This window comes from Geotrypetes seraphini, chromosome 17 (assembly GCF_902459505.1).
Source record: "Geotrypetes seraphini chromosome 17, aGeoSer1.1, whole genome shotgun sequence".
NCBI classification, from domain to species: Eukaryota; Metazoa; Chordata; class Amphibia; order Gymnophiona; family Dermophiidae; genus Geotrypetes; species Geotrypetes seraphini.
Window position 1 is genome coordinate 14,920,881 of NC_047100.1, and position 1,142,750 is coordinate 16,063,630.

Sequence of the window (1,142,750 nt, forward strand, 5' to 3'; positions counted from 1 at the left end):
AGCAACTTTAAAAGACATTTGCCAGCACCCAGAATGTCATAAAGCATGTGAACAGTTTCGGTCTTCTACATTATTGTAATGTATGCAGAGAAAAAAATAATTGAACAATTAAGCAAAGCAATAATAGACAAAAAAAAAAAAAACTTCTGTAAAATTGGTAACTTAAGTGAGAATGAATTGACTGAACATCACTGCACTTTTAATTCAGTCTCCACCACACAGCCACAGTTTCAGAAAGAAATAACGTTTATTTGGCGAATATAAGCAAGTTGAACAACATTTTCTTACACAAAGCAGCGATGCTATGACGCTGCATATCTATGTTTCACACTTTCACGAAACATTTCAGTACAGTAACACATGCCCTCTGATAGTTTGTGAGGAATCTAGCTCATGATCAAAATCCTCAACCAGAGATCAACACCAACAGTCCAGAGCATGCCACTCAAACGTAGTAGTTAAAGATGCACACCATCAAATAAGGGCCTGATCGTATATTTAGAACACTGACCCTTGATTGCTGCACATCACATTCAAAGAACACTCTATGCACACAGAAACCGCAGATAGCGTGTACCATCACGATGAGGTCTTTCCATAGAACCTTTAAAAGGTAAACTTTTAACTCCCAAAGAAAATTTACGTGCATACTGAATACACAAAATTCATTAAATGTAAAAAAAAAAATCAGTACTTTACATTTGAAGAATGTAGAATACAAGCTTGATTACAAAATAACTGATATACCTTAGGTTGATCAAAATGTTGGTTTTACATCAAGGTATTAAGGAAACAAACCACCCGGACATTGCTGAAATAAAATGGTTTCCCAACATCATCACAGTGTTTATTTTAAACCCCTAAATTTCTTAGTCTAGTAAAAGTTTCCCCGGAACTTCAGAGTAATTACACATATTGAAAAATGTAATATCAGACAAAAATTGCATTTTGTTTGTAACTACTGTACCCCTTTTATTATGATAATGTGTAAATCAGCATTCCCTCCGGCCATCCCCAAAACATTGCTCTAAAAGTACATCTGTGACAAGATTGGCACATACATATAAATTATCTACATTTTAACTTTTACAATTTTATTGTTCAGAATTCATTTTCGTACTTCAAGTATTCAGTTGAAAGTTATAGCATGATCTGACTTGTAGGAGGCATTGGTATTAAACCACCCCCCCTAACTGACACCAGTCAGAATTTGCTGTTTCCAAGTGCAACATTTGTCAAGTGTGTTAAATACTTGTGAAGTTTTCCAAAATGAAGGTCTAGAATTCAATTAATTGTTAAAGGACAAACTATTTTAAACATGAATGAGCTCTGAATTATACATACATTTTATTGTTTTGTTTATAAAGGTTTGCTAAGATAAACACCGTAACAAGCAAATGACAAGTCACTGTAAAATTTTACATTCAATATGGCTCAAATAAATGGACTGTCTGGACAACAATCAACACCTGAAATCTAATTATCATATCCTTATAAGAATGTTCAGGATTTTGCACCAACAGGATTTAAAAATGATGTTGTTCTAGGCTCATGACCCACTTTGGGGATATCCATTCATAAGTTCATAGCAGCAAAAAAAAAAAAAAAAAAAAAAAATCTGAATGATTTTAAGGCCACTCATGCTTAAAAATCCACTGTTTGTCCTTTAAAATGTAGTATTCCACTCCAACCCAGATGGAAGTATTCCCATTCACAGGAAAGCTGCATCAACCATAAAGAACATCTGCACATGTGCAAGCCTGAATAGTTTTCTTTATGAAGCTGTAAAATTCCTTCGAGTTAAGGGTATGTAGAAAGGTTATCCATCAGTTGCACTACATATAGACATATAGTGAAGTCAGACATTAGGTTTATTTTGGCTTCTTGGCATGTGCTTTGAAAAGGTTGTCTTTCCCGGAATTTCGATATCTACAATGCAGATATATATATATATATAATATAAATAATGCCTATTCACAGGAGGTATTTTCCTGTTAACACCCCCTCCCCCATCATGTTCTCTAGGATGTTGCTAGCGTGGGATTTTCTTTAATATATGGAAAAGAGTGAATAATTCACACACAGTTTTCATAATATTTTATCTTGCTGTTTCTACGAGTCCCAGCTATTACATTAAATACTGTTCCTGCTTCTAGTTGGCAAAAAGTTGCTTAAAAGTAATTATAAGTATGTGCATGTATGCAAATACACTCATACACTTCAATGTTTCAGCATACAAAATTATAGAAATAGAAAATATTCATTTTTATTTCAGATGTTCCATGCATTGTCAGAGACACACACCATATTTTCCTAAGGTCAATCACTACCCAAAAAAATTGATTTCATTTCCAACCTGGCCCAGAGTATAATACACTATTAAAGGTCACAAGACATATGAGAATATCAAGGATCAAAAGAATGCTATTTATCTGAAAAGATTTGTACAAACACTCTTAGATACTAATTTTATAGAGAGTATAGAGGCTAAAATTGAGACACCCAGGGCTGTGGCATTGCAAAGGTAAGAGGCACCCAGGGTGGTCCCCCCCATGCCACATGCGCCATCCCTTCCCCTCTATATCTCTTCAGCCTATTGGGAACTACAAGAACAAGGGGGCACTCGGAGAAACTGAAAGGGGACAGGTTTAGAACCAATGCTAGGAAATTTTTCTTCACTCAGAGGGTGGTGGACACCCGGAATGTGCTTCCGGAGGATGTGATAGGACAGAGTACATTAAGGGGATTCAAAGAGGGATTGGACAAGTTCCTGAAGGATACGGGGATTGAGGGATATAGATAGAGGTAGAGATAGGATTATGGAAGGGTATAGATGGAAGAATAATGGGGAATGAAAGGTTTTAGACAAAGGATCACTTACAGGTCATGGACCTGATGGGCCGCCGCGGGAGCAGACTGCTGGCGCGATGGACCCCTGGTCTGACCCAGCGGAGGCAACTTCTTATGTTCTTAAATCTTCACCAATGCAAGCAGCTTCTCCAGCCTACTGCTCACAGCAGCATTAGCTTTCCCTCTGACATCACTTACTGGCCCCGTGACCTGGAAGTGATTTCAGAGGGGAGCCAGGCCAGTGTGAGCAGCAGGCCTGAGAAGTTGCTCACACGGTTTGGGGAAAAGGAGGGCACGGACGTGGCATAGGGGAGCGGACAAGGGCTGGTACCTCCACCAACATGGTTCTCAGGGTGGTCCTTTACTATGCCACTGATCTAGGGTCAAGATGTACTCAGTTCTGATAGTATTTTAGAAAAGGCTCTGCCAGCGCAGACTTTGTCTCAAATACCTGCAGGAGTACACGTGTATTTCAGAAACATACATATGAACAAAATGAACAGCGCCATCCAGGTACAATCTGTGTGGAAGTGGCTATTTCCAGAGATGCCAAGCTACTAAATTCTAGGCTGGAGATTTTGGGATGGTCATGGATTTCTGTCTACCCTGTCCTGGTGATTTATGGGTCTTGCAACATTGATTTCAATGGGCAGGATCAGGCACTACATCCCTCCTGCCATTAGTTTTTGGGTGGGTGGGTGGGACCGATGGCAGGAGACAATGGGAACCCTCCTGCCATAATTTTAAGCGGTGGCGGCTGCGGGGCAAATTTTTTTGGGGAGGGTTCGGGGAGGGAGGGGTGTTCGGGGCCCTTGTTGGGAGGGGGGGGGGGTTAATTTTTTTTTTTTTTTTTAAATCGGGTAGATATTTTGCGTGTGTAAAACACGCAAAATATCTGCCCAATGAAAAAATGTTTTTACAAACCCGTCAGAAGCCCTGACAGCAGTGACAGGAGACTGTTTCTCCTGTCACTACTGTCAGGGCTTTAGTGATCCGTGCAGTTGGCTGGGGGCATGCCAACGATCGTCTCCATTTGCATGCAGGCCTTTAGTGACTTTGTCGGCCTGCATGCAAACGGAAACGGATCAGAGGTTAGTGAATCTAGCCCTAAAATGTTAAAAAAAAGCAGGATAGGCGCCATAATCACATCTAAGCATGGCACTTAAGATCAAGGTAGACATGGTTAGGGGTGGAGATGACCTTGGCGCTGTTAGCTGTGATTCTCTGTTAAACTTAGGAGCTGGTAACTTAGACCTCTAAAACCCTGGCCTACATTTTGATATGAATGGTTTTTTTTTGTTATAGGCGCTTAAGAAATCTTTTAAATAAATTACCGGTGCCTAAGTTTTTCTGTAGTTGCAATTCTGTTAACAGAACCTACATACGACTGATGCGCAAACGGCGATGTTTTGTAGTTGCCACCCAATATAGGCACTGTTTATAGAATCCAGCCCTAAGAGTGCATCAAAACAGTAACAGTTCTTAAACCTAAAATGTAACTTAATACTGAACTGTGAGTCAAATGTAATACATAATCATATATATGTTAATAATTATAAAAGTGAAATCCTTAAGACTTGGCTACAACACAAGTCAATAACCACCCAAAATAGGTAGCATAGAGAGGAACTAGGGGTCTCAAGCGCTCACAGCTAAAAGCTCGATATTTTTCTCAAGGCTAGTAACTATACAGTGAGCTATCGTCGGTCCCGTACACTCTCTGTAACGTTTGTTTATAAATTTTTATATTTTTTATACTTTTTTAAAATGATTTAGTAATCTAGGAATTTGAATTTCTTATGCATTACTCTCCCATTATAGTTAGAAGTACTTAGCTTTAGTGTTCTTAGCTTGAAAGTACTTTGCTTCAGTTTTCTTAAAAATTTATAAACAAACGTTACACAGAGTGTACGGGACCGATGATAGCTCACCGTATAGTTACTAGCCTTGAGAAAAATATCGGGCTTTTAGCTGTGAGCGCTTGAGACCCCTAGTTCCTCTCTATGCTACCTATTTTGGGTGGTTATTGACTTGTGTTGTAGCCAAGTCTTTCAGTGGACGCCCCCTCCCCCACTCCCTGTCCTCTCCCCCCCTTCCCATACCTATAACAGAGCAGGAAGGGTGCTCAATCCCTCCTGCTCCAATGCCTCCCGTGACGAGTCTGAGGCCTTAGGCCCCGCCCCAGTGCATCATGTGATGCACCGGGGCGGGGCCTAAGGTCACACTCATCAGAAGAGGCCTGGAGCAGGAGGGACTGAGCATCCCTCCTGCTCCCAACTGTATAAGTACGGGAAGGGGGGTGGGTCTGGCGTGAACCGGGAGGGGGCTTCCTTTGGGTGGCAGAAGGGCTTCTGCAACCCTCCTGCCATTTGTTTTTGGGGGTGAGGGAATAGTAGATATGGCAGGAGGGAGTGGGAACCCTCCTGCCATAATTTTAAGAGCTGCGGTCTAAGGTACAGGGAGGGGTGGGCGGTGCCCGGCCGATAGTGGTTTTGCGATGGCAGGAGGGAGTTGGCATCCCTCCTACCATATTTATAGGGACGGGATAGGAGGCTTTGGGCCCGATGGCAGCGGCGATGGCGGTGGCGGATTTCGGGTTAAAACCACGGGCTTGCCTTGGTAAAAAGCATTGCAAGCCCGTGGTTTTAAAGGACAGAAGAAGGCAGGAGAGTCAGCCAGGATAGAAGTGACTGGTCTTCAAGTTTCAAGTTCAAGTTTTATTAAATTTGATAAATCGCTTATTAAATACTAAGCGAGTAACAATTAAAAATATGTTATGTACAACCTATTGTTGTACCGATCGGTTTGCGAGCCCTTTACAACCCGATTTCCCTTCAACCTGATTCACTAACGTGTGTAGTGATCCCATCCCGATCCGTGCATGCAAATGAGGGAAATGGCATGCAAATTTTGGAGGGCAGTGATTCACTAACCAGCAGTCGCTTCTTTTCTGATCAGCAAGCCCAATCAGTGTTACAAAAAATGAATAAAACCAGTTAAAACAATTAAGTTATGCGGTGGAAGGGCATCTACCGCCACCTAACTTATAGCACCATTTATAGAATCTGGGCCTTACTGTGTTTTTCAAAATACCAATAAAAATGATATACCGTCAAAAGTGTGGAGAACATTGGTGCGCCGACAATCCCGTGCTGACATTTGCGCAGAGGACAAAAGCACGCTGCCGCTTCCGCAATTTTGAGGCCTTCTGTTTTACGCTTTGAGGGGGTGGGGGAAACCGCAACTACACTTAGAACTGCTTGCGCTCACGTTGGGGGGGAACCCCCCCACAGTACAGTTAAAACTCCCATTCTCTTCACTGTTCGGGAGCACGAGGACTTCTAAGTGTAGGGGGGTTCCTCCCCACCCCTCCTTAGAGCGCAAAAGGGAAGGCCTCAAAGCGGCATAAGTGGCAGCACGCATTTGTCCATGCAAATGTCGGCGCACCACTGTCCTCCGCGCTTTTGACACATCACCTTAAAAATATTGGAAAAAAACAAACCAAGGCTGGCCAAAAAGGCTCCAGCCTGGAACTAACTTGGCATTTCTGGATTTCACAACATTTATGTGGAAGTAGCACCACTTCCATCTGTAGCTGCCCCATTTTACAAACCTACACATGCAAGAGCCACCGATTAAGTAATGAGGCTGCATTCTTAACCTGTTTTCATTTTAGGTGAAGAGATAAACAAGGAACGGGGATTAAGCAGAATAACTCCCTCACTGAAACAAGCACTTAAAAAACCTGTGCATGTCTCCCAGTACACGTGTATTTCCCTTTATAAAATGGGGAATAGAGTGTAGATTTTTATGCACTCAAGTCCCACCCAAACCATGCCTCCACCATGTTCCCCTTAAAATGTCTACATGATGGCTATTTACACATGGAGATTCTTCTTTAAGGCCCCTAATCAATGGCTTTCTAGCACCATTTTGATAATCTAGTTTAGGAAAGATGCCATTCAAGAGTAAGAGAATCAAGTGAGATGAAGATAATTTGTGGGGGACAAAATCAAACCCTTTAATTTCACAGTAAACCTCAAGTGAATAGTCTTTTACCTAGAGTAATCTGATAAAAGCATTGCAACTGAACACCAGTAATTTTTGGATATGGAAAAATTCAACATCAGAACTGCTTCCCTCCCCCCCATATTGCATTTCTTTTAAGACATTGCTGGCAGGATGCAGATACTGTTTTGCATTTTCTCATCAAAGCAACAGTTCATGAGAAAGGATGGCAAACGCAATCCATGCATTCAGAACTCCTTTTCTCTATGAGATGGAAAGTGATCCTCCATTTCTAAGATCTGCTTCATGTTCTGGTAGTAATGATTTGAGGTTTAAGCAATAGATTATCAGACATTGTGCAGTTCTGCATTCATCTTCTTTCTTCAGCTCTTCTAATAACTGTAACAATACAAAATGTTACATTTGAGAAAAGGCTTAAATTGACAAGCATGATTTTATTTCTAGTTTACACAAGCAGTGCAATGCAAGCATGAATTTACTTTCAAATTCTCTAGATATTCAGGGATGCTTTTACTAAGATGCACTAAGAATGGGCTGACCCCCTTATTCTATAAAAAGCATTAAAAATTGCAAATTAAAGGACCAATTAGATGACACTATGAAAGATTTTGAGCCTTGAGTGATGTCACTGAAGAACTATGAGAATAATTATTTATTTATATATTTCAATTTCTATCCTGTTCTCCCAGAAGCTCAGAACGGGTTACAATTAGACATTCACAACAAATAGGTTACAGAAGACAATAACAGAGTTTATTCTAGAGACCGGACTGGTCATAGCGAAGAGTACTAGGAAAATATAATGAGGAGTCAGTTTTTAATGGCCTGATTGGCGGAAGAGGAAGGTCTTTATTGCTCTGCGGAAGGTCATTAGTGAGTCTAGCGACCTGAACTGTGTGGGTAGTCAGTTCCATAGCTGAGGTAGGAAATGGCTGTAGGATCTTTTGTACGCTGTACTAATTCGGAGGGATCTCCCTGAAGGTATGCTGAGTCTTTGTTCTGCTATGGAGTGGAGGGGCGGTTAGGGGTGTATAGGCGTAGCTTGGATGCTATGTAGGCTAGGGTTTTTTGGTAGAATCTCTTGTGTGCCATGACCTGGGCTTTGAAGATGCATCACTTTTTGACTGGTAACCAGTGAGCTGCTGGAGTAATGGGTCCATGGTAGCTGAGGTTGTATAGGAGTCGAATTGTTGAGTTCTGGACTTTTGGGAGGCGTTTTAGATCTCTTGCAGCGATGCCATTGAATAGGGAGTTGCAGTAATCTAGTCTAGAGAGTACGTATATTGCAGTTGGGCTAAGTCTGTTTTTGGGAGGTAGGGCTTGATCCTTCACAGTTGGCGTAGGTAGTTATGTAAATGAACATTTATGTTGATTGCCCATGGTTTAAACTTTCACGCTAATTGTAAGATCTCGAGGAAAGAACATAATTATGAAAGCCAGTTCAAATCCTCCAACTTAGGCAAGTCATGTCACCCTCCATCGCTTTGGATACACAATGATTACAAACTTCTTTGTTATATCTTTTATGAAATTTACTTCATGGAAGTTAATTCTATGAAATAAGCGCTAACATTTGTTTGACGATACTGCATGTAAATATTTAGATGAAAGCTGTATATGCATGTACTTGCCAAAAAATCCACCTATGCACTCTTCTGTAAACATGGGCGTATATCTTTGCTTATTTTACAGGTAAATATACACATTAGTGGAGTATGGGCAGAACTCACACATGCATAACTTACAGAATACTTACGTTTCGTGATTAACTAACTTTTAGGCCAATGGTGCAGCCATGGCCCATCCAAAATTGGTTCTCCCTTCATGTGTCTGGAAGGGATCTCCAGGTCCTATTAGTCGAAGACTTCCTCCTATTCATAACACTTGCAACTTGATCTGCCAGTGGCATTATCTCTGAGCCAGTCCCTGCCCATTCCCCTGCACATGCTCAGTTTTTGAGCAGTATTAAGCTGAACGTGCACGGGGATTGGCAGTGCCAGCAGCTCAGGCACACTGCTAACAACTGCCCATGTTGCAAGTGTTCTGGCCAGGAGGTTTTCAGCTGGAGGAGCTTGAAGATGCCCACCAGGTTAGGTTTTTCTATTTTTAGTTCTGGGAGAGCAGGTGTAGGGATGAGGTGGGTAGGGATGGAGATCACATTTTAGGCCTACCCACTTTGAGCTTAGGCCTAACCTATATCAGTCCTTAAGCTATGCCACTGATTTAGGCAGGATCACTCAGTGGGTGGTACAAATATTTGTACCTAGATTACAGGCATGTATATACCCACTTACATTAGAATTCTACGAGGGTTGATTCATAAGACATGGCAACTATTTTTTCTCTCTTAAAAATGCACCAATACTGGAAATCTCATAATATATCTGTCTGAAAATATGAGATATATACTTCTTAACCTTGCCACCAGATGAGAGATGTGTGCAGCGATCTCTAGTAGGGAAGAAGCAAAAAACATGATATTTGAAATTGTTTTATTATGGCATACAGTGTACAACAGAAATCACAAAGTACAAGTACAAACTGTTTAACTGTTAACATCTTTCAAAGTAGTCTCCCAGGTTGTCTTGTGTGTCATCCAGCTCGCGAGGGACACACTGTGAATGCACAGTAGTGCATGTCATTTCTGTAATACTACCTGCATCGTGCAGTATGGGAGAAACATCCAGAACTGTTGCACAATGCTATAATCCTAAATGACAATACTTTGAAGGATGTTAACACTTAAACATACTCACTCTCAAGCTGATTGTGCACTTGGCTTAGTGAAACAGCTAACAGTAGGAAGAGGAGATAGCGGATGTTGTGGATGGGCAGACTGGATGGGCCATTCGGTCTTTATCTGCCATCATGTTACTATGTTTCTATAACTATAAAGCTCTATGACATCACAATGCAAGTGTTAAGAGCTTTAGCCAATAGAGAGGAGATAGCGGATGTTCTGGATGGACAGACTGGATGGACCATTCGGCCTTTATCTGCTGTCAATGGTATAGCTTCTCCTAGTGCCTCATCTCAGTCTGCTTATTCGCTAGGATATCTATTCTCCAGAGAGGCCTCACCTTCGTTTTCCACTCGAGGCGCCTTGAGGTCATCAAGTCCCTCTCGAGGCCATCCTCTTGTGGATCAATTGTCTTTTTCCTCCTTCCTCCGTCAAATGGCTGAGGACCTGGATCTTAAACTGGACTCCGGGTTCTAAGTACTCTAAGGAGTATTTAAAGGAAATGAGTTTGCCTTGACCTCCTGCGGAGTCTCTCAAACTTCCTCTTAACAGGCTTCTTTCTCAAACTTTCAAACGAAACCTGGAGATTCCTTATGCCATTCCTGCTGTTCCAGGCAAATTGGAATCGAGGTATAGAACTGTACATTGCAAGGACTTTGAGAACTCTCAACTATCTCATTAGTCCCTTCTTGTGGAATCTTCCTTAAAGAGGAATCTTCCTTAAAGAGGAGTCATCCTTCCAGGGTCTATGCTACCATTTCTCCTGGCAGAGAGGGCAGGACCATGGACAAGTTTGGCCTTCGTCTCTATCAAAATTTGATGATGACCTCCAGGGTTTTGAATTATAATCTCATCTTTACTACTAAGTATTTTATTGATATACTCCCTGGTTTTACTAAAGACTTTGCTCAGCACAGACTTTTGGAGTTTCAGCAAGTCATTGCTATCTTAGCACAACTCAGGTTGCACCTTCTTCAGTCATCTTATGATGCCTTTGAACTTTCCTCGAGGGTCACTGCTTTCTCCGTAGCGATGCGCCGCCTTGCCTAGCTTTGCACCATTGATATGGATCCCAACATTCAGGATCGTCTGGCTAATATTCCTTGTGAAGGCAATGACCTCTTTGATGAATCTATAGAGGCTGCCACCAAGAAGTTGTCTGAGCATGAGAAATCTTTTACTTCCATAGTAGAACAAATGTCTAAAAATGTCAAAAAGGGAGACAAAACTTTTTTTAGATATATAAGTGAAAGGAGGAAGATGAAAAATGGAATTACTAAACTAAAAGATGCTAGGAAGCGATATGTGGAGTATGATGAGGAAAAAGCAAACGTGCTAAACCAATACTTCTCCTCTGTGTTCACGGAAGAAAAACCTGGAGAAGGACCGAGATTGTCTGGCAAAGTTACACAAGAAAATGTAGTAGATTCTGTGCCATTCATGGAGGAAAGTGTTTATGAACAACTTGAAAAACTGAAGGTGGACAAAGCGATGGGACCAGACGGGATCCATTCCAGGATACTGAGGGAGCTCAGAGAGGTTCTGGCGGGTCCTATTAAAGACTTGTTCAACAAATCTCTGGAGATGGGAGTGGTTTCTGGGGACTGAATAAGAGCGGATGTGGTCCCTATTCACAAAAGTGGTCACAGGGATGAAGCATGAAACTACAGGCTGGTAAGCCTCACTTCGGTTGTTGGAAAAATAATGGAAGTGTTGTTGAAAGAAAGAATAGTGAACCTCGTAGAATCCGAGGCAACATGGCTTTACTAAAGGTAATTTGTGCCAAACAAACCTGATTGGATTTTATGATTGGGTGACCAGAGAACTGGATCGAGGACATATGCTAGATGTAATTTACTTAGATTTCAGCAAAACCTTTGATACAGTTCTTCATAGGAACTCTTGAACAAACTTGAAGGGCTGAAATTAGGACCCAAAGTGGAGAACTGGGTTAGAAACTGGCTGTCGGACAGATGCCAGAGAGTGGTGATTAATGGAAGTCGCTTGGAGGAAGGAAAGGTGAGTAGTGGAGTCCCTCAGGGTTCGGTGCTGGGGCCAATCCTGTTCAATATATTTGTGAGTGACACTGCTGAAGGGTTAGAAGGAAAAGTTTGCCTTTTTGCAGATGATACCAAGATTTGTAACAGAGTAGACATAGAGGAGGGAGTGGAAAACATGAAAAAAGGATCTACAAAAATTAGAGGAATGGTCTAAAATCTGGCAACTAAAATTCAATGCAAAGAAATGCAGAGTAATGTATTTGGGGATTAATAATTGGAAGGAGCCGTATATGTTGGGAGGGGAGAGGCTGATATGCACGGATGGGGAGAGGGACCTTGGGGTGATAGTGTCCGAAGATCTGAAGGTGAAAAAATAGTGTAACAAGGCGGAGGCTGCTGCCAGAAGGATGCTGGGCTGTATAAAGAGAGACGTAACCAGTAGAAGAACGAAGGTATTGATGCCCCTGTACAGGTCGTTGGTGAAGCCTCACTTGGAGTATTGTGTTCAGTTTTGGAGACCGTATCTGGCGAAGGACACACAAAGGCTTGAAGCGATCCAGAGAAGGGTGACGAAAATGATAGGAAGTTTGTGACAAAGACGTATGAGGAGAGACTGGAAGACCTGAATATGTATACAGTACCTTAGAGGAAAGGAGGGACAGGGGGGATATGATTCAGACGTTCAAATACTTGAAAGTTATTAATGTAGAACAAAATCTTTTCCAGAGAAAGGAAAATGGTAAAACCAAAGGACATAATTTGAGGTTGAGGGGTGGGAGACTCCAGAGCAATGTAAGGAAATTCTTCTTTACGGAGAGAGTGGTGGATAACTGGAATGCGCTCCAGAGAGAGGTGGTGGAGAGGAAAACGGTGATGGAGTTCAAAAAAGCATGGGATGAACACAGAGGATCTAAAATCAGAAAATAAGAGTAAATATTGAAGAACTAAGGCCAGTACTGGGCAGACTTGCACAGTCTATGTTTGTATATAGCCGTTTGGAGAAGGATGGGCTGGGGATGGCTTCAATGGCTGGGAGAGTGTAGATGGACTGGAGTGAGCTTTAATGGGGACTTCAGTAGTTGGAATCTAAGAACAGTACCAGGCAGAGCTTTAGATTCTTGTCCAGAAATAGCTAAGGAGAAGAAGAAGGAAAAAAAAAAAACTCAACAAATTTTTAGATTGAATCAAGTTGGGCAGACTAGATGGACCATTCGGGTCTTTATCTGCCGTCATCTACTATGTTACTATGTTTATTACTCGGTGCATATGTAAATAATGCACATATACTTTTCACTGTGTGGGTAACTGCAAATTTCCGAAACTGAAAGCATGCATATTATTCAGTTTTGAAAATTACCCCAGGAAATTTTTGTGCCTTCATTTATACCCATAATTTGAGAGATTGTAATTCTCATTACACTGTGATTACAAGAGCAGAGGTAGAAAGAATCCTATCTATAATCTCCTACGATGGCCTGGGGTAGAAGTCATATGTATCAAAAACAGGTGCTCTTGATAAATAATGCAATGTACATACTGAGGACAATGAAACCCAGGTCAGACATTCTACTATTATACATAAATTATACATAAATTAATTTTGTCTTACTGATCTTTTGGGTTTATATCTGCACATTAAATAAACATAAGGGAAAGGAGGCTTCCAGTCTCAGCTGTTGTAGATAACATGGAGGCCCCTAGCCTTGGCTGTTGTAAATTAGATGAAGCTATTTTAAGTCTGATCTCCATTCTCTGTGCTCTGGGACAAGATGGCAACTGGTTTGGCAGAGGAGACAGAATTATTTCCCTTGTTAAGACATATGCCCAGAATCTCATAAAGTTAACGCTGTCGCTCAACTGTTTACTGACACCTCATAGGAGGGGCTTTAGGCATCTGGACCAGTCAGAGCCTTAGGCCCCCTCATGGTGCATCCGTGAAGGGGTCTAAGGCTATGATTGGCTCAGGCTGTATAAGGCCCCTAACAAAGGCAAGAAAAAACTGCAGACAGATGTACAAGATGCACGCAAAGTTTATTTGGAAAAACAATTTATTGCGTACAAATAGACCACTTTTTAAATGTTGCACCAGGGAGGGGAAGGCCCATTTTCTATGAATCAGGCCAGCTGGGAGGAGGGAGTCCATGTCCCTCCATGAATCTATGTGGAGATAAGGGGGAGGGGGGCGTCAGAGGCGGGGGGAGGTGTTCTATGGCGGGGGTCACTTGGCAGTGGGGAGAGTGGGCATCTCTCCCACTGCGGAGGGTACACGTGGCTGAGTGGTGGCAGGCGTTTCTTGGTAGCAGAGAAAGTAGGCATCTCTCCCACTGCAGGGGGTGCACATGACCGAGCGGCAGCAGGCACTTCTTAGTGGCAGGGAGAGTGGGCATATCTCTCGCTGTTGTGGGGGGGTGGGTTTGTTTGTTTTTTTTGGGGGGGGTTTAAATGCGATTTTTTTGGGGGGGATTAAATGCGATTTTTCTGCGCATGTGCCCAGCGTTGGGCACATGCAAATTTAGCAAATCTTCGCTGTTGTCCGCCGACCTCATCTGCATGAGCGATTTTTTGAGAATGTCTCGCTTTTTTCAATTCACTATCAAAACGGCTGCGTTAGCAGATCGGCTCTTTTTAATACAGGTTTTTGGAAAATTCTGGCCTATGATTATTGCCATGTGGCAGCCCAAGAGTTAAAAGAAAAAGAGAAATGCAGGAGCATCCTGTACCAGAATTCTACCCTGTGTGACATATCACCTCTGTTTCAACCACTGTATTTTAATCTCCGCAAGGGAGACAATGGATAGAGAGTTATTTTTGAGCCCATCTTCGATGTTTTGTGCAGCCGCACCATCTGCACAGCCCTCAAGATGGTTCTGGGAGTTGGAGTCTTCCCAGCATATCTGAAGGTACTCGCTTTCCATTTGTCAGGCACAAGACAATTACAGTTATTGGTATTGGAAGTAGGACTCTGCAAGAGTCATTGACTACGGCAGGGAAAGGGGAACCTGACTTGCTTTAACAGGATGGAGCAAGAAGCCAGTTTGGTAGTTCAACTAGGTTTCTACTGTTTCATGGCATAATGGCTCTGGGAAGCAGAAGAATCTGTCTGGGCTAATCAGGAACTTGTCATTTGATGACAGGTCAGCCTTACACATGGTATTACAGAATACTGTCTAACTGCACCTAACTTGGATGCTAGCATTTGTACCAGATTTCAGCAGGCATAAGTCTAGTACCCAAAAGTTAGGTGGTATTCTATATAAGTAGGGTTACCAGATGTCTGGGTTTTGAAAAGCCTCCTTAAATCGTCTCGGGCAAAAAGGAAATCCGCAAATGCGTGGATTTCCTCCCTGCCCGACAAGAGCAGTCAGCGGGGGGCGGGGCTAGGGCGGGACTGGGAGTAGGATTAGAGTGTTACAGGGCGGGCCTGGGGGGCAGGTCTAGGGGTCCGGATTTTCTGATTGGCAGGCTTATGAGAGAAGCATTTGAAATGGACAGCCATGATCTTCAGATAAGTTTTTACGCTTTAATATAAGAAAAAGATTTTTGATCGAGTTCTACCTCCTTTTGTTCCATATTCCCCTGTAGTCATCGATATATATATTTTTTTGCAGTGGAGTTACAATTTTCATCCTACGTTTGAAAAAATTGATTTTGAAAACAGGAGTTCACTGAATGTGTGAGATACTGATTAAATGTTTATGTGTGGAGTTTTTTTCAGACCAGTGATACAGATGACTTAGGGTACAGTGCAGTCCTGGCTGGCTGGGTATGAGGTCTGGTTTTCTCCACGTTTTTGTATGTTTATCATTTTCTATGAATTTTGGACTTAGTTTTGACTGAATGATTATAAACACCTGCATGATATAGTTACAGTGTGTTGTATATTTTTAATCCTATATATAAGGCATGTGCACTGAATTTTTTGGCGCCCGAATTTTGGCACCATTTGTTGCATTCACTTTTAAGGGGGAAATTCTAAAGCCAGCACCTAAACTTAGGCACCTAATTGAAGCACGCCAAGTTGAAGCGCCTACCAGTGCCTAAATAAGAGATGCCAGAATCACACCTATGTAGGTGCTTTAGGCCACTGGACACCAAAGTAGGCATGGCCAAAGCCGGAAGTGGTGTCAGACAACCTAAAGGGCCTATGTAGGCGTGATTCACGCAAAGATAGGCACCAGAAATGCAGGCCTGGAAAAACCTGGCCTACATTTCTGGCACCTATTTCCCATAGGTGCGATTCTGAAACCAGCCCTGATGTGTGAAATTACACGAGATCGGTGGCTGCTTTTAAGAAGGCTGCCAATATTGGTGCCGGTTACAGAATCTGTCCCTAAGTGCCTAATGCATTTTAGTAAAAGGACAATAAATTCTTGTACACAATAAAGATTGCTGTTACTGTGATTCCTATGACAATACTAGAGTTAAGTGAAAAAGTAAAAGCTAAAATAAATCTAGTTTAAAATCATGGCATTTTTTTCAGCATCCCTTTAGGAGTTTGGCTTATTGCCAGCGTTCTTTGTTAAAAATTTGTTAAATGTGTTTGGCATTAATGGAAACACAAAGCCCTCATTTGCTATATGAACTCTAATGGAATGCATGTACATTAAGCGATGAAGTAGTTACTAGAAATAATAATAATTTTTAAAAAGTTTATTAAATGCATTCAGTGATGAATGTACTAAATAACCATAGAGCCCTAGTGGTTCTATAAATATCTTACAGAGCAACCACAAGTTGTGTTTGGGTTGAGATAATAATCTTTTAAATATAACTGACTGAAGAAAAGCTGGGTTTGTTGTCAAAACTAATGGTAGCCATTCTTATTTTGGTCTAATTAAAACACCCAAGAGAATGGAATGCAGTTTGACATTTCAGACCAATAAAATGCACGGGTTATAACAACGCAGAAGGAAAAGTCTTAATCAAATGCAAGTGCCCCAAGCTGTGGTCCTTTCACAGAAATAGAGCTAGCAACGCAGCAAACCCTCTTTTCCATAAGAGTCTGGGAGGGTTTGGCGCAGTGGTTAAAGCTACAGTCTCAGCACCCTGAGGTTGTGGGTTCAAATCCCTCGCTGATCCGTGTGACCCTGGGCAAGTCACTTAATCCCCTCATTGTCCCAGGTACACTAGAGTTTAAGCCCACTGGGACAGATAGGGAAATATGATAAAGTACCTGTAAAATGTAAAACCACTTAGGATACAAGTGATATATAAATAAATTAAATAAAATAAAACTTGCTAAGAAGGACAATGCTTAAATTCTGACTTTGCAATTGTCCAACCACATTAAGTTAAAGCGAAATGAACAGTGCCCTGATTTATTCAGCTTACCAAGGATGTGCCTATATGAACAAACAATTCAGAGTTTGATGTCAACCTTACTATCAATGAAAAATTATTACATTTTAATATGCTGCAGAGGAATGGCTCGAAATTATTCTCTGAAAACTGTGGCTGTGTGGAACGTCTGAGAATCAGCCTATCAACAGAGCACAGTGCAGCCCTTATTTATAATAACTTTATTTTTGTATAATAATAACTTTATTCTTGTATACCGCCATACCCAGGGAGTTCTAGGCGGTTCACATCAATTAATATAACTGAATCTAAAGTGAATAACTGAAAGGTTATTACTAAAGGCAATTTAATTTCCAGTTTTCAAATGATTTTGCTATGCTGTACTACCTTTTTAACATGGAAAATACTGCTTAGTAAGGGGCCCTTTTACTAAACCATGGCAAAATTTGCTGTTATTGCAGTTTGATGTGGGACTTTACTGTGCAGTAGCTGCAGATTTAATGCAGAAGACCATTGAGGGTGCTCCTAGCTTGCCAATTTGCAGAGAGCAAATTGTGCTTGGCACAGAGAGTATTGTGCTTGGCACTGAAGCACTTACTAAATGGTTCCTCACTAATTGCAAAAAGTTCTGGTCAGCGCATGTTTTTTTCGCAGCGCGTTAATCGTAAAACACTTTCAACTGCCATCCTCTTGGAAATCCAGCTGTGGGGTGCCACAGGGCTCTCCACTGTCGCCAATCTTGTTTAATGTATATACACTTCCCCCTCCCCATTCGCGGTTTCTGCACTCGCGATTTCACATAATCACAATTTTTTTCTGGGGAGGGGGAAAATTAAAAAAAACATATTTTTTACCTACCTGCCGCCTTCCCGGCCTTACCTGGTGGTCTAGCGGGCTTTCGGGGCAGGAGCGATCTTCTTACGCTCCTGCCCCGTGCAGATCGCCATGAGGAAATGGCTCTATGGAGTTCTCGTCGTAGTCTCGAGAGACTACGGGAACTCACAGCATCTAGATTGCAGGCGCCTAGCAGCACCTAGCCACATTACGTGCAGATTCCAAGATCTTTTAATTGGCTTAACTGGCATAATAATTGATCACACCAGTTTTCGGCCAATCAAAAAAAGCTTAAATTACCAATTAAAAGTTCTGCACCTACTCACACCTACCTAGCAGGCGCCTATCCATGCCTACCCTGCACCTACCTGAAAAGTAGCTGGGCGGAGAATAGGCATGGTATGACTTAGGCACCAGTAGTGCCAGTAAAGTAGGCCAGGAAAACCCTGGCCTACATTACCAGTGTCAAACACTAGGACACCTGCCAGCGCCTAAGTCAGGCACTGGTATGTGTGATTCTATAACCTGTGCCTAGTGGTTCACTGACAACCACACCTAGTGGCGCCTACAGTTTAAGAGCAGTTACCATTTATGCCTCATGTTCCTTTATTGGAACGATTATGACGTTGCAGTTATTTATATCCTACTGCTCAAGGTGATCGCTGAGGTCTGATTTTTCACACATGTCTGTCTCCTGAAGTTACGTTATCATGTGGTGCAGAGTTAGTCACTGCTGCAGATATTGGCATACTGGGAGCTTATCAAAACGTGCTGTTGAATTTTCTGAACATTTTTGAAGAACCATCCAAAGTTGGGTAAATACAACTTTATTGCACTACATTCATTTTTTTTTTTCTATTAATTTAAATATTCAGAAGACACAGGTGTTATATGTTACAAGAACCCTGGGTGCTAATGTTCCGGAAACAGTTGAGTTGCTAGGGGAGAAAGTATTGGTAAGGCACGAGGTGAAATACCTTGGTGTGCTTTTGGATTCAGGACTCACTATGAGAGGGCAGGTGCTTGCTGTAGTTCGGAAGGTGCATTTTCATCTTTGGTTAGTTAATGATTTGAAACCATATTTAACGGCCACATTGTTTAGGATGGTGTTACAGTCGATAGTTTTGTCCATTGATTATTGCAGGCTGGTGTTCTTGGCAGAACCAGAATGAGATGCTGTATATCCAAAGACCACAAAACACGGTCCTGAGACTTGGAACCCGAAAGAACAAAGGCTGGCAAACGAACTTCCAGGTTGACGTGGAAAGTGTAAACCACTTTCGGAAGAAAAGAAGGAACAGTCCTCAAAATCACCGCAGACTCCGTGATGCTAAGAGAAGGATCTCTGCACGACAAAGCCTGAAGCTCTGACACTCGCTGTGCCAATGTGACTGCCACCAGGAAGACGGTTAAATGTTAAGATCTTTCAAAGAGATCCCATCCAGGGGTTCAAAGGGCAGACAAGCCAGGGAGCGTAGGACCAAATTCAGGTTCCAGGATGGGAAAGGCAGGTGCCAGGGAGGCCTCAGCCTCCTGGCCCCCTACAAGAACCGGACAACATCCGGGCGAGAAACCAGAGAACCCCTGAACGAAGAGGGACCTAAACAGAAAAGTCCCGAAATCTGAACACATAGAGAAGAGACCACCAGACCCTTCCTGAGGCCATCCTGCAGAAGTCCAGAATATGAGCTACCGATGGTACTAATGGGTCAGCCTAAATCCCCGCACACCAAACCTGAAAACACCTCCAGGCTTTCGCTTAGGCCGATACTGTCGATTTCCGCTTGCTCAGCAGGAGCGTGGTGATAACCGCAGAGGAAAAACTCCTGGCTACCCGCTCAAGCGCCAGGGCTTAAGATCAAAACAGTCCAGATCTTGAAGTGCAATCGGGCCCTGCATGAGCAACCTCCAATGGCAAGGAAGACGCAGACCTCTCTCCGAGCTCAATCTCACAAGGTCTGTGTACCAAGGTCTTCTGGGCCAGACCGGAGCCACAAGGTAGCCCAAAGGAGAGGGATCATCTTTTAGTTGCCCTGCAGCTGAAACTATCAGACATACAAGAACCCTCTAGTTCAGCCTCCAGAGGGATTGTACAAGAATACTACTTATCACTTATTTAGCACTGAAAGGCATACGCACTGCTGTACATTTTGACATTTATAGATAGTCAGAAGAGCTTATAATCTAACTTGGACAGACAAGACATGACATAGAGGGTATGGGAGGCAGAATCCAAGGTGAGAGGAGCTAGGAGTTGAAAGCACTCTTGAAGAGGTAGGCTTTTAACTGGGCCTTGAACACTGCCAGAGACGGAGCCCGCTATAGGGATTCGGGCAGCTTGTTACAAGCATATGGTGCAGCAAGGCGGAAGGGACGGAGTTTGGAGTTGGCAGTTGAAGAAAAGGGCACAGATAGGAAGGACTTACAGCTGAGCAGAGCTGAAAGGGGGGATCATAGGGGGAGATAAGTGATGAGAGATAGTGAGGGGCAGGTGAGTGAGTACATTTATAGGTCAGCAAGATGAGTTTGAATTGTATTTGGAAACAGATGGGAAGCCAATGAAGTGACTTTAGGAAAGGAGTAACGTGAGCAAAGCAGCCAAATTCTGGATGGATTGGAGGGAAGCGAGATGGCTAAGTGGAAGGCTACCCCACAGCCATACATACTAATATCTTAAAAAGTGCAAGAGGAATTTTACTGCTATTTTGAGCTGAGGTGCTCAATGCTTGGTGTTCATTCTGCTCAATCACTGTTTTTTGTTTCCAACTCTCCATCATGATCTCCAGGAGGGTTTTTTAGGTGTTTGCCACACTTTCCATGAAAGAATGTTGCTCCTGTGAATTTCTTAATATGAAAATACAATCAATAATTTTCAGGAGCTCAGTTAAAAGTATTTGCAGTGAATCTACACTGCTGATTGGGAGAGATGGAAAGTGCTTGTTGCTCAATGCACAGAGATGCTCAAAAGGAACTAAGAAGAAGAAGAAGAAATGAATATACAGCAAAGAACTGTAAACATTTACTCTTACCAGCAGGTCTGAGCTCCTGAAAGAAAATCTGCCAGGGTGTGACAGACTTGATTAGTTATGGCTTTATGTGAAAACACTGAGCTTTATGAATGAGGTTAGGAATTTGAAATGGTGTTTGAATTAAAATATATATATTGGGGTGAAATGTTGCATCCAGATCTCTGTTCTCATCCCAAAGCTGAAAATCAGCATTAATAAGGAAAAGGAAAAAAAAAAAAAAAAAAAAGAACTACACCGCAATTTGAGAATTTCTCCCTAAAATTATTTATTTAAGTTGTCAGCTGGATCCATAAATTTAATAGAATTTTTGTCAATTTTGGGACCAATTTGTACGTTTTACAGGAATATTTTATTTTGGTTTCTAGCTTCTATAAATGTATCTGTTCAGAAAACTTGGTGACTGTAGGCTGAATATTTCCAGAGATCATGTGTATACAGATAGAGAAACCTTTGAGAAGAGATGTTGGTGGAGTGCATTATAGCGTGAGATGGAATAAGGTGTGTCTGGAAAATGTAATTAAGTCTGTTTTATGTACGTTTTATTGTGCATCCCTGAGAAAAGACAATCTTTGAGAGAACATTTTTCATAAATAATCATAGTAAATAGAGAAGCAATGCTTTTTTTAAGGGATTTTTTTAAAGATTGCTAAGCCTAACTACAGATGTCTTTGAGAATACAGAATCCAAATAATTACTCTAGATGGGCATCAAGAAACCTTGAAATGTACAGTACAATTAAATGATGAAATTTGGTAAAAAGCTTCAGCAAAACACAGGACAAAGATATATATTTGTCAATTGTAGATCAAAGTGTGAAATTATATACTTTGGAGGAAGCAGTTTTTGGAAAGATTTCTCAATAAACTCAAACTAGTAGGAAAAAACTCCCTAAGACCTGAAATATAATTATGAATAATACATATTCTGCAGTATGTTATTTCTACATGTTGACTCTAAGGCTGGGTAACAATTATAAAAAATTACTTTAAATATAGTATTCATGTTTTGGAGTGCCGAAACCTGCAGAGTAACCACCCAAACATTTACTACTGGAAAGATGGCTATTTAACCTGTACGTGTCCTGAGAATCCTTCACACATACCTTGAAATGGTGTAAGCGCTAAGGTGTGCTTACCGCAGGGCAAAATGCTGTACTGCAGGGTGCACTCAGGCTTCCTGAAGTAGTCTTGTGTATGGCGCACGCTACCTATGTGCTATAAATAGAAAGTATAATTTAGGCCCCCTTTTATCAAGCCGCGTTAGGGATTTTTAAAAATCACCGGCCACTGTGATAAAAGCTCCAACGCTCATAGGAATTCTATGGGCGTCGGAGCTTTTACCGTAGTGGCCGGCAATAAAAAACCCTAATGCGGTTTGAAAAAAGTTGGTTTAGTGTTGGGGATTGGTCTAGGGGTGGACACTAGGGCCCTTATTCTATAAGAAATACCTACCATTACGCCCCAAGGTTGGTGCACCACATCTAATTTAATTTTTCAGTTGGTTCAATCAGTGCTGTAAATTGAACAGCACCATTAAAAACCAATTAATAAAAAATTAATATGCCGGTAGGCGCCTACAACTTCAATGCAGGGCTCTACACCGAGGCACCTACATGGAAAGTAGACATGGTTAAGGGCGAAGTTTGGGCATGGATTGAGTTAGGTGCCGGTATATTCAACCAGGAAAATCCTAATATACAGGTGTCTAGCATTATGACACCTACCAGTGCCTAACTTGATTTAGATGTGATTCTGCAAACAAGTATATGCATCGCTTTTATCTGTGAAGACTTTCTCACGATAAATTGTTGATCAAGATCATCGTTTCCACAGTGTTGCTTTGTGTTTTTTGGTTGCCCTCTTCTCCCTGTGGAACTATTTGGTGAATGTATTTTGTTTAAAACCAAAACAAGACTGCAGAACAGGTACAAGATGCAGGAATTTATTTGATAAAAAGTCATAAAAACATATGTATGAACATGAATAAAAAATAAAAATAATGAAATTGGATATTGTCAATTTTATTATTTTTATTTTTTATTGATGTTCATACATTTGTTTTTATGACTTTTTATCAAATAAATTTCTGTACCTTGTACCTGTTCTGCAGTATTGTTTTGTTTTTTTACGTTGCATTTTCACTGCAGTACCTGTTGGTATCTTTTTGTTTTGCTCTTTTGTTTGCCATAAATAGAGTACACCTAAGGTTAGGACGCCTATTGATGCCTAAGTAGGGTTACCAGATTTTCCAAACAGAAAATCCAGACCCATGGCCTTGCCTCCAGGCCCGCCCCATTTCGGCCAACTATGCCCCTTTCCACCTCCAAGTCCACCCTCAAGCCTGCCCCATGCCCTGCTTGAGCAACGAGCGACATCAGATGGCATTCGAGCATGCGCTGGTGTGACATCCCCACATTGTATCCACACATGCTGTCCCGACATTGCTGCTGGCTGGAAGCTTTTCAAAACCCAGAAAAAGTGCCTCAAAAGGAGGACATGTCCGTGAAAATCCAGATGTCTGGTAACCCTATGCCTAAGCCCACCTTAGGTGCTACTAAGCATGAGTCTATGAAGTGTGCTTAAGTTTTATAGAATCACGCTTTGTGTTACACTTCTTGACGACTAACTAATAGGTGCCATTTATAGAATCGGACTGTTAGCGTGCATACATGCCAAAACTAATGTGGAACAATTTAGCGTGTCCTGTACTAGGCTATTTCTGCCTTTTTAAATGCACATTAGCACTTTACACAGCTTATGGACCTTGTATTGCAGTAAAAATGACTCTTATGCAAAAGAGAATACTATTATTGATTTCCTACTTAATGCTCCAAGTACCCAAGGTGAGTTACAGAACTAGACCTCTTCTAAAACCTCTAAACAAACTGTTAATAGCAGAGGTTAGGTAATGAAATCTGGAGGAGCTCTTTGCGGCCTTCCTGGTGTGGAACACCATTTATTCTCATGCTAGCAACTAATTAGGGGCCTTCTTTTTTTTTTTTTTTTTGAAGATCAAGGTTTAGTGATCCCTGCTTCTTAATAACATGGTTTGCCTGTCTGCCACCTGGGACGAGGCTGGGCACTCTCTTTCACTCCCTAAACACAGCAGGCATGCCTTAGGCCAAAGCAAGTACAGACAGGAAACTATAGGTGATGTAGTTTCAGCAGTTTAACCATTTCACTACTGAGATTCCATATTCATACTTAGCCCTGAATCAGAGACCACAAAGTGAGTGGGGATACACTGGCCAGCAAGTGTTTTATGCACAGCAGTTTAAAGCATGTTCGTCACATTCATTTGTTGTTCAAAGTCCAAATATGAGATAATGAAAAGTTGTTGGGTTTTTTTTTCTTATGAAGACATTCACACATTTCCCCTACGATAGTATCGATATGTTGAATGATTTTATGTTTTAAAGCAAGGACTTGGATAAGGTTCTAGAGCAAAGAGAGAATTTGGACACCGTGGGAGCAGAAGAATAAAAGTCTAATAAGTTATGTTATTAGGAAGCTGTGATATCCTGTTTGTCCTAGCCTGCTCCTTGTCTGCCTCATTGAAAAGACTCCTGCTGGGACCTTTGTGGCATTATGTGTGGTAGGAAAGGCTGCTATAACATACAAGCCTTGTTTTCAAGCAGCCTAGCACAGCAGGAAGGCAATGCTGCAAAGAAGGAATCTTGTAACAACTCTGTAAAAGCACACACTGATGAGGATGCCTTTTGCTGTGAAACCTTCTGGCCCCTGGGCAGTGGTAAGATGGTCATTGCCAGTTCAGCAATGTTAAATCTACTGAACCTGATGTTCAGGCTGGCTATGCTAGCAGAACTGACCAGCAGAAGGTGAGTTTAGTTTTAGCATGCTACTAAACACTCTGCATTCAAACTTCAGCTATTTGTTTATTAAAAAAAAAAGAATATACAGTGTATATATATATATATATATAGAGAGAGAGAGAGAGGGTCTTTTTTTTAAGTTGCACTAACTGATTTAGCATGCGCTAAATGCTTAGACACCCATAGGAATAATGGATGCCTTAGCATTTAGTGCACCTTTAATAAAAGGACCTATATATACAGTATATTAAGATAATCTTGTAAGAACAAATCATCTCATATGATCTTTACTAGAAAATTATCTTCAAAATCCCATCTAAAAGCTAATTATTTATTTACCTCCTCCTTTACAAAGCCACGCTACCATTTTTAGTGCTGGCTGTGGCGGTAACAGTTCGGACGCTGTTACCGCAGCGGTCGGCGGTAAAAACTCTAGTGCGGTTTTGTAAATCAGGGGGGTTAGTTAGTTTTATATCCCATCCTCCCTTAATCTCATATAAATTTTGTACCTGTAACCTATTTCTATCTATGTCTTACTATATAGTTAAGAACATAAGAACATAAGCAGTGCCTCCGCCGGGTCAGACCATAAGTCCATCCCGCCCAGCAGTCCGCTCCCGCGGCGGCCCGAACAGGTCACGGCCTGTCTGAGCCACTAGAAGGGGCCCCCTTGCCACCTTGGTTCCCATTGAGTCCTATCTTCCCATCGAAGTCCTAACCCTCCGGTCTTGCACATGCACGACCTGGTTGGATTTCTATAATTATTACCTGGTTAGCTTTCTATACCTGTGTTACATCCCAGAACCTCTCTCAGTATCCCACGATCCCCCTATCCCTCAGGAATCCGTCCAATCCCTGTTTGAATCCTTGTACCGTACTCTGCCTGATCACTTCCTCCGGTAGCGCATTCCAAGTGTCCACGACCCTTTGGGTGAAAAAAAACTTCCTTGCATTTGTTTTGAACCTATCTCCCTTCAGTTTCTCCGAATGCCCCCTCGTACCTGTTGTCCCCTTCAGTCTGAAGAATCTGTCCCTATCCACCCTCTCCATGCCCCTCATGATCTTGAAGGTCTCTATCATATCTCCCCTGAGCCTCTTTTTTTCCAGAGAGAAGAGCCCCAGCCTATCCAACCTCTCGGCGTATGGGCAGTGTTCCAGCCCTCTTACCAGTTTCGTTGCTCTCCTTTGGACTCTCTCAAGTACCGCCATGTCCTTCTTGAGGTACGGCGACCAATATTGAACGCAGTATTCCAGATGTGGACGCACCATCGCTCGATACAATGGCATGATGACTTCCCGCGTCCTGGTTGTTATGCCCCTCTTTATGATGCCCAGCATCCTGTTGGCTTTTTTCGAGGCTGCTGCGCACTGTGCAGATGGCTTCAGTGATGCATCCACCAGCACACCCAAGTCTCTCTCAAGACTGCTGTCTCCCAACAATGCCCCCCCCCCCCCCAATTTGTAGTTGAACGACGGGTTCTTTTTCCCTATATGCATGACCTTGCATTTTTCCACGTTAAAGCGCATTTGCCATTTGTTTGCCCAGTCTTCCAGCTTGTCCAGGTCGCTTTGCAGGTCCTCACACTCCTCCCTGGACCTAACTCTGCCGCACAGTTTGGTATCGTCTGCAAATTTTATAACCTCACACTTTGCCTCCTTTTCCAGGTCATTGATAAATATGTTGAAGAGTAACGGCCCCAGCACCGATCCCTGTGGCACACCGCTCGTGACTCCCCGCCAGTCAGAGTATTGTCCCTTTACTCCGACCCTCTGCAGTCTACCCGACAACCAGTGCTCGATCTGCAATACCTTTAATGACTTTGTTCACTTTGTATTTTATACGTTTACTGTTACATTTTAATATAAAATTTTGAAATAAAATTTCATTAATAAAAAGATCCCTGTTTCTTAAAAAGTCTTGAAAAATGAAGACAGCAGAAAATAATTTATCCCCAAATTCTATAAATTGCACGCTTAGCTGATGTAGGTGCCTAACTTAATTGATTAAGAGTAAAGGGGATGGGACTTGTACACAATCAAAGCAATTTACATATTTTAGACAGGCACTTAGGGCAGGATTTTCAAAAACCCGCGTTACAAAGTGACGGCCTGCTACCGCTAATGTCTTATTGAAGAAATGACAACTTTGCATGATACCGAATTTAAAAACCCGAGACATTCTTAAAAAATTGCGCATGCAAATAAGAACGGCGGATAGAAGTGAAGATTTCCTACATTTGCATGTGCCCATTGCTAATGGGCACATGCGCAGAAAAATGCCGCAAAAAACAAACACTCTCCTGCTGCACTATTGGACAAATGGTAGGGAGAGGAGGGGAGAAGCAACGTCGACTTTTTCAAGCACACATGAATCAATATCTGACTAGTGCCTGGAAAGCTTGTGCCTTTTCACGAGAGTTCACGAGATTATGTACACACGTACAAGCTGCACTGCCTCCAGTGGTTACCTTATGTTCTGCAACGTTGCTCGCCTCACTGCTATAACCTTACGCAAGCGCTTTCCTGCGTCTGTATGCGTATTCTCAATACCCTGACCCTTTAGCAACAGGAGACAAAAATGCCTTAACCCTCTTCCTAGATGATCAACTTCAGTCCAGTTATATCTTTCATACACTGCAAATCCCTATAGGATCCCAATAACATATTGTTTTTGCAACTCTGCCAAGAACTATTAAATGAAACCATGCTGAAATGAACTTGAAGCAGCTAAAGCTTCATCCTGTCTTTTACAAGGCGGCATGCCGTTCAGGTCGAGCCTTTCCAAAATTAATACAATTTGGAAAAGAGAACATGAATGAAAATGTGTCCTAAATAATTGCTAGTAGATGGTAAGAAAGTACCGGCACTTGTCTGTAGATAGCTGTCAGGAAGATGTCATGAAGGTCTGCCCAATTCTAAATTTCAAGAATTGCTTGGCAAAGATGGAGAGCATTGAAGAGCGCTCTGAGTGTCAACTGATTGATGTAACACAGACAGTCCGTACGGACCAAAGACCTTGAGGACGGAGACTGTCAAGATGAGCCTTCCAAGCAGAGTTTGAAAAGTCTGTTGTGAAGACTAGCCAATTAGGGGGCAGTTGAAACAGCAAGCCTCTGGAGAAAGTGGGAGAAAATATCCACTAGCGAAGAGACTGATTCAACAAAGAAGTCACTGTAATGTATTGAGAGAGTGGGTCGAAAGCTTGAGCCCACTGAGACGCCAGGGCGCACTGAGGAATTCTGAGGTGAAATCTGGCAAAAAGAGTCAAATGAATGGCAAAAGCCATGTGACCTGGAAGAACCATCATGTGACTGGCTGAAGTTGAAGTGAGGAAAGAAACAATGCATCAGAGTTGAAGAAGAGCCCCCTGACGTTGATGAGTCCGAGAGGGGCGTAAGTGGGATTTTGGAAAGTGGGCTGTGAACCATAGCATTGTAGGTACCAAGAAGTCCGTTGAATCGCTACAAAAAAGCCCCTGAAAGATGAAACTGTGATGAGCCAGTCATCCATGTAAGGAGCACCTGGAAACTACGGCTCTGCAGAGCTGCAGCCACTATAACTAGGCACCTGATGAACGTCTAGATATGAAGCCAGGCTGAAGGGAGCACTCTGATCCCACCCAAATGTGAGGAACTGCGAGAGGCTGGGGAAATGTAAGCCTCGTGAGATCCAGAAAGCAGAACGAAGCATGTTGAGTCAGAAGGAGATATAAGAATGTCCGAGCCAGCATTCGAAAGTAGGTGTCTGAAAGAAGAACTGGCTCCAAAAAAGTCGCAGATTTCACGATTTCTGCGGAATACGGAAGGACGGGGAAAAAGTGCTGTGCTCTAACATTACAAAGGAATATGCTTGATGGACGGAGGCAATGCAACGGATTGGAAGGATACTCTCCTGAAGAAAGGACTAGTGGCCCTGATTGAAATTGAGAGAATAATCTGCAATGAGCAGAGAGATGACCCAGATATCTGATAGAAAGAACGCCCAATGGTCAGAAAAAAAGGAAAAGGACTCCCCAAGGGAGAGGAAAGGACAGAGCGAGACCAATGAAGTTGTTGCTCTGGTAGTAAAAAAGACTGAGAGGTGAGTAGGAGGCACCATCTGAGGAAAACAAAAATGTCTGGTAGGTCTGAAGGCCACAGAAGGCTTAGACAATGTAGAAGGAAGCAATTGCTCATGCTCAAATAAGTAGTGGTAGCTGCTGTGAGAAAACTGAAGAATTCATCGCCGTTGCAATGAAAAGAGACTAGATGGTTTGGTGGCAGCTGGTGCATGACTAAAAAGTGAAGCCCAGCAAGACACATTGCCACTGAGAAGGCAATGACTCGAGAGGAGAGAGGCAAGGCATAATATGCAACTTAGGATAAAAAGTGCAAAGAAAAGTGGGCAAATTGTGGAGTGACACCAGTAACTTGTGATGTAGATGATGGGCACGCTTGTCCAAGGGCTTCCTCTCGCTGCCAGGAGGGACTGTGGCAAAAACATCAGCCGGACTGGATCTGATTAAAGAAGAGGCCACAGAAAGAGATTTCCCAAAGGCCTTACAGTGGACCATCCTAGATTGAGATTCCGAATGCACCTGCCCAGCAGGAACAGAATATGGTGACTCAAAATGCCCATGAAATGTGTGAGGATGAAGTCCAGAAATGGACAATGTGAAAGACTCCTTGAGAGAAGGAGACATACAAGAGTCGTCCGAATACACTTTAGAGTGTTTAGAATCAGACTACAACAAGATGTCCAGATCCTGAAGAATAGGAGCCCGGACTGAAGAAGGAGGAGCTTGTGACTTCGAGCTGTTTTGCCTCACTGAGAGTGAGGAGGAAGCTTCCGTGGAGTACTGATACCTGAGATTTGAATCAGGAAAAGCATGTACATAATGCCTCGCAGGTGCAACAGATACCCTCGACAAAAAAGGTGGAGGCCTCGAAGAGCCTCCATGCCTGGAAAATTGAAACCTGTCTCGAGAGGAGGACCTGGGGCTCGATGTGTACCTCAACAGAGAATGCGGAAAGCCATGCCTTGAATCATGGTCTTGTGATCAAGGGAGGTCAAACCTGGAAGATGACTGTTGTGGAAACCTCACTCTTTGCCTCGAAAAGGGCAACGTCTTATGTGAAGAAGAAGGGCTAACAACTGGAGGTTGAGGATGAGACACCAAAAAGGATTCAGCTCCTTGTGACGAGGTATCTCAAATCACTCTGCAGGACTCAGATTGATGCATAGATGCAGATTGAGGCACTCTGAAGGACTTGACTCCTTGTCTAGTGTGTGAAGCTCCAGGTCGAGGCACTCTGAAGGATTCAACACCTTTCTTAGAGTGTAGGGATGGAGCTCGAGGCACTCTCAAGTACTTGACTCCTTGTATAGAGTGTGTAGAGCGATCTCAAGACACTCTGAAGGACTCAACTCTTCTTGTATAGAGTGTGTAGAGTGATCTCAAGACACTCTGAAGGATTCAACTCCTTGTCTAGAGTATGAAGGTCCAGGTCGAGGCACTCTGAAGGACTCAACTCCTTTCTTAGAGTGTAGGGGTTGAGATCAAGGCACTCTCAAGGACTCTACTCCTTGTATAGAGTGTGTAGAGTGATCTCGAGGCACTCTCAAGGACTCGACTCCTTGTATAGAGTGGGTATGCTGAGCTCGAGGCACTCCCAAGGACTCAACTCCTTGTATAGAGTGGTTATGTTGAGCTTGAGGCACTTCCAAGGACTCAACTCCATATAGAATCTTAGCTCGAGACAGTCTGGAGGACTCTTTTCCAATTACCTCATTCTAAATCACTTAGATATTCTTTTATTTGCAGTATCTCAAATAAAGTTTGAGATACTGCAACCTGGACGGCAGGAAACAGAGTCAAGGCAGGAGTAAAGTGGGTAAGCATGTTACCAAACTCCTGATGCAGAATGGACTGAAGCATATGCTGCAAAATTGGCATCGAGACCAGGGAAACTGTTCCAGATGGTACGGAGGTAGACTCCGAAGATGAGGAAGAATGAAGCCCCAAGGCAGCGTCGAAGCCACCTGCTATAATGGTGGCATGGTCAGAGGAGGCTGTTGAGCTATGAGATCTGAGGGAGACAAAAAAGAAAACGGCTCCTAAGAAAAAGACATAGCAGTTGGACGAGGACTTCTCAATCGAGAAAAAATCCCCGTAGGAGACCTGACTAGTTGAGACCAGGAGTGAAGTCGGGGTAAAGGCCTTATGGAAAGGCCTAGTCACACTGCCCAAGTTGCTGTACCAAAACTCGACGTCCAGAGAAAAGGCAGGATGGAGCCCTAGACTAGAAAAGGCCGCAACACAATCAAGCCCGCAGGTTGAGATCGCGGTAGGCCCAATGTTGGTATATGAAAAAAAATTGTTGTTTTTTGGGGTTTGTTTTTTTTTAATAAATAAAATGTGCAAGAAACACAGCAACCCTGAAGAAAATAAAACACAAGCCGTGGTGAGAGAAGGCATGAAGTAGAACTGAGTCTAGCGCAGAGCGTCGAAACACATCTTCTCGGCTCCATGGAAAACTGAGGAGATGCGCGTCCTGCACTGGGTGGTACGAATAGGCTACCTGCTTGTCCTGGGATAATGATTGCTCTGCTTCAACAAAATGAATCATACAAACAGCTCCTTTTACTAAGGTGCTCTAGCGTTTTTAGCGCGCACTAACCAAACGCTAACCCAAAAAATACTAACGCAAGCTCTATTGAGGCGTTAGCATTTAGCGCGCGGCATTGTAACGCTAGTGCACTTTAGTAAAAGGAGCCCAAAGAAAACCCAATGGTAAAGATTTTTTTAGACATATTCAGATGGACCATAAAGTCTTAGAAGGGGAAAAGAAAGGGAAATAATTTAGGATTTAGCTCATGCCTTTTCAGTAATAGCTGAAAGTAAATATAATTCAGTTATAGTAGCTATTTCTTGTCCTCAGAAGTTCAAATTTCACAATCATATTTCAACTTTATTTGAGATACTGCAAATAAAAGAATATCTAAGTGATTTAGAATGAGGTAATTGGAAAAGGGGAGCAGAATGCAAAACACAAAAGAAGGCCTGAACTACAGTATAATATTCAATAAACATGAAAAATTAAATAGAGAAATAATTACCCTACAATATGACAGGAAGGAAGGAAGTGCAAAGAACACAAACTGGTGTGCGAGAGCGGTGGCTACTTCAAAGATATTGTGGTCTACAGCAACAGGAACAAATTAATCTACAGGGGGGGGGGGGGTGGAAGCCTGTACAAAATAATAGGCTTTTAGGGCGGCCTTAAGTTTTACAATCTAAATTTATACCTGAGGCAATGGGGTGTCAAGTGACCTGCCCAAGATCACAAGGAGAGCCAGTAGGATTTGAACCCTGACTTCCCTGCTTCAAAGCCTACTACTCTCACCATTAGGGCTACTCCTTTATTAGGTCAGCATTTAAAGTAATAGTGAAGAATATGTGAAAAGAGCAACAGTAATTTATTATCTTTACTGATCCATGACAGCTGCCACATAAAGAGTTCACGGTTTATTCGCGTTTGCCGTACTAGTTTCAATAAATATGTCAAAATAGTTTACAGATAAAAAAATACTACTAATGCTTGCTGATTTTACAGAAATGGCTGGGAGTGGGAGCATTCTTCTTTTGCACATTTATTCTTCTTTTTTATGAACACTTCTTGTCAGTAAAAACACTGTTGCTTTGCATGGTCCAGTGAAGTTCCTTAGTACTCCAGTGTTCAGATGTTCTTTAAAGTAACATAGGCAGGCTGCACCTCCTCGTCTGCCTAGCCCCTGGCATTAGAAATAAAATCACAGAGATAGTTCTTTGGAATGAAAGTCCACAACTTTATTAATGATATGTATGAAATAACACCCTAGGAAGCACCTGAACCATAAGCTCTCTCTAGGACTTGCACCCCGCCTTGCCCTCCAGCGAGGGAGCATATGCTTTAGTTCCTTCGGTGACCTGCCATACTCCTTTCCTGCAAGGCCACTGCATCATTCCGTTAGTCCACCTGCCATGCAAGCCAGCAAGGTGGACAATGTCTTGCCCATAGGCATAGTATGCTTTATCCCAGGACAAGCAGGCAGCATATTCTCACTGATGACTGATGGGTGACAGCACCAACGGAGCCCCGGTACGGACACTTCAAGAACTTGAAAAAGCTCTTGATGCCCGCACTGCGCATGCACGGGTGCCTTCCCGCTCGACAAAGGCATGCGGTCCCTCAGTTTCTTAGTTTTCACGGAGCTAAGAAGTCGTGTTGCAACGGCTGTTGAAAATTTTTTATTTCGCTGCCTTCCCGCTCTCACGATTTTACTGACTTTTTGTCAGTTTCTTCTTTTCTGTCTTTATCATTACTCAACAGGTCCAGTTATTGAATATGTCTGATTTGGGGATATGTTCCTGGGGCTGTGCTGGAACATGTTTCCTCTACATTATAGACCTGATGAGTTTTCTCTGGCTGCTTCTGTGTAGCAGTTTTTACGGTCACGGTGGCTATCTTCTCAGTCTTCCTGTAATTCTACGTGCCTAGGCTCTCCGAGTTTTCTTCATCTGGGGGCTTTATTCATTAATTTTTTCCTCCTGCTCTCAGACTCTGTTTTCTTTGCAGAGTCTGCATAGGATCTTCCTGTTTTCTCCTGCTAATTCTCCTTGAAGGGTTCTCTTCGTTTACTGGTCTTTTTCTTAATTGTCAAGGCCACTGGATAACTGTGGTTTTTCTGGATTTCAGACCTCATGGCTCTGCTTCCTGATTTTCAGGGCAGCCGCTACAGGATCCAATTCATAAGGCTTTCGAGCTTTGTTTTTCAACCGTACTCCTTACCAGTTTTGTTTTTTTTTCCTCCCAGATTATTCAGGGTGTGTCTGATTGTGCTGGCCACATCTAGTGGCTTGGGCTCCCTCTTGCCCCGATGTGTGTGTGTGTGGGGGGGGGAGTGATGCATCGCGGCAGGAGAGATGTCTCATCTCCCCTACTGCGATGCCATCACTCCTCTACCCGAACTGCCGCAGGTTGCGGCAGTTCGGGTAGAAGAGTGATGGCATCGCGGTAGGGGAGATGAGGCATCTCTCCTGCCGCGATGGTTAAGTTGCCGGGCCGCTGAACTGATGGCGCCAACGGCCATCAGCTCAGCGGCCTGTTTTGCGGCACTTAGACCTGGTTTTATTTCGTCTAAGTGAAAAAGGTCTAAGTGCCGACTAAACTGTGTTGGTTATACCTGTTGTACGCCTAGGTGTAGGTCGGCCCACCTCCTGCCCACTGCCCGCCCTTTCCTCTAAACACACCTCTTTTCTCTCTGTGCGTTTAGAGGCAGGAGAAAGGCCTAAGCTGTTTTTAGATACGTCTAAAAACCAGCTTTGGTTATGGGTACTTGGGACGATCAGGCTTTTTGATCATCCCAGTAGCCACTTAGGACACTTTTTAGACTTTTTTTTAAAATTATTATTATTACCCCCATAAAGTATAGGCACTGCACTCATATTCTGACCAAAAGTCCATCCACGCATATACCCATTAGCAAAGTATGTACCATTAAATCAAAGCATATAGGGCCCCTTTTACTAAGCTATGGTAAGCACTAATGTGTGCTTACTGCAGGTTAAATTCCACTGCCGCAGAGTTCACTCAGATTTCCTGCAGTAATTCTGGAATCCATGCACTACAAAGTAGGTTTTATTTTATAGCATGGGATTGGTGTTTAGAGGTGGAGAGTAGGTATGCCCTGCCCTAATCAGTTAGTGCAGCTGCATTGCAGCACGCTAACTAATTAGGGCATGCTTAGCACATGAGCCCTTAGGCCAAAATTCTATAAACATTGCCGCTAGTTAGGCATCATTTTTAATTGGTTTAATTGTGCTTAATCAATGCAATAATTGATCATATTGTTTAAAAGCAATTAAAATATCATTAACAAAAGATGGGCAGCTCTACAAATGGCACTGGAATTGCTACTACTGGTACCTAAGGCTAAAATAGGTGTGGTTAATACTGGAAGTACTCTTAGGCATCAGTAGATGCCTCCATAGTCATGATTATCCCAGGACAAGCAGGCAGCATATTCTCAACATATGGGTGACATCATCCACGGAGCCCCAATGCGGACAGCCTCGCAAGCAGACTTGCTTGAAGAACTTTAGAAAGTTTGCGACTGCCGCACCACACATGCGCGTAGGGTGCGCGTCTCCTCAGTTCTAAATTTTCTGCGGAACTAAGAAGCCCTCGTTTCAAGTCTTTGCGTGAGAGTTCATTCTACTCGTGCCTTCTCTCACCGCGGCTTGTGTATTTTACTTTTCAGGGTCACTGTTTATTTTCGCGTTTGATTTCAATTTAAAAAAAAAAAAAAGAAGTTTTGTTTGTTTTTTTGATCATGTCACGACAGGGCCTACTCCGCGGCCTCAGCCTGCGGGCTTTGATTTCGCCACGGCCGTGTTCCATTCCATATCCCGGCCGGTCACATGGTTCAAGAAGTGTAGCCGGTGTCAATGTGCGATCTCCAATCACTGACCCACACAAGTGGTGTGTACAGTGTTTAGGACCTGATCATCGTCCGGAGTTGTGCACCCGATGTGCTACACTTCAAAATCGAGCCCTTAAGCATCGTCAAGTTCAGGTTGAAAAAATATTTGGGGGAATGGATCGGCCTTTACCTAAGGCCTTGACCCCGATTCCGGGCCCAACCTCGACTCCAACAAGTCATCTACGGGGCCCAAATCGACCTCGATCAAACCTTCCTCGATGGGGAAGTCTTCGGGGAAATCAGCTAAATCTTCCCCTGAGGCGCCGTTATCTTCGGTGTCTCCATCACGTAAGATAGCTAAGCCAACCCCTTCGGACATGCCACCCTTAGAACCGGTGAGTCCGAGGTTATCCAGGAAACGTGTCTCAAAATCGAGGCAATACTCTTCCTCGAGGTCATCTTCCTTGGAGTCCATAGCTACACCAATAGTACCAGATCCAGTGGTCTCAGTGCCAGCTTTGCAGAGTATGTTGGAAGTTATTCTGCATCAGGAGTTTGGTAACATGCTTGCCAAATTAACTCCTGCCTCGACCCTGCTTCTTTCAGGCCAGCCTGAGCACTCAGCAGTAATACAAGGAGTCAAGTCCTTGAGAGTGCCTCCAGCAAAAATAACACACTCTATACAAGGAGTCGAGTCCTTAAGAGTGCCTCGAGATCAATCTACACACCCTATGCAAGGAGTTGAGCCTTTGCGAGTGCCTCGAGATACATCTGCACAAGGAGCTGAATCCTTATCAGTGTCTCGACTTCGATCTCCAACTTCCAGTCCTACCTCTACGCATAATGCATCGCCTTCTTCGAGGCACAGGGTGAGGACTCCTCGACATTCTTCATCGAGGCTGGATTCGAGTTTACCACCTCATTCTCAGAGGCACAGTTCATCTCCACACCATTTCTCGTGACATTCATCGAGGCCCAGGTCTTCCTCTCGAGACAGGCCTCGTTTCTCGAGGCATCGAGACTCCTCGAGGCAGCCAGCTTCCTTGTCGAGGAAATCTACTGCAGAACCACAGCATTCTCATCAGTCAAGTTTTTCACCTGCAAGGTGTTCTTCACCAGCTGGTTCTTCCAAATGAAAATGTTCCGCTTCTCCGGCTCACTCCAGAAGCCGTTTTTTCTTGACTTCTTTGCCTATGGATTCAGACATCAGGTATTAATATTCCAGAGAGGCTTCACCTTCTTTCTTGGCTATGAGAGGTACTTCGAAGGACTCTTGTAAACCTTCGCCTCAACAGGGTCACCCCTCTTCTTCTTCAGTGTCCTTTACCAAATTTCTATGCCAAATGAGTAAAGATCTTAACATCACTTTGGAGTCTGATTCAAAATACTCTAAGGAGTATTTGGAAGAACTGGGTATACCTAATCCTCCTAGGGATTCATTGAAATTACCCATGAATGGCATTCTCACTCAAACTTTCAAAATAAATCTTGATACACCATATTCCGTTCCTGCTGTGCCAGCGAAACTGGAATCTCGATTTAAAATGATCCACTGTAAGGGATTTGAAAAGTCTCAACTATCCCCTCAATCTCTTCTCGTTGAGTCTTCGTTGAAATGAACTAATCTGGCCAAGGTCTATGTCACAGTCCTGGCCGAGAGGGAAGAACCATGGACAAGTTTGTATCAAAATTCTATGATGACAAATAGAATTTTAAACTACAACTTTGTCTTTACATCATATCTCAAATATTGGGTCAATGCTATGTCCAATTTCTTTAAGTACCTCCCAGAACATCGCCTGTCAGAGTTCCAGCATATACATTCCACTTTCGGTCAACTTCGCATGCATATGGTCCAGGCTACATATGACGCTTTTGAGATGTCCTCCAGGGTCACTACTATCTCGATTGTGATGCGCTCCGCACCGTCAATATGGATCCGTCCTCCAGGGTCACTACTATCTCGATTGTGATGCGCTGTCTAGCCTGGCTCCGCACCGTCAATATGGATCCGAATCTACAAGATCGCCTGGCCAACATCCCATGCCAGGGCATTGAGTTGTTTGATGACTTTATTGAGGCAGCTACAAAGCACTTATCTGAGCATGAGAAGTCGTTTGCCAAAGCCAAAGCTTTCCACCGCTAAGGATTATAGGCCTCCTCAATCTTACCAGAGGCATTATCCTAAGAAGGCAGCACCTTATTCAAGGCCATTTCCTAAGAAACCGCAGCAGCAGCAACTGCAGTGTAAACCTCAGACTCCTGCTGCACCCAATGCCTCTCAAGTCTTTCTGACCATTTAACACAGAGCATAACCTAAATCGTTCTGCCTCTGACCTCTCTTTTTCCCATAGGGGGTCGTCTCCATCAATTCTATCAAAGATGGGAACTCATTACATCTGACCTCTGGATCCTCCCAATCATCAGGGAAGGTTACTGTCTTCATTTCTCTCAGATTCCACCAGATCTTCCTTCCAATCCGTCCCAGACACCCTTCTTCTTCAGGAAGCTGAAGATCTGCTTCATCTCTGTGCTATCAAGGAGAATGGGGTTTTACTCCCGTTACTTCCTTGTCCCGAAGAAGACAGGGGATCTGCGACCTAGCCTGGATCTCAGAGTTCTCAACAAATTTCTTGACAGAAAAAATTTGGATGCTTGTATCCCCTTCTAGATCACAATGATTGGTTATGCTCTCTGGATCTCAAAGAGGCTTACACTCACATTCCAATTCATCTAGCCTCTCACAAGTTCCTCAGATTTCGGGTGGGAAATCATCAATTTCAGTACAGAGTGCTGCCTTTCGGCCTGGCATCATCTCCCAGGGTTTTCACCAAGTGCTTAGTAGTGGTGGAAGCAGCTCTGCACAGCCATGGTCTCCAGGTCTTCCCCTCCTTGGACAACTGGCTCATCAAAGATGCAACATCTCAGGGGGTTATTGTAGCGACCACAGCGCAGCAATCCTCACTCGACAGGATCAAAATATAGGATGGCAACAGGACTCTCAGAGTCATTTATATCAATACAAAAATCCAGTGTAAATGTTTAGACTTGGCTCATATCATTGCCTCCTTTTGTCAAATGCAGCTTATTTATTTACTTCTGTATTATTTTTCAGAAATAAACACTAATAGACAGCACAGTTTATTTTTACTTATCATTTTTAATGCAGTGTCTCTAGCATGCCCCTGATGAGACCCATTTTGCCCACAAGGGCTTTCTCAAGGGTTCATAGAGGAGCTCTGTGTGGTACAAAAACATTATTTGCACAACTAATTATAGCAAACATTATTATCATCCATTAAACTGTGTTAAAAACTTCTACTCATATAATACAAAATCCAATAAATTTAAATGCTGTAAATATTCATAAAAAGAGGCAATGATAGGAAATGAATCCAAGATGGTGTCAGGCTAGATGCGCTGTGAAACTGCTCTGGGGAATTTTTCGTTTTATTCAATTTCTGTTCTGAACTACTTACTCCTTACCCGATGCCGAAACGGAGGGGCCGGAGAGCCGCTAATGCCTCGCAGCCGGCAATATCGAAGAGTTCCTCAGACGGATGCAAGGAGCATTTTCAGCGTCGGAGAGAAGTCCGCAGAGGACCCACGGAACCAGCGAGACCATGGTTGTTCCTCAGGGACTGGCAACAACATTGAGCCCCGATGTTAGGGGACCGCCCCCGCAGCCTCAGACAAGCAGTTCTTCAAGGGGTATGGAAACCCCTGAAGTCGGGGCTTTACCTTCCCCAGAGGCAAGTAGTCCATCGGAGAGCCTGCTGATAGGAGCTCACTTCAATGTGAGCCCTATTGAAGAATCTGAGAAAAATACGTCAGAGGGACGAGTAAGCCTAACAGGACAGCGACAAGAAATTCAACAGACCGGTGAGCACTATAACATCACTACACCCTTAATTTCCTTGGAAAAATCTTCAGAGGTAACCCTGGATTCACTGTGGGATCTTATGGCCGGCCTAGTGAAGACCATAAGCCCAAAACTTCAGCAAATTGATGGGAAATTGCTTCAACATACTACTGAATTGAAAGAATTGAAGACTGAAATGACTGCTTCTAATTCTTCTTTTCAGAAGCTTGAACAGGAAATTAAGACATCTAGAAAACTGCAGGAAACTCTAATGAAAGATAACATCAGTCTTAGGAGAAAGATAGAAAACTTGGAAAATAACTCCAGATACAATAATTTAGGGTTAATTAATTTCCCAAGGTTAAAGTTGGTAACACCTAGGGGAAATGTTTAAGAGATATCTTCTTGAAGTTATGGGGGTTTCGGAAGATTCGTTACCCCCTCTATCATGAGTTTATTACCTACCTAATAAAAATCAATCTCCAAAAAGGTCTTCGGACCAAGGATTATTGAACGTATCGGAGTTATTGGAGAAATCTGATAAAGAGGCAGCAGATCCAAGTACTTTGATTATATCAGTAGCTCTTTCTATTGACAAAGTTTGGTTGTTAAAGTTATTCTTTAAAAATAGGCAGAAAGAATTCATGGGATTTAAAATACAGATGTTTCCTGATCTATCATGGGAGACCCAAAAGCATCGCCGTGAATTTCTTTTGTTGAAACCAGGTGTTCTATCTTTAGGTGCTTCTTTTTATTTGCGACATCCTTGTAAATGTATAGTGCACCACCGTACAGTTAAATATGTTTTCTTTGAGCCTAATCAATTGACTTCTTTCATAGCGTTATCCCGTTTGGAGGCAGAAAATCTTAAGCCCTAGGACTATTATAGAATAACTCCTGCACTCAGCCTTATAGTCATTTCTATGTATAAGGATGTAAATTATGTTCAATTCTTTTTCTTTTGTTCTCGCTAAAAGAATATCTTGAATCTTATAATTTGAGGACTTGAGCACATTAGCTATAATTATCTTTGTGTTATGGTATGATTTTCTTGATGTACATAATGCAAATTTTGCTTTCTGTACAAGTTTTTTCTTGGTTGTTTGATTTGAAAATCAATTAATATAATTATAATAAAAAAAGGAGGCAATGATATGAGCCAAGTCTAAACATCTACACTGGATTTTTGTACTGAGTAAATGACTCTGAGAGCCCTGTTGTCATCCTATATTTTGATCCTGTCAAGTGAGGATTGCTGCGCTGTGGTTATTTCCATTATAGCCTAACCTTTTCATCTTCTACACCTTTTTAGTGTTTACTAAGGTTATTGTAGCAACCCAACAGACTATTTGGTTCCTCCAACATTTGGAGTTTGAAATAAAACTTCCAAAATCCCAGCTACAGCTCTCTCAACACCTACAGTCCATTGGAGCTGTACTGGACACTGTGCAACTCAGAGCATTCCTTCCGCAACAACGTCAGGATACTCTCATTCACCTTTGCCTCAAAGTGTCATCCCTCACTTCACAAACTTGGTTCTCCCTTCTACTTCAACTCAGCAGCAGGGAGCCGCTACTTTTACCAGTTTTCCGTCTCTGCTTACACAGAGTCAGGGTTCTCTACTTCATCCCAACCTGCAGTCTCTACCTTTCAACATAACTGCCAATCTACAATTCTCTCAATCTGTCAAAGACTTTTTAGAGGCTTCCAGGAAGCCTACTACTAAGCAATGTTACAACCAGAAATGGACTAGGTTTTCTGCTTGGTGTGCTCTTCATCACAAGGAGCCTCAATCTACCTCCTTGTCTTCAGTTCTGGATTACCTGTTGCATTTATCTCAATCAGGCCTCAAATCAACATCTATTCGAGTCCATCTCAGTGCAATTGCGGCTTGTCCTCAGCCACTAGAAGGGAAATCAGTATCTGCTTATCCTGTGGTTTCCAGATTTATGAAAGGACTTTTCAATGTCAAACCTCCTCTCTAACCGCCTCCAGTGGTTTAGGATCTCAATGTGGTTCTTGCTCAGTTGATGAAGCCTCCATTTGAACCAATGTCTTCGGCTCATCTGAAATATCTCACTTGGAAAGTGGTCTTCCTCATTGCTCTCACGTCTGCTCGCAGAGTCAGTGAGCTACAAGCTTTAGAGGCGGATCCACCTTTCACAGTATTCCATCATGACAAGGTGGTCTTCCCTACTCATCCTAAATTCTTACCTAAAGTGGCTTCAGTATTTCATCTCAATCAATCCATTGTTCTTCCAGTGTTTTTTTCCAAGACCTCATTCTCATCCTGGAGAATCAGCTCTTCATACTCTGGACTGTAAACGTGCTTTGGCCTTCTACTTAGAACGCACCAAACCACACAGAACTGCTCCTCAATTTTTTGTCTCCTTCAATCCAAACAAGTTGGGACATCCAATTTTTAAGTGTACCATCTCCAACTGGATGGCTGCTTGTATATCTTTCTGCTATGCCCAGGCTGGACTGCATCTACAGAGTCGAGTCACAGTCCACAAAGTCAGAGCCATAGCAACTTCAGTAGCTTTCGTCAGATCTACTCCTATTGAGGAAATTTGCAAAGCTGCCACCTGGTCCTCGGTTCATACTTTCACTTCTCACTATTGTCTGGATGTTTTCTCCAGACAGGATGGCTATTTTGGCCAGAGAGTATTACAAAATTTATTCTCCTAAGTTGCCAATGCTCCCACCATCACATTCTGATTAGCTTGGAGGTCACCCACATGTGAGAATAGGTTGTCTGCTTGTCCTGGGATAAAGCACAGTTACTTACCATAACAGGTGTTGTCCAGGGACAGCAGGCAGATATTCTCACAACCCACCCACCAACCCTGGTTGGCTTCTCTGCTAGCTATCTGAACTGAAGAGACTCGCCCTGTGCTGGGTGGGAAGGCAATCGCGCATGCGATTTGCGGCAGACTCAAAACTTCTACGTTTCTCCAAGCAAGTCTTCTTGCGAGGCTGTCCGCATCCGGGCTCCGTGGATGACGTCACCACATGTGAGAATAGCTGCCTGCTGTCCCTGGATAACAACCGTTACGGTAAGTAACTTTGCTTTCCCGCCTTTCCTCCAAAGTATACAGATTGAGATATTTAAGTCTGTCCCCATACACCTTATTGTTAGTCTTGTAGTTCATATTTGAGAAAAGAGCATTACAGCGCTTTGAAATTCATCAAAAAAGAAAGGAAAGAAAAGACAATTTCCATCTACTCTGTGTTGCTAAATGGTTTTTCTACCTGCTAACAAAAGAAACATAGATAATCTAATAATGATTTTGGTCTATATCTCCCATACTTTCATTCTGCATAATTATTTTGGGTCCTCTGGCAAGAAATCACCATATATATCAAATATCATGTCCTAGAAAGGGCATATTTTTGGAAATACGTAAATCACTTGAGGCAAGGAACCATTAGCACAACTCTCTCTACAGCACTTTCCAGAAAGAGGGTTTGATATTTGATAGTCTGTCTACAGCATAATAGAGTCCCAGTAATACTCTCATTATTTGCACGTCACATATTAGATTGGATTTATTTACTTGACATACCACTCGTACCAATGTATTAAGTGGTTTATAAAGCTACAAATTTCAGATATATAATACATCACAATATATCTATAAAAAATATATCAATATATCTATATCTATATCTATATATATATATATACATTAGGACTCAAAATCTAAGTAAGAAAGTTACAATAAAATTTACAGAAAGTCCATAATACTTCTAAAATAGAAAACTTCAATCATGGAAGATTTTCAATAGAATTTTGTTCACTCAGAGAATAGCGTAGCTGGTTTTAAGAAGGGTTTGGACAATTTCTTGGCGGAAAAGTCCATATTCTGTTATTGAGACAGACATGAGTGAAGCCACTGTTTGCCCTGGATCAGTAGCATTGAATGTTGCTACTCCTTGGGTTTTGGCCAGGTACTAGGGACCTGGATTGGCCACCGTGAGAATGGGCTACTGGCTTGATGGACCATTGGTCTGACCCAGTAAGGCTAGTCTTATGTTCTTATACTTCATCTATTGTTCTGTTCAATAAAGCAGCCATTTGATCACGTCTCCCCATTACTTAAAAGGCACATTGGCTCCCAGTTGCACACTGTATTTTATTCAAATTATGCTTGCTTACTTTCAAATCATTATTATTTAAAACCCCTGCTTTTATTTTTAGAGTCCTAATTCCTTATATTACCTCTAGACAGTTGAGATCACAAGACCAACACTTGTTGGACATTCCTTCGTTAAAAGTTATCAATACGAGGCGTCACACTATTTTCTCAATAACTGCTCCTCAGTCTTGGAATGACCTCCCATTATTTATTAGAGAGGAAAAGAATTTGGAGAAATTCAAGACCAAACTTAAGAGTTTTCTTTTTATAGATGCTTTTAGTGAATAAACTTAAAGATTCTGTCTCTTTTTATCTTATATTTTATGACAAACTATATTTGTTTCCCCTCCTTCTGTTTTTTCCCTAAACATATTTAAACTAAATATTGATTGTAATACATTAATAATTTTCCCTTTGTTTTGATATTATATGTATAGGATAAACTATGTATAGGAATGTTCATATTAGTGATTTTAATTTGACATGATCTTTGTATGTTTGATTTGTTACCTGTATTTTGATTATTTTAAAACTGTACATCGCCTAGAAATTGTAATAGGTGATTACCGTATTTTCACGCAAATAACACGCACCCGTATAAAACGCGCACACGTGTATAGCGCGCAGAAATCACGATGATAAGCACAAAAACTTTGGTATAACGCGCTCACGATTATACCGCGCATGCTGCCCGACTCTCCGTTCACCCCCCCCTGACTTCCGTGCACTGCCCCGCCTCTCCGTGCGCTGTCCCGACTCTCCGTTCACCCCCCCCTGACTTCCGTGCACTGCCCTGACTTTCCGTGCGCTGTCCCGACTCTCCGTTCACCCCCCCGACGTCCGATTCATCCCCCCCCCCGGCAGGACCATTCGCACCCCCACCCCGAAGGACCGCCGACTCCCCGACAATATCGGGCCAGGAGGGAGCCCAAACCCTCCTGGCCACGGCGACCCCCTACCCCCACCCCGCACTACATTACGGGCAGGAGGGATCCCAGGCCCTCCTGCCCTCGACGCAAACCCCCCTCCCCCCCAACGACCGCCCCCCCCAAGAACCTCCGACCGCCCCCCCAGCCGACCCGCGACCCCCCTGGCGACCCCCACGACCCCCCCACCCCCCTTCCCCGTACCTTTGGTAGTTGGGCCAGAAGGGAGCCCAAACCCTCCTGGCCACGGCGACCCCCTACCCCCCCCCCGCACTACATTACGGGCAGGAGGGATCCCAGGCCCTCCTGCCCTCGACGCAAACCCCCCTCCCCCCCAACGACCGCCCCCCCAAGAACCTCCGACCGCCCCCCCAGCCGACCCGCGACCCCCCTGGCGACCCCCACGACCCCCCCACCCCCCTTCCCCGTACCTTTGGTAGTTGGCCGGACAGACGGGAGCCAAACCCGCCTGTCCGGCAGGCAGCCAACGAAGGAATGAGGCCGGATTGTCCCATCCATCCTAAAGCTCCGCCTACTGGTGGGGCCTAAGGCGCGTGGGCCAATCAGAATAGGTCCTGGAGCCTTAGGTCCCACCTGGGGGCGCGGCCTGTGGCACATGGTCGGGTTGGGCCCATGTGCCTCAGGCCGCGCCCCCAGGTGGGACCTAAGGCTCCAGGGCCTATTCTGATTGGCCCACGCGCCTTAGGCCCCACCAGTAGGCGGAGCTTTAGGATGGATGGGCCAATCCGGCCTCATTCCTTCGTTGGCTGCCTGCCGGACAGGCGGGTTTGGCTCCCGTCTGTCCGGCCAACTACCAAAGGTACGGGGAAGGGGGGTCGTGGGGGTCGCCAGGGGGGTCACGGGTCGGCTGGGGGGGCGGTCGGAGGTTCTTGGGGGGGGCGGTCGTTGGGGGGGAGGGGGGTTTGCGTCGAGGGCAGGAGGGCCTGGGATCCCTCCTGCCCGTAATGTAGTGCGGGGTGGGGTTAGGGGGTCGCCGTGGCCAGGAGGGTAGGTACGGGGAAGGGGGGGGGGGGGGTCGTGCGGGTCGCCAGGGGGGTCGCGGATCGGCTGGGGGGGCGGTCGGAGGTTCTTGGGGGGGACGGTCGTTGGGGGGGAGGGGGGTTTGCGTCGAGGGCAGGAGGGCCTGGGATCCCTCCTGCCCGTAATGTAGTGCGGGGGTGGGGTTAGGGGGTCGCCGTGGCCAGGAGGGTTTGGGCTCCCTTCTGGCCCGATATTGTCGGGAAGTCGGCGGTCCTTCGGGGTGGGGGTGCGAGTGGTCCTGCCGGGGGGGGGGTGTATCGGACGTCGGGGAGTCGGCCGGGCAAGAGGGCTTGGGCTCCCTCTTGCTCCGATCGTGGATGCGGGTGCGGGTGGGAGCGCGTGCGAGTGGTCGTTCGGGGTGGGGGTGCGAGTGGTCCTGCTGGGGGGGTGAATCGGGCGTCGGGCGGGGTGGGAACTATGTTTTAAAACTTTCGTATACCGCGCTCACGCATATAACGCGCGAGGGGTATGCGCGGTAGGTAAAAACGCGTATAACGCGCGCGTTATATGCGTGAAAATACGGTAATCAAATTATATAATAAACTTGGAAACTTAAGTTTTCAATCTTCTGTATATGGCTTGGCCATGAATTCCAGGTAACTGATGTAATCAATGAAAAACATCTGCTTTATACCTGACATTTTTCTCCTTATCCCTGCCTCAGGTAATTCTAACATTATCACATCCTGAGAACCTGAGAAGGGAAACTAGTAAAACTAGAGGACAAAAATTGAGGTTGAGGGGTGTTAGACTTAGGAAAAAAATTTTCACGGAGAGGGTGGGGAATGCCCTCCCGAGGGAGGTAGAAGAGAGGAAAACTGTGATGGAATTTAAAAAAGCATGGGAAGAACACAGAGGATCACTAATTGGAATATGAATGGACTAACTTTCATGATCTAAATCCCGCAAAAGAGATGGTTTGGATAGGCTAGAATGAGCGTCAATGGCAACTCCAGTAGTTGGAAACTAAAGTCAGTACAGTACCAGGTAGGCTTCTAAGGTCTATGGTCGAGAAATAACAAAGAAAAAAGACATTTTAATTTAATCATGAAATTGTGATTGCAGGGCAGACTGAATAATCTGTTTAATTGTAATTCTTGTAAATCTGTTTAATTGATGTGAACCGCCTAGAACTCCCTGGGTATACAAAAATAAAGTTATTATTATTATTATTATTATGAATAGACCATTCAGGTCTTTATCTGATGTCATTTACTATGTTATTATGTTAAGCCATGTACCATAAGTTGTTCACCTTGTGAACATCTTAGAGCTCTTCCTTGCTGATATTTAGATGATATAAGGTTAGAAAATGAGCATTTATGAGTCTGAACCAGGATATGGAACCATTCCCCTTGCGAGATAGTAGGCATGTGCATGATCACAAGAAAGCTTGACTGGCGTTTGTTTAAAACAACATTTTTCTGATTTTTAGGTATTGAAGGGGGAAGGTGTGGGCTCACTGGTAAAGCTGCTGCCTCTGCATCCAGAGGTAGTGAGATCAAATCCCAGTGCTGCTCTTTGTGACCCTAGGCAAGCCACTTAATCCTCTAGTGTCCACCACTTTGAATGTCAGCTTTGAAATACCAAAGCCACAAAAAGGCAGTATACAAGTCCCCATTCCCATTAATATGCTCATTTGACAAATTCCTTTGAAAAACACATTGCAAACACATTGTAGGCACCACTGAAAAGTAACACAGAAACATGATGGCAAATAAAGGCCAAATGACCCATCCAGTCTGCCCATCCGCAGTAACCTTAATCTCTCTAAGAGATATCACGTGCTTGTCCCAAGTTTTCTTAAATTCAGACACAGTCTCTGTCTCCACCATCTCTTCCGGGAGGCTGTTCCACCCATCTACCACTCTTTCTGTAAAAAAGTATTTCCTTAGATTACTCCTGAGCCTGTCGTCTTTTAACTTCACCCTATGCTCTCTTATTCCAGAGCTTCCTTTCAAATGTAGAAAGACGTGCATAGGTATAGCTAGGCCTAAGTCAATCATACTTATTCTCTGCCCCTAACCATGCCTACATTTCAGGTAGGCTCGTTAGGTGTTGGAAGGCACCTCTACTTAGGCATCGCTAGGCACCACATGGAATTCCATACCTTTTTTTTTTTTTACTAATTATTCAATTAACTTCAATGGCATCATCAATTATCTTGCCATTTAAGCTAATTTAGGTTAGGTGTGGATTTTTCATAAGGTGTCGCTAGGCACTGTTTATAGAATCAGGTTCAAAAATTTTCAAATGTGTGCTATCAATTAATTTGTAGGTATATATATATATATTTATGTAGAAGTAATATGCATACACTTAATTTTTAGACACCCAAATGAACTAAATGTGCACTAACGAGTACCCACCCTATGAGATAACTTTTAACTAACAAAAGTTAAGAAAGACAAATTATTCTTTTAAAATCAAATTTTATACCTAAGCAGACATAAGAACAAAAGAATTGCCGCTGCTGAGTGAGACCAGTGGTCCATCGTGCCCAGCAGTCCGCTCACGCAGCGGCCCTTAGGTCAAAGACCAGTGCCCTATTTGAGTCTAGCCTTACTTGCGTATGTTCCGTTACAGTAGGAACTTATCCAACCTTGTCTTGAATCCCTAAAGGGTGCTTTCCCCTATAACATCCTCTGGAAGTGTTTCAGATTTCTACCACTCTCTGGGTGAAGAAGAACTTCCTTACGTTTGTACGGAATCTTTTCCCTTCTACCTTTAGCGAGTGCCCTCTCGTTCTCTTCACCTTGGAGAAGATGAACAGTCTCTCTTTCTTGAATGTTTCGATCATGTCCCCTATCACTTCCATATCATCAGAGGCTTTGCAAATTTTCACGGCTATTTTGGAAACAGTGGAAACCTGGATGAGAGATTTTAAATTAAAACTTAATACAGATAAAACAAAAAATTGTTTTGGCCTCTCCCAATAACAAAATTCAAGGAGACAAAGTAATACTGAAAGGAATTAGTGATCCTATTATCCCCGAAAATTAAAATTCTGGGTGTTCTAGACCTCACTTTGACTTTAGATGTTCAAACAAATGCTGTGGTTGAGAAAGGCTACATCATACTTTGGAAACTTAGGACAATCGGAACATATTTTGATTTTCCTGTATTTAGACTTCTTGTTCAGTCCTTGATTCTGAGTTTGTTGGACTACTGTAATATTATTTATTTGGCCTCTCATAAAAGGAATATCAAAAGACTACAACTTATCCAGAAGATGGTTGTTCGACTGATTTTTAAGTTAAAAAAATCAGAGCATGTGACAAAGTACTACCAGTTGTTACACTGGCTTCTGGTCGAGGCACAGATACTCTTTAAATTGGGATGCTTCTGTTTTAAAATGTTGGTGGGCCTTGTACCAAATTATTTCATTGATCACTTCCTTTTCATCAATAGAAAATTAACCCTATGCAAGCTTACAACATTTGCATTTCCTTCAGTTAAAGGTTGCGTCTATAAGCGCGTTTTCCAAAGAATTTTAGCCTACCAGGTTGCATTATGGGAAAGGAATTTTAGTAAACTAATACAGGATTCTAGTTCTTATCAAGTTTTTATAAAGACATTGAAGACTTATTTGTTCGATAAACTTTATAAATTAGTTTATAATCTGTTATGCCTGTATAACTTTCTTACATTGTAAACCGCTTTGAACTGAAAGGTACAGCAGTATATAAGTGTATTTTTATGTTATGGTCCTATCTAGAGTTCCCCTCGCTCATTCTTTAATAGATCACCTAAAGATTGATGCCAAATAAGGTATAGAATACTAGCACTTATGCACATAACTGAAAGAGTTACATGTGTAAGTTCTACAAATGTACTCTGATATTCTATAACTTTATCATGCAACTGCTTTAGCAAGTAAATGCATGAGGGTATTTACAGGGAGAAGAACATGGGCAGGCCATGGGTGTATCTCCCATTTATGCATGTAAATTTACTATTGCTGAGTGCTTAGCTTTTTGCTCAAAATTCCACTAAACTTAAATTTAGGAGCATAAAAAGTGGGTGGCAACATGGTGCGCCCTCACCTAGAGTACTGCATCCAGAACTGGTCGCCGTACATGAAGAAGGACACGGTACTACTCAAAAGGGTACAGAGAAGAGCGACTAAGATGGTTAAGGGGCTGGAGGAGTTGCCGTACAGCATAAGATTAGAGAAACTGGGCCTCTTCTCCCTCGAACAGAGAAGATTGAGAGGGGACATGATCTAAACATTCAAGGTACTGAAGGGTATAGACTTAATAGATAAGGACAGGTTGTTCACCCTCTCCAAGGTAGGGAGAACCAGAAGGCACTCTCTAAAGTTGGAAGGGGATAGATTCCGTACGAACGTAAGGAAGTTCTTCTTCACCCAGAGAGTGGTGGAAAACTGGAACGCTCTTCCGGAGTCTGTTGTAGGGGAAAACACCCTCCAGGGATTCAAGACAAAGTTGTACAAGTTTATAATGAACAAGGACTTATGCTGGTAGGACTAGTCTCAGTTAGGGTGCTGGTCTTTGACCAGAGGGCCACCGCGTGAGCGGACTGCTGGGCATGATGGACCACTGGTCTGACCCAGCAGCGGCAATTCTTATGTTCTTATAGCCTAGTGGCTAGAGCTACAGCCTCAGCACCCTGGGGTTGTAGGTTTGAGCCTCGTGCTGCTTCTTCTGACTCTGGGCAAATCACCCAATCCTCCCCTGCCCCAAGTAAATTAAGTAGATTGTGAGCCCGACGGGACAGATAGAGAAAAATGTTCAAGTACCTGAATATGAAAACTGCTTGGACAACCTCCATTGAGAGGCAGTATATAAATAATTTTAAAAAGTTGGAACCTTGGAGAAAAGACTCAAAAATTAGACTCATACGAGGAATCTTCAAAAAGTTTCCGTCCTTATTTTTTTTTAAATTCTATTTATTAAATATCTCAAAAGCAAATTACATCACTACCTGTAAGGTGAGCCGGCTTGCTTGCTTGACTAGTCACATGACATTCTACAACACGCCCTCTTATCACTGAAAGTGCAGAAACTTTTTGACGAACCCTCGTAAATCTAAGCAAACGAATGGCAGGCCTAAATTTATAAGCATAGCTTTTACATTTCTCAATCAAGATGAATCTTCAGCTGACAAGTTATGCTCCTAAGTCTGGCTAAAAATAAATCACTTAGGAGAATAAATTTAGGAGCTTTGCATCCCCGTCCTCCTGTGAGTCTGGTTGTTTGTTCTTGTGATTGCTTGTTGCTTTCTTTCCTTTCCACCACTGATTTTAGTCTGTAAACTGCTCAGTTCAGCAAGTCAGTTGTAGTGGTATAGTAAATTGTGAATAAATACAAATAAATATTGTGCCCAATAGATTCTTCAAGTTCAGTAATCAAATTTGGCTTTAATTCCACAAGGAAGGGGAGGGGTTAATAACAAAAGCAAATACAGGCGAATGCTTTGAGTTCAAAATATCTGTCTTGAGAGCTCACCACCTCTTGAAAAAGTTCTTTGAAACCTTTTATATTAAATTTCCTAATCCATTCACAGCTCCCATGCCTCCAAAATCTTTTAATGGCAGAATTTATGCCTTAACAGCCGATAAAGAGTGACAGGGGAAAAGGGACACACAGGCCTCTCAGGTTTAAAGAGGATTACACTTAAGGCTGGTTAAGTGAATACCTTGCTCAATAAAAACATATTCACTTACAGAAATAGGCCACTCCTAGCTATGGCTTTTCCAGGCGAACATGCCCGGAAGCTAAGGAGTAGTATTTTCCTATAACCCGTGGTTCCTGTTGCTCACGAGGATCCTTGGTAAGTAATGCCCCAATGTATAGTGGAAGGCATTGCCAAAACAAGCAAAAGCATTCCACATCTTGTAAAACAACAATAGCGAGTAACTTACAGGGCAAAGAAAGCATAGGCCTCTTTATAAATGCTTGTACAACTCCCCTCAAAATCTACAAACTCTATGATGTGTCTGCTCCAACAAACATGTTTTGGGGCCTAACTCGCCCTAATGCTTTTGTAAATATTTGTTCTATTGCAGGGATCTCAAAGTCCCTCCTTGAGGGCCACAATCCAGTCTGGTTTTCAGGATTTCCCCAATGAATATGCATTGAAAGCAGTGCATGCACATAGATCTCATGCATATTCATTGGGGAAATCCTGAGAACCCAACTGGATTGCGGCCCTCAAGGAGGGACTTTGAGACCCCTCTTCTATTGGCATGTTAGCATCAAAACAAAAAAATCCTTTTCAAAATATTTTTGTTCTCCTTGATTAACGTGATCATTTATTTTTTTCATCAAAAGGGAACATCTATTCATTGTCATTCCCGCCCCCAATCCTGCCCTAGCCCCGCCCCAATCCTGCCCTAGCCCTGCTCCCAATCCCACCCCCAATTTATTCCATTCATTTTTCATGTACACATATCTTATTAATTCAAAATGGTAACCATAAATTTTTTTTAAAAAAAACTACAAAGCACACTATACGCAGAGAAAATGTTAATTATCATTTATATTTGGGGGGGGTTTCAAAGATGTCAAGGCAGATGACTTTAAGATATGCAATGTCACCTCAGTAACTATAGAAAAATAGACAAATATAGTGCAAAATATAGACAGCAAATATAAATTCTCAAAACTGACACATTTTGATCACTAAATTGAAAATAAAATCATTTTTCCTACCTTTGCTGTCTGGTAATTTAATGACTCTCTGGTTGCGTTTCCTTCTGTCTGTGTATCTTTTCTTTCTTTCTGCACTCAGGCCCAACAATTGTCTCTTTCTATTCCTTCCCTCCTTCCTATGTCCTTAGTGTCCCATCCTATGTCCTTAGTGCCCTCAGTGCCTCCTTCTTATGTCCTTTGTGTCCCATTCTATGTCCTTAGTGCCCTCAGTACCTCCTTCCTATGTCCTTAGTGCCCCCAGTGCCTCCTTCCTATATCCTTAGTGTCCCATCCTATGTCCTTAGTGCCCTCAGTGCCTCCTTCCTATGTCCTTAGTGCCCCCAGTGCCTCCTTCCTAGTGCCCTCAGTGCCTCCTTCCTTTGTCCTTAGTGCCTCCTTCCTATGTCCTTAGTGTCCCATTCTATGTCCTTAGTGCCCTCAGTGCCTCCCACCTATGTCCTTAGTGCCCTCAGTGCCTCCTTCCTATGTCCTTAGTGTCCCATCCTATGTCCTTAGTGCCCTTAGTACCTCCTTCCTATGTCCTTAGTGCCCCCAGTGCCTCCTTCCTATATCCTTAGTGCCCTCAGTGCCTCCTTCCTATAACCTTAGTGTCCAATCCTATGTCCTTAGTGCCCTCAGTACCTCCTTCCTATGTCCTTAGTGCTCCCAGTGCCTCCTTCCTATATCCTTAGTGCCCTCAGTGCCTCCTTCCTATGTCCTTAGTGCCTGCCTCCTTCCTATGTCCTTAGTGCCCTCAGTGCCTCCTTCCTATGTCCTTAGTGTCCCATCCTATGTCCTTAGTGCTACTACCGCCGCCATGCAGCCGACCCCATTGACCTTCCCATCCGACCCTCCCACTGCGAGACGACCAACCTCCCGGCTCCAGCAGCGTCCACAGCACTCTAAACATGTTGCTTTGCGGCCTTCTACTGCCCGTGATTCCCTCTGCCGCATCACTGATGATGTCATCAGGGACGCAGCAGAGGAAACGAGGGCAGTAGAAGATCGCGAAGCAGAGTATTTAGAGTGCTGCGGATGCTGATGGAACCAGGAGGTTTGTGGTCATCTCGGTGTCGGAGGGTCGACGGGGCTGTGTGTGGGGGGTGCACCGGGGGGATGTGGGGGGGGCGATGACGATGAACATGAAGCTGCTGCCTAAAGCACCACACCGGAGGGCCAAGGGAGGCTTTTTTTTTGCACGGCAGGGAGGGACAGGAAGCAATCGCCTGTCCCATTGTCCCCGCGCACAGCTTCGGGACACTATCCCTAACAACGGGACATTTCGTAGTCCTGAAACTGTATGTGGGGACAACGGGAGAGGGGATCTAAAAACGGGACGATCCCGTTCAGAACAGGACGTATGGTTACCTTATCCTTGATGCACATAGGCACTAATTAGAGTCTTGTGCATGCTTCACCCATATATATGGCTCCCTCAGAAATATGTGCAATGGAAGAAGGGCATCTATTTACAGAATATTGCTTAGATTGAATTTTGGCAGCTATGCATGTATGTGAACACATACATGCCAGTATTCTAAATATTTAAGTGTGTAATATGTGCAGATATGTTAACACATAGGTTATAAATGAGGTATTTAGAAGTACGTGCTACAGAAGTTAGGCATCTAGTTACAGAATATATCTTAGATAGAATTTTGGCGGTTATGCAGTTACCTGTCCCCCCTCCCCCATTCTCTCTCTCTGTGGACAACACTCCTCCTTGTCTCTTTGGCTTGCAACCTTGGGGTCATCTTTGACTCCTCAATTTCCTTCTCCACTCAGATCCAACAAACTGCTAAAGCCTTTCGCTTCTTCTTCTGTAATATTATCAAAATCCGACCTCTCCTTTCCGAGCACTCTACCAAAACTCTTATCCACACTCTCATCACCTCTCGCTTAGACTACTGCAACTTGCTTCTCAAAGGTCTTCCACTCAACCATCTCTCTCCCCTTCAATCCATGCAAAATTCTTCTGCACAACGTATATTCCACGAGAGCCACCACGCTCACGTTATCCGTCTCCTCAAGTCACTTCACTGGCTCCACATCCATTTCCAAATACAGTTCAAGCTCCTCTTACTGACCTACAAGTACACTCACTCTACAGCCCCTCAATATCTCTCCACACTTCTCTCCCCCCTTGCTCTCCCCCATGAATGTTCAATAGGCAATTCCCTCCTATCTGTACCCTTCTCCTCCACTGCCATCTCCAGATTCTATCCCTTCCATCTTGCTGCACTGTATGCATGGAACAAACTGCCTGAGTCATTACATTAGGCGCCATCTTTAGCAATATTCAAATCAAAGCTAAAGGCCCAGTTTTTTGATGCTCCTAACTCCCACTCACCGTAAAATTACCCATGTCCCCCCCTATTATTCTCTCAGCAAGAAACTCCCTAACCCTATATGTCCTGTCTGTCCAAATTAGATTGTAAGCCCTTTGTAGAAGGGACCATCTACTGCATGTTAAATGTACTGCACTGCATTGGTGCGATGAAAATCCTGCGCCAACATCTGTGCACAGATCCAATGTGCACCACCGGAATCGCCGCTTTCACGCCTTACTGTTAGCGTTCTGAGGGGGGTGTGGGGGTACCCCCCACTACACTTAGAACTGTTTGCGCTCCTGCTAGTGAGGGTGTGGGGGGGAACCCCCCCTCACTACACTGAACACTCTTGAACAGTTAGAGAACGGAAGTTTTCAGTGTCCTGGGGGGGGTTCTTCTTCCCCCCCACCAAACAAGTGTACGGCCAGCTCTAAGTGTACTAGGGGAAAACACCCTCCAGAGATTCAAGACAAAGTTGGACAAGTTCCTGCTAAACTGGAACGCACGCAGGTGAGGCTGGACTCATTTACAGCACTGGTCTTTGACCTGGGGGCTGCCACGTGAGCGGACTCCTGGGCACAATGAACCACTGGTCTGACCCAGCAGCGGCAATTCTTATGTTCCCCTCCCACACACCCCTCTCAGAATACTACTGCCAAAGCCTGAAAACGGCGGAACTGGTGGCGCGCATTGGTCCTGCACGCAGATGTTGGTGTGGGATTGTCGGCGCACCAATGTCTTGCGCACTTTTTTAAAATGTGTAATATGTGCATATATGGTAACACCTATGTTACAAATGACGTACTTCTATAAACTGGTGTCTAGACATAATTGCCACTCTTATAGGCATCATAGGCACCAGTAATTGCTAGTTACGTGTAAATGTACACTAGCCACTATTCTAGAACATAATGCCCTGGTTCTGCAACACAAAAATCTGGGTAGGGGAGGGGCATATACATGGGCAGACCATAGATGGACAATGGACATGTCTTCAAACGACATACCTAAGTGATAGAGTACTATCAGTATTGTACACCACTTGGAGCACATAGGCCCGCCAATTTACACCTGACATTGGCAGGGTGCAAACTCAGAGACACCCATGCCAACTTATGCTAGTATTAAATAATCCATTCACAGTTTTGTTATAACGGCTCTTATATATCAAACTATGTTATAAACAGAGAAACTTTCAATAGTAGAAACAACAGTGGTGATAAACCATAAAGCATTTTAGCGCACACTAATCCGCTAAAAACGCTAGCGCACCTTCGTAAAAGGAGCCCTAAATGTTTGACAGTGGATTTATTTATTTATAGTATTTATATACCACTTATAACCTAAGTGGTGTACATTTAGGTACTCAAGCATTTTTCCCTACCTGTTCTGGCAGGCTCACACTCTTATCTAATGTACCTGGGGCAATGAGAGATTAAGTGACTTGTCCAAGGTCACAAGGAGCAGCATGGGATTTAAACCCACAACCTCAGGGTGCTGAGGCTGTGGGTTTAACCACTGTGCCACACACTCCCAATGGATATTTAACTCCGCCCCTAGATTCTTTGGCCTAACTGAAGATTGACAGGCACTATGTGCTGCGTTCCTCGGTGCCTCTCTTAGGCGCTGTTTATAGAATTACCATGAACTTCCATTTGAGTGACAAAAGTTAGGTGCCTAACTTTTGATGCGCTATATAGAATGACCCCATTAATGGCAGTGGTAAACATATAAGACCTACAGAAAATACAAATTCAGTAAAAAATAAATTTGGTTCATAGACAAAACCACGGAAGACAAAGGTGCGCGCCGACAACTGAGCGCAAGACGGAAGCGCGCACTGAAGAAAAAGAATGTTTTTAGGGGCTCTGACGGGGGGTTTGTTGGGAAAACCCCCCCACTTTAATTAATACAGGTCACGGCGGCATTGTGGGGGGTTTGGGGGGTTGTAACCGCCCTCATTATATGGAAACTTAACTGTTTCCCTGTTTTTTAGGGAAAAAGTGAAGTTTTCAGTAAAATGTGGGGGGTTACAACCCCTCCAATGCCCCCACAATGTGGCGCGATCTGTATAAAGTAAAGTGGGGGGGGGGTTCCCCCCCACGCCCCCTGTCGGAGCCCTTTAAAACAGTCATTTTCTTTGGCGTGCGCCTCCACGTTGCGCTCAGTTGTCTGCGCGCGCCTTTGTCCCAGCGCGCTTTTGACCTGACACCATAAATTCAGCAAATAAAAAGATCCTAGGTTTGACCGAATATGGGAACCTTTGCTTAAATTCTATAATTAATATACTTATGGCAGTTATTATGATACTCTTACAACTTCTCAAGACTAATGTTTTGTATTTATTGCATTAGTATTGTCCACTTGTTTTGTTTTGTATACATATACATATTATACATTTATTTAAAATATTTATTGAAAAATTGATGCTGTGATTTTCAGTTTATTTTCAAGTGTCCATAGAGTGGCTGAGATAGTGACTTTTTGTCTCATGCTGTAAGAAATACTTGCATCAAGAGGGACAGTCTGCAGAATATAGATCTATATGTCTAGCTGTGGCTTGGGTGCAATAGGACAGGCCATTAATTTTGCTGAAAAGCTACAGGAAATAATCCATAAATATGTTCCTTGATTCATCAAGCAAACTATGGGGAGACTTGATATGTTTATAGCAAAAATGAACAAATAAAATATTGTTGAACAGACAGAAGATATCTAAGCTGCGCTGTTGGCTTCTACGTGAAGGCAGAAGCAAATCTTTAGTACATAGTCCTTGTGTGTTACATTGTACTGCAGCCTTTTTTGAAAACTGTGTGCCAACATAAGCAATCTCATCCAGCGATCTCCAGGGATAACCAACAGAGAAGCTGTTTGGAAAGTTATGCTGGTTTTCATTAGGTATGACAAATACACTGTGGCTGTTTAAGAAATTATTACTTATTATTGCATGAATTTTTCTCTTTTATGAAAATATATACATTTAAACACACTGGTGTGGAATATGAACGAACATAGTCAAACGCTATTTAAACAAAAAAGGCTGATGGATAAGCTGTTTCCTAGCTATTAATTACCACCTGGATGAATTTTGCTGCGTGGTAACTCCCAACATAGGAAGTCATGAACAGACTCAAAGGCCCTGATTCTATAAATGATGCACCGATCTAGGAAGCTAGCTTTATGCACCTTTTGTAAAAATCTGGCCCAGGATCCACACACAATTTTGGGCACGAGGATTTACACCAGCTGAAACCTGGTGTAAATCTTTGCACCTAAAATAGGCATGGGTATATCATATTATGTAAACACCGTGTGCAAATTCTAAGAACTCCCATGCAAGTAGTACAAAATATGGCTGCGAGAATGATTACGGGGGTATCTCTAATATCAACATATTTCCCCGGTTTTAAAACAGCTACACTGGCTGCCTGTTACTTTTTGAATTGAGTATAAAATTTTGACAATTATTCACCAAGTGATTTATGGAGTAGCACCATGGTATTTGGAGTAAGTTTTGAAAAAGTATTTATCATCATGCTCTTTGCGATCACAATCAGTAATGAGGTTATCTCTCAAGTCTGTACATGAGATACACTGTATGAAAACATGGGCGACAGCAATTTCAGTGGCTGGCCCTCAGTTATGGAATGCCTTATCAGGAATGGAGGGAAGAACTGGAAAATGTAAGATTGTGCAAAAATCATAAAACCTTTTAAAGCATTGTTAAAGATTTATTTGTTAAGGCATTCCATTAGAATGGAGGATTTTTTTTGCAGCATATTTGAATGATAGAATATTAGAAAAGGATTGTAATTTTTGATGAAGTGATGTATTGATGTTTGTTGATATGATTTATGTATGTTTTATTGTAATCCGCTTAGGTTTTAAGTGTAATAGAATAAATAAATGATCGCCCTTGACCCTTCTGTGGCCATTCCACCCTTTTCAGATCTGCGCAGAAAAATGTATACGTGCATCTTTATAGAACCCCGACTAGGATGATGCATGCATAAATTCTAATTGTTACCAACTAGTGCCAATAATTAATTATTAGTAGCCAATTATTGGTGCTAATTGGATCATTGCTGAATCAATTTGAGCACCTTATATAGCATTTGGGGGTTAATGTATAAATTAACATGCACTATGAGTTAGTTTCATCTGCGAATGGAGGTGGAACTACACATTGCAGATAATAGTACCCACACGGTAAATCCGGGTCTCCAAAAAGGAGTACCTAAATGGGCCACCGCGTATGTGGATCACCGGACAAGATGGACCTCGGTCTGATCCGGTGAGGGCGTTTCTTATGTTCTTATGTTCACTGTTTTTTAAGTTAATTCTAAATTTGCATCAATGGATTTTTACTTATGTTGCAGGACCACACCCTGAGGCGGCAGTTAGTGAAACATGACTCATGTTGCTGGCAGGTCCTTAACAAAGATAAATACAATTTTTAGATTAAGGGAGCCTTAAGGTTTAAGGTAAATCAATCAAGAAAAATATAAGCAGTGAGTTAGTATGAGCCGATGAGGAGATAGGCAAGTCACGGGTCTTGTGTAGCCCATATGAAAAGAGGCTCCACTGAGGCTCTGAAGAACAGTGGGCAGTAAAGAATTATTATGAGTTGTTGGGCATCGATTAGTTCTTTGGATAGATGAGTTATTTAGCCCCCGCTCTGCACTAGTATGACTTGAAAGTGAATATTGAATGTTAAGAATAATAGCATATACAGCTATGTATGTATGTGTGTATAGATGCCAGGATGCAGCCTAAGCACTATTTTGTAAATACCGCTTAACTTACATAGGAAGGAATTCAATAAATGGCGCTGAAAATTTGGCACCGAAAAACTTGAGCACTAAGGGGCAGATTCTGTAAAAGATGCCTAAAAATTGGGCATTGTTTACATATCCAGGAGCAGAATGCTGAGCGTGATTCTATAATGCATAGAAGCACTATAGAGAATCTAAGAGCCTCTATATTGTTAGACATCCTTTGCAAAATCGCCTTTTAGGGATTGCACAAATGTCCTAATAACGTCTATAACGTTATCATGTGTTAGTGTTATGACATCATTAGAATGGCAATTTTATGCCTTTTTTAACATTAAAATTGTATGCAGTAAAATGCTGGCACCACTATATTTTATTTATATTTTAATCCTTTATATACCACTTGTATCCTACGTGGTATTTAAGTTTGGTTCCTTTATCATATTTCTCTTCTGTTCCGGTTGCCCAAGGTCACAAGGAGCAGTGGGGGATTTGAACCAACAACATCAGGGTGCTAAGGCTGTAGCTCTAACCACTGTTCTACATACACTCAGATAGTAAACTACCGTATTTTCACGCAAATAACACGCACCCGTATAAAACGCGCACACGTGTATAGCGCGCAGAAATCACGATGATAAGCACAAAAACTTTGGTATAACGCGCTCACGATTATACCGCGCATGCTGCCCGACTCTCCGTTCACCCCCCCTGACTTCCGTGCACTGCCCCGCCTCTCCGTGCGCTGTCCCGACTCTCCGTTCACCCCCCCTGACTTCCGTGCACTGCCCCGACTTTCCGTGCGCTGTCCCGACTCTCCGTTCACCCCCCCTGACTTCCGTGCACTGCCCCGACTTTCCGTGCGCTGTCCCGACTCTCTGTTCACCCCCCCCTGACTTCCGTGCACTGCCCTGACTTTCCGTGCGCTGTCCCGACTCTCCGTTCACCCCCCCTGACTTCCGTGCACTGTCCCCCCTTGAAGGTCTGTCCCCATCCTGAAAGCCTGATGCCCCCCCCCCCGACGTCCGATACATCCCTCCCCCCGAAGGACCGCCGACTCCCCAACAATATCGGGCCAGGAGGGAGCCCAAATCCTCCTGGCCACGGCGACCCCCTAACCCCACCCCGCACTACATTACGGGCAGGAGGGATCCCAGGCCCTCCTGCCCTCGACGCAAACCCCCCCCCCCCCAACGACCGCCCCCCCCCCAAGAACCTCCGACCGCCCCCCAGCCGACCCGCGATCCCCCTGACGACCCCCACGACCCCCCCACCCCCCTTCCCCGTACCTTTGGTAGTTGGGCCAGAAGGGAGCCCAAACCCTCCTGGCCACGGCGACCCCCTAACCCCACCCCGCACTACATTACGGGCAGGAGGGATCCCAGGCCCTCCTGCCCTCGACGCAAACCCCCCTCCCCCCCAACGACCGCCCCCCCCAAGAACCTCCGACCGCCCCCCCAGCCGACCCGCGACCCCCCTGGCGACCCCCACGACCCCCCCACCCCCCTTCCCCGTACCTTTGGTAGTTGGCCGGACAGACGGGAGCCAAACCCGCCTGTCCGGCAGGCAGCCAACGAAGGAATGAGGCCGGATTGGCCCATCCATCCTAAAGCTCCGCCTACTGGTGGGGCCTAAGGCGCGTGGGCCAATCAGAATAGGCCCTGGAGCCTTAGGTCCCACCTGGGGGCGCGGCCTGAGGCACATGGTCGGGTTGGGCCCATGTGCCTCAGGCCGCACCCCCAGGTGGGACCTAAGGCTCCAGGGCCTATTCTGATTGGCCCACGCGCCTTAGGTCCCACCAGTAGGCGGAGCTTTAGGATGGATGGGCCAATCCGGCCTCATTCCTTCGTTGGCTGCCTGCCGGACAGGCGGGTTTGGCTCCCGTCTGTCCGGCCAACTACCAAAGGTACGGGGAAGGGGGGTGGGGGGGTCGTGGGGGTCGCCAGGGGGATCGCGGGTCGGCTGGGGGGCGGTCGGAGGTTCTTGGGGGGGGGCGGTCGTTGGGGGGGAGGGGGGTTTGCGTCGAGGGCAGGAGGGCCTGGGATCCCTCCTGCCCGTAATGTAGTGTGGGGTGGGGTTAGGGGGTCGCCGTGGCCAGGAGGGTTTGGGCTCCCTTCTGGCCCAACTACCAAAGGTACGGGGAAGGGGGGTGGGGGGTCGTGGGGGTCGCCAGGGGGGTCGCGGGTCGGCTGGGGGGGGCGGTCGGAGGTTCTTGGGGGGGGGCGATCGTTGGAGGGAGGGGGGTTTGCGTCGAGGGCAGGAGGGCCTGGGATCCCTCCTGCCCGTAATGTAGTGCGGGGTGGGGTTAGGGGGTCGCCGTGGCCAGGAGGGTTTGGGCTCCCTTCTGGCCCGATATTGTCGGGAAGTCGGCGGTCCTTCGGGGTGGGGGTGCGAGTGGTCCTGCCGGGGGGGGGGATGTATCGGACGTCGGGGAGTCGGCCGGGCAAGAGGGCTTGGGCTCCCTCTTGCTCCGATCGTGGATGCGGGTGCGGGTGGGAGCGCGTGCGAGCGGTCCTGCTGGGGGGGTGAATCGGGCGTCGGGCGGGGGTGGGAACTATGTTTTAAAACTTTTGTATACCGCGCTCACGCATATAACGCGCGAGGGGTATGCGCGGTAGGTAAAAACGCGTATAACGCGCGCGTTATATGCGTGAAAATACGGTACATGTCAATTCCAAAGCCAAGCTTATATCCTCTTGATTTACAAGCAGTCATTTTTCTAGGATAAATATCAAATATGTACCTTCAACACTTGTCTAATTCCTCTTTTGGCCTCTATGTTCCTCAATCAAAGCACATGAAAAAACTATGTATATACCTGTATATTGCATACTAACTCCTCTATTTTTTGGTGGAAAGAGGACTCCTTGGGAAAGCAGGTCTACTTTTGAGCTGAGTTGGGTGCTAGAGTTAGGTGGATGTGACTTAGGCGGTTTGATCTTCTATTGAATGATATTACTCTTACATATATTTTTAAATTAAGTGTTAGAACATATGTGAAATAACCTGTTACAAAGTCTGAAACCATCTTGGCTGAAAGAACGTTTTGCACAAAGGGGTTATCTGAAAAAAATTATGCAATAAGCAATTAAGAGATCAAAAAATACCAGTAACATAGTAACATATAGTAGATGACGGCAGATAACGACCCGAATGGTCCATCCAGTCTGCCCAACCTGATTCAATTTAAATTTATTTTTTTTATTTTTTCTTCTTTGCTATTTCTGGGCAAGAATCCAAAGCTCTACCCGGTACTGTGCTTGGGTTCCTACTGCCGAAATCTCTGTTAAAACCTACTCCAGCCCATCTACACCCTCCCAGCCATTGAAGCCCTCCCCAGCCCATCCTCCACCAAATGGCCATATACAGACACAGACCGTGCAAATCTGCCCAGTACTGGCCTTAGTTCAATTTTTAATACTATTTTCTGATTCTAGATCCTCTGTGTTTGAATAGAGATCAAGAAACTGAAAAGGTGGCATGTGTATTGCCTCATTCGGTTCAGGCTCAACAAATTAGGAAAGTAATGCGTAAACATTGGCACATTCTTAATTTGCATGCTGGGCTCAATGAAATGCCGCGGTTTACATACATGCATGGTCGCAATTTGCAGGAAATTCTGGATAACAATGTTGTCCTGCATGAAGAGGTTGCATTGTCTGGGGGACAATTTCAATGTAATAATTGTGTGTATTGTAGGTATGTTTTATATGTGAATGAGATTACTATTTATAATAGTGGCATGGTATTTTATCTGAAAGGCTATTCTGATTGTAAGACAAGCCACGTGCTATATGGAGTTGTATGCCCTTGCAAGAAATGGTACATCGGACAAACCAAAAAGAAGATTAAGTAACAGATAGCTCAGCATTTGAGTAACCTGCGACTGGGTAAGATGGAATTACCTTTGGTATTGCACTGGTTAAGGTATAATCAAAATATAGATGAGTTAAGATTTGTGGTATTAATTAGGGTAAAGTTGGCGATGGGGGGAATGTATCAGAGATTTTACTTAAAAAGGAACAACAATTGATTCATCAATGGACAACAGTAGAACCTGGGGGACTTAATAAAGAGGTGGAGTGGAATTTGTTGTAGTTGATTAGGGGGTGGGTTTAAAATAATGAGAGATAGCGTTGCTGGGAACAATATGGCAGGTCTTTAAGCAGAAGAGGGGAAAGACTGGAAAACCTGGTTTTGATGTTCTCCCTTGAGGTTGCAATATGATAAGGGAGGCTTACAAATATTGCACTGGGATATTTGAAGAAGAAAGATCATTATCATTCAGCCATTTTTGGAGTTGGTAGTAAAGATGATAATCTGGATCTCTGGAGGTTCAACATTATACAGAACACTGGATGTTGACTGATGTTTGAGTGAATGGTATTAGGGAGGGGGCTTCTTTTAGGGTGAGAATATATATTTATGACAGTTGAAAGATTGCAATTTAAGAGTTATCAATTAATATGCATGAGATCAATTTCCATGCATTACCTCCGTTGTATTCAAATAGACCTAATGCATGTTCATTGTAGAAATTCCGAAAACCCAAATGGGTTAGGGCTGAAGACTGACATCCCTGATCTAGCTCATTGATATTTTATTATCTAATTCAAGGAACTTTCTTTTTAACTGAATAATAAAGAATAAACTTATCTTAATAACTCCATATCTCAAAGGACCCGCTTCTGACATGGGCCATGTTTCCCCATCAACTTGATCAGGGTGTGGTCCAAAAGGCCAAAACATATATTAAACTGTGTTCAATTATTAAAGTATTTTTTAAACGCTGTGATCCCATCTCTCACCTAAATCAGATAGGTCCACCTTCATATCTCACTAACAATATGGTAGCGCAACCCAATCCCAACTCTTTAAATAATTTTGATTGTTACATGACATGAAATAACCAATCACTAAGCAAGACATGGAGGTGTCCAAATCAAGACTAGTGGATTCAATTTATTTCACAAATCCCTTTTTATTTATTCGAAAACCCAATGACTCAACATGCACATGTTTTGGCCAAGATGGCCTGTTTCAGTTTTGAGAGTCTTAGAGAAAATGTTACTTGAAACGCTGCGGAACAGTGTTTGTTTCTTGCATTTTTATCAGAAGATTCGGTATAATTTCATCAACTTGAAAAACTCTTAACATTTGTGGATAAACATTTTCTCTAAGACTCTCATCTTGGCCGAAACATGTGCGCATCGAGTCACTAGGTTTTTTAATAAATAAAAAGGGATTTGTGAAATAAATTGAATCCACCAGTCTTGATTTGGACATCAGCTTTGTGACATAGAACTTGTGGAGGTGTTTCTCCTGTTGTATACCTTTATGAAATAACCAATGACAGCATCAGTTAAATTTATGAAACACAATCAATTTCCAGATTTAAACCCTTGGGACGGAAGGTCTATCACACCACACACCCCTGGTTGTGGGGGCAACAGAAAGATCCTCCAACTGATCTGATTGGAGGGACATGTTGCAGCCTTGAGTTGTCCTTCCCTGATTTGATTTTTTTAAAAAAATGGATTTTTTTTTTTTTGCAGTGCCAGACAATTTTATTGTGTGCTCTTTGCAAAACAAAAGGCATAAAGGAGAGACCCCCCCATCCAGGACTGGCTTTCACAAAGAACAGATTTCCAAGCTTACTAGGTGTCAACAAAACAGTTCATTTTTGCCTATGAACCTTTTGTATCTAAAAACACAAGACTTTTTATTCATTTTTTAAAACTGCTATTGAAAATAACATTTTTATGATTCAGACAAACGTAGGTTTTCTTCTGCTTTGTCTGAATCATAATAAAGATGGAAGTAAAACAGTCTACAGCTGCATTCAGTTTTTTTTTAAGTGAATGAAACCTATATAATCCTGTAATGCAGTCAATTGTTTCTTTTCCACAGGGCCTGAGGGGCTGCAGTTTTAGAAGGGGAAGAATTACTCTTGTGCCATTAAGCGCATATAGTCCTGTTTTGTCCTTTCCTCGCCACATTAATGTTTAACAATTAAACCAAGCTAAGGGGATTTAAAAAAAAAAAAAAAAAGTCTGCAGAATCACTGGCTGGGCAGAAGAACAGACCTTTAATTTAAATGGGAAACATTGCTGAAATGATGGTATGAGACCCCACAACTAATTACATAATGTCCTGCATCTGAGAAAACATAAGGGAGAGAATGCAAACAAAGCCATATGTAATATCAGGAAGAAAAGCTGAAACTATGACATCTATCTATTATCTTTCAAAACAAAGCAACTTGTACGAAAATAAGCTTTCTGCTACTAGATGTATTTGTAAAAGAATATACGTAAATATGTCTGAGGCAAAAAGACTATTCCCCCCACCCCACCTCACGGAAGATGAAAACATAGAGGCCTGGATTTTCTAAATGGTGGCCGCCAATCATGTGTCAATGACATGACGGCACTGTTTAAAGAATCGCTCCTCCGGCAAAGGAAGTTACCAGACATGTAAGCCAGGGTTTTCAAGGCCTAAGTTTCCAGCGCCTACCTTTGACATGAATCGTGCCTCCAGAGGTGTGCACTGGCGCCTGACACTTCTGGTGTTAGCCACGCCTGTAGTGTCATTAGGCACTGGTAGGTGTCTCCAGAGGACGATTACGGTGCCATTTCTTTTAAGTATCATTTTAAACGGCATTTTGGACTTAACGGCACCTAAGTTATGGTGCAGTTAAGAAACACTTGAGAACAAATGTAAACAAGCACAATGAATAAAAGTAAGCCTGATACTATAGATTCTCTTATTAAATAGTCTGAGTCATTTCTATGCTATAAACATATAGGGTTACTAGAGGTCCTTTTAAGGACATGTCCAGGGGTTCGGACGGCTAGGGTCTAGGGGTCTGGATTTTCCAATTGGAAAATCTGGCACCCCTATAAACATATATTAGATATATATTTAGATCAGTGGTTCTAAACCTTTCTTCTGACACACTGAACACTACAATTCATAGCTGAATGAAACATATCGAAATATTCCATTTTTTAACTGTAAGTTTAATATGAGTTTTGTGTATCCCATATCAAAAAGCTGTATGCAACATATCAATTCCAGATTTCTCACTTAACATACAAGTATATATTCAAATTCTAGTGTCACCTCATTAACAGCAACACAAAATCCCTTCACTGCCTGATACTGTGAAGCAGCAAAAACCCACAAATATGCTACTCAGAAACTATGTAGCAAACATAATCTATGGGCAGCAGACCTACTACACTTTCTGATGGGGCTAGAGGCAGCCATTATTATTGGGGGTAGTGGGGAAGCAGAAACAGGAACCAGTTACATGGGATTTAAACAACCTAACCCTCAAGATTGTTGGTCGTCCCAGATTGCAGGCGCTGGTTGTAAAGGAAACAAGGGCTTGCTGTCTACACCAAATTTTGGGGTGACACAAAGATTTGCCTCTTTGTGGATGATACCAAGTTTATTAAAATCTTACTGTCCCGCACCATTTGCAATCCTTCTGGGCGGCTTACAATATAAAATACCAAAATCTGCAATAGAGTAGACACCCCTCTTGGTGCAGAAAACATGAAGAAGGACCTAGTGAAGCTTGAGAAACAGTCGGTCTGAAATTTGGCAGCTAAAATTTAATGCTAAGAAATGCAACATTATGCATTTAGGCTGCAAAAATCTGACAGAACGGTACAGTTTAGGGGTGAAGAACATTTGTGCATGAAAAAGGTGCGGGACTTGGGTTAGATAGTATATGATGATCCTAAGATGGCCAAACAGGTTGAAAAGGCAACACCAAAAGCTAGAAGAATGCTTGGGTGCATAGGGAAAGGAATGGCCAGTAGGAAAAAGGAGGTATTGAACCCCCTGTATAAGACACCGGTGAGACCTCATTTAGAATATTGTGTACAATACTGGAGACCACACTTTCATAAGGATATAAACAGGATGGAGTTTGTCTAGAGAAAGGCTACTAAAATGGTCAATGGTCTTCATCATAAGGCATATGGGGACAGACTTAAAGATCTCAAAATGTATACTTTTGAGAAAAGGTGGGAGAGGGGAGATATGATAGAGGTGTTTAAATACCTGTGTGGCATAAATACACATGAGGTGAGTCTCTTTCAATTGCAAGGAAACTCCAGAGTGAGAGGGCATAGAATGAGGTCAAGATGTGATAAGCTCAGGAGTAATCTAAGGAAATACTTTTTTTTTACAGAAAGGGTGATAGATGAGTGGAACAGTCTTTCTGTAGAGGTGGTGGAGACAAATATTGTATCTGAATTCAAGGAAGCCTGCAGCAAGCACGTGGGATCTCTTATGGAGAGGAGGAGATAGTAGATGCTGTGGATGAGTAGACTGGATGGGTCATTTGGCCTTTGTCTGCTGTCATGTTTCTACTTCCTAGGGACACACCAGTTGAGAACCACTGATTTAGACTGTTAACTATAGCTATAAATATAGAAAACCTATAAATAGTACTAGTACTGCCAAAAGAGATGCAAAAAAAGTGGAACGATAACAAGGCAGGGTAGGATTTCCAGGAGAAGTCTGAACACGCACAGCCAGTATACACTTTGCATATCAACAAAAGAAATTTTATTTTTCACTTCAGTCTGATCCTTTACTTCACAGGTTCAGGAAGCAAATTATACTTTTCAAGGAACAGAAATAAAGTAAGCCTCTGTGTTACCACACTTGTCCTTCTTGGTTCACAGCCGCTTCAAACACAAGTTTAGCACAGTCCATCCAGCCATGGTCTAGCACCAGCCAGGCCTGGAATAAAAGCCCACAACTTCAATATATGGCTTACCTCAACCATGCAAAGTACATGCCTTTCACTTAAGAGTATCACTCTGCTTCCTAGGACTCTGTCTCAGCCCATGGAAATCTCTCTCAATCCTGAGGACCTCTCTGACTCATTTACACTCCTCCCTGCCTACAATCCACCCCTGTGACTCAGCAAGGATTGCCCTTTCTCCACTACAGTAGCTTACTATTGGGCTAGTGCCCCCTGCTGTCCAGTGGCCTAAATGCAGCCTCAGTGAGGGAGAACCCCATACTCCCTTCACAAGAGCCAACCAAAAAATATAATGTGGAACGCAACAGTTTATTGTGATATCCTTTAAAATGGCCTGCAAAGACTTCAGTCAATATTCAAATGGTGGCAGTGGTCAGCATTTTTAAAATGCTTACTGTCGTCGGCTGAAATTAACCACCGGTATTCAGTACTGAGCCATATCTGGGTACCGACACTAAATATTGGGAGCTAAATGTGGGTGGGCAGGCTGCGCATATGCTACTTCTTGGGTTTTGGCCAGGTACTAGTGAACTGGATTGGCCACCGTGAGAATGGGCTACTGGGCTTGATAGACCATTGGTCTGGCCCAGTAAGGCTATTCTTATGTTCTTAATCAGCTGAGACCTGCATTAGCAAGATCATCTTTCTTCAAAATTGGGCCGATTACCATTTCTTGTCAAACTTGGTGGGAAAGTCCCTCTTCTTGCAAGGAGGCACTGATAATGGATAGAAGGGGAGACAAAAGTGATTCCAAGGCCTCTTTAACCAAAGCAGTTAGACTTGAATCAAAAGGAGATCACTTGATTTGGTTTACTCAGATACCACTTCCCTCTAAGTCAGCAAGGAAAAAGCTGAATATTTATCTGTAATTTGAGAAAATTCATCAAATAAAATTGTCTCCCTCTTGTGGCAAATTATCATAAAATGATTCAACAAAATCTTTCATTTCAAATTTAGCATCTCTCTCCTGGCCTGAACCCTTTCTGCCAATTACCTTCAACTCATAACTCACAGAGGCATTAATTAGGTACTTTTATGTAATTGATACAGGATGAATATCCACACTCCACACACACAATGACCAATGAAAAAAGAATGCAAGCCATGGATTGAGAGCATTCATGTGAAAAGAGTCACTGCTGAGATCAATATACTTGAGAATGACGCTATGATATTTGAACAAAATTGATAATGTTGGGTTTTGAATGGGATTGTCCCTGTTATATAAGATGTATTTATGACCATATTAAAGGAGAATTTATCAACAGATGCTAAGCGATTTAGCTTATGCTAACTGCATTAGCTCATGCTAAATTGCTTAGCGCTCATTGATGAATCCCCCCTGAGGTTGTGGGTTCAAATCCCTCAATGCTCCTTGTGACCTTGGTCAAGTCACTTAATCCCCTTATTCCGGTTGGCCCAGGTGCCTTAGGCCCCACCTGCGGGTGGGGCTTGAACTGCCTGGGCCAATCAGGCTTGAGACCCGTCCATCCGACAACTTTTTTAAGGTAAAGGGGGGGTGGGGGGATACCACAGGGTCGGCGGGGGATGTTGCGGGTCGGCGGGTGGTGGTTCCTGTCTGGATCTTGTCGCAGGGAGTGGGGGGGTCGCTGGGCAGGAGGGCCTGGCCTCCCTTCTGCCCTTATTTGGACGAAAACAATAGGTTGGACACCCCTGGCCTAGATAGACACCCTTTTGCCCTGTCAAACTTTACACCCCAAATAATATTACCTTCCACATACATTGCCCAGCTCTGCCTCACAGTAAAGTCTTACTCTGACTGAACAAGGAAGGGACCATCGTGACCTTAAAAAAAATATATGTATAAACATTAGTTAGCCTAATAAAAGATTGTATTTCTGAACCTATTAGTGCCTTAAAACAAATACAGCCGAGCTTAAATTTAACTCGTGCCTCAACTTGAAGCCAGTGCAGTCGACGATAAAAATCAGTGACATGGTCATCCTTCTTTAAGTTAAAAATCAGTCTGACTGCTGCATTCTGAATTATGCGTAGTCAAGGAAGATTTTTCTGAGTACCTTCAAGATGAACAATGTTACAGTAGGACAAGTGATTGAACCAACAATCGAAAGGAGTTAATATCAAAATATGCTCTAATAGGTCTTAGTTTCCATAAAGTATAGAAACCCTTTCGAACCGACGAGTCAACCTGATTTTTCATAGTAAGGGTACAATCTAAAATTACACCAAGTATCTTTATGGTTGACTGGATACTATAGATTTTATCATTTAAAACAATAATAATAATAATATAACAGTTTATATACCGCAGGACCGTGAAGTTCTATGCGGTTTACAATTATTAAAAGATGCTACAAATTGAGTGGAATTAACAAAGTTAAAAGCTAGTGATTAACATCTCTAGGGATCGGTTATTGTGGAATAAGATTTTGTTTTAGTTGCCTAAATACTTCAGGGACAGATAAATTTTTAGACGTTTCCTAAATTCCCCATAAGTAGTAAGCAATTGTTCCAGATCTTTACCACATAATGCTGCCTGATGTGAGAAAAGATGTTGATGATGTCTTTTAAATTTACATCCTCTAACCAGAGGGGAAACAAAATTCAAGTGTAACATCTTCATTTAAATTCAAGTGTAACATCTTCATTTATATTTGGTGATGCAAACAAAAATTTGTTTTTTTTCTGTATTAATTTTCAATCTAAATTCTAACATCCAAAATTCAATTATCTGTAGAATCTCAACCACAGTGTTATTATTCAGTTAAAAAGAAAGTTTCCTTAATTAGAAATATTTTTTTAAAAATTTTCTTTGTTTATATACCACTTATATTCTAAGGGGCTCATAATAATTTAAAAAAAAACATTTAAAAAGTGGCCTAAATGGGCACTTGGACGATCAAAAAGCTATTCTGTGCATTAATGCCCTAACGCAGCTTAGTAAAAGGAGCCCTTAGTCGTACAACAGGTATAACCAAAACTTTTGACAGGTTGCCTAGTTGACGCTTCTACATTTTGACTTAGACCAAGTCAAAACAGGTATAAGTGCCGAAAAAGGGTCCGCTGAGTTAATCACTCAGCGGCCCCGGCAACCTGCCTACCCCCCCCCACCCCCCCAGCAACGATCGTAGCAGGAGAGATGGCTCATCTCCCCTGCCGCAATAACGATCCCGAAGTGCCATCAACTGCGGCACTTAGGATCTCTGTCATGGCAGGAGAGATAGCCAATCTCTCCTGCTGCGATCCATTACCCTCACCCCCCCCCTCACCCCGATCGGACATGGGCAGAAGGAAGCCCAACCCCTCCTGCCCCAACGCAGCCTCGCACCCACCCAATCTGATATGGGCATATATATTAAAAAACCAATATAAATGGGAAAGATTAATTAGTTAGCAAACAGATGTGTTTTCAGTTGCTTTTGAAAATAGTAAGACAAGACTCAGAGCTCAACAGCAAAGGTTTTAGTTCCTTATCCCAGCAAACCGCCTAGTAAGAGAGTAAACATTGAAGATGTTTTTTATAATGACAGCCTTTAGTTGGTGGAAAATTAAAGAGATTATGTGAGCACCAAGGGCATTTAGATTGAACAAAATAAAATAATTTGAATAGATAAATCAGTACCATGCCAAAGAGCACTTTTATAACAAAGACAACCAAATTTAAATTTAACTCGGGCCTCTATTGGAAGCCAGTGCAATTCTCGATCATAAGGGATCATATGATCATATTTTTTCAAACTATAAATCAGGCAGACCGCAGCATTCTGGACTATATGCAGCCTCAATAGATTCTTTTGTGGGCCAGCTAAGTAAATTGTTATAATAGTCCAGTTGACTCAACACCAAAGACTTCATCAGCAATTTGAATGAACCAGTGTCAAAATAAGATTTTATACTATGGGCTCCTTTTATCAAGCCGCGCTAGCGGTTTAACGCACGTAATAGCGCGCATTAAACCGCAGGTTGCGTGAGCTGCTAACGCCTGCCTTGAGCAGGCGGTAGTTTTTTGGCCCTCACAGGGGTTAGCACAGGATTAAAAGTCGCACGCGCTAACCCCGCTAGCGTGGCTTGATAAAAGGGAGCCCTATGTAGTTTCCACAAAATGTAAAAAACGTTTTGCACTAAAAAATTTACCCGGTCAAATACTGATCCAAAATTACACCCAATATCTTAATAGTGGTTTGTATTGGATATGAGGTGGTGTTTAACAGAAAAGATGTTTCATAAAGTTTTGACCCGAAGAGACAACAAAAAATTTAGTCTTCTCTGAGTTTAATTTTAATTCTGAAATCCATATTTCAATGGTCTTAAATATCTTTTCTACTTCATTTCTGATGGATAGAATAGAAAGGGTAAATGGCATAAGTGAATATTTTTGGTCGCAGAGAAGCTAATTTTGAGCATAGAGAAGACAGGTACATATTAAACAACAAAGGTGATAATGGGGAGACCTGAAGTACCCTGCAAGGACTCCTCCACTTTCCAGAAAATTAATCATTAAGTCTAACCTGATACAATCGAGTTGACAAAAATCTTTCAAACCAGTTATACACTTCTCTATGTATCTAAACAATTTAGCATGATCCACCAAATCAAAGGCGCTGCTCAAGTCAAACTACAAGATCAGCGCATTGGAACCTTTTTGTAACAGATCACGTATACTGTATAGTAGAGAATCGCAGCTATCACTGTTTCAATACTAAATGTGAGGAGAAAAAGGAAATCAATATGGTTTTCCAAAGAAGTGAAAGAGAAAATGAAGCAAAAGAGTTGCCATTTGTGAAATATTAAAAAACTAAAACAAGAAGAGCACAGAAAGGAATATCAGATGAAATTGAAAGAAGCCAAGAGACAGATACATCTGGTGAAAGACAAGTGGAAGAGCAAATGGCTAGAAATGTAAAAAAGAGTGACAATTTTTTTTTTCAGGTATATTAGTAAAAAGAAGAAGGCAAAAAATAGAAATGTGAGGCTGAAAGAATCTACAAACTGCTATGTGGAGACTGATGAGGAAAAGTTAACAGGAAGAGAGACAATACAGTTATTTACCGTATTTTCACGCATATATTGCGCGCGTTATACACGATTTTACAAACCGAGCATAACCATGCGCGTTATATGCGTGAGCACGTTTTACAATTTTTTTTTTTACATTGCTGGTTCCCCCCCCAACGTCCAATTCAGCCCTGAAAGCCTGATGCCCCACCCCGAAGGACCGCTGGCCCCCCACCCTGAAGGACCGCTCGCACCCCCCCCGACATCCGATTCATTCCCCAGCCCCCCCCCCCGCAACGTTTGCGGTGGAGAAGCAGCCTACCGTGGGTTCGCGATGCCAGTGAGCCCTGCTGCTTCCTCTGCCGGCGGTCCCGCCCCTTCTCTGAGCCCTGCGCTGCTTCCTCTGCCGCGGTCCCACCCCTTCTCTGACGTCAGGGTGCGCGCTATACGTGTGAAAATACGGTAAATACTTGAAAGGTATTAATATAGAAACAAGTCTTTTCCAGAGAAAGCAAAATGATATAACTAGAGGGCATGAATTGAGGTTGCGGAGTGAGAGACTTAGGAATAATATTAGGAAATTATTTTTCACAGAGAGGGCGGTAGATTCCTGGAATGCCTTCCTGAGGATGGCATCAAGGAGATGAAAACAGTAATGAAATTCAAAAAAGGGTGGGATGAACACAGAGGATCTCTAATTAGAAAATGAATGGTATAAATCAAATTAAGGCCGGTACTAGGCAATCCTACATGTCTGTGTCCCATATATGGTGATATGTCTGTGTCCCATATATGGTGATTTGGTTTAAGATGAGCTAGGGGGAAGGCTTTAATAGAAGCTCCAGCGACAGGATGGTTAGGATAGGTAGAAGTAGGCTTCAATGGCTACTCCAGCAGTGGGAACCTAAATACTGTATTGGGTGGACTTTTATGGTCTAGTATTGCCAGAAATATTCAAGAAAGACAATTTAACCATGAATATATATGAGTATGACTACTGGGCAGACTAGATGCTGTCATTTACTATATTACTTCCATGCTATGTCTTGGATCCATGCTATATGCAGTTGTAGCAAACACAGGTGATTTACCATCTCTAAATTCAATGAAAGATCTAATAAAATCTGAGCCACACTCCTTCCTGCATCTGCCCATTTCATCTAATCCATAGCCAGTGGAACACTTTTTTGTTTGTGGGGCCCCACAATCTCCGCCCCATACCCCACCCAATCTCTACCTCAGTCCCCGCCCCATAATAGTACTAATTGTAATACCATTTTTTTCCATTCATTTTTCATATATAAACACAGTATAATCTTATTAACAACACATAATGGTTAACCACAAAATTAACTACGCAAAGCACACTGTATGTTTCTCAACATTCATTTCTACCAGAACACCTGGCCTTGGTCACACATGCAGAACACAGATAACCCCTATGCAAATACAGGACCAGAAACTAAAGTACTAATATATACAAACAAAACCCTAAGATGCAAGACTCTGCATGCAGTACAACCCCCAGAGAAATAGAAACAAATGCATTTCTTCCTGAACAGTGCAAAATATAGACAGCAGATGTAATTTCTGAAAACTGACACAATTCAATCACTAAATTGAAAATAAAATCATTTCCCCTACCTTTGTTGCCTCGTGATTTTGGTTTTCAAACCATCTTTCCCAGTCACTGGTTGCACGTCTTTCTGTCTGTGCTCTTAACTGTGTATCCAGGGCCACCTTATCCATTTGCTGGTTTCTCTCCTTCACTTTCTACCATACATCTGCCTTTAGCGATTCGTGAGAATTTGCGGGAGCCAGTCAAAGAGGCCGCTGAACGCCGAGCAGGCAGTGCCAAAGTGTGCTCCTGCTTGTTGCCGCTCAGCTGCAGAAGAAATCAGCTGCCACCAACCAAGCTAGCAGCGGGCAGAAGCGCAGAAAGCTTGCTATTGCCCACTGCTCCCCTGGACCACCAGGGATCAAATTTTGGGAGAGGCCACGGACCCTGTGTCCCCCCTCCCCCGTTCTGGCGCCTATGATCTAATCATTCAATATAGCAAGCAAGGCTTTCTTGATACCACAAGCTGTTCTGCATCTGGACTGATAGAGGTCAAATATCTTTGCTGAGTCAACAAATTTTGCCACTACTTTCTTGATAACCTCCCCCGAGGAAGGTGAATTTGATACTGGCTGATATTTAACCAAGGACACTTCAATAGGTAAAAACAAGGTCTGGTATGCGGTAGAAAGCTCTTCTACAAGTACCGTATTTTTCGCTCCGTAAAACGCACCTGACCATAAGACACACCCTAAATTTAGAGGAGGAAAACAAGAAAAAAACATTCTGAACCAAATTCTCCCTGCCAGGCCCTGCACCAAACTCCTTGCCAAGCTCTGCACCCTGTTCCCCCTCCCTGCCAGGCTCTGTACCCTGTCCCCCCTCTGGTGGTCTAGTGGTAGGTCGGAACAGGAGGAATGCGTCCCTGCCGACCAACAATTTTTCACACACCCCCAGTACCTTTTTAAATCATCCCCTTGTACCCCTCCTGTACTTTTAAATCAATCCCCCCAACCCTAACCCCAACCCCCAGCACTTTTATGGTAAACAATTTTTTATTGATGAAAAAGAAAACCAAACAGCATGATAAACAATAAAGCATACAACTGCCAGAAACTGAAACAACAACCGGTAAATAGAGATATCATCATTAATGCAGAGAAACCTCCCCCCAAAAAATCTGTCAGCTCCCTCCCCTCACCCCCCTTGCAGCGACACAGGCATTGCCCTCAAAGAAGATTCAACCCAGTGTCCCAGAGCCTTTAACTCTTACAGGCCCAAAATACGGGCACCCACCAAGCCCTGTAGGAATCTCCCCCCCTCCTCAGTACTTTTAAATTATCCCCCTGCACCCCCCAGTACTTTTAAAACACCCCCTCCCTGCCGCCGCCACAACAGCCCCTTTTAAAACACCCTCCTGCCTGTCGCTGTTGTAGTACCTGGTGGTCCAGTGTATCCCTCCTAGTACCTGGTGGTCCAGTGTATCCCTCCCTCGCTAGAGGCGTACAGGTCAGGAGCACGGAAGTCAGGAACAAGCTTTTCGCACTCCCGCTTGGGCCTGCACCACTATACGAATGGCTGTCACCAGTTCTCACGGGACTCACGAGAACTGATGGCATCCATTCAGATAGTGTCATGGGGCCCGGCGGGAGTGTGTTTTAAAAGGGGGGTGGTGGCAGGGAGGGGGGTGTTTTAAAAGTACTGGGGGGTATGGGGAGATGATTTAAAAGTACTGGGGGGATTCCTACAGGACTGGGTGGGTTCCCGTAGTTTGGGCACCAGGTACTACGGCAGCGGGTGGGAGGGTGTTTTAAAATGTGTGGCAGCGGCGTGTTTTAAAAGGAGGGGGTGGCGGCGGGGAGGGGGGTGTTTTAAAACGGTGTAGAAGTTTTAAAAATTGTATCTTCGCTCCTTAAGAAGCACCGAGATTTCCACCCACTTTTGGGTGGAAAAAAGTGCATCTTATGGAGTGAAAACTACGGTAATTATGCTGGAGAAAATGGATTAGCAGCAAATATCGTGAGCTTTGTTTCCCACTCCACTGGATCAGCATTAGGACTTTTACCGGACTTGCATTACAAAGATGTCAAGAGGTCCTGCTAATTGTAAGACAGCAAGGTCAGCTGGTGCAGGCTTCCCTTTACCTTCATTTCCCTATAACGGAAAAATGAATGTTTTGTAATATCATTGGCACTTCCAGAGGACGTAATAGGACAGAGTACGGTACTGTATTTCAAGAAAGGATTGGACAAATTCCTGCTGGAAAAAGGGATAGAGGGGTATAGATAGGGAGCTACTGCGCAGGTCCTGGACCTGATGGGCTGCCGCGTGAGCGGACTGCTGGGCATGATGGACCTCGGGTCTGACCCAGTGGAGGCATTGCTTATGTTCTTAGATGTAGATGTTAACGAAAGGGAAAGGGGATGGGATTTGATATACCACCTTTCTGTGGTTACAATCAAAGTGATTTATGTTTCTAAAATGGCTAACCTCAACATTTATGATCCATTACATAAATGCATGTACATGTTGGCATTTCAGAACATAAATATATATATGCTTGCTTTGGCCTTGTTGATATTTTATGGTTCTAAATGGGATATTCCTGCCACATGCAGCCAGCACATCAATGTCTCCATAGATCTTAGAATAGGCTCTACTTTGGCAGATCCTGTTCTGAAATACTGGAGGAACTTGAGATGTCCCGACTTGGAAGTAGGCTCATGGGAGATGATCTTATGAAGATACGTACAACCAAAGTTATCCCTTTACAAAATACTCCTATCTCATTTGGTCAGCCACTTTGCATGTCAATAGCACAACAGCCACAGATTAGCATCCATATATCAACCCCTGCATTAATTTATTGCAACCTAATAACCATTTAGCAACTGATTAGCTCTCAGTTACTGCACAGCAGCAGCAAAGTATAGTACAAAGCTCAGAATGTGGTTTCTTGCTGAGCTGATGGCATTACACAGTAGTTCAGTTATGGCATGGTAACACAGTAGTATAGCGCTAGAAGGTACGTGTGGCACTGTGAACTGAACAAGTCCGTTTTCATATCTTCTCATTACAGCCCAGAATGAAGTCAGCTTGAGCTTCTGTTTTAGAGCTGTCCCCAGTGGTTGACCCTCTTTTCCTCTATCCCTTCTTAATCCAGGCTTGGCTAGTTGTTTTTGTTCCTCTCTGATTCTTTTGCATTGTGATGTCAGACTTGTTGTCACATAACAGCGCCTTACAAAAGTAGAATGTAATGAGATCTTTTGATCTCGAGGCCCAGCCTTATTTCTTAGTAACAGTCACAACGATTAGCTTTCCATGTGTTCTTAGTTCTTTTTCTATAATGCTTTCTTCCTTTTTTGGAGCTTTACCAACTTCTCCCAATATCATTTGTACTTGTTCCCTTAGGCTCTCCCTAGCTTCCCAATCTCTCATCTGGATGATTAACTGTTTCCTTTCCCTAAATATTTTGCAAAGGGTCCAGTGTTCTGCCTGATTAACCATTAGATTTTTCCTTTTGGTAAATCTTAAAATAAGCTCATCTAAACTTGAAAGTAGCCTAGAAGCTACAGTATTCAAGTCAGGTATGTACATCATTTGTCAGTGTCCCTTTTCAACCTGTAGTTGCCCTTCAAATAGTCATAGGGGCTAAAACTTCAAATTCTGTTACCTTGATTTTCCTTTTTTCCTTTCTTCCTTTTCATCATTATCCAATTATTTGGTGCAACATCCAAAAGGTGAATATATGAATCAAACTACATTGTTTCATGACTGTCAGTAAAGGATAGGTTAGAAAATTAGCATTTCCAGTATTTGGGATTTCTCTCATAATCAAAAGTGCTTTTTTCAGGATAACGATTGAGGGCATCATAATTTTATGAAGTTATATTCACACATATGTGGTCACATATATGCATAAAAGTCCATGCAATCACATCAAAGGCATAACTAGATACCCAAATTGGGTGGGCAGAAGAATCTTGTCCCACACGCAATCCCATCTCTCCCCCTCCAGTTGATCTGTTCTATCAAGACCCACCTCTCCCGCCACTGCATATCTTTTATACAGCAGATCTTTCTTGGTAGCAAGCAGTGTGACTTATACACACTGCTCGTGCCAACCCAACAGCCTTGCTTCTGACATGCTCTGCCTATTTGGAAACAGGAAGTTGTGTCAGAAGGAAAGCTGTGGGGCTAGCGTGAGCAGTGTTTATCAGTGGTGCTGTTCACTGCCAGTGAAGATCTGCTCTTTAAGAAGTACATGGGAGGGAGAGGTTTCAAAAGTTTTAGCTGGTGGGGCTTGGGGATCTCCACCAGCTACATCACAGATGTGCTACTACTGGGTGGGCCCCAGGCTATTCCACTGAATGACATAATGGCATGTATTTTGCTATTACATAGACATATCGTATACAGGTGGAACACAGACACAGTTTGCAAGTATATGCTTGTAGGGCCTGATGTTCAAAATGATTTAAACAGCCAGAAGAGGCTCCTAGCCATTTAAATTACATTACATTAGAGATTTCTATTCCGCCATTGCCTTGTGGTTCAAGGCGGATTACAAAAGAATTACAAAAAAACATATTACATGAAGAAAATATCTGGTAAATTCTAGAGGAGACAAAGAGTAGATGAGGTTGCTTTGGGGGAACGGGAAGGTATTGGGAAGTGGTATTAGGAAGTTGAAAGGAGCTAGCAGTATTAAGTCGTTTGCAGGAATTTCTTGAAAAGTAGAGTCTTTATTTCTTTTCTGAATGTTTTGTAGTCTGGGGTCCTAATTAGTAGATTGGAGATTTGGTTGTCGAGTTTTGCTGCTTGTGTTGCTAGGAGGCCATCATATAGTTTTTTCCATTTGACTTCTTTGATTGGGGGGTGCCAAACAGGCATTTTTAGTGTCACTTAACTGGGTAGTTTTCCTGAAAATGCCCAGATACTACCCAAACTGAAACTGTCTATTTGGGGGAGAGGGGTTAGGGCAGAGTTAGCACTTATTTGGCTAAGATAGTTGCAGAAATAGGACTTCATAAAACACAATATTATCTTTATGCAATTCTTCATTGCCAGCTTTGTATATCTGGATATTCAGTGCTGAAGCCCAGATATAACTTTGCATTGAATTTCCGGGTATAAAGTGAGTGGCAGTCAGGAAAATACTGATAACTGCCGACTGAAAATCGGGCTAGTAGATTATAAGAATACACTCATTTACATATGTTCTTAAATAATCTAGGCACAGATATTTACAATTGCTCTTGCAGAGCTAAAAATGTTCATGCATATAATGTAATCTGATTTCTTTTGTTTTGGCTAGTATTTTATAAAAACACCTGAATACCAACTTGTCTTTATAAAAAAAGCACCTAGATCATAGGAGCCAACTCTTTGGGTGCTTGAGCACCTCCCAATATTGATCAAACTTCTTGACTGTGTCCAGGGAGAAGTAATTTCCATTGGGTTTATCCCCCCCCCCCCCCATAATTTTGAAAAGTTGGCTCCTATGGCCTAGATCAGGGGTGTCCAACCTGCGGCCCACGGGCGCATGTGGCCCAACAAGGAGTTTTGTGCGGCCCAGCTTCTCCCTCCCTCCCTTTTGTCCCTCCCTCTGGCGGGTAGGTTCCTGGCCGGCTCCCTTGCTGCAGTTGTCCGCGGGCGGCGGAAGCAGCTCCTCATGCGCTATTTGTGGCAGAAGTGCTCCCTCTGATGTCATGACATCAGAGAGAAAGCTTCTGAATCAGTCGTGAATCGCACGCAAGGAGCTGCCGCCGCCTGCCCGCCCGCCCGCAGACAACTGCAGCAAGGGAGCAGGCCAGAAAATAAATATTCGCTGGGAGGCACAAAAGGAAGGGAACACTTCCAGCACAGGTGCAGATCACCGATGGCCACAACCATGACTCATGTGAGGAGCCAGCCACCACCGACTGCAGCTTTCACCAGAAAAACAATTGCAGCATGGGAGCCGGCCAGAAGGGAGAGAGAAGGTTGTGTTGGGACTAGAAAGGGAGGGAGCACAAACTTTGGACAAATGATGAAGGAAGGAGGGAAGGCGCATGAGCCATAAGATTGAAGGAGTGTGGGGAAGGGAACAGTAAGGGAGAGAGGGAAAGAGATGGTGCACGTGGAGAGATGAAGAAAGAAGAGAACTGTTGGGCAGAGAGAGGAGGGAGGGAGGAGGAGAGAGAAAATTATTGGATATGGTGGTGGGAGAGGAGTGAGGTAGAGATGCATGGGCGCGGAGAGAAGGGGGAGAACATGCTGGGCCAAGGAAGCCGCTTGGATTGGGTTTTTGGTTTTTTTTAAAGTACAGAGGGGAAGGGTATTAAAATAAGTACTAGATTTGGCATGGGGGGGGAGAGCTTATGGGGCCAGAAACAGAGGACAGAGAGAGATGGTGGGCAATGGTCTGAAGGGAAAGAAGTTGGACCTGGGATGGTGTGGAGGAAGAGGGAAAGAGATACTTGAAGGGAGAACTGTTGGGAAGAGATAGGGAGAAATGGTAGACCTGTAGGAGGGAGGCAGGCAGGCAGGGGGAGAGATGAGGTGGGGGGCAGTTGGGAAGAGAAAGGGAGAGAAGTTGGATTTGGGAATGGAAGGGAGGGAGGGAGAAATTTTAGGCCTGTGGATGGAAGGCAGAGAAATGTAGCATCTCTCTTTTTTTTTCTTCCATTTCCTTGTTCAGCATCAAGGGGGGGAGGGAAAAAGAAAAACAGAAATGAGAAGGAGCAAAATGTTGGACCATGGGGATAGAGGAGGAAAGATGGACCCATGGGAGAGCAGGAGGGAAGAGAGCTGGGATAAGAAACGGGATGGAAAGGGACAGGGAGTTATAGCTTGACCAGTGGAGAAAAGGAGGGGGATTCTAAAAGTGGTGAGCCATGTGAATGAGGTCAAAAGAGAGATGACAAGATGAGTGAGAGAGCAGTGAGTACAGTGGTAGAAATGTGGTAATGGGGAGTAGATAGCAAGAAATAGGAGACTGAGAACGGAGTGAGATGGAAATTGGGAGAGCTAGGAACTGAGAGAAAATGGGGAATTGAGAAGTAACTGAACATTTAAAAAGAAGAAGGGTGAGAAAGAAGGCAAGATTTGAGTAGACCGAGGCAAAAAAAGAAAATAAAAAGTTAAGAAAGCTGAAAAGGAAAAATCAGTACGTTGGAGACAAGAATAAGGAGGAAATGGAACAAGATAGGGGAAAAAAAAATTAACAGCAGACACTGGAAAGAGAATTAGTTGAATATAGGCAAAAAGCAGAAAGAGAAACTGGGACCAAGATGATGGGAAAAAAAATATCCAGACAATAAGGTAGAAAAAATTGTTTTATTTTGAATTTATTAACTGGAATATGTTAGCTTTGGGATATGTGCATCACAATTATTTTTATATTCAGTGGCTTAGTTATATACAGCTGATATGCAAAAAATATGCAAAATCCAACTGCCTACTAGACAACTGTCCCCCCTCTATCATGAAATCCGCACCCCCCCCCCCATTTAAAGCTGAACTCTTCAACTGGGTTTCCCTCTGCCTGACCACCGGCCACTTTCCGACAGAACTTGGCCACATCCTTGTTTCACCAATTATTAAAAACCCCAAGGAACCTATCTCTTCGGCTACCAACTACAGACCCATTGCCAATATACCACTCTTCCAAAAAATAATGGAAGGTCTTGTTACTCATGACCTCATGAATTACCTAGAGAAGTTCAACATTCTTCATGACTCCCAGTCTGGCTTCCACACAAATCATAGTACAGAAACAGTCATAGCCTCTCTGACTAATTACCTCCTCCATTTATTTTCACTGGGAAAAAGCGCCCTGATACTCCAGCTCGACCTGAGCAGTGCCTTTGACCTGGTAGACCATGACATTTTACTCAGATGCCTCGACTCCATTGGCATCTCCGGTCAGGTACTAAACTGGTTCACAGGCTTCCTTAAAAAACCGCACTTACCAAGTTCACTTTAACGGAACCTTCTCCCAGTCCTAGAACAATTCCTGCAGAGTACCGCAGGGCTCCCCTCTATCCCCTTCTCTATTCAATGTCTACATGGCTTCGTTGGGTCATATGTTATCTGACCTAAAACTGAAATCATATATATATGCAGATGACATCACTATTATCATTCCCATAACCTCTCTTACTCAAAATACTGAAAAATTCACCTCCTCCGTCCTCACCAAGATAGAACAATGGACCACACTATTCAAATTAAAACTGAACCCAGAAAAAAACAAAATTTTCCTGGCTAGTCCCACCAAAAAGATAACCTCCTTGAAATTAAACGGGTTAGACTACCCAATTAACCCCACTATCAAAATCCTTGGAGTCATCCTTGACCGCTGCTTGACTTTTGAAGTCCATACCAATGCTCAGGTTAAAAAATGTTTTGGTACCCTCTGGAAACTTCGCACCATCAAACACTATTTCCACTTCCTCGCCTTCTGACTTCTGGTCCAATCACTAATCTTAAGCATCCTGGACTACTGCAATATTATATACCTAGGATCCTTAAAAAAAAAAAAAACCATCAAATGCCTAAGAATCATTCAGAATGCTGCAGTGCGCTTCATCTACAACCTCAAAAAATTTGATCATGTAAGCCCTTACTACAAAAAACTACACTGGCTGCTGATGGAAGCAAGGATCATCTTCAAATTTGCTTGCCTCTGCTTCAAAATCTTAACAGGCTCGTCTCCAATCTACCTATCGGATCACTTTGTCTACAAGAGGTTCCTCGGCATTCCAAGCAGGCAAATGGAATAAATTCTTACCACTTTCATCTCTAGCTCACCCTCCTACCAAACTTTCAGGAAATCAATCAAATCCTATCTCTTTGACAAATTCCTCCTGAGGTTGTGGGTTCAAATCCCTCAATGCTCCTTGTGACACGCAAAATATCTGCTCGATTAGAAAAAGATTTTTTAAAGCCGGCAGAAGCCCTGACAGTAGTTACAGGAGGCTATTTCTCTTGTCACTACTGTCAGGACTTTAGCGATCCGTGCAGTCAGTTGGAGGCGTACCTTCGATCGCCCCCATTTGCATGCAGATGGTTGGCAAATCGGTCGACCTGCCTCCAATTGCACACGGATTGCACACAGATTGGAGGGTTAGTGAATCTAGCCCTATGACCTCTAACAATACTCACACGAGATTGCCACTAGGGGTGTCAATTTGAAGTCAGTGCCAGAGTGGCCAGGAGCGATTGGACATTGCTTCTGGCTGAAGATCTCAGAACCCCCCTGGACTCCCCAGACCCCACATCCCAAAGATGTGTATGGTAGTCATAAGGAGCTATACATCAAGGGGGTTGGCTCTGGAGGGGGGGGGGGGACAACGGGGGAACTCAGCAACGCATCCCAGGAGCATTGGTCTGCAGCTTTTTCATCCTGATGCTCCTGGGCCAAAGAAATAATGCTAATTGCGAGGTGGCTCACAAGCAGCATTATTCCAATCGTTTATATATGTATTAATTATATTCTGCCTTTAAACAAGGCAGATTACAACCAAACATACGCAATTAGATTAACAAAACATGTCAAAAACATCAAAATTGCCAGATCATATAAAAAAAATCAACTATCATACTTCATCTTGCAAAACAGATGACCTTTTAACTTTTATTCACACAAATCTTTTTGTTGCTTGATATATTCTGGAAGCTTGTTCCACTCAGCAGGAAAGTACTAGATCTCATAGTCTGTAAGTGTAATTTCCTATCAGTTGGAATAACCAAATTACAATGTGTAGCAGAGTGCAATGTTTGAGAGGGCACATAGGGCATCACACAATCCGGTAGGTACCAGAATACCACAGGTTGCTGAATCTCACAGGGAATCAAGGAGCGGTAAAGGGCAAACCTTTGCTGCACCTTGTAGTCTCGAGGGAATGAGATTTAAAATAGCCTCGGTTCACCAATTACTGATGCCCTTTTGTCTTAATTGTTCCCAGTGAGTTAATGGGTTCCATTCTTGCTCTAGCTAAGACTAATTGTGAAAGATCACCGAAGACTACAATACTGTGATTCTACCTCCTGTGATGCAGTAAGTCCTGGTAAAAAAAAATTAACTTACTAAACAGTATATTAAGTCAAGGCCTGCACATCCCATTTCAGTAAAGGACCATAAATTTGAACACAAGAGTACCTAAAATAATCTGGTAAATAAGGTTAAGACAACAATAAATCAACCTGGCTTTCCCTTATCCTTGATTTTTTTCCCAGCTGTACTCGTCTATCATAAGAGAATTGAATTTTATAGTGAATGTCTTCCTCCGCATTTAAAGTACTATTTTCAATGCAATCCATAGTACAACTGGATTGAAATCTATAAATTGATATATAGTAATCTACATAGAACTGGGCAGAATATAAATTTTTAGAAGGAAAAAAGAAAGAGAGAACGAAAGAAAGTTTGTTGGCTGAACCTATTTGGTGATAGTTACATTAAGCAAAATAATTCAATTCACGCACAATGGATCCGACAATATAAACTGACTAATATTCTTTTTTAATCCATTGGATTAGTACCATAAAACCAGAATAATTGTTCTTATATCTAAATAATTGACTTTATATATATAATAATATATCTCTTTAACAGTCTCTCTCGTATATCAAGTGCCATAAATCCAGTATCAGTTACTGTGTAGAGAATTAAATGACTCTTTAAAGAAATTTGATACAAATATGTTTCAATTGTCTGACTCTCCTAATAATAACATATAAAGATAATAAGTTTAAAGAGAAAACAAAGTTAAAAAAATAGTAGTAATAATAAAAAAAGAAAAATATATAGAAAAAAAATTATTAGGTAGGATGGTGGTTTTGGCCGATGACTGAAATCAGGGGCGAAAGCAGAGTTGGACACTAACACTGGATGGTGTACACCAGGAGTGCCCAAATGGTTGATTGTGATCGACCAGAAGTTCGCAAAGGCAACGCGAGTCGATCTCGTTATCTTTGCAATCTTTTTCTTTCTGCCTCTCCAAGCCAGGCCAGGCGCATACAAGCACTGGACCCACAAGCCTTCACCTCCAAAGTCAATTCTAACATCGGAGAGGAAGTTCCAGGCCAACCAGGCAGCGATTAGCTGGCCCAGAACTTCTTCTCCAACGTCAGAATTGACGTAAGAGGTGAAGGCTTGTGGGCCCAGCGCTTGTACGCACCAGGCCTGGCTCGGGGTAGCAGGGAGAAATCGGTGTGGTGGCATGCGGGTAGGGGTAGGAAAAGAATCGGTGAAGAGGAGAAATTGGCGTGATGGATGGGGGGGGGGCAGGGAGGAGAGAGAAAGAAAGAGAGACAGAAAGAAAAGGGGGGGGGGGGCCGAAAGAAAGAAATATTGGATATACAGAAGAGACTCATAAAATAACCAGAGAAAAAAGTAGGAAAAATGATTTTATTTTCAATTTAGTGATCAAAATGTGTCCGTTTTGAGAATTTATATCTGCTGTCTATATTTTGCACTATGGCCCCCTTTTACTAAACCGCGATAGTGGTTTTTAGCGCAGGAAGCCTATGAGTGTCAGGAGCTGCGAGGGGCATTCAGCACAGCTCCCTGTGCTAAAAACCACTATCGCGATTTAGTAAAAGGGGAGGAGGTATATTTGTCTATTTTTGTATAGTTACTGAAGTGACATTGCATATTTTAGTCATCTGCCTTGACCTCTGAAAAAAACCACGAATACAAGTAATTAACATTTCATCCCAGGACAAGCAGGCAGCATATTCTCACATGTGGGTGACGTCATCCATGGAGCCCGGATGCGGACAGCCTCGCAAGCAGACTTGCTTGTAAAACTTTAAGAAAGTTCACGACTGCCGCACCGCGCATGCACGAGTGCCTTCTCACCCGAGGTAGGGTGCGCGTCTCCTCAGCGACTCCTCAGTTCTGTTTTCTGCAGAGCCAACAAGCCACTCGTTTTGACGCTCTGCACTAGACTTAGTTCTACTTGTGCCTTCTCTCACCGCGGCTTGTGTATTTTTCTTTACAGGGTCGCTGTGTTTATTTGCGCATCTCTTTTACAAAAAATAAATTAATATAATATAATATTTAGTTTCTTTCTTTTTACTCTAGCAGGGCCTACTCGAGGCTTTAGCATGCGGGTTTCGATTTTGCCGCACACATGTTTCATTCCACTTCAGGCCGGTCTCATGGTTACAAAGTGTAGCCTGACCTCGGTTGGAGTCAGGCACCCGCTGTGCTACATTTACCAATGTCGTTGAATTTGGAAATGGATCAGCCTTTGCCTAATGCCTTCAATTCCATTCCTACCCCGACCTCTACCTTGACGACCTCGATCAAATCTCCCTTGAGCAGGGAGGTTTCGTCTTTGGGGAGCTTGGCTAATTCTTCCCCTGGGGCGACGTTATCCTTGGTGTCTCCATTAGCTATGATAGCTCAGCCAACCCTTATGGACATACCACCTCTAGAACCAGTGGGTCCGGTGGGTCTCGGGATCTCCAGGACATGTGCCTCGAAATCAAGGCAAGACTCTCCCTCGAGGTCATCTTCCTCGGAGTCTATAGCCACACCAACTGTACCAGCTTCAGTGGTCTCGGTGCCAGCTTTGCAGAGTATGTTGGAAGTTATTCTGCATCTGGAGTTTGGTAACATGCTTGTTGCCGCCAATTTAGCCTATTAATCAATTGTTAGGTGCCTACATCAGCTAGGCGCACTTTATAGAATATGGGGATTAATTCATGGAACGAGTTTTTTTTTTTTAAACAAATAGGGTAGTCAAAGAATTTTCAAAAGTTCTAATTTTCCAATGAATTGTTTCATCTGATTATGGCCCCCTTTTATCAAGCCGTATTATGAATTTTTATCACCAGCTGCTGTGGTAAAAGCTCCGGCGCTGATAGAATTCTTCGAAGCTTTTACTGCAGCGGCCGGTGATAAAAAAACTAATGCGGTTTGATGAAAGGGGACCTGTATATTAATTAACAATATTCTGAGAAGCGCAAACGCTTTAGGTATTAGCTAACTCAAAGATGCTTAATCTCATAACATTAAACCAGTAATAATAATAATATGGAATATTTGGAAGCCACTGTGGAAGACCAGAATATTCTTGGCAGTATTCTTCTTTTGAAAAGGACTTGGTGAGACTACAAAGAAAAAGCCAGTATTTGTATAACTTACTGAAATAAAATCATAGACCACACTATTAAGGCTTATGTCAGTGAAAATAAACATCAAAAAACCATAGCACTAAAAGCTGACTCAATTTGTGATGTTGAAAAGTGCCTGGTAGAAAGAATACATGGAATGGAATAATTCCATCCATCTGGGTTTTATCTAACCCTCACATTAGGTTCTTCTAATTGTTAGCTTCCTGTTGCTTACCTTTCTGTCTTCAGTACATGGGTGCATTAGTATTAGCAGAAATATTTTTGTATAATTAAATAGAATCATATTATCAGCATGATTTCTCTTTTTTGTTTCTGTTAGATTAAAGCAACCCACTGATGTGTATATCTTGGTCTTTTTATCTTTCATTTATTTATTTATTTTTTTCATCTCGCTGTTTTTATAAGAATGTTTGGTCTTCCAAAGAACATGTGTTAATTTTAAGGATAATATTTTTCAGACAGAAAAGCAGAAACATAAGGTCACAAAGAAATTAATACTTTTGTTAAAAGGAAAATGAATATTTATATAATTATATATTTATTTAAGTATTTTAATAGGAATTACAGTATATTATAAGCAAAAATATACTAGTGGTTTCTTTTGATGGTATCCTTTTACTGAAATGTACACCTCACATCAGTTATTTGAAAAATAATGGAAGCATTGCTGAAGGAGAGAGTAATGAAATTCCTAGAATCAAATGGATTACAAGATCTGAGACAACATGGCGTTACTAAAAGTAAACCGTGCCAAATGAATCTGATTGAATTCTTTGACTGGGTAACCAGAGAATTAGATCAAGGAAGTACGCTAGATATAATTTACTTAGGTTTCAGCAAAGTCTTTGACACAGTGGCTCATAGGAGGTTCTTAAACAAACTTGACCAGCTTAGGACCTAAAGTGGTGAACTGGATTAGAAACTGGTTACCAGACAGACATCAGAGGGTGGTGGTTAATGGAATTTGCTCGGAAGAAGGACAAGTGAGTAGTGGTGTGTCTCAAGAATCGGTGCTGGGGGGGCTGATTCTGTTCAATATGTTTGTGAGTGATATTGCTAAAGGGTTAGAAGGAAAGGTTTGCCTTTTTGCAGGTGATACCAAGATTTGTAACAGAGTGGACACCCCGAAGGGAGTGGAAAACATGAAAAAGGATCTGCAGAAGTTGGAAGAATGGTCTAATGTCTGGCAACTAAAATTCAATGCAAAGAAGTATGGAGTGATGCATTTGGGGAGTAGAAATATGAGGGAGATGTATGTGCTGGGAGGCAAGAGAGTCTGATATGCAAGGACGGGGAGAAGGACCTTGGTGTGATAGTGCCTGAGAATCTGAAGGCAGCGAAGTAGTGTGACAAGGCAGTGGTTGTAGCCAAAAGGATGGTAGGCTGTGTAGAGAGAGGTATAATCAGCAGAAGAAAGGAGGTGTTGATGCCCCTTATACAGGTCGTTAGTGAGGTCTCACTTGGAATATTGTGTTCAGTTTTGGAGGCTGAATCTGGGCAAAAATATAAGAAGACTTGAAGTGGTCCAGAGGAAAGTGATGGAAATGATAGGGGGTTTGTGCCAAAAGAAGGATGAGAAGAGACTAAAGGACCTCAACATGTATACTCTGGAGAGGAGGGATAGGGATGATATGATACAGACATTTAAATATTTGAAAGGTATTAATATAGGACCAAATCCTTTTCCAGAGAAGGGAAATTAGTAAAACTAGAGGACATAATTTGATGTTGAGGGGTGGTAGACTTAAGAGTAATATTAGGTCATTCTTTTCACTGAGAGGGTGGTAGATGCCTGGAATGCCCCCCCCCCCCAGGGAGGTGGTGGAGAGGAAACATTGACGGAATTTAAAAAAGTGACCAAGATGATAAAGGGGTTGGAACTCCTCTCATATGAGGAAAACCTAAAAAGGTTAGGGCTCTTCAGGTTGGAAAAGAGATGGCTGAGAGGAGATATAATTGAAGTCTACAAAATCCTGAGTGGTGTAGAATGGGTACAAATGGATTGATATTTTTACTCTCTAAAAAATGACTAAGATTAGAGGACACTTGATAAAGTTACAGGGAAAAACTTTTTAAAAAACCAATTGGAGGAAATATTGTTTCACTCAAAGTAGTTAAGCTCTGGAACGCATTGCCAGAAGTTGTAGTAAGAGTTAATGTAGCTGGTTTTAAGAAAGGTTTGGACAATTTCCTGGAGGAACAGTCCATAATCTGTTATTGAGACAGACAAGGGGGAAGCCATTGCTTGCTCTAGATCAGGGGTGTCCAACCTGCGGCCCCATGAAGTATTTTGTGCGGCCCCAGTTGAGGGCGATGCGGTGTTTTCCTCTTCTGCCCTCGGGTGTTTACCGTCTTGCTGCAGTGTTTGCGCAGCCCCAGAAAATTGTTTTTTCGGCCAATGCGGCCCAGGGAAGCCAAAAGGTTGGACACCCCTGCTCTAGATCGTTGTAATATTCATGTTATGATGACATTTTAATTATCGATTGCTTTTGTATTTTCCTGTAGATTTTACAGACTCTTTGAATGTAAATTGCCTTGAACCTTTTTAGTACAATGTGATTAATAAATTGTGTATTAGATTAGATTAGATTAGATTAGATTGGTAGAATGGAATGTTGCTACGTTTGGGGTTTTTGCTAGGTACTAGTGACCTGAATTGGCCAATGTGAGGATGAGCTACTGGACTAGATGGACCATTGGTCTGATCCAGTAAGGCTAGTCTTATGCTAGGATCTCTGACTAGAATATGAATAGGCAAACTTTCATGGTCTGAATCCCGCAAAGAAGATGTTTTGGAAAGGCTGGGGTGAGCTTCAATGGCAACTCCAGTAGCTGGAACCTAAGGACTATACCGGATGGACTTGTAAGGTCTGTGGCCCAGAAGAAGCAAAGAAAAAAGACAATTTAATCATGAAATTGTAATGCATAAGAGCAGACTGAATGGACCATTCAGGTCTTTATCTTTTGTCATTTGCTATGTTAGTATGTAAGTACATTAAGGAGGAATTCATGAAAGAGCATTAAGCATGTTAGAGCATACAATCGCTTTAGCACATGCTAACCCATAGGAATATACTGGGATCTTTAGTAGTTAGCATACACCAACACAATTGCATGTGCTAACGTGCTTAACACGCTTTCATGAATTCTTGCCCCCCCATTTAATAAGTCACACTGCCAAGCAGTGTAAGCTAAATGCCAAGCAGCCCATAGGAATAGAATGGGTGGCTTGGCATTTAATCTTGCACTACTTAACAGCACGGCTTCGCAAAAAGGAGGTAATTTAGGCACTACTTCCATGCACAAATTTTGGTGCGGAAAAGTGTTACAATGGATGCTAGTTGCCAAAACGGAAGATCGGCACAGAAATACACTTGCACATCCAGCTGTAGGATACTCCCTAAGGGTATCTGTGAGCAGCTGCAAAAGTGTGTGTGTGTGGGGGGGGGGGGAGCTTCTCAAGAGAGAAGCATGTGTTGGTCATGGGATTCCAGAAAATTGTGTGCAGTATTATAGAATTCCACGGATGTGCATGCAATTTTCACGCCAGGATTTATACCTTTTTTTTAGTTAGTGTAAGTACTCGCACCCAGCATTGGGCGAGGAATTCATCAATCAACAGTATTCTCTAAAGAGCACGCAATCTGGAGCTCTCATTATAGAATATCACTGGGCACCTTTTACTGAATCCGATCCCTAATGTGGTGGCACTAAGGGGAGAAGTTATCGAGCTGTGTTGGGGCAATAACATGCTTCATGTGATCCTTTGCACGATTTAAAGAACACTAACACAGGTTGTCTTGCCCGAAAACAGTAAGTCACCACAAGTTACATAGTAATGAGATGCAAAACCTGCCTGCAGCTCATTACTATGTATTATACCATAGCTTGCAGCATGCACTGGCTGTACACTGCAATATAGCCTATAAAATAATCCAAGAGGTAAAGATTATCATCATCCCCCCAATGGAAAGCCCTGTTGAGCACCCCCAACCAATCTCTCCAAAACTGAACCCCAACTAGAGTCCCCCACCTGACCATGTGTCTCCACATGGAAGTTCTTCTCCCCAATTGTAGGCAGGATCCCTAAGGCCTTCCCTCCACCTTCCTAAGCTTCCCCCCTCCTGTACATTACAGAAGCTCATGTAACACCATTATAAAGCTCATATAAACTGCTCTGAATTGACCCCCCCCCCCCAGTCATTAGCAGCGGTATAGAAGCTTTCAATAAACAATAAGTTATGAGCATAACAACCTAGCACAGTTTCAGCAAAGGCTGATCTTGTTTGACAAACTTGCTGCACTTCTTCGAGGGAGTAAACAGGCAGATAGACAAGGGTGACCCGGTCGACATTGTATATCTGGACTTTCAGAAGGCGTTCAACAAGGTTCCGCATGAACGACTACTTCGGAAAATTGCAAGCCATGGAATTCAGGGTGAAATACTCATAAGAAACAGAGAGTGGGGGGTAAATGGACCATACTCAGACTAGAAGAGCGTCACCAGTGGAGTGCCGCAGGGCTCAGTGCTTGGAAACGTGCTCTTCAACATCTTTATAAATGATCTGGACATAGGTATAACGAGCGAGGTAATTAAATTTGCGGACGATACAGTTATTCAGAGTAGTGAAGACGCAGGGGGATTGCGAATATGTGCAACGTGACATAATCAGGCTCGAAGAATGGGTATCGACATGGCAGATGAGGTTCAACGTGGATAAGTGTAAAGTGATGCATGTCGGTAAAAAAAATCTCCTGCACAAATACAGGATGTCCGGGGCAGTACTTGGAGAGACCTCCCAGGAAAGGGACTTGGGAGTTCAGATCGACAAGTCGATGAAGCTGTCCGCGCAATGTGCAGCAGCGGCGAAAAGGGCGAATAGAATGCTAGGAATGATAAAGAAGGGAATCACGAACAGATCGAAGGTTATAATGCCGCTGTACCGGGCCATGGTGCGCCCTCACCTGGAGTACTGCGTACAGCACTGGTCACTGTACATGAAGAAGGACATGGTACTACTTGAAAGGGTCCAGAGAAGAGCGACTAAGATGTTTAAGGGGTTGTAGGAGCTGCCATAAAGCAAAACATTAGAGATACTGGGCCTCTTCTCCCTCGAACAGAGGAGATTGAGAGGGGACATGATCGAAACATTCAAGGTACTGAAAAGGATAGACTTAGCAGATAAGGACAGGTTGTTCACCCTCTCCAAGGTAGGGAGAACGAGAGGGCACTCTCTAAAGTTAAAAGGAGATAGATTCCGTACAAACGTAAGGAAGTTCTTCTTCACCCAGAGAGTGCTGGAAAACTGGAACACTCTTCTGGAGGCTATTATAGGAGAAAACACCCTCCAGGGATTCAAGACAAAGTTAGACAAGTTCCAGTTGAACAAGAACGTGCGCAGGTAGGGCTTGTCTCAGTTAGTGCGCTGGTCTTTGACCAGAGGGCTGCCACGAGAGTGGACTGCTGGGCATGATGGACCACTGGTCTGACCCAGCAGCGGCAATTCTTATGTTCTTATTCTATAAGTTTAGATGCCATTTATAGAATTTGGGGGATAATATGAATATTGGGTGCCAAAGAAGTTGACGCCTTTATAAATTAATCAACATTATATCAGGTCTAAAGTGTAATACATAATAATATCCTTCCCCCCAAAAGAAAAAAAAAAACAAGGACATCCCTTGACGATATTATATCAAGCTACATAATATGGTGTCTACAGTGTATTCCACTGATGAAAACTCTAAATAGAGAAAGGGATAGAAATCAAAATAAATAAATAAATAGATAGATAAACACCAGTCTTGCAAAAGCTTGCCTATCTGACTTTCATCCTTTTTCATAGTTATTTTAGGGAACTTTATATTCTGGGAAAAGCATCAGGGCAACGTCTATAACAAATTCTTACTGAAGACTGAAAATTATTAAATCAAAATATAGTTCTTTAAAATTCAATTAACAAAAGATTATAATTGAGGATTTAAACTCTCTTAAGTTCTCTTGACCTATTCTATGTTTTGGTAATGTTGGCTCATGATTCTTCTAGTGACTATAGTGCCATTGTGAATTTCCTGGTAGTGTGTTTTCTTGGTGTAATTTCATACATATACTGTTTCTGTTGGAAATTGTTCATCTAATTAGACTGATATTTTATGGGGTGTGCTCCAGGATATAATTCTTGGTCCCACGCATCTGTCTTCTTCCTGTGCGTCAGACTGTTGATTATCATACACTTTGAGTTCTGAATACCATACAGATGATGCACAGATCTGTCTTTCCCTTACCACTAGTTCAGCTGCTATTATTTAGACATTGAAGCAAACCCAATCGGAGGTGAACACATTGGTGCCAAGAATGTAAGAGCAAACTGCAGTCATTTTTAGGTTCTGAAAAGTTAGACAGAGCTCTTTTTTTCATGACAATTTGTTTTAATGTTTCTAATGTATTTATTTTTATAAATCTCTAGCAACAAGTTGGGGTTAGAGAAGGACATGGGGTGGATACCCACGGGATGGGGGCAGAGCCCATGGGAACTGATCAGGGATGGGACAGAGTCCATAGGGACAGGGGCAAGCTTTGTCCCCATAGCATTCTCTAAAAAAAACTTGAGACTAGTTTCAATATGCAAAAACTTAACATATCTTAGACAATTGGCAAATGAATTCAATGATTTAAATAAAAACTGCAGAAGCTGCTTTTGGATTTCAATAAACTTCTGTTAAATGACATTTGTGTCTTGTTTGCCATCTGCAATGTCCTTCCATCATGTGCCCAGCTGCTCAAGCATCTTACTGTTACTGCAACAGATTCATCCATCATTGCTGGCATCAAGGATCATTTCTAACATTTAATAGACACATTTTCATGTTCATCCACTACATAGTTTAGGTTCTGTTGTACATCTATGTCTGAAAGACAATCCAATTACCTTCCCAAAGGATGTAAAAACATAGGCAACTTCATTCCATGTTCTATCTTGCTGTGGATTTTTGACACCTCTTTTGGACACTCTTTATTAGCTTTATTCAGATGAACCAGTAGTGGGTTATATGAGGGGCCGCTGAAAAGTTATCAGCCCAACCAACAAAGTTGGGGCAGTCTCCATCGAGGGCTATACACTTAGGCACAAATTCTCTATAGGGTGCCTATATCGTCTGCCGCCTAAAAAGTAGCCACCAAATGCGTGTCGATCACACAATGGCACCCTATAGAGAATCATGCCTCAGCGAAAGATAGGCACTGGAAATGTAGGCCAGGGTTTTCTGGGCTTACATTTCTGGTGCCTATCTTTACAGCATGCAATGAAAGGGAATACAAAGTACACAGCAAACAAAATATCACTCAATAATGAGTGTAGACGCTTGAAGATCTGGGACATGTATTCCTTTATTCCAGAGAAAAGAGACTCTTAGCCTGCCTCGGGGTCTTTTGAGCAACCAAATACCGTATTTTTTGCTCCATAAGATGCACTTTTTCCACCCCCACCCCCGAGGCCACCGGCGCTGCTCCCCCTCTCCCCCGCAAATCGGCATCCCCTGCCAGCACAAACAGAAGCCTTACCACAGCCCCAGGATGTGCCGGAGCCGGTGCACGAAGATCCTTCCTGTTGCCTGGGCCTTGAGTATCTGCACATGTTCATGGTCTTCTGGCTCTCATTTTCTCCAAGATTCTTGGAGAGCAAGAGTCTTGAGAATCAGAGGAAATGGAGGGAATGTATAGAGAAACTGATTTGTCCATTCCAGAAGGAAAGCATCTGCCTCGAGGCGATGAGGAGAGTATATCCTGGAGCAGAACTGTTGAGGGGAGATGCAAAGAGGTCTAGCTGAGGAGCCCCCACTGAGAAAAAATATGGTAAAGTGTCGAGGAATTTAGTGTCCATTCGTGAGATTGCAGAAGACGACTCAATTTGTCCGCCAGACAGTTTTTTTCTCCTTAAATATAAACTGCTTTCAGGAAGGTGTTGTGATGGATTACTCAGGTCCACACCTGTTGAGCTTCCTGACAAAGAGAGAGAGATCCTGTTCCTTCCTGCTTGTTGATGTAGTACATGGCGACTTGGTTGTCTGTCCAAATGAGGACTACCTGGTCGTGAAGAAGATGCTGAAAAGCTTTGAGAGCATTAAAGATTGCTCCGAGTTCCAACAGATTGATGTTACACTGACGATCCATGCTGGACCAATGCCCTTGAGTACAGAGACCATCAAGATGAGCCCCCCATGCATAGGTCAAAGAATCTGTCGCGAGGACATTCTGGTGAGGGGGCGTTTGAAACAGTAAACCTCTGGAGAGATTGGAAGAGAGCATCCAACAGTAGAGAGACTGTCTCAAGGAAGGAGACACTTGGATGCATTGAGAGAGTGGGTCGCAAGCCTGTGCCCATTGAGATGCCAGGGTCCACTGAGGAATTCTGAGGTGAAGTCTGGCAAAAGAGTCACATGAACTGTAGAAGCCATGTGACCCAGGAAAACTATCATGTGTCTTGCAGAAATTGTAGTCAAGGAAGACACTTTGTGGCAAAGATGAATGATAGCATCCTGACGTTGTTGAGGAAGGAATGCTCTGAGTTGGACAGTGTCTAGAACAGTTCCATTGAACTACAAAGTTTGAGATGGCCATAGCTGGAACTTGGGAAAGTTGATTTCGAACCCCAAACTTTGAAGGAACCACGTAGTCCAGTGGGTAGCTACAATAACCCCTTGAATTGATGAATCCTTGATGAGCCAGTCGTCCAGGTACGGGAATACCTGGAAGCCAGGGTTCCGCAGAGCTGCTGCCACTACCACTAGGCACTTGGTGAACACTCTTGGAGATGAAGCCAGGCTGAAAGGTAGCACCCGAAATCAGAGGAACTGTCGAGAGGCTGGATGAATGGGAATGCAAGTGTAAGCCTCTTTGAGATCTAGAGAACATAACCAATCATTCTGATCTATAAGGGGGTATAATGATGCTAGAGACAGCATGCAAAATTTCTCCCTGACAAGAAATTTGTTGAGGTCTTCTTTGGAACTAGAACATAAGAATTGCCTCTGCTGGGTCAGACCAGTAGTCCATCGTGCCCAGCAGTCCACTCACGCAGCGGCCCTTTGGTCAAAGACCAGTGCTCTAAATAAGTCTATCCTCACCTCTGTATCTTCCGGTTTAGCAGGAACTTGTCCAACTTTGTCTTGAATCCCTGGAGGGTGTAACGGAAGTAAGCCCCCCGGCTCTGCTGTTCCAGCGGAAACTCCTCGATGGCATGGAGACGAAGCAGAGCTTGAACTTCCTGAAGAAGAAGGGCAGTCTGGGATGGATTGGAAGGATACTCTCTTGGAGGCAGATCTGGAGGAACCTGGATGAAATGAAGAGAGTATCCTTCCCTGATGATGGACAGAACCCAGAGGTCTGATGTAATTATCTCCCATCATTGATAAAAATGATGGAGACAACCTCCTATGGGAAGGGGAGAGGACAGAGGCAGAACGATGGAGGTTATGCTCTGTAGTAGCTGGTCAAAAAGGCCTTAGGCGCAGCAGAAGTCTGAGGTTTTTGTTGACTCTGTTGCTGTTGAGGTTTCTTAGGAGTACCCTGGTATAAGGAGCTGCCCTCTGTAGGAAATGGTGCTGGTAAGATTGAAGAGGCCTGAAACCCTTAGAGGTGGGAGGCTTAGGCTTAGGACAAATGATGGAAGCAAATGACTTCTCAAGTTCAGACAACTTCTTAGTGGCTTCCTCGATGGAGTCATCAAACAAGTCATTGCCCTGACAAGGAATGTTAGCCAGACGATCTTGTAGATTAGAGTCCATGTTGACAGTGCGAAGCCAGGCAAATTAGCACATGGCCACTGAGAAGGCGGTGACCCTCGAGGAAAGCTCAAAGGCATCATAGGAAGATTGAAGGAGATTCATGCGGAGTTGGTTCAGAGTAGTAATGGTATTCTGAAAACCTGTAAGATGGTGTTGAGGAACATACTTGAAATATGCAGGCAGTGTGTCAACCAAATGCTTGAAGTAAGAGATGAATACAAAGTTGTAATTCAGAACTCTGGTTGTCATCAGGGAATTCTGATACAAACGGCGTACAAACTTGTCCATGGTCCTGCCTTCTCTTCCAGGCGGGACAGTGGCATAAACTTTGGAAGGGTTGTTCCTTTTCAAAGAGGACTCGACAAGAAGTGACTGATGTGATAATTGAGACTTCTCGAAGCCCTTGCAATGGATCATTCTATAATGTGATTCCGATTTGCTCAGAACAGCAGGAATGGAATAAGGTGTTTCAAGGTTTCTTTTGAAAGTTTGAGAAAGAAGTCTGTTCATGGGTATTTTGAGAGACTCCGCAGGAGGTCGAGACATACCCATCTTCTCTAAATACTCAGTAGTATATTTGGAATCAGAGCCTAAAGTAATGTTGAGCTTCTTACTCATTTGACGTAGAAAAGTCGAGAAGGAGATCTGTTCCAATGTAGATTGACTTGGAGGGGAAAGCGATCTTGAAGCACCTTGAAGAGCAGAGAACGAGGGCGAGGCTTCCCTGGAGTACTCACACCTGAGGCCTGAATAAGCAGGGATAGACGACTCACTGGGAGAAGAATCCCTTGATAGAGGAGGCATCCTTGACTTCGGAGTAGAAACCCTCAAAGAGCCTCGGTGTTTAGAGAGACGAGGCGTGATTTGAGAAGAGGATCCGTGCCTCGATGGATGCCTTGTCTGGTGTGAAGAACTGTGCCTTGAACCAGGCAGGTCTCGCTGTCAAGGAGACTTTGCCCTATGCCTCGGGAAGGGTGAAGCCTTATGCGAGGAACAAAGGCTGGAGATCAAGATTGAACTCCTGGTGTTGAGGCATCTCGAGACACTGTCAAGGATTCGACTCCTTGAATAGCATATTCATGCTCCAGACAAGACACTCGCAAAGAATCGACTCCTTGCATATTGAGTGTAGAATATTGATGAGGCACTCCCAAGAACTCAACTCCTTGTACAGATGGAGTGGCTTCAGCTCGAGGCCCAGCCAAGGACTCGACATCAGGTGTAACTGCTCAGGCTGGACTGCAGGAAGCAGAGTTGAGGCAGCAGGAAGTTTGGCAAGGATATTGCCCAACTGGCGATCCAAAATGGTCTGGATCATAGCCTCCAAACGTGACTCCGAGACTGGAGGGTCTGGAACTCTTGATGGAAGAGTGGTCTCCAAGGAAGAAGAGGAAGAACGAGTCTTCGACTTGGAACCATGCTTCTTACGCAGCTTGATAACTACTGCTGGTACCTGACCTGAGGGAGGTAGCAAGGCAAGTGTCTCGTCAGGAGAAGACAGCCAGTTTGCCCAAGAATGAGGAAGCTCTGAACGAGGCAGGCTTGATCAAAGGTGAAGCTGTCGAGGCAGAAGGTGGAACCTCTGTAAGAAGCTTGACCGGGTTTTGCGAAGTCAAGACCAAGGGAAGGGGATCCATACCGCCCAAAAGCTTCTCCACTTGAAGTCGACGACGCTTGCGGGCTCGAGGTTGAAGGGTAGCACAGCGAGTGCATGACTCCAGACGATGGTCAGGCCTGAGACATTGAACACACCACCTATGTGGGTCAGTGACTGAGATTGCACGCTGGCAACAACTACATTTTTTTAAGCCTGTGACCTGCCTGGACATAGGCGGAAAGATGGCCTCAGCAAAATCGAAACCCAGCAGCGCGGGGCGCAAAGCAGGCCCCGCCGTGACAAGAAATAAAATTTAAAGGTTTTTTAAAAAAATAATTAAAGAAAAAAACGCACAAGAAATACAGTGTCCCTGTAATAAAACAAGAAAAACACGAGCCGCGGTGAGAGAAGGCAAGAAGTAGAACTGCGTCTAGCGAAGAATGTCGAATACACAACTTCTCGGCTCTGTGGAAAGCTGAGAACTGAGGAGAGGCGCGCTCTACACTGGGCGGGAAGACAATTGCGTATGCGCAGTGCAGCAGTCGCGAACTTTCTAAGTTCTGCAAGCAAATCAGCTTATGAAGCTGTCCGCATCCGGGCTCCGTGGATGACGTCACCCACATGTTGAGAATATGTTCCCTGCTTGTCCTGGGATAAAAATTGATCCACTTGTACCCATTCTACACCATTCAGGATTTTGTAGACTTCAAACAAATCTCCCCTCAGCCATCTCTTTTCCAAGCTGAAGAGCCCTAACCTCTTTAGACTTTCCTCATACGAGAGGAGTTCCATCCCCTTTATCATCTTGGTCACTTTTCTTTGAACCTTTTCTAGTGCTGCTATATCTTTTTCAAGATAAGGAGACCAGAACTAAATGCAATACTCTAGGTGAGGTTGCAGCATTGAGCATTACAGAGGCATTATAATATTTTTAGTCTTATTTATCATCCCTTTTCTAATAATTCCTAGCATCTTGTTTGTTTTCTTGGCTGCCGCCACACATTGGGTGGAAGGTATCAGTTTATTGTCCATGATGACACCTAGATCTTTCTCTTGAGCGCTGAACCCCAAGGTGGACCCTAGCATCTGGTAACTATGATTTTAATTTATTCTTCCCAATGTGCATCACTTTGCATTTGTCCAGTTAGTACAGTAAAAAGATCCTTCAACTTGTTAAAGCATTGTTTCTCATATGTATTGACAACAGATGTTAATGATGTGTTATGTATGTAAAGTATTATTAATATGTCTAAACTAGAATGTGCAAATTAATAGCACTTTTGATATGTGCTCATGCCTGTGAAAGTTTTAATGTGCTTTAGACATTGGCCCCTCTGGTCACAAATTAGGTAATAATGCAGAACAGGGTTATGATAGGACATCAATTTCTGTTGCTGATTGAGTGTTAAAATATTAAAATACACAGAAATGAAAAATATCCCCTTCGTGTTCATTTTTTTTTTTTTTTTTAAATTATATGAAAAGAATCAAAATTCTGTGTGGATATAGAGTTGTAAAAAAATTCCAAATTTCAAATAATACCCTAGATCAGTATCTCACAAACTTTGCGAAGCCATGGCACACTAAACTGGTGGCCGCAGCTCAAGGGCATCTGAAAGTGCATGGACGTTGACGTGATGACATCACCCGTGTGTGACATCATCATATCAACATCCACACCTATGTGAAGGCCCTCCAGATGGGGCTCTGAGCTGCCAGTGGGGGGGGAGGGAGGGGGTTCTGGAAGGGAAGAGGCATTGGCACCGGCTAACTGCCTCTTACTGCGAGAGGCACGTCCTGTAGGCAGTCAGCCGGCACCAGCATCTCTCCTCCTCCCTGGCGTCTTACAGCACACCTGGAATCTTGGGCGGCACACTAGTGTGCCAAGGCACACAGTTTGTGATGTACTGCCCTAGATGGATAGCAAACCTCACTCAGCTCTTAAAGCCAAAAACACAGGTTAGGAAACATTGTTCTTCCTATGCCTTCACGAAAGAACTCTCCATTACTCCAGGAAAACCTCCCCCCCCAAAAAAACCCCACATAGAATGTGAGCCCTCCAGGGACAGAAAAATACCTACTGTACCTAAATATACAGTGCTTCCATTGAGAAATAAATAAATAAAACTCTAACACTAGGCAAAGAACCAGCATTCATACTCCACTATTGCAGACACACCTGGCACCTTCACATTGTTCTTCCTTCTGCCTGTTATCTGATCTGCATGTTGGGGTTTTTTTTTACCAACCAAAAAACATCCACTCCAGAATGCTGGCGAAGGAAATATGAGTGCACATGGCATCTGTGACCATAATTATTAAACATTCTAGCCAGAATGTGAAGCCAAGCATTCAGCAAAGCCAGGACCCTTAGCAATTTACAAAGAGAGATGCAGATCAAGCAGAAAGGACAGAATGGACAGACAATGACACAGATGCCTGAGTAGGTTTTCTGTGTCCCGCCGTGAACATAATATTTAAGTTTATGACACATCAAGGACTCAGTTCTGCCAGAAATTCAGCAGCGTCCATGACAATGTATTTTATCATCTTTGTATTTAAAAGTTTGTATAGCAAGATATAAATAGGGGACAGGGGAGGCTGCAGAGCTCAACAAAGGAGCACAATATCCCATTTCAATCTTTCCATCTCTCATTATTTTTTTTTTTAACGGATATGGTCTCTAAAAGATGACATGGAGTAGCATAACATAACAATCAACTTATAGACTGCATAACTGTGAAGATCTAGGCCAGGGGTGTCCAAACTTTGGGCTTCCCTGGGCCGCATTAGCCCCCCAAAAAAAGTTTCTGGGGCCGCACAAACGCGCAAATGCTGCAGCAAGACAGAGGAGGGAGCCGGCAAGACGGTAAACACCCGGGGGCGAAAGAGGAAAACACTGCATCGCCGTCGACCGGGGCCACATATTGGACACCCCTGATCTAGGCGGTTTACAAAAGATTAACCTATATTACAATTGGAATGCTTTTAAAAAATTAATTACCCAGAAATCTAGAGAATAAGTAAGTCTTTCAATGCCTTCTGAAATCCAAGTATGAAATAGATGCAAAGAATGGTTGCTTAAACTCTTTATCCCAGAGAGCAGCCTGATATGACAGTGTACGTTTGTGATATCTTTTAAACTTACAACCCTTCACTGACAGCAAACCAATGGAAACAATCACCAGTCTGGCTTTATTGGTATGATAAAAGTTCAAATGACTCAACCTGAGTCGTGTTTCGGCCAACAGGCCAGCATTGAGAGTCAAATATTCTGCTGTATCAATCCTCGAAGAGATGAATGTGTTGAAGATCATGTGCTACAAATGGCAAATAAAATGTAACTGATACGAGTATTATGAAAAACTGAAAATGCCGAGCTGATGACTCTTTCCATTGGCTTGCTACCTACTCTGTCTCTTCTGTTGCTGGTGTCTTATTTACGGAGAGATTTTGTTCTTCTATTTTCACCTCTAAAAGATGACATCAGGGTCATCAATACCTGGCTGACAAATTAGCTCAAGAGACATGATTCCACCCAATGCTGATAAATAGGCAAGTGCAACAAGACATTGCCCCGAAAAGGTAACAGAAGAAAATAAAAAGGAAATTCTATATCAGGCTGCCAAAATGTAGATACCAATCCCCTAATTCTATAACGCACGCTAATCCAGTGTATGCGATAAAACCGCTAGCGCAGCTTTGTAAAAGGACCCTTTCGTGTTCATTTCTTTAAGTGCTGATTTTTCAGCCCCAAATTTCTGCCAGCTGTGTGTACTAGTGCATCTGCCTGAGCTAAAAAACACTATTGTAGTTTTGTAAAAGGGGGGTTAGTATGAGCTTTGAAAATACAATAGTATAACAGGATTATTTTATTTAATTTATTTGATGAATGTGTTTATTTTTATTGTTTTTTTGTGTTTTAATGATTTTGAATGTTTTATTGTAAGCCGTCTAGGTTTAAGGTGGTTGATAACTATTTTAAATAAATAACTCTGACACATTCATGAAGACTTCAACACCACAGAACTGATGGCTCAATTCATTCTCAGGTTTCATTAACTAAGAGCTCAACTGTTTTGTGAGCCAGATGAAAAATAAAATGCAGTTTTTAGGTCTTACCATGTCTGGATAGGTAGAACATAAGAATCGCCTCTGCCGAGACAGACCACAGCTCCATCATGCCCAGCAGTCCGCTCCCGCGGCGGCCCCCTAGGTCAATGAACTGTAAGTGATCTATTACTCTAAAGCATTTGTACTGTATAGTACCCCTCTAATTATACCCTTCAATCCCCTTTTCCTTCAGGAACTGATCCAGTCCCATTTTGAAACCCAAAATCGTACTCTGCTTTACGACCTTCTCCGGAAGTGCATTCCAGGTGTCCACCACCCTCTGAGTGAAGAAGAACTTCCTAGCATTTGTTCTGAATCTGTCTCTCTTCAATTTTTCCAAGTGCCCTCTAGTTTTTGTTGCCCCTGCCAGTCTGAAGAATCTGTCCCTCTCTACCTTCTCTCTACCTTTCATGATCTTGTAAGTTTCCATCATATCCTCTCTAGCCTCCGCTTCTCCAGGGAAAAGAGCCCCAGCCTGTCCAGTCTCTCAGCATACGAAAAGTTCTCCATGCCCTTTATCATTTTTGTTGCTCTTCTCTGGACCCTCTCCAGTATCGCCATATCCTTCTTAAGATACGGCGACCAGTATTGAACGCAGTACTCCAGATGCAGTCCCTCTAAGAAATAAACTTAATATAAAGGCTTAGTAAAAACTCCCAAGATATTACCTCATGTCTAAAATAAAGTGCTAGTGCTAAATAAATACAATGAACTTAGCACTAGCACTTTATTTTAGACATGAGGTAATATTTTGGGAGTTTTTACTAAGCCTTTATATTAAGTTTATTTCTTAGAGGGATTGTTGAATGTGATTTGTTTAACACTTTCTTTTCAGTGTGATTTACCCAAACAATGGACCAAATGATGTATGAGATAGTGCTTATTTAGACTTTGTCTGATGCTGGTCATCCAGAAGTTACTACCTGAGCTCAATACCCCTCGTTTACACCTTAAGAGCTCATACTGAGGCCCTTCAAGTTTAAGTTTAGTTATTTCTTATATCGGCTTTCACAAGATCAAACAGTCCCTATATAGATTTTACTTAGGTTAGCCAATCATTGATTTATTTATAGTCAGGACTTTTTGGCAACTGTTTAGTCCATAAGGTTAGTTTTGTGTGCTATCATTACAGAAACTATGCTGGCTTGTTCTCATCGGCTTATTTTTTTCTATATGCTCATTGATACTGTCCTTGATTAATGATTCGGCCATCTTCCCCGGAACTGAGGTTAAGCTGACCGGTCTATAATTCCCTGGGTCGCCTCTGGATCTTTTCTTGAAGATGGGTGTAACATTCGCTATCCTCCAGCCCTCCGGGATCACCCCTGTTTTCAAGGATAGATTGCAAATCCGCTGTAGCTATCTCAGCTATTTCGTCTCTAAGCTCTTTTAGTATTCTTAGTATTTTTAGGATTCCGTCTGGGCCCGGAGATTTGTCCGTTTTTAGTCTGTCTATCTGCCTGAGTACGTCCTCGAGGCTTACCTCCATGCACAATAATTTTTCCTCTTGGCCCCCCTTGAAGAATTTTTCTGGTTCCAGCACGTTGGATGTGTCCTCTTTAGTGAATACCGACGAGAAGAACGTGTTTAATCTGTCCACCACCGCCTTTTCCTCCTTTACCACTCCATTCCTGTCTCCCTCATCCAGGGGCCCCACCTCCTCCCTCGCCGGTTGTTTTCCTTTCACATAACGAAAGAATGGTTTAAAATTCCGTGCCTCCTTGGCAAGTCTCTCTTCATACTCTTTATTCGCTGTTCTGACCACATAGTGACATTCTTTTTGATGCTTCCTGTGCTCTTTCCAATGTTCCTCGGTTTTGTCCTTTTTCAACGTCCTGAAGGATTTTTTCTTGTCTCCTTTCACTTTCTTAACTTCATTGGTTAACTTCACTTGGTTCTTTCTGCGCCCCTTTCTAAACCTGGGTACAGGTTTTGCGCTTCATTTACTGTGTCCTTGAATAGGGTCCAGGTTTGCGCCACCGTCTGTACCTTTCTGTGGCTGTTCTTGAGTTTTCTCTTTACCTTTTATCTCATGGCATCATAGTTCCCTTTCTTGAAGTTGAACGTTGTTGCAATGGTTCTCCTCCCCTTTGGCCTACCTATTTCCATTTTGAATTGGATCATGTTGTGATCACTGTTTCCCAATGGTCCACCTCGTGGGCAGGTCCCCTCAGTCCGTTGAGGACTAAATCCAGAGTATCTGCCCCTCTCGTTGGATCCTTGACAAGCTGTTCCAAGTAGCAATCCCGTACAGCCTCCAGGAACTCTGATTCCTTTGAGCATTTTGAAACTCCAAGGCTTCAGTCTATCCTGGGATAGTTGAAATCTCCCATAACTATGGTGTTTGAGTTTTTACATTTTCGTCTCAGCTCGGCTCTCAGTTCTTCATCCTTCGCTTCTGTATGCCCAGGTGGGCGGTAGTACAGGCCCATCTTTATCTCAGTTCCCTTTCTTCCTGGTATTTTAATCCATATTGATTCCAGTTGGTCATTTGTCGATGCTGCATCCACTCCGGTCGATTGAATGTTATCCCTTACGTATAGTGCTATTCCTCCTCCTCTCTGATGCGTCCTGTCTCTCCGGTATAGCTTGTACCCTGGCAGTACTATGTCCCATCTGTTCTCCTCGTTCCACCATGTTTCTGTGATTGCTATGATGTCTAGGTTCTCATCCTTGGCCATGATTTCTAGTTACCCCATATTGTTCTTCAGGCTTCTTGCATTAGTGTACATACAATGTAAGCCTCCATATTTTTGTTTTCTTGCTTTTTTCCCATGTGATTCATTATTCTTTCTGTCCCCTTCTGCAGACTCTTGTTCATTGTCTCTCTTGTCTTCCCCTTGTGGTACTTGGTATGTTTCCTTGTTGTGTTTTTTTCCCTTCCTCTTGTTCCCTTTCGCTTTCCATTTGTAGTAGACTCCTCCTATCCCCTTCTGGATTCGTCTGGTTCCGTTGGTTATTTATCGCCCGTTTGGTGTTTTTTGTTGTTTTTTTGGTGTCTTCCCAGCACTCTCCCCACTCAGTATCCTTTCGGGATACTGTCTTCCGAATCATCAACACCTGGTCGACTGTCGGCTTTCCCCTTCCTCTTAGTTTAAAGCTTGCTCTATTCCTCTCTTGACGTTGTTTGCTAGTAGTCTAGTTCCCGCCGTGCTCAGGTGTAGTCCATCTCTCCTGAAGAGCTTGCTCTTTCCCCCAAACGTTGTCCAGTTCCTCACGAAGTGAAATCCCTCTTCTTCACACCATCTCCTCATCCACGCATTTATTGATTGTAGTTCCGTCTGCCTCTTCACATCTGCCCTCAGCACTGGTAGGATCTCCGAGAACGCTATCGTCTGGGTCCTCATCTTCAGCTTCCTTCCCAGGGTCTTGAACTGTTCGGTGAGAGCCTTCTTGCTGTAGTCTCTCCTGGCGACATTATTCGTCCTGACATGGACTAACACTGCCGTCTCTTCCGTCTCTGCTCCCTCCAGGATCCTTTCAATTCTGTCGATGATGTCCTCGGTTCTTGCTCCTGGGAGGCAGGTCGCCAGCCGATCCTCTCTCCCTCCTGCTATGTGACTGTCCACCTATCTTAGGATCGAGTCTCCCACCAGGACTGCAGATTTCCCTTTTTTCAGTCTCCGCTGTGGTTGCAGATCAGTGTCCTTGGTGGTTCCTGTTTCTTCTCCCTCAAGGTGCTGGTAGGATCTTGCCTCTTCCTCCTGCATGTTTCCTCCATGGGATCCTTCTGCCTCGGTGTCAGATGGTTCATGTCCTCCGTTCTGTGCATCCTCCTTGTTCCTGTGCTGCTCGTGTTCTTGCTCTTCCACCCTCTTGCAGTCATCCTCGATGTACTTCTCATCTCCTCAATGCTCTTCCACTCTCCTGTAGGCGTCTTCGATGAACTTCTCAAGTTCCCTGACTTGTTCCCCGATGTGCCTCTCTCTCATAGGGTGATCGTCTGACTGGAAGGGGTCTTCTGTGATGTAGAGTCATTCCAGTTCCCGGATCCTGTGCTTCAGATGACTGACTTCACTCTTCAAGCTCTTCAGTTCCTGACATTGTGCACACACATACGACTGCCTCCCTGAGGGGAGGTAGTCGTACATGTGGCAGTCCGTGCAGTACACTGGGAAGTTCAACTTCTGGGCTCCTGCAGCTTCCATTCTTGTCCGCCTTCTAGAAGTTCCTGTACTCTTACTTGTGCGCTCGCTCCTGTTCCTGATCTTATGCTTCCTTCCGCTTGTGCGTGCGGGTGTTTTCTCTGCTTGTGCAAGTTCTCTCTGCTTGTATGTGTTCTCTCTGCTTGTGCGAGTTCTCCCTGCTTGTGCGAGTTCTCTCTGCTTGTGTGTGCTTCCTCTGCCGCTACCCTATATGCTGAGGTGCGTGTATGTTACCTCTTGGGCCTGCCTCCTGGGCCTACCTTTTTCCTGTCGTCTGTTCCCGCATATTTTCTTCCACTCCTTCTGCACTTGCCTCTTCTCCCTGCTCTTGTGTGGACGTGGTCCCCTCTGACCTACCTGTTCCTTATTTTCAGTGCCTTCTGACCCTCGGCTTCACTTATCTGTATGTGTGTGTTTTGCTTTTTTTTTTTCTTTTTCTTTCTCCTTTGCGCCTCCTACTCCCTTACCGTGCTGACTCTCCTTGTGTGTGTTCTTGGGCATAGTGGTCTGGCTCTTCGCAAAGGCGCTCTTGCTAAGGCGAGCGCCTTTGCCGCTCGCCTTCGCCGCGTGCCAAACAGTTGCGCGCTGTTGGCTCCCCCCCTTTTAAGGGGGGAGTCCGGGCTCCGAAGCTGCTGGTGACGCGGTGCGGGTGGGTGGAGCTAACTCTCGCCGCTACCCGCTGCTCACCGTCGCTGACTTCTGCTTCCTCCGACTCTCTCCGGCTTCTTCCCTCTTGCTATCGTCTCCTTCCTCCTACGCTTTGCTGCCTCTTCAGCCGCTGCCTGCATGTCCTACCTCCACGCGGCTGCTGAGGTCTTAGCGCTGCTGGCTCCTCCTTTTAAGGGGGAGTCCGGGCTCCGAAGCTGCTGGTGGCGTGGTGCGGGTGGGTGGAGCTAACTCCCGCTGCTCACCGCCGCTGACCCCTGCTTCCTCCGACTCCCTCTGGCTTCTTCCCTCTTGCTATCATCTCCTTCCTCCTCCGCTTTGCCTGCCTCTTCAGCCACTGCTTGCACGTCCTACCTCCACGCGGCTGCTGAGGTCTTAGCGCTGCTGGCTCCGTTTTATCATGATGGCTAAAACATCGGTTCTACCTACCCAGATGGAACGAGACCTGAAAAATTGCCAGCTGCAAAAGCCTACGAAAACATAAAGTACTCAGAAATGTCTTAAATTTCAGGCAGAAATTTTTGTTGCAGCAGGATGTTTTTAGGTTATTTGGAAAAAAGTTAAGGGTTCCTGTTTTTTTCTGGTCAGTGTGTAGAATAGGGCATAGAGGAGATCTGTGCATAACTCCTAATTCTTCCTAGTCATGCCTTTGTGACCCTCAAAGCCTTTTATTTATTTTTTGGTTTTTGTGTGTCATGTCTGTCGCTCTTGACTAGGTTGTAAGCCCTGAAGAATAATGACTGTTCATAATATGCTTCTGTATTTTACTACATATGAGGGCAAATCAAAAAGTAAAGGCAATTGTTAAATTACATGATCACCGGAACAGAGCTAGCGAAATGCAACATACATTGCCTACTGGATAATTTGCCCTTACACAGTGCAGCGCTCAGCCTTTAGTCATGAGGCAGCTATGAGGTCAGAAACATGGAAGCTCCATTGAAAGATTGCACCATTGAAGAACAATGTGCAGTAGTGCGCTTTTTTTTGATCAGAGGGGGTGAAACCTGTAGAAATTCACCATTGGATATTGACTCAGTATGGACATAGCACCGTGAATCAATGAAAGGTTTATGAGTGGGTAAAAAGGTTTAAAGCGGGAAAAATAGGTGTAACCGACGAAGGTTATTCTGGTCGCCCATCAGCATCGCACAAACAAGAACACATTGACAGGGCGGATGCCTTGATTAGAGAAGACTGACAGATAAATGTGTCTCAATTGGCTGCAGATTTGGATATCAGCTATGGATCTGCATTGTTGTCTTGGGATACAGGAAAGTCTGCGCACGATGGGATCCCAAACAGCTTACTGATCTGCACAAGCAACAGCGTGTGGAGGTTGTGACCATGTTCATGAGATGGTATGAGCAAGTGTTCTGGAGAGAACTGTCACTGGCAACAAGACATAGGTACATCACTGTGGCCTAGACCAGTGTTCTTCAACCACCGGTCCATGGACCGGTGCCGGTCCACAGAAATTTCCTGCCGGTCCACAGGACCGGCATGTGCATCAGGCCCAAAACTGTGTTCTTCAACTGTGATGTCCACGGTGCGATCAATGCATTGTTAATAAGATTATATTATCCCAGGACAAGCAGGCAGCATATTCTTTACGCATGGGTGACGTCACCGACGGAGCCCACGGTACGGACCTTTTTACTAGAAAGTTCTAGTTGGCCGCACCGCGCGTGCGCGAGTGCCTTCCCGCCCGACGGAGGAGTGCGTGGTCCCCAGTTTCTTCGTTTCCGCGGAGCGAAGAAGACGTGCGTTTTTCAACTCCGATTGAAATCCTCTTTTTGCCTTCCCGCTCGCGTTCTTTTTTCGTTTTATTTATCTTCGGGTTCTTTTTTCTTTCATTTCCAAAAAAAAAAAAAAAAAAATATTTTCTTTTTGTTTCGTTTTTTGTCCTTGCCCCGGCGGGGCCTGTTGTCACGATCCAGGCCTCGGGGTTTGATTTTGCGGAGGCCGTGTTTCCATTCATGCCCCCGCAGCCCGGTTTTAAGAAGTGCCAGCGGTGTGCACGCCCGATCTCCCTCACTGACCCACACAATTGGTGTCTACAGTGCTTGGGACCGGAGCATCGGGCGGACTCCTGCACCCGCTGTGCCACTCTTAAAAAACGCACTTTGAAGAATCGCCAAATCCAGCAAAGTCTGCTGTTCGGCACCGGCCCGACTATGGACTCGACTTCTTCAACTGCGGCACCGTCGAAGTCGGCACCGACCACCTCGACACCGCCTGACATTACATCGGCGCCACCGGCGCCAGGTAAGCCGGCTAAGAAGCCTTCCACCCTTGAGCGCCCTCCCACCTCGGTGGCGACACCGGCTCTTTCGGCTCCACGCCGAACTAAAAAGCGCTCCGCTCCGATATCGGTGAGTGCCTCGTCATCGGCCTCCTCATCGCCGGAGCGTAGAGCGGCACCCATGGAACCAAAGCAGAAAAAAGTGGTTCCGGTGCCACCCCTGGATGACCGCATTGCGGCCATCCTCCAGGATAAGTTGCAGGAACAACTCCAACAGCAACTTAAACAGCTCTTGCCCTCTATCCTGGCACCGCTGCTTTCGGTACCAGACCGGCCCGAGCCCCACACCGTCCAACCGGTATCCACGCCATCGGTACCTATGGACCCCTCCATGCCCATTCTCTCGGCACCGCATATCCATGCCCATACCGAGGCCGTCGCCCTGACGACAACCGATCCTCCTCGGGACCGAGCGGAACACCGGTCTTCCCGCGAACCTGACCGGCACCGTTCTTCCCGGGACCGAGACAGACACAGGTCTTCATCCCCCGGTACCGTCTCAGTACGCTCAGGCAAGTCTCGGTCTAAAGCTCATCATACCGAGCCTTCCACTCCAGTCTCTCGGCACGCACACACCGATGTCAGAGACCCGGACCTCTGGGAAGAATCTCCCATCGGTACTGAGGAGGATGCATCGTCGTCGGACGAAGAGCCCTCGGCCCCCGATACCACATCTAAACCTGAGCAATCTTCTTTTTCAAAATTCCTCAGGGAGTTATCGGGGGCCTTATCTTTGCCTCTGGAATCTGACTCCAAGAAGTCACAAGCTTTCCTGGAGGCATTAGATTTCGATCAACCTCCTAAGGAGTTCCTGAAGTTACCCGTGCATGACATCCTACGGGAAACTTTTTATAAAAATTGGGAAAATCCATTAACTGTCCCTGGGGCACCCCGTAAACTGGATAGCCTTTACAGGGTTATTCCAATCCCGGGATTTGATAAACCCCAGCTGCCCCATGAATCTCTCCTGGTTGAGTCCACTTTAAAAAAGACTCAAGGCTCCAGTGTATATGCCTCTACCCCTCCTGGCAGAGAGGGCAAAACTATGGACAAGTTTGGCAAGCGGCTCTACCAGAATGCCATGCTTGCCAACAGGGCAAACAATTACTCATTCCACTTTTCATTCTACCTGAAACATCTGGTAATGCAACTCTCCGCCATGCAAAAGTACATGCCGGAGCACAAGGTTCCACTTTTCCAGCAGCACATCTCCAGCCTGCTTCAACTAAGAAAATTTATGGTGCGCTCCATCTATGACTCCTTTGAGCTCACCTCTCGTGCATCTGCCATCGCTGTGGCCATGCGCCGCCTGGCCTGGCTCAGGGTCTCTGATCTGGATGTCAACCATCAGGACCGACTAGCCAACGCCCCATGTATGGGAGACGAATTGTTCGGAGAGTCTCTGGATACCACCACACAAAAACTCTCCGCCCATGAGACCAGATGGGATACTCTCATTAAACCAAAGAAGAAGGCCCCCCCTGCTCGGCCTTACAAACCACAGTCTTCATACCAGCGCAGGTTCTCCGCTAGGCCGCTTAACCCACCTTCACAGCAACCTAGGCGGGCTCGCCAACACCAACACAACCAGGCTCGTGCACAGTCTAATCAACCTGCCAAGCCTCTTCCTCCTGCAAAACCTTCTCAGCCCTTTTGACTCCTCTCTCCAGGGCTTAGCCAGTCTTCCACCCTCATTGCCTCTTCCTCAACCAATCGGAGGCAGGCTCCACATTTTTCTCAGCCGTTGGGAGGTCATCACATCAGACCAGTGGGTCCTCAACATCATCCGCCACGGCTACTCTCTCAACTTCCAGACTCTTCCACCAGACAATCCTCCTGTAGAGTCTGCTTCTCTTTCAACTCAAACCCCCCTCCTCCTGAGGGAGGTCCAATCCCTCCTTCTCCTCAATGCCATCGAAGAAGTACCTCTGGAACAAAGGGGCCGGGGATTCTACTCCCGTTACTTTCTGGTTCCGAAAAAGACAGGAGACCTACGTCCCATTCTCGATCTCAGGGACCTCAACAAATGTCTTGTCAAGGAGAAGTTCAGAATGCTCTCCCTTGCCACGCTTTACCCTCATCTCTCTCAGAACGACTGGCTATGTTCCCTGGACCTCAAAGAGGCCTACACTCACATACCAATCAATCCAGCTTCACGTCGCTACCTAAGATTCCAGGTGCACCATCGCCATTATCGGTACAAAGTGCTACCTTTCGGCCTCGCTTCATCACCCAGGGTGTTCACCAAATGCCTCATTGTGGCGGCGGCCTTCCTCAGGTCTCACAACCTCCAGGTGTTTCCCTACTTGGACGATTGGTTGGTGAAAGCACCTACGTCTCCACTTGTGCTACAAGCCACTCATCATACCATCTCTCTCCTCCACCTCCTGGGGTTCGAGATCAACTACCCCAAGTCGCGTCTGCTTCCCACACAGCGCCTTCAGTTCATTGGAGCAGTTCTCGACACCACACTAATGAGGGCGTTTCTCCCCTCCGACCGTCAGCGGAACCTGCTCCGCCTGTGTCGTCAGGTGCTCCTTCATCACTCCATTTCTGCCAGACAGATGATGGTCCTCCTGGGCCACATGGCCTCGACGGTGCATGTGCTTCCCCTGGCACGACTCCACCTCAGGACACCTCAATGGACTCTGGCCAACCAATGGTCGCAGACCTCGAATCTTCTTTCTCATCCCATCTCTGTGACATCGTCTCTTCAGCAATCTCTACAATGGTGGTTGAACTCCTCAAATCTTTCCAGGGGCCTTCTTTTTCATCTGCCCCCGCATTCCATGACCATCACCACGGATGCCTCCCCTTATGCATGGGGAGCTCACCTGGGAGACCTACGCACCCAAGGTCTTTGGACCCCGCAGGAGCGTCTTCACCACATCAATTTCCTGGAACTACGAGCCATGTTCTATGCTCTCAAGGCCTTCCAGCACCTTCTTTGCCCTCAGGTTCTGCTCCTGTGCACGGACAACCAAGTTGCCATGTACTACATCAACAAACAGGGCGGCACCGGATCTCGCCTCCTTTGTCAGGAGGCTCTTCGCATTTGGACCTGGGCCACGGCCCGCAGTCTCTTCCTCAAGGCTGTCTACATCCAGGGCGAACAGAACTCCCTGGCCGACAATCTCAGCCGCATCCTTCAACCTCACGAGTGGACTTTGGATCCTCCCACGCTCCACTCCATCTTTGCTCGCTGGGGCACTCCGCAGGTGGACCTATTCGCAGCTCCTCACAACCATCAGCTGCCCCAGTTCTGCTCCAGACTCTTCTCTCCTCATCGTCTGGCCCCGGATGCATTCCTTCTCGACTGGACGGATCGGTTCCTCTATGCCTTTCCTCCTCTACCTCTGATGTTGCGGACTTTATCCAAACTCCGCAGGGACAGAGCCACCATGATCCTCATAGCTCCCCGGTGGCCTCGTCAACACTGGTTCTCCCTTCTACTTCAACTCAGCTCCAGGGAGCCCATTCCTCTACCTGTGTTTCCTACTCTACTTACACAGCAACATCAGTCTCTACTACATCCCAATCTGTCTTCCCTCCACCTGACAGCTTGGTTTCTCTCGGGCTGACCTCTTCAGGAAATCTGTCTCAGCCTGTCCGTCTCATTTTGGACGCCTCCAGGAAACCGGCCACCCTCCAATGTTACCATCAGAAGTGGACCAGGTTCTCCTCTTGGTGCCTCCGTCATCATCACAATCCCACCTCTTTAGCGGTGGAAACTGTTCTGGACTACTTGCTCTCCCTGTCCAACGCAGGCCTCAAGTCTACCTCTATCAGAGTCCATCTCAGTGCCATCACAGCATTTCATGAGCCTGTCTTAGGAAAACCTCTCACGGCTCACCCTCTGGTTTCCCGATTCATGAGGGGCCTCTTCAACATCAAACCACCTCTGAAGCCTCCTCCGGTCGTCTGGGACCTGAATGTGGTTTTGTCTGCCCTCATGAAACCTCCCTTTGAGCCACTTGCCACAACTTCGCTCAAATTTCTGACATGGAAGGTTCTTTTCCTCATTGCCATCACCTCTGCCAGGAGGGTTAGTGAGCTTCATGCACTGGTTGCCGATCCACCGTTCACTATTTTTCACCATGACAAGGTGGTTCTGCGCACCCATCCAAAGTTCCTTTCAAAGGTGGTCTCAGCTTTTCACCTCAACCAGTCCATTGTGTTGCCTGTTTTCTTCCCGAAACCTCATTCACATCCCGGAGAACAGGCATTGCACAGTCTTGACTGCAAGCGTGCCCTGGCTTACTATCTTGATCGTACAAGGGCTCACCGCTTGTCCCCTCAGCTCTTCCTGACCTTCGACCCGAATCGTTTGGGTCGACCGGTCTCTAAACGGACGCTATCCAACTGGCTTGCAGCTTGCATCGCGTTCTGTTACGCTCGGGCCGGTCTGTCACTAGACGGTGCTGTCACGGCCCACAGGGTAAGAGCTATGGCCGCTTCTGTTGCTTTCCTCCGTTCCACACCCATTGAGGAAATCTGCAAGGCGGCCACCTGGTCCTCAGTTCACACATTCACTACTCACTACTGTCTGGATGCTTTCTCCAAACGGGATGGGCACTTCGGCCAATCTGTACTTCAGAATTTATTTTCCTAATGGCCAACCATCCCTCCTCCCTCTTTGTTAGCTTGGAGGTCACCCATGCGTAAAGAATATGCTGCCTGCTTGTCCTGGGATAAAGCACAGTTACTTACCGTAACAGGTGTTATCCAGGGACAGCAGGCAGATATTCTTACGTCCCACCCTCCTCCCCGGGTTGGCTTCTTAGCTGGCTTATACTAACTGGGGACCACGCACTCCTCCGTCGGGCGGGAAGGCACTCGCGCACGCGCAGTGCGGCCAACTAGAACTTTCTAGTAAAAAGGTCCGTACCGTGGGCTCCGTCGGTGACGTCACCCATGCGTAAAGAATATCTGCCTGCTGTCCCTGGATAACACCTGTTACGGTAAGTAACTGTGCTTTATGTGTATATATGAAAAATGAATGGAAAAAATAGTGTTACAATTAGGACTATGGGGGCAGGGTCTGGGGTGGAGACTGGGTAGAAAAGGGCAGTGTCTGGCCCACGACTTAGCCCAGTGTTCTTCAACCGCTGGTCTGCAGATCGATGCCGATCCACAAAATAATTTTTTTATTTCTGCCGGTCCTTAGGTATAAAAAGGTCGAAGAACAGTGGCCTAGACAGCAAAAGACAAGGCATGATGAAGTAGAGGAAGCGTGCTCACCTGGCTTCGGGAGCAGCCCAAAAATTTATCTGCAGGAATACAGAAGCTAGTGAACGATACAACAAATGTATTATCTTGCATGGAGACTATGTGGGAAAGTGATATGTTCAATTGCTCACAGTTACATCTATTAAAGCCGTTAAATATATTTTGCCTTTACTTTTTCATCTACCCTTGTACATCTGATATGGGTAACACATGTGATCAATAATAATCAAAAACATACTTGTAAAATTCTCTCCCAGCTGTGCTTCAGCTTGATCACATGTGACTATTTTGAGGGAAAGGGAGTTAACATTCATGTATTTGCATTTGTATTTAATTACTAATTTTCTGTATGTCTCAATATGTAAAAACAAGCTATGTCATGATGCATGCAAATTGTTAGGCACCATGAACAATTTAGATTTGGCAGGATATAAATGGAATAAAAGAGAATAAAAAAAACTTCAGTGCCCATTTACATCAGTGTAATGTAGAGACTTCTAAAACAGGAAGAAGAATTGGAGAAAAAAAGTTTAGATGTGACAAACAATAAAGGGAAAAGGGTTACTGGTGGGAGATTTTAAACTATCAAATTCTGATTAGGAAACCCCAGGTTCAAACAGAACTAGGGGTAGGGAAATCCCAAAATTCCTTTAGGTAGGTGAAACCCACGTGTGAGGGGGAAGCACAAGTTTGGATGTGAAAATAAGGAAAAGTGTACCTGATGTCACTGCAGATGGTTATCTATGGTCCAGAGGTACAAACTGGTTTATAGTTTCTAAGACTCCTCTCGGTTGTCCACCTTGTTCCATATGTATCTTCAAAAAGAAAACCCAACTGGTCTGCAGTGAATATGGTAAAGCCAAACACACAAAAAAAAACTGTGGAACAAATGTACCCGAAGCAGGCGCTTTATTCAGACAATCAAATGGTATATAGTTTCCAAGTTTATTAAAAACTTGTTATACTGCCAAATCAAACTTCTTAGCGGTTTACAGAACATTAAAAGGGTATAACATGTGAGTAACAAGGCTAAAAACAAAGTAAAACCAGCAAATTAGTAAGAAAACAAACAGGAATAAAAGGAATTAAGGTAGAACTACAATTAATAGGAAAGAAAGAAGAGGGAAAAGAATCACAATTGGGAGGGGAGACAAATTATTTCAAAAATGAAAGGGATCAGAGTCAGTACTGAATGAAAAATAAAAAGAGAGATCGTCCTTATAAGGATGGTTAGAGCCCAAAGGCATCTTTAAATAAGAATGCTTTTAAGTTGGATTTAAAATAAATTAAATGGTTAGGAGTAGAGTTCCAAAGAGACTATGTGGGGAAAGTGTGGAGGTGCTTACTGTATTTAAGCTGGGCTGTTTCTATTTATAAAGTCACTACTGGTCAAGCTCCACAATATCTGACTGATTCATTTGTCTTTTCAACTCAGAAAAATCCAAGAAAATCTCATGCTTTGTTTGTTTTCCCTTCAGGTAGTGGATGCAAGTACAAAAAATTTCATGAGCAACAACTTTCTTTTCAAGTTGCATTGCATGATCGTGACTTTAAAAAATCTGTTCCTAACCTCTTACTCTTAATCTTCAATTTAGAAAGCAGTTGAAAGCTCATCTTTTCAAAAAATTCATAGGCAACTAATTATTTAACTATTTCATCCTGTATGTATTACTAATCTTTTGTAAACTGCATTGAACTACCTGGTTATGCAGTCCAGAAACTGATTTATTGTATTGTATCAATGTATCTTAAAGATGGAATAGCAAGTAAATTCTGACTGACAGAAGACATCTATTAGCTATCCCCTCATTAAAAGTTATTAACACAAGGCGCAATACAATCTTTTCTAAAACAGCCCCTCAGTCCTGGAATGATCTCCCACTCTATTTAAGACAAGAAAAAAACTTAGACAAATTTAAGACCAAACTTAAAAGTTTTTTATTTATAGATGCTTTTAATGATTAAAATCTTCTGCATTGCCAATCTAATTTTCTTCGTTAATCGTCATTGTCTCCCTTCCTAATGTACTTCCCTTGAATTATTGAATTTAACAATGAATGTAACCATTAAATAACTTTCCTTTTGTTTTATTATTATATGTAGAAATATCTCACCTAAATGTATTGATATCTGTTTAAATAAGTTTACTTTTCTTACCCAAATTATTGTATGTCTGAATGATATGTTACCTAAATTTTTGAACAATTTGTACATCGCCTAGAATTTTGAATAGGCGATAAATCAAACTATTTAATAAACTTGGAAACTTTGTTGTATATAGTTTGAATCCACCTGTGCTTAATGATTTAAGAACCCAACACAGTCCGTGTTTCGATTAAAACATCTTCCTCAGGGGTCTTGATATTTTTCATCTACCTCTTTTCAACATCCCATATCATTAATTACATTATTGCTCACTTTTTATACCTCATCGCTTATGTCCTCTTCTATTATCCACTTTTTTCTTATATTCTCAGGACCCCTGAGGAAGATGTTTTAATCAGAACGCGGACCGTGATGGGTCCTTAAATCATTAAGCAGCTATATTAAAGGAGGGGTAACATGGTCCAGAAGAAGTGTCCCAGTAACCAACTGCAGCAGAGTTCTGCAGCACCACAACAGGCAACCCTGCAATCAGAGAACCACAATAATCAATAGGAAATACACTCCCCCCCTCTCCATATTTGCAAGTATTAGGGGCAAAGCCCACCCATGAATAAGAAAACTTTGCAAATAAATTTAGGGCTGACTCTGAACCACCCCCTCATCCCTCCCACCTCCAGGACCTCTCCACACCTTATATTTAAAGTCTGGTGGTCTAGCGGTGAAGTAGGGCAGGAGTGATCTTCCTATACTTCTGCCCCGTGCAGAGCTACGATCAAAAATGGCTGCCGTGAGTTCCCGCTGCAGTCTTGTGAGGCCACATGGCTTTGCATGGGACAGAAGTGCAGGAAGACTGCTCCTGCCCTGATTCACTGCTAGACCACCGGGCTTTAAAAGTAAGGTATGAAGAAATCCGGGATGCAGGGTGGTTTAGAGACTTGCAAATAACTGAATTTGCGATTCCTAAATCTGTGAATATGAAGGTGGGAGTGTAGTACTAGGACCTGCAATACCGAATACATATCTTCTTCATTAAGGAGCAATTTCATTCTCCACAGCAATTGTAGTTTATTGAAAGCTCTTCCTCATTCTGTTTACTATGAGAAGGGAACATCAACCCAACATCTAAGATCACACCTAAGTACTTCACCTCTTTCTTTGAACACATTTATTTCCAACATATGGTATCATAGAAACATTGATAACCTGGAATCATGTTTTCCACATGGTTTGAACTTGGCTGACAACCAATGAAAGCAAAAAAATGATTTGTTCATCTGCCATCTTAAAACCTAGAGTAAAATCTTTTGCTCATATTTAAACTGTATTGATGTCTGTAGAGGTATATGGAATGATTAATGCATGAAAATAAATCGGCTGCTGAGAATAAGGCATTAAAGATAGAATTTTAAAAGGAATCCTGTATAAGATGGGCAATCAGTGGTATTGCAAAACAAGAGGTGTAACATGATCAAATGTCTTCTTGTATCCCAATAAATTTACCCCCCTCCCACACACACATACTTTTACAAAACCATGATAGCGGTTTTTAGCACAGACTGGCGGTAGTTTTTCGGGTAGTGTGCGCTAATCTGGTGCGTGCGCTAAAAACGCTAGTTCACCTTTGTAAAAGGAGCCCTAAGTTTTTATTTAGAGATACCTGACCATAGCACATCCCAATAATTAATTTTAGAAGTGAAAAGGGCATGGATTAAAGTGTGTAAATTATTTTCATCAAAATAGTGTTGGATTGCACGTAATGACCTAAGATAAAAACATTTTCTAATTATTTCTGAATCTTGATCATTGAAAGTTTAATGAGTATCAACAATTATTCCCAGGTATTCAAATCCTATGCTGTTCCTTATAATCCCCCATTTCTCCAAGTACGTTAGATAGATTGTGAGCCCACCGGGACAGATATGGGAAAATGATTGACTACCTGAATGTAAACCACTTAGGCTCTTAGTGGTATATAAATAACAAAAAAATAAATACGGCAATTGGTTTGATCTTCAATTTAACAAACTACAATCATGTTACACCCTATTATGATATACTCTTCTGGCTTCCGCTGGAAGCTAGGGTTCAGTTTAAATTTGGATTTTTTTTTTTGTATAAAATTTTGCTTGGTCAGACCCCTCCTTATCTTGCTGATCATTTCCTTTAGATGGAGCCTGGCCGCCCTACACGGTCTTTTACTCTTTTTCCTTTCCTTCTATTAGGGGTAGGTCATGCAGGGGATTTGTGGGCCAGCTGTTGTCTTATCATGCTGTGCAATTGGGATCTGATTTACTTCCTTTGATTTTAAATTCTGTTTCATATATGCATGTTCAATGCCTTTTGAAAACTTTTTTATTTACTACGGCTTCCTTTTTATCAAGCCATATTAGGGGCTTTTATCACTGGCCGCTGCGGTAAAAGCTCCGACGCTCATAGGCTTCATATGAGCATTGGAGCTTTTACCACAGCGGCTGGTGATAAAAAAACTCTAATGTGGCTTGATAAAAGGGGGCCTAAATTTTTGTCTTCTTGACACAGTGTTTGTTTTACACTTCATCGTGTTTGTTCAGTTTCTTTTAGTTTTGGAAACTGCATAAAATTGCAAGGTATTGCAGTCTATATATAAAAATGTTATGATAAGAATGAAAATGCCCTATTTAATTTGGGATAATTGAGGAATATTTTCCATCATGGCTGGATTTAAGATGTTGGCACCCACAGGCAGGACTACAGAGTGGTGGGGAACAGAGGTTTCCCCTCTAAAAATCAGACAGCATGGCTCTAAAACAAGTGAGCTCATGCTCTTATTCAGCCCAAGGGTTTGGAATCTATCAAATCTGGCATCCTAGGCAACTTCCTGCACGGCCTATGTCTTAATCTGGGCCCATTTTCCATTCTCATACCTCAGTATGTTCTATCTCTTTTCAAGCATTCTGCTCCAGCAGTTATTCATCTATTTGAAGAAGGAGCATAAAGATTACCTGTCAAACTATAATTCTTTAGCAATGAAATATACAGTCCGTGCTGTGGGAAAGTGCTCTTTTTACTTACATGTGCTACAGCTGGTGTGCAGTACTGAAAAAAAAATGATATGAATGCTATCAAGCAAGAATCAAGTACATTTTAAACAGACATCTTCAACCTTCCACATACTCAGTGTTTCACTTTTTTATGCTTTTAAATCTCTTTACTGTAAAACTGCTCTTACTTATGCTGGAAAGGTTGAGCCCCACAATAGTCCGTTCTCCAATACAATATACTATTACAGTTATAGAACATCAAAATGTCTTTTAAATCCAGCTTCAACTATCCACACATTCCACGTTAAGCTGCAATGCTTAATTTAATATCGGAAAGGCAGCGGTAAGAGTTTCAAGCAATAAAAATGATTGCCATGGGACGCTGAAATAAGGTGATATAACAGGTTCGATAGGAGACAGAAATACCACAAGCCAAACTTTGTCGAAAATAGTGCAGTTGCTACGCGCGAGTACCCCCTCAGGCACTCTGCTCTGGCAGGAAAGAAGTCAGGTCTCTGGTACTGTCATGCTCCAAGAGCTACAAATGTTTTCCATGTAGCCGAGTATCCTAAGCCCTCTGACACGAGAGGTCAACAGCTGTGGTTCACTTCGAGACTGGGGGGTAATAATTTTGCATTAATGACACAAATGACAATACAATTTTTTTTTTCCAGTGAGAGAGCAAACTCACAAAAAAAAAAAAAAAAAAAAGACGAAAAACTAATTTAGCAGTATTTCATTTCCTCTCTAAATCACTGCTTGGAGTCACATGTGAAATATCTTTCCAAGTTCCTTCCCTTAAGTACTGAGTTGAGCTGATTTCTATAAGACATTAATTACCTGCAGTCGTGGTGTTCATTAAAACATAACTGACACTCTCAGCCTTTCTGCCATGTCAGTCTTTGACAATCCCAAAGCTGCACCTGGCTTTTTGACTGGAAAACATACGTCTGATGTATATGCTGGTACTTATGACACTGTTTTTCTTACTTAAAAAAAAAATTGTCTCTGCAGATATTTCTAAGTTTTGCTTCTGCAGAACTTTGACGGGCAGACTGTTTCCTGACATTTGATTTAAAATCCCCATGCAAAGTTAAGCAGAGATCATTCTTGCTATTACAAACATTTTTTAAAGCATATGCCACATAAGCATCAAGTGTAAGAGAAAATGCACAAGTGCTGAAGATATGGGAATGAGAAAGTAACCCCCCCCCCCCCCCCCCCCCCCGGGATGCATTAACACTTATAAAGAAGCTCATATCTTCTAGATGTCTCATTGACAATACTATTACCAAGCCTTTAAAAGCAGTGAATAATAGCTCTAATCCACCATGTTAATCTACTGACACTTATGGGAATTGAGAACGCCAGGTGAGGTGAGGAAATTTGCAGATAACATAAAATTATTCAAACTTGTTAAAATGCGTGTGGACTGCGAAAAATTGCAGGAAGAGACCTTAGGAAATTGGAAGACTGGGCATCCAAATGGCAGATGAAAATTAAGGTGGATAAATGCAAAGTGATGCAGCAAATTGGGAAGAATAATCCAAATCATAGTTACTTGATGCTAGGTTCCACTTTAGGATTCACCAGCAACAAAAAAGATTGTGTCATCTTCTGCTCAGTCTGCAGCAGTGGCAACAAACGCAAAAGAGAATGCTAGGAATTCTTAGGAAAAGTATAGAAAATAAGACAAATGATACCATACTGTCTCTCTATATACTGTGACCTCACCTTGGGTGTGCAGTTCTGGTCACCATATCGTAGAAAAGATATTGAGGAATTAGAAAAGGTTCATCGAACGTTTGACCAAAATGATTAAGGCTATATGAGGAAATGCTAAAGAGGTTAAGGCTCTTCAGTTTGGGAAACAGATGGCTCAGGGGGGACATGATAGAGGTTTACAAAAAAACAAAGCAGTATAGAGGTTTGACACAATGTCTTCCAGCCAGGAAACTTTTTTTATCCAATGTAAAGTTTAATCAAATCAAGACTCAACACGGAGTTGTGTTTCGGTGGACATCTGCCAGTATCAGGAGTCACAAATTCTTATATCAGGATGTTTGTGAAGCACAGTGAGAGATTTTCAAATTGGTTCTCCTGTTTTTAATGTTTACGTGATATAAGAATGTGTGACTCGTGATGCAAGCAGATGTCCACCGAAACACAGCTCCGTGTCGAGTCTTGATTTGATTAAACCTTACACTGGATAAATAAAGTGTCTTGATTAAACTTTATATTGGCTGGAAGACATTGTATCAGACCATAATCCTTTGCTTTTTAGTTGGCTTTACGTGGGGGCAATCCTTTTTTATCCTGCTGGGTTGTTTTTCATTTGCTCAGAAGTTTACAAAATCCTAAGTGGAGTAAAATGGGTAAATGTGAACTGATTATTTACTCTCTCAAAAAATACGAAGACTAGGGAATACTCAATGAAGTTGCATGGTAATACTTTTAAAACAAACATTTGCTGCAGTTTTAAGTTAAAGTTGCAGGCTTATAAATACAATTTTGTATATGTAAAATTTTAATTATTCATTTGGGGGGTCATATTATATAAGGTTCTGCTATACAGTATTCAGCACCGTGCTTGAAGCCAATTACGTTTCACCTGTGACAGCTGTAGGTCATGGGCATTTAATTTCACCTCACTAGTGGAAACATAAGGTGAAACAGATTCACCTATTTCCTTTTCTACTGCAATTTAGGTCTCAGCTTATTTCTTGATTTGATGTCAGGCTGTAGTATTAGCTAAACTGGGAGGGAGGGTATCAAGGTATCTTCAGATATATTATTCTACTGTTAAGCCCAGTTATTAGTTACTAGGTCTCATTGTACAAAATGGGACCTGTGCTGAAACAGCACAAATTAGGGGCGTAGGTATTAACATGGACTATCTTTAAAATCTTTTATTTTAGAAGTACATAAGAATTGCCCCTGCTGGGTCAGACCAGTGGTCCATCGTGCCCAGCCGTCCGCTCACACGGCAGCCCCCAGGTCAAAGACCAGTGCTCTAAATGAGTCCAGCCTTACCTGCGTACCTTCCAGTTTAGCAGGAACTTGTCCAACTTTGTCGCGAATCCCTGGAGGGTATTTCCCCTATAACAGATTCCGGAAGAGTGTTCCAGTTTTCTACCATTCTCTGGGTGAAGAAGAACATCCTTACGTTTGTAAGGAATCTATCCCCTTTCAACTTTAGAGAGTGCTTTCTCGCTCTCCTTACCTTGGAGAGCGTGAACAATCTGTCTTTATCTGCTAAGTCTATTCCCTTCAATATTTTGAATGTTTCGATCATGTCCCCTCTCAGTCTCCTCTTTTCTAGGGAGAAGAGGCCCAGTTTCTCCAATCTCACTGTACAGTAACTCCACCAGCCCCTTAACCATTTTAGTTGCTCTTCTCTGGACCCTTTCGAGTAGTACCGTGTCCTTCTTCATGTATGGAGACCAGTGCTGGATGCAGTACTCCAGGTGAGGGCGCACCATGGCCCGGTACAGCGGCATGATAACCTTCTCCGATCTGTTCGTGATCCCCTTCTTTATCATTCCTAGCATTCTGTTTGCCCTTTTCGCCGCCGCCATACATTGTGCGGATGGCTTCATCGACTTGTCAATCAGATCTCCCAAGTCTCTTTCCTAGGAGGTCTCTCCAAGAACAGGACCAGACATCCTGTATTCGTGCATGAGATTTTTGTTACCGACATGCATCACTTTACACTTATCCACGTTGAACCTCATTTACCATGTCGATGCTCATTTCTCGAGCTTGATTATGTCACGTTGCAGATCTTCGCAATCCCCCTGTGTCTTCACTACTCTGAATAACTTCGTATTGTCCACAAATTTAATCACCTCACTAGTCGTACCAATGTCCAGATCGTTTATAAAGATGTTGAAGAGCACGGGTCCAAACACCGAGCCCTGTGGCACCCCACTGGTGACGCTCTTCCAGTCTGAATATTGTCCATTTACCCCCCCACTCTCTGTTCCTATGCTCCAGCCAGTTTTTAATCCACGTGAGTATTTCACCTTCGATTCCATGGCTCGCATTTTTCCGAAGTAGTCGTTCATGTGGAACCTTGTCGAACGTCTTCTGAAAATCCAGATATACAATGTCGACCGGGTCACCTTTGTCTATCTGCCTGTTTACTCCCTCGAAGAAGTACAGCAAGTTCGTCAAACAAGATCTGCCTTTGCTGAAATCGTGCTGGCTGGTCCTCATCAGACCGTGTCCGTCAAGGTGATCAATGATGCGGTCCTTTATCAGCACCTTTACCATCTTTGCCGGTACCGAGGTCAGACTAACCAGTCTGTAGTTTCCCGGATATCCCCTCGAACCTTTCTTGAAGATCGGCGTAACATTCGCCACCTTCCAGTCTTCCAGAATATTTAGAACTTCACGGTATTGCGGTATATAAGCTGTAATTATTATTATTATTATTAATAAAAGGACTCCTAAGTGAAAACAACTGGTATAGCATGCCTTGGGTCAGTCCTCAGGGCGTATCCATCCAGATGGATTTCAGGATATCTACAATGAATATGCATGAGATACATTTGAATACCTAAGACTTGAACAGGACTTACAAAAATTTAAGAATAGCTTAAAGTGCCTTCTTTTCAAAGAAGCCTTTAACTGAATGTCCACTTTCTTGGTCATTTACAATTCTTACCATCCTTTCCCTTTGACCTTTTCTCTGTTCTCAACTTTTTTTTTCCTCACACCCTCCTATTGTACTACCCTTACATGGACTCTTTCTTTCAAAATTGTATTTCTTTCCCTCTTTCCTATTGTTTCATGTAGTTTGTTACCCTTGTTTTAGTTGTTAACTTTGTATGTTTTTTTTTTTTAAACCAGTTAATTTTATTTAATTTGTATATGTGTTTATTCAAATCCAATTTTATTTTTGTAAAACGCTTTGTAATTTGAAAAGCGTTCAATCAAATAATATAATAAACTTGAAACTTGAATGAACTGCGTGTCAGACTATTTGCATACCAAGCATTTGGATTGTATATTAAGCCTGAAGTTTTCATTCTTTAGAATTGAGGTCAAGAAAACCAATATTTAGCATCATAATTTGGTTGACAACATTATATATATATATTTTTTTGAAAATCATTTTTATTAAGGAGTCAACAAGGGAAACAAATGAAACAACATTAGAACTTCCTCAGAAGCTATTAAAGAGTTCCTTAACTCAACATACTTTTTATCCCCTTTGGGCTTTGCTTGTTTTATGTTCCTATTCTAAATTGCATAGGTCTTATATGTTTTTTGCAAGACTATCTTACCTTATTGATTTAGGGGTCCTTTTACTAAGGCACGCTAGCCGTTTTAGTGCGCACTTTATAGTCTATGGACACTTTAGCGTGCACTAATATTTAGCACGTGCTAAAATGGCTAGGGCGCCTTAGTAAAAGGACCCCTTAATGATTTTCTCTTCGCATGCATTCACAATTTTCTGTCATCTTCATATGGACAGGGTGTCAGCTAGTCAAGTGTATTTTCTTTTTACTATTAATTATATGAATATCTTTTTCATTATCTTTCTACTATTCTGTCAGGTTCACACTTCTTTTTAGGACACTATTTTTCAAAGAAATCACAGTGTGACTCAATTCTTTATTCATTTATTTAATTTGTATTTTGAGACCTTATTCATGTTTGTTTACTTTTTTTGAGGACTCCTGAAGAAGGCATACTGCCAAAACACGGACTTTTAACGTTTTTTTGTGAGCATTTTCATCTCGTGTCCTTCCTATAGTCATCCAAGTACTTTTTAATCCACTCTTTCTGTTTGTGGGCTTATTTTTGTGGATTTTACATACCCCCTTTTTTGTGTTTTGTAACTTAAATATAGACATAATCTAATTTTAGAGTAAATTCATGTATAAATATCCAGTGAATAATTCAATAAACAAATTATGAAAACCAGACCTGTGGTTAGTTCAAACAGACCAGACCTTAACAGTTTCACACTTTAACTTCAGCAAAGTGAGTCCATCGCCAAACAATGCCCTAGTAAAGAGAAACTCTTCTTAAGATGCATCCAGATACAATATTAGATTTTGAAGAGATGCAAGCAAAGTTGCTATTCAAAGAGGAAAGTAGAGATTCGTTTTAAAATTTCACACAACAAAGCAGATGTGATACTTCCCTGTTAATTGAACCAACTAAATATTTTTTTAGGGGCATTATAATCTTCTTACAGTAGCATTAGCACCAGATAAAAACTGGTTGCTTAGATTTTTCTTTAAAAATAAATTAAAAGAATTTCTTGGATACAAGATACAAATGTTTCCAGATCTGGCACGAGACACACAAAAACGTCAACGTGAATTTTTGAGTTTAAAACCTGGTGTTACTTCTTTAGGGGCAACCTTTTTTCTTCGTCACCCATGTATCAAATGCAAAAATATGTCTTCTATAATCTTACCCAACTGACATCTTTCTTGACAGCCACTCGCCTGAGAGCAGAAATAGTATGATCCTCATTGTTTAAATTTGGACATTTCCTTCAGTTGACTATGTTCTACGTTTTCCTTATCTTATTATCATTTATGTCTTTTCAAATAACTCACTGAATCTAAATCTTGGATTTAATCATTATTGAGGACTTGAGTTGAAGTTAAGTTTTAATTTAAATTTGTTATTATGCTTGTTTATGTTATTACAATGTACATTTGCTTATTTACTTAACTCAACTTTTCTGTACAAGTGGATGCTTGATAATATTTATATGAAAATCTGATAAATAAAGAAAAAAAAAAGGGGGGCATTGTAATCTACATGGGTTATTGTTAAGATTAGTTATTTTACCACTAAAACCAGTTATCTACTGTGCTATTTTACTGTTAACCCCAAGTTTTAGTAACTAGTGCCTCTTTTACAAAGGTGCACTAAGTGTTTTAGCATGCATTTAGCGCAGGCTAAATCAACACGTGTGCTAACCACTAACGCATCCATAGGATAACATGCATGTGTTAAGCGTTTAGCGCATGTTTAGTGCGCGCTAAAAAGTATAGCGCACCTTTGTAAAAGAGGGGGTATGTCTCATTGCAGAATTTAGTATCTATATTAATATAGTATGAGTTACGCTAGAGCAAGCTTGGTCCCTTTTTAAGGACACAGTCACCGAGATGCAAAATCTATATATACCGCATATCAACAAGGGATCCAAGAGGAAAAAGAAAAAGTATCAGACAAGAAAACTTAGTTTAAGGAATGGAAAAGGTCAAAAATGGACAAAAACTGGAATAAGCACAAACATCAATGCAGGTACCATAAGGCGGTAAAAGAGGCCAAAAGAGACTACGAGGAAAAAATAGCCAAGGAGGCAAAAACCTTCAAGCCGTTCTTTTGATATATTAAGGGGAAACGACCCACGAAGGAAGTGGTGGGACCGTTGGATGACCATGGAATAAAGGGAGGACAAAGCAATCGCCGACAAACTGAACATATTTTTTGCATATGTATTTACTGAAGAGGATATACACAGCATACCGGAACCCATCAGGCTATATGCTGGAAACGAAGATGGGAAACTGACAGGGTCGACGGTCAGTCTAGAAGAAGTATGCAGGCAGATTGATAGGCTTAAAAACGTTAAATCCCCAGGACCAGATGGCATCCATCCGAGGGTCATCAAGGAACTGAAAGGGACTATAACTGAACTGCTTCAACTAATAGCCAATCTGTCGATCAAATCAGGAAGGATTCCGGAAGACTGGAAAGTGGCGAATGTTACGTCGAGCTTCAAGAGAGGTTGGAAGGGAAATCTGGGAAACTATAGACTGGTGAGTCTGACCTCGGTACCGGGAAAGATGGTAGAGGCGCTGAAAAAGGACCGCATCATTGATCACCTTGACGGACACAATCTGATGAGGACCAGCTAGCACGTCTTCAGCAAAGGAAAATCTTGCTTAAAGAATTTGCTGCACTTCTTCAAGGGAGTAAACAGGCAGACAGACAAAGGTGACCCAGTCGACATTGTATATATGGATTTTCAGAAAGCGTTCAAAAAGGTTTCGCATGAATGACTACTTTGAAAAATTGTGAGCCATGGAATCGAGGGTGAAATACGTGGATTAAAAACTGGCTGGCGGGTAGGAAACAGAGAGTGGGGGTAAATGGATAATGCTCGGAATGGAATGCCGCAGGGTTCGGTGCTTGGACCCATGCTCTTCAACATATTTATAAATAACCTGGAAATTGGTACAACGAGCGAGGTGATTAAATTTGCAGGCGGTATGAAGTTATTCAGAGTAGTGAAGACGCAGGAGGATTGCGAAGACCTGCAACGTGACTAACACGCTCGAGAAATGGGCCGAGAAATTGGCCGCAACATGGAAAATGAGGTTTAATGTGGAGAAGTGTAAGGTGATGCATGTCGGTAACAAAAATCTTATACACGAATACCGGATGTCCGGTGCAGTACTTGGAAAGACCTCCCAGGAAAGAGACTTGGGAGTATTGGTTGACAAGTCAATGAAGCCGTCCATGCAATACACAAAGGCAAAAAGGGCGAACAGAATGCTAGGAATGATTAAGAAGGGGATCACGAACAGTTCAGAGAAGATTATCATGCCACAGTACCGGGTCATGGTACGCCCTCACCTGGAATACTGCGTCCAGCACTGGTCGCCGTACATGAAGAAAGACACAGTACTACTCGAAAGGGTCCAGAGAAGAGCGACTAAAATGGTTAAGGGGCTGGAGGAGTTTCCATACAGTGAGAGATTAGAGAAACTGGGCCGCTTCTCCCTTAAAAAGAGGAGACTGAGATAATGAAGGGAATAGACTTAGTAGATAAAGACAGGTTGTTCACCCTCTCCAAGGTAGAGAGAATGGGGGGGCACTCTCTAAAAGTTAAAAGGGGATAGATTCTGTACAAACGTAAGGAAGTTCTTCTTCACCCAGAGAGTGGTAGAAAACTGGAACGCTCTTCCGGAGGCTGTTGTAGGGGAAAACACCCTCCAGGGATTCAAGACAAAGTTAGACAAGTTCCTGTTGAACCAGAACGTATGTAGGTAAGGCTAGACTCAGTTAGGGCACTGGCCTTTGACCTAAGGGCTGCCGTGTGAGCGGACTGTTGGGCACAATGGACCACTGGTCTGACCCACAGCAGCAATTCTTATGCTCTTATGTTATCAAAGCGGGCTACCATTAAGACATCTTATTTTCCTGTAACCCGTAGTAACTAGGTCTCATTGCATAAAATGGGACCTGTACTAAAATAGCACGAGTTAGTGGTAAAATAACCCATCTTAATGGTAGTGAACGCCCTCCCCCCCCCCCTTTTTTTTACTAAGCCATGGTAGAGGTTTCAACCACAGCCCGGGGCGCTTAAATGCTCCGACGCTACTCCAATGCTCATAGAAATTCTATGAACATCGGAGAATTTAACACTCCAGGCTGCGGTAGAAACCTCTATCGCAGCAAAGTAAAAAAAGGGGGAGAAAGAGGAATGTTATTTGCATGCTTTATAGACAATGGCACCTCATATTAAAACCAAGCACTTTTAAATTAAAAGAAAGGACATTTAGCAGAGCTTATTTCAGATTTCTTGGTTACTCAAATTGAAGCAGAAAAACATTGAAGAATTTCATAATACTGGTTGAAAAGCAGCTGCCAAGTGTTTTTCTCGATACTGAGGATTTATGTGGCTCTGCGACTGGTGATGTTTCTGTTTTTCAATGATTCACCAGTCCAAAATCTAAGTGGCGTCAGAGAATTCATAGTTTACTCGATATATCATGATACCAAGTGAAGCTAATGCCAACATTTCTACGTTCTACTGTGTATAGATTGTGTAGTTAACCTTCTATAACTTGAGTATATTTTGCTAGCTTTTGCCAAGATATAATTGAAATGCTTTGGTTAAGCAAAATAGATTTTTCTTTTCTTCAGAATTTCTCACCGAGATGATTTATTCAATATTCATTCTCTAGAAATAAGCTCTGTTTTGACTGAAAGTAAAGGTTAACGTAAATATTGATGACTGAAGTTACATACCAGTATGATCATAAAGGGCCCCTTTTACAAAGCTGTGGTAAATGCATCGAATCCATTCAATTCCTATGGACTTCGGTACTTTTACTGAGGCAGTATCACTACCGCAGCTTTGTAAAAGGGGCCCATAGTGTTAAGAAGTTGATAGTATCTGCAGCTTGAAACAGTTTTTAACTACAGAGTATTTTAAAATTTTATTCAATTATTTAGCACTTGAAATTGTTTTATCCTTTATCTCAGTTACAGACATATCAACACCATTATCTATGTGTCATGCTGATGGAATACAAAAGCCTCAAATTGTTTGTGTATTTTTATCAGTTCCTACTACTGATGAGTGATCACCATTTATAATAATTAACGTCAGCGGGCTAAGGATGCAGGAACAAAAACAAACTGCCTCCTTTTACCTGAAATAAGTTTTAAAAAAGTCTTTTTGATAATATTTTATCTTTATCTTTTTAACTTTTAATTTTTAGAAATTTTCCTCCTTTTTTAAGATTGTAATTTCTGTTTGTGTTTTTATAGCATTTTTACCTTGTTGTATCATAAAATGCTTTGTTAAGTCTTAACAAAGGTGATGGCCAATCCAGGTCACTAGTACCTGGCCAAAACCTAAAGAGTAGCAACATTCCATGCTACCGATCCCAGTAGCTTCCCCCATGTCTTTCTCAATAACAGACTATGGGTTTTTCCTACAGGAAATTGTCCAAACCTTTCTTAAAACCAGCTACATTAACCACTGTTACCACAACCTCTGGCAACACATTCCAGAGCTTAACTAGTTTCTGAGTGGAAAAATATTTCCTCCTATTGGTTTTAAAAGTATTTCTCTGTAACTTCATTGAGTGTCCCCCTAGTCTTTGTCATTTTTCACAGAATAAAAAAAACGATCCACTTGTACCCCATTCTACACCTCTCATAGGACCAACCCTTATGAATTTTGTTTTGTCATTGTTTACTGTTAGTTTTTGGGAAGAAATCCAATTTTCGGCTAAACCTACACATAGTCTTATGTCCTTCCTGTTGAAAGATGCTGTCCCATTGAAAGACAAAAGCAAAACTGTCTCCCCCCCAAAAAAAAAAAATAAATAAATAAATAAAATTCAGCTGTAGAAATAATTTTTAAATCAGGAGCAGGTGATAATAAGATATTTCCCAAGGGCTGACTATTTAGACTTTGCACTCAACCAAACTACTCTGCTCTGTTGAAAGCTGACATTCCTCGAAACTGGCATATAATAAGAATATCCACATTTAGGCAGTTTTGAAACTGACAAATCAACAGTTTTATAAGAGTTCTTCAACATTTATCATCACTTAAAAATTTAAGAGCGGAATGACGAGATAAAGCTGGCACTATCCTCAGACATGCTGAAATCTCTTCAAGTAGTTTCATAATGGTCACATGTCTAGCTTGCATCGTCTTCTAATAAATCCAATAAAATGAGAGATTTTGTTCTGCTGTCAAGCAAAGCAAAATCAAAGGTTTAATTAGGTTTTGGTATCCATCTCTATTTGGGATCCTTTTTTTTTTTCAGATACTGGAATATAAACTCTGGATGCTGTTTTGGAAAGAGTTTCTCCCATATTCACACTGGGATATGCACTGGGCATAAAATATTATTTAGTTTTGCTTCATACATTCATTTTAATAAAACTGTTTTTAACGTGCACTAATTGATTTAACGCATGCTCATTTATAAGTTAATGCGCATTTAATTTAGTGTCCGTTGTTAGTGTGTGATAGTCGTAAGTTCATGTTTGTGCTAATGGCTACTGCATGCTAAAATAGCCAGTGTGGGATGAGATGGAGACTAGGCAGGACATGGGTGGGAATTGGGTATAGACTGCACATTGCAGGGACGAGGTGTAGAGAGAAAAGAGAAGAGGTCCTAAAGCAGAATCTTGGAGTACTCCAACTGCTATCAGGATGGCAGCAGAAAACGATCCACAGGCATATACACTAAGGGGCATATTCAGAACAAGCTCCGAACCATCTAGGGAGGAGCGATGACAAATCGGCCGAAGCCTTGGGGGCCAATCGGCTAGGCGCAGGGGGGGGGGGGGGGGAAGGGGGGTAGGATAGATTAGGGTGAGCGAAGGGGAGGTCGCCCCTTTCGATCCGGCTTCACATGAGGCGGACGCGGCTTCCCCTTCCGCTCACCCACTACAACAACAAATGGTCTGCCTCTCAACTTACAGGAGCTCTCCCGCGGAGCTGGAGCCTGGCAGGGCGTCCTGGGAGCGCCTCCGGCTCCAGTGTCCTGTGAGCGACTGGGGCTGGAACATCGGGGCCGCGGCACACGCGGCCAGGGGCAGTCCCCGACCCATGGGGAGCGGAGGGGGGGATCGCTGGTGACATGTGCTTCGCCGGCTCACTCTGCTCCCGGCGTGCACTGGCTCCTACTGAGTCACGTCGCACCCACCCCAACTCCTTATCGAACCGCGGCATTCCAGAGCCCGCCGAGACCTCTCCCTCGGTTCCTGTGAGGTAAGAGCGTCTCAAAAGGGCCGCCGCACACGCCACGGGAGCGGGGGGAGGGTTGTACGTCTCGGGAGGCCCAGCACCATCCCCAAATGGCCTTTGTTGCGGCGCGCACTCTCGCGGTAGCGGATCGTGGGCGGTCTTCGGCCCCAACGCGGCCGTGCGGCCGGTTTTTGCTGCGCCAACTACTTGCCCCAACGCGGCCGGTTTTAGCTCCGCGGCCAATCTCCTGCCTTGGCGCCATCCCACCCGCTCCTCCCTGAACAATCCGGCGGGGGATGGGGGTCTCCTGCCACGCGGCTGCGGGACGCGGGCTCCAACAGGGCCCATCGCTGTCTCCCAGCCGCCCGATCGCAGGGGAGCGGTTCGAGGGTGGTCTTCGGCTGGTAGCGGCAGCCAACTACTCGCCCCAACGCCGGTCAGCCGGTTTTTTATCTGTGCGGCCCATCTCCTGCCGCGGTGAGGCGGCAGTTGTAAGCACAGTCTCACCCGCTCCGCGGGGGAAAAAAGGAGGATTTGGGTCTCCTGGCGGCCACGCGGCGGCGGCGGCGGCCTCCGACAGGGGCCCATCGCTGCCTACCAGCAGCCCTGCTCCGACCCAGGCACCAGACACACGGCATTCCCGTCCGGTGCGGTGGGGGATGGGGGGGGCGGGCACACGACACGGCCTCGGCCCAAGGCCCCATCTCTGTCTCCCGGCTGCCCTACTCGCAGCCAACGACGGCAGTCTCGGCGTGGTTGGTTCTTTAATAGGGACAGCCCCAGCGGCCGTGGGAAAACGTGTTTTCTGGCCCTACCCGTCTTTCTTTCCGGCGCTGCCGCGAGAGAGCTAAATTAAGACCTGCTTGCGTTCTCCGACTGGGCCACGTGCGCCGTGAGTACAGCGACCCGATGTGTGCTGGTCTACAGTGCGGGGCCAGTTGAACAAAATATACATGAAACAAAACACTTTCTGCATTTTCTGGAAATTTTATTAGCCTGGTGTAGTTTTCCCTAGAAAAGATTCTTCACTAAGCTGCCATAATATTTAACAAACTTTGCTTTATTCTGATGTAGCGTGGCATTTTAATTTTCTTCCCGTGCCACAGTCCCTTGTAAGCAACCTTCTCATTTATGTCTGTAAATGAAATGCAAACATTCAAGTAAACACCATACGGTGTTACAAAAAAGTGCCGGTTACTGCCTCCTGCAATGAACTTGATAAATCTGAATAATCTAAATTTTTTTTTTATTGCAACCATCCTTAAAATGGCGAGCAACAATTTCTTTTCTAATAATGCACAACATTTCTAATAAACAATTTACGGTAAACCACAGGGAGAAAGGGAAAGGCTGCTTTGCAGAGCCGGCTCGATATATTGTTGAAAATGATTATATGCCAAAAGTACTTGGGCTCAACAATAAATCGCTCTCTTTCTTTTAAAGAATGGGATCACTGTTGTTTCAGCAGTTAGAAAATTTATGTTCTTTAAGGACATAGAACTAAAAAGAATATAACTTGGTTACAATATATTCATACTTCTAGCTAGTTATTAATTTTAAATTTCTATTCCGCTTAAAACTTAAGCGGATTACATTAAAATCACATGCATAAGCTCTTACATATAATATTTAAAGCAACGTCTGCCATTACATCTATCTCCTATTATCAGGATATCTAATTATATGTACATCTGCAGGACTTCTCCGACTTAATGATTGATAATAAGGGTTTCCCTTAATACGCTTCTGCTATATAACTTTACCTCCCAATCACTCAAGCCACAAGTTGGAGGCCTCTCGGTTTCTGGTACATGACATGCTTATTGGTCCCACCCTACTCCATTCGCTTAGTATTTCTCGTAGCCATGCCATCTCGGCGCAAGTTACGATCCACGGTACAACAACCGATAGCCATGCTCGTTATTAGCGGGTTCTTTACCTGCCGCAAGCTACGGGCAAGATACATCAAGCCCTACACACCCGACTCCCGCCATAGGGGCATCCTAACCTTCTTGGTTCCCCTTGATCTTGCAATCTCATTTTCCCTCTGCGTCACCGCTACACAAGTCTCACTCAAGGATGTCTCCCCTTGTACTGCCCCGGACATCCTGTATTCGTCCATCGATTAGTTATTGACATGCTTCTCTTCTTATATTCCCAACACATAAGTAATTACGGCAGCTACTGTAGCTGCATAGGGCAAATGAGATAGTCCTGTGGCTTAGCCTTGGATAGGATCTCCCGAGATTGGGGCTGCATCCACTCGGCGGGGACTTAGATTCACAGGTCCTGCCCTTAGACTTCGATTCACGGCTCCATACTACTGTACAACACTTGCTCCATACGAGAGCACATGTAGTCAGGTGGTTTCGGCTTCCACGAATCCTACAACCGATGGAACCAGATCCAGGCATTTTACAATGGTATCACTTTATCTTCGACAGCATTACAGGGTTATCTGATTGGGCTTCCTTAAATTTTCTTTTCTTGACCTTAGCGGGCCCCTTATACGAGGACGCTATACGAGCTCCATTAGACACACCAGATCGTTTTACCTCAATTCCTGCACACCTCATGTATTAACGGTTTTCTTTCCCACACAGTCTATTCATACTATCTTGCTTACGACCTCATTACCAGAGACCACAACAGCTGACATCTGGTATCCTGTACTCGCAATCAGCGGCAGTACGATAATCAGCATCTGGGAGGTAAGTTCGATGCATGAAGGGACAGGGCTTTAGAGGGATATAGATGGACGTGCTCACATATCGGCTACATATAGAACAATTTTACTTTGGTTATATGAAAGTTATAAAGGGATAGAAGCTGGGTCAAATCAAACGAATTGACAAGGAAGCTGGCTAGATTCTGGCTTTAAATTCACAAATTATATTAATTTACCTTACGGGGTCTACTTTCGCTTTATCCATTTAACGACTTAAATATGGGATGAGTTTACTTTACCTCAACAGCATCTACGGGACATTATGTCCGACGCCTCCCTTACGGTTTGCATTACTTCCATACCTGCTACACACACATATTAGGACCGAATATTTACTGGTCTCACATGCTTGGATTATGGGGAATAGGAGATAATTAGTGTGATATTTACACACTGATCCAGATATGCTCCTGACTAGGCTCCTGTACATTGCTAGGCACATCAGGACATGCTCCTCCGTACATTGCTAGGCTCATCAGTACAGGAGACATGCTCCTCTGTACATTGCTACGTTCATCACTACATTGGATATGCTCCTCTGGGCATTGGCTAGGCTTATCAGTACATTGGAGATGCTCCTCTGTACATCGGGTAGGTTTTTCAGTTCATGGGATATTCTCCTCTGTATCAGTACAGTGGATATGCTCCTCTGTACAATGGCTAGGCTTATCAGCACATTGCATGTGCTCCTATGTACAGTGGCTAAGCTTATCAGTACATTGGATATGCTCCTCTGTATCGGTGCATTGGTTATGCTCCTCTGTACATTGGCTAGGCCTATCAGTACATTTGATGTGCTCCTCTGTACATTGGCTAGGCTTATCAGTGCATTGGATATGCTCCTCTGTATCAGTACATTGGATATGCTCCTCTCTACATTGGCTAGGCCTATCAGTACATTGGAGGTGCTCCTCAGTACATTGGCTAGGCTTATCAACACATTGCATTGGCTCCTCTGTACATTGGCTAGGCTTATCAGCGCATTTCATTTGCTCCTAGGCCTATCAGTACATTGGATCTGCTCCTCAGTACATTGGCTAGGCTTATCAGCACATAGCATTTGCTCCACTGTACACTGGCTAGGCTTATCAGCGCATTGCATTTGCTCCTCTATACATTGGCTATTGGCTAGGCTTATCAGCACATTGCATGTGCTCCTCTGTACATTGGCTAGGCTTCTCAGCACATTGCATGTGCTCCTCTGTACATTGGCTAGGCTTCTCAGCACATTGCATGTGCTACTCTGTACATTTGCTAGGCTTATCAGCACATGGCTATCAGCACATTGCATGTGCTCCTCGGTACATTGGCTAGGCTTAGATACATTGGCTAGGCTTATCAGCACGTTGCATGTGCTCCGCTGTACATTTGCTAGGCTTATCAGCACATGGCTATCAGCACATTGCATGTGCTCCGCTGTACATTTGCTACATGGCATGTGCTCCTCTGTGCATTGGCTAGGCTTATCAGCACATACAGTTGCTAGGCGTTCAGCACCTCGGTACATTGGCAACGCTTATCAGCACATCGCAAATGCTCTACATTGGCTAGGCTTATCACATCAGAGGCTTCCACGGCCTCAACTGCAGCGGCAGCTTCTACGGCAGCACAATATCAGCAATATACAACAGCAGAGGCTTCCACGGCCTCAACTGCAGCGCCAGCTTCTACGGCAGCGCAATATCAGCAATATACAACATCAGCGGCTCATTGGCAACGCTTATCAGCACATTGCATGTGCTCCTCGGTACAGTGGCAACGCTTATCAGCACATCGCATGTGCTCTACATTGGCTAGGCTTATCACAATATGCTATGGCTGGCTATTGTATGCTATTTAAAGTCTATTACATGCTAGGATATCCGATTGGCCATTATATGCGATTGCTGGCTATTGGATGCTCTTTACATGCTAATTTATGCTATTATATGCGATTGGCCATGCTCTTTACATGCTATTTTATGCTATTATATGCAATTGGCCATTATATGCTATTGCTGGCTATTGGATGCTCTCTACATGCTATTTTATGCTATTATATGCGATTGGCCATGCTCTTTACATGCTATTTTATGCTATTATATGCAATTGGCCATTATATGCTATTGCTGGCTATTGGATGCTCTCTACATGCTAATTTATGCTATTATATGCGATTACATGCTATTTTATGCTATGATATGCGATTGGCCATTATATGCTATTGCTGGCTATTGGATGCTCTTTACATGCTATTTTATGCTATTATATGCGATTGGCCATGCTCTTTACATGCTATTTTATGCTATTATATGCAATTGGCCATGCTCTTTACATGCTATTTTATGCTGTTATATGCGATTGGCCATTATATGCTATTGCTGGCTATTGGATGCTCTTTACGTGCTATTTTATGCTATTATATGCGATTGGCCATGCTCTTTACATGCTATTTTATGCTGTTATATGCGATTGGCCATTATATGCTATTGCTGGCTATTGTATGCTCTTTACATGCTATTTTACGCTATTATATGCTATTATATGCGATTGGCCATGCTCTTTACATGCTATTTTATGCTATTATATGCGATTGGCCATTATATGCTATTGCTGGCTATTGTATGCTCTTTACATGCTATTTTACGCTATATATGGCCATTATATGCTATTGCTGGCTATCGTTTGTTGCATATATAACTATAGTTGGAGCACTGTACCCGTGCAGTGGGTTGCGTATATTTCATTACACTGAGGCGATTCATTGCGAAAAGTTATTGCATTACACTGAGGCGATTCATTGCAAAAGTTATCAGTACCTGAGGCGATTCAGTACGAAAAGTTATCAGTACCTTTGCATACCCATGCAGTGGGTATCATATAGGCCGCAGCTACAGCACTTGGGGGGAACCCGCGATAAGCGAGGTTTCGCTATCCCGGGTAGTGGAGGGTAAGCACAGCATATGAGTCAACGACATACACCTTTACATTGCTTAGGAAATTGGGCATGTCACCTTGCTTGGACGGCAGGGAGGCCAGGCCCTGATCTTCACAGCAACGTACTGCTGATGAGAGGACACATCCTTGAACGGGATAGGTCCAGCGAGCAGGGGAAGCTGTTACGGCAACTCAGATTCGGAGAGGATGAAGAGGCATATGCTGTGCACCTGATCATGTGGTGGTCATACCTGATTGGTTATTCTGCTCAATTGATGATAGTTGTGATGTAATAGTGCTGTTATGGCTGCGGCCTAATAAATTCCACACTAGTTGAAAACGCTTGTGTAGTGTCTTTGTTTTCCGGACCAAGGGGTCGAGCACCAAGTGCTGAGTGCACGATTTGAGAACAAGCTCCGAACCATCTAGGGAGGAGCGATGACAAATCGGCCGAAGCCTTGGGGGCCAATCGGCTAGGCGCAGGGGGGGGGGGAAGGGGGGTAGGATAGATTAGGGTGAGCGAAGGGGAGGTCGCCCCTTTCGATCCGGCTTCACATGAGGCGGACGCGGCTTCCCTCCCGCCCACCCTCTACTTCTGTCGCAGCCAGACTGGAAAGGAGGGTAAGCACAGCATATGAGTCAACGACATACACCTTTACATTGCTTAGGAAATTGGGCATGTCACCTTGCTTGGACGGCAGGGAGGCCAGGCCCTGATCTTCACAGCAACGTACTGCTGATGAGAGGACACATCCTTGAACGGGATAGGTCCAGCGAGCAGGGGAAGCTGTTACGGCAACTCAGATTCGGAGAGGATGAAGAGGCATATGCTGTGCACCTGATCATGTGGTGGTCATACCTGATTGGTTATTCTGCTCAATTGATGATAGTTGTGATGTAATAGTGCTGTTATGGCTGCGGCCTAATAAATTCCACACTAGTTGAAAACGCTTGTGTAGTGTCTTTGTTTTCCGGACCAAGGGGTCGAGCACCAAGTGCTGAGTGCACGATTTGAGAACAAGCTCCGAACCATCTAGGGAGGAGCGATGACAAATCGGCCGAAGCCTTGGGGGCCAATCGGCTAGGCGCAGGGGGGGGGGAAGGGGGGTAGGATAGATTAGGGTGAGCGAAGGGGAGGTCGCCCCTTTCGATCCGGCTTCACATGAGGCGGACGCGGCTTCCCTCCCGCCCACCCTCTACTTCTGTCGCAGCCAGACTGGAAAGGAGGGTAAGCACAGCATATGAGTCAACGACATACACCTTTACATTGCTTAGGAAATTGGGCATGTCACCTTGCTTGGACGGCAGGGAGGCCAGGCCCTGATCTTCACAGCAACGTACTGCTGATGAGAGGACACATCCTTGAACGGGATAGGTCCAGCGAGCAGGGGAAGCTGTTACGGCAACTCAGATTCGGAGAGGATGAAGAGGCATATGCTGTGCACCTGATCATGTGGTGGTCATACCTGATTGGTTATTCTGCTCAATTGATGATAGTTGTGATGTAATAGTGCTGTTATGGCTGCGGCCTAATAAATTCCACACTAGTTGAAAACGCTTGTGTAGTGTCTTTGTTTTCCGGACCAAGGGGTCGAGCACCAAGTGCTGAGTGCACGATTTGTGTAAAAGGCGTCCCGATTGTAGGCATCCTACTGCTGTCTAACCAGCCAATCAGGATGAACGTTCTCTTAAAAAAAAAAACAAAAAAAAACACAACAACCTGAGGCAGGCCACCTACATTGTAGGCATCTGTCGCGGGTGCAGGGAGATGTTTAGGGATGCTTAAGTTCATCCAAGGTTGGGCGTGGGTGTGGTTTTGCCCAAAAGTGGCCTTAGGCGAGCTTAAGCAGCCCTAGGCATCTCTCTAGGGCCACAATAGATGCCTGAAATGTGCAGCAGAGTTTTGTATAGATTGCAGGGGGGGACAGGAAGTTCATCCCAATTCCTCCTGTCATTTCTGTTCTGTCTGGATTATTATGGATGTACTTTGTAACCTGTTCTGGGCTCCTTTGGGAGGACGGGCTAAAAAATGGAATAAATAAACCCCCTGAATAACCCCTGGCAGGAAGAGTGCCAATTCATCTTGCCAGAACCCCTCAAAACACCCCCCACCCAACCGCAATAGGCAGGAGGGATGTCCGCTCCTTCCTGCCAGAACATCCCACCAAAACACCCCCCCACCCACCTAGCAACTCCAACTGGTCAGATACCTAAAGCCCCTAAGACTCTAATTGGCTCAGGTGCCTAAGGCCCCTCACACTAATTACTCTAATGACACAATAAATGGTTCATATAGAAGTTGCCTTAGGCGTCCCTATATAGAACATAGATGAAACACCATAGCCAGTCACTTAATCCTCTATAGCCCCAGGTACGTTAGATAGATTGTGAGCCCACCGGGTCAGATAGGGAAAATGCTTGAGTACCTGATTGTAAAACCGTTTAGAAAACCTTAATAGGTGGTATATAAAATCCTAATAAACTTAAACTTATTCTAAATTAATGGCGGTAGCATACATTTGACACAGTGGATAGGTTACACATCGGCAAGCTAAAGATTTTTTAATAACTTTTAAGAGCAAGCAATATACTCGTACTGTATATTGAGAAATGAAATAGTAAAGCTTAGGTTTTTCTTTTCAGTGTCCGACCCTGATGAAAGTTTTGAAACCTGTCAGTGTGGGGTGTTGCTGTACTTCAAGCTGCACAAATAAGATAACATAGATAAAAGTGTGAGAATAATAGAAGAAAAAGTTAAGCTAGAATCACTATTAAAATAAGATTAAAAATACCGGGATCGATGACGACTATGGCCGGATTGAATTATGCTGCTATCTCGGCAATCTGATGATTCTAGATAATTACAACGAATGTAGTATATGCTCTGCTATTATAAAGTATTAACGTACGTTCCAGCTGGTTTGGTAATTCATATAAAAGTGCACACATATGGCCATACATTTTTATCAAATGCCTTCTCTACCAGCTTTACATGTGGAGAAAATCTTTATAGAATTAACCCCTATATCAGTGGATGAGAGTCTGGATGTATCAGTGATTTGGAACACTCTGAAGATTAAGTTGTCATGTGCGTCATCTTAGGCCATGAGTCCAAAAAGAACTTTGCACTGAAAGAGAGGAGGGGCTGTGCTCAATCTATTTGATTTTTCCTAGGTCTTTCCAACTTGAGGGCTGGGTTAAATGCCACATTTTTTTTTCTTAAATCTCCTTGTAAATATCTTATTTTCAATAAAAGGGATAAATTTTGTTTTCTTTTACTCTTCTCAACTGGAATTGATTTTTGAGATAAAGCTGTAGATGATTAATTTTCTCGTTTTTGCTTTTGTTCTGCTTCCAATTGTATCATCCAGAATTTGGTGAATCACATAGACTCTGGTAGCAGTTCTGCTCATGGCTAATTGTGCTGTGACCTTTCAATCATGGCCTTTCTTATTGCCCTTTTCTTCCACTTTTATGTGGAATTGTATTCCATCATGGTAATAATTTTAACTTTGGAGTTTAGCGCATTCCAACAAATATGAGCATGTGCCGAGTGCCATGTAGCCCATAGGTATAAAATAGACATAGTAAGGGGTTATTGGGGGCTGTCCCACAACTAGGAAGGGACATCAAAAGGGAGACGAGGCTGGCCTGAGCAGCAGGGAGAAAATGCTGCCCACGCTAGTGAACTTTTCAAGAGGTACACGAGGGTCAGAGAGGAGGAGAGGTGCCAGAGATGACACCCGGGGCAGTCCACTATTACTGCTACTACTTATCACATATATAGCGCTGAAAGGCGTACGCAGTGCTGTACATTTAGACATTTTCAGACAGTCCCTGCTCAGAAGAACTTACAATCTAACTTGGGCAGACATGACATATAGGGTTGGGGATGCAGAACTTGAGGTGAGAGGAGTTAGGAGTCGAAAGCACAGTGAGGGGAAAGGAGGCCAGTCATTCCCCTCACTGCACCAAACAGAGCAGAGCGGACCCCTCGGAAACTTTCTTCGGCGGGAAACCCAGTCTTTTCTTCCAGAGCAAGCACCGAGCAGATCAATCTCAACCTTCTATCTTTGGCGTGAAGCCTGACCCCTTTCTTCCCAGAGCCAGCCATCTTTTCCAATCCTTTAAAGGGCTGCCGAGCAAGGGCCCTTGGTGCGTTCCTTTGTACAGGCCAAGCAGGACAAGGCCCAAACCATGCCGGAACCCAACAAGACCCCTAAACAGTCAAATACACCAGGCCCTATCTCAGATATCACACTTATATTTCCCATAATGGCTCTCCACATCCTTGTCATCACAGGCTAGGGACGCTAAGGAGACCTGACAAACTGCTCTCACACGAGGGAAACAACAGTCAGAACCTCCAACCTCATAAAAATCCCAACAAATACAAAACTACCCAAAACAAACTCCATCGCAGCAGCTTTAGTAATAATAATAATAATAATTTTTATTTGTATACCGCAATACCACAAGCAGTTCAGAGCGGTTTACATAGGAAGAGACTGTACATATACAGTGATGTTACAGAGAATATTGTCAAGTACATTGGTAACAAATTTCAATTATATTAGTGAGCCAAAAGAGGTTAGGTATAACCGGAAATATGTCGGAGATACAGCAGGTAATGAGGTTATATAGCAAGGTAGGAAGGAGTCAGAGAAATTTATCAAAGAGATAGGTTTTAACTGATTTCCTGAAGAATTGGTAGGAGGGTGCACTTGAAATGAGGGTTGTTAGACAATTATTCCATTTGCCAGCTTGGAATGACAGTGTTCTATCAAGGAATCTCTTGTATACACAGCCCTTCAGGGAGGGGAAGGCAAATAGATAGGCAGATAATAAACGCCAGATCCATAAACGACCTCATCTTTCTAGATGCCATAACAGACAACATATGGGACCTCCTCCTAGTGACTGAAACATGGCTAAAAGACAACGACGGGGCCACCCTGGGTGCACAATGTTCCCGCCCCCCCCAAAAAAGGGGATGGGGTTGCAGCTATCGCAAAATCCAAACCATATAAACTCCATCTCACTAGAAGGCCTGAACGGCCTCATTTTCTCTACAGGCCATGACAAAAAAAACATATTCGTATTAATCTACAGAGCCCCCTCCTCTGTACTAGACGAACTAAGAACCATTGTAAATGACCTCTCTGTCAACCACAAACAAATTATCATCTTAGGAGACTTTAACTTTGCTGAATACCCAGACATCACCGGTACCCAAGGGAATTCACAAAAACACTGTATGACCTAGGTTTCATCCAACAAGTCCACTTCCCCCACCCACTCCTCCGGGAACACTCTAGATCTGATCTTCAACTCCAAAGGCCCACCACTCAACAACAAACAAACCCTGCTAACAATCTCTCAGGTCCCCTGGACTGACCACCGTGTTATCTCGTTCAACCTACACGTCAAGACTGAAGGGTCTATAGAAAATCCAGCGTCACAAAAAGCAATCACACTCGACCCAAAATCGGTCAACCCTCATGATTTTTCCATTGGCATCTCCAAAATAGACCTACTCACAAGTTCCACGACCAACTCACTAGAGGAAAAGGCATAGACATGGCATGCTGGCGTAAAGTCACTGTATGAGAAATTAGCAAGAGTCAGAGTCAAAACATACACAAGATCTTTCGCATCACCCTGGTTCACAGAAAGCCTGAGAGAACAGAAAAGGAAATTCAGAAAAGCAGAAAAAACCCTGGTGCAAAATACACAACGCTGAGGACAAATCCACCTGGAAAAGCCTCTTGAAAGATTATAAACTAGCAACACTCAAAACAATAAAGACATATTTCACAAACCTAATATCCAAATCCCCAACAGATCAAAGGCTATCTTCTCACTGTTGAAAAACCTTTTATCCTCCTCCCAAGGACCACACCCATCCAACTAAGGGGAAATACCTTGATAAAGCCCCCCTGGGCGAAATATAGCCTATGTTGGATGAAGATTCCCCTGCTATGCTTCATAAAACAACATAAGAAAATAAGTATTGCCCCTGTCGGGTCAGACCAGAGGTCCATCGTGTCCAGCTCACACGGCGGCCCCTCAGGTCCATGACCTGATAGTGCTCTTAACCTAAAACTCTCATACCCTTTTCGCTTAATGTCCTGTAAAGTAATCCTCTATCTGTACCCTGCAATCCCCTTCGCTTCCAGGAAGTCATCCAGTCTCTTTTTGATCCCCAGTATTTTACTCTGTCCTATCACCTCACTTGGAAGCGCATTCCAGGTGTCCACCACCCTCTGAGTGAAGAAGAACTTTCTTGCATTCGTTTTGAATCTGTCCCCTCTCAGTTTTTCTGAATGACCTCTTGTTTTTGTTGTCCCCGCTAGTCTAAAGAATCTGCCCCTCTCCACCTTCTCTATGCCTTTCATGATTTTATAAGTCTGTATCATGTCTCCTCTCAGTCTCCGCTTTTCCAGGGTAAAGCGCCCCAGTTTGTCTAACCTTTCGGCATATGAAAGGTTCTCCATTCCCTTTATCATCCTTGTTGCTCTCCTCTGGACCCTCTCAAGTATTGTCATGTCTTTCTTAAGGTACAGTGACCAGTATTGGACGCAGTATTCCAGATGTGGGCACCATCGCTCGATACAATGGCAGGATATCTTCCTTCGTTCTGGTAGTGATACCTTTTTTGATAATGCCCAACATTCTGTTCGCTTTCTTTGAGACCGCTGCACATTGCGCCGCTGGCTTTATTGTTGTATCCACCAGTACCCCCAGGTCTTTTTCTAGGTTGCCTTTCCCCAGCACCCTCCCTCCCATCATATAGCTGTACATGGAATTCCCTTTCCCTATGTGCAAGACCTTACATTTCTCCACATTGAAGCTCATCTGCCATCTTTTTGCCCACTCACTCAGTTTGTTCAGGTCGCTCTGCAGTTCTTTGCATTCCTCAACAGTTCTGACCCTGCTGGAGAGTTTTGTCATCTGCGAACTTGATAACTTCATCCCCGTTTCCAGATTGTTAATGAATATATTGAACAGCAGCGGTCCCAGCACTGACCCCTGCGGGACACCACTCGTGACCCCTTTCCAGTCAGAGTAGTGTCCTTTTACTCCTACCCTCTGCTTCCTGTCCGCCAGCCAATTTTGGATCCATCTGTGGACGTCCCCTTCCACCCCGTGGCTCCACAGTTTCTTCAGCAGGCGCTCATGGGGTACCTTGTCGAAGGCTTTTTGGAAATCCAGATATACGATGTCTATGGGGGTCACCTTGGTCCAAATGTTTGCTTATCCCCTCAAAGAAATGCAGTAGATTCGTTTGGCATGATCGTCCTTTACAGAAACCATGCTGGCTTGTTCTCATCAGATTATTTTTTTCTATATGCTCATTGATGCCTTCCCTGATCAGTGATTCGGCCAACTTCTCCGGAACTGAGGTCAAGCTCACCGGTATATAGTTCCCCGGGTCGCCTCTCGATCCTTTTTTGAAGATCGGTGTAACATTTGCTATCCTTCGGGATTACCCCTGTTCTCAAGGATAGGTTGCAAATATGCCGCAGTAACTCCGCTGTTTCGTCTCTGAGCTCTTTCAGTATTCTCAGGTGGATCCCATCTGGGCCTGGAGATTTGTCAGTTTTTAATCTATCTATCTGCCTGAGAACGTCTTCGAGGCTTATCTCCATGCATGATAATTTTCCCTCTTGATCCCCCTTGAAGATTTTTTCCGGTTCTGGCACGTTGGATATGTCTTCTTTTGTAAAGACCGACGAGAAGAGCTTGTTTAGTTTATCAGCCACCTCTTTTTCCTCCTTCACCACTCCCTTCCTGTCTCCCTCATCCAGAAGTCCCACCTCCTCCCTCGCTGGCTGTTTCCCTTTTACATATCTGAAAAATGGTTTAAAATTTCTTGCTTCCTTGGCTAGTCTCTCCTTGTATTCTTTCATGGCTTTTCTGACCACTCGGTGACATTCTTTCTGATGCTTCCTGTGCTCTTTCCAATTTCCTTCAGTTTTGTCCTTTTTCCACTTCCGAAATGATTTTTTCTTGTCTCCTATCACTGTCTTTACTTCATTGGTTATCCATGCTGGGTCTTTAGTCTGACCGATGAAGATTCTGGTGCTAGTGAATCTGTGAATGAAATCTACACACAGTTTGCACTGCTGAGGTCTTTAAACGGGCTAAACTGAAAATATCTAAGGTTGTGTATTTTTGTAAACTACCTAGTTTGTAGATGGCATATAAATTTTAAAATAAATAATAAAATCTTGTCTTTTTAATTTTGCAAGCATCTGGAGAGGATCTTTCAGCATTTGATTAGCAATCAGTGGCACAGTCGCAATATTCTGCAGTTGGCATCCAGCAATAACATTTTAATGTGTGTAGTCTGTGACTTTATACTATTTGGAATGCATCCTTGTTTGCTAAGCATCACAAAATATTTCACAATTTTGCCTTTAGCTCTGACAGATGCAGAGAGGAATGGAACCTAATTAGAACAGAACAAAAGTAATTATTCCGAAACAGAAATTTGGCCAACATAGGAGCAATGCCACAGCAACTACTCTTGCTACATTTGGCCACATTTTTTTTGGTTCTTGGAAGGATAGGAGGAGGGGATTGTGGAGGCAATTTGGGAGACAGCTAGCAAAAAAAGGGAAAAATAAACAAGGAACAGGAAAAACCCTTTATTAATATCCTGAGACCTAACTACAAGCTCCAATCTTATATGTTTCCATTATACCAGTGTATTGCAAACTGTGTGCTGAGGCAGAGTCCAGGTGTACCATGAGACGCCGGCAAGGAGGAGAGGCGCCGGCGTTGGCTGACTGCTTATAGAACATGCCTCTCACGGTGAGAGGCACATTCTGCAGGCTGTCAGCTGGCGCCGGCGTCTCACCTCCTCTCCCCACACCACTCCTCCGTCATAACTCCTACCAGTGTAGAAATAGGCTCAGGGCCGCAGTTGGAAGGCCTCCGTGCATGTGCAGACCTCCACATAATGATGTCATACATGCAATGATGTGCACTAAAATAGTGTCCTCCAACTCATCTGATAATGTGAAGATCTTTATTCCTCCAATATCGCAATGATACATTCAATGACTCGACATGTACATGTTTCGGCCAACAGGCCTGCCTCAGGAGTCTTAAGGATCCCGAATGACGATATGAAGAATACTGCCACCCACGTGGATTTAACCAAAATTCAGAAAAAGAAAGTAATGTCTCGTTAAACACAACTCAACTATTTTAGTGCACATCATTCTGATTTGGACAATTCCATTTTTTGTTTTCTTGCATTTGTGTTTGTGGTTTTGTTTTTCCCTGGTTTGTTCTTTCTGTCACACATGCAATGACATCATCACATCGATGTCTGCACACTTCTGGATGCCCTCCAGCCGCGGCACTGTGTCGCAGCATCAAAACATTTGTTGGACACTGCTTTATACACTCTCAGCAGTCTTCAAAACCAAGTATACTGTGAGTCCTGTTTCAGGTAAACAAAATCACAGCAGAGCTCTGGTCATAACCCTTTAGTTATTTTCTTAGCAGTAGTAAATATTGATTCAAATTATTCACAAAAAGTAGTAATAGTACTCAAGAAAAGTAATTCCTTACAGTAGCATAGCCATGGAGAGGCCTTGAGGGCAATTCGTGAATTAGCCCCCCAGACACAGATCGGATCCCTCACGGATCCCTTCATGCCTTTTGTGAATCTAGCCCTTAGTGCATATTAACTGCTAAGATACCCATAGGAATATAATGAGTACGTTAAATTTTAGTGTGTGCTAAATCGGTTAGCGCCCCTTGATGAATTCTCCCCTTAGGGGCTTACATTTAGATCTTGCTTTTTTTTTAATATTGGGTCCACAGAGGTTTATATTTAGCCAGAACAAAAACATACAATCTGAAACATCTAGCTTTCACATTTTTCAAATCCTACTCATATTCTGCAATGCTATCTATGTAGATAAAACAATGCTGAATATTCCAAGAGTGTCCCCTGAGAAAGATGTTTCGATTACACCAAAACTAGGATCCTTGTTGGGACAGCTTTTTTGAACAAAGACTATCGTTGGTTGAATAAAGACTCTGTCATTGGTTGAAAAGACGTCTCCCTTGCCTTTTGTTGAATTGTCAGAATGAGAAGTCAGGTTCTAATCTTTGTTCTGCCTGATCTCTTAACAAGTTGCTAGATCCCTATGCTTCAATTTACCTAAATATAAATCACATAACAGGAACATTGCCCAAGCTTTCCTCTACAGCTGTAAAGCAGTATGGCATGCACATCAGTTATGGTGTTCCCACCCCTAGAGATGGCTGCATGCATGCACCTCAACTGCAAAGACTGTATAGCACATCATCCATTTTCTAGACAACTTTATACAAAAGCACAATTGCTTCTTTATGTACTTGTGGGTGTATGAAACCTGCTTTATATTTTGTGGGTACACTGTACCCCTAGATACCATAACTACAACAGTATCTTAAGAAAAAGAAGCAAAAGCTAAGACTTCTCAGTTCAAAGTCGTCTCCATTTATCATACTATCCATGTATAAGCTGAAACAACCAAATCAGACATTTCAAGAATAATTTTAGAAAGTCATTTCGGTGGGTAAACAAACCTGCTCTGGTGTTAAGTTACATTATTTGGATCTGTCAGATGTCTCCTCTTCTTTCTCTCCTTCCTTAGACTAGTAATGGTGGAAAATCTGGAATGAACGGGGGATCATACTCTAGGCAAAGGTTGGACAGGTGATCAATGTACAGCATGAAATTTTGCCGTGGCTATGTGCCTCCAACAGTGATGGGATCATCTGGTGAGAAAATAATATATTTGAACTGTTAGAAAATGTACTGTAAATAAGAAAATATATGATTGTCTCTGGGAAAGAGTGACTAAAGTCACCAGAAATTAAAAAAAAAAAAATGAGGTTTTAAGAAACTCTGTTAGTGCAAAAATTTTGTAATATAGCAGTCTAAATCTTGTCCTTTTATGTGAAAAATATAAAAAAATGTTACAGATGTTTAAACATAACTGTTTGAAATGGCTTATGCGCCAACATGAAAAATTAGATCTATTACATTCCAATACAATAGTTAGAGTCACAGACTCTGGGTACATGTATTGCAAGTTCTAAACAAAATGCAGTTTGCGGTGTCTTGTTAAGAACTATTGCTATGATGACTGGGCTAGATGGGAGGCAGAAGAGGTTAAAAAAGAAAGTCAGTCTCATCGTTTGGACCACAACACTACAGTATCTTTTGTGATTTGGGCTAGTCTGGGTCCTATGGTGCAATCAGGCCCAAGAATGATGCTATTGTAGCATTCTTGACTAGCTGATGAGGAATGCTGAGGATTTGTCACAGAGAAAGCCTCTCCACTCCCAACAGCCCTCTAGCCGTGCAATACAATCTTCTGAGCTAAACAGACATAATTTGGGGAGAGGAATGGAGCAGAGATCAGTGGGAAGGAGAGGAGAGTTACCAGATGTCTGGATTTACCCGGACATGCCAAGGAACTGATGTCAAAGGATGAACGGACACCGACGTGGACATGCTGCTCATGCCAGAGAAGTTAAAATGGTATGGGAAAAGGCAAGGGGGCGTGTGCACAGAAGGGGGTGCCAGAGAAGAGGGCGGAGAGGAGCACCACCCCCTCAAGAGCCATTTACCCTTATTACGCCACTGGGCTGAGGCAAGCCATTGCTTTTTGAAGTGGGGATCTTTGTTCCAGCTCTGGCTAAGGCCAGATCCTGTGTTACATGGACTTGGTTAACCTTGCGTGCAACAGGTGTCCTACCTATATATGTGTCCAGACCTCTCTTGGTAATCCAAGCCAGCCTGTTACATCCTCCAATCCAGAATGCCAACTAATGCAAAAGCACATAGCATGATTTGAGGACATGTACTTTGGTGATGGGCTTGTGCATGGCAGAGTACAACGCTACACACTGAAATTATAGAATGTTATAATTTATGTACTTTCCAGCACTTAAGTAGGCCTAGGTATTTATAGCAACTAGAAGGCTGATAAAAGTGCTTGTGCCCTAAATGTAAGAATGTTTTGGGCCACCTGCATTATTATTCTGTAAAGAAAAGTAGGCAGCTATTTCTCTCTATACAATAGCCCTGAAATAAGTACAATAACTAGTACATTTGTTGCAAAACCACACTGTCACCCTAATTCTATGTAAAGCGCCAAAAATTGCATGCACAAATTTGGGTGTGCTTCCAATCTGTGTACACAATTTAATTGAATAATTAGACAATTAACAATGATAATTGGGATCTTAACAATTATTGGCAGGATCATGGGTGGATCAGGAGTATTCCTCCAATTTGCATACGCAGTTACAGAATAAGAAAAAAGGATTTGTACCATATTTCAGTTAGTGTAAATAGCCACGCTTAATGGGGTCCTTTTGCTAAGGCGTGCTAGTTGTTTTAGCGCACGCTAGAGCGTCCATCATAGTCTATGGATGCGTTAGCATTTAACACGTGATAATATTTTGCGTGCGCTAAAATAGCTAGCGCGTCTTCGTGAAAGGATCCCAATGTAAGGCGTATTACCTGGCCCCAAACGCTGACTTTGAGTGCCATTTCTAGAATAACAATGAGCACTATTTTTTCAGCATTGATTTTTTTTACATAGCATTTATAGATACAGCTAACAGTGATGCAAATTATCATCTTTATTTAGCTAATACACAAAGTTTGGAAGCTTAAAAAAGTACCCCCCTCCCCTTTTTCCAAAAACGCACAAGAGGTTTTTTGCGCCGGTCAGTGCACTGAATGCTCCGCACTGCTCTGATGCTTTTGTAGGATTACCAGATTTTCGGTTGCGAAAATCCGGACCCATGGCCCCGCCCCCAAGACCGCCCTGCCCCCTCAACCTGTTTGTTTGTCGGGAGGGCATCTGCTCAAGAGAGTTGCGCGGGGACAGAAATCCCACCCGTCCCCACCCGTCCCCGCCAAAGTCCCACCCATCCCCGTGAGGAATCCCACCCGTCCCCGTGAGGAATCCCTCCGTCCCCACCCGTCCCCGCGAGGAATCCCCTCCGTCCCCACCCGTCCCCGCGAGGAATCCACTCCGTCCCCGTCCGTCCCTATAAACTTCAGAAATAGTTATTTCATTTAATTATGCTATTGAATTAAAGGCTCTGGTAGAAACCCATTTACAAATAAGCAAAAAGACTTTATTAATTTGGAAATATTAATTGGGAGAATACATACTTTGTAAACGGGTTTCTACCAGAGCCTCTAATGTTTATAAATTTTTATCAACACTACTAATATACTACTTTATCCTGAAGCAAAAAAAAAAGAAATAGAATTCTTTTCCTACCTTTGTTTCCTGGTTTCTGCTTTCCTCATGTTCTCATTCAATTCCTTCCATCCACTGTCTCTCTTCCTTCTGCATCTTCCATTTGCTCTGTTACTGTGCCTCTCCCTTTCTTCCCCCTTCCAAATTGGTCTGGCACCCATCTTCTTCCCTCAGCACCCCCCCATAGTCTGGCATCTGTCTTCTTCCCTGCCAGCGTCTTCTCCCTACTCTCTCTTCCCTATTTCCTTTCAGCGTCCTTCTCCCCCCATCTTCCCCATGTCCTGTCAGCGTCCTTCTCCCCCCTCTGCTTCCCCATGTCCTTTCAGCGTCCTTCTCCCTCTCTGTCTTCCCCATGGCCTTTCAGCGTCCTTCTCCACCACCCCCCGTCTTCTCCATGTCCTTTCAGCGTCCTTCTCCACCCCTTTGTCTTCCCCATGTGCTTTCAGCATCCTTCTCCCCCCTCTGTCTTCCACAAGTGCTTTCAGAGTCCTTCCCCCCCCCGCCCTTCCCATGGCCTTTCAGCGTCCTTCTCCACCCCTTTGTCTTCCCCATGTGCTTTCAGTGTCCTTCTCCCTCCTCTGTCTTCCACAAGTGCTTTCAGAGTCCTTCCCCCCCTCTGGCCCGTCTTCCCCATGGCCTTTCAGTGTCCTTCTCCACCCCTTTGTCTTCTCCAGTGCTTTCAGCGTCCTTCTCCCCCCTCCTTCTCTCCCGCCCCGGGTGCAGCACAGCCGGTCAGGTCCCCTTACTTTTGTGGCGCTTCCCCGACCGACCGACAACAGCCCCGGTCCGACAAACCTCCCTGCCCTTAACCGCGAATCTAAATTACCTTCTTACAGCTGCTGTAAGAAGGTAATTTAGATTTGCGGCTACAGGGCAGGGAGGATTGTCAGATCGGGGCTGTTGTCGGTCGGGGAAGCGCCACAAAAGTAAGGGGACCTGGCTGGCTGTGCTGCATTCGGGGCGGACCGCCCCCTCCCTTGGTAGCCACTCGAACCGCGAGGCTACTCTCTGTCTCCTTACCTGCCCTGCCTTCAGCACAGAGCCGAACGGAAGTCTTCCCGACGTCAGCGCTGACGTCGGGAAGACTTCCGTTCGGCTCTGTGCTGCAAGCAGAGCAGGTAGAGAGAAGAAGAGCCGCGCGACTGAGTACATCCAGCCCCGCAGGAACCCCGCGACCCTCGGAGGCGTCCCCACGGGATCCCCGCGACCCTAGGGGGCATCCCCATGGGATTCCCGTGACCCTAGGGGGCGTCCCCACGGGATCTCCGTGACCCGAAGGGGGAACCCGCGGGATGCCCGCGGGATTCCCGTCGTTCCCGTGCAGCTCTCTAATCTGCTCATGCGCTGGTGTGACGTGATGACATCACACGCATGCACAAATGTCGTCCCAACGTCGCGGCTAGCTGGAAGCTTTCCAAATCCTGGACAAAGTGCCGGGTTTTAAGAAGCCATCCGGACCCCCGGACATGTCCTCGAATAAGAGGACATGTCCGGGAAAATCCGTACATCTGTTAACCCTATGCTTATGGAACTCTATGAAAATTGGAGCAGTGCAGAGCGTCCAGCGCACCAGCTTGCGCCGAAAACCTCTTGCATGGTTTTGTGAAGGGGGGTAAATTTGTTTCTATAATGAAACAGATAAAGAATAAAATGTAAAGATAGAGGATGCCATCTTCACCTGAAACTTATTTCTGAGGCCTTCCTAACCTTAACAAGAAAGTATTTCTTGTCTAATAAAAATATCCTTCTAGAAGTACAGACATTTTCAATAATCATTTAACTACCTTACCCAATCAGATTAAATTGCTGTTCAGTCCCTGGTGATTAAATTTAGTGCACCTTAAGTCTAAATAAACCCATTTCAAAAGTGCTCTTATTCATTTACAAAGGTGTCTCTATGATTCTAAACAGCAAAACTGCAATATATTATTTGCCTTAATCATCAAAGGTCCAAGGTCAAGGATAGATCACCAAAAGAATGCATTGAACCCCTATTAAAGGAACCAAAGAAACACTGGATACGACTCTACTGCTTATTTCTGTGTCTCCTGACAAGACTTCTAAATGTAATAGTAACCTTTCACCCCTACACATTAAACACCATAATTATGTAATTAAAACTAATTATGCAATTTAACCTATGGATTTTTGTCCCGCACTGGCTGTGTCAATTATTTCAATCACTGACCTCTGAAGGTTTTGCAAGTTGAAATAGAACAATGAGGCCTTAAATTGATTTGGAAGGTACACACTGGAAGGGCAGTATTTTTTAATATCTGCAGAGATTACGAAAGGAACACTGAAACCATAAATCTGGTGAAGGCCTTTAGCTGTATATTTCATGATATGGTCATACTCCACAATCCTGTGTTGCAATTTTTACAGATGAAGGAAAAAATTGTTGGAAATATGAGGTTGAAATCTGTTTAAAATTCGTTTAAACCTTTAGCAAACAAGATCTCACACTATGGGGACATAAAAGTTAGATGGCCAAAATCTAGGTACTAAGCTAATTTTCTATAACAGCAAATTTGTGTGTCTAATGTCTTATAGAAATTCTAAGATTATGCACCTAAATAAGGCCCCCTTTTACAAAGCCGCATTAGGCTTTTTTAATTGCTGGTCGTGGTGGTATTAACTCCGATGCTCATAGAATTCCTAAGAGCGTCACCATGGCTGGCGATAAAAAAAGTCTAACCTTGCTTCATAAAAGGAGGGGTAAACTAACAAGCTCATAATTGAAAAAAATAATAATAATAAGTAGGAGATGGGCGCCTATTACAGAATCTGGCCCTAAGGAGTCAATAGTCAGCCAGTGGTGTTCAGCCTTTTAGTGATCAACAGGAGCATTATGGCTGCTAAATCTGGATGGTCAGCGTTCAATATTTCCAGTTTTCACATGACACAGACGGTTAACTGTTAGCTGCTAACCATGAATATTCAGCAGAGATAACTGGTTATCTCGTGCTGAATATTAGCAGATAGCCAGTTAAACTCTATTTAACTGATCAGTGGCCATTTCTGGATATTCTGTTTTGAATATTGAGAGGAAAGAACTCAATACAAGATAAATGATGATTAAGGGACATGGAAGACTCAAACATAAATTAAGTCTAGCCAACCATCTGAAGATCCAATATTTAAAAAGAAAAGATATACACTAATGGTGACTGATATATTATTTGGCATTTGGGGGGAAATTCTATAAGTGATGCCTTAAGATAGGCGCCTAACTTAATTAGAAAATTTGTTTCAATTATGAGCTTTAACAAGCTCATAATGGAAAAACAAAAAATTAACTGGGTGACAGGCACCCATCTTCTTAGGTGCAATTCTACAAAAGGTAGACGTCTATCGCATGACACCTAGTGGCGCCTAACTTCAAAGTAGGCGTGTTTAGGAGTGGAGAAGGACATAGCTGCATCTAGGCACGATTTTCTAAAAAACTTAAGCCCCCTTTTATGAAGCTGTGTTAGGCTTTTTAATCGCTGACCGCAGTGGTAAAAGCTCCAATGCTCATAGAATTCCTATGAGCATCGGAGCTTTTACCGCCATGGTCGGTGATAAAAAAAAGCCTAACACAGCTTCATAAAAGGGGGGTTTGGCACTTATAATGTAGGCCTTTAAAACCCTGGCCTATATTACAGGTGCCTACGTTTTAAAGTTAGGCGCGATTTTGTAATAGTCGCCTAAGTGTTATTGATAATAGATAGGTTCCTATATTAGAGGCGTCTTATCTTTTTAGACGCCATTTACAGAATTTCCCCCTTTGCAAGTACAGGCACAGATTTGATCGAATGCTTTGCAGATGAGTGTTCACATGGGTGGAGTCTTGGCAGTGTGTGGGTGGGGCACACACTTGCATGCATAACTTTTAGAATACTATAAGTTACATGCATATCTCCTGAATCTAGGCACAAGCATTTACACCATCTAGTATTCTATAAAGGAAAGTAGGTGCCCACTTTCCTTTAAAGCAGTGTGTCGCAAACTTTTTGAAGCGCGGCGCACTAAACTCAGGGTCGCGGCTGGAGGGCACCATGCGTGGACGTCGAGCTTGCTAAACCTAGGAGGAAAGGTGCAGAGAGATGCTGGCAAGGAGGAGAGGTGCCGGCTGACTGCCTACATGATGTTCCTCTTGTGGTAAGAGGCAGGTCGTATATGTTGTCAGCCTGTGCTAGTGTCTCTCCTCCATGCCGGCGTCTCGCGGCACACCCTAAATCTTGCCATGGCACACAGTTTGCAGTACACTGTTTTAAAGAGTAGGCTCTATTTCACTTTATAGAACTGTCCTCCACATATCGATCTCACTGGAGGAAATCTATGACCTTCAAATAACACAAGTTTGCATACTTTCATTATATTAAGACACTAGAAACATGGGATACAATGCTGCCTTCATAAGAGCAAAATAAGTTCTGTAAAAAAGTTGCTGTATAAAGCCATGAACTCCAACAGCTTTGCTATCCTTCTAATTATTTGGCCTGATGCCTATATTCATCGGTCTAGTCAGTAGCATAGACCACTTGTCAGCTAATTGTCAGCCATTTGCTTTAATTCTCCATCTTAGTGTATTTTAACTAATAATGTTTTACATCAATATCATATAACTGACTAGAGGATGGGAATTTATGTGTCTCAACCTTACTTCCTTCACATACAATACTCTGGAGTCTAATAGGATGCAGTTAATAAGAACCATATTCTGCTACAGGAAGTCCTTGAGCAGGATTTGAGAGAAAGCATAGGAAATTAGTTTCAGAATGGGCCTATGCAATAAAGAATAATATAAAAGGTAAAGGCCTTTTGTGCATGCTAAAAATAGCATGCATTGCTTTAAATGAGCATGTTTAGATGGTCAAACAGTTATTACAGCAACTCTCCTCTGCTGGAGAAGACAGAAAAGCTGGCCATCACTCTACTTAAATTGGAGAAAAAAGGCCTCAAAAAACAGGAACATCACAAACAGCACACAACTGTATAATAGTAAGCTCACTGTCATCACTGGTCAAAAAAGCCCTCCACATTCACAAACAGACCAGACAATCTTCTTCACCAGCAGGAAACTAATGGTCGGTGCTGCAAACACTCTCACATTCCAATGGGAGCATCCATAAATTTCTTCCAAACCGGACATCAAAGTTCACTTATCTTCCATCGCGGTCACTTCTAGTGCATGAATCTCAAAAGGGAGCATGGCCAGGGGAGGAGTAAAGGCAGATCATGGGTGTTCCTAAAAGTTAGGCACAACTTAGGCTCAGGCATTTAGGTCTGGCTTTCCTTGACCTAAATGGACATCTTTCTATGTTTCTACCTAAATTTTATGCCACGCCTGGTTGCTAAGTGTGATTCTATACATAGCGAGAGCCTTTTATAGACTTCTGCCAATCACTATGCTGATCAATGCTGATTTTTGGGGTGACATTTATAGAATTTGGCCATTTGCATGTGAATTGGTGCACCCTAAGAAGAAGCCACAGCAGCAGATGTTCTTTAGCCATACACTAATAGCATGCGCTAATTCACTAACTGCTCAGCACACTTTAGTAAAAGGCTCCCTTATAGGGTTACCAGATTTTCCATTTGGAAAATCCGGACCCTCTAAACTCGCTCCCCTAGGCCCGCCCAGTTCCACCCATCCCTGCCCTGCCCCCGTCCTGCCCTAGCTACGCCCCCCCCCCCTCCCCCCCACCCCACACACACACACACTGCCTGCTCTCATCGGGTGATTTAATAGAAGCTTTACAAAACCTAGACAAAGTGCCGGGTTTTGAAAAGCCATCCAGGGAAATCCGGACGACTGGTAACCCTACTCCCTTAGATCTCTGTTCCTAGACTTGACAAATCAAGCCAATCTAGGATAAACGTCTTGTCCACAGTTCAAAGGCATTGGTTTTCCACAGGTTCAATTGCAGGCTTCTTTGAAGACTTGCCCTCAAGTTCATTAGAGAAAATTCAATGACTCAGACAGATTTCAACATTAAAAAGATAACATGAATTCTTCCCATTGTTAAGAAAAAAACAAGACATATGGACTTTGAAGCCAAGTTATTTTTTTTCCATGCAGATGTCATAACATGAAACAGGTATTAAAGTTCCAAGAATACTATTATTATTTATTTCATATGTTCTTTAGTATAAGAGATCTGTTTCTCAGATTCAATTTTCTCTGTTTCTTATTTAAAGAAAAAAAAAAAAACAGCTGTACAGAATTTTCTAGAATGCAATTTTTTTTACAATGCAAGAATACGAGTTAATGCAAAATAGGCTGATCATTAACATAATTTGCTTTTATACAGTAGAATGATTTTAAAATCCTAAATAGCCCATGTAGTATAGTTGCAAATAGTGCAGGTACTTTTTTTGCGCAAATGCAGGGAAATTCTACATATAGCACCCAAAAACCAGTGTGGAAAAGATCCTGCTTGTCTATAAACCACACCTAAAATTAGACACAACTTATAGAATAATGCTTGGTGCCAGGACCCAAGACTTAATAAATACTGCCCAGCTTCTTGAGATTTAATAGAATAGGATTTCATAGATGCCAATTGACTCTTAACTCTTTGATTGGGATGACTACAACGATACTTTATCATTTAGATCACCATTCTTCGGTTGTATTGATCTCTCTTAATCTATCCTCTGCATTTGATACCATTGACCATACTCTTTTAATACATAGGCTTCAGTCCGTTGGTGTGACTGACCAAGTCCTGTGCTGGTTCAAATCTTACTTTGAAAACTGTTCCTCTATTGTCTCTTTTAATAACACAAACTCTAACAGTTTCTCATTACCCTATGGCATCCCTCAAGGTTCAATACTTTCACCAATTTTATTTAATATCTTTCTTGCTCCACTTATGACTTTATGTCAATCCATTGGTTTCTCGGTATTCGCCTATGCCGATGATATACAATTATTACATCCAATGGATCCCAATAATACACAGGAAATAGCAGCAATAAATAATACACTGGATCAAATTCATCAATGGTTGGATACTAACAAACTATCTTTAAATATTCAAAAAACCAACTTGATGCTCTTTCCATGGAAGGACTGCTGTACATTGCTTACTCCAATTTCTATTAAAGGCACTCCACTACAGATATATCAAAACATTAGGATCTTAGGTATAACATTTGACAATAGATTATCATACCACGACCACATAAGTAATGTGGTCAAATCTACTTTTTTTAGACTACGTCAAATTCGTTCTGTTGCTAAATTCTTATGCGCAAAATCTCTCAATATTCTAATACATTCTTTAGTCATTTCCAAACTTGATTACTGCAATGCCTTATTCAAAGGCTTGTCACAAAAGGAAATCCGACGTTTTCAAATAATTCAGAACGCCGCTATTAAAATTATTCACAAAGCAAAAAAATTTGACCACGTCACACCTTTGCTTAAGGAATCACACTGGCTACCTATTGCACACCGCATTTTATATAAAATTTGCTTATTAACTTTTAAAACTCTAATATTTCAAACTCCCGCTTTTATTTTTAGAGTTTTAATTCCATATACTACTTCAAGAACACTGAGATCTCAGGACCAACATTTATTGGCCATTCCCTCATTAAGAGTCATCAATACGAGACGCCTCACTATTTTCTCAGTGACTGCTCCCCAGTCTTGGAATGATCTCCCACTTTACTTAAGAGAAGAAAAGAATCTAGACAAATTCAAGACTCAACTTAAAAGTTTCCTTTTTATCGATGCTTTTAACGAATAAATGATCCCTTTTTACTTTTTAGTGCCTTGTTTTTAAGTTCCTTTTCCCACCTAATGTTTTTTCCTTTGTATTTTAAATTTGATATAGATTGTACCCTTTAAAGAACTCTCCTATTGTTTCCATATCGTACTTAGAAATTAATATTTTATTTTGCTTGTGGTTCGTTTTTAAACTATTGTTTGTATATGTAATTCTCTATGTTTATAAACATTTGTACTATTTTGTACATCGCCTAGAATGTAGAGTAGGCGTTTAATCAAACTATGTAATAAACTTGGAAACTTGGAACCTCCCTCAATCTTTTTTTTTTTTTTTCCATGATTCCTCATTTGGGCTACTGACTGCTTTGTGAACTCTGATGTGGTAGCAATGGAGTTTTTGTAAAGGCAGCCTAAGTCCCTAATAAACATTTCCATACATCTTCCAACACAGCTGGTTTAGACCTTACACTTCTAGGGCATAAACCTGAAGGTGCCGGGACAGCCATGGGACGTGGGACTGAGGATTTAAAAGATGAAATAGCTGCACAACCTACCCCCCAGTTTTTTCCTACAGCAGTTGATATAGTCCTCGATGTTCTTAGAGTTCTGGCAGCACAATCATCAACTGCATGCTCTTTATCGTCTGGGTTTGATTATTGCAGTCTGAGCTGCACCTGCCAAATCTAGCCCAGCATGGTTGGGACTTTTCAGTGGTTGCAATGGGGGGGAGATGGAGGGCAGGGGGATTGTCTGTCCATGACCCATAATCGTCACAGAAAGTAGAGGTAATTTAGCTTTTGCCTTTTGAAGAATGCTCTCAGCAAAATAAATAATACAAGTCTGTGGAGCAAACGCTTTGCACTCAACGCCATCTAGGTTTCTCTCTCCACTATCAGGTTCATATAGCTCTTTGGATCCACTCCAGTTACATTCCTCTGTTTAAATTATTTCTATCTTGTTCTTTATAAGAAAAATATGACACATTTGATCTAATTAATTAAGATACGCTTCTTGATGTTTTGTTTTCTTTCGTCTCTTCTGATTCTGGACTTTACAACAGAAGTGGATTTGAGTTATTTTGGGGTATAAGTCTCCTGTTGTGGAAATTATTTCTTTTTTTTTCTTTACTCGATTCTGTTTGTGAGTTTTTAATATAACAATTTGTGCAAAAAAATAAAAATCTTTCTCTGAATTGGAAACTACTGGGAATGACCCCAGCATTTTAAGACAGAGGTTTTGGCAATTAATGCAAATCTACTCCAAAATGTTACCACATTTAGGAAAACATAAAACAGAGGCCTCAGTTTATTAGGGTCAGTAACTTTCCTTTTAACCTTACAGTCTGTGCTCTACCAATTAAATATTGCCAGTCTCTACTGTAACATAATCCCATCAGAAATTCACATGCTAGATGTAATCTTGAAAAGCAATTTTGGAATAATTTCTTAAAAAAATGTAAGTGTCAGCATTTCTCCACAGGAATGAATTGGTATGGTAAAAAGTCTGTCTATAATAGAAGCCTAATCTCTTCATGCCAGAACCTGTCAGTCAAACGTTCACATATGCCATAAGATTAAACCATTTTCAAAAGTTGTCATTCAAACAGAGTTATGCATTCAGTTCTGATATTGCTTTCCGATTCCTAGCTAAAGTAACTTTCGTGTCGGCTCTGTTCTGACATAAGAAAATGCAGGCCCAGAGTCAGTATTAAACAAATGAAGATATTTTTTTTAGTGATTGTGGTTAAATAGACGAAACCAAGGACCCCGTTTAAAAAAGCTGCAGTAGTGATTCTTCCGCAGCAAATGCACCGAAGCCCAGAGGAATTGAATGGGCTTTGGTGCATTTGCCACGGGATACTCGCTACTGTGGCTTTGTAAAAGGGGCCCTAAGTATGCTTAGGAATGTGCCAAGGTTAATTTAGTATCTCAAAATGATTAATTAGGGGGGGGGGCAGTCAGTGGTTTTTATGCACTTTTAAGCTAATTAATTATGCCTGAGTTTTAGTCTTCATTTGATACTCCGCCAACACAGAAGGTCATGGCGGCTTACAATTTATACATAAAAACAAAGAAAGGAATGCCAAAAAATAAAAGTAAAGTCCAAAAATCCTACAAGTAACCAATCAAACATAATATCCAATTGTGTCATCTATTTCTGATCAGTCTTCCTAAGAAGAACAGTTAAAAGCCATTTTATTTTTAAATGTGGGGTCGTTTTACTAAGGCACGCTAGCTGTTTTAGCGCACGCTAACACATCCATAGACTATAATGGACGTGTTAGCGTTTAGGACCCCTGTGTTTTTAAATGATTGTTCGGCCCAAACCAGGGGAGGCAGATTATTGCATAAAAAAGAGGAAATAAAAAAGTAGCCAAGATTTTCGAGTGGATTCATAATGATCCAATTTGGGAGAAGGGAGAACAAATCTATTAGCATCGATTGACCTCAAACTACGGGAAGGAGTATATGGTATAGTAGCAGAAACTAGATAAACTGGCTGAGAAAAGTGAAGCGCTTTAAATGTTAGACACAAGATTTTAAAATGACATCTAAACTGGTCAGGGAGCCAGTGCAATTGAATCAGTAGAGGAATGACATGATCATATTGTTTTGCTTTTTTAGAGGAAACGAGCTGCTGAATTTTGAAGAGTCTGCAAGCAACATAGATTTGATGACGTTATATCACAACAACAGTAATCTATTCTTGACAGAACAAAGGCGTGGACAAAGTAGGATCCAAAACAGAACTAAAAAGTGTGATTTGCCGAAGCCAATAATAACCTTTTTTGATCACCTGAGAGATCTGGAATCAAAACAGAGTTGCAGAATCAAAGAAGACTCCAAGATAGCGGAAACATGTCAAGTCCCATTTTGGACATTAATAAACAGCTTTACAACACTTTATTGGCTTTGGTTTTTTGGTGGAAGTTCCATTGTCCCGTCCCACTATTTTGCTTCTGCTTTGCCTACGTTCCCCTCACTTTGATTTATATAGACCATTAAGGAATACAAGAAGTTTCCACTTATTTGCCTTTCCTAAGCCAAATGGTGTTCGTTATAAGACCTTCTTTGATAGGACCTTAGTGTTTCAAGCAGGTAAGCTGCAATTTTGGCTTGGTGAATGTATTCATCACGCCACGTCTTACTGTTCTTTTTGAAAATTAGTCAAGTCTTCTCTGTTTGACAAATTTATTACTTAACTTGGTATTTTTAACTTTTTATTGTATGATTTTATTTTTATGGTATGAATGTATTTTGCTGACTGTCCAGTTTCTCTTAGTGTAAACCGCCTAGAACTTTTGGTAATGGCAGTATAAAATAATAAAATTATTCTTATTCTTACGTGGGTCTGTATCCTGCTGGACTGTGTGGTTCTTAAGGTGGTTTAACACAGGACTTCCTATCCACTAAGCACATTTGTAATAACACCATAAAATAGGGCTTTTTTTCTTTTTAATCTTTTTCAGGTCCTGCACTAACCCTCTCCTTTACAAAGCCACGCTAGCGTTTTTAGCACAGGCCACCATGGTAACAGTCCCGATGCTATAGAATTCCTATGAGCATCCCAGCAGTTATTGCCCCAGCTGGCGCTAAAAATGCTAGTATGGCTTTGTAAAGGAGGAAGTAATTGTCCATTAGCACGAGAAACTGCAGAAAAAAAAAAATACACTAACACGGGGACCAATTCTGTAAGTGGTGCCTGCTGTGTGTCGGTCACGGATAAGTGCTGCTTACAGATTCAAGGTTAGAAAAAGGACCCTAGGCACCGGAAATGTAGGCCAGGGTTTTACAGGCCTACATTTCTGGAGTCTAGGGTCCTTGTAGTGACGTAGAAGTATGGTGCTGCCCCTTTAAACACTCCCTTCTGAGCTTCAACATCACTAGGTGCTGCTAGGTGCCAAAGACTGAGGCGCTGGTCCCGGAGGGCGCCTAGTGGCACCTAATTTTTTTAAAATCCATTTTTAATTGTTTTTTAATGGCGCAATCAATTATCAAGCTGCTTAAAACCAATTAAAACACTTAAGTTAGGTGCCAGTAGGTATGATCTAGATACCTGCAGGCACCTAACTTTCTGCGGCTTCATTGAGAAGCTGACCTTAATTTCCTCTTGTTGAGTTGTCATTAAGGCCAAAATTCTGTACAGGACATGCTGCAGTTAGGCAGGGGTGGGTACCACCTAACTGACCACTCATGGGGCACGTTTCCATCCAAACTTGAAGGCGCTGTTCTAAGGCGCCAGTCTCGTGCCTACGGAGGTACACAGGGATGCCTAAGGCTGGCGGCGTGGTTCGCACCGGAAGTGGCATTAGGCGTCCATAGGTGTCCCTATGCACATCTGCATGCACAAGACCAGTGCCTTAAATGTAGACCTTTAAAATCTGGCCTACCTTTAAGGTGCCTGTTTTTATGTTTATGGAATTCCTTTTTTAAAAAATTCTATTTTATATCTATATAATTATAAACTGCCTGAATTCTGTCAGGCTAAGCGTTATATTAAGATTTTATTAAACTGTAAATTGTAATGACACACTAAGGCCACGTTTTACCAAGCCTTAGTGAAAGGACCCCACTATATGTAAACCAATTTGGTTGTACCACAGGAAGGCAGTATATAAAATCCATTACTTTTTACTTATTACCAACTTACAGAAGAAGAGGTTTATTTCATGAGGTGCAAGAAAACCTTTAACTGTTCAGGTTAAAATAAAGCACTTATATATATATCTTATTAGTGCTGGGGGGGGAGGGGGGAGAAAGGCTTCAAGTGCTCACAGGTACCTGACGTTAGAGTTTTCTTGCCAGGTTACCCTTAAGTGAGCTATCATTAGCCTTCAAACGACCCCCTATGTCTATGTGACTTTGTCTTGTTAGCTTTTGATTTTTGCCTTACAGCGATTTTTACTGATTACTATTACTTAGCTTTTAGCTAGGAGCTGGCATAGTGCAAAATGAGGAGCAATGATGGGCTAACGCTAAAACTTATTTATTTATTTTATTATTTATATACCACTTATATCCTAAGTGGTTTACATTCAGGTACTTTATCATATTTCCCTATCTGTCCTGGTGGGCTCAAACTCCTTCAGCTATGGGGAACCTTTGGGTACATTTACTCCTGATGAAGCTCCTAGTGCGGTGAAACGGGGACGCTCAATAGAGAAACACAGTTCCCAGTGGTGACCCACCAGCTCTTAGCTAAAAGCTAAGTAATAGCGTATTGTCAATAATAAGTAAAGCACAGTTACTTACCGTAACAGGTGTTTTCCAGGGACAGCAGGCAGACATTCTCAACATGTGGGTGACGTCACCGACGGAGCCTCCTAGCGGACGTTTTCGCAAGCAGACTTGCTTGAAGACCTTCAAGCTTGCGATTGGCCCGCATATGCAAGCGTGCCCCTCCCGCCCGACCTAGGGCATGCGTCTCCTCAGCGTAGCCTCAGTTCAGATAGCTAGCAAAGAAGCCAACCATGGGGAGGTGGGTGGGTTGCGAGAATATCTGCCTGCTGTCCCTGGATAACACCTGTTACGGTAAGTAACTGTGCTTTATCCCAGGATAAGCAGGCAGCATATTCTCAACATGTGGGAGACCTCCAAGCTAACCAGAATGGGATAGAGGGAGAGTTGGCAATTTAGGAGAACAGATTTTGCAAAACGGACTGGCCAAAATGGCCATCACGCTTGGAGAAAGTATCCAGACAGTAGTGCGAGGTAAACGTATGAGTGGCAGCCTTACAGATTTCCTCAAGTGGAGTCAAGCAGAGGAAAGCAACAGACGCCGCCATCGCTCTGACCTTGTGGCCTGTGACTCGACCTGGCAGGGAGAGACCAGCCTGAGCGTAATAGAAAGAGATACAAGCAGCCAACCAGTTAGAATTGGTCCACTTAGAAACAGAGCGACTCGAGCAATTTGGATTGAAAGAGAGGAACAACTGGGGAGCAGAACGATGAGGAGTGGTACGCTTCAAGTAGAAGGCCAGTGCACGCTTACAATAGAGAATGCAGATCCACTTCTCCAGGGTGAGAATGGGGCTTCGGAAAAAACACAGGAAGAACAATGGATTGGTTGATGTGAAACTCAGAAACAACCTTAGGCAAGAATTTAGGATGGGTACGGAGAACCACCTTATCATGATGGAAGACAGTGAAAGGTGGGTCCGCTATCAAGGCTTGAAGCTAACTGGCCCGACGGGCAGAAGTGAGAACAATCAGAAACACAATCTTCCAAGTAAGATACTTTAAGTGAGCCCACGCTAGCGGCTCGAACGGGTGTTTCATCAAGCGAGCAAGGACCACGTTAAGATCCCAAACCACAGGAGGAGGTTAAAGGGGCGGATGAACTTGGAAAAGGCCTTTCATAAAGCGGGAAACCACAGGATGAACAGAGATAGGCTTCTCGTCAATCGGTTGATGAAAAGCAGCAATGGCACTAAGGTGTACTCAAACCAAGGAGGACTTGAGTCCAGCGCCAGATAAGTGTAACAGATAATCCAGGACAGCAGATAAGGAGGCAGACAGTGGCTCCTGTTGCCTAGTAGCACACCAGGAAGAAAAGCGGGTCCACTTCTGATGGTAACATTGGCGAGTGGACTCCTTCCGAGACGCCTCCAGGATATCCAGCACAGGCTGGGAGAACTGGAACGAGGGCATTAAGTCTCAAGGAACCAAGCCGTCAAGTGCAGAGACTGAAGGTTGGGATGAAGTAGAGAACCTCGACTCTGCGGAAGCAGAGAGGGAAAAACAGGCAGAAGAAGAGGCTCCCTGGAACTGAATTGCAACAGACCCACTGGGTATAGAAATGATGGAGACGAGCCCCGATGGGGAGAAGGAAGGCTCCAGCAGGAAGGGAGCCGGAAGGCTCATACTGGAATTATTAAGGCGGCCCAGGTTTCGCCGGAGCCGGCGGCTGGGCCTTAGCTTGTCACTGCTGCTGCTGTTGCGGCCACTTCGAAGGAGGCTGAGAGAATGCAGGAGTAGATTTCTGAGGATCCCTCTGGAGAGGAATTTTGTATTGCCGAGCCGGAGGGATCTTCGGCTTAAGTCTCACCAGAGAAGCGAAGGACCATTCGTGTTCCGAGAGGCGCTTAGTGGCTGCCTCTATGGAATAATCAAACAGCTCATTACCCATGCAAGGGAGATTGACAAGACGATCCTGGAGATTCGGATCCATGTCCACAATCCTGAGCCAGGTGAGGTGACGCATGGTGATCGCAAACGCCCTGACCATCGAGGACAACTCGAAGGCGTCATAGGCTGCCTGAAACATATAGAGACGGAGCTGGGAGAGGGTCTCCTCAAGGAGACAAAACTCCCGACGCCGAGAATCCGGCACATCCTCCCGGAACGAGCGGAGGGTGTCCACACAGAACAGGAGGTAGGACGTGAAGATAAAGTTATAGTTGAGGACACGGTTCGCCATCTTTGAGTTTTGATACAGACGCCGACCAAACTTGTCCATTGTACGGCCCTCCCTGCCTGGAGGGATGGCAGCGTAAATCTTCGAGGGGTTGGACTTCTTCAAGGAAGACTCAACCACCAAGGATTGGTGAGAAAGCTGAGAACTCTCAAACCCCTTAACTGGGATCGTCCGGTAACGGGATTCCAACTTGGAGGGAATGGCCATGACCGCATAGGGGGTCTCCAGGTTCTGGAGAAATGTTTGCCGAAGAACCCGGTGCAATGGCAAGCGCAGTGCCTCATGGGGCTGATGATCAACACCCATTTCCACCAGGAATTCCTGGGTATAACGGGACTCAGACTGGAGGTCCAGGTTCAAGGCCCTACCCATGTCAGAGATGAAATGAGTAAAGGAGGAGTTTCAATAAGAAGATTCATATCCCTGAGGATACCCCGAGCAAGATCTGGGGGCAGCCAAGAAAGAGAGAGAGATTTCCCTCGAATAGTGAGCCGGGGCCTCGGAGTCCCGCGAATGGGAGATCGAAGAGGCTCGACTAAAGTGTCTGGGGGACGTCGAGGAACGACCCCTTGCAAGGTGGACCGGGGAGGACCCCGGAGTCTGAGGAATCAGCTGGCAGAGCCTCGGAGAAGACGGGGCAAAGGAAAATTCCTCCACCGGTTTCGAAGAAGACCCCCTAGAGACTGGCATCTGCCTCGATGGGGAACGCAAACTAGAGTCCTACTTGAGAACAAAGATGTGCCTGGAAGGCTTTGTGGTTGGAGACCTGCCCCTTCGGGGCAAAGAAGACCAAAGCTTTTTAGGAGGGGCAAGCCTCGACATAGAGGGCGAAAAGCGGGCCCCTGTCCTGGACCCTCAAAAAGTCACAGGAGACTCGGGGGATGAAGAATCGCTTGAGGGAACCCGACGAGTCTTATGGGCACGGCCCCGAGACACTAGAGAAGGACGCTCAGGCTGCTCAGACCGAGGCTGAGGCGTCGAGGACCAGTTGGCTCACCACCAAGGAAAGCTACGTGATAAATATAGCCTTAAGCATATCCTCGAACATAGGTACCGAGACCAAAGGCTGTTGGATCGTAGGTGCAGCAGTGCGCTCCTTTGGGGTCGACCTCCAGGAAGAGTATTCCCTACATGAGGAGGCACGTTAGAGTGATGTCTCAAAGACGTCAACGAAGCGGCACTGACATGAGACTCTGAGGCAGGCTTCTTTGCCGGCACTCCTGAGGAGGAAAGAGGAGACTTACCCAAGACTGGAGTAGCAGGAGGAGCCGAGGCCGGAGCCTTTCAAGCCAAGGGCGACTTTGAGGCTGAGGACTTCAAGGCCGAGGCACCCAACGAGTGCGCCGAGGCCGAGCTCGAGGCCTGTCCCGCAGGATCCATGGGGCCAAATAGCAGGAGAAACTTGGCCACCCTCCGACGAACAGCCCGCAGTTGCAAAGTCGCACAACATGGACACGACTCAGCGGGGTGCTCCGCACCCAGGCACTCCACACACCAATGATGAGGGTCGGTGATGGAGATAACCCGGTATTTAAACCTGGAACAAGGCCGGCACATAAGAAAAAGGACGGCCACGGCCCCGCGAGGCCAAGCAGCCAGAACAAGACCGGTGAACCCGGTCAAAAATATACGAACGGAAAAAAAGAAAAAGAAAGACGCGGGCACAGCGACTCAACTGAAATTAACCAAATAAGCCGCAGTGCAAGAGGGACAATGAAATCGCACGAAGGAAGGGAGCAGTGCTTCTGGCTTTGCGGAAAACATAGAACTGAGGCCACACTGAGGAGACGCATGCCCTAGGTTGGGCGTGAGGGGCACGCGCGCATGTGTGGGCCAATCGCAAGCTTGAAGGTCTTCAAGCAAGTCTGCTTGCAAAAACGTCCGCTAGAGGGCTCCGTCGGTGACATCACTCACACGTTGAGAATATGCTGCCTGCTTGTCCTGGAATAAAAATCGCTACAAGGCAAAAATCAAAAGCTAACATGACAAAGTCACATAGACATAGGGGGCTAATGATAGCTCACTTAACGGTAACCTAGCAAGAAAACTCTAACATCAGGTACCTGTGAGCACTTGAAGCCTTTTTTCCCCCGCACTAATAATATATATAAGTGCAGAAGAGATCCACACAACCACTAGTATTTCCACATTTTGATAAATATTGGTCTTGGATAGACGTTATAACAGTAGGATTTTTTACAGGTTAAAATAAAAACACAAATCTATTACACAGGTATATCCAAAGATATTATAGAAGATTAAAGGGAAAAAAAAAACCCTGCCCTAAGCAAAGTAACTGATGTAACTTAATAACCTATTTCCCATTCTCCTGGGTGGCTTTAAAAATATCAGGGAATACCGTAACCTTCTAGTCAAAAAAGAAATAAAAAGAAAAATTATGTTCTTGAAAAATAAACAGAGAACAAAATCTCAAACTAAAACAAGTGCAAAGAAAACCAACAAAGTCTCTTTGGAGCCTGCCTCCTCCTGAGTTGTTTCAAACAATTAAAATCCAGAGCGTATGTGAGACCCGAAAAGTACAATACTACAGCCCTTCTCTTCGCCATTTGGATTTTCAGGATTACATAAAAAATAAGGAAAAGATAAATTCACACATATTGGAGACCCATTATCGGCCTAATTCTAGATATGGCATTCAAAGCAGATATGGGGGAAGCCACTGCTTGCCCTGAATCAATAGCATGGAATGTTGCTACTTTTTGAGATTCACAATGGAATCTTGAAAATCTTTTGGGTTCCGGAATGTTGCTACTATTTGGGTTTCTGCCAGCTACTTGTGACCTGAACTGTCCACTGTGGTCTGACCCAGAATGGCTATTCTTATGTTCTTAAACTTGTGTGCGGAAATTTGGGAGTACACCAAATTTCCATGTACAATGTAATCGAACAAGCTTATTAGCATTGACAATTAAATGCTAAAAATCAATTATTGGTGCTAATTGGCATAAATTTAAATTTATGTGCACATTTTTAGGTGCTGGGATCTGCACATAAATGTTATGTGTAAATACGAAAAGAGGGTAAGCCATGTGAGGCAAGTTGGGGGTGTTCCTGAAATTTAGATTTCACTTGGTGCACATTCTCGTGCCTAAAATTGGGTGCAGGTCTTGGTGCTAAACATTATTATATAAACAGTGCTGTTTATAGCGGAAAATTTTATTGGCACTAATTTTTCAGCATCACATATATAATTTTGACTCCTCACTCTCTTTCAACGATCAAATTAACTCTGTGATTAAGAAATGCTTTTTCAATTTGCGCATGTTGAGGAAGGTTAGACATCTTTTTCAACAACACCATTTTTCCATTCTAGTTCAATCAATCATTTATCTCATCTTGATTATTGCAATGTCATTTATCTTAGTATTACAAAAACCTGTCTTTCCAGACTACAGTTGGTCAAGAATACTGCTGCTAGATTGATTTTTGGGAAGCTTAAATTCGACCATGTGACACCATTGCTTCATAGTCTTCATTGGCTCCCTGTGTATTTCAGAGACTAGTTCAAATGTGCCTGTGTCATTTTTTAAAATTCTTCATGGTATTTTCACTCCCCTAGTTCCTTTATCTTGTAATCTTTACAGATTCTTTTTTGCAAACTATCCTGTCCTTCTAGCAAAGCTATCAAAGGAGTCAAGATCCTTGGTCAATCTTTGACCTTCAAGTTCCCTCAACTTTGGAACAATCTTCCACTCTTTCTAAGAAGCTCTGTCTCCCTTCCCTTTTTTTGTAAGTCTTTGAAAACTATCCTGTTCACTAAGGGCTCCTTTTACGAAGCCGCGGTAGCGGTTTAACGTGCGTAATAGCGCACGCTAAACCGCCGGCTGTGCTAGCCGCTATCGCCTCCTCTTGAGCAGGTGGTAGTTTTTTGGCTAGCGCGGGGGTTAGCGATTGATGAGAAGTTGCGCGTGCTGAAGCTGCTAATGTGGCTTCGTAAAAGGAGCCCTAAACATTTTCGTAACTAATTCTCTTTGATAGCTCCTTCTCTATAGTTCTTATTGCCTAAACTAACTATTATAAACCGAGACGAGCTTTCATCGATTGAAGTCTCAGTATACAAAGCCAAGCATTAGATTAGATTAGGAAAGGTGGAGAAGTACTGAAAAAGAGGATAATTAAAAAATTAATAAACCATGAAGAGTTGATATTAAATCAGCAGATATTCTTAAAATTCCAGAAAGTAATTAACATCTTATTTAGTAAAATACACGTGGAAAATGTATTAAAAACATGGATTTTTATATCTAGGAGCATTTTCTACCAATTCAGTCCTGTTACACAGATAAATATTATCCTTAATAAGTTCATTATTTGTTGCTTGTAGGGAAAAAATCTGTTCCTCCTAGACCTTAATCTTAAATTCATGTTCCACAAACCGCAAATCATATATTTGGAATTGGACTTTACTTTGTAATACATAGATTATGGCTTTAAGTAAGAATATTTTCTTTCAAATACTATTTCTGCTTACATTCTATGTTTTCTTTTTGACTTTTGATAATGTCAAATGTAAAATTGCATAAATAAATAAAAATTACAAAAAAAAAAGGAATTGGACAGCTGCATCAGAATTAAAATTGCAGAAGCCACACATCCAGATAAAATACAGTCAAATCTCGGTTTACGAGTAACCCGGTTTGCGAGTGTTTTGCAAGACGAGCAAAACACTCAGCAAACTTTTGACTCGTAAGCCAAGCATTGACTCGATTTGCGAGCCCCCACCCGACCCGACCACGGGAATCAACAGTTTTGCTCCCCCCGAGGCCACCGGTGCTTCTATTACGTATTCCCCCCCCTCCCCAACTGGCCCTGTCCTTACCCCTGCACCGCCGGTGATAAAAGTGCCTGCTGCCGGTTTGCTGCTGAGCCTTGAGCATCTGCGCATGCTCAAGGCCTTCTGGATCTCACCCTCTCCGAGATTCGAGAAACTCGGAGAGGGTGAGATCCAGAAGGCCTTGAGCATGCGCAGATGCTCAAGGCTCAGCAGCAGACTGGCGCCAGGCACTTTTATCACCGGCGGTGCAGGGGTAAGGACAGGGCCAGTCGGGGAGGGGGGGAAGAGGTGATAGCAGCGCCGGTGGCCTCGGGTGGAGCATGGGAGTCGGGGTGCGTCTGGCAGGAGTGAGCCAGCATTTGAGAGTCCCAGCAGAGGGGGTAGTGGCGTCCGGTAGTGGCAAAGCCAACAGTGTCCAGTCGGGCTCTGTTGCTGCGGCGGTGGCATTTGCTTAGCCAGCACCACCCGCAGTGAAAGGCAGCCAACAGCAGCAGAGGAGGAGAACTGGAGGAGCCGCATGGATGGGTCTGTGGCAGAGGCAGCGGTGGAGGCGTCCCTAATGGTAATTAAGTTTTTGGGGATGTGGAACGAATTGTTCAAGTTTCCATTATCTTCTATGGGGAAAGCTGCTTTGATATACGAGTGTTTTGGTTTAACCCTTTCAGGACCAAGGGACCTATTTGTCCCATAACTTTAAAATCCTATCAATTTTGATTGGGATAGTCTACAGTTCTAAATTTGATATGTACGGATTCCATAGGATACTGCCTTTATGTAAACAAACTGGATCCGACATTCATTCATTAGCGTCGTTGCCAGATTGACGAGAAGATTCACTTGCCACACTGTCCATAAGCCAGAAGTGTGATTTTTTTTAAAAAAAATAATGATATTTCACAAAAAAAATCAATTTTTTGGCATCTGCAAGCCCTTTTTACCATAAAAATGTCATCAAAACCACAAAAATTGGCCTACGATCCTTATGGTCCTGAAAGGGTTAAGAGCATGCTTCTGGAACGAATTATGCTCTTAAACCAAGGTACCACTGTACCTTCCATCTGGGCCATCAGCCACCATAATTCTTGCATGCAATTGAATGGGGTTAATTGGAGGTGACTGGCACTGCATTGACACCAATTTGTATGTGCATCTTCACTAGTAACTATTCTATAACAGCTGTGCCTAAATTTCAAAGCGTACAGCTGAAAAAGGAATATTTGGATTTGCACACACAACTGCAAATCCGCTGGGCAAGAGGATTTATACCAGGTTTCAAAGTCCTCACGCCCACCGTTGGGCACTGGAACCCAGACTATGTGTTATTCTATAACGAGCGCTCAAACGGGAACGCTCTTTATAGAATGGCGTTTGGTGTAGAATTTTCCCAGCATTTGTTTTTGAGCGCTACTTATAGAATTCTCTTCCATTTTGATATTTATTGTTCTCCCAAGGGAGTTCAGAACAATTTACATGAATTTATTCAGGTACTCATGCATTTTTCCCTATCTGTCCAAGTGGGCTCCCAATCTATCTAATGTACCAGGGGCAATAGGGGAATTAAGTGACTTGCCCAGGGTCACAAGCAGCAGCATGGATTTAAACCCACAACCTCAGGGTGCTGAGGCTTTAGCTTTAACCACTGTGCCATTCTAGAACTTAAAGTGTAGTAAATATGAGCCAGGTATAGGACAATCAAGCCATTGTGACATCACATAACAACATAAGCATAACCTTACTGGGTCAGACCAATGGTCCATCAAGCCCAGTAGCCCGTTCGCATGGTGGCCAATCCAGGTCACTAGTACATGGCCAAAACCCAAGGTGTAGCAATATTCCATGATACTGATCCAGGGGATCCTGATTGCCTGTGCCTTAATCCTATCCTGCCCATAATCATTTATGTTCAGGTTTAAATTACGGTCACTCTGCAGATGCTACCCCAGATTTATAATTTTATACCTGACATATTATAAAGATAAAGAACATAACAGTGAAATTTCCAAGCTATATTCCTTTTCGTCTCTGAATTGATTTTTTTTTTTTTTTTTTTTTCATTTTAACCACAGAGTTTAAAAATCCTGCAAAGAAAAGTATCTAAAAAAAATATGCTAAGAAGGTTGTTTAACATGACATGCTAAATACTTTTCTAAACATAAGAAATTTCTATACATTAAACCAAAAAAAAGTATGCAGAAAGCATGGCAGACCTGGGTGTTCTCACTTTGCCAGTAGCTAACCACTCTGGTAAGTAAGACTTCCTGCTAGCATGTGCTACTGGATCCTTTGGGAAGGAAAACTGGCATGCTTCACCGCATCCTTCTAAGTCTCTAGCCACACATCTAGTTAAAAAATAAATTGGCTCACTTCTACAAAAGCTACAGCAGGCGTGTGGACTAAACACAAGCTGAAAAGTACATGAGCTTGAAGCTCAAGGATTACATGAGCTGGGTTGAAAATGATAACTAGATGGAGAGGGAGGAGCATGAAAGAAGGGAAGGAATGTGAATCAGGAGGTGCAGGCTTTGCATGGGAATAAATTAGGTATAGCTTTAACACCCCTCCGTTAAATGTACACATATTATGGAATAAACAATGCAATACTTTTACAGTCATACATGGTAAATATCCAGTTTCTGTGAGTAAAAGATATTCACATTCACTTACCCCCAGATTCTATAAAGGTCATTAAAATTTGAGCACCCAGATTTATGCGTGATCCTGAAATATGCATAAACGGTGCCTTAAGTTAGGCACCTTACCAGCACCTAACTTAAGTGTTAAAAGCCGTTTCAAAATTATTCAAATATCATTTTTAAAAATGTAGGGGACTACCAGTGCCTAGAAAAACAGGGCATTCAATGTGTCTCCCTTAGAATGCCTAAAGTTGAAGCAGCCATGGTTAACATAGGCATCAAATCAAACCTAGGTGCTGGAAATGTATAAGGTTACCATACGTCCTCTTTTTAGACAATTGTCCAAGCGCCCGGAGGGATTTCCAAAATCCAGCAGTTTGTCTGGGTTTTGGAAATCCTGAGCTTGGAGGCCTGTCTGGAAGCCTTTGTGCATGCGCCGCCGTCACTGTAATGATGTCATACGCACGACGCTTGCCTGTGACATCATTGAATCGACGTCTGCGCATGCATGAAGGCTTCCAGATATGACCTTCTATCTTAGAGAGGAATGGGGCGAAGCCAGAGGATAAACAGGGCATGCCTGGGGGCAGAGCCAGGCATCCTCTTTTTTTCAAAGGGGAAATCTGGCAACCCTAGAAATGTAGGCCTTTAAAACCTTGGCCTATATTTCAGGCACCTACCTTTGACGAAAGTCTTGATTCTATAAACAGTACCATTTTGTGATTGACATGCGATCGGCGACCAATTTTTAGGCAACTGCCAATAACGGCGCCATTTGCAGAATCCAGGTCTGCATGCGTAACCTAATTGATTAAAGAGCCAGTTTACATCAATAAACGGGAACTAACAATTACTTACATCAATTAGGGCATAGGGTCATGGATTTGATATACTTAGCCTTTCTGTGGGTACAACCAAAGCAGTTTACTATATTATATTCAGGTACCCACATCCTAAGTCTTCTATTAGGAGGGTTAGGTGACTTGCCCAGGGTCACAAGTAGCTACAGTGGGAATTGAAGCCCACTACAGTAACCATTAGGGTACTCTTGACTTTGCACTACTTTATACTCCTAGGTGCTAAAATCCCATAGTGTGACATCTAAAAGAGACCAGGGTCATGGGAGAGGCATGGATAGCTCAAGGGCATTCTCAAAAGATGCACGCAGAATTACAAAACTTCAGGAATCTGCATCCAATGGGTGCATCAGGATTTACAATAGGTTTCAGCTGGTGTAAGTTCTTGGGCTCAAAGCTGGATGCGAAGCACAAAGGATTACAAGAGCTAATGCAGCTAAAGAGTTTATACTAAAGAATTCAGCAGGTTGCCTCCATAGGGAAAGAGACATCATGGAGGAGGGTGGAAGGAGAGAGAGAGAGAGAAGAGAACCCACGGGTGGGGGGTGGGAGAAAGAGAAGAGATCCCACGGTGGGGTAGTTGGAAGGAAAGAAGAAAAGAAGCACCTGTGAGGGAGAAGGGTTGGTGGTGGGGGAGAGAGAGAGAAGAGAACTCACGGGGGAGGGGGGAGGAGAGAGAAGAGAACCCACAGGGGGGGGAGTTGGAAGGCGAGAAGAAAAGAAGCACTTGTGGGGGAGAAGGGTTGGTGGGGGGGGGGGAGAGAGAGAGAGAAGAGAACTCATGGGAGGGGAGTTGGAAGGAGAGAAGAAAAGAAGCACCTGTGGGGGAGGAGGGTTGGTGGGAAGAGACAGAGAGAGATAAGCACTAAAAGGGTACAGAGGATGGGAAAGGAGACCAAAGAAATGGGTGAAAAGTATGGGAAGTATTGGGTGAGGGCAGTGGGTGGAGAGTGGGCGAGGTCATGTGTCCTCTTTTTTTGTCTTCATAAATATGGTGACCCTAATCAAGATATAACAGCAAGTAGACAAAGGATTTAAGTCTTTGCAGAAGAAAAGACCACTAGGAGTAAAGCTTATACAGTAACCCCCCCCCCCCCCCCCGCAAAATTGTAGTTCAACAATCACGGACTCAGTAATTTGGGGTATTTTCCAACCACCACTTCCTGGTGCTAAAGTCATGGTTGCACCAATCAGGAGCTGCTTTGTCACACTATCTGGCGTGTCAAAGCAGCACCTGATTGGTGTAGCCTGACTTTAGTACCTGGAAGAGGCGGTCAGAAAATACCACAAATGATTTTCAGCACCTGCCGGCTCTCCAACTGCCCTCTCCTGCCTTCGATCAGCCCCTTAAACCGCATTTGCAGTTTTTCAAAATTTGCAGGTGTTCCTGGAATGGAACCCCCGCAAATTTCGGGAGAGTACACTAAACAGGGGTCACAGCAGTACATATGGGACTACATTACACACATACCATGAAAGGAAGTAACTGCAGCACTAAAGGTGAATCTAGCATTAAACACATTTTAAAGCTATACTATAAAGATGAGTATAGGACAGCTGGGGCAGAACACTATTCCCTTATCTTCTTATTCCTCTCCCATTTTTTTTTTATTTTTTTTTCCTTTGCAGCATCCTTGGCATGTTTTATCATAAAAACAAAAGCAAAAAACTGTGGATACAGATGTTCTGGAGATAATTTATCATACATTGACATATAAAAACATGAAAATTCAATTTAAAAAGTACAATGATAAAAAATACAGTGATAAAAATCCAACCGGACCCTACACGGTCCGTGTTTCGGCGAACGCGCCTTCCTCAGAATTGGACTGAAAACAGTCTATTGGCTTTAAACATGTGAGCAAAGAACACCGCAGACAAGCTGAAGTAGCAAAAAACACTGTGCAAAAAAGTACTGCAATTATCACAAAAGATAGTGCAAAAAAGGATACTGCAATTATCACAAAGGATAGTGCAAAAAAGTACTGCAATTATCACAAAAGATAGTGCAAAAAAGGATACTGCAATTATCACAAAGGATAGTGCAAAAAAGTACTGCAATTATCACAAAGGATAGTGCAAAAAAGGATACTGCAATTATCACAAAGGATAGTGCAAAAAAGTACTGCAATTATCACAAAGGATAGTGCAAAAAAGGATACTGCAATTATCACAAAGGATAGTGCAAAAAAGTACTGCAATTATCACAAAGGATAGTGCAAAAAAGTACTGCAATTATCACAAAGGATAGTGCAAAAAAGTATACTGCAATTATCACAAAGGATAGTGCAAAAAAGTACTGCAATTATCACAAAGGATAGTGCAAAAAAGGATACTGCAATTATCACAAAGGATAGTGCAAAAAAGGATACTGCAATTATCACAAAGGATAGTGCAAAAAAGTACTGCAATTATCACAAAGGATAGTGCAAAAAAGTACTGCAATTATCACAAAGGATAGTGCAAAAAAGTACTGCAATTATCACAAAGGATAGTGCAAAAAAGTACTGCAATTATCACAAAGGATAGTGCAAAAAAGGATACTGCAATTATCACAAAGGATAGTGCAAAAAAGTACTGCAATTATCACAAAGGATAGTGCAAAAAAGGATACTGCAATTATCACAAAGGATAGTGCAAAAAAGGATACTGCAATTATCACAAAGGATAGTGCAAAAAAGTACTGCAATTATCACAAAGGATAGTGCAAAAAAGTACTGCAATTATCACAAAGGATAGTGCAAAAAAGTACTGCAATTATCACAAAATGTTCCTCACATATACTTGTTTAGTGATCAGGAATGTTTCCCTTTGGAGTGATTCACTGACTCAGTAGGTAGAATTACGAGGGAGTGCTGAAAGGTTCTCAACCCAACAAACCAACTTCCTATATTCTCAGCCTTATTTTGCCACTGTAGTTGAAAAGAGTGTTATCTTATTTCATGAAGTGCCAATTTGCAGAAACCAAATTCTCTGTTTTGATATTGTTTCAATCATTGATTGAACCATTTCCACGTAATTCTCTTCTTGGCTGGGCTGACAACTTTCAGCGCCCCCTCGTATTTGTTGCCCAGAATGATCTTTTTGTTACATTTTTTATGCAGATTTCTGTTTCCCAAGTTAGGAGCAGATTCACAACGTTACAGAGGAAAAATAATCAAATACTATTCTCATCCTTTTTTCAACTAAACATGCAGCGCATTAGAAACTGAAGACCACAGAAAAACCACATGGGAAAGAATGTGAACAGAAGATACAAGAGTGGAAATCCTAAAATGCAATGTGGAAACTCTTGTATTTTGTTAATTGGACATAAGTCTAAACAGAGAAAGAAAAGATTTACCCAGACAGTAGCTCTTCAGAATACAGCCTGGATATCATTATTTAATTTCTTAGGCATGAATAATTTGCATTTTCTTTGTTTCGACCCTCAACTCTGAATTAAGCTTTTGTACAATTCAGCAACTTAACGCTATCCTACTTTTTTGTTAGCTATAATTAGGACCTCTGATTTTCGATTATAGCCAGTAACTCCCCAACCCCCACATGGAGAATTTGTATATTCCGACTACAGCCATTAACCCCTGAAAAATCACCCTCACCTTAGGCAATCTGATGGTATCGCCTGTTTTCTTCATGGTCAGATGACATCATCAACCACTCAGCACCTGCATGGGCCAGTGAAGAAAGCAGTAGCAATGAGAGGGGGTTCTGAAAAGTTCTCAGCCCAAACAAGAAGAGAATGACGCGGCTACGGTTCAATCATTGATCTGAAACAATGTCAAAACACGGAATTTCGTTTCTGCAAATTGGCACTTAACGACATAAGATAATGCTCAGAATTTAGAAAGTTGGCTGGTTGAGCTGAGAGCTTTCCAGCACCCCCTCCTATTACTGACTTGAGTAAGGGATTTATTATCAATACCATAGCAAATGGTAAACTGTACTATATTTTGATGGGTTACATTCTTGATAGGATGTAAAATATGTCATTGGATGAGGCTTTCTAAGTTTTGCAGAACAAAGAGATGTGATTTCATATCTAATATACCTAAATGTAACTCAGCTTCAGCCCTACTGCAAAAGGTGTGAACTAAATCCAAATAAATATATATATATATAAATGCGATAATTTTTTTTTTACAGAAAGGGGGGGAGGGTTAAAAATAGTAGAAAGCTAAGGAGATTGACGATTCTTCTTGCTGTAGCGCCAATTAAATTTAGGGCTCCTTTTACAAAGCCACATTAGCGGCTTTATCGCACGCAAATTTTTTCTGCGTGCTAACCCCCGCGCTAGCCGAAAAACTACCGCCTGCTCAAGAGGAGGCGGTAGAGGCTAGCGCAGCCGGAAAATTAGCACGCGCTATTACGTGCATTAAACCGCCAACGCGGCTTCGTAAAAGGAGCCATTAGTCTTGGGGAAGAAAACTTTATTTCAAATTTTAAAAAAAATAACACAGAAAATTAATTATAAATCTTTCTATGATTAAAAAATGGCTTTGCATCATTTCCCTGCAGATCATAAGCATATAAACACATATGAATCTCCATACTGGAACAGATCAAAGGTCAATCAAGTCTAGGATCTTGTTTCCCAACAGTGGCCAATCCAGATCACAAGTACCTAATAAGAGTAGAATGGGAATAAGCAGTGGATTTTCCCAAGTCCACTTTAATAATGGTTTGTGGACTTTTCTTACAGGAACTTGTCCAAATCTTTTTTTTAAACCCTGTTGCTAATTACTTTTAACACATTTTCTGGAAACAAATTCCAAAGTCTAATTACACACTGATTGAAAAAATATTTTCTCCAATTTGATTTAAGTGTACTATTTAATATCTTCAATGTGTGCCCCCTAGTCCTTGTACTTTTGGAAAGAGTAAACAAATGATTCAAGCCTACCTGTTTTACTCCACTCAGTATTTTATGATTTCTCCCCTCAGCCAACGGAATAGCCCTAAGCTCTTTAGCCTTCCCTCACAAGAAAGTCACCCCCATCACTTTAATCATTTTGGTTATCCTCTATATCTTTTATAATTTCACTAAATCTTTTTTTGAGATGTCGTGATCAGAATTACACACAATATTCTAGGTATAATTCTGTCAGGGTGAAGGAAATATGATCATGTCACCCCTCTTTTACATGAAAAACAATGGCTCCCTGTAACTCAAAGAATATCATTTAAACCAGGGGTGTCCAATGTCGGTCCTCGAGGGCCGCAGTCCAGTCGGGTTTTCAGGATTTCCCCAATGAATATGCATGAGATCTATTTGCATGCACTGCTTTCAATGCATATTCATTGGGGAAATCCTGAAAACCCGACTGGACTGCGGCCCTCGAGGACCGACATTGGACACCCCTGATTTAAACTATTGTCTATGGTACATAATGAACTAGTTCCCTTCTATATATTTCAGCCCAGATTCTATAGATGGCACCTGAAGTTAACCACCTAGATTGGTGTGTCTAGCCAATCTATGCGCCTAATGTAATTAATCAATTTAGCTTAATTGGCGCTAATTGAAAAGCACCATTAGTAATTAATTCGGTAGGTGGCACCTACCAGAAAGTAGGCATAGTTTGTGACAGATTTTGGGTATATTTTGGCACACTCATTTAGACCCAGAAAATCCTGGCATAAATAAGACTGCACCTAAGGTTTCAACGCCTACCAGCAACTAAGGCCTACAAGTTAAGCGCCGTTTACAGAATTAGGGTCTTCTTGCCTACTAATCAGGCTTCAGAATCAACCACAGCACTGAGACCCTACTTGGCTTACTCATGGACACCGCCAGACAACACCTCAGCACAGGCAAAAAAATGCTAATTATCCAATTAGATCTCTCTGCAGCCTTTGAGCTGGTAGACCATAACATCCTTCTACAGATACTGGACTCAGTGGCAAGGTACAATCATGGTTTAAAGCAGGGGTAGAGAACTCCGGTCCTCGAGAGCCGTATTCCAGTTGGGTTTTCAGGATTTCCTCAATGAATATGCATTGAAAGCAGTGCATGCAAATAGATCTCATGCATATTCATTGGGGAAATCCTAAAAACCAGACTGGAATACGGCTCTCAAGGATGGAGTTCCCTACCCCTGGTTTATAGGACATACAGAATTAAAACAAACATACAGAACATCCAGAGTTAAAAAAAACAAAGAAAAATCTGAGCCATGGTCTAACCCCTGCGGAGTACCCCAAGGATCACCTCTTTCTCCTACACTCTTCAACCTATACATTGCTTCCCTCAGCTCCTACCTAGACAAACAAGGTCTAACCTCCTACAGCTATGCAGACGACATCACCATTCTCCTTCCGTTCGACCAACCAACACCATCCATGACAAACAAAATACACAGAACACTTGAAACAATAGTAACTTGGATGAAAGCCCAGAAACTAAAACTAAATCTGGACAAAACAAATTTCATCCTACTCGAAACTAACAAAACCCCAACCGTAACAAGCCTTGTCATAAACTCTACAACATACCACATCCAATCCACTTTAAAACTCCTGGGAGTGCTAATAGACAGAGGCTGTACAATGCAGCCACAAATCAACAATACAATAAAAAAATCATTCACAGTCATGAGAAACCTGAGGCAAATCAGAAAATTCTTCAACAGAAAACAATTCCAACTCTTGGTACAATCCCTAATCCTTGGTCTAATAGACTACTGCAACATATTATATCTCCCATGCACAGCAACCATGATAAAACAATTATAAACAATACAAAACACAGCCCTAAGACTGGTCTACTCACTGAAGAAATATGACCACATCACAGAGGCATACCACAACTCACACTGGCTCCCAATACAAGCGAGAATACACTTCAAATTTTACTGCCTACTATTTAAAGCAATAAACGGAGAAAGCCCAGCTATTGGAACAATCAACTAGTTCAATCCACCTCAACCAGACATAGGAGAACCCACACACCCTCCAACCAAAAACGTCAAAAGAAAAAACACTGTACGACAACCTCCTAGCCACTCAAGCTGCAAAACTCGACCCACAACTCTACAACCCATTGACCACGACCACAGACTACAAAAGAAATAAAAACCCTTCTATTCATAAAACACATAAAACTGAACTAACACCTGCATCACCTGCAACTACTACATATGAACCTCTAATATCATGTCAACTCAGATGTAATCCTTAACAACTCTAAGAAATGTACAAACTACTCCCTAAATACTTCTAGTCTCCGGACAAACCATTTGTAATCTGCCTTGAACCGCAAGGTAATGGCGGAATAGAAATCCCTAATGTAATGTAATCCCTTACTCCTCATCCCGTACAATTAGATCTTTCCAATCCATCTCTCTTGTGGTCCCATCCTTCTGCCACAATATTTAGTATAACAGCATCTTCCCTGTGGATTTCCCTTCCCCAATATCTTCATCTGGAACATCCCTATGAAAAATCTAAAATTGAAATTAAAGGCATTCCTTCTCACTAAAGCTTTTGTTAGCTGCCTAGCTCCCCTCCTGTTCCCTAGGTCTTTCCAGCAAGGACAGTAGGGGATGCAGTGCCTGCATCTGCCTTACAAAATCTCTCCTACTTCCTGTCCTATTCACTAATGTAGTTCTTTCTCTGCTCACCTTTCCCTATTTTGAATTATTTGAACTGTAAACTGCTCTGAAATGTTCCTCAATGGGTGGTATATCTAAGACACTCTGTTATGAAATAGCAATCGTGTGAGTACCCTCTGCAATGTAAATGAGGGCTTATAACTTGGCAGATCCAATTTTAGCACTGTGAGGGGGAGGGGATGTTAGGATAGGAATAGGGAAAGGTTTGCAGGGGCAGGAATGTATACGAGGTACAGGGAGAGGGGCTCAGCGTGGAAGAGTTGTTAAGGAAGACGTTATGGTGGGCTTAGGCATTGTGGGGTAAGTGGTGGGCAGGAACGGTGAAATGCAGGTGGGTTAGTATATAGAAGGAAGTTTTATGTAGCCTGCCCTCCAGTGGTGAGTTGTTTGGCTATGTTGAGGGTTAGTGCGGGAGGGGAGCTTGGGAGGTTGTGAGTGGTGGCCACAGTGAGTAAAAAAGAATGGGTGGTTTTTATCCCATATATGGTTTTCAGATGGATAAGGACATTGGCTAGAGGGGGAAAACGATGTGTGATACTACCATGAGTTTAGGTGAAGGCTTGGCATCACCATAGGCCTTCATAGGTATGCAAAAAGAATCCGATTGGTTGTACGGCTTGTGAATAATGTTGTTCTATAGTGGTGATCTTTGGGAAGGATGTTTTTGGTAATGGAGTGAGGGTTGCAACGTTCATTATTTGATATTAACAATGTTAAATAAAGCCATGGTCAATGTTGTGCCTAATTTAAGATTTGGATAGAGTTGTGAAGTTCTTTATTTAGTTGTGAAAATGGAGGTGGTGCAAATGAAAATGTTGTGTCTTCTTCCTTATTGTTGGTTTACTGCTTTAATTACTGTACTATTTGAATTTTTACTATACTACTACTATTAACTATATATAACTAGCTCTTGAGATTTAAATTTTGATTGTTATTCACCTTTAAACTACAGTATTTTACATAGAAATATAGAAAATGATGGCAGATAACGGCCATATGCCATCCACTACCTTTTCCTCTCCCTTAGATATTCTTTGTGCTTGTCCCAAACTTTCTTGAATTCTGACACAATCTTGGTCTCCATCACCTCCACAGGGATGCCGCTCCATGCATCCACTTCCCTTTCCTTAATCAAGTATTTCCTTAGATTACTTCAGAGTCTTTCACCTTCTTCCCATGCCCCTTCATTCCCGTGAAAGAGACTCAGTTCCTAGGGGAGATATTTAAAAAGGTCTCTATCATCTCTTTTCTCTGGCACCTTTCTTCCAAAATATAAATATTGAGATCTTTAAGTCCGTTCTCATACGTTTCATAGTGAAGACCATGACCTAACTCCATCCTATCTTGTATATCTTTTTAAAGGTGCATTCTCCAGAGGGTCTCACCAGAGACTTATATACAGTAGAAGAACTATTATTTCTTCTTCCCTGCTGGCCATTCCTCCCCCTATGCACCCACGCATATTTCTAGCTTTTACCTTCACCTTTTCTACCTGATTCCCTATCTTAAGATCATCGGATATGCTCAGGCCCACCTCCTCTTTCGTGCACAGAAGAATTTTTGGTTAAGTGGATTATAAATGTCAGGTTGAACTGAACTGAATTACAGAGGCAGTGGCCAACAGAAGCGTCTTTCAAAAGCATTCCTTTCACCTAAAAAAAATAAATGAAATGGATTAGCTGATGAATATTTTATGTAACGAGTAAAGTAAGTCTTAATATATTGACAGGGTGGAGTAACTCATCTCACACTCAAGTCAGGAAGAACATAAGGGTGCCTTCTACCTCATCAAATCAAAGTTGTAGCTGATTGTGATTAGCTAGCTGGAATGCAACTACAAATTATTTTGGCAATGGTTGTGTTCTTTGTGTGCGAAGCAATAAACCAACAGTAACTTTTTTTTCGCTGACAACAAGGAACAAACAGTTTCAAAGGGAGTATAAAACAATACATTTCTGCAATCTAAATCTAAATCTCTTTTTGAAACCTGTAATTAGTCTGACCCCCATGTCATCACCACTGTAAAAATAACAAGATCTGAAAGCTATCTCACAAGACCAATCGAAAAAACATGTGGCTGGCTTTTACAAAGCTGCAGTAGAAGTTTCTACCGCAGGACGGCGAGGTAAATGCTCCGACGTCCATTGAATTCCTTTGAGCAGCGAAGCATTTGCCTCGCCAGCCCGCAGTAGAAACCTCTACCGTGGCTTGGTAAAAGAAGCCTGTTTTTTTTTTTTTAACAAATCCCTACCACGATCCCAAAGAGACTCAGAATTAATAATACAAGTCACCCAAAATAAAGACAATGTTAATAGTTAACTCAGACTGATCCACAATTTGATAATATGATAACTTTATGCAGCACATATAATTCTTTATAGAATATAAAATGCTTTGTAACATGTTTAACTCTATATAGAATTCTATGCTGCTTGTAACCCACCTAGAACTCTAATTAATTAGGATTCTGCTGGATTTAAGATTGCACATAACATAGCAAGGGGAGGGGGTGGACCGCCCCAAGTGCTGTCTTGGCAGGGGCGCTGGCACCTATCCCCCCCCCCCTATGCTGCACTCACATCCTCCCTCCCCCACCTCCTTTACCTCTTTTAAATCTTCGCCAGTGCGAGCAACTACTCTGGCCTGTTGCTCACACTGGTTTAGCTCCCTCTAAAACAGTGGTATCAAACCTGCGGTCCAGGGCCACATGCAGCCCGCCAGGTACTATTTTGAGGCCCTCGGTATGTTTATCATAATCACAAAAGTAAAATAAAGCAGTTTCTTGATCATATGTCTCTTTAGCTATAAATTATTATTATTAAGACTTAGCCAAAAGGAAAGATTTATAAACTATAAAGAGTTTTACCTCATGCAAAATTGTAATTTCTTCAATAAGACGTTAACTAATTTTTCTGAGGCTCTCCAAGTACCTACAAATCCAAAATGTGTCCCTGCAAAGAGTTTGAGTATGAGACCACTGCTCTAAAATCACTTCCAGGTCAAGGGGTTAGGAAGTGATGTCAGAGGGAAAGCTAGTGCAGGCAGAAGACAGGAGAAGCTGCTCATGCTGGCAAAGATTTAAAGAGGCTACAGGGGTGGGAAGGGAAGGTGCGAGTGTGGTGCGGAAGGAGCGGAGGCGGAGAGGAGGACATGGGGGGGGGCACCACCACCCTGGGCACCTTCTACCCTCGCTTTGCCACTGCACATAACGTAACATAACATATATATATGCTCTTCATTCAACCTCTAATGAGAAGGTGCCTGTACCACGAAAACCAAAATCACAAATGCTACGAATTGGCTTCTGAATTGAACTACCATTAACTTCTACCCAAAAGCAGAATGGAAGCACATGGGGAAATCTGTACATAGACGCTTGTCCTGCCACCACATCAATTCTGTAGACTAACAGAAAACTTCATTTTTTATAACACTTTTTATTAATGGTCTCTTCCACATGCATTGTAGTTTTCCTGGAACCTATTATACTGTTTTTTCCTCTTAACATCTGCAGATTAGAGAAATAGTATTCATCCTATTTAATAGTGGTTGCAACTCTGTTATTGTGATGCCCTGGTATTTACTGTGTCTTCTCATTCCATCCTCCCTCCCCTCCCCCCCCCCCCCCCCCCCCATTTAGCTTGAGAATTAAATCCTGATCAATCCAAAATAAAAAAAAAAATCTGCTATGGAATAAAGTTCACATAATTTAATAACTACAAAAGGCAGAGCAGATTAACTTTAAGGGCCTGTATTAATATAAAATGATGAAGTGGTATCATTCTCAAACTATAAAGACAAGTCTAAATTTGATTCTAGCTTGCCCTTAATATCTAACTCCCTCTCATACACAGTTCCAGTAAGACACTTGTCAATCAAATATATCTTCCACGAGGAACCACTTACCAGAATTTTCGTGTATGTGGCTTAGATCTGACTTTCATGTTTTTGTTCAAAATTTCAAAGAAACATCTGGTCAAAATATGCTTTCTAATAGAGTCTAGTGATGTATTTATTTATTGCTTGTGGCGTTGCACTTGGCAACCAAATAGATATATAACAATATTAATTACTCCCATATACCATGGTTAAAATCATAAACCAAATAGGTTCTAATGTTGAAAAATGTTTTTGACTTGCTTTCCAAGGCAAATGAAAATAGTTATAACTAAGAAACTTTATTTGCGAAGGAAATTTCTAGACAGCATAAGGGTTTATTTTTTTTTTTAAATCAAGGTGTGATAAAGTCAGGCTTTTACACTACCTTGATTACCAAGGGAGTAAGCAACCAGGAGTAGCTCAGTAGAAAGCAACATTGCACTCCTTAAAGGAACCAGCCAAAAAAGCTGCACCCATTAAGCCACCTCCCACTATGACCCCAGACCCAGGCCTTCTCCTAATTCAAGACAGCCTGGCCTGGATCTCCTCTAATCAGCCGAGAACTTCCCACCCTCCTGTAGGCATCCCCCAGATCATTAGTGTCCAGTGAGATTTTGGCAGTGACTTATAATCTTGGTGGCATTGAGTTCAAAACGGTATCGGTGACCCCTATTGCTAGTCTTGCAGTACTACTGCTAGAAATCAGTTTTCTTCTTGAGGCGGCAGCAAAAGCAGCAGCACTATTGGCTGTTGTGACAGCTAGCCCCTAAATTTCATAGCATGCCACTTCTCCAACTCACCTATACTATGCTCAGTTCCAACTCCTCCCTGCATCAGGCAGCTAGTGCAGGTTTTGTTCCTGTTGAACCAGAACGTACGCAAGTAAGGCTAGTCTCAGTTAGGGCACTGGTCTTTGACCTAAAGGCTGCCGTGTGAGTGGACTTCTGGGCACGATGGACCACTGGTCTGACCCGGGTTTTACTTCTATTAAAAGAAATGGAAGCAAGGAGAGCAGATTGAGACATCCGGGGTTTACTTCCATTTGGAAGTAAAATCCATCCTCCTTTGTCTGGAGCCATATGGTAGCCCTAGGTTTTAATGCACGATAGATATGCAAATGTCTATTGAATGCTAAAACTGTTAGCTGTTTAATGCAGTTTAGCGAAAGACCCTTTGGGGAAAAAACCCACATTTTTTATGATATACGAGTAGTTCAGGGATTCATAACCTTCTTTGGTTCCTGCACCCCTTTAGCTGATCAAGTTTCAAGTTTTTATTAAAACTTGATTGAGTCGCTTATTCAATTTCTAAGCGAGATACAAATTAAAATATAATAGGGAAAACAAAAAAACAAAAACATGACAAAATAAAAACAACGCCAATAACAGGATAATTAAAAGAATTTAAATGAAACATCAAATAGATGGCGTACTAATAGTTGACAGTTCGACAGACAAACATGAGACAGAAAGGAAGCTGGGTTGGAACTACAAATTATATAGGAAAGAAAGCCAAATAAGGAATAAACAAAAGGGAGGGGAACATTGCTACTTGTTTCTTTAGAGGAATTTGAAGAATGATATGAGTGAAAAAAATCTAATGTTGAATGCTTCTTTGAATAGATGGCTCTTAAGTAGGCCCTTGAAATGGTCAAGGTTGTTCTCCTCCCTTACGGGAGCTGGGAGGGTATTCCAAAGTTGTAGTAAGAACATAAGTATAGCCATACTGGGTCAGACCAATGGTCCATCTAGCTCAGTGGCTCAAACCCTTTGCAGGGCCACATTTTGGATTTGTAGGTACTTGGAGGGCCTCAGAAAAAAATAGTCAATGTCTTATTAAAGAAATGACAATTTTGCATCTTTCCTTTGGGCTAAGTCTTAATAATAATATTGTAATTTAGAGCTAAAGAGACATATGATCAAGAAACTGTTTTATTTTATTTTTGTGATTATGATAAACATGCCGAGAGCCTCAAAATAGTACCTGGTGGGCCGCGAGTTTGAGACCATTGATCTAGCTCATGATCCTGTTTCTATAGTGGCCAATCCAGGTCACAAGTACCAGACAGAAACCCAAGAAGCAGCAACATTCCATGCTACCAATTCCAGGACATGCAGTGGCTTCCCTCATGTCTGTCTCTAATCTAATCCACAATTTATTAATCACACTATATCAAAAAGGTTCAAGGTGATTTACATTCAAAGAGGTTGTAAAATCTACGGGAAAATACAAAAACAATCAATAATTAAAATATCATCACAACATGAATATTACAAGTCTCAATAGCACACAGTGGATTTTTTTTTCTCCAGGAATTTGTCCAAACCTTTTTTAAACCCATCTATGTTAACTGCCACATCCTCTGGCAATGAGTTCCAGAGCTTAATTACCTCATATTCTCTAAGAAACTAAGGGCTCCTTTTACTAAGCTGCGATAACGTTTTTAGCACGCACAAGATTTTAGCATGCGCTAAGCCCCTGCTACGCGGCTAGAACCAACGCCAGCTCAATGCTGGCGTTAAGGTCTAGCGCGCGCTTAAACCGCTATCGCAGCTTAGTAAAAGGAGCCCTAAATATTTCTTCCTATTGGTTTTAAAAGTATTTCCCTGTAACTTCATTGAATGTCCCCTAGTCTTTGTCATTTTTGATAGAGTAAAAAATCGATTCACTTGTACCCATTCTACACCACTCAGGATTTTGTAGACTTCAATCGTAACTCCCCTTAGCTATTTCTTTTCCAAGTGGAAGAGCCCTAACCTCTTTAGTCTTTCCTCATAGGAGAGGATTTCCATTTCCTTTATCATCTTGGTCGATCTTCTTTGAACCTTTTCTACCGTAATTCTGCTATATTTTTTTTAGATACAATGACCAGAACTGAACGCAATACTTAAGGTGAGGTCACACCATGGAGTGATACAGAGGCATTATAATATCCTTAGTCTTATTTACCATCAAGTTTCAAGTTTTATTTATATTTGATTAATCGCTTAATTAAAGTTTTTTCTAAGCGAGTTACACTATATAAAAATAACATATAGTTAAATATAATATTAAAATAAAAGAACAACATATAAAAAATCCAAAAAAACAGACCATTTACACAATAAATATAATTTAAAAAATGCTTACATAATAAGTATAACCATCCCTTTTCTAATAATACCTAGCATCCTGTTTTCATTTTTGGGCTACCGCTGCACAATGGCAGAAGGTTTCAGCATACTGTTTATCTAGACCTGGTACTTGGCATATCTCGGTTACAGAAAGATGCCCTGATTGAGCAATAAAGGATATGTATCACAGTATAGATATTTTCCTGTCTCTGGAGGTGCTCAGAATTAAAAAAAAAAAAAAAAATTTACACAAAGCTACAGTGGAACTTGAACCAGAAACCTTTCGATTTCTGTAAGGGCACTCTGCCAGCTGCTGAAAACATTAGGCTACACCTTCACAGATATGCTATTTTATGATATGGACAGTCCTCTGCTGCCCCATGAAAGTGGATTTTAAGCTGCAGCAAGCATGCAATACTGCTCCCCACAGCTTAGTAAAAGGGTCCTCATATTTATTATCAACAATATACTTGACTTGCTTTTCAAAATGTTCTTGGATAAAGCGTGTGGTAGCCATGTTAGTATTTTCAATATTGTATTCTTAAAACCAAGTAACCTTGGAAAATAAATGTATAGTTACAAAAATATGTTCCACATCAAGCTGTGCATTAAATTACAGGCACTCGAGATATGTTTGGTCGGCAATAAACATGCTATAAGTACTGACATGCTAGAGGACCTCAAAGTCCAAAGTCTGATGAACGCAAGATACTACCGGGGAGTTTCCCAGCAGAGTGGGTGAAATGTGTGGTACAAAAAGATAAAATCAAAAGTCTGCCGTTGCTTACATAGTTTTCTCAGGAGAATATTAAGGAAACTTTGAAAGGTTGTTGTTTTTTTTTCTGAAGTCAAAGGTTTCACCATGCAGCAGAAAAGCCAGCAGCTGCAGATACTGAAATATCAGAATTCAACAATAACCACGATCAACATTAAGGTTCCCTTTTATCAAGCTGCATTAGAGGGGTTTTTTTTTTTTTTCGCGGGTCACTGCAGTTAAAGCTCTGACGCTCGCTGGAATTCTGTGAGTGTTGGAGCTTTTTATCGCAGTGGTCTGCGATAAAAACCCCTAATGCAGCTTGATAAAAAGGGGCCTAAATTACATCAGCTAAAATGGTCTTGTGGAAAGAAGGATAACTAAATACAGGAAAACCTAAAAATGTACAGAATTGTATAAAAAAAGAAACAACATTTTGCTGTATAGTCTTTGTACTGTCCAAAATGTTTTCCATTGTCTTGTAACCCGTTCTGAGCTACTGGGAGGACGGGATAGAAATCAAAAGAAAGAAAGAAATTTTAAGCCCACATCACAAAAATGACATGCTTTTTAGTCATTTTACTATACTGTATGCTGCTTTTTGGACTGGAAAAGCAGCAACTGGTAAAACAAACAGAAATGTTTTTGGTTTTGGGGTTTTTTGTTGTTTTTTTTTTTTTATTTAAAGCAAATAAGGAAACAGTTTGTTCACTCTGAAAATTAAGCTGTGGTTTATGAAGCTTCCAATTTGTTAATTTGACTTCTGGACTGTCCATTCTGTAACGGAGACTCTCCACACCCCAGGCTTTTGTTTTTTGGGGGGGGTTTTTTGGAGGGGTTTCTTCATTTAGGGGAGCTTTTATTAAGGTGCGCTAACCGATTCAATGCGTGCTAAATGCTAAGGCGCCCCTAGAACATAATGGGTGCCTTAGCATTTAGCACGCGCATTTAGGGTATGCTAAATAAAAGGACAACTTATTTTTTTTATTGAATTTATAAACCGCCTACAACTAAGCAGTGTACAAAAATTTTTTTACATGCACACTAAGGGCTCCTTTTACAAAGGTGCGCTAGCGTTTTTAGTGCACACACCGGATCAGCACACGCTACCCGAAAAACTACCGCCTGCTCAAGAGGAGACGGCGCGCGGGGCATTTCAGCGCGTGCTATTCCGCGCGTTGAGGCCCTAACGCACCTTTGTAAAAGGAGCCCTAAATGAAGCAGTACTAAACAAAACCCCCAAAACTACATCTTTCCACCTTGGCTGTCGCTACCATCCCAAAAATCTTGTGCACTTTCTGTTCTTGGGATTAAAACCTGCTCAGTATTAACAAACTCGGCACCAGTGGCTTACTTTTGAAAGTACCTTTTTTTCATGATTCCCAAACTACTGCTTTGTCGCTCTTCCAGCTGTGAGGAAATCTACAACCTTAGCAGGTAATGCTATATTTGCAAGCCTTTTCCAAACAAAGAGATATTTTTTTTTTCTTAGATTGTCAAACCTGCGCGTATCACAAAAACCTGTTAACTTCAGTGTAACCGAAGTTTTCTTTGTAGGCGCTAAGCAGAGACTTAGCTTTGCTAACCAGTGCCAGTTGGGAAGGAATGTACTTATGCGTTAATCACCTGTTGGGTGGTGACGGTGGCAGTTAGGTGGGAACCAGAGCTTTGATCAAAGGGACAAGTGCTGGTTTTATTTTACATCCTGTCTCTCTGGCTCTCAGCTGGCCCACAGCTTAAGGGATACATTTCAGAATTTTTTTTCTTTATGCCTCCTATTCTGTAACTTAATGTACAACACCACCCAAGGCATCGGGGCTAAGACCAAACACTCTATCTGATCTGCCCACATGACAGCTTTTCAAAATGGAAACAAGATTTAAGCCTGTAAGATCTAGAAGTGCCGAAGTCTCAAGGTACAGGCAGCTTTTAAAGAAATGTACTGTAACGGCAGATCAAAGCAGGCTTGACTAACTGAAAGAAATATGAGGAAAATGTGCATGAAATATTTTTTAAGGCGATGGAATTTATGAGGACAAAAGAAGCTTGATTCTGCATTTTATTATGTTTGTTTGCTTGTTGTGAAGATTTATTTGCCGCCTTTTTGAAGAAGTTCACTCAAGACAGCGTAGAGCAAGAATAAGTTGAACAAAAGCAATAGACAATTACGCCAGTAAAAATATTCAAGTAACAATATAAGGTACAGCATAGTATCAACATTACAATGTCAACATAATACGCAATAAATTTTTTTAATAGGCAGCATAGGGTGTTAGCAAAGATGAAACACATAGATTAACACTGAGTAACAGAAGTTATATAAGGAGGCTAATTTAAAGAAATTTGAATGTGAAGTCAGAAAGGTGAATGAATATCAATCTCATTTACGGTAGGGATGTTAAAAGGAAGCCCCGCTACAGTCCGCGCAGCTGGTATTAGGCCTTGAGTATGTGATTAGCAAGTTAATTGCTTCTGTTATTTCATCTCATAGCATTCAATTGGCTTATCAATTATTCCTAGGGTTAAAGAATAGGAATTGTAACAATCGTTTTCCAACAAGCAGTGTCGCAAGAGAAAAGATTATTTGGTTGCATATTTACTCGGTGTCGTTTTTATTGAAGATTCCAGTGACCCTTGATGAAGGCTTATGCTGAAAATACCTTATTGCACCCACTGTTCCCGCTAAGCTAAGCGGGGGTCCTCCACTTACAGACCTGCCAGTGGGGGTGCTGTTTCACTATCACATTTTCAATAGTGAGGGAGAGGGACAGGCAAGATCGGCAGGACTCTAGGAAACCTGCCTGTCCCTAGACGCTGTAAACACAATATTGAAGCACCACCTTCTATTGGCAGTAATGTAGCTGGAGGACCCCTGTTCAGCTTAGATGAATAGTAGTTGCAACATTTGCTTGTTCCCTCTCCTTGGACCTCCTTTGCTGTTCTCACATCCTTATCTATTATTCCTACCAGACACTTGTACAGGAGTGGTAATTCAATTGAAAGTATGCCATCCACTAGCTCACAATTAGTACACGAGATCTGCAAAGGTTCAAAGAAGAGCGACTAAGATGATAAAGGGGATCAAACTCCTCTCGTATGAGGAAAGACTAAAATGGTTAGGGCTCTTCAGCTTGGAAAAGAGATGGCTGAGGGGAGATATGATTGAAGTCTACAAAATCCTGAGTGGAGTAGAATGGGTACAAGTGGATCGATTTTTCACTCCGTCAAAAATTACAAACCCTAGGGGACACTTGATGAAGTTACAGGGAAATACTCTTAAAACCAACAAGAGGAAATTTTTTTTCACTCATAAAATCGTTAAGCTCTGGAACACATTGCCAGAGGATGTGGTAAGAGCGGATAGCGTAGCTGGTTTTAAAAAAGGTCTGGACAAGTTCCTGGAGGAAAAGTCCATAGTCTGTTATTGAGAAAGACATGGGGAAGCCACTGCTTGCCCTGTATTGGTAGCATGGAATATTGCTACTCCTTAGGTTTGGGCCAGGTACTATTGACCTGGATTGGCCACCTTCTGAACGGGCTACTGAGCTTGATGGACCATTGGTCTGACCCAGTAAGGCTAGTCTTATGTTCTTATGTAAAGCATTAATGCAGGAGTACTTACTGCCTGCTTTTTAGGGAGCACTAACCCTCTCTTTTATGAACACATAGTCCGGGCTTTAGTGCTCAGAATTCCTATGAACATCGGAGCAGTTACCGCCACTGCCGGCGCTAAAACCCCGTGCTATGTGTTCAGAAAAGAGGGAGGGAAATTGTTCTCACATTAACCCTTTGTTAACTAGCACTAATCCTAACATGCTAGATGGTTAATGCTTCCACACTTCCTGTTAAAAATATTTTACAAAATAAGCAGCATGTGTGTTAGCCCACGCAAACAGGCAAATTACCACAGAACACTTTGATGCATTTTGCTGTAAGCTTTATCTTGCCTAATAAGGCAACAAGGTTAGAGATTGGCACAATTGAGTAGAACTAACAGAGTTAAAGTTTAGCGATCAGTTGTTATGGGGGATAGACTGTGGAGTGCAGCTGCCTACATACTTTAGGAACAGATATGTTTTTAGGTGTTTCCCGCAAGTATTTGCAAGCATGAGTAATTGCTTCAGATCTTTACCCCATAATGCTGCCTGATATGAGAGGAGATGTTGATGATGTCTTTTAAATTTGATGCCTTTTAAATTTGATGATGTTGATGATGTCTTTTAAATTTACATCCTCTAACCGGTGGGGAAACAAGATTCGAGTATGAGCTTCTATGGCTGGACTTGCATGGTTTATGTCCCATATATGGTAATTCGCAGTAGGATAGGCTAGAGAGGGCATCAATGGGAACTAGAGAGTTGCGCGGGGACAGAAATCCCATCCATCCCCGCCTGTCCCCGTCAGGATCCTCTCCATCCCCACCCATCCCTGCAAGGAATTACCTCCATCCCCATAAAAAGCAGCAATTACTTCTGACAGGATCATCAATTCCACAGTTTCTTTTGTGTTTGCGCTGCTGTTTTCCTTGTGGAATCTCTTTGGTGGAACCCTTTTTTTGTTTTCTGTTCAGGTAATTAACTTATAAACCCCCTCTTTTACTAAGGCTGACGTGTCCATTATATTATATGGACGAACTCTGTTTCCAAAGCCTTCCATCCCCTTGGGAGGCCCGTTGGCTAGAGAGGGGTCCTCGTTGGAGTCCCGTGGGCCAGAGGGAGATCCCTGTGGGAGTCCCGTGGGTTAGGGGGGATTCCCACGGAACCCCCGCAGGATTCCAGCGATCCCCGTTCCCACGCAGACCTCTAATGGGAACTCCACTAACTTGGAACATGAGGACATTACTGGCCTGACTTTACAGTAGATATCCTGCAAACAATGGGATGGTTGGATAGACTGGAGTGAGCTTAGACAGCAACTTCGGCAGTTGGAACTTAGGATGATACCAGGTGGACTTTAGTCAATGGCCCAGAAAAATCAAAGAAGAGACAAGTTAATTTAATCATGTATTTTTAATAAGAATAACTAATGGGCAGACTGGATGGACCGTTCATTTACTATGTTACTGTCTACATGAAAAAAAGTTCCTGTGATGCTTACAATGCAGGTTATTGACCCTTTGGAAAGGAAATGGGTAAGGGGCAGTGTTAGGTTCAGGGAGGTGCCCTGTTGCTGCAACTTACCCAAGTTTTAAAGTGTGTATGTATTGACAGTTACAAACCCCTTCCTCAGGTTTTAAAAGAAAATCCCATGTGAGAAAAACTATACTTGCATACATAAAAAATAAAAAAAGAAAACTATACTTGCATACATAAAAAATAAAAAAAGAAAACTATACTTGCATACATAAAAAATAAAAAAAGAAAACTATACTTGCATACATAAAAAATAAAAAAAAGAAAACTATACTCGCAGGCTTAATGAACTACTTCTCAAAAGCCACCCTATAAGTCTCTGCACAGCCCAGTGTACATCTGGTATGCGCTATACAAATCATTATAATAAGAGCAATAACAGCTGACAGTTGATAAAGAACAATTGGCCCATTTAATTTGATCCAGTCTAGTAGACTGAGGAAAAGCACAGGAGTCCGTGTATCTACTTGCACTCTAACAAACAAGTCCTGAATCCTAGAGTGCATAAATCCAGCATTTCCTCACCCATCAGTAATGCAGGCCTAGATACTTCATAGTAGAATGGTCTTGCTCTAATCAATTTCTAACGAGTCCATATGCAAGGCAAAGAGAATGCATATACTGCCTTATTATCCCTTCCTCTATTTCCCAGCCATTTTCATATCAGATAAGATTTGTCCAGTTGGCAAGTTTCTCCGCTCTAAAGGAATACTTTTGGAAATGACAAATTCATTAATTTTATTTAAAGCAGCGTTTCAACCTTTGCCAACCAAAAGTCGGCTAGGTTGAAATGCTCTCCCATGGGTTTACAGTGGTATAAAACAGATTCATATTCTCTTTAACAAAAAAGGTATTTTCTCTATACTTTGGGGGCTTTCTATGCTTACTAGATGACTTTATGATGTATCCTGGAAGAGGGAGAGGAGAGAAAGTGGAGAGGAATGGGCTGATTTATCAGAAGTTTGGCTCTGATTTTATTTCAGTGCAAACATCGCTTCTGTTTTGTAACTGTGTATTTCCTGATTGAAAATACTGGGCCCTTTTCATTGATCTGGGGGCTCAACTTTGATAATTCCATTCTCAGGACATAAAATAGGTGGAGTAAATTCTAGTTTTGCATTGTTTTGGCCAGAAAAAAAAATCATCCCAGAAAGCACAAGGGAAATATCTCTGTGGGCAGTGCATCCCTGAAATTAACAAAGCAAAATTACAGAAGAAATTTTCCTTTCCTGGTTCAGATCTTGTAGGTAAAAAGCATCCATGGCCTGCAACAGTGCAGGCAGTGTGATTATTTCGCCTAAGAGGTCAATTCTGTAAAGGTTTAGAAATTTAACTTTGGAAGTTAGGATCTTAACTGTACTGTCATTTGAATATTTTACTGTCATGCTTTAATTGTTGATTGCCTATACAGAGGTTATACGGGCTGCACACCACTCTAGGGTGAATTTTATTTCAGAACGGTGATATATAAATCTAAATAAATAACTGGCATACAAAACATTGATCACAGCTGAGTAATACAATTTAGGTGTATGGTTATGCTACACATCTAAATTTAGAATCTAAAAAAATGGGTGGAAATGAGTAAAATTGGATCAGGAAATAAAGCTCATTTCCTAACACTCCAATTTAAGGGCCAATTTACTAAACCATATCGGAGATTAACACACTTTTTAAATATGTGTTGAATGTGAACTCAGACCTGCTGTGTTAACAGGTGTTTTAATGTGGCACTTGGGAAGGGAAGTTGTTTCAAATGTACATTAAGAGGGGCATAATCAAAACTTTAAAGCATCCAAAAACCTGCCTAAGGGATTCTTTTAATAAGGTGCGGTAGCCGGTTTAGCGTGTGCTAAACGCTAATGCATGTGAATGCGTCCATTATATCCTATGGACGCATTAGTACACGCTTAATCGGCTACTGCACGTTAGTAAAAGGACTAGTAAGTTGGCATGTGGACATCCTAACACCAGGGACATCCAAGTGCCGATAATCAAAACAGACTTTCTGGATGATCAGAGCTCAAAGGGGCGTGTTGGGAGGTGTGTTATTGGCGGGAATCAGATGAGCTTAAACCTGGACATCCTGAAGCAATAACTGAAGCTCTTCCAGGACATCCTAGGCGGAACTTAAAACAGATCTAAGTACCCCAAAGGTGACCAAACTGACAAGACGATCACTGGAGGGTTTAAGGCATGCCACGACCCCCCTCCCACCATCCAGAAGTGGGGGATGGAAAACAGCACATTGAGGACTTGCCATCAACTGATCGCGGCAGAGAAATCCCCATCAGCTGAGCCGGTTTTAGGGATTCCTGCTGGCTCAGCTGATGGGGATTCCCCCTGCCAGGATCAGCTGGAGCTCTACACCCCTCTTCCAATATCCCTAGACCCACCCCCAACATCCCCTCCACATCCCCTAACATTCCTGGACCCCCCCACATCACCCAAAACCCCTCACATCGCCCGACATAAGTCAACAGCCCCCCACACATCACCTAACACCCCCGGCATCAGGCAATACCCCCCCCCACACACATCACCCTCCACCCGACATGAGGCAACATCAGCCCCGTACCTTCCGATGCAAAATTGGCAGGAGGGAAGCCCACTCCCTCCTGCCTACAGGGCCACATGCTGAAAATGATAGACCTTCCCCCTTCCAATGCATCTTGGGATACAGTAGGAGGAGCCTAAGGCCCTGATTGGTTTAAAATAGTGTTGCCTGATTTCAGGGGTATCAGGTCATGTGGGGGGAGGAGTTCCAGGAATGTTGTGGAATATGGGGGGGGGGGAGATGTTGGGGGAGGGGTGAAGGACTCCAGCTGATCCTGGCACGAGTAATCCCCATCAGTTGAACCGGCAGAAATCCCCGAAACCGGCTCAGCTGATAGGGATTTCTCTGGCACGATCAGACATGGTAGTTGGGTACGTCTAGAAAACTTGCTTTTGTGCATTTTTCATATGGACATTTTTATTTTTGTAAATGGCCAAAAAAGATAGACGTCCTAAAGACCAAAACATCTATATAGGCCATTTTCAAAAGTAAAAGATAGATGTCTGAAAATGGATATTTTTTCTACTGGGTTTGTGGACGTCTTGCCCAAAACGTCCAACCTCAGACTTGGACGTCTATCGAAAATGCCGCTCCACGACCATACGGCATGCTAGTTGCCCTTTAAGCACATGATAAATAGCAATTGCAGGCGCTATATTACTGTAATGCACATTTGTAAGAAGCATAATAATGATAGAAAGCAAGCAAATACAACCTAGTATTATTCTTCCTGTTCCTTGAACTGTAGTTCCCTCCTCTTCCTGAAGACACCCTCCACAGACTCTCACCCCCAAAATGGACACCCACTCCAAAGCTAGTCCCCTCCACAAGCTGCCCTCAAACACACCCACCCATAGAACCTTCCAAGGCTCCAACTAGCTTACTTCAATCAATTTCTGGTGGTCCGGAGGGCTCTGCAACAGAAGTGACTCTTCCAGTCACTCTTACTTCTGCCAGCACCGAGTTCAAAATGGCACCAGTAGCACCTTCTTCTACTACTGCTTATCATTTCTATAGTGCTACTAGAGGTAGGCAAACACGTTAAGAGGCAGCCCTTACTCAGTACAGCTTACAGTCTATTCAAGAAGCTTAAAAGTTACATTTAGGCACTCGGTAGTTTTTAAAAATTGATCCCTAAAGTGATTTGGGGAGAGGAAATACACAGACATGTTGATCTCATAAGCACCAAATTTAAGCCCCCTTTTATCAAACCGCATTAGAATTCCTATGAGCGTCAGAGCTTTTACCACAGCGGTTGGTGATAAAAAAAATCCCTAATGCGGCTTGATAAAAGGGGGGGCCTTCATATTTCAGTATTAGGCACTTCTGGGCCTGCAGCTCAATAATTTATTTATTTATTTTTATTTATTCAATTTTTCTATACCGTTCTCCCAGGGGAGTACAGAACGGTTTACATGAATTTATTCAAGTGCTCAAGCATTTTTCCCTGTCTGTCCTGGCGGGCTCACAATCTGCCTAATGTACCTGGGGCTATGGAGGATTAAGTGACTTCCCAGGGTCACAAGGAGCAGCGTGGGTTTGAACCCACAACCTCAGGGTGCTGAGGCTGTAGCTTTAACCACTGCACCACTCTAGAAATCAAAATGTAGTAGAAGTGAGCCAAGTATAGGACAGTGAAGCCATTGTGACATCACTGATGAGGTTGGCTCTTAGGCATTGGTGGACTGAGGCATTATGATGTCACAGTGCCAGTTCTGGTTATCAGAGGCAGAAACTTTTCACAGTACTTATTTATTCAGTTTTCTATACTTTTACATGAATTTATTCAGGTGCTCAAGCATTTTGCCCTTCCTGTCCCAGTGGGCTCACAATCTTATCTAATGTACCTGGGGCAATGGGGGGATTAAGTGACTTGCCCAGGGTCACAAGGAGCAGCGTGGGTTTGAACCCATAACCCCAGGGTGCTGAGGCTGTAGCTTTAACCACTGCGCCACACACTCCCCTCAATTTATGTCCTCTTTGTTCTTTTTACTTTAATTACTGTGTATCATCCTTCAGAAAAAATGCATGCTTAGCAGGATATGACAAAAATAAGAATTATCAAAAACATTTTTTTATTGTATCTGAACCTTTGAGATCACACAGACTTCTTTCTCAGGTGGCATCAGGGGCGGACCTATAAAGAGGCCTCATGCGGCACTCTTCTGGGAGTGGCGTCCTGCCGCCCGACAGCCCTCCTGCTCATGTTACCTCTAGCACAATCCTTCCCAAGCATCTCTCCTTACATTCGCACCCCCTCAGCAGGGATCTCCCCTCTTCTTTCTTCAATATCCCCCCCCCACCGATTATACCTTTAATTGTTTGAAAGGTTGGTGATTCACACACGCTGCCCATCTGAGGCCGGCCCAACATCTTCTCTGTATTGTGGCCTGTCCTCTTTGACATAACTTCCTGTTTCCACTGGGGTGGGCCGCAGTACAGAGAAGATGCTGAACCGGCCTCAGACGGGCTGTGTGTGAATCGCCAACCTTTGAAACAATTAAAGGTAGAATCGCAGGGGGGGTGGGGGGAGGCAGCAGATTGCCTTGGGTCACTCCTGAGTGGCATGGAAAATGTCATACACAATGTCCGTATAATGTTAAGTAAGTTCCCTTCCCCCCAAAAAAAACAAACAAATGCATAACCACTTTCAGAAATTGAGTTAAATAACAGTTCACTGTGCCATTGAAAAATGGGGTCACAACATCAGACTAATTGTTTTGCTTCAGCTATTTTTTATTCCTCTCCTTACCCCCCCCCCCCAAAAAAAAATAAAAAAACCCAAAACCCCACAGAATACAGAAGGTTCCACCCTAGGTTACTGTCCCTGTCTGATTCTGGTATATTTACCGTCTCACTCAGACTATGAAGCGCAGTGTCATAATCTTTTCATACTGTGATGGGGAGGAAACTTTATTTCAACTTATATTTCCTGTTTTCTTATAAAGGAAGCTTATGAACAGATTAAATCCCTGTGTGTTCTTTTTATCTAAAGCTACTCGGGTTGTAGAACAGGTTTTTTACTAAGCCAAAAATTCATCTTAGTGCTTCAATGGCTGTAAACCTTGGATTCTTCATACACTGACAACACGTTTATCCTTAGCTATATTTTAAGCTAATTTAACGTCTTTCAGATGAAATGCAATTTAAATAAATCACATGCATCTATATCATATTTTCTCTGTCCCTCCTGTTTTCTAAGATATACATGTTCAGGTCCTTCAAGCCATATTATATTGGTCCTTTTGCTCCGTATATCTTTACCTAGGAGTTGCTAAAGGGAAGTTGAGGGCATTGCAGATGTTAATTAATTCTGCTGTAAGATTAATTACAGGGGTCTCAAGGAGTTCACATATCTCCAGTGTTGAAACAATTGCACTGATTACCCATACAGCAAAGAGTGCATTTTAAGATTCTTATCATTATTCATCAGACACTGTATCATGTTTCCCCAAAGGTATTACAAGAGGTTTTTTTTTTTTTTAATGTATAAATCTAGAAGATAGCTCAGATCTGAAAATGGGATGAAATTAAGTTTGGAGGGCAGGATGTTCGATTGTGCATGTCAAGAGTGGAGCATCAATGATGTCTGTGGTTGGTGTAAAACTTTGGAACGTCCTGCCCGGCGTCTTACAATTTTGTACTGGGAAGATGAACTTAAAGAAAACGTGAAAATGCAATTATTCGTTAATGCATTCCTATGTTAATGCTTTTCTAATTTAAAGATGCCTTTCTGCATCTCTAATTGTTGAAATTTGACCGGATAATGCCTGTATATGCTGACTTGGTTTTTTGACATCTACCATGTGGGAGATGTTAAAGAAAAGTTTTTGTCCAGTTATATCTGTGTTACATGTGTGCTGATCGTAGGGAGTGCAGGATAATATGTATGTAATATGTAAACCGCATAGTTGTATGCGGTATATAAATTTTAAAATAAATATAAATATCTTTAGTGAGATATGAACGCCAAAACTGAGCATAGTACTCCAAGCTACTGTAATATTTAGCTGCTCAGGGTCTATTATCAGTACTCATGATATCGGAAAGTATTGTTAGAACTAATTTGTTTGGGGCATGTGAGTTAAAGAAACTCATCTAATAACTCGTAATTAGAGTGGATAAATCAAAAAGCTTTGTTCCCACATCCAAGGTAAATACAACTTGGGGGACAGAAATCTTAAAGAGCTATGGGGCAAATTCTATAAACAGCGTCCCGATTGTAGGCAGCGGTAGGCATGTTTTCTTTAAAAAAAAAAATAAAAAATCCCAAGGCAACCCGCCTACACTATAGGCTAGTGCTGCCTGATTCATGATTCGAATAGATTCAGCGATTCACTTCGAGTGAATAGATTCAAATCGATTTAAAACAAAACAAAAAAAATCTGCCTCCAGATTCGGCGACTGACTCTCCTCCCTCCCCCCTAAAGCAGGAGCGGCAGCGCTGCCTCTTGCTGGCCGGCCGCTGCCGCTCGTGCTTTATAGGGCGAGGGGGGGAGGGTCAGCCGGGAAGTGCTGGTGTCCGGCTTCCCCCCTAGTAGGGCCGTGCCTCGGGCCCGAGGAGTTCAGGGGAGCCCGATGCAGTGCTACAATGACATCACATTGTGCCCGGGTTAGGAGGCTGCAGGCGGCAGTGGTGGTTCTGTGTACACCTTCCCTGCCTCGGCAGACAATGCTACTGTTGGTGCTTGCCTGCATCAACAGCACCATCTGCTTGCCTGCACCAACTACTTGTGGCCTGCCCACTGACTCCATTTAATTCCGCTCGCTGCCGCTGTTCCATAATCGGCTGATGGCAAGGGATCAAGCGCGATTCTCTAACCGGCACCTGTGACATGGGCGCCAGTTAGAAAATCAGGGTAGTTAGGCATCTGTCTATTAGGGCAGATGCAATTCTGTATAGGATGCCAGTCTGTGATTCTCAGCCGCTTCTTAGGCAGCTGCTAAGACCAGCATCCTATACAGAATTTCCCCCTATATGTACTAGGGGGCAAAAGGCTGATGCGTACACACCAAGAAAAAGACCTTGAGGTGATAGTATCTTAGATCTGCAAGATGATGAAACAATGTGATAAGGCATAGCTAAATGCAGAAAAATGCTAGGCTACATAATGAGATGTGCATAATTACCAGGAAAAAAGGAGGTCAATGTTCAGTTTTGGAGTTCATATCTCACTAAGGATATAAAAAGTTGAAGTATTTCAGAGCAAAGGGACCAAGATGGTAATGCAAAATATGTCTTAGAAAAGACTTGACGATATGAACATGTATATCCTAGAAAAGAGGAGAGATAGGGGAACTATGATACAGATATCTTCAAAAACTTAACCGAGCATTTTCTAAAGACAAGAAAACTGTAGAACTAGAAGACATGAAATATAGCTGAAAGGAGGTACGTTTAAAAGCAACATCAAGTGGTGGTTGCTTGGAATGCTCTTCCTATGGAAGCGGAAGGGACAAAACCAGTGATGGAATTCAAATGTTATGGGATAAACACAGAGAAGGAATCAAAGTATGAAGTATTTCTACTCAGAGCAAAACATAAATGACTTTCACTCTTCAAAAAAGCACAGAGGGAAGTAATGTCCATGGAACGGCAGATACAACCTTAACCATCTTACTGGACAGACTAGATGGGACATGCTGGTCTTTATATGCCATCATGATTTAAGTGGAGGCCAACTATTTTGGATTCTTGCTTGTTGCACGTTTCTGGGTCTTGCTTCATCGTCAGCCATTTCAGCCTACATTTCAGCCGTCATGCTGTGGCTTTCTTCAGGGTATGCTGTGAGGTCTGCAGTTGTCTTTGCAAATAGTGGGCCCATTGACCTGACTGGGAATAGGTAGTCCGCTGGTCACCAATTTGAATTTTGGATACTTGCCCTTAGACTGCATTGATGTCAAATTGTGAGCAGGTTCTATCATAAAAATAGTACCGTATTTTCGCGGATATAACGCGCGCGTTATACGTGATTTTACGTACCGCGCATACCCCTCGCGCGTTATATGCCTGAGCGCGGTATAGAAAAGTTTTTAAACATAGTTCCCACCCCGCCCGACGCCCGATTCACCCCCCCAGCAGGACCGCTCGCACCCCCACCCCGAACGACCGCTCGCACGCGCTCCCACCCGCACCCGCATCCACGATCGGAGCAAGAGGGAGCCCAAGCCCTCTTGCCCGGCCGACTCCCCGACGTCCGATACATCCCCCCCCGGCAGGACCACTCGCACCCCCACCCCGAAGGACCGCCGACTTCCCGACAATATCGGGCCAGGAGGGAGCCCAAACCCTCCTGGCCACGGCGACCCCCTACCCCCACCCCGCACTACATTACGGGCAGGAGGGATCCCAGGCCCTCCTGCCCTCGACGCAAACCCCCCTCCCTCCAACGACCGCCCCCCCCAAGAACCTCCGCCCGTCCCCCAGCCGACCCGCGACCCCCCTGGCCGACCCCCACGACACCCCCACCCGCCTTCCCCGTACCTTTGTGTAGTTGGGCCAGAAGGGAGCCCAAACCCTCCTGGCCACGGCGACCCCCTAACCCCACCCCGCACTACATTACGGGCAGGAGGGATCCCAGGCCCTCCTGCCCTCGACGCAAACCCCCCTCCCTCCAACGACCGCCCCCCCCAAGAACCTCCGCCCGTCCCCCAGCCGACCCGCGACCCCCCTGGCCGACCCCCACGACCCCCCCACCCCCCTTCCCCGTACCTTTGGAAGTGGGCCGGACAGACGGGAGCCAAACCCGCCTGTCCGGCAGGCAGCCAACGAAGAAATGAGGCCGGATTGGCCCATCCGTCCTAAAGCTCCGCCTACTGGTGGGGCCTAAGGCGCGTGGGCCAATCAGAATAGGCCCTGGAGCCTTAGGTCCCACCTGGGGGCGCGGCCTGAGGCACATGGTCGGGTTGGGCCCATGTGCCTCAGGCCGCGCCCCCAGGTGGGACCTAAGGCTCCAAGGCCTATTCTGATTGGCCCACGCGCCTTAGGCCCCACCAGTAGGCGGAGCTTTATGACGGATGGGCCAATCCGGCCTCATTCCGTCGTTGGCTGCCTGCCGGACAGGCGGGTTTGGCTCCCGTCTGTCCGGCCAACTTCCAAAGGTACGGGGAAGGGGGGTGGGGGGGTCGTGGGGGTCGGCCAGGGGGGTCGCGGGTCGGCTGGGGGACGGGCGGAGGTTCTTGGGGGGGGCGGTCGTTGGAGGGAGGGGGGTTTGCGTCGAGGGCAGGAGGGCCTGGGATCCCTCCTGCCCGTAATGTAGTGCGGGGTGGGGTTAGGGGGTCGCCGTGGCCAGGAGGGTTTGGGCTCCCTTCTGGCCCAACTACACAAAGGTACGGGGAAGGCGGGTGGGGGTATCGTGGGGGTCGGCCAGGGGGGTCGCGGGTCGGCTGGGGGACGGGCAGAGGTTCTTGGGGGGGGGCGGTCGTTGGGGGGAGGGGGTTTGCGTCGAGGGCAGGAGGGCCTGGGATCCCTCCTGCCCGTAATGTAGTGCGGGGTGGGGTTAGGGGGTCGCCGTGGCCAGGAGGGTTTGGGCTCCCTCCTGGCCCGATATTGTTGGGGAGTCGGCGGTCCTTCGGGGTGAGGGTGCGAGTGGTCCTGCCGGGGGGGGATGTATCGGACGTCGGGGGGGGGCATCAGGCTTTCAGGATGGGGACAGACTTTCAAGGGGGGACAGGACTTCAAGGGGGGACAGTGCACGGAAAGTCAGGGGGGGTGAACGGAGAGTCGGGACAGCGCACGGAAAGTCAGGGCAGTGCACGGAAGTCAGGGGCGTCGGGACAGCGCACGGAAAGTCAGGGCGGGCGAAAGGAACGTCGGGCATCATGCGCGTTATATGCCTGAGCGCGGTATAGAAAAGTTTTGGTACATATCATCGTGATTTCTGCGCGCTATACCCCTGTGCGCGTTTTACACAGGTGCGCGTTATATCCGCGAAAATACGGTAGTACTAGTTCATCTAGCCCAGAATCCTGTTTCCACAAGGGCCAACAGGAAAACAAAAAAGAATTACTGCAGAAGCAATATATATGATGCCAAGTCTTTATTTCCAACACAATGCCGTTATGCAGTGGTACACCTTTGTAATGATGGAACAGGGACCCAACACGGTCCGTGTTTCGATTGAAAAGTCTTCCTCAGGGGTTCAAGAAGATTCACAAAGGTCCACAAAAGATGTGCTAGAGAACCGAACCTCATAAGAACGGGAATGCATTGAAATGCTGCGTGTCAATCTAGGTCACAAGTTCCAGGGGGCTCTTCTGCCCAAGGAAAGATATTGCTAATATCAGAGTGATTTTGCATGCCCAAAATGAATAATGAATTCCATGTATAATGCAATTACATTAATAACATAGAACATGTTGGAGCAAGGATAGGTCTAATACCCCATGTAAAAACAGGCTTAATTAGGGTTGCAGAGACACAAAAGTCTCTTGGAAATCAGGAGACATAAGGACATGATTATTTCTATTTGTTCATGGTGGCAAATCCTTGCTGCTAATTCTCAAAGTCCTGTGCAGGGGAGAATAGCCCCTCAGTGCTTACCTTTGTATGGAAACAATTACTGTGATGAAAACATTCTGTTGGTAAAAATGTTCTTTTTTTGTCTCCAAGAATTCACTGTCAGGCCAAGAAAAGGAATACAAACGTGATGTTCTATCTTCTTCCTCATAACATCCTATTGGCTGACACCCAAAAACTATACCATCCTCATCCAACCAGAACCTATCACTTAAAGTACTTAGGCCTATTTTTGACTTGTCCAATATTACACAATTTTGATTTAATTTTATTTAGATTTAACCCCCCACCCTTTTATCAAGCCTGGCCAAGCCATTCATAGGAATAAACATAAGAATTGCCGCTGCTAGGTCAGACCAGTGGTCCATCATGCCCAGCAGTCCACTCACGCGGTGGCCCTCTGGTCAAAGATCTGCACCCTAACTGAGACTAGCCCTACCTGCGTGCGCTCTTGTTCACCAGGAACTTGTCTAACTTTGTCTTGAATCCCTGGAGGGTGTTTTCCCCTATGACAGACTCCGGAAGAGCGTTCCAGTTTTCTACCACTCTCTGGGTGAAGAAGAACTTCCTTACGTTTGTACGGAATCTGTCCCCTTTCAACTTTAGAGAGTGCCCTCTCGTTCTCCCTACCTTGGAGAGTGTGAACAGTCTGTCTTTATCTACTTTGTCTTGAGTCCCTGGAGGGTGTTTTCCCCTACAACAGCCTCCGGAAGAGCGTTCCAGTTTTCCACCACTCTCTGGGTGAAGAACTTCCTTACATTTGTACTGAATCTATCCCCTTTCAACTTTAGAGAGTGCCCTCTCGTTCTCCCTACCTTGGAGAGGGTGAACAACCTGTCCTTATCTACTAAGTCTATCCCCTTCAGTACCTTGAATGTTTCAATCATGTCCCCTCTCAATCTCCTCTGTTCAAATAAAATGGGCGGCTCAGCATTTAGCTTCCGCTGCTTGCCAGCATGGCTTGATAAAAGGGGGAGGGGGGGGGGTTGTCCCATCTTTTTAGTAAACGTTCAAGATGTGTTACATTCAGGTATATTAGGTATTTCTCTGTCCCCAGAAAGCTTACAATTTAACAGCTAGCTATTAATCTGAGCTTACCGCTTTAATAGGCATCGTCAGTAATTAGATCCCGTTGCATAAAATAATGCAGTAATGGTTAGTGTCTCCAGCTGTAAGTTTGCACCCAAGGCAATGGAGGGTTAGGTGACTTGCCCTAGTTCACAAGGAGCATGAATGAGATTTGAACCCCAGCGTCCCTCACTCTCAGCTCACTGCTCTGGCCACTAGGCTGGTGCTCCTCCATTCCCATGTTTTATATAGGATCAGTGTAGTTATTAAAAGATAAGGACGTTTTAACCTATCACGTACACACAGCTGCTCCTCTACAAGACCTCACTTGATCTCTGGTCATCTCTCTTCCATGCCCTTATCACACCCTACTGTATCTCTCCTACACCTGATTTACGTCCTCCTCCCCTCCATAGGAATTCTATGAGCGTCGAAGCTAATACTGCCACGGCCAGCGACAAAAAAGCCTAATGCGGCTTCGTAAAAAAAAAAAAAAGGGGGGGTTAATTTCAGCAGTTCTAGGTATATTCTGTCTTCTTAGTGAAGCATTTCATCACATTTACTTTCCCCAAAATTCTATAAAGTCTGCCGAAAGTTAGATGCCTACATCGACGCACCTGGCCAATGTAGGCGCCAAACTTAATTAATAGGCTTAATTAGCACTGATTGGCACTTAATTACTCATAAATGATGTCAACTGAAGTTCATCGAATGTTAGGCGCACGTCTTGGGAGGCGCAATTCTGCTTTGTGAAGGACTAGCTGCATCTCATGCTGGAGGCTAGAGGCTAAATATTAATCTGTGCTGGCTTGGGGGAAATCTGTTGCTTATTCCTAGGCTAAGGAGCAAAAAAAAAATCTGTTTTACTACTTGGGCTCTAGCTAGGTACTTGTGACCTGGGTTGGCCACGTTTTGAAATAGGATGCTGGGCTGGATGGACCATCAGTCTGTCCCAGTAGGGCAATTATGAGTTACATTGTGCTCATATCGAGTATTATAAGAAGGTTTGAAATAAAGAGAGACGCATACTATTATTGGAATCCGCTTTTTATTCCACCCTTCATCCTACTGTGGATTTGGGACACCTCTTCTTTCTGGAACTCTTCTACCTTTTTTTCATCCTATGCTATCTATTAAGTGGTTTCAAAGTATATTGTGCTGACGCTATATGTAGCACTATGCCATAGTGCTACACATGCTTACTGATGTAATTATCTATAACGTATATTCTTATTATTATTGCTGTATATTGGTTTGGGCAAGTTTCTTCCAAAAAAAAGGCAGCAAATAAATCCTAATAAATAAATGTCCTTGAAATCATTTGGTTTTAAAAGTCTCACCACTGACCTGTTCAAGAGTAACGTCATCTTCCATTTTCCTATCAGCAAAGCACCTGCAAACTATCTTAGAAAACAATTAAACTTTTCCCACTGCTTTATCACAGTGATCAATGTGAGAGACCAGTGGCTGTATTCCTACCATCAGGACGCATCTTATTAATGCACAAGCTACTGTAATTTTGCATTGTACATGCTCCAATAGAAACCTAGGGATATGTAAGCCCTCTGCTAGAATGTGAAGTATAACAGAATGAAGATTACTGCCCAAAATAAACATGACAACTGAGAAACACCCTATTGAAACACAAAAGGCTCTGCACAAAGCAGGGATTTGCACAGAAGCTTGTTTTCATGCATGCAATACGACAAGCATTCAAGGCGAGTCAAAGGAATAGAGGAGCAGGATGCAGGAATAGTTCAAACTACTACATCCGGACTTAAAGGAGTCTCTCATTTCACCTGTAGTTCCAGAGCTGCCACTACAGACACCCGAGTATGCCAACAGAGGAGCAAAAGGCCCAGGACAAGAAGCTAGCTTTTCCCATTTCAACTTCCAGCACAGACGTAGGCAATGAAAAATCAGGAGGAAGACCACAAGTGGCAGCGGTAGGGCTTTATGAAGCAGGAAAAGGCAGTGACAAATCGTGTGTTCATTTGTTTTCAACTGCATATTTTTAAAACAACTTTCATGCAGAAGATGGGGATGCTTTTAGAGAAGATGATGAGCAATGTGCCAACCTCGACCTGTAGCAGCTCCATTTTCCCTGGGGTTTGTGCTTATTTCTCTTACAAGCCCTGACGGGGCTGCTTGATCTGCCCCAGAAGAAGCATTTAGATCCTCAAAGGGATTTGGACGACATTTAATTGCCCTTCCCTCGTGGCTTGTAAAGTACCTGTGTCTGTTTTATCAATGAAAAATTCCCTAACCTCTATTAGTCTGTTTTAATAAGATTGTAAGCTCTACTGAGCAGGGATTGTCTCTTACATGTTTAATGTACACAGCTGCTTTCATCTAGCGGTGCTATGGAAATGATAAATAGTAGTAGTTGTAGTAATAGCAGAGGTAAAAAAAAAAAAAGCACTTTTATTTAAACCTGGGACAAAAATAGGGTTTGAAGCATACAATGGCTTAGCGGGGGTGAGCAGCACCCAGGGCGGTGGAGCCCCTCTCCCCCACCCCTGCCACGCATGTAATTCCCTTCCCCATACCTTTTTATCTTCGGTGCGAACAGCCACAAATTTCCTGCTCACATTGGCTTTGGCGCTTTGACATCACCAAAACAATGGCCAACCAGGGACTTCCCTAGACTCGTCCCTAAGGAAGTCCCTGATTGGCTGAAGTGCCCCAGGCCCCTCCAAAGGGAGGAGCCTGAGGCGCCTCAGCCAATCAGGACCTTAGGCCTCTCCCCGTGCATCAGATGATGCGCCAGGGCAGGGCCTAAGGCCGCTATTGGGCAGTGGCAGCCTGGCGAGCAGGAGCAGGAAGACTTTACTCCTGCTCCTGAAGATCAGAGTAGGAGCAGGAGGGTCTGGGCACCTCTCCTGCTCCCAAAGATGGCGGCAATCCTTGACGGAAGGAGCAGGAGGGACCGGGCACCTCTCCTGCTCCTGAAGATGGCCATCGTTGTCGGAAGGAGTAGGAGGGACCGGGCACCCCTCCTGCTCCCAACTATTTTAAAGGTACCAGGGAGGATGGGCCGACCAGGGGTGGGCCAGGTGGGTGGGAGGACGAGGAGCAGGAGGGATTGAGCACCCCTCCAGTTCCCAACTTTTTGGTGCCGTGGGTGGGCCGTGCCAGTCAGGGGCGGGCCGAGGGCCATGCCGGTCGTGGAGGGGGGGGGGGGGGTAAGTGCCATCCTTCCCTTCAGTGTGAGCCCATGGGTTTAAAGCGGGGCTGCACTGCAGCATGCAGTCTCACTTTAAACCCGCGGGCACGAAGTGGAGGGAAGGCGGCAGAGCCAGGGGGAGCAGAGAGGACATGTCAGGCAGGCATTCGGGGCAGGCAAACCCAGGGGTGCAGGACCACGACAGCTAGGGCAGGCAGATAGAAACAGACAGATCAGAGCTGCAGGAGGCATTCGGGGCTGCAGGAGATCAGGGTTGACAGGGCAGAGAGCAGGGCTTCAATAGAACAGGAGAGTTGGAAGGACGTTTTCGACTGCTCCCCAGCAGTCGCTTCTTCCGTTGATCGGCCAGCCCTGTCAGATGTGAAATTTTGTGTAGTGAATCGGGTCACTGTCCAATTTGTATGCATTTCTCCTCATCTGCATGCACGGATTCGAAGCGGATCGCAGGAGAGGTAAGTGAATCAGTCCGGAGGGAAATTTGCTCGTTAAGGGGTCGCAAACCAATCAGTACACGATCGGTTTGCTTAGTGAATCTAGCCCTAGGAATTTCACATCAAAGACTAAAGCGCCTTATAAATGTGACAGCATGAATAATTGGAGGCTTAAATAAATATCAACATATTACACCGGTTCATAGTCATTCGTGCACGGGACTTCGGCGCACTGACCATTGCAGCACAGACAAATCGGCGCAAGACCCCGGCGCACCGCCCAAAAAGTTACTTTTGAAGAGCTCCTATGTGGGGTGTGAGTAGGGAAACCCCCCCCCCCCAGTTTACTTCATACTCTTCGCGCTGCCTTTGGGCGGGGGGTTGGAACCCTCCATTATAAAGTAAACTTAACTTTTTCTCGATTTTTTAGGAAAACGTTAAGTTTTCTCTATAATGTGGGGGGTTGCACCCCCTCCCCCAACAGCAGCACAAAGAGTATGAAGTAAAGTGGGGGTTCTCCCCCACATCCATCGGAGCTCTTTAAAAGTAACTTTTTAGGCGGCGCCTTGGGGTCTTGCGCTGAATTGCCTGCGCTGCAATGTCGGCGCACCAAAGTCTCGGCGCTTTTGTCTCGTCACCGTTACACCAGTTCTAAAGCAACTGCACTTGTTTACCAGTATGTTACATAATACAATACAAAATACGATGGGGCTCATTTTCAAAAAAGATAAGATGTCTAAAAGATTTTGATGTCTGAGTCTAGACTTGTTTTAAAAATAAATAAGGGTCAAAAAGGTGTCCAAACTGACCAAATGACCACTTGAGGGATTAAGGCATGACCCCCCCTCCCCCACGGACCCCTTTCCACCACCCCAAGATGTATAAAAGCTTCAGATGGCCACACAGACACAGCTCAGTAGATCAAAGGAGCACTCTAAGGGGTACTTGTAGTAAATGTCACATTAAAAAGTCCCAGGTACACATGTCCCTGTAACCTAGTGTTCTTCAATGCATGGCCTGGGGGTCCAGTGGCAGCCTTTGAAGACCTCTGCGGTGGCCCTCATTGCCAATCAAAACTTATCTCTTTGACAAATTTCTCTGACTCCACTTTAACCTTGATAAACTTAACATGCCAATGTAATTTCGAAAGTTATCTGTAACGTCGCTGTCTGTATACAGTCTCTTCCCCTGTAAACCGCTTAGAACTGTTTGTGGAATGGCGGTATATAAAAATAAAGTTATTATTATTTCAGGGTTATTTTTTTCCTGTTTCTCTGCCTCTTTACCCTGCAGAGAGACATGGGAAAATCCATATGTTTGAAGGACACGGCATTTTTCAAAAAAGGAGAATGCATTTGGAAATGTTCATAACCTTGAGGATACCCCCAAGTCAAGCTTGAAGGTGGGCTATTAGGGATGGAAGTCATTGACACACACTGGTCTGGAATGTTGGGGCTCTGAATGAGAAAATATTTGATGGCTCCCCTCCAGCTCATTAGAATTCAAAGTGGACCCAGCTTAAAAATTAATGGAGACCACTGCTATAACGAGCCCTCCAAAACCCACCCAAAATCTGCTGTGCTTACATAAAGATGACACTTGCAGGCATAAGGATTATTGTTGTGGTGTACAGGTGGGTACAGTAAGTTTCAGGTGGGTTTTGGAAGGCTCACCATACAAAATGATATGTTGTACATTGCAGTACTCCCTAGAGTGCCCCTCTGCTCTGCCCAGCTGTCTGTGACCAGTTTGCTAACAATGCTAGCTGCTTGAATGTCCCAATGCCTTGTTTTTGTGTGTTTTTCATTTGGACATTTTCATATTCGAAAATGACCAAAAAAGATAGACGCACTAAGAGCCGTGGAGGGGCATAATCGAAAGGAACGTCTAAGTCCGTTTTCATCTAAGTCGCAAGTCGTCCAAAGTAAAAAAAACAACATAGGACACATTTTCGAAAAATACGTCCAAAAAATATTTGTTTTCGGAAATCGTCTATATGTCCAGCCGCCTAATCGACCAAATCGCTAAATCGTCCATCTTTATACCACATTTTCATCCAACTTTTCGTCCAATTCAAAACACCTAGAAACAGACCTTTTGGACGTGGGAGAGGTCTCCAAAGTGATGAACAGGACAACCACACAGGGCACCTAAACGGTGGGCTACCTTACTGTGAACTTCACAAAAAGGGTGCCACGTAATCATCTAACTACAGCTCCCTTATATGTAATGGTGAGCCCCCCAAACCACCTCTAAAATCTCATAGACCCACCTTTCTACCACTCCAATAGCCCTTATGGCTGCAGGAGCCACTTTTATAGGGCAGTACAAAAGGGTTTGGTTTTTTTTTTAGGGGAGTGCACATGTTTCACCATCAATGCAGTCATTACAGTGGCTTATAGGCATGGGTCCTCCTCTCCATGAGTCCCTAACCCACCCCTAAGACCACTTAAGACGCCTCTGTGCAGCGCGACTAGGCTTTCCTATGCCAGGCTGCCAGGTGCTGATGTTCTGGAGACAGAATTTAAAAGTTGTGATTATGATTTTCTTTTGGGGGGGGGGTCAGTGATCACTGGGGTAGTGTGTGGGGGTCTGTACTATGTGTTTGCGGTGCTTATCTGGTCACTTTAGGTTGTTTTTTGTGACTTATACCATGTTTTAAATGGTCTAAGTCACAACGTCTAAGTTTCGTCTATGCTGAGTTGTAAAACGTTCAGTTATACATGCAGTATGACTAAGTCAAAGCCGGCCCATGTCCCGCCCAAGACACTCCTCCTGAAACGCCCTGTTTAGCTCTGGACATTCAGCAGCTCTGTGAAGGCCTAGGTTGTGTTTAAATACGTCTAAAACCCAGTTTTTATTATCGGCACTTAGACGTATTTTGACAATGTTTGTCCAAGTGCCAACTCAGGCTGTTTTTTCAACGTTTTTCACTTTCAGTTATGAGCCCCAAAATGTCTAGATAGGTCATTAAAAAAAAAAAAAGCTTGACGACTTGTGAAGCTTATATTGTGGTATGCCAAAATATTTTTTAAAAGCTGTTAAATTTTATACCTTCCAGAGAGCTTTACAGGTAAATAATGAAAAGCAGGTCGTAGACCGAGACTTGCGACAGATTTCCCATGCCACAATACTTGATAGGTCATTCTCAATTGTTGGACCACGATTGTGGAATGCCCTGCCCAGTACATTGTGATTCTGTACAACAATGCAGCAATTTAAAAAGCATCTGAAAACACACTTATTTATGAAAGCATTTATGATCAATTAATTGACACATGATGTAATGTATAGCAGTGAATCCCCAGTGAATGATTTGCCATGTATGTATTATGTATTTTTCGATCTTTGGCCCATTCATCTCTAAGTTCATCAATACCAGCCTTACTACATCCACCTTACCAAAAATTTGGAAACACCTGATAATTAATAGCACCAAAGAGAGTCAACAGGAGTGCTCAAATTATAGACCAATTGCTAATCTGCCATTTTTAGCAAAACTAACAGAAAAGATTCTCTTCAATCAGATCTCAGAATTTGCCGAACCCCCCCACCAAATCTTACATCTAAACCTGATTTTGTCAAAACCATTCCACCGAACATTCTTTAATAGGACTAACCACTTCGATACAATACTTTTTTGATCACCATAAGTCTGTAATCCTAATATTATTGGACCTTGCAGCAGCATTTGACACAGTCGATCATCAATTACTGTTAAAAAGATTAGCCTCAGTCGGAATCACCAGTCAAGTGCTTGACTGGTTTAAATCCTACTTTGCGGACCGATCCTCTACTGTGTTCTTTAATAATTCTAGTTCAAAGACATACTCAAATACTTTGGGGATTCCTCAAGGATCAATTCTATCACCACTATTGTTTAATATCTATCTTGCCCCCTTACTGGCATTGGGCCAATCCATAGGTCTCACAGCTTTTGCATACGCAGGTGACATTCAGATTATTCAACCTAATGACACTGAAATAGACAAAATAAATAAGAAATTAAATAAATGACTGGCTTAGAGAAAACATGCTTTCCCTAAGCATCACTAAAACAAACTTGGCTCCTCTTCCCTTGGAAAGAGGGTCTACAGTTAACCTCCCCTATTTTAATTGACAATACACCCATCAACCAGGTTAATTCAGTAAAAATCTTATGCATAATCATTGATTCTAAACTCACCTTCCATACACAAATAGGAGCTGTGGTTAGAAGTTGCTTCTACAAATTGAGAATGATTAGATCTTTATCAAGCATTTTGGAACCATCAGCATTAAATATACTGATTCATTCACTTGTGATTGCAAAACTTGATTATTTCAACTCCCTATACAAGGGTATCCTATAGAAGGAGATTAGACATCTTCATTCAAAATACCGCTATTAAGGTTATCACAGGATTTTAGAAATATGACCACATTACTCCATTGTTGAAGAATGTGCATTGGCTCTCCATTCCCCACAGAATAACTTATAAACTCACCATGATAACCTTCAAAACACATAAAACCAATGAACCGGCATTCATCGACAAATTAATTATTCCACACGACCCACCCAGAACACTAAGATCCACAAATCATTATCTTTATTTTGTACTCCCATTAAAAATTATCAGTACTCGTCGGACAACATCCTTCTCCGTGACCGTTCCCACTATTTAGAATTCTTTGCCTCTGCATATTAGATCAGAAACTAACTTGGAGAAGTTCAAAGGTGCTTTAAAATGCTGGACATTTATTTTTTTTCTCTTATCTTCTGCTTTCTTCTACTAAAGAAATAGAACAGCACAATATATGTCTCTCCATTCTTTTTGTTCTCTCTATTTATGTTATCTTTTCTCAATTTTATTGTAGTTTGTCCTACTTCCCCCGAATAATCAGTCTAGTCTGATCTTGGTCTTTGTAGTCAGTTAGTATATGTCTTTATTTTAAATTTTTGTACTCCTCTATTTTATTATTGTAATTTCCCCTAGAATTATGATAGGCATGTAATCAAATTTTAAATAAACTATGAAATTATGTATATGATTGTAATCCACCTACGTTGTAGGCGGGATATAAATGAATTAAATAAATAAATAAATAACAGACAATTTTTAAAAATTCCAAACCACTCTTGTTTATGAACTTATGCTGGCTTTTACAAAGCCACTGTAGAGGTTTCCCCCACAGGCCAGCAAGGTAAATGCTAGAGCATCAGTACATTTACCTCCATGGTAGAAACCACAACTTTGTAAAAGGAACCCATAGAGAAATTAGAAAACACCGGATCACAAGAGAAGGGACTCACTTATCTGAAATGTTTGTTCCACAATAAGAGCAGGTCAGTGGAGTCAAATATTAGTTTTATGACCTGCATAAGATACATCACTGAAGGAATTATCCTCCAAGCATGAACAACTGAGGTTCTGAATGCCAATGGACTAGCTAAGAGATATCTTATAAAATAGACATACCGCATAAAGGTTTTAGCTAATTCTCTTTGATATTCCATTTCCTTATGAAACAAAAGGTCTATCATAGAGCAGGCTTAAGCAAAGCTTCAACATGACCCTCCACAGAACGGGACCCTGTAAATGTGGCATGACTGAATCCTAGCACTGAAAACCAGGAAATCCTTCAAGTATGGCTGCTCTGAAGCACAAGGAACTTCCATTACGCACAAAGTACCAAGATATTTGTTTCAGCCTTGATGTTTTTCAATTTGGACCCATGCTATGAATATTTTTAGTCCTTCAAAGTATTCAAGTTGTTAGAGTGAGACAAATCTATATTTGCATTAAGGGGTGTAAGCAGCCTATTGCAGCTTGGAAAAGATTTTACCTACCAGCAGAACTCGGGATTCTTAGTTGAATCTTGCTCATACACTTTGGAGCCAACTTTGAACTTCACCTACCTAGATCAGAAAATCATGCATGAACCACTTGTGTTAACATCCTCAAATGGATGTCACAACCAGAAATATGAGTATCATAAACGTTATCAAGCTGCTGGCCTACTTCAAAAACATTTCTGGGCAAAAATCAACAGAAGCAATTTTATTTAGAAACGTTGACTTCTCTGAGTGATAACCTCTAAGAGAACAAAAAAGAAGAGACAAAGTCTCGAACTACTATAAAGAGAACAACAAAACGAGGCACTGGAGATGTCGCAACCAACAAATGGATACAAGTTTTGGAATTAAGCCACTGAAATATGTAAAAACAAAAGAAGTCCCAACTAGGACCCAGTTTCGACGACTGTGTCGCCTTCCTAAGGAGACAATATCAATCGTGTTGGCGTCTCATTCATGAAGCAGAGACGCTGACACGATTGATATTGTCCCTTGAGGAAGGCGACACAGTCGTCGAAACTGGATCCTAGTTGGGACTTTGTTTGTTTTTACATATTTCAGTGGCTTAATTCCAATATAAGGCTTGTATCCATTTGTTGGCTGCGACATCTCCAGTGCCTCTTTTTACTGTTCTCTCGATAATCTCTACGTCCATGAGCATGGCTCAGCTTGGTTCAACGATGGACCTCTGTAATTAAACTGAAGTTGTTGACCCAGTAACAACAGAACAACATTTATTAAAAAAAAAAAACATGTATTAATACCTAAGAACACTGTGAGGGAGTAAATGGCACAGTAGCAGGACTCACTGATGTGGCAGTTAAGCTATCTTTCACAGTGTCTCTCAAACTGTGCACCATGGCACAATGGTGTTCCCCGAAGAGATTCCGAGTGTGCGACAAGAGATTCCAGAATTTTACTTTATTTAAAAAAAAAATCCTTTCATAAGTATACTCTAGAATAGATGACATGTACATTGCATACGCAAGAGTCTGTCAATATTATGAGTGTGTGTGTACGTAAGGATACAACTGCCCAGACAAGAGTGGCTAGAGCTTTATAGCCTCAGCACCCTGAGGCTGTGGGTTCAAACCCCATGCTATACCATGTTAAATAGACTGTGAGCCTGCCAGGACAGATAGGGAAGATACTTGAAGAACTTGTATGTAAACCGCTTTGATTGTGGTTGTAAAACTACAAAAAGGCGGTAAACAAGTCCCAATCCCTTTCCCATTATTTGACATGATTGGTCCTTGAAAACTAAATGGCAAGTAATTTTATTTTTAATTTTTATGCAGTAGTTATCCTGACTTGATCAATAAAGCAATCAAGACTTTGTTACCATTTGGATCTTCTTATCTTTGCGAACTTGGGATTTCCAGTTCTGACAGAAATTAAATTAAAATAACAGGACGACTGCAGATGGTGGATGATGAAATTAATGTTTGCTTGTATTGCATTGAGCCACATTTTGAGTTAATTTGCACTCAGAAACAAGATCATTCATCGCGTCGATTAGCAATTGCATTCTATCTACTTTAGTTTCATTTTTACAATTACCCATATATAGCTTAAAGAATTTTTAAATAAATATCAAATGTAATTTTTTTGTTGGTTTTGCATTTTATAATTTCAGTTCTAATGTGTCACAAAAAAACATTTGCTCCGTTTAGTGTGCCGGAGCTATAAAAGTTTGAGACACACTGATTCCAGCAGGTGGCGCTAACTTGACGAATCAGAGGCTGAAGAAGAGCCAGCATAAGCAAAGGAATGTTGAGCTGTCTGGCCAGAGGGGCGGAGCTCAACAGGAAGCAAGAAGTAAAAGCTCAATGGGAGGACAGAACCAGTGTTGCCAGGTCTACGGTTTTCTTGCCAAATTGGGCTGCTTTTGAAAGTTGGTTGTGGGAAATTTTGAGCAGTTGCATGTTACGCTATTTTGGACTGGCTTCTGATTTTAAGTCTAAAATATCATTAAGTCCTCTGTAAGGAGAAAACAGCTATTTTAGAAGGGGTCCTTTATTCGCCATAACCTGTAGGGTGGAAGCAGATGAGAGATCTGTGATACTTTCTGTGCACATCGAGAGCTCTGTCAGAGATCTGAACCTTTTAGGGATCCGAAATGATTGCAGGAACCTCATGGGTACCTCATTACAGACTCATTTACTCTTGGGAATATGAAGAAATACATTGGGCTGTTTGGGGCTGCTTTTTCAAGGTAAATGAGTGGGGTTTTAGAAAAGTATCTGGTAACCCTGGACAGAATGGAGAGACCTTAAAGAAAGAGGTTTTCAGGCGAGAGACTCTGAGAAGATGGAAGCTTCCTGGGAGAATGGATTTTCCCTGTTTGTGTGTAAGTTATGAGAAGAATCCTGTTTAGGAGGTCTGGAAGGAGTCAGACCTGTGTTTGTGAACCCTGTAAGTAGATGTACGTATTGAAAGTTGAGGACAGTGGAAAGTTTGCATCTGAATTTAAGAGACATTATTCTTTATTTACTGTGCCGGAGAAGTACCAAACTTCAGCACTGGCTAATAAAGGGCTTTTGTTTCACCTTGTATCCTTGTCTGACTGTGTTTTATGAAGGCCTTTCTCCCCACACATTACCACCAGCATAATAAAGCAAAAACATATGCTAAACCTGATAAATATGTTCTGAAGGGATAAACATGTAAAAACCAGAAATCCGGAGAGACACTACTCAGACAACAGGCAAAATCAAAAGATGAGAAGCCATTGATTTTGGCGTTATGGGTATCCTTAACTAAAACCTCAAAGAACCTTTTCCTGAAAAGCTTTGCACAAATTCTTCCATCACATGTGCTGCAGTTCATGTGACCCATCTGTGCACCTCAGTTCAGGCTGCTTGTAATTAGAGAATGGATTTGTCTCACTTTACCCCTTGCAGACAGTAGATTTCAAATGTACGTATCACAGCATGATATAATTAGCAGAGTTCAGAACTAAGCTAACAGGAAGGAGAACAAGTTAGAACCCAGACTACAAAAGGCTTGCAGATTCACAAGGAGAATGTGTGCTCACCACTTCTGAATTCAACTACACTCTTTTACTGATGGTCTACAACCATTTAAATAAATCGGCAGTAGTTTAGAGACATGCACCATAGCTCTTTCCTGAGAGTGTGGCACAGTAATTAAAGCTAAAGCCTCAGTACCTTGAGATTTTGGGTTCAAACTCACACTGCTCCTTGTGACCCTGGGCAAGTCACTTAATCCCCCCCCATTGACCCAGGTACATTAGATAAATTGTGAGCCCATCAGGACAGACAGAAAAAAATGCTTGAGTGCCTGAATAAATTCATTAAACTGTTCTAAGCTCCCCTGGGAGAATAGTATAGAAAATTGAATAAATAGTGTGAAAAGTTTCAGCCTCTGATAACCAGAGCTGGTATTGTGACATCATAATGCCTCATTCCACCAATGCCTAAGAGCCAACCTCATCAGTGATGTCACAATGGCTTGATTGTCCTTTACTTGGTTCACTTTTACTACATTTTGATTTCTAGAGGGGCACAGTGGTTAAAGCTACAGCCTCAGCACCCTGAGGTTGTGGGTTCAAACCCACGCTGCTCCTTGTGACCCTGGGCAAGTCACTTCATTCCCCCATTATCCCAGCTACATTGGATCGATTGTAAGCCCCCCGGACAGACAGGGATAAATGCTGGAGTACCTGAGTAAATTCATGTAAACCATTCTGATTTCCTCTGGGAGAACGATATAGAAAATTAAATAAATAAATTATGACGTCCCATCTGGGAGAGAGAAAGGTATAAAACATACTGCTGTCAGGATAAAATGACCCAAAGAAAGCTCATTGGGACACTATCATCTTTCTCACAGATAATCCTAAAGAAACTCCTTTCATTTTTGTACCTATCTATTCATTTGTATTAAATGTTTTAATTGGCAATGGTCCAGAGAAACAAAACAACCAGGAGCACAGGAAATGCATAGGTCAATGTTTGGCATCAGCAATTACTGGAAGGAGGGTGGGGCGGATTTCTAATTCTTTTTCCATTTCAGCACATGTAAAGGAAAAAAGTTTAAAAATATTAGGGCCCCTTTTATAAAGCTTTGGTAGCGATGCTGCCGCAGTAAATGCACCAAAGCCCATAGGAATTGAATGGGCTTCGATACATTCACCGTGCCTTTGTAAAAGAGGCCCTAATATTAATAAACCTGTTTCGGTTGCATGTGCTGAAATAGAAAAGGAATTAGAAATCTGCAACCACCTCCGTCCAATAATTAGTGCGTGCGTCCGGTAGCACTAAAGATATAAGTAGTAGCAGTAATAAAGTGTGTCACAAGCCGGGATCTTTTTCCCTTCTCCCTGCTGCTCTAAGCAAATGTGCAATCAAGGTGAAAGAGATTGCTCGTACGAGGAACTAAACTGCACTTCATGACAGGTGCAACGCCAACACCAACAAGCATGGAGAAACAGTGGCGTAGCAAGGGCGAGAGGCGCCCAGGCCGGAGGCTCCCCCTCCTCCGCATATGTCTCTGCCCTCCACCACTCCTTCCCCGATCCCCTTTGTCACATGCCCCCCTCCCTTGCCTTCCACTGTATCAAGTTTCAAGTTTATTAAAATATTTTTTGACAGCTTATAAAGGTTTCTAAGCGGTTAACAATATAAAATGACATAAAAACAAATTATAAAATTGCTTAAAAACCAGTATAAGCCAGTATAAGAACAAGGGATACTAACTAGCATCCAATCATAACAAACGATTTTATTAGACATACAGACTACTCACAATGGGATAGTAGGGAAAGAACTACAATTGTTATAGGAAAGGTGAAACAAAATAAGAATAACACGATAGGTTGGGTAAAAAGTAACAATAATTTACATATTAATTTTTAAATTCAGCCCTTAAAAGGACAATTGTTGCCCAAAAGCATCTTGGAATAGAAATGTTTTTAATTTTGCTTTAAATTGCTTTAGATCGGATTCGTAACGCAAATGGAAGGGGCAGTAACAGCAAAGTTGTTGGAACGCATTGTATTAATTGATTTTAAAGAAGGTATAACTAAAAGATTCTGGGAAGTTGAACGAAGAGATTATGATGTGCTATATGGAATTAGAAGTCTGTTAATGAAATCTGGTTGATTATTCTTTATTGTTTACTGCCGTTAGTAACAACTTCAAAATGCTCCTCACAACCCCGGCAGCTCTCCCTCTGATGCCACTTCCTATATGCGGCACCTGGAAGTGACATCAGTGGGAGAGCTGACGCGGTCAAGAGGAGCATGCTGAAGTTGTTGCTCGTGGCAGTGAACTAGAGGGACGGGGGAAGGGGCGCGCGCGTGTGGCGAGGGGAGAAATGGGAAGAGGCAGAAGGGGCGGAGAAAAGGAGGTGCGCCAGCGCCCAGAGCGGACCACCCCCTCCCCCCCCTTACTACGTCACTGCGGAGAAAGCAACCTTAAACACAAGCATAGAAAGAGTACTCTACAATGCACAGTAAACAATACCACAAGCATGAGCAAAGTATCCTTCAATACACGACAGGTACAATTACAATAATGCAAATACAGTCAAAGAAACCTTCGACACAAGTAGAGGGAAAGTAATCCACACTGTGTGGCAGTTACAACCTCTACTAACACAGACATGGGGAAAGTCACCTTCAGCACTGCACAACTGGCACAAGCTCAACAAACGTCTTGGGCAGATTCAGTAGGCCATGATGGTCTTTCCTTGGTATCATTTACTATGTTACTACATTTGGAGGAGATGGAGGGGAAGATGGTGAGAAAAAGAGAATTAAAGGGAAAGAAACAAGGTGAGAGTGGGGCAGTAAAGAAGAGGTGGGAGAGAGACTGGCTCAATTCTCCATCCAGGAGCACTCAAATTCCCTTCCAGCACTAAACTCTCCCTTTCACAAAGAAACAGAGAAAAATGAAGGCAAATAAAGACCTATTTAGTTTACCTAACTATGCCATCAGTTATACCCTCCTTTCCCTTAGAGATCCAACATACTTGTCCCAAGCTTTCTTGAATTCATAGAAACGTGAAAATGGCCCATCCAGTCGGCCCATCCGCAGTAACCATTATCTCTAAGAGATCCCACATGCCTATCCCAGGCTTTCTTGAAATCAGACACAGTCTCTTATCTCCACCACCTCTACCGAGAAACTGTTCCACTTTTTCTATAAAAATGTATTTCCTTAGATTACTCCAAGCCTATCGCCTCTTAACTTCATCCTATACCCTCTCATTCCAGATACTCAAGAGGGTTCAGAAAAAGAGTGACGAGATCAATAAAAGGTATGGAAAACCTTTCCTATACTGAAAGATTGGAGAAACTGGGGCTCTTTTCCCTGGAAAAGCGGAGGCTTAGAGGGGACATGATAGAGACTTACAAGATCATGAAGGGCATAGAGAAAGTGGAGAGGGACAGATTCTTCAAACCTTCGAAGACTACAAGAACGAGAGGGCATTCAGATAAATTAAAAGGGGACAGATTCAGAACAAATGCTAAGAAGTTCTTCTTCACCAAGAGGGTGGTGGACACCTGGAAGGCGCTTCTAGAGGGTGTGGTGGGACACAGTACGGTATTGGGTTTCAAGAAAGGATTAGATGTTTTCCTGAAGGACATGGGGATTGAAGGGTATAGATAGAGGATTAATATGCAGGTCCTGGACCTGATGGGCCGCCGCGTAAGCGGGCTGCCGGGCATGATGGACCTCTGGTCTGACCCAGCAAAGGCACTGCTTATGTTCTTATGACTTGACTCATGTGCATTTACACCACATAGTTATTTAAACATCTCTATCATGTCTCCCCTCTCCCGCCTTTCCTCCAAAGTATACAGATTGAGTTCTTTGTCTGTCCACATACGCCTCATAACGAAGACCACACACCATTTTAGTAGGCTTCCTCTGGACCAACTCCATCCTTTTTATATCTTTTTGAAGGTGCAGCCTCCAGAATTGTACACAATATTCTAAATGAGGTCTCGCCAGAGTCTTACAGAGGGGCATCAATCCCTTATTTTTCCTACTGGCCATACTCCTATGCACCCTAGCATCCATCTTGCTTTCGCCCTCACCTTTTCAACCTGTTTGGCCACCTTAAGATCATCACATACAATCACACCCAAGTCCCGTTCTTTTGTCGTGCACATAAGTTCTTCACCCCCTAAACTGTACCGTTCCCTCGGGGTTTTGCATCCCAAATGCATGTTTATTAGCATTAAATTTTAGCTGCCAAATTTTAGACTATTCTTCAAGCTTCGCTAGGTCTTTCTTCATGTTATTTGCACCATCCTGGGTGTCTACTCTATTGCACATTTTGGTATCATCCACAAAGAGGCAAATCTTTCCCAACAGCCCTGCAGCAATATCTACACTTTTTGTCTCCACCATCTCTTATGGGAGACCATTCCATGCATTCATCACCCTTTCCATGAAAAAGTATTTTTGAGGTTACTTCTGAATTTATCGCCTTTCACCTTCATCCTATGCCCTCTAATTTCAGAGTTTCCTCTACATTGAAAAAGACTCATCTCATGCATATTTGTGCCATGCGGATATTTAAATGCCTCTATCATATCTCCCCTCGCCCACTTTTCCTCCAAAGTACACATATTAAGATCTTTTAAGTCTGTCTCCATATGCTTTATGATAAAGACCACCAATCATTTTAGTAGCCTTCCTCTAGAACAACTCCATTCTGTTTATATCTTTTTGAAGGTGCAGTCTCCAGAACTGTACACAGTATTTTAAATAATCTTTTACAGGGACATCAATACCTCCTTTTCACTACTACTAGCTATCATTTCTATAGCACTGCCAGATGTACACAGAACTGTACATTAAACATGTAAGATACAGTCTTTTTCCTACATGCCATTCCTTTCTCTTTGCACTCAAGCATTCTTCTAGATTTCATCATTGCCTTTTCAGCCTATTTGGCCACCTTAAGATCATCAAATACTATCAAATCCTGCTCCTCTTTCATGCACAAAATTTCTTCACCCCCCCCTAAACTAGAGAGTACCGTTCCCTCAGGGTTTTGCAGCCAAAATGCATGACCTTGCATTTCTTAGCATTATATCTTAATGGCCAAATTCCAGGCCATTCCTCATGTCATCCACACTGAGACACATGGAAAGAGGGAAGGGGACAGAAAGTTTATATGCTGGGTATGTGTTTGTACCAGGGTTAGGTGGGTGGTGGTCAGATGTTTGCAACAGAGATGAAGTATTCAGGTTAAAGGGGGGGGGGATTGACTTAGCAGGGGCATGGAGGTGAACAATCTTCTCTGGCTAACTTCACTGGGTGTCAGCTAGTATTTATATAATGTTATCATTTGCCATGTGTACTTTTGCAAAGCTGCATAGTACAACTTTATTTTACAGAAATTGTAGAGCACGCAGATTCTGCAGCCATGATAGCAGAAAACAGTTAAAAGGAAACCTAAAGATCCTATAGAAAAGTCACCAAAGGATGGAAAACAGAGTTACCCAATAAGCCAGAAAAACCATTATAGAAAGTAACTATGTAACCCCCTCCTTTACTGACGCGAAGCGTGGGTTTTAGCACCAGCAGCGGCGATAACTGCTCCAACGCTCATAAGAATTCTACGAGCGTCAGAGAAGTTACTGCCGCTGCCTGCGCTAAATGTTGGTTGAACTCTTGTCACTGTTGCCCAGAGGTCAAGTTGCAAACTTTTACAATATTTTATAAGATGTTCAATTATAACCATCCATGAGAACTCAGACAAAGTACTCTTTTTTTTTTTTCCCCAAAAAATATTTCTTGCTTTAAGTTTGGGGCTAATGCTGTTTTATTTTTTTTGCATTAGTTCAGCTTATTCAGGGATTACAAGAGGCCCATTATTTCTGGTCCACCAGTGACTTATCTATCAGTGATTTGACTGACCTGGCACCATTCTCTGAATTCCAAACCAAATGCTTAGCCTACTTCCTTATCCCGATTGTCTGCATATTATGAGTTGGGCATGCATGATAATAGCAAGTTTTACAGCTCACTTCTTTTGCATTCCATATTTTGATAAAACCCTTTGCATTGTTCACCAGTAGTACTTTTTTTTTTTCATGATCAATGTGTGCTATTGTACCGAAGCACTAGCTAAACACAAGCTGTTTCCATGATTTTTTTTTCTTTAGCTGGCAAAACAATTATTGGTTAGTATTCACATTCTCCTGACTAAAGTGGAAGAGAAATTATAAGCAAGTCAGATATTGGCAATCAGAAAATTTCTTATCTTCTGTACACAGTAACCTCAGAGAACTGGATATATGTATTTGAGAAATCAGCATAGTACTGTAGACATAGAATATATCTCACTGTAATATTTGTCAAAGTACTAAATAGTGCGCTTGTGGAAAAAATAAAGCCTTTGATCTTCTGGATAAGCAAAAACTGGCCTCAGTGCATCCTTAAATGGGTCTTTTTCACATGCAAAGGCCATATTTTGCCATGGTTGGAAAATGGCCGATTTTTCATTTTCTGATTTAATAGGCATGCACTAATGTTGTCATTAGCACACCGTCAAGTCACAACAATTAGCATGTGAGCCCTTCCCACCACCCGTTTTGAAGGCAGTAATCAGCGCACGGTAATGTAACTGCGCTGATTAGCACAGACATGCCCACTCTCTGTCACGCCAGTAGCACACACACATGGAAAAAGTGCTGCGATATGCCATTTTTAGCTGCATGCGTACTTACTGCAGCTTCTTAAAAGGGTCCCTTCCTTTAGGGTAGGGATCTCAAAGTCCCTCCTTGAGGGCCGCAATCCAGTTGGGTTTTCAGGATTTCCCCAATGAATATGCATTGAAAGCAGTGCATGCACATAGATCTCATGCATATTCATTGCGGAAATCCTGAAAACCCGACTGGATTGCGGCCCTCAAGGAGGGACTTTGAGACCCCTGCTTTAGGGCATGATGGTTTTAAAAAATTGATAATATTTATTTCATTATAATCTGTATCATTGAACACATATACATATACACTCACATAGGAATAATTCTGAAACACAGGTGCCAGCATTTACATGTTTAGGAGTATCCAACCTTGACCCTCGGGAGCCGCATTCCAGTCGGGTTTTCAGGATTGCCCCAATCAATATGCATGAAATCTCTTTGCTTGCACTGTTTCCATTGTAGGAGAAGAGATCTCCTGCATATTCATAGTGGAACACTCCTGACAGGGCTGAGGTTGACCACCCCTGATTTAGAATAATGGCCAAGTTCTGCCTAAGTGCTGTTCTGTAAATACCTGCATAACTTACCCCCCTCCTTTTATCAAGCCACACTGCTAAGCAGCATGAGCTAAATGCTGAGCCGCCCATTCTAATCCTATGGGTGGCTCGGCATTTAGCTCACACTGCTCAGCAACGCAGCTTGCTTGATGAAAGGGGGGGGGGGTTAGACACTTTGGCCCAGATTCTATAAACGGCGCCTAAGGTTAGGCGCCTAGATTGGCACACTTAGCTGATCTAGGTGCCTAATTTAATTATTTTAAAACCTTAACTGCAATTTAAGCCAATTAGAGGTGAAAATTGCTCATTATTGGCACTGATTAATTGGGTAGTAGGCACCTACCACTTTCTATGGACTTCTATATATGGTTTCTAATGTCAGGCACTATTTCTGCACAGCGCTTTCGGCACTGAAACGTGTTCCAACGGATGCAATACTTACACGCCCATTTATACAATAGTGCTTTAGTGCAGGGGTGTCCAACCTTTTGGCTTCCCTGGGCCGCATTGGCCGAAAAAAATTTTTCTGGGGCCGCGCAAACGCTGCAGCAAGACAGAGGAGGGAGCCGGCAAGACGGTAAACACCCGGGGGCTGCAGAGGAAAACACTGCATCACCCTCAACCGGGGCTGCACAAAATACTTCACGGGGCCGCATGTGGCCCTCGGGCCTTAGGTTGGACACCCCTGCTTTAGTGTTTCTGTGTTTATCTGTAAAGGAGAGGATGTGACAGATATGTGAGCAGATCAGGGGTGTGTTACAGAATAGTGTCGATACACACCCAACTTGCATGCTGGGTTTTACACCTGATTTCAAATTGTCCTTTGTAGACTACTGTTCAGTGTCTATTTTTTTTCAGTACCAAATTTTTTAAAATCTTTCTTACCTCTTGGTGGCTTCAAAAAATGCACACTGGCTGCCAATACCCCATTGTATCTCCTATAAAATTGTACTATTATCTTTCAAGATCTGTCAGTCAAACCTTCCTACTTTCCTAGATAGACTATTGATACCACATACTCTTTCCAGATCCCTGTGTTCGACTGATCAAAATCTACTTTCTGTACCTTCCCTAAAGATTATCGGCATGAGATGGGCCAAGATCTTTTCGGTTGTCGCACCACAGTTGTGGAACTTGAAACTAGGCACCTGCATTCCTTTATAGCATGCACTCCTATCAGGTGCCTGGTTATGGACTTCCACTCATAAGGACTAATTTTATAATGTCATTTTTGCACATATGTTGCCACATCTACATGTAAATATTTGTTTAGAAAATTCTAACTGGTATAGAAATATGTGCATTGATATAATGGTGCATATAATGCACAGGAGCAGAATATGGGCGGAGTACAGGTGGATTCACAAGTACGCATGCAGATTATAAAGGGGTCCTCTTACAAAGCTGCAGTAGTGCCATTACATGAGTCTTTCTCACAGCTGGGAAATAGTAATGGCTACATAATAATGTTAATATCAAAAGAACTAAATTATATCAACACAATATATATAGCCATTGACCTCTAAGGGAAGAATACAATCATTCAAAACTGTGGCGAAAAAGAGATCTCAGAAAATTACTCCCATAACATGAAGCCCATTAAATCATGCAAATTGGGGCTTATAATACAGTCAATGGTCTCAAAAAACTCCACCATCCACAAAGCTATCACACCACAAAGATTGCAAAACAATGTTCTTCCACAAAGAAGTACAGCAGGACAAATACCATTAAAAAAAACCCTCTCTGTTGCAAGGAGACAGTCCAAAATTTCACCCACAGATATCTCAAGAGTCCTGGCATCTATACTCCTCACAAATATAAACATTAGAGCAAAAACAAGAAAAAGACGAAAGAAAATGTCCCATAAGGCTCACCAGTGGGAGTATATTATAGGGGTAGTTTTCTGAGGCCTCTTTTTCTCCATGGCTTTGAATGATTGTATTCTTACCTTAGCGGTCATTGACTATATATATTCTATCACATAATGTTGCCATTAGCAAACAGCTATTGCCAAAAATTAGCACATGAGCACTTATCAACGCCTATTTTGTAGATGGTAAGGACTCCTGTGCTAATCAGTTACCACATGGCAATGTAGGTGCACTGATTAGTGCAAAAAAGCCCCTTCTCCTCCCCTCCTGCAAAATAAAATTTTAAAATATTTTTTAGGATGTGGTCTGCAAACGCACATTCAGAACTTACCGCGGGTGCCTCAGCGTGTCCTACGGTAAGTTGTGGTAAGCACAACACACACTAGTGCTTCCCACAGCTTAGTAAAGGAGCCCAAAATATTATAATTTGCACATATATTTAAATTATTTACCTCCTTTACAAAACTGTAGCGCTATTTTTAGTGCAGGACACAGCAGTGACAGCTCTGACGCTCATAGAATTCCTATGAGCGTTACAGCTGCTACTGCCACGGCCGGCGCGAAAAACTGCACAATGGTTTTGTAAAAGGTGGGAGTTAGGCATTGACATCAACATCTACTGGACACCTACCTGCTCGCTTAAACTAGTTGCCTCTTACAAAATGACCCTGTAATTTGCCCTATGTATCCAGACAAGCACCACACAATTGTATTAACATTTGAACCCAAATAATACAATCAGAGGCTGTGGTTTGAAGCATGATAAGAAAAAGGTATCTCACCCCTCAAAACAAAACTGGAACTTTGGTTTCTAGGAACTGCTATGCCCATATACCCTCCTCATCATCCTGCAGGTGAACATTAGGAGACGCACAGCGAAGGGGTTAGCATGAAAAAAAGAAAAAAAAAAGAAGAGAAAGTTGTTAAGTCAGTTCTATGGAACTTCAGACACAGTGAGCTCTGTGGTAGAAAGAGGAGTTAGAACAGGTGAGCGGTTTAATCATCACCACCGGATAAACATCTGAAGGTAAAAGAACAACAAAGTAAAGCAACCATGACAAAGAAAACAAAGGCATTATTCTCACACAAAGGTTTTATGTGCGCTGGAATTATAAAATGGCCTCTAATTATACAATAAAGATACATATTTTTAAAATGTTTTGCACATAATATGAATTTTGTTAGCCTGTGGAATGAGAGAGAAGCGTTGTAAGTGAAGAGATCCGGTAATTACCCTCTTCATACAATCCAGCATTTTGACAAAGCAAAAAAGATGCAACACAAACCACCGAGAAAGGCAAATATATGATGTAACATATAATCAGTGATACCTGTCATTTAACCAAGCTTTAATGTGCTCCTTCAGCAATACAACTCCTCTTGCCTTTTTCATGTCATTGGGTGAGTATATTTTTCTCTTAGAATAACTTACATGCCAATCAGAAGCTTTACAAAATCTAAAACATAGCATGCCGTTTACTACCGATGTATTATTTTATCCAAAGTTTCTAAACTCCTGCACCCCGACAAATCTCTTCTCATTATTTAGCTACCTTCTGTGTTTACACAACATTTTATATAAGATGACTTCCTACATGTTAACTGGATATCTTTAAATTCTGCCATTATAGCTCAGGCCTAGGGTTACCATATGGCTCCAGAAAAAGGTGGATAGATTGAGACATCCGGGTTCACTTCTACTGAAAGCAACGGAAGTAAAAAAGAACAGACAGAGACATCTGGGCTTTAAATCCCTCAGTCTATCATTTTTCTGGAGCCATATGGTAACCCCACTCAGGCCTCATTCACCACTATGGAAAAAGCGTCCTCCTCTGGAGAGGGAACATATTATTGCAAAATTAATTGCTAAGGGTCACATGACAATGAGTAAGTTTCTCTGCTTCCATCTGCAGGCAGGGAGAAACACAGCGATGCTCCTAGATTACTACTGCAGGAAGTGTCCAAGTAATGTTAAGGGGAGGAATAATTAAAGGCATGTCTATGAGTAAAACAGTGTTTTACCTATGAAAATGGACTCTTTAATTATTACACAACATATAACTTCATGAAAAGATGAAAATGAAGGATCGGCTACTATTCAAGGTAATGATTAAAGTAGATTAAGCTGAGATAACTTGGAGCTGATGACTCAAGCAACCATTCAACAAAGTGATGTCACTTCCTCTCAGAGCCAAAGCAAAGAAAATTGACCTCAGGAAATCCACAGAGAAAAATACAGGAGAAACCAAAAAAACACTATAGAGTGACGATGTTCCTAAAATGGACTTTATTAAAAATGTCAAAGTTCAAAAGTACAATAATATAATCCACTCAAAGATAAAATAATCCACTTGAGAATAAAATAATCCACATAAAAACCTAAAGGGCTTAGTCCGCTGAAGGCATGGGACCCAACACAGTCCGTGATTCAACATAAAGTCTTCTTCAGGGGTCCCTGAGAATCCTATGGTTATAGATACGTGGAACAAACTGATATGTGGAGTCAGTTTGTTCCACGTATCTACACCCTTCATGGGTGCAGCAGCAGGACCCCTCCCCTCGTGCAGCCCCCTGTCGCAGGTCCAACAGCCCCCCTCCCTCTCTTGCTTGCTATCATGGCTACCGGCATAAACCTCCTCCAAAAAAACCTACAACTCTCACGTCAGCCCCTTTGCGCCTCCCGGGGCAGGCCTACCAGCTTCTTAGAAGCATTTGTAGGATGAAGAGGCAACATCATCTCGGTGAGGATGAGATCCAGAAGGTCTTGAGCATGCGCAGATGCTCAAGGCTCAGCAGAAGACCGGCGGCAGGCACTTTTATCACCGGAGATGCAGGGGTAAGGACAGGGCCAGTCGGGGTGGGGGGTGGGGGAAGAGGCGATAGAAGCGCCGGTGGCCTCGGGGGGAGCAATACTGTTGGTTCCCGGGTCAGGTGGGGGCTCGCAAATCGAGTCAATGCTCGGTTTACGAGTCAAAAGTTTGCTGAGTGTTTTGCTCGTCTTGCAAAACACTCGCAAACCGGGTTACTCGTAAACCGAGGTTTGACTGTACTCGTATACACTAGTATTGATGGGAGCAGTGTTTAGCTTCGTTATAGGTTTTTGAATTTTCAGTACAACTTGTCAACGAAAGATCTGGCTAATGAGTTGCATATGGGAGCTAAAATTCTCAAAATATAGGGTGTGCTAGAATAATAAAAAATAAAGCCAGACTCCATCTATCCCTATGTGTTACAAAATAATAAAGATTAAGAATTGCAAGTCTTCCTCGGCTCTCCAGGGCAGATTAAAGCATTTCGCCTTTTGGTGCTCATGCTACAACCACTCTCTCCCTCCCCATATGCACAATTCCTTTATTTGATTACTTGATTGATTGGTATACAGCTCTTTTAGTAGGGTTACCAGACGTCTGGATTTCCCTGGACATGTCCGGGAGTCCAGCCAGCTTTTCAAAACCTGGCACTTTGTCCGGGTTTTGAAAAGCTTCCAGCTAGCAGTGACGTTGCAACTGCAGCACCGACGCGCACCTGTATAATGGCATTGTGTCACACCAACGCAGGCGCAAATGCCCTCCCGTCAAGCAAACGGGTTGAGCAGGTGGAGCTGGGGTCGTGCTGGGGGCGGAAATGTGGCGGGGCCAAGCAGAACTAGGCGGGCCTGGGAGCGGGGCCATAAAGCATAAACCGTAAAGCAAAAATGAAACTAGAAAAAAAATGAAGGGTCTGATTTTACAAAGGTCTTCCTCCCGTTCCTATGTCTATGCAGTGGTGTAGCGAGGGTAGGAGGCACCCGAGGCGGTGGTGCCCTCTCGTCACTCCCCACTCACACCCTCCCTTCCCCCCCCCCATACCTCTTTAAATCTTCACCAGCGTGTGCAGCTTCTCTGGCTTGCTCGTGTTGGCACTGGCTGTTCCTCTGACATCACTTCCTGGTCCCATGACCCAGAAGTGATTTCTGACAGGAGCCAAGCCAGAGAAGTTGCTCACACTGACAAAGATTTAAAGAGATATGGCAGGGAAACGGGGGACGCGAGCATGCTGTAGGGGAGCAGGAGATGGTTTCGCTCGGTTATCCACGAGGACGGGAATGGTGATGAATTTTGTCACCGTGTCATTACGGGAATACTACAATAAAAAGCTTGTTCTCTGGGAACATTAAACAAAAACATTGCAGATCTCAAGCAATGGTGTGGATAGCAGACTATAGTAAAACATGGTTTAGTTCTAATCTCCGAGATGTTCTTCCTGTGTGGCAGAAGATCAGATCAGAGCAACCATACTGAAATGCAGAAATTGTTGTGCTTTCTGAAGGGACGCTGGCGAGCTGACTTCCTCAGTTTCCCTGTGGACAGTTGGGCAAATGGATGCTTGGCTATGAGACATGGCCATACTTTGTACCTTGGTAATACAGTTCATGTCAGAGAGACTGTGTGCAATCAGTGGTTGGGGTAAGCACCATTTACTCTCCTCGAACAATAACATCTGTGATGTCTGAAATAAATTGACCATATGTTGTTATACTGGACTTTATCCAGTTGGCTGTGGAGAATTTAATGAATTAAATATCAACTGTGCTTCGTATAATGCAGGATTATCTACAAAATTCCAAACACAGAATGAGAAACACACGATCTGTTTCAAGGGAGAAACTGAGAAGTTAGCTGTCCTGGAACTCTAGTTAGATGGGCTTTAGGCTTCTACCTCTGCCTTCGTCTAACAAGCATCAGTGCAAGATAAGTTGGAACTGCTGGAAAACCATATCGGGCTCTTGGACTTATTAAACTTCTTCAGGTCTCTGTATCTACAGTCATTTCTTTTCACATATGTATAGAAAGTCTTTATTTAAAGTAACAGGTCCCAAATTATGGAATTCTTTACTATCAGAAGTATGTGCCTCGTCCAGTTTGGGGTCATTTAAGAAAGAACTAAAAACCATCTGTTCATGCATGCTTATGGTGTCAGTTCTTAAAATGTTATTGTTATATGATGATACTGTTTATTATGGGAAGGAGAGATAATTTGGTCTTTTGATGTGGAATTTTGATTTGTTTAGTCTTAATGGGGTTTTTTTTTTTTGTGATATTCTTATTGTGTATGTTTTATTGTAACCCACTGAGAACTTTGGATCTTGTGGGATATAAACACAATAGAAACACAGAAACATGATGGCAGATAAAGGCTAAATGCCCATCCACAGAATCCATTATCTCCTCCCTAAGAGAATCACATGCCTGTCCCACGCTCTCTTGAATTCAGACACAGTCTTTATCTCCACCAACTCTACTGGGAGACTATTCCATGCATCTATCACCCTTTTGGCAAAAATATATTTCCTTAGATTACTCCTGAGCCTATCACCTCTTAACCTCATTCTATGCCCTCTTATTCTGGAGTTTCCCTTCAATTGCTGGAGTTTCCTTTCAATTGAAAGAGACATGTGTACTGTATTTATGCCACATAGGTATTTAAATGTCTATCATATCTGCCTTCTCCTGCCTTTCCTTCAAAGTATACATATTGAGATCTTTAATTCTGTCCCTGCATGCCTTATGACATAGACCATCAACCATTTTAGTTGTCTTCCTCTGGACCGACTCCATTCTGTTTATATCTTTTTGAAAGTGGTCTCTAGAATTGTACACAATATTCTAAATGAGGTCTTACCAAGAACATCATCATCTCCTTTTTCCTACTGGCCATTCCTCTCCCTATGCACCCAGGCATCCTTCTAGCTTTCACCGTCACCTTTTCAGCTGTTTCAACTGTTTAGCCACCTTTTTTACACCCTTCTCAATCAGGTTTTCGGTCTTTGCACAGCACAGAAACCCTAATTATTTCACTTGTGAATTATTTGTACACATTCTTTGGTAGAGGAACAGGAGCACTGCTACTGCAGTTTGATCTTAGTTGTGCTTTTGACTTGGTTGATCACAATATCCTGCTTGACTGTCTAAATGTCATGAGTATTTCGAGTAAAGTCTATTTATAGTTTTGGGATTTTTTGAAATCTCGTACCTATCAGGTATTTTTCAAGGGTATTCTTTCGGAATGTTGGAGGAATCCATGTGGAGTTCCACAGGGTTCCCCCCTCTCCCCATCCCTTTTTAACATCTATTTGGCATCACTTGGTGAGAAACTTGCATCCTTGAATGTAAAGATCTTTAGTTATGCAGATGACATAACAATTGTTGTACCAATCCCAACATACCTGTCCTCATGTTTAAATATAATCCAAGAAATTATGTTCACCATGAACAACTGGATGAAAGATTATAAACTGAAGTTAAACCCAGGTAAGACTAAGTTCTTTTTTGCCTCCCGTAAAAAGATGGATGAGAGCCAGCTAACATTGGGTGAGCTTAGTTATCGTATTGAATCTAAGATCAAGATCTTGGAAGTATGCTTGGACAGAAATTTAACGATGAAATCATTTACTTCGGCATTGGTGAAAAAATGTTTTTTCATTCTATGGAAGTTGCGGACTATTAAGTCATACTTTGAACCTATGGCATTTAGACTCCTTGTTCAGTGCTTGATACTTAGTACCCTGGATTATTGTAATGCTGTTCACATTGCCGGACACTTAGACTTCAAAGAATACAGAATGTCGCAGTGCGTCTGATTTTCAATCTGAAAAAAACAGATCATATTACATCTTACTATAGAAGGCTCCATTGGCTCCCATTTAAAGCCCATGTAAGGTTTAAACTGGGAATACTTTGTTATAAAGTCTTGCATGGTCAAACGCCAGAGTACCTATTAGAATTATTTACTTTATTTACAGTGAATCATCCACTACGTAATACTGCTTTATTTGTCGCTCTCCCAGTTCGAGGTTGTATCTATAAAAAGTTCCAGCAACGCTTGCTTGCTTTTCAGGCAGCTAGTTGGGACAAAGAGTTACGCATTTTATTTGGAAGGTCTCGCTCTTACACACATTTCAGAAAATTATTAAAATCATTCTTATGCACAAAATTTTTAGAAAACTAAAACGATTAACGATTATTCTGTCGTTCACTGGAAATATCCAGTTTTTTATCTTTTGTGAACCACATCAATCCGTGAGGTTTTGCAGTCTATAAATGTAATGTAATGTGATGTAATATTAAGATCATCACATACTCTCTCACCCAAGTCCCACTTCTCTTTCATGCACAAAAGTTCTTCACCCTCTAAACTGTAGCATTCTTTTGGGTTTCTGCAGCCCAAATGCATGACCTCGCATTTCTTAGCATTAAATCATGTCGAAGTTGGGGCAAGTCATTCGGATTGGGCAGAACTTGATTGTGGGGTCCCTCAGGGATTGGCATTATCAGCAGTTTTGTTTAATATCTATCTGCAGCCTCTATGTCATGAATTGCATTCATTAGGGGTAAGCTATAAGCTGTATGCTGATAATATTCAGTTTCTGGTTCCTGTAAGTGGTACAGTTTCGGATGCTCTTAAATGAGTTGAGAATTGTTTTCATGTGATCAAAAAATGGATGGATGAAAATCACCTGAAATTGAACATCGATAAAACTGAAGTGCTATGTGTTGGACATGACAAACATCTTGACTTATTTCCTTCTGAGTTAGCACTTGATAACACCGTGATCCCGGTGTTCAACCAATATAAATATTTGGGTGTTATCCTGGATTCTACTTTGTCTTTTAAACCACAGATAAACACAGTGTTGGCTAAGTCCTTTTTTAAACTTTGTCTTCTTCGAAAGTTAAGAGACTTTTTGTTCACAGAGGACTTATGAAAAGTTATAAGTGCAATATTACTCCCTACACTTAAGTTATAAGTGCAATATTACTCCCTACACTTAAGTTATAAGTGCAATATTACTCCCTACACTTAAGTTATAAGTGCAATATTACTCCCTACACTTAAGTTATAAGTGCAATATTACTCCCTACACTTAACTATTACAATCTGCTTTATTTTGGTCTGCCAAAGTATGTGCTTGGGGCACTACAATTGATGCAAAATGTCACTGCAAGATTAATAGTGGGGGGGCTTCAAAATTTTATCATATCATACCAATTTTAGTGGGTCTTCATTGGTTGCCTATATCTGCTCGAGTTGATTTTAAACTACTCTATTTAATTTATAAAATGTGGCATACAAAGAAGCCGGTAGCGTTAAGTAATCTCTTCAGTTTATACCAGCCAGTTTGGGCATTGTGCTCTGATGAGAAGTTCATTTTGGAAGTACCATCTTTGAAACAGGTGAATCTCTCTCAATTCCGTCATTCGATGATTGCCGTGCAAGGCATTCTACTAAGGAACGCATTACCGCTTGAAGTAAAGAGTGCTCCTTCCTTGCTGAATTTCAGGAAGTTGATTAAAGCAGTGTTGTCCGAGAGATGTTTCACATGTAAGTGGAAAGGTTGGATGGCTCAGAGCCCATGCTCAGGCGTCAGCATGACATCATCGCATGGGCATCCGTGCACTTCTGGTTGCCTCAAGCCGCGACCACTATGTTTAATGTGTCGCAGCTTGACAAAGTTGGCGAGACCCTGCATTGTTGTTAGGTGCCATCGACTCGTGTTCAAGTCCTGCTCCATGAACATCAAGTTTTTGTGGCAGAATACAGAAGTGAATTGCTGGGCCTTTTCTTTTCTGTAGTATAAATTTGATGTCGTTGCCGTTGTCCCATCAAACACAATTCTCCGCCTCCAACACCACCCATCTGCTGCTGCCTAGATGGGTGGTACATCGTTAGTCTGACATCTCCGCTGAAATCTGTCCGCCTTGGGAGGCCCTGCTGGGAGTGAAACTACTGACGGCACGGCTTTCAGCTTCTTTCTAATAAAAGTGGATGTTTTCTTGCTAAGCTTAACAACCATATTTATAGCTATCTGCAAGACCTATCTGTATACACTGTAAATATGTGAATTTGCCAATGGAAATCCATTGTTCTAATTCAGATTTTTTTTTTTTTCAGCACAAAGCCAGGTATGTCTTCAAAGTGTAAAATCAGATTGCTTTACAGAACACTGATTGCATCAAGTGCACGCTTCAATACGTGATGTGCTTGCAATGTTAGTTCAAAGAGATATATATATGAGCATCTGGAAAAGTGCATGCTCAGGACTTCTGGCAACCTTAGCTCACCCAAAATGTTTGGTAAATTGTCCTGCCTTTGGCGACCGCTGTCTAAAGTATTTTGTGCAGGGAAGTGATACTATGAAAGTGCACACTCGGTGTTTAAACGAACAAAGGGGCCTGAATTCCTGTTTGGAAACACATCCTTCTTAAATAGCAACAAAACAATAAATTTTATTGTGGAGGTGTCCAGATGGCTGCACTTTGAGTTCACTGAAGCAGAAACATCTGACACCTAGCAATTATCTGCTTGTCTACTACTGCATTGATTGTACAGCCAGTAATAAAATAGCCAAAACAACTAAATGGGAGGATGCAATTAAATTGTACTATATCGCACAATACACCACATTGGATTTTAGCCAGTATCTCAATTTTTTTTGGTTAAATACATTTCAAAGAGCTGGGGGGGGGGGGGGTTTATAAGAAAAATAAAATGAGAACACACTTTTGGTCGCTGAATAAGAAACGAGCCTATACTTTATTAAAGGGGAGACATACAATCTGGGAAAAGGTAAGGCGCCCACCCCAATATTTTTTTTTTGGGGTGTCAAGGGAAGGAAAAGGTGGGTTGGGGAGGGGGCTCGGCCTTCAGTGAGAGGATGTGGATTTTCTGCCACCTTATGGTGGAGGTAAATCGAAGCGTCACAGGATGGAAAGATGATCAGAAGCGGCTGAACCTCTCTTAACTCTCTTTTTCCTGTGACAGATTTTGTCTGTTATAGAACTGATAGGAAATACTGTTGATATATCCTTTGCAACAAGGCTTAGATGCAGGAGTGCGTGGCGCAGTGGTTGGAGCTACAGCCTCAGCACCCTGGGGTTGTGGGTTCAAATTCTACGCTGCTCCCTGTGACCCTGGACAAGTCACTTAATCCTCCAAAGCCCCAGGTACATTAGATAGATTGTGAGCCCAACGGGACAGATAGGGAAAATGCTTGAAGTACCTCTATGCAAACCACTTTGAATGTGGTTGTAAAACTACAAAAAGGCAGTGTACAAATCCCAGCCCCTTTCCCTGATGTCATAATGCCTCATTCCACCAATAAAAGCCAACCTCGTCAGTGATGTCACAATAGCTTCATTGTTCTATACTTGGCTCACTTCTACTACATTTTGATTTCTAGAGTGGTGCAGTGGTTAAAGCTACAGCCTCAGCACCCTGGGGTTGTGGGTTCCAACCCCACGCTGCTCCCTGTGACCCTGGGAAAGTCACTTAATCCCCCCATTGCCCCAGGTACATTAGATAGATTGTGAGCCCACCGGGACAGATAGGGAAAATGCTTGAGTACCTGATTGTAAAACCGCTTCGATAACCTTGATAGGCGGTATATAAAAATCCTAAATATAAACTTGAAATAATAAAAATGAAGGCTTCAGTCCTAGCTGTCTATTCATGCGGGGTTTTTTTTAATAAAAATTCTTAATACAATCAACCTTAAAAAAAAAAAAATTGTTAGCGCCGATCCTCCTCTTCAACTGAATTTCTAACTGCAAACTACCCCTTGACCCCATTCTATTCCCCCTCCTTTCTCCACTCTCCTGTACTTAAGTCGCTGTATAGTCTTCTACTGTCCAAAATGTCTTCCATTGGGTGAAGAAGAACTTCCTTACGTTCGTACAGAATCTATTCCCTTTCAGCTTTAGAGAGTGCCCTACCTTGGAGAGTTAACCATTAGACGGTTTTGTGCAGCATCATTCCATGAAGGGCCATTTTGTCACATAGGTTACCTTCATAATATAGATACAACATATGTGATCACAGGACCATTTTACTAAAGGGCACTAAGCCCTTAAGCCTGGATTCTCTAAATGGCGCCATTGTAAGCAACCGCCTCAAAAGTGGCTACCGATTGCATGTCAATCGCGCAACAGTGCCGCTTAGAGAATCGCGCCTTTGGCAATGGTAGGCACCAGACTTTAATGTGAATCGCGTCTCCGGAGGCGCCTACCAGTACCTTATGCCACTTCCGGTGCTAGCCACACCGACAGCGGCATTAGGCGCCTCCAGAGACACGATTCCAGTGCCTTTTTTAGGTGCCGGCAGGCGCCTTGAAATTTATTTTAAGTACGGCTTTAAACGGTGTTTTGGACTTAACATAAGGCACCGGTACGGCGCTCACCAGCGCCTAAGTTAAGGCACCATTTAGAGAATATGGGCCTTAATGCACAGATGGCATGCAAGATACGGTACCAGATAAATGCGGAAATGCATTTTGCAGTATTTTCCCTGTTTTCACACGCTAAACCAAACATTATTTATTTTTTAAGACTGTTCCTCTGAGGAGACATGGGGAGGGCAGAGAATAGGTGTTTTACTAGATAGGGCATTATGATTAACGTATGCTAACTGGGTTAATGCAAAGTTAAAACAGAAACATCTAGCTCCATCTAAAAGGGGTACCACCTGCTTCTTATTTACGTTTTAGGAAACAAAAACTTATTTGTTCTCCAAATTTTTGTGTAATTAACTGCAAACTTTCAAGCTTTTCCATCCATTTGGAGCTTTATTATTTAATCTTTTGTTAACTATATAGAACTTAAAGGTTCTGTGGTCTAGAAATTGCTTTTATGTTAAGTGCTTCCATGTAAACTTTTTTAATGTGTTCCTCTGAAAATATTTTGCACTTGTTCCCACGTAAATTATTTGCACATGCATGTGCTAATGGGATCAATAGCAAACAAACAAGAAAATAAAAAGGAAAGAGCCATAAAACAGTGCCATACGAAGGGTTAGGTTCTATATATGGTACAAAAAAAAAAAAAAAAAAAAAAGCGCTAATCATTTTTCTACAAACGACGCTCTGAGTTTGGCACCTAAACAAGCCCGCAAGTAAAAATAGAAATAACAGCATTTGTTCAGCACACTATTAGTGTGAACAATGGCACTGTTACTGAAGAAAAACAGATGAAATAGCAAAAGCATATAGACCATATGATATCTTATAACCAATTGCCTTTGAGTGCTGTGATTGACCAAGGGTGCCGCATTGGTGTGTCCCTGGTCACAGTCACTCTACTGGTTTGGAGCTCTTTGGGTTAAGTAGTATATAAGTTTGTAAATGACCTTGGGTGACCTTGGCATTTTTTTGAGCTCTGATTTGGGCACCATTTATAGAACAGCATTTGGTGCCATGATCCGCGCTGAATTCTGGGCTCGAAGATTTACAGCAACTAAAACCTGGCATAAATCCTTGTACCTAAATTAGGTATGGTTCGGTCGAATACTGTAATACTTCATCCAAATTTCACGAAAACCCCTATCCCATCCATGCCCCTCTTATGGCCACACCCCTTTTTAGATCCACGTGTAAAACTTTACACGTGCATCTTTATAGAATGGAAACGCTAAAGATGTGTGTGGAAATTCTAATTATCGCCAATAAGCGCTGATAATTGATTGTTAAGTGTCCAATTATTGGCACGCTAAGCAGTTAAATTGTGCTTGCAAAGTGGGCGTGCACAATTTTAACCCCCCATATATAGAATTAGGGGGAAAATGTGGGCTTTGCGTGCAGAAAAAGTCCTGTGTTACAACACGTTAAGCCCAGATTCTAGTGCACTTTAGTGAAAGGGCCCCTATGTGTCTTTCTTGTTTAGACATCCTGTTCACACAAGTTCTTTCTGTGTGAATAGCATTCAAGTCATTTCTATGAATGAAAATATTTTGTGACTTTACTATGGGGTTCACATCAAGTAATTGTAAAGTTCTATTCTGTTCTGTTATGTATTTACAGCCTGCCTTTTCCTAGGCCCAAAGCAAAGCAACAAAGCAAGAATCTAGTGAATGGCACTAGGAATATTACAAAAAAAAAAAAATATATATATATATATATTATACTTATTTTCTCTTAGCCCAGCTGTACTGTACTATTTATCTTACTGCATATCTCAGGCAGGAAAAGAAACAAGAAGACAGACAGAAAGGGAGGGGAAAGAGAATCCCATTTAGCTTCTTCGAGTGATGGGCATACATTCCACAGCTACGAGTTTCACTTCAAAGTGCCTATGACAGCTATTGTTTATTATTTCTGTTGAATATTTATTTTATTGGGGAAATGCTCCGGGATGGTATACTGGGGAAGGCAAAGAAGGTAAGAAAAGAAATGACCGACCTGGTCTAGAGAGGGTTTCTGATTGGAGTGCTGTGACCTCCCGGGAGATCGGTGGTGGTGGTGGTGGTGATGATGATGGTGATGGTGGTGTTCATCGTCATAATTGTCTGCCATCAGTTTCATTCTGTTCTGTGTCTGCAGGAAACAGCGAAGGGGAAGGAGGGGGCAATCACATCAGAAGACAATAGATCTAAAACATCCTTGGTAATGTTTATCGCACATGTAGGTCTGCTTTTGTTTCTGAGTTTAAAGAGGATGTTTTAGGTAAAGTATATTCAAGGACAGTTAGCACGGTTGCACACAGGTGTACATCATTATTTCCTTTAAGCTCTGACATTCCTTTTTCTTATGTCATTTAGTACAGACTATACCAATAAAATCAGCAACTTTGTTCCCCCTACTCCAAAAAAAACAAAACAAAAATCCTCCCATGGCATCAGCTACTGCAGCAAACAGCATTGGAGAATAATTCTGTAACTCAATGTCTCGCAAACTTCTGGAAGCTGCGACACATTAAACCCTGTGATGCGGCTGGAAGGCATCCGGAAATGAGCGAAGGCCACCAGTAAGGGGAGATGCTGCAAGAGGAGAGGCGCATAGAGGAGGAGAGCTTCCTGAGCCAGCTGACTACCTACAGAATGCGCCTCTCGAGAAGCGCATCCTGTAGGCAGTCGGCCGGCATTGGCCCCTCTCCTCCTCATTGGCGCCTCATGGAACACCCAGAATCTCACTGCGGCACACAGTTTGCGATACGCTGCTATAACTGAATGCTTGAAAGGAGCCTATTCTACAAAGGAATGCAGGGGACTACTTTTCATCCAAATAATGCTCTCTAAACGTACCTATACCCGAGTCACGTACTTACTTTTCATACACTATATTTGTACTTGGGGGGGTGGGGGGGAGTCATTTTATAAGAATCCTTTTACAAAAAATGTTTTAAAAAAAGTATTTATAAAATTAACACCTACAGTGAAAATTCCTATTGGGTGGTGTGGATTGGGTCTGCACATTGCAATTAATGTGGAGGTCATTATTGCTCATTAACTACAAATATATGGCAGATAAATGTTGGTTTTTTTTTTGGGAGGGTTCTATTTATTTGATTTTCTATACAGTTCTACCAGGGGAGCTCAGAATGGTTTCCATGCATTTATTCAGGTACTCAAGCAGTTTTCCCTCTCTGTCCTGGTGGGCTCACAATGTATCTAACGTACCTGTGGTCCAGTTAGGTAAATCTTTTCAAGTGTATCTAACTTTCGGTTCCTTTTACTATGAGGGGGTGGTGAAAAATTCTCAGCCCAACCAACCAACTTCCTAAATTAGAAACATAGAAATAGACGGCAGATAAGGGCCACGGCCCATCTAGTCTGCCCACCCTAATGACCCTCCCCTACCTTTGCCCTGTGAATAGATCTCATGTGTCGATCCCATTTGACCTTAAAATCAGGCACGCTGCTGGCCTCAATCACCTCCAGTGGAAGACTATTCCAGCGATCAACCACCCTTTCAGTGAAAAATAATTTCCTGGTGTCACCTCGTAGTTTCCCGCCCCTGATTTTCCACGGATGCCCTCTTATTGCCTTGGGACCCTTGAAAAAGAAGATATCTTCCTCCGCCTCGATGCGGCCCGTGAGATATTTGAACGTCTCGATCATGTCCCCCCTCTCTCTGCGCTCCTTGAGCGAGTATAGCTGTAATTTGTCTAGCCGTTCTTCGTATGGGAGATCCTTGAGTCCCGAGACCATCCGGGTGGCCATTCTCTGAACCGACTTCAGTCTCAGCACATCCTTGCGATAATGCGGCCTCCAGAATTGCACACAGTATTCCAGGTGGGGCCTCACCATGGATCTATATAAAGGCATAATGACTTCCGGCTTACGGCTGACGAAACCCCTGCGTATGCAACCTATGATCTGTCTTGCCTTGGATGAAGCTTGCTCCACTTGATTGGCAGCCTTCATGTCCTCACTGACGATCACCCCTAAGTCTCGTTCTGCTACCGTTCTTGTTAGGATCTCGCCATTAAGGGAATAAGTCTTGCATGGATTATGGCTGCCCAGGTGCATAATTTTGCATTTTTTGGCATTGAAGCTGAGTTGCCAGTTCCTAGACCAGCGCTCCAGTAGGAGCAGGTCATGCATCATTTTGTCGGGCATTGAATCTTCGTCCGTTGTGCATTTGCCCACTACATTACTTAGTTTGGCGTCATCTGAGCATTATTTTGGCACTGTAGCTGAAAAGAATGTTATCTTATTTCATTAAGTACCAATTCGCAGAAACAAAGTTCTATGTTTTGACATTGTTTCAGATCATTGATTAAACCAATCAATTTATGTCATTTATGTCATTCTCTTCTTGGCTGGGCTGAGAACTCTTCAGCAGCCCTTCGTAAACTGCAGCAAAATACTAGCTTTAGCGTGCCCTTGTGTGGGTTTTTTCTACATGCTAAGGCTGGGTTTTTTTTTTTACTGCAGCCTTTTCAAAATGTTGGTATTAATGGCCAAGCATTAATGTCATCAGTGTGTGGCCATTAAAAAAAGACTGCTTGAGCACTTGCCAGTTGCCAACGCCTATTTTTGTAGGCAGTAAGGGTCAAATGGTAATCCTCAGCTAATGTAGAACGCAGGAACTCCCATTCTCTCCCCTCGAACAGACATATAAAAAAAATTTTGGCACACGGTTAGTGTGTGAACTTTTGATATTTACTGCAAGACACATAAATGCATTCCACGGTACACCATTTTAAGCTGCATTACTCTGCATTAAGAGAGTAATTCTATAAGTGGGTATCACCTATTAGGTGCCACGATTCTATAATGCTCTCTGGGTGCCTGGATTCCTTTAGGTACAAAACCATAGTGTGGGTTAGTAAATATATACGCTATATATATAGTAAATATTTTTTAATTTATTCTAGTTATCTAAGTGGTTTACATTAAGGTACTCAAGCATTTCCCCTCTTTGTCCTGGCAGGCTCACACTCTATCTAATGTACCTGGGTCAATGGAGGATTGAGCGACTTGCCCAGGGTCACAAGAAGCAGTGTGGGATTTGAACCCACAACCTCAGGGTGCTGAGGCTGTAGCTCTAACCACTAGGCCACTCCTTCCTCCCTAAGTAAGATGATGTAAAGCAGGGGTGTCCAACCTTGGACTTCACCCCGTCAGGTTTTTCAGCATTTTCACCATGAGTATGCATGAGATCCATTTGCACACGATGGAGGCACTGCCTGCAAATGGATTTCATGCATATTCATTGGGGAAATCTTGAAAACCCAATTGGATTGCAGCTCTCGAGGACTAAGGTTTGGCACCCCTAAGGTATACAGTAGCATTTTTGTTTTTTACAATGGAGTAAAATTCCTATATACTGTGTCCTCCCAATGGTTTGTGGCCAGCGACTATTCCGAATTCAATAATAGTTTACACAAATGGGCCTCAAAACCCAGAAGGATCAGGCGTGGTTCAGCACCTCCTGTTTAGAAGGAACTAGATGCTCCTGCTTTAACTTTGTATTAACCCAGTTAGCACAAACTACTAGAGCTCTGTTGGTGAATAGGAGTTGCAGGTTCTTTGTGCTCAGTGACTTTCACAAGCTTTACGTTTATAACCGTTTTTTTGGACCGAGAACTTTTTCTCCTTGGGTGGAGTTTTTTCTTCCCAGCCTTTTTCCGGTTAATAAGGGCTGATGAGAATATTTATTTATTTTAAAAAGTTTCTATTCCGCCTATTAACTAGGCGGATTACGAATGAACGTGCACAAATTGAGACATACAAAAAATACAAATTCAACTAAAAAACATAGCAAAATACAAACTTAGTAAAAATAAATAAATTCAGCTAATAAAAACAAATTCAACAAATAACAAGATCCTAGGAGAAGTACATTAAAGCAGAAATTCCTTATTCATAGGAAACTCTGTTGAGAGAGCTACTTTTCTTTAAAAATTTGAGATCCTTCTAGATTTTAAGGCCCATTTATATGAACTATTATTGAATCATCACTGGTAACAAACAATTGGGGAACACAGTTTGTAGGAATTTTACTTTAGAGTGAAGTCTTTGCTTCTTCTATAGTACTGATAATCAAGGAGTAGTCATGACATGGGACAAGGACTTTAATATCATTCAAATGTCCCTACCAAAAAATGAATAAACATTGGTTCAATATTCCTTTTATTTCTTCCAGGTACATCATATATATATTTTTTTTCAGTTCTTCCCAAGGAAAACCAGTTGTGAAACTGCGATGAGAAATAACATTTTGATGGAACATCCTAAATCTTTTAGTTAATTTTATTTGCAATGTCTTGCTCATAAGACTGTTGCTTTTCTGACAAGTGTTAATAACAATAACTTTATTTTTATATACTGCCATACCATAAACAGTTCTAAGCGGTTTACAAATGGAAGAGACTATATACAAACAGCGACATTACAGCAAACTTACGAAGTTACATTGGGATGTTAAGTTTAGTCAGGTTTATCTGGGAGTGTATTGAAAGTACATTAGGTTGTAGCTGTGGGAGCGTAAATATAAGATGCACAGACTGCGGGTTACACTAATATTCTATAACAGAATCTTGGAGACGGGTCAAAGGCGCGCGGACAACTGAGCACAGGGCTTAATCGCGCCGAAGAAAACCCGTATTTTAAAGGGCTCTGACGGGGGTGGGTTGGGAGGGAACCCCCCCACTCTACTTAATAGGGATCGCGCTGCCTCACGCTGCCATGTTGGGGGGGGGTGGGGGGGAGATGTAACCCCCACATTATACTGAAAACTTAACTTTTTCCCATTAAGACTATTCTTATGTTCTCTTTGTGAGCCCTGGGCAAGTCAAGGAATCCTCCATTGCTCCAAGTACAGAAATACATGTATTTTCCTTTCTAAAATTGTTGCTTTTTTTCCATGTATACTGGCTGTACCTACTTATGCAGACGGTTCTAAAATGACTAATACAGTATGCAACTTTAAAACACTTGAAACATCTAATCAATTTATCTTACTTTAGCTGACAACCTCTTGAATGATTAAAACAATGTGTCTTCACTGAAGAGTCTATGTAAACAGTGTGCCTTTGTCTGCTAAAAAGTCCAAGCTAGTCTACCTATGGGGTCAAAATGTCAATTTGTTGATTTACTGACTCCTCCACGGTGCCATCTACCTAGAAAAGTATAATGGGAGGTGGCTGAATTAACTGTTTGAAAGTATATGGGCAGTAAGGGGGGGGGCCGAAGGGGGGCGTTCCAACCCAGGCACCATCTTGCTTGGGGTGCTGGCCCCCCCCCCCCACTGCTCCCCCTGCCGTTCACGCATCCCTTCCCCCGAACCTTTTTAACTTCAGCGCAAGCAGTCACCAGCTGTGTCGGCTTCAGAACTCTGACATCACTTCCCGGACCCGCCCCTAGGAAATAACGTCAGAGAGAGGATCAAAGCTGATATAGGCAGTAAGTTGGTGGCTGCTTGCGCCGATGTTAAAAAGGTACAGGGAAGGGGCACGCGCATGCGGCAGGGGGGGGCAGGGAAGAGGGCAGGGGAGGGGCACCAACGCCCCGTGCACTACTTGCCCTCGCTAAGCCACTGTCTATGGGTCATCATTATCGCTTAATAATCAGAATGCTTAGTAACGTAGAGCCAAATGGAGGGGAGATATGATAGACACTTAAAAACGCATGATGGAAGTCTCTTTCAATTGAAAGGAAATGCTGGAATGAAGGGACATTGAATGAAGTAACCTCAGAAAATACTTTTTTTCACGGAAAGGGTGGGCGAATGCTTGAAATGGTCTCCTGGTGAAGGTTGTGGAGACAAGTAACTGAATTCAAAGAAAGCTTGGGACAAGTACGTTGGATCTCTAAGGGAGAGGAGGGGATCGTAGATGGCATGGTTAGGCAGGCTAGATAGGCCATATGGTCTTTATCTGCCTTCATTTTTCTCTCTTTCTATCTATGTATTCTTTTTTTTTCTAACAAACACTGAAAACAGTATACTCTACAAACAAAACAATGGCTAGTTCTCTAAGGCCAGCCCAGTCATTTAGCAAATATGTGCAGTGCTATGACAGTATTACCCTCCCCCCTTTCCAATCCTTCCCTCCCCCAAGATCTGATACCTCTCCTGCATCATTTCCCTGACAAGTTGAACCTCCCCTAAATTCAGTCTCCTCCCTGACAATCAGACTTCGGCCCCTCTATGACAATCAAAGCCTACCCTCCCAACAATCAGATCCTATTCCCCCTACCAGAAAAACCCAACTTCCTACCCTCATCCCACCTTCCAATTTCCCCTGGGATCTACACAAAACAACTGATGTGGGCAGAGGCACCATTCTGGAAGCAGGCACTAACATGGACGGCACTGGATGGGGATTGCTGCCACCCATGATAATTGACTTGACCATTGCTGACCCCAAGGAAGATACTGGGGATGGTTAGAGGGTAAAGAAAAGGTAGGGGAGACCGGGATGTTCTGTCAAGGAGCAAACAAAAACTTAACCTAATTAGACAAGGAAATGATACTACGCAAAGTATACAGCTCAATCTAATGAGTAAGAACAAAGGCTGATAATTACCCAACAGCTTATTCCCACCCAAAATTAGACATTTCCAGCCTCTCTTCATGTGGTTCATAGACCCTTATGACAGTCACTCATGCCATGTATGCCGAGGAAAGCACATAGTTTCAAAGAATAGGGAATATAGTGAAGTTGCTACTAATCTGAACCTACCTTACTATGGTAACATCATTGTTGCCACTGAGACTTCAACATGAAGAACGAGCAATGTGCGGTTCCTGCCCCAAAAGTACAGGGAGTTCATAGATGGGGACGGTTAAATGCTTGCATATTTCTGACTCAGGTTTGGCAGATATTCATCCTTGGCATTAATGGGATGAATATGCCAGGGCTTACAAAAGCATCTTCTGATCCCAATCCTTATTTTCTTGGCAAAATCAGAGAAGCATATTTTGTCCTGAACTGTCCTCTCCTGGAAGTCTCCTCTCTTATTTCACCTCATTTCCTGGGGTCCAGATTCTCTTTTGTTTCTCTCCTCAGGACTGACAAACAGCCCCACATGCCAGATTTAATTTGATACAGGTCTGAAGCAAAGAATTTGAGTCATGACTGAGACCTGTGCATGCTCAAAGTTTAATATGTGTATCTTATTTTTAACATGGTCTCATTCCATTTAGCACACAGAAGCTAGAGTTCTATGGGTTAATCTCCAGGCTAATAATGTTTACTATAGCTATCTTATAGAATGTGTGCTACAAGTATTATTATATAATTATTTTAGTGTACACATTGCATTTTTTAATATAGTTGTCTTTTCCTTTATTTCTGTTGGTATAATGCACACACAATCAGGGGGAGGGAGAGCGGGTGGGGGGTATTGCTGTCATGGTTTCATTCCCATGTGAAATACTGGTTGGGTGGGTTTTTTAAAATTTTGTATGGATTTTGATTGATTGTAAATGCATTTATGATTGATAGTTTGTGTGGATACTGTATTGCATTTTTGTTGGCTTTAGAAACTCAATAAAGTAAAAAAAAAAAAAAAATATATATATATATCCATCTCTCCCCCCTTGAAACACTCTACACTTACGCAGACGACATCTTTGTCCTCCTCGAGACCGACCGGAACCTCACCAACCTCTCGGCGAACATATCCTCATGTATATCGAACCTTCAATCCTGGGCCCACACTGTGCAGATAAAACGGAATGAATCTAAAACAAAACTTCTCTGGTTCGGCCCAAAATTGGACCAACTGCCCACCTCCATCCCACTGTCCTCTGGCCCCACTCTGCATCTTGAATATTCTAGTAAAGTTCTGGGAGTCATCATTGACTCTACACTTTCCTTCAACGACCACCTCAACTCCCTAGTAAAAAAATGTTTCTTCAGCCTTCACATGCTGAGAAAAGTGAGATCCTGTTTCCATCAAAAACACTTTGCCATCCTTGTCCAATCCACCATCCTTTCCAGACTGGACTACTGCAACTCTATCTACCTAAGCCTAACAAAGAAAAACCTTCAAAGATTCCAGCGGATTCAGAATACCACTGCTAAGCTTATCTTCGCAAAAAGCAAATTTGACCACGTCTCACCGCTTTTATCCAAGCTCCACTGGCTTCCGATTATCTCCAGAGTCCACTTCAAATGTGCCTGCCTCACTTTCAAGAACCTACACAGTATCCTCCCTCCCTTCATTCCTCTTTCTTGGAACTCCTCTAACCCCAATTCTGCCAGATCCATCCAAAAACTGAAACTTTCCTTTCCCTCTCTAAAAGGCGTTTCACTTGTAGGAAAACTAGGTTCTTCCCTCCCTTTCAGAATCACTCAGCTCTGGAACAACCTTACCTCCCCTCTTAGGAATCTGAGCTCCCTCCAACTCTTCCGTAAACATCTGAAAACCTGGTTATTCTCAAAAATGTAACTCCTCCTCCCTCTCTGGTTATTCTAGTCCTCTAAATTTTCTCGTCATTTTGCCTCTTTCCTCCACTGGAGTTCCTTTCTACCCTAACTCTTGTTAAGCCGTGTCAAGCTTTACGAATGTAGAGATGATGCGGTATACAAACCTAAGGTTTAGATTAGATTAGGCAAAATATTTTTAATATAAGTTTTACTTGCCTTAGTAGCCTATATATATGCAATTCACTTTGGTCATCCAAAAACAGTTCCTATTTCTCTTTAGCTATACAGATACCCCTAGATTCTAATTATGGAGCCAAAAGATCGATGATGGAATCTGTGTGCAGATCCAAGATCCACACACAATTTAATTGCTTAATTGGATCAATTATTGGCTAATCAGTACAATTATTAGTACTAACCACTTTATTGACACCTATTAGGGTTTAATTCTACTATCAAAATCCTGGGTGTCATCTTGGACCGAAGCTTGACTTTCAAAGATCACACTAACTCTCAGGTTAAAAAATGTTTTTCACTTTATGGCAACTTTTGTACCATTAAACATTATTCTGATTTCTTCTCTTTTCGATTGCTGGTTCAATCTTTGATCTTAAGTATCTTAGACTATTGCAATATTATATGCTTGAGATCTTTTAAGAAAACCATCAAACGACTGAGAATCATTCAGAATGTTGCAGTGCACCTCATTTACGGTCTCATGAAATCGGATCATGTAAGTTTGTATTTCAAAAAAATACACTGGCTGCCTGTGGAAGCAAGGGTCATTTTTAAGTTTGCTTGCCTTTGCTTCAAAACCATAACAGGTTAATCCCCAATCTATCTCATCATTTCGACTTTCCAGGCACAACTTGTACACGTAGCGCCTACTTGTTCGCTTTTCCATCCTTGAAGGGCTGTATCTACAAAAGATTCCTAGATATCATTCCAAGCAGGCAAATGGAATAAATGTTTACATTACATTACATTAGTGACTTCTATTCCTCTCATACCTTGCAGTTCTAGGCAGATTACAAAGAAGCTAGCTGGACATTTCCAGGAACATTACAGTTTAGGTATTAGGATTATAATGAAGCTAACTGGACATTTCCAAAATATTTGCAAGTTAGGTAGTGGAATACATGGTTGATACTTAGGAGAGAAAAAATTACAAGAGGGGGTGAGACTATTACAAGGTAGGAGAAGAACAAGGGGACGAGTTAAGATATCTGGATAAATTTTTTGAATAGCAGAGTTTTGATTCTTTTTCAAAATGATTTGAAGTCGCTCGTTGTTGTCAGTAAGTTGGAGATGGGGTAGTCAAGTTTCGCTGCCTGTGTCGCTAGTAGGTTGTCATACATCTTCTTGTACCGAGTACCTTTGAAAGGGGGGGGTAAGTAAATGGGGTTTGAGTTTTTCTTTGCCTAGTAATAAGATTTTGATTTAGGCGGTTGTTTAGGTAAATGGGAGCAGTACCATTTAAACCTTTGAATAATAGACAGTATAGTTTGAATTGAATTCGTGCTTGTATTGGTAACCAGTGTGAGTCCAGGTAGGCAGCAGTGATGTGGTCATATTTACTCAGAGAGTAGATTACGGTAATCTGAGAACTGTGTTTTGTACAGTCTGTAGTTGTTTTATCATGAATGCAGGGCATGGTAGATAGAGGATATTGCAATAGTCCACTAGACCTAGGACTAGGGATTGGACTATGAGCCTATATTGCTCTATGTCGAAGAATTTTCTTATTTTTCGTAGATTTCTCATGGTTAAAAATGCTTTCTGGGTAGTCTTGTTAATTTGGGCCTGCATTGTGCAGCATCTATCTATCAGCACTCCTAGGAGTTTAAGTTCGGACTGTATAGGGTATTTGGTGGCATTAATTTCTAATTCTGAAATGGAAGGGATTTTGGCCTTTTCGAGCAAAAGAAATTTTGTTTTGTCTGAGTATAGTTTCAGTTTGTGGTCTATCATACATTTTTCCACCGCTTCTAGGGTTTTTTTCAGTTTTTCTGTTGAGGTGGGATCTGGAGAATCAAAGGGGAGGAGTATGGTAATATCGTCTGCGTAGCTGAAAGATGTTACATTTAGGTTATCTAGAGCGGTCCCAAGGGAGGATATAAAGAGGTTGAAGAGTATAGGTGACAGTGGTGACCAGTGTTCCCGCTAAGCTGCGCTGGGGTGCGTTGGCGCTCAAAATATTACCTCGCAGCGCACAAGTTTCTCGTCACAGCGCACACAGTGTAGAGCACAGTTCTTCAACCGCCGGTCCGCAAACAAAATCTTGCCGGTCCGCGAAGGATTCGGTCCCCGCCGCAACGAAAGGCCGGCGTCAGCTGACTTGCAACTTCCTGTTGCAGTCGCTGTGCCGGGACTCCTGCCTTCGCCGGGACTCCTGCCTTCCACCGCGTTTGCCTCCTGCCTTGTCTCCGCACCTCCAGACCAGCAGCGGCAGCTGTGTATGCTTTTAACTTCGGCACAGAGCTGCCCCTAATCAATAGTTTAGCGCGGTTTCATAAGGCAGCCTCGGGGCCTTTGCTAGGCCGGCCCACATCGCATCATCGAAGCGGGCCGGCTATCAAAGGCCCCGAGGCTGCCTCATGAAACCGCGCTAAACTATTGATTAGGGGCAGCTCTGTGCCGAAGTTAAAAGCATACAGAGCTGCCGCTGCTGGTCTGAACTCTTGGGCCGCTGAAGGAGGGCAAAAAGCAGCTGTCCTGGAGGTTTCCCTTCCTCTCGCCTTTACAGGTTCCTTTTTTCCACCTTTTTTTTTTTTCCTTCAAACGGCAACGGGCCCCAGCATCGACATCAATCAAGTAAGTTCCACTGTCAATCAAGCGGTTCTGCTCGGCCAAAGCTTCCCCTGTGACATGAGCCACCCTCAGGGGAAAGAAAGTGACCCACAAAGGTGAGGGGAAGGGGGGCAGATGATGGAAGTTGGGGGGGGGGGGAGAGAGAGAGAGAGAAGGGGCAGATGATGGAATGGAGGAGATGAGAGAGAGAGAGAAGGGGATAGATGATGGAAGTGAGAAGAAGGGAGAGAGAGCAGAAGGCAGATGGATGTCAGTTGAGAAGGGAGAGCAGATGCTGAATGGAAGTGGGGAAAGAACACATACTGGATGGAAGGAGGAGATAAATAAAGGGGGAAGAAAATAGTAAGATAAGGGAGGGGTGAGGGAAAGGGGTGACAAGCTGTGTGTAGACACAGTGAAAAGAGGGAAACGGGACTAAATAGTAAGAAAGAATTTAATTTAGATGGAGGCAGAAAATAGAGAAGGAAGACCAGAGAAGAAAAGGGAAGAGAGAGCAGAGAATGATCAGATCTGAGTGGAGGAAATGAGAAGAGAGATATGCTAAAAACCACAGGGGGGAGGGAAGGATAGAGATGCCAGACCATGAGGGGAACAGAAGGAAGATGATGGATGCTAGACCAAATTGGGGGGTGGGGGGGGGGGCAGGAGGAGAGATGGCAGGGAAAGACAGACAGTAAATGGAAGGGGCAGATGCTGGACTGAAGAGACAGAGAAGGTTATCATGCTGCTGTACCGGGCCATGGTACGCCCTCACCTGGAGTACTGCGTCCAGCACTGGTACTTTAAGAAGGACACGGTACTACTCGAAAGGATCCAGAGAAGAGCAACTAAAATGGTTAAGGGGCTGGAGGAGTTGCCGTACAGCGAAAGATTAGAGAAACTGGGCCTCTTCTCCCTTGAGCAGAGGAGATTGAGAGGGGACATGATAGAAACATTCAAGGTACTGAAGGGAATAGACTTAGTAGCTAAGGCAGGGAGAACGAGAGGGCACTCTCTAAAGTTGAAAGGGGATAGATTCCATACAAACGTAAGGAAGTTCTGTGGTAGAAAGCAACATATTTATTTGGCTCATAACTTGCTGGCGCCCGATATTTTTAGCTCACAGTGAAAAAAGTTTGCTCACAACACCCGCCCGCTTAGAGGGAACACTGGTGGTGACCCTTGAGGAACTCCACAGGGGTTGGACTATGGTTCTGATTTAAGATCGTTTGATTTTACTCTGTAAGTTCTTGATTTAAGAAATCCTTGGAACCAGTTGTATACCCTGCCTGAGAGCCCTATGGTTTCAAGTATTTGTAGTAGTATGGAGTGGTCAACCAGGTCGAATGCAGCAGAGAGATCAAGTTGAATTATCAGCATCCTTCTGCCTTTGCTAAGGTGCTGTCGGGCTGTGTCTAGTAGGGTTGCTAGTAGTGACTCTATGCTATGGTTGGATCTGAATCCTGATTGTGAGGGATGAAGTAGATTGTGATCTTCCAGGTAGTTAGTGAGGTATTGGGCAACTAGACCTTCTATTAGTTTAACGTAGATTGGTATTGAAGTGATGGGTCTGTAGTTGGAAGGGATATCTATTGGGCATTTGTGATCTTTAACAATTGGGGTGATTATTATCTCTTCTAGTTCCTGTGGGAACAGATCTTCTGAGAGCGTTGTTTGTATCTATTGCATGAGGCTAGCTTTAAATTTGGGGGGAGGCGTTTGTTATCAGATATGTGGGACAGTTGTTCAGGGCGCATGAAGCATGGCTGTATTTTTTATAGAGTTGGTTCATGTCAGACCAATGTACTACTGGGAAGTCGGTCCAGTATCTGTCAGCTGCTATGTCTTCTCCGATTGTAGGGTTTGTTATTATCTCGTCGAGGTGGGTGTGTGTGTTGATGAAGGTGGTCCTGATCTTAGTAATCTTGTTTTAAAGTGATCTGCAAGTTGGGTTGCTGTTGGTGGATGGTTTCCTTGTGTGGCTAGGAAAGGTTTGGTATCAGTGAGGTTTTTTACTAGTTTGAATAGATTTTTTATGTCTAGGGCCTCCATGCCAACCAGTTTGGAGTAGTAAGCTTTTCGTTTTTCCTTGAGTTTGACCTTATATTGTTTTATTAGGCTTCTCCAACTTTATTGTTTTATTAGGCTTCTCCAACTTTATTTCAAACGTACTTTCTTATCAAACTTTTAGGAAGTCAATCAAAACTTACTTCTTTGATAAATTTCTCTGACTCCATTTCTGCCAAGATGTATTTTTAAAACACTTCCAGATAAATTTGATTACTCTTAACATGCTAATGTAATTTCAAAAAGTCTTATGTAATATCGCTGTCTGTATACAGTCTTTTCCTCTGTAAACTGCTCTGAACTGTTTTTGGTACTGCAATATATAAAAATAAAGTTATTATTATTATCTCTGATCTGTGAACAGTTCTGTACCAACTGCTCTTGCACGGATCTCAAGAGGGGGCAAGACCATGGGAAGGGCATGGGTGGGTCAGGGGTGTTTCTATAAATTAGATGCAGTTTACAGAATTAGGCCTATCTTTACCTTACTTTGGCCTTGGGAGTTACACCTGATATTTTGGTTTAAAAAAACAAACTTGAAGATGATGTCATAAAACTGTGAGCAGTAGTATCAGATGTCAAGGTTCCTGTGGGCAATTTTCATGGAAATTTATGTGGGTGGTAAACTCATGCTTCTCCTGGGAAAATCAATCCATTTACATCTTCTCCTAAGGTTGACTTTTATATACTTTCTTTTGCATTTTTAATTTACCATTTTAATATATTTTATACTAAGAAAGAAAGACCTCAGAACTAGTTATTACTTGACAGTTTACTGAGTGGAGTCAGTTGGTGGCAACAAAAGAATGACTACTGACGTAAGTCTGGTTCCAAGAGTTAGATGCAGACACAACCATGGATCGACTGCATCGGATTTTAAAAAATATTTTAACTACTAATATACAAATAGGGAAATTGTCCTTATCATTGGCTACATTGACAATGTTCCACATAGATATCTAATAAATAGACTGAGTGTCCTCGGTATGGACCCCAAAGTAATGGATTGGGTCAGGAACTGTTTGAGTGGAAGGCAACAGAGGAGTGGAGATTGCTCTGAGGAAAGGGATGTTAGCAGTAGTGTGCCTCAAGCTTCGGTTCTTGGGCCTGTTCTTTTAAACATTTTTGTAAGTAATATTGTTAAAGGGCTGTCAGGTAAGATTTGCCTCTTTGTGGATATCAAAAGCTGCAATAGAGTAGACACCCCTGATGGTGAGATTAATATGAGGAACGACCTAGCAAAGCTTGAAGAATGATCTGAAATTTGGCAGCTAAAGTTATGCATTATCGTGTGCACTGTTGTCTGTGGATTTTCTTCCTTCAATTTCTCTAATAAAAATTCTTGACAAAGGCAGAATTGCTGAAACACTGTCAGTGTCGAGTCTATGCTGCTGACAAAATAAAGCTTGCTTTGGATTGCCCACGACTATTGTATCTGGATTGTTCTCCCCATCATAGAGGCCTCTCTGGCTTTTTTCTCAGGTGTGATCTCGTCACTAGAATCTATGTGGCACTCGATCAACACGGAATGTCCATGGGAAATAAACTGAGTTGAATAGTATATGTCAAACATCAAGAGGGGCAAAATCAAAAGGGACATCTAAGTCCATTTGTGTCCAACTTGCAAGTCGTCCAAAGTAAAAAACAGCTTAAGACACATTTTTGAAAAATACATCCAAATTGTTTTTCGTTTTGAAAATCATCTAATTATACGTCCTACCAATCTGATCGTCCAAGTCGCTAAATCATCCATCTTTATACCACATTTCCATCCAACTTTTCATCCAAGTCCAAAACGCCTAGAACAAGCCCTGTTGGACATGGGAGGGGTCTGCAAAGTGATGGACTGAACACCCAGACATGCCACCTGAATAGTGGCACTGCTGTGAGCTTCACAAAAAGGGTGCCATGTCATCATCTCACTACAGCTCCCTTATAGATTATGGTGAGCCCCCCAAGCAACCTCTAAAATCCCCTAGACCCACCTATCTACCATCCCAATAGCCCTTATGGCTGCAGGAGCCACATATATGCCAGTAAAATAGGGTTTTGGGGGTATATAGGGGAGTGCACATATTTAAGTATCAATGCAGTCATTACAGGGGCTTATGGGCATGGGTCCTCCTCTCCATGAGTCCGTAACCCACTCCCAAGATGACTTAAGCTGCCTCTGTGCTGAACGACTAAGCTTTCCTATGCCAGGCGATCAGGTGATGATGGGCTGGAAGCTGAATTTTAAAGGTGGGATTAATATTTTTATGGGGGTGGTGGGGGTCGGTGATCACTGGTGTAGTGTGTTGGGGTCCATTTTATGTGTTTGCAGTGCTTATCTGGTGACTTTAGGTGGGTTTTAGACCATGTTTTACATGGTCTAAGTCACAACATCCAAGTTCTGTCGATCGTGGGCTGTATAACTTTCAGTTATACATGCTGTACGACTAAGTCTAAGCTGGCCCACATCCTGCCCAACTCCCACCCTCGACACTCCTCCCGAAACGCCCCGTTTAGCTTTGGTCATTCAGCGGCACAATGAAGGCCTAGGTCGTTTAGAAATACGACCAAAACCTGTTTTTAGTATCGGCACTTGGACGTATTTGAGAAATGTTCGTCCAAGTGCCGACTTAGGCCAGTTTTGGGACGTATTTCTCTTTCGATTATGAGCCCCTAAGCCTCTGGAATACTTGTGAATAAATAAAATCATATTGATTTGAAAATGGCCACTGTTTTTTTTTCTTCTGTTGTGTATACCACATTTGTTTTCTAAATTTACTAACTCATTTAAAATCTTGATACTAAAGGTAGAGCTCTAAGCACAGGATGAAATAATAAGGCGGGTACAATAATACATAGCAAATTTATGCTAAAGCTATTTGTCTCGGTCCAACACTCTCAACTTGATAATTACACAAAAGTATGCAAGAAGATAGACATAAAGAAGTGGGTTATAAAGCATAATTAAAGCTCAAAAACAGCAGCTGCCTGGGGACATTTCAGTCCAAGTCCTTAGAAATAGAGGAGACTAATATGAAACAAACATTAACTTTCTTCTCTTCTCCTCATGGCACAAAGACAGGAAATAACTCATTAAAAGAAAGGTTTAGCGAAATAATATGAGAACATATATGGTTTGGAAGAACAGTAGCCATAATCCTGAAAGCTGGCAAAAAATGTAGGGTCTTTACCTTTCCAAAGAATAGTTAAAGACTAATAGCATGACTGTCTTCCTGCTTCTACAAAAATCCGCACAGTATTTGGTTTTATACGAATTTCATGTGTCTTAATTTAAAATTCTAAGGCTCCTTTTACTAAACAGCGGTAGAGGATTCTACCTTGGGCCAGCGAAGTAAATGCTTTGACGCTCATACGAATTTTGCCAAATTTTATTGTATTCTAACATATTGTATTTTATTCACCTATTCACCAATTGTATAATTCTAGTTCAATTTTTTAGAATATTGTATTTTATTCATTGACTGTATATTTTTAGTATTGTATGTGAACCGCCTAGAACTATGTTGTAGGGCGGTATATAAAAATAAAATTATTATTATTATTATTTTATGAGCGTTGGAGCACTTACCTCGCCAGCCTGCGGTAGAAACCTCTACCGCAGCTTTGTAAACCGTGCAACGGTCATTCTAGAATTATTTTTCTATTAAGAAAAAATATATTTTTGTCTATTTTGTTTCTTCGGATTGTCATTTGTCAGAGAGGAGTCAGCTTTGGGCAACAATTATCAACGTGGGCTGCCATTAAGATGGGTTGTTTTACCACAACTCAGGTTGTGAAATTTGAGGTTGTATCCGCAGTTTGAGACAGTTTAGGAAGAAGTTAAAGATACATTTTTTTGTTCAGGCTTTCTTTGCTAAATGATATGAGTTGAAATGGATTCAGGAATATAAGATAGTAGTGGTATAAGAATTGTAGGTGGATATTTATGTTGCTTTTTGATATATCTCATTATCTATATGTTTGTAATGTGCTCCGTTTAGATTTTAAGTGAAATAGATATTTTTTAAAATAAATAAATAACTCTAAATTGTGCACAGCTTCTAAAATAAGCACTATGATGTCTAATCAAGTTGCAGGAATTATTGGAGCAAAGTTGTAATCCATAATGATTTCTCATTACATGGGTTCACTGAGCAAATGTATTTTTCCCCAAGGTGCTTTTGGTAAGTTGAGTGAGATTTGTCCTAGAAGCATTTTCTCTAAACTTCGGGCAAGCTACTGGGACATCCAATATCAAGAAGAGCTTGGGTGTACATTGTCAGAATGTGTCTTTGGAAAATCTGGTTAGATCTAAAATCTTTGAATTTTCCAAACCCATATCTGCTGTCTTCATGGGAATTGCTTAGTTATGAAGTGTTAAATTATCCTCAGGATGTGATTTCTGGCACGGACAAGTTCTATTATGTTTCTCCTAAAAGGTTGTTGAAAAATTAAGCAGGAAGTGGCTTAGATTTGTTAGCTTCTTATGGATTGCCTTGAGCTATCTGATTTTTTGGGAATACTGTCTGGAAGAGATTCCAACTAGAGGCACCCTTCTGATTATATTTCTTAATGAATTAAATAAGATTAAGGTGTTGAAATCTTATTTTCATAATAGGGATGTTGCTTTTTTGTGGTCAGAATATTTATTTCTTCACCAACATTTGCAAGGTGACTCAGGCATAATGGATGATATTTCTTCAAATAAAACCTTGAGTTTTGGCTCTAGGTTCTACATTCTTTCTAATGTAAGTGTGTGGTCTCCTTGCATAGGTCTAGATATACAAAGGGGTGCTGGAAGTTCTCAGCCCAAGAAGAGAATGACATGGATATGGTTCAATCAATTATCTGAAACAATGTGAACATATAATTTATGCAATAGGTATGTACATTTAAATGACTGCAAATAAGGCCAAGACTTGTATAATGCTTCTGTATCATTCCATGGTGCTACTGTATAGTAGAATTAGAAAAGTTTCAAAGAAGAGCAACCAAAATTATTAAAGGGCTGGAACTTCTCTCACATAAGAAAAAGCTAAAGAGGATAGTGCTCTTTAAATTGGAAAACAGATGATTGAAGGAGGATATGATTGAGGTCTATAAAATCCAGAGTGGTAAAAGTAAATTGATTTCTTACTCTTTCAAAAATTATACAGACTAGGGGACACTCAATAAAGCTATATGGAAATACTTTTAAAAGAAATAATTACGTTACATAAGTGATTTTTATTCCGTCATTACCTTGCGGTTCAAGGCAGATTACAGAAGAGGATTTCTGGACATGTCCAGAGGTGTTACAGAGTAGAGCGGGTTGCTTCAGAGGACTGAAATGTTTCATACGGTGTTAATTAGTCTTCATGGATTTCTTGAATTAAGCTCTGAAATGCATTGCCAGAGCATGTGGTAACAGTGGTTAGCATATCTGGGTTTAAAAAAGGTTTGGTCTATCTAGCCCAGTATCCTGTTTCCAACAATGGCCAATCCAGATCACAAGTATCTGGCAGAAATCCAAATAGTAGCAATATTCCATGGCAAGCAGGGGCTTCTCCCATATCTCTTTCAAGAGCACACTATGGACTTTTCAGTCAGGAACTTGTTCAAACCTTTTTTAAACCCAGCTACACTACCAGAAAAAGCTCTACGTGTTCTTCATTGATTATACCAAGGCTTTTGACTGTGTTGAGTATGACAAACTTTGGGAGGCACTGAGTGAGGTTAATCAGATCGTTCTATTACAATCAAGAAGCTACAATGCGAATCAGATATGGAGATACAGAATAGTTCAAAATCAAAAATGGTATAAGACAAGGATGCATCCTCTCTCCTTTTCTTTTCAATCTCTTATGCAGAAGTAATCATGAGGAAGATGGACTTAGATGATTCTAGTGTTGGGGTGAAAATAGGCAGAACAATCAGCAATCTGAGATATGCAGATGATACTACCCTGCTGGCAGAGAGTAATAAGGACCTCGAAAAGTTGATCCTGAAGCTGAAAGAAGAAAATGAGAAGATAGGACTTTACCTGAACATCAAAAAGACCAAAATCATGACTACTGCAACAAGAAAGCCCACATAAAGATCAACAATGAAAAAACAGAAGTGGTTGACAGCTTCATTTCCCTTGGGTCCTTCATTGATCACAGTGGTGGTTTGACAGCATAGATCAAGCATCAATTAGCACTGAGTTGTGCAGCTATGGTAAGCATGGACCAAATATGGAAGTGCAAGGATGCCTCCATCACCATCAAACAGAGACTGATCACTGTCATTATGTTCCCAATTGCGACATATGGCTGCGAGACATGGACACTCACAAAAGCAAATAGAAGAAAAACAACATCTTCAAGCTGTGGTACTGGAGAAGACTGCTACAAATCCCATGGACAGTGAGGATCACCAACAACGATGTTCTTGATCATATAAACCTACAGTTGTCCCTGGAAGGCAAGATTACCAGGCAGAAACTGACCCATTCTGGACATATGATGAGGGCAAATTCACTAGAAAAGGAGGGGCTACTCAGAATGGTCAGTGGTAAAAGGAAGCAGGGGAGACCTTAGGCCCATTGGCTGGATACTATCTAGAATGACATCAGAATGAAAGTCAAGCAATTAAGCCATGGAAAACAGAGAAGCATTGCGAGCACTGGCCTACAGAGTATCCAAGGGTCGGACCCGACTGAATGAGATGTTGATTGTTATAGTACTTTATGAAAAAAAATAATAATAACTTTTGCTCTTATTCTTTTCTTTCCTATTTTTAAATGGAGTTCTTTTCTTAATGAATGTGAACTATATATTGTAAACCACTTGGATCCTTTTTAGGCTGTTATGCGGTATATAAAGTTTTTATTTTTAATAAATAAACATAGTGCATTAACTGCTGTTACCACTTACATTCATATTCTGTCATGACAATTGTACACACAAGTGCCAATATAGAATCCGCACTTAAAACAGATCATCCCAGTGCCTAACTTTGAGAGAATTGCTCCCTCATGTTTACCCGCATCTGGTAAATATATAACTCCCTCTGAGTATTGACCCAGCTGTATGCAATTATCTATATTCTTTTTTTCTCCTTGCTAACAGAGAAATTAATCTGCTCTATGTTCACGTTATCACTTGGCTTTCAGGTAATCTTGATATAAGTTATTTTAGCATGCACAGGCTGAGAGAGAAAGAAATAAATATATAAAAATTAGGATATCACATAAGAACATAAGAAATGCCTCTGCTGGGTCAGACCCGAGGTCCATCGTGCCCAGCAGTCCGCTCACGCGGTGGCCCAGCAGGTCCAGGACCTGTGCAGTAATCTTCTATCTATACCCCTCTATCCTCTTTTCCAGTAGGAATTTGTCCAATCCTTTCTTGAACCCCAGTACCGTACTCTGCCCAATCACATCCTCTGGAAGTGCATTCCAGGTGTCCACCACACGTTGGGTAAAAAAGAACTTCCTAGTATTTGTTTTGAATCTGTCTCTTATCAACTTTTCCGAGTGCCCTCTTGTTCTTTTATTATTCGAAAGTTTGAAGAATCTGTCCCTCTCTACTCTCTCTATGCCCTTCATGATCTTGTAAGTCTCTATCATATCCCCTCTAAGTCTCCTCTTCTCCAGGGAAAAGAGACCCAGCTTCTCCAATCTCTCAGCATATGACAGGTTTTCCATCCCTTTTATCAGACGCGTCGCTCTCCTCTGAACCCCCTCGACTAACGCCATATCCTTCTTAAGGTACGGCGACCAATATTGGACGCAGTACTCCAAATGCGGGCGCACCATTGCCCGATACAACGGCAGGATAACCTCTTTCGTTCTGGCTGTAATACCCTTTTTGATTATACCAAGCATTCTATTCGCTCTCTTAGCGGCCGCTGCACACTGTGCCGTCGGCTTCATTGTCATGTCCACCAATACCCCCAAGTCCCATTCCTGGGTACTCTTATTCAATAATATCCCTCCCATTGTATAGTTGTACCTCGAGTTTCTGCTCCCCACATGTAATACCTTACATTTCTCAACATTGAACTTCATCTGCCATCTCGTCGCCCAATCTTCTAGTTTGTTCAAGTCCCTTTGCAATTCTTCACATTCCTCTGTAGTCCGAGCTCCATTAAATAGTTTAGTGTCGTCCGCAAATTTTATTATCTCGCACTTCGTCCCTGTTTCTAGATCATTTATGAAGATATTAAATAGTAGCGGCCCAAGCACCGAGCCCTGCGGGACACCACTCGTGACCCTCCTCCAGTCGGAGTAGTGGCCCTTCACTCCTACCCTTTGTTTTCTACCCTCCAACCAGTTTCTGATCCATCTATGTACGTCACGATTTTAATACTACTGCAAAAGCAGCAAAAATTACTTTATTCATTCACTGAATAAAATATGAAAAAAAAAAACTAAGGGCCTCTTCTACTAAACCGTGCTTGAGGTTTTAGCGCAGAGAGCCGCACTGGATGACCTGCGCTGCTCTCGGCGCTCATAGGAACTCAGTGAGCGTTGGGAGCAGCGCGGGCCATTCAGCATGGCTCCCCGCGCTAAAACCGTAGTAGAAGAGGGGGTAAATATATGTATTGCATCAAATTGCTTTATGCTGCCATTTTTCCCATTTGAATTAAACCTCGGAAGACCTTTTCTTTTTTAAAACAAAGCTGGAAACAGGATAGGCAATTTGATACTGAGATTTACCCGAAGGGTGAGTGATGTCACTAGTACAGAGCTGATTTTGACCTCTCTGGATAAACCGGTATATTTTAAAGAGATCACAACATAAGAACATAAGAACTGCCATCTCCGGATCAGACCTTCGGTCCATCAAGTCCGGCGATCCGCACACGCGGAGGCCCTGCCAGGTGTACACCTGGCGTAATTTATAGTCCACCATATCTTTATATGCCTCTCTTAAGGAGATATGCATCTAGTTTGCTCTTGAAGCCTAGGACGGTCGATTCCGCAATAACCCCCTCTGGGAGGGCATTCCAGGTGTCAACCACTCTCTGAGTGAAGCAGAACTTCCTGACATTAGTCCTGAACCTGTCCCCCCTTAGCTTCATTACATGTCCTCTATGCATAGAGTACAAATGTACTCTATGCTAAGATGTTTTTATTCTTTTTTTTTTTTTTTTAGGGGAAAATTATTACAAGTATCTTCAATGAAATTTTAGTTTTAGTAGCTTTTTTTTAAATGCATTGAGAGCAATTAAGTTTTTGTGAACTGTTTCACTTGTACAAATGAAATGTCTCCATTGGCTCTCAGCTGGAAGTTTCTCTATGCACCTTTTACTTTTTTTTATTTGTGTTTCTAATTACTGCATTTAATGGGAATGGAGAGCTTAGAAGGATGTGAAATGGCTCATGTTTAGCTAAGTTCACTTAGGTTTTCTGGCCATCTGTGACAAAAGTGAAAAGAGGCAACCGGGAAATCGACTCATACAGTGATCAGGATAAATGAGAAAAGTGTATCACTTTTCATTCATAAAAGATCCCTAGAGATTTATTCTATTCCATAATTCCTTTCTGATGGTTTCCACAAAAAACAATACCCAAACAGATCCAATGGCCTTTTATAATATAACTTATAGATCAACCAAACAAAAAGTGAGATCCAAAAAGGAAAGAAGATCCAAGACTAATCTTCGTAATCCCACACTCTTTATTTAAATGGTAAACATTTGGCAACCACAGTTTCAAAAGAACTACAGTCTTTGATGCTGCAGATTACACAATCTTTTGTGTCACTTACGAATGTCCAAGTTTAAGCAATGACCCATCATTTTCTGTGTTTTGGCAGTAATGCCTGTGTTAGAGGTCTTAAGCTCTACAATAAAAGAAATCCAACACTATTCCACTGTGGATAACTGATCAGAGCAAAGTCTTTAATGAAATTACACTCCTGGTGAGGTCCCAATGATCACAATGCATTCCTCAATATAATTAACATACAAAACCTAGATCACCAGTCAAGATGGTGCAATTGGCATATGGAGGAGAATCAGCCTATTTTAGCAAAACATGTCACATTTGATCCCCTGACTGGCTGGAAGAATAATTTATTCTAAGGAGTTTTCAATATAAAATAAGCATAAGTACTAAATTTATACAATAGTGATGAGACACGGTGTGCAAATCAATTGTGAAACATTGCTTGATAAATTCTACTAAGTACTGATCCTATGAGAAACACAGAAACCTGATGGCAGATAAAAGTCAAGTGGCCCATCCAGTCTGCCTATCCACAGCATCCACTATCTTCTGTCCCAAAGAGATCCCACATGCCTGTCCCATACTTTCTTGAATTCAGACATAGTCCTTGTCTCCACCACCTCTATCCCGCACATCTACTACCCTTTCTGTTAAAAAGTCATTTCCTTAGATTACTCCTGAGCCTATCACCTCTTAACTACATCCTATGCCCTCTCATTCCAGATCCTCCTCTCAAATGAAAGAGATTTGCTTCATGCACATTTATGCCACGCAGGTATTTAAATGTCTCTATCATATCTCCCCTCTCCCATCTTTCCTCCAAAGTATACATATTGAGATATTTAAGTCTGTTCCCCTGTGCCTTATGAAGAATACCACCAATCATTTTAGTAACCTTCCTCTGGAACAACTCCATCCTCTTTATACCTTTTTGAAGATGCCGTGTCCAGAATTGTACACAATATTCTAAATGAGGTTTCACCAGTCTTATACAGAGGCATCAATACTTCCTTTTTCTTACTGGCCATACCTCTTCTTATGTACCCTAGAATCCTTCTAGCTTTTGTTGTTGACTTTTCAACTTGTTTGTCAACCTTAAGATCATCCCATGCTATCACATCCAAGTCTCACTCTCTTTCATGCACAAAAATTCTTCACTCCCTAACCTGTGCCATTCCCTTAGGTTTTGCAGACCACATGTACGACCTTGCATTTCTTAGCATTAAATCTTAGCTGCTGAATTTCAGACTATTCTTCAAGCTTTGCTAGGTCCATCCTCATGTTATTCACACCATCAGGAGTGTCTACTCTAGTGCAGATTTTGGTATCATCCGCAAAGAGGCAATTCTTACCTGACAGCCCTTCAGAAATATCGCTTACAAAAATATTCAAAAGAACAGGCCCAAGAACTGAACCTTGAGGCACATCACTAATAACATCCCTTTCCTCACTGTTACCTTCCACTCAACTAGATCCTGACTCAGTCTGTCACTTTGGGGCTAATACCAAGGGCACTCAGTTTATTTATTAGATGCCTGTGTGAAACATTGTCAAAGGTTTTGCTAAACTCTAAATACACCACATCTAGCTCACTCCCTCTATCCAATTCGCTGGTCACCCACAGAAATTGATCAGACTTGTCTGGCAAGAACTGCCTCTAGTGAATCCATGTTGTCTCTGGTCCTGTAATTCACTGGATTTCTGAAACTACACTATTCTCTATTTTAAAAAGTTTTTTCCATTAATTTACTTACCACAGAAGTCAGACTTACAGGTCTGTAGTTCCCTACTTCTTCCTTACTTCCACTTTTGTAGAGCAGGACATCCATCCTTCTCCATTCCTCCAGTACTGCTCCCGATTCTAGAGAAGCATTGAAAAGGCCAGCTAGCAGAGCTACCAGAATTTCCCTAAGTTTTTTCAGGACCCTTAAATGTACATCATCCTGCCCCATTGCTTTGTCTACTTTTAGTTTAGCTAGCTTCTCATGAACACAATCCTCTGAAAATCAATCAGGGTCTACCACTACTCCATCCCTGGTTATGCTTGTCTTTTGCAGTCCCACTCCCAGTGCTTCAGCTGTGAATACAGAACAGAAATATTTGTTAAGCATTTCAGCCCTCATCTTCTTCTTATTTCTCCCCTTCACCTTTGAGTCTCACAATGCCACTTTTACACTTCTTCCTCTCACTAAAATATCTTAAAAAAATGACTTGTCCCCCCATTTTACCATGTCAGCTACATTTTCTTCCATTTGAATCTTTGCTTTCCTGACAACTCGACCAGCCTGTCTTAACTTGTCCAGATATTTTTCCTGTCTTCCTTTTTCTGCGATCTTTTGTAGTTTATGAAAACTAACCTCTTTTTCCTTACCTTCTCAGCTACTACATTTGAGAACCAAAGCAGCCTTCTTTTCCTCTTACTTTTACTTACTTTCCTTACAAAATGGTTTGTTGTCCTCACAATAGCTCCTTTCAGTTTTGCCCACTGTTTTCCTATTTCTTTCAGATGTTCCCATCCAGAGAACAATTCCTTGATGGAATCCCCCATCTGAACAAAGTTAGTTTTTTTTAGTCTAGAACCTTTACTTTTGAATGAGTCTTTTCTACACCTATCACTTGGTGCCAGATGATCGCCTCACTGTAACATCAGAAATGCTTTCCCTGTTTGTAAGCACTAAGTCCAGTATGGCCCCATCCGCATTGGTTCCATTACCAACTGCTGGAACAGTTCTCCTTGTAGAGAATCCAGGATCTCTCTACTTCTAGACAACCCTGAAATAGGGATACCCCAATCAACATATGGCATGTTAAAACCACCTATATTTTACTTCCCTTTTTACAGCCACTCGTATATTCTGAATGTCTACTATTAAATCTCTGCCCACTTCTGTTTGTGAAGGGGGCCTGTATATCACACCAATGTAAATACATTTTCCATTCTCTCTTTCCAGATTGATCCACAGTGCCTCTTCCTTACCCTGCAGATTCTGAAACCCTGTGACTTTAATATTTAACATATAATGCCAATCCCCTGATTTTCATCATACCTTGTCTTTCCTGAACAGATCGTAGCCTGGTATAACTATATCCCAGTCATGGTTCTCCGTGAACTACATCTCTGTGATTGCCGCTAAATCCAACTCTGCCTCACCCTCTAGATCCAGAATATTGGTTCCCATACTTTAAGCATTAATATACAGTGGTACCTTGGTTTGCGAGTATAATTCGTTCCAGAAGCATGCTCGTAATCCAAAGCGCTTGTATATCAAATTGAATTCCCCCATAGGAAATAATGGAAACTCGGACGATTCGTGTTACATCCCAAAAACTTTAATAGAAAATACAGTACTGTACGTACTTGTATTGCAAGATCTCATTCTTTTCAAACAGTCACTACACTGCGGGTGAATTAGGCGTGATGCTTTCATTCCGTTCAGCCACACTCGGCGTGAGATGTGTGCATATTGTACGTGCTTGAACTGCGGACACATGTATTACGTTCAGACATGATCAGTGATGTGACGCATATATATTGTGCATATTTGACGTGAGGCATGTATATTTGCTCATACTACAAGACAATGCTTATTTATCGAGTTAAAATTTAAGAAAATGTTTTTGCTTGTTTTGCAAAACATTCATAAACCATGTTACTCGCTATCCAAGGTTTGACTGTATACTGCTTTCCAGATATTGCTCCCTTTTCCCATTTGTATAGAGGTATTTAGTGATTCATTTACCTGAGAGCTTATACTCATCTGGGGGCTTTGATCATCCTGCCCCAATGATTGTAGTTTAAAGCCCTCTTCAGTAGGTTAGCCAGTCTGCTGCTAAAGACACTTCTTCTCTTAACATAAGAACATAAGCAGTGCCTCTGCCGGGTCAGACCAGAGGTCCATCCCGCCCAGCAGTCCGCCCCCGCGGCGGCCCAACAGGTCATGACCTGCCTTAATCACCAGAAGGGGCCCTCTTGCCCCCTAGGTTTCTCATCGAAGTCCTATGTTCCCATCAATGTCCTAACCCTCCGGCCTTGCACCTGCACGACCTGGTGAGCTGTCTATACTTATGCAACACCCCAGCACCTCCCTCAGTACCCCACGATCCCCTTTTCCCTCAGGAATCTGTCCAATCCCTGTTTGAATCCCTGTACTGTACTCTGCCGGATCACTTCCTCCGGGAGCGCATTCCATTTGTCCACGACCCTTTGGGTGAAGAAAAACTTCCTTGCATTTGATTTGAACCTATCTCCCTTCAGTTTCTCTGAGTGCCCCCTCATACCTGTCGTCCCTTTTAGTCTGAAGAACCTGTCCCTGTCCACCCTCTCTATGCCCCTAAGTATTTTGAAGGTCTCTATCATATCCCCCCTGAGCCTCCTCTTTTCCAGAGAGAAGAGCCCCAGTTTATCCAGCCTCTCAGCATATGGGCAGTTTTCCAGCCCTCTTACCAGTTTCGTTGCCCTCCTTTGGACTCTCTCAAGAACTGCCATGTCCTTCTTGAGGTGCGGCGACCAATATTGAACACAGTATTCCAGATGTGGGCGCACCATCGCTCGATACAGCGGCATGATGACTTCCCGCGTCCTGGTTGATATGCCCCTCTTGATGATGCCCAGCATCCTGTTGGCTTTCTTCGAGGCTGCTGCACACTGTGCGGATGGTTTCATGGATGGATCCACTAGCACACCCAAGTCTCTCTCAAGTCCGGTGTCTTCCAGCAATCTCCCCCCCATTTTATATTCGAACAACGGGTTCTTTTTCCCTATGTGCATGACCTTGCATTTATCTACGTTAAAGCGCATTTGCCATTTGTTTGCCCAGTCCTCCAGCTTATCGAGGTCCCTTTGCAGTTCCTCACACTCCTCCCTGGTCCTAACTCTGGCGCAGAGCTTGGTATCGTCTGCAAATTTTATAACCTCACACTTTGCCTCCGTTTCCAGGTCATTGATAAATATGTTGAAGAGTAGCGGCCCCAGCACCGATCCCTGCGGCACACCGCTTGTGACTCCCCGCCAGTCAGAATATTGACCCTTTACTCCGACCCTCTGTAGTCTACCTGACAGCCAGTGCTTGATCCATCTGTGTACATCCCCGCCCACCCCGTGGTTCCACAGCTTCCTAAGCAGCCTTTCATGTGGCACCTTATCAAAGGCCTTTTGAAAATCGAGGTAAATGATGTCTATGGGTTCCCCTTTGTTCACCTGACTGCTTATTCCCTCAAAGAAGTACAGAAGGTTTGTCAGGCACGACCTTCCCTTACAGAATCCGTGCTGGCTTGTCCGCAGTAGGCCATTTTTCTCGATGTGCTCGCAAATGCTGTCCTTGATCATTGCTTCCACCATCTTCCCTATAACTGAAGTCAGGCTCACCAGCCTGTAGTTCCCGGGGTCACCTCTCGATCCCTTCTTAAAGATAGGTGTGACATTCGCCAGTTTCCAGTCCTCTGGTACCTCTCCAGTTTTCAAGGATAGGTTGCAAACATGCTGGATTGCGCCCGCTATTTCCTGACTTAGTTCCTTTAGAACCCTTGGGTGGATCCCGTCCCGTCCCGGTGATTTGCCACTTTTCAGTCTGTCAATCTGCTTGAGGACATCCTCCCGACTTACCTCTATATGCCCCAATCTTTTGGCCTGCTCCCCACTCATGAGCTCCTCTGAGTCCGGTATATTGGACGTGTCCTCGCTCGTGAAGACCGACGAGAAAACGTGTTCAACCTCTCAGCTACCTCTTTATCCTCCTTAATCACTCCCTTCCTATCCCCATCGTCCAATGGCCCCACCTCCTCTCTCACTGGTTGCTTCCCCTTTACGTAACTGAAGAATGCCTTGAAGTTTTTCGCCTCCCTGGCCAGCCCCATCTCGTATTTCCCTTTTGCTTTTCTAATCTCTCGGTGGCATTCCTTTTGGCATTTCCTGTGCTCCTGGTGATTTTCCTCCATTGGATCCCTCTTCCATTTCCGGAAGGACACTTTCTTGTCACTGATTACCCTCTTTACTTCAGGTGTCATCCAAACCGGGTCTTTTGACCGCTTGTTCTTGCGGCCTTTCCTGAAACTGGGGATGTACAGTTTTTGCGCTTCCTGCAGTGTGTCCCTGAGAAGAGTCCAGGCGCTCCCTACAGTCTCCATCCTAAAGCCGTTCCTGAGCTTCCTCCCCACCATTTTCCTCATAGCAACATAGTTCCCTTTCCTGAAGTTGAGCGCAGTCGTTGCGGTCCTCCCCACTATGGGTGACCCCCTTTCTAATGTGAATCTGATCACGTTGTGATCACTGTTGCCTAGTGTTCCTCCCACTTCTACCCCTCTTGCAGGCCCCCCTAATCCGTTAAGGATGAGGTCAAGAGTAGCATCCTCTCGCGTCGGTTCCTTGACTAGTTGCTCCATGAAGCAGTCCCTCACAGCTTCTATGAATCCTGCTTCCCTCGTGGAGTTGGAGTGTCCCGTACTCCAGTCTATCCCCGGGTAGTTGAAGTCCCCCATCACTGTTACACTTCCAGTCCTGCATTCCTGTCTCAGTTCTGCTTCCAAGTCTTGTCCTATTGTTTCTGACGCACCAGGCGGGCGATAATACAGCCCCAGCTTTATGTCTGCACTCTTCTTTCCCGGCAATTTGACCCATAGCGATTCTAGCTCCTCTGCCTTCTTAAATACATGCACACCATGATGATTATGGATCTCAACTGTTTGGCTTCTCTATTTAGTCTTCTGTGTTATTAGTGATTTTATTGTTATTTTTGTTTAACATTTTTGGCAAACCACCTCGTGCCCTTTGGTTAGAGAAGGTGGCCAATAAATATATAAATGCCTGAATTAACCTAATAAATAATAATGGAGCCCTTTTACTAAGTGGCACTAAGCACTAAGGCATGCTTACCACCACTTAAAAATTGTGTTAGCTCTGTTAAAGGGGGGATATTTAGAAGTCTTGAAGATACCAAAAACATTCTATTCCAATTACATTACATTAGTGACTTCTATTCCTCCTGTACCTTGCAGTTCTAAGCGTATTACAGTATAAGATAGCTGGACATTTCCAGGAAGTTACAATTTACAGTATAAGATTGCTGGACATTTCCAGGAAGTTGTCATTTAGGGACGCTACCACAGTAGATGCAGGGGACGCTTATACAGTGGATGCAGGGGAATTACAGATTAGGGAAGTTGAATAGTAAGGCAAAGGAGAGAGTTAGGATCACTAGAAGGGAAGAGAGGTTTAGGGTTGGTTGCTCGATAGGGTCATAGGGGTGATAATAGTAGAAGGGAGGGGGTTAGCTGGTAGTTTGCGTGGAGGGGGAGGAAGCGAGGGGGGGATAAGGAGGTTGTATAGTTTTTTTGGCCCACCAGTTATTAAAATTTTGGGAATCCACTTTGATCAAAATTTATCATTTGATATTCACATTAACACTCTTGTTAGAAAATGTTATTTTCTGCTATAGAAGCTTTGAACAATTAGGCCATATTTTGACCTTTCCTCCTTTAGGATATTGGTACAGTCACTAGGCACTTTAACCCCCTCTTCTACTAAACCGTGCTAGCGGTTTTAGCGCAGAGAGCCGCGCTGAATGGCCCACGCTTAGCAGGGTTTAGTAAAAGAGGCCCTAAGATTACTGTAACATCCTTTATTTGACAATCTATAAGAAAAACATCATGAGGTTGCAAGTTATTCAAAATGCAGCTGTTCGTTTAATATTCAGACTGAAAAAATTCGATCATGTGACAAAATATTAGCAAAAATTGCACTGGCTGCCAATTGAAGCGAAAATATTGTTTGTTTGGTTGTATATGTTTTAAGTCTTTACATGGTCTTTTACCTAGCTATTTTCTTGACCACTCTGAATTTGTTAATAGAAAACGCCCTTCATGGAGTTCGCAGATATTTGACTTTCCATCTATTAAGGGGTGTGATTACAACGATTCTTTGGCAGAATACTATCTTATCAGGCCGGTATATGGGATAAACATCCTGGTAATTTCATATTAAGTTCCAACACCTATCTGACATTTAGAAAATTGCTAAAACACACTAGTTGGTAAATATTTAACAAATGGATTATAATTCACTGTGAATGTCCAGTATCTTTACTCTGTAAACTACACAGAACTGAGAGGTAGCTGTGATATACAAGCATATTGGCATGTTATTTATTCCTATCCTACAAGATCATGAAGGGCATAGAGAGAGTAGAGAGGGACAGATTTTTCAAACTTTCAAAACATAAAAGAACAAGAGGGCATTCGGAAAAGTTGGAAGGAGACAGATTCAAAACGAATGCTAGGAAGTTTTTCTTTACCCAGCGTGTGGTGGACACCTGGAATGCACTTCCAGAGGACGTAATAGGACAGAGTACGGTACTGGAGTTCAAGAAAGGATTGGACAATTTCCTGCTGTAAAAAAGGATAGAGGGGTATAGATAGAGGGCTACTGCACAGGTCCTGGACCTGTTGGGCCGCCACGTGAGCGGACTGCTGGGCACAATGGACCTCAGGTCTGACCCAGTGGAGGCACTGCTTATGTTCTTATATTTATAGAGCTTGTTTTCTCTTTCCCTTTAAGAAGAGAGAGGGAGGTTAGTCTTTTGCTGAGAATTTTCAGCTGTCATTTTTAAAAATAATTAAAATCAGACACTGGAGAGAGAGGGAGCAAAGACAGTTCTGTGAACTCTAGTTGCCCAGTTTGTATTTGAGCTTGATAAGGGACTAGATCCTGCATTTATTTTTTAAACATCCTGAGGTTCAGTTCCTAGAATATAAAATTTGTGTCTTTCCAGATGTGGAAAGATCACAAAAGAAAATGAAACTTTTTTTTTTTTTATTAAGATATTGTGGATTGCAGCTGGGTGGCTTGTTCTCGTTACATTTTCCTTGTTTTAAAAATTAAGGGGGACATTCTATAAATAGTGCCAAACCTTAGGTGAGAAAAGCAAAAAGTGGAACCAGGGTCTGTTTATTTATTTATTTAAAAATGTATATACCGCATATAACTATGCGGTTTCCATATCACAAGGAAACCAAAATGGAATTGTCCAGATAAGAATGATGTGCACTAAAACAGTGTCCTCCAACTCATCTGGTAATGTGAAGATCTTTATTCCTCCAATATCACAATGATACATTCACCGTTTCAATGACTCGACGTGTATATGTTTCGGCCAACAGGCCTGACTCAGGAGTCTTAAAAGTCACAATTGATGATATTTGAAGTATACTGCCACCCATATAGATTTAACCAAAATTCAATATATCATGTAGGCCGACAATTGGCGACTACCAACGAACGTTTCACTGCTATACTGGCACCTAAGTTAATGAGAAACATCATTTAAAATGGTGAAAAATGGTAACCTCACAGTACCTACTGGCACCTAAATAAAAGGTGGCAGAATTGCGCCTACATAGGCACTTTATGGCGCTTAACACCACCATGGATATGGCCAATGCCGGAAGGGTAGATAGGCGCCATAAAGTACCTAAGTAGGCACAATTCACGAAATAGATAGGCATCGGATATGTAGGCCTGGAGAAACCTGGCCTACATTTCCGGCACCTATCTATCCTGGAGGTGCAATTTTCTCTATGGTGCCATTGCGTGATTGACACTTTTAAGGCTGCCGCCGATATCAATGCGGTATAAGGAATCTGGGCCTAAGGGTATATTTTGAGCTATCATATCTTAGAAGTTTGCTGGCTATCAAAGCAACTGCTGGTACTTGAGTGGATTACAATGTAAGAATAGCCATATTGGGTCAGACCAATGGTCCCAGTATCCTGTTTCCAAAGTGGCCAATCCAGGTCTCCCGCCACATCTTTTCATACCCACAGGTTTAATTTATGTTACACTTTCTGTGGCCAAAATTAATTCAAGGTGATGTACAACAAATAGCCATCTCATACAGTCCAATGTAATTTCAAAATCTGTTATTGTTTTGTTAGGTGTCGTCGACTCGTGTTCGAGTCCTAGCGACTTAATGAATTGCAGATCTAAAAAGAAATCGGTTTTTTGGTAGTCCAGAAAAGTTTTCCAGCGTCACCCCCATGGTTGTTGTCAACATATCCAGCCATCTGGTTGCAGGTTGCCCTCTTTGCCTGGTTCCTTTGATCTTCTCAAACATGATGTCCTTCTCCAATGATATCTCTCTTCTGATGGTGTGACCAAAATAAGACAGTCGCAATTTCATCATTTGGGCTTCGAGTGACCTAGTCGTTTGATCTCTACTATGGGGTAGATATTTAGGGGGGAATCCATCAATGTGTGCTACTGTTAAGATGGGTTATTTTACATCTTTAGCATGAAGTCTACTGGATAAAATAGGACCTTGTGCTAAAATAGCACAACTTGTGGTAAAATAACCTGTCTTAACAATAGCACACATTGATGAATTCCCCCCTTAGTGGCACTTAACCGGAGAGTGCCACTAAATCTCTGTTCTGACCACCACCTCTAATTAGCACCAGGGCAGAACTGGAGCAGACCTGGAAATTATCCAGGCAATGCAGGAGCCTTGAAAACAAACCAGGCATGCAGAGCTGTATAAAATGCTGTCATATCTAGGCCCAGTTAGTTATCTGGGTACGGCACTGAATACCAGCTAGAACCAGATAACTTCAGGCACGACCCAGATATTTGTCCCTCCCCCTCCCCCCAATATTCAGCGGGCCCTAGCTGGCCAGGAACAACTCCCGGTTGGCTAAGTACCGCGATAAACTTGGCAATTTGCACGCTCCAAAACATGGCCATTAAGAAGCGCAATTACACTAAATGAGCGAGCAAGGAAAGAAGCATAATAGCTGTTAAAGTGAAATGGACTAGCTATCATTGGGCTTAAGTTAAGTGCTTATTTGGTGAAATCAAATGAAATGGTTTTTTGTTGAATACATAAACTGGAAGTAAAGAAATAGAAAAAATAGAGTTGCATTTACATGAGGGTTTTTTTTTACCCCAATTTGGAGTGTTTAAAACATTGACACTTGGGTGTTTTGAGGTCATATTCCTCATTTTTACTAACGCTGGACCCCTTTTATCAAGCTGCGCTAGAGGTTTTTAGCAAGAGCTGGCGCGGTAAATATTCCAGCGCTCATAGAATTCCTATGAGCATCAGAGCACTTACCTCGCCAGCCCGTGCTAAAAACCTCTAACGCAGCTTGATAAAGGGGGAGGGGGGGAACACTGTTAGTAACATATTACTGGGTTTAAAAAAAAAAAATGACACTTTAAAATTTATCCTCCCTGTGCCCCTTTTACACAGGGGCGATAGCGATGCTGGCGCGGTAGATGCATCGAAGCTCATAGGAACTAAATGGGCCTCGGTGCACTGACCGCGGCAGCATTGCTACCCCAACATTGCAAAAAGAGCCCCTTGTAATAACAAATATTCCGGTCATACAATAAAAATCATCTTGATGAATTAGCAATGAGTAATCTCTTCTAAACCTTCAGGTATATTTTCTAATTATTTAGTGTCCAACAGAAACACTTGTAGCGTTATATAGAATAAACTTGGTTGTCTGGAAGGTTATTAGCATAACCACTGCTGACCCTGCATCTCCTTTTCTAGGTCCTCTTTATGTTGACAATGTGGAACCAGAAAAGGAAATTCTCATTGCAGCAACCTACACTTCAGTCAAAAGCAATCACCATGCAGTGATATCAAGACAGAAACTCATTTCAGGAGTTGGTTGGTCCAACTGTGGTTAAAAAAAAAAAAGACTCAACGCTGCAATTAAACTAAGGGAATAAAAATTATCTAAAAATGTAATCTGCATTAAAAAAACAGCTTTCTACCTGTTGCTTTAACTGATGTACAAGTCTATCTTTTTCACGTTTGAGGGCCATTACATCTTCCTGGGACTTCTTCTTCTTTGAGGCAGATAGTTCATGGAAAGCAATGCTAGCATCCTTGTCGGTGATTGCAGCAAGTAGTGCTTCCTGTCTGGGAAAAATAAAGAATGTTTGTTTCTCATTAGGAAAAGAAAGACATCTTTTTATATTACATTATTTATGTCGACATTTACAGACATTGTCGGTTTGTGATTGGTGAACATTGTGCTTTGAATCACTGCTGAACAGCAGATGGGCATCAAACCATAAACAGACTTAAAAGCAAAAGTCTAATAGATAATTCCTCAAATATTTCAGTACAGACATACTAAGAACAAATTAATTACAATGGGATGGATTTTCAAAGAGTGCTGAGTGCCTAATGGGGTCTGTTTACTACAAGGGCAATTTTCAAAGGTTATTTCTCTGCATAATTGGGAATTTAAGCATGGTCATGGGCTTTCTGAAAACTGTGCAACCTATCTACATGTAATATTATGAATTCAAGGGTAATTCTATTACAGGGTGCTTGGTAAATCAGGGCTATTCAAGTGGCTGACCACATTCTGTAAGCTGGATCACTGAGCCTTCCAATGTGCACTGCCGGGGTGTTGAGAGTTTTTGGTCCTGACGCCGCAGCCAGAAATGCTGTCATCTCACCCTCTCCATTTCCCACATTCACCAGGGTCTAACCAGTTTTTCTCCTGTATCTCTCCAGCCCCTTTTTTCTCAGGCAATCAGCAGCCACAACTCAAGGAGGCAGTTTCTGGCTGGATCTAGGCTCTTCCCTCGGTCACGTCTCTCCTGCACGGAAACAAGAAGTTTCATAAGGAGGAGGGACATGACTGAGGGAAGGACCTAGATCCAGCCAGAAGACACCTGTTTCAGTGATTGCAACTGGCCGTTTCTTGAGAAAAGAAAGACTGGAGAGATACAGGAGAGAGAGAGATATACACTGGAGAGACCTGGGGGAGGAGGGACCAGGACTGGGGGAAAGGGAGAAGTGAGATGCTAGTATCTCAAAAATGTGGGAGTGAGCAAGAGGATGGAAGGTTGGAAATAGAGGAGAAAGAGCAGATTTAGGAACATGGCATAAGTGGGTGTGTCTAAATATAAGTATGTATATGCCAATGTACGCTAACAGTCTATAAAAACCCTATTCTTCAAAAAATACATAAAACCAATATAACTCAAACAATAATATTCTGAATCCTGCCTACATTACCAACTACCCCTTAGCAAATTAGATAATATTCAATCTATTCCTAAATACTTTTTCAGATCATAGCAATTCTTATGTAATCTGCCTTGAACCGCAAGGTAAAGGCGGAATAGAAATCACTAATGTAATGTAATATAATGGAATCTTTGGCCCCAGTTATAGAAATGCCCCCTTAGTGGCACTTTAAGCACATTTTTAGTTGGAAGCATTCCAGTGGGGACAGTGAGTGCAGGATGAGCGTTATCATCCTTATTCTACCATCATAGCACCTAGATGTATCATTTGTGAGCTAAGATTATAGAATACTAACACTTACATGTGTGCTTGTAAGTGCTATTTGCACGCTGAGTAGTATTCTGCAATGTGAGTGTGCAAGACACATAGTGGGTCGGTTCAATAAAGGGCGCTCAAACTTTATATTGGTGGGTTTGAGTGCCAAATCAGTTATACAATACTAATGTTAAGTATCCATGCCTACTAACACCTTGATTATGGCTGGTGTAAATGGTTATGCCTAAATGCAGAAGTTTTGTGTGCAAATGTGGGAATTCTATAAAAGGTGCAAAGGAAAAATGGAACACTCATGCTCCGCCCATGTTCCTCCCAGGTGCTCTGCCCATGCTCCAACTAGTTGGCGCCTATTTTTTAGATGCTATATATAGAATCAGGGTAAATGAAGACGGCATGGGCACATCACTATTTTACGCACTTAGGGGGTCAATATTCGGCTATCTCCACCAATGGTGTTATTTTTGAATATTCAAAGCACTTAGAAACATAGAAACGTGAGGGCAGATAAAGGCCAAATGGCCCATCCAGTCTGCCCATCCAAAGTAAACATTATCTCTTCCTCTCTCTAAGAGATCCCACATGACTATCCCATGCTTTCTTGAATTCAGACACAGTCTCTGTCTCCACAACTTCCTCTGGGAGACTGTTCCAAGCATCTATCACCCTTTCCGTAAAAAAGTATTTCCTTAGATTACTCCTGAGCCTATCACCTCTTAACTTCATCCTGTGCCCTCTCATTCCAGAGCTTCCTTTCAATTGAAAGGGACTCGACTCATGCACATTTATGCCACATAGGTGTTTAAACATCTCTATCATGTCTCCCCTCTCCCGCCTTTCCTCCAAAGTAGAGAATGACACGGTGACGGTTTACCCGCGGCCACCGCATTTAAGCCGCGGGTCACCGCCGAAAACAGGGAAGAAAACTAGCAGTCGCTGCGGTGACGGGGACAAGGCCATTCACCGACCGCGGAAACGTTGAACAGGTTTGTCCCCGCGGGCCAATGTACCCCCTTCTAGGAACCGCTATTTCACCGTGCTCCTCATTTGTCATTTCAACCCTTCCTGCCAATCGCAGCAGAAGGGTACCCAACCCATCCTGCCGGTCCTCCCAATGGCCTCCCCTAAGATCGCCGGCAGGAGGGTACCCAACCCCTCCTGCTGGACCCCCCCCCCAACGAACCCTCCCACCCCGGAACCCCCTTAGTCTTACTTTTCAAGTTGGACCGGACAGCTCCTCGCTCGTCTGGCCAGCAGGCCTGCCTCCGTCCAAATGAGGCGGGCCCGCCCCTCCCCTCCCCTGCCTCCCAATGGCCTCCCCTAAGATCGCCGGCAGGAGGGTACCCAACCCCTCCTGCTGGACCCCCCCCCAACGAACCCTCCCACCCCGGAACCCCCTTAGTCTTACTTTTCAAGTTGGACCGGACAGCTCCTCGCTCGTCTGGCCAGCAGGCCTGCCTCCGTCCAAATGAGGCGGGCCCGCCCCTCCCCTCCCCTGCCTAACCCACAGGATCCTAGGGCCTGATTGGCCCAAGCACCTAAGGCCCCTCCTATAGCGGGAGTGGCTTTAGGTGCCTAGACCAATCAGGCCCTAGGATCCTGTGGGTTGGGCAGGGTAGGGGCGGGCCCGCCTCATTTGGACGGAGGCAGGCCTGCTGGCCAGACGAGCGAGGAGCTGTCCGGTCCAACTTGAAAAGTAAGACTAAGGGGGTTCCGGGGTGGGAGGGTTCGTTGGGGGGGGGGTCCAGCAGGAGGGGTTGGGTACCCTCCTGCCGGCGATCTTAGGGGAGGCCATTGGGAGGCAGGGGAGGGGAGGGTAGGGGCGGGCCCGCCTCATTTGGACGGAGGCAGGCCTGCTGGCCAGACGAGCGAGGAGCTGTCCGGTCCAACTTGAAAAGTAAGACTAAGGGGGTTCCGGGGTGGGAGGGTTCGTTGGGGGGGGGTCCAGCAGGAGGGGTTGGGTACCCTCCTGCCGGCGATCTTAGGGGAGGCCATTGGGAGGACCGGCAGGAGGGGTTGGGTACCCTTCTGCTGCGATTGTCGGGAGTGCCGTTGGGGGGGTCTACATGAGGGGTTGGGTGCCCTCCTGCCGTGATCGCTGGGGGGAGGGGAGACTTGCAGCCGTAGCCGCGGTCACTATGCTAATCACGGCAGCATTTAAAGTACATGTCGTGTTTGTTTTTGCATTGCTAGCCCCAGGGGTGGTGGAAGATTAGTGATTGAAAAACTGTATGAAAAATAACTATTTTAAATTTAGTGATCAAAATGTGTCAGTTTTGAGAATTTTTATTAATTAATTTTTTCTCTGCGTGTTTTGTTTTTGTATAGTTATTAACTAATATTTAACTAAGTTTTAAAGTTTTAAAGAATGTTTCCTTTATACGTAAATAAAGAAAAGTGAATGGGATTGCAGTGGCGGTGACGGGGCGGTGAATGGGGTGGCAGTGGCGGTGACGGGGCGGTGAAGAGGATGGTGAGACGGGGACGGGGCGGTGACGGGGATGGTGAGACGGGGACGGGGCGGTGACGGGGATGGTGAGACGGGGACGGGGCGGTGACGGGGACCAATTTTTTCACCGTGTCATTCTCTAATTGTGGGTCAATATTAAACTCCAACCTGATTTAAGCTATGCTAGTGTCAGGATCTTGGACTTAAGCAGAGCTGACATCGTGGGAATGGAATAAAACTGATGAGGGTCTCTATTAGAATTCTGTGAGCTGAAGGGTACAGACGAACTTTGTTCAGCAATAAATACTGTAAACAGAGAAAGAAACTGATATGGCTCTCTTAGGAGAGAATTGAAATAGTAAGAGTAAAAAGGTTAGCATTTAAAACAAAAACCCAGGCAGAATTATCCAGAAAAAAACAAGGGGGGTAAGAATGGCTGAAGAGCAGAGGTTGAGTACATAAACAGAGAAGACCAGACCTTCAAGTCTTTTATAGAGAATGACACGGCGGTTGTTGGCCGCGGCTAGCTGCGGGTAACTCGCCAAAACAGTGACCAAAAAAAAGGTCACCGCGACTTCAGGGACAAGGCCATTCACCGTCCCGTGGAGCGGTGAATGGTAGGACGGGGCAGTGAACAAGTAGTGAATGCTCGGTGAACGAGTGTTCGATCCGGCAGCCCACTCTCTCCCGCCGGCCATGCATGCATCTCCCTCCCTCCTTTTCCCTTACCTTTTCTTCTTGAAACTGGCGATTTCTATAAGGCTACGAACTGTATTACAGCTGGAGCCTTGAAGTCGCATCACGTTGCCTACTGGAAAAAGTCTCCTCTGACGCAACTTCCTGTTTCCGGTTGCATCGGAGGAGACTTTTCTAGCAGGCAACCCGACGTGACTTCAAGGCTCCGGCTGTAATACAGCTCGTAGCCTTATAGAAATCGCCATTTTCAAGAAGAGAAGGTAAGGGAAAAGGAGGGAGGGAGGGAAATGCACGGCTGGCCGGCGTCAGGGAGCTGCTGGACTGCGTGAAGGGTGCTGGGGGTGGGGGGATGGAGAGGAGAAGACGCTGAAGACGGGGATGGTGACGGGCGGTGAAAGAGACAGCGGGGAGAGTGACGGGGCGGTGAAGGGGACGGCAGAGACAGGGACGGGGCGGTGCAGAGGATGGTGGTCCGGGGACGGGACGGTGACGGGGACAGAATTTTTCCCTGCGTCATTCTCTAGTCTATTAACAAACATTTGAAGTGGAAGTCTTGTTACTTTTCAATCAGCCCTTGTAATCCCCCCTTTTACAAAACTGTAATAGCGGTTTTTAGCGCAGACCAGCACACTGAATGCTTTGCGCTGCTCCTGACGATCACTATAAGTATAACTGGGGCAATGAGGGGATTAAGTGACTTGCCCAGGGTCACAAGGAGCAGCAAGGGATTTGAACCCACAACCTCAGGGTGCTAAGGCTGTAACTCTAACCACTGTGCCAAACATTAGTACTAGTTTGGAGGCAGATTAGTTTTCTAATACCAGTTCCATATAGGATCTCGTTCAGAAGCTCTCCTGAGAAATCAAGGTATAAAAAAGCAGCACTAGACTCATATTTCTGCAAGAATTATAAGGCACAGCAAAACTTAACATTTAAATAGAAATGCCAGAAAGGAGCCTCCAAGATTCAATAATAAATGGCTTCCTGCTAATCACTGTAAGAATGTGGATTACAAAATGTATAAATTTAACATAAGTAGCAAATTTGGATCTCTTGAACCTTTTCTCATTCTCCTACTCCCCTCATGCCTCCGTATAATTACCAATAAACATGCCAAAAAGTTATATGGCCAAGACTTAAAGGTTTCTAGAGAATACATGTAAATATTTGGAGGGTAATATTTCAAAAGGGACCAAAGGAAAACAGTTCATTTTAGCTACTCTTAAAGTTATGAGGCCAGGATTAATTTTAGATAAACACTAGCGTTTTATTTCATACGTAGACATTAGTTCATTTGTTATACCCCATTTTACAATAATCAGTTATTATTTATAATTCTATATTTATAAATAATGGCAAGCTTGACATAACCTAGCTGTATAATCTCTAATCTAAATGTAAAAAAAATAAAATAAAAAATATCCTAATTACAGTCAAACCTCGGTTTACGAGTGTTTTGCAAGTTGAGCAAAACACTCAGCAAACTTTTGACTCGATTTGCGAGCACCCTCCTCCCCCCCCCCCGATAACCGGCATCGCTCCCCCCCCCGCTCGCAAAGGCCCCCACGCTCCAACCGGTCCCCCCACACACACAAACCGGTCCCCCCCGCCCAAACAACTTAAACTCCCTCCCCCCCCCCGGTCTGGCACCGGCACGCAGGCACAGATCGTGCCGGTGCCTAGAAGATCTTCCGGCTTCTGCCTGCCTTGAGCATGCATCTGCACATGCTCAAGGACTTCTAAGTCTCCCTCCTTGGACCGCAAGAACTCACGGCAACCAATCAGCTAGTAGCTCCGCACGGGCAGGAATGAAGGAAGGTCACTCCTGCCGCGATTCACCGCTGGACCACCAGGGATATTTAAGGTACGCTGCGGAGGCGGGAGGGAGATAAAAATAACTAGAATTGGGACAAGAGGCGGGAGGGATCCCACCTGTCCTGGCCACCAGGGATACTTAAGGTACGTGGAAGAGGTGGGAGGGAGATAAAAATAATTAGAGCGCTGACCTGAATATAAACCAAGACCCCCATTTTGGGGCCTGTTTTTGGCCCCAAAATCTCAGTTTATATGACTCTATAGGGTACATTTGTATGAGGGGGTGCTGTAAAGTTCTCAGCCCAACCAAGAAGAAAATGACGTGGACATGGTTCAATCAATAATCTGAAATAAAGTCAAAACATAGAATTTTGTTTCAGCAAATTGGCACTTAACGAAATAAGATAACACTCATTTCAGCTACAGTGGCAAAATAACGCTTAGAATTTAGGAAGTTGGTTGATTGGGCTGAGAACTTTTCAGCACCCCCTCATACCAGCTTTCAAACAGGGACCCTAAGGAGCCTCTGTGCAGAGCTTTCAAAATGAAATCTCCATGGTTTAAATTTTTATTTACCCCCAAGGGCGTCCTAACCTAGGCGACATTTATAGAATGAGCCTCTCACTGTCTATGGCAGTACACAATGTTTGAGGAAAAGAAAACTGGGTCTCTCTTTCTTAAAACAAAGTGTACAGTTGCAATACTTTGACTCCAATATGCATTAACTTTATAAAATAATTTTATTAGTTTTTATTAGTTTTTATAGTAGAAAATATAGAGCAGTTCGAGGTACAAAACAGCAGCATACGCCAACAGGCACTGCAGAATAAATGTCTCTTTATGTACATGTGAATATAGAATGCACAAGAAAAGAATATAGGATAATTCTCCATAGCATATAAATCCAGAAATATAGCATATAAAAACTAATAAAATTATTTTGAACTTAAAAAAAAACTTTATAAAAAATGAATCTATAGAGCATTTCAACATTTGTAATTATGTCTGCGTTCCTACTTTAATGAGCAGTTATCTTCTTGTAGACACAAAAACAAAACTAAAACATTCGAATCATACCATTTAAATCAATATCTGTGATTTTTGTTCATATTCCCCTTAGAAAACAGGAATTCTAAGCAGTCACTTTAAAATAATGTACGTAGCCTTAGTATAATTACATGACTAAAAAAAATGGATTTTCTCCACCTTATTCAATTTGCTGTTGTCTAGAAACAGGTTCTGGCATAAAGTCTATATCTAATCATATCATTAATCAAACTGTTCAACACTGGTACACTGCCCAAACTGGATAGCAATCTGTCTTCCGACACACGTTTTTCTGATTCCAAAAGAAATGCAGTAATCTTACAAGCAAAAGATGACGACAGCGTGGAAGGCGATTCCAAAGGCGTATTGTTTAACATTCTAGAAATGCAAACCCAAAGGCCGACTTTAGCAAAGTTACTATCCCTTATCATCTGCAACACAGTCTGTCTATGATTAAAAGAAGAACTTTAATATATTGTATGTAAAGGAAGCGAAAAATGTCTTCGTGAAATAGATAAGATAATACAAGGGGGGGAATAAATCTATATAGCAGTGTGCTGGAGGCTGCACCGAACAAAGTACACTGTATACAGTATTTTATCAAACTACAGCCTAAACACATGTCAAAAAGAATAATTTCTTTAACATATATGGAGAATGTCTGAGCAAAAGGGTCTGCTCACTAACATATATATTTAGTCAAGGCTAACAATGGATAAAAGTATGTACTAAGAAGAGATTTTAATAACCCTCATTTGTCATTCATCTTGCTGGAGCTATTCAAGATACAGCTAATAAAACAAAAAAATGGTGTTAGCCACCCTGAAATAATTCTCCGTAGAAATAAGAGAAAATGGAAGAGCCATCACTAACGATAAATGCTTTCTTCAAGGGTTGACTTGCAGTTAACCTCTGCAGAGGACTTCACAGAAATGTCTAACACATAACTGCACTGTCACTTATCATAATCATTCTAAAAGGGTTTTTATAAACACTGCTGTTCCATACCCTGACTATAGGTCTAGCAATTCCCTACTTAAAATCTTACTATTTGAACCCTAGCTTATTTTTTTATAGCATGTAAATATGGTTTAGGGTTTTTGTTGTTTTTTTTTACTAGTAAATTGTTTTATTTTAGCACAAATCCCATTTTATGCAGTGAGACCTAGTTACTAATAACTGGGGTTAACAGTAAAATTGCATGTCTTAAAGGTAGCCCATGTTGATAACTTTCCCCCCTTAATTCAAGAAAAAAATGTTTCCGGATATCAAAATCCCTGCTATATGTGATAAAAGTGGAACGAGGATAGAACATTCAGGCCACTGTGACATCACTGATGAGTTTGGTTCTCAGGCATTGGTGGAATGAGGCATTATGACATCACAACATTGGTTCTGGTTACCAAAGAGTGAAACTCTGCACACTAAGGGGGGAAGTTATCAACATGGGCTACTGTTAAGATTATTTTACTGCTAATTCATGTTATTTTCACACAGGCCCCATTTTATACAGCGAGACCTAGTTACTAATACCTGGGGTTAACAGTAAAATAGCATGTCTTAAAGGTAGCCCATGTTGATAACTTACCCCCTTAATTCAAGAAAAAAATGTTTCCGGATAGCAAATTCCCTGCTATATGTGATAAAAGTGGAACGAGGATAGAACATTCAGGCCATTGTGACATCACTGATGAGTTTGGTTCTCAGGCATTGGTGGAATGAGGCATTATGACATCACAACATTGGTTCTGCACACTAAGGGAGGAAGTTATCAACATGGGCTAATGTTAACATTATTTTACTGCTAATTCATGTTATTTTCACACAGGCCCCATTTTATACAGCGAGACCTAGTTACTAATACCTGGGGTTAACAGTAAAATAGTTTGTCTCAATGGTAACCTGCTTTGATAATTTTTACCTTCATGTTCATAATTATGTTCATCATTTTTCCTCCTACTAGTATATACCAGCCAAGTAAATGAAAAAAAATAAATATGACAACAAACACACTCTTGCTGTGCTTAGAATTTTAAGAGAGTGTGTTTGTCATCATTTTTCCTCTACATATTTTATAAAATAGTTTTTTAAGTAGAAATATTCCATTCCCTCCATTCCCAGCTACGGACAAGATTTAACCTGCATTGAAGATGCAGACCAAATTTTTATAATCATAACAAAATAAATTTCTGCTAATCAAGCAGCATAGAGCAGAACTGCATAACCCTGATCCCCAAAAATGTATAAATAGGTCAAGTTTTCCTGGTTATTTATGCAAATGAATTGGGATCTCAGACAAAATGCATGCTGAATATTCATTCTGGCTATCTTAAAGGCCAGCTGTTTGCTACCTTGAATTATCAGACTGTCAACTTCTGCAGTTGAAATCAAGGAAGCTAATTAATGAGCGCCCATGGCTGTGGGCCGACGGCAGCTGGCGGAGCTGGTCCCAGCTCATGCCTCACATCCCGCACCGCTGGCCGTGGACAGACAAGAAAAGGTTGGCATTCATGCCCTTCCAGCATGTGATGTCTAACATACAGCTGTAATCTGTCAGAGCTCCATCTGCCGATCCCTGAATGGGAGCTGCATTGTTTAATAATCAACCCTATATATTCTAAACCCCTGCTGGCAATGCCATGCTATGTCCCGCGTGGGTGAACGGCTAAGTGTTCTATTAGCGCTTTTACAAGGCACATGCTGCTACCTGAAATCGCTATCAATGTAACTCTATGACTTTTAGCCATCTGGTCCGTTTTAGTCTACCAATCCACCTTTACCAAATCCACCTTTCAGTTTACGTCACCCAGTATCATCCCTGTATCTGACCTTGTGTTAGGGGGGGACTAGCTCCCAGCCTGACAGCTGTGCCTCGAATAGGGACTGGTGTACTGGCCTGCAGGGGGCAAAGTGATGGGCCTAATATCTGGTGTTCTGGGGTGTTCGAAAGGAAAAGAGACGCTACGGCTGGTGCGACATGGAATTAGCCACCCTAAAACAAAAGGCACAACGCACGACAACTGGAAAGAATACGGAACGAAACAAAGAACGAAAAGGATAACACAATATGGAGATCTAGGATAAATGAGTACAAGAGAACCATCAAAGAACGGCGTACCTTCTACTCTAACAAAATAGGATCTTCAACAACTAATAGCAAAGAATTCTTCAGAATAATTAACGCCCTATTTGAGATAGACCGCCTCAAAAGATATTACCATACCCCCGCACACAGAAAGAAACCCAGCAGACCGGTGCTGGAAAAACCTTAACTGGTTCTAATTTCTCCAGCTTTATTAAATTTATGCTAGTTCCTACTGCCAAGACAACTGCACGCCCTGAATTATCTAACAAATAGCATGAAATTCTCAATATTGCACAAATATTATTCAGGATTCGCACACAGTACCGCACTGAAACAGCCTCTCTTGTGGACTACCTCACCCACATGCACAGTTTAGGTGCACTAATCCTCACATTCACCTGAGCAATGCGTTTGACCAAATAGACCACAAAATATTACTAAGCTGTCCAATTGATTCGAAGGCTTCACCAAGTCAACAGTGGGCAAGTCTACTCCCAATCATGACCAACTCCCAAGGCTCCCCTCTATCACCTAACCCTTAACAGTCTATACATGTCTACACTAGGCCATGAACTATCCAAATTAAATCTTCAAACGTACATATACACTGATTACATCATATCAACCCATCTCATCCTTCATCGATGATGTAGAACAATAGACAAAACTTCAAATAAAACTAAAACCTGAAACTAAAATATTTGTGACTACCCCAACAAACTAATACAAAGAACCATTAGTCAGGTTTCGAGGGAGAAACTTCCCACTTAACCCTTCCACAAAATCCTAAGAATGAGCTTGGCTCAGCAACTGGCCTTTGACACCCACACTTGCATCTTAGTAAATTGCTGCTACCTACTATGGAAACAATGTACAATGAAACCATACCTCGACTTTGTATCATTACAGGTCCCATCACTAAATTTAAGCTCGCTGGACAACTGCAACATCAACTACCTAGGATCCTACAAAAACTACCAACACGGTTAAGAAAAAGGCAGCACATGCCTGACTGGCCTGCCTTTTTGTGTCATTCAAGGATATGCCCAAATCAAGCCGAGGACCCTCGCATAGAAACCAGTCATCGCATGATTCGTGAATCCAGTCTTAAAAATTCAGGTTTTAGTTTAGGTAAATGTACTTGATATAAGACTGTAGTACAGACCTTAGGAGACCAAAAGAGGAGCCTTCTATCTTCCAGGGAACAGCCGCTACAGCAGCCTTTGGCACCCCCCAGTGCTCCTACATGTCCAATCAGCACTGTATCCTGCTATTCAGCCCTGCTCCGGCCATGGGGCCCCCAAATGGTTCCATACAACACCTCTGACCGACAAGGCAGGCCACACTGTAGACCCGCAAAAAAAGGGGCCTCCCTTTAATCTGATTCCAACGGGCAGCTGACAGAGGCCGAATCACCCGACTGTAGTCCGGGAGCCTCGTGCATCTGGCTGTCTTCCTCTGTCCTTACCTGCTTCCCCTGCGGAGGACCTGGGTAGGCGCTGAAACGTACGTGCCAGGGAGATGGGAACAGACCATCAGCAACGATTGCACCACGTGGCCGCCGTCATGTTGTCTATCTCCCCCGCGTTCCTCTCCATGCTGCTGAGGGCCTTTTTCAAAGGGGAAATCGCCCTTCCTCGCCCACCTGGGCCCAATCTAGCCTCTCATCACTCATACCAACATCCCGCATTGCCCTTAAGGACAGACAACGTGGCCTTAATGCGTCAAAATCCCCCCCTCCCAGAATCTGCAATGATGCGAGTAGTAACGAATCTGGAGCTCTCCTACCTTTCGCTTGCTAGCAGCTGGTGGGGCATGGCCAGGAGAGCGCTGTGAGCACCAAACCACCAACACGGCCCCTCCTTTAATCCGCCCCATGCGGCTCACACGACTTGACCGCCGCAGCGTCTGGCTACTCGAAAAGGCAACCGTGGGCAAACTGGCAGCAGGGGTGTCGTTTTGCTCCCGATTGGGCTGTTCAGGCCGACACTGGACTCGGGAAGCGAGTTGCTGCCCGACTCCGCTTTTGCCGCTATGGCTCAGGAAGTGCTGGAACGCTCCTGCTCCCCCGCCCAGCAGGCAAGCATGCAGGCAGGCCGCGCCAAAAAGGAAACAGGAGAGGCAACTCTCCATCGGCCACGCGGCACACTCACGATCCACTCGGCCGCCGCCCAGCGCTCCGATGCCGCTGGCCAAGAGCGAAGCAGGCTGGCCAACCGCAACAATGCTCCCATTTGAGCGCGAGGGGCCACCCCGAGGAAGGGACCAAACGTTCCTCGCTGCCCACCCGTCACTTCCCCATGCTCTCCCTGCAGTGGCTCCCATCTACCATTGGACACTCTGCACAGGGAATCCATGAAGGAGCCGTGAGCAGAGACAAGAAATAAAAGAGATGATACCTTTCCTAGTTCATGGAAGTATCTCGGAAATGGTTATAAACAAACCTTCTTTTAATTTATTAACTTTGATAATATTAAATGCATCAAGAGTCAAATGAATGTTCACTGGCTGGATCATCCTTAGTCCTAATAGACTGATTTATCAATGATGAAAAAACAAGAAATAATTTCCAAATCTTAATGTTCCCAGAAGGAACAATAGATTTCTGTTGAATCAACCTGTAGCATATTAGACAAACCTTGTTAACAAAGTGTTTCTACAGTAAAGTTCACCTTCCTATGTGTTTGCAGCACACTCAATGAATTTATTTATATTGCTAATAGGAAATACCAAGTTATAAATAAATTAAAACAATGTCTAGACTTTAAACTCATTAATAAAGTTCAAAGTCTAGACATTGTTTTAATTTATTTATAACTTGGCATTTTCTATTAGAATTGTAAATAAATTCATTGAGTGTGTTGCAAACATTTATATGGACGAACGGTGCAGTCAGAAACAGATTCGCTGATTTTGCATGCAATGCCAAACGCAGCCCTGCATAAATCACACTGTTGTGGGAATTACGTGCAAAAAAACTTTTTAAAATTTTGCATTAAATCATTCTGCACACAATAGGGTCCTTGCATTAAAGTGCATTTGATTTTGCAGTTGCATGCCTTAATGCAGTAAATTGACATGCAGTAAGTGCAAATTCTATGAGGAAACTATTAGAGCATGTCCTTCGCAGGTCCCATGTTTAAATCTTCACTAGCAAGTATTAGCCTGGTCACAATTAGCGTCGATGGAGGTAGTAGGGATGGATATGGTGACAGAATTCAAAAAGGCATGGGACGATCACAGAGGGGTAAATTCTGTAAAGGACGTCTAAAAGTTAGGTACTGTTTAGACATCCAGCAGCACAATGTTGAGCGCGATTCTATTAAGTATAAACACACAATAGAGAATCGCGCTCAGCGGTGCTCAGTGAATTTAAGGGCGTCTGTATAGTTGGGTGTGCTTTATAGAATTGCCTTTTAGGCATCACGTAGATGTCTTCACAACATCTATAACATTATCACGATTTTATGCTGTTTTTTACATTAAAATTGTAGGCAGTAAAATGGCATGCAGAAGGCAGCCCAATGTTACAGAAGCCCCACTATAATATTTTATTTATTGATCTTTTAATTATTTATATTCTGCTACTTTATCACATTTCCCTTTTGTCTTGGTGGGCTCAAAGGGATGAAGTGACTTGCCCAGGGACACAAGGAGCAGTAAAGGGTTTCAACCCACAACCTCAGAGTAACAGCACCACACACACACTCAGATATTAAACCACATGTCAATTCAAAAGCCAAGCTTATATCCTCTTGATTCATAAGCAGGCATTTCTCTAGGATAAATATCAAACATACACCTTTAACACTTGTCCAGTTCCTCTTTGGCCTCTGTGTTCTTCAATCAAAGCACACGGACTTATAATAATGGAAAATGAATTACTCAAGCAAAGCACATGATAAAATATATTGCATACTAAACCTCATTCCCAAACTTTAAGAAAATAAGAAGAGAAACCCTACTCACAATGGCAGTACCTTTAACCACTGAGTCACATGTGCTTCTTTTTAGGCAGAGGTTCCTGCCATGTGAGATGATACCTTAGGAGATCATAGCCATCTCAGGGTGAAAATAAGTTTCCCTCTGGACCCTGGAAAGGGCAGAGTGCAAATGTAAATGGCAAAGTCCACAACCCATACTTTCTTATGAGACCAAAAAGAAGCTGTTAAGGTACTGGGAGGTGTGTGATGGGGGGGGGGGGGGATTGTGTGGAGGATGGAAGCAGTGCCTTTAACCATTCTGCCATCTAGGTGCATACTGATGATGTCAAAATGATGTCAAGATTGTGCATCAGACATGTCTACTTGCTCTGAGTCACAGCCATTGTGAGTAGGGTGCCTCTTTGCGGATGATACCAAAATCTGCAATAGAGTAGACATGCCGGATGATGTGAATAACATGAAGAAAGACCTGGCGAAGCTTGAAGAATGGTCTGAAATTTGGCAGCTAAAATTTAATGCTAAGAAATGCAAGGTCATGCATTTGGGCTGCGAAAACCTGAGGGAAAGGTACAGTTTAGGGGGGTGATGAACTTATGTGCACGACGGAAGAGTGGGACTTGGGTGTGATTGTATGTGATGATCTTAAGGTGGCCAAACAGGTTGAAAAGGTGACGGCAAAAGCTAGACAGATGCTAGGTTGCATAGGGAGAGGTATGGCAAGTAGAGTGGTGGAGACAAAGAATGTATCTTAATTTAAGAAAGTATGGGACAAGCATGTACGATTTCTTGGTAAGAGAAAGAGATAGTAGATGGTATGGATAAGTCATATGTTGCCTGATATTTGGCAGTATTTAGCTGGCAGGAAACAACTCCTGGCTGATTAAATACTGTTAAATTGGCTAACCACAGATATTCAGCGGGAGATAGCAGGCTATGTAGCAGACAAGTAATCGCCATAAACAGCTCAATTGGGCCACTAAAGAAAGTGTTTTATCTTTTCCAAGTTCTTTTCCATCACTAATTTTATATTTCAGCACTCACACCATAACAATGCATTGGTTGCAAAGCAACTGCTTTGCAACACCGAATCATGGGAGGCAAAGAGGCATTTGTTACTAACGGATAATGTAACTTGCCAAACAAATACTCCCTGCTGGTGACATGACCACCTAGTGACCCCCAAAATTGTTTTAACAATGTGAAAAATATCTCTCTCCAGTAGGAAATGGCATTTCTTTTTAAATTGAACGTATGCTTACATACAGATAAATGGGATTCAGAGTCACCTTCTCTGTTTCCAATTTCAATCGTTTTTGAAATCCAGCCCAAACCTAAATAAATAAACCTTGATACTAAGTGGAAACTTAGAGCAGGGAGAGCCTTGCAGTTTCACAAACAGCTTTTTTCCATTTTTCAAAATCTAAACTTCAAGCCAGACACATGGCAGGTAATGAAAAGAAACAAGTCTGGCAGGCCCTACGTGATTCCGAGCTGACAATACACCAGACATTTAAAAAATATAATTTGACAAACATAATCAGGCTCATATTCAGATTCTGAGAGATTGCCTGCGATCTTCCGCGGTTTGCGGTGATACCAGAAATTCAATGCCGACACCATATCTGGTGAGCAGTGTTGAATTTCTGGTCTCTTTCTGGCTGGTAAAACATAGCCATCTATGCTTATATTCAATGGTTAGCCAGCTAAGTCTCAACAGCCAAAGATATACCACCCTTTTAAGCAATTGTCTTTGGTCGCCAAACTTAACCGGTGAGCCACTGAATATTGGCGGTGACCGGCTATGTCACAGACACAACATAGGTGGTGACTGGCCAATCCGGAACAATACTATATTAAAAAAATCACCAAAGCAAAAAACTCGTCAGCTCTTTTCAAAATTCTTAAATAACTAACTTATTTCAAACACAAACCAGTCACTCTCATTGATGAATTTCCATTAGCCCAAAGTTTAGCTGATTTCTTTCAGATGAAAATCAACTTAATAAGGACCAAAATTACAAGTAAAGCTACTAATTCCTCGGGTGCTACCATTTCCATCACCGTCGACAAGGAAGTAGTTAAGAACAACTCTCTAACTGCTTCTTGTTCCAATTTCTTTTTACAGTCTCTAAAAGATATTGAACGCATAATTCATTCCATTAATATAAAGGGTTCCAAAGCAGAACTTCTTCCCCCTTTCATTCCAAAACATCACTTCTTTATTTTTGGTCCCTATATTCTTCAAATCATTCATAAAAGTCTTACTACAGCCAGTCTACCAGCAGATTGGAAACATTCGATCCTCTATCCTATTATCAAAGACCCCCAAAATAACTCTAAGGATTGCGCAAACTATCGTCCAATTGCGAATCTCCCATTTCTAGCAAAATTAACCAAAAAAACTTGTCTTTCATCAGCTTTCGGATTTTATTGACAAAACACAGACTTTGCACTCCAATCAAACAGGATTCCGCAAAAATCATTCAACAGAACATTCTCTCTTAGGACTCACCAGAACCATTCATTACTACCTTGATCAACAGAAGTCCGTCCTTCTTATCTCTTTAGACCTTGCCACCGCTTTTGACACCATAGATCACCAACTTCTACTTCAAAGACTTGCCTCCATTGGTGTATCGGATCAAGTTCTCGAATGGTTTAAAACCTATTTTTCTGATAGGGTTTCCACTGTTCATTTCAATAACTCTGTCTCTAAGGGCTCCTTTTACAAAGCTGCACTAGTGGTTTTAGCAAGCGCTAAATTGCCACACGCGCTAGACGCTGATGTTAGTTCTAGCCGCGTAGTGCGGGTTTAGCGCACGCTAAAATTCTGTGTGTGCTAAAAACGCTATCGGCAGCTTAGTAAAAGGAGCCCTAAGTCTTTTAATTCCAACTTTGGCATCCCACAAGATTCCATACTGTCCCCCTTACTCTTCAATATTTATCTGGCCCCCTCTTCTAACCCTCAGTCAATCGATCGGATTCACTGTCTATGCTTACGCCGACGATCTTCAACTTCTTCACACCATTGACCCCACTAACCATAATGACATTGCCACCATCAATCTTAAATTAGCCAAAATTTATGATTGACTAAATTCAAATATGCTTTCTTTAAGCATTTCTAAAACACGTACCGTTCTTTTTCCATGGAAAGAAGGTTTAGAGTTAATCGCACCGGTCCATTGACAATATCTCACTCGAATCAACTCCAACAACCAAAATATTAGGTGTCATTATTGATAATAAACTTTCATTCCGTTCCCAAATCAGTGGTCTGGTCAAAAACTGTTTCTACAAACTTAGGATGATCAGATCTTTGGTCCCCCTCCTTGATGTAAATTCTCTTAATGTTTTAATTCATTCCCTCATAATATCTAAAATTGATTATTGTAACTCATTATATAAAGGGTTGTGTCAAAAAGATATAAAACGCCTTCAACTCATACAAAATACAGCTATCAAAATCATTTCGGGTTCCCAAAAATTTTATTATATCACCCCTTTGTTACAAAAAGCTCATTGGCTGCCAATTTCACACCGGATCGCCTATAAAATTGCTCTTTTAACCTTTAAAACTATATACCCCTGCATTCATAGATAGATTACTGATTCCTTATGACCCTCCCAGAACTTGAAGTTTTTTGTTCAAGGACGCTTTTGAAAAATAGACAACACAATTTTACAAAACACCAAACTTCTTAGATCTAAATTAGATTTCTGTATAGATTATAGATTCATCTTTTTTCTCCCCCCCCCCCCCTTTTTTCCTTTTTGTATTACCTACCAAATGTTTTCTTTCTCTCTTTAAAGATTGTAGTTCACCCCTCTCACCTTCTGTACCAGTTATGTATTAGAATGGATAGAATTTTATTGTAATTATGTAAAAGAGTTTTGTTCTATCCCCCATTTTTAAAATGTTATACGCTTTGAAGTTTTTGATATTGCGTACATAACAAAAATTTAATAAACTTGAAACTTAAGATCGGCCTCTCAACATTCCCTTAATGTGGGGATTTGTTGCTATTTGCTTGTATAAGTCGGGGGTCTTGCCCCTGTTCTTCTCTACTGGTTGTACTTTTGGTACTCTTTGTTTGGTTTGGTGTGTATTTGCTGATGTCTTTTTGTCTTTCTTTCATAAATAAAAAGCTTTTATTTAAAAATAATAATAATAATAATAATTGGTACTCGTCGTACTCTTATTTTCTCAGTTACTGCCCCATTAATCTGGAACTCTCTCCCCTATACCTCAGAGCCAAACAAAACTTGGAGAAATTTAAAAGTAGCCTAAAATGCTTTCTCTTTAAAGACACCTATAATTGATTTATTACATATGTATTTAATTCTGCATTATTTAATTTGTCCCGTTTTCCTTACTGTACTTTCCTTTTATGTGCTCTTTCATAATAAATTGTAGTTCTTCCCTTTTTTCCCCAATGTTCTCATGTCAAAAGTAAGTTTGTTTTGTTGGTCTATGTTTAATATTTACTGTTTGTCCCCTATCTATCTATTTTAAATTATAATGTACAACACTTTGTACCCCCGGAGAAGCGTTTAATCAAAATTCAAATAATCTGGGGGTTAAAGAAAGGATTGGACAATTTCCTGCTGGAAAAGGGGATAGAGGGGTATAGATAGAGGATTACTGCACAGGTCCTGGACCTGTTGGGCCGCCGCGTGAGTGGACTGCTGGGCGCGATGGACCTCAGGTCTGACCCAGCGGAGGCATTGCTTATGTTCTTATGTTCTATGATAACTACGAAGCTGCATAGCTGGCCATCTGCTACTAGGCAGTCGGTAGCTATTCCTGGCCATCTGAATAGCAATGAATATTGGGCCCCTATGTTCCTTCTAAGTGGAGCAAGGGAGCCATCGCTCATACATTCTAGGAGCACTGCTCACAGATGTTACATGGTCACTCATGAAACTACTTGCAAATTTGGAAAATTGTTGGGTTTTAGAAATTGTTGCTCACACAAGAAAAAATTTTGCACTCACCCAGCCAATCTGTAGAGGGAGCATTGTTGGGCCCACAATCTTAAAAAAAAATCTTTAGAAGTTTGCAGATTTCAACAAAGATAATCAAACACTTCAAAACGAACAAACTGAAACATAACTGGCATATTGAAAAGGCATATTTACACGATTTCATCTGCATCACAAGATCTGAAATACAATTTCATTTCTAGTCATGTGATGGGTAATTCTATATAAGAATGACTATCTGAAAAGTCATGTGAGAGTAGAACTGCTTGATGTTCCAGATTTTAAGCAAATTACCGTATTTTCACCCATATACCGCACACCGGTGTAAAATGCGCACAAGGGTATAGCGCGCGGGGAACACAAATTTATGTAAAAAAAAATTTAGAGAGAGCGAGACCAGAAGGCTTTGAGCATGCGCAAATGCTCAAAGCTTAGTCCAGCCCGGCGCAGGAAGAAGGAGGATCTCTCTCGCACCGCACCGCCCAGCCCAGCCCAGCCCAACCCAATGAGGGAGGATCTTCGGGCACTGGCACTGGCACATCCTGTGCATTGGTGCTGGTGCCGGTGCCCAATCGGGTAAGAGATGTTTTTCGGTGCTGGGGGGGATGTAGGATCGCGGGGAAGGGGGGGGGGGTGACGCGAGCGGGGGGGGAGGATGCCGGTTCGCAGGGGGGATGCCGGATCGGATTGAAAAAAAAATTGTAAAACGCGCTCACACGTATAACGCGCACGGTTATGCACGGTTTGAAAGATCGTGTATAACGCGCGCATTATATGCGTGAAAATACGGTAGTTTGGAAATATATAGGATCATGGGACCTCAGTTATGGAACTCCCTTCCAAAGGAATTGAGAAAGCTTGAATCTTTGAGTTCATTTAGAAAACTTTTAAAGCACAACTGTTTTCTCAGGCATTTTTATGAATTACAACAAAAAATTTTAGACATTGCTCAGGTTTTTGAATACGGTGGCCTGATTTTTGAACCATGCATCCCGGTAGGCGTTCTACCGCCATATGGCAGCCAATCAGGACGCACATTTTTAGAAAAAAATTCTGCAAGGAAGGCATCTACAGTGCACCTACAGAGACACTTAGGGCATGGGTGTGGTTTTGCCCGGAAACCTTGGGCGTGCTTAAGCTTCCCTACAAATCTCTGTATATGTGAGACAGATGCCTTAAATGTAGGCCTGCAAAGTGCTGGCCTACATTTAAGGCGTCTGTCAGGAAAAGTAGCCGCAATTCTGTAAAGGAGGCCGATGCATGATTGACACATGATTTACAGATCGTCAGCCTTTACAGAATCAGGCCCTGTATGTCTTGAAGAGTAGCGCGTTTTAATGTTATACATTCTGGGGCTGATTCTAAAATGGTGCCTAAATTGGCTGGCACGTAAAAAAATAGGGGCAGGCTGTGCATCAATCATACTTAGGTGCTGTTTACAGAATTGCAGCTAGCAGCACCTATGTAAAAAACGTAGGTGCCTGAAACGTAGGTGAGGGTTTTAAAAGCCTACATTTCAGGCACCTAAGTTTTGGGGGAATCGTGCTTAGCAGTGCCTAACTCACACTCCGCCCACAGAAATGCTCACTTAGGTGTTACTACTCCTACTATTCGTTATTTCTATAGCGCTGCCAGACGCACGCGGCGCTGCACAGAGTCACAAAGAAGAAGAAAACAGTCCCTGCTCGAAAGAGCTTACAATCGAAACAGGCAAGACAAACAGGATGTCATGGATTCAATTAAGGGGACCGGTTAATCTGCTGGCTGGGTTGGAGGGCAGAGGGGAGAACAGGACAATCAAGCCATTGTGACATCACTGATGAGGCTGGCTCTTATTGGTGGAATGAGGCATTATGACATCACAATCTCAGCTCTGCTTCCCAAAGACTGACACTCTTCACACTACTACTACTAAAGTTGCTGTCTGTATACAGTCTCTTCCCTTGTAAACCGCTTAGAACTGTTTGTGGTATGGCGGTATATAAAAATAAAGTTATTATTATTATTATTAATTATTTCTATAGCGCTACCAGACGCACGCAGTGCTGCCCAGAGTCACAAAGAGTAACAAAACGGTCCCTAAACAGGCAAGACAGACAAACAGGATGTCATGGATACAGTTAAGGGGAACGGTTAATCAGCGGGCTGGGTTGGAGGGCAGAGGGGAGTACAGGACAATCAAGCCATTGTGACATCACTGATGAGGTTGGCTCTTATTGGTGGAATGAGGCATTATGACATCACAGTCTCAGCTCTGCTTCCTAAAGACTGAAATTCTTCACACTACTACTACTAATTATTTCTATAGCGCTACCAGACGCACGCAGCGCTGCACAGAGTCACATAGAATAAGAAAACAGTCCCTGCTCGAAAGAGCTTACAATCTAAACAGCCAAGACATACAAACATTGTGATGGGCACCTAGCATTTATAGAATCAGGCGCCTATCGCCCAAATACATTTTTTAAAATTAATTATTGAGGCTGATAAGGGTATTTTGCCACTTAAGTTAGGCGCCAGTTATAGAATCAGCCCTTCTATGTATGTATGTTGCAAACCACTTAGATTTGCAGATTTGCGGTATATAAGAAATTTTTAAATAAAATAAATAAGAGCCCTTAGGGCCTGATTCTACATGTACAGCGCTGCATATGCCATTCAGTGCTATAGAAATGATAAATAGTAGCAGCAGTAGTAATGTCGCCTATAAAATCAGTCCCGACTAGTTCAGCGCTAAGTGCAAGTCTATAAAAATTAGACGCCCATATATTTTTTTTTAAAATATTGAAGATTTAAATTTAAGATGTGAATTAATAAAATGTCTGGTGATACTAAATTGGACCTGTGGTGATAAGACACATTTTTGGTGCACTGATGGCTGACGTTACTTTTTGGGGACCTTTACACTAAGCTGCGCACCAAGTATCGCAAAATAGGGCCTAGTGAGAGTCGTGCTAAAGAATCATGCTTTAGGTTTGGAATGTCCGCACAGTAACCACGTGGTAAATATTTAAAAAAAAAAAATTAGGGGGCATATCAGGGACACTAAGGGGGAAATCTATAAAGAGGCGCCTAAAGATAGACATCTAATTTACCCCCCCCCCCTTTTAGAAACCCGCGAGAGTTGTTTTTAGCGCTGTCTGGTGCGCTGAATGTTCTGTGCTACTCCCGACACTCATTGAGTTCCTATGGGCGTTTTTCTAAAACGGGGGAGGGGGGATCCCATGTGGGATCCCTTAGAGGGTTAAGCCAAGGGAACCTGTCACCAGAAGTGGGATCCTTAGGATAGTAGACTTGGGGGTGGGTCGGTAGAGTGGGCAGACCTGTGGGCTATGGCCCTTATCTGTCGTCATCTTCTATGTTTCTATTAGTAAATTGGCTTCAGTTACGAGCTTTAACGAGGTTATAATTGAAAAAAATAAAAATAAATTGGGATTTAGGCGTCTTTCTACAAAAGAAAGGTGTGCAAGGCATCATGCTATAGGCATCTAAAACCAAAGTATGCATATTTAGAGGTAAAGAAATCTTGGAGGCCACTAGGTGTTATTCTTTAAAGGACTTAGGCACCTATACTGTAGGCCATTAAAACCCTGCCCTATATTAAGTTAGGCGCCGATAAGCACGATTCTGTAATGGGCGACAAAGTGTGATTGACATGCAAATGGTACCTAACTTTTCCGTGCCTTATCATTTTTAGGCACTCATTACAGAATCTGTCCCTAAGGGCCAAATTCTATATATGGCACAAAAAAACCCCCAAAACTGGCATCAATCAGAACAGCACTTAACGTGACTCAAAAGGCTCCTGCGATGTATGGAATTGTGCTTCACGGCCATACACGACATAACACTTAGGTGCACCGAAGACCAATACCTGTGGCCTAAGTTGGGCGCAGATTGGGCACATTATATAACAATGCCTATCTTTCAAGAATGCCCATGCTCCGTCCATGCTCCTCCCCTGGCCACGCCTCTTTTTGAGATTTCTGCACTTTATAGAACGCATGTACAAAGTTGGGTGTGTAACTTCAAACAGCCTCAATTATTAGATGTTAATTGCTAATTATCGGCACCGACTGGCTTGTTAAACAATTAAGCTGTGCAATGTAAGTTGGCTGTGTGTATTGATTTGCACACGGAGCTTAGGACACCGAATATAGAATTTGGACTCACTGATTAGAATGCAGATAACACAGGAATCCTTAATACCTACAAAACAGACAATAGTAAGTGCTACCATTAACAAAATGGCTCTTTGTTAATGGCATTGATGGAAAAGCAGAAAATTGGTCTTTTTACAAAGCCTTGGTATAAATGGCCTCAACGGATAGGAAAGACCCACGTAAGAGTAGCCTGAGGCCACTTTTGACCACAGCTTTGTTGTTTTAAGTGGAGATACCAAACTTACATCACACTGGGACATCTGTGTGTTTGACTGCCAAATCCCTCGTGCAAAATTCTATTTTTAGACTAGTTTTTAGAGATATGGGCATGACACGCTTCTGTATCATCTACCTTCAAGCATATTTCTTTACTATGCTACACAATTTTGTAAGTGCAAAGAACATGCACCAAAACCTGCCCAAATTCAACCCACGGCAAGGATTTCGCCATCTCTTAGATTTACCCAACACATTGACCATTTTCATTCAGTTGCACAGGATGAACCACTCAGCAGTTGCTTGCTTTTCACAGCAGTGGGAGGCATAGCAGCTGGGCTATGTTAAATCCCCTTTTGTTAAAAAAAAGGTTAAGGTCAAAATAAGTATGATAAACACGGTAGTTTCTATTCTCACTACTCACAGATGAAAAACTAAACAGAAAGAATTTTAGACCTTACTAACTGTGCAATCATAATTTTTTTTTCTTGCACCACAATCAAAGAAAATCAAAGTCAAGCAAGCAGTAATATTTTTGCAATAAAATCTTCCCTTGTAATGCATGCAGCGGCTAATTCTGCAGCTGTACATTCCTTCAACTAACTTTCAATTAGCTTAATGATGGACATTTCCCAGTTTATGGTAGACCATGAAGAGCCATCCACTTTACCAGAGAAGCATGCTTTCTCTGCGTAAGTACAAGGTTTCAAATTGTATTTTTGTGTAATGAGTTTGTCTATAATTCCTAAGTTTTTTATCCTGAATTTTCCTTGCCTGTAAGTTCTAAAACACAGCAAATACCAGGGCCCTTTTACAAAGCCATCCTAAAAAGTGGCTGTTCTTAGTGTTATCAGACTTCTGGATTTACCCAGACTTGTCCTCTTTTTAGAGGGCATGTCCGGGCATCCAGATGGCTTTTCAAAATCCAGCACTTTCTCCAGGTTTTGAAAAGCGAATGCACGGATGCCCTCCCGACAGAGACGAGTAGGCTGAGGGGGCGGAGCTAGGGGGCAAGGCTGGGGCCTGGTGTGGGCATAACGGGGCGGGGATGGATGAAACTGGGCGGGCCTGGGGGCTGGTCTATGGGTCCTGATTTTACATACGTAAAATCTGGTAACCCTACCTGTGCTACTTTTAGCATGTGAGTTTCCATAACATAACAACAAATTTCTAGACCGCATAGTCATAAGTTTAATGTGGTTGACAAATGATTATGCTATGAAAAATACAAATTATGTTTTAAAAAGTGCAGAGAGATCTAATTGGTCAGGAATTTTGAAAAGAGAAAGGTTTTCAACTGCTTTCTAAAGTGTTCATAGGAACATGACTTAAGCAACAGTGGTCGGAAATCTTTATTGTGAAGAGCTGCTTGATATGACAGAATGTGCTCTTGATATTTCTTACTTTTGCAGCCCTTAACTGACGGAAACACAAAAAGGACATTTAGGCCATTTTTTAGTGCAGCTCAACATTGGGCGCAATTAGTTTTTTTTCTGTCCATGTAGGTTCCAATAAGCCTATTAACGGGGGAAATCTTTTTTACCTCAAGCGCGGTTCCTGACTTCTGATACAGCGCCTCGGCCCTCTTCTTCCCATCTTGCTGTGACTGCGCAGGTCACAGGTTAGTAGACTGAACTGTGCTGCCCCAAAGGAGCAACAGGAATGAATGCCAACAGCAAAGAGGGGGAATTCTGTCATTACTGTGGAATTGTCAGGGAGGGTGTCAGAGAAAAAAAAAAGGGAGAGGGGATAAAGGAGGGTCCTCCCTGCTCCTCTTTTATCCAGGAAGCAAATGTGGCCCAGGGGGAAAACGCTTGTCTATCCCTTATTTACTGTTTTATATTGTCTCCTGCTAGAGCCCAGTATGAAACCCGCAACGTTGGACACAAGATCCCTGAAGCAGATATTTGCCAAAATACAGCCCATGTAGTGTCTATGAATAAAGATTGTTCATTGCATCCATCTTGAGGCCCATGTGCTTCTCTTTTGCTACATGGATCCTGCTGCACTACTGAATCTCTCTTCTTTCGCTTGGTCTTCCCTTAAATAGGCAATGGGCTCCTCATCATTGCACTCTCTGTTTCCATCTATGGCAAAAGCGAAAAAGATTAAATTTGACAACTATGGTAATGAAAAGAAAGAAGCAATGTTTTAATAGTTGTAGTAAAGGTAATATCCTCATAAGTGTACTATGCTCTAATGCAGTCTTAGTGCATGGGAGAATGCTCACCGCAAAATGCACTGAAGCATTTTGCAGTACTTTGCCTGCCAGTGCAAGCTAATTGTATGCTATTTATTATTATTTTTGTATTATTTTCAGGACGGGATGTGTCACGGGAGGTGAATCATCACCAGCAGCCTAGAAACAGGATTTCTTCCAAAATCCTGGAAACAGGCGACAATCCACCCAATTCTCAAAAATCCAAAGGCAAATCATAATGACATCGCAAATTTTAGACCAATAGCTAAAATTCCATTTCTAGCAAAATTGACCGAAAAGGTAGTATTCAATCAGATGACCAAATTTATAGATAAAATGGGAGAATTGCAAACAGGATTCCGGAAACACTACTCAACAGAACATTCAATGATAGGTATGACTACAGCTAGTCTTTATTTTTTGGATCATCACCGATCTGTTCTCCTTATATCCATAGACCTTTCTTCTGCATTCGACATCATTGATCACCATCTTCTTATAAAAAGACTGAAATCCACTGGAATTAGTGATACTGTGCTTCAATGGTTTCAGTCTTATTTTTCAGAAAGATCATCAAAAGTTATCTTTAATAATTCCACCTCAGACATGATATCTACCAACTATGGCATCCCCCAGGGGTTGATATTATCCCCCCACTACTCTTTAACATCTTTTTAGCCCCTCTGCTGACTCTTTGTCAATCTATTGGGTTTACAGCGTTCACCTACGTGAATGATCTTTAACTCTTACTTCCATTAGACTCATATTCCACAGAGGAATTCCAAAATGTCAATAAGAAATTAAGTATAATCTTTGATTGGCTTGAAGAAAATAAACTAGTAATGAATATAGATAAAACAAAAATAATACACTTCCCTTGGCAGAAAACTGGAACGCTCTTCCAGAGTCTGTTATAGGGGAAAACACCCTCCAGGGATTCAAGACAAAGTTGGACAAGTTCCTGCTAAACCAGAACGTACGCAGGTGAGGCTGGATTCATTTAGAGCACTGGTCTTTGACCAAAGGGCTGCCGTGTGAGCGGACTGATGGGCACGATGGACCACTAGTCTGACCCAGCAGCGGCAATTCTTATGTTCTTATGACTAAAACTCACCGCATCAAACATAAATAATATATAATTGCAGGAATTAACTAAGATTAGAGTTTTGGGGGTTAATCTGGATCAAAAATTGACATATCACAATCAGATTAGTGCAGTAGCGAGAGGTTGTTTTCAGAGATTACGAATGATCAGATCAATTGCTCCATTCTTGGACTCATCATCACTGAATGTCCTTGTACATTCACTGATCATTTCAAAGTTAGATTATTGCAACTCGCTCTATAAAGGAGTCGCTTTTAAAGAAATCCGTCAACTATAACTAATTCAAAACACCACAATTAAAATTATAACAAATAGGAAAAAATTTGATTATGTGACTCCTCTTCTCAAAGAAGCTCATTGGCTTCCGATTGTCCACAGAATCTCTTATAAAATAGCACTATTAACATTCAAAATATTAACTAAAGCTCCATCATTCCTAGAAAGGTATATTATTCCATATATTCCTACTAGAAGTTTGAGATCAGAGGACAAAAATCTTCTAGTAATTCCATCGCTTAGTATAATAAATACAAGACAAGATATGATCTTTGCGGTTATAGCACCCAGAATATGGAACTCCTTACCATCATTATTAAGGAAGAAAAATCACTAACGTATATTTAAAAGACTGTTAAAATGCTGGTTGTACAAGGATGCCTTTGAGACCTAATCGTCGGATTTTCTTTTGACCCCATTCTCTGCAAAAACTCACATGTCCTCTGTCTTAGGTTCCGAGAAATTAGAAAATTTTTTTAAAAAAACAAGTCTTAATTTTCTTTTTAACTTTTATTAATACTTTAAAAAAAAAAAAAAAAAAAATTACCCTCCCTTTGTACTTACCTTTCATGTTATCTTTACTATGCTTATTGTAGTTCTCCCTACTTCCCTTATGTATCAGTTTGTGTGTTTGTTATAGTTAATAACTAAGACCTTATTTTTAATTGTAAATCGCTTTGAATTCATGATATTGCGATACATCAAAATTTTAATAAACTTGAACTTGAAACTTGATCCAGCTAGCTCGTTTGCATGAGCATGTGCTAATTGGCTAATTGGGCCCGGATTCTAGTAACGCCAAAGTTAGGCACGTCATTTTTTAATTGATGCGACGAATGTTGCCTACGTTGAAGGTACCATTCGCACACCTACGGAAGTGACTAGGCATGCCTAAGGATGGCATGGGCTTGGTTTATGCTGAAAGTGTCTGTAGGTGTCCTTAGGTGACCCTAGGTGCTTCCGTAGGCACAAGAGAGGTGACTTAAATGTAGGCCTGTAAAATGCTGGACTAAATTTAAGGTGTCTGTTTTAAAAACAGCCACGATGCATGATTGGCAAGCAATCAGTGGCCATTTTTAAGTGGTCACCAATACCGGTGTCTTTTATAGAATACGGGCACGTCTCCTAAACAGGAGATTGCAAATTCCCTGCATTAATATTTTTACAAGTCTTGCATGCTAATGGAAAAATTAGCACAGGACCCTCAAAAAAATAAAAAGCCCCATTTTAGGCACAGGTTAGAAATGGGCTTAGCACGCAATAAACACTCATGAGATTTGCATGCATCTTGTTTGAAAAACAAGTTAATCTTTGTTTGGTAAATCTGAAAACCATATATAAGGAGAGCCACTGTTTTAGGAGCCTTTTTACTAAAATGTGTTAGGCACTAGCACACACCTATCATACCAAAAATGACCTAACATGGGATGTGTCTGGATAGTATGTTTACTGTTATAAATTTTTGAGACTGTGTGTTGTTATTATATTTTTGTTCTCATTTACTTGGATGATGCTTACAAACATGGGATATGCCGTATTAATTTTGTGATGTGCATGTACAAATTTTTTTTTTTTTTAATTTTTTGAGGGAGTGTGTCATGGGAGATGATTGGGTGCTCCTGCGTTAACCAGGTTAACACATCTACATTACCACACACTAATTGGTCAGAATATAGATAACATGGAAGCACTTACCACCTACAAAATAGATGGTGATAAGTGTTGCTATGGTAATTTTCAAAAACGGCTGTGCCCTAATGGCCAGAAATGAAAATAATAAGAAAAAGCATTTTTATGGCTGCAGTAAAAATGGGCTTAACATATGGGAAAGACCTTAGACCTTAGGGATGCACTAAGGCCACTTATTAAAAGGACCTCTTAGTCTGAGGATGATTTAATTGCAAAATGACTATCCTAAGATCAAATGTCCAAAAACAGGTTTAAAAAGTGCAAAAACACCAGCAGTCTGTGAATAATGAACTTCAAAAATGAACAAAAAGCTAATTTTCCTTAATAACTTTTACCATGCAAAATTCGAACCAAGAAGAATGATAAACTTAGTAGCCAAAGTTAAGAAATTACTGTTGTGTTCTTTTGGGCTCGTAAGCAAGTTTTATATTAGGGGAGAGTGTGGCGCTTTGATTAAAGCGACAGCCTCAGCACCCTGGGGTTGTGGGTTCAAATCCACGCGGCTCCTTGTGACCCTGGGCAAGTCACTTAAACCCCCCCCCCATTGCTCCAAGCACATTAGATAGATCGTGAACCCGTCAGGACAGACAGGGAAAAATGCTTGAGTACCTGAATAAACTCTTGTAAACCGTTCTGAGCTCTCCTGGGAGAACGGTATAGAAAATTGAATAAATAAATTATATTTATGCTTATTGTAGTGTATAACTGGAGATATTAAAAACCGAAAAGACAACAATATACTGATTCAACAGTGCAGACTAATAAATAGGACAGTGGGCGTAATCAAAGCTAAAGCAAGGGGAGGGGGTTAAAATTTCTGTAATTTTATGATCTTTGTACCTCATAATATATAATTCGTAATTTTATATTTTACTAACATGTTATATCCTCTTTTTTTTTTTTTTTCTTTTTTTTTTTTAAACTTAATGTATAAATTGTTAAATTTTTATTATTTTATGTTATTTACTGTTTTAATATTATGTTTATTTACAAACTGTAACTCGCTTAGAAATAATTTAATTAAGCGATTAATCAAATATAAATAAAACTTGGAAACTTGGGGGGGGCAATTAACTACCAGGCACTGCACAGCTACACCCCGTCAACAACCTAGATCAGTCCAGCCCATGAAAGGCCAGTTTTCATAGACCCTGCACAGAAGAAGTCTTTGTACTTCTCTGCATCCCTCTCTGGGGTAGATAGCATTTGACCTTAGGAATAGTTATATTACAATGGAAAATGCCCTCAAACTAAAAGCAGCGGTTCTCATCAGATATGGGGTTCCGAATAACCAAAATTGTTGTTGCAGTACAGATTCACAGCCTATCAACCTACGAGGTTGTTTCTCTAAATGAAGAATATAGTATATTTATTATGGCAACTTGCAACTGTGATTCAATAAACCCCAGTAAGACTGCAGGTGGAATTTGAAGTCATAACACAATTTTAAGCTGTAATTCTTCAGTCGATCTCCAATTTCCAGAAGTCTAAATGTAATTGCTAACACAAACGACAAAGCATCAAGGCACAAGGCCAAGATAGTTTTTGTTCCTCTCCTTGTGGATAATCTTGGCACTTGCTTGTACTCTATGATGAATATTTTATCTTTACTACTGGAGAAATTAATTTTGTTTTTGTTTCAACTCTATAGCACTTGGAAAAAAAAAAAAAAAAAGGGTTATGGTTTACTTTTAAATCTAACTCCTTTCCAAGTTTCACGCTGCTGTGGATTCATACCACTGGACTAGAAATATCAAAAAAGCAAATTTGTAGATAAAAAAAAAGGACAATGAACTGTAATTCAAATTCAGTCTTGGGGTCCTTTTACTAAGGCGTGCTAATCGATTTAGCGTGTGCCAAAGATTAGTACATGCTAAGATGCCCATAGAATATAATGGGCGCTAAATCAGTTAGTTCGCCTTAGTAAAAGGACCCCTTAATTCCTTCATAAACATACTGCTCTTTCAACTCAGTACTCATCCACAGAATGTGCGGAAAACAGGACAATAATGCATTAGTAAATGATATTCTTCGTTCTTCCTCTTCTTGCTTTCTTTACCCAAACAGTCAGAGCAACCAGACATCAAATGTTGTACGGCCACACCGTATAAGCCAAACAATTGGGTTCTGCATCTCTTCAATGAGTTTTGCTTCAAAACTCTTACATCACAAGCAGGAGCTGAGCCAAATTTCATGATAACATCCTTCCTGTTATGGGTGCAGCTGCTAAATATTCCTTCTAGCAGAACTTGGATAACTTAGCTAATGAAAAAAAAAACCCACACACCCCAAAAAACATTGTGTAGTGTCACAGTACTTGATGCTGGCCAGGCCACCGCCATGCATACCACTGAAAATATAATTTGGACAACACGATAAATTAAGGCTAAGCAGTTAAGGAGGGATAACAGGCCTGCTACCAGCAAGAATGCTACGTGCATCTGTGCTTTTGGCAAATTTTTTTGCTTTTCATGAATGGAATGTTCTGCATCTTTTTTTTGTGTGTGTTAATCGTATCGCAGTGACCACTCATTAGACGTTTGAAGATATGAACCTATCTTTTTGATTTAATTTTTCTAGGACTATAGGGGAATGAAATACTATCATGAAAGTAATAAAATAGAAACTTGACAAAAAGTGCTAAAAAGCAGAGATTAGATAAAGAGTTCCAAGAACAGGATGCAGCTGGAGACTGCTACAAGTACTATTAATGTGAAAACACAAGTTCAAGGAAGTACCACAGACCACAAAAACACAGAAGATAAAGGGAGTGAGGCACATATACACTTCCTCCTCCGTAATCGCCAATTCCGTATCTACGGATTCGCTTATTCGCGGTTTTAAATGAAAAAAAATTACTTTCATTTTTCAGGCTATTTTAAACCCTGTAAGCCCCCTCTTGGTCTAGCGGGTTTTCGGGGCAGGAGCAATCTTCCCACGCTCCTGCCCCGTGCAGATCGCTCACAGGAAATGGCTCGAGAGACTACGGGAGCTCACGGCAGCCATTTCCTGTGAGCGATCTGCACGTGGCAGGGGTGTGGGAAGATCGCTCCTGTCTGAAAACCCGCTAGACCACCAGGTAAGGCTTAAGGGGAAGGGGGGGGGCTCACAGGGCTAAAAATAGCCGGGGGAAGCGGGGGATAAGGGCAGAACCGGCCCGAATATTATTTGTGTTTTTTAAAATATTTACAGGCCGGCTCTGCCCCTAACCCCCGCGAATATGGAGGGGGAAGTGTAATCTGCACAGTTTATTTCCTGTTACACTGATATGTGGCTATCCCCACACCATTTTACAACTATGAATTATCTTTGCCTTTACCGTCTGCACTGGGAGTCCCATTCCATACCTTTCCCACCTATCAGAACACTCCGATCTCAAAATCAACATCTACTAGTTATACCATCACTGCAACAGGTAATACAAGAAACCACAAGCTCACCAATATTCTCCATTACAGCCCCCTCATTTATGGAACCCAATGCCTAATCACCTTTGGGAAGAAATCAACTTTGAAAGATTCAAATCAAACCTAAAGACCTTCTTGTTCAAAGATGTATTTGACTTATAACTCATGATAGCCAGATCCTATCTTCTACCCTTTCCTACATGTGTTGAACTTCTATGTCTTCCTATCCTAGTCAAAGTTGAATTTCTTTCCCTCTTACCTCTTGTAATCGTTGCTAGTCCATGATGTCCACATATACATTTACATTGTCTCGTTAATGACTCACGTTCATATATTCCCCATTTTTATAATTTTATTACTGTAAGCAGGTTAGAAATCCAATAAGCAGGATAACAAATTTTAATAAAACTTGGAAACCATCCTTTCGGTGATGCAGCTTCACCAGCTCCATTGAAAGTCCACTCCCCATATTTACCACCCTTTCTATGATTCTACTCTTAAGTCTGTCACCTTGAAGCCCTCATACTGTACCTTCTTGTCCAGAACACGTTCTCGTCAAACCTTTGATAATCCCTGCAGGACAACTAAGTCTAGGCCCACACCACTCCTCCAAAAACATCCCTTTCAATTCTGGGCACACAGCGGGATTCAGAGGCCTAAAAAGTCCCTGGATACATGCAAAGAGCCGTTTCGATTATCAGCACTTGGACGACCTGTCTTTTAGATCATCCAAGTACTGACTTGGGTGGGTTTTTAGACGGACAATATGAAACACGACCTACTCCTATTGGAGCAATGGTCTAGGACCTGGCAACTGAGTTTCAAACTCTTGTACCTCAAGGGAATTTACTTATCCAAAGTGATATGATATAAATAAACACTTTCACTGGATCACTTTGCTTCTCAAAAACAATGTCATTATCAATCAACAAGTAACTGAAGTTATTTAGTGAACACTCAGACCCACAGCTGAGGTCCCAGTGAACAAATCACGGAGAAGCTGTTTTGAGAGACCATCATCGTTGTTCACAGTCTCACCCACCATACAATGGCTAAATAACATCAAATAAAATAACCAAATTAGCTTTGAATGGTGTGGTAATCAATATAACTGCTCCGGGCTCCTCCTTTATTCATACGACTGCATACATTGTACATATACTGTCGACCCCCCAACCTAGGTTTCACCAACTGGCTTCTTCAGGAGGGGTGCTATAAATATAAAGCAACCAACATTAACACTAAATCCTTCAGTTACCACTACTGTCTCTATCTTCTCAATAATCACAATTACCTACACCAAGCATTCACTCTCCGACTTACCGGCACAACGCACTCCATACTGCACACAGACAAATTAGCTACTGGTGGCGGGTTTCCAATCGGCAGGCCACACTTTAAATACACTCCCCTTTTCTCATTCAGTATCGTCATAATGACGTCAAACTCATCACTGCCATCCCAACAATATACTATCTCCTTCTACAAATGAAACCATTCGATTTCATTATTTAACCCTATGGGGGTCAAGGTATGCCACTGAAAAATAAACTTCTGTTCTAGATATAACAAAAGTTGGGTGACGTCCCCAGTTGTTTTGTGGGCACTAGCTATTACAGTATATTTCACATCCTCAATTGAATGCTGCTTTTCCAGCCAACGGCTCACAAGAGGAGCCGACGCACGTTTGCATTTGATGTTACTCAAATGCTCGGCAATGCGAGTTTTAATCGCCCGCAGAGTTTCAATGCCAAGAAGTGCAAAGTCATGCACCTTGGCAGTCAAAATCCATGCGAGACTTACACCCTAAATGGCGAGATCCTAGCAAGGCCTGTTGCAGAACGGGACTTAGGGGTAATCATCAGTGAAGACATGAAGACTGCCAATCAAGTGGAGCGGGCTTCATCTAAGGCTAGGCAGATCATAGGATGTATACGTAGGAGTTTCGGCAGCCGTAAGCCTGAAGTCATTATGCCGTTGTATAGATCCATGGTGAGGCCCCATCTGGAATACTGTATACAATTCTGGAGGCCTCATTACCGCAAGGATGTACTGAGGCTTGAGTCAGTCCAGCGAATGGCCACCCAGATGGTCTCGGGACTCAAGGATCTCCCATACGAGGAACGGCTGGATAAATTACGGCTATGCTCACTCGAGGAACGCAGAGAGAGGGGAGACATGATCGAGATGTTCAAATACCTCATGGGCCGTATCGAGGTAGAAGAAGATATCTTCTTTTTCAAAGGTCCGACGGCGACAAGAGGACATCCATGGAAAATCAGGGGCGGGAAATTGCACGGCAACACCAGGAAATACTTTTTCACTGAAAGAGTGGTTGATCGCTGGAATAAACTTCCACTTCAGGTGATCGAAGCAAGCAGCATGCCTGATTTTAAGAAGAAATGGGATCGTCATGTGGGATCTCTGCACAGAGTTAAATAGGGGAGGGTCATTAGGGTGGGAATACAAGATGGGCCACGGCCCTTATCTGCCGTCTTTTTCTATGTTTCTATGTTTCTAGTTCAGTTTTGATTTACGAGCCCCATGGTATACAGTTAACAGGTTCCGATTTGCACTGGATTTGCCATAATTTCAGCACAAGTTTACGTTACAAGTTATTATCCTAACTTGACACATACTAGGGATCTAATACTAATATACCCTTCCCCCTCCCCATTGTTGGTCCAAGGCTTTGGTTGTCTTCCGATAACTTGCTTGCCATGGTCTCCTTCTTTCTTCTTTCTGCATGCTAACCATCCATCTGCCATCTCTGTCCTTCCCTGGCATGGTTACAAGTTTTCAAGATGCTGGGAATATGTCATCCCCTTATTGCAGAGTCTTCAACTCAACATCGACCATATTGGGGGTTTGTTGAAGGACTTTATACTGACCCCTAACTCTATTTATAGTTAGTAGATAAGCAAAATGCTAACAAAAGGGTTGCTATCAACACATTAATTGTAATGTTAGCTGCTGTTTGGATACCCAAAGAGACAAAATAACTTAGTACAGCATAAACATTTTTCTATACATAATATACTTTTTCTAAAACCTCTGTTTAAAAACTTTGTTTTAAAAATTTTCATTTTGAAAATCAAGTAGTTAAGAGTGAAGAGAAAGAGACATTACTCTAATGATAACCAGACACTTGAAATCACCATATCTCAATATTGCTTTTTATGACTTCCATTATTTATCTAGACAGATTTTATGAAAAGCTTTCACAATCATTGTGGCAAAGTAAGATAAGTTTTTAACCAAGCATAACCCCACTCCCCCCCACACACACACCCTTTTATCAAGCTGTGCTAGATGCTTTTAGCGTGGGGCCAGCGAGGTAAGTGCTCCGATACTCATAGGAATTCTCTGTCAGAGCATTTACCGCACTGGCTTGCACTAAAATCCTTTAGCGCAGCTTGAAAATAGAAGCCCTTCGTTTTACAAAATTATTATCATAATATTTAACTTTCTGTAGTAATTAGTTCTATTCATTACATGAATTTATGTACCCTAAGAGAGAACCAAAGAAGACATCTGAGCTGACTGGATGAGCCAACTGGTCCTTATCTATCATCATCCACTATGTCACCATGATATTGCTATCAACACGTGTCAATGATATATACCTGCTTCTTTTTATGATAAAATACGCAAAAGTTATATTCAGCATGTGGTAAATTTATCTAAACAAAGTTAACAAAACATTCATCAGGCCTTATTCAAATAAGGCTGCCACTGGAATATATTTTTGTTCAAGTTATCCAAATAACTCTACGATAGCCTTTTGTGTGGATCACCTTGTCTTCCTAACATCATCTGGTTCAATATTAGTACTGACTGGCTAAAGTTTTGTTGTTGCCTCAGGAATGTCTCCGAACTTGCCTCTTTTGATGAAAGCGGATTTTGTTGTTGTCCAGACAAATGTACTTACTTATTGGCATCATTTTACTGTACAAGGTTATCATCTTATTTTATTTTATTTTTTTAATAACCTTTATTTCCATGTATGAATATAAATTTTGGTAGCCGGATTCATCTCGATAAAAAAAAACGTTAAAACAAGAGGCAGATATTTTCAGAAAATCTTCTGAGAAGTTTGCAACCTTCAAAGTAATTGATCTTGAAGAAAGTAATTCTCTTGAAAATGTAGCTCAAGACAAATTTTTATTTAACTTGAATAAAGATAGTTCACCTGCAATTTATTCGATGACATTCTTCCTGTACAGTACTTTATATAAGAATAGATTCCTAGCTGCTGAATGATTAGTACACATACAGTTTAAAAACTACTAGACTGGCAACAAAAACAAGTTTGATTAATTTCTGAACCTGTTTATTAAGAGGAATGGTGCCAGTTTCCTCAAGCGTACATGTACTGTACACAATGAAATGACAGACTGGAAATACATTTGGTGTGGCGTGCCATCACATTGACATTTTTTCAACAGACTGGGTAAATGTTCAGTATTTAGCTAGCTAAATCCACCTATTTGAAAATCTGTCCTTGCAAGGTGTCAAGTCCTTAACACGTGGTTACTATATGTTAACAAACGCCTACTTTTTCAATAGAATGTAATGTAATGTAATTTATTTCTTATATACCGCTAAACTCCGTTAGGATTCTAAGCGGTTTACAGAAAAATAGACAATAGGATAAGCTTCAAATGCCATATTCAGCATCTATAGTGCACTTTGTTATACAGTACTCCCCCGATATTCGCGGGGGTTCCATTCCAGGACCCCCCATGAATGTTGAAAAACCACGAATACGGTTTTTAGCAGGGGAGACAGGAGAGGGCAGCGGAAGAGGCAGGAGAGAGCTCCAGCGAGTGAAGGAAATCACTCGTGGTATGCTCCGACCGCCTCTTCCTGTACTAAAGTCGGGCCTCACCAATCAGGAGCTGCTTTGACATGTAGCTCCTGATTGGTGAGGCCCGACTTTAGTACAGGAAGAGGCGGTCGGAGCATACCGCAAGTGATTTCCTTCACTCGCCGGCGCTCCGGCTGCCCTCTCCTGCCTCTCCAGCTGCCCTGTCTTGCCTCGCCGGCTGCCCTCTCTTGCCTGGTCATTCGTGGTCAGAAAATACCGCGAATGACCGGGACCGTGAATCGCGGACTGTGAATTTGCAGGGGAGCACTGTATAACATAAATGATAGACAGGGAAAGAAGAAGGAATAAGAAAACAGAAATGGATGCACGTCAGCACAAGATTTAGAAAAATTTCCATCAAAAATGTAATTACTGCCCTGGGCAAATAAATGTAATTTTATTCTATTGAGAGACACTGCACCCTAGTGGTCAGTGCAGTGAACTCAGAACCTGGCTGGGGAGCTGGGTTCAATTCCCCCTTCAGCTCCTTGTGACTCTGGGTAAGTCATTTAACCCTCCTCTGCTCCAGATACAATACTTAGATTGTGAGCCCACTTGGGACAGAGAAAGTACAGTGTTCTCCTGCGAATTCGCGATTCACGGACTCAGTTATTCGCGGTATTTTCTGACTGCCTCTTCTGGTCAAAAAATACAGGGAATGAGTCCGCGAATCAGCCTCCTCCTCCTCTTCCCCCCGGTCAACCAATCAGCCTTCTGCACAGCCGATTCCTCCTCCTCTCTCCCTGGTCTACCAATCAGCCTTCTGCACAGCCGATTTCTCCTCCTCTTCCCCCCGGTCAGCCTTCTGCACAGCCGATTCCTCCTCCTCTCTCCCTGGTCAACCAATCAGCCTTCTGCATAGCCGATTTCTCCTCCTCTCCCCCCCCGCCCCCCAGAGCATGTCATGAGTTGGGGAAAGTGTTTTGAATGCGACAAAATTTCTAAATTTTGCACAAAAATGCAATGACAGTTCTTCCCCAGCCACCTGACTCTCTTGACTTGGCCCCTGCTGACTTCTTCTTGTTTCCTAAACTTAAATCCACGCAGAAAGGAAAGCTATTCGATACTGTTGAAGACATAAAGCTAAATTTGACGCAGCAACTTTTGGTGATTCCTGAAGATGCATTTAAGGACTGTTTCCAGAAGTGGAAATGACATTGGGAAAAGTGTATACATAGGGAAGGGGAATACTTGGAAGGGGACTCAATGGAATAAGTTGTAAGACTGTTTAATGAATTTTTATAAAATCAGTCCTGGAACTTTTTGAATACACTTCATAAGTATGAACAAGAAGCCTAGATTGCTTATTCATGTTTCAAAAGCATGGCCCCTTTAAGATGTGGCCCGGAAACATTGTGGCCCGATGCTCTCAGGACTTTAGAATAATGTTACATTCATTCTTGGCACTAAGCGATATCATAGAGACAAATAGAAACATGATGGTAGATAAAGGCCAAATGGCCCATCCAGTCTGCTCATCCCATCCACCGTCTTCTCTCCCTATTAGCTAAGGCTCTTTACACCTGCATTGTGAGGTGATAGGAAGCATTGTTATAAGCTAAGTCTCTTAACACTTACATTGTGATCTCATAGAGCTTTATGGTTACAGAAACATGAGAGCAGATAAAGGCCAAATAGCCCATCCGAAGTAACCATTATCTCTTCCTCTCTCTAAGAGATCCCACGTGCCTATCCCAGGCTATCTTGAATGCAGACACAGTCTTTGTCTCCACCACTTCTTCCGGGAGACTGTCCCAAGCATCTATCACCCTTTCTGTAAAAAAGTATTTCCTTAGATTACTCCTGAGCCTATCCCCTCTTAACTTCATCCTATGCCCTCTCATTCCAGAGCTTGCTTTCAAATGAAAGAGACTCGACTCATGCGCATTTACGCCACATAGGTATTTAAACGTCTCTATCAGGTGACCAAAATTTGGTCCCTCCTATTATTAACTCTCTTTGAACTGTAGTATGTAATTTGTAAGTTGCATCAGAGTTATGGTATGTCTTGATAGGTATGTATCTTTGCTTTTGTATTTGCTATAATCTCTTATAATTGTGCATTCTCATATTGTGGACTTGAGTGATCATTCCTTTTCTTTTAGTGAATACTAATTGAATTACTTTGTAAAAGTTAATTTGCTACTGAGATCAACTTTCTGTACAAGCTTTTTTTCTTGGATGTAAATTTGAAATTTCATAAATATATTTTTTTAAAAAGAATAGCATTGCTTGTTTGAGGTACTGCAGGTTGGTGACGCCCGTGATAAGTCAAGGTATAATAAAAAGTCCAACTTTAACCAAACCTTGATAACTTCAGTTCTAAATTTGTTCCATAGATTGTAAGTTGAAATGCCAAGAATCACTCATTAGGAGTGTGTCGCACTCATTTGAAGACTTTTTTTTACTCATCGGGCTCCTTTTCTCACTCATTAGAGCAGGGTTGGCCAGCATCGGTCCTCGAGGGCCACAACTCAGTTGGATTTTCAACTTCCATGCACTGCTTCCATTGTATGCAAATAAATCCCATACATATTCATTTGAGAAATCCTGAAAATCTAGCCCTGCATTAGAGCCTCAGAATCAGTGCACAGATCCTAATCACTACTTTTATGAGAGAGAAGGCTAAGAGAGTGGGAAGAAATCAGTAGGAAGAAATCTAAGCATACTTCCTGTGTTCTTTGCCTCCCCTTGCCCGATCCCTTTTTCCCAGCACAGTACATGTGCTCTGAAACCTATGTTCATGCTACAGAATGGAGAGCAATTTTCAGCCCAGATAATTTGCTTGTATTGGTTCCATTTTGGTAATTTTCAGAGGCTCCAAATAAAAAGCATATATTTTATGTCACTTACATTTGCAAAGCATAACATATGGACCTGGAATGGCCAAGTTGTCGTTCCCTCACACCCCATCTAACCCATCACCAACCCCCTGATTACAAAAACCCCCTCGCTGTACTCACGCACTTATATGCTCAGCAATAACGTCAACGATAAATAGAACACAGACACTTTATTGATGGTAATAATCAGGCCGCACCTTTGTTTATTGGGACTACCAATAAGCAATGAACAATTGCTTCACCCCGAGCTACTAGACATTGCAATCTTACAAAACTCACAATCGTATTCCTGTGACCCTGCCATATCTCCATGCCCCTATTCCGTGCCTCAAGCCATATTCGCTCACTTGAGCTCCCTTCCCCTTAACCGCTCATTCCCTGATGAGCCTAGGGGTGTAGGCGTGTAACGCCATACCCCCTCTCCCCCTTACAGGGTCACCTGACCGACTGCCAAATACCCTCTCATCTTCCGATGACCCAAAACCCTGTAGCTTGAGTTACCGCCAAAGGCCCCTCCGCCCCACCCAAAAAACAAAGCTGCAACCCTAGGGATCTGGACAAGTCCAACTAACCCCATCAACCTGCGCAGCAGCTAATCATCCCTCAGGCACCCTCCCCCCCCCAAAGCACCCACTAATCCGTGAACCATCAACAGCGGTACTCCCCGCACCTAAACCCCAACACTAACCACTGCCAACTCAAGGACAGCTCCACACCCATGCCTCAACTTAACCACAGCTCTATTGATTAACAACCCATTAAGTTACCATTTCCTGTTTGACCTAAACCTGTTTTAGAGCTATGCTGAATTTGTTCTGTCCGTAATACATACCTCACAAAACATTTTACAATGACTTCTATTCAGCCTAACCTTAAATTCCAGAGACATCTGCTCTTCAGAGGACAAAAGAGTGTGCGTGAATCGATCTCGTACAGAAAGTCAACGGACTGCGCATTTAGTAGAGTCAGAAAATACTTGCATAAGACATTGAAATACTGTGCCTTGCGGCTCTGCAGTAAGAGCATCAGTTGAGATTTACAGGCAAAGGGAAAAAAAAAAAAATCACTCTTCTTTCAAACATATTTGGAAAAGTTACAAAATCTTTCAGAGAAAGAAAATGCACACCATACTGCATTAGAACATAATTACACGTCTCTGTGTATTTTTCACGTGCTAACAATTAGAATATCCAAGTTCTTTTGTTGCAGTAATTATACTTTTTAATGTAATCCTGTTAAAGGAAAGCATTAACAAATGTTTTGGGGTTTCTGTTTATTTATTTATTTAAATTTGTTGGCTGGAAAGCACAATTAAGACAAAAGTCTGATTTTCAACCGAGTCCCAGGTTCAGAGTCCCAGGAGGTTGCAGCATACATGAGACTTATTTAAAGTAGGGCTGCATTTTGATTAAAATTTTAATTGTGATTAATTGCCTGATTAAAGATATATTTTTCCCACGTTGCAGCTCTTTGTGTCACAGGGAGCTGCAGTGGGAACAAAAATAAATAAATAACATACCTTTAATTTTGTGATTAATCACCCCACCCCCTTTTACAAAACTGCGGAAGCCATTTTTAGTGTAGGCCGTTGCGCTGCTCCTGATGCTCATAGGAACTCTACGAATGTCAGGAGCAGCGCAGAGCATCCAGTGTGCCGGACTGCGCTAAAAAAAAAAGGGTGATGATCATTAATCATGAATACAAATTTTAATCTAGAGTAATGAAAAGATAAGAAATACAAAATACAAATTAAAGAATCTAAGACAGCATGCAGAATAGCTACAAATAGCCTTACAGCGTTCACGGACTGCTTCAGAAATGCAGCCTGAATTTATGCAAAGAGCTGGTAAAAAAACACAACTAGACAGAGCCATCCAAAATTTATCCACTGCAGATTTCAATCTTTCAAGAGCTGAACCTAGCTCATTCTAAGAAACTGGACCAGCAACATGAATTTTCAGCTATCTCCACATTTCTTCTTGTTAACTGAATTTTCTTTTTTATTACATGTCCAGAAAGAAGAAGTGCTTGAAGACTAACACAGAAAGACCACTATAAATTTTGCATGACAGCTCAAGCCATACTTTATCTCACTTTACTTCAGCTGGAAACCATCCATTTAAGTTACTTAACAAACAGTGATGTGTACACTTTGGAACATTGCAGTTCCCTCTTCCCCTCAAGATATGAGACAGGCCGTACACTACACATGTATACCATACTCACTTGCTAAAAATTACATTTGTAAAATAGGGTTCATAGACAACCCCGCGAAAGACAGAGGCGCGCGCCGACAACTGAGTGCAAGACGGAGGCGCGCGCCGAAGAAAATTACAGTTTTTAGGGGCTCCGACGGGGGTTTTTGTTGGGGAGCCCCCCCAGTTTACTTAATAGAGATCGCGCCGGCATTGGGGGGGGGTTGTAACCCTCCACATTTTACTGTAAACTTAACTTTTTCCCTAAAAACAGGGAAAAAGTTAAGTTTTCAGTAAAATGTGGGGGGTTACAACCCCCCAAACGCCCCACAACGCAGCGCGATCTCTATTAAGTAAAGTGGGGGGGTTCCCCCTCCACGCCCCCCATCGGAGCCCTAAAAACAGTAATTTTGTGCGTTCTGCGCGCGCCTTTATCCCAGCGCGCTTTTGACCTGATACCGTAAAATAGTATTTGTGCCACGATAAAGCACCTAAGCAGGACATTGACTACACTTTTCCCACCGTATTCGCTGTGATAGGGGATTAACAGACCCGCGAATAACTTTTTCATGTTATTCGCTGTTTTCTATTAAAAGCCATTGTGAATGGTCCTGTCCTGGCATAAAGGCTTATTGGCGAAGGCTGGGCAATCAGATTGCCTTGATGTGGAATGGTTCCTGGAGGCCCGTTGATACCTTTCTCTTTACTTTGAAAATATCCTTGTACCCGGTGAAAAGGGGAAGCACGACATTTGTACAAAAATTGATACTTATGGGCATTAAGTCTATATTACAATGCTGGCTATCGGCCCCAGACACCTACCCTGATGCATTGGCGGTCGCTGATGATACAGACAGCTGGGTTTGAACGTCAAGCTCTTCCCAATTTAAACTCTAAACGAGGCATTTTGTTTCTCCAGTGTTGGTTACCGTTTGCTGCGACATTTGAGTCCGCGTGCCAGAAGTAGACTGCTGAATTGATGCACATCATTCCTTGATTGGACTGGGTTGGGTGACTGTTCCCTGGATGGGAGGGTGGTGGGAAGGGAGGGGGGGATTTTTTGTGGATGTTCTTGTATGTTGTTTTGGTGCTGTGTTGCATTGGTATTCTTCTTGAAATAATAAAAATGATTTGACAAAAAAAAAACCCCATTGTGAATATGGTGAAACCGCGAATAACACGGTGGGAGACCTGGCCTGTTCCTGAAACACGTTGAAGAAAGTGCTGCGAATCAGCGATTTTCTCTGTAATCGCTTGGAATCTGCAATTTCTCTATGCAAGTCTGCTTATCTGGCCTCCGTGTCCTGAGTGTTACCTTGATCTCAAAAGGGCAGTAAAGTTTGCTCATTTGAGAGCCTGACTTCCTTTGCAGGCAAGCCGCTCAAATAACATCAGTAAAGACAGATGGGAAACTACATCAAAAGGAAGGGGACAGTGACAAGTATCTGCTAATTTGACCTTTTTGACCTAGGAGTTGCCCAAACAGCATCAAAGGGACAGTGACAAGTATCTAACATCCTGACCTCCTTGATCTCCAAAGGGACAGTGAAACCAGTCTCATGGGAAAACAATCTCTGCAAACATCTCCACAATAACATCAAAAGGACAATAAAGCCAGATGGGCCGGTCTCTGCCACACCTCCTTGACCTAGGTGTTGTCAAAACAGAGAGCAAAGGAGCAGGACCAGCTGTATTACTAATAGCAGGACCAGCTGTTTATGAACTCCGCAGTTTGCATCCTATATAAGACCGGGATTCTGACCCTGACAGACAGAATCCATGACGTCTGAAGGGAGAAGCCACGATGTCTAAAGGGACAGTCCTTTGGTCCCCCCGCCTATCAATTGCAAGGATTCCCAATTGTAAAGGTGGTCAGTGTATGGAGTCCAGGTGATGCTATTTTATTCTTATATTTATTTATATATATATATGTATAATAAAGTGTTATTGTTTATGCTTTATATTGTCTGTGTGCTTTTCTGAGTGTCACTGATCATCCCATTTGACAGAAATTAGTGGCGGAACAATCACTGTATGTTTTCTCCGCATTTAAATTATGCATGCAAAATCTCATTCAGTATTTTATACGGATGCAAACAATATTCTTCTGCCATTTGGAAATGACCTAAGGTTTTGCTGTATACAAGATTAGACACTGCAGATTTTTTCCACAGTCCCTAAATCCAGTCCATCGTGTCTTGTATCTACTCCTATTGCCTTTCAGTCTTAATTGTTTTAACTGTTTAAATATCTAATATCTTAAATATATGAAAGAACATAATGGATAGATAAGGGCATCAATCTAAGAAGTCAAAACCTGCAGATGGTGCACTTTGCATAGTTTATCTCAGCAGCTGTTTTGACTATGGCAGCTTTAATGCATTTCCAACTTTTATTCAATGAGTATCATGTTATTTCTGGACCTTATTCAACATATAAAATCATTGGCTGCAGGTAGATAACAAGGCCCTCGCTTCCAGGGAAAATGGCTTTGTCTTCCATTTGTTTGGATTTATAATGAAGTAATAAGTACATGTTAACGTTCCTTTCCTTGAAGCTGTTTCAGAGAAATAATTGTCTGACATCACAAACCTGACGCCCACACAAAAAACACTTGAGGCAAGGTCGAATTCAGCCTGTATTCAGATCTTCTCGGGTTACTTTTTTTTATGGAAGACATGTGGCAGGTTACTCTCAGAGCAGAGAATGGAGATTAGAAATTGAATATTAAGAGAAAAATGTCAGGGCTATACACTTTGCAAAAATTTTCTAAGAGAAACAAATTAGCAGTCACAAATGTTTTCTTTGTATTGAGTTACCCCAGACAAATTTATTGAAGAGATTTACGCTTGGCAATATCATGACCATCTGTTATCACTGGCAAAAAAATCCTCTTCAGACAAAAATGGAGCTGGACTTGCTTAGATAGAATGCAATGTAGCCATTATCTCTACATACGGTATCTGCTCATAAGAAACTGATAAGGCAAAAACATCACTCCTACGGTGTGGGTTTAATGATGAGCCAAAAGATTTATGTTGGAAAACTACTATGCAATCTTTTCCTGCCAATAAATACCCAAGATGGAGGTGATGGACATAAATACAGAATCAGAAAGCATGGGAGAACAACAGAGGAAACTTAAGAACATGGAAGTAAGAGCAGAGATAGAGATCAAGTAGTACCTTGATCTTGCAACTGAAAAGAAAGATGAGCAGAATCTACCATTATTGGTTTCTGGATTTTTTTGGGGTGTCTCTGCTTTCAAAACTGGCCAAACCATAAACTGGCTGATTCCCAAAGTCTGAATATTGGCTCCCTTGTCTTTATTAAATAGGCTACCTGAAAACTCCCACACAGTTACACCTGCTCTGATGCAGGAACAAGCCTGTGCGTGTATGGTATAATCAAAATAATATATCTAAGTCCATGGAGGAGTCCCCTGATGCAACGTGTACTGAAAAACCAAGTGGCCCTTGTTGGCATTCGCATCAGTCAGCAAGGTTAGAGCAATATCACTATTCAATTTTTTAATGTTTGTGGCTTCACAGCTTTGGAACTCTACCACATTGAGGGAAATGAAGAGTATGAACTTGTTTAAAAAAGAACTGAAGACCTTACATTTTTGCCAAGTTTTTGATGCTCTTTGAACTTCATATTAGACCTTGATTGGAGTATGTTGGTGGAACATTTGCCTTTTCACTGTTGCTTTCTGTTTGTTTTTAAAATATTGATTATGTGTGTTTTTTATTGTAAACCGCTTAGGACTGTGTGATCATGTGGTATATAAATTGATCAATAAAATAAGTATTTGTGGATTGTGACTTCTGAATTATGTGCAAATGTAGAGCTCCTTTTACAAAGCAGCGCTACTGATTAGCATGCACTGAATGCAAAGAAGCCCATGGGAACGGAATGGTGCTTCTTCGCATTCAGCACACCACTTAAGCAGTAAAGTGGAAGTTGGATTGCTGTTGCGAGTAGTGTGGAATGGGTAGATATGAACCACTTGTTTACTCTTTCCAAAAATACTAGGACTAGGGGGCATGCGTTAAAGCTACTAAGTAGCAAATTTAAAATGAACTGGAGAAAATATTTCTTCACTCAATGTGTAATTAAACTCTGGAATTCATTGCCAGAGAATGTGATAAAAGCAGTGAGCTTGACAAGGTTTAAAAAAGGTGTGGATAATTTCCTAAAAGAGAAGTCCATTTAGCCATTACTAAGTTTGCTTGGGGAAATCCATTGCTTAGCCCTAGGATAAGCAGCATAAAATCTGTTTTTCTCTTTGGGATCTTGCCAGGAAGTTGTGACTTGGGTTGGCCACTGTTGGAAACAGGATACTGGGTTTGATGGGCCTCCGGTCTGTCCCAGTATGGCAACTCGTATGTTTTTAAAGCAATACTTCTACCTTGAGAAGCTTAGTGCTTTATATTTTGATATAAATCATATTCAAATAATTTCAAGTAGACATATGTATGATTTAGTGCTTAATATCTTGGGTTGTTGCTATGAAATACAGACTCATTTGGTGAGACATTTAATTATAAACCATGAGTGAAAAACTCTGTACACATATGAAATATTATTTTGATTCTGAGTTACAATTTTTCTTTGAAATCTTTTTTTCTCCCTTTATGGAAGTTATTTTTGGGGAGTGATTTTTTTTGGCTTCAGGTGGTTAAGGGAGATGACTGAATGGGGCCCTACTAAAAGCCTTATATGTTAAGGGGCTCATAATTGAAACTTAAATTTGTCTAAAAACCAGTCCAAACGATCTAAAAGACAGATCATCCAAATGCCGATATAATCAAACTGGCTTTTTTGGATGTATCCAGTCACATTTTAGGCCTCTGAATCCTGCTATGTGCCTAGAGCTGAAAGGCGCTTTTGGAGGAGTGGTTAGGGTGGGATGTAGGCCGACCTAGACTTAGTCATCCTGCAGGGATAATCAAATGTTTGATGAGACTGCCTAGGCGAAACTTATGCGTTCTGAGTTAGACGATGTGAATACAGGTATAAGTGCCCAAAAGGTATCAAATCTGACCAAATAACCACTGCAGAGACAAAGTAAAGACCCACACACTCCCCACTTGTTCACTGACCCCATTGCACCCACAAAGTTCAGAATAAAAACGTACATACCTGCCTCTGGAACATCAGCACCTTGCATAGGAAAGCCTTGTAGAGCTCTAGAGGTGGCTTAAGTAGTCTGGGAGGGGGAGCTAGTGAACTACAGAGAGGAGGACCCAGGTCCATAAGCCACTCTAACCACTACATTCATGGTGGAAAATGTGAGCCTACCAAAAACCCTTAAAACCCTACTGCACTGCAATATAGGTGCCACCTGAAACATAGAAACATAGAAATAGACGGCAGATAAGGGCCATGGCCCATCCAGTCTGCCCACCCTAATGACCCTCCCCTACCTTTGCCTTGTGAATAGATCCCATGTGTCGATCCCATTTGGCCTTAAAATCAGGCACGCTGCTGGCCTCAATCACCTCCAGTGGAAGACTATTCCAGCGATCAACCACCCTTTCAGTGAAAAAGAATTTCCTGGTGTCACCTCGTAGTTTCCCGCCCCTGATTTTCCACGGATCCATAAGGGCCATTGGGGTTGTAGACAGGTGGGTAAAGTGGGTTTTGGGGGGCTCACCATAACCTATAAGGGAGTTCTGGTGAGATGTTTATGTGGCACTCTTTTTGTGAAGTTCACAGCAGTGCCCTATAAAGTGCCCCACTGCTCTGTTGTAATGTCTGGGTGGCCAGTCCGTCACAATATTGGCCCCTCCCACATCCAAATGCTTTTGAGACTTGGAAAAATTTTTGGTCGAGAATGTGGTATAAAGACAGACATAGTGGTAGTCTGGACGATCAAATGCCTGGACGTAAAGGTAGACGATTTTTGGAAAACGGAATAGTTTAGATGTACTTTTCGAGAATGGACATTTTACCGGTGCAGACTTTGGGCGATTAGCGCTCTACGTTCAAATCGGGCTTAGATATTTCTTTTGATTATGGCCCTCCACGTATACAGCATGGGGGTTCAGGGGGTCTATATCTCTCCTATAAATATAAACCATAGGTTCTCACTCTATGGTTTTATTATAGCAAAACTTCTTCTTTTTTTTAATTAGTAACATTTCTACAGGTTTTGCTGCCTTAAGTGAATATTATCGCTTCTTGGCCTTTTGGCCAAGATCAAGTGTAGTGTAGTATATTTCTAGAAAACATATATAAGTGGCAATCCTAACCCAGGATATCCCTACAAACATGCAGGGTAACATAGTAACATAGTAGATGATGGCAGATAAAGACCCGAATGATCCATCCAGTCTGCCCAACCTGATTCAATTTAATTTTTTTTTTTTTTTCTTCTTAGCTATTTCTGGGCAAGAATCCAAAGCTTTACCCGGTGCTGTGTTTGAGTTCCAACTGCCGAAATCTCTGTTAAGACTTACTCCAGCCCATCTACACCCTCCCAGCCATTGAAGCCCTCCCCTGCCCATCCTCCACAAAACGGTCATACACAGACACAGACCGTGCAAGTCTGCCCAGTACTGGCCTTAGTTCAATATTTAATCTTATTTTCTGATTCTAGATCCTTTGTGTTCATCCCATGCTTCTTTGAACTCTGTCACCGTTTTCCTCTCCACCATCTCTCTCGGGAGCGCATTCCAGGCATCCACCACCCTCTCCGTAAAGTAGAATTTCCTAACATTGCCCCTGAATCTACCACCCCTCAACCTCAAATTATGTCCTCTGGTTTTACCATTTTCCTTTCTCTGGAAAAGATTTTGTTCTACGTTAATACCCTTCAAGTTAAATTCAGTAAAAACATAATAGCCTTACTGGTCCATCAAGCATGTTCTCACAGTGGCCAATCCAAGTCACTAGTACCTGGCCAAAACCAGCAACATTCCAGGGCAAGCAGTGGCTTCCGCCATGTCTTTCTCAATAACAGACTATGGACTTTTCCTCCAGGAAATTGTCCAAACCCTTCTTAAAACCAGCTACGCTATCCGCTCTTACCACAACCTCAAGCAATGTGTTCCAGAGCCTAACTATTCTCTGAGTGAAAAAAGATTTCCTCCTATTGTTTTTAAAAGCATTTCCCCTGTAACTTCACGTGCCCTAGTCTTTGTAATTTTTGACGGAGTGAAAAATCGATCCACTTGTACCTGTTCTACTCCACTCAGGATTTTGTAGTCTTCAATCATATCTCCCCTCAGCCGTCTCTTTTCCATGATGAAGAGTCTTTCCTCATAAAGGACACATGTTTAAAGTTCAAGAAATTATCATGTAAGCCTATTTTCTAAAGGTGATATAGGAAGATCTTAGAATTGGCCAAAAAGCACACATTGAAATGCACAAGTTTACACAAGTTCCTAAGTTGGTGGAAATTTGTCCATGTGCTCTATGTATGTACCCTTGTATTTTATAAAATGTGAGTGTACACTGAAACTTCACCTACACTCCACTCATGCTATGCCCCCAGGAATGCTTTTGTGCAGCCTTGTAGGTGTGTCTACTTGTGTGTGTGTGTATGCAATTTTTACAAAGGCCTTTTCCATGAGTAAACCCACCTTTACGTGTGGATAAACCTTTTATACAATTAACTCCCATATTGTATACCAGTAGAAGCTACATTTGAATGCCTATTTTTATGTATGTGTGCACTGGGGTATTTTTGTACACATTCCATTAAAAGACTAAGGGCCACATTCAATATACGTTATCCCCAAAATTGCTGACTAGAACAGTGCTTAGTGCGATTCTATAAAAGGTTCCACGCACTTTAAAGAATCATAATAATCGTCAGTGTATTGCCTAGATTTTAGACACACCCATTTAGATCAGGGAAAACCAGGCCTGAATACTTGTGCACGCATCGGGCAGATTCTATAACAGTGCACATAAATTTTAGAAATGCCGATGATCTGCCCATGCTCTCCCCCTGGCCATGCTCCCTTTTCAGATTTGCGGGCTAGAACTGGCACACAGCAATTTATAGAATATGCTGACCAAGTTGTGTGCGTAACTTTTAATTAGTGCAAATAGCATCAATTATGAGGTGTTCATTGCCAATTATTTGCACTAATTAGGCTTATTAATTAAGTTGTGCATGTAAATTGTCTGTGCGCACTGATTTGCATGCAGAAGATAAGGTACCATGTACAGAATTTGGTTAAGTGGCTTCTAAGGGCTAGTTTCACTAAGCAAACCAATCGTGTACCGATCGGTTTGCGACCCTGACCCAATTCACTAACCTTCTGGCCGATCCTGTCCGCACCCGATCCGATCATGCAAATGAGGGAAATGGCACGCAAATCTAGGAACACAGCGATTCACCAACATTTTTCAGGCACACCGACTGGGCTGGCTGATCCAAAACCAAGCGATTGATGAGGACCAGTCGCTCTCTCCTGCGCTGAAATACCAGCCCTGCCACCCAGAAAAAAAACCTACTCTCTGCCACCCTGCCTGCCTCGTGTGTTTAAGCAGCAAGCCTGATTCTCTGTGGGAAAAAGTGCCGCCCCGATTCTCCTGCTCTCTGCCGCCCTTCCTCACAGTGCAGCCCCGCTTTAAAACCACGGGCTCGCACTGCGGGGAAGGGCAGGTTTCGTGTTCTGGCTAAGGCACCTGTATGGGTCTGCTCTTTGCTGGCCCAGCCTTGCATCCAAGTTGCCTTGCCCTATCTTCTTTCCTTTTGTCCTGGATCTAGCCTCCTCGATCCCCCCTCTCCCTCACACACTTGTGCTGAGAGACAACGCATTCGCGGACCATCTACAGGAAAATAAGATAGTCCACGCATGTCCCCCGATCGCTCTGCAGTGATCCATTCAGTGACTGTGGGGCGTGCTTCCAATTGCATTAATTTGCATGAGGATGCTTGCTGAATCGATCGCCCAAGAAGACTCGGCCACGGATCAGCCATGGATTGCCCAGCAAAGGTAGGCTTTGTGAATCTAGCCCTAAGTCACTCACAGCCATAGGCTGAATTAACCCTGCATATTCAATGATAGGGCATGCATGGCTCTTGGCAGTGAATATCTGTATACAGTATGTGCACTGATATTCAGACTGGTGCCTAGTTAACTTGGCATGTAAAGTTAGGAAAGCCAGCTCAGTGGGGGTTTAACTAGGCAGACACCTCTCCTGCTCGGTGAAACCCCTTTTGAATATCGGACCCTACAATTCAAGAAATATACTTCTGATCGGTTCATTCTTTAGTAATCTCTTGTCTGGATTATTGCAATTCTCTCCTACATGGCCCAATCACAATATCAGTTTAGAAGGCCTCGGGTTATTCAAAATGCTGCAGAATGCTAGGAGCAAGGAAATGGACATAGAAGCAGAGGTGTAGCTAGATGGGGTGCAAGGAGAGCAGCCACTCCTCCAAACGGATTTTGAATTAAATGACTCCTCTACAGATCTACCCTTCAGCTTTATACAGAAGCTCCTCCTGACATCAGACCCTGTGTGGAAACACTATTCAGGCAGCATACTTTATTTTCACTCCCTTTTCCTAAACCATGCTAGTGTTTTTTTAACGCTGGGAGCGGTGCTGCATGCTCAGTGCTGCTCCCGATGCTCATGGAGTTCCTATGAGCGTTGGGAGCTGCACGCAGCGCGGCTCCCGTCATTAAAAACCCCTAGCGCGGTTTAGTAAGAGGGGGCATTAGTGTTTACTACCTGAATACAGATTTAATATGGTGGCATTTACCGCCTCGTTTACTAAAGCATAGCGCGGGTTTTAGTAACTGCTCCGACACTCATAGAATTCCAATGAGGCTCGGAGCAGTTACTGCCAGCGCTAAAATCAGTGCTATGCGTTAGTAAATGAGGGGGTTAGTGTGCTAATTATTTGCAGTTGCTACAATTAAAAAAACAAACAAACTCAAAAAGCCTTATTTTACTGATGTTAAATATGGACTTAGCACATGGGAAAGTACCAGGTGAAATGCAGTAAGCTGAATTTTTAACGCTTTTTAGTAAAAGGGCTCTTTTATCAGTTTTGGCTTGTTAAATTCCCAAATTCTTAAAAAAGTTCATGTAAATCCCTGTTGACAGCCATACGATTTAGTAATCTGGATTTTGGGACTGCACATACTCTCCAGGACATGAGTTTATCGTGCTCTGGTAGTTTTCTCAACTCTTTTTGCTAGACTCAGTAACATACTGATGCCAAAGTACTTTGCCTTCTTTACAGGAGGGATTAACTGTACAAGTCAATGATGATAATACATAATAAATCCAGTTTAAAATTCATTAGTCTGGAGGCTCAAATTACACTTAACAAAGTTGTATACCAGAATAAGTTAAAATACTTTTGAAAATTTATAACAAAATTATTGCAGGCACAACATTGCTTTTTTGGTACTAAAAGACTCCTGAAGCAACTTTAAACAAGCTGTAAAGTACAAGGGGAAGCTGAAAAGTTCTCAGCCCAAGAAGAGAATGATGTGCAGCCCTGAAACCTACAAGTTTTTCCACACTTTTCTTGTCACTTTTCATTTCAATGATATGAAATGAAACAAAAAGTGTCAAGAAAAGTGTGGAATAACTTGTAGGTTTCATGGCTCCACATCATTCCCTTCTTGGTTGGGCTGAGAACTTTTCAGCAGTCCCTCCTATTGTGATGTCATAATGCCTCATTCCACCAATGCCTAAGAGCCAACTTCATCTATGATGTCACAATGGCTTGGTTTCCCTATACTTGTGCCCATCTACTAGATGCATTTGCCTCACTGAAACAATAAGTGCCATGTGAAATAACTTGTAAGTTTCATGGCTCCACATCATTTTCTTCTTGGTTGGTCTGAGAACTTTTCAGCAGTCCCTCCCATTGTGATGTCATAAGGCCTCATTCCACCAATGATTTCACAATGGCTTGGTTTCTCTATACTTGTGCCCATTTACTAGATGTATTTGCCTCCCTGAAACAAAAAGTGTCAAGAAAAGTGTGGAATAACTTGTAAGTTTCATGGCACCACACCTTTCTCTTCTTGGTTCGGTTGAAAACTTTTCAGTGGCCCCTCGTACATGCTAGTAAGTACTGTACAGACATGTTTTTCTTGTATACTATAGCCAAGGACTATTCCCACTTTCCCCTTCAGGTAATAATAATAATAATAATAATTTATTTCTTATATACCGCCAAAGCCGTAGAAGTTCGAGGCGGTTTACAATAAAGAAGGCTGGACACACAGCGAAAATTGGTACAATCAGCGAAAGAAGATACAATTGAGAGGGCTGGACAATCAGCGCATATAATATAATATAAAAAGGACTAGACAGTCAGCGGATATTGGTACAGTCAGCGAATGGAGATGCAATTAAAGGGAAACAGGATGCAGGTACAATATAATATAGGGGCCATATGTAAGGGTGAGTAGGGAACGGGGGGCTAAGAGTTCTTGGGAACAAGGGGACGGGCATAGGGGAATTAGGCTATAAATCGGTTAAATAGGTTAGTTTTTAATAATTTCCTGAAGTTTAGGTAGGATGAGGAGTGCAAGATAATATTGCCCAGCCAATCGCTAAGTTGACCTGCTTGGAAGGCAAGAGTTCTATTCTGGAATCTTTTGTAGAGGCAGCCCTTTAGAGATGGGTGGCTGAAAAGATGGGTTTTACGTGTGAGTCTGGAAGGGCGGTCTAGGATAAAATGGGGAACCAAGTATAAGGGGGCCGAACCAAGGATGGATTTGAAACATAGACAGGCAAACTTGAACTGTACTCTTGCTTCCAAGGGTAGCCAGTGGAGTTTTTGGTAGTAAGGGGTTAAGTGCTCCCATTTTTTTAGCCCATATATCAGCCGTATTGCCGAATTTTGGATGATTCGGAGTCTTTGGATGGTTTTTTTGAAAGACTCCAGATAGATGATATTACAGTAGTTGAATATGCTTAGAATGGAGGATTGCACCAGTAGGCGGAATGAGGTAGCGTTGAAGTATTTTCGGATGGTTCTTAATTTCCATAAGGTGGAGAAGCCTTTCCTGACCAGTAGATCGGTGTGTGCTTCAAGGGTAAAGTTGCGATCTAGGGTCACTCCCAGAATTTTTATGGAATCTGTGATAGGAAAGACTTGATCATTCAAGGAGATTGATGAATCTTTGATTTTGTCATTCGGACTCGCCAGGAAGAATTTGGTTTTATCTGTATTGAGTTTCAATTTGAAGTCTGACATCCATAGTTCGATTTGCTTTAAGATAGATGCAAGGTGATTTTTTTTGTCTCGGGAGTTAGGTTAGTTAGGGGGAAAACTATGGTGATGTTGTCAGCGTAGATGTAAAATTTGATTTTCAGACTTTGCAATAGGTTACCTAGAGCGGCCAGGTATATGTTGAATAGTGTGGTACTCCACATGCGTTTGCCCAGCTGAAGGACTTGGTATGTCACTGAAAACTTGGTATGATCGTTTACTTAGAAAACCCTGAAACCATTTTAACACGTTACCTGAGAGGCCGATTGGACTCCAGACAGTCCAAAAGAATGGCATGATCAACTAAGTCGAAGACACTACTGAAATCGAGTTGCAAGACTAGAGCACTTGATCTCAGTAGTGCCTTCGACTCTCTTATCCATCCCCTAAATCCCTCTTTTAATCACGGCATTTTCCCACTCCTTCCTCCTATTTCCTCTTGTTTCCTCTAGCACCATCTACCTGTTCCCCTCCATTAAGCATACTCCCTTCTTTCTCCCTTACTCCCTCTCTAGCTCCCTTGTTGTCCTTCCTAGCACTGTCTTCACATACTTCCCTCCTCTCTCAGGTGTCAGCCACAGTAGCTTCTTGGACTGTTCTGGGCCACATTCTCAGTCCCCCAATATTAGCAGCAGTTTGAGAGGAAAAGGGTCAATATTCCTTTTAAGGTGCATGCAATTCCCACTTTCTTAGCACCAAATGTTGTGCACTAATCCAGTGGTTTCAATTTATGAGGTAGGCAGGTTCTGTGAGGTCCCCAAGATGATCAAAACCACAGGACTGATACATCATCCCCAGGGGTAAGAATGTGAGTGATTACCTCCTGAACAGCCCAGTAGGAGCATTTAGGAGGACAAGGTATGTCAGCACACTCTCATCCCTCTCACTCACTCACTACACTGGCTCTCCTTTCACAACCTGCCAGGCAGGTTTTGTATCTCTCTTTACCAACAGGAGCTGGGAACTCCTGGGTCCTTGTGCATGGCAGCCTGGGTCTCCCTCTTCAGGTTTTAGTTTCAGAAGCATATACGCTTTGAGCATGTGTCTGAAATCATGCATACTAGCAGACCCTCAATAAAAGGAATGATTGTTGGACCAAAATGCATCTACAAAGATGAAATTTGTTAAAAAAAATAAAAGTATTCAACCTTAACAGAAGTACTAGACAATGTAATTAAACATTTTTTAGCTTTTTTAGTCACTGAAGACTGAGTAAACATGTTTCTCTTTTAACCTAGTTACAAGGTCCTAGTACATAAAAATAACCAACAAAGCCCAAAAAAGTTTATGAATACTGAAATTTGCATAACTAAGGGCTAGATTCACTAAGGACACCGATCATTTCCCGACCAATTTGCGACCCTGATCCGATTCACTAACCTTACTCCCGATCTGATCCACGCATGCAAATGAGGGGGAATGGCATCCAAATGTAGGAAGGCAGCGATTCACTAACCAAAATCAGGAACACCAACTGGGCTGGCCAATCAACAAAGAAGAGACTGCTGGGGACCAGTTGCTCACATCCTTTCCGACTGCCCTGCTCTTTGGCCCAACTCTCCTGCTTTTGCCGCCCCGCTCTCTGCCCCGACTCTCCTGCTTGCCGCCCTGCTCTCTGCTCCGACACTCTTGCTTGCTGCCCTGCTCTCTGACCCAACTCTCCTGCTCTTGCCACCCCAACTCCGTGTTAAGTTCCAGAACACGCCACAAGCAGCCCCACTTTAAAACCGCAGGTTAAAACCATGGAGTCAGGGCGGCAAGAGCTGAAGATTCGGGGCAGAGACCAGGGTGGCAAGAGCTGGAGAGTCGGGGCAGAGAGCAGGGCGACAAGAGCTGGAGAGTTGGGGTAAAGAGCAGGACGGCAAGTAGGAGAGTCGGCAAGGCAAAGCATTCCATAGTTCTACGCCAGCCACAGATATCATTGATGCTCCATTCCTAGTTAAACCCGTTGTGACCCACGAACGTGTAATAAAAAGTTGCTAGTTTGGGCAGGAGATGAAGGTGTAAATATCTCCTGCCCAAACTGGCACCTTGCCATCACCTGCCATCACCTGCATAACACCCTTAAGCAAGCCATCAATGAAAATGTCCTCCCCAAGAAGCTTTCCCTCCTAATCCATACAACCCCAATTAGAAAGCCTCCTTCACAAAAATATTCCCTCAATAGGCTGCCCCCTCTAACACTAATTCCCACTCAGCAGTAGCAATCAGACTTTGGAGCCTGCCCCTTCCCCCCACACCACAGATGCAGATCTGACATCTTCCCCCAACACCCTAGGCAACCCCAAGCCCCCAGCACCTATCCTCAGGCCTACCTAGAGATTTGCTTGGTGATCTAGGGTTGCAAGACATGCCCAGTCCCATTTTTCTGATTCTGGCAGAGGAAACTGCATCCATCCCTAATGTTAGTCCCACAAGACTACCACTAGAGGTCAATGCTCCATATAAGGGCACAAATGTTGCAGCAAAATTCTGAGCTAAGGAGCAGCTGTGATGCAATATCAAGCAAGGCAGCTCATTAACTCAGAGCTCATTATTCGACAAATGATACCCTTATCACTGCAAAAACATCTTCATAAACTTGTTCCCACCAAAAATGAAAATTATACCTGCAGTTATCTTTTTTCACTCGTGTTCTCCAAAAACAGTACTTCACAGCATGTTTACTTATAGCTTTTTACTTATTCATTAGTCTTCAGAAGTGCCAGTATTAGCCAATTGATTTGAGTGGCTAATACTGGCACTTCTGAAGACCAATGAATAAGTAAAAAGCTATAAGTAAATATGCTATGATGTACTGTTTTTGGAGAACACGAGTGATAGTATAACAGTACAAAGGATTGCTGCACACATTACTTATTTTGTTATCTTTTTTCAGCCATCTTGGCAGATTCAGGTTTAAATACAGATATTCTAGCCAGCTCATTTGTGTGGGTAGCAAACTGTGTGAACAGAGCTGCTAACCTGTGGGTTAGTACACTAGTACTTATGTCTCACAAATAAGACACCGCCTTCCTCTGATTTCTTAATCAAGGTCTTTTATGAATGAAATTATCTGCAGCATCATCTAATCTTCAGTGGCACAATAGCTTTTCATGTTTCTATCACCTCAATCCAAGAAAAAATGACTTTATCTGATCATTCATACAATTTGGTTGGCATCGGTATTTCAAACAAGTCTCATGACAGCTCAGCGGCTACAAGTCTACCAGCCAAGTTCTTAATTCCAAATGAATTACAGATTAGTATGTACATACCAAAACTTTCAACGTGTCTTCAGATTTAAGTATTCTAAGACAAAGCTAACAACTGGTAAGGAGAAATGGATTTGCAAGCAAAGCTGAATGGAAAAAAAACCTTTGGATAACTTTCCTGTAAAGATAAAGATATCTTTTGTAGAATAATGTATCACAAGACTGTAATTGGTTTTTATTGTACCTGAACAGATCAGGTTTTCTATACAGAAAACATAGTACATTTAAGCATATATTCTCAAGAATATGTACTGTATTACTGTATATACTAGAATATAAACCAATGCAAATATAAACTGAGGTAATCTTTTTTTTCCTCCTGAAAATAGGTTGACTCGAGTATAAACCGAGGGTGTATATTCAAGAATAAGTACTGGTGATCAAGCAGTGAACCAGGGCAAGAACAATCCTCCTACATTCCTGTCCAATTCAGAGCCACTAAAGGAAATGGCTGCCACAAGTTCCCATGGCAACCTCACGAGTTTACTTGGTCTCGCAAGGTTGCAGTGGGAACTTGCAGCAGCCATTTCCTTTAGCGGCTCTTCACTGGGCAGGAGTGTGGGAGGATTGCTCCTGCCCCAGTTCACTGCTAGACCACCTGCGTGTGCAAGGTAGGCCTTTTCAGGTGCGGGATTGAGGGTGAAATATTCACGTGGATCAAAAACTAGTTGGCGGATAGAAAAGAGAGTGGAGGTAAATGGACAATACTTGGACTGGAAAAGCGTCACCAGTGGAGTGTCGCAAGGTTCGGTGCTTGGGCCTGTTCTCTTCAACATATTTATAAATGACCTGGAAATTGGAATGACGAGCGAGATGATTAAATTTGTAGACGATATGAAGTTATTCAGAGTAGTGAAGACGCAGAAGGATTGCGAAGATGTGCAAACAGGACATAAACATGCTCGAGAAATGGGCCGCGACATGGCAAATGAAGTTTAATGTGGATAAGTGTAAGGTGATGCATGTTGGTAACAAAAATCTTGTACACGAATACAGGATGTATGGTTCCATATTCGTAGAGAACCCCCAGGAAAGAGACTTGGGAGTACTAGTCAACAAGTCGATGAAGTTGTCCATGCAATGTGCAGCGGTGGCAAAAAGGGCAAACTGAATGCTAGGAATGATTAAGAAGGGGATCACGAACAGATTGGAGAAGGTTATCATGCCGCTGTACCGGGCCATGGTGCAACCCCACGTGAATACTGCATCCAGCACTGGTCACTGTACTTGAAGGAGGACACGGCACTACTCGAAAGGATCCAGAGAAGAGCGACTAAAATGGTTAAGGGGCTGGAGAAGTTGCTGTACATTGAGAACTTAGAGAAACTGGGCCTTTTCTCACTTGAAAAGAGGAGACAGAGGGGACATGATAGAAACATTCAAGATACTGAAGGGAATAGTAGAAGGGACTTAGTAGATAAAGACAAGTTGTTCACCCTCTCCAAGGTAGGGAGAACGAGAGGGCATTCTCTAAAGTTAAAAGGGGATAGATTCCATACAAACATAAGGAAGTTCTTTTTTACCCAGAGAGTGGTGGAAAACTGGAACGCTCTTCTGGAGGATGTTGTAGGGGAAAACACCCTCCAGGGATTCAAGACAAAGTTAGACAAGTTCCTGCTAGACCAGAAAGTACGCAGGTAAGGCTAGACTGAAGGAAAAGGGGATAGAAGGGTATAGATAGAGGATTACTATACAGGTCCTGGACCTGATGGGCCGTCACGTGAGTGGACTGCTGGGTTTGATGGACCTCTGGTTTGACCCAGCAGAGACATTACTTATGTTCTTATGCTCAGGTTCTTCTCATAGGGGCTGCTTTGGGAGCAGACAGCTGGGCACGATGCACCACTGGTCTGACCCAGCAGCGGTAATTCTTATGTTCTTATGGGAGATGGGAGGGAGGTGGGGTGGGGTGGAGCCAGCCGGGACAGGACAAGGTAAGGGTTGCCCCTGTCCTGGTTCACTGCTGGACCATCAGGGCTCATGGCAGCCAAGAGGGAGACCTATAACAGGTTTGGGAGGGGGATACACATCTGGGGATGACTCAAATATAATCCGAAATCCCATTTTTGGGATTAAAAATCTCTGTTTATATTTGAGTATATACGGCACTTATTATTGCAGTAAATCTTAATATTATTTTTGTGTATCCAAATAATTCACAGATATAAGTGCCATGGCAATGATCTGTGGGTTCCGTATGGGGTCACTTAAATAGAATACAAACTGGCCTCACAACTTTTTTTCTTGTGAAAAGTCTGGAAAATCAAACTTTTTTTTTTCTTTTATGCAAAATCATTTAACTATATTTCTATAAGGTCTAGTTAAGTTTTGTGTATGTCTTATTTTGCTTTGCATGAATTCTTGTTAATTTTATTTGAATAATATTCAAACTTAATGGGTATTTTTGCATGAGATTTTGAGAAAAAAACATCTGTGCAAAAAAAACAGTGTGTGCTATTTGGCATTTTATCATATGCTGCTATGTTTGCCATCTTGTTCGCAGGTTATTACATAGGGTTTCACAGTGCCAGACATTCTATAAATGGTGCTAAAAATTGCATGCAGAAATTTGAGCAAATGCCCAATTTCAAATTGCAATTTAATTGAACAAGCCAATTAGAGCTGATAATTGGGTGCTAATAATCAATAACATTAGCACTGGTTGACTTTCTTGAAATACACATTTTTCGTAATGAGATGAGGTTGCATTATGACAGTTTCCATCCGATTCATTTAAAATGGAGTCTACCAATTAGTCAATTTCTGAGAATTAGAAGAATTTGCTCATCTTTAGATTTTAAATACCATGCTAAACTGATGTATGATCAATTTTTGCAACGAGGATATCCAGAAGAAATTCTGAAGAGGGCATATTAGAGAGCTCATTTTGCAACTCGTGAGTTATTGTTACAATATCAAGTTAAAATACAAGATGACGGGTTATAATCAAACACGGTTCTCCAGATTCTCAGCCCACTGCATTAACTATTAGGCTACTCCGCCACTGTCCTTCAGGCTGCCTTCCTCTCAAAAACAGATAAACTGTTGGTATTAAAGAGTTACTTTAAAAAGAAGGTGTTTAGAAACATAGAAACATAGAAAGATGACGGCAGAAAAGGGCCACAGCCCATCAAGTCTGTCCATCCCATTGACCCACCCCATTGAGTCTGAGTGCTAGTGACCTAGTTCCTTAGCTCGACCCTCATAGGGATCCCACATGGATGTCCCATTTATTCTTAAAGTCGAGCACGCTGGTGGCCTTGATCACCTGCACCGGAAGTTTGTTCCAGTGATCTACCACCCTTTCCGTGAAGAAATACTTCCTGGTGTCACCACTAAATTTCCCCCCTCTGAGTTTGAGCGGGTGCCCCCTTGTGACTGAGGGTCCCTTGGGAAAGAATATGTCGTTTTCCACTTCAACACGACCTGTGACATACTTAAACGTCTCAATCATGTCACCCCTCTCTCTGCGCTCCTCCAGGGTATAGAACTGCAGTTTGCCCAGTCTTTCTTCATATGAGAGACCCTTGAGTCCGGCAACCATCCTAGTGGCCATCTGCTGGACCGACTCAGCTCGAAGCACATCTTTCCGGTAATGTGGCCTCCAGAATTGCACACAGTATTCCAGATGAGGTCTCACCAAGGTTCTGTAGAGTGGCATAATGACTTCAGGTTTGCGGCTAACGAAGCTTCTATTGATACATCCCATCATTTGCCTTGCCTTAGATGAGGCCTTCTCTACTTGTTTGGCAGCCTTCATGTCTGCACTGATGATTACCCCCAAGTCCAGTTCCTCTGAAGTCCTAGCTAGCGTTTCTCCATTCAAGGAGTATGTTCTGCATGGATTTCCGCTGCTGAGATGCATGACCTTACATTTTTTAGCGTTGAAGCCCAGCTGCCATGTCGAGGACCAGTTTTCCAATGTGATCAGATCCTGCGTCATACTGTCCTTGAGGTTGCTTTCACTTACTATGTTACACAGTTTGGCGTCGTCAGCAAACAGCGATACTTTACCCTGAAGCCCCTGGGTCAAGTCCCTTATGAATATGTTGAAAAGGGATGGTCCCAGGACTGAGCCCTGCGGCACTCCGCTAGTCACATCCGAAGTCTCAGAGAGGGTGCCGTTGACCACCACCCTCTGAAGTCTTCTACTCAGCCAATCATTGACCCATGCAGTTAGTTTCTCACCCAACCCCATCGATTTCATCTTGTTTAATAGTCTACGGTGTGGGACACTGTCGAAAGCTTTACTGAAATCCAAGTATACTATGTCCAGAGTCTCTCCTGAGTTTAGCTTTCCTGTCACCCAATCAAAGAAGCTTATAAGATTGGATTGGCCTGACCTGCCTCTGGTGAATCCATGTTGACAGGGATCCCTTAGATTTCCTTCATCCAATATCGAGTCTAATTTACCTTTAAGTAGAGTTTCCATGAGTTTATACACTATTGATGTGAGACTCACTGGTCTGTAGTTCGCAGCCTCTGCTCTGCAACCCTTTTTGTGCAGAGGAACAACATTTGCAGTTTTCCAGTCCAGGGGGACTCTCCCTGTACTTAGGGAGAGATTGAAGAGCATGGCTAACGGTTTCGCTAGAACATCGCATAGCTCCCTGAGCACTCTTGGATGCAACTAGTCCGGTCCCATGGCTTTGTTCACCTGGAGTCCTGACAGTTCTCTGTAGACATCAGCTGGTGTGAACTCAAAATTCTGAAATGGGTCTTCCTTGCTTTGCTTTGCTTCCAGCTGTGGCCCGTTCCCTGGTGCCTCGCAGGTAAAGACTGAGCAGAAGTAATCATTCAGTAGTTTGGCTTTTTCAGAATCTGTTTCCACATAATTCCCGTCTGGCGTTCTAAGGCGTACTATCTCGTTTGCGTTCTTTTTCCTGTCGCTAATGTACCTGAAGAATGATTTGTCCCCTTTCTTGATGTTCTTCGCTAGAGTTTCTTCCATTCGAAGTTTGGCCTCCCTGACTGCTGTTTTGACCGCTGCAGACTTTGTTTGTTTGTTTTATTTATACCCCACCCTTATCTAGGGTGAGTTACAAACTCGCATACAAAATTGTAAAATTACATGCAACCGACAAGTCGAATCAACGACAAACATACCTACAGAACAGGAAAAACAATCCAGACAATAAAATACATCAGTGACCAGCACCCTACTATCATCAATCTCTACTCTTCCCCATTCATTCAATCTCAGACGCTGTATTTCATCTGACAAAACAGATGCTTTTTAAGTTATCTCTTGAAATTCTGTATATTCTGCTGTTGGTGAATATACTCAGGGAGGTTATTCCATTCCCTGGGCCCAATAGAATGGAAAATACTATCTCTTGCAGATGGAATTTGCAGATCAAAGTGTTCTGCGGACCGAAGCAAGCAAGGCGGAGCACGTGGCAGGATACTCTGGAGGAGACGTTTGGGAGCCAAATTATGTAGGCACATGTAAACGATTAACAATACCTTATAACGAATCCTATCCCTCAACTTCAACCAATACAAACTTACATTATATTCTGTCACGTGTTCTCATCTTCCTAATCTAAACAGAGATCTGACCACTGAATTTTGGGCAATCTAGAGCACACACAAAGCCGACCCCAACACTCCCAGGAGCACCAAACTACAATAATCGAGAGCTGAGAGAACAACTGTCTGCAACACTGTCTTTAAACAAATGTGCTGCCAAACTGGGCCTGAGTCCATTCACCAAACGAAGTTGAAAACACACCTTCCGAACAACTGCCAGCACCTGCCCTTTAAATGTGAGCCCCGACTCCACAAGAACACCTAAATATTTCACCTCCTGCACAACCGGCACTATTTCTCCCAGCAACTCAAATGCTTCTGGGACATCAGGACCTAGTGACCTTTGTGGGCAGAAAATCTTTTTTTTTATTTCCTGATATGTTACGAGTTACAGAAATGAGAAAAAAAAGGCTTTCCTTGCCTTGAAGACAAATGCATTTGTGAAGTTTCCATGTAAATACTATCAGCACAATATGTATATTTATTACAATCTTGTTCAATTGGAGACATTTTTCTCTGAGAAGGGAACTTATCAACTTGGGTTACTGTCAGTTAAAATGACTGTTAAGGCAAAACTTCCAAATTTCACTCAACAGCTACCTTAAAAAACCAAATATCAGAGAAAAATATGCATTTCCTTTTTTTCCTATTTTTCACTCGTTCTTTGGAAACCATTTTCAAGTCTTTAGCAGGTTTAGCAACTTCTGATAACTGTCTTTGTCTAATCTGCTTCACAGAAAACTACACACAGCATGGTGATAAAACCAAGATGGCACTGGAGTTAAATGCATGTGTGTGAGTCCTGGACACGAAGCATAGGTTAGATCAGGGGCAGGCAATTCCAGTCTTCGAGAGCTGGAGCCAGGTCAGGTTTTCAGGATATCCACAATAAATATACATGAGATAGATTTGCATCTCAAGGAGGCAGTGCATGCAATTCCATCTCATACATATTCATTGTGGATATCCTGAAAACCTGACCTGCCTGTGGCTCTCGAGGACCGGAATTTCCTACCCCTGGACTAGCTCTGGTGTGCATTCCCTGCAGATGTTTCAGATGGTACTGGAGAGATTCAGTTGATATCGGAAGGATGTATGAATGGAAAAAAAAGCTTCAGCTCTGGTAGATCATGCTGAAAGTTTGGTAGATCAGAGTACCAAGAAGCCCAGAGCAGAGAAAAGCCCCATCATAACCCCATGCATATCGAGGTTATATATTGTCTATAGCTGGGTTACAAGGGAAACTCCCACGGGCAGTGCTGCAAGGTTAAATGAGGAGCAGTAGAATAATTTTATATTGAGTAGAGAATGACACGGTGACAAAATTCATCACCGTTCCCGCTCCCGCGGATAACCGCGGGAAATAATCCCTTGTCATTTTCTAGTGTCTGTTTCAACCTCGGTCCTTCTACACCAGCATTCTTCAAAGCAAAGCTTGCGGGTCAGTGTTTGTGGACATTCATACTCTGATTCTTCCCTCTCTCCTTAAAGAATGACATGAAGATGGTTTTCCCGCGGTTATCCGCGGGGACGGGAACGGTGATGAATTTTGTCACCGTGTCATTCTCTAATACTGAATGTAGATGTCTTAGAGAAGGTTAAGAGTGCTTCCAGAGTGGCTGCTGGTATCTTGCACTCTCCATTGGATGCTATCAAAAATTTGGAACCTTCTTTTTTTAATTAATACAGAGAAAAAATGCAGGATTCTACAATGGTACTTTCTATGGTGAATCAGCAAGATCTCATTAAAGGGCTACATTTAACCAGGTTAGGAACTTTGTAGTAATAGGTGAAAGAATTGAAGAGCTGCAAGATTGTTTTGAAGACAAATAATGAGGCTTTACACTGTAGAACCAACTGAAGTAATGTAATTGAGGTTTTTTTTTTACTTCCCTAAACCTCTCTTAGTTTCTTGTTAAGTTACTCTTTTGGGATCTTGCCAGGTACTTGTGACCTGGATTGGTCATTGTTAGAAACAGGATACTGGGCTTGATGGACCTTCAGCTTGTCCCAGTATGGCAATTCTTATATTCTAACAGTATTAAAAGTAAAAATAAATAACTAAACAACATAGTCACCATATCTCTGCAACAGAAAGCTTGCAATCAAAGCTTGAAAACAAAGAGAGTACATGACTTATTGAGGATCCTGGAAGGCCTCTATTTTGCAAAATTAGATTTGTAAGAAAAACATTATTCAAAGAGTAGATCTCGCTTCTGACAAAGTCAAACATGTACTGAGCTAACCCATGAGATAACATGCCACAGCCCAGATATCATCTGAAATTTGGCCTTTTACATGGCAAAAGAATTTTGCGGAAGGGAGAGAACCAAGATGTGAACCTTTACCGTTCCAAGCATTAAATTACAGTTGCACAGTTAGGCAAAATAAACCAGCTCTGACTTCTTAACACTATAAATTTTAAATGAAAATGAACAGCAGAGGTCTGAGTAATGAAGCACAAATGCTCGCTATCTGGTCTGTTCCAGTTTCTCTTTAAATTTATTTTGAGTTTCTTTACAATACTAATTAAATATTATACAGTCCCCAATATGGAGCTCCTTTGACATTATTGTTTATCTGACATTTTTCTTGTGCTTGAATCTTTTTTTTTTTTTGTATTATTACCTTTTAATTCTATTTTACTTGTGTTTGGCATATGGACCGAGAACACTGTGCTAAATACTCCTTAATGCCAGAACTGCCATAGGCACATAGTTTTCTTTCCATGGTCCTGGGAAGTGGTTTTGTTAAACTATTGTTCTCGATTAAAAACTCATGTGTTTGTTCAGCACAATATGGATTGCTGAACTGAGTGAAAGATTCCCTTGACATAGCAAATCCTCTAACTGTAACAAGTCTATGCCAAGTATATTTTAACCAGATGCAGCCTGGGGTTGCATTAATGGCTCTAGATTCCATGGACAATGAGATTTAAGAGATGCCCTGCAGCTCAATGGAGTGGCCACAATATGGCCAATGTACTGGAGATGAGCAGGTTCCTGAATGCCTTTTGGGGGTTGGGGGGGTTCATGGGTTTGTGCAGCATAATAGAAAAGGACTCAGTCAGTGTAACAATCTCACCCTAGCAGCCAATTAAGACACAAGTGTGTGTGTGTGGGGGGGGGGGGGGGCAGTTAGACTTCTATAAATAGCATTCTGGGTTGAGCACTCTACAGAATAGCATTAAGAGCTGATTTCTGCTGGTATTTATATCAGCTAAAAATATGGCAGCCACCTCATACCATAACAGCATATAAATAGACCTATTCTATAACACTGCATGCAAATTTTCAAAACTTCTCATGTATATTCATTAGGGATATTCTGAAAATCTGACTGGTTTGTGTGTTTGCATGATTATATATGTTCTCTTTGTAAACTAGTGTAGAAATTTTTTAAATAAATAAATATTAGCTCTCGCCTTACAGAACCCAGAGCTAGATGCACTAAACAGGATCGTTAAGACTGCGTGGGTCCACTCTGATCCAATTTTTGGCCGATTCTAAAGGTACTGATGCACTAAAAATTTTGCATGCAAATGACTCACACAGTGCCCCCCCAAATGCCAGGTGCCACTACCTCCCCGAATCAGCCCCTACTCTCCTCCCTTTCCCCCTCCAAAAAAGGCAGGAGGGATGCCCACTCCCTCCTGCCACTGGATGCTTCTCCAAACCTCCCTGGGAGGCCTAAGACTCCGGCTGGCCCAGGTACCTAAAGTCCCTCCTTTGGGAGGGGCCTTAGGTGCCTGAGCCAATCAGGAATGTAGACCCCTCCCCGGTGCATCCCAGGATGCACCGGAAAGGGGAAAGCCTGCCATTCTGAATAGGCATCCCTCCATTCGGCCTTCCTGTTAAAGGTACGAGGTGGTCTGGGTGGGTTTCAGGGATGGGGTTCAATGGGGTGCCGGCAGGAGGGAGTTGGCATCCCTCCTGCTGTGGATGTTGAGGGGTTCTGGGGGAAGAGCAAGCTACTCAGGAAGGATGGACTCAACCTCAGCAGAAACAGAACGAAGCTACTTGCAAGCAACATCAAGAGAAAAATTGAGAAGTTTTTAAAGTAGGAAGAAGGGGAAAGCCGACAGTCAACCAGGAAGATAGCGGAGAAGACTCACAGACATCCTGTTGGATCGAAAGGAACACAAGAGAGAAGGAAATGCAAGAAAGTAACAGGCCGCAAACTCAAGTGTGTGTACACGAACACAAGGAGCCTAAGGAATAAGATGGGGGAATTGGAAGCTATGGCACAAAAAAATAACCTTGAATCATCGGCATCACGGAAACATGGTGGAACGAGGAAAACATCTGGGACCCTTTGCTACCGGGATACAAGCTATACTGCAGAGACAGAGTGGGTCAAAAAGGTGGGGGTATTGCCCTATACGTCAAAGAGGGAATTGAGTCTACCGGAGATAACACGCCAGAAATGAAAAATAAGGTAGAGTCTCTATGGATCAAAATTCTGGGAACAAATGGAACAGAAATGAAGATCAGCATCTACTACTGACCCCCAGGGCAATCTGAAGAAATTGATGGAGAAATGACGGACGAGATTAAATGCAACTGCAAGGGAGGTAACACAGTTATCTTGGGTGACTTCAATTATCTGGAGACAGAATGACTGGAAAATGGCGAATGTTATGCAGATCTACAAGAAAGGTTTGAGGGGAGATCCGGTAAACTACAGACCGGTGAGTCTGACCTTGGTACCGGGAAAGATGGTAGAGGCGCTGATAAAGGACCGCATCATTGATCACCTTGACAGACACAATCTGATGAGGACCAGCCAGCATGGCTTCAGCAAAGGAAGATCTTGCTTGATGAACTTGCTGCACTTCTTCGAGGAAGTAAACAGGCAGATAGACAAGGGTGACCAGGTCAACATTGTATATCTGGATTTTCAGAAGGCGTTCGACAAGGTTCCATGAACGACTACTTTGAAAAATTGCAAGCCATGGAATCAAGGGTGAAATACTCACGTGGATTAAAAACTGGTTGACAGATAGGAATCAGAGAGTGGGGGTGCATGGACCCATGCTCTTCAACATATTTATAAACGACCTGGAAATGGTACAATGAGTGAGGTGATTAAATTTGCAGACAATACAAAGTTATTCAGAGTAGTGAAGACGCAGAAGGATTGTGAAGACCTGCTTAGGCTTAGCGCGAATCTGTATAGGACACCCGTGTGCGATTTACATAAGCCACTTATGTGGCTGCTGAGACCAGGCGTCCTATACAGAATCAGGCCCTGAATTTCACAAGTCATCTCAATAATGTTTTAGGAAATTATCCAAACCTTTTTTTCAAACCCTGCTAAGGCAACAAATTACAGAGTTTAATTACATGTTGAGTGAAGAAATATTTTCTTTAGTTTGTTTTAAGTTTACTATTCATTGCATGTTCCCTAGTCCTAGTATTTTTGGAAAGAGTAAACAAGCAATTAATGTCTACCCTTTCCACTCTACTCAGTATTTTATAGACCTCTATCATATCTTCCCTGAGCTGTCTCTTCTCCAAGCTGAAGAGCCCTAGCCACTTTAGTCTTTCCTCAGAGAAGTCGTCCCTTCCATCATTTTTGTCATCCTTCCCTGTACCTTTTCTAATTCTGCTTTCCCTCCTATCCCATGACTTTCTAATTTCCTCATGAAAGTCTTTCATGAGGTACTTTGTCAAATGCCTTTTGAAAATCTAAATAAATAATATCGACCGGCTCACCTTTATCCACATGTTCATTCATCCCTTCAAATAAATGTAGTAGATTGATGAGGCAAGATTTCCCTAGACTAAATCCATGTTGGCTTTGTCTCATTAATCTATGCTTATGTATATGTTCTGTCATTTTTTTTGCTTTATAATACTCTCTACCATTTTGCTCAGCACTGACATCAGACTCTTCGGTCTATACTTTTCCAGATCACCTCTAGATCCCTCTTTAAAAATTGGTGTTATATTGGACATCCTCCAGTCTTCCAGTATTATGCTGAATTTTAAAGATAAATGACTAATTACTAACAAAAGCTTTATAAGTTCATTTTTCATTTCTATCAGCACTCCGGGATATATACCATCCAGTCTAGGCGATTTGCTACTGTTCAATTTGTCAAATTGCTCTATTGCATTTTCTAGTGTCATAAAGATTTGTTTCAGTTTCTCTGGCTCATCAGCATTGAATACCATTTCTGGCACCGGTATCTCACTCACATCCTCTGTGGAAACTGAAGCAAATAATTAAGCTTTCTTACATAAGAACATTAGAATGCCGCTGCTGGGTCAGACCAGTGGTCCATTGTGCCCAGCAGTCCGCTCCCGCAGTGGCCCCTAGGTCAAAGACCAGTGCCCTAACTGAAACTAGCCCTACCTGCATACGTTCAAGTTCAGCAGGAAATTGTCTAACTTTGTCTTGAATCCCTGGAGGGCGTTTTCCCCTATAACAACCTCCGGAAGAGAATTCCAGTTTTTTACCACTCTCTGGCGAACAGAATGCTAGGTATAATCAAGAAGGGTATTACAACCAGAATGAAAGAAGTTATCCTGCCATTGTATCGGGCGATGGTGCGCCCGCATCTGGAGTATTGCATCCAATATTGGTTGCCAAACCTTAAGAAGGATATGGCGATACTCGAGAGGGTCCAGAGGAGAGCGACGCTTTTGATAAAAGGTATGGAAAACCTTTCATACACGGAGAGACTGGAGAAACTGGGGCTCTTTTCTCTGGAGAAGAGGAGGATTAGAGGGGATATGATAGAGACTTACAAGATCATGAAAGGCATAGAGAAAGTGGAGAGGGACAGATTCTTCAAACTTTCGAAAACTACAAGAACGAGAGAGCATTCGGAAAAGCTGAAAGGGGACAGATTCAAAACCAACGCTAGAAAGTTTTTCTTCACCCAGCGGGTGGTGGAAACCTGGAATGAGCTTCCAGAGGGCGTGACAGGACAGAGTACGGTAATAGGGTTCAAGAAGGGATTGGACAATTTTCTGAAGGAAAATGGGATAGAGGGGTATAGATAGAGGACTACTACACAGGTCCTGCAACTGTTGGGTTGCCACGCGAGCGGACTGCTGGGCACGATGGACCTCTGGTCTGACCCAGCAGAGGCACTTCTTATGTTCTTATGTTTATACGCAATCTATCCCCTTTTAACTTTAGAGAGTGCCCTCTCATTCTCCCTACCTTGAAGAGGGTGAAACAACTTGTCTTTATTTACTAAGTCTATTCCTTCAGTATCTTGAATGTTTCAATCATGTCCCCTCTCAGTCTCCTCTTTTCAAGGGAGAAGAGGCCCAGTTTCTCTAATCTCTCACTGTATGGCAACTCCTCCAGCCCCTTAACCATTTTAGTCGCTCTTCTCTGGACCCTTTCGAGTAGTACCGTAACCTTCTTCATGTACGGCGACCAGTGCTGGATGCAGTATTCCAGGTGAGGGCATACCATGGCCCGGTACAAAGGCATGATAACCTTCTCCGATCTGTTCGTGATCCCCTTATTAATCATTCCTAGCATCCTGTTTGCCCTTTTTGTCACTGGCGTGCATTGAGTGGACGGCTTCATCAACTTGTCGACCAGCACTCCCAAGTCTCTTTCCTGGGGGTCTCTCCAAGTAACGCCCTGGACATCTTGTAGTAAGATTTTTGTTACCGACATGCTTCATCTTACACTTATCCACGTTGAACCTTATTTGCCATGTCATGGCCCATTTCTCGAGCGTGTTTATGTCACGTTGCAGATCTTTGCAATCCTCCTGCATTTTCACTACTCTGAATAAGTTCGTATCGCCTGCAAATTTAATCACCTCACTCGTGTCAATTTCTAGATCATTTATAAATATGTTGAAGAGCACGGGTCCAAGCATCAAACCCTGTCTCAGAGATGCCTATTATATCTATCTTTTCATTTAATGCAATATATTCTAACTCTCCCATCTTGTTTCTTAAGCATCCAGCATTTGCAGACATTTCAACCAACATTTGCCCTATCTATTTACAATTTGTTCAGCAGTTTAAAATCAGCATGCACTGTATTTAAGGAAATCTGGTCTACTGTGGCCTGTATTGCATCCTTGCTATCACCCTTGAGACAACTCTTCACTGTTCCCTCTTCCTCCTTCTCAGCCCCCACCACCCAGGAATTTTAGCTCCTGGTTCACCTTTTCATTTGACCTTGGAGGAGATAAGTTCATCCAGGATGAAGCCAGGAGAAAGGATAGAGTCACCCACCCTAGCAAATAGATTTTCAACAGACATATAGTGACTAAATTGCCTTTTGCAAGATGGTAGTAGATGATTGTTAGTTGACTAATATTGCTATCTACCAATGTGCATACTTGATATTCATTGGATATTCATTGGGTTGGAGGAAGGACTCAGGAGGAGCTTTGAGGAGACAGAGTCCAGGAAGGACCTTAGGGCATGCATGACCAGGAGGGTGGGGAAGGCCCCTGGTCATGGATTTTAAGGAAATGAATGAATGTTGGGTATTTAATCTTGTTGTGTGTTGTTTTACAGTGAACAAACAGTAAAGTCTAGCATCAGTCATCAGGATCACCCAAGATTCTATGCGAAGAAGAAGACCTCTGGATAACGACTCTGGCAGGAGTCACCACTGTAGATTCTGGCGTGCCTCTGCTGTCCAGGATAACTGTGACTGGAGAGAGTCCTTCTGAGGTGGCCCTGTTAGCAGTGTAAGCTATCACCCACAGAAACACCTCTATGGTTGCTATTATGGAACCTAGTACCTGCAGGAAATGCCATGCCATAGATGTCATGACGCCTTGCCAAGATTTCAAAGATCTGGCTACTGAGCTTCAGTTTGCTTGACTCTGGCAGAAAAACTCAGCCCTCTACTTTGTTGAGCCAGACCCTCAAATATGCTAGATTTTGAGTTGGCTCCAAGTGACTCTTTTTGAAATATATAATCTACCCCAGATCCTGCAGGAGCTGGACTACCTAAAACACCTCCCTGAGACATTCCATCGAATAAGGCACTCTGATCTGTCATTCGTCCATCTTTGATCCTAAGAAGCAATGATACTTTTTTGGAATCCAGTCATTAGGAACATTAGATACAATAGAACTTTTAACTTCACATGGGCATATCACGCAGCAAAACTCATATTAACCAGCAATCTAATTTTAAATGTTTCAGAAAAGACCTAAAGACCTATTTATTTTATGAATTTGTTACTAATAATTCCTAAATATTGTAACACTAGTTTTTAATTTATATCAGCATAATTACTTATGTGACCCGCTGTGAACTTCAGGGAGGTATTTGGCGGTATACAAATAAATTGTGACCCTGCATAGGCATAGGGGGCAACTAGATGAAAGGAACGAAGTCTGGAATTGGCAGTGGAAAAGAAGGGTAACATTAAGAGTGACTTAGCTGAGGAATGGAGTTCTCTGGGAGGTGTATAAGGAGGGATCCGGAAGCGATGTTAGAGAGAGCCGACACCGATTAGGGCAGCAAATTCACGATACTGCTCACACCGGGAAAATTAAAGAGGTACGAATGCGGCAGGATGGATAAAGACAGCACCCGGGGCGGGCCCCCTCCTTCCTATGTCACTGCTAAAGAGTACCTGATTACAATTCAATGTTTTGTAAACCACTTTGAGTGAATCTCTTCATGAAAAGCAGTTAATAAACCCTAATAAATAAATTCAAATGACGGTAGGCTCTCTCCCATCTCCTAACATTTTAACAATGTCTCTAGGGTCAAGAGGCAACGGGGAGGGGCCACTTTACATCCAACTGAAGACTGCAGTCGTGAAGGGTTGCTGAGTTTTAGGATGGTAAATTGGTAAGGCCCAAGGAGGCTGAGCAGAAAAGTTGAAGAGACCTGACTTAGAGGATTTTTCCTTCAGGGACCCCCCCCCCCTTCTTTATCATCAGCAAGCAAAGGGAGACAACTCCTCCCTTCTTTTAGTCATAATAAAAAAAAAAATCTAGCAATCTTGGTGTAATGCCAAAGAAGTCACAGGTGGTTTCCCAACTCAGTACTTTAACTAAGCTCACATGGAGCACACTGTTTAAATTTAATTTGCAAGTGAAAAAAATAGTGAGCCCTGGAAATTATACTGTAGTACAGTTTGGTAATTCTGCCCAGTCTGTCCCAAGATAAGTAATCAAAATGAATGTCAATCTCATTTCAGGATAAAAGTGAAAGAATGTTAAGAGTAATAATATTTCAGCCACCAGATGTGTATCATCCTTAAATACTAAGAACAGGTGCTCTCCGACATAGCCAAATAAAATTAATGTTCCCCTATGCTGTACGACAAGTAAAAATCCTTTAGTGAAACAATACAGCTGTTTTTTAATAGGAATAAATGTATGCAAATTTCATTATGACGATAACAGAAAAAAAAAATGTAGTCCATTATACCACGAAATACACATTAGACCAATAAAAGTTTCAATCTGGTCTGTCCTCTACTGAAACAAAGACACGTTCTTTACTCCCCAGTCCCTTAGGGACAACAGATTGCAGACAGCACTGCAGGCACAGGATTTTGTTAATTTTTCTTTCATGAAAACCCAAGAATGGTAATTGAGTGTAACCTTGCTCATAATCTCATGACCAAAACTGAATGGATTTCCTACTTCACCCTGATGAAAATTTACCAGTCTGAGAGCAGAAAAGGAAAGATGCCTAGAAAACGCGCTTCTTTAGACGAATGGATAGAAAAACAACAACAACGTAGCATTAAACAAATGATGAGAAATTATCATTCATACATTTAGGGGAAAATTCTAGAAACGGCGCCTTTACTTAGGCATTGGTAGGTACCCTACTGGCGCCTTAGTTAAGCAACTAACGCCGATTAAAAAAGCAAAAAAAAAAAACAGCACCGTTAAAGTACCTACTGGTGCCTAAATAATACATGCCGGAATCGCGCCTACGTAGGCGCTTTGGGCCGCTGAATGCCACTATGGGCATGGCTAATGCCAGAAGTGGTATTCAGCAGCCTAAAGCACCCACCTAGGCGTGATTCATGGCATAGATAGGTGCCAGAAATGAAGGCCCAGAAAGCCTTGACACGCGACTGGTGGCCACTTTTTAGGTGCCCACCGACACCGGCACCGGCACCCTGTAGAGAATCCGGGCCTTAGGGCCCCTTTGCCGCAAACACAAAAAGAAAACTGCAGAATGGATGTACTTGTTGCAAACGCTTTATTCAGTCAATACAATAAAATGTTGTGTAGAAGCATTCAACAGTTCAAATCCACAATATGCTTTTAGACAATATGGACCCAACACGGCCCGTGTTTCGATTAAAACATCTTCCTCAGGGTGGGATCTGAGCATGACTTCTCTGGTTTTCAGCCCACTACTTTGACTATTAGGGCTCCTCCTCCTCCTTCACGTATGAGAGACTTGATTGGTTTGCCCATTTGTCCGTGTGTTTCCAAAATACTGAGTAGAGTTTCTGCAGCTTATGTTTCTGTGGTGGAAGCATAAGGTGCAAGGCTTCTCTTCTATCTTTTACTACACAACATTTTATTGATTGAATAAAACACCTGCATAAAGTACAACTGTAGTTCTGTAGCTTTCTTTTTGTGTTTGCTGTTTCTACATTCACTGCAGCTCTGTTGGATTCTCTCTCTTGCTGGAGTAAATGCACCAAAATCCACAAACCACAAAACCATCCCTGGCAGGAGGGATGCTCAATCCCTCCGGGCGCAAACCCTGAAATAATCCCCAGCAGGAGGGATGCCAAGTTCTTCCTGCCGGAACACACCCGAAACCCCCCCCCCACCCCCAAATATCTGCAGCAGGAGGAGTGCCCAATTCCTCCTGCTGCCACCCCCACCCAAGACATTCAAAATTTAAAAGCACAATGAAAAAGTACTTATTTACAAGATCATTTAATGCTTTGGTTGTTGCAGCCTAAGCTTCTTGACTGCCTGTTTTTCTCCCTCTATGTCACGGCTCATATTTTGCTGTATTATGTCTTATTCTGCCTCATTAATTTTAGGTTCTGCTCAGTTTTTATGATGAATTTTAACTGTCATGGTATTTTGGGGTCCTTTCATTAAAGCTGTGGCAAAAGCAGCCTTAGCGCACCCCTTCCATAGGTCTATCCCGCATGCTAAGACCACTTGTGCTGTGCCTGGAAATCGGCCAGTTTTCCTATTTCTGGAATTAATGGTCTTGGGCAAATTGCACAGTAAGTGCACAGCCATTAAATATATTACCGTGTGAGCCCTTACTGCCAAGTATTTTGTTGGCGGTAAGGGTTCAGAGAATGACACGGGGATAAATTTTTCCCTGCCCCTGCGGGAATTCATTTTCCCGTCCCGTCTCCGTGAGTTCTTTTCCTCTCTCTGCCCCATGGCCTGCAAGCTCTGTCCTCATCTTCACAAGCCTCAAACTCCTTAAAATCATAAGTGCTCGAGGCTTGTGTGGTTAAGGCGGAGCTTACAGGAATGGGGCGGGGACAGCAACAAAACTCACGGGCATGGGATGGAGAAATTGAGTTCCTGCGGGGATGAAACAAATTTCTCCTCGTGTCATTCTCTAGTTCACGTGCTAACCCAGCGCTAATTAGTTAACGCATGGCAATGCCTCATGTACTGAGAAGCACTATCGTGCCCACTTTCCACCCCAATCACACCCCCCCCCTTCCAGAAAAATACAAAATACTTATTTAGCATGCAGTGTGCATGGAAATCAGCAAATTTACTGTGGGATGCCTCAGCATAACCCAAGGTCTCTAGTTCGCAGTAAGCGCACATTACAGCCTACCGCAGGTGCTATCCTATCATTGTGAACAAGCTCATTTCTATCTTTTTTATTAAACTATTGTAACCTGCATTGCTGTTTGAAAGGCATTGCTTTGAAAGGCATTCTATTAAAAGTTAACAAACCATTATAGAATTCTTCTGTTGTATTGTCATAATTTTTATTTTTCTATTTTCTTTTTTTCCTGTGTCTCTTCACATTAACTCTCTTGCTCTTCCATCTCATTTTTTTCTTAACATAGACTTTGCTTGCTATCATTTCTTCTCTATCAGTTCAGCTCTCCATTAGGGTTTAACACACTGGGCACCTTAATTCCTTAAGATGGCTGGGCTGGTTTTCTGAGTGCATCCCGGGACCATCTGAAGCTTCTTGTCTTTCACGGGGATGAGTGTTAGAAAATCAAGACTGGATCAAATCTGTGTATCTCAGCCCCTCTTGCTGTTTCTTGGCCAACCAATATCTGTCCTTCCACCATGCTCTAAGACCTCTCCGTTTTCCTCATCTGCCCATCCTAAGCATTTCCATATTCTCTCTCGTCTCTAGAGTTGAGGCTGCAACTTTCTGGCTCCAAGCAGAGGCTTTACTGGTAGAACAGAGAACAGCTTCCTTAGCTAAGGTAGTAGAAAAATTGTACAGTAGAATCTCAGTTATCTGGCACCCAGGGGATTGGTAGATACCAGATAACTGTTTCTCTGGTTAATTGAGAGTGTGTTAGAAACTTTCTCTAATACACTCTCAATTCCCATCCACCCTCCCCGCCCCAAAGCACCAGCGTGGCAAAGCCCTCCTCCCTCAAGGCCCAAAGTGGCAGAATCAGGTGACGATTTTGAGCCATGAACCCCCCTTGCCCACTTTCAACCTCTCTCATTTCTTTACCCGAAGCACAGCGGCAAGCAGGAGACAGTCTCAAAACAGGCTGCTTATGGCCAGCCCTGGCAGGGCCTTTCCTCTGATGCGTCGGAAGTGGCATGTCAGAGGAAAGGCCCTGCTAGGGCTGGCCGCAGGCAGCCCTGTTTTGAGGCTGCTTCCTGCTGACCGCTGTGCTTCGGGTAAGGAAGAGAGGGAGGGAGCAAGGGAGCTCACGGCTCAGAACCACTGCCTGCTTCTGCCGCTTTGGGGCTTGAGGGAGGGAGGACGGCTTTGCAGCTCAGGACCCGCTGGCCAAGCTGGTGCTTTGGGGCAGGAGGGAGAGGGGTTCGTAGCTGCTTGGGGGCTTGAGGGAGGATTTGCAGCTCAGGACGCTGCTGCTTCAGGGGACTTTTTTTTTTTCTTTACACCGGTGATTATTTTTTGCTGGTTGTGTGAGAGTTACGGTTAACTGAGACCCGGTTAACCAAGACTCTACTGCACTTACTATAGCTCAGGCTACTCAAATTTCTCTACCCAGAGAGAGCATTTAAAAAAACATAGTTTCAGCCCCTATCAAAGGGGTCATTTTACTAAGGTGTGGTATAAACTGGTCTTAGTGCACCCTTACACAGGTTTTCCCACACGCTAAGGACATTTTTATCGCAGTGGTAAAATGGTCAATTTTCTGCATTAATGGCTATGTGCTAATGTCACCCCCCCCCAAAAAAAAAAAAAAAAAAAATGACCACGTTAAAACTGATCAACACCAATTTTATAGGTGATAAGGATTCCAAAGGTAATCTTGCCCTAATCGGTCGGCACACAGTAATGTAGCTGTACAGATTAGCACAGAAATGCTCAGTCTCCCCTCTAGACATGCTGCCTCCGCTCAAAAAAATTTTTTTTTTTTTTTTTTAATAGTTTTTATCTCTGGTACCTCATTTTAAACTGTAGAAAGAGCATGATAGCATTTACCATAGCTTAGTAAAAAGACTCCACCTAAAGCACACGCTTGCTAGCAGTTCCAACATGTTGAGAAAGTCGGCATAAGCACAAGTTTCTGGAGGCTTAGGAGCTGGATCCTGTGTATAAAAAAACGAATGATGCCGGCCACGAGCCACCTCACAAGCAGTGTTATTCTATGTGCTCAGGAGCATTAGGCTGCATAGCCTCTTCCTGATGCTCCCAGGATGCTGCTGGCTTAACTCTTCCGGACATAAGCCCTGCCCACGCCCTCGTTCAATGACCCAATCCCCCCCAACTAACAGGTAGCTCTTGTCCCCTCAAAGCACTAATAGCGTTGGTGGTAGAAAGGGTCTGGGAGTCTTCAAGCAAGAGTGATGCTCCAGCACCACATCCAAAATGGCACCCCCTAGCAGCAGTCTCATGTGACTTCCACGAGGGATCATATTTCCTAGAGGCATTAACCCATGTGACTCAATGATTTTAACCTGGCTTAGTACACTGACCTCGCAGTCATTTTTTCCTCCAAAACTTGCAGAGGTTTTCATAGTTTTAGGGAAAAGAATTGAAAGACAAATTATTCCTGCAGACAGATGACCAAACAAGACTTGGCTGTTCATTACGGCGAAAGCTGGCACTCCCGCTCAGTCAGTCGGATTGCAGGAAATTCCTACTCATTTCAGCATATCACATAACATACATACCAGATAATCTACTTTCATTCATCTTGCAGTGTTATTGCATACTCGTAGATACACCATTTAAACGTGTAAATAATAAGAAATGAATAGTGCTGCCCTTATTAATTTACCAAACATTTATTTTTTTAAGCGGGCAGCATTTTCATCATTTAAAGGAAATGATCAAGTGAACTAGTAACGTGAATAATAAACAGAATTATGCTACGTCTATGTAAATAATTCAGAAACAAACAAAAGTGTTCTTTTAGAATACATTTTAAGTGATTTCTGTCTATAACAATGAATAAAAGCCTGAAACATTTCCATCTCTTTTGATGTATTTCGACATTCTTGACCTTTCCACCTTCCCTGTTTGGTAGAGTTCAATATATTTAGTCTTAGATCTGATTCACTTTAACACAGTCAAAGAATTTTTAAAATGATGTTTAGTTCTTACACAGATCTCCAAAAATTTCACAGCAAGGACAGTTGTGACTATGTTGTTCAGGATTTAAAGTATAAATTCTCTAAGTGACTTTAATCCATAAAAGACATCGGAAACCAGAGTAATTTGTCAAGATGGCAGCCATTAGCTCTGAAAGGTTATGCAAATACCATTGATGGATGATAAAGTGCAGGCCACCCCCACTGTGTCAAACATAAATAAACTCGACGAAGAGCTGACAGCTAACATGCTTGTTGTATAGCGGAGGCAGGTGAGGAAACACCTCAGAGAGGGAGCAGAGACAAGAGAAAATAGCTGGTTGGCCTGCAGGCACTCTACCTCGAAAACTATAAAAGTGACGTTATTTTTTAGACAATACTATTATGGAGGGTTTTACCAATGAAAGATGAAAAATATGTACAACACTTACTACAAGACATGCAGTAAACCTTAATTGATCTCAAACTAAAATTGCACAATGAAAGTAAAATGGTTGTACATTAAATACATTTTATGGCCTTGAGCAACAATTATTGCACTAAATTTTAATGTTCAAACTCATAAAACAGAAACCACAGCATACAGAGAAGATGAGATATATTTTGTTATGCTATTAATGGACACAATCTTCTATGGCCTATCATATTTCATCAGTAGAATAACCATCTGTCTTTTTTATTTTTATTTATTTTGGATTGAACTTAGGTCATTTCAGTAGTAGCTCAAGGCAAGTTACATTTAGGAGGGGCCTTAGGTGCCTGGGACAACCAAAGTCTTAGGCCTTCTTCCCAGTGCATTCTGGGATGCACTGGGAGTAGCCAAAGACTCTGGCCAAATACCTAAAACCCCTCCGGCCGGACCTTGTGTTTACAAGGTATGGGGGTGGGGAGTTGAGAGGTGGTGGTCTCCCCTTTAGGGGGATCAGAGGGTGGGTGGGGGGGGTGTTTCGAGGGGTGTTTCGAGGGGGTGTTCTGGCAGGTGGGAGTGGGTATCCCTCCCGCCTTTCTTGGTTGGGTGTGAGGTTCCGGCAGAAGGAATTGGGCACTTCTCCTGCAGGGGGATGCTTCAGGGTGGGGGGGGGGGATACTCTGAAGGGATGGCAGCAAGAGGGAGTGGGTTCCCTGCTGTGGTCATGCAACTGATCGCGGCAGGGAGATTTCCTTGCTACGATCAGTTTAGCAGCCATGTCTATTTGAAACGTAGGCCAGAATTTTGCTGGCCTACATCTCAGGCACCTATCACAGCACTAGGGAGATGCCTAGGGCTGCTTAAGCTCATCTAAGGCCACTTCCGGGTGAAACAATGCCCATGCCCAGCCTTGGGCGAGCTTAAGAATCCCTAGGCACCTCCCTGCAAGCGTGTCAGATGCCTACAGTGTAGGCAACCTGCCTTGTGATTTGTTTTTTTTGTTGTTGTTGTTTTGTTTTTTTTAGAAAACGTGCATCTTGATTGCCTGGTTAGAGACTAGTAGGATTCAATTCTATAAATGGGGCTAAAAAAATCAGCACTGACAAAAAAAATGCACTAAGCGCTATTGTAAAAATACGGCGATTGTGGATGATATCAAAATCTGCAAGAGTAGACACCCGTGATGGTGTGAATAACTTGAGGAAGGACCTAGCAAAGCTTGAAGAATATTTTGAAATTTGGCAGCTAAGATTTAATGTTAAGAAATGCAATGTTATGCATTTGGGCTGCAAAAACTCAAGGGAAGGGTACAGTTTAGGGGTTGAAGAACTTTTGTGCATGAAAGAGGAGTGAGATTTGGGTGTGATAGTACTTATGTGGTGATCTTAAGATGGCCAAACAGGTTAAATATGTGACGGCAAAAGCTAGAAGGATGCTAGGATGCATAGGGAGAGGTATGGCCAGTAGGAAAAAGATGGGATTGATGCCCCTGTCAAAAGACTCTTGTGAGACCTCATTTAGAATATTGTGTACAATTCTGGAGACCGCACTTTCAAAAACATACAAACAGGATGCAGTTGGTCCAGGGGATGGCTACTAAAATGACCAGTAGTCTTCGTTATAAGGCATATGGGGACAAACTTTGGTGGAAAGGTGGGAGAGGGGAGATATAATAGAGACATTTAAATACCTACGTGGCATAAATACACATGAGGCGAGTCTGTTCCATTTGAAAGGAAGTTAAGAATAAGAGGGCATAGGATGATATTAAGAGGTGACAGACTCAGGAGTAATCTAAGGAAATACTTTTTTACAGAAAGGGTGGTAGAGGCGTGGAACAGTCTCTGGGAAGAAGTGATGGAGACAAAGACTATTTCTGAACTCAAGAAAGCGTGGAACAGACACATGGGATCTCTTAGGGAGAGAGGAGATAGTGGATGCTGCAGATGGGCAGCCTGGATGGGCTATTTGGCCTTTATCTGCCATCCCGTTTCTAAGTTTTTATGTTCCTCTGTTTCTAACTTAATTTTTTTTAAATTTTCTTAATTGGTGCTGATAATTGAAAGCACCATTAAAAATCAATTTAAATATAATTTTTTAAAAAAATTCATTAGCCGGTAGGCACCTAACTCGGTAGGCATCTACATCAAGGTGCCTACACAGAAAATAGGCATGTTTAGGGGGCGGTGTTTGGGCATGGACTGAGTTTGGTGTCTATCTTAGGTGCCAATACGAGGTAGTTTTGAAAAGTTTGATAGAAAAGCAAGTTAAACAATGCAGTCTCCAATGAGGGCTAGACACATAATCCAACGAGTTTCCAGTTTTTTTTTCTAAGCTATTTTTCCTACGATAGAAAAAAAAACAAAAACTGGAAACTCGCTGGACTAAGGGCTCCTTTTACGAAGGTGCGTTAGGGCCTTAATGTGCGGAATAGCCTTTTGAGCAGGCGGTAGATTTTCGGCTAGCGCGCGCTAATCCAGTGCATGCGATAAAACCACTAGCGCACCTTCATAAAAGGAGCCCTAAGTGTATAGCCCTCAATGGAGACTACGTTTTTTTTTTTTTTTACTTGATTTTTCAGCACACATTTCAAACCACCCTCATATATTAGGCCTTGAAAACCCTCGGGAAGTTAATATACCAGCTTAATATACCTAAATCTATTTAGGCACCGCTAGGCACGATTCTACAAACAGCATTTAACTTTGATTGCCATGCAGTCGGTGCCATTTTGCTAGCCACTGACCGAGTTAGATGCTAACTATAGAATCTGACCCTACCGCATGCAAAATAGGTGTCGGGGAGTATTTTAAGAGCAAGATGATCACTTATCAGCCTAAAAGATTGCTGTGTTCTGAAAATTCTGCATTGTTAAAAGCCAATGTTAATTCGAAATATGTCGAAACTTGTGAAATGACCTTCTGTTGAGCAGGGGTGACATTGTGGAATTCTCTGATAGGGCAAGTGAGAAAATGTGGTGATAGAGGAACTTTTAGAAAGCTTCTCAAAACGCAATTGTTTGTTAATGCTTTTTTATTTTTTTTTTATAGGGGCTGATTTGTCCTGTTCGAGGAATTACTGTGCATTTAAATTCTTGATGATTTGTCCCTCTTTTGTACTGTTTTAGCTATTATTTGGATACAATATTATATATTTTAGCTATTATGTGGATATAATATTATGTTGATTTATTGTAAACCGCCTAGGAATTAGACGGTATAGAAATTTTTAAAATAAATAATAGGAATAATGGAAAATGGGGGTTGGTTTACCACTAAGCTAAAAATGGCGTCTGTATCTTCTATTCTTAGATAAGCACAGTCTTATTGTCACATATCATTGTGAAAATGTACCTTTGTGCCTTTATGTTTTGAAATTTAATAAAAATGTTTGAACAAAAAAAAAAAAAAAAAAATGGCGTCGGCACATGGCACTCGGAACTGGCCACTTTTTAGCGCAGCACAATAAAAGGGCAACCAAATCTCTTAATTTACACAAAGTAGCATATCATAACGAAGTTAAACATTTTTTAACTCGGTGCTTTAGGATTCAGAGAAATGAAAACAGAAGCCATGCAGCACATGTTCGGGAATTTGCTGGAAAGAAGTAGAAGCCTACATATAGTGCATTTAAATCTCTGTTAATTGTGAGCAGAATGAGTCATCAGTCAGACCTACAGGAAATTATCTTTAAAGTGAAAAAAAGTCGTCTGCTTCCTTTTAAAAGATAGGAAAAATAAATAAAATTGGTAGAGGTACGTATGTATGTGTGGGTGTGCGCGTGCACGCATTGTATGGCATGATCATCTATTTTTTTATTCTTCCCTGGTATTTTGGGGGGGAATCTGCCCCTCCAATGGTCACATCAGATAGCAAAGGACTGTAACAGAAGCTTCATTCAAAGCCTACCCCCCTTCATTCCTCTCTTCAGCTTGCAGAAGTCAACCATATGACATTCGGTCATCATTCATTCGCCGGAGGATTGATGAAGAGCATACAATACTTGAAAAGCTGTCACAAATGTATTAAGGTAGTTAAACCTTCCACCTGCTCTCCTTCTCCCATACCTTTCCCTAGCTGTCTTTCCTAATTCAGGACTAATTCCTTTGTGTTTCTTATTCTGGGCGTCTCCTTTTCTTTTACTGAATCCAGCCTTGAAAAATCCAGCCTTGAAAAATCCAGCGAGTTTCCAGTTTTTTTTTCTAAGCTATTTTTCCTACGATAGAAAAAAAAAAAAAACTGGAAACTCGCTGGACTAAGGGCTCCTTTTACGAAGGTGCGCTAGGGCCTTAATGTGCGGAATAGCCTTTTGAGCAGGCGGTAGATTTTCGGCTAGCGCGCGCTAATCCAGTGCATGCGATAAAACCACTAGCGCACCTTCATAAAAGGAGCCCTAAGTGTATAGCCCTCAATGGAGACTACGTTGTTTTGAAAAACCTTGAAAAGCCTTGAAAAGGTATCTGCAGAATAGAGCTTAGGTTCCGTGCTAGCAATCGATGCACAGAGATGTCTACAAATGGTAGCGTTCTATGCGCCCGAGGTTATATCACTGCTCTTTGAGGTCTTTTAGCTAAACTTTGGTGAGCACTTCTGTTTCAAATTTCAAGTTTATTTTATTTTGATATATCACCTATTGTAAAATCTAAGCGGTTTACATAAAAGTTTTACAAAATATAAATTTAAAGGGAAAGGAAACACAAAATATTGAAAACATTGAGAAGACTACACTGGATACAAAATGGAAGTCAATAAAAGGAATACATAATATTGAAAAATAAAATAAAGGGCACGGGAAAGGAGCAAACCAAGAGGGAGGGATAAAGTGGAAAAAGAGAGAAATCTGAATTAAAATTACTGATGGTACTATCTTGACTTAGGTTTCAAAAGCATCTTTAAACAAAAAAGTTTTAATGCCCGATTTAAATTTCGAGGCACTATTTTCTTGTCTAAGGTCAATGGGAAGGGAATTCCACGGTGTAGGTGCTACGACCAAAAAGATAGTTTTACGAGAGGTGTCGTAAACTGTCTGGTGAATGGAGGGTATTGCGATCAAAGTAACCATGAGGAAGTATATGGCGTTAAGAATCTATCAATGAATGCTGAAGAATGGTTGGCTTTTACCTGAAAAGTAAGAAATAAAATTTTACAAGTAGTCCGGTGTGCAACAGGCAACCAATGGGCTTAATGCAGGATGTGAACTGGCATTCTGTGGTAAAACGGCCAATACGTGCATGCACACACCATGCATTAAAATATATTTTTTAATGTTCTAGGAAGCGGCCATTTTAGAGATCAGAGAATGGATGTGTTAGTGCTAAACGACATGTGAGGCATTTCCGCGTGATAACTGATTAGTGTGAGGTTAGCATGGGGGCCCCTTACCACCTACAAAATAGCTGGCGTGGGGGGCTTACATAGTAGTTTATTTTCATGGCCATGTGCTAATGGTGAAATTAGCGTGGGACCATTAATTAGGAAAATCGGCCTATCTTCATGGCCATGGCAAAAGTGGCCTTGGTATGTGGGACAAAAACCGTGGTAAAGGTGCACTAAGGACAATTTTGCTATGGTTTTAGTAAAAAGATTGCATTATGTACAGAAGATACATCCATTTCTGTGGCTCTAGAAGAAAATGGGTTGGGGTCACCCACCCTTCACTATTAGCGATTTGACATTTTAGTAGCACAGGTATCTTCATTGCCAGCACAGTTGTAATCTACAAAATGTGCCCTTGATATTGAGCCTAAAAAGAACTGTCTTGGTTGTCCAGCGATAAATTAAATCAGTTTTCTTTATTTGAATCATTTTGCTATTTTATTGAGATTTTAGATACAATACATTTTGGTGATTTTTAACGGAGAACGCTAAAGATGGCTTTGTATATAACAGGCTTACTATTCACAATCACAAATAGGGGGGAAATTCTATATATGTCACCCCAAAAATCAGCACGGAAAACCCCCCTCTTATGCTATTCCATAAACCGTGTCTTTTTGACAGAAGGCGTACTTCACTTTGCATTACTTATACCCTGAATTCGCAGTGTTGTTCCATTTTTCATCGACACGTAAGTGACCCAACATTCCTATAAAAATAGTTTCGACTTAAATTTCAGACTCCTGAGGCAGGCCTGGTGGCCGAAACACAAATCGTGTTGATGCCATGTAATAAAATCATTGGTTGGAACATCATAATCATAATCCTTTGTGACTCCACCACTGTTGCTTTGCTTGGCTTTACATGGTGTGGATCTCCATGTGTAAACAGCAGCTTTCCAAAATCACCATTTCCACATGTGGCCGATGTATGCATATAAAGACTGCTATTAACATAGGGAGATGCTTCTACAATACAGACCAATGCCTTGTAAAAGTCCTCATGACCATGTGCATTTTTCGCATACTACTGTCTATTGAACTTATTATAGGGCCTGACAGATAGTTTTTGGGAACTGAGCTAATTTGGTTTTACTATGAAAAAGGTTGTGAAGACATGCAATCAAGATATTTTTGGTTTCTTAGTCTTAATCACTTCTTGAATATTTCTATAATTGCTTTATCATGTTGAAAGTGTGGAGTATATTGTACATATAAGGGAAACAAATTTCTACTTCAATGCATTTTGAATTGCATTTGTTAGATAGCAGAACATGTACAAGAGTATAAAAAGTATTATAAGGCACTGTTTGTTGTAAACAAATCCTGCAGGGAATTTGCAGGTCCACAGCTACATTCTACTTGCAGGACGGCAAACATATTTTCAGTAGGAAATTCTGTGTGACATTTTTAAGCTTCTGTTTATTAAGTAATGTGCTACATTTTCATTCTTGAAGTACTATTCAGAGCAGCTAACAGCAGGATCTGGATAGGCCCTGCTGTCTCCCATATATTCTCACCCTCCCCCCTTTGGTACCATGACTCTTCCCTTACCTTTTACCACAAAAACACTATAGACTTTTTGATGGAAAAATTAGCCGCAGCTCAGTTTATTAATCATAACACTTTAACATATCATAACTTCAATTAACATGAAAACAAAGAGCTCCTCCCGAGCTACCCAATTAAAACATTCAGTACCCTCTACCCCGCCACCTCAGCAAAGGTCATAGGGGTGGCATGTCCCTCATGCCCCTTTATCTGGGTCACCAGACCCACCAGGCACAACACGCCGCCGGCCCACCGCTCATCACCTGATGAGCTCCAATGACCCAGTAGCTCGGGAGATCCACCCCCAGCTAGCCTCCACTGCCTAAATCGCGGGTGGGTGGGAAAAGCCGCCCTGGAGGACCCTAAACGGCTGAGTCCTCCACGGTCCCCTCCTTAAAAAATCTCAGCCCCGCGCACCACCCATCTTCCCTCTAATCAATTCAAAAACTTTCCTGCCAGACAGGCCCTCTACCCAATCCTACCTGGTCGCTACTCTCTCGCACCCTAACCACCCCAGCCGATGGATGACACTAGAGCCAGCCAACCCCGTGTTATCTTCTGCTCATCGACACGGGGTCTCGGGCTCCCATTTACATAAACAATTTCAAACAGTATAAGGCAGGGGTGTCAAAGTCCCTCCTCGAGGGCCGCAATCCAGGATTTCCCCAATGAATATGCATGAGATCTATTTGCATGCACTGCTTTCATTGTATGCTAATAGATCTCATGCATATTCATTGGGGAAATCCTGAAAACCTGACTGGATTGTGGCCCTCGAGGAGGACTTTGACACCCCTGGTATAAGGGATAAATAACAAGGGGAAAATAGAAGGGAGGAATAAAAAAAAAAAAGAGAGCCTAAGATTTTTTAGAATTCTACAAACAACATATGGCACATTTATTTTGAAATGTTGAGGAAATTATTCCTTTCTGAAGTTATTATTTTTTTTTAACTTTTTCATTATTTAGATACAAATTATTATTGTATTATTTATTTCAGATAACCGTATGCATTTTTTTATTTTTTTGTTCTCTGCTTAGAACTGTTTTTGATTAGGCAGAACATACGTAAATGTTTCAAAATTCAATTCAAGTATGGAATAGAACTACAAATTGGTCTATGATCCACATTGCTTTCGATTTTAATGGCTTTATTTTCAGATAGTGTTTCTCTAGCCAAGAGGAAGTGGCTGATAGGAACGTGTTAAGTGCAGAAAAGCCAGATTAGAGTGGATGTGTGTTGATGACTAACTCCCAGATTTGATAGAAGATGTCCTAATTTGGGTGAAATGTAGAGATGTACTTGCAACTTAATTGGCTAATGAACCAATCGGATTTGGCTACACGCTCTTCTATAACGCCAGGCACCCAAATGCCATAACACACAACTCAAAAGGAGGCATGGTCATGGAGTCGGGGTCATTCCAGCCAGTTGTACATATTGTTACAGCATAATGAGTCACTGCACTTAACTTGGGCACCACAAGTTACACCATGTTTCAACAGGCATAAGTCTGGTGCCCAAAGGGGCCCTTTACAAAGCTGCGGTAAATGCAATGAAGCCCATTCAATTGCTAAGGGCTTCAGTGCATTTACACACCTGCTTTGTAAAAGGGGCCTAAAGTTAGGACAGGGGAATCGGCAATAAGCATGATTCTATAAACAGCATGCACCCTTTATAGAATCCCACTTAGTACTGATCTGTTCTGGTGCCTATTTTTGAATGCCATTTACAGAATCCAGCCTTAATTGTATATTATCTCCAAAAAAATGAGCACTGACACTCCTAGGAACTGTGTACATTTCCCATGCATTAAAAAAATAGATTTTATTTTTTAGCACAGAGGGCATGTTAGAGGGTGGAGAGTAGGTGTGCCCTGTGCTAATTGATTAGGGCAAAATATGCGGCAGTAAGGGCTGATGTGCTAATGACTGCGTGTTAACTTCAAAATTAGCGCTTGGCCATTAATAGGAAAAAGCAAATTGCAACCATATTAGAGCTGAAAAGTGACCTCAGCGTGCAGGAAACCTCCACACTAAAAATAGCGCATCCTACTTTTAGAACAGTTTTGTAAAAGGGCCCTTATGATTTTATTCAGGCAACTCTATCTTTGCCCAGGTAAAACCATTTGAAAAATGCCCCTCTAAATTGCATAGTTCTCTACACACAGTGAATGAAATCCCATTTTGCATAAAAACAGACAAAATGGTTTTAGGGGCTTATACGATATCTCTTGTGTACAGGTGTACCGTATTTTCGCGGATATAACGCGCACCATTGTAAAACGCGCACAGGGGTATAGCGCGCAGAAATCACGATGATATGTACAAAAACTTTTCTATACCACGCTCAGGCATATAACGCGCATGCTGCCCGACTCTCCTTTCGCCCGCCCTGACTTTCCGTGCGCTGTCCCGACTCTCCGTTCACCCCCCCTGACTTCCGTGCACTGTCCTCCCTTGAAGTCCTGTCCCCCCTTGAAGGTCTGTCCCCATCCTGAAAGCCTGATGCCCCCCCCGACGTCCGATACATCCCCCCCCCCGGCAGGACCACTCGCACCCTCACCCCGAAGGACCGCCGACTCCCCAACAATATCGGGCCAGGAGGGAGCCCAAACCCTCCTGGCCACGGCGACCCCCTAACCCCCCCCCGCACTACATTACGGGCAGGAGGGATCCCAGGCCCTCCTGCCCTCGACGCAAACCCCCTCCCCCCAACGACCGCCCCCCCCCCCAAGAACCTCCGCCCGTCCCCCAGCCGACCCGCGACCCCCCCTGGCCGACCCCCACGACACCACCACCCGCCTTCCCCGTACCTTTGTGTAGTTGGGCCAGAAGGGAGCCCAAACCCTCCTGGCCACGGCGACCCCCTAACCCCACCCCGCACTACATTACGGGCAGGAGGGATCCCAGGCCCTCCTGCCCTCGACGCAAACCCCCCTCCGCCCCAGCCGACCCGCGACCCCCCTGGCCGACCCCCACGACCCCCCCACCCGCCTTCCCCGTACCTTTGGAAGTTGGCCGGACAGACGGGAGCCAAACCCGCCTGTCCGGCAGGCAGCCAACGAAGGAATGAGGCCGGATTGGCCCATCCGTCCTAAAGCTCCGCCTACTGGTGGGGCCTAAGGCGCGTGGGCCAATCAGAATAGGCCCTGGAGCCTTAGGTCCCACCTGGGGGCGCGGCCTGAGACACATGGTCGGGTTTGGCCCATGTGCCTCAGGCCGCGCCCCCAGGTGGGACCTAAGGCTCCAGGGCCTATTCTGATTGGCCCACGCGCCTTAGGCCCCACCAGTAGGCGGAGCTTTAGGACGGATGGGCCAATCCGGCCTCATTCCTTCGTTGGCTGCCTGCCGGACAGGCGGGGTTGGCTCCCGTCTGTCCGGCCAACTTCCAAAGGTACGGGGAAGGCGGGTGGGGGGGTCGTGGGGGTCGGCCAGGGGGGTCGCGGGTCAGCTGGGGGGGAGGGGGGTTTGCGTCGAGGGCAGGAGGGCCTGGGATCCCTCCTGCCCGTAATGTAGTGCGGGGTGGGGTTAGGGGGTCGCCGTGGCCAGGAGGGTTTGGGCTCCCTTCTGGCCCACCTACACAAAGGTACGGGGAAGGCGGGTGGGGGTGTCGTGGGGGTCGGCCAGGGGGGTCGCGGGTCGGCTGGGGGACGGGCGGAGGTTCTTGGGGGGGGCGGTCATTGGGGGGAGGGGGTTTGCGTCGAGGGCAGGAGGGCCTGGGATCCCTCCTGCCCGTAATGTAGTGCGGGGTGGGGTTAGGGGGTCGCCGTGGCCAGGAGGGTTTGGGCTCCCTCCTGGCCCGATATTGTTGGGGAGTCGGCGGTCCTTCGGGGTGAGGGTGCGAGTGGTCCTGCCGGGGGGGGGGATGTATCGGACGTCGGGGAGTCGGCCGGGCAAGAGGGCTTGGGCTCCCTCTTGCTCCGATCGTGGATGCGAGTGCGGGTGGGAGCGCGTGCGAGCGGTCGTTCGGGGTGGGGGTGCGAGCGGTCCTGCTGGGGGGGTGAATTGGGCGTCGGGCGGGGTGGGAACTATGTTTAAAAACTTTTGTATACCGCGCTCAGGCATATAACGCGCGAGGGGTATGCGCGGTACGTAAAATCACGTATAACGCGCGCGTTATATCCGCGAAAATACGGTATATAACATACTTTAAAGCAGGGGTGTCCAACCTTTTGGCTTCCTTGGGCCGCATTAGCCAAAAAAAATGTTTCTGGGGCCGCACAAATGCGCAAACGCTGCAGCAAGACAGAGGAGGGAGCTGGCAAGAGGGTAAACACCCAGGGGCAACAGAAGAAAACACTGCATCGCCCTTGACTGGGACCGCACAAAATACTTCACGGGGCCGCAGGTTGGACACCCCTGCTTTAAAGCAAAAATTATTTCTAAAGATTAAGTAACCAAATGCAATGCTTCAAAAAGCCTGTACTTATTTTACTGAAATGATTACTTATCAACGGTATATTTGATAAAACTCTAACCAAACAGTGATTCACCTATCATGAGAATGGTAACAAACTATGCCTTGCTATCTATAGCGAAATAGTAAATACAAGGAACAGAAAAATAGTGAGTAAAATATTATCACAAAAACAGTCACTTGGAGCATTAGTTTGCAGTCAAAGTCGAAAAGTGATAAGTTTGTGTAATTTAAAATCCATGTGACTCTATTCTATAATAGGACAAAAGATGTCTGTACTCTACATGTGTCCAGGAGAATATCAATATTTGCAACATCTAACTGGATGTGACCTTGCTAACACACCCTGTATACCAGGTATTACATCAGAATTTCCAGTCTCCTGAACGCAACACGTATTTATTTTCCCCGTAGGAAATTGCCCTGCAGCTCAAACGTCACAATGCCCAGTGCTAAGATATATACAATGTAACCCAATGGGTCAATGTTGAGTTGGTTGCAATCGGACCCTGAATAGAGCGTGAGTTGTATGCATGTGTGTAGATTTTTAAAATTGGCTAATTTGCACACATACCATCAGATAATTTAGACCCGATATTCAGTGCCGAGTCATAACGCATTGAATATCCCAGTCAGTGGCGGTATCTAGAAATTTTTACAGGTATAGCGGATGAGGCAGCAGCTCTAACCATAGGAGTCAACTTTTCAAAATGATTGTGGGTATTAAACTCAATGGACATTACCCTTCCCTGGACATAGTCAAAGAATTTACTCAATGTTGTAGGTGCTCAAGAACCCACAGAGCTGGCTCCTATGGCTCTAACCACTAGGCCACTCTTAAGTTCTAAGACTAAGACTAACCCCATCTTCTATTAAACTACGCTAGCAGTTTTTAGTGCAGGGAGCCAGGCTGAATGGCCCGCGCTGCTCCTGACGTTCATAGGGAACTCTGTGAGCGTCGGAAGCAGCGCAGGCCATTCAGCGCAGTTTAATAGAAGAGGCCCTAAGTTTGTCTCTTTCATTCCCAGTCTGGGAATGATCAGATTCTCAGAGCTCCAGCCTTACCTCCTTCCCTGAGACAAGAATTGAAATACGATCACAGTTTCTCTTTGAAGATGTGGTTCAAGGTGAAGAGATGAGATGTATCATCTGCATTGTAAAATGAGACCTTTCCTGACTTATAGTCCAGGAAAATCCCCACTGCCTGGTTCTCACGCTCAGGGGGAACAAGGTGCTGGGGGAGTTCCAAGCTCAGTATTCATATCCATTCCACAGTGCCACTGTCCAGTATCCATCCTCAGGTGTTGCTGTGAACCTTCCCTTCCTGCTCACAGAATCTTTACAACCCCCCCATGAAGTGGTATGCACCTGCCAAGTTAGGTGCCTACCGGCTAATAATTTTTTTAAATTGGTTTTTAATGGCACTTTCAATTATCAGCACCAATTAACCAATTTTTAAAAATTAAGTTAGGCACCTATGTCGGTTGGCACCCCGATCTAGGTGAGTACCGGTAGGCGCCACTTATAGAATCAAGGCTTTACTGCCTACAAAATAGGTGGTAGTAGGGGCTCGTACTGTAAGGTTTTTTAATGGCCGCATGCTAATGGCAAAATTAGTGCATGGCCATTAATTTAGAAAATGGGAAAATCAGCCATTTTCCAGCCATGGCCAAAGTAGGTTAGTTTTCTTTTCTTTTTTTTATAACATGTTTAGGTCTTAGTGTATCTAACTAGCAGTAATTAGCGAAAAGCATATCACCTCATCAGCAAAACATCTCACTCATAAATGCTTGATAACTGTTGAAAGTGGTAACTTGAAGGTCTGGCACGGAGAGAGGGGAGGATGAGGGCTGCCAAGTTCAAGCCTACCTGCATATGAGCTGCACTAAAGCAATTCTTGTCCTGACTTTAGTAAAAGGGTCCCTTAGATTTACAACTGCTCTCAAGCAAGTGTGATTTCTGTTGTTTATGTTTATTCTGTTTATTTTATTAAGTCACATATGGCCCCTTTTATCAAGCTGTGCTAGAGGTTTTTAGTACATAGAATTCCAATGAGCATCGAAGCACTTACCTCGTCGGCCCATGCTAAAAACCTCTAGCACAGCTTGATAAAAAAGGGTGTGGGGGGGGGATAGAATGGCATTTTATAAAGGCTGTCAAATTGGAATTTAGACATCTCGAGTTGAGATGTCTGAAGTTCTGCTAGTATGTATGGATCCTTTTCTAAAACACTTAAAATGGATGCTCATGTGCTGGTGACAAGCAACATGAACATCCACTTTAGAAAAATAGACATGTAAAATATAAAAGTTTTTCTTTTAAATATAGAGATGCACTCTTTATACCGGTGATTGCAAACTCGCGGCCCGCCAGGCACTATTTTGAGGCCCTCGGTATAATCACAAAAGTAAAATAAAACAAGTTTCTTGATCATATGTTTCTTTAGCTATAAATTACAATATTACTATTAAGACTTAGCCAAAAGGAAAGATTTATAAAACTATAAAGAGTTTTACCTCATGCAAAATTGTCATTTCTTTAATAAGACATTAACTATTTTTTTCTGAGGTTCTCCAAGTACCTACACATCCAAAATGTGGCCCTGCAAAAAGGGTTGGAGTTTGAGACCATTGCTTTATGCCATGTAAAGTAAGAATGTACCCTGATGTATCCCGACCTACTCAGAAGAGGAGAAAACAGTTTCTTTTGTTAAGACCACAGGCAGCTTTTGTCCTGTGCTACCCTTGTAAGTGTGTTATGCTATATGAGGATAATAGATATGTTTTCTTCGAGCCGCAGCAGCTTTCTAAATTTTTAACTAAATTTTAAACTTTAGAGTTCCTCTGCTATGAGAAGTGCAATCAAGTAATACCGTTTTGAGAAGTTTGTTTTGGGACTGTCAACCTACGTCTTTATTTTCCCCTTTTTTAAATTTTGAATTGATGATTTTAGCCTAATATATCAGCTACGTCTTCAATTATTGAGGAGTAAAATATGCTTAGGATTAGACTTTATTTTCCTTTTATTAATGAGAAGCAAGGATAATTAATTCTTACTAAATAGTACTTTTCTGTTACCTCTGTATTATTTGTTTTTTGACTATTTTATTGCCAAACGTTTGAAAACGTATAAATAAAGAATTAAAATAATATATCAAAGTTTTCAAGTTTATTCACAATTTGATATACCGACCATCAACAAGTATCTGGTCAGTTTACAATGCTAAAATTTAAGTTAAAATAAAAAGGGGCAATATATGGACAGGACATAGACAAGAACATAGACAAAACTAATACAAAGGGTAAACACAGGAATTTAATGTCTCTGTGGCAGCCATTTTAGAAACACAGACATCTATTTCTCCCAAAGCTGTCGCACATTCCACTATCCCTTTTTTCGCACATAGGGGAATAAAGGTGGTGACCTCCCCTATGTGCAGAGCTACTTGATAGGAACACCTCTCTACAAACTGAATGTCCCAGATAGCAGGTCTAAGTCCTGATGTGTGCACTATTTTGGACACAGACGTAAATTCCTCTTCTGAAGTAGGAAGAAAATATCTATTTTTGGACCCGGCCTAGTCCTGTCCAAAACACACCCAGACCACAACCCCTTCTTCAGTTTTAGATGACCCTATACCAGCTTTGTAAAATTATTTTTTGTTCCTATAGTGCTGGGATATAGACATCCAAACGTGAATGGTGGTCAAAAAATAAGCATCATAGAAGCAAATGTACCTTTATATAATTACACCATGTGCCTAATGGCCCTTTTAAACAAGGCACCCCTTTACTCTTTAGTGTTAATCATTTGTTCATAGTAATTTAGAAATATGAATTACGTTACTCAGAAAAATTTGCCTTTTATCCAATTATACTTGATAGTTTAATATTTCTACCCTACTGTTTTAATTATCTCCTAATGCTACATACAGAGGCCTTCACTCATGCAGCTGGAAATCTGCCTCAAATGTTATAACCTTGTTAATATAACAAAAGAGTTTACTTAAAACTGAACTGAACTATGGATATAAGCCAAAATTACTTGAAAGAGGAAAGAGACTGTCAAAAATCCTATGGTAAATATAGAAACACAGTTCTTTCAGATCCTTCACCTTAACTCATATAGACAAGCAATTTACATGTAAGTGGATTCATATGGTATGTCGAGGGGCCTCCTTGTCTTCTGCTCATCTATTCTTTGCCTCTTTTTCTCTTGCAATAGCCAGCATGACAGAGATTCTAAAATCATCTTGACCACCATAAAGAAATTAATGACAAACTTACACAGTGATAAATTATTATTTTTTTTTTAATTGGCATGACGTGTCCGTTTAAACATATAGTGGTAAATTCTAGATATGGAGGTCCATTTTCAAAAAGGATATCTAAGTCCAATATGGACTTTTCCTGCTAAAAGTCCAAAGCCAGAAGCACAGAAACGTCTGTTTTCAAAAGCCGAACCACTAGACGTCTAAAAATATATATATTTTTAAAATCATCTACTTTGACATCTAGGCTGACAGGACATCCAACCCTTAGGATACCTAACTTTATACCCCATTTTTGACCAAAGAAACATCCAAGTTTAAAACGTCCAAATCCAGATCATTTGGATGTGGGAGGGGCCAGCATTGTGATGAACTGGCCCCACAGACATGCCAACAAAGCAGTGGGCACCACTATGAACTTCACATAAACGGTGCCAGAAGTACATCTCACCATATACCCCTTCTAATTTATGCTGAGCCCTCCAAAACCTACTAGACCTACCACCCCGATAGCCCTCATGGCTACTGGTTGCACCTATACGGCAGTATCATAGTAATATATTAAATGATGGCAGGAAGGAGTGGCCTAGAGATTAGAGCTACAGCTTCAGCACCCTGAGGTTGTTGGTTCAAATCCCACGCTGCTCCTTGTGACCCTGGGCAAGTCACTTATTCCTCCATTGCCTCAAGTATGTTAGATAGATTGTGAACCCACCAGGACAGATAGAGAAAATGTTTGAATACCTGATTGTAAAACACCTAGATAATCTTGATAGGCGGTATATATAAATACTTAAAATAAATAAAGACCTGAATGGTCCATCCAGTCTGCCCTGTAATTACATGCATTACAATTTCATGATTAAATTAAAATGTCTTTTTTCTTTGTTATTTTTGAGCCATAGACCTTAGAAGTCTACCCAGTACTGTCCTTAGGTTCCAACTACTGGAGTTGCCATTGAAGCTCACTCCAGCCTATCCAAACCATCTCCTTTGCTGGATTAGGACTGTGAAAGTTTGCTCATTTATATTCTAATTAATGATCCTCTATGTAGGTTTTAGTGGACTCACACTTTCCACCATAAATATAGTGGTTAGAGTAGCTTATGGGCCTGGGTCCTCCTCTCCATGGTTCACGAGCCTATCTACCACATTACTTAAGATACCTGTGTGATGCTCTACTAGGTTTTCCCATGCCAGATGCTGTTGTTCTAGAGACAGGTATATATTGTTTCATTCAGATTTGGAGGGAGTGGGAGGCGGTCAATGAGCAGTAGGGGAGTGTAGGTGGTCATACCTTAATGTATTCAGTGGTCTACTGGTCAGTTTGGGTAATTTGTGGCACTTAGACGCTTCTAAAACAAGTCTACTTCCAAACGTCTAAGTATCGCCGCAAGATGTACCCTAAACATAGAAAGATGACGGCAGAAAAGGGCTACAGCCCATCAAGTCTGCCCACTCTACTGACCCACCTCATTAAGTCTGAGTGCTAATGACCTAGTTCCTTAACTCGACCCTCGTAGGGATCCCACGTGAATGTCCCATTTATTCTTAAAGTCGAGCACACTGGTGGCCTTGATCACCTGCACCGGAAGTTTGTTCCAGTGATCCACCACCCTTTCTGTGAAGAAATACTTCCTGGTGTCACCACTAAATTTCCCACCTCTGAGTTTGAGCGGGTGCCCCCTTGCGACCGAGGGTCCCTTGGGAAAGAATATGTTATTTTCCACCTCAACATGACCTGTGACGTACTTAAATGTCTCAATCATGTCACCCCTTTCCCTGCGCTCCTCTAGAGTATAGAGCTGCAATTTGCCCAGTCTTTCTTCGTATGACCCATGAGTAGACCCTTGAGTCTGGAGACCATCCTAGTGGCCATCCGCTGGACCGACTCAGCTCGAAGCACATCTTTACGGTAATGTGGCCTCCAGAATTGCACACAGTATTCCAGATGAGGTCTCACCATGGTTCTGTAAAGTGGCATTATGACTTCAGGTTTGCGGCTGACGAAGCTTCTATTGATACATCCCATCATTTGCCTTGCCTTGGATGAGGCCTTCTCTACTTGTTTGGCAGCCTTCATGTCTGCACTGATGATTACTCCCAAGTCCCATTCTTCTGAAGTCCTAGCCAGTGTTTCTCCATTCAAGGTGTATGTTCTGCATGGATTTCTGCTGCCGAGATGCATGACTTTACACTTCTTAGCGTTGAAGCCCAGCTGCCATGTCGAGGACCAGTTTTCCAACGTGATCAGATCCTGCGTCATACTATCCTTGAGATTGCTTTCACTTACTGTATTACACAGTTTGGCATCGTCGGCTAACAGTGCTACTTTACCCTGAAGCCCTCGGGTCAAGTCCCTTATGAATATGTTGAAAAGGGATGGTCCCAGGTCTGAGCCCTGCGGCATTCCGCTAGTCACCTCCGATGTTTCAGAGGTTTATAAAGGATTCAGGACTGTCTTTTTGTGTGGGATAAAGAACTTGCAAAACTATCTTTCCTGGTCCTTCTTTCTGTTTCATCTTCTTGTTAAATCAAATGTTTTCAAAACCAATAAAAATGCTTGAAGACACAGGAAAAAAAAAATGGCCCTACATTAGGCTCACCCCCAAATTTTACATAATGTACCTAAAATTGTAGACATAAATCAGTGCGAGTAGCCAGTTTATGTGTACAGCGTAACTGATTAATAGGCTTAATTGGCACCGATAATTGGCAATTAAGAACTCATAATTGACATTAATTAGAGTTATTCGAAAATTGGGTGCACAACTTGGTAAGAACATAGCTCAAAGTATTATGTGCCTTGTCCTTGGACATGGTTAGGGGGCAGATCGTGGGCATGTTTTCAAGTTATGTGCATGTTTTGGACTTGTGTGCTGATATGCACATGACTTGAGCAGACTGGAAGGACCATTTGGCCTTTATCTGTCATCATGTTTCTATGTTTCTAAAACAGTAGGCTGTGGATAGAACTGTGATTCTCCTAGGAAGTAGTATGGCTTCCTTAAGGGAGAAGGGGGGGGGTGGGGAAGCTATCAGGAGGGAAAGTCTCCAGTGACAGCCTGTCCGGACAATCTCGTAACTCAGCAGGCCCTGCCTAAAACCTTTGACTCTAACTTGCAAACACCATAAAGACTGGAGGAAACCCAAGCACATGCTTTGTTCTTTGGAATGGAGCATGGGATAATAAAGTGAAAAACTATTTTATTTAAAAGGGGGGCAAACAGCAAAAGGTGGTATGCTTTTCTGAGAAAATCAATTGCATGAGTAGACTAGTTTGCTCGGTAAACAGCTGCAAGACAAATGACCAAGTTTTAACAGACTGAGCACTATAATGGCTGGTAGGTTATATTTATTTATTTAGAAAACTTTTATCATGCCTGAAATCAAGCAGTTTACAAGAAAACATACTCAGTATTCTTAAAAAATATGTATTCACAAAGCATGTCACTGGATACACACACACACACATATATATATATATATTTATTATTATTATTTATTTTTTTGCTTTTTTTCATTTTAACCGGATTAAGAGATCTTTAGTATATTGATACTTTAAATAAACTTGCACATGAATGTATTAATACACGGGAAGATGGGTTTGATAGTTTTTTTGCCAAGAGGATACACAAAAAGCAATTTTAACAGCATGCTTGTTTCACAGCTGCTAAGGCTCTAGTTCTATAAATGGCACCTAAAATGTAGGCACCGAGAAGTGTGGCACTTAAGAGCGATTCTATTAAAGTTAGGCACACTTTAGAGAATCGTACATATAGGGCCTGGTTCTATATAGGATACCCAGTCTCAGCAGCCGCCTAAGTGATTTTTGAGAATCACATATGGGCATCCTATATAGAATCGCATCTGTCCTGACAGACACTTAACCCCTTATAACCATCACAATTCTCGAACCGGTGTCGGGAGGGTTCGCCGTTGCGGCAGGAGGACTTGGGCACTCCTCCTGCTGCAAAAATTTGGGGCAGGAGGCTTCGGGGGTTCTGGCAGGAGGGAGTTGGCATCCCTCTTGCCGCCTGACTTCATGGGGGGGGACAAGTTCCCTGCTGCGGCCGCTAAACTGATTGAGGCAGGGAGATTCTCTTCCTGTGATCGGCTCAGCAGCCATGTCTATTTAAAATGTAGACCAGCATTTTGCTGGCCTACATTTCAGGCACCTATCACAGCCCTAGGGAGACGCCTAGGGCTGCCTAAGCTCGCCTAAGGCCACTTCTGGGAAACCCATGGCCACGCCTAACTGTGAGCAAACTTAAGCGTCTCTACACATCTCCCTCAACAGTGACAGATTCCTACAGTGTAGGTGGCCTGGCTCTAGGTTTCTTTTTAAATGTGAATCCCGATTGGCTGGTTAGACAGTGGTAGGATGCCTACTGCCACCTACAATCGGGGCACCATTTATAGAATTTAGCCCATCGCGCCTAAAATGGACTTAGGTATTGATAGGCATCCCAACCTTAGGCACACCCTATTTATATCAGGGTTTTCTTGGCCTAAATGAGTGCACCTACATGAAAAACACCCCCACAATCTGCCCCCTAACCACACCTACTTTCTGGTAGGAACCATGGACTAGGCGCCTACTCAAAGTGATAGGCGCCTACCAAGTTAAGCATTTAATATTCAATTAAGCACAATTAACATCAATTACAATGTACAAATTGTTAATTATCTGTGCCAATAAGTATTTTAATTAAGTTAGGCACCTAGATTGGCTAGGTGCATCGATCTAAGCACCTAGCGTCATTTATAGAATCAGGGCCTAAGTGGAGACATGCATAGTTGGTGGTAACTTAGCCCTATCTATTTTGTCTTTGCTTCTTCTGTTATGAGGCCATAAGTAAAGTTCACATTGGGAGGAAAGGAAGCATCCTGCATGGAAGATGGGTAAGTAAACACATTACATAACCTCTAGCGAACAGGGCTGGTGTTAGACATGCCAGGTCTCATGGAGAAACTGGGAAATAAAGTCCCACAGTCCACCTGTAGGCTCAGGTAAGCTTGTGAATCTTAATCCTGTTAGCCCTCATCCTTCCCTCTCGCCAGACCATCAGGTAACCACGTTACACAATTATCAAGCATTTTAAAGAGATGTTTTGCTGATGAGGTGATATAATTTTCACTAATTACTGCTGGTTAAACACACTAAGGCTTAGACATTTTTAAATAAAAAAACAGAACTGCTCTACTCTCAATGATCAATAAAATGAGAAACCTGAATTAAAATAATTTTCAAAGAGACCTGATGACCACTTTGAAATATCAAGAATAAAAATGCTGTGGAGAGAATGATGTTCAAGATGCAGGCCTTATTAGAAATAATCCGCATGAAGAAATATCTAGGACCCAAAATATTGGGGACTATGGACCCAACACGGTCTGTGTTTCGACAAAACTGTCTTCCAGACTCAGGGTTCCCCTGAAGGTCCTGCTACAAAAACTCATGGATCAAAAGCTAAAAACAATCCTAGGCGAAACTCTACGCGAATGAGGCTTGGATGCATTTCATAGAAATGAGGAGACGGTGACTTAATGACTTAATGGGGCGTGGGTTTGCCTGGTCTTAATGGAGGATGGGGCTTTTGAGGGGGGGAATTAGTGACGTCAGGGCCAGTTGAGCTCTAACTGTGGGGGAGGGGGCAGGGAGGGACTAGGGATGAAATAAATCCTCTGCTACAGTCAGCACTTTCAGTCTGGACCAGTTAGCGTAAGGCATTTTGGTAAGCACCCCGCGCGTATATTTTAAGCACTAACATGCAGACTTCTTGTGTATGCCTGTTAAAGAGGTTTCATTTTAATAGAAACACAATAATAATTTAAGTCCATTTAAGTAGGAATGTGGTGGACAGTTCAATAATTGAACACTTATGGGAAGCTTATTCTTTAAAGAAAAGTAGGTGCCTATTTTCCTTAGGATAAGCGGATTAGAACTGGTACAAATAGTTATATCTAAATTGGGGAGATCTGAGGGTTTGCACCCCACCCTCTTTCTTCCCAGACTCTGTAGTTTATAATATATGTGCATATTTACAGAAAAGCACATAGCCAGAATATTGCTATTTATACTTGTAAATAAATGACTAAGAGCTCCTTTTACCAAGGTGCGCTCAAATCACGTGCTAAACGAAAAATTCTAACGCAAGCTCTATGGAGGCGTTAGCATTTAGTAAAAGGAGTCCTAAGAGCACCACATGTCTCCTAAATCTATTCTACTTCTAACAGAATTACCTCCTTAATGTGCATGGCAAACCTTTTTTAGTGCAACTTTTGGTATGCAGGCTCCAAAGTCTCTCGAGAGATATACCTCCCGGTTTTAATGGTGTCATTAAATCCAGTAACAAATGGTGCAAGAGCACATTCCCTATCTAACCTGCTCTTCAAAAGTACTTACCTAATGAGTGAGCTCTCACTGAAAGCTCCACATCAAAATGCCAGTTAGATAATGCCTTAGATTAAGCTACTACGCCGTCTCGCTCTCTACTTAAAATAGCCCTCTGTATACAAAGCCCTTTAAGAGCAACTGAAGAAGCTGGCTGAAAATTGACAATTGATTATACTCACTAAATTAAGATGGATCTTGCAATGTCAGCCAGATGAGTCTAGCGTCCTGAGCTATGTTTGGAAATTTCACAAAACGTAAGCATAGGAAATCATCTTGAAAGCCCTTAAATACAGTTCCTGTCTGTCTGACGATGGGATAGCACAGCAGTCTCTAAAACCAAACTACATTCACTTGGAATTAAATAACACAAGGGTTGTTTACATGTTTTGGATGACTGCATGTTTAAAATGCATTCAAAACGGTGTCAGGTCAAAAGCGCGCCGGGACAAAGGCGCGTGCAGACAATTGAGCGCAGCGCGGAGGCGCACGCCGCAGAAAATTACTGTTTTTACGGCTCCGATGGGGGGGGATGTGGGGGGGAACCCCCCCCACTTTACTTAATAGAGATCGCCCCACGTTGTGGGGGGTTGTAACCCCCCCACATTTTACTGAAAATTTCACTTTTTCCCTGTTTTTAGGGAAAAAGTTAAGTTTACAGTAAAATGTGGAGGGTTACAACCCCCCACAACGCCGGCACGATCTCTATTAACTCCTGAACTACACTAGTATTCTCCCTCTGTTCTTTACAAACTCCAGTTTCACAGACTGTGCTTAGAGCCAGAGCATTATTGAGTGCTGCTCCTTTCTACTTCAATTTACTTATTGTTCTAATTATTCAGCAAATGCATATGCATCCGATTGGAATACAGAATTAAAACTTGAACACTGAGTATTCACATAAACATTGTCTTGTTATACATTCAGACTCCTGAGGCAGGCCCGTCTGGGGCCGAAACACCATCGTGTCAAGTCTTTTGTCAATAAACGAGATTGAACACCAATCAATCACCTTCGTTGTTTTTCTTCTGCTTTCACGCCCAGTGAAGGTAGTTTCTCCTGCGTTTTCTGGGTGCAGAAACCCAACATTCTATAACACTAAATGCAACATTTTGGAATGCTCATGACATGCCCATGCCCCTCTGATGGCCACACCCCCTTTCAGGTTGCATGCTATGAGATTTATGTGCCCAGCACAGCCAGATGTACGTGCAAATCCTAAATGCTGCCAATTAACATCAATAATTGGTCGTTATCATCCAATTTTTGATGATTAACAGCTTGCTAGCCAATTAAGTTGCAAGCACATCTCAGAAGCATGCCCAAATTTGGGTGCTCAGTTCTTGGCATTGTATATAGAATCTGAAAATATATAAACTGTATACACAATCCAAAAGTGAAAAAAAAGGATGGATAGCACATAGGATTTCTTCCCTCTACACTCCCATCAAGATCACCATGACCTTTCCTCTACACATTCCCCTTCCCCCCACTCTTGGTTCTAACTCCAACCCCACCCCAATCAAAATCCAAATTTCCCAATTCCCCAAAGAAAGTCCCAGCCACTCTGAAAGAAACCCCTATTTGTCTAAATTAAGCCCCCCTCCCCCACCTATCAAATGCAGCTTGATCTACTCAATCCCTATGCTCCATCTTTCTAAAAAGAGTATTTATCGTTCTGAAACCTCTTAATCTTCACCAGCTGAAGGGATGTGATAACGCTGGGCTCATCTGACTTATGCCACCAATTGGAGCAAGGCAAGGTCACATGGCCCTTCTGCAAGTGAACATCATGACAACCCAGAATGGCCAATAAGCCCTTTTGCTTCAACTGATTAGTATGGGAGATGTCAAGACATAGCATGCGCACTAAAAAAAGTTGTCTAATGTAGATATTTAGCATGCCAACATTAAAAAGCAAGTGGAAGAGATCATATCATGCTATTTATTGTGCCCCCTTTTAAAGCCTCATTGTACCTGTCATTCCCTCATTTACATACACATATAATCTAATTTTTCTCCACCAAATGCCCTCTCATCCTCCATTTTACAGGCGCATTAATGGCTGCTATGGCAGGCGCTGATTAAATAGCCTTTGTTTACAGATTAATCTTTAGTGCAAAAGGTCCTTTAATGCATTATGTAAACAAAGAATGCAAAATAGACTATTCCACTTACTTCATTTCTAGGATTTCTTCGAGCTGTTTTCTCCGCTCCATTCGTAGAGTGGTGAGGTGCGCCTCTTTCTCAGCCAGAGACTGCTGTGTTGAGGCGAGGCGGGCTTTGGTAGAATCCAGCTCTTGCCTTGTCTTCTCCAGAGTATTCATCAGTTCTTCCACCTGAAAAGCACAAATTTTTTATTGTTCCTATTTCCTATACTGAATGCAGCTCTATATTTCTGCATAACAACCACTAATGACCAGGCAAACAGAGAAAAAGATTGGTGCAGAACAGGGGGGCCTCAGCCCAGTCCTCTGGACACACCCAGCCAGAAAGGCTTTTGAGATACCTACAATGAATATGCATGAGACCAAATTGCATACAATGGAAGTAGTGCCTGCAAATTAATCTAATGCGTTTGCATTGTGGATATCTTGAAAACCAAACTGGCTTAGTATGTTTAGAAGACTCGGTTGAGAATCCCTGGTGTAGAAGATTTAACACAAGATATCCCTTACTTTCAACTATTGACAAAACTAGAGATTAAGGGGAAAATTATAGAAATGGCGCCTAGATTAACAAACGCCATTTAAAATGGCAAAAACCCGCACCATTACATCGCCTACTGGCACCTAAAAATATACATGACAGAATCATGCCCATGCCACTATGGGTGTGGCTAATGCCAGAAGAGGCATAAGGCGGCCAAAAAGTGCCTCCTTAGGTGTGATTCACAACAAAGATAGGTGCTGGAAATGTAGGTCCAGAAAACCCTGGCCTACATTTCTGGCGCTTATCTTTCATGGAGGCACGATTCTCTATAAGGTGCCGTCACATGATTGACACATAATTTGCATCTCCTTTTTAGGAAGCCGTTGATATTGGTGCCCTACAGTGGCGTAGTAAGTGGGTGCAGTGGGGGGGGGGGGAGGCGGTCCGCCCAGGGCATGGTCTTCCTTACTGTTTTGTTTATTGTAAACTTCTATACCGCTACTAATGACTGGGGAGTCAATTCAGAGCCGTTTACATGAGCTTCTGTAAAAGTGTTACAATACAGAGTACGCATTTTCAATACAGGCATTTATACCATAGTCAATCATCATACATATATACACATATAATACTAGTATCGTGTACTATGTTCATACTAAATCCTACTTATTTGCACACATAATACCTGTATCTTGTTCTATGTTGTGTTCCTAATGGGGACTAGCCAGCTATCTCCTCTATGTTGCTTTATTAGTTAAAGAAGTCTGTGAAGAGGATGGTCTTTATCCTTTTCTTTAACTTTACAGTGTCCTTTTCTAGTTTCAGTTCCTTTGGAAGGGCGATCATTGAGAACATTCTTATCCGAACGCTTTTGTATCTGATATCTCTGAAGGAGGGTATTTCCAACAGGTATTCTTGGCTCGAGCACAGGGCGCATGCTGGTGTAGGGTAATGTAGTCTGGCCACTAGATATTGAAGTTCTGAGAGATGAATGATTTTGTGCGTTAGCAACAAGCTTTTGAATTTCACCCTGCATTCAATAGGGAGCCAGTGTAACTCTTTCAGTAGTGGGGTGGCACTCGTCTGCATCGATTTTCCCAGCAGGAATCTTGCCACTGCGTTTTGTACCATTTGAACCTGCCTGATCATGTACTTTGGAACGCACAGTAGGATTGCGAGTACTAGGGTTATTATTTTGTTGGGTATCACTTGATGGGTGATGTAGAGTTTAAGTCCTCTAACCCAGTAGGGTTTGCCATAAGCATTTTTCACGATGCGTTTGATCTATAATGTCATGTCTAGGTTCGGGTTCAGCCATATTCCTAGGTTCCTCACCCTTTCTGTGGATGATTTTATGCTATTGGCATTCAGAGTTAGTTGGTATCTCGGGCTATTTCTTCTCCATTTGTGAATTAGAAGTAGTCCCGTTTTATCCTTGTTAGCTACTAGTCTATTAGAGGTAAACTGGACAACGAAGTTGGGAGGTTACATCCTTTCCTTTGTAGATTCTTCCCTAAGGATTTCACTAAATGCAGGCTCATTCACAATCTATCATTCCTTGAACACTCTGAGCAGCATATAGCATCATACTCTTCAGTGACAGCTGACTGGTTTTGCTCACCCCTGCTAGACTAGCTCGCAAATAGTTTAGTCAAAATTTCAAGTTAAAGCTAAGATTATTATAGTTATTAAGCGAAGGGAAGGGATATAAATCTAATTTTCCAATTACTGTTATCTTCCCTTTTCATCTCTTTCTTTGCTCCCTCCCAAGTCTGCTCAACAAGGCTGAATTATTGCAGTACCACCTGGAACTGGCTGTAGATGCAAGAGCCAGAAATTCCTCAATGGCTGCTGACGGAATATGATCATTTATAAGTAAAGCGTTCTTTTTTTAATTTGGTCTACTAAAGAAACGTATTATTGGCATGTTACTTATTGCCCATCAATCTATTGCAAAGTAGATTTCTGCATCATGATGGGCAGTTCCATAATTCAGAACCCAAATTTACACGACATTTGCACATGTAAATATACAGATGGCCAGCACTTTCTTGGGTAAGTGGCAGCAAAGCAACTGAGTGCTATTCTGTAAGGACATGGTAAGTCACATACAATGTTCCCTAAAAGGACTGGACGGGTTTGTGCAAATTGTTTTTCGTGTGAGCAACAAGTTCCAAAAACCAACAATTTTCCAGATTTGCAAGTATTTTTGTGAACGACCATGTACAATCTGTGAGCAACAATTCAAGAATATATGAATGATTGCTCCTGTGCTCCGCTTAGAGCAGGGGTGTCAAAGTCCCTCCTCGAGGGCCACAATCCAGTCGGGTTTTCAGGATTTCCCCAATGAATATGCATGAGATCTATTAGCATACAATGAAAGCAGTGCATGCAAATAGATCTTGTGCATATTCATTGGGGAAATCCTGAAAACCCGACTGGATTAAGGCCCTCAAGGATGGACTCTGACACCCCTGGCTTAAAGGGAACATAGGTGACATTCTGCCAAATTCAGGCTTGCATTTGAGATTTATGTATAAACTAATAAGTTAACGACCCATTAACAGTCAATTATTGATGGTGATTGGACTTACCCACAGATCTGCCTATGCGCTGTTTTACAACGCTGGGTGTCCAAAGTGCTCTGTGTGCAACCTACAAGTGAGTATGGCCATGGGAGGAACATTCCAATTTTCTGTGCAGTGCTACCAATTATTGGGGTTTGGGGCCTAGCTGAGTGCCAGGATTTACACCATGTTTCAGCAGGTGTAAGTCTTCACATTCAAAATTGGGCACAGCACTATTCTATAAAAAGCATTAATTTTAGAGCACTCTTTATAGAATAGCACTTATTTTCTAAGCACCTAATTTTGAGCACCATTTACTCAATCTGGCCCATAAGCCTTAATTCTATAAACAGCACTGAGGAATGCGGCACTAAGTATAAGTCAATCATGAGTTAGGTGCCATTTATAAACTCGTGCCTAGCAGCACCTAAACTGGACTTAAGACACTTGTAGGCATCAAAACCTTAGGTGCCCCATATTTATAGGGATAGGGATTGGGACTTGTATACCATCTCAAAGCAGTTTACATACAGGTACTTCAAGCATTTTTTATCCCGGTAGACTCACAATCTATCAAACGTACAGTACCTGAGGCTGTGGAGGATTAAGTGACTTGCCCAGGGTCACAAGGAGCAGTGTTGGGTTTCAACCTACAACTCAGGGTGCTGAGGCTAAACTCTAACCACTGCACCACACACTCCTCTGATACAATATCAGAAGTGAGCCAAGTATAGAACAATGAAGCCATTGTGACATCACTGATGAGGATGGCTTTTATTGGTGGAATGAGGCATTATGACATCAGGAACAGGAACTGTGACTTGTATATCTTCTTTTTTGTAGTTATACAACCTCACTCAAAGCGGTTTATATACAGGTACTTCAAGCATTTTCCCTATCTGTCCCAGTGGGCTCACAGTCTGCCTAATGTACCTGGGGCAGTAGAGGATTAAGTGACTTGCCCAGGGTCATATGGAACAACACGGGGTTTGAACCCACTACCTCAGAGTGTAGCTCTAACCAGTGCGACACACTCCTCCAGGGTTTTCTTGGCCTAAATACTGGTGCCTAAGTCCAATCTAGGCACCTACATGCAATATATGTCTATGATCCACTCTTAACCACACCCGCTTTCTGGTAGGCATCTTGGACTGAAAGCGATAGGTGCCTAGAAAGCAATTAATTTTAATTTAAGCAATTGTTAAGAGCTTATTAGTGCCAATTAAGCCTTTTAAATAATAACATATTCATCTTATACTTAGTAACTTCTTGTGGAATTTTTATTGTATTTTAGTAAACTATATTTTATTCATTTATTGTATAATCTTAGCATTGTTTTTTTATATTAAAACATATATTGCATTTTTATTCATTGATTGTATAATTTTAGTACTGTATGTGAACCGCCTAGAACTATGTGGTAGGTCGGTATATAAAAATAAAATTATTATTATTATGTTGGGGACCTATATCAGGCATGCTGATCTACACACCTAACTCTAGGTGCCTTTTATAGAATCTGGGCCTTAATGTATAAGAACACAGGAGACATTGGTCTGTCTTTCACTTATCTAACTTACAGAATGCTGTATGTTATACATCCTCTTGCTGTATTTGTGCAACCACAGTTATACCAATATAAGGTGTATCAAAATGAAGTTATTCTAGTACTCTATAATAGAATCTGGGCACCCAAATGCCATAATCAAGACTGAGGCACCTGAAAGGAGATGTCAACCTCTAGAATTGTCTCCTGTATGTTGTCAATATTAAGAGCTGAGATTTGTTTTTCGGGGGGAGGGAGGGACAACTATATCCTGATCCTATGGACTTTCAGTTTGATAGATATTGGCTTAATAACCCAGGTTTTTCCTTTCAAAATGTTGACCAATTATCAACTAATAATCTAGGCCCAGAGGCTCCGAAAATAAGCTTCCTCTGAATTCTGGTTAATGTAAACAGTAGGTATGGTACTAAATATGGCCATAGAACAATAAAGCATATTTACTTAGTCCCTCCTTCAAGTGATATGGATACTACTTCCACAGTATCCCATGATAGGCCAGGAGGCAGGAGCAGATGTACAAACTTTTTATTTATTTTTTTATTTTTTATTTAAGCATTTATATACCACTGATAGTCTAAGTGGTTTACATTCAGGTACTCAAGGATTTTCACCCTATCTGTCCTGGCAGGCTCACACTCTATCTAATGTACCTAGGGCAATGGGGGGGATTAAGTGACTCATGACAGCGAGAAATTTGGCCACCAGACTGGCCCAAGAGCTGGGGTTCAATTTTATAAAAGATTGTCCTTTCTCTTTATGGGTTAATCCTTCAAAACTTACCACCATTAAAAATCAATGTGTTTTTACATTAATCAAAGTCGCAACAATTTCCTTTTTTGACTTGATTGTTATTCAAGGTGTAAATATAAAAGCAAGTTTCATTTTTACAGGGATTGCTTAAAAAGCAAGAGAGTTATTCTTTTTAGTCTGTCTTTCTTAGTTATATGATCATCACCTTTCACTGAACGGATTACTAGGTCTCATTCAAATAAAAAGAAGACGGGAATGTGCAACAGCTTACATCTGACAAACCAGATTCTGCTAAATTAGGCAAGGTTAGAGTTCAAATGAATGACAGTCTGTTAAAAATGCCCCTGAGCATTCTTGATTCCAGATTGGATTCGGCTCAGCACAACTCTTGCTTAAACAAAAAAAGAAAAAAAAAATGCAGCGCCAGATTGTGGGAAAAGCAGGAAGAGGAAAGGATAATGTGAGGTGGGTTTTAAAAAAAAAAAAAAAATTCTAGTATGACATATTTCAGCACAATAATGAAGACCTGGCATCTTTCCAACCACCAGAGCAAGGGCTATCTCAAAAGATTTGGCACAAAATTTTAATAACATTAGTGGTAAATTAAAAGTTTCAGGTTCTGTTTAAATCTCCATTCTTAAAAATACACTAACATTTAATTGATGATGCATTATTCCATTAATAGATTCCTTTGATTCATATAATTCATACAGTAATGATAACTGGAACCAACAAAGAAGAGTTTTAATGACAAAATATCACCACTGTGGAGCCTAAGTACACTTTGACCCATATTCTATACACGATGCTGACTTTTTAGGCGCTGGTAGGCATCCTACCAGCGCCTAAGGTAAGTGAAAAACACCGTTTAAATGACATTTTAAACTGATTTTCAAGGCGACTATTGGCGCCTAAAAAAAAATCAACACTGGAATCATGCTGGAATCATGCCTCCATAGGTGTTTAGAGAATCAAGCCCTTTGGGAATAACATTTTAAAGGTTTTTCCATATGATAAACATAACAACAAATTTCTAGATCGCATAACTGTAAGTTCTATGCGGTTTACAAAAGATTATACTAGGGAAGAGAAAATAAATAATTTTATGAAGAATACAGAGATAACTAATTTTTCTAAATTTCTGACAAATTAGTTATCTCTGTATTCTTCATAAAATTATTTGTTTTCTCTTCCCTAGTATAATCTTTTGTAAACCGCATAGAACTTACAGTTATGCGGTCTAGAAATTTGTTGTTATGTTTTAAAAGCAGAAAATGGCACTTATACATCTATGTACGTCTCCGTCCACTTCATGGTTCTTCAGTTTCCGGAGTACACGTTCATGAGGCACCTTGTCAAATGCTTTTTGGAAATCCAGGTATATGATGTCTATGGGGTCTCCTCTGTCCATCCGTTGGTTAATTCCTTCAAAAAAGTGCAATAAGTTAGTTAGGCACGATCTCCCCTTGCAGAAACCATGTTGGCTGGTTATCAGAAGTTCATCGATGCTTTCTTTTATCAGTGCTTCCGCCATTTTCCCCGAAACCGAGGTCAGACTCACCGGTCTGTAGTTTCCCGGGTCACCTCTTGATCCCTTTTTAAAAATGGGCGTAACATTGTCTATCTTCCAATCCTCCGGGATCACGCCTGTTTTCAGGGATAGGTTGCAAATTTGCCGCAGTAGTTCCGCTATCTCCTCCTTTAATTCCTTCAGAACCCTTGGATGGATTCCATCCGGACCCGGGGATTTGTCAAATTTTAGTTTTTCTATCTGCCTGCGCACATCTTCCATGGATGTTAATTTTTCTGCTTGATCTCCATTGAAGAATTGCTCAGGTTCCGGTATGCTGGTTGTGTCTTCGTTTGTAAATACAGGCGAAAAGAACGTGTTTAGTCTTTCCGCAACTTCTTTCTCCTCCTTCACCACTCCCTTCCTTTCTCCATCGTCCAGCGGCCCTACCTCTTCCCTAGCCGGCTGCTTCCCTTTAACATATCTAAAGAACGGTTTGAAATTTCGAGCTTCCCTGGCTAGTCTCTCTTCATACTCTCTTTTGGCTTTTCGAACCACACGGTGACATTCTTTTTGATACTTCCTGTGCTCATTCCAGTTCCCCTCAGTTTTGTCCTTTTTCCATTTTCTGAATGAATTTTTCTTATTGCCTATCGCTTCCTTCACTATTTTAGTTATCCATGCCAGGACTTTTGTTCGACTCTTTTTGCACCCCTTTCTGAATCTGGGGATATACAGATTTTGCGCCTCGCTCACCGTGTCCTTGAATAAAGACCAGGCATGTTCTACTGTTTGCCATTTTTTGGAAGTTTTCCTAAGTTTCTTCCTTACCATATCCCTCATTGCTTCGTAGTTTCCTTTCCTGAAGTTAAAATTTGTCGCTATGGTTCTCTTCCCTTTCGGTATTCCTACCTCAACCTTGAACTTGATCATGTTATGATCGCTGTTTCCCAACGGTCCCACTACTTCTACTTCCTTTGCAGGTCCCTCTATCCCATTTAATGACGCTTTTCAATTAACACCGACTGAACCAATTTTTAAAAAATAATTTAGGCGTCTACGGGTAAGCACCATTTATAGAATCAGGGCCTTTGCACATTTTCTCTGATTTTTTTAATATGATTATTGCTGCCACAAAGATTCTTTTTTGTTTAACTTGCACTTTGATCTCTACATAGACAGAAATCAAACTGTGGAAACAGTATTCATAGTAGATTCTCATATATAAAATAAGATTGCATTGTATATACAGAAATATAGGCTCAATTTAAGAGAAGTGAAATGTTAATATGGAATGGAGGGAGAAATAGACCAAAAATTATAAAGGATTTCACATAATAGAAAGCAGATTAACCAAAGAGATTTTAAAGTATAAATATATATATTTTTTCCTTTAGTTTTAATGTATTTTTCTTGAAAAGCAGCTAGCACTTTTTCATCTTTAGATATATCTCATTCTTCTTAATTGTGAAAACACTGGGGGGAAAAAAGGACAACATAAAAATATAGTCTTGTGGTGCAAAGGCATATTTTGTTTTAATTCATAAAGATACCACAAGAGAATCATTGTGACATTATCATCAGTGTAATAAATGTATCTCATTATGGTTCAAAGCCATCTATTGAACAAGCAGTTTATTCAAATTTTCTTTTAGAAATAACTACAGAAAAGGTAATCAATCCATCTCTAAAAATTAATTTATGTCCTATTTTACTTCCCTCATGATGAGCAGCATCCAGAGACACATCTCATATGCTTCCTATACATCTTCTGATGTGTGTGTCGCAAATTCAAAGAATTTCAGGAATCACATCTACAGAAACCTAAATAGCAAAGCTTTAACAACTTGCTTTGAAAACTGATACAAACCATATGTCAAATGCACACACATGACCCCAGTGTTCATTCATGCAAAGAGTGATGACTTGATAAAACAGAAACGTGAAAAAAAAAGTTTCACCTATTATAGCACAAAAAGTGAAACAGTATCCATGTATAACTTCTAGCTGCAAACTGTGGAATAGGTACTGGTCACGCTGTACAGTCTATCCTGCCTACACACATCTTTCAATGGATTTATCTTTTCATAAATGAGTTGCTATTTAGCTAGGCACCTTTTTTTCCCAAATTTTAGATTATTATTGTCAAGGACTAGTAATTTATCTCCTCTTTCACGAATGCATAGCAAAGGTTTTAGTGCTGGCAGAGACAGTAACTGCTCCGATGCTCATAGGAATTCCATGAGCATCGGAGCAATTACCGCCACTGCCAGCGCTAAATCCCGTGCTATGCGTTCATAAAAGAGGGTAGTAGTTATGTATTTTTATTCATTTGTATAACTTATAGCCTGCCAAATTGCCGTGTCAAGGGAGTTTATAATCAAATGTCAATAATAACATCAACATACAAATACCACACACAAATCATATAAACAAATAATATATACTTAGGCCCAAATTCTGTATATGGCATCCAAAGTTGATTTGTGTGCACAACTTAATTGTTTAACAGGCCTATCTGTGCTATTTGGCAATTAATACCTAATAAGCACGCTAATTGGTACTCATTAGAAGTTACGTGTACAACTTTGTAGGCGTGGAGGGGCACAATCAATAGGTCGTACAGAAGATCTGTGTGTCGGCGGCTTAAGACATCCAACAGAACGTGCCGATAATGGAAAGATGTCCAAGTCATTCGATTATCAGCACGAAAGACGTCCAACGTAAACATGTCCAATGATTGCAAGTGTTCAGATGTGATATAGAGATGCAAACTGTACAGTGATGGTTAAGATGTGCAATAGTTGCACTAAATGTGTGCTCCAATCCCGTGACTAGGGTAGGAACACATGCATATGGTGGGACAGTGTTAAACTCAATAAAGGGTACCCTCCCCATATCAGTGGAAAAGAGGTATCCAGTGAAATGAAAAGACCCTACCATCAGAGGGAATGTGGTGAGGAGGCCATAAAGGTTGACACTGTGAGAAAGCGGAAAGCCAAACTTCTCCCAGCCTGAGACAGAAACGCTGGTGCAGGAGGTGCACAAACACCACCAGCAGCTCTTCTCATCCCAAGGAGAAAGAACTTGGGGCATTCTCCAAGAGCAAAGTCTGGGCGGGAATAGCTGAGCGCCTAAATGCAGTCCACCGCCATAACCGCAAGAAAAAAATGGAGAGCCATCAAAAGGGAGGTCAGAGCTAAGGTGGGCAACCGGCCTCCAGATGCTGACATGACAGACCTCAGCCCCATGGAGCAGCTGGTGCTCACCTTTGTGTCACCAACCTCCACCTATGGTGTAGGCACACAGGACACATCGGCTGCCGCACCTGCACAGACTTCTGGTATGTACTTGCCTTAATCCCCAGTAAGACAGCTATGTCCCATATTCAGAGAGACTTCTCTTTCACCCTTCTTTTCCTACTCCTCTAATGGGGCAGTGAGTACACCTGCTCTTCAAACCTATACATAACACCTGTTTGGTACTGCTCCATGTGCTGGTCCTAGAACCGTGTTGATGCATGGAAGTAGATTCTTACACCCCTTATACTGACAGTTTGGAACATTTGCTATGATCAGCAGTTGTGCTCAGGCAAGGTGTCTGCACATACACTCCTTCCATCCCCTTCATAATGTCACCAACACACTTCCCTATGGTAGCTGGGTGTGTAGTCACACAACTTTGGGATGCATGCTACTGCCAACTCATCTCACCTAGACACAGGTCGCACACCTGGAGGGAGTAGGACAAACTGTGGTATGTTTTCTTCCCCTTTTCCTAATGTTTTTAACCTTAATTGTTTCTTTTATATTGAATTGTATTTCTCCCCATAATTTTACCCTTCTTTGATCATATATGCTAATCAGTCCTGTTGCTTATGTTTAGTCATGTGATTTTATGTTATGTACTTTTATGATATTTTAACTTGTTTAATATTAAGTTCTTTTTAGCTTGTATGTTTACCCTAACTTTGTAATTTATAGCTGTACATCGCTTAGAACCTGGAATAGGCGATTTATCAAATCTTATAATAAACTTGGAAACTTTGTTATGACTTCCATATGTGCTTTTCTCCTATGCAGATGGCAGCTCCAAAGAGGATCAACCAGGATGTAGTGCCATCGGCACACAAACTGTGCAGGGGCAGCAGGATGAGGCAGGTGTGCAGGCAGGTGCTACACTCAGCCAGCAGGAGCCTCAGTAGTCCCAGGACACCCAAACACAGGAGCCTGCCAATGGGGATGAGGACCCGCTCCTTCTCCCACCACCACAGCAGTTTGCCAATGTGCCTGGGGATACTGAGGAGGGTAGTGAGGGAGCACCGCCTGGCCACTGGAGGGCACCTAGTCGCCAGCATCACCACCTACTTAGACTGGCCCAGAAGCTACTGGGGCACAATCTGAGCCTGGAGGAATATCGGCAGCAGAAGCTCCAGCTGCTGAGACAGAGAGTGGAGGCAAAACAGCAGTCATTAGAGGCAGCTTTTGCACGCCATCACTGCCATCGCTGCAAAGCTGAAAGGCCTCCAGAGTGAGCTGAGAACTAGGAACCGTCCTCCCACCACAGGCCAGCGCCCTCATCAGGAGCCTGCACCTTCCAGCACTGCCTCAGTGGCAAGAGGACACAAAGCCACAGAGAAAAGACACAACTCCCAGATCTTGGGGCCTGGTTCCACACCTGCCTTCCTCCAGTCCAGTAGCATGGCTAGCTTTTGTACAGCAGGCACATCAGGACACTGAGTCCAGCAATGATAGTGTCAGCTCAGGCACTGATGTGGCTCCAGTTCTATCTAGAGGGGGAGCTGGGAGGGCTGTCAGGGGCCATGGGAGACCACGGGGGCGAGGAAAGGGGAAGTAGGTAAGGGTCGTGTGTTGTTGGAGCGGGTAAGGGGGTATTGGGGTGGGGATGCGTGTCTGTAAGGGTGGTGTTGGGCACACACTATTGGAAAATAAAGGTGTTTGTTTCACTGAACCTATAGTTTATCTACACTGAAGCTGACTTTTGTCAGTGCTGTTTTTGCAATTCAGTTAAGTGGCACTGAACTGCTATAATGTACCCAGGAATAAAAAGTCCGAGAGCTAGTCTCGACGGACGGCTCTAACGCGGAGCTGGGAGGCCCGCGGGGCCGTCCGTCGGGTAGGTTTTGTTAAAAGGGCGGGTTAGGTAAGAAAAGGTGGAATCGGGTGGGTAGGGGCCTTCCCGCCGAGGGATTGGCCTCCGATAGGTCAGTGTCGCGGCCGTTGGGGGGGTGGGGGGGTGGGAGGTGTATTTAAGGGGGGTCTCGGAGGACCTTAACGGTTTCCGGTCCTCCGAGACAACTTTTGCGGGGTCGGCGGATTCCGAGTCCTGAGGCCAGCCACGTGGGAGACTCTCGGCCCCTCTGTTCTCTGTGGTGTGCGAGGTTGTCGGCGGCGCGAGTCGGGCGGGCTATGGCGCGCTTACCCTCCTCGAGGTCGGCGGATCCCGCGGAGCTGTCCCTGATCGCCGGTGATTCCTTCGATGAAGAGGACCGGGACCCGGTGAGTGCCCATGCTGGGGGGAGTAGGTATTTACCTCCTAGGCGCTCGCGTTCGGCTGCCCGAACCGCGATAGCGCTAGAGGTAGGAGGGGAGGTGTTGGCTGCTCGAGGCGGCGCGGGGTCGACCCGCAGGGGCAGCAGAAAATCACAGGGTGGTCGTGGGAAGAGCCGTGGTGCTGCACGGGCAGGGGATAGGCTGGAAGAGCCTTTCTCTCCTCTTGCTGCTGGGGCTGTGGGTGTTTTAACTGCAGAGATTCCTCCTGCTGCTGTGCCTGTGGCTGTTCGAGCTGGGGTGGTGGGTGCTAGTGGAGGGTCGGGGTCTAGCCGGCAGGAAGGGGCGGCTTCTTCTGTGGCGGGGGGTGGAGTCCTTGGGGGTGGTCCGGCGGAGATCCCTGTCTTGCCCTCTACCTCGGGAATGGGCCACGGGCTGCCTAGCAGCGTGGCCAGCTGGTGGTCGTCGTGGCCGCCGGGTCCTTGGGGGTCTCCTTGGGGTCCTAATCCCTGGGCCCCGGTTCCTCCTCCATACCTCGGAGTTGTCCCGCCGCCGCCTTGGGGCTCGGGCGTCCCCATCGGGGGTACCTCTCGAGGGCATGAGGGGTTGGGGGACCAGAGGGCGGATGTCGGGCCCTCCGGGCTAACTTCATCTTCTACTGTGCAGGTTGCTGGCCCCAGTCTTGGTTTTTTCCCTCAGGCTTCTGCTGCTGACCGTGAGTGCGTCGCCGGGACTTCGACGTCTGCTGGTGTTGGGCACACACTATTGGAAAATAAAGGTGTTTGTTTCACTGAACCTATAGTTTATCTACACTGAAGCTGACTTTTGTCAGTGCTGTTTTTGCAATTCAGTTAAGTGGCACTGAACTGCTATAATGTACCCAGGAAGTGGGTTCTGTGTTAAATGGTGCCTGGTGCTGATCCCTTTCTGGAAGGCACTCTGCTCGGCTCTGTGCTTTGGGGGTAGGGGAGGCTGGCTTTTGTGTACTGCAAGGTTATGTAACATGCAGCAAGCCATGAAGATCTGAGCCACCTTCTCTGGGTTGACAGCAGCTGCCCCCCCCCCCCCCCAGATTGATCCAGGCATCAAAATTGTTTTTTTAACTGCTCAAAGGTCTGCTCAACGATGCTCGTGGTGGCTCTATGACAGTGATTGTATTCTTCCTCAGCTGGAGTGTGAGGGTGGACAATTGGGGTCATGAGCCACACTCGCTGAGAATATCCCCGTCACCTATGAGAGAGGGAACAATGAGTGGCAATGATTTGCAGGTGCAGGAAGAGAGTGTTGGGATGGGGGGGGGGAAAGGGTAGCTGTGTCCTTGAGTTGCTTACCAAGAAGCCAACCACCATTGAATTTGCCTTAGGTTGCTCTCCTGTGGAGGCCAGAATGTTACAGGATGTAAGCATTGTGTGTAGAGCCTGGGGATCGAGCACACACATCCAGGATCTTTCCCTGTGCATTGCACACCACCTGCATGTTCATCAAGTGGTAGGCCTTTCTATTCCTGTAACTGGCCTCATCTGGCCGAGGGAGTCTGAGGGCAATATTGGTGCAGGTTACCACCCCGCTGACAGAGGGGAATTGGGCCACATTTTAAAACTGACTCATACTGCCCTGTAGGGCCTGGGGAGGGAGTCATGGGTGTGGGTCAGGAAGGCACGGAGAAATTGGTGAGGCAGTTTGAGATGGCAGGCTGAGTGAGCCCAGTGTTGGCTGCCAGGACCGACTGGAAGCTCCCAGTTGTCAGGAAAGTGAGGGCTGCTGTTACTTTTAAATGCACTGAGATTGGGTTATTGCACCAAGTGCGGGCCTGTAGCAGGGGGTGCAATTGCAAGCAGAGATCCTGGATGGTGGCCTTATCGAAGCGGTATTGCTCCAGGCACTGCTGGTCCATCAGGTCAAGGAAGCAGGAGCGAGGTCTAAAGATCCTCCTGTGGTGGGCTCGGTGATGGCACCTCTCATGCTCCTGCTCCTCTTCCTCTTCCTGCAGAAGGATTTCCACCGCAACCAACGCATTGAGCCCTTCCATTGCCCACAGAGGTGCAGGCCACTACCACCTGCCAAAGAAAGCAGAGCTCATTACAGTCTCAACAGGCCCTGTTTTTTTCCAAATTCTTTCTAGTCGTCTTACTAATTGTTTCATTTTTAGAAGTTCATTGTCAAACCATTTGTTATATTTATTTGCACAGCTTTTGCTATTTAGTTTAGGGGCTATTTCATCTAAAATGGCTGTGCTAGTTTTCATCCAATGATCCCAGAAATTGACTTCTCCTATTTCCGCTGGTAGTTCATATTGTGACTAATATTCTTCTGGATTGATATGACCCCTTGTGTGATGTTCTCTTTTTTCTCCTTTTTTTATCCTTGGGTGTGTCCAGATTAATTTGAAATAATAAGTAAAGTGGTCAGACCAGATATCGTGACACCAGGTGCCATTGAGTAGAGAGATGGCAGGGTCTAAAATATCCTTTGTGGACATAGCTACTACATCTAAGTGATGACCTTTTTCATGTGTTTGTGTGGGTAGAGGGAGATTGTAATTGAGTAGCGATAGGAAGTTTTTAAAGTCTTTCGTATCTGGATTGTCCTCTTCATCTAGGTGTATGTTTATATCACCTGCGATGATATTGTGAGAAGGACTAATTGAGTTATGTAGGACAAATTGGCAAAAGTCCTCTTTGGCTTTTGGCCAGCTTTTCAGTGGGACATAGAATAATATGCAAGATAGGGATTCTTCCAGTTCCTTATTGCTAATTTTACAGGCTAGTATTTCTAACTGATTGGTCATTTTAGAATCTAATAGTTCAAACTCAAATCCTTCCTTAAAAATAATTGCTAATCCTTCCCCTTTTCTTCCCTCACGGTTTAGTGTAAGGATTTTAAAATTATCTGGTAGAAGATCCATTATTATTGGATCTTCATCAGACAATAGCCATGTTTCGGTTAGAAAAAGACAGGCTATTTGCTTGCTGATGATCCAATCTTTGATTAGGAAAGCTTTATTCCTGATAGATCTAGTATTAAGATATGCACAGGGAACAGAGGTAGATGTGATAGGCTTTATAGGAGTAGTGGTTCTGATAGGTTTTACGTTCCTTATTCTTTTTATAGGGGTACGTTGACGTCTTCCTTTATTTGAGATTACGTTAATATGATTTACCCTGTCTTCTTGTGGATTAATTATATGTTTGATTGTTAAATCAGGGTAGTGGACTGAGTGTAATTGAGGATAGAGTGAGTTAACTTCTTTGATGCTACCGCTTATTAGATAGATCAGTAAAATCAATAAGAAATTCATGTTTGCAGGGTAATATGTCTCTTCCTGTCGCAATAGCTATATTGGTTTCCCTTACACTCTCAATTTCTAGTATGTTTAGTTGATAGCAAACAGATTGATTTAGCTCTAAAGATGTAGCCCGTAGCTGATAGAAGTAGATGGGTGAGTTAGTTCTCCCAACCTAAGTCATGCATTCTTCTAATACATGCGTAAAACAATCACTTATGCATTTTAACATATGCGTCAAATATATGCGTCTAATATATGCGTCCCATGCGTCTATGAATGTGAATAGCAGTCAAGAATATGTCTAATACATGCATTGAATGTGTCTAATACATGCGTCTAGTACATGCTTCCCAGGCATCTAATACATGCGTTTAGCAAACACATATGCATCTAACACATGCATCTAACAATTACACATGCATCTCACAATACCGCAAGTAAAGTGCGGAGAACAGAAACTTTAGCAAAAAAAATTTTAAATAAAAGAACCTTAGCAAAGAACCTTAGCAGGGTGGGAGGGAAGATGGAGGATCCTTTCCTCTCTGTTCTGTCGGTTTGACATCGACTGTGGCACCCTCGTTGGCCCTTTTCAAAGGGCTGAAGCAGGCAGGTCCTTGGGGCGGGACAAAGGCCCCGACGTTGGTTATGCTGGTCGGATCAGATGGGCAGGAAGGGAGGATGGAGGATCCCTCCCTCTCTGTTCTAGAAAATTCTTGTAGACGCAACTCCCATTTAATTGCAAAGATTTGTTTCCGGGTTCCAAGAACCTGCTCTACAGAAGTTCTGCTGAGGTCTTTACCAGAGTGGCTTTGTTCCAGGTCCGATCTGGGATGTTTGATCCGGCCGTGGAGGTTGCTTCTCAGTAGTCGCTTCACTAAGGCGCACGCGCCTTAGCCGGCGCGCCGAATGGCCGCGTGCTGTTGCCGCTGCTGGATTTTGAAGAGTTACTCCCCGCTGGATTGGGGGAGTGGCGGAGCAGGACTCGGATGCCCTGCTAGTAGCGGCCCGCTGGTATCGGTGCGGGAAGGAGGCTTCCCGTTGCCGCTGCTGTCCCGTAATGTCCAGTGATCTTGGGAGCCACTTGATTAACATCTGGTCATTTTGTCGCATTGCATTGTCTGAAGGTTGTAACTTCTGCACCAATTGCAGCTTACAAGGGTGAAAATGAAAGCGATGGTGTAAGATCTTGCTAACCGTGCTTTTGGAGACTTGTATTTTGTAACCATTTAAAATCAAGGAGTGCTTTTGTGGGTACCCTGTATATTTCAATAGATCACATCCAGCTAACCTACGGGACCTCATATCCGAAAGGGAATTCCTGGAAAATGAAAACAATTAGGCTGTATAATTTTGTGCTGAGCCTCTTTAGATAAACCATGAAAGCAGAGCAGCACAACTCTTTAGCAGGCGTTAAAGTACAGTGCTGTCAGGCTGGCCTCTCTGGTTAATGTCAACAGCACTGCATATAAAAGGTGACTAAAGTGTGTACAAATGTTGATCTTTGGAAAAGGCATGCCTAAAATCATACACACATCTACTATTTCATCTACCAGGTCGGCTAGAGGGATAGAGGGCAACTAGACAGTTTTCATGCCAAAAAAGTTGATTCTTAGCACATCTGTTAGGATTTTCCTAGCAGAGGGCAACTTCCCCTGCTGCTACTAATCCATAACCCTAATATTTCATGGAAGACCTGCATGCCTGTGTCATAAAACACCACAAAAGGCTTTAAAAAAAAACACATGATTTATTACGTCCTTATTTGTAAACAGGTAGATTATGTTAAGAAATCTTGCATACACAGTCCAAAGTGTTTATCCTAACTACAAGGCCACAAGGCTGATACTGTATATGCTTGCATGAGGCTTCTGCAAAGTTAGTCAAGACATTTGCATTAACACATGACCTATCTGGTTTTCTTAAAAGTATCAGATTACTATGGAAGTAACTGGCATTAACCCACTTTTGCTCAGTATTCCAAAATTGTGTTTACAAATCTAGGATGCAAATGCAAATTTGAGCAAAAGCAGGTTAAGGAGTTGATTTTATAAGGGATTCTTTGAACTCAAAGTCTTTTGTGCAGATAAGAGAGTTTAGATAAAATTATCCTACGGGTTATGTACATAAAGTACCATGGTGACAGTAAGGCGTGTTATTTTATACAACCCTTACGCAGGTTTATACAGGTCAGGGTTTGGGTGGAGTCTTAATCTACGCAAGTTTTTTTTAAAAATAAAATATGGATCAGTACAGTATTAGTAACTGTACTGATCTACCTGTACTAGCAACTCTTTTGAATGTCCGCATCAATCTGTCCATTGTAACTTTCTGGGCAACTGACCCAAACTCTTGTAATGTAATCCGACCTTGAACTGAACTGGTAAAGGGGGAATAGAAAACCTGATTAACGTAAGAACTACTTTGCCCCTGACCTTTTCAACACCTCCTGAACAGGCATAAAAGTTTGTGGCTTCAATCTAGGCACAATTTCCACTGCTTTGCCCTTATTTTAAACATAGGGCTTCAGTTCTTCAGGTGGTGATAAATTATATATTTAAGTGCTTATTTTCCACCTAATTAACTCCCCGCCCCCTTTTATTATTTTTGTTTTACAAGAGCGTAGCACGGTTTTTAGCATCGGCTGTGGAAGTAACAGCTCAGACGCTCAAAGAATTCCTTTCAGCATCAGAGCTGTTACCGCTGTGGCCGGCACTAAAAACCATGCTACTCTTTTGTAAAAAAAAAAAAAAAAGGGGGGGGAGGTACATCTGGAAGCGCTATCTAATATAATAAAACCCTAAGCGCGCATGTGCACTCCCACCTGCGTGCTCCCATTTTCCGTGCGCTGTAGGAACCCACAGGTAGGAGTGTGCACGTGCGTGGCGGCGCAAAGCCTGTCGGCCGAGGTGGCTCTTGCCGTCTGAAGGAGAAACCTAATTCCTGGCTCCCAGGCTTCTCCTCCTGCTCCGGCTGGGCCCGCATAAAAAAAAACCAAAAAACCCCCAGAGCTCGCTTCGGGTCCAGCAAGGGCTGCGGGTCCTGAAACCTTCCGATTCAAGCAGCATCTGCAGCACTCTACACACGCTGCTTTGGGGCCTTCTACTGCCCTGATTTGCTGGGCAGTGGCAGGCCCCAAAGCAGTGTGTGTAGAGTGCTGCAGACGCTGCTGGAATCGGAAGGTTTGTAGGGACCAAGGGAAGGGAAGGGAGGTAGGGGAAATGCTGCTGCTGCACAGGGAAGTGGTGTGGGGAGAGGGAAATGGAGGGGGAGGGAATGCTGCTATGGCTGCTGCACAGGGAAGTGGTGGGAGAGAAATGCTGCTGCATAGGAGGCAGGGAGAGAGACAGATAGAAAGAAAAGAAGAGAGACACAGGGGCAGGGAGAGACACAAAAAGACAGACAAAGGGGGCCAGGGAGATAGACAGACAACGGGAGGGAGAGAGAGACAGAAATAAAGACACACAGACATATATTCTAGCACCCGTTAATGTAACAGGCTAAAATACTAATAGAAATAATAAATAGCAGTAGTTTGGCTGGCTAAGTGCTGATATTCAGCACTTAAGAGCTAAAACTTAGCCCCAGCATCTCGTGACACACCTCAAATCTCAGGAGGCACACAGGTTGTGATGCACTGCTCTAAAGGGTACCTTTTAGGTGCCTAATTTAATCGCCAAAATCCCCTTAAAAGCACAGATAGCACTTGAAGTTAGTACATGGTAAGTTACTGTGCATTGTCACCACTGCAAATAGTGGAGGAGAGCTAATGTCTCCTCAATTTATGCAAGAAAAGGGTTTGTAATATTATTCTCAACAGCCTTTACTATTCTGAGTTAAAACCAGCATTAAACACCTAACACAATTTAGCAAATAAGCTTCTAAATGAATTCTAATTTCATTAGAAAACTATGTGGCTTTTAAACTGAATGACAACATTCATATCACAATTTAAAAGAATTAATTAATAATTTAAATAGTGCTCAGACCCACAACCGTAGTGTTCTAGTGTAGAGACACACAACACCAGTTGCCATCAGACCATCATGACACTATTGATGTCTGTACCACCATATAACAATCCAACATCCATTTACTATAAAATAAACTTATCTTTGTGGTGGTTACAGCTTCTCCGATGGTCATTTAAATAAGCAGCTGGCGTCAAAAATTACAAATATCATCCCTTCTACTCGAGTTTCGCCTTGTGCTTCCTCAGGAAGGGATTTTCTAGAAACAGCCTCCAAAGAAGGACCCATCCGACCTGCTCCATCAGAACAGCCTACTAAACCATACGAGGGGATGCTGAAAAGCTCTCAGCCCAACCAAGAAGAGAATGACATGGATATGGTTCAGTCAACGATCTGAAACAATGTGAAAACGGAGAATTTTCTTTCTGCAGATTGGCGCTTAGTGAAATAAGCTAACATCTCTTTCAGCTATAGTGGCAAAATAGTGCTCAGGAAGCGGGTTGGATGGGCTGAGAACTTTCCAGCACCCCCTCATCCAATAGTGCAGTGAAGTATCATCTATTCAGTGATCTGAACTGTAGAATAAAACTCTCAGAATTATAACACTGCAACATTACATAAAGCCGGGACTCTAGTGATATATTTAAACAACATCACTGTTCATGAAACGAATGTCAAAGGTGGTGAAATTTTAGTTGAGATGTTTTCCCAAGAAATAAACAAAGTGCCCCGAGGAACATAAGTTTAGCAATTAGATCTGTTATTTCTACATAATTTTCTAGCAAAGAACATCATTGTCATTACATTCCCAGGTCTGGAGTTAAAATATAGCATGCTTACAATGGAAATAAAATGTATTTTGTATAGACCTCAGGCACTGCTGATGACTGGAATGTGCAGATAATTATCTTTGAGGCTAGTCAACAGCTACAAGTCCTTATAATATCACCTTTAAGATCAAGCCAAGACATTCCAGTCTGAATCAAGGTTTGTTTATGAAAGGATTTAGCACTTTGAGATTCCATATTGCCTGGAAGACCACCAATTTCCATTTTCAAATATCCAATTTCTTCAATTTTTAGGACATCTATAAAACTGATTCATAGATGTTAACATGTTTAAGGCACCCTTGTCCTGCTCCACCTTTTCCCCTCAGTCCTCCAAATGAAGTTAATTGCACTAGAGGCAATAAGAAATGTGAATCTAAAGATATCTGTAAATGTCTAACAGACTGTACAAAGTCCAGTCTGTACCAGATAATGGCAATTTTTATAATTAAATCCTTTTATTAAATGAAGGCACAAAATACAGCCATTGCTTACAATCCCAAGCATATAAAGTTATATCCTTTGCCAACCAACCTCCCATAAGTCATTGGCGATTTTCGTTGACTATTCATGATTGGAATTAGTATGCTAGAAGAGAGATACTGATAGAGAGTATTCCACATTTACTGCTAAAGTTCTACTTAGAAAGTCTGCAATATTTAGCTCTAAGACCAAGAAATGGGACATAGTCTTCCTTACTCAAGAAAGATTAACATCCCGCCCCTTTACAAAACCGTGCTAGCGTTTTTAGTTCTGGTTGCGGTGGGAACAGCTCCGATGTTAGTGTAGTTTTGTAAAAGGCGAGGGGAGGGGATAAATGAAGAAACAAAAATGTTGCTATCCAAATAAATAGTTTGTTTTCCTTTTTTCTGGATGGAATCCCATAATACCCTGCTACTCAACACTGTACTAGCAGATTACTCGATATGCTACCTGCAGGTTGGCAAATAAGTAGGAAGCTGAGAAAAAAAAGTTGCATTTTCAGTTGCAGGGGATGAAACTCTGTTTTAATTTCTCACATCATGGAAAAAACTGATTCACAGTTGTATTGTTTAACAGATTAAACACTATTTTCTTTATCTGATAAGCAGTCTATTTCCTGAAAATAACTACTCCCTACATATGCATTCATTTGGTAATATCTAATTTGACATCTTCCAAACCACAAAAAAAAAAAAAAAAAAAAGACACCCTGCATAGCGACTGCAGCTTTATGTTTGTTCTTGCAATTTCATGTCTATTGTTTCTTCAGTTAAATGTACAGTCGACTCCACCTAAGTGCAGTTCGGTTATCCGCACACTTCGGTTATCCGCAGCCTACCAACACGGTCCCGTTTTTATTACATTAAAGTCAATGGACGTAAACTTGGGATAATTGCAATTCTGATAAGCACACAATCCGCTTTTGACACTGATGTTATAAGTCCCACCTCTATTCGTCCACGTTACATTCACTCCGGTTAAAAGCAATCACGTTCTCACGTGGATGAGCCACGTGTTTTGGATCAGCAGTCTTGGCCTGGCCAGGTGTTCGAGCTTTCGAAACTGCACCATGGCGACTCATGGAGAAAAACTTTTGTCTTTGGCTGACACACTGGTCAAAAGTCATTGCCTTTGGCTGAACGTGTCAACAGGAGAGTCAGGACTCTATTCCAAAACATTACGGCGTCCATCCTACCAGGAAACAGAAAAGAATTGGGAAGGCTGGAGACGTTGAACAGGCATTGCTGCGATGGTTTACTGAAGCTAGAAGTCGTCAACTGCCAATCAGTGGGCCTCTGCTGATGGAGAAAGCAGCACAGCTATCCGAAGAACCGGGCATAGAAGACTTCAAAGGAACAAACGGATGGCTAGAGAGGTGGAAAGTTTGTAATGGCATAAAATTTAAGAAGCAGCATGGCGAAAAACAAGACGCTGATGAGTTTGGTGCAGAAAGATGGGTCATGGAAGTGTTGCCATCAGTCATTGGTGGATATGAACCATGCAACATTTTCAACGCTGATGAGACGGGCTTGTACTGGTGTGCCATCCTTGATGGAACATTGGCTTTCAAACGCGGCAAAACTGTTGGCTTCAAGGTGCCAAAGGAATGATTGACATTGCTGCTCAGTTGCAATATAGACGGTAGTGAAAAGCTCGAGCCACTGGTGATTGGGAAGAATCGAAATCCTCAGTGCTTCAAATACATTAAATGCCTGTCTGTTGAATATGAAAGTAACAAAAACGCAAGGATGATGGCAACACTGTGGATTGAATGGTTGCAGAAACTTAACAATCTGATGAGAAGGCATAGGAGACACATTGTAATGCTGTGTGATAACTGTGCAGCACACAGCAATGACATACGACTAACCAACACGACCTCTTTGATCTAACCGATGGACCGGGGGATAATCGCCAACTTCAAACATCATTACAGGTCACTCGTCTTAAGATATGTGATGGCAGTGATTGATGCAAGCACGGAATCCAGACCCCGAGCTGCTGAGCTCACGAGAAAAATGACGGTGCTCAACTCTCTTCACGTGGTATGGGGAGGCGTGGAGTCGAGTCTCACCATCCACGATTTCAAATTGCTATCGACAGGCGAACTTTCCTCACGTGTCTGATGAGACAACTGAAGCTGACACTGTCCATAGAACTCCCAGTTGGACCCTTATCACAAGAGTTTGAGCTGTATGTCGCCATTGACAACAATGGGCTCACATCATCTGACAGCACTAATTCCGATATCTGTACAGTCATAAAGGACACTGATGAGGATGGAGATACTGCTGCGGTCATCACAACTAATGAAACACCTGCAAAGATTGTTTCCTTCTCAGACGCGCTAAAGTCCCTACACATGCTTCGTTGTTATTTGGAGATAAATGGATGTCACGACTATGGTCAGTTTTATAGCATCAGTAGTCAGATACAAATCCTGAATCGTGCAATCTGCGTGCAGAAAATGACGACTGATTATTTCAGTAGAATGTTGGTTTAAAAAAAGGTTTACAGTGTATTGCATTAGACGGAACAGTGCTGTTTCTAAAACTGAACTGTGTAGGATTGTTTTACGTGAGTTTTTTTTGCTGAATAAAAGTTTTATTGCATTTGACTACAGCGAACTGTGATTTTTCATGACTAAAAAGTGGTACTCCGATTAAGCGCACATTCCAATTAAGCGCACGTGGCTTGATTTCACCAAGGCAGGATGCAAATTTATAAAATAAAAAAGTTGTTTGTTATCCTTTAAAACAAATTATACCCAAGTTTGAGGGGTTCACATTCACTTGGCCTATTTGTAATTTTAGGCATACATTGTATGCATGTTAATTCATATGTATCCATGCAGAAAAGTGAGTTGTGCACACTTTACATTTTTAGAGTATTAAACAAACCAAATGCATGCTCATGAATGCATTCTACTACCAGCTTTGCAATAATACAGTAAACTCTCAGTTATCCAGCACCCATGGAGATTGGTGGATGCTGGATATAGTTTCTGGTTGCTTGAGAATTACTATAAAAAATAGTTTTGTCTCCCTTCCCACCTCACTATCATCCCTCCACCCCCACTTGTAGGTCCAGGATCTGTTCTTCCCTTCCTTTTGGGCCATTTTCTCTCCCCCCTTTTCCCCCCACTTATGTATCCAGCATTCATCCATCTTTCCTTCCCTACTGGACCCTCCCCCCATACATACATTTCTGGTTCACTCCCCCCCCCATTTGCCCTTCCTCTTTGCAGGTCTGGCCTCTTGGATCCCCCCCCCTGACTTATCGAAGCAGCAGCGGCAGCTGGTCAGCACAGACAGTGCTGAAAAACAGGCTGCTCGCAGCCAGCCCCGGCAGTGCTGACTGGCTGTCATGGCTGCTTCGAGTAAGGGAAAGGGGGTGGGGGTGAACCAGGATTGCTGCTGCTGCTACTTCTTCAGAGCTGAAGGGAGAGAAGGAGGGGGTTTACGGTTCAGGGCCACTGCCATCACTGCTTCAGGAATTATTATTTTTTCCAGTCATTTTGTTTGCTGGATGGATGAGAGTGCCAGTTGCTTGCGTACTGGTTAATTGAGATTCTACTGTACAACAGAAGCAGCAGCAGAGAAATTAAATCAGTCCTGTTTGCAAAACAAGCTGCTATATTAAGAGCAGCAACAGTGTTTCCTATGACAGCAGCCTGTGTCATTCATTACACTCCACCTAAACCAGTAGTCTCAAACTCGCAGCCCGGGGAGCCACATGCGGCCCGCCAGGTACTATTTTGAGGCCCTTGGTATGTTTATCATAATCACAAAAGTAAACTAAAACAGTCTCTTGATATGTCTCTTTAGCTATAAATTATAATATTATTATTAAAACTTAGCCAAAAGGAAATATTTATAAACTATAAAGAGTTTTACCTCATGCAAAATTGTCATTTCTTTAATAAGACAATTATTTTTTTCTGAGGCCCTCCAAGTACCTACACATCCAAAAGGTGGCCCAGCAAAGGATTTGAGTTTGAGACCACTGACCTAAACTTAAGTCACCAGGAGTCAACAAAACCTAATGTGTAAAAAAGAATGAAACAATTAAATATAATAGTAATCTAAAAAAATATATATATATGAAAACATGCTTTAGGGAATTTAACAAGAATTTAAGAATAAAAATTGGCTGAGTTTTGCCATTCAGTCCTTTTTGTTATATTTCTTCTTCAGGCCCTGCAAGTGGGAGGCTTAATATGATAATGATATATAGGGAAATACATGACAAGAATGTCCAAACATTGTACAGTATAGTAGTCACAAAAAAGTTAACTCTGATAAGTCTTATGCTTATTACTATACAGGGAGGTTTGAAAAATAACCATGTCACAGCAGCTCTTGAAAAACTTGGTTTAGGTATTTAAAACTGAACTATTTTACCTCACTCTCCAAACAATTATCTCTGCACATGTTGCCGATAAGATTGAGAGTTAAAATTTATTTCTGAAAATAACAAAACCATGTCTTCAAAATGTACAATCCTGTAGCAACAGTCAAGGTAGTCATATGCCGGATGCCATTGTACTCTTCCCATTTAAACATGACTGAAGTCATTTAGGGGGAGCAATGCAATGTGTCTAAGTAAAAACATAGGCCTCCCCCCCCTTTTAAAGCTGCGTTAGGGTTTTTTAATTGCCCGTCACTGTGCTAAAAGCTCAACAGAATTCCAATGAGCGTCGGAGTTTTTACTGCAGTGGCCAACGATTAAAAAAAAAACCCTAATGTGGTTTGATAAAAGAGGGCGCAAATTAATAGTGATCTCAATAATCAACATTAGAACAGGGGTAGGCAATTCCGGTCCTCGAGAGCCGCAGCTAGGTCAGGTTTTCAGGATATCCACCATGAATATGTATGAGATGGATTTGCATGCACTGCCTCCTTGAGATGCAAATCTATCTCATGCATATTTATTGTGGCTATCCTGAAAACCTGACCTGGCTCCGGCTCCTCTGCAGTAGAGCAATTTATTATATGGCATTATTTTCACACCGAAGGTCCTCATTTGAATAGTGTGGCAGCACTCCTCACTGAAACCCTTATTTATCGCCGTGCACTATTTTTTTATTTTAAAACTTTTTTTTAATATATTTTTAAGTTAGTTGGAGGGGCCTGGTACAGTAATGTTCAGAACCTAAGTTATACTAAATTATTGATTAAGTTATAAGCACCGACACTTTAAAACTAACTTAAAAATATAGTAAAAAAAAGTTTTAAAATTAAAAATAGTACACGCTCCAGTGAGGAGTGCCACACTATTCAAATGAGGACCTTCGGTGTGAAAATAGTGCCATATAATAAATTGCTCTAGTATTAAAGAAGTAATGAGTCTTGATAAAAGAGGACCATATTTTGGTACTCTCATTCCAGAGCAGCTAAAAAGTACAAGTGCTGTTTATTTATTTATTTATTCATTCAATTTTCTATACCATTCTCCCAGGAGAGCTCAGAACGGTTTACGTGAGTTTATTCAGGTACTCAAGCATGTTTCTTGTGCATATTTTCACCTGCTTAAAACAAGAGATTGGGAGAGGTCAGGAAGGAAATAATACAGAGGAGCTGCATTTTTCAATCACAACACTATCCTTCTGGGCTCTCTTTTTTTCCCTTTTTTAACACAAACGCAAAGTTCATAATTCTTTTGTAGCCAAAGAGGGGAATTAAAAAAAAAACATTTAAAAAAATGCCTAAGCCCAACTTGGATGTTTCCAGCTGAACGTCCAAAGTTGGAGGTACAAAAAGGGCCATTTTCAAATGGCAAACTTCTAGATGTCCAAATATATATAAGAATTGCCGCTGAACATAAGAATTGCTGCTTAAAACATCTTGGCCACTGGGACATCTAACTTTATACCACATTTTTTGATCAGAAAAACATCCAGGCTGAAAATGCCTAATCTTGACCATTTGGACGTGGGTGGGGCCAGCATAGTAATGGAATTGCCATATAGAGATCCCGACAGAGCAATGGGACACCTTAGAGGGCACTGTTATGAACTTCACATAAAGGGTGCCAGCTGTATATCTCACCATAACCCCCTTATAATTTATGGCGAGCCCCCCAACCCCCCCACCATAATCTACTATATCCTCCTGTGTACCACCCCAATAGCACTTATGGCTGCATAAGAACATAAGAATATGCTGTTGGGTCGGACAAGTTGTCCATCGTGCCCAGCACTCCGCTCCCGTGGTGACCCCCAGGTCAAAGACCAGTGCCCTGAGACCAGCCCTACCTGCAAATGTTCCGGTTCAATAGGAACCCATCCAACTTTGTCTTAAATCCCTGAAGGGTGTTTTCCCTTATAACAGACTCTGGAAGAGCATTCCAGTTCTCTCCCACTCTCTGGGTAAAGAAGAACTTCCTTACGTTTGTACGGAATCTATCCCCTTTCAGCTTTAGATAGTGCCCTCTCGTTCTCTACCTGTCTTTATTCCCTTCAGTATCTTGAATGTTTGAATCATGTCCCCTCTCAGTCTCCTCTTTTCAAGAGAGAAGAGGCCCAGTTTCTCTAATCTCTCACTGTACAGCAACTCCTCCAGCCCCTTTACCATTTTAGTTGCTCTTCTCTGGACCCTTTCGAGTAGTACCGTGTCCTTCTTCATGTACGGCGATCAGTGCTGGACACAGTATTCCAGGTGAGGGCATACCATGGCCTAGTACATTGGCACGATAACCTTCTCCGATCTGTTTGTGATCCCCTTCTTAATCATTCCTAGCATTCTGTTTGCCCTTTTCACCGCTGCCGCACATTGTACGGATGGCTTCATCAACTTGTCGACCAGTACTTTCCTGGGGGTCTCTCAGAGCACTGCCCGGACATCCTGTATTCGTGTATAAGATTTTTGTTACCGGCATGCATCACCTTACACTTATCTACGTTGAACCTCATCTGCCATGTCGCGGCCCATTTCTCAAGCATGTTTATGTCACGTTGCAGATGTTTGCAATCCTCCTCCATCTTCACTACTCTGAATAACTTCGTATCGCATCGTCCGCAAATTTAATCACCTCACTCGTTGTATCAATTTCCAGATCATTTATAAATATGTTGAAGAGCACAGGTCCAAGCACCGAACCCTGCGGCACTCCACTGGTGACGCTTTTCCAGTCCGACTATTGTCCATTTACTCCTACTCTCTGTTTCCTATCCACCAGCCAATTTTTAATCCACATGAGTATTTCACCCTCGATTCCATGGTTCGCAATTTTTCGAAGTAGCCGTTCACGCGGAACCTTGTTGAAAGTCTTCTGAAAATCCAGATATACAATGTCGACTGTCTATCCATCTGTTTACTCCCTCGAAGTGCAGCAAGATCTTCCTCTGCTGAAGCCATGCTGGCTGGTCCTCATCAGATCATGTCCGTCAAGGTGCTCAATGATGCGGTCCTTTATCAGCGCCTCTACCATATTTCCCGGTACGAGGTCAGACTCACCGGTCTGTAGGGATAGGAAGCTAGGACAAGAGGGATGCCTCCTGTCTCCCGTCCTGGCCGACCAACCCATCCTCTTAATACCCCCCCGCGCCATCCTTAATCCATGGAGATCCAGTGGTCGCACCTATATGGCAGTATAGTAGGTTTTTTGTGGGCGCACATGTTCTACCATAAATGTGGTGGTGAGAGTGGATTATGGGTCCTGGTCCTCCTCTCTATGGTTCACTAGCTACTTAAGACACCTGTATAAAACTCTACTAGGCTTCCACATACCAGATGCTGCTGTTTTAGAGACAGGTATGCTTTTTTGTTCTCATTTTTGTCTGGTGGAGTGTGGGGGTGTCTTATTTTGATGCAGGAAGTGGTCAACTGATCAGTTTCAGAACCTGTGTGGCACTTAGACCCTTCTAAAACAGGTCTAGTTCCGAACATCTGTTTCATCCTGGATGTCTTGCAAAATGTTTTATTATTGCTACAAAACGTCAATGTCTAACCCACCCAAAGCCCACCCATAACACATCTCCAGCACATCGATCTTGTGCTCTAAACATACAGAGCTTGGAACACCTCGCTAGATGTACAGAAAGATGGTTTCGACTATTGGCACTTGGACATCCATGTGCTGATATAGGATGCTTTTTGGACATCTATGTTTTTTTGATTATGAGCCTGAAAGTGTGCGCATCAGTGGGAATTTCAAAGGCTTTCCCTTGAAGGGTTTCCCTTTGAAAATGAACTTGTAGTTTCATGGGCAACTTCAAAAACCTCCTCTCCCAGGCCACAGCAATCCATTGGAAAACTAGAGGATCACCCACACCTTTTTTAAATAGCCAAATTTATAGCTTACTGTCCTGCAGTAGTTTACAGACAATTAAAAGCAATGGCTGTTCTGTGTGATTTATTGTATAGTAATGTGTTCTGCTCTTGGTAAAAATCAATCATTGTACAGACATTGGCAAACATAACGAGATAGTAAGAAAATAATAATAGCGATCCTTTAGATATCCTTGAGGGCTTCTTGAAAATTGCTGTGAAATTGGATGGGAAAGTTTATGAGGCAGAAGAAACTAAAAAGATGATTTATTAACGCAGCTGAGTGTATTTACTTAAATTTCTAGCATGGCCTAGTTCTGATCCAGAGGATCCAAATCTTTGCTCATAACAGAAGCAAGAAGTTGTATGTTCCCTTATTTCCTTAAGGTTGCTGTCAGAGGATCTCTATTAGAAAACGAAGGATGTAAATTAAAGAACTAAGGCCGGTACTGGACAGACTTGCACGGTCTGTGTCCCATATGTGGTGATTTGGTGTCAGATGGGCTACGGAGGGCATCAATGGCAACTCCACTAACTTGGAAAATGAGGATGTTGCTGGCCAGACTTTACGGCAGATATCCTGTAAACAATGGGATGGTTGGATAGGCTGAAGTGAGCTTGGATGGCAACTTCAGGATTTGGAACCTAGGACAATACCAGGTAAACTTTACAGTCTATGACCCAGAAATATCAAAGAAGAGATGTTAATTTAATCATGTATTTTTTTAAATAGGTATAACTCATGGGCAGACTGGATGGACCGTTCAGGTCTTTATCTGCCGTCATTTACTATGTTACTAAGTTACCTGGCAGAAACCCAAAGAGGAGCAACATTCCAGAGCTTAGATTGTGATATCATAATGCCTCATTCCACCAATACCCAAGAGACAGCCTCAGCAGTGATGTCACAATGGCTTGGTTAGATGGCAACTTCAGTAGTTGGAACCTAGGACAATACCAGGTGGACTTTACAGACTATGACCCAGAAATATCAAAGAGACAAGTTAATTTAATCATGTATTTTTAAAGGTTATAACTAATGGGCAGACTGGATGGACGGTTCAGGTCTTCATCTGCCATCATTTATTATGTTTAGGTGTCACAGAACCCCAGCTATAACAAAACAAACCCCTCATATTATGGATCAGAACTAAATAGAAATTTAAGTAAATACACTCAACTGTGTTAAAGTCATCTAAAACGGGTGTCTTCCATGAACTCCTGAAACATTATTCTGTCTACCTTTATCCTCCCAAAACCTAGATATCAATCCTACTATTGATACTGTGTCAGTTCTGAAGAAACAGATGGAGAACCTAGGCTGAACACCTTCCCCAGTTGGCCAGATGAAAGTTTCATCCATTTTAACAATCTCCTGTAGTGTTAGGGAAGGTGGCAACAGGGCAACGGTGGGAAGTGAGGCAAGGATAAGAAATACACAGTCATTCCAACATGCAATTACTGGCTTTCCTTTAATTCTGGTAAATGCAAGCTACAGTATACATTTCCTTGCTCAACCCTGCTAAACCACCACTTTACGGTTGTTGAAGATTTAGGCCTGTTAAAAGCTATTTCCAATCATACGAAATTGTACCGAGTCATACTGACAGTAAACGAATTTTACAAGAACTCAGTTCATTCAAATCTGGGACAGCAAAGTATCTGGTACAATTTTATTTGCTAACTTTAATACAGGACTTTTAAATACTATGCAATTCTTTTATTATTCCTTTATGGATATGTGAGATCACTCTGTCAATGTTACCATCATTATCAACTGCCCAGTAAAAGCAGACTAAATTATAAAATGGAGTGAGCCACAGGTGCCATAAGCACCCCCACATTTTCCCTCCTTCCCCCATGATACAGTTATTATCTTACTTCCCTTCCCTTGGAAGGGAGGAAGGGAGGAAAGTGTTGCTGAGGGGAAGGAGAAATGGGGATGATAGGGATGAGAAGATTAGATGCTGCTCCTGGACTAAATCAAATCTCATCCAAAATGTTAGCTTTAAGGCAAAAACATTTGGTTTTAGTTCTGCCACCACACCATTTAAATACGCTCAGAATTACTTGTAAGATCCAGCTCCATAAAAATTAATGAGAATAAAGAAAAGACTACAGACTTTTCATTTTTGTTGAAATGAAAACCTTCGCTATTGCAAAAACATATATAGAATGCAATACAGGAGTAAAATAAAATAGACCAAAAATAAGAGTCCAAAATAGAACCAAAAATAAGAGTCTTATCCCTCTTTTAGACTTCTTTCTCACCCATATTCAGGGCCAAATTTAACATTTTGGCGGGCAGGTGTCGGAGGACAAAAAGATTTGAGAGCCAGAAGAGGAACAGAAGAAGGCTGTAAACGTGGTGCCCCTTTGCATAACCACTTGCATATGGCCCTTAAAGAAAGCAGAAGTAGTCTTCGCTTTAGCCTTGATATTTGGTACCTTTGAAGTGTTGCTTATACCTAAATCTGGGGCTGCCCATTTTGCCTTGTCAGTAGCAATGCACATGGAGGAGGAACAATAAGACCAACCAACTAACTAACTAAGACCAGGGGTAGGGCATTGCAGGTGGTCTAGAACGCCGCGGCCAGATCGATAGCTGGAACATCAAGTATGAGCATATTATGCTATATGTTCGACAAGGGCACTGGTTGCCAGTTGCGTTTCAAATTCAGTACAAAGCAATCATGTTGTGTCACCAATTTCTATATGGTGTCTCGTTATCAACCACAAAGATCCCTGTGTTCTGCAGGTGCTGCAGTGCTGAAAACAAAGGCCAACCCTAAACATGTAGATACGAATACCATGACTTTCACATGTGCAGGAGTCAAGCTATGGAATGGCCTTGACGGCCAGATTCGAAAATTTGGAGAGAGGAATTCTTTTAGGAAAAGGTTGAAGACTCAATTATTTGTTTATGCATTTTTCTGAGCAATTGAATTATGCAAGACTGAATATATGTCTGTTTTATTTTTTTTATTTTGTATAGACTTAACATTTTATGTATGTAATGCCTTGTAAATTGTTTTGAATAAAAACGGTATAGAAATTTTTAATAAATAAATAAATATTACATTTTAAGAAACAAATTGGATTTATTTATTGCAAACAGTGACCCTACTTGGTCTCAATGTTAAGTTATGAACTGAAAAAAAGAATGGAAGTCACTATTTTAGTCCAGAGACTGAATGGATGAGGAAGTCAGCTGATATGAAGAAGGTTTAAAACTACCAAGGACACCGGCACGATTTTAAACTAATAAGAGCAGGGGACAATGGCAGGCATTTTATCTGTATTGCTAAAATTATATGCACCAAACAGACAGAAATAAGATTGAGAAATTCATTACCTTTAGGACAAAATTATTTGTGGTATCCAGTCCAGCTAAGATCTAAGATGGATGCAATAACTACCAGTACATACGCTACTGTTAATTAAATCCATATGGGAATACTTAAAAAATGGCAAGGGGGTTTAATTATTTTTCATAAGAATACCAATATCAACATTATACAAATTTGAAAACTTGAGCTTTTTCTTGCACAGAAGTTTTTACACAGAATCCTCTCCCAAAGGATATCCACGTTAAATATCATTATTTAAAATTGTATAGCACCCTAAAGTACAAAGGGCAATTCTGTAACTGGCCACATGTAGTTAAGTATGCCTTGCATCTATAACTGCACAGACCATAAGAATAGACATACTGGATCAGACCAATGATCCTTCTAGCCCAGTTTCCACAGTGGACAATCCAGGCAGAAAACTAAACAGTAGCAACATTCCATGCTACCAATCCCAGGGCAAGCAGTGGTTTCCCCCATGTCTGTCTCAATAGCAGACTATGGACTTTTCCTCCAGGAACATGTCCATATCTTTTTAAAATCCATCTGCGTTAATTGCTGTTACCACATCCTCTGGCAAAAAGTTCCAGAGCTTAACTATTGTTTGAGTGAAAAACTATTTCCTCCTATTGGTATTAAAATTATTTCCCTGTAACTTTATTAAGTGTCCCCTAGTCTTTGTAATTTTTGATAGAGTAAAAAGTCGATTCACTCTTAACCCATTCTACTAAGAATTCTGTAGACGTCAATCATAACTCCCCTCAGCTGTCTCTTTTCCAAGCTGAAGGGCTCTAACCTCTTTAGCCTTTTCTTAAACGAGAGGGGTTCCATCCCTCTTTATCATCTTGGTCGCTCTTCTTTGAACCTTTTCTAATTCTGAGAGCGAGAATGGAGGAGTGGCCTACTGGTTAGAGTAAGCTGCCTCAGCACCCTGAGTTTGATTCCCACGGCAACTCCTTGTGACCCTGGGCAAGTCACTTAACACTTCATTGCCCAAGGTACAAAATAAGCACCTGTCTAAAATGTGTAAACCACATAGAAAAAGCAGTATACCAAGCCCCATCCCCTTTACCCTTTTTTGAGATATGGTGACCACAATCGAACAGGGGCATGGTTGTATCTCCAATTTTCACAAGTACCGTATTTTCGCGGATATAACGCGCACCATTGTAAAACGCGCACAGGGGTATAGCGCGCAGAAATCACGATGATATGTACAAAAACTTTTCTATACCGCGCTCAGGCATATAACGCGCATGCTGCCCGACTCTCCTCTGGCCACCCCGACTCTCCTCTGGCCACCCCGACTCTCCTTTCGCCCTCCCCGACTCTCATCTGGTTGCCCCGACTCACCCTGACTTTCGGTGCACTGCCCCGACTCACCGTTCACCCGCCCTGACTTTCGGTGCACTGCCCCGCCTCTCCGTGCCTGCCCCCTTGAAGTCCTGTCCCCCCTTGAAGGTCTGCCTGTCCCCCCTTGAAGGTCTGCCTGTCCCCCCTTGAAGTCCTGTCCCCCTTGAAGGTCTGCCTGTCCCCCTTGAAGATCTGCCTGTCCCCCCTTGAAGTCCTGTCCCCATCCTGAAAGCCTGATGCCCCCCCTCGACGTCCGATTCTTCTCCCCCCTCGGCAGGACCACTCGCACCCCCACCCCGAAGGACCGCCGACTCCCCGACAATATTGGGCCAGGAGGGAGCCCAAATCCTCCTGGCCACGGCGACCCCCTAACCCCACCCCGCACTACATTACGGGCAGGAGGGATCCCAGGCCCTCTTGCCCTCGACGCAAACCCCCTCCCCCCAACGACCGCCCCCCCCCCCAAGAACCTCCGCCCGTCCCCCAGCCGACCCGCGACCCCCACGACACCCCCACCCGCCTTCCCCGTACTTTGTGTAGTTGGGCCAGAAGGGAGCCCAAACCCTCCTGGCCACGGCGACCCCCTAACCCCACCCCGCACTACATTACGGGCAGGAGGGATCCCAGGCCCTCCTGCCCTCGACGCAAACCCCCCTCCCTCCAACGACCGCCCCCCCCAAGAACCTCCGACCGACCCGCGACCCCCCTGGCCGACCCCCCCACCCCCCTTCCCCGTACCTTTGGAAGTTGGCCGGACAGACGGGAGCCAAACCCGCCTGTCCGGCAGGCAGCCAACGAAGGAATGAGGCCGGATTGGCCCATCCGTCCTAAAGCTCCGCCTACTGGTGGGGCCTAAGGCGCGTGGGCCAATCAGAATAGGCCCTGGAGCCTTAGGTCCCACCTGGGGGCGCGGCCTGAGGCACATGGGCCAAACCCGACCATGTGTCTCAGGCCGCGCCCCCAGGTGGGACCTAAGGCTCCAGGGCCTATTCTGATTGGCCCACGCGCCTTAGGCCCCACCAGTAGGCGGAGCTTTAGGACGGATGGGCCAATCCGGCCTCATTCCTTCGTTGGCTGCCTGCCGGACAGGCGGGTTTGGCTCCCGTCTGTGCGGCCAACTTCCAAAGGTACGGGGAAGGGGGGTGGGGGGGTCGGCCAGGGGGGTCGCGGGTCGGTCGGAGGTTCTTGGGGGGGACGGTCGTTGGAGGGAGGGGGGGTTGCGTCGAGGGCAGGAGGGCCTGGGATCCCTCCTGCCCGTAATGTAGTGCGGGGTGGGGTTAGGGGGTCGCCGTGGCCAGGAGGGTTTGGGCTCCCTTCTGGCCCAACTACACAAAGTACGGGGAAGGCGGGTGGGGGTGTCGTGGGGGTCGGCCAGGGGGGTCGCGGGTCGGCTGAGGGACGGGCGGAGGTTCTTGGGGGGGGGCGGTCATTGGGGGGAGGGGGGTTTGCGTCGAGGGCAGGAGGGCCTGGGATCCCTCCTGCCCGTAATGTAGTGCGGGGTGGGGTTAGGGGGTCGCCGTGGCCAGGAGGGTTTGGGCTCCCTCCTGGCCCGATATTGTTGGGGAGTCGGCGGTCCTTCGGGGTGAGGGTGCGAGTGGTCCTGCCGGGGGGGGGGGATGTATCGGACGTCGGGGAGTCGGCCGGGCAAGAGGGCTTGGGCTCCCTCTTGCTCCGATCGTGGATGCGGGTGCGGGTGGGAGCGCGTGCGAGCGGTCGTTCGGGGTGGGGGTGCGAGCGGTCCTGCTGGGGGGGTGAATCGGGCGTCGGGCGGGGTGGGAACTATGTTTTAAAACTTTTGTATACCGCGCTCAGGCATATAACGCGCGAGGGGTATGCGCGGTACGTAAAATCACGTATAACGCGCGCGTTATATCCGCGAAAATACGGTACCTTATAGAATGCTATCAATTGCGCGCATAGCATGAAACACTTAGGCATACCCATTTATGGCTGCCATTGACCTGGCATAAATTATTCTCTCTAACTTTAGGTACACCATTGCCAATGTACATTGGCATTCTATAAGGGTGTCATTCACAGCCCCTAACTGGAGGTGCCCATTTATAGAACTGCCACCATAGATTTTCACTGACAGGATCAATAGTCAGCTTTATAGCCGAGATCACACTAGTCTGTTGATCATTTTAGCAGAAGGCTTTTCTTTGGAATATTTGACTTGAATCTATTTGTTTACTTTTGCAGTTAATACAAAAGTATTGAAGTCTTTGCCTGCATTAAGTTTATTATGGGCTCATTCAAATCATGATGTACGTCAACTTGAGCTCTTTTGTTAGGTGAGTAAGCTGAAATAAATAAAATAAATAGATGAAATAAAAGCACACCCATAAAATTATACAGCCTGTCACCTTCTGATTACCCATCACTTCCTCCTTTCCATCACCTTCCTTTTTCCTCCACACTGTCATGACTCACTTGTGTTTTCTGGTACTGTCATCTTTTACTCATTCTCTTCCAAGAAAGGGAGTCTTAGCTCCTGAAAGCTAATCAAGAAAAGCATTGTTATTCCAAAAAAAGAGGTTACACCTTTCTTTATTGTTTTTTGTTTTAACTGTCAACCTTTTAATTCCATGCATTCAACTGGACTAAAACAGCAATCGCGCTACTTTGCCCCATGGGAAGGAATGGGAGCACCATATAACAAGTCCGAACTTAGTCCAGCCTCAAAGAGGGCAATTGTGTTCGTGTCGCTTATTAAAAGGCGCCAAGCTGTTAATGTTAGGTGCATGGCGGTTAACATGTACTAATTTATATCCTAACTCCACGTTGCATTTGGGGGTGGGAACCAGGTAGCTCTTAGGTAAGAACTGAGCAGGGACTACATAGCAGGCAGCGCGCTGTAGCTGGCATGTGCTGTCACTTTTAAAGTTAGGAGGCACTAAGGCCCTGATTCTATAGAGATCACCTAAAAAAACAATCAGCGCCAAGTAGTGTGTTGCTAAGTATGATTCTATAAAAAGTTAGGCACGGTACAGAATTGTGCTTAGCTCCACCTAACTTTAATTGCACTGTATTCATGCCAGTGTTTTCCTGACCTAAATATGCGCGCCAAAACCAGAAACAGGTACCTAACTCAAAGACACGTTTTTTGCCCCCCCCCCCCAAACCACGCCCACTTTTAAGTATGTGTGTTGGCGTGGGTGCCTACTTTTTACAGAATTGTATTTTTCAAGGTAGGCGCCTAACTTTCAGTTAAGCCCAATTAACAGCATTTATTTATTGGGATTTATGAACCAGCTTTATGAAGAGATTCAGCCAAGGCAGTGTTAACTTTGTTAACAGCATAACAATAGTAAAAAGACCAAATATTAGAATGTGTTAAGTGCCAACTAAGCCTATGAATCAATAAAATTACGCATCTACATCAGCTAGGCGTGCCGATGTAGACATCTAATTTTAGGCACACTTTATAGAATTGGGGGGAAGGGGGGGTAAGTGCATCTGGGCTCACGTGTGCTAGTGCAATTTTCAGTGAATTGCAGAGGACATGCTGGGAACCCTGCCAACAATTACTGCAAAGCCTTTGCACTTAGCACGTTTTAATTTTTGCTGTTAAGATGCACTAAGGGGGGAAATTATCAACAGGGGCTACCATTGAGACAGGTTATTTTACTATGACTTGGTCTATTTTGGCATAGGTTCCATTTTACGCGGTGAGACCTACTTACCAATAACCTGGGTTAACGGTAAAATAATACATCATAACAGCAGCTGCTGCTGAAAACTTCCACCCTAAGTGCATAAACCTAGTGCACTTTAGTGAAAGGACCCCCCCACAGTGCTCCCAATAAAAACATGCATAAAATTTGGGTGAATAAATATTTCTGAACCTGTTTACAGAACAAAACTGCAGGAAAGTGTACAGGGTGCAGGAATTTATTAAAATAACAAAAATCTCTTTTTTTCCTCAGTTATTATCTTTCTTTGTAAATTGTATTAAGGTATGATTTGCATTTTATCAAGTTGTATTTAGACTACCTCACTTTCTGTACAAGTGTTTTTTTGCTTGGTATGTATGATGAAAAGGTTATAAATAACAAAAAAACAAACAAAAATCTTAAAACAAATACACAAACTACATTAAATGGTATCCAAAGAACTGGTCCTAACGTTCGCATGGACCGGACCCGACACGGGGTTCTTCCTCAGGGGTCCCAAATGAAGCGCAGCGCCTTATACAGGAGATTTCCACCCCTGTTTATTTTTGATTTTGTTTATTTCATCCAATCTGGTTTTCTGATATTCTATGTACTTCGACGCTTCAGCATTCAGAATTCTGGTACAATCCCTAATACTAAGCCACCTTGATTATTGCAACATTACCCATCTGGCAATCACCCGGAAGCAAATGCAGAGACTACAACTGATACAAAATGCAGCAGTCAGGTTGATCTTCAGACTGAAGAAGTCCGATCATATAACCCCTTCCTACCGACTCCTGCACTGGCTGCCAATGGAGGCACGTACGAAGTTCAAACTGGGATGTCTCTGCTTCAAGGTATTATCCGGTCTAGCCCCTAAATATATAACAGACCTCTTCTCATTCCCAACCAACAGACATGAGAGAAGAGCACACCAGAAATTCGTTTCCCCACCAGCCAGAGGATGCAAATATAAGAGACACCATCAACAACTTCTATCATACCAAGCAGCCTTATGGGGCAAAGACTTGGAAAAACTAATTACACACACAAACAATTATGGTGAATTTAGGAAACACCTAAAAACATACTTGTTCTCGAAATACCTAGGTGACGAATCAGGACAATAGCCCCCATCGCAATCCCTCCCCAAATTAGATCTTGTAAACTGTTAACCTCTAATCTCTAACTATGAATGTTCCTTTCAATTTATGGAATTTTTCTAATTCATTGTAAACCGCATAGAACTTCACGGTCCTGCAGTATATAAACTGTTGTTATTATTTTTATTGTTGCTACTATCAGATATTCACTGCTACACTCTGTAATTCGATGTCTGTGCAGTTTCTCTTCATTGTAAACCGCCTAGAAGTCGCAAGATTGTTGGCGGTATATAAGAATAAAGTTATTATTATTATTATTATTATGTACCAACATTTGGGACCCCTGAGGAAGGAGTGTTTCTTTGAAACACGGACCGTGTCAGGTCCTGTGCACGTGAACATTAGGACCACTTGTTTGGATACCATTTAATGTAGTTTATGTATTTGTTTTAAGATTTTTGTTACTTTAATAAATTCCTGCACCCTCTACACTTTCCTGCAGTTTTGTTCTGTTTTCTTGTCGTGCATTTTTACTGCAGGTCTTGTTGGTTCTTTTTTGTTTTGCTTTTCATCCAGTTTACAGACAAGTGGGAGATCTATTCAATATAATAGAATGATAATACCCTCTGTTTATAGAGCTAGATGGGAGTCTACTCGAAATAAAGCATTCTACTTTGCAGTTCCCAATTTATGGAACCATATGCCACGAGAGTTGAGATTAGAGGCAAATTTAAAATTTTGCAAGATTATGTTAAAAACATTTTTTTAAAAAAAGAAGCATTCGGGCAAGATTTAAATCAATCCCATATTTTAATGTACTAGATCTTCAGTTAGCAGTCTGGTGAAATTTTAAAGTTCAATGCTATTTGTATGATTTTATTTAGGAGTGAATGCTTTTTGGTATGGTTGGTGTTTGTATGGTTAGATTTATTCTGTTCAACAATGGAGTTATTTGTGGGGTGTTTTTTTGTTTTTTTTTTGGGGGGGGGGGGGTTTAAGAGTGAATGTTCCTTAGTATGTTTGCTGTTCTGTTTCCAGTTGGCTGGGTTAAGAATTTACACCCGAGCTAAGTATTTGAATAATTATACAAATGCAGTAGCATAACAAATCGCATGAAAAGATTGAAGATTAAAATAAACGATATAATAAGAGGTTAAAGGACCGATGATAGCTCACATGCTAGTTACCTGCTATGACTAGTTCAACCGGCATGTAACTGTGAGCATTTGAGATCCTAATAATCTCTTAATTCAACCTTTTGGTTTTATATATTGCTTATATTTTGACTCGTGCTATAGCCTATTTTTTAAGGATTTTATTGCTGTTTATATGGGTCAGGTCTATACTATCTAATAATGGAGGTTTTTTTAAAATATTTTTTTTTTTTTAATTATATTCTGTAAACCGCTTGGAACAGTGAAATGAACGAGCGGTATAACAAGATTAATAAACCATAAAACATAATTAAAGTGGTTCCTCTACCAATATGCTCAAAATCTCTCTTTTTTTCATACTATACTTTAATAGTTGTTTCGCCTTTTTTGTGCCTAACGACCTATTTTGTTAAGCTCATTTTTCATCTTACAGAGCACACAAAGAATAAGGCTTCCTCACTGACTAATTTACAGCAATGTGTATGGAAGAGTCTATTTTTCATAAATGGGCTTACATCTAGTCTTAAAAACAGTAGGATGGGTTGTAAAAACAGCAGTTATGGCTGGTTGATAAAATTAATCTCTGCTCCTCCTCACACAGATTAACGTACAGCTGCAAGATATAAATTCTATGCAGGAAACCATGCATTGCAGCCTCTGAATTATCATGCATTTGTTAAAGAAACACTAACAAATTTCACAAGCAGGTAGAGAAATATGGGCCCAGGAAATGTTATTTGATTGTAACCACATCTTATCACCAGGATGTTTGGAACAGCTGCAAAGAGGGAGTATCTGCCTGAGGCTACTGTTTTCCCCTCAACAACATGTCCCCTTGTCTGCTCTGAAGTTACCGAATCCTGGTGGGTGTGTGAACAATTTTATGCCGATTTTTAAAATGTATTCCAGGGGTGATCAGGGAAATTACAAACTAGTAAGACAGACTTTAGTGCCAGGCAAAATAGTGGAAACTATTAACAAAATAAATTACAGAACACATAGACAAAAATGGTTTAATGGGACTTAATCAGCATGGGTTCAAACAAGGGAGGTCTTGCCTCACCAATTTGCTTAATTTCTTTGAAGGTGTGAATAAACATGTGGCTGATGTAGTGTACCTAGATTTTCAGAAAGCTTTTGGCAAAGTTCCTCGTGAGAGGCTCCTGAGAAAATTAAAGAGTCATGGGTAGGAGACAATGTTCTGTTCTGGATTACGAATTGGTTATTCGATAGAAAACAGAGGGTTGGGTTAAATGGCCATTTTTCTCAATGGAGGAGGGTAAATAGTTGAGTGCCGCAGGGATCTGTACTAGGACCAGTGCTTTTTAACATATTTCTAAATGAACTTGAAATTTGAATGTCAAGTGCAGTAATCAAATTTGCAGATGACACAAAACTATTCAAAGTTGTCAAAACATATGAGGACTGCGAAAAATTGCAATTAGATCTTAGGAAATTGGAAGACTGGGTATCCAAATGGCAGATGAAATTTAATGGGAACAAATGCAAAGTGATGCATATCGGGAAGAACTATCGAAATATGGTTACCTCATGCTTAGGAGAAAAAGATCTGGGTGTCATTGTAGACACTACACTGAAATCTTCTGCCCAGTGTGTGGCTGCAGAAAAAAAAAAAAAAAAGCAAATAGAATGCTAGGAATTATTAGAAAAGGGATGGTAAAAAAAGACCAAGAATGTTATAATACCACTGTATTGCTCCATGGTTCATCCTCACCTTGAGTATTGCGCTCAGTTATGGTCTCAAAAAAAGATATAGTGGAATTTGAAAAGTTAAAAGACTAAAGAGGAAAGACTAAAGAGTTTGGGGCTCTTCAGCTTGGAAAAGAGATGTCTGAGAGGGGATATCAGTGGTGTAGAATAAGTAAGAATGGGTTGATTTTTCACCCCTTCAAAAAGTACAAAAACCAGGGGACACTCAAATGAAATTACATGGTATACTTTTAAAAAAGGAGAAAATATTTTTAAAGCTCTGGAACTCATTGCCAGAAGATGTGGTTACATTGGTTAGCTGGGCTTAAGAAAGGTTTGGACAAGTTTCTGGAGGAAAAGTCCATAGTCTGCTATTGAGACAGACATGGGAGAAGTTACTGCTTGCCCTGGATCTGTAAGCATTAAATGTTGTTACTACTTTGGTGTCTGCCACACACTTGTGGATCTTGATTGGCCACTGTTGGAAACAGGAAACTGGGCTAGACTGACCATTGGTCTGACCCAGTATGGCTATTCTTATGTTCCTATTTCTTATGTTCATCAGGATGAATTCGTTGTCTTAGGCCCTGATGCTCAAAGGTCCAGAGCACGAGAACAATGCAGAAACCTAGCTCTCCAATGCTCAAAAGAAATGGTATTCAAATTATATGCATGCTACAAAACTGAAAAGCAAAGGGGAGGAACGTGTCTGAGACATGCATAACATGACCTGCGCTTAGCACACCACTCTCTGTGCACATGTGCAGGCACAACCGAAGTGCAAGCACACATCAGCACCATTCTTCTGCATCTTTAAATATAAGCATTTCATAGTAACATAGTAGATGACGGCAGATAAAGACCCGAATGGTCCATCCAGTCTGCCTAACTTGATTCAATTTAAATTTTTTTATTTTTTCTTCTTAGCTATTTCTGGCAAGAATCCAAAGCTCTACCCGGTACTGTGCTTGGGTTCCAACTGCCGAAATCTCCGTCAAAACCTACTTCAGCCCATCTACACCCTCCCAGCCATTGAAGCCCTCTCCAGCCCATCCCACAAGGCCATATAAAGACACAGACCGTGCAAGTCTGCCCAGTACTGGCCTTAGTTCAATATTTAATATTATTTTCCAATTCTAGATCTTCTGTGTTCATCCCACACTTCTTTGAACTCAGTCACCGTTTTCCTCTCCACCCCCTCTCTTGGGAGTGCATTCCAAGCATCCAACACCCTCTCCGTAAAGTAGAATTTCCTAACATTGCTCTTGAATCTACCACCCCTCAACCTCAAATTATGTCCTCTGGTTTTACCATTTTCCTTTCTCTGGAAAAGATTTTGTTCTACGTTAATACCCTTCAAGTATTTGAACGTCTGAATCATATCTCCCCTGTCTCTCCTTTCCTCTAGGGTATACATATTCAGGGCTTCCAGTCTCTCCTCATACGTCTTCTGGCGCAAGCCTCCTATCATTTTCGTCGCCCTCCTCTGGACTGCCTCAAGTCTTCTTACGTCCTTCGCCAGATACGGTCTCCAAAACTGAACACAATACTCCAAGTGGGGCCTCACCAATGACCTGTACACGGGCATCAACTTCCTTCTACTGACTACGCTTCTCTTTATACAGCCCAGCATCCTTCTGGCAGCAGCCACTGCCTTGTCACACTGTTTTTTCACTTTTAGATCTTTGGACACTATCAGCTTCTCTCCTCCCAGCATATATGGTTCTTTCTGATTATTAATCACCAAATGCATTACTCTGCATTTCTTTGCATTGAATTTTAGTTGACAGGCATTAGACCATTTATCTAACTTTTGCAGATCCTTTTTCATATTTTCCATTCCCTGTTACAAATCTTCTAACCATTCAGCAATGTCACTCACAAACATATTGAACAGGATTGGCCCCAGCACCGAACCATGAGGGACTCCACTACTCACCTTTCCTTCCTCCAAGCGACTTCCATTAACCACCATCCTCTGGCGTCTGTCTGACAGCCAGTTTCTAACCCAGTTCACCACTTTGGGTCCTAATTTCAGCCCTTCAAGTTTGTTCAACAGCCTCCAATGAGGAACTGTATCAAAGGTTTTGCTGAAATCTAAGTAAATTACATCTAACATATGTCCTCGATCCAGCTCTCTGATCACCCAATCAAAAAATTCAATCAGTTTCGTTTGGCACGATTTACCTTTTGTACAGCCAGATTCAAGGAAGTACACTATCCTTTCTTTCAGCAACACTTCCATTATTTTTCCAACATCTGAAGTGAGGCTCACCGGCCTGTAGTTTCCTGCTTCATCCCTGTGACCACTTTTATGAATAGGGACCACATCCGCTCTCCTCCAATCCCCAGGAATCACTCCCATCTCCAGAGATTTGTTGAACAAGTCTTTAATAGGACTCGCCAGAACCTTTCTGAGCTCCCTTAGTATCCTGAGATGGATCCCGTCTGGTCCCATCGCTTTGTCCACCTTCATTTTTTCAAGTTGGTCATAAACACCCTGCTCCGTGAACGGCGCAGAATCTACTCTATTTTCTTGTGTAACTTTGCCAGACAATCTTGGCCCTTCTCCAGGATTTTCTTCTGTGAACACAGAACAGAAGTATTTGTTTAGCACATTTGCTTTTTCCTCATCACTCTTCACATATCAGTTCCCAGCATCTTTTAGTTTAGCAATTCCATTTTTCATCTTCCTCCTTTCACTAATATATCAGAAAAAAATTTTTGTCTCCATTTTTTACATTTTTAGCCATTTGTTCTTCCGCCTGTGCTTTCGCCAGACGTCTCTCTCTCTTGGCTTCTTTCAGTTTCACCCTGTAGTCCTTTCTGCTCTCCTCTTCTTGGGTTTTTTTTATATTTCACGAACGCCACCTCTTTCGCCTTTATTTTCTCTGCCACTAGTTTGGAGAACCATATCAGCTTCATTTTTCTCTTGTTTTTATTGATTTTCTTCACATAAAGGTCCGTAGCCATTTTTATTGCTCCTTTCAGCTTAGACCACTGTCTTTCCACTTCTCTTATGTCCTCCCATCCTGTTCTTTCTTCAGGTACTTTCCCATTGCATTAAAGTCCGTACGTTTGAAATCTAGGACTTTAAGTAACGTGCGGCCGCTCTCCACTTTAGCCGTTATATCAAACCAAACCGTTTGATGATTGCTACTTCCCAGGTTCTGGTTTTCTAATACATCACGTGCCATCAGTAGGGACCCCTGAGGAAGGAGTGTTTCTTCGAAACATGGACTGTATCGGGTCCAGTCCACATGAAAACTAGGACCAGTTTTTGGATACATTTATTGTAGCCTATGTAATTGATTTATATATGTTTTACATGTTTTTAAGAAATTTGCATTTCAAATAAATTCCTGCACCCTGTACATTGCCCTGCAGTTTTGTTTTGGCTTGACTTTTTACTGCAGGTTTTGTTGGTTTCTCTTGTTTTGCTTTGATATGTATTCTTTGCACTCTCTCAATTGGTCCTCTTTGTGAGTGATAGATCCCTGGGTTTGATTGAGCTTTGTGAGCCCATCGGACGGCCTGCAATTTATTAAGTTTGCTTGAGTCTGCATAATGTAAGCATATTTCTTTGGTACTTTTGTTTCCTATTTCCTTTCCGCCTCATTATTTATCTCCATCCCCAATCACTGTGGACTTTAGTTTTCAGTGCAGTTTGATCTCAGTTTTCTTGATATATTTATTTCCTTTGTTCTGTTTATGAGTGGCTCTCAATTTTTCTTTCAAGTGTTATTAAACTGTGGAATTCGTTGTCAGTGAAAGCAATTTGCTTAGCAAGGTTTAAAAAAAATAATTTCCTAAAAGTCCATAAGCTATTATTAAAATGGACTTGGGGAAAATCCAGTACTTATTCTTAGGATAAGCAACATAAAATCTGTTTTACTCTTTGGATCTTGCCAGGTACTTGTGACCTGAGATAGCCACAGTTGGAAACAGGATACTGGACTGGATGGACCTTAAGTCTGTTCCAGTATGGCAACTCTTATGAGCTTCATGATGCCAAGCTGTGGCCTGATTCTCCCAAGCTAAATGTTAAAGGGGTTGGTACCCATTAGCAATAGTGGTGGCCAGAGTGCCCTCCCGAAATTAAAGTCCCAGTTGTGTTTCCATCCTAGGTGCCTAACTTAATTTTTTTTTTTTTTTAAATTGGCTTAATCAGCGCTGATCATTGAAAGCGCCATTAAAAACCAATTAAAAAATGTAATTTGCCAGTAGGCGCCTAACTCGATAGGTGTCTACCACATTGATTTAGTCATCTACACCAAGGAAGATTTGGGGCGGAGTTTGAGCGCTGACTGAATTAGGTGTTTTATAGAATTGCACCTAAGCGTTCTTAGGTGCTGGTCGGAATTAAAATCCTTAGGAACATTCTATTAAAACCCTGGCCTAAATGGAGTGTGCCTAAGGATTTTAATGCCAACCGGCGCCTAAGAACATTTAGGTGCCACTGGAGGTGATTCCATAAATGGCGCCTAGCCATTATAGTAACATAGTAAAACATAGTAAATGACGGCAGATAAAGACCTGAACGGTCCATCCAGTCTGCCCATAGGTTATACTCATTAAAAAATACATGATTAGATTAACTTGTCTCTTCTTTGATAGAGAATGACACGGTGACAAAATTCATCACCGTTCCCGTCCCCGCGGATAACCGCGGGAAATAATCCCATGTCATTTTCTAGTGTCTATTTCAACCTTGGTCCTTCTAAACCAGAATTCTTCAAAGCAAAGCTTGCGGGTCAGTGGTTGTGCCCAATTATACTCTGATTCTTTCCTCTCTCCTTAAAGAATGACATGAAGATGGTTTCCCGCGGTTATCCGCGGGGACGGGAACGGTGATTAATTTTGTCACCGTGTCATTCTCTATTTGATATTTCTGGCCCGTAGACTGTCTTAGGTTCCAAATGCTGAAGTTGCCATCCAAGCTCACTCCAGCCTATCCAACCATCCCGCTGTTTGTAGGATATCTACCGTGAAGTCTGGCCAGTAACATCCTCCTGTTTCATATTAGTGGAGTTCCCATTGATGCCCACCCCAGCCCATACTACACCGAATCACTGTATATGGAACACAGACCGTGCAGGTCTGTCCAATTTTGGCCTTAGTTCTTTACTTTACATCCTTCATTTTCTAATTAGAAATCCTCTATTTTTATCCCGCGCTTTGATTGATAACCATGCTGAACCGGCTCCTTATAGAATCAGGGCCATAGTCTTAATGTTGGCATATCTATCTTGAGGAGCCCAATTATGGTCCTGCCCCCAGTCTCTTATTTAGGACTCACTTTTAACACAAGGTCTGCAAACCAGGCTGCAACAGCATTTAGACAAATGTTCAATTCTGTAAGATCTGGAGATGGGACGGAGGAGGGGGGGGTGTCAACGTAATACCATCAGCTTTGTACTAACCATTGATCCTCTGATCATGAATCAAAGTAGCTAATGGAGATACGGGGGTCAGCTGGATGTCATCAACATTGTAATAACTACTGATGCCATAATTCTGAATCAAAGCGGCTAATGGAGCAAAGCAAATGTTGAATAAATGAGTGCTAAGGTAGATTCTTGAGGCACAACACACTCCAAAGAATAAGCCAGAGTCCCAGAGTATAGCAAAGGAATGGTCAATTATAAAAAAAAAAAAAAAGAAAAAAAAAGGAACCTTTTTCAAGGCAGTGATTCCGACGTCTAAATCGTATAGGAATGATAACAGTAAATGGTGATTTACCAAATTAAAAGCTGAACTCAGATCTAATACCACCATCAATATTAACAGTTAGTTTACTGATCGCTCTTTTCTTTTCCGAGCTCTGTCCTTTCCCTTCCGTTTTCTTACCTTATGCATTCTTTCCTTTAAATATTGCAGTTCTCCCTACTTTCCTCTTGTTTTATCGTACGTTATGTCTGTGATCACTCTTTTCTATTCCAGGCTCTGTCCTTTCCCTTCCCCCTTCCATTTTCTTACATTATATGTCTTTTTTTCTGTAAATATTATAGTTCGCCCTACTTTCCTCTTATTTTATTGTACGTTGTCTGTGATCGCTCTTTTCTATTCCAAGCTCTGTCCTTTCCCTTCCCCCTTCCGTTTTCTTACCTTATATGTCTTTCTTTTCTTTAAATATTGCAGTTCTCCCTACTTGCCTCTTCTTTTATCGCACGTTATGCCTGTACATATTGGTTTTATCGTAAGTTTTGTCTATATTTTTTTAATTAGACTCTTGATTGTTTCCCCTTTACTTTTTATTGTACAATGCTTAGAATTTATGATTGGCGCGCCTTAGTAAAAGGACCCCAATGTGAAAAATTGATTTTAGAAAGCTGGCTCTTTAATTGACTCATGTTATAAAAGAAATTTCTAAAATACGGTGCTTATATATATCAAAATTTATATATGTAGGCTGCAAAAATTGGCATCTATAGGGTTAAACACCAGTGATTGCATGTAGAGGCTGCTGAATAAAACAGCTCTTTCTTCCAATGCGTATTTTTTCAAAATGCTTATCCCTGCTGCATGTTTAGGGAAAACCAAAGGGAATTGACCCCCCAAAAATCCACAGAAAAGAAAATCCAGAAGAAACAAACAAAAAAAAACAAACCCACACTGTGGAGTGACGATGTTCCTTCAATGGACTTTATTAAGAATGTCAAAGTTCCAAAGGTACAATAAAAACATCCACATAAAGTAAGATCATCCACATAAAAACCTAAGGTGTTGTTGTCCATGGTTTCCCCTCCTGCCTTCTGTCTGCCACGGTCCATTCGGGAGGAAACAGGAAGTTGCGCATCATTGGAGACAGACCGCGGCAGGTGAAAAGCAGGAGGGGGAGCCATGGATAGCACTGCAGAATCGCTGAGGCCGGCAGACTGCTCGGCTTGGCAGTGACATCGGACCAGCGCCGGAGGGAAAGACACGCCGGGCTGTGAGGAGAAAGGGATCGCCGCTGGAAGGAAAGGTATGCTGTGCTGTGAAGAGAGCGAGATGGAAGGGAGAGAGTTTGGACCTGGGGTAGTGTGGAGAAAGATGGAAAAATATACTTGCAGGGAGAGAAAGGGAAGAGAAAGGGAGAAATGGTGGACCTGGAGGGAGGGAGGCAGACAAGGGGAGAGATGGGATGGGGGGCAGTTGGGAAGAGAAAGGGAGAGAAGTTGGATCTGGAGATGGAAAATTGATACGTAGCTGAAAATTTAAAAAGGAGAAGGATGAGAAAGAGGGCAAGATTTGAGTGGACAGAGGCAGAAAAGAAAAAAGGAGAAAAGTTGAAAGGGAAAAATCAATATGCTGGAGACAGGGACTGGAACAAGAGAGAAGAGGAGGAAAAAAAGAGACAAAATCAGAAAGATAAACTGGGACTAAAAGCAAAATGACCAAACAAAAAGTAAAAAAAATAATTTTATTTTCTATTTTGTGATTCCAATATGTCAGATTTGAATGTGTATCCTGCCAGAGCTGATGTTAGACAGCAAGCGTGAACTAGGACCTAAAAGAGAGAGGAAAAGTCTTTTTTTATTTATTTTGTAGCCTGTGTGGGGTTGGAGAGGTTGTATTCCTATACTTCTACTAAGATTAACCCCCTCCTTTGCTGGTGTGCAGCGATTAATTAACCCCCTCCTTTGGCGGTGGCAGAGATTGATCCAACGCTCACAGAAGTCTTGTGAGCATTGGAGCTGGCGCTGGGACCCAAGCTGTGCGTCAGCAAAGGATGGGATAAGTATCTTAATTTAAAAAAACGGCCCACAACTTAGCCTGTGTTTTAGATTTCGGCCCTTTATGTGATTTGAGTTTGACACCCCTGTTCTAGCAGCAGCCTCGCGGTACTTCAGGATTGCAAGTAGGCCCAAGGGGGGCCTACCCTTTATGTTGGAAGGGTAGGAGGGGGGTTGCATAGTTGAGGGGAAGAAGCAGAGGACTCTCATGTTAAGGGGGTAATGGGGGGGGGCTCCCATGTCAGGGGCAGATTGGGACCAGAGGGTAGGGATTTGAGGGCCTCTGAAATTTGGGGGGGTTATGCGGATCCTGGCCAATATTCAGCCGGGGCTTGCGTAGCTATCCAGCTGACTTAAATTTGCCACTTATCCATGCAGGTGCTGGCACTGAATATTGCCATCACACTTTGTCTGCTCCGCCCCAACATCATCCCTGCACCACCTCTGATCTGTTCACGTTTTGGTTTGGACAGTCAGAGTTAATGTTCATCAGCACTTCCTGGGTATCAACACTGGTGGTTGGGTGGCTATGAACAATTTAAACAGGCGGGAGCTTGAATAAGGGGCACTTCATTTTTAAATAAAGCTGTCAAGACAAATTTTTTCAGCGCGAAAGCTGGTTTAGTGACAAAGATTTACATAATTTTGCCAGAAATCTGTTTTCATATTAGCCAAGTAAAACAATAAATGAGCTACCAGCTTTCCCATAATATGAGAGTAAAATAGTTCACTGACTTCTCTACACATTTGTGACCTGGTTCAACCATATCTGAGAAATATACTTCGCGTCTTACACCCTCCATGTATTTCTAAAATCAGTGCTATCATTGGCATTATTTAAAAGTATCAGAACAAAAAGTAACAGCTGTTAAGTTCATCGACACCCCTACACCATGTTGATGAGATTGTACTTTGCTCTTGAGTGAAGCATAGTTGAGAGATTGAGAAACTGAGAAAGCAAAGGGCATTTTTTTTTTTTTTTAAACCCTTTAGGTATGAGGCACCTGTCTGGGATGGCAGGGTGACATAAGAGGGATGATGACAGCCTGGTGACTGCTGAAGTTCCAGCAGGAGCACCTGTGCCCTCAAAAAACAAAGAATTCTTCAAGCATTCCATTCGGTAAAAACGTACAAATAATTATTACGCTGACCAAACCATCGGTTTTGTCTAATTAAGTGATGCAATGAAGAAGACAAAACAGAGACATGGCTTCATGCTAATAATGGATGAGACACTTAAAAATATAGGATGATCAGAAAGTAGAAACATTTTTTTAAAAAATCCTAATTTACTTTTCATATAAAACGAAGATGCTGTACAAAGGATAAAGAAGGATTTGTTAATATCAACAGTAGATTATCTACTAGAATGTATATTTGCTATGCTGATATTATTCAATAGTATTTCACTAATACAGTAAAAAAAAAAAAAAATCCTTCTTATAGGTATACCATAATGTGGAATATAGTTGAAGGCTGATTGCCTAATACTGGTTCTACTCTACATTGTTTGGAATAAATGTTTTTAGTCCTAAACAATATAGCAATGTAGAAATATACTGTTTTTAAAGGTCATAGACTGCCAGTCACATAATCTAATATGACTGGACTGCGATCCAGATTGCTGTGGCAATTTTTGAAGAAGAGAATGAAATAGGATTGCCACAGACAGATTATCTTCAGTTAATATCTAAAATTTATTTTATTTTTAATTTTGCTTTTAAAATTCCCTTATTCCCTAATGTTTTTTCCTTTAAATGTATTTCCCAACATAATAGATGTAACTTTAACCCCCCTTCCCTCCCAATTGTTGTTGGTCATGTTGGATTTCTATTGTTTATATATACTGTATGTGTTTTAACTTAATTGTATTTTTTACTATGTACATCGCTTTGTATAAAGATATAGCGATTCATCAAATAATTAATAAACCTTGAAACCTTAAGTTCTGTCCACGCTCTTATTTTTGAAAAAGTTTTTTTGAACACTATACTTTATACATATCTTTCTCAACTGTAGCCATCGATACAATGACTTACGCAGTGGAATTGTAATTATTATCCTGTCTAGAAAGAGAAGTTTGAAAGTAAAAGTCCACTGAACGTATAAGAGACTTATAAGATATTTATGTGTGGAGTTTTTTTTCAGACCAGTGATGATAACAGACAGCTTAGAGCAGTGTTTTTCAACCTTTTTACACCCGTGGACCGGCAGAAATAAAAGAATTATTTTGTACACCAGCAAACTACTAGGACTAAAATTAAAAAAAAACGTTTCCGCCCCATCTCCGCAAGCTCAGTCACCTCAGTAACTATAGAAAAATAGACAAATATAGTGCAAAATATAGACAGCAGATATAAATTCTCAAAACTGACACGTATTGATCACTAAATTGAAAATAAAATCATTTTTCCTACCTTTGCTGTCTGGTGATTTCATGAGTCTCTGGTTGCGTTTCCTTCTGTCCGTGTATCCTTTCTTTCATTTCTTTCTTTCTGCACTCAGGCCCAACAATTGTCCCTTTCTATTCCCTCCCTCTTTCCTTCCTATGTCTTTAGTGCCCTCAGTGCCTCCTTCCCATGTCTTTAGTGCTCCCAGTGCCTCCTTCCAATGTCTTTAGTACCTCCTTCCCATGTCTTTAGTGCCCCCAGTTCCTCCTTCCCATGTCCCTCTCACTGCCTTCCACACTTTGTCCCACCCCCACCCCCGAAGCCAGCCTGCCTGCCTGTCTACCTCTCTCTCTCCCTCCCTGGCCAAAGCCAGCCTGCTTGCCTGCCTACCTCCTTCTCTTCCTGCCGCGCAAAAAAAAAAAAGCCTCCCTCCTTTCCCCAGTCCGCTGCTATCTTACCACCCTGCTGCTGCTACTGCTAAAGCCGACAGGAAGTCTTCTTTCCGACGTCAATTCTGACATCGGAGAGGACGTTCTGGGCCAGCCAAGCAGCGATTGGCTGGCCCAGAACATTCTCTCCAAAGTCAGAATTGACGTCGGAAAGAAGACTTCCTGTCGGCTTTAGCAGCAGGGCGGTAAGATAGCAGCAGACCGGGCGAAAGGAAGGAGGGAGGCTTTTTTTTTTTTTTTTTGCGGGACAGGAGGTCTGAAAACGGGACCTATGGTCACCTTAATCTTGCCGGCCCTGCACGGACCGGCAGAAATTTCCTGCGGACCGGCACCGGTCCGCGGACCGGTGGTTGAAGAACAGTGGCTTAGAGTACTGTATTGTCCCGGTAGTCTGTGTATGAGGTCTGGTTTTTCTCCACTTTTTTGTGTTTATAATTTCTTATTATTATTGTTTTTTTTGACTGGATGATTGTGAAAACCTGCAAAGCATATAAATGGTGTGCCTTGTTCTTTAGCTTCAGACTCAGCCATGTTATGGGCCCTTAGCCTACTCATTCATCAATTTATGGGATCATTTCTGTTTTGTACAAAAGAAATAGTTGAAACTTTAAGACATCACAAGATGTCTTTCTTGTCATGGAAATATGCATTTTCTTCTTTACTGGATATGTAGTCAGTTAACAAGACAGATGCTGACACTGCAAGTAAGATTTTATTCAAACAGAGAACTTCTTCTATATGTGTACCTGACATATAGCAAAGGTGTGTATTTAATCCTGGAATTTGAGGAAAAAAAAAAAACCTGCCAGACAAATACATTTAAACTCATCATTAAAACAGCTTAAGAGGGAAGTATTTCATTTCAAAATCCTGGCAACATTTATGATTAGGTTAAGGTAGTCAGTAAATGAACATTCAAGGTTATTGTTAATCAAACTGTGAACAGCTCAAAATGTGCGGTTTTATAATTTCTCAGAATGGCCCTTTCACGACTAAAAAAAAAAAAAAAAATTGAACCAAAACAAAAACAAATGAAAGATGCATGAGCTGTTCTTGCCACCGTTAATGGCACAGGCAAACTGTGTGCTTCATTTTCAACATACATAATTGAATCTGACAGCAAACCAGTAATTTAATTCACTAAAATCAACACCGTACACCTCAGCCGTCTGGGCATGGAAAGGGCAAACCTGTACCAATCTGTGAATTTTCACAACAGGAGCATTTTTAAAAAATGTAATCCCTCCAATTATGCTTTAAAAAAAAAAAAAAGGCAAATTATTTCAGCATCTTACTCAGATCAGACTTTCACTCGTGCCTTAGCACAAGTTCCAACTGAATAGAACTACAAAGACAACTGTCAAATATTTAAACAAACTATATTCTGTGGAATGCAAAATTTTAGAACGTAAATCAGTGAATACTAGTAATATACATATATATACATACATATATACACAGCTTGTTCTGCTTGCTGTCCAATATAAATAAAAATGTGACCATTTACTGCACAGTAACATAAAATAAGCAAAAGATATACGCTTAGGGATTTTGAATTCTAAGATTAAAACTGGTGGTCATATAAGTTTTTAAGATCACCACTGACCATGAGATTTCTAGTACAATATCTGAAGCTTAACAGTCATGTGGCCACCTACTGGTAAAAACCGGTGATCAAGCTGGTGTCTTGTGATTGACATCAGACACTGGATGTGACAAAACCTGTCTTCCCATCAGTAATAAAAGGGAAGACATTTAAAACCCAAGCTAGATTCATGGACCTTTAAAGCGTGCTTAAACAATTATCCTGTTGGAAAGGACTCATCGCTCTTCTAAATTACGTAAAATGTCTTCATAACATTTCCAAAGTGTTTGAAAGATGCATGGCTACGTAGCAACGTAGTCTTGAGATAAAGGGCTTCTTACTTGCTGTTGGATTAGTTTATCTGGAATATGTTAGATGGTGGTGCTTTGTTTACTGCAATGTATCTCAAACTATGTGCCGCGGCTCACACTGGGGAGGAGACACACCGGGCTGCCTGACTACAGGACATGCCTCTTGCGGTGAGAGGTACGACCTGTAGGCAATCAGCCAGCGCCTCTCCTCTCCAGCACTCTTCCCTGCTGGCACCCCCACTGGCATCTTGGGGCCCATCTGAACGGCCTTCACACATATGCATGATATTATCATGGTGATGCCCATGCACTTCCGTGTGCCTCGAACTGCGGTCACTACCTTTAGTGTGCCGCAGCTTGAGAAAGTTTGCAGGACACTGGTTTACTAACTGAGTCCAGTTGTGGAACATCTTACCTACTGAGTAGCAACTCGAGGCTCATCTCATGATGTTTAGGAAAAAAAATATATATTTTTCATGCTCAACTTTGGCTAAATGTACTGGAGGTCTGCTAGTTGTATTTTACGATATCTAGTTTTTACGATTTTTGTCTGTTGACTTAATAGACATTTATGATGCACTCATAGGCTTTGGAACGTAGGAGGCCACAGGGCAATGACCTCCCCAAAAATTGGTGGTTGACAGTTGGTGTGTGCCCTCCCACTCATTTCCTGGTGTTGTATTTTGTATCTTCAGGGCAGCCACAATGTAGCGTGAACGAGCATGCCTGCCCCAGAACCCTTCATTCTACTTCTGGGGGCATGCCCACTCATTGACGCTGCTTGGCGGCTGCCCCAAAGATTTAAAGTACAACGCTGGGAGAAGGTAGGAGGTGGAGTTGAGAGCTGGTGATGATCCATGCCGCAGGATTCAACTGGAGCAAGGGCAAAACTCCTGGGCCCCCCCAAACCAAACAGCCTATGGATGCACCGATGTATACCTAGAACATAAGGGGGAAAAAGCCATACAAAATGAAGCCAGATAAAGATCCAGCCAGGCGTGCCTCGTGGAAGAGGAAGGAGAGGAGAGTGAGACACCAGCACCGGCAGGAAGCGGAGGAGAAGGGCTGCGGAAGGGAGACTAGCAGCCGGGAGACCAGCAAGCCTAGGGGTAGCGGCGAGAGGTAGCTCCGCCCCCCCTCAGCGTCATCGGACAGACTCCCCCTTAAAAGGGGAGGAGTCAACGGCGCGAGGCAAGAGATCGCTCACCAGCCAGGCGTGCCTCGTGGAAGAGGAAGGAGAGGAGAGTGAGACACCAGCACCGGCAGGAAGCGGAGGAGAAGGGCTGCGGAAGGGAGACTAGCAGCCGGGAGACCAGCAAGCCTAGGGGTAGCGGCGAGAGGTAGCTCCGCCCCCCCTCAGCGTCATCGGACAGACTCCCCCTTAAAAGGGGAGGAGTCAACGGCGCGAGGCCGTTCGGCGCGCGGCGAAGGCGAGCGGCAAAGGCGCTCGCCTTAGCGAGAGCGCCTTTGCGAAGGGCCTTGCAAGGGACGAGTATCTACTATCAAGAACACCGAGGAGGACTGAACGGTAAGGAAGCGACAAACACAGAAGGTAAGGAAGAGACAGACGCCAAAGGAACAAATCCACACATACAATCAAGGTGAAGTAGAGCGGAGACAGCACACACAAAAGAGACAGCAAGGCAAGCAACATAAGGAAGCAGCAGGCAAGGGACACAAGCACACACAAGGGAAGCAAGAAATGGAAGCCCAAGGAAGTCAGAAGGTGAGCTTTCCGGTCTTCTGTATCGGCTGCAATATGTATGACTACCTCCCTTCGGGGACCCAGGCATACATTTGCAATCGATGCATGGAGATGGATAGCTTGAAATATCAGGTAAGACTACTGGAAGGAACAGTGATGGAACTCGAAGACAGAATCCGAGCACAGGAGAAGATTCTAGTGGAGTACAGTCCAAACGACGAGGTCAAGGAACTAGAAATGTTCATAGAGGAAGCTCATCAGCACCACGTAGAGATCCCAGGGCTGGAAAACTGTACTCAGGAAACCGATGTGAGGAGAGAAGACACCCATGCAAACACAGAAGAGACCGAAGACGAGGTAGGAGACAACCGCACACCAGGAGGAATAGTGAGAGCACAGGAAGACATCGCCCCACCCAAAGAACAGGAAAAAATTTCAAGAGTATCATTGGAGGAAGAAGACTGGCCCTACTCCAAGGACGTGGACCAACGCCCCCCAAGGAACTCCCGAATAAAGAAGATGGGGATCATCGTAGGCGACTCCATCATACGACATGTGGACAGCTACACCGCAGGAGGAAGAGAGGACAGAGTCGTCACCTGTCTGCCTGGAGCAAGAGTGAAGGATGTGACCAACAGGATCTCCAGGATCATAGATGGAGCAGGGGGAGAGGACACCGCTGTACTTATCCACGTGGGAACAAATGATGTGAGCGGGCGGAAGTATGACAGGGAAGAGCTGAAGGGCCAGCTCCGCTCTCTCGGAAGACAACTGAAGATCAGGGAGGTGAAGGTGGCCTTCTCTGAGATCCTCCCAGTACCAAGAGCGGATGGAAAGAGACAAGGGGAATTGCAAGTAATCAACGCCTGGATGAGACGATGGTGCGAAGAAGAAGGCTTCGACTTCGTGCGCAACTGGACGGCGTTCTGGGGAAAAAGCAAGTACTACAGAAGGGACGGACTACACCTCAACAAGGAAGGAGCAAGAGTTTTGGCAGGCAACATGAAGAAGGCAATCGAGAAGGCTTTAAACTGAAAGACAGGGGAAAGCCGACAGTCGACCACCGGTCGATGGTACGGATAGCAGGATGCCCCGACGAAGAAGCCAAGGACAACTACACCTACACAAGAGAAGACGACCTCACAGCCAATAAGGGAGAAAAAGCAGGAAGGGACAACTCAGACACAGGAGGGGACGACCACACAGCAAACAAAGGTGATAACACAGGAGCAGTAAAGGATACCGTAATTGAAACTACAGGGAAGGCCAAGAGTAGAAGGTCCAAAAAGGTAACACGAAGGGAACTTAGATGTATGTATACGAATGCTAGAAGTCTGGGTAACAAAATGGGGGAACTAGAGACAATAGCAAGACATGACATATTGGATATCATTGGCATAACAGAAACATGGTGGAACGAAGAAAACAAATGGGACACAGTACTACAGGGATACAAACTGTATAGAAGAGATCGAGTAGGGCAGAAAGGTGGAGGTATTGCTCTATATGTTAAGGAGGGAATAGATTCTGTTGAAATGGTTACAACAGAAATGAAAGAGAAGCTTGAATCACTCTGGATCAAAATTCCTGGTCAATATGGCGCAGATACGAAAATTGGCCTTTACTATCGTCCACCAGGACAGGCGGAGGAAACTGACTCAGAAATGATGGAGGAAATCAAACAAGAATGCAAGACAGGCAATGTAATTATATTGGGAGACTTCAATTTCCCAGGGATAGACTGGAAACTAGCAACCTCCAACTGCGGCAAGGAAGCCAAGTTCCTGGAGGTGCTAGGGGATTGCTTCCTGGAACAAATGGTAAAAGAGCCGACAAGAGGCAACGCCACCTTGGACTTGGTCCTAAATGGCCTCACGGGACCGATAACAGAAGTGGAAGTCATAGTTCCACTGGGAACGAGTGATCACAATGTAATCAACTTTAAACTTGACATCGGGAAAGGGAAACATGCCAAAACCTTAACCACCACCTTGAACTTTAAAAAGGGTAAATACGATAGCATGAGAGCCATGGTAGAAAAACGACTCGAGAAGATGGTGGACAAACTTGAAACGGTTGATCAGGCATGGACCCTACTGAAAAATACTATCACAGAAGCACAAGATCTCTACATTCCGAGGATTTCCAAAGATCGGAGAACAAAGAGCAAAAGAGAACCGGCATGGCTTACCATACAGGTGAAGGAAGCCATAAAAGAAAAGAAGGACTCTTTCAAAAAATGGAAATGCATAAAGACAACCGAAGCCTGGAACAAACATAAAGATGATCAGAAGAAATGTCACAAGGCGGTGAGGGATGCAAAACAGGAATATGAGGAAAAAATAGCCCAGGAGGCCAAAAACTTCAAGCCCTTCTTTAGATACGTGAAAGGGAAAAAACCTGCAAAAGAGGCAGTGGGACCCCTGGACGACCAGGGAAGAAAAGGGTACATCAAGGAAGATAAACAAATCGCAGACAAACTAAATTCCTTCTTTGCGTCCGTCTTTACGAAGGAGGACACCTCAACAATACCTGAAGCGGAGAAAGTGTTTGCAGGAGAAATAGAAGACAGCCTCACCACAGTTGAAGTGGACTTAGACCAGATATACTATCAGATCGACAAACTTAAAAGTGACAAATCCCCTGGACCGGATGGGATTCATCCGAGAGTCTTAAAGGAATTGAAGTTTGAAATCGGAGAGTTATTGCAAAAACTTGCAAACCTGACAATCAGAACTGGACAGATACCGGACGACTGGAGGATAGCGAACGTCACCCCAATTTTCAAAAAAGGATCGAGAGGGGAACCGGGCAACTATAGACCTGTTAGTCTTACGTCTGTCCCTGGCAAGATGGTTGAAGCACTGATCAAGGATAGCATAGTCCGGCACTTGGACGCATACGACTTGATGAAACCCAGTCAACATGGATTCAGGAAAGGGAAATCATGTTTGACTAATTTACTCCAATTTTTCGAGACCGTGAACGAGCAAATTGATAGTGGGAAGCCGGTGGACATAATATACTTGGACTTCCAGAAAGCGTTCGACAAAGTTCCACACGAAAGACTTCTCAGGAAACTACAAAGTCATGGCATAGAGGGGGATATACAAAGATGGATAGGCAAATGGCTGGAAAACCGAAAGCAGAGAGTGGGCATAAATGGGAAGTTCTCCGACTGGGAGAAAGTGACTAGTGGTGTACCCCAGGGCTCGGTACTTGGGCCGATCCTTTTTAATATTTATATCAATGACCTGGAGGAAGGAACATCCAGTGAGATCATCAAGTTTGCAGACGATACAAAACTATGCCGGGCAATCAGATCGCAGGAGGATCGAGAGAAACTCCAGAGCGACTTGTGTCGGTTAGAAACATGGGCGGAGAAATGGCAGATGAAGTTCAATGTGGAGAAATGCAAGGTAATGCATTTAGGCAATAAAAATAAGGAATACGAGTATACAATGTCAGGTGCAACTCTGGGGAAGAGTGAACAAGAAAAGGACCTGGGTGTACTGATAGATAGGACCCTGAAGCCGTCGGCACAATGCGCGGCAGCGGCAAAGAAGGCAAATAGAATGTTGGGCATGATAAAGAAAGGAATCTCGAGTAGATCAGAGAAAGTTATAATGCCGCTTTATAGGGCAATGGTCAGACCACACTTGGAATACTGTGTCCAACATTGGTCCCCCTACCTAAAGAAGGATATAAAGCTGCTGGAGAGGGTGCAGAGACGAGCAACAAAACTGGTGAAGGGTATGGAGAAACTGGAATACGAGGACAGACTTATAACACTAGGATTGTTCTCCCTTGAGAAAAGGAGACTGCGTGGGGATATGATCGAGACCTTCAAAATACTGAAAGGAATCGACAAAATAGAGCAGAGAAGATTATTTACATTGTCCAATTTGACACGGACTAGAGGACATGTAATGAAGCTGAGGGGGGACAGGTTCAGGACTAATGTCAGGAAGTTCTGCTTTACTCAGAGAGTGGTTGACACCTGGAATGCTCTCCCAGAGGAGATTATGACAGAATCGACCATCCTAGGCTTCAAGAGCAAACTAGATGCATATCTCCTTAAGAGAGGCATATAAGGATTTGATGGACTATAAATTACGCCAGGTGTACACCTGGCAGGGCCTCCGCGTGTGCGGATCGCCGGACTTGATGGACCGAAGGTCTGATCCGGAGAAGGCAGTTCTTATGTTCTTATGTTCTTACATGACCTATCTAGTCTGCCTATCCATTCCATCTGCTATCCCTTCATCTCCCTTAGCAATTCAATAATCTGTTATTGAGAAAAACATGGGGGAAGCCACTGCTTGCTCTAGATTGGTAGCATGGAATATTGCTATTCCTTGGGTTTTGGCCAGGTACTAGTGACCTGGATTGGCTATCGTGAGAATGGGTTACTGGGCTTAATGAAGCATTGGTCTGACCCAGTAAGGCTATTCTTATGTTCTTATGTTCATAAGAGCTATTGAGGTGGTGGACAAGTGGGTATAGTAGGTTTTAGGGGCGTTTTGGAGATTTCACCATACATTATAAGGGGGTTATGGTGAGATGTACTTCTGGCACTGTTTACGTGAGGTTCACAGCAGTGCCTTCTAATGTGCCCCAATGTTCTTTGGCATATCTGTGTGGACAGTCCATTAGAAAGCTGGCCCCTCCCCTGTCCAAATGGGCTTCATTTGGACATTTTCAACTTGGATGGTATTGTGGTCAAAAATGTGGAATAAAGTTAGATGATCTGAGGTTGGACATCTAGTTGGATCTGAGGTTGAACATCTAGCTGGATGTCCTCGTGGCCAATAGGTCCAACTAGATGATTTTCTAAAAAAAATTCTGGAGGTCCATCATTTTCAAAAATGGATCCTTCTGGAAGTCCATTTTTTGGACATTTTGTGGGAAATGTCCAAAGTCAGACTTAGACGCCCTGTCGAAAATGTCCCTCCGTGTAGGTGCCTAACCATGGCATTAGGTAATACATTTACCCTCCTCACGTCGCTACCAAATCAAAGACAAAACTGACTTAGTAGGATTTTACATGGAAGCACAAGTTTGTTATTGTACAAACTGACAAAAAAAGAGAAAGCACAGACGCAGTTTTGAGCAGCAGAAACCATGCCGCACACACGTGAAATCAATGGACGTTGAGGAAAAAGGTTATTTCCTGTAGAAATCAGCAAGTGATCATACGTTATTAAATCTGTCCACACACAAGTGCCAACTTCCTGTTACTTCTGAGTAAGAACCCTTCTGTGGGTTTCTTTGCACATTTGGACAGGTAAACCCCCCCAAAAAAAAAAGTTTTTTAAAATGCCAAATTTCATAGAATGTCTTTCTAAATTATTGCTCATGTTGCTGATTGTAAGTTTTACGGTTTAAGTCAGGGGTTCTTATAATTAATATTTAGCAATTGCTTTTGCATACACTTGTTCTAAGAAACGGACTGATTTGCATACTATGGTTATTTTCTATGAACCAGATTCTTTTTAGCGCTGGATAAGCTAAACTATACAGAGCTTACAATATTGAATTCTGAAGTGCTGAAATATTAGCATCTATTATAAAGAGGTTATTGAAGCAGAGTTGACATTCGACTTGATTTGCAGATGCCCTAAAGGCTGACCTTTTGCAACTGTATCTTAGTGTGAGCCTGCAATAATTATTCCTGGAGAAGGCAAGTTAGTTTAACTGGAATATTTCTTTTTTAATGCATGCTGAATATGATTGGTCCTTAGAGAGACTAGCACTCCTACATGTGTGAGTTATTACACGAAAAAATTTGTAATATTGTGTGAGGTCTCTCACATAAAATACCTATTTCTAATGAATTCACCGGTAGTATAAACTTCCATGCATAATGGGCCCCTTTTATCAAGCTGTGTTAGAGGTTTTTAGTGCGAGCTGGCGTGGTAAATGCTCTGATGCTCATAGATTTTCTATCAGCGTTGGAACACTTACTTCTTTGGCCCACACTAAAAACCTCTAGTGCAGCTTGATTAAGGGGGGGGGGGGATATTTTTAGTGTCAGTATAAGAATAATCAGTCATGCAGCTGAATACACAAAATATATGCAGAGTTCGAGAAATCCTGGTTAAAATTCAGCATAGCTAAAAATAAAGGAAAAGAAACAAAAGTATTTTTTCAAACAAAACTAAAAACTACACAAAATGCAAAACAATGGAGAGTTTAAAAGAAATAGGCACTATTTACACATGTAGAAAAGCTGAAACTGCTTCATAAAGTCCTGTTACATCCATTATATAAGGAGAAATTAGACCTTACCTGCTAATTTTCTTTTCCTCGAGTCCTTAAAATACCTTCCTCTACCAGCAGGTGGAAGGTGAAAACTATTGACTTAGGCCCAGATTTTACATACGGTGCCATTTATGTACCAAGCAAATAAACAACAACACTGGATAGACAACTACATCAATGGAGCAAGACTGACCTATGAAGCCTTTAGAAAAGCCATAAAAACTGTCTTATTCGACAGAAATATCACCTAAAAAGTACCTACACCAAACACTAAATATGTCCTCTCCTGCATATAAATCTGAAACTTCTAACATTTGCTAACAATCCATACATTGTACTTCGCTGCCTTTTAAGCTTCTGTATGCTGTAATTCTCAGACTTCTGCATATTGTAACTTGCTGACTGTCCAGCTCTCTTCAATGTGAACCGCCTAGAAGTCTCATGACTATGGCGGTATAGAAGAATAAAGTTATTATTATTATTAGCAGTGGCCATCTTAAAAACAGCCACCGATCGCGTGTCAATCATGCGACGGTGCTGTTTATAGAATCACGCCTTTGGGAAAGGTAGGCCAGGGTTTCCAAGACCTACATTGCAAGTGCCTACCTTTCAAGTGAATCACACCTACAGAGGCACTTTACAATACCTAACCCCACTTTTGGTGTTAGCCATGGCTACGGTGATGTTAGGCGTCATAAAACATCTCCATAGGTACGATTCTGAAGCTGGTTTTTAGATGCCAATAGGCACCTACATTTTTTCCTTTAAAAGTTTTTTTTTTTTTTTTTTTTAACAGCATTTTCAACTTAAGTTAGGCACCAGTGGGGTGGGTACTGACACCTAACTTAAGGCGCTGTTTATTGAATCCGGGCCTTAATGACTTCATCTTGCCTAATGTCCTGTGCAGTCCATTGGCAAAGCAATGAAAAAATACCCTTTTGCAGATCAGGTGCAAAGGCAGCAGACCGAAATCAACATGAGTAATAATCAATAATAGGCATAATGGCCCAGATTCTATAAATGGCACCTAATGTTTGGCACCTAGACTGGCGCTCTTAGCCATTCTAAGCACCTAACTTAATTTTCTTAATTGGCTTAATCAGTGCTGATAATTGAAAGCATCATTAAACAACAATTTATAAAAATATTTTTAAAAATTAATTTGCATGTAGGTGCCTGACTCTGTAGGCATCTACCACTTTGAGGTTGGCGTCTACATCAGTATTCTTCAACCTTTTTACACCTATGGACCGGCAGAAATAAAATAATTATTTTGTGGACCAGCATTGGTCCGCAGACCGACGGTTGAAGAACACTGGGCTAAGTCATGGGCCAGACCCTGCCCATCTCTACCCAATCTCCACCGCAGACCCTGCCCCCATAGTCCTAATTGTAACACTATTTTTTCCATTCATTTTTCGTTTATACACACAATATAATCTTATTAACAACGCATCAATCGCACTGTGGACCGGCAGTTGAAGAACACAGTTTTGGGCCTGATGCGCATGCCAGCCCTGTGGACCGGCAGGAAATTTCTGTGGACGGCACCGGTCCATGGACCGGTGGTTGAAGAACACTGGTCTACACCAAGGTGCCTGCCAGTAAGTAGGCATGGTTAAGAGTGGATTTGGGGTAGATTTGGGATGTAGTTTGACTTAGGCATTGGTAGGCACCTAACTTGTCCTAAATGGCAGTGTGCCTAAGGATTCAATGCCTATCAGTGCCTAAGACTACTTAGGCATCACTTGGCACGATTCTATAAATGGCGCCTAGCAAATGATTGACAATTGCACTCAACGACGCCTAGGATTTAAGCACCATTTATAGAATCAGAGCCAATAAGCACAATTTAATAATGAAAACAACAAAAAACACTGAAATATCTGCTGAAAGTATCATTTTCCTGTAACCACAAATTGGTAGGACCACAAAATTGAAACCATGATTTAAAAATAAACAAGCTATAATTCTCTGGGACTTCAGAATGCAGACTGACAAACACTTGTCACACAATACACCCCGTTATCTCTGTAGCTGAAAAGAAACAGGTTTGGATCTTAGATGTGGCAATAATGGGAGTCAGCTGTATTGAAGAAAAACTGTGGTAGAAAATCACACAATATCAAGACTTGCAGACTGAAGTTGGGAGTAATATTGAAAAACCTGGAAAAACATCTGAACACAATGAACATTAACAAAATTACCAGCTGTCAGCTACAGAAGGCTGCATTGCTTAGAATTTCCCACATCCGGCATCAATACATCTCAATATCCTAGGATCTTAAGAAGGACTTGTTATTTAGAGCAGTGTTCTTCAACCTTTTTACACCCGTGGACCGGCAGAAATAAAAGAATTATTTTGTGGACCGGCAAACTACTAAGACCGAAATAAAAACACACATTTTCGCCCGTCTCCGCAAGCTCGGTCCCCACAAACCATCTGATCCCATCTGCACAAGCCTCAGTTATGATTTTATATTGAACGTATTTTATTAAAGTATAAAAAGAAACAATATTCTGTACAATTGTCATTTTATAAATATAAATATTCAGAGCAAGGACCAACAAAACCCCTGTCTCCCCTCCCCTTCACATATATCCCCTCTATTATCAAGAAAACTGAACAAGCCAAATTATTACAGAATGCTATACAGAAATATCATGCTAACAGAATACTGCAGTCACACATGATAGAAATAGTGTTAGGCTTTGCAGTCCCCAGTTATGTCTCTAGCAGTAGCAGGATATATATTTCAAATCTGATATATTGTAATGACAAAATAGAAATAAAATGATTTTTTTCTATCTTTTGTGGTCTCTGCTTTCATCTTCTTTCCACTCTTCCTTCCAGCGTCTGCCCGTTCCATCCACTGTCTGGCCTCTCCTCCTTCCAAATGTATCTGACTTCTTTCTATGCCCCTCTCTCCTTTCCATCCAGCCTGTGCCTCCTCTCTCCTTTTTACATCATTCATTCCAGCTTCACTGCTTTCTTCATTTTTATCTCTCCTACACCAGATCTAGCATATTTATCCCTCTCTCATTTCTCTGCTGATCCCCTTTCCAGCATCAATCTCTCTCTACTTTCTCATTCCTGTCTCTCCCCTTTCCCTCCTCTAATCTCCCTGCCAGCTGTTTCCTTCCTTTTTTCCTTCTCCCTTCCCTCCTCCCCCCTATCCAACAGTAACTCTCTAACCATCCCTTTCCCTCTTCCCCTCCCAGCAGCATCTCTATTTCTACCTCCAGGTGCAGTAGCAGCTCTCCCTTTATCCAGCAGCTTCCCAGCTTCCAACAGTGGCTTCCTCTCCATCCAGCAGCTCTCAGTACTTGCCTGCAGCAGTGATTTCCTTAGGCAGCCTTGGGTCGTTGCTGCCTCTGAGGAAGGGGAAGTTGCCAAAGTGAATCACTGCCCTGGTAAGTACAGAGCTGCTAGGAGAGGAGACAGCCACTGTTGAAGGCTCCCTGCACATTCGTGACCCCCCCCCAAGCCGGCAAAAACTTTGCACCGCAGGCCCTGCCGCCCAAGACGAGCCGGAGGCCCCTATCCGCCGCATCCTGCACGTGGGCAGACTCTCAGCACAGACGCTGCTGATGGCCCCAATCTACACGCTGCCCCCACCGCACACGCTGACCACCGCGCATCTCCCTTCTACTTGCCGCTTCCCCGCGGCCCTCTTCGGCGACTCGGCAGGGGCAGCGATCAAGACAGGCTTCCGACGTCGGGACCTTCCCTCTCTGAGTCCCGCCTATTTTTTTCAACTTCCTGTTTCCGCATAGGCGAGACTCAGAGGGAATGCCCGATGTCAGCAGCCTGTCTTGATCGCCCGAGGCTGGGCGGAACAGAAGATTTCCCCGAACACCACCAGGGCAGGAAATTTAACAGCGTCCATCTCGCCGGCCCTGTGCGGACCAGCAGGAATTTTCTGCGGACCAGCACCGGTTCGCGGACCGGCGGTTGAAGAACTGTGATTTAGAGTACCAAATCCAGCCAACATTTGGGCAAAGCCATGATAATACTCCTAAGAGAGACACTCAGGATCCATTCACTTTTTCATGAAAAACTATCAGCTTACTTCCTCATTGGGGAGTGTGGCGCAGTGGTTAAAGCTACAGCGTCAGCACCCTGAGGTTGTGCTCCTTGTGACCCTGGGCAAGTCACTTAATCCCCCTATTGCCCCAGGTACATCACACAGATTGTGAGCCCACCAGGACAGACAAGGAAAAATGCTTGAGTACCTGAATAAATTAATGTAAAACCATTCTGGGCTCCCTTGGGAGAACGTTAAAGAAAATTAAATAAATAAATTGGGTAGGTTTTAGACTGGTTTGAAGGGATTCAAGGAAAGAAAATTACTAGGTAAGATCTAAATTCTCCTTCCTCATAATCTGTCCAGAACAGCCATACATGTGAGATGTACCAAAGCAGTTTTGAAGTAGGGTGAATTCCAGAAATGCCTACAAAAAGAACACTGAGACCAGCCTATAATATTTAATAATGATAGCCAGATGGGCACTCCAAAAATGTCCTGAGGAAGAATCAGTTTATATTTCTTCCACGAAGCCGCCTAGTCCAGCAACGCTCTTTGTTTCAATGCCTGCTTCAAGGACCTTACAACTGCTCAGCCAGGCTGCTAAAAAGTATGTTCCAAAAGCTATGCAAAACCACCTAGGGCAACCAAACAGAAAAAAAGAGAGTGGCAAAATGGGCCCCTAAATACTCTCATGTCTATGAGAGCCTCAGATAACTTTTGGCTTGGTTGACAATGCAATCAAGTTCTTCCATTCCTAACTTAAACTCTTTTCATAGATGTTTTTAGGAGTTTTATGGCCCTTAATTTAAAAAATGCAGCCTTAGGGTACTCCCTCCCTTGTACTAGCTGACCAGAACCAGACTACATAAGTTTACTTGTCTACCATCTCCTGGAGACTGAGAAATGCTGAATAAATATGGACTGCAAGAGGTCATGTCATTGAGTCAGAAGTTTTCAGTCTCCATCTGATGACAGACGAAGAAAAAAGCCCACATTTCTGGACTGATGTGAAAAGACGATGAGGAAAATTATATCTTGTCCTCAAAAGGAGGACATGCCTGGGGAAATCCAGAAATCTGGTAACCCTACCCGGGCACCTCCTACCCTCGCTATACCACTGCCACTGAGCCCTTAATTCCTTAATCAAAGCTGTAACAGCATCTTTCTCATCTCATTTCAAGGACTTGGAAATTGCCACATATCCCACTTTCACCATCTTTGCTTGTTGCTTTACCCATCCACTCCTCATCCCCATTTCTGTCAATAGTATGGCTATTTCAGCAGCTATCATCCACAGTCTTCTAATTAGTTCCAAGGTAATTACTGCTGCTTTCTTACTATACTCCCTAGCCTGCCTGACTCATCTAAGAGCTCATTTCCTGACACTTTAGGACTCTTGGAGACTGTATCTCCCAACAATTCCATGAGTTGGTTGGAGTTTTTTTTTGGTGCTCTCACATGCTATCTGGCATTCCGTCTAGCACCCCTCATAAATAATGAGATACTCCCCAGCATGTCACACTCAGGCCAAAATTCTCAAAACCTTAATGTGGTCGCTAAGCAGTTTTCCGGCAGTTTAGCCTGCACGCATTTTAGCGGTGGATTATCAAAACAGATTATCTCTGGAGGTTAGCGAGGTTTCTAGCAGTCTCCAGCAACAGCATGCAAACGGGCTTGTTAACATTGAAATGAGCTCTCGGATGGATTCTTAAAAATCGCCGGTGCATTTTCAAAGAGCGGCATCGGCTTTTGGCGACAAAAATCAGTGACTGGTCTGGGGGTGCCATTACAGTGCCAGCACTTGTGTTTTGACTGTGGTTAATAATAGAAAAAAAAACTGTAAAATCACGCTTCTTTTGAGTTTTTGCGAGAGACAGGCATGTTTCATGCGCGCTTGTTAAAAGCCAACATTTCTTAATGAGCGCGTTTATGATGCCCTTGTCTTGTGTGTTTCTAGCTGTGGGTCTTAATTAAATTTTACATTAAACACAAATTACAAGATTTACCTGAATTATAATAGTTTTTTTTTGGAGAGAAAGGCATGTTTTATGCATGAATGAAAAAAGATGACGTCGCTTCTCCCCTCCTCTCCCTTCCATTCATCCAATAGTGCAGCAGGAAGGGGGGGGGGGTGTTACGGCATTTTTCAGCGCATGTGCCCATCAGCGATGGGTACATGCAAATGTAGGAAATCTTTGCTGCTGTCCGCAGGTCTTATTTGCATGCGCCATTTTTTAAAGAATGTCTCGGTTTTTTTAGATTCGGTATCGAAATGGTTGCGGTAGCAGACTATCGCTTTTTAACACGGGTTTTTGAAAATCCTGCCCTCGGGAACTTAAATTGGGGGGGGAAGCCTGCGCCCAACATGGGGGGGGGGGGGCATAAAGCTGCCCCACCTCTGCCCGTGCTCGTTGCCTCCCCCAACCCCTGTCAGCAGAAAAGATCCTACACCAGTGGGCCTGGTAGTTGATAGCTCTTTCCATGGGCTGCTGTCCCCTTCCCCCCCCCCCCCAGCGAACGCTCAGTTTTCTCATCATTATTTTACTTTATGGGAAAAGGATATGGGAAGCACAGCTGCTTAAGAATGTAAGGAAAATGCTCTTGATCCTAAGACACAACTGGACTTACCACTGTGCGTATGTTTAACGAGCACCATTATTAAAGAACATTATTGCCAAGAACACTTTTGTTTCACTGATCTCTTACCTTTCATTTTTTTCCATGCTGTGCCTGGGCCTTCTCCACTTTTATGTTCCAGCTGACCTCCGTGACCAGGAGAGACGTTTACGACAGGGATTGGGCTAAGCTTTCTAAACAGACTGCTGTGTGCAGAGCTGTAAATGACCATCCCCGACACACAGCTGCTGTTTGTCTTAACTCTTCTTTTCTATATCGAGCCCTACCCTTATCGGCTGCTTTTTTTATTGTGTTTATCTCTTTTGGGACTGTACACTGCTATCAAGAAGCTATGTACACACATGACAACTCCATCCTTTCAGGCAAAACAGGCGACCAGACTTGCTCATCAAAGAATGCATCCTTTGACACTGCTCCCACAATGAGTGTGTGGCGCAGTGGTTAGAGACACAGCCTCGGCACCCTGAGGTTCTGGGTTCGAATCCCGCACTGCTCCTTGTGACCCTGGGCAAGTCACTTAATCCTCCATAGCCCCAGGTACGTTAGATAGATTGTGAGCCCACCGGGACGGATAGGGAAAATGCTTGAAGTACCTTTATGCAAACCACTTTGAATGTGGTTGTAAAACTACAAAAAGGCAGTGTACAAATCCCAGCCCCTTTCCCTGATGTCATAATGCCTCATTCCACCAATAAAAACCAACCTCGTCAGTGATGTCACAATGGCTTCACTGTCCTATACTTGGCTCACTTCTACTACATTTTGATTTCTAGAGTGGTGCAGTGGTTAAAGCTACAGCCTCAGCACCCTGGGGTTGTGGGTTCAAACCCCACGCTGCTCCCTGTGACCCTGGGCAAGTCACTTAATCCCCATTGCCCCAGGTACATCAGTTAGAGTGGGAGCCCGCAGGGACAGTTAGGGAAAAATGCTTGAGTACCTGAAGAATTTGTAAGCCACATAGAATTGTAGGATATGTGGAATATAAATTATACAAAAAAAAAAAGAACCACATCCTGCAAAGAATGGTTGTTTTAGAGTTTATCTTGCACGCCACGCCAAGACATATCTTAGCAGGTACCTAATAGTTCCCATTTCAAGTCTGCAGAAACTTCTATTTTCACCTGTCCTATCTCCATTCGCCTCCTATAGTCGCATGCATAATTTGACATTTGGCATGTAGGAGAGTGTGGCTTAGTGGTTAAAGCTACAGCCTCAGCACCCTGAGGTTGTAGATTCAAATCCTGACCTGCTTCTTGTGACTCTGGGCAGGTCACTTAATCCCCCCCCCTCCCCCCATTGCCTCAGATACATTAGATAGACTGTGAGTCCCCTCGGAAAGATAGGGAAAATGCTCGAAGTAGAGAATGACACGGTGACAAAATTTATCACGGTTCCTGTCCCCGCGGGAAATAATCCCATGTCATTTTCTAGTGTCTATTTCAACCTCAGTCCTTCTACACCAGCATTCTTCAAAGCAAAGCTTGTGGGTCAGTGGTTGTGGCCTTTCATACTCTGATTCTTATGGGAGCCAAGGATAATGAAGCCATTGTGACATCACTGATGAGGTTGGCTCTTATTGGTGGAATAAAGCATTATGACATCACAGTATCACCTCTGGATACCAGAGACTGTTATTCTTTAGTGTCTATCGCAACCTCAGTCCTTCTACACCAGCATTCTTCAGGGCAAAGCTTGAGGGTCAGTGGGGTTGTGGCCATTCATACTCTGATTCTTCCCTCTCTCCTTAAAGAATGACATGAAGATGGTTTCCCGCGGTTATCCGCGGGGATGGGAACGGTGATGAATTTTGTCACCTGTATGCAAACCGCTTTGAGTGTGGTTGTAAAACTACAAAAAGGCAGCATACAAGTTCCAATCCCTTTCCCCAACACATGAGTATTTGCGCATGAGACCAAAATGGATTTACCCAAGCCGGCCACATGCTTTATTTTTGATATGTCCCCAATGTATTAAATGAAGCACCTGTACGAATGCACAAACTATTTACTTTTGTAAGACGAGTGACCTACTACTACTGCTTATCATTTCTATAGTGCTACAAAACATAGAAGAGACAGTCCCTGTTCATAAGAGCTTACAATCTAGTCAAGACAGACAAACTGGATAAGAAGGTGCATCAATACACAGTGCTCAGGTGGAGGAAGTACAGAGGGAATGATAAGACAGATATTGGTGCTTAGTAGGTGGGTTGGAGTTCGGATTTGAAAGCAGTGGGCTTTGACTCTGGCTTTGAATACTGCTTGACGTATGAAGTCAGGCAGTTTGTTCCAGGCATATGGTGCAGCAAAGCACAATAGACGGAGTCTAGAGCTGGCCATAGAGGAAAAGGGTACAGATAAGAAAGACTTACCCAATGAGCGGAATGCCGGGGGGGGGGGAGGGGGAGTGTGGGGAAAGATGACCTAAAAATCTACTGAGCCTTTCCCTTCAGCATCTGTTTAACTCCCTTCTAAAAACAAATTTCTGGTATAACATAAATGATGCTGAAAATACTACAAAGGGAAAAGGGAAATCCCCTCAAAAAGAGAGGACTATCTGAATATTCTGCATATCGAGACAAGTTTCAGTGGTTGCATACCACATCAACAACTCTGAGGCAGGCGTGACTTTCACCGAATCACGGTGCCATATCGGGTCTTTCACATATGTTTCTTGAGATGATTGCTTTGACTTTTTTGAAACATTCATTTGGACCTACTGTTTTCGAAGACTCAATAAAACTACTTTGGTTATACCCTGGGACTTTCCTTCTGTTTTTGTTGGAAGTCCATTACTCCCCTCCACTTTATTCCCTATAACATCAATTACAACCATATCTGCCTTTGGTATTGCTTGTGACTTTGAGCAAGTTGCTTTTTCCTATTGCCTCAGGTAACCACTTAACAGGCCCTTATACTAATGGGAGATCAGTTCTAAAGCAAGCTTATATACTAGAAAAGGCCATCCCATAATGCGTAAAGATGTTTTCCAGTATTTTGGCTATTAGCATGTGCTAAACTGAACATTAGCTGTATTTAAAAAATATTTTTCAGGGTGCTTGGCATAGGGGTGAAAGTGTTACCCTGCTAGTGCACTCCGATTAGTGCGCTAACTGGATAATGGAGTTAACACAAGAACACTTAGCACCTCCTAAATAGAAGGTGGTAGAGCTCCCATGTTAATTTTTTGCAGATACAGCATGCTAATGTATACTTTAGTTTATTACCTGCAAAAAAAAAAGCTTTTAAAATAGGCAGTGGTAAATCTGGGCTTAGTGTGCAGAAAGGTCCCACATTAAAACACACTATGGCCAGATTTCAGTACATCTTAGTAAAAGTGCTTCTCAGTATGAGAGCTTTTTAGGGTAGGGACCAAGTGTAAGTTAATACATATCACCGCTATGCTGTGTATGTCTATTATCAAGGTCATTGTTATATTAATGATTATGAAATGAAACACCAGTTTTTCAACCTTTATTAGAATATCTTCTTTTGAGATTTACAAAAGCAGTGCGGAGGGAAAAAAACAGAACAAGAGCAAGACATTATTCTTCCAGTGGCAAGAAGGAATTTGGGGGGGATTTAACTCACCCTTTTTTCAGTAGTAGCTTGAACACAGAATTAGCTATAAAATTCTATTATTAACCTTTACTACTCGTTCATACAGTCAGCCAGAATTTATTGACCGACTTCTTTTTCCCTATTACCCTGCTAAATCTCTTCGTTCCACATCACAAAATCTTTTCGTTGTTCCATCTCTTAAACTTATCAACACTTCAAGAATCAATAATGTTGCCGTCACTGCGCCTACCCTATGGAACTCATTGCCTCACCATTTACGGATGGAAACTTCAATAAAGCAATTCAAAGCAAACCTCAAAACTTTTTTATTTAAGGATGCTTTCGGATAAACTGTCCTTTTCAGGACAAAATTAACGCCAGCCTCTCTCCCCACCTTTTGTTTTTACCCTTAATGTTCGCTTTATTTAAATATTGTAGTTCTTCCCTCTTTCCTACTTGTGTGTAGTCAACTTATGTGTTCTTTGTCAACGTCTACTAGATTAACACTGTCTTGGTTTTTTTAAATATTTTAATCCCAAATGTTTTGTTTTAAAGACTCTTTCTTTTATTATTGCTGTACACCGCCTAGAAATTTGAATAAGCGGCATAACAAATTTTTTAATAAACTTGAAGGCAAATAACATTCAGATTTATAGTAGGTTTTTCACCATCCTATGACAACTTTTACCATGCTATAACAGTAAAACCTAGCACATAACTGCAGTGGTTGTGCAGGAACTCTAGGGGGCACTCCTAGCATGTCCCCTACAGTCAGGCCCTGATTCCATGTATAAAGCCCGCTTAAACTCAGGCACTGATATAGGAACTAATTTTATAATACTTACGACATCCATTATAGAATCATGCTTGGATTCGCCTAAATGTGCTTAGGTGGCCCTCAGCATTCTAACATTTAGGAGTCGTCAATTAATGCCAGGGTTTTCTATGTCTAAAGTTAGGCACTGATATCGGAGCCTAATGGCATATACTAATTCAGTCAATAACTGTTTTAACACATTCCTAATAAAAGGGCCCCTAAGTTTGAATCTGAGGCGATGAAGGCTTTTGTGACCTGTTCAATGTAACAAGGAGTTCGAATGGGAATTAAACTCATGCTCCTCTGGTTCTCAGCTCGCTCCCACGTAATTGTAGGTGAACAAATTATTGGTACCTGATAATATTTAAAAACATACAGGGCTCAATATTGAGCTGGAAGTGCTCAGCTTTTTGCTAACCGTCACGGGTGTTAAACCTGAAAGTTCAATTCAGGGGCCATGACTTAATCGACCATGGGCCACTACATAAAGCAGTGTCCTTGGCCAGTTCAGTGCTGAATATCAGGCCCCCCCCACCCCCCCACCCCCGGAATGCCCTCATAATAGCCAGTTTTCAGTTTGGCACTGCTTATTTTCGGCACCATTAACTGGTTAAGTGTCACTGAAAATTAGCAGTTAGTCCCGAACAGCAGTAGAGAATGACATGGGGACAAATTTTTCCCCGTCCCCCGCAGGATCTTATTTACCCCGTCCTGTCCCTGCAAGTTTTGGCAGTCCCTGTCCCATTCCTGTAAGCTCAGCCTTAACTGCACAAACCTTAAACACCTATGATTTTAAAGGGTTTGAGGCTTGAGAAGATGAAGACAGAGCTTAGGCATTGGTGGAATGAGGCATTATGACATCACAATCTGAGCTCTAGAATGTTGCTACTTGTGATTTTAAAGGGTTTGAGGCTTGTGTAGATGAGGACGGAGCTTAGGCATTGGTGGAATGAGGCATTATATCATCACAATCTGAGCTCTAGAATGTTGCTACTTGTGATTTTAAAAGGTTTGAGGCTTGTGCAGATGAGGACGGAGCTTAGGCATTGGTGGAATGAGGCATTATGACATCACAATCTGAGCTCTGGAATGGTGCTACTTATGATTTTAAAGGGTTTGAGGCTTGAGAAGATGAGGACGGAGCTTGCAGGAATGGGGCTGGGACTGGAAAATGAGTTCCTGCGGGGACGGGAAAAAATTGGTCCCCGTATCATTCTCCAGCCAGGAGTCATTTCTAGCTGGATAAATCACTTTGAATATCGACCCGATAAAGTTCTTCAGAGACAGGATGCTTAAGATATAAGCAAGTCTAATAATTTCCCCTAACAAATTTACAGGAAGGCATGCAATGTGAGAAAAACAGGCTTTGTCTAATTGGCAGGTCTTATTCCTTTAAAATTCACAAGATGAACGTCCTGACCTGCAAGTGCTGGGAGTTGTCGGTCATGATATCGTCTCGCCTTCGAACATCTTCCATCTTCTTCTTTTCCATTTGCTGATTATGCTTCAGGTTGGGAACTTTCTTGTTCTGATCCTTCAGGTATCTAGGAATATCATGTACATGTGACGTTAATGAAGAATAATCACCTTGTCTGTTTTGCATAGCTGCCTATACACATGAAAGTATTTCTCCTTTAAATAATCTTCTATTCTCCCAGCAAATTGCTCAGTTCAACCTGTACAAAAAGAATGCCTTTATTTAAAATCTTTATCTGGTTGAAAATCTCATATTTTTCCACACCAAACATTTAAAAAAAAAAAAATTTATAGTAAATATTGCAGTTTCCTTGTTACCTGAAGATAATATATTTGGAATCAAGTCTGTTGCATTAAGAACCTGTCCAAAATGTTAAGTACATTTACCCAGACAGCCTTAAACAACAATTGAAAGCACACACCATAATCGCCTCACATCCTGCAAGGGGTGACAGTTCAATACAAAACAGCAGTAGCATGACTGTACCATATTTCCAAAAAGGGCAAGGGAAGTAGGCCCTGCCTGAAGCAGTTAAAACAGCTGTTACAAAGCCTAAGCAGCATCAGCAGGATTTCATCGGGCCTCCGTGAAAGCTTTGGGACAATGTGCACGGAGCAGCAGTTCCACCACCCTAGCCAGCAGTGTGATAAATACATCAGAACTCAAAAAAAAAAAAAAAAAAACCACGGGGAGGCCGTCACCGTGACGGATTCTGAACACGCTTGGGACAGATATGAGAGGAGAGTTCAGAGGTCAAATGGAAGACAAAGGGCAAGGGGGAGCTGGTGTTGGGTTGCATTTGGGAATTTAATAGGTCCATCTATCAAAGTATGACAAGTCTCAACTGGGTAGACCGGACCATTTCGGCTTTTAAATGTTGCCACTCACCACAGTATGTTACGCATTAAAAATAGAATGTTAGTGAACCAATGTTTCAAAACATTCCGTTACTAGTTAAAAGAAGCAAAACCATTCATTCTCCCTTTTCATCTGTTGCTTCTATTCTAATTTAGAGGGATATCGGTGCTTATAACTGCTCAGCCTCAGTCATCCCATCACCCGCCATCCAAAATTAGGATACAATATGTTCTGAGAACAATGTTAAATGGACTGAAAGGAAAATATATATATATATTTTTTTAACAGAGGGAGAAATATTAACTACCACATAAAAATAAGTAGATAATTTATTTTCTTAAATTTATGCCCAGTTTTCAGTAGACCTATCCATTTAGGTACAGCCAATGAATTTGTTAGGACAACTTGCAGGTAACAGTTGAGTTTCATCACTACTGGGATAAATTTACCGTATTTATTTAAATATAAACCAAAACTGAGCCCAAAAAATGGCCCAAAAATGGGGGGGGGGGTCTCAGTTTATATTTAGGTCCACCTTAAATACTGGTGGTCCAATGGTGTCATGAGCCAGGCTGGGATGGGAGCGATCCCTCCCTCTCCCATGGTGCGGTGTCAGGTCCTGTCCCGACTTCCAGCTGGCTTTAGAATCACCGCACACCTATTCCTTCTCTATCTCCCTCCCTGCTGTAGAATCAATGTATGTTCTCTCCCTCCCTCCCACAGAATCAAAGCATATCCCATCCCTATTGTAGAATCAACACACATCCCATCCCATCCCTATCTCCTTGCTGTAGAATCACCATGGATCCCCTCCCTCCCTCGTAAAAGCAGAAAAGGACTCCTCCCCCCCCAGCCTACCTTAAACACTGGTGAGTAGAGGCAGGAGTGATCCCCTTACGCTACTGTCTGTGCAGTCTTGCTGAAAAAATGGCTGTCACAAGTTCCCATTGCCATTTGCAAGACTGCTTCAAGGAGGGAGGGAAGAGGCATGCACTGATTCTACAGGAAGAAGGGAGGGGGGTGCACATTGATTATACAGCAGGCAGGGAGGGTAGGAAAGAAGAGGTGGGAGTGATTCTACAGCCAATTGACAGCCGAGACAGGATCCAACACTTCACCTCGGGGATGGATGGATTGCTCCCATCCTCTGTTAGCTCACCATACCATTGGACCACTAGGATTTAAGGTGGACCCGGGAGAGGCAAGTGCTAGATCTGGGAGGAGGATGTACAGCTGGGTGGCACTTGAATATAAGCCCTTGGTTTATATTTGACTTAACATTTTTCTCCTAAAAAAAGGGGGGGAGGGGATATATTATCTTGGTTTATATTCGGATCACTTTATATTTGAGTATATATAGTAGGTCCTTCTTAGAGAATTCCCCTAGCCAATCTTTTTGTAAAGAGTGAGACTTAGAAAGCACATCAATGCTTTCATCCAAAATGTATCCACTTGCATCCCATCACTGTGTTAAAAAAGCGCTGACTGGATAAGCACTTCTGAATATCAACCCTGAGTGGTTATATAAAAAGTGTATACCTTTTATTCCACAAATAAGAAAATCATAAAACATAAAGGGATGATTCTATAAATGACACCTAATGGGGCCTAACTTGTAGGCACTGGTCGGCGCTGTTGTCAATCAACTACGTGGTACCTTTTATAGAAGTTTCAAATTGGTTTATTTTTGATATACCGTCTATCAAAACAAATGTGTAAATGGTGTACAATATGCCTATCAACACTTAAGTGTCACTAGGCGTCCTAGCATAAGTTGGGCATGCCCTAGGACATTGCAGGAAAGTTAACTCCCTAGACTCCACCAAAAATATATAAACCTCAAATCTAAATTTTTAAGATAAGGAGCACCCTCAATATGAGTTTGAAAGCTTTAAAGAGCGACTCAAAGAGCAGCTCTAGTGCTCAGAATAGCTAAGTCGGTAAACACTGAGCAGAGATTTACCACTCACTGCCAGCCGCACACCATCACCTGTGTGCTTTAAAGTGCAAGTCAAGTGCAAACAATGTGCAATAAATAAATATATATAAAAGTGGAAGACAAAAAGTTCACTGTCCTGTAATGCCCTGAATGCCTAACCCACTGACCTGAACAGAGAATGAAAAAAATTAGTCACTTGTCTCTCCAGTTACTGAGTTGAATAAAAGTGCTGTAGTCAAATAGTAGCAAGGAGAGTCCAGCTTTTTTTTTTTTTTTTGGGGGGGGGGTCAAAGACCAAAGTTAAGGTGCAGTCCTCTTTCAACACGGCTCGACCCAGCAGGGTTTCAGGGCAATAGCCCCTTCCTTAGGAACCGAACAGGCCAACACGACTGTAGGTCAGAGTGATTCCAGGCAGGCAAGGCCAAAAGGGGTTTTTGCTATACTAGGCATCCTAGTGGCAGGCGCCATTACATTAGGCCAGGATTTTCCTGGACTAATTTACCGGGACCTACCACAGATGCCTAATGGTGCTTAAGTCCAACCACACCTATTCTCCGTCCCTAACTACGCCTACTTTTCAGGCAGTTTTTAATGGCATGGTCAATTACCACACCAATTAAACCAATTTAAAACAATTTAAGTGCTGCACGGTTTTTAGTTAGGTGTCCTAACCTAGACACCATTTATAGAATTTTCCCCAAAGAGTTTATTAACTAGCGTACAATAGCACACTAGCACATGCTTTGAGCAAAGCAGTGATTAGCACTGGGTTTGGTATTGGTTGTTGTTGCCTCGCTGTTACTGAAGGGATGGGGGGGGGGTGGATAGTTCACATGGTTGGGTCTGTTCATCAGGGAAGGATGTCTTTGAGGCAATGCTGATTTGTTATTGTCTGAAAAGCACGCTGTCGGCTTGCTTTGTACCTGATGATTTCCCGTTGCAGTTGTGTATTGTTTGGCTTTATAAATAAAGAATTACAAAAAACAAAAAAAAAGAATCTGGGGATATTTGTGTAATTTTCAAATATAGACAATATTATGCATCCCAGATGAAGTCAACATCTTAAAATATATATATATATATATATATTTTTTTTTTTTTTTTTTTTTCATCAGTTCCAAAAACTTGAATATTTTATAGATGCTTCTATAAAAGAGCCCTAAAAAAATATGACTTGCTATTCCCAAAGGCTTCATTGCAGTAGGAAGCTACATTCATCATCATTCCCTAAAATGCTATTTCAAATAATAGGTTATTACTTATATCAACAGAAGAAGAAATATTGACCTATCTTTTCATTCAGTTCATGCATTCATGTAGAAAGTTGCCTTTTTATTAGGTACTGCAACTTTAATACCTAGAAAGAGTTACTTGAATGGGTGTTCCTCCCTTGAAATGGCCGTGAATAGGATGAAACCTGCCTCTGGCCACGGTTGAGAGTATGTGTAATTGCGGTAGCAAATGGAACCTCTGCATGAATGCATGGGTATAATGATGAAGTACACGCATACATATTTGATAACCTATGTATGTATTCTGTGACTCCGCCCATACTTCTCTCCCTACTTGTCACACTGATACTTGTACTAATAGGATAATTTATAAGACGTAAATATAAGCAAAAACATTTCATAAAACTAACCCTTAATTCCTCATTGTTACATTTAAAAGATGTAGCTACAATATTAGCCAGATATAGAAATGATACACTGTAGCAATGAATTACTACTGTTTTACATGAAGTTTCAATGTATTATATGGCCGATCTATGAAACATACACAGCAGTGCACATGGAATATTTTACTTCAACTAAGTATATACAAGTTATTTGATGACTTATAGATGGTTACATTACTAAGAAGCCTCTAAGCAAAACAGAGCCACATGTCGGCAATTTGTCATTCATAAAACATGCATTGTATATAACTTGTTTCTAATATCAGTATGGGAAATGTGTGTGTATTGCTTTATGGTGAAGTGTTAAGGTTTTTTAGGGTGATGATTTCCAGTTTTGTCTATTTGGCTCTAGTGAGCTTTCCATAAAAGGTAACACTGTGGTAAAGCTTTGCGATATGAACACATGAATTAGCAGGAAGATGGGCTATTATAAAATATGAGTATTTTAGCCCGTTACATTAACGGGTGCTATATATATATAAAAGGTTATTTTAGTGTTAGCAACGAAGTAGGACTTGTGCTAAAACTGCAAGAGCTACTGATCAAATCATTTCCTCTAAAGAGGCAATTTTAGCAGTTTTGAACCGGTGGACCGTAAGCTATTCCCTATTGGATGAAGAAGGAAATCCGCCGGGGCGCCTAGCCCACCTCTTTAAAAGCCCACCTCGGTGGCGATGACTCCTGCCCGCGTGCCCAGAGGTCGGCGCGCACAAGCCCCAACGGCTCCCTTCGGCCGCGCTCGCACCCCGCGTCTCCTCCTCCTCATCGACATGGCGGGCCCGCCGCCGCCTCCTCCCTGGTCTAATACATTGATGCCTATGTTTTTGAGGTCTACTAGCACCTAACTCAGGGGTGTCCAATGTCGGTCCTCGAGGGCCGCAGTCCAGTCGGATTTTCAGGATTTCCCCAATGAATATGCATGAGGTCTATTTGCATACACTGCTTTCATTGTATGCTAATAGATCTCATGCATATTCATTGGGGAAATCCTGAAAACCCGACTGGATTGCGGCCCTCGAGGACCGACATTGGACATCCCTGACCTAACTTGATTAGGTAATACTATGTGTGATTCTACAAATGGCATCTAACTTTGAATAATATGTGGTAGGTGCCATTTTCCTAGGCACTTAGCATTGTTTATAGAATCAGGCCCTTCCTCTGCAAACTATGTTTTGAATGCTGCATCAGGGCAAACAGACTGCTTCAGCTCTTCACTTCTTGTGAAGGAGCTGAGGAGAGCAACTCAGAGCTGTAGGAGTCTGTTTGCCCTGAGGCAGCATTCAAAACAAAGCTATGTTGGCAAAAGGCTCTCCCATGCTGAAATAAGTTAAGTTTTGTATTTTTTGAATATTTCAGTTTATAAAATTAATTTTGATAAAACAAAATGAACAAAATGTACATGACTAAGATGAGTTCACAATGCTTTTTGGATGTATGAGGAAGTTATATTTGACCAGGTTTGTCTGTATGACCTTTTACTGACAATGGTCACATCTGAGAAGTCCTTAAAAAAAGAGCATTTAAGTTGGTATACAGTAGTAACATAGTAAATGATGGCAGATGTACGGTCCATCCAGTGTGCCCATTAGTTATACCCGTTAAAAATACATGATTAAATTAACTTGTCTCTTCTTTGATATTTCTGGGTCATAGACTGTGAAATCTACCTGGTTTTGTCCTAGGTTCCAAATGCTGAAGTTGCCATCTAATCAAAACATTGTGACATCACTGCTGAGGTTGGTTCTTAGGCATTGGTGGAATGAGGCGTTATGACATCACAATCTCAGCTCTGGAATGTTGCTACACGTTGGGTTTCAGCCAGGTAACATAATAAATGACAGCAATTAAAGACCTGAACGGTCCATCCAGTCTGCCCATTAGTTATACCCATTACAAATACATGATTAAATTAACTTGTCTCTTCTATGTTATTTCTGGGTCACAGACTGTGAAGTCTACCTGGTATTGTCCTAGGTTCCAACTGCTGAAGTTGCCGTCCAAGCTTACTTCAGCCTAGCCAACCATTCCTGTTGTTTGAAGGATATCTACCGTAAAGTCTGGCCAGGAACATCCTCATGTTAATAGAGTTCCCATTGATGCCCATCCCAGCCTGTCCTACACCGAATCACCATATATGGGACACAGACAGTGCAAGCCTGTCCAAAACCATCCTTAGTTCTTTAATTTACATTCTTCATTTTCTAATTAAAGATTCTCTATGTTTATCCCACGCTTTTTTGAATTCCATCACCATTTTCCATTCCACCACTTCCCTTGGGAGGGCATTCCAGGTGTCTACCACCCTCTCCGAGAAGAATTTCCAAACATTGCTCTAAGTCTTCCTCCCTGCAACCTCAAATTATGCCCTCTAGTTTTACCACTGTCTCTTCTCTGGATACACCTTCAACTGGCACCTTAAAAGATATAGCAACCTGTATCAAGCATTGCCTGGCATACAGGTTATATGCTGCAGCTACTGTTTTTTGCAGATAAAGTAGTATGGTTTCTGTGTTAGTAGAAATAAAAAGCAGCTCTCCCCAAAATGCCAGCAACCACCCCAACAGTTAACGCAGATATTCTGCAGTTACTGTACATTCATATTGGCAAATGCCACTTAGTAACCTTCTCACACCTCAGCAAATAAGAGCCTTGGTAAATAAAAAGCAGTAATAACACTTAAGTCTTTTTTTTTGGGGGGGGGCCTGAGTCTGAAAGCGATCTGCCTATTGGCTACTGTTCATGCATGCATAAATTTGATTGCTGATGCATTCCAGAGCCTCAGAGATAAAAAGAAAGGAGAAGGCACCTCACTGATGTTAAACAATGAATAAACAACATATGAGGTCCAAAAAGAACAAATTAGTAGTTTTTACATTTTTTGTAACCTTTGATAACACTCTAGGTAGGGAGATATTCCTTTTATACATGTATTATATATGTACATACATCATTGATGTCTTCCAAATTTTTATCAATGATCAATTAGTTTGATCTGTATTTACTTGTTATGATGCTGATATTTATATGTAAATGTTGGCTGACTCTTTGTAATATGAGTATACAGAGCCCTTGACGCAGGCATCAGTGCTGAAATATGGCCCTTGTAGGGTCATACTCTCCACCTAACCTATACATTTGATATTTGTCAGAGATACGGAAGGCTGAGAAGTCAGTAACACCTAAGACTGTGGACCTTTTATTTACTGTGATTTTTAAGTGGAAGTGTTACCTTTCAAAATATAAAAGTGTGACGTGAAAACTGGTTTTCCTGGATTTGTTCTTTTTTGGGTCTCATTTTTATTCGTTGCATTCCAGAGCCTCAGCATGTTGTAACATGCAGACTCGTCTTTTAAAACTTGAAATTCTGTAGATTCTTTAATTCGTATTTACATATATAAATTAAAAGTAGAGACAAAAAGCAGGAAGATGAATGGATGGATTCCCTAGGCAGAAATAAAGATAAAAGAGAGCCAGTAAAGATAAAGCCAACAACAAAGACCAAGATAAAGATAAAAACAGATACATTCCCACTCATCAGGCTGTTAGAATTATCCTATAAATGTAGAGACCAACAGATAAGATGACCATAATTCCTTGAATTTCAATGCACTTAAATGCCTTTTGCTCAACATTTCTGTCTGGAGGCATAAGACTTTAGCAAACAGAACGGGGGAAGGGAATGTTGTTAAAAAAAAAAAAAAAAACCAACCCCAGAATAAATGTTCGTAATTTCAGCTTTATCTGCTGTATGAGAATATGCTCAGTCAACCTGTTCTTGCAGTTTGGTCTTCACTAGGTCAGTCACTAGATTTTGTATAAAATTGTGCGATTGCTGTGTCTGTCTAATTCAAAGCACAGAAATAAAGGTTGGCAAATAAAAACAAAATATGTGTGTGTATAAGATGATATCTTTTGATTGGACTAACTTGACATTTTTGACTGGCTTTTATGGGCGAGCACCTCCTTCCCATAGGTCAGAACAGAATGCATTTTCCAAAATATTGACTCCAAAGTATGACCCCTCTCTTTTACTAAGCCCGACAACACAGGCCGGTACATTAAATGCTCTGCAGCACTTGCCTGCGTGACTTCGTAAAACTGGGCCTTAGTTTTCTCTTCAACAATGAAAAGTGTGGTTAAGTTAGCATCTAGGTTACTGATAGAGCATGAAGCTAGAACTACTTGTCCCATTTTTTTCCTCCCAAATTCATGTAAGCCTACTGACTTCATCGGTGAGAAAATAAAGGAAGAAGAGAGCATAGGTAGAAGTAAAAAAAAAACAACAAAAAAAAACTGCAGGGACAAAAACTCTAGGATGCTATCAAGAATGTTATCATAAAAAAAAAGTTTTAAATCTTGGTTTGAGTATGCTTTTTGGGATCCCATACAACTACAACAATTTTTAGTTGCAAGAGAACAGAAATGAGATTTGTTTCACTTAGCTGAGAATATGAGAAGAATTAATTTAAATAATATCCAACTTTAAGGAATGATTCAAGGTTCTCTAGTGCGAACCGAGAATTATTGTCCTTTATTTTCCTGAATTTATTTGATTAGAAATAGCAATATGTGCTCCCCATTAATGTGGGCTTAAAAGGAATTATGTATGTATGGTTTGATTATGTATTGTTTTATGTGTTTATCCTTTTTTCCTTTGGAATTATGGGATATTGTAAATGTATTCAAAATTTAAAAAAAAAAAAATCTTGGTCTGAATAAGATCTACATGACTGTACCATATGCGAAAACTGATATTTTCATTTAGAAAGAATGCCTTTTTATCCTATATAATATAGACTCATCTTCCTTTTGTTCAGAGCAAGAAATAAGGAAACGTCTAATCTCCCTCTCCAGCTATCCAGCCTGAGCTTTAAGACAATCCAAGACTAAATGGCAACTACTGGAATTGATAAAAAATGACAACTACAGATAGATGCCATGTGTAAATCAGTTAAAAAGCAGCTTAAATCATTCCAGTCTCTCCAAATGGTGCCATGAAAAGATCAAATATCACCCAAGTAAGAACAGACCATGCAAGACAGAGCCATCTGCTCTGACAAGTAAGGTCCTTGTTACCACAGCATGAGATCTGTCTTTAAATTATAAAAAAAACTGTGCAATGAGCAGTGAAGGAGCCTAACAGTTTGAGTTGCAAGCTGTAAACCAGGTTCAAATCCCACTGCAGCTAATATAGTAGCAATCATCAGAGGCGGTGGCTTAGTGAGGGGGGGGCAGGCGCTGTCTTGGTGGGTGTGCCAGCACCTCTCCACCCCCCATGCCATGCTTATGCCCTCCCTTCCTCCTGTACCTTTTTAAATCTTCACCAGTGTAAGCAAGTTCTACGGCCTGTTGCTCGCACCAGCATTGGCTTACCCTCTGATGTCACTTCCTGGCCCTGCGACCAGGAAGTGATGTCAGAGGGGAGCCAGGCCGGCGCGAGCAGCAAACCGGAGCTGCTAGCACTGGTAAAGATTTAAAGAGGTACAGGAGGAAGGGAGGGTACAAGTGTGGCATGGTGGGTGGGGCAGGAGTAGAGGGCAAAGGGGGGGCTACTACCCCAGGCACCTCCTACCCTTGCTACACCACTGATAAGAGGAGTCAATAATTAGCAGTTAGGGGGTGAGGGAGGGAATTCAGTAAAGAGTGATCAACGATGGATGCACAATTTTGGATGCAGATCCCAAATCCATGCCCAAACTAATTGGCCAAATAGATGTTAATCAACTGTGGGGAATTACGAAGCACTTAATTGGCAGTAATTAGGAGTTAAGCACAGATCTGCCCTACTCCCTATTCTATCATTTTTGTGCCTAAGTTTCACAGTGTGCAACTCCAAATGGGCATGGCTGTGCAAGAAGCATACAGAGGTACTGGACCAAAATACACAGAACTGGTGCAAATATTTAACTAAATAAACCACAAAATGGCCCAGTGTATCAAATTCACACTAAAAATCGATGTTCAAAATTCAATGAATGTTTTAAATGGGGAAAAAATGAACTCAAGACACCTTAATAGAAAACATCCCAGCCGTTGAAACCTTCCCTGGCTCATCCTCAACTGAATGGCTATATACAAGACACAGACCATGCAAGTCCTGCCCAGTACTGTCCTTAGTTCTTCAATATATACCATTATTTTCTGATTAGAGATCCTCTGTGTTCATTCCATGCTTTTTTTGAACTCTGTCACCATTTTCCTCTTCACCACTTCCCTCGGGAGCACATTCCAGGCATCAACTACCCTCTCCGTAAAGAAGAATTTCCTAACATTGTTCTTGAGTCTACCACCCCTCAACCTCAAATTATGTCCTCTAGTTTTGCCATTTTCCTTTCACTGGAAAAGATTTTGTTCTACGTTAATACCTTTCAAGTATTTGAGCGTCTGAATCATATCTCCCCTGTCCCTCCTTTCCTCTAAGGCAGTGGTTCCCAACCCTGTCCTGGAGGACCACCAGGCCAGATGGGTTTTCAGAATAGCCCTAATGAATATGCATGAGAGAGATCTGAATATAATGGAGGTGCCAGGCATGCAAATCTGCTCCATGCATATTTATTAGGGGTATCCTGAAAATCCGATTGGCCTGGTGGTCCTCCAGGACAGGGTTGGGAACCACTGCTCTAAGGTATACATATTTTGGCACAAACCTCCTACCATTTTCGGCACCTTCCTCTGGATCACTTCAAGTCTTATATCCTTTGCTAGATACGGTCTCCAAAACTAACACAATACTCCAAGTGGGGCCTCACTAACAACCTTGTACAGGAGCTTCAATACCTTCTTTCTTCTATGTACAGACTGTATTCTACTTTGAGATTCATGTTACCAGTGGTGTGCCTCAAGGTTCAGTTCTTGGGCCTGTTCTTTTTATCATTTTTGTAAGCAATATTGCTGAAGGGCTGTCTGGTAAGGTTTACCTCCTTGCGGGTGACACTAAAATCTGCAATAGGCTAGACACCCTTAATGGTGTGGATAACATGAAGACAGACCTAGCGAAGCTTGAAGAATAGTCCAGAATTTGGCAGCTAAGATTTGTAGGATCATGCATTTGGGCTGCAAAATCCTGTGTTTTATTTTGTTCACAAAAGAGGAGCGGGACTTGGATGTAATTGTATGTGATTATTTTAAGGTATCCAAACAGGTTGATAAAGCAATGGCAAAAACTAGAAGGATGCTTAAGTGCACAGGGAAAGGAATTACATTACATTAGTGACTTTTATTCCGCTATTATCTTGCGGTTCAAGGCGGATTACATAAGAGGTTATCTGGACATTTCCAGAAGTGTTACAGAGTTGAGCTGGTTACTTCGAGGGATTGGAATCTACTATTAACAAAAATGAAAGTTTTCTGTTGTATACCATCTTGAATGAATCTCTTTATAAAGGTGGTTAATTAATTTCAATAAATAAATAAATTGTTCACTCTGTCCAAAATATATTGAGCATGTTCCTTAACAGTACAGGACAAGTCTATAAAGTTTTGCTATCATGCACAGTTACCGTCTTTAACCAAGAGAAAACATACCCGGATGACTGCATCAATTTTGCAGACATTTAAGATCTGCTTACATTTCTGAACTTCCAATCATAGGGCTAGATTCACTAAGCAAACCGATCATGTACCGATCGGTTTGCAAGCCCTTTGCGACCCGATTTCCTTCTGACCCGATTCACCAACCTCGCCTCCCATCCCGATCCGTGCATGCAAAGTAGGAAGGACGCGATTCACTAAACTTACCGACTGGTTGGCCGATCAAAAAACTAGCAACTGGTGAGGATCAGTCGCTTGTGCTAAAACCCTGCTCTCTGCCCCAATTCTCCTGCTCTGGTCGCCCTGCTCTCAGCTCTCGGCCACCACTCTCCAGCCTTGCTCAGCCCTTCCCCGCAGTGCGAGCCCATGATTTTAACCCACAGGTTTAAAAGCAAGTTAAACCACGGGCTCGCGAAGTTAAAAAAAATAGTTTAAAAAAATTTGAAAAACGGGCACGAAGGACCACCAATGCATGCGCACACCATCTCTACAGTCTAGGAAGAGGTTCTGCACATGCTCAAGGATCGCTCTCCAGCGATCCGTGCGGTTGGTGGGGGGCGTGCCAAAGATTGCCCCCATTTGCATGCAGGTCTTTAGTGAATTCGTCAGCCTGCATGCAGTCGGGCACGGATCAGACATAGAAAGGAGGTTAGACGCCTGGAATGCTCTCCCAAAGGAGGTTATTAAGGAATCCACTGTGCTAGGATTCAAAGGCAAATTAGATGCACATCTCCTTACGAGAGGCATAGAGGGACATGGGTGACTAAAACTACATCAGGCGTATACCTGACTGGGCCTCCGCGTGTGCGGATTGCCAGACTCGATGGACCATGGGTCTGATCCGGAGATGGCAGTTCTTATGTTAGTGAATCTAGCCCAAAGTCCTTAAGAGCAGTTCTATAATCTGAGTTCTCTTGGCCTAAATGAGTGCGTCTGAGTCAAACCACACCCAAAATCTGCTCCGAGTTCACCTCTAACCACACCTACTTGCTGGTAAGTGCCTCGATGGAGACACCTATTAGCAAATTAATTTTTAAATCGTTTTTTAATGGCAATTTCAAAAATCAGCGCTGATTAAGCCAATTAAGAAAATTAAGTTACACACCTAGATCGGATAAGTATGCCGATCTAAACACCTAACTTCAGGCACCGTTTATAGAATTCGGGCCTATATGAGCATAGGCATGAAATAAAATCTAAACCAAGCCTATACGTGCACAATGATTTTACTTTATAACGAACAATATGTTTTCATTAAATATCCAAAGCCAGTAAACAATGCAAGCCTTCAGCCACCAGGGACTGCTTGATTAGCTGAATGTTTTGGGCTCCTCTGTTTTCTGTAAAAAGGCTAAATCTCATGCAGTGCAATGGAATTTGACTATTTCACTAACTCCATCTGGGATAATTGTTTCCATATATCATACAATACTTAACCCAACCAAGTTTCTGTCTGCTGCACCCCCTGCCAATTAAACAGGGAAGTTTGCTAAAGCATTCTGACCTCAATAAACTAATCTGTCTACTGTACATTTCATACAGATCATGTGCTCCTTTCTGAAAATGATATACGGTATTGAAAAATGGGTTAGCAGGCACAAGGGATTTTGCATTTTGTGAATCACTAATATTTATAAACTACTCGGACTTTATTTTTGTGGTTTCCTGGCACTGCAAAATTCCTCCAAAGATGGCATTGCTATTCTACTTTCTTGCATAGCTCAGTGATATGGTACACTGTTAAGGCTCATTTTATCAACATAAACAAGACCGATATGTACTGGATCTACTCTATTGGCTGAGAAAGGGCCTTTTTTTCTACAGAACTGGAAGCAGAAACAGAACCATTCTTGCTAGTCATCTGAGCGGCGCGGGACCAGGCAGGAAGTGTGAAGGTCGCGCTCCTAGATGCATATCTCCTTAAGAGAGGCATATAAAGATATGGTGGACTATAAATTACGCCAGGTGTACACCTGGCAGGGCCTCCGCGTGTGCGGATCGCCGGACTTGATGGACCGAAGGTCTGATCCGGAGATGGCAGTTCTTATGTTCTTATGTTCCTGCGTCACGCCGCTCTGCTCTGCTTACAAAGACAGCCGTCCGGCGGGAGAGCACCGCAACTTTTAAAAAGGTACCGGGGGGGAAGGTGTATTCGCTCCATAAGACGCACCCACTTTTCCACCCACTTTTTGAGGGTGGAAAAAGTGTGTCTTATGAAGCAAAAAATACAGTAATATCATGAAAAGCAATACATTCATCTAGTCCAAATTTTGAGAGAATATACCCGAGTTATATACTCAATTATTTTCAAAGGGAATTTTGAATCAATTTAGTATAGTTATCCAAAGAATTTCAATTAAAATAGAGACAAAGCTAGATCCATTGAATATGGTGACACATTGGTAAACTCCCAAACTAAATTAGTATTATTTCTTTTGCTGCTCTTGTAAATTCAGCAATTGTTCTAATTGTATAGGGTCCCAAAAATAAATTCCTTCTCTTGAAATTCTAAGATACACTTACAGGGAAACTTCAAAAAGAAAGTGGCTTCCAAAGCTAAAACATAAGCACAGTACCAGGCAGAGCTTTGGATTCTTGCCCAGAAATAGCTAAGAATAAGAAAAAAAAAAAAAAATTTTAATTGAATCAGGTTGGGCAGACTGGATGGACCAATTGGGTCTTTATCTGCCATCATCTACTATGTTACTATGTTTCTTCTAAGTTGAGTAGCTTTGGCCACGTCCATAAATATTAATATTATATCTCCACAAAATTTTGTATTCTTGTTCTTAAAATGTGTTTTCATAATTAAAACCTTGTTAAATTCGGTGGAACAAAGTCATCAACAGGGTGGATCAAATTAGCACCACATCTTGTGAAACTTTCCACATCTTGCGGACCTAGGGCGACAAGAGGGCATCCGCTAAAAATCAGGGGTGGGAGATTTCATGGTGACACTAGGAAGTGCTTCTTCACCGAAAGGGCGGTTGACCGTTGGAATGATCTTCCACTTCAGGGAGTTGAGGCCAATAACGTGACTGACTTTAAGAACAAATGGGATCAACATGTGGGTACACTTCAAAGAAGAACTTAGGAGGGAGGGTTATTTGAGTGGGCAGACTTGTTGGGCCGAAGGCCCTTTTCTGCCGTCATATTCTATGTTTCTATCCTGTTAGGTTCATATCAGTTGGAGCTAACTGGTCCACCCCTTGCTCTGACAAAATCTTTTTCTTTTTTGGGCTATAGTAAAGATTAGAAATAAGCAAGGAATCTGCATTTGGTAATCCCAGTATCTCTTTTAAATATTTCTGAAGTAAAATCTCTGGAGATAATAAATGAGTCATGGGGAAATTAACAAAACGCAAATTCTTTGAAAGGGAGGCATAATTTATTTTTTTTTAATTGAAGGTGCGGTTCTATGGCTCCGATCATGTACCTATGGAGGCACATAGGGATTCCTAAAGCCTGCAGGGGTGTGGTTTGCGTGGGAAGTGGCCTTAGGCCTATGTAGGCATCCTTATGCGCCTCCATAGTTGCGAGACTGGTGCCTTAAATGTAGGTCTTTAAAACGCTGGCCTACATTTAAGGCGCCTATTTTAAAAAACAGCGGCAGGTCTATGAACGTACCTAATCTAAAAACACACCTGTTCCTAAAGCATCTAGACAACTGATCCACTCATCTCTCTCCCCTCAATAGCGATTAACTTGTTCTATTGATCACTTTCTCCTCAACAATGGATTTCCTGTCCTATTAATTCTCTTTCTTCCACCCCTCTTAAAGTCAATCAATTTGTACCTTTGCTTAATCTTTTGTAAACCGCATAGAATTTCACGGTATTGCGGTATATAAACTGTTATCATTATTATTATTAATCGTGATTGACATGCGATCAGTGGCTGTTTCAGGCAACTGCCAATATCATCGCCATTTATAGAACCCGGCCCAGATGATTACTTTAAAGAAGAAAATATGTAGCACGACCGGGCCTGTTCTTTTTGTATACAGTGGCGTAGTAAGGAGGGTGCAGTCTTCCTAAGGGCACTGCACCCCTGCTCCTCTCCATGCCTTCCTTTCCACTCTTTTCCTTGCTGCGCGCGCACTCCCCCTTGCCTTCCTCGTACCTTTTTTACTTCCCTGGCGTGAGGTTGCTGCCCGCGTCAGCATTGCTGCTCTCTCTGATGTCACTTCCGGGACCTGCACCTAGGAAGTGATGTCAAAGGGTGAGCCAACATCGATGTGGGCATGCTGCTCACACCCAATAAGTTAAAAAGGTATAGAGAAAGAGGGGGTGCACATGACCTGGGCGCCACTCATCCTTACTGTGACACTGTCTGTATCTTACCACGCCAGCATGGCCATATCCTGGTTTTATTCTCAAGCTAAATTCTCTTGACTTCTACACTTGCTACCAAACAATTCATCCAGAAAGCTAGGAAAATAAGAAGGAGAAGCAGATCTTTAAAAGGGAGTATCTCCATCTTTATTTCACTATTGAAATTCAGTTTCAGTTCTTAATACATGAGGAAACACCTCCGACAGAGGATTTAAATGTTATATAACCTTTAAAACTAGTTGGGAAGTACCATGTTTCCCTGAAAATAAGTCCTACTCCCAAAATAAGCCCTAGTCCCTGGATTTGCCGGCAGCAGTGCTTCCCCCACCCCTGCCGCGCAGCCGAACTCCAGCTGACTCTCCCATCTTTCCATCTCTCCCTTCCATCTGAACCCCTCCGACCACAAGACCTACATAACTCCCTCCACAGAACAGCGTCGGCAGCACTCTGAACAGGCTGCTTCTCTGCATTCCCTCTGCCGCATCACTGACGATGTCATCAGCAACAGCGCATGGAAGGCCCCGGTGGGATAAGACCGCGAAGCAGCCGCTGAACCAAAGGAGGAAGGACAGAGGGAAGTGGGGCGGGGGGTAGTCACTTAGGCAACAAGACATATCAGGATCATGTTGGTAATGTGTATCTCAGTGGGGGTGGGAAAAACATCTTAAAGTTGAATTTAGCAAGTATACTATTGTTCACTTAATAGTGTTGTATTGTTGGTTGAATCATGAATTTCATAATGAATGAGATGCAGGTCTTTATCTGCTGTCATTTACTGTGTATGTTACTCTGTATGTGTCATGATAATCATAATATTCCTACATATTTCTTTGCTTTTTATTGAACTGAATACATTTTTGACAGTTCTTTCCTGATTTGAGGAAGGAGGTTTTAACCTTGGAAAGCTACCCAGAAAATGTATTGCCAGTCCAAAAAAAGTACCACTTTTATTTTCTTTTGTTCTCTTTTTATTTATTAATCTTTAAAGTGAACTAACATGACAACCACATTACTACATTTCTTTTCTAACATCACAGTTGCAGAGGGCTGATGGTTCTCTGCTTTTGGCTTGTAGCATGCATATATATGAGCCTGTCACACCGCACTGCCACGGTGTTGCATGCTATAGTAAGCCTGATACTCTCATGTGCTTTCTACTTCTTTCAACTGTGTACGTTCCACTGTAATTCACCCTGAGTTTTCTGGGAGGACGCAACATAAATCCATCCATTGGGGTTCTTTTACTAAACTGCAGTAAGAACTAATGTGTGCTTACCGCAAGCTAGAGATACCACAGGATACGCTGAGGCGTCCCACAGTAAATTTGCCGATTTGCACGCACACCTCATGCACTAAATAAATATTTTGTATAAGGGCATGTGTTTGGAGGTGCAGCATGAGCATGACAGCACTACAAAGCATCTGGGGGCACTGCCATGCACTAGCAGATTAGCGTGGGGTTAGAATGTGGACCCTAACCGACTACAAAATGACTGGTGGTAAGGGCTCATGCATTAATATTTTTAATGACTGCATGCCAATTGCGCAAGTAGCGTGTGGCAATTAATTCAGGAAATTTCCGGGTTGGCACAAGTGGCCTTAGTGAGTGGGAAAGACCGGCGTAAGCAGTACGCCGAGGCCGCATTTACCATGGCTTTAGTCAAAGGACCCAACAGTGAGCTTTATGATTTTTTCATTTCCGTTCACCAGGCCCAACCCAGGCTGTGGGTACTATGGAAGCAGCATTCAGAGCCCCAGAAAGGTGAGGAGAGGTGAAGGAAAAGCAGGTAAGAACAAACAAAAAGCCATGATGAATTTTACTAAGGTGCAGAGGTCTGGCAGATCCTAAAAAGTAGATCTATTTCTCATGGTTCATTTCCAAGGATGAACAAAGGCTCTCCCAAATCTACCTGGCCTTTTTTTTCAGGAACTTGTCCAAACATCTTTTGAACCCTGATAAATTAGTCACCTTAATTTCATCCTCAAGCAACAAATTCTACTGCTTAATAATGTGCTGTGATATTAAAAAAAAACTCAACCCTACAATTTTTTTAATCTATTTGTTATTAGTTTCATGCGCAGAATCATCTTGGTTAAACTATCATTCCTGATTTAATCATTCAACCTTATTCATGATTTTATAAATGTCATAAATATCATCTCTCTTCTAATCTGTCTTCTCTAAGATGAAAAGCCCTAATTTGCATAACCACTTTTCATAAGGAAAGTGTTCTTTCCATTCATAATTTTTTATCACTTCTCTCTAATCATCTGTCCTTTCTATGAAGGGAGACCTAAACTGCACACTATACTCAAGTACAGTCATAGTAGTGACCTATACAGAGTTTTATTCTCCATCTCACTTTGAATAATCCCTAATAATCTATTTAGGTCCTCTTGGAGAAGCCTTAATACTTGAACCTCCACTAGATTCCGGCCCTCGTTGCCCACCCCTGGCCTACCCTGTAATCCATCCCTTATGGCGCAAGCCACCAACGAGATCACCATAGGCCACCATTGTCCCACTGGCCTTGTAATGAAGACCACTGCATTAAAGGAGTGGATTCAAGAAAGTGGGCCAAAAGAACAGAAGAGAAATCATAGTGAATCAGGCTATACGTAAATGTCTAAACCATGACCACCAACCATATAAAAATAAATTAATAAATGTATGCAGCTAGTTTATGCAGGCATCTTCTGAGGATCGTGGGCAGTACATAAGAGTTTCTGTGGGCCTAAGCTCCTGTAGCCTCTCTCCTATAAATTACATTGAATTGATACTCATTACAAAGGATGGTACACTATGCAAAGGAAGACTTGGATGGAGAACTTACAGCTTAGCTTTAGTGGGTGGATAGCTTTTACTTTCGTATTTTACTACTGCCAGTCTTGTTTATTGATCTTCCTTCATCATATGCAGAATCCTCAAATTACTTCCACTTGAGCAATAGTTTCCTTTGAGCCATGTTATAACAAAATTGCTGATTTCAATATACTCTAAAGAAACCCAATTGCTATCCCAATTCTCTTATGACTCTTCAAGCTTTATTGTAACAGAAACATCAGAAAAATTATCCCACTGCATGGTAGATTTTTTTAAAAAAGTGTTAAAATCAGAAAAGGTTATCTTAATAATTCATCTTACATTTTTATTTCTTATCCCTTAATCTTCCTATGAGCAGTGGCTTGCTGTATATTGTAGGAAAGGTTAAAATAAAAATCTGATTTACAAAGGCTTTCCCCCACTTCACGCTTGTCAATTAGGGTTTCAACATAGTGATTCTGTTTGAGATTTGGCAACATAAGTATTTTCGTTTGTTTGATTCTCGATATACTGCCTTTCTGCGGTACTACCAAAGTGGTTTACATATTACAAACAGATACTGTATTTTCATATACTGTAGATAAATATGATATTCACATTTTTAACAATATCCTGAACTCTTGCTTCAGGCTATCACTATTTAAAGCTGACTTTGCAACACAGATCTAGATATTGCAAGGAATATTGCCAATCTTGATTTGTACTGATTGAAACCTTTTTATAGCACATCATCCTGTGGGATTTAGCTTTTACGGCCAAAAATATGGACTGCAGGGTGGCTGAGACAAGCTTATCCTAGGAGCCCTGGATGATGTTACTTTAAAAATCTAAATGCACTCATAGTATGTTGTTATAATGGTTGGTGGTGTAAACGAAATGCCAGCGGCAGGATTTTGTGTGTATTAGCATGGAAAAGGGCAGCCTTTCCACAGCTTCCTAGTTGAATTAACTGAAAAGAAGCAGCTGGTCTCCATGGTCTTGAACCCAGTATGCTGGATCACAGTCAGAACCACAGACAGCTGGCAAAGACTTATCTTTTAAATCCATCTATTACCAAGGAATAGATTTGCCAAAGTATTCATCTAAGATAAATTCAAGTGACCCACTTAAAATGTTTGTTTTGGGTTTGTTTTTTTTGCAAGCCACATATTGGTCACTAGTAAACAAGGATTATGCTCTGAAAAGAATCAGCCAATCCAGATGTTTCAAGGCCTTCGGTGTGAGCAAAGTTTGGTTGAAGAAAATGTTTGCATGTTCTTTAGTAATTAATCCTATAATGTATTTTAAATCAGACCCATGAGTAGCTGAGCAATGCATGCAAAATGGATGAATCATGAATGCGAAGTGGAAAATTACTGCAGAGACAAAATCCCATTCATTACTGCTATTGAAAAGTGGCACATGCCACAGTATTGATGTCGGTAATGTATCAATGACCTGAACAGACTGGCCTTCAGATGGCAAAATTCTCAAATGAAAACTGATTTGCAAATACCAAACCAGTACAATAGACCCTAAAAAAATCATTTTATCTATATTCAGAAAACTTCTCAAAACACACCTCTTCCGCGAACAAGACCCTTAGTCCTTACTCCCCGCATACACTCCAACCCCCCCACCCCCACCTCCCTCTCCCCCCCCCTCTTCTGGTTTCCCACTCCCTCCATTTTATCCTCTAACCCAACTACGATAAACCTGTGCCTCCTTCCGCGCTACCTGCAATTCCGATAAAATTTTTGTAAATCCGGGTTCAGACCGGATCCTAATGTAACAAATGTAAACCGCCTAGAACTCTTTGGGTATGGCGGGATATAAGAACCTAATAATAATAATAAATAACAAGATTAATATTTGAATAAAATCGGACATCGAATGCAATGCACTCAAAAATACCACTTTGTTGGTTAAACTGGCGCTTCTTTCATAATCCCCCCCTACGTCTCATGTTTTATAACAAGCCTGCATAATATATATCACAGTATCCCTAAGGAGTTTAAATGCAGTGTCCATAACAAATTATCAACTATAATTCTTAGGTGTTCAATGACCCAACACCAGTTGTTTCATGGAGTTCAAGAGATTGTGGCATGCAATGATCCCTAAAGTTGGTGATTTGCTGAAACACTAGTGCTGGAAATCAACAGTCAGGTGATCATGAATAGGTGTCTAGATCAACTTGTTTAGTGAAAAAAATTTTTATAGACATAATTGAGAGACAAGGTTTTGCTGAACACCAGCTTAAGAAAAACACAACCAGAGAAAAATGAAGGCAGATAAAAGACCATGTGGCCTATCTAGCCTGCCTAATCATGCCATCTACTATCCCCTCTTCTCCCTTAGAGATCCAACGTACTTATCCCAAGCTTTCTTAAATTTGGATATTTATTTATTTAAGATTTCTCAACTGCCTATTCCTAGGTGGCTTTATAAATAGCAACATACAGACTATAGAAACATACAGAAAAAAACAAAATTTATATAAAGAACAGACATTTGTAGACTTCAATCATATCTCCCATCAGCCGTCTCTTTTCCAAGTTTTAGAGCCCTAACCTTTTTAGTCTTTCCTCATACAAGAGGAGTTCCATCCCCTTTTATCATCTTGGTTGCTCTTCTTTGAAACTTTTCTAGTGCCACTATATCTTTCTTAAGATAAGGAGACCAGAATTGAACGTAATATGCCAGGTGAGGTTGCACCATGGAGCAATACAGAGGAATTATAACATTTTTAGTCTTGTTAACCATCCCTTTTTTAAATAATTCCCAGCATCCTGTTTGCTTTTTTGGCCGCCGCTACCCATTGAGCAAAAGGTTTTGTCATATTGTCTACAATGACACCCATTTTCTTGGGCACTAATCCCCAAGGTGGACTCTTTTCTTGGGTGCTAACCCCCAAGGAGGACCCTAGCATCCGGTAACTGTGATTTGGGTTATTCTTCCCAATGTATAGCACTTTGTATTTGTCCACATTAAATTTCATCTGCCACTTGGATTCCCGTCTTCCAATTTCCTGAGGCCTGCCTGCAATTTTTCACAATCCGCATGTGTTTTAACATCTTTGAACAGTTTAGTGGAATCTGCAAGTTTAATTACCTCACTCGTCATTCCAATTTCCAGATCATTTATAAATAAGTTAAATAGAACTGGTCCCAGTACAGATCTCTGTGGCACTCCACTGTTTACTCTCCTCCATTGAGAAAAATAACCATTTAACCCTACCCTCTCTGTTTTCTGTCCGATAACTAATTCCTAATCCACAATTGAACTTTGCCACCTATCCCATGACTCTAATTTTCTCAGGAGCCTCTCATGAGTAACTGTCAACAACTTTCTGAAAATCTAGATATACTACATCAACCGGCTCACCTTTACCCACATGTTTATTCACACCTTCAAAGAAGTCAAGTGGATTGGTGAGGCAAGATCTCCCTCGACTGAACCCATGCTGACTCCGTCTCATTAAATCATGTTTGTCTACTTATTCTGCAATTTTATTTTTTATAATTGTTTCCACCATTTTGCCCGGCATTGAAGTCATGCTTAGCAGTGTGTAATTCCCCAGATCTCCTCAGAACCCTTTATAAAAATCAGTGTAAAATTGGCCACCCTCCAATCTTCATGTTCCTATCAGAAAGATTCAGGGCAGGTTTTGGGCATGGTCTGACTTAGACTTCAGTAGGCACTAAGTTAGGCACACACATTTAGACCAAGAAAACCCTAGCATAAATGGGAGTGTGCCTAAGGTTTCAATGTCTAGTAGCACCAAAGACCGCTTAGGCACCGCTAGGCGTGATTCTATAAACAGCACCTAGCAGATGATGAGCAACTGCTCTCCTCGGTGTCTAGAAGTTAGGAGCCATTTATAGAATCAGTGCCTTTCTGCACAGCAGACCAGCTAGAGGCATAGGATGCTGAACAGGTAGCTTTCACAGCTCTGGGTTGAGGGATTCCAAGTCATCCCACAATGGTGATATCCCGTGGCCAGAATTTGGGCCTACAATTACAAATGCAAGAAGGAGCCACAATGCATGGCTCTGGCCAAGAACTGTTGCTGCATTGTGAAATTTTCTCCCAATCACTAACTATGCTTATTCAATTGATGCGTTTGGATTTAGCTCATGCCTTTTTCATTGGTCGCCCAAATTACAGTTGGAATTTCACTATCCCTGGAGAGTTAAAGTCTAACAGCCTGATTGACTAATGTGTGCTAATAAATGTTAATGTACATTAACATGTTATGTTCTTGGTAAATAGATCCCACTGATTGCAATGGGTAGCTTGCATTAAATTACAATTAACTTGCAATAGTAAATCTAGCCCTGAGGCAACAGCTGTTGAAGGAATCTCCTGGCTGAGACCAAGGAAGCCAGATTTAAATCCCATTTAAGCCTGCATTGCCCCAAGTACAAACCTAGGCTACAAGCCCTCTGGGAACAGGAAAATACTGCACCTGAATGTAACTCACCCTGAGCTTCTGAGAAAGACACAAGCTATCCAATCCATTTTCTCTCAAAGTCAGAAGGAGCATCAATGGAATTCGATCTTTGGCTTCTCTAGTGCTCTAGACACTAGGCTAACTCTTCACCTCAAATAGCTATGAAGATATATTCTTCATCCCAGAAAGAAAATAAAATACTGCAGTACTACAGCTGTTCGTAGTTACAGCTAGCAAATGAGCAAGATTATAAAATTAAGTTACACAAGTATTATAATAATTGTAGGTGCTCTGGTATATTGACCCTCCTTGTTTTATGTATCTGCTGGTATTGCTAATTTAGCTCTTTTTTATCTGTCTTTTTCTGAGACTATGGTTGCTGTATATTCTGTTATGACATCAATACTTCTGGGTTTTTTACTCTTCACTTGTAATTATTCCTTTTAAAAGAAAATAATAAAAACCATTTAAACACAAAAAAAATAACTTGTGCATTTTGGAGCCGATTCTGCATAGGATGCTGGTCTCGGTAGCCGCCTAAGAAGTGGCTGAGAATCGTATGCCAGCATCCAATACAGAATCACATCTGTAAGGGGGGGAAAAAAAAAAAAGACACCTTACCCCCTGATTCTCTAACTGGCGCCCATGTCACCAGCGCTGGTTACAGAATCGTGCTTCAGATGCGGCTGGCTGAGCTGATCGCAGTAAGGGAATTCCTGATCAGCTGAGCCACCAGGACTCCCCGAAGCCATGGCTTTGGGGAGTCCTGCCAGCTGAGCTGATCAGGAGAAAAATACTCCTGCTGCAATTAGCTGAGCCAGCTGTGGCAGGGGACCCCATAAAAAGTACCCCTGAAATCAGCAGGAGGGATGCCCACTCCCTCCTGCTGCTGACCCTCCTGAAGAGCCAACACTCCCTCAAGTCTGAGAATGGCAGGAGGGATGCTCCAAACCCACTCCCATTGAAAACTGGTGGGAAGGATGCCCATTCCCAACTGCCAACACCCACTGGAACCCCCGAAACCCCCATAGCAGGAGGTATGCTCACTGGTACAGATTAGAATCTAAACTGGTGAAAAATCAATATAGGCTACCCAAACAAATTTTACAGAAAAAGTATAATTTGATTTCTTTGGTTCGTTTTATAGCATACAGTTGACTTCTTCAGTTAACTCACAACGATGTTATTTATGGGGAGAGATAGGTTTTTATTGCTCTTCTAAAGTTCAAGAGCCAATTTAGGGATATGATGGGGGGGCACAGTTGGTTCCAATAGCTAGGTATGAAGTGGGAGTAGGAACGACTTCTGCCTCAGACAAGCATGTAAGTGCTCCAAAAGCTTGTATCTTCGGGCTGCTAGTCAAACCAATAAATGTGACCAAGACCTCAAACCCCCTAACTCCATGTACATCAATGGGACATGCAGCGAGCACCCATAAAGTCTTCAGGACCAGCAAGGGGCCACACAGTCTGCACTTGAGCTCTGCTACAAAGGGAACGGTCTCCAAGCTTCCTAATTGTTAGTGCAGACTTCGCTATGCTCATGTCACCCCTCTCCTTAAGTCACTTCACTGGCTCCCTATCTGCCATCACATACAGTTCAAGATCTTATTGCTGACCTACAAGTGTTTTCATTCTGTTGCCCCTCAATATCTCTCCTCGTTTCTCTCTCCTTATACACCTCCCAGAGAACTCCGTTCCTCAGATAAGTCTCTCTTAACGTTACCCTTCTCCTCCACTGCCAATTCCAGACTTCATTCCTTTCATCTAGCTGCCCCTATGCCTGGAATAAATTACCCGAGTTTGTCCATCAAGCCCCTTCCCTTGCCTTGTTTAAAAGCAGACTGAAAACCCACCTTTTTGATATAGCTTTCAATCCTTAACCCTACTCCTCTGCCCTCCAACCCAGCCAGCTGATTAAGCGTTCCCCTTAATTATATCCATGACATCTTGTTTGTCTGTCTTCTCTGTTTAGATTGTAAGCTCTTTCGAGCAGGGACTGTTTCTTACTCTTTGTGACTCTGGGCAGTGCTGCAAGCGTCTGGCAGCACTATAGAAATAACAGCAGTAGTAGACCAGCTAGGCAGGTTCCCCTAAGGGTTGCCCTGCTAGCTATAGAGAATGACATGGGGACAGAATCCATCCCTGTCCCCACTGTCAATAGTAAACACATGAACTCTCATCTAAATAATTTTAATGGACCATCAGGAGGCAGGTGATCAACTCTGTGAACTGTGGGTGGGAGGTTGGTGATCTTGGAGCACATATTTAATTATAAAGGAACAGGGCTGGATTCTTTAATAGAATACACTTACTCTTGTAGGTCTAAATGCAAAACTGAATTGGATTTCACTGGTGTGAAACCATTGGTTAGGACTAGTCAGCTGACTACAGAATTTAAAATGACATTAGACGTCATCACCATTTTGTAAGCTCATAGACTGATTAAGACTGTGCCTGAACTTATAGAAGAATTATAAGTACACAGATGTGAAATTAGAGATTTGAGGTAAAATGTGGTTTTAATTAGGCTGACATTTTCACCTTTACTTGCAGAAAATTCCTCCCTGATATAGCTGATGGCGAAACGTAGCACTCTGCCAGATGCTTATTTTTCTGTGATTTCAAGAGAGATTTCTTCATTTGAGATAAGGGCCACAACATTTTCAAAATTTTTATTTCACTATTCACCTTTATAGATTTACTCTCCATAGTCTGTGTCCCGAAAAAGGTAAAAGACAGATGAAGATCAAGTCTAGGTAATGTGCATCGTTTTGATATCATATGCTATGAGTGAGGATGGAGGGGAAGACATTTTAATGTCAAAATTAGCAAGTTTAATACTGTTAGCAATATTTTTGGTTTAAACATACAGTGGAACCTCGGTTTGCGAGTCACCCGGTTTGCGAGTGTTTTGCAAGATGAGCACTGCCCCGATAAACGAGCATTTACAGTCCAGGAAGCGCCGCTTCGGGGGATTCCTCTTCCATCTTCCGGCCAGCCTTCCACTTCGGGCGCCGTCCGCAGGTTGGAGGACATCTGTCTGGGTCTGCGCGGCCGGGTGCCGTCCCCCCCTGTGCGCGTTACATATGACGCGTCAATCATCGGCGTTGTGCATGTCGTGCGCAGCGTGCAGGTGGGGCAGCGCTCGGCTGTGTGTGCTCGGGTGGGGGCTCTCCAGCATGCAAGGGGCATCCGACGTGGAGGGCTGGCCGGCGGATGGAGGAGGCATCCCTCTGAAGGCACTGCGAGGTTCTCCGGCGGCTGGCATCCCCCTTCCAAAGCGGCACTGTCGGGTTCTTCTTCCAATGATGGATGGAGGAAGCAGACGGAGGAGACGGCGCTGTAGCACCCGACCCCGACAGGTACATACCCCGGGTTCTGGAACCAATCGTTGCTGTTGCCACTATTGTCTATGGGGAACTTTGATTTGATAAACGAGCATTTTGGATTACGAGCATGCTCCTGGAACGGATTATGCTCGTAATCCAAGGTACCACTGTTTATTGCTACAAGAGGGCATCAAATTTCTCTGCCTATATGTAGTTGGTATGATGGCAAGTTGCCAACTAATGTTTAATCATGAGTGACTTTAACCTACATAAAGTGGCTGGGACAGATCTGGCTACCTTGTTATGCAGATCCAGGCGGGTCTTTATCTGCTGACATTTATTATGTTACTGGGCTTAGAAAACTACTGCGCAAAAAAAAAAAAAAAAAGTCTTGAAGAAGTGATGATTATCCTTGGAAACAGCCCGAACATTTAGTGATTTTCATAAGTGCATGGTTTATTGGCACCTACATGACACCAGATAAGGTTGTCAGCAAATTAACAGCAGATAGTCTAACTCTCATATTTCCTCAGAGTTTATCAGTTCATAATGTAAGTATTTATAAGCACCGTTTCTAGGATTTAACCCCGGAAAAAACGTCTACTCTGTTATGTGTGTGCATGGTATGGACACTGTCTGCTCTTTTATATGTAAATTCCACGATTAAGGGACTCTTTTACAAAAATGTGCTAAAATCACGTTTCAAGTTTATTTAAGTTTCGTTATCCCGCCTTTTCAAAGTGGCTAACATTCATAACACATTTGAGTGGGGTGAAGACAATTAAGACAGAATACTAAAAAGACATCAAATATTAAAATGACATTAAAAAAAAAAACAGAACAAAAACACCAACAACAATAACTAAGCATTAAAACATACGACTGTACTGGCACAAAAAAGAGGGGGGGAAGAACTACAATATTTTTGAAAGGAAAGAACAAATAAGGATAAAACAAAAGGTAGGGTGGACACAGCAGATTTTCTGAGCAGAAAGGCTGGTCAGAAGAAAATTCTACTGTTTGGTTAAAAGAGAGCATCCTTAAAAGGACGGCTGCGCTGCAAAAGCATCTTCAAGTTTTTAAGCTTGATTTAAATTTGTCTAATGAATTCTCGAATATAAGATGGACCTGAGTTCCATAATGTGGGTGCGGTGACAGAGAAAATGCAATTTCTCATAGTCTTAATAACCCTTAAATATGGGCTTAGCAGGCGGTAAAATCCCCCATTAAAACGTGCTAAGCCCCTATTTTCCATGCCAGCATATTAAAGCTTTTCTTTTTTGCAGGTCCCATATTAATTTTTCCATGTAGGATCACAAAAAAAAACACCCAACCATGCAGGAGACCTTACTGCCTCCTATTTAGGATGCACTAAGGGCCAGATTCTGCAAACGGCACCTTAATCGGCGGCCACCTAAAAAACACACCACCAATCACGCTACGGTGCCATTTGCAGAATCGCGGCTAATGTCAAAGGTGGGCACCAGACATATAGGCCAGAGTTTTGTAGACCTACCTTTGACGAGAACTGCCATCTAAAGAGACACTTAACAGTGCCTAAAGTTATTTCTGGTGTAAACTATGCCCACTTTAACCTTATGGACCATTAAGTGTCTCTGTAGATGTGATGACGGTGTCCTTTCTTGCAGGTGCCTCTGGACGCCTATTTTTTTTTTAATCACTTTTTAATTGGTTTTAAGCGGCACGGTCAATTATCACGCTGATTGACACCTATTAAAATGATCAAGTTAGGTGGCACAGTTTAGAAAATTTGGGCCTAAGGACTCAATTCTACAAACAGCGCCTAGAAATGTGGCACCTAAGTGCCTGTCAGCATTAAGTTACGTGACATTTATAGAATCGTGCCTAGTGATGCTTAAAGTCAACTTAAGCGCCGGAAGGCATCCCATTTATGCCAGGGTTTTCTTGACCTAAATGCTAGTGCGTAAGTCCAAAACAGGCGCCTACTTTCCAGTAAGCGTCTTGGACTAGAATGCCTACCTGAAAGTGGTAGGTGTCTACCTTCCACCCAATTAAATTAAATTTAAGCCAATTATAAGGTGCTAATTACTTGATATAAGTGCCAATTAAGCATTTTAAATAATTAAGTTAGGCGCCTAGATCGGCTAGGCACACAGATCTAGATGCCTAACTTTAGGGACTAGATTCACTAAGCTCACAGATCGTGTCTCAACCAGTTTGCAAGCGTTCCACAACCCCACCCCAATTCACTAACCACCTGGCCGATCAACCTCCCACCCAATCCTATCCACCCATGCAAATGAGGGGAAATAGCATTCAAAGTAGGAGGCAGCGATTCACTAAACAGAAGAAGAAACACTGATTGGGCTGGCCGATCCAAAAAGAAGTGACTGCTGAGGACCGGGTCGCTGCCGACTCTCCTGTTCTCTGCCGCATGTTCTGTCCTGGCTAAAGCGTGTTCTGTTCCATCTGCAGCATGTTCTGGCTAAAGCGTGTTCTGTCCACTCAAAACTGCAGCCACCCCCTCCCCTTTGTTTTGACCTCACTTGTGCGGTCTGTGCATGCGTCTGAATTGCTCTGCAGCAATCCGTGGGATCGCTGTGGGGTGTGCCTCCGATCAAATTAATTTGCATGAGGACGCGAAGTGAATTGGTCGCCCGGCAAGACTCGGCCACGGATCGCCCAACAAGGGGAGCTTTAGTGATAGAATCTGCCAGTAAATGTTTCCTCATTAAGATATCACACATTTTGAAGGAAACAAACGAGTTAGAATATATAAGGAGCCAAGGCAAAGCAAAAGCTTCCAAAGATACCCCCAAATAATCTGCTGTGCTTCCTGTGGGATAAACAATTGCAAGCATGAATCTCTGTCACTTGACAGATCATGAAACAGAAGAATACAAAGGCAGATAACCAAGTTCCATAACCCATACAGGGGCATAATTTATTAAGGTTTTTTTTTTCCCATAGACAAAAGGAGAAACGCTTTATTAAATCAGGCCCATTATGATGTTCAAAATGGGAAACCACATGCAAAGACATTTATGGAAAATACGTTCTTTCCGTGCAAAACAAAATTAAGCTGGCATTTATATGCATGGGAATACCATCTAATGACTAGAACTCTGCTAAGGTCAAGAGTTTAAAATCTGTACTGTATTCAAGATTATTCCGTATAAAAGTCTCAAATGCACAACTTAATTGTGGCTTTCCTTCAGTTTTCTCATCTAAATAACCTTGATATTCTATATGAAACCGAATTATAAAAATATTGCAGAAAATTCCAACAAATATTCAACGAATTATTGAATTCTCAAGGGTAATATTCAGCAGGGGGGCTACTGCCTAGCTTTAAATGGGTATGAGATCTACTTAAAGTTATATGCAGTAGCCCAATGTGTATAAGTGCAAGGTTATAGAATCAATTGTTATATTAGGTATTAAATTAGATATTGTATGAATGATTAGTCTATGGGTCTATCTTTTACTTTGTATATAAATTGTAAACCGCTCTAGTTAATTGGAATAGAAAGTTTTTAAATAAGTGACACTAATTTTCAGTGAGTGACTATAATTGCACTAATTTGTAGTTCAACATGTTGCTGCCCTTGGTCAGTATTCTACAACCTTTTGCATGCAATTTAGGGAGCTGCATGGGAATGGGGTCCCATGGGTATATCCTCCAATGCCACGAGGATCTCGAGGGAATGGAAGCACCTCTTGTGGGGCTCCTGGGGTGTATCTCAATGCTGACGGCCTCCTCCTCCTCCTTCCTTCCAGGCAGGCGCACATGTTTTGTTTTTTGTTTTTTGTTTTTTGCAAAGCTGTGGGCAGCAGTTCCAACATGTTAGCCGCAGCCTACCCAGAAACTTTCCCTCTGTTCTTCCCAATTAATATTTCCAAATTAATAAAATGTCTTAGCTTATTTGTAAATGGGTCTCTACCACAGCTTCTCATTCAGCAGCATAATTAAATCAAATAACTACATCTGAAGTTTATGAGGCTGGGTGGGGACGGAAGGGATTACTTGCAGGGACAGACAGGGATGGATTCAGGGACAGGCAGGGACGAGTTTAATTTCTGTCCTCGTGCAACTCTCTAATGCAACTTCTAAGGGCTGGGTGGAAGTAGGAGGGGGATGGGCAGGCCCAGCATGTATATGCTAAAGTTATAGAATACTGTCAGTGATGCCTGTTACCACCAGCAGCTAGGTGTGAGTATTAAGACCAGCCTTCGACATGGCCAAAGTTAGGCGTTAAAATGCACACTTGTGCTATTATTCTAAAACGGTGCTTATGCGAATAATTGCCAATATAGAATTTGCGCTTAATTCCCAGAATTTTAACACCTAACTTTAGAGAATTACCGCAGAAATGTACATTTTATTTATTTAAAGCTAGACCAGTTATTTACCCATCATTGCAAAAGACAGCACACTTACATATTCAGCAGCTGAATTTTGGCCCTGAATAAATGTTTTTCCATTCCCATTAACCTCAATTCAAGCTCCTTTTTCATGCGTACATCTTTGACCAGGATTTCCACGTATCAGATATGCATGTGGAAATGAAAGTCTTTACACGTGCAAATCATAATGAAAGTTTCCAAAATAAGCATTTTTTTTGTATCTAAAATGCCCTGCACAGTTGAAATGCCTATCACAAGTGCAATGAAGGTGCACTATTCAATGAACATTTTTTAAATATAGATTTGTCCATAATGTGTATTAGGCCTAGTCTAAAATTATTCCAAATACTACAAAATGTGATATGACTGAAGTGGAGTAGAACGGGTACAAGTGGATCACTCTGTCAAAAATTACAAAGACTAGGGGATACTCTATGCAATTACAAGGAGGAAATAGGAGGAAATATTTTTTCACTCAGAGAATAGTTTTCTGGAACGCATTGCCAGAGGTTGTGGTAAGAGCGGATAGAGTAGCTGGTTTAAAGAAAGGTTTGGACAATTTCCTGGGGGAAAAGTCCATAGTCTGTTATTGCAAAAGACATGGGGGAAGCCACTGCTTGCCCTGGATTGGTAGCATGAAATGTTTCTATTCTTTGGGTTTTGGCCAGTTACTAGGGACCTGGATTGGCCACTGTGAGAACGGGCTACTGGGCTTGATGAACCATTGGTCTGACCTAGTAAGGCTATTCTTACGTTCTTAATGTGAGTAAGACTGGAAAATTACCTTTCAAGCTCAGCAATTTGCTTATCTTTGTCATTCTTCTCATTCTCCACTTCCTTGAGGATTTCTAAGAGTCGGTCAACCTCAGCCTGGGCCTTGCCGCATTCCTCTCGATAGTACAATACTTCTTTATCGAGCTGTTTCACTCTCTCTACAAGCTCTGGGTTCATCCGCAAGTCCTCTTCTCCTTCGTGAGCCTTCAATGTTAAATAAAAATCGAATCTTAGAAAAACCGCTGCAACATATACAGCGACTCACAGGTTCATAGCAGCAGAAGTGGAGTTTAAAAAAAAAAAAAAGGATTCTGGGTATTTTGTCAACTCTCAGAAATTTAAACTTAACAAAAAAAAAAACCAAAACATTTTCCACCCCCTTTTTACAAAAGTGTGCAAGAGGTTTTTTAATGCCGGCCGGCGTGCTGACTGCTCTGCGCTGCTCCGACGGTCATACAGTTCCTATTGTTGATTAAGAAGGCTTAAGATTCTGTTCAAAACTTTCAAAGGTGATATTTAGCAAAGAAAGGTATATCCTTATTATTTGTGCCTATGAATATAATCCTCCCTCATTTTTGTTACTAAACTGTGGTCAAAAGAGTTATATAAATGTAAATTATTTCACAGAAATAGCCTTATTGTATCTAACTGTAACTTAGGATATGCCCTATGGAAAAGTGGGGGCGTTTTTAAAAAGAAATTGAGGAATTTTTTAATTTTTTTAAAAAAAGGAAGGGTTGTTACTAAAGTTGTGGAGTGGAGTGTGTGGCGCAGTGGTTGGAGCTACAGCCTTAGCACCCTGGGGTTGTGGGTTCAAATTCTACGCTGCTCCCTGTGACCCTGGACAAGTCACTTAATCCTCCATAGCCCCCAGGTACATTAGATAAGATTGTGAGCCCACCGGGACGGAGAGGGAAAATGCTTGAAGTACCTCTATGCAAACCACTTTGAATGTGGTTGTAAAACTACAAAAAGGCAGTGTACAAATCCCAGCCCCTTTCCCTGATGTCATAATGCCTCATTCCACCAATAAAAGCCAACCTCGTCAGTGATGTCACAATAGCTTCATTGTCCTATGCTTGGCTCACTTCTACTACATTTTGATTTCTAGAGTGGTGCAGTGGTTAAAGCTACAGCCTCAGCACCCTGGGGTTGTGGGTTCAAACCCCGCGCTGCTCCCTGTGACCCTGGGCAAGTCACTTAATCCCCCCATTGCCCCAGGTACATTAGATAGATTGTGAGCCCACCGGGACAGATAGGGAAAATGCTTGAGTACCTGATTGTAAAAACCGCTTAGATAACCTTGATAGGCGGTATATAAAATCCTAATAAACTTGAAACTTGCACATACCGTATTTAACAGCCAAAAGTAACACAGAGCAAATAAAAGGCTGTGTGGTAACTGTTAGAGGCATGCCCAGCATTTCCCCTGCAGTTGCCAAACAGACCATTTCACTATTACTTGTTACTGTCACCTGAAGATATGGTATAGTCCATGTCCAAATTTGCCCCGCCCCCACACTAAGAAGTTAGGGCCAGATTCTATAAATGGCACCCTATTTGCAGACGCCTAGCGATGCCTAACTAAAATCTGTGTGCAAACCAAATTGCTGCAATTAACTAAGGGCAAAAACCGAAGACAACAAATCCTCCGCAGAACACAAACAGTGAAGGAGATGCAAACCAAAAGGCTTTATAATAGAGGAAATTTATTTGGTGATTAAAAATGACAACACGATTCATGTTTCGGCCAAAGGCCTGCATCGGGAGTCTCTCTGCGTCTCTCATTCTCCATCTCTGTGGACAACAGTCTCAACCTTCCTGTTTTGTCTGCTCATACTCTAGGGGTCTTCTCTGACTCCTCTTTCATCGCCCAGATATAACATATCGCTAAAACCTGCTGCTTCTTCCTCTGTAATACTACCAAAATTCAATCCTTCCTCTCAGAGCACACTACCAAAACCATTGTCCACGCCCGCATCACCTCGCACTTAGCCTACAGCAACTTGTTATTCTCAGCCCTTCCGCTTAGCCATCTGGCTCCCCTCCGATCCGTCCAGAATTCGGCTGCACGACTCATATTCCAGGAGAGCCACTTTACGCACGTTACCCCTCTCCTAAAGTCACTTCATTGGCTTCTCATCTGTTTCTGAATACAATTCAAACTCCTCTTACTTACCTACAAAAGCACTCACTCAGCTGCCCCTCATTATCTCTCTTCACTATCTCCCCTTATGATCCTCCCTGTGAGCTCCACTCAGCTCGTTTTTGTGCCCTTCTCTTCGGCTGCCAACTCCAGACTCCGTCTCTTCTGCCTTACTGCGCCGTATGCTTGGAACAAGCTACCGAAATCCCTCCGGTGGGCTCCGTCTCCAGCAGTGTTAAAAGCCCACCTTTTGAGAGTGCTTTCGACTCCTAACTCCTTTCACCTTAGGTTCTGCATCCCCAACCTTATAAGTCATGTCTGTCTATCCAAATTAGATTATAAGCTCTTCCAAGCAGGGATCATCTATAAATGTCAAAATGTACAGTGCAGCGTACGTCTTCCAGTGCTATAAGAGTGATAAGTAGTAGTAGAAGGGGGAGTGACTGTGGTGAGTAGGCCATTCAAACAGGAGGCGTTATCTGAGTTTGTGTTTCCCGCCATAAGCATAAGTTTGTGACTGTGACTGGACAAGGCAGGAGAGGAGATTGGCTCGGGGGGGGGGGGGGGAGGTTATTACGGAACCCGCCTTCAAGTCGCAGGGTCTTTCTGTTTATCAGAAGCAGCTTTTTCTCTCCTTCCGAGATGTGGGAGCAGGATCGCTGTCTTTTTTTAAAAAATTTGTTTCGCAGGTCACTTGATGCAGCGGCGGGAACCAAGGTCGGCCTGCTCATCAGGTGATGAGCGGTTCTACTTCTCAAAGCTCAACAAGCCGTTGGCTAACGGGTCGGATGACCCGCTGGAGGCTCATAGGTCTGTTTCATCCTCGGTCCCTAGGTGACAGGGCAGAGCTAGAGGAATGAAAACATATTACTTATTAATATTGTTAATTGCTATAGCTCGTTAAAGAATGGTTTATAATGTTAACAATTTCTTGGTTTGCAATAAACAAAGCTGTGGCCTGGTTCTTCCTCCAATTACGCGTCCACTGTTTTTATATTACTCCATAATTGCTATTTAATATGAATGCGTTGATCAGGGTAGTAGGGAACATGTGGAAAATTGAGTAAGTCTGGGAGGGGAAAGGGAGGAGTTAGAGCTGCCTCTACTCAGACTGTTTCAGATCCTTGAGTTATACTGTAGAATTGGGCTTAGTGAATGGGAAAAACCCAAATAATGGCATGCCAAGCCTATTTACTAGTGTTGCTTAGTGAAAAAGCCACTTAGTATACAAAAACCTTATGTCTATACTTCCTAAAGTAGGGAATGATTACTAAGCTTTTTTCCCCATAGACACAAAAGTGGAATTGACCTAGTAATCCTTTTTTTTTTTTTAAATACTGACAATATTCACTTGAAAATTTACAGTAGAGTAACAGTCCTATGAGTCAACAATGTCACAAAAAAAACAGCAAACACATGCTTGAGCAGGCAACGATTTACTCACAAAGCAACCATCACGGCCAGCACAACATAAACAACATGGAAGAGTAATTTGCAGCCAGTGTTTTGCAAGCTCTGTGTTCAATTAACCCCCAACAGATGTAAAGGATAATATACTGCAATGTGCAGCCTACCCCTTGGCTTCCATGATTCCCGACTGGCTTCTTGAAAGAGCAGGCAGGAGAAAAACAAGGCAGGCAAGCGATGAAACAATTGAAAGTCCAAAAACAAAGCATGCACGATGGGTCCCCCAGAAAAAGTTACATCTGGTTTTGCATTCTTAACAATTATTCAATGAAAAATCAAATGAAAGTTTAAAATGTATTACAATAAAACCCTGATTTTGTTACAGTAATAAAATATGTTAACATCCTTTAAGCATGAAGACAGCATTGTACTTTTATTTTCAAAATATGGTCAATAATAAATAATAAATATGGTCAATAATACTAATAATAAAGGAGATTATTACATAGGGAAATAAGCTTCTGTGTCCTTTTTATTTTTTTGCCGATACAACATTCAATGAAAGTCTCACGTTCATTTCTTTTTATGGAGCCAATTTTGCATATTGTTGGGTTGGTTCTTTCCAAATTCTGAATATAAATTGAAATACTAAGCCCCCCCCCCCCTTTTACAAAGCCACGGTGGAGGTTTCTTCCGCAGGCCAGAAAGGTAAATGATCCAACACTCATTGGAGTTCTATGTAAAAAGACAGCATAAATTGTTTGCCTAGTCAAGAATTAATAGCCCAAATCAGTTCTACTTTGGACAGCTGTTAATTTCTGGTAGCACAGGTTTGGGCTAAGCCATTATGTGTTCAACCACATTTATAAGCAAAACTGATCCTTCCAATTGTATTTAAAACTGTACAACAGACTTCTGCTGTTTAATTAATAATCAGTCAGAGTTGTCCGAGCGGCTATTGGGACTAGTTCTCAAATCAATCTAGAAGATATAAAGTGATGTCAAGGAAAATAAATTTTCATTTGGAGTTGCTCTAGATCAGTGGTCTCAAACTCGCGGCCCAGGTATGTTACCATTGTTCTGGAACGTTGCCCGCCTCACTGCTGTAACCTCAAGCAAGCGCTTTTCTGCATCTTTCTGCATGTTGCACTGCTTTCAGCTGTGTATAGCTGAAATTATCAGAAGCAATTAAGGAAAGATTTATAAACTATAACGAGTTTTACTTCATGCAAAGTTGTCATTTCTTTAACTATTTTTTCTGCGGCCCTCCAAATGCCTACAAATCCAAAATGTGGCCCTACAAAGGGTTTGAGTTTGAGACCGCTGCCCTAGATTAAACAAAGGGGACCTTTTACTAAACAGATAACTTCTAATTTTACAGGGTAACCAGTAGGACCGGAATCAGCATTTTCTTATTTTGGTCCTGCATTAAAATGCATATTACAAATCCAAACCAATATTGTTTTATATGTAACATTTTCAAAGAAACTAATATTGCGGTCTGGTCATAACAATTCAACTAAGTAAAGTTCAATTGTATAGAGTCATCAGAAGCGGGACTCCAAGGAACACGAGATCCCAAACTTATGGAGCTAAACATCGCTACGCTTCTTCTTCGGCTCATGTATTATTGAATGAAAATTATAAGCTAGTAGTCTTTGAATTATTAAATATGTAAATAGCTTACTATAGATTTTATCAAAGTTATCTGTAGAGCATTTAGCTTATACTAAGAAGCTGAAAGAACCAATGCTGACATGCATGTTTTGTATGCAAGATACTGCCTCAGGGCGCAGTATTTTTAGATCATTAAAGTTTTAACCATAGCGAGCACCAACGCCAACCTCAGCGTGTGCAGTTCGTATAAGCTAAATGCTCAGCCAGGACTCTACAGATAAGTTTGACAAAATCTATAATAAGCTATTTAAATATTTAATAATTCAAAGACTACTAGCCTATAATAAGTTTCATTCAATAATACATGAGCCGATAATGAAGCGTAGCGACGTTTAGCTCCGTAAGTTTGGTATCTTGTGTACCTTGGAGTCCCGCTTCTGATGACTCTATACAACTGAATTATACTTAGTTGAATTGTTAAGACCAGATCGCAATATTAGTTCCTTTGAAAACGTGATTTATAAAACAATATTGATATTTGTATTTATGAGTTGCTATATGTGTGAGGCACCAAACCTTTCAAGTCGTCTTCAGCCAGTTTATGTGATTAAAATTCAAATTAGCATGATTCTTGACCACAGCTAATGAGGGCAGGAAATCAGGGACAGATTCTGTAAACGGCGCCTAAATCGGCAAGCACCTAGAAAAAAGGTGCAGGCTGTGTGCCAATCACAATTTAGATGCCATTTACAGAATCCCATCTAATGGCACCCAACAAAAATTTAGGCCAGGCTTTTACTGGCCTACATTGCAGGCACCTAAGTGCCTATGTCTGCTTCCATTCCCAAACATGCCCACTTGGGTGTTAGGCACTACTAGAATCAGGTAGGCACCTGTCAGTCAATTAATTTTTTCCCCCCCCCCCCAATTATGAGCTTGTTAAAGCTCATAATTGAATCTACTAAGGTAGTTTGGATAATTAAGGTAGGTGCCTAAATTGGCTAGGAAGTTTTTCTTTACCCAGCGTGTGGTGAACACCTGGAATGCGCTTCCAGAGGGCGTAATAGGACAGAGTACGGTACTGGGGTTCAAGAAAGGATTGGACAATTTCCTGCTGGAAAAGGGGATAGAGGGGGTATAGATAGAGGATCACTGCACAGGTCCTGGACCTGTTGGGCCGCCGCGTGAGCGGACTGCTGGGCGCGATGGACCTCGGGTCTGACCCAGTGGAGGCATTGCTTATGTTCTTATGTTCTTTTCTAGAATCTAGCCCTAAATGCTCCTACGTTAACTGTAGGTTAGCCAGTTGCCCCCGGATTACGAGTGCGCAAATCTGTGTGCACTGCTGATTTGCACGTGCAAGTTACTTGTTTAACGAGCCAATCAGCACTAATTGGCAACAAGTACTAATTGATGTTAACTGGCACTAATTAGAATTTACTTTGGCGTGAGCAGCGAATGAACTTGTTGCCTGGGTCGGCTTCGGCGCGCTCTCTGATGTCACTTCTTCCCGGAAATGATGTCGGAGAAAGCACTGAAGCCGACGTGGGCAGCAAGTTCATCCGCTGATCGCACAGAAGTTAAAAAGGTATGGGGAACGGGCGCGCACGGCAGGGAGAGGTGTGGGAAGGGGAAGCGGAGAGGAGGAGAGGTGCTGGCACCCCGAGGAAGACCGCACCCAGGGCGGACCGCTCCCCCCTCACATCCCCCTTACTATGTCACTGTCTGTAAGGATATTCAGCGGTACAATCCAAACCAGTGTTTTTGAATATTTGGCCCATCGGTCTCAGTCAAAGGCAACAAAACGGTCTAATATTTTACCCAAAACAACAGACAGTAGAAAACACGGGGGATGGAGATTGGTTTGTTTGGCCTCTCCTACCAAAAAGTGCTGAGTCAGAGCAAGGGCACAGCATGGGCATTTCACCTAACACAGGGATAGTCCGCCACATTCAGCTGCCATCCAGATAGCTATGCAGATAAAATTAGGGTTAATCCAAATTACTGCACACAATCTTTAAAGTAATGCCAGACATTCGTTCATTAATAGCCATCTATCAACTTGGTTCCACTTAGAACCCAGTGGTTAAGAAATGTCCACTAGATCCTCAGATGCACCACTCCACGTCCAAAAGCCTTTCATAAAGTTAAACATTATGTTAAACAAGTAAAAATTAAAAAAGTAACAAGCTTTAAAATCAAAAAAAAGATATCCATTAGAGTGGATCCGGTGAAGACTTTGCACATAAAGCTCAACGTTATGAAAGGCTTTTGGACGTGGAGTGGTGCATCTGAGGATCTAGTGGACATTTCTTAACCACTGGGTTCTAAGTGGAACCAAGTTGATAGATGGATAAAATTAGGGAAGCATAGCTATTTGGACAGTGGCATAATATTGTCACAATCCACACAGCTAGCAGAAAGCACCACGGTCCACATATATTGAGCACTGTGTTCTATCTGAACATTTCTGAATATATGGAGTAGCTTTAAATACTGAGGCCGGTGTTTAAAAAAAAACAACAACAAAAAAAAACACGCTGACCGCAGCATTTGAATATTGTCCAGGATGGCAAAACAGTATATTTGGCCCTGGTTTCTCTCCTCACAAAAGATCCGTAAATCTGTGTTTCCTGAAATATTATTATGTTCCCATTTTAACATTTGTAAATTCATATGAACCCCCCATAAGAACATAAGCAATGCCTCCGCTGGGTCAGACCTGAGGTCCATCGTGCCCAGCAGTCCGCTCACGCGGCGGCCCAACAGGTCCAGGACCTGTGCAGAAATCCTCTATCTATACCCCTCTATCCCCTTTTCCAGCAGGAAATTGTCCAATCCTTTTTTGAACCCCAGTACCGTACTCTGCCCTATTATGCTCTCTGGAAGCACATTGGCTAAGGCTCTTAACATTTGCATCTCCTCTTCCTATAGGCTAAGGCTCTTTGCACCTGCATTGTGATGTCATAGAGCTTTATGGTAATAGAAACCTAGAAACATGATGGCAGATAAAGGCCAAATGGTCCATCCGCAGCATCCACTATCTCCTCCTCTCCCATAAGAACATAAGCAATGCCTCCGCTGGGTCAGACCTGAGGTCCATCGTGCCCAGCAGTTCGCTCACGCGGCGGCCCAACAGGTCCAGGACCTGTGCAGTAATCCTCTATTTATACCCCTCTATCCCCTTTTCCAGATGACAATTAAAACAAAATAGCAGCCCTCCACTCACCTCCCTTTTCCATCCAATTCCTTCTCCCTCCTCTTGTCCAAAACAGCAGTAGCAGCAGTCAGCACTCACAGATGCCAGTACTCTGCATGGGTTTCCAGTCTAACAGGAAGCCCACACAGGATGAGGGAGCAGGGACTGCGAAAGTTCACTGACTTACGGGCATAGGTCATTGCGGAGGTCCAAAAGGAGGGGGGGAGCCATCTACTCATGGAAGAGCTGCACTGGCTGCTGATTGCTCAGCAAGTCAAATTTAAACTATTGCTTATCGGGTTCTCTATCTGAATTTACCTCAGCACCTGACATCTTGGTCCAGATGCACTAAAGCCAGTGATTGTCGCTAAACTTGTTTTGACAGCTTTAGCGACGATCGCTGGGTAAGCATATCTACTGGAAACCACAAGAGAGATTAGAGAGAGGTATTTATTCTGATAATATGTTAATTTGGTGCACTGCATGAACTGCGTAATTTCAAAAATTTCTATGATTAATTTCTTAGTACTAGATCATTAAGCAAAATAATGCAATTTAAAATGAATTTAAAAAAACCCAAAAACATCAACTCCTAAAAAATATCTGAGGCAGTTATCTAATAATGCATAAAATAGATTAGGCTGTTTTTAATTTCTGTTCCTATTGAAAAATCTGCTCCGACTTGATGCATCAAGGGTTTCTTCTTACGTTGTGCCTCTTCAGAAGTAGGTCTTTCATTCCCGATAGCTAAAAAAATGCAGTTTACAGCATAGTTCTGTTTCTTATCAAGCACAAACTTCTGAACATTTTGCTCAGACCGCAGGTGTGTACCAAGGCTCATTTTCTAAACTTCCCCCGCTCCCTGATATTCAGCCCTGTGGTAGTCAAACAGTTTTAAAGACGCCGACTGCCCGTGGACTGAATCTAATCCAGGTATTAAATGCCAGGGTCTCAACCTGGCACTGAGGTCCTGATTCTATAAATGGTGTCGAATTCCTAGGCACTGCAAGGCACAATTGGCAATCAACCGCTAGATGCCATCTATAGAATCACATCTAGAGGTGCCTAAGAATTCATAGACACCAGTAGGCGTTAAACCCTTTGGTGCACTGCCTAAGTCAATCCACGTCCAAACTCCACCCTGAATCTGCCTCTAACCACACCTACTTTCCAACAGACACCTCGCTGTAGATGCCTACCTCGAAGTGGTAGGTAACTAAGTTAGGCACCTAATAGCAAATTATTTAATTGGTTTTTAATGGTACTTTCAATTATCGGTGCCAATTAAGCCAACTGGAAAAAATTAAGTTAGATGCCTACATCAGCTAGATGCACCAATCTAGGTGCCTTTTATAGAATCAGGACCTGAATATCTGGGTCAGACGCTGACCCGGAAATTATATGGGTCTCGATACCTGCATAGCTAAGTGAGTAAAGATAATCTGCCCAGCTATGCATAACAGTGGGCTCCTCCCTGACTCTGCCCATAGAACATCCCAGCACTAACCACAATGTGCCTTAGAAGTCACTGGAGATATTCCACAGTACTGTGTGGTTAAGTGCCAATGAATATCCTGGGTTGGCCCATGGGGGGGGAGGGGTTAAGTAGGCACAAGCCTCTCCTGCCAGCTTAAACGCTATTGAATAGACTCTTTTAAGTGAATAAATCTAAAGAAAAATAAATAAAGGTAACTTTTTGAATATTGGCAGCAATTTTACTTTATTTTGTTTATTCTTTTTTTTTTTTTTTTCTAATAGCATATTATACAATGTACTTTAATCCAGGAAAAGGCTGCATAAACCAAAAGAAAGCAGTTAAGCGAAAGAACAGAAAATATACATGCAAAGAAATACTTTTAAGGATCCTTCAAACTTTGTCTAAATTAATTTACCCCCTAGTTCTTAACGCGTCTTCAAGTTTCTGCAATTTGACTTGGGTGAACTTTTAAGGTTAAATTTGTGCATTTCAGAATCAAGAGGATACATGATTGAAGACATAAAAGCACTTAAATATCCCCTCCAAGGTATTAACTGCTAAAGCAGTGTTTGCTACGTAGGACTCGTTTTCTGCAGTCAGCAAATTAGATACCGAGTGAGACTTTTTTTTTATTTTTTTTAATAAATTCTGGGTGCACACTGAGTTGGTATTCCTCAGATTCACCCAGCTTGCCCATGATGGCCTCTTCTGTGAACAAGCACCCTTTAAGTGGTGTACCCACCCCTGCTCGACATCACAATTTTTTTTTCCAAATTATAGGAGGTATCCCCATGCTCATTAAAAAGAATTTTCAAGCTCAACTTGATATGTTACCTAGGGATATTACACATTAAAAACTCCAGAAGGAAGCTCTGCTTGGAACGATGCAAGTGTAAAGGCGAGAATTAGTGACAAATCTGAGAAACTGAAATAATCCCCAATACACCCTAGAATAGGAGTAAGGTTGATTCTGTAATAGGATGCATAAAATGAACCTGTCTAGAGACATTATCCTGAGTATAAAGCTTAGGAGGCATTCTAGGAGGAACTCAAAACATTGTAACATAGATAAAGACCTGAACGCTCCATCCAGTCTGCCCATTAGTTATACCCATTAAAAAATCATGATTAAATTAACTTGTCTCATCTTTGATATTTCTGGGTCATAGATTGTAAAGTCCACCTGGTATTGTCCTAGGTTCCAAATGCTGAAGTTGCCTTCTAAGCTAACTCCAGCCTATCCAACCATCATGTTTGCAGGATATCTACCACAAGTCTGGCCAGTAACATCCTCATGTTCCAAATTAGTGGAGTTCCCAATGATGCCCTTCCAAGCCCATCTTACACCAAATCACCACATATGGGACACAGACCATGCAAGTCTGTCCAATACCGGCCTTAGTTCTCTAATTTACATCCTTCATTTTCTAATTAGAGATCTACTATGTTTATCCCACATTTTTTTTAATTCCATCTCTGCTTTTCTCAGGATGGCATTCCAGGCATCTACCACCCTCTCCGTGAAAAAGTATTCCCTAACATTGCTCCTGAGTCTTCCTCCCTGCAATCTCAAATTATGCCCTCTAGTTTTACCATTTTCTCTTCTCTGGAAAAGATTTGGTTCTATATTAATACCTTATAGCATATTTACAATTTTGTCTTTATCTGCAGAAAACATGTCACCTGGCAGTCTTCCAAGCATGAGGAAATTTATTTGCCAAGGAAAATATCCGATGTCTAGACTTGAGATGTGCCAAGTGCCCCTTTAGGACTGAACACCTACAAGTGCAGACTGCGGCACTATGAACCTGATGTGCTACAAGAATTTCTCATCTTTGAAAGGCTTCTGTGCATCATTTTCTCACTCCCCAAATTTGATTATTCATAAACCAGTTGTGTTTGCACCAAACCGTGTTAGCAGCTGCCACGCAGCAAAAGCCCCGAAGTGCTTTAAATCCCTATGGGCTTTGGGGCAGTTACCAAGGGGGGGGGAGTCAGATTTGCTATTGAAAGAGATATGCACAGAAAATAAGCTACAGATGATCATTTAAAGAGGTAATTGGGAGCTTTGTAGAACGTTTTACTATTTTATAATGAAATAAATTATTTTTGTGCCCTTTAGAAAGTATGGAACCATCTGCAATAGGAGCTCAACATCAAAAGTGTAGAGACAATAAATCAAGATGTGTTTTATGATTCTAAAGTTTTAACTAGCTAGTGATGTAATGCTGTAACAACCATAAAAATTAAGGGGCCAGAGCAAAACATTTCTCTGTGTGTGTATGCTGTAAATACCACTCTATGTGGAAAGAGCTTAGGGGTCCTTTTATTATTCTACCACATGGCCCATAGGTATAAAACAGGATGTCCATTAGCACATGCTGAGCTTTAGAGAAAGGGCCCCTTAGTGTACATCAGTAGAGGGACCCAAGAATGTGTTAGGATAAGAATGTTAAATTCAGCATGCCTACACATGCAAATCAAGAAACATCATCATATGCAAATGTGAATTTTGCATTATGTTCAACCTTCACACTATTTATTAGGTACATGCCAACTGAAAATATTTAGTAATGATCTCAGGCCAACATTACCTCTTAAGCTGCAAAGATGCCCTCCGCCCGCATTCTGCCAGTGGGTAGCGGTGACTTGATATCATGCTTTCAATCATGAGGAACAGAACCTGCCCATCCCTTGCAATTGAAAACACGATATCAAAGGCCTCCAACCCCTTACCCAACTTGTAGAGATGTGGGCAGAGGACTGCTAAACATCTTAAAAAGAACATTACCTCAGACTGGGTTTAATTACTGATATGCGACTGTTAATTACCTAGGAAAAGCTAAATAGCATGATTAGTTTAGCTCACGCATCCTTAAGCCCGAAAAATTGGCAGGCTCCTCTCCAGCCTGGAAGTGGGCATTCAGCGGAGGAGGAGGTGAATCAATCTGCCCGAGTGGAGACTGGATTGATAAGCCCCAGAGGAGCAATGTGTAATGAGTTGTTGGAAGGAGGGACTCTCGTTGATTCCCAGCCAACAGAACCCAACACTGAAACTGGTGGGATTCCTACTCTAAATGATCAGTTTGGGGAGTTAGCTAAGCCTGTGAAAAGTTACTATGGACGACCTGTGGAAAGCTATAGTCACCATGGACTCCAACCTTAAAAAAGCTGTATCTATGGTGCGTTCAGACTGTGCCACTATTAACTCCAGGATCAATGCGTAAGGAGTAACTGAAAGAACAGAGTGAGTCCATTAAAAGGCAGATTAGTCAAATAAAGTCTCTGGAATTTGAGATGGTTAAAGAAAGATCTTATATTCAAAAGAAATTAGAATATATGGAAAATAAACAAAGGAGGAACAATTTGAGAATTTTGAATTTTCCGAAATCTCTGATAATTCATCCAGTTGAAATGGTGAGGAGGTATTTAAAAGAGGCTTTGTCGTTCCCAGAGAAAAGTTTACCACCTATAACAAGAGCACAATATATCTCTACAGGTGGGAAAAAGCAAACTGCTTCTACCCCTATGAAAGAAGCGGGAACACAGGATACTAAACTAGATCTGACACACTTTTTGGATAACTCATTAGAAGTAATAACTGAAATAACTACTCTAATAGTGATATTCGCCTTGGAGTTTGACAGAGATTTAATCTTCAAGACTTATTTCCGGCACATGAATAATACCTTTTTGGGCTCACCAATTAGAATATTCCCAGATATCTCTAAAGAGACAGGAAAAAAAGAAAGATTTCCTGGTTTATATACCTAGGCTTATTGCCATAGGTGCATCCTCTATTTTGAAATTTCCTGTAAGATGCTGTCTCATTAGAAGGAAAAAAATTACCTGTTTTTTTGAGCCTAAACAAATACTTGAATTTATTGTGGCTAAAGAAGGGGTTGAGGTTAACTATTGGTTCAACGGCTTTGCCAACAGTTTAACGAATCAGCTGTCTGGGAAGTGAAAATGTCTTGTTTCACCTATGTAATTTTCTTATTTTTTCTTTATTCATTTTTCCTTGTTCTTTGATCAAAAACTTTGTGGTCTAAATAATATACAGTCAAACCTTGGTATGCGAGTAATGCGGATTGCGAGTGTTTTGCAAAATGAGCAAAACATTCTCGCAAATCTTGCTTTGCAAACTGAGCGTTGACCTGAAAACCGGCATCACCCCCCACCCACCCGCGATCGTGCACCGGCACACAGCATCAACCCACAGGACGTGCTGGTGCCGAAGGAGCCTGCCGCCTGCCGGTGATCTCTGCTGGGCCTTGAGCATCTGCGCATGCTCAAAGCCTTCTGGCTCTCGTTCTCTTCAAGATTCTGAGATTCTCGGAGAAACCTGAGAATCTCATTAGACTCTCGGAGAGAGCAGGAGCCAGAAGGCCCTGAGCATGTGCAGATGCTCAAGGCCCAGCAGAGATCACCGGCAGGCGGCAGGCTCCTTCAGCACCAGCATGTCCTGTGGGTTGGTACTGCGTGCTAGTGCACGATCGCGGGTGGGTGGGGGGAGTGATGCCGGTTTTCGAGGGTGGGGGTGGAAGCACGCCAGTGGCCTCAGGAGGGGGTCTTTTTGGGATGTGGTAGGGTGAGATGTAAGCATACCAGTGGCCTTGGGGGGGGGGGGTGTCTTTTTGGGATGTGAAACGAATCGCCCGCGTTTCCATTCATTCCTATGGGGAAAGGTGCTTTGATATACGAGTACTTTGGTTTATGAGCATGCTTCTGGAATGAATTATGCTCACAAACCAAGGTTCCACTGTATTTTCCTTTAAATTTGGTTCATTATATCAGTCATTATAAAACTGATGTATGTTTATTTCTAATCTCTATGCAAGTGTATGTTAACTTGTTCAATATTTTTATAATTTGAATACAGAAATAATAATTTTTTTTAAAAAAAACCCAACAAGCCATTAGCTGAGAGAATTGTGAAACACATCTACATAATTGTTTGCTAAGGTATATTGTGGGGTTTGATTAACCTCTATAATGTTTTTCATGTATTTGGGGGTGGGGGGTTGTATGTATGTGAAGCAGAAATATTTTTTGTATGTGTTTTGCAACCCGCCTAGTTAATAGGTGGGATATAAATTTTAAAAATAGATAAATAAAAATAATTTTCACCTCAGATGTGTCTTCTCCCCCAAAAATGTTATATACCCGGCTTTACAAGCATTGCTGCATACCTCATAATATAGAAGGCACAATGGCTGCAAAAACAGGCTCAAAAACACCGGGATCAATTTAGGAATCACAGTAATTCTTGCTGGGCTTCTACTGGCCAGTGAATAGAAGTATTAAGTACATCCATGTGTTTTGCAATGCAGTTAAAGCACAGTAAATGCACTGTCTCTGTGCTAACTGTATGGGAAAATGCTGGGCACCCCCAACAGTTAACATACAAGCCTTACAATTATCTGTGTTAATTTTGCCCATTAAGGCTTGGAAACTACAAAACGTTAAGGCATTTTAATAAACAGGACCTTTATTTGCCAGTTGTGCCCAGAGCCAGTTCACCCAACTTTGACCTAGTCAGCTGCTAAGACTTTACTAACCTTAGTAAGTATTTTGACAGAAGATGATCAAATTATTGTTTGTTTCATTGTATTCTTTTATAGAAATTAATCTATTTGATCACACAGGCCAACAAAAAAAAAATTTTTTTACTTGGTGCCTTGGGTTTTTGACCTTTCCCAAGGTTATCTGGGGCGCCGATTCAGAAAATTGCATTGGCTGGACTGCATCAGCTCTAGTTTCTTAGATATGGTACCCTTGTTTTTTATGCCATTGGGCCAAACATAAACATTGGGCAAAAAAAAAAAAAAAAGATTGGCCTCTGGGGGAATATATGGTGGTTGGAGGACAAAATGTAATCCATGACCCTTTGGTAGTACGAGATAGAATCATACTGCCACCACTATATATAAAGCTAGGCCTGATAAAACTATTTGTAAAGGCTTTGAATAAAGACGGTTCTTGCATTGAATACATAGCACATATGTTACCTGGACTTACCATGGAAAAACTGAAGGCAAAAATTTTTGATGATCCACAGATCAGACAACTTATAAATGACCCACATTTCAAAGCATCAATGAATGAAACTGAATCATGTGCCTGGCCTTCATGTGTTCTTGTGAAAACTTTCTTGGCAACAAGAAGGCAGTCAACTACACACAATTAGTAGAGGATATGCTCTTTCATTTCAACAGGCTTGGCTGTAACATGAGTGTCAAGTCCATTATCTGCACTGTCACTTAGATCGCTTTCCAGAGAACTTTGGTGACTTAAGCGAAGAGCAAGGTGAAAGGGAATATAACAAATTTTTTAAATTAATATGGGGCCCATTGATGTCTTTTGTAGAATTATTATCATTTTGTTGACATATTAATTGCACATCCAGGGGGGAGGGTGGAATATAGGTTTTAAATGGTTCTTATCTTTCCTAAGGATATTGGGAGGGAGGGAGGGTATTTTGGGGGTTTGACAAGCAGTTTCTGAATGTTTAGAAATGCTTAATTTATGGTTATGACATGTATAGCGCATTTTGATAAATTATGAAAATTTTATACATACTTTAATGATAATGGTTAGGTAGGATAGGGGAGGGGAATTCATCTGTTTGAATATTAAGTGATGTTTAAAGTGTAAAATGTTTTTGATTCTGTTTTCACTTATTGAAAGTATTAAAAATAAATAAAGAATTAAAAAAAAAAAAAAGATTTCACCAACATAAAAACAATGGAAGCCAGATACCAAGGAAGATGGAATGCATACATGATGCCAGATTATTGTCGAAATCTTATGTAGGATTGTCCTGGCAGATCCCACTCTCAGAAGTCTTACAAAAGGAACTCCTTAAGAATCATAAACTTGTGCTTTTGGTGTGAAATAAGTAGATTTTCATGTTGTATACTTTTCTTTTAATTTTTAATATGTTTCCTTCATGGTTAAAAGACATTAATTTAAACACAACGTTAAAATATCCTGATTTTTTAATAGGCGAGCAGAGTGACGAGTGGTATATGGCACATGTTCTGTATCTCAAAAACTATAGCTGATAGGAGAAAACTGGTACCATTTTTGGAATCAGCAAGTCAAATATACCCAGAAACAGGGCTAACATTTGAGGCACCAAAATGAGTGTTAGCCAGTGTTATTTAATTGTGATTATTTTAATATATTGTTTGTTTTTACATTAATTATTTGATTACAATTAAATGAGTCTAGAGAATAGATTCTTTCCTATTGTGCAATTGTAGTTCTTTTCCTACTCTTTTTAGTCTGTAAACTGCGTAGACCTGCTGCCAGATAAGGTACTATAGTAAATCTTAATAAATGTAAACATTTACTATTAAAAAATTCTCATTTGGGGGGAATTCTAAGGTAGAACAATATTTCAACCTTATGCTGAGTTGAAATGAACTTCAGTTGAATATTTTTACTTGGACAAGATATTTATTAGATGAACAGAATATCATTTTCGTCCAAGGAAAATATAAAGATAGAACCTCTTACACTCAGTTCATATTTCTATAGTGCAGGATACCTCGTACTCAGTTTGAAAGATCCAATAAAGTATTCCACGAGCCTGATTCATGAAGATTAGCTTTGTGCATGCTTTTCCATTCATAGTGATTTGTAGACCTAAAAGGCGGTAATATTTATAAATTAAAACAAATTTTCAAGGAAATAACTTTAAGGTCCACAAATCTCAATTGCTTTTGTTACCACCAAAATAAGAGATCATCAAAAATGCTTTACAAAGCTACATCTACAATAAGAATAGTACAACACAATAGCAGCTCAGCAAATTCTCATGCCTTTCAAATGTGACAGCGGCCATTTTTAAAAGTGACTTACTGGGTTATACATCTGATTGAACAACTGCTCAGCTTGCTACATTGCAAAGTTGGGAAGGAATGAAGCATATACAGGAAAAGAAGGAAAGACCCAGGAAAACAGCATTAGCTTGACAAATCCAGTGCAATTTGCACAGAAGAACTTGTCGTTAAAAAAGAGTAGAAATTTAAGTTTCCAAACATTCCATGGTGAAAGAGAGGCACTGGGGAAACATAAATGTTGACTTTGGCCCCTTAAAAAGAATAGCTTAAGTAAGAAATTAAAGGTTTGTGTTACTTTCCCTTTCTCAAGTTAAATAACCCATGAAATAAAGAAAGCTGTCCACTTTTGATGATACATTAAATGTTGGCCCCAGGCAATGAATCACTGCAAGTAAATGTAAGCCAAGACTGCAATTTACCATCAAACTTTCAAAGATGATTTCTTAAACACCATCATTAACTGTATGGTTCCTTTCATTTAGTATTAACAGAGGGCCTTTACCTTTGTAATATTTTGTAACATTTTAGAAAAAGACAAACATTTCATGTAGATAAAATACATCCAACGAAGGAAATTCCAAAATACATAACTGTGACTGGACAGTATGAAGGAAATTAACAAGACTAGTATCTTCAATATCAACCACCATGTTCTTACTGGATAGGTCTATTAAGAGAAGGGAGGGAATAAAAATCACTTTAGGGCTAGTTTACTAAGTCTGGGCTTAGCGTGTTCTAAGACAGAACTTTCCCAAGCGCTAAGCCCAGATTTACTGCGCTGGACTTTTTTTTCTTTTGTAGGTCATGGTCTGTAAAAAAAAAAAAAAACAAACCAAACTCAGGAGCACTTAGGGCCTGATTCTATAAATGGCACATAGCGGCACTACTTCATGCAGTTCTCAATCAACTGCAAGGCGTCCAATATAGAATTATGCCTAGTGCCACCTAGGCATGTTTAGGTGTCGCTAAACATCCTTCTGGTAGGTGCGGGTATATTAGGCCAGGGTATTCCTGGCCTAATTTACCTGCACCTAACTACAACGCCTAGCGACGCATACGTCAACCACGCCTATACGCCATCCCTAACCACACCTACTTTCAGGTAGGCATTGATAAGCATTGGAAGGTGCCTCAACTTAGGCACCGCTAGGCGTTGGGTGGATATCCGTGTGCAACCTACATTGATAAATAAAATCATGCTTTTTTTAATCGATTTAACAGCATGGTCAATTATTACGCAATTTATATCAATTAAAAACAATTAAGTTGCGTGCAAAACTAAGTTAGGCATCTGTGATCAAGGAGCCTAGCGGCACCTAACCTAGGCACTATTTATAAAATCAAGCCCTTACCACCTCCTATGTAGAGACACTAAGGACGCCCATGTTAAAGTCAATGCTCTCCAGTTAGCATGTGCTAATGTCAGCAAGCTGAACAGCGCTTCCATGCCAATCCTCCACCCTGACATACCCCCCCTCCAAAAAGAAAAATAAATATTACAGAGTTAGTAAGAACAAATGACAAAACCAATGGAACATGCTTTACCGTGTACTGCATTAGGCCATTTTACTTGCGTAAAGAGAACATTAGCATGTACACAGTTTAGTAAAAGAGCCTCGTTCTCTTTTTAAAACATTCAACGAAGAGCCCCCTCCCACCTCAATGCTCCAGTGCTAGAAAGGAAAAAAAGTTAACCTACCAAACAGAGCAATTAAATTATATTACACATCACTTGAACAGTTTGCCCTTGAATGGTATATCATATTAAATAAACCTTGAACCTTGTACCTGGAAAAAAAAAATCTTTGGTGAAATTCAAGTGGCAATATTACCCAGAAACATTATGTGGTTCAGCTCTGAGGAACTGGGGGTTTCAGCTCAGTGGGTTTTTCAGGATAGCCACATGTCTCTGCATGAAATACATACAGATATACAGTCACCTCTGGATTTTATATACGGCGTCCAGATTTGTGCATACAAATTAACTAAGAAGCCCTTAACTACCAATAATTGGATGCTAGCAACCAATTACTGCAGTTAATTGACACAACTTAGGATTTGCGGCTGCATCTGGCTGCTTGTTGTTCCATAAGGCATGGCATATACAGTAGAATCTCAACTAACCGGCATTCAATTAACCAGCACTCTCAACCAACCGGTAAAAAAATTGCCAGCCCCAAATTAAAAATGTCTCCCATGCTCCTGAGACAACCTCCAAACAACCCCCCTCTCTCCTTCCCCTCCCTTCAGCCCCTGAAGCAGCAGCCATCCTGATAACCCCCCCCCCCCCTTCTCTCTGGGCCCAAGGCAGCAGCAACAGCCAATCCTGAAACCCCCACATCCCTCCCTCAACCCCAAAGCATCAGCGGCAGCTGATCCTGACAACCCCCTCCCCTCCCTTGCTAAGGCAGTAGCAGCAGTCAGTGAAAAGAAAAAGCACCGTAAACAGACTGTTTCCGGCCAGCCCCGGCAGGGCCCTTTCTCTGCTACATCACTTCCGCTGCAGCAGAAGAAAAGCCTTGCCGGAGCTGGCTGGAACCAGCATGTTTACGGCGCTTCTTCTGTTCACCGTCTGCCACTACTGCCTCGATAAAGGAGGGAAGGGGGTTGTCAGGATCGGCTAATGCTGCTTCGGGGGCTGAAGGAAGGAAGGGAGGCACGTTGTCAGGAATGGCTGCCTGCTGCTACAGTATTTATTTTTTTTACAGTAACTCTGAAGCAAACAGAAAAACAGTTATCCGGCATCCACAAATCTTCATGGGTGTCAGATATCCGAGAGTCTATTGTAACTCTACTGTCGTATAACTCAAAAAAGTGGGTGTAGCCACGGGCACGTCAAGGACATTGCAAAATGTTGCACACATAGGGGTCCTTTTACGAAGGCACGCTAAACACTAACGTGTCCATTATATTCTATAGCCGCGTAAGCGTTTAGCAAGCGCTAACATTTAGTGCGCACTAAAATGGCTAGCGCACCTTAGTAAAAGAGAGGGATGGTTACAGAATACTGCCTGAGCATGCCTAATTTGAGCACTAGGATTCACACTAGATATCAGCAGCAGTAGGTCTTCTACATCTGCAGTTAGGCACAGGAATCGACACCAAGTGCTATTTTATGCAAGGCACGTGCCATTTAATAATAATAATAATAGTAACAGTTTATATACCGCAGGACCCTGAAGTTCTATGCGGTTTACAATGATTAAAAGATGCTACAAATTGAGTGGAACTAACAAAGTTAAAAGCTAGTGATTAACATCTCTAGGGATCGGTTATTGTGGAATCAGTTGCCTAAACCAGTGGGTCCCAACCCTGTCCTGGAGGACCACCAGGCCAATCGGGTTTTCAGGCTAGCCCTAATGAATATGCATGAGAGAGATTTGCATATAATGGAGGTGACAGGCATGCAAATCTGCTCCATGCATATTCATTAAGGTGAACCTGAAAACCCAATTGGCCTAGTGGTCCTCCAGGACAGGGTTGGGAACCACTGCCCGAAATACTTCAGGAACAGATATGTTTTTAGGCGTTTCCTGAATTCCCCATAAGTAGTAGGCGTAAGCAATTGTTCCAGATCTTTACCCCATAATGCTGCCTGATGTGAGAAAAGATGTCGATGGTGTCTTTTAAATTTACACCCTCTAACAAAACAAAATTCAAGTGTGAGCTTCTCTTATGTCTGTTGGTTGAGAAAGAGAAAAGGTCAGTTATATATTTAGGGGCTAAACCGAATTTTCCCCTCATTGTGGATACCCTGAAAACCCTCCTGACTGGATGTATATCTTAAAGGTGTTTTACCAGCAATTCTCAGACTGAAAACAACAGATAAGATCGGTACACCTACATTGACGGATAAAACTGCTTTTGTCATACCTATCCCGATAGTGTGTTTATTTATGAGAAAAGTTATCTGGATTAAAATGGTATTTATACAAGCACTTTGTAGCATGGAAATAAGTTGCCCTGTAATAGGGCATAACGTAAACAACGATGAAAAGTATCGATCAGATGTAGAAGTACTGGCTTAACAAAATACTGAGCACAGTAATAGCATTGCATCATACAGTATAAATGTAAATATTAAACATTCTATGGCAGAAAAAGAGCCTTTTATTTAATGAGAAAACTGTAGGAAAATTATTCACACCCCCGTGATAATCTCACCAGATGTTACTTAGTGCATATGTTTTATTGTCATGTCTATATTGTAATTTAAGTAAATTATGTCATCTCTGTCCTGTCTCGATTATTATGGATGCACTTTGTAACCCGTTCTGGGCTCCTTTGGGAGGACGGGCTAAAAAAAAAAATGAATAAATAAATAAATATTATTAAACATGATTTCTCGTCACTCAGAGTGTTTTATTGTGCATTGATTTGCTATTCTTATATACCGCCTTCTGGGCCAACAAGGTTGCCAAAATTCTAAGAGTTACAAATCATAAGTTATGAATAATGCACCTGCAGTTGACCCATTACATAAGCACAAAGACAGGCACATAGATCAGTTATAGGCTGAAACATGCACACTTACAGTGTGAACAAACAAAACATTTCTCAGCAAATATATATATAAAGCACCGAAACCTTACTTCAACTTTCCTGTAGTAATCTATGGAACGATAAAGTGCTTGTATAAAATGGGTAGAAAAGAGAGGCCATAAATACACCTAAGTCGTTATTTCACAGGTCACGGACCATATGGCCTTTAATGTAGAGAATGGCACAGGGACAAATTTTTTTTCCCTTTCCCAGTGGGAACTCATTTTCCTGTCCCGGCGAGTTTTATTTCCTGGCCCTGCCCCATCCCTGCAAGCTCCGTCCTCATCTGCACAAGCCTCAAACCCTTTAAAATCATAAGTAGCAACATTCTAGAGCAGTGGTCTCAAAGTCCATCCTTGAGGGCCGCAATCCAGTCGGGTTTTCAGGATCTCCCCAATGAATGTGCATTGAAAGCAGTGCATGCACCTAGATCTCATGCAGATTCACTGGGGAAATCCTGAAAACCCGACTGGATTGTGGCCCTCGAGGAGGGACTTTGAGATCCCTGTTCTAGAGCTTAGATTGTGATGTCATAATGCCTCATTCCACCAATGCCTAAGCTCCGTCCTCATCTGCACAAGCATCAAACATTTTAAAATCATAAGTGTCCGAGGCTTGTGCAGTTAAGGCAGAGCTTACAGGAATGGGGCAGGGACAGCGACAAAAAAAAAAAATCATAGTGACGGGACGAGGAAAAATTTGTTCCCATATCATTCTCTTAATGTACTGCACAAAAGCTTCAGCTCAGCAAAGTTCCTGCAGTATAGGAACAGCCAAATCTCTGGAAATAATGGGTGCTGAGCACCATTTTTTTTTTTTTTTTTTTTTAAATCATACTGTAAATGTTATGTGGACGAAGTGACGAGCAGGGGAATGAAATCTTAGTCTTGCAGTCATTTACTCCATAAATACTTTTGGTCTGTCTTCTGAATTTCAGAGGATCTTGCCCAAATGCTCTAACTATTAAGCTGTAATAGACAAAACTTTGTTACTGTACATTTCATCCCTTCCTAGTTCCTATAATAAAAGTATGCCTGTTCTGAGTATATTCCAATTAAGTTTGGAACACGATACAAAAATCTAGTTATTCAATATCTATGAACATTGAAACAACATGTTAATAAATACGGTGAGATTACATTCAGTTTAAATTCAAGGATCCCATTCAGTTCAGAACATTCTGTAATATAAGTTCTTAGAAAAAAGTTTAAGCATTGCTATTTTTTATGCCTGAAAGAATTTTTCTTTACAGACATAATTGGAGCAAAGTAATGATTAAATTCATGGAGGTATGGGGTAAGTTTGCACGTAAAGGGGGTAATTCTATAAAGTGGACATCAATATTTGAACAAGGACCAGATTCAATACATGGTGCTCACATTTAGGTGCCATTAAAAAAAGTCAGCATGCAGTGCTTTTTTATATGTAGAGTGGAGTTTACTGTATGTGCTTTGTCATAAATTAATGTTGAATTATTATTGTATTTCCCAATGTTTGTGATTTTTTTTTTTCTTATTGTAAACTGCTCTGAACTAGAGGTCTGCACGGGAACGGGGATCGCGGGAATCCCCCCCCCCTAACCCACGGGACTCCCACGGGGACCCCCCTCTGGCCCACCGGACTCCCACGGGGATGGAAGGCTTTGGAAGCAGGGTTCGTCCATATAATATAATTGACACGTCAGCCTTAGTAAAAGAGGGGGTTTATAAGTTAATTACCTGAACAGAAAACAAAAAAAGCGAGTTTCCATTATTTCCTATGGGAAAACTCGCTTTGATAAACGAGCATTTTGGATTATGAGCATGCTCCTGGAACGGATTATGCTCGTAATCCAAAGTACCACTGTATTTGGAAACAGATGGGGGAGCCAGTGAAGTGAGGAGAGAGGTAATGTGAGTATAGCACTTCTCATGGAATACGAGTCGTGTAGCAGCATTTTGAATGTTGCAGAAGTCTAAGGGTGAGGTGATAAGAGCGTGGATAAGGGTTTTGGTACTGTGCTTGGACTTAAGGGGTCAGATTTTGGCAAGATTATAGGGGAAACAGATGATGATGGCAGATAAAGACCAAATGGCCCATCTAGTCTGTCCATCCGCAGTAACCATTATCTCGTTCTCTCTCCAAGAGATCCCACATGCCTATCCCAGGCCCTTTTGAATGTGGACATAGGTTTCAGCAGTTTGTTGGATCTTAGAGAGAAGGAGAGAGAGGAGTCAAACATCACCCCGAGATTGCGAGCTGATGATTCACAGAGGAGAAAAGTGTTATCCACAGAAATAAAGAACGGAAGGAGGGGGGTGGGAGGTGAGTTTAGGCGGAAAGATAAGGAGTTCAGTTTTAGATGGCGGTAAAAGATCTAAACACCAATGTCGGAAAGGCAGGCTGAGATTCGGGCCTGAATTCCTGTAGAGATACCTGGTGTGAAGAGGTAGATCTGGGAGCTGAAACCTGGTGTAAATGCCAGCACCCAACCCTTTGCATCAGGTGAGGGAATAGCGGGATTCTGTAACTCCCTGGATCGGTAGCATGGAATGTTGCTACTATTTGGGGTTCCGGAATCTTGCTTCCTCTGAGATAATGGAATGTTGCTACTCTTTGAGTTTTTACCAGGTACTAGTGACCTGGATTGGCCACCAGTGAGGCCCAGTAAGGCTATTCTTATGTTCTTACCTTTAGAAAGCCCCACCACACCCCTGACCCCGCCCCTTGATGAGTTGCACTCTAGGGAACAGACACATGGGGTTATATAATAGTGCACAGGAAGATGTGTGCACAAAATCTAGTCACTGCCAATTAACTTCAATAACTGAGTATTGACATCAACTTATTGCTAGTTAATGGCTTGTTAGCTAATTAATTTGTGCACGCACCTACAATCTGCATGCACATTTGGGTGCCATACATAGCATCCAGGGGCAAGCACATGTCTCAATGACCTGAATATTGGCTTACATGAGCACAAATGCAAATTTTCTGGCTATGTAATATTCTATAATAAGGTGCCTAAATGTAATGGCACATACTTTTGAAAGTAGGCATACATATAGGCAGATCATAGGTGGGATTCACAGTTACTCGTGCATTAAAACATTTACAAGGGATTTTCAGCAATTTAGGCACAAGCTCTCTGGCCTGTGTCAGTGCTTGCAGCTCAATTCTAGGACCGTATCTAACCTGTTATGTTAGTATTCTAGGCCAGTGGCTCTCAAACCTGTCCTGGGGGACCACCAGTCGGGTTTTCAGTCAGGTTTTCAGGATTCCCCTAATGAGGGTAGGTATGAGAGAGATTTGCATATACTGAAGGAGACACGTATGCAAATCTGTCTCGTACATATTCATTGAGGATATCCCGAAAACCCAACCGACTAGCGGCTCCCCGGGACAGGTTTGAGAATCACTGTTCTGAGCCATTCTACAATAGGTACTTCATAGGTACACTGTACCAGAAATGACTTCAAAGGACACAGGTAGGGCCAGTCTCAGTTAGGGCATTAGTCTTTGACCAGAGGTCCGCCGCGTGAGCGGACTGCTGGGCACGATGGACCACTGGTCTGACCCAGCAGCGTCAATTCTTATGTTCTTATGGCAAGAATAGGCGTAAAAACTGGTATTCTAGTCATTTATGTGCATATGTAGATATATACAGAGGTGAATGAGCAGTATCTGGCTAAGCGCTACTCTTAAAGTACACACCCCGATGTGATGAAGCATACCTTGCAAGTGGGCATTCGCACAGGTAGGGTTGGGGCAGAGTGCGAGCATTGTGCATAACTGTATGGGTAGATTTTTAAAAAAAAGTCTTAAAATGTATACGAGGTCTTTTGCAATCTTGGTTCAAGTATTTGCACCAGTTCTACAGCTGGTGCAATGGTTCACAACTTAAATACAGGCCTGTTTTTCAGTCACTTGCACTAGAGTTCTATAGAGAAAAGTAGGCACCTACTTTTTCTTTATAAAAGAGCTTTTCTAGCACCTAAATCTAGACACCCCCTTATAGAATTACCCTCAAAGGAGGTATTTTTATAACAGAACATAGTCATGAGTAGCCTAAAAAGGTACCTGTTTTAAGACTATTTTACAAGAGCAGACGAAATTTAATGTGGGCAAGTGCAGTGATTTTATTTATTTATTTACCAAAAATAGTCCAAGTGGTTTACATTCAGGTACTCGAGCATATTTCCCTGTCTGTCCTGGTGGGCTCACACTCTTATCTAATGATGCTATAGGATGCTAAGTTCCACGTTCAGAGTTGCCACGCAGGAAAAGGATTTAGGTGACATTGTAGACAATGCATTAAAATCTTTTGCTAAGGGAGTGATAGCAGCCAAAAAAAGCAAACAGAATATTAGGATTTATAATGAAAGGAAGAGAGAATAAAACAAAGCGTACAACAATGCCTCCGTATCTCTCCATGCTGACACTGCACCTTGTGTACTGTTTGCAAGCCTGGTCACCACATCCAGAAAAGGTACAGAAAGGAGTGACCAAAATAATTAAGGAAATGAAATGACTTGCATATAAAAAAAAAAAAAAAAAAGACTAAAGCAGTTGGGGTTCTTCAGTTTGGAGAAAAAAAGGCTCAAGCAGTGGCGTAGAAGGTGCCTGAGATGGTGGTGACCCCCCTGCGCCCCTCCTCTCCATCCCTCACTCCTTCCGCGCCACACATGCGCCCTCCCTTCCCATCCCCGTACCTCTTTAATACTTTGCCAGCACAAGCAGCTTCTCCGGCCTGCTGCTGGCGCCAGCTTTGGTTTTCCCTCTGACATCACTTCCTGGCCTCACGACCTGGAAGTGATGCCAGAGGGAGCCAGGCTGGCGTGACCAGCAGGTCAGAGTAGTTGCTCACGCTGGCAAAAATTTAAAAAGGTGTGGGAGGTGGGGAAGAGTGTGTGAGGGGGGGACGGAGAGGTGCCGGTGCAACCACCAAGGTGGCGCCAGGGATGGTCTCCTCCCCCCCCACCCCCCACCGGTACTATACCACTGGCCTCAAGGGAGATTTGATAAAGGGCTATAAAATACCAAAAGCAGTGGAATGGGATAAATGTGAATCAATTGTTTACTCTTTCAAAAAGCACAATGCTAGAGGATACTCCATGAAGTTACATAGTAGCACATTTAAAACAAAGAGCAGAAAATATTTTTTCACTTAAACAGATTCTGCATAGGATAATAAACCAATCAGAACCAATAATTAGGTGTTAATCAATTAATATTGTTAATTGGTAATTTGAATTTGTGTGAGCATGCACGCATAAATATTTTAGCGCATAACTGAAAAGGGAGAATGGCAATGGAAGGGGCATGGGTGGGCCAGGGGTGTTCACTAAAAGCACACACAGTTTTATATAATTCAGGGGATCCGCACCTAATTTACCTGTCAGGATCCTGGTATTACGTGTTAGTCTGTAAATGGCATCCAATTCAGAGCATCATTGGGGGAGGGGGTGGTGTAGTGGTTGGAGCTACAACCTCAGCACCCTGAGGTTGTGGGTTCAAACCAATGCTGCTCCTTGTGACCCTGGGCAGGTCACTTAATCCCCCCATTGCCCCAAGTACATTTGAAAGTTTGTAAGCCCACCAGGACAGATGGGGAAAAATGCTTGAGTACCTGAATGAAATTTAAGTAAATTGTTCTAAGCTCCCCTGGGAGAATAGTATAGAAAATTGAATAAATAGTGTGAAAAGTTTCAGCCTCTGATAACCAGAGCTGGTATTGTGACATCATAATGCCTCATTCCACCAATGCCTAAGAGCCAACCTCATCAGTGATGTCACAATGGCTTGATTGTCCTATACTTGGCTCACTTTTACTATATTTTGATTTCTAGAGTGGCGCAGTGGTTAAAGCTACAGCCTTAGCATATTGAGGTTGTGGGTTCAAACCTACAATGTTCTCTGTGACCCTGGGCAAGTCACTTAATCCCACCTTTGCCCCAGGTACATTAGACAGATTGGGAGCCCACCAGGACAGATGGGAAAAAATGCTTGAGTACCTGAATAAATGCATGTAAGCTATTCTGAGCTCCCCAGGGAGAATGGAATAGAAAATTGAATGAATGAATGAATAAATTTATAGAATAGAGCTCAGAGTACATCTTTTTTTGTGCCCATATTTGTGCTCCATTTACTGAATCTAGTCGTTCGTATGCTGTGTGCTCGTGGATTTTACACCACTGTTCCCTCAAAGCTGAGCATGAGTCCTCCACCGGAGCTGCTGTTTCTTTGTCACATTTTCAATGGTGAAGACAGGCAAGTTCTGCAGGACACCAGGGATCCTGGAGGTTCCAAGGGATTGGAAACACAGTATTGCAACACCATCCCCTACTGACAGCAATGCAATAGCAGAACTCCCACTCAGCTTAAAGGAAACAGTGCTTTACACATGGGAAATGCTTTATAACGGTGCTTCTTAAACCTGTTCTGGGGACCCCCCAGCCAGTTGGGTTTTCAAGATCTCACTAATGATATATGCATAAGGCAGATTTGCATACAGTAAAGCTGACAGGCTTGCAAGTCTCCCTTATGCATATTCATTAGTGAGATCTTAAAAACCCAACTGGCTGGGGGTCCCCAGAACATGTTTGAGATCCACTGCTTTATAAAATTACCCCCAAACTGTTAGTGCAGAAGGTTCCAACATGCTGAAGAGAAAGTCATAAATAACAATGAATTTTGCAAAAATAAATCAAAAAGTGTATACTGTTCAGAGTGTTTTTAATACAGAACGTGAAGTAATATGTTATACTGAAAAATAGTTCTTCCTCAAAATTTGGTCTGTGTATTTCAGTTCTATATCATGAACTGTCACCATGGATGAATAATCCATTCTTTTTTTTAAACTACAAACGTACCCCCCTTTTACAAAACCGTAGTGCGTTTTTTAGTGCCAGCCACGGCGGTAACTGCTCCGACGCTTATAGAATTCCTATGAGTGTCGGAGCTGTTACCACCATGGCTGGCGCTAAAAAACACACTATGGTTTTCTAAAAGAGGGCGGAGTCCTTTTTACTAAGTGGTCTGCACTATTTTTTTTTAGAGTGTGGATACCCACACACCGAAGTCAATTTTTAGCTCTAAAATGGCCACAGTTTGGCTTTCCCTATTAATAAGCAAATGTTCATTTTGAAATTAGCGCATGGCCATGGCCTACCGTCACCTATTTTGTAGGCAGATAGGTTTCCGCACTAATCCTGCGCCAGCTGGTCAGTGGGTGCCAACGCCCACATGCTAACCGATTGGCACAGGGCATGCTTAATCTCCGCTGCCAAAAACACCGACCTGCTAAAAAAATAAAATGTATTTTTTTTAACATGAAGGTGGCACGCACTGAGCCTGCCGTTAGGTGCATGGCTCCTGTGTGGCTCACCAGCAGCATTTTTAAGAGGCGGTAAGCATACTTTAGGGCAGGGGTAGGGAACTCCGGTCCTCGAGGGCCATATTCCAGTCGGGTGTTCAGGATTTCCCCATGCATTGAAAGCAGTGCATGCAAATAGATCTCATGCACATTCATTGGGGAAATCCTGAACACCCGACTGGAATATATCTCTCGAGGACCGGAGTTCCCTGCCCCTGCTTTAGGGCCTGATTCTATAAACAGCGCCTAGCGGCAAGTAATGGCTAGGCGTCGTTTGGTGTGGTTGTCAATCAACTGCTAGGCATCGTGCCTAGCAACGCCTAACTCAACGTAGATGCCAGTAGGCATCATAGTGTTAGGCGCCAATAAATTAGGCCGGGGTTTTCCAGGTCTAATTTAGCAAAGCTTAACACAGACACTTAGCGTAGCCCAAATCGTACCACGCCTTTTCTCCACCCCTAACCATTCCGAATTTTGGGGTAGGTACAGATAGGCACAGATAGGAATCTCAGTTTAGGTATCAGTAGGTGCCATGCCGATTTCCACAGGGAACCTTAACTGATCATTTCTTAATTGGCTTTTAATGGCATTTTCAGTTATCATAGCAATATATCATAGTATGTACACTAGGATGCCATTTTAGCCAATTAAAAAAAAAATAATAATAATTAATTTGTGTGCGGAAACTGGCCAATCTAGATGCCTATCTGTGCCTAATTTAGGTACCACTTCTGCTTAGTTAAAAGGCTCCTTAATGATATTGAGGAAACCTCAGCAAAATTTTTAAATGTTAAGAACTAAAATATTCTTCCACAAAGACTGCATGTTTTACGTACAATCTAAGATTTTAATTTATCTTTTACAAAGGTTTACACATGCAGCAATGGCTACTTTCCATAACGGGGTGTTTTTTTCCCCCCACTTTCACCATTTTCATCCATTTTTTTGAAGCCTGCCTAGACAGGAAACAAGATAATTTTTCAAGTTCACAGACAAGCTTTGATGCTGCCTTCCTTAAGAATAACGTCGACGGGTGTTTGGTTCTGCTATCAGGAGACGGCAGAAAATAGCCAGATATTCAAAACGACACGATATCGCCTCGCCTCCGTCTGTCTCTCATCTCGTTCATCTGAAACAGGAAGAAGTTTCTATCTTGGGCACATACCTTTTTTAACTGTGCTTCCAACTTATTGCACTCTTCTTTTTTTTGCTCTATGGCTATTTCCAGAGACTTTAGTTTAGTGTCTCTTTTCAGGCCTGATGATGCCAACGACGATGCGTGTTCTTTGAGGTCAATTAAACTAGACTGAAAAGGCACCAAGAGAAGAGAGAGATGAGTACAGGAAACTAGATAATTACATACGCATTTCTTGAGCAAGGTTTGCTGTTCAAAATCATAAGCAGGAGTGATTTATTTAAACATATGCATGTCTTTGATATTTAAGCATATTAGAATACTATGGAATACTGGTAACTGGTAGATTCTTCTTTTTTGAAAAAAAAAAAAAAAATACTGTCTCTGCTGAAAGACTAAGAAATCTAATTTTCTGTGCCAGACATATTCTCTTTCCATTTTCTAATTCTAAAAACATATCTGTTCTCCATTATCTATATTCCTTAGCTTCTGACTTATAGCGTTTCTTCCTTGCTTTATAAACCACAGTTATACAGCTCAGGTAAATAATTAGCCAGGATATGAAAATCCCAGGTTCTGCATGCCAGAACTGGCTAATTTCAGAGTTTGTGCATGTCTACTTAAACCCTTCTACGCAGGAACAGTAAAAATGAAGAATTAAACAAGGGTGGGCATGTCCATTTTCAGCCTAGGCCCATCCAGCAGAAGCGTACCGTTGATATAGCTCAGTAGTTCCCAAACCTGTCCTGGGGGACCCTCAGCCGGTCAGGTTTTCAGGATATCCCTAATGAATAAGCATGAGAGAGATTTGCATACCTGTCACTTCCATTATATGCAAATCTCTCTCATGCATATTCATTAGGGATATCCTGAAAACCTGACCCCAATGAATATGCATGAGATCTATGTGCATGCACTGCTTTCAATGCATATTCATTGGGGAAATCCTGAAAACCCGACTGGATTGCGGCCCTCAAGGAGGGACTTTGAGATCTCTGCCTTAACACTTCTTGATGAATTCCCCTCCTTAATATGTAGCTAGCAAATAAGAGTGGATGTAAGAATGCCATCAGATATAATTTGGAATACTTTTTTCTTGTCTTTCATACTACAAAGAATTTCAAAATATTTTTTAAAATGTCATCATTGAAATGGCTTGGGGAAATCCACTGCTTATTCTTAGGATAAGCAGCATAAAATCTGTTTTATGACTTCGGATCTAGCTAGGTATTTGGGACCTGGTTAGCCACTGTTGGAAACAGAATACTGATGAGTTTGGCTCTTAGGCATTGGTGGAATGAGGCATTATGATATCACAATAAGAGCTCTGGAATGTTGCTACTCTTTGGGTTTCTGTCAGGTACTTAGGACCTGGGATGGCCACTGTTAGAAATAGGATGGCTTGATGGACCTTTGGTCTGTCCCAGTATGGCAATTCTTATGTTCTTATGCCATAAAACTGCCATTTTGGAGCTCCAGCAAAGACGCTATATGCTATTTTGAGCATTTGAAACTTTGACGAAGATGCTAAGCGTTTACCGCAGGCATTTCGAAAATTGGGATGCACTGCCCCTGAAGAAAGATGAAACACAGTGCTCTGTTGGGCAGGTTTCATTCATCTTTCATGTTTCTTTTTTAATATCTGCTTTTCTATGTAGCTGGCTGGCTATTTTTTTTTAGCCAACTGTGATCAATTTAATTTGGGGACACTTTTGAATGTTATGTGAATTATATTCTTTATTTTTGATACACGCACCAAGGGGAGAATTAGTGATGGTTGTATAAACTGCTAATAGCCTTTGATGGCATTGACAAAGTTGTGCAGCTCTTGAACCCCTGCTGCTGTTTGGGTAACCGAGAACCACCTTCACACAAATAATTAAGGATCTCTTTCACGAAGCCGCGGTAAAGGTTTCAACCGTGGCCCGGGGCGTTAAAAGCTCCGACACTGCAAGGAATTTTATGCGCGTCGGAACAGCGTCAGATTATTTACCGCAGCTTAGGGGATAAGTCACAAAAAAGAAAATATATATTGTGTGTGAGTGTCTTAATAAAAAAAAATATATATAATGAATTGGGAATAGATTTGGTTATTTTGTATAAAATTGAACTGTACATTTAACTTCAGCTGTGGTGTCTTTAAGTAAGGAGACTTTAGAAGAAAAGGCTTGCGGGTTAACTCCCATATTATTAGCTCAGCTGTTCTTCTAAATTAGTAACAGTCCACCTTGAGTGAACTTCTAAGGTTGCAAGTTCAGTTCCTGAGACACTTGGAGTAACTTGAAGCTACTATAGCAGAGAGCAGGGCTGTATAAACAGTCTTGCCTCCAAAAGGAACAGGGAACAACTTGTCGAGGCACCGACGAGAGGATCAGCGATTCTGGATCTGATCCTCAATGGGCTGAAAGGACCCGCAAAGGGAGTGGAGGTCGTGGGACCACTAGGAACCAGTGACCACCACATGATTCAGTTCAAAGTGCAAATAGGATTACCTAAGGGAAAGAGAACCAAGGCAACAACGTTTAACTTCAAGAAAGGGAACTATGATGCCATGAGACAAATGGTGAGAAAGAAGCTCAGAAACAGCTCCAAGGAACTGTGGACTGTGGAGCAAGCCTGGTCCCTATTCAAGGACACAGTAAACAAGGCGCAAAACCTATATATACCAAGATTTAGGAAAGGATCCAAAAAGAATCAGACGAAGGACCCTGCATGGATAACCAGTGAAGTAAAGAAAGTGATAGGAGACAAGAAAAAATCATTTCGGAAGTGGAAAAAAGACAAAACCGAAGGAAATTGGAGAGAGCACAGGCAGTATCAAAAACAATGTCACCGAGTAGTCAGGAAAGCCAAGAAAGAGTATGAGGAGAGACTGGCCAACGAAGCAAGAAATTTCAAACCATTTTTCCGATATGTGAAAGGGAAACAGCCAGCGAGGGAGGAGGTGGGACCCCTGGATGAGGGTGACCGGAAAGGAGTGGTGAAAGAGGAAAAAGAGGTGGCCGGTAGGCTAAACGAGTTCTTCTCGTCAGTCTTTACAATAGAAGACACATCCAGTGTGCCAGAACCAGAAAAAATCTTCAGGGGAGATCAAGAGGGGAAATTATCATGCATGGAGGTAAGCCTCGAAGACGTTCTCAGGCAGATAGATAGATTAAAAACTGACAAAGCTCCGGGCCCAGACGGGATCCACCCGAGAATACTGAAAGAGCTCAGAGATGAAACAGCAGAGTTACTGCGGCATATTTGCAACCTGTCCTTGAGAACAGGGGTAATCCCGGAGGACTGGAAGATAGCGAATGTTACACCGATCTTCAAGAAAGGATCGAGAGGCGACCCGGGAAACTACAGACCGGTGAGCTTAACCTCTGTTCCGGGGAAGATGGCTGAATCACTGATCAGGGAAGGTATCAATGAGCATATAGAAAAAAATAATCTGATGAGATCAAGCCAGCATGGTTTCTGTAAAGGCCGATCATGCCAGACGAATCTACTGCATTTCTTTGAGGGGATAAGTAAACAATTGGACCAAGGTGACCCCGTAGACATCGTATATCTAGATTTCCAAAAAGCCTTCGACAAGGTGCCCCATGAACGCCTACTGAAGAAACTGTGGAGTCACGGGGTGGAAGGGGACGTGCACAGATGGATCAAAAATTGGCTGGCGGACAGGAAGCAGAGGGTAGGAGTAAAGGGGCACTACTCTGACTGGATAGGGGTCACAAGTGGTGTTCCGCAGAGGTCAGTACTGGGACCACTGTTGTTCAATATATTTATTAATGATCTAGAAACAGGGACAAAGTGCGAAGTTATCAAGTTCGCGGATGACACAAAACTCTCCAGAACGGTCAGAACTGTTGAGGAATGCAAAGACCTGCATAGCGACCTGAACAAACTGAGTGAGTGGGCAAAAAAATGGCAGATGAGCTTCAATGTGGAGAAATGTAAGGTCTTGCACATATGGAAGGGGAACTCCAGGTACAGCTATACGATGGGAGGGAGGGTACTCGGGGAAGGCAGCCAAGAAAAAAATCTGGGGGTATTGGTGGATAACACAATGAAGCCGGAGGCGCAATGTGCAGCGGCCTCAAAAAAAAGCGAGCAGAATGCTGGGCATTATCAAAAAGGGTATCACTACCAGAACGAAGGAAGTTATCCTGCCACTGTATCGAGCAATGGTGCGCCCACATCTGGAATACTGCGTCCAATACTGGTCGCCATACCTCAAGAAGGACATGGCAATACTCGAGAGGGTCCAGAGGAGAGCAACGAGGATGATAAAGGGTATGGAGAACCTCTCATATGCCGAACGGTTAGACAGGCTGGGGCTCTTTACCCTGGAAAAGCGGAGACTGAGAGGGGACATGATACAGACTTATAAAATCATGAAAGGCATAGAGAAGGTGGGGAGGGACAGATTCTTTAAACTAGCAGGGGCAACTAAAACAAGAGGTCACTCAGAAAAACTGAGAGGAGACAGATTCAAAACGAATGCAAGAAAGTTCTTCTTCACTCAATGGGTGGTAGACACCTGGAATGCGCTTCCCGGAGAGATGATAAGCCAGAGTACAATTCTGGGGTTCAAAAAGGGACTGGATGACTTCCTGGAAGCGAAGGGAATAACGGGGTACAGATAGAGGTTTACCTCACAGGACACTGAGCAAATAGGGTATGGACTTTTTAGGTTAGGTAGGGAACATTTTCAGGTCATGGACCTGGAGGGCCGCCGCGGGAGCGGACTGCCGGGCGCGATGGACCCCTGGTCTGACCCGGCAGAGGCAATGCTTATGTTCTTATGAACATTCTGGCATTTGAATGTTCGTAAATGCATTTACAAAAATGTTTCTACTTCTAGAGTAATGTTCTGTTATTTATCAAAAGTGCCCAAATTTATGCCATCTGAGGGGATACCTTTATGCACAGACTTTGAATCAATTTTCAAAAGTACCTGCAAAGATGTGTACCTGTTTTTTTCCTGTACAAAACAATTTGAAAATGTAAACAGTGCATGTTATTTCACATTTCAAATTTATTTAATATACCACTAATTAAAAAAATAATATCTAGGCAATAAATAAATTAGAACATGGGGATTGGAAAGAAGAATCACAAGAGAAATCCTAGGTTACAAAATTTAAAATATATATATATATAGGGTGGAGTGTATGAGGGAAAGAGAATTACTCTAAACCACATGAGGAAGGGAGGTCAAGAACAGAAACAGATGATAAGAATGAGGCCCTCTGAAACCTGGAGCCGCTAAGCAGGCAATATCATTCAATCATTAGACTGTAGGAAAGCTTTAGAGAACAAATAAGCCTTAAGTAAGGCTTTAAACCTCCCTCGTCTAAAAGCATACCTATTTTTATCTGAGTAAGGACAGAGAAATTTTCAGATAGCAGATTCTCCTAGGAAACTGATATATTGCCAGGTAATTGATTTTGAAAACTGTCATCTTTGCTAGATTACCTTCAGCTACATACAGTGGAACGCCAATTATCTGAACTCCAATTATCCGGATTGCTTCGGAGGGGGGGAGGGGGGAGTGGGGTGTCTCAGTTTATATTTGAGTTCCCTCCCAAAGTACTATTCCTATCACTCTCACTAGTACTCCTCTGCTTCTGCCATCAGCCAAGCCCAGCCCACCGCCCCCCAAACCGGGAGACTTTCCCTCACCTTCAACATGCCCCCTGCAATGATTGGACATTCATTTTTTCTTCCCCCTCCCCCCCCCCCCGACAAGACAGTATTCCCCCTCCCTGAACAGGCACTACCAACTCTCTCCCAGACCTACAGGAAAGACCCCAGGCCTACCTTGTTTCCCAGGTGTTCTGACGGCAGAGCTGGGGCAGGAAAGATCCTACTCGATCCTGCCCATGCTCTGTCAGCGACGAAACCAGCAACGAAAATAGCTGCCAAGACTACCCCTGGAGATCTTGGCAGCTATTTTCATCACCGACAGAGCATGGGCAGGAGGGAGTTGGTGGTGCCTTTTTAGGGAGGGAGAAGGAATGCTGCCTTTTCTTGTCAGGCAGGGTGCGCCGAGTATAGGGGTGGCTTCGGGGGTCGATTTCAATGAGAGGCTTATTTTAGGGGTAGTGGTAACATTAGGACCATCTTTAAAAATCATGCTAGGGCTTATTTTTTGGGAAACATGGTAAGAATAGCCTTACTGGGTCAGACCAATGGTCCATCAAGCACAGTAGCCCGTTCTCATGGTGGCCAATCCAGATCCCTAATATCTGGCCCGAACCCAAGGAGTAGAAACATTCCATGCTACTGATCCAGGGCAAGCAGTGGCTTCCCCCGTGTCTTTCTCAATAACAGACTATGGACTTTTCCTCCAGGAACTTGTCCAACCCTTTCTTAAAACCAGCTACGCTATCTGCTCTTACCACATCCTCTGGTAACACGTTACAGAGCTTAACTATTGTCTGAGTGAAGAAAAAATGTCTTCCTATTGGCTTTAAAGTATTTCCCTGTAACTTCATGAAGTGTTTCCTAGTCTTTGAAATTTTTGACTGAGTGAAAAATCGATCCACTTGTACTTGTTCTGCTCCATTCAGGATTCTGCAGACTTCAATCCTATCTCCCCTCAGCTGTCTCTTTTCCAAGCTGAAGAGCCCTAACCATTTTAGTCTTTCCTCATACGAGAGGAGTTTCTTCCCCCTTATCATGTTGGTCCCTCTTCTTTGAACCTTTTCTAGCGCCATTATATCTTTCTTGAGATAAGAAGACCAGAATTTAAAGCAATATTCCAGATGAGACCGCACCATGGAGCGATACAGGGGTATTATAACATTCTTAATCTTGTTAGCTATCCCTTTTTTAAGAATTCCTAGCATCCTGTTTGTTTTTTTTGGCCAACGCCACATATTAGGCGGAAGGTTTCATTGTATTGTCTACGATGACACCCAGATCCTTTTCTTGGGCGCTAACTCCCGCGGTGGACCCTAGCATCCGGTAACTGTGATTCAGGTTATTCTTCCCAATGTGCATCACCTTTGCGTTTGTCCACATTAAATTTCATCTGCCACTTGACATGTCCCCAGTCAGCGCTGCATTAAATTTGCACTTGCTGTGCATTCATTTATTGTATTAAGGCAGGGAAACTGCAAAATTTAACATTCTTTGGTAAAAAGAACCCCTATATGAATAAAGAATGTTGATAAAAATTGATTAACCTCTTTTTCTGTCAGCTCAGCTTGTAAAGCGTTAATTTTCTCCTTCAGATCTTTGTTTTCTTTTTTATAATTTTCAATCTCTTCCAACCTCTCTCGATCATCTCGTTCTCTCTGCTCCTTCAAACGTTCTATTATTCTTTCCTAATAACATGTAAAACAATAACATTGATTATATGTTTCTACAAGCATAACAAATGAAGTTTTACGTTATTGTATACTTTAAGCAAGTACTAGAAACACGAGACATAAATTTTTCATAAATACAACTAGAGTAGTCTCTGTGCTAAGGAGTATTAAACATCAACAGGTAAAATGTCAGCTTTAAAGCAATGCTGAACCCAAAATTTACCAGAGATTCCTCATTAAGTTGTAGAATATCAATCACATTAAGGGGGGAGGGGAAGATGGATACCATTAAGATGGGCTACTTTACCACAGGGTCTTAGTTGTCAATCAACCATTTGGTGCAATTCATAGAATCTCTCCTAGCAGCACCAAGGTGTGCTAGCCTGTGCATCCTGGAGGTAGGTGCCAGTATATTAGGCTAGATTTTACTTGGCCTAATTCACTGGTGCCTAACTCGGACACCTTGCAATGCCTAAGTCAACCGTGCATATTCTCCACCCCTAACCATGCCTACTTTTCAGGTAGGTGTCGTTAGGTATCAGAAGGTGCGCAGAATTCCATGCCTATCTTTTAATTTCATTTAATTATTCAATTAACTTCAATGATGCAATTACCAAGCCAATTAAGCTAATTGACGGATTTAGGTTAGGTGCATATTTTAGCCAGGCATCGTTAGGGAGTTTCAATTAGGGCGTCTAGCAGTACCTAACTGCTGTACTGTTTAGAGCACAGGTGTCGAAGTCGGTCCTCGAGGGCCGCAATCCAGTCGGGTTTTCAGAATTTCCCCAATGAATATGCATTGAAAGCAGTGCATGCACATAGATCTCATGCATATTCATTGGGGAAATCTTGAAAACCCGACTGGATTGCGGCCCTCGAGGACCGACTTCGACACCCCTGGTTTAGAGAATCTGGCCTTCACTGTATACAGTGATGCAGAAGTATTAGGATTTTTTTTTGTTTGTTTTATTTTCATTTCTTTTCCTAATAATTCCTAACAATTGGTTTACTTTGTGGCCTCTGCTGCACACTTGTCATCATTTACAATACATCAAATCCTTTGCCTGGGTGCGAACCCAACTTCATATAGCTTTAATATAAATTGCTCTATCCAATGTACATCATTTTGCATTTGTACACATTAAAGTTCATCTGCTGTCTGAATGTCCAGGTCTTCCAGTCTTCTAAGGTTCTCACTGAAGTTTTTCCCCATGAATTTGATTGTGCTTGATCAGAAAATAATTTTTTAAAATGTTTTAAAGACCATTCTGGGGTACCTCAAAGCCAACCGACTGCATAAAGCTCCGTTTTTCTTAAAATTTGCAAGTATTTTGCTTAATGGAATAAATTTCTAAGTATTATAGCTTTAACTTTTATGTTTTCACACTCGGCAATGATACATGGATAAAAAAAGACATTTTGGGGGAAAATTCTATAAGAAGTGCATAAAATTAGGTGGATAACTTAGGGTTCCTTTTGCTAAATGGCAGTAGAGGTTTCTACTGTGGGCCAGCAAGGTAAACGCTTCGATGTTTATAAGAATTCTATGAGCATTGGAGCAATTACCTCACCAGCCTGTGGCAGAAACCTCTACCATCATTTAGTAAAACCCAGCGTTAATTAGTAAATTGGCTGCACTAATGAGCTTTAACAAGCTCATAATTGAAAAAAAAAAAAAATTATTTTTGAGATAGGCTCCTATCACATGGAACCTAGCAGTGCCTAACACCAAAGTAGGCCTGTTTAGAGGTAGAGAAAGAGTTAGGTGCCACTAGGCACGATTCTCGAAAGGACTCGGGGGCCTATAATGTAGGCCTTTGAAACCCTGGCCTATATTGCAGGCGCTTAATTTTTCTTGGCAGCCCCAAATGACAAAATCAAGGAAACTACACTACATGTAAATGGGCTGGATTACTGTATTGAGCAATCCTTAAAAACACTAGGAGTCGCCTTAGACAAGCATCTCACTCTGGAGAAACACTCTGATCTAGTAATTAAGAAGAGTATCTCGGTGATTTGGAAACTCTGCACCATTAAAAAATACTTTGATGACGCCTCCTTTCGCCTGTTGGTACAATCTGCTATTCTGAGTGTTCTGGATTACTGTAACATCATATACTTAGGCGCCTTCAAGAAAATCACCAGGAAGTTGAGGTTGGTCCAAAACACTGCCGTCCGTCTCATCTTTGGCATGAAGAAATGGGAACACGTAACCCCTTTCTACCACAAGTTGCACTGGTTGCCGTTCGAATCCAGAGTTCTATTTAAGTTCTCATGCATCTGCTACAAAACAATATTTGGTCTGCCACCGGATTATCTTTACCCACACTTCAACCTGAATTACAACAATAAGAGCTCCTGCAGAATAAATATGTTTGCTTTTCCCTCACTGAAATCGTGTCATCTTTAAAGATTCTTCGAAAGAACTTTCTCTTTTCAAGCAGCCAAACTAAACTCATGGCTCGCTTGCTGCCTCTTCTTATCTCAATTTTAGAAAACAGATTAAAACTCAACTTTTCAACAAACCAAATCCTTAACGTTCTCCATCACTATCCCTTCCCATTCTTTTAAGATTGTATTTTTTTTTCCCTTCACTTAAATTGTAGACGTATAACTTGTTTGACTCTATGATTGCTTTGTTATGTTCTTCAATTTCAACTGCATTGTTGGTATTTCATCTAACTGCTGTTAACTGCCTAGAACTCCCTGGGTATGGCGGTATACAAAAATAAAAATTATTATTATTATTAAGTTTTAAATTAGGCTTCATTAAGCGCAATTCTGTAATGGATGCCTAAGAGTGATTGACATGCAATAGGCTCTTAAAGTTAGGACAAATACAGAGTCTGGCCCTTTAGGCCAAGTCTATTTTATTGAAAAATAACAATAAATCAGTACAGAAATGATGCTATAGAGTCTCCAATATGCTTATTATAACAAGTGAGGCCAGATTCCTTAGAACTCCACTAGTACAGTGTTACAACCACAAAAATAATGATAAAAAGACATTTTATACAAAAAAAAAAAATAGCAGTATTTTATTAAATGAACCTTCATTATCTGCACATTATTGTGGAAAATAGCAGAAATTTAACATACTTTGCCTATTAAACATGTACATTTTGGTGTAGTCATCTACCAATGGTATTCCAGCACTTAAGCTTTCAATGTCTTCTCGAGGTCATCAGGATAAAGCTTACGATGCTGTTCAACTCTTGCAACAAGCCTTCAAGTTGGTTTCCAAAACTCTGCTCTGTATATAAAGCTACAGTATAATCTCGTTATAACGGACTCGCTTATAATGGAACCTTGCCTATAGCGGACGAGGTCTGCTGGTCCTGACCGTGCACCATTATAAACATACAGAAAATCATCGCATATAGCGGACTCACATATAACGGACTTTCGGATATAACAGACAACCAATTTGGTCCCCAGAGCCGCTTTTAGCTGTAGCTTTCGTTGGCTATAACGGACATGCAGCCTCTGCCTACAAGGCTCGTGGCATGCCATTGATGTGGTATCAAAATGCAGCCCAGAAGAAAATGGCAGAGTATTTTTCTTTCCAGTACAGTATGACATAATGCTTTAGAACATCTTTTAGCGTTCTGGTTTTGCAATCATTTCGTGCCATAGCAATGTTTTGCTGAGTTTTGTTCTTGATGTTGCCGATATGGCTTGTGCAGTGACTGTTGTTCATTGATTGTACGTTGTTCCAAGTTGAGCTAAATAAAGTTTTAAAAAAATGCAACTCTGGTTATAACGGGCCGTTTTTCCAGGTCCCTTGAAGTCTGTTATTACAAGATTATACTGTAATTATATACAGATAGACACCATATTTATACTTTATAGTAAGTCAATGATTGAGAGCCTACAGTATTTACTAAAACATGTAAATATTTGCAGTTCATACAGAATAATATTAACCTCCATTATGTTTGAGGAAGCAGTCAGGTGTAGTTAATTGTTTCAGATTATTTGCTATCTTAGCAATTAATGTGTGGTTACATTAACATGTATTAACTGTTAAGCCGGCCTCCCTGCCCCTTTCCCTTATTTCAATATAATTCTGCATTACGAATTTAACATGTGTTTTAATGCATGTTAACTAGTTTGACTCTATGGTCCCTGTCTAATGCATGTTAAAATCCGTGTTAAACACGTAAGGCAATCTAGGTCCCTTCATGATTTTTTTCATTTAATCAGAAAGAGAAGCCTATTTAATTGTCAGCTGAATAGGGCCAGATGTCAAAATAAAATATACCAAGAATCCCTATTTAATTAACAGCAAACATGCAGAAATCCTAGCAGTAGGTTCTTGTTTTGCACAGTTAAACAATTCTTTGGCAGTAACCTAGCCTCTCACAGGTCTAATCTACTTGTACTTATCAGTAAAACAGGAACTGACATGTAGCCGTCTACAGCACATTATCAGGCGAGTCCTACCGTTTATCTGCTATGTGGCTACAAGAGTTGTGCTGTAAGGCCAACAGCTTAAAATTACCTGCTTCATGAAGAAAATCCTCCGGTACAATGGCTGAACTAGCTTTACAACTGAAATACGGTGGTACCTCGGTTTGTAAGTAACCCGGTTTGCGAGTGTTTTGCAAGACGAGCAAAACACTCAGCAAACTTTTGACTCGCAAACCAAGCACTGCCCCGATCAACGAGCACTTACAGGGGATTCCTCTTCCGTCTTCCGGCCAGCCTTCTACATCGGGTGCCTTCCGCAGGTTGGAGGACCTCTATCTGGGCCTGCGCAGCCAGATGCTGTCCCTCCTGTGCGTTGCATGTGACGCGCACAGCGTCAATCATTGGCATTGTGCGGGTGGGGCAGCGCTCGGCTGCGTGGGCTCAGGTGTGGGCTCTCCAGCATGTGAGGGGCATCCGACGTGGAGGGCTGGCTGGCTGATGGAGGAGGCATCCCTCTGAAGGCACTGCGAGGTTCTCCGGCGGCTGGCATCCCCCCCGAAGCGGTACTGTCGGGTTCTTCTTCCGATGACGGACGGAGGAGGCAGGCGGAGGGGACGGCGCTACAGCACCCGGCCCCGACAGGTACAGACCCCGGGTCCTGGAACCAATCGTTGCTATTGCCACTATTGTCTATGGGGAACTTTGTTTTGATAAACGAGCATTTTGGATTACGAGCATGCTCCTGGAACGGATTATGCTCGTAATCCAAGGTACCACTGTATAAACTTATTACAATATTTGATATCCCGATACAATAAAAGCATTGCCAACAGCGAGATAACCACACCACTATATTATTACATGAGTCCTTGCATTGCTAGATGTCTTTTGCAGTATATTTAGTCAACTACAACAAAGTTGTGTTCTGCACTCCGTTTAGAGAAGAAGGAATTTGTGTCGGCTGTGCATATTTGCATAATGAGCCACTTGGTCTCCTGCAATATCCTATGGGCTAGATTCTAAACTTGGCACCTAAAACAATCAGCGCTGAAAAAACCCCGCTAAGTGCGATTCTATAAACGGTATTTACATTTAGGCATGATTTACAGAATTAGTGCTTATGTTCAGGAATCGCTCCTAATTTTACGCGTGTCCAGTTGCACTAACTGAAACAGGGTGAAAATCCTAAATTAAGCATGGATCCCCCCTTATTCGATAACTACTAGGGCCACACATCGATTAATTGTAATTAAAATTTTTAATTGCATAAAGCATCCCCCCTTCACATTTCCGTCTATACTTGTGCAGTGACAAACAGCAAAAATAAATTCTCAGAACTGACATTTTCATTACTAAAATGAAAATTAATTATTTTTTTACCTTTGTTTCTTGCTGATATTATTTTTCTAATCATTTTGCTCTGTCTTTAAAATCACCAGACAACAAAGGTAAGAAAAATGATTTCTTTTCATTTTAGAAATGAGACATGTCAGTTCTGAGAATTTACTTTTGCTGTCTATGTTTGTCACTGTACGAATATAGAAGGAAATGTGATTAATTGATGTGCAGCCCTAATAACTACACACATGTAAATCCAAGGAATGCCCCCAATCTGCCCATGACCCTCCCATTTCTGAACCCTTTTTTGATGGAATGTAAAATTTAAACTAATTAGCACCTGTAATTCCTCGTTAAGATCCCAATTATTGGTTCAGTATTCAATTAAATTGTGCCTACAATGTTTAGTAATTTTTATAGAATTCAGGGGTATATCACAGCATTACAACAGTTTCACTGAAGTTGCCATAGTTGTTCTAGTACAGTGTTTCTCAACTCGATCCTGGAGTACCCCATCGCCAATCAGGTTTTCAGGATATCCACAATGAATAGGCATGAAATAAATTTGCATATAATGGAGGTAGTGTATGCAAATCAAGTTTATGCACTTTTATTGTGGATATTCTGAAAATTTGTCTGGCAACGGGGTATTCCAGGACCAAGTTGAGAAACACTGTTCTAGAATACTGGGACAAAAAGATGGGATCCCAATATTGACTTAACTCATACACTCCACTCTTACAGAGTACAGAACAAAATTTAAGCTATTGATGCTGCCGTAGAAAGATGCCGGGTAAAGTTTTCCAAAATGCCTGGCACAATTGCTAGTGCCTTATAGAATCAGAGCATCCAAGGTCCTTTTTCATCATAATCTGCCAGCAACAATCAGCTTTTACTTCTGTGACCCCAATACCCCAGGATAACTCCCACTGGGCTACAAACTCAAGTTGCTTATAAAATTAGTCCAAATATGGTAAATGAATATTTGCCGTGGTAAAACATGTTCCGATCCCGGCATACCTCCTAGGAACCGCATCAGCCTGCGCTCTACCCCTTTGCGGACGAACCAGGGGAGAGATGGCTCCCGATCCTGGAGACCCGATCCAATCTGCAGGCTGTCCAGAGGGCTTACTGCAGTTTCAGGCTTACAGAGCACCCTCCAGAAGTAGACAAAATTTTAAATGTCTGCGATCTCCTGCCGAAGAATCACTCGCTCAGAGCTGATCCGCAGCACGTCGGCAAACCCGCAAAATAAATAAAAAAAGACTAGGGAAATGAACACAAATCACGAGCAGAATTAACTGATTTCAACCATGCAGAGAAGCTGCAGGATCAAAACTGAGCAAGACAGGAAGCTCCCGGGCAGGTAGCCCAAAGGAGAGGGTCATCTTTTAGTTACCCTGGAGCAGAAGCTATCAGACATACAAGAACCTTTAGTTCAGCCTCCCGAGGGATTGTACAAGAATGCCTATTCTATGAAAGGAAAGGTGTAGAGATAACAGAACTAGGATAGTTTTAAATGGAATGCAGTACCTTTTCAGAAAGCGCCTCCTCTAAGGTAGCTAACGCAGTGTCTGTGTTGCTGGAATCAGTCTGCAGTGATTTCACTCTGTCCTTCAGGTTACTGAGCTGTTTGTCCTTGTCCCTTAGTTGCTCCTGAAGATTTTCAATCTACAAATAAAAAGCAGGTTATACTATTTGGAAACAAAATGCTACATTATATTATTGCATATCACCTTTGAACAACTGTAATTAAATGGTGTGGTAGCTGTGTTAGTCCATTTTTAAAGGCAATATAGTATACAGAAATTAAACAAAACATAAAGGAAAAAAAGGTTATACCGTTTTTATTAGACTATCTTAATATATTTTTTATTGTCTTTGAAAGCTAATCAAAAAAATGTATCGAGTCCAAGAAAAACGGTATCACCTATTTCTGTTTTCTTTTGTTTTATTTCTATATAGCAACTGTAATGAATGCATATACATTTTCCAATGCACAGTATATACAAAACTCGTTAGAAGGAAAAGTCAAAGGAAGGTGCCTATGTTGGCGGCTGCAACCACTGATCGTGTGTCAATCACTCAACAGCACCGGTTACAGAATTGTGCCTGATTCAGCCAAGATAGGTGGCTGAAATGTAGGCCTGGAAAACCCTGGCCTACATTTCAGCCACCTATCTATGCTGCTGTGTGAACCTAAAGTCAGGCCACAGCAGCCATAAGCTGATCGTAGCAGGGGACGTTATCCCCGATCATCTGAGCCAGCAGTGCTTCCCAAAGCTACAGCTTTGGGGAGTCCTGCCGGCTCAGCTGATCGGGGGGGGGGAATACCCCTGCCACGATCAGCTGACCGACTGCGGCAGGGGACCCCCGGACATCAGCAAGAGGGATGCCCACTTCCTCCTGCTGGAATCCCTGAAGCAACCCCCCCCCCCAACTGCGATAGGCAGGAGGGATGCCCACTCCCTCCTGCTGAAACCCCCAAATTACCCCTCAAAGTTCCCCAGAAAAGGGATGCCCACTCCCTCCTTCTGGAACCCCCAAATGACCCCTCAAAGTTCCCCAGAAAAGGGATGCCCACTCCCTCCTTCTGGAACCCCCAAATGACCCCTCAAATTTCCCCAGAAAAGGGATGCCCACTCCCTCCTTCTGGAACCCCCAAATGACCCCTCAAAGTTCCCCAGAAAAGGGATGCCCACTCCCTCCTTCTGGAACCCCCAAATGATCCCTCAAAGTCCCCCAGAAAAGGGATGCCCACTCCCTCCTTCTGGAACCCCCAAATGATCCCTCAAAGTCCCCCAGAAAAGGGATGCCCACTCCCTCCTTCTGGAACCCCCAAATGATCCCTCAAAGTCCCCCAGAAAAGGGATGCCCACTCCCTCCTTCTGGAACCCCCAAATGATCCCTCAAAGTCCCCCAGAAAAGGGATGCCCACTCCCTCCTTCTGGAACCCCCAAATGATCCCTCAAAGTCCCCCAGAAAAGGGATGCCCACTCCCTCCTTCTGGAACCCCTAAATGATCCCTCAAAGTCCCCCAGAAAAGGGATGCCCACTCCCTCCTGCTGGAATCCTGAAGCAACCCCCCCCCCAACTGCGATAGGCAGGAGGGATGCCCACTTTCTCCTGCCTGCAGGGACCCCCAACCCATGACTGCCCCAAATTAAGTATCATACAAAATTCAATATAGAGGGTAACAAAAACTAAAAGCACAGCAGTATTCTTAAGTTATCAAGCCAGTCAATTCCTTCTACTGACTGGCTTGGTAACAATAAGAACATAGGTGAAACTAACCCATTTGGAGACACTGTCCCAACATATTAGCCGCGTGGCTTTGAAAGAGGAAACATAAGTCTGCATTTTTCCACTGTATATATCTTGTGTTATTAGGTTCAAGTTAAAATATTTAAAACAGTGTATTGCAAAATGTGTGCTGCACGAGATTCTATGTATGCAGCGAGAAGCCGGGGAGGAGGAGAGGCACCAGCTTTGGCTGACTGCCTACAGGACATGCTTTTCAGGGTGAGAGGCACATCCTGTATGCAGTCAGCTGGCCCCAGCGTCTCTCCTTCTCTCCGCGCCTCTTCCCTTCCACCCCCCCCCCCAGCAGCTCAGAGCTCCGTCTGGAGGACCTTCGCATATATATCAACCTGATGACATTACACATGTGCGTGACATCGTGCCTCGAGCCATGGCCATCACGTTTAGTGTGCCGCGGCTTCGCAAAGTTTGTGAGACACTGATCTAAAACAAGAAATTAGTTAAAAATGGGGCCTGGAAGGTAATATCATCTACAAAAGAGAAAACCTTTTCCTACTAATCCTTCTGCAATGTTACTCTCATTGATGATAGTGAAGAAAATCAGCCCCAGGACAGATCTCTAGGATACAGTACTCACCCTCCCTCTTTTTTCAAAGCGCATTCGATATATGACCACCCTCTGCTGTTTACAGTACAACAAATAACTACTTCCACATTGCCTCGAGTCCCAATCTTCTCAGTTTATTTCTAATTTTCCTGTGTCTCAAAAATTTTGCTGTAGTCCAAATACTCCACATACAGTAGTTGCCCTGATCTGATTCTCTGGTTGCCCTAGCAAAGGACCTAATGAAATTCTCTTGATCTGTTCCTTCCCCTGGAAAAATCAACTGTGTACTTTTGTGACCTATTCTATTTAAAAGCAAAACAAAACGGAGATCTCGGTAGAACCATGTCCCAAATAAAGACCTCGTCACTGATCCTATAGATCTGTTACCTTAAACTAAATAAGAAATGGATGAGGAAAATATGGATACTGTTTGAGTCCTACTGTGATTATGGTAATGAAAGCTAGCAAATGGAATGTATTATTAAAGTCTGCTCTTCTTAAGAACATAAGAATGGCCGCTGGTGGGTCAGACCAGTGGTCCATCATGCCCAGCAGTCCGCTCACGCGGCGGCCCTCTAGTCAAAGACCAGCACCTTAACCGAGACTAGCCCTACCAGCGCACGTTCTTGTTAAGCAGGAACTTGTCTAACTTTGTCTTGAATCCCTGGAAGGATTTTCCCCCTACAACAGCCTCCGGAAGAGCGTTCCAGCTTTCTACCACTCTCTGGGTGAAGAAGAACTTCCTTACGTTTGTACAGAATCTATCCCTTTTTAACTTTATAGAGTGCCCTCTCGTTCTCCCTACCTTAGAGAGGGTGAACAACTTGCCCTTATATACCAAGTCTATTCCCTTCAGTACCTTGAATGTTTCGATCATGTCCCCTCTCAATCTCCTCTGTTCGAAGGAGAAGAGGCCCAGTTTCTCTTTTCATTTCATAGGACTTTGTCATACCACAGGCCATAGCCTGGCTTCAAAACATAGATATTTATCTTTAATTACAATTATCATATGATAGGATTACTTCCACGATTTTGTTATGCATTAACAAATTTCTGAACGGTGATGATGCAAAAGAGACTGCAACCTAAAATGGAGGTTCACACATTTTCGCTGTGTCATGACAAACCTGTTTTATGTGAATTCAGTTTTCTTCATAATTAACAATTTAGCGGATCTGCATTGATAAAGCAAGGATTAGAAGCTTTCTGTCCCATTACTGAAAGCATTATTTGTTCCACGTCATGACAGAAACCACCCCATAGAAAGCTGATCATTTGGTTTTTAGCTCTTCCTTAGGTTTACAAGATCTAACATGCTTTCCAGTCAAGCTTTGTCAAAGATAATCCCTAGCTGGGTTTAACACAAAGATATTGCTCAACTGCAATTCTTGATGTAACAATACAATTTTTCATCTAATCCTTTCTTAACTTTAATTATTGCATAGGTTTGTACCATTTGAAGTCACTATCTTTGCCATACAAAATAATCAAACTCTTTCAAATGGAATTCTTTTTCTATCAGACATTTCATCAATAAATTGGAAGTGCTAAATCTTGTCACTTTTTTTTTTTTTTTTTAGGAGACCATCTCAGAAACGCTTCTTAAGTACTCAGGGGATTAAATTAAATCTCACCTGCAGACAGACTTTATAATTCTACAGCAACCTAAGTTCTCTCAAAAGAAAATGACTTTCATTATCTACCCTAACGACAAGATACTACACTCTGGAATTTGCACGAAAATAACAGCATCACAAAAAATGTGGAAGATAAATTACCCTTGAAGACATGTTTTTAAGGTTACCATTAGAAAATAAATTTTTTTCAGAAGCACTTCTTAAGGCATTGTTTACTGAGTCAGCTTTTCAACTTACGGAGCTCAAACGTTAGCTTCCCTCAAGGCTAGAGAGCACTAAACTGCAGCACTATACTTTTATTGCTACATGATAACTGAACCAAAATTCTGCCTTCCTTTATTCAGAGTCCAGCGCTGGGGGCCCAGCTAAAAACACGTCAGGAATGCCTCTCCCAAACCATAAACTTAAAAATTGACCCAGCAGGAGCTTTCGTGGAGCAACAGAGCTCTCCTGCCGCATGTTAATCCCCAAATTAAGGACAAAATGCATTCCATTTAAACATTCTAATGAAAGAGCTGTTTAGAGCAACTTACTCCGAGAGGGAGGATTTCCAACAAGATCTTTTCAACAGTCTCCTTTAAATATTCCCTACTTTCTTTCACATCTTATCCAAAATATTCAAAGCACTAATGGGTACCTATTCAAAAAAATTCATAGTCCTAAATGTTATGGGCTGAAATTGCTTTTGCCTTTCTGCTCTCCGTGTGGAACTTCTCTGGTGGATTTCTTGCTACTGTGAAAATGTGCTATTTTACCACCAATTCATGTTATGCAGTGAGACCTAGGTATTAATAACTGGGGTAACAGTAAAATATGTAATATGACTTAAAGGCAGCTCACCTTGATAACTTCCACCCTTAATAAAAGAAAAAGAAATATCTCTAGAAACAAAACCACTGCAATATGTACTATAAGTTAGTCACGTATAGATCAGTCACGTCATTGTGACATCACTGTTGAGTTTGGCTCTAAGGCACAGGTGTCAAAGTCGGTCCTTGAGGGCCAGAATCCAGTCGGGTTTTCAGGATTTCCCCATTGAATATGCATCGAAAGCAGTGCATGCCCATAGATCTCATGCATAATCACTGGGGAAATCCTGAAAACCCGACTGGATTGCGGCCCTCGAGGGAGGGACTTTGACACATCAGCTCTGATTACCAGAGACTGCAACTCTTCACACTAAGATGGGTTATTTTATCATTAACTCATGCTGTTTTAGCATAGGTCCCATTTTATTCAATAAGACCTAGGTATTAATAACCTGGTTTAACAGTAAAATGACCTAGTCCATGTTGACAATGTCCCCTTGCAGTATCAGAATACCTGATTTTCTGCACAGAGGAAAAAAATATATATTATCTCATAACTATTACTTTTTCTCTTCTCTAGACAATATATAGCAATACATAATAGTGCTAAATGCCAGTGGTTTGGCAATTCAGTATACTTTTTGGTTGGTGATTTTGAAAATTACTTTACAGGAGAAGTATATTCTTCCTTAACTGTAATCACTTGGGCTGCAGAAAGCAAGAGCGATATAATTATGTAATTAAACTGAAAAATCTCAATTTTCAAGATTTTACGTAATACTTGATAATAAAACTACATTCAATTAAGCAGTGCAGGCAAATTTTTTTTTATTTTTTTACATTTAAAATTCTTCCTTTTTTTAAGACAGGCACAAGACAGATGATAGGAAAATTATAGGATATAAACCACACCTGTAAAGGGGAGAATGTAAAAAAGCAAAACAGTAAGTTGGTTACACTGATCAGTGTAATCCATAAAAAGATTGTAATTATTGGGGCTCATTTTTAAAAGAAAAAAAAAAAAAAAAAAAGCTCCAAAACGGCATCAAGTTTCATTTGGACATTGTGTTTGATGCATTTCTTTAATAGAGCAGGTAGTTTATGTGTATTTTACAAAAGGCTCAATGTTCAGAAGAAACTTCTGTAAAATACTCATGGAATTGTAAATTCCATGAACTGGACATCCTGATTCTTATTCTATGCAAAATGGGGCTTTATGTTTCTCAAAGTTGTGCAGCAGTCAACATTTGTCTAGACGCATGGATAAGGACCTTATCATGCTGAAATATAACATAACATAACATAAAACTCACTTGTATACCGCAAATACCATTAAGTTCTATGCGGTTCACAAAGACTAGTAATACAAATGAACAAATGTCCGATAATTAACTTCCGAGAGATTCCTCCAAAAGATGCGTCTTTAAGGCACGTCAAAATTGTTGATACGAATTTGAGAATGTGAAAATATGAGTTAAATCCTTAGTCCATGGATTTTCTTTGAAAGTTGATGACCTGAATGAAAACTCAGATTAAAGATTAAGTCCTTGGATTGAAGAGTTATTATGCTACTAACAAAGTTCATTCTTGTCAGTCAACTCAGAAAAGCTTGGGCTGGTGGCAATGAGCTACTGCTTAGAGACAATGGGTTGGGTTTTTTTTTTTTTAATTCTTTATTAATTTTCAAAACACAACAGTGCAATACAACCAATGCAACTCATAGCCCAAGTCAGCACCTGGACATCCTAATAGCAGGGACTTCCAAATGCCGACAATGAAAACCAACTTTCTGGACGTTCAGCAGCATGTTTAAGCTGCTGTGCGTCCAGAGATCAAAGGGGCGTGTTGGAAGGTGTGTTATGGGTGGGCATCGGGCACCTGCTGCAATAATCAAAGCTTTCCCATGACATCCTAGACAGAACTTAGATGCCGGCAGTTAGACCTATTTTAGTTGCATCTAAGTGTCCCAAAGCTGCCCAAGTTTGGGTTGTCCAAGGATGTTGGGAGGGGGTCCAGGGATGTCAGGGAGTCCAGGAATGTTGGGGGAATCTGAGGGGATTTCAGGGGGTCTGAAGATGTCGAGTGGGATATTGGGGGCTCCTGGACATGTTGAGGAGATGGGGGGATGTCAGGGGGAGGGGTGTAGGGGGATCGTTGGGTGTGAGGGAGGGAAATATATATTTTTTTTCTCTCTGCCGATTCATAGGGGAATCAACCATCACCTGAGCTGGCAGGACTGTACTAAAACTGGCTCAGCTGATGGGGATTCCCCTGCAACATCAGACAAGGTAGTGGGGTACGTCTCCAAAACTTGCTTTTGTGTGTTTTTCATGTGGACATTTTAATTTTTGAAAATGGCCAAAAAAGATAGACATACTAAGGACCAAAATATCTACATAGGTCATTTTCAAAAATAAGACATATGTCAGGCTGTTTTGAAAATGGACATTTTCTCTACTGGATTTCTGGATGTTTTCCCCAAAACATCCAAATTAGACTTGGATGTCCTATCGACAATGTCCCTCAAAGCAAAGAGAGCTTAATATTTAAGCAAAAGAAACATTTGCTAAAAAAAAAACCCAACCCATTCTGACTCAAGTATAATTTGATCTTTGTTTCTTCCCACCTTCAACAATGATTAACTTCTTACATCAATTCTATCCTAATCTATTTTGCAGTTATAAATCTGCTCCTACTTCCATTAGGCTGCCGGCAGCTGTTATATCTTTCGACACTCTATTTACTGAAGAATTCACGTACGTCTGCCTACCTCAACTATGGCAAACGTTCACGGTGTTCTCCGAAACTACCACTTTTTACAACTGTAGACCTGCAATGCTGGCATTTGAATCAAAACCTCATATCTTTTTCAAATCGGTCGTGCTTATCCACAAGTTCTTCCACAAGCTAATCTCTACATATTTCTAAATAAACTCTATGGATTTCTCCCAAGCCTCTCTTTTGTTTCCTTCACTCTTTAAGCTCGTGCTTATCCTACCTTACTACCTGAGTAGCTTATTTTGGAAAACAATTAGCTATATATTATGATACTATGCAACAAGTTGGGATATTTAACATTGAAATTTAGGGCCCCTTTTGCAAAGCTGTGGTAGCAATTCTCCTGCGACAAATACACTGAAGCCCATAGAACTGAATGGGTTTCAGTGGGCTTGCTGCAGGAAATTCGTTACCTTGGCTTTATAAAAGGGGCCCTTTAGAGTCCTGGTTGAGTTTTGAGAATCCTGAACTATGAACCTGGAAAAATATGGCTGAGCCAATTTGCCTCTTCCTTGATTCTGTACATCTACCATGAAATCTCTATAAAATTCTTAAAAAAAGAAAAATTCCTTGCCATCTTAACAAGCCAAAGGAAACAGAAATCAAATTGTTATTTTTTTTTTTCCCAGTTATTATTACAGTATATTAATTTAAGCGATTGCCATGAATTGTACCTCAGTCAGTTGTAACTAGGGCTTTTGGTGTTTACCAAGGAAGTGCATTTGGCCGAAACATCTTTTCTCATGTTATTTCATATCATTTTCTGAATGAAACACCCTGATAGTTCACAATCTAGTTTATTATACCACAAGTTTAAAAAATGTCTGAGAAATGTACAATTCTAAGTAGGCAAATAGGGGAAGAAGGAAAATTGGAAACCTATGATACAAATTGCATTTTATAAGGGTACGGGGATAATGTGGAGAGATTAATACAACTAAAATATAGGAGGAGGGTCAGAAATGCTAAAGATCTCATAAGTCATCAGCAATGAAGTTGTACCGTGACAAGCTTGAACTCAATTCTTATACACCAGTATTAGATGCACTTAGTTAGACTTGTTTATAATAATAAGTCTTAAACATTGACTTAATTTTCTTTTTTGAAGTTCCAACGGTAAAATATTCCACAGAGTTGGAGCTGTGACCTTGAAACAAGTAGTCCTGGTTAAAGCATTTTTTAGCAGATAAATCTCCATGAAGTCAATTTTTTCTATTAATTATAACTATTGTTAACCGAGTTGAGCCTTGTTTCTCAGGGATGACTTAGCATACAAGTCCAAGATTTAGTTTAGTCATAAACAAAGTCTGAATTAATGCTGAGTAGGCATTAATTAATGCTTACTCACGAGACTACAGCAGGAACTCACAGCAGCAATTTTTCTTGACTGCTCTGCACAGGGCAAGAGGGTAGGAAGATCGCTCCTGCCCCGCTTCACCTCTAGGCCACCAGGTACAGTATGGAGAGGTCCAGGAGGCGGGAGTGGGTCAGGGTTTAGAAACTCACGAATATCCGAAGTCACGAGTCCTAAATCCGCAAATTTGGCGAGAGAAGTGAGATACAAAAGACTCTCAGTTAACCAGCACCCATGGGGACTGGTAGATGCTGGATAAATGTAGTTTCTGGTTGCTTGAGAGTTACTATTAAAAATAGACCTAATACTATACCCCATACCATAAACTGTTCTAGACAAACTACCAGACATGGGGTAGGCAAAGTGTGGATGTACTGAGGTATGGCGTGCCAAATTTACACTTAAATTTCCACCAGAAATTGATTTTATTTTCATTTTTATTTAAAATATTACAGTATTTCTTTAAATTTTTTTTCTGGTTGCTTGAGAGTTCTGGTTGCTTGAATTCCAGTCAACAGAGTCTACTGTAATTAAATTTGCTGATGACACAAAGTTGTTCAGTTGTTAAATCACAAGAGGATTGTGAAAAATAGCAAGAGGACCTTGTGAAACTGAAAGACTAGGTGTCAAAATGGCAGATGACTTTTAATGTGAGTAAGTGCAAAGTGATGCATGTGGGAAAGAGGAACCCGAACTATATAGCTATGTGATGCTGGGTTCTCTGTTAGGAGTCGTTGCCCAGGAAAAGGATATAGGTGTCATTGTTGAGGGAACGTTGAAACCCTCAGCTCAATGTACGGCAGTGGCTAAGAAAGCAAAGACAATATTAGGAATTATCAGGAAAAGAATGGAAAACAAAGATGAAAATGTTATAATGCCCTTGTATCATTCTATGGTACAGCTGCAACTTGAATACTGTGTGGAGTTCTGGTCGTCATATCTCAAAAAAGATATGGCAGAATTAGAAAAGGTACATAGAAGGGCGACAAAAATGATAAAAGGTTTGGGACAACTTCCCTTTGAGGAGAGGCTAAAGTGGCTAGGGTTCTTCAGCTTGGAGAAGAGACGGCTCAGGGGTGATATGACAGAGATCTATAAAATACTGAGAGGAGTAGAAAGGGTATATGTGAATCGCTTGTACGCTCCCTCCAAAAATTCTAGGACTAGGGGGCATGCAATGAAGTTACTAAGTAGTAGATTTAAAACAAACCAGAGAAAATATTTCTTCACACAACATGTAATTAAACTCTGGAATTTGTTGCCAGAGAATGTGGTAGTCAGTTAGCTTTGCGGGGTTTAAAAAAGGCTTGGATAATTTCCTAAAAGAGAAATCTATAGGTTATTATTGAGATGGCTTGGGGAAATCCACTGCTTATTCCTAGAATAAGCAGCATAAAATCTGTTTTACTTACTTGGGATCTAGCTAGGTCAGGGGTCCCCAAAGTCCCTCCTCGAGGGCCGAATCCAGTCGGGTTTTCAGGATTTCCCCATTGAATATGCATGAGATCTATGTGCATGCACTGCTTTCAATGCATATTCATTGGGGAAATCCTGAAAACCCGACTGGATTCGGCCCTCGAGGAGGGACTTTGGGGACTCCTGAGCTAGGTACTTGGGACTGGGATGACCACTGATAGAAACAGGATACTGGGCTTGATGGACCTCGCAAGTCTTATGTTCTTATGTCATGGATACAGTCAGGGGGAATGGTTAATCTGCTGTCATGTCTGTCTATCCATGTGAGATTGTAAGTGCCTCCAAGCAGGGACCATCTATTAAATGTCAAAATGTATAGCACTGTATATAGTGATAAATAGTAGTAGTATTTATTTATTTAAAATTTTTTATACCATTTACAAAAAAATGAAACGGTTTATATCAATTAAAACATGCATAACATAAAAAAACAAACCATATCATAAAATCTACATAATAAAACAATTTCTTCTCTTCACTTGTCAACTAATAAATTACAAGAGTACAATAGCAAACATGGTTAAACAAATTTTTTTTCTTCAAAAGCCAACTAATAAATCACAAAAATGCAGTAACAAACAGCTGAGTTTTCAACTGCTTCTTAAACTGAAACCGGTTTACACACAGTTGCATGCGGCCCACCAGGGCATTCCACATCTTGACACTAGCAATACAGAAAGTCACCACTCTAGTTTCTGCATAATTTCCCGGCACTATTGGAATTAATAGCTTTTGATTTTCTGGTAGTACTGGAAGTATGGTGTCTAGTGATGTAAGTTTAGGGGATTATTCTGGGATCAGTGGTTTTGTGATGATCATGATGGTAGAATTTGATTATTAAAATATCAGTGGGGTGGGGGCTAGGGCCAAGGAGCCTGAAAGTTAATTGGGGAGAGGGCAAGACTGGAGATTTGCTTAGGGCACCTAATATTCATGCACCAGCCCTGCAAAAAAAAAGGGACAAAAACCAAGCAGAGGATCAAAAGCGGGCAAGTAGAGAGGAAAGAAGGTACTAGGAGCAAGTACACTTTTGTCCACTGTTAATCCAATAACATCTACCATATTTGCTGGTGTATAGGACACACTTTTTCCCCTCAAGATATGGTTAAAATATGGGGTGCATCCTATGTGCTGGTAACTTCCCGATTCACTGGCGGCAGCGCTTTCTCCGTCCCCTCCCCCCCCATGTGCAGCATCTTTCCTCCCCTCTCCCCTTGCACAGCATCTCCTTCCCATCCCATGCAGCAGTACCCCGCCGACCCTCCCAACGCGAGGCCAACATATATCTGTTCCAAACTGCAGCAGCACTGAACAGGCTGCTTCACGGCCTCCCCGTCAGAGCATTCCCTGATGTCATCAGTAATGTGGCACAACGAAGGACCCAGTGGGGAAGGTGACGAAGCAGCCTGTTCAGTGCTGCTGCTTACTGCAGTTTCGAACAGAGGTATGTTGGCCTCGCAGTGGGAGGATCATAAGAACATAAGCATAACCTTACTGGGTCAGACCAATGGTCCATCAAGCCCAGTAGCCTGTTCTCAAGGTGGCCAATCCAGGTCACTAGTACCTGGCCAAAACTTAAGGAGTAGCAATATTCCATGTTACTGATACAGGGCAAGCAGTGGCTTCCCCCGTGTCTTTCTCAATAACAGACTTTTCCTCCAGGAACTTGTCCAAACCTTTCTTAAAACCAGCTACCCTACACTCTTACCACATCCTCTGGGTCGGTGGGGTTCTGCTGCGCGGGGGAATGACTTTGTATTACTGTATCTGTTCCACAAAGATCTCAAGACTTTTTTTATTTCAGAAATGTTATATGACATCTGAAATTCAGTTTAAGGACGATCTGTAATTTGTTTAAAAATGTAGAAAATTATTATTTTTTTCTTAAAAATGCGTACAAAAAAGGGTGTGCGTCTTATACGCCGCCGAGTCCTATATGCCGGCAAATACAGTATTTGATATGGGGGCAGAATTATCAAACGGGGTGCTTTAAGAGTGTATAGGATTTAAAATGTATAATCAAAAGCCCTAGTTATAAAAAAAAAAAATTATACTCTGGCATTATAAGCAAGAGGCTAAAGTACAGACCAGACCTCACCTTCATCACGGACTCTGAGACCCTCAGCAAGTCAATTTTAAGTTCTTTGGCAATGGGGTAACTAAGTAATCTGTCTCTCTATATTAAAAGTGTTCTGTTAATAATAGTTTAGAATATTCTACAAACAGTGTAAGCCGCAACAATATTATTTACAGAAAATTCAAAAGAGCTGTTCTTATTTCCAAACTGCTACTGGTCTTCTGGTTTACTGTTATTGCAGCACTGCCACCTTGTGGTTGCTTGCAACGTATTTTTTTCCCCCTCAAGAGGTCCATACTTCTGCACATGAAAAGAAAAATACCGACTGTTTATGTCCCTCATTAACAAGGAACTTCATTTTTATGATGATGATTAAAACCTACTTCTAAAACCAGAAACATTTTTCAAGATGGGAGAGTGTGGCACAGGGGTTAAAGCTACAGCCTCAGCACCCTGAGGTTGTGGGTTCAAACCTACACTGCTCCTTGTGACCCTGAGCAAGTCACTTAATTTCCCCATTACCCCAGGTACATTAGATAGATTGTGAGCCCACCACGACAGACAGGGAAAAATGCTTGAGAAGCTGAATAAATTCATGAAAACCATTCTGAGCTCCACTGGGAGAACAGTATAGAAAATTGAATACATAAGTAATCTTCATTTTGGCCCCAGATATTTAAACAGGCTGGCAAATAAAATATTTATTTATTCAAAGGAGGAGCAGACTATGAAGCCCTTTTATTAAACAGCTCTTATGATATGTGGAAAAAACACACTCTTATGATATGTGGAAAAAATGTTTATCACAAAATGTAGAAAGAGAAAGACTTTGAATGTTGGAACTTCAATTTAAGTAGACTGACTTCCGAATTGAGGGAAGGGGGATTTTGATTTAGGTGGGGGGGGAGGCTTTCATACAAATGGAAGAACTATTGTGTAGGGATCGAATCTGGGGGAGGATCCTGATTGGGTGTGGGGGTTATGTTTATGTTTATTGTACCTTTGGTATCGCGCTTAATGCAAAAGGTCAAAAGCGGCTTACAAAATTAGAAACATATAGAAAAGAACACCAATATTAAAAGAAAAGATATTACAATCAACCAAGAAAATCCACTGAATTCAATTAAAACAAACAAATAGTTAAAAGAACTAAAATAAACATAGTAGTGTCTGGTATTCTATTCAGTCTACCCCATCATGGGAAATGCTTTCTGGAAAAAGTACGTTTTCAGAAGTGATTTAAACTTGAGAAAACATTGCTCAGCCCGAATAATAGGTGGAAGATTATTCCAAAATACAGGGGCAATCAACAAATATGCTGAAGATCGAGTAGATTCATAATGAGCCGTTTTTGGTGACGGAAGAACAAGTCTGTTAGAATCAAGAGACCTCAATGTACGGGAAGGGGTATAGGGTACCGTTACAGAAGCTGAATAAGGTGGTTATTAAAAATTAAGTGCTTTGAATGTTTGTTTAACTCTTTATTAATTTTTCATTCAAAAACAATGCATTAAAATATGCATTTACATATAATTAATTTCAAAATTGCATATGCATCAGTCATAGAAATACTTCAAAAACTTTTCCTCCTCCCTCCCACCCCAATACAAGAACAAAAACCAAATGCATTATTTCAGACATAAAGTGAAAATCAGATTGAACTTATTGATCAATGAAAACGTCAAAATATAATACCCATCCACCCACCCACCCTCCCTGGATGTGTAAATCAAATAAGAAATCAGGAGAATAAACCAGCTAATCATCATTAACAAAATTTGTCAATGGACTCCATGTTAATTTAAGTAACTTATTATTACACATTTCTGAATTCATTTTCTCATATTTGTAGCATAAATATAAAGAGACCCACCAAAAGGAGAAATTAAGTCAATCCCAATTTTTCCAGTTTTTGGTAATCATTTGCATGGCTATCCCAGCCTTGATGGAAAATAATCTATTTTTATACTTGTTTAAAAAGGAGGTTTAGGTGACAACAAATAACCACGTCATACAATAACAGAATCGAAGACTCCAAAATCAAATTAATTTGTCCCCATATTGATTTCCAAAAGATGAATATTAAAGGACAATAGAACAAATGAATGTTAAACATAGAATTTTAAATTGACATGCGTACTGTACAGGAAGCCATTATAAACGTATCAAAAGCGGAGCAACAGTCATATAGTTTCACTTTACATAGTAATCGCACTAAGTTCTGAAGAGTTTGAAGACGACGTAGATTAGATGAGGAAATCTCACAATATATTGAATTGCTCTATTCTAGATATTACAAATGCATGAATGAACGTGTGTTGTGCTTCAAAATCTAGGACAGAACTTATAGATCTAATTCTATGTAGCCAATAACCTTTTTTTAGTATCTGAGAAATATGAAAATCAAAGGGAAGTGCTGAATCAAAGACTACTCCTAAGAAACAAAATGAATTTACAGGCTTCAAATCAATTCCAAATACATGAATACAGTATTAGTCTTAGGAGGAAGTGAGCGCTATGGGGCTCATAATCGAAAGAGAAAAACGACCAAAAACCAACCTAAGTCGACACTTGGACGAACATTTCTCAAAAACGTCCAAGCGTCAATAATAAAACCGGGTTTTGGACGTATTTCTAAACGACTTAGGCTTTTATAGTGCCGCTCAACGTCCAAAGCTAAACGGGAGCCGGCTTAAACTTAAGTCGTACAGCATGTATAACCGAAAGTTAAGCAACAGAGCCTAGACGGAACTTGGACGTTGTGACTTAGACCATGTAAAACATGGTCTAAGTCACAAAACCCTACCTAAACTCACCAGATAAGCACTGAAAACACATAACACAGAACTCCACACACTACCCCAGTGATCACCAACCCCTCCACTCCCATAAAAATGTTATTCACAACTTTCAATTTCAGCCTCCAGACCATCATCACCTGGCCGCCTGGCATAGGAAAGCCTAGTCGTCCAGCCCAGAGGCAGCTTAAGTCATCTTGGGGGTGGGTTAAGGACCCACAGAGAGGAGGACCCATGCCCATAAGCCCTTGTAATCACTGCATTGATACTGAAACATGTGCATTGCCCTATGCACCCCCAAAACCCTTTTTTTACTGGCATATAAGTGGCTTCTGCAGCCATAAGGGCTATTGTGGTGGTAGATAAGTGGGTCTAGGGGATTCTGGAGGTGGTTTGGGGGGCTCACCGTCACCTATAAGGGAGCTGTAGTGAGGAGAAGTCATGGCACCAAGTTTCCAAGTTTTTTTCAAGTTTTATTAGTGCTTGATAAATCGCTTATTAAATACCTAAGCGATGTACAATTCAAGTAAAATAGAAATACAAATACACTGACTTTTAAATAAAAAAAACATACTGGGTTAACACACATGAAACATGAGGGTAGAGGGGGAAAGTTACAATACCTTTTTGTGAAGGTCACAGCAGTGCCCTGTAAGGTACCCCACTATTTAGGTGGCATGTCTGGGTGTGCAGTCCATCACTTTGCAGACCCCTCCCACGTCCAACAGGGCTTGTTCTGGGCGTTTTGGACTTGGACGGAAGGTTGGACAGAAATGTGGTATAAAGATGGATGATTTAGTGACTTGGACGATCAGATCGGCAGGATGTATAATTAGACGATTTTTGAAAGTAAAAAACAGTTGGACGTATCTTTCGAAAATGTGTCTTAGGCTCTTTTTAACTTTGGACGACTTGCGAGATGGACGTAAATGGACCTAGATGTCCCTTTCGATTATGCCCCTCCACGCCTCTTTAAGAGTGCCCAGAAGTATTTGCCCCAATGTTTCTAGGAAGGTGGAATAACAGAACGTATAAGGTCGATGCAAGCAGTGTTATTCATAGATCACGAGAGTGACTAACTTGTGCTAGTAACCTATGGCATGATAAAAGCCTCTTTTTTATTTTTTTAGTTCAATTAGTTTTATTGAAATTTTGCAATTATAATAACAATGAACAATAGCCTCATTTTTACTGCACCTTAATAATTACTCCCTTAAAATTCATATACGAGATACTGTATATATACAGTATGAAATATATATATTTCATACTATCTATCTATCTATATATATATATTTTTTTAAGTCAATCATTTTTATTTGAGAACAGAACAGAATTCAAACAAACCAAAACAACAAGGCACAGGCAGCATCAAGAAATGCAGGCAGAGACATTCATATGCACATAGTAACAGAATTAAATCACACTGAATACTATGGCAAGTACAGGTGCATAAGCAAAAAAGTAAATGAAAAAGAAAACACTGTACAGGTAGTCAACTAGTGCAATATGCTAGCAAAGGAGACCAAATGTGATGAAAAGCAGATTGTGACCCCCTGCGTTCAGCCATGCGAAGCTCATACTGATAAGGTTGACTAACAAATACCGTGTATGAATAATTCTGAAGATTTAAAGGCCCTTTTACTAAAGCTTAGCGTGTGTTAACGGAACCTATGGCCTCCTTTGACAAAGCCACAGTAGCGGTTGTTGCTGCAATAATCACTCTAACTCCCATAGGGATTTGATGGGCGTCAAGAGCATTTGCCGCATGGCAACCACTACTGCAGCTTTATAAAAGGGAGGTTAATGAGCGCTAATACTCTTAGTGCATGCTAAAAGGGTGCTTCAAAATTTAATTTACCGCCAGGAATTGATATCAAAAGGTTTGATTTAGAGAAGGCCCATGCAGCACTACTGGGTTGTACTTCCAAAAGGAAAGCCTGGATCAATGGAGGGGCTTGTGCAGTGCTCCTTGTTCACACACACATTCAGGGCTCCAAGCGATGCTTATTGTTATGCATCGACTTTATTCTAAAACTAGCCCTGGCACTTAAGGAAGTGTCTCAAGTTGATCTATCACTATGGTGGACACTATGAGGGCTCCCTCACTACTTAGCCATCCATAGCACGCAGAGCTCTGGAACAACAAGGCTTTGATCTTCTTCTTATGCTCATTAGTATTTAGCCCTTTAATTGGCAAATGGTGAAACGACTGCATTACATAACTTAATGTTGATCGAGAGTAACAGTGCCAAGAGGCATTTGGAGATGCAGACCTCTCATAAGATATGTTGATGGAAGGATAATAAATGAATGTTTTTGAGAGGATAATATCAGTTCAATACACAAAGGAGATGGTATACTGTTAACCAACACCAGTCAATCCACTCAAATAAATTAGTCTTCAGACCTTCAGAAATGCCACCATCCGCTCCATTGAAACTACAATGGAGTGGATGGTGGCATTTCTGAGGGTCTGAAGACTAATTTATTTGAGTGGATTGACTGGTGTTGGTTAACAGTATACCATCTCCTTTGTGTATTGACCTCTTTGCTTTGGAGAATGACATGGTGACAAAATTCATCACCGTCCCCGTCCCTGCGGATAACCATAGGAAACCATCTCCATGTCATTCTTTAAGGAGAGAGGAGAGGGTAGAATCAGAGTATGACTGATTCTTGAAGAATGCTGTTATAGAAGGACTGAGGTTGAGATAGACACTAAAGAATGATACGGGATGTTTCCCACGGTTATCCAAAGGGACGGGAACAGTGATGAATTTTGTCACTGTGTTATTCTCTACTGAGCAACAATGCCAAATAAAGGGTTAATAATGTGGCCTCTAAATACCTGTTTTCTAAGGGTAGGAAGAGCAAGAGAGGGAATGTTTTTGCATCTGGAGATTTTCATTTCTTCCATTCCTCTGCCCTTCAGAGAAAAATATTCTTTTCCAATCCAGAACTGTCTAAAAATATTAGCAGAGAAAACAGAAAATTTTGCAGAGAAGAAAAATTTTGGCTCATCCCCGACAACTTTCAATATACTATTTCAACAGCTTCTGACGTCTCTTTAAATTGTGTGGATTCTGGTCTGCAAAACTTCAAAAAATGCTGTGGCCTTCAGTTTGAACTTTTTATAAGGGACTGGACATAGTACAAGAATCTCTGTAAGCAATCAAAAGTAAAAACACAGAAGCTGGAAAGTCAGGTCAGTAGTTTGGAATAGACTGAGAAATATCCAGTGATGTTTTCAATGGATAAGGGTGAAAAAAAATACAACAGATAAGGAAGAAAACACACCAAAACCACTGAAACTCAATTTTATTGACATATCTGAGAGCACTGAATACAATTTTGTCACAATCTGATTTTGGCTTGAGAAACTTTTGAGTTGTCAAGGGTCAGTTCATCAAAATTGGATGTGTTATGCATAACTAAAAGATTCACTCCTAGTCCCCTAACCTCAAAATCCCACCTTTAGCATACTGTAGAAAGGACCAGCCCCTGAAGAATCACTGCAAGAGAATGGAGCAAACAAAAGCAGGCTCTTCATCATCTACATTCTCTTCCCCTCCCACCATCTACACCCCCTCACTACCCTCCCATCCAAGCTTGGGGCTAGGACAACGACAGCAGAAAATATCTTGATTCAATTACTCTCAGATATAGTATTAGAAGAAAAAGTTCTAAGCTGGTTTAAAGGTTTTCTTACATTACGCTCTTATGTGGTAAACTTTTGAAGGTAAGACATCTGCTGCATGGACATCAGATTGTGGTGTCCCGCAGGGCTCTTCGTTGTCTCCGATTCTTTTCAACATTTATATGGCCACATTAAAACACTATAAAGTAAGTTCCATCGAGATGATGTTCATTTATGCTGATGATATCTTCATCCTGCTAGAAGTTGATCCTAATTTGAGCAACTTTACAGCTAATATAAACTCTTGTATATCTAAATTGCAATCGTGGTCACTTCAGGCTCATATGGTGCTTAACGCAACAAAGACAAAATTATTATGGTTTGGCCCAGAAATTGGTAACTTGCCATCTTCAGTTATTCTTAATTCTAGTGATATTTTACATATAAAATCATCTTCTAGAGTATTGGGTGTTGTTTTGCAGTCTTCTTTCTCTTTTCAATGACAGGTAAATAATCTTATCAAAAAATGTTTCTTTAGTCTTCGCACACTGAGAAAAGTTCATCATCTGTTCCTTCAAGATCATTTTGCAGTATTGGTTCAAACCATTATCTTGGCACAGCTGGATTACTGTAACTCCATTTATGTGGGATTAAGCTAAGGAAACGAGAATCGGCTGTACCGTATTTTCACGCATATAACGCGCGCGTTATACGCGTTTTTACCTACCGCGCATACCCCTCGCGCGTTATATGCGTGAGCGCGGTATACAAAAGTTTTAAAACATAGTTCCCACCCCGCCCGACACCCGATTCACCCCCCCAGCAGGACCGCTCGCACCCCCACCCCGAACGACCGCTCGCACGCGCTCCCACCCGCACCCGCATCCACGATCGGAGCAAGAGGGAGCCCAAGCCCTCTTGCCCGGCCGACTCCCCGACATCCGATACATCCCCCCCCCCCCCCCCGGCAGGACCACTCGCACCCCCACCCCGAAGGACCGCCGACTTCCCGACAATATCGGGCCAGAAGGGAGCCCAAACCCTCCTGGCCACGGCGACCCCCTAACCCCACCCCGCACTACATTACGGGCAGGAGGGATCCCAGGCCCTCCTGCCCTCGACGCAAACCCCCCTCCCCCCCAACGACCGTCCCCCCCAAGAACCTCCGACCGCCCCCCAGCCGACCCGCGATCCCCCTGGCGACCCCCACGACCCCCCCACCCCCCTTCCTCGTACCTTTGGTAGTTGGCCGGACAGACGGGAGCCAAACCCGCCTGTCCGGCAGGCAGCCAACGAAGGAATGAGGCCGGATTGGCCCATTCATCCTAAAGCTCCGCCTACTGGTGGGGCCTAAGGCGCGTGGGCCAATCAGAATAGGCCCTGGAGCCTTAGGTCCCACCTGGGGGCGCGGCCTGAGGCACATGGGCCCAACCCGACCATGTGCCTCAGGCCGCGCCCCCAGGTGGGACCTAAGGCTCTAGGGCCTATTCTGATTGGCCCACGCGCCTTAGGCCCCACCAGTAGGCGGAGCTTTAGGATGGATGGGCCAATCCGGCCTCATTCCTTCGTTGGCTGCCTGCCGGACAGGCGGGTTTGGCTCCCGTCTGTCCGGCCAACTACCAAAGGTACGGGGAAGGGGGGTGGGGGGGTCGCCAGGGGGGTCGCGGGTCGGCTGGGGGGGCGGTCGGAGGTTCTTGGGGGGGGCGGTCGTTGGGGGGGAGGGGGGTTTGCGTCGAGGGCAGGAGGGCCTGGGATCCCTCCTGCCCGTAATGTAGTGCGGGGTGGGGTTAGGGGGTCGCCGTGGCCAGGAGGGTTTGGGCTCCCTTCTGGCCCAACTACCAAAGGTAAGGGGGGTGGGGGGGTCGTGGGGGTCGCCAGGGGGGTCGCGGGTCGGCTGGGGGGGCGGTCGGAGGTTCTTGGGGGGGGGCGGTCGTTGGGGGGAGGGGGGTTTGCGTCGAGGGCAGGAGGGCCTGGGATCCCTCCTGCCCGTAATGTAGTGCGGGGTGGGGTTAGGGGGTCGCCGTGGCCAGGAGGATTTGGGCTCCCTCCTGGCCCGATATTGTTGGGGAGTCGGCGGTCCTTCGGGGGGGAGGGATGTATCGGACGTCGGGGGGGGGCATCAGGCTTTCAGGATGGGGACAGACCTTCAAGGGGGGACAGTGCATGGAAGTCAGGGGGGGTGAACGGAGAGTTGGGACAGCGCACGGAAAGCCAGGGCGGGCGAAAGGAGCGTCGGGCAGCATGCGCGGTATACCCGTGAGCGCGGTATACCAAAGTTTTTGTACATATCATCGTGATTTCTGCGCGCTATACCCGTGTGCGCGTTTTATACGGGTGCGCGTTATTTGCGTGAAAATACGGTAATTGATTCAAAATGCTGCAGCCAGACTGATTTTTAGAAAGAAAAAATTTGATCACGTGTCACCTCTGTTGAGAAAATTACATTGGCTTCTGTTTCAATTGAGAGTTCAATTTAAATGTGCCTGTATATTTTTTCATCATTAACAGGAATCAAGTCCATTAGTAAAATTTCATACTCCTTTCCATACTTTCCAGATTTGTAATCTATCCCTGAAAAGAGGCGTGATCCCAGAGGATTGGAAGATAGCTAATGTTACGCCCATATTTAAAAAAGGATCGAAAGCTGACCCGATAAGTTTGACTTCGGTTCCGGGGGAATATGGTGGAAGTGCTGATAAAAGACAGCATCGATGAGCATCTAGAAAGAAATAAACTTATGAAAACAAGCCAACATGGCTTCTGCAAGGGAAGATCGTGCCTAACGAACTTATTGCACTTCTTCGAAGGAATTAACAAACGGATGGACAAAGGGACCCCCATAGACATCGTATACTTAGAAATTCTAAAAAGCCTTTGATAAGGTACCCCATGAACACCTACTACGGAAACTGAAGAACCATGGGGTGGAAGGAGACGTAGATAGATGGATCAAGAATTGGTTGGCGGGTAGAAAGCAAAGGGTAGGAGTGAAGGGCCACTACTCGGACTAGAGGAGGGTGACGAGTGGTGTTCCGCAGGGGTCGGTACTTGGACCGCTGCTGTTAAATGTATTTATAAATGATCTAGAAACAGGGACGAATTGTGAAGTAATAAAATTTGCTGACGACACCAAACTATTTAGTGGATTTAGGACTAAAGAGGACTGCAAAGATTTACAAAGGGACCTGAACAAACTAGAAGAGTGGGCAACGAGATGGCAGATGAAGTTCAATGTAGAGAAATGTAAAGTCTTGCATGTAGGAAACAGAAACCCGAAGTACAGCTATACGATGGGAGGGCTGGTAATGGGTGAAAGTACCCAAGAAAAGGACTTGGAGGTAATAGTGGACAAGACAATGAAGCCGTCGGCACAGTCGGCGGACGCTAAGAAGGCGAATAGAATGCTAGGTACTATCAAGAAAGGTATTACAACTAGAACGAAAGAAGTTATCCTGCCGTTGTATGGGGCAATGGTGCACCCGCATCTGGAGTAAAGCATCCAGTATTGGTCGCCATACCTTATGAAGGATATGGTGATACTCGAGAGGGTTCAAAAAAGAGCAACACGATTGATAAAGGGTATGGAAAACCTTTCATATGCTGAAAGATTAGAGAAACTGGGGCTCTTTTCCCTAGAAAAGCGTAGACTTACAGGGGACATGATAGAGACTTACAAGATCATGAAGGGCATAGCGAAAGTGGAGAGGGGCAGATTCTTCAAACTTTCAAAAACTACAAGAACGAGAGGGCATTCGGTAAAAATAAGAGGGGACAGATTCAGAACTAATGCTAGGAAGTTCTTCTTCACCCAAAGGGTGGTGGACACCTGTAATGCGCTTCCAGATGGTGTGATAGGACAGAGTACGGTATTGGGGTTCAAGAAGGGATTAGATAATTTCCTGAAGGAAAAGGGGATAGAAGGGTATAAATAGGGGATTGCTATACAGGTCCTGGACCTGATGGGCCATCGCGTGAGAGGACTGCTGGGTATGATGAACCTCTGGTCTGACCCAGTAGAGGCACTGTTTATGTTCTTATGTTCTTACTACAGATAACTGCGATATGGAATGGACTACCTCCTCAAATTAGATCATGCTTATCTCTTCAGATCTTTTACAAAACCTTAAAAGCCACTATGTTTCATCGCTTTTTAAGCTATAGCTCCAATGAATGTTAATGGATCTTTCTTTGTGATTTAATTATGTAAACCGAATCAAGCTCCTATTTTATAGGAGATGATTTGGTATATAAGACTAAGGATTAGATTAGGACTGAGGTCCAGATGCATTAAAGCCAGCAATTGTCACTAAACCTGTTTTAACAGCTTTAGCGAAGATCACATTTGCCCACCTGATACAGAAAACAGCTCATCGCCTGGTTTCTGCACAATTGCTTATTCCCCAATCCAACCATGCAAATAACCTAATTAATATTAAAATGCTATGTAAACTAGTAGAGCGATTGATGCTCTAACATGGCTTCCCGATGCACAAAAAAAAAAAAAAAAAATAAGTGATCACTTTTAGCCATCCAAAAAAACAACTGGTCAAGACTAGTCTCTCACCTCTCTAACATTTTTTTTTTTTTAATGGGCATAGCACAATATCTGTTCCATTAGAAAAAAAAAAGCACTCCCCTCTGCCAATGAGAGCCCTCCCCAAAGAAAGCACCGCAAACCTAACCAAGCCACCCACCCTGTGCCAGTGAAAACAGCAGGAGGAATGCCCACTTCCTCCTGCCATGCTGAATCCCCCCCACAGTGAAAGAAAATTGGTAGGAGGGATGCCCACTCCCTCCTGCCAATGCAACTCCCCCGCCACGGCAGCAATATGGGAAGGCCCACTCTCACGCCAGGCACCCCTCCAAACATCCCCTACCCTCTCCCTCCCCCCCTGTAATAAAGGCAGGAGGGATGCTCACTCCCTCCTGCCATGGATTCTCCCAGACCTCCACCAGTACCTTTTAGTGTTGGAAGGATGGGGGAAGTATGGTCCCTCCTCCTTCAAGCTCCGCCAATCCCAAATGGCGGGCCTTCCCCCCTCGGTGCATCATGTGATGCACAGGGAGGGCCTGATTAGCTCAGATGCCTAAGGCCCCTCCACCTCCAGAAGCCAGGTTTCAGTTGGAGTAAGCCCTTGCGCCCAAAGTTTGGGGTGGAAGTCAGCTCTAAGTGGAGTGCCATTTATAGAACAGTGTTCTGTTCAGATGTTTTTGACACCATTTTTTAAGCATCATTTACTAAATCTAGCCCTTTATGTCATCTTGAGAAACAACCTCAGCATTTTAGAGGTTCTATCAAGCTGTTTTTGAACAGGAAGGCAGACCATCTATGATTATCTTAACCTTTGCCATCAACAGGTACATATAAATTATGTTTCTCAAGCTGCAACTAATAAAATATATATTTCACTCATTTTTCACTACTTAAGTGACCCTACACAGATATTTGGCCATGAGTCTGCCTTGCAAAATTCAATAATTTTATAATGGAGATCCACTGGGGTTTGTTCATTCTGCAAGACACATGCTGTAAAATATGGTTTTCCATATTAGTAAAAGATATATTTTGCTTCCATATGCAATAATATCTCGCTACTTACATGACAAATATGGATAGATTTTGTGCAGCAAACATATTGCAGAGCAGCTTCAGCATTTCAAAATTTTGGACACAGAAATCCATGTCTTGCCAAAAGACTCTCAAAACAAAACAGAAAAAAAAAAACCCAAAACCTACTTCAAGCTGCTGCAGAGAGACAGGGTGTTTAATTATATTTTTGAAATTCAAAGTGGCAGTTGCTCTCCAAAAGCACTGCTAAATAAAGAAAAACAAATCTTTTTTCTTAGGATAAGAACATAAGCAGTGGCTCTGCTGGGTCAGACCAGAGGTCCATCTTGCCCAACAGTCCCACTCACGCAGCGGCCCATCAGGTCCAGGACCTGTATAGTGATCCTATATCTATACCCTTCTATCCCTTTTTTCTTCAGGAATTCATCCAATCCCTTCTTGAACCCCAATACCGTACCCTGTTCTATCACACCCTCTGGAAGCGCATTCCAGGCGTCCGCCACCCTTTGGGTAAAGAAGAACCCCAATAGTTACCATACAGTCTTCGCAATTATTGTGTGCTAGTCTTTTTCACCTATGCACAGTAAGTTCAAAAACGTACTGTACTTTGGTGAAAAGGTCCCAGAGAGAGAGAGAGCAAATCTACAAGGTGAATTTTAAAAAAATCTTTGATGATATTACACGATGTTACACGAGTACAAATGGAGGCTTAGAGGGGACATGATAGAGACTTACAAGATCATGAAGGGCATAGAGAAAGTGGAGAGGGACAGATTCTTCAAACTTTCGAAAACTACAAGAACGAGAGGGCATTCGGAAAAATTAAGAGGGGACAGATTCGGAACCAATGCTAGGTAGATATGTCCAGCATTCCTCTTGCATGCCTACCATCAATATAGAAACATAGAAACAAAGAAACATGATGGCAGATAAAGGCCCATCTAGTCTCCCATCCGCATCCACTATCTCCTCCTCTCCCTATTGGCTAAGGCTCTTAACATTTGCATCTCCTCTTCCTATAGGCTAAGGCTCTTTACACCTGCATTGTGAGGTCATAGAGCTGCCCATCCGCAGTAACCATGATCTCTTTCTCTCTCCGAGAGATCCCACGTGCCTATCCCAGGCCCTCATGAATTCAGACACAGTCTCTTGTCTCCACCACCTCTTCTGGGAGACTGTTCCATGCATCTACCACCCTTTCTGTAAAAAAGTATTTCCTTAGATTACTCCGCAGCCTATCACCTCTTAACTTCATCCTATGCCCTCTTCATTGGCTGGTGTAAGTACATGTATATAAATGATAGGTTGTGTCCACACTTGGTTACACTAGCATTCGACAGAGTGTCTGAAAAGAACACGAACCCCAGCATTTTTCCAAATAAACCAAAATTGTTCTGAAATTTGAGACATTTATGAGTACTTTATTTTTCAACAGGATGGAGGTCTAGCACATCAAGCTCACAAAACAGTTGATTAATTAATGAAGCACTTAATTAATGAAGCACCCGAATTCCTGGAGCCAACAGCTCAGTGGCATCAACAACTTCATGAATGCGTCAAGGTTGAAGGACATTTTGAACACTAATTATGAACTAATAAAGAAAAAAAAACCTTTACACTATGTATTTTCAAAGGTCATACTTAGGGGTTCTTATTCTAAGCTGCAGTAAGCACTACCACGTGCTTAACCACAGGTTAAAATGTACTACTGAAGGGCATGCTCAGGCATCATGGGTAGTTTTTGCATGTGCACATGCAACCCACATGCTAAAAAAATAGCTTTTATTTTTTAGCGCTGGGGCAGGTCTGTGGTGGAGAGGCGTATTCTGTGCTAATCGGTTAGCATAGCAAAATAAGTATCGGTAAGTGCTTACGTGCTAATGGTCACATGTTAATGGGAGAATATTACATGGCCATTATTGCCAAAATGGAAAAATCGGTCATTTCCTGGCAACATTAAAAGTGGCCTTAGCACACGGGAAAGGCACATGCTGGGGACAACGAGGGCAACTTTTTAGCACTGCTCAGTAAAACAGCCCGTAAATGTTTAAACAATTGCAAAGTATTTATTTAAAAACTTATATACCACTTTAAACCAAAGCAGTACACAAACGACATACAAAATATAAAACGTACATCAAGCAATCAGCTCTTCCAGAATCTAATGCATTGAATTCCCCAGCTTCACATAAAAGCTGACACACACAAATTTTTATTTTAAAACATCCTTGTGTTTACACAAACGCATCTGCCCATTCAAACCATTCCAAAGCTTGACCCCCCCATGATGGAAAACATTAACAACCCTATACGCACATGTGATATGGTGTTTACTTTGTTGGTGGTCAAGTCTCGTTGCATTTTCTGACCTTAACTCTCTAGTTGGATAGTACTGTTTCAACATGCCCTGAAACCACCCTGGGTCCTATGATATAAAGTCTGATGCACAATGGACCAGAACCTTGAATTGCACCCTTTGCTGCACTGAAAGCTAATGTAGCGGCTTCAAGATTGGTGAAATGTGGGCCCTTCGAGACGCACCTGCAATCAATCGTGCTGCAGAGTTCATGAGCACCTGTAGCGCCTTGCACTTCATCTTTGGCATTTCAAGTATGAAATTATGTATGTGGGTCCCTTCTTTTCCAGACACCGCGCATATCGGAACCTAGGTTCTTTTCTAAAAGGTGTCCGTTTATAGAATTGCCCCCGTTAAAATTACCCTCATATGAACAGTAGACCTTCATAACTAATAAATGCACTGGCAAGGCATAATTCTGATTAGAAATGAGTTTTCACAGTACAACCAGGATTCATATTAAGATTTTACAGTAGGCGTGCACTTAAAACGAATTACTAGCAGATCAGTTTTATTCAGCATTGTTTTAAACTGTTTAGAAACCAAAGATTTTGATAGTACTTTTGGAGGTTGCTTAACATGTTTTCTTCTAAACCCCGGCAGCATGAGGCCCTCCTCATATATGTTCTCTCTCTACAAAACAAGACATCTTCCCTATGTCACCAGGGCATATGTTACAGATTCTCCTGCTTCTCTTCACCTGGTTTGCTATCTTTTAAAATATCGTCATGCATGAACTACAAAAAGAGTTCACAGACTGTATGAATTTCATAGAGCAAAGGTCTAAATACACTTCTCCACACATACAGACGGTATAGTTGGCATCTGTGAGCAACCTGCTGTGATACTTAGTCAAAGGCATATGGGATTTCTGAACTGTCTTTTTGAAGAAATATAAATTACAGTGTTGCTCAACTAAAGAATTTGTCTAGCAAGAAAAAAAAAATATATCAGACCAGCTCTCTGCTTATGGAGGAAAGCTCAACTAAACTATCCCTCTCCTTTTGTATTGATCTTTGCATGCTGCACCAAACATTATTAATTTTGAATGGATTAGTTCAACATTCAGGAAGTAAATCTCATTAGAAATGTATGCTGCCAATCAATTTTGCTTTTAATATATAGCGTTTCTTAAGCTTCCTAATGTAATCCATATAATTTAAAGTGGCACATCAAGCCCCAAGAGACAAATTCCTGTGAACTTAAAAAGATGTGCATTGACTTACGGTGGCACAATAGACTCACTCTCTTATTAGAGAGCATTAACTGGATTTAAAACAAACAGAATGGAAGCAGCCCATGTGCATAAAAGGGGCAATTCTATGCCACGCATATTACTCATGTGTTTAGAATAATGCCACCTAATATTCAGCAGTAGTTAGCTGGCTGGGAATGGCTCCCAGCTGGCTAAATACTCCTAAGCCGGCTAGCCAGCAGTATTTCAGCAGGAGGAAGCAGCTACCTCCTGCTGAATATCCTGGTCAGCTCATTGGCAGTTGTCCGGTGATGTCATGCGATAAAGCCAGTCACCACAGCTAAGTCTATTGGCCAGATAGACCCGCCTAAAAATCAAGTCCATCTTTTTTTTTTTTTTTTTTTTTTTAACACTAGGCCTTAGCCAGCCACAGCTGCACTGAACCTGAAAATTCAATGCCAGTGGCCAGATATAGCCCTGGCACTGTATATTACATTACATTACATTAATGGCTTATATTCCGCCTGTACCTTGCAGTTCTAAGCGGATTACATCAAAAAGATAACTGGACATTTCCAGGAAGAGAAATACAATTAAAGACGTTGGACCTAGTACAACAAAAAGATAGCTGGACTTTTCCAGGAAGAGGAATACAATTAAAGGCATAAGGTCTAAAACAATTTTGATGTGAGGATGCTAAGAGGGGGCGAGAGGGGAAAAGGAAGGAGTTAGTACATTTGGGTGAATTTCTTGAATAGTAGGGTCTTGATTTATTTGTGGAATATATGGGTTCACTGTTCAATGGCACAGTAAGGGGGTGGGGGCGCCAGCACTTCATTTCCTCTACACCCCCTCATTCCTTCCCACTCCGCGCCAGCACCTCACTTCCTATACCCCCCCCATTCCTTCCCACTCCTCCCCTGCCACACGCGCACCTTCAATTCACCCCCACCATACCTCCAGTTCTTTGCCAGCGCGAGCAGCAGCTCCAACCTGCCCCCTTGCATCTGCTTCGGCGTTCCCCTCCGACATCACTTCCGGGTCCCGCGACTAGGAAGAAACATCACAACCGACATCGGCAGCAAGATAAAGATGTTGCTCGCACCGGGGAAGTTAAACAGGTGTGGGGGAAGGGAAGGGGAGTGCGCATGGCAGGGCGGGGGCAGAGAAGAAGGCAAGGGGGGGTGCCTCCCACCCTCACTATGCCACTGTCACCGCTGACTGCGAGAGGTAGCCGTGCCGCCTTCCACAGTCTGAATATTGGCCCCATGGCACATATAGGGGTAAACGTCAAAATCCTACTTAAGCGCTATTCTGCAAATACTTGCTTACCTCCTTATTCTTTAAACTTCTGCACACATATTTGTCCCCAGTGAGAAAATTGCACACCCAGGGTATGGAATATTTCCAATTATGCATCTGACTTGGAGGGTCCTTTTACCATAAGTGCTAATGTGCGCTTAATGCGCTTAATGCGTCCTGCTGCAATAGGCTTTTAAGCCTATTGCAGCAGGACGCACTAGAGCAGTGGTCTCAAACTCAAACCCTTTGCGGGGACACATTTTTGATTTGTAGGTACTTGGAGGGCCGCAGAAAATATAGTTAGGGGTCCTTTTACTAAGGCGCGTTAGCCAATTTAGCGTCCGCTAAATGCTAAGGCGCCCATTAGATTCTACCGTTAAGGCAGGATATTTTACTGTTAAGTAAGTTTGTTAGTAACTACTGTAGGTCTTATTATATAAAAAATGAGAACTGTGCTAAAATAACAGAGTTATTATCAAATAACTCATCTTAACAGTAGACACAATCCACTGGGCAACAAATGCTAGAGAATCCAAATAAAGAGCAGAGAAGTCCATGTCTTCAAGCCAAAATAAGTTCAAGTTTCCAAGTTTCCAAGTTTATTATAAGATTTGATAAATCGCCTATTCCAGGTTCTAAGCGATGTACATCTATAAGTTACAAAGTTAGGGTAAACATACAAACTAAAAGAACTTAATATTAAACAAGTTAAAATATCATAAAAGTACATGACATAAAATCACATGACTAGACAAAAGCAACAGGACTGATTAACATGTATGATCAAAGAAGGGTAAAATTATGGGGAGAAATACAATTCAATATAAAAGAAACAATTAAGGTTAAAAACATTAGGAAAAGGGGAGAAATTTAATATAAGATGTAGAAAAGAAAAAATTCAATTAGTCACTAAAAGCGTCTTTGAAAAGGAATCCCTTAAGTTTGCTTTTAAATTTATCTAGCATTCTTTCCTCTCTCAAATAAATTGGCAAGGCGTTCCAGGCTAGAGGAGTGGTATACAAGAAATAAAATTATTATTATTATTATTATTATAGACTAAGGACATAACTCGACCATGGTTGTGTTTTGGGTAAAAAGCCTGCCTCAGGGGTCCTAGAGTGTATGAGAAAGAAGATCCAAAAACCTGTACAAAATATATAAAAAAAAAACACTGTAAAAACAAATTATGTCACTTATGATATTCCATAGACAAACATATAATTAGAGCTAAGTAAAATTTAAACATTAAAGTTACTTTGGCTTGAAGTCCTAGACTTCTCTGGACCATCTTAACATTGTATATATTCCCCTTTTATTCTTAAACTCACTCCAGAGGACCCTTACTTAGCTTCATCTCCCCAAAATTCAACAGCTCTGGATGTTAATACTTTTTCTTTTTAATTTTAAAGTACCTTTTTCTGGAGAACGTTGATTTTTCTCTCCTTCACTTCCAACATATCTTTCATGTCTCGTATTTCACCAGCCAAAGTGCCTTTTTCTTCTGTAAGGTCCTGAAGCTGTTTTGTTTTTTTATTAAGAAATGTTTCCTTCTCTTCTAGTCGTAATCGCAGTGCATCGACCTATGAAAGGTTTTGCAAATATTAATGTACTATTCTTTAGAAATAACTCTATATGTTTGCATTAATGGAACAGAAAGGTTTCCAAATAAGAGCAACCAAATACCCTTTTGATTATTACACATAGACAATAAGTAGCCTCATGAAACACAACTTAATTTCTGTATTGTTTTCAAAAACCTTTTGACACAAAAGAAACTCTTCTGAACAAGTTCAGGTAAACTACTTCAAATTAGATTATTCCAATTGGGGGTGATGGTGGACATGACAATGAAGCCGACAGCACAGTGCGCAGCTGCCGCTAAGAGAGCGAATAGAATGCTAGGTATAATCAAGAAAGGTATTACAACCAGAACGAAAGAAGTTATCCTGCCGCTGTATCGGGCAATGATGCGTCCACATCTTGAGTACTGCGTCCAGTATTGGTCACCGTACCTTAAGAAGGATATGACATTACTCGAGAGAGTTCAGAGGAAAGCGACACAACTGATTAAGGGGATGGAAAGCCTTTCATACGCTGAGAGATTGGAAAAACTGGGACTCTTTTCCCTGGAAAAGAGAAGATTAAGAGGGGATATGATAGAGACTTACAAGATCATGAAGGGCATAGAGAGAGTAGAGAGGGACAGATTCTTCAAACTTTCAGAAAATAAAAAAACAAGAGGGCATTCGGAAAAGTTGAAAGGGGGCAAATTCAAAACAAATGCTAGGAAGTTCTTCTTTACACAACGTGTGGTGGACACCTGGAATACAATTCCAGAGGACGTTATAGGGCAGAGTACGGTACTGGGGTTCAAGAAAGGATTAGACAAATTCCTGCTGGAAAAGGGGATAGAGGGGTATAGATAGAAATTTACTGCACAGTGTCACAAACCTGCTACTGAGGTCAGGTTTGTGCCTGTGAAAGCACAAAAACCCCTGATCTTTAAAAGGGCTGATCAGTGCAGCAGCAGTGCTAGCAGTGGAGAACAGGATTCTAGCCCTGAGGAGATTGCCCAAGAGCAGGAGCCCTGGGGGGAGGGGAAGCAGAATGAGTTTAAAAACTTCCCTGAACCTAGAACAATCCCTGCTAAGAAGCACTCTGGTAGGCAGGCTCCTAATCAAGCTAGCACCCAGCTCCTGAGATTAATTGAGCAACACCACAAGGCTCAGCAAAAGCCAACCCATTCTCCTTTTAGAGCAGGGCGTGGCTTTCTCAAACCTGGTCATAACCAGCAGTCCAGGCTGGGAAGATTCAGTCTGGACCCAACCTGGGAAGAAGACTCATGTCCTGGTGCTGCTCCTCTGTCTCAGCAAGGGAACGAGATAGAAATGGAGGACCTGAGTAATTTCCCTTTGGCAAGCTTACCTGAAGAAGCAATGGACATTGCCTGTGACAGTTGAGAAGACTGCAGGAGAGAGAGCTAAGTTGTTTTGCTATGTTTGTTCTTCTCTGACAAACCTGATTTGTGTTTTGAGGCACCTGGGAATTGTGCTGGCTGGGACTGTGTGTGTGTGTGAGAATTCTTATCAAGTCTCACCCTGAAGAAACCTTTTTGTTCTTTGAAGGACTGTGAACTCTGTTTGGAATATTTTTGGTTTGCCTTTTTTGTGATAAGGCCAAGTTAGCTGCTGATTGTTGTGCAGTGGGAGTTGTGGGGTCTGAATCCACAAAGATCCTAGGTTGGGATAGAGGGGCCATTTTCTGGCAAGCTAAATAAGTGGATTCAGCAACTCCCCACCCCCGTCAGCTTTGCTGGCTTAAAAGGGGAAAAGCCTGTGATACTCTCAGGCTGACACAGCGTGCTTGTGAAAACAAACTGACTTTTGAAGTGCATAATAAGGACTACATAAGAAAGACTTACCCTGAGGAAGGGGCTGCTCAGGTTTAGCTGTAAAATAAGCTGAACTAATGAGCTTTCTTTTGTTTTTCTTTTCCTTTTGGATGTGGACTTGAGCACAGTGACTGTGATAAATAAAGTGTGCTATCTTTAAAAAGCTGAAGCATCCTGAGCAATTTTTGTGTTTACCTGACTTTATTACCACCAGCAGGGCCTTTCAATTCGGGAAGGCACGTCTAGGAACTGTGTTTGTGCGCAGCACCCGGTAGCCATTCTGACTACTCACTATCGGGTGTGCGACAACAGGTCCTGGACCTGTTGGGCCGCCGCGTGAGCGGACTGCTGGGCGCGATGGACCTCAGGTCTGACCCAGCAGAGGCTTTGCTTATGTTCTTATGAAAAACTTAACATTTAGAATAGTTTTTGTGAACCTCAGTGAAAAAAAAATACAAAGTAAAAAAATTATGAATCTATTTGAAAAAGTTTTAACAGATGAGACAAACTTTATGCAACACAATTGATGAGAATCCAACTTTTACATGGAAATTGAAGCAGATTTAACAGAAATAAAACAAAACCACAAATCACAAAATGCAAAGAATATTAACAACAAACAAACTGAGTAACCTACATAAAAAAAATGTCTAAAGTCACAACTTAAGATAAATATCAAAACAAAACTGATGAGAGTAAGCATCAGGGATCTTGAAAGTGATTCACAATAACTCCTTAAAAACACTGCTATAGCTCTGTCAAATCAGAGAGTATCAAATTATAAGCTATGCTCTAACAAAGTAACGATAATAATCCAAAATTGAAGAAGGCACAATATACAATAAACTTATGGTTCAATAGAGTTTAGGTCTGTGGGGACTGCAGCATTCCCTCAATTCAAAGATAACAGCTATCCCGCATTTCTACATACGAGTTCAGAGATGACTTTATAAATTCAATTCCATGGGATTCAAATGTTTCTTGACAGCAAACCAAAGAATTATTTTTCTTCCTTCCTTCCTTCTCTCTCTATTTTCAGCTTCAAGGGAAAAAGCACTTCTCTTTGAAGTAGACTGCTATCTGCTGGAGGGTAGGACACCACTTAAGTCAACCGTTCACTTGTGTTTCTCAATTTGTGACATTTGCATCTCTTTTCTTGAGATACAAAGTCACCCCCTCATTCTATGGACAGGTCACTTAACCGTTATTCTGTACCTATGCAGTTAAACAGCTTAGCACAGTGGTCTCCAGTCTTTTTCATGTTAAGGGCCATACTGTGAATACAAAAAAGTTCTGAGGGCCATCAAAAGATTTCAAGCTTACACATTCTACTAATTTTGTAAACCACCTTGAACTTCTTGGTCGGATTGGGTACTAAACATTAAAATTAATACTAATAATGATTCTACAACACTTCAAGGATATATTTTAAAATCTTACTTTATTTTGGATCATCAACAGTACCAAATTCAATAAATGAGAAACCTAAGTAACGCACTTAAGACGTTGTTTGCAGTTACTATATCAAGTGGGCAAGACTGAAATTAATGCATTTATAGAATCTGAAGAGCATTTCAGCCAATTGTTTGAGGACTGCATAGAGGACTTCAGGGGACCACTGACTTAGTGCATATTTGTAAGGGGAGTAACATAGTAGATAAGGGAAGAGAAAAGATCTGTATGGTCCATCCAGTCTGCCCAACAAGATAAATTTGTAGCATAAGGTATAATGTGATACTACATATGTATACTTGATTTGTTCTTGCTATTTTTAGGGCACAGACCATTGAGGTCAGCCAGCTCTAGCCTTGTTCTCTAAGTACTGACGCTGTCATCGATGCTCCACTCCAGCCCTTCCAAATCTCTCCAGCCATGATCAGGGCACAGACTATAAAAGTCCGCCTGACATTAGCCTATCTATCCAGCCACAATCAGGGAGTTGTCACAGGGAAGGGTTATGATCATGTCATAAGCATGGCTGACATTTGCATGGGCAACTTACAGAATACTAAGTTGGCCGTATAAATGCCACATTCAGGCATGCCTATTTATGCCAATCATAGACCAGGTGTGGATGTATACAGGCTCATATGCACCAGGTTCGCAGCCCAAACAAATATGGTGTCTAAATGTTGACATCCTATTACAGAAATGTCTTATTAATGACTGTTTAGGGTTTCTTCATCAGAACACAAAGGGGAGAAAAATCTGGCAATTAAAGCACCCTAAAAAGCTGAAAAGGTTTAGTTTAGAAGGACTGAATGATCACAGCAAGTTCACATCCAAAACACAGATTAAGTCATTTCTATAGACCTGGAAAATGTTTTTTCTTAGCACGGAAAACCAAACATATCTGTTTACTGAAGATGAAAGAAAAATTAAAATAACATATGCCAGGAAATTCAGCTGCAGGGGCAATAGCAGAATGGTAAACAGGCAGAACAAAGAAGCAGAAAGAAATCAAATGAGACTGAACTAGCCACAGTACATTTCACCCTCCAAGAGAGACCATCATGTCTCTTCAACTTCCAAAATTTTACTAGTATTAAGGAGAACAATAAGCTCTACAAATCTGTTTGTAAGTGTGTTATCTCTCCCTGAATATCTTCCATCTCATGCCACTTCCAATTTTTACCTCATCCAATTAATTCCTCCCACTAAGCCAAATAATTAAGAAGTTTAAGTATCAAGTCTATTTAAAAATTTGATTCAATCGCAATTTCATATTTCAAAGCGATTTTACAAGTATAAAATCGGGGTATCAATAAAACATAATGTATATTAGACTCTGACAATACACGACAGACATAGGGCAGGCTGTTTGAACTACAATGTATTAAAGAAAAGAAAAAAACATGTAGGGTTAAACATTAGGGTAGGGAGTTGGTACCCATTCATTTCTTTTGTAAGTTTAGTAGATCTCTGATGAAAGCCGAATACAAGTAATCCGAAAAACCAAAATTTAGGATTCAAATGCGTCTTTGTAGAGCCAGCTTTTTAGAAGTCCTTTGAACCTATCTAGTGATTTTTCTTCCCCGATATATAACGGCATTGAATTCCATATTTGTGGTGCCGTGACAGAGAAGATTGTGTCCCTCCGAGTGGCCATACTAGGGCAGTCCAATGGTCCATCTCAGCCCAGTATCCAGCTTGTAACAGTGGCCAACCCAGGTGACAAGTACTTCGCAGAATCCCAAATAGTAGCAAAATTCCATGCTACCAACTCCAGGGATAAGCAGTGGCATTCCACGTGTCTATCTTAATTACATTACATTACATTAGAGATTTCTATTCCGCCATTACCTTGCAGTTCAAGGCGGATTACAAACAGAGTTATAAAAGGAGGGTTACAATATTGGATCATTGGTAAAATCAAGAGAAGTTGAGAAGGCGGATTACAGAAAGAGATATAAATGGTGGGATACAGTAGATCATTGGTGAATTCAAGAGAAATTGAGAAGAACTGGTAGTAGCTGTGGGGCGGGGTGAAGGCAGGAGGATGGAAGGTAATTGATATGTTAAGAGTGATTCAGTGATTTCTTGAAGAGAAGCGTGTGTAGAGTGCTGCAGACGCTGCTGGAATCGGAAGGTTTGTCGGGATCGCGGGAAGGGAAGGGGGGGGGCGGTAAACAACTAAGGAAGCCGGCCAGACCGCAGGAAGGGAAAGGGGGGGTAGGGGAAATGCTGCTGCTGCACAGGGAAGTGGTGTGGGGGGAGGGAATGCTGCTGTGGCTGCTGCACAGGGAAGTGGTGGGAGAGAAATGCTGCTGCAAAGGAGGCAGGGAGAGAGACAGATAGAAAGAAAAGAAGAAAGACACAGGGGCAGGGAGAGACACAGAAAGACAGACAGACAAAGGGGGCCATGGAGAGAGACAGACAGCGGGAGGGAGAGAGAGACAGAAATAAAGACACACAGACATATATTCTAGCACCCGTTAATGTAATGGGCTAAAATACTAGTGTTGTTATATTAGGATCATGAGCCACAAGGATGAATAAAGAGGAATTTAACAATCCGAAGATATGAATGACTTAAACGTCAGAAGACCACAAAAACCTTAACCCACCAGAGTAGCTCCTCTGAAGCCAGAAACAACTGAGACCCAATTTAGTAATTATAGTTGAGACTAACAACTCAATGTGCAGAGCAGTATGCAAACATGATTTCAAGCCAAGAACCTCAAACAGTTTCCAAAACATACAAAACTGAATAGTCATAAGCGTAACTTTATACAATGGTATTTGAAAATATTAATGGGGTCAATTATATTTTACAATAATTTCACAAATACTTGAGAAAACTAGCATAACTGATAGTGTGACATAAATAATATGAAACTAGTTTAATATAAATCCTAAACTGATCAAGTTTAAAGGGTATTTTGAGAGATTAGAACAAACAGGCACTGATGCCTCTTCACCAGTGATCTCAGTATTAAGCACAGTCTAGAAGAAATACCTAAAGGTTAGCTATTTTTTTTTTTATTCAGGTGTTAAATGCGTGTAGTTTAAAGCTAAAATTCTCTCTGTATTTTAAGGTTATATATTTTATTTTTTCACCTCTCAACCTCTATATTCCAACCAACTCCATTTCTTCCCCTTCCCCATTTCTCTTGTTTTGCCACTTAAACCTTCAACCCGTTATCACATTTTTTTTCCTTCACTCTATCTTTCATCTTTTCTAATACAATTCTCCTTCCATTCAGGGATACCATGGACCTGACACCTTGGGACTTAGCCCTAAGTCCAGGAGTTGCCATTGCCATTTGATGATCCCTCCTGACATGAAGAAGAGACATCAAAATCAGTCTTTTGTATTTATACATTTGTAGTAGGCAATAACACGGTGACAAAATTCACCACCGTTCCCATCCCCATGGATAACCGTGAGAAACAATCCCGTGTCATTCTTTATTGTCTATCTCAACCTCAGTCCTACGCCAACATTCTTCGATGCAAGGTTTGAGGGTCAAGGGCTGAGCCCATTCATACTCTGATTCTTATGTGAGCCAAATATAAGATAATGAAGCTATTGTAACATCACTGATAAGCTTGGCTCTTATTGGTGGAGTGAGACATTATGACATCACAATATCTGCTCTGGATACCAGACACTGTCATTCTTTAGTGTCTATCTCGGCCTCAGTCCTTTTACACCAACATTCTTCAATGCAAGGCTTGAGGTTCAGTGGCTCTTGCCCATTCATACTCTTATTCTTATGTGAGGCAAGAATAGGATAGTGAAGCCATTGTGACATCACTGATGAGGTTGGCTCTTAGGCATTGGTGGAATGAGGCTTTATGACATCCCAATCTAAGCTCTGGAATGTTGCTACTCTTTGGGTTTCTGTCAGGTACTTGTGACCTAAATTGTCCACTTTTGGAAACAGGATACTGGGCTTGATGGACCTTCGGTCTGTCCCAGTATGGCAATGTTCTAACTATCCTGTATCATTCTTTAGTGTTTATCTCAACCTCGGTCCTTCTACACCAACATTCCTCAATGCAGTGCTTGAGGGTCAGTGGTTGTGCCCATTCATACTCTGATTCTTCCCTCTCTCCTTAAAGAATGACATGGAGATGGTTTCCCGCTGTTATCCATGGGGATTGGAACCGTGATGAATTTTGTCACCATGTCATTCTCTAATTTGTGGTTCCAACTCTTTTAGGAAATAAGGACTATAAGTTGATAGATGCGGTAGCACAAAACTACCACATCTATCAGGGTCAGATGGAAATCCTATTTTCAGAACCCAGGACAGATTCTGTAACCAGCCTAAAACAGCAAGTTCAAAAGTCAAATATGGCAGAAAATATCTTCCTACTTCTGTTATAGTTTTCATGTATTTCAGCTGCATCTGTTGAAATGTGATGGAGTTAATATTTGAAACAATTTAAGCAGGCAGACTCTCAATGCCTTATTTTGAATGGATTGCAAATGCTTAAGTGAAAATTGGGGAACGCCAGATCAAAAAGTGAGATAGGGCATTATAATTGCATGACGACCTTTCTACTGGTAGTTTCTGTATATAACTGACGAAGAGTATAAAAGCAGTGCTAGATGACCAATGAAATACAGCGATCAAAATAAAGCTGGTAGTCTCTAAGAGTGTTTCAATATTTAAAGAAGTCTACTAGCTGAATGGAGGAACCCAATAACATAGGGCAACAGAAGACCTTGAGAAGCCAGTCAGCTAGATAAAAATTGTTTTCGAAGGATCTAAAACAAGTGGTTGTTACAGAATCACTAGAAAACTTAATCCAAACAAACCTGAAGTGGAAAGAGGTCAGGATTCAGTTGATCTATGTAATGCAATAGGAGATTGTCATTGCCATACAAATATATACTAGTACCCAAGGACTCTAACATAGCTAATGGGATTAAAAAAAAAAAAACAATTACGGTAAAGAGCAACGGGGAAAGCTCAGAACCCCAGAGGGCACTGCAGGGTAATTTGTATGATGGGTAAAGGGTCTAATATAGGGAAACTTTAAAAGAGTGATGACAAAGAAATGAGGCAAACCACTTTAACACAAATCCTGATATATTGATAGATGCTAATCTGGTCAGAAAAAGACTGCCTTCAACCAGATCAAAGGCAGCCAAGAGGCATCACCAGAACCACCTTATACTTATCAAAATTGCAATGTAACTCGTGTGGAAGGGCAGTTAAAACTATTTTAAAAATACAGAACTCAAGTTTAAAACTCATATGAAGTTATATATCAAAGGAGGCAATGAAGAGAGATGTCAGACCAGAAACGGATAGAAAGGAAAGGACAGATGCCAGACCTGTGGGGGGAGGGGAGGAGGAGAGAAAAGGAGAAAGAGATGCTGGACAGTGGGAATAGAGAGAAGAGGGCACTTCAGTTTGACACAGGCAGCCCTGGGCTGCTTCTCGGGTTCACTCACTGGTAGCTAACACTTCTGGTGTGAAGTCACTTGTACTGCGTGAATAATAGTGCAAAATGGCTGGAATCTGAATTTGTCAAGTTTTGCGTTCCCAACTGCACTTCTGATGTAGCATAATATGATTAATTTTATGGGGTATCTGAATCTAAGGAAATGATAGCTAAGGATTTTATAAATTATTTCTCAAGCTGACCTCAGAAAGGCTCTGCCCAGCTAGTACGATTGCAAGCATGAAACAAAGTTACGTACTCCTTTCAGTGAATACAAAAGATAGCTGAGCTTGGTATCAGTGTCAAACAGAACTTTACTCTGCTAGATATGCACAATAACAGACATTGAAGCAGTGTCAAACAGAACTCTATTCTCCAATCTATGAACAGCAAACAGAGGCTGGAGTAGAACAAAAGACACAGGATCTGGAATAAAAATTTTCATTACCTAAGCCATCAAAAGCTGGGATGAGACAAAAGGGATACCATCTACCTGAAACTCCCCAGACACTTACCCTATTAAAATCCAATCAAGTTTCTGCCCAGCTCGAAAGTATGTGACTAGCCGAATCAGATGACATCACCCAACCAGAGCAGAAACCAGTTTGAAATGAATTCCTGAGCTGTGATTGGACAATCTTGCTGATGTGATCTGACCAGACTTCCAGTTCCCTTGGTCCATAAAAATGGGAGATTCACCTAAGCTCCTCCTCCTTTGGATCACCACTGGACATCTGCAACACATCTTTCTTGAATCTCCTCTGCATGCAAATCTCCATATTCCACTCCCAGCCAATCTGCAATTGAAAAACCTTTCTTCCAGCAAGATCATCATCTCTTCCAGCCACCCTCTACAAAAAAACCTCCTTCAACCTTCTAACCAGAAGTAACAATAAGAAGAAAGAATACATTTTGGGCCTTTATCAGAGTGAGTTACTCTTAACCCAGTTTAATAATATTTTATCTTGTGGCACATTCCCCTTGTTTAAAAATCCCTAAATTGTAACTAAAATCACTGCATAATCTTGTTAAATACATTTGTCTCTGTAATAATAAAATCCCAGCGCTTCTTTAGATGTTCCTAAATATTACACAGAGCTAAGATATAAATAGGTAGTGTATTCCTCAAATTAACATCTAATTATATGAATATAGACCCCCGATTCTCTTCTCAATCAAATTTGTGGCTATATCCTGGAGATTCTTGTTTTTAGTAAAATGTTATTCCTTGAGAGGGCTCTACATCTCTAACCAACTCTATCCTTGTGTTGTCTTGGTTCTCCTGGTAGTGCCCAGATTGTAATTTATTAGGGAAGGAGGAGGGGATCAATTTGGTTTGCCTGGCTTCCAATATTTCTTTAGTTTCTGATCTGGCAAGCCTCTGTGCGGCATTTTGTCTTGTTTAGTTTCCTTCTGATTGCCTATGGGGCTTATTTTCAAAAAAATAAAGATGTCCAAAAAATGGCATCACCAAAACATCCAATTGACAATTTTCAAAACTAACTCTTTAGATGTCTTGTAGTTCATTTACCCTCCAAGATTTCTAAATATTAAGGGGGCATTGTTAGAGGCATGTTTTGGGAGATATTTAGGTGGTCTTAGCACTTGGACATCATGCAGGTATAATCAAACATTTCCCAAGACGTCCAGCATCTAAGGGCCAAAAAGGTACCCAAACTGATGAGATGACCACTGGAGGGGTGAAAGCATGCCCCCCACACACACACACACTCCCCAAGTGGTCACTGACCTCCTCCCACTCACCTAAGATGTAAGAGAAACATTACATATCAGTCCCTATGACAGCTGCAGGTATTATGGGACATCCTAGTAGAGCAGCAAGCAGGAGGTGTCTTAAGTAGCCTGGTGTTCAGTGTAGTTAATCATAGAGAGGGGGATCCTGGCCTATATCACAACCTATACACTACATTTATGGTGAAAAGTATTAGCCCACAAAAAGTCACCCAAACTCTACTGTGATGTCATATAGGCGACACCTGCAGCCCTAAGAGCTATTGGTAGACATGTGAGTACAGTAGGTTTGGGGGATGTTTTGGAAGACTCACCATTCACTATAAGGGGGTTATGTGTACCTGGCACCCTTTATGTGAAGATCACAACAGTGCCCCCAATGCGCCCCACTGTTCTGTTGGCATGTCTGTGTGGTCATGCTGGCTCCTCCCACATCCAAATGGGTTTGTTTTGGATGTTTTGAATTTCAAAAATGGTCAAAAAAAGATAGATGTCCTAAGGGTCAAGGCATCTAGATGGGTTATTTTCAGATAGAAAAAAGTTGGATATCTTGAGGTTTCAAAAATGGACATTTCCCTGCCCCGACTTTTGCACGTCTTGCGGGAGACATCCATAGTCGGACTTAGACGTCCTATTGAAAATGGCCCTCCATAGATTCTAGTATTATACAAACTGCCTGTTTCTGCTATCATCCTTGCCTTTGAGTCAGATACTTTAAACATTACCACATCTTGTCTGTTTCTGAACCAGGGCTGGTAAGTGCCCTACATCAGGGTTCCTCAAATCCAGTTCTTGAGGTCCACAACCCAGCCTGGTTTTCAGGATTTCAACAATAAATATGTATGAGATCTATTTACATTCACTGACTTCCCTTGACTAAATATGTGTTGGCTTTCTTTCCTTAATCCATGTTTATGTTCTGTCATTTTGTTCTTTATAATAGTCTCTATTATTTTGCCTGGCACCGAAGCCAGACTCACTGGTCTATAATTTCCCAGATCACCTGTGGAACCCTTTGTAAAAATAGGTATTAAGTTGGTCACCCTCCAGTCTTCAGGAACCACATTGAATTTTAAAGATAAATTACTAACAATAGCTCTGCAAGTTCATTTTTTAGTTCTATCAGTATTTTGGAATGTATTCCATCCAATCCAAGAGATTTGCTATTGTTCAATTTGTCAAATTGCCTCATTACATCTTTCAATGTTAGAGATTTGTTTCAGTTTCTCTGACTCATCCGCACTGAATACCATTTCTGGCACCAGTATTTCCCCTACATCTTCTTTGGTGAAGACCAAAGCAAAGAATTCATCTAATCTCTCTCTATGGCCTTATCTTCCCTGAGCGCCCCTTTTACTTCTCAGTCATCCAAAGGTCCAACGGATTGTTTAACCAGCTTCTTGCTTTTAATATGCCTAAAAAAAAGTTTTTACTATGTGATTTTGCCTCCAGCACAATCTTCTTTACAAGGTCTCTCTTTGCTTTCCTTATCAGTGCCTTGCATTTGATTTGCCATTCCTTATACTGTTTCCTATTATTTTCAGTCGGATCCTTCTTCTACTTTCTGAATAATTTTCTTTTCACTTTAATAGCTTCCCTCACCTCACCTGTTAACTATACCATCTGCCATTTGGTCTTCCTTCCTCCTTCTTTAATACATGGAATATATCTAGTCTGGGTTTCCAGGATGGCCATCTGTCATACATGTGTTATCTCCTATGCAGTTTCCCTGAGGATGCACTGAGCGAAACAGGGTACTCCTCCTGTTGGGACTATTTTTGCAGACCTTTAAGCGATGATGCTGGTTTATGGCTGAAGAATGAAGGATTTGAGCTAAGTACTGTTTGGTCTGCAATTTCACATGATGGAGATTAACTGCATGTGATTACAATATATCTTGATTTTTCCTGTAACAGGGGGATCTACTAATGTATATAAATATACATATGTTGTGGAGTTATTTTTATAATCCATGATTGAAGTTGACATCCTACATAGGTTAGCGTTTGCTGGAATGTAGCATGGTCTGAAATTCACTGAGGACTTTTTTTCTCTATGTATGTTTGTTGATAGTGGTTGTTTCTCTCCTTTTACAGAAGAGGGTACAATACAATACAATACATCAATTTCTAGACCGCATAACCAAATAGTTCAATGTGGTTTACAAAAGATTAATAAGTACAAATGGATAACTTGAAGGAGATTATTTGCCTATGAATTTATTGAAAAGATGAGTTTTCAACTGCTTTCTAGATTGAAGATAAGAGTGGGACGTTGAGAACAAGTTCTTAAAGTCATTATCATGCAGTGCAACTTGAAAAGAGAGTTGTCACGCATGAAATTTTTTATATTTGCAGCCACTAACTGAAGGGAAAGTGAATAAGGCGTGAGTTTTTTTCCGATTCTTCTGGGTTGAAAAGACAAATAAAACAGTCAAATATTGTGGAGCTTGATCAGTGACAACTTTATAATAGAAACAGCCCAGTTTGAAAACAATATGCGATACAATGGAGTAACATGGTCATATTTATGATTATTTTGATATTTTGACTACTCCTGGCCTTAATTATATTTGATTCTGATAAGGGTAATTGAAATCACCCATTATTGTGTTACCCAGTTTATTAGCCTCCTTAATTTCTGATAACATTTCAGCATCATCCCGACCTGGCTGACAGTAATACAGTCCTATCACTATCCTTTTCCCCTTTACACATGGAATTTCTACCCATAGGGATTTAAAGCTTTATTTTTATTCCTGTAGAATTTCTAGACTATTCTATTAAAGGCCCATCTTAGCATATAATGCTTCACTTCTACCAATTCAATCCACCCTATCATTGCGATATAATCTGCACCCTAATATCATAGTGTCCCTTTGGTTATCTTCCTTCCACCAGGTCTCAGAGATGCCCATTATATATATATCTTGTCATTTAGTGCTATATATTATCTGTTGTCATTTACTCCCACCCCTTTTACAAAACTGTAGCGCTGTTTTTAGCATGAGCCGTGGCGGTAACAGCTCCGATGCTCATAGGAATTCTGTGATAATCGGAGCTGTTACTACCATGACCAGAGCTAAAAAATGTGCTATAGTTTTGTAAAAAAGGGGGGAGGGGTTAGTGTTATATATTCTAACTCTCCTATCTTGTTTCTTAGGCTTATGTCATTTGTATATAGACATTTCAAACAATGTTTGTCATTCCTATTTACAACTTGCTCAGCAGTTGACAAGGATAATTTGCAATCTTTAAAACATACCTTCTCTGTATTTAAGAAAACCTGGTCTAAGGTCTTTATTGCAACCTCACTATCAGGATGCCCTATTTTCCTTGTTTTGTTTCAGTGGTTATTTTATAGTTCAACTCATACAAATTTAACACTGAGAAAAATTTACAACCAAACAAAATTCAGTGAAAAAGGCAAATAAAAATAATTGCATCCTATGTTTAAAAGATGCAGGTTGGTAGGGCATTTATCCTATGTGGGTCTTTAGGCTAGCTGCAACTCTGAATCACAGTGTCTCATAGAAGCACTTGATTATCCCTTTTCTGATATGCATCCCTGCCCCTGAATGATATCATACACATCTGGAATAGGGCTCAGATTAAAGGCATGAAGCCAGAAACAGATGTCTATAATTCAACCTTCAACATTTTCTGGTTTTTTTTTTTCCCTTGTCTTTTTAAATGCAGTTTTAGTCAAATAATGCCATATGATTCAAAGGACAACAAAAGATTTAACAATTAAAAAAGAAATCTGTTATTCCTTATGCCACAAATCATACGTTTAAAATGTCACGCTACAGAGGACATTCTTGGTTCATACTTGATATATTAACATTTTTTTTTAGTAAAAAAGCTAAACACTGATTTTCTTTACAGCACATTCTATGTTACCTATACTCTGGGGATGTGCATACAGCAAACTTTTTTGGTTTCAGTTTGAGCTGTTTCCTGGGGGGGGATTTGTTTGTTTGTTTTTTTTAGAACTTAACATGCACTAGTTGACTCAAGATCTAATTCTATAAACAGCACCTAAAAACTTAGCGCCAACTAGAATGGCGCTAAGCACAACTCTGTGGTGAGAGCTGCTGCCTCAGCACCCCGAGGTTGCAGGCTCAATCCCAGCACCATTCCTTGTGACTCTCGGCAAGTCATTTAACTCTTCATTGTTAAATTGTGAGCCCACTGAGACAGATAGGGAAGACACTTAAGAGTACCTGACCACCATATAATAGAAACCACTTAGGATCCCAATGAGGGCATATAAGCTATACGTAAATACCTAAAATATAAAAAAAAGTTATATGCATCTTATAGAATCAAGCATTTCATAACTTTTAGGTGCACCCATTTAGGCCAGCTAAAACGAAGTCTAAATGCCTGCATCTAAATTATGTGTTGACCAGTTGATGGTGTACAACTTTTAGGAATGCCCATGATCCACCCCTGACCAAGCCCTCTTTTGCATTCATGGTCTGACCCAGTAAGCTATTCTTATGTTCTTATTAAACCCCTAATTAATGGCAATAAGCATCAATTAACAGGTGTTAGTTGACAATTACTGGAACCAATTAACTAATGAAGATATATGCACCATCGTATATGCATGCCAATGTGTACTCACAACCTCAGACACCATATACACAATTTGGGGGTCATTGTTCATTGATTTATAGATTAATACATGCTAAATCAATTTGGCTTACACTACATTATTTAAGAAGCATTAACAAGCCAAGTGTATGATAATGAATATCTCTACTATATTCACTTCTGAAGAGGAAAGCATGTAGGAAACAGAAACCCGAGGTACAACTACACGATGGAAGGGCTGTTACTGAGTGAGAGTTCCCAAGAAAGGGACTTGAGGTAATAGTGGACATGACAATGAAGCCATCGGCACAATGCGCAGTGGCTGCTAAGAAAGCGAATAGAATGCTAGGAATAATCAAGAAAGATATTACAAGCAGAACGAAAGAAGTTATCCTGCCGTTGTATCGGGCAATGGTGCACCCGCATCTGGAGTACTGGGTCCAATATTGGTCGCTGTACCTAAAGAAGGATATGGCGATACTCGAGAGGGTTCAAAAGAGAGCAACACGTTTGATAAAAGGTATGGAAAAGGTATGGAAAACGCTGAAAGATTAGAGAGACTGGGGCTTTTTTCGCTGGAGAAGCGGAGACTTAGAGGGGATATGTTAGAGACTTACAAGATCACGAAGGGCATAGAGAAAGTGGAGAGGGACAGATTCTTCAAACTTTCGACAACTACAAGAACGAGAGGGCTTTCGTAAAAATTAAAAGGGACAGATTCAGAACCAATGCTAGGAAGTTCTTCTTCACCCAACGGATGGTGGACACCTGGAACGCGCTTCCAGAGGGAGTGACAGGGACAGGGTACGGTATTGGAGTTCAAGAAGGGATTGGACAATTTTCTGAAGGAAAAGGGGATAGAAAGGTTTAGATAGAGGGCTACTATACAGGTCCTGGACCTGATGGCCGCCGCGTGAGCGGGCTGCTGGGCACGATGGATCTCAGGTCTGACCCAGCAGAGGCACAGCTTATGTTCTTATTGTCATATCTTTACTGCAGTATTCAAGAATATGGAATGGATTCCTTGTGACAATGCACAAGCACCCAGAAGAAACTGCCACAGGATATGGGGGATAAGAAAGCATGATAATCTGATGAGGCAGCCATAAGCATAATTTTTCTTATGAACAACTGGTCTTGAAACACAGACTATACCCATATTATTAACTGCAATGTCTAATACATAAATAATTGCTTTCACTTCAAAACCAGGAGTGGGCAACCATGGTCCTTGAAGACCACAACCCAGTCAGGATTTCGAGATTTTCACAATGTTTGCATAGAATGGAAGTAGTGCAATTCTCTTTACAAAGGGATACTGCAAAAAGAAATTAGGTATCTTCAATTGATCCAAAATACAGCCATTAAAATCATCACTAATTCTAAGAAATATGATCACATCACCCCGCTGCTTAAAAAAGCTCATTGGCTTCCCATCCCCCACAGAATTTCTTATAAAATTGCCTTACTCACCTTTAAAACACATAAAACCAGAGAACCAGCCTTTATTGAAAAACTACTCATCCCTCATGATCCACCCAGAATTCTCAGATCTACTTCCAACATTTATTCTTCATTCTCTCGCTTAAAACTATCAGCACTCACCGCACATTTTCAGTAATTGGCCCCTTTACTTGGAACTCTTTGCCCCTTCGTATCAGGGAGAACATAAGAATTGCCGCTGCTGGGTCAGACCAGTAGTCCATCGTGCCCAAGGGGGCGTTGAAATGTTAGCCCACATTCCCCAAACTAATAAATGGCAGCCATAAAGAAACTTCTCCCCTTCCCTCTTGTTCTTCCCTCTTTGTTCTCTTTTCTTGATTTTGTTGTAGTTCAGCACTCTCCCTCTTGTTTACTAGCTTATCCGTCTTTGTCTATGCAATTTGTTTATGTTTTATAATTTAAATTTGCATACTCCATTTTATAATGTAAATCGCCTAGAATCCAACGTCATGTTTTTTCATTGTGGAAATCCTGAAAACTTCACTAGGTTCTAGCCCTTAAGGATCATGCTTGCATCCCACCTAACACACACACCCCTCCCCACTCCAAACCATGCTTTCTAAGGGAGAATTCTGTAACTTGATGCCTCCAGTTAGATTCAGCAATGCCATTCGATGAGCTGTGCACCAACATGCCATTATAGGATACTTGCATAAACTTGAATTGGTGTGACAAAGCAAACCATGTAAAGTGCATATTTCATAGTACACTTCTCCCTCAATATTCACGGGGGTTAGGAGCAGAGCCGCCCCGCGAATATTTAAAAAATGTGAACAATATTCGGGCCGGTTCTGACCCCCCCCCCCACCTTCCCCCAGAATCCTGGACCTTACCTTAAGCCCTCTGAGACTCCCATACCTGGTGGTCTAGCAGACTTTCAGGGAAGGAGCGATCTTCTTACGCTCCTGCCCCGTGCAGATCATTCATAGGAAATGGCTGCTGTGAGCTCTCGTCGTAGTCTCGAGAGACTATGGGAGCTCACGGCAGTCATTTCCTATGAGTGATCTGCACGGGGCAGGAGCGTAGATTCCGGGAATTCTCAGAGGGCGGATTCAGAGGGAGAAGTGGAAGAGTAGTCTAATGGTTAGTACAGTGAGCTGAAATCCTGGGAAATTGGGTTCAGTTCCCACTGGAGCTCCTTGTGATCGAAGGCAAGTCACTTAACCCTCCATTGCCCTAATACAAAGAAATTTATTTATTTAGATTTCTATCCCATTCTCCCAGGAGCTCAGAACGGGCTACATTGCAGGACAAAAAAATTATAGGTATTCGAAGAAGAGGCAAGTGAGGGGATGTAGAGAGAGAAGGGGAGGGGGAGCAGGGAAGGGAGGGCAGAGAGGGGGGAACGGTAGGGGAGCAAGGCGTCAGAGGAAGAAACTAACTGTGTGCCCATTGGGGACTAAGATAGAACCTGCAAGTAGAGGAAAATTCTATATATGGTGACCAAAGAATCAGTGTGGAAAAAAAAATGCTTAGTGCTATTCTATAGACCACACCTAGAGTTAGACACAGTTTACAGAATAGCGCTTAGTGTTGAAACCCATAACTAAATTTAGACATCACCTTTTACACCAACTAAAACCTGGTGTAAATCCCTGGTGTCAAACTTAGGAGCATATTAGGCCTATTCTTTAAATGTATGTTAATTTTCAGAATGCCTATGACCCATTCATGCCCCTCTCACCAGAATTTGAACTCACCTCGTCATAGATTACACCTAAAAAGACGTGCACTTGAATTCTAATTAGTGCTGATAATTACTTGTTAGTGGCCAATTATCACCATTAATTAGCTCATTAAACAAGTTGCACACATAGCTCAAAGTGCCATATATAGAATCTGGGAATAAATGTGTACAGCACTGTGTATGTTTAATAGCGCTATAAAAATGATTAGCAGTAGTAGTAAGTTCTGCATGTACGGTATGTTGAAGATTCCCATGCTTTGTCCACGTATACAGGAAAAAAAAAATCCCAAAACCTACAAAGAAGCAAAGGAGTGGGGTTCTACACAATGGGCTAGATTCACTAAGCCCACCGAATAACTTCCGACCCCTTTGCGACCCGATTTCCCTCCAACCCGATTCACTAACCTCTGTCCCGATCATCATCCAATCCGCACATGCAAATGAGGGACACCAACTGGGCTGACCAATCAAAAATAAGTGACTGCAGAGGACCAGTCGCTCAGGTCCTTTCCGACTGCCCTGCCTTCTGCCCTGATCTGCTCTCAGCTCCAATCTCCTGCTCTCGCCCCAACTCTCTCCAGCTCTCGCCCCGACTCTCTCCTGCCCTTCCCCACAGTGCAAGCCCCGTGGTTTTAACCCGCGGGTTTAAACCATGGGCTTGCAAAGGGAAAAAAAAAAAAAGTAGGTTTCCTGCTCTGCCAGGCACAGAGGGCCAGCACATGCGCAGACCATCTACAGATGGTCCGCACATGCATTGGGATCGCTGTAGAGCAATCTGGGTAGTCGGTTGGGAGTGTGATTCCAATCGCCCATTCGTGAATTGGCCCCCCGGACACAGATCGGATCAGTGCCCAATGTCTTCCAGCCAATGTAAAGTTTAAAAAATCAAGTCTTTTTTTTATTCAATGTAAAGTCTTGATCTGATTAAACTTTACATTGGCTGGAAGACATTGTGTCAGACCCCCTCCACTCTTCCTTTGCTTATCTATCCATGTATACACTGCCTTGCAATTACTTACTGTAGAACTTGCATATTATCTTTTTGAATAATGTCTAATCTAATATTTGTGTGTCGCGCACACCTAATCAGGCTCTAGAAGTCTTGAGGAAAGGGAAGGGAATGGGTAGGAGACATGAAACCTAAAACTAGGCAAATAAGTAAAGGTCAGATGCTTATGATGATCTTAGAAGTTTAGTTGTCGAAGAGTGAAGTTTTCAATTTCTTTCAAAATAGGGTGTGGTTGGTTTAGGTTCTTATAGTCTCTGTGAGTTCATTCCAGATTTTAACTCCTAGGAAGGTGAACATGGACTGGACTGTACTTAAGATTTTTTGTCGAGGGGAGGTTCAATTGGATCCTGTTAAGAATTCTGCGTGATTTGGACCATGCATCTGTTAAGCAAATGATGAGTGGTGCTGCTGAGTTGCTGTAGATAATTTGATGCATGATACTACTGGCTATTTTGAATTTTATACGAGCTGTGATGGGTAGCCAGTGGAGTTGTTTGCGGTGGATTGAAATGGAGTAGTATTTTTTCAGACCAAAGATGAGTCTTACTGCAGTGTTTTGAATCAGTTGCATTTTGTGGGTGAGGGTGGCGTTGATTCCTAGGTAGGCAGAGTTGCAGTAATCCAGTTGGGATAGAATCATCATCTGGACAATGGTGGCTAAGTGATGCTGGTGGAAGTATGGCCTGATGAGGCTTAGTTGTTTCATGGTGAAGGCAGCTTTCTTTCAAAGATGGGATATTAGCGGCTCCATGGATAATGTGGAGTCTAGTATATAGCCTAGAATTTTGGAGGTTTTTTTCTATAGCAAGTATGTTGCCCGAATGGAGCATGATACTCGTAGGTGCTGTTTGTTGGGCAGTGTGAAAATAGAGGACTTTTGTTTTGGTGGCATTTAGTTTTAGTTTTTTGAGCAGTTGCCCATGCTTGGATCTTTTCTATATTATCAGAGATTTTCTTAGGAGTGTCAGTTTGGTTGAGGAGTAAGATGTCATCTGCGTTTGACAGTATGCTCTCATCTTCAAGTTGGATGTCTCCGAGTGAGCGCATGAATAAGTTGAAAAGAGTGGAGAAAGTGGTGAAAGTGGTGAACCTTGCAGAACTCCACAGAAGGCCCTCTAGTTGTTAGATTATACACCCAATCTGGTGTATTCTCTGTTCATGAGGAAGTCGGTGAACCAGCACAGTACCGTATCTGTTATCCCTATCTCAGAGAGTTTTGCTAAGAGTAACCGATGATCAATTGAGTCAAAAGCTGCAGAAGGAATAGTTTTTTGTTGGTGGTGGTTTCGGTACCTATTGTGTTTCCTAGCTTCTGATATGTTGAATTTATATTTATTGATTGGTGCTCTCCATAACGCTCTGTGGTTTGGCGCTTTGCTCTTTCACCATCTCCTCTCCAGTCGTCTACATGTTTGTTTTACTGCTCTTAGAGATTCTGTGTACCAGGGAAAGGTCCAGCTTTGTATTATTTGGCAGGGGTGTAGGGGGGAGAGAATATCTAAGGCAGGGGTGTCCAACCTGCGGCCCGAAGGTCGCATGCGGCCCCGTGAAGTATTTTGTGCAGCCCTGGTCAAGGGTTATGCAGTGTTTTCCTCTGCTGCCCCCGGGTGTTTACCATCTTGCTGGCTCCCTCCTGTGTCTTGCTGCTGTGTTCGCACATTTGTGCGGCCCCAGAAACATTTTTTTTACCAGTGTGGCCCAGTGAAGCCAAAAGGTTGGACACCCCTAATCTAAGGTATCAATTATGGACTTGTTCCAGTTTGCTAGCATTGTTGTGGTGTTTGAGAGGGAGATCAGAGATGTCGTTACTTGTCTCCAGAAGAGATCTGGATTGGGGTTTTTTTCGTATTAGTTTTACTTCTTTTGTTGTTTTGCATGCATGGTTTTCTACTGTGAGGTTCAGGTTGAATTTAAGAAGGTAGTGGTCAGACCAGGGGATAGGGGACCATTTGATATTTGTGGAGAGGTTGGCAGTGGTAGTAGTGAGTAGGTCAAGAGTGTGTCCTTTCTCGTGAGTTGGGCCTGATGGTATGATATTGATTTGACAATCTTCAAGTAGGGTCTTGAGTTTAGAGACATCATTGTTGTTGGTCAGTTCAAGAGGTAGGTTGGTATCTCCAACGATGAGCAGGTTGGTGTGTTGGCATGCCAGGTTTGCAATTATTTCTAATAGCTTGGAGACAGTGTTTGAGTGGGAGTTTGGGGGGTCTATAGAACAGAAGAATTCCTATTTTGTTTGTCCTCTAGTTTACAGGTTATGTATTCCAGGTCTGGGTGGATGGCTGAGTCCAATTCTGTGATGGTATATGAGTCTCTATAGATTACTGCTAGTCCTCCTCCTTGTTTGTGTTTCCTAGGGGTCTGGAGTATGCTGTATCCTTGCGGGCACAGGTGAGGTAGTTCTGGGCTATTTTGTTCTTTTAGCCATGTTTCTGTGATGAGAGACACCTCTATGTTATTGGTTGCGATTAGCTCATTTAAGAGGAGTAGTTTTTTTGCTACTGACCTTGCATTAACATACATGCATGGGATCGGGGTGATAGTTTTGTTGTTAGGTTTGGTGTGTTGGTGATTTATGGGCTTTAGAGTGATGTTTGCTTTGATAGAAGGTTTTTTTCTTTTGTTTGTCTTTATTGCTTTTATTGCGTTTGTTCCAAAGAATGGGTATGATGTTCTGGAGGTGTCCATGTTGATTGTTGTGTGTGTTCGTTTGGTGTGAGGGTTTAAATCTTTATTGTTTTGCGGGGTGCCATGAGGTGGTGGTGCTGCATGTAGGGGGGCGCACAGTGGGTAGCAGCAATGCAGGTGATATTCAGTAATGGTAGAATTAGCGTGATTGGGGTTCTCCTTATGTGGGCTGAGTATAGGCTGGCCTGGAGTACTTTTCTTTTGGTGAGTGTTACCGTATTCAGTTGTCTCCCTTCTGTCGCCGCACAATGGAGCTGCCCTGAAGAAGTAGAGCAACTTTAAAGTTTGGCGCTTAGCACCGCAAGGGACATCGGGAGGTGGAGCTCGTCTCCCACGCCAGCCCCGACTTCCTCCCCCTGCGGCAGAAGGCTGCTTGAACAGAATATGCAGAATCTCTCTCCTTCTCCACTGCAGAAATCACAAAGCAAAGAGAGCGCAAAGTAATAGCTGCACATCGGACCACTTCTTCCTTCTCTGCCAGCCTAAACCTGAGTGTTGATCAGAACTGTAGGACTGCACACGAACCACCTGAACAGATGGCTATAGTCCAGAAGAGGTAAGAGGAAGAAGTCTGATGCATAGCTGTTTGCTCCTGCTCCCACTGGACCTCCAGGGATAGGAGGTAAGACTGGAGGGATAGGTACTATACATTCCAAGAGGGATCTATACCGTCATGGACTGGGGGAAGGAGAGAGTGTGCCCAGGAGGGGAAGAAGAAAACATTCTATGGGTCCTAGTCTGCCTGTCTTTTGCTGAATATCGTAATACATTTGGTTCATAGAGCAAAGTCTACTGTATGCTTAGAGTTTGATTATCTATTTGGTTCATAGAGTAAAGTCTATGCTTATAGTAATCTATTTGAGTCAGAGGACAAAGCAGTCTGACAAATGTTAGGTCCCATATCATGTTTCCCATTGAAGATCAGCATCAATATCTTCATCTGCACCTGACTTCTACTGAGAGTCAATGAAAACCCTAAGCAGTTGGGTTTGAGAGAGGAAAAACAGAGCCAAACAGAAGGGAGGGCATGCACTCTCTCTCTCTCTCTCTCCCTCCCTCTCTCTTAGAAAACTGAGCCTCAAACAATTAATTTATGTACAATTTACAGAACTGTGCAAAAACGGTCTAAAATACTCTGATCTGACAGGTATTTAGTTTCGTCAGCCTTCCGAAACTGACATGGTTCTCTGACCCGTATAGCCACTCATTCAACTGAGACCAAGTGAACACTGTAGGAAGGCTTCATGACACTTTTCCAGTGTTTGGCTACAGATGCTGGATTATGCAAGTGAAACAAATATATCTGAACTGTTTAACTTACTAAAGACAGTTAAAAGCTAAAATACACAAATCCCAAATACGCAAGTCATAAAACAGAATATTTTCCTTAATTAATTTTCTTAAAGTTTACAGTATCTGCACTAATTCCATGTAACTAGATACGTTCAGAATCCTTTCTCAGAGAATCTGTGCAGAATAAAAATGAGAAACATCTTAAATCTAACTAAAAACATCTTTCCACTGAGCTGCAAGGCAAATGCTTTTTAGATGTTTTGCATTTTTATGCTAAGCAGCGCAGCTGTAATTGATAAAAAGCAATCAAGCTAATTTAAGTCAATCAAATCCAGGAGGTTTTCATCGCATGTATAAATACGCCTTTTTAAAGTTTTATCTACAGCGAGCACAAATGTGCATTCAAATTTAATTTTTCAAGAGCCAATAGTATCTTACCAATAAAAACTGATCAATTCAAGTAAAAGGGAAAAAAAAAACTCACATTCATATAGACTAATAACAAAATAATGCTGGAAAGGATGAACCCAGGAAAGGGCGAGGCCTACCTTTAAGAGAAAGAAAGATGAAATCCAGATGTGAGACTAATTGAGATGTTCTGTATACCACTGTAGAAAATGTGAAGATGATTTGCCTGATTGTCATGAAGATACAGGTCAGTGACTTAGGTCAGGGAATTGTCAGCCCACATCCACTGCATAGAAGGCTCACAACAGTCTACAAAAGGGTATAGCATACACACAACCCCCTGGAGAAAGCAACAGCAAACTGGGGGCTCGCAAATTATGGTTATTGTGGTCATTATATAAGTATAGAATAGCCCAGATGAACACAGAGCTGTACAGTCACAATGGCCAGCAGGAAAAAGGAAAAATTGATGCCCCTGTATAAGACTGTGGTGAGACCTCATTTAGAATATTGTGTACAATTCTGGAGGTCACACCTTCAAAAAGATACAAAAAGGATGGAGTCAGTCCAGAAGAAGGCTACTAAAATGGTGTGTGGTCTTCATCACAAGGCGTATGAGGACAGACTTAAAGATCTCAATCTGTATACTTTGGAAGAAACCAAAACACATATAACTGACCATGTAAATAAGACAAGCCTTTGAAGGGTGGTCAAGAAATATTGTATAAAATTACTCAGAGATGTGAAACTCTGAAAGGAAGGCTACAAAACCTCCCTTGGGTAAAGAGTTTACCTTCCAGTCATTGTTATTTTATAAAAATCTTTTTTGATCACGACCTGGAAAGGCTAAAAAGTTCAAACTGTTTCAAAAGTTCAAAATAACTGGATTGTTCTTGTTAATATCATGCAAACGTCACTGCATACTTGATGAAAAAAATCCACTTAGCTGTTAAACAGGAGTGAGGGGGTCCCAACGTGGCCCCGTTTAGTTCCCTGAACGTAATTCAGTAATTGGATTTTTACTTTGGAAGAAAGGCAGGAGAGGGGAGATATGATTGATGTTTAAATAAAAAAAAATCAACAACTGCATCTAAATGTTACTAGCCAGTGGTGGTATAGCCTATAGAGATTAACAATGAATAACAAAAAGTGGAGAAAAAGCCTCAAATATGTGAATTTATCGGCAACAATCCGCATGGATTACAAGCTGTTCCTTTAATTATCATGGGCATAAAAAATTCTACCTGCAGATACAAATGTTCATCTCATACTGGGCCTAAATGTTTAAATAACTGCATAATGTAAATGTGCACGAGTAGAGTTTTTTTCATTTGAAAGGAAGCTCTGGAATGAGAGGGCATAGGATGAAGTTAAGAGGAGATAGGCTCAGGATTAATCTAAGGAAATACTTTTTTACAGAAAGGGTGGTAGATGCGTGGAACAGTATCCCAGAAGAGATGGTGGAAACAAGACTGTGTCTGAATTCAAGAGGGCCTCTCGGAGAGAAAGAGATAATGGTTATTGTGGATGGGCAGCTCTATGACCTCACAATGCAGGTGTAAAGAGCCTTAGCCTATAGGAAGAGGAGATGCAAATGTTAAGAGCCTTAGCCAATAAGGAGAGGAGAAGATAGTGGATGCAGATGGGAGACTAGATGGGCCATTTGGCCTTTATCTGCCATCATGTTTCTGTTTCTATGTTTCTGACTAGTATGGCACTAAATGTGATTCTGTAAAAGTTACACACATCTTGTAGGACAGTGGTCTCAAACTCAAACCCTGTGCAGGGCCACATTTTGGATTTGTAGGTACTTGAAGGGCCTCAGAAAAAAAATAGTTAATGTCTTGTTAAAGAAATGACAATTTTGCATGAGGTAAAACTCTTTATAATTTATAAATCTTTCCTTTTGGCTTAGTCTTAATAATAATATTGTAATTTATAGTTAAAGAGAGATATGGTCAAGAAACTGTTTTATTTTACTTTTGTGATTATGATAAACATACCGAGGGCCTCAAAATAGTACCTGGCGGGCCGCATGTGGCCCCTGGGCCGCGAGTTTGAGACCACTGTTGTAGGATCATTCTTAGCACCAGTGCGTGTTATAACTGTTAGTTGCACCCATTTAGGCCAGCTAAAACCAAGCCTAAATACCTGAGCCTAGGCTACGTGCTGACCTACTAGTCTATGATCCACCCCCTGGCCACGCTCCCTTTCAGATTTGCACACTAGACTTGATGCAAAATATTTTCTGCAATGCGCCTACCAAGTTGTGCGCATAACTTCTAATCGATGCCTGCCTGAAGTTAAAAGAAGGACAGCCTGCAAGTAAACTTTTGGGCCCCCTCCTTAGCATCTGCCCTGTGTGCTATCATGTCTAGCACCAGCCCTGCAATAGACACATTCCTAGGATAAGCCGCATAAAATCTGTTTTTACTACTTGGGATCTAGCTAGGTACTTGGGACCTGGGTTGGCTACTGGATACTGGATTTCATCGGCCTTCGGTCTGTCTCAGCATAGCAATTCTTATGTTCTTAGGTACACTTGGCAAGTTCATCTGGTTTCCTTTAAGCAGTGACCAGGATGCTCAATATTAGCCCTTGTTAAACACTAAAGCATCGCTGTACTGGGGGAAAAAAAAGCTGGGATCATGACCCTGACATAACTGTGGAGAATGAGTAAGTTGTGATCACCTGGGGCATTCCCATCCCACAGAAAACCAAACATTATGTTAAAGGAGAAATGTCCAAGAGCAGTACCATGTGATTATTCTGTGGGTCCACTAAGGACAGAGAAAATACCCGTACATAATATAAAACTACTTTAGTTGTACCACGGAAAGTCAATATATCAAATGCATTATTACCCTTACCTTGCCTTATCCTTGTTATACATAAAAAATTAGAAGATTCCAACAAATGAAATTAGAAACCAAGAAACTGCGTTAAGTAGAACACAAGTAATTGGTAACAGGTAATTGTCCTAACTGAACTGGGAACCAGTAGGCTGATTATAAGGAATTTCCAAGCCTATTTTAATGTAAGTTACATTCACATATTAACTCCTATAGAAAATGCAAGTACCAAGGCAAGCACTAGCTTTAAAATCAAAGAAACGTGAGCGTATGTCAGTGAGGGAGGTTCATTCCTGTCATGTTGTAAGAAAAAAATAACTCTATTTATTTATCTACCACTTATGTCCTAAGTGGTTTACATTCAGGTACTTTATCATATTTCCCTATCTGTCCTGTTGGGACTCAAACTATCTAGTGTACCTGAGGCCATGAGGGGATTAAGGGACTTGACCAGGGTCACAAGGAGCAGTGAGGGATTTGAACCCACAACCTCAGGGTGCTGAGGCTGTAGCTCTAACCACTGTGCCACAAACCAGTACCTTGTGAGAGACACCAGCTGGATCCTCTGGGTCGTACGACAAACTTTCTCCAACCACTTCAACATTCCCAATTCCAAACAGGAGCAGCCGGTTAAAAGAGTAAAGAGCAGAAGTGGGAAGAAAGGAGATGAATACCTGTCTTACAACTTATACAGTGCTCTTTTTCTAGCAATAAAAAGGTGCTGGTATACACATGGAGAGCTGCTCACACAGTGGCATAAGTAAAAGGGGGGGGGGGCGCGAGGGGGCAGTCCACCCCAGGTGCCATGTTGATGGGAGGGCCGGCACCCTTCCTCCTTTCCACCCACCCCCCTCCCCCCGGCCTCTTTCCATTTCTCCCCTCCACACACACCAGTTACATCTACTGAAATCAAATGTAATTCTTGACACCCAATTGGGGTGCATATCCTCAGTATTACCCTGATGATATAACCTCCAGCTGGTTGCGGGTGCTGTTTTTGTTCTAGCGGCGGCAGTGAAGAGCTTCCTTCCCCCGGCGGTACCTGACTTGGGCCCTGAGGGGGGAGGAGCAAGCGGCAAGGAATGCAGCATCAGGGATTTTCCAGCGCCGTTGGTGCGAACACCTTTCCATAAATGATGAAGTCTTCGTGGTCCTAGAGACCGCCAGGTTAATACCGGCTGAGAGTTTGCCAGTTAGCTAAAAATATTGGTGGTGTCCTTCAGAGTCCTTTTTTTTTTCTCTCTACTCTGAAGAGATGGAAAGAATTTAATGGCAGTCTTTGAAAAGTTCTGCCTCTTTTTTTTTTTTTAAGAAATAATAATTAAATGGGTTGCGGAGGGGGGGGTTGCTAATAAATAAGATTTTCTTTTTTTTTTGACTGAAGAAGCAAAGAGAGGGGAGAGCTGCGACCTGTGAGGAACCAGTCAAAGAAAAAACTGAATAATCAGGGCGTGGAGCTCAGAATGCAAGGTGTCCACACATGCTCAGTAAGTTTTGTTGTTTGTTTGTTTTTTTTACTATACCTAGGGGTCAGGCTCAGTTAGAGGATTTCACCAGCAAGTGTGCCTGCATTTCCCCTGCTTGTCTCTGGAGAATTACTGTATATGATTATATACAAAACTTATTGCTGATGAGATATTTATATTGGTGTTGATTTATAAGGTACTACATGATGGCAGTCCTCTTTGTATTGCTAATTCTCTTAAATTACAGCACTCCACTAGAGCTTTACACTCTTCTGATAAAAGTTTTCTGGATGTACCACTTTTTTTTTTTTTTCAAGTTAGACTCAATCAAGATCTTTAACTAAAGATTAGTGCATGTTATTTGTCAGAGAATCCATTTTATCCCTACAAACCTCTACAGTTTAGGGGTTGAAGAACCTTTGTGCACGAAAGAGGAGTGGGATTTGGGTGTGATAGTATGTGATGATGTAAAGGTGGCCAAACAGGTTGGAAAGGTGACAGCGAAAGTTGGAAGGACAGTAGGAAAAAGGAGGTATTGATGCCCCTGTATGAGACCTCATTTAGAATATTGTGTAGAATTCTGGAGATGCACCTTCAAAAAGATATAAACAGGATGGAGTCAATCCAGAGGAAGGCAACTAAAATTTTTGATGGTCTACTCTACATCATAAGGCATACGGGGACGGATTTGAAAATCTCAATATGTATACTTAGGAGGAAATGGGGGAAAGGGGAGATATGATAGAGACATTTAAATACCTGGGTAGCATAAATGCACATGAGGCAAGTCTCTTTCAATTGAAAGGAAACTCCAGAGTGAAAGGGGATAGAATGGGGCTAAAAGGAGATAGGCTCAGAAGTAATCTAGGAAAATACTTTTTTTTACAGAAAAGGTGGTAGATGCGTGGAATAGTCTCCCGGAAGAGGTGGTGGAGATGAAGACTGTGACTGAATTCAAAAAAACATGGAACAGGCAAATGGGATCTCTTAAAGAGAGGAGGGGATAGTGGATGGGCAAACTGGATAGGCCATTTGACCTTTATCTGCTGTCATGTTTCTATGCAGATAAAATGTATTAATATTTAGAAAAAAGTATCTTAATGGAATATTGAGGGGCCCTTTTCATGGTTGAAGGTCCAATTATGTGGAATGCTTTATTTTAATATTTATGGTCATCTCTACTTTCTTTTTGGAAACAATTGAAAATGCCTCTCTTCACTTTTTCTGCAGATTAACTTCTGTCACTGTTACTTAAGAAACAAGATTGTATTGTTTATTATTTTCAGATATTGTGAGTTTGTAGTTTTGTTCTAATATCTATTTTATGGATTTTTAGACTGTGTATGTAGCCATTCAGATTTGTAGATTAGCAAGATTCAAGATTTTATACACAAATAAAATAACAACAAATTCATATAACTTTAATTGATGCACAAAAAGGTTTTATTTTGTTTGCATTGCTATTGCTTTCCAAACATTTGTGGAGAATAGGTTTTACAGCACTACAGCAAGCCTTTTATGAAGCCTCTGTTGAGATTTGGACCTTTCCATTCCTCTGGTTGACACTTTAAAGCCCAAAAGGGACAGAGTAAAGTCTTTCCATCTTTGGCTCGTTAGGATCGTGGAGCCTACAGTATTTGAGCCCCAAGTAAATTATCATTCTTCCATAACCCAGAGTGGTAAACATAGAAAGGGCAATGCTATAGAGCTTCTAGAAGGTTTCTTCAAATAGTCCCACCTTATCATACACTTATCATTTTATAGTGCTGCTGGATGCACACAGCACTGTACAATAGTAAGAAAGTATCCATGACCCATCCTCAATGAGCTTAAAATCTAAATGGGAGAAAGCAACTTACCCAAGGCCACAAAGAGTGACAGTGATAAAAGCATGATTTGAACCTTGGCTAGCAGATTCTCAGGCCAATGTTCATAAGAACATAAGAATAACCTTACTGGGTCAGACCAATGGTCCATCAAGCCCAGTAGCCCTTTCTCACAGTGGCCAATCCAGGTCACTAGTACCTGGCCAAAACCCAAAAAGTAGCAACATTCCATGCTACCGATCCAGGGCAAGCAGTGGCTTCCCATGTCTCTCTCAATAACAGACTATGGACTTTTCCTCCAGGAACCTGTCTTAAAACCAGCTACACTATACGCTCTTACCAAAACCTCTGGCAATGTGTTCCCGAGCTTATCTATTCTCTAACCATAGCACCCGTTCCTTTCCACTTCACAGACTTTATACTGTAGTAATCCCCTTATTTGGCTAAGAATGTAATACAGGCTTCCCGGCCTTTAGGAAGGATCAAAAAATATAGAAACATGATGGCAGATAAAGGTCAAATGGCCCATTTAGTCTGCCCATCCACAGTAGCCATTATTATATACAGGGTATCCCAAAAGTCACTACAAACTTTTTTTTTCTATTTCGTGCCAGGTATCATTCAGTGAGACTTGAGGCCATTAGCAAAAGAATAAGCCCCATAACCTTTTTACAGCTTGAGGAAAGAATAAGCACGGCCTATAGAGAGGTCGGGGAAGAGATGCTGCAAGACGTCGGAGAGGCTTGCGTCCAAAGATGGCTGAAAGTTATCGAAAATGGAGGCACTCACATGGAGGCATGCAACTATTCTTCGAGGTGTTGGAACGTGATGGCAAACCTAGCAAGTAAAATCGCAACGACTCTTGTTGATGCTAAGAATATAAATGAACTCAGTTTCTTGTGTAATTTTTAAGAATTTATTAAAAAAAAAGTGTGTAGTGACTTTTGGGACACCCTGTATATACTCATACATATGTAGTTTACTTGACTACATTCTCTGGAAAGGGGGTATGGAATTAAATCCCCATGCCACCTAACTAAACTGGTGACACAGTAATACTACAATGCTGCCAAAACAGGAAGATTGAACTTCCTATTTAAAAGATTTATATTCTGGTCCTTTAATTTGCTTTATCTGGAAGCCTAAGAACATAGATCTAAGAGCAGAGAATTATGAGAAAGGTAATCAAGAAGTCTGTGTCTCTTTGCAGGTATTGGTGCCTATATAAAAACCAACAGGAATCAAGCTGCTAACAGTTCTTCAAAGCAGCTAACAAAATCAAATCTTAACTGAGTTGAATCCTTCTACAAACAGGCTTTTGTTAATTTTTGCCAATATACTTCAATATTAAATGTAGCAAAGCAAATGGAGGTGTGCAGGTGCACAATAGTGACCTCATTGTGAGATCATCAAGGTACACCTGCAAGGTAGAATGCCACAATTAAAATGTGTGCTGGGGGAGTTGTTTGGGATTCGAACCCCTGACTTTTGGACAATGAAAGCAGCGCTTTAAAACACCGAGCTAGAGCTGTTTTCTTTCAAGGTGCCTCTGATATCCTACCTAAGGAGCTAAGCTATAATAGCACAGGGCAGTCAGACACCCAAATGGAAGTTGCTGTGGCTCAATGGGTAAAAGCCCTGTGCTCAACTTCCAGAGATTATGGGTTCAAATCCCAAACAACTCCTTCAGCACAAATTTTAATTGTGCATTCTACCTTGCAGGTGCACCTTGATGATCTCACAATGAGGTCACAATTGTGCAGCTGCACATCTCCATTTGCAATGAACTAGAAGCCATGCTAAGGTCTGTGTATCTGTTTTTCTGTTTTTAACCTTTTGCAAATGAAATTATCTATGCAATCTATATATTTGTCATGGGCTTTGTTTGCTGAATGAACCCGTTTCAAAAATGAGCTAATTGGAGCACTCTTTAGTGAGAAAAAAAGGGTTATTTTTTAGCAAGACACATAAAGCTGTGATTTTTATGTGCTGTAATTAGCAAACTCCATTGGTGTTTGGCCAGAAAAACAGGTTTTGCATATAATATCTTTGTATTGATGTGCCGTGTTTATTTGGTGGCTTATTAAGTGTATTTTGAGCTTACTAAAGCAAAATAAAACCCCAGAACCTTATTTAGCAGATCGCATTGGAAAAGTCCAAAGCCCACCTAAATTCCGTCCATAGAACTCACGTCTTATCTAAAGCCCAAACCACGCTGAAAAGCAGACCTACTTTTCATTCATCTACAATTTCAGCATTAGATGAACGCACTATGGCGCCTAAATATATGTAAATTAATGAAGACATGTCCACATTGAAGCCTCTCTGCCACGCCCATGCCTATATGGTTAGGCGCAGTTTTTCCCGAAGGGCACCCACAGAATTGTGGACGTGTCTCAGAACTTGCGTCCACATCCTTTGGGCGTCCAACTGCCAATTATCGCTTGTTAAGAGCCTTAAATCCCTCATTAACCATTTAATTTGGACACCTAAGTCATGCTTAACTTTAGGTGGGACTTAGGCGTGCTTAGGCGTCCCTTATAGAATCAGGCCCTTTGTATCCAAGTTGTTTTTATTTGAAATTTTGAGAATAAACATTTGCACCAGAAGCTACCTGAGCGTCGAAGAACTTTTGTTCCACTTTTTGTGTCTTTGGATTTATCTTTATTGCCGTGGAACCTTGGTCCTTTTTCCCTTGGTTTGGCTTCTGATTTTGGCAGCTACCATCTTTTAAGAATGTTTCTTGAGTTCAAAGCAGATGCAAGAAGAACTCCTTTTGTATGCATGAATTTGGCTGGAATTTGGTAAAAGTCTCTCCCCCCCCCCCCCTTTTATAAAACTGTGCAAGATTTTAGCGCCAGCCGGCGTGCTAAATGCTCTGAGAGTTCAGCGCCGGCCAGTGCTAAACACCCCTTGCACAGTTTTGTAAAAGAGGGGTGGGGGTTAGTGATTTGCGAACAATTTTCAAATACATCTTCTCTTACACTCTGCCTTGCTCCTCCCCATATGTACAAACAGAGTGGGACCTTCTGAGGCTTGACACAAACTAGGAATTAGAGTCTAAAAGACAAGAAGATCAGGAAATAGGCGTTTCTGTTAGGTGAAGAAGCCTCTTCACTTCTCCAACAGGTTGTTCTCATATACCCACAAGAAGGCTGAGGGGCGATGTGATTGAAGTCTACAAAATCCTGAGTGGAGTAGAACAGGTACAAGTGGATCGATTTTTCACTCTGTCAAAAATTACAAAGACTAGGGGGACACTCGATGAAGTTACAGGGAAATACTTTTAAAACCAACAGGAGGAAATACTTTTTCACTCAGAGAATAGTTAAGGTCTGGAATGCGTTGCCAGAGGTTGTGGTAAATTTAAAATAATAAAAGTGAAAAGTCTTTACTCTTTTTATACCCCATCCCTAGTGTTTTTTCCTATCCTTCATAGTTTTCTTCTCTTCCCAGTGGGGAAACAACAATTTTGTAACTTTTATTCCCTTATGTTCTTTCCCAATTATTCCAGTTTTGTCTGTATTGTTAGTCTGTATTGACCCTGTTTCTTTTTGTTTTTTTATTTAATTGTTCTATCCCAATTTAACTGTTATGTAATTCGCTTAGAATTTATTAAGCGAACCATTAAATCTAAATAAACTTGAAACTTGTAAAAGCAGATAGCGTAGCTGATTTTAAGAAAGGTTTGGACAAATTCCTGGAGGAAAAGTCCATAGTCTGTTATTAAGACAACTGTTTGACCTGGATCGGTAGCATGGAATGTTGCTACTCTTTGGGTTCTGGCCAGGTACTAGTGACCTGGATTAGCCACTGTGAGAAAATGGGCCATTGGTCTGACCCAGTAAGGCTATTCTTATGTTCTTAAAACAGAACCATACTAGTTGCATGCCCCATGTTTCCAGCATGCTCATTTTCTGAAACAAATAGTTCTGTTAATTACGGAACATCTTTCCAAAGTTCTTGCCAAATGATTCTCAAAATGAACTGGCTCCAACTATAAAGGAAGTTACTTTTCAGTCCTGAAGCTATAATAGCAGAAAACAAGGCTAATAGTGAGTAACCCATATCTTTTAGAGTCAATTAACAGCGGAAAAGCAAATGTACTGTTTGGCAAGATGTCAGGATACTGTTTAAATTATCTAAAATGATTTTCCAAGTTTTCTCCATGATGAAGTCACACACTTAGGCTCCCTTTTACTAAACCGCACTAGCGGTTTTTAGCGCCAGGAGCCGCGCCGAATGCTGCGCGCTGCTCCTGATGCTCATAGGAACTCTATGAGTGCCAGGAGCTGCGTGCAGCATTCAGCACGGCTCCCGGCGCTAAAAACCACTAGCACAGTTTAGTAAAAGGGGGCCTTAGATAAGCCTAGTGCCACATGTGGTACACACAGAGTCAAACAAAGCGTTAATAAAATTCACTTGATTTCTTAATTTGTGGAGAACTACTTAAGACACAGTCTAGTTTAATCACAAAAGCTCAAACCCTAAATGCTTACCAATCGCTTCTGAAAAGAATACACAGGTATGTTATATTGTAGACTACCTTATGAGTCTCAAGGACTGCCCAAAGTGGCAGACCACAAATATATATAAATTACAATTCTCAAAATTAATACTCTGATGGAACCTCCTGGAATGTACCTATAGCTTTACACCTGGTTTAAATTAGCTAAGTGTAAATGATCAATGGATTAACAAAAGCTGGAGCCATTGCGCAGTCTTTTCTTGCATCTTAGATCACCAGCGCAGACAGTGATGACAAGATGATTTAAGAGAAACCAATGGAGTCATTAGGCAAAGACAACTTCTTATGCCCTGAAACTGATATAGAATTAGGGCTTCTGATTCCAGGTGTTTATAAACTGTACATTTTAGCGTTTAGTTTTCAGGCTTACCTCTATCTCTCTCAAATTCTCCACCTGCTGGCACTAACTGAGACCTGGATCTGCCCTGAAGACTCCGCTTCAGCTGCCATCCTGTGTCATAGAAGCTACCTTTTCTCACATACACCTCACCCAGTTGGTCATGAGGGGGCTCTTACTCTTGACATCTTGTAGATAACAACCCCTCCTTTCACCTCAATCTCGCTTTTCTCCCTTATTTGAAGTCTACTCCATCTGTCCATTTGCTCCTCTACCCAATGGCGCAGTGAGGGTGAGAGGTGCCTGGGGTGGTGGCACCCCTCCCCTGTCCTCATGTCTGCTCCCCCTCCCCCCGCTCCTTCCCTGCGCACGCCCCCCATCCCTTACCCTTTACCTCTAGTTGCTCACAGCCGTGACCAACAATTTCAATGTGCTCCTCGTGACCGCATCCTCTCCCTCCAACATCACTTCCTAACTAGAGAGTTGCGCGGGGACAGAAATCCCACCCATCCCCGCCCGTCCCCGCCAGGATCCTCTCCGTCCTCATCCATCCCCGCAGGGAATTACCTCCATCCCAGCCTGTTCCTATAAAAAGCAGCAATTACTTCTGACAGGATCATCAATTCCACAGTTTCTTTTGTGTTGGCGCTGCTGTTTTCCTTGTGGAATCTCTTTGGTGGAACCTTTTTTTGTTTTCTGTTCAGGTAATTAACTTATAAACCCCCTCTTTTACTAAGGCTGACGTGTCCATTATATTATATGGACAAACCCTGCTTCCAAAGCCTTCCATCCCCGTGGGAGTCCCGTTGGCTAGAGGGGGTCCCCGTGGGAGTCCCGTGAGCCAGAGAGGGGTCCCTGTGGGAGTCCTGTGGGTTGGGGGGGATTCCTGCGGGACCCCCGCGGGATTCCCGCGCAGACCTCTATTCCTAACCTGGCACCTGGAAGTGACATCAGCAGGAGCTGACCCGGTCGTGAGGAGAAAGTTGAAGTTGTTGCTCGGGGAGCACACACATGGTGAGGGAAGGAAAGGGAGGAGGCGGGGGTGAAGTGGAGGAGGGATGCTGGCACCTCCACCAATATGGTGCCCGGGGTGGACTGCCCCCCTCCCCCCCGGCCTCTTACTACGCCACTACCAATAATCCATATACACTCTGTTCTACCAAGAATTGCACATCATCCAACAGAGTAACAAATATGGTCTGTGCACTGTAATATAGTCTACATCTTGATTGCATAAAGGCCAAAAATAAAATTACTGATGTATCCATGTAGCTCCTTAGCCACCACTGCCTCCAATAATCGGACAAAAAAGATAAATTGGCTATTGGTCTATAATCTGCACAGTCATCCACATCTCCTCTATTATCTTTCACACATGGCCTTAATAAAATCTGCTTGAGAGCTGAGGGATAACACTGCAGACTCAATGCCAAATTGATAAACTGTTCAAGCCAGCAGATGACCTCATCTGTCAAGTACTTCAATAGCCATATAAGACAAGGATCCAACTCGCATCTCATTCTCCCAGATTTCACCACTAATTGTCTTACCGCCTGAAAATTTACCTGCTGGAACTGTGACCAATTAACCTCTATTTTAATACTTTTTTCCTACTTCCAAGTGCTAGCCTCTGAAACAGAGTTGAGTCCATTAGCCTAATTATTTCTTCCTCCATTGTTTTTACTCTTAGCTTCTAAATCTCAATCTCAAAAAATAGCTAATTGGCCCACTGATTGCATACTTGCCATCCTATCCATATTTATATTTTGGGACTTTCAAAATATGATAGCTATCTTAATTAGCTCCTTAATACTATTATGTGCATTAGCTATCTGGCCATTATAGTATTTCCTTTTAGATTCAACAATTCCATTCCTGTATAGCTTAACAGTCAGCTTCCATTCAAATTTAAAATCAGTTTGACCTTACTAAAATTACCTCCATTTTCTCACACTGAGAAAAGGACTTTCATAAATGTTTTGATTTACTTAAAGAACTAGGACTAAATAGAGGGAAAACCTTTCAATGTACTGTTACTATTTCCACTAAGAGACTATGATCATCGAGACCATTGTTGTTTTTTTTTCTGTTTCCAAATATTTGATTAGCGACATCAGGAAGCATTCTGATAGTACAATTCTTTATTGATTTCCTGATATAGGCAACTCACCAAAACACCGATTGCGTTAGGTCCTTCAATTAAAATTGCTTTTCTCATCCTCTTCCTGCAACAGACTACACTTCTTTTGGTGTGTTACTACGACTGTGTTGGTGTTTCCCATCTGTTCCATTGTTCAATACTACTTCCATATTTTGGTAATGTTATTAAATGCACAAAAGAGCTTACAATTTAGTTAGGATTCATATGGGACCAAAAAAGGTCTCACAAATGTTATAACCAACAAGGTTAAGATGAGAAGAACTAGGGCAACCTTATTCCCAGAATAGGCTCAGAAAGGGAGTATTTGACCTTCACATCAGACAGTTAATATTTGGGCCCTGTTTCTATAAATGGCACCTAACTCATAGGCGACATTGATACCTATAGATACCATAGAAACCTATATCCACTATAATCTTCCCAACCCTGAAATGTCCTGTCTAAATTAGATTGTAAGCTCTTCTGAGCAGGGACTGTCTATTGGGTGTTAGAATGTACAGTGCAGCGTACGCCTTTCAGCGCTACAGAAATAATAAATAGTAGTAGTAGAGTGTGATTGTCAATCTTCCACTAAGCGTCATTTATAGAATTGCACTAGTAGCGCCTAAGTGGTCTTAGGCGCTGGAAACTTTAAGCGTAATGCCATTTAGTTCAAATCTATTTTATTAAGCAACAGTAAATACAACAGCAATAACAACCATGGGATACATTTTCATCAAACACCCGCGGAGGACTGGACTCTTATGTCCTCCCCGGACCCACCATACCCCCACCCCCCACCAAAGAAGCCCCTACCCCCCACCCTCCCCTCCCTATCCCCCCACAGATATAGAAAAACTCGTAAGCAGGGAACAGCAGAGACACCAAGAAGCACTGTTTCAGAGGTGGAGTCTATTCAAGACCCGACTACAACTCTCAGGAGTCAAAATGTTCAAATATGGAGTCCAAGTGTGAACAAAGTCTCTGCTCCGGCGTCGAGAAGGACGAGCCAAACGGGCCTTCCAACCCATAAGCTCATGAAGGCGATTCCTCCAGTACGAGAATGAAGGTGGTTCAGGAGACAGCCAGCAACACAAGATACATTTCTTCCCCAAAATAAAACATTTACTAAGAAATAATTTTTCATAAGAATTGTACATATATAAGAAGGAAAAATGGGCAAACAGCATAGACTGCACAGATACTGGCACCGGGGTCCGCAACAAGCCCTGCAAAAAGGAGGCCATTTCCGTCCAGAAGGTCTGAATCCCTTCACAACTCCAAATACCATGAAAATAAGAATTGACCTCCACCGTACAGCGGATGCATAACTGAGTATCAATGCAACCCATATGGTAAGCCTGACTCTGACAGGGTTTCTTTGGCCTAAGTTAGGCACCTACTTGCCCCTAAGTCAAACCATGCCCATAATCCTTTCAGAATCCACCCCTAACCCTGCCTACTTTCTAGTAGGTGCTTCGAGGTAGCCTACCTCGAAGTGCTAGGTGTCTACCAAGTCAGGTGCCTACTAGCTAACTCATTTTTTACTTTTTAGTGGTGCTTTTCAATTTTTAGTGCTAATGAACCTAATTAAAAAATTAAAGTCAGATAAGCTAAGCGCACTGATCTAGGTGCCTAACTTTGGGCTCCTTATAGAATCAGGGCCTTGATGTCTGTACTGTAATTGCCAGTTAAAGATAAGTGTTGTCCATATTAGTTATAAAATTGTACTGGATGAAAATGTTGATCCTACTTAAAATTATACAAGATTGCACAAGGCTGATGACGAAGTTAGTGGCACATTCTCCATAGGAGTAAGTTGTCCTATGTGAGCGTTGTTTCTGAAGGCCTTTAACAGTAAGTTTCAAAAAGTATTTTTAATATTGAATCTTGTTCAAATATATAAGGAATACAAGGGATACCACAGTTATTTATATTGTTTCTGACTAATATTTTGGACATTGCCCAGAAAGGGAGCAAGTCATACTAATTCAGGAAGTCTGCTCCATATTTACAATGGCAGCATAGCAAGGTGGTAGGTGGTAGTGATGGAGGAGACAGGTCTACAGATAGGAGCAACTAGCTGGATGAATGGAATTTATGAACAGGGATGTAGGGAGAGTTAAAAATAGAGATGCAATGTGGCCTGTAGGAGAATGAGAGGATCTTGAACTGTACACAGAAATAGATGGGGACATAATTCTCAATTGATACGATTGTAATACTGGAGAGAAACACATCTAGTCAGAAATTTTTCAAATAATGCCACATTTTAATTTGGGGGGATTCTAATTATGCAGCTACTTTGGAATAGACCTTCCCTTATGCAGTGATCAAGTGTTCTAGGCCTGTAAGATTTCTAGTATCTTTCTAGGGAATCTCTGCATTAAGCAGTGCATCAATTTCTTGTTTTTTTGTAAAATTCAACATATTTATAAATGCAGAGAAAGACATAGCGAAGGAATACTCACATCCAAAGACAACTGATCATCATCTGCTACATTACAGATCTGGATTTAGAGATCCTTGATTGAGTAGCGGCACATTAAAACAGAAATAAAAGAATGGGATTCTAACTCTGACCATTTGCTCCCCAAATCTAACTTTCAAATATTTTCACCTTTGCATTCAATTGTCTACAAACAAATACGCTGTGCTCGTTTGTTACTCTGGATCAACTCACTAACTTGTTATGAATCTGGTTTGACTACAGTCTTCAGCAGAAATTTTCCAGAAGGACGTTTACAATTCTGCTGAATGTATGCGTTTGCTTTTGGATCAAGTCAGCTTCTATCTCCTTCCCGCACGATTCTTCCTCTTGATAAAGAAAGCCATCGAAACGCGGCTCGTGTTGAGGAGGAGAGAATTGACTGATTTCGTGGAAAATGGATCAAGTGTCTGCTTATCCTGGATCATTTTAACACTTTGGGGCTCACCTTTTTTGAACTTTTACTTTGTGATGTTTTTCACTGGATGGCTCAGGACTCCATCTTGTCCCTTTGGCCTTGCTTTTGAGACTACGTGAGCCGAAGTTTGGATTTACTCGAGTTGCCCTTGTATAACATCGTCATACAATGGCCAACTCGAGCTAAGTGACTTCTACATTTTTTGTTCATAATATGAACTCAGTGGTATCCTTTGTCTCCTTTTTCAAATCTATGTATTTATGTTTGCATGTTTATTTGTGTGAATTAATGAGATGTTATGAATAAAGTTATAGTGCTTTTAACGTATTTATATTATACTTATTGACATTGTTTTTCTTGGATCGCATTGACATAAGTGAATTAATTTAATTTGTGATCTTTATGAGTGGATTCTTTGTGGGTTACATATATTGCAGATGTACAGATTGCAGCAGCTTCCTTTGTCTGCTGCAACCAGTGTTTCTAGAGAAGAAATCAGAAAGGAGCACCTTAGTAGCTCTTAGAGAGCGGAAGATTAGCCTAGTAGGAAGAGCAATAGGCTGAGAATTAGAAGTCAGGATACACCTCAGACCCTTAGACAAGTCACTTCACACTCCATTGGTACTGGTATGAATTAAGACTGTAAGCCCAGGCAGGTAGGGAAATAACTTTGGGCTAGATTCACTACCCTCAGAATCCAATCCGATCCTTAAGGTGGCCGGGCGCCCGATTCACAACACATCCGCATGAAAATTAGGCCGATCGGAGGAACGCCCCAAATCAACCACACAGATTGCTGAAAAGCGATCCTGACACTTGCGCAGACCACCTTATTTGCCTGTAGATGGTCTGCGCATGGGATCTAGCTAACAACAAGCAGTTCAATAGTGCAGTAACCCCAAGGTTCATATCCACATCCCCATTGCAATCTTCATTTTCTTTTTGGAACCTCAGCCCAGTCGGTGTTCCTGATTTTTTTTAGTGAATCGCTGCGTTCCTACATTTGCATGCCATTCCCCCTCATTTGCATGCACGGATTGGATCGGCGTGGATTGGATCAGGAGTAAGGTTAGGGAATCGGGTCGGGGTCGCAAAGTGGTCGGGACATGATCGGTGTCCTTAGTGAATCTAGCCCTTTACGTATCTGACTGTAACTCACCTTCAGTTGAGTTTAGGAAGAAGGAAAAGAATTGAAGGTGCATCCGAACATATTTGTGGTTTACTGTTCAGTGAAAATGCACCAGATGTGACATCAAGTCAAACTAGCTCGTGGTGACCACAAAATGGTGTGATACAGGAATGGTCTGCCATTGCCTGTTTTCCTTGTAGTGTGAGGTACAACTATGCCACTACTGCCCAACATAGAAGGGCATGACCTGGACTGGCAATGTAGCCAGAATCTGCCAACATTGAGTCCAGGGCAACAAAAGGTTAAGTGACTTACTCAAGGTCACAGGAGTTACTGTGAGATTTGAACCTGGGACTTTGGATCCCCATTAGGCTACTCCTGCTCTCTTAGTACATTTATTTAATATCCTGTTTTCTGTGTGTGGCTTTTTTTTTGTTGCTGTTGTTGCAATTTAAGAAAGTATTAAAGACATTTTATTTCAGAAGGGGATATTAACAGCCCAAACCAATTCATGGTCATTGCATTCTGTTCCAGTCACAGCAAATATAATCTACATATTGGCTGGAAAGGAATGTCTTATATAAACTAAACTAGAATCTACCATCTTTATTGGTTAGTGAGGGGGAAGGCTTCATGGCAGCTCTTAGTATATCTTTAAAAAAAAATCAGAAGATGATGCAATTTCTTCCTTTTGAAATTTAGTTTAGAAACTCCTTTCAAAGGCAATCACTATCAGATGGGCATCGAGTCTATATCCTTTCACAGAGACTGTAGAACTGTGATAGCAGCCAAGTAAACCCTTAAGGGATTTCCTTTAAGACTCTAAGAAAACAGATGTTCAGAAATGACCTAGAGTAATAGAAAGGAACCCATAGTACGGATAAAGTCACTTAATTCTAGATAACTGGGATAGAAAGGACAATATTTTAAGTGTACTTCTAAGCACGTAAGAATTTCCATATCGGAACAGAGCAAAGGTCCATCAAGACCAGTATCCCGTTTCCAACAGTGGCCAACCCAGGTCACAAGTAGGATTTATCTTGACTGGTTCTGGGATCAGATCACCACCTTACAGGAGATCAGAACAGTAAGCAATATACCCCCCCTCCCCCCGATTAACTATTACAATACAGAAATCCTGTGCAGGAACAGGAGACAACACATATTCCATTCAGACAGAACATATTCCATTAACAGCGGAATAGGGATAGGCCCGCTTACCTCTTACAACCCCCTCCCTCCCAGATTTCCCTAACTCCAGAATAATGAACACAAGTTGGTGGAAAAACGTTAGCTGCAGCCCTGTTTATTGGTATTAACAGGTTAAATACACAGCAACATAGCTGTCCCGAGCTACTATAAAACATCAACGCATTGTTTCAAGTTTTTATTCAAATTTGATTCCGTTGCTTATCCAATTTCTAAGTGAAATGGAAGTTAAAATATATAGGGAAAACAAAAACAAAATTATAATAAGATAAAAACAATGCCATTAACAGAGAAATTTAAAAAAAATGAAAGAGAAAACAAAAAATAAACGGCATACTAACAGACGGTAATATTTGACAGACAAACGTGAAATAAAAGGAAGCTGGGTTGGAACTACAAATTGTATAGGAAAGAAAGTCAAATAAGGAACAAACAAAAGGAAAGGGAACATTGCTACTTGTTTCTCTGGGGGAATTTGAAGAATGATATGAACAATTAGATCATATGTTGAAGGCTTCTTTGAATAGATGACTCTTCAGTAGGCCCTTGAAACGGACAAGGTTGCTCTCCTCCCTTACGGAAGCTGGTAGGGTATTCCAAAGTTGCAGGGCCACAACTGAATAAATGTCTGCCTTTTTGTCCCTATTATGTGAAGGGAGAGCACTGTAAGCAATCTGCGGTCAGATGAGATATTTATCAATGAATTGGGGTGATTTTGACTGAATCATTTAAACGTTAATGAAATTTTATAAGAAATTATTTGACTGATTGGTAGCTCGGGAAACCGCTCCCACTACTTACACTAACTCGCCCAATCAACTAACCCAACATAAATAGAATAATGGGGGGAGGGCGGGCGAGCAAGCCACCTCAGAGGACCAGGAACACCCCAAGTCCTCCGAGGTCCCGGCGTCTTATCACCTCCCTCCCTTCACTCTGACAGCTTCGGCCGCCCAATCCCTTCTCTCCTCTTCGGCGGGAACAACCCGCTGGCCAATCCCACCCCGTCGTGCCTGTAGCTTTCCTTCGGCCCGTTGTCCAAGCGCACACGGGCCTCCCCTCCTCACATTATTTGTGCCCGTGAGACGAGCTCTCGGCCTTTTATTTATTATTCAAACCTTTATCATGGAAAGAGAATATTTGAATGACATTGACAAAAATCTAATTTTTGACAAAAGCAGGTTTGTATTTAGATTTTTTTTTTTCCCTGTGAAAGCCAACATTCACAGGTTATATTATTGTTAACTTTGTTACATGTTATCAAAGCAATGTCAGAATAACAAAAATATGAAGACTACTTCAAAAATGTAAATTTCCGCTTCCCCCTACCACCAACTTCCCTTTTAATTTTTGTAAACCGTGTCGCGCTCTATATTTATAGAGAGGATGAAGTATATAAACTGAAGGTTTAGTTTAGTTTACTGTCTTAAGCTTCTTAACATATTTTTTTTGTCTACAAAGCTGCACTAATGATTCCTGTGCTGCAAATGTGATGATGCCCATAATAATTGAATGGGTTTTGTCACATTTGCCTCATGGGAACTGCTAGTGCGGCTTTGTAAAAGATGCCCTTAATGTCCGATTAATAAAGCAATTGATACCCTATTTTAAAAAAAACTAAGTTTTATTGTGTGCTGCAGAAATTATGGTGTTCATTTTCAAAAGAAAAAAAAAAAAATCTGAAAAATGTCAAAGCAGAAGTACGTTTTTCTTGCCAAAATGTCTTAAGTTGCAATTTTCTAAACTATGATTTGTGATATTTTTCTCTGCCGTTTGTCCAAATTTCAAGGAGTATATTTTGAGCGAAATGGGCATGCCCAAAAAAGTTAAACTTTTACTGCCATAATGAAACAAAACAAACATCCGGGGGGAAAAAATTAAGGCAGTTTTGTCTAGATCTGTTTCAAGCACGACTAAGGGGGTCTTTTACTAAGGCGTGCTAACCAATTTAGCGCGTCCATTATATTCTATGGATGTGTTAGCATTTAGCACGCGCTAAATCAGCTAGCACACCAAAGTAAAAGACCCCCTAGGTTTCAAAAAGGTGCCCTAAATGGCCAGCTGACCACTGAAGAGATTAATCTCCAGTGATCACTGACTCCCTCCCATCCCCCCCAAGATGTGGCACTTCCAGATATGATAGCCATTCCTATTAGGCTAGCGATCAGTGCAGTGGTCTGTCGATGGAAGGGGAGGGATTCCAGTAGGGCATCCCTCCTACTGCCAATCTTGGGGGGGAAGGGGGACGGGTGGCCGCGGCAGCTAAACTTATCACGGCAGGGAGATTCCTTGCTGCGATAAGCTTAGCGGCCACATCTGCTAACAATGTAGGTCGGCATTTTGCCGGCCTGAATTGTACGCGTCTACAGCGGGCCTAGGGAAGCACGTAGGGCTGCCTAAGGCCAGTTCTGGGCCAAGACACGCCTAGCCTTAGGCAAGCTTCGGCAGGCATACGCACCTCCCTAAGCTTCTAGAGGCACCTACAATGCAGGCGGGATTTTTTTTTTTTAAGAAACATGCGTTCCGATTTGCCGCCTATAATCGGGATGTCGTTTATAGAATCTGACCCAATGTCAATAGCAATGCATTTAAATGTGCCCACCTGCGCATGCAACAGACAGTATTCAATAAAGCACACGCCGTAATGGTTGGAAAGCCTGTAACCTGCCTATGCCCATCCTACATGAGCAGACCTCCTTCCTTGCAGATACATACTACAATACTTAGGGATCCTTTTACAGGAAAAAGTGGTATTAATGCACCCTTGGGTGAGGTTTTCATGATTGCTAAGGTTTCAAATTTTATTTAAAATTTGATTAATCGCTTAATCATACTTCTAAGCGATGAACAAAAATAAAAGTTTTAAAACATTCAGGGTGTACAATATATGGGACATAGATTTGACATACAGGACCTACTGTGCCAATGAGGAAGGTGGGGGTAAGAAAACCAATATAAGATAGGAAAGAAACAAATAGGGGAAAAACATAAGGTAGGGTTTGGAAAAAGGAAGAGAAAGAAGGTGATAGCGTGGGAATAAGATAGTTAGAAGCTTGTCCCTGCATAGAGAATCAGAGATCAAGGGTTGAAGGCTTAACCTAACCTGAAGAGTCAAAGATCAAAAGTGTAATTCTTAACTCAGCACTGTAAAGGCCAATTTTCCAGTTTTTATATTATGACCATATGCTAATGTTGCATATAGGGATCTTTTTACTAAGATTGCACTAACGGATTTAGCATGCACTCACGAACAGTGTACGCTAAAGCTTATATTCTATAAACATTGCCTGAAGTTAGGTGCCTAGATCAGTGCACCTAGCCGATTATTCAATTAGGCTTAATTGGCACTGATAAATAAAGAGCACCATTAAAAAAACAATTTAAGAAATTAGTTAACTGGTAGGCGCCTACCACTTCGAGGTAGGTGTCTACTCCAAGGCCCCCTATCGGAAAGCAGGTGTGGGTAGGGGAGGATTCTGGGCTGATTTTGGGTGTGGTTTGACTTAGGCACACTCATTTAGGCTAAGCAAACTCTGGCAGAAATGGGAGCGCATCTAAGATTTCAATGCCTGTCGATGCCTAAGGCTGCTTCAGTGCTACTAGGCACGATTCTTTAAACACCTAGTGGATGTTTGACAATTGCGCTCAATGACACCCACAAGTTAGCACCATTTATAAAATCCAGGCCTAAATACTACGAATCCCATTTTATAACCATGGGCTTCATAGCATTTAACATGCACTAATTGTTAGTGGATGATACATTAACGCACCCTAGTAAAAAGATGCCATAATTTTAAAAAAATCTATTAATATTGGCCTTAATAATTGTCTTCATCCAGCCAACACCGATAAACCTTAAATCCCAATGTTATATATGGTCTGGATATTACCTCAATCTTTGCAACAAATATAGTGTTTATCAAGACGCCTCAGCCCCACCACTCCACCGCAAAAAGTTTCATTTAAATCGCGGGAAGTATCATGTGGTGCTTCAACCTTGGCTGTCTTTGATTTTATAAAAAAATTTTTTTAACTTTTTTTCTTTTTCTTTTCTACTTTTTTGATTAATCCTTTACATTAATGTTAAATCTCTCAATTGCATTTGAATTGCTCTTTAATCTTTTGGAGTCGGATGACGGCGGCGTACCTCGGGAGACCCTTGAAAAAGCACGATACACGTGCGAAACATGTCGGGTCTGGCTCCCTTGGTTGGCTGAGATAAGTATTATCCTTTAAGGATTTCACTTCCTAATTCAAATGCAATTGAGAGATTTAACATTAATGTAAAGGATTAATCAAAAAAGTAGAAAAGAAAAAGAAAAAAAGTTTAAAAAATTTTTTTATAAAATCAAAGACAGCCAAGGTTGAAGCACCACATGATACTTCCCGCGATTTAAATGAAACTTTTTGCGGTGGAGTGGTGGGGCTGAGGCGTCTTGATAAACACTATATTTGTTGCAAAGATTGAGGTAATATCCAGACCATATATAACATTGGGATTTATAATTTAAAAAGAAAGCATAACTTTAGTTTGCTACAATAGTACATTTTATCAGCATTTTGAAGTTACAAGTTAAGCTCATAATCTAATTTCTGTTCCTTTGAAAGTTAAGGTTTTAATCACAGAGACAAAGGTTACTTTTCACAGACGTAAGAGCATCTTATGCAGCAAAGAACTCATTCCAATAATATAAACTATATTTAGTTGTACAATTAAGGTATTGTATTTGGCCAAAGATATATTTCAACCATATTAAATGCTATATTTATTATTCTAGAGGTTTTTCAACTATTTAGAAAAGGAATACTGCATACACAAAGAAAAGGCTGCCTTTATCCTTTAGCTTTCCCACTTCACAGTTTTAAAATGGTGAACCACAATCCTGCAGTTCAGTGTACTTGCCTGAAGGCTTTTATTAAATGAAGTAAAGCCTGTGTGGATTGGCTGGAAGTGACATATGGTAACAATTTTCTCTATTTTCTGTTACTGCAAGGAGAAACTACAACTTTGGTGTACAGTGAGCCATGAAAGTTATGGTCTCATATATAGGAAGAAACTGGAGCAAACTACCAGTGTTTTGTGGAGGAAGGTGGGAGGGGAGAGAAACCTGCTCCATGTAAAAACAAAGGTCTCCATTCTGCAAATTTCTCGAGCCATGTAAAAAGGCCAAATATCTGGTGATGCATGTATTCAAGCCAACTTGGGATGCAGTCAACTGTCTCCCCTAGCGGTTAACAACTGGGCAATAAATGTTTGCATTGTTACACACTGCAAAGGATGCAGGCAAAGAGAACTAGCTCTGCTGGCGTCCGAGAATTTTCAGACATCACACCCCCCCTTTCAGCAGCTCTGTTCATTCATACCTATTGCTATAAAGATGATTTTTCACAAACATGAACTGCAGCAAAAAAAAAAATATATATTCTGTAGTGAAACCCTGGAAGTGTTTCTTCAATAAAATGAAAAAAAAGGGTGTGAATAATTTTTAAAAACTAAGGAGGAAGAACATCTTTAATTTGTTCGGTATAGAAGCCACATAAGTGCAAATATATAACCACCAACATAGTTTGTATTCATATTTTTTTATTATTGTGCACAAATACTGGATGTCCAGGGCGGTACTTGGAGAGACCTCCCAGGAGAGGGATTTGGGAGTTCTGATCGACAAGTCCATTAAGCCATCTGCACAATGCGCTGCGGCGGCGAAAAGGGCGAACAGAATGCTAGCAATGATCAAGAAGGGGATCACGAACAGATCGGAAAAGGTTATCGCGCCGCTGTACCGGGGCATGGTACACCCCCACCTGGAATATTGCGTCCAGCACTGGTCTACTCGAAAAGGTCCAGAGAAGAGCGACTAAAATGTTTAAGGGGTTGGAGGAGTTGTCGTACAGTGAGAGATTAGAGAAGCTGGGCCTTTTCTCCCTTGAAAAGAGGAGACAGAGGGGACATGATCGAAACATTCAAAATACTGAAGGGAATAGACTTAGTAGAGAAAGACACTGTTCACCCTCTCCAAGGTAGGGAGAATGAGAGGGCACTCTCTAAAGTTGAAAAGGGATAGATTCCATACAAACGTAAGGAAGTTCTTCTTCACCCAGAGAGTGGTAGAAAACTGGAACGCTCTTCCGGAGTCTGTTATAGGGGAAAACACCCTCCAGGGTATCAAGACAAAGTTGGACAAATTCATGCTAAACTGGTGAGACTGGACTCATTTGGAGCACTGGTCGTGAGCTGACTGCTGGGCAGGATGGACCACTAGTCTGATCCAGCAGCGGCAATTCTTATGTTCCTATGTTAGGGGTCCTTTCACAAAGTTGTGGTAAACATAGGCCTTAGTTCTTTCTTATGCTAAGAAAAATTCCACTTTTTTTATTTTTTTTTTTGCATTAATGGCCATGCGCTAATGTCATTAGTGCATGGCTAATTTTTAAAATTATCATGGAAGCACTGAATAATATCTATTTTGTAGGCAATAAGGATACCTGTGTTATCTGTGTGCTAACCAGTGGTAATATAGATGTGCAAACTGGTTAGCAGTACAAGGGGGTGCTGAAAAGCTTTCAGCTCAACTTCCTAAATTCTGAGCGTTATTTTACCACTGGAGCTGAAGAGAGAGTTATTTTATTTTGCAAAGTGCCAGTTTACAGAACTGTAATGCTGTGTTTTGATATTGTTTCATATGTCAAGGAAAAGTGTGGAATTTTCAACTGTGGAACTCTGAGCTATCATGAAGTTCCTATTTCTGCAGAAGAAAGCTCCAAAGGAAATCCATGAATGCATATTGCAAACATTGAGTGGCAAATGCCCATCATACTCCACTGTGAAGTGGTGTGCAAATTTTCAGTGTGCAGATTTTGAGACCGAAAGATGCAGCAAAGTCTGAGAGGCCTCAGATTGTGTCAGCTACTGAAATTGTTGATCATGTCCATGACCCTATTTTGGCGGATCAGTGAATATCAACTAAAACAATTGCTGAGACACTACAGATATCCAAGGAACGTGTTGGGACAGCAGAAGCGGTCAGTCAACTGGGTGCCCAAATGTTTCAATGCTGTCAAGAAACTATGTCGAGTGGACACTATTTTGCAACATTTTCAACGAGCTGGTGCCAACTTATGACCAATTACTGTTGATGAAACATGATCAGACATGTTCTCCGTAATGGGCCCTCAATGGTGGAACTCTCTGCCACAATATATTAAAAACGAAAAGGATCTTACATTTTTTTAAAAAAATCGCTAAAATCTTATCTTTTTAAAGATGCTTTTAACATTTTAAATTTACCGTAAATTTGAAATGTGCTCTAGTTTCAAACCCCCCCCCCCATTTCCTTTTGTATTTTCCTTGTTTGTCTATTTCTTCTAAGATAAAAATTGTAACTTTTCCTCCTTCCCTCCCTTCTCATGTTTGTATTAAATTATAGAATCTTGTTATTTGGTTTGTTTTTATGTAATTTACGCTATTTTTAAATTTTGTTCATCGCTTAGTAATTCAAATAGGCGATTCATCAAATGCTAATAATAAACTTGAAACTTGAATTAATACCACTATGTTCCCGAGACAAAACAGCAGTCCATGCAATGGTGGCACTCAAGTTCTCCAAGGCCACGGAAATTCAAGACCCAAAGGTCAGCAGGAAAGGTCGTGGCCATGGTGTTTTGGGATCAAATACTTGAGTACCTGATTGTAAAACCACTTAGATAATCTTGATAGGCGGAATATAAAAACCTAATAAACTTGAAACTTGAATCAAGAAGGTGTTATAATGACTATCTTCCAAGGGGCCAAACAGTTAATGCAGAATATTACTATAACTTGTTGTGCCGATTAAAGGAGACATTGAAAGAAAAAAAGAGAAGGAAGCTGCAGAAAGGAATTCTCTTTTTGCAAGACAATGCACCTGCTCACAAGGCTGGCAAAATGATGGATGTTTTGATGCAGTTGGGGTTTCAGTACATAGACCATCCACCCTACTCGCCAGATCTTGCTCCATCTGACTATTTTCTGTTTCCAAACCTTAAAAAGAGTTTGAAAGGGAGACAATTTTTGAGTGATTCGGAGGTGATTGCAACAGCGAAGCATTATTTCAATGACCAGAGTAGTTTTTGAAGGGTTACAGAAACTTCAGACGCGATGTGCTGGCTTTGCTGGGCTGAGAACTTTTCAGCACCTCCTCGTAGAATGCCCAATATCTACCCCTGACAATTCCCCTAAAAAAATAAATATTTGTACATGGCTAGCATGCACACATTCTCAAATTAACGCATGAAGATGTAGCGCATGTCATGGTATTCTATTTTTTTGCTGCATTAGGTGTGCATTAGTGCCCAACACAGCTTAGCAAAAGGGTCCCTTAATTTTGCTTATTGTCATCAAACCCAAAATGTATAATGAGTGGTCTGTATTCTCTGGCTGTCAATATAATTGGAATGGGCAGAAAAGACTCGCAGTGAGGAGAGCACACGTCTCTATTAGTTCCAGAAAAAGTTTTACTGCATTTGGGACTAATCATTTTGAAAAGAGAAAAGACCCCCTGAGGCTGGCAAGAGCCGAAACACTGGGTCTTACATTTTGAAATAAAGTGTTTTTTGTCCCAGTTCTGAAGGCAGTTTCACTTTTGTTGGGTTGTGTTTTCTACATTCCAATTTGTAGCACATAGCAAAATGGCACAAAAACCAAATGATAGGATATAATGAGCAATTCAGTCTGCCTAGCGGAGAATGAAGAATCATAATTCTACTACTGACTGAACAGAGATGGTGAAGGTAAAAAAAGAACAATGTTCACAAAAGTATAGGATAGGCCAGAGGTAGGCAATTCCGGTCCTCGAGACCCGGAGCCAGGTCAGGTTATCAGGATATCCACATTGAGATGGATTTGCATGCACTGCCTCCTTGAGATGCAAATCTATCTCATGCATATTTATTGTGGATATCCTGAAAACCTGACCTGGCTCCGGCTCTCGAGGACCGGAATTGCCTACCCCTGGGATAGGCAATTTGACTGATATGTGTTTGCTTCACTCATGTAGGGCTATTCTTATATTCTTATGACATACAGATGCTAATCCAAAATATGTTGAGACCAGTAAAATGACTTTCTGCTGTGCGGGAGGTTAAACTGTGGAATTCACTTGTCAGTTACAAAAATGCTGTGAAAAGGGCAGTTTTAGAAAATTACTTAAAACGCAGTTATTTGTAAATGCATTTTTCTAGATATTGATCCCTTACGAGTGAATAATTTTTGTATTATTCCTTGTATAAGCCTGGTGTGGCTTTCATTCTTTTATAGCCAATCTTCTGAAGATTATTTATGTTTGTTTCATCGTATTTGTTTTACTGAATTATGTATGTAAAGATACGTAAACCATTTAGGTTTAAACGGTATAGAAAATTTTTAAATAAATAAATGGCAGCCAAATTTGAGCACAAAAAAAAATGTACTATTCTATAAACCAGTGTCTCTCAAAGTGTGTGCCATGGCACAGTGGTGTGCCCCAAAGACATTCCGGGTGTGCCCCAAAGACATTCCGGGTGTGCCATGAGAGATTCCAGAATTTTACTTTATTTTAAAAAATTCCCTTCATAAATATACACTAGAATAGATTACTTGTACGTCATGTACTCAAGAGTCTGTCAATATTATAAGCATCTGTGTGTGTAAGGATACAACTGCCCAGACAAGTATCATTCTTTGACGTGATTGGTCCTAAACTAACGGCAAGTAATTTTATTTTTATATACAGTAGCTATCCTAACTTGAGGAACAAAGCAATCAAGGCTTTGTTACCATTTGGGTCTTCTTATCTTTATGAACTTTCAGCTCTGATAGAAATTAAATTGAAAAAGAGAACAATTACAGATATTGGATGATGGAAATAAATGTTTTGCTTGTTGACTATCAAGTCGCGTTTTGAGTTAATTTGCACTCAAAAACAAGCACATCCATCGCATTGATTAGCAATTTTATTCTATCTACTTTAATTCACCGTTGTTACAATTACTCACATATAGCTTAAAGAACTTTAAATAAATACCGTAACTCTCAAATTTAATTTTTTTGTTGATTTTGCAATTTTATAATTTGAATTATAATGTGCCACAAAAGCACATTTGCTCCGGTTAGTGTGCCGGAGCTAAAAAAGTTTGAGAGACACTGCTATAAACGATGCTCAGAATGTGCTATTTATAGAATAACGCTTAGTACTGGGATTCTTGCCTAAATTAGACGTGGATTCCCTAAATTCTAAAACAGTGCAAGCAAATCCTAGAACTGCTCCAATCCGCCCAAGCCCCTCCCAAAACCACACCCCCTTTCTGAATCTGCACGTAAAAATTATCATGCATATTTCTATTGAATAACGACTATGAAGATGCACGTGTAAATTCCAGTTATTCACAATTAGCGCCAATAACTGATTCTTAGCACCTAATTATCAGTGCAAGTTGGCTCGTTAAACAATTGAATTACACACATAATTTGAGTGTGCAATTTTGAACACTATATACAGAATTAGGAGTATAGTGTAGCATACAGCATTGTGAAAGAACATGAATGGCACAACTAAAGTTAAGCTGACACCACTGAAAGTAGCTGTATCTGGCATTTTCCAAGATGTTATCAGAAGGATAGCCTAGGGTGGCAAGAGATTTGGGGGCTCTTTAATCGGAAGGAACCCCTTGTGTTGGAGATACCTGACCTGGAGTGTCAGAGAAAAGAGGGTTCCTTTCTTAAGGTACAGGAGATCTTAAGGGTTCACTATCTTAGGACATCCCAACAAAGGGGCTTCCTGGACCAGTGACCCTCCCAAGTTATAACAAAGGTATAATTAACCTTAAAGACGGGGAGAAGATAAGAGCACCTAATTCCACGCTAACAGCTACCAGGCTAAAACAGCCAATGCAGTAAAAATTTAGCACTAAGGGGGAAATTCTAGAAACAGTGCATAAATTTAGTCATGGGTAGGTGCCCTACCAAGGCCTGAGTTAGTTAACAGACGCCATTTAAAATGGAAAAATTGGAACAGTTAAAGCGCATAAATAATACATGCTAGAATAACGCCTACGTAGGTGCTTTAGGCCGCCGCACGCCTCAATGGGCATGGCTAACACCAGAACTGACGTTAGAGCACCTACATGGGCACAATTCGCAACAAAAATAGGCACCAGAAATGCCTAGAAAACCCTGGCCTACATTTCTGGAACTTATCTTTCACAGAGGCGCAATTCTCTATAGGGCGCCGTTGTGTGATTGAAATGCAACTGGTGGTCACATTTTAGATGGCCATCGATATCAGTGCCCTGTAGAGAATCCGGGCCTAATTGCTTAGTGTGGGCTAGGACAGGGATCGGGTAGAGACCGGGCATATACTACACGTTAAAGTTAGTGCACAATAACTAGCATCTGCTGTCAAACATACAGTTAACATGGGTGCACTTAATGCCTCCTCAAAAGGTGGCATTAGGTGCCCCTGCACTAATTGTACTTGACAACAACATGTGGTGTTGAAACTGCATGGGGGATGCTGGCTATATCCCACTATATTTATCATACAGCTTTTCTGCTTACCACATGTTACTTGCGGTTAACATGGCAAGTGCAAGAACTTAGGCCCCCCAATTCTATAAACACCACCTAAAAATAGGCACCTTGGAACGCTGTCGATCTTCAGATAAGTACCTAAATTGGACTTAAGTTTCCAAGTTTATTAATCTCTTGTTATACCGTCTATCCCTAGGATCGAGACGGTTTACAATAGGTAAATACAATAAAAGTTTAAAAGGAATACATAGTCTAAAATATTAGGGGGGGGGGGGAGATAAACTTGACTAACAGGAGACATAAGGAAGCTGGGCGGTGGAGGAGTTACAATAAAATTAAGGGAGAAAGAGACTTAGAGAGGATGAGTAGTACAATAGGGGAGCACATTTCTTCTGTAAAGTAGAAAAAGCACCCAGTAGGCATCAAAGGCATCTCCTATTTATGACAGGGTTTTTTGTTGGCCTAAACACTGGCTCCTAAGTCCACATGGAAAAAAATGCCCATGATCCGCCCACAATCTGCCCTTAACCACACCTACTTTCCGGTAGGCGCCTAAATAGCTATTAATTTTAATTTTAAGCTAATTGAGCCAATTAATCTTTATCAGCGTCAATTAAACTAATTAGATAATTAAGTTAGGTGCCTAAATCGCTAAGCCTAGCTGACTTAGGCACCTAACCTTAATCATCTTCAACAGAATCTGGGCCTTAGTGTAATTTAGTATAAAAGACCCCATGGTGCTTATGTACCTTTATAAAATAGTCTAAAATTGGAAACTGACCTGCCCTATGAACCTATTACTCTCCACAAACATTGTTGGCTTCACAAATGACACTGGGTGTAACATGTGATGACAGATGATGAGTTAATGTGGTAATGATAAACAGCAGTACTTCTCTCTGGATACTGATCCACATGTTTATTCATCTTAATGTATTTTTTTTACTCTTTCCTGCAATTTATTCCTCCTCTCCCTCCTCCTCCCCCATTTTTTTCATATTACTTTTTTATTAAACACAAGTTTGGAAGTCTAATATATTATTTTTTGTCTCCTTCAAAAACAACAAACTAGGTAGTCCATGCTTAGCTACACAGCTGTCAGCATGACAAATCTTGCAATTAAGATCGATATGTTCTTACTTTTTCAAAGACTGTTTCACTTTAATAGCACAGATGTTAATTCTTGCTCATCTGGATTTATGCGATGTGTTATGTTATGGCATTTCTGCTAAGTTAATGAAGAAACTTCGGCTCTTGCAGAGCAGAACTGATAGGGTGATTTTGAAAGTTATGACAGAGCAATTCCTTTAATGATACAATTACACTGGCTTCCAGGCAGGGCTCAAGTTGTTTCCAAAGTGGTGCTTTCACTAAGCTGTGATTACCGCAGGTTAAAAAGGCACTACCGCGGGACGCACTCAGGCATCCCGCAGTTGTTCTGGGATCAGCACACATTTCCCACATGCTAAAAAAAAAATGCATTATATTGGGATTTGGACATCCATGCAATACGGACATTTCAATGCCAGCTTTCAGATGTCCAAACAAGAATAGAGATTCTAAAACAACCAACAAAACACAAGATATGTAGGAAAACATTTTCCGATGTTGGCTAGAATTCTTGAAAATAAAATGCTGCATTTATCCATAGAATAGCTTTTCAAACTTAGGTTTTGGAACTCGCCTCTTCAATTAAGAGATTGATTTTCAGAAGCACTGATGCAGTGGGTGAGAGGCATCCAGAGCGGTAGTGCGCCTTCCCCGCTCCCCCCTGCCGCACGCACACACCCCTTCCCCCATACTTCTAGTTGTTCACCACAGCGAGCAACAAGAACTTCAACGTACTTCTCATGATCCCGTCGGCTCTCCCTCTGATGTCACTTCCTATACGTGGCGCATCGATGTAAGACAATGGTTCTCAACCTCTGTCCTGGAGGACCACCGGGCCAGTCGGGTTTTTGGGATAGTCCTAATGAATATGCATGAGAGAGATTTGCATATAATTGAAGCGAGAGGCATGCAAATCTGCCCCATGCATATTCATTAGGGCTATCCCAAAAACCCGACTGGCCTAGTGGTCCTCCAGGACAGGGTTGGGAACCACTGGTGTAAGAGATTATGCAGTCATGAGGATTACTCTGAAGCTGTTGCTTGCGCAGTCAACAACTCAAGGTATGGAAGAAGAGAAGGGGGTTCATGCGAGGGGAGGGCTGGGAAGACACGGGGGTGGACCATCCCCTGCCCTCCTTCCTAAGCCACTGCACTTACGCAGTCAGCTGATGTTGGTTGCAAAAGAGCCTTTATTTGCATTTTCTTGGCCATATTCTTAGGGCCATATTCTATATATGGTGCCTACATCATATGTCTGAACTTATGTGAAATGACAATAATTATAGCAATTTTCTAATAAATAAAAATACAATTCTCACGCATATAATTTCTAAATATATTGACGTGCTCAGAGAAGTGATAGATTACATACATCACTGCACAGTCTGCCCGAAAAAGAATATTAAAATATTTGAGAAACGTGTTTTAGAACTGGAATTTAAAAAAAATCCAAAATCAGATGTACTCATCTTCTAATTCCAATACTCTTGGTAAATCCGGCTAACAAGTGTTGCGCTTTGCATTGTCCAATATTGTATCCACAAAGCCATTAACTAAAAGCGCTAAACAAACGGAAAGTGCTCCAAACGGTTTACCATAATCCACAGTCAGCAGATAAATTATCTGCTGTATTAGATTTTATATCTTACATAAGCAAATCCAGCAGAAGTTTTTCTTTTTCCTTTACCTATATTATCCGCGCAGTAAAAAAATAATCGAATTTGAGTTAGAATTCATATAACAATTTTAGGAGTCAGACTTGATTCAGGCCTGATTCAGGAATTGTCAAGTGGCAAAGACTGTACAGATATGTTTTGAACAAATAAGAACATAAGAAGTTGCCCCCGCTGAGTCAGACCAGAGGTCCATCTTGCTCAGCGGTCCACTCCCGCAGCGGCCCATCAGGCCTAGTGCCTGAACAGTGGTCCCTGATTAATTTTGTAACTTACCTCTAATCCCAACCCTATAATCTACCTCTACTCTTATCTGTACCCCTCAATCCCTTTGTCTTCCAAGTACCTATCCAAAGCTTCTTTGAACCCCTGTAGCGTGCTCCTGTTTATCACATCCTCTGGTAGCGCGTTTCATGTATCCACCACCCTCTGTGTGAAAAAGAACTTCCTGGCGTTTGTTCTAAACCTCTCCCCTTTCAATTTCTCTGAGTGCCCCCTTGTACATCTATTGTATTGAGGGAAGCTGATGTTGGCATCCTTTGATTTATGCAGTGTATTGCAGGCAATGGTCTTATCGAGGCTTGACTATTGCAATGCCCTGTATCTTGGGGTGACCAAGACGAGGTACAGGGCATTGCAAACGGTGCAAAATGCTGCAGCCAGATTGATTACAGGAACATCAAAATATGCTCACATTACACCTTGTCTTCAACAATTGCACTGGTTGCCAGTGGCATTTAGAGTACAATATAAGATTGTGATGATTTGTCATCGATTTTTACATGGTATAGTTCAGAGTATTTCAAGGGTAAGAAGGCCGTTTATCACTTTCTAAGTGCATTCTATAGTGGTGCATATAAATTCTAAAGCGTAGATCTCAAAAGGAGGAATGTCCATGGGAGAGGCAAGGGTGGGCAGAATTTAGGCACAGTCATTTACATCAGGTTTTAGTTGGCAAAAATTTCTCTTGCCTAAATTTTAGTTGCAGGGCAACTTTAAGCGCAGTTTATAGAACAGCAATAAGAGTGGGAATTGTGACACAATTCTTTTTCAGCACCATATATAGAATATGGCCCTTAACGTGTAATAATGATTTTTTTTCTCTATGGTAACTACATAGTAAAAGTACTGAGAAAACCCCAGCAATTAATGCATAGGTTCTGCAGCTACCACTCATTTAATTACAGCAATTACTATATAGAAACTATATAATCTTACTGCAGCACTTAGGGGTTTAGTAAATAGGAGCCCTAATATTTTCATTACAATTCCGTCACAGATGGTAATCATTTTGGAGATCGTTTACAACCCTGACACTCTGATTTATTAGTCTTCCTCTAAACAAAGCCATTAAGTACATTACTCAAAGGTTTTCAGATCTTTGTACTATACAGTATGTTGAAAATTAATGCTGGAACTCATAATGCATCAATAATCTAATTAATAATAACAATGTAGCACTCGTAAAGCAGAATATTTTCCACTCTAGTTTTAAAATGTCTGAAAAGATTAAAATCCCCACATGAAAGAAATGCTCAAGTTAGAAGCACTACATAAGGTTCTATTAAACATATCAACAACTTTATACAGCGTGGTTGTCCGACAGAGACAAAATGTGGCCCACCAGACCCCAGGGTACAGTCAATCTGAGATGTTTAGCAAAAATATTTTCCATCCAATTAGCTGGCACACATGAGCTTGAATTTGAAGTTGTAATTTGAGATTATTGTGACAAGGTAATTATAATTGGAATTGTAATTAAAACTTGGGAAGAATTCAACAAAGTGCGGGTATTCAAGACTCAAACTGGATATGGGAGTTGAACAGATGGCAACTGGAGGCTGAACTCATTTCCCATTGCTGAACTGCCCTGAAACTCAACGGAATCACAGATTTTGAATAACCGCAGAGCTGTCTGGTGGCCACACAGTCAAAATTTCAGAAGAGGATCACAGATTTTAAGGGGGGTAAATTTAAAAGATATCGTCATCTCTTGTCTTATGAAGCAACATCTTGGGATAAGGATTTGAACTGTTTAGTTGCAACTTCCAGTTGCAACACTTTAGGTTGCATTTTAAAACGCATTTTAAAACGAGTTTCATCTTTATTGGCTAGGAAATGTATACTTTTACTATGGTGGCAAGCAGAGGTGCATGCCCTTACCATGTGGAAAAATGAACTCTTTACCTTGTTAAAGCACGAATATTTGGATGTTAAGAATTGTGGCCTTGAACGTTAGAGAAAGTTCCGGGCTGGGCTCCAATTTGTCCCATGGAGCCCGAAGTGCTCTTTTGAACTTTTGACACTGGAGTGCTTTGAGAAGGAGGGGAAATGGGGGGGGGGATGTTTTCTGGTTGGGTTCATTTAGACTCCGTGAAGGAACCCGCGGTAGACTTTTTCACCGTGAGTTTTGGTTTATGGTTGTACTTGTTTTCCTGAGTGTTGTAGCTTTTCTTTTGTTTGCAACTTTCTAAATAAAAACTATTTTTAAAAAAACCCAAAAAAAACAAGTTTCAGGTTTAATAAAAATTTGATTAATCGCCTATCGAGGATTCTAGGCGATTTACATTATAAAATAGGGAATACAAATTTTAATTTAAAAACATAAAAACAAATTGCATATGCAAAGACAAACAGATTGCATAGGCAAAGGCGGACAAACAAATAAACAAGATGGAGAATGGTGAACTTCAATAAAGTAAAGAAAAGAACATAAAAAGGGAAAAACAAAAGGGAGAGGGAGAAGTTTCTTCATAGATGCCATTTACTAGTTTGGGGAAGGAGGGCTAACATCAGTGCTCAAAGGCGTCTGAACAAAAAGCATTTTACTGCCCCCCTTAAATTTATCCAGATTTGTTTCCTCCCCGATATGAAGAGGCAGAGTTCCAAGTAAGGGGGGGCAGTTACTAGAAATATTGTTGTGCGGCAAGTACTGATGGTCTTAAGCGAGGGAACGAAGAGTAAATGCTATCCATTTACTAGATTTTTAGGCAACTGAAGTATTTCATCTAATTGCAATTCATTTTACTTTTGTAAACTGCATAGAAGTTAACAGTATTGCGGTATAGAAGTAAGTTTTGATGTTATATTATGTTATTCTTTAAGTTTCTGTGGCTGTTTTTGGAATGTAAACCTCAGGATATGTCTGAATTATAAAGCTCTTTGCAATTACTTTGTAATAAAATTGGTGTATGGACATACTCAGGCCTCCTTTGGGGGGGGGGGGAACCCATTTACAGTAGAATCCTAGTTAACGGGTACTCAACCAATTGGCATTCTCAACTAACTGGCAAAAAAGAATCGCCAGCAACAACAACAACAAAAAATCATCCTCCTTCCAAAGTAGCAGCAGCCACCGGTCCTAACCTGACAACCCCTCCCTCCAGCTTCCAAAGCAGCAGCGGCAGTCGATCCTGACCCAACAACCCCCCTCTTCCCTCCAGCATCTGAAGCAACAGCAGCAGCAACCAGTCCTGACCCAAAAACCCTCCTCTTCCCTTCACTCCCCAAAGCTGTAGCCGATCCTGACCTGACAACCTCCTCCCTCCCTCTAGCACCCGAAGCAGCAAGCGGTCTTGACCCGACAACCTCTCTCCCTCTAGCCCCCAAATCAGTAGCAGCAGCCAGTCAGCAGAGGAATTGCTTTAAACAGGCTGCTTGTGGTCAGCCACGGCAGGGCCTTTCCTCTGCTCTAGGAGGCAGAGGAAAGGCCCTGCCGGGAATGGCCACAAGCAGCCTGTTTACAGCACTGCCTCTGCAGACCGGCTGCCACTACTACTTAGGGAGAGATGCAGGTAAGAAATACTAGCTCTACCTGCACAGAGAAAGGGAGGACAGTCCCAGGGAGAGGTGGACTAAAAGTGTGTGTGGGATGGGGGGAAGGGACATAGATGCTGGACCTACAGGATGAAGGGGAGGGGAGATGGATGAATACTGGACCCATAAGTAGGGGAGGGAGAGAAAGTGACCCAGACCAGAAAGGTGATATGGGAAAGGAAACAAAACTATTTTTAAAAGTAACTCTCAAGCAACCAGAACTTATGTTACAGGTAATTTTGTCTAGGTTATTGATTGATGTTCTGGAAATACAATGCAGCACGTATGGCAGAAGAAGATACTTTTAAGGCCTATTGTATATAATATTTGAATTTTGCATATTTGTATTTTGAACATCAGCATGGCATTAACTGAAAATCGCAGAAACCAAATTCACTTTCTTAATTCTGATTAGAATAACAATATAGCCCAACATTGTACCTTATCTGTTTTCTACACAAATAATAAAACTTGGATTTCATATTCTTCAATTTCACTCATGACCTCACTCAAACTATAACCCACCACATTTCCAGTTCAATTTCAGATCCAGCTTATGTTTTTTAAAGAAAATCACTGTCACACAATGAAACAGATGAAAACATCATGGAACTTTAAAAATCCTACTTACAAATGTTAAATTCAATATGTGCTTTTCTTACAAAATACAAGGAAGTTCTTCTTCACCCAGAGAGTGGCGGAGAACTGGAAAGCTCTCCCGGAGTCTGTTATAAGGGAAAACACGCTCCAGGGATTCAAGACAAGGTTGGACAAGTTCTTGCTGAACCAGAACGAACGCAGGTAGGGCTGGTCTAGGTTAGGGCACAGGTCTTCGACCTGGGGGCCGCCGCATGAGCGGACTGCAGGGCACGATGGACCACTGGTCTGACCCAGCAGCGGCAATTCTTATGTTCTTATGTTCAATGGATCAGCAACAAGAAAATGTAGCTAATACTCTGCAAAATGCATGGTTTTACAATGATTGTGATGTCAGTAGTTGTGTACTAAGGGGGCGGGGAGCAGACCACCCTGGGCACCATGTTGGTGGGTGCACCAGCACCTCTGTGCCCTGTTCCACCATCCATGCTTATGCCATTCCTCCTCTCCTCTGTAGATCTTCGCTAGCGCAGGCAACTTCTCTCCTGCCTGTTGCTCGTGCCAGCCCGGTTCCCCCTCTGAATCGCTACCGGGTCATGGGGCCAGGAAGTGATGTCAGAGGGAAATCCAACACAGGCATGAGGAGCTTGCTGCAGAAGCCACACTGGCGAAGATTGAAAGGTACCGGGGAGGGAGAGCGTGAGTGTGGAGTCCCCCGGGAAGGAGCGGGAGGGGGGCACGGAAAAAGTGGGGGCATCAGAAAGGAGGACGCAGGGGTGCCATCGCCCCGGACGCCTCCTATCCTCGCTACACCACTGGATGTCAGTCAAATTGAAATTTATTTACCCATTGGCTGAGAAGCAGGACTAAGCAGTTTACAAACTAAAAAATAAACATAAAATAACTACAATTGCATTAAATAGGAAAGATCAACATGTATCCAAACACGAGAGGCAATGAATATACGAGACCAGAAAGTGCTGTACTGTCCATCTTACTCCTGTTTTAAGCTTGAAAAGGAATTACTATAATAGATCGCTGCCTCAACCAAACTGCAGCAAACAAAAAAAAAAAAAAAAAAAAAAAACATATAGGGCTGCAGGATTCACTACCAGACAATGAATCCTCTGACAGCAGGATGCTCAGGATGGAAAGAGCAGGAGCCGGGAGCCCACCGCTGCGACTGCTTCAGCCTTAGACCCAACCGTCCGCATGCCACTGATGGGTAGCCAGCTTGGAACCATCCAACAGTTTTTTTCCAGATAACTTTGTCATCTTTATCCTTTGTTTTGCACCATTTTTTTTTTCTGCTTTCCTCGTTTCTCTTCTTTTGGTTCTGAGATTTTTGATATACCATGGAGATGAGAATTTACAAGGGTTAGATTTAATTCTTTTGACATCTGCCAGGCTCTCAAAGGATTTTTAATCCGGAATGCCAAGATGAAGTGGTTTCTTTGAAACAAGTTATTAGGTATATATATTTATTTATTGGGTGGGTGGTTTTGTAGGAGAAATATTTATATATTTTAATATGATATGATTCATTTGAATTTGTTTATTTATAATAATTGAGGGTGGATGGGTGGGATGGGTGGTAATTTTTATATTTTATGATTATTTGAATAAGATTTTCAAGTGTTATATGTTTGTTACTTCTGGTATAATTGTGTACACTTGTTGTTCGATTTAAAATGAATAAAGAAATTAAAAAAAAAAAAAAAATAGGTCTAGACCAAAACATCCAAATTATGCCCTCAACGTTTTATAAACTATTTGATTATCATAATCTCACCCAAAACACACCTCTAACAAACTCCCTTAAGATTTAGATGCATTGGAGAAAAAAACGACAAGAAAGACATCTAAATAATCAGTTTCAAAAATTCACACTTGAGGTTTTGACTAGTAAGAATTCCAAGTGCCGGTTTATGCCATCTTTTGGACGTCTATCTTTTTTTGAAAATGAGCCCCATAATTTCTAACTACATCCTTTGAACATCTCTCTTCTTCTCACACACTTTGTGCTTCCTTTTTAATGTGGTTAAAAGAATTCATATATTGAAAATATCCATGTACTTTGAGCTGACTGATATTCAACAAATGTATTTATGTTTTTCTCTGCTGTACATATGCTGATTCCAGCTAAGTCTTGGAACACCCTTTCATGTCCTCTTACAAGATACCAGTTAACAAATTATTTCTGGCTATGAAGCAGAAAGCTAGCACAGTGCTCCTATTACAACAGAGTCAGACTTTAGGCTTCTCTGCATTCTTGCAAGACAGCAAAATATGTTTATTATATGGTTTGGCTATGGAGCAATGCTCAAAAAGTACTAAAGGCAGCCAACACTTCAATTTACAGAAAAAGTCACAGTGGTTCCTACACATTTAGGAAGGAAACAACTCCACTGGTTTCTCACCTAGTAGCTGCCATCTTTGATTAAGGAAAGAGTATAAAGTAGAAGACAAGAAAAAAGATCTATGAATTTGTACTTTTACAAAGGTAGAGTTCTTCAGGGAAAACTACATTTAAATTATAAAACAGAAATTTCAAAATTGTTCTTAATCAAAAGCAATGTGAAGGACCAAGCCTAGATGGTCCCTCCCAGTGTAGCCCAGGATGCACTAGGAAGGGGGTCTAAGGCCCTGGCGCTTAATATCCCTCCTAGGATACACTGGAAGGGGCCAAGGACTCCTATTGGCCCCTCTCAGTCTATAACAGCTTGCACCAGGAAGGGGAAGACTCACCACTGTGAAGAGGCAGTCTGTCAGCCAGAGTGTGTAGGCATTCCTCCAGCCGGCCTTGCTACAAAAGGTATAGGGGAGGGGGGAGTTGGGGCTTGGGGAGAGTGTTGTGGAGGGGGATTCGGGAGTATCTGCTGTTGGGGAAACATTAATTTGGGGGGCCTGCAGGCAGGAGGGAATGGGTACCCCTCCTGCCTATCGCAGTTGGGAGGGTGCTTCGGGGGTTCCGACAGGAGGGAGTGGGTATTCCTCCTGCCAATGTCGGGGGGTCTCCCGCCATAACCGCTGAGCTGCACATAATCTTACTGCAGCACATAATCTTAGGGGAGCACTGCCGGCTCAGCTGATCGGGGATAGCTTCCCCTGCTGCAATCAGTTTATGACTGCTGCAGCCTGACTTTCAAATCCCGTAATAGCATAGATAGGCGACCGAAATGTAGGCCAAGGTTTTCCGGGCCTATATTTCAGCTGCCTATTTTGGCTGAATTTAGGCATGATTCTGTAACTGGCAATGTCTTGGGATTGACACACGATTGGCAGCCACTTTTAAGGCAGCCGCCAGTATTGGCGCCAGTAACAGAATTTGGCCTTTACTGCCCACAAAACAGGCGGTTGCAAGTGCTCCTGTAGTAATTTGTAAAAATGGCCATGAATTAATGTGATTGGTAGAATGTATTTTTGCATTATAATGCATTAATTTTTAAATTATAATGCTCTTTTGCCCAAAATCTAGAGGGTTATACTGAAAAATTAAGGTCAGTTTTGAATTCAGCAACCTGAAATCACTATAGAACACCGACTACAATTCATGCCCCAAAACCTCTGTTGCACAGTGCCAGTGTTCAAAGGCTCCTTACTATACTATACTGCTTTTGTGTAAAGTCATATAGGAATTAATCAGCTCCTTTATTTACAAATTACATTGCTATATTACAAATCTAGGTGAAAAACAATATTTGAAAAAGCCTGCAGTTTAAATATATTCAAATCCCCTAGTTAAAATTGTTGACTGCATGAATTTAATCCAGAAGCATTTCGCAGTCTATTTGCTACGTCAAATTACAGCTAATGTGTACTTTAACATATGGGTTCTGGACCACAGGTTTACGAACAATTAAGAGTGTGGCATTAAAACCTAATGTGGCCACATTAAAACTAATTAGTCTAATAATATTCAGTGGGGTGATATCCACTTAAGGATAATGAGATAACTTTGTTAATTATCTTCAAATGAATATTCAGCTGACCTTTGCACTTAAGTTGAACCGCTGAATAAATTAAGCCATTAAAGTTAGAACAACTGTTTATGCCTTCCTAGAGGACCATATAAATTTATCAGATTAGCACTGAATATCAGCCTACAATGTAAGATTATCAAAAGTAGTAGCTGAAACAGTAAGGAAAAATATGTTAGCGTGGGAACTTCTATCTAGAGAGAAATTTTTGGCTAAATTGGATTTTCTGTATTTGATGTCCGCTGAATGCAATAAAAAAAGAACAGTGTAGGTCACTTCCAAGTGATCTGGTGGCTGCAACGCTAGTGGAGGGGGATTTCTTAGTCTATCTGTAGGTTTGTCAGCTGATACTCTGTTGGCAATCCGCCTGTGTTATTGCTTTTCAGTAAGAACATAAGAACTGCCATCTCCGGAACAGACCCTGGAGGCCCAGCCAGGTGTAACTTGACAAAAACTTAGTCACCCGTAACCCTCTATGCGCCTTTCGAGGAGATGTGCATCTAACTTGCCCTTAAATCCTAGAACGGTGGTTTCCGCAGCAATCTCCACCAGGAGAGCGTTCCAAGTGTCCACCACTCGCTGTGTGAAGCAGAACTTTCTGGCATTTGTCCTGGGCTTGTCCCCCCTCTACTTCAGTCCATGACCTCTTGTCCTAGTCACATTTGACAACGTAAATAACTTTCTGTCCTGCTCTATCTTGTAGATTCCTTTTATTATTTTAAAAGTCTCAATCAGATCCCCTCTCAGTCTCCTCTTCTCGAGGGAGAAAAGTCCCAGTTTTCTAAGTCGTTCTTTGTAGCTCAAGTTCTCCATATCTTTTACCAGCTTCGTTGCTCGCCTCTACATCCTCTCGAGCAGTTTCATATCCTTCTTTAGATAGGGAGACCAGTGTTGGACACAGTATTCCAAGTGTGGTCTGACCATTGCTCTATAAAGCGGCATTATGACCCTCCCCAATCTACTTGCGACTCCCTTCTTTATCATGCCCAACATTCTATTTGCTTTCTTAATAAATTTCTTAGTTAATAATAAAAAACATTAATATTCATAAACTAAAAGATCTCAGAAAGAAGTCGGGCAACATTATTTGGCAAAGGAGAAAAGGATTGGGATTTGTTTTCTGCCTTTTTGTAGTTTTACAACCACATTCAAAGTCCTTCAAGTATTTTTCCTGTCTATAAGGTAAGAGAATCTAGAAAACTAAGGGCTCCTTTCACGAAGCCGGGTTAGCGGCTTTTATCGCACGTGACTTTTTATCACACGCTAGCCGAAAAATTACCGCCTGCTCAAGAGGAGGCGGTAGCGGCTAGCGCGGCCGGCAATTTAGCGCGCGTTAAACCGCTAACGCGGCTTCGTAAAAGGAGCCCTAAGTCAGTAAAGATGCAAATGGAAGAAAAAAAAAAATACTAATATGGTGAAAAATAGGCCACTAGACTTTGTGATAAGAGAAAGGGCAAGTATGGCATTTGCAACTCAGAGGTGAAAGGATTATATAAAGGCTGATTAGGAAGAAGTAGATTTGTTCAATAATGGTATAAATTAAAGAACTAAGGCCAGTATTGGACAGACTTGTATGGTCTATGTCCCATACGTGGTGACTCGGTGTAGGATGGACTGGGGAGGGCATCAATGGGAACTCCACTAATTTGGAACATAAGGACATTACTGGCCAGACTTTACGGTAGATATCCTTCAAACAACGGGAAGGTTGGATAGGCCAGAGTGAACTTAGATGGCAAATCAGTCGTTGTAACCTAAGATAATACCAGGTGGACTTTAGTCTATGGCCCAGAAATGTCAAAGAAGAGACAAGTTAATGTAATCATGTATTTTTAAAGAGAATAACTAATGGGCAGACTGGATGGACCGTTCAGGTCTTTATCTGCCATTATTTACTATGTTACATCTGTTTGATACTCGCTGAGGAAGAACCAAAAATAGAGAGAAAACTAACAAATAGAAATGGAGACGAAATAGATGTCAAACAATTTTCACAGGACTCAGTACATGAGGAGGTGGCTAAACTAAAAGTAAATAAGGTGATTGACCCGCAGTGAGTGCTTCCAAGAACATGAAGGAAGTTCTGGCAGCTCCACTGTCTGACCTTTTCAATGCCTCATTAGAGCCAGGCTAAGTCAACAATATTCAGGGAAAAAAGTATTAAAAAAATACCTGAGTTATAAAAATGAAAAAAATAGAGAGTGAAAAAGTTTGTGTAATCAAAAAAAACACTTCCATGCAATAGTAATGATTCGACAATGCTAGACATATGTAAAGATCAGCTCAGAGATATGGAGGGGCTTTTACAGAAGGCAAAACCCCCCCTTATACCACCTCACCACCCAATCATTGCTGTATCTTCCATACTTTGAAGCAGAAATAGTGGGAGCGTCTTTTTGAACATTCAAGCTGCACTGAAGATTCAAAGTACCCATTGCCGCCCAGCACATTCTGATGAGTGTGGCTGAATTTTAAGCTGGAGCACAAATTGTGTGCACGTTAAAACCAAGAACTCAGGCTTTAAGTTAAGCAACTTTAATTTTTTGATTTGTTCACAATGATTTGATATTAATTTGGCACAAACTGGCACTATTTATGCTTCAAAGTACAGCAATGATTGGGTGGTGAGGTGGTATAAGGGGGTTTTGCCTTCTGTAAAAGCCCCTCCATATCTCTGAGCTGATCTTTACATATGTCTAGCATTGTCGAATCATTACTATTGCCTATCCAGGGAAGTGTTTTTCATTAGAGCCAGGAGCAGTTCTGAAATCCTATGGAGACAGATAGATGTTGTTCCTCTCTATGAACGTGGAAATATGGAGGAGGCTGAGAATGGCAGCCCGGGTAGTCTGACTACAGTGATCAGTAAATTAATGCGTCGCTGCTGAAAAAAAAGAGAACAGTGCAATTTTTGGAATTCAGGGGATTACCGGATCCAAGACAGCATGATTTTACCACAGGTAGTTCTTGTCTGCAAATAATATTAGAAAAGTCAGGTCCTATTTTCAACAGCAGCACTTCTCTGTCCTCGTTCAATCGATTATACTCTCACGACTTGATTATTGTAATTCTATCTTTCTCAGCCAAACAAAAAACAGCTTACAGAGAGAGTGGTAGAAAACTGGAACGCTCTTCTGGAGTCTGTTATAGGGGAAAACACCCTCCAGGGATTCAAGACAAAGTTGGCCAAGTTCCTGCTAAACTGGAACGTACGCAGGTGAAGCTGGACTCACTTAGAGCACTGGTCTTTGACCTGGGGGCCGCAGCAGTGGCTGTTCTTGTGTTACAAAGACTTCAACTGATCCAAAATATGGCAGCTAGGCTGATCTTTGGTAAAGGCAAATTCGAGCATGTATCATCATTTCTCGGCAAACTACACTTGCTTCCAATATTTTCCAGAATACATTTCAAATGTGTATGCCTAACTTTCAAGATCTTATTCGGCATTTGTCCTCTACTAATTCCTCTGCCTTGGATCTCCCAAAAATATGGACTGGCTAGAACTTAAATTATCATTTCCCTCTTTGAAAGCATAGCTTCTACTAGTAAATTAGGAAAGTTCCTCATCTTCAAACTAACTGAATTATGAAATAATATTCCTCTGTGGCTGAGAGAACTAGATTCTCTTCAAATCTTCCATAAACATCTAAAAACCTGGATATTCACCAAATTGTAAATCTTGCTGTTCATTATTCTCTCCTCTACATTAAATGCTGTAAACCGAGTCGAGCTTTACTCTCATAAAGATGACACGGTCTATAAATTTGAGTTTTAGTTTAGTTTAGTTATAGCACTATTACATGTAAAACTGCTGTAAGAGATGCAAAGCTTACAATCGGTTCAATATAAACCAACAAAACAAATAAGGGGTTAGAGAAATACACTGTCAAGAGAAATCTAATCAATTTGTTTGACTAGGTAATCAAAATGCTGGCTTAAAGCAGAGATCCTAAGACATGGTACCACACAGGCAACTAATGAACTGAGGTCCAAATTCTATAACTGGCATTGCTAATTAGGCACCATAAGACACCCTAATGGTGCCATTTTTAATTGGTTTAATTGCCCTTGATGCAATAATTGTGTTATTTAAAAGCAATTAAGATCTCATTTAAAGAGGAGGAAGTGACGTCATCGTGGCTGATGGCAGCCTAGAGCGATAGCTCCGCGGACCCCCGGGCTAATTTCGGCGATATTCGCGCGATTTCGCGTGCCTGCACTATCTGCCTTCTTCTGCCTGTCTGTGAAGCTGCGTGGCTAAATCTCGATGGCGACGCGAAAAAAACAAACGGACATTAAAACGTTCTCCTCCCCGATCCCGAATGGGCCTCCTAAAACTGGCCCTAAAATGGCGCCCGATCCGGGCGCGGCTGCGGAGGGCTCACCTGGTGATGCAACACTGCCGAATCTGCAGATGGAGATGCGAGGCTGGTTCCAGGAATTAAAAACTGAGATTTCTGCAGTTCGGGCTGATATCCATACTGTAGTTGCTGAGCTGAAAAGAGAGGTGGGTGACCTCGGGAGTCGGGTGGGGGAGACGGAAGTAGCAGTGGAAGCACATGGCACTGAATTAACACAGCTGAAAAATAAGATTGCAGCACTGGAGGAAAAAGCAGATGTGAGCACCCTAAAGCTGGAGGACCTGGAGAATCGCTCCAGACGCTGCAACCTTCGCTTTCGGGGCGTCCCTGACACTGTATCTGACCCTCGCTGTATGGAGGTGATTGATCATATATGCATACAGGCACTGGAGACTGCTGGCTTGCCTGTGGAGGTGGGTAAGCCATTGCTGGATAGGGCACACCGCATCCCTGGCCCTCGTGATATGAACCGCCCCCGAGATGTTGTGGCTTGTTTCCATCGCTATATGGATAAGGAACATGTGCTCAGGGCGGTGAGACGCTCTGGGGGAACCGTTAAATGGGAGGAGGCGGATATTGATGTTTATCCTGATGTGGCCCCAGCAACCCTGGCCCGCCGTCGCATGTATAGAGACTGTACCCGTATACTCCAGGAGCGCAGTGTTCGATATAGGTGGATTTATCCTATTGGATTGGCTTTTACGCATGCCGGCAAGAACTACACTGCAATTTCTGTGGCTGATGTTCAGTCTCGTATGGTGGAAGCAGGTTTGATGACAGCTTCGGAGATGGCTCCTCTGCCTCAGAGGTCTCCCGTGCCCAAATCGGGACGAGGACTAGGATGGCAGCGAGTAGTCCGGTCGGCTGCTGCCCGTCGCCCTCTGGAAGCGGCCACGTCCTCATCCCATTGACCTGTAGTATTTGAGTGATGTGTTCCTGAACAGTTCTGCTATGTACATTTTCTTTTTCTTTTTCCTTTACAGAGCGGCCTCAGTCGCGAAGGTTATTACTACAGGGCTGGTTCTGGGGGTCCATTTGTGAACTGTTGCTCTACACTTCCTGTACCGTGGTTGCCAGGTGCCTTGGTAGCTGGACCATGTGGGGTGATGTTGGGGGGTTGGGGGGTGGGGGGGGTGGAAGGGAGGGGAAGGGTTGTGACCGAGTGTTTCTTTGTATGGTGGTATGGGAGAATGTTTATCTATTGTTTTTCTTAAGGTTGCACTTGCAGGGGTTATTAGGTTTGCTTGCTTCGGGACTTGGCATAGATTTGGCGACGCAGTGCTTTCTCTTCTCTGATATAAATGGATAAGCTTACTTTGCTGTCTTATAATGTACATGGTCTGAATTCACCGCAAAAGCGGCGCTTATTATTTAAGGAACTGAGCCGTCTGAATAGTGCTATTGGATTTATTCAGGAGACTCATTTTCTATCTCATTATGAGAAATTGCTTACACACCATAACTACCCACATGTTTACCTTTCTTCAAATAAGGTCAGAAAAAAGACCCAGGGGGTGGGTATTTTAATCCATAAACGTGTCCAGGTGGTATTGAGAGAGGTAGTGCGGGATGTCGAGGGCCGCTATATAATGGTCAAAGCTGAGTTGGATGGTATATTATATAGTCTACTGAATGTCTATGCCCCAAACGTTGGGCAGGGGGCCTTCTTCACACTGTTGGAACAAGTGTTGTTAGATCATGTTGAAGGTACTCTCCTTGTAGGTGGAGACTTTAATCTTACTTGCTACCCTCAGGAGGATAATTCCAATTCATCCATCCGCTATGCTAGAGGCGATAGAAAGATCTTTCTGCGCTTCTTGCGTAGGCAGGATTTGATAGATGTGTGGCGTTTCTTACACCCTGACACGCGAGATTATACCTTCTACTCCTCGAAACATGATTCCTATACTAGAATTGATATGTGGTTGCTGCCTCGATTTGCTCTGCCTCGAGTTTTAACCTCTAGTATTGAGCCCCGGGTATGGTCAGATCATGCCCCCCTGTCCCTGGAGTTACAGGTCGGACAGGTTAAAGAAGGTCGTTGTTTGTGGCGTATGAACGACTCTCTGTTGAAAGACCCCGCTACCTTGGTTCTACTAGAGTCTGATGTCAAGGAATTTTTTCTCTTTAATGATGTGGATGACATTAGTGTTGACACTCTGTGGGAAAGTTTTAAGGCCACCCTTCGGGGTTGTTGTATTTCAAGAGGGTCATATCGCAACCAATGTCGAGTGGCTCGTAGATTGAAGTTGCTGTCCCTCCTTCGACGCCTGGAGACTGCTCATAAGAGAGCCCCATCGAAGGCTGGGGGGGTAGCCCTGACGGAGTGTCGGAGGGATTTACAGGAACTTGACCTAGAGGGCATGGCCTGGGCCCTACAGAGGCGTCAACAGCGATTTTTTGAATGGGGTGGTAAGGCGGGTCGCTTGTTAGCTACACAGATTAAACAATCTCAGGCACGCCATTCCATTACTCGTATTCGTACTGAATCGGGACAGCTATGTGCGGATGATGGGGCTATTCACCAGGCTTTTTTGTCCTTTTACCAGACTCTGTACACTCCGGAAATTGAAATCACAAAGGGGGAGATAGATGCTTTTCTGTCTAATGTCACCTTGCCTTGTTTGGCGGAGGTGGATGCGGAGTGGCTATCTTCCCCTATTCAGCCTGCTGAGGTGGTGGCAGCTATACATCATCTAGCTGCTTCCAAAGCACCGGGTGTTGATGGTTTTTCGCCCTTGTTTTACAAGAAAATGGAAGCCCTTATAGTTGCTCCTTTGACTCGATTGTTTAATTCTTTTTTGGAGGGGGATTGTTTACCGTACTCATTTCGTCAAGCAGCGGTCTCTCTTCTTCTTAAACCTGGGAGAGATCCCCTCCTCTGTGGGTCTTACCGCCCTATCTCGCTGTTAGGAGTTGATTATAAGCTGTTTACCCGTATTTTGGCAGTCCGCTTGCAACGTTTTTTGCCTTTCCTAGTCCATAATGATCAATGTGGTTTTATTTCAGGGAGGCAACCCGGTGATAATATACGAAGGGTGTTAGATCTTATTGGAGTAGCCCATCAACACTCTATTCCGGCTGTCTTGTTATCAGTAGACGCTGAAAAAGCCTTTGATAGGGTTTACTGGCCGTTCATGTTAGCAGCTTTGAAGAAGATGGGAATATCGGGTGCCTTTCTGCATTGGGTGACTTTATTATATGCTGCACCGGAGGCTTGTTTGAGGGTTAATGGAAGATATACTGCCAATTTTTTGATTCGTAGAGGAACTAGGCAAGGGTGCCCTCTGTCACCGTTGATTTTCGCATTGGTCATGGAACCTTTAGCAGTAGCTATACGTGCGAATGCTGATATTCGAGGGATTGCGGTGGGTGATGAAGAACATAAGATCTTATTGTACGCTGATGATATTTTATTTACCTTGACCCAACCGCACCATTCCTTAACGGAGGTGCTTCGTGTTCTGACTGAATTTGGTACGGTGGCTGGCTTTAAAATTAATATTGACAAATCTGAGTTGCTTAATATTTCCCTCCCGGACTCGCTAGTAACGGATCTACGTGCAACATTTTCATTTCGATGGGCGGCTAAATCTATCAAATACCTCGGTGTACGCGTTTCCCGCAAACTTTCTGACCTTTTTGAATTGAATTACCCTCCGCTGTTACGAACTGTGTTTGCGGATTTAGATCGATGGGAGGGATTGCGATTGTCTTGGATGGGTAGGATTAGTGCTTTGCGTATGAATGTGCTGCCTCGCTTTCTGTATTTGTTCTCCTGCCTACCTCTCTCAATTCCTAAGCGTTTTCTGCTTAGGCTACAACGACGGGCCTTTGCTTATATTTGGACTCGTAAACCCCCTAGGGTAAGGAGGGAACGTATGTACTGGGACAGGTTACACGGGGGAATGGGAGTCCCTGATTTCTCTACATATTATTTTGCATCCCAACTGCAAGGGCTGTTTCATTGGGCATATCCCTCCCAGCGCTGGGTTTCTCTGGAACAGGCTCTACAACCTACCTACCCTTTAGCGGCGCTGCCTTGGCTGTCTCTGGATATCCTTCGGGATCAGCAGACTGGAACGTCTTATGGGATGACATGTACTCTGCTGGCGTGGAGCCGGGTTCGACGAGCTTGGTTTCCACGACAGCGTTATTTCTATGCCACTCCCATTAGATTTGCCCCTGATTTTTTGCCTGCTAGAGATACTGTGATTTTTAGGCGTTGGGAGATGGAGGGACTTCGGGTCCTGGGTCAACTGATAGTGGGTGGACAACTGATACCCTTTGCTGCCTTACAATCTATATATGACCTCCCCTCGACAGATTTTTTTGCCTATATCCAGCTTCGAGATTTTATGGTGAGGAGGGTGATCCCTGAGTGGGAGGGGGCAGACTCTGCTTTCCTTCAAGTGTTTAGGATGGGATCTGGGGTGGGCCTTATCTCACGACTTTATAGGGCACTTCTATACACTAGGCCACAAGCCCGCACATATGAACATCGTTGGGAACTCTTGCTGGGGAAGGCTTTTGAATTTCAGCAATGGGACTCCCTTTATAATACATTGTTAAGAGTTTCCTTAGCATCCCCCTTAGTTGAACAGGGCTATAAGATGTTATTTCAGTGGTATCTTACACCAGAAAAGATACACCGATTTTATCACTGTGGAGATGGCCACTGCTGGCGTAAATGTGGGTGTTTGGGCACCTTTGGACATATCTGGTGGGATTGTGTTAAGATTGTACCCTTTTGGAAGATGGTTCAACGACTGCTTACTGATGTACTACATCTACCCATTCTATTGCATATGGAAATATTTTTACTTAACTTTCCGTTGGGGAGCTTGGATGTAGATCAGAATCACTTTGTGGCCCTAGTTGCAACGGCAGCTAGACTTACTGTGGCTGCGTACTGGAAGCGCGACACGCTGCCTTCTCGTACTGAATTGTTACATAAAATAGACCAAATCTACCTGATGTCTAAATTGACTGCTTTAAATAATGATTCCTGTGGCACGTTTCATCGCCAGTGGTCACGTTATGGCCTTTGGCGGGGTCTTCTTTGAGCTGTTGCCACTTGTATTTTCATTTTCCTAAGGTTTCTGGTTTATATTGTTTCACTCGGTGGGGGGTGGGGGGGATTATGTTGATTCTTATGGGCATTATACTTGAATTGTTGGAATGCTGCCTGTGTATTGTTATCATTTTGCTCAATAAAATATTAAATTTCAAAAAAAAAAAAAAAAAAAAAAAAAGATCTCATTTAAAGAGACAGCGTCTCCACCAACAGCACCAGCATTGCGACTACTGAGGCACCTACCAGAACCTAAGGGCAAAGTAGGCACCGGAAATGTAGGCCTAGAAAACTCTAGCATACATTTCCAGCACCTATATGTACTGTAACGTCGTTATGATTCCATAAATGGCGCCATCGTGTGATTGACACGTAATCAGCACATATTTTGTGGGCAGCTGCCGATCACGTTACCATTTATAGAATCTGAGCCTGAGTGTCCTGGTTTGGGCCCAAAAGTGGCTGAGTGGGAGACGACAAAGGGTAGTGTTAAATAAAGTCCACTGCAAGGAAATGGACATTCTCAGTGCTGCACCACAAAGATCGATTCTTAATCTGATTATTTTTCAATATTGTTATAAGTGACTTTCCAGAGAGGCTGGTTTGCCTTTTGGAAGATAATACCAAAATCTGGATGAAGAAGAATCTAGTGAAGCTTGAGGAATGATCTAGAACAGGGATGGGCAACTACAGTCCTCAATGGCCACAACCCAGTCGGGATTTTTATGATCTTCACAATGGATATGCATGAGATCTATTTGCATATAATGGAAGCAGTATATGCAAATCAATCTCATGGATATTAATTACATTACATTAGAGATTTCTATTCCGCCATTACCTTGCGGTTCAAGGCGGATTACAAAAGAGTTAAAAATGGTGGTTACAAAGGAAAATTGTTTGTCATTTCTAGACAGGTAAAGAGTAGGTCATGTAGTTTCTGTGTGGCAGGAAAAGGGAGGGAAGAAGGACGGTAAGTTTGATGTTAGGACTGTTTCAGGAATTTCTTGAAGAGTATAGTTTTTATTTCTTTTCTGAACATCTTTTAGTCTGGGGTCGTTATCAGTAGATTGGAGATTTGGTTATCTAGTTTAGCTGCTTGAGTGGCTAGGAGGCCATCATATAGTTTTTTCCGTTTTACTTCTTTGATCGAGGGGTGTGTGAATGGGGTGTGTGTTTTTCTATGTCTGACTGAGGTAGTTTGGATGAAGCGGTTGTTCAGGTAGGTTGGGCTGTCTCTGTTTAAGGTTTTAAATAACATACAGTAAAATTTAAATAGTATTCTTTCTTGGATTGGTAGCCAATGTGAGTTGATATATGCTTCTGTAATATGGTCGTGTTTCCTCAATGAGTAGATGAGTCTTAGAGCAGTATTTTTAATTGTTTGTAGTTGTTTAGTCATTGTAGCAGGGCAGGGGAGGCAGAGGATGTTGCAGTAATCTAGTAGATTTAGGATTAGGGATTGTACTATAAACTGGAATTGTGTTCTTTCAAAGAATTTCCTGACTTGTCTTAGGTTTCTCATAACTGCGAAGGATTTCTGTATTGTTTTATTTATTTAAGAACATAAGCAGTGTCTCTCTTGGGTCAGACCAGAGATCCATCATGCCCAGCAGTCCACTCACGCGGTGGCCCATCAGGTCCAGACCTGTTATGTAACCATCTATCTATACCCTTCTATCCCCTTTCCTTCAGAAAGTTGTCCAATCCCTTCTTGAACTCCAATACCATACCCTGTCACACTCTCTGGAAGTGCATTCCAGGTGTCCACCACCCGTTGGGTGAAGAAGAATTTCCTAGCATTGGTTCTGAATCTGTCCCCTCTCAATTTTTCCGAATGCCCTCTCATTCTTGTAGTTTTCGAAAGTTAGAAGAATCTGTCCTGTTCCACTTTCTCTATGCCCTTCATGATCTTGTAAGTCTCAATCATATCCCCTCTAAGTCTACGCTTCTCCAGGGAAAAGAGCCCCAGTTTCAGTGTATTGTGGTTGCACGGTGCAGCAACAGTCTATAGTCATTCCTAGTAGTTTTATGGTAGTTTGAATGGGATAGTTGATTGAGTTGATTTCTATATTGGTTATGGTTGGAACTTTGTCGTTTTCGAGGAGGATGAAATTAGTTTTGTCTGCGTTGAGTTTCAGTTTGTGATCTTTCATCCAGGTCGCTACTGTTTCTAGTGTTCGGTGTAGTGTATTTGTCATGGCGGTCTTTGGCTGATCAAAAGGTATGAGAATGGTAATGTCATCTGCATAACTATAGGTGGTTAAGGCCTAGGTCATCCAGGTATGTTCCAAGAGAGGCAGTGTATAGGTTGAAGAGAGCAGGGGATAGTGGGGATCCTTATGGTATGCCGCAGGGGTTGGACCAAGGTTCAGATTTTTCTTTATCTGATTTTACTCCATATGTTCTGGATTTTAGGAAGTCTTCAAACCAAGAGTATACTTTATCTGAGATACCTATTGCATCCAAAATTTGCAGTAGGATGTTATGGAGCGGCTGGGGCACGGGCAGTGTGTCTGGGAGGGAATGCATGGATGGGAGAACATCGCAGGGGAGGAGACATAGGCATCCTGGGACTGTCTGCCAAGTCTCTTCCCTGAAGAAGCCCTTTCTGGAAACGTCAATCTCTCCTCCTAAACTTACTTGCTCCACTTCATCACTGACGCTGAAACCGTGGATTGAAGACAAAGTTTTATTTTATTTTTCTTTCCAGCTTATGATTTATCTTTAATCTTATCTATTGTTTTGCCTTTTGTCTTTGTTTTGTTCTATTTCTATCATTTAAATTTCTCCAGAATTCTACTGTTCAACGGCTCCCCCTTCTGCTTCTATTCCTTTCTCTCCTCTCTTCTACCTTCCAAAGTATTTAGATCAATGCTGTCTTGTTAAAATGTTTATTTTATTTTTATTTTTCCTCTAACTCTACTTTTCACTTCTCTATTACCCTCCAGGTACTTTAGTTAGATTGTGAGCCTTCGGGACAGTAAGGGAATTTTTCAAGTACCTTTCTTATTTCTAATCTTAATGTATATTTTCTGTAAACCGCTTAGAACCTAACGGATGTAGCGGTATATAAGAAATAGATTACATTACATTACATTATGGTCTACCAGGTCAAATGCTGCAGTCAGGTCCAGTTGTATGAGGAGCATTTTTTTTTTCCTGTGCTGAGGTGTTGTCTGGCTGTGTCAATGAGGGAGCCTAGTAATGTCTCTGTGCTGAAGTTGGATCTGAAGCCAGATTGCGTGGGGTGAAGTATATTATGGAAATCATGTGGAAATCATGAAAACCCAATTGGAATGTGGCTCTCAAGTAGTGGCATACCTAGGATATGTGACACCCAGGGCCAATCATTTTTAACCCCCCCCCCCAAAAAAAAAAAAAATATATATATTTTTTTTTTATTATTATTTATTTATTTATTTTTACAGCCTGTCCTCCTCAAAGAGCTCAGAACAGGTTACAGTTAACATTCACAGTGTTACAATATAACATTACATAGGGTTACAACTTTTCCAACCCCATGTCAGTGCTGTGCTGTAAACAAAATAAACAAAAAGACATTTCCTCTCTCTGTTAGGTCCTAGCTCATTCTCGCTGTCTAACACTAGCTCTGGTAGATACACATTTCAAGTCTGACATATTGTAATCACAAAATAAAAAATAAAATTATTTTTTTCTACTTTTTGTTATCCGGTCACTTTATTATTGCAATCATCTTGATCCCAGGCTCTGGTTTCTGTTTGTCTTCTGTTAATTCACTTGCCAGGGTCTCCTGCCCATTTGATGTTTTGTTCTTTCTCCAGACTCACCATCCATCTTCTATCTCTGTACCTTCCCTTCCACTGCCATATCCAACATTTCTGTTTTTTTCCCCACTCCATATCTCTCTCTTTTTCCTGCCTTGTGCCCTGGTTAAAACCTCTCTATTCCCCTCCCTGTAGCATCACTTCCTTCCTTTGCTCCATTATCATGTGCAACATTTTTTTCTCTCTCCCCATGCACCATCTCACCATGCCCTCCACCCTATATCCAACTTTATCCTTCTCTCTTCTCCATGCATGTCTTCCTCCCCTCCACCATGCACAGGATTTCTCCCTCTCATCCCTTTCTACTTCTTTGTTGCATCTCCCTTCCTCCAACAATTCTTCCTCTCTCCACCCATGTGCAGCAGCTTTCCATCCCTCCCTCCAATCCTCCTGTATAGAAGTTTTCTATCCCTCCCTCTCTCTCATCCCCCTGTGCAACACCTGTGGACCCGACTGACCTCCTTCAGGCCTCTAACGGTAGCAGCAATGGTGACAGTGCCAAATGAGCTGTTTGCAGCCTGCTCCACCAGGGCTTCTCTCTGCCACATCAGTGGCATGGCAGAAGGAAGGCCTGGCGGGCCGGCCCACAAGAAGCTTGTTCAGAGCACTGCTTCCAATAGTCAGCTACCACCACCACCGCTGCTGCTGCTTTTAAGAAGGTAAGTGTTGGCATCAAGCCTTCCTCTCTGCAGGTCCCGCCTACTTCTTGCTTCCATGAAGGCAAGACCCAGCAGAGAGGAAGGCCCAATGCCAGCAAAATAGCAAAGTTCCTGAACCAAGATGTCAACCCCAGGAACATCCCCTTATGGTCTGCACCCCCTCCCCCTTGGTACGACACTGCTCTCAAGGACTATGGCTGCCCACCCCGATCTAGAAGGTCATGCATTTGGGCTGCAAAAGCCCATGTGAGCAGTTTAGGAGTTGAAGTTCTGTGCACAAAGCAAGAGGCGTTTGTATCTGATAATGTTAATGTGGCCAAAGAGGTAGCTGAGGCATCAAGAAAAGTCAGAAGGGTGCTTAGGTGTATTGACCAGCAAGAAAAATACAGATGCAAGTGCTTCTGTATAAGTGTTTAATAAGAGTTCATTTGGAATAATGTGTGCAATTTTTCTCTATTGCTACCCCAAGAACTCCACAGTTTCTGTAGAAAGAATGTTCACAATCATATTGACAATGTAGCCCAAAACCTGACACTAATCACAAGTAGATGAATAACCTAACAGCATTCATGGAGACAATGTGATTCATTGCCATATGGACATATAAGCTTTCCTATCCCACTGTACTACTTTGAAATCTAGTAAACAATCAAATGCAAAACAGTTGGAGATAAATCTGAAATCACATTTGATCTTTTTTAGCATCCCACACTTCTGGCACTGGATTATTTAACTAAGCTTTATTTTTCTCACAGATTCAGAATGAAAGAAAAGCCTTACAGAATCAAGCCTTAAGTATCTCTCAAAAAGGAAAAAAAAAAAAAAAAACCCCAAAAAACCTGATCAGGATTGTAAGGATTGATAGTGTGTGGCCCCCACAATGTTAGGTGGTAGGGGTTATGTGAGAGGCGCCCTTACACACGCCAGGTCCCAGGTTCAGTTCCCTCACAGAAGATTCACCAGGAGTAGAATCAAATAAGAAACACAGCCAGAGGTGATTGCATAAAGAATATATTATAGAAATAGGCTTACAGGAAAGCAATATTTATAAGCATTACAATTAAGCATTACAATTAATGAGAGAGCAAAGCAGTTTCCCTGCCTTACAGAGTTCAGAGGAAAAGAGAGACAGAGAGTCTGAAGTTCCTGGGAGATCGAGAGAGAGAGAGAGAAAGGGGGATGGGGTGATGGTCTAAGTTTCGGGTTCCATAGATAAAGAGAAGGATAGACAGAGAAAGAGATAGATGTGTGTTGCAGAGTGAAGGCTTTTATAGCTTGGAATCTTATTCTGAATATAGAAAACTATTGAGCTTTTAGCAATAGCTATGCTGACAAGGATCTGAACCAAATCAAATGTCAACAGTAATATGCATATGTACGCAGATAGACAGCTATATCAATCTACCCTCCCTGGCTGGCTACACATTCTGTTTTTATGCCCAGAATTCTTCAGACTTCCTCCTAAGTGTTCTGCACATTGTAGAAACAATCTCAATAGCAGATTTATTGCCTTGAAAAAAGGTGAAATTCAAGAATGGCCCTATAGGGAAGATATATATTCCAATAAGAAAACTGAAAGACAAGCATGATCCCAGACATAAAAAGCCTTAAAATGGAATGCTGGCACAAAGCTAGAAACAAGTGTGAGAAAGTGAACTAAGCTTCTTCAGTGGAAGTTTAGTAGGGCTGACCTTTTGGTATGTGTTTCATTACAATTGAAACCAAACAGAGCAGGAAGATGTGCAATTCAAGAATCACACAAGGAGCAATTCCAAACAATCTAACTGTAATGGTTCCAAATCGAAAAGACACAATACAGGCAAGTCCCCGGGTTCAGAACGGGTTCCATTTTTTTAAACTGTTCTTAAGTTAAATTTGTATGTAATTTGTATCCTATACCATACACAGTCTATAAAAATATTAAAGAACATTAAACATTAAAGAAACAGTCTTCAAAATAAAGTACTGTAGTTTAAATAGAAAGAAAAGATAGGAGGGTAATCTAGGAACTGAAAGGGGCTTTAGCAGAACTGCTTCAACTAATAACCAATCTGTCGATCAAGTCAGGAAGGATTCCGGAAGACTGGAAGGTGGCGAATATTAAGCCGATCTTCAAGAAAGGTTCAAGTGGTGACCCGGGAAACTACAGATCGGCGAGTCTGACCTCACAGAAAGATGGTAGAGGCGCTGATAAAGGACCGCATCATTGATCACCTAGACGGACACAATCTGATGAGGACCAGCCAGCATGGCTTCAGCAATGGAAGATCTTGCTTGACGAACTTACTGCACTTCTTCAAGGAAGTAAACAAGCTGATAGACAAAGGCGACCCGTTCGACATTGTAGCTCCATGATGCTTCCTAAGATGTATCTCATCCAGCCCTGTGGCTTTGTCTATTTTCAGTATTTCAGATTGTTTGGAAACACTTTCTACCATGACTGGTGCAGTATCTACTTCATTCCCATATATATCTTTGTCAGTCATCTCTGGTCCTTCACCAGGATTTTCATTTGTGACAAAATAGAAGTATTTTTTTAATCATTTCTGCTTTATTCTTGTCACTCTCCACAAAGTGGTCCTCTGTATCTTTCAGTCTCACAATTCCACTTCTAGTCTTCTTCCTTCATGTTAAATGTAGGCACCAAAAATACAGACCTTGAAAACCCTGGCCTACATTTCCGGCACCTACCTTTGCCAGAGGCGCGATTCTCTAAACAGTGCTATCGCGATTAAGGTAGATGTCATCAACAGGTCCCTGTGCCGATTCCCACACCCAAAGTTCAGTGTAGGCATTTATACCAATCAAACCTGGTGTAAATGTTGGCGCGCAACTCCTGACATTTTGAGGTGGAAATAGGACCACTGTATAACTCTGCACACAATTTTTTGGAATTCCTCTGCTCCTTCACTGGGCATGTCCCCTTTTGCGTTGCACGCTAAGGACTCCTTTTGCAAAGCTACAGTAGCAATACTGCCATGGTAAATGCACCAAAGTCCATAGGAACTGAATGGGCTTCGGTGCATTTATCGTGGCAGCATCATTTTCTTGGCTTTGTAAAAGGGGCCTGTCATCATGTAATCAGGTTGAGCGGCATTACTGTCACATATCAACACCCCCAGGTGCCTTCTGGTCTTCTCCAGGACTCTGTTAACACAAAACATACAGGGTTGCACAGAGTTCTTAAAACGTGACCAGGTCTTCCCAACCTCCTGGTCATCCTGAGGTCCTCCATGGACTCCTCGTTCTCCTAGATCCTCCCTGGACTCTGTCCCTCCAGGTCTCCTTTGAGTCCTTCCTCCAACCCAGTATTGGCTTTATCCATCTTTGGCAAATTCCGGTGCCATTCACTGGTCACTCCATCGGTTGCCACCATTCCAGCCAGTCCCTTCGCTGGACACTCCTTAAATCCTAGCTAATGCTCCCAGGGTCTCTCAGGCTGCTTTACTTGGAAGTCTTCTCTGATGGCTCTCGGTACCATCACTGGTCTCTCCACTGATTGTGAAGTCTAAGCCACTTCCTCGACTCCAGGCTCTACCAGGTCCTTGGGCTACATCTCAGCTCTTTCCTGCTGGTGTATAGGTCCCCGTGAACCCTCCCACCACCGGACTTTACTCCAGAGCCAGATCTCTCTCCATGATCTCTCCACAGGTGTATAGGTCCCCGCCCACCCTCCCACAACTGCTGCATTAGTCCCCCCTGTCAGGACTGGTCAGCCAGCTGACCCTACTCCGCTTCACTGGGCCGAAGGAGCTCCTGCTTTCTGAGCTCTCTGTGCTGGGAGCTGTTTTTTCAGCACCACAATCCACTCAGGGTGAGTGGACAGCTCCCAGCAGCAGTTGCAGTTCTATGCAGATTATCTCTTCACTTAGGCTCAATGAGCTCAACTGCTCAGGCTCCCTCCATTGGCCAGTGACAGGGCTATATGTAGAATAGTGTGCAGGCAATAACTGATTGTTACCATCCATTAATTGCTACTTAATGGCTTGTTAGCTAATTAAGATGCATCCATGCTCAATTTTATGCACCAAAATCTTTGTGCCATATAAAGAATTCAGGGGTTAGTGCACTGCATTTTGATACTTAACTTTTGCTGCTCTTTATACAGCTGACCCCCTGTGACCTTAGAAAGGTCACTTCATTCTCTACTGCATCAGGTAAAAGCTTAGTTTGTAAAACTTCTAAGGTATGGGGAAATTCTGTTTTATGGCTCATGTTATGCGTGGACTCAAAAGGTGATTAACTACATCTAAATCCATATTCACAAGGGGATATCCTGACAGACAAACCAATCTGTAGCCCTCAAGGATTGTAGTTTGACATCTCCAGTCTATATGACAGATGGTAATACAAAAAAAATAAGTAATAGAAAATTAATAATATTAACAAGTTAAGTTGAAAGTGAGATTACAGAAGTGAGTTTTCAGTTTACACTTGAAAGAGTGATCTTTATTATATAAGAACATAAGAAGTTGCCTCCACTGGGTCAGACCAGAGGTCCATCCTGCCCAGCGGCCCGCTCCCGCGACGGCCCATCAGGTCCGCGACCTGTGAAGTGGTTACTGACCACTTCTATAACCTACCTCAAGTTCTATCTGTACCCCTCTATCCCCTTATCCTCCAGGAACCTATCCAAACCTTCCTTGAACCCCTGTACAGAGTTCTGGCCTATCACAACCTCTGGAAGAGCGTTCCATGTGTCCACCACCCTCTGGGTAAAAAAGAACTTCCTAGCATTTGTTCTAAACCTGTCCCCTTTCAATTTCTCCGAGTGACCCCTAGTGCTTGTGGCTCCCCACAGTTTGAAGAATCTGTCCTTGTTCACTTTCTCTATGCCCTTAAGGATTTTGAAGGTTTCTATCATGTCCCCTCTAAGTCTCCTCTTCTCCAGAGAGAACAGCCCCAGCGTTTTTTAATTAATTAAGCGGATAATTAAAGACAGGCAGGAATTCATACATCTGAATTATGAGTTCCATATTGGCCTTCTAATGATATCAAAAGATTCTTGACTTTTCTGATAATTTATAATTTGATCAGTACCCTTAATTGAATGCACAGTCAGATATTGGACACCTGCCTACAGTTCATCTCACATAGCTATGGCTGTAATGGGTACAATCCTCATTATAAAGTTTGGTGAAAAACAGTAAGATATTATCCTAACTTTCAAAGGGAACTAACCTGAATTTCCTTTAATGTGATTAATTGCATCTGGAATCTGCAAGTTGACATAGAGTGCAAAAAAAAAAATCACACAATGTATTACAGATGGGGCAACTGACTGTGCATTGAAACCATATTCTGAAAACCAATTGGTAAAATAATTATTTGGAGGAAAATTGGTTTATAAATTAAGTAAAGACACACATCTTTAACCAGGTCTTCTGAAGCTTTTTAAAATAAAATATCTATAATTTCACCGGAAACACTTTTTAACAGAGAAGGTAAAGTGGTGGGGGGGTGCCTGGAATGCCTATCCATGGAAGGAGGTGGAGATGAAAATAGTAATGGAATTCAAAAAGGTGTGGGATAAACAAAGAATCCCCATATGGCAAGAGGATGGAATCAAAGTATAAAGTATTTCCACAGAAATGGAAAGGGGGGGGGGGCACCTTTCTAGGCAGACTGGATGGCCCATACTGGTCTTTATCTGCTGTTATTTACTGTGTCACTATGAAAAATCATTGGGCTCAATTCACTCATTCCAGAGTTAGGAATATTTCCAACAGAAAGATAATTATCAAGCTGAGGAAACAAAAAAAAAAAACCCAACAACATTATTTCAGTTTCTAAGGTAAATTAACTTGAGTCAGCAGGCTACACAACTTGGAGCAGTTGTGTAAACACCCTTTAGCAGCTCTTTTGACATAATCTCTGCACAAAACAGCACAATACATGATTGGCCTCATTTTGCCATGCAAGCTCTGTATCACTGCTTTAAGATAAGTGAGTTGCAAAGCTGCCAAGTCACCCAGTTATTGGAAGGAGAATCGAGGACAGTTCCAAATGTTTGAGAATTCTATTACGATAAATTATGGGAACTGTAGTATTGATTTCAATAATTAAAGAGCCCCATATTCAAAATGATTTAGCAGGTCACTGACCATCAAATCCTTTCTCGTCTCTTCTGGAAGCTAAGAAGCTCCAATCTCTTTAGCTTTTCTGTTTGTTTCCTCATACTTCAGGCTCATGATGTAACATCGCAGCATTCATGCAGCCTCTCTTGTAAACCGTCTTGAACTGAAAGGTATATTATTATTATTAAGAGATAATTCCATCACCTTTAGGCCGTACCTTTTCTAGTTCTGTTGTATCTTTTTGTGATGGGGGACCAGAATAGTATCCAATATTTAAGATACAAAAAGCATTAAAACCTTCATAACTCTGGTATTTGATGCTTTATTTTCTCTTTGCTTTCTTTGACCAAGGCTCTATACTGAACCAAAGTTTCAATGTATTGTCCACAGTCAAAAAAGGGAGTTGAATTACAAGTTTGAAATCCATGAGCAATAAAACCAATCATCAAGGCTTCAGTAACACCTAATCTGAAAGTCAGATCGTTAGAATTGGTTTTATTTATATGAACCACTTCATACTTGTTCACATGAAACTTCATCTGCCATTTAGATGGCTGGCTTCTCAGTCTTACGAGGTCCTCTGGTAATTTCCTCACAGTCTGCTCATGCTCTGGCTATACTGAATAATGTTGCGTCATCTACAAATTTGATCACCCTCACTTTCTGCTCCCAAGTTGAGCAAAATGCGACTGCACACCTTATTTGCAAAGTTTCTCGTTTTAATCTTAAATCTCCAGTTTTGAAGGAGTTGTCTTACTCCTTATTATACAGAGGATTCATTTTTAAGATCATGACTTGATCTTTAAGTCATTGCATGGTGATATGACCTTGTGTATTGCTGCTACTTTGAAAATTTATAAGCTTTTGCGAGCTTTGAACTGTACTGAGAGGGGCTTGCTTGATGTACTTTTGCTGAAACATGTTACATTGAAGAAATTGCACCAAAACTTAATTGGCGATGACTTTTTTCTCCTGGTGAGAACACACCAACCTATGAAGGCCCAATTAAAATTTAGGTGAAATAATAGGACATCAGTACGGGCACAACTCACTATTTGGAGCAAAATTTAGCCCCGGGCAGAACCTCATAGATGACAAGCACCAAACACAAGGTCTAAACTGAAGAAATACCATTACATGCTTTTTATGGTTGCAAGCCTTATATTTTGGAATACCCAACTATTTACCCTATAGTCACTTCCTTCTTTGTTGACATTTAGAAAGAGGCATAAAGCTTTTTTATTTCAACAAACTTTTTCTTAACATTTTTTTTGAGTATTATTGGAGAAACAGCTCTTGTAGCATATAGGGATAAATTCAATAAATGAAACCCAAAGTTAGGCACCAGGTTGACACACACTAAATGCAAATTCTATAACGGCATTTCCTTGTGGATCTGTTTTTACAGAATACTGGTTTAAAATATTTTCACACCTAACTTTATGCAAGAGCCAAAGTGTTATGAGTTAGGCCTTTATCATGTGTTTATTAAGTTTGTTGTACACGCAATATCAAATACTTCAATGCGTATGACAATTTAAAATTGGGAGACAAAATAAAACAATTTGTACAATTAAACATACAATGTATGTACACAAGTAATTAGTGATACAAAAGGGAAGAGGGGTGAACTACAATCTTTAAGGAAAGTAACCCAATATGATAATTCTTAGTGTTCAAAATGTTCAAGGTCTCATCTAATAGGCTAATGTTCTATCCTTCCAGTCCTGTATGGTGTAAGACTGACTGAAAAGAATTTTCAGGTAGTAACTATAACAGTGATGACATCCCAACTAATTTTGCCTTTGAACTTTCACATGGCTGCTTCATGTTTTCAATAATAACATATGCATTTTGCCAAATAGCTAGAAGAAATATAACCTTACTCTTTACAGCAGGTCTGGTGACCAGTAAAGAAATTGTAGAATTACAGTGTGCATGTTTCCGGTCATAGCATCAATTTATCCTTGCTTTGAGGTAGCTTCCTCAAAAAAACGGTGGAACAAATTGTAAGCCATTGATCCTTTTTCTTGGACAAATCACAAGTTGTTATACAAGAGCTCTCAGGGGATCATAAATCCCTACTCCATAAGGTCTAAAGTTCCAAAATCATCAAAAATGTTATTGTGTTTTATACAATTTAGAAAATTGCTTCCATTATTTCCTACTCAGGAGTCTTATAGCTCCTACAAATGGAAAAGCAATGACCCCTTGAGTATAAATGTTCACCGACTGAACAACCCAACACCATGAATTTAAAAATTAGCAAAATACTGAAAGGCTATCCATTCATAAAAACTAAGGGCAGACGAATCACCTTTTCATAAATGAAGAAAAGTATCAAAATTCTGCTTTACAAGAAAAGTTTAATTTAAATTAGCCCATGAGTGTCATTTTCCTCCCCCTCCCACCCCCACCCCCACCCCCAGTAAACCCTGGTAAAGTATGTTAAAATAATTTATTAGTTATATCCGTGTCTTTCAGTTTCTTAACTGGAAAAAAATAGGTCAAAACAAGTATAATTGACATTACTTTTCATTTCATTGAAAAAAAGTCAGCTGATTTTACCATGGCTTTAGCTAAATAATGCAATAAACTGCTGAAATTTTGAAGTACAGTAAGTTGCCTTTCAAACCCATGGAAAGCTGAATCCATTCTGGGCAGGGTGGGCCTAATGGTTTTATCAGCTGGGTTTTCTTTAGTTCTGTTCTGTCTTTAAGATCTCTTAGTAATGGGAAAATAAGAAAGTCAATTATGTCCATCTTTCCCAGGAAGCAATTTTGAATACAATTAGCTGTAATTGTTCACGTGCTTTTTGGCAAGGGGAAAGAATTCATTTAAGTAAAACTTTTGTTGCTTGACATGGAAACAAGGCCCCTTATATATATATAACTGGCTCTCATGTAGTCCATTAGTCTCCTGCGATTCTGTTTCTGTGGAAAGGGCTGCAAAATCCAGCCCTTCCTGTGGAATTCCTTTGTTCTGCAGAAGGATGGAAGATGGTAGTTGTAAGCAGCCATGTGGAGACAGCATCAATGGCAGCTAGTATATCTCCATCACCAACCCCTTATTAACACTCACACTGAAACCTACCCATTCCTCCATCTGTTTGAAACCGAGTTTCTTTGGATTAGACACCAGATCACAACATTGATAATATGGTCTCTTGCCTTGCTTATGCTTCCAATGCAGCCTAGGTCAGTGTCATGATTTGCAACGCTAGAGGTATCACCATGCTAAGCAGTTCAAAATGTGACACTCTAACCTGGTCCACCTTGAGGGTAAAAGGATCTGGGTGTCAACATAGATAATATGATGAAACCTTCTGCCCAATGTGCGGTGGCAGCCAAAAAAAGCAAACAAGATGCTAGTTCTTCTTCACCCAGAGTGGTGGATAACTGGAACGCTCTTCCAGAGGTTGTTATAGGGGAAAACACCCTCCAGGGATTCAAGACAAAGTTAGACAAGTTCCTGCTGAATCGGAATGTACACAGGTAGGGCTGGTCTCAGTTAGGGCACTGGTCTTTGACCTAAGGGACGCCACGGGAGTGGACTGGGGGGCACGGTGGACCATTGGTCTAACCCAGCAACAGCAATTCTTATGTTCTTATGTCCTTAATTATTAAAAAAGGGATGGTTATCAAGACTAAGAATGTTATATTGCCCTTATATCGCTCCATGATGCGACCTCACCTAGAGTATTGCATTCAGTTCTGGTCTGGTAAACCCTGAAATAAAGGTAGACAAAGCGATGGGGCCGGATGGTGTACATCCGAGGGTGCTGAAGGAACTTAGGGAAGTTCTGGTGGCTCCGCTGACTGACCTTTTCAATGAGTCTCTAGAGTTGGGAGTGGTACCGGAGGACTGGAGAAGGGCGGATGTGGTCCCTCTCTACAAAAGTGAAAGTAGGGAGGAAGTAGGGAATTATAGGCCAGTAAGTCTGACTTCTGTGCTTTTAAAACAGACAGAGAATGGTCAAGTTTCTAGAATCCTGTGGATTACATAAGAATTGCCACTGCTGGGTCAGACCAGTGGTCCATTATGCCCAGCAGTCCGCTCACGCGACGGCCCTCTGGTCCAGCACCCTATCTGAGACTAGTCCTACAGGACTGGAGGCAACATGGATTCACTAGAGGTAGGTCTTGTCAGACAAATCTGATCAATTTCTTTGACTGGGTGATCAGAGAATTGGATAAAGGGAATACGCTAAATGTGGTGTATTTATATTTTAGCAAAGCCTTTGACAGTGTTCCACATAGACATCTAATAAATAAACTGAGTAACCTCAGAATGGGTCCCAAAGTAACAGGCTGGGTCAAGAACTGGTTGAGTGGAAGGCGACAGAGGGTAGTGATCAATGGAAATCACTCTCAGGAAAGGGGATATTATCAGTGGTGTGCCTCAAGGTTCTGTTCTTGGGCCTATTATTTTTAACATTTTTATAAACGATATTGCTGCAGGGCTGTCGGGTAAGATTTGTCTCTTTACGGATGATACCAAAATTTGCAATAGAGTAGACTCCCATGATGGTGTGAATAATATGAAGAAAGACCCATCGACGCTCAAAGAATGGTCTGAAATTTTGCAGCTAAAATTTAATGCTAATAAATGCAAAGTCATGCATTTGGGCTGCATAAGTCCAAGGGAATGGTACAGTTTAGGAGGTGAAGAACTTATACGCATGAAAGAAGAGCGGGACTTGGGTATGATTGTATGTGATGATTTTAAGGTGGCTAAACAGGATGAAAAGTGACGGCGAAAGCTAGAAGATTCTAGGGTGCATAGGGAGAGGTATGACCAGTAGGATAAAAGAGGTACTAATGCCCCTCTGTAAGAAAGAGTGGTAGATGCATGGAATAGGCTCCCAGTAGAGGTGGTGGAGACAAAGAGTGTGTTTGAATTCATGAAAGCATGGGAGCGTAAATGGAAAAAGTCTAATTCTATAATAGATAAACTGCAAAGGAGGCTACGCAGTTATCATGGGCGACTTCAACTATCCAGGGATAGAATGGAACCTAGGCACCTCCGGCTGTGCTAGAGAGACCAAGTTCCTGGAAACTGTAGGCGATTGCTTCTTGGAACAACTTGTCAAGGAAAAGATGAGAGGAAACGCAATTCTGGACTTAATTCTAAATAGGCTGCAAGGACCGGCACAGGATGCAGAAGTAGAAGGGACACTGGGAAACAGCGATCACAATATGATCCGCTTCAACCTGGAAACAGGGACAAAACATCAGTCCAGAACAATGGCCATGGCGCTAAACTTCCAAAAAGGGAATTATGAAGGGATGAGACGCATTGTGGGGAAGAAGATTAACACTGTAAAGATGCTGGAGCAGGCTTGATCTCTTTTTAACGATACAGTCACCGAGGCACAAAATCTATATATACCGCGTATCAACAAGGGATCAAAGAGGAAAAAGAATAAAGAACTGGCGTGGCTCACTGTAGAGGTTAAGGAAGCAATCAGAGACAAAAAAAAACCTCGTTTAAGGAACGGATAAGATAAAAAACGGACAAAAAACTGGAATAAGCACAAACATCAACGCAAGTGCCATAAGGCAGTGAAAGGGGCCAAAAGAGACTACAAGGAAATAATAGCCAAGGAGGCGAAAAACTTCAAGGCGTTCTTTTGATATATTAAAGGGAAACGACCCGCAAAAGAAGTGGTGGGACCGTTGGATGACCAAGGAATAAAGGGAGTGATAAAGGAGGACAAGACAATCGCCGACAAGACTGAACACGTTTTTTTCATCTGTATTTACCAAAGAGGATATACACAGCATAACGGAACCCATCAGGCTATATGATGGAAATGAAAACAGGAAACTGACAGGGTTGACAGTCAGTTTAGAGGAGGTATGCAGGCAGATTGATAGGCTCAAGAGCAATAAAACCCCGGGACCGGATGGCATCCATCAGAGGGTCATCAAGGAACTGAAAGGGACTATAGCTGAACTGCTTCAACTAATAGCCAACCTGTCGATTAAAATGGGAAAAATTCCGGAGGACTGGAAGGTGGCAAATGTTACGCCGATCTTCAAAAAAGGTTCAAGGGGAGACCTGGGAAACTACAGACCGGTGAGTCTCACCTCGGTACCGGGAAAGATGGTAGAGGTGCTGATAAAGGACCGCATCATTGATCACCTTGACGGACACGGTCTGATGAGGACCAGCCAGCACGGTTTCAGCAAAGGCAGATCTTGTTTGACAAACTTGCTGCACTTCTTCGAGGGAGTGAACAGGCAGATAGACAAGGGCAACCCGATTGACTTTCAGAAGGCATTTGACAAGGTTCCACATAAACGACTACTTCGGAAAATTGCGAGCCATGGAATCGAGGGTGAAATACTCATGTGGATTAAAAATTGGCTGGAGCATAGGAAACAGAGAGTGGGGGTAAATAGACAATACTCGGACCGGAAAAGCGTCACCAGTGGAGTGCCGCAGGGCTTGGTGCTTGGATCCGTGCTCTTCAACATCTTTATAAACGATCTAGACATAGGTACGACGAGCAAGGTGATTAAATTTGCAGACAATACGAAGTTATTCAGAGGAGTGAAGATGCAAGGGGATTGCGAAGATCTGCAATGTGACATAATCAGGCTCAAGGAATGGGCATCGACATGGCAGATGAGATTCAATGTGGACAAGTATAAAGTGATGCATGTCGGTAACAAAAATTTCATGCACGAATACAGGATGTCTGGGGCGGTACTTGGAGAGACCTCCCAGGAAAGGGACTTAGGAGTTCTGATCGACAAGTCGATAAAGCCGTCCACGGAATGTGCAGCGGCAGCGAAAAGGGCAAACAGAATGCTAGGAATGATAAAGAAGGGGGATCACGAACAGATCGGAGAAGGTTATCATGCCGCTGTACTGGGCCATGGTACACCCTCACCTGGAATACTGCGTCCAGCACTGGTCACCGTACATGAAGGACACAGTACTACTTGAAAGGGTCCAGAGAAGAGCGACTAAGATGGTTAAGGGGTTGGAGGAGCTGCCGTACAGCAAAAGATTAGAGAAACTGGGCCTCTTCCTACTCGAACAGAGGAGATTGAGAGGGGACATGAAAGAAACATTTAAGGTACTGAAGGGGATAGACATAGTAGATAAAGACAGGTTGTTCACCCTCTCCAAGGTGGGGAGAATGAGAGGACACTCTAAAGTTGAAAGGGGATAGATTCCGTACAAACTTAAGGAAGTTCCTCTTCACCCAGAGAGTGGTGGAAAACTGGAACACTCTTCCAGAGTCTGTCATGGAGGAAAACTCCCTCCAGGGATTCAAGACAAAGTTATACAAGTTCCTGCTGAACAAGGACGTACGATGATAGGGATAGTCTCAGTCAGGGTGCTGGTCTTTGACCAGAGGGCCGCCGCGTGAGTGGACTGCTGGGCATGATGGACCACTGGTTTGACCCAGCAGCGGCAATTCTTATGTTCTTAAAACTTCACAGTGAATTCCCTCTACTGAAATTCTCTTTGAGGATTTAAAAAAATACACTTACATTTTGGTACAAATATGTTCCTTGGTTAAGATTTAATGATGTGGGGAGCCTTCAAGAAATTAGTTTTTGGGCAAAATAACTTCACCTTTCAAAAAATTAAAAACCCACCATTTCAAACATTTTTTACAAAACTGTAGTGTGGTTTTTAGTGCCGGCCACGGCGGTAACAGCTCCGACACTCATAGAATTCCTATAAGCGTCACAGCCGTCACCACCGCAGCCAGCACTAAAACCTACGCTACGGTTTTGTAAAAAGGGAGGGGGGGTTAATGCATTTGAAAATTCTTTCCCAAATCAGATTTAAACTGCATGTGAACTGCACTTAGCCATCCAGGAATGCATTTAAAACTCATGTTCAACCCACTTTTTAAAGTCTGATGGATACAGTTAAAAATGTACATTTTACACTTTTAACAAGCTGATTTTGATAATTTTACTTTTATATTCTTTTTTACATGCTTGTCCTGCAATAACTGATTATTTAACTTGTCAAGTTACAGGAAGAAACAAACTCTGCAGTAAACATGAACAATGATTAAAGAACAAACAGAATTCATGAAGTCCCCTTACCTCTGTCTGAAGTATGGCAGCTCTCTGTTCCTTGGCAGTGAGTGACTCTTTAAGCACTTCAATGTGTTGCTTGCAATCCGAATTTTGATTTCCAAGAGTTTCAAGTTTGGTTTGTAAGGCAAGAAGTTCTGACTCTTTCTTTGACAGTTCCTGTTTCAACTGGTCAATCTGTAATAATATCATAATAATAGTATTCAATATGTGTTCTGCTCACATCAATCAGCTTATTAGCTCTGCACAGTTGAATTAGCCTCATTAATTTTATTTAGGGGCTCCTTTACTGAAGGACATTTGTTACTGAGGTGACATTGCATAGAGTCATCTGCCGTGACCTCTTTGAAAAACCCCGGAATATGAATAATTAACATTTTCTCTGCCTTTCAGTGTGCTTTGTGTTTTTTTTTAATTTTATTGTTGGTAGATCATTTTGACTTAGTCATTATAAAAGTAGCTCGCAAGCCCATAAAGTGTGGGCACCCCTGCTCTAGCTGATATAGATGCCTAACAATTGATTACTAGGCTATATCACTGCTGATAATTGGCACTTAACTTATGTTAATTGAATGATAGGGCACAACTTGGAAGGCACAATTCTATAAAAATTAGGTGCCTGTCTAAAAGTGGGCATGATAGCAGATAGTGGGAAGGTTTTTTTTCTTTTTGGGTTGTTTTTTTTTAGTTATGTGCAATTATAGAAAAATGGGCCCAAGTGTGTAGTTGCAGGCATTTAGGTCAAGAATGCATTGGCATAAATACAGTGTCCCAAACGTTAGAACACATAATGATGCCTTAATGCTGCTTAGGCAGTGCTAAGCGTTATTCTATACCAGGGATCTCAAAGTCCCTCCTCGAGGGCCGCAATCCAGTCAGGTTTTCAGGATTTCCCCAATGAATATGCATTGAAAGCAGTGCATGCACATTGATCTCATGCCTATTCATTGGGGAAATCCTGAAACCCTACTGGATTGCGGCCCTCGAGGAGGGACTTTGACACCCCTGTTCTATACAATGCCCCTAACTTTTACAGAATTTCGCATGGCGCTGAACTAGTCAACGCCAATTTTTTTAGCCGACATATATACAATCAGGCCCTTTGGGCCGGATTCTGCAATCAGCGCTGAAACTGGCCGGTGCCTCCAAACCCGGTCGTCGGTCATGCGTCAATCACGGTAGCAGAATCGCAACCATGTGAAAACAGGCACTGGAAACGTAGGCCAGCGTTTTGAAGGCCTACATTTCCAGCGCCTATACAGGTTATGAAGGCGCGAAAGGATGCTTACGGTTATTTCCGGTGTTAGCCAAGGCGCCTCTTTAGCCGCGATTAGGGCATCAGTTCAGGAGGCATCAGCAGGCAGCTAATTTTTTTTTTTTTTTTTCTAAATGCCGGTTTAATGGCTTTTTAATGATGTGGTCAATTAAGTTAGGCAGCGGCATAGTGCCTACTACCGCCTAACTTAAGCTGCCGTTTTTAGAATCAGCCCCTTTGTTCATAAATAAGACAATGTCAGAGAAAAGAATGAAAATTCTTTCCTAATACCACCACTTTATTCTTCTGGCATCCTCCAACAGAAAATGCATAAGAACAAAGAGACTTGTACAATGGAAAGGCCACAAAAATACGTCTAATGAGAAGAAAAACTGTATTAAGAGAATATGATTTGCTTCATATTTTATATGAAATCCATATGGCCACCACTCAGAAATAATCTCTACTAGAGGTTCTACCCAATAAAGTCTGGAAAAATGTGGCCAAATAAGTTTCTTTTTTCACCACATAAATGTCTGCCATTCAAGAAGATATCGCCCCACAACATACAAGCATCCATTTTAAAAAAAGTGAGTTTTTTCAGGTTAAAGAAGAAACAATGAAAAGTTTAGAGTAATAATAATAATAACTTTATTTTGTATACCGCAGTACCACAAACAGTTCAGAGCGGTTTACAGTGTAAGAGACTGTACATTTACAGCGAAGATACAATGAGGACTGTACATATTCAGTAAAGAACATAAGAACATAAGAACATAAGAACTGCCATCTCCGGATCAGACCCATGGTCCATCGAGTCCGGCGATCCGCACACGCGGAGGCCCAGTCAGGTATACAACTGATGTAGTTTTACCACCCATATCCCTCTATGCCTCTCATAAGGAGATGTGCATCTAATTTGCCTTTGAATCCTAGCACAGTGGATTCCTTAATAACCTCCTGTGGAAGAGCATTCCAGGCGTTCACCACTCGCTGCGTAAAGCAGAACCTCCTGACATTTGTCCTGGACTTGTCCCCCCTTAGCTTTAAACCATGTCCTCTTGTCCGTGTCACGTTGGACAGTGTAAATAATTTGTTTTTCTGCTCTATTTTATCGATGTCTTTCAGTATTTTGAACGTCTCTATCATGTCCCCTCGCAGCCTCCTCTTCTCAAGGGAGAACAGTCCTAGTTTCTTGAGTCGTTCCTCATATTCCAAGTTCTCCATACCTCTTATTAGCTTCGTTGCTCGTCTCTGCACCCTCTCCAGCAGTTTTATATCCCTCTTTAGTTTGGGAGACCAATGTTGGACACAGTATTCCAAGTGTGGTCTGACCATTGCTCTATAAAGCGGCATTATGACTTTCTCCGATCTGCTCATGATTCCTTTCTTTATCATTCCTAACATTCTGTTCGCTTTCTTTGCCGCTGCCGCACATTGTGCCGACGGCTTCAGGGTCCTATCTATCAGTACACCCAGGTCCCTTTCTTGTTCGCTCTTACCAAGAGTTGCTCCTGACATTCTATACTCGTGTTCCTTATTCTTACTGCCTAAATGCATTACTTTGCATTTCTCCACGTTGAACTTCATCTGCCATTGCTCTGCCCATTTCTCTAACTGATACAAGTCGCTCTGGAGTTCTTCGCTATCTTTCTGCGTTCTGATTGTCCGGCATAGCTTTGTGTCGTCTGCAAACTTAATGATCTCACTGGATATTCCGTCTTCAAGGTCATTGATATAAATGTTAAATAGGATCGGCCCAAGTACCGAGCCCTGGGGCACACCACTAGTCACTTTCTCCCAGTCTGAGAACTTCCCATTTATGCCCACTCTCTGCTTCCTGTTTTCCAGCCATTTGCCTATCCACCTGTGTATATCTCCCTCTATTCCATGGCATTGTAGTTTCCTGAGAAGTCTTTCATGCGGAACTTTGTCGAATGCCTTCTGGAAGTCCAAATATATTATGTCCACCGGCATTCCACTATCAATTTGCTTGTTCACGGTCTCAAAAAATTGAAGCAAATTCGTTAAACATGATTTCCCTTTCCTGAACCCATGTTGACTGGGTTTCAGCAATTCGTGTATATCTAAGTGCCGGACTATGCTATCCTTGATCAGTGCTTCAACCATCTTTCCAGGGACAGACGTAAGGCTCACAGGTCTGTAGTTGCCCAGTTCTCCTCTTGATCCCTTTTTGAAAATTGGCGTGACGTTCGCTATCTTCCAGTCATCCGGTATCTGTCCAGTTCTGATTGTCAGATTGGCGAGTTTTTGCAATAACTCTCCGATTTCAACCTTCAATTCCTTTAAGACTCTCGGGTGAATTCCATCCGGTCCAGGGGATTTGTCACTTTTAAGTTTGTCGATCTGGTAGTATATCTGGTCCAAATCTACTTCAACTGTGGTGAGGCTGTCTTCTATTACTCCACTAAACACTTTCACAGTTTCTGGTATTTTTGCGGTATCCTCCTCCGTAAAGACGGACGCAAAGAAGGAATTTAGTTTGTCCGCAATTTGTTTATCTTCCTTAATGTACCCTTTTCTTCCCTGATCGTCCAGGGGTCCCACCGCCTCTTTTGCGGGTTTTTTCCCTTTCACGTATCTAAAGAAGGGCTTGAAGTTTTTGGCCTCTTGCGCTATTTTTTCTTCATAGTCCTTTTTGGCATCCCTCACCGCCCTGTGACATTTCTTCTGATCGTCTTTATGTTTGTTCCATGCTTCGGTTGTTTTCATGTGTTTCCATTTTTTGAAAGAGTCCTTCTTTTCTTGTATGGTTTCCCTCACCTGTCTGGTAAGCCATGCTGGTTCTCCCTTACCCTTTGTTCTCCTTTCTTTGGAGATCCTCGGAATGTATAGGTTTTGTGCTTCTGTGATAGTAGTTTTCAGTAGGGACCATGCCTGCTCTACTGTTTCAAGTTTATCCACCTTTTTTTTGAGTCGTTGTTTCACCATGGCTCTCATGCAATCGTATTTGCCCTTTTTAAAGTTAAAGGTTTTGGTTAAGGTTTTGGCACTTTTTCTATTCCCGATGTCAAGCTTAAAGATGATCACATTGTGATCGCTCGTCCCCAGCGGTGCCGTAACTTCTACTTCTTTTGTCGGTCCCGTGAGGCCATTTAGCACCAAGTCCAGGGTGGCGTTGCCTCTTGTCGGCTCTTTTACCATTTGTTCCAGGAAGCAATCCCCTAGCGCCTCCAGGAACTTGACCTCATTGCCGCAGTTGGAGGTTCCTAGTTTCCAGTCTATCCTCGGGAAATTGAAGTCTCCCAATATTATTACATTGCCCGTCTTGCATTCTCGTTTGATTTCCTCTATCATTTCAGAGTCAGTTTCATCCGCCTGTCCCGGGGGACGATAGAAAAGGCCAATTTTCGTGTCTGCACTGTTTTGGCCAGGAATCTTGACCCAGAGGGACTCTAGCTTCTCTTTCGTTTCCGTCATAGCCACTTCAACAGATTCTACTCCTTCCTGAACATATAGGGCAATACCTCCACCTTTCTGCCCTACTCGATCTCTTCTATATAGTTTGTATCCCTGAAGTACTGTGTCCCATTTGTTTTCTTCGTTCCACCATGTTTCAGTTATGCCAATGATTTCCAACTTATCATTTCTTGCCATTGTCTCTAGTTCCCCCATTTTGTTTCCTAGACTTCTAGCATTGGTATACATACATTTGAGTTCTCTTCGAGTTACTTTTTTGGACTTTCTGCTCTTTGCTGTCCCTACTGTTTCTTTCACGGTCTCCTTAACCGCTCCAGTGTTGTCTCCCTTATTTGCTGTGCGGTCATCCCCTCCTGTGTCTGAGTTGTCCCTTCCTGCCTTGTCTTCCTTATTTGCTGTGAGTTCGTCCTCTCCTGTGTATGAGTAGTAGCCCATTGATCTTTCATTGGGGCATCCTGTTGTCCGTACCATCGACTGGTGGTCGACTGTCGGCTTTCCCCTATTTATTAGTTTAAAGCCTTCTCGATGGCCCTCTTCAAGTTGCTCGCCAATACTCTTGCTCCTTCCTTGTTGAGGTGTAGTCCGTCCTTTCTGTAGTACTTGCTTTTTCCCCAGAACGCCGTCCAGTTGCGCACGAAGTCAAAGCCTTCTTCTTCGCACCATCGTCTCATCCAGGCGTTAATAGCTTGCAATTCCCCTTGTCTCTTTCCATCCGCTCTTGGTACTGGGAGGATCTCGGAGAAGGCCACCCTCACCTCCCTGATCTTCAGCAATCTTCCAAGTGAGCGGAGCTGGCCCTTCATCTCTTCCCTGTCATACTTCCGTCCGCTCACATCATTTGTTCCCACGTGGATGAGCACAGCAGTATCCTCTCCCCCTGCGCTGTCTATGATCCTGGAGATCCTGTTGGCCACATCCTTGACTCTTGCTCCAGGCAGACAGGTGACGATTCTGTCCTCTCTTCCTCCTGCGGTGTGGCTGTCCACGTGACGTATAATGGAGTCACCTACGGTGTTTATACAGCGAAGAACAATGCAGATTTACCATGCAGGAGACTGTACTTATACAGCAGAGATATTTATATAGTGGAAAAAAGCAGTGCGAGAGATTTATAGAGCAAAATGCAATGCAAGGGACAGAATAATGCAGTGAAGCGGTTTACTATGCAATGATAGTTACATATATGGCGAGGATGCAGGGTGGTGAATGACAAGAAAAGCAACCAGTATCAATTACAGGATGGAAGTATTTGATTGAGGGGTAGAATTTGGTTATTTGGTGATTGGGGGGGGGGTTCGAAAAGATGAGATTTAGAAGCAATGTTTTCCCCACACAATATAAACAAATGGGAACAGCATACAAAGATACAGTTTGGGGAATGCTTCCCCGATATAGATTTAGAAGGGGTTGCTAGGCTTCTCGTATAACATTTTCAGTACATTATGATTTTCCTATAGTATGCTGATTACAAAATAAAGAAAAATCAGCTGAAAAGTAAGAGACAGGGCTACAGCGGAATAAACACAATAGGGGAGGAGCCTCAGCCCTCAAACATACTAAACAGCAATATAAAAAATATATATTGAAGTTAATGGTTAAAAAAAGAAACAAAAAAAAAAAAACACTTACACACTTTATTACACACACAATTAACAAAACCTTATAAAGTCACGATTCAGCATACGCCTTGCCTACATCAGGGGTAGTGTTTTTTGGGCAGGAGATTACATTGGAAATCATACAGACAGAAAAAAAGAGAGAGAAAGAAAAATCAGAGACAACCGATCAGGCTTAAACTCTTCTACATAGCTGAGGGTAAATCAAAAAGCAAAGGCAAAATACATTTAACGGGCTTTAATAGAAGTAATTGTGAACAATTAAATATATCACTTTTCCATGCAAGATGACGCATTTGTTGTATCGTTCAACTAGCTTCTGCATTCCTGCAGGGAAAAAAGGTTTTCGGCTGCTCCCAAAGCCTGGTGAGCTCCACTTCCTTTACTTCATCATCAGAGGTGAATCTGCAACCTGGCAGCATCTCCTTCAGCGGACCGAAGATGAGATAATCACCAGGTGCCAGATTCTGGCTATCAGGAGAATGTGGAAGACATTCAAACCCAAGCTATTGCACTGTCTCATCTGTTTCTGCTGCTGTATGACGAGTGCATTAACATGGTGCAGCAAGACTGTTTTGGACCACATTCCTCTTCTTTTGCTGCGAATTGCAGGTTTAGGTTCATTTTGCAGCAATGCACAATAATTTTCACTGTGCGCTTGGAGGAGGGCACTACCGCACGTTGTTTTCCAATGGTGCAATCTTGTAACGGAGGGTCCGGGTTTCCGACCTTGTGGCTCACACAACTAAAGGCCGAGCGCCGCACTGTGCGTGGATGAACTATCCAGCAGGCAATGTACGAGTACATATGTTGCATTTCGCTAGTTCTGTTCCGGTTATCGCATAATTTAATAATTGCTTTTAATTTTTGATTTGCCCTCATATATATGCATACAGATATAAAGATTAGAGGGGGTGAATCTTTTCATAAATATCCTGAATAATAGAATAACTCAAAATGCCAAGCTTCTGAAAGTGCTCAGGTGGCTACCCCTATAGCCATCTGAAGAAGAAAATTAGAAACTCATCAGTATTACTAAAGAGAGCAGTTAATGTACATTACAGCTCTCACATGCAATATTTGCCCCTTAGTACATGTTAAAGGCCTTTAAGGGTTGTTAATGCATATTAAAATAAGTTACCATGAGATACACAGTAGTAATGAAATGCAACACATGCAAAATACCTCATTACTACTCTTGAACTCCACTTAACACAAAGTCCAACTACATCAGCTGCAATACTCTCCATCAAGAATGCCGCTACTCGCCAACTAATAAAATAAAAACTAATAATCTTCAATATATCTCCAACAGATGTACTGAACAACCCCTCAGTCTCCGCCAGGACCAAAGACTTCTCCCCTACAAAGAAATGTCCCCCTTCTATTCAGTAACTTCTAATTACAATGTCTAAGCTTTGGCCTAATCGCAATTCCCGCTAAACTCCCCCTCTTCCTCCTCGATCCTTGTGTTCCAATGCTTTTTTTCTTTACTCACTGTAAGTCGCCTTGAGCCTGTTTAGGAAATGCAAGATGCACAAATAATAGATTAGATAAATCAAATAAGTTGGCTTACGGTGAACACCACAAATCACGTTATTCCTGTACCAGAAGCAATGAGCTGCAAAGCCACAGCCCGATGAGCTTTTAAAAAGAGGTCAGCACTCTAAATAAGAAATAGCTCTCTTGACCCAAGAAACCTCCTCTCAATGTCTGCTTCCACCCCAAAGACCCCCTTCATCCACAAAAGCATTCCTCATTAGCCCATAGATTCCCCAGGGTCTATCTTTAGTTATGCCCAGTGTCTAGTGTGGTCAGGGCAGGAGCAATCTCCAGTTGATCCCACCCCTTACCTGCAGCAATGCCCCCTAGACATAGTTTCATGGTACTACTACAAGAAATCAAGCATTACCAGCAGATTTTAGTGCATTTATTAAAAAGGCCCTTGAACTTGGTACCTGGACAATGAAAGGATAAGTAACTTGCCCAAGGACATAAGGAGACACTGTGAGAATCAAACCTGGTTCCCCCAGTTTTCAGCCCATTACGCTACTCAGTCCATTAAGCTACTCTCCCAAACTAGGTTAATTTTGAAGGGTTTACAGATCACATTGTTTTACTTTGTTTAACACATGAATATTAAACATTTGAGCTTTTTATGCATTTTAAAATTTCTCTTCTTAAAAATATTTGAAAAATGCTATTTTAATGCATAGGAGAGGGGGATTGCCATTATACACTTATTAAATCCAATGAAATTACAAAAATGTGTGCTTCCATGAAAAGTTTGATAAATGAGTGGCAAAATGCAAGACCAGTCTGTCAACTGCACAAAGTTTTTCTTAGGAAGAAAAAGAGCCTTATATCATTTTTTTTTCTGAGGCTTAATTTTAAAAGCTCAGGACTGCATAATCCACACGTGATATTAACACCAGAAAATGCGTACCTGGAAACAAAATTTTGTAAATAAGCTTTCAACGGGGGAACAGAATAATTCAAAATGAATGTCGTAAAAATATTGGACAATCAAAATGATCAAGGATTATACTAATATAGTCCAGACATTTGAAAGGAAATTAATTTATATTTGAATGCAGTATAAAAATTAGAGACGCTTTAAATGTAGAATTGTACATATATTTATTTTAAATCGCACAAGTCAGGATCCTCACAAAGATATCTTTATTATTATATTAGATCAAAGTAGTTAACCATGAAAGACATATTGTTCAGATACTGGGTGCCATCAGTTAGAGCTTGCATATTCCAGAACTTGTTATCAGCAATCTCCATGCTGGACAGATGGAGTCTAAGAAGCTCAACTTGTTGACAGTAATATAAATATTTTTCTACCTTAAAAGGTTCCATTAGGAATGGTAGAACTGGTATCTTGTGGTGCAAATCTCAATTATAAATTAAAGGACAGCTTTGTTGAAAGACATTGTATAGGGATTTTAGAAGATATTGATGAAACAATGCTATGAATTCATTCATGTGTCCTTAAGAAAGTACCAATAAGATGTTAAAGAGATTCTACATTTTATTTCTATATACTGCTTCTTTTCTTAGGTGTTTTTGAACTGGGAATTTAGGTGTTTAATTCACAATTAGGGTGGGGGGGGGGTTGAGGGAGTACTATTTTATTTATTAGGAATTATTTGCCACTTTTTTGAATGAAAAGGTGTGGTGGCCGTGTTAGTCCACTCTTCAAAGTAATATGTAGAAATAAAACAAAGACAAAAAAGGTCCCAGGAGAAAGTGCTATCACCACTACCCTCTTTAACAGTACTAATTCATAAGCTGCCTTTTAAATTGTGAAGATATAAGTGATGCTGTATATAGGCCAACGTTTCACAGCATATGGCCGTTTCTTCAGGGCTTATTCACTTCCCCACATTTATTGCGAAAATTGCTTCATTGCTCTTACCAACGTTGGTAAGAAAAAAAAATAATAATATACCTAAATAAGGCAACATACATCACAATCCAGCAACAGCAATCACATCAATCTTAAAACATGGGTTCAGAAAACTACCGTTCAAAAGGCAGTGGACACTTCATAATAAGTCATAGGCTTGAGCCAACAAATAATTTTTCAATAACAATTTAAAATGGGATATATTTTTCTACTTTCTCATTTCCATGAGTAATATATGGAAATAAAACATAAAGGAAATAAGGTGATATCTTTTTATTGGACTAACAATGAATTTCTTCATCATTGTAAATATTTGGGTGTTCTGTTAGCCTCAACATGATCATTTAAGCCTCTTATCAGGTCCGTAATATTGCATGTATTTTTTAAGCTTTGTATGTTAAGGAGACTGAGATTATCTTTCTATGGAAAATTTTCAGTCACTGATCACTATGGGGTCCTTTTATTAAGGTGCCCTAACCCAGTGGTTCCCAACCCTGTCCTGGAGGACCACCAGGCCAATCGGGTTTTCAGGCTAGCCCTAATGAATATGTATGGAGCAGATTTGCATGCTTGTCACTTCCATTATATGCAAATCTCTCTCATGCATATTCATTAGGGCTAGCCTGAAAACCCGATTGGCCTGGTGGTCCTCCAGGACAGGGTTGGGAACCATTGGGTTAGGGCACCTTAATAAAAGGACCCTTATGTTAATAACTCTAGGGGTCTTTTACTAAGGTGTGCTAACCGATTTAGCACACGATATATGCTAACACGCTCATTATATTCTATGGACACGTTAGCATTTAGCACGCCTTAGCAAAAGACATCCTCTGTTACTTGATTACTGTAATTCATTAAGTATATGTTACATGCTTTATAGCTTGCACAAAACGCTGCAAAACGAATTATAGTTCGAGCTCCCAGACATGAGCATCTAACGCCAATTTTATACAGCTTACACTGGCTTCCTGTTGGCTGCGTACTGAATTAAAAATTTTGTGCTTGATTTCCAAAGTGCTGAAGGATAAAGGTCCTGTCGCCTTGAATTTGCTATTTCGTTTTTAATTTTGCGCTCCGAGAATCAGACGAAACTGGAAATTCTATCATTGAATGTGATAAGATCAACAAGAATTCGTCAATCTATGCTGTCAGTAAAAGGAACAGTACTGTGGAATTTGCTACAATTGAAATTTTGGCAGTGTTTTGATGTGATACAATTTAGAAAACACACAAAGCCTATGTTATTTGAGAGGGAATATAAATGATTTGATTTATTCTTCACTTTATGGCAGGCAGGCCTAGTTTTTTTAATAAGTTTCTGTATATATAGTAAATATAAGAAAAAGTGTACATTTTAGTACATTTTAATTGTATGTTGAATATTTGTTTGACATTAGTTATTATGAACTGTAGATGTAACGGCTATAAAATTTAAAAATAAATTTCTTGATTAGCTTCAGATCAAAAATAAGCAAATGTTGACAAATATCAAAATACACAAGTAAAACATAAAAGCATTCCAATGGCAGTTTCACAGGAAGAGGGAAGGGGTGGGCAAGGTGAGAAAAATGGAGAACCGGATGGGTGAGACACAGAGCGATATGGATGGACAATAAAAAGGTGATGAAGCAGAATAAGTTTAGGGTTTGTTAAGTCTTGTCTGGTAGGTGTCAAAATATTTTATGATTTTGATTTCAAAAAGGTATGGCAAACTGTTCCACTCTTTAGGACCTGCAAATGAAAAGGTACCCAGTTCATGTTTTTAAGTCTCGAGCACTAGACGGTACATATTCATGCAAACATTCACACAAATAATGAGAAGAATCGTGATAAAGTCCCAAATGTACAAACAACAATTTAAATTTAACCTACTGCTTGACAGGCAACCAGGGCATGTGCAGCGCAGTGGTTAAAGCTACAGCCTCAGCACCCTGAGGTTATGCGTTCAAACCCACGCTGTTCCTTGTGTCTGAGCAAATTACTTAATCTCCCCATTGCCCCAGGTACATTAGATAGATTGTGAGCCTACTGGGACAGACAGGGAAAAATGCTTGAGTATCTGAATAAAATTCATGTAAACCATACTGAGCTCCCCTGGGATAATGGTATAGAAAATTAAATAAATAGAAACATAGAAACATAGAAAGATGACGGCAGAAAAGGGCCACAGCCCATCAAGTCTGCCCACTCTATTGACCCACCCCATTAAGTCTGAATGCTAATGACCTAGTTCCTTAACTCGACCCTCGTAGGGATCCCACGTGGATATCCCATTTATTCTTGAAGTCGAGCACGCTGGTGGCCTTGATCACCTGCTCCGGAAGTCTGTTCCAGTGATCTACCACCCTTTCTGTGAAGAAATACTTCCTGGTGTCACCACTAAATTTTCCTCCTCTGAGTTTGAGCGGGTGCCCCCTTGTGACCGAGGGTCCCTTGGGAAAGAATATATCGTTTTCCACCTCGACACGACCCGTGACGTACTTAAATGTCTCAATCATGTCACCCCTTTCCCTGCGCTCCTCTAGGGTATAGAGCTGCAGTTTGCCCAGTCTTTCTTCGTATGAGAGACCCTTGAGCCCCGAGACCATCCTAGTGGCCATCCTCTGGACCGACTCAGCTCGAAGCACATCTTTCCGATAATGTGGCCTCCAGAATTGCACACAGTATTCCAGATGGGGTCTCACCATAGTTCTATAGAGTGGCATAATGACTTCAGGTTTACGGCTGACGAAGCTTCTATTAATACATCCCATCATTTGCCTTGCCTTTGATGAGGCCTTCTCTACTTGTTTGGCAGCCTTCATGTCTGCACTGATGATTACCCCCAAGTCCCTTTCCTCTGAAGTCCTAGCTAGCGTTTCTCCATTCAAGGAGTATGTTCTGCATGGATTTCCTCTGCCGAGATGCATGACCTTACATTTTTTAGCGTTGAAGCCTAGCTGCCATGTCGAGGACCAGTTTTCTAACGTGATCAGATCTTGTGTCATACTATCCTGGAGGTTACTTTCACTTACTATGTTACACAGTTTGGCATCGTCGGCAAACAGTGCTACTTTACCCTGAAGCCCCCGGGTCAGGTCCCCTATGAATATGTTGAAAAGGGATGGTCCCAGGACTGAGCCCTGCGGCACTCCACTAGTCACCTCCGATGTCTCAGAGAGGGTGCCGTTGACCACCACCCTCTGAAGTCTTCCACTCAGCCAATCCCTGACCCATGCAGTTAGTTTCTCACCCAAACCCATCGATTTCATCTTGTTTAATAGTCTACGGTGTGGGACACTGTCGAAAGCTTTACTGAAATCCAAGTACACTATGTCCAGAGACTCTCCCAGGTCTAGCTTTCCTGTCACCCAATCGAAGAAGCTTATAAGATTGGATTGGCATGACCTGCCTCTGGTGAATCCATGTTGACAGGGATCCCTTAGATTCCCTTCATCCATTATCGTGTCTAATTTACCTTTAAGTAGAGTTTCCATGAGTTTACACACTATTGATGTGAGACTCACTGGTCTGTAATTCGCAGCCTCTGCTCTGCAACCCTTTTTGTGCAGAGGAACGACATTAGCTGTTTTCCAGTCCAGGGGGACTCTCCCCGTACTTAGGGAGAGATTGAAGAGCATGGCTAACGGTTCCGCCAGAACATCGCACAGCTCTCTGAGCACTCTTGGGTGCAAATTGTCCGGTCCCATGGCTTTGTTCACCTTGAGTCTTGAAAGTTCTCTGTAAACATCAGCTGGTGTGAACTCAAAATTCAGAAATGGGTCTTCCTTGCTTTCCTTTGCTTCCAGCCGTGGCCCTTGCCCTGGCGCCTCGCAGGTAAAGACTGAACAGAAGTAATCGTTCAGTAGTTTGGCTTTTTCAGAATCTGTTTCCACATAATTCCCGTCTGGCGTTCTAAGGCGTACTATCCCGTCTGCGTTCTTTTTCCTGTCGCTAATGTACCTGAAGAAGGATTTGTCCCCTTTTTTAATGTTCTTTGCTAGTGTTTCTTCCATTCGAAGTTTGGCCTCCCTGACTGCTGTTTTGACCGCTGCAGACTTTGTCCTGTATTCAATGTTTGCTTCTTTTTCCCCCGTGCGTTTGTACAAGAGAAACGCTCTTTTCTTATCCTTGACGAGGTACGAGACCTCATCAGTGAACCATTGGGGTTTCTTTTTTCTTTGTTGTTTAGTTACTGATTTTATGTAGCGGATAGTTGCCTCATGAAGGGTTGATTTCAAGGTTGACCACATAACCTCCACATTATCCGTCACTTCTTGAACCTGAAGCATCTGATGGACGAAGTCTCCCATGCGTGTGAAGTCAGTGCCCCGGAAATTGAGTACCCTTGTTTTTGTTTGTGATCTAGGGAAGCCTTTCCTAAGGTTGAACCATACCATGTTATGGTCACTGGTGGCTAGCGATTCTCCCACCGAGATCTCTGAGACGCTTTCCCCGTTCGTAAGTACCAGGTCCAGGATGGCCTGGGACCTAGTGGGCTCTAATACCAATTGTTTGAGCCGTACTCCCTTCATGGACGTTAATATCCTCTTGCTATCATAAGTAGTCGCTGAGAGTGTGTTCCAATCTACATCAGGCATGTTAAAGTCTCCCAACAGAACAACGTCTCCCCGTAAGGTGATATTCTCAATGTCTTCAATTAATTCAATGTCCTTGTGCTCCGATTGTCTTGGAGGTCTGTACACCACACCAAGATACAGGCATTTTTCTCCGCCCCTGGCCAAGTTTACCCAGATGGATTCCCCAGTATACTTGATATCTGTGATTCTGGTTGTTTTGATGTTTTCTTTGATGTAAAGTGCTACCCCTCCTCCTAACTTACCCTCTCTGTCTTGGCGAAGCAGGTTGTATCCTGGTATAGTTATATCCCACCCATGAGAGTCTGTGAACCATGTTTCTGAAATTGCTACTACGTCTAGGTCTGCATTAACTATTTCTGTTTCCAGTTCTAGAAATTTATTCCCTAGGCTGTGTGCGTTAACATACATAGCTCTCCACTCTTTTTGTTTACTAAGCTCATGCAGAGAGCCACCCATTTGAGTTAAAGTGTCTCCTAGCAATTCTTTTGCAGTAAGGGTACTTACCTTAGACTTAGAAGCGGAGTTTTGGTTCGCCACATCAGGATTGTTACTTACTGCTCTGGTGTAAAAGTGGGTGCCCACCCCCGACTTACCTAGTTTAAAGCCTTTCGAAGTAGGTGGGCTAGTCGGTGTCCGAAGACGTTCTTACCTCTGTTGGTCAAGTGGAGTCCGTCTGGTCCCTGTAGTCCCTGTAGTGTCTCTCCGTGATTCAGGAATCCGAAGTTCATCTCCCGGCACCATCGTTGTAGCCACTCATTCGTCTTCAGGATACGTTCGTCCCTGTCCCTTCCTCTGCCCCTGACAGGAAGAATTGAAGAGAATACTACCTGTGCTCCTGTCTGCTTCAGCCTCTTTCCCAGAGCTCCGAAGTCTCTGGCTATGTCCTCCAGGGTGTTCTTGGCAGTGTCATTCGTTCCGACGTGGATGAGCAGCATGGGGAAGTAGTCCTGAGGCTTGAGAAGTCTATCAAGACAGGTGGTCACATCTCGTATTCTGGCTCCAGGAAGACAGCAGACTTCCCTCGACTGCATATCTGGTCTGCATATTGGTCCCTCAGTGCCCCTCAACATGGAGTCCCCAATGGCTATGACTCTACGCTTCTTTTGGGTGTGTCGATCCATTGTCCCCGGAGAAGGAGATATGTGTTGATCCTGGTCTTGCTCCACGTCGGTAGTCTCCTCCTGCAAGACCTGGAATCTGTTCTTTAGGTTCAGTGTGACAAGTTTCAGCCTCTGATAACCAGAGCTGGTATTGTGACATCATAATGCCTCATTCCACCAATGGCTAAGAGCCAACCTCATCAGTGATGTCACAATGGCTTGATTGACCTATACTTGGCTCACCTTTACTACATTTTGATTTCTAGAGTGGCGCAGTGGTTAAAGCTACAGCCTTAGCATATTGAGGTTGTGGGTTCAAACCCACGCTGCTCCTTGTGACCCTGGGCAAGTCACTTAATCCCCCACTGTCCCAGGTACATTAGATAGATTGGGAGCCCACTGGGACAGATGGGGAAAAATTCATGTAAACCGTTCTGATCTCCCCTGGGAGAACGATATAGAAAATGGAATAAATAAATACATAATTAATGGAGTCATGTGTTGTAAAACGGATAGTCCACACAAGAGTACTACAGAACTCCTCACTGTTTGCAATGCCTGCAAGCAGGAATCTGGCAAGTCCAAATGCACAATGTTACAATCATCCAGATTACGCAACACCACGGCCTGTAACACTTTCTGAAAATCTGATCTAGGCAACAGCCTGTGCAATTTACTCAACAAATTAAGTCTAAAATACATTTTTTTGATTACTTAATAAGTCTGAGTTTTATAAGACCAATATTTCCAATATTTTTGAAATTTTACCTACAAGATCCGAAGGTCAATGGCTCTCTCTCAATTTCTACTACAGGAACATGCCAGACTCTTACACCGATGGTTTTAGCCAGCCATTCACTACTGTGAACTTGGAAAGACATGCTTGGTGGGGGTTAGATTTGAATGACCCACAAATATGAAGAGATAGCAGCTGTGAAGAGAAAAAATTGGACGTTTTTTCATAAATCATGGGGCTCCGTTGGATAGATTTTATATGGATGTTATTATTAAGTGCAAGGGACCAATAATAATTTCTCTGTAACTTATTGTTCTGGGTTTAATTGTAGTTCTGCTTAATAAAAATACTGAACTTTAAAAAAAAAAAAAAAAAAATCCACAATAATTAATTGAGACTCTGCTGTGCTTATCCAGCGCATATGGTGCACAAATTCCAGTATTTAAACCAGAAAGAGTTTAAGAACAAGGATTGCTCTATGTGAAATTGTCATGAGAGAATGTGGGAGAGAATCTGATAATAACATTGTAGAAACCCAAGATCTAATTTTTAAACATCCTCAAGCATAGACATGGATATAATAAGTCCCAGGGACTCCATTAAGGCAAAGTTTACAACCCTTGGCATGGACGGAGTTCTAGCCAATGCTGAAAAGAGGATCACTTAAGTGCATTTCTGCTGGGTTCCAGAGGGAACTATAATCCCTTGTCTCAATCAGAAGACTTTTATTCCAATGGCTGGGCCAGATGGAAATAAGAATAAAGGATACAATTTTTCCAAAACCCTGGACAGTCAGTGGTTTTGGGAGCATGTCAGTTAATGCCAAAAGCCCGTAGGAATAAGAGGAAATGCTAAAGCAAAAAAAAATAAATCCAGCTTACTCGTACAATGCAGTTAAGCAGATAAAATTTTATTTGTGCTCTTAAAAGAATGTGCCAGAGCAAATCAAAGGCTAGCAGACACAGGCATTCTGCTCCTCAAATGGCCATGTTGTACAGTATTACCCTCTGAAGCAATCATGTAGAACAGTGAGTCATAAATGTGCCTTAAGACCCAATAAGGTTTTTGCCATGGAAAAGTTACCACTGCCTGACGCACAAGTCAGCGGCAGGCAGCAATAAGAGACAGTAGCAGTGACTCTTAAACACACATAAAGTCCTTTCGGAGAATATGCGCAGTCACCTTCGTAGGTACAGCACAAAACCCCAGAATGTAGGAACCAGTGGGTGGCATGCAGGGCATGGATAGCCAGACCACACTTTGTCCATGACACACATTACAAACTGCTTCCTTCTCCGTCCCAGCTCTCTTCCTGTGAGCCCTACCAGCCTTTATCTCTAGGCTGAAAAAGAAGGGAGGATCGAACACTGAGCACCAGATGTGGGTTCCCACTGACTGCTGGGAGCAGCAACACTCGAATATCCTGGTAACCAAAAGCAGCTGCCAAGATAATTAACCAAGCTAGCTGCCTCCACTAACCTGCTTTGACCTGCATAGAGAGGAAGCTGGAGTCTGGGAGTAGTTTGGCCTGTTCATGAGAAAGAGCCAAGGGAATGGGATGGAGAAAGGTATCTTCATGACAAACTGTTGAGTGCAGGAGCGAGATTTTGCAGGCAGTGAGGAGCTAAGTAAACCTGAAAAGGATGAGTAGTGGGACAGATGGGAGATAAGTTGAGGTTGAAAAGCTTCCAGGAATGAAATGGAGAAGGGGGTCTCCAAGGTGAAAGGCTTTTTTCACAAAGCACCAAGGCCAAAATGTGGCTGAATCACAAGGAAATATGACACTTGTCAAATCTCCATGTTTCATGGCGAGTTACATTAAACATTCACAATTCAAAACATGCAATACACATAAAACAAAAGCAACTGCGTGTGAAAAATATAATAAAAAAACATACAGTAATGGACAGAGCTCCATCCCTCCTTAGTGATAGCGCAATTGTAATGTAGGTCTGCCAAAAAAGATGAACCTTCAAAGCGTTATGATAATCTACTAGAACCAATATGTGTCTTACTGCATTCCAAAACCACAGGGCATAACTTGAAAATGCCCAACTCCTTGTTATCTGAGTTCTACCCACCTTCAAAGAAACTAGCCTGTAAGTATTTTGAAATCCAGTTCAAATTGGATGATTAGACATAGGAAAAAAATTCTGAGAAAAACCAGCAACAGAACTTTGTGACAAACGTGATAAGTCAATGGACAACCAATGAGGCCTCAAAGTAGAAACACATGTTCAAAACTAGCCACAACATTTATTATAAGCTGTAATAGCCTAACAGTAGTAGCCGGGAGGCCAGGTAATAAAATATTATTGTAGTCCAGGCAGGACATCAATACTGCTTTTAGTGCTGTGCAAAAATCACACTGAATGCGAATGAGGTGTGGACAACTCTATTAATATGGGATCTCATAGTAAGACACTGATCTGTGTCATTTCCAAGTAAACAACTTCCTCTTTCACATTACATTACACAGGTTCTTATAGTCCACAAATACCAACAATTCATTGTGTATTACAGTAGCTATAAATCAGGAACATATTCATTCAGATTTTGGGAGGTTGCAGGTGGGAGGGGGTTAGTGAGGGGTGGGAGACTGTGGGGGGTTTATATCTTAATGTGTCCAGTGATCATTCGGTTAGTTTGGATACCTTTGTGCCAATTACACACTTCTAAAACAGGTCTAGCTCCGAACGTCTAAGTTCCTCCAGGACATTTTGGAAAAATGTTTGACTATCGCTGCAAGATGTCCAAGTCTAAGCATGCTCAAAGCCCACCTATAACACACTTGCCAACATGCCTCCGGAACTCTGCATGCACAGTGAGAGAAACATTTCACTAAACATCCAGGAAAAGAGTTTTGATTATCGGCACTTGGATGGCTCAATGATTTTTTATTTATATACCGTCTTTAAACAAAGTGGCTTCCATTAAAAAAATTACACAATTGCAAAATAAAATTACAATTCTAAAATTAAAACTAAATTACAATATCATAAAAAAACAGTTTCTTAAAATTTTTTTCAAAAAACATTTGCACCCAACAAACAAATAATACTGACTTAGGTGGGTTTTTTGATGTTTTAATTTTTTGATTATGCCCCTAAAAGTAGAAAATCTGCTGCACCTCATCTGGCTCTGGCAGTGAAAAATCAACCCGTGATCGAAGTAAAATGGGGCTTCCTACCACACCCACATTAGCATCACACGAAATAGTAGATGCTTTTGTTTCAAAATAATTGCCCAATACCTCAGGATTAATATCACAATTGCAGCCCACCGTGATAGGATCATGTACATGTTCACACACTACAGCTAGTTTCAGGGTAAAAACATAAGAACAGCCATGCTGGGTTCTGAAAAAAAATGAGCAGAAACTATAGATAATCTACAAATGTAATTTGCAATTTCATTGTCTAGAGCTGAGAAGCCACGAAGAAAGTAGAGGACAAATTAAAGGGTCTTTTTCATAGATAAATAGAGAGACATATCCATCTATCTTTGAGAAAAAGAAATATACGAGGAGCCAGCTAGAGCTTCCTGTCCTAACACACTCACATTCTACAAAGATGTGGCAAAACCCGAAAAACCGCAACAATCTTGATACCAACCAGGATAAGCCTAAGAGAACACATTCACATCAGCTCATTTCAAAAGTCATTGAATGCTGCTCCGTTGTAACATGTTTCTGTCCTCTCGCTTTTTTTGTTTTAAAATGAGGAAGGAAGGCTAATGGTGTTTTCAGTGCTTCCTTAGCTCTTATTTCAGCCACGAGTCCTCTTCATACCCACTGTACCTGTTCTGTGAAAGCTTTGAGCTTGTAAAGGTTGGCATACACTGGTATGGTACAAAGCCACAGGAGATTCTACCTTATTGAGGCAGTTATGGAAAGAAAATAGAAAAGGCAACCTGGTGATACTCAATATCTTTATTCAATGAAGACTCGACACAAACGTGTTTCGGCCCTAAGGAACGTGTTTCGGCTGCCTCAGGAGTCTTAATGCTTTGATCAATACAGTATATGTTGACTGTTCTATCTTATAAAATTATAATGACTGAGTCATTCGCTGAACACATCAATCAGAATGATCACTAAAAAATTTGTCCATGATGCGGAAATTAACCCAGGTTTTGCGGACTCCTGAGGCAGGCCTCTGGGCCGAAACACATATGTGTCGAGTCTTCATAGAATAAAGATATTGAGTACCACCAGCTTGCCTTTTCTGTTTTCTTTGGATTCACTGGTATGGGACATCTTCTAAGGAAAGCAATGCCTAGGGTCTACCAATTGTGGATATCCACAGTCCACTTCTCTAAATTACCACGAAGCAGCTAGTAAAACACTCACTCTAGCTGTGAGCATAATCAACAGTGCATAACTTTAATTCAGCAGTTTGCTGTTCCTTTTTCCTGAATGTATGGAATTATCCTTTCTACTTTTCCTGGAACATGAATCACAGAACCCTCTTGCCTGGCACAGCTGGTAAGCATCATTTATGTACAATGTGATTTGCATACAGTGCTGCAAGCAATATTTCCAGATGGTCTTCCTAGAGATATTTCAAACAAAATGTTCCCAGCCCCTAGGCGAGAATGAGTTGTTGCCAACAAAGATGGCACCTGGTAACCAGGTTTGCAACCCATGACACAAGGTTCCAAGAGCAACCCTGGTACATGGCTCCCAGCCTCAGATAATTGCTGCAATGACCAGAGTAGAAATAATGGGAAAGGGGAGAAGATGTCCCTTGATATTAAGGGAAAACCCCATGTCATTGCAAATGAAGCTTCATGGCACCGAGATCCTAGCCCTGGGTTCAGACCAAACTGGAAGCAAAAGAATGGCAGACAACTAAACCAAAAACTAGTTACCCTGTGGAAAATAAACTGAACCTGATCATTTTTAACAGCACAATTTTAAGGTCCTTAGAGGACCCCAAAAAGCCAATTGATGCAATTCAGAGAAAATGATCATCCTGCATTTGAACCACCACCACTAGAGCACTTCTGCATCCCATTCCTAAAAGAGCTAAATACAAACATGTAATTCTACCATTTGTTTTACTAATAAGCAAATGAATAATTTGCTTATATTTAAAGGAAGAAAGAGATCCTTAGATACGGAGCGGTGACATGCACATTTATATATGTTCTGAAATGCCAACAAACTCATTTATGTTGCTGAGTAGATCCCATTGATATTTTAGACGACTATAGTTATAAAATGGATACTCCCACCGAACATAATCAGCACATATATATCTACTGCTGGGCGTGATGGACCTCTGGTCTGACCCAGCAGAGGCACTGTTTATGTTCTTATGTTCTTAGTTCTAAAAGACTAATAGAACATGAGAGATCTTAGCTTGACACTCTCAAATCCAATTTGTATATCTTTTCTTAAAATCCACCTCTAATCACATTAAATTGAAGAACAGATGTTCTAGATATTTCCATACTACAGAAGCTACGAAAAGTGATAGGCGCCTAATTAAAATGTCCTTAGTAAAGGTAGCATAGGAGCAAGTCTTCTAACCACAAAATTTTTCAGACTTCTTCAAAAAGGATTTTATACTATACCTTGTTTTTCATGAACTTTGAGTGGCTTTTGTAAACCTCCATTTGTTTGATCTCTTCTTCCCGATCTTCTGTACTTAGAATACCATTTGTCTTTATCATCTGTATTTCATCCTCTAGGTCCCGTATGTTGCGCTCAAGTGAAGCTATTTTTGTGTCCTAGATAAAGAGAGATAATATTGTTTTTAAATGGATCTAAGTTTCTTATGTAACGTGTTTCAGAGCACAGCAGTTCAAATAAGTCAAAATGCTACAAGATTTATATTGTTAAATAAAAATAACTGTTTTTTCTTACCATGAGAGAAATGGTATGACAGCCATGTTAGTCCACTCTTAAAGATAATATGTAGAAATAGAAATAAAACAAAAAGAATCCAAGTGATACCTTTTTTATTGGACTAACTAACTAGATAACGATAAAAATGAAAAAAAAGCAGGTACAGTGACAATTCAAAGAAGAGTGTGCTCTTAGAAAGTAGTTTTCCAATAGCCTGTCTAACGTTTGCAGCTGATGCATGCATAAGTGATGTCAATTTTCAAAGGCAAATCCTTTAAAAAGTTATCTCACCCAAAAATATTGTTGGTGCAAATGGTCATATGCCATCCTATAAATGGCACCTAACTTTAAAATTGGGTTTATAGAGTCTAAATTGCAATGTATGCATGTTATTTTTCTCCCATACATAAGAATTCCTCAATACAATGCATACTCGTTTTGCGACTTTTCCGAGAGCACTGCTTACTCTCCCTTGATTGGCTGCTCTGTTGTGTACAGAGACACCTTCAGTTTACAGTGTATTGCCGATGTTAGTGACATCTAGTGAGCAGACCGACATATTATACCCCTGAGGCAGGCCTCCCTTTGGATGCCGAAACACGGACCGTGTCAGGTCTTTAGCTACAGGACTCTTGGGTCATTGTGTACAGGACTTCTTTATACTTGGAATTTTTATGTGATTTTATATGTATTATATCTGTAACTTGATTTGTACAAATAAAGATTTCCACCCCTAAGTTGACGCAATCTATCTCACTCCCCACTCTTTTCACATTTGAATTTACGTAGGGTTTCCATCCCTTCTTTGTGTGTTCTGTAAAAATGTGTACACCATGAAACAATATGTAAACTTTTAGCCACAATGAAAGAAGAGCAACAGCCAAATAATGTAAATTGCTTTGAAAAACTATCAGAACAAAAGCAACAGCGGAAATGAAGAAACCAAGCAGTCTATGGTGTTCAACTAGAGTTCATTGAATGCTTTTGTTTTGCTTCTGGACTTGCAATAGATTTGTCTTCTGCTTTTTGTTTGAAAAACCGTTTCCATGAATAGCAGTGAAAGTGTTTCTCCAAGTTGAAATATCTCAGCATGATATATTACTGGTTCATTAGTAAAGAGAAAAACAAGCCAGATCACTCCAGTCCTCTAATTATTAGGAGAGGAAACACACTGGAAATCTGCCATTTATGCATTTTGAAGCACTAGGATGTCTTGCAATTAAGAAAACTCTCCAATGAGCCTTTTGACGTTATTCTATCACACCTTATCTATCCATATTTTTGAAATTATGTTCTCTTCATTTTAAAAGGGACCTTTTATGTGTGATAACCACACAGTCTCCATGTTTTATTTATTTATTTAATTTTCTATCCCATTCTCCCCAAAGAGCTCAGAAGGGGTTCCAGTTTGACATACATAATATACAGTTAACAGGTTACAATTTGCCATAGTTATAGTACAGCTCTCCCTTCATAGTCACAGTTTCAGTACTCACAAATTCGGTTATTCACAATTTTTTAACTTCTACTTTTTACAGGCTGCCTGAACCTCCCCAGACCTTGCCTGGTGGTCTATCGGTGACACGGGGCTGCTGTGACTTCTTGTTGTAGTCCAGAGAAGAGCAATTAAAATGGTTAAGGGGCTGGAGGAGTTGCCATACAGTGAGATATTGGAGAAACTGGGCCTCTTCTCCCTTGAAAAGAGGAGACTGAGAGGGGCATGATCGAAACATTCAAAATACTGAAGGGAATAGACTTAGTAGATAAAGACAGATTTTTCACCCTCTCCAAGGTAGGGAGAATGAGAGGGCACTCTCTAAAGTTGAAAGGGAATAGATTCCGTACAAACATAAGGAAGTTCTTCTTTACCCATCGAGTGGTAGAAAACTGGAACGCTCTTCTGGAGTCTGTTATAGGGGAAAACAACCTCCAGAGATTCAAGACAAAGTTGGACAAGTTCCTGCTGAACTTGAACGTACGCAGGTGAGGCTGGACTCATTTAGAGCACTGGTCTTTGACCTGGGGGCCGCCACGTGAGCAGACTGCTGGGCACGATGTACCACTGGTTTGACCCAGCAGCGGCAATTCTTATGTTCTACATCTTCCCTCTCACGTCTTTCCTCCAAAGTATACAAATTGAGATCTTTAAGTCTGTCCCCATATGCTTTATGATGAAGACCACACACCCTTTTACTAGCCTTCCTGTGTCAGCTATTTTTTTTTTCCATTTGCATTTTTGCTTTCCTGACTACACGACCAGTCTCTCTTAACTTTTCCAGATATTTCTGCCTGTCTTCCTCTTTCTGCGATCTTTTGTAGTTATTACTTTTGAGAACCAAAGTGGCCTTCTTTTCCTCTTACTTTTACTTACTTGCCTCACAAAAAGGTTTGTTGCTCTTACAATTACTCCTTTCAGTTTTTGCCCTCTGCATTTCCACTTCTTCCAGACGTTCCCATCCAGGCAACGTAATCCCCCATCCAAACAAAGTTAGTTTTTTTAAAAGTCTAGAATCTTTGCTTTTGAATGAGCCTGTCTATATCCATCTTAATATTAAACCATATCATGCAATGATCACTGGATGCTAGATGATCACCCACTGTAACATCAGAAACACTTTCCCCATTTGTAAGCACTAAGTCCAGTATGACCCCCATCCCGCATGGGTTCCATTACCAACTGCTGGAACAGTTCTCCTTGTAGAGAATCCAGATCTCCCTACTTCTAGAAGACCCCGCAATAGGGATACCCCAATCAGCATCTGGTATATTAAAAATCACCTATTAGCAAAACTTCCCCTTTTTTAGATATTTTCTGAATGTCTACTATTAAATCTCTGACCACTTCTTCCATCTGTGAATGAGGTCTGTATATCACACCAATGTAAATATATTCCCTCTTTCCAAATTGATCTATACCGAAGATAATTGGACTCTGTCACATTTATATCACAGTTTGTTGCATTTATGGACACTAATCCCCAGATTATATATACTGTGGCTAAAGTTGCATTTGCAAATCTGTGTACATTGCTGATCTGCATGTGCAACTCAATTGTTTAACAAGCCAGTTTGTATGTGACAGTAATTAAAATTTACAAGCACAACTTTCTAAGCATATTCTATAAAGTGGTGCACATAAATTCTACTACACAGATCTCAAAATGGAGAATGCCCAAGGGAGGACCATGGATGGGTCATAGGAATGGAAAAATTATGTTCTTACCTGTTAATTTTCTTTCCCTTAGACGCAGCAGATGAATCCAGAGACCAATGGGATAGCCCACATCTACCAGCAGGCGGAGATAGAGAAACTGATTAACAGGTGGTCCTATTGGCTGGCACTCCTCCTGATTACTCAGTATATATAGCTCCTTGCCCAAGCATCCAGAACCAGCAATAGGCATAGCATGTAAAAAACTTCTTTCCCATAACAAATCTCAAAATGCAATAATACAGAAAACAACCTGCCACAATAACAAACTGCGAAACTTGCAAAAGAAAAAACCGAGACAATATCCAGAAAGGGTGGGGCTCTGGATTCATCTGCTGCGTCTAAGGGAAAGAAAATTAACAGGTAAGAACATAATTTTTCCTTCCCTAGCAATAGCAGCAGATGAATCCAGAGACCAATGGGATGTAGCAAAGCAATCCTCGATCTGGGTGGGAAGCAAACGCCGCCTCCGCAACAACCGAAGCACAAAATGCCCCTACCGCAAGCGCCCCCACATCCAAGCAGAAATGCGGAGAGAAAGTACTCTCGTAAGACCAAGTAGACGCGAGACAAATCTCCTCCAAGGAAAAACCCCTGGGCCGAGCCCAAGAAGTAGCCATCGCTCCGGCAGAATGGTCATGAATGTCTTTCACCAACTGCTTCCCTGCCAGCAAGCAAGCAAGCATAAAGAATGTCCTCCTGGACCCATCAAGCGATGGAGGCTTTGGACGCCGCCATATGTTTGAGGCGTCCCTTGAAGAATACAAAAAGGTGATCTCAACAACTAAAAGTCATTAGAAACCTTGCTCGCAGAGAACGCTACGCACTTTCAAAAAAGTCAGTGAAGAAAAGCACGTCTCCCCATTTCTCCTCCCAGGAAGAAGGAAGGCAAAGTGAGCGTGTCATAAAAGAAAGGATGACACCTCCTGAGAAATTATTGTGGTACCGTCTGAACTGATACCCCAGATTTTGGAAATCAGAAATAGGAATCCCCGCTGAACAAGGCCTGCAACCCGGAAAACTGCAGAGCCGAAGCTATGGCCACAAGAAACCCCGTGTTCCATGGCACAAGAAGGACATGAAGCCTTCGGTAACTGTGAAGAAGCACCTGAAAATTGCACTCCGGACTTTCTAATTGGTGTACAAATATACCGTACTCCGTTTAGGAACTGAACTACATGAAGCTGAGAAGTAATATACCTGGCTCTTGTAACAAACTAAGAATGGCACTAGAAGCGGAAGGGAATTGAACGCTAAGCCCCCGGCAATGCCCCTGTGCCAAAAAGGAACTCCGGAAGGGTGTAAATATGGAGAAGTATCCAAGAAAGGAAAAACCTCCAAAAGGAAGCAGAAGCCACAGGTTAAGACGTCTGTAGCACCTGGATAAGAGAAGAAACAACCTGCTTCGCATAACAGGTCAGTCATGACTACTCAAAAGCTAGGTCGTAATACCAAAGTAGTACGAATATCCATATTGAGCGGACCCTAGGTGAGCAAATCCGGAGATACTAGGAAACTTCATAGTCCGGCTGTCGAAAGACTCATCAGATCCGCATCTTAAGGATGGCGCAGCCAAGCCAGAGATTCTACAAATACTGTGCCCGGAAAGCGAGCTCGAGATGGCAAATCCAAGCTAAGATCAGCCAGGGGAAAACACTGAAAAAAGGGAGAAACGAGAGGCGAGAAAAAAGCCACGCTGCTACCCCCTCTGACTCCCAGTCCCTGTGCCGGCTGAAGAAGCTAGGAAGCTTGGAATTTTGAGACGAGGCCATGAGGTCTAGGACCAGGAGATCCCGCATCCATAAAAAGAGCTGGAACGCCTGAGCCAAAATTCCCAATATCCAAGATGTAGAAGATTTCACTGCTGACTGTCCAGCACCTCTTATTTGTACTTGCTTCCAGTCTACTTGTATTCATTGATTCTATTTTGTAACTTATCGCTGACTGTCCAGCGCCTCTTGTTGCAAACCGCCTCGAACTACCATGGCTTTGGCGGTATATAAGAAAATATATTATTATTATTATTACTCACTTATACACCTTCTAGAGCGTACACAGCGCTGCACATATTAACATACACAAAATGGGCCATGCTCAGATGGCGCGGAGAGAAAGTCTATCCACATTCTCTTCCTGACTCATAAAATGAACTGCCAACAGAAGAGGAAGATGAGGGTCCACCCATCGAAGTAGAACCACAACATTACCCGCCAACTGAGTACAGCACCTACTGCCCAGGCTGTAGAGAAACACCCCCATCATAATACTGACTGAAAAGACCTACAGTGTCATTCCGGAAGAATGGTCTGAAGCTCCAGAAAGGTAGCCTGACCATGCTCCAGAGTAGAAGAGCGAACAAGTACTGAGTCGCCTATTAATACCAGACTCCTGGAGCTGAGGATGGAAGGTATCCAGCCCCCCAACCCGACAGCCCGGTATGTGTGGTGACCATAAGCTAGTCCAGCAAAGACCGAGGCATGCCTTTGAAAAGAGAAATCTCGGTGAGCCACCAAATCCTACAGAGCTATGCTTGAGGAGCCTACCAAAGAATTGGAGCCCTGAGATACCGGGAACCACCGGAACAAAACCAACTGCTGAAGCGTTAGCATGGGAAAGCAAGCCGAAGTTCCCAGGGGAGTCAGCAACATGGAACCTTGAATCGGTACAGAATCCCATACTCTTGGTCATGGTGACCGAAGAAGAACGCAAACCTGAGACTGAGACACCTCGCCCTAGCCTCAGGTAAGAACACAGTTCTCTCCCATATGAATAAAAAACAGCTTCCCGATATACCTGTAAGTAGTACAAGAGAAAAGAGCGCCACGCAAATTTGAAGTCTAAAGAACCGAGTAAAGAAACCACCCCTTATCAAGGCAGGCAAATGGCCCGATCAAACGACGTCCAAATCAAGCAGCCAGACAAGAAGAAAGTAGGCATAATGCCCGGAAGTGCCAAAAACTACTGCCCTCATGTTTTAAAATGAACGTGAAGCCATGGGTGGCGTGGGGCAAAACCGAAAGCGTTGCTCCAAGAGAGGCAAGCAAACCAAGCACCGATTCGGAGTCCAGTGCAAATACCGGCGATGCGATAGCCATATTGGGATATGAGAGAATACGCCTGTGAGACTGATCGCCGTAAAGAACTCCCACTAATCGACCCCAACAAGAAAACTGCAACACGTCCCTGCACCTTTGGACAGGGGGGACCAGAATTACCGTCTCGAGCGCCAGGAAGTCTCGAAGGGGACCCTGCACCCGCACCACCTTTGGCTGCCCAACAGACAGGGAAGTGCAGAAAGAACCAGCAAAGGGAAAAGAGGATGCCAAGTTGACCAGACATGCTCACGTCCCCCCCCCCCTCTGCTAGGACATCGAAGGAGTCAGCAGACCCCTATCAAACGACACCCGGGAGGCCGGGGAACGGGCTGGACGAGAGTGGTAAGCTCTGGACGAAAGAAAACCACCTGGAGAAGACCACAGGTTCGCAGCTTAAGAAAGATGGTAAGAAGAAGAACCCAGCCAACCTGGACTATACAGCCTGGATACTGAAAAGAAGGGTCGGGACAGCTAGGAGTGAAATAACACCACTTAAGCGTCCCCCAAAACCAACTGCTCCGAAAGGGAAGACCTCACAGTAACGCATAAACAGGATACAGTGACCCTTGGCAAAGTCCATGAATCTGGATGGCCGAAAAAGAAGACTCCCCTCCCGAAATAGAAACATCAAGGAGAAGGCAAAATAGCCTGGGCTTCCGCCTCCAAGAGGAGCCTAGTACATGGCGTCAAGGAGAAGGGAACGTTCGAAGAACTATGTGCACAGGGAAAATTAAGGGGCTACGTAGCCGACGGCAGGAGAATAAGGTGCCACATAATCCGGAATGGCAACCTGGAAACACAGTCCTGGCGTCGCTCCAGAAATGAATGAAACTGAGCCCTGCACACTGGAAAAGGCAAGGTGCTACCAAGCCACCCCGCGCCATCAGCACCGTGCAGGTCAACCGGATACCTAGCACTCCAGTACCAGGAAAATTGTTATAGCACTACCAGATACCAGCCGCGCGGCCCCAAGGCACCAAGCAGAGGAAAACAGACACCAGGCAGAATCCTTACCATACAGCCACCCTGGGAGATAATAGGATAGGACTGAACCAAGATCCGTGAATCTCCCTGCCGCTGATCTCCCTCAGTGGCAATTTGCCTGTACCGACTCAGTGCAGGGAGAAGCTGCAACTGAGAAGCCAAGCATGGGTCTCCCACTCCAGCAACCTGAGGCACAGCCAGAAGGCTCCTCAAGCACTGCCACTGGAGAAAAAACTCACAGGGAATCAAACTGACGCGGCAACAGCAACAGCAAATGTAACCCACAGCCGCATCAATTTGTATTACCCTTTTTTTTTTTTTTAAATAAAAAGAATAGGGAGACTGCGGGGAGCGCCGAGAGAAGTCAGCTGCCGAACCGACTCCGAAGACGCAGCGGCGCCCCCGCCAGCGTCTGAGCATTAGCGCGAGCCTCCTGCTCGCTGAAAGGCACTGGCTCCGCAAACATGGCTATGCGTGCAACCGGAACCCCGCCGCGGCCCACGCCGGGTAAACGGCAGCTGTAGGGAACAGGCCGGAAACGTTAGGGCCTTCCCGACCAAGCATTAGCACAAGCACGCGTCTCCCGCGCGCGGGAAGGAACCGGCTCGGCCAATCGCGCCCAATTTACAAAGTTGGAGCCCACCAGGCGAAAATAAGTATACACCCGAAAAAACTCAAAATTTAATCTCCATAGACAACACGAGCGAACTGTCCCAAGTGCAGTGAGTCAGAAATAAATAATCAAGGTGGTGAACCACGCGACTGCACAGCCGCAGTTTCCACAGAATTTACAAAAAACATAACCCACAGAACTCAGGACACCAACAACAAACCCTGCAGTTCCAAGACAACTGCAAAAACAAAACTCACAGCTCCAACACCACTAGAAAATATAAACCACAGTTGAAATTCACAAAAAGAAATACTCACAACCTTGTTGGCAGGGCTGGCAGACACCGGCCGAGCCCCACAGGAAGGGCACATTCATATATAGTAATTTAGGTCTCTTACACTTTTTTTTTTTTTTTTTTTTAAGGGAAAGAAGAAAAAGAGAGACCTAGGTATACCCTCTATCACTGGAGGGAGGGTGAGGCAGGGACAAGGGAGAGCCCAAGTGTAACCTCTAAAGCCGGCACCGATCAGCCGGACACCCCTGTCTCACTGAAGAGAAGATCTCGACAGGAGAAATAAATCAACCAGCTCACTGAAGAGAAAGCCTCAACAGGAGAAAATAAATCAACCAGCTCACTGAAGAGAAAGCCTCAACAGGAGAAAATAAAGGCCCAGTCACAACCAGAGTCCAGGAGCTAGGAGAACAGCGACCACACCTGCTGGGAGATAGAGAATACTGAGTAATCAGGAGGAGTGCCAGCCAATAGGACCACCTGTTAATCAGTTTCTCTATCTCCGCCTGCTGGTAGATGTGGGCTATCCCATTGGTCTCTGGATTCATCTGCTGCTGTTGCTAGGGAATCCTATATTTATGCGCACTGTTAAAAGAATACACACATCCGCGCACCACTTAGGCACAGGCATTTAAGCCTGGTCCTGCACCTAACCCCGGAGGCACTACACATCAACCTTTTCAGCACCAATGTTATAGGCGGCATAGAATTTACTCCTACGTGTGCAGTGATTATAAGGGTACACAAGATCTTTGAGATCTATGGTGGTCTCTTCTTAAATATAGTAAAATAGTAGATGACGGCAGATGAAGACCCAAATTTAGTCTGCCCAACCTGATTCCATCTAAAAGTTTGGTGTGTGGGGGGGGGGTTCTTCTTCTCCTTAGCTATTAAGTAACAAATGGTTATTAATTGTGGGATTTATTAAGAATCAAGAGTTGGGTACTGGCATTTCCATAAGGTTTCAGCTGGCATAAATACTGGTGCCTAAATTTGGGTGCAGGAATGGGTTTTAAGGGCCTGATTCTACATAGGATGCCGGTATTGGCGGCTGCCGATTGTGTGTCAATCCTATTCAGACTTGGGTCTGCACTCCCAGACAAACACCTTAAATGTAGGCCAGCATTTTGCAGGACTACATTTAAGGCGTCCGTCTCCTGTCTAAGAAGAAGCTTACCAAAGCTTAAGTCTGCTCAAGGCCACTTCTGGGTGAGACCACGCCCATGCCCTACCTTGGGCATGCTCAAGCATACCTGTGCATCTCCGTAGACATACCGCAAATGCCTTCCTCGCAGGCATCCTTCCTAGGCAGCATTTTTTCTAAAAACATGCATCCCGATTGGCTGCCAGACGGCATTAGGACACCTAATGTCGCCTAAAATCAGGACACAGTTCGAGAATCAGCCTCTAAGTGAAATTCTATACAGAGCTCTCAACTCAGAGCAATTTTTATAAAATGGCGCTCCACACCGATTTTTTCCAGTGCCCAAATTAGGGCACCATTTACTAAATCCAGGCCTTGGTGTGTAGTCATGAAACAGCAAGTCACTGGAAGATGGAGATTAGGTCAGCCAAAAATGAAGTATTTTTGCAATTTAGACTGAATTAACTGAAAATCATCCAAAGGCTCCAGAAAGGAACCTTAAGACTTTAATACATGCCAGGGGCTCTGAAGGAGTTGAACCAAGGGAATAGATTAAGAATGAAGACTTTGCTTAAGTAAAGGGTTACCATATTTAGAGCTGTAAAATCCCCGATGGATGCCCCATTCTGCCCAAGCCCCACCTTGTTCTACCTCCAACCCCTCCCTGTTCCGCACACAGCCCTACCCCCACAAAGCCTCATTCCTTCCTTCCTGACATATGCAGATACGTGTGACATCATCCATGCATGCTCAAGAGGCCCTGCTGATGTGGCCGGAGCTCGGGACTTTCCAAAACTCGGACAAACTGCCAGGTTTTGGAAAGTCCGGCCGGGCATCCAGACAGTCCTCTAAAAAGAGGTCATGTCCAGGTTTTCCCCGATGTCTGATAACCCTACGTAAGTATTTTTTTTTCGATAGATAGATAGATATTCATTCTAACATGATATATCATATGCTGAGGGAGGAGGAGAGAAAATGAAAAAGGATAAGTACTGAATGACAGTTTAAGTCAGAAAAGTATTAGTCTTAAAATGGGCTAAATATTAAAGGGTTGGTAAAACACAAATTTATATATGAGACTTGAAGCCTAATGTTCATTGCTCAAGAAGAAGCCAAGACTGAAAGCAGAGGGAAGCAAACATGAGAGCCAAGAAACAATGATCATCTTTTGCCTGGAAGATGAACAGTTGTTGGAAACATAACACTGAACCAACAGGACAATGCATCATGGGAGGAACTAAGGGAGCCAAGGAAATAAATTAATATCTGCTAGGGGAGTGCAATGGAAGCTAATCTGCAGATAAGATCACAGAGGAAAGAAAAACAGAAGAAAGAATAAATCGTTCGGCAAAAATACAGAATGATAATAAATGAAACAGGAGCAATTCTAACACAGTTGATTAGTACCAGAAGTGTATCAGGACCAAAAAGTGATAAAGTACAGACACTGCTCCCTCTAAGCTGAACAGGAGTCTTTCAACTACACTGCTCTCAGTGAGGGACCGGTCCTTCAATATTGTGTATTCAATCTCCAGGAACAGGCAGTGCTTGCCTGCCCCTCGCTACTAAAAATGCCATAGTGAAACAGCACCCATTACTGGTATGACTGTAGATGGAGGTCTCCTGCCCAGCTTAGAGGCAACAGTAGTCACAGAGGGTGTACCATGAAGGTAGAGAGATAGCAGAAGCCAGGCCAAATGCCAAGGTCACTTCTGCTATCTGAAATGATAAAGACTTCCTCTACAATATTTCTCTGGTAGTAGTGATATTTTTAAAAAAGGAAAAGGGATGATTGCAGCAGCCGCTGAGACATTAAAAAAATTAAATGGTGAGAATAATGATGCTAAAGAAAAGACTGGAAAGAAAAAAAGAAGTGATTGTTTTCACAGTTAAAAGAACAGGTTTTTAACATTTTCATTCAGATTATAGGATTAGACAGGGAAAAAGAAAAGAGTGGACATTTGTTTCACATCAAATCTTTACCTGTTCGTACAGTGCAATATTCTAACATTTTGGTGGAAAATCCACCACAGACATGGATATACTAACAGCAGTTTGCATGGTATAAAAAGACATGCTAGGGATGGTTGTTAAAATCATTAGAAACAAGGCATGCATAATATTTAGATTTAAAGTTTCCTTAGACCATTGTTGTATTAGATCTTGTAAAATTATCAGCCCTTCTATAGTGAATGCTGAAATAGGGAATGTGCCACTAGTTTTCACAATTCAACTTCCTGCATTTCTGAATCTTACACTCACTAGAGTACAAGGGGTTATCTCAAAGTATAGCAGAAGGTATGGATTGAAGAGGTTCAAGGGGGGAAGAGGTGGCAGAGTTAGATGTTATCAAGAAAAGGGGTGAACAGCAAAAAGGTCAGTAAAGAGGGGTCCAGATGGAAGACTAAACTGAAACATGAGGCACAATCAAAATGTTTTTCAGACCAAGAGGCTCTTTTCAACATCTTGACTCACCAAGGAAAAAGTAACCTAGGGTCAAAGGATAGCCAGCAAAACAGGGAACAAAATCAAATAATGCTAAGTATTAGGTTTGGAATAAGGTAAGTATTAGCTTAGGGAGAAGGTTTTATAAGTATATATACTGGAAAAAAGGTTAGTGATATATGGAAAATGGAAAAATGGCACTTGCATAATAGGAAAAGGAGGTGCTGATGATAGCAAATTTGGAATATGACTAGATGGACAAGCATACATTATGTAGGGTTCAGGCAGTAATGAGCATTGTGCAAGAGCTAGTTTTAGAGGAAACAGTGACCTATTAAAAGAAGGAAGGGAGAGGCATGAGGTCCTCGTACGTGTGAGGAGAACGGAAATGAGGAATCCATGGATACACTTAAGGAGCCCACCCTTAAATCACTGCAGGCACCCAAGAAAATCCAAATGGAAGCCATAGATGACCCAGATCACAGCTGACTATGTACATAGTAACTTTATATGGAAACTGTAATGACTAGGGTTTTTCAAGGAAGCAAAAAAAATACAACCCAAAAACCCCAACAACAAACAATTGCAGCCAAGTGTAATCTGTGTCACATTTAAGAACTGATTAGAATTGGGACAGAGGAAATGGAAAGCAACTGATGGAAATTAAGATGTAATTTGGTTAGCTATAGATGGGGAGCATAGCAAAAGGTAGGTGAGAAAAGCATCAAGTACTCAGTGATTGTTTTCTTTTTAGCCACGAGGCACTAATCTCAAAATACCGAATTTTCCCAGGTAGTTGTGTTTCAAAGGTTTGGAAATTGTAAATTTTGGACTTAGCACACATCTTGTTCAGTTGCAGTTCAAGGTGAGTCACATCCAAATACACTAGGTATTACGAGATTACTAAAGAATAACCAAAATGGCAAAACAGTAACATGATTATGGAATTAAGCCATTACTGCTAAAGCTAGACTCAGTTTTAAAATGTCATGCAAAATTTTTGTTTTATTTTAACCACATCTGTAAGGTGCACAGAGCACTACAGACAGAAAATGCCCAATGGTAATACAGTGAACTGGTCTACTCATCAATAAATGGCCATCGGACTGTGGCACTGTATCCCAACCTTCAGGTTCATGTTTAAAGTTAGTAATTTTAGTCATTGTTTTATTTTGAAAATATCAAATTGTTTTCGCATGCACAAACCAGTGTAGTAGCATTTGAAGAGGAGACAGGGGATAGAACTCGTTCAATTCAAGCTACCTGAGTATTTTGTGGTACAAAAAAAAACAAAAAACACACACACACACACACAAAAAAAAAACATTTTTTCTAAATGCAAACCGTAACTTACCTGCCATATCATATCTGGATCAAAACACAAAGTTGGTGATCTCTATAAGAAGTAAAGTAAACCATAAAAATACTGATTTAGTTTAATTCATTCTATTTGAAGCATATTTCACGCCTGCCCTCAAGATTATCCAATAGCCTTTAGCACAAACATCTACTGGCTTGCTATCAAGGGCAGCATTAGCTAAATTAGTTTTGGAACAGTATTTTCAAATGTTCTTTAACAGTCTAAACACAAAGAATAGATCTGTATATTCCTTTCAATTCAAGTACTGTTTATTTCAGGGTTGCCCAAGTCCGGTCCTCGAGATCTACTGGCAGGCCAGGTTTTCTGGATATCCACATGCATGAGAGAGATTTGCATACCAAGAAGGCAGTGCAGGCACACACACAAGGTCAAGGTCACTGGCCAGTGGTGTACTAAGGGGGAGTAGGTGCGGTACGCCCCGGGCAACATCTTTGTGGGGGCGCCGGCATCTGTCCTCCTCTCTCTGCCCCCCGCCTCACTCATTCACGACCCTCTCTTACCATGCACCTGTGCCCCTTCCCTTGTACCTGTTTAATTTTTCCAACACGTGCCGTCACGAACTTGCTGCCCACATTGGTGTCGGCTATCTCCGACATCACTTCCGGGTTCCTCTGCCTAGGAAGTGACGTCAGAGGGAGAGCCGACACGATGCAGGCAGCACGTTCATGATGCTGCTTGTGCCTGGAAAAAATTAAAGAGGTATGGGGGAAGGGAAGGAGGCACGCGTGCAGCAGGGAAGTGGCGGAGAAGAGAGTAGGAGAAGGGCACCACCGTCCTGGGCGCCACTCACCCTTGCGACGCTACTGTCACCGATTACTACTGTGTGCTAATGCTGTTAATGCGCATTGTTTGCCACTACATAAAATGGGTCCTGCAGCAAATAGCACACATTAATTGCATTTGATCATGCGGTTAGTAAATGACCAAAGAATTTCTTGTGGTTCAGCAGTATTCTATAAGTCCCTCCTTGTGGGCTGCAATCCAGTCGGGTTTTCAGGATTTCCCCAATGAATATGCATTAAAAGCGGTGCATATTCATTGGGGAAATCCTGAAAACCAGACTGGATTGCGGCCCTCAAGGAGGGACTTTGAGATCCCTGCTCAACATCAACAAACCACTAACAAATGAGAAAAAACTATGAGGATTACTCTTTTAGGGGTTGAAAAGCCTGGCTCTTAACAAAATAAATAAAAAAATAACTTTAAGAAATAAAATAAGGAAGTTAATATAATAATAAATAAAACTAGGGAGTGAGGGGGGGGGGGGCTGTGACGTGAACGGGAGTGTGTGAGAGACTCACGATATAACCCAAATTCGGTACATGACTCCAGATTCTGAGGCTTTTCAAACCCTAAAAGAGTAATCCTTACAGGGTTTTTTTCTCATTTATTAGTGGCTAGTAAATGACCCCCACAGTATGAGTTCAAAAGCCTTCTAAGTTCTGTAGATTTCACTATAGTTTCAAGTTTCAAGTTTATTAGAAATTTGATGAATCGCTTATACATGAATTACTAAGCGAATTACATTAAAATCCAAACTATGCATACATTAAAATACAAGATATGCATATAACATATAAATTTAAAAAAAAAAAAAAAACAACTCAGAAAAGGGGTTAGACCAACAGACAAAACTGGATGTGGAGGAATGAAGGGATAAAGTTACAATATTAATAATTTTAAAAAGAGGGAAACAATAAGGGAAAAAAACATTAGGAAGGGTATCTTTTCTATTTTTTATTTTTGATAGAGGGTCTACTGCACTGTGACTATTCCATTCGGAGGGTAAAAGCTATTGAGCAGAAAGACATTTATATGTACTATGACAAAGTATGAAGCTTGTACTTCATTCCAGAACTATGTTCAGGCTTCCTTATTGCAAAGCAAAATGATTTATGTCCATAGCCACACCACGCAACAGCTGACCAGCCTTATAAAGATCAGAAACTTGGCACGTGTACACCAAAATCCAAACCAAAATCAGTTATACTGACTAATGTCAAAGGACAAATACGCCTCCAGAGACCAATTAAGGTAAGACTCAATCTAACATTACATACACATCCTAAAAGATTCACTTACTGAATTCATGGCCAAATGCAAAAAAATGGACAGGTTCTAAGCTTAGGTTACAACAACATTTCATATGAGCCAAGTCTCTATCCAGCTGTCCTGCCAACAGATTTCAACATTTTTGTCCAAAATGTTAAATCATTCAAGATTTAGACAGTTTTGTGGCCCAGCGGTGGAGATGGTAGAAATTGGAAACAAATAGCTAAACACCAGAAGCAGTTGAGGTTAACATATCCTTCACCCAAAATTTAGGCCCAGGAAAATCAATATCTTTACATGATATGGTTTAGAATCTGGAAGAACAAGCACTTCTAGGTTTCTCAACAACTTTAATCATTCACATGGTCCCGTTTTTCAAAATTCTACCAAGTCCTTCCTCCAACTTCTCTCATATTTCAGCTGTAGGCAATTTACCTATCCTTCAGTTACAATTCCTGCTCCTGACATTATTATCCTATACCATACAACGAGCAAGCTATACTTTGTTGCTCAGAACTGTCGGCAAAAATTTAAGTCCCAAAATTTGAACTCAGTGTAAGAGATCAGAAACTGAATTTGATCTGCAATAAACTTCTCATTTCACACGCCTTCATTCTGATATAGCACTACAAATTTTTAAAAAACCAGCACATCCAGAGACCCTAGAGAATCATTCCAAGATTTTACAGACCTATCACCAGATGTTAGGAAGTGCAATGATATGCTTTCAATCACAAGAGACAGGTAGATCCATCAATGCTGCTTAGACGGAACACTGCTTATCATAAAGATAATTACTTCAGAGCCTAAAACCAGTAACACTGAATGAAAAATTATCTCAGTTGATTAAAGACAATTTTTTCTATATTCAGGAAAAATTAAAACAAGAATGTGATGGTGCTAAATGCATAGCAACAAATCCAGAAAGCTGTATACAAGTAATAGAAAAAAATAGTCTATTGATCAGATATTTCATCTGTTTATTTATTTACAATGGATTTCTATCCCACCTATGTATATATTCTAGGAGGGTTGCAATATCATATTCAAAATGTCACATATTCTTATTACATCTGAGATAATAACAAAACACAAAAATATAAAAATTCACTGCCTAAAAGTATCCAAACACAAAGCAGCTTTCAGCCCTTTTCTAAACCTATAATCCATTTCAATCCATAACATAGACTAAATATTACTCTAAAACTATGGATTAGTAACAGAAAAAAAAATTTGTAAACGTACCCAAGAATCAGATATCCATTTAAACAACCTATATACATATATATCATTCATGACCTCTCAGAATTTTATAAACAACAGACAGTAACCTGAATCAAGACCTAAAGCCTATAGGCAACCAGTGGAGTTGCTTTAAAGCAAGTGTAATACAGTCATAGCAAGAATGATTACCCAGAATTTTATACTGAATTGCATTTAAAGGGCGTTACAATAATCCAAAATATGGATTATCATTGTTTTCTTTGCATTTGAAATTTGTGGGATGCAACATAAGTAACTAACCCCACTGGCAGTCACAGCAGCATCTTATTAATGAACCCCTTTCAATGCCAGATTTACCTATAAACTAAATAAGATACAGCTTAGGGCTTCACAATTTATAGGCACCTCAGAATTTTTGAAGGGCTCTGAAAATTTTCTGTGGCTTATCATATTTATCTAAATATTCAAGTGGTGGAATTACTTTCATCTGTATTTTTAAAATGGCCTCATACATAATGAATTTAGGTAATATTTTAAGCATAAATGTTCTGTTTTCAGGCTTCTCGACTGTTACCGCTGCAGCTGGAGCTAAAAAACATGCTACAGTTTTGTAAAAGGGGGGTATATTAATAAAATGATCCAAATGACTAAAACCCCACCTTTTACAAAACCGAACTAGGCTTTTTCATCGCTGATCATGGCGGTATTAGCTCCAGCGTTCATAGAATTCCTATGAGCATCGGCACTAATACTGTCGTGGCCAGCAATAAAAAAAGTTTAATGTGGCTTCGTAAAAGAGGGGGGGATGAAGGTAATATTGCCAGCATTATATAAATATATATATTTTTTTATTTTTATTATTATTTTTTTAATTTTTTTTATGGCATATTTTGCAGAAAAATGTAAAGTCAAAAAGTAATGTTTCAATTCCGTAGATGTTCGAAGTGTGCTTCCTTTGCATGAAGGCACGCCCTCAGCCTTGGCCGCCACTGATCTATTGACTTGGATCTGATGGCAACAATTCAGAATGACAGATCCACAAATTAAGGTCAACTACAGTACATGGAGACCTAAGTGATGGAAAGATCGCAGAAGCACCATAGCGTGGATCATGTGGAATTCTCCTCTAATTGCAAGGTGGTGAATGGTCTCTTTCATAGATCTAAAAGCCTTCACAATTATTATGGCCAAAAATTATGCAGCCTTATCTAACTTTTTTTGTAATTTTTAAATATTTTTCAAACACCATAAAAATGAGCGAATCAATCTATAAGTGAATAAATATATGGCAGTCTCATTCCAACTTAGTTACTACCATCACTTAAACCACAAGAAAAAACTTGTGGCTGAAATTGTAAATCCTGTGCCGAGAAAGTCTTAATGCCACTCATCTTGATCTTGAGTGGCTCAAACTGCACTTTCAGGACTGCCTGCATGAAAATTATCATCAACGGGCCCCATTTCGCCGCTTTACAATCGGCTTCTACAGGATTTTAAAACGGGTTCCTGCAATACTATGTGTTGTCCTTTGCATGAAGCCATGCCCTCAGCCTTGGTCGCCACTGATCTATTGACTTGGATCTGATTGCAACAATTCAGAATGCCAAGGTACCTAGATTCTTCAACAGACAGAAGATGAAAGCATCCAGGGGACTTATGTATTGATAATCCCATGGCCGCGCAACAAATTGCTATATAGTTTTCCCCCTTGGCCCTCAACACCTGCTGATTCCAGACTGACTAAGTATAAATATTGGTTAATAGTTAAAAGATCCAGAGGCCTGGCTATAGAGACAGCTTGCAATAAAAATAATAAAAGGCTAGCATACAAAGTTGCATGTGCAACGTATAGAATAAAAGAACTGTGCAAATAACTTAATTAGCTAACAAATTACTAATTGCTATAAATGATCAATTATTGAGCAAAATTGATGTTAATTAGTGCCAATTGGTAGTAATTAGGAGTTACATGTATAACTGCCCCTGGTCAGTATTCTATAAATTGTGTGCACTAATTTCAGATTGTGCAACTGCCAGGGAGGGCAAGAACTTGGGAGGTACATGAGTGGATCAGAAGCATGTCTGGGTGTTGAATGCACTAATTTCAGATTGTGGAACTGCAAGGGAGGGCATGAACTTGGGAGGTGCATGGATGGATTAGAAACATGTCTGGCTGTTACAAGCACAAGTTATAGAATAACTGCAGTTTTGTGCATAACTATCTACAATTAGGTATGCAAATTAGGTGATTGCCCCTAAAGTTAGGCATGTAACTGTAGACTTAGAACTAGTGCACTAAGGGGAGAATTCATCAAGCACCATTAAGTCACATTATTTGGCCCTTAACATGACTTAAATGGCCCTAATGCCGGGGCAATATTTAAGTCACTACAGGTTAAGTGGCAAATGCAAGTTTTGTATCTCATTACTATGCAAATACCCTAGAGCAGGGGTGTCCAATGTCGGTCCTCGAGGGCCGCAATCCAGTCGGGTTTTCAGGATTTCCCCAATGAATATGCATGAGATCTATTAGCATACAATGAAAGCAGTGCATGCAAATAGACCTCATGTATATTCATTGGGGAAATCCTGAAAATCAGACTGGACTGCGGCCCTCGAGAACCGACATTGGACACCCCTGCCCTAGAGTTAACTTGTGGTCCCATAAATCAGTGTAAAATAACCTCAGCTTTTAGCTGAGGTTATTTCACCATCTGGGAGCATTGGGTAACTCTGTTATCCAATGCTCTCGTGCAGACAGAACAAGATTCCCCCCATTCATTCAATTTCCATCCAGTCCCATAAGTTCATATAAGGAAATATTTCCTGATATAGAAATACATGTGACCTTAGCAGTAGTTGCATGATACTTCTGCTAGAGGTGCCATTTTGAGGCCTGTGCCAGACGGGGCAGGAGCAAGTGGACATTGCTTATGCTCATAAACTCGCCCCTCCCTCCCCCAAAGGACCACCAATCAAGGCAACTCTTTGAAGGGGCAAGGGCTACCTTTGAGGTTGGGGATGAAGGGCTTGAAATGGTAAGTGGTAGGTGGGGATTGAGTCGGGGGGCCTTAACTTGTGGGGCCACCTTGATCTGCTAGCCCAGGAGCAGTGGGTCATGGCTTTGTGGCCCAATGCTCCCAGACCAAAGTAATAATGCTGTTAGTGAGGTGGCTTGCAAGCAACATTGTTGGCATTGGGACCACAGTTGAAAGCTAAGTATCAATGCTTTCCAAGTAAAATTATTTAAAGAATATTTATAAGCATTTTAAGATATTGTATTAAAAAATGCCATTATATGCCCAAGTTATTTGGAAGACCACTGACAATTTCAGTGAGTCATAAAGAATTATACTTTACGTAAAACAAGTCACCGTTGAGGTCTTTACGAGTTAGATATTGTTACTGTTATTGATCGTGTCCTGACCAGTTTGCGAGCGTTCCCCAATCCCGACCCGATTCACTAACCTTCTGCCTGATCCGATCCGCACATGCAAATGAGGGGAAATGGCATGCATAAGTAGGAGGCAGCGATTCACTAAACAGAAGACGAACACCAATTGTGCTTGCCGATCCAAAAAGTAGCGACTGCTGAGGACCAGTTGCTTTCTGTCCCTGCCGACTCTCCTGCTCTCTGCCGCCCTGCAATCCCTGAAAACTCCCTGCGCGTGTGTCTGGATCTCTCTGCAGCGACCTGTGGGGTTGCTATGGGGCGTGCGTTCGATCACTTCATTTGCATGAGGACTGTGTAGTGAATCGGTCGCCCGGCAAGACTCAGCCACGGATCGCCCAGATCGGTAAGTTTAGTGAATCTAGGCCTAAGGCCTGAAAGTCTTAGGAAACAAAATCACTAAGGGCTCTTTTTACAAAGCTGCGGTAGCGGCTTCTGCAGTAATCGCTCTGACACCGATAGGGATTTAATGGACATCTAAGCACCTGCTACTGTGGCTTTGTAAGGGGGGGGGGGGGGAGGTAAAGATACTTCAATGTAACATTTTCTCAGAATGCAAAAAAAGGTGTCCATTTTAGCATAGTATTGTTATTTAATCTTATCGTATTAAAAAATGTAAGCATGGATAAATCAAGAAAATGGTAGTCATTCTAATGCTTCACATAAACAATGTACAGTGGTATCTTGGTTTACAAGTGCACCGGTTTGCGAGTGTTTTGCAAGACGAGCAAAACATTTGCAAAATCGGCACCTGGGAATCCGAGCGTGCCTCGATTTGCGAGCGGCGCCCCCCGTGATCCGGCACCCCCCCCCCCCCCCCCCGGCGATTCGGCACCCCCCCTCCGCCACAATCTGAAGTCCCCCAGATCCACACGAACCCGCTTCTTACTATCATCTAGGCCTCGGCACCGGCATGTCCTGTGCGTTGGTGCCGGTGCCCGAAGATCAGCCTCCTCTTCTTGCTGGGCAGATTCTCAAGGACCAGCAAGAAGAGAATCTCGGAGAGAGTGTGAACTCGCAGGCCTTGAGCATGCACAGATCCTCAAGGCCCAGCAAGAAGAGGAGGCCGATCTTCGGGCACCAGCACCAACGCACTGGACATGCCGGTGCCGAGGCCCAGATGACAGTAAGAAGCGGGTTCGGGTGGGTCTGGGGGACTTCAGATTGCGGCGGGGGGTGCCGAATCGCGGCGCGGGGTGTCGGATCGCGGGGTGGGAGCCGGATCGCGGGGGGAGGGTGCCGGATCGCAGGGGGGCCTTCGGGGGGAGCAATGCCGGTTCTCGGGGGAGGGGAATAGAGCAGCGCCGCTGGCCTTGGGGGTGGGAACGTATCAAAGCGAGTTTCCATTATTTCCTATGGGGAAACTCACTTTGATATGCGAGTATTTTGGTTTACGAGCATGCTTCTGAAACGAATTATGCTCGTAAACCAAGGTACCACTGTATATTGTACATTAAAATGTATGTAACAAATTATCAGTTGGTTGGCCAAAAGATATGAAAAATCAATCCGTTAAATCAATTTACTTATTTTTCTTCAATGCTAGTTATTGTTTTATGTAGGGCATATCAATGTTATTTAAGAGGAAAGATAAATTAACTGTTCCAAATACGAAATCTTACAGATACAGACAGACATTGATTTTTTTTTTTTTAAATATTTAAAATACCCAAAGCAAAATATTGCAACCATTCTATTTGTTTAAATCGTGTAAGTTTTTAATTTTATCTGCTAAGTAGACAACAGAATGATGTATTCACAGTATTTATAAGAACAGAATTAGAAACTCCCAACCAAGAAATACTTGAAGCTCTACATTTTCAATTCTCTCTACTGCAAAACTCGGTTGATAAGAAAAGTTACAATAAATTTCATTTTAGCATGTATTAGAGGGTTACATATTGAAAAACCAGGATAAAGGTATTTGTGCTGGTTTCTTTTTATTACAGAAAGCAACAATTTAGTATAAAATCTTATCTCAAAGAGAATTTATTTTAATTCAATACAATACACTTAGAGAAGGGGGATCATTTTTAATAGACTCTTACCCCAGACCTAGAGCTTGATAATGTCTTCCAAATGGAGCTAACAGAAAGGCAGACAAAGATGTTTCTTAACTTCCTTTGTTGAGCTTGAACGGGATACCTGAGGAATCTCATCAAAATGAACATACAGTGCTACAAATGCTCCATAATCTTAGTTTCCTTTTTTTTTTCAGGGTACACTTTTACTTCCATTATGTTCTGATGGCACTTGGCAAGGGTTGTAAACTTTAAATTACAGAAAATTAGACCTGACTCCATTACGAACATGTAACGTAAGAACTTCCTATCAGACAAGCAACCACTCCATTCATCAGGTAGCGTTCAATTACTTCCTATAATTTATAAAAGTCTGTTAAGATGAATAGTCAGTGTGCACCATAGAGGGAATACTGTAGGGGGGGGAGAGGGAGGGGAGGAAATGTTCTTAGCCCAGCCAAGAAAAGAATGACGTGGATATGGTTCAATCCATGATCTAAAACAATGTCAAAATATGGACTTTCGTTTCTGCACATTGGCACTTAACAAAATAAGATAATGCTCTTTTTAGCTAAAGTAGCAAAATAACACTCAGAATTTAGGAAGTTAGTTAGTTGGGCCAAGAACTTTTCAGCACCCCTTTTTTTTTTTTTTTAATGGTATGTTTTCTCTGGGTTGTGTTTCCATTAAGTGAAGATTTATTTATCTCTTTCCCTTCTTTAAATTGTTCTATTGCAGATGCTTCCTGCTTCATAAACATATTATCATGGCCAATACAAGTAAATCTTACTTACTAAAAGACAATTCTTTATGAATAAGTGCTATTAAAAAAAAATCTTTTTGACGACACTTTTTTTCCAAGTTTCCTACACAAAAGAAACCCAAGGGACAACAGTGAAAGTGGGAAGGGAAGAAAAAACATGTTAAAGGATTTTATGTGGAAAACTCTTATTTTCACATATATAGCTTGAATACATGAAATTCTAATTTACAGAGGCATAAAATTTAATGAAAGTCAGACATGGATATTCAAAAGTCTGCCTATGTTCCAAGAAAACAACTGTGGTAAGTGCAAAACTATTTTAAAAGCCTACAGATTATAAACAACTCATTTTGCTAATACAAGAGGAAAGCATTTCATTTTATTAATGACAACTTTATTCTTAAGGTAATAAACTGTTTCCTAGGTACATATAATTTTGTTGTTCCTTTATTTCAACTTGGCAGTATGGTGCTACTAGTCTTTTCCCAATGAAAGCTGCCCATTTTCCAAGTATCTTACTTGGCCAGTCTATAAATATGCATGAAATACAGCTGATACCTTAACAAGGCTTTGTAACCGAAGTTCTTTGCCATTCTTTTTCCAAACTGAGGTTCCCTTCATTCTGCAGGGAGTTAAGTGAAAGCACACGACATAGAAAACCATTGTACTTAACACATGCCACTTGCGGTAGTACATACCTTCATTTCAATGACAGTCTGAAGAGCCTTCGTTTTGGCAGGTTCCGGCTGCAGCTGGCTTCTTCTGTGCAGCTCCTGTGGAGGGACACGGTAGAAATAAGCTTGACGACTCATACTTCCATTACTTATTCGCTCTAATGAAATGTTTCAGGATTTGAAAAAAAAAACAATGTACAACAAGGGTTTTCAGGAGCACCCAGTCGCACTTGGAAAGCTCCGAGCGCATGATTGCATGACAGAACATCTGTCTATCTTATATTACACCAACAGTTGGCATGTGCACTATTTCTGAAATCTCGATCAATAATTCATGTTGACTGTGGGCAAAGGCAGCAAGTAATCACTCAGCCCAGCTACCGCACTGCCGCGTCTTCCCATCACCATCAATTAGCCACCAGACCACATTTTTCTCAATTAAATTACTCTGTGGTACTAAGCAAGTAAATGAAAAAAAAAATCAATATTAGTATTTTAAACCCATTACTCTGTCTCTGGCATTTCGAGGAAGCAGCGCTTCCCTATTTAATATTTTCAGCCAACAGGAAGGGTTACTCTTCAAAATTTATTATGTTTTTAACAATTTACCAGCAAATAGCAATGAGATAAACTAACCCAAAACGCAAGAAAGCCCATGTCCAGTCCCTGCATACCAGTTCACTATTAAGAGGGATGCAGAATGAGAATTCAAAGTTCCAAGAACATAAAAAAGCAGTGGGAAACGGAAAGATGCCTGCAATCCATACCCTTCAGCCATCATAATGCAAAGGATTAAAATTCACTTAAGATGACAAAGATAGTGAGGAAGTGACAGATGGCCTGTGTACATTTTTAGCATTTTCAAAAAATAGAGATATGAAATGGCTCACAGAAAATACATCAAACTGACTAATATTTGATGATGCACTTGCAAAGAAAATTAAGCCAAGAGACTCTCCACCCCCCACCCCCTGCCTCCCCAGCCACCTTGCAGAGCTCTGGGTCTGAACATCAATTTGTCTATATTTATTTTCAGTGATAATAGTAGCTACATTGGCTCACATAAAAATAATATATCTTACAGTTTAGAAAATAGGGTTCACTGTGCCTAAAACTAATCCCTATATGTATCAAATACAAAATTAACAATGTAATTGGAAAATGAATCTCTTCGCATCCCCCCCCCCCCCATCACATCCACACAAAAACTAGACAAATTTGAGATGGGACCTTTTCATTCTTAATAAAAGGAGATCAGGAAAATATCCTGGAATTATGGGGAATGAACTCTTCTGTGATTTTTATTACTTCAGATATATATTTCACTATACAAGCTTAGGAAAAAATTCATCAAGAGGCGCCAACCAATTTATTCACACCTTCAAAAAAGTCAAGCAAATTGGTGAGGCAAGATCTCCCTTGACTGAACCCATGCTGACTCTGTCTCATTAAATCATGTTTAGCACTCACACTGTCCTTCCCTGACTCTAAGACCTCCTTAACTTTGAGGGCTTTCTCTCAAGAATAATCTAGGAAAGTTGGACTGAAATCCTCTGGAGAATTTCTGTAAAGCCCACTAAGAGGCAATGATAATCCATTATGCATAAACAAGCTTGTTTCCACTGCTGAGACTGTAGCTCCAACCACTGCACCACACACTCCTCTATATCTTCTTTCCTCCAGGGTATACATATTCAGGTATTCAAGTCTGTCCAGCATTGGCTATACCAACCAACACTACCCCACTGCTGAAGCCAGTGTCAAAGCTAACTCCAGTTCTCCCACCCGGCTCTGTCTTGCCATATACTGGATACAGACCATAGAAGTCCATACAGCATCATCTTCAATTCCTTGCTGCTGGACTTCCATTTAAGCACATTCCAGTGCATCATGAATGAAGTTCTAGTTTTTGATCTGTCTAGTTTTCTGTCGATAATAATAATAACTTTATTTTTGTATACCGCAATACCACAAACAGTTCAGAGCGGTTTACAATACAAGAGACTGTACATACACAGCGAAGATACAATGCAAGGGAATGTACTATGCAGTTGAGAGCACTTTACAATGCAGGGGATTGTACATATTCAGCATGGGTGTTTATATAGCGAAGATACAATGCAGATTTACAATGCAAGAGCCTGTACATATACAGCGGAGATATTTATACAGTGAAAATACAGTGCGAGCGACTTATAGAACAAGATCTGATGCAAGAGACTGTATAATGCGGTTGAAGAGGATTACTATGCCAAAGATAGTTACATATATAGCGAGGATACAGAGTGGTGAATGACAAGAAGAATGCAACTAGTATGGGAGGTGGTAGAGTTTGGTTATTTAGAGGGGAGGGGTTCGAGAAATTTATCATAGAGGTAGGATTTGAGAGATTTCCTGAAGGAAGAGTAAGATGGGGCAGATGAGATGAGGGTGGTCAGGCAATCTATCCATCTGCCAGCTTGGAATGAGAGAGTTCTATTAAGGAATCTTTTGTAGGTGCATCCCTTTGGGGATAGGTAAGTAAACAGATAGGCACTGTGCGTTCGACTGGTGCCTGGGAACGCAAAGTGGTGAGACAAATATATCGGGGACAAGCCAGTTAGGGTTTTGAAGCAGAGGCAGGCGAATTTGAAGATGACTCTTGCTTCTATTGGCAACCAGTGAAGTTTTCTGTAGTAAGGGCTGATATGGTCTAACTTTTTGAGGCCATAGATTAGGTGGACGGCGGTGTTTTGAATGAGTCTCAGACGTTTGATGGTTTTCTTGTAGGAGCCCAAATATATGATATTACAGTAATCCAGGGTGCTTAAGATTAGGGATTGGACCAGCAGTCTGGAGGGAAAGTCAAAGTAATGTTTGATGGTACGGAGTTTCCAGAGGGTGTAAAAGCATTTTTTGACCTGAGCATTGGTGTGGTCTTCGAAGGTCAGGCAGCGGTCTAGGATGACTCCAAGGATTTTGATGGTGGGATTGATAAGGTAAGTTAGACCGTTGAGTTGTAGGGTGGTGGTTGTTAATTTGTGGTTGGGACTTTTCTGGATTTAGTTTTAGTTTGAACCGGGTGGTCCAGTGTTCGACCATGGTGAGTACTGAAGAGATGTGCTGTTCTGTTTCTTGTGACAGTGAGGAGATGGGGATGGCAATTGTAATGTCATCTGCATAAATGTAGGATTTCGGCTTTTGGGCAGATAACATGTGTCCCAGTGAAGCCATGTAGATATTGAATAGGGAAGGTGATAGGGGAGCCTTGTGGAACTCCACAGGGGTTGGACCAGGTATGGGAGTAGGTTCCCTCATTGTGGACTTGGTAGGTGCTGTCCTCTTTCTATTTAGGGATCCTTTGTGTATATCCTACGTATTTTGTCACTGTTTCTGCCTCCATCACCTCTATAAGGCGGGCATTTACCACCCTCTACATTGTTAAAGTATTTCCTGAACTTACACCTAAGTCTACCACTCTCATATTATGTCCTCTAGTTTTATCACTTCTCCATCTCTGAAATAGATTTGTTTCTAGATTAATACCCTTCAAATATTTAAAAGTCTGTATATCTCCTCTAACCTTCTTTCCTCCAGGGTATACATACTCAGGCATTCAAGCCTCTTCTCATAAGTCTCTCGGTGCAATCCTGATATAATTTTTGTCACCTTTCTCTGGACCATTTCAAGTCTTCTTATATTCTTAGCAAGGTACAGCCTCCAAAACTGAACACAGTATTCAGAGTGGGGCCTCACCAATGACTTCTACAGGGGCATCAATACTTCTCTTTTTCTACTGCTGATTCCTTTTCTTTATGTAGCCCAGCATCCTTCTGGCTATAGCCACTGTCTTGTCACATTGTTTCACAGCCTTGAGATCCACGAAAACTATCACACCAAGATCCCTCTCCCTATCCGTGCACATCAGCTTCACACCCCCAAGCACATAGAGCTTATTTGAATTTTTACTCCCCAAATGCATCACTCTACACTTCTTCACATTAAATTTTAACTGCCAGACATTAGATCATTCTTCCAACATTCACACAGATCTTTTCTCATGTTTTCTATTCCCTCCGGCATGTCTACCCTGCTGCAAATCTTTGTGTCATCTGCAAAGACACGTTTTTCCTTCTAAGCCTTCAGAAATATCACTCACAGATACAGTATATTCAACAGAAAAGGCCCCAATACCAATCCCTGAGGCATACCACTACTTACCTTTCTTGTCTCTACGCAAATTCCATTCACCACCACTCTCTGTTGTCTGTCCATCAACCAATTTCTAATCAAGGTCACCACTTTGGGACCTAACTTCAGTCCACTAAATTTATTGATGAGACTCCTATGAGGAACCATGTCAAAGGCTTTGCTGAAATCCAGGTAGACTACATCCTCTATCCAATTCTGCAGTCACCCAGTTAAAGAAAAATGAATCAGATTCTTTTAGCACGATTTTTCTTGGCGAAACCATGTTGTCTCGGATCTTGTAACCTGTTGAATTCCAGGTACTTCACTATTCTTTCCTTCAGCAGAGTTTCCATTATCTTTCCAACCACCAAAATGAGGCTTACCAGCCTGTAGTTTCTGGCTTCTTCTCTGTTACCACTTTCCCATTAATTAAACAAATCTGCAAGAGATCCTGCAAAACTTTCTCTGAGTTCCCTCAATAACCTTGGATGGATCTCATTAGGTCCCATGGCTTTGTACACTTTTAGTTTTCCCAGTTGTTCATAAATGCTTTCTTCTGTGAATGGAGTGAAATATACTCCATTCCTATTTATATCTTGGTCAGCCAACCAAGGTCCTTCTCCAGACTTTTATTCCATGAACACAGAACAGAAATATTTGTTTAGCACATTCACTTTTTCCTCATCACTTTCCACATGGTTCTCAGCATATTTTAGTCTCACAATTCCATTTCTAGTCTTCCTCCTCTCTCCAATATACCTGAAAAAAGTTGTCTGCTCACCAGAACAATAAGTGGGCTTCCAGGCTCAGCTGCGCATTCTTGGTGCCTCCTTGGCGATTGACATATGCCACTGCTGTAACATTGTTCGAGCAGACTCAAACCACCTGTCCTTCCAGACTCTTCTCCAGCTTCTGTAATGCCAATCAAATGGCCCAAAGTTCCAGTCTGATGGACCACTTTCCCTGGGAGGCCAACCACCACCTCTGGATTGGGCGTCTCTTGCAATGACCTCTCCAGCCGAACAAGCTGGCATCCATTGTGAGAATCACGCACATAGTTATTCTGAGGAATATGTCCTATAATAATGACTGTGGATGGAGCCACCAATTCATACTGTGGTGGGATTACAGAGTCCAAGAACAGTCATTTGAAGGGAGCCTATTTGTGAAGACCACAGATACAGTTATGCATTCAAGAGAGAACACATGTGAGTCTTCGCCCAAGGGCCCACATCTATAGTGGCTGCCATAGAGCCCAGTACTTGGAGGTAGTGCCACGCAGACAGAGCTGGCTTGGCCATCATGTCCGCTATCTTGAGTGCAAAGCTTCTGCCTGCCTCTGAAAGATAGACCCAGCCTTCTGCTGCGTTCAATAATATTCCCAGGGATTGGGATTGAACCAGATGGCTCTTTCGAAAATTCACTAACCAGCCCAGGCTCTGAAAGACCTGGACCACTTGAGTCACTGCTTGTTCTCCCTACCAATAATGGCAGAGCTCTGATCAGCCAGTTGTCCAGATTTGGATGCACTTGCAGAGATGCACTGCTACCAACACCATCACCTTGGTGAACATGTAGGGTACTGCTGCCAACCCAAAGGGGAGTGCCAAGAACTGATAATGTCTATCCAGAACATGGAATCTCAAGAATCTCCTGTGTTCCAGAAATATGGGAATGTGCAGGTAGACTCCTATCAAGTCTAGGGAAGCTAGAAATTCCCCCAGAGCTACTGTTGCAATGACTGACCACATGGTTTCCATGTGAAAGCGTGGAACCTTCAGGGCCTCACTGACGTGTGTGAGATCCAGAATAAGTCTCCAATATTCTGAGCCTTTCTTGGGCACTAAGTATATGAAGTATTTGCCCAAGCCTAGAGTTACTAGATTTCCTCAGGTATGTCTGGAGGCAGAGAGTAGGCGTTTTTGCACTAATCAGTTAATGCATATGCATTGTCGTGCACTAACTGATTAGCGCAGGATTAGCGAGCTATTTCTTTCTCAAAATAGGTGATAAGGGCTCACAATCTAATTTTTGTTAATGGCTGTACTTTAATAGCAATGTTAGCGCATGGTCATTAAATTGGAAAACAGAAAATCAGCCATTTTCCAGCTGCAGTAGAAATGGCCTTAGTGCAAAGGAAAGACTACCGCTACTACTATTACTTATTTCTATGGCACTGCAAGATGTACGCAGCACTGTACATTAACATGTTAAGAGACAATCCCTGCTCAATAGAGCTTAAAATTTAATTAAAACAAGCAGGACAAATAGGTGTCAGGGAATTTCTCACAGAGGGGATGATAAAACAAATATGGGTACTTTACAACTGAGTGGGAATTAGGAGTTAAAAGAAGCCTCAAAAAAGTGGGCTTTTAGCCTAGATTTTAATGTTGCCAAAGACAGAGCTTCATGCAGTCTGGTCAAGACATAAGGTGCAGCAAGATAGAAGGGACTGAAGTTGGCAGTAGAGGAGAAGGGTACAGCTAACAGAAACTTATGGCATTTAGGATCTAAACCCTGGACTCTATAGAGGTCACCCAAGTTTAAGCATGGAGCCCAGATCCGCATGTAAACTAATCGATATAATTAGTACCGATTGGCCCTCATTTGGAGATACAGGGAGGATCTGCCCTGCACTCTATTCAATAACACAACTACATTTTATAGCATGGCCATCGAAGGGGCATGGGTGGGCTGGGGCATTCATGGAATTTAGGTGCAATGTTATAGAATAATTTCATTTCCACGTAAAAGTTGAGCACCAGCGTTACACCAGGTTTTAGCGGATGTAAATCTAGTGCCCAACATTAGGTGTGAGGTTCTCGTTAAGCTAGTATTCTGCAAAGGACATTTTGTGCAGAGCACACTTTGCAAAATACTAACTTTGAGCACCATTTACTGAATCTACTCCCCCTCCCCCCCAAGTTTATAGAAGGACACCTAAATAGTTATGCAGATAACTACAAATTAGTGCCAGTTAACACCAATCAATTCCACTTAAGGGCTATTATTTTATAACTTGTGCACCCAAATCTGCACACCATTCAGAAATTTAGGAATGCAACTTTTTTTACATTGGCTTGGCAACTGACTACGCCAGTTTTCAGCCAATCAAAAGAATAAAATAAAATTGCCAATTAAGAATTCCAGGCAGAACTCTTAGGACGCCTAGTGATGCCTAAAACGAGGTGCCCTCCGACACCTAACAACGCCTACCTGAAAAGTAGGTGTGGATAGGGGTGGAGAACAGGCGCGGTCGACTTAGGTGTTGCTAGACATCTGAGCTAAGTGCCAGTAAACCTGGCCCGGTAAAACCTGGCCTAATGTACCGACGCCCATCTCAATGGCACCTAGCGACGCATGATTCTACGAGTGGTGCCTAGTGGTTGATTGATAATAATGTGGATCTGGCCTGAACTGGATTTTTTTACCTCCATCTTAACAAATAATACGTAAACACCCACATTAAGGCCCTGATTCTGGGACAATTGTAGGCAGGGGAGGGGAGTTGGAGCATTTTATTGGGGGTGGGTCGTTGGGGGGTCTGGCAGGAAGGGTTGGGTACCCTCCTGCTGGTGATTTTTTGGGGGGGAGGGCGGGTTCTGTTGGCAGGAGGGGTTGGGCACCCTCCTATCACGATCGTTGGGTTGAGATCCCTTTGCCGCGATGAAGTATAACGGCCGCGTCTAAACAAACCCGATTCTGTAACCGGCATCTGCAATATGGGCGTCGGTTACAGAACCGGGTTTACTTTGGGCAGGTCTAGGCCTGATTCTGTATAGGATGCCCGGGATGGGCCTAAATGTCTGTGTTTTATTTAATAGGTCCCATAAGGGGCTTTTCAATTGAAGTTTAAAAAAAACCCAAAACAACTAAGTTTAGTTGCCAAATATTTAGGTGCCTAAGTGAAATGCTGAGCAATTTTTTAAAAAAAATTGGGTTTGTTTTAAAATATTTTGAGCCTTGTAAAGTTTTCACATTTTATACAGCCTTGATCAGTGCTGAGTTGTCAATCACTAGCACTGGCAGGATACAGTTTAAGCAGCCCTGAGGCTGTAAGCGTGTGCTGTTTTGCTTCAGGATTGCTTTTAGGCAATGGGGACTTGCTCGGTTTTATTGAAACAGCATCTTTGCAGGGTATTGTAGCAGGTTTGGAAAAGTACAACCAATAACAGCCCCTACTTCTTGCTATCTGGGTTTGAGAGGTTGCTACCATAGCCCTATTAAGATTGACAAGTTTTGGATCTCTATTACTGTACCAGGTCTAACTGCTGGCATCCAAATTCCGTCTATGATGTCCTGGGAAAGTTTTGATTATCACTGCAGGATGTCCAGGTCTAAGCCCGCCTGATGTCCGCCCATAACATACCTCCCAACCCGCCCCTTTGAGCTCTGGATGCACAACGGCTTAGAAGTCCTCCTGGATGCGCAGAAAGTCAGTTTTGATTATCGGCACGTCGACGTCCCGGCTATTACGATGTCCAAGTGCCGACTTAGGCTGGTTTTTGGACGTTTAAATGTTTTATGAGCCTGATACTCAGTTTATTTCTGTGATATATCTGGGTTCTCAAGCTGTGGCATCTCACTTTTCCTCTGGCCTCTGATTTCTTGTTTTGGTAGTTTTAGGGGTTTGGGAGTTTATTCTTATTGGTTTTGCTTAGTTTTTGTTTTTGAGTTTGTGATTTTTTTTTGTTTGTTGGGGGGTTTGTTTTACTTATTTTAAGTTTTTATTTCAGGCCTCCTGCCCATAGAAAGCTTAAGGTTGGCAGTCCAGCTAATGATTATATGTCAATGCACATAGCAGCCCCTAAACATGTCGGGCCATTGGCTGATTTGTCATCTACAGTGGACTACTTGTAAAACTACCACCTATCAATGGACTTTGGTTTTATTATGTTTGAATTGGAATAAAGCTTTTAACTCTCCCTACTAGCTCATCCTTCCTCTGCTTGGTTTTCAATAATTTGGCAACATATTTTCCTGGTCTATTTTTCGTAATCACATCCTTAACATGGGTGTAGCAAACTAGTGGTTTTACGGTTACATTTTTTCCTGATTTCTATGATTTGATGGAGTTCTCTGAAGTGCTCTTTCTGTTTTTGTGATTCCTAGTACAAAATACTTGCAGATGTTCACATAAGAGATACTTTACTGTGTTTATATTATGCTAAACTCAAATGACTATCAGTGCTGCCTCCTTTATTTTTTATGGGGGTTTTATATTAAAACATTTTTCAAGAGCATTATTGGACATTTGATTCACGATATAATCTTTGTTGCATTCTGTAATTCTTATTGTACTAAAAGTTCTCTAATTATATTCATTAGGACATGTGTTTAAGAAAGCAGTATTGCTGGATACTACTTACTTGATACTTTTAAGACAAGGTCAAAACCCTTCTGTAAAGGTGAAATCTAAACCTTCTTTGGAAAATATTTTGTCTGTTAGCAGCTTATTAAGGGCTATCAAGAATAGGAACAGCTGGTGCTTGATTATTTACTTAACCTGTCATGATATGCTGGCAAGATGTGAAAGACCATTAGCAAACGCAACTCCACCATGAAAGCAAGCGTGAATCCTGGGTCAAATCAGAATCGAACTAATTCTACAGCTGCCAACCTGTCATTTAATACCTCATTCAATATCATATGACGGTAATAACCCTTGAAAGTGTCAGTCATGGGGTGAGGATTTATCAGTTGTCAACACATGCATAATCATCAAAACATCTGTAGGACAATTTCATTAATATTTTAGTTATCATTCCCTACATTTGACAAGAAGATACTTGTGCAAAGGGGTGTCTCAAACATGCTGCATATTTAGTGAAAATTATAAAACTACATTGAATACTATAATCTCATATTACAGGACCAGATGGTGAATGGCACAGAATCAGCTTGTTGATTTAAAGTACTCAGCTGATCTTTTATTGCAATCAAATAACTAATGCTAATATGAAAAAAAACCAGAAAAACAACAAAGTAGATATGAAGGGAATTTAATAAATGGTTTCAAAAGTTGCATGCCAAAATAACTGAGCACTAAGGCCCTGATTCTATAAACAGCGCTGGATGTTAGACACCTAAATTGGTATGCCTAACTGATCTGGGTGCCTAATTTAGTTATTTTAAAAAGTTTAATTGGCGCCAATAACAAGCTATTAGCACTGCATCTTTGGATTACATTAAAATTAATGGATGGCAGGCATCTAACTCGGTAGGCACCTACCACTTTCGGGTAGGCACCTAGTCCAAGCGCCTACCAGCACCTGGAACGGCACATCAGTGTTCCATCAAAAAGGATCGATCAGCGATTTTACACCCCGAGGCAGCATGAATTGTGAAACGTTGGCCATCGTCGGTGTGTTGATCTTTCACAAGAGATAAGTTGGTTTTCTATCTTGTTATTGTTATAATATTGCACCGCACAGAGCTTTTTTCGACAGAGAAGGTTTTTTTTATGCCAGTGAGGTTAGTACCCTTGAAACCTTCAGCCACATCTTTTAGGTGGTAAGGGTTTGATTCTGAGGCTTTTTCCTCCTCTAAGTTTTTGAATAAGCCTGTGCAAATATGTTATGTTGCATTAAATACTCCATGTTTAGTACATTTCAGGTGGAAGAGTTATTACTACTTGTTTGTTGAATTTCACCATACTTGTGTTGTTGTGACCTAACTTAAGACTCCAATCTATAATTGGCTAACACTCTTAATCCCTTGGGGAGAATGTTTGGACTTAGATAAAAATGGACTGTTACAAAAAAAAGTTAAATAATGGACATCAGTATGAGCCCGTAGCATACAAACGAAGAATCATGGGCTTGTACAGTGACCAGCACCAGACCATAAGTCTAAATGAGAATTGTCACATACATCATTTAGTCCTTTGTAATATAATCAATTTGATCAAAGTCCTATCTGAATCATAATCAAACATTCACACCAGGGAAAAAAAGAGAATAAAAAATAGATAAACTCCCAAAATCGTCACTGTGTCAAAAATAGTTAAAGTGCAAAGTGCTCACAAAAGAAATTCATGCTAAGATTGTTCAATAAAGAGTGCCGTGCTTGAACTGAATCTCATTGAAATTTCATGATGTCACTTGACAATAGATTTAAGATGCATAAGGATATTAAAAAATTTCATAGAAAAGTTGATGTTGGGAAAATTGATGTTAGAACTCAAAAGTTAAGAGTTAATAGAGCAGGCAAGGGGTGGTGGTGGACAGCCGTGGAGAAAGAGACAGGAGGAAAGACAGACAGACAGACACACTTCTATTCTAGCACCCGTTAATGTAACGGGCTTAAAGACTTGTAATAAATACAGGTTCTTAAACATTCTTGAAAAAAGAGAGAAGAAATTAACTGGTGAAACATCTATCCACATTTTCATTAAGTCCCATAGGAAGGTATGATTTCAAATGAAAAATCCAAACGTTTTCTCGCCTGAGGTGGTATTTCTATCTCCATTAAAACCTGTGGGGATCTGTTCTAAAATGCATCATTCAAGTTGAGAAAAATCACGGTGGTAAGTCATATTGTAGGTCACCATTGGAGCTGTAAGTTTGCCCGTTTTCAAACAGCTATGGTGTTCGATTAACCTAATCTTGATGCTGCGAGTGATGCATCCCATGTATATTAATCCACAGGGATAATAAATTAAATATACTACAAATCTTGACTCACAAGTGGTGTGTGACCTAAGGTGGTATATTTTCTTCGTGGTAGGGTGAACCTACTGGCTGCTTGAGAGGGATATCGCATACTGAGCACTTGCCAGGAGAGTGATAGCCCTTGTCGCGCTGGCACTGTTTCATTTGAAAATCAGAGGAAACTAAATGCTCGGAAAGATTTTTTTCCACGAGTAAAAGCAATACATGGGTTTTCTTGAAAAACCGGATGAGTTGCAAAATGTGCCAGTGAGATTTAATTCTAGCAGCAACTGCAGAAGATTGAGGTAATACACAGATTTGATTAGTTGAAACTTCCTTGCTGCTTCCAGCCAAGATCAGGTCCCGGTTAGCATGCCAAGCCCTCAAGTAAGCTTTATGAATGACACTCTTGGGTAACCTCTAGCTAGAAACTTCTTCTGCAAAATTTGAGCTTCTTTCTTGAATTCTTCATCTGAAGCACAAATGCGCCTAACACGTAAAAATTGTCCAATAGGGATGGCTGCCTTCAGTCGTCTGGGATGGCAACTTGAGAAAGACAAAAAAATTGTTTCTCTCAGTGGGTTTATGGTGTTCCTTAGTGGATAATCTCTCATTCTCCAAAGTGATACTAGTGTCCAAAAATGTAATAGAGTGTCTGTGACTGGTCATTGTAAAACGTAAATAATTAGTAAGAGAATTGAGCCAGACTGACATGCGCTAAACACTTCATTCCTAGGTGACTATGATTAGGCACCATTTATAGACTCAAGCTCTAATTCTATAATCGGCACTCAAGGATGAACGCTCTTTATAGAATAGCGCTTAAGAGTCAATTCCCTTGTTTGTTTATTCATTTATATCCCGCCCTTATCCAGGGTGGGTTACAAACCTACATACAAAAACTATATCATTACATCAAACATTACCTACACCATCAACAATACATACTCCCACAATACAAAAACCTCCCATACAAGAAGTATAAACCATAAAATGCACAGGCAACCAGCACCTTACTCCCTTCTTCTCCTTTTCATTAATAACACAATCTCAAACCTTGTCTTTCATCTGGCAAAAAAAGGTGCCGTTACAGTTTTTTTTCAGTTCTATATATTCTACTGCCGTTAAATATACTCATATTCCATTCCCTAGGCCTAATGCAATGAAATATATTGTCTCTAGACACTGTCAGTCAGTTTCAGCTGACTGACAGATGGAATTTGTAACTCCAATTGTTCTGCAGATCGAAGAGAACATGGTGGAACACGTGGCAGAATGCTCTCAATGAGATGTTTGGGTGCTAGATTGTACACACACATATAGAAATTTAGCATTAGCTTAAAACGAATCCTATCCATCACCCTCAACTAATACAAGCTCCCATAACACTCTGTCACGTGCTCACATCTTCCCATCCTAAACAAAGATCTGATTACTGAATTTTGGACTACCTGGAGGGCACATAATGCTGACATCTATACCCCCAGGAGTACCAAATTACAATAGTCAAGAACCGAAAGAAATGTCATTTGCAGAACTGACTTAAACAAATGAGCTGACAAATAGGGCCTAAGTCCATTCTCCAGACGAAGTAGAAAGAACACTTTTCGTACTACTGCCTGCACCTGCCCCTTAAATGTAAGTCCCAAGTCAACAAGAACACCTAAATACTTTACCTCCTGCACTACTGGCAGTCTCACCCAGCAAATCATGAGAAATAGGAACATCTGGGCCAAATGACTTCCTGATGCACATTACCCTTGTTTCTGGATGCTTAACTTAAGCCTGCTGCAGTCCATCCACTTCTTACCGACTGCATTCGCAATACAGCCTCACTGAAATTTCAACCAGGAAAAAGAATTGGATATCGTCGGCATAAAACCGATATGCAACACCAAGACTCAGTAGTAGTTTGCAGAGAGGCACCAAACGCAGATTAAACAAAACAGCAGACAAGGAAGACCCTTGCGGAACCCCTGTCCTGACCTCTCTACAACATGACCTATTTCCTCCAACCAAGACTTCTTGAATTCTCCCACTCAAAATAGATTCAAACCATGCCAATACAATCCCACAGATTCCACAACTCCTCAATCTGGTTAACAGTATGGTGTGATCTATGGTACCGAATGCTGCTGAAATATCTAAAAAATGCCACCAGAAACTGTTTACCATCGTCTAATCCACACCTCATCTCGTCAAGCATAGACACCAACGTCTCAGTTCTATGATGTTTCCTGAAAGCACACCAATGATCATCAAGAATATGATGGTTCTGCAAATACTGATCAAATTGCACGTATACCACTTTTTACAATACCTTCGCTACCACGGGCAGAGATACAACTGGGCAGAAATTACTTGGTTTTTTTCTCCAATTTTGTCTTTAATCAACGGTTTAATTGCCGATAATTTTAGTGAATCAGGAATCGCCCCCTCCTCCAACATAAGGTTTATGATTAAGTATTGGGACCTCCTTCCCTGCCAGACTCTGGAGTACAACCACAGAACAAATATTGCCTGTGGATTGTCTGGGTCTACACAAACCCAACGCCACTGCTACCTCTGATTCCTCTACTCTCTCAAACTTACTCCACTCGTCCACCTCCCTAACCTTTACCTGTTCCCCCAAACCGACCTGTGGGAGGGTTTGAACAATTAGGGCAGTCTTAGCCAGAAAGAAGATGTTAAACTCGTCTGCTGAAAAAGTGCAGGGGGGGGTTCTCGGTCCTCCCCTCACAACTAAGACTCCTTATCACTTTAAATAACTCACGCGATTTATTTACAACACCCTCCACCCTCTATTGGTAAAATTGCCTCTTTGCAGATTGCAATACCACTCCAAACTCCCGAACCAACAACAGGTATTGAGCTTTCACATCATCCGTTCTCTTTTTTTTTGACAAATCCACTCCCACTTCCGTAGCTCCCTAAGCTGCTCTTTTATATCCGCTGACAACCATTGCATACCCTTTCCCTTCTCCTTCACCAATTTATTTTGCACCGTAGCCACAATAACGCTGGACAGGAAGGATTGCCAACCTTGCACTGCCTCAACCGCACTATCCAACTTCAATATGTCCAGTTGTGGTTCCTACTCCTTCCAAAATTTAATACCATCATACAAAGGTCTAATCTGTTTCATTATCCCTATCTTATTCCGCCTTTCAGAAATTAATCTCAACCTTAATCCAATCATAACAAATGCATGATCAGTCCAGGGCTTATACTGAAGCTGCACCGTCATCACATCCATTGACTCTCTAGGAACAAACACTTGATCCAGTACATTCCCTGCCACATGCGTTGGTTCAGTTATGCATTTCCAAAACCCCAGCTCATACATTCAGTACTTGCTTAAAGCTGAGCACTGAAATCTATACCAGCTGAAACCTACTGTAAATGCTGGCACTCAACTCATTTTTTCAAAACACTAAATTTTATAAACAGTATATTTTGTGTCGTAGGGCTAACAAACATATTTCATCCAATGTCCCACAACACTTCACCCACAAAAGTCCTTAATTAACAAACCTCAGCAGCTTCACTCATAACTAGCACTTCTCATATGAGTATATTCAAAGCCAGCATCAGTCAAAAAGATATGATTTTCAAAAAGTTTAACATCATATCTTGAATAACTTTAAACGGCATATTCTTTAAATATATTTAATCAAAACTGTACTCATCTCAAAATATCTTCGGAGGCACCCAACTCATGGCATTTTAGCATGTAAAGGGCCTTGTTCTGTAACACTGATTGCAACTGTCTGAGAGCATGCCCCTGGCCCCTCTCCTGGCCACACCCACTTTTGAGTTGAGCACTAAGGATTTAGGCGCTCGGTGAAGGCCAATTAATGCATAGTTAATGGTTCATTACCTAATTTAGTTACCCACTTATCTTGAATATGCACTGAAATTTTGGTGCCAAAATTACGGTGCAATATATAGAATTTATAATGTGTTCGACTATAAAAAAATATAGGGCCTACAGTGACATGCTGTTCACAACTGCAGGCTGAGTAAACCCTGGATATTCAATGCTGAGGCCATGTCCAGCATTGAATATCTGGGTTGATGCGGCAACCCAAAAGCTAATCGCATATCGGCTAATATTCAGACCAGTACACAGTTAGCTTGGCAGATAGAATTAAAACAGCTTTTCAAGTTTATCTGCTCACTTAACTAGCTGGTGAATTAAATATCCCTACTAACCAGTTTACTGCTGGCTTCACTCGCACTCTGCCCCAGGACCGCCTGTAACCTAGCTGGTTAGTGCTTTAGAGGTCAGAGGAGATATTCAGCGGCATGATCAGATTAAGTGCCACTGAATGACTAGGAATGATCAGCTCAGTGGGGTTTAACGAAGCAGGAGCTCCTGGGCATTTCTTAGATTCAAACCATTTTTATTGATGCAAATATCATCAAATGCAATAAATACAGCATCAAAGGACATCAATAATGCATCAATTATTAATAAACATAATAAAAGACAAATTCCAATATCAATAAACCCCCACTTATCTATATGAGTTTGAACCTTTACCATCCCTCTCCACACTTCCCACCCAATAGTACTCTCTACCCAATGATACTCTCTTCATTTGACTAAATAAAAATCCCAATTAAGAAATCCAACTTAAAATCGCATTACAGCCCTTAGGATGCAAAACTTGCAAATAATTACAGCATCAAAGGACATCAATAATGCATCAATTATTAATATACATAATAAAAGACAAATTCCAATATCATTAAACCCCCATTTATCTTAAAGGGACCAGTCAAACAGGTTTAAAGCTTTACTCGGAACTTCCCACCACTACCATCAGAGCCTCCCCACTTAAACAAACCCTCAAAATATGATGCCCCCTCCCCCCAACTCAGAACTGTTTCTTCCCAGTCAAGGCCCCTGATCTGGAAGCATTCCCCTAAATCAACATCCTCAACCCAGAAGTAACTTCCAGTGGAACATGCCCCCCCCTCTGGAAGCACCCCCTAATAGCCCAAGGTCGCCCTCCCAACACACACATCTTTATAGGATTATCAGATGCCCAGATTTACCCAGACATGTCCTTTTTTTCATGTCCTCTTTTTAGAGGACCGTCCTTGTGTCCAGATGGATTTTGAAATCCCAGAACTTTGTCTGGCTCTGCCAGAGCTCAGGGCCTGAGCACACGGGAAGACGAGATGAAGTTTGTTTGGGGGTGGGGCTGGGGCGTAGCCACACGTCCTCTTTTTTTCCCATTAAAAATATGGTAGTCCTACACCTGTAGGCCCTTTCCCTAAGCCTACTTTGTAAATCCCTGGTGACTATGGGAATCCAGAAAGGAACAATCCTCAGTTGTTCCTGCCCCTTGCCAGCATTACATTTAGAGGTAGTACTACATGACTACCACAATGGGTCCCCAGGGCCATTTTGAACACAGCATCAGTGAGGCCAGGATTAACTGAGAATCACTCTTTCCCAGATCCTGTTAGACCTCAAAGAATCATGAAGGTAGGCCTGGCTTCTTATCACTTTTAGGTATTTCAAGATTGGAAGAATGTACCTCTGAGGGAGTTTCTAGATAGGAGAGCATCTAGAAGTTCTGCTTTGAGGAGGCACTTAACATGGGGAGGGGGCTTTCGGGAGGGGAGTTTGGGAGGCACCTTGATTGAACTGTGGCCAACCACTTTAAGCCATGTTTGACAGCATCAGGTTGCAGCTTTGTGGCCCAATGCTCCTGGAATGGTGAAATAACCCTCACTTTTAGTTGGGATCTTGTTCCCAATTATTATGTGGTTGGCAGTGTTCACTGCAAATCATGTTATAGATTTAGTATATGTTACTACGCAACCCATGATGATTTCAATTTCATTGTGTTAGTGCCTTTTAAGGTAAATAATGTGCATTGTAGCTCAAAGACAGCTTACACATCAGCCTTACACATCAGTGCATCATGATACCAAGACATTTCCTAAACTGAATTCTTCAGGTCTATTATTAATTCCCTCTAACTGCAAAAATCCAAGGGAATGGTACAGTTTAGGGAGTGAAGAATTTTTGTGCACGAAAGAGGAGCGATAGTATGTGATGATCAGCATGACTTGACTCAATGCAGCTTTGACCTGCGTGTTGGAGGGGAAAGTAGAAGGCTTCTTAGCCATCTTACCCAATGTGGAGGATTGCGACACCGGAGACAACGTCAGCAGATCTGCCAGAGTCAATCTTGGCGTTGTCTTGGTCGGCGCGGCCGGTGTCGGTGATGAAGTAGGCCCCGCTTCCATAGCGACACCAAAAAGTTGTTTTCGCTGCAAGAGATGATTTTTTTTTAAGTTCTACTCTGCAACGAAGAACAGCAGGCACAAGTTTTGGGATGGTGCTAGGGACCCAGGCACTGGAGACACCAGCAGTGAGGGTCGGTAACTGAGATAAGCCGAGCACAGCGACCGCACTTTTTTTAAACCCGTCGGCGGGCATGACATTGACTTTCGTTTTGGTTCCTGCACCACGTAGGAGCTTGCATAGTTTGCTTAGCTGCTCATCACACCGTTATTTCCAGTTGTTATCCATAAGGTTTTCCTATATATGATACATGTTTGGACCCCTGAGGAAGGAGTGTTTCCTTGAAACATGGACTGTGTCAGGTCCAGGTTCATCAACCTTTGTGGATACAAACTGTTTTATGATTACATTCATGATTATTTTTATGTTTGTTTTTTTTAAAGACTTGGCGTCTTGTACAGCATTTCTGCAGTTTTTTCTTTTGTTCTTAAAATGGCACATCTTAACAGTAGCTTATCTTGATTTCTACACCTCTTAGAGGCTTAATTCCCTGCATTTCATGAATAGAAAGATATTATGCAGAACAAACTGCTGGATGTTTTCCTTAAATTTAGGCATGAACAAAAATTCTCACAACCCAGTTACTCAAAACTTTTGGCTTGCACAATTTTTTCCGTATAGCATAAAAAACTAAATCATTGGACAAAGAACAATGTATGGGAGAAAACCAATTCATCTCATTAGAGATTTAGCATGAAACACTAATTAAGTATTTTAAAAAAACTTAGGTGTCCCTATGCATCTCCATAGACCCGCGAAAATGCCTACAGTGTAGGCCACCTGCCTCTGGTAGGTTTGTTTTTTTTTTTAAATGTGCAACCCAATTGGCTGCCAGACAGCAGTAGAATGCCTACCGCTGCCTACAATCAGGACACATTTATAGACCCAGCCCCTAAGTGCAAAGGCTATATGGTACCAGAAGTGGTTTAGATGAAACCACTATAATGATCTAAGAGCAAACAGCTGTGTTCTCTTTCTTTAGTTTACAGGGACTCACCTAGCCATTCAGGTTTTCAGGATACCCACAATGAATATGCATGAGACACATCCGCATACAACAGAGGCAGTGCATGCAAATTTATCTCAAATTTATTGTGGATATCCTAAAAACATGCCTGGCTGGGTGTGGTCCTGAGGAATGGCTTGAGAACCTCTGGGTTTATAGGAATTTCCATATCTCATCAATATATATTAAGTTTGTCATGTGGCACATGGTGTAGCAAATGATGCCTGAAAGCATTTCCAGAGATGGTATGCAGGATATGTCTATATGTATTTATTTTTCCTAAATGTTTTACAGACTTTCCACAACTTCCAAGTTTACTTTATAATGTGCCAAGACTCAAAAATAACAGAACAGGAGAAGCTTCGGAGAAGAGCAAGAAAAATGATAAAGGGAATTCGGAATGACTCCCTTATGAACAAGGGCTAAGGGTAAAAGGCTCTTCAATTTAGAGACAGAGAAACATAGATACATAGAAACACGATGTCAGATAAAGGTCAAATGGCCCATCCAGTCTACCCATCTACAGTATCCATAATATTCTTCATTGTAAAGCCTGTGAGACAATGGTGGCCCACAGGTACTTTTGGGATGGCTTCTGCAGTTGATGATGCTTTTTTCTTCATTTTCCCCCACCCACTGTTCTTCCCTTCTGTTGGTTCAGGTTGGCTTCGGTCCTCTCTCCCTGCCCTCTTTCTCCCTCTACCCTTCAAGAGGTCTAGGTCTGTCCTGGCCATCCGGCCTGCCTGCTTACTGGTTTGCCTCCTTCTCATCCACACACCCAATGGTCTTACAAAGCTGAGTTTTCCTGGCAGTGATTCAATCAAGCTTCTTCTGACCACCCCAGGAGCCTTCCCTTTGCTGCAACTGTTGCCACATGGGAAGGATGCATGGAGGGGGGTTCCCGAGGTAGCCGGAAGAATCCTAGCTGAATTGCTGCTGGGAAAATCCAGCTTTGTGAGACCGTCAGATACATGGATGGGAAATATGCTGGCTGGCTGGCTGGCTGGCCATACTCAGACCCACTGGAGAATAGAGGGAGAGGGAGGGCGGGAAAGACCACACTAAACTGTGCAGAAGGGCAGAGTGAGTGATGTGAGATCATAGTTAGAGGAAGAGAGAAGTAGAGAGAAATACCAGACTTGTGAAAGGGGCAAGAAAGGAAGGCTAGGTAGAAGAAAGACTAGATAGGGCCCCGCACTAAAAAGAAGGGTAAGAGTTACAGACTCAGGAAGCAGGTGCTAAAGTAAGGGATACCAGCCTGCAGGAGATAGCAGATGAATAGAGCAAGAGGAAGGAAACAGAGAATCTAGACTTAGGGAGGGAGAAAGACAAAGAAATGTTGAAGGATGAGAAAGCATAAGGACAGGGACAATTGCCGGGTTTTGAAAAGCCATCCGAGAAAATCCAGATGTCTGGTAACCCTAGTTTGTGGTCACTTATTCTGTGTTTCAAGAGGACTAGCTGTGTGACTGAGGGCAGGTGTTCTTGAGGAACTGGATGTCCACATGTATTGGTTGATGTCATGGTCCCATGTAGGAAGATGTTTGGTGGCTCTCCTTCAGCCCTTCTGCACCCAAAATGGCCCCTGCTTAAAAATTAGCAAAGACCACTGCCCTCAGAGATCCCATGTGTCTGTCCCACACTTTCTTGAATTCAGACACATTCTTTGCCTCCACCACCTCTACCAGAAGACTATTCCATGCATCTACCACTCTTTCTATAAATAAACATTTCCTTAAATTACTCCTGTGCCTAACACCTTTTTACCTATGAAAATGGTTTTGAAAATTAACCTCTGTTTTGGGGAAAAAAAGAAAAGGAAAAATATTAACTCCCTCACATAAATATCAAAGAATAGTAATGATGACAAAATAAATTAAAGTACAATCAATGTAACAAGAGTTCCTCAATGCCGAAAAACAATGACTGAGCATTAACAGCAAAATAAATTGCAAAATGTCTTTTTGAAATTCAAAGAATTAGATGTTTCAAAAACCCTTTTAGATATTTATTCAGTATAAGGGTATTCACAACCCTAAGTATGGTAGCTGTTGGTACATAAGGAAAATGGGCCCGATTCTAGTAAAGGCGCTTACATCGGCTGGCACCTCCAAAAACGGCGCTGCCACATGTCAATCACACATAGGTGAATCACGGCTTATGTCTAACATAGGCGCCAGTAATATAGGCCAGGGTTTTGCAGGCCTACATGCAAGTGTATGTTTCACAAGAATCACGTCTACAGAGGTGCATAGCGGTGCCTAAAGTCATTTCCCACATAAACCACGCCTGCTTTGACCTTAAGCGCTATTAGGCATCTCTGTAGACACGATTATGGTGTCCTTTTTTATAGGTGCCTTTGGGTGCCCATTTTTTTATAATTACTTTTTAATTGGTTTTAAACTATATGGTGAATTACCGCACTGATTAACACCAATTGAAACAATTAAGCTAGGCAGCAGTAGGGCACCTACTGCTACCTAATTTACAAAATTAAATAGTACTATACAGTATTGTAAAAACCAACCTCATCCGACACCCACCGGATTAAAAATCCACCATACTTCAATGATGCACACATCTGCAAAGCAATAGCTATTTTACCTCTATGTTAGGATATGTCCATATGGAAAATGCTGCAAATTTAAAATACCATATGTCCACTAAGTCTGTATATTATGACTATACTGTAAAAGATGTAATTTAAACCCCCATGTCCACCAAGTCTGTATTGACCACCATAGTTTCTCCTGTTTATACTGTGAATGTACTCTTGTGACCCGTTCTGGGCTCCTTTGGGAGGACGGGCTACATAAATGCATAATTAAAATAGAATCAGGCCTTATGGGTCCTTCCAGGCCTGCTCATTTCCTTGCCTACGAAAATATTGGACCGGTTAACCTTGTCTTCCTTTTCATGAGAACCTAACATATCCAGACCAAACTCAGAATACGATAATCTAGAACTTCCCAAAATGAGGACCCCAAACCAAAGTTTGGGGTCACAACCTATGTGGGCTCTCCATAGGTACATCATTATTTTGCACTTCTGAGGGGGGTGGGTCACACAATTTTATTTAGCCACAATCATGAGGTCATAGCCACAAAAAGATTGGGAAGCTTTGCATTAATCCATGATTTTTCCATATGTACGTCTATTATTATTATTACCAGGGCTTGGAGATATATACAGTGAATCCCCCAAGAAAATATTTTCGAACATGGCATATTAAAATTATATTTTACAGAACTGCTCTTATGATGCAAGCCAGTTTTCCTAAAAAAAAAAAAGCGGCTATATGAACTTCCTGGGCTCAGATTTGAAAATTCCTATTCTTGGAATAAGAATATGATAAATAGTGTGAGTAGCAAAATATGCAAAACAAAGAAATCAGTTCCTCATGAGTGTAATGAGATTATGAAGTCTGAATCCCAACCGCATTTACCACTGTGGCAATTAGAGGAAGACATTCAGACAATAAATGAATAAACCAATTTGTCTTCAGAAAAAAAATAATTGTATGAAAGGCATTAGCAGGAAATATGTTTTCTACAGGCAAAGGGGGAAGTATGAGTAGCTTGCATTATATTATTGTTACAGCAATAAACTCAAAATCTGAATAGGCAGTGGATAGATTCTAAACATTTACTATAAATTGGGACATCTAGAATAATAATGATGCATGAGCTTCAGGGCACTGAGAAATAAGAATGGCAGGAGCTTGAAGTGACATGGCATGAAGAATTAGGTAGCTACAAGCATGAAGATTTTACCAGTCCTCAGGATACATCAAAACAGTCTAATTTTCAAGATACCCAAAGTCGACTGGTAGAGGCCTAGATTGGAGTGCCTATCAATCTAGGCATCTAACATATTTTTTTAAGTTGGTTCATTGGCATTGAAAGCACAATTAAAACCCAATTAAAATTTTTTTAAAAAAATTAATTAGACGTAGGTTCCTTACTTGGTAGGTGCCAACCACCTCACGGCAGGCATCTACACCAAAGTGCCTACAAGGAAAGTATGCAGAGTTAGGGACAGAGTTTGGGCATGGATTGAATTAGGCACCATTAGGCATCTAGGTTAGGCCAAGAAAATCCTGACTTAATATACCAGCGCCTTACATTATGACGTTTACAGGTGCCTAAGTCAATTTAGGTATCGCTAGGCATGATTCTACAAATGGCGTCCAACTTTAACTGACATGCGGTAGGTGCCGCTTTGACAGACGCCTCTTAGGTGCTGTTTATAGAATCTGGCCCACAATGAATATGCATGAGATACATTTGCATACACTGCCTCCATTGTATGCAAACTTGACTAGCTGGGTGTGGCCTGAGGACTGGGATGGAAACTCCTGTTCTACTGAATATCCAGAGCACTCAAAATTTGTAATTTTATTTTAGAACTCGGAGCTCTCTGAATGTGAATGCTAATATTTATCATCTATTTCCTTGAATTATACTCTCCACTGTAGATGAGATTCTTCCTTGCCGTCTCCCCCAGGAATGAGGGCTACCCAACGGCCACATTCATTTACTTCTATTGTCAACCACTGTTAGCCAAATAATTACAATTTAGACATGGAAACAAGAGAAACAATTTACAAATGGAAGCTCAAATTATTGAATTTATTTATTTTAAAAATGTATACACCGCCTAAACCTAGGCGGTTTACAAATGCCCATACATAACATACATCACAAATGCAAACAAAACACACATAAAAATATCTCTGCAATACTTTAAACCACAGACCGTTTAAGCAACCCACGGTCCGATGCCCCCAGTGTTATCTTGTGGCCGGCTCCCTCCTCTTCATAGTCGCAGTGGCTCCTCGCACATCCAGCGCCTCATCCTGAAGTATTCCCTCTGACATTGCGACATCGGAGAGGCGGCTTCTGGTTCAGGCGCAGGACGCACGGGAGCCGCTGAAAGCGGCTTCGTGCACACTGCAGCTGTGAGGAGGAGGGAGCCGGCCACAAGATAATACCGGGAGCATCGGACCACGGGCCGCATAAAATGGCCAGGTGGGAGCCGGCCAGAAGGTTAAACACCCGCCGGAGGGAGGCACAGCATGGAGGGAGAGAGACAACAAAGGTAGGGAGAATGATTTTATTTTCAATTTAGTGTTTGAATTGTGTCAATTTTGAGAATTTTAATCTGCTGTCTATATTTTGCACTGCTCAGGAAGAAATACATTTGTCTCTTTTTCTCTGGGGGTTGTACCTCATGCAGAGTCTTGAATCTTAGGGTTTCATTTGTATATGTTAGTACTTTTAGTTTGTGGTCCTGTATTTGCCTAGGGGTTATCCAGTAAGAATGAATGTTGAGAATCATAGTTAACCATTATATGTTAATAAGATTATATTGCGTGTGTATATATGAAAAATGAATGGAAAAATGGTGTTATAATTACTATTATGGGGGCGGGGTCTGGGGTGGAGATTGGGCAGATTAGCCTGTGTTTTGGATTTCAGCCCCTTAATGTAATTGAGTTTGACACCCCTGCTTTAAACAGTCAGTCATCATTCCATCTCCCAATCACATAACAAAAATGCAGTTGCAAAAAGACGAGTCTTCAATTTTTTAAAAAATTTTCATCTATTTGCACACAACCACAGATGGCCATAAAGACCATTCCACAGCTTCACTCCTAGAACACTAGAAGCCCTGGTATCGGCATAATGAGTTTTCAACATCCTATTCTGTGGCAACAACATAGCACACTCAGATCGTAACGATCTACCTGGACAGTAAACAATCAAAGATTCTTTAAAATACGTATAATGAAGTGGTATATGTAAGACTTAATGCACTATTGACAAACTAAACTTTAAGCTTATAAACCGCATCTTCTCTATAAATATAGAGCTCGACACGGTTTACAAAACCGGCTACCAGTGCAGCTGGCGAAGCACTGGGGTTATGTGAGCAGACCTAGGTATACCTCTAACAAGGAATGCAGCAGCATTTTGTGCCCTACATCTGGCACTTGATAAGCCAAGATACAGTGAGTGTGTTGCTGTGGTCAAGTCTGGAAAGCACCAACCACAGTACCACAGACTGAAAATCTATGGTAAAGGAGGAAGCATAGACTTCAAACGAAAAAGCAAATGAAGTTGTGCAAAACAAGATTCTATCTTTTTAGTAGCCTGAGCTTGCATATTAAGACGTTAACCAAACTTCACCCCAATCAAAGTCATTTCCTTCTTAACCCTTAAACATACAGCTCCACACATACACACACACGCAGAATCTGTGGCCAAAATTCCTCACCACCTGGAACTCCTCTCACATGAGGAAAGACTAAAAAGGTTAGGGCTCTTCAGCTTGGAAAAGAGAAGGCTGGGGGGAGATATGACTGAAATCTACAAAATCCTGAGTGGAGTAGAACAAGTGGATCAATTTTTCACTCCGTCAAAAATTACTAAGACTAGGGGATACTCGAAGTTACAGGGAAATAGTTTTAAACCCAATAGGAGGAAATATTTTTTCACTCAGAGAATAGTTAAGCTCTGGAACGTGTTGCCAGAGGTTGTGGTAAAAACAGATAGCGTAACTGGTTTTAAGAAATGTTTGGACAAATTCCTGGAGAATAAGTCCATAGTCTGTCTCAAAAAATTGAAGTATGTTCATCAAACATGATTTCCCTTTCCTGAAGCCATGTTGACTGGCTCTCATCAGGTCGTGTGTGTCTAGGTACCGGACTATGCTATCTTTGATCAGCGCCTCAACCATCTTTCCAGGGACAGACGTGAGACTTACAGGTCTGTAGTTGCCTGGCACTCCTCTCAATCCTTTTTTAAATATCAGCGTGACGTTCGCTATCTTCCAGTCGTCCGGTATTTGTCCTGTTTTGATTGGCAGGTTGGCAAGTTTTTGCAATAGTTCTCCGATTTTAAATTTCAGTTCTTTTATTACTCTCGGATGAATTCCGTCCAGTCCAGGAGATTTATCACTTTTAAGTTTGTCGATCTGGTGGTAAATCTGGTCCAAGTCCACTTCTACTGTGGTGAGGCTGTCCTGTACGACTCCCTTGAACACTTTCACTGTGTCGGGTATTGCTGCGGTGTTTTCCTTTGTAAAGACAGACGCAAAGAAGGAATTCAGTCTGTCTGCAATTTGTTTGTTATCTTTGACGCACCCTTTTCCTCTCAGGTTGTCCAGCGGCCCCACCTCCTCCCGTGCAGGTTTTTTCCCTTTTACATATCTAAAAAAAGGGCTTGAAATTTTTGGCCTCTTGCGCTATTTTCTCCTCATAGACCTTTTTGGCAACCCTCACCACCTTGTGACATTTTTTCTGATCATCTCTATGTTTGTTCCAAGCTTCGGATGTTTTTGTGCGTTTCCACGTCTTAAAGGAGTCCTTCTTTTCATTTATGGCTTCCTTCACCTCTTTGGTAAGCCATGCCGGCTCTCTTTTGCCTTTGGTTTTCTTTACTTTGGACATCCGCAGAATGTAGAGGCTTTGTGCTTCCGTGATACTATTTTTCAGTAGGGACCATGCCTGTTCCACCGTTATGACTTTGCCCATCTTTTTCTTGATCCATTTTTTCACCATGGATATCATGCTGTCGTATCTTCCCTTTTTAAAGTTTAAAGTCGTGGTTGAGGTTTTGGTACCTTTCCCTTTCTCAACATCAAGTTTGAAATTGATCATGTTGTGATCGCTCGTCCCCAGCGGGACTGTGACTTCTACTTCCTTTGCCGGACCCGTAATGCCATTTAGGACCAAGTCCAAGGTGACATTTCCTCTCGTCGGCTCTCCTACCATCTGTTCCAGGAAGCAGTCCCTAGCACTTCCAGGAACTTTGCATCCTTGCCACAGTTGGAGGTCCCAGTCTACAAGAGGACATCCGCTCAAACTCAGGGGAGGGAAGTTTCGTGGAGATGCCAGGAAGTACTTCTTCACGGAAAGAGCGATTGAGCATTGGAACAAGCTTCCAGTGCAGGTGATCGAGGCCCGCAGCATCCCAGACTTCAAGAATAAATGGGATACCTATGTGGGATCCCTACGAGGGTCATGCCAAGGAATAGGGTCACTAGGGTATAGACTTGAAAGAGCGGGTCAGCAGAGTGGCAGTATAATTATAATTATATTTAAGGAGGTCAGTAGACTTAAAAGGGTGGGTCAATAGTGTGGGCAGACTTGATGGGCTGTAGCCCTTATCTGCCGTCATCTTTCTATGTTTCTATGTTTCTATCCCCGGGAAATTGAAATCCCCCAAGATTATGACATTACCTGTCTTATATTCTTGTTTAATTTCCTCCAGTGACTTGGATTGGCCACCATGAGAACGGGCTACTGGGCTGACCCAGTAAGGCTATTCTTATATTTTTATGATGCACCACCCATCTGGGTAGCAGCTGATAGGCAGGGTTGGAGGCAGAGGATCATGTTTGATTTGACAACATTGAATTTATACTGCGATGAAGGCCCAGCAATCTACTTCTGTATTCTGCCATGAAAACTTGATTTTTATCAAGTCACTAGAACTCAAACATGAGTTGATGGCACTTAACATGTAGTTTAATAATGAGATAGTTCCCTCACCTTAGACTTCAGGAGAACAATAGTAGGCAGGTAGGTAAGAAGGAACCATTAGTACACACACAACTGCTTACAATTTTCCTGAGCAGAACAATTAATTGCCATCACAGAAAGAAATGAAAGCTGCACAAGGGGAAAGCAATGGTTGGTTGTGAGAATTTCTGCCTAAACACAACACAGTACCAAGGAAGTAAGAATCGTCAATGTGTATTGATCATTGCAATCAAGCTATAGTCTTTTTAATGCATTTCAAAAAATTATGGATATGGACAAAATCAACGCACAATTTCTCAAGGGTGCTGCACAGAAAAAAAAAATCCCATTATCTACAGTCTAAATACTGTAGAACTTCAAATCCTCTCTAAACTCTCCCAGCTGAGCAGCAGGAAGAATTTGCCTTTTTTTCTACCCAAATCACAGATACATCTACACCAGCTGCAAGCACCACAAATACAATGCATACCTATGTTGTAAGGAATGATGAAGCAGGTAGTCACCAATGAAAACAATGAATCCATTGATAAGTAAAGGCTGAGTTCATCTTTTAAAACTCATATTTTTGCCAAAGCAAAAGTCACTACAATTTGCATACTATTACTTTAAAAAAAAAAAAAAAAAGGTCGGTTAGAGGTAAAGGAAACTAAATATTTTCAGGGAGAAAGGAGTTTTGCTAATGATATAATAGATAATTTTATAACAGATCATCTAATCTGTGCAGTGGTATTTATTTAAGAAAGGTTTTCCATCACCAATCCAAACTAACCCTCCAAAACGGAACTCCTTTGGATCTCCAAAGAACACTGCAACCGCGCCTGTCCCTCGCTATGCTGGAACTCAGCTACCATAGCTGAAAAAGTGCGCTGCCTAGGAATATTGTCACTTTCCAACCATATCTCTCAGATGGTATCTTCCTCATTTTACGACCTGCGACAACTCCATAAAATATGGAAATTACTTTTCTTCAGTTCAATCATCTTTATTGGCATTTTGAAAGTATAGCAGTCAGTGACCAATTAACAATTATGTTACACAGCAAAACGTACATGTATTCAGTCAAAGACATAGAATTACTTTTCTGAATATGACTTCACCCAACTACTCTATGCCTTAGTCCTCTCCTGCACAGACTACTGCAACGCATTATTCAACTGTCTCAGGATGAAGAACATACATCTCCAACGTGTATAAAATGCAGCAATCATTCTACTAAAAAACCTCCATGCCCGCGACTCTGTCTCTCAGGCTTTATCCTCAGCTCACTGGCTTCCTGTAGCCAAATGTTTTGTTTTCAAGGGCCTGATGTTAGCATTCAAATCCTTGCATGACATGACACTAGGCTACATGACAGCCAAGCTTCCTCGGTATGTGCTGAACAGGTCTGTCCGCTCCCAGGATGAAATATGCCTCAAACCCCCACCCCCCCCCCCCCCGGTTGTGCCCTTCAACTGCAAACTGTCATACAACGTTCTTACTCCCACTTCATACGGAGCCACTGGAATCAACTACCCCGCAGATCAGATCCCTTGAAAGACTCCGCAACTTTAGGAAAGCAATAAAAATATACCTCTTCACCTAACTCTCCTGCCACGATCAGTGGATCAAAAAAGAAATGTATAGTGGTACTAGATCCTCACTATATGTCACGTTAGGATAATACTTACTGTATTTTTCACTCCATAAGATGCACCTGACCATAAGATGCACCTGACCATAAGATGCACCCACCTGTAAAGGAGGAAAAACAAACAAAAAAAAAATTTGGTTCAGAATTTTTTTTTCTTCGTTTTTCCTCCTCTACACGTAGGTGCGTCTGGTGAGCCTGTTTATTGGACTGAGTGAACAATATTGAATTAAAGGAAATAGAGACCTCACCTACAAAAGTACATTAAAAGGGGTACTGAACATAAGAATAGCCTTACTGGGTCAGACCAATGGTCCATCTAGCCCAGTATCCTCTTTCCACAGTGGCCAATCCGGGTCACCAGTACCTGGCAAAAACCCAAAGAGGAACAAGATTCCATGCAACCATTTCCAAGGCAAGCAGTGGCTTTCCCCCATGTCTGTCTTAATAACAGACTATGAATTTTTCCTCCATGAACTTGTCCAGACCTTATTGCCTCACATCATACAGAGACTAGTTATTGTTTTGGACAATAGATTGCAGTACAACCCTTAGCAGTGCCTTGTTCCATCTCTTTAAAAAAACAATAGGGTCAATTTTTTTTCCTCATGAAGAGGATAAAAGCACTTCTAAATAAGAGAAGGTGTGTACTGATATAAACACTGAACTAGCGCCACTAAAAGCCTCATGAAACTGACATAAGAGGGAGGAAGCCTAAACTAGTTTAACAGCAAACACTAATGAAGCCACAAGCCCCAACTCTGCAGCCTTATCAGGCTCCTGGCTGGGTCTCCACAGTTCTCCCGATGGCAGAGACAGCCGGGTGCGTACAATGTTCCTAGGCCAGAAGGAAGAGGGAGGGCGGGCGAAGCGCTCACCTTCTGCAGGAGAAACAGCAGCTCCTGGGCCTGGCGCTCGCTCGCCTTCCGAGAAGGACACTCCCCGCCGCCGCTCTTCGGCAGCCTGACCGGCACCCGCTTCCTCCTGCCACTGCACTCTACGGCGGAACTAAGGGCAACCGTTCGGTTAAGTCGCTACGTATAAATAAATAAATAAATAAATAAAAACAGCGCGAACTGACTGCAGCCAATCTCGGAGTGGCACGGGACCAAGCAGGAAGCACGAAGGTTGCGCTCCTGCATTATGCGCCGCTCTGCAACAAGAAAGGCCCACTGCCAGTTAAAAAAGGTACCAAGGGAGGTGTATTTGTTCCATAAGATGCACCCTCTTTTCCACCCCCTTTTTGGGGGGCAGCCCGTATGTCAAAGACCAGTGCCCTGACTGAGTCTGGCCTTACCTGCGTACTTTCTGGTTCAGCAGGAACTTGTCTAAATTTGTCTTGAATCCCCGGAGGGTGTTTCCCCCTATAACAGCCTCCGGAAGAGCATTCCAGTTTTCCACCACTCTCTGGGTGAAGAAGAGCTTCCTTACGTTTGTACGGAATCTATCCGATGCACTTTAGTAAAAAGGTCCCTAAGGTATCTTTTCACTTCCTTTGACAGTGAATCTCTAAATGGTAGACTTATGCTGAATGTTATTTGCCTTATTTTCTCCTTCATTTTTTTTCCTTCAGCTTTCTGCGCAGCTATTTTACTTGATTGTATTACTTGAAACGCGTTTTATTTTTAAAATCTGGACAACTGAATTCATGCTGGCAAACTGATCATGTGTAACATTTAAGTGAACGGATGGGTTCTTACAAACAAGCTACCAGATTTCTCAATCCACCACAGGGTGACATGTCTCAGTCTGAGACAAGATACTGTCCTTATGAATGAAATCTTAGGAATGAGCCAAAAACATCAAGGGCCGCATGAAAACCAGTCCTCAGCTCCTCAACATGAGGAGAAGTTTATTTAACGGAACATTAACTGAGACTTGTAGAGTAACTAATCTCTGTCAGGATTTAAGGAATTAGAAAAAAAAAAATGCTTCCAATCTTTAGCCTAGAGGCTCTCAGTCTTTTTTTTTTTTTTTTTTTTTTTTTAAATACTATATAATGGTTGCTGATTTTTAAATTTGAGCACATTTTACAAAAAACATATGGTCTACATAAATAATATTTAACAAAAATAAGAAGTTAACAAAACACATACATATTACACTGTATTTCTACAATGTAGACATGTATCAATATACATGTATTTTATATGTTTACACACATACCATACAAATGAAATGCACATGCAATTTAAAAAAAAGTTTCTCTTCATGTTCTGAAAATTTATTCCAAACTGTTTTAAGGTGTTTACTTTCCTGAGTTTCAGACAAGATCTTTTTTAGCACATTAAGAGAAGCCTGGAGGGGCTTCCTGTATGAAAGACAAAGTCCAGCACTGTAAACATTCAGTATAGTAAAACAGTGTCTTTAGAAACACTGCCAAACCTATTTGAATATGTAGTAATCAAGCCAAAAATCTTGATATGCAAGCTAAGAGCAAAATTGGCAGTTTGGTTTTCATCTGGTTCATTTGTCTACAGGTCTTTTTTTTTCTTAACTTTGTAATAACATGACCTGTTCTGGCTCTGAACTTCAGAATTTTGTACCCAATTTCCATATAATTTTCATGTGCACTATACAGTTTGATGCCACTAATGTCCTGTTATTTATCAATGCTGTATTTTCTGACAAGGCTATTAATCCCAAAATTAGAGCGTAAAAAAAGGATCTGTCCTGTACTTTATCATAAAGACCTTAGCTTATTTTTGTAAATGATAGAAAAAAAGTTCTTCACAATTTTCTACTATTTCAGCCCTTTATTTTTGTTCTCAAGAGTCGCATAAAACCCCCCAAAACTGATCTGTTCTAGCCAGAAAACCTTTCAGCTAAGAGAACAGCCCTGAACATGTGTTGTGCTATTATCACAATTTATCCACAATATATATTAACACACATACGTTATGAGAAATATTTTCATTACAGGTTTGTTTGTTTTTTTCCTTTTTATTTCCAGCTACTGCAAATCTCAAGTATGGTAAAGGAGAACTTTGGATTGCAGCTCTGCTCTGACTTGACCTTGCAGAACAGCTGGCTAGAAAACATCCAGGAATGAGGATCTGATATCTGGCCTCTCTTTTTACCTCAGTTTCTCTCCCCCTCCTCACCTCTATGCTGAGCAGGAGTCCTCCAACCCCACTGCTGCCAGTGGGAGGTGCTGCTTGAATATTGTGTTTTCAATCACTAGAGGAAGGCAGGTTCCCTAGAGTCCTGCAGAGCTTGTCTGTCCCTCGCGATTGAAAATATGATAGTGAAACAGGACCCCCCTCTGGCAGGTCTTTAGGTTACAGAGTGCTTCTACCCCTAACTTTAATGATGCATCCTCTATTGCCTCACTAGTCTCATCCCAGAATAAAACTGGTCTGCAACTGAGGCAAACAAATTTCTTCAGCACTAGGTTTTCTGCCTGTACTCTTAAAGACACAGGGGCTCCGGGATTGTTAGCTATGTCTGTACTGCTGACCTACAAAACCCTGTACCTTTAATACCCAAAGAGAACCTATGCTGTAGTTTCTTTGCATCAACTATGCTGTATGCATCAGGGGGGACTGATAGGGCAATTCAGAAACACTTTGACAAACAGAAAAAGGATAAAATGCCCTTCCATTTTATTTTTATATTATAGAGGCTACAACAAAGCCATGTTTACTGTAGCCAGAAATGGACAATTTCCTATTTTTGCTACTAATGGTCATGCACTACAGCTTGCCGAAAGTAGGATCCTTGTCGGGACCTGCACTTACGGACTTTGGATAATAAAATCTTGCAGCTAGATAAGGGCATCTTACTTGCCTTTTTACTTGTTCGTTTGGTTGCATGCAGTAATGTCTTCATCAGCGCACCGGAGCGCCTACCAAAACCTATTTCATAGAGTACAGAAGATAATGGCTCGTGTGGTAATCCTGCACTAATTAGTGCGCAGTAATGCAGGCCCTAACTGATTAGCTCAGGATAGGGGCAAAGCCAAACCCTGGGCCCAAGTTGGGTGGGCTGAACCACACCCCACAGGCAATGTGGACTCTCAACTCTCCCATCCCCACCCCGTACCTTTTAAAGTTCAAGATCTTTGCCAACAGTGAGTAGCGTGACTGATGCACAGCTCACGCCAGCCCCGTGGCTTCCCTTCTGACATACTTCTCACATTTAAAGCTAGACTCAAACACCCCAGCATTTATTGATAAATTCCTTACCCCTTACATCCCTTCGAAGACCCATCGAGATCAAATACTCAGAACCTATTAGCAATACCCTCCCATCCACGAAACTGTCTACGATGCTACCCGTAAGACAATCTTTTCAGTCACGGCCCCTTCACTTTGGAATGCTATGCCCCTTGACCTCAGATTAGGATCCTCTTTGGAAAAATTCAAATCCAAACTCAGGACATTCTTATTTAAAGACGCTTATAGTTTATGACATTGAAAGTTTTAGTCGAGGATGACTAATCCTTCCAAAGAAGCTCTCCCTTTCCTATTGTGATTCCCCTCTTCCCTTCCTCTCTTTGTATTTTTTTTTTTTTAATCTAAATGTTCCTAAAGTACCATATTTTCACACATATAACGCGCGTGTTATACACGATTTTATAAACTGTGCGCGTTATACGTGTGAGCGCGTTTTACAACTTTTTTTTTCAAATCCGATCGGCAACCCCCCTGCGAACCGGCATCCTCCTCCCCCCCGCTCGCGTCAGCCCCCCTCCCCCGCGATCCTACATCCCCCCCAGCACCGCAAAACATCTCTTACCCGATTGGGCACCGGCACCAGCACCAATGCACAGGATGTGCCAGCGCCAGTGCCTGAAGATCCTCCCTCGTTGGTTTGGGCTGGGCTGAGCGGTGCGGTGCGGGATAGATCCTCCTTCTTCCTGCGCCGGGCTGGACTAGGCTTTGAGCATTTGTGCATGCTCAAAGCCTTCTGGTCTCGCTCTCTCCGAGATCCAGAAGGCTTTGAGCATGCACAAATGCTCAAAGCCTAGTCCAGCCCGGCGCAGGAAGAAGGAGGATCTATCCCGCACCGCACCGCTCAGCCCAGCCCAAACCAACGAGGGAGGATCTTCAGGCACTGGCGCTGGCACATCCTGTGCATTGGTGCTGGTGCCGGTGCCCAATCGGGTAAGAGATGTTTTGCGGTGCTGGGGGGGGATGTAGGATCGTGGGGGAGGGGGGGTGATGCGAGCGGGGGGGGAGGATGCCGGTTCGCAGGGGGGATGCCGGATCGTATTGAAAAAAAAAGTTGTAAAACGCGGGTAAGCGAGCGGGGGAGAGGATGCCGGTTCGGAGTAGGCGGGAGGAGGTTTTAGCATGCGCGGTATACGCGTGTGCGCGCTATATTTAATTTTTTTTACATAAATTTGTGTTCCCCGCGCGCTATACCCGTGTGCGCGTTTTACACGGGTGCGCGGTATATGGGTGAAAATACGGTATCTAGACAACTGATCCTCGCTTCTCTCTCACCTCTATAGCGATTAACTTGTTCTATTGATCACTCTCTCCTCAAAAATGGATTTCCTGTCCTATTAACCCTCTTTCTTTCTCCCCTCTTAAAGTCAATCAATTTGTACCTTTGCTTAATCTTTGTAAACCGCATAGAACTTCACGGTATTGCGGTATATAAGCTGTTATTATTATTATTATTACCCCACTTTCTCCCTGTACCATGTCAGTTTAACTTTGTGCTATCCTCCCATTCTTTAATATACAACTGCACTGTAAACCGTTTAGATTTTCTGGATAGACCGTATAAAAAGTAACTAATAAACTTGAAACTTATGCGGAAATAGGAAGTTGCATCAGAAGAAAGAATGTGGGACCAGCGTGAGCTGTGCATCGGTCACGCTACTTACTGCTGGCAAAGATCTTGAACTTTAAAAGATGCAAGAGGGAGAGGTGTTGGTAGTTTTTAGCTGATGGGGCCTGGGGAACCCCTCCGGGTACACCCACCCAGGCCCACGTATGGCTACGCCACTGGCACAGGAATACCTACTCTTCACGTTCCAGACATTCTTCTCCAACGAAAAATTAAAAAGCCATTTTAAGTTGTGGTAAACATACACTAGTATTTAGTGCAGCTTCAGAAGAGGACCCCCTTAGTTAACTACTGTAAAACCATCATCAATTTGAAAACAACCCAGGTCATGACAAGGTAGGTGAACAATTCTGCATAGTGCCTTAAAACAGACTTTCTTTAAATTGGAAAAGTTTTATTAAAGTGCTGTTCTAACAAAGCAATTATCTGACTAAGAGCTAAACTTTTTGCACAGCAGGTTCCAATATATATTTTAACAAGCTCAAAAGCATTCTCCCCTCCAATTGTTCCAAGCTGTCTTTGATTCTAAATACCTTTTAATAGGGATTAGCAAAATGAATCGGTTATCAGTTTAAAATGAAGGGGGGGGGGGGGGAAAAAGTCATCACATTCTTGGATTTTATTTCACTGCAGAACAAACAAAATTTTGGGGGGACAACAAATTCTCAAATTATTCTGTAAAGCCTTCGGACAATAGTTGCATGCTAAAACATGTTTAAGCCTGCCATCTAGTGATGAAAAGCAATTAGGTATTTCCATTTCATCTAATTTCATGCACAATTTTAAAAACAAACCCACATGATCTATATTTTATATTTTGCAGCAATTGAAGGGCCAAAACACTCATATTTGCTGCGTGTTTCGTCAAATAGTGATAAAATATGGAGGTGCGTTGTCCTCTCCCCAGTCTTTCTCTGTGTGTGTATGTCTCTCTCATATGCCCCCCTCCCTGGTTTTCATCCAGTCTCTTTCTCTCATGTTATCTCCCCTCCCCAAGTCTTCACCCAGTCCTTTTTCTCCTCACCTGGCTTCAGCTGCAGAATAAGCAGCGGGATTCCTGCTTCCCCATTGTGACAGAGCTCTCTGCAAGCTTGAGCCGTCTAGTGCCAGAAGTTCAGGTTGGTCTCTTGGTTTTCAGTCTGGCAAGAGTTGAAACCAGTAGTCTCAAACTCAAACCCTTTGCAGGGCCACATTTTAGATTTGTAGGTACTTGGAGGGCCTCAGAAGAAAATGAGTTAACGTCTTATTAAAGAAATGACAATTTTGCATGAGGTCAAACTCATTATAGTTTATAAATCTTTCCTTTTGGCTAAGTCTTAATAATAATATTGTCATTTATAGCTAAAGAGACATATGGTCAAGAAACTGTTTTATTTTACTTTTGTGATTATGATAAACATACCGAGGGCCTCAAAATAGGACCTGGCCAGCCGCATGTGGCCCCCGGGCCGTGAGTTTGAGACCACTGCTTTAAACTGCAAGAACGATCCGAATGGCTGGTACCATGTGGCTCAAACTTACAGAGCGGTGCGTAATGGTGGGGAAGCAGAAACCCCTCTGTAAGCACCACAAGAACTCCAAGGCTTCAGAGCCCCTCCCCCCCAACCCCCCCCCCCAAAAAAAAAAAAAACCAACAAACAACCACTTTGTGGGCCAGATTTCTGGCCTTTGGGCCATAGGCTGAACAAGCCCAATCTCGAATGTAATGAACTTATTTTCAAAACTGTGCAATAGGTGCATCATCCAAGGGTGATTTTCCCCGTGGCTGCACCAGTAGTCAAAATGTACACACGCTTTCCATAAAGGAGATAATCTGCATGTTTTGAACAGAGCAGCAGGTACAACTCTAGCCATCTTCCTGGACAGGCTAGATGGACCATGCTAGTCTTTTATCTGCTGTCAGTTATTATGCTGCTATGAAAAATATCCAAGGAAAAAGTAACTTCTTGAATTTTTTTTCTGGCAGGTACGTTTCCCTGATAAAATAAAATAGAGGCCCTTTTACTAGTGTTCTCAGATGTCAGGATTTACCCAGACATGTCCCTGTAAATTTGACCACCAAAACTAAGCTAAGTATTTAAAATATTTTAAAACAACTTAAAACATCTTTGAAAAATGTTGGTTCACTTTATTTATTGGCAACATTGGTAAACAATTGGACCCGATGAGGACCTGACTCTTAAAGCCATATACTATGAAACTATAAACTAGTGAGAGTCTTAAGGGATGATCGTATAGGATCATCTTTGCACTGTCTGTCTCTTTTTTTTAGAAGACATGTCCAGGCTTTTCAAAACCCGGAACTTTGTCTGGGTTTTGAAAAACTTCCAGCTCAGGACATTGTTGGGAGGGCGGATGCAACGCAGTGATGTCAAAGGCCTAACCTCTCCCCCCTCCCTCTTCATTTTACCTCTCTCCTTCTCCCCCCACCATCATGACAAGCATATTTCCGTCTTACTCTTTGCCACTGCCATCATCTCTCCTTCTTCCACCTCCCTCACTTGCTTCATGACCCTGTGCTTCTCCTTTTCAAGCCTTCCTTCCCAGCCAAAGCAAAATTTTAAAACAGCAATGAACACCATGGAGTCTTTACTGTCCTATGCTGCCGAAAGCCCCGCCATCCTTTCCTCTCTGACATTCACTTCCTATTGCCATATAGGGTAGAACGGCAGGACCTTCAGTGGCATGAGAGCACAAAGGTTTTCAAGTGTTTGGTGCCGATTTTAAATTTGCTGCAGACATATCAAAAGGAAGAGAGGTTTGAAAGGGACACTGAGATGCAGAAACAAAACATGGGGCTCCACCAGTACCAGCAAAATGTAAACAGACTAAGGCCCATGTGACTATCCCCTTTCAAACAATGAAGCTTTTGGGAGGCACTGCCTCCCCCTTTCATACTAAGCCCATGAAGCACCCCCTAGAAATTAAGCCCTACTTTAACCTGTTACCATATTTTTGACCTAAAAAAAAAAAAAAGGATGAATGACCCCGCCCCATCCCTCAGCTCCGCCCTCACAGCGCCTCTGGTTCCGCCCCCCCCCCCCCCCAGAAGCTACTTTGGCAATGCCAGCTTACAAGGAATCTGGTGGCTCTCCCCCTCTTACTTCCTCAGCGTTGCAATTTTATTTTCTTCAGGCCGCCGTCAGTTCAGCGACATGAGCCTGCTGCTGTCGGCCTACCTGGAAGCCACTTCTCTGCTGGTGCTGCCTCCATTGGAAAAGGAAGTTACTGCAGAGAGGCATCTTCCAGGGCAGGCCGACGACAGCAGGCTCAAGTTACTGAGCTGCTTGGAAGCCCAAAGGAAATAGAATTGCAACAATGAGGAGGTAAGAGGGGGAGAGCCACAGAGATCCTTTGTAAGTTGGCCCTGCTAAACCTGGACAGACTCCACGATTTAAAAAAAATCCATCTAGACGCCTGGACAGTCCTCTAAAATTAGGTTATTTCTCATAAAGAAGAGCACCTACTCTCAAGATGTCTTTAATGCAGGCCCCCAAAATCTCTTGTGGTTAAATGTCTTACTCCCTCTTTTACTAAGGCATGCTAGCCGATTTAGCGTGCGCTAATCAATTAGCAGGCGCCAAATTGGTTAGCACGCCTTAGTAAAAGGACCCCTTAATAAATCCAAAGATAATTAATTTGACATCACTGATGTCTCTAGTGCCCTCTATGTTAGGTCTTTGGGGGGGTTTTATTTATATTAGGCAAACATCAGCTGCAGCTACAAAAAAAAAAAAATTTCTGGAGTGCCTTTAAAAATATCTCATTTCAACTGAAGTCTGCAGAACAGTGATGACACCCGCTCAAACTCAAGGGCGGAAAATTTCACGGCGACACCAGAAAGTATTTCTTCACGGAGCGAGTGATTGATCAATGGAACAAGCTTCCAGTACAGGTGATCGAGGCCAGCAGCGTGCCAGATTTTAAGAATAAATGGGACGCCCATGTGGGATCCCTAAGTGGGTCAGGGTAAAACATTGTATAGTATTAAGGGGAGGGTCTATAGAGTGGGCAGACTTGATGGGCCTTGGCCCTTTTCTGCCGTCATCTTTCTACCTTGGCTGACCATAACAAACACAGTCCATTTTCATTTATCTAATTGTCAGGATATATATATTTTTTAAAAAAACAGCTCTGCAGTTGATTTAATTTGAATCATCAAAATATTCTGGTAAGCTATTTTTCTTAAGCAATAAATTCATGCTCATTTGTAACAAAGAATAGCTTAAATGGCTGCCACATTAATATTGCCAAGTACAGAGCTGACTGTGTTGAAATGATCCCATAGGGTAAGCACTGCTTGTTTACTCTTTCCCAAAATAATAGGAAGCTACTAAGTAGTAGATTTAAAACAAAACGGAGAAATATTTCTTCACTCAGCGTATAATTAATTCGTTGCTGGAGAATGTGGTGAAAGCAATTAGCTTAGCAGGGTTTTAAAACAGTTTCGATACCTTCCTAAAAGAGAAGTCCATAAGCCATTATTAAGACGAATTTTGGGGAATCTACTGCTTATTCCTAATCTAAACAGCATAAAATCTGTTTTACTCTTTGAGATCTTTCCAGGTTCTTGTGGAAACAGGATACTGAGGTCTATGACGTAAAGATATTGGAGTCAATTTTCTGACAGCAGTGCACAACATTTTGCTGACCAACACCAGCGTTATTCTCCGATATTCTATGCTGAGCTCCTCCCAGGTTTTAGTGCTGGATATCTAGTTTTGCAAAGCCGGTTAACCCATAACACATTAAGTCTGACATTTAACCGGCTATGGGTTGCGGCATAAAGGACACCTTTTATCAAGCTGTGCTAGAGGTTTTTAGCACGAGCTGGCACGGTAAATGCTCCGATGCTCATAGAATTCTTATGAGCATTGGAGCACCTACCTCGCCGGTCCGCAATAAAAACTACTAGTGCAGCTTGATAAAAAGGAGGCAAAGATAGGCCTGATTTTTAAGTGGTTTTACTTTTGCAGTTAACCTGGCCACTTAAGCGCTGAATATCCAAGTAGATATTGTCAAGGGAAAACGAGGTATTCAAATGTATATCTTTTTTCCATGATTTTGTTTTTTGGATGTTTAAAGCTAGCTTGTTGGAATGAAGCCAATTTTTTATCGTCTCTAGTTTCTTATTGATTTCGTTCATTTCCTCTATGTGTGCTAACCATGTATTAAGGACTTAGGGGCTGATTCTGTAAGCGGTACCTGCCATGGCAAGCACCTAAAAAATGGGTGTCTGCTCCATGTCAATCATAGACAGGCACTGTTTACAGAATCATGGCTACCAAGACCCTCGGTGTTGGAAATGTAAGCCAGGGTTTTACAGGCATATATTTTTGGCGCCTAGTGTCCTTGCAGAATCGCAGGCAGCAGCACCTAGTAACACCAAATTATGGTACCATCCCTAAAGACTACTCAATAAAACACAGAAGATGAAAAGTGGGATTCTTTAGGAATAACCTCAGTGCAAATTTGCACTGCGACCATCCCTAAAGACACCCACATGCAGGCTTCAGCATCTCTAGGTGCCATGGACCGAGGCACCCGTTTGGGGGGGTTGCCTAGTGGCACCTAATTTTTTTTAAGTGTTTAATTGGTTTTTAATGGTACAACCAATTATCATGCCACTTAAAACCGATTAAAACGCAAGTAGGCGTGATCTAGGCACTTGCTGGTGCCTAACCTTCGGCGACTTCTTTCAGAATCCAGCCATTAATGCCTTTTAAGTTTACTGTTATGTCAAATCAAAATCTATATTATAGGCTATTCCAGTCTGGAATCTAGCATACTTATTTCAAATTCAACACCAGTCAAACAATCCTCATAAGAAATAACATAAATTCTTAACGATCCTCAGAGGGTTTAGAATGTCCCATAGGTTCTAATGATAATAATCACTGGATCCAATCGTCATCAGATCGGTAATTTATGTATTGTTTATATATTGTTTATAGAGCCGCTCCCAATTCGAGTGAAGTAACTATAAAGCTAAGTAAAACTTGATTGATGAATAATTTAAGATAAAAATATAAAAAATATATAATATAAACAATACATAAATTACTGATCCTATGACGATTGGGTCCGGTGATTATTATCATTAGAACCTAAGGGACATTCTAAACCCTCTGAGGATCGTTAAGAATTTATGTTATTTTCTTATGAGGATTGTTTGACTGGTGTTGAATTTGAAATAAGTATTTTAAGTTTACTGGCATTTGATATATCACCCTAGTTTGGAGAAGTGCAGGGCAGTGCACAATTTTTCCTATCACCTACTCTAGGTATTTTCCTTATCTGTCCCCAAAGGCTCACAGTTTAACTATGGTACCTGGAGCAATGGAGGCTTAAGTGACTTGCCCAAGGTCACAGACTGCAGCAGGCCTCCTCCTCCACCCCTAAAGAGTGAAAAAAAAAATTCTTTCAAAATTTTATCTGATGATTTGTCAACTTCTGTTTGAAAAGGCTAAGCTTTATAAGAATTTGGCTAAAAGGTTAGCCATATGAATGTAGTATTTGATTAAACCAGTAAATTTAGTACTGCCAAGAAAAACAGTCATTATTCCTCACATGCTACACTTCCATATTCCATTTTCATTTTAATTATCTCTTGTTTTATTTCAGCATCCTTTTCCACATCATTATGAGTATACATCTGACAACCCAATTCATAGTAGATGTTCTTTATTTATTCCCAGCAGATAAATATTTCAGACATTCTGTAATGTTTGAACTAAGTATTACAATTTTGCCTTCTTATATAGTTGATGAGTTGAAAATAATTGCATAAATCTTATGAGGGAGCATTAAATGCGTGGACTTTTATTGCTGGACACACATGTGCTGGGGAAAATACACTGTGCTGCTGATACTATAACGAGACTAAAGGTTATTGAGGGATACTATAACGAGAGACATAATGAAACTAGATTTTTAAAAATTTGAAAGAAATATCAAGGCAGCAAAAAAGAAATATGTGAACATGGGAAAGAGAAAAAGGAGGAAAGCAGGGGATGATTTGAAAAAAGACAAAATTAAAAAAAAAAAAAAAAAACCAAAATAAATACAGGAGGCTGCATAACAGAGAAGCAGGACCGAAAAAGCAACAAATATACATTTTAATAAGAGAACATGGCTAATAAAAATAAAAGCATTTCTGTTCAGTCAATGTTGTCACCAGGAGTTCATTTTTTGGCTAATAGTGCTACATTGCTTGTATTTTTGTTATGCATTACTAAATGTACAGATATGGCTCTTCTCTCTTTTCAGCAAACCAATTTTGATTCATTTTTATGTAATACGATTAAGTTCCTCATTACCTCTGACTTCAAACAGGAGACTGGACCAGTTCGAAGACAACAAAAGATTAGGTTCTTACCTCTGCTAATCTTCTTACTTGTAAATCCACACTATTCCTGGACAAGTGGGTTGTGAAGCTATTCTCACCAGACGGACTTATAGGGAGACATTAATATTCAGAGTCTTCAGCACCTGCCCTCTTATCTCAGCACCGCCTGCCAGAGAATCAACTTAGTAAGAAAAGCAGACAGCAACATCTGGAAGGAAAAGAACAAAGGAGGGGAACGGGGAAACTCCCCGACACCCAGCACATTTAGTCTATTCTGCTCAGAACATGAACATTAAACGATCATGAAGAATTGCAAACAGGCAAAAACAACGGTAGAACTGGAACAAAACAGTGCTAATAGGAGACACAGCCAGCACCTACAAAAGGGGGCGCTAGGACTATAAACCCCAAGGAAAGTACAAAATGCATTCGGGTAGTAATCTTCAAAGGGATGGTCAGAAAGGACAGCAATTCGTCGTTGATGCGACATGTATGTTATATGTAATTTGATTTGATATGTAAGTATGTAATTTGTTTTAGTGTCTCTGAAGTGTTTTGTACGATAAATGTAAATCTTTTATTTTGTATGTTAATATGTAACTTGCCCTGGATAAGAGCGGGTGAGAAAAACAAATTTAAAAAAAAAAAATTCAGCTTACCAGTACTTTTCAAGGCAAGATGATCGTCAAATCAGGAATACTTCCAGGAATAGTGTGTAGATTTACAAGAAAGAAGATTAGCAGAGATAAGAACTTAATCTTTTGTTCTTGGAGAATCCCACTCTATTCCTGGACAAGCGGGACATAACAGAACAGTCCCAAACACTAGGATGGGGCTGATAAACCAACCACCAAAATGAAGGAACCAATTCAGAATCCTGCTTGGTTGCCACATCAATCCAGCAAAACCTGAAGGTATTCAAAGAGGACCAGGTAGCAACCCTATAGATCTCCTCCAAAGAGATCGCTGACTCCGCCCTAGAAGAAGAAACTCCTCTGGATGAATGAGCCCTCATTGAGGGGGCTTCTTCCCCGCTGCAACATAAGCAGATGAATGGCCATGCAAATCCATCTGGAGATGGTCACTTTGGAGGCCATCCAGCTCCAGCGGGTAAGACCCACCAGGACAAACAGATGGTCAGAGACCCGGAACTCATTTGTGACCTCCAGGTATTGCAACAGAGTCCTACACACATCCAGGGACCACAGAACCCAATTCCGCTCTCTCCAACCAGAGGGTGCAAAAGTTGGGAGTCTAACCTCTTAGTTAACGTCAAATGCCAAAACTGCCTTAGGCAGGAAGGATAGAACCATGTGCAAGGAAAAACCAGAGTCCGTAATCCGCAGGAACAGATTCCGGCAAGACAGAGCCTGAATCTCAGAAACCCTATGGGCCAAAGTAACGGTTACCAGGAAAACCGTCTTGATGGTCACATCGGCTCATAAGGCAGATGAGTCAGATATCAGAAAACCAGATTAAGATTACATGTCGGACAAGGCGTCTGAAGCGGAAGCCATAGCGTAATGCACCTCTCAGAAAACAGATGACATCCGGATAAGAAGCCAAGGAGCCCCTCAGGGGCTTTGGTCCAGGAAGGGGAGAGACCAGCCAGTTGGATCCTAAAGGAAGCCATGGCCAACCCTTTCCCCAACCCATCCTGGAGAAACTCCAGAATTCTGAGAATGGATAAAACCAAAAGATCCTCTTGTCTCTGCACATACCAGGCCTGATAACATCTCCATGCCTTCATGTAAGCCACCATCGTGGACTTCTACTTGCTGTGAAAAAGGGTAGAAATCACTGCCAACAAGTAGCATTTGCTGACTAAATCCTTGCAGACAAGGGTGACAAGGAAGCCTGAGCCCCAGACCTTGTTCGAGATGAACCAGGTCAGCATACCATGGGTGTCTCAGCCAATCAAGCGCAATGCATCACCCAACACATGTGAGATGCAATCTGCCTCAACAGGTGGCCAATCATGCGCCAGGGCTATACCAGTTCATCCAAACCTTCACTTTCCCTTTCATGCTGGTGGCTGAAGAAGTAATCCACTTTCCTGTTGCTTGTGGATGCCATGAGATCAAACATTGGGAGACCCCACAGTCTATCATGCAATTGAACACTCTCTGGGACAGGGATCATTTCCTGATTCCAGAGTCTGTCAGCTAAGATAGTCTGCCTGGACGTTGTCTATGCCGGCTACATGAGCTGTGGAGATTGCAAGAAGATGGCACTCTGCCCAGCAAAACAGCAATTGGGCCTCCACACACAGGGAGGCACTTTGGGTGCCCCCCTGTCGACTGATGTAAACCTCTGCCGTGACATTGTCAGAGAAGACCCGCACTGATCGCCCCCAAAGACGTCACGCTGTAGGACCACCATCTAAGGTCAAGGGAACCTGGGCCGATGAAATTTTGCCCCCCTCTCGTGCCGCAGCACATGTGGAACAAGGCCGCTCACCAGACAACTATCCAGCCCAAATGGGGTATGACTCCATAGAATTCTGCCCTGGGGAGTCGATCTAAGTAGTTATCTTTCAAAAAAAGATGCATGAAGGTTAAAAAATTATCTTAAATTCAAATTGGGAAGAAAAAAAATCCAAGATGGACCCCATGCAATTTTCAAAACAAAACAGCCTTCAAAAAACACAGGAACCCCTAAAACACTTTGATTTCAGGGGTGGGGGACTAGGGCTCACTCCCAAACTTCCCAAAACCCACTTTTGGAAACCTCCCATAAATCTCCGACATAGCCTGTAAGTTCATTACTTACTCTGCCACATGATGCTGAAAGACTGCAGGAAAGGTAGCTGGAACAGTCCACAGGGAGATCCTCTGCCTCAACAAGTCTGTGCAGTGGACTCCTCTGACTGCCTCCCCCCCCCAGACTGAAACCAACGGCTGGAGACCAACACTGGACCAGCACTGAAGCGAATATGTGGAGGGATGCAGTTGGCTCTGATCCCGATCACACCTCCATGAAGCCACAAAGCCTGTGCCCAACAACTAGTAGACAAACCTGGGGTGAGCTAGCTCCCAAGGGATGGATCCCTGAGCCCCAGAATGAAGGAGCAGGCTGTCCAGGGGGCGTACTGTCAGGCAGTCGATCCCCCCCCCCCCCCCAGAAGTACACTTCCCGAAAGTCTGCAATCTGCCACAGCCCAAGACATCCCACGCAGCGAATACTGAAGCACTGTGGCAAATGTCGCAAAAAAAGCACAAAAAATACCGATATTAAAGAAAAATAAACACAAGCAGAAAACATTTGCTCCCTCCGTTTGGCTTATAGGTTAAAACTGATTCTCTGAGAGGTGGTACTGAGATAAGAGGGGAGGTGCTGAAGACTCTGAATATTTATGTCTCCCTAAAAGCCTGTCTAGCGAGAACAGATTCACAAACCGCTTGTCCAGGAATGGAGTGGGATTGTACAAGAACAAACATTTCAGTTGGTCCCAAAGTCTGCTCACAATTTCTGTGATGATCCATTGTGCAACCAAAATTTGCTGCTTGGTTTAGGCCAGAACTGAAGCAGAAACCGTAACTGGCTGCTATTGCCCTAAATCAGTGTTATAGCCTAACCCAGCTCACCTTATCCCTGAACAGGAATAGCCTTCCTCCCAAACATCTCTTCCCCCCACTCATAGGCCCCCAAAGCCCACCTTACAACTGATGGTGGCCTAGTAGCGTAGTCACAGCAAGACCAATCCCCCAGTCCCTAATGCCCATCCCATCTCTGCTGTTAAAATGGATGCAATAACCTTCAGCAGCAGTCTTACAAGACTGCCATGTGATGTTGCAGGAGCTATTTTGAAATTAGAGCTGGGATGAGCAAGAGCAACTGGGGATCATTCCTGCCCATGCTGTTTCCAATCTCAAAATGGCTGCCACAGCCTCTAATCACCATTAACTTGAACATAATCATGCGGCCTAATGGTAGAAAGCTCTGAAAATCTTTGCCAGTTATCCGGTGGCTTAGTGAGGGGGCTGTCTGCCCTGGGTGTGGTCTTCCTCGGAGTGCTGGCACCTCTCCTCCTCTTTGCCCCCTTCCTACCCCTCCCTCTGCCGCGCACCTGTGCCCCTTCCCCATACCTTTTTAACTTCAGCGCGGGCAACGATGAACGTGCTGCCTGCGCTGGCTTCAACACTTTCTCTGATGTCACTTCCAGGAAGAAGCGACATCAGAGAGAGCTCTGAAGCCGACAAAGGCAGCACGTTCTTTGCTGCTCACGCTGAACTTAAAAAGGTATGGGGAAGGGGTGAAGATGCTCAGGCACGGGAAGGGGGAAGGAGAGGGGCGCCACCCTGGCTACACAAGTGGTTATTCATGGCAAAATATTTCCTATTCCTAATTAAGCTATACTGTTTTTCACAGGGGTAAATGGATTCATACTGAGTGGGAATATCTGAGATTACTGATCAACTAAAGAGATTCCCAGAACCTCAAAATCTCCCAAAGGACAGATATCTTGTTTTAGTTCTTATATCAACAATGGCATCCATAGCCGTATAGAGATAATTAATGTCTTCAGCTTATGGTGCTGTATAGGTATAGAGTAAAGAATGGCTCCTACTAACCCACATAAGAACATAAGAATTGCCATACTGGGACAGACCGAAAGTCCATCAAGCCCACTATCCTGTTTCCAACAGTGGCCAAACCAGGTCCCAAGTACCTAGCTAGATCCCAAGTAGTAAAACAGATTTTATGCATGGAACAGTCTCCCAGTAGAGGTGGTGGAGACAGAGACTGTGTCCAATTTCAAGAAAGCCTGGGATAGTGACGTGGGATCTCAGAGAGAGGAAGAGCTACCGTGTGTACTCGAATATAAATCGAGGCCCCCATTTTCCCCCCCAAAAGGAGGAAAAATGGTTGACTCAAATATAAGATGGGGGCTTAATATTCAAGTGCTAAGCTCTGCCAGGATCTGCACCCAGTGTCCTCTCCCTCAAGCCCTCCCCTGTCAGGCTCTGAACTCAGCCCCCCTCCCTGCCAAATTCTGCACCCAGCCCCCTTCCCTCCCCTGCAAGGCTCTGAACCCAACCCCCTTCCCTCCCTACCTACCAGGCTATGCAGCCAGCCCCCCTATTTGCCAGGCTCTGGAATCCCTGAATATGTATACCCTAGAGGAAAGAAAGGACAGGAGAGATATGATTCAGACGTTCAAATATGTCAAAGGTATTAATGTAGAACAAAATCTATTCCAGAGAAAGGAAAATGGTAAAACCAGAGGGCATAATTTGAGGTTGAGGGGTGGTAGTTTCAAGAGTAATGTTAGGAAATTCTTCTTTAAGGAGAGGGTGGTTGATGGTGGAGAAGAAAACAGTGAGAGTTCAAACAAGCTTGGAATTAACACAGAGGATCTCTAATCAGAAAATAATGGGTATACATTGAAGCAACTAAGGCCAGTACTAGGCAGACTTGCATGGTCTGTGTCCCGTATATGGACATTCAGTTGAGGACGGGCTGGGGAGGGTTTCGATGGCTGGGATGGTTAATATGGGCTGGAGTGAGCTTTGATGGAGACTCCAGCAGATGGAACCTAAGCACACTACCGGGCAGGGCTCTGGGTTTCTGGCCCAGAAATATCCAAGAAAAAGGACCATTTAAACTAAATTAATTTATGGAGCATGTATGGTTGGGCAGACTGGATGAACCACTCAGGTCTTTATCTGCTGTCATTTACTATGTTGTTTTAAATCTACTACTTAGTAGCTTCATCGCATGTATTTTTGGAAAGAGTAAACAAGCGATTCAAATGCCCCTTCCTTTGGAGAAATTGCACTTGTAAGCCATTCAAAGCCATCACAGCCGAACTCTTTTTTGTTTTTGGCAGTTTGACAGGGATAGATAGATAGTGGCAAGGGAAAAAAAAAAAATATCAGTCTAGGGAGGGGAAGAAATGAGCCCTGAAAATGCAGGACGGGACAATTCTCTCTCCCTGCTCTGCTACCCATCAGTATCTCAGGACTTAAAAAAAAAATACATAAAGCCTATCTTTCAGGACTGTAGAACAAATTAAAGGAGAACATGATTTAAAACAGCTATGCAAGACTAAAACTCAGCTTTTACAAGACTTATGAATACAAACTTCCTGGAAAACTATTTAACTGATGCCTTCACTGGACCTTTTATGGGATTCTTCCTTATGCAAGGTTTTCTTTTATAAAAGCAATTTAAAATAATACTTAGAATAAATCATGTGGTCACTGTATCTTTAAAAAAAAAAAGTATGTAATACATATGTGCTAGATTTCTGCATGATAAAAATATATAACCACGTTCGCTAATTTTCTTCCCGTGTAATGGAGAGACAATAAATATTCAAAAACCTTTAGAAGGTGTTTGTTGACCTATGTATAAAGTAAAAAATAAAGGGGGTACATTTATAAAGATTTTTTTCATATGTAAAGCCTATTTCACACATAGGACAGGGTTTTTATAAAACTGATGAAAAGACTGTACCTACTTGTATACAAATAAGCACAGAGTCAGGGTGGAGCAGAGCCAGCGCTGCAATGTGTGTGTATATTTAAATAAAATATTCATATACATACAGTATAATGCACATGTTTATATCAACTTCAGAGCAGGTATATGTGGGTGCTCAGCATTTTTGCACTGTTGGAGCTAGTTCTTGAAGACACTTTTATAAAGACACAGACACCTTTCTGGACTCCTTATATAGGTGCCATGCTACAAATAAGACCCAAAAAGTAGATATATGATACACCTAAACTGGGGTCCAGAAAGGCAAATATGGTGACCCTAAGTTAGGATGATTAGACAAAACCGGGTATGGGAATCTCAAAGGAGATGGTGGAGATGAGGATGGTATCTGGACTCAAGAAATCATGGACCGAGTACAGAGAATCTCTAAGGAAGAAGAGTGGGTTGTAGATCTTAACAGTAGAGAATGACATAGGAACAGATTTTTCCCCATCCCTGCAGGAACTCATTTTCTCGTCCCATCCCAGTGAGTTCTTTTCCCGTCTCTGCCCCCCTTTCCTGCAAGCTCTGTCCTCATCTGCACAAGCCTCAAACACTCTAAAATCATAAGTGTTTGAGGCTCGTGCGGTTAAGCCAGAGCTTACAGGAATGGGGCAGGGACAGTGACAGTGACAAAACTCACGGGGACGGGATGGGAAAACTGAGTTCCTATGGGGTTAAATTTGTCCCCGTGTCACACTCTAGTTTTTAGGCCTGGTTTTCAATGGAATAAATGGTTGTGCCTAAATATTTAAAAAACAGGAAAGAAGGTACCAAGCCTTGGAGTAAAATAGAACAACAACAGAAGAGGCACAGGAGATGTCAAATCCAATCTACAGTTACATATAATTGGGCTGTCCGTTGCTCAGGGAAATTACTAACCAAGACCCCACCATCTGACCAAGAAATAGTGCTCTCCTTTATAGCATGACTCAGTTCAACACAAGCTAGGTGGCCTTCATGGGGATCCCACACAGCAATACCACAAGATAAGCAACACTCAGGCCCCACTACTTGACGATTATCTAGGCCAGTGTTTCTCAGCCTGGAATATCCCCTTGCCAATCAGGTTTTCAGGATATCCACAATGAATATGCATGAACTTGATTTGCACACACTGCCCGCATTATATGCTAATTTCTTTCATGCATATTTATTGTGGATATCCTGAAAACCTGACTGGCAAGGGGGTATTTCAGGACTGAGTTGAGGCTACCTGAGGACCACATTTAAGCGAAGTTGTCAAACACTCTGGAGAAGGAGTACCATACCTTGTTAGATGCATCTTTAATATACCTTGGTCTGGATGCTACATTATTTCCTGCTTATTTCTCTCAGAACATGTATGTTTAAGATAGAATTTAGAGATGCTGCTTTTATGTAAAAACATATAGTGAGTAGTCACAGCCAAAAGCCAGGAATGCTTCGTTACTGTCACGCCATTCTACAGGCCAAGTATTTGACCTGAACAAAAGAAAAATGTTATCTTTGAAAAAGCAACGTGCTTACTGCCTTATGTTTTCAAACTTCCAAATTGGCCTGTAACCTTTTCTATAATGAGATGCCTCATTTACAAGCTGTGCTGCTGTTCGATTCCACCCAACTCTGTGTGTTCCTTAGCGATAACCTCCGTCTCAGTAAGATATTCTCCATCATGCATTCACTGTTCTATTTAGACAGCTTTATGAAAGAGAAAAGGCACCCGGCAATCCTCTCCCGCCAAAAAGAAAAAAAGTAATATTAGTATAACTGTCAAGAGGAGCAGAAGTAATATTATTATAACTGAAAAGAGGAACAGAAGACAATGGTGATTCACCTCTGTCATGAGGCTGCTCCCAAAGCGTTTCTACTACTGTATCCTGTGCCCCCAGCCTCTAAAAACAGTATTGCCGTGGGAGGGGCCAAAGTAAGAGAGAACCAGGAAGAAAGGCACTTGGGAAGAGACTACGGGGAAAGCAGGAGGTAGGGATAACCATCAGGAATCATTCTGAAATCCCCACATGTAACGTCTGTGGGTACTCGAGCATCTGCAACACCATCAGCCCTGATATTTTCAAAGAGAAACTCCAGACAGTCTCCCTTTGAAAAATCTGCTTGCAGGCTTCACAAAAAGTTGAAAAAATTGCTATTTTGAAGTATGACAGGCAAAAAGAAGACTTGCCTTGGGATGCAAATAGTCAAACAGAAAGGCCAGCGATAAAGTCTTTATTATAAATAGTGGGACCACTGTTTTATAATAAAGACTACCACTGGTTGGAAAAACTCCTCCCTGGCCTTTCTGTTTGAGTATTTCGAAGTAGATAACAGTAATCTAACAAGCCCGACAAGTAGAGTAATAATCTTAAAAGGTTTATCTGGCTTAGGGTGGTCATATTGCTACAGGTTATGGCTTTTTGGTGAGGAGTGTGAATGTAGGCATATGGATTGTGGGGGCATGTGAGTTTTATGGGGAGGAAGGAGAGTGTATGTGGGATGCAGGTGTGTGTGGGGGGGGCATATAGGAAATAGAGTGGGTATGGGGGAGATGTATATGTTGACTATATGTGACTGTATAAACATTTGGGTCTGGATGGGTATATGAGGTGCTGGATGTCGAGAGGGTATAGGATGTGTGTACAGATTTGTGCACTTGGAGGGTTTGATGGTTTTGAAAGCACCTTCTCAAACCTCTGATCGACAGCTGTTTTAGTTGTTCATTCTGCATTGTTCTGGGCCAAAGTTCCGGAAGGGTAAGAGGGGATTCTTTACTGTGTATTCAATTAATATTAAATAATGCTTACTGATATGAAGTTTTATACATTATGGATGATTCTGGTGTGCATATTCTTTCTTTATAATCAGATTTAAAACTTTTCCTTATAGGGCATGCAGCTGCATATAAACTCAAAGAGAAGCAAGCGTCCACATAACTTTTACCAGCAGTAGTATTGAAGAGTCTAAGCTCCCCACTTTAGAGGCTCACAGTAAGGTCTCTGAATGTTAAAGTAAACTCTTACCTCTCGAAGATGTATGTTTTCTTTGTCCTTCTGGTCTAAAAGCACTTCTAAGTGATTAACCTGAGATTCAGCTTCCACCATCCTTCGAGTCCGTTCGTTTTCATCTTCCATTCCTTTGGAAGGTAAGCCTTTGCTCTGCAACATTTCTAACAACTTTTTGATCGACTCGTCCCTGGCATTTAGCGTCTGCTTTTGCGTTTCAATCCTTAGCTCCATTTCTTCCAGGGTTTTTCGTAAGAGAAACAGCTCTTTTGCCTGTCGGTCGTGCTCCGCCTGAAGCCGTCGGAAATTCTCCTCTGTAAGCTCGATGGTGAAGTGCTCGGCACCCCTGTTCCCACTTTCTTGCTGAAGGAGATGATTGAGGTCTCTCTGAGTTCGAAGCTCGTCTTGTAATGCTTGGATTGTCAACTGCAGGTGCTGAAAACAGCAAAGGCAAGGAAAGAGCTGAGTAGTGTTGCCATACGCTCACAAGTAAGTCTTGTACCATTACAACAATACACAGAATCAATGGATGAAGCTTTCAAAAATACCATTGCAAATGCGTGGAACAGTGTACATCAACAATGATGCCATTTTAAATTCTGTGAAAGAATGATCGTTTTAATACACTAAAGTGTCGGTTCGAGTTAGTTAACAAAAACAATTCACTGGAAATATTTTCTTAGCTAGCCTAATTAATTAAAGCTTTCCTGCTGAAAATATGTATCTTGCACACAACTGCCTACAAAAGATTGGAACCAGACTTGTGGTGAATATTAGCAAAACGTATTGTGATGCATCAATTTTGTAGATGCATATTAAATTGCAAGACATATTTTATTTACATTCGTATCTCAGTAGCCATTTTTCAACAAAATATGAAAACCAACAAAATTAGTTTGAATGATGGCAACTATTAACTAATCATCGAAAAATAAAGCTATGGAAAACTTTATAAATACTATTCTAAAACACCAAAAACAATAAAGCTATACTACAATAGAACTGCAAACACACAAACCTTTGTTCTTCTGGAATCCATAAACTGTACAGCATGGTAAATGGGGAAAAAAAAATGAAGCAAAATCAACACAAAGCACATGCAAGCAAATTAATATGTTCAACAAAAAGAAACGGATTTGAAATAAAGTATCAAAGCTGGAAAAAAAAATCATTTTTTTGCAATAAAAAGAGCAAACTCTAGAACAGAGCAGATTTAAAATCATGAGCCTCCCATGAGAATATACTTAGATCACAGGTTCTCAACTCAGTCCTCAAGAAAGATCTAGTTAGTTTTCAAAATATCCACAATGAATATGCATGACATAAATTTGCATGCACCGTTTCTATTGTATGCAGATCTATCTCATGCATATGTGTTGTGGGCATCCTGAAAACTTGACTAGCTGGGCATGCCCTTAGTTAGGACTGGGTTATGAACCCCTTAGACAAATAAAAAAGGTCAGCAAAGGAGACGCCCTTTTTTCAAACTCACATACCGTATTTGCCGGCGTATAGGACGACTGGGCGTATAAGACGACCCCCCAACTTTTAGTTAAAAAATAGAGTTTTGTGTTATACTCGCTGTATAAGACGACCCCTTCTTCCTTCTCCACCCCTTTGTATTCCCCCATGTGCTTTCAGCGTTCTTCTCCCTCCTCTGTCTTCAAGTGCTTTCAGAGTCCTTCCCCCCCCCCTCCTGTCTTCACCATGGCATTTCAGCGTCCTTCTCCCCCCCTCCTTCTCTACCGCCCCGGGTGCAGCACAGCCAGCCAGGTCCCCTTACTTTTGTGGCACTTCCCCGACCGACCGACAACAGCCCGGGTCCGACAAACTTCCCTGCCCTTAACCGCGAATCTAAATTACCTTCTTACAGCTGCTGTAAGAAGGTAATTTAGATTCGCGGCTACAGGGCAGGGAGGATTGTCGGACCCGGGCTGTTATCGGTCGGTCGGGGAAGTGCCACAAAAGTAAGGGGACCTGGCCGGCTGTGCTGCAACCGGGGCGGGGCGGCCGCCCCTCTCTCTTGGTACCGCGAGGCTACTCTCCTTCTCCTTACCTGCCATGCCTGCAGCACAGAGCCGAACGGAAGTCTTCCCGACGTCAGCGCTGACGTCGGAGGGAGGGAGGGCTTTGTTTAAGCTTTGTTTAAGCCCTCCCTCCCCTCCGACGTCAGCGCTGACGTCGGGAAGACTTCCGTTCGGCTCTGTGCTGCAAGCAGAGAAGGTAGGGAGAAGAAGAGCCGCGCGACTGAGTACATCCAGCCCCGCAAGTAAGGGCATGTAAACTGTACCCGGCGTATAAGACGACCCCCGACTTTGGGGAGGATTTTAAGGTACTAAAAAGTCGTCTTATACGCCGGCAAATACGGTAACTTTTGTTGAAAATTTCAAGAACTTTACTTTCTGAGGTGATGGGTGGATTTTGACTTCTGGCACCCCAGGGCATTGTCAGTGCAGCACTTCTGCCCCCCCCCCCCTAAAAAAGAAACACTTCACATCAGATCAGTTAATATGCACACTTGCCCCGCAAACCTCAGATTAAAGTTTAATCACTCACAATGTTACCTTTAATTGACAAAGGCATAGGCAGTGAAATGGGATGGGATGGTCCCATCAATATTTTACTTCACACTGCATCAGCAACTAGACCCTGGGTGAGGGGTAGATTGATTGATTTAGCTCTCCAATCAAAAAGGTGTCCTGCTGCCATTGGACGCTGCATAGTGGTTTAAATCAAGCAATATAAACAAAGCAGAAATTTACAAGTAATAGTGAAAACATAGGCGCATCATACAATCAAATTGATAACAAAGAAAAAACAAAAAGATACAGACTTACTAAAAACATGCTGCAAAAGCAGAACTATTGACAAAAACCTAACACAGACCACACTGTTAGAAGATATGCACATTATATGAGGCAGCCTTTAAATATTAAACAGCAGGCAGTACAGAGAAGGGTGACGAAAATGATAAAAGGTTTGGGACGACTTCAGCTTGGAGAAGAGACGGCCTATGAGTTCTCCCATAGTCCCTCATTGCACTTTTGAAAAGCTGGAGCAGTTTGGAAATTGCACAGCCAAAACTAGGTGTTTTTTTCCCTTTTCCCCAGAAGAAAGGAAAGCATTTTTATCCTTTGTTTAAATAGTATGAAAATTTGAGGACTAAAAGATAGCTGTACAGAAACAGAAGGTGGCCTACACAAAGACAACAGAAGCGGCAACAGAGTCAACAAAACAGGATCAATTTGCTGAATGAAAACTGTGATTAGTGCCTACTACACTAAAGGGGGGCTCCCACACGTTTTTATTTTTAGTTAGTTAGCATACTGGAACCCTGAAAACACTAATCACAGGAAGCTGTGGTTTTGTAAACAGAACTAATCTTTCATATTTTTTTAGCAAGATGACTGTTATACATTTGAAGAGTGTTGCCTTAATGGGAATTTAGCTTCTAGTGTGACTTTGGGAACTACACACGTGTAATGATATCTGAAAAACCATGTCTCCATTATCTCAATGACGATGTCAAATTAAGGAAGCACAAAAATAGAAGACAGATTTTTAAAAATGGTTTTTAAATGGTTGCATTATTATACCTGGGCAAAGACTTAAAACAATTTTTTTTTTTTAAATCCAGCACTCTCCAATTCTCTTATTTTCTTAAAGTAAAAAAAAAGATAAAACTGAAAGTGAAGAAATCATTTTAAGATTAACATTCTCTCTGCAAGGGAACTCTTCTAAAACCTATTGTTCATTTTACCATTAATTTGAGACCTGCAGCTAATATACAAAGATGTAATGAATTTACAGTATTTTAAAATATATATAGCTCATTTTTCCAGGAAATAATCACCTTCTAGATGGTTTTCTTTTTCATTTCTTTATATAGTTTTTATTTATTGTATTCCACTTGAAAGTCCGAAAGCTATTGAAGTGATGGATATACACGTTACCCTACTCAACCCCACATGTACAACAAAAAGACTGATGCATTTCTTACTCTTTCAGACTTCTCTTGTAGTCCCTTAAACCTTCACACCCAACCTTCACACCAAAGTGTCTCCAGTTCTTTAGGAATTTGAAGGAAATTCATACACCTGAGCAAGGCCTTCCTATTATGAGACCTTAAGTTTTAAAGTTGCAACTTGGTGAAGGGCTTTAGCTAACACCACATTCTAAATATCTACCCACTTTTCTAATGTATGGCTATAACCGTAGGAAGCATTTACCAAAATCTGATTAATACGTTCACAACTAGCTGTTTTTTTTTTCTTTACCTCTAACTTTTGTCGGTCTTCGAGTTACAGTAAGTATTTATTGGGGGATCTTAATGAAGGCAGTTATAACTGATGTTTCCACTAACTGCATGAAGGATCTCCAAAAATCTTCTACTCCACCCTGCACTAATTTTGCTTTCTCATTGTTTGAACCATGTGGGATCCCATATTTTAATAGAATCTGGTGATCTAACATGGCTCAAATCACAAACGGCTGGAGCAGTGCCAAGTAAGCAGTCTGGAATCTAAGGTACTCTACATTGGTTATACATCTCCAACCATCATTATTTGCAGTAGCAATAAGATGCTCATTTAAAAAGCCTGCTTCCTAGAATATTCTGAAGACCTGTGACTCCGTACAGCACTGCGTATGTCTGGTAGCGCTACAGAAATAATAGTAATAGTAGCAGTGTGAAGAGTTTCAGTCTTTGGTAACCAGACTGAGATTGTGATGTCATAATGCCTCATTCCACCAATAAGAGCCAACCTCCTCAGTGATGTCACAATGGCTCTGATTGTCCTGTACTCCCCTCCAACCCAGCCAGCAGATTAACCATTCCCCTTAAATATATCCATGACATCTTTTTTGTCTGTCTGTTTACATTCAAGCTCTTTCAAGCAGGGACTGTTTTCTTCTTTGTACGTCTGTACAGCGCTGCAAATGCAAAGACGAAGACGAAGTAGTAGTAATAATAATAATCAAATACATTGAGGGGCCAATTCTATAAACAGCGCCTAAACCAGCTGGCACCTAAAAATAAAAAGGTGCCAAACACGGGTCAATCATGTTTAGGTCTACAAACAAACAGGAGATAACACCTTCCCAAATAGGAAAACAAAGAAAACAGCCAAGGTGGCCTGGGGTGCTCAGTGCTTTACTGTGTATGGAGACTCGACACTATTGTGTTTCGACCGAAAAAGGCCTGCCTCAGGAGACTGTGTTTAAATGGAAAAGATATCAAGAAGTATCTCTAGAAATCATTGTCTGCAGAAACTAAGTAACATTGTTTTCTTTGTACAACGAATCAATGAAATTGAATCGCTTGTTGCTAATAAGGTGCAGTTTAATAACTAGTCTGTTTTCGATGGGTGTCCACTGCTGTTCACATGAAAGAATCGTGGCTTGCGGTGCCTATGTAAACAGGCGCCTGAAATGTAGTGAGGGTTCAAGCACCTAAGTTTTTGGAGAATCACGTTTAGTGGTGCCTAACTCATGCCCCGCCCAGAGAAACGCCCACTTAGGCGTTAGGTGCCACTAAACGCATTGCAATAGGTGCCTATCTTTTATAGAATTGGATGGTTCATAGACAATGGCGCGAAAGACAAAGGCGCGCCCGGACAATTGAGCGCAGTGCGGAGGCGTGCACCGCTCTAAATTACTGTTTTTAGTGCTCCGATGGGGGGGGGGGGGGTTGTTGGGGAACCCCCCCCCCCCACTTTACTTAATAGACATCGCGCCGGCGTTATGGGGGTTTGGGGGGTTGTAACCCTCCACATTTTACTGTAAACTTAACTTTTTCCCTAAAAACAGGAAAAAAGTGAAGTTTTCAGTAAAATGTGGGGGGTTACAACCCCCCACACCCCCCACAACGCCCCCACAACGCGGCGCGATGTCTATTAAATAAATAACACCCCCCCCCCGTCGTAGCCCTAAAAACAGTAATTTAGAGCGGCGCGCCTTTGTCCCGGCGCGCTTTTGACCTGACACCGAATTGGATAGGCGCCTATCGCAGAATTATAATTTTTTAATCCAATTATTGAAGCTGTTAAGGGTATTTTGCCAATTAAGTTAGGCACCCTTTATAGAATCAGTCTCTGAATGTATAAAAAAATATGTAAACAAGAATCAAAATACATAAAGACCATAGAAGCATCAGCAATGACACTCACATTTTCCACCACCATCACAATTAGGCCCATGACTACTGGAATAATGTCAACTAGACATGCAATCCATCTTAGTGCTTAAGTAACTAAGTGGTATTCAATGACAGCAAAACCTAAACAGTTTCTTGAGTTTCCTGCCAAACAAAAGCCAGTTGCTGAAGAAGAATGTCTACCTTTGGCACAAACTTTATAAAGACTAGTCACTCAATAAAGTGCGTTAAAGAAATATAAAAACTTGACATTATCCAGTTTAGGTCACCCAGAAATTTTCTTATTTGTACATTAGAAAAAAAAAATATATATATATATATATATATACACTTTTATGATCAAAGTTCAGCTAAGAGTCAGGAAAATATAAACAACAAGGCCAAGGTCCAATAAGAAGGGCACCCACTGCTTCTCTGTGGGAGTGGTCATAGCAAATTAAGGTAATTCTGTTCATTAATTAAAACAAAACTGTTAAGGTCTTGAAATAGTACCCATCTTGCAATGAATAATATCAAATTTTCTACTTGCTCATATTAAAAACATAGGAACCAGCTCTGTAGGTGTTTGAGCACCTCCAATATTGAACAAACCCTATGACTGTGTCTAGGGTAATTTCCATTGGGTTTATCACCCCCCCAGTCAGTTTGAAAAGTTGAACCCTCTAATTAAAGGAGATAGCTAAAAAGACCTGAAGGAAAAGAGAGACACCAGAATGGGTGGAAAAAAAAGAAAGGAGGCTTGGGGAAATGGTTTGAAAAAGGGGAAGTGCTATAAAGTATAAAATCATGCATTTGGGATACAAAAAAATCCATAAGCCATATTATCAAATGAAAGAAGAAGATAAGGAAGAACTTAACCATCTGCAAAATCCATAAGCCATATTATCAAATGAAAGAAGAAGATAAGGAAGAACTTAATCATCTGCAATATCCCCTATTAATTATTCTATTAATCAGCCCTCTGTTTCTTGCACAAATGCCTCATTCAAAAATGCCCCAATAGAACCAGATAGGACAATTTATAAACTGCTCACCCACATCAGGTAACCACATCAAAGACAAAAAACTGTTTATTGGAGACATTTTATTGGCGTTGCCATTAAAACATATTGTTTAAAAAAAAAACTGGGGACATTTTTATACATGCTAATAAGCTGAAGAGAAAATTAGAGATATTTGATTAGGTTATTGAATTAGTTAACTGGAGATGGGATGGACAGATGATTACACAGTTGAAGCACAAGATGTAGTGGCGAAGGAGGAAAAGGAAGTGGCGGATAGACTAAACATGTTCTTTTCATCAGTATTTACAAGAGAGGACACATCCAGCGTGCCGGAACCTGAAAAAAATCTTTAAAAGGAGATCAAGCAGAAATATTAACATCCGTGGAGGTGAGCCTCGAAGACATGCTCAAGCAGATAGATAGATTAAAAACTGACAAAAAGGGCCATGGAGAAAGTAGAGAGGGACAAATTTTTCAAACTTTCAAAAAACTACAAGAACGAGAGGGCATTTGGAAAAATTAAGAGGAGACAGATCCAGAACCAATGCTAGGAAGTTCTTCTTCACTCAAAGGGTGATGGACATCTGGAATGTGCTTCCAGAGGGCATGATACGACAGAGTATGCTACTGGGTTTCAAGAAGGGATTGGATGATTTCCTGAAGGAAAAGGATTACTATGCAGGTCCTGGACCTGATGGGCATGATGGACCTCTGGTCTGACCCAGCAGAAGCACTGCTTATGTTCTTATGTAGATCTGGAATAACTGTGTGTTATAAGAGATGCTATGATCTGATGCTAAAAAATGTATGATGTCCTTTCCCACAATGAGTATAATTTATTGCTAAGCAAAAAGACATTTTGGTCTCAACCCTTTGTTTTTTTGTCTTTGATGTGGTCATTCAGAAAATGCAGCAGCTTAAGAAAGGCATTACAGAGCCATGTCATCATTGATCCAAGAAAAGGCTCCCATATTCCAGCCAAAGTCACATACCAGTGGCTAACAATCCACCTCAGTCACAAAGGTGATTTTCTCCTCCTTCTGCATGAATGTTTTATTCACCTGAGCTCCATATATGTGCTATCTATATTACACATACTGCATAGCTCAATATGAAAAAGAACGCTTAACTACTGCAACAATTTGGATACATGACCAAAATTACGTGCACAATTTTTAGTTCTTTTTATAGAATTAGGGCAATAGTACATATGTAAGAGGATTTCTAGACCGACTCTCTAAATAAAAGTGCTCACTGAGCCTTGTGGCTGAGAGTCTGCTCAGACTGAACTCTGATGGCTTTCAGCGGACCTTACAGTGTCTGCATCGCAAAGCTCACAGAAAACACTGGAAAGTCAAATGCAAGAGAAATGTCCACATGAAGAAAACGTCTATTGTTAATGCTTACCCGGTATGTCTTTGCAAACTTTCCACAATATTTTGGGAACTCTGTTGTTCTTGGAAGCAGAGTCATTACAGAACCACCTCCAAATGTAACTCACGTTCTCTAGGGTATAATCAAATTCTCTACTCACTCTACCTGCAAATGCGTTCACTGTATCACTGTCACTTTTTTCTCTTATCTGGGACATCTTTTTTTTTTTAACTGCTTACTGTCCTTGACATGAGCATCTCACTACTAATGAGATGGGAAGCAAAAAGCTGTAACAATATTTTAAGCTTCTATCACAAGAGGACAGAATCGAACTAGGAAGTTTAACTAAACCAGTTCTGAAATCTAATCCGAGAGCAAAAGCAATGAGCAAATAACAAATATAAATATATAGATATATAGACTGTCTTGAGCCTCAGGAAACTTATGCAGACTATAAAAAATTCCAGATTCTCCTTAGAGAAGTATTTTAATTGTTACCATTGGGCAAGCTGTATTAGTTAAACATGTACCCCCAAATTCTGTACATGGCACCTTAAGCTGTGCAAGCACAACTTAATTAATTGGCCTAACTGGTGCTAATAATTGGCATTTAACACTTTATAATTGACTAATTGTCACTAATTAAAAGTTACACACACAACTTGAAAAGCGTGATTCCTGGTTTTTCCTTATTTCCTTTTGTAATGTTACTGTAATTTCATTATCATGGATGTATTGAAGTGATTGTAAAATCAAAATGCTAATAAAAAAAGAAAAACGTGATTCTATAAAGAGCAGGGTTACCATATTTAAAACAGTAAAATTCCAGGTGCATGGCCCCGCCCCGTTCTGCCTCCAGCCCTGCCCCACCTCAAACCCCACCCTGTTCTGCCCTCAGCCCCGCCTACACACAGCCTCATCTCTAAACACAGCGGGCTCTTCCAAAACGCAAACAAACTGCCAGGTTTGGAAAGTCTATCTGAGTACCCAAACATGTCCTCTAAAAAGAGGACATGTCTGGGTTTTCCCGATGTCTAGTAATCCTAATAAAGAGTATATGTGCCAGCTCTAGTGCGTGAATTTGAGAAGGGGGCATGGGCTGATCATGGATGTTCCTAAAAGTTATGTACATTGTTATAGAATACACGCAATATGTACACAACTTAGGCACAGGCATTTAGGCCTGGTTTTAGCTGGCCTAAATGGGGGCACCTAAAGTTATGTGATGTACATGCATTTAGTGTGATTCTATATAAGGTACTGATTATATGCGGAGTTTTTTGCTACTTCAGCTTGTCTGCGGTGTACTTTGCTCACATGTTTAAAGACAATAGACTGTTTTCAGTCCAATTCTTTATATGTGAGGTTGTAAACAATTGGACCCCTGAGGAAGGCGTGTTCGCCGAAACACGGACTGTGTAGGGTCCAGTTGGATTTTTACCACTGTATTTTTTATCATTGTATTTTCATGTTTTTATATGTCAGTGTATAATAAATTATCTCCAGAACATCTGTATCCATAGATTTTTGTTTTTGTTAATATTCATGTACAGAACATTCCAGCATAGGTGCAAACAATATGGGTTAGCTTCACCTCTCTATATCACCTTAAAGAAATGTCTTTCTTCCAAACCTCCTAGTAAAAGAGTGTCATAGAAAGACTAGTTTCTAATGATGCAATACAAAGTCCAAATGTGAGAATCAAAATGAGCAACACTGAACAGCATGTTTTAATCAGCCAAAAAAAAAACAGAACAGAGAACCCTAAATGGCCACATGATAAATCTGTCTCATCTGCTACTCGTCTCGTTAATGCAGAAAACAATTGTCATGGTAACATTTGTTTATTCGCTATTGTTGTATTGAAGCCAGGGTTGGCTAAAGCTGAATGGAAACTAGCTCTCAGTTGCATTTTCATCAAGCAATGTAGTTAGACTCATCTCTCGATTTTGCAAACCCTGCAGATACTTTTTTTTACCTGTGAAGTGTATTGCAATAATAAAAGCACTACCAAGTGGCATAGTAAAGGAGGAAGGGTTGGAGTGCCCCAGACACAGACATCGTTAAGCTTCCTTCAATGTGCTCCTTGTTTTTAACCAATCATGCCCTTAAATTTACTCTGTGAATGTCTTATTGTAACCGTTCTGAGCTTCCGGGAGGAGGGATAGAAATCAAAATAAATAAATGGCATCACTCCTCTCCCCCAACCCATGTGGGAAGATTTCTTAAATGCATCCCCCCTCCTCTCTCCCCCCTTCCCGTATCTCTTCTAGTTGTCACTGGTAGAAAGCAGAGTCTCTTCTCCGCTGCTTGTGATGGCCTCAGCCTTCCTCTGACATCACTTCCTGTTCATGGGACCAGGACGTGACAGAGGACAGGCTCAGCAAGTGCAAGCAGCAGCTTGGAGACCCTGCTTTCTCCCGGTGAAAGCAACAAGAGACACACAAGGAAATTTATTTAAGAGACCCTTCCACTGCTGGGGAGAATGCTGGGCACCTCTGCCCTGGAAGCCAGGCAACTAGACTAACCCCCTCATTCTATAATTTAGCACCTAAGGTTAGATGACATTTGTGCACAGAAGTTATAGAATACTTGTACTTCTGTACATATAGGAGTAAATTCTCAAATGGTCACTGAAATTTAGGTACAGGGAAGATGAGCACTAGGCCAAATCCTATATATCGCGACCTTAGAATTACAGGGTTCTAAGTGACAATTTTCAGTATTTTTAACTCCGATGACTTCCAGGTCCTATCTGACATGTAGATGTTACAACACTCACGAGGATTTATTGCAACTTAACCTTTCCTTCATTTCATAAGAAATTATATGGATCTAAGTACAGAAATTAGTCTAGGCATGGGATTAGAAGGTTCTAACTGTGAGCCAACAGCATTACAGCTAGAACCATGTAATTCTAAGGTCGCGATATGGCGCAAAAAAAATTGGGGCTGATCAGCAAGGCGCATAGCACAATTCTATAAAATGCTCCCACTACATAGAGAAGGCGCAGCCATTTAGGCCAAGGTAAACAAGGCCTATTAGCCTATGCCAAAGTTCTGTGCAGATCACATGTGGTTCTATAACAGTGTGCTCAACTTTTAGGAACACCCACAATCTGTCCATACTCCTCGCCTGGCCACACCCCCTTTTCTGATTCGCACACTAGAAGGAATGCGTCTACCAAGTTGTGCACAGATTTTCTAATTAGTGTCAATTATAAATTAGCTGTTAATTGCCAATTACCAATGCCGATTGGCTTATTAAACAATTAAAGCCTGGATGAACTAAAGATAATCACCAATACCAACTAGATCACTGTAGGCCGATTCTCTGGCTGATTGTGGATGAGCGATCAATGTACTACTGAGTTAACGTGCAAATCTTTTGAGCAGAGGCTGGCCCTAATCCCGCCCGATCACTGTGAGAGCAATTTAGACGTATGCTGTAGAATATTGGTACCCCATGCGCCTGTTGTACGCCAGACATAAGTGTGGTTTATTTGTGCGCGTCATACATGCACATCATCGTCACGTGTCGAAGGCATCAGCCGCAAAGCATTATCCTAAAATGAAATATTACATTACATTACATTAGTGATTTCTATTCCGCTTGTGCCTTGCGGTTCTAAGCGGATTACAATTAGAAGAGATCTGGACATTACCGAGAGAATTACATAAACAACGATTCAAGTAAATTACATGTTATGGTAGACTATTACAAATTTTGAGATATCTGGAATTTATCCGAGAGAGTTACATAGCAAGATTCAGGTAATTACAGGATACAGTGGGGAATAACATTAAATTCGGGTAACAGAAGAGAGTTACCTATCATTGAGGTTATTAAAGGATACAGTGGGGAATTTTTCTGATAAAATTACATAGCAAGAATCAGGTAATTATAGGATACAGTGGGAAATAACAATATATTCGGGTAACCAAAGAGAGTTACCTAACATTGAAGGTAATTACAGGATACAGAGGGGAATAACAGTATAATCGGGTAAAAGAGGAAAGTTATCTAACATTGAAGGAGTAGAGGTATGGATACAGGTGGTAGATGCTTATGTAGGGATCTGAATCATTTTGGTAGGTGTGGTTCGAGGTGTTGATTAAAGTGAGTGCCAGCAATATAAGAAATGCTAGTAGAGATTTCTCTGCTTTTGGGAGCTGTTAGAAGTAGCTGTTCGAAGCTGTTGGATAGAGCTGTTCTAAGGAGCTGTTGAAAGGAGTTTTGAATGTGGTGTTGGAAGGAGCTATTGAAAACTGTTGGACAGTGCTGTTGTAAAAGCAAGTAGTGAAGTGGTGTTTATACTTTTCCATCCTGTTTTCTGCATATCTAAATTAGTTTTTATAGTACAACTTTGATACATATTCTATTACTTTCAGGGCTGAAGAGCCGGCAAGGATCGTGAGCGACTGGTCTTCAATCATTCTTTTTTGAATTGGTAAACCCGATTGCTATTTCTTCTGCTGGCAGAAGCCTTTTTGCGCATCGATCGCTCACCTAGTTTGCATGGCATTTCAATACTAATCCACTCTTTGCATGCTTGGATTGGAGAATTAGTGATCGCTCGGAGAAATACACAGTCAACAGTTTGGTAAACGATCGGTAAGTTCAGGGCATCCCCTAGTAAGTTGTGAGTGCAAATTCGTTGTGCACACTGATTTGCATGTGCAACCTATAGTGCTATATACAGAAATTTGGGGTAAGTGCAAATTCTAAAATGGCAGCTGTGCACACAACTACCTTTATAGAATACTAGAGTTAAATCTACATTTACACACCTAACTTTAGGCACAAGCAATTACACTAGCTCAATGACTGGCATAAATGCTCATGCCTAAGTGTAGGCAGTTAGGCACATAAATGATCATATTCTATAACCCATGTGCGTAACTGCCTGACACTCCCAACCCTTCCATGCCACTTCAAGATCCACATCACCCTTGAAGTTGTAAGCTCTGGAATTTGAGTACACAACTTATAAAATACTAAGGTCGGTTACATGCATAAGTGTTAACTGGTGCCAATAAGTCCAGTTATAATCAATAATTGGTTGTTAACTGCAATTAATAGACAATTATTGCATTAAGTTTATTCTACAACTTGTGTGCATAAATTTGTCCACTAGGCAGAAATTTGAGCTCACAATTCTACAGAATTAGAGGGAGGATGTGGAATTACGTGCATGATAAGCACTATTCTATAATTTATACTTAGGGTGTACATATGGCCAGAGCTTCGGCCGGCAATGGATAGGTATCCCAATTACCTACATCCCTTACTGATTACCGTGTTATGCACAGATGCTGAATTTAGGTGACAACGGTTGTGCCTGCCATAGATATGGGAGGACTAAGGAAGGAGTGTTGACCACAGAGGGATGATAAAAGATGACAAAAGATTCAAGAGTCCACTAGGAAACCAGTATGATAAATTTTATTGAATATCTCCGTATCAAGTGGTCCACAAATTGCACAACATATATAAAATTGCAATATGTAAATTTTGTAAATATGTAAATTTTGGAGGAAAGTCTGGAGAGGGGAGATATGAACGAGTCAAGGTGAGCAGTTTCCTCTTCTGTGATGAAAGTAAAAGGGAATAGACTCAGAAGTTACTTCAGAAAATACTTTTTCATGGAAAGGGTGGTGAAAGCCTAGAACAGTAGTGAGATGAAAAGTCTGAATTCAAGAAAGCATGGGATAAGTAGATTGGATCTCTAAGGGAGAGAAAGGGATAGACTGTAGATGGCATGGATAGGTAGACTAGGCAGGCCATATGGCCTTTATCGGCCTTTATCTTTCTAAGGTGCCTACCAGAAAGTAGATGTGGTTAGGGGGTGGATCGTGGGCATATTTAGCATGTAGGCGCCTGTTTTGGACTTAGGTGCCAGTATTTAGGCCAAGAAAACCCTGGCATAAATAGGGTGTGCCTACAGTTCAGAACCTACCGGTGTCTAAGTGTACTTTATGCGCCGCTAGTTAAAACCAACATACACTATGCGCCACATTCCTCAGTGCATATGTTTTAGGCACTGTTTATAGAATTGGGGCCTAAGTGTCTATATTCTCTCTCATGCAACTCCCAAGGGGCATGGCCAAGGGAAGAGAATGGGCATTTCCAGGATTTAGGCACAGAATTCCGAATGGAACTGTCTTTATAGAATTTATGCTTGTACACATTATCCTAGTGCCTAGCCCAGGATAGGCAACTCTGGTTCTCGAGGACCGGAATCCAGTCGGGTTTTCAGGATTTCCCCAATGAATATGCATGAGATCTATTTGTATGCACTGCTTTCAATGCATATTCATTGGGGAAATCCTGAAAACCTGACTGGATTCCGGCCCTCGAGGACCGGAGTTGCCCACCCCTGGCTAACCTTTGAGTGCCATTTACTGGATCTATCCCAGTATGCCTACAAGGAGAATGTACTCAGTGAATGAAGGGTCCTTACGATGAAAGATTCTCTCCTCCCAAGGTCTCACATGAACCCAAAAGAAAGAAGCAAACCTTCCCTTTATATAAAGGGCCCGCTGGATACTATATATATATATATATATATATATATATATATATATATATATATATATATAAAGAGATGCCAGGGAAAAGGAAGAAGAATGCAGACTACTGAAATACTGCTGAAGTTACACTACACTATCAATTCAAACCGACTATCCAAAAATTGCAAAAATATATAAAACAGTTGACACAGGATGCACAAAAGTCAAAATTTTCAGTCACTAGTGTTCTTTGATAAACATCTGCAGGACTTAAAATTTTTCAGTCAACTACTGTTGTTTTTTATTTATTTGGACTTATTAACCACCTTTATGATGAGATTCACCCAAGGCGGTGTACAGCAAGTACAATTCAACATAAAACTTACTATTTTGTTAACAGCATAACAGTAGTAAAAAGACCAAATATAATACAACTAGTCTAAGCCCTTTACATTAACGGGTGCTAGAATAGATGTGTCTGTCTGTCTTTCTGTCTCTCTCCTTGACCGCTTTCTGTCTGTCTGTCTTTCTTTCTTTCTCTCTCCTCAGCTGTCCACCACTACCCCAGCAGTAGCTCTTCTCCCTTCCTTTTACCTCCCCCGTGTCCAGCAGCACCCCTTCCCTATTCCCCCTGTCCACCAGGAGCCCTTCTCACTTCCTTTTAGGTATTTATATACCGCCTATCAAAGTTATCTAAATGGTTTACATTTCAGGTACTCAAGCATTTTCCTTATCTGTCCCAGCGGGTTCACAATCTATCTAATGTACCTGGGGCAATGGGGGGGATTAAGTGACTTGCCAAGAGTCACAAGGAGCAGCATGGGATTTGAACCTACAACCTCAGGGTGCTGAGGCTGTTGCTCTAACCACTATGCCGTCCAGCAGCACCCCCTTCTCCCTTCCTTTTACCTCCCCAACTGTCCAGCAGCACCCCTTCCCTGCTCCCCCTGTCCAGCAGTAGCCCTTCTGTGTGTGTCTCTGTTTATCATGCCCCTTCTCCCACCTACCTTTTTTTTATCACGGGCAACCGGCACACAGTAAAGCGGCGCACGCGCACTCATTGTAAACTGCCGAATGCGCACACGCTGAACCCGCACTAACATTTCTCTGCCGGCCACAGAGCTACTGATCACGGAGGCAAGGATCACGCAGGTAGGAGTGCTCATGCGTGCTTAGAGTTTTATTATTAGTTATGAGTAAGGTAAACTCAAAATCAACAAATTGAAACTTAGATAGAACTACTAAGAAACAGTTTCAAAAAGGAAATTATGTTCTTACCTGTTAATTTTCTTTCCTTTAGACGCAGTAGATGAATCAAGAGACCAATGGGATAGCACACATCTACCAGCAGGTGGAGATAGAGAAACTGATTAACAGGTGGTCCTATTGGCTGGCACTCCTCCTGCATCTTCAGCATTGCTAAAAAAAAACGTGTTAGCGGTTTTTAAACATTCGCAGGGGTTCCTGTAACGGAATCCCCACGAATATCAGGGGAGTACTGTAATCACCCTATGTACTAAAGGCTTGGATAAAGAACCAGGATTTCACCTGCTTACTGAAGAAGATATAGTCTGGAGATAACTGTAGCAAGCACCTCTGGGATTAAATTCCAGAGTGTAGGAGCTACTTCTGAGAGGGCTCAACAGGAAGGTGTTTGGCAAACCAAAGCATCTTCAAGGCTCCAGATCTAAAGTCTTCATGGGACTGCATCTGTCACAGATAATTATGTTTGTGAAAGCTGGGTAATTATAACATTCATTCTCATTTGGAATTGTGTGTAATGGAGTTCATTCTGTCTGTTATGCCTGGGCTGGAGGAACCATCAGAAACTTAGACCTCCAGAAAGCATATTATTGCTGTGTTGAAACGCATTCCAGATAGGTATAATGAAAAAAAAGGAGGGGGTGGGAGGATTTTGGAAAAACAGTTCACAAAAACAGTGAGTAATGTAGAGCACTGCTTACTCTCAGTATACCCACCCAGAGGCAGAAACTGGAAAATCAGTACAAAATGCAAATATGGCAAATCTTAGCAACAGAACTATCACAGTGCTGAAAGTACACTGCCATTTTTATGCTTTACTAGACAACTTTAAACTACAAATGTGAGATCTCTCCACTAGATGGCACCAAATACATGATTTGTTTTGTTTTGGGGGGAATTTTTGTTGTTGTTTTGCTCTTTTTTTTCTTTCTGTATAACTACAGCTGTTGATGGAACAAAGACTGGTGGAACATTGTTAATCATGATTTCTTTGCAACAGTCCATTTTAATGTGAAACACAGGTAAAACATATTCATATTGAAGAACTGAATTTTTCACTTGGATATTCACTGATCAATCTCTATCTCCCTCAGCTGATGTTCTAGCTATCTTCTTCCAAGATAAAATTTCTCTTATCAAGAAATCCTTTCCTGCAGTAGATATTGGATATTTTTTTATATATTCCAAGGATCTCGCAACGGAGATCCCAGCTGATCGTTTCTGGTGCTCTTTCAATCCAATATATCCGAACCTCAAGTTTCTAAATTGTGTGAAAAAATGAGAAAGTGTAAATGCTCTCTGGACCCTTTTACGTCTTATCTATTTGCTAGTATTCCTTCACAAGCAATAATTTGATTGACTACTCTTTTGAACTACGCACTGGAAAACGGATACTTTTCGCATTCCTTGGGGCAAATAACTCTCACGTGTACTGTGGAGGCCATGAGACCCAGAAGAACCATCATGTGTCTCGCCGAGATGGATGGGCGAGAGGAGATTGACTGACAAAGATGGAGAAGAGCTTCCAGACGTTGTGGAGGAAGGAACGCTCTGAGTTGGATTGTGTCCAGAACAGCTCCAATGAATGGAAGAGTCTGAAAAGGCTGTAGATGGGATTTTGGAAAGTTGATTTCAAATCCCAAACTTTGCAGGAACCAGATAGTCCGCTGGGTCGCTACCATGACCCCTTGAAACGTGGAATCCTTGATGAGCCAGTCGTCGAGATATGGAAATACTTGAAGACCATGGTTCCTGAGCGCTGCGGCCACCACTACCAGACACTTGATGAAGACTCTGGATGACGAGGCCAGGCCGAAAGGGAGTACTCTGTACTGAAAATGCAGATTTCCCACCCGAAATCTGAGGTACTGACGGGAGGCCGGATAGATGGGAATGTGTGTGTAACATAGAAACATAGAAGATGACGGCAGAAAAGGGCTACAGCCCATCAAGTCTGCCCACTCTGCTTACCCACCCCCTGTCTATGCCCTAATGATCCAATTTCCTTATCTTGACCCTCGTAGGGATCCCACATGGGTATCCCATTTATTCTTAAAGTCTGGCACGCTGTCTGCCTCGATCACCTGCACTGGAAGCTTGTTCCAATGATCAACCACTCTCTCTGTGAAGAAATACTTTCTGGTGTCGCCATGAAATTTTCCACCCCTGAGTTTGAGCGGGTGCCCTCTTGTGGCCGAGGGTCCCTTGAGAAAGAAAATATAATTTTCCACTTCGACACGTCCCGTGAGGTACTTAAATGTTTCGATCATGTCTCCCCTCTCCCTACGTTCCTCAAGAGTGTAGAGCTGCAATTTGTTCAGTCTCTCTTCGTATGAGAGACCCTTGAGCCCCGAGATCATCCTGGTGGCCGTCCGTTGAACCGATTCAATTCTGCGCACATCTTTACTGTAATGTGGCCTCCAGAATTGCACACAGTACTCCAGATGAGGTCTCACCATGGCCCTGTACAACGGCATTATGACTTCAGGCTTTCGGCTGACGAAACTTCTATTGATACAGCTAGATGAAGCCTTCTCCACTTGATTGGCAGTTTTCATGTCTGCACTGATGATCACTCCTAAATCTCATTCTGCTGAAGTCCTAGTTAAAGTTTCTCCGTTCAAGAAGTACGTCCTGCATGGATTTCCGCTTCCGAGGTGCATGATCTTACATTTCTTAGCATTGAAGCCTAGCTGCCAGGTTGAGGACCAACTTTCCAATGTAAGCAGGTCCTGCGCCATATAATTCTGTAAACTGCATTCACTTACTATATTACATAGTTTGACGTCATCGGCGAATAGTGTTATTTTACCTTGAAGCCCTTGAGTCAGATCCCCTATAAATATGTTGAAAAGGAGTGGACCCAGGACCGAGCCCTGCGGCACTCCACTGGTCACCTCCGATGTTTTAGAGAGGGTACCATTAACCACCACCCTCTGAAGTCTGCCACTCAGCCAATCATTGACCCATGCAGTTAGTGTCTCTCCTAACCCCATCGATTCCATCTTGCTTAGCAGCCTGCGGTGTGGGACACTGTCAAAAGTTTTACTGAAGTCCAGGTACACAACGTCCAAAGACTCTCCCAAGTCCAACTTTCTTGTTACCCAGTCAAAGAAGCTGATGAGATTGGATTGGCAGGACCTACCCTTGGTGGATCCATGCTGACTGGGATCCCGAAGATTCCCTTCATTCAAGATCGTGTCCAATTTGCTTTTAATTAGTGTTTCCATGAGTTTGCACACTATTGTAAGCCTCCTTGAGATCCAAAGAGCATAACCAGTCGTTCTGCTAGAGGAGGGGATAAAGAGATGCCAGGGTCAACATGCAAAATTTTTCTCTGACTAGGAATTTGAGCACCCTGAGATCCAAAATAGGTCGCAGATCGCCCGTCTTCTTCGGAACAAGGATATTCCAGGAGTAAAAACCCTTGTTCTGCTGAGCCAGAGGAACTGGCTCGATAGCTCGAAGCTGAAGCAGAGCTTGAGCTTCCTGAAGAAGGGCGGTCTGGGAGGGATTGGAAGGATACTCTCTTGGAAGATGTTCCAGAGGAACTTGATGGAATTGAAGAGAGTATCCCTCCCTGATGATGGAAAGGACCCAGAGGTCGGTAGTAACCGTTGTCCATCGGTGGTAAAAATGATGGAGACGACCTCCGATAGGGGGAAAATCATATCACTTGTTCAGAACCAAAATGTGACAATGCAGAAGTTTGAAGAGGACTTAAAAGTCCAAGGGGAAAAAGTAAAAACTTTGGAAAATTCTGTGCAAGCAGTTCAATCTACTTGAACGTCAGTAGTTCTGGACAAATTGGTGCTTTTGAGGAAATTAGAAAATATGGAGAATCGTACTAAGCAGTTGAATTTACGGATATTGAATTTCCCAAAAACACTAACGATGTCCCCAAAAGACTTGTTTTACAAATTTTTTAGAGAAGTCTCCCTGACAATGGACTTGCACCTCTACATAAAATATTCTTTATACCTATTTCTGTAAAAAAAAACCCTCGCCTTCAGATGTCAATCAACCTAAGGAAGATTTGTCAAGTCCTATTAGAGACCTCAGAAGATGAAGTGGTTGTTCGTTCAACACTTCTAGTGACATTTGTTTTCTTACAAGACAAGTAAGCGCTTCTTCACCTATTCATTAGGCTTAAAGAAGTCTCAAGTTTTCAAGTTTCAAGTTTATTTAGTTTCTTTGATTAACTCGCATAGTCCAAATCCAATGCGATCCTTTATGGATGGAAATATTTCTTTATTTTCAGATGACTCTAGAACAGGGGTAGGGAACTCCGGTCCTCAAGAGCCGTATTCCAGTTTGGTTTTCAGGATTTCCCCAATGAATCTGCATGAGATCTATTTGCATGCACTGCTTTCAATGCATATTCATTGGGGAAATCCTGAAAACCCAACTGGAATACAGCTCTCGAGGACCGGAGTTCCCTACTCCTGCTCTAGAACAACACAATCAAGAAGGAAAAGATTCCTAGAATTGAAAGATAAGGTTAAATCGTTGGGTGCGAAATTTCAATTGCGTTATCCCTGTAAATGTGTAATTTACTTGGATCAGAATATTATCCCAGGACAAGCAGGCAGGTATTCTCACAAGTGGGTGACATCATTCGACGGAGCCTCGATGCGGACGCCTCACAAGCAGACTTGCTTGAAGAAACTCGAAGTTTCGAGTCACCCGCACCACGCATGCGCAAGTGCCTTCCCGCCCAGCGCAGGGCGCGTCTCCTCAGTTCTTACTTTTCCGCGGAGCCGAGAAGTCCGTCTTTGACTCTCTGCATGAAGTATTTTCACTTGTGCCTTCTTTCGACCGCGGTTTTGTGTTCTTTTTGTCACGAATCGCTGTTTTTCTCTTTGTTGTTCTTTTCTTTTAAAAAAAAAAAAAATTTCTTCCGCCCGTTCGACCGGGCAGGCCTCGTGGCCGCAGCTCCGCAGCTTCGATCTCGCGGCGGCTCACTGCCGCATTAAGGTAGGCTCCGGTGTTCGGGCTACCGCCGCACTACCCCTTCTTTTAGGCATATTTAGCTGAAAAGCGGGTCAGGCAGGAGCTATAGACCGAGCGTCCTTCTACTAAGACACCATCTTGTTTCTCCCATTTACCTATTTCTTATGTAACTTTTCACTTCTTGCATTCTGTAATTCGCCGATTGTCCAGCCTTCTTCAATGTGAACCGCCTAGAAGTCTTTCGACTATGGCGGTATAGAAAAATAAAGTTATTATTATTATAACAGTGGACTTACTCGTACCACTTGAAAGGCTATAGAACAAAAATCGTGGAGGCTGATTTTACAAGAAGATCCATTAAAAAGGCTGACTTTAAAGTTCACACTGGTATAAATTTTAAGGGCTACAGCTATCACAATAGGAGCTTTATTTCTCAATACCTTCAAAATTAGTGTCTCTATTCTAACTCATTAGGGAGCTAATCCACAAAATAGACAGACAGAAATGTTAATTTTCTTCAAAATATCTCACAACTGAATGCACCACACTACAAAACAAAGAAATTTCAGCTGTTCTTTGTAGCCAAAATGTTTTTGATAGACCGAGAAAGTTAGCATTAACTTTTCACCTCTTTAATTTATGTACTGAAACACCCGACATAGAAATGTTTAAAACTACAGATGATTTATAATTAGCTGGTTTTAATACTGCGCATTTTGCCTCGGAATTAGAGGTTCTTGCTGTTAACACACATTCACCATGAGAAATGAAGCATTTTGCTGGAAGCAGAAATCAAACACCCTGCAATTCGCTCTAAGGATGGAAGGCGTGAACACACGGTTATGAGCGAGGAATACATTAGCACTTTTAATATGCTGTTGAAAACTTACAGATCTCATCCAAACCGCTTCTTTCTGCAGCTGAACAAAAAAAAGTAGGTTCTTGGTAGACATCATGGTCATTTTTGCCAGAGGCTGAGACAGTAATGGAACAAAACGGGGCAGAGGTTGCTTCAGGTTCCTAGGTAGGATGACTTTGGGTGACAACGGGTTTGTTTACTCCATGCAACACATTTATTTATGTAAAAATTTATATACCGTATATTATCTATATGGTTTACATGATCACAGTCAAATATTGGATAAACATTTTAACTAATCAAATACATCGTGCGTACTTGCACATGGCGCACATGTTGTCAGGGCGGTGGCTGGCTTGGCTCGGGAGCTGAGAGGTCATGCGCATTTTAGCGCACGTTTAGCACGCGCTAATATTTAACGCGTGCTTAAAAGCATAGCGCCCCTTAGTAAAAGAGGGGGACAGCTTCTCAGCTCCACGGAAAACTGAGAGCTGATGGTCCCACAAGCAAAGGTACATGCACAGCATAAGAACTGCCTACATATTTAAAGTGACAGCGCACTTGGAAGTGTCTATATCTGGTTCCACAGATGACGTCGCCCGTATGTGAAAATATTATGCCTGCTTGTCCTCAAAGAAATCTTAATTCTACTTAATGCAGATGAATTGCTTGTTGCTAGCTTGTTATTCAATTAAATCATGAGCGCAATTTGGGTCGCACAGGCACAATTTTTGACACTTTTTATAGAATTAGGGGACATGTGCCTCCTAAACTGGCAGTAAGGTCTCACACGTTAATACCTAGCAGGTACCACAAGCTATTGACAGTGTGTGGCCTGAAAAAACAACCCCACGGGCAGACTATAGAAACAAGAAAAAGAAGTGGGGAAGGGACACTAGTCAGACCACTATGTGAGCAAATACCTTTAGTTAACTTATATGATTTTCAGTTAAAATTTGCACAGGCACACATAAATAAAACAAAACATGGCAGGCATGTAAAAGTCCTTTGGAATAAAACATTTACTGGACCCCAAAGGCCTCTGTAATAGAGCATATATTGGACCCCAACACGGTCCATGTTTCGGCCACAAGGGCCTTCCTCAGGGGTATAAAATTAACCCAGTCGATGGCGACAAATGACAAAACGAACTGAGTTTGCTTGCCGAAAAAGCACAGTGTGCAATGAAAGAATTGCCCATGTGATGCCAGGAAAACGCTGCGATAGTCTATGACCTGGAATTTAAAACAGTAGAAACGACCTAAAAAGTGCTGCATTATATTTGGAAGGAATGTGTAAGTAAATCACACCTTAAGCCGCATCAACTCCAAATCGTAACACATTTTAATAAATGGGCCCCTAAAATCCACAACGTAGTTTGTCTCTGCCCTGAGAAAAAGTCTTGTACACATGCTGTTTTCTTTCCTCAACCTGAACAATTCTCTCACCTTCGGGAACTTCTCCTTGGAGCCCACGTAACAGTGTATGTACTATGAAAGACCACATGTGCATTTCTGCAGTTGGAAGAGTGCAATTTCTACAAAAAGCAAATTTTCCTCTGTGCGTTTTATTATTATTTTATGGAGTTTTCTTTAACAGGCTGAAACTGACATCCAGTCAGGTTTAATGGTTATTATAGAATATGAATTACCTCTGTAAGTTGGAAAGTTTCAGTCAGCTGTTGTAATGTCCATTAAAATTCAAAATGCAGAAAGTGTCTGCTAGATAATGAACAGTAAAAGAGCTTCTATGAACAACTGGGTGAAATCTACATTCTTGCAATGCAAACGTTACATTTACAAAGGAATGCAAAGAATGAAAATTGAGATAACTGCAGGGCCACTATTAATGACAAAGGCTTGACAATGCATACTTGTGATATGCAAATTAACATGAATAATGTGTTCTTTAATGGACCATTCAAATAAGTCATTTTCATGTTGGCAGCAGCCTTAAAAACTGCCGTCAATCGCATGTCAATCATGTGACCGCGCCATTTATGGCATTGCGCCTTCGGAAAAGGTAGGCGCCATAAATGTAGGCCAGGGTTTTCAAGGCCTACATTTCTAGCGCCTACCTTTGCTGTGAATCGCGCTTACAGAGGCGCCTAACACCATATTTGGTGTCAGCCACGCCTGTAGTGGCTTTAGGAATCATAAAGCGCCTCTCTAGGTGCGATTCTGGTGCCTTTTTTAAGGCGCTGGTAGGTGTCTTGAAATTTGTTTTAAAGGTTATTTTAAATGGCATTTTGTACTTAACTTTAAGCACCGGTAGGGCGCCGTTTATAGAATAAGAGCCTAAGTTCCAGATTTACTTTTAGTTCTGCTATGTCTGATGGACTTGAGCTATCTCTTTCCCTCCTCCTCCCCTTTCTTCTCCGACGCCTCCCCCTTATCTTTCTTCCTATGAGTGTGATTATATTTTAGTTTCCTTTCGATTTTATTAACATTCCTTTATGATTTTGAGTGGGGGGGGTTTTTTTGGGGGGAGGGATAGATTGTAAACCACTTTAACCTTCTAATAAGGCAGTATATCAAATTCTTAATTAAATAAACAAACATTTAGCAGCTCTCCTTTAGCTCATTTGGATCCAAAGTAGCTCTGACTTAAAAATTAGTGAAGATCACTTATGTATAGCAATAAATACCAATGTCAAAATTTTAAATTGCACCCTCAAAAAAACTGGAAGCCAATGTTTTAAAAAATAAACCCTCAAATGGGGAAATATAATCACACCAGTTAGCTCATGCTGCAGTAATGGTAATGAACACAGTAATGAGGCACGCAGACACAAATTAATGGCACTGCAATATTCAATCCCTGATAAAACTAATGTCTGCAGCATCACTGAAATACCTGCTTTCTCCTGAAGATTTTCACACCACCTTACTAGGTGTAGCCTGAAAATACTGTACCTCTAATAGCTCTTACTCGGGTGCACAGATTCAATTTAGATTATAATCTAGCCGGTGCCTAAAGTTTCTAGCGTCGATGAAAGAAAATAGCAAGTTTCAGTTCCTATGCAAACATAGTCTCAGAAATTACACCTAGCTGCAGTGAACGTTTCTCAAAATGCTCCAAAAGGAACTTAGCCTTTCAATGGCCAACCAAATGGTTTCCATACTGATGATAGTTGGTCTTTCTAAAGAAAAAGACAATAAATATGCAATCATACCAGGGGTCCCTCTTCTACCAGAAGATTCAACCACAAGACACCAAAAGCAAAGAATTCTCTTGCAAGTACTGTATTTGCCGACGTATAAGACGCAGCCTGTTTTTTATACACATTACATAAAAAATAATCATTTTCAAGAATTTCCATAATGATTTACTGTACTAATTTTATAGTTATTTATGTCTACAAAAAATTTAACTAGGTACCTTTTAATCTTCATCCTCAAAACCCAGAAACAACGTGATGCGTGTGTACAGTGCGTTCTTGTGAGACCTTGCAGCATCCGAGAGAGAGCAGAAACAACGTGACGAGGTTCGTAGCAATCGTTGTCAGCTAACATGTTGATTTTTCTCAGAGTTTTTATTGCGATACTTGGATTTATACGCCATAGGTTTTATCATTTGATACCAAGACTCCTGTGGCCCTCTCGGGCCAAAACACGATCGTCTCCTTCGTTGTTTGTTTTTGTAGCCCCTTCTGGTGTGAAGGCAGTTTCTCCTGTTTGTCTTTCGGTATATTAATATAAACCAGAAATTTTAGACCATATTAGTCACGTTGTTAAATCCGTCAAATTCACTCAGTATCAAAATTCTTATGTCCAAAGTCTCTGACCATACTAATTCATTCTTTGGTTATTTCAAAAATCGACTACTGCAATGCCCTATTTAAGGGAATGGCTCAAAAGGAAATCAGGCGTCTGCAGATCATCCAAAATGCTTCAATTAAACTTATTATGAAAGCCAAGAAATTTGATCATGCGACTCCTTTACTTAAAAAAGCACACTGGCTTCCAATCACACATCGTATAATGTACAAATTAAGTTTGCTCACCTTTAAATCTCTGATATTTAAAACCCCAGCTTTTATCTATAAAGTACTGATTCCTTATACTGCATCTAGATTACTGAGGTCAAATGACCAACACTTATTAGTCATTCCCTCCCTTAAAATTATTAGCACAAGACGGCAATCCATCTTTTCCGTTACGGCTCCTCAAACATTGAATTCCCTTCCAATTTACTTACTTGTGCTGTGTATATAGTGGGTGCTATAGCCGAAAGAATCGCTCGTGATTGGTATGCCAAGTTCAAAAATGGAGTCGGTAGATAAATGTTCCGACTCAGACTCCTCAGTTTTTTGTACTTCTGACTCCGACTCAGACTCCAGGTTCCCGAAATTTCCTCCGACTCCGACTCCACAGCCCTGCTGAGTATGACACGGTGGCATGATTAACATTATCCTTTGCGCCGTGGTTATAAGTCGACATCTTGCTTTTTTCAAGTTCTAATTTTATGTTTTCATTCCAGATTTGCCACTGCACAAAATGAAATAATGTGCGCAGCTGTCCAATTCACCTGAAGAAGTATTGGTGAAATGGAGATACTCCGTAGGGACAAAAAGGACATGGGATAAGTGCTGTTTCTATTACTGTGCAGTTAATATTAAGTATTTGACTTATGATTGAATTTGGATATGGGTTAGCAGTACTGCAGAGCCATGAATATAGCAGTCTGTCCCATTCACTGAGGTCTTTTTTCCTCTGTATGAAGTATTATTGAAGCAATATATAATTGGATAAGACAATTGGAGTCACACTGTTTCCACTTTAGTTGTGTATAGTAATGTATTAGTTTGTGGACTCTGCCCTCTCTTTTGGAATATAGCTGACATATTAAGACATGATGAAACCTTGCCCAGGTCTCCGGCAAAACCTTTATTTCCAGGTTAGCGTGATCTCTCTTATGTTTCGGAGAATTCTAAAATGCAAGTGAGCAAGTAAGGAAAACAAGCGCAATCTGCATAATGCAAATAAGGAACACAACAAGGATCTACAGAGATATATAGCAGCAGTAAAGTACTATTGGACAGCTAGTTGATCCTCATTGAAACTTATAGGTTTTTAACTATCTGGAGAATAACATCAATAACTGCTCTAATCATTATATAAAAGTGTTTTGTTTAGCAGAGAGCATTTGCATATCTGCAATACAAAATGAAAAGCTTGCAATCTCACAAAAATGACAGACTTAGCTGCAAGAATAAAGTATTTGGGGGAAAAGCATGTTTTATTAATTGGTTCTATTGCAATAAATAATCAGACACTATATAGCAGTGGCTTCATTAAACAGCTACAGTTCTGACTTCTCTGCCTTACATGTTGTTTTGGTCTGAAATTTGGCAGCTAAAATTTAATGCTCAGAAATGCAAGGTCATGCATTTGGGCTGCAAAAACCCAAGGGAATGCTACAGTTTAGGGGGGTGAAGAAGATACTTTAATTTGTCCATACTGCATGGTGCATTTAGGTTCACACTTACAATGCTTGCCCTATATCAGCAGCATAGAATCTTTCTACTCTTTGGGGATTCTGCATGGAATGTTGCTACTATTTGGGGTTCCGGAATCTTGCTTCCTCTGAGATAATGGAATGTTGCTAGTCCTTGGGTTTTGGCCAGGTACTAGGGACCTGGATTGGCCACCGTGAGAACGGGCTACTGGGCTTCATGGACCACTGGTCTGACCCAGTAAGGCTACTCTTATGGTTCTTAAGTTGGCACACCCAATTTTCGATGTGCTAATGCAGCTTTGCGCTAATATTCTAAAACAGCTTAAGCATGCCCTTACCATTATAGAACTGAAACTAAGACCCTGATTCTATAAAAGGCGCCTACTGATCTTGGCGCTTAATTTTTTTTTTTTTTTTAATTGGCACTGATAATTGAAAGCACCATTAAAAATTAAAAAAAAAAATTGAAAACATTAGCTGGTAGGCACTTAACTCAGTATGCGCCCACCACTTCGATGTAGGCATCTACACTGAGATGCCTACCAGTGCCTACTGGCAAGTAGGCATGGTGAGGGGCAGAGTTTGGGCATGAATTCTGTTATGCACTGGTGGGCACTAGTATTTTAGGCCAAGAAAGCCCTGGTTTAATCTACCAACATCTTTGTTGTTCAAGCCTACCGGTGCCCAAGTCCATTTAGGCATTCTAAAAATGGCATCTTTGACTGACATGCGTTAGGTGCTGTTTTCCTAGGCACCTACTGAGTTGTTCGGTTAGATGCTATCGACTTGTGTTCGAGTCCTAGTGACCTGATGAACACCCTCATGTTTTTCTGGCAAAATACAGATTGCCGGGCCTTTTTTCTGTACAGTACAAATTTGATGTTGCCTTTGTCACGTCAAATGTAATCCTCCGCCTCCAACACTGCCCATCTGCTGCTCCCCAGATGAGTGGTATATCATTAGTCTGACATCTCCACTGAAACCTGTCCACCTCGGGAGCTTCTGCTGGTAGTAAAACTATCAACGGCATAGCTTTCAGCTTCTCAAATGCACAGAAGCCCCAGTGGCATGACAAGCCCATGACTCGAGCTACCAAGTTAGGTGCCATTTATAAACTCTGATACCACAATTATATTTATTATTTATAGAATCTGGCCTTAAGCACAGCCCATCGTAGCACCTAAAAGGAGGCACCAATTTAAAGAAACGCTGCCATGGTATTTTCATATCCATCTAAAATGGTTCAGCAATCTCTTCATCAGCCACGTTCTGGAGTCCAGGATGCAGAAGATCTAACTAGGATATCAAACCCCAGTCTTCACTAGAACTCCACTTGCCACCCATAGTCTTTTAATATGAAAGCAATTACACTTCCCCCTCAATATTCATGGGGATTATGGGCAAAGCAGGCCCATGAATAACAAAAAATTGATGAATAACTATAGAGCTGACTCTGACCCACCCCTGGCTCCCTCCCACTTCCACAACTTTTTAAAGCCTGGTGGTCTAGCGGTGAAGAAGGACAGGAATAATCTTTGTAGTCTCGTGAGACTACAGTGGGAACTCATGGCATCCATTTTTGTGTATGGTTCTGCACATGGTAGGAGTGTACAAAGATCGCTCCTGCCCCTGCTTTACCGGTAGACCACCAGGCTTTAAAAAGTAAGTTATGGAGGGGTCCAGGAGGCGGGAGGGAGCCAGAGGTGGGTCAGAGTTGGCCCTGAGTAGGTTGTGGAAGGGTCTGGGAGGCAGGAGAGAGGTAGGAGTAGGTCAGAGTTGGTCCTAAGTAAGTTGTAAAGATTTTCTAAAATAAGTCCGGGAGGGGGAAAAACCCCGTAAATAATCTAAGTTGTGCGTGCCGAACCCACAAATATCAAGGGGGACGTGTATTAAGAAAAAAAAAAATTATGATTATAAAATAGGAGTGTTTTGCAAAACAAGATTTATTGAGCAATGAGGGGTAAACTCAAGAAATAGTGCTGAAATTTAGGTATCAGTATGAGGCGTGCTGAATGCAAATTCTACAATAACAGTTCTATGTGGAACTACAGTAATAGAACACTAGCCATTCCAACGGCTTGTGTAAATGCTCACACCCAACTGTAGGCAGGTGCGTAAATGATACCACTCCATGACATGTGCACCTACTCATGCCTCTCCCAAGTTCACGCTTTCCTTCAATTTGCACGCTCTGGGATTCGCATGCATAATTTATAGAACAGCGACTAAGGCCTCCCTTTACGAAACTGCAATAGCAGTTTCTAGCGCGGGGCCGCAGCGCTGAATGAGCCCGTGCTGCTCTCGACGTTCACTGAGCTCCTATGAGCATCGGGAGCAGCGCAGGCCATTCAGCGCGGCTCCCCGTGCTAGAAACTGCTTATCGCGGTTTCATAAAAGAGGGGGGGTAAGAGAATTTACACACATAGGACTGAATTCTCTATACTGAGCCAAAAAAAAAAAAAATCAGCACCAAAAAGAACCCGCCATTCTATAAATGGCACTTAAAGTTAGGTGCAATTTACAGAATAGCGCTTATGCCTTGGAACCACACCCAAATCATTCCCACCAATAGAAATGTGATGTAAAACCTCATGCCTAAAGTTAGACACAGATGCTCCTTATTCTATAATTTCATGCGTAACTTTGAGGAATGCCCCCAATCCACCCATGCCCCTCCCATTTCTGTGCCCCCTTTTTGGCATCACACACGGATCCTACATTTATGCTCATAAACTTAAATTAAAACCAATTAACACTAATAATTGCTTGTTAAGAAACCAATTCTCAGTGCTAATTAGCTAATTAAGATGCACGCGCAAATTGAATTCAAGGTCCAAATTTGCACATGCAACTCAAAGCACCATTAACAGAATTCAGGGAATAATTACTAATTGTTGCCAATTAATGTTTATTAAAACCAATTACAACCAGTAATTAACTTAACTCCAGTTAATAGCCAATTATTGAATTAAACTGCATGCGCAACCAACCTTATTCCATAAATTATATGCATAACTTTCATGCTAAGCGTAAAAATGGGCACCCAACTTTACAGAACTTGGGGTTGAATGAGTAAGCCTATATTACCGTATGGTCACTGTGCAGTGCCACTTAAACTAATGCAGATTTTTTTGTCAAAAAGTAAAGGATAAGACATGGAAATCTATAAATTAAAAATCCAATAAAAAAGTACCAACTTCACAGGCATTTTGGCAGAGAAAAGCTTTTAAATGAATTACTAGATGCTGCCAACTTATTATTCTTGTTTAATATTGCTTAATTGCTAACGGTTGATTTATAAGGTATGGATAGATGATTTCATCAACTACAATGTTTATTTCAGTGCATATCATTCTTCCATAAGCATCAAAATAATCAGATCCAGAATCATATTTACCTGATTTTCTTCATGCGACACCCTCATCTGCTCCTTCAGCACTGACATTCTTGCTGCTTCTTCTTTCCTTAAGACTCTTTCTTTCTTTAGCTCAGGGCTCCAAAACGTCTTAATGCTGCTCATGGATGAGCCCAGCTTGCTGTCCTTAATATCAAGTTCCTTTCTGAGGAGTTCATTTTCTCTTTGTAGCTCCTTCAGCTGAGCCTGCAAATCTAGCATGGTGCTGTCACGTACCTGTCTCAGCATGGAGGGAACCTGGTGATGGTGATGGTGGTGATGATGTGCTGAGGTGGTCAGGCTTCCATGTTGATCAGCGTATGATAGGACATCTGTATGAGAGAGTCCAGCTGAAGCAATATTTGGACTGCTCCCCATAGCTGTGACTCGACCACCATATACCGCACGATTTGTAGCCCTTCCAAGAGTCATTGTGCCTTTTGGGAAAGCAGTAGATGCTACACCTTCATGATCGCTTAGATACATTGGTCCAGATGTTGCATAGGCTGCATTAAGGGATTGAATATTCTCCATCGACAGAGTCTTACCTGTTCCTCCACCCCCTCCACTACTTGTTCTCCTGTGGCCCAAACGTGGAGATCTTGGCAAACGAGGGGATCTTGAAGAGCTCCCTTCCAGATTAGTGACTGTTCTTGCACTGCCATACATGGCTATATTCTGAGGAACTACAGAGGATGACTTTCAGAAACTCGAATATTTAACAATCTCTGCCTTCAGAAACTGACAGAAAGTTTTACTGCATTCTCTTAGCAGGCTAAGACTGGAAGACTCCAAAATGGCAATCTAAAAAGGGGAAAGAAAAAACATCATGTTTAAATATCATGTTACAAACCTAAACTGTTTAATATGTACAAAACAGAGAACACAATACCCTGTCACACCCTTTGCTTAATGAAAACTGCGGGGTGTCACCATGCTCTTCGAACAGATCTATATAAACTTAACCACTGTATTTTGTAATAAATCAAGATTTGCTTGGTTAGCATTAGGCCTTGAACTGCTTTAAAATGAACAATTTAGATGTTACCATGCAGCTCAGTTCCAACATTTTTTTTAATCTAGCTCCAAAACTACAGAATGATGGCCCACTTATATCAGAGCAGAACTATCCTTTTCAAAATTTAGATGCTGTTCCAAAATGTTAGAATTGGGCTAAATGGTGACATCCAAATTATTCACCTTAAAGCAATTCAAGACCTAATGGTAACCAGACAAATCTTGATTTTTACAAAATACAGTGGTTACGTCCATAGAGATTTATTTGATGGGCACGGTGACACCCCACAGTTTTCATTAAACAAAGAGTGTGATAATTAGAGCCAGATGAAACCCATGAAAGGGTATAGCCTGGATGGTGCTGAAGAAAGCAACCTTGGGAGGGTGGGCACCAGTTTGGATCTTGTGGAGGTCAGATTAACTTTATCTATTCCAGTGTCTCTCCATGGTGCAGTGATGTGTCCCAAAGATATTCTAGGTGTGCCACAAGAGATTCCAGAATTGAACTTTCATTTTAAAAATTCCCTTCATAAGTATACTCTAGAATAGATGATATGTATGTACATAGTGTATGCAAAAGTCTGTCAATGTTATAAGAGTCTGTGTGTGTAAAGCAGGGATCTCAAAGTCCCTCCTTGAGGGCCGCATTTGTTGATTCTTAATAAATTCTTGATTTCTCTTCAGTTTTCCTTTTAGGTTTTGCTACTTGATTTTCACTGCAGAACTGTTGGATTTTTTTCTTTGTTTTTATCACAAAAAACCATTTGTTCCATTTAGTATGCCAAAGCTAAAAAAGTTTTGAGACACACTGATCTAATCATTACTACAATGGTGTTAAAGAACAGAGATTCTGCTAAGGCAGCAACTCTCAAATCTCATTTTAAAAAATGAAAATTGAAAGATAATAAATTCCACCTCAAGATGCAACTTTTCGGTGCTGTAAAATGATGAAACATCAATGATCAAAGAATCATTTTGATAAATGAGCTGATAGAAATCACTTGTTGACATCGGTGCTCTGGTTTCAATGTGCGTCCTATAACATTGAGGCTATACTGGAATGATAAAGAAGTCATACAAACAAATGGAAAAAGTATGGTTCACGGAATACTTTCCAAACTCAGTATATAGGTATTTAGATGTATTAGGGTTACCAGATTTCCTCTTTAAAACAAGAGGACACCAGGCCACGGCCCCATTCCACCCCCAGCCCTGATCCTCACACAAACCTCGAGTCTCCTTCCCACATGTGGAGAACCTCCGTGCATGCCCAGACATCGGCGCGATGATATCACACACATGTGCTCGTGTATGTGTCATCACGGCAATGTCCGCGCATGTGCAGCAGGTCCTCCAGATGCATCCCCAAGCTCAGGGCCTTCAAAAACTAGACAGAGTGCCAGGTTTTGGAAATCCCTCTGGGCATCCAAACAGTCCTCTAAAAAGAGGACATGTCCGGGCGTCTGGTAACCCTAGGACAGGGGTCTCAAAGTCCCTCCTTGAGGGCCGCAATCCAGTCGGGTTTTCAGGATTTCCCCCAATGAATATGCATGAGATCTATTTGCATGCACTGCTTTCATTGTATGCTAATAGATCTCATGCATATTCTGGATTGCGGCCCTCAAGGAGGAACTTTGAGATCCCTGCCCTAGGAGATAGATAGATATAGATATATAGATATATCTGTGGGTAGGTGGCTGTGGAAGTATGTGTGTTGCTTGTGATTTGTGAAATTATGTGCACGAGTATAGGCTGCAGGGCATTTGTTTTGGGAATGAAGACAGTGGACAATTTGGGGGTAGTGCAGAGTGATGAGTCATTTGCTGGCCACTTGCTTTAGGGATAGCAGCTGTGGACTGGGATGGTTGGCAAGCACGGAATTCTGGAAAAGTGCTCCATCGCCTTACCCTCTCTGCCAGGAGGTACAGAGGCATATACACGAGCTCCTGCAGACTTCTTTAGGGTTGACTCCATCAGAAGGGATTCATGTGGAAGCTGATATCTGTCAAATCCTGGTATGGGAACCACCCTATGCAGTGAATCGAGTTTGCGAGGAGCCACAGGGATGGCCAAAGTAGTTTCTAAATTTTTGTAAAAGGTCTCCCTTAAGATGTCGGAGAGATAGCTTCAGAAACTCCTTAGGTGGCTGGTCATAATCTAATGTATCCAAAAACTGCTTAGATTTCTTAGAGTCCGCTTCAAAGGGAATAGAAAGAGTCTCGGACATTTCCTTTAAAAATTTGGAAAAAGAGGACTTGTCAGATTTCTGAGTAGGCTCTTGAGAAGATGGTAACTGAGAATCCTCATCTGAAGAGATCTCATAATCAGAGAGAAGAGGCTCTTCAAAATCACCCCAGAGGTCTGAATCTCATGTTGGTGGAAGCCAGTGCTGATCACTGGGTGTCAAAGGCTCAAGATGCTTCTTTTTCTTCAAAGCCTTGCCTGATTTGACTGACACCTTCTCGAGAGATGTCTGAGAGGAAGAGTGATGCCGAACTGTCCCAGATACCAGCTGTTTAACTTAAGTGAGGTGGTACCGATGGGGACTCCTGAAAAGTCGGTGCCGGTGTCGAGGGCTCAGACCTGACTGCCACTGGAGGAGCCGGCGTCGCCATAAAAGGGAGGAAGAGTTGCAACTCTCCCATAACTCCTCATGTAGCAATTCTTTAAATTTGCTGGCTTTTGCACTGGTACCTTTTGTGCCGCTCTATGCTCCAGTGATGAAGATGCCAATGTCGAGGCATTCACCAAAATTGGAGCCGAGCGCTTTCTGGGTCACCTCAAGGTCAGCAGGACTTGGCTCACTGCTGAAGTGACCTGAGGTCCCAAAGGGTTGGAGGACGGCTTCTTAGCTGGCTTACCCACTGCATGTGACACCAAAGATGGATCTATCGACATTGAGAGTTGCGGCACCGATTTAGATGGTGCCGCCGACGCCAAGATCGATGTCGAATCTCCCTCCATGCTGAAAAATAGTTTCTGCTGGGATGAGGCAGTTCTTAAGTGTTCTCTTTTGTAGAGATGAACAAGTCTCTGGACGGTGCTCAGGCCCCAAACACTGGAGGCACCAGCGATGTGGGTCAGCGATGGAAATGAGCCGAGCACAACATCCACACTTTTTAAACCCCGTCTGAGGCCAGGACATTGATGATTAAATTAAACCCTGAAGCCAAGGTGGACGAACAGGCCGAGCCAGGTCAAACCCATAAAAGGAAAAACACTTTTTTTTTTTTTTTTTAACTAAAAACGAAAAGAAACAAAGAGAAAAGAAAAAACCTGACTAAAAAGTCAGAAAACCGCAAGAGCGGGAAGGCAGCGATATGAGAAAAAATTCAACAGCTGTTGAAACACGACTTCTTAGCTCCATAGAAACTAAGAAACCGAGGGACCGTGCGCCCTACGTTGGGCAGCAAGGCACTCGCACATGCGCAGTTTGGGCTATTGTGAACTTTCTAAAGACTTAAAGTGGCCCGTATGAGGGCTCCGTCAGTGACATCACCCATTCGTGAGAATATGCTGCCTGCTTGTCCTGTGATAATGCCTCATTCCACCAATGCCTAAGAGCCAACCTCATCAGTGATGTCACAATGGCTTGATTGTCCTGTACTCCCTCTGCCCTCCAACCCAGCCAGCAGATTAACCGTTCCCCTTAACTGTACCCATGACATCCTGTTTGTCTGTTTAGATTGTAAGCTCTTTCGAGCAGGGACCGTCTTCTTTGCGACTCTGTACAGCGCTGCGTACGTCTTTTAGCGATATAGAAATAATAGTAGTAGTGGTAGTAGTAGTACATCTCGTGCATAGAAGTAATGATAAAATATGATACAAGGAAAGACGGAAGGAAGTCTGCTGCAGAACTCTAATTTAAAAATGAAAGGTATTTTAATCATTTTATTAGTAATACTGCATTCCATTTCACTTTTGCCATGGCACTCTTCCATCTGCAGACACAGCAATAAAAGTGTCCTGTAAAGTAAATGCACTAATGTACAGAGCCAGAGCTGGCAAGAGCCACGTGACCTGTACTAGCAGACGTGGTAACATAGCAACATTTCATATTGTTAACAGGGTTAATCTATAGAGTTATCAGAAGTCTGTGAAAACCCAGATAGGACCTCTTTTTAGAGGACTGTAACGGTGCCCAAAGGGATTTTCCAAAACCTGGCAGCTTGTCTGGATTTTGGAAGGCCTCGTGCTTGGGGCCACGTCTGGAGGGCTTCTGCCCTTGTGTGGACGTCGACATGACACATGCATGTAAATGACATCATCGAGCTGATGTTCGCGCCATGTGCAGAAGTCCTCCAGATGCGGCTCCCAGCTTAGAGAAGGAGACGTGGAGTTTGTGTGGGGGCGGGGCTGGGGGCAGAATGGGCAGAGCCAGGCGTCTTTTTTTTTTTTTTTTTAATCTGGCAACCCTAGTAATAGACTCTTCTATGTGGGCCGGTGACCAGTGGCATTTGCTTCTGCTGGGGAATATATACTTCAGCTGACGAACTGTTACCCTCCGAACAGAGAAGGATTACAAAAGTTGTGCTGATTTTACTGCCTAATTATAGTGCCTGTGGAAGTCCCTTCTGTGTTCAACTAAGGTTTCTGAGGTGCTGATCCATTTACCTACTCTTCTGGCGCACTGCCTTAGGCGTGAAAATACACACACACACACACACAGAATTTGGTGTCAAGAGGGTTAAACTTTTCTACAAATTCTGTGCTTGCTGAAAGCAGCCTAATTGTCTTCTCACTAGCAAAAAAAAAAAAAGAGATTATTTTGCATGTATATATTGTTGCTCCTTTACTTGGAGCTCAGTTTCTTCCTATAGAACCACTTCTTTTAGACATTAAGAAAATTGTCACCTTTACATGTACCTTAAGCCTTACTCCCTCTCTCAATTCTGCCCTGCTCCACCCCATACACCAGGCTTTTAAATATGAGGGTCACTTCCAAAAGCCACTTACTCAGATGAATTGACTATTTGAAACTACCCACCCTTCAAACGGATAGAAGTACGGTACGTATTGACAGATCTTTGACCTTGTGGGGCTGTCAAAGATCTATTGTTTCGCTTTGACTGCATTTGCTGTCCTAGGCAGTCATGTAGTCTTGCCTAATGGTTGGGTCAGCCCTGCCAGCAGGTACAGCCAATGGCTGTCAGACGTGACACTGCCGTTCTCCTGCCGTTCTGAGGCAGTGATCATTGTGCTGGGAGCCGGGAGACAACTGCAGTTGCCTATCCATTGGTGGTTAGGGAGACGGAAGCTGAAAGGAAGGAGATTTGGGAAGCCAAGAGCTGACTTTTATAGATGAGAGCTGAAAGGGTTTACAGACTCAAGATCTGACAAGTGTTTTAAGGCATGGTGTGCTGATTGGAGAGGAAAAATAAGAGCTAGTATCTTGGTGCCTCTCCCTCCCATGTGATTCACAGTCAGCTCAGCTGCTTGAACTGCGGAGTTCTTAACAGATCATCAGCAGAGCACAGGCTGTTCAAACTGTTGAGCTGAAAGAAAAATAAGCAGAAGTCTGAGAAATGCCTGGTTCTTCCACCACCACCTCAGAGAAGGAGAGCTAAAAAATTAGTTTTGTTAAGCTGTTCTTTTTGGTTAATATCAACAATCTTGACTCTTTTTTTTTTTTTCATTTTATTGTAATTAATGACTGTTAACTGAGTCGAGCTCTAATTTGTGGAAAATGATCCAGTCTAACAATTTAAGATTTCGTTTAGTTTAGGTCTAGTTGGGTCATGGATGGATAAACTCCCATTTTAGCTTATCCATGTCACTCTTAAGTCTCTATAATGTAGGTTTTATGTCGTACTGGAAAAGAGTACCTCTCAAAATATCTCAAGTAGAATAAAATCTGTCTCAAAAAAAAAATTAATAAGACTGCGTGGAAAAATCTTAGACCCTAAAATAAAGAAGATGGGAGAGAAATTAAAATGTGGCCCCTTTTACAAAACACAGTAACAATGCTGCCTCAGTAAGTACACCAAAGCCCATTCAATTCCTATGGGCTTCAATACATTTACCATGGAAGCATTGCTACCGCAGCTTTCGAAAAGGGGCCAATAATTACTATAGAACTCAGAATCAGATTTATCACCATAAAACCTCACAATAGGATGTGTCCAATTAAAAAAAGTAAACAGGATGTTAGGAATTATTAAAAAAGGGACGGTTAACAAGACTAAGAATGTTATAATGCCCCTGTATCGCTCCATGGTGCAACTTCATCTGGAGTACTGAGTTCAATTCTGGTCTCCTTATCTCAAGAAAGATGTAGTGGTGCTAGAAAAGGTTCAAAGAAGAGCGGCCAAGATGATAAAGGGAATGATGGAACTCCTCTCATATGAGGAAAGACTAAAAAGGTTAGGACTCTTCAGTTTGGAAAAGAGATGGCTGAGGGGAGATATGATTGAAGTCTACAAAATCCTGAGTGGAGTAGAACGGGTACAAGTGGATCGATTTTTCACTCCGTCAAAAAGTACAAAGACTAGGGGACACTCAATGAAGTTACAGGGAAATATTTTTAAAACCAATAGGAGGAAATTTTTTTTTCACTCAGTTAAGCTCTGGAACGCATTGCCAGAGGTTGTAGTAAGAGCGGATAGCGTAGCTGGTTTTAAGAAAGGTTTGGATAATTTCCTGGAGGAAAAGTCCATAGTCTGTTATTGAGAAAGACATAGGGGAAGCCGTGCTTGCCCTGGATCGGTAGCATGGAATATTGCTACTCCTTGGGTTTTGGCCAGGTAATAGTGACCTGGATTGGCCACCATGAGAACAGGCTACTGGACTTAATGGACCATTGTTTCTGACCCAGTAAGGTTATTCTTATGTTCTTATGTACCTATCAAAGTTATCTAAGGAGTTTATAATCTGGTATTCAAGCATTTTCCCTATCTGTTCTGATGGGCTCACAATCTATCTAATGTACCTGGGGTAATGGAGAATTGCATGACTTGCCCAGGAGCAGCACAGGATTTGTACCCACAACAACCTCAGGGTGCGGAGGCTGTAGCTCTGACCACTTCACCACTCCTTCCTCTTTAATTCCAGAGTCCCATTTTATGCAAAAAGCCTTGCACAACCTCACCCTGTACTATCCCTGAGAACATGGAGTACCCCAGGCCACAGGACCACCTAGAACCTGTTTTTGTTTGAGGGATGGAGCGCTCAGTGTACCTCCTTATAATTAAGGTACCTAAGCTAAGCCACCCCCTTCACCCCCCACCATACACACAAGAGAGGAAGACTACACCAACATAGGGCCAGTTTCAAGCATCTAAACATTCTTCTGCCTACGGTATAAGGGCAGTGGTCTCAAACTCAAACCCTTTGCAGGGCCACATTTTGGATTTGTAGGTACTTGGAGGGCCTCAGAAAAAATAGTTAATGTCTTATTAAAGAAATGACAATTTTACATGAGGTAAAACTCTTTATGGTTTATAAATCTTTCCTTTTGGCTAAGTCTTAATAATAATATTGTCATTTATAACTAAAGAGACATATGATCAAGAAACTGTTTTATTTTACTTTTGTGATTATGATAAACATACCGAGGACCTCAAAATAGTACCTGGCAGGCCACATGTGGCTCCCGGGCCGTGAGTTTGAGACCACTGGTATAAGGGGGACTTAGAAACAGGACATTGTCACAGAGGTCATCATAGCCCTTCTATTTTAGGCTCAGACCCACCCAATCACCAACAATTGCATGGGCTCAGTGAGATGTGAACTTAAGGCAGTATTAGCATTTGCCCATCCATCTTAATACTGAGCCCCACCAAATAATCTGTCCTGGTTACGACACTGACAAAGAGTAACTGAGCTTCAGGATGGTCTCGGGGCTCAAGAATCTCCCATATAAGGAAAGACTGAATAAATTGCAGCTATACTCACTCGAGGAATTTAGAGAGAGGGGGGACATGATTGAGACGTTTAAATATATCACGGGCCGTATCGAGGTGGAAGACGATATCGTCTTTCTTAAAGGACCCTTAGAGGGCATCCGCTGAAAATCAGGGGCGGGCAATTTCATGGCGACACCAAGAAGTATTTCTTCACCAAAAGGGTGGTTGATCATTGGAATGAACTTCCACTGCAGGTGATTAAGGCCAGCAGCATGCCAGACTTTAAGAAAAAATGGGATACGCATGTGGGATCTCTAGCTGGGTGAAGTTATGAGAGTGGGTCATTAGGGTGGGCAGACTTGATGGGCTGTGGCCCTTTTCTGCCGTCATTTTCTATGTTTCTATGTACCTTTAACATGTTTTTGGTATATAATCACATTTCTTTCCAGTTTCTTGCAATATTCTGCATATGAATGCTGAAATAAAGTATTTGACAAAGTAAAGCAGCAAACACTAACGCAATGCAAACAAGATGCCAGGTGCATTTACAAAGAGACCTAGAATTGCATATTTAAACACACACAATCTATTGACCTAGATGGTAGCTGGAGACAAACTTGGATTTTGTATAACCTCTCAATTATCTTATGCACCTGTTTTAATTCAAAATCACGCAGTTATGCATTTTAAAGCTACTCAGATATATTAACTATCTAGTCCCATTTAGCAAAGAAAACATCAACCCCAGTCATTAAACAACAGTCATTCCAACTGCTCTCAAGTGCATAAAATATTTAAAATGACTAAATGTAAAGTCTTAGCTTGGTCCCATCTTAGTGTTTCAAGCTGTTTTCTTAATTAACATATAACCTTGACCTCTGTTTAACACTTTTATAATGGAAATAAAATTGGGCTACAATAAATTATTAACATTGGTTCTTATGTTCCACTTCATCTATTGTACATCTGCTTCAGGTGCTAATAAGGATCTCTGTATCTACGTTGCTATAGAAATAGCAATTTCTGCAGTGGCCAGAAAACTAAAGCATTCTACTCACAAAAAAATTATCTGGAAACAGAAACATGGAAACATGATGGTACATAAAGGCCAATTGGCCCATCTAATCTGCCCATCCGCAGCATCCACTATCTCCTACTCTACTTAAGAGATCCCATGTGCCCAGACATTCTTTGTCTCCACCATCTCTACCGGGAGACTATTTCCATGCATCTACCACAATGCTCTAAATGAGATCTCAGCAGAGTCTTACACGGCGGCATCAATACCTCCTTTTTCCTACTTGCATACCTCTCCCTATGCACCCTAGCATCCTTTCGTGCTGTCACCATTCCCTTTTCAACCTGTTTGGCCACCTTAAGATCATCACATAGTATCACACCCAAGTCCTGCTCCTCTTTCATGCACACAAAGTTCTTTACCTCCTAAACTGTACTGTTCCCTCGGGTTTTTGCAGCCCAAATGAATGACCTTGCATTTCTTAGCATTAAATCTTAGCTGCCAAATTTCAAACCATTCTTCAAGCTTTGATCCTTCCTCACGTTATTCACACCATCAGGGGTATCTATTCTATTGCCTATTTTGGTATCATCTGAAAAAAGGCAAATCTTGCCCGACAGCCCTTCAGCAATATCACTTACAAAAATGTTAAAAAGAACAGGCCCAAGAACCGAACCTTGAGGCACACCACTGTATGCCTTTCCTCAGAACGATATAAATTGACCAATACCCTCTGTTAGCATTTTTTTTTTTTAAATGATCTCTACTGGCTGAATATTGGCCAGATTCTGTTCAAACGTTTGTATTTAATTTTACATATTTTTTTTTTCACATCTAATGTGTATCACTTTTAGTTATTTGCTAGTCTCCTTTCTTTTAGGTCTCAGTGTAAGCTGGGATGGCTGCAGTGGATAAGCAATTTAAGCTTAATTATTGGTGGGTTTTATTAAAAAAGTTCCCTACCTCTCTTCTATCCCATGCAGCCGTTGCTCTGCTCTTCCTATATATACTCTAAAGGGCAAAAGTTTCCTTTAAAATTCACCTCTAGTTGGGTAGGTTGGTTCTCCTCTTCAGGTGAACTCTTTGGACGTCACCCATACTCAGCAGGCCTTACTCCTTGAAACTGTCCCCATTCTTTTAAGTCAAACATTTAGGCCCAAATTCTCTAAATAGCACGGTAAATTAGGTAGCAGGAAGCACCCTACCACCACCTAACTTAATCCTTTTAAGTGTTGTTAATCAGCATGGTAATTGACTGCATCATTTAAAACTGATTAAAATGTCATTAAAAAATGTAGGCACCTCAAAAAAAAGATGTCATAATTGCGTCTACAGAGGTGATTAACGGCGCCTAAGGTCAAAGTACCAAATTTTTCAGACCATAAGAAGCACCCTAGATTTAAAGGAGGAAAACAAGAAAAAAAAATATTCTGAACCAAATTCTCCCTGTCAGACTGTGCATCCAACCCCACACTCCTTGCCAGGCTCTGCACCCTGTCCTCCCTCCCTGCCAGGCTCTGCACCCTGTCCCCCCCTCCCTGCAAGGCTCTGTACACTGTCCCCCCCTCCCTGCCAGGCTCTGCACCCAGTCCCCCCTCCCTGCCAGGATCTGTACCCTGTCCCCCCCTCTGGTAGTCTAGTGGTAGGCCGAGACAGGGCACAGATATCAAGGCAAATGACTTTTTAAAATATGTAATGTCACCTCAGTAACAACTATAGAAAAATAGACAAATATAGTGCAAAATATAGACAGCAGATATAAATTCTCAAAACTGACACATTTTGATCACTAAACTGAAAATAAAATCATTTTTCCTACCTTTGTCTGGTGATTTTTCTCTGTCGTTCTCTCTTTCTTTCCTCAGGCCCAACAATTGTCCCTTCCTCCCTCCCTCCTTCCTATGTCCCTCCTCAATGCCTTCCAGCCTCTGTCCTCTTCCTCCCCCCGTTGTCTGGTGATTTCTTTCTTTTCTTCCTCAGGCCCAATTGTCCCTTCTTCCCTCCTTCCTATGTCCCCCTCACTGCCTTCCAGACTCTGTCCTCTTCCGCCCCCTCCTGCTGGATTTAATTACCTCCCGCTGCTGCTGCTGTGAGAACATGTCGATGAAGCAGCAGCCGAGGGGGGGGGAGGGAAAACTCCTGGCACAGGAACGAAAGGAATTGCTGGAAAGGGCCAGGTGGGTGCAGCAATTGCACGCCACCAGCCCAGAAGCCTTACCCCTGACGTAAATTCTGATGTTGGATAAAAGGTCCGGGCCAGCCATTGTAGCGCAGGGTTTTGAAGGCCTACATTCCCAGCACCTATGTTTTATGAGAATCGCTGGCCTGGACCTTCTCGCCAACATCAGAATTGACGTTGGGGGTAAAGCTTCTGGGCTGCATCCACCTGGCCTTTCCCTTGCTCTACTTTTGGCGGCAGTGAGCAACCAGCAGCAGTGGGGCAGCGGATAAGCGGCAGTCTAAATAAGGTAAAGGGGGGGGGGGATTTGAGTATTCACTCCATAGGACGCACCCTTTTTTCTACCCACTTTTTTTGGGGGAAAAAGTGCGTCTTATGGAGTGAAAAATACGGTAGGTGTGGTTTATGTTGGAAATGACCTTAGGTACCACTAGGCGCTTCTATAGACGCGATTCTCAAACATAGCGCTGGGAATGTAGACCTTCAAAACCTTGCCCTACATTACCGGCGCCTATGTTTAACGGCAGGTGCAATTCTGCAAACAGTGCCGTAGTGTGATTGGCATGCGACCAGCGGAACTTTTTAAGGTGTCTGCCAATGTGGGCACCGTTTGCAGAATCCGTCTGTAACTACAGAGATGCCAAGTTCCAGGCTGGAGACTTTTTGGCCAGTCCTGGTTTTTAACTAGAGCAGTGTGGGATTTGTAGCACTTGATCCTACCCATTGAAATCATAAGAACATAAGCGTTGCCTCTGCCGGGTCAGACCAGGGGTCCATCGTGCCCGGCAGTCCGCTCCCGCGGCGGCCCCCCAGGTCCATGACCTGAAAGTGTTCCCTACCTAACCTAAAATATCCATACCCTATTCGCTGAAATCAGTGCTGAAAGTTCCATAATGCAGCAGGAGGGAGTAGTAAGCTATATTGGAGAAAAGCATCAGTGTCATATCTATGTTATTTGAATGTTCTCAAGTTTCAAGTTTCAAGTTTAATACAGATTTGATTAATCGCTTTATCTAAATTCAAAGCGATGTACATAATGATAAAATTACAATATAAAAACAATATCACAATAAATAAAACTAACAAGACTAATGACAAATTTGACAAAACTGGAAACAAAGGGAAAAGATAGGGAAGACGTTACAATTTAAATAAAGGTTGAAGAAACATGTAGGGAAGGCACATAAGGAGAGGGTAATGATAATAATATTAATAAGATAAAATGTAAAAAGAAGATAAAAGTTGAAAGTGAGACTTGAAAGAATGATTTTAGGAGATTCTCGTGATTGTTATAAAGCTCACATTGTAGCTAGTTAATTTATGAAGGCATCGTTAAAAAGGAAAGTTTTCAGTTTACATTTGAATTTTTCTACGTTAATTTCTTCCCTTAAATGACTAGGTAGAGAATTCCAGGTTTGGGGTGCAGTAACTGAAAAAATAAACTGACGACGCGTATTTATTATTTTAAGAGATGGAATCGTTCTAACGTGTGCCTATTAGGTGCTTCATAAGTATTATGCTGATATTGTATTACATCTCTGCTATTTAAATTTCATTGCTCATAAATACTTGTAAGTATATTTTTTAACTGTTTCATGGTAATCCTATTATTAAGTTTCAGTTTGCTGATTTTGAGCTTACCTCATTCATTGTATGGGCCAGTCAGGGAAAATGCTTGAGTACCTAATTGTAAATCGCTTAGATCAGTGGTTCCCAACCCTGTCCTGGAGGAACACCAGGCCAATTAGGTTTTCAGGCTAGCCCTAATGAATATGCATGAAGCAAATTTGCATGCCTATCACTTCCATCATATGCAAATCTCTCTCATGCATATTCATTAGGGCTAGCCTGAAAACCCGATTGGCCTGGTGTTCCTCCAGGACAGGGTTGGGAATCACTGGCTTAGATAACCTTGATAGGCGGGTACACTTCTCCCTCCTTATTCGTGGTTTCAATATTTGCGGTTTCGATTATTCACGGTTTTTAGTTTGCTAGCTCCTCCCCCCCCCCACCCCCAATTACATCAACTTGCATAGAGATATCGCTGATTCCAAGCGTTTACAGAGAAAAATTGCTGATTCACGGCACTTTCTTCACCGTATTTTGCCTCTCCTTCAGGAAAAGGACAGGTCTCCCACCATGTTATTCGCAGTTTTACCATATTCACGATGGTTTTTTTTAATAGAAAACAGCAAACAGCACATGAACAAGTTATTCGCCATTTTTCTGTATTCGCGGATTTGTTAATCCCCCTATCACAAGCAAATACGGAGGGAGAAGTGTATATAAATACATTAAATAAGTAAATAAATTTTACTATTGTTATGCTGGTTAACAAAACTGTAAGTTTTATGTTGAACTTGCTGTTCACTGCCTTAGGTGAATCTCTTCATTAAACCCCTCCTTTACAAAGCTGCGCTAGTGCTGCGGTAAGAGCTCCGACGCTCATAGAATTCCTATGAGCATCCGAGCTGTTCCTTTGCCAGCTGGCGCTAGAAATCCAGGACTGTCCCCAAATCTCCAGCCTGGAACTAAATAACTGGACAACTCTGTAACTAATCCTTTTTTGTGTCTGTCTGTCTATCAGATTGTAAGCTTCATAAAGAAGGGACTGTCTATTCTATGCATCTGTAAAATGCCATAAATAACCCATAGCACTATACTAATAATAACGGTAATGATAGATGCACTTTCCCTCACGTCAATGAATGCAGGAATTACTGCCAGCTGCAATGGAATCCAAACATTATTTATTCACCATTTGTTCACAGTTTTCTTGGAACCATCCTGCTTGCTTATTTTATAGATAATATCTGCTCAGGGCAACTTATGCAACTAAAACTGAATTGTACTAATGAAACATTATTTTTTTTTTTTAGCTTGGCAAAGAACAAAGGGCTGGAGTAGCCCATATTCTGGACAAATTTCCAGCCCAAAGATACCCAGCAACTCCAGCAAAACAAAAAATAATTATACATGCTATGTTTCAAAAATAACATGAATTATGCATACCTCGGAAAAACTAACACCACCCCACACACATACAGTGCAGGTGATCGAGGCAGACAGCGTGCCAGACTTTAAGAATAAATGGGATACCCATGTGGGATCCCTACAAGGGTCAAGATAAGGAAATTGGGTCATTAGGGCATAGACAGGGGGTGGGTAAGCAGAGTGGGCAGACTCGATGGGCTGTAGCCCTTTTCTGCCATCATCTTCTATTTCTATGTTTCTATACACACCCTTTACTGCTGCATTGTAGACAATACAACTCAGAATTGTTTGCACAAATACATTATCTTTAGCTGCTCTTCTGATATGACTAGAATCTGTAACTGGCTGAAGAAAGCATACTGAGCATGCCTTAATTGCAGGGGTTCCCAGCCCAGTCTTCAGGACACACCTAGCCAATCAATTTTTCAGGATACCCCAATGAATATGCATGAGAAAGATCCACGTACAATGGAAGTATGGCAAGCATATTTATCGCATGCATATTTATTGTGATTATCCTGAAAAACTCAGCCCTTTGGGACACCCCAGCCAGTCAGGTTGAGATCCCCTGCTCTATTGCGATGTGAGGGCATGAAGACCTGCCCATGAAGATATGTCTCTACCCCAGGCTGACCCAGGTTCAGTTCTTGAGGGCCACAAACAGGCATGAAGAATATTTGCATGCCCACTCCATCCACTGTATGTAGATCTCTCTCATGCATACTCGGGGGTATCCTGAGAACCTGGTCTGCTTGCAGCCCTCCAAGACTGAACTTAGGGCTAGATTCACTAAGCTCACCGATCGTGTCCTGACCCAATTTGCTAACCTTCTGCCCGATCTGATCCCGAGGGAAAATGGCATGCATAAGTAGGAAGGCAGTGATTCACTAAACAGAAGAAGGAACACCGATTGGGCTGGCCGAACCAAAAAGAAGCGACTGCTGAGGACCAGTCGCTCAAGTCCTTGCCGACTGTTCTGCTCTCTGCCGCCCTGAAATCCCAGTATGAAAACAAAAATAAAGCATTTTAAACACATCTCCCTTGTGCAAAAAGCACAAGAAGGCAAGCTCTGCTGACTCTCCTGCTCTCCTGCCACAGGTTAAAAGCGTGTTCTGTTCCTGGCTGCAGCATGTTCTGTTTTCCGTTAAAGCCCCCCCCCCCCTCCTTGTTTTGACCTCGCGCTTGTGCAGAGAGCAAGCGCAGACCGCATATACAGTCAAAGAAGATGGTCTGCACATGCTTCTGGATCGTTCTGCAGCGATCCATGGGGTCGCTGTGGGGCGTGCCTCTGATCGCATTAATTTGCACGAGGACTTGTAGTGAATCGATCGCCCGGGAAGACTCAGCCACAGATCGGATCAGTGAGTTTAGTGAATCTAGGCCTTAGACAAGTCTGATCTACCTCATAAAACTCAAAAGTGAAAAAGGAAAAATTCTTCCTTGAAAATACATGCTCATAATTAGAATGATATTAAAATAATTCTACACAAGATAAGGAAAGGTGAATAAAAATATGGGAATTTCCTCAAGGTCCGTCGCAATGTTCTAATTTCCTTTATAAGAAACTGTCTAAGCTAGTGGTTCTTAAACCTGTCAGTCGGGATTTCAAGATACCCCTAATGAATATGCATGAGGCAGATTTGCATGCCTGTCACCTCTATTATATGCAAATCTGCCTCATGCATATTCATTAGGGGTATTTTGAAAGCCCAACTGTCTGAGGAGTCCCCCAGGAAAAGGTTAAGAACCACTGATCATAGTCCCAAAAGCAAGATACCAAGAGGCTTCGCATTGAGCCATAAAGCTGGGTTTCCAAGTTTTCTTTACATTTTATATACTGCATTAGTAATAACATCTATGCAGGTTACATTTTAAAATAAAGTTTTAGAAAATCTAAAAGAAATTAGAAATACAATCTATAATAGGAAGGAAAGAAAGAAATAGGTGTGACTATAGAGCTCCAGGCAATTTTATTTTGTTTTGAGTCAGTTCAACTTCAGTTCTGGGTAAAACCCGTTGGCCTAGTAAGGGGGTCAGCCTTCATTAATTGCACTATTTTAAGCTCTCCCTTCTGTTGCTACGATCCCCATGGACCTTGTTCCCGAAGCTTTGCTCTGGCTTATTTCTGCTCACCTGCCACAATTCTTATCTTGTTCTTACTTCTGGATACTAAGCCTGTCTCTGTCTTCGTCAATTTCAGCTCAGTTCCTGTGTGAGTTCCTGCTGCCCTGCCTAACTAATCTAATCTAATCCTTAAGTTTATATACCGCATCATCTCCATGATCCTAGAAGACTGTCCTCGTGTTATAGATGCAGATTAGGCCAAAACTTTGCTCCTACTAACTTTTTGCCTTGATTTTTCAGGTATGTCTGCTGACTCGTTAAAAGTTTGAACTGCCAACTATGGCCATAAGAACAATTGCCACTGCTGAGTCAGACCAGTGGTCCATCATGCCCAGCAGTCCGCTCATGCGGCGGCCCTCTGGTCTAAGATCAGCACCCTAACTGAAACTAGTCCTACCAGCGCACGTTCTTGTTCAGCAGAAACTTGTCTAACTTTGTCTTGAATCCTTGGAGGGTGTTTTCCCCTATAACAGCCTCTGGAAGGGCGTTCCAGCTTTCTACCACTTTCTGGGTGAAGAAGAACTTCCTTACGGTTCGTACGGAATCTATCCCCTTTCAACTTTAGAGAGTGCCCTCTTGTTCTCCCTACCTTGGAGAGGGTGAACAACCTGTCCTTATCTACTAAGTCTATCCCCTTCAGTACCTTGAATGTTTCGATCATGTCCCCTCTCAATCTCCTCTGTTCGAGAGAGAAGAGGCCCAGTTTCTCTAATCTTTCGCTGTACGGCAGCTCCTCCAGCCCCTTAACCATCTTAGTTGCTCTTCTCTGGACCCTTTCGAGTAGTACCGTGTCCTTCTTCATGTATGGCGACCAGTGCAATACCTATTCGCTTCACAAACACCACAGCATTTATAACCATGGCACATAATTCTCCATTCTCTCTCGTTTTAAGTTCATTTAAAATTTGATTTTTAACACTTATCAGTATTTCTAGGCATTTACAATGATAAAAAATGTGGGACACAATTAAAATACATACAACAGACTTATATAGACGTAAATAGATTAACAAAAAAAAAAAAAAAGCCATAAGGAAAGGGGGAAGAACTACAATGTTTATAGTAAAGAGAGACATTTAAAGTTTGAACTAAAATAGCAACCATTAACAAACCAGTTATATTATCAACCTAAAAGAGTGAGGGGGCAGGTGTGAAGAAACATTTATTTCTTTTATTTATTTAAAACACTTAAATTCTGCAAATCGCAAACATCTCTGCGGATTACAAAAAAAAAACATACAAATAAAATACTACAAACAATCAGAACAAACACACACTAAAATCACAAATAAAATTATTCTGATCATCATCAGTGCATTTTTACTATACACAGTTCCCTTCATAAATCAGCAAACACTTCCTGAAAGTAAAATGCTTTGAGAGCTTTTCAAAAGAAATGAAATAGAGGAATCTGACGTACTGCATCAGGAAGTGCATTCCACAGCACAGGGCCCATGACACTGAAAACCCCAGAACGGATTGTAACTTTGGTGAACCACACACATATGTGAATATTAAACTTTCTGGTAGCCCTTCCTACCAATCAATACAACATGAGAACCAAAGTTATGTGAACCAATGTGAAATTTGAATGGCCATACTCACTGGCTCATTACCAAAGACTTTGTGGCGCTATAAAAAGCGTGGAGGGGCATTCTCAATATTGCATCTAAATTCAAATTTGGACATATCCCACAAGACGTCCAAATATCGGGGCACGGAAACAGCCAATTTCAAAACTGTTAAACATCCAAATTGTTTTCTTGAAAATGACCTATATGGACATCTTGGCCTTTAGGACATTTAAAGTTTTTGGCCATTTTCGAATACAAAAACGTCCATGTTCAAAACATCCAAATCGAGCTCATTTGAATGTGGGAGGGGGCTATCACTTTAATGGATTGGCCACATAGACATCCCAAAAGAGCAGTAGGGCACCATAGAGGACACTGCTGTGAACTTCAGTGCTGCATCTGCCACTACCCACTGCCACCGCTGCTGCTGCTTTGGGAGGCTCAAAGGTATGTCATATCTCACGATGCGGGAGTCAGTCGGGAGGTGCTGCACAGGGGGATAGGAGGGAGGGATGGAAAGCTGCTGCACATGGGGTGGGAGAGAGGAAGAATTGTTGGACATGGGGTAGAAGAGAGGAAGGGAGAGATGCAATAAAGAGGTAGAAAGGAGTGAGGGAGAAATCCTACTTATGGTGGTGGAGAGGGAGGCATGCATGGAGAAGAGAGAGGGATAAATGTTGGACATAGGGTGTAGGGCAGGGAGAGATGGTGCATGGGGAGAGAGAAAGAAATGTTACACATGATAATGGAGGGGAGGAAGGAAGAGATGCTGCATAGAAGAGAACAGAGATGTTTGACCTAGGACACAAGGAAGGAAGAGAGAGAGAGAAAGAGAGATAGCAGCTAGAAATGTTAGATATGGCAGTGGAAGGTACAGGGAAGACGAATGGTGAGCACGGAGAAAGAATAAAACATCAAATGGGCAGGAGACCCTGGTAAGCAAGTTAACAGAAGACAAACAGAAACCAGAGATTGAGACCAACATGATTTGAATAATAAAATGAGCACACAAAAAGTAGAAAAATTGTATTTTCTATTTTGTGATTACAATATGTCAGATTTGAAATGTATCCTGCCAGAGCTGGTATTAGACGGTAAGCATGAGCTAGGATTTAACAAAGAGAGGAAAAGTCTTTTTTGTTTATTTTAACACCACAGTGCTAGTGTGGAGTTGGAGAGGACAAAGAGGGTGAGGTGGTGAAAAGGCTATAAAATAAACCTGCCAGGATGTTTAAAAAAAACACCCAATTGGACGGGAAAAGCAAATTGAATAAAAAATAATTTCAATAGACCAAATTAAATAGAATCGAAAAATGTTTCCCCGAATCGACTAGCACTAGTTCCCGCCCCTGCAAGCTCCGTTTCCGTCCCCACCTCCACAAACTCCTATATAGATGTATAAAGGAGTCAGAGTCAAAGTGGAGATACCGTAAATAAAGGAGTCAGAATCGGAAGGTTTTGTGTACCGACTCGTGTCAAAGCCGGTCCTCAAGGGGCATAATCCAGTTGGGTTTTCAGGATTTCCCCAATGAATATTCATGAGATCTATTAGCATATAATGAAAGCAGTGCATGCAACTAGATCTCATGCATATTCATTGGGGAAATCCTGAAAACCCAACTGGATTGTGGCCCTCAAGGAGGGACTTTGACACCCCTAAAAGAAAGTTGGTAATGAATTCCATAAGGCTGGAGCTAAATAGTAGAACACAGCAGCCCAAGTAGACTCTAATCTTGCATGAACAGGGAAGGAAGGACAAGATGGTTAAGAACATAAGAATAGCCATACTAGAACAGACCGAAGGTCCATCAAGCCCAGTATCCTGTTTCCAACAGTGGTCAACCCAGGTTTAATAATCTTAAGGTCCATAATAGAAGGGAATAAGTAAGCTAAATATTCTGGGTAATCCAGGTGGAAAGCTTTAATGGTCACCACTAATATTTTATACTTCATATGAATTATGCAAGGAAGCAAAGGCATATCTCTCAAAAAAAGAATGACCTATCATAACTCTTAGCACTAGTAATAATTCTTATGGCCATATTCTGGATTGATTGTAGTCTTTTGACAGTATAATTAGGAAGACAATTAAACAGAGCATTAGCATAATTTAGTCTACTTATTAGGGCACGCACAAGCTTATCTAAGGAAGATTTATCCAAACAGGATCTAACCTGTCTAATTAGTTGAAGAGCTCCAAAACAGCTATGTTTCATTGCAGAGATGTGCACTTGAAAAAATAGCAATGTAACTCCCAAGATCTTCAAAGAAGAAGCCAAAGATAATGTAGGACCAAATATTTGGGTGACCACAGAAGGAACTGTCAAGAAATCCATTTGAGGAAATGAGCTTTAAAAATTGTTCTTCCAGCCATAAAGCAATTTTATTTAGGGCAGTAAGATCAAGTGTTTAAGGGTCAACAAAAGTAACTAGTAGGATATCATCAGCAAAGAAGTGGGCAGAAATACCCAGTTCCTTGGTCAGTACTAGTTCTAATGGGCTTGAAGACAAACCCCAAAGTAGAAGCTCATAATCTTAGGTGGTATAGATGAGTGTAGTACAAATAAATATCTATCTTATAGGAACAACTGGAATTATCTGTAGACTACCCCTTGCAATCTGATGTTTCTAAGGAAGAGATGATGATCTACCAGATCAAATGCTGCCGATAAATTCAATGAGGTGGCCAATGCAATTTCACCTCTAAGTGCTCACAAATATCACTTAGGGAGACATAAGAACAGCCATACTAAGTCAGACCAATGGTCTACCTAGCCCAATTTCCTGCTTCCAACAGTGTTCAATCCAGATCAAAGTACCTGGCAGAAACCCAAATAGTAGCAACATTCTATGCTACCAATCCAAGGCAAGCAGTGGCTTCCCCCACGTCTATCTCTATAGTACGCTACAGACTTTTCCTCCAGAAACCTGTCCAAACCATTCTTAAACCCAGCTACACTAGCCACTGTAACCACATCCTCTGGCAATGAGTTCCAGAACTTAACTATTTTTTTTGGAGTAAGAAAACATTTCCTCCTATTTGTTTTAAAAGTATTCCCATGTAATTTAAATGAAATTAGAAACTTTTGGCCTAATTTTCAGCCATTATCAGTTCTTTGCAATTTTGAAAGAGCAGCTATAAATGCTTTTGAATTTGTTTTTCCAAATATTGATGTCCATGGATGCTTATTTCATATATTTCAAAATGTCTTCTGAAAAGTACAAGTGGCTGGTCTTCAACAGCAATATGCAAACGATGCTGAATTTGTTTCAAAAATCTGAATACTTTTATCTTTTGTTCCCACTGATAAGAGTCCTAGAATATTTTGACTGGTTGATGATGACCTTTCCTGTTGAGGCACAAGTAGTAGCGGATTATTTTGAGGGCACATATGATGAAATCGACCTAGGGAAGGAATTTTTGCACTTCTTGAAAGGGTGAAAATCAATTCACTTTTACCCATTCTATACCATTCAAGGTTTTGTAGACCTTAATCATATCCACCCTCAGTCATCTCTTTTCCAAGCTGAAGACCCCAACTTTAGTATTTCCTCACAGGGATTCTATCCCTTAATCATTTTTGTCACTCTTCTTTGAACTAAATATTTTTTAAGAAATGACAACCAGAACTATGTGTAGTACTCAAGGAGTACTGTGGAGTGTCAGAGGCATTATAATATTCTTGGTCTTATTTATCATCCCTTTCTTAATAATTCCTAGCATATTGTTTGCTTTTATTTTGCTGCAGCCAAACACTTGGCAGAAGATTTCAACATAGTGTCTACAATGACACCCAGATCTTTTTCTTGAGTGCTGGCTCCTAAGATGGACCCTAGTATAAAGGTAACTATGATTTGAATTATCCTTCCCGATGTGCATCACTTTGCATTTGTCCACATAAATTTCATCTGCCGTTTGAATGCCCTGTCTTCCAATTTTCTAAGGTCTTCCTGCAATTTTTCACATTCCTCATGTGTTTGACAACTTTGAATAGTTTTGTGTCATCTGCAAATTTAATCACCTCACTTGTCGTTCAATTTCCAAATCATTTATAAATATGTTAAACAACATTGGTCCCAAGAAAGAACCCTGCAGCACTCCAATATTTACCCTCCTCCATTGAGAAAAATCTCCATTTAACCCTACCCTCTGTTTTCTGTCATAAGCACATAAGCAGTGCCTCCGCTGGGTCAGACCAGAGGTCCATCATGCCCAGCAGTCCGCACACGCGGAGGCCCATCAGGTCCAGGACCTGTGTAGTAGTCCTCTATCCGTACTCTTCTATCCCCTTTTCTTCAGAAAGTTGCCCAATCCCTTCTTGAACCCCAATACTGTACTAGAAATGCCTTCACCGGATCAGACTTTAGGTCCATCTATTCCGGCGACCTGCACACGCGGAGGCCAAGCCAGGTGCTCCCAAATGGAGACCCTGATTATCCATATCCCTCAATGTGATTTGCAAGGAGGTGTGCATCCAACTTTCGCTTGAAACCCAGAATGGTAGTCTCCGTCACCAACTCCTCTGGGAGAGCATTCCAAGCGTCCACCACTCGCTGTGTGAAATAGAACTTCCTGACATTTGTCCTGAGCCTGCTGCCCCTCAGCCTCAGTCCATGACCTCTTGTCTGTGTCACTTTTGACAATGTGAACAACGATGTTTCTTGCTCAATTTTATCGAATCCATTCAGTATTTTAAAAGTCTCAATCATATCTCCTCGCAGTCTCCTCCTCCCGAGGGTGAACAGTCCCAGTCCTTCGAGGCGTTCTTTGTAGCTCAAATTTTCCATACCTTTTACTAGCTTCGTGGCTCGCCTCTGCACCCTTTCCTGTCCATGGTAGTTTTCATACTCGGTAGTTCCCTAAAGCCTGATTGGCTAGGTTGTAGCAAATTATTTTTGTCTACAAATTATTTTAATTGCATCAATATAGCTTTCTCAACTAACTGAAATAAAAATCAAATTGGAGATGAGTCTATAATTTTCAGGTAAAGATGCATATAATAAATTGATTTTTTCAAAATCAGACAAATTTACAGCCTTTTTCCAAGATATTGGTCCAATTCCCCTCTGATGACTTAAGTTGATCATGCTCAAAATGTATGGAAAGAATGGTTGTAAGTTCTGTAAAACAAATTTTGAGGGGTCTTGATCTAAAATAGAAGGGGTCACATATATTTGAGAAAATATTTCCTGAAAATTTTGCTCTGTAAGTAAATTGAACTTTGATCAATGATTAGTAAGAGAAAGATAGCTGTTAAAAGTTATCCTAATTTTTTTATTTTCAATTAAATATGTTTTAGGGCTCCTTTTACTAAGCTGCGATAGCGGTTTTAGCACATGCTTAACGTGCGCAGAATTGCCACGTGAGCTGGCGTTAGTTCTAGCCGCGAAGCGTAGGTTTAGTGCGCGCTAAAAACGCTATCGCAGCTTAGTAAAAGGAGCCCTTAGTCTACGGTGAAGGTGACGCAGGAAAAGTAACCTGTAATTTCATAACTTTTACCTGAAAAAATCCACCAGCTGAATACATGTAACCAATGAACAATCTGGGTCCTTATGGCCCAGCAGACTTAGTCAGTATAAAAAGTATCTTAGAGAGACAACTATTTGTAGAGAATTTTTCTAAATACAAATTTTTTTGGCCTGTTTAATTTCCCTCAGATAGTAACTTGTACAATCTAGGTACTGTACTTTCATTTAGAGCAACTAGACCTCTTAGCTTTCCATAGCCTCTCTGCTCTTCTCACTCATTTTGTCAATATAACAAGATCTTTATGGTACAATTGTTGTTTTTTCCTCAAATGCTTTTTGGCAAGACCATTGGTGGATGAATATCTAATGCTTTCATTAAGATGGAATTCCATAAGGTGTCTGATCACTTAAGAGATAACTTATCAAATTTAGATGGAAATTCCCAGTCGGTTAAGAGAGGTTCTGGTATAATTCTATGTGGGGGACGAAACTGACCTGGTTCAGGAACTGTTTCTAATGAGGGTGATATGCAGAATCCCTGGACAAGGTCTAAAAAATTATCTGTTCAAGAAAGCTCTTTGATTCTCACTGACTATGTAAAATATAAATATCACTTACGTGCCTTTTATACTCGTACACATTTATATTACAGTGGAGGTCTACCCACACCACTGTGTCATAAATGTGGGACGGGGACGACAACATACTTTGGGGCATGCCTTTTGTTCTTGCCCCACTATCCAGCGCTTCTGGAGGCGTATAATCTCCTACATATCAGGGTTAATTGGTAGAGTTTTGCGCAGTACTCTGGCCCACTTTGTATTGGATTTGCCAGAGGCTTATGGCCATTTGCCTAGGGGAAACCGGGCTCTCTGCAGGAAGATGAGCTTCCTGGCCAGGAAATGTATTCTTCAATGCTGGACGGTCCCGGACCCTCTGGCGTTTTGGCATTGGCGGAACCAGTTGCATCAGTTGGCCACTTGGGAGGCAAGAGATGCGGTAGGGTCTCAGAAGCGGAAGATGATGTTCTTGAATATTTGGGAGCTATATCTGCAGTCCTTGGATGCAGTGAGGTTTTAAGATGGGTGTCCTAAACTGGGCGCTCAGTTTGTAGGGATGAGAGAGCAATGGTGAGCAATGGTGGGGCGGGATGGAGAGTACTACCAGGGGGGAGGGATGGGGGGGACTTGGGGAGGGGAGGTGGGGGTGTTATGAAAGGTTCTGGCACTTAGATACAGGTATGTTCTTTGGGGATAGGTGGGGGAGGGGGGTGGTGTGGCTTCTTCGGGGCTCAGAGTCCAGGGCCTCGGAGTGCCTTTCTGTCACCTCTGGCCTCACTTGCCCTGAGTAGATTGGAGAGGGGGGGGTTGTTGTTACTCTTATCCTGTACATGTTTGATATAATGTTGTATATGATGCATCATTGTTTGTACTATGAACCATTTGTATGCCTTTGCATTGTTTTCACTGTTGTTTGCGTCAATAAAAATTGTTTGAACCTAAAATACAAATATCAGATCCAGAAAATGGCTTCTCAAGTGGGAAGGGCCCTAAAGCCAGTTGGATAAATAATCAAATCCTGACATAAAAAGGAAAAAAAATCCTTATCTCCAGATGAAGTAGGATTTTCAAAATGAACATTAAAGTATCCCAATATTATCAAATTGGAAAATTTATCAGATATTTCAAGTATCAGTTGTAATAAATAGTGCCAAGTATCCACAAATACATTCAGTGGGCAGTAAATCAATAAAAAATTAAAAGATGTTGGGAGTAGTAATTAACATAAAAGAAACTCATAAGAATGTTCCCACATAAGCTCATGCAATCAGAGGTGGGAGTCATAAATAGATCCCAACCTGCCACCCTTACATTTAACCCTGCGTTTGAAAAAGCAAGTATAACCCTTCGAGGTACGCTTCTGATAAGAAAAGTTGCTCCTCATAGCCGAGACAAATCTCAGTTAGAGCTAAAACGTAATTGTTCATCAAAAGATCAAATCATTAATTACAGAAGTTTTTTTCTAATAGCTCTTGTATTCAATAGGCTTAACATCACATTCTGTAGTGCATCTAAACACATACTCTCTTGCTCTTTGGAGGATGATAATGAGGAATAAAAGTGTTTTTTTAACATACAGCATTATTTAGACAGAGCGGTTATGCTTTATTACTACTAGAATAGAGTCGGCATTGTATATCTGGATTTTCAGAAGGCATTCGACAAGGTCTCGCATGAACGACTACTTCAAAAAATTGTGAGCCATGGAATCGAGGGTGATATACTCACATGGATTAAAAACTGGTTGGCGGATAGGAAACAGAGAGTGGGGGTAAATGGACAATATTCGGACTGGAAAAGCGTCACGAGTGGAGTGCCGCAGAGTTTGGTGCTTGGGCCCGTGCTCTTAAACATATTTATAAATGACCTGGAAATTGGTATGACGAGCAAGGTGATTAAATTTGCAGACGATACAAAGTTATTCAGAGCAGTAAAGACACAGAAGAATTGTGAAGATCTGCAACGTGACAAACACGCTTGAGGAATGGGCCACGACATGGCAAATGAGGTTTAACATGGATAAGTGTAAGGTGATGCATGTCGGCAACAAAAATCTTATACACAAATACAGGATGTCCGATGCAGTACTCGGAGAGACCCCCCAGGAAAGAGACTTGGTAATACTGGTAGATGAGTCAATGAAGCTGATCGCGCAATGAGCAGCAGCGGCAAAAAGGCCAAACAGAATGCTAGGAATGATTAAGAAGGGGATCACAAACAGATCAGAGATGGTTATCATGCCACTGTACCGGGCCATGGTAAGCCCCCACCTGGAATACTGCGTCCAGCACTGGTCGCCGTACTACTCAAAAGGGTCCAGAGAAGAGCAACTAAAATGGTTAAGGGGCTGGAGGAGTTGTCGTACAGTGAGAAATTAGAGAAACTGGACCTCTTCTCCCTTGAAAAGAGGAGACAAGAGGGGACATAATCGAAACATTCAAGATAATGAAGGGAATAGACTTAGTAGATAAAGACAGGTTGTTCACCCTCTCCAAGGCAGAGAGAACGAGAGGGCACTCTCTAAAGTTAAAAGGGGATAGATTCCGTACAAATGTAAGGAAGTTCTTCTTCACCCAGAGAGTGGTAGAAATCTGGAACGCTCTTCCAGAGGCTGTTATAGGAGAAAACACCTTCCAGGGATTCAAAACAAAGTTAGACAAGTTCCTGCTGAACCTGAACGTATGCAGGTAAGGCTAGACTCAATTAGGGCACTGGTCTTTGACCTAAGGGCCACCACGGGAGCAGACTGCTGGGCACAATGGACCACTGATCTGACCCAGCAGCAGCAATTCTTATGTTCTTAGGCATAAGCATTGAATTTAGACCAACAATATTCAGCAAACACAACACAAAAGGATTTGGAATAGGAGACAAGGGGGTCCTTTTGATTAAGGTGTGTTAACTGATTTAGTGCACTGATTTAGTTTTCAAGCAAAGTCCTTGGCATCATCATAGACTCCTCTCTCTCCTTCAATGACCACCTCAACTTCTTGGTAAAAAAATGCTTCTTTAGTCTTCATATGCCGAGGAAAGTGAGATCGTACTTTCATCATTCTCACTTCGTCGTCCTTGTTCAATCCACCATCCTCTCTAGACTGGATTATTGCAACTCCATCTATTTAAGCCTAACTAAAAAAAAAAACTCCATAGACTTCAGCTAATCCAGAACACCGCAGCCAAGCTTATTTTCGCTAAAGGCAAGTTCGACCACGTCTCCCCACTCCTGTCCAAACTTCACTGGCTCCCAGTTCACTCCAGAGTCCTCTTTAAATGTGCCTGTTTAGCTTTCAAGATCCTACATGGCATCCTCCCTCCCGTTATCCCACTCTTCTGGAACTCCTCTAACCCTAATTCCACTAGATCCTCCCAAAAACTGAAACTATCATTCCCCTCTGCAAAAGGTATATCCCGCGTAGGAAAACTAAGAACATCCCTCCCCTTTAGAACCACTGGGCCAGCCGAAGGGAGTGCAAGCACGTGGAGAAGCAGATCGGAGGATCCGCAGGAGAGTGTGCTTGTTTCCTATTTCAGGTTAGGTGCAGGCTGACACAGCAGTGAGGGCGGGTGGACTAGCAGCAGGAGCGGAGGAGAACCGGAGGAGGAGTTAAGGGGAGCGGAGAAGGCAGGAGAGGCGAACAGAAGAGGCGGGTGGTAGCTCCGCCCACTGCCGACGTCACACCCGATTTCTCTCTCTCTCCCCCCATAAAAGGGGACGTGCCAACGGAGTTTACTCAGCACTGGGCCAGCCGAAGGGAGTGCAAGCACGTGGAGAAGCAGATCGGAGGATCCGCAGGAGAGTGTGCTTGTTTCCTATTTCAGGTTAGGTGCAGGCTGACACAGCAGTGAGGGCGGGTGGACTAGCAGCAGGAGCGGAGGAGAACCGGAGGAGGAGTTAAGGGGAGCGGAGAAGGCAGGAGAGGCGAACAGAAGAGGCGGGTGGTAGCTCCGCCCACTGCCGACGTCACACCCGATTTCTCTCTCTCTCCCCCCATAAAAGGGGACGTGCCAACGGAGTTTACTCAGCACTGGGCCAGCCGAAGGGAGTGCAAGCACGTGGAGAAGCAGATCGGAGGATCCGCAGGAGAGTGTGCTTGTTTCCTATTTCAGGTTAGGTGCAGGCTGACACAGCAGTGAGGGCGGGTGGACTAGCAGCAGGAGCGGAGGAGAACCGGAGGAGGAGTTAAGGGGAGCGGAGAAGGCAGGAGAGGCGAACAGAAGAGGCGGGTGGTAGCTCCGCCCACTGCCGACGTCACACCCGATTTCTCTCTCTCTCCCCCCATAAAAGGGGACGTGCCAACGGAGTTTACTCAGCACTGGGCCAGCCGAAGGGAGTGCAAGCACGTGGAGAAGCAGATCGGAGGATCCGCAGGAGAGTGTGCTTGTTTCCTATTTCAGGTTAGGTGCAGGCTGACACAGCAGTGAGGGCGGGTGGACTAGCAGCAGGAGCGGAGGAGAACCGGAGGAGGAGTTAAGGGGAGCGGAGAAGGCAGGAGAGGCGAACAGAAGAGGCGGGTGGTAGCTCCGCCCACTGCCGACGTCACACCCGATTTCTCTCTCTCTCCCCCCATAAAAGGGGACGTGCCAACGGAGTTTACTCAGCACTGGGCCAGCCGAAGGGAGTGCAAGCACGTGGAGAAGCAGATCGGAGGATCCGCAGGAGAGTGTGCTTGTTTCCTATTTCAGGTTAGGTGCAGGCTGACACAGCAGTGAGGGCGGGTGGACTAGCAGCAGGAGCGGAGGAGAACCGGAGGAGGAGTTAAGGGGAGCGGAGAAGGCAGGAGAGGCGAACAGAAGAGGCGGGTGGTAGCTCCGCCCACTGCCGACATCACACCCGATTTCTCTCTCTCTCCCCCCATAAAAGGGGACGTGCCAACGGCGCGCGGCCGTTCGGCGTGCGGCGAAGGCGAGCGGCAAAGGCGCTCGCCTTAGCGAGAGCGCCTTTGCGAAGGGCCTCAAGAAGGGCACCAAGAAAGGGCTAGCAACTCTAGCCGGTCTCTCAATTTATCCAACTTGTTAATTATCTAACTGACTTCAGTCCTTCTTTAACTTCTACCAAGTCTTTACACTCTCTACTTTCAGCCTCTTATCTAACCAACTAGCTACTAAAACTTCCCCACTAAACAGGCAGACCTCATAAATCTCACTATCCCCAAACCACTTTAATAGGCAGACTCTTTTAATCAGGCTGACCTCTCTGGCACACTAACCAACAGGCTACCTTAACTGACAATTAACTAACTATAAACTAACTATCTCTATCCCCCCAATCTCAACACTCTCTGACCAACTCCTAACATCCCCCATTCTAATAAAATAAAAATAAAAAAACACACAATATAAAATTAAATAAATAAATAAATAATAATATTAACTTTTTTGTAAATGGCAGGTAGAACTAGAAGCAGCAAGACTTCAATCAAAACAGGCAGTGTAGTCACAGGAAGTACCCAGGGGATGGCTATGGTTCAAGTACAGATGGGGGAGGAACCAGGACGGAGGGCAGAGGTCTCTGTACAGACCGAAGCCATCCCCTCAAAGACGTCTACAGTCTCAACACAGACGGAAGTAATGGATCAGCCGGACAAAGACCTTCTGCTAGAGCTGAGGAGCCTGAGAGAGGAGGTTCAGCGCCTAAGGAGCATCCGAGACGACGAAACCTTCATCGATGGAGTCATCCAGGAGCTATCTCAGATCACGGATCAGGACCAGGAACCTGACAGGACCACCCTGGGAACACCCAAAGCATCCAAACCCACAAATTTGAGACCAACTGCTGGAATGCAAGAAGTAGCTGGTGATGCTGACTCCTGGCAGCTGGTGACTTCCTCCACAGGGAAACGCAGAGGACCTAATTCTGTCTCTCTCTCTCACATACAGGGCAGCTCTACATCAACACCACAAATCATCCTTAAGAACAGATACCAGCTGCTACAGGAGGGTCCCGACAACGAGGTACAGGAAGATGTTCAGCAGATGGTTCCAGAGTCAACAGTTCGACCCACCCCTAAGAAGCGTAGAGTGGTGGTCATCGGGGATTCGCTGCTAAGGGGCACAGAGGGACCAATTTGTAGGCCGGACCTGCAATCAAGAGAGGTCTGCTGTTTGCCAGGGGCCAGGATCCGGGATGTAACCGCTTGCCTTGACAGACTCATCAGGCCCCGAGATCACTTCCCCATGATCCTCATCCACGTCGGGACCAACGACACCGCCAGGAGCACCGCGAACAGCTTACCTGAAGACTTCAGGGCCCTGGGTGAGAAGCTGAGGAGAATGGATGCGCAGGTGGTCTTCTCCTCGATCCTCCCGGTAAGGGGCAAGGGCAGTGCCAGGGAGGATCGCATCCAGAGGGCTAACGACTGGCTGCAGGGATGGTGCAGGGAGATGAATTTCGGATTCCTGCACCACGGAGATGCATTGCAGGGACTACTGGGACAAGATGGGTTACACCTGACCAGAAGAGGGAAGAATGTCCTTGGACACCGTCTAGCCCACCTACTTCACAGGGCTTTAAACTAGGTAAGTTGGGGGAGGGCACGGGCACAAATTACCTACCTGGTGTGCTAAACTGTCATTACTTTTATGAGGCTGGGATAAGTAGTATACACACTATCGAGTCTAGGGAAGGTTCACATTACAATTCAGGGTCACATTGTAATTCAGGATCTAGGAGGACTACACATTGCAATTCTGGGTCCGGGAAGTGTACACACTGTAATTCCGGGACTAAGGGCAGTACACATTGTAATCCTGGGTACAGCAGGGGTATACACATTGCAAATTTTGTGAAAGGAGTTCAAGTAGCCCATGCGGGAACTCCCCCACAGGATACACACATTTCCATTTTTGAGATAGGTACACACTGTAGCTCTGGGTCTGGGGAATCCGGGTCAGGTACAAGATATAGCTCTGAGTCTAGAGAGAATACCAAATATGCGAACAATGCTAAAAGTGTCCAAGTAACTCAAACAGGAATATCCCCACTAAGACATAATAAAAACACAACATGGAAGGCTATGTACGTTAACGCACACAGCTTGGGAAACAAGATACTGGATCTGGAAACAGAAATAAGGAATGCCGACCTGGATGTGGTGGCAATATCTGAGACCTGGCTCACAGACTCACATGGGTGGGACATGGTCATACCAGGCTACAACCTGCTCCGCCGGGACAGGGAGGGTAGATTGGGAGGTGGTGTTGCATTATATACAAAGGATGACATTAAGGTCACAAGGATCACAGATGTCCAATACACGGGGGAATCCCTTTGGGTTAATTTGGCCAGAGGGAAGGACAAATGCCTGTATCTCGGCGTTATTTACAGACCCCCAAGACAACAGGATGACCTGGATATGGAATTGATTGGAGATATAGAGAATATCACCTTGCGTGGGGACACGGTATTGTTAGGTGACTTCAACATGCCTGATGTAGATTGGGGCACACTTACCGCTGCTTCTGGCAGCAGCAGGAAGCTATTAAACTCGTTGAAGGGAGCATGTCTCAGGCAATTGGTATTGGACCCAACGAGGGATCAGGCAATACTGGACCTGTTGCTTACCAATGGTGAAAGTGTCACAGAGGTCTCGGTGGGAGACACATTGGCCTCAAGCGACCATAACATGATATGGTTCAATCTTGGAAAAGGCTTCACTAAACATGCCACACTGACCAAGGTCCTCAAATTCAAGAACACAAACTTCCAAGAGATGAGTGACTTTGTTCACCAGATGCTACAAAACCAAGCAGAAACCGATAGTGTGGATGAAATGTGGTCGACTCTGAAAGCCACCATACAGGAAGCGACAAACCGTTATGTTAAGCTAGTAAGTAAACACCGTAGAAACAATAAACCACAGTGGTTCACTGCGGAGATCTCAGACCTCATCAAAGAAAAAAAAAAAGCATTCATCTCTTACAAACAATCAAGGGAACAGGACTCCAGGGCAGAATATCTGACCAAGTCAAAAGCCGTCAAAACAGCAGTCAGGGAGGCTAAATTAAACATGGAGGAATCTCTAGCAAAAAACATCCAGAAGGGAGATAAATCATTCTTCAGGTATATCAGCAACAGAAGTAAAAACTCAGGGGGAATAGTACGTCTAAGGAAACCAGACGGAGACTATGTGGAAAAGGACTCAGAAAAAGCCCAACTGTTAAATGAATACTTCTGCTCTGTCTTCACCCGAGAAGCTCCAGGGCATGGCCCTCAGTTACAGACAAGGGCTGACTCAGTTGACCCATTTAGCGATTTCAAATTTACGTCCAACAGTGTCCACGTTGAGCTGTCCAAGCTCAAGGTTTACAAGGCAATGGGACCGGACAACCTGCACCCCAGAGTACTCAGGGAGTTGAGCGATGTCTTGGCGGAGCCGCTGTCGGCGCTTTTCAACCTCTCTCTTAGTTCAGGTAGCGTCCCGTTGGACTGGAGGAAGGCTAACGTCATTCCACTCCACAAGAAAGGCCCCAAGACAGAAGCGGCAAACTACAGACCAGTGAGTCTCACATCAATAGTGAGCAAACTAATGGAAACTCTTATCAAACACCAATTAGATACGATCCTGAATGAAGAGAACCTACGGGATCCCCGTCAACATGGATTTACTAAGGGGAGATCCTGCCAATCCAACCTGATCAGCTTCTTTAACTGGGTGACGGGGAAGCTAGATGTTGGTGAGTCCCTGGACATCGTATACCTGGACTTTAGCAAAGCATTCGATAGCGTGCCTCATCGCAGGTTACTAAGCAAGATGAGTTCCATAGGATTGGGCAACACATTGACGAAGTGGGTTGGGAACTGGCTTGGAGGTAGGGTTCAAAGGGTAATGGTGAATGGAACCCCCTCTGAAATGACGGAGGTGATCAGTGGAGTACCCCAGGGCTCTGTCTTGGGCCCAATACTATTCAATATCTTTATAAGGGACTTGGCAGAAGGGCTCCGAGGTAAGATAGCATTATTTGCCGATGACGCCAAACTAAGCAATGTAGTGGGCAAAAGCACAATAGATAAAAATTCAATGCCCGACAATATGATGCATGATCTACTCTTACTAGAGAGCTGGTCTAAGACATGGCAGCTCAGCTTCAATGCCAAAAAATGCAAAGTTATGCACCTGGGTACCCAAAATCCATGCAGGACTTATACCCTTAATGGCGAGATCCTAACAAGAACAGTTGCAGAACGAGACTTAGGGGTGATCGTCAGTGAGGACATGAAGGCTGCCAATCAAGTGGAGCAAGCTTCTTCCAAGGCAAGACAAATCATAGGTTGCATACGCAGGGGTTTCGTCAGCCGTAAGCCCGAAGTCATTATGCCTTTGTATAGATCCATGGTGAGACCGCACCTGGAATACTGCGTGCAATTCTGGAGGCCACATTACCGTAAGGATGTGCTGAGGCTGGAATCGGTCCAGAGAATGGCCACCCGGATGGTCTCGGGACTGAAGGATCTCCCGTACGAAGAACGGTTAGATAAATTACAGCTATATTCGCTCGAGGAGCGCAGGGAGAGGGGAGACATGATCGAGACGTTCAAGTATCTCACGGGCCGCATCGAGGTAGAAGAAGATATCTTCTTTTTCAGGGGTCCCACGGCAACAAGAGGACACCCGTGGAAAATCAGAGGCGGGAAACTGCACGGTGACACCAGGAAATTCTTTTTCACCGAAAGGGTGGTGGATCGCTGGAATGGTCTTCCACTTCAGGTGATTGAGGCCAACAGCGTGCCTGATTTTAAGACCAAATGGGATCGACACGTGGGTTCTATTCGCAAAGTAAAGGCAGGGGAGGGTCATTAGGGTGGGCAGACTGGATGGGCCTTGGCCCTTATCTGCCGTCGATTTCTATGTTTCTATGTTTCTATGTTTCACAGAACTCTGGAACAACCTCACATCCCCGCTCAGAATTTCAAGCTCCCTCCAATCTTTCCGCAAACACCTGAAAACTTGGCTCTTTTCAAAAATCTAACACCTCCCGCTCTTTGGTACCCTGACCTTCTTTATCTTCCTAGCTCCTTTCCTATAACCCTTCATTGTAGCTCCTTTCCAACCTAACCCTGTAAACCGTGCCGAGCTCTACGCTTGTGGAAATGGTGCGGTATACAAACCTAAGGTTTAGTTTAGGTTTAGTTTAGTTTAATCAATTTAGCGTGTGCTAAAAATTAGCAAGCGCTAAATCCTAAGGTACCCATAGAATATAATGGGCACCTTGGAATTTAGCACACACTAAATCGGTTTGCACGCCTTAGAAAAACAACCCCCTGATAAATAAAACTAAAACTAGCCTTAAATGAGATTGACAGGATAAAAAAAAGTTGGTGCTCCTTGAAGACACTTAAGGAACAGGACCTGCTCCTTCAGTGCGCACCCAAGGCATGAACGTCACTACTTATGCCAAGTCTATGAAAGGCATAAATGAGTGTGTCTAAATGCAGCAGTTGTGTGTGCATAACTTACAGTATTCTGTAAGTTGTGTGCATAAGCTTTAGCCCCGCCTATGCTCTGTTCACGTATATGCTGCCTTGTATATGCAAAGTTTACAAAACCCGAGTTGATATAGAACAAAAAAATAATAACTAGAAAACAAGTTCTATAACTAGAATGTTGTATAAACTGTGCCCACAGAGCTGAACCAACAATGAAAAAATTAACCCAACCCAAAATGCTCCACTTGTACAGAGGTCCCCAGAACCGGAAAAATGTCACCGATTGAAACTACAAATTCAAATAGTGTTCCATTCGATGACCTCGTTGAGACACATTGGATGTATAGAGTTCATTTCAAAAATCCAATATTGTTCCCGATATTGGACGAAACGTTTTTTATTACCTGAAAAATTGCTGGGTAGTGTTTCGATGATAAACCATCTCAACTGATTGAATGTGTGTTCCAAAAGGAGACAGTGAGGAATCATGGGAGCTGTGGTTGTGGACTGCCTGAGAGTGTAAGTCTTGTTGGTTCGAGGATTCATCCAAATTGTATGTTAGAGAAGTTTCACAAACTATACAGGAGCCACATGGTCGGTGGCCCCTCTGAGAGCCCTCCTCAGGCAATGTTAGAGAATGTTTATAATTCAGCAAGTTGTCCAAATTTCTGGTTCTTTTGTAGGCAATGGAAGGTCCCTGATTGAAGGATTAAAAAGCCCAAATCCCGGTGGGAAATTAGGATTACCTGCCAGCTGCATGAACGGAGATGCAAAAGGTGATTTCGCTTGAGCGCTATGCCACCACTGCCAAGCCGAACAGAAGGGCCTCAGAAACCGCAGCTTAGAGGACAAGCTCCCCTCAGTCCCACGGGGGAGTGCAATAGGTTCAAGAATGTGAAGGAGGCACACCAACCCGCTAGCCATCCCAGATGGGAAAACCGAGCGGATCCCAAAACCTCTTCAAGGATGAAACGCAGAAGAGCTGCCACGTTATATGCTCTAACATCGGGAAGGCCAAGACCTCCCTGACATTTAGGGAGGGTCAGTTTAGCATAGCTGATGTGCACAGACCGATGTCACCATAAAAAAGCACGGTAAATATGGAGCGAATTTTGCCGATATCACGCTGTAGAATCCAGAAGGGCACTGTCTGTAAAGTATATAGAAGTTTTGGTAAAAGTATCATCTTAATTAAAGCAGCTCGCCCAAGCAGAGACAATAGGAGGTCTTTCCACATATAATATATAAAGAACTCTAATTTTCTCGATGGCATCCAGAATGTTATGTTTGTAGAGAACCCGAGTGTCAGGGTGTAAATAAATTCCATGATATCACATCGGTTTGTGCACGGGAGATATGGGCATTCCAAGGCTCCCAACTGAGTCCTGTGAGAGGCAACAATTCTGACTTTTCGCAATTCACTTTGAGGCCCGAGATGACATCAAAATCTGCCACCAGGCGGAGAGCCGCCGGTAAATGAATAGGGGCCTGGTCTAGAAAGAGCAAGATGTCATCAGCAAACAGAGTGAGACGGCACTCTGTGTTCCCCACTCGGATCCCTCGCAATTCAGTGCTGGCCCAGATCTTAATAGCTAAAGGCTCCAGGGCCAACACAAACAACAATGGGGAAAGGGGGCACCCCTGGTGAGTCCCCTGACATAGCTCAAAAGAAGTCGAAAGGCCTCCATTAATAAGAAGTCGGGCCTGCAGCTTGGTGTATAAACCCCTAATCCAATTCACAAAGTTCCCATCCATACCATATTTCTGTAACACCCAGAACAAGTACTGCCAAGAGATGCTATCAAAGGCCTTTTCCACATCAAGACCAACGATCGCAGCAGTGCCGCCCTTACCTCTGTGGTCATGCATTGCTGACAGCACCTTAATTAGGTTCATAGAGGCATAGCGCTGGGGAACAAACCCCACCTGATCCTTCCCAATAAGCTGCAGTAAGAACACATCTAACCGAGCTGCCAAAATACAGGCCAGTAACTTAACATCTTGATTCAATAATGAGAAAGGTCTGTAAGAGCCAACCTGGGCAGGGTCCTTCCCTACTGTAAATTACATGCGCCTCTCCTGCATTTACAGAATGGTCTACGGCTAGAGTAAATGCAAGTGTGTACTTGTTAGGCACATCAATACCAGGTTACCACTAGTATTCTATAGTGGAATCTGAGCACCCAGAAGTTATAGAATAGGTTCCTACCGCCAGGGCTGGCTCAATCATAAGACCAAGCTCTGGCCCAGGGTGCTGGAGATACAGGGTGCCAAATCTCCAACCTATGAGCTCACCGCCAGTGCTTCACCTGGTCCAAAGCTTTCTCCTTCTCCTCTCTTGGTCCCAGAGGTGTAGCAAGGGAGGTTGGCACCTGGGACAGCGTCACCCCCCATTGCTGCACCTTCCACCCCACCCCACTCTTCCCTGTCACTTGCGCACCTCCTCCCCCCCTCCCCCGCATACCTCTGCTTGCACCGGCCTCAGCTACCTTCTGACATCACGTCCCGTGATCAGGAAGTGACATCAGAAGGGAGCCAAGGCCAGCGTGAGCAGGAAATGGAAGATGCTGCTCACTCTGATGAACATTTAAAGAGGTACATGATGGGGGGGGGGGGGTGGAGAGGCGCTGACCCCTAGTCCAGCATTGCTCCCTCTTCTCTCCCTCCCTCTTCCTTCCTCTGTGACATTACCATGCTTGCCAGTAGCAATAGCATGCACAGCACGCTGCTTTTGGCCAATCCTGTGTTTTCCCTCTGCCATGTCCTGCCGGAAATTGCATCAAAGGGAGGTGGTAGGAGCCTATTATGTAACAGATACTTTCCATTCTAGAACACTAAGATAATCAAATATTATCACACCTTTAACCTTTAGTTGTTTGCATTTACACCAGCCATAAAGCCAGTGTAAGAGCAAGTCTTTCAAGCAGGGGCTTTCTCTTCCATGTTTTGGTGTACAGTGCTGTGTATGTCTGGTAGCACTATAGAAATGAGCAGTAGTAGTATGAGCCTAAGTGCCGCATGGATGTGTGTAACCTACAGTATTCAGTAAGCTATATAAGATGCAGCCCTGCCACCGTGTACACACCTATGTAAATACACACTATGAAAGTTAAGCATTTAGTATGTAAGTGTGCACATACACATGACAATTCTAGTATTCTAAACATTTGCATGTGTGTAAATGTGAGCACACAGGTTATACAATTGTCCCATAAATATGTGGCAGACTTGCAACCATCATTTACAAACATTGCAATGTCTGTGACCTAAAATTATCTGAGAACACAGCCTTGAAATACCATCTGTCTAGCAAAACAGTGAGTATATACTCATTCAATCTTTACATAAATTTAAAATTTATAATCTTCCACACTGATCACTTGAATAAAAAGCATCATTCCTTAAATGTGCATTGCTTCTGATGCTATGAACTGATTTCTTTAATATGTAGACTGCAAATTATGAATTGTCCATGCAAGCTGGCCATTTATTTAAATATGAATAACTTTATTATTTTACTACCTTAAAGCTCTTTGGACAAAAGAGGCATTTACATGGCTGTTTTAATATACTTTATAACAATGACCATAAAAAATAATTTGACAGGCTATCCACTTGTTCACAATCAATTGCAATATCTATAGAAACGATATTAAATTTAAATGGCTAGCTTCAGAACCATTTTTGGCTCTATAACAATTTTATTTAACAATATATATATATATATATTCAGATATTTTCAGGCATAAATATGCTCATTCCTTCATAAGCTTTTCACCTTAGAATAAATCAAATCATTATAGCTCTCTATCGTTGCATATGGCTATATTACATCTACCTTGTACCAATCCAGATGCAAAACTAAAATAATGAAAGGATCTTCAGGGTGATTGAAAAAAAAAAAAATCATGTTTCAGAAGAAGAGGTTTATACTACCTACCCTTGCATTGCCGGTCCCTCAGTTGCAACCCTAAGCTGCCAGTCCTGACTCAACACTCCCAGCATTCCCGAGCCGGCTCCCACTGGAAGTGCGGCCGACCGAAGAGGGCAGGAGCGAGCAGATCTCAGCGCCAGCCCGAGAGAGAGCAAGGAGCTGAAGGAAGGAAAAGAGTGCGCGTGCGCGGGAGTAGCACGTCCACAACGCATTCCAGTGAGAGATTACAGCGGCGCGCGCAGGCTCCCTGCCCGGGCAGTGGTCACGCGCTGCACAGTGGAAGCGACACGCTTTTTCCCGGGCTCTCGCGGCCGTTGGCCGAGTCGTTCCAATCTAAAACAGCAGCTGAACGTCATCCAAGTCCGCGCGAAGCAGACCATGTGGTGATTTTCACATGGGCTCGAGGGCAGAATTCTCAGTTGACCGATGGCTACAGAGTGCTGGGGGGATACTAAAATTGGGAGACCAGACCCGCCGAACAGAAAAACAAGCCCGATTTCTCAATCTGCCTTAAACTACTTTGGCCCTATTTTATTGTATAAAATATTATTGCAAATTTAGCAGCATTGGTGCCTACATTGAACACAGATATGGTGCACTTCAGCCCGCAAATCCTCCCTGAGCACGCCCTTGCGAAGTCTACAGTAGACGCAGGTGTTTACGCCAATAGACATAATTTACAACAGCCTGTTCGTGCGTGTGCATTGCCACATGTATGCTAAAATAACTTTTTTGTTACCCACTATTGCTAGGTTGCGCCTTAAAATAGGACTTTCCGAAAAGCAACTGCACATTATCTCTCTCTAAAGCCAAAATGTGTAATTATTATCTTTTTGAGGCACAACATTGTAATACTCTAGGAACAAACATAAACAAATTTCCTAGGAAAAAAAAATTGCCACACTACTAACACGTTCTGCTTACCTTCGATTGGGACACCTCAAAATTAGCCGAGGGGAAATTCTCATAGGCGTCGGAACGGGGGGGGGGGGGGAAGCCCAGGGGCCGTGGCCTCGTCAAAAATTGTCACGTTCATCATCCCTGGTGGTCGAGAGGTGCAGCGGGCAGGAGCGAGCTTTCCGGCTCCTGTCCCGCTGATGACCCCGCTGGTGCCGCTGAGCGGCAATGCGCGGGAGCGCGCTTTGACGCTCTTGCTCGGCGCTTAGCCGCTTCTTGGACTGGCGCCCGCGAATTCTCGCGCAATTTATTGTGGCCAAAGAAGGGGGGGGGGAGTGCTGATAGGTCCCATAGCCCCACCAGGCTATTGGGGTTTTCGATCAATGGTCTGCTGAACTGTTCTTAAGATGAATGAAAAATTTCCTTGATAAGTAATTCTAAAACTTGGATCTTTACTTAATGTAGTGGACTAAAGAATTAATAATTATTTTCTTTCCAACCACTACTGATTTAAGTAGTGCTTGGTAATACAATTTTATGTGTTGTTGTTTTAGTTTTTTTGTTGTTGGGTTGTTTTGTTTTGTTTTGTTTTTTTTACTATATATCTGTATTCAAGTATTGATTTGCTTGTAAATAATTTGAAAAGTTGAATAAATAAAGAATGCTTAAAGCGGGAAAAAAAAAGAAGAAACCAGCCGGGTTAGCAGCGGGACAGGAGCCGGAAAGCTCGCTGCACCTCTCGACCACCAGGCCAGAGGAGGAAGGAGGACGGGACAGAGTACATAGCGAGCAAACGAGGGAAAGGAGCTGGGTGCAGAGCCTGACAGGGGAGGGAGGGAAGGGGATTGGGTGCAGAACCCGACAGGCAGAGAGGGCTGGCTGGGTGCAGAGTCTGACGGGGAAGGAAGGGGTCTAGGTGCAGAGCCAGGCAGGGAGAGGCTGGGTGCAGGTGGTAGGGAGTTGGGAAGGCAGGGAGGACAGATGCTGAGGGGTTTGGGAAAGACAGATACTGCACGTACTGGGAAAGGGTTGGGAATGAATGTTGAGAAACATACAGTGTGCTTTGTGTAGTTTAATTTTGTGGTTAACCATTATGTATTGCTAATAAGATTATATTGTGTGTGTATATATGAAAAAATGGTATTACAATTAGTACTACTATGGGTGCGGGGTCTGGGGCAAAGCTTGGACCGGGTCTGGGGCAGAGGTTGTAGGGCCCCCCCAAACAAAAAAGCGTTCTGCTGCCTATGCGAGACACACTTCAAACATTAGCTAAATTAAATATATAATGGAGAGCCACCACCTACATCCACACAATATTTTCTAACCAAAAGTCACCAAACTTATAAAATATATAATAATTTCATAAAAGATGTGCAGCCCCATTTTAGAAAAGACATATTCTAGAAGTTAGAATTGAAATGTCCAGATTAGGACATCTCTTCTTTCACAACTACTGGACTACTACTCTTCTTTCACTACTACTTCTTTCACAACTACTGGACTACTACTCTTCTTTCACTACTGCTTCTTTCACTACTACTGGACTACTACTCTTCTTTCACTACTGCTTCTTTCACTACTACTGGACTACTACTCTTCTTTCACTACTACTGGACTACTCTTCTTTCACTACTACTTCTTTCACTACTACTGGACTACTACTCTTCTTTCACTACTGCTTCTTTCACTACTACTGGACTACTACTCTTCTTTCACTACTACTTCTTTCACTACTACTGGACTACTGCAATATCATTTACCTGAGCTCCACGAAGAAAACTATCAGAAGACTCAGAATGATCCAGAACACCGCTGTCCGCCTTATATTTGGCCTGAAAAAATGGGACCATGTCACCCCTTTTTACCACAAACTTCATTGGCTGCCATTGGAATCCAGAGTCCTATTTAAATTCGCCTGTTTCTGTTACAAAACAGTATTTGGTCTAGCCCCAAACTACATCAACCCACACTTCTTCCTGAATCACAGAAACAAAAACTCCCGCAGAATCCAGCTATTCGCCTTCTCCCCACCTAAAACTCTGTCACTCCAATAAATTCCTCGACAAAACCTTCGCCTTCCAGGCCGCCAAACTAAACTCATGATAGCCCAATTAATCCTTGAGGCTCCCACCTACCTCAGTTTTAGAAAATTACTGAAAACACACCTCTTCCAAGGCCAGGACACTTAATTGCCCCCTCCTCAAAGAACCTAAACCTCCTCCCTCCCCCTTTATTACACCCCTCCACCCCCCCCCCTTATCCACTCTATCCTGCCCCCCAACTTCATCCACTTCGTTGCCTGCAACTCTGTTCAATTAACACTTAACTATATGTAACTCTGTTCAATTAATACTTAACTGTATGTAACTCTGTTTAAATTAATGTGAACCGCCTAGAACTCACTGGGTATGGCGGTATACAAAAATAAAGTTATTATTATTATTACTATTACTATTTCAGAACAGAATCTGCCAGTTTAGAGCCGGTGCTAAAATACAGGAGAAAATTATAAGTGCCAGGTATATGTAGCATAAACATCCATTTTAGAAAAATAAAATGACTATACTCCTCCCTCCATATTCACTGGGATTAGGGGCAAAGCCCCTCGTGAATAACAAAAATTCATGAATAGCTTTAGTTCCAACTCTGAACTACCCCGCCTCCTGGACTTTAAAGCCCCACACCTTACTTTAAAGCCTGGTGGGCTAACAGTGAAGAGGGGCAGGAGCGATCTTCCTATGCTCCTGCCCCTTGCAGAGCTGCAATCAAAAATGGCTGCCGTGAGTTCCTGCTGCAGTCTTACAGTTCAATCTGCAAGACTGGTCTGACCCAGTAAGGCTATTCTTATGTAGTTTGATTTTCTTGCCTTTCTCTATAGCACACTGTGGGTACCATTGGATGCAGACTCTGTTCTTTGTTATCTTTTGAAGTAATAATATATGCAACAGAGTACTGGTACCCCTGAATCAGGCGGTTATCCGCCGAAACATGGCCCTATGTTGGGTCTTTTTATTTGTTGGTGCTTTGCTAATAAAAGAGTGCTTCATATTCTATACTCGTGTACAGGAAATCTTTTGGTCCACCCCTACTTCTATGTGTTCTGTATACACAGTTATCTTTTCCAGTCTAGAAAAATAAATGAGTATTTTCCCAGCACTGTCAGGGTGACTGGTTTACCCCTTTCCTATTTGTTTGTTTTTGGGGAGGGAGGGGGCAAAAACTACTGGGGATTAAGATGGCAGCCACTCCTAATTCCTCCACTGCACTCCTGCTCAGTCAGAGCAGTTTGCCAGACATCAATCTGTTAGGATATCGACATGTATTCCCCTTCAAAAATGGGGAATAAACATACAACCATGATGGTAGATGAAGGCCAATAGGCCCATCCAGTCTGCGCATCTGCAGCATCCACAATCTTCTTATCTCCCTAAGAGATCCCATGTGCCTGTCCCACGCTTTCTTGAATTCAGGCACAGTCTTTGTCTCCACCATCCCTGCTGGGAGACTGTTCCCTGCATCTACCACCCTTTCTGTAAAAAACTTATTTCTTTAGATTACTCATAAGCCTATCACCTCTTCACTTCATCCCATGCCCTCTCATCCTGGAGTTTCCTTTCAATTGAAAAGAGACTCGCCTCATGCATATTTATGCCACGTAGATATCTCCCCTCTCCTGCCTTTCCTCCAAAGTATACACATTGAGATCTTTAAGTGTGTCTCTGTACACCTTGTGATGTAGACCACCAACCAATCCTGTAGCCTTCCTTTGACTGCATCTTGTTTATATCTTTTAAAAGGTGTGGTCTCCAGTATTGTACACAATATTCTAAATGAGGTCTCACCAAAGTCTTATACAGAGGCATCAGTATCTCCTTTTTCCTATTGACTATTCCTCTCCCTGTGCACCCAAGCATTCTTCTAGCATTCGCCATCGCCTTTTCAACCTGTTGGGCCACCTTAAGATTATCACATACCATCATACTCAAGTCTTGTAGGTGCATCCTAGTCCCACCCCGAATAGGCCTAGACCAGTGGTCTCCAACTCCAACCCTTTGCAGGGCCACATTTTGGATTTGTAGGTACTTGGAGGGCCTCAGAAAAAAGTTAATGCCTTATTAAAGAAATGACAATTTTGCATGAGGTAAAACTCTTTATAGTTTATAAATCTTTACTTTTGGCTAAGCGTTAATAATAATATTGTAATTTATAACTAAAGAGACATATGATCAAGAAACTGTTTTAGTTTACTTTTGTGATTATGATAAACATACCGAGGGCCTCAAAATAGTACCTGGCGGGCCGCATGTGTCCCCTGGGCCGCTAGTTTGAGACCACTGGCCTAGACCGAAGTTTTTTAAATAAATAAATAAAATAGCCTATGTAAAATGACTGCCTATAGCTACCAATTTCACAGATAGTTACTGTATGCTAATGTGGGTAAGGTACATTATTATTAACTAGATCCCATTACATAAAATTAAACTTGCAGTAAAATAATGGGCATTAAGAGCTCTTAGTTCACACTTCTAAATCAAAACAGTGGTCAAAGATATCTACAGCCTTATTGGAGGTACCGGTAATCATAGATGCGCTTCGTGGCTACAAATGCTATTGTCTAACATTACAAATTACACAAGTGCTATTGTCTGACATACAACACAGCTGAAACAAATTACTGGAATCAAATGCCCATGAAAATTCTGGCATCAGTATCTGTTTTACTGGACTAATTGTGACACAGATAATGAAATAGGAGTCTCTCAAGAGCATTAGGACAAAATATAGGGCTCCTTTTACTAAGCTGCGATAGCGTTTTTAGTGAGCGCTAAACCCGCGCTACGTGGCTAGAACTAACGCCAGCTCAGGGCTGGCATTAAGGTCTAGCGCGCGCGGCAATTCAGGATGCGCTAGGCGTATGCTAAAGCCGCTATCGCAGCTTAGTAAAAGGAGCCGACAGTATTTTACTTTAATTTCACGGGGGATTTTTTTCCCCATAATTAAAGTCCTGTAATGGCCCAAGCTTAGCCAAACCAGAAGGAGACAAGAATATTAAAAGGAGGAAGTGGTTTGTCTCCCCTAAGAAGTAATAATTATCAAAATTATTTCTAACTAATTCCACCTTTTCTTTATAGGCAGCTGAAAACCAGTTATGCTACTGGCTTAAAGATAGTTGAGAAACACTGACAATTTTCAGGGAATCATAGCAAATCTAAACTACCAACAGAAAATATACACATTGCTCTACATGTATTGTAATTTCTGTATTTCTGATCTGTGTCTGGCTAAATGAGTCATTATCTGAAATGTTAACAAAACCAGTGGTAAAGAGTTGGACCTGGGGAGCTACTGTAGCCCTTCCATATTGCCAAAAGAGGTCATTGGTTCCAGCAAACTCCTTCACTGTGTTCAGGGAAGGATAGCTTGCATTAACACTCTCCTTACTGCATCATAAAATTCCACTTGATGCCCCTCAGAATCATCACCTTAAACATCGTTCATTCAGTGAACCTAATCAAAACATTCTAAAAGCAATTTCATGTATTTTATTTGCACAGTCTCTTGTACACTGTATACGCCTTTATAGAGGAGCGGTAGAACAAACTGAGGATCAAACGCAGAACAATCTCTATTTTAAAAGCCACCAAGAGAGCTCGCCCTTTCGCAGCAGCGATTGGTCGCCTGGATTTCGCCGGACTGGTTTCTCACCGTTCAAACGGCGCCTTTCCCAGTCAATCACACAAGAGGATCTAATTCATTGCTTTGGAGACAGTCTAGCAGAGTACCTTCATCTCGAGCCATCAAACAGCTTAGGAATAATCACCTAGCTGCAATCAATCATGTGCAGATAAAGCCGATGTTCACCATCGAATGAGTAATGTAACTATTATGGAAAAAATTATATAGACGCATGCCAAATGTAATGGTAGACTTGGCAACCATCATATAGAAATATTACTGTGTTTGTGACCTAAAATTACCCGAGAGCACCACAGCCTTGGAAATGCACCTGTCTAGCAGTATAATAAGTATGTTTTACCTATTCAATCTTTACATAAATTTAAAAATATTAATATTTTTCACTCAGGAACAAGTCAAAGAAAATTCACTATTCTTTACATTTAGTGAAATAGACGTCTGCATCGGTTCAGATAAAACCAAAATCGATTTTATTATTTAAACTGCAAATTAAGAAGTGTCCTTGCTGGGCTGTTCATTTTATTTTAATCTGCATAACTTTATTATTTTCACAATTTAAAACCAGCACATGGTATTAATATGGCTGCTTTTATGTACTTTATAAGGACAATGTGAAATGTGATGGTCTATCCACTCACAATCAGTTGAAATATGTACAGAAAGCAATGTGTTTCATCTCAACATTATTTTGTCTCTGAACGATTTTATTAAGCAATATAGACGCAGGCATTTGCATATGCTTCTTACCTTAGGAGAAAACAAATCATTACAATTCCTCTTCGTTGCACATGGATTTTGTATCACATCTACCTTGTACCTCAGCATATTGCAAAGAAATCCAGCTGCAAAACTGAGATTGGCTAGAAAAAGAAATCATGCTTCAGAAGACGAGGTTTACGTTTCCTACCCTTGCCTTCCTGGTCTCTCAGTGGTTATGCCTCCGGTGAGTCAGATCATGTTATGAACCAACAAAAGGTTCAGTCCCTGTGGCCCCAAGACAGAACGGGTATAAACCGCTGGAAGTTAGACAGAGGAGCTGTGGAAGCAGGAAGGAGGAGGCAAAGAAAAGAAGGTGTGCCAGGCAGCTGTGGAGCCCCCAAGTCCCAGAGCGTATTGGGATCAGATGCAGAATGCAGTTGGAGACCTATGCAGTAGAGGGAGAAGGCAGGGGACTTGTAAGCAGACAGCTCCCTCCCACAAAGACCCATAACTGTTCTGCATCACCTGAATGAGCTGATTCCATATAGTCTGTAAGAAGTGCCACAGGATCTGCCCCTTAAGAATGGTCACACAGTGGAAGTGTTTAACTTTTCCCAGGCACTCCAGCACTCAAGAAAAGGATCTTGGTGTCATCTTAGACAATATGTTGAAGCCTTCTGACCAATGTGCGGTGGCGGCCAAGAAGGCAAACAGGATGCTAGGAATTATTAGAAAAGGGATAGTTAACAAGACTAAGAATATTATAATGCCTCTGTATCAGTCAATGGTGCGGCCTCACTTTGAGTATTGCATTCAGTTCTGGTCTCCTTATTTCAAAAAAGATACGGCAGCACTAGAAAAAGTTCAAAGAAGAGCTGATAAAGGGGATGGAACTCCTCTCATATGAGGAAAGACCAGAGAGGTTAGGGCTCTTCCGCTTGGAAAAGAGATGGTTGAGGGGAGATATGATTGAAGTCTACAAAAAGCTAAGTTATGTAGAAGGGGTAAAAATGGATTGATTTTTTTTTTTTTTTTTTTACTGCATCAAGATTTACAAAATCTAGGGGACACTCGATGAAGTTACAGAGTAATACTTTTAAAACCAATAGGAGGAAATATTTTTTCCACTCAGAGAATAGTTAAGCTCTGGAACGCGTTGCCAGAGAATGTGGTAAGAGCAGTTAATGTAGCTGGTTTTAAAAAAAAGGTTTGGACAAGTTTCTGGAGGAAAAGTCCATAGTCTGCTGTTGAGACAGACATGGGACGGTAGCATGGAATGCTGCTACTATTTGCCAGGTACTTTGATTAGCCTCCGCAAAGACAGAATACCTGACTAGATGGACCATTGGTCTGACCCAGTAAGGTTATTCTTATGTTCTTGTATTCGAATCTGAAGCAGCTAAAAGTAGTAGGAGACCATGTAAACCTCAACAGAGCAGTATATGTATATTTATCTTAAGTGGATGATCATGCAAGAAGCAGGGGAGTAGCCTAATGGTTAGAACAATCTGCTGAGAACCAGGGGAGATTAATCCAATTCCCACTATGGCTCCTTATGGCCTTGGGCAATTCACTAGGGATAGGGAAAATACCCAGGTGTAATTCATCTTGGATAAATGTGTGCGTTAAATATTCTAATTCAACCTAATTCCATCTATGAAGACCAGTGGCAGATTTCACATCGTAACATTGCATCTTAGCCAACAGGTCTTTTCTGCTTCTATTAACATTTCTGTTTCCTTTCAGAACAATAAAGACTTTTATATTATCTACATCACTAGCCCTGATGTTATTTTCCTTTTAAATTAAAATCTGGATAAGTGTTGTTCACAGAACTGAGAGATGAGGGGGCATTTATAATACCCAAGGTTGAATGACAAAAAGAAGAAGTAAAAAAAAAAAATGCAGTGGGTGGAGATTTTAAATACCAGTGTGGACAATGCAGTGTGGATCGCTGTTAGCAATGCTGTTTTGTGCCTGGAAATCATTAGCATCACTAGCTTTTGAAAAAAGAGTTTCTAGGCTCCATCTAGTTCCCTGCATAACTATAAACAGTAAAAGGCAGAACTGAAAGCCTCTAGAAAGAGGTCAAAGGTTCAGAAGACATAGAGGTATGTCTGCTAAAAGGCATTAAGCCCTAATGCAGGGGTGTCCAACCTGCGGCCCGAGGGCCGCATGCGGCCCAGTGAAGTATTTTGTGTTGCCCCGGTCGAGGGCGATGCAGTGTTTTCCTTTGCTGCCCCTGGGTGTTTACCGTCTTGCCAGCTCCCTCCTGTGTCTTACTGCAGCGTTTGTGCGGCCCCAGAAACATTTTTTTTGGCCAATGCGGCCCAGTGAAGCCAAAAGGTTGGACACCCCTGCCCTAATGCGTGCTTAACATCTACAAAAACACCACAAAGTGCATTAAAACATTTTGCAGTACATAACCTGTTTGCGAGCGCTAAGCACACAGTATTTTTCTACATATGTTTTCTGGAAGGGGTGTGTCAGGGGCAGAGAATAGGCACGGATGCACTGTCCAGTCAACGTGTTCCAATTACTGCGCACTAAAGGGGAAATTCTATATCAGGTGCCTAAAATTAGGCACCTAACATACCCTCCCCCCTTTTACAAAGCTGCACTAGTGGCTGATACGCAGCAACTCTTTAAATCGCTATAGGCTTCGGGACAGTTACTGCAGCAGCCTGCGCTAATCAGCTTCATTAAAGAGGCCCTTAATTAGTAAATTAGCTTCAATTATGAGCTTTAACAAGCTCATATTTGAAAAAATCAAAATGAATTGGGTGATAGGCGTCTATCTTCAAAGATGAAATTCTACAAAAGATAGGCATGTTCATGATCCATAAAGCTGGAGCCCTTTCTTTGACTGGGTGACCAGAGAATTGGATAGAGGGAGTACGCTAGATGTGGTGTATTTACATTTTAGCAAAGCCTTTGACAGCGTTCCACACAGATGTCTAATAAATAAACTGGGCCCCAAAGTGATGGGCTGGGTCAGGAACTATTTGAGCGTAAGGCGACAGAGGGTAGTGGTGTGCCTCAAGGATCTATTCTTGGGCCTGTTCTTTTTAACAATTTTATAAGCGATATTGCTGAAGGGCTATCAGGTAAAATTTGCCTCTTTGCGGATGATACCAAAATGTGCAATAGATGGTGTGAATAACATGAAGAAAGACCTGGCGAAGCTTGAAGAATGATTTGAAATTTGGCAACTAAAATTTAATGCTAAGAAATGCAAGGTCATGCATTTGGCCTGCAAAAACCTGAGGGAACGGTACAGTTTAGGGGGTGAAGAACTTATGTGCACGACAGAAGAACAGGACTTGGGTGTGATTGTGTGTGATGATCTTAAGGTGGGCAAACAGATTGTAAAGGTGACAGCATAAGAACATAAGAAATGCCTCTGCTGGGTCAGACCCGAGGTCCATCGTGCCCAGCAGTCCGCTCACGCGGTGGCCCAACAGGTCCAGGACCTGTGCAGTAATCTTCTATCTATACCCCTCTATCCCCTTTTCCAGTAGGAATTTGTCTAATCCTTTCTTGAACCCCAGTACTGTACTCTGCCCAATTACGTCCTCTGGAAGCGCATTCCAGGTGTCCACCACACGTTGGGTAAAAAAGAACTTCCTAGTATTTGTTTTGAATCTGTCTCCTATCAACTTTTCTGGGTGCCCTCTTGTTCTTTTATTTTTCGAAAGTTTGAAGAATCTGTCCCTCTCTACTCTCTCTATGCCCTTCATGATCTTATAAGTCTCTATCATATCCCCTCTAAGTATTCTCTTCTCCAGGGAAAATAGACCGAGCTTCTCCAATCTCTCAGCATATGACAGGTTTTCCATACCTTTTATCAGACGTGTCGCTCTCCTCTGAACCCTCTCGACTAACGCCATATCCTTCTTAAGGTACAGCGACCAATATTGGACGCAGTACTCCAAATGCGGGCGCACCATTGCCCGATACAACGGCAGGATAACCTCTTTCGTTCTGGCTGTAATACCCTTTTTGATTATACCAAGCATTCTATTTGCTCTCTTAGCGGCCGCTGCACACTGTGCCGTCGGCTTCATTGTCATGTCCACCAATACCCCCAAGTCCCATTCCTGGGTACTCTTATTCAATAATATCCCTCCCATTGTATAGTTGTACCTCGAGTTTCTGCTCCCCACATGTAATACCTTACATTTCTCAACGTTAAACTTCATCTGCCACCTCGTCGCCCATTCTTCTAGTTTGTTCAAGTCCCTTTGCAATTCTTCGCATTCCTCTGTAGTCCGAGCTCCATTAAATAGTTTAGTGTCGTCCGCAAATTTTATTATCTCGCACTTCGTCCCTGTTTCTAGATCATTTATGAAGATATTAAATAGCAGCGGCCCGAGCACCGAGCCCTGCGGGACACCACTCGTGACCCTCCTCCAGTCGGAGTAGTGGTCCTTCACCCCTACCCTTTGTTTTCTACCCTCCAACCAGTTTCTGATCCATCTATGTACGTCCCCTTCCACCCCATGGTTCTTCAGTTTCCGGAGTAGACGTTCATGGGGCACCTTGTCAAAGGCTTTTTGGAAATCTAGATATATGATGTCAATGGGGTCTCCTTTGTCCATCTGTTTGTTAATCCCTTCGAAGAAGTGCAATAAGTTTGTCTGGCACGATCTTCCCTTGCAGAAACCATGCTGGCTGGCTGGCAGAAGCTAGAAGGATGCTAGGGTACATAGGGAGAAGTATGGCAAGTAAGAAAAATAAGGTATCGACTCTGACGAGGCCTCATTTAGAATATTGTTTGCAATTCTGGAGGCCGCACCTTCAAAACAATATAAAAAGCATGGAGAAAATGCGGGAGAGGGGAGATTTGATACCTACTTGATATAAATGTGCATGAGTCGAGTCTTTTTCATTTGAAAAGAATCTCTGAAATGAGACGGCATAGGATGAAATTAAGAAGTGATAGGCTCAGGAAGTACTTTTTTACAGAAAGGGTGTTAGATACGTGGAACAGTCTCCCGGAAGAGGTGGTGGAGACAAAGACTATGTCTGAATTCAAGAAAGCATGGGATAGGCACATGGGATCTCAGAGAGAGGAAGAGATAATGGTTATTGCGGATGGACAGACTGGATGGGCCATTTGGCCTTTATCTGCCATCATGTTTTTATGTTTCAAATTTAAGGTCACATGTATGGTACACAAGGATATAAGCGGGGAAAACTCAACTGGGCTAACATCGGCCATTCAGGTCACGCATTCCTTCTACAACTCAAGAACAATCCAGCGCTATGAACTGATTCTTCCTTCTCCACGTCAAATCTGGAAAAAAAAACCCACTCTTTGAGTCTACCTTCGAATTCTAAGGTTACAAGATTTGGAATTGCCTTTCCAGCCTGCTTGCGACAGATCCCTTCCTACCTTCAAGTCCATCAATTCTCACTGTAATCCAAGACATGAACTCTATATTAACTGATCCTTGATGATACTGTTATGAATCCTTAATCTTATGTAAACCACAATGATTCCTTGCTGATAATTGCGGGGTATAAGAAACAGTGTGGTATGGTAACTAGGGCATCCAGGCAAGGAAGTGCATGAAAACTTGCACTGCCCCTACCTATACTGGCCTTGTTTCTATAAACGGCATCTAACTGCTAGGCAGTATCTGGCATGGTTGTCAATCAACCACTAGGTGCTGTTTATAGAATCGTAGAGAGAGAGGAGACATGATTGAGACATTTAAATATATCACGGGCCGTATCAAGGTGGAAGATGATATCTTCTTTCTTAAAGGACCCTCGGCCACAAGAGGGCATCCGCTAAAAATCAGGGGCGAGAAATTTCATGGCGACACCAGGAAGTATTTCTTCACCGAAAGGGTGGTTGATCATTGGAATGAACTTCCACTGCAGGTGATTGAGGCCAGCAGCGTGCCAGATTTTAAAAGTAAATGGGACACGCATGTGGGATCTCTAGGGGGGTAAAGTCAAGGGGGGGTGTGGGTCATTAGAATGGGCAGACTTGATAGGCTATGGCCCTTTTCTGCTGTCATTTTTCTATGTTTCTGTGTTAAGTATTCTTAGGTACCAGTAGGAGTTGAATCGGTACAGTAGTTGCACTGCTCTTTAAGCCAGGGTTTTCTTGGCTTAAATGAGTGCACCTAAGGTAAGTGCCTACAAGCTCCTAAGTCAATCCATGCCCAAACTCCATCCTGACTTCACCCTAAAACTACGCCTACTTGCATGTTAACTATGCCTACTTGCATGTAGGTGCTGGTAGGTGTCTTGGGGTAGACACCTATCTCAAAGTGATAGGTGCCTACCAAGTTAGGCACCGATTGGCAAATTAATTTTTTAATTGGTTTTTAATGGCACTAGATGTCTAGATCGCCTAGGCACGCTAATCTAGGCGCCTAACTGTTCCTGCTCTATAAACAAATGAGGTGCTTCAGTTGCTGCTGCTATTTATTCTGGCATCTTTCAGAAGTTCTAACATAACTAAGACCATTTTTTTTAAAAAAAGGGATATGTTCAAAAAATCATGAGTGATATGGACCAGGTAAATAGAGAACAGCATATTATGCTTTCAGACTTTATCTGGACTGGACTGTGGTCCACTAGACTATTTACCATAAAAAACCATGGTACTTTCGACAAGTTGTGGCACTCTATAAGCCTAATAGATCTTGACCATCTGAAAATCAAAAGCTATTAATTCCAGTAGCGCAGGGAAATTATGCAGACGTTAGAACGATGACTTTCTGTATTGCCGGTGTTAAAATGTGGAATGACCTGGTGGGCCAACTGCGACTGTGTGTAAACCGGCTTTAGTTTAAGAAACAGTTAAAAACTCAGCTGTTTGTTACTGCATTTATGTGATTTATTAGTCTGCATCTGACGAGAAGAAATAGTTCAGTTATGTAGATTTTATGACACGGTTTGTTTTTATCTTATGTGTGTTTTAATTGATGTAAACGGTAATAAAAAAAAAAGTTTTAAATAAACAAATAGAATAAATCCAGCCATAGCTCTTGAGTGGAGGCATAACCTAAAGGCCAGTGCAGTGGGCTGGAAAGCTGGCTTTATTCCCATTGCAGCTCTTTGTGACTCTGGGCAAGTCACTTAACCCTTCGTTACCTCAGGTACAAAAAAAACCCAACAACTTAGATTGAGAGCCCACTAGAGATACAGAAACTACCTGAATATTATGTAAACCACCGCTGAGATGATCCGTAAAGGAGTTCGCCTGGGTAATACCTCTGTTTTACCATCTGTTGAGAAGGAGCGAAATTATACGTTTCTTTTGTGTGCTTTCTATGCTCCCTGTAGAGCCCACTTGATGGGGGTTAATGTGGGACATTGTTGTGGGAAATGCAATCACCCTTTCGCATCTCTCAGCCACATGTTCTGGACTTGCCCGCTTATATCCTGCTTCTGGGTTCAATTGGTGTCATCGGTTGCACGTCTCTGGAATTGCTCCTGGCGTCTGCATCCGAGTTTTTGGTTCACACTGCAGATACGTTTTCGTCCTCCGCGACCGGGCTGTTTGGCCTTTCTTCGGAAGACTGTGCTGTTGGGGCCGGAAACGTATACCGCTGCAGTGGCTTTCTTCCCAGCCTCCAACCATTTCTCAGTGGAGAGCTTTGAGGCTCCAACAACTGTTGCTTGAGAGAAGAGACATTGCTGACCTGACTTCTAGAGCGGGACGATTGTTCCGCCAATGTTGGCAGTTATTTAGTCTTACGTTTACTTCTTATGTTCAACATCAGATTTGGGATTCCTAATGTTGTTTTGATATTTTCTTTCTTTTTTCCTTTACTTACTGGTAGGTGTACTTTACTTTGAGTTGCCGCTGCTGCTTATTGGGGTGGGAGGGTGGTTAGGGGGTGGGGGGTTGGGGATGGGTTGGGATGGTGGTTGGTTTATACCTGATGTAAATTCCAATTGTATTGTTTTTCTGCTGTTTGCTGAGTTTGGATTACAATAAAAATGATTTAAACATAAATGTAAACCACTTTGTACCAATGAAATGCAGTTGGTCAGATTACATTACCCTTTAATCATATTCAAATTTGCCTCATAAGTAGATTTAGATTTAGTTACTGGCCTTTCCAAATCGGAGTCAAGGTGACATGCAACCAGATAGAGCAGGTAGTTTCCTTCCCCAATGAGCTTACATACTTTCGGTATCAAATGATGACTGACTTATCAGGAAGCTTTTAATTGGAAGAGAACGGAAGACCTTTTTAGTGATAATTTGTTCTCAGTTGCTATAATAAATGAGATTTTATTACTATAAAACTGTTATTACCATCTGTGCTTCTTCCTGGCCACATTTCCAATTTCACAGATGGAGTCTTCCCCAGCTTCAAGCCAGCAACCTTTGCACTCTACCTTGAAAAATGACTTCTTTTTTTTTTTTTAGATTAAAGTGACATTTACTATTCAAGCATTCCAAACCTAAAGAAATCCAGCAATAAATCAAAAGAAATGAAAAAAAAAAAAACCTAAACACCTTAATAAGAATATGGGTAATAAGTACTTAAAACTCCAAGTCTATCTGAAAAATGACTTTTAAGGAGAACCAGGTTTGAAATGTTACTTATATATTTTATTATGTAATTGATACTTTTATATTACAAATACATGATTAAATTAATTTGTATCTTCTTTGATATTTCAGGGTCACAGACTGTAAAGTCCATCTGGTATTGTCCTAGGTTCCAACTGCTGAAGTTGCCATCTAATCAAGCCATTGTGACATCACATATGTTACTATGTGATGTCACAATGGCTTGATTAGGGACAAGGGAAAGGCAAGAGGACGGGCCTCGGTAGAGGGGGATGATAGACAAGCAAAAAGCATTAGTTGTCGAAGAAATGAGCTTTCAGTTTTTTTCCGGAATGAGGCCTAGTTGGCACGAGTGTGGTGGGGCGGGCAGGGAAGAGAAGGGCATGGAAGGAGCAGGGGTGGAGAGGGGGCGCAGGGGGCACCACCATCCCGGGTGCCTCCTACCCTCGTTACAGCACTACTGTCACGTAGGCGTCCTGGAGATAGACGCCATAGTATTAGACCAGGTTTTACTGGGCCTAATTTACCTGTCCCTAAATCGAACACCTGGTGAAACCTAAGTTACCACAACTATTTTCTGCCCCTAACCATACCTACTTTTCAGGTAGGCATCGTTAGGCATCATCAGGCGTCTCAACAGGTGTCACACGGAATTCCAAGCCTAAATTTCAATTTTATTTTTTTAAAATTAATTACAGGTATTGGATTAACTTCAAAGGCACGGTCAATTACCATGCCATTTAAGCTAATTTAAGTAATTTAGGTTAGGCACAGGTTTTACCCCCACCGCCACTTTACGAAGCCGCATTAGGCATTTTTATCGCTGGCTGCGGTGGTATTTGCTCCGACGCTCAAAGGACTAAAACCACCATGACCAGTGATAAAAGAGCTTCACATGACTTCGTAAAAGGAGCCCTTAGTTAGGCATCGCTAGGAGTCTCAATTAGGGCTCCTAACTAGTGCCAGAATCTGGTCCTCAGTCCTTCATGGTAGAGAAATCCTCATACTTAATATGCCTGAATGTAGCTCTTCTTACTATTGAAAAGGCATGAACTAAATCTAAGAACATAAGAACATAAGAAATGCCTCCGCTGGGTCAGACCCGAGGTCCATCGCGCCCAGCAGTCCGCTCACGCGGCGGCCCAACAGGTTCAGGACCTGTGCAGTAAATTTCTATCTATACCCCTCTATCCCCTTTCCCAGCAGGAATTTGTCCAAACCTTTCTTAAACCCCAGTACTGTACTCTGCCCTATAACTTCCTCTGGAATTGTATTCCAGGTGTCCACCACACGTTGTGTAAAGAAGAACTTCCTAGCATTAGTTTTGAATTTGCCTCCTTTCAACTTTTCCGAATGCCCTCTTGTTTTTTTATTTTCTGAAAGTTTGAAGAATCTGTCCCTCTCTACTCTCTCTATGCCCTTCATGATCTTGTAAGTCTCTATCTAAATAAATAAATGTTTTGAGGCTGGGATTTCATGCTGATGATCATGAAACATTTTTTTAATCGGGGACGGGGGGGGGAGTACCAGTAATAATTAAAATCTATTTGCACCATTGTCTGTAGCTTGTGTGCTGTGTTTAATTGTAAAAGTGAATTGAAATGGAACAAGAAGCGTTCAATTCACCGGAAGCCTGGAGATTAAGGACCAAACGCCAGTATTCTGTTCTGCATAAAAAGGAGCTGTTGCTTGGCACCATCTTTTTCTGAAATCCTATAACTGTCTCCTTCAAGTGAGGAAACAGGTGACGGGACTAAATCGCGCGAGACAACGGCGCCCCGACAACTGAGCGCAGACAACTGAGCGCAAGGTTGATGGCGCGCCGAAGAAAAGCACTATTTTAAAGGGCTCCAATGGGGGGTGTGGGGGGGAACCCCCCCACTTTACTTAACAGACATTGCGCTGGCGTTGTGGGGGGTTGTAAGCCCCACATTATACTTAAAACTGAACTTTTTCCCTAAAAAACAGGCAAAAAGTTCGGTTTCAAGTATAATGAGGGGTTTACAACCCCCCAAACCCTCCACAACGCCAGCGCGATGTCTGTTAAGTAAAATAGGGGGGTTTCCCACCAACACACCCCCCCCCGTCGGAACCCTTTAAAATAGTGTTTTTCTTCGGCGCGCCGTCAACCTTGCGCTAAGTTGTCGGCGTGCCGTTGTCTCGCGCGATTTTGTCTATGAACCGAGGAAACATCAGGAAAACAAAACTACAAAGAGAATGTTAAATGACCCTACTTTTTCATAGAAACATAGAAACATAGAAATAGACGGCAGATAAGGGCCCACGGCCCATCTAGTCTGCCCACCTTAATGTCCCTCCCCTACCTTTGCCCTGTGAAGAGATCTCATGTGCCGATCCCATTTGGCCTTAAAATCAGGCACACTGCTGGCCTCAATCACCTGTAGTGGAAGACTATTCCAGCGATCAACCACTCTTTCAGTGAAAAATAATTTCCTGGTGTCACCTCGTAGTTTCCCGCCCCTGATTTTCAACGGATGCCCTCTTGTTGTCGTGGGACCCTTGAAAAAGAAGATATCTTCCTCCGCCTCGATGCGGCCCGTAAGATACTTGAACGTCTCGATCATGTCCCCCCTCTCTCTGCGCTCCTCGAGCGAGTATAGCTGTAATTTGTCAAGCCGTTTTTCGTATGGTAGATCCTTGAGTCCCGAGACCATCCGGGTGGCCATTCTTTGCACCGACTCCAGTCTCAGCACATCCTTGCGATAATGCGGCCTCCAGAATTGCACACCATGGATGCACCTCCAGAATGGGGCCTCACCATGGATCTATACAATGGCATAATGACTTCTGCCTTACGACTGACGAAACCCCTTCGTATGCAGCCCATGATTTGTCTTAAGCAGATTTCAAGTACAGAGGTATTGGGCTTAATCAAACCAACTCTGTTTTTATGCATGTTGGGGGAAATTCTGTAAATGGCATCTAAAAAGATAGGCACCTATAAGATAGACCTCCTATCTCTTGTCAATCTCAATTAGGTGCCTAGTACAGAATCGCGCCTAACTTAAAACTTAGGCCAGGGTTTTAAAGGCCTACATTATAGGCACCTAAATCCTTTACAGAATTGGGCCTAGCAGCACCTAAGTCCTTCTCCACCCCTAAACGTGCCTACTTTGGAGTTAGGCACTGCTAGGCGCCATACGATAGATGCCTATCTTTTGTAGAATCACGTCTAAGAAGATAGGCGCCTATCACCTAGTTATTTTTTTTTCCAATTGTTAGAACTCATAATTGTAGCCAATTTAATAATTAACCCCCTTTTTACAAAATCACGCAAGAGGTTTTTAGCACCGGCCAGAGCGCTGAATGCTTTGCGGTGCTCCAACGGTCATAGAGTTCCTGCGCCGACGCTAAAAGCCTCTTGTGCAGGTTTGTAAATGCGGGGGTGGGGGGGTAAGTTAGGTACCTATTTATTTAGGCAACTATCTGTAGGCGCCTCTTATAGAATTTCCCCTGTAGTGTATATGTCAAGTTAGATCTCAAATTTATCAGCAAAGAACGGAAGAAGCCCTTTATAAAACAGGACCTTGAGAGGCTTCAGTCAGATAGTTGTTTTTAGATAGTTCAACCACCCCGTTTCTTAAGACCTGGATAGGGCTGGCTCATTATCACTTCACAGGAACAGGAGAAAGTGAAAGAAATGCTCTTGCTGTAACATGATTCCCCCCAGGAGTGGCAGCGCTTACAGATCCATCTACAATCACATTTGGTGGGAAGTCGAATAAACAATGAAAATTAAGCATTTGAGGTTGCAAATATTCTCTGCAACACAATGTAAACTCACTGGTGGCAGCTAAAGCTTCAAGGTAGAGAATGACACGGTGACAAAATTCATCACCGTTCCCGTCCCCGCGGATAACCGCAGGAAACCATCTTCATGTCATTCTTTAAGGAGAGAGGGAAGAATCAGAGTATGAATGGCCACAACCACTGACCCTCAAGCTTTGCTTTGAAGAATGCTGGTGTAGAAGGACTGAGGTTGAGATAGACACTAAAGAATGACAGTCTCTGGTATCCAGAGCAGATATTGTGATGTCATAATGCCTCATTCCACCAGTGCCTAAGAGCCAATCACATCAGTGATGTCACAATGGCTTCATTATCCTTGGCTCACATAAGAATCAGAGTATGAATGGCCACAACCACTGACCCACAAGCTTAGCTCTGAAGAATGCTGGTGTAGAAGGACTGAGGTTGAAATAGACATTAGAAAATGGCATGGGATTATTTCCCGCGGTTATCCACGGGGATGGGAACGGTGATGAATTTTGTCACCGTGTCATTCTCTACTTCAAGGTCAATTCGTGGCATATCCCTTTTCTCTTTTTTTATATTAAATCAAGGGTATCACTGAAACTAATCAAATATACCTGAAGTATGAATGACCCAAGAAGGTCCTGGCTTCCAAATCTGCACTAATAACTTTATTATTATTTATTTAAGCATTTATATACCACTTATAGCCTAAGTGGTTTACGTTCAGGTACTCAAGCATTTTTCCTCTATCTGTCCCGATGGGCTCACAATGTACCTAATGTACCTGGGGCAATGGGGGATTAAGTGACTTGCCCAGGATCACAAGGAGCAGTGTGGAGTTTGAACCCACAACCTCAGGGTGCTGAGGCTGTAGCTGAACTTCAGCTAGAATGCACCTAATTTCTAGAGTGTGCATCTCCTAGGAAGGTGTAATAATGGGAGATATATGGCCAGTGAGAGGTGTACCCAGCATTTAGGTGTAGTGTTATAGAATACTTGCATTTGCACACCTAAATGCTAGACCACCTTGTAGACTTAAGCTTTTATTCTATTACTAGTGTTTAAGCCCGTTAGATTAACGGGTGCTAGAATATATGTGCAGATTTAGGCTTTTCTTTTCTTTCTTTCTTTTTTTTTTTTCTTTCTCTCCCCCCTGTCCAGCAGCACCCCTTTCCTGCTCTCCCTGTCCAGCAGTAGCCCTTCTCCCTTGCTTTTACCTCCCCCCTGTCCAGTAGTACCCTTTCCCTGCTCCCCCTGTCTAGCAGTAGCCCTTCTCCCTTGCTTTTACCTCCCCCCCCTGTCCAGTAGTACCCTTTCCCTGCTCCCCCTGTCCAGCAGTAGCCCTTCTCCCTTGCTTTTACCTCCCCCCTGTCCAGTAGTACCCTTTCCCTGCTCCCCCTGTCCAGCAGTAGCCCTTCTCCCTTGCTTTTACCTAACTATATTCAAGATCCCATTTCCCCTTTACCTTATCTATTTCCGTCTGGCGCTGTTGGGATTTGGGCTCCGGGGGAGCTGGCTTCTGCATCGTTTGTCGATGCACTCTGCTGGGCCGCGGGGAGCTGGTTTGGCCACACTGCATCTGTGGAGTTCGTTGTCTGGGCCGCGGGAGGAGTAGGATGTGTGTGGGAGCTGACAGGATAGCGCCATGGCTCCCTTCGTCCCTTGCTGCCCAGCCCCCCCTTCCCTTTCCACGATCCCGTTGACACATTTTTGGGTTTGAGGGTGCTGGGTGTCTTCTCTCACGATCATGCCTGTGTCAGAAGCCTTCTCCAATGCAAGAGCGGCTTGTGGGAGAAGCTGTCATGGCGTGTTCTTTTAAAATAAACTCCGGACTGCGCGAGGTGGAGAGCAGGCAGGCCACTGGCACAGCTAGGTGCGCATGCGCACTCCTACCTGCAAGAGATCTACAGCTCACGGAAAACCGGCGCACGCAGGTGGGAGTGCGCATGCGCGGCTAGAGCTTTATTATATTAGATGGCAGTTCAGCATGGATCTGCAGCGCCCTGTATCCCAGCACATATCCAGTGGCATAGTAAGGGTAGTAGGTGCCTGGAGCGGTGACACCCCCCATGCCCCCGCACCCTCCTCTGCACCCCCTGTGCCCTCCTCTCCGCATCCCCACTCCTTCCACACCCTCCCCATTCCTTCCCATTCCACACTTTCACTCTCCCTCCCCCCCGTACCTCTTAATATTCGCCAGCACAAGTGGCTTCTGCAAGCATGCTCCTCGTGCCAGCGTTGGATTTCCCTCTGATGTCACTTCCTGGCCCTGTGACCCGGAAGTGATTCAGAGGGGAACCATGCTGGCGCGAGCAGGGTGGAAAGGTGCCAGCGGCCCCACCGACATGGCACCTGGGGTGGTCCGCACCCTCCTTACCACGCCACTGCACCTATCTTTAGATGCCATTTATTGAATCTACCCCAATGTGTGTTAGCTTTTAGATTTTACAATTTAAGTCACTAACTTGCCTGTGTGTAGCTGTAATATGAGGCAAGAATGCCAAGCCAGAAAGGACAAATAGCAAGTAAAACATTTGGTAATGACATCCTGAGTCAGATCACTTTGGCTGCAAAGCATATTCATTTCTGTGCTCCATTGTTATATATATTCCAATTTTAGTGGTTACATAGACAAAAATAGTTTTCTGCATTACAGAAAATATATAGCGTATAATGCTATTCAGATAAATTAATGTTCTATAGTCATTTCTTGAGGATGTTTCCACTTATATGATCAAGAAATAAAGTAAAATGAAGGGACTGACCACCTGTTTTCCAAGAAGGGGGTTGTCATAAGGACATAAGCAGTGCTTCTGCTGGGTCAGACCAGAGGTCCATCCTGCCCAGCAGTCCGCTCGCGCGACGGCCCATCAGGTCAAGGACCTGCATAGTAATTCTCTATCAGTACCCCTCAATCCCCTTTTCCTTCCGGAAATCATCCAATCCTCTATCTATACCAGGGATCTCAAAGTCCCTCCTTGATGGCTGCAATCCAGTCGGGTTTTCAGGATTTCACCAATGAATATGCACTGAAAGCAGTGCCTGCACATAGACCTCATGCATATTCATTGGGGAAATCCTGAAAACCCGACTGGATTGCGGCCCTCAAGGAGGGACTTTGAGATCCCTGATCTATACCCTTCGGTGACGGGACTAAATCGCACGAGACAACGGCGCGCCGAAGAAAAGCACTATTTTAAAGGGCTCCGACGGGGAGTGGGGGGGGAACCCCCCCACTTTACTTAACAGACATTGCGCTGGCGTTGGGGGGGTTTGGGGGTTGTAACCCCCCACATTATACTTAAACTGAACTTTTCCCCTAAAAACAGGCAAAAAGTTTGGTTTCAAGTATAATGAGGGGGGTTACAACCCCCCAAACCCCCCACGACGCCAGCGCGATATCTGTTAAGTGAAATAGGGGGGTTCCCCACCAACACCCCCCGTCGGAACCCTTTAAAATAGTGCTTTTATTCGGTGCGCCATCAACCTTGCGCTCAGTTGTCAGCGCGCTGTTGTCTCGCGCGATTTTGTCTATGAATCATACCCTTCAATCCCCTTATCCTTCAGTTTCCTGCTGCTCCATTGAAGTTTCCTGCGCAATGGAAGTAAAACTGAATACATGTAAACTAATCTCTGTTAAGTTGTGGTACCAAGAGATCTTTACTTGCTATTACAAACTGTGGCTCTCTGAAGCATCCAGCTAATTTGGAGCCTAAATCTATCCACTAGGAGGGCATACATGTACATACTAATGTGTTCTACCAGATGCCAAAGGTGAACCATCCCAGATAGCGAGATTTATCATGCCCAGGACAGGCCAAAGAGTGAGATCTTTCAAACACTACATCCAGGACAGTTGTGTAGCAAAGGAAAGAGGCAACCGGGACGGTGGCACCTAGCATTGCTGTGCTGTGGCATGCACCCCCCACCACACACATACACACACTTAGGGTTGCCAGATTTTCCAATCGGAAAATCGGAACCCCCCCTAAACCTGCCCCCAGGCCCTCCCAGTTCCATCCATCCCTGCCCTGTAATGCCCTAATCCTGCCCCCAATCCCACCCTAGCCCTATCCCAGCCCCTCTCCCGTCCTCCCCACCTCCCCGCTGCCTGCTCTTGTCAGGCAGAGAGGAAATCCGCGCATATGTGGGTTTCCTCCCTGCCCGATGCGATTTGAGGAGGCTTTTCAAAATCCGGACAAAGTGCCGGGTTTTGAAAAGCCGCCGGAATCCCGGACATGTCCTACCCACGCTCTCACTCTTCCCTCTGCACCAGGCCCCGCATACCTGTTCAAATCTTTGCCAGCAGCAAGCAGCATTTCTTACCTGCTGCTCGTGCCGGCCTCAGCTCTCCCTCCGACATCACTTCTATATAAATTTTAAAAGACGTTTAAAAGCACATTTTTTTCAATTGGCTTTCCCTAATTAGAACGGAGCTAGGGACTGTGATCTGTGTTTATATTATGGTTGATTTGTAATGGAGAATTTTTAGCTGTCTAAATAAATTATGGTTCATTGAGATTTGAATGTTTTACTGTTTTGTCATTAGAATGGTTTTTATGGAGATGTAGTTTGTTATATTTATGAAGAAAAATGTTTTTTGTTCTTAATCTTTTCTTTTCAATTTTTTGAATGGAGTTCTTTTCTTGATGAATGTGATTTATGCATTGTAAACCGCTTGGATCCTTTTAGGCCGTTATGCGGTATATAAAGTTTTTAATAAACATAATCTAATCTAATATTTGTGTGTCGCACAAACCTTAAACAGGCGACTTGCAGTGGGAAAAGGGCATCTTGGGGCATAGAGGGGAGGGAAGGGGGAAGGAAGAGATAAAAGGAGAAGAAGGACCTAATCATACAAAGCATAAAAATTGAAAGGTACGTGTAGAGAACATGTAGATATCAGTTATCAAAGAGTAAGGTTTTCAGTTTTTTCCTGAAACAATGTATGGTTGGGTTCTGTTCTAATTGTCTCTGCGAGGTCATTCCAAATTGTGACTCCCAGGAAGGTGAGCATGGATTGGACTATTCGTCTGTACTTTAGATTTTTTTTGTCGAGGGAAGGTTTAGTTGAATCCTGTTAAAAATTCTGTGAGAGGTAGACCATGCATCGGAGAAGAGCTTGATAAGAGGGACGGCTGAGTTACGGCAGATTATGTGATCTATAATACAGGATGTTTTGGATTTTATTCGGGATGAGATGGGTAGCCAGTGAAGTTGTTTATGGTAGGCTGAGACTGAGTTGTATTTTTTTCAGACTGAAAATGAGCCTTATCGCAGTGTTTTTAATAAGTTGCATTTGTGGATTAGGCTGGCGTTGATTCCTGGTCCCGTGACCAAAAGGTGACATCAGATGGAGAGATGAGGCCAGTGTGAGCAGCAGGAAGATGTTGCTTGCTGCCGGCAAAGATTTGAAGAGGTAGGTCTCTGCTTGTTTGGCTGATATTGCAGCCTGGATGTCCTGCCGTCATCTGAAACTAAATATGTCAAAAACTGAGCTGCTCCTCTTTCCTCCGAAACCTTCTGCTCTTCCTCCTCCTTTCTCCATCTCAGTAAATAATACTGTCATTGTTCCAGTCCCCTCTGCTCGCAACCTTGGAGTGGTCTTTGATTCCGACCTCTTATCTTCTACGCACATCCAAAAAGCTGCTAAGATCTGTTGCTTCTATCTCTTCAATATCACCAAAATTCGCCCCCTTCCTCTCTGAGCACACTACCCGCACCCTTGTCCATGCTCTCGTAACCTCAGGCTTAGATTACTGCAATCTACTTCTAACTGGTCTCCCGCAGTGTCATCTTTCCCCCTTGCAATCTGTGTAAAACTCTGCTGCACGACTCATCTTCTACCAACCTCACTACGCTCATGTCATCCCTCTCCTTAAGTCACTTCACTAGCTCCCTATCTGTCATCGCATACAGTTTAAGATCTTATTGTTGACGTACAAGTGTGTTCATTCTGCTGCCCCTCAATATCTCTCCTCGCCTCTCTCTCCTTATACATCTCTCAGAGAACTCCGTTCCTCAGATAAGCCGCTCTTAGCTGTACCCTTCTCCTCCACTGCTAATTCCAGACTTCGTTCCTTTCATCTAGCTGCCCCCTATGCCTGGAATAAATTACCCGAGTTTGTCCGTCAAGCCCCTTCCCTTTCCCGTGTTTAAAAGCAGACTGAAAACCCACCTTTTTGATATAGCCTTCAATCTTTAACCCTCTGCCTTCCAACCCAGCGAGCTGATTAACCGTTCCCCTTAACTGTATCCATGACATCCTGTTTGTCTGTCTTGCCTGTTTAGATTGTAAGCTATTTCGAGCAGGGACTGTTTTCTTACTCTTTGTGACTCTGGGCAGCGCTGTATGCGTCTGGTAGCGCTATAGAAATAATGAATAATAATAACTTTATTTTTATATACCGCCATACCACAAACAGTTCTAAGCGGTTTACAAGGGAAAAGACTGTATACAGACAGCGACTTTAGTAGTAGTAGTGTGAAGAGTGTCAGTCTTTGGGAAGCAGAGCTGAGATTGTGATGTCATAATGCCTCATTCCACCAATAAGAGCCAACCTCATCAGTGATCACACAATGGCTTGATTGTCCTGTTCTCCCCTCTGCCCTCCAACCCAGCCAGCAGATTAACCGTTCCCCTTAATTGAATCTATGACATCCTGTTTGTCTGTCTTGCCTGTTTAGTAGTAGTAGTAGTAGGTGGGTGGAGAAAAGGAGAGGTGCTGGTGCCCTGCCAAGACGGCACCCGGGGTAGTCTGCCCCCATACCCCCTTGCTACGTCATTGATCCAGGGTATAAGTCTGGAATGATTTAAGTGTAGTATTGCTTTGCAAATACTGTAAATCAAAGCTGCATTAAATGATATTAGCTTTTCTTTGAAGTCTCTGAAAGGATACAGACAAAGAGGGGAGCAATTTGGGGACATTTTTTGAGCTGAAAATGGTCTTCCACCCAGTAGTTAAAAGAATGTACACTGGTTTCATATCACATGTACTTACAGTAAAGGGAAAAGGAACAGGGCAAGGGAAACAGTTGGCAGGAAGGTGTGCTCAGATTTCTTCCTATGGTTCAACCACTTGGTTTACTTCTCTAAGGCTTCCCTCTCATGAAAGCAATAATCAAGATCAGTGTACTGGTACTGAAGTGCTGCGTGAGAAACAGGGCTCAAAAGAGTGTGAGAATGAGAAAGCTTTCTAAAGAGTGTGACACATTCCTAATGAGCGAGACTTGGCATCTCTGTAACATGCAGAATTGCACCTTAAAGTCCCATATTATGCAATGAGACCCGGTTACTAATAATGTGCTGAAGAAAAAAGCCCAAGGTGGCTTCACTGACGGGAAGAGCACAGCACAACAGAGGAGTTGTGAGGATAAGATGACTCTCAGCATTGCTTTGGATACCAGTTACTGCCCTGTTCGCTCCTAATACTGACCTATGCTGAATGCTCGATTCATGTGATGAGTAATAAGCTTCTGAGACTCTTGACAAAGGCATGGATGCCAAAACACTGTCAGTGTCGAGTCTTCGAATCACCGCAGTGCTACAATCAATAAAGTGCATCTTGAATTTTATGCCCATGGTTGAATTATTGGCATCTTATCCTGTGCTGTAGTAATAATGTGCGTCATTAACCCCCAAATTCTACGAGAGCGAATCAAAAATTAAAGGCAATTGTTAAATTATGCAATAACTGAAACAGAGCTAGCGAAATGCAACATATGTACTTCTACATTGCCTGTTGGATAGTTCATCCATGCACAGTGCAGTGCGCGGTCTTTAGTCATGTGGCAGCCACGAGGCCAGAAACATGGACGCTCCATTGCAAGATTGCACCGTCAACGAACAACGTGCAGTAGTGAGCTTTCTTTGGGCAGAGGGAGGATTTTTTTAATCAACATGGTAACATGAGGTAATAATGACAGATTACTATCAAAATACACTCCTAAAATCCTAATGATAGAACTCCCGATTCTGAAGCTGGTAACACTACCATCGCCCATCCTTGTTCATGGCCAACCTGGGGAGAAGATGTCTGCCTTGGGAACTGAGTCCAGGCCTTTGTATCACACCTGCAAAAGTTTCCAAGTTTTATTAGAATTTACTATCCCGCTCATTGTAAAACATGGCTGAGCAGTTTTCAGTCTAAATAAACATAAAGTGGGGTGAGGCTAGGACGATATGTGACAAGTAGGATAGCGTAAACTACACTTAAGAACGGGAATTGCTATCTTACAGGAAAAGTCCTCAGGAGAAGTGTGTGGTGCAGTGGTTGGAGCTATGGCTTCAGCACCCTGGGGTTGTGGGTTCAAACCCCCACGGTGCTCTTTGTGACCCTGGGCAAGTCACTCAGTCCTCCATTGACCCATGTACGTTAGATAGATTGTGAGCCCACCAGGACAGATAGGGAAAATACTTGAGTACCTGATTGTAAAAAAAACACTTAGATAAACCTTGATAGGCAGTATATAAACACCTAATAAAACTTGAAACTGTATCAGTTATAGGCATCATTGAAAAAACAAAAGTTGTAAGTCCAGATTTAAAGTTAGCTAGGGTGATTTGATCTCGGAGGGGTTGCGGTAAGCGAATCCAGTGAGTTGGTCCTTGGACTGCGAATACTCTCTGTCTAGTATGTAGATGAAATATTTCCCTGAACGAAGGTACCGTTAGAAAGTATTGAGCAGCCGTTCTTAATGATTTTGAGCCAGCAGGCCAGCCTCCCTAAAATCAGTTTCATAATTTTCTTACTCTTTGAGTGCTTAAGAGTTTAATGTAGCTATAATATCACAAGGCAGACAGGATCCCTTAAGAATGTTTAGACCGCTAAATTAGAGAGAATTGGAGACAGCCACAGTAAGTATCCTTTTGCTCAGTTCTTAATGGATGCCATTAACAGTATTTGTGTGCAACCAAATACAAAAATAGCACTTCCCATGTCTGTTGCATGGATTTTCTTAAACTTGAAAAAGAGAATAGACATGCTAAAATACCATTATCGTTCATCAATCTATAACAACGCAGGCCCAGAAAATATAATGCATGTGTGTATATTAGAAAGTCCAGCAGTAAGATGTAGAAAAGCATTAACATTATATCTAGATTAGTTGAATGTTTTGGATTTTCCTGCAACTGAGGAACATTGAGGTGGTCTTCTTTTTGTAGTGACGGGGTGTATGTCCTGTCACGACCCACAGCTGACACAATACCACACAATCTCATCCCCCCCAAACTAGCTCCAACTACCCCTATACTCTACGGGTAGGGCCTGATTAAGGGGAGGATTCTCAAAACTGACCGTGTCTTTAACGATGGTCACTAAACCAGCTCCAGCCAATTTAGCATGGCAGTGCTTTACCAATCGATTATCAGAACGGCTCACCGTGGACTTTTCCGAGCTTCCTTTCAGACTCCAACTCTGCCATGCATTACAACAAGGTCATAAATATTAAAGTGGTAGTAAAATGGGCTCATCAATATTTATAGGAGCACTCCAGGCAATTATCTATCATCGAAGGTGATTCCCCAAGCGCAATACTGGCTTTTGACGACCAAAATTTACCGGATTGTGCAAAACATGCATATGTTTCTGGCTGGGGGGGTGGGGGGGAATCTCAAAAGCATGCTTCTCGAGCGCATGTATGAAAGGTGTATCTTATGCGTGCTTGTTGAAAGCCGATGCTTGCACCTCCCCTCCCTTCCCCTTCATCCAATAACGTTGGCACGTTTATGATTGACACAACAACGCAGCATATATAGTGCTCCAATAAGGCACATACATGATACGAATGCCTACAACATAGCTTTTCCCGGCAAACGTACGCCTCTTACCGTGGTCTATTCTGTGCATGTGCTGATCACTATTACCAGCGACTCATCTCATGCAAATTTGGCGACCTTCCGCGAACCTCATTTGCATGCATGGTTTTTCAAGAATTACTTTAAAAAAAAAAAAAAAAATTTTTACATTTATGGTCGCAACAGCGGCCCGTTGGATTTTACCTCCAATATTAGAGAATCTTCCTTTTAGTTAGTTGCAGATTTCATACACTGATTCAATCCAACATACTGATTAAGGAACTACACCTTTCAAACTGCCTTCCCTTCTCATCTGTTCTCCTGATCACAGACATAAAGTATTCCATGAGCCGTGCTTTCCATGCTTTTCCCACTTCTTTTGCCAATTAAATTTGTGCGACTTGCAAATTAAAATGCGCACTTAGCTGGTATGAGGGGGGCATGAGAATTCATTTTTATCCAGTGGAGTGGATGAGTGACCTGGTAGTTCGAGCAGATGCCTCAGCAGCCTGCGGGTGGGAGATCAATTCCCACTACAGCTCCTTGTGACTCTGGCCAAAATATGTACCTGTTTAAAACTGTTTTGACTGTGTAAACCATTCCTTTGCAATGGGAAAGGCGATGACGAGAAATTGGGGCAAAGACAGAAAATCTGACCATGACATCGGGCGTGGTAAGTTAGACGGAGTCTGCTTCGGTGGCAGCGGTCCGTTGGCCTATTCCAGTGCCGTGGGATCAGGTGTTGAGGTTTCGGGCAGACCTGATGTCAGAAGATCGGATAGTACAGAGCAGAAGAAGATGGTCGGAGAAGGGTTTTAGCTTCGTTCTAAATGAACTGAACTGAAGTTTACTTTTTTCTCTAACTGGAATAATATTTTATTTCAATTCCTTCTGAGTTTATTACATCTGCTAATTTATACAAATTACTTGTATTGGTTACTTTCTTGTGCTAACCTATTATATTTTTTCCCTTTCTGCCTCCTTCATTTAACTTCTTAGCCATTTCAGCTAAAACTGTGATTCTATTTTGGGACAAACAGGGACATTCTATGTGCCTTCTAATTTTATTGTTAATTTTTTTTCTTCTTTGTTGTATTCTGTAACGGCATCGAACCAAAAGGCATATTGTGTATATAAATAAAAACTTATGTATATCAAGTCCCAGCCCCTTTATCTACCTACAAGTCAGATAAATCTCTTGAAAATCTATCTCTGTGCACTTGCAAGCACTTACTTGCCACAGGAACACAGGTAGAGAAAGATCTTTTCTGCATTATTTAAGTGTATCTTTTTGGAAGACCTCATTTTAATAAGAAGCTGTGCTCTGTTTTAAATTTCACATATGTTGGAAAGTTTTTCAAAGAGACTTTTGTCAGTGGTGTGTTTCCTTCATCAAAATGTTCGGTGTTTGCCTCGAGCACCTCTCCATAGTGGGGAAGCACTTTATCAGAGCTGAACGTTTAAAAAGCTCGTATTGTACTCAGACAGACTGAAACCACAAAAGTGATTTTTGTACACTTCAAGTTATGTTCATGGTCTTTATTGTCACAGATTGCTGCTCCTCAGCTTTTTCAGTGATGTAAAAATCCAATACTCGTTTTACAAAAGCACAAAGGGGATTTTTTTTTAAATAAATCCGATATCTAGCTCTTTTGGTGTTGCAAGTCATTTTTAATAGTGTTACTACAATCAGAATCAATGGAGTGGGAGGAGAGCAGAGATTATGAGGGCAACTGAAGGAGAATATTCAATTTCCCTTGCTTTTCTAAAATACTATATGTAGAGTTCTTTTTTTTCCAGCACTTTACTCCCTACTATTTCTTGCAAATAAGGTGCTATTAGTTGTAGAAGAAAATAGAGGTTAAACTGACTGAGAATTGGGAACTTGGATAGAAGATCACTTAATGAAGCGTGGTATAAGCATAATGTACTAGCCTAGCAAACCTTGAGTTGGCATGCTGAAAATGTCTTTTCTCCTGACACAGCTAGCCAGTATACAAGTGGCTCTTGTTGGGGTGTGATGGAACTATTATTTATACATTCAGTTTTCTATATTATTCTCCCAGGGGTGTTCAGAACAGTTTACATTCATTTATTCAAGGTACTCAAGCATGGAATATGAGGAACAACTCAAGGAACTGGGACTGTTCTCCCTTGAGAAGAGGAGGCTGCGAGGGGACATGATCGAGACGTTCAAAATGCTGAAAGGCATCGATAAAATAGAGCAGGAAAATAAATTATTTACATTGTCCAACGCGACACAGACAAGAGGACATGGTTTGAAGCTAAGGGGGGACAAGTCCAGGACAAATGCCAGGAAGTTCTGCTTTACACAGCGAGTGGTAGACGCCTGGAATGCTCTCCCAAAGGAGGTTATTAAGGAATCCACTGTGCTGGGATTCAAAGGCAAATTAGATGCACATCTCCTTACGAGAGGCATAGAGGGATATGGGTGACTAAAACTACATCAGGTGTATACCTGACTTGGCCTCCGCGTGTGCGGATCGCCGGACTCGATGGACCATGGGTCTGATCCGGAGATGGCAGTTCTTATGTTCTTATTTTTCCCTGTCTGTCCCAGCAGGCTCACAATTTTATATAATGTACCTGGGGCAATGGTGGGGATTAAGTGACTTGCCCAAGGTCAAAAGGAGCAGCATGGGTTTGAGCCCACCACCTCAGGGTACTGAGGCTGTAGCTTTAACCACACCACACTCATGCTGATCTTTAAGCATTGCCTGTACGATTTATAATCTCTGCTCACTACTAGTCTTCAAATTTTGAGCTACGCATAAGCTTCAGATTCTGCTTTATTCTGAATCCTGGGCAGCACTTGTGCTTGGTTAAATCTCTGTTCACTATTAAATCTGTTACACAGAAACTTGAGGGCAGATAAAGGCCAAATGGCCCATCCAGTCTGCCCATCCGCAGTAACCATTATCTCTTATTCTCTCTAAGAGATCCCACGTGCCTATCCAACGCTTTCTTGAATTCAGACACGGTCTCTGGCTCCACCACTTCTTCCGGGAGACTGTTCCATAAATCTACCGCCCTTTCGGTAAAAAAAAGTATTTCCTTAGAATACTCTTGAGCCTATCACCTCTTAACTTCATCCTATGCTCTCATTCCAGAGCTTCCTTTCAAATGAAAGAGACTTGACTCATGCACATTTACATCACACAGGTATTTAAACGTCTCTATCATATCTCCTCTCTCCCGCCTTTCCTCCAAAGTATACAGATTAAGATCTTTAAGTCTGTCCCCATACGCCTTATGCCGAAGACCACACACCATTTTAGTAGTCTTCCTCTGGACTGACTCCATCCTTTTTATATCTTTTTGAAGGTGCTGCCTCCAGAATTGTGCACAATATTATAAATGAGGACTCACCAATGTTTTATACAGGGGCATCAATACCTCCTTTTTTCTACTGGCCATAGCTCTCCCTATGCATCCTAGCATCCTTCTAGCTTTTGCCGTCACCTTTTCAACCTGTTTAGCCACCTTAACATCATCACACACAATCACACCCAAGTCTCACTCTTCTGTCGTACACGTAAGTTCTTCATTCCCTCTGGTTTTTGCAACTCAAATGCATGTCCTTGCACTTCTTAGCACTAAATTTTACCTGCCATATTTCAGACTATTCTTCAACCTTTTCCAGGTCTTTCTTCTACTCTATTGCAGATTTTGGTATCATCCACAAAGAGGCAAATCTTACCCGACAGCCCTTCAGCAATATCATTTATAAAAATGTTTAAAAAAAAAACAGGCCCAACAACAGAATCTTGAGGCACACCACTGGTAACATCCCTTTCTTCAGAGCGATCTCTATTGATCACTAGCCTCTGTCGCCTTCCACTCAACCAGTTGTTGACCCAGCCCATCACTTTTGACCCATCCCAAGGGCACTCAGTTTATTTATTAGACGTCTGTGTGGAACACTGTCAAAGGCTTTGCTAAAATCTTAATACATCACATCTAGCACACTCCCGCTATCCAATTCTCTAGTCACCCAGTCAAAGAAATTGATCAAATTTGTCTGACAAGACCTACCTCTAGTGAATCCATGTAATCCACCAGATTCCAGAAACTTCACCATTCTCTGTTTTAAAAGTGTTTCCCTCCCATGTTGCCTCTCATACTACCCTCCCCTAGGCACATTACCTTTATACTATCCCTAACATTCCTCCACTTGATCCTGACATAGGAACCTCAATCAGTGATGATTTTCCCATGTTCAAACCTTTCATCAGGTGGCTTTTACTGCTGCATAGTTATTACCTCTAATACAAGGAGACCTGTCTACTACATCCCAGCATTCCCTAGGTTGACTCCCTAGCCCACTGTGATCAACCTCACCCCACCCAACTTCACCCCAGGTGTCATTTCCTTCTTCTCTTCCCAATCTTCCTCTCCACTTCAAACCACTGCATACCTCAGGACCACATTGTCCATTTTTCGAATTCACAACCTCACCATCCCTTTTATCATTCATGTTCTTCACAGCTAAAAAACTTCAATAGTTTCTTCTTCTTCTCATCCTGTCTGATCACATCTCATCTGCATCACTATCATTGCACCTCTCCTACTTCGTACTCTTTTGCTCCTCCTTTTTCTCACTGCTGGGAACATTAATCCCAATCTTGGCCCTCCTAAACATGTCTGGCCCTACTCATGCACATTATACCACAATGTCTTCAACCTTATTTCTGTTCTCCTCTCTCCATCTCTATCTTTTACACTTGCCCTGTGGAATGACCAATCTATCTCTAACTAGCTCACTTACATCCATGACCTCTTTATCTCTCATTCTTTCACTTGCTTGCACTACTGAGATCTGTCTCTGCCCTAAAAACTTTGTTTCAGTCACTGCCCTATGTCATGGAGTTTACTTTTTCTCCCATATGCCTCGCCCAGTTGGTCGTGGAGGAGGGGTTGGGATGTTAATCTCACCTTCCTGTAAATTTCAACCTCTTCTCCTACCTCAGTTTCACTGCTTCTTTTCCTTTAAAGTCCACTCTGTCTATTTGTGCCTCTACCTCTCTGAATAGTGGTCATTTATCGACCCCCAGACAAATCCTTATCTTCCTTTCTCACTGACCTTGACTCCTGGTCCTCCATCTTTCTTGAATGTTTGTCTTCTTTCCTTCATTCTTAGTGATTTTAACATTCATGTTAATGACCCCTCTGATCTTGTCCTCTCCTCCAGCTGCTCAATTGCTAACTTCTCCACCTCAATTCTTCCCCTCTCTGACCATTATCTGATAACTTCACAACTTATCACCCTCCCCTCCAGACACAACCAATCTCTACCAATACATTCAGGAATCTTATGACTATTGACCCTTGCACTCTATCTACCACTGTCTCCCCCTCCTCTCAAACACTACACTATGTAAGTCTGTCAATGAAGGCAGTCTCTTCCTATATCATTCTTTCTTCTGTTCTTGATACCCTTGCTCCTCCCATTTCACATTCTGTAAGGCATGCAAACCTCCAGCTCTGGCTGACCTCTATAGTCTGCTATTTACATTCCTGTGCCCAATTCTGCACTCATGCCAACATCTGTAATCTTAGTGTTAGTAGCCATACATAGAAACATAGAAACATAGAAGATGACGGCAGAAAAGGGCCATAGCCCATCAAGTCTGCCCACTCTAATGACCCCACCCCCTTGATTTTACCCCCCTAGAGATACCACATGTGTATCCCATTTCCATTTTTACCCCCCTAGAGATCCCACATGTGTATCCCATTTCCTTTTAAAATCTGGCACGCTGCTGGCCTCAATCACCTGAAGTGGAAGTTCATTCCAATGATCGACCACCCTTTTGGTGAAGAAGAACTTCCTGGTGTCGCCATGAAATTTTCCACCCCTGATTTTCAGCGGATGCCCTCTTGTGGCCGAGGGACCTCTAAGAAAGAAGATATCATCCTCCACCTCAATACGGCCCGTGATATATTTAAACGTCTCTATCATGTCTCCTCTCTCTCTATGTTCCTCGAGTGAGTGTAGCTGCAGTTTATTCAGCCTTTCTTCATACGGGAGGTCTTTGAGTCCCGAGACCATCCTGGTGGCCATTCGCTGAACTGACTCAACTCTCAGCACATCTTTTTGGTAATGTGGCCTCCAGAATTGTACACAATATTCCAGATGACTTCGGGCTTCCGGCTGATAAAACTTCTACGGATACAACCCATCATTTGTCTTGCCTTTGATGAAGCCTTCTCCACTTGATTGGCAGTCTTCATGTCTTCGCTAATGATCACCCCCAAATCACGTTCCGCCTTGGTCCTAAGGTCTCACCATTAAGTGTGTAAGTTTTGCACGGATTCCTGCTGCCAAGGTGCATGACCTTACATTTTCTAGCATTGAAGTTTAGCTGCCAAGTCGAGGACCAGTGTTCCAATAGAAGTAGGTCCTGCATCATACTGTCTGGTAAAGTGTTCTCACTTACTATGTTGCATAGTTTGGCGTCATCGGCGAATAATGTGTATTTGTTGAGCAACTTTCTTTAATAACATGAAATAAAGAATAAATACTCACAATTGATGACTTCAAGGCAGTTCAACTTTCACAAAATCTTCTCACTCTACCAACTCATCATATTCAAGCTAAGAGTGTGTCCACTCCTTGTGGAAATAATACTGTTCTCCAGACTTAGATAGTGAATCCAAGCTGTATTAGATTGTTAGAAATAAAGGGTAAAATCTTGGTGGGAGAACAATGCTAGACTCAGGTTCTAACAGCCATGTGGTCTGACAAACTATGGCAACTGTTCTCTCTCAGACTGAACAAGCAGGAAGGCGGGCATAAGCTCTGTGGATGCAGCCTAGCTCTCTGAGAGAAGCAAAGCCCTCTGGGGATTTAAGTCCACAGAGCACACTTTGCTCATACATCTTAGCATAAACATTAATACACTTATATATACATGTTATGTATGTATATATTATGGATTTCATTATATGTGGTTGTTTAATTTAGTATATGATTATTTTTTTATCCCATTCAATCGTTTGATGTTTTTAATTTAATGTTTGATTTAATCTGTATGTTTTTAGAATATTACCCCTGATGCAGTCCTATTTGGGGCGAAACGTTGCTCATGTCAGCTATTTTTAAGGAACATGTAAATAAAGATCATCTTTATTCCTATCTGAGATCTGCTCATCATTCTGAGATAGGGAGATATGATAGACATTCAAATACTATTGATGGTATATAAGACAAAAATCTTTACAATCTAAAGGAATTTCTAGAAAAAAGGGTCATGAAGCATGGCTCAGAGCAGATATACTCAACAGCAACATCAGGAAATAGTTTTTCATGGAAAGGGTGCTGGATGGCTGGAATGCCTTCCCAGAATGGTGAATGGATGGTATAAGCACAGAGAAGCACAGGTTCAAAAAGCAATAGTGATTTTCTGCTGGGTCATGGCAAATTACGAACCAGAACCTTTTTTAATGTATTTCCTGTTCTTCATTGCAGCTGGAGTGAAAATGGAAATCCCTGCTGCTTCTGACCTGGTAGCTTTTTCCTTAAATTAGCACTGGCTAAAAATGTAGCAAGAGCAGAAGAATAAATTAGCTGCTAAAACTGTCTGGCAGGCTGAAATTCAATAAAATATTTGGCCTCTTTCTTGTTGCTTTTGTAGGATGACACTACATCTGCTGCCAATCAGCCTCTTGGATCTTTCTCGTCTGCAAACACGCATTAAACAGAACTGTGAAGACTTCAGAATGCGCTGCCTTGAGCGTTTTCACCATTGCCTGTGTTCTAAACGGGTTTCTGAATCTGATCTGATTATCGTTTATGTTGCCATTCCTTTCTTTTGTATAGATTAAATAAAATAACCTGGCCAAGATTTCTCTCTTGTGCTGGTCCTACTACCAGCTAAAGTCATGTATCCTTTGAGGTTAATTTAAAGATCGCTATGCTTAGCATGATAGGTGCCTGGTTGTGAAGATTAAACCTCCCCCAAATCTGGTGGACTAGGCAAAACAAACTGCTGAAAGCTGCAGGTCCAGCAACGGTGACTAATCTCATTTAAGGGGGTAATCAGGGGATATGAGGGAAGATCCTCAAAACTTTAATGTGGTCACTAAACCGGTTCTAGCCAGGGTGTAATTGGGTAGGGAATGGTGGGCCTTGGGGCAGGATCTAGGGGTCCAGATTTTCCATTTGGAAAATCTGGTTACCCTAGACTTGGCATCTCTGTGAGCTGCTGATTTGCCTCTTAGGCAGGCCCAGATTTAGTATAAGCAGGGCTTTTTTTTTGGGGGGGGGGGTGAGAGGGGTATTTGGAAGTACTGAATGCTGGCACCTCTTCCATCGTTTGCTAAAACTGACCCATGGTTCTCAAGCATTAATGAAACAGCCCCGGCTCTGTATAATAATCTGGTTGCAGAGGAGCTGGTGGGATAGGTCCTTTAATGATCCCCCCCCCCATCCCTGGCATTTGAGTACAGGGATCTTGTTGCTAGAAAAAAAAGTGCACTAGTATAAGCAAATTAGGCAACTGCTTTCATCACCAAATTTTGCTGCCAATGCCTTGCACCAGTTCGAGAATACTGTCATACTTTTCTGCCACCATTAGCTATAAAATAAAACCAAAGAAACTGTGGAGAAGATGAACAAGTTGCAGGCTTTATTAAAAGTTCAATCCAATAATCCATGAGAAGAAATATCTAGGACCCAAATCGTTGGGAACTATGGATCCAACACGGTCCATGTTTCGACAAGACTGTCTTCCTCAGGGGTCCCTATAGGTCCTGGCACAGAAACTCGTGGATCAGAGGCTAAAAGCGACTCTTGGCAAAACTCTGCGCGGTTGAGGACTCGACCGCACAGAATTTTGCCAAGAGCCATTTTTAGCCTCTGATCCACAAGTTTCTGTGCCAGGACCTTTAGGGACCCCTGAGGAAGACAGTCTTGTCGAAACATGGACCGTGTTGGATCCATAGTCCCCAACGATTTGGGTCCTAGATATTTCTTTTCATAGATTATTGGATTGAACTTTTAATAAAGCCTGCATCTTGATCATCTTCTCCACAGTGTCTTTGGCTTTATTAGATTTTTATTTCTGTGGAGTTCTTAGGGTCAACCTTTTGGTTGTACCATTAGCTATAGAAGCAATAACAAGCTGCCAAAGGTTCAGCATAGGCCATAGAGCCGGTGTACAGTCTCGCATTCTCAGACACACTGCTTCCTCTTCTGCTTGGGTTTCCTGTTGCCATAGAAACTCATGCTAAGATGGAGCCTTCACAGAGCCTGAAACTGCATGCCAGCTTCTAGGCCTCATACTGAGGCTTTCTGTAATTTGTGACTGCTTCTGCAGCCAGCAGCAGAAAGTCCAGACCTACATTCTTTGATACTTTTTTTGGGGGGAGGGGAGGGAGAAGGGCCTCGCCACCAGCCTAGTGTTTATGGACAACCAAATTTTAAATACATCCCTGCTATTAGGCATAGTGGGGTTTCTTAGTAGATAGATTGATTGCCAATTTCCAGGCTGAAGAGCTCTAGCTTTCCTTGTAGGGAAGTCATCCCATCCCTTTTACCATTTTTGTTGTCCTTCTCTGTACCTTTTTAAATTCCGCTATATCTTTTTTGAGACACACTGACCAGAACTGCACATGGTATTCAAGATACATCCGTGCCATAGAGTGATGGAAAAGCATAATAACATTTTCATCTTTGTTTTCCATTCCTTTCCTGATAATTCCTACTATACTATTTACTTTCTTAGCTACTGCTGCACACTGAGCTAAGGGCTTCAACGTATCGTCAATGATGACACCTAAATCCTTTTCCTGAGCGGTGACTCCTAACATAGAATACTGCATCACATAACTATAGTTCAGATTCCTCTTACCTGGCACTCTTTATGTGAAGTTCACAGCAGTGCCCTCTAAGATGCCCCACTGCTCTGTTGCCATGTCTGGGTGATCAGTCCATTACAGAACTGGCCCTTCCCATGTTCACATGATCTTGTTCTGGGTGTTTATAGTATATTCTCATACATAATGCCTAAAAACAATACAATAAAAAGAAATCAAGTTTATTTAAAATTTGATTTGATCGCAAAATCATATTCCAATGCGATTTGCAAATAATAGTAAAAAAAGGGTTTAATTAAAAAAAAAAAAACACATACTTTAAGACTGTAACACTACATGAAACATGAGGAGGACCATATAGAAAAAGCATTAACTAACTTGGGATCTAGCTAGGTACTTGGGACCTGGGTTGGCCACTGTTGGAAACAGGATACTGAGCCTGATGGACCTTATTATGTTCTTATGTGAGCCAAGTATGGGACAGTCAAGCCACTGTGACATCACTGATGAGTTTGGCTCTTAGGCATTGGTGGAATGAGGCATGATGACATCACAACAGAAGCTCTGGAATGCTGCTACTGTGTGGGGTTTTGCCAGGTACTTGTGACCTGGGTTGGCCACTGTTGGAAACGGGATGCTAGACTTGATGGATCTTCAGTCTGTCCCAGTATGAAAATTCATATGTTCCTATCCTCTTAGCTCTGTCTTAGGCACTTTAGCTGCCTGACTTTTTTTGGGGGGGGCTCTAAACTGTACCCTCAGTAAGGAAGTGTTCCTCACTATCCTTTCCCCCCCCCCCCTTTAACTAAGCTGCAGTAGAGGTTTCTGCTAAATGCTCAGAGGCTCATAGAATTCCTATGAGCTTCAGAGCAGCATTGGAGCATTTAGCACTTCAGGCCGTGATAGAAACCTCTACCGCAGCTTTGTAAAAGGGGGCCACTTCCTCACACAGGCACCTTAATAAACTAAAAACAAGTAGAGGATTTATGATGAAATAAAATCTATTCAAGGCATGTGTCCAGATAGCATATATGCAAATAATGTGAGTGAAAGGAGCTACAACAGTTAAGATTAATCCAGTTTGTGTATGAAATACAGTTCTAAACTTGCAGTTGGCATCCAGTTTAAAAACTTATGAATAATAAGGCAATTTCTCTTATCAGCATTAATGCATATTATCCATATTTTCAGTGTCGGTTAGATAATTGCACTTCCATAATAGTCAGGTACCATAAAGTGCTCTTCGGGCCCAGCTTTGATAGATGAATTTGTAGGGAATATCTTTCCTACAACACAGAATCGTTACCTACTCTGCCTTCTTTGAGACAGTGGTTCAATTAAGGAAATTGGATGCTTCTGCCTTTTACTGTGTAAATGATTAATGATATTTCAAGTAGATTTCCCCATAGCATTATGGACAGGAATTTTAATGTTTAAATGGATTCAGCACAGTATTTATGTATTAAATAATGTGCTAAAAACATGTTTTATATAGAACGTGCAAAAGGAAGAAATCACAAAGTGGATTAAGTCATAGGTTTGAGGATGGGAACGGAGTTAGAGAGGTTGACAAATGAAAATATTTGGTATTCCAAACTGGAGCACTGAAGCTATGGGCAGGGTACCAAAATTTGAGGGTGGGAAGACAAAATCCTGTAAAGGACCATCTTATTTTTAAGGCATGGCACACCGCAAGAGTCTCTAAACCCTCGTGGGCAAAGCTGGGCTTGCACTCCTAATTGCTGTTCTCATCCACAAGCCTCAAACGTATTGACCTATGAATTTTAAAATTGCTTGGGTGCCTGCAAAGGGTCACGGATGGAGCTCATTCCACCACTAAACAGAGAAGGTGGTTCTAGACCAGTGTCTCTCAAACATTTTTAGCTACCGCACACTAAATGGAGTAAATGTTTTTCACAGCACATTATAATTGTAATTATATAATTGTCAAACCAATAAAAAATTACATTTGAGAGTTATTTAAATTTCTTTAAGCTATGTATGGGTAATTGTAACAATGGTGAAACTAAAATAGATAGAATAGAATCACTAATCAATGCGATGGATGTGCTTGTTTTTGAGTGCAAATTAACTCAAAATACGGCTCGGTAGTCAACAAGCAGGCACACATTTCATCATCCACCATCTGCAGTTGTTCTCTTTTTTTTTTTTTTTTTTGTAATTTAATTTCTGTCAGAGCTGAAAATCCAAGTTCACAAAGATAAGAAGATCCAAACGGTAACAAAGCCTTGATTGCTTGGTTGCTCAAGTTAGGATAAATACTGCATAAAAAGTAAAAATAAAATTGCTTGCCATTAGTTTTCAAGGACCAATCACATCAAACAATGATGCTTGTCTGAGCGGTTGTATCCTTATGCACTCAGACGCTCATAACATTGACAGACTCTTGCGTACGTGACATACATGTCATCTAGTGTATACTTATGAAGGGAATTTTTAAAAATTAAGTAAAATTCTGGAATCTCTTGTGGCACACTTGGAACCTCTTCGGGCACACCACTGTGCCGTGGCACACAGTTTGAAAGACACTTTTCTAAACAATCTTACAAAAATAAAGAATTCTTCATACCAGTCTGGAGAAATGTATAAATGAATGGCTTGAATATAGCCATATATCCATATTCCTCACTGATTATTTCTTTCCAGCCTTAAATCTCAAATCACTTTACTAAGAACTGGGTCTCTTTTCCCTGGAGAAGAGGAGACTTAGAGGGGATATGATAGAGACTTACAAGATCATGAAGGGCATAGAGAGAGTAGAGAGGGACAGATTCTTCAAACTTTCAGAAAATAAAAAAACAAGAGGGCATTTGGAAAAGTTGAAAGGGGACAGATTCAAAACGAATGCTAGGAAGTTCTTCTTTACCCAACGTGTGGTGGACACCTGGAATGCACTTCCAGAGGACGTAATAGGGCAGAGAACGGTACTGGGTTTCAAGAAAGGATTGGACAATTTCCTGCTGGAAAAGGGGATAGAGGGGTATAGATAGAGGATTACTGCACAGGTCCTGGACCTGTTGGGCAGCCGCGTGAGCGAACTACTGGGCACGATGGACCTCAGGTCTGACCCAGCGGAGGCGCTGCTAATGTTCTTATGTTAATTGCCATACTGGGACAGACCAAATGGTCCATCAAACCTAGTATCCCGCTTCCAACAGTAGCCAACCCAGGTCCCAAGTACCTAGCTAGATCCCAAATAGCAAAACAGATTTTATGTTGCTAGGAATAAGTAGTGGATTTCCCCAAGCCATCTCAATAATGGCCTATGGACTTCTCTTTTAGGAAATTATCCAAACCTATTTAAACCCCGCTAAGCTAACTGATTTCACCATATTCTCCGGCAATGAATCCCAGAGTTTAATTAGCTTGTCACTTTGCTGGTGGGATTCTCCCTACATGGGAAATTCTCTGGTTTTGTGACTAGCCAGGGAGTGAGGTTAGACCTAGAGAATCACACAGTGACAAAATTCATCACCGTTCCCGTCCCCGCGGATAACCGCGGGAAACCATCTTCATGTCATTCTTTAAGCAGAGAGGGAAGAATCAGAGTATGAATGGCCACAACCACTGACCCACAAGCTTTGCTTTGAAGAATGCTGGTGTAGAAGGACTGAGATTGAAATAGACACTAGAAAATGACATGGGATTATTTCCCGCGGTTATTCGCGGGGACGGGAACGGTGATGAATTTTGTCACCGTGTCATTCTCTAGTTAGACCATCTCACAAAATAGACTATCACATATCATAGGTGCTAACATTTTAAAATTATTGGGTGGGGGGGTGCCAAACACAATGCAATTTCTCCCTGGTGCTCAAAATCTACTGCACTCTCATAGAATTTAAATGCTAATAGAGAAAAAGGAAGAACATGCAGCTTGCCAGACAGAGCCAATTGTTTTTACTTCATCATTATCATCAATTCTATTTAAAACTACCTTTCTTTCTTTTTTTTATAATGCCCAAGGCAAGCTTACAATAATGAAACAACAACTTCATTCTGTTTGCTCTTTGGAATGAATGATTCTCTGCGATTATTCCATGCACTCTTTAATACTTGGGATAAACAAAGAAAATTCTTAATAGTGTAACCCCCCCTTGTCTGGCAGAGGGTTCCACAAAGTATTTGTTTAGTTTGGGACCAGGGACGGAACCAACTTCAGCTGGCAGGCCGCAGCAAACATGAACCAGACCGTTCACTCTCACCTCCAAAAAGATAAACCACACCAAGGTATTTAAAGTCCAAACTAAATTTTACGCTTCCTTTGTAGAAAGGGCACATGCACGTAAAAAAAAATTGCTGTAATAATCCAACTCCTGTAATAATCTCCTTTGATGTAATTATTTCAGTTATGCTCAGATAGAAAAGTCCTCCATGTTGGATGGACTTGATAAATTGGAAGATCACCCAAAAGAGAAATTTCCCACCACAGAGAGGGTCCTAAATCTCCTTTGGGTCAGGCCACTCCCAACAGCCTGCCCACTCCCTGTTGTTCAGGTGCCATTTATGTAACCTCTTTGTCTACCCAGATAAGAACATAAGAACTGCCGCTGCTGGGTCAGACCGGTGGTCCATCGTGCCCAGCAGTCCGTTCACGCGGCGGCCCCCTGGTCAAAGACCAGTGCCCTAACTGAGACCAGCCCTACCTGCGTACGTTCTGATTTAGCACGAACCTGTCCAACTTTGTCTTGAATCCCTGGAGGGTGTTTTCCCCTATGACAGACTCTGGAAGAGCGTTCCAATTTTCTACCACTCTCTGGGTGAAAAAGAACTTCCTTACGTTCGTACGGAATCTATCCCCTTTCAATTTTAAAGAGTGCCCTCTCGTTCTCCCTACCTTGGAGAGGGTGAACAACCTGTCCTTATCTACCAAGTCTATTCCCTTCAGTACTTTGAATGTTTCGATCATGTCCCCTCTCAATCTCCTCTGTTCGAGGGAGAAGAGGCCCAGTTTCTCTAATCTTTCGCTGTACGGCAACTTCTCCGTCCCTTAACCATTTTAATCGCTCTTCTCTGGACCCTTTTGAGTAGTACCGTGTCCTTCTTCATGTACGGCAACCAGTGCTAGACGCAGTACTCCAGGTGAGGGCACACCATAGCCCGGTAAAACGGCATGATAACCTTCTCCGATCTGTTCGTGATCCCCTTCTTTATCATTCCTAGCATTCTGTTTGCCCTTTTCGCTGCCGCAGCACATTGCGCAGACGGCTTCATCGACTTGATCATAACTCTCAAGTCTCGTTCCTGGGAGGTCTCTCCAAGTACTGCCCCGGACATCTTGTATTCGTGCATGAGATTTTTGTTACCTACATGCATCACTTTACACTTTATCCATATTGAACCTCATCTGCCATGTCGATGCCCATTCCTCGAGCCTGATTATGTCAGAGGGCTCCACAGAACATTTGTTTAGTTTGGGACCAGGGCCCGAATCAACTTCAGCTGAAGGACCACAGCAAGCATGCACCAGACCATTCACGCTCACCTCCAAAAATGTAGGCCACACCAAGGTATTTAAAGTCCAAACAAAATTTTACTCTTCCTTTGTAAAAGGCACTTGTATGAATAAGTTGCTGTAACAGTCCAACTATGTACAATATCTCCTTTGATATAATTATTTCTGTGTTATTCTCAGATATAAAAGTCTTCCGTGTTGGATGGACTTGATAAATTGGAAGGAGATCATCCAAAAGAGAAATTTCCCACCAAAGACAGGGTCCTAAATCTCCTTTGGGTCAGGCCACTCCCAACAGCCTGCCCACTCCAGAGATCCAGGAGTTGTCCTGGCTCTCTTGTGCTTGACCTCTAGCAACTTCCAGCCCCCTTGTAAACTGGGTGCCTGGCAATTGCTCAGGAGTCGGCAAGTCTTCACACACTAATCTGTTCCCATGGCAACTCCTCACTCTGGTGAAGATAGTTTCCAACTTCATACCCCAGTGCTATATCAAATCCCTTGCTAGTTGAGATCCCACAGCACTAATAATTATTACAGTAGTATAAAAAGTCAATAGTTTTTTGGTATTAGGACATGCCCTCTGAGTTAAGGTGAGCAGATTTTTTCTGTCTCTTCTCTTGCATGCTCCCTGCAGTCCCCAACTACATTCTCTGAGACTAGGGTTACCATATGGCTCAAAAAAAGGAGGACGGATTGAGGACAGATTCCAATGCTTTCAATGGAAGTAAAACCCGGATATCTCAATCCATCCTCCTTTTTCTGGAGCCTTATGGTAACCTTACCTGAAACCATACTTTGAAGATCTTTAATGACACTGAAGGCCATGAATTCTATGATAGTATGACGCAGGACCTACTACTACTGGAACAGTGGTCATCGACTCAGCAGCTCAGCTTCAATGCTAAAAAATGTAAAGTAATGCACCTGGGTAAGAGAAATCCATGCAGAACTTACACACTAAATGGTGAGACCTTGGCTAGGACCACGGCGGAACGTGATTTAGGGGTGATCATTAGCGATGACATGAAGGCTGCCAATCAAGTGGAGAAGGCTTCCTCCAAGGCAAGGCAAATGATGGGTTGTATCCAGATGGTAGGGGCCGTAACAGAAAAGATGCTAGTGCGCATAGTGTTAATGTATCTTAAAGAGGGCTTGGATAGCAAGTTTTGAAAACCTGACTGGCTAGGTGTGTTCCAAGGAATGGGTTGAGTACCTTGGCGTGCACTGATAAGCAAGTCTTAGCTATATTTCCCTGGAAAGCCAGTAGGAAAAAGCAAAAGGGAAAGGGAACTAAGCATGATTCGTGCTATTGTTCCCTCTATTTAGTTTGTCCTCAGTAGGTAACACACTCATACTATTTAATTAATGCAATTTTGTATTGCTTTGCAATTTTATAGTGTGGCTATAAGGTTATGTATGGTACCGCTCCGTTTTATATGGTTAATAGATTCTCTCTAGCATCGTATAAAAATAGTAGAAAGTCTCATGCCCTTTCCGTCAGTACAGGGCTGTAAAAGTAAGAAATTTCTGGACCATACTTTAGCATTCCAAGCAGCTTCACATGACAGAGAATTTTAATTGTTATTGCTTGGAGCTTGTTCTTGTAAATATTTCAGAACTCAACTGAAAACTTATCTCTTTTCAAAATACTTGGTTAAATAATTTTTTTTTGTCATCTTTAAATTGTTTTTAGTTTATAATCTTTTGTAAACCACTTAGAACTCATGGTTACGTGGTTAAGAAGTATTATGTTATGTTATGGCCACGCGATCTTTGATATTTTTAAAGGTTTTTTAACAGGTCCATTAGGTATTTTAGAATGTCCATGATGACTTTTAGCATGTTTTCTTGCTCAGGCCTGTAAATGAGTCTCTTAACTCTATGAAGATGCTGGCCTTGTAGTATTCTGGTTAGTGTTCTACATTGCCTGGGAGTAAATCTGGCCTCAGTTATTGTTTTGCATTTTTATTTCTGAATTGAAGTAATTCCATGCCCCTGTGGGGAAAGGGAGGAAAGTAACTTTGATTCACTTACACCAATGTTTGGCCAAAAAGCAGCAGCAGAAGCAATTTTAAAGGTACCAAATTTTGCTTTGGCGTGGCTCATTCAGTTGAAAACAATAGCAGAGGGCGAAAGAGTCCAACTATCTTCTTATTAGCAACTGTCTCTATGAAAATCCAAGGACTGCTGAAAAAATATTGTACATCTGTGGCCAATTCTGCACCATTGAAAGCAATCCCTTTTTAGTAAGGCAATCCCTTCAGAACTGCTGTTCTGGTGCTTTTCTCTAACTTGTAGCTGTATCATTAGAGACACCAATATCTTTTTTTTCTCTAAAAAAACTTGTCCAATTTATTGTGAATAGATTTAATATTGCAAGCATAGCTACTTGTGCTAGCAAAATGTTCCGTGATTGTACTATTGAATACAAAATTACTGCCTTTGAAAGCAGTAAAATCTAAACCTGCTAAAATGTTAGTGTGTGCGTGTGTGTGTCCCTTCTTGACTTGGCTACAACTGAACACTGATAAATATGAGGTGATTAATAGAATAATACATGTCACCTGATCCCACGAATGGCAATATGCTATAACTTTAAGCATACAAATGGCACCTAAATTTAGGCACCCTGTGAAGAATGAGGAGGAAAGTGTGAAACTGGTATTGTAGATGTCCATCTAAATATCAGCAAAATATCAACAGAACTGCTCCAACTAATAGCAAATCTGTCGATCAAATCAGGAAAAATTCCGGAAGACTGGAAAGTGGCGAATGTTATGCCGATCTTCAAGAAAGGTTTGAAGGAAGATCCAGGAAATTACAGACCGGTGAGTCTGACTTTGATACCGGGAAAGGACCACATCATCGATCACCTTGACGGACACAAACTGATGAGGACCAGCTAGCAAAGGAAGATCTTGCTTGACATACTTCAGCAAAGGAAGATCTTGCTTGACAAACTTACTGCACTTCTTCAAAGGAGTAAATGGGCAAATAGACAAGGGTGACCCAGTTGACATCGTCTATCTAGATTTTCAGAAGGTGTTTGACAAGGTTCCGCATGAACGTCTACTTTAAAAAATTGTGAGCCATGGAATCAAGGGTGAAATACTCACGTGGATTAAAAACTGGTTGGCGGATAGGAAAGAGAGAGTCGGGGTGAATAGATAATACTCAGATTGGAAAAGTATCATTCATGAGTAGAGTGCCGCAGGGTTCGGCGCTCGGGCCTGTGCTCTTCAACATATTTATAAACGACCTAGAAAGTGGCACGACGAGTGAGGTGATTAAATTTGCAGATGATACAAAGTTATTCAGAGTAGTGAGGACACAGAAGGATTGCAAAGTCCTACAAAGAGACATAAATATGCTTGAGGAATGGGCCGCGAATTGGATAAGTGCAAGGTGATGCATGTAGGTAACCAAAATCATATGCACGAATACAGGATGTCTGGTGCTATATTCAGAGAGAGCCCCCAGGAAAGAGACTTGGGAGTACTTGTAGACAAGTCAATGACACTGTCCGCGCAATGTGCGGCGGTGAAAAGGACAAATAGAATGCTAGGAATGATTAAGAAGGGGATCACGAACAGATCTGAAAAGGTTATCATGTCGTTATACCGGGCCATGGTACACCCCCCACCTGGAATACTGCATCCAACTCTGGTTGCCATACATGAAAAATGACATAGTACTACTCGAAAGGGTCCAGAGAAGAGCGACAAAAATGGTTAAGGGGCTGGGGGAGTTGCCATACAACGAGAGGCTAGGGAAACTGGGCCTCTTCTCCCTTGAAAAGAGAAGACTGAGAGGGGACATGAACAAAACATTCAAGATATTGAAGGGAATTGACTTGGTAGAGACAGAGAGATTGTTCACCTTCTCCAAGGTGAAGAGAACGAGAGGGCACTCGCTAAAGTTAGAAGGGAAAAGATTCCGTACAAAAGTAAGGAAGTTCTTCTTTACCCAGAGAGTGGTGGAGGTCTGGAACGCTCTCCTGGAGGCAGTTATAGGGGAAAGCATCCTTCAGGGATTAAAGATAAGGTTGGATAATTTCCTACTGGAACAGAACATATGCAAGTAAGGCAAGACTCAAATAGGGCACTGGTCTTTGACCTAAGGGCCACCTCATGAGCTGACTGTTGGGTACGATGGACCAGTGGTCTGAGCCAGCAGCAGCAAATCTTATGTTCTTAAAGGTTGTGTCATACTGGATCTGGTACTCACAAACAGAAACAGTGTATCTAATGTTAAAACAGGTGCACATGTAAACATAATGTTGATGAAATTATGTATACAGCTCACTACGGAATCAAAGAGATTTTTAAAATCTCTTGTTTTAGCAACTTTTGATGTTGCATTGTGAATATTAAGAATGAATAATTGTCCAATACTCTTGCTCTCTGCTGCCATCTACTGTAATAAAATAATACTACATGCAGTTTTTGATGAAATCAAGAAAATGAAATGTTATAAAAACTGTAAAAATGTAACAGTGATACAGAATAAAAATATTCTGAGTATGTACCCAGAATTGACTACATTTACAATAATTGTCCTTTCTTCTTTTCACTCATTTATAAAGTTTTGAGGATTTGGTGATCACCCTACCATAGTGCCTGTGACCTTTATCTGGCTCATTCCTGAACAGATTTGTTAATGCCATATGTAGTTCAAAGCAGTTGTCTTCCTTGGTGGTACTAGCCAGATCTGACCCTACCTTGCTTCTGGGAGCTTATAAGCTTGACCTCACCCTGAACAGTGCAGGGGTGGTCCATGAGGACCACAACCCAGTCAGGTTTTCAAGATTTCCACAATAAATATGCATGAGATTGATTTGCACACAATGGAAGTAGTTCATGCAAATTAATCTTGTGCATATTCATTGTGGAAATCTTGAAAACCAGACAGGGTTGTGGCCCTCGAGGATCGTGATTGCCCACCCCTGCGATGGTAAACCTAAAATAGTCACATACTAACATAGTAGATGACAGCAGATAAAGACCCGAATGGTCCATCCAGTCTGCCCAACCTGATTCAATCTAAAAATTTGTTGGGGGGGTTTTTTCTTAGCTATTTCTGGGCAAGAGTCCTAAGCTCTGCCTGGTACTGTTCTTAGGTTCCAATGATTGAAGTCTCCGTCAAAGCTCACTCCAGCCCATCTACACCATCCCATTATGGAATATTTTGGCTGAGACACAAACATATGTACAGTATACCCTCGAAGTTTGCAGTGGTTGTGTTCCTAGAGCACCCGTGAACTTTGAAAAACCGCGATTATTGGATGCAGAAGAGGAGCAGGGATGAGAGATGGGAGAGGGCTGCAGAGGTGGTGGTGGTGGCTGCTGCAAGTGCCAATGCGAGCAGTGGTGCTTGCAGCTCTGACCAAGGCCAGGATCGCTGCTCGGATAGCAGGTCAGGCAGAGCGGATTGGTGATGTCATGGGACCGGAGGATGCACACGGTAGGGTCCCGGGTTGCAGAAGAGGCGGACGGTGTATTTATTTTAGCATTTTGAAAGCACCCTCAGCTAACATACTTTACAGCACAATTCTCTTCATACAAGTAAATTAATACTATGGACTTAGGGATTATTCCAGAGGTAGCTTCTATCTACCAAGGAGGATCTTCCAGTTTCGTGTTTCAGCTTTATATGAGGCTTGTCTAAATTCACCCTAGCATATGCCCGACAGGAACAACCAGTGTAAACTTGTTTCCCAAATATGCCAGGCCATAATCATGTGAGGTTTTTATGGCCCTGATATTCAAATGCAATTATCGGAATGGTTATCCACATAATTCCCTTAGCTAGTGCTGGCTGTGGACAGAGTGGCACCAGGGCAAACTAGGCACATACCTTGTGTGCAGTATGCCTGATTAATTCAACTTCCCTGTACTTTTGATAAATGCACATTCAAAACTAATTGGTAGTAGGATGACATAAATGTTGCAGGATTTTAAGGAACATGTGTCTTAATTATGGGCAATGTGGATATTTGTTTTGGAAAGAAAAAAAAATAAAAGAATATGTAATGACACACCAAAAGAATGGGAATAATATGCCAAATTAATCTGTAACATAGTTGCACAATGACGCTATCATAATAACATAGTTTTTGAAGTCACACAAAAGAAAAGCCTTTTAGAACTGTATTATGTTTGCAAATTGACTGCTACAAATAGATCACTTTATGAAGTGCAGGCTTAATAGCTTCCTTTGATTTTATCCATAGAAAGAACATCTAGTCTGAGCCGTTCTCCCACTTGGTACTGACTTGCATAACCCTTATAGCTCACCAAAACCAGGCCTAGGGCATGAGTAACTGAGGTGAGGGTACATGTCAACATGTAAAATCTATAAAAGGATCTGTAGAAGTCCAGCTCATTCTTTTTTTTTTTTTTTTTTAATTTCGTTCAAATATTTATTGAATTTTGAAAAAGCAGATAGAAACATCAGCACAACCAGAGGCCAACACAAACCCCATATAAGACATATCTCAATGCCAGAAACACACCAGGCAAAGAGTTTAACAATACTGAAGATAAACAAGGATGAGATATAGTCACAAAGAGCCTCATAGGAACCCCACTACCCCTTATTAATCAAAGCCCAACACCTTCCCTCCCAGCCCTTCTGCAAACCTCAATCCCAAACCCACACCCAATCCCCAGGACCGCCTACCCCTGAACCCCAGAGTGGTGTGAAAACTCCCACCATGTCACATAAATGTCCCAGACTTCATGATAAGGAACCAAACGCCTACAACGTATCAATGTCAATTTACTCATCCAATGGACGTAGTCCAAATGACCAAGCAAGTAATCCCAGCCTGGCAGGTATCTAGTATGCCAAAAATGGGCTAGAGCTAGCCTGGCCAAGGTAACTATGAATAATGTCAGCTTGTACTCCTGCCCAGTAAATCCTGGTATGGGGGCATTTAGTAAGCAGCTTGCCAATAAGATGGGATAATGTTTCCCCGTAATGCAGACAATTAATTGTCCCACCGTATTCCAATATTTCTTCACCCTTAGACAAGACCACCAGACATGTAAAAAAGAAACCTCTTCCCCATAGGCTTGTCAATAAGTCCAGCTCATTCTTCAAGATAAGTATGAAGGAAACATAACTAAGAACTATAAACACTTTGCATACGAGATGTGAACAAAAGCTGGAAGTCAATAGCAACACCTAAGTACTGTACAAATAGCAGCTGTAGTACCTCTTAACAAGGAGTAGAAAAAGGAAGAAAAAAGATGAAGGCATAAACTACTACATGAAGGATCAGGACCATTGACCCACCAACAGCTGGCCCCATGTGGTATCAGCAACTAGTGAACTTGGGAGGGTTATGGCTAGGGTTACCAGATTTTACTATAGTAAAATCCAGACCCCTAAACCTGCCGCCCCGTTCAACCCATCCCCGACTTGTTACACCCCAGTCCGGCTCTCAATCCCACCCCAGCCTCGCCCCCAGCTCTCCGCTGCCTGCTCTCACCAGGCAGGAGAGCATCCACGCCCTACTGCCCGACGCGATTTTGAGGAAACTTTTCAAAATCCAGACAAAGTGTCAAGTTTTGAAAAGCTGTCCAGACCCCCGGATGTGTTCTCAAAAAGGGCATGGCTAGGGAAATCCAGACATCTGGTAACCCTAGTTGTGGCAGACTACCAAAAGCTAAAAGGTGTTCTGCTAGGTAAGAAAAGAGATAATGAAACATTTTAGATCTATAGAAAAGAATCAGGTTCATATGCTTCATGACCAGGGTAACACATTTGCTTAAAAAAATCAAAAACCCAATATCCATGCCTATAGTTACATAGTAACAAAGTAAATGACGGCAAATAAAGACCCAAATGGTCCATCCAGTCTGCCCAACTGTACCCTCTCTTTAAATTACTGATTTAATTTCAATTGTCCTTATTCCTAGATATTTCTGGGCCAGAAGCTCAGAGCTCTGTCCGTTACTGTGCTTAGGTTCCAACTACTGAAGTCTCCATCAAAGCTCACTCTAGTCCATCTACACCCTCCCAGCCATTGAAGCCCTCTCCAGTCCATCCTCAACCAAACGGCCATATACGGACACAGACCGTGCAAGTCTGCCCAGTACTGGCCTTAGTTCTTCAATATTTACTATTATTTTCTGATTCTAGATCCTCTGTGTTCATCCCACGCTTCTTTGAACTCCATCACCATTTTCCTCTCCACCACTTCCCTCGGGAGTGCATTCCAGGCATCCACCACCCTCTCCGTAAAGAAGAATTTCCTAACATTGCTCTTGAATCTACCACCCCTCAGTCTCAAATTATGCCCTCTGGTTTTACCATTTTCCTTTCTCTGAAAAAGATTTTGTTCTATGTTAATACCTTTGAATGTCTGAATCATATCTCCCGTCTCTCCTTTCCTCTAGGGTATACATATTCAGGGCTTCCAGTCTCTCCTCATAGGTCTTTTGGTGCAAACCTCCCCCATTTTCATCACCTTCCTCTGGACCACTTCAGGTCTTGTTATGTTGTTTACTGTCTCCAGAATTGAACACCATACTACAATGGAAAGATTAGAAGAGAATAAAGATAAAACCAATGAATGAGTTAACTGCTGAAGCTTAGAAGTTAATTGCTGTGGAATAATCTATAAATAGGTTTGCAATGAACAAGTTTGGTTACATATCAACTGCTGATAGAACTCTTGCTCAGAGACATGAAGGCAGTAACAGGGGGAACCCCAACACTACCGCCTCACCACCCAATCATCGCATTGTTCAAAACAGTCTTAAGTTGATTTTTAAGTAATCAAAATTCAGCTTGGTGATGCCGCTTAGGCTATCTAGCCTCTATGATACACTGACAAGTTGAAAAGGCATTGAAAGAAACAAACTTGCTCATTGCAAACCTATTTATAGAGTGATTATTCCACAGCAATTGACACAATCACTTTTAATCACTCAATATTTTACAATTGATTGAGTTCTTTGTCCCCTATTTCTGTTTGACTGAAGCTTAGAAGTTGGCAGCATGGAAGGTCAGTGAAGAGGGTATTGCACTTGGTGCTGCCTCCGATCTTATCTTTACATGCCCTGATGCAGTTGGGCAACAGGAGCAGCACTTGAGGGGAGAGTATGGTGCAGTGGTTAAAGCTCCGGCCTAAGCTGTACATTCAAACCCACGCTGCTCCTTGTAACAATTGGGAAATCTCTTAATCCCATTGCCCCAGGTAGATTAGATAGATTGTGAGCCCATCAGGACAGACAGGTCAAAATGCTTGAGTAGCTGAATAAATTCATGTAAACAGTTCTGAGCTCCCCTGGGAGAACAGTATAGAAAATTGAATAGTGTGAAACATTTCAGTCGCTGGTATTGTGACATCACAATTCCTCATTCCACCAGTGCCTAAGAGCCAACCTCGTCAGTGAAGTCACAATGGCTTGGTTGTCCTATACTTTACTACATTTTGACTGCTAGGGTGGCGCTGTGGTTAAAACTCCTTCCTGTTCTTATTTCTGAATTCATCTCACCTAATTATTGGAAAAAGGGAAAGTGGAGTAAAAACAACACTCATTAGAACAGGGGTCTCAAAGTCCCTCCTTGAGGGCCACAATCCAGTTGGGTTTTCTGGATCTCCCCAATGAATATGCATGAGATCTATGTGCGTGCACTGCTTTCAATGCATATTCATTGGGGAAATCCTGAAAACCCGACTGGATTGCGGCCCTCAAGGAGGGACTTTCAGATCCCTGCATTAGAACATATAAACCAGCTGCTCCTGCTGGCTCTGCAGTGACGATCCCCCTCATTCTATAACTTGGCCTTTACTATTAGTCACTAAGGCCTCGATCCTATAAAAGTCGCCTACAGTTAGGCACGTATATTGGTGCGCCTAGTCAATCTAGGTGCCTAACGTAGCACCTTTTTTTAGCACCGGCCACGGCGGTAACAGCTCCAACGCTCATAGTTGGTGTCGGAGCTGTTACCGCCACGGCTTGCACTACAAAACACACTATGGTTTTGTAATTGGCTAAATTGGCGCTGATAATTGAAAGTACCATTAAAAACTGATTAAAAAAATTAGCCAATAGGCGCCTAACATCTACATCAAGGTGCCTACCGGCAAGTAGGCATAGGTTGGAGTGGATTTAGGGCAGAGTTTGTGTGTAGATACAGTTAGGCATTGGTATAAATATAAATATTAAGCCAAGAAAACCCGCGCTTAATATTCTGGTACTTAAGGTATACACACCTACCGGTGCCTAAGTCTATTTAGGTGCCAGTAGGTGCAATTGTACAAATGGTGCCTAACTTTGATTGACGTGGTAGGTGCTATTTTTCTAGGTGCCTACAAAGTTAGGCACTATTTATAGAATCCGACCCCTAGTGCACACATAGAGTGGCATAATCAAAAGAAATGTCTAAGTCCAATTTCAACATAGAGCGCTAGTCGCCCAAAGTCGGCAGTGGCAAAATGTCCATTCTTGAAAAGTACGTCCATAATTTTTTTTTTTTTAAATCTTCTATCTATACGTCCAGATCGCCACTAGGTCTATCTTTATACCACATTTTCAACAAAAAATTAATCCAAGTCCCAAACAGCCAGAACAAGATCCTTTGGATGTGGGAGAGGCCAGCATCGTGATGGACTGGCCACCCACACATGGCAACAGAGCAGTTGGGCACTTTACAGGGCACTGCTGTGAACTTCACAAAAAGGGTGCTACATAAACATCTCACCACAACGCCCATATAAGTAATGTTGAGCCCCCACAAAACACCCCCAAAACCCACTATACCCACCTGTCTACAACTCCAATAGCCCTTATGGCTGCAGGTGGCACCTATATGGCAGTACAGTAGGGTTAGGGGAGGGTTTTGGTGGCTACATCAATGTTTTTTTTCTACCATTGATGTAGTGGTTAGAGTGGCTTATGGGCCTGGATCCTCCTCTCTATGGCTCACTAGCCCAACCCCTAGACTACTTAAGCCATCTCTGTGCAGCTCTACTAGGCTTTCCTATAGCATGTGCTGTTGTATCGGAGGCAGGTATGTTAAGTTTTTATTCTGAACTTTGTGAGGGTGCGACGGGGTCAGTGAACGGGGGGTGGGGGTGTATTTACTTTGTCCCTGCAGTGGTTATCTGGTCACTTTGGATACCTTTTGGGCATTTATACGTGTCTTTAAATTGTCTAAGTCACAACCTATAAGTTCCTTCTGAGCAGTCTCGTCAAACCTTTGATTATGCCTGCAGGATAACTAAGTCTAGGTCGGCCCACATCCTGCCCTAACCACTCCTCCAAAAACGCCCCTGGGCACACAGCGGGATTCAGAGGCTTAAAAGGTCCCTAGATACGTCTAAAAAGCCATTTTGGTTATCGGCACTTGGGCAACCTGTCTTTAGATCGTCCAAGTGCCAACTTGGGTGGGTTTTTAGACATATTTCAGTTTTGATTATGAGCCCCCGTGGTTTATATCATACTAGTATTTAAATGCATCAGAGGTGCAAATAATTGGGGTCTCATTTTCAAAGTACTTAGACACACAAAGTACTATAGGCTTCTAATGTACATTGCATATTTAAATCAGGGTTGAGAACGAAGGCGGCAATCCAGTCGGGTTTTCAGAATTTCCCCAATGAAAATGCCTGAGATCTATTTGTATACAATGGAGGCAGTGCATGCAAATAGATCTCATGTATATTCGTTGGGGAAATCCTGAAAACCCGACTGGATTGCAGCCTTCGTTCCCCACACCCCCCTGCCTCCAAAGACCCAGAATTGAACCAACTGGTCAAAGCATCAGCCTCCTACATGCACTTTAGAAAGCTGCCAAAACTACACCTATTCCCAAAATTTGGCAGTCCTTCTTAGATACTCCCAGAACTTAACTCACCTGTGAACTGCACTTTCCAAATATGTTATAGCTCACTAGCTCTACCTCTTTTGTAAATCTCAACTGCCAACCTTTATAAATCTTACTGTTTACTGCTTTAGCCAAGTTATGTGGCAGCTCTATGACACTGGTAATTTATACCTCTTTGCAAATCTATACTGCCAACCACCTTTGTAATTTCACTGCTAACCTCCTTGCCAAGTTATGTTTTAGCTCACTGATTTTAGTCAGCTTCGCCTCTTTTGTAAACGGCATAGAACCGAAAGGTTTATGCAATATAGAAATAAAAATGTATGTTATGTTTATGTTATGGTAACCCTGGTCTTAAGTGCTTTGAAAACGAGACCCTTGGCATTTAAGTGCTAGGGACTATTTTATAAAGTAAGTGTCAAGGTAGCAAGATGGTGCAAAAGAAAAACCAACAGGATCTGCAGAAAAAACGTAAGATGGTGTATATGTGGGTGGAGTATGGGTGTGCCTTGGGCATGTTGCCAAGCAATGTGTACCTTTTATAGAATACTATCAGTTGTGCATATTGTGTGGCATACAGCCTGTTGTAAATGGGTGCACTAAAATTTTGGTGTGCCAACATGGGTTAGCACTAGTATGACTTAAACTTGCCTAAATGGCATTATGGGATTGGTACTAAGCCCCATTATGGTGCCAAGTTATAGAATTGTCCAGAGTGGTTTGTGCACCCAGGCAGAGGTGTTTAAGCACCTCCTCTCCTGATCCCATTGAACCAAGTCTTGCAGTAAGATTCATGAGATCTCATGGATCTTATTCTTATTGCAATATTCAGTTCCACAACAGCAGGATAATTTTTAGTTATTTATTCAATTTTCTATACCAGTCTTCCAGGGGAGCTCAGAACGGTTTACATTAATTTATTCAAGAACTCAAGCATTTTTCCCTCTCTGCCCCTCCGGGCTCAGAAGCTATCTAATGTACCTGGAGCAATGGTGGGATCAAGTGACTTGCCCAGGGTCACAAGGAGCAGCATGGGTTTGAACCCACAATTTCATGGTCCTGAGGCTGTAGCTTTAACCACACAAGTAAACTCATAATCCATTGTCTATGCACTATGTATGTCAACCTTGTAACCCGTTCTGAGGACGGGACATAAAACGAACTACGGTAAATCTATATATATAAAATTGGATGTATCTGTGTGTGTTTGTATGTATGTTCCGGACAGTAGAGAACTGTTTAAAATTTGAAAACAGTACCCATTATGTTTCTCATTGCACCTCTCAGAACAATTGGCAATTGACTCTCAGCGGCACCACATTTTCATAGTCCAAGGCTTTATGTGTCAGCTCCTCATCATATGGGAGCAACACAGCACTATTGCACTTTATTTTTGGATGACACTTATTCACCGATATTTCACCAGCAAAGAAGAAAATCCTTTTAAAAAAATTTCATCACGATACCAAAGCAAAGACCTTCAACAAAGATAAGTGAGCTATTTCCGGTTTGCATATAATGATTGAGCATTTGTTGAATTATCAGCTACAGTGGAATATAATAAAAATGTTCAAATGGAACAACAATTATTTTTTAAAAAAGAACAATGCATTATATGAAGGACGTATAAGCGTAATGATGGTCCTGTAACAACTTGCTTTGGTTTCCATGTAAGACATACAAGACTGAGCACTTATAACTTAATTTAATAATATATGTATATTTAGAAATTAAAGAAACATCAGTAAATTGATAACAAAAATTAAAATAGTTGGTAAAAAAAATTGGTTAGTTGAGCTCCTCATCGAACCATTATTACAAAACTTATTTATTTTCTCTTTTTATATTAAACTTTAAAAAGTTTTCAACCAAACTCTTCATTATCTGGGGGAAAACACTGTGGGGGGGGGGGGGGACATGTAAAAGTTATAACTGTCTAATCCATAAACGCATGGAGAGATTTCAACCAAACTTTGTACATATATGACTTACTATCTGGGGAAAAATATTGTGGGGGGTGACATGTAAAAATCGATCTGATACCGGAAGATTGGGAGAAATCATTATCTGGGCAACACCGGGTGATGAACTAGTAAATCAATAAATAAAAGTGTACGAGGTACTAAAAAAAAATATAGTCCCAGGAAGGAGAGCCCCCCCACTTTGCACATCACACACTGAAAGGAAGACTAACACGAAGCCCATTCGCGGCTTTTTTTTTTTTTTTTTTTCAAAAAAAATAGGTCTTCCCCTAAAGACCAATAGGAGCCAAGGGCGCACCTCGTCCTTTTTCGCGCGCCGATTGGCCGAACTCGCTTCTCCCGTCCGCCTATCGCCCGGCGCCTTGTTGGGCTCTGACAGCAACCGCTGTACACATCGGGAGTCCAGGAAGTAGCCGTTCGAGGGCTGTGGTCGCGCGAGCGGTGGAAGCGGCTCCGGGGCTCGGGAGCGGAGGCCGTGGGCGCCGTGCAGGTTGCCATGAATCTCGGGTGAGGGCCTTTCCCCCGCCTCGGAAGGTTGGCGCTGTCGTTTGACCTGGGACTTCCTCCCGGGGGTCGTGGCAGGCTTAATTGTCCGTGGGGGGTTTGGGGGGTTTAGGGTGGCTAAGGGAGTTCTGTGCAAAGCTTTGGGAAGATCTGCCGCGTTGGATTGATTTTGTGGTGCGGTGTCTTGTCCCCCCCTCCCCTCCACATCCCCAACCTATGTGACTTGGCATTATCAGAATACAAAGGCAAAGTGGCTTTCAATTTTCCTATTAGGTGTAGATGGAAAGAACTCGGCACTTAATGCTTGGAACTCCTCTGATCCCAACACCACCAGATCCACTCAAAAATTCAAACTATCCTTCCCCTCTTTAAAAGGCATATCCCATGCAGGAAAATTAGGGGCTTCCCTCTTCTTCAGGATCACCGAACTCTGGAACACCGCTTCGGAGCCTGACCTCCCTCCAACTCTTTGGAAAACTTGGCTTTTCTCTAAAATGCAATGACCCCTCCCGCTTCGATATACTAAGTCCCTCTAAACTTCTCTTTACTAAGTTCTTCTACTTTTCATTGTAGTTCCTTTCTATATCAATCCTTGTAAACCGTGCCGAGCTCTACTTCTGTGGAGATGATGCGGTATACAAACTTAAGGATTAGTTTAGTTTAGAGAACCAGAAATGGGGCCATTATTGGTACAGTATAATCCGGTTATAACAGACTTCAAGGGACCTGGAAAGTGTAAACCTGAGAGCTGGTCTCCAGGGGTGAAAGTTAATACTGGGCTGGAGGGCCCAGCCTTCGCCTGTTGAGATCAGCATTAGGCAGGGAAAAGTTAAAGAGAGAATTTTCCCGCCCCAGCCGATCGGAGCTTCCGATTGGCTGGGGCATGGAAGGTTCGAGAGAGGGAGGTATAAAAAGCTGGGACCTTCCGGGGTCATGGGGTTCCTGACTTCTGCGAGCGGCTTTTCCCTCCCTTCCGTGGGTGGTTCGGTTGGTATTGGAGTTCAGGGATGTCGCAGCGGCGGTGTCCCGAGCTACCAAGAGTTTGGGGGGTGGGCTCATCAGGCGATGAGCCGTAAGAGGACGTGAGCTCGGGGGAGTGAGCGTCAGATAATGGCTTGCTATTGGGGCATCAAGGCTATGCCACCCCCAGGCCCTAGCTGAGGATGGCGGGGAATTGGGGATTTAGGTAAAAATTTTGTTATATGGTAGCTCGGATGTCAATAACAATTTGTGGCTTGTTATTTCTTGTTTAGTTCAATAAACAGGGCTGCGGCCTAATTTTTCCAACAAATCAGTGTCTGTTAGTTATTAAACAGTGTGGTGGTGGGGGTTCAAGAGGGGGGTGGGGTGGGGGGCCGGGCGAATGGGATTTTCCATATCCAGATGTTAACAGTCCGTTATATCCAGAGTTGCATTTTTTAAAAAACTTTATTTAGGTCAACTTGAAACAAAGTACAATCAAGGAACAGCTGTCTCTGCACAAGCGTATCGGCACCATCAAGAACAAAACTCAGCAAAACATTGGTGTGGCACGAAACGATTGCAAAACCAGAACCCTAAAAGATGTTCTAAAGCAGGGGTGTCCAACCTGCAGCCCGAGGGCCACATGTGGCCCCGTGAAGTATTTTGTGTGGCCCCGGTCGAGGGTGATGCAGTGTTTTCCTCTGCTGCTCCCGGGTGTTTACTGTCTTGCCGGCTCCCTCCTCTGTCTTGCTGCAGCATTTGTGCGGCCCCAGAAACATTTTTTTCAGCCAATGCGGCCCAGGGAAGCCAAAAGGTTGGACGCCCCTGTTCTAAAGCATTATGTCGTACTGTACTGGAAAGAGAAATACTCTGTCATTTTCTTCTGGGCTGCATTTTGATACTATATCACTGGCACGCCACGCGCCTCGTAGGAGGAGCCTGCATGTCCGTTATAGCCGAAGAAAACTACAGCTAAAAGCGGCTCTGGGGACCAAATTGTTTGTCCATTGTATGCGAAAATCCGTTATATGCGAGCCTGCTATATGCGGTGATTTTTAGCATGTTCATAAAGGCGCACGGCTGGGACCAGTGGACCTCGTCCGCTATAAACGATATTCCGTTAGATGCGAGTTCGTTATAACGAGATTATACTGTATTTACATTGCATTTGCTCTTATATATGCCACGTATACCCACACAGGGTTCATGGCAGATTACAAAAAGAAAGCTAGGGAATAAAACCTAGAATGCAATAAAAACAATGCCCCCATCTAATATCTGCATTTGACCCCTCTGCTATATGATAAGTATTATAGAAAAGCATTAGTGTCATGCCTATGTTATTTGAATGTTCTGATTTGTGCTTATTACTGTAGATGTTTCATAAGTATTATATCTTCCTTTTAGTATGCATTATATTTTGCTTATTGATATTTTAGTGCTGTTTCGTGGTAGTCCTGTTAAGTTTCAGTTTACTGATTTTAACTGTACCTCATTCATTGTATTTATGTTTAACTGTGGTCTTTTTACTTCTGTAATGCTAATAACAAAACTCTAAGTTTTATGTTGAATTTTATCTGCTGTATACCGCCTTGGTTAAATCTCTTCATAATAGTCTTATGGTGTATCATAATCAGTAGTAGATTCCACGATTTTACTACTGTATAAGAAAAAAAATATGTTAAGTTTAATAGATTTTGCACTGCTCAGGTTTAGAAAAGATAGGCGTTTTGAAGATGAGCAAGAAACAGGGATTAAAGTATGCATGTAAGATGGGACAGAGCCTTGACTAATTTAAAACTTGAGCTTGAAGAAAATTCTAGCTTCCATAGGTAAGCAGTGAAATTGGAAGTATAGTGGTGTTACCCTTTCCAAGGAATAACGACATAAGAGCTGACAGAGTGCTGACAGAGTGACAGAGAATGACACAGAGTGACAGAGAATGACATGGGGACAAATTTTCCCCGTCCCCACAGGAACAAATTTTCCTGTCCCTGTCCCATTCCTGCAAACTCCATCCTCATCTGCACAAGCCTCAAACACTTTAAAATCATAAGTGTTTGAGGCTTGTGCAGTTAAGACAGAGCTTACAGGAATGGGGCAGGGACATAGACAAAAGTCACAGGGACGGGATGGAGAAATTGAGTTTCTGCGGAGACGGGACAAATTTGTCCCCATGCCATTCTCTAGTGACAGTCCATCAAACCCAGTAACCTGTTTCCAACAGTGGCCAATCCAGGTCCAAGTAGCTGGCAAGTGTGAAAATTTGTTTTTATTGTAAGCTACTTTGACCTTTTGTTTACTTAAGTGGTGTATGAGGTGTATTTTTTTGCTTATTTTGTTTGTCAGCAATAAGGTGCTATGTGTGCTCCTAATTATATTTGTTTCCATTTGAAAAAAAGAAACAAATAAACATGGAACAAAAACTTTCTGGGTGTCCATCCCTATTTCTTGCAGTCAATTATGGGCCCCTTTTACAAAGCCGTAGTAGCGAGTCTGCCGTGGCAAATGCTTTGAAGCCCATAGGAATTGAATGGGCTTTGGTGCATTTGCCACGGCACACTCGCTACCGCAGTTTGATAAAAGGAGCCCAGTGTTTCTTTCTCACTTTTGTTCTTCATTAAGGAACTATGGTTTGTTTGTTTTTCTTTTTGCAGGGATGGTTTGAAGCTTGAAACTCAAATATTGGATGGAAAGCCCAGGCTAATTTTAGCTTCATGTGGTATGATGCATTTAGTAATGAGAAATATCTCGCTCTGTTCTGAAAGTTTCTAACAAATGTTATTAAAACTGGAAACATTGGAAAGACTGAAAACATGGTTATTCGATTTCAGGTCAAATTAAATGCTTTTTTTACATCATGCTGTAGTAATCATATTAAACAAGAGTACTATTGTCCAGAATATTGAAAGGCAATTCTGTAAGGCATGCCTAACTTACCCCCTCCCCTTTCACAAAACTGTGATAGCGGGTTTTAGTGCAAGACCAACGCGGTGAATGCTCTGTACTGCTCCCGACACTCATAGAGTTGCTGTGAGCGTCTGGAGCAGCGCAGAGCATTCAATGTGCCGATCTGCGCTAAAAACCGCTATCACGGGGGTTAAGTACCAATTTGTACACCATGTTTATGGAATAACTGCACTTATGCACATGATTGTGCCATAAATGACAAAATACATAAACCTGCAGCCCATAAAGCTCCTTAAATGCTTATTACCTGTGGGCAGAGCATGGGCATGTCGTGGGTATTCTGCCTAGCAATGTGCATAACTTATAGAATAGTATCAGTTGCATGCATTGAAAGGCACAGATAGCCATGCCAATCATTGACCTGATGTAAGCAGTCACGTGTAAATTTTGGCATACCAGTTTAGACTTGTGCTAATATTCTAACAGGTTAGGCATGCCCTAATGCGATTATTCTAAATGTTTCCCTTTGTGGTGCCTTAATTTAGATGCTATTTTATAGAATTGCCACCTTAGCACATAAGTTATTTTACACCAGCTCATGATATTTTAACACAGGTCCTGTTTTATGTAATGAAAACTAGTTACTAATATCCTGGGTTTGCAGTAAAATAATTCTTAATGATGGCCTACATTGATAACTTCCCCCCCTTAGTGTTTTTGCTACATGCGTGTATCAAGTCTTATTACCAAAAGTAAAGCAAGCTGTATTCCACTAGGAAAAACTGGTATCCATCAAAGTGCCACCCTTCATAATCATGCCTAGGAGCACAGACACTTAGAAAATACAACTTAGTATTGATTTCATTCCTATTGATGGTCCTAATGATTGAACTGATAGGGGTTTCTGACTGTTTTGTTCTGTTCCCCATCCATAGCAGAATTGCTATATACCAGGCAGCTGCTACAAAATGATACTAGCCTCATAAGCTCACTTTCAGGATCTTCAGTTGAAGAACTATTTATGTATTTGATTTGATTTGTTTTCTATTCCATCCTCCCCAAAGAGCTTAGGACAGGTTACAGATTAACATACATAATATACATATAACAGGTTACAATTTGCCATAGTTACAGTACAAGGTTTTTTTCTTTCTGCTACAAATTTTTATCCTAACTCGACACAAACTAGGGATCTAAAACCAATATACATAATATACAGTTTACACAGGTTAAATTTCTCATAGTTACAGTGCAATATTTTTCAATACAAGTTTTTATCATAATGTGACACATACTGAGGATCTTGTATCGATATACATTTCTTTGTAATATATCGGTGTGGGTGGGGGAGTTAGTTGAAGAGGTATGTTTTTATTGCTTTCCTAAAGTTGAGGAGTCCTTCAAGGGATCTAATATGTGGGGGCAGTTGATTCTAATGGGTTGGTATGAAGTGGGAGTAGGAACGTCATTTGGTGGTTTGCATGAATTTTATAAATGATCATTTATTGTAGATGTGAAAAATCCCATTTTTCCAGTGCAATAAGTGAGACATTCTAGACAGTAGGGTTATTTCCCTATGGATTTTTTCACCCTGCTTCTCTTATACTTCACTGGGCTCTCTAGCTTCACCTTCAGTGTTTGTTCTCCTTTCCCCATTTTATTATTCTTAATTCAATGTAATTTCATTCCCTTTTTGGGTAATTTAGTGCTTGGAGCAAATTTGAAGCTCTGCCTGCTTGAGAATTCATAGACTTTGGTCTGTAGCTGACAGGCTGATCCCACTGGGCACTTATTAGACAGCCTGCATAGTTTTCTCTGGAGCTCAGGGTTTTCTCTGGAGCTGAGCTCAGGTGTTAGGTGCCCTTAGAAGACTCGGCGGTGTCTCACAGGGTACTTGCGAGAGATGTGTCTCCAGGTTCACCCTTGCTTGGATCACTGGCTGATCAGAGCTCCCTCGCTGACCGAGGAATGGCGCATGGTGAAGTGGGTGCTCCAGGTGCTGAAGGACCTGGACTGGATTGTCAACTTCAGGAAGAGCTATCTGATGTTCACACAGTCATTGGAATACCTGGGCAGGCTGCGTCTATTTACCAGAAGCCCACAGGCAGAAGCTGTGTGCCCAGATTTCTTCCCTTCTAGAACGGCCAGCTCCTTTGGCATGGTATTAGCTTCAAGTTCTGGAATCCATGGTTGCTGCACTGGATGTAGTTCTTTAGGCTAGGGCGCACATGCATCCTATTCAGTATGTTTTGATCTCTCGCTGGGCTCCACACAGGGAGGCCTTATAGGCCCATCTGCCTTAGACTCTGGAAGTCTAGACAAGCATGGACTGGTGGCTTCTCTAACATTCGCTTTGCATTGCTTCCTGGATCATGGTAATGACAGATGCCAGCCTTTGGGGCTAGAGAACCCGTTATAATCATTCACCTGTTCAGGGGAGTTGGACGCTCTCTCAGCAAAAATGGAAAATTGACTGATTGGAGCTTAGGGCCATTTGGCTAGTTTTGAGAAGCTTGCAGAAGACTCTGGGGAGCCAAGTGGTCAGGGTCTTCTCCAACAATGCGTCAGCAGTAGCTTACGTCAATCACAAGGGAGGGACCAAGTGCAGTCCTCTGGCTCAGGAAGCCCGCCTTCTTTTCCTTTAGGTGGAACGTCACCACCTAGCACTGATGGCAGTGAATATGGAAGTAGACAATGTTCAGGCAGACTTCTTCAGCAGACATATTTTTGATCTGTTTGAGTGGGCCCTGTCCACAGTAGCGTTCAGAGCGCTGGGGTTGAGCCCACTTCGACCTCATGACCATGCAAGAAACAGGAAAGCAGTTTGCTTCTTTAATCAAAGATCTGAGCCCGGAAGCGAGGAGCTCGACACTCTGGTGTAGCCGTGATGGCTCCAGATTGGCCTTGTAGGCTGTAGTTCGCAGACCTGATACACCTGCGCAGGAGTTGCGGCCTTTGGCTTAGCACCTATCCGGACCTGTCTAGAATGTCTCACCTATTGCACTAGAACAGTGTCTCTCAAACTTTCTCAATCCAGGGCACACTAAAGGTAGTGGCCAAGGCTTAAGGTGCCCAGAAGTGTGCAATTTTTTCCATTCATTTTTCATATACACACAATATAACACAGCAGATATAAATTCTCAAAACTGAGACATTTCAATCACTATATTGAAAATAAAATTATTTTACCTACCGGCTATCCTCTGCAGGCTGCTGTAATTAGCTTTAAAGATGAGGCCGGGGGGAAGCCGGAGAAGGGGGGAAACTTGCAGGCTTTTGGTGAATTGGGCAGCGCTGGTGCTGTACTGCATAGGGAAGTCAGCTGGCAGGCGCCTCTCTTCCTCCTCAGTGTGCCGCGGCACACTTGGAATCTCAGGAGGCACACAGTTTGAGATACACTGCACTAGAAAAAGAGAGTATCTACTTACCCTGGTAAGCTCTTTTCCAGTAGATAGGTGAGACATTCTAGACTCCCACCCTATCCTTCCTGCGCCTGCTTACAATATTCAGCTTCTCCAAGCTGATTCTTGGATGCCTGTCAGCCCTTGGGGATTGGGAAGACTGTATATATGTTTCAATTTATTGTGGAGTAGTTTCTGAGCTCCTTTGAAGCCAGTGTTGGCAGTTAACAGTAGTGTTTAGCTACTTTTGAGCAGAACAGTTTGTTTAAGCTGGTTGCTACAGGTGCCATCTTCTTCATGTGTATTGTGTGGCTCTACATGCTTGGGTACTAACTGAACATAAGAATTGCTGCTGTGGGTCAGACCAGTGGTCCATCGTGCCCAGCAGTCCGCTCACACGGCGGCCCTTAAGTCAACGACCAGTACCCTAACTGAGACTAGCCTTACCTGCATACGTTCTGGTTCAGCAGGAACTTGTCTAACTTTGTATTTTCCCCTATAACAGCCTCTGGAATAGCGTTCCAGTTTTCTACCACTCTCGTGGTGAGGAAGAACTTCCTTACGTTTGTACGAAATCGATCCCCTTTTAACTTTAGTGAGTGCCCAATGAAGTATAACAGAGGCAGAGTGAAAATCCGGAGTGGATTCCTTCTGCAGCAGCACACGGCTATAAGGAAATAACCCTACTGTCTAAAATGTCTCACCTATCTACTGGAAAAGAGCTTACCAGGGTAAGTACATAATCTCTTTTTCATTCTACATGCTGTAGCACACTGAGTGAAAACAGTCTACAGCTATATTTGATATTGCCACATAATTGAAGATGCCATTCTTGATAAAGACAAAGTTCATACTACCTCTTAGGTTTTGAGATACTGTGTATGCTTTGTGCCTTCTTTTATCCTTCAACCCAAAAAGAAGGATGAGGGGGAGAGACAGCCAAACAGACACCTACCACTCAATTTTAAAGTGAATGGGAAGCCCTCAGTCTCACAGCCTGAAGTGGGAACTAGTCCCTAATGCACCAGCTGTCAGTCATACATCCAAAAGGTGCAAATTTAAATGTAATTAGTGCACAAACCAGTGTGCTAACAGTAAAAAGGCAATCGTAAATAATCACATCAATAAATAAGTTAGGCTGTCTCTGCCCCTTATCCGAGGGTACAGTAGCGTCCAGAATTAGCCAAGCCGGCACAGTCACAAAAAATTGAGGTACTTAGCTTCTCCGTGAAAGTCTGGAGTAAGGAATAGCCAGCATAAAATGAGCATTAGGGATTAGTTCCCACTGCAGGCTGTGAGACTGAGGACTTCCCATTCACTTTAAAATTGAGTGGTAGGTGTCTGTTTGGCTGTCTCTCCCCCTCATCCTTCTTTTTGGATTAGAGGAGACTAGTTCTCTCGATATATTTTTTCAGTTTCCTCTTTTTTTTTTGGGGGGGGGGGGTTGTTGTTCTTTTATCCTTCAGCAGGATTCTTAAATGGACATTGCATGAAGGGCATATAACACCTGAGGCCAAAGAGAAAACACAAATAATGATGGGAAGTGAAGCCTTTAGAATTATTGTCTCATAAATAAGATGAGAATGCTTAGGTAACATTGTTTTTGAGACTCTGTCAACTGCATCCTGGAAAAAAAAACCTACTGGGCATCTTTTGTCCTTTATTTTGTAAAGGGATCATAGTGACATTTTAATGGAACCTATTTAATAGAAATGCAGGACCAGGCATAAATCAGATGCCACGGCCATAAAATGTCAAATTTTCTTTTCTTTTTCCATTACATGTATTCTTATAAAGAAGAGTATTTCTTGAGCAGATTGGTAATATTGGACCTAGTGTTCAAAGCTGTTCCTGTAACCAGTGACCTGCTGGCATTTATCCATATAGAAAAGGGGCAGCGCTACGACCGAGCCAGTGATCAGCAAAAAAGGTTATCCAGAAAGCAGTGAAATTCAGCTGCTCTCCAAATAACTTATAATTTATGTACGCCATGCAGAAAAACAGGCCTAAACATAAGCGATGAAGAAGTTCCACAGTTGCCGCATAATGTATATTCAGCAGCACTATGGGGCAAATTCTGTAAAGGACATTTAAGTTTAGGCGTCCACAATGTGGACACCCATGGACTTAGGTGTCCAAATAAAGTGGATAATTAGAGCATTAATTAGAACTTAAACATCCAAGTGCTAGACACGATTCTCAAAATAGACGTCCACAATTTCATGGTCAAAAGTCGTGCCTTACAGGATAGGTGTGGGCGTGGCTTCGAAATAGATGCCCGTTTAAAGAATCGCATGCCGATGAGTGTGCTAACGTGTCTACCTAATGCCTAAAATGTAGGCGTTGCAAAAACAGGTCAACTTTTGAATGTGAGCTGGGCGCTAGAACGTGACTTAGGCGTCAGGCATGCTGGAGGCATCTACATATAGGTGAACGGGGCTTTATTTTGGGGGCTAAAGAGGACTCCAGTTTGATATTAGGTCAAAATATGTTTAATAATGCATTACTTAAGCAAAGCACATGAAAAAAAAATATATATTGCATACTAAACTTCTGTTTTGGGGGTAAAGAAGACTCCTATTGGTTGGCTGTATTTACTGTATCTATCCTTCCCTCCCTCATTCCCTCTGTGGTTGGGTATCCCTATTTTTCCTCTTCCCTCCCTCCCTCTCTCTATGGTCAGGTTGAATCGCTTTCTGCTCTTTCCTTTCCTCCTTTCCTCCCTTCATGTCGGTGTGTTCCTCTTCAAATGCAAATTTTAATTTATAACTGAAATATTTTTGTCTTACAGCAGTTGAATCAAAAGTGAACAAGCAGGTAAGGAATGGAAAGTTGTCTTTAGCTGCATAGTCCATAATACCCAAAGATTCATTTTTATCAAAACTGGTAAAAAAAAAAAAAAAAAAAGAAAACATTAATGCAGCTTTATAAAATTATGCATGGTTTTGATTCAGGGGGGCTGCTTTTTTTTTTAACCTGCAAGCTTTATCTACTAGAAATGGCGAAATGGGGATGGTTTGATGGGCAAAGAGGGAGATCTAAATAGGCCATAGAATTTTTAAATTGGGAATGATATTAAAATAAACATGTGTCGTATTTACTTAAATGAATGGGTGTTATGATGTATAAGAGAATTGTTGACTGTTTTAGCTTGCAATTTAGATTAATACATGCAAAAGAACTGTGTTTTTGAGAACAGCACAATATATGTGAATCACAGTGCACTTGGGAAAAATGATGGTGATAAATTGAGCAGTAATGCATTCAATGTACATATCCAAAAGTTATGGTTAGCCTTGGGCACAAATAATCTATGTTGTTTCAGCAGGCAGGTTACAAAGCAAGAATACAAAAGCATAGTTTAAAAACTAAACAGACTGGCCAAATTCTTAAGTCAACGCAGAGTACTAATGCCAAGACTGAAAAATCTTTACCAAAAACCAGAACTGGCCCTGGATTTTCAATGACAAAGGGGGACAAAAAACCTGGTAATTTTCTCCCACGTAAGCCAACCTGTGACTTGCCAAAGGAGAGCAAAGACTTTACTTTCATACCCCAAGAAAATAGTGATACTGGAAAACAGCCTGCCCAAAAGGCTAACATCAGCATTAAAAAGACTATAGTTTCGAACACCAAACAAAAACCTCAAACGAAACCTACCATCACTGCTGAAGATCTCCGGAATAGTTTGGTATGTTTAACTCAGGAGCAGTTACAGCAGATATTGTTAGCTACACGTCAAGGATCCAAAGCTGTATCTGATGGCCAGGATGACGGTGAACAAGACAAAAGTAAGACATTTTCCTTTAATCAAAACTGATTGATCATTTATGATAGAAATAATTTACGCACAGGCTTTTATGATTATTGAATAAACTGCACACCAACTTGTCTTAATATCTCCACTGTGTTGTTTTTTTTTCATTTCTGTTTGGATTGTGGAGTTTTATTCCTGGTTTGTTTTTCTATTTCACCCTCTAAACTGAGCACATGAACAATCGCTTATACATTCTAGGTGCATTGCTCACAGATTTTACATGGTTGATCACAAAAAGGGTTGGTTTTTAACTTGTTGCTCACATGAGAAAAAATTTGCACATATCTAGCCAATACTGATAACTGGAGTTAACTGTGAAATAATGGTAGTGCAGACTAATAACTCTCCCCCCTCCCACCCCATTTGTGTCTGTGAGAATAATAGTTAGCATGTGTGGTCCTAAGTCTGATTCCATTGGGGTAGATTTTCAAACTTTCAAAGTTGTCAGCTGGATCTGGTATTTGAAAATATGGCTGTCTGGTTTTGTAAATCAACTGCCTTTTTAGACAGTTGGTAAGTGGATGGTCCTGGAGGCAGGGTTCAGTCAGAGAAATGAAGTTAGCCAGTGAACCCTAAGCACAGATATCCCAATTTTAAATCTAACTAGCTAGATTTATCCTAATTTCAGCTGCAACTAAAATTAAACCCCTAAGCTAAAATATAATATAATTGTGCTTCTTAGCTTGTTCTGATCCATTTAAAAAATCTACCCCATTACTCATAGGAAGTAGTATTTTCTGATGCAGAATGCTTGTTTTGAACTACCTTGAATGATTTTGTACCAAACTAGTGGTATGGAAGAATTTATAAATAAATGCTAATACCGTAATTTTAGAGTAATTCAAATGACTTCAAAAGTCTTGGCTTTTTCCACTGTATATTAATAGCATGGTTATTCTGTTGATGGATCATATAAATAAGGAAATCTACTGTTTTTTTTAATGTTTTTATTCTTAATCCAAGAGAGTTTGGAAACACAAGAAAACCAGGGAGTACATCAAATGTCTGAAGTTTCACCTGATCAAGTCAAAAAAGATCCTGTATTAAATGAAAAAGTTCTAGCTGGGCAGGAAGAACAAAAATCAGAAATGTGAGTACCTTTCGTTTTCCACAGAAAACATTTGCAATATTAGGTCTTTCTTTTTTTTTTTTAATCTTTATTCATTTTCATATCAAAACAAGTGCACAAAAATACATCATACAAGTAATTCCAATATAGAACTATAATATCTAACACATAAAATCTAGCTTACTATTTAGAGCGTACGAAACCCCACAGATCAGTTCCCCAACTCTTTCTGTCCTTTGATCCGAATAAATTGGGACGTCCTGTTTCTAAACGTACGTTGTCTAATTGGCTGGCAGCGTGCATTTCATTCTGTTATGCTCAGACCGGACTGACACTGGAAGGTTCTGTCACAGCCCATAGAGTCCGGGCTATGGCAGCATCTGTAGCTTTCCTCCGTTCCACCCCTATTGAGGAAATCTGCAAGGCTGCTACTTGGTCCTCAGTTCATACTTTTACATCTCATTATTGTCTGGATGCATTCTCCAGATGGGATGGACACTTCGGCCAATCTGTTTTGCAAAATTTGTTTTCCTAATGGCCAACCTTCCCTCCATCCCTCTTTTTGTTAGCTTGGACGTCACCCATCAGTCAAGAATATGCTGCCTGCTTGTCCTGGGATAAAGCACAGTTACTTACCGTAACAGGTGTTATCCAGGGACAGCAGGCAGATATTCTTGCGTCCCACCCACCTCCCCGGGTTGGCTTCTTAGCTGGCTTATCCTAACTGGGGACCGCGCGCCTCTGTCGGGCGGGAAGGCACTCGCGGGTGCGCGGTGCGGCCTACTAGAACTTTCCAAGTTCTTAGAGTGCAATCACTCTAAAATTGTCCGTACCGGGGCTCCGTCGGTGCCGTCACCCATCAGTCAAGAATATCTGCCTGCTGTCCCTGGATAACACCTGTTACGGTAAGTAACTGTGCTTTTTCCACATGTAAAACATGCTTGGTATGCAGAAAATTCTATATAAAATTATACCCCAAGGGGGAAATTCTATAAAATAAATGCTAACGTGTATGTACCAATTACATGTGTAAATGTTTTTAATACTAGCATGTGTGCACACACAAATATGTTCCAGTGCTCCACAATTTAACACACATCCCCAATAGCATGTGGACATATACGTGGACTGCACACACATTAATCCATAAAACCTATACAGTATTCTGTATGTTATGTGCATATCACCAAAACTTAGATAAAGATATATATAGATATATATCCCAGAAGGCATGTTTAAACATCTATCTCTGTTTCCTGCGTTAAAATGGACTTAAATGGCAATTGCACAATTTTATTGTGTTAGAACTTTATATAATATCTTATACCAGGGTTTCGAGTGTAAAGTTATTTAGGGCTCCTTTTACTTAGCTATGGTAGAGGTTTTTACCGTGGCCTGGAGCGCTAAATGCTCTGACACTGCTCTGACACTCATGGGAATTCTATGCGCATCGGAGTAGTGTTGGAGAATTTAGTGCTCTGGGCCGTGGTAGAAATCTCTACCGCAGCTTAGTAAAACCCAGCGTTAGTGAGAGAGATGGAAATGAGCAGGATGAAGAGTTTTAGAATAAATGTCAGGCATCGACATACAACATATCATGCATAATCGGAAAAATTGGAGCAGGCTTAATTACAGTTTTTGGTGGAACTCATTGTGTCACATCTATAAGATGGAGAGAACAATAGCCATACAAAAGGGATTTATAAAAAATTTAAAGAGATATGGGGGCCATTGACAAAATATTGTAATGAATAGATACCATTTACCATTTTCCATTATAAGTACCATGCAAGTGAACGGATGGGAAGGGGGGAATTCTGAATTTTATTATATGATTGGATAAGTAAAAAAGAATATTTTATAGGATATATTTGATTGCATATGTTATGGTTGGGATGGGAAGGAAGGGATTAAATTTTATATATTATTGTTAATTATGACAGATGTTCAAGTGATGTATTTAACTTTCAATTGTCAATTTATTGATACATTTGTTGTAAGAGGTGAAAATGAATAAAGATTTATAAAAAAAAAGAATAAATGTCAGTAAAATTAAAATAGTTTTTATACTAAATATTTAAAAATGTTTCCTTTTTTATTATTTAAAAAATGTTTTCCTTTTTAGTGGAAATAATGACAAATGGCAACAGGGTGATATATTCAGTACTCTTGGTGAAAGAGAAAGGGATAAAGATCTGCTGGAGGCAAAGAAGTCCCAGTGGAAGAAAGAACTAGGTATGTTGTATATATATCACATCTTAACAAAAATATACCACAATGCTTGTTAATTTCTCTTTTGCTCTACAGCCAATATTTGTAAAGAATGTAGGCAAAATCCTTAGTGGATATCACTTTGCGTTGTACATGGCAAACACATGCTATAGGGACTGATACTCTAGAGTTCTCCAAGGACAAGCAGGCATAATATTCTTATATGTTGGCAACGTCATCCACAGAGAACCCGTAAGGATACTACCATGTGCACTGTCACTTTAAATCTTTAAGTAGTGTCCATATTGCATGCAGGCTGGTGCCTTCCTTGTCTGATGTCTGCGCTCAGGACAGTCAGGTCTTTGTTTTCCATGGAGCTCAGAAGCTGTATCTTCGCTTTTCTCTTCAGTGTGTTGAACTTTTTGTCTTTTTTTTTATGCCTTCCCATGCTTATTCTTCAGTATTTTCCTCATAATTTCTAATTTTTATTGTATTCCAGTATTTTACTTGACTTTGGTTTATTTTTGTAAATTTTTTGGCCTTTTTTCCTCACAGGAGTGTCGACCGTTTTTGACATCCTAGTTACTCGACCTTCCCAGGCCACTGAATCTAGGAACCACGCAAAAACTTAAGAAACAACTTGCCTGCACAGCTGCCAGCATTACTGTAGGAATTCCCTCTGGCAACTTCAGGGTGTTAGCAAGACTAGGCTCATTTCCGAGGAAGTTGCATTATTGGAGGCAGGCCCAGCCTAGTAAACGCCCCAAGTCTGCCAGAGGGAATCCCTGCACTAACTCTAGCAGCTGTGCAGGCAGATAATAGAACATCTGGAGGAGGGGGGTGGCAGGATAGATAAAAATGGCTGCAACAGGAGACATTCTGATTTAGCAGAAAGGAAACTTTTCCCAAATCTGCCTTTTTCCTCTCATAATGCTAAATAGTCAGTTCAGGTTTATTAATAGTGGAGACTTGGCTTTATAATCAACTAACAATGATTGTCCTATTCAAGGGGTAAGATGGAGAATGACATGGGGACAAATTTTTTCCTGTCCCCGCAGGAACTCATTTTCCCGTCCTGGTGAGTTCTGTTCCTATCCCTGCCCCATTCCTGCAAGCTCTGTCCTCATCTGCACAATCTTCAAACACTTTAAAATCATAAGTATTCGAGGCTTGTGCAGTTAAAGCAGAGCTTGCAGGAATAGGACAGGGACAGAGACAAAACACGCGGGGACAGGACGGGGAAATTGAGTTCCTGCGGGGACGGGGTAAAATTTGTCTCTTAAGTGGCCCAGAAATAATTGTTGTGGCAAGAAAGTTTTAAATGATGTAAAATTGTGTACTTGATGTAAGATGAAAAAATGAATAAAGAATTTGAAAAAAAAAAAAAAGAAAGATATTGCATTTATTCTTTTAGTTGTACTTATTGTCTCATAATTGTTTTACTATTCTATTATAACTTTTGTTTTATTTTTCTAAAGATGAGCAAGTAGCTCTGAAGAAAAAGCAAAAAGAGAGTTTTCGGGAACAAGCTAATTATCTTTCAGGAAGACATAGTGCCGATAATGCAAATTTAGAAAAACAGACAATTGATCAACTGAAGGTAAGGTAAATATATCAAACACCATGGCATATAGGGTCAGGTAATAATCTTTTTGAATACAGAAGAATGTGACTCATACCTTGTTGATCCAAATATATTATAACAACAAATTTCTGTACTTGAGCTTAGTATATAATGGGAAACGTTCAAAACTACTTTTTTTATTTTTTAGGATATATCATGTGTTGAACTTATTTTAAACAGAAATGGGAAGCTCAGTTGAATCTTCATAGTTTAAAAAAAATTGCGTATCTAAAAATTGTAGGTCAGTTTTTATTGAGTTCAGTAAATATTATAGCATTTATTTTTTTGTTGTGCTTCTGCTATTTTCCTGAACACAGGATATTGTGTCTTAAGAAGAGGTTAGCCTTCATAAATTACAAAAGACTACAAAAAGAGGAAGATGGGCAAAAATATCTGGAAATGTTAAGAGAAGCTAGTAGAATAGTTAGGAAAGCAAAGATATAACTGGAAGAAAAAGTAGCCGACATGGTAAAAAGGAGGACAAGATTTTTTTAAAATATGCTAGTTATAGGAGGAAGTGCAAAATTGAGACTCGAATATGTGGAAGGAGATAAAGATAAGGGTGAATTGTTTAACAGCAGGACCGCAGACGACAAACACAAATAGAAATGAAGATGTGTCAAGTCCAGAACGATTTTCAGAGGACTTTGTTTATGAGGAGCTAGCTAAACTAAAGGTGGACAAAGCAGTGGGGCCAAATGGCATACATCCGAGGGTATTGAAAGAACTTAGGAAATTTCTGGCAGCTCCACTGGCTGACTGACCTTTTCAATGCTGCTCTAGAGTCAGGAGTGGTACTGGAGGATTGGAGGAGGACCTCTCTCCACAAAAGCAGAAGTAAGGAAAAGGTAGGGAACTACAGGCTGGTAAGTCTGACTTCTGTGGTAAATAAGTTAATGGAAACACTTTTAAAAACAGAAAATAGTGAAATTTCTGGAATCTAATGGATTACAGGACCCAAGGCAACATGGTTTCACTAGAGGCAGATCTTGTCGGACAAATCTGATTAATTTCTTTGACTGGATGACCAGAGAGTTGGATGGAGGGAGAGCGCTAGACGTGGTGGATTTAGAATTTTAAAATGCTTTGTTCCACACAGGCACCTAATAAATAAACTGAGTGCCCTTGGTATAGGCCCCAAAGTGACATTGTGTTAGAAACTAGTTGAGTGGAAAGACAGCAGAGAGTAGTGATAAATGGGGCTCACTCTGAGGAAAGGGATCTTATAGTGGTATCCCGCAAGGTTTGGTTCTTGGGCCTGTTCTTTTCAAAATGTTTGTAAGTGATACTACTGAAGGGCTGTCTGGTAAGGTTTGCCTCTTTGGCTACTGGATCTATCTCCATCCCCATCCCGTCCCTGCCCCATCCCTGCAAGCTCTGTCTTTATCTGCACAAGCCTCGAACACTTTAAATCATAAGTGTTTGAGGCTTGTGCAGATAACAGAGCTTGTAGGGCTGGGACAGGGACAGAACTCATGGGGACGGAATGGGGAAAGAGAGAGATTCTGCGGGGATGGGAAAAAAATTTGTCCCTGCATCATTCTTTATTGCAGTTGATGCCAAAATCTGCAGTAGGGTAGATACCCCTGATGGTGTGGATAATATGAGGAAGGACTGACAAAGCTTGAAGAATGGTCCAAAATTTGGCAGCTAAAATTTTTTTCCATATTTATTTATGAATCATAAACATACAAAAATCAAATTATATACAATAATAAAAAAGAAAAACAACCCCCAACTATAGCCCAAAGAATTCCCAATCCCCTATATATGTGGAAATGTGGTAATTTTTAAAGCACAAAGGGCCCCTTTGTGCTTTAAAAATTACCACATTTCCACATATATAGGGGATTGGGAATTCTTTGGGCTATAGTTGGGGTTGTTTTTCTTTTTTATTATTGTATATAATTTGATTTTTGTATGTCAATTCAATTTCTATGGGTTGCGCTGAATTTCCTACTCCAGTACTCACTACTACTGCTTTGTAAAAGGGGTCCAAAGGATGTTAGTGAAAATTTTATTAACAGCTGGAATGCAATTTTAAACAAATGTTTTAGATCTAATGATAGACTAAATTGGTTTTGGAAGAGTTTGAACAATTTTAGTTATTTGGAGTTAGATACCAGAAAACCAGTTTACTCTAAATACCAGTGGATGGAATAAGCCCCTGATGCAGGTGAAACACAGAAACTTGTTGGGTTGAAAGACCTTTGTATCAAAGGATGGTGGTCTTGATAAGTCTCCTATTTTTATAAATCATTAATTTATTTATATTTAAAGTTAGTGCTTTTATTGCTAGTTCAACTTTTTTTTTTTTTTCATTTGACCCTGGATATTGTGCAAGGAGATTTTCCTCTTTTTGTCTTGTATTTTCAAATATTTTTAAGTGCTAGGACTGGATTATTCAGTCATCTGTTTACTTAAAAAATTATTCTTCTGTAAAGATTTCTTTTTAAATACCTGTTTATATGTATATAAAATGTATTATCTTTGTTGAGGCCAGTGGTGATGGTGTGGGGTATTCAAGTTTAGTTTTCACCAAGCCATTCACACTTATTGTGCCATGGAGGGCATGGCAGAGGGAGAAAGATGGCTGCCACTACATTTGTAGCCTTAGAAGCCAGGGAGTGTCTACTGGTGTTCTTCAGAAAAGATTTCCCTCCATTTACAGTGCCTGTAAGTGGTTCCTGAGCTCTTGTTTACATGAGCATGGCTGTCGGGTAAGAAATGTGAGTAGTAGAGGCTGCTGAGATTAACTGGTCAAAAAGTAAAATAATAATAATTGTTTAACAGGTATTGTTGCCAACTGAATCAGGCGTTTCTTCTGTGGAGGACAGAAAAGTGATGAGTAAAGAGATTAGTAATGCTGCACCTATTTCAAACGAATCAATCAGCAAGAACTCTAACTTTACCTCACCTAATTTGCCAGCTGCTATTCGTACAGCCTTTGTATTAGGGGTAAGATTGGTCTTTTTATAGTAGTAATGTAGACACTTCTCTGGCTCTCATAGTTCCTTTTTTATAAATTTATCTTAAATAAAAAGAAACTGTATTGACACAGTTGGTTTACTGAGCTGAAACCTATACTGGAATGCAAGTTAAGGTTAGGTATATATATATGAGAGAGCTGACACACTATCAGCCTGCAGACTCACGAATATAGATCATCCTCATTTAACGACCACATGGACTTATGACAGGTGTCTGACCAGGGGATGGAAAGCACAGTTACTCACCGTAACAGTTGTTATTCAGGGACAGCAGGCAGATATTCTCAACATGTGAGTGACATCATCCACAGAGCCCCGTAGCAGACAGCCTCTCAAGCAGACTTGCTTGTAGAACTTTCAAAGAGTTCGAGTGCTGCACCACGCATGCGCGAGTGCCTTCCCGCCGAACGTAGGTCGTGCGTCTCCTGTGAGGTACCTCAGTTCAGATAGCTAGCTAAGAAGCCAACCAGGGGAGGTGGGTGGGTTGTGAGAATATCTGCCTACTGTCCCTGGATAACAACTGTTAGTAACTGTGCTTTATCCCTGGAAAAGCAGGCAGCATATTCTCAACATTTGGGTGACCTCCAAGCTAAACAGAATGGAATGGTGGAAGAATTGGCAATTTAGGAGAATAAATGTTATAAAATGGCCATCCCGTCTGGAGAAAGTATCCAGACAATAATGAGAAGTGAAGGTATGAACTGAGGACCAAGTGGCAGCCTTGCAGATTTCCTCAGTAGGAGTTGATCTGAAGAAAGCTACAGATGCCGCCATAGCTCTAACTTTATGGCCCGTGACTCGACCCTGCAGATGGAGACCAGCCTGAGTATAGCAGAAAGAGATGCAAGCAACCATCCAGTTGGAGATGGTTTGCTTGGAAACAGGATGCCCCAACTTGTTTGGATCGAAGGAGATGAAAAGTTGAGGAGCAGTTCTGTGAGGTTGAGTGCGTAGCAAGTAGAAAGCTAAAGCACGTTTACAGTCCAGAGTATGAGAATGAGGCTTTTATAAAAATACTGGAAGAACAATGGATTGATTGAGATGAAATTCTGAAACCACTTTAGGTAAGAATTTTGGATGAGTACGGAGAACCACCTTGTCATGATGGAATACTGTAATATATGGGTCAGCCATTAGAGCTTGGAGCTCACTGACTCATCTAGCAGAGATGAGTGCTAAGAGAAAAAACACTTTCCAAGTGAGATATTTAAGATGAGCCTTATCTATTGGTTCGAAAGGAAGCTTCATCAAGTGAGTAAGAACAAGATTGTGATCCCAAACCACCGGAGGCAGCTTGATAGGTGGGTTGACATTGAAAAGTCCTTTCATAAATCTGGAAACCACAGGATGAGCAGAGAGGGGTTTCCCTTCAATAGGCTGATGAAAAGCAGCGATGGCACTTAGATGGACTCTAATAGATGTGGATTTGATGCCAGAGTGAGATAAGTACAGCAGGTAATCCAAAACTGAAGACAAGGAGGTAGATTGCAGCTCCTTGTGATGAGTAGTACACCAAGTAGAAAAATCTAGTCCATTTTTGGGTGTAACACTGCCTAATGGATGGCTTCCTGGAAGCCTCTAGAATGTCCTGTACAGATTGAGAAAACTGTAGAATGGCAGTTAGGTTGAGAGGTATCAAGCTGTAAGGTTTAGAGACTGTAGGTTGGGATGAAGTCGAGACCTTTGACTCTGTGTAAGCAGAGATGGAAATACTGGTAGAAGTAGAGGCTTCCTGATGCTGAGTTGAAGTAGAAGGGAGAACCACGGTTGTATGGGCCACCGAGGAGCTTTCAGGTTCATGGTGGCATGCTCCATCTTGAGTTTGACAAGAGTCTTGAGAATGAGAGGGAATGGAGGGAACGCATAGAGAAACTGATTTGCCCATTCCAGAAGGAAAGCATCTGCCTCGAGGCGGTAAGGAGAATATATCTTGGAGCAGAACTGAGGCAGTTTGTTGTTGTAGGGAGCTGCAAAGAGGTCTATCTGAGGAGTTCCCCATTGAGCAAAAATATGATGTAGAGGCGATGACTTGAGTGTCCATTTGTGAGGTTGTAGAAGACAACTCAGTTTGTTCGCCAGACAGAGTTGCTGCCCTTGGATGTAGACAGCTCCGAAGAAGATGTTGTAAAGGATTGCCCAATTCCAAAGCTTCGGAGCTTCTTGATAAAGAGGGAGAGATCCTGTTCCTTCCTGCTTGTTGACATAGTACATGGCAACTTGGTTGTCTGTGCAAATGAGGACTACCTGGTCGTGAAGAAGATGCTGAAAAGCTTTGAGAGCACTGAAGATCGCTCTGAGTTCCAACAGATTGATGTGACACTGACATCCGTGCTGGACCAATGGCCTTGAGTACGGAGACCTTCGAAATGAGCCCCCCAAGCGTAGGTTGAAGAATCTGTCGTGAGAATCTTTTGATGAGGGAGTGTGTGGAATAGCAAACCTCTGGAAAGATTGGAAGAGAGCATCCACCAGTGGAGAGACTGTCTCAACGAAGGAGTTACTGTAATGTGTTGAGAGAGTGGGTCTGAAGCTTGCTGCTACTGAGATGCCAGGGTCCACTGAGGAATTCTGAGGTGAAGTCTGGCAAAAAGAGTCACGTGAAAGACACTTGTTGGCAAAGGTGAATGAGAGCATCTTGACGTGGTTGAGGCAGGAATGCTCTGAGTTGAAGGGTGTCCAGTACAGCTCCAATAAACCATAGAGTTTGGGAGGGATGTAACTGGGACTTTGGAAAATTGATTTCGAACCCCAGACTTTGGTGAAACGTCTGGGGTTCAGGATAGGTCGCTACAATAACCTCCTGTTGAGATGAGGCTTTGATGAGCCAGTAGTCCAGATATGGATAGACTTGAAGACCCTGCGTCCGCAGGGCTGCAGCTACCACAACTAGGCACTTTGTGAAGACCCTGGTGGATGAGGCGAGTACGAAAGGAAGGACTCGATATTGAAGATGAAGATTCCCCATCCGAAATCTTAGGAATCTGCGAGAGTTTGGATGAATTGGAATATGAGTAATAGCCTCTTTGAGATCTAGAGAGCATAACCAATCCCCTTGATCCATCAGGGGGTACAGTGTTGGAAGAGAGAACATCCAGAACTTTTCTTTGACAAGAAATTTGTTGAGGGCTCTGAGGTCCAGGATAGGTCGTAAATCTCCCGTCTTCTTTGGGACTAGAAAATAACAGGAATAAAAGCTCGTGTCCTGTTGGATCAAGGGAACCTCCTCGACAGCTCAAAGGTGAAGAAGAGCCTGAGCCTCCTGAAGAAGGGGAAGTTGCGACATGCTGGAAGGAAACTCTCTTGGAGGGAGATCTGGTGGAACTTGAAAAAATTGAAGTGAGTAACCCACCCAAATGATGATGAGAACCCAGACATCTGATGTAATCTGCTCCCACTGTTGGTAGAAATGATGGAGCCGACCTCCTATGGGAAGAAGGGAAGACTGATGGATGCAGGTAGACGTTATGCTCAGACTTAGATTTTCAAAAAAGACTGCGCTGGCTTAGCTGCAGCAGGAGTCTGGGGTTTTTGCTGATGTTGCTGCTGTGGCTGTTGTCGAGGGGGAGGCCTGGAGAAGGCCGGAGTAGTCTTTTGAAGGTAATGACGTGGAGGTAGCCTGTAAGGAGTTTTAGCCTTAGGACGAACGAAGGAGGCAAAGGAGCACTCATGCTCTGAGAGACGCTTAGTGGCAGCCTCAATGGAATCGTCAAAAAGCTCATTACCCTGGCATGGTAAATTAGCTAGACGATCTTGTAAGTTGGGATCCATGTCCACAATGCGTAGCCAAGCCAGATGTCACATTGCCACAGCAAAAGCAGTAATCCTAGAAGGCATTTCAAATGCATTATAAGTGGCTTGAAGCATGAAGAGACGGATCTGAGAGAGGGTCTGCTGAAGTTGTTAAAATGCAGGCAACCGGTGCTCAGCCAAATCAGGAAAGAAGTAGGGCATGGTCTTAATGCAATACTTCAAATAGGACGTAAACATGAAATTGTAATTCAAGATTCTATTTGCCGTCATGGAATTTTGATAAAGACGGTGTCCAAATTTATCCATTGTGTGGCCCTCTCTGCCTGGAGGGACTGCAGCATAGATTTTTGTGGGATTAGATTTCTTAAGAGATGATTCCACCACTAAGGATTGGTGAGACAAGTATGACTTCTTAAACCCCTTGCAAGGAACCATACAGTAACGAGATTCTATTTTAGAGAGAATAGCCGGGATTGAATAAGGAGTCTCAAGATTCCTGAGAAAAGTTTGCTTCAAAACAGAATTCATGGGAAGTCTCATGGTGTCCTTTGGCAGATGTGGCAATTCCATCTCAGCCAGATATTCAGGATTATACTTAGATTCAGATTGAAGAGCCTTACTCATATCAAAAATGAATCTTGAAAAAGATGTTGATTTTGAAGTCGAAGACTCCTCAGGAGGCTAAGTGGAGCGAGATCTAAGTGCCGCTGAGTAAGATGGAGAAGCCTCCCTGGAGTATTGAGAAGGCATGTCCATATCCAACGTAAGAGTCACAGAAGAAGCTCCGTTTGTGATATAGTCGCAGTCAGAGAGTGCTTACATTTCAGAAGCCTCGATGGAGAAGTTCCAGGAGTATGAGGAATTGAGAGCCTCAACTCGTGCCTCATAGAGATAGGTGAAGGAGGATCTCTCATACATAGTCTCGAGAGAGGAGTCTGGGGCCTGGATGTGCCTCGAGGTGGAGAAGCATGAGGCATTGAAAGCTTCGGAGTTCGAGACCTATACCTGGGCCTGGAAGGGGTCTTGATGGATCTCGACGAAAGAGGCATAGGAGACTCTGTACTCTTCCGAGGAGACTCTTTGGTCTTCTTTGAAGCGAGGGGCCTTGAGGATGAGGAATGTTTCAAGTGAGGCCTCAAATGGGGCTTGTCCCCCACGTCTCGAACAGGGTAAGTAGCTGAAGACTTGGACCTAGAAGGACGAGGCGAGGAGTCACTAGAGGACAATTGTCGAGACCGATGAGGCTTGTCTCGAGGTGCCTCGATTGAATGCTCAGGCTGGTTCGCAGGAAGCAGGGTTGAGGCAGGAGCAAGCTGGGCCAAGACCAAGGTAATCTATGTGGTCAATATGGCTTTCAGCATGTCCTCGAAGACAGGCACCAAGACCAATGGATCTGGTCTGGAAGGTGCAGCAGTGCTCTCCATTGAGGGCGACCTCGAAGATGAGTATTCCCTATGTTTGGAGGCACGCTTGGAAGAAGGTCTCGTAGAGGCTAGCACGACTGCACTTGTTGTCTGGATTGCCTGAGACTCAGCTAGAGGCTTCTTAGGTAACATACCTGCTGAGGGAAGAGGAGACTTGCCTGAGGACGAGACCTTAAGAGGCACATCAGACAAGGCCTTCGAGGGCGACTTGGTTGAGGTCTTGGAAGAAGAGGCCGCCACTGGGGTCGAGGCCTTTTCTGCAGACAGCTCCATAGGGCCACAGAGCTCCAGAATTTTCGCATGATGTCTGCGAAGGGCTCGTTTCTGAAGGGTAGCACAGCACAGGCAGGACTCGGGGCAATGTTCGAGTCCTAAGCACTTTATACACCAATGGGGCCAAGTCCCGCTGGATGAGAACCGATGGAAAGAGAAAAATTAAAAGTGGGTTTTTTTTCAAAGACGTGCTTCACAGCGACTTAAACAAGAAATAATAAAAGAAATAGAAAGCCACAGTGCGAGAAGGCAAAAATTGAAAAATGGCAGAGCTCGGAAAAACAGGGCTGATTGGCTCCACGGAAAACTAAGAACTGAGGTACCTCACTGGAGATGCACGACCTACGTTCGGCGGGAAGGCACTCGCGCATGCGCGGTGCAGCACTCGTGAACTCTTAGAGTTCTACAAGCAAGTCTGCTTGCGAGGCTGTCCGCTATGGGGCTCCGTGGATGACGTCACCCACATATTGAGAATATGCTGCCTGCTTGTCCTGGGATAATTAATTTTTCTGGGACTCCTGTGGGTGTCTACCTTGTTTTTCTTTGTTCAGCTACACTGCTTTCTGTCTCTTCAAAGGCCTCCAGCAGCTGACCTGGAAGCCTTCCCTCTGATGTAAAATGCATCAGAGGGAAGTCTTCCAGGTCAACTGTTGGCAGCGTATAAGGAGAACTGCCGGCAGCCTTTGAAGAGACAGAGAGCAGTGCAGCTGAACAGGTACATTCCCGCAGGAGGAAAGGAGATGCTGTATGGGCTGGGGGGATGTGGGTATTGGTAAGTGGCAGCTCTTTGCTTATTAACCAATTCACTTAATGACCTAGTCGTAGGAATGGAACTTGGTTGTTAAGTGAGGGGGGTCTCTACTTTGTATCTTTTGAGCTTCCAAGTCAGTTTTCAAAAAGAATCTCTCCCCACAGAGGAGAGTGTTGCTGCTGGGATTCTTTAATCTGTGTATTTTGTAGGTGCAGACAGAGTACCATGAGGATTTTAAAATAATTGTATCTGTGTGTGTGTGTGTGTGGGGGGGGTCTATCTAAACACCCTTCCTTGCACCACTTCTTTTCTCTGTATGAGAGATAGGAGACAAAATGCACTTATGGGTTATCTTCTGAAAATTGCCCTCTTAAAATTTCATTTTTGAGCACATAAATACAAATTTGTCATCCTACTGCATATTCAGATATAATTTAGTAGTTAACCAAAAAGCTAGGTATGCTAATGAGCACTGTCTTTGGTGCATATATCATTATAATGTTCATAAAATCTGTGCCGTTTGATTGTATTTAAAAAATGTGTTTAGAATTAGCTCCTACAGAAAATCAGAGGCCTTCTTGAGAATGAAGCATGAGGAGCTTATTCACTGTTGCTGCGGAAATAAATTGGTGAACAGTCGTATAATACATTCACAGAATAATCATTTTAATGTCGCTGCTGGTTGGTGCTGCTTTAAAGAGATTGTACATATGGTTGAATTTCAAACTGATATCCCCCTGCTTTGTTGTCTCTTTGTCATGCAATTTGTCTATGTTGATTTGACAATAGACAGTAATTGCGCTATATCAGAGTGCTATTCATGATTATTAAATATAAATACCGTAAATTTTCACTGAAGCTGAAGTGCAGTTTGAGAAGGAGGAAAACAGTACCATATATGCATTTTATTTTTATACAACAAAAGGAGCAGTAAAATTATTAAACTATATTTAACTAAAATAAGGAGCAGTAATTGCATAGAACTCTGAATGAATATAAAGGAAAGAATTGATAAGTCAGAAATATGACGATAAGGAATCTTGGAATTCTCTTTGGACAATGAAGATCGCAATGAAGATGTCATCAGTTGGAAATAACTTCACCAGAAGAGAAAGCTCTGGAAAAGCTTTCTGAGTCTGGAAGAGAGTCCTCACACTAGTTACTATAACTTGTAACTGCTAGTCATTTTTTTTTCTTCTGTGTTTGCAGCTGGTCATATAATAGTTTCTGTCCATTAGTTATTTCACAATCCAGCACAAATAGGCTTTGAAATTAGCAGAATTCTTCTTCACAAGCTGTATTTTTAAAGATATCTGAAGGAAAACCATGATTTAAGCGCTGTCTGGAATGTGACCTCAAAATGAATGAGTCGCATAAAGGGGTCCTTTTATTAACGCCTTAGTAAAAGGGGGGGAAAGTCATTAACTTCCAAAATGTGTCCAAATGTCCTCATGGGCTAGAAAGAGAAAGTGTAAATTGAAGAAGCCTTTACAAAATAAGTGGAAATCACCTAAACTAAGTCAGTCAGGTGTCTTCATAAAGAGGACCATTCTAAGAAATCCTATTGCTCTTCCTTCTCTCACTCACCCAAATACAAGAAAGAGAGGGTAGATTTTAAATTGGAGCATTTAGCTTTAAAAGAACTGCTGAATAAAGATATCTCCTGCTAAATTGGTGTGGTACTCTCCTGCAGGCATTGTTAGCTCTACCCCAAAACATCACTGCCACAAAAAAAAGAGGGGCTCCTCAATGTATTTTGGCATTGACATAAGCAGTATTGACTCAAGGGAGCAGAGCTTAGTCTAATCTAATATTTGTGTGTCGTGCACACCTAAATAGGCTCTAGACAAGAGTTCTTCAACCTTTTTACACCTATGGACCAGCGGAAATAAAAGAATTCTTTTGTGGACCGGCAAACTACTATGACTGAAATAAAAAACCCTGTCTCCACCCCGTCCCTGCAAGCTCGGTCCCGGAAACCATCTGAACCTATCCACACAAGCCTCGAATAGTTATGATTTTATATTGAACGTATTTTATTAAAATATAAAAAGAAACAATATTCTGTACAATTGTCATTTTATAAATACAAATAATACAGAGCAAGGATCAACAAAATCCCTGTATCCCCTCCCCTTCACAAATATCCCCTCTACTATCAAGAAAATTGAATAAGCCAAATTATTACAGAATGCTACACAGAAATATCATGCTAACAGAATACCGCAGTCGCACATGACAGGAATAGTGTTAGGGGAGTGCAACTAGGGCAAATGCCTCCTGGTCAGAGAGAGCCCTAAGCCAGCTGAAAGCTAAAGAAGCACTGCAGGATACAAATCTGATATATTCTAATCACAAAATAGAAATAAAATTATTTTTTTCTATCTTTTGTTGTCTCTGGTTTCTGCTTTCATTTTCTTTTCACTTTCTTCCTTTCAGCTTCTGCCCTCTCCCCCCTTCCATATGGTATCTGCCTTCTTTCTATGCCCCTATCCCCTTTTCATCCAGCCTGCGCCCCTCTCTCCTTTTTAGAGTGGCTTTATTATGAATTATACTTTATTTTGTTAAGTTGATGTTTTGTGATTTGTTTATATATGTATTTTTGGCATCTGTTTTCGTATAAGCAGGCTATAAGTCTGTTAAATAAATAAACTTGCCTTTTCCAGAAATCACTGTTGGGGATTAATCTGACCCTGACTTCGCGTTACCGTATATACTCAAATGTAAGTCGATCTGAATATAATTCGAGACCCCCATTTTTCCCCCCAAAAAGGAGGAAAAATGGTTGACTTGATTATAAGATGGGGGCTTATATTCAAGTGCCATGCCCTGCCAGGATCGGAACCCAGTGTCCTCTCTCTTATGCCCTCCCCTGCCAGGCTCTGCACCCAGCCCCCTTCCTTCCCTGCTCTACCAGGATATGCAGCCAGCCCCCCTCCCTGGCAGGCTCTGCAGCCAGGGCCCCTCATTACTTGCCTCTGCACTGCACCCTGTCCCCCCTCCCCACCAGGCTTTGCACCCTGTCCCACCTTCTCTTCCACCTGGCGGTCTAGTGGTAGGCCGGGACAGGAGAGGCCAGGCCTGGCCCAGCCGATACTACTAATAATTTATTTTTACCCCCGTGTACCTTTTCTATTATCCCTGGTGGTCCAGCATTGCACCTCCTTCCAGGCTCAAGGCTCGCAGCTCGGGGTACACAGTCACGCAGGAGCAAGCTTCTCAAGCTCCCACTCGACCCTGCACCAGTTGCTGAGTGGCTGCCACCAGTTCTCATGGGACCTCGCTCCAGCCATTCAGCGATTGGTGCAGGGCCGGGTGGGAGCTCAAGAAGCTTGCTCCTGCATGCCTGTGCGCCCCGAGCCCAGAAGGAGGTGCACCGCTGGACCACTAGGGATAATAGAAAAGGTACACGGGGTATGTAAAAATAAATTATTTGTAGTATTGGCCAAGACGGGAGAGATCCTTCCTGTCCCGGCCCATCAGAAGCCTACATCAAGTTCAGGAGGGGGTCGGATGATGACCCGAATATAGGATGAAACCCCCATTTTTGGACCATAAATCTCATCCTATATTCGAGTATATATGGTATGTCATTTTATGCTAACTGATTTTGCATTGTATATTTGTGTATGTATAAGTAACAAAAATGCTGTTTGTAACCCTCTTGATTTATAAGTCTATGTTAGAAGCTCAATCTGACTTTGGCATTACACCATATGATTATATTTTTTAGTGATAATATTGGTTGTTACATGCCTCAAACTCTGCTTTGGAAGATTTAGCTGAATATAAGATTACATACTGTATAACATAAACAAATTAACAAAAATACAAGTAGACATTATAGTGTCTTTCCTCCTGAGAAGTCTCAAATTGTTTGAGGCATTGAACTTTTCAAGACTGTCAACTGTTAAATCAACAATGTATAATAGTTGGTCCGTATCCATGGAAATTCTTAATCATAAGATAGAAAGTGATTTTAGAAGGTCTAGGTAGCTTCTATCCATGTAGAAAATCTAGTTTATATGTCTAAAGATGTGGACATGTTTTTAAGTGCCTATTTCAGAGAAGCCACTACTTACATGTGTATATCTACAGCACATGCAGATTTCAAGAGGGCGTGTTCGAGATGTAATATGGGTGGACCCTTAAAATGTGCATGTACTCTACTTCCATTTTTATAAGGGGGAATACATGTATATTTCAAGAAATGACTTTGTTGGCATTTCACAAATCCACTGAATCATGCATAACTGCTGGTTTGAACCTGAAATAGGAATGAGTAAAAGGCAATTATGCTTCTCACTAACCTTAAAAACACCCTCAAAAATTAGAGGTTTAGAATTTGACTCCTCTCATACGTTTAGGTTTGGAAATTCTGGAACTTACATGTGCCTAAGTGAAGGCAATTTTGATGTACTTATTTTTTTCCAAAGTGGTTGCTGGCAAATACACTTGTACTTCTGTATTTTACAAAAGGCTGTGCCCTTATCCCACTTACTCTCCCCCATCCTACCTATCACATAAACCTTCCAGGGTAAGCGTGATTTCTCAGCACCTACATATATTGTAATAAAATCCTTTGAACATGACTCGTGAAGGTGTATAAAAATGGATTTTGTTGTTTTAGGAAGCTGCACCTTTGGAGCATCCTTTTAGTGCCACAAAACAGGAACAGCAGAAGAAGTGGGTTGAAGAATTAAACAAACAAAGGGAAGAAGTTGCCCTTCGTAAAATGCAGGAGAAACAGAAGTACTCTGAGGTATGATACAGAAAGTGCCTAGGAGAAAAGAGAAAATGCGTCTGAACCTTCAGAAAAGTCTCTCTTCCCTTCCTACTCAAAATTCTAGTTTAATTCATGTAAGAGTTTTATAGTTCAGCAAGGCTAATTTAAATTGCTCATTAATGGGGTTATGTTGCATAGCCTAAATTTTTATGCATAGTGGCATACTTTATGGACTGCTTAAAACAGTGAAAGTTTTCAGAAAATATCTGGATTTGGCTGTTTTTCATTTTATAAGAGGAATAAAATATGGAGGATGAAAAGTAAACCTTAGAGCAAAAAAAAAAAAAAAAAATAAAAATCCTTGTCTAGTTGTTTTGTTTCCCCTTTTTTAAATTTTTTTATAGCTAATAACATTCTTGTTTCTTGCAGTGTAGAAGTGATCTGCTGACACTGGACCAGCTTACAAGTATGGAGAATTTTTAATAATGATTCTTGACCTTGGTGTGGAGAGGTCAGAAGCCTGCCAGTTTTTCTAAAACTTTTCCCAACTGGCATAGTAGTCCTATTTGGATTGAATGGAATGAGAAGTTGAATACGAAAGGACCTTCTCTTGAGCATTTGAATGAGGCTTTAGACAGAAAGAAGGAAGCATTATTTCCTCATTCAAACTGAAAGGCGTGACATCCTAAGGGCTAACTTTGTGATGATAAAAATCAGGATGTATACGATTCATGGTACCAATCCTTGACGCTTGCTAGCTTTTAATAGCTCAAATGATCATGTTAGGTATTTCAGAAACAGTCTTTCAAAAGTTAAAATGGAATTTCAGGAATGAAATGAGGACTAGGTTAATGTCCCAAGGCATAAGGAGCTTCTGTCATTCAGGCTTTACGTGACTTGGGCTTTCAAGAAGCACATAACCTTCCAGCTTCAGAATTTAAATTGATTATCCATTAAAGCTGACCACGTATTGAAATCTACTCTTGACAGAAGAAGTTTGAAGGCAAGATGATTCAAGTGTTATAGATACTATATAATCAGATGGACAGTATTTTCTGCTTGAAAATGTACTTTCACCTGAGCTTCCAAGCAATTATCAAAAAAGTACATAAGAATTGCCATATTGGAACAAACCAAAGGTCAATCAAGCCCGTATCCTGTTTCCAACAGTGGCCAACTAGGTCCCAAGTACCTAGCTAGATCTTAAGTAGTAAAACAGATTTTATGCTGCTTATCCTAGGAATAAGCAATGGATTTTCCCAAGCCATCTCAATAATGGCCTATGGATTTCTTTTAGGAAATTATCCAAGCCTTTTTTAAACCCCTCTAAGCTAACTGATTTCACCACATTCTCCAGCAAAGAATAATTACATGCTGTGTGAAGAAATATTTTCTCCAGTTTGTTTTAAATCTGCTACTTAATAACTTCATCACATGCCCCCTAGTCCTCATATTTTTGGAAAGACAATGGCTGAAGCATTTATGGTGGTTCTCCGTAAACCAGGGAAAGACCCGATGCTAGTGGCCAACTAAAGACCCATCTCATTATTAAACCTAGATGGTAAATTTTTGGCTAAAATCCTGGCACTTTGCCTGGCTGAGGTATTACCAAAAATAATAGGTATGTACCAAATGGGTTTTGTGTCTTGCAGGGAGCTTTTCCTCAAATTTACTGAAACTGGAGTCACTTTGTGTACCGTTCCTTCCTTCTTCCTTTCCTGTTTCAGCGTTCCATGTCAATCAAGAAATCAGATTGCTGGCATTCTAGCCCATAGGTTCCAAGAAAAAGGACCGGATTCTGAAGAAGTTGGATGTTAATAGTGCTTCTCCGATATCTCGAGGTCACGAACGAGTTCAAACTATCTGACCATCTTTATGTGCTTACAAATCCAGCTAGACATAGTGCATCGGCTTTCAAGGCCACGATTGCCAGATGGATCCATTGGGTCATTTAGTCAGCATATATTGTTTCCAGGAAACAGTCTCCTGTTTCCATAAAGGTGCATTCAACTAGAAGCATGGCTTCATCGTGGGCAGAATCTTGGACGGTCTCCCCTGAGGAGATTTGTAGGGCAGCGACTTGGTCCACTCAACATAACATTTTCCAAGTTTTACAGAGTGGATGTAGTAGAAAGGGAGGATTTCACCTTTAGGGTCCTCCATTGTTACGAGCTGGTGTAGTGGTCTCGCCCTAGTTTTCTGGGACTGCTTTGTATGTCCTGTACATCCAGAATGACACACCTGTTGCACTAGAAAAAGAGATTGGGTTCTTAAATTGCTAATAACTTTTCTAGGTGTGTCTGCCTATTGTTTCACTTAGAATGTTCATATCCAAACCTGATAGTTGGATGTCAGTCAGACCTAAGGGTATAAAAAAAATAGTCTAGTGCTAGGTCACTTTGGGATATTATTTGAGTTCCATAAATGTTTCCGTTTGGCATGCTTGTTGTGCTGTTTTGATTTTCATTGTTAACATGTTTGTTATAATTTCAGTATAATAGAAAGAACAGACTGACTATAGTAATAATGTTTAACAGTGAGGAGGGAGTGGAACTACTGGTGTTCAAAAAAATGCTCAGAGAAGTGAAACCCTGAAGAGGGGGTGAAAACCACCTCTTGAAAGGAAGAGTTTACCATCCAATCATTGCATTTACATGTAGAAAATCACTCTCTGGTCACTGGTAAAAGTGTAGGTTCATATATTCAATGCAGTATTATTCCAAAACTTATAACAAAAAGTTCTCTATATGGACAAAATGATGTAATGCACTTAGCTGCAAAAGACTTAAAAAGATTGAAAGTCTCAGGGGTCCCAACGTGGCCCCGTTTCGAGATATCCCTGTATCCTCTTAAACGGTGTTATAATTTCAGAGCAGAACAGACTTGTTCTTCAGGGAGTCTCCCCATACCCCTCCTTCACATTTGATTCTAGAAGGGGCCATTGCCTGCTTTGGAACTAACTGTAGGGGGCAGCAGAGCCCTCTGTGAGATAGGAGGGATTAAAAAACCCCAGAATGGATTCCTTCTGCATGGCTCATGGGCACTGGGATACGACCTATGGTCCAGAATGACACAATCTTTTTTGATTATTATTGTTAACAGTTTTGCTGTATTTGAATATGAAATCAATTAAATTTATTTTTAACCTTCCTCCCCCAGAAAACACTATCATATGCATTAAATGCAAAAATCTGTCATGCTGCTGATCACAATACGAGGGGCTGCTGAAAAATTCTCAGCCCACCCAAGAAGAGAATGATGTGAAGCCATGGACCTTACAAGTTATGCCACACTTTTCTTGACACTTTTCAATTCAAATCCTTGGAAATGAAGTGTGTCAAGAAAAGTGTGGAATAACTTCTAAGATTCAAGGCGCCACATCATTCTGTTCTTGGTTGGGCTGAGGACTTTTCAGCGGCCCTTTGTAGAGGATCCTGTCAAGAGATGTTCAAGCATTAATGTAGTATTTTTACTGACTGTAGAATGAGTATAAAATGCTGAATCATTTTATTTAACATGGCATAACTCGGAGAATTATACAACAGTATCTTTAGGATGTCTTTTTATTGTGTTTATATTATGTAGATGGAAGAACATGACAGATGGGCAATGCATTTTGACTCATTCAAGAGGTCGGAAAAAACACAACTTCCTTTAAATATATCACCAATGCAGCAGGCAGACACTACATATACTTCTCCAGAGCCACAGGAAGCACTGGACCGAGCTTCAACTCTAAGTACCCTCAGCTATCCAGGGCCAGAGAGGGGAAGAACTAATGAAGATGTTTCATTAAGACAGAGTCAGAAAACTAGGTAGATGCTTTTGATAATACCAATGAATATTTCTATTAATAACTAATATTAAAATAAGAGCAATCCCAGGATCTATAGCTTTTTGATGGTGTATAAAGCATACGATAATAGCTAAGCAGTACAAGCAGATTTATCAAACCCTATGCACAATACAACAGAGGTATGAATCTGCCCAGTTCCAGAAGAATAGCAAGCATAGCAGATCACAAAGATTCGTGTGGTTTGCTATCCTTCAAAACAATTTAGAGTTGCACATATAGAGAATTTCTTTTCATACAAGCCCATTGTGGCCACAGTTCACCAAAAGGCTGGGGGGGGCACTCCTCTGGTAGAAGGACTCTAGCTTATGTAGTGGTCTAGGGTGCCTATATGCACTAATATTCGTATAGAGAACACTAATCTAATCTAAACCTTAAGTTTATATACCGCATCATCTCCATGAGTATGGAGCTCGACACGGTTTACAAGAACTTAAAATAGTGGGTAGAGAAGAAGAAAAAGGATTACATGAACTTATGTGTAGAAGGGGGGAGAGAAAGGGGGGAAGGATAGTGTTACAATTTGCTGAAAAGCCAGGTTTTCAGTTGTTTGCGGAATAACTGAAGGGAGCTCAGGTTCCGCAACGGGGTGGTGAGGTCGTTCCAAAGACCTGTGATTTTGAAGAGAAGGGATTTTCCCAGTTTGCCTGCATAGTGAATGCAGCGTGGAGAGGGGAAGGCTAGTTTAAGCCTTTGGGCAGTTCTGGAGGAGTCGGGACTGGAGGAGTTGAAAGACAGTGGGATAAGAGGAGGGAGGATTCCGTGAATGATCTTGAAAGCCAGGCAGGAACAAGAAAGGTCCTATAAGGTAGTAATGACATATTGATGTGCTTTTGAAAGGCAATTCTATAATCTAGGCACTCATATTTGCATGCCGCTTGTGTACATAAATGCGTGGAATACTAACACTTACATGTGCTGATATACAGCTAACTGTAAAAGTGACATCAAGGTACCTAAGTTCTAGTCTTCAGGGTCACGTGTAACTTAAGGGGCCTTTTGCTAAGCTACTTTAAGTGCAAACATATGCTTAAGGCAGCAGAAAATAGCCTAATACAGGATGTGCTAAACCATACTAGTTTTTGCACATGTATATGCTAACTGCATGGGAATTATGTTTTTTGAGGGGGTGCGTTAGGGACAGAGTAGCCATTCCTGCGCTTTCCAATTAGTGCATCTACATTACCGTATGCTAACCAGTTAGTGCAAAGTTAATGCAGGAGCCCTTACAAGTACTCCCTTGATAACTTTAAAAAAATGGCTGTGCACTAGTAATAACATTAATGCAGAGTCATTAATAAAAATAATGGTAAAAAGGGCTTTTGTATGACCAAAGTAAAAAAAAAAAAGGGGGTGGGGACGACTTTTGTACAGCTGTGGCATGCGGGAGCAATTCATCATTCCTCGTGTAAGGGTACATTAAAGCCTATTCTTACTACAGCTTAGTAAAAGGACTTGATAGTGTGTAAATACAAGAGGGTTTATTCATAGGTGGAGCAAGGGGAGGACATGGCCATGATGGCTATGACTCCTACTTAAAAAATATTGTAAGTCACTTACATCCTTGCCTGATGTTACTGTGGGCGTATAATTATAAGGCACACTGATATAGGTTACGCTCTTATTCTGTAATGGAATTTGGTTGCCCAGATGCTATTTTAGCATATGTTTTCACCAGCTTAGATTGAGCTTGGTGCTTCTTATCTCTCTGATGCCATGTATGATCTGTTGCAGACTTCGGCCAAGTCCATGGACTTTGGAGTGGTGACCCGCCATACCCTGTAGCTTCGGGTTGGTCGGCAGATGCGGCATCAGTAAATTTCCCTTTCGGGACTCCTTTTTCTTTGGGGAGGAGTTGCATAAGTTGGCTCAGGCCTTGAGTGACTAAGGTGCCTCAGCTGCCGGAGGACTGACCTCGTCAGGCATCGCGGGGTGGTACCGCCCAAGGACGTTTACGTGATTTTTGTAGGTACCGCCCTGGGGGGGGGGGGTTTCAGCCCCTTTTCCTTCCAGAGGTCACTTCTTTCAGCGCATGCAGTCCTTTTGGGGAGCCTGCACTGGGGGGGTGAGACACTTTCGGGGGCTCCTCTTCGGCCCTCCTGGCCCAATGACTTGCTGCTGGTCCTTTCCCCAGTACCAGTCGGAGTTCAGTTGTGGGAGTTTTACCAGGGGTGGGCAGAAATCACAATGGATCAGTGGGTCCTAGAAGTGATTAGGAACAGCTATGCTCTAGAATTTTCCAGTCCTTTGCCAGATCATTTTCTCTCTTCTCCTTGTCAGGCAACTTGGAAGAGGAGGGCTTTTCGGCAGACACTGCTCGGGTTGCTGGACCTCAAAGTGGTGGTGCCAGTGCCTCCTCTGGAGATTCGCACTAGCAGGTACTCCATTTACTTCGTGGTACCCAAGAAAGAGGGGTCTTTTCGGTCCATTTTGTATCTGAAAGGTGTCGACAGAGCTCTCCGGGTTCTGTCTTTTCGTATGGAAACCCTGAAATCCTTAATTCTTGCTGTCCAGCCAAGAGAATTTCTGACTTTTCTCAACCTGTCGGAGACCTATCTGCATGTTCCAATTTGGGCCTCCCATCAGAGTTTCTTTTGCTTTACGATTTTAGGAGAGCATTATCAGTTTGGTGCGCTTCCTTTTGGTCTAGCCACGGACCTTCACCAAGATTATGGTGGTGGTGGCAGCGGACTTGTGCAAGGAGGGCATTCTGGTTCACCCCTATCTGGACAACTGGTTGATTCGAGCAAAGTTGTTACAGAAGAGCTCCCAGTTTACAGCTTGGGTTGTGGAGTTTCTGCAGTCGCTGGGCTGGGTAGTCAACCTATCCAAAAGCCAGTTGACTCTGTCTCAGTGCTTGGTGTTCTCTTCGATACCAGCTTGGGAAGAGTATTTCTTCCGGAGACCCGGTTGTGCAAATTGCAGGCACAGATTCGCTCCCTGATGGATTGTTGATGCCCGCAGGTTCAGGATTTTCTGTAAGTCTTGGGGTCAATGGCACCCTCCCTGGAAGTGGTCAGGTGGGCTCGGGCACATGCGTCCTCTTCAGTATGCACTTCTTCGGAACTGTTCACCCCAGTTTCATGATATGGACTCTCCCATTCCTATTCAGAGGTTTGTTTGTCACAACCTATGCTGGTGGCTACAGTTTTGCAATCTGGTTCAGGTAGTGAATCTCAATCAGCCCCAGTGGACAGTGCTTCCCACGGAAGCCAATCTCCTCGGTTGGGGAGCTCAATGTCTCGGTCACTCAGCTCAGGGTAGCTGGTCACTGGTGGAGGCGTCCTGTTCGATCAATGTTCTGGAGACCAGAGCCATTCAGGTAGCATTTGTGGAATTCCAGTCCTTTCTGGAGGGCAAGTTGGTTCGAGTTCTCTCAAACAATGCCACAGCAGTAGCTTACGTCAATTGGCAGGTGGGAACTGAATCATCTGGTGGCGCAGGAAGCCTCTCTTCTCATGGAGTGGGTGGAGGCTTGTCTTCTGGATATCTCAGCTTCCCACATAGAAGGAGTGGACAATGTCTCGGTCGTCATGTGCTCAATCGCGGTGTCTCGGACAGGAAACGTTTGAGTTGATTTGTCATGGGGCCGGTCGATTGTGAACCTCATGGCAATGAGTGTCAACAGCAAAGCGCCGAGGTTCTTCAGTCGGCGCAGAGATTGCCGAGCAGAGGGGCTGGATGCTCTGGTGGAGGCTTGGCTGACGAACGGCTTGCTGTAGATCTTTCCACCTTGGCCTCTGGTGGGCAGAGTTCTTCTTTAGATTGCCCGGTATGCAGGCCTCATGATTCTTGTGGTTCCGGACTGGCCCAGGCACCTGTGGTATGCAGAGGGGTATGCTGCCCCTCTCACCCAATCTTCTGACTCAGGGTTTCATTCCAATGTTTGATCCGGGCCCCTTTTGCTTATGTCTTGGCTCTTAAAAGGGAACACTTAAGTAAGAGTAGGTTATTCGGAGAAGGTGATAACCTCTTGGGTTCTCGAGACTTTCCACCTCTCGGACTTAGGTGCATGGTTGGCATCTCTTTGAGGAGTGGTGTTCCACACGTGGCGTGGTTCCCCTTTCCACTTCTTTGCCTCATATCTTGGAGTTTCTGCAGGATGGCCTGGAGCATGGCCTTGCCTGGTCCTTTCTTAGGGTTCAGATTGTGGCTTTGTCGTTTTTTGTGGTCTGTTGCATGGTTGGCGTTTGGCCTCTTCTCCGGATTTTGTTTGTTTCTTGCGGGCAGCAAAATTGCTACGCCCTCTAGTTTGTCTGTCTGTACCGGCCTGGGATCTCAATCTGATTCTTTCCGTGCTTGTTCATCCACTTTTTGAGCCTCTCAGTTCCTGCATATTGAAGGACCTTACTCTTAAGGCAGTCTTCCTGATGGCCATTACTTCTATGAGACATGTTTCCAAACTATAGGCCTTGTATTTTAGGCCACCATTCCTGGAGTTTTCTAAGGAGCGGGTCGTGCTGCAGCCAGTTCCCTCCTTTATTCTGAAGATGGCCACGTCAACCAGTCCATGGTCCTCCCGATCTTGGGTATTTGAGAGGGCTCTTTGGTGCAGTGGTAGTTGCACAAATTGGGTGCAAGTCCTGGGTCCGCTTATGTTCAGCGGACCCAGGACTTCCGTCAGTCGGATCGTCTTTTTTTTTCTTCTCACGGGTCCTCGTACGGGGAACGGTGCTTCCAAGGCTACCATTGCACATTGGATCAAGGAGGTTATTGCTTCAGAGTATCTTCTTCAAAAGAAACCTATTATGGATTTTCTCAAAGCTCATTCCACTTGGGTTAGGCGGTCTCTTGGGCTGAGTGTTCGCTTGTGCCTCTGATGGATATTTGTACAGCTGCGGTTTGGTCTTCTCTCCATTCCTTTGTTCACCACTACTGTGTGGACATACAGGCGCATCAGGACACAGTGTTCGGTGGAACATATTCTTGTGGCGGCCCTTCGGGGGCAAGATGAGCAAAACATTCTCGCAAGCCGAGCAGTGACTCAATATGCGAGTCCCCATCCCCGAGAACCGGCATCACCACCCAAGAACCGGCATTACACCCCCCACCTACCCAAACCCTTACCGTGATCGGGCACTGGCACACAGCACTAACCCATAGGACATGCCGGTGCCGAAAGACCCTGCCGCTGATCTCTGCTGGGCCTTGAGCATCTCATTAGAATCTCAGAGAGAAAGGGAGCCAGAAGGCCTTGAGCATGCACAGGTGCTCAAGGCCCAGCAGAGATCAGCGGCAGACGGCAGGGTCTTTCGGCATCTGCACGTCCTGTGGGTTGGTGCTGCGTGCTGGTGCCCGATCGCGGTAAGGGTTTTTTTTGGGGGGGTGATGCCGGTTCTCGGGGGTGGGGTGGGCAAAGCCGGTTCCCAGGGGTGGGGTGAAAGCATGCCAGTGGCCTCGGGGGTGGGGGGGTATTTTGGGGATGTGGTGGGGTGGGATAGAAGCACACTAGTGGCCTCGAGGGGGAGGGGTGTCTTTTTGGGATGTGGAACGAATCATCCGAGTTTCCCTTACTTTCTATGGGGAAACTTGCTTTGATATGCAAGCATTTTGTTTTATGAGAATGCTTCTGGAACAAATTATGCTCGCAAACCAAGGTATTTGTATTTTGGCTCAACTAGCTCCACTGGAGTACTTTGAATTGGAAAAATGTAATACGCCATCAGGCACACCTGCCATAGGCCTCAAGGGCATCCATCACTTCTACTTGATTATTTAAAATATTGTTTGTGCATCAGTTGGTGCCACTACCCATGCTTTGCCTCAATGCTAAACCAATTATGTATGCCACTTTTTCTCGGCAGTGATGTGCTTAAGTGGTGTGTAACCGTAGGTGTCAATTTATAGAATTGTCTCTATTAAGTGTTCCTATGTAATCTAGACAAAGTAAACGTTTAATTTTATTCAAGAAAATTTACTAGCATTTCTATATTAAACTTCATCCTGTAATTAAAGAAAAAAACACTTAGAAACAAATTACATTTTGTTCTCGCTTTTTTATAGTTTTCTTCGTTCCATGACGGCTTTGTTGGATCCTATTCAAATAGAGGAAAGAGAGAGAAGGCGACAAAAACAATTAGAACATCAGGTTAGGCTGTGTTTTTAACCCTCTGCCATTTTAATCCACAGTTAAAATGGAAAATAAACAAATTTGGCTCTATTTTCCATGTGCATATTTACTTTTGCATGTCTTTACCCAATAAACTTTGGAACTTATTATACAAAAAAACCCCCAAACAATTAAAAAAATCCCCTAAACAAACAGATTTAAAGTTACTACAGTAGTTACTATGCAATAACTGGAAGACCTTAGTCTCCTGCCTCCAGCGCTGCCAACTTCCAAAATGGTAGCAACTTCTAACTAGTGGTGCATCCCAGTGCACTGTTAGGAGTCAGGTGCCACTGGTTTTTTTATGGCAATGCTGGAGTTGGGAACACTAAGGTTTTGCAGTTACCGCATGGTAATTGTCAGAATTAACACTTGCCCCTTCATTCTGAAACTTAGCATCAAGTGAGCACATAGTTTATAGAAACATCTATTTGTGTAAGTACCAAGCCTTATTCTACAACATACAAGTCAAATTTGTTTAGCACATAACTTTGAGGGGGCATAAATATGGGCAGTGTGTGGGCGGGCCATAGGCATGTTGCCTAGAAAACAGAGTTCCAATTAACTGCCCTTCAGTTACCTGACATTCTGGATTGTCGGATAACCAGGGCTCTGCGCCTCCCTCCCAAACAGGATTAGAACTTCCTCCATCGCCCTTCCTTTCTGCTGAACAGCAGCAGCCGCTGTTGCTCCCCCCTTCCAAAGCCCCTTCCCCTCACACACTTTTAGCCCCCCCCCCCTTTGAGCTTTCCTTACAAATCCTAGTGGTTTAGTGGTATAGTCTGGACAGGACTTATTCCCGGTTACTCTTGCTCATGCTGGCTCTGCTTTCAAAATGGCTGCCACAAGCTTTAGGGTAGCAGCTTCAGTCACAACCATAGTCAAAGCAAAAACAAATTGAACCTGATAGCCAGACAACTGAAACAACAATCAACATGTACATTTACCTACAGAAAGTGTAGGTTTGGATAACTATGTATCCACTTGCAAATTTAAAAAAAAAAAAGAATGCACAAAATATTTCAATTTAAATAAACACTGTGCATAAATATCGAAGAAAATATTTTGGGAATTGTTCTGATTGACTATTTCTGGGAAAAGGTGACTACGTCACCAGACACAAACAAACAAAAAAAAAAAGAGGTTTTAATGAATTCTATTAGAGCAAACAATTTGTAATACAATAGTCCAAACCCCATCCTTTTATGTGAAAAAAATAAAAAAGTTACAGAATTCGAAATGCAACTTTTCCAGACTGCTTATGGACTTGTGACATGAAAAATCGGCCATTTGTCATCATTTTGGATCCACTACTTTAATCACATTCTCCTAGTGACTGTTACATATATTTTTTACTTATTGCATGTGTGTGTGGTGAAGAAATTTCCAGTTGCAATATAGAAATGCATCATTTATCCCCTGAGTTAAAAATGAATGCATACTATTCATGTGGTTTACTCCTGACTAACTTCGCTCTTACTTCCTGTTTAATATGGTGCCTTGGACTTAAAAAATTATGATAGTATGAACTTTTTTTTATTCACATCTACTTATATTGTACTGCTTGTTACAAATAGTACAGAAAATGAAACCTTTTTCTTTTCTTCTAAATTTTATTTCTAGAAAGCCATAGCTGCACAGGTAGAGGAGAAACGCAGGCAAAAGCAGCTGGAGGAGGAAAGGAAACAGAAGGAAGAGCAGGAGGAGGAACAGCGCATGATGCTAGAACGAGAGCAAATGCAGAAACAGTTTGAAGAAGAAATGTTAAAACAAAAGCAAAAGGAAGTATGTGCCTATTTATGTTCTTGTAGCACAGAATTCTGTTAATCTAGTTTTCTTCAAGACTAATAAGATTCTGTGCAAGTGATAACATTTTACAGGAGATGATCACACCTGGCTAATTGATATGAATTTTGAGACCACATAATGTATCACAGCATCTAAGAATTTCTTTTTAGCATATAGTCCAGCTTTCGAAAATGTACTCATCTGCTCACCAAGGGTAATTTTTTTTTATTTTTGTTTTTAATTATTCTTCTTCTAATGCAGTAGGTGTGTCATTCTGGAGAGTAGGGTATTCTCCCTTTGCTCATGAGCCATGCAGAAGAAATGCATTACAGATTTTTCAACTTCTTCTCCTGCAACCAAGGACTCTTCTGTCCCCTCAATACACGAGCTGGAAGGTGTCTTTTCTGATCTGCTCTGTATATTTCTTTATTATTTTTCATGGTTTTTGTGGCTATTGGTGTATCAGAACTAACCAGTGTATGGCAGAACTCCTGCCTACATTTTCGGTGCCTAGGGTCAAGTCAGAATCATGGCCAGCAGCACATAGGGATGCCAAAGTCCTGCACCGCCCCCTAACCACGCCCCCTTCTGGGCTTCGGCGTCACTTTGCGCTGCTAGCTGTCAGGCAGATAGGCGCCATGGAGGTCGCTTAACGGTGGCTATTTTTTTGTTGTTGTTAATCACCTTTTAATTGATTTTAAACAATGTGGTCAATTACCATGTCGCTTATTACCAATTAAAGCAATTAAGTTAGGCGGCAGTAGGATGCCTACCACTGCCTTAACTTTTGGCGGCATGACAAGAATCTGGCCCTAAGTGCCTTTTCAGCTTTCATTAAAAATTTGTTACATTTGAATTCTCTTATAAAAAAGGTTGCGGGGTCTTATAAAGAAATAATTAGAATTACTTTAATAAGAGAGAATACATTTAATATTTTTCTTTAGCGTCCATTCTGCTGTATTGTTAGACAAACATTTTGGTAAATACATACAACTGTTTGCCATGACTATAAGGTTGAGGATGTGATTAAAATTTCTCACAAATATTCACTAGTTTAAAATTGAAACACTTTCAGTAAAGCTGTTTTTTTTTTTGTTGTTGTTGTTTAGACAGTCTCAAACAGCGGTCTCAGTTTAGATTCTCTTGTAATTTATTTTTGGTCACTTATTCATAATCTCTCATTCTTTTTAATGAAAGGAAGTCCTGACTCTAAAGAAAAGGGAAATTTATCAGAGTATTGAAAGAGCTCAGGAACAAGCACAAAGGCTTAAAAGGGAGCAACGGATGCAAGCATTAGCTAAAAAAGGACATGACATTTCAAAATTGCAGAGAAATATAGATGGTAAGGATCACATTTCTTATAAGCCTGCAATCTACTTTTAATGTATATAGCTTGACTGATCACAGAGTACTAAGAGTGATAATTATTATATGCTATGACTGTAACACACCTTTATTTGCCCATTATTGAACAACAATAATATACTATATGAGTATTACAGTAAACACATCTTCATGTCACTTAGATCCATTTGAGGCCAGAATTTACGGTAGATATCCTGCAAACAGGATGGTTGGATAGGCTGGAGTGAGCTTGGACGGCAACTTCAGCATTTGGAATCTAGGACAAAACCAGGTGGACTTTACAGTCTATGACCCAGAAATATCAAAAAAGAGACAACTTAATTTAATCATGTATTTGTAATGGATATAACTAATGGGCAGACTGGATGGACCGTTCAGGTCTTTATCTACCGTCATTTACTATGTTACTGTAATACACTTCAATATTAGATACTTTGGTATGCAAAACACTTCATTACTATGTGAATTGAATTTTGCAATGAGCAAGCTAATGCTGGATTTTACTAAATGGCACTAGAGGTTTTAGCGCGGGCCAGTAAGGTAAATTCTCTGACACTCATAGGAATTCTTTGAGCGTCGGAGCATCTACCTCACCGGCCCACACTAAAAAACCTCTAGTACTGTTTAGTAAAAGGAGCCCTAAGTTATTACTAGAAAAGTTGGCATTTAGCCTGGCTCACAGCATCTTAACGGGGCTAAATAGTAAGAGCTTGTTTCTATAAATGGCGTCTAGTAGGGCATAACTTATAGGCACCAGTTGGCACAGTTGTCAATCAAGCGCATGGTGCCATTTATAGAATCACACCTAGTGGCGCTTAAGTGGGCATAGGCGTCCTAGTAGTATGTGCCGTTATTAGGCTAGGGTTTTCCTGGCCTAATTTACTGGTGCCTAACACAGATGCCTAAGTCAACCACGCCTACGTTTTAGGTAGGCATTGTTAGGCACCAGTAGGCACCACGCAGTGTTCACGCAAAAGTTAAATAATTGATTTTTATATTCTTTAGCACTCTCCAGACCAGTAGAGGTTAACTTTACGAATGGGTATATATCTAATCATGACCAGCAGGTGGAGACTGAAAACAAAACTTTGGGACAGTATATCCTAGCCCCTCCTCTCTATTTCCCTCAGTCTTCTTTCAGTCTCCAGCAGGTGTTGAGTGATCTGTACCCATCTCTCTTGGTAGGGCTGTTGGAATTTGTTTAGGGGTTTATTGTCCCTGTTTTTAGCCGGACGGAGCTTGGACGGACTCTGTTTGGGGGTTCGTCCGACCTCGGGGGTGTCAAACCCGGCGGGTCACGAGCGGGGTCCCTCCCCCCACTTCCTCCACCTCCCCATATTTTTTTAGAGGAGCCTCAGCAGTAAGCCTTGCCCCCTAAATCAAGCAAGGCATATTGCTTCGAGAGCCTGTGGAGTCTGTTCTGTAAAAAAAAAAAAAAAAATAAATCCTGAGGTAGTGCTGGTCTGAAGGGTTGTTTCCCTTTAAGAAAACTGTATTTTACTGTATTTTTTCATGTAACCAGCACTTTTTTATAGCTAGGTCGCGTATGGAGCAATTGTGCCCTTCTCCGGGGGAGTAGGCCACAATTTTAGTCCAGCCGCGAGGCACTCGCGGCCGGCCTGAACTCGGCGGTTTGGGTCGGTGAGGTGGTGGAGCTCCGTCGGCAGCGGCTGCAGGCGCCCAGAGCTCCCCGCCGATGGTGCCTCGCGAGTCGGCTTGGAGCAGTGGGGAAGCCCGGTCTTCCACAACCGCCCACGGAGGGATTCCCCGAAGGATTCCCTCTCAGCTGATTTTTTGACAGCTGATGCCGGCTTGCCTGCTTTAGCGGCTGAGACTATTCAGGTTTCTCAGCCGCTTCAGGCTATGGAGGGAGCTTTTTTGGCGGGAAAACCGCCATCTTCTCTGTCTGGCCCCTCCATTTTGTCTTCCACCTCAGGTGACCTTCCCCCTGTTTTGACTATGCAGGGGCAGGTTTCTGCTGGGTCCCCTGCTGTGGCAGGGAGTCCCTTGGGACCCTCGGGGGGTTTTTCCCCTGATTTTTTCTTTTCATTATGCAAAGCCTATTTTCAGGCGGCTGGGGGTCCCGGTTGCGCCCAGGGGGTCTCGGGGGGTGGGGTTTCCTCCGCGCTCCCTGCGGCTTTGCCTCTCTCGTCTGACGTGACGTCCCCTCCGCCGCCTCTCTTGTCCAAGCGTCCGCGGGTGTCGTGGGACGAGGATTTGTGGTCGGAGGAACGTGTCGGTCTGGAGGAGGACCTGGACCCTTCTGAGGATTTCCAGGACCCTCTGGAGGGGACGGAAGCTGGCGGCGGGTTGTCGGGTTTCCCGTTCTCCAGTGACGAGGCGTCCGTGGTGCGCCTTTTTCAGAGAGATGAGCTGCCTGACCTTATTCAACAGGTTTCTTCGGCTTTGCGTTTTGAGGACGCGCCGCCGGAGACTCCGCGTGTGGGGGACCCTCTGTTACGAGGGATCCGGTCCGTTTCCCGCTCTTTTCCTATGCATCAGGATATTCGGGATATTATTCTTGAGCAGTGGAAAACGCCGGAGACGCCGTTTCGGCTGGCGCGCAGCATGGCTCGCCTGTATCCCATTCCTGAAGGGGATCGGGCTACGTTAGCTTCGCCAGTCGTGGATGCGGTGGTCTCGGCTATTTCCAAGCGGCATACCGTGCCTGTTGAGGGCGGTTCTGCCTTGCGGGACTCTGAGGAGCGCAAATTGGAGACCATCCTTAAGCAAAATTTTCAAGTCTCTGCCTTTGGGGTCCAGGCGGCTATTTGTGGGGGACTGGTCGCTCGCGCCGTGTTTCGGTGGGCGGAGCGGGTCTTGGATCGAGAGTCTGACGACTGGTCTCTGGTGGATCAGGAGGTAGCGAAGATTGAGATGGCTGCCTCATTCCTCTCGGATGCTCTGTATGACTTGGTGCGGATCTCGGCTAAGTCCATGGCTTTTGGCGTGGCCGCAAGGCGTGTGTTGTGGCTGCGCGCTTGGGCGGCGGATGCTGCGTCCAAAGCTAAGCTTACTAAATTTCCCTTTCGGGGGTCGTTTTTATTTGGAGAGGACTTGGATAAGTTGATTCAGACTCTGTCGGACTCGAAAGTTCCCCGTTTGCCGGAGGACCGTGCCCGCCCGGCGTCTCGGGGTGGTGCGGCCCGGGGGCGTTTGCGGGAATTTCGCAAGTATCGCCCTGGGCGTGGGGCTGCTTCTTTCCAGTCTCCGGGGTTTTCCCGGGGTCGGTTCTTCCAGCGCATGCAGCCCTTTCGGGGGGCCCGTCGGGGGGCAGGGAATCCCTCCGCCGGTTCCCCCGCTTCCCGTCCTGCACAATGACGCCTTGCCGGCGCCCCCCTTGGTTCCGGTGGGGGCCCGGCTGCGCGACTTTTTTCCCAAATGGGCCGAGATCACGTCCGATCAGTGGGTCCTGGAGGTGGTGCGGGACGGTTATGCCCTGGAGTTCGCCCGCTCTCTGCCGGATTTTTTCCTCGCTTCTCCATGTCAGACTCCTGGGAAGACGCTGGCGTTTCGCCAGACCCTTCAGCGCTTGCTAGATCTCAGGGCAGTAGTTCCGGTGCCCCCCCCGGAGTGGGGCACGGGCAGGTACTCCATTTACTTTGTGGTGCCCAAGAAGGAGGGGACTTTTCGGCCCATCCTCGATTTGAAAGGGGTCAACAGGGCTCTCAAGGTTCCCTCTTTCCGTATGGAAACGCTGCGGGCGGTCTTTCTGGCGGTTCAGCCGGGGGAGTTTCTCACTTCTCTCGATCTGACGGAGGCCTACTTGCATGTTCCTATTCGGGCCTCTCATCAGCGTTTCCTGCGCTTTGCGATCTTGGGTCGGCACTATCAGTTCTGTGCGCTTCCCTTTGGGCTGGCCACGGCTCCCTGGACGTTCACCAAGGTGATGGTGGTCGTCGCGGCAGCCTTGCGGTCGGAGGGCATCCTGGTACACCCCTACCTGGACGACTGGTTAATTCGGGCCAAGTCGTTGCAGGAAAGCTCCCGGGTTACGGCTCGGGTGGTGGAGTTTTCTCCGGTCGCTGGGCTGGGTGGTCAACCTTTCCAAGAGTCGGTTGGTTCCGGCTCAGCGTCTGGAGTACCTCGGGGTGCTGTTCGACACCTCCTTGGGGAAGGTCTTCCTCCCAGAGGCCCGGGTGAGCAAATTGCAGTCTCAGATTCGCCTGCTTTTGGCGTCCCGGTGTCCTCGGGCGCGAGATTTCCTCCAGGTCCTGGGGTCGATGGCGGCGTCCCTGGACGTGGTGAGGTGGGCGCGGGCCCACATGCGTCCTCTCCAGTATGCTCTGCTCCGGAGGTGGTCTCCCCAGAGGCACGGGATGGATGTTCCGGTTCCCCTGCGAGGCTTGGCGCGCTGCAGTCTGCGTTGGTGGCTCCGGACCCCTCACCTAGTTCAGGGGGTGGGTCTGGATCTTCCGCAGTGGACGGTGCTCCTTACGGATGCGAGTCTCCTGGGTTGGGGGGCCCAGTGCCTGGGTCACTCAGCTCAGGGAACCTGGTCCACGGAGGAGGCCTCCTGGTCGATCAACGTGTTGGAGACCAGGGCGGTCCGGCTGGCGCTGTTGGCTTTCCACTCCCTTTTGTTGGGCAAGTCGGTCAGAGTCCTGTCGGACAATGCCACGGCGGTGGCTTATGTCAATCGTCAGGGGGGCACCAAGAGCACTCTGGTGGCGCAGGAGGCGGCTCGGCTCATGGTTTGGGCGGAGTCGCATCTTCTGGACCTCTCGGCCTCTCACATTGCCGGGGTAGAAAACGTTCAGGCGGACTTCCTCAGTCGTCACTTCTTGGATCCGGGAGAGTGGTGTCTCGGCGCCGAGGCGTTTCAGTTGCTAGTGCGTGCTTGGGGGCAGCCCCTGATGGATCTGTTGGCTACAAGTGGCAACGCCAAAGTACCCCGCTTCTTCAGTCGTCGCAGGGACGGTCTGGCCGAGGGTCTGGATGCTCTGGTCCAACCGTGGCCAACGGAGGGGCTGTTGTATGTGTTCCCTCCTTGGCCATTAGTGGGCAGAGTACTGCTTCGCGTTGTTCGCCATCCGGGGCTGGTGGTTTTGGTGGCTCCGGATTGGCCTCGTCGTCCGTGGTATGCGGATCTGGTGAGGCATCTGGTGGCGGATCCTCTTCCTCTGCCTCTCGGGTGCGATCTTCTGACGCAGGGTCCCATTCCCATGTTCGACCCGTCTCCCTTTTGTCTTACGGCTTGGCTCTTGAAAGGGGCCGCCTGAGTAAGAAGGGATATTCCGACAAGGTGATCTCTACACTTTTGGGGTCCCGGAGGCTTTCTACCTCTCGGGCTTATGTACGGGTTTGGCGTCTTTTTGAGGAATGGTGCCGAGCGCGGGGAGTGGTCTCCTTTCGCGCTTCTCTACCTAACATTCTAGAGTTTTTGCAGGATGGCCTGGATAGGGGCCTGGCCTGGTCTTCTCTTCGGGTTCATCTGGCGGCCCTGTCGGCTTTTCGGGGGCTGGTGACAGGTCAGCGTTTGTCAGCCATTCCTGATGTGATTCGCTTTCTTAGGGCGGCCAAGTTGCTCAGGCCTCCCATAAGGCCCTCGGTTCCCTCTTGGGATCTCAATCTGGTTCTCTCTGTTCTAGTGCGCCCTCCTTTCGAGCCGTTGGATGGCTGTTCGTTGAAGGACCTTACGCTGAAGTCGGTCTTTTTGGTGGCCATTACTTCCGCTAGACGGGTGTCGGAGCTACAGGCTTTTTCTTGTAGGGCTCCCTTCCTGGAGTTTTCGAAGGAGCGGGTTGTTTTGCGGCCTGTTCCTTCCTTTCTGCCGAAGGTAGTTTCTCCTTTTCATGTCAATCAATCGGTGGTCCTCCCGGTCTTGGGTAGTCGGGAGGGTTCTTCTGAGCAACGACAGCTGCGCAAGTTGGATGTCGGTCGGGTCCTCCATGCTTATGTGCAGCGGACCCGGGAGTTTCGGAGCTCCGATCATCTCTTTGTGCTTCTGGCGGGTCCTCGGCGGGGGGGCTGGCGCTTCTAAGGCTACTATTGCGCGCTGGATCAAGGAGATGATTGCTTCCGCTTATCTTCTGAGTCAGAAGCCGGTTCCGGAGTTTCTCAAGGCTCATTCCACTAGGGGTCAGGCGGCTTCTTGGGCTGAGTCGTCGCTTGTGCCTCCGGTGGATATTTGTAAGGCTGCGGTTTGGTCCTCCTTGCATTCTTTTGTTCGGCATTATCGGGTAGATGTTCAGGCGCGTCGGGACGCGGTGTTCGGTGAACGTGTACTGGTATCGGCCCTTCGGGGGTCCCGCCCGTGAGGGGACTGCTTTGGTACGTCCCATTCGTAAAGTTAACCTCTACTGGTCTGGAGAGTGCTAAAGAAGGAGAAATTAGGTTCTTACCTGCTAATTTACTTTCTTTTAGCTTCTCCAGACCAGTAGAGGTCCCCACCCTGTCTGTTGTTGTTGTTGTTGGGGCTGTTGCGCGGGCAGTTTTTGGTTTTTGCTGCGGGTTCTAGTATTTTTCTAGGGCCGGGGAGTATTGAAGAACAGCGGCTGTGGCTCGGCTGGCTTAGCTGGCGAGCTGTGGGGACCTTCTTCCTTCGGGAATTTCTCCTCTGCATTTTCCAACAGCATTTTTGGGTATGTTATTTGTTACTCCTTTCGGAGTATTGTTTTTTCTCTCTGTTGTTTTCCAGTTCTTGGTCCTGCTTGGCTATTCGGCAGACTGAGGGAAATAGAGAGGAGGGGCTAGGATATACTGTCCCAAAGTTTTGTTTTCAGTCTCCACCTGCTGGTCATGATTAGATATATACCCATTCGTAAAGTTAACCTCTACTGGTCTGGAGAAGCTAAAAGAAAGTAAATTAGCAGGTAAGAACCTAATTTCTCCTTTTTTTACAGTGGTTTGTAATAGCGTGGTTTTTGACCAGACCATTTAAAAACAATTACCGTATTTTTCGCACTATAAGAAGCACCTGACCATAAGACGCACCCTAGATTTAGAGGAGGAAAACAAGACATAAAACATTCAGAACCAAATTGTGTACTAATATATACCAGGCTCTGCACCCAACCCCCTTCACTCCCTGCCAGGCTCTGCACCCAATCCCACACTCCTTTCCAGGCTCTGCACCCTGTACCCCTCTGGTGATCTAGTGGTAGGCCAGAACAGGGTACAGGGCAGGTCTAGTGGCACAGAGCAGGTCTAAGTGGTAGGCAGTTCCAGCCCCCCTCCACCAGCACCTTTACATTCTGGTGATGCGAGCTTTCCGCGCTTCTGCCCCTCCCTTGCTGGACAGCTGCCTCCTCATTATCTCGGGACCAGCGGCACACAAGGTAGGAGTGAGCTTTTCGCGCTCCAGCCAGGACCTGCGCCACTTCCTGAATGGCTGCTGTCAGTTCTCATGGGAGGGGGGTTGTTTAAAAAATTGTTATTTGCAACATAAGACACACAGACATTTCCACCCACTTCTTGGGGGAAAGAAGTGCATCTTATGGAGCAAAAAATATGGTAAGTTTTGCATGGAATTCAGTTAGTTATTCCTAAACCTAGGTGTCATTTATAGAATTTTCCCCTAATTGCTCATCCAAAATAGTTAGTGAGAAATGCTGCTTTCAATCAAGTTCACAAATAATGTTATTGACATTGCCCAGGAGCATTAAGCTGTATCTTAGAGGTCAGACACTAATTACTAATCTCCTCCTTCCCCTAAAGCCACTCCTTCTAAAGCCCCACTCATAATCACCCCTCCCAATCATACCTCCCCTTTTCAGAAGACCCTATGGACCTACCTTTTATTTATTTGGATTTAGCTCATACCTTTTTTTTTTTAGTAATAGTTCAAACTGAGTTACATTCAGGTACTTTTTTGAGAAATCCCTGGGCATAGCGGATACAGAGCAGGAGCGATCCCTAATTCTTCCTGCCTTTTCCAGTACTGTAAAAAAAGCTGATTTTCTGTATAGAAAAGGCCTTTCATAGTGGTGTGTGTTTATTTATCTGCATGTTTATAGTTGTACTTGTAAGACTGCATGTAGGTGGTCTCAGACGCATATTTTGGGCTGAGAAAGATAAATCTTTGCCTTTAATCATTTATTATCATTTGTTAACTGTTCTTACTGAGCACAAATCAAAGTAGTTTACATAACAAAAATTAAGGATATGGAAAGGATCTCCAAATTATAAAATAGGAAAGTAAAAGCCACACACATAGGGAAGAGAAACGGCATGGGTCAGTGGGAATAGTCAGAAGGCTAATGGGGAAGATTAAATAGATGAGTCTTAAGTGATGTACAATAGTCAAAACAAAGGGTATGTAGAAAAGAATTCCAAAAAAAAAAGGTAAGACAAAAAAGAATGCAGTATTCAGAGTTGATTTCCATTGGGCCTGCGATGGGGATGGAAGGACGAGACAGTGATTATTCAATGTATGGAGGCAATGGACTGGAATGTAAGGAATGATAAGCGAGGCTAGATGAAATGACGTACCATCGTGAATGGCTTTAAAAGTGAGATGAAGTATTTTAAAATGGTGTCAGGTCAAAAGCGCGCTGGGATAAAGGCGCGCCCAGACAATTGAGCGCAGCGCGCGCCGCCGCTCTAAATTACTGTTTTTAGCGCTCCGATGGGGGGACGTGGGGGGGGGAACCCCCCCACTTTACTTAATAGACATCGCGCCGCGTTGTGGGGGGGTGTGGGAGGTTGTAACCCCCCACATTTTACTGAAAACTTCACTTTTTCCCTGCTTTTAGGGAAAAAGTTCAGTGTACAGTAAAATGTGGAGGGTTACAACCCCCCAAACCCCCCATAACGCCGGCGCGATGTCTATTAAGTAAACTGGGGGGGTTCCCCCCCCACGTCCCCACGTCGGAGCCCCTAAAAACTGTAATTTAGAGTGGCGTGGCGGTGCGCGCTGCGCTCAATTGTCAGCGCGCGCTTTTGTCTTTCGTGCCGTTGTCTATGAACCTTTTAAAATGGATCCTATAGGGGACCAGGAGCCAATGTAATGTTTTTAGTAAATGAGTTGTGGCCACTGTATTTTATAGAGTTTGAAGGTGCTTTAAACTTAATTTGCAGAATTCCGCATAAACAACTTAGCAATAGCCATAGCTTGAGTTTATGTAGGCATAAAAAAGAAGCCTGGGAGTTGAGAGAGTTTAAATTTGAACAATTTTTTTTTATTAACAGACAGCAAACAAACAACAAAGAATACACAGCATCCACAAGAAAAGCAATATACTGAGCAAAAACCCCACAACAATGCCTCCAACACCCAGAACCCAGATAATACTCCCTCCCCCCCAAAGGAAGGAAAACCTACAACAGAAAATCCTAAGAACAAATGGCATTAGAGGGTAGGACTCTTAACCCCCCCCCAGTGCAAAAACCAGAATAAACTCTCCAGCAGTAGAACCCCTCCTCCCAAGTCAACCCTTGACCCCAGACATCATATACTAACATAGTAACATAGTAGATGACATTAGATAAAGACCCGAATGGTCCATCCAGTCTGTCCAACCTGATTCAATTTAAATTTTTTAATTTTTTCTTCTTAGCTATTTCTGGGCAAGAAACCAAAGCTTTACCCTGTACTGTGTTTGGGTTCCAACTGCCGAAATCTCTGTTAAGACTTACTCCAGCCCATCTACACCCTCCCAGCCATTGAAGCCCTCCCCAGCCCATCCTCCACCAAACGGCCATATACAGACACAGACCGTGCAAGTCTGCCCAGTACTGGCCTTAGTTCAATATTTAATCTTATTTTCTGATTCTAGATCCTTTGTGTTCATCCCACGCTTCTTTGAACTCATTCACAGTTTTACTCTCCACCACCTCTCTCGGGAGCGCATTCCAGGCATCCACCACCCTCTCCGTAAAGTAGAATTTCCTAACATTGCCGGTATCCCTACAAAATCACAACATATGATGCCCCGTTCCCCCCAGCCTTCACTCCCAATAACAAAGAAGAAAGAAGGATAGAAAAAAAAGAGAAGAAAAGAAAAAAAGGAGGGGAGGAGAGGGGAAACCTGAGTTTACAAAGAGAACAGAAGCTTGATTTTACAACAGAGGAGATCTGTTTATTGACAGCTATTTGACAGATGAGACTGTCATGATTGGACAGTAAAAAAAGCAATAGGTATGAGAAAAGGAGGGGTTAAAGAACCCGTAACTTAGCAGGCTACTGTTGTTTTCAGGATTAAGTGCAAGGCGATGGGTTTGTAACCATCCAGCAAATTCACTGAGATGATTTTGAAGAAGTAGGAGATCTGGAGAGGTTGGATTAGTGTAGTGAATTAAAAGAATGTCATCTCTATTGTAGTAAGAGCTGATAGTATGGGTTTGATTGAACTGGGTACAAGCACTCATTTATACTAATTTCAGAGCTGGTGTAAATGTGTGTGTTGGCATTTACATGCTATTTATGCTGGTACTGGGGTCACCTTTTATAATGGCACCTAGACATTTATGTTGCCATGATAAGATACAATAGGCTCAAAATAAGACGCTTCACTATGTGGACATAGATATCCTCATAAAATTACCCTCCACCCACCCCCACATGTGTCTCAAAATGCAGTCCTTCAATGTTAAGCACTGACAGCTCTACACCAATATCTTGGTAGCTAAAATGCTTCATACATATTACATGTGTGATTATTAAACCATTGCTATGACATCAGTTTGTTTACATCAGTTTTATAAAATGTAGTTTTTTTGTGTATGTTTTAAGGCGACACCACCCTATGGAACTACAATCGAGCACCCAGTAGTCTATCGGATTTAAATCCTGATGATAGTCACTGTGAAATCGGTGATAAAACAAACCAGGAAATGAAGGTACCGATTGTTCCTCGGAAGGAGACCGCTGTTCAGACAGGTATAAGTTCTAGAAGTTCATTCTTTTAATAGATAGCATATTTAACAAGCCAACAACTTTTAAAGACTGAAGTCAAGATGTTATTGTTGACCTACATAAGTATTAATGGTGAAATTCTATAAGAGGTACCTAAAGTTGGGCACATAACTTAATTAATAAATTGGCTTCAATAATGAGCTCAGAGTTGAAAAAACAAAAATTGAATTGGAAGATAGTGCCTATCATAGGCACAATTCTAATAAAGATAGGCGTGTTTAGGGGTGGAGAAAGACTTAGGCGCCGCTAGGGATGATTCTCTAAAGCAGTGTTTTTCAACCTTTTTACACCTATGGACCGGCAGAAATAAAAGAATTATTCTGTGGACCGGTATCGGTCCGTGGACCGGCAGTTGAAAAACACTGGGCTTAGTCGTGGGCCAGACCCACCCCCATAATAGTACTAATTGCACCTTGCACGTCCCGTGCCTCATCTGGAAGCCTTCCCTCTGACGTTGCAACGTCAGAGAGAAGGCTTCCGGTTCAGGCGCAGGATGCCCGTGGCTTTGTGCACTTAATCAGTTAGGAAGAGGGAGCTGGCTCGAAAATAACGCTACATTGATCGCACCGTGGACCGGCAGTTGAAGAACACTGGGCTAAGTTGTGGGCCAGACCCCGCCCATCTCTACCCAATCTCCATCCCAGATCCCGCCCCATAATAGTACTAATTGCACCTTGCACATCCTGTGCCTCATCTGGAAGCCTTCCCTCTGATGTTGCAACGTCAAAGGCTTCCGGTTCAGGCACAGGATACCCATAGGAGCCACTGCCCATGGCTTTGTGCACTGAATCAGTTAGGAAGAGGGAGCTGGCTCGAAAATAACACTACATTGATCGCACTGTGGACCGGCAGTTGAAGAACACTGTTTTGGTCCTGATGCACGTGCTGGCTCTGTGGACCGGCAGGAAATTTCTGTGGACCGGCACTGGTCCGTGGACTGGTGGTTGAAGAACACTGTTCTAAAGGACTTGGGCATCTATAATGTAGGCCTTTAAAACCCTGGCCTACATTACAGGTGCCAAAGTTGTAAGTTAGGTGCAATTCTGTAATGGGTGCCTAAGTGTGATTGACATGCAATAGGTGCCTAACTTTAAGAGCCTATCTTTTTTTAGATGCCAGTTATAGAATCTGACCCTAAATGACTCCAGGGTTTCTTGGAATAACATGATAGATGGCAGATAAAGACTCCCATCTATGTGCCTTCCAAGGTGCTTAAGGTGTAAATACTGCTCTTTGCAAGCTCTACCCCCTTCCCCCACCCTTCATGCCTTATAAATAAATACAAGTCCACACTATCAGGCTCAAGTGTTTCAGACCTCCTTTAGAATAAAGCAATAGATAACTAACTAAAAGGAGTCTTTAGACTTAAGACATTTAATATTCAGGCTAATAGACCTCAGAAGTACCATACTGTATGTCTATAAGCTTTGAAGATCATACAGACTCAATTGGCACCCATGGTCGTCATAGGCCTCTATAATACTTTTTTTTCTTTTTTTATATAGATACTTTAAATATCAAAATATATACTCATCTTCATCTACGCGGGTGGGGGTAGGCACACAGACATAGACTATGTTTCGGGGCGCCTAAAAATGTTAAAACAAAGTCCCGACTAGGATCCAAGTTTTGGCGACGATATTGCTTTCCTCAGGGGATAGAATACATAAAAAGATAAACATTTAGATAAATACATATTATGAACAATAAATGCTTTTATACACTTAAAAAAAGTGTGCATAATATATGAAAGGAGTCTGTCATAGGAGAAAACACCCTCCAGGGATTCAAGACAAAGTTAGACAAGTTTCTGGTGAACCGGAACATACACAGGTAGGGCTAAACTCAATTAGGGCACTGGTCTTTGACCAGAGGGCCGCTGCGTGAGCGGACTGCTGGCCACGATGGACCACTGGTCTGACCCAGCAGCGGCAATTCTTATGTTCTTATAACAGGAACAAATTACCAGTGTGATTTGATGAAAAAGATATGTTGTAATAAATGCTTACCAACAAAGTACAGCAAACAGGACAATAAACCAATAGATAAAAAGAGAAATGACCAATAAAAAAATTTGGGGGATTATAATAGTGAATTGATACTGTTAATGATTGAATTAACGCTTAGGAAGCTTGAATATAAACAATGTATCATCAGCACACATTTACTTAAATTGATATGATTAATAAATCATTGAGCACTTAACACTGTGTGTTTAAAGAAAAACAAATAAATGATTTAAAAACAGACCAAAGCAGATATGTTAAAAAATTAATTCATGAATCATTAAAAAAAATCTCTATTGGTTTAATATGATTCAGGATGCCGTATTTAAGAGTTTGAAATTAGCTGTTAATTTGCTTGTTCAGGAAAATATGTAACCCAGAAAACTTTCTTTTAGATGACACTGGTATAAAGAATGCCATCGGTTCTGAAGCATATCTTAGGCCTTGTATAGAAGGAGAAAACATAGATCGTAGTTCTCCAGATGTTTCTATAGAATTTAAGGAACAGTTGAACAATAAAAGACATAAAAAAGAAACAAAATTGCTAGCTACAGAAGATATTTCAACAAATGGGAATAAAGGAAGTTTCGGTGACCCATTTAACCAGTTTTCAAAAACAGAGAACCAAGTGAAAAATGAGGAAAAAACTGGGAAACGCCCTGACTGGAACACAAATAGACCAAGCAAAAAGTATATACCAGCATCAAACAAGTACCCTAAAGAGCTGCAAAGACAGAGGCAAGAAAGTCAAGCTAAGAGACAAATGGAACTACTTCAGCTGGTAGAAAGAAATACTTCAAGAAACAGACAGCGTAAAAAAGACCTTTCACCTCAGAGGTCTCCGACAAATCATGGGGATACAAAAGAAAGACATAAACTTCCCAAGGTAATAGTGTGATCTAGAATAACCTCACTTCTGCACTAATGGGTTTGTATATTATTTTCCCTCTTTATTCATGAAATTTTGAAATTCCATGAACAGTACATCATACTATTAGTCCACAGGAGCCCACCCTAATCTTTCTGCTGTGTACATGCTGATCTGTTATAGCCTTCTGTTTTATTTGGGGTGGGGGAAGAAGGGGAGAAATCCTAAATGGAAAAAAAAAATAACAATCATAAGAATATAGATACTAAAAACCATACAAATCCAGGCGTATAACAAATTGTTTTAAATTCATTCATCGCCCCCTTTTACAAAACTGCATTAGGCTTTTTTTTATCACCAGCCATGGCAGTTTTAGCTCTGACGCTTATCTAATCTAGTCTTCGATTTATATACCGGGTCATCTCCCAGCAGAGCTCGACTCGGTTTACAAGTAATTAAAGACCAGCAAAAAAGCAAACAAGAGCATAGGAGAAAATAAGTGTTGTAGGGCAATCCATTTGTTTAATCTTTAGGTAAACTGTTCAAGTATTGTGTAAATAATAAGGTTTTTAGAACTTTACGAAATTGTTGTAACTGACCTATCAATCTGACAGAATCAGGAAGCCCATTCCCCATTTCTACCAATTTATAAGCAAAAGATTGACTAGGTTTAATTCCTCTGAAGGACGGGAACAGTAGTTTATATCGCTGTGTATTCCTCGAATGGCAAGATCTAAGGGTATTGAAATCAGCTCATTGGTTGCCAATTCCATACTGCATCATATATAAAATAGCTATCCTTTCATTCAAAACTCAAACCACTGAAGAACCGGCCTTTATCCATAAACTTCACATTCCATAAGAGCTCTAAGATCCTTTTCTCAGCATCTGCTTCATACGCCATCCTTGAAAATTATTAGCACACGTCGGGCTATCTCATTCGCAATCACGGCCCCTCCAATATGGAATTCCCTACCTCTTCATATTAGGGCAGAAAAAAAACTTAGATAAGCTCAAGGGAAATCTAAAGACTTACCTTTTCCAAGATGCATTCAACTGTTAAATAGATTAGGTTACAGCCAGAATGATTTCATAATCCTCTATCTTCTCCATCGTGGTTTACCTTTCATGTATTATTTACTGTTAATTTGTAGTTCTCCCTATTTTCCTATTATTTCTAGTTGGTCAAGATTTGTTATGCGAGTACTTAGTCGTTTATTGTCGCCCCCCTTTTTAATTACAAATTGTAAAACGTTTAGAAGTTTTGATTTGCGTTTTATCAAAATTTTTAATAAACTTGAAAGGGACCAAAGGACCAAATATTCCTTAGAGAAGCTTAAAAATGACGCAGGCGCATTTACACTGGATCCTAAAACAGATTGGGAGCTAATACTGCCACGGCCAGTAATAAAATAAAACCTAATGTAGCTTCGTAAAAGGGGGGGGGGGGGGTCAATTTTTAATCATAACATTTTGAGTGGCATTTTGGAAAGGACATACAAAGCTAGCAAACTGTGCATCACCCTTGTGAGATGGACTAAGGAGATGAGGATTATCAACTATCTAGCTTTTTTCAGAAGTCATCAGAATTTTTTCATTAATGTCCGCAAGGTAGAATGCTAGGTAATGGGCATGTTTTGTTTTTTAAAACTTCTTGTTCTGCCCCCTTAGCCATGGAAGCAGGCTGTTTTGTTGCACACACACACACTTGCATGCAAAGGGGAGAGATTGTAAAGAACTCCATGAGTCATGTTCTGCATGCTTTTTCCACTTGTCTTAACCAAGATTGATTACAAAGTGAATACAGGTATCGGCATGTTAATTTGGTGCCAGTGTACTGCAATGCAGATGGCCTAAATATAGTTCTTAGGTTAGGTAGTCTGTTTGCCAGGCCAGCTGAGAATGTGAATGCTGTGGAGGCAGCATTCCCAGCCCTTACAGGCTGTGACCACACAACAGTTAAGAACATAAGAATAAATGAAGTCATGCTGTGTCGGACTGAGATGGATTGGAAACTAGTATTCTGTCTCCAAGTGGACAACTACCCAGCAGATTCCAAAAAAGTAGATCTGTTCCCATAGTAAATTCTGAGGACAAACAATAGCTCTCCCAAGTTTGCCTGGCTTATAATTTTGCATGGACTTTTTCTTCAAGAACTTGTCCAATCCTCTCTTGAATCCCGTTATGTTGTTGACCTTGACCACATCTTCCAGTAACAGATTCCGCAGCTTAATTACGCTCTGCGTGAAAAATAATTTCTACGATTTGGACAGATGGCCAAATTCTATAAATGGCACAGAGTGGCGCCTACATTTTAGATTCTGCTCGGTGCGGTTGCCAATAAAAAAAAATGGCACCGTTTATAGAATCACACCTAGCGGCAGCTAAGTGGACTTAAGCTTCACTAGGCATCCTAGACATAGATGCCGCTCCATTAGGCCAGCTTTTCACTTGGCTAATTTGGTAGCATTTTATAATGGACATCTAACGAAGCTTAAGTCAACTAAGCCTATTCTCCACCCATTACCATACCTGCTTTTTAATTTTGCTTTTTAATATAGGCATTGTTAGGTTTCCCTAGGCATCGGAAGGTGCCTCCACTTAGGTGTCAATAGGTGTCCTAAGAGTTTGGCGCCAAACTCTTCAAAATTAATTTTTCTTTTGATTAGCTGAAAACCTGTGTGGTCAATTACCATTCTGGCTAATCAGTTAAAAAATTAAGTTTGGTGTGGATCCTTGAACTTAGGCGTTGCTAGGTGACCATGATTAGGGTGCCTAGTGGCACCTAAATAGGGCACCATTTATAGAGCTGTCTATTGAATCTGGCCGATAGTGTTTGCAATTTTATAGTTTCAGAGGAATCTTTCATATATTGCTTCTGGCCAAGGATTATTATTGTAATGATTTGTAAGAGAATATAAAATAGGGGAAAATCATTGATAATAATGAATAAAGGCTCATGGCATTTTGACCTAATAGAGGCTCTCTCCAATTTGTACTTGAAACCAGGGGAAACTGCTAGGCAAGAAACATAATGATAAAAACTAGAAATAAGTGAGCATTATAAATTTAATTTTATATTAATTACTAGATAAACATTTATGAAAAAATGTCTTTGTGACCTTTTTTGTTCTAGGATGAAGAGAATTCTCAAAAATATGATTATAACCAAAGGTAGGTCTTGCAGAAAATAGTTTTCTTCTAGTCCATTTTCATTATTTTTCTTGACAAGTTTAACCTCCTGGATTACTTTGAAAGCTCTGTAGCAAATTCAGGAACATTAAACTTTGTTTGATTTGGAATATATTAAATATTAAGCAGAACTGGAATTATTTTATTAATGACCAAAAAGTTCTAGGCAATATGCACTAGTACGACTATAGAGCCATACCATACCATACCATACCATACAGTTTCTTATATTCTGCAGTTTTCTGCTAGGAATCATTGCAGTTTACAATTTAGTTACAGGTCATACAGTTTTCAGATCTTAGGTAGGTTTCAAGGGATTATATAGAGAAAAGATATATCTTTAGCATTTTCCTGAAACTATAGTAGGTGGGGAATTGTTGTAGGTTCAGTGGCAGCTATTCTAGACTTTGGGTCCTTGGTAAGCGAAGGAAGACTCAAATAGCTTTTTTCATTGAACTGGTTTGGGAGAAGGGTATGCCAGTTAAGGCAATGCATCGTTCTAGAGGTGTAAGAGGAATACATGAGCTTAATATCTGATATTTGTCCGTTGGAGTTCTCTCCATATATTGCCTTGTAAACCATGCAAGCGATCTTAAATTGAACTCTTTTTTTTTTTTTTTTTCATTGGTAGCCAGTGCAGATTTAGAAAGTTAGACAGTTGTTTATTAACACAGATTTCCAATAGTTTGGTAGGCCAAGGTAACCCAGCCTCTGGTCTAAAGTATTTGACTTTAGTTAGATCCAATCTCAGTGTCTTAAGTATAGAGGTCAGAGCAATGGCTGATAATATTTTGGGTTAAGTACCTTTTTTGAAGCATATGCTGATGACGTCTGTTAACCATGATAGAAAACCAGGGGGAGAGTATTCTAGTAGATTGGCAGGGCAGATATCCTTCAGTAAGATTGATATTTCTTGTGAGGTGACAGCAGAGAATTCCTTCCAGCATCAGTCTGCTGATATTCCTTCTTTTTTTGCTGTCATATACTATTATATACATTAGGGCTAGCCTGAAAACCTAATTGGCCTGGTGTTCCTCCAGGACAGGGTTGGGAACCACTGGTATAGGGGACTAAATAGTTCTAAGCAATACCAAATAGAGCAGGGGTCCCCACATGAAAAGCTGCACTGAATTATCCTGCCTCCCACCAACTATGTATGGGCAAAAGTATCCACATCAAAATAGGTGTGAAGTAAGGTTAACGCAGTGGTTCACAAACCTAGTCTTGGAGGCACCCCAGCCAGTCAGGTTTATAGGATATCCACAATGAATAGTGCTCAAAAATTGGAGCTCATTGATATTCTATAATGGACACTTAAAGATAAGAACCAAAATTTGAGCTCTGGGACTTAACGCCTGCTAAAACCAGGTGCAATTCCAGGCGCCCAATTTGTGCATACATCCCCTATCCCCTATTCTATAACACGGCATGCAAATTTTAGGAACACCCCTGACCTGCCTATGTACTTCCAAACCTTTATGGACACAGGTGTGATAGTCCTACTATACCCAAAACAAAAAAATCATCCTGTGTTAAGTATTGATGGTACCACCAATCACACAAACATGACTGAAAACAGTAATAAATAATAAGACAAAGTGGAGAAAAACAGACCTCAATATTTTGGCTCTAGGACACATAAGGCATCCATTAGAACACGTGTCATCATAGGTCTGTGAAAAAACTTCACATAACAAAAATAGAAAAACAATCACACCGTTTCTTCTTCTCTTTTTCAGTATATATTAATCTTTTATATTCGGGGTGCAAAAAAAGAAGGGGGTCTGTGAAACCACTTTCGCAGCAGCAATAACAAACAAGTTCATATAAACTCTGCTCCCAAGAATGACAAATTAATTCACTTATCTCAAACGGTTGCGCTCAAACTACTGGAACAGGCTCCCAAACCATTTCCCAACAAGAGAGCTCCTGTTTCGCCACTTCAACGGGCTACTTTAAGGGATTTGGCGGGTTTTCTTCCATACAATGCCACCGTGCAGCAAAATCTTGCTTTCAAAAATGGCTGCCCATGTACTTGGCCATGGCCATGATCCTTTTGCATTGCTCGCTATGGGATTTGGGAGCACATGGTTATAGAATGACATATAGCAAGTTGTGTGTGCAAATTCAAATGGATGCCAATTAACAGTCAATTAGTTGCACTAATTGCCTCGTTAGCCAATTTAGATGGGTGCACCTAATTTCAGGTACCATATATAGAATCTGGGGGATAATGTGTAGATAGATGTGTCTGCCTAGTTTATGGAACTGCCTTTTTTGTGCTTTAGCCTGGTGGGGTAGGCTTTGCCAGCGTGCCCTGATTGAACATAAGAACATAACATAAGAATAACCTTACTGGGTCAGACCAAAGGTCCATCAGGCCCAGTAGCCCTTTCTCACAGTGGCCAATCCAGGTCACTAGTACCTGTCCAAAACTCAAAGAGTAGCAACATTCCATGCTACCGATCCAGGGCAAGCAATAGCTTGCCCCATGTCTTTCTCAATAACAGACTATTGACTTTTCCTCCAGGAAATGGTTCAAACCCTTCTTAAAAGCAGCTACGCTATCCGCTTTGACAACAACCTCTGGCAACGCGTTCCAGAGCTTAACTATTCTTTGAGTGAAAAAAAATTTCCTCCTATTGGGTTTAAAAGTATTTCCCTGTAAATTCATCAGATGGAGTCGGTCCAGAGGAAGGCTAAGGCATATGGGGACAGACTTAAAGATCTCAATCTGTATACTTTGGAGGAAAGGCGGGAGAGGGGAGATATGATGGAGACATTTAAATACCTATATAATGTAAATGCACATGAGTCAAGTCTCTTTCATTTGAAAAGAAACTCTGCAATGAGAGGGCATAGGATGAAGTTAAGAGGTGATAGGCTCTGGAATAATCTAAGGAAATACTTTTTTACAGAAAGCGTGGTAGATGCATGGAATAGTCTCCCAGAAGAGGTGGTGGAAACTGAGACTGTGTTTGAATTCAAAAAGGCCTGGGATACGCAAGTGAGATCTCTCAGAGAGAGAAAGAGATAATGGTTACTGCAGATGGGCAGATTAGATGGGCCATTTGGCCTTTATCTGCCATCATATTTCTGTGTTTCTATGTCCCCTAGTCTTTGTAATTTTTGCCGGAGTGAAAAATCGATCCACTCGTAGTCATTCTATTCCACTCAGGATTTTGTTGACTTCAGTCATATCTCCCCTTAGCCTTCTCTCTTCCAAGCTGAAGAGCCCTAACCTTTTTAGTCTTTCCTTATACTTAAGGAATTCCATCCCCTTTGTCTTCTTGATCGCTCTTCTTTGATCCTTTTCTAGTGTTGCAATATCTTTCTTGAGATAAGGAGACCTGAATTGAATGAAATACTCCAGGTGAGGTCGCATCATGGAGTGATACAGAAGCATTATAACATTCTTAGTCTTGTTAACCATCCCTTTTTAATAATTCCTAGCATTCTGTTTGCTTTTTTGGCCGCCGCCACACATTGGGTGGAAGGTTTCAGCGTATTGTCTACAATGACACCCAGATCCTTTTCTTGGGTGCTAACCCCTAAAGTGGACTCTAGAATTCGGTAACTGTGATTTGGGTTTTTCTTCCCAATGTGCATCACTTTGCATTTGTCCACATGGACATCCAGTCTTCCAATTTCCTAAAGTCTGCCTGCAGTTTTTCACAATCTGTATGCGTTTTAACAACTTTGAACAGTTTAGTGCCATTTGCAAATTTAATCACCTCACTCGTCGTTCCAATTTCCAGATCATTTATAAATAAGTTAAATAGTACCGGTCCCAGTACAGACCCCTGTGGCATGCCACTGTTTACTCTCCTCTACTGAGAAAAATGACCATTTAACCCTACCCTCTGCTTTCTATCCAATAACAAATTCCTAATCCACAACTGAACTTTGCCACCTATCCCATGACACTTTAATTTTCTCAGGAGCCTCTCATGAGGAACTTTGTCATAAGATTACCGAAAATCTAGATATACTACATCAACCGGCTCACCTTTATCCACATGTTTATTCACACCTTCAAAGAAGTCAAGCAAATTTGTGAGGCAAGATCTCCCTCAGCTGAACCCATGCTGACTCCATCTCATTAAATCATGCTTGACCGAAGCAAAGAATTATTTCAGTCTTTCCGCTATGGCCGTATCCTTCCTGAGCGCCCCTTTCGCTCCTTGATCATCCAACGGTCCCATAGATTCCCTCACAGGTTTTCTGCTTCTGATGCACCTAAAAAAATTGCTATGAGTTTTTGCCTCTTTTGCAAGTTTCTCTTCATATTCTTTCTTAGCTGTCTTTATCAATGCTTTGTATCTAACTTGCCAGTGCTTGTGTTTCTTCTTTCGGATCCTTTTTCCATTCTTTAAAGGATGTTTTTTTGGCTCTAATAGCCTCTTTCACTTCACCTTTTAACCACGCCGGCTCTCGTTTCCTCTTCTTTCCACCTTTGCTGATACATGGAATATATATGGGCTGGGCTTCCTCAATAGTATTTTTAAGTAACATCCACACCTGGTTTACAGTCCTAACCTTTGCATCTGATCCTTTTAGCTTCGTTTTAACCATTTTCCTCATTTTATCATAGTTGCCCTTTCAAAAATTAAATTTTTTTTTTTTTTGCGACATCGTCACTCCTTGTATCAGCTCAAATTTGATCATGTTATGATAAGTTTCCCAGTGGACCCAACACAGTTAACTCCTGTACTATGCCTTGCATTCTACTATGGACCAAATCTGAAATAGCTCACCCTCTTGTCGGTTCGTGGACCAGTTGCTCTAAGGAGCAGTCATTTATGACGTCTAGGAATTTTACCTCCCTAGTGCTCCTCAGTGTAACATTTAGCCAGTCAATGTTGGGGGTAATTGAAATCACCAATTATTATACTGTTGCCCAATTCTCCAGCTTTCCTAATCTCTGAAATCATTTCTTCATCTGTCTGCTCATTTTGTCCCGGCAGACGGTAATATAACCCTACCTTTAAATTCATTCCCTTCACACATGGAATTTCTATCCATATGGATTCCATATGTCATGCCAAATGTTTATTTTATTCATTTCCCTCTGTAACATATAGCAATGGCTCTTCTGTCTCACACTAGGTCCTACAGTGTATGTACTTTGGGACTTTATGTGCCTAATGCATATGTAGATAAATGAAAATACATGTCATTGGACACATGAGGAATTCCACAGAAATACACACTGTAAAGAACACCTAAATATACACAAAACAATTACACTTTCTAAAATCAACCTACTCTGTTAAGTAATTAGTCGTTAATTTACAGTCATTTTGTTAATAAAAAAGAATGGTAGACTTATAATACAAAGCTTTATGATGCTGTAATTTTAAAATGTTAAAAGTATGTTAGTCCTGATTAAGTAACTAAACTGTGGAAAATATCAGCTGTGCTGTATAGCTCTTCCTATAGATTTGCTCTGTGTTTTAACATTTGAACCTCTAAAATCAACATTCTAAAAGTTTTGATGTTTGCAAGTCGACCTCCTATACTATGCTTCAAGAGGTGGAATTTCAGGATATTTCTTTAGAGGATTTTGCATTGTATTATGAAAACTAATTTACATAGTTAATATATTTTTGAACATGATACAGTGGACTTATTAACAGAAATTATTCTAGTGCAATAGGTGTATCATTTGGAGAGAAGGATTCTCCCCATGCTCACAAGTCATGCAGAAGGAATCCATTCCAGGTTTTCAACTCCTTCTTCTACCATGGGTTCCACTGCCCCCCTTCAGCTAGAAGGTGTCTTTCTGATCTGCTCCAGAACTCCCTAGTTCGGGGAGAACTTTCCCTGCTTGGAGAAGAAGCAAACTTGGGTCTGCAGCCTGTTTGGCCAGCCTGCAGAGATCTTTGTGAAGCTTGGGATCTGTACCTCTAGTACCTTAGCTTACCTACTGAATCATAGGGGCATGAGCACAGGCTGTTATGCATCTGCAGGGGGCTCTTCAGGGTGCTGCCTGTGATGTCGCCTTCCCCCCCTTTGCATAATTTTCACCATAAGGTACCAAGATACATATCTGCCAAACTGCAACCTTACACACCCAGATGTTTGCTTCACTCAAAAAATGAGAAACGACTTAGAACAGGTCACTGGAAAGACTGATAGACTTCAGGAAAGCAGTGAAAACTTTCCTCTACCAATGACCCAACCACAGTCCTGGTACTCTATATGTGAAATAAGAGATCTGCCCTCCCTTGCATCCACTTATCTTGATGCGACCTTGAGTCATTAGGTGTGTATTCTACACGGAACTAGCTTCACTTAAAAGAAAAGCACGACAACTAGAAAGAATCTGGAACAAAACAAAGAGGGAAGAGGATAAAGCAATATTAAGATCCAAAATCCATGAGTACAAAAGAATCACCAAGGGAAAACAATGTACCTTCTACACTAACAAAATAGGATCCCCCACTACCAACAGCAAAGAACTTTTCAAACTTCTTGAAATCGATCACCACAAAAAATCCTCCTCCACACAACTACCAACAGCTGAGAACTTTGCTCTTGACTTCAAGTCAAAAATCCTCAATCTCAGAACTTCCTTCCAGACTCCACTGTCCAACTGCCCCCCTACAACTATACCCACTCACTGTGACCCAATCCTGGTAGACAGGAACTAGAGCCACTTTAAACCCCCCAACTGGTTCCTATTTCTCAAGCTCTATAATAAATATGCCAAAACATTCTGCCGCCTAGACAACTGCCCACCCACCATCATGAGAGCAGCCCCCACCCCCTTCAAGGCCATTCTCTTCGACTGGATCTCTCAACTAATGTCAAACGGCAAATTCCCAACCTATCTTGGCCACATCCTCATCTCGCCCATTGTAAAGAATCGCAAAGACCCCATATCAACAACATCCAACTACAGACCAGTAGTCAACATCCCTCTCTTCACCAAAGTGATGGAAGGTCTAATCAATGCTGCCCTTACAAACTACCTAGATAAATTCTCATTACTTCACGAATACCAATCGGGATTCTGCTCACACCACAGCACTGAAACAGCCTTAGCCTCCATCATTGATCACATTGCACAACTACTCAGCTCAGGGAAACACGCACTAATACTCCAATTTGACCTCATCAGTGCCTTCAACCTGGTGGACCATGACATCCTACTCATCCGGCTAGCTCAACCATAGGTATCTCAGACCACATTCTCAACTGGTTTAGAGGCTTCCTTAGAAACCGATCCTACCAAGTCACCAGTGAGCAAACCTACTCCCAGATCTGGACCAATCCCTGTGGTGTTCCCCAAGGCTCCCCTTTATCCCCCACCCTATTTAATCTATATATGTCCTCCTTAGGCCAAGAGTTTTCCAAACTGAACCGCCAATCATACATCTACGTGGATGACATCACAATCGTCCCCATCTCTACACTGTCAACTGAAACCAGACACTTCATCTCATTAATCATCAACCACGTAGAACAATGGTCAACAAACTCTAAACTAAAGCTAAACCTGGAAAAGACCAAGATATATATGGCCTCCCCAATAAACAAATCACAGAATCGGCTATCAACCTAAATGGAAAGGACTTCCTAATTAACCCTACCATCAAAATCCTAGGAGTTTCCTAGATCAGTAACTGACACTCGAAGCCCATACCAACATCCTAATCAAAAAATTGCTTCCATTTATTATGGAAACTACGCACAGTGAAACCATGCTTCGATTTCACATCATTCAGATTGTTGGTCCAGTCTCTAGTCCTGAGCTCACTGGACTACTGCAACATAATCTACCTAGGATCTCACAAAAAACCCATCAAGAAACTGAGACTCATCCAGAACACAGCCATCTGACTAATCTTTGGCTTGAAAAAATCCGACCACATCACCTCATACTGCAAGAAACTTCACTGGCTACCTATCGAGGCCAGAATAATCTTCAAATTTGGTTGCCTTTGCTTCAAGACCTTCCTTGGCACCGTATCCACCTACCTCCTGAAACACCTCACCCTACAGGACAAACCCCGCTTCTTTCACAGAACATTACTGTTCACATTTCCTTCTCCCAAAGGATGCAAATTCAAAAGATTCCTCAACAGGACACTCTCCTTTCAAGCAGGGATTTGGAACGACACCTTAAGCAACCTAATCCTGAACGCACCAACATATCATTCATTCAGAAAATCACTAAAAACCCACTTATTCAACAAATTTATCTGATCTTTCTATTCACTCATCTCTTACCTCTTAATACGCTCCTTCTTCCTACCCTACCACCCCGTTCCACATATTCCCCTACCACCGTTCCACACCTTCCCAAATCTTACTGATGTAACCTTGCTGTCCTTACAGCATCTCTTGTTGTATACCGTCTTGAACAGAAAAGGTATGACGGGATATAAATAAAGCTATTATTATTATGATCATTCATAAACATAAAATCAATTTCTGGACCGCATAACCATTAAGTTCTATGCGGTTAACAAAAGATTAAGTAATAAAATACAAATTAAATATAAAGGAAGAACCTGTGATAAGAATTTGAATGTTAATTACTCAAAAATATGGAAAACAAATGACTTTTTAATTGTTTTCTAAAATGTAAATAAGAGGTAGAAGTCAGTAGTAATTGCTTGAAATCCTTGTCCCAAGTGGCTGCCTGATAAGAAAGAATATGCTCATGATATTTTTTTTTAATTTACAGCCCCTGACGGGTGGAAAAACAAAAAGAGCATGAGATCCACGAGAGAGCCTTTGAGTTGAAATAAAAAAAGAATTAGCCAAATAATGCGGAGCTTGACCTGAGGACATTGTATAGTAGATACAGCCTAATTTAAAAATGATGTATGCCTTTACAGGTAACCACTGCAATTCCTGATAAAAAGGGGCGATGTGGTCAAATTTCTTCAGACCAGATGATTCTTAATTTAGAAAGCTTTTTTTTTTTTTAACGCCTGCAAGGTAAACAATGTTGCAGTAATCTAACTGACTTAGCACCAGAGATTTAACCAACAATTTAAAAGCGGAGACGTCAAAAAATGCCCTCAAGGTACGCAGTTTCCATTACATATTAAAACCCTTCCATACAACAGAGTTTACTTGATTTTTCATAGTTAGGTTATGATCAAGAATCACACCCAATATTTTAATAGAGGGCTGAATGGGATACAGTATAGAATTCAAAGACAGAGAAGTTTCAGACTGATTTAGACGAGGAGACGAGAAGAACAATTTTGTTTTCTCAGGATTGAGTTTCAGTTTAAATTCCTTCATCCATCTTTCAATCACCTTGAATGTTTCATGAATGATATAACTAATGCCGCTTAAATGTCACTCCCATTTTGTTCTGCTCCCCTCTATAATAGCCGTATCTCCTCCTTTGTGTTGATGCTATGTTCCTCCACTGTTTTAAACTATGTATGTTAACTTGTAACCCATCCTAAGCTTTCTGGGAGAACAGGATTTAAATCTAAATAAATAAATGCTCCTGAGGGCTCTTTAAAGGTAACCAAAACAATGTCTAGGCTGTATCCTATGACAGAGGAGTGTCAACAGATGTTCACGCAGCCTAAGTTGGTTTCCTTGGTGGCTCAGGTAACCAAGTGCACGTCCCTGCCAAGTGAGGGAGATGTAGTATTAAAGGATACCCTGGATCGCATAGTGGATGTGGGCTTAAAATGGCAGTTTGAAGCTTTGGCTTTAGGATTCAAAGCAGCTGCAGCAGCCAAGATGTGTGGGTTTACCCTGGCAGAAGGCAAGCCATTGCCCCAGCTTCCGGCAGCAGCAGGAGGCTATTAAACTCTATGAAGGGAGCAAGACTCAGGCAACTGGTATTGGAACCAACAAGGGATCAGGCAATACTGGACCTGATACTTACCAATGGAGAAAGTGTCACAGAGGTCTCGGTGGGCGACACATTGGGCTCCAGTGACCACAACATGGTATGGTTCAATCTCAGGAAAGGTTTCACTAAATCTACCACACTGACCAAGGTCCTCAAATTCAAGGACACAAATTTCAAAGAAATGGGAGACTTTGTTCACCAGGCGCTACAAAGCCAAGCAGAAACCGATAATGTGGAAGAAATGTGGTCGACTTTGAAAGCCACCATACAAGAAGCAACAAACCGCTATGTTAAATCAGTAAGTAAACGGCGAAGGAACAATAAGCCACAGTGGTTTACTGTGGAGATCTCAGACCTCATCAAGGAGAAGAAAAAAGCATTCATCTCTTACAAACAATCGGGGAAGCAGGACTCTAGAGCAGACTACCTGACCAAATCAAAAGCCGTCAAAACAGCAGTCAGGGAGGCTAAATTCCACATGGAAGAGTCTCTGGCAAAGAACATCCAGAAGGGAGATAAATCCTTCTTCAGGTATATCAGTGACAGAAGAAAAAACTCAGGCGGGATTGTACGTCTTAGGAATCCAGACGGAGACTATGTGGAAAAGGATTCGGAAAAAGCCCAACTATTAAATGAATACTTCTGCTCAGTCTTCACCCGAGAAGCGCCGGGGCTTGGCCCTCAGCTACAGACAAGGGTTGGCTCAGTTGACCCTTTTAGTAACTTTGAGTTTACGCTCAGCAGTGTCTACGGTGAGCTGTCAAAGCTCAAGGTTAACAAAGCAATGGGGCCGGACAACCTGCACCCCAGGGTGCTTAGGGAGCTGAGTGATGTCTTGGCGGAGCCACTGTCCGCGCTCTTCAACCTCTCCCTTAGTACAGGCAGCGTCCCGCTGGACTGGAGGACGGCTAACGTCATTCCACTCCACAAGAGGGGCTCAAAGATGGAGACAGCAAACTACAGACCAGTGAGTCTAACATCGATAGTGAGCAAACTAATGGAAACTCTAATCAAACACCAATTGGATAAGATCCTGGATGAAGAGAATCTACGGGATCCCCGACAACATGGATTTACTAAGGGGAGATCATGCCAATCCAACCTGATCAGCTTCTTTGATTGGGTGACGGAGAAGCTGGATATTGGGGAGTCCCTGGACATCGTGTACCTGGACTTTAGCAAAGCATTCGATAGCGTACCACACCGCAGGTTGCTGAGCAAGATGAGTTCTATAGGATTAGGTGACACATTGACGCAATGGGTTGGGAACTGGCTTGGAGGTAGGCTTCAAAGGGTGGTGGTGAACGGCACCCCCTCCGAAATGACGGAGGTGATCAGTGGAGTGCCACAGGGCTCAGTCTTGGGCCCGATCCTATTCAACATCTTTATAAGGGACTTGGCAGAAGGGCTTAGAGGTAAAATAACATTATTCGCCGATGACGCCAAACTAAGCAATGTAGTGGGCAAATGCACAACAGACGAAGATTCAATGCCCGACAACATGATGCACGACCTACTCCTACTGGAGCGCTGGTCTAGGACCTGGCAATTCAACTTCAATGCCAAAAAATGCAAAGTTATGCACCTGGGCAGCCAAAATCCATGCAAGTCTTATACCCTTAATGGCGAGTTCCTAGCAAAAACGGTAGCAGAACGAGACTTGGGGGTAATCGTCAGTGAGGACATGAAGTCTGCCAATCAAGTGGAGCAGGCTTCGTCCAAGGCAAGACAAATCATGGGTTGCATACGAAGGGGTTTCGTCAGCCGTAAGGCGGAAGTCATTATGCCATTGTATAGATCCATGGTGAGGCCCCACCTGGAATACTGTGTGCAATTTTGGAGGCCACATTATCGCAAGGATGTGCTGAGACTGGAGTCGGTGCAGAGAATGGCCACCCAGATGGTCTCGGGACTCAAGGATCTTCCATACGAAGAACGGCTTGACAAATTACAGCTATACTCGCTCGAGGAGCGCAGAGAGAGGGGGGACATGATCGAGACGTTCAAGTATCTCACGGGCCGCATCGAGGCAGAGGAAAATATCTTCTTTTTCAAGGGTCCCACGACAACAAGAGGGCATCCGTGGAAAATCAGGGGCGGGAAACTGCGAGGTGACACCAGGAAATTCTTTTTCACTGAAAGAGTGGTTGATCGCTGGAACAGTCTTCCACTACAGGTGATTGAGGCCAGCAGCATGCCTGATTTTAAGGCCAAATGGGATCGGCACATGGGATCTATTCACAGGGCAAAGGTAGGGGAGGGACATTAGGGTGGGCAGACTAGATGGGCCGTGGCCCTTATCTGCCGTCTATTTCTATGTTTCTAAGAAGGGGGGATGATATAATATATTAGTCTTTTTTCAATGAAATTTATATATCTATGCTTCTAAAGCCATAAAGCTCTATGACATCATAATGCAGGTGTAAAAAGCCTTAGCCTATAGGGAAAGGAGATGCAAATGTTAAGAGCCTTAGCCAATAGGGAGAAGAGGAGATAGTGGATGGGCCATTTGGCCTTTATCTGCTGTCATGTTTATATTACCATAAAGCTCTATGACATCACAATGCAGGTATAAAGAGCCTTAGCCTATAGGAAGAGGAGATGCAAATGTTAAGAGCCTTAGCCAATAGGGAGAGGAGGAGGTAGTGGATGCTGCAGATGGATAGACTGGATGGGCCATTTGGCCTTTATCTGTCATCATGTTTCTATGTTTCTCTTCAAAATTATCAGAGCCATGAGTAAAATCTCGGCTTATTCCATTCATCCAGCAGAATGCTATGGATCAGGCAATGAGCAGGAGCTTCTGCCTCCAAAGCTACCCTCAGCAAACTCCCTTTCAAAGGACAGATGTTGTTCAGAAAATCTGAATGACCTGATGGCCATTGTGACAGATTGTTGGCCCAAATCTCTGCCTGATAGCAGACCGTAAGCCTCTAGAGGTTCTGGATGGTCTAATCTTCATAATTCAAGGCACTTTTGACAGTACTCAGGAGGAGATTAAGCTCAGAGATCCTGTCAGGGATCATGGCAGAAATTCACATGACCTAGGTGATGCCAAGCTTCCAGTTGGTAGATGCATGGGACAGTCTTCCAGAAGAGGTGGTGGAGACAGAAACTGTATCTGAATTCAAACGGGCCTGGGATAGGCATGTGGGATCTCTCGATAAGAGAAAGAAATAATGTTTACTGTGCATGGGCAGACTAAATTGGCCATTTGGCCTTTATCTGCCATCATGCGTCTATGTTTCCAAGTAGGCACTATGACACCAAGGCCAAAGGTTTATGCACAGATCTTGTCAGACTGCTGGATACTGGGGATCATTCAGGGAGAGTAAAAGCTTCAGTTCACCCATCCCTTAACAGGTTGGTTTGTGGACTTCCCGGTGGGGTGCCCAGAAAATGCATGCAGAGTCTTTTCAACAGTACAGAGACTTGTAGAAATTTACACTAGGCCATAGAACCAGTGCCGTCAGAAAAATCGGGCTTGGGCAGAAGACTGGAGACCCAGCCTAGATCTCACATGTCAACAAGGCCTTAAAGATTCCACACTTTCGCATGGAGATAGTGTGGCCAGTAAGTATAGAGGTAGCTCTGGGGAAATGTTTAGCTTCCTGAAACTTAATGGAAGCCTACCTGTACATTCTTATGTTTCAGGAGCTCAGGAGTTCCTGAGAGTCCAGGTGTTGGAAAGCTATCATCAATTTATTTATTTATTTATTTTAGTATTTATACACTACTTATAGCCTAAGTCAGTGGTTCCCAACCCTGTCATGGAGGACCACCAGGCCAGTCGGGTTTTCAGGATAGCCCTAATGAATATGCATGAGAGAGATCTGCATATAATGGAGGTGCCAGGCATGCAAACCTGCTCCATGCATATTCATTAGGGCTATCCTGAAAACACGACTGGCCTGGTGGTCCTCCAGGACAGGGTTGGGAACCACTGACCTAAGTGGTTTACATTCAGTTACTCAAAAGTATTTCTCCCTATCTGTCCCAGTAGGCTCACAATCTGACTAATGTACCTGGAGCAGTGGAGGGTTAAGTGACTTGCCTAGGTCACAAGGAGCAGTGCTGGGCTTGAACCTGCAACCTCAGGGTGCCAAGGCTGCAGCCCTAACCACTAGGCTACTCCTCCCTCTCAGTTCTCAATGCTCCCTTTTGGTCTGGCAACAGCACTCTGCATGGTCACCAAGGTGATGGTGGTGGTAGCAGTGCATCTCTGAAGGGCAGGATTGCAAGTGCATCCATACCTGGATAACTGGTTGATTAGAGCTCCATCATTCTTGGAAGGAGAACAGGCAATGACTCAAATGTTCCAGGTCTTACAGAGCCTGGGCTGGTTTGTAAATTGTCGATAGAGCCAACTGGTTCTGTCAAATCACTGGAATATCTGGGCATTCTATTCAACATGGTGTAAGACTGGGCCTATTTTCAAGATGCACGCAGATAGATTTGCACTCAGATTTTAGACATGATGGCCAAGCCAGCTTCATCAGCGTGACATTATCTCTAAGTGCTAGGCTCTATGGCAGCCACTATAGATGTGGTTCTGTGGGCGAAGGCTCATATGTGACCTCTCCTGTGCACACCGCTGTTGCGGTGGTCCCCACAATCGGACTCCCTTCAAATTACACTCCCATGCTCTCCAGATTCCCACAGCAGTATGAATTTGTGGTTTCGTCCACAGTCATTATTACAGGACATGCCCCTCAGAATAGTGTCATATGTGGTTCTCATATTGAATACTAGCCTATCTGGCTGGGGAGGCCACTGCAGTGGTTGTCCAGTCCAGGGGAATTGGTTGGCCTCCCAGAGAAAGTGGGCCATCAACAGACTGAAGCTTTGGGTCATTTGGTTGACATTGCAGAAGCTGGAGAAGATTCTGGAAGGACAGGCCGCCCAAGTCTTCTCTGGCAAGGTTACAGTGGTGGTGTGTCAATCATCAAGGAGGTTCCAAGAGTGTGCAGCTGAGCTGGAAAGTCCATTTGTTGTTCCATTGGGCAGAGATACACCTACAGGCAATCTCCGCAGCACATGTAGCAAGAGTGGATAATGTTCATGCCGATTACCTCTGCAGGCAGACCTTAAAACCCAGGAGAATGGGCATTTATTTACAGTAGTGTTCCAGTCCATTATTCTTCGATGAGAGTCAGCCATCTTCAATCTAACTGTGGTGAGGAACAATAAGGGGGATCATTTCTTCAGTTGAAGTTCCGAGCCCAGAAGCAAAAACCTGGATGCCCTAGTCTAGCCGTGACCGAAGAACATGCTCTTGTACATGTTTCCTCCATAGCCCATAATATGACGGATTCTCCGCAAAATAGCAAACCACTCGGAGAGAGTGGTCCTCGTGGCTCTGGATTGGCCACTCAGGGTGTGGTTTGTGGACCTAGTGTGTCTTCAGAGGGACATAGGTCTCAGACTGCAGGTGCAGCCTGATTATCTTTCCCAGGGGCCAGCAGTCATAGAAGATCCAGATCTCTTTTGTCTACAACATGACTCTTGAGTGCACAGCATTACTGTGCAAAGGCTATTCAGAGGTAGTTATTGCTACTGTCCTAAGAGCCAAGAAATCTGTGACAGTCTCCGGTTTCACTAAAGCATGGGAAACTTTTCAGCACTGGTGTATAACAGAAAAAGTTTTTCCATTTAGTGCTCCAATCTTGGTGGTGCTGGCTTTTCCAAGTGGAGGGGCTCTCATGTTTAGTGGCCAAGATTGCAGAGTTCCCCTGGTTTCTTATCAAGACATAGCCAGATTCCTAAAAGAGGTGCTAAGGCTCAGACCACCAGTAAAGCAGCTGTTAACATCATGCAACCTTAATGTTGTTCTGCACAGCCTGTCAGGCTCCGTGCAAGCCTATTCAAGAGGCATCCAAGATGGATCTTACCATCAAGACTGCTCTCCTCATGGCTGTTACCTCAGTGAGAAGCATCTTGGAACTTCAGGCGCTGTCATGCAGGGATCACGAAAGCGGGAGTTTCCCTATGCATGGTCTTGTCCTTTTTGCCGAAGGTCGTTTGGCGTTTTGTGTCAATCAAGAAATAAGATTACCAGTGTTCCAGACCACAAGGTCAAAGGAAAAGGATCAGATTCTGCGAAAGCTATATGCAAGGAGAGTGCTCCTATGTTATATAGAGGTCACCAATTAATTCCAACTGTATCTGTGCCTATCAGTCAGGCTAGATGCGGTAGACTAGTGTCCTAGGCTACCAGTTCAAGATGGATTTGCATGGCCATCTTGGCAGCATTGCTTGCCACAGGCAATATATAGCATGTCTCTTTGGAAGCGCATTCATCAAGAAGAGTGACTTCTTTGTGGGCGGAAGCTTGAGTGATTTGGTCCACACGGCATACGTTTTCCAAGTTCTATAGAGTGGATGTGGCAGCATGGGAGGACACCATATTTGGGTCCTCAGTGTTACAAGCAGGTGCAGAGGTTTCTGGGATTGCTTTTGTACGTCCCTGTTGTCCAGAATGGCACACCTATTGCACTAGAAAAAAAGATTAGGTTCTTACTTTGCTAATACCTGTTCTAGTAGATAGGTGTGTTATTCTAGAGCCCAGCCCTGTCAGTTATTTCTCTGCCTACCTACTCTCAATTAGACAGTTCATATCAAAGCTGAGATTTTGATCTTGGTCAACTCTCAAAGTTATGAAGAAGAATGTATTGCTATAGCACATTGGGGAATGTTTGAACTCCATAAATGTTGCTGAATTTATATGGTTATTCTGAAGTTTGGATTGTTCCATTGCAATGTTTAACATGTTTTTGGTTTTTCTTTTTGTTTTTTTACTTTAGAGCAGAACAACATTACTATTTCTGAGAGTCTCCTTGTACCCCTCCTTGTTAAGTATATCTTTATAGGGCTATTGCCTGCTTTGGTTTAAACTGAAGTGAGCAGCAGAGCCTTTGGTAAAAGGAGACAGAGTTGAAAACCTGGAGTATATTCCTTCTGCATGGCTCGTGAGCATGGGGAGAATACCCTACTGTTCAGAATGGCACACCTATCTACTAGAAAATATATTAGCAAGGTAATATCTCTTTTTCTGTACAGATCTGAATCACCAGTTGTTCCTGCAGTAAAAAACAGAATGCATCACATGCAACAGAGACAAATGAATACATCCAATCTTTCCAGTTACAATGGTAATAGCAATAGAGAGAAAAACATCTACTTGGATAAACAACAAAGCGAACTGTCTCTTGAAAATAGTGAACCAGAAACGGAAAGACCACCTTCTTCTCAATTTGTTCCTTATGTACGAACAAAAGAAATATACTACCTTGATCCAGATGCACCAATGTCAAGACCATCAACGCATGACCCACAATACAGGCACTTAAACGGTATTGAAAAAGAATGTCCTAGCTAATAAAATGAGCAATAGATGTATAGAGCTACTAATAGCCTCTAGATCTCATTCTTATTTTGCTTTTATATTTTTACCCTTTGCTCTTCTGTTCAACCCTTATGATGCAATATCTACAAAATTCATCTTTCACATTCAGTGTCTTTTGTCTTCTGCACATTGTGTTCTTCCTTTGCCTTGATTACTGTGTTGAAGTCCCCTGGCGGTGTTCTAGATTATGCACACCATCCTTTTCCAGATTCTGCTGAACTTGCTATTATGCCCCTTTTTCAGTGACATTTTCTCCTGTGTTTAAGTTCTGGTGTTCACATGTAAATTATGCACAATTTGAATTTTCTCTTTCTGCTCTTGTCCACCACAGTTGTCTAATAGGATTCCTTTTACTAAACCCGCAGCAGAAGTGGCCTTGGTGCATTCCTACGTGAGTGTTTTCCATAGGCTAAGGCCACTTGTGTTGTGCCTGGAAATTAGCTGATTTTCCTATTTCTGGAATTAATGGCCACGCGCTAATTGCACAATTAGTGCATAGCCGTTAAAAATATTACCATATGAATCCTTACCACCACCCATATTGTAGCCAGTAAGGGCCCATGTATGAGCCATGCATTAATCAGCATGGGGCAATACTCCACACACTTGAGTAGCGTTATCACACCCACTTCCACAAAAATGCAAAATATTTATTTAGTATGCAATGTGCATACTCAAATCGGCAAATTTACCGCAGGATGCCTCAGTGTGTCCTGCAGTAGGCATCATTAGTTTAGTAAAAGGACCCCTATATTTCCTGCATGGAAGCAGCCTCTTGCTTTTGTGCTTTTTCTTTGAGGCACAAACCCATCTGTAATCAAGATGCTTTCTTTTTAGCTCTTTCTGGTCCAAACTGGAAACTCACTTCTTAACACTTGCTTATTGTAATCCACGATACCTCAATTTTTCACTCTATCTCAATTAGGGAGAAATACAGTACTTAAAATACACAGATAACTTGTAGGTCCACTGGTACAAACTTGAAAGCTAATTTTTAAAGCAAAACATCAGTTTCACTTTTTAAAATTTGGGGCCAATGGAGCCTAGAGCCTTTTTTTTAAACTGGCTTTATCACAGGTACAAAGTGCACATAGTAAAGTATGCTTGGAGATCTTAGGGCCTGGACTTAAACACAGCTAAAAGTACACATGCCTTCTTTTAACCATTGAGGAAAGAGCAATTATTTTTACCTAGGTGACTCTCTTTTTTTTTTTCCCCCTTCCCTATACTTTACTATTTTTTTTATTTGTTATAAAATTTTTATGAGGTGCCCTGGGGTAGGATGCAATATAAAAGCCCAAATATTAGTTTAGAATCTGTAAGATTTCTGGTTATTTTTACACTAATGTACAACTATCACCATATGAAATTCCGAATTACACTTAAGCATTTTTTCTGTAAGCCCAGAATATGAAAATATTATGACCATTAAGTTCAAATTGATCACAGTTTATTATCTTTTGTGTTAGATCAGCAAGAGTTATCTAAAAATGATGAGGGTAATATTCAGCTCACAGCAGTCAGCTCTTTTAAAGACACTGACCATCAACAGGCTGAATTAGACCTTGATATTCCGTTCTGGTACCCAGATTATCTGGAAGTTCAGGTTTGGCCAGTATTTAATGCCAGTATAGTTAGGATTGCTATTTCTGCATTCCACTTGCCAGTTAATCAGCCAGGGTACTGAATATCAGCAGTGCCCAGATAACTTCTGGGTCTGCCTCAACTATGGCTCTATACTGCCCTGGTTCTAACTGGATAGTGCCGCAGGAGTCTAAGACAATAATATTTGATGACACTGATTTAACTACCAATAAATATCAGCACCTGAGCCATTTAGCATTATGAACCTCTCCTACCCAGTTAAGTAGATCTGAATATTGCTCCTGATTATATTTAGGATATCATAGTTTCTCAAATTATGAATGAATAATAATAAGGGGTATTTATAAGGTAGAATTTTTGTTGATGCCTTTTGAAATAATTTTTGTGGATAAAAAAAATTAAAAGGCCCGACGTTCAAAGGCTTTATGCTTATGCTTCTAACTTTTTAGGGTCCTTTTATTAAGCTGCAATAAAAAGTGGCCTTAGCACGCCTTTACATAGATATTTTTTTTACTGCAGCCTTAAAAATGGCTTTTTCCATTTTTATTTTTTTTTTGTATTAATGTGCTAATGTTGCCATTAGTGCGTGGCCATTTTTTCAAATTATTAATGTGCGCTTACTGCTGCTTCCCATTTCACTGTGCACTAACCAGTTAGTGTGTGGTAATGTAGCTGGTTTTAAGAAAGGTTTGGACAATTTCCTGTAGGAAAAGTTCATAGTGTGTTATTGAGACAGACAAGGGGTATGCTACTGCTTGCCCTGGATCAGTAGCATTAAGTGTTGCTACTATTTGGATTTCTGCCAGGTACTAGTGACTTGGATAGGCCACCGGGAACACGGGCTACTGGGCAAGATGGACCATTGGTCTGACCCAGTAAGACTATTCTTATGATAGCTCCCCTGATGCTCCCTCAAAAAAAAAATATTTTTTTAGTGTGTGGTTTGCATGCGCACATTTATCAGTTACCGCAGAACGCCTGAGTGCGTCCCACAGTATTAACTCCTCTTACTGACCTACAAATGCACTCATTAAATGCCCCTCACAATCTCTCTTCATTTATCTCCCCTATGATCCCCTCTCCCCCATGAGCTCCACTCAGCTGGTAAGTCCCTCCTATCTGTGCCCTTCTCTTCAGCTGCCAACTCCAGACTTCGTTCCTTCTGCCTTGCTGCGCTATATGCTTGGAACAAGCTGCCCGAATCCCTATGGTGGGCTTCATCTCTGGCAGTGTTCAAGGCCCAGTTAAAAGCCCACCTTTTTGAGAGTGCTTTTGACTCCTAACTCCTCTCACCTTGGGTTCTGCATCCCCAACCCTATATGCCTGTCCAAGTTACACTGTAAGCTTTTCCGAGCAGGGACTGTCTGTAAATGTCAAAATGTACAGTGCTGTGTATGCCTTTCAGCGCTATATAAGTGATAAGTAGTAGTAATAGCAGGCGCTTAGTAAAAGGGCTCCATTGTGAGTTATGGTCATAAATTGGCACCTTTGAAAATTTTGTAGGGCTGAGTACATAAATATTTACAAAAAATTTCACTAAACTCTTAAATTTAGGAGCATAGATGTGGATGGTAACAGGGGTGGATTTAGGACAGGGAAAAGTTAAATTACTTCAAACCAGACAAAGGGTATCACTGTTCGCCGACGACGCCAAACTTTGCAACATAGTAGGCAAAAGCTTATTACCTGATAATATGACACACGACCTACTGCTGCTGGAACAATGGTCAAATACTTGGCAGCTAGGCTTCAATGCTAAAAAATGCAAGATAATGCACTTGGGCAAGAGATACCCGCGTAGAACTTATGTACTAAATGGTGAGACCTTGGTTAGGACCACGGAGGAACGCGATCTAGGAGTGATCATTAGCGAAGACATGAAAGTTGCCAATCAAGTGGAGAAGGCTTCCTCCAGGCAAGACAAATGTTGGGGTGTATCCGCAGAAGCTTCGTCAGCAGGAGACCTGAAGTTATGATGCCGTTGTACAGAGCCATGGTGAGGCCACACTTGGAGTACTGTGTTCAGTTTTGGAGACCACACTACTGAAAGGACGTGCTGAGGATCGAGTCGGTTCAGCGAACGGCCACCAGGATGGTCATGGGGCTCAAGGATCTCCCGTATGAAGAAAGACTAAAGAAGTTGCGACTGTACTCACTTGAGGAAAGAAGAGAACGGGGAGATATGATTGAAACGTATAAATACATCACGGGACGCATCGAGTCAGAGGATGATATCTTCTGGCTCATGGGACCCTCGACCACCAGAGGGCATCCGCTGAAAATCAGGGGAGGGAAGTTTCATGGCGACTCCAGGAAGTTCTTCTTCACCGAAAGAGTGGTGGATCATTGGAACAGACTCCCACTCCAGGTGATAAAGGCCAGCAGCGTGACGGATTTTAAGAAAAAATGGGATACTCTTGTGGGATCTTTAAGGGAGTAAATTCAGGGGGGGGGATACTTGGAATGGGCAGACTTGGTGGGCTATAGCCCTTTTCTGCCGCTTTTTCTATGTTTCTATCCTCACTCAACAGGAAAAGATGCACAATGGAAGAACAGACCAACTTGTATCTTTCTTCTCATTTCTTTATTGAAAATTCTTCATTCATTCAAATATTCTTGCTCCAAGCAATACTGCCCGACGGGACCCGGCTTTTTCAAGGGTTCCAGCTCCTGCCCTAAAAGTATGAGGAAGCTAAAATGAGTGCTCCCTGCTGGAACCCTTGAAAAAGCCATTGTTGGTGAAACGGGTCCCATCGGGCAGTATTGCTTGGAGCAAGAATGTTTGAATGAATGAAGAATTTTCAATAAAGAAATGAGAAGAAAGATACAAGTTGGTCTGTTCTTCCATTGTGCATCTTTTCCTGTTGAGTGAGGATTTGTCTGGTTTGAAGTTATTCTATTCACCTCACCTTTCCATCTTCAAGAATTTGCATAAAAGTTAAATTACCACTGATTTGTCAGCAATAGGCTCATAAATCTAGCTAACTGAATGGCAGGCTTAAATTTATGAGCATAATTTAGGAACTTAAAAGTTAAGATGAAGTTTTAGATGAAAAGTTATGCTTCCGAGTTTGCCTGAAAATGGGGTACAAATTTAGGCAGCTAACTAAGGAACATAAATTTAGGAGTTCAGTAGCTGAATATTGAGACCAAAGTTAGTACATAAAAAGACTAAAATTATAAGGAGGGTGTAAGCATTCGGCACCAAGAACCTTTCTATTATGATCCTTCCAGATTCCATATGCTGGTGTTTAATCCCAACCCATAGTCTAGGTATTGCAGGAATTCACAACTTTTCAGAACACCTGGTGCACACCCCTTAGTGGTAAAATCAGTTTCAATTTGTGCAAGCAGACTGGGCAGAAGTCTTTTGCTGTTGCTCTGCTTCTGTTTCTTATGTTTTTTAATTAATGTTCACTTAAACTTCAATTTCTCGGTGGCTTCAGTGCCTTGAGACCCCTCCCTGGTGGTCCACTGTCGGAGAAAAGGACTCAGTCCTTTGGAGCTTCATTCGCAGAGAAACTCAGGTGGATCTGTGAAACCAGCCTTCTGGATACCACCTTCTGGAAGTACCCGGGGTCCCTCCAATGGAGTTTGTTGGCTGATGACCCCACTGTCACAGGTTTTTAGCGCAGGCTTAGTGTGTCTGGACAGAAACCCACTTGGGTTTCAGGGCACAGGCTTCCTTTCCCATCCCCACCCTCGTGGCAGAGGATCCGTGAGGTTGGGGTCGGTCTCTAGCCAGCTGGAAGTCTGAAGATCTCCATTCCTGGGCATTTGGAGTTATTCTGAGGCAGAAAAGTCCTTGTTTCTCCATTCAACTGCTGATAAATGCTGACAGGCAGAAGGCACCAGAGTCTGTGAGTAACTCAATTGTTTCCTATGGGAACTTCGGAGGTGGCTTGGAAAACATTTTAAAACCCACTTTTCACAGTTTCTGTGGGTAGGGTTCAGGTCCCCACCTCCCCAGATTCCAAATCGCTATTTTTTATTTCCGGATGTTTGTTATTTTTTCTGTTTTTGGTGCAAATTCATGACTGTGACCATCTTGGATTTCAAAATCAATGTTTTCTTCTAACTTTAAATTCTGCCTCAAAACCCCTTCAATTTGATTCAAAATTGATTGGGATGGACTCCCCAGCCCCTAATCTATTGGTCTTATGGCATTGCTCTCGAGTGCTCAGCCTTGATGGTGAGCGGTTATTTGGAGGTAGCCCTGGATCAGTGCTTTTGGTAGGCTTTTCTCACTGGGGAGTGCTAGGAGTTAGGTTGAGCCTGAGCAGGCTCCCAGTTAAGATTTAGCAGTGGCTTTGCGTGTTTTCAGGCACGCGGAAGAGCTAGTTCGCTTACTGTTTCAGATCTGACCAGGTGTATGAGGGGGACACTTCGCCCACATCCTCTCTTGTGTCTCTTTTTCCCTTCATGGACTCTTAATGTCGTTTTACAAGGCCTTAATGAGGCTCCTTTTGAACCACTATAGGATGTAGTTCTTCTGGACATGACATTCACAATGGTTTTTTTTTGTCATCGTTGTCTCAGCACGGAGTTGGAGTTTCTGCTCTTTTGTGCAGAGAATTTTTTTTCCCTGTGATAGACATAGGTGTTTTCCTCCGTACTGTATATTCCTTTTTGTTGATGGTGGTCTTGGCTTTCCAAGTCCATCGGGGGTTAGATTGCATGCATTTCATACGACAAGTTCAGAGTGCGAAGTTCGGATCTTCTGCAAATCAAATGTCCAGAATATCTTGCTCCTTTATTTGGAAAGGATAACCGAGTTCTGGGCTGTTTGATCACTTTTTTGTTCTCACTGCTGCACTTCACCATGGTGGGCTAGCATCCAAGTCCTCAATAGCTCTATGGATTTGAATGGCCATTTCCGCAACTTACATTGTCCATGGTGTGCAGCCTCTGATTTCGCTTCCAGCACTCTTGACAGGAAGGGTGGCGATGTTGTGGGCAGCATATTCATCCCGTTGAAATTTGCAGGGCAGCTCTTGGTCCTCTTTCCAAGCTTTTACCCGTTTTTATCGAATGGATGTGTTGGTGCATTCTGCTGCCGTTTTTAGGTACCTTGGTTTTGTGGGCAGGCTCTTCTGTCCCTCCCTAGCTTCCGTGGCTTTGGTAAATCTTCTAGTGTATGAAATCTGGAAGGGACATAACAGAATGGAAGATTAGGTTTTTACCTATGATGATCTTCTTTCTGCTAGTCCCTGGAGGATTCCATATGACCTGCCCTCTCTATATACTTTCAGTGGGTTGGAATAGCCTGCTTCTTTCTACCTTGGCTATTCTCCTTAATGAAAATTGTCCAGCCAGTTGCTGGATCCTGGGTAGAGTTTTCTGTAAGTATGCACATTGCTGAATGCTTTTTCTTGGGGTGCTCGTTGCATATAACAGGTTTGTTCTACATTGTTCATCAGTGTTTTTTTTCTGAGTTGCCTTTGTGCCTGTTTATTACTTGTTGATATTTTGCAGACCATACCAGTTCATGGCTTACTTGTGTTGATGGGGATTCTCCCTTTGTCCTGGATTTACAGGTATGTGCTTGGCTTTGGGACTGAACTGATTTTACCACTAGGGAGTATGCACCATGTATTCTGAAAAGATGTGAATACCTGCAATACCCGGACTCTGGGTTGAGATTGATCACTAGAGTATGGAATCCTCCAGGGACTAACAGAAAGAAGAATATCTTAGGTAGAAACCTAATCTTGTAATAAATAAGCAAAATACCGACATATATCATAAATGCACAAAAAGCTTTCAATGAAAAAATTCCTAGCTGAATAGCTTTACAATGCATTATACTTTTAAGATCATTGCAAGATCATCAGATGGTCATACCTGCAAAATCATAGTGCTTGCTGGGATTCTACCTATGCAAATGCTTTTGCATGGGTTGCACTCACTTTGTGGAACTCCTTACCCAGAATTATTCAGTCAGAAATAGCTTTAGAGAAATTTGAATAGACGATGAAAATTCAGTCCAATGTGGAGTGGAAAATTTATTAAAGGTATGTGATATATAGAAAGATAGATAGATCTCATAGGAACTCTATGACCATTGGAGGAGCATAGAGCATTCAGCGCACTGGCTGGCGCTAAAAACCTCTTTTGCAGTTTTGTAAAAGAGGGGGAGGGTAAGTTAGGCACCGGTAGGCACCCTACCGTTGCTTAACTTAAGTGGCAAAACTCTTTAAAACCAATTAAATGTAGTTTAAAAACAAAAAATGTAGGTATCTAGATCAGGTTTTTGGGGGCGCCTTAGAACATCTAAGGTCAAAGTAGGCATGGCTAATGCCGGCATCAATTCACGTCAAACATAGGCGCCGGAAATGTAGGCCTCAGAAACCTTAAGTTTCCGGCGCCTATGTTTGAGGTAGCCACGATTCTACAAACGGCGCTGTTATGTGATTGACACATGATTGGAAGTCATTTTTTAGGCAGCCGCTCATACCAGCACCGTTTGAAGAATCCGGCCCTTAGTGCCGGTTCCCACACTTTACTCAGGAGCAAAGACCCATTCTATAACACTGCACATAATGTTTTGGAATGCCCATGGCCATTCCCCCATTAGGTTGCACTCTATGGGATTTAGGCAGCCAGCATTATAGAATAACATACAGCCAGTTGAGCTTGCAAATCCTATTTGGTGCACTTCTTCCTCCGTATCCACGGGGGTTAGGGGCAGAGCCGTCCCGCAAATATTTTAAAAAACCCATGAATAATATTCGGGCCGGTTCTGACCCTAACCCCCACTTCCCCCCTGCTATTTTAAGCCCTTTAATGCCCCCCTTAAGCCTTACATGGTGGTCTAGCGGGTTTTTGGGGCAGGAGCGATCTTCCCACGTTCCTGCCCTGTGCAGATCGCTCACAGGAAATGGCTCGAGAGACTACGGGAGCTCAAGGCAGCCATTTCCTGTGAGCGATCTGCATGGGGCAGGAGCGTGGGAAGATCGCTCTTGCCACAAAAACCCGCTAGACCACTTGGCTTACAGGGCTTAAAATAGCCTGACAAATTAAAATGGTTTTTGTTTTAAAATCGCAAATAACCGAGTCTGCGGATTCGGAGGGGGAAGTGTAATTGGTAAAGGGGATGGGACTTGTATACTGCTTTTTCGGTGTGGTTAACAAAATCAAAGTAGTTTTACATATTTTAGTCATGTACTTATTTTGTACCTGGGGCAATGAATGTTAAGTGACTTGCCCAGAGTCACAAGGAGTTGCAGTGGGAATTGAACTCATAACCTTAGGGTGCTGAGGCAGCTGCTTTAACAACTAGGCCATTCCTTCACATCCAGTTATTGATGGTTAACAGCCTGTTAATCAGATACGAGTAAGTTATGCACATATCTCAGAAGTGCACCAAAATCTGGGTGTCATATATAGAATTTGGGGAAATGCGCTTGAATGCCAATGACGGTTATGGTCTTTAAATGCAGTGCCATGTAGTTTGAAGGCATGAGCATACACAGAGGCAGAGTCTGGGTGGATATGGATGGGATGCACATGATTAAAAATCATAGCTATAGTATTCTATAGCAATTTAGGTGAATTTGTACCAGCTCTGTGGCTGGTGTAAATGTATTTTCCCTGCCATGCCAGTATTCTATAAAAGAAAGTAGGTGCCTTGTAGAATAGGCTCAAAATACAGTAGGCACCCTTTTAGAAAATTACCTTCAAAGTGACTTAATGCTTTTGTCCCTTTCAGGTGCAGACCATGAATCTATACCAACTTTTAGTTCTGATCATTTGAGAGATCCTTTGCTTAATCCTAACATGGTGAAAAATAAATACAGACAGCAGGCAATCTTGAAAGGTCTATCAGAACTACGGCAGGTAATGAATTAGATTGTTTAAGGTTTCACTTTAAAAAATTTTGTGATTGAATAATTGGACTTTCACAAAATGGAGTTTGTAATTCATCCTCAGCTGGTGAGAGTTGTAGTGGAATATAAACATAAGAACATATAATATTAGGAATGCATGTTAATCGCAGTTTAATAATAGGTTGCTATTATTATTAGTCACAATTTACCTTAAATGATACTTATAAAGCATTAGCAGCAGCAACAACAGCAGCACAGCTATGTCTATACATAGAAACTTGATGGCAGATAAAGGCTAGATAATGACACAGTGGATGGATGTTACCCGCGGCTAGCCGCAGGTAACCCTGCCAAAATGATGGAGGGGGGAAAGGTGCTCACTGCAGGCCAAGGCCATCTACTGCCCCATGGAGTGGTGAATGGCTTTGTCCCCGCAGTTAAGGGAGGGAACGCGCACGGTGACCGATCGCACGCAGCCCCCTCCCTCCTACCTACCCAAATCTATTTATCTCCCTCCCCCTTACCTTCGCGGCGCGTTTTAAGGTTTGAGTAGCTTGTTGAAAGCCGCCGGAGCGTACATGCAGTCGTGTGAGTATATGGACAGAAGCTTCTCCTCTGACGCAACTTCGGTTGCATCAGAGAAGATTCTGCCCACACCCGCATGCGACTGCCCAAACACTCCGGCGGCTTTCAACAAGCTACTCAAACCTTAAAACACGCCGCAAAAGTAAGGGGGAGGGAGGGAGATGCACGAACCACACGAGGGGTGCCAAAGGGCAATGAGGTGGCGAAAGGGAAGGGTGGATGCTACGGGGACGGGGTGGTGAAGGGGACAGGGATGGGGCAGAGATTCTTTCCCATTCTTTCTTGAATTCAGACAGTCTCTGTCTCCACCACCTCTTCCGGGAGACTGTTTCCATACATCTACCACCCTTTCTGTAAAAAAGTGTTTTATCACCTCTTAACTTTATCCTATGCCCTCTCATTCCAGAGCTTCCTTTCAAATGAAAGACTTGACTCGTGCGCATTTACATCACGTAGGTATTTAAATGTGTCTAGCATATCTCCCCTCTTTCCTCCAAAGTATACAGATTGAGATCTTTAAGTCTGTCCTCATACGCCTTGTGATGAAGACCACACACCATTTTAGTAGCCTTCCTCTGAACGGACTCCATCCTTTTTATATCTTTTTTGAAGGTGCGGCCTCCAGAATTGTACACAGTATTCTAAATGAGGTCTCACCAAAGTCTTATACAGGGGCATCAATACCTCCTTTTTCCTACTGGCCATCTCTCTTCCTATGCAACCTAGCATCCTTCTAGCTTTTGCCATCAATTTTTCAACCTGTTTGGCCACCTTAAGATCATAATATACAATCACACCCAAATCCCGCTCTTCTGTCATGCACATAAGTTTTTTAAAACCCTAAACTGTACTGTTCCCTTGGATTTTTGCAGCCCAATGCATGAACTTGTATTCCTTAGCATTAAATTTTAGCTGTCAAATTTCAGCCAGGTCTTTCTTCATGTAATTCAATTTTCACACCATCCTGGGTGTCTATTGCAGATTTTGGTATCATCCGCAAAGAGGCAAATCTTACCCGACAGCCTTTTTAGCAATATTGTTTATAAAAATGTTAAAAAGAACAGGCCTAAGAACAGAACCTTGAGGCACACCAATGGTAACATCCCTTTCCTCAGAGTGATTTCCATTGATCTTTACCCTCTGTCGCCTTCCACTCAACCAGTTCTTGACCCAGCCCATCACTTTGGGGGCCCATCCCGAGGGCACTCAGTTTATTTATTAGATGTCTGTGTGGAACACTGCCAAGGCTTTGCTAAAATCTAAATACACCACATATAACACTCCCTCTATCTAATTCTCTGGTCACCCACTCAAATCAATTGATTAGATTTGTCTGACAAGACCTACATCTAGTGAATCCATGTTGCCTCCCTGTCCTGTAATTCACAGTCAGCTTGCTCCAGAGGCTCCTTCTGACCTGTCCTGCCTCTGAGGAAACAGGAAATTGCATCAGAGGGAGGTGGGACAGGTCAGAGGGAGCCTCTGAAGTAGGCAGCAAGCAGCACATAGATAGAAGTTGCTGTGCTGCCACTGCTCTCAAAGCAACTTGAAAGGTACATAAGGGGATGGGGGAGCGCAGAGAGCATAATATTGGACAGAGATGGGGTTGGAGAGCACAGAGAGTGTGATGTTGGACCTAGAGACCAAGACCAATTTACTGTGGTATATAAGCAGAGACATTGAATGGATGTGCACCCCACTATGTTGAAAGTTTTAATCCGATTTTAACTGCATTGTATGTTTATTTTTATGTAACAAAATGGTGGTGTGATTCACCTCAAACTCCACTCCAAAAGATTTGGTAGGATATAAGGTCACATATAACATAAATGAATGAATGAATAAGGGCTCCTTTTACAAAGCTGTGGTAGCGATTCCCATGTGGCAAATGCACTGAAGTCCATTCAAATTCCATGGGCTTCAATGCATATGCTATGGGAGAAACTACTACAGCTTTGTAAAAGGGGCCCTAAATATTAAATGCATCTCTGTAAAGATGTTCTTAAATCAGCTCTCTCCCCAATTATGTTTATTAAAATTATTTATATAACGTTTAGCTATAAAGCAAGATCAAAGCAGTTTACAAAATTATCCAGTCAAGAATACTGAAAAGAACTCCATTAAAAATGAGTAAAGCAAAATCCAATCATTTAAATCATTCAAGTAAAAATTCTTAAACACACACATACATTACAATACAGATTGCATCAAAAAATTCAGTCATTTTAATAAAAAAAAATAAAAAAAGCTAGTTGAAAATAGTGAACTTTCATCTGTCTTTTAAAATTTTACTAGAGATTCCTCTTTTCTCAACTCCAATGGTAGACTGTTCCATAATGCAGGTGCCAAATTTAAAAAAAATGCACAATCTTTAGTATATGCAAGATGAGCCCTAGAAATATGAGGTATAACCATCCTATTATCATTTAGTGATCTTAATAATTAACTAGGAGCATAAAGCAATGCTAAGGTAGAAAGATATGTTGGCTGCAACTCAAAGAAGCACTAAAATTAAAAAATTTATCCTGTATTTCATAGGCAACCAGTGGAATTTCAAGTACAATGGAGTCACATGATTCCCTAATTTGTGACCTTTCTAATAACCAAGTAGCTGCATTTTGTAATATTTGCAGATGTTTTAATTGTCCTGACATTATACCTACATAAACTAAATTTCCATAATCTAACTTGGATAATAAAAAAGCATGTAAAAGAGTATGCAGAGTCCTCAACTAAGAAACATTACATTACATTACATTACATTAGTGATTTTTATTCCGCTTGTACCTTGCGGTTCAAAGCGGATTACATAAGAAGAGAACTGGACATTTCCAGGAGGGTACATGACAATAGAGAATACAAATTGAGGATAGAGACTTAATAACAGAATGATAGTAAAGACTTAATAACATCGGAAGATGTTTTGGACAGCAGTGTTTTGGTTTCTTGGGGGATGGGGTGAGGGAGGTTAGGTAGATTGTATATGCTTTTTGAACAGCAGTGTTTTGATTTCTTTACGGAATGTCTTGAGGTCTGATGTTGTGGTTAACAATCTGGTGATGGAAGGTTCGAGTTTTGCAGCATGTGTTGCCAGGAGGCTATCATAAAGCTTTTTGCGATGAGTACCCTTGAGTGGTGGGTATGTGAATGATGTCAGTGTTCTTCTTGTTCTGGTTGGAAGGTTACGGTTTAGGCGGTCATTTAGGTAGGTGGGTGCAGTACCGTTAATTACTTTGAAGAGTAGACAGTATAGTTTGAATTGAATTCTGGCTCGAATCGGTAGCCAGTGTGAGTCTAGGTAGGCTTTGGTGATGTGGTCAAATTTTCCGAGTGAGTAAATTAGTCTAAGGGCTGTGTTCTGAACAGTTTGAAGTTTTTTGATCATGTTTGTGAGGCAAGGTAAATAAAGGATATTGCAGTAGTCCACGAGACCTAGTACCAGGGATTGTACAATGATCCTGTAGTGTTCTTTGTCAAAGAATTTCCTTATTTTTCTTAAGTTGCGCATTGTGAAGAATGCTTTTTGGGTAGTTTTGTTGATTTGGGTCTGCATAGTGCAGCATCTGTCTATCAGCACTCCCAAGATTCTGAGTGAGGTCTGGATTGGGTATTTGGTTGCTTTTATTTCTAGGTCTGTTATGGATGGGTTTTTGTCCGTTTCAAGCATTAGGAATTTGGTTTTGTCCGAGTTTAGTTTCAGCTGCCTCAAAACTCCAAATCCCTTCGCAATTACTGCTGATACCTGTTTTTCTAAATTTAATCGGTAGTCGATTACACCCCTAAATTTCTAAAATTTACCATCTTGATACTACTTTGATCCAATAATAATTTAAGTTGAGGTTTTTCCATATTATCTGTGATACAACAAGCAATTGTCTTAGAAGTATTTAATACTAGTTGATTCTCTTAACCAACCATTGCAATGCTGTGTTTGAAGGCTTGACCCTACACGGGCCATGTTTCGGCAATATCTTGCCATCCTCATGGGCCTTAAAAAATAAAATAAAAAACTGTTTCAATACACAGCAGTGTGATGTATGGATTGACTCTATATAATAATAAAAAGTATATCATTACTATGTCAAAGCATACACTCCTGAGCAGGGAAATTGAAAGTCAGAGGCACTTTTTTGCCTTTTCACTGGTTGGGTTGTCACTGTGATTCTTTGAAGCATCGTGCTCTTATATGTTCATTTGTTTTAGGTATATTGCTTTTGATGCTCCATAAAATCAGGAAGATTCACACAAAGGTTAGTGTGACTTTAAATTTTCCTGCTCGGTATATGCTTTGACATAGTAATGATATATTTTTATTATTAAATAGAGTCGATCCATACATCATCACACAGGCATTGAAACAGTTTTTTATTTTATTTTTTTAAGGACCCCTGAGGAATGCAAGATATTGCCAAAACACAGCCCGTTTAGGGTCAGGCCTTCAAACACAGCATCACATGATATATATCTGTTTGTTTTATCATAAAAACACAAAAACAGTATTTAACTTAAGCAGGATCGATGAGGATTTAAACCACTTGAAGTTAAGCTACTCGGTGGTGGTCTGAGGATCCTTGTATACTGGAGTTCTGTCACTTGGTATAATAGGGAATGTGTACTATATAAATTGTATTACTTGTAGTCATCTGATCAATCAAGATGAGAAATTATTAGTGAATTAGGATATTAAGAGAGGTTGTCAATAAAGCAGGGTGAGGAGAAATTGTTGGTGTTCATTTTTCTTTCCTTGGCTTCGGCAAGATTCTCATAGAGGGTCTTGACTCACATGTGGCAATTTGATGCGGCAGCTTCAATGGGTGTGCGGTTAGGCTCATTCGCTTCTATTATTTCAAGTAATGCCAGATGATAATTTTTTTTTAGGTCAACAGAATTTAGATTAAGTACTTTCCTGGGTGGGGTTGTGTCCTTGATTGCAGGATTTGTTGTGACATTGGTGAGGTTCAGTGATATTAGATAATGGCGTTGTGACAAAGAGTGGGGTTTGGGTGTCGAGATTGGTCTTTTTGTATGAAGACTACATCTAGTGTATGGCCAGCAGAGTGAGGGGTTGAGATGAAGTCAAGTGGAGCTTCAGTGGCAGTGAGGTAGTTTTGAGATGTTGGAGTTGCTAAGGATGATGATAATCTGTTTATGAGATTTAAGTACAGTTTGCAGATGACAGTTATAAAGGTAATCTTGGGCTCTCATTTACATATAAAAATTGTATACAGGCCTGCTATGTAGGGACTTTATAAATTGTTCCTTCTCTATGAAGGGCAGGGGGGGTCAAAATCTAAAACACAGGCTAAGTCGAGAGCCGAAATTTCTATTAAGATATTTAGTCTTAGTAGAATAGATCCTTCGTGGCGCGGTCAGGCTCCAACCTCGCTTTTACACTGGGACTGGGGTCCTTATGCCTACAAATGGGTACTGAGGCAGCATGGTGAGGAGCTTGGAGCACCACGTGGACCAGGGCTGCACAATCAGGCACTTAGATGCGATACAGTCACCGAGGGCCACATAAAACGGCCAGGTGAGCCAAATTGGCCCCCGGGCCTTGTGTTTGATGTGTGATGTAGGGGGACAATTTTAAAACCACACCTAACTTTTTACTCACAAAATTTGCATTAGTTTTCAAGGACATGCATACTTGTTTTAAAAACTTGCTATGGCTATAGTGTGTACTGTGATATGTTTGAGGGCAAGTTATGTGCAAAGTTTTAAATAAGTCATCCATGCACACATGCTTTCTTCTGATTTATAAACATCTTCAAACTCACTCACACAGTGCTGTTTAATGTATAAACCTTATGGAACAAACAGGTTGCTTACTTAGCTGCACTGAAGCACGGCACATTGCAGGCAGGCAGTTTATAACAAGTAAAATGTTTTGAAACTTGCTCTGTGGAAAGCACATGCTTCTGGAATAGGACCACATAATATCATCTAGTGCTGTGAATAACACATCTGTGTCTAAAAAAAAAAAATTACCTCAATAATTTTAAATGTTATGTTTTTTAGGGACTCCTTCAGAAGCAGAAAGAGTTAGAGACGGGATTAATTCCAGATGTTGAAAACCAAGAAGAAATTTTATTTCACCATCTAAATAGATGACTGCACTTTTAACTCAAAGAAAACACACATCAGCTTCAACCTCGGACCATTAAAACTATTGCACTTTATATATGTCATTGTGGTAAAGCTGGAATGGATCATAGACCAGATGTAGATGAAGTACATGTGTGCAAATGACTTACCATTGATAGTGTCAAAACTGGTCTTGCATTCAGAGCTGTAATCTGAATTCATGAAGCGGATTCTGATTTGTAGATGTGTTTCTCTTATGTTGGATTCCCCTGTATGGAGTTGCTGCTATGTTTAATAATAAAATAATTTTAAATGTAAGTTGTTTTTGAGCAGTATTATGTCAAGTCATTGACATGGCTATTTTGTAGAATTTTTAATGTTAATTTAAACTTGTTTTATTTTTTGTCTTTGCAATAAAATAAGAAAGAAATATGACTTTTGTTCCTTGTCAGTAATAATTTTTCTTAAATAAATATAGATGTGGTGTCATGAACATTGCATTTCCAATTGAATAACAAAATCTATCATAATAAAAGCCTTAGCTTGCGCATTCACACTTCAAACTCTGTGATCCGTGCTTCCATGTCACACATGCGCAGTAGGAGCCAGCGGCAGTTTTCCCATTGCCCTCCCTCTGCGACGCTGGCTCCTTCTATTGCGCATAGGAGGCACCTTAAGCACGGAGGCAACGACCACAGCAGCGACTTCCCCCCCCCCCTCCCTCCCTCCCTCTATCTAACAGGACCAAGAAGAGCACAAAAATAACAGAAGCAGGCATACCGACGCTCAGCATCCAGCTTGTTGGTGGTTGTTCAGGCTGGGGAGGAGGCAAAAGGAGTGATTTAAGGGTAAGTGAGAGAAGGGGGCTGGAGCTGAAGCATCTCAGCGTATGAGAACGAAAGACAGACACACAGAAAGACAGCAGGCAAGGAGAGAGACAGACAAAGACAGATGGGGGGGGGCCAGGGAGAGATAGAAAGACAGATAGCAGGAGGGAGAGAGACAAAAAGAAAGAAAGACAGACAGACAGACAGACATTCTAGCACCCATTAATGTAACAGGCTTAAACACTAGTTAAAAAATAAATGCTAAGCACTAAGGACATTTGATTTGTTTGAAAAAGCTACCTGAAGCATACAAAATGGAAACTGGACACTCAGAAATACTGGTTTGCTGGAATCTGCATAAGTTTGATATTGGTTCTCAGTCTTGCACCTGCTGGTAGGTATGCTTAATAACCCATTTGGCTGGACCAGTCCAGAAAGGACAAGGAAACTGCTGTTTCTTGATTTCAGGAGTCTTTTGGACTCTCGGCTTTGGTCAAGTGACCCTGAGTACTGTATCAATTTGAGGCTTGGAACAGCAGTCTTCACACGACATGATAGAGACTTACAAGATCATGAAGGGCATAGAGAAAGTAGAGAGGGACAGATTCTTCAAACTTTTGAAAACCACAAGAACGAGAGGGCATTCGTAAAAGTTGGAAGGGGACAGATTCAAAACCAATGCGAGGAAGTTTTTCTTCACCCAACGGGTGGTGGACACCTGGAATGCGCTTCCAGGGAGCATGATAGGACAGAATACGGTATTAGGGTTCAAGAAGGAATTGGACAGTTTTCTGAAGGAAAAGGGGATAGAGGGGTATAAATAGAGGACTACTACACAGGTCCTGGACCTGTTGGACCGCCACGCGAGTGGACTGCTGGGCACGATGGACCTCTGGTCTGACCCAGCAGAGGCACTTCTTTTGTTTTTTGCCAAAGAGCAACTGCCCCTTGAAAGGTAGCTGCTCTAAAGTAGCCTTGGAGGTGCAATCAACAACCCACTGCTGAATCCATAGCATTTGGCGTGTGATATTAGAATATGCAAGCACCTTCAAAAGGTCATACAGGGCATCCATCTGCCATGTAATCCATCCCAGCCATCAGGAGCTGAGAATGCGGCTCCACTGCATCCGTCTCCAGCGTACGCAGCTGGAGAGACAGGTGAGTGCCATAAAGAACATTGCCACAGCTGCTTTAATGCCTAAATTCACTGACTCAAAAATCTTCCCAAGGACCACATCCACATGGCTGTCCTGCATATGGGAAGAGTATGCCTAGTCACCTGAGCTACCAAGGAATCCACCTTGGGCTGTGCCAGAAGCTGCTGGCACTCCAGTGCCTTAGCATACAAGTGGAACATAGCTCTCGCATTTTTCAAAGGGCCTTCCGGAGAGTCCAACTGCTGACCATAAAATTCAAATCCGGATGCCAGGTAAAAGTCGAAGATTATGAGCACACACTGCAAAGCCAGAGAGACAAAGAACAAGTGGTGGAAGGAGCTGGCTGAATGGCCAAGTTCAATTCCTGCAAAGATTCAGTAATCAGGTTAGGCAAAGCCACAAATTTAAATAAGCACAGAACAGATAGATCATCCCCAGGATCCAGAGCCCCTAAGGGATCTGTGGATCCAGTACCCAAGTCCGAATCTTTTAATCCAGGACCGACAGCACTATCAAATAAAGGATCAGAGAGATCAGGATCAACTGCCAGATCCCTCACAACAGAAGTCGAAACCTGAACTGGTGGAGCGGGCAAAAGAGGGGAGATCTCCGTTGTCACCCTGCTGCCCAGACATCAATGGAGGAGGCTGAGAACTTCCAGCCACAGAACGTCTGGCCTGAAATGTGGACCACAAAAATCTCATGAAGTCAGAAAAAATGTCAGGTCCCTAGTACATAGAGTTACCCTTAGATGATTGAGATTTGCATTTCTTCGGCTGCAGAAGGTCCACAACCTGGCTGCCTAAAGGATCACCCAAGTCAAGCCCCAAAAGCAATGGTGGCCACCTCACCAGGCAAGCTGAGCATGAAATGACCTGCTTCTGCGAGAGGGAAGCAGAGCCAGTAGCTACCGTCCTGTCCCCCAGCTGCATGTGGTGCAAGGATGTTCCAAACGCAAAATTTGTGCAAACTTCACATGAGTTCAGCATAAGAGATCCTAAGGACTCCATCCCAGCAAATTTCCTGCCAAAAACCTGAGTTTTGAAGAAGCAGGGAGATGAAAAAAGATCGCTAATAATCTAAGATGGCCACCGCCCTGAATTTGCACCAAAAACGTGATAAAAAACCACACTTCCCAAAATTAAAACACACCAAAGTTTGGATTTTATAGGAGGGAGAAACACTTCAAACCACAGAAAACCCCTTGACAATGACACTTAGAAACTGCTTTACAGCCTGTCAGCTCTGGCTGTACTCACTGTTATAGAGAACCTGGGCTGCACCTGCTTCCAGCTCTGATCAGTAGCCAGTCAGAATTCACTACCACAATGCTGGGAAAGCTTTCAAGCCGATCTTCAGGCTGCCAGTTAGGCTCCACCGTCTAACTATGCCTCCACCGTTGCGGACTACCGGATGTGCAGGCAGAGCCTCCAAAGCACATTCACCACGAAGATACCCACAAAGGGAACAAAACTATGTCAAATTAAAACAATAAAACTGAGGAGAGCAGAACATACACAACTGCAGCAATATGTGCAGAAGAAAAGACTGCAAGAGGGTGCTATACTGAGCTGTGAAGTAAACTGAGGCACAGTGAAAAATCCGGAGTGGATTTATTCTACAGTCCATGCGAGCATGGGGAAATAACCCTGTCATCTAGAATGTCTCACCTTTTGCACTGGAAATATAATTGTCCTGCTACCTGTAAGTTATATGTTATGCCTTCAAGCTTATGAAGGACCTAATGAAAATGTAATTACCATCTAAAATAAATCTAGTATTACCGCAAATTACAATGTTACAATTTAGCACAAGGTATATCAAAAATTGAACTTACTACTAAGCCTATGTGCATGAAGAGTTTTATTTTTACAAAGGGAACGTCACCACTGGTTAATCTTTAACTGAGGTATTTAGCCAAAATTCTATAAATTTTCATTGAGATAACTATACTCTGTTATTCCTACATAAAAACACTGTACAAAATTTGTGTCAAATAAATATACACACCAGTTGATTATCATTTTAGCAATGAAACAATAAGTGGTTTGAATAATTACACTTTACTAAAAAAAAAAACAAAAAAAAAAACACAACAAAACAAACAAACAAACAAAAAACAAAAAAACAAAAACGAAGCCTGTCTATATTACACTTTCAGCAAATATTCAGTTTTACATAAAAACAGGCTTCTAGATGAAGCCATAGTTTAAGTACAATTCAATACAAATATAAAAACATAAGAGTCAAGATTATTCAAGTACAATTAAAAAAAATATGTTATCAGTTTGAAAATGCTCAAATGTTACAGGCCACCATGATTTAAATAAAAGGAAGTTTGTGGAGAAGAAAAAGTTCAAATTTTAGTGACTAAAATATAAAATTGTTGATTCGCTTTGTAGCAACCAAAATTAAATCCACAACATAGCCTTTAAAAAATCATTTTACATTTTATAAATTTGTTTTTAATATGGCCTACAGGAGTTAATTTGCATTCTACTTTTTGTCCCAAACAGCTGAAGATGACACATCTGTACCCATGCCTTGATCATAAGCAGACATAAAAAAATTAACATCTTCATTCTGATTTGGGATGGGATATGGTCCCATTCCTGTTCCCAGAAAAGTCTGATGTGTGAGAACATTAAAATGACTGAACTGATGTGACATCTTTATTGGTCTATTATGGTAACTCTGAAAGTTCTTGCTTGAGACTTCCTCAGTAGTGTCATTTTCTTCTTGGACAGAAGATATAGAAACAGGAGTAATTGGCTGCACATCTTCTGAACCAATATTAGACTTATCAAGCACCAAATCACGCTGAGGTTCAGAAGACAACTGGATTTCGGTTTGTGAGATCTCTTTTACATTGCCTTCAATTTCTGTCTTCAGCGTTTCATATTTGGATGATTCACAAACTTCTATTTGTGGCATTTCATCTTCTGAATCCAATGACATATCTTCTTCATCTTTTTCTAATGGAATAATACAAAAAAATATCACTTCTGCTCTAATTTATCATGACATCAGCACTGTATATACAACTATACCATGCTAATTTACAAAGAGAAACTGTAGGTTGTATTTTTTTTTTAAGTATATAATGTATTTTACTCATATAAAAAAAGCAATTAACAGTTTTGGTCCTTGTGAACTTCAGTGTTTCATAAAGGGGCAAATGTAAGTGAAGGGCATTGCACAAAAGCCTGGTAAGTTGCAAAATATCAATTTTTTAACAAAAGCAGTTCTTATATATAGATTTGTTTTTCATATGAAAGCCATCATTCATAGGCTATATTGTTAACTTTGTTATATGTCATCAAAACAATGTTAGAACAAAAATATGAAAACTACTATTTAAAATTTACATTACATTTATTGATTTATAGTTTGCCAAAGCCTTTTAGTTCTAGGCGTATTACAAAGATAAAAAAACTGGTCATTTTCAGGAATTACAATAATTTAGACAGTCTATGCTATATAAACACAATCTAAAAACAGTATGGCAGAAGTTAGATACAAAAATATTGTGCATACACAGTGATTTATATATTAGGAAATTAGCCTTATTTCTTTTCCTGTGCGACCACTTCTTGTAGACTTAGCAGGATTTTGCACAAAGCCAAAGACAATAACAAGAAATGGCTAATACAAATACTTAATATGTTTTTCTGCAAAAAATAAGTAGATAATGAGCAGCCCTATAAAAAAAAAATATGTCAGTAAGAGCATCTGTTAGCCCTAAGGTGGACTTATCAGAGTTTGCACAACACCCTTTAAGTGTTAAATATGCACTACTTGAAATTTTGTATCTTTTAAATGATAATCAGCTTCATATGCTAAGGTGGTTGATCGATGGAATGGTCTTCCACGTCAGGTAGTTGAGGCCAGTAACGCGCTTGACTTCAAGGGACAATGGGATAAACATGTGGGTTCGCTCTGGGGAAATGCTTAGAGCAGGGGTGTCCAATGTCGGTCCTCGAGGGCCGCAATCCAGTCGGGTTTTCAGGATTTCCCCAATGAATATCTATTTGCATGCACTGCTTTCAATGCATATTCATAGGGGAAATCCTGAAAACCCGACTGGATTGCGGCCCTCGAGGACCGACATTGGACACCCCTGGCTTAGAAGGAGGGTTCTTACATTACATTACATTGGGGACTTCTATTCCGCCTATACCTTGTTGAGGGAGGGTTATGTCGAGAGCCCATGGCTCCCATTCGCGCATCGACTACCTGTGGGTCACTGAGCCTGTGTTTCGGGGATTAGAGAGGGTGGCTATTGGAACTTATATCATATCAGATCATGCCTGGGTTAGTATGTAATGGAATGGGGGGGATGCTTTCCCTAAAGGCATCGAGGTGGGTATTTCCCCCTAGCTTTTTATGGGGATGTGACATTTCGAGAACAGTTGTTAGCTTCCTGGAAAGAATACCAAACACATAATGCGGATGGAGACCCCTTCCTTTTTTGGGAGGCAGCCAAAGCGGTTCTCCGCGGGGATATATTAAGCTATAGTAGCCATTTGATGAAAGTGCGGGATTGTGAAATTTTGAGATTAGAAAAGTTGGTAAGCAAGGCGAGGCAATGATAGGGGCATACGAATAGCACTGCTCATAAGCAAGAGAGAGAGTCTGGAAAGATTGGATTAAAGCAGGTATAAGATCATTAACGGAAGTAATTGATAATGGTAAGATGCTTGAATTTTCACAATTGCAACATAAATATGGTCTGAATAAAAAACAAAATTATAAGTGGTTGCAATTGAAGCAGGCTATTCAGGTGGGGTTCCCTGAATGGAAATCTTTAAATGATCATTACAGCTTAGAATTCTTATGTTTCCAGGCAGATTTTCTGGGTCATCAGGCCGCAAAGTGGTATAAAATTATATCTAATTATTTGAATAAGAAGCCTAAAAATGGATTAAGAGATATTTGGAGCATTGAGATTAAGCATCAGATTAATGCATCTCAATGGCCACGTATTTGGTCTTGGAGAATTAAAGGTACGATGTCAGCATCTATTAGGCAAACATGGTTTTTTTTGTTGCATAGAGCATTCTGGACCCCTACTAGATTACAAAAATTAGATTGCTCTAAGTCTAATAGATGCTGGCATTGTAAAATTGAAGTTGGAACTCTAGACCATCTTTTATTTTATTGTCCATGTATTCAGGCATTTTGGATATCAATATGGGATCAAGTTAATATGTTGATGGAGAGTCATGTGTCTTTATCCTATGACACAGTGATTTTTGGAATGTGTATGAGGGCCAAATGCCAAATATCTGCAGCAAACAATAAATTATTGTTGATTCTTACGGGAATGGGAATTCAACAGATAACAACTAATTGGAAAGACTGTTCTAGATTGAATTGTAATTTTTGGTGGAACTCAGTTTGTCATATGTATAAGATGGAAAGATTTCTTGCGATACAGAGAGGGTATTTTAAAAGATTTCAAGAGGTGTGGAGGCCATTAATTGAATATTATAACGAGTAAAGTTTATTCTTTTTCCTTAGGGGATAATATATAGAAATGGGATGGGATAGGGAGGGAAAAATATTGGAAATATGTTGTTATGAAAAATAAGGAGATATATGTAATAGGATGGGATACTTATTGTTGTGCATTACTGGGTATAATAAAATGTTTAAAGTGTTTGAGGAAGAAGGATGGGGGGGAGGGACAGATTTCATGTCAGATTAATTGTATTATCAAAAAGGGATGTATAATTATATATAAATTTGGAAGGAATATTTTATTGATATGGAAAAGGGTGGGAGGTGGGGGAGGGAATAAAACATGTATAATAATATTATTTAAGAATGCCAAGTGTGTTATGTAAATTAATTGTAATAATACTGTACACTTGTTGAAAGAAATAAAAAGGAATAAAGATTTAAAAAAAAAAAAAAGAATTGTTGGAGTTCCAAGTGGCTTTGAATACGCTCTTCCCAGAAGAGGCAGTCAGAAAATACTGCAAATGACTGAGTCTGTGAATCATGAACCGCAAATTCGCAGGGGTATACTGTACAGTAAATTGAACATTTTATCTATTACCTGGTTGTTTCTGTGGATCAGCCGTTTGCAAGGGACAGTGTTCTTCAGTTGCACAGTTGTAATAGCCAACAAGATTGGTAAAGTTTTGCATAAACTCTTCAACTGTAGTAACTAAGATTCCATTATCATTGTAACTGGAAAACATATTGAGATTCTTTTCTGTGAAAAAAAGAAGAAAAACCCTAGTAACTAAATCCAAGCTGTGCAAATTCTAATTCAAAGGAAAATGAACCTCTTACCTGTTAAGAAAACAACATGTCTCTGCTGTATGTTCTGAGCTTGAAGTCTTATAAGACAATCCAATTCAGGAGCATTTCGCATTTGAGAGTCACAATCATGGTACGAAAGAATATCAACAAGATGTTTCTTTTGGTAGCTATTCAGTAGGGTGAGAACACCAAGAGCCTTAGTGTTCATCCTAAAAACAAGTACAGAACAATTTTATAATACAATACAGTGTCTTATATACCACAATTTTCTGCAAGGAATCTATGCAGTTTACAATACGATTTAGATCAAGTTTCTGAATTACATTATTAGAAGGAGTATTGGTTTAGAAAATAGGGTGAAGGGTAGGGAAAGTACAGTAGTTGATGGGTTGTCTTTAAGTGTATTGGCAGTTTGTTCCAAATGAGAGGTCCCTGGTATTCAAAGGTAGTTTTGAAATCTTCTTTTGCCATACTTGAGGAGATGGGAGGGATAAGTGCAGTGCTGCATAGTGCATGAACTGAAGGAGGAATGTGGGACTTTAATATCAGAAATTCCAAGTTCTCTTCATAGATCGCTTTGTGGACCATTCAGGCTACCTTGAACTGGATTCTCTTTTTCATCAGCAGCCAGTGTAGTTGCTCTAATAGTGGACTTGACCTCTCATATCGGTTACATTACATTAGTGTCTCCTATTCCATCAATACCTTTCAGTTCTAGGCCTTCCATTAGCTTGACATATATCAGTGTTGAGGCTAAAAGTCTGTAGTTGGATGGCTGATCTGTTGTGCCCTTTGGGTCTTTCAGAATAAGGGTGATAATGATTTTTTCATTGAGATCTTTATGGGAATTGGCCCTTTATAAGCATGCAGATCATCCACTGCAAGAGGCAAGTGTGGAATGTTATGATGGAGGTTGCTAACAGGTATGGGGGCAGTGGGTGAGATCGCATGCTGCATGACTGTATTTTTTATATAGTCTGTTCAGGTTGGACAATTGTATATCTAGGAAGTCTGACCAGGTTCTGTCTGCTGCACAGGATTGGGGGGGGGGTAGTATGATCTCGTCAAGGTGGTTTAGGGTACCGGTGAAAGTATTCCTGGCTGCTGAGATTTTGTTTCTAAAGAATTCAGCCAGTCGGGTGGCTGTTTGGGGAAGGGGAGGGGGAGCCTTGTGGCCAAGTAAGATTTCGTGTCTGTGAGTTTCCTGGTGTCTTGGATTTCTGTGCCCATCTGGTAACATAGTAAATCATGGTAGATAAAGACCTGAACGGTCCATCCAGTATGCCCATTAGTTATACCCATTAAAAATACATGATGAGTCATAGACTGTAATGCATTTAGGCAGAAAGAACAAGGAACACGAGTATAGAATGTCAGGTGCAACTCTGGGTAAGAGCGAACAAGAAAAGGACCTGGGTGTACTGATAGGACCCTGAAACTGTCGGCATAATGCGCGGCAGCAGCAAAGAAAGCAAATAGAATGTTAGGCATGATAAAGAAAGGAATCACGAGTAGTTTGGAGAAAGTTATAATGCCGATTTATAGGGCAATGGTTAGACCACACTTGGAATTGTCCAACATTGGTCTCCCAACCTAAAGAAGGATATAAAACTGCTGGAGAGGGTGCAGAGACGAGCAACGAAGCTAATAAAAGGTATGGAGAACTTTGAATACGAGGAACGACTTAAGAGACTGGGATTGTTCTCCCTTGAGAAAAGGAGACTGCGAGGGGATATGATCGAGACTTTCAAAATACTGAAAGGAATCGACAAAATAGAGCAGGGAAAAAAATTATTTACAATGTCCAATGTGACACGGACAAGAGGACATGGACTGAAGCTAAGTGGGGGACAAGTCCAGGACAAATATCAGGAATTTCTGCATCACACAACGAGTGGTGGACACCTGGAATGCTCTCCCAGAGGAGGTTATTGCGGAATCCACCATTCTAGGATTTAAAAGCAAACTAGATGCACATCTCCTTACGAGAAGCATAGAGGGATATGGGTGACTAAAATTACGCCAGGTGTACACCTGGCTGGGCCTCCGCGTGTGTGGATCGCCGGACTTGATGGACCGAAGGTCTGATCCGGAGATGGCAGTTCTTATATTCTTATCCCCCCATCTGTTAGAATACTAGATGGACTTTGGAGCTTCAGGAAGGCTGTGAAAACCTTCCTCTTCACAAACCCAGCGCCTTAAGGATATGCTCCCAAAATGCTATCAGAGCCAACACACCTACGCCACCTACTCTCACCAGATGCTGCTTAGTGTATATGTTTTACTGTAATGTTTATATTGTCCCGTTTAAACACCCAAATGATATGAGAAAGCTAAGTTCATAAAACTAATATATAAAATCAAGATTATATAATAAAAGAAAGAGTAGGGATATGACCAATGAGGCTAGCTACATTGTGAACTCTGTATTTAACAGATGTGATTCTGTATAGATGTATCCACTGAGGTCTTATCCTGTAATTAGAAAATGAGAAGTTGAAAAATCAAGTATACAACAAATGTATGGTGAATTATTTATTATGAACTTTAGAGATATATAAGAATAAAAAGTATTTATGAAGTTCTTTAAACTTATATTGTAATTATGTCATCTCTGTCCTGTCTCGATTATATTGTGGATGTACTTTGTAACCCATTCTGGGCTCCTTTGGGAGGATGGGCTAAATAATTGAATGAATAAATAAATAAATAAATAAATAAATAAAGTAAGCTCACTTGGTTGGTGTAGTATGTTTGTCTTTTTTCTTTTAAATTTTTTTGTATTGTTTGTTTAGTGTTCTCCAGGCTGTTTTTGTGTGTTCTTGGTTATTTTTTTTCTCCATTGCCATTTGAGTTGGAGTAGTTCATTGTAGAACCATTTGTCTGAGTGTCTGCGGATTTTGGGTTTTGTTTATAGTTCGGTCATATCCTCGAGGAGGGTTGTACTTAGTGTGCGCCAGTGGGTTAAGAAGACTTTGAAGTTAACGTTTGGAACAGGATGTCTGCTTTGTTCTAGAATTGCCCCCCAATCTTTTGACGTGCTTTGAAGGTTAAGCTTTGGTTATTTTATTTGGGTTTGCCCTGTGTTCAGTTTATTTTGAAGGTATATATGTAATGGTCTGACCAGAGGGATCAGGCTCCTTTCATGATGTGAATTTCTGGTGGGGTGGGTTGTTGGGACATGAAGGCTACTATGTCAAGTTGGTGGCCTCCCTCATGTGTGGTTTGGGGGTCTAGAATCTTGAAGGATAGGGTTTTAAGGAAAGATAGAAGGCTTTCTGTTTGTTTGGAAGATTTGTCTTTGAGGTGAAGGTTTGGATCTCCTAAGATTAGGTTGTATGCTGATGTGAAGGAGTTTCTGAAGATAAATTCTTCAAATTCCAGCTTTGCTGTGTTCCATTTTCCTGGGGTTATGTAGCATAGGAGGCAGGTCATGGATCCCTTTAGTGTGCAGCTCAAGTAAGTCCATGTGGGGGGGTGGAGGTTTTGTCCAGTATGTTTAGATTTAGAGTGTTTTTGGCTACGATAGCTAGACTTTGGTTTCTTTTGAGAATTAGTTTTTCAGCTGTGTTTTGTAGTAGTTGAAACCTCTTGCACTTTTTCTGTAATTCCACAATATAGTGAGTTGCAATAGTCCAGGTATGATATTAGGACAGATTGTGCTACTGTCTTGAAGCTGGTCTTGGTCAGGACTGGTCTAATTGTCCTCAGTTGTCTCATCTTAAAGAAGAAATTTTTCACTAGAGTGGCGATGAGTATGTTGAAGGTTAAGTTCAAGTCTAGTGCGACTCCCAGGATTTTGAAGGTATTCTCTATCTTTAAACTCTCACCTGTGGACAGTTCTAGCTCTGTGCTAGGCAGTGAGTTATAGTCTCCAAACCATAAGATTCTTGTTTTAGATTGTTTAGTTTGAGGAAATTTCTCATCGTCCAAGCACTTAGGTCGTCGATGGTATTTTTCAGGTATATTAGGGTGATATTGAAAGATTCTTTGGCTATGCAGAGAAAGCACAGTTACTTACCGTAAAAGGTGTTAGCCGGGGACAGCAGGCAGATATTCTCACATGTGGGTGACATCATCAATGGAGCCCCAGTACAGACACTTCAAAAGTGCATCACCACTAAGATTTTTAAGAAAGATCACGACAGCCTGCATTGCGCATGTGCCTTCTCGCCCAATGTAGGCTTGTAGTACCTCAGTTCGTTAAGCAAGCTAAGAAGTCAACCAGGTGAGGTGGGTGGGTTGTGAGAATATCTGCTAGGATCCTGCTAGGCACTTGACATACACTTGTCACTGTTGGGTGGGATTAGGGGGGTGGCACACTGTTGGGGAGGAAGATACTGGGCTTGATGTACTTTTAATTAGACTCAGTACTGCAATTCTTATATTCAAACAGCAAAACAAAGGGCCTCTTCTATCAAACTGCGCTAGCAGTTTTTAACACAGAGAGCCACGCTGAATGGCCTGCACTGCTCCCGATGCTCACAGGAACTCTATGAGCGTTGGGAGCAGCGCGGGCCATTCAGCATGGCTCACCGTGCTAAAAACTGCTAGTGCAGTTTGATAGAAGAGGCCCCAAATTTGGCATAAAGTATTTCATGGAAAATGAAATACTATCAGCACATTAGTCATGAAAGAAAATTTGTATTAAAACGTGTACCTCAGCAGTTGCAAATAGTAGTTTAAATATTTACCTTCCCAATTCTTTGAGCTTTTTCTGTATTTTACAGTGAATCTTCCATTGCCACTTCCCATCTGGTGTATTTAGGTCCTCAAGAAACTTCAAGAAGGCTTTTAATTTGTCTAGGTTTGAAATAATGCAGATACGTTTCATTAAGCATGCCATTTTAGATGGTAAAATTTGTAGAAACTATTAAAAAAACATTTTAAGAATATATATCTACTAAGCAGAAAATAAGGAAGGGTCCTGTAGCAGGATTTTCTATGGACAGGAGGATAAATCAACTGAACAAGTGACACCACCTATCACTGCCCACTTAAATATGCACTATAAGAGCCCTGAAAAGTGTTAGACTTTCCAAGCATATGCCTCCTCCCACTAGTTCATTTTATAGCTTATAATTTCTTAGAAAAACATTGGTAGCCTTAGCTGACAGGAAAGGAGGGAAGGATTATATGGCTGGTTTTCAGGTGTAAACAAAGAAAATACTTTTTTTTTTAACAGAAAGGGTGGTAGATGTGTGGAACAGACTCCCGGTAGAGGTCTGAATTCAAGAAAATGTGGGACAGGCACGTGGAATCTCTTAGGGAGAGGAGGAGATAGTAGATGCTGTGGATGAGCAGACTGGATGGGCCATTTGGGGCTTATTGCACAGCTAAATCAAATTGCTGCCTGAATTGTTCTCTGGGAGTATAAACAAACAGTGGCTTATACAATTAGTAGCAAATACTGCACTAATTGAAGCTAATAAGTTGAGAAGTATGAATTTAGAATGGCCACTTTGAAGACTTTGGCCCAGATTCACTAAAGATAGCAATTCAATCACTGTTGGCCGATTCCTGTCTGATTTTAAAACAGCGATTGATTCACTATCTTTTTTGCATGCAAATGATCTGATTGGACGCACACCCTATAGCGATCCCACGAATCGCTGTAAGAGTGATCGAAACGCATGCGCATCCTTGTTGGTTGATACAATTTACGCATGTGCTAGCTCTTTGCCCTTTACTACGTAGTTAGTGGGCGGGGTTTATTTATGCACGTCATTGGCGGGCATCGAATGCGCCACTCGCAAAGCATTGTTGTCGTAAAAAAATGCAATATAAAGAAGAGAGATATCTGTTCTCTTTGGAGGTTTTGTTGCAAGCTGTTGAAGATGTGGCTGGAGCTGGTGGTGTAGTTCTTCGAAGGTTTTGAAGGAGGAATTTCAAACTGTTGAATGGCAGCAGCTTCTTGGGACGTGAAACGCGAAGCAAACAATGTGACCCCGTGACGTCATATACACGTGACAAGCAAGCTGTAAAGGGGGAGGGGTGGCTGTAGTTTATTTTGATGGCCCTAGTTGGACATTTTTAAAAAGGAATGATTTGTGACCAACGAAGTGAATAATTTTTTTGTGTAGCCGCCAATGCTTTATACCCGCGGGTAAAAATCGCGGGTTAAAACCCCAGGCTCGCAATGCACATTTTACAAAATATAAAACAGGATGAATTCTTACACATATGTAAAGTTATTTTACAATTTTATTTTTAATTTTAATGGTTGTTTTATATGGGGTTGTAACCTCGATAACTGATATTTCTGGGCAGGAGAGTTGGCAACGATAGTAAACGACTGGCCCTGCAGTCACTTCTTTTCAGTTCGGTAAACCCAATCGGTGTTTCTTCTTCTGCTTAGTGAATTGATCGCTTCATATTTTTGCATGCCATTTCCCCTCATTTGTATGGGTGGATCGGATAGGAGATTGATCGGGCAGCAATTTAGTGAATCGGGTAACGATCACAAAACCAGTAAAACTGGTTACAGGCTCGGTAAATTGTCTATTATGTGAAAAAGTTCTCTAGATTTTTCTAAGAGGATTGCTGGAGTGAGTAAGGGAATTTTGTGTCTTTTAAGGCTGACTAGATGAGAGATCAAGACTATTACAATTTTTGCCTTGTAGCAAACTGGATTTTGTACTTATGCTCCAGATATTTAGAAGTAGGCTGACTTGTGAAAGGTGTTTGCTTTCATTTGGAAACCAAAGAGGACGTTATGGATTAAGAGAAACCTGTAGTTCTTAGGTGCCTCAAAAAATCTTCATATGCTAGAACCCTAGTAGCTTAAAGAAAACCACTTCAGGCATGCATTCAAATGACACAGAATTCCATAACTCACCAATTTGCTTATTAGAGAAAATCATTTCAGAAAGCATATTGCTCAGTGTAAAAGATAATGCATAATTTAGAACTACTGCATGGCAGTCAGACTATAAATACAATGCTAGCAAAGTTACTTAAGAATTCATACCAATTGTGACAGATTCAGGGTTGAGAACAGATTCATCCGACACAACAAAACCACCAGAAACAAATAATTCATTGTATGTATGATTTTTCACATCATCCAAGCTATCGACACCAGCAAAGCTAACACATGGAAGTCTCTTCAAAGTCACTAAGCCAGGAATCTGTGAGGGGAGGAGAAAAAAGAGCATTTAAAATTGCCTAATAAAATGATTAAAGAAAAAAGAGAGGATTCCAACAATGAACAGTATTATTGCTTTTTTCCCACAAAACCTTTTTCATTATGGAACTACAAATCTAGAACATAGCACCATAACTAAAAACCCAGCAAAATTAAAGTTCACTCAAATATTTCACAAGTACAGAATCACCCTGTGTCAAATATACCACATTAAATATTTTAAGCCACTTTCTAGCAATTCCCTAGAAAGCAAGTATTTTAGTTAACAATTAAAAAAATAAAATGTGTGTATGTGTGTGTGTGTGTATATATATATACACACACACACACACACACATACAGAGTTGTGCAAAAGTTTTGCATCACCTCCGAGTAATACATTGATCTGTCTTTTCTTGCTGGATCACAGCAATATTTCTGAGGCCTACTGCTGCATATTATATACTCTATCACCCTGTGCATTTTTAATTGATTTAGGACTTCTAACTCATAAAATGCAGAATGTTGAAAAATTTTGATATTTTGTAAATGGATTACATTAGCTATTTCAATACATACTAAGTTTATTTGTATTTTAACTGTTACCCCCTTCAAAAGGAGGTAGCCCTGAAAAGGGACGATTGTTTTCTGCTATTCTAATCATAGTAGATGACGGCAGATAAAGACCCGAATGGTCCATCCAGTCTGCCCAACCTGATTCAATTTAAATTTTATTTTATTTTTTAAATTTTTTTCTTAGCAGCTATTTCTGGGCAAGAATCCAAAGCTTTACCCGGTACTGTGCTTGGGTTCCAACTGCCGAAATCTCTCTTAAGACTTACTCCAGCCCATCTACACCCTCCCAGCCATTGAAGCCCTCCCCTGCCCATCCTCCACCAAACGGCCATACACAGACACAGACCGTGCAAGTCTACCCAGTAACTGGCCTAGTTCAATATTTAATATTATTTTCTGATTCTAAATCTTCTGTGTTCATCCCACGCTTCTTTGAACTCAGTCACAGTTTTACTCTCCACCACCTCTCTCAGGAGCGCATTCCAGGCATCCACTACCCTCTCCGTAAAGTAGAATTTCCTAACATTGCCCCTGAATCTATCACCCCTCAACCTCAAATTATTTCCTCTGGTTTTACCATTTTCCTTTCTCTGGAAAAGATTTTGTTCTATGTTAATACCCTTCAAGTATTTGAACATCTGAATCATATCTCCCCTGTCTCTCCTTTCCTCTAGGGCAGGGGTCTGCAACCTTTAAGACATAAAGAGCCACTTGGACCCGTTTTCGAAAAGAAAAAAAAACTTGGAGCCGCAAAACCATTATAAAACAAATCTAACACTGCATATATTGTTTCTTATCTTAATGCTATATACAGGATCACTAAATTGAAAATAAAATCATTTTTCCTACCTTTGCTATTTGGTGATTTCATGAGTCTCTGGTTGCACTTTCTTCTTCTGACTGTGCATCCAATCTTTCTTCCTTTCTTTCAGCCTCCTGTATGTTTCCTCTCCTCCAGACCTCATTCTCTCCCCCAACTTTTTCTTTCTGTCTCCCTGTTCCCCCTTCTTTCTGTCTCCGTGCCGTCCCCCAAGCCACTCGGTTTGCTGCCACCGCAATCGGGGAACAGCCCCCAAGCCACCGCCGTCCCAAGCTTTCCCTGCAGAAGTGTTGCGCTGACCAGCATTCCGCTCCCTGACGTCAATTCTGACGTAGGAGAGGAAGTTCCGGGCCAACAAGGCATTTCTCCTCATTCCATCCAGCCTGAGCCCCATCTCTCCTTGATCCAGCATTTCCCTTCTGTGTCTGTCAGAATTACCATTCCACCTATTTTCCAGCATCACCCTTCTTTGTGTCCATCTCACCTATATCCCTATCTCACCACTTTTTCAGAATCTTCATTTGTCTCTGTCCTTATCTTTACGCCATGTTCACCATTTGCCCTTTCAATGTCTTTATCTCCCCCCCCCCACTTTTTCAGCATTACTTCTATGTCTCTATTTCACCTCCTCTTCATGTCCCCTCTGTATCTCTATCCTTATTCAGTAGGTCCTGCTTACCCTTTCTCTTCTTTGTGTCACTATCTCCATTTTCAGCTTTCCCCCCCTTTTCCTTTGTTACTGCACCCTGTAGCTAGAATCTTTCCACCCTCCCTCCACTCCGGCCCAGCCCAGTATGAAAGATTTCCTTTTGTTTCCCTCCCCTCTCTCTTTCTCTCTCTCTTCTCCTCCCTCACCCACGAGTCCTGCATCTGGCCCTCTCCCTTCTACCTGCACCTGGCAACACCCCCCTGCTCCGCGGCTCTCTTCAGCAACTCGTCAGCAGCAGTGATCAAGACAAGCTGCCGACATCGAGGCCTTCCCTCTACGAGTCCCGCCTTTGTGGAAAAAGGAAGTTGAAACAAGCGGGACTCGCAGAGGGTAGGCCCCGACGTCAGAAGCTTGTGTCGATCGCTGCTGCTGAGTTGCCGAAGAGAGCCGCGGAGCAGGGGATGTGGCCGGAAGCAGGTAGAAGGGAGAGGGAGATAGGAAGGCTGTAGATCTCCGGAGCATGACACCGACCCCGGCCAGGATGATTTCTTTTTCAGGCGTGCACCTTACAAGTCCAGCGTCGCGGCGGGAAATAGCCATGCTGAGCAGTGAGCTCAGCACTACACAGATGAAAGCCTTGCTTGCTGATTGGTCCGGCGGGGCGGGGCCGCCGGACCAATCAGCAAGCAAGGCTTTCATCTGTGTATGTGCTGAGCTCACTGCTCAGCATGGCTATTTCCCGCCGCGACGCCGGACTTAAGCTGCATGCCTGCCGGAGCCGCAGCAAAGGTGGAAAAGAGCCGCATGCGGCTCTGGAGCCGCAGGTTGCCGACCCCCGCTCTAGGGTATACATATTCAGGGCTTCCAGTCTCTCCTCATACGTCTTCTGGCGCAAGCCTCCTATCATTTTCGTCGCCCTCCTCTGGACCGCCTCAAGTCTTCTTAAGTCTTCTTACGCCTCAAGTCTTCTTATGTATGGGCTAGCCTTTGCTTCCAGCGTTGAGGCATGGATGAACCAATTTTCAAAGTTCATCTTGCTGTACAACATTAATCAGTGCTTCAAACAACATGACCTTTGTTTTTGGGTGTTTTGTGAACACCTTGACAGCAAGATTATTCCACAAATTCTCCAATGGATCGAGATCTGTTGACTGCCCTGGCCATTCCAGTCACTGAATATGGCTCAATGTCATCCACTTTGTCCGATGACAGGGTGCATTGTCATCCTGGAAGTGGAAGTCACCCTAGAAGAGACTCCTTGCAGACGGAACCATTATGTTTTGCAAAGTGGAGAGATACTTGGCACCATTCATCATGCCATCAATCACCTAAAAGTGTCCAATGCCATTGGCTGACATACAGCCCCAGACCATGATTTTTGTCAGATGCTTTACAGTCAAGTCCAGGCACTGTGGTTTGAAAGCCTCATTCTTAAATCATCTTACAAAGTGTTGCACTGGCTTCCTAACACACAGAAAGCAAAGTTGCTTACCTGTATAACAGGTGTTCTCTGTAGACAGCAGGGGAATGCAGCCACACTTGTTGGTGAAGTCCTCTGACTGAGCCTGTATGTCGGTACTCTCCCCTAGCTAAGTAAGCTTTTGAGCTTACTGGGCATGTGCAGGAGTCCCTACACCTAAAGCCCCTCCTCTCCACTTGTCAGTTTTGTCCCTAGCAATGAAAGGAATGAGACAAGGGGATGTGTGGCTGCATCCCCTGCTGTCTACAGAGAACACCTGTTACAGGTAAGCAACTTTGCTTTCTCTAGAGACAAGCAAGGGATATGCAGGCACACTTGTTGGTGAGTCCCAACTTAAGGAAGGATTAGGGAGGTGGAATTTTTTTTTTTTTTTAATTTATAGTGCAAATAGATTACATAAGACTGAGTGATAAGTCTCGTGTACTAGGCTCTGACTCAGGTAGTAGTGCTTTGTAAAAGTAAGTATCAAGGAGTAAGCTGTGGCCCGCCAATATCTTGAATGGGAGTAGATTTCAAAATTCTCCATTGAAGAATGTGTACCTCATTCTTTGTAAGCGCCCATTGAACCAGGCGGTTGTAGGTTCGCTCTTATGTAACAAAAATGGATGCAATATGGCATCCAAGAGAAAAAAGTCGTTTTGATGCCAGTTTTCCTCAGGTAGATGGATTAGAGGAAATGAAAAATTAATGTGTCTAGCGTAATTGAAAGAAGGATAATAAATGACTAGTGCTTGAAGATCACTAATATTTCCAACTGGAGGTAAGAATGTAAAAAAAAATTTATTTACTAAGTAAGGAAAGAAAACGAAGCAGAACCTAATGGGTCAAACGGGCCCTGCATTAAGATCTGTAAAATCAAATTCAGGTGACATGCCGAACCTTTGACCTGAATGTGAAGACCACCAACTGTTAGTGACAATAGATAGGGGTTGCAGATGTGGTACAAACTAATGCTGTAAAGAGTAGTTGAGTAGTCGAATGTTGAGGAATGGCGATGGCTGCCGTTACTGTGATTTACATGTGCCAACTCAGTTGGCTGAAATGCACCAGCACCTGATCTCCACAGGGGTGAGCACCACTTCCAGGGGATTTTTTTCCCGAGCTTCCAAGTGTTACAGCAAGCTGGCCAGGCAGATGACCTTTAAGGGTTGCCTTCCTGGCTGCAGACCCCAACATCTGTATCTTCCCTATGCAGAGCTGTCCCAAGACTACCGGTACTGGGAAGCTCTGAGCATGGGAAAGCCTCACAGAAAAAAATCAGATTTAACCCAAAAATAAGAAATCCAATGCAGAGCACATGAAAAGACACCTTCTCCACTCACTTGCAAAAGTTAAGACTGAACAGAGAGAGCCAGGGAGACAATGAGGCAGAGCTGAGAAAAATAATTGGCCTCTTCTGCGATCCAACTCACGAATTGGGGTATAGAACCCATCCACAAGGAATCTCTTTGCACAGGAACTTAAATAATTGTTTATTCATACTCCTTCGGGTCCTTTGTATTTGTTTTTGCTTTGCAGGGTATTATAGTCCTATGAACCCTGAAGCAGAGTGGCCTCTTACCTCTATCCTTTGATCTTCCAAAAAATCCTATAAGAGGAGAAAAGCAGTCCCATACAGTAACTTGGGCACAATATTAATAGTGTGACTTATTTAATTCTGCCCTGTCCACAGTATGTAGAGAACTGCAGCAGACACTCAACTTCAGTTTTTCTGGAAATGACTCAGCAAGATTAACCAAATCATTTCTTTAATATACATCTATATACCACTATATTTTGCACTGTATATTATCTTGGTGCAACGTTGTTGAGGTTAACAATTCATAAATTAAATTCTCACAGTAGAAAATAGATTTAATTGGAGGCATAATACGTTCCCCTAATATGTACATAAGTTTAATTACCAACTTATGAGTTTTTGGGTTGGGTAAATTTTTTTTTTTTAGGGGGGGGTTGTATATAATTTTATATAATTCATTTAACCACTTTTTACAGCTTTTGTTTCACATTCATCCTCAAGCACACCTGATGAAGATTGGCACCAAATATTGATTCAGGACTGCAGTTAGAAGTAGCATACAAAACAATTATTTCCTAGAGCAATTAGAAGCAATAAGGAAAAACAGCTATTTATATACAAATACGTAGACTATAAAGTTGATATATACCTTGTGGATAAAACTTGCAATATCTTCATTTTGAATAATGATCAGCAATTTATCTAAAGATGCTTTTGTTTCCAAGAAGTGTTCAGGGTGACATTCTGTGTTCCCCAGTCTTACAAGGTATTCCTACATACAAAGGTAAAAAGTTAAACTAACATTAATATATAAACCCAGAACAAACTGTAAGCTAGACAGCTCTGCAACAAGGGCAAACCCTTCAAAACAAAATTATTTCTATACTAGAAAAATGAAGACTAACACTTTGTCCCACAATTTAACTCTGATCTCATTAGAACCACATTTTATATTCAAACTGTTATTTTGCACCAAGATGTCCTTGACTTTAATTTATGAAGGTTTCGGGTCAAAGTATACTGAAGAAACAGAATTTAGTCTCCAACTAGAGGAGAGAGAGGAACCTCAGGATAGAATATCCCTACAATATTTGATCCAGACTGAGATGACTTTAAAAATAAATTAGTCAAACTTATACAAGATAATTTGATGACCTCAATCTGGCTTTTGATAGCTAGGGTGAAATCAGCTAGAGTAATCTGGTATTAAATAAGGGGGGGGGGGAGAGAATTTTAAAAAAGTAGAATTTGCAGGTGTTTTATCTTTAAGAGAATACCTAAGGAACCACTATAGTCACAGCAGGATACCATAAAGTGAAGGCATTCTCCGATGACAGCAAGTTGAATATTTTCACAGCTGGGTGACATCTTCCAATAAGCCCTGTACAGAGCTTACTAGCATAAATTTATGCAGAAGCTTCTAGCAGAGTTGCACCACACATGCATGGGTGCCTTCCCATCCGGTGTGTTAGCACAGGTCCCTCAGTCCTACAATATAGTTGATAGAATACAAGTCAAAGGTGAGGTGAGAGGGTATGTGAGAATACTTTAAAAGGAAAAATATACTTCTCCCTCTGTATTTGTGGGGGTTAGGTGCAGAACCGGCCCACGAATAGGGAAAAATCACAAATACATTTTTGGGCCAGCTCTGAGCCACCCCTGCCTCCCTCCTGTGTCCCCAGACCTTACCTGGTGGACTAGTGGTGATGCGGGGCAGGAGCGAACTTCCTATGCTCCTGCCCCGTGCAGAGCCATCAACAAAATGGCTGCCCTGAGTTCCTGTTGTAGTCTCACAATGGGAACTCAGGGCAGCCATTCTGGGGACGGCTCTGCATGGGGCAGGAGCATAGGAAGATCGCTCCTGCCCCTCGTCACCACTAGACCACCAGGTAAGGTCCGGGAAGGTTCGGGCAGCCTGCAAATAGATGAAAATTAGAAGAAACTTAGAAGCAAAAAAACTGCAAATAATCAAATTCGCGAATAGGAAACCCGCAAATAGTGAGGGAGAGCTGTAAATCCAAAATTCATTCGGAAGGCACAGACACACATGCAAAAAAACTGAGGTGAGAGAACACCAAGAAATGCCTTCTCTGCTCGGCGGAAAAACAAAGACTGAAGGATTTATGCTTGCATGTCAGGTGGGAAGAAACTGCTAGAAACTTCTGCCTAAATTTATACTAGCAAACTCTGTGCTGGGCTCTGTCGGATGACATCACACAGCTGTGAGAATAGAAGGCCTGCTTGTCCTCGGCGAACTTCAGGTTGGTTATGTGTGCCAACTATATTTCAACTGTAGGAATGAGGCTGTCTAGATGTCACAGAAATGCATCTCTCCATACTTAGAGCTGTAGTGATTTATTACATAAACTTCACAACATAAGAGACCAAAGCTCCCACTATCACAGAAGCAAAAGTACAAAATATCAACTTAAAACAGATATGCTTTCAATGTTTAAGTTTTCTATATCAGGAGATTTGAATATTGCCAGTCTATGGTAGTCCTCTTTGCTCAACACTAGAAAAAGTTTTCAAACTCGCTGCTTTCAACTTCCTAAAACTCAAATCTTGCTCTGTGTATTTTTAGGAAGGGCCCCTCCCATCCCCATGGTCTGACATATGAAAAAATACTCAATACAAGTACTAATGAATCCATAGTCCGAACCACATTTGGACCAATAAGAAACTTAGAATGCTATTGGGATCTCTGTGTTTGAACCCATACAATAAACTGACATTAAATTCAAAGGATTCTTTATGCAGAGCAAATATTTACCTTAATTTCACTGCAAATTGTACTCTCCTCTTCAGAATGAATGTAAAACTTCACAGTATTTTTCTGGACATCTTTAATAATTTTGACCAAACTGCTGAATACTTCTGGTTTCAACTGGCTGATGAAATCAGACAAAGCTGGTTGTGTTGCTGAAATGTTCATATTATCTGGCCCTGTAAGAGTCATCTTTACAGGCGTTTCTTGCTGGTCTTCAGTGGAAGAAGTCTGTTCAGCTGGTAATATTCCCTCTTTGTTATCAACCTGGCCAAATTCTTCTTTAACACATTCAAAACCAACTGAAGAGTGCTGTTCCTCGGAGACTTCTCTTTTCAACGCATTTTCTTCATCACAGACTGGATCTGATAATTGTTCAGAACTCTCTTTACTTGTAACTTGAGCAACCTCTTCTTTGGGAACAGTTAATGTGGTTTCACCAACTGTATTATCTTTTGCTTCAGCAGCAGTATTATCAGCTTGGGTATTTACCAGTATATCACTTGAAGATATGGAAGCAATTACGTTAGATAGTTTTTCATGTAGTTGCTCTACATACTTGTCGACACAAATTTCTGAGGCTTGTAAACTTAAATATTCAGAAAGCTGTAGTATGTCCTCTTGGGTTGACAACACAGGTGTAGTTTTACTACAAATGTATGCAATATTATTGATCTTTAAAACTTCCTGAATTTTTCTTGAGAACAAATTGTATTCTTCCAATACTGCCGTTTCTATCACTCCATTCTCAGAGTGTTCTGTTACAAACAAATTATGTAAACCAGATCTATTCACGCATGCTTTCTTCCTTGTATTTGAATATGGTGAATATGAGAAGTGGTAGTAAGAACTTCGTTGTTTATTCTGAACCCGTGGATCATTTGGATGTGCGTCATTTGGTGGTATATATAGCAGTTCTTCTGGGGATTTCATACCTATGCAGAAAGAGTTAATGATTATAAACCGATGTGAAAAGAAAAAAAAAAAAAAAAAGGGACAGGCAATTCTGCTGTTAATATCACACATTTCATTATTCTTTGGTCATAAAACTTAACATTCACTATCTTTTGGATTTTGTTACTAGTGAATAATATACATATACAAACTATATACTGATCTGTGACAAGGACTCAAAGTAAGTCATACCAAAAAAAAAAAAAATCAAATATATCTTTCATAATTGGAAATAAGTTACATGCTTTCCTATTTACGATTTATTTTCACCATTCACTTACACTAGGATAAAAGTTTGTGATTTTGCCACTTTTAGTTATAGAAAGCACCGCTTATTCAACAAGATTTAAATCTTTAAGAAAAAATTAGTATACCTATATAATCTATTTGCACAGCTCTTAAAATGGATATATGCCCACTTTCAATAAATGAATGCAAATTTTTTTTAGTGAAAAATATCACTATTTTGCTGCGATTTATTAAACCAGTATTCCGCAAATTTTTTTTGCTCTGGCACATGTTTTTCTGGGGCACGCTCACAACCCTAACCTGGCCCCCCACAAACCTCATCTTGTTTTCCCTGAGCTCAGGGCCATGTCTGGAAGGCCTCCAAGCATGCATGGATGTTGACGCGATGACGTCGTAAGCATGCTCACGTCGTCATCTTGATATCCGTGAAAGCTTGGAGGCCTTCCAAACATGGCCCTGAGCTCAGGGAAAACGAGGTTCATGTAGGGACTGAGAGGAGAGGCACCGACACCTGAAGTGATACTCAGTATAGGTCATGTGTCCTTCAATCCCTGGTGGCACATCCGGAATCTTGCTGAGGTACACTAATGTGCCGCAGCACAGTTTGCAATTCACTGTCATAAACCATTGGTTTGTTCTCTACCAAGAATCTGGGCCTAAAGCCTTCCTGAGAGTGGCCTATTTTAGTTGCTGTTCCAGGTCACATATTTACACCATTTGCTGGAGAAAGAAATGCTGAGAACCCCAATAAAGAGGGCTGATGTCAACTCTGAGCTGTTTTTCTCTGACTTCATCTGCTAGCAAGGGGGTATAACATACGCGTCTGGACCAATCTAGCACAGATAAGGAAATTGTTAATTTTCAAAAAAAGAAATAGCCTGGAAGATTACGGAAAATGCAAAGTAAAAACTTGCATTGGTTGCAAATACAGTAACTCTGTTATCCGGCACCCATGGGGATTGATGGATGCTGGATAATTGTAGCTTCTGGTTGCTTGAGAGTTATTATAAAAATAGTTTTGTCTCCCTATATCACTCTATCTTCCCCCTATCTCCACTTGTAGGTCCAGCATCTGTTCCTTTCTTTCTGGGTCACTTTCTCTCCCCCCCTTCTCTCCCCACTTATGGGTCCAGCATCCATCTCCCCTTCCCCTGCAACCTGCTGGACACCCCCCCCACACACACACACACACTTTGGTCCCCCTCGCCCTACTGCTTCTCCCTCCTTCCACACAGGTCTGGCCTCCTGAACCTCCTCATTTACTGAAGTAGCAGCGGCAGCTGGTTAGCAGAGGCAGTGCTGTAAGCAGGCTGCTCTTGGCCAGCTTCGGCAGGGCCTTTCCTCTGCTGCATCAGAAGTGATGCATCAGAGAAAAGGCCTTACCAGGGCTGGCTACGAGCAGCCTGTTTTCAGTGTTGCCTCTGCTGACTGGTTGCTGCTTCAGATAAGGGAGGGTTTGCAGCTCAGGACCACTGCCATTTTGGGGCTGGAGGGAGGAGGGTTTGCAGCTCATGACCGCTGCTTCAGGTGTGGTGGTGGGTTTCACAGCACAGGACTGCTGCTTCGGGGCTGGAGGGAGGGGAGGAGAGCAATAACAATTCTATGCTATGCGCATGATGGAATCCAAATTGAAATGAATCAAGGCAATTATTTTGTGTAATGTAAGCATTCAGTTGCTTTAATAATACTCTCTCAATCACTTTTCCCAGAAACGGAGACAAAGAGAGGCCAAAATTTTTTCAAATCCTCTTCATCCAATCCTTTTTTTTTTAATATTGGGGTAACCTTGGATTCCTTACATCCCAAAGCAAATTGGCTCCCAGCCAAAGATTTATTAACAATTAAGGCAACAAAGGTGCTCACAGCCAGGGGTATATGCTGGATTATATTAAAATTACATGGATCCAACACCACCTGTGTTGGTGAGACAAGAGAAATTTCATTTACTTCCTCCTTACTTACAAGCTCAAAGAACCGCCACGCAATGGCTGATTCAACAGAATCACACACAATGCATTCCTCTTTATCAAATTTTCTAAAGGCCACCTCACCTAACTTCCTTTTTAAAAAAACTCACATTTATTAGCATCCAGTAGATCATTGTTGTTAACATCATTCTTTCCATGTAAAAGATATTTAACCATCCGAAGGAGTTCCCGAGGCTTACTCTGGGCATTATTAATCCTTTCTTGAAAATATCTATTCCGCTCATATATTCCAACAATCTAATACAAAATCCTTCATCATCTGGATCTGTAGATTTCCTCCATTTTCTTTCAGCTCTTCGAACTTCCCTTCTCACATTAATAACAGCATCTGATCTCCAAGGACAAGGAACAGAAAATTTACACTCTGTAATCAATTCTTCTGGTGCCATGGCATCAAGGGCAGTTGAAAGAAACAAGTACCACATTTCAACATCCTCATTCACCACCAAACTCTTGCTTCAAAATCACTGATAAGTCATTCACCTCAAACCTTGGCCTTACCACCTTCTTTCTCTCCTCATTACTTATTTGAGGAGCCGAACAGAAACAAAAAGCAAGCCGTAATCCGACCAAATCACTTCCAAAACCTTCACTGATCCTTCCAACTTTTCAACCATCATACAAGACAAACACCAGGTCTAAAAACATTCCCCCTGCTTTATGAGTGCTTTCAGCCACAAGCTGCAACAAATCTAAGCCCTCCATAATGCAAAAAAACCCCCAAAAAACTCCTTATTCAACTTCTCAGCTTTTAGCTCTCTTGGCGATAGGGGCACATTAACATCACCAATCAGGATCAAATGTTCCATATTTACTGATAAACCCAATAAAAATTCTAAAAAAGGAAACTCTTCAGAGCCAACAATACCAGGTGGCAAGTATACCACACACAAAACCATCCATATATTTCTTAACACCAAGCATTCTCCCAACTCACACAACATAGACCACACTTTCTTCAAGCCCAGTTCTTGCAGCTCTGGGATGGCATCTCTGAGAGCGATCAACGGAGAATCTCAAATTTGCCCGATAAACCGTTATTCCACATTCTAAGCGCAAGGAGACAGTCTGAACTGCCTTCTTTACAGTTCAGACATCAACCCCTGCACAATGTACAATTCTGGAGTATGTTGCCAAACCTGGGAGTTCCCGGACTGGAACCAGAGCGGCGTCTGGTGCGTCCTTAGAGCAAAGAGGAACCGAAGACTCAGACTGGAAGATTTTTCTCATTCCCCCCCCCCCCTGTTCCTCCACCACATCCGGAGTTCCCTGTTTCTGTATTGGAGGAGTCCTGCAAAACTTCTCTCGTGAGGGAGACCCCAATTGCAGGGGCAGAAGCAGTTGGAGTTATCGAGAAACAATGAGACTTAGAAGGGAGTGTGATTACTTCCATTCCTACAAGATCTTCTCTGGTGGTAACTTTAGAGAGCATATGGAATGCTCTTTCAAAGCTTAATTCATCCATCGACAAGTCTTCCCGGGAGATTACAACTCTTTATGTACTGTGAATACTTTGGCAGGAAAACTTGAAGGAACAATTTGCACTTGAGGTCAAACAAGTTAAAGAGAAGGTTGAAGGGGATAAAAAACTCTGAAACCAAGATGGCGTCAGGGACAGACGTGTCGTGAGAGGCTCCCCTTCCAGCGGCGTTCTAAGCTTTTTTCCCCGAGATTGACTTACCGTTTTTGCTTGCAGGAATGCCGAAGCGCAGGGGGAAACAGAGGAGCAATCTCCCGGCATCCTCGGCCTCATCGGCGACACGCCAGACAGCAATAACAGCTTTTGCTGTTCCCTTTGGTTTGGGCGAATCCGTGCTCCGAGGGGGGCAGACCTCGGAACTGGACAGTGACTTCTCGCTGAGCCCGCTGGGTCCTGCGATCCCTCCCCGTCCCGGGACGATGTCGGGCAGTCCCGCGGATCAACGGGAGATGTCGGGGAGTGAATCCCTGCTGGAACCGATGATGCTGCCTTTGACCCCGGAGGTAATTCAGGCTGTGCCAGGTCACCAGCAAACGGCAGAGGGAGGAGGAGGCGTTCAGGGAGCAACGAGTGTGGGAAATGGAGTCCCTTCTCCACTTCAACCTCTGAAACCCCTGATCAAGCCTAAAGTGGTGGATATGGAGGCGTTGTGGGGAGCCATGGAGAGCCTTCACCAGGTATGCTCCCAATTTATTTCCTCAACTCAACAAACTGCAATTCAAATTAAAAATTGTGAAGGGAAAATTCAACAACAAGCAACTAGAATGGATAATATTGAAAAGACAGTCTCTGAAATAAAACTTGTATCAAATTCTCAAATGAAAGAAAAATACTTAATGATCAGGAAAATTGAAAACTTAGAAAATGCAAATAGAAATTTAAACCTGAGACTTAAATTTTTCTGTATCTAGAATATTATCACCGAGAGAACTTTTTCATTCTTTTTTGACTTCAGTTTTAAAATTTCCAGAGACAAATATGCCACCATTGCAAAAACTATATTATCTAAATATAGTTGAAGAGGATAAGGACAAGTCAATTGTTCATCCTGGAGAATTAGACCTCATTGGGATGTTAGAATCTTCACAGATTGAGATTTCAGCGAGAGCCACTTTGTTAGTAACTTTTGTTTTCTTACAAGATAAAGAAGCTCTTCTCCGCCTCTATTATAGAACTGAAAATGTTGAATTTTACAATCACAAAATTGCAATTTTTCTTGATGTTTCAAAGTGGACGCAGCTTAGACGGAAAAAATTTCGGACATTCCGTCAGTCAGTTTTGGCTTTGGGAGCTACCTTTCAACTTAGGTTTCCTTGTAAATGTTGTATTTCCTATCAAACAAATAAGTATATTTTTTATGATCCAGAACAACTACATTTTTTTTTGGAAGGTAAGGCTGCCATTAAGGCTCCTGACCCCTCTGTAATTTCAACCACTTAGGACCTAATGTAATTAACCAAAGAACCCTGTACATTTGTGGCATATGCAAATATGACCGAGTTTAGTTTTCTTTAATTCAACTACCCTTGATTGTGTATGGTTTCACTCTCCTTTAATGTGGACTATAATCATTGTACTGGAATTTATGATTTGATAATAATTTCTTGAATGTATTTAGTTACATGTATCAAAGTGTTCTTTGTGATCTTTGATGTGAAATGAATAAAATAGATTTAAATCAAAGAGAAGGTTGAAGATCTGCAATCTTTATCCACTGGAATAGTCAAAGATAAAATAATGCTTACTAGAAAAGTAGAACAACTAGAGAACTATAATCATAGGCTCAATGCATGTCTATTTCTCAACATCTTTAAGTGTGTCTCCCATGGAAATGTTGAGAAAATTTTTGATAGAAGTTCTAAAATATTCCACCAGTTAACCGTATATATTATATATCTATGAAAAAGGAAATAGGAGTACAAAATGTAATTGTTGGAGAACCTTTGAACCTTACGGACTTGCTTGAAACTTCAATATCTGAAACTTCAGAATGAGCCACATTATTGGTTTCCTTTGTTTTCGAGCAAGTTGTGATAGAATTTTTCAGGCAATATTTTCATAATTCTCAAGCTCTATTTCTGGGGAAAAAGTGTGGATCTACTCAGATGTTACTAGACAAACGCAGGAACGTAGAAAACTGTTTCTAGCCATGAGAGTTGAAACAGTAACTCTGGTTGCAAATTTTCTCCAAGCTTATTCCTGTAAATGTATATTAGGGGTTAAATATATATTCATTCTGCTTGAATAATTGTGGGTATTCCTGGATATGAAGAAGTTGTCAGTTGGGGGAACTTAGCAAATGTTGTGAATAGCATTATTAAATTATGGGAACTTTCTGTTATGCTAATTCCTATTTGTTTCTTTTTTCTTATTATTTTTAATTAGACCTCTTCACTAATTTTCTGATCTCTCTTTGAATCTGAATTTATTGTGGCCTAAGGAGATAAGCTGTTACTTTAAATACTTCCTAATTTTCTATTTTCTGCTATATTTCTGAAGCAAAAGTTATCTTGTACATTATTATGCAAAATTAAATAAAGAAAAAATATATATATCCTTAACTGGAACCCTTATTAAATATTCAGAGACTCCAGAATTCACCTTTCTAAAACCAGATTTAAATGCAAGGGCCCCATACCTACCATTTCCTGTTATTACATTAACTGAGTATCTACCATTATCTTACTCACACACAAATTAAAATTACTAATATTCCATGTACAAAGAATTAGTCAAGGAATTGCGACCAAGGTGCAAGAATCGCTCTTTGGTCGCGCTCCTTCGTCAGCACTTGCTGCTCTGGCGCTGCCCTCCTGAACTTAAATTTTAATCCCCTGTGGGCGGAGCTTCAGCAGTGTCCCGCAAGAGGCAAGCAAACGCCAGCAGATAACAAGGCAAAACTTGAGCAAAAAGTTACAGGAATAAACTGCAATAAAAGCAGCAATAGATCCTCCAAATCTCAAACAGTTTCATCTTAGTCCTATTATTAAGTTCAATTTGCTGATTTTGAGTTTATCTCATTTTATTTGTTTATATCTGGTCTTTTTACTACTGTTATGCTGTTAACAAAATTGTAAGTTTTATGTTTAATGTAGTTGCTGCACAGAACAAAAGTGGAATTGTCCCAATCAGAATGGTGCACAACAAAAAGTGTCTTTCAACTCATCTGATAAATCCAAATGCCTTTATTCATCCAAAATTCATAAAATGACTCTGCGACCCGACATGCACATGTTTCGGCCCAAACGGCCTGCCTCAGGAGTCTACAAATACATACATAGGCATAAATACATTAATAACATGCATAGCATTCATATAAAACATATATTTTAAAATATATATATATATATATATTTTTTTTTTAATTCTTTATTCATTTTATAACTTACATCACGTGTACAGTAAATATCAAACAATTATAGTACAACATCATTTATTTAAAAAAAGCAAAGAATAAAAACTATATATAAACAATATAATTAAAATAAAAAAATTCATCATATGTCTTTACTGCTCTGGCCTTTTACGTTTTTCCCTCCGTAGGTTTTAAACTTTTCTTTAGTTTATATATCAATCCCGGTTTTGCTCCGGTTTGTATAGTTACCCATAGCATTCATCTGTTCACTTTTCTTGCCCTGTATATGTTTTGTACAGTTTTCCCTTGTCCTTTTATATGCTTTTGTCCAGGTTTCTTTCTAGTTTTTGATAGCGTTTAGTTTTGTTCACCTCCCCCTCCTTTTTGTCTTATCGTGTCCTCGGTATTTGTTTTGTTTTTATGGTTCTGGTTCCTTTTCATCCGTTTTGTTTCATCCCTTATATAGAAGCAGCATTTAGTGAGATTGTGCACCTTTTTATACACTCGAAGACTCATAAGGTATGCTCTTTTTATTTATAAATTTTTTTAATATTTAGCATTTTGACAATGACCTCCTTTCTCCACCTCTAAAGGCATTTTTGCTTTCTTATTTAATTTAAATAATATTCACCTACAGTCTTATCAAATGGTCCATTGGTGTTTACTCAAGTCATTAAGTTTTACTTCACACAAAATTTTGTTGTTAATTGTTTTCTTAAGATTTTAATATTTGTTTTTACATATTTTTGTATTTTGATATGTTTTAAGTGTTTTGGGGTTTTACATTTATATCGTCAAACAAACAGTACATTATGTATTGTTTTGATTTTTCATAGACATTTTTTATAGCCACAACTTTTATAGGTGTATAAAATAAAGGTGTATTTACTTATTAACAAACATATATTTCTTAGCAGTAGTATATTGGGTATTTATATAAATTGTTAACTATAATTCTTTATGTTTTAATTTTTGTTTTGTATGATGGATTTTTTTTATATTTGCTTCGCATGATGAATTATTATGACTATGCTTTTATCACATATTTGACGTATAATGAATTTTTTTGTTTTAATTATATTGTTTATATATAGTTTTTATTCTTCGCTGTTTTTTAAATATATATTTTTAAATATGTTTTATATGAATGCTATGCATGTTATTAATGTATTTATGCCTATGTATGTACTTGTACACTCCTGAGGCAGGCCGTTTGGGCCGAAACATGTGCATGTCGGGTCGCAGAGTCATTTTATGAATTTTGGATGAATAAAGGCATTTGGATTTATCAGATGAGTTGAAAGACACTTTTTGTTGTGCACCATTCTGATTGGGACAATTCCACTTTTGTTCTGTGCTTTTGAGGTTGTGGTTTTGTTTCCCCTGTTTTGTCCTAATGTAGTTGCTGTACACCGCCTTGAGTGAATCTCTTCATAGAAATGGTTAATAAATCCAAATAAATACTACCTCAGCAGATAAGACTTGAAATTAAACATTTCAATACAATACTTCAAAGGGTTCTCTATAGTGCCATAAAAGAAATTTTATCAAGGCTATGATATATAATTAAGAATTAGAGCTGATTATTCTCCGAAATGCATTTAATAAAATGTATTTTCATAGATAAAATTATATTAACACTTTGCTTATTTTGCAGCTATTTAAAAAGTGTTGAATAAAAAGGGTACTCCTAAATGAATCATGGTAAGATCATATAAGATTTTAATTACAAAGATTTCAAATTAATTTACTCTGGATCAGAATACGTTAAGAGAATTGTCTCTGTTTAATTAATCTGACCACTTTGCTTTATTGGTATAAAAATTAGCACTAACTATAAGAGCTCAAGGAAATGTCTAAAATAGCTGAAGCCCATTCAGTTATGATGTGCACTAACATCTTCATCCATCCAATGCACATTTTAGAAATCTTCATTTTGGATGGTATCAGAGAAAGAGGTTGGACATAATTATAAAGCTTTGGGTTCCAGAGGAACAGCTCTGCAAGCTCTCTGTTGAGCAAGGACTCTCTCCGACATGTTTGTGTACAACAATGTGTATGTCTAGTGATGCTATAGAAATAAGAGCAAAAGTAGTAGCCCTTGGAAAAGGAAGTCATACTGATATGAAAGCAGTCTGTTCGGCATTTGCTCTTTAAGCCAAATAATCCTGTCAAGATATACTTTTATCATCTTGGCTTTCACAGGTTCACTATTACAGGGCTATGTTTTAAGTGGCAATATTATTGATCCAACTTCAATGTGTTCCACTTGAAAATATTTTCACATGTGCCTTATTGACCTATTAAGAATAGGATCAAGAAACAATCAATATTATAAATTATACATACTAATAAACTAATTTGTAGAGAAGGCAAGGCTGTGAAAAGAATGATTTCAGCCTCATAAAAATGTACATCTCTTAGCAACTTAAAAGTCAACTTAAATGAGAAGACTGTGATCCAATCCCAGTAGTGGTAAATGCTTCCAAGTAGCAATTTTCAGCCAAGTCTACTTGTGCTTCAGGGTCAAATAAAAATAAAAATATATTTATCAGCCTTCTCACCTGATACTGGGTTTTCTCTAAGGTTTTCCATATGATCCTCTGGAACTCTTCCTTCCCCTCCTGAGGGAAAGCAGTAGTTAGCATCTGTGAACCTTTCGCCACAAACTATACTCTAACAAAACTGTATAGTGGATTCTTAGACAAAACTTAAAGCACAAAAATGAGATCAGTTTTAAATAAATTAACTGAACACTCATACTAATACCAATAAACTAGAGACAGTACTTCGTAGAACTTATTATGAAGGGAAAGAAAAGAATACGCATATTCTAAAAAAGTCAAATATTCTACAGCCTGTGCAGAACTCAAGAAAGAAATCAGGAAGGCTGTGCTGTGTTTTCTCCATCTATGACGGCTGTGCTGTGTTTTCTCCAGCTATGAACCTTTTAAACCTGTCACAGCTATACTGCCAAAATTTAGGACACAATACATAATGTAGAGCTGCTCAATTATCATCTTTATTAATGCTTTTCTTATACTGACTAAACATTAAAAGTAATATTCTTTCATTGATTATTAGATTAATTGTCCTTCAGTGTAACAAAACTACTGTTGAAATACTGGAAAACACTTTCTCCAATTTGGCAGCTCAGGCTCTTAGTAATGCTCATTTCCAATTGTTCAAGAGAGACATGAAGAGTCCCATAAGAGATAAGAAAACCATAGTAAAAGACCTAATTTATTATTTTTAACTTTCCTAGTATTTTGAGTGCTGTGTACCTAAGGAACATACATAGACTTAATAGCGAACTCATAGTTCTGCTTGTATTAGCTTTGTTAGTTTATTGATTAGTGGAGATTTTAAATGTATCTCTCAATAGCAGTTTAAAATATCTGGGCTTTTTGCAATACAGTAGTCTTGATTACCCAATCTTCGCTAATCTGACCATCCAGCATATCCAAGAGATCCCCAATATCATCGTGGCTTTTTTTTCCACCTACCTGGTATCTGATTCAGTAGGAGAACAGCATCTATCTATTTGGCAATGCTACCGAGTCCCTGCTTTCACTGCAGCAATTGAAATACACATTGTCTATGCAATTTTAGTGTGTTCCATATTTCAATTATCTGGCAATGAGCTGTCCCATTTATGTCAGATATTAAAGACTCTACTGTATTTTCATTAAAAAAGAGCAACTAACTAGAAGCATAACATTACCAACTTTCATAAATACAGGTCCATAGCGTGGTATGGCACACAGTACACGGTTGCTGATCCGGTGCAATCAATGCACATATTCAACAAATTAGGGACTGGGGAGTCCATCCCAAACTATTTTTTATCAAATCGAGGGGTTTTGAGGCAGAAATAAAAGTTAGAAAAAAAGGATTGCTTTAAAACCCAAGATGGCTGCCGCCAGTGAATTCACGCCAAAAACAGCAAAAATAAACAAAATTTGAAAATAAAAAATAGCAATTTTGGGTCTGGGGAACCTGAGCCATGCCCTCAGAAACTGTGAAAAATGATTTTAAAATTGTTTAAAAAGTCATCCCCCAAGTTCCCATTGGAAATAAAGCAGAGTTATTTACTGTAATGGGTGTTATTCAGGGACAGCAGGCAGATATTCTCACATATTGGCATCGAAGGAGCCCAGTACAGACAATTTGAAAAGTGGACTGTCACTAAGTTCTAAGAAACTTCGCGACTGCCTTCCCATCCGATGAGGCTCGCGGTACCTCAGTTCCATAAGCAAGCTAAGAAGCCAACCAGGGGAGGTGGGTGGGATGTGAGAATTTCTGCCTGCTGACTCTGGATAACACCTGTTACGGTAAATAACTGTGCTTTATCCTAGGACAAGAAAGCAGCATATTCTCACATATGGGACCCCCTAGCTTAATGCAATGCGATGGAGGGAGAGTGGGCCAATGAAGGAAATAATTTTGGAATACTACTCAGCCGAAGAGACCCTCCCTTCTTGACAAGATTCTAGATAGGAGAGAGGTATGAACGTGTAAATTAGGGGCCAAGTAGCTGCAATCCAGATATTACCCATGGAGTAGAACGTAAGAATGTAACTGAAGCCACAATACTGAGACCTTAGGTGCTATCAGAGATCACCCAAGTTGCAGCATAGCCGAAACATGTCAAAAGAAAAATAGACTGCAAGGTATGTAGAAATAGATCTCAAGGGATAGATTGAGCCAACCTGTGAGGAATGAAGGGGATGAACAGGTAAGAAGAGGTTCTGAATGGCTTAGTTCCTTGTAAGAGAAAAGCACAGGCTCGTTTGTAGTCCAAGGTTTGAAGAGCCATTCCTCCAGGGTGAGAATGAGGCTTTACAGAGAAAAGTAGAATCACAATGATGAAATGTATATGACATACCGTGACCTTTGTTGTCCAGAATAAAGGAAGGGGTACAGAAAAACTACTTTATCATGGTTAAAGAACTGTACATGGTTCAAAAGAAGGGTGCAACAGCTTGATGAAAACAAGGTGAAGATCTCAAACTACTGTAGACCGATGGGAGTCAACAAAACCTGTTACAAAGCTGGAAACCAGAGGATGAGCAGTTTGTTGACTTGAACATGGAAAGTACTCTTAACACTAAGGCGAACTCTGACTGAAGTGAGATGAAGAGCTGAGTGGGAGAAGAGAAGAATTTTTTTCTCTCCAGAAAGAAGATATGAACTAGGATAAAGGCTGTAAGATACAGAGCCAAGAACAGTGAAAACCATCTTCACCACTTCTCACAGCGCTGCTCTCTGAACACAGCTAAAAGAGTCTGGTAGGATGAGAAAAAAAAGTGTCTGCTAAGGTCACCCCGAAAGGTACCAAGATATAAAACAGACCTTCAACTCTTGAGAGAAAGATCTTTGACTATGGCTGTAATGGAAATCTGAACCTTGGCTGTCTGGCCCACCAGGGGTTACAAAAAGCATGGAGGCCAATTACCGCTGAAGCTGAATTGATAATGACAGGAAGAGAACAAAATGCACACAGGGACTGGTCCATTCCATCTAGGAGAGAGGCAGCAATTGCTAGATGATGAGGAGAATATTGCCTAGAACAAAATGGCAAGTTGTGATTGAAGGAGGGAAGAAAAAAGGGTATATGTCAATAATTTTCTATGCCCAATGTTCTTGGTCCCTTGACAGAGAGCTAGAAAACTAGACTCTTCTGCTGAAGTATAGTGCAACTTGAGCAACTCGGCAAAGAAGGAGAAGTTGAGATGAGTGCTCCTGAGTACAAAAATTATATGTATGTTAAAAACAAAAATGAAATAAATTTAAGAGACCTGTATGGAAAGCCCAGTAGGAACAGGTCTGGGAATGTGCATGCTTACTTCAGAATGCAAAAACGTCCAACTGTAGACTATATAGGAGAAACCGTCTGTCCAGAGACTATGGGCGAGATAAGCTGGAGCAAAAGAAAAAACTCCAAAAATGGATGTAGTGGCCTCCTCTATAGCCCCACCCAAACCTCCGGGCCCTTTAGAATCAAAAGGAGATTGAGTAAAAGGTTTTTGGGCAAATGTTCAATAAGCTGTAGGGAAAAAGACTTGAAGTAAATGGGTGCCTTCTGGAAGATACAGTTTGAACCTTGATGGTACAGTGGAAGAAATGTTTCAAGAAAACCCTGGTTGATCTTGCTTCAAAACTAAAGCAGTGCACGGTTCTGATATGGCAGGAATCTAACTTACAAGCTTCTACAACCCTGCTAGATCCTGTCATTGTCCTTATATCAATGTCTCCAAACAAAAGGAAAAAAGTCACCTTACAGGCTTCACACACCATGGTGGAATCCTGAAGCAGTTGCAGCTTGATTGATACTTGCTAATTTGTGTTTTTGCTGAAAAACATGCGGAGTCTACACCCATGTTATATTCCCCTCTTAGTGGAATGGAGTCCAGATAACAGGAAAAAAAACACGCTCTACATCCATGGTGGATATCCTACTAACGTGAGATTGCACAGCAGAGATGATAGGAAATATGAAGTATAAATACAGCTGGAAATTTTAAAAACTTGAAATGGAGCCCGTGGTGCGACATACTGTTGTTTTTTTATTAAATAGGCGGCTATGCACATAAAATAAAGAGATACAACTTCCATAAGGACTGTGAGAAGTCATAGGTCGGTTGATATGAGCGATCAACGTTAATGTTATAGTGAAGGCAAGCTCTGATTGATCTAGAAGAATTGGCAGAGTTATGAGCAAGCGCCAATGAATCAGTCTAAGGCCGCTAGCACATTTGTTACTATTGCGTTGGCTGCCCAGTAACAGAAGGTGTAGCAGGAGAATGTCGGGAGAGGCTGGGGCTCTTTTCCCTGGAAAAGCGGAGACTTAGAGGGGATACGATAGAAACTTATAAGATCATGAAGGGTATGGTGAAGACAGACATATTCTTCAGACTGGCAGGGGCAACAAAAACTAGAGGGCACTCAAAAAAATTGAGGGGAGATAGATTTAGAACAAATGCTAGGAAGTTCTTCTTCACCCAGGGGGTGGTGGACACTTGGAATGCGCTTCCAGAGGAGGTGGTTGAGCAGAGTACGATTTTGGGTTTCAAAAAGGGATTGGACGAGTTCTTGAAGGGAAAGGGGATCCAGGGGTATAATGAGTAATAGATCACTACAGGTCATTGACCTGGAGGGCCGCCGCGGGAGCGGACTGCTGGGCGTGATGGACCTATGGTCTGACTCGGCAGAGGCAATGCTTATGTTCTTATGTCTCCGATGTGAAGGAGGTTGTTTAGTACATTTCCTCGAAGAAAAGACAGACTTTGTTTTATTTAAAGTATCCCAAGTCTGCTCATGTTGAGCTAATCTTTGTACAGCAACCTCGATGAGCTTGCCAAAAAATCTCCTTCCCTTGGCATGGAATATTGACCAATCTATTTTAGACATTGAGGTCAATATCAAAGAGTCTGAGACAAGCTAGGCATCTCATAGCTACAGAAAGAACGCTCTGGAAGAGTTGAAAAGCATCAGAGCGATCCTGGAAAATACGTTGCAGTCTGTGACAGAGTATGTATAGTCCACTGAAAATCCAGAAGATGCTCTGAAGGAATGTATTGCTCAAAATCAGTCAACCATCCTACATATTGTTAGAGATACATAGACATGTAGAAAGTGTAATTAAGGATTCTGTTCAACAGCATAGAGTTAACCATCCCAGCCACTGAATCCCTCCCCAGCCCGTCCTCAACTGAATGTCCATATATGGGACACAGGCCGTGCAAGCCTGCCTAGTACTGGCCTTAGTTCCTTCAATGTATACCCATTATTTTCTGATTTAGCGATCCTCTGTGTTCATCCTACGCTTGTTTGAACTCTGTCACAGTTTTCTTCTCCATCACCTCCCTCGGGAGCGCATTCCATGTATCAACCACCCTCTCCGTAAAGAAGAATTTCCTAACATTACTCTTGAATCTACCACCCCTAAACCTCAAATTATGCCCTCTGATTTTACCATTTTCTTTTCTCTGGAATAGATTTTGCTCTACGTTAATACCTTTGAAGTATTTGAACGTCTGAGTCATGTCTCAAAAGACTTCTGCACGAATTGCTTGCAGAAATTTAAACTTGATATGACTCTAGCTCTCAGTCTAAAGGGAAGGAGCATGCGCTCAGAAAAGTGGATTTTTGCAACTCCAGGATTGCGGGTTTGGAATTTAACAGAAAGGGTATGGAATCTGGAAAGGACATAACAGAATGCAGGTAAGGCTAGAGCTCCCAGTGAAGTAGAGGACTCACAGAAAAAATGTGGAATGGATTCCTTCTGCATATGGCTGTAAGGATGAGACCTCAACCAAAATGTAAGGGTTTGGAAGGGTAATGTTGAAGCAAACAAGCCCCAATGATATGTGGCGGCCTTACACTCCACCTGGTCCTGGATTCAATACCCTCGTAGAAGATTCAGTAGGAAGTGAAATCAATGACAAGGACAGCCAAGAGTGATTGCATAAAGAATAGAGAGAGAGAGAGAGAGAGAGAGAGAGAGAGAGAGAGAGAGAGAGAGAGAGAGTGAGAGAGAGATCCAGGCTTCAGGGAGAAGGAGTAAGCCAGGGATCAGGTTCCAGTGAGAGAGAGAAAAATGATTTCACCTCATATTTATAGGTTTGAGACCTGTTCTAAAAATATAATCCACCCCTATAAAGCACCCCTATCTTTTGTAAACTGTTTGAAACAATGGTAAATAAAGTGAGTGGGGCATGAGAGACTGGAGAAGAAAAGAGGGAGAAACTGTCCCTCATAGACTGGAGTTACTATTAATTTCCAGTATCACTCCAACAATGGTTTCTGATTAACCCTATGGAGTTACTGTTAATATCTAGTATTGCTCTGACAATGGTTTCTGATGAACTCTAACTATCTGTGCCAGACCATGCAGTTGGGGCTCGTGTGTATCTTAAGCACAGACATTAACACATCTTAGCTCATCTTTAGAACCTCTGGTCTGTTCCAAGGTCTTTCGTTAATTTAGGCATTCTGAGGCTGTTTGCACTGACATGCCCCGAGGTCAGATAAAACTGATATGATTTCCCATAGGCCTTTGCTGACATTGGTAAGGCCAACAGAAAATGCTGACCGCTAGCAATGTACGGCTGGGCTGACAATGGCATGCAGCCATTGGGAGATAACCCACTTGTCTAGAATGTCTCACCTATTGCACTGGAATAGGTTTTGCTTTATCTGATGGATTCTCAGACCACTTTCCTCAGCACATTTTTAGGATATCCATAAAATCAAAAGCAGCAATCTGCCAGAAAGGTGTCCTCCTAGAAAGAGGCATATGGATATTATGAACAAAAAGTTTTCTGAATATTCACAGATCAATGAAGAATTTGTTAATTGTGGATCTCTGACTAGATTCTGAACTAAATCACTATAATTTTTTCCATTATCCCCAACTAACAGAGAAATGCAGACTGAGGGATTATGTGCACAGAGCACAAAATTACATATGAGGAAATCAGAATTGTGATGTCCAGACTGGGACAGGAATGCACGTTTATTTGCCACCACACACAGAGGCAGCCATTTTATAAACACTTTATGCCACTAATTAAATAGGGAGGCTAGGCCGCGAGTTTGATGTGGTTTGATTTTGGAGGCAAAAAAAGGGCAGGGATTAAGAATGACTCCCTTGCTCCTTTGTCTAACACTCTGGCCAAAATAATCACTTTTTTTAAAACCTGTGCATATTTTTGAGCTGGTATAAAACCTGACTAGGATTTTTTTCTCCTTATATATGTATTCCCTGTGTAAAATGTATAGATTTTTGTTCCATTTGTAAACAGCTTTCTCTTACTACTATTTCCACATCAATACATGTGTAAATGCTATCTACATGAGTATGTTCATAAAATAAGGGCCATAGTTACTGAAAACATTAAATATTGAACGTGCTGCTTTTTCTTACCAAAACAATATCTTCTAAGCAAAGGTAATTTAACTGAAAATAAATACATACAGTAGTCTCCATTATCCAATGTAAACTGGACCAATCTATTATTGGACAATAAGGAAAACAATGCATAAAGGAAGTAAAAGCAGGGTCCCGGGTCCAAAACAAATGGTCTCAAGTGTGAAAACTTCCATCTGTGTGACACCGGAAATGGAAAGAGAAGCTATGCTTCTTAACAGCAACGTGATGACAACACCCTGACCCCAGACCAATCAACAAGGGCTTAAATGTACCTCAACTCTCCCTCAACAAGACCAGTTATCACGCCAGCCCTGGAGCCACTCTAACTCAATCAGTCCCACTTACACACCAAGAAAGACTAAGAAAGATCACCTCACACCTTTGCCTTAGGAGAGCTCAGTAGTGCTCTACGAAGCAAGAGAGGCTGAAGGCCAGTGTCTTGGAAGCCCGACACACTCACATCCGAGGAGCAATCCATCCAGGTGAGATAACCCCTACTAGTACTCAACCTGCAGAACACAGGCAACCCAAAGAGCCTTAATCCTACTAGACCAGCAAAACGTGCACTACCATCTGGTGGAGGCAGAGAATATTGGAATGTTAGGTATAGGCATAGTGCCTTCTAGATAATGATTTCATGGCAAAAGGAAGATTAGGTTCTTACCTTAATAATAATCTTTCTAGTAGATAGACAAATCATTATGGAACTGGTTGGTAGTCAATCCCTCATTGCAAGAATCAGGGTAGAAAGCTTCATTTACATTTTTTCTTCCCACTCTGGGCTATCCTGTAAGTGCTCAGTTTGTATCAAAGTAGATGGTCAGCCCTAGAGAGGAAGCATAACAGGTACAGAGACATTCCACGAGAAACATGTCTCTTCTGCTCATATCAAGAAAATTTAACTCTGATTAAGCAAACCATTGAAAAAAAATCTAACGAGGTGGAACAAACAAGTCTCTTACCTGAGTACAAACGGCACTAACAGTCCTGGAGCTCTGAACGATATTTCTTGATCCTTTCGTGATAGCATTGGTCTACTCTATCCTTCCTCTTGCTGGATAGAAACAAGATATCTTGTAAACCGACATGTCAGAGACATAAGAAGCAGGCTAATGAACATCTGACATAGTAGGCTTCCAGAATGATGTGTCTATCTTCCCTTCTAGTGCAATAGACACATCATTTGGAACTGGCCGTACTTCCTGGTTGACATGGAAACTTGAGACTACCTTTGGCAAGAAAGAGGGGCCCATATGCAGTATTATCCCATACTCTGAAATCCTGAGGAAGAGTTCTCTGCAGGATAATACCTGCAGTTCCAACACTTGTCATGCTGATATGACCGCCACCAGTTTTGACCCTCAGGTCCATCAATGATGCCTCCTCCAAAGGCTCATACAGAGCCCTAGCGAGGGCCTGCAGGATGAGATTAAGATGCCATGTTGGAAACGGCTGATGTACTGGAGGACGTAGACGTTAATACTCCATAAATCTTGACATATCCAGGTGAGAGGTCATTGTCCTTTTGTTAGTCTGAGTTCTGAAGCAGGAAAGACCCACTATTTGCACTTTGAGGGAGCCAATCGTCAGGCCTTTTGCAAAATCCTCTTGAAGAAATGCTAGAATCAAATAAAATCAGGGCAATGACCAGGTCCTCCTTCTTCTGTTCACACCAGACCTGGAAGCACTTCCAGGCTTTTGCATAGGTGGCCACTGTTGACTGCTTCTTGGAACTCTGTAGAGAAGATGACTACATCCAAATAGCCTTTGTGTTCTAGGCTGCTTGCTCAAAAGCCATGTCATAAATCTTCCAGAGTGATTGGTCCCTGTGTGAGTAACCCCGGGTGACAGGGAAGTTGTAAACCCAGGACCTTTTGTAGACAGACCAGATCTGCATACCACGGTAATCTTGATCAGGCTAGAATTACTGGTTTTGGGTGCAACTTTTTTCTCCTCAGAACTCTTCCCATCATGGGCCACGGAGGGAACACGTATAGAAGTCCCACTTCTAGCCACAGCTGTACCAGGGTGTTCAAGCTGATGCTTCCAGCCTTATAACTTTGGCTGAAGAACCGCTTTCTTGTTGGTTGCTGACACCATCAGATCAAACATCGGGCACCCCCATCGACTCACAATGCAGTCGAATGTCCCTGGCCTACATTTTAGCTGCCTATCTTTGCCTGGGGATCCTGAAACTAAACCACAGCTTGCCATCAGCTGATCGTGGCAGGGGAACCTCTAATCAACTGAGCAGGCAGGAAGCCTGAAGTTATAATGCCGTTGTACAGATCCATGGTGAGACCTCATCTAGAATATTGTGTACAATTCTGGAGACATTATCAAAAAGATGTGCGGAGAATTGAATCGGTTCAGAAATGGCCACCAAGATGGTCTCAGGACTCAAGGACCTCCCGTATGGGTAAATTGCAGCTGTACTCACTCGAGGAACTTAGAGGGAGAGGTGACATGATTGTGACGTTCAAATATGTCACGGGCCATATTGAGGTAGAAGAGGATATCTTCTTTCTTAAAGGACCTTCGGCGACAAGAGGACATCCGTTGAAACTCAGGGGTGGGAGATTTCATAGTGACACTAGGAAGCATTTCTTCACCGAAAGGGTGGTCGACAATTGGAATAGTCTTCCAATTCAGGTAATTGAGGCCAGCAGCGTGCTGGATTTTAAGAGAAAATGGGATAGGCATGTGGGATCGCTTCAAGGAAGAAATTAGGGGGTGGGTTAGTAGAGTGGGCAGACATTTTGGGCCATGGCCCATTTCTGCCATCATCTTCTATGTTTCTGATTTGCTGAAACCGCAGATTCAGGGAGTCCTGCCGGCTCAGTTGATTGGGGGAAATTTCCCTGCAATGATCAGCTCAGCCAGCTGTGGTGGGCAGAAGACCCCCCACCCGAAATCGGCAGGAGAGATGCCCACGCCCTCCTGCCTGAACGACTTGACCTTCCCATAACTTTATAAGAAGACCAGCAACAGGGATGCCTACTTCCTCTTGCTGGAAGGTCTGCCTCTTCAAAATGGTGCCTCCAAAAATATGGCAGTCGTAGTAGTTATTTTACCAGTCCTCAGTGTTGATGTATCCAATATAAATGCCTGGACTAGTGTAAAGAGACTCGTTAACGTTCATGAGTAAGCCTCAGCCCCACCACTCTGCCACTGTTCTATCTCATGACTGCAGGGTGAATTATGTGGCACTTCATCACTGGCTGCTCATAACGATTGTATTTATCATTTTTAATCAATTTGTAAATATTTTCTAAAAAGTATTTCAATACTAATTTTATTTGTGAAGTAATATATATACTTAGCTTATGTCAGCCAACGCCTGGGAGTCTAACCCGACATGTTTCGCACCTACTGGCGCTGTATCAAGGGTCTCCCTGTGTACAGTAAAAAGGAAGCCGTTAGTACCTCTTTATGTCTAAGCGCCCCTACTGTTTAGCCCTCAGCTCCTAACAATTTAAAACCTGTAAGTGCTTACCGAGGTCGCGCTTGTCATCCGACTCATGTTCATATCAAGGGTAAGATGGCGGCGGCGGCCGACCTCGGGATATATATACTCTCACCTATCATTCATAACTAAGCCCCTCCCCCGGGTCTGATTGGTCAAACCTCTAACCAATAACCAAAATCCACTCTATCTCCCCATTCAATCCATAAGGTTCAACAGTATCCAATGAAAAGATGTATCTCTGCTCACTTTCATTCAGCTTTTTTTGATCTTGAAAGTGAGCAGAGATACATCTTTTCATTGGATACTGTTGAACCTTATGGATTGAATGGGGAGATAGAGTGGATTTTGGTTATTGGTTAGAGGTTTGACCAATCAGACCCGGGGGAGGGGCTTAGTTATGAATGATAGATGAGAGTATATATATATATCCCGAGGTCGGCCGCCGCCGCCATCTTACCCTTGATATGAACATGAGTCGGATGACAAGCGCTACCTCGGTAAGCACTTACAGGTTTTAAATTGTTAGGAGCTGAGGGCTAAACAGTAGGGGCGGTTAGACATAAAGAGGTACTAACGGCTTCCTTTTTATGTACACAGGGAGACCCTTGATACAGCGCCAGTAGGTGCGAAACGTGTCGGGTTAGACTCCCAGGCGTTGGCTGACATAAGCTAAGTATATATATTACGTCACAAATAAAATTAGTATTGAAATACTTTTTAGAAAATATTTACAAATTGATTAAAAATGATAAATACAATCGTTATGAGCAGCCAGTGATGAAGTGCCACCTAATTCTCCCCACAGTCATGAGATAGAACAGCGGCGGAGTGGTGGGGCTGAGGCTTACTCATGGGCATTTATCTTCAAAATGGTGGGCATTCCCCTTTTGGGAGGGGCCTAAGGCCCTGATTGGCCAAGATGTCTTCTGCCTGCTGCAGCCGGATGAGTTTTTCAGTTTTTTTCTCCCAATCCTTTTCCATTTTGTTTTTAATTTCTTTTCTGTTTTTAAGTTCATTTTTACTTGTAAAGTTTGTTTTTAAGTACATTAGTACTTGTAATGGAATGTCAGTTTCTTTAACATTTTCAAGCCTTTTATATAGATCGTTTAAAGGCGCTGGTTTTACTTTTCCCATGTTCCTTTTATGTGTTCATCTTCCATTATCATATGTAATCTACACATGGACCTTGTGTTCCATTCATTGAGACACTTTCGACACAACCTTTTGGCCTATAATCTGTTTTGTTTTATTTAGAGTTATGTATTTCTATGGTCCCTTTTATTTATATATTATATATATATTATAATATATATTTTATATGTATATATATATTTTATTTTTTTTTTGGTCTCCCTAAGCTTTTTTATGGTTTTGTTAAGATATTTATGTTATCCCACATTTGCAAAAGGCTGCATATTCATTTTCTCGGTAGGCACACATGTAAGTCACCTTTTACTTTCACCATTTGCATGCTTAATGGCAATCATATATAGTGTTTATACAAGTCTGTATTTTGCATGTACACATGAAAATCCAATTTTTTACTTCTCCACTTCCTCACCAGCACAATTGCAGTGCAGTACTCTTATCTGCACATCTTTTCAACATACTCTGATCTGCACACATACTTCACTGGGCACCATTTGATTACCTCTTTGAGCATAAAAATACTCTTATCATATTTTCTCAAAATCAATACTATAGGATCCAAGGGGAAGGCGTGATTTGCTGAAACACGGCCCATGTTGGGTCCTCCATGAAAAATGTGGAGATTGTATTTTAAAGGATTAACTGAATAATAAAAGAAGTGTCAGGAACATTGGATTGCCACAGTTTCATTTTTTGGGGTTATCCTTTTCTCCTGTGGAAAGTTGGGTCTTTTCTTCTGGTGTTCAAGCCAGTGCCCTGCAAAGCAAGCTGCCCCCTTGGCTGCAGACTTCTACCTCAGAGTATGTCCTTTCGCAGCTAGAGAGGTCCCGAAATTGGGAGTCTGCAGCATTAAAAAGCCACACAACTGGATAATAAAATCCTGAAAGTAAAGAAAAATAAACACAAGCAGAAGAGACAGACTCCTACCATCTCACATGTAGACAATTAAAATTTGAGCACTTGCAGGACAGCTCAGAGTGAAGGAGACAGAGAAAAATAAATGTAAATAAGGCTCTCTACACAGATTCTCGCAACGAGGAATTGACTGTTCACCAGTTGCACTAGAAACAGTGGTATACATTGATATATGTAGTGCCCAACATTTGAAAAGCTTGGCCTATATCAAATTTCTGTTTTATTCAGTTCTGAAAGATTTGTCATGTATGACCCTAAAATCCCATCAGTTAATTCTTACCAGGAAGAATATGTAAGAGTTCCAGGGAGGAAATAAAGATTTTACCTGTAATTGGAATCAGTTTCCAGTGCATTTCAGCATCCCCTAAATAATTTGAGCCAGAATACCGTCTATGGTATGTATGTTCAACGGGAGTGCTATGACAGGGACTATAACCATCAAAGCTACTAATACTTTCAGTTTTAGGCTCCTAAAAAGAAAAAAGGTTGCAGTTAGGATTATTTTTTTTTTCACAATTATGAGATTACTAGACATTGGTATACAGTTTTCTGTAGTTCTGTGTTACTGTTAAATTTACTATTGTGAAATACATTGCAAGTGTTAATAATTACAGTGTACAATAATTGTAGTTTAAACTCCTAACTTCAAAATAGAATTACATAAGTTATTAATAAAAATGATTAAAATGAAACAGCAAATATACTTTTTGAAACAGTCATTTTCCCCCATTTCAAAAGTGTTTGTTCTGTCTTAAACCAGACTGTCTTAAGACTCACACTGAGCTGCAACTGTGCAGGAGTAACCTTGAGACATGTCACAACATGTATAGACTTGTTTTAACATGCTTGCTACTTTCTTTCATACTCAGGTAAATTATATATATATATACACAGTGTTCTCCCTAGGGCCTTTTAGCTGGGCGGTCCACCCGGGTAATTTAGATGACCGCCCAGCTAAATTCTGCTGCTGCTCAACATTAAAAAAACAAAAAACAAAAAATGGCTTGGAGATTTCAGCCTTAGCCCGTAGTGAACTTAAGTTCCCTGGCTCTAAAGTGTGCGTGCCGGCTTCCCTTCTCTTCCCTCCGAAACCGGAAGTTATGTCCGGGGGGGAGGGAAGAGAAGAAAAGGGAAGCCGGCACGCACATGTTAGAGGCCCGAAGCATGCATTCGCTAGGGGCTAAGGCGAGAGACAGGTCAGTGAAGCTTACAATTTACTCTTCTTGCTGCCGGCTCCTGCCTACTTTCTGTTTCCGCGAAGGCAGGACCCGGAAGCATTTCTCCCAATAGGTCATCGCGATCTTGGGCCGATCAGCCTTCCTCTTCCCGATGGCAGAATTGATGTCGGAGAGAGGAATGCTGGTCGGCCTGAAGCAGGGAGAGCTTGGGGTGGCAGCGGCTTTGGGGCCTGTTATCCAATGGCCGTGGCAGTGGCTTGGGGGAGAGCAGGAGACTTCTGACCCGATTTTTTTTTTCCCCCTGCTCGTTCAGGATAACAAAAGCATACACTTGTGATATACATGTACTGTTCTGAGTCCCATTTTCTTTAGATGCACTTAAAAATGGGGAATTTGGAAACTTGCTTGAAAGTGACCCAGTTCTAGTGCAGGAGACTGAAAGCAGATTTCTCAAAGTACTCTGCCATAGTTTGTTTGTTTTTAAACTCAGAAACCTCAGGCAGTTTTCCTTTCTGTCAGTGGTTAATACAAAGTAGTCATTAAAACTGGAATACTGTACTAAATGCTAAGAAGGTCATTGGTATAAAAATGGGTTTCTTAACATTTTGTGCACACTAAGCTTTAGTAAAAGAGCCCCAAAATAATTTTTTTTTTTTTTTAATTTATATATTCATTTTTGAAATCCAATACATAGTGCAACAGAAAGAGAGGCATAAGGGGGAAGGATACTGGATGGAATTGGGTTGGAGGGAAAGAAAGGGGACAGATGCAGATGGAAGTGGGGGGAAGGGAGAGAAGAGAGTGAAATGCCAGACCATGGGGGTGTGGGAGAGGGAAGGGAAGAAGAGCAGAGAGATGCCAGACCATGGCAGGAGGGGAGGGAAGGGAAGAAGATGGATGCCAGAATAATAGGGGTGAAGGGAGAGATGCAAGGGGAACACAAGGAGAGAAGATACCATATAGAAGGGGTAGAGAGAGGATAGACAGTGGATGAAAGGAAGAGAGTGACAAGACTATGAGGAAAGCAGAAACCAGAGAAGACAATGTAGAAAAAAATTATATTTATTTTTTTTTGCTTTAGGGGAACTGCATCGCTGTTTCTGTGGTGTTGCATTGTATGCAGAGTCCAGCTTCTTGGTGGTTCAATTTAACCTTTGTCTGTCTACGTTTTTCTATTTTATCCACCCTTTTACAAAACTATAGAGCGTTTTAGCACCGGCCATGGTGGTAATTGCTCAGAATTCTATGAGAGTCTGAGCTGTTACCACCATGGCTAAAAACCACATTACAGTTTTGTAAAAGGGAGAGGGGTTAATTTGTGATTACATATTCCATACTAGGCGAAAGTGTTTTCTGTGTTCTGTGTGTTCGAAAGACATGGTTTTCAATTAGGATTGATCTGTACTAGTCTGGCTTGTTTAGTTTTACAATGAGTGTATTGATGTACTGCTCACTGCAGTATGTAAGATGCTGCCTTTTCCTAGGTACACTCTTGTGTGATGTGTGGATAGTTACTAAAAATCATGTTTTTCATACAGATGGGGAGTGTCAAAAAACGATGGGCCTCGGGTGTCATATATGCTAGGTACGCCACTGCCTTCATAGTTTATATCTAATCCACAAGCCTGCTTTTAGGACCTTCAGGGTATGTATCCCTCTGATTCATGACAATTTCACTTCTCATGTTATCTTATCCGTTCTTTTTATTATACAACTGCCCAGATAATATCATTCTTTGATGTGATTGGACCTTGAAAACTAATGGCAACAGTGTTCTCCCCAGAAATTTTTTCCAGCCGTGAAAAACATTTGTTGCATTTAGTGTGCCACAAAAAACATTTGCTCCGTTTAGTGTGCTGGAGTTAAAAAAGTTTGAGAGACGCTGCTCTATACCATTTGAAAGAGGGCAAATATCTAATTATTCACTTCTAGAATTGGATACTTCTTAAATTTAATAAAAAATTATGGAACAAGTGTCAAACCTTAAGAAAGGCTGCCATACTGAGCATTGAAAAATAACTAATAATAATTAACTAATACAAATAGTACACATTTAGGGCTCCTTTTACTAAGCTGCAATAGCAGTTTTACCACGCGCTTAGCTCGCGCAGAATTGCCGCACGTGCTAGATGCTAACGTCAGCATTGAGCTAGCGTTAGCTCTAGCCGTGTAGCGCGGCAATTCTGCACGCGCTAAAAATGCTATTGCAGCTTAGTAAAAGGAGCCCTTAATTTTCCCACCACCAAATTTCCCCGTCCCGCCCCACCCGGCTACTTTTTTCATGCCACCCGGCTGGAAAAAATTTCTGGGGAGAACACTGTATATATATATTGCAGATCCTATTTTATGGTATGGAATCTATTAATTACGTATGTTAACAGTATTAGTACCTACTGTAGTAGTGCATGTTAGTGAATCTAGCTTTAAGTCAGCCTATTTGAAATCTGTCCCATTGAGTGTTCAAAATGCTAAATAGCAACACATGGCTTTTGTGAATTCCCCCCCCCCTCCCCTGAGAAGCTCCCATCTCTTAGAAACATGACAGCAGATAATGGCCAAATGGCCCATCCAGTCTGCCCAGGAATAAAGGGAACCAGCTCAGAACTTCAACTATAGCCAGATTCACTGTACCTAACAGAAGTCTGAATTAGACAGAAAAATACTGTATATACTCAAATATAAACCCATCCAAATATAACCCAAGATACCATTTTTGCCCCCACCCTCCTTTTTAGGAGAAAAAGGAGAAATTAGGTTCTTACCTGCTAATTTACTTTCTTTTAGCTTCTCCAGACCAGTAGAGGTTAACTTTACGAATGGGTATATATCTAATCATGACCAGCAGGTGGAGACTGAAAACAAAACTTTGGGACAGTATATCCTAGCCCCTCCTCTCTATTTCCCTCAGTCTGCCGAATAGCCAAGCAGAACCAAGAACTGGAAAACAACAGAGAGAAAAAACAATACTCCAAAAGGAGTAACAAATAACATACCCAAAATGCTGTTGGAAAATGCAGAGGAGAAATTCCCGAAGGAAGAATGTCCCCACAGCTCGCCAGCTAAGCCAGCCGAGCCACAGCCGCTGTTCTTCAATTCTCCCCGGCCCTAGAAAAATACTAGAACCCGCAGCAAAAACCAAAAACTGCCCGCGCAACAGCCCCAACAACAACAACAACAGACAGGGTGGGGACCTCTACTGGTCTGGAGAAGCTAAAAGAAAGTAAATTAGCAGGTAAGAACCTAATTTCTCCTTCTTTAGCACTCTCCAGACCAGTAGAGGTTAACTTTACGAATGGGACGTACCAAAGCAGTCCCTCTCACGGGCGGGACCCCCGAAGGGCCGATACCAGTACACGCTCACCGAACACTGCGTCCCGACGCGCCTGCACATCAACCCGATAATGACGAACAAAGGAATGCAAGGAGGACCAAACCGCAGCCTTACAAATATCCACTGGAGGCACGAGCGACGACTCAGCCCAAGAAGCCGCCTGACCCCGAGTGGAATGAGCCTTGAGAAACTCCGGAACAGGCTGCTGTTTCAGAAGATAAGCGGAAGCAATCGTCTCCTTGATCCAGCGCGCAATAGTAGCCTTAGAAGCGCCCGCTCCCCAACGAGGACCCGCCAGGAGGACAAAGAGATGATCGGACTTCCGGAATTCCTGGGTCCGCTGCACATAAGAGCGAAGGACCCGACCGACATCCAACTTGCGCAGCTGCCGTTGCTCAGAAGAGCCCTCCCGACCACCCAAGACCGGGAGAACCACCGATTGATTGACATGAAAAAGAGAAACAACCTTCGGCAGAAAGGAAGGAACAGGCCGCAAGACGACCCGCTCCCTAGAAAACTCCAAGAAGGGAGCCCTACAAGAGAAAGCCTGCAGCTCAGAAACACGCCTAGCAGAAGTAATGGCCACCAAAAAGACCGCCTTCAAAGTAAGGTCCTTCAAAGAACAGTCGTCCAAGGGCTCGAAAGGCGGACGCACCAAAACAGAGAGAACCAGATTAAGATCCCAAGAGGGAACCGAGGGCCGTAGGGGAGGCCTAAGCAACTTGGCCGCCCGCAAAAACCGAATCACATCAGGAAGAGCCGATAAACGCTGACCTGACACCAACCCTCGAAAGGCCGACAGGGCCGCAATATGAACCCGGAGAGAAGACCAAGCCAGGCCTCTATCCAGGCCATCCTGCAAGAACTCCAGAATGTTAGGCAGATAAGCGCGAAAAGAGGTCACTCCCCGCGCCCGACACCATTCCTCAAAGAGACGCCAAACCCGCACATAAGCCCGAGAGGTAGAAAGCCTCCGGGACCCCAACAGTGTAGAGATCACCTTGTCTGAATATCCCTTCTTGCTAAGGCGACCCCTTTCAAGAGCCACGCCGTAAGACAGAAGGGAAACGGGTCGAACATGGGAATGGGACCCTGCATCAGAAGGTCGTCCGAGAGAGGCAGAGGAAGAGGATCCGCTACCAGGTGCCTCACCAGATCCGCATACCACGGACGGCGAGGCCAATCCGGCGCCACCAGCACCACCAAACCCGGATGGTGAACAATGCGAAGAAGCACTCTGCCCACCAGCGGCCAAGGAGGGAACACATACAACAGCCCCTCCGTTGGCCACTGCTGGACCAGAGCATCCAGACCCTCGGCCAGACCGTCCCTGCGACGACTGAAGAAGCGGGGCACTTTGGCGTTGCCACCCGTGGCCATCAGGTCCATCAGGGGCTGCCCCCAAGCCTGCACTATCAACTGAAACGCCTCGGCGCCGAGACACCACTCTCCTGGATCTAGAAAGTGACGACTGAGGAAGTCTGCCTGAACATTTTCTACTCCGGCTATATGAGAGGCCGAGAGGTCCAGCAGATGGGATTCCGCCCAAACCATGAGCAGAGCCGCCTCCTGCGCCACCTGAGTGCTCTTGGTGCCCCCCTGACGATTGACCTAAGCCACCGCCGTGGCATTGTCCGACAGCACTCTGACCGACTTGCCCAGCAACAGGGAGTGGAAAACCAACAGCGCCAGACGGACCGCTCTGGTCTCCAACACGTTGATCGACCAGGCGGCCTCCTCCGCGGACCAGGTGCCCTGAGCTGAGTGACCCAAACACTGAGCCCCCCAACCCAGGAGACTCGCATCCGTCAGGAGCACCGTCCACTGCGGGAGATCCAGACCCACCCCCTGAACTAGGTGAGGGGTCTGGAGCCACCAACGCAGACTGCAGCGCGCCAAGCCTCGCAGGGGGACCGGAACATCCATCCCGTGCCTCTGGGGAGACCACCTCCGGAGCAGAGCATACTGGAGAGGACGCATGTGGGCCCGCGCCCACCTCACCACGTCCAGGGACGCCGCCATCGACCCCAAGACCCGGAGGAAATCTCGCGCCCGAGGACACCGGGACGCCAAAAGCAGGCGAATCTGAGATTGCAATTTGCTCACCCGGCCCTCTGGGAGGAAGACCCTCCCCAAGGAGGTGTCGAACAGCACCCCTAGGTACTCCAGACGCTGAGCCGGGACCAACCGACTCTTGGAAAGGTTGACCACCCAGCCCAGCGACCGGAGAAACTCCACCACCCGAGCAGTAACCCGGGAGCTTTCCTGTAACGACTTTGCCCGAATTAACCAGTCGTCCAGGTAGGGGTGTACCAGGATGCCCTCCGACCGCAAGGCTGCCGCGACGACCACCATCACCTTGGTGAACGTCCGAGGAGCCGTGGCCAGCCCAAAGGGAAGCGCACAGAACTGAAAGTGCCGACCCAAGATCGCAAAGCGCAGGAAACGCTGATGAGAGGCCCGAATGGGAACATGCAAGTAGGCCTCCGTCAGATCGAGAGAAGTGAGAAACTCCCCCGGCTGAACCGCCAGAATGACCGACCGCAGAGTTTCCATACGGAAAGAGGGAATCTTGAGAGCCCTGTTGACCCCTTTCAAATCGAGGATGGGCCGAAAGGTCCCCTCCTTCTTGGGCACCACAAAGTAAATGGAGTACCTGGCCGTGCCCCACTCCGGAGGGGGCACCGGAACAACTGCCCTGAGATCTAGCAAGCGCTGAAGGGTCTGGCGAAAAGCCTGCGTCTTCCCCGGAGTCTGACATGGAGAAGCGAGGAAAAAATCCGGCAGAGAGCGGGCGAACTCCAGGGCATAACCGTCCCGCACCACCTCCAGCACCCACTGATCGGACGTGATCTCGGCCCATTTGGGGAAAAATTCGCGCAGCCGGGCCCCCACCGGAACCAAAGGGGGCGCCGGCAAGGCGTCATTGTGCAGGACGGGAAGCGGGGGAACCGGCGGAGGGATTCCCTGCCCCCCGACGGGCCCCCCGAAAGGGCTGCATGCGCTGGAAGAACCGACCCCGGGAAAATCCCGGAGACTGGAAAGAAGCAGCCCCACGCCCAGGGCGATACTTGCGAAAATCCCGCAAACGCCCCCGGGCCGCACCCCCCCGAGACGCCGGACGGGCACGGTCCTCCGGCAGACGGGGAACTTTCGAGTCCGACAAAGTCTGAATCAACTTATCCAAGTCCTCTCCAAACAAAAACGACCCCCGAAAGGGAAATTTAGTAAGCTTAGCTTTGGACGCAGCATCCGCCGCCCAAGCGCGCAGCCACAACACACGCCTTGCGGCCACGCCAAAAGCCATAGACTTAGCCGAGATCCGCACCAAGTCATATAGAGAATCTGAGAGGAATGAGGCCGCCATCTCAATCTTCGCTACCTCCTGATCCACCAGAGACCAGTCGTCAGACTCTCGATCCAAGACCCGCTCCGCCCACCGAAACACGGCGCGAGCGACCAGTCCCCCACAAATAGCCGCCTGGACCCCAAAGGCAGAGACCTGAAAATTTTGCTTAAGGATGCTCTCCAATTTGCGCTCCTCAGAGTCCCGCAAGGCAGAACCGCCATCAACAGGCACGGTATGCCGCTTGGAAATTGCCGAGACCACCGCATCCACGACTGGCGAAGCTAACGTAGCCCGATCCCCTTCAGGAATGGGATACAGGCGAGCCATGCTGCGCGCCAGCCGAAACGGCGTCTCCGGCGTTTTCCACTGCTCCAGAATAATATCCCGAATATCCTGATGCATAGGAAAAGAGCGGGAAACGGAACGGATCCCCCGTAACAGGGGGTCCCCCACACGCGGAGTCTCCGGCGGCGCGTCCTCAAAACGCAAAACCGAAGAAACCTGCTGAATAAGGTCAGGCAGCTCATCTTTCTGAAAAAGGCGCACCACGGACGCCTCGTCACTGGAGAACGGGAAATCCGACAACCCGCCGCCAGCTTCCGTCCCCTCCAGAGAGTCCTGGAACTCCTCAGAAGGGTCCAGGTCCTCCTCCAGACCGACCCGTTCCTCCGACCACAAATTCTCGTCCCACGACACCCGCGGACGCTTGGACAAGGGAGGCGGCGGAGGGGACGTCACGCCAGACGAAAGAGGCAAAGCCGCAGGGAGCGCGGAGGAAAACCCACCCCCCGAAACCCCCTGGGCGCAACCGGGACCCCCAGCCGCCTGAAAATAGGCTCTGCATAAAGAAAAGAAAAATTCAGGAGAAAAACCCCCCGAGGGTCCCAAGGGACTCCCTGCCACAGCAGGGGACCCAGCAGAACCTTGCCCCTGCATAGTCAAAACAGGGGAAAGGTCACCTGAGGTGGAAGACAAAATGGAGGGGCCAGACAGAGAAGATGGCGGTTTTCCCGCCAAAAAAGCTCCCTCCATAGCCTGAAGCGGCTGAGAAACCTGAATAGTCTCAGCCGCTAAAGCAGGCAAGCCGGCATCAGCTGTCAAAAAATCAGCTGAGAGGGAATCCTTCGGGGAATCCCTCCGTGGGCGGTTGTGGAAGACCGGGCTTCCCCACTGCTCCAAGCCGACTCGCGAGGCACCATCGGCGGGGAGCTCTGGGCGCCTGCAGCCGCTGCCGACGGAGCTCCACCACCTCACCGACCCAAACCGCCGAGTTCAGGCCGGCCGCGAGTGCCTCGCGGCTGGACTAAAATTGTGTCCTACTCCCCCGGAGAAGGGCACAATTGCTCCATACGCGACCTAGCTATAAAAAAGTGCTGGTTACATGAAAAAATACAGTAAAATACAGTTTTCTTAAAGGGAAACAACCCTTCAGACCAGCACTACCTCAGGATTTTTTTTTTTTTTTTTTACAGAACAGACTCCACAGGCTCTCGAAGCAATATGCCTTGCTTGACTTAGGGGGCAAGGCTTACTGCTGAGGCTCCTCTAAAAAAATGTGGGGAGGTGGAGGAAGTGGGGGGAGGGACCCCGCTCGTGACCCGCCGGGTTTAACACCCCCGAGGTCGGACGAACCCCCAAACAGAGTCCGCCCAAGCTCCGTCCGGCTAAAAACAGGGACAATAAACCCCCTAAACAAATTCCAACAGCCCTACCAAGGGAGATGGGTACAGATCACTCAACACCTGCTGGAGACTGAAAGAAGACTGAGGGAAATAGAGAGGAGGGGCTAGGATATACTGTCCCAAAGTTTTGTTTTCAGTCTCCACCTGCTGGTCATGATTAGATATATACCCATTCGTAAAGTTAACCTCTACTGGTCTGGAGAGTGCTAAAGAATGGTAACAAATATAAACTGAGGGTTTATATTCCACCATTGCTCCCCTTACGTTCCCTTTGGTGTAAAGCATTCCTAATTCCCTCCTTTCCCAGTAGTGTCCCTTCTCCACCACTTGAAGTCTTGGTAGATATTTTTACTGCAGAGAGAGCTTGGACAGGAATGAGTAGGAATCGCTCCTGCCCCAACACACCTCCAGATCACCAGAGAAGCATGGTAAGCTTGGGGGACTTTTCACTGGGTTCTAGGAGGGGAGTTAGTCGTCCCTGGTTTGGGGTGGAGGTGGCGGGGGGGGGTGAGAACGGAACAGTCAGTTCAGAGGGGTGGGTGCATATGTTGGAGGAAAGCTGCTGGAAGTGGAGGAGGAGCAGAAGTAAAAGAAGGGTCACTACTAGGAGACCTGAACATAGACCAGGACCTCCATTTTTGGTCCTAAAGCTCAGTTTAATATTCAAATATATAGGTATATGGATTAATAATAAAGGTTCCCTCCTACTACCAATTTTCATCGATAAGGATGCCAAGCTGGTTAGGATGAAGAGCTGCCTTAGCGTTCAGGAAACATTACAGCTTCAGACACACTCACTGTCGTTCCCCCCCCCCCCCCCCAAAAAAAAAAAAAAAAAAAAAAATATAGCACATTTATTCATATATATATATATATACTCACTTTTAATTGCAGCTTGTGCTCTGTGACTGCTTCATTTGTAGCTGCCTTGGAATCATCAAAAGGATATGGTATGCATGATGCATCATTTTCAGAAGGCTCTGGGCTCTGCGGATCTTTAAATGTTATGTGATCTGCTTGGGTGGTATGATCCTGTTCTGCCACATTTTGTGCTGGAATGCATTTATAGTCACGGGTTTCTCTTACAGATTCATCTGTTTGATCTGTATGTAGTCCCAAAGCCTGATTTACAGATTGGGCCAAAGAAGGGTCTAAATGTCCTAGGCTGGCAAGTGTTTCTAAAAGCAATTTAATCAGGCTGTGCGTGTCCGGAACTGGAGAATCAGAAAAATCCTGCTGCCTCATATCAGTATCTTTTCCACCAAGACCTCTGATGAGTGACATAATGGACTGTGAAGTTTCTGATATTCTGTCTTCTACAAAACAGAAAACAATCAACCAGTAAAGTCTTAAACACAGAAACCTTCTAGGGTTAAGAACAAAAGTGAAAATGAATTCATATCTGTTAATTTCCTTTTCTTGAAAATTGCCAGACCAGTCCAAACAAATAGTTGTGTCCTTCTACCCGATAGTGTTCTGGCCTCCTGTGCACCTAACCAAACCAGTCACAGGGTACCATAGGAGGCCAGGGGTTGCAATTAGATTGTAAGCTCTATTGAGCAGGAGGCTCGCTACAGATATTCCTAGCTTGAATGAAAAATGTTAGCTTGGATGTAGCCTACTGTGGTCCTTTCCCCATTCTAAATACTGAAGAAAGATACGTAAAGTGATTTTTTAAGAAGACTCTTATGAAACTGTGAGAGTTTTGGAGTAAACTGAAAGTTTTCTGAACGTACTGAATGAAATGAAGTGAAGATTGTTTCATGTCATTTATTTTCTAAAACATTCTCTTACCTTCGTATTGGTAAGCACCTCCTGTGGCTTCAATCCTTAAGTACTTCCGCAGACTTTCTGAACCATCTTCAAGTTTTCTTTTTAATCTGCTTCTGGTCTCAAAATCCTCAATTTCATTTTCCCCACCACCAATTTTTTTTCTACACTGAATTAGATTAATCAGATCTTTGAGTTTATCTGGATCATAGTCTGCATTCTGGGATGACTTTCGTAGAAAAAGTGCAGCAGTTTCATACATTGGTCCATTTTTCTTCATAGACTTTGATACTTCAATTTCATCTTCTACAGCATCATAGTCAGATATTGGACTAAATTGTTGAACTTTATTTTCTTCTATCATTTCCTTAGCTTTCCTTACTGGCATTGTGTATGCTTCAGGGCCTAACATATAGTTGCGTAAAGCACCATCAAGGTGGGATTTGTTTCTTGGAGCTGAATATAGAGATTTTCTTCCATCCAACCTTGGGTCATATCTGTACAAGACAAACTCTCTGAATTTACTGCCACCTTTGGCACGTCTCTTCAAATATTGACGTGCATGTTTTTCTACAACAGCATTGAAACTTGCAGAAGTGTCTTTGCGACACTGGAGAAGAGCAAAATGTAGAGACGAAATAAAAGTCATGAGCTCTGGCATAATCTCATGATTTTCTTGGCTAGTGGTGGTAGATGCTGGATTTGGCTGGGCTGTGGAGAGAACATAAATTATTGTACAAAAAGTAGATAGTAGAAATCTCATACTTTAGCGTTTTCTTCTTTCACTTTGACCAGGAAAGATGAACACAGTATTTTTAAGCGGGTTCTTGAGACAAACATAAAACTTGTATAAGGGTGGCTTCTCTTAGGGCTATTACAGTGCCTCTATTTTTCCCACTGTTGAATATCAACCACACTTTTGAAAGTGATTTCATTCTCTTTCTTTTCTATTAAGTGAAGCTTTTTTTACCAAATGAAGCTCAACTGAGGATTTTTCCCTACTTTTCATTCCTTTTTGTGTGAGCTGTATATGAGAGTGTGTGTGTTTGTGTGGTGGGTAGGTCTTTCAGCGTTGTAAGGGACCCTCTGTTTTTCCATATAGGGCATATTTTTGGCTTACTGTGAGAGTTATTTTGCCACCAGGCATTCTCAATCCATTATATATAATTTTTTCCCCCAATATTCTGTGTTGGAAACAATAAAAATGAAGGAAAGCTTTAAAGAACTCATTTACGTATCCAACAGAAGAGAACCAGGACATCAAATATCTTAACCCCTCACAGAATTAAAATTTGTGGCACATGACTTGTGAACAGCTAAATGCAGGCATTTATATTTATGATAAATGTTTCTAAATTAAAGAAATTCAAGTAATTCTTTCAAGGTGGCTTGATGTTACATTTAGAACCACTTTAGAAAAAGGCAATTCACTTACCACGACAAACAACTCCTCTGGGCTCCTGAAATGCAAACAATGCATGTAGAAGACGCAACCTTCTAGTCTGATGTTCTAATAAGAAAGAGGAAATTACAATGAAAATGCAAAATACAGACTAGTATAAATGAAGAGTAATTCACAAGCTGAATGAAATTTGGTCAAAATGTCCTTTAGGAAATTCCAGTAGAATCTAAGGGTCCAACATAATAAACAACCTCAGAGCAACTGTTCACTTTTGGTTCAGTGAAAATTTGTGGTATATTTATTAAAGATAAAGCAAGGCTCTATAGCGCACAAAGAACTACATTCTATAAACTGTGCCTAATAATTTTTTAATTAGCTAAATTGGCACCTGTTAATGAGCAATAATGAGCTCATAATTGACAAAAATTAAAATTAAATGAGTGGTAGACGCCGAACTAGGTAGGTGCTAACCGCTTTTAGGTAAGAGCCTAACTAACCCAAGGAGTCTACCAGAAAGTCGGCGTTGTTAGGGGCAGATTACGGGTGGGTCTTGAATGTGTTTTACATCTAGATGTCTAACTTGGACTTAATTACTGCTCTCTTATTGCATATATTCTACAGCTATATATAGACTACCAAACGTATAATAGCTACATATGTAAGAAATTTTTGTATGGACCTTCAGGTTACAGTTGGTCCTTCCAACTGCTAAACTCTGCATCAGTCCACTTTTATTGAAAATATCTAGCTAATATTTATCTTCATCTTCATATATCAATCCATATTAATAGTGCAATTGCTCATATAAAAATCCATTTGAATTTGAATCACTTAGCTTTAAGTATGTATGCTACTATACGTTTGGTAGTCTACATATAGCTATAGAATATATGCAATAAGAGTGCAGTAATTTAGTACTCTTTGAGAATAAAAATATGTGATTTAGTACTAAACTATTAGCACAGTGATATAGAAGTAACTTGGAATTAAGACACCGGTATTTAGGCCAAGAAACCCCTGGCATAAAGTCTAATTTAGGCGCTGCTAGGAGTGGTTTTATAAACGACCCTAAAGAGAGAATGGTTGCTTGAAAATAGCTCCTTGAACCCTTGATAAACCCTAATTTCTTAATCTACCTTTACAAATCTGGGAGGATGTTTAGTTGACATTTAAAACGTCTGCCACATGCTTATTTGCCTACCACATGTTAAATATCTGGTTTAGTTATTTTATTTCCTAGTGGCAGCACTAGCGGTCCGAATGATATGGACTAAATCACTGATATAATTTTTCTTTGTACTTTATTTTTATGAGCATTTATGCAACTGATAAAATGAATATTCCTCTATGTTTGTTATTTAAATTGTAACAAATGAATAAATCAAGAATTTTTTACAAAACAGGGAGCTCTTCTGAAAATGGTACCCTGGAGGTTCTGGATTTTAACTTCCTACCTAAGAGCCTAAATTTGGCTTCCAGAATCTCCCTACCGCATTTCCCTATGTCATGGGTATCCACATGTACCAAACCAGCACGTTTCTCCCCAACACAGTCTAAAATCTTATCTAGGTGTCCAGGTCTTGTGCAACAGTGGCAGGCGGGAAGGCAAACGCTTGTGTGATCAACGGATCTCAAGTGTTTGAGAAAAGAACACAGGGGAGTGTCTCTCCACTGAGGGTTCCATCAGTTGTTGTTACCCAGATTTCAATATATAATGTCCTGCTTGTGCTTGGAGAAAAAAAAGTTTATACATAGAATGTGCTTTCAGTCCTGACCCCATGAAAGCATACATAAAAATAACAATAAAGTTCTCTAAAACAGTGGTTCCCAACCCTGTCCTGGAGGAACACCAGGCCAATCGGGTTTTCAGGCTAGCCCTAATGAATATGCATGAAGCAAATTTGCATGCCTATCACTTCCATCATATGCAAATCTCTCTCATGCATATTCATTAGGGCTAGCCTGAAAACCCGATTGGCCTGGTGTTCCTCCAGGACAGGGTTGGGAATCACTGCTCTAAAACACAGCTTAGCAGTCCAGATTTTAATAGTAACAGTTGTAGCATGATATTTCCAACAAGACTGAGCTCACCAGATACGCATCAGAATGGCATTATTATTAGCAGAGGACATGACAACTGTAGCATTTTATAAAAATTACCACGGGTGGACAGGGATCTATTGATAAGTGTGCATGCAGATCACATGGGTAGAATTATCAGGTCAAGTTTTCTATACTAGTTTAGTCAAGAATGCTACAGAGCATTCAAACCTAAGGGGTGATGAAGCTACTCATTGGACAACTGTGGCATTTAGTGGACATACTGAAGGTCCATGATTGTCAGATTCTGGAAGACACCCTAGTACTTTACTACCAACTAAAGCTAGTTACTGCAACTATTAGACAAATCTGAAATGGAAAAAAACTCTCGGTATTTGTGAATGAATCCCATCTCCAGCCCTGATTTAAAACCCAAAAGTACAGGATGACTTTTCCAACTCTTCCTTTCCTTCCACCTCCCTCCCCTAAAGTAAAATGGGAAATGTATTTTTTAAAGTCAAACTACACCACCACCTTTTCACAACTTTCTTTCAAATATATTTCAAATCTGCTGCTTAACAAACTTAGCAATAAATTAAAATACATACCATATGGAGATGCCATTTGCAAAGGAGAAACGAGAAAAAGGAAACCTCTGTCCCCCAATGGTTTAACAAAAACCTGCATTTCAGATGAAAAATAAAATCATTGCGTAAGTTTAATCATCATCCTTTTATACGAATGACAATTAAGTTCATGAACTTGGCACTGCACAAACAGATTGTTAAGGCTACATAACCTTGCCTCACAGCTGTGATTGTGTCGACGTGTGGCGGTGTCTTACTGAGTTGGCATTCGTTATTGCTGTTGCATGTTTTTGTGTGCCGTCACGGTAATGTTGGAGCTTGAATTAGAGCAGTGTCCTACAAACTCTTAATCCACGGCACACTAAACCTAGTGAGCCACGGCTCGAGGCATCTGGAAGTGCGTGGATGTCGCTGTGAACACATCAAGTACATGCACGACATCACATCGACATCCGCATATCTGCGAAGGTCCTCCAGATGGGTCCTAAAACGCCAGCTTATTGCCTACAGGACACGCCTGGCGCGTCCTGTAGGCAATCAGCTAGCGCCAGCATCACTTCTCCTCCCCAGTGTGCCCTGGCACACCTGAAATTTTAGGATGGCATACTAGCGTGTCGCAGCACAGAGTTTGCAATTCAACACTGAATTAGAGCAACAAACAAACATTAAATTTCTTGTTAATCTTGGCAAGAGTGGAAGTGAAATCAGGGACATATTACTCCACGTTTATGGGGCTGTCATGAAGAAAACGACAATGTAAAATTGGATGAAGAAATTAGGTTCTTACCTGCTAATTTTCTCTTTTTAGTCCATCCAGACCGGCACAGAACAGATGGTTTTACATTCCTCTGCCAGCAGGTGGAGACTGAGACATTGACTTTTGGCTACAGTACAAGTGGGCTGTGCAGTCCCATCTACGATCAGTTGGATGGCTAGCCAAACAGAAACTAACTAGGCTGAATAATAACATACCAACTCCACAATCACATGGAAGCGACAAAGAAAAATGTCTAAATCGGACTTGAACAGACGATTGGATACCAATTAGAACAAGAACCTTCCAGCAAAGCCCCACAGTTCGCCAGCTAAACCAGCTGAATCAAGTGCTGCTTCTCTTAATATTTATTTTAATTTAAAAGTTTATATACCACATAAAACTCCCCAACAACCAAGTCCCACAGAAAAAAAATGTAATTCTTCGCAAAAAAAAACAAAACAAAACACTGAACAGGGCGGGCGGGGGCAGGTTTGAACAGGGCAGAGTCTGGGCCGGTCTGGAGGGAATAAAAGAAAATTAGCAGGAAGAACCTAATTTCTCCTTTATTGTCCCTCAAGACTGGCACAGAACAGATGGGACATATCAAAGCAATACCCATCATGGGCGAGACACCAAAGGGCTGCCACAAGAACACGCTCACCGAACACTGCGTCCTGACACCTGAATGTAGTGGCGAACAAAGGAATGAAGAGAAGACCAAACTGCAGCTTTTCAGATATCCACCTGAGGCACAAGCGAACTCTCAGCCCTGAGTGGAATGAGCTTTAAGAAAATCTGGAACAGGTTTCTTCTGAAGACAGTATGCTGATGCAATAGTCTCCTTGATCCAATGCACAATGGTAGCCTTGGAAGCACCGTCCCCCCAAAAAGATGATCCGAATGACAGAACTGGACCAACCGAACATAAGCGCGAAGGATCCTATGGATATCCATTTGTGCAATTGACTTTGCTCCAAAGAGCCCGCCCCCCCCCCCCCCCCAGCTACCCAAGATCGGAAGGACCACAGACTGGTTGACATAAAAAGGCGAAACCATCTTCGAAAGATGAGGAAACCAACTGCAGCACGACCCACTCCTTAGAAAACTTCAGATACAGTGGCTTACAAGAAAAGGCCTGCAGTTCAGAAACGTGTCTCGCAGAAATAATGTCCACCAGGAAAACCACCTTGAGTAAGGTCCTTCAACGTGCAGAAACCAAGAGGCACAAAAGGCAGACGAACAAGCACGGAAAGAATCAGATTGAGATCCTAGGCCGGTACTCCAGGAAGTACTTCTTCACCGAAAAAGTAGTGGATCATTGGAACAGACTCCCACTCCAGGTGATAAAGGCCAGCAGCGTGACGGATTTTAAGAGAAAATGGGATACTCACGTGGGATCTTTAAGGGAGTAAATTCAGGGGAGGGGATACTTAGAATGGGCAGACTTGGTGGGCTATAGCCCTTTTCTGCTGCTTGTTTCTATGTTTCTACCCGCAAGAAACAAATCACATCCAGAGAAGAGGCCAACACCGACCATGCAAAAGTCTGTGAAAGGAAGATAAAGCCGCAATCTGCATCTCAAGAGACGACCAGGTAAGGCCGCTCCAAGATGCGTGGCAAAGCAGTGAAGGGAAACCACGCCACGCACGGAACACCACTCCACAAAGAGATGCCAAACATGCACATAAACTCGAGGGGTGGAAAGTCTCCAAGAACCCAAGAGGGTGGAGATCACTTTATACAAATATCCTCGCTTACTCAGGCATTCCCTTTCAAGAGCCAAGCCGTAAGACAAAAGGGACCTGGATCGAACACTGGACCCCAAGTTAGAAGGATTACAAGACTGTAGCAACACTGTGATGAACCAACCCCCAAAGAGGGATGGGAAAGTCCAGACTATGAAACTGAGGCAATCATCTCCAAAAGAAGTATATACTGAAGATGACACAGGAGCCCAAGCCCACCTGACCACTTCCAGGGAGGTCACAATTGACCCCAAGACCTACAGAAAATCCTGTGTCCACGGACATCAACAATTCATCAGGAAGCGAATCTGTGCTTGCAATTTGCACACCCGGGCCTCCAGAAGGAATACTCTCCCCAAGCTGGTGTCGAAGAGAACACCAAGATACTCCAAGCACTGAGACGGAGTCAACTGGCTTTTGGAAAGGTCAACCGCCCAGCGACTGAAGAAACTCCACAACCCTCCTGAAATGACTTTGCTTGAATCAACTCGTTGTCCAGATAGGGGAGAACCAGAATGCCTTTCTTGTGCAAGGCCGCTGCCACCACCACCATAATCTTGGTCAAGGTCTGCATTGCCGTGGCTCAACCAAAAGAGAGCGCACAAAATGGATAATGCTCTCTCAATATCGCAAAGCAAAGGAATCGCTGATGGGAGGCCTGAATCAGAACATGCAGATAGGCCTCCATCAGGTCAAGGGAAGTCAGAAATTCTCCAGACTGGACAGCAACAATTACAGATTTCAGGGTTTCCATACAAAATGATGGAACCCAGAGAGCTCTATTGATACCTTTCACATCCAAAATGGGCCTGCCGGTGCAAATTTCCTGAGTCACCGGGACCAAAAATCCTCCATCCAAGTCAGCAGACCCTTTAGAGAATCCTGGAAGTCCACCCCAAGATCCAAGTCCTCATCTAGTGAAACTGGATCAGCCATAAAAAATATCCTCATTTCAAGTTACCTGCGGCTGCTTGGACGATGGATGAGGAGGCAGAACAGAGGCAGCCAGAGCAGGAAACTGAACGTTGCAGCTGTGTAAGGTAAAGACCACCCCCTCCAAAGACCCCTGGGACAGAAGCAGCACCCCCAACCACATGTAAAATAAGCCTTGTACATGGCTAACAAAACCAGGGCAAACAAACCCGAGGCAATACAGTATTCACAGTAGAAGCAGAAGACACATTTAAGACCTGTTCTTGTCGTTCTAAGACAGGAGGAAGGTCAACTGAGGCCTTGGGCAAAATGACCGCGCTTCCTGCCAAAAATGAGGGAAGACCTGCCAACAAATTGTTTCCTGAAAGAAGTGGCAACGAGGTCTGACTAGACCCCGCTACTAAAGCAGGACCACCTGCAGCAGCAGCAAGGGAATCCCCAGCATCCCTGGTGGTCAGCCATGTTGAATCTCCCTGACTGCGGGCAGATGAGGAAACCCTGGCCTTCACCATCACCCCCCACCGACAAGTAGTACACCTGTTAAGGGGATCCCTGCACGCCAATACCCGAAGCCAACACCGGTTCCCCCTCTATGCAGCCAGAACACTTTGTGCACATGCCAGCCACATCCACTGCTGGCTCCCCTCAAAAAACACATTTTCTGCTTTTTGGATGTGCTCATAACGAACGCGCCAAAGACACACGCACAATGCTACTGTATAAAAACGGCTGCCTCAGGCCCTTTTTATGCTCCTATTTCTTGTTTTTTGTTTTTTTCTCACAGTTCACCAGCTGTATCAAGAGAGTAGACCCCACTGGCTCTCTAAACTGTAGTCTGTGCCTAACAGGTGGCCAGGTGTACAGCTGAGGCTCCTCTAAAGCAAAGACATAAGGAGAGGTGGGGGAAATGGGGGGGGAAGGACTTGACCCTTCCGAGTGTGGCACCTCTGAGGTCGGGAGGGTTTCCCCAAGCTCTGAATGGACAGCAAAAAGGGACAAGAAAGATTCACTAATCAGATTCAACAGGCCCTAACAAACCTCAGCACAGACTGCACAAGTTTATCACTCTACCTGCGGGAGAGTGAGAACAGACTGATTGTAGATGGGACTGCACAGCCCACTACTACAGCCAAACGTTCTGTGCCTGTCTGAAGGGATGATAAAGAAAAAACGTTTTTCTAAGGGGAGAGAAAGTGTCACTGATGGAGAGGTAAGAGTGGCCAGTAACGAGCAGAACAGAAATATTGCAAAAATTCATTGAATTGTGCTTCAAAATCGTCAGCTGACTATGAGAATAATAACAGATCAAGTAACAGATCCAGTACTGGGCAAACTTGCATGGTCTGTGTCCGTATATGGCCGTTTGGTTGAGGATGGGCTGCGGAGGGCTTCGATGGCTGGGATGGTTTAGATGAGAAAAAAATGTGTTGGCTCAGAAGTGACTTATAAATATAAATAGGATACCAGAAATAAAATTCTCTATAAATCCTAGTATGAAATTATATACAAAAATGATCTAAAAACAAATTTTATAGCACAAACACAAATATTTTTTTAATTCTACACATCAATCATCAATCAACAAGAGCATAATATACACATTTTAGTAGGAAAATGAATTTCACTCACTAGTTTTTCCTTTTCTAGCTTTTGAAGTAAACACTCTAAGTTACTCCCAGTTCGCGTCCTTTCCATCACATCATAAAGACTACAATACATTCGATTCTTCACCACTAAAATAAGAAAAGAAAACCCGTAAATTCTGGAGAAAAGACATAGTAAAAGTGAATTCAGACAAAACAAAAATAATACACTTCCCTTGGAAAGAAGGACTAAAACACTGCCCCAATCAACATAAATAATATCCAATTGCAGGAAGTCACTAAGATTAGAGTTTTAGGTGTTATTCTGGATCAAAAATTGACATATCACAATCAGATTAGTGCAGTAGTAAGAGGTTGTTTTCAGAGGTTACGAATGATCAGATCAATTGCTCCTTTCTTGGAATCATCACTGAATTCCTTGTACATTCGCTGATCATTTCTTTTTTTTTTTTAATTCTTTATTCATTTTTCCATCTTACAACAAGTGCACAATACCACATCATATTAACTTTTACATATCACTTGAAATTCAGACAATTACGATTTTACATACATGAATTTATTCCCCCCCTCATCCACACTTCCCACAAGTAATTGAATTATAATATATAAATTATATTTTGAATTAAATCTATTAATCAGACCTTTAAAAGAACTATTTACCCTCCCCCCTCGCCCTACATGTAAATGTACTTTCATTAGAAAAATGATGTCTATTCATTGCAATAATTTGTTAATGGCCCCCAAATCTTTTTAAAATTATTATAATTCCCTTTTTGTATGGCAATTGATCTTTCCATTTTATAAATATGACATAATGAATTCCACCAAAATGTGTAGCTAAGCCTATTGTAATTTTTCCAATTGTTGGTAATATGTTGTATGGCAACTCCTGTCATAATTAATAAAAGCTTGTTATTATTTGATGAAATTTGACTTTTCGTTGATCATTTCTAAGTTAGATTATTGCAACTCGCTCTATAAAGGAGTAGCTCTTAAAGAAATCTGTCGATTACAACTAATTCAAAACACTGCAATTAAAATTATAACGAACAGGAAAAAATTCAATCATGTGACTCCTCTTCTTAAAGAAGCTCATTGGCTTCCAATTGTTCACAGAATCTCCTATAAAATAGCACTATTAACTTTCAAAATATTAACAACTAAAGCCATGAAATTCCTAGAAAGGTACATTATTCCATACATTCCTACTAGAAGTTTGAGATCAGAGGACAAAAACCTTCTAGTAATTCCATCGCTTAGTATAATAAATACAAGACAAGATACAATCTTTGCAGTTACAATGTCCAGAATATGGAACTCCTTACCATCATTTATTAAGAAATAAAGAAAAATCACTAAGTGAATTTAAAGGACTGTTAAAATACTGGTTGTACAAGGATGCTTTTGAGACCTAATCATCAGTCTCTTTTGATCCCATTCTCTGCATAAACTCACATGTCCTCTGTCTTAGGCTCCGAGAAATTTAATTTTTAAAAAAGTTCTTAATTTTCTTTTCAATTTTTATCAATACTTTTAAATTTTTTACCCTCCTTTTTTACTTTCCTTTCATGTGTCCTTTACTATGCTTATTGTAGTTCTCCCTACTTACCTTATGTATCAGTACTAAAGGACATTGACGCCATAAGCTCAAGGTGTGAAAAATAATAAAAAATGCAAAATTTCACTAACGTAAAGTTACCAGTAATTTTATTGTGTTTATCTTCAATCATGACACCAAAAGAATACAGCAAAATTGCATTAGCCGTTACATTAGTGGGAGATCGTTATAGTTGCCAAAATGCTGGCCTACTCTGATAATGAGCTCCCTTAAGATCTCACGACACTCATTATATACTTTTGGCTCATTATGACATCATTAGTTTCTCAACCAATAAAAATCAACAAAGGAGGTGTTTAAAGTTAGACAAAGAAAAAAGTTTCAGAAATTACATTTGTTTACTTATATTCATAACATTTCAAATACTCCTTTATCATTCTTAAAACTTATTTCAGACAATTTGTCTATGTATCAAACAAGCTGTTGAAAAGTTCTAAATTCTTCAGTGCTGAAAAGTTGTCAGCCTGAGAGGAAAAAATAAAATGCAGGAGAAGGCAATCAAAGAAAAGGAGGGGCTGTCTCCTCCTGAGCTGACAGCTTCACACACAGTGTCTGACTCTAATTTTTTCCAGATGTTGCTTTAGGATTTCTTTAGGTTGCAAATATATATATTATGTTCTTCTACCAATTCTTTCACATCCACACATTCATATTTGCTTGCTTGGGCCCAAGCATTCATAATTCTCATTCATATCTCGGCCATTCATAACTCATATTTCATAAATGTTGTATCTCAGTTTAGGATACTTCTTCCCAGCCTAAGGCACATCTGGTATCAATTAACACCACGATGCTAGTAGCGGGAAAAACTCTGAACAAAGAAAAAAGCAGAGAGACAGAAGGTCACTGACTCAAAATGGATTCCAAAGCACAAAAGATATAGCAAAACAGAGAACCAAAATGGAGTCCATGTATCCTTTATGATTTCCTCCATGATCTAGCCTAATAGCAAAGTACATAAAAAGAATATTACTATACTTTCCCTTATATTAATCTGTAGTGTGTTTTTCTGGCTTTAGCTTCTTTCATATTCAGATTTTTATTCACCAGTTTGTCGTATGCTTCTATTGGGCGTGGCCTTAACTGACACATATGCTTGTATCTAACTAGAATTACCCAGAATCATACAAAAAATAGGCACTTAATACTGCACTATCATGTTCTGATATCCATTCCATTACCGTCCCATAAACATCACCCCCTACTGGCCACGAGCCACTACTCCTCAGTTCATGTGTTTCTGTTGTAGTTAATAATTAAGACCCTGTTTTTAATTGTAAATCGCTTTGAATTCATGATATTGCGATACATCAAAATTTTAATAAAACTTTAAACTATGTTTTATACAATGCATTTACCTTCATTTGCTCCAAAGTATGCTTCTTTACAGAATACTGCAGGAATTTTTCTCTTTAGCAGCTCAATACTCATAACTGTGCCCACTTCCAGCTTCTCGGGACTGGAAAAAAAAGAAATCAAAACTTTAAAAAAAAAAAAAAAAAAAAATTATATAGACATCGAAAAAAAGTTTTAAAAGAATTTCTAGAAATGTGAAGTTCCGACACTCAAATCATGAGATATTAAAAGGGCAGTTCCATAAAGCACAGTTACTTACATGTAACAGATGTTATTAGAAGACAGCAGGCAGATATTCTCACATATGGATGATGTCATCCACAAAGCATGGACGGACAGAGCAAAAGTGTACTGTCACTTTAAACTTTTTGAAAGTCTTGAGACTGCCTGAACCACGCATGCACAGGGTGCCTTCCCACCCAACATCAGCTCGTGGGACCAACAGTTCAGTAAAAAAACAAACAAACAAGAAACCAACTAGGGGAGGTAGAAGGTTATGAGAATATCTGCCTGCTGACCTCAGGTAACACCTGCTAAAGGTAAGTAACTGTGCTTTATCCTAGGATAAAAAGGCAGTATATTCTCATATGTGGGACACCCTAGTTGGAAACAAAAGGGTTGGAGGGTAGTTGGCATTTAAATAGAGAATACATTTTGCAGAACAGCTTGGCTGAATTGACTGACTTGTCTGGAGAAATTCTTCAAACAGTAGTGTGTGTGAAAGTATGAACTGAGGACGAAGCAGATGTTTTACGGTTGTCACCTATGCGAGTGTATCGGAGATGAGCTATTGAAGTTGCTATTGCTCTAACTTTATGTACTGTGACACAACCAGTGTTCCCGCTAAGCAGCGCTGGGGTGCGCTGACGCACAAAATATTACCTCGCAGCGCACAAGTTTCTCGTCACAGCGCACACAGTGTAGAGCACAGTTCTTCAACCGCCGGTCCGCAAACAAAATCTTGCCGGTCCGCGAAGGATTCGGTCCCCGCCGCAACGAAAGGCCGGCGTCAGCTGACTTGCAACTTCTTGTTGCAGTCGCTGTGCCGGGACTCCTGCCTTCGCCGGGACTCCTGCCTTCCACCGCGTTTGCCTCCTGCCTTGTCTCCGCACCTCCAGACCAGCAGCGGCAGCTGTGTATGCTTTTAACTTCGGCACAGAGCTGCCCCTAATCAATAGTTTAGCGCGGTTTCATAAGGCAGCCTCGGGGCCTTTGCTAGGCCGGCCCACATCGCATCATCGAAGCGGGCCGGCTATCAAAGGCCCCGAGGCTGCCTCATGAAACCGCGCTAAACTATTGATTAGGGGCAGCTCTGTGCCGAAGTTAAAAGCATACACAGCTGCCGCTGCTGGTCTGAACTCTTGGGCCGCTGAAGGAGGGCAAAAAGCAGCTGTCCTGGAGGTTTCCCTTCCTCTCGCCTTTACAGGTTCCTTTTTTCCACCTTTTTTTTTTTTCCTTCAAACGGCAACGGGCCCCAGCATCGACATCAATCAAGTAAGTTCCACTGTCAATCAAGCGGTTCTGCTCGGCCAAAGCTTCCCCTGTGACATGAGCCACCCTCAAGGGAAAGAAAGTGACCCACAAAGGTGAGGGGAAGGGGGGCAGATGATGGAAGTTGGGGGGGGGGGGAGAGAGAGAGAGAGAGAGAAGGGGCAGATGATGGAATGGAGGAGATGAGAGAGAGAGAGAAGGGGACAGATGATGGAAGTGAGAAGAAGGGAGAGAGAGCAGAAGGCAGATGGATGTCAGTTGAGAAGGGAGAGCAGATGCTGAATGGAAGTGGGGAAAGAACACATACTGGATGGAAGGAGGAGATAAATAAAGGGGGAAGAAAATAGTAAGATAATGGAGGGGTGAGGGAAAGGGGTGACAAGCTGTGTGTAGACACAGTGAAAAGAGGAAAACGGGACTAAATAGTAAGAAAGAATTTAATTTAGATGGAGGCAGAAAATAGAGAAGGAAGACCAGAGAAGAAAAGGGAAGAGAGAGCAGAGAATGATCAGATCTGAGTGGAGGAAATGAGAAGAGAGATATGCTAAAAACCACAGGGGGGAGGGAAGGATAGAGATGCCAGACCATGAGGGGAACAGAAGGAAGATGATGGATGCTAGACCAAATTGGGGGGTGGGGGGGGGCAGGAGGAGAGATGGCAGGGAAAGACAGACAGTGAATGGAAGGGGCAGATGCTGGACTGAAGAGACAGAGAAGGTTATCATGCTGCTGTACCGGGCCATGGTACGCCCTCACCTGGAGTACTGCGTCCAGCACTGGTACTTTAAGAAGGACACGGTACTACTCGAAAGGATCCAGAGAAGAGCAACTAAAATGGTTAAGGGGCTGGAGGAGTTGCCGTACAGCGAAAGATTAGAGAAACTGGGCCTCTTCTCCCTTGAGCAGAGGAGATTGAGAGGGGACATGATAGAAACATTCAAGGTACTGAAGGGAATAGACTTAGTAGCTAAGGCAGGGAGAACGAGAGGGCACTCTCTAAAGTTGAAAGGGGATAGATTCCATACAAACGTAAGGAAGTTCTGTGGTAGAAAGCAACATATTTATTTGGCTCATAACTTGCTGGCGCCCGATATTTTTAGCTCACAGTGAAAAAAGTTTGCTCACAACACCCGCCCGCTTAGAGGGAACACTGGACACAACCTTCCAATGTCAGCCCAGCTCAAGCATAACAAAAGGAGATACAGTCCACCAGTCATGTGGAAATGGTTCTCTCTTGGTGACAGAAATTCCTTCCAATGTCAGCCCAGCCCAAGCATAACAAAAGGAGATACAGTCCACCAGTCATGTGGAGATGGTTCTCTCTTGGTGACAGAAATTCCAACTTTGTTTGGATTAAATGAGGAACAGTTGAGTGGAAGTTCTGTGAGATATGGTCCTATCCAAGTGCTCGTTTACAGTCCAATGTGTGAAGTGCAGCTTCAACAGAGTTAGAATGATCTTGGAAAGAAGACAGGGAGAACTATAGATTGGTTTAGATAAAAATTCGAAATTACCTTAGAAAGAAATTTTGGATGTGTGTAGAGAATCACCCTTTTGTGGTAGAATGTCGTATATGGTGGTTCTAATACAAGAGCTTGCAGTTCACTGACTTAGTGTGCCAAAGTGATGCAGATTAAAAATACTACTTTCCAAATAAGATTTTTGAGAGATGAAGATACAAGTGGCTCAAATGGTGGCTTCATCAGTGTTGAAAGTATAATATTGAGATCCCAAACAACTGGAGGTGGTCTGGTATAAAAAAGGTCCTTCATGAATCTGGAGATCAATGGATACAGACAGGGGCTTTTTATCCAGTGGTGTATGAAAAGCACTAATAGCACTAAGATGAACTCTGACTGAAGTGGTTTTAAGACCAGAGTTGGAAAGGTGTAAGAGATATTTGAAGACTTATGGCAGAGGGCATGTGTCCAGATGCAATGATTGGCAGTTACACTAAAGTGTGAAACGAGTCCACTTGAAGCAGTAACAACGTTAAGTGGAAGATTTCCTAGATGCTTCAATGATGGCTGACACTGGTGTAGATAGTGTAAATTGCATCTACTCGCTGGGAGAGAGAAACCACGCTGTTGAGTCAAGTAAAGCAGACTGGGATGAAGAAGGGACCCTTTGTTCTGAGTTATCAAGGTCGGAAAGAGCTTAAGTGAGATGGGTTCTCAGCCACTGAGTTGAAGAAGAGGGAACCATGGTTGTCACAGCCACTGAGGTTCTATAAGATCATGGTAACTGGTTCTTGGCAGAGTTTGCACAAAGATTTGAAGAATTGGGGGGGGAGGGTGGAAGCATATAGAAACTTGTCTGTCCAGTCTAGGAGAAAGTCATCTGACTCCAGACAATTGGGAGTGTATATTCTGGAACGGAAAAGTAGAAATTTTTAATTGTGGAGAGCAGCAAAAAGATCTATCTATCTCCAGAGTACTCCAATTGGTAAATATTTGATGTAACACGGTTGAGTTGAGCAATCATTTATAAGGTTGTAGGAATCTGCTTAGTTTGCCTGCTAGAATGTTTTGTTTTCCTACTAGGAATATATTTTCTACTTGAGGAATATATTCCTTTTCTACTTGAGGAATATGTTTTCCTACTTGAGGAATATATTGAGAGAATCACCCAGGACTAGGATTTGTATCACATCTTGACAAAGGGAGTTCTGCCACAGGCGCAACCAGCGGAGAAGAAACCAACGCACTCCTAGGCCATGTCAAATGAGCTGGGTCCAAAGAATACACTTTCCAGAGGAGCCAAATAAAGTCCGGTGAAAATTCACACCCCTTGTCCATTGGAGGGCCTCTTCGAAGCACTTGTATGGCTCCAAAAGAGTCCACAGACTCATAACACCGGCGTTTAGTGCCAGACTCCAGTACGGCCTCTGGGTGAAATTTTTTCCTGAAATCATGGACCTAGGCTGGCACTGGAGAAGTGTCAACAGCAGGCAGAAGTGGGCATCCCTCCTGTAAATCTCAGATTGGCGGGGCTAGCAGCAGAAGGGACTGGGCATCTTTCCTGCCAATTGCTATGCAGGGGTGTCAGGAGTCATTAGGCAGGAGAGAGTGGGCATCCATCCTGCCATTTTGAGGGTACGTGTCGGAGGATCCTCTGCTGCAGCCGGCTCAGCTGATTGTTGCAGGGTTAACCCCCCCCCACCCCCGATCAGCTAAGCTGGCAGGACTCTCCAAAGCTGCGACTTTGAGGTTTCCTGCCGATTCAGCTATCAGGGATTCCTGGTTGCATCTACTTTTATCATTTGAAATGTACGCCAGCATTTTGCTGGCCTACATTTCAGGCATCTGTCGCAGCTCTAGGGCCACTTAATCTCGCCCAAGGCTACTTCCAGGAGAAACCATCTCCAGCTTTGGGTGAGATTGTGTCCCAACCCATCTCCCTAGACCCACAACAAACACCTACAGTATAGGCGTCCTGCCTCGGGGAGTTTTTCTTATAAAAACATGTCCTGACAGACGGCGGTAAGATGCCCGTTTGTAGAATCAGCCACTTTGTCCCTTCTTTGATAGATGGACACCATCTCTGCTGAGTAGGTCTTGGAAAATCATTCCATAATTTAGGAAACCAAAGTGCTGACATTAACACCATCCACAAAGTCAAGCATTCAGCTCCAAGATTCTAGTTCCTCTCATTTGACCTTTACCAAGACAGGAAGGATCAACAAGACCACCACCTGTAGGTGAAGCATGAATAGATTTCATTTACACATGTTACTCACAGAATACTACAAGTTGCACACATTTGTGCTTTGTATGGCCACAATTATGTCAGATCAATTGCTAGTGCAACTAAAGCCATATATATGTTAGACACTTGAATTCTATAATGGAATCCAGGTGCTTAGATACCATTATAGAATAGGGTTTTACCATGTGGCACCAGGGCAGCTAACAGAGGCACCCACTTACAGAATTGCAAGTAATTTTTTTTAACAAAGTTTGCTTTATAACAAGTTATATACATGCATGGTAAATCCTGCTCCAGATAAGCAGCTAGTGAAATAATGCTTACAGCTTGACAGGAAGAAATGGCCGGCTTGCAGACTCCAAAGAAGCATAACACAAAAGTTTTCCTTTATTTAAAAGCTGTCCTCGCCACAAAATGTAATTAGATTTATCTAGAGATAAAGAAAATATGATTATGTGATGGAAGGCTGGAGGACAAAAATGAGGAAATGATACCAAGAATTAAAAAGATCCAACATTTTCAAACTTCTCATAATTCAAAAACATCTTTAACGTGGAAACAGATTTTATTTTTCCATACCTGTTCCTCTTGCCTCATTATATTTAGGAATTGACAGAGGGCTCAGTGCACTACTGAATAATTTAGAAGTTTGTTTTAGTCACTTGATTTTATGTATGTTTTGGATGTATCCTGCCTAAATTTGTGGATAGTATGAGTGATTTTTCTTTTAAATAATTAAATTAACGTACATTATAATTTTTCAGCAGAGGTCAACATACTAATATATTAAATGTCGCTTTGAGTTTGCCCCTTCCATACAGTCACTGAACACTGAAAGGATAAATGAAAACAGGACTACTGATAAGTCAATTTACACTAACAAAAGTGCCTACAAATTCAAATCTTACAGATTTTTCACCGAGTAGCTGCCTAATGGTTAAAGCAGAAGGCTGTGAATCAGACAGACCATTCCCTCACAAGGAGTGTCAATTGCCTCAGGTACAAACAAACTAAATTCTCTAACAGGGAAATTCTGTCCCCAAATGTAATTCACCTTAAACTACCATTGGAAAGGTATGAGTTATTGTTACCCACATAGATGTTTGATATGCGGGCTGTAAATGTTTTAAATAAAATATTTTTTGTTTTAAATTCTTTATTCATTTTTGCATGTTACAAGTGTAGCAGTTAAACTCATATGCACTTAAAGATACACACTTGATCAACTCTCATATATGCTTTAAGTATAACATTTCATAACAAATTAATATTCTGTAATATTTTAATAATTATGTAAGACATCTAATATTTAAATTATTCTTATTGAATAGCATAACCTCCCCTCCCCTCCCTCCCTACTCAATAATACATAAAAGTATCATTACTGTAAAACTATTCAGGTACTCCTGTATTATGAAATAACAACAAGTAAAGCTCACCCAATTCCCCCCTAATCAAATATCTTATCATGGGAAAAGTTAATCATTCATTACAAAAATCAGTTAATGGTCCCCAGATTTTCTGAAATTTACTAAAATAACCTTTTTGCGTTGCTATAGTGAGTTCCTTTTGTATATATGACATACAGAATTCCACCAGAAATTGTAATTTAACCTGTCATACTTTTTCCAATTGTATGTTCTGTTTTAAATAAAATAAACACTAAAAAGAGATTATGTACTTACCCTGGTAAACTCTTTTCCAGTAGATAGGGGAGACATTCCAGACAAGTGGGTAGTATCCCAATGGACGCATGCCATATGCAGGAGTCCAATCCAGATTTTTTCATCCATGATTCTGCTCTACTTCAGTGTGCTAGTTCCATCTACAGTACCCAAGCACCGAGACCCACCTAGCAAACGTGAAGTAGAGACACCCAAGGCAATGAAGACCACAAACAAATGTTCTGCTCAAGAAGAAATGTAAGAATAATAACTGGAAACAAGTAAGAAATGCATCTAAGGAGTGAAGAAACGACCCCGGCATAGGGCTGACTAACATCCAAGAATCAACTTGGAGAAGCAGGTACAGGAAGGACAGGGCAGGAGTCTAGAATGTCTCCCCTATCTACTGGAAAACAGCTTATGAGGGTAAGTACATAATCTCTTTTTCCAGTGCAATAGGGGGAGATATTCTAGACAACTGGGACGTACCAAAGAAGTCCCTAAATGCCAGGTAAGGCCAACTAAGCCGACCCGGAAATCCAAAGACCCGAAGGCAGAGCCTTGTCTTGCTGCCACATCCACTCTAATAGTAAGCAAACGTGTGGAAAGAGGATCATGTTTCTGCCATGCAGATTTCCTCAGGGGAGACCGCACGAACTTCGGCCCACAAAGAAACCACAGACCTAGAAGAATGTGCCTGAACGGAGGAGACGGGAGACTGAGTCCCAGAAAGAATATAGGCTGACAAAGGCTCCTGATCCATCTGGATACAGTGGCCTTGATAGCGAGAGTGCCCTGACTGATAGAACATATCAGCATAAACAGAGGGACCGAGAGATCAGTCATTAGAGATCAAAGTCATTAGTGACCTCCAAATAGCACAGGATCACTTTGTGTACATCTCGCTTCCTCAACATGCAATCCTTTGTCCTAGAACCCAAAGGCTGAGAAAACAGGCAAACACACTTCCAGATTCACATGGTAAGCCACAATCAGTAGCAGGAAAGAAGTTGCGCAAGGAAAAACCAAACTTGGAGAATCAGTAGAACAGCTCGCTACAAGAAAAAGTTTGAAGTTCCGACACACGGAACAGCAACCAGAAAGACAATCTGGAAAGCCAAGGTCAAGAGAAAAGCATCCCGAATAGGCTCAAAAGGAGCTGTGGAAAAGCCAGACAACACCTGGGTGAGGTCCCACGAAGGGAACAGTGGCGTAATTGGCAGTCTAATGCAAAGAGATCTGTGGAGAAATCTGGCAAAGGCAGGGTGAGTTGTCCAAGACTAAGGACTTTCCTGGGCTCTGAAACACAAAAGCCCAGCCACTAGGACATGAAGCGATGCCACAGAGAGGCCCATATCTAGACCAGCCAGAAGAAAGGCGAGAACCACCAAAACTGGAGCGGAATACGGCTCCATCCATTCCTGCTCATACCAAAACTGGAAAATCTGCCATACCCTGGAGTAAGCAGACATAGTAGTTGACTTCATAGACTGGAGAAGCGTGATAATAACGACCTCCGAATAGCCTGTGTGCGCTAAAGCTGTGCATGCAAAATCCATGCCATAAGAGCAAAGCGACCCGGGCCCTCAATAGAGACCAGATATCAAGAATACAGGCTGTGACCTCTGTGAAAATGCAGATCTGCGTACCATAGCCTATGAGGCCAGTCCGGAGCCACTAGAATGGTCATCCACCGAATGACTCGGCCTCTCATGGGCCAGGGAGGAAATACATACAAGTGAATCCCTTGAGGCCACGGTTGTACGACAGCATCAAGCTCTGTGCGATTGGCTTGGATCTCCGACTGAAGAATCAAGGCGTCGTCATGCCTGTGCCATGGCCACGAGGATGAAACAGGGTGAACCCCAGCACAATGGCTTCGAAGTACAGCTGCTACTTGCCCAGATCCAAAGGCTATCAGCTGAGGGAGTCAAATTGTACATTGAGGATTCTCGTCACATGCCTGCAAATGATATACCATCCACAGAAAGATAAAAGCACAGTTACTTACCATAACGGGTGTTATCCAGGGACAGCATGCAGATATTCTCATATGTGGGTAATGTCATCCATGGAGACCCGATACAGACAGCTTTTAAAGTGTATCGCCACTTTAAGATTTTAAAAACTTTACGACTGCTTTTCTACTTGACGTAGTAGGCTCACGGTACCTCAGTTCCTTAAGCAAGCTAAAAAGCCAACCAGGGGAGGTGGGTGGGTTGTGAGAATATCTGCATACTGTCTCTGGATAACACCTGTTACAGTAAGTAACTGTGCTTTATCTTAGGCTATAAAGGCCGCCAACCATGTGGAAATAGTTCTCTTGGATATGAGCTAGCCCAACCTGTTAGAACAAAGGAGATGAACAGTTGAAGAGATGTTCTATGTGGTTGAGTTCGCTGAAAGTAATAAGCCAAGGCTTGTTTGCAGTTCAAAGTATGAAGAGCCAATTCTCCAGGGTGAGAATGAGGCTTAGGAAAGAACACTGGAAACACAAATCGATTGATTGAAACTCAGTGACTATCTTTGGAAGGAACTTTAGATGGGTGCGAAGCACTACTTTGTCACGGTGGAACACTGTAAAAGATGAAGCTCACTCACTTAAAGAGCAGAAGTAATGGAGATGAGAAATACTACTTTCCAAGTGAAATATTTGAGATGAGCTGAAGACATTGGTTCAAATGGAGGCTTCATGAGTCTAGAGGGAACAACATTAAGATCCCAAACCACTGGAGGAGATTTGAGAGATGGTTTCACATTGAAAAGTCCTTTCATGAATCTGGAAACAAGAGGATGAGTAGCCAGAGGTTTACCATTGACTAGTCAAAAATGTAAAAGTTCACCACCCCCTTTATAACCACTAATTCTTATTATGTTCTTCCCTCATTTATTAAAGTACCTATAAACTGTGTCGAGCTCTATCTTTATGGAGAGAATGAGGTATATAAACTTAAGGTCCATAAAAAGCATTTATAGCACTAAGATGAACTCTAACTGAAGTGGTTTTAAGACCTGAGTTTGATAAATATAGAAGATAAGCAAACACTGAAGATATAGAGCAGGATGAAGCATCATGATGATGAAGAGTACGCTACGCAGAAAACAGTGTCCACTTCTGTCGGTAGCATTGCTGTGTAGAAGGTTTTGAGGATGCATCCAAAATGAGTCGGACAGGATCAGAAATATGAGTGTCAGCCGAGGTCAATCCGACAGGTACCAAGTTGTCAGGTGCTATTTAAATCAAAAGCTAGCGTGAGGAATTTCGTTCCAGAGTTTTAAAGCTTCAATGGGTGTGAGCATGGGTAATGGTTTGAGATTTTCTTCAAGGATGGGTTCTAGGTCAATTATATCAATTTGATTGTGTTTCTTTATAGCCCTGGGCATCTGGGCAGCACTTATCTGAAATCTGCATACCCAATCAGGTAGTGATCCTACCAGGGACTTTTTTTTTTTTTTTTACATTGACTTTAGGGGAGCGTCATTATGTTGGTAAAAATTAGGTCTGGTATCCTTCCCTTTTGGTTAATGATTTGTGTCCAGCTTAAAGAGTGTGTTGCCTTAAAGAAATTGTGGATATATGTGTTTTCATCAGCTCTGAGGAGTATGGTTTTGCTGAGTGATAATAGGTTAGTATTCCAATAGCAAATTGGTAATCTGAGCAAAATCTGACATCAGGATGTTAGAAGCACAATAAAAGTAGTATGTTTTAGTGTTCTAAGTTAAGTCTAACTAATTCAATCCCTTTAACATAGAGAGATACCGTTTTCATGAACCTGCATGATTCTTTGCAGATAATTACTTAAGGCTCCACTTCCCCTGCTAGCTGTTCTGTTAGCAATGAAGGCACCAAAGCCAGTGGGCAGATGTCATTGATTACCATCAGGTTAGTGGATAGGAGTCATGATTACGTTATGCAAAGCAAGTCAAGGTTGTTGTCTACAATCAGGTCATGAATGATCTGAGATTATTTCTTATGGATCTAGCATTTACTAGGGCATAATTTAAATCACCAACTTGTGGGATAAAGCTGAAGATCTCTCAGAGGACAGGTTTCAGCAATCTAACTGGTCTCTTGATAGCAATTTTCGGGTTAAGGTTCCCCAGCTCCTGTCCAAACAAGTATTGGGTAGCTGGTTATTTCAAAACATAGCAGGAAGTTAGGAATGGGGAGAGAGGAATTGGGGAAAGTGTTAAGTTCCTTCAGTTAATCAGCAGGGCTACAATTTTAACTTACTTTAATTTAGGAAACAGAAATGAACTATATGGGATTATGAATGATTTCTCCCTCAATCCTTCATGTGAAAAGCCCTGGGCAAAACAAGCACTTAAAATCTATGGGTGCCTTTGAACTGGTATAAAATCAGACATGAAAATTTATCCTCATACACATGTACTCCCTTTATAAAATGGGGAATACACATATAGATTTTAGTCCTATTCAAGTCACATCTAAACATTCCCTTGAAATCCACATCCACACTGATCACGACGTCTAAATAGCATTCAGAAGCATTCAGAAAATTGTATTTAGATGTGAATGTAATATACATATAAATGCGTAAACAATGGCCATTATGTCCTAGTTATTTCTAGCTCATTCAAAAAATAAAACAAAAAACAGCATTAACACTTACCTGTATTTCGATCCACATTAAAGCTGTTTGACCTAAGGAAAAAAGTTAAATATTAAACATATACATATATATATTTATTAATTTCTTACACAATAGTTAAATCAAAGTACTATATATACTTGAATATAAATTCAGATATTTGGGCCAAAATTTGGGACCTTTGTCTACATTCTAGTCTCTGGTTCTTCCTCCCTCCCTGTAGGTTATGAATGGCATATCTGTCTTCTACAGATGCTCGAGGCCCTCCATTGGCCCAGCACATAGCATCGGCGTTGGTTTCAGCTAACACAAGAATGGTACCAGTAACAGCAATGCCAGTCAGGGGAGGGGACGGACAGAAATGCTGATTATCAGGGGCTCCTTCATGTCTTCCTCGAAGTGCAACACCGAGGAAACCTAAAGAATAACATAGTAACATAGTAGATGACAGCAGATAAAGACCCGAATGGTCCATCCATTCTGCTCCTGCAGCTCTTCCCGCTGAAAGATGTGCACCACCGATGCATCTTCGCCAGCTGGCAGAACTGAAAAACCTCCACCAGCTTCCATCCTCCCGAGAGGATCCTGGAGGTCCACCAGGGGGTCCAGGTCCTCATCAAGTGAAAACTGCTCCCCATACAAAAAAATCATCTTCCCAAGAGACCCTGGCCACTTGGACAAAAGAGGAGGAGACTGGGATGAAACCTGCACTAAGGGAGTGGAGCTGGAGTGGATGCAGAGGGGAAACCCCCCCCCCCCATGCAGAAGCAGGACCCCCGGCCACCTGAAGATAAGCTTTGTACAATGCTAAAACAAAGTCTTGGTAAAAAATCTTTGGTGGCCCAATGGGACTCACTGCCAAAGCAGAGAACCCAAACACCCCTGGGGCATGTAGCGGCTGAGAGGCCTGAAACGCCCCAGCCACTAAAGGAGACAAGCCAGCAACGACAGTAAGGGAGTCCTCAGCAGCTTCAGCGGTAAGAGAAACCCTATTTCCCTGACCGTCAGTGGCTAAGGATAGCCCTATGTGGGTGGCAAGGGAAGCCCAGGCTTCCCCACTGTCAGCTGCCGACATGCGAGGCACTCATGAAGGAGATCTCTGGATGCCAGCACCCAGTGAGGATTCCCCTTCGTAGCAGCTGGCACACCGTGAGCACAGGCCAGCTGCATCTGGAGAAGAGCACTTTTTCCCTTTAAAAGTGCTCATTGCCCAATATGCGACCTAGCTAAGGAAAGAGTGCCGGTTAACAATAAAAATCAATTACAGTCAATTGAAGGCTTCCCTTCAGACCGGCACTGCCTCAGGATTTTTTTTTCCTGTCAAGAACAGACTCCACTGACACTCAGCCATATGCCTTGCCGGTATCGATGGCAAGGCTTATAGCTGAGGCACCTCTACAAAATTTTGGAGAGGTGGAGGAAATAGGGGAAGGGACTCAATTCATGGCCCATCGAGTGCGACACCCCCAAGGTTGGATGGACCCCAGAAAGTGTCCCCCTAAGCTCAGTCCAGCACCAGAAGAGAAGAAGGCGGCCTCTACAACAGGCCTACACTAACCCAGGGAAGATTAGCAACAGCTTACCACACCTGCTTGGAGACTAAGAACAGACTGAATATATTAGGGGGAAGCACAGCTACTTGTATTACAGTCAAAAGGTTTTGTCTCAGTCTCCACCTGCTGGTCATGGTGAGCTATTACCCATCAGTGAACTGGAGAGTTGCTAAAGAACAAAAGTTTCTAATGAGGCTCTCTACACAAATTCTTGTGGGAATAGACTGACTAATTGAAGGTTCAGGAATGATGTGCTTCTATTGGTTTAAGTTATAGAAAAATGGAAGGGAGCCATGAAACTGAAGGTATCAACTCCCGCAGCAGTTGGCGCAATGGATCAATATTCTATCCAACAGGGAGCGAAGAGTTCACTAGAAATGCAAGTAATAATAATAATAATAACAACAGTTTATATATAGCAAGGCCTTAAAGTTCTATGTGGTTTACAATATTTAAAAATACAACAAATTGAATAAAACTAAAAAGGTAAAAGCCAATAACTAAAAAACCCTAAAAATATCTGATTATTGCATGATGCTAAGCCTATTGTTAGTGCATCAAGTGACTTGTGTTGACAGATGGGCTGAGACTAAAATATTTAATGTTCTCACATTGGCTTGCTTTAAGCTTAGCTTTGATGTGACATAGCTGTGCTACTGCATGTAAATATGTGGTGGGGTGACCATAAAGGCCTAGAAATTACTTTTTTAACAGCCATCCTAATGTATTCATAGATTTGTAGTTCTTTTCTACCATTGAAAAAAACATAGATATACAGTCCAGAATGCACTAAACTGGGAATTTAAAATAGTTGTTGAGCTAACTTTTGTAACCAATCTAACAATTAAACGCTAGCCTTTTACAGTAGAGGTTTTCGCCACAGGCCGGAGAGGTAAATGCTCCAACGCCCATAGAATTCCTATGAGCGTTGGGGAATCTATCTCACCGGCCTGCAGCAGAAACCTCCACTGTGGCTTTGCAAAAGGAACCCAAAATATGCTAGAGTAGTCTCATTCTTATCTTCCTACAGCAGTGGTTCTCAATTGGTGTATCCCTTGAAATATTCATATTTCTGCCTTTTGGCATCTGTACTCTCCTGTAGGTCTTTAAGTCCTCCTATGAGAACTCCTCCCCCTCCCGTATTTATTCCAGAGGATGGGACTTCCCAAAAGGTCTCCTCCAGAGACTAATGGAATGTGGTTCTACAACCATAAATTGTGATTTCATTGAAATTTTCAGAAGTGTCTTTTGAACCTGAAGTTGAGAGGTGACAGACCCAGGACAAATGTTAGGAAGTTCTGTTTCACACAGCGAGTGGTGGATGCTTGGAATGCTCTCCCGGAGGAGGTTGTGATGGAGACCTCCACTATAGGATTGAGCGAGTTGGATGCACACCTCCTTGCTAATCACATTGAGGGTTATAGGTAAACAAGGTCTCATCTGGGACCACCTAGGCCTTCATTAGCAAGCACCTAGTTGAGCCTCCGCATGTGCGGGTCACCGGACTAGATGGACCAAGGGTCTGATTCGGTGAAGGCATTTCTTATGTTCTTATTTTATGTCACTAATTTTTCCCTGTTTTACCATTAGATTTTAGATTGTAAGCTGCCAAGAAAGTTCACCCTTGGTGTGGAATAGAAAGATTTGAATAAACTTGGAAACATGACTGCTCCAAAACCTGTCACATATTTAGGTATATTCAGGATCTACAGAATGCAAAAATCACCAGACGTACCAAGTCAAAGAAACAGTTAATAAGCCTGATATTGCACAAATATACCCAAATATCAGATATTAGTTTAATAGTACACGTAGTCTTAACGTCTTACCTTGAAGGAGGCAGAGACTTTGGTACTTGTGCCATTTCATCTTTGTAAACAAATGAAACCACAGCATAAGGACACACATGTCTTGGTCGCCTTCTTAACTCATCAAATCCATACTCATAAAAATAATACTATAGTAAACAAAAAAAGTCAGATTTCATTTAAATCATTGTTTAAACTGAAAGCCACAATATTAAGTATATCAATTTAATTTCTTTCACTGGATCAGAATTGCTTATTCTACTCATTAACAATTTATAAAGTTATCATAAACTTGGCATCTCCTTTACTAAAGATTAGCATGCGATAACGAGCATTAGCGTTTACTAAGCGCCACATAGCCTTAAGATATAAAACAGGACATGCAGCATTTAAATTGTACTGAGCTTTAGAAAAAAGGGAGGAACCAAATAGTGAGGCACCATTATTTTCAATGCCCGTTTTCTGCATTTCTGTACAAGGGCTAGACCAACATTCACTGTAGGGTAGCAATTACCAAACCTGTCCTAGGGCAATCTTAGCCAGTCAGTTTTCAGGATATCCGCAATGAATACATGAAATTTGGCTGCTAAGATTTAATGCTAAGAAATGCAAGGCCATGCATTTGGGCTGCAAAAACCCAAGGAAACAGTACAGTTTATAGGGTGAAGAACTTATGTGCACGAAAGAGGAGCAGGACTTGGATGTTGATAGCATGTGATGATCTTTAAGTGGCCAAACAGTTGAAAAGGCGACAGTGAAAGCTAGAAGGTTGCTAGGGAGCATAGGGAGAGTTATGGCAAGTAGGAAAAGGAGGTATTAATGCCTCTGTTTAAGACTCAGGTAAGACCTCATTTAGAATAGTGTATACAATTCTGGAGACCACATCGTCAAAAAGATAAACAGGATGGAGTCAGTCTAGAGCAGGGGTCTCAAAGTCTCTCCTTGAGGGCCGCAATCCAGTCGGGTTTTCAGGATTTCCCCAATGAATATGCATGAGATCTATGTGCATGCACTGCTTTCAATGCATATTCATTGGGGAAATCCTGAAAACCCGACTGGATTGCGGCCCTCAAGGAGGGACTTTGAGATCCCTGGTCTAGAGGAAGGCTACTAAATTGGTCAGTGCTACTCATCATAAGGCATATAACGACAGACAAAGATCTCAATATGTATACTTTGGAGAAAAGGTAGGAGAGGGGAGATATGATAAGAGATGTTTATTTACCTACCGTATTTTCGCGGATATAACGCGCACCATTGTAAAACGCGCACAGGGGTATAGCGCGCAGAAATCACGATGATATGTACAAAAACTTTTCTATACCGCGCTCAGGCATATAACGCGCATGCTGCCCGACTCTCCTTTCGCTCTCCCCGACTCTCCTCTGGCCACCCCGACTCTCCTTTCGCCCTCCCCGACTCTCATCTGGTTGCCCCGACTCACCCTGACTTTCGGTGCACTGCCCCGACTCTCCTCTGGTTGCCCCGACTCACCGTTCACCCGCCCTGACTTTCGGTGCACTGCCCCGCCTCTCCGTGCCTGTCCCCCTTGAAGTCCTGTCCCCCCTTGAAGGTCTGCCTGTCCCCCCTTGAAGGTCTGCCTGTCCCCCCTTGAAGTCCTGTCCCCATCCTGAAAGCCTGATGCCCCCCCTCGACGTCCGATTCTTCTCCCCCCTCGGCAGGACCACTCGCACCCCCACCCCGAAGGACCGCCGACTCCCCGACAATATTGGGCCAGGAGGGAGCCCAAATCCTCCTGGCCACGGCGACCCCCTAACCCCACCCCGCACTACATTACGGGCAGGAGGGATCCCAGGCCCTCCTGCCCTCGACGCAAACCCCCTCCCCCCAACGACCGCCCCCCCCAAGAACCTCCGCCCGTCCCCCAGCCGACCCGCGACCCCCCTGGCCGACCCCCACGACACCCCCACCCGCCTTCCCCGTACTTTGTGTAGTTGGGCCAGAAGGGAGCCCAAACCCTCCTGGCCACGGCGACCCCCTAACCCCACCCCGCACTACATTACGGGCAGGAGGGATCCCAGGCCCTCCTGCCCTCGACGCAAACCCCCCTCCCTCCAACGACCGCCCCCCCCCCAAGAACCTCCGACCGACCCGCGACCCCCCTGGCCGACCCCCCCACCCCCCTTCCCCGTACCTTTGGAAGTTGGCCGGACAGACGGGAGCCAAACCCGCCTGTCCGGCAGGCAGCCAACGAAGGAATGAGGCCGGATTGGCCCATCCGTCCTAAAGCTCCGCCTACTGGTGGGGCCTAAGGCGCGTGGGCCAATCAGAATAGGCCCTGGAGCCTTAGGTCCCACCTGGGGGCGCGGCCTGAGACACATGGTCGGGTTTGGCCCATGTGCCTCAGGCCGCGCCCCCAGGTGGGACCTAAGGCTCCAGGGCCTATTCTGATTGGCCCACGCGCCTTAGGCCCCACCAGTAGGCGGAGCTTTAGGACGGATGGGCCAATCCGGCCTCATTCCTTCGTTGGCTGCCTGCCGGACAGGCGGGGTTGGCTCCCGTCTGTCCGGCCAACTTCCAAAGGTACGGGGAAGGGGGGTGGGGGGGTCGGCCAGGGGGGTCGCGGGTCGGTCGGAGGTTCTTGGGGGGGGGGCGGTCGTTGGAGGGGGGGGGGTTTGCGTCGAGGGCAGGAGGGCCTGGGATCCCTCCTGCCCGTAATGTAGTGCGGGGTGGGGTTAGGGGGTCGCCGTGGCCAGGAGGGTTTGGGCTCCCTTCTGGCCCAACTACACAAAGTACGGGGAAGGCGGGTGGGGGTGTCGTGGGGGTCGGCCAGGGGGGTCGCGGGTCGGCTGGGGGACGGGCGGAGGTTCTTGGGGGGGGCGGTCGTTGGGGGGGGGGGGTTTGCGTCGAGGGCAGGAGGGCCTGGGATCCCTCCTGCCCGTAATGTAGTGCGGGGTGGGGTTAGGGGGTCGCCGTGGCCAGGAGGGTTTGGGCTCCCTCCTGGCCCGATATTGTTGGGGAGTCGGCGGTCCTTCGGGGTGAGGGTGCGAGTGGTCCTGCCGGGGGGGGGGGGATGTATCGGACGTCGGGGAGTCGGCCGGGCAGGAGGGCTTGGGCTCCCTCTTGCTCCGATCGTGGATGCGGGTGCGGGTGGGAGCGCGTGCGAGCGGTCGTTCGGGGTGGGGGTGCGAGCGGTCCTGCTGGGGGGGTGAATCGGGCGTCGGGCGGGGTGGGAACTATGTTTAAAAACTTTTGTATACCGCGCTCAGGCATATAACGCGCGAGGGGTATGCGCGGTACGTAAAATCACGTATAACGCGCGCGTTATATCCGCGAAAATACGGTATATGGCATAAATGTGATAAATTTGATAGGAAGCTCCAGAATGAAAGGGCACAGGATAATGCTTAGACGCAATTGGAATCAGAGGAGAGGTATTAAACTGGTTTCAAGGTTTCCTTATATCCCGCACCTATCAAGTACGTTTTAACTACGTTCTCTCTGCTACATGGAGCAATCCAACTGGCGTGCCGCAGGGAGTCACCATTATCCCCTTTGCTTTTCAATGTTTACATGTCCTCATTAGGTGCGCTATGTCCCAGCTGGGGATAAAACTATTTAGCTACACAGATGACTTTACGATCATTATCCCATTCACTACCTCTCTCTCAGAAGTTACCCCTAAAGCAACAGAAGTACTAAATTGGATAGAGCAATGGATGACTGAATTCAGACTAAAGCTAAACTCAGAGAAAATAAAATTTTTTGTAGCTTCGCCACACCCACTTGGCACTAAAGCATCAATGTGCATCAATAACCCTAGCTATCCTATTCAACTTACTATGAAGGTATTGGGAGTAACACTGGACCAGAGCCTGACCATGAAAGACCAGGTGGACTCCTTGGTTTGAAAGAGTTTTCTCACCCTCTGGAAGCTTTGGTCCATTAGAGCATATTTTGATGTCTCATCATTTAGAATTCTGGTACAATCCCTTATACTGAGTCAACTTGATTACTGTAACATCGCCTACTTGGCACTTTCCCAGAAGAATATGCGGCGATTGCAACTGGTACAAAATGCAGCGGTTAGGCTACTTTGTGGACTGAAAAAGTTTGATCCTTCCTATCGACTTCTACACTGGCTGCTGATGGAGGCACGTGTTAAATTCAAGTTTGGTTGTTTTTGCTGGCCCGGAACTTCCTCTCCATGTTAGAATTGACGTCAGGGGAGGGGAGAATGCTTGTGGACTGCAGTCATTGCACACGCCTTGGTGTTTCTGCATTGGGGAAGCAGGAAGAAATCCTGTGCTCCGAAAATGGGACAGGAGCAGGAGAGCTGGGCCGCAGTGAGAGCTGTTTTGGGCCGCATGTTGTGCAGGGCTGGTATATAGGATAAACCAAGATATTCATGTATACTTGTACATAATTCTGTTATTTTCAAGTTTGGACACTTGTCTATGTTTATTAAAACTTTTCAATACAAAAAGATTTCCTGAAGAGAGTACTTTTTAACAGCTATCACTTTAGCCTGAGCTGATTTCAGTAAAACAAAGTACAGTACTGTAACAAATTACTAGAACCAAGTATGATGTATGCCTTTCAATAGCCTTACAACATTTACCTGAGTAAGTTCATATGCTCTGTAAGCCAACAAAGAAGTAACTCTATTGGCATTCTTGGAGACATGGCATTCGTGCTTTGGTGTCGGATCTAATGCACTTTTGTTCGCTGCAGATTCCAAAGCATTTTTTCCCATATGATCATATATGCTTTTCATTTTACCCTAAAAAAATACAAATAAAAAAGTTTGACAAAATGAATTACAAGTTTGTATGGTGCTAATAAACAATGAACTTAAAACCACCCCAACTCATACAAAAGCCCATTTCATTTATGTACACGTCGGAAAAGCGCACAATATCTGACCTTAGACTTAGTGGGGATGGGCGGACCCGCTATGCCTAAGGCCTGATTGGTCCAGGCTTCTAGAGCCTGGGCCAATCAGGCCTTAGGCTTCGGCAGGATGGGCCGGGAAGGGGCGGGCCCGCCTCATTTCGACGAGGCGGGCCTGCCAGCTGGACGGGCAAGAACCGTCTGGCCTTAAGAAAAGGTTAGTTTGGTGGGGTGGAGGTTTGGGGGTTGTTAGCGCCGGGGGGGGGGGGGGAGGGTGCGTCTTCGGGCAGGAGGGATTGGGCACCCTCCTGCCAGCGATCGGTAGTGTCGGGGTGGGAGGGAGATCGGTAATGTCGGGGGGGGGGGCGGTCGGTAGTGTCGGGGGGGGGCATCTTCTGGCAGGAGGGTTTGGGCACCCTCCTGCCAGCGTTCGATATTGTCGGGGGGGGAGGGGAGGGTGCGTCTTCGGGCAGGAAAAATTGGGCACCCTCCTGCCAGCGATCGGACAGGCCGCGGCCTGCTATACTTATAGCGGCAGAGAGATCCCTTGCCGCAATAAGTATAGCGGCCGCATCTACTTACAATGTAGACCAGCATTTTGTTGGCCTACATTTTAAGCGTTTCTTCCTCTACTAGGGAGACGCGTAGGGCGGGCCTTAGGCATCTTGCGGGTCTCCCTAGGCTCCCAGAGGCGCCTTCAGGCCTGCCTGGGGAGCATTTTTTAAAAAAACGTGCATCCCAATTGGCTGATTAGACAGCTGTAGGACGCCTACAGCTGCCTAAAATCGGGACACACTTTGGAGAATCAGGCCCTTAAAGTGCACTGTACATGGTTTCTTCAATACAAATGAATGTTGATGTAATTCTAGGTTAGAATTACCTTAATTATTTTAAATATTAACACATCACCAGTTGCACCTGCCTCCAATGGATTAACCTGCAATAAATCTGCATACCTGGAAAGATAAATACCTAGAGAAAGAAACAAGAAAAAAAAATTAGAAACCAAGTAGTAATATAGCAAATACTTTTCATGCGTCTTGACTAGAGAGATCATTCTTGGTTATCATCAAATACGTCAAAAGCCTTTACAAGATCACCAGCAAGCAAATTCCTTACTCTGTAGGTTCTGCAATTGTGTATGTCAAATCCAGACGTGTCCTCTATGTCAGATCCGATGTAAACTAGTCCAACATGGATTTACTAGTACCTGATCCTGAAGCAGGGGGATTCTGCCTTGATGCTGGTGAACCCCTGTTAGGCCTAGGGCCCGGGGGTAAATGATGTGACATGTCTCCTCAAGTCTGATTATCTAACCTCCTTAACCTTAGTGTTACCTTGACAACATCAAAGGGATAGTGAAGACAGATAGTAAGCCAATCTCTGCAAACACCTCATTCATAACCTCAAAAGGACAGTAACGCCAGATGGGACCTGAATGTTGACAAAACAACATCAAAGGAACTGGCCAGGGGAGTAACTGAAACTCAGTTTTCTACTAACATGAATCCACAAGTCTGCTTATCTGACATTCTGACCTCCTTGACCTAAGTGTTGACAAAACAACATCAAAGGGAGAGTGAAACCAGATGGAAAGCCGGTTTTCTGCAACACCTCCTTCTGACATCCTGACCTGGGTGTTGTCAAAACACAGAACAAAAGAGCAGGACTAATCGTAATAGCAGGACCAGCTGTTTATGCTTTTACTATGAACTCCGCAGTTTGCATCCTATATAAGACCGGGATTCTGACCCTGACATCAGAACCCAAGACGTCTCCAGGAACAGGATCCAAGATGTCTCAAGGGGCAGTCTCCCGTGTCTACTCGCCTATCTATTGAGGGGTTCCCAATTGTGAAGGTAGAGTGTTTGCCTGAGATACGGTGATGCTATTTTATTCTTATATATATATATATATATATATATATATATATATATATATATATATATATATATATATGTATATATATATATATATATATATATATATATATATATATATATATATGTATAATAAAGTGTGATTGTTTATGCTTTATATTGTCTGTGTGCTTTTCTGAGTGTCACTGATCATCCCATTTGACAGAAATAAGTGGCAGGACAACCCCCCTGTGTCTAATGCAGGTCTTCTAGCCACAAGGACCGATGCCGATGGATTGGTCTTAGACGTGCCAACAAGTTTCTCGTGCAGGGCCTCTTTGGTATCTTTATTTTATTATTTATTTGTTCAATTTAACCCAGTAATGCCCCAAATGGGAATTGTTTTAAATAGATAAACACAATTCGGCACTTAGGCATGACTGACGCCAGCTATAGAGGTCAAACCCAAAAATCATTCTATTGTACTACAACACTGCTTAACACCACAGGGAGTTTTCTACAAAACTGAAGGAAAAAATATCGATTGCAAAAGTAGACAGCTCAAATATGAAAAATATATTTCTTCAAAACAAGACTAAGCAGGCTTGTGGATCTGCAGAAACTTGTCTAAAAAACTAAGCAATTAAAGGAGTAAGGAGAAAATACTTTGAAAACAAAACATGAGATAAAAAAATTACCATACAGGCACGCTGAACAAAGAAAACTAAAGGAAGCACTGAAAAAAACTCAAAAGCTCACTAAACATAACCTTTGTTCCACAAACAATGAAGACCGTAAGCCCCACACAATGTCAAGCAGGAAGGCACTTGCAAAGTGCAATGGTGCCAAAGGCTTCTTAAAGATACAGAATGTTGGGTAACATCAGCACCAGGGCTCAGTCAGATATCCAATAATATATGTTGAGAAAAGCTGTTTTGTTTTTGCATATTTGGTGGGGTTGTCCATTGGTTAAAGAATACTAGCAATTGGTGGGTAGTTTATTGGTGCGTATTTTGAAGAAGCATTGTGCGGTGTGTGTGGAATGTTGTTTGTTGAATGTGGGAGTACCAAGTTTTACAAAGTATGAACGTAAATTTGCTGCTTGTATGTTTACGACTGCTTGTATGTTAACGACTGCTGATTGGCCAATCAGACCTTAGACTTAGTAGGGATGGGCGGACCCGCTATGCCTAAGGCCTGATTGGTCCAGGCTTCTAGAGCCTGGGCCAATCAGGCCTTAGGCTTCGGCGGGATGGGCCAGGAAGGGGCGGGTCCGCCTCATTTCGACGAGGCGCACCTGCTTGCTCGACGTGCAAGACCCATCTGTAAGAACAGGTTTGGTGGAGTGGGGGTTGTTAGCGCCGGGGGGGGTGCGTCTTTGGGCAGGAGGGATTGGGCACCCTCCTGCCAGCGATCGATATTGTCGGGGGGGGGGGAGATCGATAATGTCGGGGGGGATGGTCGGTAGTGTCGGGGGGAGGCGGTCAGGAGTGTCGGGGGGGGGGTGCGTTTTCGGGCAGGAAGGTTTGGGCACCCTCCTGCCAGCGATCGGTCAGGGGGCCACGGCCCGCTATACTTATAGTGGCAGAGAGATCCCTTGCCGCGATAAGTGTAGCGGGCCGTGTCTAATCTAACCCGATTCTCTAACCCGCGTCTGTAACATGGACGCCGGTTACAGAATCGGGGTTTAGTTTAGGCCGATTCTGAATAGGACGCCTCTCCCGGGCGTCCTATACAGAATCAGGGCCTAGGTGTCTTGCGGGACTCGCCTTCAATATAGGCGGCCTGCCTGGGGAGCATTTTTTTTAAAAAACCGTGCATCCCGATTGGCTGATTAGACAGCTGTAGGACGCCTACAGCTGCCTAAAATCGGGACGCACTTTTAGAGAATCAGGCCCTAAGCATCCAGCCAGACTGGATTGTTTATCAAGAAGATAGGCTGCTTGAATGGGACAAAGAAGCCAGAGACTAATCCCATCTACCATGCCTGCAAGTATCACACCTTCCTTATCAATTAAATTAACCATTGTTTCAAACAGTTTACAAATTCTAAACAGAAAGATACTGGGACATACAATAGTTTCTATATTCAGAATAAGATTCCAAGCTATAAAAGCCTCCTCTCTGCAACACACATTCAGCTCTCTTTCTCTGTCTATCCTTCTCTTTATCTATGGAACCCGAAGCTTAGACCATTACCCCATCCCCCTTTCTCTCTCTCTCTCTGGCTCTCCCTAGAACTTCAGGCTCTCTGTCTCTTTGCTTCTGAACTTTGTAAGGCAGGGAAACTGCTTTGCTCTCTCCTTAATTGTAATGCTTCATTGTAATGCTTCTGAATATTGCTTTTCTGTAAGACTATTTCTATAATATATTCTTTATGCAATCATTCTGGCTGTGCTTCTTATTTGAGTCTACTTCCTGGTGAATCTTCAGTGAGGGAACTGAACCTGATACCTGACGTGTGTAAGGGTGCCTCTAATATAACCCCCACCAACTCACCTTGTGGGGGCCACACACTAACAATCCTTAAATTTGGGGGGCTTGTCTCGGGCCTTCCTGATGATTTTATTTGGGTAAGTAGAATTCAATTTTTTTTTTCCCCTTTTATACACTGTGCAATAGGATTATGTATAGACAGAGTGAGATAGAAATCAAGAGACCTTGGAAAACCCTTAGATTGATTGTACTTTAGACTGGATGACACACTGGTGAAAAGTTCCAGTAATATTGTGGGGTTTTATACTTGGTGAGATTTTATTTATCAATAGACTTTGTATTTTTGATTGATAGACAGAGTGAGATAGAAATCAAAAGACCTTCTGGAACCCTTAAATTGTTTTAGACTGGATGACACATTTGTGAAAAGTTCCAGTAATATTTTGGGTTTTATATTTGGTGAGATTTTACTATCAAAAGGCTTTGTAGTGTTACCTGTGCCAGTTTGCATTTTATGCTTTTCTATTATAGGCTTGCTAGAGGGTGTTGCATGTAAGAATATTTGAGCTGCTCTGAAGAAAAGCATGGTCCAAAATTAAAACAGTCACTCAATTAAGACACGCCACATCTATACTAATAACTTTTACTTTTTTACTTTGTGCTTTTAATTCTATTTCTTGTCAGTCTCTGCCCTGGTGAAAGGCCCAGTGCACACTGGACTGGAACTGGCAGCTGGCATCTCTGGTTCTAACAGACTTCTTATATTTTTCCCTGCTAAACTTCTGCCTGTAAATTTCAGGTAGTAACCTTTGCATTTAAAGTGTGGGCAAGTGTGGGCATAAGACACTTTACCTCATTTTTTCTACCTATTAACTAAAGTCTCCCTCCTTCATCAGTGGGAGCATTTCCGTCTCAAAGGCTACACACAGACAGGGATGAGCAAGGCCCACGTACCAAGGCAGACTACAGCCTCAAATATGAACCCTTTTGATTTTCAAGAACTCACAGGTATTGTACAGAAATATTTTGACAAGAAAGGGGGTCCATATGAGGGTAATTTTCCAAAACACACACGGCACGATATTCAGAAACAAATGGTTTCTCATTCTCAGGAGTTTAGAAAGAAAACAAATAAACGAAAATGCCTTTTCATTCAGGGCTTATGTAGAGGACTTATTAGCATAAGACAAAAAAATACTGACTTGAATACTCAGTGCCATCAGCTGTCCAAAGACTTAGATGAGGCACAAATTAATATATCCATGCTAAGAACCCAAATTGTTCAGGCTACAAATTCCTTTTTAACTGTAAATGAACAATTAGAAGAGGTCAAGGCAGAATTAAAGTATTTAAAATCAAAATGTGCCTCACAGGGACAGGTTAATGCTGTCTCCTCACAGATTCTGCCGTCTGCACCTGTGCCAACATCACCATATAATCCATGTAGTCAGTTTATAGAGAAACAGAACACCGTTTTTGTAGCAGGCCAGCGAAAAGGTAAACTAGCTACAGATGTAGAACAGGAAGAAGAGCCGACAAATGAAGAGGAGGAAAATTCATTACCAGGCCAGAGCAATACCAATAGTACCCCTATAAGTGACACAGCTCCAGTAACTGTAGTGCTGCAGGGACTTATGAAGGACAGTGACATTGAAAGAATAGTACAAAAAGTGGGACCTATGCCTTTTAACATAAATGAATGGTGCAAATGGGCTACTGACATACTGATTCACTGGGGTCTAGGGAAATACAAAAGGAACAATGCAGATTTTGATAAGCTTATGCACCTAGCCCTAGGTCCATATTATTATAAATTTGGATCTCTTGTTCATCCATACCAGTTTGTAAAGATGGGCGTCGAAAAACTATTTTGATGCAGCTCCCTACAGGTACTTAGAACTCTTTCACTCCTGCCAAGTGATACACTAGAGCAGTTTGCATATAGGGTGTGGGTAATCAACGCTGTACTTAGAGAATGAACACTGGCCCATTTCTTCTGATTATGGTCAGAGAGAACATAAAGAATTTCTATTAGAATTATTATCCCCGAGATTACTAAACACCTTCTGTTGTTTTCAGAGGACCCTAAAACTACCCCTTTTGACACTTTACTGCTCAGGATTGGGTCTGTGTGGAAGATCCAGCCAGCTCAAATTATTTCAGTATCAGAAGCTAGAAGGTGGCGTGCTGAGGGAGCACCCCAATACAAGAAAACACCTCACACAGGAAATAGAGAGCATGGCAGAGGTAGTTACAGAAATGCCTCCACTTACATTCCCTTCCATGAACTCAGAGACCAAAAGGAAAAATTAGAAAAAGAGAAAATGAAATGGGAACAGGATAAACACACAATGCAGATAGAATTGGACAGAGTAAAAAGTGATTTGACAGCCAGGAAAAACAGTGTTAGTGCATAGGGATGTCCTGACTCTCTGTGTCCAAATATCAAGGTGACTCAAGCCTTCACAGCCCAGCCGAACTCCTTTCACTTACCTGTGGACTCACTTTTGGAGACGCAGGATAAGGGAAAGAAGTCAGACTCAGAATTCAGCTTGAATTATTTGGCACCTTTGATATTGGACACTTGCAGCTGCCCCAATGTTAATACTACCATAGAGGGTCAGGATAAATTAACTTTAATTGATACAGGGGCCAGAATCAGTTTTACAGATAGAGCGCCTCCTACTGGAGATCAGAAAAATATGGAAATTTGTGAGATTCAGGGTCTAAATGACAAAGCTTCAAAGTGTGTGTCTATCCCACAAAAGGAACAAATGAAAGACATTGTAGAAACTACTGCCAGCACGAGTGAGAATATAGGCAAAGAAATAGTTGAGGTGGCTGGTCTTGCATTGGGTACAGGAATTCTAAATGCTTCTAAACCTTAGGTTCACGAGGTTATTCCTGTGCAGTTAGTCACACAGTGTAGCATGCCAGTGCAGAAGCATGATCATAGTGTAACTCACTCAGAGGCTGCAGATCTTTCAGTTTGGGCACAAGATTGTGGGAAAAGGCACACAGAAATTTTGTTTGAAGGCAAAGATCCTGAACCACAAACACAGCATCCAGTACTTCCTCCTGCAACAGAACTGGTGCCTAAGATGGAGGAGAGGGGTCTGAGCGGACCTATCTCTTTAGCATGTGGCTCTCCAGCTTGGTCATTTGCTAAATCAGGGAGCTCCAGTAGGCTCATAGACTCTCGGGCCCTACCTAAGATTTCAAAGGGCAGCCTCTTACTCTGACATTACTGTGAAACTTAACCCTAAATGTGCATTTTTCTCTGTCCTAGACATGACTAATGATTTTCGGAATTTGCCCCTTGCCTCTGAATGCCAGGACACAACAGTGCAGACAAAAGAAGACACATCTAGTCTGCACCTGACTTCTGCACCACAGTGCCCACTCCTCCGAGTGCAGTGGGACCCAGGTGGCAGACATGTGGTTAAGGTCGGCCTGAATGGAACATGGATGAAATTTGCTCTAAGTGACCTTGAGGATGCTGCCAATTTAAAATGTTTTTTCTTTTTCTTAGCAGCAATTCGAATATATACATAGCCATCCCAGCCCAGTTTTGGTACAAAGATATTTCTAATGTATTCCAAGGATCCTCTTTATCACAGCAGAGATAAAGACGCTCCAAAGAGACATTAGCTTTATGCCTTTTCTGAATATGAGATGGTTATGATATGCATTATTTGTACTACTCAGGTGTTCATCTTTGCTGTGTTTTTCTATAACAATGTGTTTATTTGCAGAGTTAAATTCAGCCCTGAACACTTGACAGATAGAAGAATAGCTTCACGCCTCAAACTTTGTGTTTAATGTTTTGTCTGTGCCATGTGGTCTGTGTTTTGTCTACTTGTTTTAGTTTAGGGGGTACCCCAGGATACATAACATTGGCCATTTCTAGAGCTCTTTTCCCCCATTTTTTTTTTTTTGAACTAGCCCAATTGGGCAAGGTTCTTTTTACCTATTGTTTCATATCCTAAATGTAGTTAGGGGTTATATTTTTAAGTAAAGGTTTCACTTTATACCGTGTTTATTCTATGCTCCTCACTAGATTCAGTACACATTTCTGACATAATTTTTTTATATATACATTCAGTACAGAATTATGGTCTCTCTGAAGTGCCATAATAGTTATATGCAGCACACAAAAACATATCTTTTTGGAATGTCTGATTAAGAACCTTAAGTACCTGAATATTGTCTCTCTTTTGCCTTAACTATACCAAGTAAATGCATTAATATTGTTACATGTTGCCACATTCAGTACAGGCAACCTGGTCTCTCTCTCTCTCTACATTCAGTACAGGCAACATGGTTTCTCTCTCGTTTTCTATCTCTTATTTGGATCACACTGGAGTACAGCTGCTGAATGTATCTGGACTCTTTTCAAGCCGGTGTATCCCTCCCTGTATGCACAGACATCATTTCATCTCAAGGGTGAACACCACTAGTTTCCAGTGACTGACAGATCCTGTACGAACATCATTTCATCCCAAGTGTGCATCTCACCAGTTTAAAGAGACTGTCGGTTCCTGCTGGACTAATTCAGCTTCCTGCACCCTGACTGCAAAGACTTTTCTACCTTCTTACACAATGTTTCCTGTTCGTTGTTTCCTGTTTGTTGGATCTACGGATTCTTTTGTGTTGGTATTCCACTTATATGGTGGATCTTTCATAAATACTAAGTCAAAATTGAATTTAAACTTCAGGAAGTAAAACAGCTGTTCCCTGATGGGTAAAAGTTAAGAGTCATGACAGAGTTCATGGAAGATCCACTAGTGAGTTGTCTCAGAATTTAATGGATACAAAAACCATTCATTGTGCTTGCCAGAAAAGTTAAAATCTGTGAGGATGAGTGGATGTAAATACTGTACTATCCTTATCTCAAAAAAGAACCATAACTTATAGGCCAACAATGAAGAATTGTATATATTTAGGTGCTGAAGGACGGGGGAATACTTGTTTTTATTTCATGTTTGCTCTTATTTTATTCTAATCTTCCCCTTTAGTAAAGTATATCTTTCATCAAATATTTATTGCCTTTACCATTTGAATATAACATAACATTGACAACTTTAGAACAAGATTAGATTAATAAAAAGTAATTACCCATAGAAGGGTTGCCAAGAATTGTTATTTTGGAATGGCCCACATATAATCCTCTCTCACAAATGTTATGAACCTAAAAGTAACACAAAAGTAGCAATTATTAAATACATACTACAGGTTTGCTATACCATGAATCATGAACAGTGAATAAAAGCAGTGCTATTCATTAACTGTCACTAATGATCGCAGTTAACTTGCAGATGTTGAATTGTGATCAAAGCTAATGCCATTATTCGAACCAGGGCAATATTCAGCCCAAGTCAGTCAAGATCTCCCCCATCAAACACTAACCTCCACAAGCTGAATTAGGCAGCCACCCCTTCTTCTTAGGTCCCCAATAGTATCCCCACCCCCCCTCTGTAGCCCTTGCAGCCTACCATAAGGATACCCTGGTGGTCTATAGTAGGGCAGATAGGATTGATCCCCAGTTGTTCCTGCCTGTGTTAGCTCGGGGTTTAAAATAACTGCAAATTTCTAGAGATAGTCTTGCAGGATTACCAGTACCTGGGGATGGGAGGCTACTAAAAGTAACCACAATTAAAAATGCAATTAACTGTGATCAAAGTTTTTCATCAAACAGCAGTTATACTTAAAAGAAAAATTAAGTACTTGGGTAAACAAAATAGTCGCTCTTTTTATCATTTAACATTCTTAGCTTAAAATTGAGGAACGCAACATATCATCGAGCTTATGAACAAATTCACGCCAACTGCTAAATCAAGCTAACATAGCTACAAGAAAAATTCTCACCTACAACAATGAAGTTATTCTTCTGCAGTAGGTATTTTCCAATGCAGTAGGATACAAGTCCTCATGGGTGGAAGAATCTGATGGAGCATGTAAATGAAACTTGCATATTAGGATGCTTTATAAAGCTCTAAGCTCAACTTCAACACTGGCAGCAACCTGTAGGGCCACTTTGATTCATTTATAGCTCACAAATGAGAACTCAGCTCCTTGGAGAGAAAGCAAGATTGCTTACCTGTAACAGGTGTTCTCCACAAACAGCAGGGGAATGCAGCCACACTTGTTGGTGAAGTCCTCTGACTGAGCCCGCGTGAAGGTGCTCACCCCTAGCTAGGTAAGCTTTTGAGCTTACTGGGCATGTGCAGAAGCTAACCAGGTAATAAGTATAGAAACCCAACAGGTCGTGCATGTGCAAGACCGGAGGGTTAGGACTACGATGGGAAGATAGGACTTCAATGAGAAACCAAGGTGGCAAGAGAGCCCCTTCTGGTGATTCAGACAGGTCGTGACCTGTTTGGGCCGCCGCGGGAGCGGACTGCCGGGCAGGATGGACCTATGGTCTGACCTGGCGGAGGCACTGCTTATGTTCTTATGCAGAAGTACCTACACATACAGCCCCTCCCCTCAGCCTGTTAGTTTTGTCTCTAGCAATGAACACAATTTGAGATGAGGGAATGGAGGGTGGGCAAGTGTGGCTGCATTCCCCTGCTGTTTATGGAGAACACCTGTTACAGGCAAGCAACTTTGCTTTCTCTGGGGACAAGCAGGCACACTTGTTGGCACGTCCCAAGCTGAAAAACCTAAGATGGGTGGTGGAAAAAATGGTTAAAGTGCAAACAGGCTTCGTAAGACTGACTGATCAAATTGAACACCTTGTGCTAAACTCTGATCCAGACAATAGTGCTTTATAAAAGTATGCACAAATGACCAAGTTGCAGCCTTGCAAATATCCTGAATTGGAATGGATTTTAAATTTGCTGTAGAAGCTGTAGCTCATACTTTATGAGCTCCAACTGTACCAGGCAGTTGAAGTTATGCAATGTGCTATCCAAGAGGAGAGAGCTCTTTTTGATGTCGGTTTTCCTTGGGTAACCAGATTATAAGAAATGAAGAGCTGGTTTGTCCGTCTTAAAGTAGCAATTGCCTTGAGGTAGAAAAGCAATGCTCTTCTGCAGTCCAATGTATGGAGAGTTTGCTTTGCTGGGGAGGAAAAACCAATGGTAAACATAAGAACATAAGAATTGCTGCTGCTGAGTCAGACCAGTGGTCCATCGTGCCCTGCAGTCCGCTCATGCGGCGGCCCCCAGGTCGAAGACCTGTGCCCTAACCGAGACCAGCCCTACCTGCGTTCGTTCTGGTTCAGCAGGAACTTGTCCAACCTTATCTTGAATCCCTGGAGGGTGTTTTCCCTTATAACAGACTCTGGAAGAGCATTCCAGTTCTCTACCACTCTCTGGGTGAAAGAAGAACTTCCTTACGTTCATAGGGAATCTATCTCCTTTTAACTTAAAGTGATAGTTTGGTTGAGATGAAGGTTTGACAACTTTTAGGAAGAAATTTTGGATGAGTTCATAATTGTACTCTATAAGGAAAAATTGGAGATAAGGATAATATGTGACAAGTACTTGAAGTTCACTCATTCTTCTGGCTGAAGCTAAAGCTGTAAGAAAAATTGTTTTCCACATAAAGAAAGAAAGCGAAGCAGTTACCAGTGGTTCAAATGGGTGTTGCATTAAACTACTTAAAGGAGAAATTACCGTATTTGCCGGCGTATAAGACGACTGGGCGTATAAGACGACCCCCCAACTTTTAGTTAAAATATAGAGTTTTGTTATATACTCGCCGTATAAGACTACCCCTTCTTCCGCACACCTTCTCTACCGCCCCAGGTGCAGCACAGCCGGCCAGGTCCCCTTACTTTTGTGGCACTTCCCCGACCGACCGATAACAGCCCGGGTCCGACAAACCTCCCTGCCCTTAACCGCGAATCTAAATTACCTTCTTACAGCTGCTGTAAGAAGGTAATTTAGATTCGCGGCTACAGGGCAGGGAGGATTGTCGGACCCGGGCTGTTATCGGTCGGTCGGGGAAGTGCCACAAAAGTAAGGGAACCTGGCCGGCTGTGCTGCAACCGGGGCGGGGCGGCCGCCCCTCTCTCTTGGTAGCCACTCGAACCGCGAGGCTACTCTCCTTCTCCTTATCTGCCCTGCCTGCAGCACAGAGCCGAACGGAAGTCTTCCCGACGTCAGCGCTGACGTCAGCGGGAGGGAGGGCTTTGTTTAAGCTTTGTTTAAGCCCTCCCTCCCCTCCGACGTCAGCGCTGACGTCGGGAAGACTTCCGTTCGGCTCTGTGCTGCAAGCAGAGAAGGTAGGGAGAAGAAGAGCCGCGTACATCCAGAAGACTGAGCATCCAGCCCCGCAGGAGCCCCGCGACCCTCGGAGGCGTCCCCATGGGATCCCCGCGACCCTAGGGGGCGTCCCCACGGGATCCCCGCGACCCTAGGGGCGTCCCCGTGCAGCTCTCTAAACAGTACCCGGCGTATAAGACGACCCCCGACTTTGGGGAGGATTTTAAGGTACTGAAAAGTCGTCTTATACGCCGGCAAATACGGTAGGTTCTTACCTGCTAATCCAAGGCATCAAGTAGTTCAATGTAAGTGTCTTACTTGACAGGGAGAGCCTTTCCCAGCTGTCTTAATATATCTAGTAAAACAAAGTCTTTCAGGCAGAGATGGATCTGAAGGAATTCCATATGATTCAGGAGCTGATAAAGTAGACTCACATTCAGAATCAGAGTGGCCAGGAGAAAGATCAGAGTCATAAGCCCCAGGTGACCGATGAAATCAGCGAGAAGAACTTCTTTGATGTTGTTGGTACCGATCCGATGAGGATAATGAAGAGAACAACGTGAAGATCTTCTATATCTGGAAGCATAGGAATGAGAGAGACTATGCTTCAATGAAGAACGTCAAGACTTCAGTGGAGAACCTCGGTGTGTCGATGGGGATCTCCGAGATTTCAACGCAGATCGGCTATGCCTCGAGGAGGAGAAATGATGCCTTGATGTAGAACACTGATGTCTACTGGAGGAGCGCCAATAGGAAGCAGAGCAGCTTGCCGGTATAAGACCTGGAATCGGTACCATGCAGCCTCAAAATACTATGCTAAGGCTGGGCCAGTACTGAGTGAGTCAATACAAGCACTGGTGTCATGCAATTTGAACATGTCACCAAGCTCCCTTCGAAAAAACTCAAGAGTTATTCCTTGAAGATTTGCACCAGTACCCTTTGGTCAATAGCTAGTACCATCAGTGCGGCAGGGTGTCGAGGGGTGGGTGGGGGACCTCGAAGAGGATGCATGCCCTGAAGGAGACACAGCCTGCACTGATGGAGAGCGTTGGCATAGAATGCTTTTCTGAAGAAGGAACATCTGCTGAGGTGGGAAGAGGATGATTTCTGGGCAGGCTTCCCCCATGCTGAAATAATATCCAATGTCAATGCTGGTGCTGCCGGTACCAAAAACTCAGAACAAACCGCAGAGTCCATGCTCAATGGTTTTGACATAGACAGAAAAAACTTGGCGGCAAAACTCGGTTCTGGTGACAGAAAAAGAAAAGCCCACCAAGGGAGAAAAAACAGAGGGCTGAAGGCCAGTCTGTGAAAAATGAGGAAAATAAAACAGATAAGAAAAATGGTAAGCCAAGGGGGGGGAAAAAAAAAAAAGACATTGATGGGAAGGCAATGATCGCACTGTTCAGAGTCCAGAAAAAAAGCACTTCTTCGCTCGGTGGAAAACAAAGAACTGATACCATGAGCCGGCGTCGGGCAGAAAGGCACTTTCGTATGTGTAGTGTGAGAAGTCACGAAGTTTCTAAAAACTTAAAAGTGGCAATACACTTTTATCACTCTCTGTACCGGGCTCCTTGGCTCCATGTGAGAATATGCTGCGTGCTTGTCCTAGGATAAAGTAGGTTTTACAGTAAAATTTACAGGAAAGAAAACACACTTCTGAATCACTAAGCCCGCCCACAAGGGATAGGCATACGGTGAGTGTGAGAACTGCATAGGCTCTGTGGCATAAAGGAAACTGCAGTGGCATTGTACATTGACAAAACAGAAGTTTGTACACATGCAATTTAAGGTGCAATAAGAAGCTCTGAACTAAGTTTTGTTTACATGCTCCATCAAATGAAATCACCTACCTGTGAGGACAAAGTATCCTGCATGTCCTAGGAGAAAGTGAAATATTTCAAATGTAGAGCAACGGTTCCCAAACTGAGAGCCGCGGCTCCCTGGGGAACCGTGACCGACACATAGGGGAGCTAAAGATTATTCTTATATTAGACATTTTTTAAAACATTAAGAAATTAAAAAGTATATAGAAATAAAAATACAACAACTGAATCTTCAGGTTATTCGTTAGGTACTGTTTTGATGTTTATGGCCGGTAAAAGTGTGCGAATGTAATCACCGCAGGGGAGACACTATGCATATGACTAGTGCACATGCCTAGTGGCCTCTATTTGAATGTAAGTAATTAGGGGATTGTTGGAGCAAGCTCAGCTGTTATACTTGTATTTATCAAACTTTATAGGTAAGATACTATCGATTCCCTTCAGATCCAAGATGGACCGAAAAGACCTCTCCTTCTTGGGCATTACGAAGTAAATGGAATACCTGTTAGTGCAAACCTCCTGAGGCACTGGAACTATCGCTTTGAGGTCTAGTAATCTTTGCAGCGTCAGACAAAAGGTCCACTTCTTTCATGCCGCCTGACAAGAAGACAGGAAGCAAGTGATCTGGCAAGGGATGGGAATACTCCAGAGCATATCCATCCCGAATTGCCTCCAGGACCCACTAATCTGTCGTGATTGCAGCCCACCACTAGTAAAAGTCCCACAACCGGACGCCTACTGGCACCAGGGGAAGAGGCCACAAGGAGTCATTGAGCTGGATGGGCGGCAGAGGGACCAGTGAAGGAATCACGTACCCCCCCCACCACCACCCCGACTGATGTGCCCCTTGAAAGGTCTGCATACACTGAAAGAAACGGCCTCGGGGAGACCCGGTGGAAGGAAAGGGCAGTATTGCGTTTCTGGCGCCTTCCATTCCATTTTCTTCAGAAGTAAAGTCAGCTGGAGGTTTGGCTCTGAAGGGATCCTGAATCCAGACAAATTTTGTGGGATCATCTTGAAAATATTCTTTGCCCTCAACTAGGGCAAAAATCATACAAATGTGCCCTCACCCCTCCCCCCCTCCGGTGCAGGCAAGTGAACACAGTCTTCAGGAAAAAGGGGCACCTTGGAGTCAGTAGATGTCTGAACCAACTTGTCCAGATCCTCGTCAAACAAGAAAGACCCAGTTTAGCCTTAGACGCCATGTCCACCAACCAGGCCCGGAGCCACAGGGTATGACGAGCAGCCACACCGAGAGCCATGGACTTGGCCAAAGCCTGCAACAGATCATAGCATCCAAGAGATAAGAAGCCCCCATCTCAATCTTAGCTACCTCCTGATCCACCAAGGACCAGTCATTAGACTCCTGGTCAAGGACACACTCGGACCATCGAAAACATCAGACCGCTATACGTCACTGCCTGGACCGCCACATCAAAACTCTGCTTAAGAAGAGACTCTAACCTACACTCCTCAGAGTCCCTCAAAGATGATCTGCCTTCTACCAGCACTGTATGCTGACACGCGATGACCAAAACCACCACATCTACCACCAGCGACTTCAAAGTATCCCTATCCCCCTCCAGGATGGGATACATGTGGGCCACAGACTGTGCAAAATGAAAAGGCATTTCTGGTGCCTTTCATTGTGCCAGCACAATATCCTGATGCATAGGTAAAGAGCGAGAGGCTGAGCAGATCCCCCAAAGCAGGGGAAATCACCACACACGGGGGCTCCTTTGCGTCCTCCTCAAAACACAAAACGGATAAAACCTGAAGAATAAACTCCTGGAGCTCTTCCCGCTGAAAAATGTGCACCACCAACGTAATCTCGTCAGCTGGCGGTTCCGAAAAACAGCCGCCAGCAGCATCCATCCCCCCCAAGAGGATCTTGGAGGTCCACCAAGGGGTCCAAGTTCTCATCAAGCACTAAGGGGGGCCGAACAGGGGTGGACGCGGAGGGCAAAAAACCTAAGGCCCCCAGGGAGGAAGCAGAACCCCCGGCCACCTGAAGATAAGCCTAAAACAAAATCAAGGGGAAAACCCCCCTAGCCGCACATTAGGACTCATTACCAAAGCTGGAGACCCAGCAGATACGTGCTCCTGTCTCTCCAATACAGGGGGAAGGTCACCTGAGGCTACAGACAAAATGGAGGAGCTTCCCGCCAAAACCGGCGCACAACCCGCCAAAAAAATCTCCCCCCGAAACCTGCAGCAGCAAAGAGGCCTAAACTGCCCCAGCTGCTAAAGCAGGCAAGCCGGCAGCAGCAGTAAGGTAATCCCCAGCACTATCGGCGGTAAGGGAAAGCTTATATCCCTGACCGTGGGCAGAAAAGGAAGTCCAGGCATCCCCACTGCCTGCTAGCACTCACGAAGGGGAACTCTGCTCGCTGGCACCCGAAGCAGACAAGGATTCCCCTTTGTGGTGGCCAGCACACCGCTAACAAAGGCCGTCCAAATCGACCTCACGACTAGAGCACTTTTTCCCTTTAAAAGGGCTAATTACGCAATATGCGACTAAGCTAAAAGAAAAAGTGCCAGTTAGCAATAAAAAAAACAATTAAAGTCAATTACTTTCCTTCAGACCACCACTGCCTCAGGATTTTTTTTTTTAACTTTATTTGAATAGACCCCACTGGCTCTCTAAGCCATATGACAGGCACCTCTACAAAAAAAATTGGGGGGAGGTGACAGAAATGGGGAGAGGGATTCGACCCATCAAGTGCGACAGCCCCGAGGTCGGACGGGCCCCCGAAAGGGTCCCCCCAAGCTCAGTCTAGCATTAGAGACAAGGGGGGGGGAACCAGAAGGCCACTAAACAAATTCCAACAGCCCTACACTAAACCAGGGAAGACTGCACAGGTTTACTACCTCCACCTGCTGAAAACTGAGTACTTGGGACTGAACAGGCCACTTGTACTACAGCCAAAAGTTTATGTCTCAGTCTCGCCTGAATTCAGGATCCCTTCACAGCCAAACCTCCAGCTGACTTTACTTCTGAAGAAAATCTCATTGACCTGTTTTATGACAATACGTTCAACTTGGATATTACTGATTTTTGGTGTTCAGCAAGAGATGAATATCCGCTATTAAGCAGTAGAGCACAGAGAATCTTAATTCCATTTGCAACCTCCCATTTATGCGAGGTTGGGTTTTCGGTGCCTGCTGTGATAAAAAGCAAATACCGAGCAAAAATCAATGTGGAAGAAGAAATGAGATTGGCTGTATTAAATATGGTTCCATGGTTTGAGAAGATTTGTAATGAACAGCAAGCTCATCTATCTCACTAGTTTTATCAATATTTTTGTGATTATTTTTTTTTTTTATATTCGTTGTTGTATTTTTTTCAAATAAATACTTCAATATGGTGATAACCTTTATAAGTTTTATTTATTTAAATAATAATCGTCTCAAGCTAAAAACTATCAGGCATATATTAGATTACAGAACTATCATTTCACCTGAGGAACCGTAGAAACATTCTGAAGCATTAAATGAGCCATGAACAGAAAAAGTTTGGGAACTATTGATGTAGCGAATTAGGGATGTTATGCCTAGAATTCCCCTTCCTTCCAGAATTTCTGATTTTCACCTAGCATATAAATGCATAGGCCTGAAAGAAAAGAACTGGCACTGGTCTATAGTCTGTGGCAGTGGTTCTCAACAGTCATAGGGACACACCTAGCCAATCATGTTTCCAGAATACCTACAGTGAACATATACAAGATTTTCTTATCATCCTGAAAACCTGACTGGCTAAATATGTCTCAAGGAATGGGTTGAGAGCCCTTGTCCAGAGTTGACATGCAATGACCAGATTCACATTACAGAATTACTTTAGCTGACAGTTTCACACTGAAGTCACACTTCACATATTTTTAAGAATTACATGTTTCATGATTTCTATTTCCATTTGGTTCTACTTACACCTAGTAGAATTTGCAGCTAGGACCCCTGAGGAAGGAGTGTTTCTTCGAAACACGGACCGTCTCGGGTTCCAGTGTTCCACAAAGAACCATTTGGAAAACATTTGTTGACTCTTAATAAAATTCTTGATTTCAGTACATCATCTCTGCAGTTTTCCTTTTAGGGTTTGCTACTTGATTTCTACTGCATGACTGTTGGATTTTTTTTCTTTGGTTTTATCCCGTAGCTATGGACTATCGCTAATATAACCATACCAGACATGTTTTAGGGTGTAGAAGAAAAAAAAATAAATCCTTAGGCAGCTATGAATGAAGGTTCATATAATCAGGATAAATGTGAAAAAATGTTTGTATCATTGCAGTAATAGCCTGAATTACAGAAAAGTAGACTTAACACATCAGTTTCTCAACTATGAAAAATCAGCCCTCACTCACTTGGAAGTGGATAATTTATTCTTACCTGAGCCCGCTCCACCATCAAAAATGCATATGATTCAGTAAGCTCCTTATCAGTGCGGCCATCACATTTTAATTCTCTGCGTTTCTCAGTGAACTATGAGAGGGGGGGAGGAGGAAGAAGAAAAATACCACAACCTTCAAATAGTATTCTTTTGTTTATACAAAGGTAACATTTTAAGACAGTAATTAAATCTCAACAGGAGCCAAAACTATTTATAGCAGCTCCATTAGCCAGAGTGGAAGAAGAGCATCAACACCCTCTAAGCTCACAATCTTTTCTGTGACTGAAGAACCAAGGAGTTTTGGTGTTTTTGTGAGTGTCTATGTGAGAGATAAGAGTTTTCCCTTGTTAAGAATGTTGTTGTGCTACTGGGCAGCAGAGTGTATTGGACAATTGGGGGAAAAACGTGTCCCAGAATGCCTTGCACTGTACAGCTGGAGTCAGAGGGGCAGGAGTCAAGTAGAGAGAAGTATTTCTGTCCACAGATGAATTAGAGAGAAGAGGTCCCAGGGAGAGAGATCCTCCAGGAAGAGACTTCCTAGAGAGAAGTCTCAGAGAGAGGAAGCTTCCCTAGCTATAGGCTGATACAAGCCTTGGGAAGTACCGACCCTTCCGGGAGAGGTCTCGGAGAGAGAAAGGAATTCCAGGTTTCCCTAGACATGATCTGATGCAGAGCTCTGGGAAACAGAATAATGCTTATGAAGAAGGAGGAGTAAAGCAGAGTGGCTAAGTTAAACCAACATTATTATATTAAGGATTGTGAACTATGTGTAGGTCTGCCTGGGATCAGCTCTTGAACCTTGTTTTGCCTTACCAGAGCCTGTGAGGCAACAGGCTCAAATTTGTAAAACTATTACCTGCACAAGAGATCCCGGAGGACTGGAAGATAGCAAATGTTACACCTATCTTTAAAAAGGGGTCAAGAGGAGACCCGGGAAACTTTAGGCCGGTAAGTTTGACATTGGTTCCGGGCAAGATGGTAGCAGCACTGATAAAGGACAGCATCTGTGAGCACATCGAAAAAAATGGGCTGATGAAAGCGAGCCAACATGGCTTCTGCAAGGGAAGATCGTGCCAAACAAACTTACTGCACTTCTTTGAGGGGGTAAACAGTCAGTTGGACAAAGGGGAACCCATAGACATCATTTACCTCGACTTCAAAAAGGCCTTTGACAAGGTACCCCATGAGCAGCTACTTAGGAAGCTGTGGAACCACGGGGTGGAAGGGGACGTGCACAGATGGGTCAAACACTGGGTGGCAGGCAGAAGGCAGAGGGTTGGAGTGAAGGGTCACTACTAGGGCTGGAGGAAGGTCACGAGCGGAGTTCCGCAGGGGTCTGTACTCGGACCGCTGCTGTTCAATGTATTTATTAATGACCTGGAAACGGGGACAAAGTGTGAAGTTATCAAATTTGCGGATGACACTAAACTCTGTAGAAGGGTTAGAAATGCGGAAGAGTATGAGGACCTACAAAGGGACCTAAACAAACTGGAGGAGTGGGCGAATAAATGGCAGATGGACTTCAATGTAGGGAAATACAAGGTCATGCATATAGGGAGAAAGAACCCGATGTTCAGTTACCAAATGGGGGGATTAGTATTAGAGGGAAGTAACCTTGAAAGAGATTTGGGTGTACTGGTGGACACAACAATGAAGTCAACAGCACAAGGCGCAGCAGAAGAAGGCAAACAGAATGTTGGGTATTATTAAGAAGGGTATTACGACCAGAACAAGAGAAGTCATCCTGAAACTGTGTTGACTAGCTCTCATCAAGTAGTGATTCTCCAGGTGTTGCACTATGCTATCCTTGATTAATGCTTCCACCATCTTCCCAGGAACTGATGTAAGACTCACAGGTCTATAGTTGCCCGGTTCTCCTCTCGATCCTTTTTTGAAGATTGGAATGACATTTGCTATCTTCCAGTCTGGTATTTGTCCGGTTTTAATTGACAAGTTAGCTAGGGTTTGTAAAAGCTCTCCGATGTCTACCTTAAGTTCCTTTAGCACTTTCGGGTGAATTCCATCCGGTCCAGGGGACTTGTCACTTAGTCTATCGATCTGATAGTATATCATGTCCAAGTCCACATCCACTGTGATGAGGCTCTCCTCAATTTCTCCCTTTGATACTTTCCCTGGTTTGGGCATTGATGCAATGTCCTCCACGGTAAAGACAGATGCGAAGAATGAATTTAGCCTATCCGCAATCCGTTTGTCTTCCTTGATGCACCCTTTTATTCCTTGGTCATCGAGAGGGTCCACTGCCTCCTTTGCTGGTTTTTTCCCTTTTATGTATCTAAAAAAGGGCTTGAAGTTTTTGGCTTCTTGTGCTATCTTTTCCTCATAGGCCTTTTTGGCGTCTCTTACCACCTTGTGACACTTCTTCTGGTCGATCTTGTGACTGTTCTAGGCCTCCGTTGTTCGTTCGCGTTTCCATTTTTTGAAAGAGTTCCTCTTTTCCCTTACCAAATCCTTCACCCCTTTAGTTAGCCAAGCTGGTTCTCCTTTGCTCTTATTTTTCCTTCCTTTGGATATCTGCGGAATGTAGAGAATCTGCGCTTCAGTGATGGTATTCTTTAGTAGGGACCATACTTGGTCGACCGTTTTGATTTTGGCTGTCATTTTCTTGAGTCGTTTTTTTACCATGGCTCTCATGCTGTCATAGTTCCCTTTTTTGAAGTTGAAAGTTGTGGTTTGTGTCTTGGTTCGTTTCCCCGTCGCGATGCCAATTTTAAAATTGATCATGTTGTGATCGCTCGCCCCCAGCGGGACCGTGACTTCCATGTCTGTTGTCCTTCCAGTTAAGCCATTTAGGACTAAGTCCAAGTTCCTCTTGTCGGTTCTCCCACCAATTGTTCCAGGAAGCAGTCTCCTATTATTTCCAGGAACTTTGTTTCCCTTCCGCAATTTGAGGTTCCTAGGTTCCAGTTTATCCCTGGAAAGTTGAAGTCTCCCATGATCGTTACGTTAACTGTTCTACATTCATGGTTGATTTCCTCCATCATTGCTGTATCTATTTCTTCCGTCACTTTCAATTTCAGCATGATCCTCCCGGTTATCTGAGCAGTTGTTTGTAAATCCTTCTTTGGGATCGCCTGATGCCCGGGCCATCGACTGGATATCGACTGTCGGCGCTCCCCTGTTACTTAGTTTAAAGCCTTCTCAATGGTCCTCTTCATGTTTTCAATCAAGACTCTTGCTCCTTTAATAAAGAAAACTACGATATTAAGATATTTTCTTCATATCCAAGAAGCTTTGAAGTTGCTCTGGTGTAAAGAAAACATATTTAGTCCCGGCATATCTAATAGTACACTTACATGGATAATTTAACTGGAAAGTAGCTCCTAAATTTTTTATCTCTTCCCTCATATCCAAAAACAACTTTCTACGATCCTGAGTAGATTTAGTAACATCTGGGAATATCCATATTTTTTGACAAAAAAATTGAGTATTAGAGTAGCGAAAGAACATTCTCATTAAGGCATTTAAATCCTACTCAAAGATAAATGAAATTAGCAATGTCCCTCGATATTCTATTACTTCAAGTGAGGTTTCCAGTATATCTGTAATATTATTAAAGTCAATCTGTTGTAAATTGTCAGCATGAGTGCTTTGAGATGGTAATTCAGTCTTCTTCCTTGGTAAATAATATATCCTATTAATAGGAGGAATAGCTTCTGAAGTATATTTTAAATTCTCCATTAAATATTTTTTTAAACATATCCAAAGGGGTAAATGTAGAAGACTTAGGAGAATTCAACACTCTCAGGTTAATCCTTCTATTGTAATTTTCTAAGGATTCAATTTTTCTTTGTAGAAACATTCTCTCTTTTACGAAGGTACCTGAGAGTTTCTGTATAGAGGCAATTTCTGCATTCATTTGATCAAATTTAAAATTTGTTTCAGTTTGAATAGTTTGCACAGATGCTGATAAAGTATCAATTTTACCCAGTATAGCCGATATATCACCTGCTGTCTTCGTTGTTGCTACTTCTAGCTTCTGAAGGATAGTCCTTAGATTTTCCAATGTCACCGGTGGAGTGCGGATATCTTCCGCAACTTGTCCAGTTGAAAACTCAGCATTTTCAAGAACATGGAGCCTCCCACTGTGCATAGCCAACTGACTCTTCTGGTCTTCCGTACTTGCGCACACCACGTCCTCTGATGCTGGATTCGGTGGTAGTCGGGACACTGGAGGGGATAACGAGGTCTCAAGTCCCATGACTCTGGCGGCTCCCTCCGCCTGAGTAACCGCTGGGCTTCCACCCTCCGTACTAGCCGGCAAGCTAGTGAGAAATCTGTCCAACGATGTTTGTCAGGGCAAAGAGGGATCAACCCTGAAAAAGCCCTTGCGTTTTGTATGCGGCATCAGGAAACTCAGAGGAATAAAGAATTCCCAGAGGTAAAATCGCAAGGTTATGTGGAGCAGATTGATCTCATTGCTACTACGCCGCCGCAATCTTGTTTCTCCAAGTATTGTCCATTTACCCCCCATTCTCTGTTTCCAGAGCATACACTACTGCAGAAATTGGGAATGCAGAACTCAAATCTGTATCAACACACACTAGAAACTGCTCTCTATATTAAAACAAGCAAGCAGCAGCACAAAATTTCTCAAAAAACTTCCTAGAACATGGAAGAAAAAAGCCTCAAAGAGCTCCAAGCTATGACAGCCTATAAAACTGAACTCAAATCACTGGCATAAAAAACCTTCCATGATGCAAAAAAAAATCCAATTTCAAGTCTCTTTTGTCTTATAATTTTAAAAAAGAGAATGTATTTTAAGTTAAGCCACTTAAGTGGTGTAGTTCATAAGTTCCTTTATAAGTTTCTCTATATCCAAAACTACAAAAACCCTTAGCCAACTATGGCAAGCGTTTTGCTCCACTTCATCAGGGATACTGGACAAAATGACAAGAGAAAAAAATATATAAACATGTTGCTAATCTAGTTATTTTATTGCAACTCGTGCCAATTTGTAAAAAACAAACTTCACAGGTTTTCCATTAACATGAAGCTTAGCCTACATTCAAGAGCAAAATGACGCTCCTTTATAGCTTGATGCCAATGTTCTATAGGACCCATTAGAAAAGACAAAAAAAACAAAGTGATACCATTCAATTCAGGCATTTAAGCCCTTCGGTTCCAGAGAATCAAAGCGAAAATCCATTTCTGCTCTTTTTGCAACATCTTACACCAATCACAACCATGTCATGCCTTAACAGTCCACTGGAGCACTAAACACTGCAAAAAGTCAAAATAGCGAGCATATCGATGTCATTTTCTGAGTCTTAATGTTTGCATGTTGGAACACAAGATTACTAAGTCTTTTGGTTTCTGTCCAATGTATAACATGTTAGGACATATAATAGAGTAGATAACATTCTGTCTTACATGATGTATTTATTGGCTCAATTGGTATTGATCTAGCCTGTGGGTTTACAAATACTTAAGTATTCTTGCAATTGGAACACTTGCCACATGTGGACTGTCCATAAACTGCTGAATCAATATTCAGGCAATTCAGAAGGACATAACATTTCCTTCAAGTCCTTACCTTAACTATAAGCAAAACAAACCCCTTTATCTGAAAACTCAGGTTAATGTTCCTATTAAGCTCCTGTGTTTTCTGATTGCAAGGGATACCGTGAGCATGATTAGTGGTATATTTCAAAAAACAAGTTAGAATGTCAGCATCTCTAATCTTGGCTCGTGGAAATAAAAGTAGCTCTGTTAAATTTAGCTTATTGATATACATTAACAGCTATTGTAGAATAACCCCTATTAATCTATCTTATAGATCTCTTCCTTGTTTTCTGATCAGTGGAGCAGATCCAATCATTGTCTTCTCTTTTCACAGATTCTGTGCTGTCTTAAGGCTCTCAGATGATAATTAGAGTACAGAACTCCCCCGATATTCGCAGGGGTTCCTTTCCAGGAACCCCTGCGAATGTTGAAAAACCGTGAATACAGTTCTTAGCAGGGGAGGCAGGTGAGAGCAGCTGGAGCGCCGGCGAGTGAAGGAAATCACTCGCAGTATGCTCCGACTGCCTCTTCCGGTGCTAAAGTCGGGCCACACCAATCAGGAGCTGCGTGTTGTCTATGAACTTAACCAATAATTTGACACTCAAAATAGTATGGACATACTTCTCTTCTAAACAAGACACAAACATTCACTACTGAAAGTTCCATAGTGGCCCCCATCGGCCACTCCTGATATCTGTTGAAACAATCTACCATTATACTGAAAAAATTCTTCATAGCCATAGCTTCCAAACTGATAAATGAAGTGGGTACTGTAGCAGTAGATCTTTGATTTAAAAAAAAAAACCCCAACTCTCTCAAGACATAATAGCCTTACTGGGTCAGACCAATGGCCCATCAATCCAGGTCACCAGTAGCTGGCCAAAACCCAAGGAGTAGCAACAATCAACGCTACCGATTCAGGGCAAGCAGACCCGAGAGTATTATCATGTACAAAAACACTTTCCATTCCGCTCAGTATTTTATAGGAATATCGTATCTTCCCTGAGCCATTTCTTCTTCAAGCTGAAGAGCTCTAGGTACATTAGTCTTTCCTCATAGGTAAGTCGTCCCTTCCTTTTATCACCCTTCTCTGTATCTTTTCTAGTTCCACTATATCTTTTCTGAGAAATGGCAACTAGAATTGTATATATTTGAGGTACTAGCAAATCACCTGGTTTGAAGAAGTTCGACCAGATGATCTATCATGAGTTGCATTTGTTCCCTGTGGAGTCTCATATAATCTTTAAATTAGGCTGTATATATTATAAGGTTTCCTTCGGTCAGGCTCCACTTTATTTAGTTGCTATACTCAATAGCTTCTCAAAGAAACAGAAGATCTCATGCCCTTTTTGTATTTGCTTCCGTCAAGGGTTGTAAAAGTAAAATATCATGATCATACTCTCATTTCAGGAAACTTTCTATGATAAGGACTTCCAACACCTGTTATTTACTCTCATTCTTATGTACATTTCAGAAAACAATTGAAAACTTATCTTTTCTCAAAATTCTTGGTTGATTAGATCCCCATGGTTCACTTCTTTTGTTATCTAACTTTTTAAAAACCGCATTGAACTTCAAAATCCAATTTTACGTTATGACTGAAATTTGGCAGCTAAAATTTAATGCTAAGAAATGGAGGGTCATACATTAGGGCAGGGGTGTCCAATGTCGGTCCTCGAGGGCCGCAGTCCAGTCGAATTTTCAGGATTTCCCCAATGAATATACATGAGGTCTATTTGCATGCACTGCTTTCATTGTATGCTAATAGATCTCATGCATATTCATTGGGGAAATCCTGAAAACCCGACTGGATTGCGGCCCTCGAGGACCGACATTGGACACCCCTGCATTAGGGCTAAAAAAAACCTGAGGGAACGGTATAGTTTATGGGGTGAAGAACTTTAATGCATGAGAGGAGCAGAACTTGGGTGCGATAGTATTGATGATCCTAAGGTGGCCTAACAGGTTGAAAAGGCAATGAAGGAAGCAAGAAAGATGCTTGAATGCATAGGGATGAGAAGTATGGCTAGTAGGAAAAAGGAGGTATTAATTCCCCTGTATAAGACTCTGGTGAGACCTCATTTAGAATATTGTGTACAATTCTGGAGTCTTCACCTTCAAAAAGATAAACAAGATTGAGTTTGTCAAGAGGAAGGCTACTAAGATGGTTGGTAGTCATCATAAAGCATATGGAGAGACTTAAAGATCTCAGTAAGTATACTTTGGAGGAAAGACAGGAGAGGGAAGATATGATAGACGCTTAAATACCTATGTGGCATAAACGGGCAAGAGGCCAGTCTCTTTCAACTAAAAAGGAAAACTCTAGCGAGAGGGTATGGGATGAAGTTAAGAGGCTCAAGAGTAATCAAAAGAAATACTTTCTGAATAAAAAAAAAAACATGGTAGATGCATGAAACAGTCTCCGAGTAGATGTGGTGAAGACAAAGACTGTCTTAATTCAAGAAAGCATGGGACAGGCACATGGGATCACTTAGGGAGAGGAGATAGTGGATGGGATGGGCAGACTGGATGAGCCATTTGGCCTTTATCTGCCATCATGTTTCTATAACCAGACAGTATACATCCCAGAGCATTGATAGAATTGAAAAATGAACTTGCAGAGCTACCATACCCCAAAAATAAGCCCTAGCATGATTTTCGGGGTAGGTCTTAAAATAAGCCCTACCCCAAAAATAAGCCCTAGTCCCTGGATTCGCTGGAGGCAGCAGCACTTAACATTCCCCCCCCCCCCCCCCCGACTGCAGCCAAACCCCCACTGGCCCTTCCATCTTTTCATCTCTCCCTCCCTCCCCTGATACCTACAAAAAGTAGCATCAGCAGCACTTTAAATAGGCTGCTTTGCAGCCTTCTCTCGCTGGGACACTCCCTCTGCCGCGTCACTGATGAGGTCATCAGCAACATGGCACACGGAAGGCCTCGACGGGAGAAAGCCGTGAAGAAGCCTGTTTAAGAGTGCTGCCGACGCTGCTCTTTGCAGGGAGGTATGTAGGTCTCGTGGTCTGTGGGGTTTGGATAGGAGATGGGAGGGTAAATGAGGGTTCTGCTGCACGGAAGGGATAGAAGCTGCAGAGGGAAGGTACAAGGGGATGGGTGAGAGGGGAGGAAATATGCTGCACATATGGGGGAGAAAGGAAAGAGGAAGAATTGGGGTGGAGGAAAGGAAAGGAGAAATGATCATTGTACATGAGAAAAATTAGATCTACCCCGAAAATAAGACTTAGGGCGTTTTTTAGGCCCAAAATTAATATAAGACACTGTCTTATTTTCGGGGAAACACGGTATTGTTAGTAATTTATCTTTAAAATCCAGCATGGTACCAGAAGACTGGAGGATGGCCAACATAGCATCGATTTTTAAAACAAGTTCCGGTGACCCGCAGCCAAACCCCCGCTGACCCTCCCATCTTTTCATCTCTCCCTCCCGTCCGAACCCCACTGACCCCGAAACCTACAAAGAGCAGCGTCGGCAGCACTCTAAACCTTCTTCTGCTGGGGCACTCCCTCTGCCACATCACTGATGAGGTCATCAGCAATGCGACAAATGGAAGGCCCTGGTGGTAGAAGGTCGCGAAGTAGCCTGTTTAGAGTGTCGCCGACGCTGCTCTTTGCAGGGAGGTATGTAAATCTCATGGTCGGCAGGGTTCAGATAGAACAGTGGTTCCCAAACCTGTCCTGGGGGACCCCCAGCCAGTCAGGTTTTCAAGATATCCCTAATGAATATGCATGAGAGAGATTTGCATATAATGGAAGTGACAGGTATGCAAATCTCTCCCATGCATATTCATTAGGGATATCTTGAAAACCTGACTGGCTGGGGGTCCCCCAGGACAGGTTTGGGAACCACTGGGATAGAAGGATAGGAGGGTCAGCGGGGGTGGGCTACTCACGGGTTCTGCTGCACAAGGGGCCAAAAGTAATATAAGACATTATCCTATTTTTGGGGAAACACAGTATTGTTAGTAATTTATCTTTAAAATCCAGCATGGTACCGGAAGACTGGAGGGTGGTCAACATAGCATCGATTTTTTTAAAAAAGTCCCAAAGGTGATCTGGGAAATTATAGACTGGTGAATGTTGATGCAGAGCAAAATGGTAGATCCCCATTATAAAAATAAAATGATAGTTTGTCTGGGGGGGGGGGGTAATCAGAGCTTTTGGGGTACCCCTTAAGACACTGAGTTATTTACTCCATTTCTTATCAGAGAACTAAACTTTTCTGACCTTTTCCCAAAGCTTGGTGTGCTGCGATTTGGATGTCTTGTGTACAGTGATATTTTTTCCATCATTCAAACTTGTATGCAGATCATTTTTTAAGAACATTTACATAAACATGGATTAAGGAGACAAAGCTGACAGATTTCAGCAAGGTAAATCTTGCCTCACCACTCTACTATATTTCTTTGCAAGTGTGAATGAATGTTTGGATAAAAGTGAGCCAGTCAATATTGTTTATTGAATTTTCAAAATACCTCATGAAAGACTTCTAAAGAAAGTCATGGGAAAGGAGGTAACATCCTATTATTGATTAAAATCTGGTTGATAAACAGAAAACAGTAGGTTTAAATCAGTGGTCTCAAATTGAAACCCTTTGCAGGGCCACATTTTGGATTTCTAGGTACTTGGAGGGCCTCAGAAAAAAAATGTCTTATTAAAGAAATGACAACTTTGTACGAGGTAAAACTCTTTATACTTTTTTAAATCTTTCCTTTTGGCTAAGTCTTAATAATAATATCAAGGAAGTGTTTTATTTTACTTTTGTGATTATGATAAATATACCAAGGGCCTCAAAACAGTACCTGGTAGGCCACGAGTTTGAGACCACTGGTTTAAATGGTCAATATTCTCAATGGAGAAAGGTAAATAGTGGGGTTCCCCAGGGGTCTGTGCTGGGATCACTGATTTTTAACATAATTTATCAATGATCTAGAGATGGGAATAACTAGCGAGATATTTAACCCCCTCCTTTACTAACACGCAGCGCGAGTTTTAGCACTGCCAGCAACTGCTCCGACGCTCACAGAATTCCTATGAGTGTCAGAGCAGTTAGTGCCACTGCTGGGGCTAAAACCCACACTATGCATTAGTAAAGGAGGGGGTAAATTTGCTATGACACAAAGTTTTTAAGTCACAAGAGAATTGTGAAAAATTGTAAGAGGACCTTGGGAGACTGGGCAAAATGAAGTTTAATGTGAGACGTGCAAAGTGATGTATGTGGGAAGTAGGAACCCTAACTATAGCTATGCGATGCAGGGTTCCACATTAGGAGTCGCTTCCAATCGGTCATAGGATTATATTTAAAATAATGTTGCTTATTTTCAAAACACTTAAATAATTGGCTATACAAAAACTGGAATTAATATGTGAACTATACCAAAAGAGAAAAATTTTTCCAGTGTAATAGTACTAATATACTCCACATTCATAAGGAGAAATGAGATACGCGATCCTCAGAGGGTCCGGTTGCCCATAGATTCAAATGGGTGAAAACCCATAGAATCCGATCTTCATGGGATCCAAGTGTATCTTATTTAATATATTTTTTCTTTTATCCAATAATGAATCATAAATGAATAATCTTTACTTAGCTTATATTTAGCTTTAAACAGGGAGCGCCTCCACCAACATGTCCATGTTTCACACGCTTTCCTCAGGGTCGAGGCTCAATTCAGCCCAATTCAGCATGAAATTTTCTTGGATGGAGCGATTTCTACTGCGTGCATGAGCACTATTCGGGAGCCTCGACCCTGAGGAAAGCGTGTGAAACATGGACATGTTGGTGGAGGCGCTCCCTGTTTAAAGCTAAATATAAGCTAAGTAAAGATTATTCATTTATGATTCATTATTGGATAAAAGAAAAAAGAAAAAATATATTAAATAAGATACACTTGGATCCCATGAAGATCGGATTCTATGGGTTTTCACCCATTTGAATCTATGGGCAACCGGACCCTCTGAGGATCGCGTATCTCATTTCTCCTTATGAATGTGGAGTATATTAGTACTATTACACTGGAAAAATTTTTCTCTTTTGGTATAGTTCATATTTTCAAAACACTAGCATCCAATGAACCTCAATTTATATCTAGATCTCTAATCCCACACAGTACTCAACGCCCACTCCGTTCATCTGGTCAAAATCTCCTTTCAGTTCCCTCTTTGAAAATTATAGGAACAAGAAGATCTGATATGTTCACAGTGATGGGACTTCAATGGTGGAACGCTCTGCCTCAATATATTAGAATTGAAAATGATGTCACAATATTTAAAAAATCTTTAAAAACCTACCTGTTTAAAGATGCTTTTAATACCTAAAATGTTTTAAATTTTTTAGAGAGGTTTTTAATCGTGCTATGGTTCAATTACCCCTTACCTCCTTGTTTTTTCCTTTTTTCTACCAAAAATTGAAAATTGTAACTTTTACTCTTTCCCTCCCGACTCGTTTGTATCTTATGTAATTATTTTGTTAAAATGTTAGTTTCTCTTTATTACTCTTTACTTGGATTTTGTACATCACTTAGCAATTTTAATAGGCGATTCATCAAATGTATCAATAAACTTGAAACTTGAGTCACCACCCAGAAAAAGGATCTAGGTGAAAGATGAAAAATGTTATTGCTCTATGGTGCGGCCACACCTCAAATATTATATACAGTTCTAGTTGCTATTTCTCAGAAAAGATATAGCGGAACTAGAAAAAATACAGAGAAGGGTGATGAAAGTAATAAAAGGATGGGACGACTTACTTATGAGGAAAGACTAATGTACCTAGAGCTCTTCAGCTTGAAGAAGAAACGGTTCAGGGAAGATACGATATGCCTATAAAATACTGAGTGGAATGGAAAGGGTAGATGTGAGAGATTATGATGGTGTCAAGGACGGACACTTGAGCGAGTCGCAATGCTCGTTTTGCCCTAACACTCTAGCGAGTGGAACCCCCCAGCGCTTCGTTATCAGACAACAATAACGAGCGCTTTTCTTCGTTTGGGTGAGGCCACTCGACCTACCTTGGGAGGAGAGCCCAGAATCCCTGGGTGATCTTGGCGCAGGACTGAGCCTGGTATCACTGAGCCCGGAGCAGCGACTGGTTCCTCCCCAACCCAGAAGTGATTCGGCGCAAGGAGCAGTTGCTGCTCTTGTTGCCCCGGGAGGGAAGGATAGATTCCAGCACGGGAGGGACACCTACAACTGGATTCTAAGGAGGAAGGTGCAGTCAATTTTAATCAACGCGCTCCAGGCACCGTAAGAAGGTGAGTGGTGCATCAGGAGGGATTGCCATCAATTATGGAAAGTTGAAAAAAACCAGAAAAAGTGGATATAGAAGCACTATGGCAGGCCATATCAGGCCTTAAGACTACAACCTTAAGTTGACTTTATTTGCTCATTAAGATAGACTATGAAACCTTTTTTCTAAGGTGGAGCAACAGGGGGTATTGCTATCCAATTTGAGTGAAAAGTTGGAGAAACACGATAAGTTAAGTAAGATGGAAAAAGCAGAGTTGGAAATGGTTAAAGATTGAATGTATACCGCAGGTAAGATGGAGAACTTTGAAAATCAATTAAGGAAAAACAATTTAAGATTTCTAAATTTTCCAAAGTGTCCCATCATATCCCTGGTTGAGATGGCCAGAAAATATCTGAGAGGTCTTAGCCACTAGAAAATATCCCTCCCAATTGTGAGATCCTACTACTTAAACATTAAGAGACCTCATGGCAAATCTACCCTGGTATATATGCCTGCAGATAATGTGGTGGAAAACAATTTATCTTCATATTTGGAAAGTTATTTTGAGGTAGTGACAGACAGAACAACCATGTTGCCTACTCTTGACTTAGAAAGTGATAGGGAATTTATTCTTCAATTGTATTTTTGACGTTTTAATGATCAGTTTTTAGGCTCTAATGTCTGAGTATTTCCAGATTTAGCTCAGAAAACTCAGAGATGTAGGAAAGAATTATTGGCCTTGAGACCAAGAGTCCTTGCTCTGGGACCTACATTTCTTGTTAAATTTCCTGCAAAATGTTATTTATCTTATTGTAATAAGAATTTTCTTTTTTTCGAGCCAAAGCAACTGGTAGAATTTGTTGAGTCAAAGGAAAATTTACTGCCATTACTCTAATTGTAGATTTATTTTTCTTGTATGATTGGATGTTAATTTATTTTCTTGATCTCTCATGATATATTGTGTGCTAAATAAGAGTTTAATATTTTCCTTTATTACTGTTTATAAATTTATTTTATCTGTACCAAGTAGTGAAATGCTTGTAGGTAAAATTTAAAATCTTATACATAAATAATTTTTTTAAAAAGAAAAGGGTAGATGTGATTTCTCATTTACTTCCAAAAATACTAGGGCTAGGAGGCATGCGATGAAGCTGCTAAGTAGTAGATTTAAAACAAACCAGATAAAATATTTCACTCAATGTGTAATTAAACTATGGGCTCCTTTTACAAAGCCACATTAGCGGTTTAACACACGTGCTAAACTGCCGGCCGCGCTAGATGCCAACGCCAGCATTAAGCCGGCGTTAAGTTCTAGCTGCGTAGCACTGGTTTAGCACACGCTAAAAAGCTGCGTGCACTAAAACCACTAACACGGCTTTGTAAAAGGAGGCCTATGGGATTTGTTGCCGGAGAACATGGTTAAATCAGTTTGCTTAGAGGGGTTTAAAAAAAAGGTTTGGATAAATTCCAAAGAAGTCCAAAGGCCATTATTGAGATGGCTTGGGGAAATCCACTGCTTATTCTTAGGATAAGCAGCATAAAATCTGTTTTATTACTTGGAACCTAGCAAGGTATTTGTGACCTGTGTTGGCCACTGTTGGAAACAGTATACATGGCTTGATGGACCTTCGGCCTGTCCCAGTATGGCAATTCCTATGTTCTTAATATTCAAAAATTGAAATTCTTCCTGCAAATGAAATATTTGAGCATAATCCTTCACCAGTGATCTGATTGCAAATCAGGAGTGATGTCAAGAAACACTTTATATTCATCTTCGACAGCTGTCTCAATATCTCTAAACTAAACTAAACTTTGGGTTTATATACCGCACCATCTCCACGAATGCGGAGCTCGGCACGGTTTACAGGAAGAAAGATGAGGATCTACAGTGGAGAGATTAAAGAGTTAGGTGTAAAGGGGGAAGGTGAGAGGCCTAAGAGGGGGGAAGTGTTACAGTTTTGAGAATAGCCAGGTTTTTAGGTGTTTGCGGAAGAGTTGGAGGGAGCTTGAGGTTCGGAGAGGGGAGGTGAGGTTATTCCAGATCTCAGTGATTCTAAAGGGGAGGGATGACCCAAGTTTGCCTACATGGGAAATACCTTTTATGGAAGGGAAGGATAGTTTAAAAATTTGGGAGGATCTGGAGGAAGTAGGGGTTGGGGAGTTCCAGGATAGAGGGATAACGGCAGGAAGGATGCCATGTAGGATCTTGTAGGCCAGACACGCACATTTGAAGTGGATCCTGGGGATTACTGGGAGCCAATGGAGCTTAGACAGGAGTGGTGAGACGTGATCAAATTTGCTTTTCGCGAAAACAAACTTAGCTGCGGCGTTCTGAATCCGCTGAAGTCTGTGGAGGCTTTTCTTGGTTAGGCTGAGGTAGATAGAATTGCAATAATCCAATCTGGAGAGGATGATGGATTGTACTAGGACTGCGAAGTATTTTTGGTGAAAATAGGGTCTGACTTTCCTTAGCATGTGAAGGCTGAAGAAGCATTTCTTCACCAGGGATTGGAGATGTTCGTTGAAGGATAAAGAAGAGTCTAAGGTGACACCCAGAACTTTGCTTGAGAACTCGAGCTGTAATGGGGGGCCGGAGGACAATGGGATGGAGGAAGGTAGATGGTCTAATTTTGGGCCGAGCCAAAGGAGTTTTGTTTTGGACTCGTTTAGTTTCATATGCATTGTGAATGCCCAGGATTGGAGGTTCTTTATGCATGAGGATATGTTCGTGGAGAGGTTAGTGAGGTTCGAGTCGGTCTCAAGGAGGACAAGGATGTCATCAGCGTAAGTGTAAAGAGTTTCAAGGAGGGATAGTTGGAGTAGTTTCAGGGAGGACATGTAAATGTTAAAGAGGATTGGGGAGAGGGGTGAGCCTTGTTAGACCCATTTTGAATCACAATGTCTCCACAGATATTTACCATATCACTGGTGGTCTTGAGGCTTTTTTAGACCTACTACTACAATATCAAATTCATTTACCATTAGTTTGGCAGCTATGAGATTGTTTCAACAGGTATCAGGAGTGGCATATGGGGGGCCACATGGCACCCTAAGTAGTGAATGTGTGTCTAGTTTAGAAGAAAAGTATGTCTATATCTCCCAATAAGTGTCAAATTATGGTTCAGGTTCACAGATATATATGGGAAGGCACAGGAGATAAGCTTGAAAATTTCTGTTGACTTCTTGAATGGCTGTTATAAAAATTAATTCCCCCTCCCCTTTTACAAAACCAGCCAGCGCACTGAATGCTCTGCACTACTCCAACACTCATAGGAATTCAATGACCATGCAGCACACTAGCTGGTGCTAAAAACCTCTTGCGCAGTTTGATAAAGGGGAGGGGGTAAAGGTTTTTTTTTGCATTATGATTTTTGATCAATATTATTTCTGGATGTGAAGATCATTAAAGAAGCATAAGGTTTTGCCACTAATTTATCAAAAGAACATAAACATCCTATTGGATTACTCTGGTTGTTATCCAAGAGTCTTAAAAGACAGTTTCCCCTTTTCACAGATTCTGCACTATTGTCAAATCTGCTCCACTGATATGGAGATCAGAAAATGGGGAAGAGAGCTATAAGATAAATTAATAGGGGTATATCAACAAGCTAAATTTAACAGAGAGCTATTTTTATTTCGACAAGCCAAAATTAGAGATGCTGACATTCTAACTTGTGTTTTAAAACATATCACTATCATACCCAAGGTATCCCATACAATCAGAAAACATTGGAGCACAATAAGAACGTTAGCTGAGTTTTCAGATAAAGGGTTTTTGTTTTCCATCTAGTTGGGGTAAGAACTTGAAAATGTTTTGTCCTCCTACAATGCCTGCATAAGCAGAGAATGCCTATTCAATATTTGTAGCAAACGGAGAATGCTAATTCAATATTTGTAGACCTACAGACTTAAAATTAATACCGATTTAGAGTCAATATAAGACAGACTTATATGGTCTACTGTATGTCCTTGTAACAAGTTATACATTGGGAAGAGTTAGTGCTCTTATGTTCCAACATGCAAACATTGACTTAGAAAATATTACACCAAGCTCAGTTTTGACTCTTTGCAGTGTTTAATGCTCCGGTTGATTGCACTGACACGATGGGATTGTGATTGGCTTAAGATGTCACTGCAACAAGAGCAGAAATTATTTGCCTTGATTTTCTGTAACCGCAAGGGCTTAAAAACCCAAATGTCACTTTTTTAAATTATTTTGCTTTTCTTTTTGGTCTTTTCTAATTGGTCGGCTAGAATATTGGTGCTCGATGTCAAGCAATAAAAAAGGAGTGCCATTTTGCTCTTGAATGTGAGCCGAGCTTCATGTTAGCGGAAGACCCATGAAGTTCGTAGTTTACAAACAGGCATGGATTGCTATTCTAGTTATTGTTTTATTGCAACATGTTTTGACATTTTCTTTTTCTGTCGTTTTGTACACCGACCACCATTGGCCTTTAACTTTTGTGGTTTTGAACATTATTTATGACCAACACCAGTTATGTGGTTTAACTTTTTCTTTTTTAAAAATGCTCTTTTATATTGATAAGACACAATAGACTTGAATTTGACATAAAAAGCCTTCCATGACACAAAATCCTATGATGAATGAGTTCAGTTCCTTAGCCTATCACAGCTTGGAGCTCTGAGGCTTTTCCCTTCCATTTTCTAGGAAGGTTTTATTTGAGATGTTTTGTGCTGTTGCTTGTTTAACAGAGAACAGTTTTCAGTGTTTGTTCTACGAATAATCTTCAGACTGGAGAAGTAGGAGAAAGAGTGAAGTACCACCCCCTGTTTGCCTCATCATAGACCAGTTTAGGCAATGCTCACTCCAGCTAAGAACACATGCAGAAGATTCAACCAGTTGATCATAGTTCTAGGATATCCAAACCCAAGGTCATGATACCCTTTTTCAAATGAACTTGCTCATCTTTTGAGAGTTAGCAGGCTGATCTGAGGTCCACTTAAAGATATCCCACTTGATCATGCTCAAGATGGACATAGAAACTTCAAATCTAGGCACCTAGTGTAGGGCCTTAAGCCCAACAGCTAAGGTCATAAAGCCATTTTCTTCAGAAATTATCAGGTTTTTGTAAAGTACTAAATTGCACTTCAAAGTTTACGTCAACCTAAGCATTCAACACCAAATGACTGCAGCTGTATAGCTCTCCTGCTTTAATTGAATCCTAAATAGCCAGACATCTGGATAATGAAATAAGATTCCCTCTCCCCTTGAGCATCATATATCAAGAGCCAAGATTAGGCATGAAAGAAGAGCCTGGGGCTTGCATCTTTGTATTGCAGTGGCAAGAATGTATGATATCTAACTATAGCAACACACAAAAATTAACACAATTACCATGGGAATCACTTAACAGCAATACTGGAGGTACCACAGTGCAGCAAATCCCACAGTATATTTTTGTGAAGTAAAAGCATAATTGCTCCTTATTAACAGTGGACTTAAAGAAGGTAAAGAAAAATTTGTATTTTGCCTCTATAAGTACATCAAAGACAAGGGAGCCATATGACCACTAGATGACCTGAAATAAAAAAGGTGCTCAGGAAAGGCAAGTGCATAAATGGATAAAGAAATTCTTTGATTTGATCTTTTATAGAAGATGATGCTGGGGAGATAGCCACATCGCAACTGTTTTTTGAAGGCAATTCAAAGAAAATGAAGCACATCACTGAGAAACAGGTGTATTACATCAAGATTAGTCTGAAAATAATAGCAAACAGGATCTAATGGCATTTACATAGAGGTCTAGCAGAATTCCAACATGGAATTTCTGACTTGCTACTAATCATTAAAATCTGCCATACTCTGGAAGGCACAGGAAACAAGATTGAGAACCATGATGCATCTGCATAGATGCCTGATTTAACTATGCCTTGAGAACCATTTACAATTCTCATCTCATAACTGGAGAAAATACACAGAAGGGCAACAAAAATGATAAAAGGAAGATTGAACAGTTTAAGGCTCTTCAGCCATGAAAAGAAACAGATGGGATACGACAGAAGTCTAGAAAATCATAAGTGGCATGGAACACAATGAGAAATAGTTATTTAAAATAGTACTAGGAGTACTATGAATTCATAGCTTTATAGGGAGAATTTAAATTGTGTTGAATAAAATTGTTCAAGGCATATTACCTCACTTTTTTTGGTCATTAAAAGTAAGATTTAGTATTGTTTGCTATTGTATGGCTATCGCTCTTGAAAATGTCAATTCTAAAATCTGCTATTACATAAAACAGATTTTTTTTAAAAAAGCAAAACTGTTTGTTTCTCATTTGAACACGGCCTATGCGCCTGCTGCCAAAGAACATGGCCTAAACCAGTAGTGATTAAAAAAAAGTGTACACAAGTGACCTAGACTGGCCAGTGTTTGAAACTTATTGGGCCCAATGGACCATTAGTCTGACTCACTAGGATGCTTTATGATGTTATAAATGTTCAAGGTTTAATTTGATATACTGTCTATCATAACAGCTAAATGGTTAACAATAAGTAGCTTCTTGGTTTCTCATACTGCAAGATGCAGTGGACCAGACTTGATAAGGTGATTCTATAAGCCTACAAGACCAGCTTTTAACACTTGTTTCAGCTAAAGGCAAAAACACTTTTCTGTTGCTATTTCAATAAAAATGGAATGCCACCTTAGAGAAAGATGGATGATCAAGGTCCTTTCCAATCACAAATGGCAATCTTCACATATTTTGAAATGCTACATTTTTACCAATTGTTTTCCCTTCCAAATGTAGCCATGAACTGCCTTTTTCCATTGTAATATGCCCAATAAAAGCAGATTGAAACCAGTCTCTCTGCATGTAGTGTAGAATTTCAAACTTGACCTTAAGAAAGTCATATCCACTAACCTCCTTTTCCAAGAGCTCACTATGAACCAAGCAGGCTTTTTTGTAAGTAAAATTAGTCACTGAATTCGGTTCCAAATATGACGAACGGAGAATTTTCAAAACTTCTTCAAACTCTCGAGAACCCGAAGTTATTGGCTGACAAAGGTCTACAACAATAATAAAAAATAAAAAATAAAAAAAATTACTAACAGCTACAGGTAGCCATAATCTAAAATCATCTACAAAAGTGTCAAGACTAGGTAATGAAAATTTCATTTTTTAATTTAGTATTTATTTGTTATTGACACAGAATACAAATTTTAAAAGTACAAGTTTACTTATACATTTAACATTTTACTTTCTGTAAACATCTCATTTGTCTACAACTCTTAAATCCTTTTGTTTGCATAAGTAATGCAATTCTCCCCATGTACTGTGGAAGAGACATTTTTGTTAAATGTAACAACTTTTCAAACCTTTATGTTGAAGGCTATGACCACATTCAATTTGTTTAAGCACCTTAAAAACAAATGCACACAAAATAAGCATGAGTTTGCCACACAAATTTTTCTTTAATGAACAAAGAGCTCAGAAACTAGTTGAGGAGGGTGAGGATTAGGAAATCTGTCTCCTCCCCCCACAAAGCCCATGTTTTCAGTGTCTCTCTCTTTCACCTCATGTTACCATCTCATTCAGGATACTGTATCTTGATCTGTGCATTTCCACATCATTTCACCATAGCTTTTTTTTAGTTTGATATACTGTCTTCAGGCTGAATATACATCACTTTGACAGTATTCAGGTAAGTAGGTATTTTCTGTCCCTGGAGGGCTCACAATCTTGAATTTGTACTTGAGGTAACAAATTGTTCAGCAACTTTCCCAAAATCGCAAGGAGCTGGGCTTCCCAAGTTCTCAGACCACTGCTCTAATCATTAGGCTGTTACTTCACTTCAGATGGAAGTCTATGGCCACAGATAGATCCAGGTGTAAAAGAACCTTTAGGTACTTGCAAACACTATTGTAGATATGAAACATTTCAAATGCCAGGTTGTTTGATACTTGGCATCTACCAACTGAAGTGTATGCTGCTAACGTGGATCTGGGTCCCTGAGAAACTGTCGTAGCTCTCTGAAGAAACCAATATGGCTAAGAGAGCTGAAGTCACTCCTGCATTCAGAGCTCCCTGTTTTTGTTCAACATTGGCATCCAGTGGCTGAACCTAGGGTCGTTATGAGCTTGGGAAATACTGCAGTCTTTGTCCATGGTTGATGGCCATCCGCTGTCACTGAAATGACTGAGCAAAGTGGATAAAAATAGGAGTTAAGAAATACTTACAGGACCATATCCTAGCCCCAGTACTGACAAATTTAACCATGTATTTTAGCATCTAGAGAAGCTAAGTACTGTATATGTTTTCTCTCTGCTCTATTCTCCACTAACAAACCTAGAGGATACGAGTGCAGCACTCTTCCTAGTTATCTATCTACTTGCCCAGACCGCCTAGCCTCTCAACCAGTTTTCTAACCCCTAAGGACTATGCATCCTAGACAAGTTGCCCCCTCACCCACCCTAGATATAGCACAGCTAAAAAGTATTTTTATATTCAAAATGTAGATATTTAACAATTTTTGTGTTCTTTTTTTTCCTACTCAATTAGTATTCCTCTGGTTACTGCCTTCAAATATCAAAATTAAAATACTCCACAATCTTTTAAGCAACACCATAAAATGGTTTTGCTTTTCAATAAGCATAAAAACAGCTATAGGACAAACTCGGTCAATATGGCTTATTTGTTTTGAAAAATCAATATTTTTTATTTCAAGAAACTGCAGAGCTCTTAACTTTTAGTGTTTGTATCCTCTAGAAATAAAATTTAGAAGTTAACAAAATATGCAAATTATCTTGTTACAAGACCAGATACATGAAGTTATTTCATGAATATCCGCTGCATATATTTTGGAATTAGAGCTGTTTGCAGTATTAAGGAAACAATTTGAACCTCAACATAGCTAAAAAAAAAAAAAAAATGCCTATAAACTTACTAGGAAGTTATTTTAAGAATATTAAGTTGTAAAATTATTGTACGTACTGCTGCCTGGGATGGGATTCCTTGTGCCCAGAAGGGATCATTTGAAAAATGACCTCTGTATTGCTGTTATAATAAAAGTATTGTAATAATCTTCTTATTGTAGTAGTACTGCAAGTACAAATAAGACAGCATTCTCTAATACAATGCCAAGGGGCCACTCCTTGAGACCTCTGGGCTGATCACATTCTGGCTTTTTTCAGCAGAAATGAGGAAGTGATAGGAGGGTAACACACTTGGAGGACAAAGACATTTTTTCAATAGACAAAAACTGCATTTGGAAATGCCAATCTCATTGGGACGAAAAGTCTGAAAACAAGCTGGTGGGGTGGACGTCATTGATGCAACTAATCAACAGTGTCAAGGCTTCACATGGGAAGATATTTGATGGCTCACCTTTAGCTCACTTGGATCCAAAGTGGCCCTCACTTAAATGTTAGGAAAGACCATTACAATAGGAGTGTATCTGTTAAAAGGCTGCCCATCTGTGGCTTAGTACCATGCTGTAGACCTATAGAAAGGACTTAGATTTTCAACTTTAACATTTCACTCCTTAGGCTGGCCAGATTTAATAGGATGAATTCACAGCTCCTTAGAGGATGAAAAGGACTTGATAGTCTAAGTATTTTTTTCTAGCAAAAATAATGCTGGTCCTCAAATACCAGGCCATTCTTCAAACATGGGATGATCATCAAGGGTCCCACCCCATAGTAGACAAGCCTCCTGCAATTAACTAGAGAATCCATGAAAAGGCAGCACTGAATGTGCAGAACCTGAGCTCTTAATGCTTGGGGACCATGGACATTTTTATCACATAATGGTAAAGGTGCCAGTACTCAGTATCCCCAAGTACCCCCTCATAAAAACAAAAAAAGCTGGGGTTATCACACAATGGTGACATTTAATGCTCAGATTCAAGGTCTCGCAACCAAAGGGTTCCTGAAAGAGCTCTGGGAGCAGGCTTTGGCCAAGGAATGGCCATACCAATAATTTGATTAAAAATAGGGAAATAACCCACCAAGGTAGTTGTAAACAGAGGCACAATGCCAGATTCAAGTTCTGACTCCAACTGAGTTAGAGACTCAAAAAAGCAGAACGAACATCATGCAAAATGTAGAAACATTTAGTATACAGAAAGTTGTAAAGCCAACCATTTTTGGAAACGATTAGAGGAAAACTAAAGCTATGAAGGAATATATGGCTTAGTTTTGCTTACAACTGTTTTACCCTGTAATTGCTTTAAAATGGGGAGGCCATTGGAAAGCAAAATTAATACAACAGCAAATTTACAGTTTGACAACACAAAATGCCACCGATCACAAGTACAACATTTACATATTTTATGGAACACTAAGACCATAAGTAAAGCCACGCACTTAGAATATCTACATGGAAAATAACTTGATTTCACAAATGTATGGTCTGATGTATGTTGGAATCCAACTAGTTTCAGTTCTAAATGAATCCCTGGACAGAATTTATTTATTTTGTTAACTTGTTCAAATCCATCCAAGAAAGGTTGTTGGGAGGAAAGACTGTTCCAATGTTACTGCTGTGAATCATTTTAAGTCAAAGAGTTCAAAAGATCTTGCACATTACAGCAATAGAGAAACGTTGAAGTAAAAATGAGGCAATTTCATCTAGCCTCCAAAACAATTAAGCTACCAATATTAGCATCTGGTGGTTTCTACAAACATTTTAAGACAAATCCAACACGCAGAACACGTCAATAGTCATTTCCCCCTAAATTTGCTTCTCGTTATAGTTATGTACCCCAAAAATATCTGTTCCTATATGGATGTAATGGCCAAGTTAAGGATTCTTTTATAAACCTCTTTGCAATGTACCCGATTTGCTTCTTCACTATGGTTCATTACGTACCAGTATTGATATTTTGGTTTAAATGAAATTAGTGCGCTACAGCACTGGCAAGAAATACATAGCTTTGAGCATCCCCCTACGGACAGAACTCTGGTTATTAGCAAAGGAATGTGGACTCAAATAATCTCGATGAGGATTAAATATAATGGGGGGGGGATAAGAAATGGAAATTAAAAATAATCCAGTGGAATAGTACCTTTTCTTATATGTTTAGGGCTAATTTACAATACGTTCAAGAAGCATTCAGTGTATTTTATCATATTATGTACAAGTTACCATCCATAAAGATGCTACTCGTTTAAATATGACTGTTTTGAGGGCCATAAAAATATAGATTCCATTACTTTTTCTTCATCTTGAACTCCCTTCTTGCTCATTTTGAAATATAGCTAATCAGATCAAGCCTGCACTGAGTCAAAGCATCAAGTATTTTTTTATATATATTATGTCATCGTCCCCCACTTTCATCACTAACTTATTTATGCTTATATTTGGTAATTTCACCATCGTTATCCTGTTAACAAAGCTATTTTTTTATGTCAAGATGTATGAGCTGTGCACCACCTCAGTTTAATCTTCTCATGAATGAGGTTAATAATGCCCAATAAATACATATACAGTATATCACTATGCAGTGACTGGCATCCCTGACCCCAGGGGATTAACACGGCCTTCACAGTAACCAAAGTCTAGTGAATAGACCTAAGTTAATAACCAAGCTTGGATCTTAATGACGCACATAGTGCAGCCATTAAGCAGGCCTTAAACTGCTCATCTGGCACATTGCCAAGCAGGTATTTGTCTCTCATTTCATTCACATCTCTCTTAAGTCACTTGCATAATTCCCAGTTGAAAATGGTCATTGCACCAGGATCTCTGCCTAACCCTTTCAAACATGGATCCTAAACCTAACCACCGGATGCCCCCCTCAAGGGTTATGAACATAGCCTCCTTGGCATTCAAAGCGTTAGGCCAGGATCAGATCTGGACCAGGAATCAAATTCAGGTCCTCCACTGAACTAGTCCCATAGTTAGTGCTCATTTAAAATGATGAGCATTCAGTATAAGAGTAATCCAGAAGTAGACTGCAGAGTATTCGAGGCCGAATCAGGGCAGGCATTAGGGGGTGGCGACTACAGCGGTTGTCCAAGGTCTCCATGTCCATGTTGCAAAAACCCCAACCAAGCCCTGCATCAAGCTGAAGGAGGACTTTGGGAGGACCCAGTCTCCAGTTTCTGCCTTGGGCCCATTCCCAACTAGGGCAAAGTATAATGGCAAAATGACAATATATAATGGTTCTAGACGATGTCTAGATGATAAAATACTGAACCACTTCCACAGAACTAACCTGATACCATACACACGTTGGACAAATTGTAACCTAGGCAGCACAATAAACACACCTTTATTTTATAGAAGCTACTTTCCCACTCATTATTTCCAACAAATATTTTCTAGTTTGGCCACCATGTGCAATCTTCACCATACAAGACGGATTTCCCCCCCCCCCCCTAAAGCTCATAATAAACCTACCTTTATTTCTTCAAAAGAGAAAAATATTTTTTACATGACGGCTAAGGTTATGGAAATACTTTCCTTAAACCTTCCCATATTAATAAAATAAAGCCGACCGTCCGCCAAAATAAACCACGGCGCAGTGCTAAGACGTCCACGAAAAGGACGTCTGACCGAGCCTAGAGACTACGGCGCTAACGCCGTGGAGGCGCTTTAATGCAGATGCGCAAAATCCCAGCAAAGGATGTTTAAGAGCGAACCATCTTCTCTCAGCGCGAGCTGCCGCAAAATGGCTCACTCGCCCCCTCATCACGTTACAAGTATTTCAGCCCAGTCAGCTTTTGGAAGACGTGAACACTGCAACCCTTTACTCTAACGCCGCGCTAGACCGATGTTTATATTCTATATATATATATTTTTTTTTTGTCCCCAATTCGTACTGGCTATTTGGTGGGGATGAAGGCATGCAGCTAATACACGAGCCATAAGAGTCTAATTAAAGGTGAGAGGAGAACAACCTTTCTTTTCTCTGCTTTTCCTTGGAATCTGATAATTTCTCCTAGGGGGTTCTTCCGGGGGTTTCTGACCACACCCTATATCATTTTCGTCCGAATTTAGTTCGTGGGAGCTGCTTCTGCGCTGCTTAGTTTTACAGTCGGTCAGGAGTCGTTCCCCAGTTTCGGTTTGTTCGCCATTTTGATTGCATTGTGCTTTTCCGTGCTGAACTCCCTGTTTCGCTGTTTGGTCTTCATGTTCCTCTTTTACGTGTTCGCTTTTACTCTTGTCCTGCTGCTGAGGTTCTTCCTTTTCTTGACTGACGTCGCTACTAGCCATCTCAACGAGGTCCCCCCCCTCCCCAAAAAAAAAAAAAAAATGAAGCAGAAAAATTAATTTCTAAGTCGCCGTAACCGCTTTCTTCTCTTCCTTAACTCCGAGCCGCCATCTCGCTGCCTGCGTCTCTCGCTCACTTCAACTAGCAGAGAACTTCCGTGACGCGCGATTTTTAAGGCGGGGTTCGCGCCCATTCCGACCAATCCCGGCCGACCGCACGAATCCGACTGGAGTAAAGTATCGCCATTGTTTCTAAACCGCCCAAACTGGAGCTACTTTGAGGACAAAAAGGTAGATTGATAAGTTTTTTGTTCTTTCTTCATACCTTTGGCTTGTGATCTTTTTTTTTTTTTTTTTTTTCTTTTCGTAATTTTTTTGTTGAGTTAGGTAATATTAATTAATACATGAAGGTAAAATTTGACAATTTTTGAAAACCTAAACAATATCATTGTGACTAAAAATGAGTCATTTGTCTTAGGTTTAGCACACCCTCCGTCCCCAATAATTTTGAAAAGTTGGCTCTTACTGTTGCCCAAGAGATAAAACTGGCAGAAAGATGGTACATGGAGAAAATAATATGGTTGGATCGTCAGACAAAAGTGATCCTTCTTTATTTGCAAAGATAATGAATAAATAAAATAGGCAAAAAATAAATTTGCCCAATACAATTGTTAAATCTTCAATTTTTAAAGAAAAAATATTGTAGACAATGACAGTTTCACATTTCAGCTTTGATGCACCAGAGAAAAATTAGAGTTGGGCAGTGCCCCAATCTCATCAATACTAGCCTTCCAAAAGGGCCTTGACAAGGGCTTCACAGTGGCATCCCTTAAAGTTCAACTAATAGGGCTCTCCTTCATCCAAGGCCCAGAGAAGAGGGCTTCAGTAGCGGCCCATCTAGACATAGTCAGGTTCTTGAAAGGTGGCCTGAGACTTCGCCACAAATTCAGTCCCATTATCATCCTGGAATCTTAATATAGTCTTTGAAGAACTCAGCGAAGATCTGTATGAGCCCTTACAGGACGCTTCCCTCATGGATCTATTGGTCAAAGTAATCTTCTCGGTGGCAACTACATCTGTCAGAAGATTCTCAGAATTGCAGACACCATCATGCAGAGAGCCGTTCCTCAGGATCACAGAAGCATAAGTGACCTTGCGTATGGTTCCCTCCTTCTTACCAGAGGATGCTTCAGTGTTTCATGTCAACCAAGAGGTTAGGTTACCAGCATTTCACCCCACAGAGTCCAAGAAGAAAAACAAGGCCTTACAGGTTTTGGACATCAGGAGATTCCTATTGCATTACCCAGAGGTGTCTAATGAGTTTTGTCTCTCAGATCATTTTTTTCATGTTAATCAGGCATGACAAGGCCACCCACTTCCAAGGCCACCATCTCTACATACATTGGTTGCAGCAAACAGCTGCCTGTATCATTGAAGGTGCATTTGAAAAGAGCAGTGATTTTATCTTGGGCGGAAAATCAGCAACCTGGTCCTCCTTTCATACCTTCACCAAATCTACAGGGTGGACTTAGCAGCACAGGAGGATGCCATTTTCAGGTCCTCAGTACTACAAGCAGGCTCTTCTGTCCCACCCTACAGTTTGGGGACTGCTTAGGTACGTCACTGTGTAAAAGAGATTAGGTTCTTACCTTGATAATATCTTTTCCAGTAGATGCTGAACCCCCTTTCCCTACATTTTATTTACCTGATACACCTGCTTTCTGACTCAAGCTTAATGGTCAGCTGCATAGCTAAGATTGCAGTTAGCCAGAGTATTGGATTAGGAGGAACGGTTGAGCACCCTTGTAAACCTATATACAGGCTGTTTGTGTTTAACTTGTATTTTCTTGGAGGCTTGTTAATATTTTAACTGCATTATTGTTTCCTTGCTGATATTTTAAATTCATGGGAGCAGATCAGACATTTGGTTTCAGGGAATTCCTCGTATCCCTCCTTTGCCTATCTTCTGTAGGGCCGTCGCCATCTTTGGTACGAACTAAGGGGTGTACAGAAACCATGGAGAAGGAAGAGGAGTTGAAAAGCTGTGATTGACATCTTGCAGTATGGTCGCGAGCACAGATGGATAACTATTGTTCAGTATACCATCCCTATTATTATCAAGGTGATAAGCAGGATATTAAAAAGAAATTAGGTTATCAAAAAAATAGTCTAACTGACACAATCTAGTTATATAGGAGAGGGAGTGTATGGTGTGGATAGGATAGTGAAGGAGAGGACGGAACTTCAAAGCTGAATAGAAAAGAGTGGATGATAGCATGGGAAGGGTAGACTCTGCTGCCATAGTTCCCAATAGTTCCCAGAGAGAGCTGGAAGTGACAGCAAGTACTGATTAAGTATATGCATCTAAGAAAATAAATGTTTTAAGGTTCAATTTAAACTTAATCAAAGAGGCCTAGAGCCTAAGTTGAGGCAGCAGCATGTACCCTATATAGTTCAGGGCCTTGCACCAATAAAATGTAATAATGGGTAAATCAAGAATGATTTCACAGAAGGTAGAAATAACCAGGGCTGTGGAGTCGATAGATAAATCCTTCGACGCTGACTCCTCAGTTTCTGGTACCCACAACTCCAGGTACCCAAAATTGTCTCCGACTCCTCAACTCCGATTCCACAGCCCTGGAAATAACAAGGCGATTTTGGAGGTCCTCATGGGGTGGATTTAATTATCCTTTCTTATTTAATTTATGCTTCAGATTGGGGGTGGCTGGGGACCCATTAGACACCAAGGACCAGCAAGCCCTTTAAGTCTGGCCATTATTAATGGCAAAAGGAAAGATTTTTTTGTTTAATTTTTTGTGTTGATACAGCTGAGAACACATGAGAAATTATATGCAAAGTTTGCATAAATACATTTCATAGAACAGGTAATATGCAAACATTTTCATGGGTTAATATATGAGGCTCCAAGAGATACCATAGGTAACAAAACTTTCTGGCCAGACTTAAAGGGCCTGCTGGTCCTTGGTGTCTAATGGGTCCCCAGCCACCCCCAATCTGAAGCATAAATTAAATAAGAAAGGATCCCTAAATCCATCCCATGAGGACCTCCAAAAGTTGGACAAGTTCATGCTCAACTGGAAAGTACGCAGGTAAGGCTGGACTCATTTAGAGCACTGGTCTTTTGACCTAGGGGCCGCCCTGTGAGCGGACTGCTGGGTATAATAGACCACTGGTCTGACCCAGCAGCAGCAATTCTTATGTTCAGCCATCGCGTATCTCCCACCTTCCTCATTTCTCCCCAGCCTCCCTCCTCTTCCCCCCGCCCCCCCGGAACAGCAGCGGTAGCTCACTGTGTGACCTTTACTAGGCCAGCCCTCCGACAAAAGAAGAAGTTGCATCATCGGAGGCTGTCCCGAATTCGAAATAAATTAAAAATCGATAATTTTAAGGGAAAGTACTAAAGAAAAGAAATAATGAAGTAAATGAAGAGAATAAAGTTTGGGAAGGAAAAGAAAATATAAGAAAAAAAATTGCACGTTTGGAGACACTCCAAAACAGAACTGTTTAGTTCCATGGAAGACTAAAACCTGATGATCTTGCAAGCCGACGTCGGGCAGATGCTCAAAGCCCAGCCCAGCAGCAAGAGGCAGGATCTGTAAGATCTTCAGGCACCGGCACATCCTGTGGGTTGGTGCTGTGTGATGGTGCCAGATCGGGGTACGGGTTTGGGCTAGTGGGTGATGCCGGTTCTCACGGGGAGGGGGGCATTCGCGGGCAGGGGGGATGCCAGTTCGCAGGCGGGGGGCTCGCAAATTGAGTCAACACTCAGTTTGTGAAGCACAATTTCCTTGAGTGTTTTGCTCGTCGCAAATCGAGGTGTGACTGTACATACAAATCCAAAATGTGGCCCTGCAGAGGGTTTGAGTTTCAGACCGCTGAGCTAGGGTGACCCTTGGGAGGAGGAATGTTGGCTTTGGCCTAACTCCCAGTAGGCTCTTAAGGTCACTGCTGACCAGTGCTGACATGGAGCCCGGTGTAGCAGAGTAGAGTGGCCAGGCTGACCAGCCCTGACGGGGAACTGGTGCAGCAGCGAGAATGCCAAAGCCCAGTAGTGGAAAGGTTTGCGGGGACCTATACACTGGCAAAGAGAGCTGGCCCTGAAGTAGTTTACCTGGAGAATGACAGAGAAAGGTCTGGAAGGAGAAGTAGCTAGAGGGCTTGGTGGAGCCTGGAGTCCAGGGAGGAGCTCAGACTTGATGACCGATGGTGAAAAACATCCAGGACCTGTGGGGATCCAAGAAGCTAGGGAGTAGAGGAGTAGGAAGGTTTGAAGCACAAGGCTGATGGGGAGCTGGCAGGGCCGATGGTAACCAGCGGAGTGACCAGTAAATGGCACTGGTAGTGGTCAGTTGATCCCTTGGAGAGCCTGTAGACTCCAGAAGGATTGGCAACAGGTCTGAGGAATGACTGGTAGAGGGGCTGGTGGCAACCAACAGAGTGACTAGTAAATGGCACTGGAAGTTGCCGAAAGACCAGAGGGCCAATGATGGGTCAGAGAAAGTACTTGAAAAGAACCTGGAGGAGACAGAGTCTGGGGAGGACCAGGAAGGCGTACTCTAGAGGGGCTTTTGGAAGTGGATGAATGTGTGTTTAACCTTGTGTTCTTGTTTTAACAGAGAAAGTACCTGGGGGGAATGAATGTATGATGGTTGTTGACTGCTCAAGCCCTATCACATGATCACAATCATAAAATTAAAATGTACATATAATTATAAATAATAAATTGAACTAACTACACAATTTACTTTTTTTTATTCACACTAGTATGAATTTCCATGGCACATTTTCCATGATCTGGATAATACGTATAAAAACTTTCAAGGGAACAACCCAGATGCTCACAAAACTATCTAATAGCTAATGGAGCAAACTGAATTCCCCATAGATAGTAGAACACCATATTTTCTTTAATTGGATAAATATGTCTAGTGTTAGGTTTCTGCAATTTATGTAAATTATACATAAAGACATACTAATTAGTTTATTAAAACACAGCCAATTCCCCAAAGATTTTCAGGGAAAAAAAAAACTAAAATCATAATTGTTTCTACTTACACATCTCTTTGGAAATCTCTAGGGTATACCACACAAGCAAACTGTAGAATATTTTCTACAGTTCAGGATCATAAGAACATACGAACTGCCATACTGGGACAGTCCAAAGGTCCATTAAGCCCAGTATCCTGTTTCCAACAACAGCCAACTTAGGTCTCAGGTACCTAGCTAGATTCCAAGTAATAAAACAGATTTTATGCTGCTTATCCTAAGAATAAGCAGTGGATTTCCCCAAGCTATCTCAATAATGGCCTAAGGACTTCCCTTTTAGGAATTTATCCAAACCTTTTTTTAACCATGCTAAGCTAACTGATTTCACCACACTCTCTGGCAACGAATACCAAAGTTTAATTATATGTTGAATGAAGAAATATTTTCTCCAGTTTGTTTTAAATCCAACAGTGGCCAACCCAGGTCCCAAATACCTAGCTAGGTCCCAAGTAGTAAACAAATTTTATGCTGCCTATCCTAGGAATAAGCAGTGGATTTCCCCAATAGACTTCTATTTTGGAAAATTATCCAAATCTTTTTAAACTCCGCTAAGCTAACTGATTTCACTACATTCTCCAGCAACGAAATCCAGAGTTTAATTGTACATTGTGTGAAGAAATATTTTCTCCAGTTTGTTTTAAATTTACCACTTAGTAGCTTCATCACATGCCCCTAGGAATAAGCAGTGGATTTCCACAAGCCATCTCAATAATGGCCTATGGACTTCTCTTTTAGGAAATTATCCAAATCTTTTTAAAACCCCACTAAACTAACTGATTTCACCACATTCTCCGATAACAAATTCCAGAGTTTGTTTTAAATCTACTACTTAGTAGCTTCATCACATGTCCCTTAGTCCTAGTATTTTTGGAAAGAGTGAGCAAGTGAGTCATATCCTTTCCACTCCACTCATTATTTTATAGACCTCTATCATATCACCCCTGAGCCATCTCATCTCCAATCTAAAGAGCCCTAGATGCTTTAGCCTTTTCTCATAGGGAAGTTGTCCCATCCCTTTTATAATTTTCGCTATTCTAAATGCGCTATATCTTTTTTGAGATATGGTGACCAGAACTGCACACAGTATTACAGGTGTGGCCATACCATAAAGCAATACAAGGGCATTTTGTTTTCCATTCTTTTCCTGATAATTCTTAACATTTTTAGCCGCCACCGCCACACATTGAGCTGAGGGTTTCAACGTATCCTCAACAATGACACCTAGATCCTTTTCCTGGGCAGCGACTCCTAACATAGAACCCAGCATCACGTAGCTATGTTTGGGTTCCTCTTTTCTACATGCATCACTTTCCACTTGCTCACATTAAATGTCATCTGCCATTTTGACGCCATCTCCTATTTTTACAAGGTCCTCTTGCGATTTAATAACTTTGAACAATTTTGTGTTATCAGCAAATTTAATTATTTCACCAGTTATTCCCATCTCTAGATCATTGATAAATATGTTAAATAGCAGCAGTCCCAGCACAGACCCCTGAGGAGCCCTACTGTTTACCCTTCTCCATTGAGAATATTGGCCATTTAAACCTTCTCTCTGTTTTCTGTCTTTCAACCAGTTCTTAATCCATAATCCATGACTTCCTAATTTCCTCAGAAGTCTTTCATGAGGTACTTTGTCAAATGTCTTTTGAAAATTCAAATGCACAATATTAACCGGATCACCTTTATCCACATGTTCATTCACTCCTTCAAAGAAATGCAGTAGATGGGTGAGGCAAGATTTCCCTTGACTAAATCCATATTGACTTTCTCTCATTAATCCATGCTTATTTATATGATCTGTCAATTTGTTCTTTATAATAGTATCTACTATTTTGCCCTGAACCGACGTTAGGCTCATCGGTCTATAATTTCCCAGTTCACTTGTGGAACGCTTTTTAAAAGTCAGCATCACATTGACCTCCCTCCAGTCTTCTGGTACTATGCTGGATTTTAGAGAAAAATAGCAAATTACTAACAATAGCTCATAGTTTCAAAGCAGTACATGGTTCTGCTGGTAAAAATTCATTTCCCCCACCACTAGTAGGTCATCTGGGACAGTTACTTTTATGAAGTAGCCAAACAAAAACTTATCCCTTGCTTCGACTGGAGAGACAGCTGGGTCTTTTGTAGATGGGGCTGACAGGGTCAGACAGGAATGCTGGGACTGCTTGGCAGTGCAAGAAGCAGGTAGTGATGAGGAAGTAGCTGCAGATTGCTGAGACAGGGACTGGATGGTATGTACTGTATATGTTTCTTTATCAGATCAATCTCGAGAAAAATACAGTTGTACAATGTCAAAAAAGAAGATTATAACGCACTGTAAATCTGTTTTGCAGGTTAAATAGAAACATAGAAGATGACGGCAGAAAAGGACTACAGCCCATCAAGTTTGCCCACTCTACTTACCCATCCCCCTGTCAATGCCCTAATGACCCAATTTTCTTAACTCGACCCTCATAGGAATCCCACGTAGGTATCCCATTTATTCTTGAAGTCTGGCACGCTGTTTGCCTCGATTACCTGCACTGGAAGCTTGTTCCAATGATCAACCACTCTCTCTGTAAAAAAATACTTTCTGGTATCGCTATGAAATTTTCCACCCCTGAGTTTGAGCGGGTGCCCTCTTGTGGCCGAGGGTCCTTTGAGAATGAAAATATCATCTTCCACCTCAACACGTCCCGTGATGTACTTAAATGTTTCAATCATGTCTCCCCTCTCCCTACGTTCTTCGAGAGTGTAGAGCTGCAATTTATTCAGTCTCTCTTCGTACGAGAGACCCTTGAGCCCGGTGATCATCCTGGTGGCCATCCGCTGAACCGATTCAATTCTGTGCACATCTTTACAGTAATGTGGCCTCCAGAATTGCACACAGTATTCCAGAGGAGGTCTCACCAAGGCCTTGTACAACTACATTCATCCAGTCAAAAGTATATCAAACTAGAAAAAAAAAAATCATAAATGCACAAAAAAGTGGAGAAAAAACAGACCGGGACTGCACTATACCCTAAGCCGTCTGTGTCATCACTGGTCTGAAAAAAACTCCATACATAAATATATGTCTCTCATGCATTCAGTGGATTCTATATTTTCAAAACTTTGCTTCTAAACATGATAAGAAGAGTAGCGTCACTGCAAAAAAACATACAATCAATGGTTACAGGTGAACATAGTGCATAAGGAGGTAGATGTGCAAAAAACAACTTATTCTCAAATCTTGTTTGTATGTTTATTTTATTATGTTCTTAAAATTATGTATGTTGGCTGGAAAGGGGTCTGTAAGAGATTGATTTGGACCCTTTGCTATCTTTAGACTGCTAATACATCAGCTGCTTCTGAAGATCTTTGCAGCAGATAAGTTTGTTATTATTTCTTTGTTTTGAGTTTTTTCTAAGAGTTCTGATATGCTGTTTATCAATGTTATATTTTAAACTCAAACAAAAGAGGAATTAGAACAGTGGAGTTTTTATGACCGAGGATGTGTCTGCATCTTTAAATTTGCTATTTGAATTTACTTGGTCCGAAGGATTTGTTTGTTTTTTCAATCCTACGTGACGCTGAGGTCTTTTCTCCACTTGTTAACCAATATTAGTTAGTAGGCTATTATTTCTCTGTATGCTGATGTGTACCTGAATGCGTTTGTTTGAAGTGTATTTAAAGAACATTCAATTCTGATTACTGTTATTTTTGTACATTCTGTTAACCATTTAGCTGTAAATGATATAGAAATTTAAAAAATAAATAAATAAATAAATATCACTTATCTGAAGATCCTATATTTATGGCAGTTGATATCAGTCTCTTCTTTTCAGAAACCTGCCCATACAGTCTTCTTCCCGACAGAAAGTACTCTTGTTTCGCACCCTCAATGGTGCTACATCATGGGAAATTTTTCACTGGAGCATCGCTCAAGTATTTCAAATTTTGTTATAGGCTTCCGCACTCTTGCACGGCAGAATTGGCAGAAAATGACTGCAAGACTGAGAGACGTGCCCAGCTCATTTAAAAACATGATACAGACGGCTTAGGGCAGTGTTCTTCAACTGCCGGTCCATGGACCGGTGACGGTCGGCAGAAATTTTCTGCCGGTCCACAGGGCTGGCATGCCCATTGGGTCCAAGACAGTGTTCTTAAGCTGCCGGTCCACAGTGCGATCAACACGGCGTCTTCGGGCCAGCTACCTGAGTGCTGCAGTGCACAAAGCCTTGGGAAAAGGCTTCTACACGTAGCCTGTGCCTGAACCAAAAGCCTTCTCTCTGACATTGCAACATCAGAGGGAAGGCTTCCAGATGAGGTGCGTGATGCATGCCAGGAGATGCTGCTCACAGCTTTGTGCAATGCAGCATTCAGGGAACCGGCCTGAAGACGCACCATGGACTGGACCAAAGATAACACTGGGGGGCAAGCCAGAAGGCAAGGCACATGGAGGGAGAGAGACAACAACGGTTGGGGAAATGCTTTTTATTTTTTTATTTAGTGATTGATTTGGCTGTTCAGGAAGAAATGCATTTGTTTCTTTTCCTCTGGGGTTGTAATTCTTGCATCTTAGGGTTTATTTGTAAATATTAGTACTTTTAGTTTTTGGTCCTGCATTTGCATGGGGTTATCTGTTTTCTGGTAGGAATGAATGTTAAAAAGCATACAGTGTACTTTGTGTATTTTAAATTTGTGGTTAACCATTATGTGTTGTTAATACAATTTTATTGTGTGTATGTTTGAAAAATGAATGAAAAAAATGGTGTTCAATTAGTACTATTATGGTGGCAGGATCTGGGGCAGAGATTGAGTGGAGATGGGCACGACTTAGCCCAGTGTTCTTCAACTGCCGGTCTGTGGGCTGGTGCCGATCCACAAAATAATTATTTCCGCCAGTCCATAGATGTCAAAAGGTTGAAGAACACTAGCTTGGGGTAGAGTGCAGTTTCGGCCGTCTATGTATGAGGTCTGTTTTTTCTCCACTTTTTTGTGCATTTATGATTTTTTTGTCTAATTTCACATACTTTTGACTGGATGAATGTGGAAACCTGCAAAACAGATTTATGCGTTATAACCTAATTCTTCATCAGATCATCCATGTTTTCTACCTTGTCTCCAAATAAGCTTTCTCCACAGCAAGGCACATCTGTAAGCCCCTCTTGAAGCGCTGGTTCCAGGTTAGAGACACGCAGTCATGAGCATCTGTGCATTTCCACACCCATAACAGAAAGTCTGGACTCGATGTCCATATATTTTCTGCTCTCCTGCTGCTTCTTGGCTAGCTGCTGAACCCCTCAGTCTGCTTCTGTGGGAGAGAATCAGCCAAAGATAGCATACTGCAAGCCAAAGACATCAAGTTCATGCTCATGTAGAACTGATAGGATTGAATTTGGGAGATGAGCATCAAGACCTGAAAAGATTTTCACCCAGATGAATCCAAGGTCTGGCCTCTCTACCTGGGTGAGCTGAGGCATGAATCTTAGCACTTTTGGCCTGCTTGAGAGCAGATTCTACCACTATTGAGTGGTGAGGAAACTGGGCTCACTCGATTCTGGAAGTCTTTTGGCTACAGTACTGAGTAGCCACCGTCTTTAGTGCGACATGCACCAAAAGTGGGGCACCTCCTCAATAGATCTTTTTGCCACTCATCTCAACTACAAAGTCCCCCAGTTCTGTTCCAGGCTCAGATCACATGACAGTCTCAGTTGCTTTCCTCCTATACTATATCCTATAATTTCTCTCATAGAGAAAGAAGACTTTGCTGAAACTCAAGCAAGATCAAAAGACCATGATCCTAATTGTCCCATATTGTCTGAGTCAGATCTGGTTTCCTCTTCTTCTGGACTTGTCTTCTGAAGAACCATGCAGGTTGGACAGTTTTCAGACCCTCATAACGCAGAACAGGGGATCCCTTCTGCATTCCAACCACCAGCCTCTGGCCTTCATGGCCTGGATGTTAAGAGCGTAGAATTTGCATCTCTAGGCCTGCTTGAGGGTGTTTCTAGAATCTTGCTTGCTTCCAGGAAGACTCCACTAAGAGGTGCATTTCTTTTATCTGCCTGCTGTCCCTAGATAACACCTGTTACAGTAAGTAACTGTGCTTTTAAGGTGTCAGTGTCACGCATACGAAAGCGCCTAGGGGCGCTTAAAGACACCAAAGGCCACTTATAGGCAAGCCATGCTCATTCCAGCATTAGGCGTCCTTACGCACCCCTAAGCACTTCTTTAAGCGCAACACTGGGTGCCATAAATGAAAGTGTTATTCACGCCTCTATTTTTTTTGTAGAAAAAGTGCTTCCAGATTGGTTGCTTAGCCAGCGGTAGGGTGCTCTACCGCCAGCTAACCTTTAGAACATCTTTGAGAATTTCCCCCTTACGGATTGGATCTGTAATTTGGACCTGAAAGAATTCAGATACGTTTTGGACTAATTAAAATGAACTTTTTAAGTTTGGTTGTACAGTAGACCCCCTGCAAATTCGTAGTTCGCAAATCGTGGACTCAGTAATTCGCGGTATTTTCTGACTGCCTCTTCCGATCAAAAAATACAGGGAATGACTGAGTCAGCCAATCAGCCTTCTGCACAGCCGATTCCTCCTCCTCTCTTCCCCAGTCAGCCAATCAGCCTTCTACACAGCTGATTCCTCCTCCTCCCCCCCCCCACCCCGTCAGCCTTCTGCACAGCCAAACCACCTACCAGCCTAAATATTGGGTTTTTAAGCACCTGCCGCCACTCCTGCAGCCCTCTCCCGCCTCCGATCCGCTCCTAAACCACATTTGCATTTTTTTGATATTCGCAGGTGCTCCTGGAATGGAACCCCCTTGAATTTCGGGGGAGTACTGTATATGCTATAAAGTCTTAAATGGTTATCTTGTGGATCATTTTTTATAAATTAATTCACAATGCACAAGATCTAATTGTAGTTTGTTTGCTTTTCCATTGGTAACATAAGAACATAAGAATTGCCGCTGCTGGGTCAGACCAGTGGTCCATCATGCCCAGCAATCCACTCACGTGGCGACCCTTAAGTCAAAGACCAGTGCCCTGACACTAGCCTTACCTGCGTCTGTTCTGGTTCAGCAGGAACTTGTCTAACTTTGTCTTGAATCCCTGGAGAGTGTTTTCCCATTCCAATTTTCTACCACTCTCTGGGTGAAGAACTTCCTTATGTTTGTACGAAATCTATCCCCTTTTAACTTTAGAGAGTGCCCTCTCGTTCTCTCTACCTTGGAGAGGGTGAACAACCTGTCTTTATCTACTAAGTCTATTCCCTTCATTATGTAAAGGGTCATTTATACAGGAGCTATTTTCAATGACACTTATCTTTTAAGGCAGCTTCATGTGATAAAGAGTTTGTAAATCTGTTAGCTCTGTCTCTTACCAGATCAGGAAATTATTGAAAGCCTACTTATTTAAGAAATTTTTAGGTCATTTGTTTTGTTATTGTTTCAATTTTCTTTTATAAACCGCACAGAACTAAGGTTCTGCAGTATATAAATACATTTTTATGTTATGTTAGTTATGTGATGAATGAAATGGTAAATTTTTTTTTTTCTTTTTGCTAATTAGTGCAAAGCTGTGAGCTTTCTCTGACGGTCCATGTATTTAAAGAATTATTTGAATAGTGCTAGAATGTATGCACTTATGTGCCTTCAAGATTAAGGTATTCACTTATAAAATCATCTTCATAATGCCATCCTAACACCTGCGCTGATCCTAACACTCAGAGTTCCTATGAGCGTCTGGAGCAGCACAGAGCATTATCCCAGGACAAGCAGGCAGGTATTCTCACTAGTGGGTGATGTCATCCGACAGAGCCCCGATACGGACATCTTGCAAGCATGTCTTGCTTGAAGAAACTCAGAAGTTTCGAGATGCCCGCACCGCGCATGCGCCAGTGCCTTCCCGCCCGATGCTCCGGGCGTGTCTCCTCAGTTCTTTTTCTTCCGCGGAGCTGAGAGGTCTATCTTCAATTTGCGCCCATTGAATCTCTTTTTTTGCCTTCTTTTCTGCCGCGGGTTGAGTTCTTTTGGCTCTCCTGTGCATTTATTTCTTTCTTTGATTTCTTTTTCAAAAAAAAAAAAAAAAAAAATTTTTCCTTCCGATACCGGGTCAGCCGCGTGGCTGGGGCCCCGCGCCTTCGACCTTGCGGCGGAGCTTTTCCGGCCTATGTCCCGGCCAATCACCGGTTTTAAAAAGTGTAGCAAGTGCCAGCGCGCGATTTCGCTCACGGACCCTCATCGACGCTGCTTACAGTGTCTGGGACCGGATCACTTCCCGAAATCGTGCCGGCCTTGCTCCACTCTGATGGCGAGAGCGTTTAAGCGCCGCTGTCTGCTGTGGGAGTCCATGTTCAAGATGGAAGCTTCATCGGATCCTGCAGCTTAGACATCGACATCGACAGGTGCTTCGACTCCTTCTGCGAAGCCCTCTGCCTCCCCGGCTGCTTTGGGCCTCCTGAAACCGGCATCGTTCACACCGGTTTCGGCCCCGGCTTCGGCGCCGGTGCCTTCATCCGTCTCCTCGGAGCAGGTATCGACCCCGACAGTTCCTCCGGTGGTGCTCAAGGTGCCGAAGACTGGCAAGCAGAAGCACGTAGCACCCAAAGAGCGCGGAGACCGTGCGGAAGGGCCCCCTTTTGGTGCGGATCCCTCCATATCGGCTTCGTTGCGGTCCATCCTGGAGGCTCAGTTCGTGGAGCTCATGCAAACCATGGGGCCTCGGCTGATTGCCACCATCCAGGGTGACCTTCCAGCTTCGGCTTCGAGGGGCGGTCCGCCCCCTCCTCCTCCTCCTCGCCGCACTACCTCGTTACTCGGCGAGGAGGAGTGGCGAGCGGTGTCCGGGTCCTCGAGGAGGTCCTCTGTTAGCGCTGTACCTCCTTTGGAACCGATTTCCTCGAGGAGGGCCTCCCTTAGTGATATGCCTCCCTTGGAGCCCATCCCCTCGAGGAAAGCCTCGTTTAGTGACCTGCCTCCCTTGGAACCGATTACTACGCCCCATGACTCAGTGTGGCGTCCACCTTCGGGGCCACCCAGTCCTGGGCATAGCAGGAAGCAGGACGAGTTCTTCCGAACCCCCTATCAAACCTGGGCGTCGTCGGGGGAGCCTCCGACTCTGCCGCCTCTGCGATCGACGGCATCGAGTCCAATCTGCTCTTTGGAGGCGTCTGACCCAGTTTCTCACAGACGGGCTCGATCCCCTTCCAGGCATCGGGAGGGGCATCGATCCAGACATTCTTCGAAGCATTCCTCTCGACACTCGACCGTCTCGCCTCAGAAGAAATTGCCTCGGTTGGGGTATGCTGCTTCGACTGGGTCTCCTCCTCCGGGCCCGGAGTTTGAGGACCCCGAGGTTTTCTACTCGCCCTGTTGCTCGCAGGCCTCTCTGGAGCCTGAAGCTTCTTCTTCTTCTAGTCCGTCTCGAAGACCGGCGACGGCAGACCAACTGTCCTTTTCATCGTTCCTCAGGCAGATTGCGGATGACATGGACATTACTCTCGATGCTCGGTCTCGATATTCCAAAGAGTACCTCGATACCATGCACTTGCCTCGTCCTCCGGCAGAGTCCTTGCGGCTTCCCCTGCACAAGCTCCTCGACCAGACCTTCATGCGATGCTTTGAGTCTCCTTACTCTATCCCTGCGGTCCCTGGCAAATTGGATGCGCGGTACCGCACGGTGCATCATAAGGGCTTCGAGGGTCCTCAGCTTTCTCACCAGTCCCTCCTGGTCGAATCCTCGCTCAAGCGGTCTCATCCTGGCCAGGTCTATGCTTCAGTGCCTCCGGGCCGCGAGGGCAGAACCATGGATAAGTTTGGTCGACGCATCTATCAGAATTCGATGATGGCGTCTCGAGTCCTGAATTACAATTTCCACTTTGCAGCCTACTTGGAATTTTTTCTACCTGTGCTTCGGAAGTTCACACCATACATTGAATCCCAGGCTAGGTTTGAGTTTGAGGAAGTGGTTGCTTCGCTGTCCCAACTTCGGCTTCAGTTAATGCAATCTGCCTATGATGCGTTCGAGCTCTCCGCCCGAGCGGCGGCCTGCTTGGTGGCGATGCGCTGGTTGGCTTGGTTGCGGACCATTGATATGGACCCGAATCTTCAGGACCGCCTGGCGAACGTCCTGTGTGCTGGGGCGGATCTTTTTGACGAATCCATCGAGACTGTCACGAAGAAGTTGTCTGACCACGAAAAGTCCTTCAAATCTATCCTTCGGCCGAAGCCTAAGCCTCAGCAGTCTCGACCTTTTCGTCCGCCGTTGATTTATCAGAGGCGTTATCAGCCGAGGCAAACTCCTCCTGCGAGGCAACCGGCGAAGCGTCAGCCTCCCCAGAAGGGTCAGCCTAAGGCTCAGTCGCCTGCTGTCCCTAAGACCACTCAGCCTTTTTGACTGTCTCGTCGAGGGCATAACCAACCTCGTTCTGCCTCCCCCTGTTTTTCCCATCGGAGGGCGCCTCCATCATTTTTATCATCGCTGGGAGGCCATAACAACCGACCTCTGGGTCCTTACTATCATCAAGGACGGTACTCTCTTCATTTCCATCGGGTCCCTCCGGACCACCCTCTAAGAGAGTATCTTTCCAACTTGACTCAGACCGCCCTTCTTCTCCAGGAAGCTCAGGCTTTGCTCCGGCTTCGTGCCGTGGAGCCGGTCCCGATGGACCAACTGAACCAGGGGTTTTACTCCCGGTACTTCCTTGTTCCGAAGAAGACGGGCGACCTGCGACCCATTTTGGACCTCAGGGCCCTCAACAAATTCCTAGTCAGAGAGAGGTTTCGCATGCTGACACTTACTTCTCTCTACCCTCTCCTCGAGCAGAACGACTGGTTATGCTCTCTGGATCTCAAGGAGGCCTACACTCACATTCCCATTCATCCGGCCTCCCGCAAGTTCCTCAGATTTCGGGTGGGACATCTACATCTGCAGTATCGGGTGCTTCCATTCGGCCTGTCCTCGTCTCCCAGAGTCTTCACGAAGTATCTGGTGGTGGTGGCTGCTGCACTCTGGAACAAGGGTCTTCAGGTATTTCCATACCTCGACGACTGGCTCATCAAGGCCCCGTCAGCTCCAAAGGTCATTTCGGCGACCTTGACAATGATCTGCTTCCTGCAGAGCCTGGGCTTCGAGATCAATTTTCCCAAATCTCATCTGCAGCCTACCCAGTCCCTTCCCTTCATCGGGGCGGTACTGGACACCATTCAGCTTCGAGCATTCCTTCCTCCTCAGCGCATGGATGCTCTTCTTTGTCTCTGCCAGTCTGTGTCTTCTCGCCAGTCCATCTCAGCGAGACACATGATGGTCCTCCTGGGCCACATGGCCTCTACAGTTCATGTGACACCCTTTGCCAGGCTCCATCTCAGAATTCCTCAGTGGACCCTAGCTTATCAATGGACTCAAGTGTCAGACCCGTTGACTCGACACATCATAGTCACTCCTGCTCTTCGGCAGTCTCTACTTTGGTGGATGACCTCTTCGAATCTATCCAGAGGTTTGCTGTTTCACACTCCTCCTCATCAGAAGGTTCTCACAACCGATTCCTCGACCTATGCCTGGGGGGCTCATCTGGATGGGCTTCGCACTCAGGGATTCTGGACCAGTGCGGACCGCCTCCATCAGATCAATCTTCTGGAGCTCAGAGCCATCTTCTATGCTCTTCAAGCTTTTCAACATCTGCTTCACGACATGGTGGTCCTCATCCGTACAGACAACCAGGTCGCCATGTATTATGTGAACAAGCAGGGGGGCACGGGATCGGCCTCCCTCTGCCAGGAAGCTCTCAGAGTCTGGGATTGGGCAGTTCGCCACAATGTCTTCCTCAAGGCTGTCTACATTCAGGGGAAGGACAATGTCTTGGCAGTCAACTTGAGTCGTCTTCTCCAGCCTCACGAATGGACTCTCCATTTCAACCCCCTTCATCAGATATTTGCAAATTGGGGGACGCCTCAAATAGACCTCTTTGCGGCTCCCCACAACTTCAAGCTGCCTCAGTTTTGCTCCAGGATCTACACTCCTCATCGACTCGAGGCAGATGCCTTTCTGCTGGATTGGGGGAATCGATTTCTGTATGCGTTTCCTCCATTTCCTCTCATTCAGAAGACTCTGGTCAAGTTGAAATCAGACCTAGCCACCATGATTCTAATAGCTCCTCGGTGGCCCAGGCAACCTTGGTTCTCCCTTCTACTTCAACTCAGCAGCAGGGAGCCATTCCTTCTTCCAGTGTTTCCTTCACTGCTTACTCAGCATCAGGGATCTCTACTTCATCCCAACCTGCAGTCTCTCCACCTGACAGCTTGGTTCCTCTCAACATAACCCCCCACCAGTTTTCCCAGGCGGTGAGGGATGTCTTGGAGGCTTCCAGGAAGCCTGCTACTCATCAATGCTACTCCCAGAAATGGACTAGATTTTCTTCATGGTGTGTTTCCAATTCTAAGGAGCCTCAGCGAGCCTCCCTATCCTCTGTGTTGGATTATCTTCTACACCTGTCTCAGTCCGGTCTCAAGTCGACATCTATACGAGTCCACCTGAGTGCTATTGCGGCTTTCCATCAGCCTCTACAAGGGAAACCTCTCTCTTCTCATCCTGTGGTTTCCAGATTTATAAAAGGACTTTTTCATGTCAATCCTCCTCTAAAACCGCCTCCAGTGGTTTGGGATCTAAATGTTGTCCTTTCTCAGCTTATGAAACCTCCTTTTGAGCCTCTGAGCAAGGCTCCACTAAAGTTTCTCACTTGGAAAGTGGTTTTTCTGGTGGCCCTCACATCTGCTCGAAGGGTCAGTGAGCTTCAGGCCTTGGTGGCGGACCCACCTTTCACTGTTTTCCATCATGACAAGGTGGTCCTCCGCACTCATCTGAAATTCCTACCCAAGGTGGTCTCTGAATTTCATCTCAACCAATCCATCGTGCTTCCAGTGTTTTTTCCAAAGCCTCATTCTCATCCTGGAGAATCAGCTCTGCACACTCTGGACTGTAAATGTGCTTTGGCTTTCTACTTGGATCGCACCAAACCACACAGAACGGCTCCTCAACTTTTCGTCTCTTTTGATCCAAACAAGTTGGGACGACCTGTTTCGAAGCGCACCATCTCCAACTGGATGGCGGCTTGTATCTCTCTCTGCTATGCCCAGGCTGAATTACCCCTTCCCTGTAAGGTCACAGCCCATAAGGTCAGAGCAATGGCAGCCTCTGTAGCCTTCCTCAGATCGACACCGATTGAGGAGATTTGTAAGGCTGCCACTTGGTCCTCGGTTCATACATTCACCTCTCATTATTGTCTGGATACTTTCTCCAGAAGGGATGGACAGTTTGGCCAAACAGTGTTACAAAATTTATTCTCTTAAGTTGCCAACTCTCCCACCATCCCATTGAGGTTAGCTTGGAGGTCACCCACTAGTGAGAATACCTGCCTGCTTGTCCTGGGATAAAGCAATGTTACTTACCGTAACAGTTGTTATCCAGGGACAGCAGGCAGCTATTCTCACGTCCCACCCACCTCCCCTGGGTTGGCTTCTCTGCTTGCTACCTGAACTGAGGAGACACGCCCGGAGCATCGGGCGGGAAGGCACTGGCGCATGCGCGGTGCGGGCATCTCGAAACTTCTGAGTTTCTTCAAGCAAGACATGCTTGCAAGATGTCCGTATCGGGGCTCTGTCGGATGACATCACCCACTAGTGAGAATAGCTGCCTGCTGTCCCTGGATAACAACATTTACATTGGAAAGTTGGTCCTCAACCTGGCAGCTAGGCTTCAATGCTAAGAAATGTAAGGTCATGCACCTCGGAAGCAGAAATCCATGCAGGACGTACTTCTTGAACGGAGAAACTTTAACTAGGACTTCAGCAGAACAAGATTTAGGAGTAATCATCAGTGCAGACATGAAAACTGCCAATCAAGTGGAGAAGGCTTCATCTAAGGCAAGGCAGATATTGGGTTGTATCAATAGAAGTTTCGTCAGCCGAAAGCCTGAAGTCATAATGCCGTTGTACAGGGCCATGGTGAGACCTCATCTGGAGTACTGTGTGCAATTCTGGAGGCCACATTACAGTAAAGATGTGCGCAGAATTGAATCGGTTCAACGGACGGCCACCAGGATGATCTCGGGGCTCAAGGGTCTCTCGTACGAAGAGAGACTGAACAAATTGCAGCTCTACACTCTTGAGCAACTTAGGAAGAGGGGAGACATGATCGAAACATTTAAGTACCTCACGGGACGTGTCGAAGTGGAAGATGATATTTTCTTTCTCAAGGGACCCTCGGCCACAAGAGGGCACCCGCTCAAACTCAGGGGCGGAAAATTTCATGGCGACACCAGAAAGTATTTCTTCACAGAGAGAGTGGTTGATCATTGGAACAAGCTTCCAGTGCAGGTGATCGAGGCAGACAGCGTGCCAGACTTTAAGAATAAATGGGATACCCATGTGGGATCCCTACGAGGGTCAAGATAAGGAAATTGGGTCATTAGGGCATAGACAGGGGGTGGGTAAGCAGAGTGGGCAGACTTGATGGGCTGTAGCCCTTTTCTGCCGTCATCTTCTATATTTCTATGCTTTCAGCGCGCTGGCCTGCATTAAAAACTGCTTCTGCGATTTAGTAAAAGGTGGGGGTAAACATACTGTTTTTCTTCCAATAGTTTAACAAATGGTTGTTGCATCAATTAATACTATAAAATGCACTTTCCCATTCCTTTTCTTCCTTTAAATTTATTGTTTTCCATTCTATAATCAGATGTAGTACTTATAAATTCATGTAAATACATAACTCAGCTAGTTATGAAGCCGTTTGAAATAAATTACACACAGCAAAAAAATATAACTATAAATACAGAAAAATATTTTATAGCATAATAACCACATATTTTGTTTCAAAAATCATATATACCTTGTTTTGTTGCAATAACATTTTGTCACACATGACATATGTACAGTGTAAATGACAACATCCTGTGTATTATTTTGTAAACTTATAAATATGATATGTTACAAATCCAGTTTTGGTAATATCCCAGCAATATTAAGTGTACTATGGGGATAATCTTGAATATTTACAATGAAATCAGAGGTCCTCTAATGTTTTCAATATATTAAAATGAATTTCTGATGAATAAGTTTCATTATCTGGCAATGTATTTTAAGGACTTGACAATTTAAGCAGCATAGAGCCTCTTAAGTGAAGACAATATTCCCTTAATTTATTCTGATGTACAGTATTTTCTTTGTAATATGTTATCAAAGCAAAAGGCATCCAAAATTATGTGTTTTCTTATGCTGTATATTACATACAATTCAAAGTATATTATGTAAAATGAAGAATGAGAGAAAAAATTATCATATTTTTCGCTGTATAAAACGCACCTGACCATAAGACGCACCCACCTGTAGAGGAGAAAAAAACCAAGAAAAAAAAAATTCTGAACCAAATGATGTGCCTTGTACCCTGTCTCCCCTCTGGTGGTCTAGTGGTAGGCTGGGACAGGGTACAGGGCATGTCTAATTATGGGGGTGGAAAAAGTGCATCTTATGGAGCGAAAAATACAGTAATTTGATTTTATTTATAGAAATAATTTACATAAAATGTAAGATGTAAAATGTAAATGTAAGATTCTTCTGATTACACATTTTATAGTCCTTAGACTCCAAAAATGCTTGAAATAGCATTAATTTTAAAAAGGTGGTATAAACAAATTTGCAATAGATAAAATAATTATGCATTTTCAAAATTTACAGGCACATTAAAAAAAATGTACATAGATCAAGAAAGTCAGTAGCAATCTGAATCAGCAACTGACTCAGGGACCTTTTTACTGAACTGTGTGTTAAGCACTAACACATATTTAGGTCCCATTTAGGCCTGCGGTAAAAACCCTAACACAGCTTAATAAAAGGGATCCTAAACACATGAAAAAAGACTTATTGCAAAAATCATTAAGGGGGGGGGACTCATCAAGGGGTGCTACAACATTAGTACAATCTAAAGATGACCATAGGAATATAAAGGGCATCTTTAGCATTTACCGCCCCTCCCCCCCCTTTATGAAGCCACATTTGTTTTTTTATTGCCAACCGCAGCAGTAAAAGCTCAAACACTTAAAGGAATTCTATTAGTGGAGCTTTTATTGATGCAGCTGGCAATCAAAAACCCTAATGCGGCTTCATAAAAGGGGGTTCAGAGCACACTATCAGTATCCGTTGATGAATTCTCCCCTAAAGCATTTTGCAGTATTTTGCCTGTCAGCGCTAATTGCACATTATTGGTTTTCGTTATTTTTTCAGGAGGGGGTTGTCATGGGTAGAGAATGGGTATAGAAGTGTTATCCAAATGGTGTGTTCACATTAGCATGCATTAACTGGATAACACAGACAGTTGCACGTTAATATTTTTGCAGGCCTTATACACTAATGGAAAAATTAGCATGGGACCTGCAAAAAGAAAAAAGCCCTATTTTTAGGCCACATTAAAAATGGACTTAGCACGTGGGAATGTCTTGTGTTATTTCTTAACATGTTAGCAAAAGGGCCCCTTGGGTTCTTAAAAAATATAGTCAAACATAATAATTAGTGCTTAAAAGAGATGCTCAAATCTAAAGATTTAATTCTTACTATACGTAAGAGAAAGGAGATAGGTTTCATAATTCAGGTCACATCTTACCTGTCAAGAATAAATCAAATATTCTGGTATAATTGGAATAGTACGCTGAACCATAGGTTTATCCATCTGTGCTTGCGAGCATACGGCAGATGATGTTACTCATAGCTTTTTGACTCCTCCATGGTCCCTGCTGCCCCCCTCAGTTCTTCTTTTTGCAGGCAAGCATATAGGTGGGGGGTCTATGACGATTCATTGTAGCCATTTCATTGCTCAGTTGGCCACTATGAATCGTCTGACCTTGAATCCCTCCCACATTCCCATACATGCCTGACATCTTGTTGGGAGCTATGCCCCCAAGAAAGAATGCCCCCCACACAGCCCTAAAGAGTACCCACCCCCTACATTGTAGGAGCACCCCTCACAGCCCATATACCTGCAGAAAAGTTTGCTGACATGAGGTATCTTGTACCCCATGCTCGCACCTTCCTCGTCTCCCCTCAGACGTTACGTCTTGGTCCCATGACTAAAAAGTGATGTCAGAAAGGAGCCAAGGACGGCCAAGCAGGGGGGTGGAAGATGCACTGGCAAACCTTATGAGGTATGTGATGGAGCAGAGAAGAAACGCACCAGCGGGAGGGGGGCAGAGAGGCTCAGCATCAGCGTGGATGGGGGTGTGGCAAGAAGAGGGTAGAAAGAACAAGCACCAACGAGGGATGGGCAGAGGAGAGGTACCAGGGAAATTCATCATGGAGAGGGCGATTATCATGAGAGCTTCATTGTGGCTGTGTTGAAACATCCCATGATGAAAACAGCCACAGTGAATTGTCCCATTCCATGTAGGTGCCTCTGATCTACTCAATTTATTTCTTTATTGTTTTGCGATGCCATTTTCGGGGGGAGGCTTGTTTGCAGATTTTTTACGCCACTTAAAGGATCTGCTTTGCCTGTTTAGAAAGGAGCAGACTTTTTCAGTCTGCAGCTGGTCGGTGTATCCTTCGGGGACCTGTACAGCCAGCTTGCTGAAGATATATGGAGCTCAGGGTTCCGGCCCTTCAGCACTTGCTCACTTCTTTGACTTGGTCAGGAGCTTGAGTGCAGGCTGTTAGGCATTAATAGCGCTCCAGAGCCTGGGACCAACATGATTTGAATAATGAGCAGAAAACAAAAGGTAGAAAAAAATGCTATTTTCTGTTATGTGATTACAATATGTCAGATTTGAAATGTGTATCCTGCCAGAGCTGGTGTTAGACCGCGAACGTGAGCTAGGATTTAACAGAGAGAGGAAAAGTCTTGTTTGCTTATTTTGTTTACACCACAGCGCCAGTGTGGGTAGGAGAGGGCAAAGGGGGTGAAGAGGCTATAAAATAAACCCATCAGGATGTTTGAAAAAACACCCAATTGGGCAGGAAAGTTGAATTGGAAAATCAATAGACTGAATTGAATCAATTTTTTTTTCCTGAATTGGGCAGCACTAGAGTACAGCCTGTGAAGAAAACTGTGGGGAGGGGGAGCCTTGAAATCTCTTTTGACTGTTTCTGCAGTTAGGTTTTTGGTTCCCCTCCTCTAAAATCCAATATTAAAAATTTGGTCAGTCGTGAAGAGCTTCTTTTTGTGAAAATGCAGCCGCAGCAGCCATCTTGGATTTCCCAATTTATTTTTCTAAGTTCTCCATCTTCTAAACACTTCATTTTGCCTCAAACTGATATTGATGGAGTTCTCAAACCCTAAGCATTTTTGCACTGAATGGGTGGCTGAAGAATGTTGCACCACGCGGCATGAGATGGAGAGGCAGGAGCTTCAGTCTTAGTCCCTCCTCAGTGCTCAAGGGCTGGTGAAAGGCAGATCAGGGGGAATGAAACACCTGGAGCCCCGAGACAGCAGCCCTGCACACTGTAAGAGTGTAGATGCTTCACAGCCCAAGAAAAGGCATTTGCTCCACCCTAAGGTGCAAGGAGAGTTGCCCCCTCAGGCCTTTACCCCGGAGTTCATTAATCTCCTCTGGCAGTCTTATACACAAGGCAGAACTCCACCTATTAGGTCCACTAGTCCCCATGGATGCTCAGAGCAGTTCTTTCCTGAGGGCATAGGCTGTTATTCTGGACTCTGATGGTCCCTCAGACAAGGACTCAGAGGATGAGGGATCAGGTTTAATTCCTTTATTGTCCCAAAGTGAGGCTCCGCTGGTGGGAGAGGCAGCCTATCATATAGAGGATCAGGAGGCAATATTGTCCATAGACCAGAGATCTCTCCATTCGCTGACTCTAAGTCTGTATTGCTCAAGATCATTACTGAGTCTCTTTTAGAACTAAAGATAGGCCCTCCACATACTCCATCCTCTCAGTGTTCTCAGAGGGGTCTGGGATCAACCCATGTCCTTTTCATGGCACCAGGACATGAGGATCCTAGTCACAGAGCACTAGGAGACCCCTAAAGGCAGTTAAAACTATAACTAAACTATATCCCATTGATCAGGAATTCCAACAAAGGTTTGCAGTGCCAAATGTGGATTCCATGGTAGCCCAGATGACCAAATGCACTTCCCTGAGGAAGGCATAGTTTTAAAAGATCCACAGGACTGCAGAGTGGATATGGTCCTCAGTAGGCAGTTTGAGGCTTTAGCCCTAGGGATTAAGGCTGCAGCCATGGCCTCCTTCATGGCACATGCCTGTCATTGCAGGCTACAAAATCAGAACCTGGTTGCGCAGAGAGCCATTCCTCAGGATCACAGAAGCAGGAGTGACCTTGTGTTCAGTTCCCTCTTTACCGAATGTCGTTTTGGTGTTAACCAAGAGGTTAGGTTCCCAGCATTGTACCCCACAAGACCCAAGAAGAAAGTCAAGGTCTTTTGGACATCAGGAGAGTACTAATTGCATTACCTGAAAGTGACTAAAGTTTCGTCTCAGATCATCTTTGCATGTTAACCAATCAGGTGAGATGAGGCAGACCTACTTCCAAGGCCACCATCATATCCTCTGTATGCATTGGTTGTGGCAAACAACTGCCTGTCTCATTAAAGGTACATTTGACAAGAGGAGTGACTTCTTCTTAGGTGGAAGCTCAGGCAGTTCCACCCAAGGAGATTTGTAGATCATCAACTTGGTCTTCAAGTCATACCTTCATCAAATTCTACAGGGTGGACATAGCAGTACAGGATAATGCCGTTTTTGGATTCTCAGTACTACAAGCAGGCTCATCTATTCAACCCTAAAATTTGGGGATTGTTTAGGTACTTCCCTTTGGTTCAATATACCATCCCTGTTGCTCTGGAAAAATTAATTAGGTTATTTTATAATATCTTTTCCAGGAGATAGGGATGGTATGCTGAACCATAGGGTTATCCATCTTTGCTCACGAGCATATTACAGAAGATGTCAATCCAGTAGGTAGGGATGGTATGATGAACCCCCACCCTGCAATTTATCTGATGTGCCTGCTTTTGACTTAAGCTTAATGGTTAGCTCCATAGTTAAGATTGTACTGTCAGTCAGACTATTGAATTAGAAAGAGCCTGTATATAAGTTTACATGGGAGGAATGGTTGAGCTCCATAACTGTTCAGGCTGTTTGGGGTTTTGTATTTTCTTGGATTCAGGGTTCTTTTCAGAGGCTTGTTAATGTTTTAACTATATTACTGTTTTCTCAGTAATTGTTCTAAGTTCATCTGAGCAGCTCAGACACCTGGTTTCAGGGAATTCCCCATATTCTCCTCCTCCTGTCTTCTGTAGGACTGTTGCCAGCTTTGGTATGAACTGAAGGGGGCAGCAGAGACCATGGAGGAGGAGTTGAAAAGCTGTGATCTTCTGCAGTATGCTTGCGAGCACAGATGGATACCCTAGGTTCAGCATACCATCCCTATTGGAAAAGATATCAATGTAAGAACCTAATCTCTTTTTCTGGAAGGTCAATAATGAAATTACCCACAGAAGTTGCAGCCTCATGTGTTTATTAAACTCACTGGACTTAAGGCTCATTTTCAAAAGAAAACTTCATGGAGTATGTCTTTGGCCAGTGTACAGAACAGGTTTACTGTACAAGGTACATCAATATTTTTTGTGTAGGTGTAAATCACTCTTCAATGGCCATAAAGTATTGTATTTATGTCATATATGCAAATACTGTTTTGCATATAAAGAATTAAAATTCTTTCAGTATGACTATTCCAAATTGATTAATGTAACTATCCGCATTTCAGTTCCTTTGAATTTGTATGTTTGAACAGAAAATTTGCTCATTTTATTTTAGTTCACTAATCAAAATCTGAAAAATAATTAAATATTAAAATGTGGTTTCTGGAAGCTTCTTTGAAAATTATTAGAAAATAATAATAATTATACCCACTTGTTGAGCATGCATGGCATAAATAAAAGGTGTCAAATCATATAGGAATTCTAGTATCCAATCAAATATATTAATGAAAGATAAAATGAAACTAAACACTGAAAACTAATTAAAGATGTGAGTGTGCTCACTTCAAAACATCAATCTAACACCGACAACAGTGTATCATAGAGGTGTTAATATAAACATCATGGAACCCACCTGCCTATCAAAATCTGTTAATAGTGTGTTAAACGTTAAATATCAGCACAAAAATCTTTATATGAAAGATGGTCATACTTATCTCTTAGTTGTTAAGATGATATTCCTTCAGGCAAATATAGTCCATTATCCATATCAATGTTGGTGGGAAATTCCCAAGTGCTAAATCATATATCAGTAATGTTGCCCTCTTTCTCCAACAAAGTGATAAAAAAAAATCAACCAGAAATTCAATTGACAATCCACCATGAGTGCTTCGAGGAATATTAACACCTTTATGATACACTGTTGCTGGTGTTAAGATTGGTGTTTTGGACTGAGCACACTCACATAATCTTTAATTAGTTTTCAGTGTTTAGTTTCATTTATCTTTTATTAATATATTTAATTGATTGGATACGAGAATTCCTATATGATTTGACACCTTTTATTTATGCCATGATTTGATTCTTAGTAACATTGGGAATTCAATATACATTTTTGTAATCTCCCAAGTGGTTTTCTCAATAAATAAAAGGTAAACAGAAATTAAATGTGTGTTTTCCTTAATAATTCCAATAGGTTATGTATTACTAAAAATACAGCTCACTAGGAAAGAGAAAAGGAGATGACATTTGATGCATTGCGTTTCTGTGGTTACAGTAATATACAGGTTATATATTATATACAGGTGTTTATTTTGTACCTGGTGGAGGGTTAGATGACTTACCCAGAGTTGCAAGGAGTTGCAGTGGGACTTGAACCCCATTCCCCTTGTTCTGAGGCCACTGCACTAACCATTAGCTACTCCTTTAAGACAGACAATAGAGTTCCAAAAACAATATCTAAGGGCCAAATGTACTAAGCACTAGATACAAAAGGAGCAATTTTATAAGGAGTTAATTAGTTTTAGATGTCAAGAACATGCACATATGTACTTAAACTAAACTAAACCTTAAGTTTATATACCGCATCCTCTCCATAAAGATAGAGCTCGGCACGGTTTACAGGAACTTTAATATAAGGAAGGAAAAACATAATAAGAATTAGTGATTATAAAGAAGGTTACGAGATCACTTAAGTGGTCACTTATGTGATAAATAACCTCTTATTCAATACCAACCATGGTGGTCCTTTTACTGACATGGGTAGAGTTTGGGTAGGAGAAACAAGTATTACATTACATTACATTGATGTCTTCTATCCCGCCAATACCTTTCAGTTCTAGGCGGTTTACAACAAGAAATTAGCCTAGGCATTAGATTACAAGGTTGATAGCTATAGTATGCATCGGGATCTGGGAATGTTCGATACGGTTTGGTTAGATCATTTGACAAATTTCTTGAATAGCATGGTTTTCAGTTCTTTCCTGAATGTTTTGTTGTTGGGCGTCGTGGTCAGCAGATTTGAGAGGTGGTGGCCTATTTTCGCTGCTCTGGTGGCTAGTAGACCACCATATATTTTTTTTGCTTTGCATGCCTTTGATTGGGGGGTGGGTAAAGTGTTCTTGAGGTCTCCTTGGTCTGGATGTGTTTTCCTGATTAGGCGGTTGTTCAGATAGCTTGGTCCATTTCCATTTAGGGCTTTCAATAGGGTGCAGTAGAATTTGTGTTGTATGTGTGCTTGTACTGGGAACCAGTGTAAGTCTTGGAAAGCTGAGGTATTTCAGCGAGTGTATTAGTCTTACGGCTATATTTTGGACTGTTTGTAACTGTTTTAGCATGTTGGTGGGGCATGACAGGTAAAGTATGTTACAGTAGTCCAGGAGTCCTAGGATTAGCGCTTGTACTATGAGTTTGAATTGTTTGTTGTTGAAGTATTTTCAGACTTTTCTTAAGTTGTGCATGGTTGCGAATGCCTTATGAACCGTTTTGCTGATTTGAAGTTGCATGGTGCAGCCTTTGTCTATCATTATTCTCAGCAGGTTGGGTTGTAAGGGATATGTGGCGGAGTTTATTTCTAGGTTTGTTATGGTTGGGGCTTTGTTTCTTTCTAGAAGTAAGAATTTGGTTTTGTCTTGGTTCAGTTTTAATTTGTGGTGTGTTGATTATGAAATATGATATTTGTGTGCATTTGCAAACTGTAGGTGTGTTATATGTGATCTTGCCTTAAATTAAGATGCTTTATTGGCTACGTACTAGTTTACAGAAAATTAGGCACCTACTTTTCTTTATGGAATAGGCTTAAAATGTGTACCTTAAATAGTGTTTTAGTGGGAGCTCTGTCATAAAATTTCCATCCAGATAGGACATATCATTTAGTACATCCGCCCTTAAATAAGTGAATGATTTAACTATCCCTAAAAATTTTGGAATAAGTATTTTCTATGTGTAAAACATTTTATACATGGAAATGACAGTTATACAATTGCATAATTTGGGTGGAGCTAGGAAAGATTTGCAATACGCATGCATATTTTATAAATTATGCATGTATATGCAAAGAATAATAAACAAAACAATAAAATCCAAATAGCAACAAATGCTTCCATAAAGAAAATGAAGCAGCAAAACAACAGGTTGTGGAAAAGAAGATCGAATGTCATGCCAATTTTCAAAAAAGATCAAGAGGAGAACCGGGCAACTACAGACCTGTGAGTCTTACGTCTGTCCCTGGAAAGATGGTTGAAGCACTGATTAAAGATAGCATAGTCCGGAACTTGGATACACACGACCTGATGAGAGCCAGTCATCATGGCTTCAGGAAAGGGAAATCATGTGACGAATTTACTTCAATTTTTTTGAGACCGTGAACAAGCAAATTGATAGTGCAGAACCGGTGGACATAATATACTTGGACTTCCAGAAAGCGTTCAACAAGGTTCCTCATGAAAGACTTCTCAGGAAACTACAAAGCCATGGAATAGAGGGAGATATACTAAGATGGATAGGCAAATGGCTGGAGAACAGAAAGCAGAGAGTGGGCATAAATGGGAAGTTCTCAGACTGGGAGAAAGTGACTAGCAGTGTGCCCCAGAGCTCGGTACTTGGGCCCATCTTATTTAATATTTTCATCAATGACCTAGAAGAAGAAACATCCAGTGAGATCATCAAGTTTGCAGACGACACAAAGCTATGCCGGGCAATCAGATCGCAGAAGGATAGCGAGGAACTCCAGAGCGACTTGTGTCAGTTAGAGAAATGGGCGGAGAAATGGTACATGAAGATTAATGTGGAAAAGTGCAAAGTAATGCATTTAGGCAGAAAGAACAAGGAACACGAGTATAGAATGTCAGGTGCAACTCTGGGTAAGAGCGAACAAAAAAAGGATCTGGGTGTACTGATAGATAGGACCCTAAAACCATCGGCACAATGTGTGGCAGCGGCAAAGAAAGCAAATAGAAAGTTAGGCATGATAAAGAAAGGAATCACGAGTAGATCAGAGAAAGTTATAATGCCGCTTTATAGGGCAATGGTCAGACCACACTTGGAATACTGTGTCCAACATTGGTCTCCCAACCTAAAGAAAGATATAAAACTGCTGGAGATAGTGCTGAGACGAGCAACGAAGCTAATAAAAGATATGGAGAACTTGGAATACGAGGAACGACTTAAGAGACTGGGATTGTTCTCCCTTGAGAAAAGGAGACTGCGAGGGGATATGATCGAGACTTTCAAAATACTGAAAGGAATCGACAAAATAGAGCAGGAAAAAAAATTATTTACAATGTCCAATGTGACATGGAAAAGAGGACATGGACTGAAGCTAAGGGGGGGACAAGTCCAGGATAAATATCAGGAAGTTCTGCTTCACGCAACCAGTGGTGGACACCTGGAATGCTCTCCCAGAGGAGGTTATTGCGGAATCCACTGTTCTAGGATTTAAAAGCAAACTAGATGCACATCTCCTTACGAGAGGCATAGAGGGATATGGGTGACTAAAATTACGCCAGGTGTACACATGGCTGGGCCTCCGCATGTGCGGATCGCCGGACTTGATGGACCGAAGGTCTGATCCGGAGATGGCAGTTCTTATGTTTACCAGTTTGTAGTTTAATAAGCATTCAAATAACTTAAACACAATAAATCTAAAAACAATCCACAAAAGGTGTATACAGTCACAAGTGACCCACAGGATAGAAACCAAATAGTATATACAATAAAAATAACCCAACATGGACCGTGTTTCGGCAAAATTAAAATGCCTTTTTCTATAAAAACATAAGTCACAAGAAATCAAGTAGTAAAGAGAGTACAAACAAGCAGCACTACTCACCAGCCTAAATTGTAGTCTGGTGAGTAGTGCTGCTTGTTTGTGGCCTCTTTACTTGATTATTGTAACTTTTATGTTTTCATATTTAAGACATTTTTTATTATATACATTATTTGGTTTCTATCCTGTGGGTCACTTGTGACTATACACCCGTTGTGAATTGTTTTTAGATTTATTAAGTTATTTGGACGCTTATTAAACTACAAACTGGTACATCCGATCTTCTGTTCCACAATCTTTGTTTTGCTAGAATAATAAACACACATTTACATCTGAACAGATGTACATTTCTACAAGTGAATGTGTGAGCTACTAGGAAACATTGTAGTAGCTTACCTTTTAAAGCTGCTTATGCCTCTATATTGCCTTTAGAAAATAGATGCTTTTTTAGATATTCCACATATGCTGCTTGTTATGGAATTACTCCCTACAAAAAGGAGGCTCTAGTTCAAACATTCAACATGGATTTTTTTGTAAATATTAATAAGGCTTCAGAAAATATATTTGATGGCAAGTAAGGTAACAGCCATTTTACAAAAAACCCACAAAAAACAACCTATCATTTGAGGATCTGTATCATTAAGCAGTGACTTTTGTATAGTATACATCCCAGTTTGCAAGAAAAATTATCTGGGCCTTGCAATATGGGCCTAATTCACTGAGAATTTCTCCATTCTGTGTCTAAGGGGAGGGGGCACTTTTAATCAAGCCCAATGTTTATTTAAAAGCAGCACCAATTTGTGCTTACTGAAATGTGGCAACATTTTGCACTTACCCTCAAAGGCCACAACCCAGTTGGATTTTCAAGATATCCACAATGAATATGCATAAGATTTATTTGTGTAAAACTACTCCCACTGTTACCCACTGCTGTATTAAAGTGTACTATGATTTTAAACTTACTACACCGTTAAGATGCGGCAAGTGAAAAGCTTGAGCTGGAGGCGCGCCTAGCATCTGCCCTGAATTTACCATATAGTCACCATGTTACGTGTCCTAGCAAGCAGAGCAACCCACCTCCCCAGTTGAAATCACCCTGAAAAAGGCCACCCACACAAGGCATGTAAGCTGTTTAGATTTCTTATTGATAGGTGGGATGGTAAATCCCAAATTAACTTGGACCCTCTCTGGTGACATACATATTAGTATCATGAGACTATCATTAGGAGTCAGGATAGCTATTTTGAAACCCAAGCCCAATAGGGCAGAAGTGGAGGAGACCATTATCACTCAGACCCATATTCTATAAACGGTGCCCTACCAGTGCCTAACTTAAGTGCAAAATGATGTTTCAAAAAAATGTAGGCATCTGCATCACAACTACAGTGGTGCCTTACAGCGCCTAACACTACTGTAAATATGGCTAAAACCAGAAGTGGTGTTAGCCATCGTAAAGTGCCTCCATAGCTACAATTCATGTGAAAGGTACTGTCGGCGCCAGAAATGTAGGCCTTGAAAGCCTTGGCCTACATTTCCAGCATCTACCTTTCACGAAGCTGCAGTTCTACAAACAGCACCGATGCGTGAATGGAATGCGATAGGTGGCCATTTTTTAGGCAGCTGCCG

General features: G+C 42.3%; 3 protein-coding genes across 15 annotated transcripts; 1 reads left to right on the top strand and 2 right to left on the bottom strand.

Annotated features, from left to right (window-relative positions):
- Positions 1-5,819: 5,819 nt before the first annotated feature.
- On the bottom strand, positions 5,820-785,730 carry ERC2 (ELKS/RAB6-interacting/CAST family member 2). 8 transcript variants are annotated; one of them, XR_004537422.1, is made up of 19 exons: positions 784,934-785,730; positions 754,976-754,999; positions 753,976-754,392; positions 702,037-702,111; positions 691,801-691,842; positions 678,389-678,544; positions 656,672-656,839; positions 563,671-563,838; positions 532,933-533,070; positions 525,523-525,663; positions 518,369-518,509; positions 487,622-487,815; positions 455,460-455,583; positions 381,032-381,192; positions 277,221-277,368; positions 242,481-242,615; positions 230,056-230,121; positions 148,930-149,121; positions 5,820-7,257 (listed from the first exon to the last, which is right to left on the bottom strand). XR_004537422.1 is itself a non-coding variant. In XM_033926752.1 (17 exons), exons 1-17 carry the CDS (start codon positions 785,597-785,599, stop codon positions 230,277-230,279), a joined length of 2,916 nt encoding a protein of 971 aa, XP_033782643.1. In that variant the 5' UTR covers positions 785,600-785,730; the 3' UTR covers positions 230,209-230,276. The 8 variants fall into 8 exon arrangements, 1 of the variants encoding a protein (XP_033782643.1); XR_004537425.1 differs by lacking the exon at positions 242,481-242,615; XR_004537419.1 differs by lacking the exon at positions 230,056-230,121.
- A 97,225-nt stretch (positions 785,731-882,955) lies between these two features.
- Positions 882,956-976,864, top strand: CCDC66 (coiled-coil domain containing 66). Of its 5 annotated transcripts, none has more exons than XM_033926259.1 (19): positions 882,957-883,138; positions 886,756-886,820; positions 893,201-893,226; positions 893,735-894,200; positions 895,190-895,316; positions 897,421-897,530; positions 898,985-899,106; positions 901,924-902,088; positions 912,949-913,080; positions 916,630-916,859; positions 922,901-922,985; positions 924,630-924,791; positions 925,992-926,136; positions 936,835-936,981; positions 939,419-939,909; positions 943,028-943,065; positions 959,981-960,273; positions 969,643-969,770; positions 976,364-976,864. In XM_033926259.1, exons 1-19 carry the CDS (start codon positions 883,128-883,130, stop codon positions 976,454-976,456), a joined length of 3,036 nt encoding a protein of 1,011 aa, XP_033782150.1. In that variant the 5' UTR covers positions 882,957-883,127; the 3' UTR covers positions 976,457-976,864. The 5 variants fall into 5 exon arrangements, 4 of the variants coding, with proteins under 4 accessions (XP_033782153.1, XP_033782150.1, XP_033782152.1 ...); XM_033926261.1 differs by having other exon boundaries at positions 893,738-894,200; XM_033926262.1 differs by lacking the exon at positions 901,924-902,088 and having other exon boundaries at positions 882,956-883,138.
- Positions 976,865-980,258: 3,394 nt separating this feature from the next.
- On the bottom strand, positions 980,259-1,110,937 carry TASOR (transcription activation suppressor). Of its 2 annotated transcripts, XM_033925741.1 has the most exons (24): positions 1,110,514-1,110,937; positions 1,104,533-1,104,678; positions 1,084,886-1,084,978; positions 1,075,579-1,075,651; positions 1,067,046-1,067,137; positions 1,065,894-1,066,055; positions 1,061,333-1,061,460; positions 1,057,972-1,058,003; positions 1,051,998-1,052,103; positions 1,046,477-1,046,577; positions 1,043,523-1,043,626; positions 1,038,480-1,038,552; positions 1,035,865-1,035,939; positions 1,034,454-1,035,140; positions 1,033,542-1,033,975; positions 1,023,445-1,023,589; positions 1,010,214-1,010,273; positions 999,630-1,000,558; positions 997,506-997,628; positions 991,657-991,816; positions 989,381-989,489; positions 984,717-984,895; positions 984,478-984,636; positions 980,259-981,388 (listed from the first exon to the last, which is right to left on the bottom strand). In XM_033925741.1, exons 1-24 carry the CDS (start codon positions 1,110,827-1,110,829, stop codon positions 980,910-980,912), a joined length of 4,965 nt encoding a protein of 1,654 aa, XP_033781632.1. In that variant the 5' UTR covers positions 1,110,830-1,110,937; the 3' UTR covers positions 980,259-980,909. The 2 variants fall into 2 exon arrangements, with proteins under 2 accessions (XP_033781632.1, XP_033781633.1); XM_033925742.1 differs by lacking the exon at positions 1,010,214-1,010,273.
- Between the last annotated feature and the right edge of the window lie 31,813 nt (positions 1,110,938-1,142,750).

What these genes read in the sequence shown, in the direction of transcription:
- ERC2 (XM_033926752.1), bottom strand. Translation starts at nt 785,599, where the DNA reads ATGTATGGCAGTGCAAGAACAGTCACTAATCTGGAAGGGAGCTCTTCA. An exon ending in CAAATTGCTGAGCTTGAAAG is followed by an intron (nt 455,584 to 487,621) that starts GTAATTTTCCAG and finishes TGATATTCCTAG; the next exon opens with ATACCTGAAGGATCAGAACA. An exon ending in TACATCAGTTAAAGCAACAG is followed by an intron (nt 242,616 to 277,220) that starts GTAGAAAGCTGT and finishes TGTTTCCTGCAG; the next exon opens with ACACAGAACAGAATGAAACT.
- CCDC66 (XM_033926259.1), top strand. An exon ending in TGACGGTGAACAAGACAAAA is followed by an intron (nt 894,201 to 895,189) that starts GTAAGACATTTT and finishes TCTTAATCCAAG; the next exon opens with AGAGTTTGGAAACACAAGAA. An exon ending in AAATATGATTATAACCAAAG is followed by an intron (nt 943,066 to 959,980) that starts GTAGGTCTTGCA and finishes TTTTCTGTACAG; the next exon opens with ATCTGAATCACCAGTTGTTC.
- TASOR (XM_033925741.1), bottom strand. Translation starts at nt 1,110,829, where the DNA reads ATGGCTAGTAGCGACGTCAGTCAAGAAAAGGAAGAACCTCAGCAGCAG. An exon ending in TCTTGGCAACCCTTCTATGG is followed by an intron (nt 1,067,138 to 1,075,578) that starts GTAATTACTTTT and finishes TTCTTTCTCTAG; the next exon opens with GTATTTATCTTTCCAGGTAT. An exon ending in CCATTTCTTCCTGTCAAGCT is followed by an intron (nt 1,046,578 to 1,051,997) that starts GTAAGCATTATT and finishes TTTTTTTTCCAG; the next exon opens with TCCCGAGAAGCTGGAAGTGG.